Consider the following 1,153,433-nt stretch of genomic DNA (forward strand, 5'->3'; position numbering starts at 1 on the left):
TGCTGAAACTCTTCCTTGCAAATAATACTGTACTAGTATCATTAACCGACTAGATTTTTTGAACAAAAAGTTTAAAACGGTACTGTACTCTACTATTCCAGTGTACTTGCCTTGATGCATGGGATATAGTGCAGATCCATAAAAAAAGGGGTTTGTTGATTGATTTTTGCAATCAGCAAAATTCTTTTCAAGATGATTGATTTTATTTTTGCAATGGTGTGTTTAGCAGAATTAGGTCTCCTTTGGTTCATAGGGTAAGAATATCATAGGAATAAGAAAATCATAGGAAGTGAGATAAATGTCATCTCACTTCCTATAAAAAAAGAGATGTCACTTGATTCATAAAAAATGATTTTTTTCATTGAGTCTAGCTGTTTTTTTCTCTTTAAAATGTGAAGGATTGATTCTTATTCTATATAGAAACAGAAATCCATTCCTACAAATTAAAGGGCTCCATAGGAATTTTTCCTACAAAAATTCTGTCCTCTAGAAATCTTACAAAATTCCTCCAAACCAAAGAAGGCCTAGACTGGGAATTTGTATGGATTTGTGCTAATTAGGGAGTACTCAAATTACCCTACGCGCTAGGTTAGGGTAGCAATAGCACATGGTACTATACTAGGCGCTAACACCTGTCATCCACCGATAAGCACAACCGTCCTTATCTCCTCCTCCTACTACTAGCCCTCGGCCCCATGACAGCAGTAACATTATTTTACTGCCGTCCCTGCTAACCAAACAGCACTTGTTTACCGGGAAACGCTTGGGGAGCCGCGAAAAATACGTACCGCGGCACGCACGCAGCACGCGTCCCCAGCTGCTGTTTACGGCTTAATTAAGGGCTTCGAGCCGCGTGAGTGATGGATGGAGCATTAAACCCGATCCAAATCAAATCGAATCAAACGCGGACGAGGAGCGAGCTGATTAGCCCATGGCTTAATTTACTCTGATTAGGAGCGGCCGTGTTCTGCTGGTGATTAGCCGTAATTGTCTTTTTTTAGGTTGGGGCAGCTTGATATTTTTACACTAGCGTGGTGATTTTACTGTTTCTTTTGCTTCTGTTTTTTTTAGATTGTAGACATTGGCATACACGGAGATTAAGCAGTTCCTGCTACTAAGTTTAATCCAGACTAATCACAAGATTATTGACATGGCAGACTGCATACGACAGAGTAGAAAGACCATAGGCGTATGGACCAATGGCACATGTCTAGAAAGAGGTCCGAATATATAAGGGCACCAGAAACTCCGTTACAACAACATGTTCAACCATAACGGTGGAAACAAGATGGTCCTCTGTTGTAGAGAAACTAGTTGAAGCAAGTGGACGGAAGTGGATGTAGTGGAACTTGAGCGAGTAGTCACACCAAGACACTCCTCAAAAACCCTATTTCTAGACGACCAACATGTGATCAGATGATCAGAAGAGCAGCGATACCTCTAGCCCACGAAGACCTCCTCCAATACACTGGTGCTAAGGCTGGTTGTAATGAGGAGTATCATATACTCTCTTCGTCCTTAAAAAATTGTACTTCCAACTTTGTTAGAAAGTCATTTTTTATGTTTGACCATATTTATACAATAATAGACCAACATTCATGCCATCAAATTAATAACAAGAGAAAGGAGGCGCCAAAGCAGGTTTATCGCCGTGTCGACAGCGCACCTCCCCTACTACTGACAGCATTGGGTGAGGGGGTGCAGAACCCTGAGCCGGGGTGTCCCAAGGAACAGGGGGATGGTGAAGATCTTGGGATCGAGTGGGAGTTCAATCGGCTACCGGAAAAGAAGAAACCAACGCCTGAGAATTCGGCAGAGGCTGCTATGCAGCCCTGCCCGTCCCAATGAATTGTTTGAGTTGGAACTGTCGAGGGCTTGGGAACCCTGAGACAGTTCGGGAGCTTCGCAAAGTGGTGAAGCAGGAAGGTCCCTCCCTTCTGTTTGTTATGGAAACAAAGATTCAAGGAAAATGTGTTGAAAGTCTTAAGAACTTACTTGGTTTTTCTGGCTGTTTTGCTGTTGATAGTAGTGGCCTTAGTGGAGGCATTGGGCTATACTGGAATGATAGCGTGCATGTTGAACTCAAGAATTATAGTAAGGCTCATATTGATGTGTTTGTCAAGGGGAATGATCAGACTGAACCTTGGCGTTTCACAGGTTTTTACGGAGAACCCCGAACTAAAAATAGACACCACAACTAGGAGTTTTTGCGTACATTGCATGGCGGTCGGCATCAAGGGTGGCTATGCATGGGCGATTTCAACGAGACCATGTATGCAACCGAGCATTTTAGCGAGCACGCAAGGCCGGAGTGGCAAATGCGCTCGTTTCGTGAAGCAGTTGATTTTTGCTCCTTCCAAGATCTTGGATGGAGAGGTGTTCCCTTTACATGGGATAATAAGCAGCAGGGAAGTACAAATGTAAAAGCTAGACTTGATCATGTTCTGGTTAATGCTAATTTTCTATCCTTGTACGCGTATTCATGTGTCAAGCATATCAGCTCAACAGCATCTGACCGCTGCTATATGCTATCTGAGTTGAGGAAGGTACAAGTGAGAGGGTGCCGACGCGGTCCGCGACCGTTTTGTTATGAAAATGTTTGGCAGACTCATAGTAATTACAATTCTCTTGTCAAAGAAATATGGCAATCCGAGTCTGGCCGTGGAGGTTTGGAGGGTGTGGTGCATGCACTTACAGCTGTCCAAAGTGGACTCGGATCATGGGGTGATCGCGAGTTTGGAAATATGGCCAAAAAGGTGAAGAAACTCCAGAAACAGTTGGAGCGGCTGAGAGCAGCCTCCATTGGGAGGGGGGCGAACACTGAAGAACTCAGGGTGGCGGCTCAACTGCAAGAAATTTTAAGACAAGAAGAGGTGTGGATGAAACAAAGGTCAAGAGTTAACTGGCTGCGCAAAGGAGACCGGAACACAAAATACTATCAATCTCAGGCAGCGCAGCGTAGTCGAAGCAATAGAATTGTCTCCTTGGAGAGAGCTGATGGCTCGGTCTGTGATGATCCTGATGAGGTGGAGGCCGAGGTTATGGATTTCTATCAGAACCTCTATCATTCCCAGGGATACAACGACATGTCATATATGTTGCAGTTTGTTCCGCCTCGTGTTAATGACGCTATGAACGGTTTACTTGAGAAGGAATTCACGACGGAGGAGGTACGCAATGCTCTTTTCCAAATGGCGTCGTCGAAAGCGCCAGGTGTGGACGGTTTTACCGCTGGTTTCTTCCAGCGACATTGGGATGTTTTAGGCGGTGATGTTATGGTGGCCGTGCTCGATTTTCTGAATAGGGGGGGGGGGAGCTGCCGTTGGGCCTCAATGACACAACCATCACTCTAATTCCCAAGGTACGGAATCCCTAGAAGATATCTCAATACCGACCAATTTCTCTTTGCCCGGTCCTATACAAAATTGCAGCGAAGGCGATCACCAATAGGTTACGCGGGCTGATGGATGAGATAATTGGGGAGGAACAAAGTGCTTTTGTGCCGGGGCGATTGATCACTGACAACGTCCTGGTAGCTTATGAAAGTGTACATGCAATGAAGAAAAAGAAGCGATGTAAACAAGCCTCTTGTGCTGTCAAACTCGACATGTTGAAAAGCTTATGATCGTGTGGAATGGCATTATTTGGAGGCAATGTTAGTCAGACTTGGGTTCTGCGATAAGTTAGTGCGTCACATTATGAAATGTGTCACCTCCGTCAGATTCACATTTAAGGTAAACGACTCACTTTTGTCGTTTTTCACACCCTCCAGAGGGTTGCGACAAGGGGATCCAGCATCTCATTTTCTCTTTCTTATATGTGCAGAGGGCCTCATATCCTTAATGAATTATTATGGTGGTGCATATATTAACCGAGGCATTAGGGTGAGTGTTCACTCGCCTTGGGTTAATCATTTGCTCTTTGCGGATGACAACTTGATCTTTATGAATGCAAAGGTGGAAAGTGCAAATAGATTGAATGACATCCTCAGGATCTATGCTACCTGCTCTGGACAGACAGTAAACTGGGAGAAGAGTGCAGTTTATCTCAGTCCTAATGCGTTACCACCGCTAAGGACAGAGATTAAACAGACACTAGGAATTTTTGTCGAAGCTTTTACCGAACGCTACTTGGGTTTACCAACAGCGGTCGGCAGGATCACAAGTGGAAGTTTTTCTCATATTGGTGAGAGAAGCCGGAGTAAAATGCAAGGTTGGTCAGAGAAGAACTTGGCGTGTGCTGGGAGGGAAGTATTGCTCAAATCAGTGGTCCAAGCCATACCTACTTTCAGCATGACTTGCTTTCAACTGACCAAGGGGGTCTGCTCACAATTAACCTCCTCTATGGCCAAATATTAGGTGGAGCAGCAACATTGACAGGAGATCTCTTCATTGTCTATCATGGAAGAATCTCTTTGTACCGAAAACAGAAGGTGGCATGGGATTTCATGAATTTGAACTTTTTAATATAGCCCTACTCGGCAAGCACGGGTGGCGGCTGATGACACACCCTGACTCCTTGTGTTCTAGAGTTTTGAAGGGAAGTATTTTCCTAACTGTAGTTTCATGGAGGCTACAGCGCTTCGCTCGGCGTCTGCTACGTGGAAAGCGATTATCTCAGGACAAGTTGCGTTGGAGCAAGGTTTGATCAAGAGAGTTGGGGATGGAGAGTCCATCTCCATCTGGATGGATCACTGGATACCAAACACGACTACTCTCAAGCCCATGGGACGTATTGGGAACGATCCTATACATCGTGTCTCTGAATTATTTGATCATGAGAATGGTACGTGGGATGTGGATTTAGTTCGAAGGAATTTTCTTGCACCAGATGCGGATGCTATTTTGAATATACCATTGAGATCGGCTGGTGGTGAGGATTATCTTGCATGGGACTTGGAGAGGTCCTGTGTCTACTCTGTCAAAACGGCTTATCATGCTTTAGTGACTCGGAAAGAGCGCTCAGCTCTAGAGGAAGGAACGATAGCGGAGACTTCAATTCAGATAGACCCATGTGGATCGCCTTGTGGAAACTAAAGGTTATTCCCAGAGTCCGTGTGTTTTGGTGGCGGGTCTTATGCGGAATTCTGCCGGACTACGCTACTCTTCAGCATCGTCATATTCGGACGACAGCAGTGTGTGATTTATGCAAGGCTTCAGTGGAAGATTTGCGACATGCATTGATAAACTGTTCACATGCCAAACAGTTTTGGACAGCAGCCCGAGATTTCTTGGGTTTGAAATTACCAAGGCTACACCCTGCCACTTGGGCAAGGGATGTGTTGATGGACGATATCATCGAAGACCAAGATAGATGCAAAATCATTACTATTATGCATGAAATATGGTCTGATCGAAATCGATGGACTCATGACAAGGTGTCATATGATCCAGTGCAGGCGGTAAAATCAGTTCGCAATGATCTTATTATGCTTGATGTTCCGAAGCCTACGCGTGGTGTGTCAGGAGCCAAGTGGCGCACGCCGGATGTGGGGTGGATCAAGATTAACACGGATGGTGCTATCAACAATGAAGCTCGGTGTGCGGGAGGGGGTGGGATAGCTCAATCTCACCTATCGTTCATGGGAGCATGGAGTAAACCTTTCTCGGGGGTGACATACCTCCTCATTGTGGAGGCCTTAGCTCCACAGGAGGGAGTCATCTTCGCTCAGCTGCGTGGTTTCTCACATGTGCTGATGGAAGTGGATTGTTTAGAGGTTGTCAACCTCTGGTCGCCGCGTGACAGTTCGAGGTCAATTATTGCACCTATTCTAGATGATATTGGGGAGAAGTCTTCAAGTTTTATCCCTTTTTCTGTTAAATATGTCCAAAGGGATGCTAATACTATGGCAGACCTATGTGCTAAACGGGCCTGTTCCTTATTGGTTTCAGACTGTTGGCTGGAGGGTTGTCCATCCTTTCTCCTTAGTAGCCTAAGGGTAGATTGTAATCACATGTTAGCTATGCACTAAAGCTCCCCATGTTCGTGGCAAAAGAAAATAAATTTAGTAGCATTAGATTTATGATAAAATATATTTTCGTTATATACCTATTTGGTTTCACAATCATTGACATATTTTTGCACAAATTAGGTCAAACTTTGAGATAGTTTGACCCTCCAACAAAGTTGGAAGTACACTTTTTCAAGGACGGATGGAGTACTAGTATCATGCATATGATACCAGTATATGATACTACCTCTGTAATGCATAGTATTATAAGTTGTAGTAGTATCTTAGGTTGCCTTATTAATTACCATGCATGACACAAAGTAGTACAACATTTAATATGATACGGTATCATGATAAGATACCACACCCTCTCTTTCCTCATTTAATTGTGTGCCACATCATCCAAAATGTCTAGTTGGCATGCATGATACCGCTTATGATACTCTCATCACGACCAGCCTAGATGAGGTGCTAAGCACATTAAAGAACTAAGCAACTAAAGTCCACAATGCAAAGGTGCTTAACTTGTTGTAGCTAAGCATCCTTCATTTAATGATTTAGCAACTAAAGTTATCCATGCATTGGTGGACTTCTTTCATCTAAGTGTTTTCCCTAGGTTCCCGCGCTTGGATTGTTTCTTCCTGGGGTCACCACACCCATCTCTCTCCTCTTAATTACCTTGTCATGTCATCTTTTTTACCTACATGACAACCTTAGCACCTGTACAAGGTAGAGCATTGGGAGCACCCCTAAGAATCAGACCATAGATTGACGTTTCGGTGTGACAGAATATTCTTTGAATGGGATGTAAGTCTTCATCCACAACGGGCACTTGTTGTGCTCATAGGGATAAGGTGTGCATGTATGCATTCATATGAGTAAGTGTATGTACATGTGTGAGAGCATTTATTCATGTACCGTGTTTGTAAGAAAACGTATCTCTTATCGCCTGGTGTAGGAACTCGGCTAGAGTGTGTGATGGTGTCTCAGACTAGGGGTCACTCACCATGCCTGTCTCCTGGCCAGATGGGCCGGGCCGAGGACCCGCCTATTGCGGTCCACCAAGGGGGCATCTCTAGAAGGCCCAGGGCGTGTAGAAGGAATGTTCCCAAAGGCTTGACGACTGCTCCAAGACTTAGAGGTTGTATACAGTACGATTGTCTTATACATAGCCCACTTATTTGTAACCCTAGACCCCTAGTATCTATATAAACCAAGGGATATGTCATGTAGAAGGGACAGAACAATCTCATGGTAGATCAACATTGAAGGATCATAAGTAGGCTAGAGGCGGGGGCGATTAGACTACTTGATCAAATAAAAACTTAACATTTTCCCAACTTTAGTTCTTGTCAAGTTTTAGCAATTATCACAAGTCAAGCAACACCGTACACATGAAAGTCTAAAGAGTATGCAGTGAAAAGAAAATACTTTGCATATGAATGTAAAAGAAGGGGATGAGAGATATCAAACGTAATGTGGACCCTCCCCATTGCAGTCCACCGAGGGGCCATCTCTAGAAGGCCCAGTGTGCGTATAAGGAATGTTCCCGAAGACTTGCCGCCTGCTCCAAGACTTAGAGGTCCTTTACAATATGATTGTCTTATACGTAGCCAACTTATTAGTAACCCTAGAGCCCCTAGTATCTATACAAACCAAGGGGTAGGGCTCATAGAAGGGACAGAAAAATCTCGTGATAGATCAACACCTACTTTGTACTCCATCCCAAATCAATACAAACACAAGCATGACTTGGGGTGTTAAGTCTTTGAGAGAGCCCGGACCTAGGTAAAACCTCGCGTCCATGTTACAATCACACCTAGGCTACTAGCTCGCCCCCCTACCCGAGATTCGCCAGAATCGACTCCGTCATTGATGGCCAATGCAGGTCCCACTATGTAGTCGTCGTGATTCAATGGAGATCAAGATCAGCGATCAGGCCAGGCCGGCATGTCCTTTGTGCCAGGACGGGCCTTTGTCTTTGGCAGTGTGGCCTTCCTGCCGATTTGGCTGGCCACTTATGTAGGATGTTAGATCCAGTGACTTAGGGCATACCGTGGACTCCAGCGTTGAACCAGTCTTCTTGAGCTGGGTGTCAAACCAAATCAAGGAGTAACGAGGCGCACCCCTTCTAACATCAATAGAAACTATGCTTAGGACAAGGGTGAGAATCTCTCGTTGCACCCGACGACACAACTCGGGGGGGGGGGGGGGGGCAGGCAATCGACCTAGCTCCACGCCAAGACCTCGAACTGATGTCAGATTGGAATGTGGGAGAATTGTCCGTCGGGCTGATGTCAAATCGGCCCTGAAGATGGGCACATGGAGACTGAAGTGTTGGAAATATTCCCTAGTCCTAGAGGCAATGATATTGCACTATCATATTTCCATGTTCATAATTAAGAGTTTATATTCTATGCTATAATTGCTATGATCATGTAATATGCGATTCAGTGGAAAAATCATATGCACATGTGGAATGATAAATGGTAAGATAAAATTCCTAGTCTCGCCCCTAAGACTAGCTCAAGTGTTGTTGGTGATCATGTTTTCCGGATCTTAGCATATCGTTAAGTGTAACGGTAGTCCTAAAACAAAATTGAGAGTATGACGTTAGATAATATTGTCAGAAGTCAATTGTTATAACACAGAGTGTTAACATGTGATGACTCTGAATTCTGAATATTTTTCCAGTGTTTTTATGCCTACTCAGTAGGATTTGTGAAATTTTACCACGTTCACGCAATTCTTTTTGTTGTTTTCCTTAGATAACACTTTTTGACCAAATAATATTATATGGAAGAAATCCCGTAAAATGGTAGTGGAATCACGTATTTAAAGTGATAATCACCTACCATAAAAGAATGAAGCAAAGTGGGCAAATAAGCAATCGTCGCCACGCCTCCAGAGCAAAAGGCAATGTCACATATGACCGCATCTCGTATGAGCGGTCGTATGGAACGCCATCGCCGCCACTGGGTCAATATATTCACCCTGTGAAGACGGATTGTGGAGGAGATGCCTAGATACACCAGAAACTCGTCCAGGAGTAGGAACCCTAGCCGCTGGAGTGATCCGGAGGAAGGAAACAACAAGAAGGAGGCCGCCACCTCCACCATCCTCACCGGGAAGGCTTCAACATCATCATCATCATCATCATTCACATATCCCTCACTGTTGGGGATATAACTATTGGGTATGACCCACCCAGGAGGGGCCGGGTCATGCCACAGGCGGGTTATAATGACAAGGCCCATGAAGATGTTGAAGATGACGGTTCACAAGGCAGGCTTGTTGAAGGCCCAAAGTCCAAAGGCAGCTTGAGGCCCACAGGTGTGAACCGCCGTATATGTATGATTTGTGTTGTAAGGCATGCGTAGTTAGTCACCGAGCCGGACACGTTATGTATGAGCCGGCCGGGGCTCCGTGAGTCGCCAGGCGTCAACCTGTGTATATAAAGGGACGACTCGGCGGCGGTTTAGGGCAAGAAACAAGAGATCAAGAACTAGGTCAAGCGTATTCGCTCCCTGGTAATCGAAACCCTAGCAATACCACCTCAAACTAGATTAGGCCTTTAGCTTCACCGCAAGGGGCCGAACCAGCATAAACTCTGTGTCCTTTGTCCCGTTTAACCCCTTTAAGCTAACCTAGTTGCGATGGCTCCACGACTAAATCCTTCCGCTAGGACATCTGGTGTCGGTGTCAAAACCGGCGGATCTCGGGTAGGGGGTCCCGAACTGTGCGTCTAAGGCGGATGGTAACAGGAGGCATGGGACATAATGTTTACCCAGGTTCGGGCCCTCTCGATGGAGGTAATACCCTACTTCCTGCTTGATTGATCTTGATGATATGAGTATTACAAGAGTTGATCTACCACGAGATCATAGAGGCTAAACCCTAGAAGCTAGCCTATGATTATGATTTTTGTTGTCCTACAGACTAAACCCTCCGGTTTATATAGACACCGGAGGGGGCTAGGGTTACACAGAGTCGGTTACAAGGGAGGAGATCTACATATCCAAATTGCCAAGCTTGCCTTCCACGCAAAGGAGAGTCCCACCCGGACACAGGACGAAGTCTTCAATCTTGTATCTTCATAGCCCAACAGTCCGGCCAAAGGATATAGTCCGGCTGTCCGGGGACCCCCTAATCCAGGACTCCCTTAGTAGCCCCTGAACCAGGCTTCAATGACGACGAGTCCGGCACGCAGATTGTCTTTGGCATTGCAAGGTGGGTTCTTCCTCCGAATACTCCATAGAAGATTTCGAACACAAGGATCGTGTCCGGCTCTGCAAAACAAATTCCACATACCACCATAGAGAGTACAATATCCCAGAAATCTAATCTGCTGACAAATTTCATAGCGTGACATCACGCCATGGCCCAGTCATTATTCGAACCGTTTTTCTCAACCATCTACTGCACATATTGCGAGGCGGTTTTCTTGGCACGTCTTTTCAAAGCAGAGATCATGTCCCCTTATCATGAGATTCTCATCAATACGGGTGTGGGTAACCCAACCGCGCCATCAATCACGGTGCTTGGGGAATAAGCAGGTTTACCAGGCAGGTGGGGAGGTGCATAGTTTCTTCCGCCCTTATAAAGGGACAAGGACTCCTCCTTTTCACCCACGCCTTCTTCTTCCCTGCCCATCCATTCTCGCGCACTCGAGCTCCAGTGCCCAAGTTCACATTTTCTCCGCAAAACCACTCCAAACATGTCCGGAGCGGGAGGCAAGTGGATGGTCTCCTCTGTTACGAAGGAGAACATTACGAAGCTCCGGGAAGCCGGATACCTAGCCGCAGATATCGCGCACTGGCTCCCAAACGCGGGGTAGATCGTCCCTACCCCCGAACCCCATGAAAGGGTTGTATTCCTTACCCCTTTCGTCCGCGGGCTGGGATTTTCCCTCCACCCATTTGTCTGCGGGCTCATGTTCTACTACGGGCTGGACTTCCACGATCTGGCCCCCAATTTCATCCTCAACATCTCCGTGTTTATCGTCGTGCGTGAGGCCTTCCTCCGCATCAAGCCCCACTTCGGCCTGTGGCTGAAGACCATCAACGTTAAACCGAAGGTGGTGGTCGGCCAGCAAGCGGAGTGCGGAGGCGCCATGGTGGGCAAAATGCCCAACGTCACCTGGCTCGAAGGCTCCTATGTGGAGATCGTGAAGGGGTGGCAATGGGGGTGGTTCTACATCACTGAACCGCGTGACACCAACTGGGTGGCGGCCCCCGAATTTCGATCTGGCATCCCCATGCGTCTCACCTCCTGGAAAGAGAAGGGCCTATCCTGGGGTTCATCGGTGGAGCTGACGGGACTCCAGAACTGTGTTAAAAACACGATAAGCAAGAAAATCAAGCTTGTCAACGCGGTCCAGGTCATGCTCTTCCGCCGGATCCTCCCGTGTCAAAGACGGGCATTCAATATGTGGGAGTTCGACCCGGCTAAGCACCATATGCTGCGAGAGCTCTTCGACACGACGCACCAGGACATCTGGAAGGTGCTGTTTAAGTCCGCCGAGGTACCTCCTCCCCTTACTGAGGGTCACGGACTCAGCGCAAAGCGCCCTGCCAATCCGGTGAGCTCCTTATATCTCGTAAGATGTTTCTTTCCCCAGTATAATCATGTGGGGGATCTAAGCCTCCACGCCATTTAACAGGACTGGCTCGCGATAGCGGAGCGGATCGATTGTCCGGCCCCATTGCCCGAAGATCCAGCAAGGGCTCTCTTAACGGAGATGCTAGTTCCGGCACCCTATGAGGCTGTAACACCCACGATGCGGCTATATCTCCCACGTGTCGGACCACGACTTAGAGGCATAACCGCATAGTAGGCATGTCGCAAGAGGGGTAATCTTTACACATCCCATGTACCGAATAAGATAGAGATAAAGAGTTGTCTTACAATCGCCACTTCACACAATACATAATTATAGCAATACATCATCCAGAATACAATCAAGGTCCGACTACGGAACCAAAATAAAGACAATCCCAAATGCATAAGATCCCCGATCGCCCCAACTGGGCTCCACTACTGATCATCTAGAAAGGAAACATAGTAATGTCCTGAATCCTCGTCGAACTCCCACTTGAGTTCGGTCGCATCCCCTGGAATGGCATCATCGGCACCTGCATCTGGTTTTGGAAATAATCTGTGAGTCACGGGGACTCAGCAATCTCACACCCTCGTGATCAAGACTATTTAAGCTTATGGGTAGGAAAAGGTAGTGAGGTGGAGATGCAGCAAGCACTAGCATATATGGTGACTACCTTACGCAAATGAGAGCGAGAAGAGAAGCAAAGCACGATCGAGAAGCTACAAAGATCAAGAAGTGATCCTAGAACTACTTACGTTCAAACATAACATGAGACCGTGTTCTCTTCCCGGACTCCGCCGAAAAGAGACCATCACGGCTACACACGCGGTTGATTCATTTTAATTAAGTCAAGTGTCAGGTTTTCTACCCATAACCGCGGGCACGGTTTTCGAAAGTTTATACTCTGCAGGGGTGTCCCAACTTAGCCCATCACAAGCTCTCACGGTCAACGAAGGATATTCCTTCTCCCAGGATGACCCGATCAGACTCGGAATCCCGGTTACAAGACATCTCGACAATGGTAAAACAAGACCAACCGAATGTGCCGACAAATCCCGATAGGAGCTGCACATATCTCGTTCTCAGGGCACACCGGATGAGCAATCCGTACAACTAAAACCAACCCTCAAGTTTCCCCGAGGTGGCGCTGCAAGGGGCTCTAGTTCGGACCAACACTTAGAGAAGCACTGGCCCGGGGGGGGGGGTTAAAATAAAGATGACCCTCGGGCTCGCGAAAACCCAAGGGAAGGTGATAAGTTGTTAGTGCAAATGTGAAACCAAGGTTGGGCCTTGCTGGAGGAGTTTTATTCAAGGCGAACTGTCAAGGGGTTCCTATTATAACCCAACCGCGTAAGGAACGCAAAATCAAGGAACATAACACCGGTATGACAGAAACTAGGGTGGCAAGAGTGGAACAAAACACCAGGCATAAGGCCGAGCCTTCCACCCTTTACCAAGTGTATAGATGCATTAATTAAAATAAGAGATATTGTGATATCCCAACATATCCATGTTCCAACATGGAACAAACTCCAACTTCACCTGCAACTAACAACGCTATAAGAGGGGCTGAGCAAAGCGGTAACATAGCCAATCAATGGTTTGCTAGGAAAAAAGGTGAGTTAGAGGTTTGACATGGCAATATGGGAGGCATGATAAAGCATGTGGTGGGTATCGCGGCATAGCAATAGAGCGAGCAACTAGCAAGCAAAGATAGAAGTGATTTCGAGGGTACGGTCATCTTTCCTGCCAAGTTCTCCGGGTTGACGTAAGCTTGATCCTTGTAAGCGTACTCAACGGGTTCTTCGATCACGTACTCATCTCCCGGCTCTACCCAAAGCAAGAACACAAGCAAAGGAAACCACAATCAACCACGGTGCAATGCGCAAGCAACATGATGCAAAACATGGCATGATATGCGGGATGTAATATGCAATGCATATGCGTGCTCCGGAAGGAAAAGATTGAACCAGGCCTCAACTTGGCAAACCAAGTGCTCCGCTGGAAAGATGAGTTGATTTCGGTCGAAATCGATATAAAGATCACCGAAATCGGATGCACGGTTTGCAAAAGGCAAGCAAAACAACAATGGCACGATTCTGCGATTAACAGCACGATGCCATCTAGAATGCAACAAGAAACTAAGCTACTGCACTCTAACATAACAACAAAGAACATGGCAGTGATCTACTCAAGATGCTTGACAAAAGATGAACACTGAGCTACGACAAAATCACACAAGAGCAAGTTCAAACAAGCATGTCAAAAATGCAAAAGATATCAGCTTCACAGACTTGGTGAAAATAACATGTCAGGAATTAACATCAGGAAGCAAAGTTTAGAGCAACATAACAACATGCTACAGGATCAGGTCATAGCAATACAAGGCATGGCATGAATCTAATCAAAGCATATAACAAAATTCCCTTACTGACCATAAGCCAAAAAGGATCATAAGATATGATGGCACCCATGTAAACATAGCAAGTTTCGTTAACAAATTCAGACTTAGCAGAAAACTGGACATGTCAAAAACAGAGTTACGAAGGCCTCTTTGCGAGCTCGATGCACTCAACACAAGGCATTGCATGACAAACTAAGCATACTAACAGCAAGAAGACATGTTCAAGAAGCTAACCATGGCAAGAACAATCTCATAGCATGCATGGATCAACTACAACAACCTTGGCAAAATTGATTAACACGTAAACAATCTGCCAGAAACATTTTATAGCAAAAGTAGAGTAAGATTGAGTCATGCTATGGTACTCCATAAATGTAAACAGGGACATGGATGGATAGAGCACAACCATATGTCAAAAACATCCTTACTAAACATACTCAAAAGAAGCATGGATCTCTCTGTAGCAACATGAATACATGGCATTAAAATAACAGCAGGGAAATGACTTGGTGAAATTCTAAGTCCCTGAAATCAGCAACATCACGAGAGCTACTTTGCATGCTTGTGCTAGTCACCACATTGATCACAAAAATACATGTCATATACCCCTGTAAAGATGGCATGGCATAGCCCAAAAGACATGTAGAGCTCAAGTCCACATGCAGCACACAATAATCATGACAAAAATGACAAATGCTCATAATCTGATAAGAAACAGCACCTAACATTCTATAGCACTCTTGCATCAACAATTTAACAATTTGGACATCAAGATGGACTCAAACAAACATTGCACAATGGAACAAAATGAAGAGCACAACCAGATGAACATTTTGATATCTCATGCACGCAAAACGGAGCAACGGTGATGAAGTTATGGCATGATGAACAGGGGCTTAAAATATGAGGATTTGAGGACTTAGAGAAATTCGACCTCGGAGAAAGTGGACGAGACGGTGCGGGACGAGAGGATCTGGGGGAGCGGGGAGGCTGTTTGGATCGGGGGACGGGTGGATCTCATCCACCTGCCCAGATCCAGTGCGGAGCGGATTCCGATGAGGTTTGGAACTCCGGCGAGGTGGGTGGCCGGCGACAAGGAGGAAGTGGCGGGGCCGAGCGGGGCGCAGTGCGGTGGCGACCGGCGGAGGCAGCGGCCGGTGGCGCGCAGGGCTGGGAGGCGAGCGGCAGCGGGCGGCGGCGGCCCGGCGCTGGTCGCCGTCTGTTTGCAGCGGCAGGGAGGTGGAAGAAGGCTAGGGTTTCATCCGAAATTTCGGGGAGATGCACATATTTATAGGTAGAGGGAGCTAGGAGAGTCCAAATGAGGTGCGGTTTTCGGCCATGCGATCATGATCGAACGACCGAGAGGATGGAGGGAGTTTGGATGGGTTTTGGGCCACTTTGGAGGGGTGTTGGGCTGCAACACACACGAGGCCTTTACGGTTCCCCGGTTAACCGTTGGAGTATCAAACGGACTCCAAATGACACGAAACTTGACAGGCGGTCTACCGGTAGTGAACCAAGGCCGCTTGGCAAATCTCGGTCCATTCCGAGAAAGTTTAACACCCGCACACGAAAAAAGGCAAAAGGGGGCGCCGGAGGACGTAGGAGCGCCGGATTGCAAAACGGACAACGGGAAAAATGCTCGGATGCATGAGATGAACACGTATGCAAATGCGATGCACATGATGACATGATATGAAATGCATGACACACAAACAAATGACAAGGCAACAACAGCGAATAACTGCAAGACACCTGGCGCAACGGTCTCGGGGCGTTACAACACTCCACCACTACGAGAGGATCTCGTCCCGAGATCTAGGATGGCACCGGAGAAAAATGGAAGAGGAAGAGAAAAGGTAAAACTAAGTTGCTTCTTTGACAAATGAGTGAAACCAAAGAACCTTGAGAGGTTGAACAACTTGAAAGAAAGAATACAACGGAGATGAACGAAGTTGACAATCTTCATCAGAAAAGAGGAACGAGGAAGAACAAATTCAGACAACACTCCGGTTGAAAAGAGATACGAGACTTGATAAGGCGAAAAGATCTTGCGCAGAGGACACAACACTCCGGTTAAATGGATAAGCAAGGAAAGGAACATGATCTTGACAAAACAAGAAGATGGGTTGAAGAGAGCAACAACACAATGCCTCCGGAACAAATGTAAGAATGGAATCAAAAGAACGAAGGAGAAAACAACATCTTCTACCTCAAATGAGCTTGAACAACATCTTTAGGAGAAGGGTCGAACGGAGTTGTTGGAAAACCAACAACGCAAAGAACAAGGTTGTAGTTGGCTTATGGAGCACATCTCAAAACTATGAGGTGAAATTCCGTCACTAACGGAAACAATAGATTGGATTGATATCAACAAGGAGACGAGAAACTTATTTCACTGGGAGGATAAATGAAGAACTTGGGTCATTTATAAGAACCATAAATAGCAACAATCCTTAGGGAAAGCTTTAGGGGAAATATAACCCCAGATAACTCCAATGAAGGAATTGATGGGGTTGAAAAGATGTCTTGAGCGAAGAGAAAATGATGGATTTAGATATGTCACTCTTGAGAACTTGTGAAACATGAAACACGAAGGGAAATTATCAACAATGACATAACACCACCTCAACGATGAGATATGAAAGAATTGCACTTTGGAATGCAAGATGAAGAATGCTTGAACTCCTCTGAAAAAGAATCTTGAAGAACGCTTCAAGAATGAATTAAATCCTTGATGAGCCATCATGTAGAGCCTCCATGAAGAACTCCGGTAATAAAAGAATGATCAAACAAAAGGTAAGTTGAAAGGAACTCCGGTAGAAGTATGAAGCACTTGAACCGAGAATTTACTCATCGTGAGCAAACTCCGGAAGAATGAATCAATCACTTGGATGAAGCAAGAATAAGAATTATGTTATGTGTATCCTTCACCAATTTAAATTGATGACAAGCAACGGATTTGGCATACTACTTATTCTCATAGAAAGGATTAAGAGAGATATAGCGCAAACTCGAGAAGGTCTTCAACGAACCACCGATAGGATTGAAACAACGAATAAGTTTATATGATGAAAAGGAAAAGAAATCTTGAATGAACCACTGTAAGAATTGAAAATGAACGTAGCAAAGGCACAATTCACCGGGGAGAATTGAAAAAAAGAATGAAGATACTTGAGGGGATTTAGATACAAGTGAAACGAAGAGATCATGAACTGACTAGAGAATGCTTGAGCGATGCACCGGTAAGATTTGGAGAACGGGAGCTGAAAGCTAGAATAATAATCCGAAATGATGGCCTTCAGAGAATCAAGCTGAAAAGACTCCTGACTTGCTCCAGATAGGTAAAAAGAATTCTCACAATCGAAAAAAATTATGAGAGGATGGCAGCAAGCTTGAACTTCGCATCTTTGGAAGACCGGGTAAGGATTTGGAGGAAAACTTTCCTTCGGTCTTCAGAATGACGACGAGAAACACCACCATGAATCTTTGAGACACTCCGGAATAAAGAAGAATATAAAGGTTGAATCGACAATGAAAGAATTTGGAAGATCTTGGAGAAATACATATGACTGATGACAATTCATCCTTACGTCAAACTTTGAAATGAATTTGAGAATAGCTCCAAGAAAATAGAAGAGTCAGGTAAGATCCTGGGAAAAGACCTGTGGGTTAGGGCCCACTCAAAGAAAAGCACCATTGAAATGATTTACAAGAGAGATAGCACTGGTTGAATTAAATGGCTTGAATGAAATAACAATCTTGAAAAGGCTTGAACAAATACAGAGTGGAAGCACGAATCTTCGAGATATCTTCAGCACTGCAGAACAAATGAAAAGCGAGGAGTGGATGATTATGAGGTGCACCGGTATGAGAAGGTATTTGAAACGAGGAAAAAGGGATATGATCAATACCAAAAGCTTGATTTGAATCCACCGGAGAAGAAAAATAACGAAGAATGATAACTTGAAGCTCCGTTAGTATCTTCTTGAGAATCACCGGATAAGAACATTGAAGGGAAGGAATGAAGAGTCTTCACATGAATAAAATTGATACTTGATTAAGAAATCCGAGTCCTCGAAGAAAAAGGGTGGGAGGGTGGGAAAAACAAAGGCAACTTGGGACGGATGAAGCAAACACTGTTGAGAATACTTAGAGTTGATCTTGTGAATGTTGAAAAAGATCGGATCCACTTGAAGAGGAGCACACCGGTTCAGATGAAATTGAGATGGCAAACTCGAAGATCAAGAAGGATTCGTATTCACATAGGAGTATGAGAACACCACTTGGAAAAGGTATGGAATCAACACTTGACATTGAAGCAACTTGAATACCACAACTTAAAGCAAAACAAAGGTTTGTCTTGCAAAATAAGCCGGAACAAACATATGATAGATCCCATATCGTATCATGTGTCTGTTGGAAGGATATCCTACGATATACTTGAATTCCCACTTATAAACTCCCGAAACTTTCTGGTTATGCAATCAGGTGTTGGGGATACAGGGGAAGCATAATATCTCACCCAAAACTAGCAAATCCTACATCCAGCTGTATCCATCCTTCAACACATAACCAAGAAACCTTCGGAAATCGTTTACCTCAACCTTCGAAAATCATCCGTTATACGAGTTATGTCAATACTCCCGAACTCCCGCCCCAGTACTGGGTGGCGTCGAGGTTATCTCACCAACAACTGCATAAAAGCGATTTTCGATGTCGGCGAAACTCAGGTATTCCAGAACTGCAACGATAAAATTGTGACGACAACACCTCGGAGCTCAACTCCCCGGGACACTGCCACAACCCCTAAATGTCAGGAGGCACCAAGAACAATGTTCTCGTCACAAAACCATCGGAACGATTCCAAGATACCCGCGTGATCCAATTTTTTCGTGAAATTTGAGAAGAGAAGAGTCAAAACTCTACGTCAAGAAGCCTCACCAGAGTGACGAAGGGACTGAGGAGTAAAAATAATCCTACTCTTCGATATATATAATCCTAAAAGACTCAAAACATTTTTCTAGACTTAACAACGCCAGCGATTCGATCAAGCAGGGGGCTCCTAAGTCGGGGAAGGCTCTGATTACCAACTTGTAACACCCATGATGCGGCTATATCTCCGACGTGTCGGCGCACGACTTAGAGGCATAACCGCATAGTAGGCATGCCGCAAGAGGGGTAATCTTTACACATCCCATATACTGAATAAGATAGAGATAAAGAGTTGTCTTACAATCGCTACTTCACACAATACATAATTATAGCATTACATCATCCAGAATACAATCAAGGTCCGACTACGGAACCAAAATAAAGACAACCCCAAATGCATAAGTTCCCCTTCACCCCTACTGGGCTCCACTACTGATCGTATGGAAAGGAAACATAGTAACGTCCTGAATCCTCGTCGAACTCCCACTTGAGTTCGGTCGCATCCCCTGGAATGGCATCATCGGCACCTGCATCTGGTTTTGGAAGTAATTTGTGAGTCACGGGGACTCAACAATCTCACACCCTCGCGATCAAGACTATTTAAGCTTATGGGTAGGAAAATGTAGTGAGGTGGAGCTGCAGCAAGCACTAGCATATATGGTGGCCACCTTATGCAAATGAGAGCGAGAAGAGAAGCAAAGCATGGTCAAGAAGCTACAAAGATCAAGAAGTGATCCTAGAACTACTAACATTCAAACATAACACGAGACCGTGTTCTCTTCCCGGACTCCGCCGAAAAGAGACCATCACGGCTACACACGCGATTGATTCATTTTAATTAAGTTAAGTGTCAGGTTTTCTACAACCGGATATTAACAAATTTCCATCTGCCCATAACCACGGGCACGGCTTTCGAAAGTTCAAATCCCTGCAGGGGTGTCCCAACTTAGCCCATCACAACCTCTCACGGTCAATGAAGGATATTCCTTCTCCCAGGACGACCCGATCAGACTCGGAATCCCGGTTACAAGACATCTCGACAATGGTAAAACAAGACCAGCAAGACCGCCCGAATGTGGCGACAAATCCCGATAGGAGCTGCACATATCTCGTTCTCAGGGCACACCGGATGAGCAATCCGTACAACTAAAACCAACCCTCAAGTTTCCCCGAGGTGGTGCTGCAAGGGGCTCTAATTCGGACCAACACTTAGAGAAGCACTGGCCCGTGGGGTTAAAATAAAGATGACCCTCGGGCTCGCGAAAACCCAAGGGAAGGTGATAGGTTGTTAGTGCAAATGTAAAACCAAGGTTGGGCCTTGCTGGAGGAGTTTTATTCAAGGCGAACTATCAAGGGGTTCCCATTATAACCCAACCGTGTAAGGAACGCAAAATCAAGGAACATAACACTGGTATGACGGAAACTAGGGCGACAAGAGTGGAACAAAACACCAGGCATAAGGCCAAGCCTTCCACCCTTTACCAAGTGTATAGATGCATTAATTAAAATAAGAGATATTGTGATATCCCAACATATGCATGTTCCAACATAGAACAAACTCCAACTGCACCTGCAACTAACAACGCTATAAGAGGGGCTGAGCAAAGCGGTAACATAGCCAATCAATGGTTTGCTAGGAAAAAGGTGGGTTAGAGGTTTGACATGGCAATATGGGAGGCATGATAAAGCATGTGGTGGGTATCGCGGCATAGCAATATAGCGAGCAACTAGCAAGCAAAGATAGAAGTGATTCCGAGGGTATGGTCATCTTGCCTGCCAAGTTCTCTGGGTTGACGTAAGCTTGATCCTCGTAAGCGTACTCAACGGGTTCCTCGATCACGTACTCGTCTCCTGGCTCTACCCAAAGCAAGAACACAAGCAAAGGAAACCACAGTCAACCACGGTGCAATGCGCAAGCAACATGATGCAAAACATGGCATGATATGCGAGATGTAATATGCAATGCATATGCGTGCTCCGGAAGGAAAAGATTGAACCAGTCCTCAACTTGGCAAACCAAGTGCGCCGCGGGAAAGATGAGTTGATTTCGGTCGAAATCGATATAAAGATCACCGGAATCGGATGCACGGTTTGCAAAAGGCAAGCAAAACAAGAATGGCACTATTTTGCGATTAACAACACGATGCCATCTAGAATGCAACAAGAAACTAAGCTACTGCACTCTAACATAACAACAAAGCATGTGTCAGTGACCTACTCATGATTCTTGAAAAAATATGAACACTGAGCTACGGCTAAATCACACAAGAGCAGGTTCGAACAAGCATGGCAAAAGTGCAAAAGATATCAGCTTCACAGACTTAGTGAAAATAACATGTCAGGAATTAACATCAGGAAGCAAAGTTTAGAGTAAGATAACAACATGCTATAGGATCAGATCATAGCAATACAAGGCATGTCATGAATCTACTCAAAGCATATAACAAAAGTCCCTTACTGACCATAAGACAAAAAGGATCATAAGATATGATGGCAGCCATGTAAACATAGCAAGTTCCGTTAACAGATTCAGACTTAGCAGAAAACTGGACATGGCAAAAGCAGAGTTATGAAGGCCTCTTTGCGAGCTCGATGCACTCAACACAAGGCATTGCATGACAAACTAAGCATACTAACAGCAAGAAGACATGTTCAAGAAGCTAATCATGGCAAGAACAATCTCATAGCATGCATGGATCTACTACAAGAACCTTGGCAAAATTGATTAACATGTAAACAATCTGCCAGAAACATTTTATAGCAAAAGTAGAGTAAGATTGAGTCATGCTAGGGCACTCCATAAATGCAAACAGGGACATGGATGGATATAGCACAACAATATATCAAAAACATCCTTACTTAAGATACTCAAAAGAAGCATGGATCTCTCTGTAGCAACATGAATACATGGCATTAAAATAACAACAAGAAAATGACTTAGTGAAATTCTAAGTCCTTGAAATCAGCAACATCACGAGAGCTACTTTGCATGCTTGTGCTAGTCACCACATTGATCACAAAAATACATGGCATACACCCCTGTAAAGATGCATGGCATAGCCCAAAACACATGTAGAGCTCAACTCCATATGCAGCACACAATAATCATGGCAAAAATGACAAATGCTCATAATCTGATAAAAAACAACACCTAACATTCTATAGCATTCTTGCATCAACAATTTGGACATCAAGATGGAATCAAACAAACATGGCACAATGGAACAAAATGAAGAGCACAACCAGATGAACATTTTGATATCTCATGCACGCAAAAAGGAGCAACGGTGATGAAGTTATGGCATGATGAACAAGGGCTTAAAATATGAGGATTTGAGGACTTAGAGAAATTCGACCTCAGAGAAAGTGGACGAGACGGTGCGGGACGAGAGGATCCGGGGGCGCAGGGAGGCCGTTTGGATCGGGGGACGGGTGGATATCATCCACCCGCCCAGATCCGGTGCGGAGCGAATTCCGACGAGGTTCGAAACTCCGGCGAGGTGGGTGGCCGGCGGCGAGGAGGAAGCGGCGGGGCCGAGCGGGGCGCGGTGCGGCGGGGCCTGAGGATTCCCTTGTACGTCAAGGCTTCTTGCTTCCTTGGCATTTCCTTCCCGTGATGGGTCCGATAATCAGACGATTAGAGAGGGCCTTCAAATAATAGGGGCCTAAAAGGAAGAAAATGTTAAAGGTATACGGGTCCTGAAGTGGTTGAGCCGCATTGTGGGCCGTGCCATGGCCATGCCTCCGCCTATGCCCATGGTATCTTGAGTTCGTAATTATGTATGCGCGACGCAAATTTCGCCGCTTGACTGGGACTAGAATGGAGGCCGAATTGCTAGGCGAGCTCTAAACGTGCGTGGCGATCCTCTTGCAGGGTACTCCGGACTCACTTGAAGGTGTCCGGGGTCTTTTTCGCCGAATTGGCGGTTTGCCTCATAAGGATGCTTTGCGCTTGTGCTGCGAGGGCCGCAGTGTGCTCCTCCGTGTGGAGCGAGCGTTCTATGTTTCCATTAACTGTTATAACCCCGCGAGGTCCTGGCATTTTGAGCTTGAGGTATGCATAATGCGGTACCACATTGAATCCATCAAATGCTGTTTGTCCGAGCAGTGCGTGATAGCCACTGCGGAAGGGGACGATATCAAAGATTAACTCCTCACTTCGAAAGTTGTCTGGAGATCCGAAGACCACTTCCAGTGTGATTGAGCCCGTGCAACAGGCCTCTACACCTGGGATGACACCTTTAAAGGTGGTTTTGGTGGGTTTGATCCTTGAGGGATCTATACCCATTTTGCGCACTGTATCCTGATAGAGCAAGTTCAGGATGCTGCCACCATCCATAAGGACTCGTGTGAGGTGAAATCCGTCAATGATGGGGTCAAGGACCAATGCGGCAGAACCGCCATGACGGATACTGGTGGGGTGGTCCCTGCGATCGAAGGTGATCGGACAAGAAGACCATGGGTTGAACTTTGGGGCGACTGGCTCCATTGCATAGACGTCCCTTAGTGCACGCTTCCATTCCCGCTTGGGAATATGGGTTGCGTATATCATGTTTACCGTTTTCACTTGGGGAGGAAATTTCTTCTGTCCTCCTGTGTTCGGCGGCCGGGGCTCCTCCTCGTCGTCGCTATGCAGCCCCTTTTCCTTGTTTTCGGCATTCAACTTGCCGGCCTGTTTGAACACCCAACATTCTCTGTTGGTGTGGTTGGCTGGTTTATCGGGGGTGCCGTGAATTTGACACGAACGATCGAGTATGCGGTCCAACCTGGACGGGCCCGGATTGCTTCTTTTGAACGCCTTTTTCCGCTGACTGGATTTAGAGCCACTGAATCTGGCATTAACTGCCGTGTCTTCGGCGTTGTCGCCGTTGTTGCGGCGCTTGTGTCTGTTGCGACGTGGCCTGCCATTGCTATCTTTGGCATCTGAATTGCCAGGGTTTCTTGATGTGTTGTTGCTGTGAGCCAGCCAGCTATCCTCGCCCGCACAAAAGCGGGTCATGAGTGTCGTGATGGCTGTCATGGATTTCGACTTTTCTTGGCCGAGGTGTCGGGCGAACCACTCATCGCGGATGTTATGCTTAAATGCCGCTAAGGCCTCGGCATCCGGACAGTCGACAATTTAGTTCTTTTTAGTTTGGAAACGAGTCCAGAATTTCCTGGCTGATTCCCCTAGCTGTTGGGTTATGTGACTCAAGTCATCGGCATCCGGTGGTCGCACATAAGTGCCCAAGAAGTTGTCAAGGAATGCGTCCTCCAAATTCTCCCAACTGCTAATGGAGTTTGCTGGCAGGCTATTGAGCCAATGCCGAGTAGGTCCTTTGAGTTTTAATGGGAGGTACTTGATGGCATGTAGATCATCACAGCGGGCCATGTGGATGTGGAGGAGGAAATCTTTGATCCATACCACGGGGTCTGTTGTACCATCATATGATTCAATGTTCACAGGTTTAAAAACTTCTGGGAATTCATGATCCATTACTTCATCAGTGAAGCATAGGGGGTGTGTGGCGCCTCTGAGCCGGGCTATATCACGACGCAGTTCATACGAGTCTTGTCTGCTCTATTCAGCCCGGCCGGATTTGCTTTTAGTATATCCGGCATGACGGTCGTCGTCACGCGTTGGGGCGCGCCCCCGTGATCTGTAGATCGATCTTGCATGTCCTGCCTTGTTTTCCAATACGTCTCGCAGGTCCTGCGTGTTACCCCGGGCCTTGGTATTTTTGTTTAACTGGCGACGGAGTGCGGGCTGGACTTCGACTTGACATGCTGCTTTGTATTGGCCACGAGGTGGCCGGTCAGCCGCATCATACGCTGGAAGTGTAGGCTTTAATGCTTCTTCCTCGAGTTGGGGTAGCAACCTGCGCTTTGGGTAACTTTTGGTTGGATGCTCGAGTTCGTATTCCTCGGCCTCCAGGACTTCAGTCCATCTATCCGCTAGCAGATCTTGGTCAGCTTGAAGCTGTTGTTGCTTTTTCTTCAGGCTTTTTGCTGTGGCTATAAGCCGACGCTTGAAGCACTCCTATTCGGCGGGATCCTCAGGCATGATAAATTCTTCGTTGCCGAGGCTCACCTCGCCTTCGGAGAGAGGCATGTAATTGTCATCCTCTGATTCTCCGTCTGCTGCCTGTTCCTTAGGGCTAGCTTGCCCATCCTACCGCTCGAGGCCTGGATGGAGGGGATTGTCTTCGTCTTTGGCGCTATCCGCAGCGTTATTGTCTCTTGTGCCGGTATCGCCGTTTTTGCTATGGCAGGGCTTAGAGCGGCGCCGTTGACGCTAGTGCTTAGATTGCTTCTCGAGGGGATTATCCTCTGTTGCCTTATTGCCATCGCTTTCTTTGGGGGTGTCCACCATGTATATATATCATATGATGAGGTGGCAGTCTAGCGCCCTGTGGGCGGTGGTTCCTGTTCTTCTCCTACATCGTCGTCCGTACCATCGATGTTTTCGGAGCCGAAATCAAGCATGTCGGTTAAGTCGTCGACAGTGGCTATTAAGTGGGTGGTGGGTGGGGAACGAATTTCTTCGTCATTCGCTTCCCACTCAAGCCGGACATAGTTTGGCCAAGGGCCTTCCGACAAGGAGAGAGACCTTAATGAATTCAGCATGTCGATCAGGGGCGAGTGCTGAAAGATATCTGCGGAGGAAAACTCCATAATCAGCGCCCAATCAGATCTGATAGGCACGGACGCAGGCGGTTCGGAGCCCGTGGCCGGGGACGAATCCAAGGGTCCAGCAACACAGGTCTCGTAGGAGGTGAAGTCAGTATTTGGCTCTATCGCCGCTGAGTGTGCGGCCTCCGTGGCGGGGTCCATCCACCCGTCCTCGAACGGCGCGATCTGCTCTGGATCGAGGGCCGAAGTTGCCACAGGGATGATCTCCCGAACACTGTCCCGGGGCAGAGCTAAGTCATGCTCGTCGTGACTGTGCGGCGCACCTGACACGGGCTCGAATCCGTCGAAGATCAAGTCTCCACGGATGTCGGCTGTATAGCTTAAGTTTCCAAACCTGACATGATGGCCAGGGGCGTAGCTCTTGATCTGCTCCAGATGGCCAAGTGAGTTGGCCCGTAGTGCGAAGCCACCGAATACGAAGATCTGTCCGGGGGAAAAAACCTCACCCTGGATCGCATCATTGCCGATGATCGAAGGAGCCATCAAGCCTTATGGTGACGGCACAGTGGAACTCTCAATGAAAGCACCAATGTTGGTGTCAAAACCGGCGGATTTCGGGTAGGGGGTCCCGAACTGTGCGTCTAAGGCGGATGGTAACATGAGGCGGGGGACACAATGTTTACCCAGGTTCGGGCCCTCTCGATGGAGGTAATACCCTACTTCCTTCTTTATTGATCTTGATGATATGAGTATTACAAGAGTTGATCTACCACGAGATCGTAGAGGCTAAACCCTAGAAGCTAGCCTATGATTATGATTGTTGTTGTCCTACGGACTAAACCCTCCGGTTTATATAGACACAGGAGGGGGCTAGGGTTACACAGAGTCGGTTACAAGGGAGGAGATCTACATATCCGAATTGCCAAGCTTGCCTTCCATGGAAAGGAGAGTCCCACCCGGACACGGGACGAAGTCTTCAATCTTGTATCTTCATAGCCCAATAGTCCGGCCAAAGGATACAGTCCGGCTGTCCGGGGACCCCCTAATCCAGGACTCCCTCATCTGCCGTGACAATTCGACGAGAGTTAGCGCCCACCGTGGGGCCAGTGCACGGTGGTTTCGAGTTCTTGAAGGGCAGCTTCGAAGGGATCAAGGGATACGCTGTAGGCCGGATGACCAAGAGTCGTCGCGGCAAGCTCTACATCGACGATGTAGGCTGGGGCCCCGAGGCCGGCTCAACCGAGTACGGGTACCGGGTCCCCTTCGGTGGAATCCACATCTTCATCGGCAAGATCAGCGAACCGGGCCCTGAGCCGGACATCCGCACCGACATCATCGAGACGGCTCTGCGTGCATGACCCGTCCGGGTTCAACCCGCCGCGAGGAGCGCCTTCGTTGGGTTTATCCATGGAGCAGAATTTGAGGAAGGATCTGTGTCTGGTGGCGAGACGGCTATCTACTCTGATGGTGAGCCGTCAACCGGCGAGACCAACTCAATGTATCAACTGCAAGACAGCCGGCTTGTACTACAAAAAAAAGGCACATCCGTGACATTTTGGGCTGAACGAATTTTTCTGTCATACTTATGACACTTCTATGACGATAATTGTGACAAAACCCGGTATCATCATAGATGTGGTGGGCTCCTACTTCTATGACAAAAAATCATGACAGAAAATGGGCTTTTCATCCTGGGCGGGCCGGAGACGCAACTACATGACATTCTTTGGGCCGTCCATGACGGAAAAAACCATGGTAGAAGCGAGGGCGAGGAAAATTTCGGGGAGTTCCCGGTTACGGTGGGTGGTCTGGGGCCGAGCGATGCGCATTTCTCTCGTACACGTACGCGCGTGTATGCGAGGCGTTGGGCTCTAACTGAACCCGAGCGAGGCATTGGGCTCTAACTGAACCCAAGTGATTGCACTAGCTACGTTACTAAACCCGAGTGATTCCTTCGCTACTGCTGCTAACTGAAGCCGATCGATGATGCCTTTGGATGAATAGTGAGCGTTGCTGGGGGGGGGGGGTTGGATGAACAGTTCCCGGTGGGGGTGGATGAACAGGACCCCGTGGTGTTGCCTCTGGATGAACAGGACCCCGGTCGATCGAGTCGGTTGGGGCTGGATGAACAGGACCCCGTGGAGGGCTGGATGAATAGGACGACCCCGCGAAGGGCTGGGTAAACAGTAGACGGTGGAGGGCTGGATGAACAGTAGCCCGTGGAGGGGTGGTTGAATAGGAGCCCGTGGAGAGTGTCGTGGTTCTAAGTCTGACAGTAGAATAGGGGGTAGGTATGTAGAGGCAAGATCTTAGCTATGGAGAAGTTGTACGCGTGAGTTTTACGAGTTTAGGCCCTTCTCGGAGGAAGTAATATCCCTACGTCTCGGAGCCCTGAGGCGGTCGACTGGATTATATGCGTGTGTGTTACAGGGGGTGCGAACCCTTGTGCCAGTGGAGGGGGGTGGCTTATATAGAGTGCGCCAGGACCCCATCCGGCCCACGTTACAAGGGGTTTAAGGTACATTAAGAGAGGAACGTTACTGGTAACACTAGCCATTAAATGCTATAAATGGCAATTAAGTTTATAAGTAAATGTTCGACCGTTGTTGGTGCAGAGTGGCTTTAGCTCTTCTGTTCGTCGAGTGGCTTCTACGACGGTCGAGTGCCATTGATTCTTCCGAGTGGAACGTCTTTGGTCGAGTGGATAATGGTACCCTTTGAATGATTCTGGCTTTACGATGATGTCCTAGAGGAAGGTGTCTAAGTCAGGCTTATGACCCTGCCCTAGGTACATAACCTCATCATTAGCCCCCGAATGGTTCAGGGTCCGAGTGGAGAAGGAGTTGACAACCTATCCGATTCAGCTTTTGCGCTTCGGGAATGTCTTATCCAGAGGTCGAATGAACATTCAAGATGACTTCAACTGCTTGTTCAGTCGCCTTGATCCATTCTTGGTTTTGTCGAGTGAACTTTTATTGTTGAGCTTCGAGTGTTGTTATAGGAAAAAAAATCTTCCGTTTGACAGGTTGCTCTGCTGTGTGCGGATTTCACGAGATTCGAATTTTGGGAAGCGCACCGGACGGGGGAGGCCATAGTAATCGGGGCGGATTAGGCAGGCTGCCTCGATCTCCGCGCCACCTTTTTCGCCACGTATCGCGCGCACGACTATTGCGGGATTTGATCGGATCCCCTGGGCCCATGAGTCAGCCACTCGGAAATGCCCTCATATAAGGCGTTGGACGGGGATTTTCGCACAGTGCGTTCTCATTGTTCCCCTTTCTCCTCTGTTTTCTTCACTGCATCCGCCTCTGCTCTCGGCGTCGTCGCCCTGCTCGAACTCGATCTGCTGCCATGGGGAAGGAGAAGACAGTGGCATTGGAGCGTGCGAAGAAGGCGATGACGAAGGCGAAAGGGAAGAGGACCAGCCGGGGCGGATCTTCGTCGAGGTCCGGCCTGCCGCCTGGCTGGATTCAGAGCGACTGGATCCGCTCGACAATCAGCCAGGATGACATCGATGACCTGGTTGAGGGGGAACTGATCCCCCACAAATCAGCGCAGCTCCCGGGGAACGAGACTGAGCCGCAGCCGCAGGAGGGTGAGTGCATTCTCCTTGCCACTCATGTCGACCGCGGGTTTTCTTTGCCTCCCCATCCTTTCTTTCGCGGTTTCTTGAACTTCTTTGGGGCTCAACTCCACCACTTTTCTCCAAACACCATCATGTACCTTGCCGCTTTCGTGTCCATGTGCGAGAACTTCTTGGGTTGTCGACCACACTGGGGTCTCTTCAAGCACATGTTCACGTGTCGCTCTCAGACGATCAAGAAGGCCAACCCGAATGACGAGAGGACACACGTGATACAGATGTGTGGGGGTCTTGGAATTCAGATGAGGAACAAAAGCACTTTCCCAACTATGATCCTTCCCGACTCGGTCCGGGGTTGGCAGTCGACCTGGTTCTACTGCAAAGACCAGCCGACTCCGGGCCAGTCGACTGGACTTCCCCCCTTTTCCATGGCTCGAGTGGAGAAGCTCTCCGCCTTGAGAGTGATCCTAGAGGAGAAGGTGCAGGTGAAGGTGTTGGTCGAGCGGGTTGTCCAACTCGTCCGCGACGGAGTGACCGGTATGGACCTGCTGGAGGTCTTCCTCAGTCGATGCATCCAACCACTCCAAGCTCGTGACCATCCGATGCGGATGTACTCGGGACTCGAGGATTCCACTCGGATCCACCCGGAGGATGTCAGTGAGGACACGGTGGAGCAGTGGCTGAGAGGTATTACTGGCAACAAGGATAACCCCCGGGGGTCCAGGAGGGTGGTTCCATTCGACCATTTGCGCTAGCCAGAACAGGTACGATTCTGCATTGTCGAGTGTCTTCTTGATTTACTATGTAGCATCTTGTTGATGGTCGACTGTCTTTATTTTGTTCGTTGTCTTTCAGGCTCTTGTTGATATGTACTCAACGCCCAATGGAGTGCAGGAGCAAAATGTCGAGGGAGAGGCGAGCGGGGGCGAGAGTGGCGAGTGGCACTCGGATGCAGAGGAGGACGAGGAGAGCGACGACCCGAGTGATGAAGAAGAAGTAGACTCGCCTCCTCGCAGAGAAAGGAAGTCCAAGCACGCTCACGACCCGGCAAGCACCCCTGACCTGGTGGCCGCACCAACTGGGCAGTCTTCAAAGCGCCCTCGGACGTCTTCTCCTATGCCGACCGAGAAGGTATCGAAACAGCCCAAGACTGCGCCGCCTCCAGTGCCGAAACCACCGAAGGCCACATCTTCCAAACCTCTGAAGGCTTTACCCAAAATCAAAGTGATCATTCCCATAGTCTCTGGGTAACAATATGGCCTGATCCTTTGGTCGACTTGGGTAATAGAACGTAACCGACTGAATGCTGATATTTGCAGTGCTGCCACTTCTGGAACTTCTACCCACCAGTACCGAGACGAGGAGATGGAAGACGCAGTTACCTCCAACCCAGGTACAATTCTCGTGATCTTGTTCTTGATTATTTGGTCGATTAAATGCTGGCGATTCACTTGGGGTCGACTGATTTCTTTGCAGCCCTACTCAATGTTATCGAGCTTCCGAATGATGATGAAGACCTGATGCCTGATAACCCACAAGTATAGGGGATCGCAACAGCTTTCGAGGGTAGAGTATTCAACCCAAATTTATTGATTCGACACAAGGGGAGCCAAAGAATATTCTCAAGTATTAGCAGCTGAGTTGTCAATTCAACCACACCTGGAAACTTAGTATCTGCAGCAAAGTGTTTAGTAGCAAAGTAATATGATAGTGATGGTAACGGTAACAAAAGAGTAATGAAAGCAAAGTAATGTTTTTGGTATTTTGTAGTGATTGTAACAATAGCAACGGAAAAGTAAATAAGCGAGAACCAGTATATGGAAAACTCGTAGGCACCGGATCAGTGATGGATAATTATGCCGGATGCGGTTCATCATGTAACAGTCATAACATAGGGTGACACAGAACTAGCTCCAGTTCGTCAATGTAATGTAGGCATGTATTCCGTATATAGTCATACATGCTTATGGAAAAGAACTTGCATGACATCTTTTGTCCTACCCTCCCGTGGCAACGGGGTCCTATTGGAAACTAAGGGATATTAAGGCCTCCTTTTAATATAGAACCGGAACAAAGCATCAACACATAGTGAATACATGAACTCCTCAAACTATGGTCATCACCGGGAGTGGTCCTGATTATTGTCACTTCGGGGTTGCCGGATCATAACACATAATAGGTGACTATAGACTTGCAAGATAGGATCAAGAACTCACATATATTCATGAAAACATAATAGGTTCAGATCTGAAATCATGGCACTCGGGCCCTAGTGACAAGCATTAAGCATAGCAAAGTCATAGCAACATCAATCTCAGAACATAATGGATACTAGGGATCAAACGCTAACAAAACTAACTCGATTACATGATAAATCTCATCCAACCCATCACCGTCCAGCAAGCCTATGATGCAATTACTCACGCACGGCGGTGAGCATCATGAAATTGGTGATGGAGGATGGTTGATGATGACGACGGCGACGAATCCCCCTCTTCGGAGCCGCGAACGGACTCCAGATCAGCCCTCCCGAGAGTTTTAGGGCTTGGCGGCGGCTCCGTATCGTAAAACACGATGATTTCTTCTCTCTGGTTTTTTTCTCTCCGAAAGAAAATATATAGAGTTGGAGTTGGCGTCGGAGGGTCAACAGGGGGCCCACGAGGTAGGGGGGCGCGCCCTAGGGGGGGGGGCGGCCCCCCCGACCCTCGTGGAAAGGGTGTGGCCCCCTGGTCTTCATATTTGGCGAGGATTTTTTATTATTTTTTCTAAGACCTCCCGTGGAGTTTCAGGTCATTCCGAGAATATTTGTTTTCTACACATAAAACAACACCATGGTAATTCTGCTGAAAACATCGTCAGTCCGGGTTAGTTCCATTCAAATCATACAAGTTAGAGTCCAAAACAAGGGCAAAAGTGTTTGGAAAAGTAGATACGACGGAGATGTATCAACTTCCCCAAGCTTAAACCCTTGCTTGTCCTCAAGCAATTCAGTTGACAAACTGAAAGAAAGAAAAACTTTTACAAACTCTATTTGCTCTTGTTGTTGTAACTATGTCAAGCCAGCATTCAAGTTTTCAGCATAGATCATAACTAACCACATTTGCAATAATTCTCAGGTCTCACAATTACTCGTATCAATAGCATAATCAACTAGCAAGTCATAATAATAAATCTCGGATGACAACACTTTCTCAAAACAATCATAATATGATATAACGAGATGGTATCTCGCTAGCCCTTTCTGAGACCACAAAACATAAATGCAAAGCACCTTTAAAGATCAAGGACTGACTAGACAGTGTAATTCATGGTAAAAGAGATCCAATCATAGTCACACCCAACATAGATTAATAGTGATGAATGCAAATGATGGCTGTGCTCTCCAACTAGTGATTTTTAATAAGAGGGTGATGACTCAGCATAAAAGTAAATAGATAGGCCCTTCGCAGAGGGAAGCAGGGATTTGTAGAGGTGCCAGAGCTCGGTTTTGAAATAGAGATCAATTGTATTTTGAGCGGTATACTTTCATTGTCAACGTAGCAACTAAGAGATGGCGATATCTTCCATGCTAAACACATTATAGGCGGTTCCCAAACAGAATGGTAAGGTTTATACTCCCCCTCCACCAACAAGCATCAATCCATGGCTTGCTCGAAACAACGACTGCCTCCAACATACATCAGGTCCCAGGGGGAGTTTTGTTTGTAATTAATTTTGATTTAGTTTGCATAAAGCATGGGATTGGGCATCCCGGTGACCAGCCATTTTCTCGTGAGTGAGGAGTGGAGTCCACTCCTCTTGAGAATAACCCGCCTAACACAGAAGATAAGGACAACCTTTGTTGATACATGAGCTATTCGAGCATACAAAACAGAATGTTTATTTGAAGGTTTAGATTTTGGCACATACAAATTTACTTGGAATGGCAGGTAGATACCGCATATAGGAAGGTATAGTGGACTCATCTGGAATAACTTTGGGGTTTAAGGGTTTTGGATGCACAAGCAGTATTCCCGCTTAGTACAAGTGAAGGCTAGCAAAAGACTGGGAAGCGACCAACTAGAGAGCGACAACAGCCATGTACATGCATTAAAATTAATAAACATTGGATGCAACCATGAGTAGGATATAATCCACCATGAACATAAATATCGTGAAGGCTATGTTGATTTTGTTTCAACTACATGCGTGAACATGTGCCAAGTCAAGTCACTTAAATCATCCAAAGGAGGATACCACCCCATCATACCACATCATAATCATCTCAATAGCATGTTGGCATACAAGGTAAATCATTATAACTCATAGCTAATCAAGTATGGCACAAGCAACTATGATCTCTAATTGTCATTGCAAACATGTTTATTCATAATAAGCTGAATCAAGAACGCGAGACTCATCATATTTGCAAAAACAAAAGAGGTCGAGTTCATACCAGCTTTTCTCGTCTCAGTCAGTCCATCATATATCATCATAATTGCCTTTCACTTGCACGACTGAACGGTGTGAATAATAATAAGAGTGCACGTGCATTGGACTAAGCTGGAATCTGCGAGCATTCAATAAACAGGAGAAGACAAGGCAATATGGGCTCTTGGTTAAATCAACAATAATGCATATTAGAGCCACTTCAACAATTTAATTATGGTCTTCTCCTACTGACCCCCAAAGAAAAGAAAAGAAATAAAACTATTTACATGGGAAAGCTCCCAACAAGTAAAAGAAGAACGAGAAATATTTTTGGGTTTCCTTTTTAATTATTACTACTACAGCAGAAAAATAAACTACTACTATTTTTTTTGGTTTTTCTAAGGTTTACTAAACACACAAGAAGAAAGCAGGAAAAAGGAAATAAACTAGCATGGATATTACAATGAAAAAGTATGAGCACCGACATCTAGGAATGAGTGTGTATGAGCATAAATGTAATGTCGGTGAGAAATACGTACTCCCCCAAGCTTAGGCTTTTGGCCTAAGTTGGTCTATGGCCATGGCTGGCCTGGCGGATATCCATAATAATAGTTGTTGGGGTCGTACTGTGATGATGAAGAAGAAGGCTCCGATTGCCACTAGCTGGCAATCATCTCCGGATCCCACTGATAGTTAGACTGTCGTGAAGGATCAAATTGTGGTTCCGGCTCTGGCTCCTCAGCTGGTGCAGGGTTCCGGTAGGCGTGAATAGCTGCCAACGGAACAAGGTACGTGCCTGCAGTCAAATCAAACAAAGAAGGAATATGCAAGGTAATAGTCTCAGAATGATGTTTATTAAAGAACAATTGATATGTAAGCTCCCCTGCCCTATTTTTAACAATAAAATCATGTGCCACCATACTTTTATGATCTAGATAAACACGGGGCAGCACCTTTTCTTCCTTCTCAGCATGCCTAATAGGTGTGTTAAAATGTGCGGCTAGGCGTGTGGCATAGATGCCTCCAAAGATGGGGCCCTTAGTACGGTTCATAGTTAACCGTCTAGCAATAATACCGCCCAAACTAAAAGTGTTATCACTATATAAACCTTGGAGCAGAATAATTAAATCAGGGATGCTAAGGTTTCCAGAATTTCCGCGTCCAATTAAACAGCGACTAGCAAATAATGAAAAGTAACGCAAAACAGGAAAATGTATGCTAGTGATTCGTGCATCGGAAACCTTCCTGGTTTCTCCTACAGTGATATTATCAATAAACCCAGCCACATCATCATGATGTGGTTCTTATGTCTTGCCCTCAAAAGGGACTAAACAAATCCGATAGAAATCATAAAGTGACATCTCCTTAGGCTCATCATATAAATGAAATTCCACCGTAGGTGGTGAGTTTCTAGGATGAAAATAAAAGTTTTGCACAAAGGTATTTGTGAGTAAGAGATACTGATCACATTGGTCGTGGAGGAAAGCGGTGAGGCCTGCATTGTGAGCCAATTCATGAAAATCTTCATAGATACCGGCTGCTCTCAAGAAATCTTCAGAAGGCCATTCACACGCCCGAATCTCCGCGGTGCGTGGCAAATTATACTTAGGCTTAGGTGCCTTTTCCTTCGAGCTTTGGATTGATGAGCCCCTCAATAATCTCCTCATCATTTTTCTGAAACAATCTGAGATCTTTAGTAACTTCAAAATAAAAGTGAACCAAACTCAATAAAACTGATAGTAACTACTCCTACAAGTGCCTAGAGCCTATATCAAGCATTAGAACTACTTGGAACCATATAAATTTGACATGCAAGCTCAAGAACATGGTCACCTATGCAGCACAAATTTGCAAAGAATAAAGCACTAGAACAAAAACTAATTGGACCAATGGAGGAGTCACATACCAAGGAACAATCTCCCCAAGCAGTTTTGCGAGAGGTGCTTTGAGCAAGGAGATCGAAAATCACAACAAAAGTGGCCGAAACTCGTGCTTGAGTTGGTTTTTCAGGTTTGTGTGAGATAGAGGAAGAAGATGGGTGCTGGGATAAGTGGAGGAGGGCCACCATGGGCCCACGAGGCAGGGGGGGCGCCCACCACCCTCGTGACCAGGTGGCAGCTCCTCCCGCGGTAATTTTTGCACAGTAAATTCTCAAATATTCCCGAAAAAATCATATTAAATTGGCATGGCATTCCGAGGACTTTTATTTTCGGGATATTTTTATATTGCACGGATAAGTCAGGAAACAAACAAAAAAAACTATTTTTACTTTATTTAATATAAATAACAGAAAATATAGAGAGGGTACAGAAGTTTGTGTTTCTAGTTTCATCCATCTCATGCTCATAGAAAAGAATCCACTAACAAGGTTGATCAAGTCTTGTTAACAAACTCATTCCGATAATCATGAAACCGGAGAAATTTCGAATAACACTAAGTTACCTCAACGGGGATATGCACATCCCCAATAATAAGTATATCATATTTCTTCTTGATAGTAGGAAGAGGAAATTCAAAACCTCCAAATATAATTGATGGAAATTTTCTAATAGAGTTGATACTATGAACTTGAGGTTGTTTCCTCGGAAAGTGTACCGTATGCTCATTACCATTAACATGAAAAGTGACATTGCCTTTGTTGCAATCAATAACAGCCCCTGCAGTATTAAGAAAAGGTCTTCCAAGAATAATAGACATACTATCATCCTCGGGAATATCAAGTATAACAAAGTCCGTTAAAATAGTAACGTTTGCAACCACAACAGGCACATCCTCACAGATGCCGACAGGTATAGTAGTTGATTTATTGGCCATTTGCAAAGATATTTCAGTAGGTGTCAGCTTATTCAAGTCAAGTCTACGATATAAAGAGAGAGGCATAACACTAACACCGGCTCCAAGATCACATAAAGCAGTTTTAATATAATTTCTTTTAATGGAGCAAGGTATAGTAGGTACTCCGGGATCTCCAAGTTTCTTTGGTATTCCACCCTTAAAAGTATAATTAGCAAGCATGGTGGAAATCTCAGCTTCCAGTATCTTTCTTTTATTAGTAATGATATCTTTCATATATTTAGCATAAGGATTTGTTTTGAGCACATCAGTTAATCTCATACACAAAAAGATAGGCCTAATCATTTCAGCAAAGCGCTCAAAATCCTAATCATCCTTTTTCTTGGATGGTTTCGAAGGAAAAGGCATGGGTTTCTGAACCCAAGATTCCCTTTCTTTACCATGTTTCCTAGCAACAAAGTCTCTTTTATCATAACGTTGATTCTTTGATTGTGGGTTATCAAGATCAACAGCAGGTTCAATTTCTACATCATTATCATTACTAGGTTGAGCATCATCATGAACATCATCATTAATATTTTTACTAGGTTCATGTTTATTACCAGATTGTGTTTCAGCATCAGACATAGAAATATCATTTGGATTATCAGGTGGTTCAGCAATAGGTTCACTAGAAGTTTGCACAGTTCTATCATTTTTCTTCTTCTTCTTTTTAGAAGAACTAGGAACATCAATATTATTTCTTTGAGAATCTTGCTCGATTCTCTTAGGGTGGCCTTCAGGATACAAAGGTTCCTGAGTCATTCTACCAGTTCTAGTAGCCAATCTAACAACATAATCATTTTTCTTACTATTCATTTCATCAAGCACTTCTTTTTGAGCTTTAAGTACTTGTTCTACTTGGGTGGTGACCATAGAAGCATGTTTGCTAACAAGTTTAAGTTCACCTTTAATATCAGCCTTATAATCACCCAAGCGTCTAATCATATAAGCATTTTCTTTTAACTGTCTACCAAAATAAGCATTGAAGTCGTCTTGCTTAAACATAAAGTTATCAAACTCATCCAAGCACTGACTAGCAATTTTAGTAGGAGGGACTTCAGCTTTATCATATCTACAGAGAGAATTTACCTTTACTACCTGTGGCGGGATATCGGGATCAGGAGGTTCTTCAGTAAATAAATAATTAAGATCATATGTTTCTTCAACAGGCAGTGAATTAAGACCATGTATTTCTTCAATAGGAGGTAAATTCTTAACGTCTTCAGCTTTAATACCTTTTTCTTTCATAGATTTCTTTGCCTCTTGCATATCTTCGGGACTGAGAAATAGAACACCTCTCTTCTTCAGAGTTGGTTTAGGAATAGGCTCAGTAATTGGAGTAGGAGTTGGCTCAGGAGGTGCCCAATTATTTTCATTTGTCAACATATTATTCAATAGAATTTCAGCTTCATCCGGTGTTCTTTCCCTGAATAGAGAACCAGCACAACTATCCAGGTAATCTCTGGAAACATCGGTTAGTCCATTATAAAAGATATCAAGTATTTCAGGTTTCTTAAGAGGATGATCAGGCAAAGCATTAAGTAACTTGAGAAGCCTCCCCCAAGCTTGTGGGAGACTCTTTTCTTTAATTTGCACAAAGTTGTATATTTCCCTCAAAGCAGCTTGTTTCTTATGAGCAGGGAAATATTTAGCAGAGAAGTAATAAATCATATCTTGGGGACTACGCACACAACTAGGATCAAGAGAATTAAACCATATCTTAGCATCACCCTTTAATGAGAACGAAAATATTTTGAGTAAATAGAGGTAACGTGATCTCTCATTATTAGTGAACAGGGCAACTATATCATTTAACTTAGTAAGATGTGCCACAACAGTTTCAGATTCATAGCCATAAAACGGATCAGATTCAACCAAAGTAATTATATCAGGATCAACAGAGAATTCATAATCCTTATCAGGAACACATATAGGTGAAGTAGCAAAAGCAGGGTCAGGTCTCATTCTATCTCTAAGTGATTCTTTGTTCCATTTAATTAATAACCTCTTAAGCTCATATCCATCTTTGCAAGCAGAAATAGCAGTAGAAGATTCCCTATCAAAAAGATAACCTTCAGGAATAATAGGCATATTTTCATCATCACTATCATCATTGTATTCAGATTAAATAATTTCTCTTTCTCTAGCCCTAGCAATTTGTTCATCAAGAAATTCACTAAGGGGCACAGTAGTATCAGGCATAACAGAAGTTTCATCATAAGTATCATGCATAGCAGAAGTGGCATCATCAATAACATGTGACATATCAGAACGAATAGCAGAAGCAGGTGTAGGTGTCGTAAACTTACTCATAACAGAAGGTGAATCAAGTGCAGAGCTAGATGGCAGTTCCTTACCTCCCCTCGTAGTTGAGGGATAGATCTTGGTTTTTGGATCTCTCAAGTTCTTCATAGTGTCCAGCAGATATAAATCCCAAGTGACTCAAAGAATAGAGCTATGCTCCCCGGCAATAGCGCCAGAAATTTGTCTTGATAACCTACAAGTATAGGGGATCGCAACAACTTTCGAGGGTAGAGTATTCAACCCAAATTTATTGATTCGACACAAGGGGAGCCAAAGAATATTCTCAAGTATTAGCAGCTGAGTTGTCAATTCAACCACACCTGGAAACTTAGTATCTGCAGCAAAGTGTTTAGTAGCAAAGTAATATGATAATGGTGGTAGCGGTAACAAAAGTAAAGACAGCAAAAGTAATGTTTTTGGTGTTTTATAGTGATGATAACAATAGCAACGGAAAAGTAAATAAGCGAAGAACAATATATGGAAAGCTCGTAGGCAATGGATCGGTGATAGAGAATTATGCCGGATGTGGTTCATCAAGTAACAGTCATAACATAGGGTGGCACAGAACTAGCTCCAGTTCGTCAATGTAATGTAGGCATGTATTCCGTATATAGTCATACGTGCTTATGGAAAAGAACTTGCATGACATCTTTTGTCCTACCCTCCCGTGGCAGCGGGGTCCTATTGGAAACTAAGGGATATTAAGGCCTCCTTTTAATAGAGAACCAGAACAAAGCATTAGCACATAGTGAATACATGAACTCCTCAAACTATGGTCATCACCGGGAGTGGTCCCGATTATTGTCACTTCGGGGTTGCCGGATCATAACACATAGTAGGTGACTATAGACTTGCAAGATAGGATCAAGAACTCACATATATTCATGAAAACATAATAGGTTTAGATCTGAAATCATGGCACTCGGGCCCTAGTGACAAGCATTAAGCATAGCAAAGTCATAGCAACATCAATCTCAGAACATAATGGATACTAGGGATCAAACCCTAACAAAACTAACTCGATTACATGATAAATCTCATCCAACCCATCACCGTCCAGCAAGCCTACGATGCAATTACTCACGCACGGCGGTGAGCATCATGAAATTGGTGATGGAGGATGGTTGATGATGACGACGGCGACAAATCCCCCTCTCCGGAGCCCCGAACGGACTCCAGATCAGCCCTCCTGAGAGGTTTTAGGGCTTGGCGGCGGCTTCGTATCGTAAAACGCAATGATTTCTTCTCTCTGGTTTTTTCTCTCCGAAAGCAAATATATAGAGTTGGAGTTGGCATCGGAGGGTCAACAGGGGGCCCACGAGGTAGGGGGCGCGCCCTAGGGGGTGGGGGGAGGGGCGCCCCCACCCTCGTGGAAAGGGTGTGGGCCCCCTGGTATTCATATTTGGTGAGGATTTATTATTATTTTTTCTAAGACCTCCCGTGGAGTTTTAGGTCATTTCGAGAATATTTGTTTTCTGCACATAAAACAACACCATGGTAATTGTACTAAAAACAGCGTCAGTCCGGGTTAGTTCCATTCAAATCATACAAGTTAGAGTCCAAAACAAGGGCAAAAGTGTTTGGAAAAGTAGATACGATGGAGATGTATCAATGCCGAGGCCCAGGAGGAGCAAGAAAGCAGCAGCTGGCAAGGTATCCCTGTCGGAACTGGCGACAAAACCAACAGTCCAGCAGCCTGAAGATGCAAGTAGAGCCTCTGTAACTTTTGCCGTCCCAGTGTCGAGTGAATGCCCCACGCCGTCGACTGTACCAGTGTTTTCTTCAGTCATCCAACCTCATGCCTCAGAGCCCCAAGCTGCTGCATTTGGACCGTCTGTCCCCTTCTTCACCACCTATCATGTTCCGGAAAGCCAATCGGACGCCGCTGTAGAGGCTATCCGTCAGGCTGGCGTAATGATGGAGCGGATGAAGGTGGTGCAAGACAATAGCCAGGTTGCTTACGATGCCAGCGCGGCTCTCCGAGCCAATGTCCAGGTAAGTTGACTTCCAACTGAACTTGTTCTATTAGGATATGCTACCTGAATATTTTCCTTCGTATAATCTCTTGTTGTCTACTTCGAATCTGTACACCCACTGGGTGTTTTGCTGTCTTTAGTATTTGCACTCTTCCACTCGGTCTGGTTGAATGGGATCTGAATCAGTGGGGGCATGCTAAGTGCATCCACTGGGTGTAGTCCCCGAGACCACAGTCGACTGCGGGCAGTCGGTTGGGGTCTGAGCACTTCTTTCTCTTTCCTTTCTTCCACTCGACCTGAGCGAGCATGCCGAGTGGGATCTGAACTAGTGGGGGCACACCAAGTGCACCCACTTGGTGTAGTCCCCGAGACCGCGGTTGGCTGCTGGCAGTAGGCCGGGGTCTGAGTACTTTTTTTACTCGACCCTAGCGGACCGGCCGAGTGGAAACTGAACCAGTGGGGGCACGCCAAGTGCACCCACTGGGTGTACTCCCCGAGACCGCAGTCGACTACTGACAGTCGGTTGGGGTCTGAGTAAACTTTGAAATTTTATTCACTCAGAAGTAAATAATCTTTGATCTTGTCGATTGATATGTCTTTTACTCTTTGTAGAAATCTTGTACTCTCATTTCCAAGTTCGCCGAAATTGAGGAGAAGCAGAGGCAGCTCAACCTTGACCTGGAATTGGCCCAACAAAACTTGAAGAGGGCTCAAGATGAAGTTGCCGGTATGGAAGGTAACTGCCTGTCGACTGCTCATGTCGATCGTCTTTGTAAATTATCCCTTTGATCTTTTGTTTGATCTAAAAATGCTTATTTTGCAGAGAAAATGAGGTTGGCTCTTGAGAAGAAGGACTTGGACCTTGCAGCTGCGCAGAAGGAGGCTCAAGAGAAGACTACTCTTGCTGACAAAAAGTTGGCTTCAGTCGGAGCGCTGGAAGAGGAAGTAAGCAAGTTGAAGTCCTCTCTCACTGAATCCAACCGGGAGGCGACTCGTCTGGAGAAGGATAAGGTGGCTCTGAACGAGAAGCTGTAATCCATGGCTCATAAGAGAAATGACATGGAAGCTTATCTAAGAACTCTCGCCAAGAAGCTCTTTCTTATGCTGGAAGGTACTCCTTTTAATCCGACTGCTTTACTGCTTGCAAGTTAGTCCTGTCCAGTCGACTCACTAACTCCTTGGCTACAGAATTCTGCCAAAACTTTGAAAAGGAGACTGGACGGATCGAGACGGGTTTGGACCCTATTTTTTCTCTAGTCGGCGATGAGGCTGCCATGAATGTGCTTCGACTGGAATCCCGCATCGCCAGTGTTACAAGTTACCTCGCTCGTTTGAAGGTGCCAGTTTCACGTATCGACTCATCACTCTGTCCAAGGGCGACGCTTCAAAATGATCTCGAGTCTCTGATGACTCGACTCAACGAGGTCCCCGATCGAGTGCAGGAATGGAAGAAGTCCTCTGCCCGATGCGGTGCTGACGTGGCTCTATCGCTGGTAAGAGTCCATTGCAAGGAGGCCCGCGAAGATAAGCTGGCGGCGATCAAGGTCGCCAACACCAAAAGGCATGACATCCAGTCCTTCATGGAGACTTTCATTGCTGCTGCCACTCGGATCGCTGGTGGAATTGACTTGGATGAATTCGTCGAGCCTGCGAGCCCTCCTCCTGCCGAATGAACAAACTTGAGATTTAAACTCGCCTTAAATTTGCCTCGGAATGCCGAGTTGTTTCTGTAACCGTTAAACTCTTTCGGTCCTGCTGCCCGAGTACTTTTATCTTTGTTTTGAGACTTTTGAGATTTTATCCGATCTTGGTTTATCTCCTGCATATGCTTGTGTTTGCCTTCGAGTGGAATTTGCTTTTTACTCTAAATAGTCTTTCAACCTGCATCTTGTTGTCCTTGCGGACAGGGATGGAGCACACATTGTATTTGTGGCACAGCTCTGAAGGAGAAGGTTGCAGTCGACCTGCACCTCGTCGTCTTTGCAGATGGGGATGGAGCGCACGTTGTATATGTGGTGCAGCTCCGAAGGAGAAGGTTGCAGTCGACATGCACCTCGTCGTCCTTGCAGATAAGGATGGAGCGCATATTGTATTTGTGGCGCAGCTCCGAAGGAGAAGGTAGCAGTCGACCTGCCCCTCGTCGTCGTTGTGGATAGGGATAGAGTGCACGTTGCATTTGTGGCGCAGCTCCGAAGGAGAAGGTTGCAGTCGACCTGCACCTCGTCGTCCTTGCGGATAGGGATGGAGTGCACGTTGTATTTGTGGCACAACTCCGAAGGATAAGGTTGTAGTCGACCTGCACCTCGTCGTCCTTGCGGATAAGGATGGACTTTAACCTTAGGCGAGTACTGGACTGCAGCTAAGCCCTCGAGTGGGAGGGTTGCTCACCACTCGGTAGGATTTTTTAAACTTACGCGAGTACTGGACTGCGGCTAAGCCCCCGAGTGGGAGGGTTGCTCACCACTCGGTAGGATTTTTTAAAACTTAGGCGAGTACTGGACTGTAGCTAAGCTCCCGAGTGGTAGGGTTGCTCACCGCTCGGTAGGATTTTTAAACTTAGGCGAGTACTGGACTGCAGCTAAGCCTCCGAGTGGGAGGGTTGCTCACCACTCGGTAGGATTTTTTAAACTTAGGCGAGTACTGGACTGCAGCTAAGCCCCCGAGTGGGAGGGTTGCTCACCACTCGGTAGGATTTTTTAAACTTAGGCGAGTACTGGACCGCAGCTAAGCCCCCGAATGGAAGGGTTGCTCACCACTCGGTAGGATTTTTTAAACTTAGGCGAGTACTGGACTGCAGCTAAGCCCCCGAGTGGGAGGGTTGCTCACCACTCGGTAGGATTTTTTAAACTTAGACGAGTACCGGACTACAGCTAAGCCCCCGAGTGGGAGGGTTGCTCACCACTCGGTAGGACTTTAACCTTAGGCGAGTACTGGACTGCAGCTAAGCCCCCGAGTGGGAGGGTTGCTCACCACTCGGTAGGAACTTTTAAACTTAGGCGAGTACTGGACTGCAACTAAGCCCCCGAGTGGGAGGGTTGCTCACCACTCGGTAGGAGTTTTTAAACTTAGGCGAGTACTGGACTGCAGCTAAGCCCCCGAGTGGGAGGGTTGCTCACCACTCGGTAGGATTTTTTAAACTTAGGCGAGTACTGGACTATGGCTAAGCCCCCGAGTGGGAGGGTTGCTCACCACTCGGTAGGATTTTTTAAACTTACGCGAGTACTGGACTGTAGCTAAGCTCCCGAGTGGGAGGGTTGCTCACCACTCGGTAGGATTTCTTAAACTTAGGCGAGTACTGGACTGCAGCTAAGCCCCCGAGTGGGAGGGTTGCTCACCACTCGGTAGGATTTTTTAAACTTAGGTGAGTACTGGACTGCAGCTAAGCCCCCGAGTGGGAGGGTTGCTCACCACTAGGTAGGATTTTTTAAACTTAGGCGAGTACTGGACCGTAGCTAAGCCCCCGAGTGAGAGACTTTCTCATCACTCAGTAGGATTTTTGAAACTTAGGCGAGTACTGGACCGCAGCAAAGCCCCCGAGTCGGAGGGTTGCTCACCACTAGGTAGGATTTTTTAAACTTAGGCGAGTACTGGACTGCAGCTAAGCCCCTGAGTGGGAGGGTTGCTCACCACTCGGTAGGATTTTCTAAACTTAGGCAAGTACTAGACTGCAGCTAAGCCCCCGAGTGGCAGGGTTGCTCACCACTCGGTAGGATTTTTTAAACTTAGGCGAGTACTGGACTGCAGCTAAGCCCTCGAGTGGGAGGGTTGCTCACCACTCGATAGGAGTGTTTTTAAACTTAGGCGAGTACTGGACCGTAGCTAAGCCCCCGAGTGAGAGACTTGCTCATCGGTCGATAGGATTTTTGAAACTTAGGCGAGTACTGGACCGCAGCTAAGCCCCCGAGTGGGAGGGTTGCTCACCACTCGGTAGGATTTTTTAAACTTAGGCGAGTACTAGACTACAGCTAAGCCCCCGAGTGGGAGGGTTGCTCACCACTCGGTAGGATTTTTTAAACTTAGGTGAGTACTGGACTGTAGCTAAGCCCCCGAGTGGGAGGGTTGCTCACCACTCGGTAGGAACTTTTAAACTTAGGCGAGTACTGGACTGCAGCTAAGCCCCCTAGTGGGAGGGTTGCTCACCACTCGGTAGGATTTTTTAAACTTAGGCGAGTACTGGACAGCAGCTAAGCCCCCGAGTGGGAGGGTTGCTCACCACTCGGTAGGATTTTTTAAACTTAGGCAAGTACTGGACAGCAGCTAAGCCTCCGAGTGGGAGGGTCGCTCACCACTCGGTAGGATTTTTGAAACTTAGGCGAGTACTAGACTGCTGCTAAGCCCCTGAGTGAGAGACTTGCTCATCACTCGGTAGGATTTTTGAAACTTAGGCGAGTACTGGACTGCAGCTAAGCCCCCGAGTGAGAGACTTGCTCATCACTCGATAGGATTTTTGAAACTTAGGCAAGTACTGGACTACAGCTAAGCCACCCACTGGGGGATTTCAGAAATATGTTAACAATCGACAATCTTTTTAGAAGACTGTAAAACTCTTGTCTTTGATAAACAAAATACAAAGGTATTTTTTATTACATCTCAGCAGACTGAGTGTTTAAGTATAAAAGGGGAGGAGCAGCTCCGCATTCGAGGCGCGCGGCTCGTCTTTCTTGTGCTCGACGTCGTAAAGGTGGCACACTCCATTGTGGAGCACTCTGGTGACCATGAAGGGGCCTTCCCAAGAGGGAGCAAGCTTGGTGGTTTCTGCTGATCCACTCGGAGAACTAAGTCTCCGTCTTGAAATGCTCGACCTCTCACATTTCTGGCATGGAATCGACGCAGATCTTGATGATAAATGGTTTATCGGATCAAGGCCATCTCTCTTTCTTCTTCAAGGAGGTCAACTGCATCTTGTCGCGCTTGTTCTGCTTCTTCCTCTGTGAAAAGCTCGACTCGGGGTGCATTGTGGAGCAAGTCACTCGGAAGTACATCTTCGGCTCCATAAACCAAGAAAAACGGGGTTCTGCTAGTCGACCGATTGGGAGTTGTCCTCAATCCCCATAATACTGATGGAAGTTCATTGACCCAGGCTCCTGCTACATGTTTGAGGTCACACATCAGTCGAGGTTTTAGTCCTTTGAGAATCAATCCATTTGCCCTTTCAGCCTGTCCATTCGACTGGGGGTGAGCGACCGAGGCATAGTCGACTTGAGTACCTTGGGAAGCACAAAAAGTCCTGAACTCATCAGAATCAAAGTTTGAACCGTTGTTAGTGATGATGCTGTGGGGAACACCATATCTGAATGTTATCCCTCTGATGAAGCTGGCGACAGTACTGGCATCAAGGTTCTTGATAGGCTTGGCTTCAATCCATTTGGTGAACTTGTCGACTGCTAGAAGCACATGAGTGAATCCACTCATGCCAGTCCTGAAAGGTCCAACCATATCCAATCCCCAAACAGCAAAAGGCCAGACGAGCGGAATGGTTTTCAGGGCTGACGCAGGCTTGTGAGACATGTTGGAGTAGAACTGACAACCTTCACATTTGTCGACTATTTCTTGTGCCATCTCATTTGCTCGAGGCCAGTAAAATCCTGCTCGGTATGCTTTGGCCACAATGGTCCGAGAGGACGCATGGTGACCACAGGTCCCCGAGTGGATATCATTGAGGATCACTCGACCTTCTTCACGTGTTATGCATTTCTGGCAGACTCCAGTCACACTTTCTCTGAACAACTACCCTCTTATCACGGTGAAGCCCTTAGATCGACGGACGATCTGTTGAGCCTCTTCTTCATCTTCTGGGAGTTCTCTTCTAAGAATGTATGCGATATATGGTACCGTCCAATCGGGGGTGATGACCAAAACTTCCATGATCAAGTCGACCATGACTGGAATCTCGATTTCAGTCGGATCGGTGGCACTCTTCGGCTGTGGGGGCTCTTCAGTGAAGGGATCTTCTTGAACCGAGGGCGCATGAATATGCTCCAGGAACACATTACTGGGAATGGCTTCTCTCTTGGAGCCCATCTTTGCCAGATCATCGGTTGCTTGATTTTTCAGTCGGGGGATGTGATGGAGCTCTAACCCCTCGAACCTCTTTTCTAACTTTCTTACTGCATTGCAATAACCAGTCATGGTTGGGCTTCTGACCGCCCACTCCTTCATCACTTGATTGACTACCAAATCTGAGTCACCATAGACCATGAGGCGACGGACGCCGAGTGAGATGGCCATACGCAACCCATACAAGAGTGCTTCATATTCTGCTTCGTTATTGGAGGAATCAAAGTGAATCTGGAGGACATATCTGAGCTTGTCTCCTCGGGGGGATACCAGTACCACCCCAGCACCGGAACCATTCAGCATCTTGGAACCATCAAAGAACATGGTCCAGTGCTCCGAGTGAACTTGAGTCGGCAATTGCTGTTCGATCCACTCGGCGAGGAAATCTGCTATTGCTTGGGACTTGATAGCTTTCTTTGCCTCGAACTTGATATCTAAGGGAAGGAGTTCAATCGCCCACTTTGCCACTCGACCAGTTGCATCTCTGTTGTTCAGAATCTCTGATAATGGAGCATCGCTGACAACTGTAATGGAGTGGTCAGAGAAATAGTGTGCAACCTTCTTTGTGGTCATATAAATCCCATAAACAAGCTTCTGATAATGTGGATATCTTTGCTTTGATGGAGTCAAAACTTCAGAGACATAATATACTGGGCGCTGAACTTTGTAAGCTTTTCCTTCTTCTTCCCGCTCGACCGTAAGTACTGTACTAACGACTTGTCCAGTGGCTGCAATGTAAAGCAGTAAAGGCTCTTTTCTGATTGGGGCAGCAAGCACCGGCTGGGTGGAAAGCAGGGCTTTAAGCTCTGCAAATGCTGCATCAGCTTCAGGAGTCCACTCGAACTTATCTGACTTCATCAGTCGGTAAAGAGGCAGTGCCTTTTCACCGAGGCGAGAAATGAATCGACTTAGAGCGGCCAAGCAACCAGTAAGCTTCTGGACATCATGCACACGCACAGGGCGTTTCATCCGGAGTATGGCACCAACTTTCTCTGGGTTAGCGTCGATCCCTCGTTCGAAAACGAGAAAACCGAGTAATTTTTCACCTGGAACTCCGAACGTGCACTTTGATGGATTAAGCTTGATATCATACCTTCTGAGGTTGGCAAAAGTTTCAGCAAGGTCAGCCAGTAGGTCAGAACCTTTACGTGACTTGACCACAATGTCATCCATGTATGCTTCCACATTCGACTGATCTGGGTGAGTAAACACTTCTGAATCATCCGCATGAATGTGGCTCCAGCATTCTTCAAGCCGAATGGCATAGTGTCATAACAGAAGCACCCAAATGGGGTGATGAAAGCTGTTTTTATCTCATCGGGTCCATACAGACGGATCTGATGATACCCGAAATAAGCATCCAAAAAGGACAAACGCTCACACCCCACAGTCGAGTCGACTATTTGGTCGATGTGAGGGAGAGGAAAGTGATCTTTCGGGCAGGCCCGATTGATATGCTTGAAGTCAATGCACATGCGAAGTGAGTCGTCCTTCTTTGAGACCATGCCAACATTAGCTAACCACTCGGAGTGGTAAATCTCTCGGATAAACTCAGCTGCTAGAAGCCGAGCCACTTCTTCACCGATTGCCTTTCTCTTCTGTACGGCGGACCGTCGAAGATGCTCTTTGACTGGTTTCACTTTTGGGTCAACTCGCAAACGATGCTCAGCCAGTCCCCTAGGAACACCTGGCATGTCAGAAGGTTTCCATGCAAAGATGTCCCAGTTCTCACGGAGTAACTGGATGAGCGCTTCATCCTATTTGGAGTCGAGTCGGAGCAGCATTGGGATCGGTCGGGTGGATATGAACCGGCGTCGTTTCCCCTGGCGACTGAAATGCGAACTCTGTGGTAGGCTTCTTGGCTCGCAGCAAATCACTCGGATCTGCATTTTTCTGGTACTCTTGCAGTTCTACTACTGCCATCTGTGTATCGACAATTTTTGAGCCCTTCTGGAAGCACTCTTCTGCCTTCTGCCGGTTGCCAGTGACAGTGATTACTCCTTTGGGCCCAGGCATCTTCAATTTGAGATACACGTAACATGGTCGAGCCATAAAACACGCATAAGCGGGTCTCCCCAGGTTGGCATGGCAAGCACTCTTGAAATCCACTACCTCAAACATCAACTTTTCCTTGCGGTAATTCTTGGAATCACCGAAAACCACATCAAGTGTGATGTGGTCGAGTGACTGAGCTTTCTTGCCAGGTATAACACCGTTGAAACTCATGTTGCTTTCACTTAGCTTGGACATCGGAATGCCCATTGCCTTCAAGGTTTCAGCATAAAGAATATTCAAGCCACTGCCACCATCCATCAGCACTTTAGTCAGTCGGGTGCCTTCGACTACTGGGTCGACCACCAGTGCTTGCCTCCCAGGGCTGGCTATATGCGCTGGGTGGTCTGACTGGTCGAATGCGATGGCAGTCTGGGACCACTTCAGATAACTGGGTGTTGCCGGAGCAACCATGTTCACCTCCTTGTTAATAACCTTCAATCGACTTTTGCTTTCAACATCAGCAAAAATCATAAGCGTGGAATTGACATTGGGAAAGCCATCATCATCTTCTTCCCTATCCTCACCTCTATCCGACTTCTTTTCCTTTTCCTTGGGTTTTTTCTCTCGAAACTGCTGAATCAGGAAACGACACTGTCGAGTGGTGTGTTTAGGGTAAATGATGTTCCCCTCTTCATCTTTCTTGGTATGAATAGGGCATGGTAAATCCAACACATCATTCCCATCTTTATCCTTAACTTTCTTGGGATTCCAGGGCCCTTTGGGTTTTCCCTAGAACTTTCCTTGGGCAACAGCTAAAGCTTCACCAGGAGCAGCTGGTTCAGCTTTTCGTTTATGTTTCCGACTGGAATTCCCTCCTCCGGTTTCTTGGGCGACTGTTTTGTGTTTGCCACTCCGGAGTCGGTCTTCCTCTTCACCATTGGCATATTTGGTGGCGATCTCCATCATCTGAGTCAGAGTCATATCCCCTGTCCGACCGAATTTTACGTTCAATTCCCGATACCTAACGCCTTCCTTGAAGGCACAAATTGCTTGATGATCTGACACATTCTCCACTGTATGGTGCAACGTGATCCATCTCTGGATATAATCCCTCAAAGTTTCATTCGGTTTCTGGACACAATACTGCAATTCTATCAACCCTGCTGGCCTTTTGCAAGTGCCTTCAAAGGTCCTAACAAACACTCAAGCAAGTTCTTCCCAACTGTATATGCTGCCAGGAGCCAACTGATTCAACCACACTCTGGCAGAGCCTTCTAACATCAAGGGGAGGTGCTTCATGGCAACATCATCATTGCCACCACCAATCTGCACAGCCACTCGGTAATCCTCAAGACAAGTTTCTGGCTTGGATTCGCCGGTGAACTTGCTGACTCCAGTTGCCAACCTGAAGTTTGGAGGAATCACTGCTGCTCTGATGGCTCTGCTGAAACACTCGGGTCCTGAAACGTGTACCCTGCTTCCAGTCGGATGATCTCTATCGTGGCCTTCTCTGTGAGCTCTGTTTCTATCAACCAGACCTTGAACGAGGATTGACCTTGCATCAAAGCCTGGTTCTCTCGGGTCGACTGGAATTCTCCATTCGCCACTGTGGGGGCGCCTGTCATCCTACCGCCGAGGCACGTACGACCCACTCCTCGGAGGAGACGTGGGCAATCCACGACGATCGTCGTGGTCGAGTCAATGATCATACTGCTCACGGTTCCTGTACTGATCTTGCTGGTATCCACGTCCCTCACGCCGCGGAGGCGGTCTCGGGCTATGGGCAGACTGGACAGTATCCGCCACCACAGACCTGCTATGAATCCTATTCCGTGACTGAGATACCGCCGTATTCTGCTCTCCTGCTACCCGGAGTAAAGCCCGGATCTGCATCAAACCTCGGCTAGCTTCTGATTGGGAAGGTTGAATTGACTCTGCTATTCGAGCTGCAGCTGTGAGATTCTGGATCGGAGTTCGATATACCTGAGTCGGAGGCGGAAAAAATTGTCGTCGACTGGACTCGGGGATCCGCTGCCGAGCACGCTCGTTGAGTGCACGCTGGAGGTTCTCCAGTCGAGTGCGCTCAGCCAAGTTGGCCAGGCGCGCCTCCTCCAAGGCCTGGGCCTCGGGGGTTTCTCCAACGATAGGAGTGTGGAGCGCATCCATATTACGGCGATGAAGATCTTCCCTCCGCCGCGAAGAGAGGGGTTCGGGACGGTACTCCTCGTCAACACGCGACGGATCACCACCGCCATTGCCACCGCCTTCCCGAGTGAAGCCAGCAGGACTGCGTGGTCCATTGACCATCAAGACTTCTGCCGCGGGGTCGCTGCTATCGCATTCGGACGCAGTCTCGACGGAACCAGTCGACAGATTGAATAGGCCGTAGAGAGTTTCATCGGGCTCGATTGCCGCGATTTGCGGGGTGGCCGATTGGTGGGCCACCGTGTTCCTCACCCACCGTTGAAGCCGCGACCGACTGGATCGCTGGCGCCGGCGAACAACGGAGAGGGAGGTTGCGACAGGAATCGACTGATACGGAGTCGACGGTTGCCGAAGAGGGACGCCGCGAACGCACGCGCTAAAGTGCATCGCCCCATGGACGGGGAGCGCCTCGACGTCGAGTGGAGCTTCGTGAAGCCAAGCGGAGTCGTCGGCGATGAAGACGAGCGCGCCGAGACGGATCTCGCGGCCTTCAGCCAATCCTCTGCCGGAAACCATGATGATGGGAATCGGAAGAATCGCAACCTCTCCAATAAACTGCTAAGACACCTACCCCAAGGTGGGCGCCAACTGTCGTGGTTCTAAGTCTGACAGTAGAATAGGGGGTAGGTATGTAGAGGCAAGATCTTAGCTATGGTGAAGTTGTACGCGCGAGTTTTATGAGTTCAGGCCCTTCTCGGAGGAAGTAATAGCCCTACGTCTCAGAGCCCTGAGGCGGTCGACTGGATTATATGCGTGTGTGCTACAGGGGGTGCGAACCCTTGTGCCAGTGGAGGGGGGTGGCTTATATAGAGTGCGCCAGGACCCCATCTAGCCCATGTTACAAGGGGTTTAAGGTACATTAAGAGAGGAACGTTACTGGTAATGCTAGCCATTAAATGCTATAAATGACAATTAAGTCTATAAGTAAATGTTCGACCGTTGTTGGTGCAGAGTGGCTTTAGCTCTTTTGTTCGTCGAGTGGCTTCTGCAACAGTCGAGTGCCATTGATTCTTCCGAGTGGAACGTCTCTGGTCGAGTGGATAATGGTACCCTTTGAATGATTCTGGCTTTAGGGTGATGTCCTAGGGGAAGGTGTCTAAGTCAGGCTTATGACCCTACCCTAGGTACATAACCTCATCAGAGAGGGCTGGCTGAAAAGTAGCCGGTGGAGTAGCACGCGTGGAGGCTGGATGAACAGGAGCCCATGGATGAACAGTCACAGGTGGATCCTGAAGGAGGTCGACGGTGGATGAACAGTAGCCCGTGGAGGCTGGGGGGGGGGTCGACGGTGGAGATGAACAATATCCCGTGGAGTCCCGTTTTGCGGTACGCCACACTCCTCCCGATGAACAGGACCCCCGTTTCGACCGTAGCGCTCCAACACAAGTCCGTTTCCTCTGTTTTGCGGTACGCCACACCCTCCCGATCAACAGGACATTTTGACCGTAGGAGGTCAAACACAAGTCCGTTTCCTCCGTTTTGCGATACGCCAGAACCCTCCCAATGAACAGGATCCCGTTTCGACCGTGGCCGATCAAATACAAGGCCGTTTCCTCCGTTTTGTGGTACTCCAGGCCTCGTTTCCATCAGCTGTTCCGTCCAAGCCGGTTGGCTCCCACGTGTTCTGTTGCCTCCCGATGAACATGATGCATTCCGTTGCCTCTCCATGAACACGACGACGACGCAGTTTCTCTGTTCCGACCCAACCATGTACACGAGCCCTGGCCGTACGTATGCGCGAGTAGGCGTTCGAAACCCCGCTCGTATGTACATACGTGGCCGTATTTTCTTTCTTGCACACTGGCCGCTGTACGTACGTGTACATGCTACATGCGCGCCTCTACGACGACACGTGCGCGCTCTACATCGACCAGTATGTACGTACATGTTCGCGACCAGAATGACAACACTACGTACGCTTCGACCAGGTGGGTCCCGACTATCAGGCACTTCCTTGCGTGCAAAGATATAGCTGGTGGGTCCCAACAGTCAAGGGGGCAAATCACTTTTTTTGCCCGGACGTACTTCCTTGCATGCGAAGATGTAGCTGGTGGGTCCCAGTAGTCAGGGGGAAACGTTTTTTTCACGAAATATGGTGGCCCGTTCGGTGGGTCCCCGCTGTCAGGTGGATGAATAATTATTTTGCGCGTAATAAGGAGGCACTTCCTTGCGGCTGCCGTGGACCCAGCTGTCAGCCTCTCCACGTACATTACTCTTCCAATGGAAGTCGGTCGTTGACCACATTGACCACGACACACCGAGAGCACCAAGGCGGTGGACGACGACGAGGCCTAGGAAGGGGATGACGCGGAGCCAGGGAAGACACGGCAGTGGATGCCCACATGGAGAGGAGTACGAGGGTTCACTGGTTCGGCTGCGGTGTGAGGCTGCCGTCGCCGCAGAATAACAGGGGGTGTGGGTGATTAGAGGGATGGCCTGGCCAGCGGTTGGAGTAGTAGGGGGCGGTGAGGCCTCCACGGCATCGCAGCCGGCCACGGGAGGCAGGAGCACGAGGCACGACCGGCGCTGGTTTGGGCGGCTGGAGCAAGAAGACTAGAGGTTGAAGAAGCACTACGGCCGTTGGATGGACATCGTACGGTCACTGGAGCTAGAATCGTGCATATTGACTAAGTTCACAAAGCCCTTTGTCCCCATCAACTTAGTAGGCCCACAAGTCAGCCTCCCACTATACGGGGTCCCAGCTAGCAGGGGGAGTATTCATTTTTTTGTGCGTAATAAGAAGGCACTTCCTTGCGTGCAAAGATATAGCTGGTGGGTCCGAGCTGTCAGCGGCGGTAACGCTTTTTTCGTGAAATACAGAGGCCCTTTCGGTGGGTCCCAGATGTCAGGTGGAGGAATCATTATTTTGCGTGTAATATGGAGGCATTTCCTTGCGTGCGGCCGTGGACCCAGCTGCCAGCCTCTCCATGTACAATCCACTTCAGATGCATGTCGGTCGTTTGCCACGTTGACCAGGCCGCGCCGAGAGCACCAGGGCGGTGGACGACGGCGAGGCCTAGGAAGGGAACGACACGGAGCCAGGGAAGACTCGACAGTTGTTTCCCATGCGGAGGGGAGTGCGACTGTACGAGGGTTTACTGGTTTGTCTGTTGTCGCCGGAGAATAATAGCAGGTGTGGGTGAGTAGAGGGATGGCTAGGCCAACGATGGGAGTACGGTGGGGCGGTGAGGCCTGCGCGGAAGCACAGCCGGCCGCGGGGAGGAGGGAGCAGGCAGTCCCACCGGCGCTTGTTTGAGCGGCTGGAGCAGGAAGAGCAGAGATTGAAGAAGCACGACGGCCGTTGGATGGACATCCAACATTCACTGCTTGTGCGTCAACCTTTTTTTAGGAAAGCCGCAAATCTGTGGAAAACAACATACATCCCATCCGCCATTATTTCTAATAATTTACAGCCCATTTGCTAATTCTTAAGGTTCTTTTGAGCCCATATTCTTTTTGTTAGCATTACAGTCCATATTGTGGCCACGGTTAAAAAATTATACAAAATTTTGCATATTTCGGTGCAGTCCGAACTGTTTTTAATCCCAAAATTTCGAGTCACATTCAAACTGATTTTAAAAATAAATGTATATCAATATAAAATCCAACAAATTGTCCATGCATAAAAATCAATGCAATTTAAAATCTTGAAATGAAAAAAAGAAATTTGAAACTATTTGCCGGTTTGATGTGTTTTAAAAATGTACAACCCATTTCTCATGACTGATAGGCCATTTTCTCAGCTAGCCGAATGAAGCGCTCCTCGTCTTGAAAGATTTGCAGCCCAACAGGCCTGACAAAGCGACTTGGCAAATCACAAAAAAACTGGGCTGTGACAGTGGACCCAGCTGTCAGCCTCTCCACGTATAGTACTCTTCCGCTGGAAGTCGGTCGTTGACCACATTGACCACGCCGCGCCGAGAGCACCAAGGTGGTGGACGACTGCGAGGCCTAGGAAGGGGACGGCGCGGAGCTGGGGAAGATGTGGCAGTGGATGCCCACGCGGAGAGGAGTACGAGGGTTCACTGGTTCGGCTGCGGTGTGAGGCTGCCGTCTCCGCAGAATAATATGGGGTGTGGGTGAGTAGAGGGATGGCCTGGCCAGCGGTGGGAGTAGTAGGGGGCGGTGAGGCCTCCGCGGCATCGCAGCCGGCCACGAAAGGCAAGAGCAAGAGGCAAGACCGGCGCTGGTTTGGAAGGCTGGAGCAAGAAGACCAGAGGTTGAAGAAGCACTACGGCTGTTGGATGGACATCGTACGGTCACTAGAGCTAGAATCGTTCATATTGACTAAGTTGACAAAGTCCTCCATCCCCGTCAACTTAGTTGGCCCACAAGTCAGCCTCCCACTATTGTGGGTCCCAGCTAGCAGGGGGGGTATTCATTTTTTGTGCGTAATAAGGATGCACTTCCTTGCGTGCGAAGATATAGCTGGTGGGTCCGACCTGTCAGCGGTGGGAACATTTTTTTCACGAAATACAGAGGCCCTTCCGGTGGGTCCTAGCTGTCAGGTGGAGGAATCATTATTTTGCGCGTAATAAGGAGGCATTTCCTTGCGTGCAGCCATGGACCCAGCTGTCAGCCTCTCCGCGCACAGTCTACTTCTGATGGTGTCGTTCGTCGACCACTTTGACCACTCTGCGCCAAGCGCATCCAAGGTGGTGGACGATGGCGAGGCCTAGGAAGGGGACGACGCGGAGCCGGGGAAGATGCGGCAGTGGATGCCCACGCGGAGAGGAGTACGAGGGTTCACTGGTTCAGCTGCGGTGTGAGGCTGCCGTCGCCGCAGGGCCTGGCTAGCGGTGGGAGTAATAAGGGGCGGTGAGGCCTCAACGGCAGCACATCCGGTCACTGGAGGCAAGAGCAGGCGGTCTCGCCGGGGCTGGTTTGGGCGGCTGGTGGAAGAAGAGCAGCGATTGAAGAAGCAGCATGACCGTTTGATTCAAATCCAACGGTTACTGCTGCTAGAATCATTTGTTGACTAAGTTGACAAGCCCTGCGTACGCATCAACTTAGTAGGCCCATAGGTCAGCCTCCCAACCGGTGCGCCCCAGATGTCAGTGGGAGGAATCATTTTTTCACGTAATAAGGAGGCAGTTGATTGCGTGCGGCCAGGCCAGCGGAGGGAGTAGGGTGGGCCAGGGAAGCCTCCGCGACATCACAGCGGGCCATAAGAGGAGGGAGCAGGCAGTCCCGCCGGCGCTAGTTTAGGCGGCTGGAGCAGGAAGATCAGATATTGAAGAAGCACGTCAGCCGTTGGATGGACATCCAACAGTCACTGGTGCTAGAATCACGTGTTGACTGACAAAGCCTTGCGTAAACAAGCCAGCCTCGAAATCTGTGGCGTGTACAACCCATTTGCTATTATTTTTATATTTTTTTACTCATTTTCTAATTCATATGGAATTTATTGCAGCCCGTTTTCCATTTTTAGAATTGCTGCCCATTTTCTGGTCAGTACCAAGGTTAAAAAAATTAACTAAATATGTGGGAAATTTTGAAAATTTGCAAATTTTTGCTGGGAAACAAAATATTCTTAATCCAAAAATTAGTAGCCACACTAAAACAAATTTAAAAATAAATTAGTACTATGTCATGTTAAATCCAATGAAATACTCCCTCCATCCCAAATTCTTGTCTTAGATTTGTCTAAATGCGGATGTATCAAGTCACGTTTTGGTATTAGATACATCCGTATCTGGACTAATCTAAGAAAAGAATTTTGGGACGGAGGGATTATAAGATATCAGTGAAGAACAAAAACAAAAAAAGAAACTAATATCCCATTTGCTATTTTTTTTGGAATTTTCAACCTCTTTTGATATTACTTTTAACAGACACTGACCATACTCTTTGGCCAGGCCGGAATGCATCCCTCCTCGTCTTGAAAGATTTGCAGCCCAGTAAGTCGGAAAAAACAAATAGGCCTAGCTTGGGTATTCTTCAAAAAGAAATACTGGGCTACCTATTTTTCCAAAGAAAAAACTGTTGGGCTGGTCATGTTGTTAGATGGGCCACAGAGACCGCACAACCCAGTTATAGCCTGCTCCTCCGAATTACTACTCAAAAAAAGTTGTGCAATTCTGTAGTTAATTGACTATACGTTGAAAATGATTTGGGTCCCAGATATCAGCAGGATGGATTAGAGTAAAAAACGAGGGGTTCATCTGAGTAGTAAAAGAGGCGCTTGCCTATTTTTGGGAGTGGACCTGGTGGGTCCGTACTGTCATACTCACAACTACAGTCCTCTCCCAATTCACTATGTTGACAGGGACTGTTTCAAAAAAAAACTATGTTGACAGGGCCGGACGGCGGCGCCGCGGCGAGCGCACCAAGGTGGAGGATAAAGTGATGTCGCCAATGTGCTGGTCTGGGTTGGACATTCTTATTGAAAAATAAAAATGGACCGGAACTATTTACGACATTGACTACGATTGCATGGGTCCGCTGGTTGCAGGAAGAAAATGCTGGGAGAAAGAAGACTGGTCGCTATCTTTGCCTAAGAATAATATCGGCTGAATGTAACGACACTATCATAGGAAATAATATCCTCCTGTTAAATCGTGAATTTAAAGAACTGGTGCATGAGCATTTAGCTTTATTTATTTACTTATTTATGTTTAAGGGACCATGAGCATGTACCTGGGCCGGATTCATGCGAGAGCCTCCCTTCCAGTTAATTATGGGATTCTCTATTGGGCCTTCATCAGTGGGCTGCATGTTATCAACAAGTGGAAAATGTGTTCCGTATGAAAAATAGTATGCGCTACGTACGGTACAGGGCACTAGAGGATCGAACCGTGCAACGACTTCCAAAACATTGTGTTTGTCGTTCTAACAACATATTTATTCAACCAACAGACGAAATATACTACTGATTGTACATTGAAAACAACAGTAGCAGCAACCAGGGCTGGGGGTGCAACAGAAGCAGTAAGCAGGCCAGAAGAGTGAAGACGCACCTCTCTCTTCCAAACCAAACATCATCCATCATTACAAAAGGGCTACCAAAAAAGAACAAGTGTATGCATCAAACTAAATAAAGATTCTACTACACCAAGTGTATGCATCTAACTAACTGGCTCAGTTAGACGTTACTATTTATTAAGCCGTGGAGATTGGCTGACGGCTTGAACCAGATGGGTGCCTGATAGGGGAAACTCCAGCCAGCAGGTCGAAGTCTAATACTTGCGACCCTCTCTCCTATTTTGGGCTGCAGAGCGTGGCGGCACATATCAGGGTATGGTGCATGCAGAGACCCATGGTATGCTATGTACACATAGTTTAGCCCGATGAACGAAACCGCGCTGCCATCATGATCCTTGCCGTCGGTTATCGCCTGGTTAATCGGATAATTCAGTCCTACAAACAGAGAGCGTGTACCAAGGCTACTTACCAACCTCCAGTCAAAATTCCTGAAGGCCCAGAGAAGCTGAGATCCTGCTCAAAGACCTTGCAGTGACTGTGATTGTATTCCGCGAAACAACACGTCCGATACGTGCGAACGATCATCAATCGCTCGCCATCGTCTGATTGAGCCAGGAACCACCTGCAACTGCCATGCCGCTTTTCTTTGAAAGGTTCTAGGATTAGGAAGGGTAGGGACACCAGACGGCCTACAACATCATATCAAGTTGGAGTGAAATAACCCTCAAAAAATGTTGGAGTCAAATAAAAAGGGCTCTTGATGTAGTCAATCTTAAGAACAACATGTTATGAGCATGAATATTTTTTCAATAAATGTTGACAGCAATATAAGCAAGTCATCATGATATAATAAGAAAGTAGCATACTGCTGTAACAGCCGTTTGTAGCGATGACTGGAGTAGGCCAGCAATACGTCCAGCCATAGAAGGAGTCGACAACGTAAATGAAGCCCTTGTGTTCAATGGCATCAGAGAACCATGGAGGATGTATGATCCTACGATGGACGTGCAGATTTATCCACTTACCGTAGTGACCTGTCAGATAGGCGAGACCGCGGTTGAAGAACGCAATTAGCGTGAAGTCTTTATAATTCACAGATCTTGTGGGCACTTGGCAGATTACAACCTTGAGCAAATCAAACTTGGTATCATGTTGGCTACTATAAGATTCTGAGTATTCTGGGCCGCGGTGCCAAAGCAGTGCAGTGTTAATCGAAGGAAGGGGGATCAATCGCCGGGTGTAGACCTCCACAAGCATCCAGCTGCCGCCGCCGTCGACGAGCACCATCCAAGACGTGTTCATGCCGACCCAGTACATACCATTAATGTAGTTGAGGGTGAAGGGGATCGGATCATAGTCAAGGGGGTTGATGCTCGCCACCCTACGATCGTTAATCTGTGTGACACGCTATTTCTGAAGATCAGGCGGCATCAGCAAGCAAGGAGCTGGCTTAAAAAGCTCCGGCGTGAGGGCTTTGAGTAAACGGTACATCCCTGACAAGCACGCGGCGAGCGACATGGTACTGAGATTGTCCACATGCGAAACAATTAGCTTGATTACCTCTGTGGGGAGCGAATTCCAGCCACTCTTTCGACGGACGCTGCTTGGTTCTGCCATTGTTAGTGCTTGGGTTTCGGACGAGGGGGGGGAGGCGCCTTAGCGGGGATGGAAGAGCGGACAAAGATGGAGAAGTGAATATGTGCCGCGGGAAGTGGACAGGTGATGATCACTACAGCATGCCACTTGACTTACGAGACACATACCAGCAGCGTAGGGTCATATTGAAGTCAGACAACTTGCTTGAGTGATCACAGTACTGGTACTCCCTACAGTACCTACTACTATGCCCTAACTTGCTTGAGTAGAGTATTAGTGGAGCAGGACTCTGCTCTACTACTAGCACCGAAAGAGTAGTATATTCTAATCTAAAATAGTTACAAACTTCAATGCCCGAGCATGGAACGACTATGAACCGCCATCGGTGCTAACTCCAATCCCCAGCAAACGTTTGCTGGGAGACATGGCAGTTGCAAACGCCCGTGACGCAGTTACAGTATGTGTGTAAGGGTGGCGGTTTTGTCAAATACTATGGCTTAAAAATAGGCCACCATCGGATAGAAATCTGACGGTTACGTGGGATTCTCCAGGATTGAGCTCGTGTCGAACAATCACCAGATATCATTACTAAAAAAAGGTTAAAACACCCGGGGCTGTAACTTGCACCGGCTGACCACTAACAATGATACTAACATAGTTGTAAAATGGTCAAAGACCGTGTCTACGTGGTGTTTGGAATTATATGCCAAAAAATTAGCAAGATGCTCGTGCATTGCGCGACACACCATCATCACCAACTCGGTTTTTTCTCTACTCCTACTCCTATAAAAGACTCAGTTGGTGATGATGGAGGCGAGGAGGCGTGTTCAGCCGGGCGTGCAGCGGACGACGCAGTACTATTTGATTTGTTATAAAAAACAAAGAAGAGTAGTAGAGATAGAGATAAGAGTAGAGATAGAGAGTTAGGCCTTCCACTATGTAGGCCAAAAGTGGTGCTAAATTTGCTTTTTGGGTATTTTGTACCGATGCCCTACATTGCCCAAGCGATGCCAAACAAAAATTTCTGGGCACCGAAGCACCATCTACTGCTTCGTGTGCTACTCCTGCGCTCCATTCGGCGGCCGCAACATCCCCTACAGCCACTCCCTCCCGCGCTCCATTCGGCGGGCGCTGTTGAAATTTGGGTAGCGCACTCTCGCGACTGCTGGCAGCCACGACTTCACCGACTACGACTTCTTCCCCGACCTCGGCAACCTCTTCCTCAATGACATGGGCGACAACCTCAGCGCCAACGGTGCTGCCCCCGTTGCACCGTATGTGTTTCTGTCCTTCCTATTCGAAATCGTGGTAGAATTCATGTTTCTCTCTGTATCCTACTAGATTCTATTTGTTCATCTACTATGCTAGTCCACATGATTAGTTTAATCTCTGTTATAGCCGTCATGATTTATTTTGTGCTTATTCGGATTAAATCTCGTAGTAACTTGCTCATATATTCAACTGGCGCAATGTCCCCTGCAGCCACTCCCATTTCATGGACGGCTTGGTCGATGCCTCCAAGGAGCCCTTCGTCTACTGCTATGAGTGCCCGATGCCGTTTTGGGCTCGCCGGCGGACATCGCGCATCACCTCACGGATGCGTGCCACGGTCACTACTGGCCCTTGGCGGAGAACACCAAGTACGAGACGTGCTACCCGTTCACCATGCCGGAGTCGCTGGAGGATCACCGCCGCCTGCTAGTCTCGGAGGAGGATGGCAGCATCTTCCTCTCTTGATCGTGGGCACCGGCGAGGCCCGCGCAGGCCGCTGCCCCGTCTCTATAGTGTGTGTCAGGGGCGACACCACTGACGCTAACACTGACACGAGGCCAATGTACGGGTGCGTGCTCACTGTTACTACTCCTCCAAGGTACATGGGCGATGACACCGGCTCCATCATGCTGACTAGGACTGTGCAGAGATGGGACCTTCTCGCCGATGTGGACATGGAAGACGCATGGTATGATTTACCCCCCAACACGGTGAACGGGGACTCCAAGGAGGTTCACGTGGACATACGCATTATCAAGTTAAATGTTGATCATTAGTCTTCGCTCAGTGTAATCCGCTGTCTAAGCATGTGGAGACTTCCATGCATGATCTTGCTCTATTGGAGTATCGCGCATGAATAAAAGTGTATCCATTTATAGTTTAGTCTAGAATCTTCCTTGTATGAATTTTTACTACAGTACTGGTGAAAGACTTACTATGAACTATTTCTTACATCTCCTTTTCCCCTTCCAAGTCATCCCGATTTAATCCCTCCATCTAGGTGTATAAAGGCATGGTTAATACTTAATAGTATAGCCAACTGTTGACTATAAGAAAGTGACATGTCATCTTTAGCCAACATGTATAACAATTGATACTCAAAAACTAATTCTTAAAGATCATTTCTTGCAAAGCACAATAAGTGTTATTTCTTCACAAGTTTTGGATGCAAGTTGAACAGTTGAACGCTTTTGTTTGCAACAGATACCTTTTTATCTATTTCACCCGGATGTTTGTGAGCTCTAGAGATGACCCCCACATCCTTTGTCAAAATAAACAACTCCCCGATCAATGCATTTCACTCCTCCGTGCAACGCACGGGCACCTTACTACTATAGATTAGTACGACCAAAAATTGAACTAACATTATATATAGTACGATAAATGGTGATCCATGTAACCTAAAATTATATCATTGAAAACTATGTTCAAATATGAATCCAATGATATAGTTTTTGTTGACATGCACTAACATTTTGTTAGTTAAATCTTTAGTCAAATTCAATGGGGGACTAATAAACCACGACCGATGTAGTACAAGTGTAGAGGGCGGCGCTGCACATGAGTCTCACTCTCACCCCGCTCGTGGCGCGGCAGTAAAGCCGTCATATTACAAAACCCAACCACTGCCAGTAATAAGTGGACTGGTAAAATAAACGGACAAGCAACCATCACATCCCTCCGTCTTTTTTTTGCATTTCATCTCTCTGCATTTACTTTCTCCGGTTCATCTCGCACATTCGATCCCTAGCTACTACTCCTAGTATCCCTAGCTACTAATCCTAGGGCCAGTTCTTTTGGCAGCTTAAAAAATAAGCAGTCTCTTCCCCAGCTTTTCCCATAAGACTAGTCACAGTGGAGAGTAACATTAAGGCGCCTCACTCATTTATTTGGGCTTCTAAACTACTACTAGTACCTCCGTCCTGGTTTATTCGTCACCATTGTAATTTGTGGTAAATTTTGACCAAAGATTTAACTGATAAAATGTTAGTGCATGTGACATGCACAAAAATTTCATTAGTTAAATTTATGATCAAAATTTGACACAGATTACAATGGGGACCAATAAACCAGGATGGAGCTAGTAGTAATGGGATTACTACTAATTTAGAAGCCTAAACAAACTGGCCCCTCATACTCCTACTAGTAGTACTAGTACTCAAGTTGGAATTCCAATTGCACGGCACAACTTGTTAGGCAAAAAATTTGATACAGGGTGTAGGAAGCGGTTTGGGAATTTGCATGCCTTTCCGACCAGTGAGATACTCCGTGCAAAGTATGATAAAGAAATAACCACAAAGAAGGAAGCTAAAAGTAAACAATCAGACGAGCATTTTTGCATTGAATCGTTTCACAAGCTTGACTAGTGCTGTTTTTCTACTTTTACAAAAACCGCATCGTAATGTTAAAACGTGCATTTGCACGTACATAAGTAATAGTAGTACTCCCTCCATCTAGGTGTATAAAGTATTCCGTCCTTCTTGGTCACGGTGCACAACCAAAGATGACTTATTCACCTGGACGGAGGGAGTAGCACAGTCTGCAAGCATATATAGAGAGAGATGTGTAGTGCGATAGTATATAGTAAAGTTTGTGCTATATGCACCTACTTACAAAATGCGTACGGATATACAAGGTTTCCAAACTTTCCCTCTTACATACTTAATTAAGGACGCTAATAATTCCCGAACTTTCGGGATTTATCATTTGCGTCCCAAAACTAATGAGATCACCTTACGAAACTAAATTATACTCCTACTAAAAGCCACGACGCTCGCATGAGCGCTTGCGACACGCCACGAGTGCCCTGGTGCGCGGCCGTTTCCCAGCGCGCCGACACAACACCTCTTCCATATCCTCGCAACTTGCGAGGTGCTGATTGGCGGCTTGCCGGCGGGCGAGCGCGATCTCACCGGTGTGGTGATCCGGCGCCAACAGGTACTCCTCATCACTGGAAGCGTGCGCCCGGTCCACGTACCGCCAAGCGTAGATGAGGCGCTTGGGCCCGACTGCACTCAGGGCTTTGGCACGGGCGTCCTCCTCCACCCTCACGGCCCTTGCACGAGCCTCCTGCCAAAGATCCAATTGCCTGACTCTCTCGGACGCGACATAGACCTGCCAGGCAGCTTGCCCCGCGGTGCGCTTCTCTTCCTTGGCCTTCTTCTCCGCCTCTATTTTGGCTTTCTCTACTGGCGGCAAAGCCTCCCACATGGCGACGTCCGTTTCTTTCCAAAGCTCCTCAAGACTGGGGGGCTCAGCGGGCGGCGCGGTGTTCTCCTCATAGCGGGGAGCCGACGCGAACTCCGACGTGTGTGCTGGCGAGATTGGGAACGCCGATGCGTCCACCTCGACGCGTCACGACGAGGAGTGGAACGCCGACGCATCCTCCTCGACTAGTGGCGGCGAGGAACGGAACGGCGACGCATGACCGTCCAGGCGGTGCAGCGAGGGGCGCCTAGGGCTTGGGAGGGGCGATGCCATGGTGGTCGACGTGAGAGGGAGGGGGGGGGGAGATAGCGATGAATGTGAGCGTTCTTCCGAATGCCGTGGGAGGCGCAGTATTTATAGCGAGCAATGGCACACCTACGTAAGATATGGACTGAGTTGCACTGACTTAACTGCAGGTCCAGTTGCGTCACTGACATGTGGGTCAGTCCCTTGTTGGGCCCATATGTCAGTGACCCAATGCACCTGCAGTTAAGTAACTGAAGTAGTGTCCCCGAAGATATGTTGTGTGATTAACATAACAGCTACGTGGGCATATTTGTTGGAGTAAATTACGGGGGAGGGAAGGGGTGGAAATATTGCTGGTCACAACGGTTTGGACGAGCGCGGGGGGAGGAGAGTCATGCATGCAGATTTTTTCCACACGGGGTGGAGTGGTGGGATCGCCGGAGGGAGAAGGAGAGTCTGGCAGGCATATTGTTTCCACACATGGAGAGGAAAAGATTTGGAGACGAACGGGCTTCCTGCAGGTATGGGGAACGGTGCATAATAAGTCTCATCTTGCATGCTGGGCTAGGTATAGTCTCAAGTCATTAAAAACATACATGCCCCACACATGTTCATATTTCATGGTGCACTAAATTATTGCATGCGATGATTAAGGCTGGCCATAATGGTGGTATCTTAGCTGGTACTCCCTCCTTTCCGGTTTATAGGGCTTATCTCAAAATTTTAGTTTTTCCATTTTATAAGGCTCAATTTGATTGTTCCTCATCACAAGTTCAGATTCCAGGGTGCATTAAATAATTACATGCAAATATTAAGAGAAAATTGACCAATGCATGTACTTTATGCATGCATGCATTGCAATTAATACATTGGTAAACATAAACTTTTGAGAAAAAGAAGAGCATTAATTGGGTGCTTTTACAAATTACAAGAAATATTCCACCACTCACCATCTATCTTGGTTGGTGAGATTTTTGAATTGAGCCCTATAAACTGAAAAGGAGGGAGTATCATGCACACGGGAATAGAAAACATGCTGATGTGGCAAAGAATTAAATACGAGAGGGGGGGTTAGAGTAACTAGTGTTCATGCATGCATTGGTAAACACATTTTTTGTGAAGAATGACAACATTAGTTGAGTACTTTTGCAGACTACAAAAACTATTCCACCGCCTCTATCCTGCTAAGAGTAGGTGAAATTTTTGAATCAAGCCCTTTAAACTAGAAGGGAGGTAGTAGTACTCTAATAGCTGGATGGAGGAACTAGTCTGTATTGTGCATTTAAGTTTTGTCTGAAGTCAATGTACCTCTACTTTGACCAAACTTATAGAAAAATGTATCAACATTCACAATGTCAAATCAATATTTTTGTACTCATTATAAAATGTAGTTCTTATACTCATTATAATCAATATTGTAGATATTGATATTTTTAGTATAAATTTGGTCAAACACTTTGCAAACGGTTGACGGAAGTAAAAAGGACCAGAGGGAGTATCATGCATGCGAAGTAGGCAAAAATTGCTCATTTATAGACAGTCGAAGTCTCAAAGGGCGCGATCGCGCGAGGGAGGCGAAGGTCGTGGGAGGTGCGATGGTTGACAAAATTAAGTGAAGTTACCCACGCGCCGGCATGGCGTGCGAACAGGCAGAAGCTATACCGTCAGGCCTACGATATGGGTCTAGTAGACATGACATCTAGTGGGTCCCGCATAGTTCTCGAGAACTCTTTGGGGGCTTGCAGCCGTTTATCCACCGGGAAAGCTAGCAACCCCACGCCATTCGCACGCCCTACACGTCCCCGTCTTCTATTAGTACAGTACCTTACAACAGTTCGCTCCCAGTCATCCCGTCCTTTCACATTACACCAGTTCAACTTCTCCTAACCCTCCTCCAAAATCCATGGCCTCCCAAATTTCCACGGTCGCTGTTGAGTACCATGTTAGAGCCATCACCGGCGATGAGTTCATCGTCATCTACACACGTGGATCCCCGACGGTGAAAGCATGCCTTGCTCGCTTCCTACACATGTTCAACAGTTCAACAGATGAGTGGGTCACTGCGCTAGATGTTGAGTACACCACAGTCCTGCAAAGAGAGAAGATTCTAAAGGAGGCAGAGAAGAAGAAGCCCGCCATGATCCAGGTTTGCGTACATAATGTGTGCTTGGTCTACCACATATGCCATGCTGACATTGAGTGCCAGGATTTTAAGGACTTCCTCAAGGACGAAAGAGTGAAATTCGTTATTGTAGACTTTAGGAACGACAGGGATGTCCTAGGTCGGATAGGCCTCGTTGTAGGCCAGCCCTTCGATCTCCAGAAGGCAAGCATGGTGTCCTCCTATGAGCCTTCAATGCCGACCCTCGCAGCAACCATGATTGATCCTTTATATGCTAAACGGAAGAAACCTCACAATGAGTTTCATCATGCATGGGAGTCGAAGACATTAGATGAAGATCACATCCTGTACGCAGCAATGGATGCCTACCTTTGTTTAAATATCTACAAGGGTTGGATGAAGAAGTAGAGCCCAATGTCTGGTTGAAGCAAAGAAGCGTCGGCGAAGAGGAAGAGGAAGAGGGACGAGGACGAAGTCGAGGACATGGACTCGGACTCCGAGTAGGCGGTAGTGCCGTCGCTCATGTTGGTTCTACTGCAGTGTCAAGTGGACTAGTTGCTTAGTTTATTTTCAAGGGTGTGTTGTCCTGAGGCCCTATGTAACATCCCAAATTTTCAATTTGGAATGTTATACATTAGATCATCATTGCATATCATAATTTATTTGCTTTCGGTTTTGATCCTAGAAATTCTACACAACTCAAGGACCCACGGAGAAAGTTGGGGATTTCGTTATTTTCAAATTTGAGTTTTCTCAAATTTTGGAGAATAGGATCATTTGATTTTAATTATTTTATCGTCAATTATTTCTATTACAAAAATAAGAGAGAGGGAATAAAATGACTTTCCCATAATAAAGAAATATTGAGGATTTAATAATAAAATCAAATAAGATTTTATTTCGGAGTTTTTCGTTATTTTATTTGAATTTAGGAAAAATGTGCGTTTTTCAAAATTGCATTTAGGCCCAAATAAATGTTCACCTGGTGCGGCTTGATTTTAGAAGCCCGGGAAAATTTATTTCGGGATTTTTGGAGTCCGTTTAGTATTTCTTTTATTTGTTTTTCTACGCGGAATAATTTAAAAAAACGAAACCGACCTACGGGCCGTGTTAGGCCCGGACTCCTCCGGGGCCGGCCTTTAAAAGCCGGGGCACCCGACCCCGCAGCCCACCGATCCGCCCCGCCACCCGAACCCTAGCGCCGCCCACCGCCAACCGCCGCCGAAGCCGCCGGAGCCCGCCGCCGCCGCCGGAGTTCTCGCCGGAGTTGCCGGTAGATTTTTTTCCCGAAAAAAACCCTTCGGTTTTTCCGGCGGTTTTGTCTTTTTTCTTTAGTTTCGGTTTTTTCAAATAGATCGGTTTTTCCGATTTATTTAATTAGCGAGCGTTTGTCCGTTCGTTCGTTCTAGCAAACGTGCGTCGTTTTTCTTTTTTTTGGATTAAATCCGCGATTTTTCTGATCGCGATTCCTGATCCGATTTTCGTTTTAGTATAACTTTTCGCTCGTTTATCGGAATCAGGCGATTCAAGTGCCTGGAGTTTCGTCTCGAAACCCTCTATCCGTTTAACCAACTTAAACAAGTTTTTGCCACTGTAAAAATTGCCCTAGATCCAGAATAGTAAACGAAGCCTGTTTCTTTTGCCGTTCGACTTTCGTTGCTTCGTTTGATTTGATTCTTTTTGCAAACCGGAGTTCTTAAGTTGAACCTTCTGGTTAGATCTCTTATTTGAGTTTTACCCGTGCATTAGATGAATACTCATTGTATGCTTGTTTGTTTGTCTGCGATAGAACACCCGGAGTGCGCCGCCTGTTACTTCGAATCTCTAGGTTTCGCGGATCATCAGCAAGGCAAGTAACACTTTGATCATACCTCATACTACCCAGTTTTATTGCATTAGATCAATCCTTAAACATTGCATGATTAGGATCTAATTAAATTGTGGGATGGGAAGTAGTTGAGGTAGTACATATTACCTGTTTATTATCAAACCTTTGGGAGTTACTTCTTCGTTTGCCTATTGTGCCATGCTATGCTAGTAGACATGGATTGGGTGAGTGATATCCATGACAGATGTGAATTAATGGTTTATCTAAGGTGGCAACTTAAACACACATCTGGGTGGATTGAGGTACCTGGGTATTCCAGGATTGCCTATTTTTTTATGGACCGCCACCCAGGCCCAAAGGGATCATGAGATTTTTCATACTAGAAACTTCCGTGTGCAGCCACAAGCTATTATGGGCTCTAGCATAGTTGATTAAGTCATGCGAACTCTTACAGGGTAGACTAGCAGATGTAGGGGAAAGTAGGTGTAACGGTCTATCCATCGTAAGGTGCTAGCGCTTCTGAAAGACTGTGTCTCGGTCATCCGTCTTCTCAAACACCATGTAGTGCGAGAAACCAAACGGAGGCGATCGAGTCTTGTGGGGAAAAGTGCGCAAACCTCTGCAGAGTGTATAAACTAATCATGGTTAGCCGTGTCCCCGGTTATGGACATCTTGAGTATCTAGTACTTGGATTATCCTGTGAATCTCAACATGTTACTCTAAATTAATTTTGTTGGGTTTTGTTTAATGATGATGCTTAATTGGGATTGAGAATGCTGTCAACCATTCTCAATGTTTAACAACTACCATGATAGTTAAATAAAATTTATTCCTTTGTAGTAGGGAAAAATTGGCTTTACGCAAAACTGTAATCATAGAGCTTTCCACTAGCCAAATATGCATATAGTATAGCTGTTTCATTTCATTACTCTCTATGTGTTACCTTGCCAGCATATTCCATGTGCTGACCCGTTTCGGGCTGCAACGTTAATGTTGCAGACTTTTCAGACGACGATTAAGGAGTTTTTAGGTCGTGGTTCTATACTCAGTGATGCCGTTGGAGTTGATGGACTCAATTATCTTCTAAGCCTTCCGCTGTTATCGTTATTAGATGGCCTTAAGCCATATTTATTGTAATAAGTTCTCTATTGCGACACTCGATGTAATAATTGTGTGATTGCTACTCTGTTATAAATCCTTCAAGTATTGTGTGGTGTCAATATTACTGATCCAGGGATGACACCTGAGCACAGAGATCAGACCGTTTGAGGTCTGGTCGCTACAGAGATGGTATCAGAGCACACGCTGACTGTAGGACACGCCCACTAAGCTAAAGACCTAGATCACTATTCACTCTCTTCTCTTCTGACCTCTCATCTTTTATACTCTTTAGGATGGCGGATGCAAGGAATAAGTTCACGCAACCGGATGAAGGTACACCCTTTGGACGCCACTTGAAGGAAGTCACTAGATACCTGAACATAGGAGTACGAAGCTTCACTGGAACCTACAACGCCACTTTACCTGAAGAGGAGCGCTGGATGATTCAAGTTCAGGTTCCAGGAAGGACGTTCATGCCAGTCACTGAGCCCATAGAGTTTTCTTTTGATGCACCAACTTGGAGTCTAGGAAAGAGCATGGCAGCTCACATCGCCATTGGTCGCATTGGAGAAGTCTACCGCAATGATCTCAAGGATACTATCTACCAGATTTGTGGGCGCCGAGATGAGCACTGGGAGATGATCAGCACCAGAAAGGATAGATCAATTGCAGCTTTTATCCAGGAATTAAACCAGCATATTCGACGACAGGAGAACCAGATGTGCGCCGACATGATAGACCTGAAGAAGGCTAAGACAAGAATCAAGGAACTAGAGGAAGAACTCAAGGCAACACGTGAAGATTATGAAGAAGAAATTGAAGTATTGGTGGAGAAGAATGACGATCTGATCAAGAAGATAAGAATATTTATGGGAGGCCCTACACCAGTAGATGAAGACGAAGAACCCAAGGAGATTCGCCCGGAAGACTACATCATCATCGACGACACCGACTCGGACCCAGATGATAGCGATGATGACTATGTTGATGAAGCCGGAGCAGATATCATGGAGTCTGCAACCGAAGAATATTTCTAGTAGACCACCTATCAGTAGTAGTAGTAGTCCACCATGTAAATATAGTAGTCCGAGCACTTTTGCGATAGTTAGATCGATTGTATGCCCTTGTTTGATTGAATGAAGTGAATTGTTTTGCTTTTGCCTCATGTGCATATGGGTAGTGTTTTCTCTTTAGACCCCCTCTATTCTTAAATCTCATCTTTTCTAAACCCTCAGATGCCTCCGAGACGTGACCCTGGATTTACCTTTCCACCGGAGCTCACCCAGTTGATCCAGCAGCAGAACACATTGATGCAGTTGCTAGTCCAGAATCAGAATCAGGGGAACAACAACAACCCACACCACCACCACCTGTTGATCACTTAGCCCGTTTTCTTAGGCTGAATCCGCCGGTGTTTTCCAGTAGCACCGAGCCGATAGTAGCAGATGATTGGCTCCGCAAGACAACTAGAGAGTTGACCACAGTAGGATGCACAGATGCGGAGAAGGTGAAGTTTGCCGCACATCAGCTTGAAGGACCCGCAGCATCATGGTGGGAGAATTTCACAGCCACTTTCCCTGTCGACACTGTCACATGGGACCAGTTTCAGCAGGCTTTTTGAACTGCCCATGTTTCAGCAGGAGCTATGGCCATGAAGAAGCGTGAGTTTCGCAACTTGCGCCAAGGAGGACGGACAGTTGGCCAGTATGTGGAGGATTTTAGTAAATTAGCATGTTATGCCCCAGATGACGTTGCTACGGATGCAGCAAAGCAGGAGAAGTTTCTGGAAGGACTGAATGATGAGTTGAGCATGCAGTTGATGATAGCAACCTTCAACAACTACCAGGAGTTGGTAGACCGTGCTCTTATGATTAAAGGTAAGCAACAGTAAATTGAGAACCGCAAGAGGAAGTATGGACAAGGGAAGTACAATTTAGGAGCTCAGCAGAAGCCACGTTTTACCCCCAGATCGGGAGGACATTTTCAGCATACCCATGGAGGAGGTAGCTCGCACAATCACAACGACACCAAGAATGGTAATGGCAATGGAGGAAGCAACGGCCAGAACCGTACCAACCCATCAACCCCAGCCAAGAAAGACCTGAGCCAAGTCACTTGCTTTAAGTGCCAGATGACCGGACATTATGCCAATGAATGTCCTGAAGGCCAGAATGGCAATGGAAGCTCTGGGAAGAAGCCGAACCCTTTCAACAGGGGACAGGTGAACCACGTTAACGTGGAGGAGGTTGAAGAGCAGCCGGATGCAGTAATCGGTAAGTTTTTGGTTAAGTCATTTACTGCACTCGTTCTTTTTGATACTGGTGCATCGCATTCATACATATCAAGGGGATTTGTGGATAAGTATAACCTGCCCACTAAGGTTCTTAGAACACCTATGCTAGTAAGCTCACCAGGAGCGGAGTATATGGCCAGTCAAGGATGTTTTCAAGTGCCATTGAGTATAGGTAGGCATGTGTTTCCCTCGGATTTAATCATTTTGGAATCACAAGGATTGGATGTAATTCTGGGTATGGATTGGCTGTTGATGTATGGGGGAAACATCGATTGCGCCAGTAAGATAATTTTGCTTACCACCCCAGAAGGGAGAAGGATCAAGTATGTATACCGGCATGTGCCAAAAGGGACTCAAGTAAATTTTTTAACAGGAGTTGTGCAGGAGGAAGTACCAGTGGTAAGGGATTTCCCTGAAGTATTTCCAGAAGAGTTGCCAGGCATGCCACCGGATAGAGATATTGAGTTTTTGATTGAGTTATTGCCAGGCACAGGGCCAATATCGAAGAGACCATACAGGATGCCTGCAAAGGATTTGGTGGAGATTAAGAAGCAGATTAAGGAGTTACTGGATAAAGGTTACATTCGCCCAAGTTCGTCGCCTTGGGGATCACCAGTACTTCTAGTGGAGAAAAAGGATGGATCGTTAAGGATGGTTGTTGACTATCGTGGGTTGAATGAAGTAACGATCAAGAACAAGTACCCACTACCAATGATCAATGACCTATTTGATAGATTGCAAGGAGCTAAGGTATTTTCCAAGACCGATCTGCGATCAGGATACCACCAGTTGAAGATTCGAGAACAGGATATACCTAAGACAGCTTTTACCACCAGGTATGGGCTGTATGAGTATACCGTTATGTCATTTGGTTTGACTAACGCACCTGCCTATTTTATGAACATGATGAACAAAGTGTTTATGGAGTTCTTGGATAAGTTCGTCGTGGTGCTCATCGATGATATCCTGGTTTACTCGAAGAATGAAGAGGAGCATAATGAACATTTGCGATTGGTTCTTGAGAAGCTCAGAGAACATCAGTTGTATGCCAAGTTCAGCAAATGTGAGTTTTGGTTGAAGGAAGTAGGATTCCTCGGACACGTTATATCCGGAGAAGGTATATCAGTAGATCCCACTAAAGTTGATACCATGACCAAGTGGGAAGCACCAACCACAGTTGGCGAGATCCGGAGTTTCCTTGGACTCGCAGGATACTACCGGAGATTTATTGAGAATTTCTCAAAAATTGCGAAGCCTATGACTGAACTGTTAAAGAAGGATACCAAGTTCATATGGACCGAGGAGTGTGAGGCTAGTTTCTAGGAGTTGAAGAAACGCTTGGTGAACTAGTTCACCAGTGTTGATTTTGCCAGACCAGACCAAGGATTATGAGGTGTATTGCGATGCTTCACGTCGAGGACTTGGAGCAGTGCTTATGCATGAAGGGAGAGTTGTTTCATATGCCTCAAGACAGCTTAAACCGCACGAATTGAATTATGCTACGCATGATTTGGAGTTAGCAGCCGTAGTGCATGCATTGAAAACATGGAGACATTTCCTCATTGGAAATCATTGTGAGGTGGACACGGATCACAAGAGTTTGAAATACATTTTCACGCAGAAGGAGTTAAACCTCAGGCAAAGGAGATGGTTGGAGCTCATCAAGGATTATGATATGAGATTGCACTACCATCCCGGAAAGGCTAATGTAGTAGCAGACGCATTAAGCCGCAAGAGCCACGTCAACACCCTAATGATGGGAGAATTACCAAGGGAGTTAGCCGAAAATCTTCGTGAGCTATGTTTGGAAATAGTTCCAAGAGGCTATGTAGCAGCATTGGAGATTCAGTCAACTTTGATGGATAGAATCAGAGAAGCCCAGAAGACTAACAAGGAGATTGCCTCTATAAAGGAGAAAATGAGCGAAGGGAAGGCTAAAGGATTTCGTGAGGATGAGCACGACACCCTATGGTTTGAAGACCGTGTTTATGTGCCCAATGACCCGGAGATTAGGAGGTTGATTCTGCAAGAGGCACACGATTCACCGTATTCGATTCACCCAGGAAATACCAAGATGTATTTGGATTTTAAGGATATTTTTTGGTGGACCGGAATGAAGAAAGAACTTGCGGAGTATGTAGCAGTTTGTGATGTATGTCAGAGAGTAAAGGCAGAGCATCAGAAGCCAGCAGGATTGCTACAACCATTGCTGATACCCGAATGGAAGTGGGATAAGTTAGGCAAGAATTTTATCACGGGATTACCCAGGACTCGTTCAGGCTATGACTCGATTTGGGTTGTAGTCGATCGGTTGACAAAAGTAGCTCACTTCATCCCGGTAAAGACCACTTACACCAGTGCTAAGTTGGTAGAGATATACATGACCAGGATTGTATGCTTACATGGAGTTCCGAGGAGTATAGTATCAGATAGAGGAACCCAGTTTACCTCAAAGTTCTGGAATCAGTTGCACGAAACTTTGGGTACTAGGCTAGAGTTCAGCACAGCTTTTCATCCACAGATAGATGGACAGACCGAGAGAGTCAATCAGATTTTGGAGGACATGTTGAGAGCTTGTGCGCTAGATTATGGATCTAGTTGGGACGAGAATTTGCCGTATGCCGAGTTCTCTTACAACAACAGCTATCAATCCAGTTTAAAGATGGCCCCTTTCGAAGCCTTGTACGGAAGAAGGTGCAGGACACCGTTGTCGTGGGATGAAGTTGGAGACCGCCAGTTGTTTGGACCTGATTTGATTAAGGAGTCTGAAAAGAAGGTGAAATTAATTTGCGATAGGCTCAAGGTAGCTCAATCCAGGCAAAAGAGTTATGCAGATTCTAAACGCAAACAGACAGTTTACGAAGTCGGAGACAGAGTTTATCTTCGAGTATCCCCACTTCGGGGAACAAAGCGCTTTGGTGTTAAGGGAAAGTTAGCGCCACGATTTGTAGGACCATACCGAGTATTGGAACGTATGGGAGAAGTGGCCTACAAGTTGGAATTGCCCAAAGGATTGTCAGGAGTTCATGATGTGCTCCACGTTTCCCAGTTGAAGAAGTGCCACGGGGAGATGGCTGACATACCCTTGAGAGACACAGTACCATTGGAAGCAATTCAGTTGGACAGTGATTTGACCTATGAGGAGAAACCAGTTAAGATTCTAGAGTATGCCAGTCAAGTCGCCTGCAGCAAGGTTATCAAGTTTTGCAAGGTTCAGTGGAGCCACCACACGGAGAATGAAGCCACCTGAGAGCGAGAGGAAGATTTGCTCAAGGACCACCCTCACCTACTTTCTAGCCAACCCGAATCTCGAGGGCGAGATTCATCTTAAGGGGGGTAGGTTTGTAACATCCCAAATTTTCAATTTGGAATGTTATACATTAGATCATCATTGCATATCATAATTTATTTTCTTTTGGTTTTGATCCTAGAAATTCTACGCAACTCAAGGACCCACGGCGAGAGTTGGGGATTTCGTTATTTTCATATTTGAGTTTTCTCAAATTTTGGAGAATAGGATCATTTGATTTTAATTATTTTATCGTCAATTATTTCTATTACAAAAATATGAGAGAGGGAATAAAATGACCTTCCCAAAATAAAGAAATATTGAGGATTTAATAATAAAATCAAATAAGATTTTATTTCGGAGTTTTTTGTTATTTTATTTGAATTTAGGAAAAATGTGCGTTTTTCAAAATTGCATTTAGGCCCAAATAAATGTTCACCTGGTGCGGCTTGATTTTAGAAGCCCGGGAAAATTTATTTCGGGATTTTTGGAGTCCGTTTAGTATTTCTTTTATTTGTTTTTCTGCACGGAATAATTAAAAAAAACGAAACCGACCTACGGGCCGTGTTAGGCCCGGACTCCTCCGGGGCCGGCCTTGAAAAGCCGGGGCACCCGACCCCGCAGCCCACCGAGCCGCCCCGCCACCCGAACCCTAGCGCCGCCCCGCCGCGCCGCCGCCGACAGCCGCCGCCGCCGCTGCCCCGCCGCCGACCGCCGCCGCCGGAGTTCTCGCCGGAGTTGCCGGTAGATTTTTTTCCCCAAAAAAAACCGTTCGGTTTTTCCGGCGGTTTTGTCGTTTTTTATTTAGTTTCGTTTTTTAAATAGATCAGTTTTTCCGATTTATTTAATTAGCGAGCATTCGTCCGTTCGTTCGTTCTGGCAAACGTTCGTCGTTTTTCTTTTTCTCGGATTAAATCCGCAATTTTTCTGATCGCGATTCCTGATCCGATTTTCGTTTTAGTATAACTTTTCGCTCATTTATCGGAATCAGGCGATTCAAGCGCCTGGAGTTTCATCTCGAAACCCTCTACCCGTTTAACCAACTTCAACAAGTTTTTGCCACTGTAAAAATTGCCCTAGATCCAGAATAGTAACGAAGCCTGTTTCTTTTGCCGTTTGACTTTCGTTGCTTCGTTTGATTTGATTCTTTTTGCAAACCGGAGTTCTTAAGTTGAACCTTCTGGATAAATCTCTTATTTGAGTTTTACCCATGCATTAGATGAATACTTATTGTATGCTTGTTTGTTTGTCTGTGATAGAATACCCGGAGTGCGCCGCCTGTTACTTCGAATCTCTAGGTTTCGCGGATCATCAACAAGGCAAGTAACACTTTGATCATACCTCCTACTACCCAGTTTTATTGCATTAGATCAATCCTCAACATTGCATGATTAGAATCTAATTAAATTATGGTTAGCCATGTCCCCGGTTATGGACATCTTGAGTATCTAGTACCTGGATTATCATGTGAATCTCATCATATTACTCTAAAATTAAATTGTCGGGTTTTGTTTAATGATGATACTTAATTGGGATTGAGAATGCTGTCAACCATTCTCAATGTTTAACAACTACCATGATAGTTAAATAAAATTTATTCCTTTGTAGTAGGGAAAAATTGGCTTTACGCAAAAACTGTAACCATAGAGCTTTCCACCAGCCAAATATGCATGTAGTTTAGCTATATTCTTCCATTACTCTCTATGTGTTACATTGCCAGCATATTCCATGTGCTGACCCGTTTCGGGCTGCAACGTTAATGTTGCAGACTTTTCGGACGACGATTAAGGTGCCATTAGGTCGTGGTTCTATACTCAGTGATGCCGTTGGAGTTGATGGACTCACTTATCTTCCAAGCCTTCCGCTGTTATCGTTATTAGATGGCCTTAAGCCATATTTATTGTAATAAGTTCTCTATTGAGACACTCGATGTAATAAGTGTTTTATTGCTACTCTGTTATAAATCCTTCAAGTACTGTGTGGTGTCAGCATTACTGATCCAGGGATGACACCTGAGGACAGAGATCAGACCGTTTGAGGTCTGGTCGCTACACCCTAGCAGAACTATGTTTATGTTCTTTCTCGTTATTTGAACTCTTTAGTACATATAGTCGTACTAGTACTATGTCTTACTATTGTTCTTCTTGAAGTTGGTACTACTGCTTGTATCTTTGTGTTCCTATTGTACTTAATACATTCGTACTAGTAGTATAATTTGGGTCAGTCAATTTGTGAAAGAAGTTCGACGGAGCGAAGGAAGAAGACGGCAGAGAAGCTACCCCAGTATCTATATTAGGGTGGCAGGGTGCCCATGATCTATCTTATGAGTGTTGGGGTGTGGAATGCAGTTCACCAAAAAAATGGATCGTGCCCGGGGTTAAACGGATGGCGGGGGTGGGGGGAGCATGGTGGTGGCAGGCGGTTCAGGGGAGGGCGCGGTGGCGGCGGCAGGCGGTTAGGCGTGTGGCGGGCTGAGAAGATGAACCGTGCATCAATTTCGGAGGTTGAAGAAGCCCTTCTAGCCATCCATGTTGCATCAAACGGCTCACAAGAGTCGACTGGCCCAAATTGCTCCTTCAAATTGCAGGATCAACATGGCATTCAAGGTCTCAAAGGTAGATTCCGCGTCTGCACCCGGTTTGCGAGCTCGACGCATGCGCGACCGGCTTCCGCCGCAACAACCACCATGCGCGCCTCCTCCGCGCGGGCGGAGACGACAATGACACACTAGTTCCTCCTCGCCGGCGTGCTGGAGCACGCGCTCGTCCTCCTCTTCGTACGCTGCGTGGATAGATGCGGCTCCACCAGCTGCTCGCGTGCTTGGCAGCGCAGCGGCATCGCGAGGAGGGACTGAAGACGACGTGAGCGGGCGAGCCTTCGGCTTCTTGGCATAGGAATGGCGGCGACACGACGGTGATGGATGAGAAATTGTTGGCCGGAGCAGGCGGGCGCCGGCATGCGCAACGGCGGCGGCATATTGATGAGTGCGCGTATGGGAGCTTAGTTTAGTTTTATATAGGGTTGGTCAAACTTAAAAGAAAACCATACTAGTACACATAAACGTTAGACTTAGGCAGCGCTTTATTAGTTACCACAACCATGATACAGAATCCTGTGCAAGCGCGTGAACCGCAGCTGCGCGATCGATCGAACGGTGCGTCACCGTGTTGCGCTCGAAGGACATCCACCGAACCTTTTTGTGTGTGTGAACAATCCCCGAATATTACTCAATTTTTTTCCTGGAAAAGTTCTTAATGCTACTATATTTCCATATATTTGAATTTAGCTCCAGTTCGTGCTTATCTGGATTTGGACATTTTAGGTGTGCCCTAGTTTTTTAATACTGATTTTGTGTGTGTGACTGAGAGAGAACGTGTGTATGTGTCCATATGTGTGTTGTGGCAGAAAGGCAATGTGGAGACGGTGTGCGTGTGATAGAGACTTAGAGAGGTGTGAATGTGAAAATGATCATGCATGAGTGAGACATAGACAAATGTCGATACATTGTGTATACATGAGAGAACGGTCTTCTATTTTACTTGTGTGTGTGTGTGTGAGAGAGAGGAGCATCCGTAACACAACAACCATCTCTCTCGATTCGTCCGTCCCTCGCACGATCGCATGTAACACATGCATCAACGCGCACATTTTGACACTCACCCGGCCCCTGCCCACCTCAAGGCCCACACATCACTCTCTATCTCGCACGCACAATCTCTTCGTGAATACCCTGTTTAGCATGTAGCTTTCCGTCACATACACACACATTTCTCTCCTTAGGTTTGTTTTCTCTTAATATCTAACACACACACACAACAAACAACACACACACCCCTCCCCCGAGCACACAATTCATCCCCATCCAAGGTTATATGGCGACCACTCTCGCTTGTGCTTCTCTGCACCCCAGCATGCACAACACCTCCATCTTCAAAGATGGCATCGAGGAGATCGAAGACGGTGACCACACTACGCTAGAGAATGCAGGGCCATTTGGAAGTAGGATGATGTGACGGCGGCTGATTGACTCCCCACCCTCTCTCTCTCTCGCACAAAATTACCAATCCCTCTCCCCCAGCACAAATTTATCAATCCCTCAACCCACGAGATCCTTCCCCTCTCATCCATGTTTTTCCAGTTCTCTCATCAAACCTGTTGTCTCTTCTCCTTCCACATGTACAGAATCTGGATACACACGCATCTCATGTATATTACATGTCTCCATCTTTCTCATAGACCTAACTTATTCCTCTCTTTCTCTCTCTCTCTCTCTCTCTCTCTCTCTGTTTCGTTAGGTTTGTGTCCTACTCTCTCGTCCACATACATACAATCTTTCCCGCCCTATCTGCTCCATCTTCGCAAGCTCTCTCTGCATGTTTCATTCACACATTGGGATATGTTCAAAATATGGCTTTTATAATGGCTGATGTTGAGTTATTGTTGGTTTTGTTGCATCCTACAAAGTAATAACTATGGAATGCATTTTGATTGTCATTTGACCGGGATTATGTGAGTTTGAGCATGTTGTGAAGTACTATAGACCTCGTATACATCTTGGAATTCGACAATGATTGTAACTATTGAATTGTATAGACCATTACATTCGAAGTCAGTAGCCTAATATATTTATTTCACAATTTCAACAAATGATTAGTTCACTACATACTAAGAAAACAAATGTGTACACCCTCCGTTTTTATTTAAGTCTGCGTATTAGCATTGGTCAAAGTCAAGTTTTGTAAACTCTTAGAAAGTTTATAACAAAAATATTAGCATATACAATAACAAATAAATACCATTAAATTCATTATTGAATGTACTTTCACATCATACATATCTGTTATGGTAAATGTTTATATTTTTCTATAAACTTGGTAAAACTTTAGGAAGTTTGACTTTGGTCAAACCTAATATGCAGAGTTTACTAGTACTACTCACTAGTTTCTTAGACAAATCACCCAACATGCCACATGGGGAGTTCAGTGTCACAAAATTTTGAGGTCGGCGGGAAAATCTCCCGCGACCATGATTCGAGCAGTGGGAAGTTACCATCATAGCCTTCGGAACAAGCCTTCGAATGATGGAATAGCAGTGAGCAGTAGGGGGCTGTTTTCGTAACTCCAGGTTCACCCTACCCAGCCAACCCCACCCCGGCACCCAGAGTAGTACACCTGAATACTCCCCATTTTCTATCCCCACCACAAAATAGACTTCTCCACGCCACCGCAGCCTTCGTGCTCCTCCCCTTCTACATCGGCGGACTCGTCCACCGCAACGCATCTGCCTCATCGATGACCTCGTACGCCACACTGGAGCCGGTCCACCGTCGTCGTCGTACACGGAGCCTCTTCCCCGGTACCTTCTTCCACGGTCTCGGATCTGCTTCCCGGAAGCCGACGCCAAGCGCAGAAGCACCACCATCATGGACAATGAACTGACTCTCGTTGCCGACCATGACTCATAGAGGCTGCTGCAACCATCGTTCTCCTCCTCGATTGGTAATGTGTCTATTGAATCACTTAGCAGCACATGTGCAGTTCCAAATTTGTTCATACCTACCCTTCAAATTTCTTGGGTGCTATTGTTCGCATAAAAGTAACTGGTTATAGCCTCCATTGTCCAACAGAATATCAGCTTGTAATTGTGCGTCGCTCCTGTATCGCGCTGTGCTTGGGTAGGTTTTTCATCTGCAACCACTAGTGTGGCAAATGATGGAAAGTTTTTTAGAACTAGCAAGATGCCCATGCGTTGCACGCATCAAGATGCATTTGTATGAGTAGTCTATCTTGTGGGAGAAAAGGATGAACGAGGGAAGGCCTTATTTGAAAATCTAGAGAGGAGCGTGGGTATCTTTTTGCAAAATTGCCATTGTTTCCTTCCTATCTGTCAGATATAAATCGGACAACCTATATTGCAGGATGGTAGGCACACCATCATCACCAACTCTCTTTTTTATAAGAAAAAAGTAGAGAAAAAATGTAGAGAGTAGAGAAGTAGAGATAAATATTAAATATAAAATAAATATAATAGTAGAGAAGAGAGTAGAGATAGCAGAGACGTCAGGAAAGGATTGCGCGCGCGGGGGAAAAAGCGGCCGGGCGTGCGCTAGTTTTGGCGCGCGGCGTCCGGCGCACTTTATAAAATCGAACGCCCTCCCACCGCTCTGTGCCTTGCCACCGCTCTCTCCCCGCTCTGTGCCTCGCCACCGCTCTCTCCCCGCTCTTTCTCACCTCCCCGCCGCCGCGGCACCATGCCACCGCATCACCGGGAAACTTGGGGATACCGCGGCGTCCGCGCACGCCCCTCCGGCGGTTTCTCCGCCGAGATCCAGTTCCGCTGGATGCGCCTCGGCCTTGGAAATTTTGACACCACCAACGAGGCCGCCCACGCATACGACGCGGCGGCGTAGCGCCTTCGGTGGCCTCATAGAACATTGAACTTCCCCAACGTGCCGACGCTGGAGAGGGCACAGGAGCTCGCACCTCTGCTGCGGCTTATCACCGACGAGGATCGTCGCGACAACCAGAGGCGGGAGCACCGTCTCGGCATCGCTGTGATGGACAAGGAAGCCATGGCGCTGTGGCGCCAATGCTTCCCGTAGGACATCATCAACAAGTGCAAGTTCTACGCGCAAAGGAGGGCGGAGAGGGATAAGAGGAGGGCGGAGCGAGATGCCTATCGCGAGGACAAGCGTAGGCGAAAAGCGGACGCTCAATTCAACATGAGGCTAGGAGCAGCATCGCCCTGGGAATCCGACGATGATCGGTATCTTCACGCCTACGGTCAGACGTCGGAGGAGGACATTACCAAGGTGGAGTCGGGCGACGAGGAGTCGTTGAATAATATATTTTTTATCTATCTATGTTGAGAACTATCCTCTACTCTCTATCTCTACTTCTCGATCTCAGCACTATAAATGCTTTTTTAAAGCGCTGCGCGTTGCGATTCTATTGGAGATGCTCTAACATGGCAGACGAGTGCTTGAATGTTGCCCACAAGATGCACGAGTATTACTAGTAGTATATTTTTCTTGCCATGTTGAGATTTTAAAACCACAAGTGTGAACATGCAGAGGAGCAATGAAGACCAAACACGGGATATTGGGGACATCTTCAAGGAGCGTGGCAAGTTAAAGAGGAGCTGCACCGAACCTGTAAAACGAGCTTTGGTAAGTAACACCCTTTCAATTACTTTCATTTAGCCTCGTGTTCTTCGATGTGTATATGTTGTAGTTTTTGTTTCTCTTAAGCCTCGTTTTCTTCGATGTGTAATAAGAAGAGTCTTAATCATCCTAATGCTTTCGTTTTTAGCTTGATGTAGGAAGTGGGTGTTCTCACCTTGTAGTCTGTTTTTACATTTTTTCCTTTTGAATTCACTTCTCCCAGTTCTGTTTATCTGGCTTCTACTAAATGGATCTGGGTTGCTCTGAGTATTGATCTAAAAAAGAAGTAACTTCATGTCAGGATGCAGTTCCTGCAAGGAGGGAAGTATGGTCAAGCTCGAGATCATGTTTCCAAAATGAGGCTGGATTACACACAAGGTGCTAGTTCCCTAATGATGCTGGATTAGACACTAGGTGCAAATTCCCAGATGATGCTGGATTACACACAAGCCAGGTGGAGTTGTCAGCTGTTCGTGTCCTCGTGGCTCTAGTAAAGGCTGAAAGAAAGCGTGCAGCAGCCCTTGAGAATGTAGCTGAGTTCCTGAAGAAGTGAAAAGAGAAATCAGATGCTCTCTTCACCCATGCCAAAGAAGAGATGGAAGAAGCCAGAAATAAGCTAGTAGAGGCAGAGCAGGCTAGGCGTCTCCTTCTATCTAAAACTGTTGTCAATACAAAATTTCCTTCATAGTAGCTAGGTTCAAATGTTTATCCAGTCAGCATGCCTGTTGTGATGTCCGTGCATCTACCGATGTGGCACAAAATATTTTTTTGGGGTCATGTAATAACAGCAATTACTTTCCAAACAATAACAGATGAAGCATTGGACATGGTATAGTTCACGCGCAAGCCCGACATTCCAAGTTCAACTTCCACATCAAACTCATGTTCACATATATCTGCACATTCATACATAATGTCCACAACCATGATTCACTTCAAAGCCAAAAAAATTGAGGAGAGTTATGAATAAAGAAAAACCTCTAGTTCCTGCTACTAGTGCGAGCACAACAAGTCAAGACCACATGTAATTAATTATATTTTGGTCATTTTTTGTGTTCTAAAATGCCGGCCGGCTCGTGGAAGGACGTGTTGCCGGCACACGCGCGGATTCAATGAAGGCCGGCGGGGCAGTCTGAAGCCGATTGCATGCGACAAGGAGGCGTGTTCAGTCGGGCCTGCAACGAGTGGGGCCCTCTTGGCCGGCGCGCCGGTTCAATGTCTGCGCTATGAGAGGTCGCGTCTGTGTCAGAGCAATCTCGTTTGGGTATAACAAAATCTCGTTTTCCATTCACATTTTACAAGTAAAATTCGTGGACAAACTTTGACCCAAAATACGATGGGGACTAGTAAACCATAACGGAGGTAGTAGTTTTTTGAATCAAAGAAGGGTTTCCCCCTTCCAATTTTCATTAGTGAAAACTAACATCTAAATATAAACCATAGTATTTTCCCTAGAACTACCAGGTTCAACATCTCGCAACATAAACCCATACAACAATACGCCAAGGAGGTACGTAGTACTATGAATTCCATTTTCGCTCCATACCAATCGTTCTAAAAACAACTTAGTACTTATAACGTGCCATTGAAAATCAGAACTCTTAACCCTGCTAAAAATGATATTTTAAACGTGGCTACTCGGTCTGTGGCAACTGGCGAGCCACCGCCTCCAAGTTGTTCACATGTGGTCCCGACCATCAACTCCTACGGATCAAATTATCACGCGAGCTGACTATTCCTACAAAGGTGCGCTCCACCACGTACCCAGTACCCGCGAATGCAGCAATCGTGCACCTAGGGTTTTAGGGTTTATTTGTTAACGTTGCCTTTACGTAACACTCATGTGTGTGAGACAGCGAGAGACCGACTACGTGTGTGCGCCTCTTCTCTTCGTATATGTACTCCATCATTTATCTGGTGTCCAAAAAATTATAATAACTACTAGCAATGTGCTAATGCGTTGCCACACGATCAGAGTAGATTAATACATATTCATCGATTTGATAGAAAAAATTCTAGTTTTGAAATACGTATATCACTAAAAATATGTTATGTTTCACTCAAAATATATTCCTTTGGCGGTTTTGATGAGATAAGGGAGGAATGTTGTTGGTTTCAAGATTCGAGAAGTGGTATATGTCTAATTCCTACTCTTACTAGCAAGATGCCTGTGTGTTGCACGGAACATCAAGATCTTGTGGGAGAAAAGGATGAACAAGGGAAGGCCTTATTTGCAAATGTGGAGAGGAGTGCGGGTAAATTGCCATAGTTTCCTTCCTACCCGTCAGATATAAATCGGACGGCCTATATTGCAGGATGGCAGGCCCACCATCATCACCAACTCTGTTTTTTATCCCTACTCTTATAAAAAGCATAGTCGGTGATGATTGTGTGCCTGCCATCCTGCAATATAGGCCGTCCGATCTATATCTGACGGATAGGAAGGAAACTATCGCAATTTTGCAAAAAGATACCCACACCCCTCTCCACACTTGCAAATAAGGCCTTCCCTTCTTCATCCTTTTCTCCCACAAGATAAACTACTCATACAAATGCATCTTGATGTTCCGTGCAATGCATGGGCATCTTGCTAGTTGTTGCAAAAAGCCCATGTGTGTGTGAGAGAGAGAGGGAGAGAGAGGAGGAGGACGGAGTGCATGTGTGACAAAGACACAAAGAGTGTGTGTGAGAGAGGTATCAACTTAAAATGAGGCGATAGTGTGTGTGTGCATGATCAAGAGGGCGTGTCTCAAGAAGGGAAGAAGAATCTACGTAGATACAAGGAGTGGGAGAGATACATGTATGCGATAGTGGAAGCACGAGTGTGCGGGTGTATAAACCTATCTAAAGGCTAGTCGATAAATGTTTGTGAGAGAAATTTGAGTCGGGGTGTGAAAGCGAGAGTTTTGTGTGTGTGAGAGAGAGATGGTAGTTAGGAAGGGGAGTGGAAGCAGGAGTTGTGTGTGTGTGTGAGAGAGGGGGGGGAGTTTGTCTGATCGGTAAACAAATGAATAATGTCAGTCTGGGATGGAGATGCAAAGGAGACCGCATCAAATGTTGTGTCTACAGGAGAGAGAGAGAGTAATTTTAGTCGTATGATTCATATCTAGAGACATATAGGGTGTGTGAGAGAATCCCATAGAGAGAAAGAAAAAGTGAAAGGCGAGTGGAGACTGTGTGTGTGGCGGTGAAAAAGAAAGCTTAGGTACCTAGTGATACGAGAGAACGGTAGAGACATGAGAGATAATGAAAACCGTGTAATGTATAATGATAGGGAGAGTGTGACACTTATCAAGGGAGACGTCGAGAGACCATGTTTGCGAGGATAGGAGAAACATGAAGTGAGCATGCGGGTGAGCTGGAGAAAAGAGAGTGATAGCTACATGAAGGAGCATGCATGCGAGAGAGATGGGCGTGAAAGGAGTGAACATAAAAGGGATTCAAATACTTGAATTCGAGATGATGATACATGTAATCCATACTTGAACAAAATTGATCTATCAAACATGCATACTCATATGAATTCACGCGCATCTATGTTATTTAATATGTAGATATTACTGATCCATACATTTTAGTAGAACATAATTTGGTTTAGTTTTTTGAATTCAACCTTATGATTTTGAGATCATTGTATTTGTAAATCATATTATAAATATAAAGGAGCAGAATTCTTTGTTGTGCTTTTGAAATATATATAAAAAATGATGTATATAGAATTTTATTCCAATCGAAAATGGATCCCGCCTGAAAAAAATAGAATACAAACGGGATTCGAATTGAGTTGGCACGGTAAAGGTGCACTCTGCAAAATTTGAACGATGCGGGGAAAGTCGCAGTAACCGCCCGAAACCAAAATCTGCGAGATGGAAATTACTACTGCCTATCCCTGCCACACAAAGCCTATCTGCTCGATTTCTATAGGTTTCGATAGGGGTAGGTTTGTAATTTCACTCAAACGTGACATATCCGCCTCTCACCCGGATTCATACACGGTGGGTGCCAAAACAAAATGTGTCCTCGTCCGAAATCGACTCCCTCCCCGATTCATACATGGTGGGCGCCAAAAACAAATTCTCCTCGGCAAATATTCGGTGTATGCGAGATTACCGTCCTATCTCCAACTGACTAATATTGCTGTGATGTAGGAAATTTGAAACAGGGGCTAAGTTTGTAAATTTTCTCGCATTTGAGACAAGCGCGCCCTGAAGACATGGTTCCCCCCTTCCTCTCCACCTCTATTTCCCCATTCGTACTCCGTGGGCGCCAAAACACCCTCTCCATCCCATCCTCCTCCGTCCGCCACCCCATCCACCGCCGCCCTCCTCCACCATGCCGGAGCTGATACCCCAACTCCCCCGTCCATTACAAGAGATCGACCTCTCTCATCCACGGCTTCGGACCGGGATCCTTGCATCCCGTCCTCTCGCTTCATCCCCGCCGTCGTCCACCTTGCCGGCGCTGCTCCTACGACCGTCTCGTCCACCGCGCCCCGCCGCCACCGTCTACCCTCCTAGATCTGCTCCCACGCCGCTGACAGCCATCGCTACCACAACACCGTCAAATTCTCAGCAGATGCATACACGGCGCCACACCAGAGGCGGTACTCTTTCGTATCTGCTCAACTTATTTATCGCAGCAAGAAAATAGATCGCCACTGCTTTACTCTGATTTCTTGTCCATCACTTACTTGCTAGTTGAAAGCAAACATTGGCTGCGAAGTTGCCTTTGTCCGGTTTGCACCTTAAGATCCGCCATGGCACGCTCAACACTATACTCCCAATGCTTATGGTTTTCTCCTTTTATATTCCACACTAGTTAAATCATAGTAGACTAAATTTCAAAATTGGGTCAGTCGATTTTTCAGAGCTCGCCGGAGTTCGCCGGTGCGAATGAAGGGGCTCGGGTGGGGAAGGTGGTTCTGGGGGGCGGTGGTGGGGCCTCGCCAAACGAAGAAAACTCGACGCGGGTGGGGTGGGGGTGGGGGTGGCGGAGGAACACAGGCGGTGGGGCCCGGTGGTCCGGTCGGCAGCCCGTGTAGTGTTCTGTTTGGGAAGAATCAGAGACGAGGAAGAAGAAGGGTTAGGAGACATAGGATCTTCATCCAACTGCCTGAAATGGTCGACTGACCCAAATGACAAAAGTCACGCGACTTGCATGCAGACATGCCTTTATATTCAGTACCATCATCGTACCTGCTTAGCACTGCTCCTGAATCCATCAAGCTAAACAACGTGCCACTCATAATTCCAAACTTGTTGCTCAAGTACGAATCTGATATGATGCTGATATTACTAAAACAGATAACATTTAATTGGTCAGCTAATGTTCCTACTTTACTTTTGAAAAAGCACGTGCACCACATATATAGAGACAACATGGAGTTGCTTTCTTAATGCGCTCTGGTTCATCATGTGTGGGCACTGCGCAACGAACATTTTATTATCCAAAATCTGCTTGCTCTTCTTTAGCATGTTCCTCTTCCGTTATTCTTTAATAAGTACTCTCTTCGTTCCTAAATACAAGTCTTTTTATAGATTCCACCATGGACTACATATGGAGCAAAATTAGTGAATCTACACTCTAAAATGTATCTGGATACATCTGTATGTGATCCATAGTGGAAATCTCTACCAAGACTTATATTTTGGAACAGAGGGAGTATGATAATAGTATAGTATGTTCCTTGTAGTGAAGATGAGCAGGGATATTTGCAGTGTAGAGGTCTATATGGTCGGTTGTGATGGACACTTTGAACTCGTCGGGCCTCTTTGATTCGTAGGATTTTGTAAACATGGGAATAAGATTTGTAGTGGCCTGCCCACTTGAATCCTATAAGAATAGCAAGGAAATGCGAGGAGCCGTGTCGCCTTTGAGAGTTACACTGATATTAATAGTACCGCACCTTCAGTTGAAGAGAGCTGGTATCCGAAGCCTTTCTAGCCGTACCGGCAATAATAGCACATATATTCCAGCAAGTTCCACTTTGCTGATTTTACTCTGATGCTTACGGTTTTCCCGTTATATCTACACTATGATCTATGTAGCTGCTTTCTGTCACACTAGCAGCAGTCCACTTTTCAAGCTAAACACCACAATGACTTACAAAATTGGCACCAAGGCATTGAGTGCCATTCTGGATGCAATGAAACTCATACGCTCCCCACCTGTTGATTCTTGTTCAGAATATGATCCTAATGACTATTCTAACCTCGAGGAGTCAAAGGTAGATGGCCTGTCCTATTCACCCATCAAGGTGTCTGTTCTAATTTGGCAAGGTTGTATTGATTGCGCGTATCTTGCATATGTTGTCTTGCATTTGTTCTACTTTGTTGCACCACCATCTGCTTAGTTTACTCACCATATATGTCAAGATGCCATGCCCATCCATTATCAATACATATTCCATCTGTCATCATACCATGTTTTTCCACTCAAATGCAGTTCTTGTGCATCAGACATCAAAAAGGAAGAGGGTGATTGCCGAACCTGAAGGAGCACCAGCAATGTCCTTGAAAAACATGGTGGTGCCGGAGAAATCAGACAGCACCCCACTTATATTGGCTGTACAACCAGTGACACAAAACGTATGACTCACTCTAGCAGACTGTACCCATACTTCACTGGCCACACCACTAGCCCCACCACACAGGACCTGCACTCCAGCAAAAGGTATATCGATTTCAGTTGCCATAGCACCAGCCGTACCACAGAAAAATCCCACTCCAGCAAAAAGTACAGCAAGTCCACCGGCCAAAGACCTATCCCAACTGCAGAGACAACCAATTCTGACAGAATGGAACCCCATTCCAGTTATTCCCAGTTTAAAAGTGTTGGAGAACGTAGTAATTTCAAAATTTTCCTACGCACACGCAAGATCATGGTGATGCATAGCAACAAGAGGGGAGAGTGTTGTCTACGTACCCTCGTAGACCGGAAGCGGAAGCGTTAGCACAACGCGGTTGATGTAGTCGTACGTCTTCACGGCCCGACCGATCAAGCACCGAAACTATGACACCTCCGAGTTCTAGCACACGTTCAGCTCAATGACGATCCCCGGACTCCGATCCAGCAGAATGTCGGGGAAGATTTCCGTCAGCACGACGGCGTGGTGACGATCTTGATGTTCTACTGTCACAGGGCTTCACCTAAGCACCACTACAATATTATCGAGGATTATGGTGGAGGAGGGCATCGCACACGGATAATAGATCTCAAGGATCAATTGTCTGTCTAGAGGTGCCCCCTGCCCCCGTATATAAAGGAGCAAGGGGGAGGGGCGGCCGGCCAGGAGGAGGCACGCCAGGGAGGAGTCCTACTCCTACCGGGAGTAGGACTCCCTCCTTTCCTTGTCCAACTAGGAGAGGGGGAAGGAAGGGAGAGAGGAGAGAAAGTAAGGGGGGGGGGCGCCGCCCCTCCCTCCTTGTCCAATTCGGAATAGAGGGGGAGGGTGCGCGCATCCTACCCTGGCCGCCCCTCCTCTGCTCCACTTTGGGCCCATGAGGCCCATTAACCCGGGGGGGGGGTCCGGTAACCCCTGGTACTCCATTTTATGTCCGACAACTCCCGGAACCATTCCTGTGTCCGAATATAGTCGTCCAATATATCAATCTTTATGTCACGACTATTTCGAGACTCCTCGTTATGTTCGTGATCACATCCGGGACTCTGAACAACCTTCGGTACATCAAAATATATAAACTCATAATGAAACTATCATCGTAACGTTAAGCGTGCAGACCCTATGGGTTCGAGAACAATGTAGACATGACCGAGACACATCTCCGGTTAATAACCAATAGCAGAACCTGGATGCTCATATTGGCTCCTACATATTCTACGAAGATCTTTTATCGGTCAGACCGCATAACAACATACGTTGTTCCCTTTGTCATCGGTATGTTACTTGCCCGAGATTCGATCGTCGGTATCTCAATACCTAGTTCAATCTCGTTACCGGCAAGTCTCTTTACTCGTTCCGTAATACATCATCCTGCAACTAAGTCATTAGTTGCAATGCTTGCAAGGCTTAAGTGATGTGCATTACCGAGAGGGCCCAGAGATACCTCTCCGACAATCGGAGTGACAAATCCTAATCTCGAAATACGCCAACCCAACAAGTACCTTCGGAGACACCTGTAGAGCACCTTTATAATCACCCAGTTACGTTGCGACGTTTGGTGGCGCACAAAGTGTTCCTCCGGTAAACGGGAATTGCAAAGTCTCATAGTCATAGGAACATGTATAAGTCATGAAGAAAGCAATAGCAACAAACTAAACGATCAAGTGCTAACAGAATGGGTCAAGTCAATCACATCATTCTCCTAATGATGTGATCCCGTTAATCAAATGACAACTCATGTCTATGGTTAGGAAACATAACCATCTTTGATCAACGAGCTAGTCAAGGAGAGGCATACTAGTGACACTCTGTTTGTCTATGTATTCACACATGTATTAGGTTTCCGGTTAATACAATTCTAGCATGAATAATAAACATTTATCATGATATAAGGAAACAAATAATAACTTTATTATTGCCTCTAGGGCATATTTCCTTCAGTCTCCCACTTGCACTAGAGTCAATAATCTAGTTCACATTGCCATGTGATTTAACATCAATAGTTCACATCACCATGTGATTAACACCCATAGTTCACATCGACATGTGACCAACACCCAAAGGGTTTACTAGAGTCAATAATCTAGTTCACATCGCTGTGTGATTAACACCCAAAGAGTACTGAGGTGTGATCATGTTTTGCTTGTGAGAGAAGTTTAGTCAGCGGGTCTGCCACATTCAGATCCGTAAGTATTTTGCAAATTTCTATGTCAACAATGCTCTGCATGGAGCTACTCTAGCTAATTGCTCCCACTTTCAATATGTATCCAGATTGAGACTTAAAGTCATCTGGATCAGTGTCAAAACTTGCATCGACGTAACCCTTTACGACGAACCTTTTGTCACCTCCATAATCGAGAAACATATCCTTATTCCACTAAGGATAATTTTGACCAATGTCCAGTGATGTACTCCTAGATCACTATTGTACTCCCTTGAAAAACTCAGGGCAGGGTATACAATAGGTCTGGTACACATCATGGCATACTTTATAGAACCTATGGCTGAGGCATAGGGAATGACTTTCATTCTCTCTCTATCTTCTGCCGTGGTCGGGTTTTGAGTCTTACTCAACTTCACACCTTTGTAACACAGGCAAGAACTCCTTTAACTCTTCCATTTTGAACTACTTCAAAATCTTGTCAAGGTATGTACTCATTGAAAAACTTATCAAGCGTCTTGATCTATCTCTATAGATCTTGATGCTCAATATGTAAGCAGCTTCACCGAGGTCTTTCTTTGAAAAACTCCTTTCAAACATTCCTTTATGCTTTGCAGAATAATTCTACATTATCTCCGATCAACAATATGTCTTTCACATATACTTATCAGAAATGCTGTAGTGCTCCCACTCACTTTCTTGTAAATATAGGCGTCACCGCAAGTCTGTATAAAACTATATGCTTTGATCAACTTATCAAAGCGTATATTCCAACTCCGAGATGCTTGCACCAGTCCATAGATGGATCGCTGGAGCTTGCATATTTTGTTAGTACCTTTAGGATTGACAAAACCTTCTGGTTGCATCATATACAACTCTTCTTTAATAAATCCATTAAGGAATGCAGTTTTGTTTATCCATTTGCCAGATTTCATAAAATGCGGCAATTGCTAACATGATTCGGACAGACTTAAGCATAGATACGAGTGAGAAACTCTCATCGTAGTCAACACCTTGAACTTGTCAAAAACCTTTTTGCGACAATTCTAGCTTTATAGATAGTAACACTACTATCAGCGTCCGTCTTCCTCTTGAAGATCCATTTAATCTCAATGGCTTGCCGATCATTGGGCAAGTCAATCAAAGTCCATACTTTGTTCTCATACATGGATCTCATCTCAGATTTCATGGCCTTAAGTCATTTCACGGAATCTGGGCTCATCATCGCTTCCTCATAGTTCGTAGGCTCGTCATGGTCAAGTAACATGACCTCCAGAACAGGATTACCGTACCACTCTGGTTTACCTACAAGGTTCGGTAGTAACTTGACCTGAAGTTACATGATCATCATCATTAGCTTCCTCACTAATCGGTGTAGTAGTCACAGGAACAGATTTCTGTGATGAACTACTTTCCAATAAGGGAGCAGGTATAGTTACCTCATCAAGTTCTACTTTCCTCCCACTCACTTCTTTCGAGAGAAACTCCTTTTCTAGAAAGGATCCATTCAAAGCAACGAATATATTGCCTTCGGATCTATGATAGAAGGTGTACCCAACATTTTCTTTTGGGTATCCGATGAAGACGCACTTCTCCGATTTGGGTTAGAGCTTATCAGGTTGAAACTTTTTCACATAAGCATTGCAACCTCAAACTTTAAGAAACGACAGCTTAGGTTTCTTGCCAAACCATAGTTCATACGGTGTCGTCTTAACGGATTTAGATGGTGCCCTATTTAACGTGAATGCAGCTGTCTCTAATGCATAACCCCAAAACGATAGTGGTAGATCGATAAGAGACATCATAGATCACACCATATATAATAAAGTACGGTTATGATGTTCGGACACACCATTATGCTGTGGTGTTCCAGGTGGCGTGAGTAGTGAAACTATTTCACATTGTTTTTAACTGAAGGCCAAACTCGTAACTCAAATATTTTACTTCTGCGATCATATCGTAGAAACTTTCATTTTTGTTACGATGATTCTCCACTTCACTCTGAAATTCTTTGAACTTTTCAAATGTTTCAGACTTGTGTTTCATCAAGTAGATATACTCATATCTGCTCAAATCATCTATGAAGATCAGAAAATAATGATACATGCCACGAGCCTCAATATTCATCGGACCACATACATCAGTATGTATGATTTCCAACAAATCTGTTGCTCGCTCCATTGTTCTGGAGAACGGAGTCTTAGTCATCTTGCCCATGAGGCATGGTTCGCAAGCATCAACTGATTCATAATCAAGTGATTTCCAAAAGCCCATCAGCATGGATTTTCTTCATGCGCTTTACACCAATATGACCTAAACGACAGTGCCACAAATAAATTGCACCATCATTATTAACTTTGCATCTTTTGGTTTCAATATTATGAATATGTGTGTCACTACGATCGAGATCCAACGAACCATTTTCATTGGGTGTGTAACCATATAAGGTTTTATTCATGTAAACAGAACAACAATTTATTTTCTTACTTAAATGAATAACCGTATTGCAATAAACATGATCAAATCATATTCATGCTCAACGCAAACACCAAATAACACTTATTTAGGTTCAACACTAATCCCAAAAGTATAGGGAGTGTGCGATGATGATCATATCAATCTTGGAACCACTTCCAACACACATCGTCACTTCACCCTTAACTAGTCTATGTTCATTCTGCAACTCCCTCTTCGAGTTACTACTCTTAGCAACTGAACCAGTATCAAATACCGAGGGGTTGCTACGAACACTAGTAAAATACACATCAATAATCTGTATATCAAATATACCTTTGTTCACTTTGCCATCCTTCTTATCCGCCAAATACTTGGGGTAGTTCCGCTTCCAGTGACCAGTCCCTTTGCAGTAGAAGCACTTAGTCTCAGGCTTAGGACCCGACTTGGGCTTCTTTACTTGAGCAGCAACTTGCTTGCCGTTCTTCTTGAAGTTCCCCTTCTTCCCTTTGCCCTTTTCTTGAAACTAGTGGTCTTGTCTACCATCAACACTTGATATTTTTCTTGATTTCTACCTTCGTCGATTTCAGCATTACAAAGAGCTTGAGAATCGTTTCTGTTATCCCTTGCATACATAGTTCATCACGAAGTTCTACTAACTTGGTGATGGTGACTAGAGAATTTTGTCAATCACTATTTTATCTGGAAGATTAACTCCCACTTGATTCAAGCGATTGTAGTACCCAAACAATCTGAGCACATGCTCACTGCTTGAGTTATTCTCCTCCATCTTTTAGCTATAGAACTTGTTGGAGACTTCATATCTCTCAACTCGGGTATTTGCTTGAAATATTAACTTCAACTCCTGGAACATCTCATATGGTCCATGACGTTCAAAACGTCTTTGAAGTCCCGATTCTAAGCCGTTTAAGCATGGTGCACTAAACTATCAAGTAGTCATCATATTGAGATAGCCAAATGTTCATAACATCTGCATCTGCTCCTGCAATAGGTTTGTCACCTAGCGGTGCATCGAAGACATAATTCTTCTGTGCAGCAATGAGGATAAACCTCAGATCACGGATCCAATCCGCATCATTGCTACTAACGTCTTTCAACTTAGTTTTCTCTAGGAACATATCAAAAATAAAAAGAGGAGCTAAATGCGAGCTATTGATCTACAACATAGATATGCTAATACTACCAGGACTAAGTTCATGATAAATTAAAGTTCAATTAATCATATTACTTAAGAACTCCCACTTAGATAGACATCCCTCTAATCCTCTAAGTGATCACGTGATCCAAATCAACTAAACCATGTTCGATCATCATGTGAGATGGAGTAGTTTCAATGGTGAACATCACTATGTTGATCATATCTACTATATGATTCACGCTCGACCTTTCGGTCTTCGTGTTCCGAGGCCATATCTGTTATATGCTAGGCTCGTCAAGTTTAACCTGAGTATTCCGCGTGTGCAACTGTTTTGCACCCGTTGTATTTGAATGTAGAGCCTATCACACCCGATCATCATGTGGTGTCTCAGCACGAAGAACTTTCACAATGGTGCATACTCAGGGAGAACACTTATACTTTGATAATTTAGTGAGGGATCATCTTATAATGCTACCGTCAATCTAAGAAAGATAAGATGCATAAAAGATAAACATCACATGCAATCAATATAAGTGATATTATATGGCCATCATCATCTTGTACTTGTGATCTCCATCTCCGAAGTACCGTCATGATCACCATCGTCACCGGCACGACACCTTGATCTCCATCGTAGCATCATTGTCGTATCGCCAATCTTATGCTTCCACGACTATCGCTACCGCTTAGTGATAAAGTAAAGCATTACAGTGCGATTGCATTGCATACAATAAAGTGACAACCATATGGCTCCTGCCAGTTGCCGATAACTCGGTTACAAAACATGATCATCTCATACAATAAAATTTAGCATCATGTCTTGACCATATCACATCACAACATGCCCTGCAAAAACAAGTTAGACGTCCTCTACTTTGTTGTTGCAAGTTTTATGTGGCTGCTACGGGCTTAGCAAGAACCGTTCTTACCTACGCATCAAAACCACAACGATAGTTTGTCAAGTTGGTGCTGTTTTAACCTTCGCAAGGACCGGGCGTAGCCACACTTGGTTCAACTAAAGTTGGAGAAACTGACACCCGCCAGCCACCTGTGTGCAAAGCACGTCGGTAGAACCAGTCTCGCGTAAGCGTACGCGTAATGTCGGTCCGGGCCGCTTCATCCGACAATACCGCCGGACCAAAGTATGACATGCTGGTAAGCAGTATGACTTATATCACCCACAACTCACTTGTGTTCTATTCGTGCATAACATCAACGCATAAAACCTAGGCTCGGATGCCACTGTTGGGGAACGTAGTAATTTCAAAATTTTCCTACGCACACGCAAGATCATGGTGATGCATAGCAAAGAGAGGGGAGAGTGTTGTCTACGTACCCTCGTAGACCGGAAGCGGAAGCGTTAGCACAACGCGATTGATGTAGTCGTACGTCTTCACGGCCCGACCGATCAAGCCCCGAAACTACGGCACCTCCGAGTTCTAGCACACGTTCAGCTCGATGACGATCCCCGGACTCCGATCCAGTAGAATGTCGGGGAAGATTTCCGTCAGCACGACGACGTGGTGATGATCTTGATGTTCTACCATCGCAGGGCTTCGCCTAAGCACCGCTACAATATTATCGAGGATTATGGTGGAGGAGGGCACCGCACACGGCTAATAGATCTCAAGGATCAATTGTCTGTCTAGAGGTGCCCCCTGCCCCCGTATATAAAGGAGCAAGGGGGAGGGGCGGCCGGCCAGGAGGAGGCACGCCAGGGAGGAGTCCTACTCCTACCGGGAGTAGGACTCCCTCCTTTCCTTGTCCAACTAGGAGAGGGGGAAGGAAGGGAGAGACGAGAGAAAGGAAAGGGGGGGCGCCGCCCCTCCCTCCTTGTCCAATTCGGACTAGAGGGGGAGGGGGCGCGCAGCCTGCCCTGGCCGCCCCTCCTCTGCTCCACTTTGGGCCCATGAGTCCCATTAACCCCCCCCGGGGGGGGGGGGTCCGGTAACCCTCGGTACTCCGTTTTATATCCGATAACTCCTGGAACCATTCCTGTGTCCGAATATAGTCGTCCAATATATCAATCTTTATGTCTCGACTATTTTGAGACTCCTCATTATGTCCGTGATCACATCCGGGACTCCGAACAACCTTCGGTACATCAAAATATATAAACTCATAATGAAACTATCATCGTAACGTTAAGCGTGCGGACCCTACGGGTTCGAGAACAATGTAGACATGACCGAGACACGTCTCCGGTCAATAACCAATAGCGGAACCTGGATGCTCATATTGGCTCCTACATATTCTACGAAGATCTTTTATCGGTCAGACCGCATAACAACATATGTTGTTCCCTTTGTCATCGGTATGTTACTTGCCCGAGATTCGATCGTCGGTATCTCAATACCTAGTTCAATCTCGTTACCGGCAAGTCTCTTTACTCGTTCCGTAATACATCATCCTGCAACTAACTCATTAGTTGCAATGCTTGCAAGGCTTAAGTGATGTGCATTACCGAGAGGGCCCAGAGATACCTCTCCGACAATCGGAGTGACAAATCCTAATCTCGAAATACGCCAACCCAACAAGTACCTTCGGAGACACCTGTAGAGCACCTTTATAATCACCCAGTTATGTTGTGATGTTTGGTGGCACACAAAGTGTTCCTCCGGTAAACGGGAGTTGCATAATCTCATAGTCATAGGAACATGTATAAGTCATGAAGAAAGCAATAGCAACAAACTAAACGATCAAGTGCTATGCTAACGGAATGGGTCAAGTCAATCACATCATTCTCCTAATGATGTGATCCCGTTAATCAAATGACAACTCATTTCTATGGTTAGGAAACATAACCATCTTTGATCAACGAGCTAGTCAAGTAGAGGCATACTAGTGACACTCTGTTTGTCTATGTATTCACACATGTATTATGTTTCCGGTTAATACAATTCTAGCATGAATGATAAACATTTATCATGATATAAGGAAATAAATAATAACTTTATTATTGCCTCTAGGGCATATTTCCTTCAAAAAGACAATGCTTTCAATGTTGTTAGGGACTACGTGCATATATTCCCATCATGGGAAGATTATAGTGAAGACAAACACCATTTTCACATCTTCTTGTCCAACTTATGTGTAAGTGCTATTATTCATGGTTATTATTTTCCTATTTTCTGCTTACTGAACACATCAATGATTTACATTACATTGTTGTAAGTGGTCGAGGGTCAATCTGGATAGTCATGATGAGAAAAGCTTGCTTGTGCTTTTCAAGGAAGCATTGCAGCAGTATCAGTGTTACCTGAGGAAATCACACTTTGATGGCAAGTCTATAAACGAATTTCCGATGAAGTCTCCTATGCTAAATTTAGAAGACATTGAATGGAAAAACCTTGTTATGCACTGGCCTTGTTCCCAGGATGAGGTACTGTCTATGAAATCACATGGCAATTTGAACTTCTACTTTTCCGCATGTGCCTTACGGATCTTTTTTGCAGGAAATCTGCTCGAAGAAGAATTCCGGTTTGAAAAGAACGACATGATATCGCAAATATGCTGCCCGCTGCTTTGCTCTTGTTATTATCTGTTGTCCTGTATCACTGTACTTGCATACATACCTGGTTCATTATGTGACAGCAGTATGCATGATAGCTTGCTTATCAATTGTTCGCTCCAAATTATCAGATCTGTATAAATGGTTACATTAGTGTAGAATATATCCAATGCCAATGATTTTTTTAGCTCTGCATTGTTCTTTTAAGTACTTGCTGTCCTTTATCAGTGTGCTTATATTGATAGGTAGTTGTTCATGTACCATCACCCTGCAGCTTATTTTCCTTTGCCCTCCATTTTCTACACATCAGATCTATATTTACTCTTACCATAAGGTTGGATAATACCGATGGTACTGAAGAAGTTTAGCTGTGCATTGCTCTTGGCTGTACCTTTTGCCTGTATCGCTGTACTTACATTTATAGCTACTTGGTTATGTAGCATCACTCTTCATCTTATCTTAAATATTCTCCATTTTTTTCTTATATTATCACATCTATATTTACTCTTAACAAAATGTAGAATAAAGGCAATGCTTATGAAGAAGATTCGGTGGTAAACTTCTTGAATTGCCCCCCATCAGCATGGACAAGGGCTTTATAGGGCCTATCTTCACCAATAATGTAAGTTTGTCCTTGTCAAGCCTTCAAACTTTGTTGTGTATATTTGGTTCGGCATGACTGCAATAGCTGTTTATTTTTGGTGTTTGCATCAAATTGCATGTTTAAAGTTTATTATGTGGTTCATAAACAAAAGTTTGTCCTTCTCAATTTAAGTTTTCAGTTGTACAACCAAGTTCCTTCTTCATACCATGTAAATTAAACTATACAAAGCAAGTGATCTTCTTTTGCACTGCATGTATGCTTCTGTTCTTGATCCGTAATCCAGTGGTGTGGTAAACCTACCCACTACAACACAATGTCATATTCTGCAATGTCTCAACTACGAACAATGTCATATCATTCTACTATTATTTAAACTGTCTCTTTATTTGCCAATCTGAAATGGGGTAAATTGACAACACACTAACCATTGATACTTATGAGTTTTTGATCTGTAATCGAGTGGTGTCATGAAGCTGCCAACTCCTTCACAATGTCATTTCCTGCCATGTCTTGACCTGAACAATACCATATTGTGTTAATGCAATTTCAAACTATGTCACTTTATTCGTCAGTAAGAAATGTGATGAATTGTCAGCACTGATACTTTTATGTGCAAAACCTGTCATCTGTCTGCTTGTTTATCTTTCAGAGTGAGGAGGATATAAGTGTTAAACAAGTGCAGTCTCATCAGCTTGCTGAGCTGCTTGCGCTGCAGCTCCCCAACATGGCTAACCTTTCTTGAACTCTATTGAAGTGCTGTCGGTTTTGTATATTATTTTGTCGGCATGTTTAGTTGCACTGGTGCCGATCTTCGATGCCCAGCGTATGTAATCTGCTGTATGCTTGTGCTTTATTATCATAGTGGCGAACTTTGATGCCCAGTGGATGTAATATGCCTTTATTTCTTTATTGTATAGTCTAGGTTTTTTCTTATTCACGATGCTGCAGTTATTTTACTGTATATATATCCTGTTGTGGGAGTCATGGATTAGGGGTCTCCGGACAGCCGGACTATCTCCATTGGCCGGACTGTTAGACTATGAAGATACAAGATTGAAGACTTCGTCTCGTGTCCGGATGGGACTCTACTTGGCATGGAAGGCAAGCTAGGCAATACGGATATTGATATCTCCTCCTTTGTAACCGACCTTGTGTAACCCTAACCCTCTCCAGTGTCTATATAAACGGAGGGTTTTAGTCTGTAGGACACAACAACTACAACATACAATCATACCATAGGCTAGCTTCTAGGGTTTAGCCTCTCCGATCTCGTGGTAGATCTACTCTTGTACTACCCATATCATCAATATTAATCAAGCAGGACATAGGGTTTTACCTCCATCAAGAGGGCCCGAACCTGGGTAAAACATTGTGTCCCCTGCCTCCTGTTACCATCCGCCTTAGACGCACAATTCGGGACCCCCTACCTGAGATCCGCCGGTTTTGACACCGACATTGGTGCTTTCATTGAGAGTTCCTCTGTGTCGTCGCCGTTAGGCTTGATGGCTCCTACTATCATCGATAGCGATGCAGTCCAGGGTGAGACTTTTCTCCCCAGACAGATCTTCGTGTTCGGCGGCTTTGCACTGCGGGCCAATTTGCTTGGCCATCTAGAGCAGATTGAAAGTTACGCCCCTGGCCACCAGGTCAGGTTTGGAAGCTTAAACTACACGGCCGATATCCGTGGATACTTGATATTCGACGGATTCGAGCCTCTGCCTTGTGCGTCACGCGGTCACGATGAGTACGATTTAGCTCTACCATCGGATAGTGTTCAGGAGATCGCACAGGCAGCCGCTCAGACCCTCAATTCGGAGCCAGTTGCGCCATCCATGGATGGGTGGATGGACCCCACCACGGAGGCCTTACCCTCAGTGGCGATCGAGCCAAACATCGACCTTACCTTGCATGAGAGCCGTGTTGTTGAACTGCCGGATCCTTCTCCGGCCACGGACTCCGAGCCGCCTGCGCCCGTTTCTATCGAATCCGATTGGGCGCCGATCATGGAGTTTACCTCCGGGGATATTTTTCAGCACTCGACCTTTGGCGACATACTAAACTCATTAAGGTCTCTCTCCTTGTCAGGAGGATCCTGGCCGAACTATGTCCGGCAGAACTGGGATACAGACGACGAAGAAATTCGCGGCCCACCCACCACCCACTTAGTAGCCACTGTCGATGAATTAACCGACATGCTCGACTTCGACTCCACAAGACATCGACGGTATGGACGACGATGCGGGAGACGAAGAGGAACCACTGCCCACAGGGCACTAGACAGCCACCTCATCATACGATATATACATGGTGGATATACCCAAAGAAGGCAATGGCGACGAGATAGCGGAGGATGACCCCTCCAAGAAGCAACCCAAGTGCCGACATCCGCGGCGCCGCTCTAAGTCCCGCCAAAGCAAAAGTGGTGATACCGGCATAGGAGATAATAACACTCCGGATAGTGCCGAAGACAACAACAATCCCCTCCAGCAAGATTTAGATCAGGAGGATGGAGGAGCCAGCCCTCCTGAGAGAGCGGCATATGGAGAGATGGAGGATGATAATTACATGCCCCCCTCCGAAGACGAGGCAATCCTCGGCGACGACGAATTCGCCGTGCCAGAGGATCCCGTCGAACAAGACGCTTCAAACACCAGCTTATAGCCACGACAAATAGCCTTAAGAAAAAGCAGCAGCAGCTTCAAGCTGATCAAGATCTGCTAGCTGACAGATGGACTGAAGTCCTTGCGGCCGAGGAGTATAAACTTGAGCGCCCCTCCAAGAGTTACCCAAAATGTAGGTTGCTACCCCGACTGAAGGAAGAAGAGTATGACGCGGCTGATCGGCCACCTCATGGCCGCGATAGAGAGGCATTCCAGCCAAAAACTTAGCCCGCACCCCTACGCCATTCAAATAAAAAGGCATGGGGAGATACGCCAGACCTACGAGACATATTGGAGGACAAAGCAAAGCATGCAAGATCGATCTACGGATCACAGGGGCGCGCCACTATGCGAGACGATAAACGTCACGTCGGATACAGTAAAAGTAAATCCGGCCGGGCCGAACACAGCGGGCAAAACCCATTCGAGTTGCGTTGTGATATAGCCCAATACAGAGGTGCCGCACACCCCTTATGCTTCACAGATGAAGTAATGGATCATCAAATCCCAGAAGGTTTCAAACCTGTAAATATTGAATCATACAACGACACAACAGATCCCGCGGTATGGATCGAGGATTTCCTCCTCCACATCCACATGGCCCGCGGTGATGACTTACACGCCATCAAATACCTCCCACTAAAGCTCAAGGGACCAGCGCGACATTGGCTTAACAGCTTGCCAGCAGAGTCCATCACCTGTTGGGAAGATCTGGAAGCTGCATTCCTCGACAACTTTCAGGGCACTTATGTGCGGCCACCAGATGCCGATGACTTGAGCCACAGAATTCAGCAGCCAGAAGAATCGGCCAGGCAATTCTGGACTCAGTTCCTAACAAAGAAAAATCAAATTATTGACTGTCCGGATGCAGAGGCCCTAGCGGCTTTCAAACACAACATCCGCGACAAATGGCTAGCTCGGCACCTTGGTCAGGAAAAGCCGAAATCTATGGCAGCCCTCATGACACTCATGATCCGCTTTTGTGCGGGAGAAGACAACTGGCTGGCTCGCAGTAATAACATATCAAAGAACCATGGTACTTCGGATACCAAGGACGACAATAGCAGGTCACGTCGCAACAAACATAAGAGCTGCATTAATAGCGATAATACCGAGGATACGGCAGTCAATGCCGGATTCAAAGGCTCTAAACCTGGTCAGCGGAAAAAGCCATTCAAACAAAGTACGCCGGGTCCATCCAGCTTGGACCGTATACTCGATCGCCCATGTCAAATACACGGCACCCCAGAAAAGCCAGCCAATCACACCAACAGGGATTGTTGGGTGTTCAAGCAGGCCGACAAGTTAATTGTCGAAAACAAGGACAAGGGGCCACATAGCGATGACAAGGAGGAGCCCCGGCAGCCACACACCGGAGGACAGAAAAGGTTTCCCCCACAAGTGCGGACGGTGAACATGATATACACAAACCACATCCCCAAGAGGGAGCGGAAGCGTGCGCTCAGGGACGTATATGCGTTGGAGCCAGTCGCCCCAAAGTTCAACCCATGGTCCTCCTATCCGATCACTTTCGATCGCAGGGACCATCCCACTAGTATCCGTCATGGCGGATTCGCCGCACTGGTTCGGGACCCAATCATTGATGGATTTCACCTCACTCAAGTCCTTATGGATGGCGGCAGCAGCCTGAACCTGCTTTATCAGGACACAGTGTGCAAAATGGGTATAGACCCCTCAAGGATCAAACCCACAAAAACGACATTTAAAGGCGTCATTCCAGACGTAGAGGCCCATTGCACAGGCTCAATTACACTGGAAGTGGTCTTCGGATCCCCGGATAACTTCCGAAGCAAAGAGTTAATCTTCGATATAGTCCCGTTCCGCAGTGGTTATCATGCACTGCTCGGGCGAACCGCATTTGCGAGATTCAATGCGGTACCGCATTATGCATACCTCAAGCTCAAGATGCCAGGACCTCGCGGGGTTATTACAGTCAATGGAAACATAGAACGCTCTCTCCGTACGGAGGAGCACACCGCGACCCTCACAGCAGAAGCGCAAATCAGCCTCTCAAGGAAATCCACCAGTTCGGCGTTTCAAGACCCGGACACCTTCAAGCGCGCTCGGAGCAATCGGCAACTAGACCGCCTGGCACGATCTGAGCTCATGTAGCAAAGCGGCCCCCACCCCAGTCCCAGCCGAACGGCGAAACTCATGCCACGCGTACATAATTACGCATTAAAAATACCATGGGCACAGGTGGGGAGGGGGGCACACTGCGGCACGCCCCAAGACGCGAATTAAACCGCACTAGGGGCTTCCCATTTGGTTATTTTTCTCTTTTTTTTCAGGACCTTAATCTCTGGAAACCCTGTCCGGCAGCACTATTACTGAACACATGATGCAGCAACCAAGGAGGCAGAAAGCTACGTCACACCATGGAATTCCTAGGTGGATTACAATAACGAGCGAAATATTTGATTTAATACTATTCCTCAGCTTGCCCTTGGAAGGGACATAGTCCTACTCTTTGCTTACCGCACCATCGGTATCATTTTGCTTTAATGCACCGCTTTGAATAAATAATGCATAACATTACGACTATTATTGCATTCTTGTTATATATGTGTGTTCATTAATGACGCCTTGCAACCGTACACTTTGGTACGGCCAATACACCAGGGGCTTACGTACCCCACAATATGGTGTGAAAAGTCCGAACACTTTCACAAGTGCGGCACCCCGAACTTATAGCATTATATGCATCAACTCCGAATCATGTCTTTGGTCAACTGTTGGGTTTGCCCGGCTCCTATGTTTTGGTACCTTACGTTCCGCTCTATCGGCTAAGGTAGCGCTAGGAGAACTACTACGATTGTGCCCCGGTTCTGCTAGGCTGAGCACCTCAGTGGAGAAAGCTAAAACTGACTATCATGATAAGGCGAGAGACTGGTCGCTGTTCGGCGAGGTTTTCGAGTCCCTAAAGACTTATGCCGCTTAGAGCGAGGGGCCAGCCCTGTCCGGCTTAAAGGCATGTATCACGCCCCAAATTCGGCCTTCCAAATACCAGGGGCTTCGCTGAAATTTAAAATTATAGAATTCTATGGCTAAGTGAGAGTGATATAGCATTATTAGTCCGGCTGCCTGGTTCGTTGTGCTGAGCACCTCCCTCGAAGGACCCAAAGATGGGACAAGAGTGCTCAGGTTTATCCCGAACACCCCAGCACTAGTGGCATGGGGGAAGAAGCCGAGGACTAGCCATCTCTCAGATTGATAAACAACGAAACAGAAGGTAATATTTTAAATTCACACAAGCGTTGCATAGCGCATATGAAACAAGTTTTCATCATACAGGATCACACGAGCAAGTTTGCTCAAATATTACATCCTTTGAACATTCGTCCGCTACAAGACGGGCACCCTTCAGGACACCCTCACAATAAATTTCGGGGGTGCGATGCTCCTTGCCCTGCGGCGGCCCTTCCTTGATCAGCTTCACAGCGTCTAGCTTGGCCCACTGCACCTTCACACGGGTGAAAGCCCGGCGTGCACCTTCGATGCAGACGGACCGCTTGACGACCTCCAGCCGTGGGCAGGCATCCACAAGCCGCCTCACCAGGCCGAAGTAGCTGTTCGGAAGGGCATCGCCAGGCCACAGCCGGACTATAAGGCCCTTCATGGCCTGTTCGGCCGCCTTGTGCAGCTCGACCATCTCCTTTAGCTGGTCGCTCAGAGGCATCGAGTGTTCGGTCTTAGTATACTGAGACCAGAACAGCTTCTCCATTGAGCTTCCCTCCTCGGCCTGGTAAAGCTGTGCGGCATCCGACACGCTGCGGGGCAAATCTGCGAATGCTCCTGGAGAGCTCCGAATTCGGGTAAGTAATCGGTAATTTACTTTCGCATGCTTGCTCAGCATATAGAATGCCTTACCCACCGCTATCTTCTTCATTGCGTCGATCTCCTGGAGGGCCTTTTAGGCTTCGGCCTTGGCACTTTTTGCACTCTCAAGGGCCGCGGCAAGCTCAGACTCTCGCGCCTTCGAGCCAAGCTCCAACGCCTCGTGCTTCGTCACGAGAGCCTGGAGCCCTTGCTGCACCTCTCCCACACGAGCCTCTCGCTTTTTTCGCTCGGTGCGCTCCTTGGCCGCTTTATCTTCGGCCTTGGTTAGCGCTTGCTTCAGGGTCGCCACCTCGGTCGTGGCCCCTGGCAAATATACGATGATCCTGTCATTTTGCAATCGTGTCTTTTTTTATATATACATATCTACAGACAGGGTATTACTTACCCTTGTTCTCCTTGAGCTGCCTCTTGGCAAGGCCGAGCTCGTCCTGGGACCCTTTAAGGTCCTGCTTCAGTACGGCGACCTCCGCAGTCAGTGCGGCGGATGCCAGCAGCGAAGCCTGCATACGCACATTGACATACTCATATTAGACTCCTGTGATATTGTTTGATCCTCTCTTCGGCTTTTCTTTGTGAACACCGAATAGAGCATCAGGGGCTAGTGTCTATGCGGTAATATTTTCCTATACTTCAAACACTTACCTCAAAGCCTGTTAGAAGGCTGGCACAGGCTTCAGTCAATCTGCTTTTGGTGGACCGAACCTTCTGGATCACCGCACTCATGATAGTGCGGTGCTCCTTGTCGATGGAAGCGCTGCGAAGCGCTTCCAGCAGATTTTCCGGCACCTCTGGATGGATAGAGGTCACCGGTACATGCGCCTCGCCCCTTTTAGAAGGAGGCCGCCTGCCCGAGCCCAGAACCACTGGAGGTTCCGGCACGGTGTTCGGCTGAGGGCCGAACTCGGAGCTCTCAGGGGCCTTGTCCCCTCGGCTCCTGGAGTCCGGGAGGCTGCCTTGAGGCGCCTCCGGGACTGTCTCCCCCCGACCCGGTGCCTCGTGAGACAGCACCTCGGCATCGTCAGCAGGATGAGGGGAGGTGGCGGTCGGGACTGGGTCGCTATCCATGTCCGACGAGCCCAGGGAGCCGTCTGATGATACATCGATACTGGCTCGTGGTGGCCTGCATAATCATGTTCGGCATTAGGGAAAGCAGTGTGACAAAGGAATGCTATGAGTTACTCTGGTATCTGAATACTTACGTTCTCCCCAGGGGCTTGGCTCTGGGAAACCACTCGTCTTCGCATTGGTCGGCGGCGGTGGAACTGTCCGGAAGGAGAGTCCTTCCCTTCTTGGACCCTTCGCCCCCCCTGTTGTGGCAGCATTCCTTTTCTTATCTCCCCCAACTGGAGGGGGAGCATCTTCTTCTTCTTCCTCGTCTTCGGGGGAGGAGTGCGCCGCAGAGTCATAGGATGGTGAGTCCGACGACGCCTGGCATCGGGAACTCTTTCGGGTTCCCTTGGCCTTCTTGGTCTTCTCTCGCACCTTGTAAGGAGCCGGAGTCAGCATCTCCGTCAGGAGGGCGCCCGCAGTGTCTTCGGGCAAAGGGGCCGGACAGTTAATCTTCCCCGACGTCTCCACCCAGTCCTGTCAAAGGCATGGAGATTAGACCCCGCACATGATTAAGCTAGGGGAAATAAATGTCCTACGGGACGTATTGAACTCACCGAACGCGCTAGGCGCTTTGCGCTTAGTCCGCGGTCCTCGGCAAGAGAAGGAGGGACCTCGGCGCCCTTGAACAGCACCTTCCAGACGTCCTTGTGCGTCATATCGAAGAGCTCGCTCAGAGTCTGGTGCTGGGCGGTGTCGGTGTCAAAACCGGCGGATCTCGGGTAGGGGGTCCCGAACTGTGCGTCTAGGCGGATGGTAACAGGAGACAAGGGACACAATGTTTTACCCAGGTTCGGGCCCTCTTGATGGAGGTAAAACCCTATGTCCTGCTTGATTAATATTGATGATATGGGTAGTACAAGAGTAGATCTACCACGAGATCAGAGAGGCTAAACCCTAGAAGCTAGCCTATGGTATGATTGTATGTTGTGGTTGTTGTGTCCTACGGACTAAAACCCTCCGGTTTATATAGACACCGGAGAGGGTTAGGGTTACACAAGGTTGGTTACAAAGGAGGAGATATCCATATCCGTATTGCCTAGCTTGCCTTCCACGCCAAGTAGAGTCCCATCCGGACACGAGACGAAGTCTCCAATCTTGTATCTTCATAGTCCAACAGTCCGGCCAAAGGATACAGTCCGGCTGTCCGGAGACCCCCTAATCCAGGACTCCCTCAGGAGCCCCTGAACCAGGCTTCAATGATGATGAGTCCGGCGTGCAGTATTGTCTTCGGCATTGCAAGGCGGGTTCCTCCTCCGAATACACCATGGAAGAATTTGAATACAAGGATAGTGTCCGACCCTGCAAAATAAGTTCCACATACCACCGTAGAGAGAATAATATTTTCGCAAATCCAATTTGCTGACTTGTTTTGACAGCATGACGTTATGTCATGGCCCGGTGATTATTCGAACCATTTCCTTTAACTAGCCCCGCACATAACGCGAGGCAGTTTTTTGACACGTCTTGTCAAAGCAGAGATCGTGTCCCCTTATTACGGGATTCTCATCAATACGGGCGTGGGTAACCCAACCACGCCATCGATTACGACGCTTGTGGGATAAGCGAGTTTTACCAGGCAAGTGGGGGGCGCATAGTTTCGTCCGCCCATATAAAGGGATAAGGATTCACCTTTGCATCCACGCCTTCTTCCTCCTTTGCTCATCCATTTTCGCACACTCGAGCTCTAGCGCCCAAGTCTGCACTTCCCACCTCAACCTTCTCCAACCATGTCCGGAGCGGGAGGCAGATGGATGGTCTCTTCTGTCACGGATGGAGACATCAAGAAGCTGAGGAGAGCCGGATACCTTCCCGACGACATCGCGCACCGGCTCCTAGATGAGGGGCAGCTCATCCCCACCCCCAGGCCCCATGAGAGGGTAGTGTTCCTCACCCATTTCCTCTGCGGACTGGGGTTCCCTCTCCACCCATTCGTCCGGGGGCTCATGTTCTATTATGGCCTGGATTTCCACGATCTGGCCCCGAACTTCATCCTCAACACCTCGGCGTTTATCGTTGTGTGCGAGGCCTTCCTCCGCATCAAGACCCACTTTGGTTTACGGATGAAGACCTTCAATGTCAAGCCGAAGGTTGTGGGTGGTCACCAGGCGGAGTGCGGAGGCGCCATGGTGGGCAAGATGCCCAACGTTACATGGCTTGAGGGCTCCTTTGTGGAAACCATAAAGGGGTGGCAATCGGGGTGGTTCTACATCACCGAGCCGCATGACCCTGCATGGGCAGCGGCCCCTGAGTTCTGATCTGGCATCCCCATGCGGCTCACCTCCTAGAAAGAGAAGGGCCTGTCCTGGGGTAGTCCGGGAGAGCTGACCGGACTCCAAACATGTATTCAAAACATGGTGAGCAAGAAGCTCAAACTTGTCAACGTAGTCCAGGTCATTTTTGATCAGTTTATCCATGTGCCTTCGTCTGGAGCCTCGGGTGGGTTGTTAGTCATATGGAATACTGCTTTGTTTGCTGGGAAGCTAATTGAGTCCAATAGTTTTGGTATTATGGTGGAGTTCATGTCTGTTCATAACTCCCAAACCTGGACTCTAGTTTCAGTCTATGGACCCTGTCAAAATCCAGCTAGAGATAATTTTATTAATTGGTTGCATGATATAACTATCCCTGATTCCAGTCAAAAAAATATAACTATCCCTGATGATGCTAACTGGCTGTTACTGGGTGATTTCAATTTCATGCGATCAATGGATAATAGGAATAAACCAGGTGGTGATATTAATGACATGTTCATCTTTAATGAGGTTATTGGGCATCTGGGCTTAATTGAATTACCTATCAAGGGCAGAAGGTACACTTGGACAAATATGCAAACTGCTCCTTTGCTTGAACAGATTGATTGGTTTTTTACAACCCCTTCATGGACATGTTCTTTTCCTAACACTATGGTCCTTCCTCTGGCTAGAACCACTTCAGATCATGTGCCTTGTGTAGTGCAAATCAAAACCACTATTCCCAAGGCCAAAGTGTTTAGATTTGAAAATTACTGGACTAATTTGCCTGGTTTTCTTGATTGTGTCAGTGAATCTTGGAATAGACCAGTTCATAAGAGATCTTCTGCTGCTATAATATCTGCAAAGTTCAAAGCTCTCAGGCAGGCACTCAAACACTGGCACATTAGCCTTTCTACCGTCAAGGCTCTAATTTCCAACTGCAATAAAGTAATTCTTTGTCTGGATGGTCTTGAGGAGTTAAGGCCTTTGTCTGGGCCTAAGGAAAATTTCAGGAAAATTGTAAAGTTACACTTGGAGGAAACTCTAAGGTTGCAATTTATCTACTGGAAGCAGAGATGTACCATTAGAAACATTAAAGTGGGAGAGGAAAACACCAAATTTTTCCATGCCATGGCCACAGAGAGATACAGGAATAACTCTATTTCTAGTATAACTTCTGATTATGGGCAAGTGACCTCTGATCATGCATCAATTGCTGGATTATTTCTATAGGAGTTCAAGCAGAGGATGGGATGAAAAAATAATACACAAATGGGTTTTGATATGCCAAATATTATTAAGAAGGTTCAGGGACTAGATGACTTGACCAAGCCCTTTTCTGAGCAGGAAATTGATTGTGTTATTAAGGAAATGCCTCCTGACAGAGCACCTGGGCCAGATGGTTTCACTGGCCTTTTTCTTAAGAAGTGTTGGCACATAATTAAAGATGACTTTCATCAAATGGTCAAAGAGTTGTTTGAGGGGCACCTTGATTTGGAGTGTATCAACAGTTCTCTCATAACCTTGATCCCAAAAAAGCTTTCACCTGAGGGTTTGAATGATTACAGGCCAATATCTTTGACAAATACCTATTTGAAATTCCTCACTAAACTTTTGGCAAACAGGTTGCAGAAGGTCATCCTTTCCTGTATTCATAAAAACCAATATGGGTTTATTAAATCCAGGTCTATTCAGGATTGTCTAGCTTGGTGCTTTGAGTATATTCACCAGTGTAATGCTTCAAAGAGACCAATAGTGCTGCTGAAATTGGATTTTACTAAAGCCTTTGACACTATTGAGCATGATGCCATTCTTAGAATCTTAAGATACAAGGGTTTCAATGAAAAATGTATCTCCTGGATGCAAACTATTTTGTCTTCTGGCTCTTCTTCTGTGCTTCTTAATGGTGTTCCTGGTAACCATTTTAAATGTAAGAGAGGAGTCAGGCAAGGTGATCCAATGTCACCTCTTCTTTTTGTCCTTGCCGCTGACCTGCTTCAGTCTGTTGTCAATGACATGTGCAGTAAAGGAATTCTGACTTTGCCAATCCCTTCCAACAGTCAGGATTACCCCATTGTTCAGTATGCTGATGATACACTAATTGTGTTGCCTGCTATTGATCACCAACTGCTTGCTCTTAAAGACATGCTTGATGTCTTTGCTGCGACAACAGGATTATCTGTAAATTTTACAAAATCCCTTATGGTGCCTATGAACTTGTCATCTGATGAAGCTAACAGGTTGGCCTCAATTCTTGGCTGTACCATAGGAACCATGCCTTTTACTTACTTGGGTCTACCCATGGGGACTACAAGGCCCTCAATCCAAGACCTCATGCCCCTTGAGCATAGGATTGAAAGAAGATTGTCTGCCACTTCATGTTTTCTGAATCAAGGTAGCAGGTTGCAGTTGCTCCACTCTGTCCTAACATCAATGCCTATATACTTCCTGTGCACACTGGTCATCCCAACTGGAATTTTGAAGCAAATTGAAAGGATTCAGAGACAATGTCCATGGAGAGGAAACTCTGATACTCCGAGACAATCTCTGGCCACCTGGGACTTGGTATGCTTACCAAAAAACAAAGGGGGTCTTGGTGTGCTTAATCTCAGGGTGCAGAATGAGGCCTTGCTTATGAAGTTCTTGCACAAATTTTATAATCATCATGACATCCCCTGGGTTGGCCTTATTTGGAATGCCTACTATGCCAACTCCGTCCCTCATACTACCACGCTCTGTGGATCTTTTTGGTGGCGTGATGTGTTTAAATTGGTTGACAAATATTGTCAGATGGCTACTCCAGCGTTGGGTGATGGTAGGTCCATTCTCTTTTGGTCTGACAGATGGATGGCTGAGCTTAAGGGTTCCTATCTCAGGGAAAAATTTCCCAGGCTCTTCTCCTTTGTTATTGATGAGCAACTTTCAGTGTCTGATGTGCTTTCCCAGGAGTTTTTGTCAAATTTGCATTTGCCCATCTCTACACAGGCCTTTGCTGAGCTGGAATGTTTTCAACAGCTGACTCATGATTATTCTTGCTCTGCAACTCATGATGTATGGATTTGGCCTTTTCATAAGGGTTGTTTCAGACCCAAATCCTTCTATGTGTATGAGCATCAACATATTGTTGTTGATCCAATCTTCCAATGGATTTGGAAATCTTCATGTACATTGAAAATCAAAATGTTTGGTTGGTTACTGCTGAGAGATCGTTTAAACACCAGAGACATGCTACTCAGAAGGCATTGGGATGTGGAAGATCATACTTGTGTCCTATGTCCATATCTGATTCATGAAGATCGTGCACATCTGTTCTTCTCTTGTAATTTTAGCATTAGAGTCTGGAATTACCTGCAGATTATCTGGGACCCACAGCCTGGGATGACAACTTACAACATGGCAGTAAAGGCTAGGAAGGATTTTGGGCATTCTTTCTTCACTGAAGTGGTCTTTACAGCAGCTTGGAACATTTGGATCTTGAGGAATGGCAAGGTTTTCAGGAATGAGACACCTTCTTTCAGAGCATGGAGGCATAACTTCATCCATGACATAACCCTTCTTTCTCATAGGATAAAATGTAAATACAAGGATAGCCTTCTAACTTGGATCTCTAGCCTTCCTTAGGTAGTGTTTTTCTTTGCCCTGCTTGGGTTGTAACTTTGTAAGTATTTCTGTCTTCCTCTTTTCTCTTCTTGTATGGACTTGTAATAGGACTTTGTTCTTTGCTGTTCTCAATAAAGAGCTGTGAGGCTGTTGCCTTGCAGTACATATTCAAAAAAAACATAGTCCAGGTCATGCTCCACCGCCGGATCCTCCCGTGCCAACAATGGGACTTCAACTTGTGGGAGTTCGAACCCGCGCAGCACGGAACTCTGAACAGGCTCTTCGACACAACTCACGAAGATGCCTGGAGTGTGCTGTTCAAAAGCGATGAGGTCCCTCCTCCCATTACTGAGGATCGCGGATTCAGTGCGAAGCGCCAAGCTAGTGCGATAAGCTGCTTTACCTTTCACAAGATACTTATCTTTTATAGGTTGACTCCATGCGGTACCTAAACTCCCGTACCTTTGACGGGACTGGCAGGAGACAGCCGGACAGATCGACTGTCCGGCTCCTTTGCCCGAAGGCCCAGCGGACGCTCTTCTGGCGAAGATGCTGACTACGGCTCCTTATACGGTGCCGGAGAAGACCAAGAAGGCCAAGGGAACCCGAAAGAGTTCCCGACGCCAGGCGTCGTCGGACTCTCCGTCCGATGACTTTGCAGCGCACTCGTCCCTTGAAGACGAGGAAGAAGAAGAAGATGCTCCCCCTCCAGCTGGGGGAGATAAGAAAAGGAAGGCCGCCCCAACTGGGGAGGGCGAAGGGTCCAAGAAGGGAAGGACTCTCCTTCCGGACAGTTCCACCGCCGCCGACAAAGGCGAAGATGAGTGGTTGCCCAGGGCCAAGCCCCTGGGGAGATCGTAAGTATTCGGATACTAGAGTAACTCATAGCATTCCTTTGTCGCACTTCTTTCCCTAACGCCGAACATAATTATGCAGGCCGCCATGAGCCAGTATCGATGTATCATCGGACGGCTCCCTGGGCTCGTGGGACATGGATAGCGATCCAGTCCCGACCGCCACCTCCCCTCATCCTGCTGACGATGGTGAGGTGCTATCTCAGGAGGCACCAAGTCGAGGGGAGACAGTCCCGGAGGCACCTCAAGGCGACCGTCCGGACTCCGGGAGCCGAGGGGACGGGGCCCCTGAGAGCTCCGAGTTCGGCCCTCAGCCGGACACCGCGCCAGAACCTCCAGTGGTTCCGGGCTCGGGCATGCGGCTTCCTTCTAAGAGGGGTAAGACGCCTGTGCCGGTGACCTCTGTCCATCCAGAGGCGCCGGACAATCTGCTGGACGCGCTTCACAGCGCTTCCATCGACGAGGAGCACCGTACTATTATGAGTGCGGTGGTCCAGAAGGTTCAGTCCGCCAAGAGCGGATTGACTGAAGCTTGTGCCAGCCTTCTAACAGGCTTTGAGGTAAGTGTTTTAAAATATAGGAAAAATATTACCGCATAGATAGTAGCCCCTGATGCTTTGTTCGGTGTTCACAAAGAAAAGCCGAACAGAGAATCAAATAATATCGCAGGAGTCTAATATAAGTATGTCAATATGCGTATGCAGGCCTCGCTGCTGGCGTCCGCCGCACTGACTGCAGAGGTCGCCGTACTGAAGCAGGACCTCGAGGGGTGCAAGAAAGAGCTCGGCCTTGCCAAGAGGCAGCTCGAGGAGAACAAGGGTAAGTAATACCCTGTCTATATATATGTATAAAAGAATGCGATTGCAAAATGACAGGATTATCATGAATTTGCCAGGGGCTGCGACCGAAGTGGTAACCCTAATGCAAGCGCTGTCCGAGGCTGAAGATAAAGCGGCCAAGGAGCGCACCGAGCGAGAGAAGCACGAGGCTCGGGTGGGCGAGGTGCAGCAAGAGCTCCAGGCTCTCGTGGCGAAGCACGAGGCGTTGGAGCTTGACTCAAAGACGCGGGAGTCTGAGCTTGCCGCGGCCCTCGAGAGCGCAAAAAGTGCCAAGGCCGAAGCCCAAAAGGCCCTCCAGGAGATCGACACAATGAAGAAGATAGAGGCGGGTAAGGCTTTCTATATGCAAAGCAAGCATGTAAAAGTAAATTACCGATTACTTACCCGAATCCGGAGCTCTCCAGGAGCATTCACAGATTTGCCCCGCAGCGTGTCCGATGCCGCACAATTTTACCAGGCCGAGGATGGAAACTCAACGGAGAAGCTGTTCTGGTCTCAGTATACTGAGGCCGAACACCCGGTGCCAATGAGCGACCAGCTGAAGCAGATGGTCGAGCTACAAAAGCGGCCGATCAGGCCATGAAGGGCTTTATAGTCCGGTTGTGGCCTGGCGACGCCCTTCCGAACAGCTTCTTCGGCCTGGTGAGGCGGCTTGTGGATGCCTGCCTGCGGCTGGAGGTCGTCAAGCGATCTGTCTGCATTGAAGGTGCACGCCGGGCTTTCGCTGTGTGAAATTGCAGTGGGTCAAGCTAGACGCCGTGAAGCTGATCAAGGAGGGGCCGCCGGAGGGCAAGGAGCACCGCCACCCCGAGATGTACTACGAGGGTGTTCTGCCGGGTGCCCGTCTCATAGCGGACGAGTGTTCAAAAGATGTAATATTTGAGTGAGACTTGCTCGTTTTATCCTGTATTTATGAAAACTTGTTTCATATGCGCTATGCAACGCTTGTTTGAATTTAAAATATTGCCTTCTGTTTGGAAGTTTATCCAACCTGAGAGATGGCTAGTCCTCGGCTTCTGCCCCCATGCCACGAGTGCTGGGGTGTTCGGGATAAACCTGAGCACTCTTGTTCCAATGTTTGGGTCCTTCGAGGGAGGTGCTCAGCACAGCAAACAAGGCAACCAGACTAATAATGGTTTATCACTCTCACTTAGCCATAGAATTCTATAATTTTAAATTTCGGTGAAGCCCCTGGTATTCGGAAGGCCGAATTCGGGGCGCGATACACGCCTTTAAGCCGGACAGGGCCGGCCCCTCGCTCTAAGCGGCATAAGTCTTTAGGGACTCGAAAACCTCGCCGAACAGCGACCAGTCTCTCGCCTTATCATGACAGTTAGTTTTAGCTTTCTCTACTGAGGTGCTGAACCCAGCAGAACCGGGACACAATCGCAGTAGTTCTCCTAGCGCTACCTTAGCCGATAGAGCGGAACGTAAGGTACCAAAACATAGGAGCCGGGCAAACCCAACATTTGACCAAAGACATGATTCAGAGCTGATGCATACAATGCTATAAGTTCGGGGTGCTGAACTTGTGAAAGTGTTCGGACTATTCACACCGCATTGTGGGGTACGTTAGCCCCTGGTTTATTGTCCGTACCAAAGTGTACGGTTGCAACGCGTCATTAATGAACACACACGCACACACACATATATAATAAGAATGCAATAATAGTCGTAATGTCATGCATTGTTTATTCAAAAAATTGCGTTAAAGTAGAGTGATACAGATAGTGCGATAAGCAAAGAGTAGGACTATGTCCCTTCCAAGGGCAAGCTGAGGAATGATATTAAATCGAATATTTCGCTCATTATTGTAATCCACCTGGGAATTCCGTGGTATGCCATAGCTGTCTGCCTCCTTGGTTGTTGCATCATGTGTTCGGCAGTAGTGCTGCCGGACAGTGTTTCCAAAGATTAAGATCCTGAAAAAAGAGAAAAATAACCGAACGGGAAGCCCCTAGTGCGGTTTAAGCCACGTCTTGGGGCGTGCCGCAGTTGTGCCCCTTCCCCACCTGTGCCCATGGTATTTTTAATGCGTAATTATGTACGCGTGGCACGAGTTTCGTCGTTGGGCTGGGATTGGGGTGGGAGCCGTATTGCTACGCGAGCTCAGATCGCGCCAGGCGGTCTATTTGCTGATTGCTCCGAGCGCTCTTGAAGGTGTCCGGGCTTTGAAGTGCCGAACTGGTTGATTGCCTTGAGAGGCTGCTTTGCGCTTCTGCTGCAAGGGCCGCGGTGTGCTCCTCTGTTCGGAGAGAGCGATCTGTGTTTCCATTGACTGTAATAACTCCGCGAGGTCCTGGCATCTTGAGCTTGAGGTATGCATAATGCGGTACCGCATTGAATCTAGCAAATGCGGTTCGCCTGAGCAGCGCGTGATAACCACTGCAGAACAGGACTATATCAAAGATTAACTCTTCGCTTCGGAAGTTATCCGGGGATCTGAAGACCACTTCCAGTGTAATTGAGCATGTGCAATGGGCCTCTACACCTGGAATGACGCCTTTAAAGGTCGTTTTTGTGGTTTTGATCCTTGAGGGGTCTATACCCATTTTGCGCACTGTGTCTTGATAAAGCAGGTTCAGTCTGCTGCCGCCATCCATGAGGACTCGAGTGAGGTGAAATCCGTCAATGATTGGGTCTAGGACCAGTGCGGCGAATCCGCCATGACGGATACTAGTGGGGTGGTCCCTGCGATCGAAGGTGATCGGACAGGAGGACCAGGGGTTGAACTTTGGGGCGGCTGGCTCCAATGCATATACGTCCCTGAGCGCACGCTTCCGCTCCCTCTGGGGATGTGGGTTGCGTATATCATTTTCACCGTCCGCACTTGTGGGGGAAACCTCTTCTGTCCTCCAGTGTGTGGCTGCCGGGATTCCCCCTCGTCATCGCTATGCGGCCCCTTGTCATTGTTTTCGGCAATTAACTTGCCGGCCTACTTGAACACCCAACAATCCCTGTTGGTGTGATTGGCTGGCTTGTCTGGGGTGCCGTGTATTTTACACGAGCGATCGAGTATACGGTCCAAGCTGGACGGACCCGGTGTACTTTGTTTGAATGGCTTTTTCTGCTGACCGGGTTTAGAGCCTTTGAATCTGGCATTGACTGCCGTATCCTCGGTATTTTCGCTGTTAATGCAGTGCTTATGTTTGTTGTGACGTGACCTTCTATTGCCGTCCTTGGTATCCGAGGTACCATGGTTCTTTGATATGTTATTACTGCGAGCCAGCCAGCTGTCTTCTCCCGCACAAAAGCGGGTCATGAGCGTCGTGAGAGCTGCCATAGATTTCGGCTTTTCCTGACCAAGGTGCCGGGCTAGCCACTCGTCTCGGATGTTGTGTTTGAAAGCCACTAAGGCCTCTGCATCCGGACAGTCGACGATTTGATTTTTCTTTATAAGGAACTGACTCCAGAATTGTCTGGCCGACTCTTCTGGCTGCTGAATTATGTGGCTCAAGTCATCGGCGTCTGGTGGTCGCACATAAGTTGTCGAGGAATGCGGCTTCCAGATCTTCCCAACAGCTAATGGAGTCTGCTGGCAAGCTGTTAAGCCAATGCCGTGTTGGTCCTTTGAGCTTTAGTGGGAGGTATTTGATGGCGTGTAAGTCATCACCGCGGGCCATGTGGGTGTGAAGGAGGAAATCCTCGATCCATACCACACGATCTGTAGTGCCGTCGTATGATTCAATATTTATAGGTTTGAAACCTTCTGGGATTTGATGATCCATTACTTCGTCTGTGAAGCATAAAGGGTGTGCAGCGCCTCTGTATTGGGCTATATCGTGACGCAGCTCGAATGGGTCTTGCCCGCTGTGTTCGGCCCGGCCGGATTTACTTTTACCGTATCCGGCATGACGTTTATCGTCTTGCATGGTGGCGCGCCCTCGTGATCCGTAGATCGATCTTGCATGCTTTGCTTTGTCCTCCAATATGTCTCGCAGGTCTGGCGTATCTCCCCACGCATTTTATTTGAATGGCGTCGGAGTGCGGGCTGAGTTTTTGGCTGGAATGCCTGTCTATCGCTGCCACGAGGTGGCCGATCAGCCGCGTCATACGCTTCTTCCTCCAGTCAGGGTAGCAACCTACATTTTGTGTATCTCTTGGAGGGGCGCTCGAGTTTATATTCCTCGTCCGCGAGGACTTCAGTCCATCTATCAGCTAGCAGATGTTGATCAGCTTGAAGCTGCTGCTGCTTTTTCTTCAGGCTATTTACCATGGCCATAAGCCGGCGTTTGAAGCGCTCTTGTTTGACGGGATCCTCTGGCACAGCGAATTCGTCGTCGCCGAGGCTTGCCTCGTCTTCGAAGGGGGGCATGTAATTGTCATCCTCCTCCTCTCCGTCTGCCGCTCTCTCAGGAGGGCTGGCTCCTCCATCCTCCTGCTCTAAATCTTGTTGGAGGGGATTGTTGTTGTGTTCGGCACTATCCGGAGTGTTATTATCTCCTGTGCCGGTATCACCACTTTTGCTTTGGCGGGACTTAGAGCGGCGCCGCTGACGTCGGCGCTTGGGTTGCTTCTTGGAGGGGTCATCCTCTGCTATCTCGTCACCATTGCCGTCTTTGGGTGTATCCACCATGTATATATCGTATGATGAGGTGGCTGTCTAGTGCCCGTAGGCAGTGGTTCCTCTTCATCTCCCGCATCGTCGTCCATACCGTCGATGTCTTTGGAGTCGAAGTCGAGCATGTCAGTTAAGTCATCGACACTGGCTACTAAGTGGGTGGTGGGTGGGTCACGAATTTTTCGTCGTCCGCATCCCAGTCCTGCCGGACATAGTTCGGCCAGGATCCTCCTGACAAGGAGAGAGACCTTAATGAGTTCAGTATGTCGCCAAAGGGCAAGTGCTGAAAAATATCCGCGGAGGTAAACTCCATGATCGGCGCCCAATCGGATTCGATAGGAACGGGCACAGGCGGTTCGGAGTCTGTGGCCGGGGAAGGATCCGACAGTTTAACAACACGGCTCTCGTGCAAGGTAAGGTCGATGTTTGGCTCGATCGCCGCTGAGGGTAAGGCCTCCGTGGCGGGGTGCATCCACCCGTCCGTGGAAGGCGCACCTGGCTCCGAATTGAGGGTCGGAGCGGCTGCCTGTGCGATCTCTTGAATGCTATCCGATGGTAGCGCTAAACCGCACTCATCTTGACCGCGTGACGCACAAGGCGGAGGCTCGAATCCGTCGAAGATCAAGTCTCTGCGGATATCGGACATGTAGTTTAAGCTTCCAAACCTGACCTGGTGGCCATGGGCGTAACTTTCAATCTGCTCCAGATGGCCAAGCGAATTGGCCCGCAGTGCAAAGCCGCCAAATACGAAGATCTGTCCGGGGAGAAAAGTCTCACCCTGGACTACATCGCCATTGATGATAGTAGGAGCCATCAAGCCTAACGGCGACGACACAGAGGAACTCTCAATGAAAGCACCAATGTCTGTGTCAAAACCGGCGGATCTCGGGTAGGGGGTCCCGAACTGTGCGTCTAGGCGGATGGTAACAAGAGACAAGGGACACAATGTTTTACCTAGGTTTGGGCCCTCTTGATGGAGGTAAAACCCTACGTCCTGCTTGATTAATATTGATGATATGGGTAGTACAAGAGTAGATCTACCACGAGATCAGAGAGGCTAAACCCTAGAAGCTAGCCTATGGTATGATTGTATGTTGTGGTTGTTGTGTCCTACGGACTAAAACCCTTCGGTTTATATAGACACCGGAGAGGGTTAGGGTTACACAAGGTCGGTTACAAAGGAGGAGATATCCATATCTGTATTGCCTAGCTTGCTTTCCACGCCAAGTAGAGTCCCATCCGGACACGAGATGAAGTCTTCAATCTTGTATCTTCATAGTCCAACAGTCTGGCCAAAGGATACAGTCCGGCTGTCCGGAGACCCCCTAATCCAGGACCCCGTCAGCCGGGTCGAACTCCCACAAGTTAAAATCCCGTTGTTGACATGGGAGGATCCGGCGGATGAGCATAACCTGGACTATGTTGACAAGCTTGAGCTTCTTGCTTGCCATACTCCGGATACATTTCTGGAGTCCATCCAGCTCCACCGATGAACCCCACGACAAGCCCTTCTCTTTCCAGGAAGTGAGCCTTGTAGGGAATCCGGATCGAAACTCGGGGGCCGCCGCCCATTTGGCGTCGCGCGGCTCGGTGATGTAGAACCACGCCGACTGCCATCCCTTTATTGTCTCCATAAAGGAGCCTTCAAGCCATATAATGTTGGGCATTTTGCCCACCATGGCTCCGCCGCATTCTGCTTGTTGGCCTCCTACCACCTTCGGCTTGATATTGAAGGTCTTTAACCACAGGCCGAAGTGGGGCCGGATGCGAAGGAAAGCCTCATACACGACGATGAACGCCGATATGTTGAGGACAAAGTTCGGGGCCAGATCATGAAAGTCCAGCCCGTAGTAGAACATGAGACCACAGACGAATGGATGGAGGGGAAACCCCAGTCCGCGGAGGAAGTGGTGGAGGAAAACTACCCTCTTGTGAGGTTCCGGGGTAGGGACGATCTGCCCCGCAGCGGGCAGCCGATGCGCGATATTCGCGGCTAAGTATCCGGCTCCGTGCAACTTCTTGATATGTCCCTCCGTAACGGAGGAAGCCATCCATTTGCCTCCCGCTCCGGACATGTTTGGAGAAGGTTGAGGGAAGGGATGTGGACTTGGGTGTTGGAGCTCGAGTGCGCGAAAATGGATGAGCAAAGGAGGAAGAAGGCGTGGATGAAAAGGTAAATCCCTATCCCTTTATATGGGCGGACGAAACTAAGCGTCCCCACTAGCCTGGTAAAACTCGCTTATCCTCCAAGCGCCGTAATCGATGGCGCAGTTGGGTTACCCACACCCGTATTGATGAGAATCCCGTGATAAGGGGACACGATCTCTGCTTTGACAAGACGTGTCCAGAAACTGCCTCGCGTTATGTGCGGGGCTAGTTAAAGGAAGCGGTTCGAATAATCACCGGGCCGTGACGTAATGTCGTGTTACCAAAACGAGTCAGCAAATTGGATTTTTGGAAATATTATTCTCTCTACAGTGGTATGTGGAACTTATTTTGCAGGGTCGGACACTATCCTTCTATTCAAATTCTTCCGTGGTATATTCGGAGGAGGAACCCGCCTTGCAATGCCGAAGACAATACTGCGCGTCGGACTCATCGTCATTGAAAGCCTGGTTCAGGGGCTACTGTGGGAGTCCTGGATTAGGGGGTCTCCGGACAGCCGGACTATCTCCATTGGCCAGACTGTTAGATTATGAAGATACAGGATTGAAGACTTCGTCTCGTGTCTGGATGGGACTCTACTTGGCATGGAAGGCAAGCTAGGCAATACGGATATGGATATCTCCTCCTTTGTAACCGGCCTTGTGTAACCCTAACCCTCTCCGGTGTCTATATAAACCGGAGGGTTTTAGTCCGGAGGACACAACAACTACAACATACAATCATACCATAGGCTAGCTTCTAGGGTTTAGCCTCTCCGATCTCGTGGTAGATCTACTCTTGTACTACCCATATCATCAATATTAATCAAGCAGGACGTAGGGTTTTACCTTCATCAAGAGGGCCCGAACCTGGGTAAAACATTGTGTCCCCTGCCTCCTGTTACCATCCGCCTTAGACACACAGTTCGGGACCCCCTACCTGAGATCCGCCGGTTTTGACACCGACACCTATCTTCGCAGTAAACCGGCCAAACCGTAAAATTACGGTACATAATCGGGCCGTCATGCAATCACGATGTATGATCCGCATCATGGGCCCCGTCATCTTGGTCTGTTAAAAGGCCTAAATGTAAACTGGCCCACTAGTAGATTCAGGCCTTTAATAGGCCAAGTAAACCGCCGGCCCTCTTTTCGCAAGAAAACTCAATGGGCTTTTAGGAGGCTGAGAAGTAGGTTGGGCCTGAAACGTGCTGAACAGCTCATGGGCCGGCAGCAGCCTGAAATGGACCCCAACCCATGATTGTGCCAATCAAATCACGAGCTTTTAATAGGCCAAAACTGTCTCAGTCCTTGTTTGGCCCAATCAGATTATTGGCTGCGAGCAGGCCGGATGCAAACCGGGCCGTAGTTAGGCCCAACTATATGACGGGCTTTTAACAGGCCGAAATTTATATAGGGCCAAAATGTTAAACATGCCCTTAACAGGCCGAAACTAATATTAGGTCGAATTACTAAATGGGCCTTTAGCAAGTGTGCCCAAAAGCATAGCGTCCAGTTGACGGGCCGAATCTGATATGGGCCATAATTTAGCCCAAAGCCTCTTAAAGGGCCGGACCTGTTCTGGGCCGTAATTTGGCCCAGAACGTGGTAGAATTTTAACGGGCCGGATCTCATATGGGCCATTGTTAGGCTCGGAACGTGGCAGTCCATTAATGGACCGAATCAAATATGGGCTGACATTTGGCCCAAAACATGGCAGCTAGTTAATGGGCCGGCCTACTAGGGTCCTCAAAATCTTGTGGGCGTACATCTGGGTCGGCCCTTAATGTCGGTGAAATCTCGTGGGCCTTTAGCTGGGCCGGCCCATTATGGTCCACAAAAATCTTGTGGGCCTTCACCTGAGCCGGCCCATTATGGCCCGCAAAAATCTTGTGGGCCTTTACCTGGGCCGTCCCATTATGGCCCGCAAAAATCTTGTGGGCCGTTAGCTGGGCTGGCCCATTATGGTCTGCAAAATCTCGTGGGACTTTAGCTGGGCCGGCCCATTATGGTCCAAAAAATCTTGCGGACCTTTAGTTGGGCCGGCCCATTTAAACTTTATGGGCCACTTTTTGGCCGGTCCACGTGTCAACATATCATAGACGCATCTCGCCCGTTGGATGAGTGACACCTGTGCAAACACGGAGCCGACACGTGTTTCCTCCTGCCAATGATGATTTTACACGTGGAAAATCCCCATTGGTCCGGGCTGTTAACGGGTTATCGGATCCAAAACCGGACCCGATAGCTTAACGGTGTTCTGTTACGGTGGATGCCACGTGTCGGTCACCCTTGACGAAAGCACTTCTGTGACGCACGATTTATCGTCATAGAAGTGGACACTTTCGTGATGATAATTTTGGTAATGTCATGGAACACTTCTACGACAGCACATGTATGACTATCTTGATTCTGTCATAAAATCGTCATGGATGTACATGCATGACAAAAAACGCGACCTACTGTGACAAACACGTATCATCACGGAAGTGTATTTTTTGTAGTGTTGGGGGCTGTGGTGACAGTATTCTGGACCCCCATGAGCCGCCGAACAAGGTCGCGATCTTCACGGCTGGCACACAGCCGGCTCTTGGTTCAACAACCGCTGCAGCTATGACTTCCATTGCGGCAGCGTTGGCTGGTGTTGGCGGGTCTGCACGCCCGCCGGCTCAAGCTCTCACTGAGTTATTAGAAGCTTTGGCAACTTTGATGGGTGTGGAGGTAACCCCAGATAACCAGGAACATCACAAGGTGGATGTGGCTAAGCTGCGAGATGAGATAGCTCAAGCCAAGGAAGAGCAGGCGGCTAAGAACGCTAGGATGACTGCAGAGCAGGCTCCTTTGGACGCCCAGGCGCAACGGATTCAAGCGGACTCCTTTCGGCTCACATTGGATCAGAACACCTCAAATGAGGTCATGAGAAGGAGGCATCAGAGTCATCTTCCCTCGGTTTATGAGCCGAGGAACCTCTTCAACATGATTGGAGCGGGAACCAGTAACTCGCTGGTGGTAAACCGGACGGTCGAAGCACCTAGGGCGGGATGCCGGTTCAGCCGTGCACGATGGGCTCTCCGCATGTAAACAATACCCCGCCTCAGCATATTTTGACGCCACCGGGTCATTATTCTAACCCTTTGGATAATTTGATTGCTGCGGCATCACGATTGACGGCTTTGCCAGTTGAAGGCGAGTCTCCGGCCGCAATAGAGACACGACGGGCAGGGAACTTCTTCAGACAGCCGTGGCTTAGCAGGCGGCTTATTCTTATAGTCACGAGCGGATTCATTCAACCCCTCGTCCGAGCCAGAGTTACAGCAGGCGCATTGTCTCCCCAGCAGTTTCAAGCAGCAAATGGCCCCGAGACCAGCCTCGCGGGCATAACCCAGCGTGCGGCGGTGAAGCTCAGGACTTGGTGGACCAAGGAAGAGCACGTCGAGAGGCTGAGCTGGCAGCCCAGCTGGCGGCTCACAACGCGGCTCATCAGGACTCTCCGGTTTATCCGACAGTTTCAGTGGAGGCAGGCGTAACCTCTAAAACCTTAGGCATGCCGTGTTTAGTGTCGGCTCTGCGCGATGAGCGTTTGCCCAAGGACTTCAAGGGCCCTCATAAGGTGCCTAATTATACAGCAGACCAACCTCCTGAAGCTTGGATTGAAAGTTATGAGATGGCCATGGACATGCTGGATGTTAGCAATGCTGCATGTGCTAAGTACTTCACCCTGATGTTGGATGGGCCGGCTCACACTTGGTTGAAGGGGTTGCCCGCCAACTCCATTAGGTCATGGGAGGAGCTGAAGGCCCGTTTCATCCAAAACTTCAAAGACACTTGCAAGCAGCCTATGTCAATCCTGGATTTGGACTCTTGTGTCCAAGGTGAGAGTGAGTCAACAACCCACTGGGTGCGTCGGATATCAACTATTATACACTCATCAGATAGTATCAATGTCGGTTCAGCGGTCCTACTGTTGGAGAAGAATTGCCATTTCCTCCCTCTCAAACAGAAACTCGGACGGCTTAAGCGCCATTGCAGTGACATGGGAGAGCCCATGGCGACCCTTGTCAAGTATGCCGACTCTGATAGTACCAAGGACCCCGAGTCTGATGATGAAAGGCCGGGCAAGGGAAAAAAGAGTAGCGGCATGAAAGGGCAGCAGCATAACCCAACCGGTCAGGGAGGCAACGGTAAGCGCAGAGCTGATGGGAATTTAGACTTCGTGGCCAACACTGGTGCGCGAAATAACAAGCAGCGCCGCAAGGGGAGGCCAGCTCAGTTTGGGGGGGGGCAAAACTCAACCTCGAGGCAATAATGGATCAGCCATGTCCGAAGCACAGAACACCCGAGAAGCCATCCACCCACTTGTGGAAGGATTGTTTATCGTGAAAGAGTTCAGGGATTCCCATCTTTTCCAGAACAGTCATGGCCCGAATGGTGGTTCAGGATCCGGCTCTCACGGTCCGGGTTACGGAGGTGGCGACTCAAATTCCGGTTTTCAAGGCCAAGGCAATCAGGGTGGTCATAATCAGCAGAATGGTCAGGGGAATCAACAGCAACAGTCTGGTTATCAGAGTAATCCGAAGCAGTTGAATAGTGGACAGTACCATGTCTTCACCACGAGTTTATGCAAGCGGGATCAGAAGCTCCATAAAAGGGCAGTGAACGCCGTTGAGCCAGCGGTTCCCCGTTACTTGCGGTGGTCTGAACACCCTATTCTCTGGAGCCGTGAGGACCACCCGCCCCGGGTTGATAATCCGGGTCACTTGGCACTGGTAGTGGCGCCTCAGGTTTGAGGGTACAAGTTCACTAAGGTACTTATGGATGGAGGCAGTAGCATAAATATCCTTTACTATGATACTTTCCGTCGCATGGGATTGACCGACAAAAATCTTAAACCATCGAACACTGTTTTTCACGGTGTGGTGCCTGGTAGGTCGGCATATCCAGTGGGAAAAATATCTTTGGAGGTTTCCTTTGGGGATTTGTATGATTCTAGATCCGAGACGTTGACCTTTGAAGTGGTTAAAATCAAGAGCCCTTATCATGCTCTGTTTGGGTGGCCGGCTTATGCCAAGTTCACGGCGAGGCCTTGTTACATTTATTTGCAACTTAAGATGCTGGGTCACAAGGGCACTATCATAGTGTATGGAAGTCGCAAGATAGCCTTGGAGTGTGAGGAAGGTGATGCTGCTTATGCTGAGTTTGTTTGTGCAACAGAGGAATTGAAATTTTACAAGGATAATGTTGACCCAACGGATATGACGTCCTTGAAAAAGCCAACCACAGAGCTTGACCCCTTGTTGAAGTTTAAATCAGCGGATGACACAAAACTAGTTGACTTCGTTCCTAGCGATTCATCCAAGCAATTCAGTATCAGTGCTAATCTAGATCCAAAATAGGAAAGCGCGCTCATCAAGTTCATCTATGAGAACCGGGACATCTTTTCATGGAAGCCTTCAGACATGCTAGGTGTACCGAGGGAACTCGCTGAGCACACTCTCTATATTTATCCAAAGTTTAAACCGGTCAAGGAGTTTCTTCGTCGTTTCAATGAAGAAAGGCGCAAGGCTATTGGTGAAGAAGTGGCCCGGCTCTTGGCGGCCGGTTTTATCGTTGAAGTTTTTCATCCTGAATGGTTGGCTAACTCGATGCTGGTGCTTAAGAAAAACGACACCTGGCGCATGTGTGTGGATTATACGGACTTAAACAAGGCTTGTCCGGCTGATCCCTTTGCTCTACCCCGTATTGATCAGATTATTGATATTACGACGGGTTGTGAGCGTTTGAGCTTTTTGGATGCATATTCTGGTTATCATCAGATCAAGATGGCAGTTAAGTACCAAGAGAAGAAAACTTTTATCACTCCCTTTGGAGCCTTCTGTTACGTGTCTATGCCTTTTGGGATCAAGAGTGCCCAGGCAACTTACCAACGGTGTGTGCAAAATTGCCTTCATGATCAAATTGGGCGCAATGTTCATGCTTATGTGGATGATATTATGGTAAAGTCCAGAAAGAAGGAGACCCTGATAGATGATTCGAAGGAGACATTTGACAATCTCCGGGTCTACAAGATGATGCTTAACCTGGCCAAATGTGTTTTTTGGTGTGCCAGCGGGCAAGCTCTTGGGTTTTCTGGTTTCAGAACGGGGTATTGAAGCTAACCCGGAGAAAATAAAGGCTATCACCTCTCTGGCGAAACCGGCGTGTATCAACGATGTTCAACGTCTGGCGGGTCGTATTGCGGCTTTAAGCCGGTTCATAAGCCGGTTGAGTGAGAAGGCTATCCCTTTGTACCAGATGATGAAGAAGATAGATCACTTTGTCCGGAGTGATGCCGTTGATCAGGCATTTGAGGCTTTGAAGAAACAATTGGCTAAGCCACCTGTTGTTGCTGCTCCCATTAGTAAAGAGCCTTTGCTGTTATATGTGGCTGCTAATAGCTGAGCTGTTAGTGTAGCCATTGTGGTGGAAAGGAAGGAATCAGGCAAGGAGCATCCGGTCAGCGGCCGGTTTACTATATTAGTGAGGTGCTTATTGAGTCCAAGGAGAGGTATCTGCATTGGCAGAAGCTTGTGTATGGAGAGTTCATGGCTAGTCGAAAGCTCAAGCAGTATTTTCTGGGTCATCCCATCACCGTGGTGAGTTCTACTCCTTTAGGAGATATTATTCAAAACAGAGAAGCTATAGGTCGGGTAGCCAAGTGGGCCATTGAGCTTGGACCTCATGGTTTGAAGTATATGCCTCGAACAACCATCAAGTCTCAAGCACTTGTTGATTTCATAAACGATTGGACAGAGCTGCAGATGCCTGAGGAAAAATCGGATAACACATATTGTACTATTCACTTTGATGGATCCAGGCAGTTGGAGGGCTCAGGGGCTGGAGTTGTTTTGACTTCCCCACGAGGTGATAAATTTTCTTACGTTCTCTGCTTGATGTTCCCTTGTACTAACAATGCAGCTGAGTATGAGGCCTTGCTCCATGGTCTTCGGATGGCTAAGGAGATGAAATTAAGCCGGGTTAGATGTTTCGGCGACTCAGATTTGGTAGCTCAGCAAGTTTCTGGCACTTGAGATTCCAAGGATCCACTCATGGCGGCTTATCACCGAGAGGTTGATGTCATCGCTGGTCACTTCAAAGGTTATCAAGTTGAGCATGTTGATCGCAGGAAAAATGAGGCGGCTAATGCTTTAAGCCGGTTAGGGTCACATCGTAAGCCGGTGCCACCTAACACTTTCTTGGATATTCTACATAACCCTTTAGTCAAATTGCCTACAGAGGAAGATCTAGCTATTCCTGACCCAGAAGCACAATTGGTGGCGGCTCTTCATGTTATTCCTGGTCGGACAATTCCATATTTGGCTTATATGACCCGGGGCGAGTTACTTGAGGATTAAACTTTGGCCAGGCAGATAACCCGGCGGTCTAAGTCAATGACCATTGTCAATGGAGAGTTGCATCATCGCAATGTCACAGGGGCGTTTCAACGTTGCGTTTCTCCCGAGGAAGGATGTGAGATTTTACGAGAGATTCATGAAGGAGATTGTGGTCATCATGCCGGCTCTAAGTCTCTCATAGCCAAAGCTTTCCGTCACGGATTTTATTGGCTGACGGCTCATACTGATGCAGAAGATTTGGTCAGTAAATGTGATGGTTGTCAAAAATTTTCATGACGAGCTCATGTACCGGCTCAAGAATTGAGGATGATTCCAATTGTTTGGTCATTTGCAGTCTGGGGGCTTGATATGGTTGGGCCTTTCAAAAGGTCCAAAGATAAAAAGACCCACCTTTTGGTGGCGGTTGACAAATTTACAAAGTGGGTTGAAGGAGAGCCGGTTAGTAAGTGTGACACGGCGACGGCGGTTCAATTCATCAAAAAGGTGATTTTCTGATTTGGCTTTCCCCACAGCATTATAACTGATAATGACACTAATCTGTCCAAGGGTGCTATGAAAGAGTTTTGTCAAAGAGAGCATATTCGACTTGATGTATCATTAGTGGCTCACCCCCAATCTAATGGTCAAGCTGAGAGAGCCAATCAAGAGATTTTGAAAGGCATCAAGCCCTGGCTTATGGTTCCTTTGCAGAGGACGCCGGGTTGTTGAGTGGAAGAGTTTCCCTCAGTGTTATGGAGTATCAATACTACCCCCAACAGATCTACGGGTTACATGTTGGAAATATGCCCTAGAGGCAATAATAAAATGGTTATTATTATATTTCTTTGTTCATGATAATTGTCCATTGTTCATGCTATAATTGTGTTATCCGGAAATCGTAATACATGTGTGAATACATAGACCACAACACGTCCCTAGTGAGCCTCTAATTGACTAGCTCATTGATTAAAAGATAGTCATGGTTTCCTGACTATGGACATTGGATGTCATTGATAACGGGATCAAATCATTAGGAGAATGATGTGATCGACAAGACCCAATACTAAGCATAGCTCAAAGATCGTGTAGTTCGTTTGCTATAGCTTTTCCGAATGTCAAGTATCATTTCCTTAGACCATGAGATTGTGCAACTCCCGGATACCGTAGGAGTGCTTTGGTTGTGCCAAACGTCACAACGTAACTGGGTGACTATAAAGGTACACTACAGGTATCTCCGAAAGTGTCTGTTGGGTTGGCACGAATCGAGACTGGGATTTGTCACTCCGTATGACGGAGAGGTATCTCCGGGCCCACTCGGTAATGCATCATCATAATGAGCTCAATGTGATCAAATGGTTGATCACGGGATCATGCATTACGGTACGTGTAAAGTGACTTGCCGGTAACGAGATTGAACGAGGTATTGGGATACCGACGATCGAGTCTCGGGCAAGTAACGTACCGATTGACAAAGGGAATTGTATATGGGATTGATCGAAACCTCGACATCGTGGTTCATCCGATGAGATCATCAAGGAGCATGTGGGAGCCAACATGGGTATCCAGATCCCACTATTGGTTATTGACGGAGAGTCGTCTCGGTCATGTCTGCGTGTCTCCCGAACCCGTAGGGTCTACACACTTAAGGTTCGGTGACGCTAGGGTTGTTGAGATATTAGTATATGGTAACCCGAAAGTTTTTCGGAGTCTCGGATGAGATCCCGAACGTCACGAGGAGTTCTGGAATGGTCCGTAGGTGAAGATTTATATATAGGAAGTCAAGTTTCGGCCATCGGGAAGGTTTTCGGGGTAATCGGTATTGTACCGGGACCACCGGAAGGGTCCCGGGGGTCCACCGGGTGGGGCCACCTATCCCGGAGGGCCCCATGGGATGAAGTGGGAGGGGAACCAGCCCCAGATGGGCTGGTGCGCCCCCCATGGGCCTCCCCTGCGCCTATGGTTGGAAACCCTAGGGGTGGGGGCGCCCCACTTGGCTTGGGGGGCACTCCACCCCCTTGGCCGCCGCCCCGCCCCCTTGGAGATGGCATCTCCTAAGGCCGGCACCCCCCTAGGGGTCCTATAAATAGGGGGGGGGGAGAGGCCAGCCGCACCCTAACCCCTGGCGCCTCCCTCTCCCTCCCGTGACACCTCTCCCTCTCCCTGAGTTTGGCGAAGCCCTGCCGAGATCACCGTTGCTTCCACCACCACGCCGTCGTGCTGCTGGATCTCCATCAACCTCTCCTTCCCCCTTGCTGGATCAAGTTGGAGGAGACGTCTTCCCAACCGTACGTGTGTTGAACGCGGAGGTGCCGTCCGTTCGGCGCTAGGTCATCGGTGATTTGGATCACGACGAGTACGACTCCATCAAACCCGTTCTCTTGAACGCTTCCGCTCGCGATCTACAAGGGTATGTAGATGCACTCTCCTTTCCCTCGTTGCTAGATGACTCCATAGATTGATCTTGGTGATGCGTAGAAAATTTTAAAATTCTGCTACGTTCCCCAACAGTGGCATCATGAGCTAGGTCTATGCGTAGTTTCTATGCACGAGTAGAACACAAAGCAGTTGTGGGCGTGGATATTGTCAATTTTCTTGCCGTTACTAGTCTTATCTTGATTCGGCGGCGGCATCGTGGGATGAAGCGGCCCGGACCGACCTTACACGTACGCTTACGTGAGACTGGTTCCACAGATTGACATGCACTAGTTGCATAAGGTGGCTGGCGGGTGTCTGTCTCTCCCACTTTAGTCGGATCGGATTCGATGAAAAGGGTCCTTATGAGGGTAAATAGAAATTGGCATATCATGTTGTGGTTTTGGCGTAGGTAAGAGACGTTCTTGCTAGAAACCTATACCAGCCACGTAAAAACTTGCAAGAACAATTAGAGGACGTCTAACTTGTTTTTGCAGCATGTGCCATGTGATGTGATATGCCTAAAGGATGTGACGAATGATATATGTGTTGTATAAGATTGATCATGTTCTTGTAATAGGAATCACGACTTGCATGTTGATGAGTATGACAACCGGCAGGAGCCATAGGAGTTGTCTTAATTTATTTATGACCTGCGTGTCAACATAAACGTCATGTAATTACTTTACTTTATTTCTAAAGCGTTAGCCATAGTAGTAGAAGTAATAAAGGACAAGACAACTTCAAGAAGACACGATGATGGAGATCATGGTGTCATGCCGGTGACAACGATGATCATGAAGCCCCGAAGATGGAGATCAAAAGGAGCAAATGATATTGGCCATATCATGTCACTATTTGATTGCATGTGGTGTTTATCATGTTTTGCATCTTATTTGCTTAGAACGACGGTTGCTTAAATAAGATGATCCCTCGTAATAATTTCAAGAAAGTGTTCCCCCTAACTGTGCACCGTTGCGAAGGTTCGTTGTTTCGAAGCACCACGTGATGATCGGGTGTGATAGATTCTAACGTTCGAATACAACGGGTGTAAGCCAGATTTACACACGCAATACACTTAGGTTAACTTGACGAGCCTAGCATGTACAGACATGGCCTCGGAACACGGAAGACCGAAAGGTCGAGCATGAGTCGTATAGAAGATACGATCAACATGAAGATGTTCATCGATGTTGACTAGTCCGTCTCACGTGATGATCGGACACTGCCTAGTTGACTCGGATCATGTTTCACTTAGATGACTAGAGGGATGTCTATCTGAGTGGGAGTTCATTGAATAATTTGATTAGATGAACTTAATTATCATGAACTTAGTCTAAAATCTTTACACTATGTCTTGTAGATCAAATGGCCCACGCTAATGTTGCCCTCAACTTCAACGCATTCCTAGAGAAAACCAAGCTGAAAGACGATGGCAGCAACTATACGGACTGGGTCCAGAACCTGAGGATCATCCTCATAGCTGCCAAGAAAGATTATGTCCTAGATGCACCGCTAGGTGACGCACCCATCCCAGAAAACCAAGACGTTATGAATGCTTGGCAGTCACGTGCTGATGATTACTCCCTCGTTCAGTGCGGCATGATTTACAGCTTAGAACCGGGGCTCCAAAAGCGTTTTGAGCGACACGGAGCATATGAGATGTTCGAAGAGCTGAAAATGGTTTTCCAAGCTCATGCCCGGGTCGAGAGATATGAAGTCTCCGACAAGTTCTTTAGTTGTAAGATGGAGGAAAATAGTTTTGTCAGTGAGCACATACTCAAAATGTATGGGTTGCATAACCGCTTGACTCAGCTGGGAGTTAATCTCCCGGATGACGCGGTCATTGACAGAATCCTTCAGTCGCTTCCACCGAGCTACAAGAGCTTTGTGATGAACTTCAATATGCAGGGGATGGAAAAGACCATTCCTGAGGTATATTCAATGCTGAAATCAGCAGAGGTGGAAATCAAAAAGGAACATCAAGTGTTGATGGTGAATAAAACCACTAAGTTCAAGAAAGGCAAGGGTAAAAAGAACTTCAAGAAGGACGACAAGGGAGTTGCCGCGCTCGGTAAGCAAGCTGCCGGGAAGAAGCCAAAGAATGGACCCAAGCCCGAGACTGAGTGTTTTTATTGCAAGGGAAGTAGTCACTGGAAGCGGAACTGCCTGAAATACTTAGCGGACAAGAAGGCCCGCAACACTAGAGGTATATGTGATATACATGTAATTGATGTGTACCTTACCAGTACTCGTAGTAGCTCCTAGGTATTTGATACCGGTGCGGTTGCTCACATTTGTAACTCAAAGCAGGAGCTGCGGAATAAGCGGAGACTAGCGAAGGACGAGGTGACGATGCGCGTCGGGAATGGTTCCAAGGTCGATGTGATCGCCGTCGGCACGCCGCCTCTACATTTACCTACGGGATTAGTTTTAAACCTCAATAATTTTTATTTAGTGCTAGCTTTGAGCATGAACATTGTATCAGGATCTTGTTTGAATCGAGATGGCTACTCATTTAAATCCGAGAATAATGGTTGTTCTATTTATATGAGAGATATGTTTTATGGTCATGCTCCGCTGGTGAATGGTTTATTCTTAATGAATCTCAAGCGTAATGTTACACATATTCATAGTGTGAACACCAAAAGATGTAAGGTTGATAATGATAGTCCCACATACTTGTGGCACTGCCGGCTTGGTCACATAGGTGTCAAACGCATGAAGAAGCTCCATGCAGATGGACTTTTGGAGTCTCTTGATTACAAATCATTTGACACGTGCGAACCATGCCTCATGGGTAAAATGACCAAGACTCCATTCTCAGGAACAATGGAGCGAGCAACCAACTTATTGGAAATCGTACATACTGATGTGTGCGGTCCAATGAGTGTTGAGGCTCGCGGTGGCTATCGCTATGTTCTCACTCTCACTAATGACTTGAGTAGATATGGGTATGTCTACTTAATGAAACACACATCTGAGACCTTTGAAAAGTTCAAGGAATTTCAGAGTGAGGTTGAAAATCAACGTGACAGAAAAATCAAGTTCTTGCGATCAGATCGTGGGGGAGAATACTTGAGTCACGAATTTGGCACACACTTAAGGAAATGAGGAATAGTTTCACAACTCACGCCGCCTGGAACACCTCAGCGTAATGGTGTGTCCGAACATCGTAATCGCACTCTATTGGATATGGTGCGATCTATGATGTCTCTTACCGATTTACCGCTGTCATTTTGGGGCTATGATTTAGAGACTGCCGCATTCACTTTAAATAGGGCTCCGTCGAAATCCGTTGAGATGACACCGCATGAATTATGGTTTGGGAAGAAACCTAAGATGTCGTTTCTAAAAGTTTGGGGATGCGATGCTTATGTCAAGAAACTTCAACCTGAAAAGCTCGAACCCAAATCGGAAAAATGTGTCTTCATAGGATACCATAAAGAAACCATTGGGTATACCTTCTACCTCAGATCCGAAGGCAAGATCTTTGTTGCCAAGAATGGATCCTTTCTAGAGAAAGAGTTTCTCTCGAAAGAAATAAGTGGGAGGAAAGTAGAACTTGATGAAGTATCACCTCTTGAACCGGGGAGTGGCGCAGCTCAGGAAATTGTTCCTGAGGTGCCTGCACCGACTAGAGAGGAAGTTAATGATGATGATCATGAAACTTCAGATCAAGTTGGTACTGAACTTCGTAGGTCCACAAGGACACGTTCCGCACCAGAGTGGGACAGCAACCCTGTCCTGGAAATCATGTTGTTAGACAACGGTGAACCTTCGAACTATGAGGAAGCGATGGCGGGCCCAGATTCCAAAAAATGGCTGGAAGCCATGAAATCCGAGATATGATCCATGTATGAAAACAAAGGATGGACTTTGACTACTTGCCCGATGATCGACGAGCCATAGAAAATAAATGGATCTTTAAGAAGAAGACAGACGCGGATGGTAATGTAACCATCTATAAAGCTTGGCTTGTCGCTAAGGGTTATCAACAAGTTCAGGGGGTTGACTACGACAAGACTTTCTCACCTGTAGCGAAGCTGAAGTCCGTCTGAATCATTTTAGCAATTGCCACATTCTATGATTATGAGATATGGCAAATGGATGTCAAAACGACATTTCTTAATGGTTTCCTTAAGGAAGAATTGTATATGATGCAGCCGGAAGGTTTTGTCGATCCTAAGAATGCTGACAAGGTGTGCAAGCTCCAACGCTCGATCTATGGGCTGGTGGAAGCATCTCGGAGTTGGAACATTCGTTTTGATGAGATGATCAAAGCGTTTGGGTTTACGCAGACTTATGGAGAAGCCTGCATTTACAAGAAAGTGAGTGGGAGCTCTGTAGCATTTCTCATATTGTATGTGGATGACATACTGTTGATGGGAAATGATATAGAATTCTTGGAAAGCATAAAGGCCTACTTGAACAAGTGTTTTTCAATGAAGGATCTTGGAGAAGCTGCTTACATATTAGGCATCAAGATCTATAGAGATAGATCGAGACGCCTCATTGGTCTTTCACAGAGTATGTACCTTGACAAGATATTGAAGAAGTTCAAAATGGATCATTCAAAGAAGGGGTTCTTGCCTGTATTGCAAGTTAGGAGATTGAGCACGGCTCAATGCCCGACCACGGCAGAAGATAGAGAAAAGATGAGTGTCATCCCCTATGCCTCGGCCATAGAGTCTATCATGTATGCTATGCTGTGTACTAGACCTGATGTAAACCTTGCCGTAAGTTTGGTAGGAAGGTAACAATGTAATCCCTGCATGGAACACTGGACAGCGGTCAAGAATATCCTAAAGTACCTGAAGAGGACTAAGGATATGTTTCTTGTTTATGGAGGTGACGAAGAGCTCGTCATAAAGGGTTACGTTGATGCTAGCTTTGAAACAGATCTGGATGACTCTAAGTCACAAACCGGATACATGTATATTTTGAATGGTGGGGCAGTAAGCTAGTGCAGTTGCAAGCAAAGCGTTGTGGCGGGATCTACATGTGAAGCGGAGTACATGGCAGCCTCGGAGGAAGCACAAGAGGCAATCTGGGCGATGGTGTTCATTACCGACCTAGGAGTCATACCCAATGCGTCGGGCCCGATGACTCTCTTCTGTGACAACACTGGAGCTATTGCCCTTTCCAAGGATCCCAGGTTTCACAGGAAGACCAGGCATATCAAGCGTCGCTTCAACTCCATTCGTGAAAGTGTTCAAAATGGAGACATAGATATTTGTAAAGTACATACGGACCTGAATGTGGTAGATCCATTGACTAAACCTCTCCCTAGAGCAAAACATGATCAACACCAGAACTGCATGGGTGTTTGATTCATCACAATGTAACTAGACTATTGACTCTAGTGCAAGTGGGAGACTGTTGGAAATATGCCCTAGAGGCAATAATAAAATGGTTATTATTATATTTCTTTGTTCATGATAATTGTCTATTGTTCATGCTATAATTGTGTTATCCGGAAATCGTAATACATGTGTGAATACATAGACCACAACACGTCCCTAGTGAGCCTCTAGTTGACTAGCTCGTTGATCAAAAGATAGTCATGGTTTCCTGACTATGGACATTGGATGTCATTGATAACGGGATCACATCATTAGGAGAATGATGTGATGGACAAGACCCAATCCTAAGCATAGCTCAAAGATCGTGTAGTTCGTTTGCTATAGCTTTTCCGAATGTCAAGTATCATTTCCTTAGGCCATGAGATTGTGAAACTCCCGGATACCGTAGGAGTGCTTTGGGTGTGCCAAACGTCACAACGTAACTGGGTGACTATAAAGGTACACTACAGGTATCTCCGAAAGTGTCTGTTGGGTTGGCACGAATCGAGACTGGGATTTGTCACTCCGTATGACGGAGAGGTATCTCTGGGCCCACTCGGTAATGCATCATCATAATGAGCTCAATGTGATCAAGTGGTTGATCACGGGATCATGCATTACGATACGAGTAAAGTGACTTTCCGGTAACGAGATTGAACGAGGTATTGGGATACCGACGATCGAGCCTCGGGCAAGTAATGTACCGATTAATAAAGGGAATTGTATACGGGATTGATCGAATCCTCGACATCGTGGTTCATTCGATGAGATCATCGAGGAGCATGTGGGAGCCAACATGGGTATCCAGATCCCGCTGTTGGTTATTGACCGGAGAGTCGTCTCGGTCATGTCTGCGTGTCTCCCGAACCCGTAGGGTCTACACACTTAAGGTTCGGTGACGCTAGGGTTGTTGAGATATTAGTATATGGTAACCCGAAAGTTGTTCGGAGTCCCAGATGAGATCCCGGACGTCACGAGGAGTTCCGGAATGGTCCGTAGGTGAAGATTTATATATAGGAAGTCAAGTTTCGGCCATCGGGAAGGTTTTCGGGGTAATCGGTATTGTACCGGGACCACCGGAAGGGTCCACGGGGTCCACCGGGTGGGGCCACCTATCCTAGAGGGCCCCATGGGCTGAAGTGGAAGGGGAACCAGCCCCAGATGGGCTGGTGCACCCCGCATGGTCCTCCCCTACGCCTAGGGTTGGAAACCCTAGGGGTGGGGGTGCCCCACTTGTCTTGGGGGGCACTCCACCCCCTTGGCCACCGCCCCCTTGGAGATGGCATCTCCTAGGGCTGGCGCCCCCTAGGGGTCCTATAAATAGTGGGGGGGGAGGGAGGGCAGTCGCACCCTAACCCCTGGCACCTCCCTCTCCCTCCCGTGACGCCTCTCCCTCTCCCTGAGCTTGGTGAAGCCCTGCCGAGATCACCGTTGCTTCCACCACCATGCCGTCGTGCTGCTGGATCTCCATCAACCTCTCCTTCCCCCTTGCTGGATCAAGTTGGAGGAGATGTCTTCCCAACCGTACGTGTGTTGAACGCGGAGGTGCCGTCCGTTCGGCGCTAGGTCATCGGTGATTTGGATCACGACGAGTACGACTCCATCAGCCCCGTTCTCTTGAACGCTTCCGCTCGCGATCTACAAGGGTATGTAGATGCACTCTCCTCTCCCTCATTGCTAGATGACTCCATAGATTGATCTTGGTGATGCGTAGAAAATTTTAAAATTCTGCTACATTCCCCAACATTACACGCCTTTCTTCATGGTTTTCGGAGCAGAGGCGGTTCTCCCTAGTGACATCCGTCACGACTCGCCCCGTGTGGCGGCTTACGTTGAAGCTGATAATGAAAAAACACGTCAGGATGCACTTGACCTGTTGGATGAAGAGTATGACCTTGCAGCGGCTTGTTCGGCGATTTACCAGCAAGATCTGCGCCATTATCACAGCCGTCGGGTTAAAACCAAAACCTTTCAAGAAGGTGACTTAGTGCTCAGACTTATTCAGGATCAAACTGATATGCACAAATTAGCCCCGCCATGGGAAGGGCCTTTTGTGGTCAACAAAAATCTAAACAATGGGTCATACTACCTTATCGATGTTCGAGACCACAAGGACTCACGCATGTCGGAGGAGGAGATCCGCCGGCCGTGGAATATTGCTCATCTTCGGCCTTATTATACTTGAGCCATCGGCTCTTGTGATGTACATATTTTGACAATGTATATATTATGATGAATATAATAAAGCCGGTATCCCTGATACATCAGGGCCTCTATTGTTTCGTTTCTCTAAAGCCGAGTCTTTATTGTTAACCTCATATAATCACTTAAGAGGCTTGACGCCTGAGTTATAGGGACCAAAGAGGGCTTGATGGATAGCACAGCTCAAACATAGGTACCCTCTGAGCACAGCTCAGAAACATATCACCTGGGGGCTTTCTTTTCAATGAACACAACTATATTCACCCTTTGATTGGCCTGGACGCTAGGTGTATTCACCAAAAATCCGGGTAATCCTGATTGTATGCAAGATGCCTCTCCACCAGGTAATCCTGAATGAACCGCCATGTTCTTAACAATCAATCTTTAAATAAGACCCTGAACTCGTTAAGGTTAAAACGTTGATTAGGTCATGAGAGAGCTGGCTTACGGAAAGCAAGGATAAACCCAGGCTATTAAGCCGCCTCCCTTGAAACTTGGTTAAACCTGCCTGTTTGCACGATGCTACTCCGACCCCGTGTACTCTCGATAAGTCAATCTTTTAAAATAAGACCCTGAACTTATCCAGGTTAAAACATTGATTGGGTCAAGTGAGAGCCGGCTCATGGAAAGCAAGGATACTCCAGTGGCTATCACGCTATTTCCATTGAAGTAAGATTTTAGTTTGAGATTTGGGCTTGGAAGCCTATGAAAGCCTCGTTTTTTCTGGATTTTTATTCATAGTGGATTTATACCGCCCCTTTTCTATTTATCATTTTCACAATTCGGGCCAAGCAGCCCTGACTATGTCCCATATTTGGGATGTTACCCCCTTACTGTGTTTGGTGTTGAGCTACCAAATTGCGGGTTATAACCCTTATTGCACAGGTCTCATAAAGCCGGTAGGGTGAGTAGATATCACAGTCACCAGTGGTTTTTTATAGGATATTGTGACCCGCCCTGCAGTAAACCGCCAGGGTACTTGTGATCTGTTTGTGTGTAGGTAAAATAATAAACCTGGTACACACAATTGATGAAATCATAAGCATAAGTGGCAGATCAGCAGTATCATGTAAAACAAAACATGCATGACGGCATGGCAGATCAAGAGTTTAACTAGCCTATTACAAGGCATCTGATGGCCCAATGAGGATAAGTGTTTTGATGTTAACACAACAAAGTATTATGCTTCATCAATCGGTCCACGGCTGTTGGTGGGTTGAAGCCCTCGGGTCATCTTGCGCCTCTTCTTCATCTTCAGCTCCTTGATTATCCGTCACCTGGAAGTCAGGCGTAGCCCAGTTGATACCGGTTAACGCTCTAAACACAGCTTCATCATCAAAAAGGTTTGCTGGATCAATGTCAGGGGCGAAGGTGTGCTTACAAATAGGTGGGATGAGATCCTTTGGCTCATGAACCGGCACATTCACTTTCTTGTATTTGGCATCATAGCCGCCTGGTATGAGGATAGGTTGGTTTCGTCAGCCAGTTTACTTGCCAAAGGACGCATTGCTCTTGCTATTGCTGCAAAGTCATCAACACTAAAGGCAGATCCGTCTTCTTTAACGCTAGGGTAACCATTGGCCAAGTCCTCAGGATCAAGATCTGCTTTCCATGCCTTTGCCCGGCTTAGGGCAGTCAAGGCACCGGCTCTAGAAGCTCCCCGTTTTAAGTCGTCAATCCTTCGGGGCAGCACGGATAACTGCTCCAGTGTGTCTTTGATGAGTGTTGAAGGGGTTTTCTTGTGCAGCGTAGCCGCAATGGTTCGTTGGGCGCCGGTATATAACTGTTCTACAAGAGTGCAGACAACTTTAGGCCGGATGCGCATATTTGAGTCCAACTTAGCGCTCTGAGAACCTATATCAGTAAGGGTATGGGTAAGCCGGCAGTCGTTTATGATATGATTATTAAGGCGCAAGGGAGACATGTTCTTACCAAAGATGGCTACTGACATGGTATTGATCTGTTGTTTTAAGCCGGATAACTCCTCGGTCACCAGTTTAAGTGCAGCTTCAGCATCTTCTGCCCTCTTCAATAGAGCTGCCTTTTCAGTTTCCTAGCCATCTTTGTCAGTATTGCAGTTTTCCTTGAGCTGCTCAATGCTCTCTAAAGCAATCTTCAATTCTGATTTGGCCTTAGATGTTTTAGATTGTTGAGTCTTTATATTGGCCTTCAGATCATTAAGCTATGAGTCCTCAGAAAGTTCAGCCTGTGGTATAAGCAAGGACAGATACTATGAGTGTGATTATTATTGAAGTCCCAAGCACAATACAAGTATTTTCCTTGGCACTTGGGGGGCTAATGTATATTGCTCTTAATGGAAATTTTCTGAATTCCTAAGCACAAAACATGTATTATACTTGGCACTTGGGGGCTAATGCATATTGCTCTTTCTTCATAGCAAGATTATTTGCTGTCCCGGACAACTGATATAATCCGGTTTATGAAGGCTATGAATTGGGTTATTGACTTCATATAAGATGATTAGTCTCGACTTAACATACTTGTTAAGCTGACCCTTGGGGGCTACAGATGCAAAGTTGCTCTTTGTTACTTAAAGTCTCGACTTAACATCCTTGTAAAGCCGACCCTTGGGGGCTACGAATGCAAAGTTCCTTATTACTATTTAAAGTCCCGGCTTAGCATGGGATTTAAGTCGGCCCTTGGGGCTACTAGTGATGATGTGTGATTCTTTATGGCAACTAGAAAGTCTACAACATATTCAAAATTCTATCATATCCTATAGACTTGGCGGCTGATAGACAAATAGGTATGAAAGAGATTAAATTACCTCATAGCGTTCCTTCATCAAATTGACCAAGCCGGCTTCAAAGTCATGGATAGTGTACAGGCGATTCAAGTAACCAGAGTGGATGTCTTGGGCGCTGAAATGGGCGTAGCTCTCCAAATCCACCTTACACTTGCCTTTATCTTCAATAGAAATTTCTTCCTTGGCGTTGTGCTTAGATAAAGTAGTAGGTTGACCCAGGGCTGTGAATCCAAACCCAGTGACAACAACATCCTCAGTCTTCTCTTCAGCAGGTTTAATTGGGCTTGGCAGCTTATGATCTATGGAGGTTTCATGATCTTGTGGTGGTGGATCATCAAGGGTGGCCTCAGCAATTGGGTTAGAAGGTTTTGGCTATTGTTTTTTCAGTTCAGACAGATTGGAGTTGTTGACCGGCTTAGTCAGCTTCGCCTTCTTGCTGGGTTTGGCCTGGCCTCTGAAAATAATAAGCATAAAGAGGTCAGTATAATGATCAGACATAAAGTTTGAATGATTGAATATATTCTCACCAAGGTACATTCTAGAAAGTTGGGATTTGAGTTCCCGTTGACTCGCCAGAGGAAGAATGAGAAGTCCCCTGATAGTTTGAATCAGACGGGTTAAGAGGATGTCGGAAATGACCCGCCTTGGGATAAAGTATATCATAAATATGTAAGACCTCTAGGCGGCGTTTGCGAATTGTAACATCCCAAATTTTCAATTTGGAAAGTTATACATTAGATCATCCTTGCATATCATATTTTACTGCATTTTGGTTGACCCTAGAAAGTTCTACGCAACTCAAGGACCCTCGGAGAGACTTGGGGATTTCGTTATTTTCATATTTGAGTGTTCTCAAATTTTGAAAATAGGATCATTTGATTTTATTTATTTTATCTTCAATTATTTCTATTACAAAAATATGAGAGAGGGAATAAAATGACTTTCCCAAAATAAAGAAATATTGAGGATTTAATAAAAAATTCAAATAAGATTTTATTTTGGTTTTATTTGCTATTTTATTTGAATTTAGGAAAAATGTGCATATTTTAAAATTGCATTTAGGCCCCAAGTAAATGTTCATCCTGTGCGGCTTGATTTTAGAAGCCGGGGAAAATTTATTTCGGGATTTTTGGAGTCCGTTTAGTATTCCTTTTGTTTTTTTCCTGAGCGTAATTATTTTAAAAAAAAGTCCGAACCGACTCTGGGCCGTAACCGGCCGGACTCCGCCTGGCCGGGCCTTTATATAGCCGCCGCCCGAGGCCCGCAGCCCAGCTGCGCCCCCGCCCCCAAACGCTAACCCTAGAGCCACTGCCGCCGGACCGCCGCCGCCCCACCGCCGGACCGCCGCCGCGCCGCCTCGCCGGACCGCCGGATCCGCCGCCGCCGGAGGTAGATCTCGTCGCTGGTTTTTTTGAAAACCGATCGGTTTTTCGTCGGTCCGTTCGGTTTTTTAGTTTTGTTTTTTAAAATAGATCGGGTTTTCTGGTTTATTTATTTAGCGAGCGTTTGCCCGTTCGTTTTAACGAACGTTTGTCGTTTTTCTTTTTCTCGGATTAAATCCATGATTTTTCTGATCGCGATCTCTGATCCGATGTTTGTTTTAGTATAACTTTTCGCTCGTTTATCGGAATCAGGTGATTCAACGCCTGGGGTTTCATTTCGAAACCATCTTTCCATTTAACCAACTCAAACAAGATTTTGCCACTGTAAAAATTGCCCTAGATCCAGAATAGTAAACGAAGCCTGTTTCATTTGCCGTTTGTCTTTTGTTGCTTCGTTTGATTTGATTCTTTTTGCCAACCGGAGTTCTTAAGTTGAACCTTCTGGTTATATCGCTTATTTGAGTTTTAGCTGTGCATTAGTTGAGTACTTATTGTATGCTTGTTTTTGCGATAGAGTACCCGGAGTGCGCCGCTTGCTACTTCAAATCGCTAGGTTTTGCGGATCATCAGCAAGGCAAGTAACACTTTGATCATACCTCCTACTACCCAGTTTTATTGCATTAGATCAATACTCACACACTGCATGGTTAGGATCTAATTAAATTGTGTGTTTGGGAAGTAGTTGAGGTAGTACCTATTACTTGTTATTATCAAACCTTTGGGAGTTACTTCTATGTTAGCTTATTATGCCATGCTATGCTAGTAGACGTGGATTGGGTGAGTGTTTCCATGACATATGTGAGATTGTTAAATTAATTGTTTATCTAAGGTGGCAACTTAAATACACATCTGGGTGGATTGAGGCACCTGGGTATTCTAGCGATTGTCTGTTTTTCTTTTGGACCGCCACCCAGGCTCAAAGGGATCATGAGATTATTCATGCTAGAAACTTCCATGTGCAGCCAGAAGCTATTATTGGCTCTAGCATAGTTGACTAAGTCGTGCGAACTCTTACAGTGGTAGACTATCAGATGTTGGGGATGTAGGTTGGTACGGTCTACCCGTTCGTAAGGTGCTAGCGCTTCTAAAAGACTATGTCTCGGTCATCCGTTTCTCAAACACCATGTAGTGCGAGAAATCCGATGGAGGAGATCGAGTCTTGTGGGGAAAAGTGCGCAAACCTCTGCAGAGTGTATAAACTAATCATGGTTAGCCATGTCCCCGGTTATGGACATCTTGAGTATCTAGTACCTGGATTATCATGTGAATCTCATCATATTACTCTAAAATTAAATTGTCGGGTTTTGTTTAATGATGATACTTAATTGGGATTGAGAATGCTGTCAACCATTCTCAATGTTTAACAACTACCATGATAGTTAAATAAAATTTATTCCTTTGTAGTAGGGAAAAATTGGCTTTACGCAAAAACTGTAACCATAGAGCTTTCCACCAGCCAAATATGCATGTAGTTTAGCTATATTCTTCCATTACTCTCTATGTGTTACATTGCCAGCATATTCCATGTGCTGACCCGTTTCGGACTACAACGTTAATGTTGCAGACTTTTAGGACGATGATTAAGGTGCCATTAGGTCGTGGTTCTATACTCAGTGATGCCGTTGGAGTTGATGGACTCGCTTATCTTCCAAGCCTTCCGCTGTTATCGTTATTAGATGGCCTTAAGCCATATTTATTGTAATAAGTTCTCTTTTGAGACACTCGATGTAATAAGTGTGTGATTGCTACTCTGTTATAAATCCTTCAAGTACTGTGTGGTGTCAGCATTACTGATCCAGGGATGACACCTAAGCAAAGAGATTGGACCGTCTGAGGTCTGGTCGCTACACGAACCGGTGTGTTCGGTAAGCTGGAAGAAGTAATCATGCCACCACTATGCCGGGTGGTGTGGCGAGCTTCGTGTTGTTGTTTCTTCAAAAGAAAGTTGGGATCCAAATGAGCTAAAGGGTGAGAAAAACTTACTTTTCGGCTTGGTTGTCGGGTTTTCTGTGTTGGCAGGGGCTCTGAGCTGGAGGAAAGAGTAATTAACTCTGCTCATCTACACGGCTGGCTTCCGCGTCATCCTGATAACAGTCATTGTCAATAAGATGTACAAAAAACGAGCCAAGGGAATCAAGTTCTACCTCCGTCTCATCATGGTCATCTTTGTCATCCAAATCAAGTAACTCGGCAGTCTTGGACTTCTTCTTAGCGGGCTTTTTGATGGCTTTAGTTTTTGTCCGAGGCTTTTTTGGTTTCTTTGGTAATTTCTTTGCCCAGAAAGCTGAGTCGGTCTATAAACAATAAATAAGTACAAGCAAGCAACAAAGATGGGAGTATCAGTAAAACATGAGCTAGGTTCAAAGCTTACAGCTGGCGCCTCAGTCAATGTGCGGAAAGGGCTCAATCCAAATTGGCTACAGTCTTCCAAGCTCCCGTTCAACACAGTCTTGGTCATGTTGGTGATGTCTTCCTCAGTTATTTTAGTGTTGCAGTGGCATTGAGGATCTGTTAACTTGCCTGTGTATTCACAGATTAAACCGGGTCGGATGCTCAGTGTCAAGACTCTCCAGGCGACCCAGCATCGGACTAGATCAATTCCGGTTAGGCCGTTGGCCATGAAGGCCCAGACCATGGCGAAAATTGAAACATACTTCTTCCGTTCTGCAGTGCTGATACGGTCCAGAAGGTGATGTCTACTGCTGAGCCGGCTATCTCGGTAAGCCAGCAAGGGGTTCTCTACTTCTGGTGAGGTGTATTGGTAGTATAACCAACTCTGGTTCCAGTCTTTGGGATGACTGGGCAGATTAGCAGCTGGGAAGGTGGCCTCTTTTCGGCGTTGGGTAGATATGCCGCCTAGTTCAAGGCTAGGGCCATCTGTAAATTCATTCTGCCGGTTTAAGTAGTAGAACTCTCTGAACAGTTCTACAGTAGGCTCCTATTGAAGGTACACCTCACAAAACACTTGAAAATTGCAGATGTTTGAGACGGAGTTTGGTGCGATATGTTGTGGGTGGAGCTTGAAGAAGTGTAGCACATCATGGAAGAACTTTGAACCGGGAGGACTAAAGCTTCGGTCCATGTGATCCTTAAAGACTACCACTTCACCGTCTTTGGGCTCAGGGCGAGTATCATCACCCGGAAACCTCCAATGGATGGCGTCTTTCCTGGCTAAAACGCCAGTCTAAACATATGTATTCAGATCTTCCTCCGTAACCCGGGAAACAACCCAATTGCAAGAAGTGACAGTTTTGACCATCTTGAAGAACAAGGACCTAAATAAAGGAAACATTTGCGGGTTAAGACTATGCTATTAAACATAGTATCATGGCTTCACAGATAAAATGTTGTTTACGGTTCGTAGACTAAAACGGGGGATGAACATTGAATATTTGGCGGCTTAAAAGGGGACTAATGGTACCTACCGGATTAAGGATTTTTGCTGTTAAACCGGACAGAGTCTAGCAGTCAAGATATATGTCGCAGAATTGGAAATCTTGAGCAAGCATGGTTAAGCCAGAGATACCTTACTGGGACAAGCAGGTTATCAAACATATGATGGTGGGTTATGATTTGTGAGTTAAGCCGCCCACACAACTATTTATCTAGAGATCTGAGTGAAAAAAATGTTAAGTGTTGGAAAACATATTTCACAGATTGATGCTCTAGTTTTGGATCTACAACACTTCAGATAATGGAAAATATCTAGACCTAAATGACAGTACCTGAGTAGTTCATGTGTCCAGATTGGGTTTCTTAGGCAAAAGGAGATGCTCTATAGCAAAAATGAGTGCTACGACTACCACCGCGTAGGAGGGGTACCGAGTTTGAATCAAAAAGTACAAGATATGATGAAGCACGAAGATGAACTCTGACGAACTCGTAGAAACCCTAACGGGATCTATGAGAAAAGGAAGGAGAACTTACCAGCTTTGTTGAACAGCGGAGGTCCGCGGATGAACTCTGGTCAATTCAGGTTGATGCAACGGCAGTTGTCAAGGCAGTGGTGAAGGTCGACGGTGGTGGCGGAGCTCGGGCGCTGAGGCGAGGCAAGGTAGAAGACAGAGATGAGGAGGCAAGGGGGGAAATGAAAAGGGACCCCTGGCCCTATTTATAAGGCTGGAAAGATAAATGGCATGTGCGGGAATCGAGGAGGCTAAGAAATGTATATGTGACGGCACACACGCCTCGATTTTCGGAGGTTCATTGAAAGAGAAGATATATTAAGATTTGGGCCCTGTGTAATATTAATGACAGGTGATGTCACGATGGGTTACCACAATCCTAGAGGATGACGTCATGGCGGGTTACAAGATCTCGCAAGAGTAGATGAAGAAGAATTTTTTCTAAGTGTTGAAGATTGATATGAACAAGTTCGTATCAGCCTGGGGCCTAATGTAGGGGATATAACTATTGGGTATGCCCCGCCCAGGAGGGGCCTGGTCATGCCACGGGCGGCTTATAATGAAAAGGCCCATGAAGATGTTGAAGATGGCGGTTCGTAAGGCAGGCTTGTCGAAGGCCCAAGGTCCAAAGGCAGCTTGAGGCCCACAAGCGTAAACCGCCGTATATGTATAATTTGTGTTGTAAGGCATGCGTAGTTTGTCACCGAGCCGGACACATTATGTATGAGCCGGCCGGGACTCCGTGAGTCGCCGGGCATCAACCTATGTATATAAAGGGACGACTCGGCGGCGGTTTAGGGCAAGAAACAAGAGATCGAAAACTAGGTCAAGCGTATTCGCTCCCTGGTAATCAAAACCCTAGCAATACCACCTCAAACTGGATTAGGCCTTTACCTTCACCGCAAGGGGCCGGACTAGTATAAACTCTGTGTCCTTTGTCCCATTTAACCCCTTTAAGCTAACCTAGTTGCGATGGCTCCACGACTAAGTCCATCTGCTAGGACATCTGCCGTGACAATTCCACGACACTCACTGTAATCTCGGGAATCATAAAGGGGATAACTTGTGTGTTACATGTGGGATTCATTCATGTCCATTATCCCATGTGTTATGATGATTTTGCCTTCCTGAGTGAGTAATTCCCTTAGTTCTCAGGGACATTGATGAACCCTAGTGTGTAATAGATCGTTAATACTAGGATTTAATTTCCTCTTTGCATGTTCATGTTAATAGTCTTCTTGACGTTGGGTGAAGTCGACCATCCAGTGTATGCCAATTTTGGATGGAAGCTTATTACTTTTGGCGAACCATGTGGTTATGGAGGTGGGTGACGTGAAAGGCTCCATATCCCTTCGTATCGGATCGCTGCAGCAGGGGGTGAAATAGAGACCACCTATAGGCTGCATCCATGGGGACCTTTTTCCCCTTAATCACCGCTTGGTAACTGGAGTGGGGAAGAATGATGGTGGCATATGTGCTATGGGGTTGCCAAGTGTATGCACTGTACCGGCTCTACCCACAAAAAGAAACATATAAAGTGTCTTACGAATCTGAAGTAGCATTGTGTTTAGGCACCACTATAGATGCACACTAGAGGGGATTCTGGACTCACTGGGAATCTCAAGTCCCTTATTTAAAATTCTTGCTATTTACTTTTATTGAAATACTCACCTATACATTCGCTACATTATTTCTACTTTTGTACTTCTGCTTTAGACCACTCATAAATTTCAGGCATACTATTTTCACCATCCAAGAGACGAAAGATTGATTCATGTGCTCCCTGTGGGATCGATGCTCTTACTTCGAAAAAGCTACAACTAAACCCTGTGCACTTGAAGGACATCAACATATGATTTAGTTCCTTAGACCATGAGAGTATCGTAGTCACTTCTTACTGTACAATGAATTCCGGGGTTGCTCATACGCCATCTGTAACACGGTGATCATAATGACAACTTATAGGTTCATCGGAAAGTTTGACAAGGGACTAGATAGCTCGAGAGTGGAATTTTCTCTTGTGGCGATGGAGAGATATTCTTAGGGCTCTCTCGGTGTGACGGCATCCATCATTGTCTGGCTAGACATAGGTGACTATGTCACGGGGATGCCGGAACATGTCAACAAGAAAGAAGAAAAAAACAAGTAATGAGGAGACTGGTATAGTGAGCATGTGTATGCTCAAGGGGATACCGATATATCTCACCTTGGGTTTAGTAAAGTATCGCGAAGCAAAGGGAATAGCACATGATAACCAAAGGTTCACTCGAATGTCATTCTTGTACTCATAGGGATCGATATGGACGTCCACGGTTCCGCTATCAGTCATTGAATGAAAGGGATTTTATTCATGTCTATGTTTTACCGAACCTACAGGGTCAAAAGCTTAAGGCAATCACAATCTACTAAGTGTTAGTAGGACGGGAATAATGAGAATATATTTGTGAAATAGTTTCACTAATATTAAGAATAGTTTTGAGAGGAACCGGAAGCATCCCGAGGTCACTGGAAGGGTTTCGGAGTTTATCGGGCAATACCGGGTATTTCTGAAAAATAATATATAGGTGGAAAATGTTTTCGGCGATGTTAAATTAATAATAAAAGGCTCTAGTAATATCTAGGAGGCTTTTATATTCAATTTAATATCAACGAGCCTTAAAAGGCCAAGAGGTGCAAGGAGAATTGGACCACAAGGGCCCAATAGGGGGAGACGCCCCCCTTGGCCTCTCGAAATAGGCTTTCTCTCCGCTTTATAAATAGAGCATAGATCCACACAACTAGCATCCAAATCGACACCAGAACAACGGCTGGGGAAACAACACAATCATGCCCAAAAACATAAGCAAAATTCAATCCGGCATAATTTTTTTGTATAATCATCCACAAATTCAAACCATGAGTAGGGAAATTACGTATCATTAATTTCATTCTCTCTCAAGCTTTTGCAACATGTTCATGATCAAGTTGCTTAAAATTCATAATATCATTTCTAAGAGAGATGATCTTAGTGGGAGGAAAATTCTTAGAGATAAAAGCATCTTTGCACTTGTTCCATGAATCAATACTATTTTTAGGCAAAGATGAAAACCAAGCTTTAGCACGATATCTAAGCGAAAAAGGAAATAGCTTTAATTTAACAGTATCATTATCGACATCTTTCTTATTTTGCATGTCACACAAATCAACGAAGCTATTAAGATGGGTAGCGGCATCTTCACTAGGAAGGCCAGAAAACGGATCTTTCATGACAAGATTCAGCAAAGCAGCATTAATTTCACAAGATTCAGCATCGGTAAGAGGAGCAATCAGAGTGCTAAGGAAATCATTATTGTTGGTATTGGTGAAGTCACACAATTTGGTATTATCTTGAGCCATCACGACAAACAAGCAATCCAACACACGAGCAAACAAAAGGCAAACGGGCAAAAAGAGGCAAATAGAGAAAGAGAGGGAGGATAGAGAGAGAGAGGGCGAATAAAACGGGAAGGGTGAAGTGGGGGAGAGGAAAATGAGAGGCAAATGGCAAATAATGTAATATGGGAGATAGGGATTGTGATGGGTACTTGGTATGTTAACTTTTGCGCAGACTCCCCGGCAACGGTGCGAGAAATTGTTCTTGCTACCTCTTGAGCACTGCGTTGGATTTCCCCGAAGAGGAGAGGATGATGCAGCAAAGTAGCGTAAGTATTTCCCTCAGTTTTTGAGAACCAAGGTATCAATCCAGTAGGAGGCTACGCGTGAGTCCCCCGTACCTACACAAAAACAATAGCTGAATGCAACCAACGCGCTTAGGGGTTGTCAATCCCTTCACGGTCACTTACGATAGTGAGTTCTGAAAGAGATGATAAATAATATTTTTGGTATAGAGATGCAAAGTAAAAAGTAAAAGGGCAAAGTAAAAAGCAAAGCAATAATAAAGTGATGGAGATTGATATAATGAGAAAGAGACTCGGGGGCCATAGGTTTCACTAGTGGCTTCTCTCAAGAGCATAAGTATTCTACGATGGGTGAACAAATTACTGTTGAGCAATTGACATAATTGAGCATCGTTAGGAGAATATCTAGGTATGATCATGTATATAGGCATCACGTCCGAGACAAGTAGACCGACTCCTGCCTGCATCTACTACTATTACTCGACTCATCGACCGCTATCCAGCATGCATCTACAGTATTAAGTTAAAACAGAGTAACGCCTTAAGCAAGATGACATGATGTAGAGGGATAGTTTCATGCAATATGATAAAAACCCCATATTGTTATCCTTGATGGCAACAATACAATACGTGCCTTGCAGCCCCTTCTGTCACTGGGAAAGGACACCGCAGGATCGAACCCAAAGCTAAGCACTTCTCCCATGGCAAGAAAAACCAATCTAGTAGGCCAAACCAAACTGATAATTCGAAGAGACTTGCAAAGGTAACCAATCATACATAAAAGAATTCAGAGAAGATTCAAATATTATTCATAGATAGAATGGATCATAAACCCACAATTCATCGGTCTCAACAAACACACTGCAAAAAGAAGATTACATCGAATAGATCTCCACTTCATCGGAGGGGCTTGAATGATGATGTAGAAGCCCTCCGTGATCGATGCCCCCTCCGGCCGAGCTCCGGAACAGGCCCCAAGATGGCATCTCGTGGATACAGAAAGTTGCGGCTGTGGAATTAGGTTTTTGGCTCCGTATCTGATCGTTTGGGGGCACGTAGGTATATATAGGAGGAAGGAGTACGTCGGTGGAGCTTCGAGGGGCCCACGAGGTAGGGGGCGCGCCCTAGGGGGGGGCGCCCTCCACCCTCATGACCGCCTTGCGGCTTTCTTGACAGAGGGTCCAAGTCTCCTGGGTCTTATATGATGAGAAAATCGCGTTCCCGAAGGTTTCATTCCGTTTGGACTCCGTTTGATATTCTGTTTCACCGAAACACTAAAATAGGCAAAAAAACACAATTCTGGGCTGGGCCTCCGGTTAATAGGTTAGTCCCAAAAATAATATAAAAGTGGAAAATAAAGCCCAATATAGTCCAAAACAGTAGGTAATATAGCATGGAGCAATCAAAAATTATAGATACGTTGGAGACGTATCAAGCATCCCCAAGCTTAATTCCTGCTCGTCCTCGAGTAGGTAAATGATAAAAACAAAATTTTTGATGCGAAGTGCTATTTGGCATAATTTCAATGTAAATCTTCTTAATTGTGGTATGAATATTCAGATTCAAAAGATTCAAGACAAAAGTTCATGTTGACATAAAAATAATAATACTTCAAGCATACTAACAAAGCAATTATGTCTTCTCAAAATAACATGGCCAAAGAAAGCTATCCCTACAAAATCATATAGTTTGGCTATGCTCTATCTTCACCACACAAAGTATTTAAATCATGCACAACCCCGATGACAAGGCAAGCAATTGTTTCATACTTTTGACATTTTCAAAACTTTTTCGATCTTCACACAATACATGAGCGTGAGCCATGGATATAGCACTATATGTGGAATAGAATGGTGGTTGTGGAGAAGACAAAAAGAGGAGAAGATAGTCTCACATCAACTAGGCGTATCAAGGAGCTATGAAGATGCCCATCAATAGATATCAATGTGAATGAGTATGGATTGCCATGCAACGGATGCACTAGAGCTATAAGTATATGAAAGCTCAACAAAAGAAACTAAGTGGGTGTGCATCCAACTCGCTTGCTCACGAAGACCTAGGGCATTTTGAGGAAGCCCATCATTGGAATATACAAGCCAAGTTCTATAATGAAAAATTCCCACTAGTATATGAAAGTGACAGAATTAGAGACTCTCTATCATGAAGATCATGGTGCTACTTTGAAGCACAAGTGTGGTAAAAGGATAGTAACATTGTCTCTTCTCTCTTTTTCTCTCATTTTTTTGTTTGGGCCTTCTCTTTTTTATGGCCTCTTTTTTTTCGTCCGGAGTCTCATCCCGACTTGTGGGGAATCATAGTCTCCATCATCCTTTCCTCACTTGGGACAATGCTCTAAAAATGATGATCATCACACTTTTTATTTTTCTTACAACTCAATACTTAGAACAAAATATGACTCTATATGAATGCCTCGGGCGGTGTACCGGGATATGCAATGAATCAAGAGTGACATGTATGAAAGAATTATGAACGGTGGCTTTGCCACAAATACGATGTCAACTACATGATCATGCTAGCAATATGACAACGATGGAGCGTGTCATAATGAATGGAACGGTGGAAAGTTGCATGGCAATATATCTCGGAATGGCTATGGAAATGCCATGATAGGTAGGTATGGTGGCTGTTTTGAGGAAGGTATTTGGTGGGTGTATGATATCGTCAAAAAGTGCGCGCTATTAGAGAGGCTAGCAATGGTGGAAGGAAGGAAAGTGCGTATAATCCACAGACTCAATATTAGTCATAAAGAACTCATATACTTATTGCAAAAATCTAGAAGTTATCAAAGCAAAGTATTATGTGCATGCTCCTAGGGGATAGATTGCTAGGAAAATACCATCGCTCGTCCCCGACCGCCACTCATAAGGAAGACAATCAATAAATAAATCATGCTCCGACTTCATCACATAACGGTTCACCATACGTGCATGCTACGGGAATCACAAACTTTAACACAAGAATTTCTCAAATTCACAACTACTCAACTAGCATGACTCTAATATCACCATCCTCATATCTTAAAACAATTATCTAGCATCAATTAGTTTCTTAGTATTCAACGCACTCAAAAGAAAGTTTTACAAATCTTGAATACCAAGCATATTATTATTAAGCAAATTACCATGCTATTAAGACTCTCAAAATAATCTAAGTGAAGCATGAGAGATCAATAGTTTCTATAAAACAAATCCACCTCCGTGCTCTAAAAGATATAAGTGAAGCACTAGAGCAAAACTATAAAACTCAAAAGATATAAGTGAAGCACTAGAGTAAAACTATAGAGCTCAAAAGATATAAGTGAAGCACATAGAGTATTCTATCAAATTCTAAATTATGTATGGCTCTCTCAAAAGGTGTGTATAGCAAGGATGATTGTGGTAGACTAACAAGCAAAGACTCAAATCATAAAAGAGGCTCCAAGCAAAACACATATCATGTGGTGAATAAAAATATAGCTCCAAGTAAAGTTACCGATAGAAGTAGACGAAAGAGGGGATGCCATGGGCATCCCCAAGCTTAGGCTCTTTCCACTCCTTGTTCCACAATCCATCAAATCTGTACCCAAAACATGAAAACTTCACAACACAAAACTGAAAGTAGAAAATCTCATGAGCTCCGTTAGCGAAAGAAAACAAAATACCACTTCAAGGTACTGTAATGAACTAATTCTTTATTTATATTGGTGTTAAACCTACTTTATTCCAACTTCTCTATGGTTTATAAACTATTTTACTAGCCATAGATTCATCAAAATAAGCAAACAACACACAAAAAACAGAATCTGTCGAAAACAGAACAGTCTATAGTAATCTGTAGCTAGCGCAAGATCTGGAACCCCAAAAATTCTAAAATAAATTGCTTGACGTGAGTAATGTATCTATTAGTCATCTACAAAGAGAATTAACTAAATATCACTCTGCAAATATAAATGACAGCAGTTCTCGTGAGCACTAAAGTTTCTGTTCTTTACAGCAAGTTCAACAAGACTTTCCCCAAGTCTTCCCAACGGTTCTACTTGGCACAAACACTAATTAAACACAAAAAACACAACCAAAACAGAGGCTAAATAATTTATTTATTACTAAAAAGGATCAAAAAGCAAGGAATAAAAATAAAATTTGGTTGCCTCCCAACAAGCGCTATCATTTAATGCCCCTAGCTAGGCATAACAAGCAAGAATAGATCTAGGTATTGCCATCTTTGGTAGGAAATCCATAAGTGGATCTCATGATAGATTCATATGGTAATTTTATTTTCTTTCAAGGGAAGTGTTCCATGCCCCTTTTTAATGGAAATTGAAACCTAATATTCCCTTCCTTCATATCAATAATTGCACCAACCGTTCTAAGGAAAGGTCTACCGAGAATAATAGGGCAAGAAGGATTGCAATCTATATCAAGAACGATAAAATCTACGGGGCACATAATTCCTATTTTCAAAAATAAGAACATAATTAATTCTTCCCATAGGTTTCTTAATAGTGGAATCCGCAAGATGCAAGTTTAGAGAGCAATCATCAAAATCATGGAAATCTAGCAAATCACACAAAGTTTTGGGAATAGTAGAGACACTAGCACCCAAATCACACAAAGCATAAAACTCATAATATTTAATTTTAATTTTAATAGTAGGTTCCCACTCATCATAAAGTTTTCTAGGGATAGAAACTTTCAACTCAAGTTTTTCTTCATAAGATTGCATCAAGGCATCAACGATATGTTCGGTAAAGGCTTTATTTTGACTATAAGCATGAGGAGAATTTAGCACGGATTGCAACAAGGAAATACATTCAATTAAAGAGAAATTTTCATAATTAAATTCCTTGAAATCCAATATAGTGGGTTTAGCATCATCTAGGGTTTTATTTCTTTTAATCCCACTTTTATCAATTTCATCATCAAGATCTAAATACTCCGAATTTTTAGAATGCCTTCTAGTTAAAGGTGGATCATATTCAGTCCCATCATTATCAAGATTAATATTGCAAAACAAAGATTTAATAGGGGACACATCAATAACTTTTAGATCTTCATCTTTATTTTCATAGGAATTGGAAGAACACGCTTTAATAAAGGCATCTTTCATAGCACGCGTCCTAGCGGATCTTTCCTTGCACTCATCAATGGAAATTATCATGGATTTGAGAGAATCATTGATATCATGCTTAGGAGGAATAGATCTAAACTTTAAAGAATCAACATCAAGAGAAATTCTATCAACGTTCCTAGCCAAATCATCAATCTTAAGCAATTTTTCTTCAATCATAGCATTAAAATTCTTTTGCGAAGAAATAAATTCTTTAATATTAGATTCAAAATCAGAGGGCATCTTATTATAATTTCTGTAAGAATTGTTGTAGGAATTATCATAATTATTAGAGGGATTACTAGGATAAGGCCTAGAGTTGAAATTTCCTCTATACGCATCGTTACCAAAATTATTCCTACCAACAAAATTCACATCCATAGATTCATTATTATTCTCAATCAAAGTAGACAAAGGCATGTCATTAGGATCATATGAAACACTCTTAGTAGCAAATAATTTCATAAGTTCATCCATCTTTCCACTCAAAACATTAATTTCTTCTATCGCATGCACTTTTTTATTAGTGGATCTTTCAGTGTGGCATTGAGAATAATTAACCATAATATTATCTAGGAGTTTAGTAGCATCTCGTAAAGTGATTTCCATAAAAGTGCCTCCCGCGGCCGAATCTAAAAGATTTCTAGAAGCAAAATTCAATCCGGCATAAAATTTTTGTATAATCATCCACAAATTCAAACCATGAGTAGGGCAATTACGTATCATTAATTTCATTCTCTCTCAAGCTTTTGCAACATGTTCATGATCAAGTTGCTTAAAATTCATAATATCATTTCTAAGAGAGATGATCTTAGTGGGAGGAAAATTCTTAGAGATAAAAGCATCTTTGCACTTGTTCCATGAATCAATACTATTTTTAGGCAAAGATGAAAACCAAGCTTTAGCACGATCTCTACGCGAAAAAGGAAATAGCTATAATTTAACAATATCATTATCAACATATTTCTTATTTTTCATGTCACACAAATCAACGAAGCTATTAAGATGGGTAGCGGCATCTTCACTAGGAAGGCCGGAAAACGGATCTTTCATGACAAGATTCAGCAAAGCAGCATTAATTTCACAAGATTCAGCATCGGTAAGAGGAGCAATCGGAGTGCTAAGGAAATCATTATTGTTGGTATTGGTGAAGTCACACAATTTGGTATTATCTTGACCCATCACGACAAACAAGCAATCCAACACATGAGCAAACGAAAGGCAAATGGCAAAAAGAGGCAAATAGAGAAAGAGAGAGAGGATAGAGAGAGAGAGGGCGAATAAAACGTCAAGGGTGAAGTGGGGGAGGGGAAAACGAGAGGCAAATGTCAAATAATGTAATACGGGAGATAGGGATTTTGATGGGTACTTGGCATGTTAAATTTTGCGCAGACTCCCCGGCAACGGGGCCAGAAATTCTTCTTGCTACCTCTTGAGCACTGCGTTGGATTTCCCCGAAGAGGAGAGGATGATGCAGCAAAGTAGCGTAAGTATTTCCCTCAGTTTCTGAGAACCAAGGTATCAATCCAGTAGGAGGCTACGCGCGAGTCCCTCGTACCTACAAAAACACAATAGCTCAACGCAACCAACGCGCTTAGGGGTTGTCAATCCATTCACGGTCACTTACGAAAGTGAGATCTGAAAGAGATGATAAATAATATTTTTGGTATTTTTGGTATAGAGATGCAAAGTAGAAAGTAAAAGGGCAAAGTAAAAAAGCAAAGCAATAATAAAGTGATGGAGATTGATATGATGAGGAAGAGACCCGGGGGCCATATGTTTCACTAGTGGCTTCTCTCAAGAGCATGAGCATTCTACGGTGGGTGAACAAATTACTGTTGAGAAATTGACAGAATTGAGCATAGTTATGAGAATATCTAGGTATTGTCATGTATATAGGCATCACGTCCGAGACAAGTAGACCGACTCCTGCCTGCATCTACTACTATTACTCCACTCATCGACCGCTATCCAGCATGCATCTAGAGTATTAAGTTAAAAACAGAGTAACGCCTTAAGCAAGATGACATGATGTGGAGGGATAGTTTCATGCAATATGATAAAAACCCCATCTTGTTATCCTCGATGTCAACAATACAATACGTGCCTTGCTGCCCCTTCTGTCACTGGGAAAGGACACTGCAAGATCGAACCCAAAGCTAAGCACTTCTCCCATGGCAAGAAAAACCAATCTAGTAGGCCAAACCAAACTGATAATTCGAAGAGACTTGCAAAGATAACCAATCATACATAAAAGAATTCAGAGAAGATTCAAATATTATTCATAGATAGACTGGATCATAAACCCACAACTCATCGGTCTCAACAAACATACCGCAAAAACAAGATTACATCGAATAGTTCTCCAGGAGAGAGGGGGAGAACATTGTATTGAGAACCAAAAAGAGAGAAGAAGCCATCTAGCTACTAACTATGGACCCGTAGGTCTGAAGTAAACTACTCACACTTCATCGGAGGGGCTTGAATGATGATGTAGAAGCCCTCCGTGATCGATGCCCCCTATGGCGGAGCTCCGGAACAGGCCCCAAGATGGGATCTCGTGGATACAGAAAGTTGCAGTGGTGGAATTAGGTTTTTGGCTCCGTATCTGATCATTTGGGGGTACGTAGGTATATATAGGAGGAAGGAGTACGTCGGTGGAGCTTCGAGGGGCCCACGAGGAAGGGGGCGCGCCCTGGGGGGTGCCCTCCACCCTCGTGACTGCCTCGTGGCTTTCTTGACGGACGGTCCAAGTCTCCTGGGTCTTATCTGATGAGAAAATCGCGTTCCTGAAGGTTTCATTCCGTTTGGACTCCGTTTGATATTCTGTTTCTCTGAAACACTAAAATAGGCAAAAAAAATAGCAGTTCTGGGCTGGGCCTCCGGTTAATAGGTTAGTCCGAAAAATAATATAAAAGCGGAAAATAAAGCCCAATATAGTCCAAAACAGTAGGTAATATAGCATGGAGCAATCAACAATTATAGATACGTTGGAGACGTATCAGCTGCCGACAAGCGGCCCTACGAAGACGATAAACGGCAAGCTGTAACCAGGAGCGCATCCTGCATGAGGTCAAGATGATCGCGGGCGCGCTGCCTAGTAAGTGGGTGCCAGTGCTGTAGAAAAGCAAGGAATTTGAAGGAGTCAGACGCTCACCTCGGAAACATCCGCTCAATCACCATTTTATTACGCTTTGTCCAAAGAGTCTATGACATGGCCGCAAAAATAAGCCATAATAAGCGGCTTTGTCACCCAAGTTGGGTAGCCCTGGTTTGGAGGAAGCCCGCGAGGTCTAGGTCCTCCCAGTTGGGCCCTAGCGCCTCACGGACGAACGCCCATAAGACCCGAGCCGAGTGTGACGCCCTTGATTCAATCGTACACTAATCATACATGAAAATGTGTACGATCAAGACCAAGGACTCACGGGAAGATATCACAACACAACTCTAGACACAAATTAAAATAATACAAGCTTTATATTACAAGCCAGGGGCCTCGAGGGCTCAAATACACAAGAGTCAGCAGAAGCAACAATATCTGAGTATAGATATAAGTTAGACAAGATTGCCTTAAGAAGGCTAGCACAAAAGCAACAACGATCGAAAAGGCAAGGCTTCCTGCCTGGGAGTCTCCTAACTACTCCAAGTCGTCAGCGGTCTTCACGTAGTAGTAGGCATCCTCCGGGTAGTAGTAGTCATCAGTGGCGTCGTCTGGCTCCTGGGATCCATCATCTGGTCGCAACAATCGGGTATGGGGGAAAAGAAGTAGCAAAGCAACCGTGAGTACTCATCTATAGTACTCGCAAGACTTACATCAGATCTAAACTAAGTATGCATCTGTATCAAAGGAATGGGTTGTATCTGTGGACTAAATTGCAGAATGCCAGAAGGGAAGGGGAAAGCCTAGCCTATCGAAGACTAGCATCTTCTGGAAACCACCATCTTGCAGCAACAGGAGGGAGTAGAGTAGCATAAAGTAAAGTAGCGGTAATGTTATCAACCTCGGCCAGAGATCCTTTCTTGACTCCCTGCGAGAAAGCAATCCCAGAGCCATACTATCCATTTCTCATCACAATCCATTTCTCATCACCATCCATTTCTCATCACAAGTATCCAGTTCTAGTTGTACCGATCGGGATACAACTCCAAGTGTCCGTTACCGTAGGACAGGCTATCGATAGATGTTTTGTCCCCTGCAGGGGTGCACCAACTTACCCACCACGCTCGATTAACTCCGTCCGGACACACTTTCCTGGGTCATGCCCGGCCTCGGCCAAACAATACGCCGTAACCCAACCTAGGCTTCATAGAGAGGCCAGCACACCGGACTAAACCTATGCCTCCAGGGGTCATGGGCCGTCGTGCTGGGAACTCCTGCACATTGCATGGGCGGCCGATGAGCAGACCAAGCTACCTCCTTCAAAAAGGCAGGTGCTTACGTAGTCCAACCCGGCGCGCGCCGCTCAGTCGCTGACGTCTATTAAGCTTCGACTGATGTATACGACGCAGAACGCCCATACTATGCCCACGTGATGGTTAGTGCTATCAGGCCAGAGGCCCCTCGGATCAAATATCCAAATCATAGTGGATTAGGAGCACGCGGTAACGAGCAGAGACTCATGATTGATATGACCCCGTCGCCCCGTCTTGAGTACTTGCGGCAAGGGCTAAGAATGCCCGGCCACACCTTGTAAGTATCTCACGGGCAACTTCCAGGTCAACCCGACTCCACATCACTCGCTATTAAGCTCGCACGGGTACCCCTCAGGGTTGACCCGTCTTTAGTAACATGGCTCAGTGTAAAGTCATAGTAACCATAGTAACTGTGTGTCTAACACCAAGGGGAAAACCCGAGGAATCACCCCCGGTGAATTCCACTCGATGTTGTCATCAAGGTGAACATAAGAGGATCCACCCTCGAGGTTCACATTTGATGGGTTGCACGACAGAGCCGTAACGGAAGTGGTTAAGGAGGAAATCACCCTTGATGACCTCGACCGTATAGCTACACTACAGAGATCTCATCAAGAGTGATGTAAGAGGTTCCACCCTCGGCACTCGATGGTAACTCTGAGAGTCGTACAACTAGGGGGGTGATGTGCGGTGTCGGGGCCTGGACGTCGATCACGTTGATCGAGTCATCGAACATAAAGTGAGGCAACTGGGACAAGGTGGGGGTCACTGATGAATCACTAACCAACCTATACTAAGCAGTTTAGGATAAGTAGGCAAGGTATGAAAGCAGGTAACAAAAACATGTTATGCATCAGAGTAGGATCATACATAAAGCAGTAGTAGTTCTAATGCAAGCACGAGAGGGAAAGAAATGGGCGATATTGGAATGCTCAAGGGGGATTTTCTTGCCTGGTTGCTCAGACAAGGAGGGGTCGTCGGTGACGTAGTCGATCACAGCAGCATCATCGGTCTCGGGGTCTACCAAAGAGAAGAGGGGGAAGAAACAGTAAATACAGAGCAATCAATGCATCACAAGGCATAACATGACGATGGGCAGAGCTAGGGTTGCCCTAACATAGTACTACACGTTACAGACGGAGGGGATAAACATCCGAGGATGAATTCCCGGCGTTAGGCGGATTCCGGACCGAGGAAAAGAGGGGGAAAGTTCCATGTTCAGCATGCCAGGGGCATGTGACAAATGAACTGATCGCGTATTCTGATTCGTTGGATTTTTCTGAGCAACTTTCATGTAGAAAACATTTTCATCCGAGCTATGGTTTAAAAGTTACGGATTTTCGAAGTTTAAACCAATTTCTGAATTATTTTAAAAGCAGAAAAGGTTTATTGCGTTAGTAGTGATGTCAGCACTGCGTCAACTCTGCTGACCTGTCAAACTGACAGGTGGGACCCACCTGTCAGCCTCTCTGTCTAACAGAGGCTTAACTAAACTAACAGGGTTAGTTAGGGGGCGTGGGCCCCAGCAGTCAGTGACTAGTTAGTACTAATTAACTAACTAATTTAACTAAAGTTTTAATTAATCATTTGTTCTTTAAACGTTTTACTCATGGGACCCACATGTCAGCGAGCCAGAGCTGCCATGTGGGGAGTTGACTTGGTCAACTGGGCCCGCAGGGCTCAGCGGTCAGCGGCCCAACGCGTGGGGCCCACGGCCACGCTAGCGCCATGTCGGACGCGTCGCCGGAGCTGGTCCGGCGACCCAAAGCACGGCGGCGCGTGGCGGATCAGCCCGGAAAGGCGCTAGAGGGCACCATTTGCCGCGCGGTTGGCTGCGTTCGGACGAGTCCTCGCCCGCGAGTCGAACGATGGTGTTGGCTTCGCCGGAGTTGGCCGGGAACGGCGCCGGCGACGAGGGGTGGCGGAGGCGAGGTTCGGGCGGCGACGGAACCGGCGTTGCGGTGCGCGTGTCGGCGAACTAAGGAGCCGGGCGAGGTCTACGCGGCGCATGGAGCTTTTTGGACATGTTGGCGGGACCAAAAGGTCATCGGGTCCGCGCCGGCAACGAGCCAGGCGGCAACAGGTTCGGCCATGCAAACGACGGTGGCTACGGGGCGAGAGAGAGCTAACGGAGAGGGGGAGGAGGTGCGAAGCTCACCGGGCGCCTATAGGTGTGCAAACGTGGGCTCGAGGGAGGCTCGGCGGAGTGAATCAACGGCGGTGAGCTCGGGTGTCCCGAGGAGGAAGACGGGGTGGATCCGGCACTGCGGAGCCTTCCGGCTCCAACGGTGGGCACCGTTCGATGTGGAGGACGACGGCGGACGCCTACGGCATGTTGGCGACGCGGGGTGAAGACGGTGGCCGCGGGATCGACGCGGCGACGGCAGCAAGCGTGCCCGGGTCAGAGAGAGGGGAGAGCTCGAGGGGAATCTAGAGGGGAGTGGGAGAGGCGGAGGTGACTGGGGCTAGCTGAGGAGGAGGCCGAGGCGTCGAGGGGTGGGGGGGCGCGGAGGCCTTATCCTGTCGCGGAGGCGTCGACGGCGAGGTGGTTCGGCGGCGACGGGCGCACTCTGCCTCGCCCGGTCGGGGGAACAGGAGGGAGGCGTGCTTCGGGGAGCTGGGCCAGCCAGGCTGGATGAGGTGGGCCGGCCTGCTGGGATGGGCCAAAGCCCAAGGGGAGGCCAGGGGCTCTCCCACCCCTTCTTCTTTCCTTTTCCTTTTTTTCTTTTAGCCAATAAAGACTTTGCAAAAATTATGCCATTTGCCCAAATTATTTCAAAGAAGTATATTGCAGTGCCACAAAAATATTGTGAGACTTTAGAAAAAGAAATTCCAATTTTATAAATTAAAAAGGCATTCAATTTATTGCTTAGGTCACTGTTTTAAGTAGTTTAGGCCACTTAAACCCTTTGCAAAAATGTTGGTTCACCACCAATATTAGTTGTGGAATATTTGGCACATGATGAACATTTTTGTTTTCATGTTTGAGCATTTTGAATTTCACACAGAATTTGAATTTGAATTCAACTGGAATTTTGAAAGATCATGAGACACTAATGATCAGGCACATGTTTAGCAAAAAGATTAACTTAACCCCAGGGGTTACTGTAGCATCATTACACCGGCGTGTTACAACTGTCCTCCTCTAAAAGAAATTCTCGTTCCGAGAATTGAGAGGTAGAAGGGAACAGGTCGGGGTATTCAGCACGGAGGTTATGCTCGCGTTCCCAAGTGGCTTCATCCTTAGAATGATTTAACCATTGTACCTTGAGGAACTTGGTAACCTTCTGGCGTGTTCGACGTTCAGCTTCTTCAAGAGTGCAGATCGGATGCTCCTTGTATGTGAGATCATCGTGAACTTCAATCAATTCCGGATCCACTTCACGTTCCGGATCCTTGAAGCATCGACGAAGTTGCGACACGTGGAAGACATCATGGACGTGAGAGAACTGAGGTGGCAACTCCAATTGATAAGCCACCAGTCCACGACGGGCCAGAATGCGGAAAGGACCAATGTAGCACGGAGCTAGCTTGCCCTTGACTCCGAACCGATGAGGGCCTCTCAAAGGAGTGACACGCAGATAAGCTTGTTCACTAGGTTGATAAGTTGAACCCTAGTGTTTCCGGTCATAGTTGCTCTTCTGGTGGGACTGGGCCGCCTTGAGATTATCCCGGACAATGCGAACCTGCTCTTCAGCTTGCTGAATAATGTCTGGACCAATGAGCGTCCGTTCCCCAGTTTCTGACTAATTCAGAGGGGTTCGACACTTACGTCCATAAAGCACTTCAAAGGGTGCCATATTCAAGCTGGCTTGATAGCTGTTGTTATAAGAGAACTCCGCATAAGGGAGAGATTCTTCCCACTTCTTGCCGAAAGAAATAACACAAGCTCGAAGCATGTCTTCAAGAATTTGATTGACTCGCTCGACTTGGCCTTGGGATTGTGGAAGATAAGCAGTGCTCCAGGTAATATGAGTTCCCATTGCCTCTTGGAAATTATCCCAGAACTTCGAAGTGAATATACTGCCATGGTCTAAACTGATCTCCTTCGGGATGTCGTGGAGTGACACAATTCGGGAGATATACAAGTTTGCTAATTGACTAGCAGTGATAGTCTCCTTAACTGGAAGAAAGTGAGCAACCTTCGAGAATTGGTAGATGACGACAAAGATAGCATTGTTACCTTTCTGAGACTTGGGAAGGCCAGTGACGAAGTCCATTTGGATCTTATCCCACTTCCATTCAAGAATCGAAAGCGGTTGTAGAAGTCCAGCCGGTTTCTGATGTTCTGCTTTGACACGACGACAAACGTCACATTCTTCAATATATCGAGCAATGCCTTGCTTCATATTAGACCACCAGTACTTCTGACGTATGTCTAGATACATCTTGGTACTTCCTGGATGAATAGAGAGAGGGGTATCATGCGCTTCTTTCATCAACTTCTCTGTCATAAGCTCGAACTGGGGTACGACAATGCAATCTTTGAAGTATAAGGTTCCATCTTCACCAAGTGAGAAATCTCTGGATTTCTCTAAGGCAAGATCCTTTTTCATCAAATCTAGGTGAGCATCTTTGGCTTGAGCAGACTTAATTGCTTTCAGCAGAGTTGGTTCCAGGACAAGGTTATTCAGAGAACCTTATGGAACTAGTTGAAGGTTCAGCTTGCATAACTCTTCATAAAGGCGGGGTTGAGCTTTGAAGACCATGTGATTATTGCAATAAGACTTACGGCTCAGGGCATCGGCCATTACATTAGCCTTGCCAGGTGTATATGATATACCGCAGTTGTAGTCAGCAATAGCTTCCATCCATCGCTGCTGACGGAGGTTCAGATCTGGCTGAGTAAACAAATACTTCAGACTCTGATGATCGGTGAAGATCTCACAACGATTACCAAGAAGGTACTATCGCCATAGCTTCAGTGCATAGATAACCGCAGCAAGCTCGAGGTCATGAACTGGGTAGTTCTCTTCATGAGGACGCACTTGACGAGAGGCATAAACAATCACACTGCGCTCTTGCATTAGGACACAGCCTAATCCTTGACATGAAGTGTCGCAATAGATGACAAAGTCCTTGCGAGAATCAGGGGGAGCAAGCACTGGGGCAGATGTCAGCTTGTCTTTGAGTGCCTGGAAACTTTCCTGGCACTTTTCAGTCCAATCAAACTTAACGCCCTTATGTAGCAGATTGGTCAGTGGCTTGGCGATCTTGGAGAAGTTCTCAACAAAGCGGCGACAATAGTTGGCTAGTCCGAGAAAGCTTCTGACTTGCTTGACAGTCTTCGGAGGGGTCCAATCAAGAATAGCCTGAACTCGCTCTGGGTTGACAGCAATACCATCCTTGGAGATGACATGACCAAGGTAGGTGACTTCGGGTAACCAAAATTCCCACTTGGAATACTTGACATAAAGTTGATGTTCTCGAAGCTTCTCTAGAACAAGTCGGAGATGTTCAGCATGTTCTTCTTTGTTCTTTGAATATACCAGGATATCATCCAGATAGACTATGACGAACTTGTCGAGGTAATCCATGAATATATAGTTCATCAGATGAGAGAATGTGGCTGGAGCATTGGTTAAGCCAAAAGACATGACGGTGTACTCGTAAGAACCATAACGAGTGACGAATGCGGTCTTGGGAATATCCTCTTCACGAACACGGATCTGGTGGTAACCCAACCTCAAGTCGAGTTTAGAGAATATCGATGAATAAGCCAGTTGATCATATAGATCATTGATCCGAGGAAGGGGATATTTGTTCTGAATTGTAGCTTGGTTGATAGGACGATAGTCTTGGACCAAACGGTTCGTTCCATCCTTCTTCTTCACAAAGAGAGAAGGTGCTCCCCAAGATGAGGAACTTGGACGAATGAAACCACTGCGAAGAGATTTGTTGATTTCCTCCTTAAGTTCAAGGAGTTCGTGAGGCGGCATCTTGTAGGGTCGTTTGGCAATAGGAACGGTGCCTGGTTTCAAGTCGATGACGAACTCGACAGCCCGGGCAGGAGGTATTCCTAGAAGTTCTTCTGGAAAGACATCTAGGAAGTCGTGAACAACTAGAATCCTTTCAATTCCCTCAAGAGGTGCTGCATTCAATGCATTCAAAGCATAAAGTCATGCTCCAGCATTTTGAACAATCTGAGTGTGGTAGCTTACTATCTCATCTGAAGGGTGCAGAAGGTGGACGGTTTTAGTGGCGCAAACGATAGAAGCCGTATGTGCTTTCAACCAATCCATTCCCAGAATGAGGTCAATATTGGTAGACTTCAGAATAATGGGGGATGCAAAAAATTCCAACCCTTCGATTTCAACTGAAAGGTTGTGGCTAGCCATGGAGGCTTGGCATTGGCCCGCAGGGGTTTTTACCACTAGTGGAGTGTGCATCTCTTCGTATTTAATGCCATGCATGAATGCAAACTCTTCTGATATGAAGGAATGTGATGCTCCTGAATAAAAAAAACAGATGCTGGTACTGAATTAACAAGAAGAGTACCCATCACCGTGGCAGGCTGGCCTTGAGCTTCATTCAGATCAATATGATTAGCCTGACCACGACCATAAGGTCTGGCATTGTTGTTATGGGGCTGATTGTTACGAACAGTTGAAGGCAGAGCTAGCTGATTCTGATTTTGAGGGCATTTCCTGGAACGGTGACCTAGAAGGCCACACTTGAAGCACAGACCATCGTTGAGATTGGGAGCAGAAGCTTTGGGGTGGTACAGCCCGAAGGTGCTGCCTCTGCGGTGGAGGAGGCAGACGAGGTGTGGCATAGGTCTGTCTTGGTGCAGGTGCAGCTGGACGATACATGTTGTGGGGAATCCATATCCGCCGCTTCTGCGCTGACAAGCCCGAAGATGAGCCAGCGTTACGGCTGCGCCTCAGGGATCCCTGGTGTTCCTGAAGACTAGTCTCAACCTGAATAGCCTTGTTCACCAATGTGGCGAAGTCGACAAAGTCATGAGCGAGCAGTGCTAGCTTAATATCAGGGTGAAGTCCATCACGGAACTTTTCTTGCCTACGAGCATCAGTTGTAATGTCTTCTTCAGCATAGCGAGACAAGTCCAAAAATTCCCGCTGATAAGCATATACAGTATTGTTGCCTTGGGTGAGGTTGCGGAAATCTCGCTTCTTCCTGTCCATGATTCCCTGAGGAATGAAGCGGGCACGGAAGGCAGCTTGGAAATCCAGCCAAGTGATGACCGTTCCAGTAGGCAGGGTACGCCTGTGGCTGTCCCACCATTGAGCAGCGGGACCCTTCAGAAAGAAAGATGCAAAGGTGACATAGCTAGCAGGGGCCACACTTGCAGACTCCATTTCATATGTGATGTCGCGGAGCCAGTCATCAGCATCAAGGGGTTGAGTTGAGCTTCGGTAAATAGTTGGGTTGAGATGCATGAAGTCCTGCAGAGTTACTGGGGTTGGCTGCTGATTCATGTTCGGACGAGGAAACTGAGCCATTATTCCTTCCATGAACTGGCGGTTCAGCTCAAATTGTTGCATCATTCCAGCAATGAATTCGGGTGGTGGTGGATCATTGGCACCACGGCCACGACCAGCGGATCTAACCATCCTGCTAACATGTAACAGGGAGTAGTTTAGCATTGAGCATTTGCAAAGACAAGGATCATTCATGATGACACATGCATAAGGAAAGAGGTATGATGGATACTACTTAGTAGTCAACACGATAGTTTGTGTACCATTCAGAATACTATTCTAAGGAATATCTATGGCTTATCCAGCTCTGGGGTGAATGTGGTCATGGGATCCTAATGTTAGAGTTAGTAAAACCATTTAAACCCGAATAGAAGAGAGATCAGAGTCCCAAATTATAGACGAGGAATAAAAGATCCTAATACAACCCATATGGCGATGTGGGCCCGTAAGACACACAGCCAATGTTAGTAAAAGTTTTTCAGTGACTAGACTCAACTTCGGCCAAGGAGTTGGAAAGGGGGCTACCTACAGGCAGTCGGCTCTGATACCAACTTGTGACGCCCTCGATTCAATCGTACACTAATCATACACACAAATGTGTAGGATCAAGATCAAGGACTCACGGGAAGATATCACAACACAACTCTAGACACAAATTAAAATAATACAAGCTTTATATTACAAGCCAGGGGCCTCGAGGGCTCGAATACATAAGCTCGAATACACAAGAGTCAGCGGAAGCAACAATATCTGAGTACAGACATAAGTTAGACAAGATTTCCTTAAGAAGGCTAGCACAAAAGCAACAACAATCGAAAAGGCAAGGCCTTCTGCCTGGGAGCCTCCTAACTACTCCAAGTCGTCAGCGGTCTTCACGTAGTAGTAGACATCCTCCGGGTAGTAGTAGTCATCAGTGGCGTCGTCTGGCTCCTGGGATCCGTCATCTGGTCACAACAATCGGGTATGGGGGAAGAGAAGTAGCAAAGCAACCGTGAGTACTCATCCAAAGTACTCGCAAGACTTACATCAGATCTAAACTAAGTATGCTTTCATATCAAAGGAATGGGTTGTATCTGTGGACTAAACTACAGAATGCCAGAAGGGAAGGGGAAAGCCTAGCCTATCGAAGACTAGCATCGTCTGGAAACCACCATCTTGCAGCAACAGGAGGGAGTAGAGTAGCATAAAGTAAAGTAGCGGTAATGTTATCAACCTCGGCCAGAGATCCTTTCTCGACTCCCTACAAGAAAGCAATCCTAGAGCTATACTATCCATTTCTCATCACAATCCATTTCTCATCACCATCCATTTCTCATCACAAGTATCCAGTTCTAGTTGTATCGATCGGGATACAACTCCAAGTGTCCGTTACCGTAGTACAAGCTATCGATAGATGTTTTCTTCCCTGCAGGGGTGCACCAACTTACCACCACGCTCGATTAACTCCGGCCGGACACACTTTCCTGGGTCATGCCCGGCCTCGGCCAAACAATACGCCGCAACCCAACCTAGGCTTAATAGAGAGGCCAACACGCCGAACTAAACCTATGCCCCCATGGGTCATGGGGCATCGCCCCGGGAACTCCTGCACGTTGCGTGGGCGGCCGGTGAGCAGACCTAGCTACCTCCTTCAAAAAGGCATGTGCTTACGCAGTCCAACCCGGCACGCGCCGCTCACTCGCTGACGCCTATTAAGCTTCGGCTGATGTATACGACGCAGAACGCCCATACTATGCCCATGTGATGGTTAGTGCTATCAGGCCAGAGGCCCCTCAGATCAAATATCCAAATCGTAGTGGATTAGGAGCACGCGGTAACAAGCAAAGACTCACGATCGATGTGACCCCGTCGCCCCATCTCGAGTACTTGCGGCAAGGGCTAAGAATGCCCGACCACGCCTCGTAAGTATCTCGCAGGCACCTTCCAGGTCAACCCGACTCCACATCACTTGCTATTAAGCTCGCGCGGGTACCCCTCAGGGTCGTCCTGTCTTTAGTAACATGGCTCAGTGTAAAGTCATAGTAACCATAGTAACTTTGTGTCTAACACCAAGGGGAAAACCCGAGGAATCACCCCCGGTGAATTCCACTCGATGTTGTCATCAAGGTGAACGTAAGAGGATCCACCCTCGAGGTTCACATTTGATGGGTTGCACGACAGAGCCGTAACGGAAGTGGTTAAGGAGGAAATCACCCTCGATGACCTCGACCGTATAGCTACACTACAGAGATCTCATCAGGAGTGATGTAAGAGGTTCCACCGTCGGCACTCGATGGTAACTCTGCAAAGTCGTACAACTAGGGGGGGGGTGATGTGCGGTGTCGGGGCTTGGACATCGATCACGTTGATCGAGTCATCGAACATAAAGCGAGGCAACTGGGACAAGGTGGGGGGGTCACTGATGAATCACTAACCAACCTATACGAAGAAGTTTAGGATAAGAAGGTAAGGTATGAAAGCAGGTAACAAAAACAGGCTATGCATCAGAGTAGGATCATACATAAAGCAGTAGCAATTCTAATGCAAGCATGAGAGGGAAAGAAATGGGCAATACCGAAATGCTCACGGGGGGTTTGCTTGCCTGGTTGCTCAGACAAGAAGGAGGGGTCATCGGTGACGTAGTCGATCACAGCGGCATCATCGGTCTCGAGGTCTACCAGAGAGAAGAGGGGGAAGAAACAGTAAATACAGAGCAATCAATGCATCACAAGGCATAACATGACGATGGGCGGAGCTAGGGTTGCCCTAACGTAGTACTACATGTTGCAGACGGAGGGGATAAACATTTGAGGATGAATTCCCGGCGTTAGGAGGATTCCAGACCGAGGAAAAGAGGGGGGAAAGTTCCATGTTCAGCATGCCAGGGGCATGTGACAGATGAACTGACCACGTATTCGGATTCGTTGGATTTTTTTGAGCAACTTTCATGTAGAAAACATTTTCATCCGAGCTATGGTTTAAAATTTACGGATTTTCGAAGTTTAAACCAATTTCTAAATTATTTTAAACTCAGAAAAGGTTTATTGCGTCAGGAGTGATGTCAGCACTGCTTCAGCTCTGCTGACCAGTCTAACTGACAGGTGGGACCCACCTGTCAGCCTCTCTGTCTAACGGAGGCTTAACTAAACTAACAGGGTTAGTTAGGGGGCGTGGGCCCCAGCAGTCAGTGACTAGTTAGTACTAATTAACTAACTAATTTAACTAACGTTTTAATTAATCGTTTGTTTTTTAAATGTTTTACTCGCGGGACCCACATGTCAGTTAGCCAGGGCTGCCACGTGGGCAGTTGACTTGGTCAACTGGGCCCGCGGGGCCAAGCGGTCAGCGGCCCAATGCATGGGGCCCACGGCCACGCTGGTGCCACTTCGGACGCATCGCCGGAGCTGCTGCGGGGACCCAAAGCACGGCGGCGCACGGCGGAGCAGCCCGAAAAGGCGCTAGAGGGCACCATTTGCCGCGCGGTTGGCTCCGTTCGGACGAGTCCTCACCCGCGAGTCGAACGGTGGTGTTGGCTTCGCCGGAGTTGGCCGGGAACGGCGCCGGCGACGAGGGGTGGCGGAGGCGAGGTTTGGGCGGCGACGGAACCGGCGTTGCGGTGCGCATGTTGGCGAACTAAGGAGCTGGGCGAGGTCTACGCGGCGCATGGAGCTTGTTGGACATGTTGGCGGGACCAAAAGGTCACCGGGTCCGCGCCGACGACGAGCTAGGCGGCAATGGGTTCAGCCACGCAAACGACGGTGGCTACGGGGCGAGAGAGAGCTAACGGAGAGGGGGAGGAGGTGCGAAGCTCACCGGGCGGCTGTAGGTGTGCAAGCGTGGGCTCGGGGGAGGCTCGGCGGAGCGAATCGACGGCGGTGAGCTCCGGCGTCCCGAGGAGGAAGACGGGGTGGATCCGGCCCTGCGGAGCCTTCTGGCTCCAACGGTGGGCACCGTTCGACGTGGAGGACGACGGCGGACGCCTACGGAATGTTGGCGACGCGGGGCGAAGACGATGGCCGCGGGATCGACGCGGCGACGGCGGCAGGCACGCCCGGGTCAGAGAGAGGGGAGAGCTCGAGGGGAATCTGGAGGGGAGTGGGAGAGGCGGAGGTGAGTAGGGCTAGCTGAGGAGGAGGCCGAGGTGTCGAGGGGGGCGTGGAGGCCTTATCCTCTCGCGGAGGCGTCGACGGAGAGGTGGTTCGGTGGTGACGGGCGCGCTCTGCCTCGCCCGGTCGGGGGAACATGAGGGAGGCGCGCTTCGGGGAGCTGGGCCGGCCAGGCTGGGTGAGGTGGGCCGGCCTGCTGGGATGGGCCGAAGCCCAAGGGGAGGCCAGGGGCTCTCCCACCCCTTTCTTCTTTCCTTTTCCTTTTTTTCTTTTAGCCAATAAAGACTTTGCAAAAATTATGCCATTGGCCAAAATAATTTCAAAGAAGTATATTGCACTGCCACAAAAATATTGTGAGAGTTTAGAAAAATAAATGCCAATTTTATAAATTAAAAAGGCATTTAATTTATTGCTTAGGTCACTGTTTTAAGTAGTTTAGGCCACTTAAACCCTTTGCGAAAATGTTGGTTCACCACCAATATTAGTTGTGGAATATTTGGCACATGATGAACATTTTTGTTTTCATGTCTGAGCATTTTGAATTTCACACAGAATTTGAATTTGAATTCAACTGGAATTTTGAAAGAACATGAGACAATAATGATCAGGCACATGTTTAGCAAAAAGATTAACTTAACCCCAGGGGTTACTGTAGCATCATTACACCGGGGTGTTACACCGAGGTACATGAGAATATGATGTGAGTCCCATTCTCAGGCATTGTGCATAATGGGCACATGCCATTCCCCCGGCCTTGCGGCTTACGCACCTCGGTCCCCGGAGGGAGACGATCTCTAAGGAGATTCCAAACAAAGATCTTGATATTCAAGGGAAAAGGGGCCTTCCACAAGGGAGAAAGCCAAGGAATGGTAGGGGGCGACATAATGCTTGGTATGTCGAGTTGACAGAGAACTCGCCCGATGGTGAGAGCTGCTAGGACACGGTGTCCGGATAATTTGACAATACCGGCGGTAGGGCTGCCCATAACCTAGACCACTCAATATTCTCCTCCATCCCAAACGTCCGGCTAAACCATATATCCCTGTGTCCAAAGCGTGCAGTTGTGGAGACGATGAGTAACGGGTCTGTGCAGATAGAAAACAGGACAGGCAATCCTACCCTGAGGGGCTCGATACCCATCCATGGGTCCATCCAGAATTGGGTCCCATCCCCATTACCTATTGAGAAGGAGATTTCTAGACGAATGCCCTCCTTGATCCCTTGGATGGATCTCTAAAACTGGAATCCTCTTGAGCGGGAACATGCCAACAAGGGTTCACCCCTTAGGTATTTTGCTTGGATGATCTGAAGCCACAAGCCCCCATCGCCTCGCATGATCCTCCAAACCCAACTCAGCATGAGCGCGACGTTCATACGATGGGAGGCCATAATACCTAGGCCTCCCCAGTCCTTGGGCATGCAAATGTCCACCCACTTGACCATGTGATACTTCTGGTGGCCATTGGTTGCCTGCAAGAAGACCCTAGCGAGCTCCTTGTCGAATGAACCGTGTACGCCCTCCGGTAAGATATACATCCCCATCATATACATGGGGAGGCTTGATGTCTACTACACAAACTTGTTCTTGTAGACTCGTGTTGGGCTTCAAAGCGTATAGTTTTGTAGGATAGTAGAAAATTTCCCTCAAGTGGATGACCTAAGGTTTACTAATCCATGGGAGGCGTAGTATGAAGATAGTCTCTCTCAAACAACCCTACAACCAAATAACAAAAAGTCTCTTGTGTCGCCAACACACCAAATACAACGGTAAATTGTATAGGTGCACTAGTTCGACGAAGAGATGGTGATACAAGCGTGGTAATGATAGTAGATATTGATTTTTGTAATAGGAACAATAAAAAACAACAAGGTAGCAAGTAACAAAAGTGAGCACAAACGGTATTGCAATGCTTGAAAATAAGGCCTAGGTTTCATACTTTCGCTAGTGCAATCTCTCAACAGTGCTAACATAGTTAGATCCTATGGCGATCCCTCAACATGCGATAAAGAATCACTCCAAAGTTCTTATCTAGCGGAGAACATAAGAATAAATTTTTTGTAGGGTACGAAACCACCTCAAAGTTATCCTTTTCAATCGACCTATCGAGCTATTCCTATATGTGTCACAAACAGCCCAAGAGTTCATACTAAAATAACACCATATGATACACATCAACCAACTCTAATGTCACCTAGATATTCCAATGTCACCACAAGTATCCACGAGTTGATTATACGATATGCATCAAACAACTTCAGATTCATAATATTCAATCCAATGCAAAGAACCTCAAAGAGTACCCATGATTTGATGAACGAGATCACATCATTGGGAGAATGATGTGATGGACAAGACCCATCCGTTAGCTTAGCGTTATGATCATTAAGTTTTATTGCTATTTCTTTCTTCATGTCAAATACATATTCCTTCGACTATGAGATTATGCAACTCCTGAATATCGGAGGAATACCTTGTGTGCTATCAAATGCCACAACGTAACCGGTTGATTATAAAGATGCTCTAAAGGTATCTCCGAAGGTGTTTGTTGGGTTGGCATAGATCGAGATTAGGATTTGTCACTCCAAGTATTAGAGAGGTATCTCCGGGCCCTCTCAGTAATGCACATCAGGATAAGCCTTGCAAGCAATATGTGACTAATGAGTTAGTTGTAGGATGATGCATTACGAAGCGAGTAAAGAGACTTTCCGGTAACGAGATTGAATTAGGTATGAAGATACCAACGATCGAATCTCGGGCAAGTAACATACCGATGACAAAGGGAATAACATATGTTGTCATTACGGTATGACCGATAAAGATCTTCGTAGAATATGTAGGAACCAATATGAGCATCCAGGTTCCACTGTTGGTTATTGACCGGAGATGTGTCTCGGTCATGTCTACATAGTTCTCAAACACGTAGGGCCCGCATGCTTAACGTTCGATGATGATTTTATATTATATGAGTTATGTGATTTGGTGACTGAATGTTGTTTGGAGTCCCGGATGAGACCACAGACATGACAAGGAGTCTCGAGATGGTCGATATGTAAAAATTCTTATATAGGACGATAGTATTTGGACACCAGAAGTGTTCTGGGGCTACCGGGTACGTATCGGGTCACCGGAAGGGGTTCCGGGCAACCCACGGCAAGCTATATGGGCCTAATGGGCCAAGAGAGGGATAGACCAGCCCCAAAAGGGGTTGGTGCGCCCCCTATAGGCCGAGTAGGAGGAGAAGGAAAGGAAGGGAAGGGGGAGGAAAGGGGAGGATTCAGCCTCCCCCTTTCCTTCCCCTCTCCCTCTGTTTCCTTCCCCCTCCGATGGATATGGAAAGGGGGAGGTCGACTAGGAGGAGGCGCCCAAGTGGGATTACTCCTACTTGGGGCGCCCCTTGCAGCCCCTCTCCCTCTCCACACACACACACACACACACACACACACACACACACACATATATATATATATATATGTGCGGGGGAGGGGGCACCGCTAGAACACACAACATTAATTCGTAGCCGTGTGCGGCGCCCCCCTCCACAGTTTTCGCCTCCAGTCATATTGCCGTAGTGCTTAGCCGAAGACCTGCGGGGATCACTTCACCATCATCGTCACCACGCTGTCGTGCTGACGAAACTCTCCCTCGACACTTTGGTGGATCAAAGTTCGAGGGACGTCATCGAGCTGAACATGTGCAGAACTCGGAGGTGCCGTACGTTCGGTGCTTGATCATTCGGAACGAGAAGTTCACCTACATCAACTGCGTTGTCAAACTCTTTTGCTTTCGGTCTATGAGGGTACTTGGACACACTCTCCCCCTCTCGTTGCTATGCATCTCCTAGATAGATTTTGCATGAGCGTAGGAATTTTTTTGAAATTGCATGCTACGTTTCCCAACAGTGGCATCCGAGCCAAGTCTATGCGTAGATGATATGCACGAGTAGAACACAAAGAGTTGTGGGCGGTGTGATACGTCCATTTTGCATCATGCCTTTATATCAATATGTATTGCATTATGGGCTGTTATTACACATTATGACACAATAATTATGCATATTCTCTCTTATTTTACAAAGTTTACATAAAGAAGGGGAATGCCGGCAGCTGGAATTCTGGGCTGGAAAAGGAGCAAATATCAGAGACCTATTCTACACAACTCCAAAATTCCTAAAACTTCACGGGAGCACGTTTCCGAATATATAAAAAATATTGAGCGAAAGAAGTACTAGAGGGGGGCCACCCACCGTCCACGAGGGTGGGGGCACGCCCAGGGGGCGTGCCCCCCTGCCTCGTGGTCCCCCTGGCAGCCCTCTGATGCCCATCTTTGGCTATATAGAGTCTTTCATCGAGGACAAAAATCATAAGCAAGCTCACGGGATGAAACTCCTCCATCACAAGGAGGAACCTTGGCGGAACTAATCTAGGGCTCCGGTGGAGTTGTTCAACTGGGGAAACTTCCCTCCGGGAGGGGGAAATCATCATCATTGTCATCACCATCGATCCTCTCATCACGAGGGGCTCAATCTCCATCAACATCTTCACTAGCACCTTCTCATCTCATACCCTAGTTCATCTCTTATATCCAATCTTTGTCTCAAAACCTCAGATTGGTACCTGTGGGTTGCTAGTAGTGTTGATTACTCCTTGTAGTTCATTTTAGTTGGTTTATTCGATGGAAGATCATATGTTCAGTTCCTTTATGCATATTAATACCCCTCTGATTATGAACATGAATATGATTTGTGAGTAGTTACGTTTGTTCCTGAGGACATGGGAGAAGTGTTGCTATAAGTAGTCATGTGAATTTGGTATTTGTTCGATATTTTGATGAGATGTATGTTGTCTTTCCTCTAGTGGTGTCATGTGAACATTGACTACATGACACTTCACCATTGTTTGGGCCTAGAGGGAGGCATTGGTAAGTAATAAGTAGATGATGGGTTGCTAGAGTGACAGAAGCTTAAACCCTAGTTTATGCGTTGCTTCGTAAGGGGCTGATTTGGATCCATATGTTTCATGCTATGGTTAGGTTTACCGTAATACTTCTGTTGTAATTGAGGATGCTTGCAATAGGGGTTAATCATAAGTGGGATGCTTGTCCAAAGAAGGATAGTACGCAAGCACCGGTCCACCCACATATCAAATTATCAAAGTACCAAACGTGAATCATATGAGCGTGATGAAAACTAGCTTGACGATAATTCCCATGTGTCCTCGGGAGTGCTTTCCTTTATATAAGAGTTTGTCTAGGCTTTTCCTTTGCTACAAAAAGGATTGGGCCATATTGCCGCACCTTATTTACTTTTATTACTTTTACCCTTTCCAAATTACCTTATCACAAAACTATCTGTTACCGATAATTTGAGTGCTTGCAGAGAATACCTTGCTCGAAAGCGCTTATCATTTCCTTCTGCTCCTCATTGGGTTCGACACTCTTACTTATCGAAAGGCTATGATAGATCCCCTACACTTGTGGGTCATCACGGTGATCGTCATACTGCTTACCACCAATGTCTTATTTTGATTTGGCGGTTTTGTTGGATGAAGCGTCCCGGACCAACCTTACATGACCATGTTCATGAGACCGGTTCCACCGACAAACATGCAACTAGTTTTGCATAAAGATGGCTGGCGGGTGTCTGTTTCTCCAACTTTAGTTGAATCGAATTTGACTGCGGCCACTCCTTGTTGAAGGTTAAAACAACAAACTTGATAAATCACCGTTGTGGTTTTGATGCGTAGGTAAGAACGGTTCTTACTAGAAGCCCGTAGTAGCCACGTAAAACTTGCAACAACAAAGTAGAAGACGTCTAACTTGCTTTTCAGGGCATGTTGTGATGTGATATGGTCAAGACATCATGTGATATATGTTATTGTATGAGATGATCATGTTTTGTGGAAGTTATCGGCAACTGGAAGGAGCCTTATGGTTGTCGCTTTATTGTATGAAATGCAAATGCCATGTAATTGCTTTACTTTATCACTATGCATTAGCGATAGTTTTAGAAGCAATAGTTGGCGAGACAACCACAATGCTATGATGGAGATCAAGGTGTCAAGCCGGTGACGATGGAGAGCAAGACAGTGCTTTGGAGATGGAGTTCAAAGGCACAAGATGATGATGGCCATATCATGTCACATATTTTGATTGCATGAGATGTTTATCTTTTATGCATTTTATTTTGCTTAGTACGGTGGTAGCATTATAAGATGACCCCTTATTAAAATTTCAAGGTATAAGTGTTCTCCTTGAGTATGCGCCGTTGTGACAGTTCGTCGTGCTGAGATACCACGTGATGATTGGGTGTGATAAGCTCTACGTTCACATTTAACGGGTGCAAGACAGTTTTGCACATGCGGAATACTCGGGTTAAACTTGATGAGCCTAGCATGTACAGACATGGCCTCGGAACACTGGAGACCGAAAGGTTGAAATGTGAATCATATAGTAGATATGATCAACATAGAGATGTTCACCATTCAAGACTACTCCATCTCACGTGATGATCAGACATGGTTTAGTTGATATGGATCACGTGATCATTTAGATGGCTCGAGGGATGTCTATCTAATGAGAGTTCTTAAGTAATATAATTAATTGAACTTAATTTATCATGAACTTAGTCCTGATAGTATTTGCATATCTATGTTGTAGATCAATAGCTCGCGATTTAGCTCCCTTATTTTTGATATGTTCCTAGAGAAAACTAAGTTGAAAGATGATAGTAGCAATGATGCAAACTGGGTCCGTGATTTGAGGATTATCCTCATTTCTGCACAGAAGAATTATGTCCTTGATGCATTGCTAGGTGATAGACCTATTGCAGGAGCAGATGCAGACATTATAAGCGTTTGACAAGCTCGGTATGATGAGTACTTGATAGTTTAGTGCACCATGCTTTATGGCTTAGAACTGGGACTTCAAAAATATTTTGAACGCCATGGTGCATATGAGATGTTCCAAGAGCTGAAAATGATATTTAAGACTCATACCCGTGTTAAGAGGTATGAGACCTCTGACAAGTACTTTGCCTACAAGATGGAGGATAATAGCACAGCTAGTGAGCATGTGCTCAGAATGTCTGGGTACTGCAATCGCTTGAATCAATTGGGAGTTAATCTTCCAGATAAGATAGTGATTGACAAATTTCTCTAGTCACTATCACCAAGTTATAGAACTTTGTGATGAACTATAATATGCAAGGGATGACGAAAACAATTCACAAGCTCTTCGCGATGTTGAAATCGGCGAAGGTAGAAATAAGGAAAGAACATCAAGTGTTGATTAACAAGACCACTAGTTTCACGAAAAAGGGCAAATGGAAAGAAAGGGAACTTCAAGAATAATGGCAAGAAAGTTGTCACTCTCAGGAAGAAGCCTAAAGCTGAACCCAAGCTTGAAAGTGAGTGCTTATACTACAAAGGAAATGGTCACTAGAAGCGGAATTACCCCAAGTACTTGGCGGATAAGAAGGATGTCAAAGTGAACAAAAGGTATATTTGATATACATGTTATTGATGTGTACTTTGCTAGTGTTCATAGTAGCCCCTGGGTATTTGATACCGGTTCAGTTGCTAAGATTAGTAACTCGAAATAGGAGTTACAAAATGAACAGAGACTAGTTGAGGGCGAAGTGACGATGTGTGTTGGAAGACATTCCAAGGTTGATAAGCTCACCATCGCATACTCCCTCTACCTTCGGGATTAGTGTTGAACCTAAATAAATGTTATTTGGTGTTTGCGTTAAGCATAAATACAATTAGATCATGTTTATTGCAATACGGCTATTCATTTAGGTCAGAGAATAATTGTTGTTCTGTTTAAATGAATAAAACATTCTCCGGTCATGCACTCGATGGTTTATTGAATCTCGATCGTAGTGATACACATATTCATAATAATAATGCCAAAAGATGCAAAGTTGATGATGATAGTGCAACATATTTGTGGCACTGCCGTTTAGGTCATATTGGTGTAAAGCGCATGAAGAAACTCCATGTAGATGGACCTTTGGAATCACTTGATTATGAATCATTTGATGCTTGCGAACCATGCCTCATGGGCAAGATGACTAAGAATCCGTTCTCCGGAACAATGGAGTGAGCCACTGACTTGTTGGAAATAATAAATACCGATGTATGCGGTCCGATGAGTGTTGAGGCTCGCCGCGGGTATCGTTATTTTCTGACCTTCACAGATGATTTGAGCAGATATGGGTATATCTACTTGATGAAACACAAGTCTGAAACATTTGAAAAGTTCAAAGAATTTCAGAGTGAAGTGGAGAATCATCGTAACAAGAAAATAAAGTTTCTATGATCTGATCGCGGAGGCGAATATTTGAATTACGAGTTTGGCCTACATTTAAAACAATGTGGAATAGTTTCACAACTCACGCCTCCTGGAACACCACAGCGTAATGGTGTGTCCGAACGTCGTAACCGTACTTTATTAGATATGGTGCGATCTATGATGTCTCTTACCGATTTACCACTATCATTTTGGGGTTATGCATTAGAGACTACTGCATTCACTTTAAATAGGGCACCATCTAAATCCATTGAGACGACACCGTATGAACTATGATTTGGCAAAAGACCTAAGCTATCATTTCTTAAAGTCCGGGGTTGCGATGCTTATGTGAAAAAGCTTTAGCCTGATAAATCTAGAACCCAAATCGTAGAAGTGCGTCTTCATAGGATACCCAAAAGAAACTGTTGGGTACACCTTCTATCACCGATCCGAAGGAAAGATTTTTGTTGCTAAGAATGGATCCTTTCTAGAGAAGGAGTTTCTCTCGAAAGAAGTGAGTGGGAGGAAAGTAGAACTTGATGAGGTAACTATACCTTCTCTCAAATTGGAAACTAGCTTGATACGTCCATTTTGCATCATGCTTTTATGTCGATATTTATTGCATTATGGGCTATTATTACACATTATGTCACAATACTTATGCCTTTTCTCTCTTATTTTACAAGGTTTACATGAAGAGGGAGAATGCCGGCAGCTGGAATTCTGGGCTGGAAAAGGAGCAAATATTAGAGACCTATTATGCACAACTCCAAAAGTCCTGAAACTCCACGGAAGTCAATTTTGGAATATATTAAAAATATTGGGCGCGCCCTACCCCCTGGGCGTGCCCCCTGCCTCATGGGCCACGTGGCAACCCCCTGATGCCCATCTTCTGGTATAAGGTGTCTTTTGCCCTGGAAAAAAAGGTGTCTTTCAGGATGAAGCGCCGCCGAATCGAGGCGGAACCTTGGCGGAATCAATCTAGGGCTCTGGCAGAGCGTATCTGCCGGGGAAACATCCCTCCGGGAGGGGGAAATCGTGACCATCGTCAGCACCATCAATCCTATCATCAGGAGGGGGTTAATCTCCATCAACATCTTCACCAGCACCATCTCCTCTCAACCCCTAGTTCATCTCTTATATCCGATCTTTGTCTCAAAACCTCAGATTGGTACCTGTGGGTTGCTAGTAGTGTTGATTACTCCTTGTAGTTGACGCTAGTTGGTTTATTCGATGGAAGATTATATGTTCAGATCCTTTATGCATATTAATACCCCTCTGACTATGAACATGAATATGACTTGTGAGTAGTTACGTTTGTTCTGAGGACATGGGAGAAGTGTTGCTATAAGTAGTCATGTGAATTTGGTATTTGTTCGATATTTTGATGAGATGTATGTTGTCGTTCCTCTAGTGGTGAAACTCCGCCATCACAAGGAGGAACCTTGGCGGAACCAATCTAGGGCTCCGGTGGAGTTGTTCAGCCGGGGAAACTTCCCTCCGGGAGGGGGAAATCATCATCATCGTCATCACCATCGATCCTCTCATCACGAGGGGATCAATCTCCATCAACATCTTCACCAGCACCTTCTCATCTCATACCCTAGTTCATCTCTTATATCCAATCTTTGTCTCAAAACCTCAGATTGGTACCTATGGGTTGCTAGTAGTGTTGATTACTCCTTGTAGTTCATGTTAGTTGGTTTATTCGATGGAAGATCATATGTTCAGTTCCTTTATGCATATTAATACCCCTCTAATTATGAACATGAATATGATTTGTGAGTAGTTACGTTTGTTCCTGAGGACATGGGAGAAGTGTTGTTATAAACAGTCATGTGAATTTGGTATTTGTTCGATATTTTGATGAGATGTATGTTGTCTTTCCTCTAGTGGTGTCATGTGAACGTCGACTACATGACACTTCACCATTGTTTGGGCCTAGGGGCAGGCATTGGGAAGTAATAAGTAGATGATGGGTTGCTAGAGTGACAGAAGCTTAAACCCTAGTTTGTGCGTTGCTTCGTAAGGGGCTGACTTGGATCCATATGTTTCATGCTATGGTTTGGTTTACCTTAATTCTTCTTTCATAGTTGCGGATGCTTGCAAAGGAGGTTAATCATAAGTGAGATTCTTGTCCAAGGAAGGGCAGTACCCAAGCACCGGTCCACCCACATATCAAATTATCAAAGTAACAAACGTGAATCAAATGAGCATGATGAAAACTAGCTTGACGATAAGTCCCATGTGTCCTCGGGAGCGCTTTCCTTTATATAAGAGTTTTTCCAGGCTTGTACTTTGCTACAAAAAGGATTGGGCCACCTTGCTGCACCTTGTTTACTTTTATTACTTGTTACCCGTTACGAATTATCTTATCACAAAACTATCTGTTACCGATAATTTCAGTGCTTGCAGAGAATACCTTACTGAAAACTGCTTTTCATTTCCTTCTTCTCCTCGTTGGGTTCGATACTCTTACTTATTGAAAGGACTACGATAGATCCCCTGTACTTGTGGGTCATCAAGACTCTTTTCTGGCGCTGTTACTGGGGAGTGAAGCGCCTTTGGTAAGGAAAACTTTATATAGTGTGCTGAAATTTACTGTCACTTGTTACTATGGAAAATAATCCTTTGAGGGGCTTGTTCGGGGTATCTTCACCCCGACCAGTTGAGAAAAGAGTTGCTCGTCAACCTACCGATCCTACTGAAAATGTTTACTTTGAAATTCCTTCAGGTATGATAGAGAAACTGCTAGGTAATCCTTTTACAGGAGATGGAACATTACGTCCTGATATGCACCTAATCTATGTGGATGAAGTTTGTGGATTATTTATGCTTGTAGGTATGCCCAAGGATGTTATCAAGAAGAAGTCTTACATTTATCTTTGAAGGGAAAGGCATTGACATGGTTTAGGCTATGTGACGATATTGGATCATGGAACTACAACCGATTGAAATTGGAATTTCATCATAAGTTTTATCCTATGCATCTGGTTCATCGTGATCGTAATTATATATATATATATATATATATATATAATATTTGGCCTCGCGAAGGAGAAAGTATCACTCAAGCTTGGGGGAGGCTTAAGTCAGTGTTATATTCATGCCCCAATCATGAGCTCTCAAGAGAAATTATTATTCAAAAAATTTATGCTCGACTTTCTCTCAGTAATCGCTCCATGCTCGATACTTCTTGTACTGGTTCTTTTACAATGAAGACTATTGAATTCAAATGAGATTTATTGGAAAGAATTAAAAGCAACTCTGAAGATTGGGAACTCGACGAAGGTAAGGAGTCAGGTATGACACCTAAGTTTGATTTTGTTAAATCTTTCATGGATACCGACGCTTTTTGTGAATTTAGCACTAAATGTGGCCTTGACTCTGAGATAGTAGCTTCTTTCTATGAATGATTTGCTACTCATGTTGATCTCCCTAAGGATAAGTGGTTTAAATATCATCCTACCATTGAAGTAAAAGTAGTTTAACCTATTAAAGTTGAAGAAAAGACTATCACTTATAATGTTGATCCTATTGTTCCTAACACTTATATTGAGAAACCACCTTTTCCTGTTAGAATAAAGGATCATGCTAAAGCTTTAACTGTGGTTCCTAAGAGCAATACTAGAACACTTACGCCCTCTGAGCAAATTAAAGTTGAACCTAGTATTGCTATGGTTAAAGATCTGTTTGTCGCTAATATTGATGGACATGTTATTTACTTTTGTGATGAAGCTGCTAGAATTGCTAGACCCGATACTAAAGATAAATATAGACCTATTGTAGGCATGCCTGTTGTTTATGTTAAAATAGGAGATCATTACTATCATGGCTTATGTGATATGGGTGCTAGTGTCAGTGCAATACCTTATACTTTATATAAAGAAATTATGCATGATATTGCACCTGCTGAGATAGAAGATATTGATGTTACTATTAAGCTTGCCAATACAGATACTATTTCACCAGTTGGGATTGTTAGAGATGTTGAAGTCTTGTGTGGGAAAATTAAATTCATAAACAGGGACCTATTTTGAAACACAACTTACCTATTGAAATTCTAGGGGATCCTCCTCCACCCAAGGGTGATCTCGTGTTTGAGCTTAAACCATTACCTAATACTCTTAAATATGCTTATCTTGATGAAAAGAAGATATATCCCGTTATTATTAGTGCTAACCTTTCAGAGCAGGAAGAAGAGAAATTATTGAAAACTCTGAATAAGCATCGTGATGCTATTGGATATACTCTTGGTGATCTTAAGGGCATTAGTCCCACTCTATGCCAGCACAAAATAAAATTGGAGAACGATGCTAAACCGGTTGTTGATCACCAACGATGGTTAAATCCTAAGATGAAAGAAGTGGCAAGAAATGAAATACTAAAGCTTCTAGAGGCAGGTATAATTGTGTCCATTGTGTCCCTAAGAAGGGAGGTATTACTGTTGTTCCTAATGATAAAGATAAATTGATCCCACAAAGAATTGTTAAAGGTTATAGAATGGTAATTGATTTCCGCAAATTAAATAAAGCTACTAGAAAGGATCAATACCCTTTACCTTTTATAGATCAAATGCTAGAAATATTATCCAAACATACACATTTTTGCTTTCTAGATGGTTATTCTGGTTTCTCTCAAATACCTGTGTCGAAAGAGGATCAGGAAAATACCACCTTTACTTGCCCTTTCTGTACCTTTGCTTATAAACATATGCCTTTTGGTTTATGTAATGCACATGCTACCTTTCAAAGATGTATGACTGCTATATTCTCTGAATTTTGTGAAAAGATTGTTGAGGTATTCATGGATGATTTCTCCGTGTATGGAACTTCTTTTGATGATTGCTTAAGCAACCTTGATCGAGTTTTGTAGAGATGTGAAGAAACTAATCTTGTCTTGAATTGGGAGAAGTGCCACTTTATGGTTAATGAAGGTATTGTCTTGGGGCATAAAGTTGCTGAAAGAGGTATTGAAGTTGATAAATCTAATGTTGATGCTATTGAAAATATGTCGTGTCATAAGGACATTAAAGGTATAAGAAGTTTCCTTGGTCCTGCCGGTTTTTATAGGAGGTTCACTAAAGACTTCTCAAAAATTTCTAGGCCTTTGACTAATCTCTTACAAAAAGATGTTACTTTTGTCTTTGATGATGATTGTGTAGAAGCATTTGAAATACTTAAAAAGCCTTGATTTCTGCACCTATTGTTCAGGCACCCAATTGGAATTTACACTTTGAAATTATGTGTGATGCTAGTGATTATGCTGTAGGTGCTGTTCTAGGACAAAGAGTTGATAAGAAATTAAATTTTATTCAATATGCTAGTAAAACTCTAGGCAGTGCCCAGAGAAATTATGCTACTGCTGAAAAAGAATTTTTAGCAGTTGTATTTTCTTGTGATAAGTTCAGACCTTATATTGTTGATTCTAAAGTAACTGTTCACACTGATCATGCTTCTATTAGTTATCTTATGGAAAATAAAGATGCTAAACCTAGACTTATTAGATGGGTTCTCTTGCTACAAGAATTTGATTTGCATATTATTGATAGAAAAAGAGCTGAGAACCCCGTTGCAGACAACTTGTCTAGTTTAGAAAATTTTCTTGATGACCCACTACCTATAGATGATAGATTTCCTGATGAACAATTAGCCGTCATAAATGCTTCTCGTACTGCTCCATGGTATGCTGATTATGCTAATTATATTGTTGCTAAATTTATACCACCTAGTTTCACATACCAACAAAAGAAAAAGTTTTTCTATGATTTAAGACATTACTTTTGGGATGACCCACACCTTTTTATAAAGAAGGAGTAGATGGTGTTATTAGACGTTTCGTAACTGAGCATGAACAGGAACAGATCCTACGAAAGTGTCACTCTGAGGCTTATGGAGGACACCACGCTGGAGATAGAACTGCACATAAGGTATTGCAATCCGGTTTTTATTGGCCTACTCTTTTCAAGGATGCCCATAAGTTTGTCTTGTCTTGTGATGAATGTCAAAGAATTTGTAATATTAGTAGACGTCAAGAAATGCCTATGAACTATTCAACTGTTATTGAACCATTTGATGTTTGGGGCTTTGATTATATGGGACCGTTTCCTTCCTCTAATGGGTATACACATATTTTAGTTGATGTTGATTATGTTACTAAGTGGGTAGAAGCTATTCCAACTAGTAGTGCTGATCATAACACCTCTATTAAGATGCTTAAAGAAGTTATTTTTCGAGGTTTGGAGTCCCTGGATACTTAATGACTGATGGTGGTTCACATTTTATTCATGGTGCCTTCCATAAAATGCTTGCTAAGTATGATGTTAATTATAGAATTGCATCTCCATACCACCCACAGTCTAGTGGTCAAGCAGAACTGAGTAATAGAGAGATTAAATTAATTTTGCAAAAGACTGTTAATAGATCTAGAAAGAATTGGTCCAAGAAACTTGATGATGCATTATGGGCCTATAGAACTGCATATAAAAATCCTATGGGTATGTCTCCGTATAAAATGGTTTATGGAAAAGCATGTCACCTACCTCTCGAACTAGAACATAAGGCATATTGGGCCATTAAAGAGATCAATTATGATTTCAAACTTGCCGGTGAGAAGAGACTGTTTGACCTTAGCTCACTTAATGAGTGGAGAACCCAGGCCTATGAGAATGCCAAACTATTTAAAGAAAAAGTAAAAATATGGCATGACAAATGGATACAAAAGCGCGAGTTCAATGTAGGTAATTATGTTCTACTATACAACTCTCGTTTAAGATTTTTTGCGGGAAAACTCCTCTCTAAATGGGATGGTCCTTACGTTATCGAGGAGGTCTATCGTTCTGGTGCCATAAAAATCAACAACTTTGAAGGCACAAATCCGAGGGTGGTGAACGGTCAAAGAATCAAACATTATATCTCAGGTAATCCCATAAATGTTGAAACAAATGTTATTGAAATCGTAACCCCGGAGGAGTAGATAAGGGACACTTTCCAGAACGTTTTAGACTCCGAAAAGGAAGAGGTATGTGGTACAGTAAGTAAACCGACTCCAAAACAGTTTTGATAGCAATTTTTCTCCATTTTGGAATATTTAAGAAAATAGGAAAATAATAAGCAGACCGGAAAGGACACGAGGCATCCACGAGGGTGGAGGGCACGTCCTACCCCCTGGGCGCGCCCCCTACCTAGTGGGCACCTCGTGTGCCCTCCGGACTCCGTTTTCTTGCACGATACTTCTTTTGCTCGGTAAAAATTCATTATATAATCTCCTGAAGGTTTTGACCACCGCACCATGCAAATATCTCCTGTTTTTGTTTCAATCTGTTTTCTGCCAGTGTTTCAAGGCCAGGCATCATGTCGTCCCCCTCCTCCAATGACGCGGGCAATGATGCTTGGCTAATGAAGATAGAGATGAAGAGAGAAGAACTTGGGGAGATAAACAAGGGTGATAGGATCAAGAAGGTCACGGAGGATCAAGCTCCGACAGTAGAAATAGAAGACATACTTCAACCTCACTATAATCTTCTTACCCCTACTGAAATTGAAGCTTTCAAGATGATTGAAATAGTTCGGGTGTAGAACAAGTATCTAACTCGTGAAAATATTCTGTTGCAAGAGCATATCACCGCACTCAAGGGAATTATTCGTAAGTTGGAGAACCTCCTATGCTCGATGTTGGGCGACAAGCCTACATCATCAACAACTCCATCATCACCACCACTAAAGAAGAACTGAGTATCGAGTATGGGCACTCCCCTTGGCAACTGCCAAGCTTGGGGGAGTGCCCCGGTATCGTATCACCATCACACTTCTATATTTACCGTTTTTATTAGTTCAATCCTTTTGGTTATATCTTGATCTAGTAGAATAAAGTTTACTATGATCTAGCTTTGAGTTTTATGTTGATCCTTATCTATGTAATCGAGTCTGTGAACTATATATAGTAAAAATTAGTTTTGAGTCAAGGCTTGGTTATCTTACTATGATCTTGAGGAAATAAAAAAAAGAGAAAGAATAAAAAGAAATAAAGAGATCATATTGATCTTATGAAGAGTAATGACTTCACATATAAAGAGTATGATGAATAAAAGTTGTTGAAAGTTGACAAACATAGTTTTGGTCATCATTGCAATTAATAGGATGTAATAAAGAGAGAGAGATTTACACATATAAATATACTATCCTGGACATCTTTTATAATTGTGAGCACTCATTAAAATATGACATGCTAAAAAGTTGATGTTGGACAAGGAAGACAACGTAATGGGTTATGTTTTCTTATATCCAAAATAAATTATATTGTCATGGATCATCCAACATGTTGAGCTTGACTTTCCCCCTTATGCTAGCCAAATCCTTTGCACCAAGTAGAGATACTACTGGTGCTTCCGAATATCCTTAAACCCAGTTTTTCCATGAGAGTCCACCATATCTACCTATGGATTGAGTAAAATCCTTCAAGTAAGTTGTCATTGTTGCAAGCAATAAAAATTTCTCTCTAAATATGTATGATCTATTAGTGTGGAGAAAATAAGGTTTATACGAGCTTGTGATATGGAAGAAATAAAAGCGACAGACTGCATAATGAAGGTCCCTATCACAAGTGGCAATGTAATGTGACGTTCTTTTGCATTAAGATTTCGTGCATCCAACCATAAAAACACATGAGGACCTCTGATTCCCTCTGTGAAGGCCTATCTTTTATTTTTTATCTTATACTTTATACAAGAGTCATGGTGATCTTCACCTTTCCTTTTTACATTTTATCCTTCGGCAAGCATTGTGTGTTGAAAGATCCTGATATATATAGCTAATTGGATGTGGGTTTTCATAAACTATTATTGTTGACATTTCCCTTGAGGTAAAAGGTTGGGAGGCAAAACTATAAGCCCCTATCTTTCTCTGTGTCCGATTAAAACTTCATACCCATAAGTATTGCGTGAGTGTTAGCAATTGTGAAAGACTAAATGATAGTTGAGTATGTGGACTTGCTGAAAAGCTCTTATATTGACTCTTTCTGATTTTATGATAAATTGCAATTGCTTCAATGACTGAGATTATAGTTAGCTAGCTTTCAATGAAGTTTCTGATTCATACTTGACATTGTGAATAGATTATTACTTTAGCATAAGAAATCATATGACAATATATTATATATATATTGCTATTCTAAGAATGATCATGATGCCCTCATGACCGTATTTTATTTTATCGACACCTCTATCTCTAAACACGTGGACATATTTTTTGATATCGGCTTCCGCTTGAGGACAAGCAAGGTCTAAGCTTGGGGGAGTTGATACATCCATTTTGCATCATGATTTTATGTCAATATTTATTGCATTATGGGCTGTTATTACACATTATGTCACAATACTTATGCCTTTTCTCTCTTATTTTACAAGGTTTACATGAAGAGGGAGAATGCCAGCAGCTGGAATTCTGGGCTAGAAAAGGAGAAATATTAGAGACCCATTTTGCACAACTCCAAAAGTCCTGAAACTCCACAGAAGTCAGTTTTGGAATATATTAGAAATATTGGGCGAAGAAAACACCATAGGGGAGCCAGCCACCATCCACGATGGGCCACCTGGCAGGCCCCCGATGCCCATCTTCTGGTATAAGGTGTCTTTTGCCCTAGAAAAAATAGGAAGAAATCTTTCTGGATGAAGCGCCACTGTCTCGAGGCGGAACCTTGGCGGAACCAATCTAGGGCTCCGGCGGAGCTGTTCTGCCAGGGAAACATCCCTCCGGGAGGGGGAAATCGTCACCATCGTCATGACCATCGATCCTCTCATCGGGAGGGGGTCAATCTCTATCAACATCTTCACCAGCACCATCTCCTCTCAACCCCTAGTTCATCTCTTGTATCCGATCTTTGTATCAAAACCTCAGATTGGTACCTGTGGGCTGCTAGTAGTGTTGATTACTCCTTGTAGTTGATGCTAGTTGGTTTATTCGGTGGAAGATTATATGTTCAGATCCTTTATGCATATTAATACCCCTCTAATTATGAACATGAATATGATTTGTGAGTAGTTACGTTTGTTCTTGAGGACATGGGAGAAGTCTTGCTATAAGTAGTCATGTGAATTTGGTATTCGTTCGATATTTTGATGAGATGTATGTTGTCTTTCCTCTAGTGGTGTTATGTGAATGTCGACTACATGACACTTCACCATTGTTTGGGCCTAGGGGAAGGCATTGGGAAGTAATAAGTAGATGATGGGTTGCTAGAGTGACAGAAGCTTAAACCCTAGTTTATGTGTTGCTTTGTAAGGGGCTGATTTGGATCCGTATGTTTCATGCTATGGTTAGGTTTACCTTAATTCTTCTTTCGTAGTTGTGGATGCTTGCGAAGGGGGTTAATCATAAGTGGTATGCGTGTCCAAGGAAGGGCAATACCCAAGCACCGGTCCACCCACATACCAAATTATCAAAGTAACGAACACGAATCATATGAGCATGATGAAAACTAGCTTGACGATAATTCCCATGTGTCCTCAGGAGCGCTTTCCTTTATATAAGAGTTTCTCCAGGATTGTCCTTTGCTACAAAAAGGATTGGGCCACCTTGCTGCACCTTGTTTACTTTTATTACTTGCTACCCGTTATGAATTACCTTATCACAAAACTATCAATTACCGATAATTTCAGTGCTTGCAGAGAATACCTTACTAAAAACCGCTTGTCATTTCCTTTTGCTCCTTGTTGGGTTCGACACTCTTACTTATCGGAAGGACTACGATAGATCCCCTATACTTGTGGGTCATCATAGCTCATCACAGAAATCAGTTCCAGTGATGTCCTCCACCAACTAGAGAGGAAGCTAATGACAATGATCATGAAACTTCAGATCATGTTACTACCAAATCTCTTAGGTCAACTAGAGCTTGTTCCGCACCAAAGTGGTACGGTAATCCTGTTCTGGAAGTCATGTTACTAGACCATGACAAACCTACGAACTATTAGGAAGCGATGATGAGCCCAGACTCTGATAAATGGCTTGAGGCCATGAAATCTAAGATAGGATCCATGTATGAGAACGAAGTGTGGACTTGCCCGATGATCAACAATCCATTGAGAATAAATGGATCTTCAAGAGGAAGACGGATGCTGATGGTAGGGTTACTATCTACAAAGCTCGACTTGTTGCAAAAAGTTTTTTAACAAGTTCAAGGGGTTGACTACGATGAGACTTTCTCACCTGTAGCGATGCTTAAGTCTGTCCGAATCATGTTAGCAATTGCCGCATTTTATGAAATCTGGCAAATGGATGTCAAAACTGCATTCCTTAATGGATGTCTCAAAGAAGAGTTGTATATGACGCAACCAGAAGGTTTTGTCGATCCTAAAGGTGCTAACAAAGTGTGCAAACTCCAACGATCCATCTATGGACTGGTGCAAGCATCTCGGAGTTGGAATGTACGCTTTGATGTGGTGATCAAAGCATATGGTTTTATACAGACTTATGGTGAAGCCTGTATTTACAAGAAAGTGAGTGGGAGCTCGGTAGCATTTATGATATTATATGTGTATGACATATTGTTGATCGGGATGATGTATAATTTCTGAATAGCATAAAAGGATACTTGAATAAGATTTTTTCATGAAAGACCTCGGCGAAGCTGCTTATATGTTGAGCATGAAGATCTACATAGATAGATCAAGATGCTTGATAGGATTTTCACGAAGCACATACCTTGCTAAGATTTTGAATTCAAAATGGATCAGTCAAAGAAAGGGTTCTTACATGTGTTACAAGGTGTGAAGTTGAGTAAGACTCAAAACCCGACCACGACAGAATATATAGAGAATGAAAGTCATTCCCTATGCCTCAGTCGTAGGTTTTGTAAAGTATGACATGTTGTGTACCAGACCTATTGTGTACCTTGCCATGAGTTTAGCAAGGGGGTACGATAGTGATCCAGGAGTGGATCACTGGACAACAGTCAAAATTATCCTTAGTTACCTAAGAGGACTAAGGAAATGTTTTTCGGTTATGGAGGTGATAAAGAGTTCGTCGTAAAGGGTTATGTCGATGCAATCTTTAATACTAATCCAGATGACTCAGAGTCTTAATCTGGATACATATTCAAAGTGGGAGTAATTAGCTAGAGTAGCTCCATGCAGAGCATTGTAGACATAGAAATTTGCAAAATACATACAGATCTGAATGTGGCAGACCCGCTGACTAAGCTTCTCTCACAAGCAAAACATGATCACACCTTAAGTACTCTTTGGGTGTTAATCACATGGCGATGTGAACTAGATCATTGACTCTAGTAAACCCTTTGGGTGTTGGTCACATGGCGATGTGAACTATTGGTGTTAATCGCATGACGATGTGAATTGATGTTAAATCACATGGTGATGTGAACTAGATTATTGACTCTAGTGCAAGTGCGAGACTGAAGGAAATATGCTCTAGAGGCAACAATAAAGTTGTTATTTATATTTCCTTATATCATGATAAATGTTTGTTATTCATGCTAGAATTGTATTAACCGGAAACTTGATACATGTGTGGATACATACACAAAACACTATGTCCCTAGTAAGCCTCTACTAGACTAGCTCGTTAATCAAAGATGGTTAAGTTTCCTAGCCATAGACATGTGTTGTCATTTGATGAACGAGATCACATAATTAGGAGAACGATGTGATGGGCAAGACCCATCTATTAGCTTAGCATTACAATCGTTAAGTTTTATTGCTATTGATTTCTTCATGTCAAATACATATTCCTTCGACTATGAGATTATGCAACTCCCGAATACCGGAGGAATACCTTGTGTGCTATCAAACGTCACAACATAACTGGGTGATTATAAAGATGCTCTACAGGTATCTTCGAAGGTGTTTGTTGGGTTGGCATAGATCGAGATTAGGATTTGTCACTCTGAGTATCGGAGAGGTATCTCTGGGCCCTCACGGTAATGCACAACATGATAAGCCTTGCAAGCAATGTGACTAATGAGTTAGTTGCGGGATGATGCATTACGGAGCGAGTAAAGAGACTTGCCGGTAACGAGATTGAGCTAGGTATGAAGATACCGGCGATCGAATCTCAGGAAAGTAACATACCGATAACAAAGGGAATAACGTATGTTGTCATTACGGTATGACCAGTAAAGATCTTCGTAGAATATGTAGGAACCAATATGAGCATCTAGATTCCGCTGTTGGTTATTGACCGGAGAGGTGTCCTGGTCATGTCTACATAGTTCTTGAACCCGTAGGGTCTGCACGCTTAATGTTCGATGACGATTTTATATTATATGAGTTATGTGATTTGGTGACAGAATTTTGCTCGGAATCCCGGATGAGATCACGGACATGCCGAGGAGTCTCGAAATGGTCGAGAGGTAAAAATTCATATATAGGACAGTAGTAGTTGGACACCGGAAGTGTTCCGGGGGTACCGGGTACATATCGGGTCACTGGAAGGGGTTCCGGGCAACTACCGGCAAGCTATATGGGCCTAATGAGCCAAGAGAGGGACAAACCAGCCCCAAAAGGGGCTGGTGCGCCTCTATAGGCCGAATAGGAGGATAAGGAAAGGAAGGGAAGGGAGAAGTAAAGGGGAGGATTCGGCCTCCCCCTTTCGTTCCCCTCCCCCTCTCTTTCCTTCCCCCTCCGATGGATATGGAAGGGAGTAGGCCGACTTGGAGGAGGCGCCCAAGTAGGATTAATCCTACTTGGGGCTCCCCTTGCGGCCCCTCTCCCTCTCCCACCTATATATATATATATATGTGGGCGGGGGGGGGGGGGCACCGCTAGAACACACAACATTGATTCCTAGCCGTGTGCGGCGCCCCCCTCCATAGTTTACGCCTCCGGTCATATTGTCGTAGTGCTTAGGTGAAGCCCTGCACGGATCACTTCACCATCACCGTCACCACATCGTCGTGCTAACAGAACTCTCCCTGACACTTTGCTGGATCAAGAGTTCGAGGGACGTCATTGAGCTGAACATGTGCAGAACTCGGAGGTGTCGTGCGTTCGGTTCTTGATGGGTCAGAATGAGAAGAAGCTCGGCTACATCAACTGCGTTGTCAAACGCTTCCGCTTTCGGTCTACGAGGGTACGTGGACACACTCTCCCCCTCTCGTTGCTATGCATCTCCTAGATAGATCTTGCATGAGCGTAGGAATTTTTTTGAAATTGCATGCTACGTTTCCCAAGAACAGGAACAACGTGTCATTTGGCCATTTGGATAGATAGGCGCCTATGGTATGTTGACACATGGCACAGCCTAACAATGGCCCATTTAGCTTACAAAGGCCGACTCGTTTGACTTGGTCGAAAGCTAGCGGGCCGGACCATTTGACTTGGTCAAAAGCTAATGGGCCGGCCCATGAGAAGCCTATTAACGGTATGTTCACATATAGCCCATTTTACGGCCTGGTAACTCATGACCCGTTATTGGCTTTCCGAATTCGGCCCAGCCGCGTCGTGTGGACCGTCCAGTATAATACCAGCCCATTTCACTTTTGTCCCATGGACGACCCATGATGGCTTTCGGCCCATATGAGGCCTTTCGTCCCTTTGGGCCCTTTAGTGGCCCATGGTTACTCTGGCCCATAATAAACAATACATTTCTTTATACCCATTAACAACCCATGATTCACATGGGCCGTTTCCAGCCAGTGTTAGCTTTAGGCCTACTAAGGGCCCATAAATTCTTGGGCTCCTTTCCGGCCCTCGATTACTTCCAGTCCATCAGTGGCCTGTTCGCCTAGTGGGCCAAATTCAGCCCGTGGTTAGAATCGGCCTGTTTGTGGCCTGTTAACCCATTGCATCGTTTCCAACTCACCATGTATTCGGGCCCATTAATGACCCGTTAATCCCGTGATAAAATCTAAGCCTTTGCTATCTTCCAGCCTATTAACGGCCCATGACCGTGCTATCCCGATACCAATTACGCCCATTTACGACCCATGTCGTGGTCTGGTTTTGGCACACGAATTGTTGGACCCATGTGTGGCCAATGGATCCTACGGCCCGTTGGAAGCCCATTTATCCAACGGCCCGTAGGACGCCCGTGGATCCTACGGCCCATAGGAGGCCCATTGATCCTATGGCCTGTATCTGGCCCATGATTGTTGCGGCCACTATCAAACCAAGGAAAAAAGAAGACTAAGGAAATAAAAAAGCTAGAAACTAACGCTAGGCTATTAAGGTGATTGCACATATTACATCCACCGGGCATCAAAATTCGCCACCAATGCAAATATAGGGAACACCCTACACTACACAAAAATGGCTTGCTATTTTGTTCAGCCGGTCGCTGCCCGTTAAGAACAAATTTTACATCGCAACAAAACAAATTACAACCATATAACAGAATGAAGGTTGGCATAAAAGTTAAGAGTCCGGCAGATAAATGCACCATTAGAAGTTCAGAAGCTCAGTTCATTTGACCTGACTGTTATGTTTTCATGTTGTACTGTCCGATGGAGTACCATAACCTTCATATTTATTTCTCCTAGGCTCCTGAACAACATAGCAAATGTCTGATAGTCTTGTTTCAAAACCATGCATATCTTGATGACATCGAACAATGGTGTCCTTGTTTCAGAAAGCGTCTCTGTTAGGGATTGGACTTGTGTCTGCGGCGCAGATATAACATTGTTTTGAGCTTGCATATCTTGATCATGAGGCAGTTTGGACGATTTCCTTAACAACCAACCCAGTATTATGCAGGAAGGTGCTTTGGGCAATGTTAGTGGACAGGTACTGACCCACTGCAGCAAGAGGTGACATTGCGGTTATGGTTGCCTCCTCAACTTCAGAAGGGGGCGGTTCCACCATTTGTTCCTGTAACATCCCAAAATTCTAAATTTTGGAATGTTATAATAAATTGATAGATTTGATTGATTGTTTGATTGATTGTCTAAAAGTGAGTGAATTCGAAACTTTTTGAAAGTTAAATGAGAGGGAATAAAAGGACTTTCCCAAACTTTCATATTTGCTTTCTGATCTCCATGAATTCAAATTCTTTTCAAATACAAAACCCTTGAGCGAAGATGATATGACTTCTTCCATTTAAATTAAATGAAAGGGTATTTGAAAATAATTGAATTTCATTTGGAAATATTTCAATTCATAAACTTCATGCAGCTCAATGATTTTCATGAGAGAAGATAAAATGACTTCTTCAAATTATATGAAATATGATTTGGGAGTTTCAAAGAATTAAATTCAAAGTTCTTTTTAATTTATTTTCAATTTGGAGTTATTTGAGTTTTATTCAAATTATTTTTCTCCAAAAATAAAATATATGGAAATTAGGGTAACATGATTCCCTACAACGGAAAATTGGAAAGAAATAAATTTGAAATCATTTTGGTATTTTTAAAATGATTTTTGTTGGATTTTATTAGACCAGTAGCACTCTTTGTTTTATCTGATTTTGTGTGGATTTTATTTGGCATATTAAAAATGTTCATGTCATAGAAAATCTTTTTCTGAAAATTTTGATATATTATATGCCTATATAATATTTTAGTTTATGTTTGTTTTTGTTATTTTTGTTGTTTGTTAAAATGTTAAAAAAACGTTTCCCTTTCCGACCGGGCCGGCCCCGCCACCGGGCCAGGCCGCGGCCCAGCCTCGCGCCGTCCCCGAGCTAGCGATGGACTCCGTCCGCCGTACGCCGCCGCGCCGCCATGGGAGCCGTCCCCGACCCAGGCTCTCCTTGTCGTCGTGCCCCCTTCCCCACGCCACCTCCCCCCTGGCCCCTTAAATAGTCGGGCCCCGAGCCCCTGGCCTCCGACGCCACCTCGCCGCCACTCGCCTCTACGTGCAGAAGCCGCCACCGCTGCGCGCTTGCCGCCGCAGATTCCGCCGCGTCACTGCCGCACTCCACACGCACCTCCACCTCGCCGCTTTCGCCCCTCGCCGCCTCGCTGCCGCGCCAGATCCACCAACGCCGGAGCTCGCCGAACTCGCCGGAATTCGCAGCCTCGCCGGAGAGTCTCCGGTTTTCCACCGGGACCGCCGAACCGCCAAGGACCGGTATAAAAAAACCGAACCCTAGATCGGTTATTTTTTTGTCTTCTCGGTTTTTCTTTAAAACACGGTTTTTCTTTTAGTCTAGTCATTTAACGAACGTTTGTCGTTTAGATCTCTGTAATGAACGGTTTTCGTCGGTTTAGGTTCTGTAGCGAGCGTCCGCTCGATAGATTTTTCTTTTTCTTTTTAATTTTCGGCCAGGGACCTAGTTGTGAATACTTTATTTACATAATAGTCCCTGTACTTCAAACAACCACATCTTTTCGCTCGTTTGTCCAAATCCGACGAAACCAACACTCATGTCTTCATTATGATCTACTCTATCCAGATAAACAACTTAAACATGTTTTTGAAAAGTTTAAAATTTGAATTAGATCAGATTTGTATTCAAACTTCGTTTGATCATAACTTGAGTTTTGTAGCTCCGTTTGAGTTGATTCTTTTTGCAAATCAAAGCTCTTGACCTAAACTTTCTGATAAGGCCAAATTCACATAATTTTGGTACTATTAGAAATTGTTTTATGTTGTAAGAGTTATTTGCTTGGTTTTGACGTTTTCCGAATTGTTTCTTTGTTCTCTCCGATCTTTTGAGTGTTTGCTTATGTGTGGTTACTATTGCTTGCTTACGATAGATTGACCGGAGTGTGATGAGTAGAGCTATCAAGATTTTTGAGTGCGAATCATATTCATCAACATTGCAGGCAAGTTCACACTTTGATCATATCTCTTTTCATACCCAGTTTTTATGCATTAGTCTCAACCCTCAAACATTGCGTGAGTAGGATTGATAACATGTGGGTATTGGGAAGTAGTTGATGAGGTAGGAACCTATTGTCCTGCATTCAAACCTTGGGAGTTACTATTACGTTATGCTAATAGTGCCATGCTATGCTCGTAGACGTGGATTGGGTTTTGAGAGTATTCATGACGGATGTGAGATTGTTAATTAATGGTTTACTTAAGGTGGCAACTTAAACACACATCTGGGTGGATTAAGGTACCTGGGTATTCCAGGATTGCCTGTTTAGGCACCTGGGTAGACCAGGATAGCCTGTTTTTTATGGATCGCCACCCAGGCTCAAAGGGATTATGAGATTATTCATGCTAGAAACTTCCGTGTGCAGCCACAAGCTATTATGGGCTCTAGCATAGTTGATTAAGTCGTGCGAACTCTTACAGGGTAGACTAGCAGATGTAGGGGAAAGCAGGTGTAACGGTCTATCCATCGTAAGGTGCTAGCGCTTTTGAAAGACTATGTCTCGGTCATCCGTCTTCTCAAACACCACGTAGTGCGAGAAACCAAATGGAGGCGATCGAGTTTTGTGGGGAAAAGTGCGCAAACCTCTGTAGAGTGTATAAACTAATCATGGTTAGCCGTGTCCCCAGTTATGGACATCTTGAGTATCTAGTACCTGGATTATCATGTGAATCTCATCATGTTACTTTAAATTAATTTTGTTAGGTTTTAATGATGTTACTTAATTGGGATTGAGAATGCTGTCAACCATTCTCAATATTCAACAACCACCATGATAGTTAAATAAAATGTATTCCTTTGCAGTAGGGAAAATTGGCTTTTCGCAAAAACCTTATAACCCTAGAGCCTTCCCACCAGCCAAATATGCATGTAGTGATAGCCTTTATTCATCATTATCCTCCGGTGTGAATTTGCCAGTACATTCAATGTACTGACCCTTTGTGGCTGCAACGTCTCATGTTGCAGGATTTCTTACGACGAGTAAGTGATACGTTAGGGTTACAATTTCTACACTCAACTTTGCCGTTGGTGTTGATGGGAATCCACAACCTTGTTACTTCTGCTATTTGGATTGAGGTAATAGTATTTATGTTACTTATACATGTGATTTACCTTTGTTATAAATCCTCGAGTACTGTGTGTGTCAGCATACCGATCGAGGGATGACACTTAAGCACAGAGACTTGATCCATTCGGGTCGGGTCGCTACAGTTCCATAGCTTGCTGAAAAGTTGAGTTTGTACATTAGTAGTACTAGAACAGAAGTTATTAAGGAGGCAACAAAACCAAACAAAATAGCTTTGGTCTATATACTGTAACACCCCAAAATTCTAAATTTTGGAATGTTATATTAAATACATAGTTTTGATTGTTTGTTTGATTGTGGTGTGATTGCTTGTGTGAAATTGAGTGAAATGTGAAACTTTTTGAAATTTGAATGAGAGGGAATAAAATGACTTTCCCAAACTTTCATCCTTGCAATTGATCTCAATGAATTCAAATTCATTTCATCACAAAACCCCAGAGTGAATATGATATGACTTCTTCCATTTAAATAAATGAAAAGGGTTTTGAAAATATTTGAATTCCATTTGGAAATATTTAAAATTCAGAAGCTTTATGGAAATTTTTCAAAATCAAAAAATAAAATATATGGAAATTAGGGTAAAATGATTCCCTACAACATAAAAATGGAGAAAAATAAATTTAAAATCATTTTGGTATTCTAAAAATGATTTTTATTAGGTTTTATTGCTTCAGCAGCATTGTTTGAGTTTTGTGAATTTTGCTAGAAGAAGTTTATGAAAAATACCTTCTATTATTTTAATAAACACTATTTTTTCTGTTAATTAGTTTAGTATTTTAATTGCTATTAATTTTTACTTAGGGCAAAACTATATTAGTTGTTTGTAGTAAACTCTTAGACTTTCCCTAGTAGTTTTCTTTGTAGTTTTATTCAAGGGTTCTTTGGAATTTGTTTGAGTTTTATTATTGAGTTTCTTTGTTGTTTTGATTGCTATTTTGAGTGCAAGAATTGTTTGCTAGGATGTTTGCTTATATGGATGCTATGTCTGTTTAATATAGATTTTCAACAGAGTGACGAATAGTTCTACCAAGTCTTTAATTCCGAGAGCATTATTATCTTCATCAACTTACCAGGAAAGTTCACTTTGACCATGCTTTCATACCTATATTTTTATTGCATTTAGTGGCATCTTTGCAACAATCCCTCCAGTAGTGATATTGAATCCTTGTAGTTGAGTAGTATGCATGAGGTAGGAAACCCATCTCCCTATTACCAAGCCCGGGACGTGATTTATTTTAATGATATGCTATAGTATACGGGGTTGGTATGAGTGCTCAGGAGTGGTGTGAAGAATGGAGGACTCTACGTCAATGACGGCAACTCCATGATGTCATCTGCAAGGACTACATCTTCAAGGCATCAAGACTTCAAGACCTCAAGATTTCGAGACTCGAGATAAGAATTCAATACACAGTACTGGGTGAAGGACGAATTTGATGGGCACCCTGGAGCAACAAGTGGATGGCCGGGATGCATGGAGAAGCGCCATGACATCTTGCGGGAAGCTTCACCCAGACTCAAAGAGACGAAAGAAGACTTCATGCCCGGCAGCCTACCTGTGCAACTGCAAGTCATTATGGGCTCTGGCTTGGTTGACCTTAGTGGTGAATCTGGCTGGGACGATGGTAGCAGATGTAGAACTATGATAGGATTGGATGAGCACCGAACAGTGGTCAGGGGAACTCTTCAGAAGACCATGTTTCAGTCGTCTTGTTCTCAAACATCCAGAAGTGCGAGAACGTAAAGAGAGGGATCGAATCTTGCGGGTAAAGTGCACAAAACTCCATAGAGGGTTTAAACCTAATCGATTAGCTGTGTCCCCGATTACAGACAATTTGAGCCTCTGGACTTGGATCTATCTCAGAACTCTCAACACCGGATCGAAAACTTAATTGTGGGCAACGTATGATGATTTGGGCTATGAGACATCGGTTGGCGGAACCATGTCACTGTAGATAACTCTGTAGTGAAGACTCCTGATATTCCTTTGATGTAGGGAAAATAAAACCAGCTTTTATGCAAACAAAACTTAGATACAGAGCCACAAAGCCATATTGCATATAGAATAGTTTATCATCTGTTTTCTCTTATTGCGATCTTGCCGGTACATTCAATGTACTGACCTACACGGCTGCAACGTATCATGTTGCAGGATTTTCTTCGACGAGTAAGAGTTATGATAAAGAGTTATGGTCTACACTCAACTTGCCGATGGCGTTGATGGTACTCCACACCCGTTTAATTGTTTCCGCTGAGTATTATGAGGTATATATATATATATCAGTTTTACGTTATTTATACATGTGATTGCACTTTGATATATACATTGATGTACTGTGTGTGCCAATATACTGATCCAGGGATGGCAAAGATACACAGAGGCTTGACCATCCGAGGCCGGGTCGCTACAAAGATGGTATCAGAGCCAGGTTGACTGTAGAACGTGACCCTAGAAACTGGAAAGCCCTAGGATAGGATATCTCTAAAACTTTATTTTCAAAAAGACTCTTACTTCTCGTCTTTTATGATTTTATCAAGTAGTCCCTCTTACCTCCAATAGCTGGAGTATACCCTTTCCCTTTTGACCACACGGAGGATCAACTGAATTCACTCTGAGAAGTACAAGATATCGGACAACTGATGGCCATTTCAGAGTAAAGAGGATTTCACCATGCGTTGGAAGAATTGTAGCTACAACAATAGAAGACTCCGAAGACTTTAAGAATTGGAAAACTCCGAAGATTTATTTGACCCTTATAAGACCAAAACCCCTGTTATATACTTACGTTAGATGCGACGATTTGTGAGCTGTCATTTGTTTGATATTTTTCTGACAGCCACAAAATAAAACTTGTTCCTTCAAAACTATTGTTTGTATTGCGTGTATCTCCCTCTATCATCCGCATCTCATCCCAAAACACTTGGACCCAATAGATGATGAATGAAGATGGAGTTGTATTTCTGAGATCAATGACACAGCCAGAGGTAGCACAATGGATACGGAACATGGAATATCACATGAAGGAGCACCGTACTGAAGGAGAGTATATGGTCCCATACACCTTACGGCGCATCACACAAGGTGTTGCAACATGGCGAGAGATACATCAAGCTATACAAGGATGGAATGAAGCAAATGCTTGGGAAGAATTCAAGACGATTCTACTGAGGTCTCATTTTATCCAGAAGCCCGGTGACAGTAAAATGAAGCAAACTTGTGCATGCAAGATATGTGGAGAAATAGGACACACCCATGAGGAAAACAAGGATGGATGCCCTCATTGTGAGGAGAATCACCCAGCCGAAGAGTGCCCGACTGGGCAAGTTACTTGTTTCCTGTGTAAAGGAACTACACACTAGCCTGGTCAGTGTCACATTTACCCCAAGGTACAAGAAATTACCAAGCAGCAGAAAGAAGTCGTGAAAGAAACCCTCAGGGAAAATTCAGAAGAATTTGCGATGAAGGAAGTTATTGAAGACCCTGATGGTGAAGGCCTAAACAGGTTTTTCGCCCAAGCCTGCTATTCATGTGGAGAAGAAGGACATTTTTCAGAGTATTGCACGAAGGAAAGCCAAGTGTATCTCAGAGACTTCCTGACAGCAGAAGTGAAGTTTGACCCTCAGGAAATAGATGCTCTGGTCATTACGGAGAAATCTAGGAAGAGAAATCAAAGGCATCCCCAGAATAACTCAATTTCTGCATAGAAGGACTTGAGTCATATCGCTTGTTACAGGTGCAAGGATTTAGGTCATTACGCTAGTAAATGTCCAGAAAAGAATCCTAGAATCCAAGGAGCCTACATAATCACAAAGAAGCCCTGAGAAATTTGTTTTCGCTGTAAGGAAGCAGGACATTTTGCTAGGGAATGTTCAGATCAGAAGAAAGCTAGGGCTGAGTAGTTGAGATTTTGATATGGAAAGAATAATAGACATTGGCTGCAAACCGTGCAGTTCAATGCACAAGTCAGAGTAACCAGTAGTTAAAAGGGATGAGGATTAAGGACTTACAACAACTGCTTTGATTGGTGTAGTCATGTCCTTCGTCTTACTGGTGTGACCGTCCTTGAAGATTTCCATAGCTTTTGGTTCAGTTACTTTTTGGTCCTTGCGGGCTTTCCTCTACATTTGGAACAAGTCAATATAGATATGATAATATGGCATAGTGAAAAGAGTGAAACAGCAGTTAGTTACAAGAGCCTCGCAGTGTGCAATATAGCTATGAGATCCTACCTAATGTTGGAATTTCACTTTCATATGGTTGGCCTTGTTCTTTGAACAATTCACCTAGAAGAAGATAGATTTGTGAGCCACATGTGTAAATAGGAGTTCAACATGTGATCTGATCACATATATATAACGTACTTGATACTTTGGGTCAGAACAGTGTTTAACAAGGCCTCTCCAGTCTTCATCTATTATATTTTGCATTGGAGATGTTTGGGCAAGTTCACTGTTAGCCTTGCCTTCAAAGTGAGTTTTCCGCAAGTTGTACCGATACTGTCATAGAGCAGACTTGAAAACATGGGTGCATGCTTGTCTGGTTGCATCATCTTGGCTATCCGACTTGAACCTCATCTGTTGAAAATTATGGGAGTCTCATTACCAGCCCTAGAAAGTATGGGACAGAGCAAGGCGATATTACTAATTTCCACACATAACCATACTTACAGATAAATGGTTGAGGAAGGTGTTGAATTGGGTTTCGTCGTTGTCATTCCTGTATTGAATCCATATTGGGAGGATACGTGCATGATACCTAACGGCAACCGCTGCCTCTGATACAAACTTGGCTGAATCTGTAGCATCACGTGGCCTTTTAAAACCTGCCTCAAAACGGATCTCCATTTTTCCTTCTCTAGATTTAGTTAACCTATCGAGCATTATCCCTGATGTCTATTTCCTCTTGTGCCTAGGTGCTAGTCCAAGAACGAACATAGGAAGTGTTAGTGTATATCAAACTGTGAGACTACATATAAAGAAGCATGCAACTGTAACATGACTCGAGCAACTACCTTCTTGTTGTTGAAGCTCACAAGGTTCATATGATCTTGCTAAGTCCTCTTTTGGCAAGAGTGCTTTGGAAGTAGTGTCAGGTGGCAAGGGAGCTTGGGAACTTGCCGCTAGCTGAGTTGACAAATGAGTAACTTGTGCATATGTTGGTACCATAGAAGAAGGTGCTGCAACAGCTAGGGTTGTCGCCGCTTGTTTGGTGCTAGCTTTTCGTTTGTGTTTGGATTTTTTTATAGCTTGTGTAGCAAGGGATACCGTGTTTGTACAATTATCTGTTGGACTTGGACCTTCTATTGCACTATCAGTACCAACAAAATCTTCATAATTCTCTCGCTTCCTTATCTTTGCATCCTGAGTACTAACCCCTACCATTCTGTGTTCCTTCCTCTTTCTCTTTGCCATGTCAAATCAAGCCGACAAGAAAAAGTAATAGAAATTTAGTTCAACAGAACAAATTGATGCGTGATACAGACAAACTAAACTTTGATGTTAGACAATCGCATGATAGGAGGATGTAATATGTACGAAAAATAGAAAGGCATGAGATAATCAGACCTATGATGTGTAAACTAAGCAGAAGACATTTCAATAAATTAGAAGCAATGCAATGGAAGGTAGACACCATATGAAAGATGCCACAAATATCACTCTGCCAAGTTAACAGTGTTTCGCCATAACTGGCATTTAAACAAATGTGAAGCAGTACAAGAAATAAATCATATGCAAGATGCAAACAACATCACTCTACTAAGTTAAAGGTCTCTCGTCATTAGTGCCATTGCATATTCACAACATTGCGTATTCACATCTATATGATGTGTAAACTAAGTAGAAGGCATTTCAACAAATTAGAAGCAGTGAAAGCTAGACATCATATGAAAGATACAATGAATATTACTCTACCAAGTTAAAGTTGTCTCGTCATAAGTGCCATTTCAAAAAATTAGAAGTAGTGCAAGCTCGAAAAGAATGCGAGATGTAACCTATATCACACTCCCAAGTTGAACGTGGCTTATGATAAGTGATTGTTGCAGGTTACACAAAAGTAGTACTTTGATGTAAGAACATGGTGTGATAGACATATATTGTATGTTCTAGAAACAGGACTACATGTCTTATTCACAAGTATAATGTGTAAATTAAGCTGATGGAATTCAACAAAGTTAGAAGCAATACAAGCTAGACATCATACGTAACATGCAACCACATATACCAGTGCCAAACTAGAGGGAGCACCTGTGATGGTGGACTAGAGGAGACGTGCTCATCATTAACACAGCTTCGTTGAGTGTCTATGCATGTGTTGTCTTGCAAATCTTGTTTGGAGGATGTCAGAGTAGAATCTGTAGAGGCCCCCTGTTTCAGTTGGTCGGAAGGAGCACCATTATCCACTGTCTTGCTAATTTCCTTATGCTTTATTGATTTTGCATTGTCAAGTAAAACCGACAAGAAAAAGCAATAAAATTCACTCTTTAGAACTCATTCATGCATGATACTGACAATCACTACTTTGATGTAAGGCAAACACCTGATATGAGGATGGAATATGTACGAAAAATAGGATAAAATGGCATATTCACAACTATTTGTGTAAACTAAGTAGAAGTAATTTAATCAAATTAAAAGCAATACAAGCTAGACACCACATGAAAGATGCAAGACAATATCACACTGCCAAACTAGAGAAAACATCTGGGATGTCGGTTCCGCCGGAAGACCACCATCAGTCCCTGCCTTATCTCTTCTATTTCGCGTTCTCGTTTTCTGGCCTTTCACCATTTCTTAAATTTCCGGAGATCCGTAACTCCGATTGGGCTGAAATTTTAACATGATTTTTATTCGGATATAAGCTTCCTTGCGGCTGAATGTCACCTCTAACCGACCTGTGGGGTGGCCACAAGCCTTCTAGGCACGCCCTGGGTAGGGGGCGCTCCCCTAGGGCTTGTGGGCCCCTCGGGCTTCATCTCGCGTTGATTCCACTTCCAAATAATTACATATATTCCAAAAAATCTCCGTAAATTATTATCACATTTGGACTTCGTTTGATATGGATTTTCTGCAAAACAAAAAACATGAAAAAACAGGAACTGACACTGGGCACTGAATCAATATGTTAGTTCCAAAAATAATATAAAAGTTTCCAAGAGTATATGAAAGTTGTAGAATATTGGAATGAAATAATAAAAAAATATAGATATGAGAGAGACATATCTGCATCCCCAAGCTTAATTCCAGCTCGTGTTCGAGTAGGTAAATGATAAAAAGATAATTTTTGATGTGGAATGCTACCTAACATAATCTTGATCATGTAATCTAATCATGGAATGAATATTAAGACACTAGTGATTCAAAGCAATAGTCTATAGTTTGACATAAAGACATTAATACTCAGGCGTCCCAACAAACAACCATGTGTTTCAAAATATCAATGCTATAGAATGTTATCCCTACAAAATCATATAGTCTTGTCATTCTCCATCTTCTTAACACAAAGTATTTATCATGCACAACCCCGATGACAAGCCGAGAAATTGGTTCATACTTTTTAACGCCCCTCAGGTCTTTCAACCCCCACGCAATACATGAGCACAAGCCATGGATATAGCACTATGGGTGGAATAGAATATGATGGTGGTAGGGATCAATAGGAGAAGGAAGAAAGTCTTGCATTAACTAGGTGGATCAACGGGCTATGGAGATGCCCATCAATCAATATCAACGTGAGGAGTAGGGATTGCCATGCAACGAATGCACTAAGAGCTATAAGTGTATGAAAGCTCAAACTGAAAACTAATTGGGTGTGCATCCAACTTGCTTGCTCATGAAGACCTTGGGCATTTGAGGAAGCCCATCATCGGAATATACAAGCCAAGTTCTATAATGAAAAATTCCCACTAGTATATGAAAGTGACAACATAGGAGACTCTATATATGAAAAACATGGTGCTACTCTGAAGCACAAGTGCGGTAAAGGATAGTAGCATTGCCCCTTCTCTCTTTTTCTCTCATTTTTTTGTTTTGGGATCTTTGGCCTCTTTTTGGGGGGGCTCTTTGGCCTCTTTTCATTATATTTTTAAGTCCAGAGTCCCATCCCAACTTGTGAGGGAATCATAGTCTCCATCATCCTTTCCTCACATGGGACAGTGCTCCAATAATGATGATCATCACACTTTTATTTACTTACAACTTAAAATTACAACTCGATGGTAGAACAAAATATGACTCTATATGAATGCCTCTGGCAGTGTACCATGATGTGCAATGATCTAGCATAGCAAATATATAAAAAATGGACAAGCCATGAAAATATCATGCTAGCTATCTTACGATCATGCAAAGCAATATGACAATGAATGCTCAAGTCATGTATATGATGATGATGGAAGTTGCATGGCAATATATCTCGGAATGGCTATGGAATTGCTGTAATAGGTAGGTATGGTGGTTATTTTGAGGAAGATATAATGAGGCTAATGTGTGATAGAGTGTATCATATCATGTGGTTTGGATGCACCGACGAAGTTTGCACCGACTCTCGAGGTGAGAAAGGGCAATGCACGGTAACAAAGAGGCTAGCAAATTGCGGAAAGGTAAGAGTGTGTATAATCCATGCACTCACATTAGTCATAAAGAACTCACATACTTATTGTGAAAGTTTATTAGCCCTCGAAGCAAAGTACTACTATGCATGCCCCTAGGGGAATAGATTGGTAGGAAAAGACTACCGCTCGTCGCTGTCCGCCACTCATAAGGAAGACAATCAATAATAAATCATGCTCCAATATCATCGCATAACGAGAGACCATACATGCATGCTTCGGGAATCACAAATGTTAACACCAATATTCTTACTAAACCACAATAATTCACTAGTACCTCCCACATATTACCATCTCCATATCGCAAAACTATTGCAAGGAATCAAACATATCATATTTAGTGATCTACAAGTTTTATGTAGGATTCTATGACTAACCATGTGAATAATCAATTCCTGTTAACTCTCTAAATAGATATAAGTGAAGCATGAGAGTTTAATTCTTTCTACAAAAGATATTCCCACGCTCTAACAAATACGGAGTATAAGTGAAGCAAAAGAGAATTCTACAAATGGCAGTTTTCTATATGTAGAGAAACAGGCAATCCAAAGTTCAAATGATATAAGTGAAGCACATGAAGCATTCTATAAAGCCATACTCAAAAGATGTAAGTGAAGTGCAAAGATTATTGTATAAATCAACAAAGGACTATTGATACGTCTCCAATGTATCTATAATTTTTGATTGTTCCATGCTATTATATATTCTGTTTTGGATGTTTAATGGGCTTATTTATACACTTTTATATTATTTTTTGGACTAACCTATTAACCAGAGGCCCATCCCAAATTGCTATTTTTTTTGCCTATTTCAGTGTTTCGCAGAAAAATAATATCAAATAGAGTCCACCGACCTACTTCTTCCTCCTATATATACCTACGCACCCCACCATCGAGGAGCACCACGAAAACCTATTTCCACCGACGCAACCTTCTGTACCCATGAGATCCCATCGTGGGGCCTTTTCCGGCGCTCCACCGGAGGGGGCATTGATCACAGAGGACTTCTACATCAACACCATAGCCTCTCCGATGATGTGTGAGTAGTTTACCTCAGACCTTCGGGTCCATAGTTATTAGCTAGATGGCTTCTTCTCTTTCTTTGGATCTCAATACAAAGTTCTCCTCGATTCTCTTGGAGATCTATTCGATGTAATCTTCTTTTGCGATGTGTTTGTCGAGATCTGATGAATTGTGGTTTTATGTTCAAGATTATCTATGAACAATATTTGAATCTTCTCTGAATTCTTTTATGTATGATTGGTTATCTTTGCAAGTCTCTTCAAATTATCAGTTTGGTTTGGCCTACTAGATTGATCTTTCTTGCAATGGGAGAAGTGCTTGGCTTTGGGTTCAATCTTGCGGTGCTCGATCCCAGTGACAGTAGGGGAAACGACACATATTGTACTATTGCCATCGAGGATAAAAAGATGGGGTTTATATCATATTGCATGAGTTTATCCCTCTACATCATGTCATCTTGCTTAAAGCGTTGCTCCGTTCTTATGAACTTAATACTCTAGATGCATGCTGGATAGCGGTCGATGTGTGGAGTAATAGTAGTAGATGCAGGCATGAGTTGGTCTACTTGTCATGGACGTGATGCCTATATACATGATCATACCTAGATATTCTCATAACTATGCTCAATTCTATCAATTGCTCGACAGTAATTTGTTTACCCACCGTAATACTTATGCTATCTTGAGAGAAGCCACTAGTGAAACCTATGGCCCCCGGGTCTATTTTCCATCATATTAATCTCCCGTCAACAAGCTATTTCTTGTTCCGTTTATTTTTATTTCTTTACTTTTAGTCTTTATCATAGAAATACCAAAAATATTATCTTATCTTCTCTATCAGATCTAACTTTCGCAAGTGGTCGTGAAGGGATTGACAACCCCTTTATCGCATTGGTTGCAAGGTTCTTATTTGTTTGTGTAGGTGCAAGGGACTTGAGCGTGGCCTCCTACTGGATTGATACCTTGGTTCTCAAAAACTGAGGGAAATACTTACGCTACTTTACTGCATCACCCTTTCCTCTTCAAGGGAAAACCAACGCAGTGCTCAAGAGGTAGAAAGAAGGATTTCTGGCGCCTTTGCCGGGGAGTCTACGCACAAGTCATGACACACCATGTACCCATCACAAACTCTTATCCCTCACATTACATTATTGCCATTTGCCTCTCGTTTTCCTCTCCCCCACTTCACCCTTGCCATTTTATTCGCTCTCTTTTCCGTTTGCCTCTTTTTCGCTTGCTTCTTGTTTGCTCGTGTGTTGTATTGCTTGCTTGTCACGATGGCTCAAGACAATACTAAATTGTGTGACTTTACCAGTACCAACAACACTGGTTTTCTTAGTACCCCGATTGCTCCTCTTATCGAAGCTAAACCTTGTGAAATTAATGCTGCTTTGTTGAATCTTGTCATGAAAGATCAATTCGCCGGCCTTCCTAGTGAAGATGCCGCTACCCATCTAAATAGCTTTGTTGATTTGTGTGATATGCAAAAGAAGAAATATGTGAATAATGATATTATTAAATTGAATCTATTTCTGTTTTCTCTTAGAGATCGCGCTAAATCTTGGTTTTCATCTTTGCCTAAAAATAGTACTGATTCTTGTAATAAGTGAAAAGATGCTTTTATCTCTAAGTATTTTCCTCCCGCTAAGATCATCTCTCTTAGAAATGATATTATGAATTTTAAGCAACTTCATCATGAACATGTTGCACAAGCTTGGGAGAGGATGAAATTAATGATACGTAATTGCCCTACTCATGGTTTCAATTTGTGGATGATTATACAAAAATTTATGCCGAATTGAATTTTTCTTCTAGAAATCTTTTAGATTCGTCCGCGGGAGGCACTTTTATGGAAATAACTTTAGGAGAAGCTACTAAACTCCAAGATAATATTATGGTTAATTATTCTCAATGGCACACTGAAAGATCTACTAGTAAAAAGGTTCATGCGATTGAAGAAATTAATGTTTTGAGTGGAAAGATGGATGAACTTATGAAATTGTTTGCTAATAAGAATGTTTCTTCTAATCCTAATGATATGCCTTTGTCTACTTTGATTGATAATAATAATTAATCTATGCATGTGAATTTTGTTGGTAGGAATAATTTTGGTAACAATGCATATAGAGGAAACTTTAATCCTAGGCCGTTCCCTAATAATTCCTCTAATAAATATGGTAATTCCTAAAACAACTCTTATGGAAATTTTAATAAGATGCCCTCGGATTTTGACACTAGTGTTCAAGAATTTATGATTTCTCAAAATAATTTCAATGCTTTGCTTGAAGAAAAATTGCCTAAGATTGATGAATTGGCTAGGAATGTGGATAGAATTTCTCTTGATGTTGATTATTTGAAACTTAGATCTATTCCTCCTAAGCATGATATCAATGAGTCTCTCAAAGCCATGAGAATTTCCATTGATGAGTGCAAGGAAAGAACCGCTAGGATGCGTGCCAAGAAAGATTGCATTGTGAAGGCGTGTTCTTCTAGTTTTTATGAGAATAAAGATGAAGATCTAAAAGTTATTGATATGTCCCCTATTAAATCTTTGTTTTGCAATACGAATCTTGATAATGATGGGACTGGAGATGATTCAACTTTAGTTAGAAGGCGTCCCAAAAATTCGGATTTTTAGATCTTGATGCTCAAATTGTTAAAAGTGGGATTGAATAGTTTAAAACTTTAGATAGAAATGAACCCACTATCTTGGATTTCAAGGAATTTAATTATGATAATTGCTCTTTGATAGATTGTATTTCCTTGTTGCAATCCGTGCTAAATTCTCCTCATGCTTATAGTCAAAATAAAGCTTTTACTAAACATATCGTTTATGCTTTGATGCAATCTTATGAAGAAAAACTTGAGTTGGAAGTTTCTATCCCTAGAAAACTTTATGATGAATGGGAATACAATTAAAATTAAAATTAAAGATCATGAATGCTATGCTTGTGTGATTTGGGTGCCAGTGTTTCCACGATCCCAAAAACTTTGTGTGATTTGCTAGGTTTCCATGAATTTTATGATTGTTCTTTAAATTTGCACCTTGCGGATTCCACCATTAAGAAACCCATGGAAAGAATTAATGATGTTCTTATTGTTGCAAATAGGAATTATTTGCCCGTAGATTTCATTGTTCTTGATATAGATTCCAATCCTTCATGTCCTATTATTCTTGGTAGACCTTTCCTTAGAACGATTGGTGCAATCATTGATATGATGGAAGGGAATATTAGATTCAAATTTCCGTTAAGGAAAGGCATGGAACACTTCCCTAGAAATAAAATTAAATTACCATATTAATCTATTATGAGAGCCACCTATGGATTGCCTACCAAAGATGGAAATACCTAGAGTCATCCTTGCTTTTATGCCTAGCTAGGGGCGTTAAACGATAGCGCTTGTTGGGAGGCAACCCAATTTTATTTTTGTCTCTTGCTTTTTGATTCTGTTTAGTAATAAATAATTCATCTAGCCTCTGTTTAGATGTGGTTTTTTGTATTAATTAGTGTTTGTGCCAACTAGAACCTTTGGGAAGACTTGGGGAAAGTCTTTGCGATCTTGCTGTAAAAAACAGAAACTTTAGCGCTCGCGAGAATTGTTGCCATTTTTTATTGGAGAGTTATATTTAGTTAATTATTTTTGAATATGATTAATAGATAAATTCCTCACGTCCAGAAATTTATTTTAGAATTTTTGGGGTTCCAGAAGTATTCGAAACCTACAGAGTACTACAGACTGTTCTGTTTTTGACAGATTCTGTTTTTCGTGTGTTGTTTGCTTATTTTGATGAATCTATGGCTAGTAATAGAGTTTATGAACCATAGAAAAGTTGGAATACAGTAGGTTTAACACAAATATAAATAAATAATGAGTAATTACAGTACCTTGAAGTGGTGGTTTGTTTTCTTTTACTAACGGAGCTCACGAGATTTTCTTTTAAGTTTTGTGTTGTGAAGTTTTCAAGTTTTGGGTAAAGATTTGATGGACTATGGAACAAGGATTGGCAAGAGCCTAAGATTGGGGGTGCAAAAGGCACCCCAAGGTAAAATTCAAGGACAACCAAAAGCTTAAGCTTGGTGATGCCCCGGAAGGCATCCCCTCTTTCGTCTTTGTCTATCGGTAACTTTACTTGGGACTATATTTTTATTCACCACATGATATGTGTTTTGCTTGGAGTGTCTTGTATGATCTGAGTCTTTGATTTTTTGTTTATCACAATCATCCTCGCTGTACACACTTTTTGAGAGAGACACACATCATTCGGAATTTGTTAGAATACTCTATGCGCTTCACTTATATTTTTTGAGCTATATAGTTTTTGCTCTAGTGCTTCACTTATATCTTTTAGAGCATGGTGGTGGTTTTATTTTATAGAAATTATTGATCTCTCATGCTTCACTTATATTATTTAGAGAGTCTTAAACAGCATGGTAATTTGCTTTAATTGTGAAATTAATCCGAAGGTGATAGGCATCTAAGATGAGCATAATAAAAACTTCCATATTGAGTTCATTGAATATCATGAGAAGTTTGATACTTGATAAGTGTTTTGAGATATGAAGGTGGTAATATTAGAGTGTGCTAGTTGACTAATTGTGAAATTGAGAAATACTTGTGTTAAGGTTGGCAAGTCCTATAGCATGCACATATGGTAAAAGTTGTGTGACAATTTTGACACATAAGGTGTTCTTTTATTGCTTTCCTTATGAGTGGCGGTCGGGGATGAGCGATGGTCCTTTCGTACCAATCTATCCCTCTAAGGGATATTAAGGCCTACTTTTAATAGAGTACCGGACCAAAGCATTAACACTTAGTGAATACATGAACTCCTCAAACTACGGTCATCACCGGGAGTGGTCCCGATTATTGTCACTTCGGGGTTACCGGATCATAACACATAGTAGGTGACTATTGACTTGCAAGATAGGATCAAGAACTCACATATATTCATGAAAACATAATGGGTTCAGATCTGAAATCATCACACTTGGGCCCTAGTGACAAGCATTAAGCATAGCAAAATCATAGCAACATTAATCTTAGCACATAATGGATACTAGGGATCAAACCCTAACAAAACTAACTCGATTACATGATAAATCTCATGCAACCCATCACCGTCCAGCAACCCTACGATGGAATTACTCGCGCACGGCGGTGAGCATCATGAAATTGGTGATGGAGGAAGGTTGATGAGGACAATGGCGACGGATTCCCCTCTCCAGAGCCCCAAACGGACTCCAGATCAGCCCTCCCGAGGAAGATTATGGCTTGGCAGCGGCTCCGTATCGTAAAACGCGATGAATCCTTCTCTCTGATTTTTTTCTCACCGAATGTGAATACATGGAGTTGGATTTGACATCAGTGGATCCTCAGGTGGCCCATGAAGTAGGGGGCGCACCCCAGTGGGGGCGCCCTGCACCCTCGTGGATAGGGTGTGGGCCCCCTTACGTTGATTCTTTCGCCAGTATTTTTTATAAATTCCAAAACATGTCTCCGTGAATTTTTAGGTCATTCCGAGAAATTTTATTTCTGCACAAAAATAACACCATGGGAATTCTGCTAAAAACAACGTCAGTCTGAGTTAGTTCCATTCAAATCATGCAAGTTTGAGTCCAAAACAAGGGCAAAAGTGTTTGGAAAAGTAGATATGTTGGAGACGTATCAGGCGCGCGCACAGAGAGAAAGGCGGGCGGCCATGGAAGTCATAGGGCTCGCTTCCCAGTGAGCCTACACAACGTACAACTCGCACGCTTCCTGATGAGCCTGCACATTCGAGGACACCTTGCATGCCTCTCGGTCAGCCTGCGCACCAGACTGCGCTCGCATGCCTCCCGTTCATTCAAGGTCAAGCAGCTGTCCGCACGGCACCTCCTGCAGTCCTTAAAACCAAGACACGTGGCGTCACATGAATGGTTAACCGAATGCACACGCTTTGAATTATACAAACATCTGAGATATTAAAGTGGCAGCTATTTTTTCAAAATGCCTTTGTTGGCTGTCATTATTCGAGTGTGCCTTCTCTCAAAATGGACACGAAAAATGCCACAGCATGTCGGGTGCCATTCCATGATAGAATGCCAAGTTTCATGAATTTCAGACGAGTTTTGGATTTACTAGAATTTAAAAATAAAGTATCTCAACATTTTGCCGGCAATCAACGGTGCCCTAGTGTTTGAAATTCATTCTCATTTCTTTCATGGGACCTAAGCATGCACCCAAGGACACATATTCGATTTTTTTTCAACCAATTTATATGCACTGGAGCATGTGCATGTAGTTCAAATTTGAATTATGCACATAAATGCATTGAAAACTCAGTTAATGCATAAAAATATCCAAACGAACCCCGAAAAATCACAAAAATTGACACAACACTCTCGTTGTTCTATGATGACATGAGAATTTTTTTCAAAGCAATAAGAGGCAATGGATATCGTTTCGTCCCCAAAGGTGGGAGGTTCCCTACCGAAACCATCATGCTTGTTGTGGGAAGCTCTGGTTTGTGAGAAGCATATACCCAAACCTGCCCCAAATGGGACAAATTTTTTACCACGACATGTTGATGCCGCTCCATGATAGCATGCCAAGTTTCATGAATTTCAGACGAGTTTTGGATTTACTAGAATTTAAGAACCATGTATCTCAATGTTGTGCCGGCAATCAATGGTGCCCTGGTGTTTGAAATTCATTCCCATTTCTTGCATGGGCCCTAAGCATGCACCCAAGGACACATATATGATTTTTCAACCAATTTATATGCACTAGAGCATGTGCGTGTAGTTCAAATTTGAATTATGCACATAAAAGCATTGAAAACTCAATTAATACACAAAAATGTCCAAACGAACCCCGAAAAATCACAAAAAATGACACAACACTCCTGTTGTTCTATGTTGACACGAGAAATTTTTTGGAAGCAATAAGAGGCAATGGATATCATTTCGTCCCCATAGGTGGGACGTTCCCTACCGAAACCATCATGAATGTTGTGAGAAGCTCTAGTTTGTGAGAAGCATTTACCCAAACCTGCCCCAAATGGGACAAATTTTTTACCATGGCATGTTGATGCCGCTCCATGATAGCATGCCAAGTTTCATGAATTTCAGATGTGTTTTGGATTTACTAGAATTTAAAAACCAGATATCTCAATGTTTTGTCGGCAATCAACGGTGCCCTGGTGTTTGAAATTCATTACCATTTCTTCCATGGGAGCTAAGTATGCACCCAAGGACACAGATTTGATTTTTCAACCAATTTATATGCACTGGAGCATGTGCATGCAGTTCAAATTTGAATTATGCACATAAATGCATTGAAAACTCAGTTAATGCATAAAAATGTTCAAACGAACCCCGAAAAATCACAAAAATTGACACAACACTCCTGTTGTTCTATGTTGACACGAGAAATTTTTTGAAAGCAATAAGAGGCAATGATATCGTTTCGTCCCCAAAGGTGGGACGCTCCCTACCGAAACCATCATGCTTGTTGTGAGAAGCATATACCCAAACCTGCCCCAAATGGGACAAAATTTTTACCACAACATGTTGATGCCGCTCCATGATAGCATGCCATGTTTCATGAATTTCAGGCGAGTTTTGGATTTAATAGAATTTAAATACCATGTATCTCAATATTTGTGGCTGAGTGACAGTGGCAGGGTGTTTGACATTCATTCCCATTTCTTGCATGGGACCTAAGCAGGCAACCAAGGACATAAATTTGAAATCTCAACTAATTTATATGCATTACAACATGTGCCTGTAGTTCAAATTTGAATTATGCACATGAATGCATAGAAAACTCAGTTAATATATAAAAATTTCCAAGCGAACCCCAAAAAATCACAAAAATTGACACAACACTCCTGTTTTTCTATGTTGACACTAGGAAAAAATTTGAAATCGAGAAGAGGCAATGGATATCGTTTCATCCAGAAAGGTGAAACGTTCCCTACCGAAACCATCACACTTGTTGTGAGAAACTCTAGTTTATGAGAAGCTTATACCCAAACCTGCCCCAAATGGGACAAAATTTTACCACGGCATGTTGATGCTGCTCCATGATAGCATGCCAAGTTTCATGAATTTCAAACGAATTTTGGATTTACTAGAATTACAAAAGCAAGTACGTTGACGTTTGCCGGAGAGCCACGGTGTCATGGTGTTCGAATTTCAACCCCATTTCTTGCATTGGACATAAGCATAAACCCATGGACACATATATGATTTTACAACCCATGTTGGTGCACCGGAGCATGTGCATGTAGTTTAATTTTGAATTGTGCACATGAAATGGCTAGAAAACTAATTTAATGTATAAAATGTTCAAACAAACCCTGAATAATTCCAATTCTTTTAAGACACACATATAGTTGCATGTTCACTCCAGATCAAAGGTCTAGCAATTCAAACACCGTCCATTGACGTTGTGACCCCATTATGTAATTCAAATCAAGATGAAAAATCAAGTAGATCGCACACAATTTATTATCACCAACCGTGTGAGATGCAACACAAAATATCCTAGAGCACCGTTGGTGTATAGTACACCCATGGCTTACGCGAGAAGGTGTGTCGGCTACAGTCCACAGCTAGCGTCTCAAGCACACTAGCTCGCTCCCCAAATATCATTTCACTGTTCAATCGTCGCCAGTGAAAGATGGGCATGTGGACCAGCGTCGTGAGGGCAACTTTGGTGGCCCACTCCGGTGAGAGCGCGACCGCAGCCGCCTTGCGCGTGCTAACAAGGTGCATGAGCACGGTTGCAATCTGCGACCGGGCGGCCAAGGCAGCCCAAACGGCCGCTGTTGCTTCTTAGGTGGCAGCAGCAACATCTGCTTCGCGGATAGCAACTGGCGAGAGCGGCACAACAGCTGTCCATTCCGCAGCGGCGGCCTTAGCCCTGATGGAGGCTGCCCACGACCATGTCGAGGCCGCCCATGCCCAGCTCCTGGCGGTCACCGCACAAATTGAACGAAGCTTCTCCGACGACGGTCGGCAACCCATGACCGAAGAGCTGGCAATCGCCGAGAGCGTTCGAGAAGCCGTCCGTTCCTCCGCCACATACCTTGCGACGACGGAGCTCGTCCAAGCCCAGATCGCGTCCGCCCACGCCCAGCTCGTGGCGGCCTTTTCCAACAAGATGGCGGACACGGATGGCAAGATGCTTGCCGAGTATGGTGCGATGGATGCCATGGAGCCCCTTCCCTAGGAGATCGACGAGCACCAACCATAGTCGTACTCTTTGTTTTGTTTAATTAATAGCGCCGGTCTTTAATTTGTTAGAGTTATGTTTAGGTCAGCTAGCTCTGTTTAATTGCTGAACTTGCTCGATTAGGAAGTGTGGGTGTGTTGTAGTCTCCTTTGTGTACCCAAATTATGCAATGACGTGGATGACCATTGTAACCATGGAAATTCAAATCAAAATTTTTGACGTTCAAACTCATCACACATGAGTTATGTTATCTGAATCGTTTGTGATGTTCACATATCATACACAATTCTGAATAAGGGACCGTGTCTGATGACACTTTGCACGCCAGTTTTTTTCGCTGAAGCGATTCCAAATTTTCAGTTTTCGCGGAAATATCTACCTCCCCGCCCCCTCCCCCTTACCAAAAGCCACATTTCCCATGTTTCCGCCTTCCTTCCAAGTGTTGGAGGAACATAGTAATTTCAAAAATTTCCTACGCACACGCAGGATCATGGTGATGCATAGCAATGAGAGGGGAGAGTGTCCCACGTACCCTCGTAGACCGTTAAGCGGAAGCGTTATGACAACGTGGTTGATGTAGTCGTACGTCTTCACGATCGACCAATCCTTAGTACCGAACATACGGCACCTCCGCGTTCAGCACACGTTCAACTCGGTGACATCCCGCGAACTCACGATCCAATAGAGCTCGGGGAAGAGTTTCGTCAGCACGACGGCGTGGTAACGATGTTGATGAAGCTACCGTGTGATAACCCACAAGTATAGGGGAACGCAACAGTTTTCAAGGATAGAGTATTCAACCCAAATTTATTGATTCGACACAAGGGGAGCCAAAGAATATTCTCAAGTATTAGCAGCTGAGTTGTCAATTCAACCACACCTGGAAACTTAATATCTGCAGCAAAGTATTTAGTAGCAAAGTAATATGATACTAGTGGTAACGATAGCAAAAGGTAACAGTAGCAAAAGTAATGTTTTTGGTGTTTTATAGTGATGATAACAATAGCAACAGAAAAGTAAATAAGCGAAGAACAATATATGGAAAGCTCGTAGGCAATGGATCGGTGATAGAGAATTATGCCGGATGTGGTTCATCATGTAACAGTCATAACCTAGGGTGACACAGAACTAGGTCCAATTCATCAATGTAATGTAGGCATGTATTCCGAATATAGTCATACGTGCTTATGGAAAAGAACTTGAATGACATCTTTTATCCTACCCTCCCATGGCAGCGGGGTCCTAGCGGAAACTAAGGGATATTAAGGCCTCCTTTTAGTAGAGTACCGGACCAAAGAATTAACACATAGTGAATACATGAACTCCTCAAACTACGGTCATCACCGGAAGTGGTCCCGATTATTGTCACTTCGGGGTTGCCGGATCATAACACATAGTAGGTGACTATAGACTTGCAAGATAGGATCAAGAACTCACATATATTCACAAAAACATAATAGGTTTAGATCTGAAATCATGGCACTCGGGCCCTAGTGACAAGCATTAAGCATAGCAAAGTCATAGCAACATCAATCTCAGAACATAGTGGATACTAGGGATCAAACCCTAACAAAACTAACTCGATTACATGATAAATCTCGTCCAACCCATCACTGCCCAGCAAGCCTACGATGGAATTACTCACGCACGGCGGTGAGCATAATGAAATTGGTGATGGAGGATGGTTGATGATGAAGATGGCGACGGATTCCCCTCTCCGGAGCCACGAACGGACTCCAGATCAGCCCTCCCGAGAAGCTTAGGGCTTGGTGGCGGCTCGGAATCGTAAAATGTGATGAATCTTTCTCCTTGATTTTTTCTCTCTGAACATGAATATATAGAGTTGGAGTTGAGGTCATGTAACGCCCCGAGACCGTTGCGCCAGGTGGCTTCCAGTTATTCGCTGTTGTTGCCTTGTCATTTGTTTGTGTGTCTTGCATTTCATATCATGTCATCATGTGCATCGCATTTGCATACGTGTCCGACTCATGCATCCGTGCATTTTCCCCGTTGTTCGTTTTGCATCCCGGCACTCCTACATCCTCCGGCGTCCCCTTTTGCCTCTTTTCATGTGCGGGTGTTAAACTTTCTCGGATTGGACCGGGACTTGCCAAGCGGCCTTGGTTCACTACTGGTAGACCTCCTGTCAAGTTTCGTGCCATTTGGACTTTGTTTGATACTCCAACGGTTAACCGAGGAACCGTAAAGGCCTCGTGTGTGTTGCAACCCAACACCTCTCCACAGTGGCCCAAAGCCAATTCAAACCCCCTCCATGCTCTCGTTCGTTCGATCACGATCGCATGGCCGAAAACCGCACCTCATTTGGACACTCCTAGCTCCCTCTACCTATATAAACACCTCCCCCTCCGAATTTTCGGGTCCAAACCCTAGTCCCTTCTCCACCGCACCGCCGGACATGTCCATGCGCGCCGGCATGTCCACCGGACACATTGCGCGGACCAACCACGTGCCGCCACGTCAGTCCGCCGCCGCCTGAATCCACTCCGCCGCCGCCATGTGGGCGCCCGCCGCCCCGCGCCTCCCACCGGCCCGCGAGGCCCATGCCTGGCCCGCGGGGCCCGTTCCCTCGCCCCCGCCCGAGGTGCCCTGCACCGCCGCCTGAGCGTCCGCGCGCCCCGCCGCCGTCCTTCGTCGGCGCACCGCCCGTCACCCTCGGCCGTCGTGCCGGAGCGCCTCCCCGCCGGCACGCCTCCCCGCCGACCTCGTCGGCGCACCCTGCTCCGCCCTCCGCCCTGTCCGCCGCCGCCGTTCACCTACCACCGCGCCGCCCCGGCCAGATCCGGCCGCGGGAAGGCCTGATCCGGTGCCCCCTCGCCGGCCCCCTCCTCTCCGGCCATCTTCTTCCCAGGCTCCGGTGAGATCCGCCGCCACCTCGCCCGTTGACTTTTCCCCGAGGTACTAATTTCCACTAAGTCCCCAGTTTCTAACATTTTCTAGCTATGTTCATCGCACCATATCTCATCATCCGTAGCTCCGTTTTGCGCGTGTGATATATCAAAATGTTCATCATGATGTGCTCTTCATTTTGTTCCATTGCACCATGCCTGTTGGAGTCCATCTTGATGCCCTAAACGTTGTTGCAAGAGTGCTATAAAATGTTAGGTGTTGTTTCTTTTCAGATTATGAGCTTTTGTCATTTTTGCCATGATTATTGTGTGCTGCATATGGGCATGAGCTCTATATGTGTTTTGTTATATGCCATGCCATCTTTACAGGGGTGTATGCCATGTATTTTTGTGATCAATGTGGTGACTAGCACAAGCATGCAAAGTAGCCCTCGGGATATTACTGTTTTCAGGATCTCAAGATTTTCACTAAGTCTTTGTCTGCTGTTATTTTATGCCATGTATTGATGTTGTTACAGAGTGATCCATGCCTTGTTTGAGTATGTTCAGTAAGGATGATTTTGAGATATTGTTATGCTCTACCCATCCATGTCCTTGTTTGCATTTATGGAGTGCCCTAGCATGACTCAATCTCACTCTGCTTTTGCTATAAAATGATCCTGGCAGATTGTTTACATGTTATTCAATTTTGCCGAGGTTGTTGTAGTTGATCCATGCATGCTATGAGATTTTTCTTGCCATGTTTAGCTTATTGATCATGTCTTCATGCTGGGTGTATGATTAGTTTATCATGCAATGCCTTGTGGTGAGTGCATCGAGCTCGCAAACATGCCTACGTAACTCTGTTTTTGCCATGTCTTGTTTTCTGCCAAGTCTGAATCTGTTAACGAAACTTGCTATGTTTACATGCTTGCCATCATATTTTCTGATCCCTTTTGGCTTATGATCAGTAAGGGACTTTTGTTATATGCTTTGAGTATTTTCATGCCATGCCTTGCTTTTCCATGTTCTGATCCTGTAGCATGTTGTTATCTTGCTCTAAACATTGCTTCCTGATGTTAATTCCTGGCACGTTGTTATTTTCACTAAGTCTGTAATCCTGATATCTTTTGCACTTTTGCCATGCTTGTTTGAGCCTGCTATTGTGTGAATTAGCCGTAGCTCAGTGTTCATCTTTTGTCAAGCATCTTGAGTAGATCACTCCCATGTGCTTTGTTGCTATGTTGGAGTGCAGTAGCTTAGTTTCTTGTTGCATTCTAGATGGCATCGTGCTGTTAATCGCAAATTGTGCCATTCTTGTTTTGCTTGCCATTTGCAAACCGTGCATCCGATTCCGGTGATCTTTACCGATTTTGATCAAAATCAACTCATCTTTCCAGCGGCATGCTTGGTTTGCCAAGTTGAGACCTGGTTCAATATTTTCCTTCCGGAGCACGCATATTCATTGCATATCACATCCCGCATATCATGCCATGTTTTGCATCATGTTGCTTGCGCATTGCATCGTGGTTGATTGTTGGTTCCTTTGTTTGTGTTCTTGCCTTGGGTAGAGCCGGGAGTCAAGTTCGTGTTCGAGGAACCCGTTGAGTACGCTTACGAGGATCAAGCTTTCGTCAACTCGGAGAGCTTTGCAGGCAAGATGACCATACCCTCGAAATCACTTCTATCTTTGCTTGCTAGTTTCTCGCTCTATTGCTATGCCTATGCCACGATACCTACCACATGTTTTATCATGCCTCCCATATTGCCATGTCAAACCTCTAACCCACCTTGTCCTAGCAAACCGTTGTTTGGCTATGTTGCCGCTTTGCTCAGCCCCTCTTATAGCGTTGCTAGTTGCAGGTGAAGATTGGAGTTTGTTCCTTGTTGGAACATGGATATTTGTTGGGATATCACAATATCTCTTATTTAATTAATGCATCTATATACTTGGTAAAGGGTGGAAGGCTCGGCCTTATGCCTGGTGTTTTGTTCCACTCTTGCTGCCCTAGTTTCTGTCATACCGGTGTTATGTTCCTTGATTTTGCGTTCCTTACGCGGTTGGGTTATAATGGGAACCCCTTGACAGTTTGCTTTGAATAAAACTCCTCCAGCAAGGCCCAACCTTGGTTTTACCATTTGCCACCTAGACTTTTTCCCTTGGGTTCTGTAGACTCAAGGGTCATCTTTATTTTAACCCCCGGGCCAGTGCTTGTCTAAGTGTTGGTCCGAACCTGTCAGCAGCCGGTGGCCACCAGGGGCAACTCTGGGCTGGCCTACCGGAATCTTGGACAATCCGGTGTTGCCCTGAGAACGAGATATGTGCAGCTCCTATCAGGATGTCAGCGCATCGGGCAGCTTTGCTGGTCTTGTTTTACCATTGTCGAAATGTCTTGTAACCGGGATTCCGAGTCTGATCAGGTCTTACTGGGAGGAGGAATATCCTTTGTTGACCGTGAGAGCTTGTGATGGGCTAAGTTGGGACATCCTTGCAGGGTTTTGAACTTTCGAAAGTCGTGCCCGTGGTTATGGGCAGATGGGAATTTGTTAATGTCCGGTTGTAGAGAACTTGACACTTAACTTAATTAAAATATATCAACCGCGTGTGTCACCGTGATGGTCTCTTCTCGGCGGAGTTCGGGAGGTGAACACGGCGTTGGAGTTATGCTTGAACGTAAGTAGTTTCAGGATCACTTCTTGATCACTTCTAGTTTGTGACCGTGCTTTGCTTCTCTTCTCACTCTCATTTGCGTAAGTTAGCCACCATATATGCTAGTGCTTGCTGTAGCTCCACCTCACTACCTTTTCCCTACCCATAAGCTTAAATAGTCTTGATCGCGAGGGTGTGAGATTGCTGAGTCCCCGTGACTCACAGTTTACTTCCAAAACCAGTTGCAGGTGCCGATGATGTCTGTGCAGGTGACGCAACCGAGCTTAAGGAGGAGCTCGATGAAGATCGTGTCATTGTGTTGTTTTGTTTCCAGTTGATCAGTAGTGGAGCCCAGTGGGGCGATCGGGGATCTAGCATTAGGGCTAGTCTTCTTTTATTTTGGTTCCGTAGTCAAACCTTGTTTGTATTCTGGATGTTGTAATGTTATATTCATGTATTGTGTGAAGTGGCGATTGTAAGCCAACTCTTTATCCCTTTCTTATTCAGTACATGGGATGTGTAAAGATTACCCCTCTTGCGACATGCCTACAATGCGTTTATGCCTCTTAGTCGTGCTCCGACACGTGGGAGATATATCCGCATCGTGGGTGTTACAAGTTGGTAATCAGAGCCTTCCCCGACTTAGGAGCCCCCTACTTGATCGAATCGGTGGCGTTCTTGAGTCTATAAAATTGTTTTGAGTCCTATAGGATTATATATATCGGAGAGTAGGATTCTTTTTACTCCTCAGTCCCTTCGTCGCTCTGGTGAGGCCTTCTGACGTAGAGTTTTGACTCTTCTCTTCTCAAACTTCACGAATTTTTTTTAGGATCACACGAGTATCTTGGAATCGTTCCAATGGTTTTGTGACGAGAACATTGTTCTTGGTGCCTTCTGACATTTAGGGGTTGTGGCAGTGTCCCGAGGAGTTGAGCTCAGAGGTGTTGTCGTCACAATTTTATCGTTACAGTTCTGGAATACCTGAGTTCGCCGACATCAAAAATCTCTTTTATGCAGTTGTTGGTGAGATAACCTCGACGCCACCCAGTACTGGGGCGGGAGTTCGGGAGTATTGCCATAACTTGTATAACGGATGCTTTTCGAAGTTTGAGGTAAATGATTTCCGAAGGTTTCTTGGTTATGTGTTGAAGGATGGATACAGCTGGATGTAGGATTTGCTAGCTTTTGGTGAGATATTATGCTTCCCCTGTATCCCCAACACCTGATTGCATAACCAGAAAGTTTTGGGAGTTTATAAGTGGGAATTCAAGTATATCGTAGGATATCTTTCTGAAAGATGTATGCTATGAAATTGGGGTTCGACGTCTAGTGGTCGGCCTATCCACGGTTGGTTTTGCAGTGGTCTCGTTGTGTCTTAAAGAGTCCTTGGCTATGCTGACTCGGGGACGCTTCGTATGTCATGTGCACTGCCTTGTATATGATGGTGCTGTATGATCGAGCCCGTGTGGGCCCCACCACGAAAACTTCGGACGAAATCTCTATCATATGTTTGTTTCCGGCTTATTCTGCAAGCCAATCCTTTGTTTTGTTTTCATTGTGGTATTTGAGTTGCTTCGAAGTCAAATGTAGATTCCATCCCTTGTCTAAGCGGTGTTCTCATATTTCTATGTGAATACCAATCTTTCTCGATCATCGAGTTTTTCATGTCAATCCTTGTCAACCGGTGTGCTTCTCTTCAAGTGGATCCGATCATTCCTACATTCGCGAGATCAATTCTCAATCCTTTCCAACGGTGTTTGTTTCGTCTGTCCCAAGTTGTCTTTGTTTTCCCGCCCTCCCACCCCTTTTTTCAAGGGCTCAGATTTCTGAATCAAGTATCCATTTTATTCATGTGAATTTTCTCCATTCCTTTCCTTCAATGTTCTTACCCGGTGATTCTCATGAAGATACTAACGGAGCCTCAAGTTCATCATTCTTCATTCTTTTTCTTCTCCAGTGGATTCAATTCAAGATTTTGGTGTTGATCATATCCTTTAACTCGTTTCAAATGTTTTCCATGCCGGTGCACCTTATTATCATTCCACTTCTCGCTATTCAATTGTTCCGGAGTGCTGAAGATATCTCGAGGTTGTTATCTCATTCAAGCCATTTAATTCAACAGGTGCAATCTCTCTTTTCAAGCAATCTTTTCAACGGTGTTTCTTTTGAGTGCGCCCTAACCCACAGGTGTTTTTCCAGGATCTTACCTGACTCTTCTAATTCTTTCGAGAGTTATTTTCAAATTCATTCAAAGATTGACGTAAGTATGAATTATCATCAGTCAAATGCCTTTCTCCGAGATCTTCCTAACTTTTTTTCATTGTTGGCTCATCCTCTTCGCTTTTCATTCTCCCGGAGTATCTCAACAATTCATGGTGGTGTTTTCTCGTTGTCACTCTCGGCATTTGAAGACTGAAGAAGAGTTTTCCTCCATATCTTATCCGTTCTCTCAAGGATCCATGGATCTAGCTTGATGGCATCCTATCATAATTGTTTTTGATTTTGAGAATTCTTTTCACCCATCCGGAGCATTTCTTGAGTTGTTTCCATTTCTTTCCTCCGAAGGTCATCTTTTCAAATATCATTCATTCTAGCTTTCAGCTCTCTTTCTCTAAATCTTACCGGTGCATCATTCAAGTATTATCTAATCAGTTCACGATCTCTTCGTTCACTTGTATCTAAATTTCCCCAAGTATCTTTGTTCATTTTCAAATTCTTACCAGTGATTCATCCCTTTACTTCGTTCGTTTTTTTCAATTCTTACGGTGTTTCGTTCAAGAGTTCTCTTCCTTGGTTATCAAATCATTTATTCGTTGTTTCAATCCCACCGGTGGTTCCATCAATACCTTCTCAAGTTTACGCTATATCTCTCATCAATCCTTTCCAACGGGAATAACTAGTATGCCAAATCCGTTGCTTGTCATCAATTTAAATTGGTGAAGGATACACATAACATAATTCTTATTCTTGTTTCATCCAAGTGATCAATTCCTTCCTTCGGAGTTTGTTCATGATGAATAAATTCTTGATTTTCTTTTGTTCACCTTTTCTTTCTCGGAGTTCCAAGCTCTAATTATCATGGAGATCCATCTAAATCATTACAAGGTTTCACCTTGTGTTTTCAACTTCTCTTTCTTTTCGTTATCCTTTTGTTTACCAGAGTTCTTCATGGAGGCGCTACATGATGGTTCATAAAGGATTTAATTCCTTCTCAAAGTGTTCAACAAGATTCTTTTCAGAGGAGCTCAAGCATTCTTCATCTTGCAATCCGGAGTGCAATTCTTTCTACCATATCATTGGAGGTGGTATTATGTCATTCTTGATAATTTGAGTTCATGTTTCATGATTCACATGTTGTTAAGAATGAGGTATTTTAAATCCATCATCCTCTTCGTTGGAGTTATCTTGTGTCATGTTTCACCTAAAGCCTTCCCCAAGGATTGTTGCTATTTATGGTGCTCATAAATGACCCAAGTTCTTCATCTATCCTCCCGGTGAAAAAAGTTTCTCGTCTTCTTGTTCATATCAATCCAATCTATTGTTTCCATTAGTGGCAGAATTCCACCTCATAATTTCGAGATGTTTTCTATAAGCCCACAACAAGCTTACTCTTTTTGTTGTTGGTTTTCCAACAACTCCGTTCGACCCTTCTCCTAAGGATGCCTTTTCAAGCTCTTTTGTGGCAGAAGCTGGCATTTTCTTCTCCATTGTTTTTTTTCAATTATCTCTCTTCTATTTCTTTCTTCCGGAAGCATTGTGATGTTGCTCTCTTCAACCCATCTTCTTGTTTTGTCAGGATCGTGTTCTTTTCGTGCTTATCCATTTAACTGGAGTGTTGTGCCCTCTACTCAAGTTCTTTTCATCTTATCAAGTTTCATATCACTTTTCAAATGGAGTGTTGTCCGAATTTGTTCTTCCTTGTTCCTTGTTCCTAATGGAGTGTTTTTCAACTTCATCACCACCGTGGTATTATTCCTTTCAAGTTGTTCAACTTTTCAAGGTTCTTTGGTTTCACTCATTTGTGAAAGAAGCAACTTAGTTTTACCTCTTCTCTTTCTCTTCCTTTTTCCCTCCAGTGCCATTCTAGATCTCGGGACGAGATCCTCTCGTAGTGGTGGAGTGTTGTAGCGCCCCGAGACCGTTGCGCCAGGTGTCTTCCAGTTATTCGCTATTGTTGCCTTGTCATTTGTTTGCGTGTCTTGCATTTCATATCATGTCATCATGTGCATCGCATTTGCATACGTGTCCGTCTCATGCATCCGTGCATTTTCCCCGTTGTCCGTTTTGTATTCCGGCACTCCTACGTCCTCCGGCGTCCCCTTTTGCCTCTTTTCGTGTGCGGGTGTTAAATGTTCTCGGATTGGACCAAGACTTGCCAAGCGGCCTTGGTTCACTACCGGTAGACTGCCTGTCAAGTTTCGTGCCATTTGGACTTCGTTTGATACCCCAATGGTTAACCGAGGAATCGTAAAGGCCTCGTGTGTGTTGCAGCCCAACACCTCTCCAAAGTGGCCCCAAACCCATTCAAACCCCCTCCATGCACCTCATTTGGACACTCCTAGCTCCCTCTACCTATATAAATACCTCCCCCTCCGAATTTTCGGGTCCAAACCCTAGTCCCTTCTCCACCGCGCCACCGAACATGTCCATCCGCGCCGGACACGTCGCGCGGACCAACCATGTGCCGCCACGTCAGTCCGCCGCCGCCGGGATCCACTCTACCGCCGCCACGTGGGCGCCCGCCGCCCCGCGCTTCCCATCAGCCCGCGAGGCCCATGCCTGGCCCGCGGGGCCTGTTCCCTCGCCGTCGCCCGAGCGTCCGCGCGCCCCGCCGCCGCCCGAGCATCCGCGCGCCCCGCGGCCGTCCTTCGTCGCTATGCCGCCCTCGGCCGCCGCGCCGGAGCGCCTCCCCGCTGGTGCGCCACCCCGCCGACCTCGCCGGTGCACCCCGCCCCTCGCGCCGCGCGCCCTGCTCCGCCCTCCGCGCTGTCCGCCGCCGCCGTTCACCTACCACCGCGCCGCCTCGGCAAGATCCGGCCGCGGGAAGGCCGGATCCAGTGCCTCCCTCGCCGGCCCCCTCCTCTCCGTCCATCTTCTTCCCTGGCTCCGGCGAGATCCGCCGCCACCTCGCCCGTTGACTTTTCCCCGAGGTGCTAATTTCCACTAAGTCCCCAGTTTCTAACATTTTCTAGCTATGTTCATCGCACCATATCTCATCATCCGTAGCTCCGTTTTGCGTGTGTGATATATCAAAATGTTCATCATGATGTGCTCTTCCTTTTGTTCCATTGCACCATGCTTGTTGGAGTCGATATTGATGCCCTAAATGCTGTTGCAAGAGTGCTATAAAATGTTAGGTGTTGTTTCTTTTCAGATTATGAGCTTTTGTCATTTTTTCCATGATTATTGTGTGTTGCATATGGGCATGAGCTCTACATGTGTTTTGTTATATGCCATGCCATATTTACAGGGGTGTATGCCATGTATTTTTGTGATCAATGTGGTGACTAGCACAAGCATGCAAAGTAGCTCTCGTGATATTACTGTTTTCAGGATCTCAGGATTTTCACTAAGTCTTTGTCTGCTGTTATTTTATGTCATGTATTCATGTTGTTACAGAGTGATCCATGCCTTGTTTGAGTATGTTCAATAAGGATGATTTTGAGATATTATGATGCTCTACCCATCCATGTCCTTGTTTGCATTTATGGAGTGCCCTAGCATGACTCAAGCTTGCTCTACTTTTGCTATAAAATGTTCCCGGCAGATTGTTTACATGTTATTCAATTTTGCCGAGGTTGTTGTAGTTGATCCATGCATGCTATGAGATTGTTCTTGCCATTTTAGCTTATTGATCATGTCTTCTTGCTGGGTGTATGCTTAGTTTGTCATGAAATGCCTTGGGGTGAGTGCATCGAGCTCGCAAACATGCCTACGTAACTCTGTTTTTGCCATGTCCTGTTTTCTGCCAAGTCTGAATCTGTTAACGAAACTTGCTATGTTTACATGCTTGCCATCATATTTTCTGATCCCTTTTGGCTTATGGTCAGTACATGACTTTTGTTATATGCTTTGAGTAGTCTCATGCCATGCCTTGCTTTGCCCTGTTCTGATGCTGTAGCATGTTGTTATCTTGCTCTAAACATTGCTTCCTGATGTTAATTCCTGGCATGTTGTTATTTTCACCAAGTCTGTGATCCTGATATCTTTTGCACTTTTGCCATGCTTGTTTGAGCCTGCTATTGTGTGAATTAGCCATAGCTTAGTGTTCATATTTTGTCAAGCATCTTGAGTAGATCACTTCCATGTGCTTTGTTGCTATGTTGGAGTGTAGTAGCTTAGTTTCTTGTTGCATTCTAGATGGCATCGTGTTGTTAATCGCAGAATTGTGCCATTATTGTTTTGTTTGCCATTTGCAAACCGTGCATCCGATTCCGGTGATCTTTATATCGATTTCGACCGAAATCAACTCATCTTTCCAGCAGCACGCTTGGTTTGCCAAGTTGAGGCCTGGTTCAATCTTTTCCTTCCGGAGCACGCATATGCATTGCATATCACATCCCGCATATCATGCCATGTTTTGCATCATGTTGCTTGCGCATTGCATCGTGGTTGATTGTTGGTTCATTTGTTTGTATTCTTGCCTTGGGTAGAGTCGGGAGTCGAGTTCGTGTTCGAGGAACCCGTTGAGTATGCTTACGAGGATCAAGCTTTCGTCAACTCGGAGAACTTTGCAGGCAAGATGACCATACCCTTGAAATCACTTCTATCTTTGCTTGCTAGTTGCTCGCTCTATTTCTATGCCTATGTCGGGATACCTACCACATGTTTTATCATGCCTCCCATATTGCCATGTCAAACCTCTAACCCACCTTGTCCTAACAAACCGTTGTTTGGCTATCTTACCACTTTGCTCAGCCCCTCTTATAGCGTTGCTAGTTGCAGGTGAAGATTGGAGTTTGTTCCTTGTTGGAACATGGATATTTGTTGGGATATCACAATATCTCTTATTTAATTAATGCATCTATATACTTGGTAAAGGGTGGAAGGCTCAGCCTTATGCCTGGTGTTTTGTTACACTCTTGCCGCCCTAGTTTTCGTCATATCAGTGGTATGTTCCTTGATTTTGCGTTCCTTACGTGGTTGGGTTATAATGGGAACCCCTTGACAGTTCGCTTTGAATAAAGCTCCTCCAGCAAGGCCCAACCTTGGTTTTACCATTTGCCACCTAGCCTTTTTCCCTTGGGTTCTGCAGACTCAAGGGTCATCTTTATTTTAACCCCCCCGGGCCAGTGCTTGTCTAAGTGTTGGTCCGAACCTGTCAGCAGCTGGTGGCCACCAGGGGCAACTCTGGGCTAGCCTACCGGAATCTTGGACAATCCGATGTTGCCCTGAGAACAAGATATGTGCAGCTCCTATCAGGATGTCAGCGCATCGGGCGGCTTTGCTGGTCTTGTTTTACCATTGTCGAAATGTCTTGTAACCGGGATTCCGCGTCTGATCAGGTCTTCCTGGGACAAGGAATAACCTTCGTTGACCGTGGGAGCTTGTGATGGGCTAAGTTGGTACATCCCTGCAGGGTTTTGAACTTTTAAAAGCCGTGCCCGCGGTTATGGGAAGATTGGAATTTGTTAATGTTCAGTTGTAGAGAACTTGACACTGAACATAATTAAAATGCATCAAACGCGTGTGTAGCCGTGATGGTCTCTTCTTGGCGGAGTCCGGGAAGTGAACATGACGTTGGAGTTATGCTTGAACGTAAGTAGTTTCAGGATCACTTCTTGATCACTTCTAGTTTGCGACCGTGCTTTGCTTCTCTTCTCGCTCTCATTTGCGTAAGTTATCCACCATATATGCTAGTGCTTGTTGCAGCTCCACCTCACTACCTTTTCCCTACCCATAAGCTTAAATAGTCTTGATCGCGTTGGTGTGAGATTGCTGACTCCCCGTGACTCACAGTTTACTTCCAAAACCAGTTGAAGGTGCCGATGATGTCCGTGCAGGTGACGCAACCGAGCTCAAGGACGAGCTCGATGAAGATCGTGTCATTGTGTAGTTTCGTTTCCAGTTGATCAGTAGTGGAGCCCAGTCGGGGCGATCGGGGATCTCGCATTAGGGGTGGTCTTCTTTTATTTTGGTTCCGTAGTCGGACCTTGTTTGTATTCTGGATGTTGTAATGTTATATTCATGTATTATCTGAAGTGGCGATTATAAGCCAACTCTTTATCCCTTTCTTATTCAGTACATGGTATGTGTAAATATTACCCCTCTTATGACATGCCTACAATGCGGTTATGCCTCTAAGTCGTGCTCCGACACATGGGAGATATAGCCGCATCATGGGTGTTACAGGTCGGAGGAGCTCCAGGGGGCCCACGAGGTAGGGGACGCGCCCAGGGGGCAAGCGCGCCCCCACCCTCGTGGCTAGGGTGTGGGCCCCCTGGCCTTGATCTTTTGCCAGTATTTTTTATTATTTCCAAAAATACGCTCCGTGGAGTTTCAGGTCATTCCAAGAACTTTTGTTTCTGCACATAAATAACACCATGGCAATTCTGCTGAAAACAGCATCAGTCCGGGTTAGTTCCATTCAAATCATGCAAGTTAGAGCCAAAACAAGGGCAAACGTGTTTGGAAAAGTAGATATGACGGAGAAATATCAACTCCCCCAAGCTTAAACCTTTGCTTGTCCTCAAGCAATTCAGTTGACAAACTGAAAGTGATAAAGAAAAACTTTTACAAACTCTGTTTGCTCTTGTTGTTGTAAATATGTAAAGCCAACATTCAAGTTTTCAGCAAAGATTATGAACTAACCACATTCACAATAATGCTTAGGTCTCATGTTTACTCATATCAATGGCATAATCAACTAGCAAGCAATAATAAATCTCGGATGACAACACTTTCTCAAAACAATCATAATATGGTATAACAAGATGGTATCTCGCTAGCCCTTTCTGAGACCGCAAAACATAAATGCAGAGCACCTTTAAAGATCAAGGACTGACTAGACATTGTAATTCATGGTAAAAGAAATCCAGTCAAGTCATACTCAATGTAAACTAACAATAATGAATGTAAATGACAGTGGTGCTCTCCAACTGGTGCTTTTTAATAAGAGGATGATGACTCAACATAAAAGTAAATATATGGGCCCTTTGTAGAGGGAAGAAGGGATTTGTAGTGGTGCCAGAGCCTGGTTTTGAAATAGAGATGAATAATAATTTGAGCGGTATACTTTCATTGTCAACATAACAACCAAGGGATGGCGATATCTTCCATGTTACACACATATAGGCGGTTCCCAAACAAAATGGTAAAGTTTATACTCCCCCTACACCAACAAGCATCAATCCATGGCTTGCTCGAAACAATGAGTGCCTCCAACTAACAAGAGTCCCAGGGGGTGTTTTCTTTGCAATTATTTTGATTTGATTTGCATAAAGCATGGGACTGGGCATCCCAGTGACCAGCCACTTTCTCGTGAGTGAGGAGCGGAGTCCACTCCTCTTGAGAATAACCCGCCTAACATGGAAGATACGGACAAACCTAGTTGATACATGAGCTATTCAAGCATACAAAACATAATGTTTATTTGAAGGTTTATAGTTTGGCACATACAAATTTACTTGGAACGGCAAGTAGATACCGTATATAGGTAGGTATGGTGGACTCATATGGAATAACTATGGGGTTTATGGGATTTGATGCACCTGCAGTATTCCCGCTTAGTACAAGTGAAGGATAGCAAAAGACTGGGAAGCGACCAACTAGAGAGCGACAATAGTCATGAACATGCATTAAAATTAATCAACACTGAATGCAAGCATGAGTAGGATATAATGCACCATGAACATAAATATCGTAGAGGCTATGTTGATTTTGTTTCAACTACATGCGTGAGCATGTGCCAAGTCAAGCCACTCGAATCGTTCAAAAGAGGATACCACCCTATCATACCACATCACAACCATATTAATAGCATGTTGGCACGCAAGGTAAACCATTATAAGCTCCTAGCTAATTAAGCATGGAATAAGAAACTATGATCTCTAATTGTCATTGTAAACATGTTTATTCATAATAGGTTGAATTAGGAACGATGAACTAATCATATTTACAAAAACAAGAGAGGTCGAGTTCATACCAGCTTCTCCCATCTCAATCAGCTCATCATATATCGTCATAATTGCCTTTCACTTGCACGACCAAACGATGTGGATAATAATAATAGTGCATGTGCATTGGACTAAGCTGGAATCTGCAAGCATTCAATAAACAGGAGAAGACAAGGCAATATGGGCTCTTTTGTCGGATCAACAATAATGCATATAAGAGCCACTTTAACAATTTAATCATGGTCTTCTCCTATCGACCCCCAAAGAAAAGAAATAAAACTATATACACGGGAAAGCTCCCAACAAGCAAAAGAAGAGCAAGAAATCTTTTTGGTTTTTCTTTTTAATTACTATTACAAGCATGGAAATTAAACTAGTTAAAAGCTACGACTAATTTTTTTGGTTTTTCTTAAGGTTTATTAAACACACAAGAAGAAAGCATAAAAAGGAAATAAATTAGCATGGATATTACAATGAAAAAGTATGAGCACCGACATCTAGCAATGAGTGTGTGAACATGAATGTAATGTCGGTGGAAATACGTACTCCCCCAAGCTTTGGCTTTTGGCCTAAGTTTGTCTAATGCCACGGATGGCCTGGCGGATATCCAAAGTTGTAGTTGGGGTCGTACTGAGATGCAACAGTCATTGCATCGTGGGCTGCAGCTTGGAGGCGAGCTATCTCAGCTCTCCTCTTATACTCTTCCGCCTCCTCTCTGGTTATAAAATATCTCACTTTTTCCTGAAATTCAAAGAAAGTAGAAGCAGGGAGAGCGATGTGATAGGTGCGTCGTCTGTCAAAGATTAGTCGGTACTGGAGGAACTAATCGCTCCTCTCAACAAACTGATGACGAACCATAGCCTCATAATCCAAATAAGCAGGAGGCAACTCAATACCATCCTCACGTATGGTTATACCAAGAAAATTAGCTATGAGGGTTGCATAAATTCCACCGAATAAATCTCCATTAAATCTATTAAGATGCAACCTACGTGCAACAATGGCTCCCAAATTATAAGATTTATCTCCTAACAAAATACTACTAAGAATACTGAGGTCAGGGACACACATGTGACATGCTTCATCTTTACCATTAATACATCTACCTATGAAGAGAGCAAAATAATGTATAGCAGGAAAGTGAATGCTCCCTATGGTAGCTTGTGCTATATCTCTAGATTCCCCCACAGTTATACTACCAAGAAAATCTCTAAATTCAGATTTGCGAGGTTCACTAGCACTACCCCATTGTGGAAGTTTGCAAGTAGTGATAAAGTCCTCTAAGTCCATAGTGTAAGAATTTTCATAAAGATCAAACAGGACAGTTTGAGAATTACGTGAAGATGAAAATTCAAACCTCCTCACAAAGGAACTAGTGAGATAGTGGTACTGACGACATTTTTCTGCCTCGAAGCTCACAAGATCATCATTACGCAAATATGAGTTAACTTCTTCCTTAATTCCCGCTTGATCCATGAAGTCCTCTGAAGGCCATTCACAAGGCCGCACTAGAGCGTCCCTTGGTGGCTCATCATCAGCATCATGCATTGCAAGCCTGGGTCCTTGTTTCCTTGAAGAAGCACCTTGGTACATTTTCCTAAACATATTTCTTCCTCTGAAAAATTTCTGAAATTTTTAGTAACTTCAAATAAAAGTGAACCAAACTCAACAAAATTGATAGCAACTACTCCTACAAGTGCCTAGAGCCTATATCATGCATCAAAACTACTTGGAACCACATAAATTTGACATGCAAGCTCAAGAACAGGGTCACCTAAGCAGCAAAAAAATGCAATGAATAAAGCACTAGAACAAAAACTAGTTGGACCATTGGAGGAGTCACATACCAAGGAACAATCCCCCAAAGCAGTTTTGTGAGAGGTGCTTTGAGCAAGGAGATCGAAAATCGCAGCAAAATGAGCTAGAACTCGTGCTTGAGCTGGATAATGGTGTTTGTGGGAGGAATAAGGAGTGTGTGGGTGTAGGAATAAGTGGAGGAGGGCCACCGTGGGCCCATGAGGCAGGGGGCGCGCCCAGGGGGGTAGGGCGCGCCCTCCACCCTCGTGGCCAGGTGGATGCCCCCCTGCTATGTTCTCAGTGCCAAATATTATCTAATATTCCAGAAAAATGATATTTAAATTTTAGGGCATTTGGAGAAGTTTTATTTTCAGGGCATTTTTATATTGCATGGATAATTCAGATAACAGACAGAAAATACTATTTTTATTTTATTTAATATAAATAACAGAAAGTAAAAGGAGGGTACAGAGAGTTTTGTTTTCTAAATTCATCCATCTCATGATCATCAAAAGGAATCCATTAACAAGGTTGATCAAGTCTTGTTAACAAACTCATTCCAAATAACATGGAACCAGAGAATTTTCGAATAACACTAGGTTACCTCAACGGGGATATGCACATCCCCAACAATAAGAATATCATATTTCTTCTTGACAGTAGGAAGAGGAAATTCAAAACCTCCAAAAATAATCGATGGGATTTTTTCAATAGAATTGATACTGTGGACTTGAGGTTGTTTCCACGAAAAGTGTACCGTATGCTCATTACCATTAACATGAAAAGTGACATTGCATTTGGTGCAATCAATAACAGCCCCTGCAGTATTCAAAAAGGGTCTTCCAAGAATAATAGACATACTATCATCCTCGGGAATATCAAGAATAACAAAGTCCGTTAAAATAGTAACGTTTGCAACCACAACAGGCACATCCTCACAAATACCGACAGGTATAGCAGTTGATTTATCAGCCATTTGCAAAGATATTTCAGTAGGTGTCAACTTATTCAAATCAAGTCTATGATATAAAGAGAGAGGCATAACACTAACATCGGCTCCAAGATCACATAAAGAAATTTTAACATAGTTTCTTTTAATGGAGCATGGTATAGTTGGTACTCCGGGATCTCCTAACTTCTTAGGTATTCCACCCTTAAAAGTGTAATTAGCAAGCATGGTGGAAATTTCAGCTTCCGGTATCTTTCTTTTATTAGTAACAATTTCTTTCATGTACTTAGCATAAGGATTCATTTTGAGCATATCAGTTAATCGCATACGCAAAAAGATAGGTCTAATTATTTCAGCAAAGCGCTCAAAATCCTCATCATCCTTTTTCTTGGATGGTTTCGGAGGAAAAGGCATGGGTTTTTGAACCCATGGTTCTCTTTCTTTACCATGTTTCCTAGCAACAAAGTGTTTCTTATCATAACGTTGATTCTTTGATTGTGGGTTATCAAGATCAACAGCAGGTTCAATTTCTATATCATTATCATTGCTAGGTTGAGCATCATCATGAACATTATCATTAACATTATCACTAGTTTCAGGTTCATTACGAGATTGTGTTTCAGCATCAGAAATAGAAATATCATTTGGATTCTCCGGTGTTTCAGCAATAGGTTCACTAGAAGCATGCAAAGTCCTATCATTTTTCTTTTTCTTCCTTTTAGAAGGACTAGGTGCATCTATATTATTTCTCTGAGAATCTTGCTCAATTCTCTTAGGGTGGCCTTCAGGATACAAAGGTTCCTGAGTCATTTTACCAGTTCTAGTAGCCACTCTAACAGCATAGTCCTTATTCTTACTATTCAATTCATTGAGCAAATCATTTTGAGCTTTAAGTACTTGTTCTACTTGAGTGGTAACCATAGAAGCATGTTTACTAATAAGTTTAAGTTCACCTTTGACATTGGCCATATAATCACCCAAGTGTTCAAGCATATCAGCACTATGTTTTAATTATCTACCAAAGTAAGCATTCAAGTCTTCTTGCCTAACCATAAATTTATCAAACTCATCTAAGCATGGGCTAGCAAACTTAGTAAATGGGATTTCAGCTTTATCATATCTATAGAGAGAATTTACCTTTACTAGCTGTGTTGGGTTATCAAGACCATGTGTTTCTTCAATAGGTGATGGATTAAAACCATATATTTCTTCAATAGGCGGTAAATTAAGACCATGTATTTCTTCAATAGGAGGTAAATTCTTAACATCTTCAGCTTTAATACCCTTTTATTTCATGGATTTCTTTGCCTCTTGCATATCTTCAAGACTGAGAAATAGAACACCTCTTTTCTTCGGAGTTGGTTTAGGAATAGGCTTAGGAGTTGGCTCAGGAAGTGTCCAATTATTTTCATTTGTCAACATATTATTCAATAGAATTTCAGCTTCATCCGGTGTTCTTTCCCTGAAAACAGAACCAGCACAACTATCCAAGTAATCTCTGGAAGCATCGGTTAGTCCATTATAAAAGATATCAAGTATTTCATTTTTCTTAAGAGGGTGATCAGGCAAAGCATTAAGTAATTGGAGAAGCCTCCCCCAAGATTGTGGGAGACTCTCTTCTTCAATTTGAACAAAATTATATATATCCCTTAAGGCAGCTTCTTTCTTATGAGCAGGGAAATATTTAGCAGAGATGTAATAAATCATATCCCGGGGACTAGGCACACAACCAGGATCAAGAGAATTAAACCATATCTTAGCATCACCCTTTAATGAGAACGGAAATATTTTAAGAATATAAAAGTAGCGAGTTCTCTCATCATTAGTGAACAGGGTAGCTATATTATTTAATTTAGTAAGATGTGCCACGGCAGTTTCAGATTCATAGCCATAAAAAGGATCAGATTCAACCAAAGTAATTATATCAGGATCAATAGAGAATTCATAATCCTTATCAGTAACAAAGATAGCTGAAGTAGCATAAGCAGGATCATATTTCATTCTAGCACTCAGAGTTTTTTGTTTAAGCTTAGCTAATAATTTCTTAAGATCACTTCTATCATTGCAAGCAAGAAAGTCTCTTTTAGTTTCTTCATCCATAACATAGCCCTCAGGCACAATAGGTAATTCATATTTATTAGGAGAGCCTTCATAATCACTTTTGATCAGTATTATCAGTTTCAATAATTTCATTCTCTCTAGCCCTAGCAAGTTGTTCATCAAGAAATTCACCAAGTGGCACAGTAGTATCAGGCATAGAAGTAGTTTCATCATAAGTATCATTCATAGCAGAAGTGTCATCATCAATAATATGCGACATATCAGAATCAATAGCAGAAGCAGGTTTAGGTGTCGCAAGCTTACTCAAAACATAAAGTGAATCAAGTGTAGAGCTAGATGGGAGTTCCTTACCTCCCCTTGTAGTTGAGGGATAAATCTTGGTTTTTGGATCTCTCAAGTTCTTCATAATGATAAGCAGATATAAATCCCAAGTGACTCAAAGAATAGAGCTATGCTCCCCGGCAACGGCGCCAGAAAATAGTCTTCATAACCCACAAGTATAGGGGATCGCAATAGTTTTCAAGGATAGAGTATTCAACCCAAATTTATTGATTCGACACAAGGGGAGCCAAAGAATATTCTCAAGTATTAAAGCAGTTGAGTTGTCAATTCAACCACACCTGGAAACTTAATATCTGCAGCAAAGTATTTAGTAGCAAAGTAATATGATAGTAGTGCTAACGATAACAAAAGGTAACGGTAGAAAAAGTAATGTTTTTGGTGTTTTATAGTGATGATAACAATAGCAACGGAAAAGTAAATAAGCGAAGAACAATATATGGAAAGCTCGTAGGCAATGGATCGGTGATAGAGAATTATGCTGGATGTGGTTCATCAAGTAACAGTCATAACCTAGGGTGACACAGAAATAGCTCCAATTCATCAATGTAATGTAGGCATGTATTCCGAATATAGTCAGAGGTGCTTATGGAAAAGAACTTGCATGGCATCTTTTGTCCTACCCTCCCGTGGCAGCGGGGTCCTAGCGGAAACTAAGGGATATTAAGGCATCCTTTTAATAGAGTACCAGACCAAAGCATTAACACATAGTGAATACATGAACTCCTCAAACTACGGTCATCACCGGAAGTGGTCCCGATTATTGTCACTTCGGGGTTGCCGAATCATAACACATAGTAGGTGACTATAGACTTGCAAGATAGGATCAAGAACTCACATATATTCATGAAAACATAATAGGTTCAGATCTAAAATCATGGCACTCGGGCCCTAGTGACAAGCATTAAGCATAGCTAAGTCATAGCAACATCAATCTCAGAACATAGTGGATACTAGGGATCAAACCCTAACAAAACTAACTTGATTACATGATAAATCTCATCCAACCCATCACTGTCCAGCAAGCCTACGATGGAATTACTCACGCACGGCGGTGAGCATCATGAAATTGGTGATGGAGGATGGTTGATGATGACGATAGCGACGGATTCCCCTCTCCGGAGCCTCAAACGGACTCTAGGTCAGCCCTCCCGAGAGAGTTTAGGACTTGGCGGCGGCTCTGTATCGTAAAACGCGATGAATCTTTCTCCTTGATTTTTTTTCTCCGAACACGAATATATAGAGTTGGAGTTGAGGTCGGAGGAGCTCCAGGGGGCCCTCAAGGTAGGGGGCGTGTCCCCACCCTCGTGGCTAGGGTGTGCCCCCCTGGCCTTGATCTTTTGCCAGTATTTTTTATTATTTCCAAAAAACGCTCCGTGGAGTTTCAGGTCATTGCGAGAACTTTTCTTTCTGCACATAAATAACACCATGGCAATTCTGCTGAAAACATCGCCAGTCCGGGTTAGTTCCATTCAAATCATGCCAGTTAGAGTCCAAAACAAGGGCAAAAGTGTTTGGAAAAGTAGATACGACGGAGACGTATCACCGTGCCAGGGCTTCGCCTAAGCACCGCTAGAGTATGACCGAGGTGGATTATGGTGGAGGGGGGCACCGCACATAGCTGGGAGAGATCTTTGTGATCAACTTGTGTGTCTTGAGGTGCCCCCCTGCCCCTGTATATAAAGAAGCAAGGGGGAGGCCGGCCGGCCCTTGTTGGTGGGCCAGGAGGACGAATCCTCCTCCTAGTAGGAGTAGGATTACCCTCTTTCCTACTCCTACTAGGAGGGGGAAAGGAAGGGAAAGAAAGAGAAGGAAAGGGGGGCGCTGCCCCCGTCTCCTAGTCCAATTTGGACCAGAGGGGAGGGGGTGCACTGCCTGCCCTAGACCGGCTCCTATATCTTTCCCTTATGGCCCAACAAGGCCCATTAGCCCCCGGGGGGTTCCGGTAACCCCTCCGGTACTCCGATAAAATCCCGATTTTACCCGGAACTCTTCTGATGTCCAAATGTAGGCTTCCAATATATCAATCTTCATGTCTCGACCATTTAGAGACTCCTCGTCATGTCCGTGATCATATCCGGGACTCTGAACTACCTTCGGTACATCAAAACATACAAACTCATAAAACCGATCGTCACAGAACTTCTAGCGTGCGGACCCTACGGGTTCGAGAACTATGTAGACATGACCGAGACATGTCTCTGGTCAATAACCAGTAGCGGAACCTGGATGATCATATTGGTTCCTACATATTCTACGAAGATCTTTATTGGTCAAACCGCATAACACTATACGTTGTTCTCTTTGTCATCGGTATGTTACTTGCCCGAGATTCGATCGTTGGTATCCCAATGCCTAGTTCAATCTCGTTACCGGCAAGTCTCTTTACTCGTTTCATAATGCACTATCCCGCAACTAACTTATTAGTTGCATTGCTTGCAAGGCTTGTAGTGATGTGCATTACCGAGAGGGCCCAGAGATACCTCTCCGACAATCGGAGTGACAAATCCTAATCTTGATCTATGCCAACTCAACAAGTACAATCGGAGACACCTGTAGATCACCTTTATAATCACCCAGTTACATTGTCACGTTTGGTAGCACACAAAGTGTTCCTCCGGTATTCGGGAGTTGCATAATCTCATAGTCATAAGAACATATATAAGTAATGAAGAAAGCAATAGCAGTAAACAAAATGATCAAGTGCTAAGCTAACGAAATGGGTCAAGTCAATCACATAATTCTCCTAATGATGTGATCCCATTGATCAAATAACAACTCATGTCTGTGGTTAGGAAACTTAACCATCTTTGATCAATGAGCTAGTCAAGTAGAGGCATACTAGTGACACTATGTTTGTCTATGTATTCACACATGTATTATGTTTCCGATTAATACAATTATAGCATGAATAATAAATATTTATCATGAAATAAGGAAATAAATAATAACTTTATTATTGCCTCTTGGGCATATTTCCTTCAGTCTCCCACTTGATATTATTGCCTCTAGGGCATATTTCCTTCAGTCTCCCACTTGCACTAGAGTCAATAATCTAGATTACACAGTAATGATTTTAACACCCATGGAGCCTTGGTGCTGATCATGTTTTGCTCGTGGAAGAGGCTTAGTCAACGGGTCTGCAACATTCAGATCCGTATGTATCTTGCAAATCTCTATGTCTCCCACCTGGACTTGATCCCGGATGGAGTTGAAGCGTCTCTTGATGTGCTTGGTTCTTTTGTAAAATCTGGATTCCTTTGCCAAGGCAATTGCACCAGTATTTTCACAAACGATTTTCATTGGACCTGATGCAATAGGTATGACACCTAGATCAGATATGAACTCCTTCATCCAGACTCCTTCATTTTTCTGCTTCCGAAGCAGCAATGTACTCCCCTTCACATGTAGATCCCGCCACGACGCCCTGTTTAGAATAGCTCCAACTGACAGCTCCACCGTTCAATATAAACACGTATCCGGTTTGTGATTTAGAATCGTCCGGATCAGTGTCAAAGCTTGCATCAACGTAACCATTAACGATGAGCTCTTTGTCACCTCCATAAATGAGAAACATATCCTTGGTCCTTTTCAGGTACTTTAGGATGTTCTTGACCGATGTCCAGTGATCCACTCCTGGATTACTTTAGTACCTCCCTGCTAGACTAATAGCAAGGCACACATCAGGTCTGGTACACAGCATTGCATACATGATAGAGCCTATGGTTGAAGCATAGGGAATACTTTTCATTTTCTCTCTATCTTCTGCAGTGGTCGGGCATTGAGTCTTACTCAACTTCACACCTTGTAACACAGGTAAGAACCCTTTCTTAGCTTGATCCATTTTGAACTTCTTCAAAACTTTATCAAGGTATGTGCTTTGTGAAAGTCCAATTAAACGTCTTGATCTATCTCTATAGATCTTGATGCCTAATATATAAGCAGCTTCATCGAGGTCTTTCATTGAAAAACTCTTATTCAAGTATCCTTTTATGCTATCCAGAAATTCTATATCATTTCCAATCAACAATATGTCATCCACATATAATATTATAAATGCTACATAGCTCCCCACTCACTTTCTTGTAAATACAGGCTTCTCCAAAAGTCTGTATAAAACCATATGCTTTGATCACACTATCAAAACGTTTATTCCAACTCCGAAAGGCTTGGACCAGTCCATAAATGGATCCCTGGAGCTTGCACACTTTGTTAGTTCCCTTTGGATCGATAAAACCTTCAGGTTGCATCATATACAACTCTTCTTCCAGAAATCCATTTAGGAATGCAGTCTTTAAATCCATTTGCCAAATTACATAATCATAAAATGCGGCAATTGCTAACATGATTTCGACAGACTTAAACATCGCTACAGGTGAGAAGGTCTCATCGTAGTAAACTCCTTGAACTTGTCGAAAACCTTTTGCAACAAGTCGAGCTTTATAGACAGTAACATTACCGTCAGCGTTAGTCTTCTTCTTGAAGATCCATTTATTCTCAATGGCTTGCCGATCATTGGGCAAGTCAACCAAAGTCCACACTTTGTTCTCATACATGGATCGCCTCTCAGATTTCATGGCCTCAAGCCATTTTGCAGAATCTGGGCTCATCATCGCTTCCTCATAGTTCATAGGTTCGTCATGGTCAAGTAACATGACCTCCAGAACAGGATTACCGTACCACTCTAGTGTGGATCTTGCTCTGGTTGACCTACGAGGTTCGGTAGTAGCTTGAGCTGAAGTTTCATGATCATCATCATTAGCTTCCTCACTAATTGGTGTTGGTGTCTCAGGAACCGGTTTCTATGACGAAATACTCTCCAATAAGGGAGCAGGTATAGTTACCTCATCAAGTTCTACTTTCCTCCCACTCACTTCTTTCGAGAGAAACTCCTTCTCTAGAAAGGATCCACTCTTAGCAATGAATGTCTTGCCTTCGGATCTGTGATAGAAGGTGTAACCAACAGTTTTCTTTTGGGTATCCTATGAAGACACATTTCTCCGATTTGGGCTCGAGCTTATCAGGTTGAAGTTTTTTCACATAAGCATCGCAGCCCCAAACTTTAAGAAACGACAACTTTGGTTTCTTGCCAAACCATAGTTCATAAGGCGTCGTCTCAACGGATTTTGATGGTCTCCTATTTAACGTGAATGCAGCCGTCTCTAAAGCATAACCCCAAAACGATAGCGATAAATCAGTAAGAGACATCATAGATCGCACCATATCTAGTAAAGTACGATTACGACGTTCGGACACACCATTACGATGTGGTGTTCCAGGTGGCGTGAGTTGCGAAACTATTTCGCATTGTTTCAAATGTAGACCAAACTCGTAACTCAAATATTCTCCTTCATGATCAGATCGTAGAAACTTTATTTTCTTGTTACAATGATTTTCCACTTCACTCTGAAATTCTTTGAACTTTTCAAATGTTTCAGACTTATGTTTCATTAAGTAGATATACCCATATCTGCTCAAATCATCTGTGAAGGTGAGAAAATAACGATACCCGCCGTGAGCCTCAATATTCATTGGACCACATACATCAGTATGTATGATTTCCAACAAATTTGTTGCTCGCTCCATAGTTCTGGAGAACGGCGTTTTAGTCATCTTGCCCATAAAGCATGGTTCGCAAGTACCAAGTGATTCATAATCAAGTGATTCCAAAAGTCCATCAGTATGGAGTTTCTTCATGCGCTTTATACCAATATGACCCAAACGACAGTGCCACAAATAAGTTGCACTATCATTATCAACTCTACATCTTTTGGCTTCAACATTATGAATATGTGTATCACTACTATCGAGATTCAACAATAATAGACCACTCCCTCAAGGGTGCATGACCATAAAAGATATTACTCATATAAATAGAACAACCATTATTCTCAGATTTAAATGAATAACCGTCTCGCATCAAACAAGATCTAGATGTAATGTTCATGCTTAACGTTGGCACCAAATAACAATTATTTAGGTCTAAAACTAATCCCGAAGGTAGATGTAGAGGTAGCGTGCCGGCGGCAATCACATCGACTTTGGCACCATTTCCCACGCGCATCGTCACCTCGTCCTTAGCCAATCTTCTCTTAATCCGTAGTCCCTGTTTCGAGTTGCAAATATTAGCAACAGAACTAGTATCAAATACCCAGGTGCTACCGCGAGCTTTGGTAAGGTACATATCAATAACATGTATATCACATATACCTTTGTTCACCTTGCCATCCTTCTTATCCGCCAAATACTTGGGGCAGTTCCGCTTCTAGTGACCAGTCTGTTTGTAGTAGAAGCACCCAGTCTCAGGCTTAGGTCCAGATTTGGGTTTCTTCTCTTGAGCAGCAACTTGTTTGCCGTTCTTCTTGAAGTTCCCCTTCTTCTTCCCTTTAATCTATTTCTTGAAACTGGTGGATTTGTTAACCATCAACACTTGATGCTCCTTTTTGATTTCTACCTCCGCAGCCTTTAGCATCACGAAGAGCTCGGGAATTGTCTTATTCATCCCTTGCATATTATAGTTCATCATGAAGCTTTTGTAGCTTGGTGGCAGTGATTGAAGAACTCTGTCAATGACACTATCAACAGGAAGATTAAATCCTAGTTGAGTCAAGTGGTTATGATACCCAGACATTTTGAGTATATGCTCAGTGACAGAACTATTCTCCTCCATCTTGCAGCTATAGAACTTATTGGAGACTTCATATATCTCAATCCGGGCATTTTCTTGAAATATTAACTTCAACTCCTGGAACATCTCATATGCTCCATGACGTTCAGAATGTCGTTGAAGTCCCGGCTCTAAGCCGTAAAGCATGGCAGACTGAACTATCGAGTAGTCATCAGCTTTACTCTGCCAGACGTTCTTAACGTTATCAGCAGCATCTGCAGCAGGCCTGGCACCCAGCGGTGCTTCCAGGATGTAATTCTTCTGTGCAGCAATGAGGATAACCCTCAAGTTACACACCCAGTCTGTGTAATTGCTACCATCATCTTTCAACTTTGTTTTCTCAAGGAAGGCATTAAAATTCAACGGAACAACATCACGGGCCATCTATCTATAACAACATAGATAAGCAAAATACTATTAGGTACTAAGTTCATGATAAATTTAAGTTCAATTAATCATATTACTTAACAACTCCCACTTAGATAGACATCCCTCTAATCATCTAAGTGATCACGTGATCCATATCAACTAAACCATAATCGATCATCACGTGAAATGGAGTAGTTTTTAATGGTGAAGATCATTATGTTGATCATATCTACTATATGATTCACGCTCGACCTTTCGGTCTCCGTGTTCCGAGGCCATATCTGCATATGCTAGGCTCGTCAAGTTTAACCCGAGTATTCTACGTGTGCACAACTGGCTTGCACCCAATGTAGATGGACGTAGAGCTTATCACACCCGATCATCACGTGGTGTCTCGGCACGACGAACTTTGGCAAGTGTGCATACTTAGGGAGAACACTTTTATCTTGAAATTTAGTAAGAGATCATCTTATAATTCTACCGTCAATCAAAGTAAAATAAGATGCATAAAGGATAAACATCACATGCAATCAATATAAGTGATATGATATGGCTATCATCATCTTGTGCTTGTGATCTCCATCTCCGAAGCACCGTCATGATCACCATCGTCACCGGCATGACACCTTGATCTCCATCGTAGCATCGTTGTCGTATCGCCAACTATTGCTTCTACGACTATCGCTACCGCTTAGTGATAAAGTAAAGCAATTACAGGGCGATTGCATTGCATACAATAAAGCGACAACCATATGGCTCCTGCCAGTTGCTGATAACTCCGTTACAAAACATGATCATCTCATGCAATAAATATAGCATCATGTCTTGACCATATCACATCACAACATGCCCTGCAAAAACAAGTTAGACGTCCTATACTTTGTTGTTGCAAGTTTTACGTGGCTGCTACGGGCTAAGCAAGAACCGTTTTTACCTATGCATCAAAACCACAATGATAGTTCATCAAGTTAGTGCTATTTTAACCTTCTCAAGGACCGGGCGTAGCCACACTCGGTTCAACTAAAGTTGGAGAAACTGACACCCGCCAGCCACCTATGTGCAAAGCACGTCGGTAGAACTAGTCTCGCATAAGCATACGCGTAATGTCGGTCCGGGCCACTTCATCCAACAATACCGCCGAACCAAAGTATGACATGCTGGTAAGCAGTATGACTTGTATCATCCACAACTCACTTGTGTTCTACTCGTGCATATAACATCTACACATAAAACCTAGCTCTGATACCACTATTGGGGAACGTAGTAATTTCAAAAATTTCCTACGCACACGCAGGACCATGGTGATGCATAGCAACGACAGGGGAGAGTGTCATCCACGAACCCTCGTAGAACATTAAGCAGAAGCGCTATGACAAAGCGGTTGATGTAGTCGTACGTCTTCATGATCGACCGATCCTCAGTACCGAACGTACGGCACCTCCACGTTCAGCACACGTTCAGCTCAGTGACATCCCGCGAACTCATGATCCAGTAGAGCTCGGGGAAGTGTTCCGTCAGGATGACGGCGTGCTGACGATGTTGATGAAGCTACCGTGGCAGGGCTTCTCCTAAGCACCGCTACAATATGACCAAGGTGGATTATGGTGGAGGGGGCACCGCACATGACTGGGAGAGATCTTTGTGATCAACTTGTGTGTCTAGAGGTGCCCCCCTTCTCCTGTATATAAAGGAGCAAGGGAGAGGCCAGCCGGCCCTTGTTGGTGCGCCAGGAAGAGGAATCCTCCTCCTAGTAGGAGTAGGATTCCCCTCTTTCCTACTCCTACCAGGAGGGGGAAAGGAAGGGAGAGAAAGAGAAGGAAAGGGGGGCGCCGCCCCCCTCTCCTAGTCCAATTCAGACCAGAGGGGAGGGGGTGCGCTGCCTGCCCTGGGCCGGCTCCTCTCTCTTTCCCTTATGGCCCAACAAGGCCCATTAGCCCCCGGGGGGTTCCGGTAACCCCTCCGGTACTCCGCTAAAATCCCGATTTTACCCGGAACTCTTCCGATGTCCAAATGTAGGCTTCCAATATATCAATCTTCATGTCTCGACCATTTCGAGACTCCTCGTCATGTCCGTGATCATATCCGGGACTCCTAACTACCTTCGCTACATCAAAACATACAAACTCATAAAATCGATCGTCACAGAACTTTAAGCGTGCGGACCCTACGGGTTCGAGGACTATGTAGACATGACCGAGACATGTCTCCGGTCAATAACCAATAGCGGAACCTGGATGATCATATTGGTTCCTACATATTCTACGAAGATCTTTATCGGTCAAACCGCATAACACTATACGTTGTTCTCTTTGTCATCGGTATGTTACTTGCCTGAGATTCGATCGTTGGTATCCCAATACCTAGTTCAATCTCGTTACCGGCAAGTCTCTTTACTCGTTTCGTAATGCACTATCCCACAACTAACTCATTAGTTGTATTGCTTGCAAGGCTTATAGTGATGTGCATTACCGAGAGGGCCCAGAGATACGTCTCCGACAATCGGAGTGACAAATCCTAATCTTGATTTATGCCAACTCAACAAGTACCATCAAAGACACCTGTAGAGAACCTTTATAATCACCCAGTTATGTTGTGACGTTTGGTAGCACACAAAGTGTTCGTCCGGTATTCGGGAGTTGCATAATCTCATAGTCATAAGAACATGTATAAGTCATGAAGAAAGCAATAGCAGTAAACAAAATGATCAAGTGCTAAGCTAACGGAATGGGTCAAGTCAATCACATCATTCTCCTAATGATATGATCCCATTGATCAAATAACAACTCATGTCTATGGTTAGGAAACATAACCATCTTTGATCAATGAGCTAGTCAAGTAGAGGCATACTAGTGACACTATGTTTGTCTATGTATTCACACATGCATTTTGTTTCCGGTTAATACAATTCTAGCATGAATAATAAACATTTATCATGAAATAAGGAAATAAATAATAACTGTATTATTTCCTCCAGGGAATATTTCCATCACCAAGTTGAAACCTTCACTCCTTGCTTGCACTGCCGCCTCCTCGTCGGCAACCCTCCTTCATGCTGCTCGGCCTCGTCTATCCAGGCAGGTGATCCACAACTGACCCCCATCCTCCTCCTCCTTCCACATCCCACATGCCCCAACCACTGGCGTGAGTGCGACACCTTCCACCCAAATCACCGACCCCTCCACCAAATAAGCACCACCCTAAGCCATGGTGCACGCAGTATAGCCAAGATTTGAAGGAGCATTTGGCAGCGGAGAAGCAAATCGCGGCCGCACACGCGGATGAGGTCGCGATGGCTGCCATTCATGCTGACCCCCAGATCTTGGAGGAGCACCTTGCCTTTTGCTAGCTATGCCGGTTAAGCATGCTCGGTTTACCTGTTGCGTGTGCTGCTCCTGCCTTTCCTTCACAAATTCTAGTGAATTGTGCTATCTAATTTTACCATGCAATTTGTTGCTCTAGTGTATATGTTCTATATGTTGTGCAGCGCGGTGCTCACTTATTAACTATTTTGTTAATTATTTGTCGTCTTCAGTTAACTATTTGTTTCAATTCTGCAAATGTGATGTTCAATTCTTCAGGCTGCAATTTTGTATTGTCTTCCATGTGAGAAATAAATGGAATTTATCTTTACAAAATACATGAGAAACGAATACAATTGCTATATTTCCAAGTTGTCAAGCATGCTTGTTTTTGGTTATACATTGTGCAATGTGGTGCTCAGTTAACGTTTGGTTCATTTGTGTTGTGGTGTTTAGTTAACTATTTGGTTCAATTCTGCAATGCGATGTTCAGTAGTTGTGGGTGCATTCTGTTATTGTGTACCGTGTGAGGAATAAATTGAATTTGGTTGTAGTAAATACATGAGAAACAAATACAATTGCTACAATTGGCTGTAGTTAACTGTTTGGTTAATTGTCTGATCTTCTATTAGGAGTACGTTATATTGTGCAATGTGGTGCTCAGTTAATGTTTTGTTCATTTGTTGTGGTGTTTAGTTAACTGCTTGGTTCAATTCTGCAATGCGATGTCCAATTGTCGTGGGTAGAATTTTGTATTGTTGTGCATGTGAGGAATAAATTGAATTTGGCTGCACTTAATACATGAGAAACATATACAAGTGCTATATTTCCTAGTTCTTAATCATGCTTGGTTTGGACAAATGAGTTTTCCATGTGGCTTGAATTAATCCAATGAATTTGCAATGTGCTTATTTTTCTTCAATATATTTTACTGATAGCATGCGAACCCTTACTTAACCTGATGACTAACTATCGTATATGTGTTGCAGGGAAACAATGGGAAGCACTGAGGTTTACAATTGAGGTTAGCACGTGCATGGTCCGTTGTCTAATAGCACATTATTGTGCAATTGCAGGAACCATTCTAATATTTAGGTTTTTAACAATTTGGTCTTGCACATGTAGGTCCTGCTGTCAGAGGTTTTGACCCACTGTACGACCCTTTTTGCATATGGGGAATGAGTTGTCCGTGAATATCAATCAAATCAAGAAACTCAGAAAGATTGTTAGGATAAAAAAATTAGCAAGAAAAAACAACAAGATCTTTATCTGCACAATGAAGAAGACATCAGTTCACTACAAGATGGTACTAACTATTATACCTTACCTTTTTTATTCCTTTGCCCCATTTCCAATATAGAGAAGATATTTATGCACATCCTTGTTTTCAGGCCTTCCCAAAGCAATTCACTGATGATTACCTCTCAAACCACCTCTATGGTCAGGAGGCGAGGAAGGTTTTCATACAACATCCACGGTTCAATATTGAAGTGTTCTTGAAAAGGATGAAGGATGGACGGTCAATCATCCATAGGCACTGGCCTAATGTTGCAAAGACCTTCAACATGAATGAAGGCTCAATATTCGCCTTCCGCTTCAGCAGTTTTCTAGATGAGATGCATCTATCTATATACCATCTATGATGCTAATTTCGAAAGGTTCTACATGTTGCATGTGAAACTTGGTGCCGCTTGATACGTCTCCAACGTATCTATAATTTTTGATTGCTCCATGCTATATTATCTACTGTTTTGGGCAATATTGGGCTTTATTATCCACTTTTATATTACTTTTTGGACTAACCTATTAACCGGAGGCCCAGCCCAAATTTGTTGTTTTATGCCTATTTCAGTGTTTCGAAGAAAAGGAATATCAAACGGAGTCGAAACGGAACGAAATCAACTGGAGAAGTTATTTTTGGAAGGAAACCTACCGGATAGACTTGGACCCTACGTCAGAAGATGAAGGAGGTGCTCACGAGGGTAGGGGCACGCCCCCTGCCTTGTGGCCCCCCCTTCGGTCCACCGACGTACTCCTTTCACCCATATATACCTACGTATCGTAAAACTTCCAGATCGCACAATAGATCGGGAGTTCCACCGCCAGAAGCCTCCGTAGCCACCGAAAACCAATCTAGACCCGTTCCGGCACCCTGCTGGAGAGGGCAATCCTTCTCCGGTGGCCATCTTCATCATCCCAGTGCTCTCCATGACGAGGAGGGAGTAGTTCTCCCTCGGGGCTGAGGGTATGTACCAGTAGCTATGTGTTTGATCTCTCTCTCTCTCTCGTGTTCTTGATTTGGCACGATCTTGATGTATCGCGAGCTTTGCTATTATAGTTGGATCTTATGTTTCTCCTCCCCCTCTTCTCTCTTGTAATGAATTGAGTTTCCCCTTTCAATTAATCTTATCGGATTCAGTCTTTAAAGATTTGAGAACACTTGATGTAAGTCTTGCCGTGGATATCTGTGGTGACAATGGGATATCACGTGATTCACTTGATGTATGTTTTGGTGATCAACTTGCGGGTTCCGCCCATGAACCTATGCATAGGGGTTGGCACACGTTTTCGTCGTGATTCTCTGATAGAACTTTGGGGCACTCTTTGAGGTCCTTTGTGTTGGTTGAATAGATGAATCTGAGATTGTGTGATGCATATCGTATAATCATGCCCACGGATACTTGAGGTGACATTGGAGTATCTAGGCGACATTAGGGTTTTGGTTGATTTGTATCTTAAGGTGTTATTCTAGTACGAACTCTAGGGCTGTTTGTGACACTTATAGGAATAGCCAACGAATTGATTGGAAAGAATAACTTTGAGGTGGTTTCGTACCCTACCATAATCTCTTCGTTTGTTCTCTGCTATTAGTGACTTTGGAGTGACTCTTTGTTGCATGTTGAGGGATAGTTATGTGATCCAATTATGTTAGTATTGTTGAGGGAACTTACACTAGCGAAAGTATGAACCCTAGGCCTTGTTTACCATCATTGCAATACCGTTTGCGCTCACTTTTATCACTTGCTACCTTGCTGTTTTATTATTTCAGATTACAAAAACTATTATCTACTATCCATATACCACTTGTATCACCATCTCTTCGCCGAACTAGTGCACCTGTACAATTTACCATTGTATTGAGTGTGTTGGGGACACAAGAGACTCTTTGTTATTTGGTTGCAGGGTTGCTTGAGAGAGACCATCTTCATCCTATGCCTCCTACGGATTGATAAACCTTAGGTCATCCACTTGAGGGAAATTTGCTACTGTCCTACAAACATGTGCACTTGTAGGCCCAACAACGTCTACAAGAAGAAGGTTGTGTAGTAGACATCAAGCTCTTTTCTGGCGCCGTTGCCGGGGAGGTGAGTGCTTGAAGGTATATCTTTAGATATTGCAATAGAGTCTTTTAGTTTCTTGTTTTATCACTAGTTTAGTTTATAAAAGAAAAGTATAAAAAAATGGAATTGAGTTTGTCTCATACGCTTCACCTTTTTAATATCTTTCGTGAGTATGATGGAAAGGATAATTGTGCTCAAGTGCTAGAAGAAGAAATCTATAAAATGTTTGGCACTAAATATTTGAATGATGAGCATGATTGCAATTTTGTTAGTATGAATTCCTTGAATATCCATGATGCTAATGATATGCAAAGCCACAAGCTTGGGGAAGCTATGTTTGATGAAGATGATATTTTTTGCCCCCCAAGCTTTGATGAGCAAATTTACTATGATGAAAGCATGCCTCCTATCTATGATGATTATTGTGATGACACGTATGCTTTAAAGAATAATGATAACCATAAAACTTATCATCTTGATCTTAATTTTCAATCACATGATAGTTATTTTGTTGAGTTTGCTCCCACTATTCCGATTAAGAATAAATTTGCTTATGTGGAGAGTAGTAAATTTTCGATGCTTGTAGATCATGAAAAGAATGCTTTAGGTGCTGGTTATATTGTTGAATTCATTCATGATGCTACTGAAAATCATTATGAGGGAGGAATATATGCTTGTAGGAATTGCAATAATATCAAGTTTCCTCTCTATGTGCTTAAAGTTTTGAAGTTATGCTTGTTTTGCCTTCCTATGCTAGTTGATTATTGCTCCCATAAGTTGTTTGCTCACAAAATACCTATGCATAGGAAGTGGGTTAGACTTAAATGTGCTAGTAATATTCTTCATGATGGTCTCTTTATGTTACAATTCTTATCCTTCATGTGAGCATCATTGAAATCATCATGCCTAGCTAGGGGCGTTAAACGATAGCGCTTGTTGGGAGGCAACCCAATTTTATTTTTGTTCCTTACTTTTTGTTACTGTTTAGTAATAAATAATTCATCTAGCCTCTGTTTAGATGTGGTTTTATGCTTTTAATTAGTGTTTTTGCCAAGTAGAACCTTTGGGAAGACTTTGGGAAAGTCTTGTTGATCATGCTGTCAAAAACAGAAACTTTAGCGCTCACGAAAATTGCTTCCATTTTTATTTGGAGAGTGCTATTTAGTTAATTCTATTTGCAGATGATTAATATATAAATTACTCAGGTCCATCAATTTATTTGAGAATTTTATGAGTTCCAGAAGTATACGTTTGATCCAGATTACTACAGACTGTTCTGTTTTTGACAGATTCCGTTTTTCGTGTGTTGTTTGCTTATTATAATGAATCTATGGCTAGTAAAAGAGTTTATAAACCGTAGAGAAGTTGGAATACAGTAGGTTTAACACCAATATAAATAAATAATGAGTTCATTACAGTACCTTGAAGTGGTGATTTATTTTCTTATACTAACGGAGCTTACGAGTTTTCTGTTAAGTTTTGTGTTGTGAAGTTTTCAAGTTTTGGGTAAGATGGACTATGGAATAAGGAGTGGAAAGAGCCTAAGATTGGGGATGCCCAAGGCACCCCAAGGTAATATTCAAGGACAACCAAGAGCCTAAGCTTGGGGATGCCCCGGAAGGCATCCCCTCTTTCGTCTTCGTTCATCGGTAACTTTACTTGGAGCTATATTTTTATTCGCCACATGATATGTGTTTTGCTTGGAGCGTCAATTTATTTTGTTAGGATTTGATTGCTGTTATTTAGAACAATTTTTTTCATCTTTTATTTCAATAAAAGTGGCATTGATAGCCTTCACTATGCCTATGTTACAAGTATACATGTTGCTGTTTGAAAACAGAAAGTTTACCACTGTTGCAATAATTCCCTAGAAAAGTCAGAATGTGATAAAATGTTGAAATATTTTACATATTAAGCTCTGATAAATTTCCTACAGTGGGAATTTTCTTTAATAATTTTTGGAGCTAGGTAAGTATGGATGTTGCAGCATTCTTTACAGACTATCCAGTTTAGGCAGATTGCTGTTATGTTTGCATTGTTTGCATATGTTTGCTTCTTTAATGATTCTATTTGAGGATAGGACTACTAAATATGCAGAGGCATTTAGTATGAAATGTTGAATAATAATTTTAGTGATTTTCTACAGTAGAGTATGAGAAGGTTTTTGCAATGGTTTATGCTAACTTATCTCACGAGTCCTTGTTGAGTTTTGTGTGGATGAAGCTTTTAAGATTTAGGGAGACCGTGATATGAGAGGAATTAATGAGACAAAAGGCTCAATCTTGGGGATGCCCAAGGCACCCCAAGATAATATTTCAAGAAGTCTCAAGCATCTAAGCTTGGGGATGCCCCGGTTGGCATCCCACCTTTCTTCTTCAACAACTATCTGTTAGTATCGGTTGATCCTAAGTTTTTGCTTCTTCACATGATGTTTGCTATTCTTAGATGTAATTTTATTTTGCTTTTCTTGCTGTTTGAATAGAGTACCAAGATCTGAAATTATTAAATTTTAGAGAGTCTTCACATAGTTGCATAATTATTCAACTACTCATTGATCTTCACTTATATCCTTCGGAGTAGTTTGTCATTTGCTCTAGTGCTTCACTTATATCCTTTAGAGCATGGTGGTAGTTCTACTTTGAAGAAATAGATGAACTCTTATGTTTCACTTATATTATTTTGAGAGTCTTAATAGCATGGTAATTTACTAAAATCCTAATATGCTAGGTATTCAAGAATAATAAAATTCTCTTATGAGTGTGTTGAATACTAAGAGAAGTTTGATACTTGATGATTGTTTTGAGATATGAGGATGGTAATATTAGAGTCATGCTAGTTGAGTAGTTGTGAATTTGAGAAATACTTGAGTTGAAGTTTGTGATTCCCGTAGCATGCACGTATGGTGAACCGTTGTGTGATGAAGTCGGAGCATGATTTATTTATTGATTGTCTTCCTTATGAGTGGCGGTCGGGGACGAGCGATGGTCTTTTCCTACCAATCTACCCCCCTAGGAGCATGCACGTAGTACTTTGTTTCGATAACTAATAGATTTTTGCAATAAGTATGTGAGTTCTTTATGACTAATGTTGAGTCCATGGATTATACGCACTCTCACCCTTCCACCATTGCTAGCCTCTCTAGTACCGCGCAACTTTCGCCGGTACCATAAACCCACCATATACCTTCCTCAAAACAGCCACCATACCTACCTATCATGGCCTTTCCATAGCCATTCTGAGATATATTGCCATGCAACTTTCCACAGTTCCGTTATAATGACATGCTTCATCATTGTCATATTGCTTTGCATGATCATGTAGTTGACATAGTATTTGTGGCAAAGCCACCGTTCATAATTCTTTCATACTTGTCACTCTTGATTCATTGCATATCCCGGTACACCGCCGGAGGCATTCATATAGAGTCATATCTTGTTCTAAGTATCGAGTTGTAATTCTTGAGTTGTAAGTAAATAAAAGTGTGATGATCATCATTATTAGAGCATTGCCCCAGTGAGGAAAGGATGATGGAGACTATGATTCCCCCACAAGTCGGGATGAGACTCCGGACAAAAATAAATAAATAAATAAATAAAAGAGGCCAAAGAAGCCCAAATAAAAAATTAGAAAAGAGGCCATAAAAAAAGAGAAGGCCCAAATAAAAAAATAAAAAAAATGAGAGAAAAAGAGAGAAGGGACAATGCTACTATCCTTTTACCACACTTGTGCTTCAAAGTAGCACCATGATCCTCATGATAGAGATTCTCTCATTCTGTCACTTTCGTATACTAGTGGGAATTTTACATTATAGAACTTGGATTGTATATTCCAATGATGGGCTTCCTCAAAATGCCCTAGGTCTTCGTCAGCAAGCGAGTTGGATGCACACCCACTTAGTTTCTTTTTGAGCTTTCATATACTTATAGCTCTAGTGCATCCGTTGCATGGCAATCCCTACTCACTCACATTGATATCTATTGATGGGCATCTCCATAGCCCGTTGATACGCCTAGTTGATGTGAGACCATCTTCTCCTTTTTTGTCTTCTCCACAGCCACCACTATATTCCACCTATAGTGCTATATCCATGGCTCACGCTCATGTATTGCGTGAAAATTGAAAAAGTTTGAGAACATTAAAAGTATGAAACAATTGCTTGGCTTGTCATCGGGGTTGTACATGATATAAATATTTTTGTGTGGTGATGATGGAGCATAGCCAGACTATATGATTTTGTAGGGATAACTTTCTTTAGCCATGTTATTTTGAGAAGACATGATTGCTTAGTTAGTATGCTTGAATTATTATTGTTTTCATGTCAATATGAACTTTTGTCTTGAATCTTTCGGATCTGAATATTCAGGCCACAATTAAGAAGAATTACATTGAAATTATGCCAACTAGCAGTTCACATCAAAAATTATCTTTTTTATCATTTACCTACTCGAGGACGAGCATCAATTAAGCTTGGGGATGCTTGATACGTCTCCAACATATCTATAATTTTTGATTGCTCCATGCTATATTATCTATTGTTTTGGGAAATATTCAGCTTTATTATCCACTTTTATATTACTTTTGGGACTAACCTATTAACTGGAGGCCCAGCCCAGATTTGCCGTTTTATGCCTATTTCAGTGTATCGAAGAAAAGGAATATCAAACGGTGTCGAAACGGAACGAAATCAACTGGAGAAGTTATTTTTGGAAGGAAACCTACCGGATAGACTTGGACCCTATGTTAGAAGATGAAGGAGGTGCTCACGAGGGTAGGGGCGCGCCCACCCCCCTAGGGCACGCCGCCCTGCCTCGTGCCCCCCCTTCGGTCCACCGACGTACTCCTTTCACCCATATGTACCTACGTATCGTAAAACTTCCAGAACGCACAATAGATCGGGAGTTCCGCCGCCAGAAGCCTTCGTAGCCATCGAAAACCAATCTAGACCCGTTCCGGCACCCTGCCGGAGGGGACCATCCTTCTCCGGTGGCCATCTTCATCATCCCGGTGCTCTCCATGACGTGGAGGGAGTAGTTCTCCCTCGGGGCTGAGGGTATGTACCAGTAGCTATGTGTTTGATCTCTCTCTCTCTCTCTCTCATGTTCTTGATTTGGCACGATCTTGATGTATCGCGAGCTTTGCTATTATAGTTGGATCTTATGTTTCTCCTCGCCCTCTTCTCTCTTGTAATGAATTGAGTTTCCCCTTTGAACTAATCTTATCGGATTGAGTCTTTAAAGATTTGAGAACACTTGATGTATGTCTTGCCGTGGATATCTGTGGTGACAATGGGATATCACATGATTCACTTGATGTATGTTTTGGTGATCAACTTGCGGGTTCCGCCCATGAACCTATGCATAGGGGTTGGCACACGTTTTCGTCGTGATTCTCCAATAGAACTTTGGGGCACTCTTTGAGGTCCTTTTGTGTTGGTTGAATAGATGAATCTGAGATTGTGTGATGCATATCGTATAATCATGCCCGCAGATACTTGAGGTGACATTGGAGTATCTAGGTGACATTAGGGTTTTGGTTGATTTGTATCTTAAGGTGTTATTCTAGTACGAACTCTAGGGCTGTTTGTGACACTTATAGGAATAGCCCAACGGATTGATTGGAAAGAATAACTTTGAGGTGGTTTCGTACCCTACCATAATCTCTTCGTTTGTTATCCGCTATTAGTGACTTTGGAGTGACTCTTTGTTTCATGTTGAGGGATAGTTATGTGATCCAATTATGTTAGTATTGTTGAGGGAACTTACACTAGCGAAAGTATGAACCCTAGGCCTTGTTTACCATCATTGCAATACCGTTTACGCTCACTTTTATCACTTGCTACCTTGCTATTTTTATTATTTCAGATTACAAAAACTATTATCTACTATCCATATACCACTTGTATCACCATCTCTTCACCGAACTAGTGCACCTATACAATTTACCATTGTATTGGGTGTGTTGGGGACACAAGAGACTCTTTGTTATTTGGTTGCAGGGTTGCTTGAGAGAGACCATCTTCATCCTACGCCTCCTACGGATTGATAAACCTTAGGTCATCCACTTGAGGGAAATTTGCTATTGTCCTACAAACCTGTGCACTTGCAGGCCCAACAACGTCTACAAGAAGAAGGTTGTGTAGTAGACATCACCGGTGCAGTGTAATGGGGTAGCTGAGTGCTTAAGCTATATCATATTGTACTCTGATGTATTTCAATTATGAAATTCTGCTTCCTTAATATGGAAATGAAATATATTATGTGCTTAATATGAATGTCAATTAGATTAATAAATGGATTATTAATTATAGGGAAATTAGCCCGCTAATGGTGAATTAGCCTGCTAATTGGGTTTTTCTATTGCAAACGGTTATTGAAAAAATACCATGGACGATGACCTCACGCAACACACACAATTTCTAGGAATAAACCGTGTTGGATCAATGAACAATCAAACACGACTTTCTCTTCAAAATTGTTTGCGTTAGGCAACCTTGCGCAAACGTTTACCACATAAAAACTGTGTGTGATGGACAACCTTTGCCAGACAGTTTCTTCTACGGACCGTGTGTGATACATTCAATAATGCAAACGATTCAACGGGAAAAATTTTGTGTGATGTACCTGTGAACGAAAACATTTTCCTTGGAGCGACTGTGTGGGATGTACATACGAACGGAAATATTTAGCGGGGACTGACTGTGTGGGATGTACTTGCGACTGGAAACAATTTCGCTTGTATAATTGTATTTTTAGCTCTACTGTATGTATTTCCGTATTTGAGAACTCGCCGGTCGCACACGACCTCATTTTGCCGAGCGTGTGTGCCAGGAGGGCATATCCCCGACGGTTTCTGGGTCATGTGGGAAGGACCCCCTTATTGCCCGCACTCACTAGGCAACGGTTCCAAATGCCGTCACGGAAAGGGGTTAAAAACCGTTTGTATAGCGCCGACGCGTACCAGTGACTCTATTACAAGTGGAATCCTAGTCTTGCTTCCTTTGTAGGGGAATATTCCTTATGCCATTCCTCTTAAGCCGACCTACCATATCATGAGCCGGCGTGCTGGGCCTTTGGGCCTTGTCATCCATTTGACCCGCCATTGGGGTCAGTAGTGAGTCGCCAGGCCAGTGAGTCGCTAGTCTTCAGGCAGGTTATCGATGAAGCGCCAAGTCTCGGTCGGGTCATATATCCGGCCGGGTCATACCGTGGGGTATATCCCCGACAACACTTGTATGGGATGTTTGTTACATATACTAAGTGGGTTCATCATGGTGAAGCTGTGAACATCAATGTTACTGACTATGTGGAAGACGATTTGACACACCTAGGTATCAGATCCGATTTGCAGGTGAATGTTGATCGTGCATCACAGGATATGGCACCAGCTGTGTACGTCTTGGACAAGGTAAAAAGAAAAGAATTCTGCAAGGTCCTGTCATGGGTGATATTCCCACATGGATTTGCTTCCAACCCTAAAAGGAGAGTCAGTGCAAATGGAAACAAGGTACAAGGGTTGAAAACTCATGACTGCCACATCCTACTTCAAAGGGTTTTACCTGTTATCCTTAGAGGATTGGGCCGCCCTGACTTATACGGAGAAGTTGCAGAGTTGGGACAATTCTTCAGGGAACTCTGCAGTAGAATTATCGGGATAGATGCTTTGGAGCGTCTTAGAGACAAGATACCAACTATCCTATGTGACCTTGAGAAGATATATCCTCCAGCCTTCTTTGATGCGATGGTGCATTTGGCTGTGCATCTACCTAATGAGGCACTACTTTGAGGTCCTGTATAGTATTGCTGGATGTACCCTATTGGACGGAGGCTAGCCACTTTCAAGGGCTATGTTAGGAACAGAGCTAGACCTGAAGGTTCCATTGTAGAGACCTACATTGCTATAGAAGCGTTGACATTTTGCTCAAAATACATTGAACTAGCTTATTGACTTAGCAAAAAGGTGGGTGAAGACAATCCCGAGCTCAATGTTTTCGGTTGTTCTGCTCGAGTTACAGTGAAGAGTCGACAAGATGACAAAACTAAAGATTTGTACAAAATGGTTTGGTATGTGTTGAATAATTGTCCCAAGATTCTACTTTATATTGAGTAAGTGCTAAGTACTGCAACTTATACATTGTAATCTACTAAAATTGCAGGACACTCTTATATATTTAGATGATTAGCGCAATCAGTATGTTGTGTAGCATCTACAAAAAGGAGTTATTGGCGCAAAATCCAAGAAACATTGACAAACTGGTTATGGCAGGATTTGTGAAATGGTTCAAGAGTCGTGTAAGCTTTTGAATTGCACTATCATTTTTTAATATATTGAGTACATAAGATGATCAACTTTTCTATTTTCTAACCATAGGTTAAGAAGATGCGGGAGGATGGACGGGCAGTTAATGATGCCCTTTACGCACTAGCAACGGGTCCTGATACTCGGGTAAGACATTATGAATCTTGCGTTGTTGGAGATGTGCACTACAACACCCTTGCACGCGACAAATGCAGGAAGACACAAAACAATACCGACATGAGCATGGATACGTACGGCGATGAGACAATTGTAATGTATGCTAACATAACAGACATTGTTCAGTTGCAGTATATCTCCAGTTTCGAGATTCATCAATGTGTGGTTCTATTCTGCTGTCGTTGATACAACCTGTTTTCTAGGATCACAAAACCCAAAGCTGATGATTATTTCATATGCATCAATGTCAAGGCGGCATACCACACCGACGAGCCTTTTATTTTGGAAAATCAAGCAACACAGATATTTTTCTTGGAAGACACATATGCATGTAGCGATGACTGTAGAGTATTGCAAAGGTTTGAGCAGAGGAATTCGTTTAATGAAGTTGCACAACAAGATGATGCTTACACTGCTCCTAATGTAGATTTTTGTAGTATGTTTGAGAACAATCATGTCAATAATGCTGACGAAAAGATTCGCTATCAGGATGTGGACGTACGAGAGCAGATCAATAAGACATCAACGTTCGAGGACATTGAGGATGGAGAAGAAGATGACACCGGGGGGAATTACGATTCAGACTAATACACATGGCGAAGATGTTGACGCTGCTGCTGCGGATGATGATTAGAGTGCTTTTGCCATATTTTCCTGTGAGAAGATGACTTTTTATCAACTATGTCAAATTGTGTTTTCTATGACAACTGAAACCTAATGAAGTTGTTGTTTAGTATTTTGATGTGAGAACATCACTTATTATGTATGTTGATTTGTGTTTGGTGATTGTATGATGACTAAAACATGATGACATTGTTGTTTAGTTGTACTCATATGTGGCTGTGAAACTTGTATTTGATGACATAGTTTGCTGTTGGTCTACAATTTTCTCTATGTCTTTGAATGGGAATAAAGATGACCCGACATGGCTTCTGCTATTTATTTATTTATTTGTGAGCAAAAGTGGATACCCCCGATTTACGTTAAAAAAATCATTAGATGTTCACAACACTACGCCTAGCCTGCTAAACATGCTTCATTCATTACTAGTTTCACCAAAGTGCTCATGTCATAGCCACTGAATACATCACGAGTGCTGCATACACTGCAAATAAAGAGACAATCATCGTAGAGCACAATGATCTTGCCCATTATCTTCACAAGCTCTTTCATCTCGTCATTGCTGTCAAGGTCGTTCAACAGCTGTTGCTTGGTCATGATCAAATGAACTGCATCTTTAACCTTCTGCTTTGCATCTTCCTCTTTTTTCCTCCCTTCAGTTACTTGTCCAACACCCCAAGCTGCTGGTATTGGGATTCCTCGGCAAACCAAATAATCAGTGTAGTTCCATTCGCCCACATCGGCAACTTCCCAAAAATACAAATGACATGAATCTTCCCTTTTCTGCACGACTCAAATTGGAAGATCATCAACCAAACTATTTTGAAAAAAAGCAACCGAAAGCAGGCGAACAACACTTAAACATATTATGACCCCATGATTCGGGCATTTGTAGAAGACTCAGCCATGGTTGAGTATTTGTAGTTGAGACGCGATGGATGACTCTGTGTGATTTGCAGCAGTGGCACCACACCAATGGCAGCAGGTTGCGATGAGCAACCGGCTACGGTGAGTGTGCCGGCGAGGGTGTGATGAGACCCACAGGCGATGGTAACGGTGGCGACTTGGCGCATATCTGGTTGTTGCCTGCTGAAGAGCAGTTGGATGAGCCACCAGCGGACATGGTTGCTGCGGCCGAAGCTTCTGATGCTAGTCAGAGTAACTAGAGAAGAGGAGAAGCGAACGTTGGATATGTCAGTCTCATTTCTTGCATAGTATCATAGCACTATATATAGTCATAGTCTAGGTTTGGATTCCATCTAGCTACAGGAGCATGTCTCTCTTTTTTCTAAACTCAGCAACGTCTCTGTACGGGTACACTAGCTTGTTTTGTACGCCTTCTCAAGTCTTTGATTTTCGAGAATGTTATGTGGCGAAGTTCCATGGGAGGAGGACGGCAAACGAACGCATTTTCCTCGCAGTTTTACTTGCGATGCAAGATCAAATGGTGGCAGTTTTGGGAATGTTATCTGGAACGAGCCCAGTTTTTCTGACCTGCCTCCTGAGGAGAGGGACAAGAAAGGGATTACGGGCACCTTATCTCTTTTTAGTTTGTAAGCCTTCGGGCCTTTGTTGAATTTAAAACTTGTAATCCCATCATCCATGTTTTTCATTCCCTATGGACTGTACCTGAGTGGAATGTTTTTTTAATGAAAAAGGGATGCTTGCCGGGTCATTTGTTTGCGGGTGGAACCCACGACAAGGAGTAAATCCTTGATATCTTCAAGATAAACATTTCCTTGCCCGGCAACAGGCCTTGCCGTCTCCCCACTTCGCTCGACCTTTCTCACGCCTTTGGAGGAGGCAGGGATGAGGCGGGTTCAGGCTCCTTGTTTCATCCTTTCGCTGCGCAACTACGACCAAACTTGGCCCCAGGAACGAGCCCTAGGGCCTAGAGTTAGGGGAGCACGGCAGCTTAGGGGAAAAGGAGGTTTCACATACCTTAGTCCATAATGGAATGCATGATAAGGGATGAAGAACTTATCTGAAGCTGCAGTCCCCGGCAACCCTGGTTCGCCGTGGGTGAATCTTTGCTCTTGCAGCCCCCGGCAATACTGGCTTGCCGGGGGCTAGATGCTGGTCTGTTCCTCTTTTTTTTCTCCCCAAGTGGTTCGGCACGGATATCTGTGTGTCCTGTGAACCAAAGAATACAAAAGAAAGACAAAGAGACGCACACTCGACCTCTAAGCTAGGGGTTAGTCGCCGCTAAGCACTATCAACCCTAACCAAGGACGAGACTCGACCTATGCCAGCGCTTCATTTACTTATGCTCAGGGTCTGCGCCTGGCTTTGTACAAAGGGTTACATGCGTCATCGGCAAGGCTCGTACAAAAGGTGGCTTGCCGGGGGGCCCGACAAGCCGCGCCTCACGGGTAAAACTTGCGAAGATGCTCAATGTTCCAGGAGTTACTCACCAGAACGGCATCTTCGGTCTCCAGGCGGACTGCGCCGGGCCTGGTGACTCGTATTACCTGATAAGGGCCTTCCCACTTTGGCGTCAACTTGTTGGAATTCTTGGCCGATTGAACGCGCCGAAGAACAAGGTTGCCTTCCTCAAAGCTTCAGGCATGAACCTTGCGACTATGGTAGCGGCGCAAGGCTTGCTGGTAGCATGCTGCACTCACAGCCGCCCGAAGATGATCTTCCTCAAGGAGCGTTGCGTCATCTTGCCGCAATTGCTCTTGCTCAAGCTCATCATAAGCAAGTACTTGAGGTGACCCGTATATGAGTTCCATGGGGAGAACTGCTTCTGCCCTGTATACCAGGGCAAAGTGTGTCTGGCCGGTGGTTCGATTTGGTGTCGTTCTGATTGACCAAAGAACCGCCGACAATTCATCAATCCAGCGCCTTCCACTCTTGTGCAGCCTGTCAAAGGTTTTTGTCCTCAGGCCTCGCAGTACTTCAGCATTTGCCCTCTCAGCTTGACCATTGCTTCGTGGGTGAGCAACGGAAGCGAAACAAACCTTGCTGTCAAGGTCTTGAATATATTGCATGAAGGTGTGGCTTGTGAACTGTGTGCCATTGTCGGTGATAACCCTATTGGGTACACCAAAATGGCACACCAGTCCTTTGAAGAACTTGACGGCTGACTGTGCTGTGACCTTCCTCACTGCTTCCACTTCTGGCCACTTTGTGAACTTGTCGATTGCAACGTACAAGGACTCAAAGCCCCCGACAGCGCGGGGGAAAGGGCCCGGTATGTCGAGCCCCCAGACCGAGAAAGGCCAGGAGAGAGGAATGGTTTGAAGGGCTTGAGCTGGCTGATGAAGCTTCTTTGAATGGAACTGACACTCTTCACACCTGGTGACTAGTGTCGTCGCATCCTGGAGGGCGGTGGGCCAGAAGAAGCCTTGCCGAAACGCTTTGCCGGCAAGGGCCCTTGACCCGATGTGGGATCCACATATGCCTCCAAGTATCTCTTCCAACAGCCCCAGTCCTTCCTCTCGAGGGATACACTTCAATTTCACGCCGTTCGGCCTCTTTCTGTACAAGACGTCATCGACGAACTGGTACATAGTAGAGCGACGGGCTACTTTTTCCGCTTCTTCCTGCTCCTCAGGAAGTTTCCCTGTTTGGAGGAATCGGACGGTATGCTGTGCCCACGCTGGAGCCTGGGGCTCGACGGCGAGGACTAAAGGCATTTCCTCCGCTATCGGAGCGGCTGTCTCCATGGCAAGAGCTTGATGCTCTGTCGGAGCTAGCCGTCCCATGGCGGGCTCAGTGTCTCCGGCAACATCCTTGTCGGCGGCTTCGGGGAGCTCGGCGGGAAAGTACTTGCCAGGCCCAGATTTTCTCCTCTTGTTCTGCTCTGTTGATGGATCAACGAATGGCTGAGTTAGCCAAAGCACAAAGGTCCCTGGTTCCACAGGTAGCTTGAGGGCAGTGCATTTTGACAGGTAATCGGCGATATCATTCTCCGCTCGGGGAACGTATTCTGCCTGTATACTGTCAAAACGCTGTTCCAGCTTTCTCACTTCATCGACGCAGGCCTTCATTAATGGGCTCTGGTAATCCTTGTTGACTTGCTTGACGACAAGTTGCGAGTCGCCTCTGACGACGAGTTTCTTGATTCCGAGGTCCGTCGCGATCCTAAGACCGGCAAGCAGCCCTTCGTACTCGGCCGTATTGTTTGTTGACACTTCCCTGGGGAAGTGCATATGGATCACATACTTGAGGTGCTCTCCGGTGGGCGCGACAAGCAGTACGCCAGCCCCGGCTCCCTGTAAGGAGAAAGCTCTATCAAAGTACATGATCCAGTCGCAACTTGCCTCCTTGCCAGGGAGAGCAGTCTCTTGGGTTTCTTCCTCAGGCATCGCGGTCCATTCTACAACGAACTCCGCCAGGACTCGGCTTTGAATGGTCGAGGTACTCTCAAACTTGAGGCCAAAGCTGGACAGTTCCAGTGCCCACTCTACGATCCTTCCCGTTGCGTCTGGATTGTGCAATATCCATTGCAGAGGGAGGCGAGTGACGACAGTGATTTCGTGCGCCTGGTAGTAGTGACACAGCTTCCTCGAGGCTATAAGAAGGCCGAAGAGCAGTTTCTGCACACCGGAGTACCTCGATCTAGCCCCCTGCAGGAGGGAACTAACAAAGTAGAGCGGGTGCTGCATCATTTTCTTCTTCGGTGGCAGTTCCATTGGCTGCGTCGTCTCGACAGCGGTGGCATCGGGCTCCGTCGCTGCTATTACCTCATCATCAATTTCTCTCTGTGCCACTAGTGTGGCGCTGACCACCTGGTTCATTGCCTCCAGGTACAGCAGCAACGGTTCATGTGGCCTAGGCGCAACTAGTATTGGCGCAGAGGAGAGGTACCTCTTCAAATCTTGCAATGCTGCTTCGGCTTCTAGCGTCCACTCCATCAGGCCCGCCTTTTTCAAAATCTTGAAAAAGGGAAGGGCGCGCTCGCGGACATGGAAATGAACCTGCTCATGGCGGCAACGCAACCAGCAAGCTGACGCACATCCTTGACTCGCTTGGGTGCTTCAATCTACTCTATAGCTTTGATCTTGTCCGGATTGGCCTCTATCCCACGCTGTGACACAAAGAACCCGAGAAGCTTGCGAGACGGGACGCCGAAGATGCACTTCTCAGGGTTCAGCTTGAGATTGATCTTGCGTAGGTTTGCAAATGTTTCTTGTAAATCTGATATGAGGGTTGCCCTGTTCTTGGTTTTGACCACTATATCATCCATATAAGCTTCCATATTTCTATGGAGCTGGGGTTCAAAACCAATCTGGATCACCCTTGCAAACGTTGAACCAGCACTCTTCAACCCGAAAGGCATCCGTATAAAGCAATACGTACCACATGGGGTGATGAATGCCGTTTTCTCTTCATCTTCCCTTGTCATGAAGATCTGGTGGTAGCCGGAGTAGGCATCAAGGAATGACAACAGATCACACCCAGCTGTGGAGTCAACAATCTGGTCGATGCGCGGCAATGGGAAGTGGTCTTTGGGACAAGCCTTATTAATATCTGTGTGATCAATACACAGCCTCCACTTCCCATTTGCCTTGCGCACTACCACCGGATTGGCCAACCACGTTGGATGGAGCACTCCTCTTACCAAACCCGCTGCTTCCAGTTTCCGGATCTCCTCTCTGATGAACACTTGTCGTTCCAAAGCTTGCTTTCTGACCTTCTGCTTGACGGGCCGCGCATGAGGACAGACAGCAAGGTGGTGCTCAATCACCTCCCTGGGAACGTCGGGGATGCCGGATGCTTGCCATGCAAACACATCGACATTCACCCGTAGGAAGGTGACGAGCGCGTCTTCCTATTTGTCGTCAAGGGTGGAGCTTATGGTAAAAGCTCCTCCCGTGCCATCCTCCTTGACAGAAACCTTATTGGTTCCCGGCGGTGTGGCCCTGGACTTCTTGTTTCTGTCGGCGGAGCTCTCTGGCACGTCCTCGACGGGAGCGCTACACTCCGAAGAGGTGCGCTTGCCGGAGTGGGTGCCTGAGGTCTCACTGGTCTTCTTCTTTTGCCTTCCCAGGGCTCTAGCGGCAGGAGCAAGCGCCTTAGCAGTGGCGGCTGCTGCAACTGCTTGTTGGTAGAGTTGGTCAGCGCAAATTAGCGCATCCTTCTTGTCTGATGGGACGGTGATGAATAGAATATGATGGTGGTAGGGATCAATAGGAGAAGGAAGAAAGTCTTGCATTAACTAGGTGGATCAACGGGCTATGGAGATGCCCATCAATCAATATCAACGTGAGGAGTAGGGATTGCCATGCAACGAATGCACTAAGAGCTATAAGTGTATGAAAGCTCAAACTGAAAACTAATTGGGTGTGCATCCAACTTGCTTGCTCATGAAGACCTTGGGCATTTGAGGAAGCCCATCATCGGAATATACAAGCCAAGTTCTATAATGAAAAATTCCCACTAGTATATGAAAGTGACAACATAGGAGACTCTATATATGAAAAACATGGTGCTGCTCTGAAGCACAAGTGCGGTAAAGGACAGTAGCATTGCCCCTTCTCTCTTTTTCTCTCATTTTTTTGTTTTGGGATCTTTGGCCTCTTTTTTTATGGGGGGGGGGGGGCTCTTTGGCCTCTTTTCATTATATTTTAAGTCCAGAGTCCCATCCCAACTTGTGAGGGAATCATAGTCTCCATCATCCTTTCCTCACATGGGACAGTGCTCCAATAATGATGATGATCACACTTTTATTTACTTACAACTTAAAATCACAACTCGATGGTAGAACAAAATATGACTCTATATGAATGCCTCTGGTAGTGTACCATGATGTGCAATGATCTAGCATAGCAAAGATATAAAAAATGGACAAGCCATGAAAATATCATGCTAGCTATCTTACGATCATGCAAAGCAATATGACAATGAATGCTCAAGTCATGTATATGATGATGATGGAAGTTGCATGGCAATATATCTCGGAATGGCTATGGAATTGCCGTAATAGGTAGGTATGGTGGTTATTTTGAGGAAGATATAATGAGGCTAATGTGTGATAGAGTGTATCATATCATGTGGTTTGGATGCACCGACGAAGTTTGCACCGACTCTCGAGGTGAGAAAGGGCAATGCACGGTAACAAAGAGGCTAGAAAATTGCGGAAAGGTAAGAGTGTGTATAATCCATGCACTCACATTAGTCATAAAGAACTCACATACTTATTGTGAAAGTTTATTAGCCCTCGAAGCAAAGTACTACTATGCATGCCCCTAGGGGAATAGATTGGTAGGAAAAGACTACCGCTCGTCGCCGTCCGCCACTCATAAGGAAGACAATCAATAATAAATCATGCTCCAATATCATCGCATAACGAGAGACCATACATGCATGCTTCGGGAATCACAAATGTTAACACCAATATTCTTACTAAACCACAATAATTCACTAGTACCTCCCACATATTACCATCTCCATATCGCAAAACTATTGCAAGGAATCAAACATATCATATTTAGTGATCTACAAGTTTTATGTAGGATTCTATGACTAACCACGTGAATAATCAATTCCTGTTAACTCTCTAAATAGATATAAGTGAAGCATGAGAGTTTAATTCTTTCTACAAAAGATATTCCCACGCTCTAACAAATACGGAGTATAAGTGAAGCAAAAGAGAATTCTACAAATGGCAGTTTTCTATATGTAGAGAAACAGGCAATCCAAAGTTCAAATGATATAAGTGAAGCACATGAAGCATTCTATAAAGCCATACTCAAAAGATGTAAGTGAAGTGCAAAGATTATTGTATAAATCAACAAAGGACTATTGATACGTCTCCAACGTATCTATAATTTTTGATTGTTCCATGCTATTATATATTCTGTTTTGGATGTTTAATGGGCTTATTTATACACTTTTATATTATTTTTTGGACTAACCTATTAACCAGAGGCCCATCCCAAATTGCTATTTTTTTGCCTATTTCAGTGTTTCGCAGAAAAATAATATCAAACGGAGTCCAAACGGAATGAAACCTTTGGGAGTGTTATTTTTGGAACAAATGTGATCAGAGAACTTGGAGTGGACGTCAAGCAATCAATGAGGAGGCCACGAGGCAGGGGGCATGCCTACCCCTTGGGCGCGCCCTGCACCCTCATGGGCCCCTCATGGCTCCACCGACCTACTTCTTCCTCCTATATATACCTACGTACCCCACCATCGAGGAGCACCACGAAAACCTATTTCCACCAACGCAACCTTCTGTACCCATGAGATCCCATCGTGGGGCCTTTTCGGTGCTCCACCGGAGGGGGCATTGATCACGGAGGACTTCTACATCAACACCATAGCCTCTCCGATGATGTGTGAGTAGTTTACCTCAGACCTTCGGGTCCATAGTTATTAGCTAGATGGCTTCTTCTCTTTCTTTGGATCTCAATACAAAGTTCTCCTCGATTCTCTTGGAGATCTATTCGATGTAATCTTCTTTTCCGATGTGTTTGTCGAGATCTGATGAATTGTGGTTTTATGTTCAAGATTATCTATGAACAATATTTGAATCTTCTCTAAATTCTTTTATGTATGATTGGTTATCTTTGCAAGTCTCTTCAAATTATCAGTTTGGTTTGGCCTACTAGATTGATCTTTCTTGCAATGGGAGAAGTGCTTGGCTTTGGGTTCAATCTTGCGGTGCTCGATCCCAGTGACAGTAGGGGAAACGACACATATTGTACTATTGCCATCGAGGATAAAAAGATGGGGTTTATATCATATTGCATGAGTTTATCCCTCTACATCATGTCATCTTGCTTAAAGCGTTGCTCCGTTCTTATGAACTTAATACTCTAGATGCATGCTGGATAGCGGTCGATGTGTGGAGTAATAGTAGTAGATGCAGGCATGAGTTGGTCTACTTGTCATGGACGTGATGCCTATATACATGATCATACCTAGATATTCTCATAACTATGCTCAATTCTATCAATTGCTCGACAGTAATTTGTTTACCCACCGTAATACTTATGCTATCTTGAGAGAAGCCACTAGTGAAACCTATGGCCCCCGGGTCTATTTTCCATCATATTAATCTCCCGTCAACAAGCTATTTCTTGTTCCGTTTATTTTTATTTCTTTACTTTTAGTCTTTATCATAGAAATACCAAAAATATTATCTTATCTTTTCTATCAGATCTAACTTTCGCAAGTGGTCGTGAAGGGATTGACAACCCCTTTATCGCATTGGTTGCAAGGTTCTTATTTGTTTGTGTAGGTGCAAGGGACTTGAGCGTGGCCTCCTACTGGATTGATATCTTGGTTCTCAAAAACTGAGGGAAATACTTACGCTACTTTACTGCATCACCCTTTCCTCTTCAAGGGAAAACCAACGCAGTGCTCAAGAGGTAGAAAGAAGGATTTCTGGCGCCTTTGCCGGGGAGTCTACGCACAAGTCAAGACACACCATGTACCTATCACAAACTCTTATCCCTCACATTACATTATTTGCCATTTGCCTCTCGTTTTCCTCTCCCCCACTTCACCCTTGCCATTTTATTCGCTCTCTTTTCCGTTTGCCTCTTTTTCACTTGCTTCTTGTTTGCTCGTGTGTTGGATTGCTTGCTTGTCACGATGGATGAAGACAATACTAAATTGTGTGAATTTACCAATACCAACAACAATGGTTTTCTTAGTACCCCGATTGCTCCTCTTACCGAAGCTAAACCTTGTGAAATTAATGCTGCTTTGTTGAATCTTGTCATGAAAGATCAATTCGCCGGCCTTCCTAGTGAAGATGCCGCTACCCATCTAAATAGCTTTGTTGATTTGTGTGATATGCAAAAGAAGAAATATGTGAATAATGATATTATTAAATTGAAGCTATTTCCGTTTTCTCTTAGAGATCGCGCTAAAACTTGGTTTTCATCTTTGCCTAAAAATACTACTGATTCTTGTAATAAGTGAAAAGATGCTTTTATCTCTAAGTATTTTCCTCCCGCTAAGATCATCTCTCTTAGAAATGATATTATGAATTTTAAGCAACTTCATCATGAACATGTTGCACAAGCTTGGGAGAGGATGAAATTAATGATATGTAATTGCCCTACTCATGGTTTCAATTTGTGGATGATTATACAAAAAATTTATGCCGAATTGAATTTTGCTTCTAGAAATCTTTTAGATTCGTCCGCGGGAGGCACTTTTATGGAAATAACTTTAGGAGAAGCTACTAAACTCCTAGATAATATTATGGTTAATTATTCTCAATGGCACACTGAAAGATCTACTAGTAAAAAGGTTCATGCGATTGAAGAAATTAATGTTTTGAGTGGAAAGATGGATGAACTTATGAAATTGTTTGCTAATAAGAATGTTTCTTCTAATCCTAATGATATGCCTTTGTCTACTTTGATTGATAATAATAATTAATCTATGCATGTGAATTTTGTTGGTAGGAATAATTTTGGTAACAATGCATATAGAGGAAACTTTAATCCTAGGCCGTTTCCTAATAATTCCTCTAATAAATATGGTAATTCCTAAAACAACTCTTATGGAAATTTTAATAAGATGCCCTCGGATTTTGACACTAGTGTTCAAGAATTTATGATTTCTCAAAATAATTTCAATGCTTTGCTTGAAGAAAAATTGCCTAAGACTGATGAATTGACTAGGAATGTGGATAGAATTTCTCTTGATGTTGATTCTTTGAAACTTAGATCTATTCCTCCTAAGCATGATATCAATGAGTCTCTCAAAGCCATGAGAATTTCCATTGATGAGTGCAAGGAAAGAACCGCTAGGATGCGTGCCAAGAAAGATTGCATTGTGAAGGCGTGTTCTTCTAGTTTTTATGAGAATAAAGATGAAGATCTAAAGTTATTGATATATCCCCTATTAAATCTTTGTTTTGCAATACGAATCTTGATAATGATGGGACTGGAGATGATTCAACTTTAGTTAGAAGGCGTCCCAAAAATTTGGATTTTTAGATCTTGATGCTCAAATTGTTAAAAGTGGGATTGAATAGTTTAAAACTTTAGATAGAAATGAACCCACTATCTTGGATTTCAAGGAATTTAATTATGATAATTGCTCTTTGATAGATTGTATTTCCTTGTTGCAATCCGTGCTAAATTCTCCTCATGCTTAGTCAAAATAAAGCTTTTACTAAACATATCGTTTATGCTTTGATGCAATCTTATGAAGAAAAACTTGAGTTGGAAGTTTCTATCCCTAGAAAACTTTATGATGAATGGGAATACAATTAAAATTAAAATTAAAGATCATGAATGCTATGCTTGTGTGATTTGGGTGCCAGTGTTTCCACGATCCCAAAAACATTGTGTGATTTGCTAGGTTTCCGTGAATTTTATGATTGTTCTTTAAATTTGCACCTTGCGGATTCCACCATTAAGAAACCCATGGAAAGAATTAATGATGTTCTTATTGTTGCAAATAGGAATTATGTGCCCGTAGATTTCATTGTTCTTGATATAGATTCCAATCCTTCATGTCCTATTATTCTTGGTAGACCTTTCCTTAGAACGATTGGTGCAATCATTGATATGATGGAAGGGAATATTAGATTCAAATTTCCGTTAAGGAAAGGCATGGAACACTTCCCTAGAAATAAAATTAAATTACCATATGAATCTATTATGAGAGCCACCTATGGATTGCCTACCAAAGATGGAAATACCTAGAGTCATCCTTGCTTTTATGCCTAGCTAGGGGCGTTAAACGATAGCGCTTGTTGGGAGGCAACCCAATTTTATTTTTGTCTCTTGCTTTTTGATTCTGTTTAGTAATAAATAATTCATCTAGCCTCTGTTTAGATGTGGTTTTGTGTATTAATTAGTGTTTGTGCCAAGTAGAACCTTTGGGAAGACTTGGGGAAAGTCTTTGCGATCTTGCTGTAAAAAACAGAAACTTTAGCGCTCGCGAGAATTGCTGCCATTTTTTATTGGAGAGTTATATTTAGTTAATTATTTTTGAAGATGATTAATAGATAAATTCCTCACGTCCAGAAATTTATTTTAGAATTTTGGGGGTTCTAGAAGTATTCGAAACCTACAGAGTACTACAGACTGTTCTGTTTTTGACAGATTCTGTTTTTCGTGTGTTGTTTGCTTATTTTGATGAATCTATGGCTAGTAATAGAGTTTATGAACCATAGAAAAGTTGGAATACAGTAGGTTTAACAAAAATATAAATAAATAATGAGTCATTACAGTACCTTGAAGTGGTGGTTTGTTTTCTTTTACTAACGGAGCTCACGAGATTTTCTTTTAAGTTTTGTGTTGTGAAGTTTTCAAGTTTTGGGTAAAGATTTGATGGATTATGGAACAAGGATTGGCAAGAGCCTAAGATTGGGGGTGAAAAAGTCACCCCAAGGTAAAATTCAAGGACAACCAAAAGCTTAAGCTTGGTGATGCCCCGGAAGGCATCCCCTCTTTCGTTTTTGTCTATCGGTAACTTTACTTGGGACTATATTTTTATTCACCACATGATATGTGTTTTTCTTGGAGCGTCTTGTATGATCTGAGTCTTTGATTTTTTGTTTATCACAATCATCCTTGCTGTACACACTTTTTGAGAGAGACACACATCATTCGGAATTTGTTAGAATACTCTATGCGCTTCACTTATATTTTTTGAGCTATATAGTTTTTGCTCTAGTGCTTCACTTATATCTTTTAGAGGACGGTGGTGGTTTTATTTTATAGAAATTATTGGTCTCTCATGCTTCACTTATATTATTTAGAGAGTCTTAAACAGCATGGTAATTTGCTTTAATTGTGAAATTAATCCGAAGGTGATAGGCATCTAAGATGAGCATAATAAAAACTTCCATATTGAGTTCATTGAATATCATGAGAAGTTTGATACTTGATAAGTGTTTTGAGATATGAAGGTGGTAATATTAGAGTGTGCTAGTTGACTAATTGTGCAATTGAGAAATACTTGTGTTAAGGTTGGCAAGTCCTATAGCATGCACATATGGTAAAAGTTGTGTGACAATTTTGACACATAAGGTGTTCTTTTATTGCTTTCCTTATGAGTGGCGGTCGGGGATGAGCGATGGTCCTTTCCTACCAATCTATCCCTCTAAGGGATATTAAGGCCTACTTTTAATAGAGTACCGGACCAAAGCATTAACACTTAGTGAATACATGAACTCCTCAAACTACGGTCATCACTGGGAGTGGTCCCGATTATTGTCACTTCGGGGTTACCGGATCATAACACATAGTAGGTGACTATTGACTTGCAAGATAGGATCAAGAACTCACATATATTCACGAAAACATAATGGGTTCAGATCTGAAATCATGACACTTGGGCCCTAGTGACAAGCATTAAGCATAGCAAAGTCATAGCAACATCAATCTTAGCACATAATGGATACTAGGGATCAAACCCTAACAGAACTAACTCGATTACATGATAAATCTCATGCAACCCATCACCGTCCAACAACCCTACGATGGAATTACTCGCGCACGGCGGTGAGCATCATGAAATTGGTGATGGAGGAAGGTTGATGAGGACGATGGCGACGGATTCCCCTCTCCAGAGCCCCGAACGGACTCCAGATCAGCCCTCCCGAGGAAGATTATGGCTTGGCAGTGGCTCCGTATCGTAAAACACGATGAATCCTTCTCTCTGATTTTTTTCTCCCCGAACGTGAATAAATGGAGTTGGATTTGACGTCAGTGGATCCTCAGGTGGCCCATGAGGTAGGGGGCGCACCCCAGGGGGGCGCCCTGCACCCTCGTGGATAGGGTGTGGGCCACCTTACGTTGATTCTTTCGCCAGTATTTTTTATAAATTCCAAAACGTGTCTCCGTGAATTTTTAGGTCATTCCGAGAAATTTTATTTCTGCACAAAAATAACACCATGGGAATTCTGCTAAAAACAACGTCAGTCTGAGTTAGTTCCATTCAAATCATGCAAGTTTGAGTCCAAAACAAGGGCAAAAGTGTTTGGAAAAGTAGATACGTTGGAGACGTATCAGGCGCGCGCACAGAGAGAAAGGCGGGAGGCCATGGAAGTCATAGGGCTCACTTCCCAGTGAGCCTACACAGCGTACAACTTGCACGCTTCCTGATGAGCCTGCACATTCGAGGACAGCTTGCATGCCTCTCGGTCAGCCTGCGCACCAGACTGCGCTCGCATGCCTCCCGTTCATTCAAGGTCAAGCAGCTGTCCGCACGGCACCTCCTGCAGTCCTTAAAACCAAGACACATGGCGTCACATGAATGGTTAACCGAATGCATACGCTTTGAATTATACAAACGTCTGAGATATTAAAGTAGCAGCTATTTTTTCAAAATGCCTTTGTTGGCTATCATTATTCTAGTGCGCCTTCTCTCAAAATGGACACGAAAAATGCCACAGCATGTCGGGTGCCATTCCATGATAGAATGCCAAGTTTCATGAATTTCAGACGAGTTTTGGATTTACTAGAATTTAAAAATAAAGTATCTCAACATTTTGCCGGCAATCAACGGTGCCCTAGTGTTTGAAATTCATTCTCATTTCTTTCATGGGACCTAAGCATGCACCCAAGGACACATATTTGATTTTTTTTCAACCAATTTATATGCACTGGAGCATGTGCATGTAGTTCAAATTTGAATTATGCACATAAATGCATTGAAAACTCAGTTAATGCATAAAAATATCCAAACGAACCCCGAAAAATCACAAAAATTGACACAACACTCTCGTTGTTCTATGATGACATGAGAAATTTTTTGAAAGCAATAAGAGGCAATGGATATCGTTTTGTCCCCAAAGGTGGGAGGTTCCCTACCGAAACCATCATGCTTGTTGTGGGAAGCTCTGGTTTGTGAGAAGCATATACCCAAACCTGCCCCAAATGGGACAAAATTTTTACCACGACATGTTGATGCCGCTCCATGATAGCATGCCAAGTTTCATGAATTTCAGACGAGTTTTGGATTTACTAGAATTTAAGAACCATGTATCTCAATGTTGTGCCGGCAATCAATGGTGCCCTGGTGTTTGAAATTCATTCCCATTTCTTGCATGGGACCTAAGCATGCACCCAAGGACACATATATGATTTTTCAACCAATTTATATGCACTAGAGCATGTGCGTGTAGTTCAAATTTGAATTATGCACATAAAAGCATTAAAAACTCAATTAATACACAAAAATGTCCAAACGAACCCCCAAAAATCACAAAAATTGACACAACACTCCTGTTGTTCTATGTTGACACGAGAAATTTTTTGGAAGCAATAAGAGGCAATGGATATCATTTCGTCCCCATAGGTGGGACGTTCCCTACCGAAACCATCATGAATGTTGTGAGAAGCTCTAGTTTGTGAGAAGCATTTACCCAAACCTGCCCCAAATGGGACAATTTTTTTTACCATGGCATGTTGATGCCGCTCCATGATAGCATGCCAAGTTTCATGAATTTCAGATGTGTTTTGGATTTACTAGAATTTAAAAACCAGATATCTCAATGTTTTGTCGGCAATCAACGGTGCCCTGGTGTTTGAAATTCACTACCATTTATTCCATGGGAGCTAAGTATGCACCCAAGGACACAGATTTGATTTTTCAACCAATTTATATGCACTGGAGCATGTGCATGTAGTTCAAATTTGAATTATGCACATAAACGCATTGAAAACTCAGTTAATGCATAAAAATGTTCAAACGAACCCCGAAAAATCACAAAAATTGACACAACACTCCTGTTGTTCTATGTTGACACGAGAAATTTTTTGAAAGCAATAAGAGGCAATGATATCGTTTCGTCCCCAAAGGTGGGACGCTCCCTACCGAAACCATCATGCTTGTTGTGAAAAGCATATACCCAAACCTGCCCCAAATGGGACAAAAATTTTACCACAACATGTTGATGCCGCTCCATGATAGCATGCCATGTTTCATGAATTTCAGGCGAGTTTTGGATTTACTAGAATTTAAATACCATGTATCTCAATATTTGCGGCTGAGTGACAGTGGCAGGGTGTTTGACATTCATTCCCATTTCTTGCATGGGACCTAAGCAGGCAACCAAGGACATAAATTTGAAATCTCAACTAATTTATATGCATTACAACATGTGCCTGTAGTTCAAATTTGAATTATGCACATGAATGCATAGAAAACTCAGTTAATATATAAAAATTTCCAAGCGAACCCCAAAAAATCACAAAAATTGACACAACACTCCTGTTTTTCTATGTTGACACTAGGAAAAAATTTGAAATCGAGAAGAGGCAATGGATATCGTTTCGTCCAGAAAGGTGAAACGTTCCCTACTGAAACCATCACACTTGTTGTGAGAAACTCTAGTTTATGAGAAGCTTATACACAAACCTGCCCCAAATGGGACAAAATTTTACCACGGCATGTTGATGCTGCTCCATGATAGCATGCCAAGTTTCATGAATTTCGAACGAATTTTGGATTTACTAGAATTACAAAAGCAAGTACGTTGACATTTTCCGGAGAGCCACGGTGCCGTGGTGTTCGAATTTCAACCCCATTTCTTGCATTGGACATAAGCATAAACCCATGGACACATATATGATTTTACAACCCATGTTGGTGCACCGGAGCATGTGCATGTAGTTTAATTTTGAATTGTGCACATGAAATGGCTAGAAAACTAATTTAATGTATAAAATGTTCAAACAAACCCTGAATAATTCCAATTCTTTTAAGACACACATATAGTTGCATGTTCACTCCAGATCAAAGGTCTAGCAATTCAAACACCGTCCATTGATGTTGTGACCCCATTATGTAATTCAAATCAAGATGAAAAATCAAGTAGATCACACACAATTTATTATCACCAACCGTGTGAGATGCAACACAAAATATCCTAGAGCACCATCGGTGTATAGTACGCCCATGGCTTACGCGAGAAGGTGTGTCGGCTACAGTCCACAGCTAGCGTCTCAAGCACACTAGCTCGCTCCCCAAATATCATTTCACTGTTCAATCGTCGCCAGTGAAAGATGGGCACGTGGACCAGCGTCGTGAGGGCAACTTTGGTGGCCCACTCCGGTGAGAGCGCGACCGCAGCCGCCTTGCGCGTGCTAACAAGGTGCATGAGCACGGCTGCAATCTGCGACCGGGCAGCCAAGGCAGCCCAAACGGCCGCTGTTGCTTCTTAGGTGGCGGCAGCAACATCTGCTTCGCGGATAGCAACTGGCGAGAGCGGCACAACAACTGTCCATTCCGCAGCGGCGGCCTTAGCCCTGATGGAGGCTGCCCACAACCATGTCGAGGCCGCCCACGCCCAGCTCTTGACGGTCACCGCACAAATTGAACGAAGCTTCTCCGACGACGGTCGGCAACCCATGACCGAAGAGCTAGCAATCGCCGAGAGCGTTCGAGAAGCCGTCCGTTCCTCCGCCGCATACCTTGCAACGACGGAGCTCGTCCAAGCCCAGATCGCGTCCGCCCACGCCCAGCTCGTGGCGGCCTTTTCCAATGAGATGGCGGACACGGATGGCGAGATGCTTGCCGAGTATGGTGCGATGGACGCCATGGAGCCCCTTCCCCAGGAGATCGAGGAGCACCAACCATAGTCGTACTCTTTGTTTTGTTTAATTAATAGCGCCGGTCTTTAATTTGTTAGAGTAATGTTTAGGTCAGCTAGCTCTGTTTAATTGCTGAACTTGCTCGATTAAGAAGTGTGGGTGTGTTGTAGTCTCCTTTGTGTACCCAAATTATGCAATGACGTGGATGACCATTGTAACCATGGAAATTCAAATCAAATTTTTTGACGTTCAAACTCATCACACATGAGTTATGTTATCTGAATCGTTTGTGATGTTCACATATCATACACAATTCTGAATAAGGGATCGTGCCTGATGACACTTTGCACGCCAGTTTTTTTCGCTGAAGCGATTCCAAATTTTTGGTTTTCGCGGAAATATCTACCTCCCCGCCCCCTCCCCCTTACCAAAAGCCACATTTCCCATGTTTCCGCCTTCCTTTCCAAGTGTTGGGGGAACATAGTAATTTCAAAAATTTCCTACGCACACGCAGGATCATGGTGATGCATAGCAACGAGAGGGGAGAGTGTCGTCCACGTACCCTCGTAGACCGTTAAGCGGAAGCGTTATGACAACGTGGTTCATGTAGTCGTACGTCTTCACGATCGACCAATCCTCAGTACCGAACATACGGCACCTCCGCGTTCAGCACACGTTCAACTCGGTGACGTCCCACGAACTCACGATCCAATAGAGCTCGGGGAAGACTTTCGTCAGCACGACGGCGTGGTAACGATGTTGATGAAGCTACCGTGTGATAACCCACAAGTATAGGGGAACGCAACAGTTTTCAAGGATAGAGTATTCAACCCAAATTTATTGATTCGACACAAGGGGAGCCAAAGAATATTCTCAAGTATTAGCAGCTGAGTTGTCAATTCAACCACACCTGGAAACTTAATATCTGCAGCAAAGTATTTAGTAGCAAAGTAATATGATACTAGTGGTAACGATAGCAAAAGGTAACAGTAGCAAAAGTAATGTTTTTGGTGTTTTATAGTGATGATAACAATAGCAACGGAAAAGTAAATAAGCGAAGAACAATATATGGAAAGCTCGTAGGCAATGGATCGGTGATAGAGAATTATGCCGGATGTGGTTCATCATGTAACAGTCATAACCTAGGGTGACACAGAACTAGCTCCAATTCATCAATGTAATGTAGGCATGTATTCCGAATATAGTCATACGTGCTTATGGAAAAGAACTTGAATGACATCTTTTATCCTACCCTCCCATGGCAGCGGGGTCCTAGCGGAAACTAAGGGATATTAAGGCCTCCTTTTAGTAGAGTACCGGACCAAAGCATTAACACATAGTGAATACATGAACTCCTCAAACTACGGTCATCACCGGAAGTGGTCCCGATTATTGTCACTTCGGGGTTGCCGGATCATAACACATAGTAGGTGACTATAGACTTGCAAGATAGGATCAAGAACTCACATATATTCACGAAAACATAATAGGTTTAGATCTGAAATCATGGCACCCGGGCCCTAGTGACAAGCATAGCAAAGTCATAGAAACATCAATCTCAGAACATAGTGGATACTAGGGATCAAACCCTGACAAAACTAACTTGATTACATGATAAATCTCGTCCAACCCATCACTGCCCAGCAAGCCTACGATGGAATTACTCACGCACGGCGGTGAGCATAATGAAATTGGTGATGGAGGATGGTTGATGATGAAGATGGCGACGGATTCCCCTCTCCGGAGCCACGAACGGACTCCAGATCAGCCCTCCCGAGAAGCTTAGGGCTTGGTGGCGGCTCGGAATCGTAAAATGTGATGAATCTTTCTCCTTGATTTTTTCTCACCGAACATGAATATATAGAGTTGGAGTTGAGGTCGTGTAACGCCCCGAGACCGTTGCGCCAGGTGGCTTCCAGTTATTCGCTGTTGTTGCCTTGTCATTTTTTGTGTGTCTTGCATTTCATATCATGTCATCATGTGCATCGCATTTGCATACGTGTCCGTCTCATGCATCCATGCATTTTCCCCGTTGTTCGTTTTGCATCCCGGCACTCCTACATCCTCCGGCGTCCCCTTTTGCCTCTTTTCGTGTGCGGGTGTTAAACTTTCTCGGATTGGACCGGGACTTGCCAAGCGGCCTTGGTTCACTACTGGTAGACCTCCTGTCAAGTTTCGTGCCATTTGGACTTTGTTTGATACTCCAACGGTTAACCGAGGAACCGTAAAGGCCTCGTGTGTGTTGCAACCCAACACCTCTCCACAGTGGCCCAAAACCAATTCAAACCCCCTCCATGCTCTCCTTCGTTCGATCACGATCGCGTGGCCGAAAACCGCACCTCATTTGGACACTCCTAGCTCCCTCTACCTATATAAACACCTCCCCCTCCGAATTTTCGGGTCCAAACCCTAGTCCCTTCTCCACCGCGCCGCCAGACATGTCCATGCGCGCTGGACATGTCCGCCGGACACATCGCGCGGACCAACCACGTGCCGCCACGTCAGTCCGCCGCCGCCTGGATCCACTCCGCCGCCGCCACGTGGGCGACCGCCGCCCCGCGCCTCCCACCGGCCCGCGAGGCCCATGCCTGGCCCGCGGGGCTCGTTCCCTCGCCGCCGCCCGAGGTGCCCTGCACCGCCGCCCGAGCGTCCGCGCGCCCCGCCGCCGTCCTTCGTCGCCGCACCGCCCGCCACCCTCGGCCGTCGCGCCGGAGTGCCTCCCTGCCGACGCGCCTCCCCGCCGACCTCGTCGGCGCACCCTGCTCCGCCCTCCGCCCTGTCTGCCACCGCTGTTCACCTACCACCGCGCCGCCCCGGCCAGATCTGGCCGCGGGAAGGCCTGATCCGGTGCCCCCTCGCCGGCCCCCTCCTCTCCGGCCATCTTCTTCCCAGGCTCCGGTGAGATCCGCCGCCACCTCGCCCGTTGACTTTTCCCCGAGGTACTAATTTCCACTAAGTCCCCAGTTTCTAACATTTTCTAGCTATGTTCATCGCACCATTTCTCATCATCCATAGCTCCGTTTCGCGCGTGTGATATATCAAAATGTTCATCATGATGTGCTCTTCATTTTGTTCCATTGCACCATGCCTGTTGGAGTCCATCTTGATGCCCTAAATGTTGTTGCAAGAGTGCTATAAAATGTTAGGTGTTGTTTCTTTTCAGATTATGAGCTTTTGTCATTTTTGCCATGATTATTGTGTGCTGCATATGGGCATGAGCTCTATATGTGTTTTGTTATATGCCATGCCATCTTTACAGGGGTGTATGCCATGTATTTTTGTGATCAATGTGGTGACTAGCACAAGCATGCAAAGTAGCTCTCGGGATATTACTGTTTTCAGGATCTCAAGATTTTCACTAAGTCTTTGTCTGCTATTATTTTATGCCATGTATTTATGTTGTTACAGAGTGATCCATGCCTTGTTTGAGTATGTTCAGTAAGGATGATTTTGAGATATTGTTATGTCTACCCATCCATGTCCTTGTTTGCATTTATGGAGTGCCCTAGCATGACTCAATCTCACTCTGCTTTTGCTATAAAATGATCCTGGCAGATTGTTTACATGTTATTCAATTTTGCCGAGGTTGTTGTAGTTGATCCATGCATGCTATGAGATTGTTTTTGCCATTTTAGCTTATTGATCATGTCTTCTTGCTGGGTGTATGCTTAGTTTGTCATGAAATGCCTTGTGGTGAGTGCATCGAGCTCGCAAACATGCCTACGTAACTCTGTTTTTGCCATGTCTTGTTTTCTGCCAAGTCTGAATCTGTTAACGAAACTTGCTATGTTTACATGCTTGCCATCATATTTTCTGATCCCTTTTGGCTTATGATCAGTAAGGGACTTTTGTTATATGCTTTGATTATTTTCATGCCACGCCTTGCTTTTCCATGTTCTGATCCTGTAGCATGTTGTTATCTTGCTCTAAACATTGCTTCCTGATGTTAATTCCTGGCACGTTGTTATTTTCACTAAGTCTGTAATCCTGATATCTTTTGCACTTTTGCCATGCTTGTTTGAGCCTGCTATTGTGTGAATTAGCCGTAGCTCAGTGTTCAACTTTTGTCAAGCATCTTGAGTAGATCACTGCCATGTGCTTTGTTGCTATGTTGGAGTGCAGTAGCTTAGTTTCTTGTTACATTCTAGATGGCATCGTGCTGTTAATCGTAGAATTGTGCCATTCTTGTTTTGCTTGCCATTTGCAAACCGTGCATCCGATTCCGGTGATCTTTACCGATTTTGATCGAAATCAACTCATCTTTCCAGCGGCATGCTTGGTTTGCCAAGTTGAGGCCTGGTTCAATATTTTCCTTCTGGAGCACGCATATTCATTGCATATCACATCCCGCATATCATGCCATGTTTTGCATCATGTTGCTTGCGCATTGCATCGTGGTTGATTGTTGGTTCCTTTGTTTGTGTTCTTGCCTTGGGTAGAGCCGGGAGTCAAGTTCGTGTTCGAGGAACCCGTTGAGTACGCTTACGAGGATCATGCTTTCGTCAACTCGGAGAGCTTTGCAGGCAAGATGACCATACCCTCGAAATCACTTCTATCTTTGCTTGCTAGTTTCTCGCTCTATTGCTATGCCTATGCCGCGATACCTACCACATGTTTTATCATGCCTCCCATATTTCCATGTCAAACCTCTAACCCACCTTGTCCTAGCAAACCGTTGTTTGGCTATGTTGCCGCTTTGCTCAGCCCCTCTTATAGCGTTGCTAGTTGCAGGTGAAGATTGGAGTTTGTTCCTTGTTGGAACATGGATATTTGTTGGGATATCACAATATCTCTTATTTAATTAATGCATCTATATACTTGGTAAAGGGTGGAAGGATCGGCCTTATGCCTGGTGTTTCGTTCCACTCTTGCTGCCCTAGTTTCCGTCATACCGGTGTTATGTTCCTTGATTTTGCGTTCCTTACGCGGTTGGGTTATAATGGGAACCCCTTGACAGTTTGCTTTGAATAAAACTCCTCCAGCAAGGCCCAACCTTGGTTTTACCATTTGCCACCTAGACTTTTTCCCTTGGGTTCTGTAGACTCAAGGGTCATCTTTATTTTAACCCTCGGGCCAGTGCTTGTCTAAGTGTTGGTCCGAACCTGTCAGCAGCCGGTGGCCACCAGGGGCAACTCTGGGCTGGCCTACCGGAATCTTGGACAATCCGGTGTTGCCCTGAGAACGAGATATGTGCAGCTCCTATCAGGATGTCGGCGCATCGGGCGGCTTTGCTGGTCTTGTTTTACCATTGTCGAAATGTCTTGTAACCGGGATTCCGAGTCTGATCGGGTCTTACTGGGAGGAGGAATATCCTTCGTTGACCGTGAGAGCTTGTGATGGGCTAAGTTGGGACATCCTTGCAGGGTTTTGAACTTTCGAAAGTCGTGCCAGCGGTTATGGGCAGATGGGAATTGTTAATGTCCGGTTGTAGAGAACTTGACACTTAACTTAATTAAAATATATCAACCGCGTGTGTCACCGTGATGGTCTCTACTCGGCGGAGTCCGGGAAGTGAACACGGCGTTGGAGTTATGCTTGAACGTAAGTAGTTTCAGGATCACTTCTTGATCACTTCTAGTTTGTGACCGTTCTTTGCTTCTCTTCTCACTTTCATTTGCGTAAGTTAGCCACCATATATGCTAGTGCTTGCTGCAGCTCCACCTCACTACCTTTTCCCTACCCATAAGCTTAAATAGTCTTGATCGCGAGGGTGTGAGATTGCTGAGTCCCCGTGACTCACAGTTTACTTCCAAAACCAGTTGCAGGTGCCGATGATGTCTGTGCAGGTGACGCAACCGAGCTTAAGGAGGAGCTCGATGAAGATCGTGTCGTTGTGTTGTTTTGTTTCCAGTTGATCAGTAGTGGAGCCCAGTGGGGCGATCGGGGATCTAGCATTAGGGCTGGTCTTCTTTTATTTTTGTTCCGTAGTCAGACCTTGTTTGTATTCTGGATGTTGTAATGTTATATTCATGTATTGTGTGAAGTGGCGATTGTAAGCCAACTCTTTATCCCTTTCTTATTCAGTACATGGGATGTGTAAAGATTACCCCTCTTGCGACATGCCTACAATGCGGTTATGCCTCTTAGTCGTGCTCCGACACGTGGGAGATATATCCGCGTCGTGGGTGTTACAAGTTGGTAATCAGAGCCTTCCCCGACTTAGGAGCCCCCTGCTTGATCGAATCGGTGGCGTTGTTGAGTCTATAAAATTGTTTTGAGTCCTATAGGATTATATATATCGGAGAGTAGGATTCTTTTTACTCCTCAGTCCCTTCGTCGCTCTGGTGAGGCCTTCTGACGTAGAGTTTTGACTCTTCTCTTCTCAAACTTCACGAATTTTTTTAGGATCACACGGGTATCTTGGAATCGTTCCAATGGTTTTGTGACGAGAACATTGTTCTTGGTGCCTTCTGACATTTAGGGGTTGTGGCAGTGTCCCGAGGAGTTGAGCTCAGAGGTGTTGTCGTCACAATTTTATCGTTACAGTTCTGGAATACCTGAGTTCGCCGACATCAAAAATCTCTTTTATGCAGTTGTTGGTGAGATAACCTCGATGCCACCCAGTACTGGGGCGGGAGTTCGGGGGTATTGCCATAACTTGTATAATGGACGCTTTTCGAAGGTTGAGGTAAATGATTTACGAAGGTTTCTTGGTTATGTGTTGAAGGATGGATACAGCTGGATGTAGGATTTGCTAGCTTTTGGTGAGATATTATGCTTCCCCTGTATCCCCAACACCTGATTGCATAACCAGAAAGTTTTGGGAGTTTATAAGTGGGAATTCAAGTATATCATAGGATATCTTTCTGAAAGATGTATGCTATGAAATTGGGGTTCGACGTCTAGTGTCGGCCTATCCACGGTTGGTTTTGCAGTGGTCTCGTTGTGTCTTAAAGAGTCCTTGGCTATGCTGACTCGGGGACGCTTCGTATGTCATGTGCACTGCCTTGTATATGATGGTGCTTTATGATCGAGCCCGTGTGGGCCCCACCACGAAAACTTCGGACGAAATCTCTATCATATGTTTGTTTCCGGCTTATTCTGCAAGCCAATCCTTTGTTTTGTTTTCATTGTGGTATTCGAGTTGCTTCGAAGTCAAATGTGGATTCCATCCCTTGTCTAAGCGGTGTTCTCATATTTCTATGTGAATACCAATCTTTCTCGATCATCGAGTTTTTCATCTCAATCCTTGTCAACCGGTGTGCTTCTCTTCAAGTGGATCCGATCATTCCTACATTCGCGAGATCAATTCTCAATTCTTTCCAACGGTGTTTGTTTCGTCCGTCCCAAGTTGTCTTTGTTTTCCCGCCCTCCCACCCCTTTTCTTCAAGGGCTCAGATTTCTGAATCAAGTATCCATTTTATTCATGTGAATTTTCTCCATTCCTTTCCTTCAATGTTCTTACCCGGCGATTCTCATGAAGATACTAACGGAGCCTCAAGTTCATCATTCTTCATTCTTTTTCTTCTCCGGTGGATTCAATTCAAGCTTTTGGTGTTGATCATATCCTTTAACTCGTTTCAAATGTTTTCCATGCCGGTGCACCTTATTATCATTCCACTTCTCACTATTCAATTGTTCCGGAGTGCTGAAGATATCTCGAGGTTGTTATCTCATTCAAGCCATTTAATTCAACAGGTGCAATCTCTCTTTTCAAGCAATCTTTTCAACGGTGTTTCTTTTGAGTGCGCCCTAACCCACAGGTGTTTTTCCAGGATCTTACCTGACTCTTCTAATTCTTTCCAGAGTTATTTTCAAATTCATTCAAAGATTGACGTAAGTATGAATTATCATCAGTCAAATGCCTTTCTCCGAGATCTTCCTAACTTTTTTCATTGTTGGCTCATCCTCTTCGCTTTTCATTCTCCCGGAGTATCTCAACAATTCATGGTGGTGTTTTCTCATCGTCACTCTCGGCATTTGAAGACCGAAGAAGATTTTTCCTCCATATCTTATCCGTTCTCTCAAGGATCCATGGTTCTAGCTTGATGGCATCCTATCATAATTGTTTTTGATTTTGAGAATTCTTTTCACCCATCCGGAGCATTCCATGAGTTGTTTCCATTTCTTTCCTCCAAAGGTCATCGTTTCAAATATCATTCATTCTAGCTTTCAGATCTCTTTCTCTAAATCTTACCGGTGCATCATTCAAGTATGATCTAATCAGTTCACGATCTCTTCGTTCACTTGTATCTAAATTTCCCCAAGTATCTTTGTTCGTTTTCAAATTCTTACCAGTGATTCATCCCTTTACTTCGTTCGTTTTTTTCAATTCTTACGGTGTTTCATTCAAGAGTTCTCTTCCTTGGTTATCAAATCATTTATTCATTGTTTCAATCCCACCGGTGGTTCCATCAATACCTTCTCAAGTTTACGCTATATCTCTCATCAATCCTTTCCAACGGGAATAACTAGTATGCCAAATCCGTTGCCTGTCATCAATTTAAATTGGTGAAGGATACACATAACATAATTCTTATTCTTGTTTCATTCAAGTGATCAATTCCTTCCTTCGGAGTTTGTTCATGATGAATAAATTCTTGATTTTCTTTTGTTCACCTTTTCTTTCTCGGAGTTCCAAGCTCTAATTATCATGGAGATCCATCTAAATCATTACAAGGTTTCACCTTGTGTTTTCAACTTCTCTTTCTTTTTGTTATCCTTTTGTTTACCAGAGTTCTTCGTGGAGGCGCTACATGATGGTTCATAAAGGATTTAATTCCTTCTCAAAGTGTTCATCAAGATTCTTTTTAGAGGAGCTCAAGCATTCTTCATCTTGCAATCCGGAGTGCAATCCTTTCTACCGTATCATTGGAGGTGGTATTATGTCATTCTTGATAATTTCAGTTCATGTTTCATGATTCACATGTTGTTAAGAATGAGGTATTTTAAATCCACCAACCTCTTCGTTGGAGTTATCTTGTGTCATGTTTCACCTAAAGCCTTCCCCAAGGATTGTTGCTATTTATGGTGCTCATAAATGACCCAAGTTCTTCATTTATCCTCCCGGTGAAAAAAGTTTCTCGTCTTCTTGTTCATATCAATCCAATCTATTGTTTCCATTAGTGGCAGAATTCCACCTCATAATTTCGAGATGTTTTCTATAAGCCCACAACAAGCTTACTCTTTTTGTTGTTGGTTTTCCAACAACTCCGTTCGACCCTTCTCCTAAGGATGCCTTTTCAAGCTCTTTTGTGGCAGAAGCTGGCATTTTCTTCTCCATTCTTTTTTTTTCAATTATCTATCTTCGATTTCTTTCTTCCGGAAGCATTGTGATGTTGCTCTCTTCAATCCATCTTCTTGTTTTGTCAGGATCGTGTTCTTTTCGTGCTTATCCATTTAACCGGAGTGTTGTGCCCTCTACTCAAGTTCTTTTCATCTTATCAAGTTTCATATCACTTTTCAAATGGAGTGTTGTCCGAATTTGTTCTTCCTTGTTCCTCGTTCCTAATGGAGTGTTTTTCAACTTCATCACCACTGAGGTATTATTCCTTTCAAGTTGTTCAACTTTTCAAGGTTCTTTGGTTTCACTCATTTGTGAAAGAAGCAACTTAGTTTTACCTCTTCTCTTTCTCTTCCGTTTTCCCTCTAGTGCCATTCTAGATCTCGGGACGAGATCCTCTCGTAGTGGTGGAGTGTTGTAGCGCCCCGAGACCGTTGCGCCAGGTGTCTTCCAGTTATTCGCTATTGTTGCCTTGTCATTTGTTTGCGTGTCTTGCATTTCATATCATGTCATCATGTGCATCACATTTGCATACGTGTCCGTCTCATGCATCCGTGCATTTTCTCCGTTGTCCGTTTTGCATTCCGGCACTCCTATGTCCTCCGGTGTCCCCTTTTGCCTCTTTTCGTGTGTGGGTGTTAAACGTTCTCGGATTGGACTAAGACTTGCCAAGCGGCCTTGGTTCACTACCGGTAGACCGCCTGTCAAGTTTCGTGCCATTTGGACTTCGTTTGATACCCCAATGGTTAACCGAGGAATCGTAAAGGCCTCGTGTGTGTTGCAGCCCAACACCTCTCCAAAGTGGCCCAAAACCCATTCAAACCCCCTCCATGCTCTCGGTCGTTCGATCACGATCGCGTGGCCAAAGACCGCACCTCATTTGGACACTCCTAGCTCCCTCTACCTATATAAACACCTCCCCCTCCGAATTTTCGGGTCCAAACCCTAGTCCCTTCTCCACCGCGCCGCCGGACATGTCCATCCGCGCCGGACACGTCGTGCGGACCAACCACGTGCCGCCACGTCAGTCCGCCGCCGCCTGGATCCACTCTGCCGCCGCCACGTGGGCGCCTGCCGCCCCGCGCCTCCCACCGGCCCGCGAGGCCCATGCCTAGCCCACGGGGCCTGTTCCCTCGCCGTCGCCCGAGCGTCCACGCGCCCCGCCGCGGCCCGAGCATCCGCGCGCCCCGCGGCCGTCCTTCGTCGCCGTGCCACCCTCGGCCGCCGCGCCGGAGCACCTCCCCACCGGCGCGCCACCCCGCCGACCTCGCCGGTGCACCCCGCCCCTCATGCCGCGCGCCCTGCTCCACCCTTCGCGCTGTCCGCCGCCGCCGTTCACCTACCACCGCGCCGCCTCGGCAAGATCCGGCCGCGGGAAGGCCGGATCCAGTGCCTCCCTCGCCGGCCCCCTCCTCTCCGTCCATCTTCTTCCCTGGCTCCGGCGAGATCCGCCGCCACCTCGCCCGTTGACTTTTCCCCGAGGTGCTAATTTCCACTAAGTCCCCAGTTTCTAACATTTTCTAGCTATGTTCATCGCACCATATCTCATCATCCGTAGCTCCATTTTGCGTGTGATATATCAAAATGTTCATCATGATGTGCTCTTCCTTTTGTTCCATTGCACCATGCTTGTTGGAGTCGATATTGATGCCCTAAATGCTGTTGCAAGAGTGCTATAAAATGTTAGGTGTTGTTTCCTTTCAGATTATGAGCTTTTGTCATTTTTGCCATGATTATTGTGTGTTGCATATGGGCATGAGCTCTACATGTGTTTTGTTATATGCCATGCCATATTTACAGGGGTGTATGCCATGTATTTTTGTGATCAATGTGGTGACTAGCACAAGCATGCAAAGTAGCTCTCGTGATATTACTGTTTTCAGGATCTCAGGATTTTCACTAAGTCTTTGTCTGCTGTTATTTTATGTCATGTATTCATGTTGTTACAGAGTGATCCATGCCTTGTTTGAGTATGTTCAGTAAGGATGATTTTGAGATATTGTGATGCTCTACCCATCCATGTCCTTGTTTGCATTTATGGAGTGCCCTAGCATGACTCAAGCTTGCTCTACTTTTGCTATAAAATGTTCCTGGCAGATTGTTTACATGTTGTTCAATTTTGCCGAGGTTGTTGTAGTTGATCCATGCATGCTATGAGATTGTTTTTGCCATTTTAGCTTATTGATCATGTCTTCTTGCTGGGTGTATGCTTAGTTTGTCATGAAATGCCTTGTGGTGAGTGCATCGAGCTCGCAAACATGCCTACGTAACTCTGTTTTTGCCATGTCCTGTTTTCTGCCAAGTCTGAATCTGTTAACGAAACTTGCTATGTTTACATGCTTGCCATCATATTTTCTGATCCCTTTTGGCTTATGGTCAGTACAGGACTTTTGTTATATGCTTTGAGTAGTTTCATGCCATGCCTTGCTTTGCCCTGTTCTGATCCTGTAGCATGTTGTTATCTTGCTCTAAACATTGCTTCCTGATGTTAATTCCTGGCATGTTGTTATTTTCACCAAGTCTGTGATCCTGATATCTTTTGCACTTTTGCCATGCTTGTTTGAGCCTGCTATTGTGTGAATTAGCCGTAGCTTAGTGTTCATATTTTGTCAAGCATCTTGAGTAGATCACTTCCATGTGCTTTGTTGCTTTGTTGGAGTGCAGTAGCTTAGTTTCTTGTTGCATTCTAGATGGCATCGTGCTGTTAATCGCAGAATTGTGCCATTCTTGTTTTTCTTGCCATTTGCAAAACGTGCATCCGATTCCGGTGATCTTTATATCGATTTCGACCGAAATCAACTCATCTTTCCAGCAGCACGCTTGGTTTGCCAAGTTGAGGCCTGGTTCAATCTTTTCCTTCCGGAGCAGCATATGCATTGCATATCACATCCCGCATATCATGCCATGTTTTGCATCATGTTGCTTGCGCATTGCATCGTGGTTGATTGTTGGTTCATTTGTTTGTATTCTTGCCTTGGGTAGAGTCGGGAGTCGAGTTCGTGTTCGAGGAACCCGTTGAGTATGCTTACGAGGATCAAGCTTTCGTCAACTCGGAGAACTTTGCAGGCAAGATGACCATACCCTCGAAATCACTTCTATCTTTGCTTGCTAGTTGCTCGCTCTATTGCTATGCCTATGTCGCGATACCTACCACATGTTTTATCATGCCTCCCATATTGCCATGTCAAACCTCTAACCCACCTTGTCCTAGCTAACCGTTGTTTGGCTATGTTACCACTTTGCTCAGCCCCTCTTATAGCGTTGCTAGTTGCAGGTGAAGATTGGAGTTTGTTCCTTGTTGGAACATGGATATTTGTTGGGATATCACAATATCTCTTATTTAATTAATGCATCTATATACTTGGTAAAGGGTGGAAGGCTCAGCCTTATGCCTGGTGTTTTGTTCCACTCTTGCCGCCGTAGTTTCCGTCATATCAGTGGTATGTTCCTTGATTTTGCATTCCTTACGCGGTTGGGTTATAATGGGAACCCCTTGACAGTTTGCTTTGAATAAAACTCCTCCAGCAAGGCCCAACCTTGGTTTTACCATTTGCCACCTAGCCTTTTTCCCTTGGGTTCTGCAGACTCAAGGGTCATCTTTATTTTAACCCCCCTGGGCCAGTGCTTGTCTAAGTGTTGGTCCGAACCTGTCAGCAGCTGGTGGCCACCAGGGGCAACTCTGGGCTGGCCTACCGGAATCTTGGACAATCCGATGTTGCCCTGAGAACGAGATATGTGCAGCTCCTATCAGGATGTCGGCGCATCGGGCGGCTTTGCTGGTCTTGTTTTACCATTGTCGAAATGTCTTGTAACCGGGATTCCGCGTCTGATCGGGTCTTCCTGGGACAAGGAATAACCTTCGTTGACCGTGGGAGCTTGTGATGGGCTAAGTTGGGACATCCCTGCAGGGTTTTGAACTTTCGAAAGTCGTGCCCGCGGTTATGGCAGATGGGAATTTGTTAATGTTCGGTTGTAGAGAACTTGACACTTAACATAATTAAAATGCATCAAACGCGTGTGTAGCCGTGATGGTCTGTTCTTGGCGGAGTCCGGGAAGTGAACACGGCGTTGGAGTTATGCTTGAACGTAAGTAGTTTCAGGATCACTTCTTGATCACTTCTAGTTTGCGACCGTGCTTTGCTTCTCTTCTCGCTCTCGTTTGTGTAAGTTAGCCACCATATATGCTAGTGCTTGCTGCAGCTCCACCTCACTACCTTTTCCCTACCCATAAGCTTAAATAGTCTTGATCGCGAGGGTGTGAGATTGCTGAGTCCCCGTGACTCACAGTTTACTTCCAAAACCAGTTGAAGGTGCCGATGATGTCCGTGCAGGTGACGCAACCGAGCTCAAGGAGGAGCTCGATGAAGATCGTTTCGTTGTGTAGTTTCCTTTCCAGTTGATCAGTAGTGGAGCCCAGTCGGGGCGATCGGGGATCTAGCATTAGGGGTGGTCTTCTTTTATTTTGGTTCCGTAGTCGGACCTTGTTTGTATTCTGGATGTTGTAATGTTATATTCATGTATTATCTGAAGTGGCGATTATAAGCCAACTCTTTATCCCTTTCTTATTCAGTACATGGGATGTGTAAATATTGCCCCTCTTATGACATGCCTACAATGCGGTTATGCCTCTAAGTCGTGCTCCGACACATGGGAGATATAGCCGCATCGTGGGTGTTACAGGTCGAGGAGCTCCAGGGGGCCCACGAGGTAGGGGGCGCGCTGAGGGGGCAGGCGCGCCCCCACCCTCGTGGCTAGGGTGTGGGCCCCCTGGCCTTGATCTTTTGCCAGTATTTTTTATTATTTCCAAAAATACGCTCCGTGGAGTTTCAGCTCATTCCAAGAACTTTTGTTTCTGCACATAAATAACACCATGGCAATTCTGCTGAAAACAGCATCAGTCCGGGTTAGTTCCATTCAAATCATGCAAGTTAGAGCCAAAACAAGGGCAAATGTGTTTGGAAAAGTAGATACGACGGAGACATATCAACTCCCCCAAGCTTAAACCTTTGCTTGTCCTCAAGCAATTCAGTTGACAAACTGAAAGTGATAAAGAAAAACTTCTACAAACTCTGTTTGCTCTTGTTGTTGTAAATATGTAAAGCCAACATTCAAGTTTTCAGCAAAGATTATGAACTAACCACATTCACAATAATGCTTAGCTCTCATGTTTACTCATATCAATGGCATAATCAACTAGCAAGCAATAATAATAAATCTCGGATGACAACACTTTCTCAAAACAATCATAATATGGTATAACAAGATGGTATCTCGCTAGCCCTTTCTGAGACCGCAAAACATAAATGCATAGCACCTTTAAAGATCAAGGACTGACTAGACATTGTAATTCACGGTAAAAGAAAACCAGTCAAGTCCTACTCAATGTAAACTAACAATAATGAATGTAAATGACAGTGGTGCTCTCCAACTGGTGCTTTTTAATAAGAGGATGATGACTCAACATAAAAGTAAATATATAGGCCCTTTGCAGAGGGAAGAAGGGATTTGTAGAGGTGCTAGAGCCTGGTTTTGAAATAGAGATGAATAATAATTTGAGCGGTATACTTTCATTGTCAACATAACAACCTAGGGATGGCGATATCTTCCATGTTACACACATATAGGCGGTTCCCAAACAAAATGGTAAAGTTTATACTCCCCCTACACCAACAAGCATCAATCCATGGCTTGCTCGAAACAACGAGTGCCTCCAACTAATAAGAGTCCCAGGGGGAGTTTTCTTTGCAATTATTTTGATTTGATTTGCATAAAGCATGGGACTGGGCATCCCGGTGACCAGCCACTTTCTCGTGAGTGAGGAGCGGAGTCCACTCCTCTTGAGAATAACCCGCCTAACATGGAAGATACGGACAACCCTAGTTGATACATGAGCTATTCAAGCATACAAAACATAATGTTTATTTGAAGGTTTATAGTTTGGCACATACAAATTTACTTGGAACGGCAGGTAGATACCGTATATAGGTAGGTATGGTGGACTCATATGGAATAACTATGGGGTTTATGGGATTTGATGCACAAGCAGTATTCCCGCTTAGTACAAGTGAAGGATAGCAAAAGACTGGGAAGCGACCAACTAGAGAGCGACAATAGTCATGAACATGCATTAAAATTAATCAACACTGAATGCAAGCATGAGTAGGATATAATGCACCATGAACATAAATATTGTAGAGGCTATGTTGATTTTGTTTCAACTACATGCGTGAGCATGTGCCAAGTCAAGCCACTCGAATCGTTCAAAAGAGGATACCACCCTATCATACCACATCACAACCATATTAATAGCATGTTGGCATGCAAGGTAAACCATTATAAGCTCCTAGCTAATTAAGCATGGCATAAGAAACTATGATCTCTAATTGTCATTGTAAACATGTTTATTCATAATAGGTTGAATCAGGAACGATGAACTAATCATATTTACAAAAACAAGAGAGGTCGAGTTCATACCAGCTTCTCCCATCTCAATCAGCTCATCATATATCGTCATAATTTCATTTCACTTGCACGACCAAACGATGTGGATAATAATAATAGTGCACGTGCATTGGACTAAGCTGGAATCTGCAAGCATTCAATAAACAGGAGAAGACAAGGCAATATGGGCTCTTTTGTCGGATCAACAATAATGCATATAAGAGCCACTTTAACAATTTAATCATGGTCTTCTCCTATCGACCCCCAAAGAAAAGAAATAAAACTATATACACGAGAAAGCTCCCAACAAGCAAAAGAAGAGCAAGAAATCTTTTTGGGTTTTCTTTTTAATTACTATTACAAGCATGGAAAGTAAACTAATTAAAAGCTACGACTAATTTTTTTGGTTTTTCTTAAGGTTTATTAAACACACAAGAAGAAAGCATAAAAAGGAAATAAATTAGCATGGATATTACAATGAAAAAGTATGAGCACCGACATCTAGCAATGAGTGTGTGAACATGAATGTAATGTCAGTGGAAATACGTACTCCCCCAAGCTTTGGCTTTTGGCCTAAGTTTGTCTAATGCCACGGATGGCCTGACGGATATCCAAAGTTGTAGTTGGGGTCGTACTGAGATGCAACAGTCATTGCATCGTGGGCTGCAGCTTGGAGGCGAGCTATCTCAGCTCTCCTCTTATACTCTTCGGCCTCCTCTCTGGTTATAAAATATCTCATTTTTTCCTGAAATTCAAAGAAAGTAGAAGCAGGGAGAGCGATGTGATAGGTGCGTCGTCTGTCAAAGATTAGTCGGTACTGGAGGAACTGATCGCTCCTCTCAACAAACTGATGACGAACCATAGCCTCATAATCCAAATAAGCAGGAGGCAACTCAATACCATCCTCACGTATGGTTATACCAAGAAAATTAGCTATGAGGGTTGCATAAATTCCACCGAATAAATCTCCATTAAATCTATTAAGATGCAACCTACGTGCAACAATGGCTCCCAAATTATAAGATTTATCTCCTAACACAATACTCCTAAGAATACTGAGGTCAGGGACACACATGTGACATGCTTCATCTTTACCATTAATACATCTACCTATGAAGAGAGCAAAATAATGTATAGCAGGAAAGTGAATGCTCCCTATGGTAGCTTGTGCTATATCTCTAGATTTCCCCACAGTTATACTACCAAGAAAATCTCTAAATTCAGATTTGTGAGGTTCACTAGCACTACCCCATTGTGGAAGTTTGCAAGTAGTGATAAAGTCCTCTAAGTCCATAGTGTAAGAATTTTCATAAAGATCAAACCGGACAGTTTGAGAATTACGTGAAGATGAAAATTCAAACCTCCTCACAAAGGAACTAGTGAGATAGTGGTACTGACGACATTTTTCTGCCTCGAAGCTCACAAGATCATCATTACGCAAATATGAGTTAACTTCTTCCTTAATTCCCGCTTGATCCATGAAGTCCTCTGAAGGCCATTCACAAGGCCGCACTGGAGCGTCCCTTGGTGGCTCATCATCAGCATCATGAATTGCAAGCCTGGGTCCTTGTTTCCTTGAAGAAGCACCTTGGTACATTTTCCTAAACATATTTCTTCCTCTGAAAAATTTCTGAAATTTTTAGTAACTTCAAATAAAAGTGAACCAAACTCAACAAAATTGATAGCAACTACTCCTACAAGTGCCTAGAGCCTATATCATGCATCAAAACTACTTGGAACCACATAAATTTGACATGCAAGCTCAAGAACAGGGTCACCTAAGCAGCAAAAAAATGCAATGAATAAAGCACTAGAACAAAAACTAGTTGGACCATTGGAGGAGTCACATACCAAGGAACAATCCCCCAAAGCAGTTTTGTGAGAGGTGCTTTGAGCAAGGAGATCGAAAATCGCAGCAAAATGAGCTAGAACTCGTGCTTGAGCTGGATAATGGTGTTTGTGGGAGGAAGAAGGAGTGTGTGGGTGTAGGAATAAGTGGAGGAGGGCTACCGTGGGCCCATGAGGCAGGGGGCGCGCCCAGGGGGTAGGGCGCGCCCTCCACCCTCGTGGCCAGGTGGATGCCCCCTGCTATGTTCTCAGTGCCAAATATTATCAAATATTCCAGAAAAATCATATTTAAATTTCAGGGCATTTGGAGAAGTTTAATTTTCGGGGTATTTTTATATTGCATGGATAATTCAGATAACAGACAGAAAATACTATTTTTATTTTATTTAATATAAATAACAGAAAGTAAAAGGAGGGTACAGAGAGTTGTGTTTTCTAAATTCATCCATCTCATGATCATCAAAAGGAATCCATCAACAAGGTTGATCAAGTCTTGTTAACAAACTCATTCCAAATAACATGGAACCAGAGAATTTTCGAATAACACTAGGTTACCTCAACGGGGATATGCACATCCCCAACAATAAGAATATCATATTTCTTCTTGACAGTAGGAAGAGGAAATTCAAAACCTCCAAAAATAATCGATGGGATTTTTTCAATAGAATTGATACTGTGGACTTGAGGTTGTTTCCACGAAAAGTGTACCGTATGCTCATTACCATGAATATGAAAAGTGACATTGCATTTGGTGCAATCAATAACATCCCCTGCAGTATTCAAAAAGGGTCTTCCAAGAATAATAGACATACTATCATCCTCGGGAATATCAAGAATAACAAAGTCCGTTAAAATAGTAACGTTTGCAACCACAACAGGCACATCCTCACAAATACCGACAGGTATAGCAGTTGATTTATCAGCCATTTGCAAAGATATTTCAGTAGGTGTCAACTTATTCAAATCAAGTCTATGATATAAAGAGAGAGGCATAACACTAACATCGGCTCCAAGATCACATAAAGAAATTTTAACATACTTTCTTTTAATGGAGCATGGTATACATGGTACTCCGGGATCTCCTAACTTCTTAGGTATTCCACCCTTAAAAGTGTAATTAGCAAGCATGGTGGAAATTTCAGCTTCCATTATCTTTCTTTTATTAGTAACAATTTCTTTCATGTACTTAGCATAAGGATTCATTTTGAGCATATCAGTTAATCGCATACGCAAAAAGATAGGTCTAATTATTTCAGCAAAGTGCTCAAAATCCTCATCATCCTTTTTCTTGGATGGTTTCGGAGGAAAAGGCATGGGTTTTTGAACCCATGGTTCTCTTTCTTTACCATGTTTCCTAGCAACAAAGTGTTTCTTATCATAACGTTGATTCTTTGATTGTGGGTTATCAAGATCAACAGCAGGTTCAATTTCTATATCATTATCATTGCTAGGTTGAGCATCATCATGAACATTATCATTAACATTATCACTAGTTTCAGGTTCATTACGAGATTGTGTTTCAGCATCAGAAATAGAAATATCATTTGGATTCTCCGGTGTTTCAGCAATAGGTTCACTAGAAGCATGCAAAGTCCTATCATTTTTCTTTTTCTTCCTTTTAGAAGGACTAGGTGCATCTATATTATTTCTCTGAGAATCTTGCTCAATTCTCTTAGGGTGGCCTTCAGGATACAAAGGTTCCTGAGTCATTTTACCAGTTCTAGTAGCCACTCTAACAGCATAGTCCTTATTCTTACTATTCAATTCATTGAGCAAATCATTTTGAGCTTTAAGTACTTGTTCTACTTGAGTGGTAACCATAGAAGCATGTTTACTAATAAGTTTAAGTTCACCTTTGACATTGGCCATATAATCACCCAAGTGTTCAAGCATATCAGCACTATGTTTTAATTATCTACCAAAGTAAGCATTCAAGTCTTCTTGCCTAACCATAAATTTATCAAACTCATCTAAGCATGGGCTAGCAAACTTAGTAAATGGGATTTCAGCTTTATCATATCTATAGAGAGAATTTACCTTTACTAGCTGTGTTGGGTTATCAAGACCATGTGTTTCTTCAATAGGTGATGGATTAAAACCATATATTTCTTCAATAGGCGGTAAATTAAGACCATGTATTTCTTCAATAGGAGGTAAATTCTTAAGATCTTCAGCTTTAATACCCTTTTCTTTCATGGATTTCTTTGCCTCTTGCATATCTTCAAGACTGAGAAATAGAACACCTCTTTTCTTCGGAGTTGGTTTAGGAATAGGCTTAGGAGTTGGCTCAGGAAGTGTCCAATTATTTTCATTTGCCAACATATTATTCAATAGAATTTCAGCTTCATCCGGTGTTCTTTCCCTGAAAACAGAACCAGCACAACTATCCAAGTAATCTCTGGAAGCATCGGTTAGTCCATTATAAAAGATATCAAGTATTTCATTTTTCTTAAGAGGGTGATCAGGCAAAGCATTAAGTAATTGGAGAAGCCTCCCCCAAGATTGTGGGAGACTCTCTTCTTCAATTTGCACAAAATTATATATATCCCTTAAGGCAGCTTGTTTCTTATGAGCAGGGAAATATTTAGCAGAGATGTAATAAATCATATCCCGCGGACTAGGCACACAACCAGGATCAAGAGAATTAAACCATATCTTAGCATCACCCTTTAATGAGAACGGAAATATTTTAAGAATATAAAAGTAGCGAGGTCTCTCATCATTAGTGAACATGTTAGCTATATTATTTAATTTAGTAAGATGTGCCATGACAGTTTCAGATTCATAGCCATAAAAAGGATCACATTCAACCAAAGTAATTATATCAGGATCAATAGAGAATTCATAATCCTTATCAGTAACAAAGATAGCTGAAGTAGAATAAGCAGGATCATATTTCATTCTAGCACTCAGAGTTTTTTGTTTAAGCTTAGCTAATAATTTCTTAAGATCACTTCTATCATTGCAAGCAAGAAAGTCTCTTTTAGTTTCTTCATCCATAACATAGCCTCAGGCACAATAGGTAATTCATATTTATTAGGAGAGCCTTCATAATCACTTTTGATCAGTATTATCAGTTTCAATAATTTCATTCTCTCTAGCCCTAGAAAGTTGTTCATCAAGAAATTCACCAAGTGGCACAGTAGTATTAGGCATAGAAGTAGTTTCATCATAAGTATCATGCATAGCAGAAGTGGCATCATCAATAATATGCAACATATCGGAATCAATAGCAGAAGCAGGTTTAGGTGTCGCAAGCTTACTCAAAACATAAAGTGAATCAAGTGCAGAGCTAGATGGGAGTTCCTTACCTCCCCTTGTAGTTGAGGGATAAATCTTGGTTTTTGGATCTCTCAAGTTCTTCATAATGATAAGCAGATATAAATCCCAAGTGACTCAAAGAATAGAGCTATGCTCCCCGGCAACGGCGCCAGAAAATAGTCTTCATAACCCACAAGTATAGGGGATCGCAATAGTTTTCGAGGATAGAGTATTCAACCCAAATTTATTGATTCGACACAAGGGGAGCCAAAGAATATTCTCAAGTATTAAAGCAGTTGAGTTGTCAATTCAACCACACCTGGAAACTTAATATCTGCAGCAAAGTATTCAGTAGCAAAGTAATATGATAGTAGTGCTAACGATAACAAAAGGTAACGGTAGAAAAAGTAATGTTTTTGGTGTTTTATAGTGATGATAACAATAGCAACAGAAAAGTAAATAAGCGAAGAACAATATATGGAAAGCTCGTAGGCAATGGATCGGTGATAGAGAATTATGCCGGATGTGGTTCATCAAGTAACAGTCATAACCTAGGGTGACACAGAAATAGCTCCAATTCATCAATGTAATGTAGGCATGTATTCCGAATATAGTCATACGTGCTTATGGAAAAGAACTTGCATGGCATCTTTTGTCCTACCCTCCTGTGGCAGCGGGGTCCTAGCGGAAACTAAGGGATATTAAGGCATCCTTTTAATAGAGTACCATACCAAAGCATTAACACATAGTGAATACATGAACTCCTCAAACTACGGTCATCACCGGAAGTGGTCCCGATTATTGTCACTTCGGGGTTGCCGAATCATAACACATAGTAGGTGACTATAGACTTGCAAGATAGGATCAAGAACTCACATATATTCATGAAAACATAATAGGTTCAGATCTGAAATCATGGCACTCGGGCCCTAGTGACAAGCATTAAGCATAGCTAAGTCATAGCAACATCAATCTCACAACATAGTGGATACTAGGGATCAAACCCAAACAAAACTAACTCGATTACATGATAAATCTCATCCAACCCATCACTGTCCAGCAAGCCTATGATGGAATTACTCACGCACGGCGGTGAGCATCATGAAATTGGTGATGGAGGATGGTTGATGATGACGATAGCGACGGATTCCCCTCTCTGGAGCGTCGAACGGACTCCAGATCAGCCCTCCCGAGAGAGTTTAGGACTTGGCGGCGGCTTTGTATCATAAAACGCGATGAATCTTTCTCCTTGATTTTTTTTCTCCGAACACGAATATATAGAGTTGGAGTTGAGGTCGGAGGAGCTCCAGGGGGCCCTCAAGGTAGGGGGCGCGTCCCCACACTCGTGGCTAGGGTGTGCCCCCCTGGCCTTGATCTTTTGCCAGTATTTTTTATTATTTCCAAAAAACGCTCCGTGGAGTTTCAGGTCATTCCGAGAACTTTTGTTTCTGCACATAAATAACACCATGGCAATTCTGCTGAAAACATCGTCAGTCCGGGTTAGTTCCATTCAAATCATGCCAGTTAGAGTCCAAAACCAGGGCAAAAGTGTTCGGAAAAGTAGATACGACGGAGACGTATCACCGTGGCAGGGCTTCGCCTAAGCACCGCTAGAGTATGACCGAGGTGGATTATGGTGGAGGGGGGCACCGCACATAGCTGGGAGAGATCTTTGTGATCAACTTGTGTGTCTTGAGGTGCCCCCCTGCCCCTGTATATAAAGGAGCAAGGGGGAGGCCGGCCGGCCCTTGTTGGTGGGCCAGGAGGACAAATCCTCCTCCTAGTAGGAGTAGGATTACCCTCTTTCCTACTCCTACTAGGAGGGGGAAAGGAAGGGAAAGAAAGAGAAGGAAAGGGGGGCGCTGCCCCCGTCTCCTAGTCCAATTTGGACCAGAGAGGAGGGGGCGCACTACAAGCCCTAGACCGGCTCCTCTATCTTTCCCTTATGGCCCAACAAGGCCCATTAGCCCCCCGGGGGGGTTCCGGTAACCCCTCCGGTACTCCGATAAAATCCCGATTTTACCCGGAACTCTTCTAATGTCCAAATGTAGGCTTCCAATATATCAATCTTCATGTCTCGACCATTTCAAGACTCCTCGTCATGTCCGTGATCATATCCGGGACTCCGAACTACCTTCCGTACATCAAAACATACAAACTCATAAAACCGATCGTCACAGAACTTTAAGCGTGCGGACCCTACGGGTTCGAGAACTATGTAGACATGACCGAGACATGTCTCTGGTCAATAACCCGTAGCGGAACCTGGATGATCATATTGGTTCCTACATATTCTACGAAGATCTTTATTGGTCAAACCGCATAACACTCTACGTTGTTCTCTTTGTCATCGGTATGTTACTTGCCCGAGATTCGATCATTGGTATCCCAATGCCTAGTTCAATCTCGTTACCGGAAAGTCTCTTTACTCGTTTCATAATGCACTATCCCGCAACTAACTTATTAGTTGCATTGCTTGCAAGGCTTATAGTGATGTGCATTACCGAGAGGGCCCAGAGATACCTCTCCGACAATCGGAGTGACAAATCCTAATCTTGATCTATGCCAACTCAACAAGTACCATCGGAGACACCTGTAGATCACCTTTATAATCACCCAGTTACATTGTCACGTTTGGTAGCACACAAAGTGTTCCTCCGGTATTTGGGAGTTGCATAATCTCATAGTCATAAGAACATATATAAGTAATGAAGAAAGCAATAGCAGTAAACAAAACGATCAAGTGCTAAGCTAACGAAATGGGTCAAGTCAATCACATAATTCTCCTAATGATGTGATCCCATTTATCAAATAACAACTCATGTCTGTGGTTAGGAAACTTAACCATCTTTGATCAATGAGCTAGTCAAGTAGAGGCATACTAGTGACACTATGTTTGTCTATGTATTCACACATGTATTATGTTTCCGATTAATACAATTATAGCATGAATAATAAATACTTATCATGAAATAAGGAAATAAATAATAACTTTATTATTGCCTCTAGGGCATATTTCCTTCAGTCTCCTACTTGATATTATTGCCTCTAGGGCATATTTCCTTCAGTCTCCCACTTGCACTAGAGTCAATAATCTAGATTACACAGTAATGATTTTAACACCCATGGAGCCTTGGTGCTGATCATGTTTTGCTCGTGGAAGAGGCTTAGTCAACGGGTCTGCAACATTCAGATCCGTATGTATCTTGCAAATCTCTATGTCTCCCACCTGGACTTGATCCCGGATGGAGTTGAAGCGTCTCTTGATGTGCTTGGTTCTTTTGTAAAATCTGGATTCCTTTGCCAAGGCAATTGCACCAGTATTTTCACAAACGATTTTCATTGGACCTGATGCAATAGGTATGACACCTAGATCAGATATGAACTCCTTCATCCAGACTCCTTCATTTTGCTGCTTCCGAAGCAGCAATGTACTCCCCTTCACATGTAGATCCCGCCACGACGCCCTGTTTAGAATAGCTCCAACTGACAGCTCCACCGTTCAATATAAACACGTATCCGGTTTGTGATTTAGAATCGTCCGGATCAGTGTCAAAGCTTGCATCAACGTAACCATTAACGATGAGCTCTTTGTCACCTCCATAAATGAGAAACATATCCTTGGTCCTTTTCAGGTACTTTAGGATGTTCTTGACCGATGTCCAGTGATCCACTCCTGGATTACTTTAGTACCTCCCTGCTAGACTAATAGCAAGGCACACATCAGGTCTGGTACACAGCATTGCATACATGATAGAGCCTATGGTTGAAGCATAGGGAATACTTTTCATTTTCTCTCTATCTTCTGCAGTGGTCGGGCATTGAGTCTTACTCAACTTCACACCTTGTAACACAGGTAAGAACCCTTTCTTAGCTTGATCCATTTTGAACTTCTTCAAAACTTTATCAAGGTATGTGCTTTGTGAAAGTCCAATTAAACGTCTTGATCTATCTCTATAGATCTTGATGCCTAATATATAAGCAGCTTCATCGAGGTCTTTCATTGAAAAACTCTTATTCAAGTATCCTTTTATGCTATCCAGAAATTCTATATCATTTCCAATCAACAATATGTCATCCACATATAATATTATAAATGCTACATAGCTCCCCACTCACTTTCTTGTAAATACAGGCTTCTCCAAAAGTTTGTATAAAACCATATGCTTTGATCACACTATCAAAACGTTTATTCCAACTCCGAAAGGCTTGGACCAGTCCATAAATGGATCCCTGGAGCTTGCACACTTTGTTAGTTCCCTTTGGATCGATAAAACCTTCAGGTTGCATCATATACAACTCTTCTTCCAGAAATCCATTTAGGAATGCAGTCTTTAAATCCATTTGCCAAATTACATAATCATAAAATGCGGCAATTGCTAACATGATTTCGACAGACTTAAACATCGCTACAGGTGAGAAGGTCTCATCGTAGTAAACTCCTTGAACTTGTCGAAAACCTTTTGCAACAAGTCGAGCTTTATAGACAGTAACATTACCGTCAGCGTTAGTCTTCTTCTTGAAGATCCATTTATTCTCAATGGCTTGCCGATCATTGGGCAAGTCAACCAAAGTCCACACTTTGTTCTCATACATGGATCCCCTCTCAGATTTCATGGCCTCAAGCCATTTTGCAGAATCTGGGCTCATCATCGCTTCCTCATAGTTCATAGGTTCATCATGGTCAAGTAACATGACCTCCAGAACAAGATTACCTTACCACTCTAGTGTGGATCTTGCTCTGGTTGACCTACGAGGTTCGGTAGTAGCTTGAGCTGAAGTTTCATGATCATCATCATTAGCTTCCTCACTAATTGGTGTTGGTGTCTCAGGAACCGGTTTCTATGACGAAATACTCTCCAATAAGGGAGCAGGTACAGTTACCTCATCAAGTTCTACTTTCCTCCCACTCACTTCTTTCGAGAGAAACTCCTTCTCTAGAAAGGATCCACTCTTAGCAATGAATGTCTTGCCTTCGGATCTATGATAGAAGGTGTAACCAACAGTTTCCTTTGGGTATCCTATGAAGACACATTTCTCCGATTTGGGCTCGAGCTTATCAGGTTGAAGTTTTTTCACATAAGCATCGCAGCCCCAAACTTTAAGAAACGACAACTTTGGCTTCTTGCCAAACCATAGTTCATAAGGCGTCGTCTCAACGGATTTTGATGGTCTCCTATTTAACATGAATGCAGCCGTCTCTAAAGCATAACCCCAAAACGATAGCGGTAAATCAGTAAGAGACATCATAGATCGCACCATATCTAGTAAAGTACGATTACGACGTTCGGACACACCATTACGATGTGGTGTTCCGGGTGGCGTGAGTTGCGAAACTATTTCGCATTGTTTCAAATGTAGACCAAACTCGTAACTCAAATATTCTCCTCCATGATCAGATCATAGAAACTTTATTTTCTTGTTACGATGATTTTCCACTTCACTCTAAAATTCTTTGAACTTTTCAAATGTTTCAGACTTATGTTTCATTAAGTAGATATACCCATATCTGCTCAAATCATCTGTGAAGGTGAGAAAATAACGATACCCGCCGCGAGCCTCAATATTCATTGGACCACATACATCAGTATGTATGATTTCCAACAAATTTGTTGCTCGCTCCATAGTTCTGGTGAACGGCGTTTTAGTCATCTTGCCCATAAAGCATGGTTCGCAAGTACCAAGTGATTCATAATCAAGTGATTCCAAAAGTCCATCAGTATGGAGTTTCTTCATGCGATTTATACCAATATGACCCAAACGACAGTGCCACAAATAAGTTGCACTATCATTATCAACTCTACATCTTTTGGCTTCAACATTATGAATATGTGTATCACTACTATCGAGATTCAACAATAATAGACCACTCCCTCAAGGGTGCATGACCATAAAAGATATTACTCATATAAATAGAACAACCATTATTCTCAGATTTAAATGAATAACCGTCTCGCATCAAACAAGATCCAGATATAATGTTCATGCTTAACGTTGGCACCAAATAACAATTATTTAGGTCTAAAACTAATCCCGAAGGTAGATGTAGAGGTAGCGTGCCGGCGGCAATCACATCGACTTTGGCACCATTTCCCACGTGCATCGTCACCTCGTCCTTAGCCAGTCTTCTCTTAATCCGTAGTCCCTGTTTCGAGTTGCAAATATTAGCAACAAAACCAGTATCAAATACCCAGGTGCTACCGCGAGCTTTGGTAAGGTACATATCAATAACATGTATATCACATATACCTTTGTTCACCTTGCCATCCTTCTTATCCGCCAAATACTTGGGGCAGTTCCGCTTCTAGTGACCAGTCTGTTTGTAGTAGAAGCACCCAGTCTCAGGCTTAGGTCCATATTTGGGTTTCTTCTCTTGAGCAGCAACTTGTTTGCCGTTCTTCTTGAAGTTCCCCTTCTTATTCCCTTTACTCTATTTCTTGAAACTGGTGGATTTGTTAACCATCAAAACTTGATGCTCCTTTTTGATTTCTACCTCCGCAGCCTTTAGCATCACGAAGAGCTCGGGAATTGTCTTATTCATCCCTTGCATATTATAGTTTGTCATGAAGCTTTTGTAGCTTGGTGGCAGTGATTGAAGAACTCTGTCAATGACACTATCAACAGGAAGATTAAATCCTAGTTGAGTCAAGTGGTTATGATACCCAGACATTTTGAGTATATGCTCAGTGACAGAACTATTCTCCTCCATCTTGCAGCTATAGAACTTATTGGAGACTTCATATATCTCAATCCGGGCATTTTCTTGAAATATTAACTTCAACTCCTGGAACATCTCATATGCTCCATGACGTTCAGAATGTCGTTGAAGTCCCGGCTCTAAGCCGTAAAGCATGGCAGACTGAACTATCAAGTAGTCATCAGCTTTACTCTGCCAGACGTTCTTAACGTTATCAGCAGCATCTGCAGCAGGCCTGGCACCCAGCGGTGCTTCCAGGATGTAATTCTTCTGTGCAGCAATGAGGATAACCCTCAAGTTACAGACCCAGTCTGTGTAATTGCTACCATCATCTTTCAACTTTGCTTTCTCAAGGAAGGCATTAAAATTCAACGGAACAACATCACGGGCCATCTATCTATAACAACATAGATAAGCAAAATACTATTAGGTACTAAGTTCATGATAAATTTAAGTTCAATTAATCATATTACTTAACAACTCCCACTTAGATAGACATCCCTCTAATCATCTAAGTGATCACGTGATCCATATCAACTAAACCATAATCGATCATCACGTGAAATGGAGTAGTTTTTAATGGTGAAGATCATTATGTTGATCATATCTACTATATGATTCATGCTCGACCTTTCGGTCTCCGTGTTCCGAGGCCATATCTGCATATGCTAGGCTCGTCAAGTTTAACCCAAGTATTCTGCTTGTGCACAACTGGCTTGCACCCATTGTAGATGGACGTAGAGCTTATCACACCCGATCATCACGTGCTGTCTCGGCACGACAAACTTTGGCAACTCTGCATACTTAGGGAGAACACTTTTATCTTGAAATTTAGTAAGAGATCATCTTATAATGCTACCGTCAATCAAAGTAAAATAAGATTCATAAAGGATAAACCTCACATGCAATCAATATAAGTGATATGATATGGCTATCATCATCTTGTGCTTGCGATCTCCATCTCCGAAGCACCGTCATGATCACCATCGTCACCGGCACGACACCTTGATCTCCATCGTAGCATCATTGTCGTATCGCCAACTATTGCTTCTACGACTATCGCTACCGCTTAGTGATAAAGTAAAGCAATTACAGGGCGATTGCATTGCATACAATAAAGCGACAACCATATGGCTCCTGCCAGTTGCCGATAACTCCGTTACAAAACATGATCATCTCATGCAATAAATATAGCATCATGTCTTGACCATATCACATCACAACATGCCCTGCAAAAACAAGTTAAACGTCATGTACTTTGTTGTTGCAAGTTTTACGTGGCTGCTACGGGCTAAGCAAGGACCGTTTTTACCTATGCATCAAAACCACAATGATAGTTCATCAAGTTAGTGTTATTTTAACCTTCTCAAGGACCGGGCGTAGCCACACTCGGTTCAACTAAAGTTGGAGAAACTGACACCCGCCAGCCACCTATGTGCAAAGCACGTCGGTAGAACTAGTCTCGCATAAGCATACGCGTAATGTCGGTCCGGGCCACTTCATCCAACAATACCGCCGAACCAAAGTATGACATGCTGGTAAGCAGTATGACTTGTATCATACACAACTCACTTGTCTTCTACTCGTGCATATAACATCTACACATACAACCTAGCTCTGATACCACTATTGGGGAACGTAGTAATTTCAAAAATTTCCTACGCACACGCAGGACCATGGTGATGCATAGCAACGACAGGGGAGAGTGTCATCCACGTACCCTCGTAGAACATTAAGCAGAAGCGCTATGACAACGCGGTTGATGTAGTCGTACGTCTTCATGATCGACCGATCCTCAGTACCGAACGTACGGCACCTATGCGTTCAGCACACGTTCAGCTCGGTGACATCCCGCAAACTCATGATCCAGTAGAGCTCGGGGAAGTGTTCCGTCAGGATGACGGCGTGCTGGCGATGTTGATGAAGCTACCGTGGCAGGGCTTCTCCTAAGCACCGCTACAATATGACCGAGGTGGATTATGGTGGAGGGGGGCACCGCACACGACTGGGAGAGATCTTTGTGATCAACTTGTGTGTCTAGAGGTGCCCCCTTCCCCTGTATATAAAGGAGCAAGGGAGAGGCTAGCCGGCCCTTGTTGGTGCGCCAGGAAGAGGAATCCGCCTCCTAGTAGGAGTAGGATTCCCCTCTTTCCTACTCCTACCAGGAGGGGGAAAGGAAGGGAGAGAAAGAGTAGGAAAGGGGGGCGCCGCCCCCCTCTCCTAGTCCAATTCAAACCAGAGGGGAGGGGGTGCACTGCCTGCCCTAGGCCGGCCCCTCTCTCTTTCCCTTATGGCCCAACAAGGCCCATTAGCCCCCGGGGGGTTCCGGTAACCCCTCCGGTACTCCGGTAAAATCCTGATTTTACCCGGAACTCTTCCGATGTCCAAATGTAGGCTTCCAATATATCAATCTTCATGTCTCGACCATTTCGAGACTCCTCGTCATGTCCGTGATCATATTCGGGAATCCTAACTACCTTCACTACATCAAAACATACAAACTCATAAAATCGATCGTCACAAAACTTTAAGCGTGCGGACCCTACGGGTTCGAGAACTATGTAGACATGACCGAGACATGTCTCCGGTCAATAACCAATAGCGGAACCTGGATGATCATATTGGTTCCTACATATTCTACGAAGATCTTTATCGGTCAAACCGCATAACACTATACGTTGTTCTCTTTGTCATCAGTATGTTACGTGCCTGAGATTCGATCGTTGGTATCCCAATACCTAATTCAATCTCGTTACCGACAAGTCTCTTTACTCGTTTCGTAATGCACTATCGCACAACTAACTCATTAGTTGTATTTCTTGCAAGGCTTATAGTGATGTGCATTACCGAGAGGGCTCAGAGATACGTCTCCGACAATCGGAGTGACAAATCCTAATCTTGATTTATGCAAACTCAACAAGTACCATCAAAGACACCTGTAGAGAACCTTTATAATCACCCAGTTATGTTGTGAAGTTTGGTAGCACACAAAGTGTTCGTCCGGTATTCGGGAGTTGCATAATCTCATAGTCATAAGAACATGTATAAGTCATGAAGAAAGCAATAGCAGTAAACAAAATGATCAAGTGCTAAGCTAACGGAATGGGTCAAGTCAATCACATCATTCTCCTAATGATATGATCCCATTGATCAAATAACAACTCATGTCTATGGTTAGGAAACTTAACCATCTTTGATCAATGAGCTAGTCAAGTAGAGGCATACTAGTGACACTATGTTTGTCTATGTATTCACACATGCATTTTGTTTCCGGTTAATACAATTCTAGCATGAATAATAAACATTTATCATGAAATAAGGAAATAAATAATAACTTTATTATTGCCTCCAGGGAATATTTCCATCACCAAGTTGAAACCTTCACTCCTTGCTTGCACTACCGCCTCCTCGTCGGCAACCCTCCTTCATGCTGCTCGGCCTCGTCTATCCAGGCAGGTGATCCACACCTGACCCCCATCCTCCTCCTCCTTCCACATCCCACATGCCCCAACCACTAGCGCGAGTGCGACACCTTCCACCCAAATCACCGACCGCTCCACCAAATAAGCACCACCCTAAGCCATGGTGCACGCAGTATAGCCAAGATTTGAAGGAGCATTTGGCAGCGGAGAAGCAAATCGCGGCTGCACACGCGGATGAGGTCGCGATGGCTGCCATTCATGCCGACCCCCAGATCTTAGAGGAGCACCTTGCCTTTTGCTAGCTATGCCGGTTAAGCATGCTCGGTTTACCTGTTGCGTGTGCTGCTCCTGCCTTTCCTTCACAAATTCTAGTGAATTGTGCTATCTAATTTTACCATGCAATTTGTTGCTCTAGTGTATATGTTCTATATGTTGTGCAGCGCGGTGCTCACTTATTAACTATTTTGTTAATTATTTGTCGTCTTCAGTTAACTGTTTGTTTCAATTCTGCAAATGTGATGTTCAATTCTTCTGGCTGCAATTTTGTATTGTCTTCCATGTGAGAAATAAATCGAATTTATCTTCACAAAATACATGAGAAACGAATACAATTGCTATATTTCCAAGTTGTCAAGCATGCTTGTTTTTGGTTATACATTGTGCAATGTGGTGCTCAGTTAACGTTTGGTTCATTTGTGTTGTGGTGTTTAGTTAACTGTTTGGTTCAATTCTGCAATGCGATGTTCAATAGTTGTGGGTGCATTCTATTATTGTGTACCGTGTGAGGAATAAATTGAATTTGGTTGTAGTAAATACATGAGAAACAAATACAATTGCTACAATTGGCTGTAGTTAACTGTTTGGTTAACTGTCTGATCTTCTATTAGGAGTACGTTATATTGTGCAATGTGGTGCTCAGTTAATGTTTTGTTCATTTGTTGTGGTGTTTAGTTAACTGCTTGGTTCAATTCTACAATGCGATGTCCAATTGTCATGGGTAGAATTTTGTATTGTTGTGCATGTGAGGAATAAATTGAATTTGGCTGCACTTAATACATGAGAAACATATACAAGTGCTATATTTCCTAGTTCTTAATCATGCTTGGTTTGGAAAAATGAGTTTTCCATGTGGCTTGAATTAATCCAATGAATTTGCAATGTGCTTATTTTTCATCAATATATTTTACTGATAGCATGCGAACCCTTACTTAACCTGATGACTAACTATCGTATATGTGTTGCAGGGAAACAATGGGAAGCACTGAGGTTTACAATTGAGGTTAGCACGTGCATGGTCCGTTGTCTAATAGCACATTATTGTGCAATTGCAGGAACCATTCTAATATTTAGGTTTTTAACAATTTGGTCTTGCACATGTAGGTCCTGCTGTCAGAGGTTTTGACCCACTGTACGACCCTTTTTGCATATGGGGAAATGAGTTGTCCGTGAATATCAATCAAATCAAGAAACTCAGAAAGATTGTTAGGATAAAAAAATTATCAAGAAAAAACAACAAGATCTTTGTCTGCACAATGAAGAAGACATCAGTTCACTACAAGATGGTACTAACTATTATACCTTACCTTTTTTATTCCTTTGCCCCATTTCCAATATAGAGAAGATATTTATGCACATCCTTGTTTTCAGGCCTTCCCAAAGCAGTTCACTGATGATTACCTCTCAAACCACCTCTATGGTCAGGAGGCGAGGAAGGTTTTCATACAACATCCATGGTTCAATATTGAAGTGTTCCTGAAAAGGATGAAGGATGGACGGTCAATCATCAATAGGCACTAGCCTAATGTTGCAAAGACCTTCAACATGAATGAAGGCTCAATATTTGCCTTCCGCTTCAGCAGTTTTCCAGATGAGATGCATCTATCTATATACCATCTATGATGCTAATTTCGAAAGGTTCTACATGTTGCATGTGAAACTTGGTGCCGCTTGATACGTCTCCAACGTATCTATAATTTTTGATTGCTCCATGCTATATTATCTACTGTTTTGGGCAATATTGGGCTTTATTATCCACTTTTATATTACTTTTGGGACTAACCTATTAACCGGAGGCCCAGCCCAAATTTGTTGTTTTATGCCTATTTCAGTGTTTCGAAGAAAAGGAATATCAAACGGAGTCGAAACGGAACGAAATCAACTGGAGAAGTTATTTTTGGAAGGAAACCTACCGGATAGACTTGGACCCTACGTCAGAAGATGAAGGAGGTGCTCACGAGGGTAGGGCGCGCCCCCTGCCTTGTGGCCCCCCCTTCGGTCCACCGACGTACTCCTTTCATCCATATATACCTACGTATCACAAAACATCCAGATCGCACAATAGATCGGGAGTTCCGCCGCCAGAAGCCTCCGTAGCCACCGAAAACCAATCTAGACCCGTTCCGGCACCCTGCCGGAGAGGGCAATCCTTCTCCGGTGGCCATCTTCATCATCCCAGTGCTCTCCATGACGAGGAGGGAGTAGTTCTCCCTCGGGGCTGAGGGTATGTACCAGTAGCTATGTGTTTGATCTCTCTCTCTCTCTCGTGTTCTTGATTTGGCACGATCTTGATGTATCGCGAGCTTTGCTATTATAGTTGGATCTTATGTTTCTCCTCCCCCTCCTCTCTTGTAATGAATTGAGTTTCCCCTTTGAAGTAATCTTATTGGATTCAGTCTTTAAAGATTTGAGAACACTTGATGTATGTCTTGCCGTGGATATCTGTGGTGACAATGGGATATCACGTGATTCACTTGATGTATGTTTTGGTGATCAACTTGCGGGTTCCGCCCATGAACCTATGCATAGGGGTTGGCACACGTTTTCGTCGTGATTCTCCGATAGAACTTTGGGGCACTCTTTGAGGTCCTTTGTGTTGGTTGAATAGATGAATCTGAGATTGTGTGATGCATATCGTATAATCATGCCCACGGATACTTGAGGTGACATTGGAGTATGTAGGTGATATTAGGGTTTTGGTTGATTTGTATCTTAAGGTGTTATTCTAGTACGAACTCTAGGGCTGTTTGTGACACTTATAGGAATAGCCCAACGAATTGATTGGAAAGAATAACTTTGAGGTGGTTTCGTACCCTACCATAATCTCTTCGTTTGTTCTCTGCTATTAGTGACTTTGGAGTGACTCTTTGTTGCATGTTGAGGGATAGTCATGTGATCCAATTATGTTAGTATTGTTGAGGGAACTTACACTAGCGAAAGTATGAACCCTAGGCCTTGTTTACCATCATTGCAATACCGTTTACGCTCACTTTTATCACTTGCTACCTTGCTGTTTTATTATTTCAGATTACAAAAACTATTATCTACTATCCATATACCACTTGTATCACCATCTCTTCGCCGAACTAGTGCACCTATACAATTTACCATTGTATTGGGTGTGTTGGGGACACAAGAGACTCTTTGTTATTTGGTTGCAGGGTTGCTTGAGAGAGACCATCTTCATCCTACGCCTCCTACGGATTGATAAACCTTAGGTCATCCACTTGATGGAAATTTGCTACTGTCCTACAAACATGTGCACTTGTAGGCCCAACAACGTCTACAAGAAGAAGGTTGTGTAGTAGACATCAAGCTCTTTTCTGGCGCCGTTGCCGGGGAGGTGAGTGCTTGAAGGTATATCTTTAGATCTTGCAATAGATTCTTTTAGTTTCTTGTTTTATCACTAGTTTAGTTTATAAAAGAAAACTATAAAAAAATGGAATTGAGTTTGTCTCATATGCTTCACCTTTTTAATATCTTTCGTGAGTATGATGGAAAGGATAATTGTGCTCAAGTGCTAGAAAAAGAAATCTATAAAATGTTTGGCACTAAATATTTGAATGATGAGCATGATTGCAATGTTGTTAGTATGAATTCCTTGAATATCCATGATGCTAATGATATGCAAAGCCACAAGCTTGGGGAAGCTATGTTTGATGAAGATGATATTTTTTGCCCCCCAAGCTTTGATGACCAAATTTACTATGATGAAAGCATGCCTCCTATCTATGATGATTATTGTGATGACACGTATGCTTTAAAGAATAATGATAACCATGAAACTTGTCATCTTGATCTTAATTTTCAATCACATGATAGTTATTTTGTTGAGTTTGCTCCCACTATTCCGATTAAGAATAAATTTGCTTATGTGGAGAGTAGTAAATTTTCTATGCTTGTAGATCATGAAAAGAATGCTTTAGGTGCTGGTTATATTGTTGAATTCATTCATGATGCTACTGAAAATCATTATGAGGGAGGAATATATGCTTGTAGGAATTGCAATAATATCAAGTTTCCTCTCTATGTGCTTAAAGTTTTGAAGTTATGCTTGTTTTGCCTTCCTATGCTAGTTGATTATTGCTCCCATAAGTTGTTTGCTCACAAAATACCTATGCATAGGAAGTGGGTTAGACTTAAATGTGCTAGCCATATTCTTCATGATGCTGTCTTTATGTTACAATTCTTATCCTTCATGTGAGCATCATTGAAATCATCATGCCTAGCTAGGGGCGTTAAACGATAGCACTTGTTGGGAGGCAACCCAATTTTATTTTTGTTCCTTACTTTTTGTTAATGTTTAGTAATAAATAATTCATATATCCTCTGTTTATATGTGGTTTTATGCTTTTAATTAGTGTTTGTGCCAAGTAGAACCTTTGGGAAGACTTTGGGAAAGTCTTGTTGATCATGCTGTCAAAAACAGAAACTTTAGCGCTCACGAGAATTGCTTCCATTTTTATTTGGAGAGTGCTATTTAGTTAATTATTTTTGCAGATGATTAATAGATAAATTACTCAGGTCCATCAATTTATTTGAGAATTTTATGAGTTACAGAAGTATACGTTTGATCCAGATTACTACAGACTGTTCTGTTTTTGACAGATTCCGTTTTTCGTGTGTTGTTTGCTTATTATAATGAATCTATGGCTAGTAAAAGAGTTTATAAACCATAGAGAAGTTGGAATACAGTAGGTTTAATACCAATATAAATAAATAATGATTTCATTACAGTACCTTGAAGTGGTGATTTATTTTCTTATACTAACGGAGCTTACGAGTTTTCTGTTAAGTTTTGTGTTGTGAAGTTTTCATGTTTTGGGTAAGATGGACTATGGAATAAGGAGTGGAAAGAGCCTAAGCTTGGGGATGCCCAAGGCACCCCAAGTTAATATTCAAGGACAACCAAGAGCCTAAGCTTGGGGATGCCCCGGAAGGCATCCCCTCTTTCGTCTTCGTTCATCGGTAACTTCACTTGGAGCTATATTTTTATTCGCCACATGATATGTGTTTTGCTTGGAGCGTCAATTTATTTTGTTAGGATTTGATTGCTGTTATTTAGAACAATGTTTTTCATCTTTTATTTCAATAAAAGTGGCATTGATAGCCTTCACTATGCCTATGTTACAAGTATACATGTTGCTGTTTGAAAACAGAAAGTTTACCACTGTTGCAATAATTCCCTAGAAAAGTCAGAATGTGATAAAATGTTGAAATCTTTTGCATATTAAGCTCTGATAAATTTCCTACAGTGGGAATTTTCTTTAATAATTTTTGGAGCTAGGTAAGTATGGATGTTGCAGCATTCTTTACAGACTATCCAGTTTAGGCAGATTGCTGTTATGTTTGCATATGTTTGCTTCTTTAATGATTCTATTTGAGGATAGGACTACTAAATATGCAGAGGCATTTAGTATTAAATGTTGAATAATAATTTTAGTGATTTTCTACAGTAGAGTATGATAAGGTTTTTGCAATGGTTTATGCTAACTTATCTCACGAGTACTTGTTGAGTTTTGTGTGGATGAAGCTTTTAAGATTTAGGGAGACCGTGATATGAGAGGAATTAATGAGACAAAAGGCTCAATCTTGGGGATGCCCAAGGCACCCCAAGATAATATTTCAAGAAGTCTCAAGCATCTAAGCTTGGGGATGCCCCGGTTGGCATCCCACCTTTTTTTCTTCAACAACTATCTGTTAGTATCGGTTGATCCTAAGTTTTTGCTTCTTCACATGATGTTTGCTATTCTTAGATGTAATTTTATTTTGCTTTTCTTGCTGTTTGAATAGAGTACCAAGATCTGAAATTATTAAATGTTAGAGAGTCTTCACATAGTTGCATAATTATTCAACTACTCATTGATCTTCACTTATATCCTTCAGAGTAGTTTGTCATTTGCTCTAGTGCTTCACTTATATCCTTTAGAGCATGGTGGTAGTTCTACTTTGAAGAAATAGATGAACTCTCATGCTTCACTTATATTATTTTGAGAGTCTTAATAGCATGGTAATTTACTAAAATCCTAATATGCTAGGTATTCAAGAATAATAAAATTCTCTTATGAGTGTGTTGAATACTAAGAGAAGTTTGATACTTGATGATTGTTTTGAGATATGAGGATGGTAATATTAGAGTCATGCTAGTTGAGTAGTTGTGAATTTGAAAAATACTTGAGTTGAAGTTTGTGATTCCCGTAGCATGCACGTATGGTGAACCGTTGTGTGATGAAGTCGGAGCATGATTTATTTATTGATTGTCTTCCTTATGAGTGGCGGTCGGGGACGAGCGATGGTCTTTTCCTACCAATCTACCCCCCCTAGGAGCATGCACGTAGTACTTTGTTTCAATAACTAATAGATTTTTGCAATAATTATGTGAGTTCTTTATGACTAATGTTGAGTCCATGGATTATACCCACTCTCACCCTTCCACCATTGCTAGCCTCTCTAGTACCGCGCAACTTTCGCCGGTACCATAAACCCACCATATACCTTCCTCAAAACAGCCACCATACCTACCTATCATGGCCTTTCCATAGCCATTCTGAGATATATTGCCATGCAACTTTCAATAGTTCCGTTATTATGACATGCTTCATCATTGTCATATTGCTTTGCATGATCATGTAGTTGACATAGTATTTGTGGCAAAGCCACCATTCATAATTCTTTCATACTTGTCACTCTTGATTCATTGCATATCCCGGTACACCGCCGGAGGCATTCATATAGAGTCATATCTTGTTCTAAGTATCGAGTTGTAATTCTTGAGTTGTAAGTAAATAAAAGTGTGATGATCATCATTATTAGAGCATTGCCCCAGTGAGGAATGGATGATGGAGACTATGATTCCCCCACAAGTCGGGATGAGACTCCGGACAAAAATAAATAAATAAATAAATAAAAGAGGCCAAAGAAGCCCAAATAAATTTTTTAGAAAAGAGGCCATAAAAAAAGAGAAGGCCCAAATAAAAAAAATAAAAAAATGAGAGAAAAAGAGAGAAGGGACAATGCTACTATCCTTTTACCACACTTGTGCTTCAAAGTAGCACCATGATCCTCATGATAGAGATTCTCTCATTCTGTCACTTTCATATACTAGTGGGAATTTTATATTATAGAACTTGGATTGTATATTCCAATGATGGGCTTCCTCAAAATGCCCTAGGTCTTCGTTAGCAAGCGAGTTGGATGCACACCCACTTAGTTTCTTTTTGAGCTTTCATATACTTATAGCTCTAGTGCATCCGTTGCATGGCAATCCCTACTCACTCACATTGATATCTATTGATGGGCATCTCCATAGCCCGTTGATACGCCTAGTTGATGTGAGACTATCTTCTCCTTTTTTGTCTTCTCCACAGCCACCACTATATTCCGCCTATAGTGCTATATCCATGGCTCACGCTCATGTATTGCGTGAAAATTGAAAAAGTTTGAGAACATTAAAAGTATGAAACAATTGCTTGGCTTGTCATCGGGGTTGTACATGATATAAATATTTTTGTGTGGTGATGATGGAGCATAGCCAGACTATATGATTTTGTAGGGATAACTTTCTTTGGCCATGTTATTTTGAGAAGACATGATTGCTTAGTTAGTATGCTTGAATTATTATTGTTTTCATGTCAATATGAACTTTTGTCTTGAATCTTTCGGATCTGAATATTCAGGCCACAATTAAGAAGAATTACATTGAAATTATGCCAACTAGCAGTTCACATCAAAAATTATCTTTTTTATCATTTACCTACTCGAGGACGAGCATCAATTAAGCTTGGGGATGCTTGATACGTCTCCAACATATCTATAATTTTTGATTGCTCCATGCTTTATTATCTATTGTTTTGGGCAATATTCGGCTTTATTATCCACTTTTATATTACTTTTAGGACTAACCTATTAACTGGAGGCCCAGCCCAGATTTGCTGTTTTATGCCTATTTCAGTGTTTCGAAGAAAAGGAATATCAAACGGAGTCGAAACGGAACAAAATCAACTGGAGAAGTTATTTTTGGAAGGAAACCTACCGGATAGACTTGGACCCTATGTTAGAAGATGAAGGAGGTGCTCACGAGGGTAGGGGCGCGCCCACCCCCCTAGGGCGCGCTGCCCTGCCTCGTGCCCCCCCTTCGGTCCACCGACGTACTCCTTTCACCCATATGTACCTACGTATCGTAAAACTTCCAGAACGCACAATAGATCGGGAGTTCCGCCGCCAGAAGTCTTCGTAGCCATCGAAAACCAATCTAGACCCATTCCGGCACCCTGCCGGAGGGGGCAATCCTTCTCCGGTGGCCATCTTCATCATCCCGGTGCTCTCCATGACGTGGAGGGAGTAGCTCTCCCTCGGGGCTGAGGGTATGTACCAGTAGCTATGTGTTTGATCTCTCTCTCTCATGTTCTTGATTTGGCACGATCTTGATGTATCGCGAGCTTTGCTATTATAGTTGGATCTTATGTTTCTCCTCGCCCTCTTCTCTCTTGTAATGAATTGAGTTTCCCCTTTGAAGTAATCTTATCGGATTGAGTCTTTAAAGATTTGAGAACACTTGATGTATGTCTTGCCGTGGATATCTGTGGTGACAATGGGATATCACGTGATTCACTTGATGTATGTTTTGGTGATCAACTTGCGGGTTCCGCCCATGAACCTATGCATAGGGGTTGGCACACGTTTTCGTCGTGATTCTCCAGTAGAACTTTGGGGCACTCTTTGAGGTCCTTTTGTGTTGGTTGAATAGATGAATCTGAGATTGTGTGATGCATATCGTATAATCATGCCCACAGATACTTGAGGTGACATTGGAGTATCTAGGTGACATTAGGGTTTTGGTTGATTTGTATCTTAAGGTGTTATTCTAGTACGAACTCTAGGGCTGTTTGTGACACTTATAGGAATAGCCCAATGGATTGATTGGAAAGAATAACTTTGAGGTGGTTTCATACCCTACCATAATCTCTTCGTTTGTTATCCGCTATTTAGTGACTTTGGACTGACTCTTTGTTTCATGTTGAGGGATAGTTATGTGATCCAATTATGTTAGTATTGTTGAGGGAACTTACACTAGCGAAAGTATGAACCCTAGGCCTTGTTTACCATCATTGCAATACCGTTTATGCTCACTTTTATCACTTGCTACCTTGCTGTTTTTATTATTTCAGATTACAAAAACTATTATCTACTATCCATATACCACTTGTATCACCATCTCTTCGCCGAACTAGTGCACCTATACAATTTACCATTGTATTGGGTGTGTTGGGGACACAAGAGACTCTTTGTTATTTGGTTGCAGGGTTGCTTGAGAGAGACCATCTTCATCCTACGCCTCCTACGGATTGATAAACCTTAGGTCATCCACTTGAGGGAAATTTGCTACTGTCCTACAAACCTGTGCACTTGCAGGCCCAACAACGTCTACAAGAAGAAGGTTGTGTAGTAGACATCACCGGTGCAGTGTAATGGGGTAGCTGAGTGCTTAAGCTATATCATGTTGTACTCTGATGTATTTCAATTATGAAATTCTGCTTCCTTAATATGGAAATGAAATATATTATGTGCTTAATATGAATGTCAATTAGATTAATAAATGGATTATTAATTATAGGGAAATTAGCCCGCTAATGGTGAATTAGCCTGCTAATTGGGTTTTTCTATTGCAAACGGTTATTGAAAAAATACCATGGACGATGACCTCACGCAACACACACAATTTCTAGGAATAAACCGTGTTGGATCAATGAACAATCAAACACGACTTTCTCTTCAAAATTGTTTGCGTTAGGCAACCTTGCGCAAATGTTTACCACATAAAAACTGTGTGTGATGGACAACCTTTGCCAGACAGTTTCTTCTACAGACCGTGTGTGATACATTCAATAATGCAAACGATTCAACGGGAAAAATTTTGTGTGATGTACCTGTGAACGAAAACATTTTCCTTGGAGCGACTGTGTGGGATGTACATACGAACGGAAATATTTAGCGGGGACTGACTGTGTGGGATGTACTTGCGACTGGAAACAATTTCGCCTGTATAATTGTATTTTTAGCTCTACTGTATGTATTTCCGTATTTGAGCACTCGCCGGTCGCACACGACCTCATTTTGCCGAGCGTGTGTGCCAGGAGGGCATATCCCCAACGGTTTCTGGGTCATGTGGGAAGGACCCCCTTATCGCCCGCACTCACTAGGCAACGCTTCCAAATGCCGTCACGGGAAGGGGTTAAAAACCGTTTGTATAGCACCGACGCGTACCAGTGACTCTATTACAAGTGGAATCCTAGTCTTGCTTCCTTTGTAGAGGAATATTCCTTATGCCTTTCCTCTTAAGCCGACCTACCATATCATGAGCCGGCGTGCTGGGCCTTTGGGCCTTGTCATCCAGTTGTCCCGCCATTGGGGTCAGTAGTGAGTCGCCAGGCCAGTGAGTCGCTAGTCTTCAGGCGGGTTATCGATGAAGCGCCAAGTCTCGGTCGGGTCATATATCCGGCCGGGTCATACCGTGGGGTATATCCCCGAAAACACTTGTATGGGATGTTGGTTACATATACTAAGTGGGTTCATCATGGTGAAGCTGTGAACATCAATGTTACTAACTATGTGGAAGACGATTTGACACACCTAGGTATCAGATCCGATTTGCAGGTGAATGTTGATCGTGCATCACAGGATATGGCACCAGCTGTGTACGTCTTGGACAAGGTAAAAAGAAAAGAATTCTGCAAGGTCCTCTCATGGGTGAGATTCCCACATGGATTTGCTTCCAACCCTAAAAGGAGAGTCAGTGCAAATGGAAACAAGGTACAAGGGTTGAAAACTCATGACTGCCACATCCTACTTCAAAGGGTTTTACCTGTTATCCTTAGAGGATTGGGCTGCCCTGACTTATACGGAGAAGTTGCAGAGTTGGGACAATTCTTCAGGGAACTCTGTAGTAGAATTATCGGGATAGATGCTTTGGAGCGTCTTAGAGACAAGATACCAACTATCCTATGTGACCTTGAGAAGATATATCCTCCAGCCTTCTTTGATGCGATGGTTCATTTGGCTGTGCATCTACCTGATGAGGTACTACTTTGAGGTCCTGTATAGTATTGCTGGATGTACCCTATTGAACGGCGGCTAGCCACTTTCAAGGGCTATGTTAGGAACAGAGCTAGACCTGAAGGTTCCATTGCAGAGACCTACATTGCTATAGAAGCGTTGACATTTTGCTCAAAATACATTGAACTAGCTTATTGACTTAGCAAAAAGGTGGGTGAAGACAATCCTGAGCTCAATGTTTTCGGTTGTTCTGCTCGAGTTACAGTGAAGAGTCGATAAGATGACAAAACTAAAGATTTGTACAAAATGGTTTGGTATGTGTTGAATAATTGTCCCAAGATTCTACTTTATATTGAGTAAGTGCTAAGTACTCCAACTTATACATTGTAATCTACTAAAATTGCAGGACACTCTTATATATTTAGATGATTAACGCAATCAGTATGTTGTGTAGCATCTACAAAAAGGAGTTATTGGCGCAAAATCCAAGAAACATTGACAAACTGGTTATGGCAGGATTTGTGAAATGGTTCAAGAGTCGTGTAAGCTTTTGAATTGCACTATCATTTTTTTAATATATTGAGTACATAAGATGATCAACTTTTCTATTTTCTAACCATAGGTTAAGAAGATGCGGGAGGATGGACGAGCAGTTAATGATGCCCTTTACGCACTAGCAACGGGTCCTGATACTCGGGTAAGACATTATGAATCTTGCGTTGTTGGAGATGTGCGCTACAACACCCTTGCACGTGACAAATGTAGGAAGACACAAAACAATACCGACATGAGCATGGATACATACAGCGATGAGACAACTGTAATGTATGCTAACATAACAGACATTGTTCAGTTGCAGTATATCTCCAGTTTCGAGATTCATCAATGTGTGGTTCTATTCTGCTGTCGTTGATACAACCTGTTTTCTAGGATCGCAAAACCCAAAGCTGACGATTATTTCATATGCATCAATGTCAAGGAGGCATACCACACCGACGAGCCTTTTATTTTGGAAAATCAAGCAACATAGATATTTTTCTTGGAAGACACATATGCATGTAGCGATGACTGTAGAGTATTGCAAAGGTTTGAGCAGAGGAATTCGTTTAATGAAGTTGCACAACAAGATGATGCTTACACTGCTCCTAATGTAGATTTTTGTAGTATGTTTGAGAACAATCATGTCAATAACGCTGACGAAAAGATTCGCTATCAGGATGTGGACGTACGAGAGCAGATCAATAAGACATCAACGTTCGAGGACATTGAGGATGGAGAAGAAGATGACACCGGGGGGAATTACGATTCAGACTAATACACATGGCGAAGATGTTGACGCTGCTGCTGCGGATGATGATTAGAGTGCTTTTGCCATATTTTCCTGTGAGAAGATGACTTTTTATCAACTATGTCAAATTGTGTTTGCTATGACAACTGAAACCTAATTAAGTTGTTGTTTAGTATTTTGATGTGAGAACATCACTTATTATGTATGTTGATTTGTGTTTGGTGATTGTATGATGACTAAAACATGATGACATTGTTGTTTAGTTGTACTCATATGTGGCTGTGAAACTTGTATTTGATGACATAGTTTGCTGTTGGTCTACAATTTTCTCTATGTCTTTGAATGGGAATAAAGATGACCCGACATGGCTTCTGCTATTTATTTATTTATTTGTGAGCAAAAGTGGATACCCCCGATTTACGTTAAAAAAATCATTAGATGTTCACAACACTACGCCTAGCCTGCTAAACATGCTTCATTCATTTCTAGTTTCACCAAAGTGCTCATGTCATAGCCACTGAATACATCACGAGTGCTGCATACACTGCAAATAAAGAGACAATCATCATAGAGCACAATGATCTTGCCCATTATCTTCACAAGCTCTTTCATCTCCTCATTGCTGTCAAGGCCGTTCAACAGCTGTTGCTTGGTCATGATCAAATGAACTGCATCTTTAACCTTCTGCTTTGCATCTTCCTCTTTTTTCGTCCCTTCAGTTACTTGTCCAACACCCCAAGCTGCTGGTATTGGGATTCCTCGGCAAACCAAATAATCAGTGTAGTTCCATTCGCCCACATCGGCAACTTCCCAAAAACACAAATGACATGAATCTTCCCTTTTCTGCATGAATCAAATTGGAAGATCATCAACCAAACTATTTTGAAGAAAGCAACCGAAAGCAGGCGAACAACACATAAACATATTATGACCCCATGATTCGGGCATTTGTAGAAGACTCAGCCATGGTTGAGGATTGTAGTTGAGACGCGACGAATGACTCTGTGTGATTTGCAGTAGTGGCACCACACCAATGGCAGCAGGTTGCGATGAGCAACCGGCTACGGTGAGTGTGCCGGCGGGGGTGTGATGAGACCCACAGGCGATGGTAACGGTGGTGACTTGGCGCATATCTAGTTGTTGCCTGCTGAAGAGCAGTTGGATGAGCCACCAGCGGACATGGTTGCTGCGGCCGAAGCTTCTGATGCTAGTCAGAGTAACTAGAGAAGAGGAGAAGCGAACGTTGGATATGTCAGTCTCATTTCTTGCATAGTATCATAGCACTATATATAGTCATAGTCTAGGTTTGGATTCCATCTAGCTACAGGAGCATGTCTCTCTTTTTTCTAAACTCAGCAACGTCTCTGTACGGGTACACTAGCTTGTTTTGTACGCCTTCTCAAGTCTTTGATTTTCGAGAATGTTATGTGGCGAAGTTCCATGGGAGGAGGACGGCAAACGAACGCATTTTCCTCACAGTTTTACTTGCGATGCAAGATCAAATGGTGACAGTTTTGGGAATGTTATCTGGAACGAGCCCAGTTTTTCTGACCTGCCTCCTGAGGAGAGGGACAAGAAAGGGATTACGGGAACCTTATCTCTTTTTAGTTTGTAAGCCTTCGGGCCTTTGTTGAATTTAAAACTTGTAATCCCATCATCCATGTTTTTCATTCCCTATGGACTGTACCTGAGTGGAATGTTTTTTTAATGAAAAAGGGATGCTTGCCGGGTCATTTGTTTGCGGGTGGAACCCACGACAAGGAGTAAATCCTCGATATCTTCAAGATAAACATTTCCTTGCCCGGCAACAGGCCTTGCCGTCTCCCCACTTCGCTCGACCTTTCTCACGCCTTTGGCGGAGGCAGGGATGAGGCGGGTTCAGGCTCCTTGTTTCATCCTTTCGCTGCGCGACTACGACCAAACTTGGCCCCAGGAACGAGCCCTAGGGCCTAGAGTTAGGGGAGCACGACAGCTTAGGGGAAAAGGAGGTTTCACATACCTTAGTCCATAATGGAATGCATGATAAGGGATGAAGAACTTATCTGAAGCTGCAGTCCCCGGCAACCCTGGTTCGCCGTGGGTGAATCTTTGCTCTTGCAGCCCCCGGCAATACTGGCTTGCCGGGGGCTAGATGCTGGTCTGTTCCTCTTTTTTTTCTCCCCAAGTGGTTTGGCACGGATATCTGTGTGTCCTGTGAACCAAAGAAGACAAAAGAAAGACAAAGAGACGCACACTCGACCTCTAAGCTAGGGGTTACACACCAGAATGGCATCTTCGGTCTCCAGGCGGACTGCGCCGGGCCTGGTGACTCGTATTACCCGATAATGGCCTTCCCACTTTGGCGTCAACTTGTTGGAATTCTTGGCCGATTGAATGCGCCGAAGAACAAGGTTGCCTTCCTCAAAGCTTCAGGCATGAACCTTGCGGCTATGGTAGCGGCGCAAGGCTTGCTGGTAGCATGCTGCTCTCACAGCCGCCTGAAGAAGATCTTCCTCAAGGAGCGTTGTGTCATCTTGCCGCAATTGCTCTTGCTCAAGCTCATCATAAGCGAGTACTTGAGGTGACCCGTATATGAGTTCCATGGGGAGAACTGCTTCTGCCCCGTATACCAGGGCAAAGTGTGTCTGGCCGGTGGCTCGATTTGGTGTCGTTCTGATTGACCAAAGAACCGCCGACAATTCATCAATCCAGCGCCTTCCACTCTTGTGCAGCCTGTCAAAGGTTTTTGTCCTCAGGCCTCGCAGTACTTCAGCATTTGCCCTCTCAGCTTGACCATTGCTTCGTGGGTGAGCAACGGAAGCGAAACAAACCTTGCTGTCGAGGTCTTGAATATATTGCATGAAGGTGTGGTTTGTGAACTGTGTGCCGTTGTCGGGGATAACCCTATTGGGTACACCAAAACGGCACACCAGTCCTTTGAAGAACTTGACGGCTGACTGTGCTGTGACCTTCCTCACTGCTTCCACTTCTGGCCACTTTGTGAACTTGTCGATTGCAACGTACAAGTACTCAAAGCCCCCGACAGCGCGGGGGAAAGGGCCCAGTATGTCGAGCCCCCAGACCGAGAAAGGCCAGGAGAGAGGAATGGTTTGAAGGGCTTGAGCTGGCTGATGAAGCTTCTTTGAATGGAACTGACACTCTTCACACCTGGTGACTAGTGTCGTCGCATCCTGGAGGGCGGTGGGCCAGAAGAAGCCTTGCCGAAACGCTTTGCCGGCAAGGGCCCTTGACCCGATGTGGGATCCACATATGCCTCCATGTATCTCTTCCAACAGCCCCAGTCCTTCCTCTCGAGGGATACACTTCAATTTCACGCCGTTCGGCCTCTTTCTGTACAAGACGTCATCGACGAATTGGTACATAGTAGAGCGACGGGCTACTTTTTCCGCTTCTTCCTGCTCCTCAGGAAGTTCCCCTGTTTGGAGGAATCGGACGGTATGCTGTGCCCACGCTGGAGCCTGGGGCTCGATGGCGAGGACTAAAGGCATTTCCTCCGCTATCGGAGTGGCTGTCTCCATGGCAAGAGCTTGATGCTCTGTCGGAGCTAGCCGTCCCATGGCGGGCTCAGTGTCTCCGGCAACATCCTTGTCGGCGGCTTCGGGGAGCTCGGCGGGAAAGTACTTGCCAGGCCCAGATTTTCTCCTCTTGTTCTGCTTTGTTGATGGATCAACGAATGGCTGAGTTAGCCAAAGCACAAAGGTACCTGGTTCCACAGGTAGCTTGAGGGCAGTGCGTTTTGACAGGTAATCGGCGATATCATTCTCCGCTTGGGGAACGTATTCTGCCTGTATACTGTCAAAACGCTGTTCCAGCTTTCTCACTTCATCGACGCAGGCCTTCATCAATGGGCTCTGGTAATCCTTGTTGACTTGCTTGACGACAAGTTGCTAGTCGCCTCTGACGACGAGTTTCTTGATTCCAAGGTCCGTCGCGATCCTAAGAGCGGCAAGCAGCCCTTCGTACTCAGCCGTATTGTTTGTTGACACTTCCCTGGGGAAGTGCATATGGAGCACGTACTTGAGGTGCTCTCCGGTGGGCGCGACAAGCAGTACGCCAGCCCCGGCTCCCTGTAAGGAGAAAGCTCTATCAAAGTACATGATCCAGTCGCAACTTGCCTCCTTGCCGGGGAGAGCAGTCTCTTGGGTTTCTTCGTCAGGCATCGCGGTCCATTCTACAACGAACTCTGCCAGGACTCGGCTTTGAATGGTCGAGGTACTCTCAAACTTGAGGCCAAAGCTGGACAGTTCCAGTGCCCACTCTACGATCCTTCCCGTTGCGTCTGGATTGTGCAATATCCGTTGCAGAGGGAGGCGAGTGACGACAGTGATTTCGTGCGCCTGGAAGTAGTGACGCAGCTTCCTCGAGGCTATAAGAAGGCCGAAGAGCAGTTTTTGCACACCGGAGTACCTCGATCTAGCCCCCTGCAGGAGGGAACTAACAAAGTAGAGCTGGTGCTGCATCATTTTCCTCTTCGGTGGCACTTCCATTGGCTGCATCGTCTCGACAGCAGTGGCATCGGGCTCCGTCGCTGCTATTACCTCATCATCAATTTCTCTCTGCACCACTAGTGCGGTGCTGACCACCTGGTTCATTGCCGCCAGGTACAGCAGCAACGGTTCATGTGGCCTAGGCGCAACTAGTATTGGCGCAGAGGAGAGGTACCTCTTCAAATCTTGCAATGCTGCTTCGGCTTCTGGCGTCCACTCCATCGGGCCCGCCTTTTTCAAAATCTTGAAAAAGGGAAGGGCACGCTCGGCGGACTTGGAAATGAACCTGCTCATGGCGGCAACGCAACCAGCAAGATGACGCACATCCTTGACTCACTTGGGCGCTTCAATCTACTCTATAGCTTTGATCTTGTCCGGATTGGCCTCTATCCCACGCTGTGACACAAAGAACCCGAGAAGCTTGCGAGACGGGACGCCGAAGACGCACTTCTCAGGGTTTAGCTTGAGATTGATCTTGCGTTGGTTTGCAAATGTTTCTTGTAAATCTGATATAAGGGTTGCCATTTCTTGGTTTTGACCACTATATCATCCATATAAGCTTCCATGTTTCTATGGAGCTGGGGTTCAAAACCAATCTGGATCGCCCTTGCAAACGTTGAACCAGCACTCTTCAACCCGAAAGGCATCCGTATAAAGCAATACGTACCACATGGGGTGATGAATGCCGTTTTCTCTTCATCTTCCCGTGTCATGAAGATCTGGTGGTAGCCGGAGTAGGCATCGAGGAATGACAACAGATCACACCCAGCTGTGGAGTCAACAATCTGGTCGATGTGCGGCAACGGGAAGTGGTCTTTGGGACAAGCCTTATTAATATCTGTGTAATCAATACACAGCCTCCACTTCCCATTTGCCTTGCGCACTACCACCGGATTGGCCAACCACGTTGGATGGAGCACTCCTATTACCAAACCCGCTGCTTCCAGTTTCCGGATCTCCTCTGTGATGAACTCTTGTCGTTCCAAAGCTTGCTTTCTGACCTTCTGCTTGATGGGCCGCGCATGAGGACAGACAACAAGGTGGTGCTCAATCACCTCCCTGGGAACGTCGGGGATGCCGGATGCTTGCCATGCAAACACATCGACATTCGCCCGCAGGAAGGTGACGAGCGCGTCTTCCTATTTGTCGTCAAAGGTGGAGCTTATGGTAAAAGCTCCTCCCGTGCCATCCTCCTTGACAGAAACCTTATTGGTTCCCGGCGGTGTGGCCCTGGACTTCTTGTTTCTGTCGGCGGAGCTGTCTGGCACGTCCTCGACGGGAGCGCTACACTCCGAAGAGGTGCGCTTGCCGGAGTGGGTGCCTGAGGTCTCACCGGTCTTCTTCTTTTGCCTTCCCGGGGCTCTAGCGGCAGGAGCAAGCGCCTTAGCAGTGGCGGCTGCTGCAACTGCTTGTTGGTAGAGTTGGTCAGCGCAAATTAGCGCATCCTTCTTGTCTGATGGGACGGTGATGATTGTCACAGGCCCCGGCATCTTCAGGGTGTTGTAGGCGTAATGTGACGCCGCCATGAACTTGGCCAGCGCTGGGCGGCCAAGGATCCCGTTGTAAGGCAAGGGGATCTTGGCAACATCGAACACAATCCTTTCTGTCCTGTAGTTTAGGTCACTCCCAAAAGTCACGGGCAACGTGAACTTTCCCTTTGGTTGACTTCTTCCCAGGTTGACCCCCTGAAACGTGCCCGTCTCTTCGAGGTCTTCATCAGGAATCTTCAATTTCTCGATCATGGCAGGCGAGATTATGTTCAGACTGGCCCCGCCATCGACTAGCACCTTTGTCACCTTGAGGTTGCGTATTTTTGGTGAAACCAACAATGGCAAGCACCCGACTGCAGTAGTGCGATCAGGGTGATCCTCAGTGTCAAAAATGATAGGTGTGCTGGACCACTTCAGCGGCCTTTGGGCATCAAACGACAGTTACGCCGCTGTAATCTCACGCACCCACTGTTCAAGCTGGCGGTGAGAGGTATGCAGCGAGGCGCTGCCATCGACGCACATGGCCTCTGTAGCTTTCTGAAATTCTTGGTCACCAGACTCATCTCCCTCTTCGTGATCGTCGTCTTCTGGCTTTTTTTCACTGCCCCGGGCGGGCCTCTCGTGCTGTTTATCTTTGCCGCGACGGCCCGCCTGGCCATCACGCTTCTTGCCGGACACCTCAGCACCGTCCCAGCCTTTCTCCTTGTCCCGCCTCTCATATTCAGCCCTCTGCTTCTCAGCAAGGAGCTCAATCTGTCGGCAGTTCTGGAGATCATGGCCTTTGGTGCGATGGATCTTGCAGTATTGCTTGTCGGAGTTTTCTGGCTTCTCGGCAGCCGCCAAGGCCCGGCAGGCGACACATCCGGCAATTCCCTTGCCGGGGTCATCTGCCTTGGTTTTCTTAGCGGAGCCGGCATCGTCAGATCCCTCGACCGCAAGCACAGCTTTACCTTTGCGCTTCCTGTTGCGGCGCTAGCCTTTCTTCGCCGGGGCGGCAGTATCCTCATCTGATGAGTCGGTTTCCACGCCGGCATCTTCGCCGGGGTACTTCCTTCCCTCTTCAGCTCGGGCACATCTGTCAGCAAGAACATAGAGTTCTGCCATATCTTTCACCTTGTTCATTGCCAGTTCTTCGCGCATCTTGCGGTTACGCACGTTCTGATGGAACGCGCTGATGATGGCGGCAGGGTGAACATCAGGGATATTGTACTGTACCCGTCTGAACCTCTGTATATACTTGCGCAGACTCTCGCCTCCCTTCTGGGGAATGACATGCAGGTCGCTTGCTTGGCCATGGGCTTGGTGACCTCCAGTAAAGGCGCCCACAAACTCATGGCACAAAATCCGACCAGGAGGAAATAGAGTCTATCGGCAAGTGCATCAACCATGACATGGCGTTGGGTTTAAGAGCCAATGGAAAGTAAGTCGCAAGCACCTTATCGTCGCGGGCTCCGGCGGCTTGCATCGCGATGGTGTAGATGCTGAGGAACTCAGACGGGTGAGTCTTGCCGTTGTACTTTTCGCCAACGTCAGGTTTGAAGGTGCGGTGAGTGGGCCACTGGAACTGCCGCAGCTCACGGGTAAAAGCCGGACAGCCTACCTCGTAAGGTAGGCCTCCAGGGCTCTCCGGGGCCGGGTGGTTCACAGCAGGCCCTGCTCGCCTGTCTGACTGGTGGCGCGCTCCACGCTAGCGCTCGATAGTGGTTCGAGCGTCTTCATGGGCTCGTTCCTGAAGAACTTGGCGCTGGTCATAGTGGGTCCGCGGGTCAGACGATGCTATGGAGATGTCGTCGCCCGCGACGTCGCGACAAGCCGGCGTCTGCGGTACCGGATGGGGAAGAGGTGAATGGACCATGGTCGCGGCGCCGCCGGCTTTTCCGCCACTGGTCCGCGGGACTCCATCGGAGCGTCAACCCGGGGGTCCCTCCGGACTTGGTTCGTATTTGTTGGCCACCGCAACAAGGCTTTGGATAGTGTCTCTCCATTCGTCGAGTTTCCCCGTAGTGGGAGGAAAGTCGAGGAGCAACTGCGCACGCGCCAGGGCCTGTGCTGGCGTCGGTGGCAGCGAAACCTGCATGGATCGCGACGCGCATCGACTTCTGACCATGTCAAAAGGAGCTCTATCACAACCCCGCGGTCGCATGCCATTTTCACCAGCGCCTCGGCGAGTGGGCATGTCTTCTACGTCCCGGTAGTGGCACTCGGGGCTCTTCCCGCGACGATGCCCAGGATCTTCAGTGTGATTACGCCGTTCGTCGCGCGCTGCCTGGGAGGAGCGCGCTGTTGGCACCGGCATGGGAGTCTTGGAGGCCCTTGTGTCGCCTTCGGGCGGGGCGGCGATGACCTTGGAAGGCCCCGCTCCACCCGCGAAGGGCTGGGCTACGCCTTTGGATTTGGCGACGTGTGGCCCGTTACCAGGCGCACAAACATCGCCGCCTCCCAAACTCCAGCTGCTGGGATGGTGTTGGTGTTCGCGAGCAGCGTCCCGGGTCCTTTTTGCGACCGGTCCGCTGCTCGCCCGTGTCGGGACGGGCTGTCCGGCTTCCGACTGGCCAACCGCCACCGTCGTCTTCTTCTTGGGCACCATGATGATGAAGAAGCGCCGAACTAACTGCTAAAGCCGATTCTCACAACTGCGCCCCCTACCTGGCGCGCCAATGATGTCGGTGGGAACGACACCTATGGGATCACAAGAATCCCTACTGTGGTTAGCGGAGCGCGGGGTTGTGAGAAGAGCGGATCAAACAGATAGCACGCGGTTCGTTTATCCAGGTTCGGGCCGCGAGGATGCATAAAACCCTACTCCTGCTTTGGTGGATTGTATATCTGTGTTCTTGAGCTAGCTATGGGGCATGAGGAGCTCCAAAAAGCCGAATCCTTCCTCTGGTTGCCTTGGGCCCCCTTTTATAGAAAAAGGGGTTGCCACAGTGGCACACAGGAGGAGGAAAGGGTATAGTGATGCGAGGTTATCCCTCGCATTACATGACAAGGCGCATTTAATGCGTCTTGCTTAGGTGTCCTTGCTTTATCGGGGACAGGGGAGAGATCTGTCTCGTCCGTCGCCGCTCCTTCTTGTGTCGACACGCGCCCTGGCCAGCGACGCCAGCGATGCCATGTAGGTAGGCGGGCAGCTAAGGTGGCGCAGTGGTGGGTCTTTATGAAGATCTGCATGCCGCCACACAGGTGCCCGCCCAGCTGGTTGGGTCGGCAGCTGCATGCATGCGGTGGTGGAGGTTTAGTCGGCGTGGGCCTGATGGTGGCCCCGCGGGTGTCCTCGGCAAGGGCCTTGCCGGGGCCCCAGCAAGGGTCTTGCCAAGGCGCCTCCTGTCATCCCCGGCAAGGCGCTTGCCGGGGGCCTTGTGGTCTTCCTCGGCTGGGATCCCGCCAAGGGTTGTCGTCTCCTTAGTGCGTATCTGATCTTGAATGTCTTCACAAAGATCTGCATGCCGCCACGAGGATCTCTCCTAAATCCTTGCCCTTTGGGGGCAGTGGACTCAAGGGTGATTTTCTCCGTAGGCGCGGGACGAGTCGCCGCGGCAAGGGTCTTGCCGGGGCTGCTAGAACTATCTCCCGGCAAGGATCTTGCTGGGGGAGTCCGCTTCGTCCCCTTTGCTCTTCGTGGTCTTGGCCTTGACGTCGTTCTAGTTCTCTTGAGCTTCGGTCTTACCCTGGCTCACCTCCCTTGCCTTGCTTGGTGTGGTGTTATCCGCGGCTCAGACTGCCTGTGCACAGTTATAGGGGTACAAAAAGTGTACCCCTCTTTTTGTACACCGACATAGTGAGATAATGTGATGCAACACTAGAGGTGCCATGTGGAGCATTTAACTGGTCAACTAGTCATGTCATGAGCAAATACAGAGTTGTACGGTGAGCCCTTGACTGCATAATAACCACTAAACATAAATGGTGACCGTAATGAGTGGATTCTGAAGTCCAATGTACGTATCATGCTTTCGCTTCAAATACAATGATCGTCATTGCATATATCGCGAGAGAAAGATGAAACATGCATGAATTTTCTAGGGGCTTACTTTTAGAGGACCTGGAGATAGTTTTGTGTGCATACGTGAAAGGGGCGTACAGGGGGGTATGCGATGGAGAGAGAGATGCTCTTCGTTTCTCTTTATTATGACTAACTTTGTATATAGTATAAAAATATACAAATTCACAGTGCGGAATAAATATCATTGTGGGCACCATGCAATGCAAATTAGCGTTCGTACTCCTCCATATAACTTTGTAATGTTGTATATATGTAGAAACTCTAAAATAATTGTTTGGCCACACTTTATTCAAAAGGAATGTTGTATGCGAAATAAACATGAAGAGAGGGCTTTTTAGATCAATGGGGTACGTGATGTAACATGTGTGAATGTGTAGTTGATGCATTTGGCGGGGCCTAGAGAGGTATGTGTGTGTATTACGTATTCGAGAGAGGCATGGATAGAGGGGCCGATGGGGGGGAGGGGTGTGGGAGAGATAGCACGAGAAATGAGAGTGGTCTAGAGAGAGAGAGAGACGAATATGACGTCACGACAAGAGATTCCATTCCCTTGAGTGTGTATATGCAAGGGGGGAGGCAATAGAGGTACCAGGAGAAATTTTCTGTGTGTGTGGTGTTTGTGTTGGTATGTGTGGGTGTGAGAAGATAATGAGACGTGGGGGCAGAGGACGTGTCACCGCATGAGATCCGGTGGGTCGAGGTGAGGCACTTCGTTCTGTTCCGTCCTACGCCACATTGGTCGGCCCGTGATGCATTTAGGAGGACCCATGGATGACTAGTCGTACAAGACAAAGATAGCAGAATTGTGAAGGACTCTGTGTCCACTGACAAAGCCAGCTAGGATTTGTAACCCTAGGTTCTCGGACTAAGGTAACCCCTTTATCTCTGATATTACTATTCATCCAACCTAACTTTAAGGGGCATCCTACAGAATTCTCTGCTAGAATCATACTCATCGATTAGGAAGAGAGGTGTGAGACAATGCGTGAGAGATAGGCGTAAAGATAATGTGCGTACATGAGACACGTAGGCAGGTCCATGTATATAGAAAGGGTCGATGAGGATTGTGCGTGTGTATGTTTGCGAGAGGAAGAGTGCTTCTGATAAAGGTTAGTGAAAACAGTTGTAAATGGTTACGAGAGGGAGGGAGGGTTATATCTAGAGCATGTGTGCGAGAAAGACACCTCGGGAGAGAGTGTGTGAGCATGTGTGAGAGACCACCGATGGAGAGTGAAACTACACGTAAAAGACTGCTCTACACATTGATTAAAGATATAAATTGTATCCAAATATTAGGATGGGATCATGATATTTGCAATTCACGTAAGGAGCGGTCATTGATCCATCAGACATCTAGATTCTATCGAATTTGAGCATGTCTATGTTATTATTCGACACAATTGATCCACATAGTTAGTATTTTGAACTCCAGACAATGCATCGCTTTAGCAATCGAATATAAACATGAGTATAGTTCATGTTGTGTGTGTAAAGCACATTATACATACGAAAGTTACACAATGGACATTATAAATAGCTACTACCTATGAACTAGCATACATTTGAATTCAACTTAAGGTGGTTTAAAAAAATCGAATTCAACATGAAGTCCATTCAATTATTTGAATTTGATATCATGGCATTTGTAAACCATACCTAAATTATGGGGGCACCAATCTTTGCTCTGATTTTGTACATAATAGCATATGTAGTCGTGTACAAAATAGATTCAAATTTAGCTCCTCCATTCCAAAATAATCGTAGTTATAGGATTTTCAAGTGTCAAAATTTCAAAAAGAAGCGGATAATTTAATGAGGTTTTCAAACATACAAGGTCAAATATAACGTTGTATATTTAGGTCAATCCTCATAGTTCAAGAGTACTCTAAACGTGAATGCTTGTGTTTCAAAATTTCGAACGAAGCGCCAAAAGAGCCTCTACTCGCTCGAAACCGCGTGAGACCAATGTTTGGTAGTACAAGGAAATTACTTTTCTAATAACTCCGACCCGTGAAACCTACCGGCCCAACGTCCAAAGGTCTAAACGGGGTTAGGTTTGTAGCTTCATCTAGATGCCACGCAACCGCATCCGAAAAACATTCATACACAATGGCCGCCTAAGCACACATGCGCGCGGCCGAAATCGCTCTCGCCCACTATTTGGGACACCTGGGATTACCATCCTACCCCCGACCCGCAGTTGGTCCGAAATTTAAGAGGGGGGCAAAGTTTGTACTTTCCCCAAATTTCAAACAAGAGCGTCCCATTTCTGTTCAAAAAAGCAAAAAACAAGCGCGTCCCAGACCGAAACATTGTTCCCCCACCCGTCCGATTCCCCATTCATACTCCGTGGGCGCCAAAACTACCTCTCCACCAGCCGCGAAACCCCGGCGACCTCCGTCCGCCACCCCATCCCACCCATCAACCGCCGCCCTCCTCCATCACGCCGGAGCCGATACCCCGACGTTGTCGTCCACCGCAACCTCAACCGCAACGCCCTCCATGGCTAGTAGTTGAAGCCGAGGCCGAGCCGTCCGTACCCGAGCCAGTTCAACCACGCCGTCCTGCGCCTCACCGCTGCCGCTCCAACTTCGCCACCCTCCATTGCACCGGAGCTGTTCCTGCTACGCCGTCCTTCGTCGCCTCGGATCTGCTTCCCCTCCGCCGACATATGGCCACGGCAACACAGTCAACAATCTGGCCATGGGTTCGTCCAAGCCTGCACCCTCCAGAACATCGGTTTCCCCGGTAAAAAGAAGAAAATGGGCGCGACTTGTGGAGGTGACCACACCGGCAACCGAAAAAGGTACTCCTCTTCCCTTATTCATGCAAATCTTACGTCTCTGCTTGCACGGTATTCATCCCACAGAAGACAGTAGTTGACCGCTTCTTCTTGATACTAGATGTTGCTAGTAACTCGCGATGCACAAGGTTTCTCCTCATATACTATTTCACCTTAGCTAGAGGTCTGCCGCCCCCCTAAATTTCAATTTCTGGCCACTTGATTCCCAATTAACGGAAGCATTCCCCGGCGTACTAGCGCCTGTTACGCCGGGGAAGCAGCGCCTTGGTGTTTATCTTAGGGGCGTGTGCGGTCTAGAGCTACTGGCGCCTGATCTGGAGGTCGGCCGGGATTAAAGGAATGGCCTGGGGGCGCTGCCAAGCACGGCGGTGGTGTGAGGTCGATGGGAGGGCGGGGCGGCGGAGGCAGGGGTCTGGGCCGGTGGTCGCTGGCGGTTCGAGAAAGATCGTCAACAGTGACTGGCGGGAGGTAGACGAAGGCCATCTGCCCGTTCCTTATAGATCGGACGGTTCATTAAAAAATCGACTGACCTATTTATTTTCAGTCGACTGTTATCTTAGATATGACCACATGTGGTGGTGTGCTGGAGGAGTACCTGCATTTCCTGTGCTCATATATTACAAAATCATACAGAGTAGAATCTAATTTTGTTTGCCATGCAATGTTGTAGAGCTATAATATGTCTCCTGTCATTTATTTTTCATCCACCTACTATATGCTACTTTTAATGCACTAGTTCTGCACACACATCACCCTTACTCTCACTGTTGTGTTTTTATGCAAGGGTATTTCAGACTCTGCTGCCATGAGAGAAGCCAAAAAGAAAAGAGAGAAGTCGCTCCAATTTGGTGTGCGGGTAGGCAAGACACGTTTCAGCGCTATAATGGGTGCAGTGTCAGCAGATGGAGACGGTAAATGTAGCTCTGGAGTTGATGACCTCGCTCGCAATGAACCACCATCCCAGGTGCTTGCTTTAACTTCGCCGTGTCATATGTGGTTGCATGTTGCATATGGTGTCTAGCTTGTATTCGAAAGGCCGAAGTCGGTAATATAAGGAAAGATATTTTTTTACATGAACCACCATCCCGTGAGCACTAGAAGACAAATAGCTAGTCAGGGCACTGGCCGAGCCAGTGACAAGCCCACCAAAGATAGGCATCACCTGGAAGCCAACTAAAAAGCTGCGATGGTGGCGAAGTAGCCCTCCTCCCACCAGGCTCTCAGGTCCTAGATGATCATGCTCACCACTCCAGCCGGATGTCTAGCTTGTATTGCTTCCAATTTGGTTAAATTGCATCTGCTTAGCTTACACACTATACCTTTGAATATGACATGCCTTTCTGTTTTTGGTACATACTAGTACATCTATGTATTAACCATGTTCTTACATCAAAGTAATGTTCTTGTGTATCCCTCATCAATCATTTATGACGAGGCAGGCAGGCAAGGAGACTACTCCTCATTTAAAGAATGCAGCGTCAGCCTCCTGACATGATTCTCAAGAAACAGAAATGCTAGATGAAGATAGTGAACATAGCTCTGTAGTTGATTACGGCATTTCCCCTACACTAGCATCGCAGGTGCTTGCTCTAACTTGGCAGCGTGATATGTGGTTGCATGTTGCATATGGTGTCTAGATTGTAATTCTTCCAATTTGGTTAAACTGCATGTGCTAGTCTGCTTAGCTTATACATTATACCTGTTAATGTGACATGCCTTCCTGTATTTAGTACATAGTACATATGTCTATTAAGCATGTCCTTACATAAAACTATTGTTTTTTTTGTATCCCGCATCAATCAACATGACGAGACACCTTTAGTATATGCAGTGCGATTTTAGTTGCATCTTTCATATGATTTATAGCATGCGCTGCTTCTAATTTGTTGAAATTCCATTTATGATGGGACGCTTTTAACTTGGCAGAGGCATATTGGTTGCATCTTTCATGTGGTGTCTAGCTTGCATTGCTTCTTATTTGCTGGAATGGTTTATGCTTAGTTTACACAAACAGTTGTGAACATGCCATGCCGTCCTATTTTTCGTACATATTCCATCCTGGTATCATGTGTTTGCCTTACATCAAAGTAGTGATTGTCAGTATCATGCATGAATGAGTTCTGAAGAGAAAATTTTATTGCTTTTTCTTGTCGGTTTTACTTGACAATTCAAAATCAATAGAGCGGAAGGAAGTTAGCAAGGCAGCGGATAAAGGTGCTCCTTCCGAACGGAGTGCCTCTACAGTTTCTACTCCTCCACACCCCAAGATGATTTCCAAGACAACACATGCATAGACACTCAACAAAGCTGTGTTTATGATGAGCACGTCTCCCCTAGTGCAGCATCACCGGTGCTCCCTCTAACTTGGCACTGTTATATGTGGTTGCATGTTATGTGTGATGTCTAGCTTGTATTGCTTCTAATTTTGTTGAATCCCATCTGCTTACTTTACACATTATACTTGAATAAGACACGTGCTCCTGTTTCTAGAACATACAATATCGGTCTATCACACCATGTTCTTACATCAAATTACTACTGTTGTGTAACCCGCAACAATCACTTATCATAAGACACGTTTGACTTCGGAGTGTGATATAGGTTACATCTCACATTCTTTTCTAGCTTGTATTACTAATTTGTTGAAATGGCACTTATGACGAGACAGTTTTAACTTGGTAGAGTGATATTCGTTGCATCTTTCATATGGTGTCTAGTTTTCATTGCTTCTAATTTGTTGAAATGCCTTCTCCTTAGTTTACACATCAGAAGCTATGAATATGCAATGCTGTGAATATGCAATGGCACTAATGACGAGAGACCTCTAACATGGTAGTGTGATGTTGTTTGCATCTTGCATATGATTTATTTCTTGTACTGCTTCACATTTGTTTAAACGCCATTTATGATGAGACACTGTTAACTTGGCAGAGCGATATTTGTAGCATCTTTCATATGGTGTATACCTTCCATTGCATTGCTTCTAATTTGGTGAAATGTCTTCTTAGTTTACACATCATAGTTCTGGTTATCTCTTCTGTCCTGTTTTTCATACATATTATATCCTCCTATCATGTGGTTGTCTAACATCAAAGTTCAGTTCGTCTGCATCACGCATCAATTAGTTCTGAAGAACTAAATTGTTATTCGTTTTTCTTGTTGGCTTGACTTAACATGGCACAGAGAAAGAGGAAGAAACACAGAATGGCAGGGAATGAGAAGCGGATGAACCCTGCAGATTCTGCTGGTACTGATGGTGCAATAGAAGTTCAAAGTCCGGTAGAAAATTCGACAAACACGGCATCCCATGCTACACGAGTTGCAAAAAAAGACAAACAGAAACAAATAGCTGCCACCAAACAAGCAGAGACAACCCTAGTTCTTGCAACACCTACCACAGTACTACCAGCTGCACGACGTACTCGTGCATCAACTGAGCTAGCAGCAAATTCCCAAGCTCCCTTGCCACCTGACACTACTTCCCAAGCACTCCTGACACAAGACGATTTGGCAATATCAGATGAACCTTGTGAGCTTCAGCAGCAAGAAGGTAGTTGCTGGAGTCAAGTTACAGTTGCATGCTTCTTTATATGTAGTCTCACAGTTTGATGTACACTAACACTTCCTATGTTTGTTGTTGGACTAACACCTAGGCGCAAGAGGAAACAAACATCAGGGATAATGCTCGATAGGTTAACTAAATTTAGAGGAGGAAGAATGGAGATCCATTTTGAGGCAGGTTTAAAAAGGTCACGTGATGCTACAGAGTCAGCCAAGTTAGTATCAGAGGCAACGGTTGCTGTTAGGTGTCATGTACGTATCCTCCCAACATGGATTCAGTACAGGAATGACAAAGACGAAACCCAGTTCAACATCTTCCTCGACCATTTATCGGTAAGTATGGTTATGTATGGAAACTAGTAATATCGTCTTGCTCTGTCCAATACTTTCTAGGTTGCTGATAATGAGACTCCCATAATTTTCAATAGATGAGGTTCAAGTTGGATAGCCAAGATGATGCAACCAGACAAGCTTGCACCCATGTTTTCAAGTCTGCTCTGCGATAGTATCGGTATAACTTGAGGAAAACTCACTTTGAAGGCAAGGCTAACAGTGAACTTTCCCAAACATCTCCAGTGGAAAATATATCTGATGAAGACTGGAGAGGCCTTGTTAAACACTGGTCCGATCCGAAGTATCAGGTACATTATATATATATGTTATCAGACCACATGTTGAAGTCCTATTTACGCATGTGCCACACAAATCTATCTTCTTGTAGGTGAACTGTTCAAAGAACAAGGCCAACCGTACGAAAGTGAAATTCCAACAGACGACAGGATCTCGTAGCTATATTGCACACTGCGAGGCTCTTGTAATTAGCTGCTGTTTCACTCTTTTCGCTATACCATATTATCAGATCTATATTGACTTGTTCCAAATGCAGAGGAAAGCCCGCAAGGACCAAAAAGCACCTGAACCAAATGATGTGGAAATATTCAAGGATTGTCACACCAGCAAGAAGAATGGCATGACTACACCAGTCAAAGCCGTTGTTGTAAGTCCTTAATCCTCATGCCTTTTAACTACTACTTACTCTGATTTGTGCCTTGAACTGCATGGTTTGCAACCAATGTCTATTACTCTTTTCAATTTTATACACAATTATCTTAGCGTATCATTGCACCTTACAATGTTTAAAAGAGAGGAGTGATGTTCCTTTGATCTTGACGCGTAATCTATTTCCGTGCTGGACTTGCCCACACAACGTTACAATTGCCTGTTTGTCTGTTCTCAGTTGTTTTGTGATATGAATGACGTCATACTATGCTTACCGTATTATAAACTTCGTCTCTTTATCCTTAGCCCTCAATACAATGTGAAGAAATAGACAATACATTAGCGATGGTACATGGTCATATGTTTGGAACCTGGTTTTATTATGTACTTTGCAATTAAATACAACTAATATTTTACATGGGTTCGCCAGAATAAGTTCTGTATATAGACCAAAGCTATTTTGTTTGGTTTTGCTGCCTCCTTAATATCTTCTGTTCTGGTACTACTAATGTAAAACCTCAACTTTTCAGCGAGCTATGGAAAAAATGGTGGAACCGCCACCTTTTGAAGGTGGCGAGGCAACTATAACCGCAATGTCAGCTCTTGCTGAAGTGGGCCAGTACCAGTCCACTAACAGTGCCAAAAGCACGTTCCTGCGTAATACTGGGTTGGTTCTTAAGGCAATATCATCCAAACTGCCTCATGATCAAGATATGCAAGCTCAAAGCAATGTTGTATCTGCGCTCCGGACACAAGTCCATTCCCTAACAGAGACCCTTTTTGAAACAAGGAGAAACATTGCCCAATGTCGTCAAGATATGCATGGTTTTGAAACCAGACTATCAGACATTTGCTATGTTGTTCAGGAGCCTAGGGGAAATGAAGGCGAGGGTTATGGTGCTCCATCGGACAATACAGTATGAAAACGTAACAGTCAGGTCAAATGAACTGAGCTTCTGAACTTCTGGTGGTGCATTTATCTGCTAGACTGTTAAGAAGGCCGCAAGCGGGGAAATTAGCACGTCCCCGATGGAGGATAACCAGGGAGAAGAATCTGACATTCCCTCTCCCCGAGAAAGCAAGAGGACCACCTCTGAAGATCCGGGAACAAAGGCTTCCAAATGGGGGAAGAAATCCTCGCCAGAGGGTCCTGCTTCGGAGGGTATTCTTGCCGCACAATGTCCGCAAGGGGATCAGCCATCTATCGAGCTGTAAGTAATCAAAAAGTACTTTAATAGTGAAAGTGTCCTACCTTACTTCTGAAGACAATAACCGAAGCTTATATCTTGTAGTTCGGATCGTAGCCCTTCTCAACAGAGTTCGTCTTCGGGGGATCTTCTTCCGGAGATGATGGAGAGCGAAACACCTCCCCCTGCCACCCCGCCTCATGAGGCGGGCGACCCTGAAGTGTCTTCGCGGATGGTCTCTCCTGATCCGCCAAGCCCAGACAGTAATCCTTTGGCTTCCCGGAGCCCTCAGTATTCGGCTCCTAAAGAGAGCAATAGAAAGAGTCCGGAACCGTATAGCGTGCGGTCGGACGCACTAAAGGATCTTCTGGAGCAAGCGGCAATCTCAGAAGCGCATCATACACTAATGGGTATGGTATTTGAAAGGATTTCGTCCGCTGAAAGAGGATTGCATGAAGCTTTTATGAGTCTGCTGAAAGGCTTTGAGGTACGTGAAATAGTGTATGTTTTTTATAGTACCGCACACGTTAGGTGTGCCCTATGTAGATAGTATCCCCTGAGACTCTGGTTGTCGTCGAAAACGGCGGCAAACAAAGGATCATAGTCCTAGGTAATAAGCAGACCGCCTTTATGTGCACGTGGCTGAAGGTCCGGTGGCTAGCCGGACTGATGAGTTTGCCGAGCTAAAGCGGCAACTTGATGCGGCAGATGCCGACATCATGCTTGTTAACAAGCGGCTTGACGAGGCACAGGGTAAGTGATTTCTCCGGTGATCAACACATAGTGAGAGGAGCATGATGCCAGTATATTTAATATGTTGTGCCTACAGATGGAGTTGCCACCATGGAGACCCTCCGGGCGGAACTTGCCCGGACCAAGGAACAAGCCATGAATAGTAATGCGGCCGCTCTAAAGGCGGCCGAAGAGCTGAGGGCCGAACAGGCCGCACATTGCCAAAGCATGGAAAGAATGGCCGAGATGGCCGTTGAGCTGAAAGATGCCGTCGATCGTTACCAGCTTCTTGAAAAAGAAAGCCGAGGGAAGGCGACAGACCTGGAGAAGGCCATGGTAGCAGCCAAGGAAATCCGCTCCAAAATTCGAGCGACGAAGGAGGAGCTGCGTCAAGCTGGAGATATTGCGGCTGGGAAGCCCTTTTTGTTGCGGACTAAGTTCGGAGATCCGAAGTATGCCCCTCTTGATCAACTATGGAGTTCTGCAGACACATACGTGGATTTGGCAGCCAGTGTTGCTAATGCGGCCGAGTACTTCAAGGATCAAAAAGATCGTGAAGTGGAGAAGCTGTTCTGGTCACAGTTCCATGCTCCAGTGCGTCCGCTGCTGTTGAATGAGCGAATGGCCGAGTCGGCTGAGCTCCATAGGTTGTGCGGACTTGCCATGAGGTCTGTTGTGGATCATCTGTGGCCGGGAGGGCCAAGGCCGAATAGTTACTTTAGTTTAGTGCAACAATTCCTTGGCGTTGTGCCGCACATCGACATATGAAGAGGTCGGCATGCATAGGGGGTGCGCGGATGGCACTTTCCCGTGTCAAGACATACTGGACAGATATGGAGGCCACCGCTATTGCAACACAGGGTTCGGCCGTGGGCCGAGTAGCTGTCGAGCACTACTTTGAAGAGGTTCTTGAAGGCGCTCGTTCAATAGAGGCGCAGTGCTCGAAGAATATTATGTTCTAGTGACATGTACTCCCATTGTAAAAACAATGATTTATCGAGTTATCAAGGCTATGTTTAAACTTTTGCCTGAAAGTATTATGATGCCTCCTGTGCGGCTGTTTATGTATATATGTATATAACCTGAAAGTTTGCAGTCGTCGGCTTCCGCCCCCAGGCTTATAATGCGGGGGTGTTCGCAAAAAAAGCGTATTCACACTTGATCCAACGTCTTGGTCCATTAAGGAGGTGGTAGCGCAGCGAACAAGGCAATCGGACTATACTGCTTTAACACTTTCACTTAGCCATAGGAGTTTGACGGTGGGGATACTATATAGCCCCTGGTACTTCTGTGCTCGTCCGAATACGGGGCGCGTACGTACATGACCAGGAAACGGCCCTTCGTTAATGCGGAGGAATCCAGAAGATTCTGTTGAGTCATCGAGTGGCTGACCAGTCTCGCGCTTTATCATGACAGTCAGTTTTCGGCTTTCTCTACTGAGGTGCTCATCCGGATGAACCAGGGCACAATCGCAGTAGTTCTCCCAGTGCTACCTTAGCCGATATAGCGAAACGTAAGGTACCAAAACATGGGAGCTGGGCAAACCCAACATTTGACCAAAGACATGATTCAGAGCTGATGCATATAAGGCCAAACTCGCGACGCCGAACACTGCCTAAGGTATTCGGTCTTTATAACATATGCCGGGCTGAACAATGCCCTTAATAATAAACCCCGAGTGTCCAGGTACGTGCAATATCCTGACGTGGCCACATGCCAAGAACGTCAGTATCCTTCTCGGTTGTATTGAGTATCCGGAGGATGTGAACAACAAGAGACAGTAAAAAAGGTTTACGCAGGGTCTTAATCTGAAAAGAAACCTTTGAGCGGGTCCCTGCTGCATGTCTGTGCCTGCGTCTCCTTTGTGCCGTGTCCTGGACGGGTGTAGCACGATTATCATCTGTAAGAGAGAAGAACTTAGGTGAAAGTTGACGTGCCAAAAAATTGGTTATTATCAATAAACTATTAAAATTCAAGATAAGTCAGGTTGAGTCAAGCTAGCCCTGATTAAACGCGGGAAGCCCCTGGTACCGTTTATGAGGGTTTAACCATCAAACCAATCTCACGTGTTTGTAGTGATGTGCCGGACTTGTCTAATCGTGTCCATGGTCTTGACGACCTATCGTTTATTCTGGTTGTTGAGGTCGTCTAGTGCTCGGCTGTTAAAGCCGCCGCACATTCTTCTGCGTGTAGAGAACGCTCAATATTTCCACTAACGGTGATGGTGCCACGTGGACCGGGCATCTTAAGCTTGAGAGAAGCGTAATGTGGTACTGCATTAAAACGAGCGAAAGCCGCTCTTCCGAGTAGTGCTTGATAGCCACTTCGGAATGGAGCGATGTAGAAAGGTAGCTTTTCACTTCAGAAGTTGTCGGAAGAACCGAATACAACCTCTAGAAATAGAGAGCCCGTATAGCGGGCCTCTTGGCCTGGTATTACTCCCTTGAAGGTAGTATTACTGTGGCTTATTTGTGTCGGGTCTATCCCCATTTTTGCGGACTGTGTCCTGATATATCAGATTTAGATCGCTGCCGCCGTTCATGAGGACTCGTGTGAGATGGTATCCGTTTATTATTGGGTCTAACACCAAGGCAGCCAATCCTTCGTGTCAGATGCTTGTCTCGTGATCCCCGCGATCAAAAGTGATCGGGCAGGCCAACCAGGGGTTGAACCTAGGGGTGACAGGCTCTATGGCGCGTGTGTCTCGGAGTGCATATTTGCTTCTCCTCTTCGTCACATGGATCATGTTTACTGTTTTGACCTCTGGTGGGAATTTTTTCTGTCCTCCGGTCCTTTGCTGGCGAGGTTCGTCCTCGTCTTTGCTTGGAGTCTCCCCCCCTTGTGTTCGGTGTTTAGCTTACCGGCCTGCTTGAAGACCCAGCATTCTCTATGGGTGTGATTTGTAGGTTTATCGGGGGTGCCATGAATCTGACCTAGTTTGTCAAGAATCTTGTTTAGGCCAGACGGTCAGTCTCTGCTGCCTTTGAAAGGCTTTCTCTGCTGACCTGGTCGAGAGCCCCTGAATCCGGCGTTGACCGCCGTATTGTCTGGGCTATCTTCTTTATTTCAATGCTTGTTTTTATTGCGTCGTGGTTTTCCATTGCCATCCCTGACTTTAGATATGCTTGGGTCGCTGGTGCTACTCAGGGCTAACCAGCTATCTTCGCTCGCGCAAAAGCGGGTCATGAGGCTTGTTAGGGCTGCCATTGTTCTTGGTTTTTCTTCGCTGAGGTGTCTGGCGAGCCATTCGTCTCGGACGCTGTGTTTGAAAGATGCTAAGGCTTCAGCGTCCGGACAGTCGATGATTTGGTTCTTCCTAGTGAGAAACCTGTTCCAAAGCTTTCGGGCAGACTCTCCGGGCTGTTGAATTATATGGCTTAAATCATCTGCATCCGGAGGTCGGACATAGGTCCCTTGAAAGTTAACCCGAAAAGCATCCTCGAGCTCCTCCCAACTTCCAATTGAGTTTTCGGGGAGGCTTTTCAGCCAGTGCCGAGCTGGTCCTTTAAACTTGAGGGGCAAGTATTTGATGGCATGCAGATCGTCTCCGCGAGCCATATGGATATGGAGGATAAAGTCCTCTATCTAGACCCCAGGGTCTGTGGTCCCGTCGTACACCTCTATGTTCACTGGTTTGAATCCTTCTGGGAATTGGTGGTCCAGCACCTCATCGATGAAACATAGGGGGTGTGCGGCACCCCTGTATTGGGATGTGCCATGGCGTTCGGACGGTTGTAGTATTCGGTTTTGATTTTGTGCCGGAGCGTGCTTCCTAGATCCATAGATGGATCTGGTCGTACTGGATTTTTGGCGCAAGTCCTCACATAGATCGTGTGTTGACTTATCTGCGACTTTGTTAGCCGCTCAATCACGATCACAAGGTGGTGGATTCGGCCGGTTGGCCGTTTCATTTTTTGGCTGTGTGGGCTCTAAGGCCTCATCATCGAATTCAGGCAGTAGCTTGCGCTTTGGATAGATCTTTGTGTGGTACCTTCCACCGTACTTTGCTTTGTTGTCGAGCACTTTGTTCCACCTGCTGTTGAGCGTATTTTGTGCGGCCTTAAGCCTTTGCTTCTGCTTCTTCAGACTCGTCGTTGTGGCAATAAACCTTCTGTGGAGGTTCTCTTGCTCCAAGTGCGTTTCCGGGATGATGTGTGCATCTTTGTCCGGGCTATTTTCCTCCCGAGAGGGGGTTCGATGAGGTTTATCCTCGGCGTCGCCGTGTTCGGACGTCGGATCCGTACTATGTTCTCCACTTGTAGCTTCATCGTGCTCTGCCGCCGGGGCAATGCGGTCGTCGTTTCCTCTAGAGTCGACTGGAGTGTTATTTTCTCTTGTGCTGTTATCACTGTTTTTGCTATGGCGGGACTTAGAGCGGCGCTGCTGATGTCGGTGCTTGGGTTGCTTCTTGGAGGGGCCATCCTCCGCTGTCTCTTCGCCATTGCCTTCTTTGGGTGTATCCACCATGTATATGTCATGTGATGAAATGGCTGTCCGGCGCCCTATGGGCGCTAGTTCCTGTTTGTCTCCTGCATCTTCGTCCATGTCTTTGATGTCTTCGGAGTCAAAGTTGAGCATGTCGGTTAAGTCGTCGACAGTGGCTACTAAGTGGGTGGTGGGTGGGCAACGAATTTCTTCATCGTCCGCATCCCATTCTATCCGGACATAGTTCGGCCAAGTTTCTCCTGACAAGGAGAGAGACTTTAATGAACTTAGCACATCGCCGAAAGGCGAGTGCTGAAAGATATCTGCGGAGGTGAACTCCATGATCGGCGCCCAGTCGGATTCGATAGGCACGGATGCAGGCGGCTCGGAGTCCGTGGCCAGAGACGAATCCAGTGGTTCGGCGACACGGCTCTCGTAAGGGGTGAAATCAGTATCCGACTCCATCGCCACTGAGAGTGCGGCATCCCTGGCGGGGTCTATCTCTCCGTCCATGGATGGCGCAATTTTCTCCGGGTTGAAGGTCGGAGTAGTTGCAGATGCGATCTCCCGAACACTGTCTGACGGCAGAGTTACATCGTGCTCATCGTGACTGTGTGGCGCACCTGACACGGGCTCGAATCTGTCGAAGATCAAGTCTCCGTGGATGTCGGCAGTGTAGTTTAAGTTTCCGAACCTGACCTGATGGCCAGGGGCATAGCTCTCGATCTGCTCCAGATGGCCAAGCGAATTGGCCCGCAGTGCGAAGCCACCGAATATGAAGATCTGTCCGGGGAGGAAAACCTCACCCTGGACCGCATCGTTACCGATGATCGAAGGAGCCATCAAGCCTTACGGTGACGGCACAGTGGAACTCTCAATGAAAGCACCAATGTCGGTGTCAAAACTGGCGGATCTCGGGTAGGGGGTCCCGAACTGTGCATCTAAGGTGGATGGTAATAGGAGGCAGGGGACACGATGTTTACCCAGGTTCGGGCCCTCTTGATGGAGGTAATACCCTACGTCCTGCTTGATTGTTCTTGATGATATGAGTATTACAAGAGTTGATCTACCACGAGATCGTAGAGGCTAAACCCTAGAAGCTAGCCTATGGTATGATTGTATGTTGTCCTAGGGACTAAACCCTCCGGTTTATATAGACACCGGAGGGGGCTAGGGTTTCACAGAGTCGGTTACAAGGGAAGAGATCTACATATCCATATTGCCTAGCTTGCCTTCCACGCCAAGGAGAGTCCCATCTGGACACGGGACAAAGTCTTCAATCTTATATCTTCATAGTCCAATAGTCCGACCAAAGGATATAATCCGGCTGTCCGGAGACCGCCTAATCCAGGACTCCCTCAACAAGCCTTTAGCCGAATCGTAAGTGAACAAGGGTGTCCTAATCATATCACGTTCCTTTCCGCTTATAAGGGTAACATCTGAAATATATGTTTGTAGTCCGGCACGCAGTCTTCCTCAACAGTCCTCCTCCCCAGGGGATCTTCTTCCGGAGATGATGGAAAGCGAGACGCCTCCACAGACCCTCTCGCCCAATAGGGCGGACGACTTTGAGGTGTCATCCCGGAGGATTTTTCCTTATCAAAAAGTGGTGCGAGAGACAATGAAGACCACACCCGAACGTGATACTTCAGTAGTCCAGGGTCCGGGGCATGCAGCCCCTTCGGGGACCAAAAATAAAGGCCCCGAACTATCCGGTTTATAGCCGAAGACGACTCTAGTGTCGAGTAAACACATCCCTTCGAAGGGAGTCCGTACTCCCACCGCCGCTTCCAGGAATCAGGAGGTGCCAGATACATTGATGGACGTGTTGTGACATGCGTCCATGTCAGACGAATATTGTACCTTGATGGGCACGGTAGTTGAGACGACTCTGTCTGCGAGAAGCGGATTGAATGAAGCCCTCACGGGCCTGCTAAGAGGCTTTGAGGTATGAAATGTAATATCTTCAATTGCACTCTACATGCAAAAATGCACCTATGTATAGATAGTAGCCCCTGAGACTCTGGTTGGCGTCCAAAAGGAGGCGATCGAAGGACAAAAAAAGATATGTCTAGGAAATAATCTAACTAATTGGAACACAGGCTATTTCATCCATGGCGACTGCCCGTGCTACAAAGGTTGCAGATCTGAAGCGGAAACTTAATGTGGCGGATGACGACATCACACTTATTAACAGGTGGCTCGACGAGGAGCAAGGTATGTTTTGAGGCAGTCAGTATATGTATGTATAAGAATATGAGCATAAAGTTGAGAATTATATACTGGGCTATGCAAGACTGCAGACGGTGCTGCCGCAGTTGAGACCCTGAGGGCTGAGCTCGTCCGGGCCAAGGAGCAAGCCAGGGTGAGTAATGTGGTTGCCAAGAAGGCAGCTGCTGAGTTAAAAGCCGAACATGCTGCTCGATGCCACTGTGAGGAGAGAATATCTACCATGGCGCGCGAGCTAAAGGATGCTACTGTCTGATATGAATTCCTCGAAAAGGATAACAAAGTTAAAACTACCAATCTTGACAAGGCCTTACAAGAGGCGAGAGAAGCACGGACCGAGTCTAGAGCGGCTCGGGAGGAGATCCGTCAAGCTTTGGAGATAGTGGCCGGTAAGCGCTTCTTATTACAGACTAGATTTGGTGATCCGAAGTATGCCCTGCTTAATCAAATGTGGAGTTCTCCAGACGCATTCTTGGACTTGCTGAAGAGTGTCTCCGATGCGGCGCAATTTTACCAAGCATGAGAAGGACATGCGACGGAGAAGCTTTTCTGGTCACAATTCAGCATGCCAAAGCGTCCTCTATTGCTGAACAAACAGTTGGCCCAGTGGACCGAGCTCCACAAATTATTTGAATCTGCCACGAAGGACATCGTAGTCCGGCTGTGGCCGACTGAGCCTGTTCTGAATAGTTATTTCGGTTTGGTACAACGACTTGTTGATGCGGTGTCGCGTATCGATGCTGTTAAGTGGTCAACATGCATTAAAGGTGCACGGATGGCCCTTGCATGCGTCAAGACGTACTGGGCGAAGATGAAGGCCGCCGATATTGCAGCAAAGAGTCCACCCGGGGGCAAGGACCATCACACGCCGGAGCATTATTTTGAGGATGTCCTTGAGGGCGCCCGCTTGATAGAGGGCCAGTGCTCGAAGGATATGATATTCGAGTGATTGTACCGAAATTGAAAAAACAATATTATGATATTTTATAGGCTATGCTTTTTTCCTGAAGGTTTTGGTTCCTCCTGTGCGGCCATTTTTTGTATAATCTGAAAGTTTTCTAGTCGTCGGCTTCAGCCCCCTCGCATATAATACGGGGGTGTTCGTAAAAGCACTTGATCACTGTTGACCCAACGTCTTGGTCCATGAAGGAGGTGCCAATGCAGCGAACTAGGCAATTGGACCATAGGGCTTTAACACTTTCACTTAGACATAGGAGTTTGACGGTGGGTCTACGATATAGCCCCTGGTATGTACGCAGTTATCCGAATACGGTGCGTTACATAGGTGACCAGAAGAATGGTTCTTCGTGTAATACAGAAGGAATCGTGAAAGATTCTGATAATTCATCGAGTGGTTGACCAGCTCTCGCCGCATCATGACAGTCAGTTTTCGGCTTTCTATACTGAGGTGCTTGACTAGATGAACCGGAAACACAATTGCAATAGTTCTCCCTTTACTACCTCAAACAATAGGGCGGAACGTAACGTAGTAAGCACAGGAGCCGGGCAAACCAACTATTGACCAAAGACATGATTCAGAGCTGATGCATATAAGGCCAAACTTGGGATGCCGAAGTGTGTTACAAAGCTGTTCAGATTTGTTGGCAACTCATATGTTGCCATATCGGGCCCCTGGCAATTTGTGCCGAGGTGCGTGCGTGAAACAACAGAAGAAGCAAAATTTAGTTTTTAGAAGAAACAAGTACTGAATACGGACTATGTTCACTGGAATCTGATTGATATGTCAAATGCAATCTTTCAGATTATAACGCCACTACCCGGACTATTTAACATGCCAGGGGTCGAAGGCTGAGGAAAAAGGCACTTTATAGGTTTGAAATGAAGAGTGCGGTCTACAAAAAATTATTTGGACCTCCTGTCGCACGTCTGCGTTGCCTTGCCTCGACGAAAGAACTCCTTGGCAGGACTAGCCTTTGGTTATCTGTACGAAGCCGAACTCAGAAAGAGTCTGTAAGATGACCAGGCTTTGAGTCACCTATGGTAAAAGATAGATGATAGTTAGAAAAAAGGGTAAAGGGCCATGGGAGTGCGGACCACATTGTAGATCTGTCCATATTGTGCCTCCGCCGATGACCAGGGTATTCTAAGTGCATAATTATGTATGCGCGGTACAAACTTCCAAGCTATATGAGGCGAACAATAGAGGCCGAACTGCTAATCCAGCTCTGAGATTGATCGGTCATGTTTAATAGAGACCGGCGGCTTGATGGATGATGAGATGCGCGGCTTGATGGGGCTGCTTTGTACTTCGACTGCAGTAGCCATAGTATGCTCCTCTGTACGGAGGGAGCGTTCCGTGTTTCCGTTTATCGTGATGACGCCGCATGGACTGGGCATCTTAAGCTTTAGATAAGCATAGTGTGGGACCGCGTTAACACGAGCAAAAGCGGTACGCCCGATAGGTGCATGGTAGCTACTACGGAACATGACAATATCAAAGGTCAAGCCTTCGCTTCAAAAGTTGTTCGGCGAGCCGAAAATGACTTCCAATGTAATTGAACCTGTGCAGTGAGTGTCGGTGGCAAAACCGGTGGATCTCGGGTAGGGGGTCCTGAACTATGCGTCTAGGATCGATGGTAACATGAGACGGGGGACACGATGTTTACCCAGGTTCGGGCCCTCTCTATGGAGGTAATACCCTTCGTCCTGCTTGATTGATCTTGATGAATATGAGTGTTACAAGAGTTGATCTACCACGAGATCGTGATGGCTAAACCCTAGAATTCTAACTTGTATGACTATGGTAATGTGTGTATCCTTTCCAGACTAACCCCTCCGGTTTATATAGACAACAGGGGGAATCTAGGGTTTACACAGAGTCGGTTACATGAGAAGGAATCTTCATAGTCGGTCGCCAAGCTTGCCTTCCATGCCAAGGAGAGTCCAATCCGTACACAGGTACAGTATTCGGTCTTCATGTCTTCACAGCCCATTAGTCCGGCCAATGGATAACAGGCCGGATGCTCGAGGACCCCTTAGTCCAGGACTCCCTCAGTAGCCCCTGAACCTGGCTTCAATGACGATGAGTCCGGCGCCCAGATTGTATTCGGCATTGCAAGGTAGGTTCCCTTCTATCCAAACTTCAAGATAGTCTTCGGATGCGATGATAGTATCCGGACCTGTCACCCACACACCATACATAACCGCATACAGAATATATATATTTTTACACGAGTCTAATCTGCTGATGACCTCATGTCTGTCCGGTCATAATTTCGAACCGTTTTTTTGTCTGCCGCTCCACGTTTCGAGACACGGTTGCCATTGGCACATCTTGTCGAAGCAGAGATCATGTCCCCTTATTACGGTATTCTCATCAATACGGGCGTGGGCGACCCAACCGTGCCATTTGCACAACCCTTGGGAATGGGCGAGTTTAAGGCGAGCGGGGAGACGCTTGTTATTCATGACCTTTATAAGGGGATAAGGATTCCCTTCCTTCACCCACACCACAACTCCTCCTCAGTCCTTCCATCCCTGAGCTCCAGCGCCCAAGCTTTTAGCTTTTCCCTCGACCGAGAAAGCACTCCAAGGATGTCCGGATCCGGAGCTGGGGGTAAGTGGATGGCCTCCTCCGTCAAGAAGAAGGATATCAAGGCGCTCCGGGAGGCCGTATATCTGGCCAAGGAGATCGCTCACCGACTCCCGGCCAAGGGACAGATCGTCCCTACTCCAGAGCCCCACGAGAGGGTTGTGTTTCTCACACATTTCGTCCGTGGACTGGCCTTCCCTCTTCACCCCTTCGTCCGTGGACTGATGTTTTACTATGGGCTAGACTTCCATGACCTAGCTCCCAACTTCATCCTCAACATCACGGCATTCATTGTCGTGTGCGAGGCCTTTCTCCGCATCCCGCCTCATTTCGGCCTATGGCTGAAGACCTTCAATGTGAAGCCGAAGGTGGTGAGCGGCCAACAAGCAGAGTGCGGAGGCGCGATGGTGGTCAAGACGCCCAACGTTACCTGGCCCGAAGGCTCTTTCACAGAGACGGTGAAAGGGTGGCAATAGGGGTGGTTCTATATCACCGAGCTGCGTGATGCCAACTAGGTGGCGGCCCCCGAATTCCGACCCGGAATCCCGATGCGGCTCACCTCCTGGCAAGGAAGGGGCCTAACCTGTGGTCCCTCGGACGAGCTGACTGGGCTCCAGACGTGCGTTCAGAACATGATGGATAGGAAGATCAAGCTTGTCAACATGGTCCAGGTCATGCTCATTCGTCGGGTCCTTCCGTGCCAACGTCGGACTTGCTATCTGTGGGAGTACAATCCGGCCAAGAACCAGATGCTACTAGAGCCCTTCAGCACGACGCATGAAGAAATCTAGAGAGTGCTCTTCAAGGCCGGCGAGACGCCACCGCCCGCGACCGAAGATCGCAGGCTTAGCTTAAAACGCCAGGCTAACGCGGTAAGTTCTTTTAATGTTTTCAAGGCATACCCTTTACTAGCATATTTTGAGAGAAAGCCTAAGCTTTCCTACCCATGTTTTCAGGCCTGGTTCAAGATAGCGGAGGGGATTAACTGTCCGGCTCTGTTGACCGAAGACCAAGAATTCCCATTACCGACGAAAATGCTCTTTCCAGCACCTTATGAGGTGCCAAAGAAGACGGCCAAGAAAGCGGCCAAAGGGGCCAAGAAGGGCATTCGTCAAAAGGGCGCTCCAGATGTAATGTACGAAGATGAGACTTCCTCTTCGTCTGCTGACGATGACGATGAAGAGGAAGAAGAAAGCAACTCCTCACTTGAAGTGGGGAGGAAGAAGAGAGCGGCCCCCACAAACCCGGAGGCAAAAGCGCCTAAGAGGGTTAGGGGCTCCCTCGCGGATAACTCTGTGTGGGATGTTGATAGCAGTCCGGAGCGACCTCGCAGGACCAAGCCTCAGGCCGCCTCGTAAGCACCAGAATCCAAAAACGTCTGGCCTTCCTGGTTTGTAATATTGATATACCTTAAACCTTGTTATTGCAGTCCAACACGCGACGGCTCCCTGCGATCCTCGACAGAGGGGTCTCTAGACTCAAAGGAGATGGCTAGCATGTCTCCGCTACCTGCTCATTCCGTCTCTCCCAAGGGTGACGACGAGATGGTGTCACAAAAGACCTTCCCCGACTAGGGGGAGCTTCCGGAGATCGTCGGGGTGGCGCCCCAGGACGATTCCTTAGTCACCGGACACATGGGGGAAAAAGCCCCTATGGGAACTAGAGACGGGGGCCGAGTTCCCTTCGGACCTGACCCGGATACTATTCTGGAGATCTACGTGGCTCCGGAGTCCAGTGAACGGCATTCCCTAAAAGGAGGGAATGTGTCTGTTCCGCCGGTGACCTCTATCCAACCAGAGGCACCGGATAATCTGCTGGAGGCGCTACGAGGCGCCTCTATTGTGGATGAACACCGCGCCCTTATGGGCACGGTAATAGAGAAGGTTCAGTTCGTCAAAAGCAGACTGGCCGAAGCCTGCACTAGCCTTCTATCGGGCTTTGAGGTAAGTAATGCGTTTGTAGGAAAAATATCACAGTATAGACAATAGCCCATGATGCTGTGTTTGGTGTTCGGAAAGAAAATACCGAACAGAGGATCAAGAAGAAATATCGTAGGAGTCTAACATAAGTTGTCTATGTGAATAAGCAGGCATCGCTGTAGGCTGCCACTGCTCATGCTGCGGAGGTCTCCGAACTGAAGCGGAAACTAGAGCGGGCCAAGGAGGAGCTCGGCCTCGTGAAGAAGCAGCTGGAGGATAGCCAAAGTCTGCAGTAACCTGCGGGTATTTTTAATAAAAAAATGAATAGTCCGTCCGAACTGAGGTGTCATAAACTTTATTAGGGGCCACGACCGAGGTGGCAACCCTCAAGAAGGTGTTAGCCGAGGCTGAGGACCAAGCGGCCAAGGAACACGCCGTGTGCGAGAAGCACGAGACCCGGATTGGCGAGGCGCAGCAACAGCTCCATGGCGCGGTCAAGAGATGTGAGTCCTTGGAGCGCGATTATAAGGCGCAAGAATACGAACTGGCAAAGGCCCGCCAGAGCACACAGGATGCATGAGCCGATGCCCAGAATGCCCTCCAGGAAATTCAGGCGGCCAAGGAGATTGCGGCGGGTAATTCTTTCACCATGCAAAACAAGTATGTAGAAGAAATGTTCCTTGTACTTATCCGAATTTGGGTTTTCCAGAGGCGTTTACAGATCTTCCGCACAATATATCAGATGCTGCCGAGCATTATAGAGCCGAAGAAGGGATGTCTACGGAGAAGCTATTCTGGTCCAAATATCTTGGACCCGAACATCCGTTGCCCTTCAGCGACCAGCTAAAGCAGTTGGTCGAGCTGCACAAGTCGGCAGAGCTAGCCATGAAGGACCTGATAGTCCGGCTATGGCCTACCGAGCCTATGCCTAGCAGCTACTTCAAACTTGTTAAGCGGCTTGTAAGTGTCTGTCTGCGGCTCGAAGCTGTGAAGCGGTCGGTCTATATTGAAGGTGCGCGTATGGCCTTTGCCCGCGTCAAGACGCATTGGGCAAAGCTGGATGCCAAGGAGCTGATGACCGAGGGGCCGCCGAAGGGTAAGTAGCATCGTCGACCCGAGCACTATTTTGATGGCGTCCTGGAGGGGTCCCGCCTTATGGAGGAGCAATGTTCGAAGGATGTCATATTTCCCTGAGAACATTTATATTATCATGTCCTATAATATGGAACAATGATTTTATGTATTATAATGCTTGTGATTTTACAGTTTACCTCCTGTGCGGCCGTTTATGAAATCTGAGGGTTGACCAGTCATCGGCTTCTGCTCCGACGTAGATAGTACGGGGGTGTTCGGGATAAATCTAAACACTCTTTACTCCACATTCTGGTCCTTAAAGGAGGTGTTTAGCGCAACGAACAAGGCAATCAGACTATGCGGCCTTTACCGCCCTCACTTAGCCATAGGAGTTTGACAATTAAGAAAGTTGGCGAAGCCCCTGGTATTCGGAAGGCCGAACTAGGGGTGTTATACACGCCTAATCGGAGGAACCGATTCTTCCCAAGAAGCGGAAAAAATCTCTAACGATTTGGAACCTCTCGAACAGCTGACCAGCTTTCGCCGCATCATGACAGTCAGTTTCCGGCTTTCTCTACTGAGGTGCTCGTCCGGAAGAACTGGGACACAATCGCAGTAGTTCTCCCTTTACTACCCTAGCCGATATAGCGTAACGTAAGGTAGTAAGCATAGGAGCCAGGCAACCCAACTATTGACCAAAGACATGATTCAGAGCCGATGCATATAATGCTATAAGTTCGGGATGCCGAACTACACTGAAAAAGTGTTCGAACTTTTATTGCCGTAATTCGGGGTGTAATGAAGCCCCAGGCACAGTAATACGTACCATGGTGTACGTGTGCAATAACTAAAATATACAGAGGTGAGGAAACATGAAAATTAAGTAACAAGCTGACGCCACCAGTTATTCACCATTGTGATGTAATTAGTATGTCGAGGCGTACTTTGTGCAAGTAATGCGATAAGCAAGTAAAGCTATTTGACATGCCGCAACCAAGGGCGAGCTACGTGTGCTTATGTAAAACAAGTATGGCAATCGATTAATGGAGACCACCTAAGGATTCCCTTGTATTCTAGAGCTCCTTGCCTCCTTGGTGTGTTCTGCAAACAGGTCGTCCGCATAGACCTCAAAAAGAGAAAAAAAACGTAAAATAAAAAGAAAAATAAAGGCGTGCGAATCCCAGGGTCGGTCAAGCCGCACTGTGAATGGTGAGAGAGTTATGCCTCCATCAGTACCCGTGGGTTTTGAGTGCATAGTGTTGACATGTGAACATGTCACGTGTACCCTCGACGTCGGGGGTGATGCACCGCAGCTCATGTCGAAGGAGACCCGACCGACAGCGCGATACGCAAGACAATCGGCGGGCGCTTTTGTAGACCCGAAACCCCACACGCCCGGGAGGGACCACGTCAGGGAGCGCGGCGGCCATGGGCTGCCCTAGGTCGATTCGCTCGCCCCTAGAGCCTCGGGATTCGCAGCTCTCAAACTTGAGGAACAGCAAAGAACGAGAGAGAAAACGGTGGAGAGATAAAACAAAGACTGAAAAAGTAGTATATTGATTTGTTCAATTGTGTGTTGTTTAATCGGCCATCACCCCCAATATATATAAGAGGCGGCTGGACTTCCCGTACAAGTAAAGGATTCATCTAGGCTTTCCTTACAAGAAATTACATCAATTCACGTCCTAGAGTCCTAGTTCTATTTCAACTCGGATTCAGTCTGAATCTGGCCCAACTTCTGTCTTACTCCTTGCGCGGGCCGTCGAGCTTGCATATGATCTCCAATCAAGACGGCCCAAACATCAAACTTGTGCGCCTCGATGAGACGAACAATTCTCACGTTGATCACTTTTTCAAATAAGGCCATCTTGAATACTTTTCGAGGTCATCTTTACCTTCCAGTCGCACTCGGTCTTGCAGCAGACTAAATTATCCGAGTCTTATAGTGAATTTGCAGGCTACATACTATCTCTGATGATGATGATGACTCCAAAACCAAAGTTTATCGTTTTGATGATACGCACAACTTCCGTACTGAACACTTCTTCACCCAAGGTCATCTTGATAAACTTTTGGGCACATGTTCAATTTCACTCGGATTCGAGCTCATCCACTCGGATATTAGTCTTTCACTCGGATCGTTCGACTGGACTTTTTCACTCGGATGTTAGAATCTTTCACCCGGAAGACAATCTTTCACTCGGATGACTATATTTTCACTCGAAAAGCAATATCTTACTGGATCGGCAAGTTCCCATTCCGATGGTAATCTTTTCACTCGGAATATTTTCACCTGGAGAACAATTTCACTCGGATGATATTAAGTTCACTCGGATTTCCAGACTGAAAACATAGCCTGATCTTGATTTGTCTATCCAGAACTCATACGACCTCCGATTGAGACAAGTTATATATGAAAATCGATCGGCTCGATGAGACGAAACTTTCTCGTGTTGAAGGTTTTTCAATTCAAGGCCCTCTTGAGGGCCGAATTGCTCGCGCGACCCATCAGACACAGTGTGTGGTACCTCGCGCCATATTTCCATTTAAGTTCAGTCTGCAGTATATTGCCTCTAACTTTTGCATACAAACTCGGATTGAGATGATTTATATATCAAAATCGATTGCCTCAACGAGACGAGGACAATTTATTTAGAGTGCTCCTTCATCCGAGGTCACATTGAAGGCGTGATCGGCTGAAAACCACTCGGAACATTGAATTCTGCCCTCGGAGTACAATTTCGGCCCCTAAGATGGAGTCGGACGATAATAACCTAAACATCAAAGTTGTTCCACTCGGCGATGTGAAACTTTTCATGTTGAAAACCCTTTCACTCGAAGCCATCTCATTTTCTTTTTATGCCGTGCCAAAATTTGATGTCAACACATGCCCCCTGTTTTTCAGCAAAGCTTGCACGCCGAAAAATAATATGCACGGTGTTTGTTCTAAGGACGATGTCAACACTCCATCAGCCATTTATTTTCTTCGGGCGATAATTATGTATCGGCCATGTTTGTGCTAAGGGCGATAATCTTATATCGGCCATTGCCTACTTAGGTTTCTTGCCACACACTCGGGTGGTATTTCTTCAAGTATTTTCCACTGAGAGCTCTAGGTAACACCGTCCCTTGTATGTATTCCCCCAAATATGAGTTTCCGGGAACTATTCTTGTAATCCTAGAAGGACCTTCCCAACTCGGAGACCACTTCCAGAATTTCCTATCTCTTGGTAGAATCACTTTCCAGACGAGATCACCAACTTGAAAATTCTTCAACTTGACTTTCTTATTGTAAGATCTTGCCACCCTCAACTTGTCTCTCTCTATGGCCTTCAAAGCAGTCAAACTTTTATCGACAACCTCAGCAATATTGTCCATCGTCAAGTTATAGAAGTCTACTATCGATAAATCATTTTGTTTGGCTATTCTCAAAGCATTCAAATTTATTTCCACTGGTAAAACAGCCTCTTGACCATATACTAGCTCATATGGAGTCACCTTCATAGCACCATGCCTTGAAATTCTATGTGCCCACAAAGCTTCAGACAACAACTTAGGGCATCTCCTCGGATTATCCTCAATCTTCTTCTTGATGAGATTTATTAAAATTGTATTGCTAGACTCGGCTTGTCCAATAACTTGGGCATAATATGGGCAGGACTTGAGCAACTTTATATTATAAGAATCAGCAAAATCTCTGACTTGGTGTGACATAAAAGATGAACCTTGATCTGTAGTTAACGTTTGAGGAATACAGAATCTATGAATAATGTGCTCGGTTATGAATTGAATTACCTCCGTATGTGTCATGTTCTTGAGAGGTACTGCTTCAGACCATTTAGTGAAATAATCAATTGCCACCAATATGAACCGATGCCCTTTTGAGGAAGACGGATGGATTTCTCCAATGAAGTCTAAACGCTAACCTCTGAAAGGCCACGATTTGATAATAGGATGTAACATAGCAGCAGGAGCCAATTGAATATCACCAAACTTTTGACAAGCTTCACACCCTTTATAATATCTGAAGCAGTCATTAATCATAGTCGGCCAATAAAACCCAGCATGTCGCAATAACCATTTCATCTTAGGAGCCGACTGATGAGTGTCACAAATACCTTCATGTACTTCTCCCATAGCAACTCTTGCCTAGTCCTCGTCCAAACACTTTAGAAGAACATCATCGACTGTTCGGCTATAAAGACCATCATCTCTCATTGTATACTTGAAAGCCATACGCCGAACACCCCTGTCCACCCTTTCACTCGGATTGCGCAAGTAAGCAACAATGGGCTTCCTCCAGTCGGAATTGTCATCTGCACTAGATTTTTTGTTAATGACCGAATCAGTGGGTTCTAGTTCGGCCTCTTCTATACTGGTAAGAAAAGACATCGGACTTTGAGAAATATGAAACAGGCCATGATGAACATGATGTCCAGATGCTTGCTGTGCCAACTCATTTGCTTTCCAATTGTCATGTCTAGATACATGTGCAATGCTAAAATAATCCAAAGTAGAAATTATATCTAGAAATTTATCAAGATAAACATTAAGTGATCCGTCCAAACACTGAAAACTTTGGATATTTGCTGCACCAGTAGTAACGAATCACCATAAGCCTCAATATGTGTAACACCTATAGCAAGTAACATCTCTAGGCCGAATAACAATGCTTCATATTCGGCTTGATTGTTTGTGCAAAAACAGCACCATGAGGAGATATATAAGCAATACCAACACCTTGGCCATTGCTACAAACTGAACCATCAAAGTATAATCTCCATGGTACTAATGAAACAAGGTTCATATCAACATCATGCTTGTCATTAATCCGATGTTGAACAATGAAATTAGCAACAATTTGGCCTTTCATGGATTTTAGAGATTCATAAGCCAAATCATTTTCAATCAAAGCATAAGCTCACTTGCCAATTCTACCACTAAGAATTGGCCTATGCAACATGTATTTAATGACATCGGTTTGACAAGCTACTACACAAGCACTCGGCACTAAATAATGTCTCAGTTTTGTGCAAGCATAATATAAGCATAGACATAGTTTCTCAATAAATGTATACCTTGTCTTGACGTCCAATAAGTGTCTGCTCTAATATGTAATAGCATGCTCTTTTCCCTCGGTTTCTTGAGTCAAAACAGCACCAATAACCCCTTCCTCTGTTGCAATGTAAAGCCTGAAGGGTTCTCTATGCTTGGGTGGTTTCATCACCGGAGGAGTGCACAAATAATTCTTGATCATATCAAATGCTTCTTGCTATTTTGCCCCCAAGTGAAATCGGCATCATTCTTCAACCGAAGGATAGGAGTAAATGCATCAAATTTCCCTGACAGATTAGCTATGAACTTTCTCAAATAATTGACCTTGCCAAGAAACTTTTGCATATCTCTCTTGCATGTTGGAGCCTCCCCTTTCTGTATGGCCTCTATCTTTTTGGGATCAATCTCTATGCCATCTTTATGAATAATGAAACCCAAAAACTTGCTAGCTGATATGTCGAATGCACACTTTAAAGGATTCATCTTAAGTCCATACTTTTTCATTCTTTCAAAAGCTAAACATAAATCGGCCAAGTGAGATTCAAAATCATCCGATTTGACAACAATATCATCAATATAAACTTCAAGTATGACACTGAGTAAATCATGAAGAATTAAATTCATAGCCCTTTGATATGTTGCTCCAGTATTTTTTAATCCGAATGTCATCACTGTCCACTCGAATAAACCCAGGAAACCAGGACATCGGAAAGCCTTTTTGTACATGTCCTCTTCGGCCATAAAAATTTGATTGCCAACATTACCATCTAGAAAGCTAATAACTTTATGTCCAGAAGCATCATTAATAAGCATATCGGCTATTGGCATGGGATACTCATCTTTGGGTGTAGCCCTATTCAAATCTCTGAAGTCAATGCACACCCTCAACTTTCTAGATCCTTTCTTCTCCACTAGGACAATGTTAGAAATCAACTCGGCATACCTGCAAGGTCGAATGAAATTAGCTTTAAGCAAACGACCGATCTCTTCCTTGATCCGGTCATATGTTTTTGGATTAAACTTTCTGGCGATTGTTTGTAAGGTCTAAAACCGGCCTGTATAGGTAACCGATGCTCCACTAGCTCTCGGCTTAAACTTGGCATCTCATGATATTCCCATGCAAAGTAACAAACATATTCTTTCAATAGCTCGATTAACTTAGCTTTACAATCGGCTCTCAAATTTTTGTTTACAAACGTCGGCCGAGTGACTGAACCATCTCCAATATCTATCTCTTCTAATGGGTCGGCTGATGTAAAACCTTGCCCAAGTTTATCCATGTCATCTAACTCCTCTATAGACTCATACATTTCGTCCTTGCTGGGCCGATATTTTACAAGACGTTTCTGCAACCACTCGGAACTAGAATCCATTTAAACATATCATACCTTGGAGCCGATTGCATTCAGTCGGCTTTAAAGAGATGGGCACGAAACCATTCTTAGTCGCGCTAAGAAAATCAAACTCTGTCAAGTCACGCCCCGTCAAGAAAGTAGCATTCGGGTGTTGCCAATCCACCGATGCATCGGCCAAAGCAACACAGGCCGAGTTATCCGCATGAATGACTTCCACTTCATCATCAACCCACTGAATCAAAAACTAGTGCATAGTGGATGGCACGCACTGGTTTGCATGAACCCAATCACGTCCTAGTATGACATTGTAGTTTCCTTGCACCTCAGCAACAAAGAATGCAGTAGCCAAATTTTGCTTCCGATTGTAAGCTCCACATACATCACACCTTTGGCTTCAGTTTTCTCTTTGCCTTCAAATCCATTGAGCACAATATTGGTCTTGATCAATTCTTCATCAGGCAAACCCAATTTCTTGAAGACCGAATAGGGCATAAGATTCACAGCACCACCATCAACAAGCATCCGAGTGAGCAGTGACCCATTGATATGACCTCTGAGATATAATGGTTTCAGATGTTGTTGGGGATATTACTACCAGTATGACCCGCCCAGGAGGAGCCGGGTCAGCCCTAATGGCGGGTTACATAAGAAGCCCAATAAACATTCAAGATGATAGTTTACTAAATGTATAGAAGGCCCAAAGGCCTGGGGCCGGCTTAAGGTCTGATACTATAAACCGCCGTATGGAAGGAAAGACTTGTAAAGAAAGGCATGTAGAGGAAGTAACTGAGCCGGACACGATTATGAGTCGGCCGGGACTCTGTAGGCCACCAGGCGTCAACCCGTGTATATAAGGGGACGACCCGGTGGCGGTTTAGGGGAAGAAATAACCAAGTCGATAACCAAGATGGCGAGTTAAGCCTCTTGGAGATTGAAACTTCAGCAATACCAATCCCAACTAGACGCAGGCTTTTACCTTCATCGTAAGGGGCCGAACTAGTATAAAAACTCTCTCATGTGTCCTTTGTCCCGATCAACCCCTTTAAGCTTCCTAGTGCAATGGCCCTACGACTAAGTCCTTGCTCTAGGACATCTGCCGTGCCAACTCCACGACAGTTGGCGCCCACCATGGGGCCAGCGCATGGTGGAGTTGAGTTCTTGATGGGCAACTTCGAAGGGCTCAAGGGATACGCTGTGGGCCGAATGACCAAGAGTCGTCGCGGCAAACTCTACATCGACGACGAAGGCTGGGGCCCCAAGGCCGGCTCAATCGAGTACGGGTACCGGGTCCCCTTTGGCGGAATTCACGTCTTCATCGGCCGGATCGGTGAGTCAGGCCCTCAGCCGGACGTCCACATCAACCTCATCGAAATGGCTCAGCGCGCCGGGTCCGCCCGTGTTCAATCTGTCGTGAAACATGCCTTTGTAGGCTGCATCCATGGTGGTGAATAATCCGAAGGATCGATGGAAGGCGGAGAGACGGCCATCTGCTCTGAGACTGCATCATCAACAGGTGAGATGGACTCGTTGTACCAACTGCAAGACGGCATGCACGGGGGCTGTTCCGATGGCAGCAGTATTCTGGACCCCCTTGAGCCGCCGAATTGGGCCGGAGTCTTCATGGCGGGGACGCAGCCCGGGCAGAACTCCACCGCAGCGGCAGCAGCAGCTACTGGGTCGGCAGCAGCTGGGTCAGGAGACCCCGCGCACCCCCCGGCTCAGGTTCTAATGGACCTCATGGATAAGCTGACGACTCTGTTAACCGTTGTGGTAGAACCGGCGGATAAAGCCCAGCACGACGCAGAAGTGGCACACATGCGGGAGGAGATGGTGCAAGCTAAAGAAAATCTAGCCGCCGAGGAAACCCGGATGGCAGCAGAACGAGCAGCTCTGGATGCTCGTGCTCAGCAGCTTCAAGCATAAACTTTTCTTCTCTCGGTGGATCTTAATGCATCAAACGAGGTCATGAGGAGGAGGCATCAAAAAACTCAGTCGCGTCTGCCTCTAACGCTGGATCCGAGGAACCTGTTCCATACACCCGGAGTTGGGGGGAGCAACCCACCAGAGGCAAACCGAGTCACGACACCCGATGTGCCAGTTCAGCCACGCACCATGGAGCCGCCTTGCATGAATACAGCTCCTCCTCGTTATGTATCAACACCTCCGGGTCACTTCTCTAACCCTATGGAAAATCTCATCGTAGCGTCGGCTCATTTGGCAGCTCTCCCCACGGAAGGCGACTCGCCAGCGGCAATTGAAACCCGGATGGTAAGAGAACTACTTTAGATAGCTTTGGCCCAGCAGGATGCATACTCCTACAGTCGAGACAAGATTCATTCAACTCCTCGCCCAAGCCGGAGCCCGAGTTACAGTAGGCACATGGAGTCTGCAGAGATGTCAAGTAATGCTCAACGCCACAACCGGCCATATAGGCATGAGCCGGTGCAGGCTGGAGCCCTTAACTTGGCGGATCAGGAGAGGATTCGTCAAGAGGCGGAACGGGTGGCTCAGATAGCAGCAGAGCAGGCGGCTCACCAAACCTTCCCGACTTATCCAGCAACCTCGGTTAAGGCAGGAGTGGCCACAAGAACCGGAGGCGTACCTTGCTTGGTCCCAGCCATACGCAATGAGCGGTCGCCCAAGGATTTCAAGGGGTCTCGTAAGGTGCCTAATTACACGACTGACCTATAGCCGGGGGCTTGGATTGAGAGTTATGAGATGGCTATGGAGCTGTTGGAGGTTAGCGATGCTGCAATGGCCAAGTATTTTACCATGATGTTGGACGGAACGGCTCGGACCTAGTTGAAGGGATTGCCACCCAATTCTATCGGCTCATGGGCAGAGTTGAAAGCATGGTTCATCCAGAACTTTAAGGACACGTGTAAGCAGCCAATGTCGATTGTGGACCTGACCAATTGCAAGCAAGAGGATGGAGAATCTACAACCCATTGGGTGCGCCGGGTCAAGGAGATAATACATTCATCGGATAAGATGGATGCCGGCTCAGCAGTTTTGATGTTGGAGAAAAATTGCCGCTTTGAACCTCTGAAGCAGAAGTTGGGGCGGCTTAAACGTGACTGTAATGACATGGGGACGTTGATGGCAGTTCTTGTCAAGTATGCCGATTCTGATACCACCAAGGACCCGGTGTCTGATGAAGAAAAGGCAACAAAGGGAAAGAAGAACGGCAATGGAAAGGGTCACCAACATAACCCGGTGAATCAGGGAGGTAATAAATGTAAGGTTGATGATTTTGTTGCTAATACTAATGCACAGGGTGGTAATCAGCGGCGCAAGGGCAGGCAACCCCCTCGATCGGGCGGGTCAGGCCCCACCCTTGAGCAGCTGTTGAATGAACCTTGTCCAAAACACGGCACCCAAGAGAAACCAGCCACCCACTTGTGGAAGGATTGCATGATCATGAAGGCATTTAAAATTTCAAACGCATTTGACGGGGGTCACGACCCAGGTGGTGGCTCAGGTGGAGGCGGCTTTCAGGGCCCGGGCGCCGGTTCAAGCGGAGGAGGTTTTCACGGTCAGGGTTATCCTGGTCACCAGGGAGGATATAATCAGCAACACGGCCAAGGGAATCAATAGCAGCAACAATCCAACTATCATAGCAACCCGAAGCAGTTGAGTAGTGGACAGTATCATGTCTTTACTACCAGTTTATGTAAGAGGGACCAGAAACTCCACAAGAAGGTCGTCAATGCCATTGAACCGGCAATTCCACGTTATCTATGTTGGTTAGAGCAGCCTATTGTGTGGAGCAGAGAGGATCACCCGCCCCGGGTTGATAATCTGGGTCACTTGGCTTTGGTGGTGGCACCTCAAGTTGGTGGGTACAAGTTTACTAAGGTGCTCATGGATGGAGGCAGTAGCATCAACATCCTCTACTATGAGACATACTGTCGGATGGGCTTGACGGATAAAAATCTTAAACAATCCAACACTGTTTTTCATGGTGTAGTACCTGGTAAATCGGCATACCCAGTTGGTAAGGTTGAGCTGGATGTAGCCTTTGGGGATGAGTATGACTCCAGAGCAGAAAAATTAACCTTTGAAGTGGTTCAGATCAAAAGCCCATATGATGCTCTGTTTCGGCGGCCAGCTTATGCCAAGTTCATGGCTCGACCGTGTTACGTATATTTGCAGCTCAAGATGCCGGGTCACAAGGGCACCATTACAGTACATGGGAGCCGGAAGATAGCCTTGGAATGTGAACAAGGTGATGCTGCCTATGCTGAATCTGTTTGTGCAACAGAGGAGTTGAAATTCTACAAGGATCATGTTCACCCGGTGGACATGACGTCATTAAAGAAACCAACAACAAAGCATGAGTCGGAGTTGAAATGCAAATCAGCTGATGACACTAAGATGGTTGACTTTGTGCCTGGCGATTCATCCAAACAGTTCATCATCAGCGCAAACTTGGATCCGAAATAGGAAAGCGTGCTCATCGAGTTCATCCGTGAGAACCGGGACATCTTTGCATGGAAACCTTCGGACATGCCGGGTGTCCCGAGGGAACTCGCTGAGCACACTCTTAATATCGATCCAAAGTTCAAACCTGTCAAACAGTTTCTCCGACGGTTCAATGAAGAAAGGCGCAAGGCCATCGGAGAAGAGGTGGCCCGGCTCTTGGCAGCCAGGTTCATTGTGGAGGTCTTTCACCCCGAATGGTTAGCTAACCCGGTGCTGGTACTCAAGAAGAATGGCACCTGGCGTATGTGTGTGGATTACACAGATTTGAACAAGGCTTGTCCGGCTGATCCTTTTGCTCTCCCCCATATTGATCAAATCATTGATGCTACGGCGGGTTGCGCACGGTTGAGTTTCATAGATGCTTATTCCGGTTATCATCAGATTAAGATGGCAGTCAAGGATCAAGAAAAAATAGCTTTTATAACTCCTTTTGGAGCTTTCTGCTATGTGTCTATGTCTTTTGGGCTTAAGAGTGCCCAGGCGACTTACCAGCGGTGTGTGGAGAATTGTCTTCACGGTCAAATTGGGCGCAATGTTCATGCTTATGTGGATGATATAGTGGTGAAATCCAGGGAAGAAGAAACCTTGGTCACAGACCTGAAAGAGACTTTTGATAATCTTCGGGTTTACAAAATGATGCTTAACCCAACCAAGTGTGTTTTTGGAGTGCCAGCCGGCAAGCTCGTGGGTTTTCTGCTGTCTAACCGAGGTATTGAAGCTAACCCGGAGAAAATCAAGGCAATTGCATCTCTAGCCAAACCAACCTGCGTCAATGATGTTCAGCGACTGGCGGTCGCGTGGCTGCTTTGAGCCGGTTCATAAGCCGGTTAGGGGAAAAGGCTATGCCTCTGTATCAGTTGATGAAGATAACGGATGTTTTTGTTTGGAGTGATGCTGCGAACGCTGCTTTTGAGGATCTGAAGGCACAACTGGCTGAGCCGCCGGTCCTGGATGCTCCAATTGAGAAAGGGTCGCTATTGTTATACGTGGCTGCCAACTCATGGGCTGTTAGTGTGGCTATGGTGGTAGAGCGAAAGGAGGCTCGCAAAGAGCATCCGGTTCAGCGGCCGGTTTATTATGTGAGTGAAGTGCTAATTGAGTCTAAGCAACGATATCCACATTGGCAGAAGCTTGTTTATGGGGTATTCATGGCAAGCCGGAAGCTTAAGCATTACTTTCAGGGACATCCAATCACTCTGGTTAGCTCTGCTCCTTTAGGAGACATTATTCAAAATAGAGAAGCCACGGGGCGAGTCGCCAAGTGGGTAATTGAGCTTGGATCTCATGGGTTGAAGTATGTTCCACGTACTGCAATTAAGTCTCAAGCCCTGGTTGACTTCATCAATGACTGGACAGAGATGCAGATGCCGGAAGAGAAGCCGGACAACACATATTGGACTATTCATTTTGATGGATCCAGGCAATTGGAAGGCTCGGGGGCTGGAGTCGTATTAACTTCGCCACGCGGTGATAAATTTTGTTATGTGTTACAGTTCATGTTTCCATGCACTAACAAGGCAACAGAGTATGAAGCCTTGCTCCATGGTCTACGAGTGGCAAAGGAGATGAGCTTGAGCCGGGTCAGATGTCTTGGTGACTCAGATTTAGTGGCTCAACAGGTATCTGGCAAGTGGCATTCCAAAGACCCTCTCATGGAGGCTTCTCGCCGAGAGGTCGATGCTGTTGCAAGATATTTTAAAGGTTATCAGGTGGAACACATTGACCGTCGAAAGAACGAAGCGGCTGATGCTTTAAGCCGGCTAGGGTCTCAGCGTAAGCCGGTGCCACCCAACACCTTTTTGGATGTTTTGCATAACCCCTCTGTCAAGTTACCCATAGAAGAAGATTTAGCTGTTCCTGACCCAGAGGCGCAGTTGGTAGCGGCTCTTCATGTCATCCCGGATTGGACGATGCCGTTCTTGGCTTACATGACCCGGGGAGAGTTGCCAGCGGATGAAACCCTGGCTCGGCAGATAACCCGATGATCTAAGTCCATGACGATTTCGGATGGAGAGTTGTTTCATCACAGTGTTTCCGGAGTGTTTCAACGATGTGTTTCCCCCGAAGAAGGTCAAGAAATCCTTCATGGGATCCATGAAGGCGATTGCGGTCATCACGCCAGGTCAAAATCTTTAGTGGCCAAAGTGTTTCGTCGCGGTTTTTACTGGTTGACGGCTCACGCTGATGCAGAAGATCTGGTCAGCGCATGTGCCGGCTCAATAGCTACGGATGATTCCAATCACTTGGCAGTTTGCGGTCTGGGGGCTTGACATGGTGGGACCTTTCAAAAGGTCTAAGGATAAAAAGACACATCTCTTGGTGGCAGTTGATAGGTTCACCAAATGGGTTGAGGGGGAGCCCGTGAGTAAGTGTGATGCAGCCACGGTGGTTCAGTTCATGAAAAAAGTAATCTTCCATTTCGGTTTTCCACACAGTATTATCACAGATAATGACACTAATCTGTCCCAAGGGGCTATGGAGGAGTTTTGTCAGCGAGAGCACATCCGGCTTGATGTTTCTTCTGTAGCTCATCCTTTATCCAATGGTCAAGCTGAGATAGCCAATCAGGAAATTCTGGAAGGGCTAAAACCCCGGCTTATGGTTCCTTTACAGCGAACGCCGGGTTGTTGGGTAGAGGAATTACCCTCAGTGTTATGGAGCATCAATACTACGCCCAACAGGTCTACAGTTTACGCACCCTTCTTCATGGTTTACGGAGCAGAAGTAGTGTTGCCTAGTGACATCCATCATGACTCTCCCCGTGTGGCGGCTTATGTTGAAGCTAACAATGAAAAAGCCAGACAGGATGCGCTTGACTTGCTGGATGAAGAAAGGGACTTAGCAGCGGCACAGTCAGCAATTTATCAACAGGACCTGCGTCGTTATCACAGCCGCCGGGTTAAGTACAGGACTTTTCAGGAAGGCGACTTGGTGCTCCGGCTCATCCAGGATCTTTCAGATGCACACAAGTTATCCCCACCTTGGGAGGGACCCTTTGTGGTCAGTAAAAATTTAAACAATGGTTCATACTACCTCATTGACGTTAGAGAGCATGCAGACTCACGTAAGTCGGAAGAGGAGACCCGCCGGCCATGGAACATTGCTGAACTTCGGCCATATTACACCTGAGCCATCGGCTCTCAACATGTACATACGTTCACGTTGTATATACTATGATAAGCAGTAAAGTAAGACCATTGGTCTCTTTTCTTTTCACAGACCATACATCTTTATTATTTCTTACTTACAAATGACTATTAATGAGTTGATCATATTTGAATCAAGTTTAACCTTTTTGGCCTGGCTTATGATCGTATCCGAATCTAGCTGCAAATCTCAAGGTCACTTGGGGTATTCCTGTTCAAACATAGGTCGTATTCGAACCAAAGAGAACATAGCTGTCGTAACCCTCTTGATCGGCTCAAGGCCAAACTCACATGGGGGCTTCTTGATCGTATCCGAATCATAGCTTAACCCGTTTTGAGTCCGACTTGGATCGTATTCGAATCAGGGTCGTTAAAAACCTCTCAAGGCCATTTGGGGGCTTCCTGTTCAAACATAGGTCATATTCGAACCAAAGAGAACATAGCTGTCGGTACCCTCTTGATCGGCGCAACGCCAAAGCCACTGGGGGCTATATGGTCGAATTCGAACCTTAGCTTAACCCCTTTGGTCTGGTTTACTAATCGTATTCGAATCAGAAACCCCCGGCCTTTTGAATACAGAGTTAAAATTATGTTTATTATCTGTTGCTTGCCTTTTAGCTTTTGTTGTTTCAATATTACAAATAAGATAGCCTAGTTTTCTCCACCGGCTCAATTATTGAACAACACAACCGCCCGGGTTATTCAAGCCGGTGGCTCAAGGATCCAAAGGTACGAGCTACTAAGATATGATGATCATTGAGTATTCAAGAAGTATTAACTTTTGATACATAATGAATTATAAAGTTCACGACCCGGATTATTAAAACCGGCGATCTAAGGATCAACAAGGACAAGGTAAATATATTGGCTGTAAATTAGGGTATTTAAGCCCGTTTATTTCTAAACCACCTTGCCAGTCTTTTTCTTGTATTCACAGAAACAGAATTCAAATATCACAGAGACAAACATTAAACGATGCATACATTGACATCTGGAAGCAGATTCACAAATCAGTATTTTATGCACGACGGCATAAGCAAACATGCGGTGTTTTAGCAACTAAGTTATTACAAGGCTTTATAAGCCTATGAAGATGATCATCGTCCCTCCCTTGCCGGTTCACCACCTTCTATTTGTTGGAAGTTGGATTTTGACCAATCAAAGCCGTTCATGGCGACAAATTCGGCTTCGTCGTCAATCAGGCCCACGGGGTCAATTTCCGGGGCAAAGGTATCTTCTCTTACTGGTGGGATCAGATCTTTACTTTGTATGAAGGAGTGGCCATCTTCTTATTTTCACTATCAACACCCGGCTGGTACTTGTCAACATTGGTGTCATCTCCAACACTAGTCGCCTGAGGCCGGACTTCGCGTACACACGCTATGAAATCATCCTGATCAAACAGAGACCCGTCCTCCTTCACAGTAGGGTAACCTCTTGCTATGTCCACCGGGTCTAGGTCTGGCACCCAAGCGTTGGAGCGGCTTAGGGCAGTCAAAGCTCCGGCTCGCGCGCAGGAGCGTTCTACTTATTGGAATCTAGCAGGAAGGATGGACAGCTTCTTCAGGACATCGCTAAGCCGGTTGGGTCCTTGATTTGCAGGAGAGATAGCAGCCAGAGCCCATTGTGCACCAATATATAATTGTTCAACCAAGGTGTATACTGCCTTTAGTTTAATCAACGGGTCTTGGCTCAGATTTTTACTTCATGGACCTGGATATATTTTTAACAGAGTAAGTTGGTGGATTATACTCCGGTTTGGCAAAAATTATGCGAAAGGTCAAATCAGGCAGCTTACCAAAGATAGCAGCGACCATCTGAGACACCCGGCCCTTTAAACCGTTCAACTCTGTTTAAATTTCTTTCAGAGCTATTTCGGCCGTCTCAACTCGTCGGGTCAGAAGTGTTTTCTCATTTTCCCAAACCTTCTCCTTGGCAGCAAAGCTAGTCTTCAAATTTTCCGTTGCAGAAAGGCTCATTTGCAGTTTGGAAGTGAAAGATTTGATTTCGGACTCCTGACTTGATAGCCGGATCTTTGCGTCCGACAATTGCGAGTTCAATTCGGACAAGGCATTCTGTGAAACATTCAGATAAGTCAAGACTTGGTTTCAAATTCAAATATTCAAATTCGAGATTCATGTCTCAAAGTACTTTACAAGTAAACCACTTGACACTTGGGGGCTAATGTATGCCAAATCAAATTTTTATGACTCTACAAACATATTTAAAGTCCCAAGTCCCTTACAAAGTAACATCACTTGGCACTTGGGGGCTAATGTACGCAGTTGAGCAAGTTTATCAAGGTTACACCGGAGTGTTAAGTACTTTGAAGACGGTCTTAAATTCTAAAGTACTGATTCATTAATGATCAAAATAAACCGGTCCTTGGGGGCTATAGGTGAAGTTTTTTGTTTCTATCAATATCAAGCAAAGATTCAGAGGTAAAAGTCTCGGACTATACTTTAAGTCTACAGGTTATTCTGTTTCTCTCATAATCTGAAGACTTGGGGGCTGAAGGAATATTAGTAAACCGGAAACAACATACCTCATACTTCAACTGAAGCTGCTTGACCATCTCGATCTCAGACTCACGACTGGAGTGTACATGACTGAGATAGCCGGATAAGATATCACTGGCATTGAGACAGTCATAATTGGCAACATCAAAGTGAACCTTCTGCCTCTCCAATGCTTCTTGCTTTGCTGTGCACCGAGCCAACACCGTTGGGTTCCCCGGCTCAACAAAGTGGCTCCCAGTAATTTGAACATCTTGAACACATGGAGACGGCGGGTCGGTTGAGCTTGACGGTCCAGCTGTAGAAGGATTCATAGTGGCTTTGTCAAGGGACGGCTTCGGAGGATTTGCGTCATTGACAATAGGCAGGTCTTCTAGGCGTCAGTTAATGGAGAAGGCGGCCTAGTCGGGTCAGATGCTAGTACTGGCAGGTCTTCCGCCGGTTTTGTTGCCTTCGCCTTCTTGGATTTAGCCTGGCCGCTAAGGAAAAAAATATTGCAGGGGAGTCAGTATCAAGATACAATTGATCAACCCGCAAGAAAAGAGGATTTCTGATTACCCAGGAGCAGTCTTGAAAGCCAGAAATTGTGTTTGTGATGAGTCGCCTGAGGAACGAGACACCTCCTGAAAAGGTAAAAGAAAGGAGTTAAAATAAATACAAGGAGCAGGATTCATTAAAACAAGTTAAGGACAGTAATAAGTAAACCTCGTTCGGGCGTTTACGAGGGGTCTGTTGAAGGGACACAGCCGGTTCATCTTCAATCTCAACTTCACGGTGGCTTTCATGTTGCTGCTTTTTCAAATGAAAGTTGGGATCCAAGTGAGCTAAGGGGTTAGAAAACCTTACTTTACGGATCACTCGTCAAACTTTGTGTCTTGGTAAGGGCTCTGAGTCGGAGGAAATGATAGTTACCTCTGCTTCCCAGGCCTAACTGGCCCCAGTGTCATCCTGGTAAGGATCAGTGTCAATAAGATTGTTAAAAAGTTGGACAAGGGAATCAAGGGCTACCTCCGAGTCAGACGTGTCATCAAGTTTCATTAAATCTTCAACAGTGGCTTTCTTCTTCTTCTTTGTTCTCCGGGTCGATTTCTTGGCGTTCATGGTAGCAAGTTTTGCCTTCTTGGCAGCTTCGTGATCGTATTTCACTTTCCAAAAGTCCGAGTTGGCCTACAAAGACAAGAGGAAGGATCAGTGATAAACAATACGGCTAGACAAAATACAAAGGAAAAATGATCAGAATGTCCTTACTTCTGGTACCAGGTTAAATTTACAGAAGGGATTTAACCCAACAACACTACAATCTTCATACTTCGCATTTACCAGAACATTGGACATTGCGACAACGTCCTCCTCGGTTAGTTGAACCGGGGTATGACGGAGACAGTCGTTCGGGTATCCACCATATTCATACATTAACTTTGAACGACGGCTTAATGGAATAATCCGCCATGAGATCCAATAGCGGGTTAGATCGACTCCGGTTAAACCGTTCCCCAACAAACCGTTGATTCTTCTCATTGATGGAAGCAGCTTCTTGCATTCAGCAACGGTAAGTTTATCTGGCAGGGAGAACTTGGTGTCAAGACGATCGAGGCGGTAACCCGGCAGCGGCTTCTCATTGGCGGGTGAGATGTCCTGACAGTAAAACCAAGTTTGGTTCCAGTCCTTTGGGTGACTTGGTAAAACTATGAGAGGGAAAACCGCACCCTGCCGGCGCTGAATTGAGATGCCTCCAAGTTCTAAGCTAAGGCCATTGGTGCACTCGTTCTGCCGGTTCAGATAGAAGTACTCTCTAAATAGTTCCACAGTCGGCTCTTGCTGAAGATATACCTCGCAGAGCACTTGGAAGTTGCAGATATTGGATATGGAATTGGGCCCAATATCCTGACGATGGGGTTTGAAAAAGTGAAGAACTTCTTTGAAAAAAATTTGAGTCGGGCGGTGAGAAGCCCCGGTTCATGTGATCAGTAAAGACGATCACTTCGCCGTCTTTTGGATTGGGTCGTTCTTCTTCCGGGTCAGGAGCACGATAGGACATGATGTTTCTTGAGGGCAGAAATCCAATGAGGAAGAACTCTTTCAGATGCTCCTCAGTTATGGTTGAGGGGACCAATTGCAGATGGTGGGTGTCTTTGACGGCATGATGTGCAAGGGACTGGAAAACAAAAAAAACAATGCTAGTTCAATTTACGGCAAAAGGTTGAAGTTATAAAACAAGTAATGGCGGCTTAAACTAAGGGCTAATGACATATAAGGAAAAGATAGCCGGAGTGGTAAGCCGCCATGACTACAGACTTTCTCAGAAAGCAGATTCAGCTAAGTGTTGGCATAAATAAGTTTCACCAAGCTATCATCATTATTTTGGATCAAATGGCTGTCCCAAAAAGAAAATATTCTAGACCTAAAACTCCAGTACAGATGAGTTTATCAGCTAACAAAACATCTATACAGGAGAAAGAGATCTACCGCTATCAAAAATGAATGCCAAACAGCTATTGCAGCAGTTCTACACTATCAGACGATCAGGAAAGAGCATCGGAGGAGAAGTCTACCAAGAGTCTGTGACGAACATCGACGAACTCAAGAAGCCATAATGCAGATCTAAGGCAAAGAAGGAAAGGGACTTATAGATGCAGGGCTATTGTGGAGGTTTGTCGCGTTTCTCTGGTCAAATCAGGTCGATGCAGCGGCCTGAGGTGAAGAAGACGAGGAGATCTGCGGCGGCAGCGGCAGAGCTCGATCGGCAGCAAACGGTGAGAGGAGGAAGACGACCGAAGGAGGAGAATGAAAAAGACCTAAGTTGTACCTATTTATAAGGGAGTGCACGAACTGGCGGGCGCGAGAATCAAGGAGACCCGAATAATGATTATCCAACTAAACGGACGCCTCGATTCTCGGAAGGCATTAAAAAATGAAAGTTCCATTGGAAGATGACATCATGTAAGTTTTTTTTATTTCAGAAGATGATGTCACGGAGGGTTACGGAAGCTTTCAGACAGCGGATGGATTCCACCTAAGTATTGAAGATTGACAAAGAACAAAGTTCAAAGTCAACCTGGGGCCTATTGTTGGGGATATTACTACCAGTATGACCTGCCCAGGAGGGGCCGGGTCAGCCCTAATGGCGGGTTACATAAGAAGCTCGATAAACATTCAAGATGATAGTTTACTAAATGTATAGAAGGCCCAAAGGCCTGGGGCCGGCTTAAGGCCTGATACTGTAAACCGCCGTATGGAAGGAAAGACTTGTAAAGAAAGGCATGTAGAGGAAGTTACCGAGCCGGGCGCGATTATGAGTCAGCCGGGACTCTGTAGGCCACCAGGTGTCAACCCGTGTATATAAGGGACAACCCGGTGGCGGTTTAGAGGAAGAAACAACCAAGTTGATAACCAAGCCGGTGAGTTAAGCCTCTTGGAGATCGAAACTTTAGCAATACCAATCCCAACTAGACATAGGCTTTTACCTTCATCGTAAGGGGCCGAACTAGTATAAAAACTCTCTCGTGTGTCCTTTGTCCCGATCAACCCTGTTGGTGTCAAAACCGGCGGATCTCAAGTAGGGGGTCCCGAACTGTGCGTCTAGGCCGGATGGTAACAGGAGGCAAGGGACACGATGTTTTACCCAGGTTCGGGCCCTCTCGATGGAGGTAAAACCCTACGTCCTGCTTGATTAATATTGATGATATGGGTGTTACAAGAGTAGATCTACCACGAGATCAGAGAGGCTAAACCCTAGAAGCTAGCCTATGGTATGATTGTATGTTGTGGTTGTTGTCCTACGGACTAAAACCCTTCGGTTTATATAGACACCGGAGAGGGTTTAGGGTTACACAAGGTCGGTTACAAAGGAGGAGATATCCATATACGTATTTCCTAGCTTGCCTTCTATGCCAAGTAGAGTCCTATCCGGACACGAGACAAAGTCTTCAATCTTGTATCTTCACGGTCTAACAGTCCGGCCAATGGAGATAGTCTGGCTGTCTGGAGACCCCCTAATCCAGGACTCCCTCGGTAGCTCCTGAACCAGGCTTCAATGACGATGAGTCCGGCGCGCAGTATTGTCTTCGGCATTGCAAGGCGGGTTCCTTCTCCGAATACATCACAGAATAATTTGAATACGAGGATAGTGTCTGACCCTGCAAAATAAATTCCACATCCCACCGCAGAGAGAATAATTTTTTCACAGATCTAATTTGCTGGCTTGTTTTGGCAGCATGACGTTATGTCATGGCCCGATGATTATTCGAACTATTTCTTCTAACCAGCTCCACACATAATGCGAGGCGGTTTCTTGACACGTCTTGCCAAAGCGGAGATCTTGTTCCCCTAATTACGGGATTCTCATTAATGCGGTTGTGGGTAACCGAACCGTGTCTAGGACTCCTAGATTATAGGCAAGTCCCAAACGGCTATGGAGAGGACGCTTGATATTCACCCACTTTATAAGGGGACAAGGCTTTCGCTTTTTCCCTCTCGTGCACAATCAAACCCTTCCCCCGCCTCGAGTTCTAACACCCAAAGCCCAGGTTAGGTGCTCCGGATCTTCAACAATGTCCGGATCCAGCCTTTAGGGCCGATGGACGCCCTCCTCCGTTACGGAAGAGGACATTAAGAAGTTGAGGGAGGCCAGATACCTGACCGCCGAGGTTTCGCATCGGCTACCTGCTCGAGGGCAGATCGACCCTACTCCCGAACCCAACGAGAACGTTGTGTTCGTCTCCCATTTCCTCCAAGGTCTAGGCCTTCCTCTGGATCCTTTTGTCAGGGGTTTGATGTTCTATTACGGGCTAGATTTCCACGATCTAGCTCCGGACTCCTTTCTCCACATCACGACATTTATTGTCGTGTGTGAGACCTTCCTCCGCGTTACCCCTCACTTCGGCCTGTGGCTCAAGACCTTTGAAGTAAAGCCGAAGATGATCGAGGGGCAACATGCAGCGTGCTGAGGAGCATCAATAGGCAAGATGGCAGGAGCTCCATGGCTGAAAGGTTCCTTTCCGGAGGTGTCCGAATTATGGCATCGGGAGTGGTTTTACGTCACGGCTCCCAGAAGTGCGAAGTGGGCGGTTGCCCTCGCTTTCCGCTTAGGCCCCCCACCACAACTGATGTCATGGATTAGCAGGGGTCTGAGCTAGGGTCCATCCAAGGATGTGCCTATACTGCAAAGCCGCATCCGAGATCTCTTCGAGGGAGATTTTAGTTTGGTTGCGGTAATACAAGTTATGCAGGTTCGTCAAGTCCATCCTTGCAAACGCCGGCCCCTTCACTTGTGGAAGTTCAACCCAGAGGGACCACATGCCGTTCAGAGTTTCCTCGGCCTGACGCACGAGGCGATGTACAAGTCAGTCTTCGGACCTCAAGTGGAATGTCCGGATATTACCGAGGACGTGGGCCTGAGCAGTAACACCGCCGCCGAACAAGTAAGAAATCCTCTAGCTGAACACACTGTCTTTTATTCGAAGTTATTTCTGAGAGTTTGCTTTTTGACCAGGACTGGTTAACAAAGGCGAAGATGATTCGGTGTTTGGCCCCCCTCCCTGAGGGTTTGGAAAATCCGGTATTGGAGAAGATGCTCGAGGTCGCACCTTGCCCGGAGCCCTTGAAGGAAGATACCGGGGGGGATAATACGGGCAGACACGGGCCCCCATCGCTGCTCGTTCCAACCGAGGGAACGAGCGTCTGCACGAAGGAGGACGACCGGGGGAGGAAAAGGACTGCTTCCGAGGATCCGGAAGCCGAAGCCTCCAAATGAGAGAAGAAGTCTCCCACAGAGGGTCCTGCCTCGGGGGGTGCTTTTGCCGCACAAAGTCCGTGGGGGGATCAGCCCTCCAATGAGTCGTAAGTGATCCAAAAATATTTTAATAGTAAGGGTATGCTATCTTTTTTCTCTGAGAAAATAACCACCGCATATATCTTGCATTTCGGGCCTTAGCCCCTCTCAAATGAGCTCATCTTCGGGGGATCTTCTTCCAGAGATGATGGAGAGTGAAACGCCTCCCCCGGACTCCTCCGCTCCAGAAGCGGGCGACCCCGAAGTGTCGTCGCGGAGGGCCTCTCCGGATCCGGTGAGGCTAGAAGGTAATCCCGTAGACCCCCGAAGTCCCCAGTGTCCGGCTCCCGAAGAGAGCATACAAAAGAGTCCGGCACCATCTGGTGTGCGGTCGGACGTTCTGAGGGAGTTGGTGGGGCGAGCGGCCATCTCAGAAGAGCACCGTATGCTGATGGGTACGGTGATGGAGAGAATCTCGTCCGGTGAAAGCAGATTACATGAAGCCTTTATGAGTCTACTGACAGGCTTTGAGGTATGTGAGATAATATGTGATAGTACTGCACATGTTAGGTGTGCCCTGTGTAGATAGTGGCCCCTGAGACTCTGGTTGTCGTCGAGAACGGCGGCCAACAGAGGATCATATTCCCAGGCAATAACCAGACTGCCCCTATGTGCAGGTGGTGGAAGCTCCGGTGGCTAGCCGGACTAGTGAGTTTGCCAAATTAAAACGGCAACTGGATGCGGCAGATGCCGACATTGAGCTTGTTAACAAGAGGCTTGACGAGGCACAGGGTAAGTGTTATTATCCGGTGAACGCCACATAGTAAGAGCAGCATAATGCCAGTATCTTTAATATGTTGTGACTGCAGATGGAGCTGCCATCGTGGAAGCCTTGCGGGCGGTACTTGCCCGAGCCAAGGTACAAGCGAGGATTAGTAATGCGGCTGCTTTAAAGGCGGCCGAAGAGTTGAAAGCCGAGAAGGCCGCACATTGCGAGAGCCAAGAAAAGATGCCCAAGATGGCCGTAGAACTAAAAGACACTGCCGACCATTGCCGGGTCCTTGAAAAAGAAAACCGAGCGAAGGCAACGGACCTTGAGAAGGCCGCGGCAGCGGACAAAGACACCCGTTCTGCTATGACAGTGAAGAAGGAGGAGCTGCGGGAAGCCGGGGATATTGCGTCTGGGAAACCCTTCATGTTACGGAGGAAGTTCGGAGATCCACGGTATGCCCCTCTGGATCGGCTGTGGAGTTCGGCAGATGCGTATAAGGATTTGGCAGCGAGCGCTGCCGATGCGGCCAAGTACTTCCAAGGCCAGACAGATCGTGAAGTGGACAAGCTGTTCTGGACACAATTCCACGTTCCAGAGCGTCCGCTTTCATTGACTGACCAGCTAGCCGAATGTGCCAAACTGAATAGGTTGTCCGGACTCGCCATGAGGTCTGCTGTGGATCAGCTATGGCCGGAAAGGCCAAAGCCGAACAGCTATTTTAGCTTAGTGCAGCAATTCCTTGATGCGGTGCCGCGCATTAATGCGATGAAGAGGTCGGCATGCATAGAAGGCTCGCGGATGCCCCTTGCCCGTGTTAAAGCATACTGGGTGCTCGTTTCGAGGAGGTTCTCGAGGGTGCTCGTTTGATAGAGGTCCAGTGCTCAAAAAATATTATGTTTGAGTGATATGTATTCTCATTGTAAGCATAATGCTTTTTATGAAGTTTTTATAAGGTTATGTTTATACTTTTGCCTGAAAGTAGTATGATGCCTCCTGTGCGACCGTTTATGTATACATGTGTATAACCTGAAAGATTGCAGCCGTCGGCTTCAACCCCCACGCATATAATGCAGAGGTGCTTGCAAAAACACGTGTTCACACTTAACCCAACATCTTGGTCCTATTAAGGAGGTGATAGCATAGCGAGCAAGGCAACCAGACTATAATGCTTTAACTCTTTCACTTAGCCATAGGAGTTTGACAGTGGGGCTACTAGATAGCCCCTGGTGGCTCCGCACTGTCCTGATCGCGGGGTGCGTACATGCCTGGCCGGAAAACGGCCCTTCGTTAAGGTGGAGGAATTCTAACATTCCGATAGGTCACCGAGTGGTTGACCAGTCTCACGCTATATCATGACAGTCAGTTTTCGGCTTTCTCTACTGTGGTGCTCGTCCGGATGAACCAGGGCACAATCGCAGTAGTTCTCCTGGTGCTACATGTAAGGCGGAACGTAAGGCACCAAAACACAGGAGCCGGGCAAACCCAACATTTGACGAAAGACAATGATTCAGAGCTGAGGTATTCGGTCTTCATGGTATAAACCGAGCCTAAATAGTGCCCTTCGTAAGAAGCCCCTTGTGTCCAGGTACGTGCATTATTCTGACGTTGCCACATGCCAAGACGTCAGCATCCTCCTCAACTGTGCTGAGAATTCGGTGGATATGTATCAACAAGAGACAGTAAAAAAGGTTTACGCAGGGTCTTAATCTAAAAAGAATCCTTGGAGCGGGTCCCTGCTGCACGTCTGCGCCTGTGTCTCCGTTGTGCCGTATCCTGGACGGGTATAGCACGATGATCATCTGTAAAAGAGAGGAACTTAGGTGAAAAAGTTGTCATGCCAAAGGATAGTTTTTAAGGGAACCAAGTATAATTCAAGATGAGTAAAAATTGCCACTTGTCTGTGCGCGGTGAGCCCCTTGTACAGGGGTGTGACCATTGATCCGGTATGAATTACATATAGCTATGCCGGACTCGTCTAACCGTGTCCAAGGTCTTGACGACCTGTTAAATGCTTTAGTTAGTGAGGCCGTTTTTAGTGTGCAGCTGCCAAGGCAGCCGCACTCTCTTCGGCGCGCAAAGATCGCTTAATACTTCCGTGTACTGTAATGATGCCACGTGGGCCGGGCATCTTGAGTGTGAGGGAAGCATAGTGCGGTATTGCATTAAAGCGAGCGAAAGCTTCGCGTCCGAGTAGTGCTTGATAGCCACTTTGGAATGGAGCGATGTGGAAGGTTAAATGTTCGCTGCAGAAGTTATCGGGGAAGCCGAATATAACTTTTAGTAGCAGGGAGCCCGTGCAATGAGCCCCTGGGCCTGGCGTTACTCCTTTAAAGGTAGTATTGCTATGGCAAATTTTTGTTGGGTCTATCCCCATCTCGCAGATTGTATCCTGATATATCAGGTTTAGACTGTTGGCACCGTCCATAAGGACTCGTGTGAAGTGATATCCGTCAATTGTAGGGTCTAATACCAGGGCAGCCCATCCTGCACGCCGGATACTTGCTGAGTAATCATGATGGTCGAAAGTGATCGGTTGAGACGACCAGTGGCAGGACACCGCGGTGATAGGCCCTTGGGCATATTTTTCTGGGAGTGCCGTTTTGTTTCTTCCCTTGATCACGTGTAACACATTTACTCTTTTGACTTTCGGTGGAAATTTCTATTGTTCCCTAGTGTCTTGCTTGAGAGGCTCATCCTCGTCTTCGCTTGGTCTATCCTTCCCCTTGTGTACGGCGTTGAGCATATCGGACTGCTTGAAGACCCAACATTCTCTGTGGGTATGATTAGCAGGTTTACCCGGGGTGCTATGGATCTGACATATATGGTCCAGAATTTTGTTTAGGCTGGACAGTTCGTCTCTCGCGCCTTTAGAGGGCGGCTTTTGCTGACCTGGCCGAGAGCTTTTGAATCCGGCGTTTACTGTCGTGCTCTTCGTGCTGTCTTCTTTATTCCGGCGTTTGTTACTGCTGTTGCGCCGTGATTTCCCGTTTCCATCTCTAACTTCAGATGTACTGGGGTTGCTGGTGTTGTATCTAGCTAGCCAGTTGTCTTCACCTGCGCAAAGCGGGTCATGAGGCTTGTTAATGCTGTTATCGTTCTCGGCTTTTTTGGCCGAGGTGTCTGGCGAGCCATTCGTCACGGACGCTATGCTTAAAAGCTGCCAAGGCTTCGGCGTCCGAACAGTCGAAAATTTGGTTCTGTTTAGTAAGAAACTTGTTCCAAAGTTTTTGGGCTGACTCTCCGGGTTGTTGAGTTATATGACTCAAATCATCCGCGTCCGGAGGTCGGACATAAGTTCCTTGAAAATTGGCCCGAAAGGCGTCTTTGAGCTCTTCCTAGCTTCCAATGGAGTTTTCGGGGAGGCCTTTAAGCCAATGACGAGCTGGCCCTTTGAGCTTGAGGGGTAAGTACTTGATGGCGTGGAGATCATCTCCTCGAGCCATATGGATATGGAGGATATAATCCTGAATCCAGACCCCAGGGTCTGTTGTTCCGTCGTATGCCTCTATGTTTACGGGTTTGAATCCCTCTGGAAATTCATGGTCCAGCACCTCATCGGTGAAACATAGGGGGTGTGCGGCACCCCTGTATCTGGGTGTACCGCGTTGTTCAGATGTTTGTTGTGTTACATTGTATGCTGGGGTGCGCTTGCGTGGTCCATAGATGGATCTGGTTGCGCCGTCCTTTTGATGCGAGCCCTCGCATGGATTGCGTATTGGCTTGTGAGTGGCGTTGTTTGCCGCTCGATGTTGGCCGTGAGGTCGTCTATCCGGCCAGGTGGCTGCTTTGATATTTGGTTGTGGGGGGTCTGAGGCCTCCTCATCGAATTCAGGTAGCAATTTCCGCTTTGGGTAGCTCTTGGTGGGGCGATTATCGCCATACCTTGCTGCTGTGTTGAGTACTTTACTCCATCTGATTTGGAGTGTGTCTTGCGCAGCCTTGAGCCTTTGCTTCTGCTTTTTCAGACTCCTCGCGGTGGCAACAAGCCTTTGACGGGCATTCTGCTGCTCTGGGTGCCTATCCGGCGTTATGTCGTCCGGACTATTATCTTTGACATAATTGGTTTGTTCGGTTTGATTCCCCGGATTGCCGTGGTTCGGCAGTGGTTCACCCTGCTCCAAAGCTGGGTCTATGTGATCGTTATTTCTGCCGAGGCGGGATTTGGGGCAGCACTTGCGCCGCCGCTTTGACTTCTTCTCGAGGGAACAAGCCTTCGATGCGTCCTTCAGTTCCTCGTCGTCGTCTTCTTTTGGTGTGTCCACCATGTATACGTTATATGATGAAGTGGACGTCCAGCGCCCTGTGGGCGGTGGTTCCTCATCGCCTCCCGCATCGTCGTCCATACCGTCGATGTCTGCAGAGTCGAAGTCGAGCATGTCGGTTGAGTTATCGACAGTGGCTATTTAGTGGGTGGTGGGTGGGCATCGAATTTCTTTGTCGTCCGCATCCCAATCCTGTTGGCCATAATCCGGCCAGGGCTCTCCTGACAAAGAGAGAGACCTTAGTTAATTCAGAATGTTGCCAAAGGGCGAGTGCTGAAAGATATCTGCGGCGGTGAATTCCATGATCGGCGCCCAATCGGATTCGATTGGCGGGGGTGTGGGCGGTTCGGAGTCAGAAAAAGAGTCCAGCACCTTGGAGTCACGGGCTGCTGGCTCCGAGCTAAGGATCAGAGCTGGTGCGGACGCGGCCTCTGGGGTACTGTTCGGCGGCAGAGCTAGGTCATACCCACCATGACAGTGCGGCACGCCCGGCTGTGGCTCGAATCCGTCGAAGATCAAGTCTCCGCGGATGTCGGCCGTGTAGTTCAAACTTCCAAATCTGACCTGATGGCCAGGGGCGTAGCTTTCGATCTGGTCCAGATGGCCAAGCGAATTAGCCCGTAGTGCAAAGCAGCCGAATACGAAGATCTGTCTGGGGAGAAAAGTCTCACCCTGGACCGCATCGCTATCGATGATAGTAGGAGCCATCAAGCCTAACGGCGACGACACAGAGGAACTCTCAATGAAAGCACCAATGCCGGTGTCAAAACCGGCGAATCTCGGGTAGGGGATCCCGAACTGTGTGTCTAGGCCAGATGGTAATAGGAGGCAGGGGACACGATGTTTTACCCAGGTTCGGGCCCTCTCGATGGAGGTAAAACCCTACGTCCTGCTTGATTAATATTGATGATATGGGTGTTACAAGAGTAGATCTACCACGAGATCAGAGAGGCTAAACCCTAGAAGCTAGCCTATGGTATGATTGTATGTTGTGGTTGTGGTCATAGAGACTAAAACCCTTCGGTTTATATAGACACCGGAGAGGGTTTAGGGTTACACAAGGTCGGTTACAAAGGAGGAGATATCCATATACGTACTGCCTAGCTTGCCTTCTACGCCAAGTAGAGTCCCATCCGGACACGAGACGAAGTCTTCAATCTTGTATCTTCACAGTCTAACAGTCCGGCCAATGGAGATAGTCCGGCTATCCGGAGACCCCCTAATCCAGGACTCCCTCAAACCCCTTTAAGCTTCCTAGTGCGATGGCCCTACGACTAAGACCTTGCTCTAGGACATCTGTCGTGTCAACTCCACGACAGATGTGTTACTAGTTCTTTTGGCTTCTCAAATATTGCATTTTTAGGGCCAAAATCCAGCTCAGCCACGTCCCCTTCCTCATCTACAGCATGAAACTCAGCAGGTAAGTAATACACCATATTGATATCCATACCTTCATGAACTGGCGTCGACTCATAATCTAACATATCATCCTCTTTCTCAAGTGCATCTGCCGATTCTGAAATTTTTCCGAGTGAAGGAGAAGTAAGAAGTGTCGCAGACGATGTGATGTCTGTTGCATCCTCCTCCTTTGGTGATGTAGGTATTGCTGTAATAGATGTAGAAGCTGTTGTAGATTGTATTTGTTTAGGCCTCCACACTTGTTTTGCTGGAACTATGGGTCGAGTGTCATTGAACAAGTTATCCCTTTGCTTCTCGGCCTCCTGTTCTGCCATCTCTTGACTCCTTAACCTCTGTAGTTTCCTCTTTTGTGTCTTTGTTAGCCCTGGAGGACACCACTTTGGCTGAATGTATTTAGGGTCTCTCGTCTTTACTTGGTTGGTGCTTGTTTCATGGTCATTAGCCGAGTGCTTTGGCGTGATAGCAAGTATCGGCTCAGTCGGATTGTTATGCACAATCGGCTGTTGTATGGAAAATGTTTCGGTGCCCAAGATAAGTGAGTCAACATCCATTTTCTCCTTGCGTTTTCTTGACTCAACTGCAGCAACACTTGGTGACTTAACACGCCATTCCTGATGCATGAAATTTCCACTCGGGCGCACCTTTTTACTCTGATGGAATTCACTCGCATGGAATCCACTCGGATGGAATTCAGTTGGATGGAATCTACTTGGCCACATTTTTTAACTTGGATAGCTTCCACCTAGGTGCATTCTTACACTCAGACAGTTTCCATCCAGTCGCATGTTTTGACCAGCCGACCGATAGTTACCGATGTTCAGTCGGCCATTATATCTGTATTCAAGTCGGTCCCAAACAGTTTCCCTTTGCTCTTCTGGAAATAGCTCCTTTGGTCCACTCAGATTCATATACTGACTGAACATAACATCTGATGGTGACCTTGGTTGCGTCAAGTATGATGGCCGGTTAGAGCTGGAACCAGCCGACCGGTTGGCGTACTTGGACAGCAACATGTCAAAAGTTGGTTTGATTCGTTTGCACTGCACTTTAGCTTTGTTCGTCTTCCACTTGTCAACTTCAGGACCCTTGGGCTTAACAAATTTAACTCGAGTGTTCTGCTACACCTGTGCTTGCCCCCCGAGTGTAGGATTCTTGATGGTGATTTTGATCACTTCCTTGCCATCGGGTTGCTTATCAAGCACAACATGTCTCCCCAAGACCTTGTCACCCTCCTTGTCTTTCCTTGATCACCTCCGTCCGAATGAGCAGCTTCTTCCCTTCTAGATCCATGGTGTTCATTGGAAAGGGCTATTTATCAACTTGCATCTCAGAAAAGTTCAATCATCCGTCATTAATGGCCGATTGTATCTGTCATCGAAAAACATTGCAATCGTTAGTAGCATGAGAAAAAGAATTATGATACTTGGAATAAGCACGCCATTTCAGCTCTCAAACGGCGGTAAAGTATGAGATATTCTAGTAATCTTAGCCTGCAGCAAAGCATCAAATATTTTATCACATTTAGCAATGTCAAAAGTAAACTTCATCTCTTCATCACGATTCTTATGAATCGGTTTCAGATCATTGCAAAGAAAGGGTTTGGCCTTAGATGGCCAAACAAATTCAGTAGCAAAAACATCACCCTTATCGTTCGAGTGATCACTATAATATTCCACCATATTCATCTTTGGACGATCGACGTTGTATCTATGTACTTCTTTGAGATCTTTGCTTCGGCTTTCTTGAGCCAAAGCCCTTTGTAATACTTGGTTGATATTTAAGAACTCATAACCTTCTAGCTTTTCTCTAATGGGAGTTCTCAAATCACTCAGCACTAGGTCTGCCAAGTCTCTCTCGGTTATCACCAAACTAAAACACCGTTTTTTTGTTTCTCTGAATCTCTTGACGTAATCGGAGACCGATTCATCATGCTTGTGTTTAACCGATGTTAGATGTGACAACTTGAGTTCATTGTTGCCGCTATAAAAGTGATCATGAAATTTTTGCTCTAGCTGCGACCAAACTCGAATGGAACCATGTGGTAAAGAAGAAAACCATCAAAATGCGGTACCGGTTAATGATAAAGGAAATAAACGCACTTTCAACTCATTTAGTGAGCCTACTTCACCTAATTGTGCCAAGTATTGACTAACATGCTCCCATGTGGTTTTTGTGCCCTCTCCCTTGAACTTAACAAAATCTGGAATCTTATATCCCAGAGGGCACTGGATGGCATCAAAGTACTCGGGGTATGGCTTTTGGTAAATCCGATTCCGAGGTAACTCAACTCCAAAATTTTCTCGAAGCATCTTAGCCATCTCCGCTCTAAGATTAGCTAGACCGTCATCCATAGTGGACGATGAAGCTTGTGGTGGTGACATAGGAGGAGTAGGGTTACTAGCTGTAGGTAGGAATTGTGGCATGTATGTCAACCCATAATTTGGTAGTGGTCGAGTGGTTGTAGCTGTAGGTAGGGTTTGGTTTGGTGTTGCCGCCAAACCTGGCATGCTCATAATAGGATTAATGGGTGCATCTACAATCTGATTTGTTTGGGTAGGATAATAAGCCATCGAAACGGGAGGCGCCGATGAAATAGGTAAATCCAGATTATGGTTTTGCCCACTAGCAGCTACACCATCATTACCACTAGACGATTGAGATATATTCTTCTGAGCATTAGTATTTTCTATGAAAGTTTGATAGACTAGATTGTTACCATCAGCAATACGACTCTCAATCTCAGCCCACTTCTCGGGAGAAAAGGTAGTACTCACAGAGGGTTTAACCTGCTCGGCTTGAAGAGTAGGGAACTAGAATTCTTCAATCGGAGTGATGTTGCCTTGGCGATCCTTCTTGAATTTTGTAAGGAACTCCCACAAATCCTTCTCTTCACGCGCCTTCTTGTACTCCTCATAGACTTGGCGATGATCGGCCGATATCTCATCAAGACTAGGCTTAATGATGTTATCGGCGTCTACCTCAAATGGCTTGGGAAGATCAGACATGGTGGATCATAATGATTGTTCTTTAGTCCCCAGCGGAGTCACCAAAAAGTGTGTTGACACACGAACATGTCACGTGTACCCTCGACACCGGGGGTGATGCACCGCAGCTCACGTCGAAGGAGACCCGACCGACAGCGCGATACGCAAGACAGTCGGCGAGCGCTTTTGTAGACCCGAAACCCCGCATGCCCGGGAGGGACGCCGTCAGGGATCGCGGCGGCTATGGGCTGCCCTAGGTCGATTCGCTCGCCCCTAGAGCCTCGGGATTCGCAGCTCTCAAACTTGAGGAACAGCGAACAATGAGAGAGAAAATGGTGGAGAGATAAAATGTAGACTGAAAAAGTAGTATATTGATTTGTTCGATTGTGTGTTGTTTAATCGGCCATCACCCCCAATATATATAAGAGGCGGCTGGACTTCCCGTACAAGTAAAGGATTCATCTAGGCTTTCCTTACAAGAAATTACATCAATTCACGTCCTAGAGTCCTAGTTCTATTCCAACTCGGATTTAGTCTGAATCTGGCCCAACTTCTGTCTTCCTCCTTGCGCGGGCCGTCGAGCTTGCATATGATCTCCGATCAAGACGTCCCAAACATAAAACTTGTGCGCCTCGACGAGACGAACAATTCTCACGTTGATCACTTTTTCAAATAAGGCCATCTTGAATACTTTTTGAGGTCATCTTTACCTTCCAGTCGGACTCGGTCTTGCAGCAGACTAAATTATCTGAGTCTTATAGTGAATTCGCAGGCTACATACTATCTCTGATGATGATGACTCCAAACCCAAAGTTTATCGTCTTGATGATACGCACAACTTCGATACTAAACACTTCTCCACCCGAGGACATCTTGATAAACTTTTCGACACATGTTCAATTTCACTCGGATTCGAGCTCATCCACTCGGATATTAGTCTTTCACTCGGATCGTTCGACTGGAATTTTTCACTCAGATGTTAGAATCTTTCACCCGAAAGACAATCTTTCACTCAGATGACTATATTTTCGCTCGAAGGCAATATCTTAATCGATCAGCAAGTTTCCATTCCGACTGTAATCTTTTGACTCGGAATATTTTCACCTGGAGGACAATTTCACTCGGATGAGTATATTTTCACTCGGATGATATTAAGTTCACTCAGATTTCCAGACTGAAAACAAAGCCTGATCTTTATTTATCTCTCCAGCTCTCACTCGACCTCCGATTGAGACGAGTTATATATGAAAGTCGATCGGCTCGACGAGATGAAACTTTATCATGTTGAAGGTTTTCCGATTCAAAGCCCTCTTGAGGGTCGAATTTCTCGTGCGACCCATCAGACACGGTGTCTGGTACCTCGCGCCATATTTCCGTTTAAGTTCAGTCTGCAATATATTGCCTCTAACTTTTGCATACGAACTCGGATTGAGATGATTTATATCAAAATCGATTGCCTCGACGAGACGAAGACAATATATTTAGAGTGCTCCTTCATCCGAGGTCGTATTGAAGGCGTGATCGGCCGAAAACCACTTGGAACATTGAATTCTGCCACTCGAAGTACAATTTCATCCCCTAAGACGGAGTCAGACGATAATAACCTAAACATCAAAGTTGTTCCACTCGGTGATGTGAAACTTTTCATGCTGAAAACCCTTACACTTGAAGCCATCTCATTTTCTTTTTATGCCGTACCAAAATCTAATGTCAACACGTAGTTATGTACGCGCGGTATGGATGCCATTTCCTCATCGGGGCTGGGACAGAGGCCAAATTTACTAAATCAGCTCTTGACAAGCCAAGCTGCCCTGTTGCAGTGTCGTCCGGACCTTCTTATCGATGTCCAGGGGCTCGGCGGCCGGATTATGATGCCGCTTGAGAAGGCCGCTCTGTACTTCTGCTGCTAGGGCTGCGGTATGCTCCTCTGTACGGAGGGAACGTTCCGTGTTTTCATTTACTGTAATGATGCCGCGTGGACCGGGCGTCTTGAGCTTGAGATACACATAATGTGGTACCGCGTTGAATCTAGCAAACGCGGTTCGTCCGAGCAGTGCGTGGTAGCCGCTGCGGAAGGGGACGATATCGAAGATTAGCTGTTCGCTTCGGAAGTTATCCGGGGAAACGAAGACCACCTCCAGTGTGATTGAGCCCGTACAACGGGCCACTATGCCTGGTATAACTCCTTTAAAGGTAGTTATCGTGGGCTTGATTCGTGAGGGATTAATGCCCATTTTTCATACTGTATCCTGATAGAGCAGGTTGAGGCTGCTACCACCGTCCATTAGGACTCGTGTCATGTGAAATCCGCCGATGATTGGGTCGAGTACCAATGCGGCCGAACCGCCATGACGGATGCTAGTTGGGTGATCACGACGATCAAAGGTGATCGGGAATGATGACCATGGGTTGAATTTTGGGGCGACTGGCTCTACCGCATAAACCTCCCAAAGTGCGCGCTTGCGCTCCCTTTTGGGGATGTGTGTAGCATATATCATGTTCACCATTTTGACTTGAAGTGGGAATTTCTTCTGCCCCCCAGTGTTCGGCTGCCAGGGCTACTCATCATCGTCCTCGTTCTGTGATTCCCCTTCCTTGTTTCCGCTATTTACCTTGCTGGCTTTCTTAAAGACCCGACAATCTCCGTTAGTATGGTTGGCCGGTTTGTCTGGGGTGCCATGTATCTGGCACGGACAATCGAGTATGCGGTCCAAGCTGGATGGTCCTCCTCTGTTCCTTTTATAGGGCTTCTTTCGCTGGCCGGACTTGGAGCCACTGAATCCGACGTGAACTGTGGTGTCATCGGTGTTATCTCCATTGCTTCGGTGTTTGTGTCTGTTATGCCGGAACTTGCCGGTGCTGTTTTTGGCCTCGGAGGGGCCTGCGTCGTTGGCTGTATTTGTACTGTGAGCCAGCCAACTATCCTCTCCCGCGCAAAAGAGGGTCATAAGTGCCGTGAGGGCTGCCATGGACCTCGGCTTTTCTTGGCCGAGGTGGCGGGCGAGCCATTCGTCATGGATGCTATGCTTAAAGGCCGCTAGGGATTTGGCATCCGGACAGTCAACAATCTGGTTCTTTTTGGTTAGGAACCTAGTCCAGAATTTTCTGGCTGATTCTCCAGGTTGTTGAACTATGTGGCTTAAGTCATCGGCATCGGGTGGCCGGACATATGTACCTTGGAGGTTGTCAAGGAAGGCTTCTTCCAAGTCCTCCCAGCTGCTAATGGAATTTTCGGGCAGGCTATTTAGCCAGTGTCGAGCTGGTCCTTTGAGATTTAATGGGAGGTATTTGATAGCATGGAGGTCATCTCCTCGGGCCATGTGGATGTGGAGAATAAAATCTTCGATCCACACTGTGGGATCGGTTGTTCCGTCATATGATTCAATGTTGATGGGTTTAAACCCCTCGGGGAATTCGTTATCTAGCACCTCAACTGTGAAGCAGAGAGGGTGTGCGGCGCCTCTATAGCGGGCCGCGTCATGGTGCCCCTCCGATGAAGTCCGTCTGCGGTTATCGGCCCGGGTGTGATTAAGTTTGTCGCGTCCGAGTAGGTGGCTATCATCCCAAGTGGGCAAGCGTCCTTGCGATCCGTAGACTGATCTGGAGTGTTCTTCTCTACTCTCCCTATTTTTGTGAGGCGGTGGGGCCGCTTGTTGTTTTCCTTGAGTTGTCGTTTTATCCCGACCACGGGGTGGTCGGTCTGCTATACTATCTTGACCGCATGGTGGTCGTTCCTCATTATGCGAGGGAAGTATGGGATTTGGTGCCTCCTCATCGAACCAAGTTAGCAGTCTGCGCTTTGGGTAACTCTTGGATGGGCGCTTGAGGCCATTTTATTCGGCTGCCAGGACATCGGTCCATCTGTAAATGAGTAGATCTTGATCGACTTGGAGTTGCTGCTGCTTTTTCTTTAGGCTTCTTGCAGTAGCTATTAGCCGGCTCTTGAAGCGCTCCTGATCTAGGGGTGCCTCAGGCATGATGAAATCCTCGCTGCCGAGGCTCTCCTCATCCTCGGAGGGTGGACGATAACTATCATCATCTGGGTTGCTCGACGTGTCCTGTTTATCAAGGTTAGGTTGCTCATTGTCTCGTTCCTCCTGTTCGGATGCTGCCCCAATAGGGTCTTCGTTGTTTTCGGCATCGTCCGGAGTGCTATTTTCTCCGGTGCGAGTGTTGCCATCTTTTGAGTGGCATGGCTTAGAGTGGCGTTTAGGGTGTCGGCTCTTGGACTGTGTCTCAGAAGGTTTGTTCACATCTGGTCTTCTTTGTCATCGCCGCTAGATTCTTTAGGTGTATCAACCATGTACACATTGTATGAAGAGGTGGCCGTCCAACATATCGTGAATTGCGGGTCTTGGCCTTGCTCCTTATCAGCATCGTCGTCTATACCGTTGATGTCTTCGGAGTCATAATCCAGTACGTTGGTTAAGTCTTCGACGGTAGCTATGAAGTTGGTGACAGGTGGGAAGCTAAGTTCTCCGTCGTCAGCCCCTAGTTTGAGCCGGACATAGTTCAGCTGCGAGTCTCCCGTGAGTGACAGGTTCTTTAAAGAGTTTAGCACATCGCCCAAAGGTGAGTGCTGAAAAACGTCTGCGGTGCGGAATACAAAGATCGATAACCGATCTAGCTCGGTGTCCGCAAGCGTGCATGGTTCGGAATTTATAGCCGAAGATGAGTCCGGAGTTCCGTTGGCGCAAATATTGCAGGGTGTTGAGTCTGCGTGCGGCTCCAACGCCACAGACTCTGTGGCCTCGGATGGCACGATCTGCTCCGGTTCTAAGGCCGTTGCAGCAACAGGGACCGTCTCCTGGATGTTATCCGATGACAGATTTAAGTCATGTTCATCGGGGAGAGGGGGAGCGATCGCTGCGGTCTCAAATCCGTTGAAGATCAAGTCTCCACGGATATCCATGACGTAGTTCAAGCTTCCAAACCTGACCTGGTGGCCAGGGGCGTAGCTATCGATCTGCTCCAGATGGCCAAGCGAGTTGGCCCACAATACGAAGCCGCCGAACATGAAAATCTGCCTGGGGTGGCAGATTTATCCTTGGACAGCGTTACTATAGACGATTGAAGGGGCCATCGAACCTTTCGTTGACAGCATAGTGGAACTCTCAATGAAAGCACCAATGTTGGTGTCAAAACCGGTGGATCTCGGGTAGGGGGTCCTGAACTGTGCGTCTAGGATCGATGTTAACAGGAGATGGGGGACACGATGTTTACCCAGGTTCGGGCCCTCTCTATGGAGGTAATACCCTAGGTCCTGCTTGATTGATCTTGATGAATATGAGTGTTACAAGAGTTGATCTACCACGAGATCGTGATGGCTAAACCGTAGAAGTCAAACTTGTATGACTATGGTAATGTGTGTATCCTTTCCGGACTAACCCCTCCGGTTTATATAGACACCCAGGGGAATCTAGGGTTTACATAGAGTCTTTTACATGAGAAGGAATCTTCATAGTCAGTCGCCAAGCTTGCCTTCCATGCCAAGGAGAGTCCAATCCGGACACATGTATAGTCTTCGGTCTTCATGTCTTCACAGCCCATCAGTCCAGCCCATGGATAACAGGCCGGACGCCCGAGGACCCCTTAGTACAGGACTCCCTCAGTGAGCTTCTATGCCGGGTACTGCTCCCTTGAAGGAAGTTGTTGTGGGATTGATTCTTGAAGGATCAATGCGCATTTTGCGGACAGTGTCCTGGTAGAGTAGATTATGGCTACTGCCGCCATCCATAATGACTTTCATGAGATGGAACCCGTCGATAATTGGGTCGAGGACCAGAGCTGCCAAACCTTCGTGAAGGATACTGGCTGGGTGGTCTTTGCGATCAAAAGTGATTGGGCAGGCCGCCCATTGGCTAGATTTTGAGGCGACCGGCTCTATGGCGTAGGCATCCCATAGTGCGCATTTGCGCTTCACCGTAGGGATGTGCGTCACGTGTACCATGTTTATTGCTTTTACTTCAGGGGGAAATTGCTTCTGACCCCCGGTGTTCGGTTGGCGAGTCTCTTCGTCGCCGCTGTCACTGGGTGGCCCCTTCCCCTTGTGTTTGGCATTAAGCTTGCTGGCTTGTTTGAAGACCCAACAGCTTCTGTTGGTATGATTGGCTGGCTTATCGGGGGTGCCATGAATTTGGCAGGGTCGATCCAGTATCTTGTCTAGATTGGATGGTCGTCTCTGTTTGCCTTGAATGGCTTTTTCCGTTGACCAGGTTTGGAGCTGCTAAATTCGGCGTTGACCGCCATGTCTTGTGTTCCTTCATTATTATTTCGACGCTTGTGTTTATTGCGTCATGGCTTGTCGTTGCCATCCCGAACTTCGGAAGTGCCCGGATCACTGGTAATGTTGCTTCTACGAGCGAACCAGTTGTCCTCTCCCATGCAAAAGCGGGTCATCAGAGAGGTAAGGGCTGCCATGGATTTTGGTTTTTCTTGTCTGAGGTGGCGGGCGAGCCATTTGTATCGAACGCTATGTTTAAAGGCCGCAAGGGCTTTGGCGTCCGAACAATCAACAAGTTGGTTCTTTTTAATTAATAACCTAGTCCAGAGCTTCCTGGATGACTCCCCGGGCTGCTGGATAATGTGACTTAGGTCATCGGCATCCAGAGGCCGGACATATGTACCTTGGAAGTTATCGCGGAAGGCGTCTTCCAAGTCTTCCTAGCTGCCAATGGAATTTTCGGGCAGGCTGTTCAAACAATGCCGATCTGGCCCCTTGAGTTTTAGTGGGAGGTATTTGATGGCATGAAAATCATCACCGCGGGCCATATGAATGTGGAGAAGAAAATGTTTGATCCATACCGCGGGGTCTGTTGTACCATCATATGATTTAGTGTTCAAGGGTTTAAACCCTTCTGGGAATTCATGTTCCATTACTTCGTCAGTGAAGGAGAGGGGATGTGCGGCGCCTCTATATCGGGCCAGATCGCAACGTAGTTCGGATGGAGTCCGTCTGTGGTTTTTGGCCTGGACGTGATTGTGCTTGTCATGTTTGGCTTGATAGCCGTCGTCGCGCATCGGGGCACGCCCCCGCGATCCGTAGATCGATCTGGCCGGACCTGCTTTATTCTTCAGGTCCTGCCGCAGGTCATATGTATATTCCCGAGCTATTTTATCTCTGCCTTTACGGCGAAGTGGGACGGGCTGGTGTTCGGCTTGAGTTGCCGATTCGTCCAGGCCATGTGGTGGTCGGTCAGCCATATTACGTGCTGCTGGTACGGGCTCGCGTGTCTTGTTGTCGAACTGAGGTAGCAGTTTGCGCTTTGGTTAACTTTTGGTTGGGCTCACGAGGCCGTATTCCTCGGCTTCTAGGACATTAGTCCATCTATCATTGAGTAGATCTTGATCAGCTTGAAGCTGCTGTTGTTTCTTTTTCAGGCCCCTTGCAGTGGCTATTAGTTGTTGCTTAAAGTGCTCCTTCTTGAGAGGTTCCTCAGGCACGATAAAGTCTTCATCGCTGAGGCTCACCTCATCCTCGGAGGGTGGTAGGTAATTACTGTCCTCCGAGTCTTCGTTTGCATCCTGCTCATCAGGGCTAACTTGCCCATCCTCCCGATCGTCTTGTTCAGAGTTTTGCTCGACAGGGTTTTCTTGGTCTTCGACATCATCTGGAGTATTGTTGTCTCTCGTGCCGGTATTACTGTCTTTGTTGCGGCGTGATTTAGAGCGGTGCCGTCGGTGCTTTGGTTGTATCTCAGGAGGTTTATCCTCGACTGAGCCTTCTTTGTCATTGCCGTTAGGTTCTTTGGGTGTAACCACCATGTATACGTCATACGGGGTGGTGGCCATCCAGTGTCCGGTAAACCGCGGGTTTTGGGCCACCTCTTCTCCGGCATTGTCGTCCATACCGTCGATGTTTTCGGAGTCGTAATCGAGCATGTCTGTTAAGTTCTCGACAGTGGCTATAAAGTGGGTGGTGGGTGGGACGTAAAATTCCCTGCTCTCAGCTCCTAGTCCGGGCTAAGCACAGTTCGGACGTTCCTCCTCTGTAATGACAAGGGATCGCATTAGGTCCAGGGCCTCGCTTAAAGGCGAGGTTTGGCCCGAGAGAAGAGAGCCCGTGGAGTGCGGCGAGACGGAGACAGCTTGGCCGAACTCACACAATGCTGACTCCAAGGATTCGGAGCTCGTGTCCTGAGAAGGGTTTGGCTCCATCATGGCTGCCAGCGACACAACTTCCCCCGGCTCTCCCACAATGGGCTCAGTGGCCGCAGATAGTTCGGCGAGCTCAGGGAGCCCATCTTCAGACCTGGCGATACACTCCGGATATAAGGCCAGAGCGGAGATTGAGGGCGCAAATCCTAGGAAGATCAAGTCTCCTAGGATATCGGCAACATAATCCAAGTTTCCAAAACTAATCTGGTGACCTGGGCGTAGCTGTCGATCTGCTCTAGATGGCCAAGCGAGTTGGCCCACAGTGCGAAGCCGCCAAATAGGAAGATCTGGCCGGGGAGAAAAGCCTCCCCTAGGGAAGCATCGTTGCAGATGATGGATGGAGCCATCTAACCTTCTGATGGTGACATAGTGGAACTCTCAATGAAAGCACCAATGTCGGTGTCAAAACCGATGGATCTCTGGTAGGAGGTCCCGAAATGTGCGTCTAAAGTTGATGGTAACATGAGACAAGGGCCACGAAGTTTTACCCAGGTTCAGGCCTTCTTGATGGAGGTAATACCCTAAGTCCTGCTTGATTAATATTGATGAGTATGAGGATTACAAGAGTTGATCTACCACGAGATCGTAATGGCTAAAACCCTAGAAGTCTAGCCTGTCAGGTTATGATTGCCTCTACGGACTAAACCCTCCAGTTTATATAGACACCGGAGGGGTACTAGGGTTGTACAAAGTCGGTTACAGAGAAAGGAATCTTCATATCCGAACGCCAGGCTTGCCATCCACGCCAAGGAGAGTCCCATCTGGACACGGGAGAGAGTCTTCTGTCTTGTATCTTCATAGCCCATTAGTCCGGCCTATGTCCAACAGGTCGGACGCCCGAGGACCCCTTAATCCAGGACTCCCTCAGGGACTACGCCCACAGCAAGGAAGTGCCTCCTTATTACGCGTAAAATAATGATTCCTCCACCTGACAGCGGGGACCCACTAGAAGGGCCACCGTATTTTGCGAAAAAAACATTTCCCCCTGACAGATAGGCCCCACCAGCTACATCTTCGCACACAAGGATGTGCGTCCATATTACGCGCAAAAAATGATTCTTCCCCCTGAGAGCTGAGACCCACCAACTATATCTTCCCATGCAAGGAAGTGCCTCCTTATCCTCCCTGACAGCTGGGACACACCTGGTCAAACCGTACGTAGGTTGTCTGTCTAGTCATGAACGTGTACGTACATACTGGTCGATCGGTCTCTCTGCAGCGATTACCGTGGCCGACTAAGGAGCGACACGTGTCGTAGTAGAGGCGCGGTCATAACATGTCACGCAGTACCATCTATATTGTGTACACGTATGCACAACCCCACTACAAGAAAGTAAATATGGCTATGTATGTATATACGGGCGGGGTCTCTAAGGCATACAACGATATCGACCTGTTCATCGGCAGCCAACCGGATGGGTCAGAATGAACGAAACAGCGTCGTGTTCATCGGGAGGCAACCGACTGGATCGGAACACGTCCTATTCATTGGGAGCCAACCGGGTTGGGCGGAATAGCTGAAACGAGGTCTGGCATACCATAGAATGAAGGAAATGGCCTTCTTTTCGACCACGTACGGTCGAAACAGGGTCCTATTCATCAAGAAGGGTCTAGTGTACCACAAAATGGGGAAAATGGACTGTTGTTAGAGTGTCCACAGTCAAAATAGGGTCCTGTTGATAGGGAGAGGTGTGGCGTACCACAAAACGGAGGAAACGGACTTCTGTTTGAGCGCCTACAGTCAAAATGGGGTCCTGTTCATCCACCATCTACTGCCTCAATCTAGCCTCCACGGGCTACTGTTCATCCACCGTCGACTTCCTCCAGCCTCCACCTGCTACTGTTCATCCACCCGCGTCTTCATCCTGCCTCCACCAGCTACTGTTCATCCACGGGTTAGTGCTCATCCAGCCTCCACCGGCTACTGTTCAACCAGCCCTCCAGAGGGTCTTGTTCATCCACCCCCAATCGACTTGCGTGTGGTGGCCTCCTCAGGGTCATGTTCATCCAGCGGCAATGACCTACTACCACGGGGTCTTGTTCATCCAACCCCCACCGGGAACTGTTCATACAACCCCAACCAACAGGCTAGACTCACCACGTCTCGACTCGTTCAGCCAACCCCCAACGATCACCTTTCATCAAGAGGCAGGTTCAATCAGCTTCAGTAAGCAGCAAAAGTGATCGATCGCTTGGGTTCAGTTAGCAGTAGTAGCGAAGGAATCGCTTAGGTTCAGTTAATAGCCAAGGATCAATCACTCAAGTTTAGTAATGTAGCTAGTGTAATCGCTCGTGTTCAGTAAGCGAATGCCTCGCTCGGGTTCAGTTAGAGCCCAACGCCTCGCACACACGCGTGTATGTACATGAGAGAAATGTGCAAATCTACGTGCATCGCTCGGCCCCGACCACCCACCGTAACCGGAACTCCCTGAAATTTTCCTCGCCCTTGCTTCTACCACGATTTTTTTTGTCATGGACGGTGCAAAGAATGTCATGTAGGTGCGTCCCTGGCCCGCCAAGGACAAAAAAACCATTTTCTGTCATGATTTTTTGTCATAGAAGTAGAAGCCCACCACATCTATGATGATACATGTTTTTGTCATAATTATCCTCATTGAAGTGTCATAACCATGACAGAGAAAAAACCGTTCATACCAAAATGTCACAGATGTGTCTTTTTTTGTAGTGTTATCAACGTTGATCTTCAGTCCCGACATAGTCTCGAAGAAAAAGAGGAGGAACTTAATATTCACGATGTCAAGGTCCGACCTGTTGGAGATATATCCCCACGGTATGACCGGCCCAGGATGGGCTGGGTTATACTATTGGCAACTCAATAATTAAAAGTCTTGGATGGGCCTGAGAAGACATGAAGACTAGAGGTGGCTTAAGAGGTGGGCCTGTTAAAATCCCAAGACCCAGAGGTGTGAGCCGCCCGATGGTAACTTGCTTAGTAAGGCAAGGAGAGTTGGAAACCTAGTTGGTCACATTGTGTGATCCGGCTTGGACTTTTGTAAGACCAGGGCCTCGACCTGTGTATATAAAGGCGAGACCCTGCGGTGGGATAGCCCAAGTTACAATCAATCGATAGGTAGGTCAAGCGATTCCTCTCCCTTGTAGTCGATATCCAATCAATACTACACAAAGCAGGATGTAGGCTTTTACCTCGTTGCAAGGGGTCGAACCTGCGTAAACCTTGTGCCCTTTGTCCCATTCAACCCCTTCAAGTTAATCAAGGTTGCGATGGCTCCACACCTAAGTCCTTTCACAAGGGCATCTGCCATGACAAAACCACGAAAGTTGGCGCCCATCATGGAGCCTCAACACGGTGGTTTCGAGTTCTTGAAGGGCTCTTTCTCAGGGATCGAGGGATATGCCGTTGGCAATATGAGCAGGAGCCACCGCGGCAAGCTTTAAATCGATGACGCTGGCTGGGGCCCTGAGGCGGACTCAATCGAGTATGGGTACTGGGTCCCCTTTGGCGGAATCCACGTCTTCATCGGTAAGATCGAAAAATTAGAACCTGAGCCGGACATCTGCACCGACATTGTCGAGCCGGCTCGGCGTGCGCGACCCGCCAGGATTCAACTCAGTCAGAAGCATGTTTTCATTGGTTTCACACAGGGCATGGAGCTTGCGGAAAGTTCCAAATCTGGAGGAGAGACGGCATTCTATTCAGGTGATGAGTTCTCAACCGGAGAGTCAGAATCGATCTATCAGCTTCAAGACGGCGGGCTTTGGGGATACTCCGTTGGCAATAGTATTTCGGACACCTATGAGCCGCCCTCCAGGACTGTGATTTTCATGGCTGGCACCGGGTCGGCTCTTGATTCATCAACAGCGGGGGCCATGACATCCGGTTCAATGGCAGCTGCGACAGCTGGGGCTAGCGGCTCAGACCAGCTGTTGGCTCAGGTTTTATATAGCCTTCTAGACACGTTAAAGGCTTTTGTTAGCAACATAGGTAACTTTGGCGAATCAGGCGCAAAACAATGCAGAAGTTGCAAAGGTGCGAGATGAAGTGGCAAAGGCTCAAGAAGTTCTTAATGCAGAGAATACTAGGATGGCGGCAGAGCGAGCCCTCATGGATGCCGAGTCACAGCATATAAGGGTAGAAGCTTTCCGCCTGAGTCTAGATCAGAATGCGTCCAAAGTTGTTCTTCGAAGGAGACATCAGAGCCGCCTGCCTTCACATTATGAGGGACCGAACCTTTTCAACACGCTAGGGGCATGGACAAGTAACCCGCCCAATGCAACCCGAGCTGCTGCGGCGCTAGGGACCGGGGCGGTGGCTCAACCCCATTATCCAGACCCACCTCGTAGGGATCAGACCCTGCATCAACGGGTTCCAACACCCTCTGGCCATTATTTTAACCCGCTGGATAATATGATAGCAGCAGCAATATGGCTGGCGGCTATCCCAATCGAGGGCGAATCTCCAATTGCAGTAGAGACCTGGAATGCTATGGAACTTCTTTAGACAGTTGTGGCATAGCAAGCGGCTTAGTTGTACAGTCGTGAGCATGTTTACTCAACTCCCCACCCAATTTGAAGCTACAGCCGGCGTGTTGAGTCACCGGCGGTTTCCAACAGTGAACGGTGTCGTAACCAGCCTCGTAATGATGACCCGCCCCATGGACATAACCCACACCGTGATGATAATCCACTGAACAATGCTCAGGCCCTTGTGGATCAGGCTAGAGCCTGTCGTGAGGCGGAACTGGCAGCTCAATTGGGGGCTCAACAGCAGTTTCCAGTGAACCCTTCGGCCTCAGTTGAAGCAGGGATGATCTCTTGGATAGTGGGAGTGCCATGTTTGGTTCCGGCTTTACATAATTAACGTCTCCCCATGGATTTTGAGGGCCCTCATAAGGTGCCTAACTATACAGCTGATCTCCCTCCCGAGGCCTGGACTGAGAATTGTGAGTTGGCTATGGAGATGTTCGACGTCAATGATGCAATCAGTGCTAAGTATTTTACTATGATGTTGGATGGGCCAGCCCGCACATGGTTAAAAAGCTTGCCCACCAATTCCATCAGTTCATGGTTAGAGTTGAAGGCACGGTTTATTCAAAACTTTAAGGGTACATGCAAGCAACTTCTGACGATTATCGACCTTGATAATTGTGTGAAACGTGAGGATGAGTCGACCCACCATTGGGTATGCCGGATCTCAGCCATTATCCACTCGTCTGATAGCATCATGGCGGGTTCCGCGGTCCTGGTCTAAGAGAAGAATTGTCATTTTACCCCTCTCAAGCAGAAGCTTGGGCAGCTTAAACGTCATTGTAATAACATGGGGGAGCTCATGCATGGTGGCTCTTATCAAATATACAGAATTTGATACTACCAAAGACCCAAGATCTGACTATGAGAAGTCCAATAATGGTAAGAAGAGTAACGATGGCAAGGGTCAGTAGGGGAATATGACGATGCACAAGCAACAACCAGGGCAACAGTGCTAAGCATAGACACCCCGATGGTGGGTCGGATCTTGTGGCTAACTCCAGCACCGGTATAAGGGCCAGCGTCGCAATGGTAATGGTAAGCCGTCTTTTGGTGGGAAAACTTTAACTTGAGGCAATGTTCAATGAGCCCTGCCCGAAGCATAGTTTTCCTGACAAGCCGGCTAGTCACACTTGGAAGGATTGTTTCATCATGGGAGAGTACAGGAATTCCAACTTTAATTAGAATCATGGTAATAATCATGGGCCGTCTGTCGGGTCAGGATCCGGTGAACAGGGGCCCGGTTTGGGTGGCGGCGGTTTTAATTCTGGTTATCAAGGCCAGAGCAGTCAGGGTGGTTATCACCAACAGTCTCGTCAGGGCAACCAGCAAGAGGGTAATCAGTTAGGATATCAGAGTAATCCAAAGCAGCTCAATGGTGGCCAATACCATGTTTTTACCACCAGCCTTTGTAAACGAGATCAGAAGGTTCATAAGCGTGCGGTCAATACTATTGAGCCGACCATACCTCAGTATCTACGGTGGTCAGAATATCTCACATGGAGCAGGGAGGATCATCCGCCCTAGGATAAAAATCCGAATCATCTGGCTTTGGTGGTCGCACCTCAGGTTGGGGGTTATAAATTTACTAAGGTGCTTATGGATGGAGGAAGCAGCATCAACATCCTGTATTATGACACCTTTCACCGGATGAACTTAACTGACAAAGATCTTAAGCCGTCTTCTACAGCTTTCCATGGTGTGGTGTCAGGTAAGTCGGTGTATCCTGTAGGAAAGATTGCCTTGGAAGTCGCCTTTGTTAATGACTATGACTACAGAGCAGAGACATTATGGTTTGAAGTAGTTAAAATCAAAAGCCTATATCATGCCTTGTTTGGGAAGCCAGCTTATGCCAAGTTTATGGCTCGGCCTTGTTATGTTTATCTGCAGCTTAAGATGCTGGGGCGGAAAGGTACAATTATGGTCCATGGTGATCAAAAAGTTGCTTTGGAGTGTGAAGAAGGAGATGCTGCTTATGCTGAGTCGGCCTGCGCCTCATAGGAACTCATGTTTTATAAGGATCATGTTGACTCGGCGGATATGACTCCTTTGAAGAAGCCCACCACTGAGCTTGACCCTTTGTTGAAATTTCAAGCTGATGATACCAAACAGGTTGACTTTGTACCTGGTGACTCATCTCAATAGTCTACAATCGGGGCTAACATGGATCGTAAATAGGAAAGCACGCTCATCGAGTTCATCCGCGAGAATCATGCAATATTTGCATGGAAACCTTCTGACATGTTGGGTGTACCGAGAGAATTTGCTAAGCACACTCTCAATGTGGATCCTAAATTTAAGCTGGTTAAACAATTCCTTCATCGTTTAAACGAAGAACAATGTAAAGCTAAGGTGGCCCGGCTCTTAGCGGCTGGGTTTATCATTGAAGTCTTTCACCCTGAGTGGTTGGCTAACCCGGTGCTTGTACTCAAGAAGAATGACACCTGGATGCCACAACGGGTTGTGAGAGCTTATGTTTCCTGGATGCTTATTCTGGTTATCATCAGATCAAGATGGCAGTTAAAGACCAAGAGAAGACGACTTTCATCACACCTTTTGGAGCTTTCTGCTATGTGTCTATGCCTTTTGGGATCAAGAGTGCCCAGGTGACTTATTAGCGTTGTGTTCAGAATTGCTTGCACAATTAGATTGGACGCAATGTCCATGCTTATGTGGATGATATTGTGGTCAAGTCTCGGCAGAAGGAGAACCTTCTTGATGATTTGAAGAAGACTTTTGACAATCTCCGGGTCTACAAAATGATGCTTATCCCGGCCAAGTGTGTATTTGGTGTGCCTACAGCTAAACTATTAGGCTTTCTGGTTTCAGCAAGGGGCATTGAAGCTAACCCGGAGAAGATCAAGGCCATCACTTCACTTGCCAAGCCGGCGTGTGTCAATGATGTCTAGCATCTGGTAGGTCGTATTGCGGCATTGAGCCGGTTCATAAGCTATTTGGGAGTGAAGGCAATACCCTTATATCAGATGATGAAGAAGACACATCACTTTGTTTGGAGTGATGCTGCCAATGAGGCATTTGATGCACTCAAGAAACAGCTAGCTGAGCCGCCCATCCTTGCTGCTCCTGTTAAAAAAGAGCCATTGCTCCTGTATGTGGCGGCTAATAGCAGGGCTGTCAGCGTAGCGATAGTTGTGGAGCATAAAGAGGCGGGTAAGGAATACCCCGTGCAGCGGTCGGCTTATTACGTTAGTGAGGTGTTGATTGAGTCCAAGCAGCGATACCCACATTGGGAGAAACTGGTATATGGGGTGTTCATGGCGAGTCGTACGCTGAAGCACTATTTTCTTGGTCATCCTATGCTCCCTTAGGAGACATTATTCAAAATAGGGAGACCACAGGCCGGGTTGCTAAGTGGGCGATCGAACTTGGACCTCATGGGTTGAAATATATGCCAAGAACAGCCATCAAATCTCAGGCTTTGGTGGATTTCATCAATGACAGGACAAAATTGCAGACACCTGAGGAGAAACCTGATAACACATATTGGACAATCCATTTTGATGGGTCCAGACAGTTGGAAGGCTCAAGGGCTGGGGTTATTTTAAATTCCCCACGAGGTGAAAATTTTGTTAGGTTTTAAGGTTAATGTTTCCTTGCACTAACAATGCAGCTGAGTATGAAGCTTTGCTCCATAGCCTTCGTATGGCCAAGGAAATGGACTTAAGCTGGGTCAGGTGTTTGGGAAACTCAAATCTTGTGGCTCAACAGGTATTATGCACTTGGGACTCTAAAGACCCGCTAATGGCGGCTTACCGCCGAGCGGTTGATAATATTGCTGGTCACTATAAGGGTTATCAAGTGGATCATCTTGATCGACGGAAAAACAAGGGGACCGATGCCTTAAGCCGGCTTGGGTCTCAACGTAAACCGGTGCCTCCCAATGTGTTTCTTGATGTCTTACAGAACCCTTCGATCAAGTTACCATCTGAGGAGGATCTTGTTATTCCTGACCCGGAGGCATAGTTGGTGGTAGCTCTTCATGCTATTCCAGATTGGACGTTGCCTTATCTCGCTTATATGAACCGGGGCGAGTTACCTGGGGATAAAACTTTGGCAAGACAAATAACCCACCAGTCTAAGTCTATGACTATTGTCAATGGCGAGTTACACCGATGCAGTGTGATAGGTGTGTTTCAACGTTGTGTTTCTCCTGAGGAGGGCCGTGAGATCTTACGAGAAATTCATGAAGGTGATTATGGTCATCATGCTGACTCTAAATTCTTAGTGGCTAAGGCATTTCATCATGGGTTTTATTGGTTGACGGCTCATGCTGATGCAGAAGATATCGTCAGCAAGTGTGATGGATGTCTAAAAATTTCTCGACGAGCTCAAGTGTCGGCTCAAGAATTGCGGATGATTCCAATAACTTGGCCGTTTGCAGTCTGGGGGCTTGATATGGTTGGGCCCTTCAAGAGGTCTAAGGATAAGAAGACCCACCTTTTGGTGTCAGTTGATAAATTTACCAAGTGGGTAGAAGCAGAGCCAGTTAGCAAGTCTGATGCAGCGACTGCAGTTCAGTTTGTTTAAAAGTTGATTTTCCGCTTTGGTTACTGTTGGGGATATTACTACTGGGCGTAAACCGGCCTATCTGGGCCGGATTAACTTCGTCAGTAGTTAAGTATGTTAAAGGCCGAGAAGGCAGATGAGGGCTCAAGGCCCATGGTCGGTTCAAGGCCTGTAGCCGTAAACCGGCATTGGTAGTTAACTTGTATTGTAAGTTAGGAATAAGTAGAGACCAAACCGGACACATCTATGAACCGGTATTGGGACTCTGTGAACCGACGGGCGTCACCCATGTATATAAGGGGACGACTCGGTGGCGGTTCAAGGACAGACAACAACTCGGGACATAGGCGAAGCTTGTTTGCTCCCTAGTCATCGAAACCCCATCAATTCCATCACAACTAGACATAGGCTTTTACCTTCATCGAAGGGGCCGAACTAGTATAAACTCTCTTGCGTCCCTGTGTCCGCTTTAACCCCTTCAAGCTAACCCGTCGCGATGGCTCCACGACTAAGTCCTTTCTCTAGGACATCTACCGTGACAAAACCACGACAGTTGGCGCCCACCGTGGGGCTATCGCATGATGGTTTCAAGTTCTTGGAGGGCCACTTTGAAGGACTCGAGGGCTACGCTGTAGGCCGGATGACTAAGAGTCGTCGCGGCAAGCTCTACATCGACGACGCAGGCTGGGGCCCCGAGGCCGGCTCAGTTGAGTATGGGTACCGGGTCCCCTTTGGTGGCATTCACGTTTTCATTGGCAAGATCGGTGAACCGGGCCCTAAGCCGGACATCTGCACCGACCTCGTCGAGACGGCTCAGCGTGCGTGATCCGCCCGGGTTAAACTGGCCATGAAGCGTGCCTTCGTGGGAGTCATCCATGGAGGAAGTTATGAGGATGGATCGGAATCTCGCGGCGAGACTGTCGTTTGTTCCGATGACGAGTCATCGACTGGAGAAACCGAATCACTTTATCAGCTACAAGATGGCCGGATTGGGGGCTGTTCCGATGGCGACAGTGTTCCGGACCCCTCTGATCTGCCCAACCGAGTTGGAATATTCATGGCCGGCACACAAGCAGCGCTTCATTCTTCGACCGCTGCGGCAACAACCTTCGGTTCAGCAGCGGCGACGGCTGCCGGGGCAGGAGGCCCTGTGCGCCCGCCGGCTCAAGTTCTATGAGAGCTATTTAATGCATTGGCTGTGCTTATGGCGGAAGCTAATCCGGCGGATTAGGACGTCCACAACGCGGAGATTGCAAAGATAAAGGAACAAATCACCTAGGCCAAGGCGGATCTGGCAGCTGAGGACACCAGGATGGCCACAGAGCGGGCCGCTCTAGACGCACAAGCCTACAGGCTCATGTTGGACCAGAGCGCATCGCAGGAAGTCATGAGGAGGAAGTACCGATCCCATTTGCCTCCTGTTTTCGAGGCCAGAGACCTTTTCAACACCCCAGGAGCAGGAACTAGTAATCCGCTGGAGGGAAACTGGGCGGAAGCTCCTAGGACCGGTGCACCGGTTCAGCCTCGTCGGATGGACCCGCCTCGTCAAAACACCGTTATACCTCTGGCTGTTTTAACACCTCCGGGTCACTACTCCAACCCAATGGACAATCTCGTCGCCGCTGCTGCACGGCTGGAGGCCATTCCAATTGAAGGTGACTCACCGCAGGCAGTAGAAACTCGACGGGTCAAGGGGCTTCTGAGGACAGCTTTGGTCCAACAGGAAGCATACTCATACAGCCGCGACCGGATCCACTCAACCCCCCGTCCAAGCCAGAGCTATAGCAGACATATGGATGAACCGGCAGTGTCGAGTAATGAACGACGTGGAGCACCCCGTGGCAACAACCCGGCGGATGGTGCTGATAACGCTCAGGAAGTGGTGGACCGGGCCCGAGCGCGCAGGGAGGCCGAGTTAGCCGCACAGCATCAGGCTCGGCAGCTCACGCCGGTTCGTCCAACTATCTCGATCGAACCTGGTGTTACTTCTAGTTCTTTGGGGGTGCCTTGCCTTGTCCCCGCTTTACGCAATGTGCGCCTGCCCAAGGATTTCAAAGTCCCGCGCAAAGTACCAAATTACATGGCGGATCAACCTCCAGAGACATGGGTGGAGAGCTATGAGATGGCCATGGAGATGCTTGATGTGGATGATGCGGCGTGTGCAAAATACTTCACCATGATGCTTGAAGGAACGGCCCGTACTTGGTTAAAAAGCTTGCCGGCTAATTCTATCAGTTCATGGGCCCAATTACGAGCCCAGTTTATCAGCAATTTCAAGGATACATGCAAACAGCCTATGTCGATAGTGGACTTAGCTGCCTGCGTCCAGGAGGAAGGAGAATCGACGACTCATTGGGTGCATCGGGTTTCACAAGTGTTGCATTCATCAGACCGCATCAACGCTGACACCGCTATATTAACCCTAGAAGGCAACTGCCGGTTTGGGCCCCTAAAGCTGAAGTTGGGACGGATGAAGCGTCATTGCACTAACATGGGAACCCTCATGGCTGCTTTGGTAAAGTATGCTGATTCTGATAGTACCAGGGATCCCGAATCTGATGATGACAAGGCAGGGAAGGGAAAGAGGAACAACAACTCCAAAGGTCAGCAGCATCACTGGGCAGGCAATGGTGGTGGAGGCAAGCGTAAAGCGGATGGTAACATGGACTTTGTGGCTCATACCAACACGCAAGACAATGGCCAGCGACGCAAGGGTAAACCGAAAAATCGCAATGGGGCGCCCAACCCTAACCCGGACCGCCTAAACTATCTACTGAGCCAGCCCTGTCCAAGACATGGGATGAAGAAGGCACCAGCAAACCACCTTTGGAAGGATTGCTTCATTATGCAGGAGTTCAAGAATTCTAATGCTTTCCGGTATGATCACGGCTCCGGCGGTGGCTCAGGGTCCGGGCCGGGTTACGGGGGAGGAAATTCTGGTTCAGGATTTAATGGTAATCCGGGCGGACATAATAATCAAAATAGTCAGAACAACCAGGGTGGTTACAACCAACAGCAGCAACAGTCAGGTTACCAGAGCAACCCAAAGCAGTTGAGCAGTGGGCAGTACCATGTCTTCACCACTAGCTTGGACAAGCGAAACCGGAAGGTTCAGAAGCGGGCGGTCAATTCTGTTGAACCGGCCATACCCCGTTATCTACGCTGGTCTGAACAGCCAATCATATGGAGCAGAGAGGATCACCCTCCCCGGGTTGATAATCCGGGTCAGTTGGCTCTGGTGGTGGCGCCTCAGGTGGGAGGTTACAAGTTCACCAAGGTGCTCATGGATGGAGGGAGCGGCATTAATATCTTATACTATGAGACCTTCCGTCGTATGGGACTAACAGATAAAAATCTCAAACCATCCAATACGGTGTTCCACGGTGTAGTACCTGGCAAATCAGCATATCCTGTTGGTAAGATAGCTCTGGAAGTGGCCTTTGGGGATGATCATGATTCCAGGTCGGAGACATTGACGTTTGAAGTGGTGAAAATCCAAAGTCCATATCACGCCCTGTTTGGGTGACCGGCCTACGCCAAGTTTATGGCATGGCCCTGTTATGTGTATTTGCAGCTCAAGATGCCGGGTCACAAGGGGACAATAACGGTTCACGGAAGCCGCAAAATCGCTTTGGAGTGCGAGGAAGGAGATGCGGCCTATGCAGAGTCAGTTTGTGCCAACGAGGAGCTGAAGTATTATAAGGACAATGTTGATCCGGCAGACATGACTCCATTAAAGAAGCCAACTACGGAGCATGATCTGGCCCTGAAGTTCAAATCGGCAGCAGAAACTAAGCTTGTTGACTTCGTACCTGGCGATTCGTCCAAGCAGTTCAGCGTCAGTGCCAACTTGGATCCGAAATAGGAAAGCGCGCTCATCGAGTTCATCCGTGAGAATCGGGACATTTTTGCATGGAAGCCCTCTGACATGCCAGGTGTATCGAGGCAACTCGCTGAGCACACCCTTAATGTGGATCCTAAATACAAACCGGTGAAACAGTTCCTCCACCGGTTTAACAAAGAAAGACGCAAGGCGATTGGAGAAGAGGTAGCCAGGCTCTTAGCAGCTGGCTTTATTGTTGAAGTTTTTCACCCTGAGTGGCTTGCCAATCCGGTGCTGGTCCTTAAGAAAAACGGCACCTGGCGCATGTGTGTGGATTACACAGATCTTAATAAGGCTTGTCCAGCAAATCCTTTTGACCTCCCCCGTATTGATGAAATTATTGATGCTACGGCGGGTTGTGAGCGTTTAAGTTTTTTTGATGCATATTCTGGCTATCATCAGATCAAAATGGCAGTTAAGGACCAGGAGAATACGGCGTTCATAACTCCCTTTGGAGCCTTCTGCTATGTGTCTATGCCCTTTGTGCTCAAGAGTGCCCAGGCAACTTATCAACGGTGTGTGCAAAATTGTCTTCACAAGCAGATTGGCCGTAATGTACATGCTTACGTGGATGATATCGTGGTGAAATCTAGGGAGAAGGAGACTCTGATTGATGATTTGAAGGAAACCATTAATAACCTGAGGACATACAAGATGATGCTTAATCCGGACAAGTGTGTCTTTGGTGTACCGGCGGGCAAGTTATTGGGTTTTCTGGTGTCCAATAGGGGAATTGAGGCTAATCCGGAGAAGATCACAGGCATCACCTCCCTGGCTAAACCGAAGTGTATCAATGATGTTCGACGCCTGGCAGGCCGGATTGCCGCGTTAAGCCGGTTTATCAGTCGTCTTGGTGAGAAGGAAATCCCTTTGTATCAGATGTTGAAGAAGACGGATCAGTTTGTCTGGAGTTCCGCTGCTGATGAAGCATTTGAGGACTTAAAGCGGCAGTTGGCCAATCCGCCTGTGCTCGCCGCTCCCATTGACAAGGAGCCGTTACTGCTATATGTTGCTGCTAATGCTCGGGCAGTTAGCGTGGCTATTGTGGTGGAGCGAAAGTAGGCAGGTAAGGAGCATCCGGTTCAACGTCCGATCTATTATATCAGCGAGGTACTCATTGAGTCCAAGCAAAGGTATCCGCATTGGCAGAAGCTGGTGTATGGAGTTTTTATGGCAAGCCGAAAGCTTAAACAATACTTCCAAGGGCACCCAATTACGGTCGTCACTTCTGCTCCTTTGGGGGATATCATCCAGAACCGGGAAGCAACTGGCTGGATTGCCAAGTGGGCTATAGAGCTTGGGCCGCACGGTTTGAAATATGTGCCTCGGACGGCGGTTAAGTCTCAAGCACTTGTTGATTTCATCAATGATTGGACGGAAATGCAAGCACCTGAAGAAAATCCGGATCACACATATTGGACCATCCATTTTGACGGATCCAGGCAATTGGAAGGCTCAGGGGCTGGAGTCGTATTAACTTCCCCACGAAGTGATAAGTTTTGTTACATTCTCCGCTTAATGTTCCTTTGTACTAACAATGCAGCTGAGTATGAAGCCTTGCTCCATGGTCTCCGGATGGCTAAGGAGATGAATCTAAGTCGAGTTAAGTGCTTCGGTGACTCGGACCTCGTGGCTCAACAAGTGTCTGGCACTTGGGAGTCCAAGGACCCACTCATGGCAGCATATCATCGTGAGGTGGATATTGTTGCAGGTCATTTTAAAGGCTATCAGGTGGACCACGTGGACCGGTGGAAAAATGAAGCGGCGGACGCCTTAAGCCGGCTGGGCTCTCGGCGCATACCCATCCCGCCCAATGTTTTTCTGGATGTGCTGCACAACCCGTCGGTCAAGATCCCTGGTGAAGCGGATTTGGCTATTCCTGATCCGGAGGCTCAATTGGTGGCAGCTCTTCATGTTATTCCGGATTGGATGCTTCCTTACCTGGCATACAAGAACCGGGGCGAGTTACCAGAGGATGAGACTCTGGCCCGACAGATAATCCGGTGATCCAAGTCCATGACTATTATCAACGGCGAGTTGCATCATTGCAGTGTGTCAGGGGCGTTTCAACGCTGTGTGTCTCCTGAAGAAGGCCGTGAAATTTTGCGTGAGATCCACGAAGGAGATTGTGGTCATCACGCCGGTTCGAAATCTCTGGTGGCTAAAGCGTTTCGCCATGGCTTCTATTGGTTAACTGCTCATGCTGATGCGGAGCATGTGGTCAGACGATGTGATGGCTGCCAAAAGTTTTCAAGACGTGCTCATGTACCGGCTCAAGAATTGAGAATTATTCCAATTAGTTGGCCGTTTGCGACTTGGGGACTGGATATGATTGGGCCTTTCAAAAGGTCCAAAGATAAGAAGACCCACCTCCTGGTGGCAGTTGACAAGTTTACAAAGTGGGTGGAGGCAGAACCTGTTAGCAAGTGTGATGCGGCCACGACGGTTCAGTTCATCAAAAAAGTGATTTTCCGGTTTGGCTTTCCACACAATATCATCACAGATAATGGTACCAATTTGTCCAAAGGTGCCATGAAGGAGTTCTGCAAACGGGAGCACATCCGGATCGACATTTCATCAGTGGCACATCCACAGTCCAATGGTCAAGCAGAAAGGGCCAATCAAGATATCTTGAGAGGCATCAAGCCCCGGCTTATGGTTCCTTTGTAGAGAACACCTGGTTGTTGGGTAGAAGAGTTACCATCTGTGTTATGGAGCATCAATACTACACCCAACAGATCAACAGGATACACACCGTTCTTCATGGTTTACGGAGCGGAGGCGGTTCTCCCCAGTGATATCCGTCATGATTCACCCCGTGTGGCGGCTTATGTTGAAGCGGACAATGACACAGCACGGCAAGACGCTTTGGACCTGTTGGATGAAGAACGTGACATAGCAGCTGCCCGCTCGGTGATTTACCAATAGGATCTTCATCGTTATCACAGTCGCCGAGTCAGAACCAGAACCTTTCAGGAAGGAGATTTGGTGCTTCGGCTCATCCAAGATCAGACTAATATGCATAAGCTATCCCCACCTTGGGAGGGGCCTTTCGTGGTCAGCAAGAATCTGCACAACGGGTCATACTATCTGATCGATATTCGAGAGCATAAGGACTCACGTACATCAGAGGAGGAGACCAACAGGCCGTGGAACATAGCTCATCTTCGGCCTTACTATACCTGAGCCATTGGCTCTACTTATGTACATATTACGACGATGTATATATTATGATTAAATATAATAAACTGGAACCTCAGCTAAAGCGGGGTATCTGTTCTTTTACATCATGTGTGGTTACACGGAGTTGTTCTAAAGCGGCCTCTGGTTTTCCCCTTGAGTTAGCTTTTAAAAGCATCATGTTATATCACTTGGGGGTTTGGTCGTGTCTGAACCGATACAATACCTCTTGATAGGCGAGAGCCACCAGATCACTTGGGGACTTGGTCACGTCTGAACCAGTCATGCCTCTTGATCGGCCTAAGGCCACGGAATCACTTGGGGGCTTGGTCGAACCCGAACCATTGCCATGCCACTTGATCGGCATAAATGCCACGGTTTCATTTGGGGACCTGGCTGACTAGAACCATAGTTACACCTATCGGGAGCTTGGTCGTGTTCGGCCATGGTAACGCCATCTGATCAGCTCAAATAAGCCTTTTTTTGCAAACGGTTTTGTCATTGCCTTTGCTTCACGCTTTTCTTTGAAAGATATTTCTTTCTTTTTTATTGCGTTTTTTAAACCGACAAAGTTTTCAACCGGTTCACACTGTCAATTGACGGAACATGGTCCATTTTTAATCCGGTGACTATTTGCTAGGTTTGATTTTTTTGTTAACATCCTATTATGGAGTAACACGGTGTTTATTATAACCCGGCACGGTTTACATGGTAAACCGGCATCATATATATATATAGGAGCTATTATCTCCTCCAACAGTGTGGGTTTATAAAACTCCACTTCAAGATTGGCCAAGCCAACTTCACGCTCAACGATGGCATGTATTATGTATCTCAAAAATTTGGTCATATACTTAAAAATTTCGGATGTTTTGATTTCATGTATGCAGACATCATATTCCGCCCGACGGTACAACCGTGGTGGCACTTTAAGATTTTTTATTGCAGAAAGTACTTTGGAAAGTTCATCACCCAAAGGAAGAGCGAGTTGCAGTAATTATGCATGAAGGCATATCAACATCAAAAGTATCAGCTAGCCTATTACAAGGCAGCACGGTGCCCATAATAAGATCATTGTTTTTCGCAAGGGAGAAGCAGTTTTAAACCGGCTTCCTGTTCAAGCTTGGCCACCAGCCTGGCCTGATGGTTGTGGATCATCCCGCGCCGCTTCAGCTTCAGTTTCTCTACCCAGCGGCTGGAAATCAACAGTTGTCCAGTCAATTGCCATTAATGCTTGAAAGACAGCTTCATCATGGATCAGCAATGACGAGTCAATATCAGGGACATAAGTATGCTTATGGATTGGAGGGATAAGATTTTCCGATTCATGAATTGGTGCAGCTATTCGCTTGTTCTGATTGTCATATTGGGATTGATAATGAGACAAGTCTCCTTCTTCAGCCAATTGACAAGCTAGCGGACGCACCTCCCGGTTTATGGCTCGCAGATCCGCTTCACCAAAATTTGACCCGTCTTCCTTCAAGCTGGGATAGCCCTGAGCCGCTTCAATAGGATCAAAATCCGGCACCCAAGCTTTTACCCAAATTAAGGCATTGATCGCACCGGTTCGAGCAGCAGATTTCTTCAGTTCTTCAACCCGGGCAGGAAGCACCGACAGTTTCTTCAGAGTGTCTTGAATCAAAGTGGGCGCCGGTTTGTTGTGGGATGCAGTACAGATGATACGCTGTGCACTAGTGTACAGTTGTTCGATCAACGTATAGGCGGCTTTCAATTTCTTCCGCACATCTGACCCCAAGTGACCAATGCGTGTCCCTGAAATATTATAAAGGGTTAACAAACCGGCAGCTCTGTAAGACGACAGAATCAATTCAGAAGTCAAACTGGCTTACCAAAGATAGCAGTGGTCATGGCATGCACGTGCCGCTTTATGCTGGTCAGTTCATCCGCCACCGGTTTTAGTGCAGCCTCGGCATCCTCTGCTCATTTGATTAAAGCGGACTTTTCAGTGGCCCAATCCGCCCGCTTCTTCTTGAAGCTCTCCTTAAGCTGTTCCATGGCGCCTAAAGTGCTGGCTAATTCCTCTTTTGCTTTGGAGGTTTCAGCTTGTTAGGATTTCAGGTTTTCTTGGAGATCGGTGACTTGGCTTCTTTCGTGTTCAGCTCAGCCTGCATGCAGACAGTTATATGCTTCAGCAAAATGGTACAAGGATTGAAGTACCAACCACATAACAAGTTATGCACTTGGCACTTGGGGGCTAATGCATATTCGATCTTCATCTTTCAGTTGCTTACAAAGTCCCAAGATCAATACAAGTATTCAACTTGGCACTTGGGAGCTAATGGCTATTTGCTCGTATATATTCTGATGCGGCAATCTCAATTACTTAAAGTCCCGGTTTAACTACGCTAAGTTGAACCGGCCCTTGGGGGCTACATCAGCGAATTTCAAAGCATTAAGATTTATATTAGTAAGTCCCGGTTTGAAAGAAGATTACAAACCGGCCCTCGGGGGCTAGGAGCGTCAACAAGAATTGAAATATACAAGCAGGAAAGAGCATATGGAAGTTACCTCATATTTATCTTTCATCATATTAACCAGACCAGCTTCATAGTCACGACTGGTATACAGCCGGTTCAGGTAGCCGGAATGGATATCTTGGGTGTTCAGAGCAGCGTAAGTTGCCAGATCAGCATTCCACTTGCCTTTGCCAAAGGCAGCAAATTCTTCCTTGGCAGAATGTTTGGACAAAGCGACAGGATTGCTTGGCTCTGTATGGCCAATGCCAGTAATGACGACCTCATCATCCTTGGTATCGCCGGTTTGCACTGGGGTTGTTGGCTTGTCAGTGGGCTTTGTTGGACCGGTGGATTTCTCAATCCGGATGGAGCTTGTGGGCTGATTGACAGGACTTGAGGTATCAATAGGTCTCTCTTCAGCAATAAGATCGTCGTCTTGCTGCGGTGGATCATTGGGTATATCCTTAGGAATAGCCGCTTCAAGATCTGGTGTTTTGCCCGGTTCAAGGAAGACATTTTCTTCGGCCGCTTTGTCCAAGCGAGCCTTCTTTCTTGGCCTAGGTTTGGCCCTGAAAGGAATAATAAAATCAAATACAACATATGTTCCAAGGCGATGTGCTGCAAATATTATGATAAGTATAGCTTACCCAAGCACCGTTTTGAGCGGTGGCAGCTGAGTAGCCGATGACTTGCCAGAGGATGAGTGGGAAGTAACCTGATAATCGGAGTCAGATGGATTAAGAGGTTGACGAAAGCAGCCCGCTTTAGCACAAGCACTTACAAGCAAATTAGAGACCTCTGAACGGCGTTTTCAAACCGGACTGTTCGGTAAACCGGCGGAGGTAACTACCTGGCCGCTGTGCCGGGTTGTGCGACGAGCTTCGTGCTGTTGGGTCTTCATAAGAAATTTGGGATCCAAATAAGCAAGAGGATGAGAAAATTTAACTTTCTGGTTTGCCTGACGGATTTTTAGTGAAGGCAAAGATTCTGAATCGGAAGAGAGAATAATTACCTCTGCAGCATCAGCATGGCTGGCTTCGGCATCATCCTGACAAATATCATCATCAATAAGACGCATGAAAAATAAGCCAAGTGAGTCAAGCCCTACCTCAAGGTCCGGATTATCCACATCATCATCAGGGGTCGGATTAGAGGATGTAGTGGTTCTTTTCCTGTGAGCAGTCTTCTTCACAGCTTTAGTCTTTTGCCGGGTTGTCCTTTCCAGTTTGTCTGGTTTTTCTGGTTTCTCCTGTGGCAGTTTCTTGCTCCAAAACGGATCATTGCCCTGGTTTCACAGACACTGATATTAAACCATGACAAAATGTATCAACAGCAGATTCAGCAAAAAGAAAAATCAAACTCTTACAGCTGGCGGTTTGTTGGTGGCACAGAAGGGAAGCAGGCCGGTTTTAGCACAGATGTGTTCCGGTTCATTCAGCATCTTATTCACAGCTTCTGTGATTTATTCATCGGTGAGCTGGATGTTGGAATGTCGCAGTGGGTCATCAACATTGCCAGTATACTTGCACATTAAACCGGAGCGCTGACTAAGGGGCAGTATGCTCCATGATATCCAACAGCGGGCGAGATCAACCCCTGTTAAACTGTTGGCCATAAAGGCTCTGAGCTTCGACAGTTGAGGAGCATATTTGCTTCTCTCCTGGGCAGTCAACCTTCGCGGAAAGGGGTGTGTATTGCTGAGCCGCTCCGGACGAAAGCCAGGCAAGGGATTTTCACCAGCAGGGGAGGTATCTTTGCAATAGAACCATGTTTGATTCCACTCTTTGGGGTGGCTGTGCAGTTTGGCGTGAGGGTATGTGACCTCTTTCCTTTTCTGAATCACCATGCCACCCAACTCCGTATTGGAGCCGTCAGTAAACTCAGTATGGCAGTTTAGATGGAAACAGTCTTTGAACAATTCCACTGTGGGCTCCTCTTGAAAGAATGCCTCACAGAGCACTTGGAAGTGACACATGTTTGTAACAGAGTTGGGGCTAGTATCTTGTGGATGGAGTTGAAAATCAGCTAACACGTCCCGGTAAAATTTAGAACCGGGCGGCTTAAAGCCCCGGGCTAAGTGATCTACGAAAACGACGACCTCTCCTTCTTGAGGTGTGGGAGGGCATTCTTTGCCAGGAGCCCTCCAATGGATGGTATCTTTGCTGCCTAAGGCGCCGATCAGGACTAAATCGTCCAGTTGAGCCTCCGTGACGCGAGAAGGAACCTAGTTGCACTCATATACTTGCTTGGCCATGATGAAATCTACAAGGTAGATGATCCCGGTTCAAAAATGCATTGATTAAGGTACATTGGTATGTGCAATGTTAAACCGGAGACAGATCTATCTAAACCGGAGTTTTATGAAGCAACAACATCTGGCGGCTCAACAAGGGGACTAATGGTATATACCGGTTTGGAAATTTTTTCTACAAGGTTAAACCGCCTGATCTAAGCATTGAAACAGCTGAGATTGCAGATGGATAAGTATGCAGAAACAGATTTCACAAGATTTCTCTATAGCGTCGGATCTGAAGCAAGTTCAGAAAATAAGAAAAATATTCAAAAGCTCAAAGCAGAACAGTATTGAATCAATGGGCAGAAATATATGTGAGATCTATGGTCTTGGGCAGGAAACTAAAGGCGGATACTAAAAGCTACCGCTACATAGAGCAGGGGTTCACAGATGCATCCAGGAGCTAGTATATGAACAGGAACTGGTGATGAACACTGCAAGAACACGAAACCCTAGAACAGATCTGTGTTGAGAAGAGCAGAAGGCTTACCAGAGTTGAGGAAGATGCGGAAGGTTGCCGCGGTGCTCTGGTGCGTTCAAGTTGATGCAGCGGCCAAGGTTGGTGCAGAAGTTGACGGTGGCGGCGGCGCTCTGAGGCTGGCGACGCGAGGAAGACAAAGAAGAAAGGCACGAAGGGGAGAAAAGAAATGACCCTTCGGTCCTATTTATAAGGCAAAAGGACATGTGTCAGGCGCGACAATCAAGGGGCCACGAAACGGAGCTGTCGCCTCGATTTCCGCAGATCTATTAAACAAGGAAGCATAATGGATAGCTTCGTTATGACAGGTGACGTCACTCCGGTTTACAACGACCAGAGAAGATGACATCACGGCGATTCAACAAACTACAAGAAGATATTGAAGATGAAGGTTTTTGCTAAAGGATTGACATGAACATGTTCAAATCAATCTGGGGCCTAATGTTGGGGATATTACTACTGGGCGTAAACCGGCCTATCTGGGCCGGATTAACTTCGTCAGTAGTTAAGTATGTTCAAGCCCGAGAAGGCAGATGAGGGATCAAGGCCCATGGTCGGTTCAAGGCCTGTAGCCGTAAACCGGCGTTGGTAGTTAACTTGTATTGTAAGTTAGGAATAAGTAGAGACCAAACCGGACACATCTATGAACCGGTATTGGGACTCTGTGAACCAACGGGCGTCACCCATGTATATAAGGGGACGACCCGACGGCGGTTCAAGGCAGACAACAACTCGAGACATAGGCGAAGCTTGTTTGCTCCCTAGAAATCGAAACCCCATCAATTCCATCACAACTAGACGTAGGCTTTTACCTTCATCGAAGGGGCCGAACTAGTATAAACTCTCTTGCGTCCCTGTGTCCGCTTTAACCCCTTCAAGCTAACCCGTCGCGATGGCTCCACGACTAAGTCCTTTCTCTAGGACATCTGCCGTGACAAAACCACGACAGTTACCCTCATATCATCATCACTAATAATGGCAAAATTTTGTCTAAAGGTGCTATGAAGGAGTTCTGTCAAAGAGAGCATATTCGTCTTGATGTTTCTTCTATGGGTCATCCACAATCTAATGGTCAAGTGGAAAGGGCTAACCAGGAGATTTTGCGAGGCATCAAGCCCCGGCATATGGTTCCCTTGGAACGAACGCCAGGTTATTGGGTTGAGGAGTTACCTTTAGTGCTTTGGAGTATCAATACTACCCCCAACAGGTCAACATGCTATATGCCTTTCTTTATGGTCTATGGTGCAGAGGCGGTTCTGCCAAGTGATATATGTCATGACTCGCCCCGAGTGGCGGCTTATGTTGAAACTGATAATGAGACGGCATGACAGAACGCACTTGATGCTTTGTATGAACAATGTGATCTTGCGGCGGCTTGTTCAACAATATATCAGCAATGGCCTACGTCGTTATCATAGCCGCAGAGTCAAGACTCGGGCATTTCAAGAAGGCGACTTGGTGCTCTGGCTGATTCAGGATCATACAAATACGCATAAGCTGTCCCCCCTTGGGAAGGACCTTTGTGGTCAGTAAGAATCTTAATAATGGCTTGTATTATCTCATTGATATACGTGAGCACAAGAAGTCACACACCTCTGAGCAGGAGACCAACAGGCCGTGGAATATTGCTCATCTTCGGCCTTATTATATTTGAGCCACTGGCTCTCCCTGTTGTACATACTTCTGTCGATGTATATATCTTTTTATGATCAATATAATAAAGTCGGCATCCCTGACAATTCAGGGCCTCTATCATTTCATTTCTGTGTATTTGAGTCTTTATTAATTGGTCATAAGGTCACTTGGGGGCTTCCAACCCACCGGGTTTAGCTTTCATACCCTCTTGACCGGCCTGAGTCGCCATATCACGAGTTACACCTGCCTGTTTGCAACCCGCTACTCCGCCAGGTGACCCGTCGAACTCTTAACAGTCAATCTTTTTTAAGACCCTGAACTCATTAAGGTTAAAATGGCGGCTTCTGTCACGTGAGATCCGGCTTACAGTGAGCTAGGATAAACTCAATGGCTGTGCAGCCTTCAAAGCACAAGGCCTGTGAGCCAACATGTTTGGTCGTGTTTTGGAAAACCGGCCCAACAATTCTTTGAGTTTTTTTGAATTGCTCTTTTGGTTTCTTGGGATATTTTTATCTGATATTTTTGGTTTGTGCAAATTTTGACTACCGGACTCGCGAGGCTCCGGATGGTATGGCTCATGTTTGAGTATTTTGGGGTATAACCCGCCCTGGCTTTGGACTTTAAGTCGCTAGTATATTTTGGTTTACACAGCCGTGGTCAAGAGGCTCCAAATCTTTGGCTTGTCACCCACACTGGCTGTTAATTTTAAGCCAGCAGCATAAATTTAACTCTACTGGTATGTTTTCAAGTCTTTTATGATACCACGAGTCTTCGGGTTTGGTAACCCGCCTTGGCTTTTGACTTTAAGTCACCAGTGTGCTTTGGCTTGAATAGACTTGGTTACAGTCTTTCCCGTAGTCATATAAGGCTACATATTTTTAGGTTCTCACCCGCCCTAGCTTTTGACTTTGAGTCGCTAGTACATATGTTGTTTAAATTTTTGCAGGATATGCAAAACTTCAAATGAAAAGAAGAGTCCTGGTATGGCTCAAATATATGATCACATTAGGCCTATCATAATGATTAAACTGGCGGATCAAAGGTCAAGATAAACATGCACAAAGGCATGACATGGCGGACCATTGTTTTAGACTAACCTATTACAAGGCTTTCATGATCCAAAAAGTTTGGAACAAAGTGTTTCTGGAGCTACACTCCTACAACCTAGCCTAAAAGCCACCTGGATCGTCATTGCTATGAATCAGTTTCCTTCTTGGCGAGTTGACGGCTCCGGGTCATCCTGTGGCGGCTCTTCTTCTTCGACCATCTAAAGGTCAGGCGATGTCCAATCGATGGTGGTTAAGGCCTCGAATATGGTTTCATCATTTATAATTGGAGCAAGGTCAATGTCAAGAGTAAAAGCATGCTTACGCTTTGGTGGAGTTAGATCTATGGCATCGTGAGTCGGCAATTTTACCCAAGTGTTGTCATTGTCATAAGCCGGCTGGTACTTTGTTAAGAGCATCTCCAGTCGCGCCCCCAACAAGGTCCCCAGGCGATTTTTTGGCCGCTGGCACCGAAAAATCGGCCCAGTTGTGCCCGCAAAGGCCCTTTTTTGTCGGCTCGGGCTGAAATTAGCACCGGCGGACCCATGCCGAACTCGGTGCGCTAGGGGGCGCTTGGGGGCGCCGGCCGAATTGTTTTTGGCATGAAAAACGGTGGGCCCTCCTTGGCAGAGACCCGACTGTTCTCATCGCTTCATCGTCCTCATTGCCTCGGTTTCCCATGCGGGAATCAATGCCAAAGCTACCGCGCGCTGCCGTGCCGGTCAGCGTCCATTGATGCCTCACGGGCGGTGCAGTGAAGCCAGGGCGACGCACATCCCTTGCCTGCAACGCGTACACACGGCGGCCACATTGGCGCCGCCAATATAAGCCGCCCCCTCCCGCACCGGTGAGCCACACACAGACCTCGCTCTCCACCGCCGACACCCCCGTTCCTCCCTCTCTTCTCCCCTCACCAAATGGCCGAGCGCTTCCCAGGCGATGGCGCGGCGGCGAACGGCTTCGGCCGCCGCCACCTTTGCAAGGACGAAGCTCGGCTTCTCTTTGAGGCCGAGTACCCGGTCCCGCCGGACATGTGGCTGCCTGGGGCGTGGAGGATAAATGCCGACCGGGTCCCGATGCCACCGCCGCCCATCGGGGTAGCCAGGCATTCGGAGATCGCCCGTATCCATTCCTCTCTGCCTCAGGCGTCGAGAGAAGGGCCGAGGTACGCCCCCGACAGCATGCTGTGGGAGCCATACTTTCGCTGTCGCCACATCGAGCAGCTCGAGGCCACCAACGGCATCGTGACCTACAGGAGGCACAACACCGACGGGCGCCGCCGATGGTGGGGCGTGCCCGGTCGCACACTCGAGGCCGTCCTCGAGTACATCGAGGGCGGCAACACGCCGAGGCTGGAGTACCCCGCTCCCCCCACCTTCTCCCTCTGGCGTGGGAGCTCGTGGACACCGAGACGCATGGACCCGGTGTCCTCCTCCTCATCTGGCCGCTCATTTGGCTCTCCCTCCCTCCTTCCCGTCAAGCTGGAGCCCCTGGAAGCGCCGGTCAGCCGGCGCACCCGCAGCTGCGGCATCCACATCGCGGAGTCCTCCCCCACCTCTGCCCGGCTTGTCAGACCGAAGGTGGAGTCCAGCCTCCCTGCGGAGTAAGAGGCCATAGCCCGGTCCGGCTTCTCCGACGAGGCCGCCCTAAAGTGGGGGCGGGACGACTACCTCTGCGACAAGATGGTCCAGCAGCGCAAAGCCCTGCAGCATATGTAGCCGCCCGCCAGCGTGGGCGCGAGGACGAGAATGGCATGGTGATCCTCGACAGTGACGACGACGAGGAAGCCCCCGTACCGTCCAACCCGCCGCACGTCGGCGACCCTAGGCAAGGGAGCAACAGGGACGGCGGCCACGGAGGAGGCGACGACGATGACGACGGCGGGGACTACATGCAGTTCTACAGGCTCCTCGACATGTAGAGCTTCAGGGCAGCGGGCGGCGAGGAACGGCGAGGGCGACGGCGGGTCTTGTAGTTTCTTTTTTTCTTTTTTGTAAAATATTTGATGAACTCGCCGAAGTTTGGTTAAATTTGCACCTTGTTTGTGTGAATGTGGGGCCGGATTTTGTTTTTAAGAAAAACCAAAATGCGACGTGGGGGCGGTGACTAGGGAGCATCACACCCCAACACGCGGTTTAGCGCTGGTTCACCCCCAGGCGGCGATTTAACGTGCCCCCTGGGGGGCCAACGGCTGGAGATGCTCTAAGTCTGCCTCCATTGCCAGTTTACAAGCCAAGGGGTGTACATCTCTCATGCATTTGGCAAAATCGGCCTGGTCAAACGGAGGCCCGTCTTTTCGTACTGGGCAGCCGTCTGCCATTTCAATTGGGTCTAGCTCTGATTGCCATGCCTTGGCCCGGCTAAGTGCTGAAATAACTCCTGCGAGGGTGGTTAATAGCTTCAGCTCCTTGATTTGCCCTGGCACTATGGATAACTAATCTGGCACGGTCTTGATAAGAGTGGGAGGTTGTTTTCTATTGGAGATGGCTACAAGCACCCGTTGAGTGCTAGTATATCATTGTTCCACCAAGGCATAAATAGCTTTCAGCTTCACCAGCATATCTTGGCCAAGACTCGAGCTTCTAGGAGCTGTTCAAACAAATGGCACACGAGTCGCCAGGCGGGTTGGAAAACAAATAGTTATAAGTTGCCAAACAAGTTGTTGTACTTAAAATTACATCCTGCTTACAAATATGGCAGGTGTCATTCAGGAGATACGTTGTTTCAAGCCGGTCGACTCTTCAGTTGTGGTTTTAAGTGAAGTTTCCACGGCCTCTGATCTTTGCAGCAATATGGTTTTCTCATTCTGCCAGGCGGCGCTCTCTATGGAAAAACTAGACTTGAGTTTTTCAACCTCTTCCAAAGAGCAATTGAGCTTGGATTTAGCTTTGAGAGTTTCAGCTTCTTGTGTTTAATATTTTTCCTTAATTCGACTAGCTGCGAGTCTTCAAGATTCACAGTCTCCTGCAGTAAGGATTGGTAGTCATTAATACAATTTGGTATTAAAATAGCGGGACAAATCTTCAAGTCCCAAGCACATTGCAAGCAATATAATTGGCACTTGGGGGCTAGTGTAGGTCACTTCAAATTCCTATGAAGAACCGACCTATCTTGTCAGATTAAGCCGGCCCTTGGGGGCTACATGTTTGATTCTATTAAGGTCATTGAAGACCCGACCTTGATACGTCTCCAACATATCTATAATTTTTTATAGTTCCATGCTATTATATTATCTGTTTTGGATGTTTAATGGGTTTTAATATGCACTTTTATATTATTTTTGGGACTAACCTATTAACCGAAGGCCCAGTGCTAGTTTATTTTTTTTTTTGCCTATTTTAGTGTTTCGCAGAAAAGGAATATCAAACGGAATCCAAGTGGAACGAAACCTTCGCAAGGATCTTTCTTGGAACAAACGCAAACCAGGAGACTTGGAGTTGAAGTCTGGAACTCCGTGAAGCTTCCACGAGGCAGGAGGGCATGCCCAGGGGGGTAGGTGCGTCCCCACCCTCATGGGCCCAACAGAGCTCCACCGGCCTACTTCTTTCGCCTATATATACTCTTATACCCTAAAAACATCAAGGGGAGCCACGAAAACACTTTTCCACCGCCGCAACCTTCCGTACCCGTGAGATCCCATATGGGGTCTTTTCCTGCGATCTGCCGGAGGGGGATTCGGTCACGGAGGGCTTCTACATCAACACCATAGCCTCTCCGATGATGTGTGAGTAGTTTACCACAGACCTTCGGGTCCATAGTTATTAGCTAGATGGCTTCGTCTCTCTCTTTGTTTCTCAATACAAAGTTCTCCTCAATGTTCTTAGAGATCTATTCGATTGAATACTTTTTGCGGTGTGTTTGCGAGATCCGATGAATTGTGGATTTATGATCAAGTTTATGTATGAACAATATTTGGTTCTTCTCTGAATTCTTATATGCATGATTTGATATCTTTGCAAGTCTCTTTGAATTATTAGTTCAGTTTGGCCTACTAGATTGATCTTTCTTGCAATGGGAGAAGTGCTTAGCTTTGGGTTAAATCTTGCGGTGTCCTTTCCCAGTGACAGCAGGGGCAGCAAGGCACATATTGTATTGTTGCCATCGAGGATAAAAGTATGGGGTTTATATCATATTGCTTGAGTTTATCCCTCTACATCATGTCATCTTGCCTAAAGCGTTACTCTGTGCTCATGAACTTAATACTCTAGATGCATACTGGATAGCAATCGATGTGTGGAGTAATAGTAGTAGATGCAGAATTGTTTCGGTCTACTTAACACGGACGTGATGCCTATATTTCGTAATCGTTGCCTAGATATTCTTATAACTATGCGCTCTTCTATCAATTGCTCGGCAGTAATTTGTTCACCCAGCATAATACTTTCTATCATGAGAGAAGCCACTAGTGAAACCTATGGCCCCGGGGTCTTTTTATTATTATATTTTATCTCTTTTATTTACAACGCATCTCGTTTACTATTTTGCAATCTTTATTTTCCAATCTATACAACAAAAATACCAAAAATATTTACCTTACTATAGTTATCAGATCTCACTTTCGCAAGTGACCGTGAAGGGATTGACAACCCCTTTATCGCGTTGGTTGCGAGGTTCTTGATTATTTGTGCAGCTACTAGGTGATTTGTGTGTTATCTCCTACTAGATTGATACCTTGGTTCTCAAAAACTGAGTGAAATACTTACGCTACTTTGCTGCATCACCATTTCCTCTTCAAGGGAAAACCAACACGTCCTCAGGAGGTAGCAGACCTATCTTGTCATGTTAAGCCAGCCCTTGGGGGCTACATGTTTGATTCTGTTAAGGTCATTGATGACCCGGCCCATCCTTGTTAGGATAAGCCGACCCTTGAAGGCTATGTATGGTTTTGTTCAAAGTTAATGATTTGAAGACCTGGCTCATCCTTGTTAGGATAGGCCGACCTTGGGTGCTACATGTTTATATGCATATGAACCAGTGGAAAAAGATTTGATTTATGCCTCATATTTCTGCCTCATCAGATTAACCAGGCCAACCTCCATATCGCGGTTTGTGTGCAGACGGTTTAGGCAGCCTGCATGTAACTCGCATGCGCTAAAGTCTTCATAGTGCTGCAGATCCAGTTTTAGCTTGCCCATGTCTGCGGCTGGTGGTTCTTCTTTGGTGCTATGTTTAGCCAATACAGTATGGTTCCTTGGCTGTGTATAGCCTGTGCCAGTAATTAGGACATCTTCATGTGTCTTCTTAGAAAGAATATCTTTAGTTAACTTGGCAGGGCTTTGTGGATTGAGGCTCGGCGGGTCATGACTAGCAGTCAGGTTGATTTCACTATGCATTGGTTCAAGGCCCGTGGCATCCGTCTGTGGTGGCGGGTCGTTGACAGGGTCTTTGGGATTTTTAATTAAAGCCTCAGGGTTCTCTGAGATCTGATTCTCTAGTTCGCTAGCTTTGGGATCCTTTGAAGACCCGCCCACTTTCTGTTTTTTGCCTGCTTTGGCTATGCCTCTATAACAAAGACACAAGAGCTCACGAGTATATGTCATTGCAAGTTGTTTATGAACAAGTAGAAGTACTTACCCATGGGCAACCTTGAAGACATGCATTTGAGTTCCGGTAGAGTCACCGGATGATGGAGGTGTTCCCTGATAATTTGATTCGGAAGGATTAAGAGGTTGACGAAAGAAACCATCTTTCGGAAGAGAAAGGGTTCGGCTATGAGGCACCTCATTTCAACGCTTACGAGGTATAGGAGTGTTGGGTAAGCCGGAGTTGAGGTCTTGTGTACCGTCACTCCGGGTCATACGTCTTGAATTATGCTGCTGCATCTTCAAAAGAAAATTGGGGTCCAAATGAGAAAGAGGATGAGAAAATCTTACTTTCCGGATGACCCGCCGAGTTTTCTTTCTTGGCAAAGAGTTTGAGTCAGAGGAGATAGGTATTACCTCTGCTACGTCAGCATTGCCTGTCTCCGCATCATCCTCAGAAGTCGAGTCCTACCTCTGAGTCATCCAGCTTGCGAAGATCTTCGGTTGTTTGTTTTTTACGGCGGCTCGTAGCACGGGTTTTGGTCTTAGGCTTCTTGACTAGGGCGGCAGCTTGCGGTTTCTTGGTCCAGAAGGCCGAGTTAGCATGGATAAAGTACAAAAAGATATTAAACAAGGCATAAGGAAGAATTAACTTGTATTGAACCTAATAAAGGTAAATAATTACTGGTGGAACCGGGTTTTGTTTAAAGAAGGGCGGCAGACCAACTTTATTGCAATTCTCCTGAGAGTCGCCAAGCAGAGTCCTTAAGGTTTTAAAGGCTTCTTCAGCAGTGAATTTGTGTTCAGTATACCGCTGAGGTTCATTGGGCTCGCCAGAATAGTCACACATTAGGCCAGCACGGCGGCTAAAGTGGAGTATCTTCCAAGAAATCCAGCACCGGGTCAAGTCAACTCCAATTAACCCATTAGCTAATGAAGCTTTAGCCTTGGAGAGGTATGGAAAGGCCTCTACATGCTCTTCTGGGATAATTTGCTTGGCGGGTCAAAATCCGTTGGAAGACGCTCAGAACTAAACCCGGGTAGAGGATTTTCAGTGGCTGGAGAAGTATTCTTACAGTAAAACCAGGTGGTCACCCATCCATTGGGGTGACTTGGTAAGACAGTGGAGGGAAAATTTTTATGTCTTCGTCTCTGAATAGAGATTCCGCCTAGCTCTTGACTTGGGCCATTTTGGCATTTAGTGTGGCGGTTTATATAAGAGAACTCTTTGAACAGGGGAACAATGGGTGTTGTTTGCAGATAAACTTCGTAGAAGATTTGAAAGTGGTAGATGTTGGATACCGAGTTTGCAATAATGGAGGAGGTCCCGAAAGAATTTAGACCCGGGTGTGGGTAAACCCTCTGAGTATGGATCGGTGAAGACAACAATTTCATCCACGGCAGGAGTAGGAATTACTTCCCGATTACTAACTCGACATCCAATTTCCTGCTGACTCACCAATAGATCTTGGCTTACAGAATCATCAAGTATTTCCTTGGTAACCAGAGAACGTTCCCAGTTGACAACAGTCATGTTCGGCGGTTTAAAAGATGCGGCCTGGAGATATAATGTGGTGAGTTAATCTACGATGACAAGCTGATGAATGGTTGCGAATAGTAGTTCAATTGTTATATGCACAAGCTGATTAATGGTGAGTTTATGATTTATTATGGTTATGAAGAAATCACAAGCCGTCTATATGATGAAGGATGGGTCAGCTGCGTCTAAGAGATATATTAACTATGGAGTATAATTATCAAATTATGAACAACATGTTGTCAGGTCAAGTTGTAGAAACATGTTTAGGAACTCTTGGCGGGTTACAAATTCATGATTAAGCCGGCTAGAGGCCGATGGGTTAAAAGGTATTTATTTGAGCCACCTGAATAACATTGGCAGGGCAGTTATTTATAGATCTGGGATTGATAAAATTTTGCTAAGTGTGAGCCATCCGATGGTAACTTGCTTAATAAGGCAAGGCGACTTAGAAACCGAGTTGGTCATGTTGTGTGATCTGGCTTGGACACTTGTAAGACCAGGGCATCGACCTATGTATATAAAGGCAAGACCCTGCGGTAGGTTAACTCACTACAAAAAAAGACACATCTGTGACATTTTGGGCCGACCGGATTTTTTCTATCATGCTTATGACACTTCTATGACGATAATTGTGACAAAACCCGGTATCATCATAGATGTGGTGGGCTCCTACTTCTATGACAAAAAATCAAGAAAGAAAATGGGCTTTTCGTCCTGGGCGGGCCGGAGACGCACCTGCATGACATTCTTTGGGTCGTCCATGACGGAAAAAATCATGGTAGAAGTGAGGGTGAGGAAAATTTCGGGGAGTTCCCGGTTACGGTGGGTGGTCGGGGCCGAGCGATGCACAGAGGTTTGCGGGTTTCTGTCGTACATGTACACGCGCGTGTGTGAGGCGTTGCGCTCTAACTGAACCCGAGAAAGGCATTAGGCTCTAATTGAACCCGAGCGATTGCACTAGCTACGTTACTGAACCCCGATCGATCCCATGTCGTTAACTAAACCCGAGTGATTCCTTTGCTACAGCTGCTAACTGAAGTCGATCGAAGCTGCCTCTTGATGAACAGTTCCCGATGGGGGTTGGATGAATAGGATCATGTGGTAGTAGAGGTTGTTGCTGCTGGATGAACAGGACCCCGATCGAGGAGGTGGGGGTGGATGAACAGTAGCCAGTGGAGGGACCCCGTACGTGGAGGGTTGGTTGAATAGGATCCCGTGGAGGACTGGTTGAACAGGACCACGTGGAGGGCTGGTTGAACAGGACCCCGTGGAGGCGGGATGAACAAGACCCCGTGGAGGGCTGGATGAACAGTAGCCGGTGGAGGCTGGGTGAACAGGACCCGAATAGTAGCTGGTGGAGGCTGGACGAACTCGACGGTGGATGAAAAGTAGCAGGTGGAGGCTGGAGGAAGTCGACCGTGGATGAATAGTAGCCCATGGAGTCCTGTTTTGTGGCACACCACACCCCTCCCGATGAACAGAACTCCATTTCAACCATAGGCGCTCCAACACATGTCTGTTTCCTCCGTTTTGCGTTACGCCACACCCCTCCCAATCAACAAGACCCTGTTTCGACCATACGTGGTCGAACACAAGTCTGTTTCCTCCGTTTTGCGGTACGCCAGACCCTTCTGATGAACAGGACCCCATTTCGACCATACGCCGTCGAACAGAAGGCCCGTCGCTCTGTTCTGCAGTATGCCAGACCTCGTTTCGGCTGTTCCGTCCAAGCCGGCTAGCTCCCGATGAACACGACGTATTTTGTTGCCTCCCGACGAACACAACGCATTTCGTTGCCTCGCCATGAACACGACGCAGTTTCTCCCTTCCGACCCAGCCGGTTGGCTTCCAATGAACAGGATGTCGTTGCTGCCGTCCGTGGCCTCTCCTTGTACACGAGCCCTGGCCATACGTATGCGTGAGTACGCGTTCGACACCCCGCCCGTATGTACGTACGTGGCCGTATTTTTTGGCATCTCGTTGTACATAGTGTACACGATTTGGATTGGACTGCCTGAACTGCTGCTGCTCCTTACTCGGCCACGATTCATCGTGGCAGACAGACCGATCAACCAGTTTGTACACAAACAACGTTATGTATGCTTCGACCGGGTGGGTCCCAACTGTCAGGGAGGATAAGGACGCACTTCCTTGCGTGCGAAGATATAGCTGGTGGGTCCCAGCTGTCAAGGGGAAGAATCATTTTTTGCCCGTAGTAAGGATGCACTTCCTTGCATGCGAAGATGTAGCTGGTGGTTCCTAGATGTCAGCGGGAGAAAACATTATTTTTAGGGTAAAAAGGATGCAGTTGCATGCATGCATCCATGGGCGTGGTGCGTCCCCACTGTCAGCCTCTCCACGTACAGTGATCTTCTGATGACTCTCATTTGTTGACCACGTTGACCACACCGTGCAGAGCGCACCAAGCCGGTGGACGACGGCGAGGCCCCAGACTGGAATGCCCCTGAGATGGGGAAGATGCGGCAGTGGAGGCGCAGACAGAGAGGAGTGGGAAACTTGACTGGTTTGGGTGCGGGGTGGGCCCACACTCGGTAGAGAATAATAGGAGGTGTGGAGGAGTGGACGGATAGCCTGGCCATCGGTGGGGTATCGCTTCGCTGTGAGGCTGGAGCAGGCAGTCTCGGCGGCGCTGGGGGAAGAAGACGAGAGACTGAAGAAGAATGCCGGTCGTTGGATGTAAATCCGACGCCTTGCTTATGCTTCAACCTTTGTATTTTTATTTTTTGCGGAAGTGCTTCGGCTTCGACCTACTGGGCCACATATCAGCTAGTCCATTTTTTAGTCCATTTGGTAGGCTGGGTGAAACAATGATGTAGCGCCTATGTAGCACATTTATATATTATGGTAGAATTTAAAGCCCATTTGCATTTTTCTTGAAATCCACAGACTTGCTAGGCTGGGTGAAAATATCATGTTGGGTTGGACGGAGAAATGTTATAAAAACATAAACACATGATTGCACGTCTATTACTGCATTGGTTAGTAAAATCTTTGCAAGCTTATGTATGCAATTACCAGGAGTTAACTTGCAAAGTTATATATAAACAATTATTGTTATTATTTTGTAAGAACTTTTGATTTACAAAATAAAATATCATTTTAATTTGATGAGTTAATAGGACGTGGGGTATTATTATTATTTAGGCTAGACGTGGGACAGTTGAGTTGGTTCTAGGGAAAAGTACTCGGAGAAAACTTAGATTACATTGAAAAAGAAAGTGGGAGAAAATTCAGATATAGGATTAATGAAACGAAAAATAAAGGAAGTGGGAAGGTCTATAAAATGGTTGGACGAACGACGGGATTAACAGAACCTTATGTTTTTTCTGTTATATATATGTAATAAAATAATATATAAATATAAATAAATATATATATATATACTATTATAGAAGGGAAAACGTAGGTCTAGTTTTGCATTCTTATAGAAAAAATAGAACTGAGTTGTGCGTCGTCTTGAAAAAACAAACATAACTTGGGTTGCTGATGTTATAGACAAGCTATGCTAGGAGGCCCAGAGGCTGCTTGATACCTGCTGGAGCCAAAAAATTGAAACTTGTCGTGGGATGCACATGTTAAACAACAAAACCTAGGCCATGGACCTAGTGGGCCCGGGACTGTCAGCCTCTCGACGAATAGTCGTCTCCCGATTCCTCTTGTTTTGCTGACCATGGTGGGAACGACAGATGATACGTCTCCAACGTATCTATAATTTTTGATTGTTCCATGCTATTATATTTTCTGTTTTGGATGTTTCATATGCATTAATATGTTGTTTTATATTATTTTTGGGACTAACCTATTAACCTAGAGCCCAACGGGGTAGGGCGCGCCCCCCACCCTTGTGGGCCCCACGTGCACCTCCTCACCCAATTCTTTTGCCTACATAAACTCTTATATACCCAAACCACTAGAAGCATCCATGAAAACACTTTTCCGCAGTAATTTGTTCACCCACCGTATTATTTGCTATCTTGAGAGAAGCCTCTAGTGAAACTTATGGCCCTCGGGTCTATTTTCCATCGTAGAAGTTGTATTTTCCATCATATAAGTTTCTGATCTATAGTTTTAGTTTCTGGTTACTCTTTTTGCAATCTTTTACTTTTCGGTCTGTAACCAAAAATATTTACTTTACCATTTATCTATCTCTATCAGATCTTTATTGCGTTGGCTTGACAACCCCTTTATTGCGTTGGGTGCAAGTTGTTTGTTTGTTTGTGCAGGTATTCGGTGACTTGTGCGTTGTCTCCTACTAGATTGATATCTTCGTTCTCAAACTGAGGGAAATACTTATCTCTACTTTGCTTCATCACCCTTTCCTCTTCAAGGGAAAAACCAATGCAAGCTCAAGAAGTAGCAGCAACCAAGTACCCATCATAAACTCTCATCTCTTGCATTACATTATTCGCCATTCGCCTCTCGTTTTCCTCTCCCCCACTTCTAAAACTATTTTCAAAAATATTTGGCTTTCCTTCGCTCCTCTTTCGTTCGTCTTCTTCGCTTGCTTCTTGTGTGCTCGTGTGTTGGATTGCTTGCTTCATCATGATGGCTCAAGAGAATACCAAATTGTGTGAGTTTTCCAACACTAATAATAATGATTTTATTAGTACTCTCCGATTGCTCCCGCTACTAATAAGGAATCTTGTGAAATTAATGCCCCTTTGCTGAATCTTGTTATGAAAGATCAATTTTCCGGCCTTCCTAGTGAAGATGTCGCATCCCATCTAAACAATTTCGTTGATTTGTGTGATATGCAGAAGAAAAAAGATGTGGATAATGATATTGTTAGATTGAAGCTATTTCCGTTCTCGCTTCGAGATTGTGCTAAAATTTGGTTTTCGTCTTTGCCTAAAAATACTATTGATTCATGGAATAAGTGTAAAGATGCTTTTATTTCCAAGTATTTTCCTCCCGCTAAGACCATCTCCCTTAGGAACGATATTATGAATTTTAAGCAACTTGATCATGAGCATGTTGCACAATCTTGGGAGAGGATGAAATGGATGATATGAAATTGCCCTACTCATGGTTTGAATTTGTGGATGATGTCGGTGTCAAAACCGGCGGATCTCGGGTAGGGGGTCCCGAACTGTGCGTCTAGGATCGATGGTAACAGGAGACAGGGGACACAATGTTTTACCCAGGTTTGGGCCCTCTGTATGGAGGTAATACCCTATGTCCTGCTTGATTGATCTTGATGAATATGAGTATTACAAGAGTTGATCTACCACGAGATCGTAATGACTAAACCCTAAGAGTCTAGTCTGGCTATGATTATGAGGATTCAGCCTATCTACGGACCTATCCCTCTGGTTTACATAGACACAGGAGGGATCTAGGGTTACACAAGGTCGGTTACAGAGAAAGGAATCTTCATAGTTGGTCGCCAAGCTTACCTTCCACGCCAAGGAGAGTCCTATCCGAACACTGGTGGAGTCTTCGGTCTTCGCATCTGTCGGTGTCAAAACCGGCGGATCTCGAGTAGGGGGTCCCGAACTGTGCGTCTAGGCCGGATGGTAATAGGAGACTGGGGACACTTTGTTTTACCCAGGTTCGGGCCCTCTCGATGGAGGTAAAGCCCTACTCCTGCTTGATTAATATTGAAGATATGGGTAGTAAAAGAGTAGATCTACCACGAGATCAAGGAGGCTAAACCCTAGAAGCTAGCCTATGGTATGATTGTGTATGGAGTTGATTCTGTCCTACGGACTACAACCCTCCGGTTTATATAGACACCGGATAGGGTTAGGGTTACACAGAGTCGGTTACAATGGTAGGAGATCTTGAATATCCGCATCGCCAAGCTTGCCTTCCACGCCAAGGAAAGTCCCATCCGGACACGGGACGAAGTCTTCAATCTTATATCTTCATAGTCCAGGAGTCCGGCTGAAGGTATAGTCCGGCTACCCGAACACCCCCTAATCCAGGACTCCCTCAGTAGCCCCTGAACCAGGCTTCAATGACAACGAGTCCGGCGCGCAAATTGTCTTCGGCATTGCAAGGCGGGTTCCTCCTCCAAGTCCTTCATAGAAGATTGTAAACACCAAAAGTAGTGTCCGGCTCTGCAAAATAAGCTTCCACATATTGCCATAGAGAGAATAATATTTACACAAATCAAATCTGCTGACGTATTCCGCAGTGTGTCATCACACTACAGCCAAGTCCTTTACTCGAATCGTTTTTACTTTTCCACCTCAGCATGTTTTGCGAGGTGGTTTCCTTGGCACGTCTTGTCAAAGCAGAGATCGTGTACCCTTTTTACGGGATTCTCATTAATACGGATGTGGGTAACCCAACCGGGCCACTTATCACGGCGCTTGGGAGGCAAGCGAGTTTTACTAGGCAGGTGGGGACACACAACCGCATCCGCCCATATAAGGGGACAAGGATCCACCTTTTTACCTACGCCTTCATCCTCCTTTGCCTATCCATTTTCCGCGCACTCGAGCTCCAGAGCCCAAGTCCGCACTTCCCAGCTCTAACGCCAGAATGTATCCAAGCTCCAACGCCGGACTATGTATCCGAGCTCCAACGCCGGACTGTATCCGAGGTGTCGTAAATCACCTTGGTTCAAAGAAGTTTTGAAGGAGTTTAGCCGAGCTTAATGCCGGAAATGCCCTCTATGGAGCCAGCCACTAGCGCTCGAGCTTTATGCCGGGCTGCTTCCGAGGTGGTGCACCACCTCGAATGTGGGCCAATTTTTGTGAATATTTTTTGTTGGTGCAATTTATTCTCTGCCGAGATATATAGCCAATAGCCCTCAAGGTGTGTATCGGTCTAAAACCCAAGATGCACATGAAGGATGACGTAAGACCGCTGATCCTAGTAGCCGCTGAGACTCAGGTTGATTTGCAAAATCGACCTGAGGATCAAGTCCAAGCTTGGCAGAATACTTCGGGACACTAAAAGCGGCATGCTCAGTCTTCGAGACTCAGGTTGGGTGCGGCCGACCAACCTGAGGATCAAAATCTCCTCGGAAACTATATTGCACATAAAATTTTGTGCATTGGACAAGCAATGCAGTAGCCCCCGAGACACTGGTCGGGTGGCAACACCAGATCAGGGGATCGATGTGCCCCTTTAATATTTGTAAATAATAAGCCCGAAGCCCAGTAGCCCCCGAGCCTTAATGCGGGCACGGGTGGCCGAATTAAGGATCAATATCCATAGTAAAATCACAAATTATGTGTAATGACTCTATGTATCCAAGTACTTTACGTCATTAATGCTCAGATCTGCATTGTACAAAACTTTGTTGACCGACCATCGGCTTCCACCTCCTCAGCCAGTAGCCGAGGAGTGTTTGTTCTATTTTATAAAGACTTTATGAGGGCAAAGATTTACAACAAACAAGGCAATCTAGCCATACGGTTTTATAAACAAATGTACACAGAGAGTTATATTACTGTTTAACAGAAGAAATGTCTTCCAAAGAAAATAGTCCCGCTATCGGTTCCTTTCTTTGGGTTGTCATGCTAAGCATTATCATTAAACCTCAGCTCTAATGTAAAAGCAAAATATCGAGGATTTAGTTTGGGAGGCCAGTTAATAGCCCCCGGTAGTGTTCGGCGACAGTCGAGGTCAAGCCGAAAACACTTCGGCCAATGTTATGAACGGCCCATAGTCATCGGATCGCTGACCAGTTTACGCTTATTGTGATAGTCAGTTTTCGGCTTTCTGCACTGAGGTGCTTAACCATGTGAGCTGGAAGCACAATCGAAGTGGTTCTCCCTTTGCACGCTTGGCCGAACAAAACGAAACGTAGGAAGCAAGTGCAGGAGCCGGGCAACCCAACTATTGACCGAAGACACAATTCGAAACCGATGCATATATAGCAATATCTGAGGATGTTTTTGCCGAATCCCTAAAAGGTGTCCCGCGCTGCACTGCGAGACTAATGCTAGAAAAGCACAAATAGTTTAAAAGTGCCAAAAAAGCTTGGAAAACCAAGAAATGTCAGTAAAAACATGACGTCCGAACAATATCAAGTGTTCGGTGCCAATCCGAAAATTGGTCTTAGAAAAAAGAGTGCTTCTGTCGTGCTTTAACATTACACATCCGATCTCAAGACTTCAAGCGGGTCAGCCTACGGCTGGCTATTGACCACACACTCACGTCGAAAAGGGCGTGATAGAAAAAGACTTTGCAAGGACCAAGAATAAAACACATTTACTATAAAATAGCTCATATAAATTTAAGAGCCCCCAAGTGACTTGGGTGAAAGAATGATTTCATCTACCGAAGTACTTATATCATACATATGTTCAACCAAACTTTAAACGCGTCTTAACCAACCGTCAGCTTCTCCCTCTTCAGTAAAGGACCGAAAAGTGTTATGTACTCCATCGGTCGAGAATATCGACGGTGTTTCGAATAACCACGCAATCAGGCCATAAGGCTGTAACAGACAAAGCGCGCTCAGGGAACTTATGCTATATTACCGTGAAGTGTAAGAAGCATCTTCGAAGAAAATAGTACCCCCACCGATACCTTTCTTCGGTGCTCATTGTTATTATGAGACTTGTGCAATAGATTTTTTGTACTCATGAGTTCCGTTGTGTGCCGACCATCATTGAATAACTGTAAGAGCGCTAGCTTTCGGCTTCACCCAGTCTGAGGTCCGGCTCGGGCGACCCGATCGTGACAATCGCAGAGGTGCTCCCTTTACTCCCTAGCCGAACAATCGGGAACGTAGGGGTAAACACAGGAGCGAGGCAACCTAGCTTGCAAATCGCTTAAGTCAATGTGGTGCATATTGCGGCATAGTACACGAACAAGGAACGAAGCCGTACAAGTATAATCATATGCAAGTGGAAAAGCTTCATAAATGAAGCCCCCAAGTGAATTGGGTCCTTGGATTTGTGTGTCACAAACAAAGTTTGGACAAGGAAATTTTTTACAAGCAACTTTTTTCCAAAAAAGAATAATGCTTGGTCGAACCGAACACAAGTTAGAAATTAAAACTTTGAGCATGAAAGCGACTTAGCTGGTTAATGTGTTCGGTTATTGGTGACGCGGTCCGAGCTTGATGCGGGGAAAGGTTCCATCCCCCAAGCTGGTCCTGAGGTGGCGGAGCAAAGAGCTCGGCACTCCGAAGTGGTGACATAGCACAGTCAATGCAGGCCGGCAGAGTGACGCCGAAGTCCCCGGCATGGGGTAATGAAGTGTTGACGAAGCCCCCCGTCCAGCCGAGGTGACGCCAAAGGATATAGTCCGGCTGGATCATTTTCCTGTGCCACATAACATAGCGCAAACCGGAGATAATAATATAATAATAATAAAAAAATGTTGCATAATAAATAATTTATGCAAAGTGAGTAATAAAAGATATATGGCCTGGCACCGAAGTCAATGTCGATGCAGGGCGTCGGTGTGATGCGGTAAAGGCGTGGCAAAGCCTGAATTCGCAGGTCAGTCCGAGCTCCGAGTGCGGCATTCGCCGGACTATGTACGGAGATTGACCGGACCACCATGCGACCGTCGTTAATGCGGCCACCATTTGATAGACCTGTGTACATATGATGGACAAACCAGAGTAATAATTCCTTGGGAAAAATTAAACCCAAACAAGCAAAAAATACTAGGGTTAATAGCACCTGGTTTATTTGTTGTAGCAATCCGAAGGAAGGTGATTCCCAAAACTGGGACTCGATCCGTACACCAGTTACCGGAGTAGGTTGATGAAGAGATGATGAAGCCCCCGGTCTAGCGGAGATGTCGAAGCCTCGATGTCAGCCGATGAGTCGAAGTAGGTCGGCATGATGGACACCAGCTTGAAGAAGCAATAGTGCGGCCCTGTCGATGCAGGTCGTGACGTGATCGATGCCGGCTTGATGAAGCGACCGTGCGGCGATGCCGGTATGCCCGCTCCGTGTAATCCGTGGGGTGGCGATGTTGGTGCTGATTTATCCTTCACAATGCCGGGCTCTTGTTCGGCCTGCCGAGATGATGATCCGAAGAAGTTGAGCTCGGCTCAACAAAGTGACGACGTGTCTAGCGCAGGTCGGCAGCCGTGGAGTAATATTGCCGGACTGGTTTGACACCAGCATGATGTTGAAGATCATGTTCAAAAGATCTTACAGTTAGTGGGATGTGTTCGGGAACAAAACACAATACCCCATAAAAACTTCCTTCAAAAGGGATGTCCGAAATCCTGTTCATAAAAAAGATGAACTCGGGTCGGATTCGTTTTCGCGCAGAAAACAGATCCGAAAAGTGATGCACTAATCGGAAGGTTCCCGGAGTTTGGACGGTCGGATCGAGCTGAAATTTTGAGAGGTGCTAGATATAGGAATTCCGCAGCCGATCAACGGTTGGATCTTTCAAAGGACGTCCGAGCTAGAAGCTGGACGCCACGCCCTAAACTCGTCCAGATTCCCGTCCAGATTTGACAGGGCTCCGGTATATCGTGGATTGCCAGAGATTCCTCCATCGAAACTCGACGAAATTTTCCAGGATGGTTGTAGACTCAATTCCGCACTATTCCACCAAAGCGATCGTCAAAGCGATACTCGAGGAGGTGGTGGTGGCAGATACGAGTTCGCTGTCTAGAAAAACAGCACGGTCGCTTGAGGGCAAAGTTGACGTTGAGCCCCCGAGCTCCATAGATGATTCCTCCATGATCTTGATAGAGATTAGAGTTGATGTTTGATGAAGGCCCTCGTTCGGACATGGTGATCCGAACACGGGGCACAATTCTTGGTCGAACCAAGGTGACCAGTCGAGCTGGTGACGAAGATGCCGAAGTCGCAGTTGATCTGCAGGCGAGCCATCGATCCTTCTGTCAATCACACAACGAAACTCTCAATGAAAGCACCAATGTCGGTGTCAAAACCGGCGGATCTCGGGTAGGGGTCCCGAACTGTGCGTCTAGGACGGATGGTAACAGGAGACTGGGGACACTTTGTTTTACCCAGGTTTGGGCCCTCTCGATGGAGGTAAAACCCTACTCCTGCTTGTTTAATATTGAAGATATGGGTACTACAAGAGTAGATCTACCACAAGATTAAGAAGGCTAAACCCTAAAAGTTATCCTATGGTATGATTGTGTATGGAGTTGATTCTGTCCTACGGACTACAACCCTCCGGTTTATATAGACACCGGATAGGGTTAGGGTTACACAGAGTCGGTTACAATGGTAGGAGATTTTGAATATCCGCATCGCCAAGCTTGCCTTCCACGCCAAGGAAAGTCCCATCCGGACACGGGACAAAGTCTTCAATCTTGTATCTTCATAGTCCAGGAGTCCGGCTGAAGGTATAGTCCGGCTACCCGAACACCCCCTAATCCAGGACTCCCTCAGCATCCTTGTGGCCCATCAGTCCGGGCCATATCCAATTGATCGGACACCCGAGGACCCCCTAGTCCAGGACTCCCTCAGTAGCCCCTGAACCAGGCTTCAATGATGATGTGTCTGGCGCGCAGATTGTCTTCAGCATTGCAAGGCGGGTTCTACTTTCTGAATACTCCAGGATAGTCTTCGGATGAAACGAAGGTGTCCAAATCTGCAACACAAGTTCCACACACAACCACAAGGAATATAGTATTTCAGAAGTCCCATCTGCTGACAACTTTTTGCAAGATGACATCACATCTGTTCGGTCACTATATCGAACCATTTTTTGTCCGTCGTTCCGCGCTTCGAGATGTGGTTTCCATTGGCACGTCTTGTCAAAGCAGAGATCATGTCCCCTTATTACGGGATTTTCATCAATGCGGGCGTGGGTAACCCAACCGTGCCATTTACATAGCCCTTGGGAATAGGCGAGTTTTAGGGCGAGTGGGGAGGCGTTTGATATTCACTGCCTTTATAAGGGGATAAGGATTCCCCCTTCTTCTCCCATGCCTTCTCTCTTCCTCTGCCCTTTCCACTCTTGAGCTCCAGCGCCAAAGTTCTCTTCTTCTTCCCACTCAAGCTAGCACTCAACCATGTCCGGATCTTGAGGTCAAGGCAAGTGGATGGTCTCCTCCATCAAGGAGAAGGACATTACTGAGCTTCGGGCGGCCGGGTACTTGGCGGAGGAAATCGCCCACCGTCTTCCAGCCCAGGGGCAAATTGTCCCCACGACGAAACCCAATGAGAGGGTGGTATTCATCCCTATTTCCTTCACGGGCTAGGGTTTCCACTCCACCATTTCATCTGCAGGCTGATGTATTTTTACATGATAGACTTCCATGATCTATCCCCGAACTCATTCCTCAACATCTCGGCGTTCATCATCGTGTGTGAGGCCTTCCTCCGCATCCAACCCCACTTCGGGCTGTGGCTCAAGGTCTTCAACGTGAAGCCGAAGGTGGTGGATGGCCAGCAAGCGGAGTGCGGGGGCGCTATGGTGAGCAAGCTAAGTAATCTCTCCTGGCCGAAAGGCATTTTCGTGGAGACAGTCAAGGAATGGCAGAAACAATGGTTCTACATCATAGAACCCCACGGCACAAACTAGGCCGCAACTGCCAAATTTAACTCCGGCGCTCCCATGTGACTCACCTCCTAGGTCGACAAGAGCCCGAACTGGTGTTCGCCAGATGAGCTGATAGCGTTGCAGATGCGCGTTCAAAGCACGGTGGACAAGGACGTCAAGCTCCTTGACGTAATCCAAGTGATGCTGGTTCGTCGGATCCTCCCCTGCCAAAGCCGAAAACGCCCCCTTTGGGAGTTCAATCCGTAGAGGCACCAAACCCTGGAGAGGCTCTTCAAAATAACTCACGAAGATGCCTGGAAGTTGCTCTTCAAGGGCAACGAGATATCACCAGCCACGGATTCGAACCGTGGGCACGACATTAACCACCCCACCAACGAGGTAAGTTTTCAACGCATCCTCTACTTGTTTGTTTCAAGGAGGATATCTAAACTTTTATCATTATTGCTTTTTCAGGATTGGATGAAGAGGACAGAGCAGATCGAGTGTCCGGCTCCGCTGCCTAAAGAGCTAGTCATCCCATGTTTAGCGAAGATGCTGGTGTCGGCGCCCTATACGGTGCCGGCGAAGAAGGCCACGGGGAAGGCCAAGGGGGTCTGGAGTGGCCCCCGCCGCAAGGGCGCTTCGGACGTGACGTCCGAAGATAAGACCCGCTCCTCTGCTCCCGAAGACGACGAGGAGGAGGAGGAAAGTGATTCTCTCTCTGATGGGGGGAGGAAGAAGAGGGCGGCCTCCACAATTCTGGAGGCGGAGGCGCCCAAGAAGGGGAAAGGCACTCTCGAGGGCAGCTTCGCGTGGGACGTCGAAAGCAGTCCGGAGTGGCACCCCCGAAACAAGCCCCTAGCCGCATCGTGAGTGCTAAGAACCTGTACACGTCCATTTATCCGGCTTTTCCTCCTTATGATATGTTATATGATTTAATCATGTTATTGTAGTCCGGCCCACGACAGCTCTCAACGATCCTCATCAAGAGGCTCATTGGACTCAAAGGAGATGGCCAGCGAGACACCGTCGGCCGCTTACTCTCCCAAGGCCAAGGGAGACGACGAGGTTCTCTCCCAAAGGACCTTCCCAGGCTAGGGGAGGTTCAGCAGCCCGTCGTGGCAGCGCCGGAAGGTGACACCTCGGCCGTTGGACACATGGGGAACCGACCCCCATGGAGAATGACGATGGGGGCCGTTCTCAATTCGGCCCCCATATGAGCTCGAATCCGGATACCCATATGGCCCCGGAGTCCGACAAGCAGCTTCCTTCAAGAGAAGGAGGCGTGCCCATCCCGCCGGCGACCTCTGTCCAACCAGAGGCGCCGGACAATCTATTGGAAGCGCTATGCAATGTGGAAGAACACCGTACCCTTATGGGTACGGTGATTGAGAAGGTTCAGTCCATTAAAAGTGGACTGACCGAAGCCTACAGCAGCCTACTGACAGGTTTTGACGTAAGCGGCGCTTAACCGAGAAAATCCCCGCATAGACAGTTGCCCCTGAGACACTGTCCAGTGTTCGGAAGGAAAAGCCAGACAGAGGATCAATTAAATTTCGCAGGAAACTAACCAAACTTTGTCCGATGTGAATAAGAAGGCGTCGCTGCTGGCCATGACTTCTCAGACTGCCGAAGTCTCCGGACTGAAGAAGAGACTGGAGCGGGCTGAAGAAGAGCTCGGCCAGGCGAGGAAGCAGCTGGAAGACCAGCAAGGTATGCAATCGCTCGCTATGTATTCAGAAAGAGTGAATATAATGTATACTAACCGTAGTGTCATTATATGTATAGGGGCGACGACCGAGGTCGAGGCCCTGAAAAAGGCCTTGATCGAAGCCGAGGGGAAAGCCGTCAAGGAGCAGGCCGCTCGCAAGAGGCTAAAAGCCCGGCTGAACGAGGTCCAGCAAGAGCTCCAGGACGTAGTGAAGAAGTACGAGACCCTGGAGGGCGATGTTTCGGCTCGAGAGACCGAACTCTCAAAGTCTTGTCAAAGCGTGGAAGCGACCCGGGTTGAAGCCCAGGGTGCCCTCCAGGAGATCCCGGAGGCTAGGAAGATCGCAACGGGTAAGGAATTTAGTATGCAAAGCAAGCATGTGAAGAAGAAATATCTTCTACTAACCCAGATTCGGGGCTCTCTAGGGGCATTTGCAGGTCTACCGCGTAGTGTGTCCGACGCCGCGGAGTTCTTCCGAGCCGAAGAAGGAAGCTCAGCGGAGAAGTTGTTCTGGTCGCAGTATCTTGCGCCAAAGCATCCCGCGCCCTTCACTGATCAGCTGAAACAGCTGGTGGAACTGCATAGGGTGGCCGAACTAGCCATTAAGGATTTGATAATCCAGCTGTGGCCAGCCGAAGCTATGCCCGACAACTACTTCGGACTTGTGAAGCGGCGGGTGAACGCCTGTCCTCAGCTGGACATCGTCAAGCGATCGGCCTGTATTGAAGGTGCGCGCAAGGCCTTCGCCCACTGCAAGATGTGGTGGGCGAAGATGGACGTCGTTGAGCTGACCAAGGGGCCGCCAGAGGGCAAGAAGCACCGCACACCCGAGCGCTATTTTGCAGACGTCCTAGAGGGGTCTCGCATTGTAGCAACGCAATGTGGGCAAGACATTATTTTCGAATGAATACATTCGTGTTGTCTTTGCCTTGTATGATGAAACAAAGTCAGTTTGTAATATAATGCTTGTTATGTTTTAATTTTTTCCTCCTGTGTGGCTGTATTGTATGAAATCTGAGGGTTGGCCAGTCGTCGGCTTCTACCCCCACGTAGGTAGTATGGAGGTGTTCGGGAAGGAATCTAAACAATCTTGATCCAATTATATGGTCCTTGAAGGAGTTGTTTAGCGCGATGAACCAGGAAATCAGACTATGCGGCTTTAACGCCCTCACTTAGCCATAGGAGTTTGACAATAAAACATGGGCGCAGCCCCTAGTATCCGAACAAGAGTGCCATGAGCGTCTGATCGGGAAGTACCAATCCTTCGCGTAATGCGAAAGAAATCTCCAACGATTTGCAACCTCCGAACAGCTGACCGGCTCTCGCCACGTCATGACAGTCAGTTTCGGCTTTCTCTACTGAGGTGCTCCTTTGGATAAACCAAGGAACAATCACAGTAGTTCTCCCTTTATTACCTTAGCCGATATAGAGGAACGTAAGGTAGCAAGCACAGGAGCCGGGCAACCCAACTATTGACCAAAGACATGATTCAGAGCCAATGCATATAGTGCTAAATTCGGGATGCCGAACTATACTGTAAAAGTGTTTAGACTTTTGCTGCCATGTTGCGGGGCGCTATGAAGCCCCTGGCAAATTGAAATGCACCCGAGTGTACGGGTGTTATCTGATAGAGTTACCAGAAAGGAAAAGACAAAAAGAAACAAAGGAAGAAATAGTGGTAAGCTAGAGCCGTGAAAATTTAGGCCGCAAACTGTTTCTATTATAATTTCATTTGTGCGTTGAAGCACATTTATACAAGTAGTGCAATAAGCGGAAAGGCTATTTACTATGCCTTCACCAAGAGAGAGCTGTGTGTGGGTCCTAAAGATAGGTAAAGGGATCGTTAAAGAGACCACCTAAGAGTTTCCCCGTACGTCCATGCTTCTTGTTGTCTTGGTGTTTTTATCCTTCGAAAAGAATCGATGGCCCGACCGCCAGAAAAGGCCTATAAAAATGAAAAACAAAAGAAAAAGGGGAATAGTGAAAGTATGAGTGTCCGGGGCGGTCGAGCCGTATTTCGGATCACAAGTTGTTTATGCCTCCATCCAGGTCCATGGTATTTTTAGTGCGTAATTATGTATGCGCGGTACAATAGCCGCCACTTGGTCACGACGGGGACGGAGGCTAAATTGCTAGTCGAGCTCCTGGCGAGCCGAGCCGTCCTTCCGCAGAATGGTTCGGACTCTCTTGACAGTGTGCGAGGGATCGGCCGCCGAATTGAGGTTCTACTTGACAAGGCCGCCCTGTACCTCTGCCGCTAAGGCAGCGGTGTGCTCCTCGGTGCGGAGGGAGCGTTCCATATTTCCATTGACTGTTATGATGCCGCGCGGTCTAGGAATCTTACGCTTGAGATAAGCATAGTGTGGCACCGCATTGAATCGAGCAAATGCGGTCCGTCCGAGCAGTGCATGGTAGCCGCTGCGAAAGGGGACGATATCGAAGATTAACTCCTCACTTCGGAAGTTGTCCGGTATGACTCCTTTAAAGGTAGTCTTTGTGGGCTTGATCCGCGATGGGTTAATGCCCATTTTGTGCATGGTATCCTGATAGAGCAAGTCGAGGCTACTACCACCGTCCATCAGGACTGGCGTCAGGTGAAACCCGTCAATTATTGGGTCCAGGACCAATGCGGCTAAACCACCATGACGGATACTGGTCGGATGATCCCGGCGATCAAAAGTGATCGGGCATGACGCCCATGGATTAAATTTTAGGGCGACTGGCTCTATCGCGTAGGCGTCCCTGAGCGTGCGCTTGCGCTCCCTCTTGGGGATATGGGTAGCGCATATCATGTTTACCGTTTTGACCTGAGGAGGGAACTTCTTCTATGCCCCTGTGTTCGGCGGCCGGGGCTCCTCATCGTTGTCTTCGCTTTGTGATCCCTTGTCCTTGTTTTCGGCATTTAACATGCCAGTCTGTTTAAAAACCCAACAATATCTATTGGTACGATTGGGTGGTTTGTCTGGGGTGCCATGAATCTGGCACGGATGATCGAGTATGCGGTCCAGGCTAGATGCGCCTAAATAGTTCTTTTTGAAAGGCTTCTTCCGCTGACCAGGCTTAGAGCCACTGAATTCGGCATTGACCGCCATATCCTCGGTGTTGTCATTGTTATTTCCACATTTGTACCTGTTGCGTCGAGACTTGTCGTTGCTATGTTTAGCTTCGGGGGTGCCGGCGTCGCTTGCATTGTTTTTGCTACGGGCCAGGCAACTATCCTCACCCGCGCAAAAGTGGGTCATGAGTACCGTGAGGGCCACCATGGACTTTGGCTTCTCTTGGCCGAGGTGGCGGGCAAGCCATTCGTCGTGGATGCTGTGTTTAAAGGCCGCTAGGGCTTCGGCATCCGGATAGTCGACTATCTGGTTCTTTTTAGTTAGGAACCTAGTCCAGAATTTCCTGGCGGACTCGCCGGGCTATTGAACTATATGGCTTCAATCATCGGCGTTCGGAGGTCGAACGTATGTACCTTGGAAGTTATCTAGGAAGGCTTCTTCCAAGTCCTCCCAGCTGCCGATGGAGTTTTCAGGCAGGCAGTTCAACAAGTGTCGTGCTGGTCCTTTGAGTTTCAGGGGGAGGTACTTAATGGCATGAAGGTCATCGTTGTGGGCCATATGAATGTGGAGAATGAAGTCTTCAATCCATACCGCGAGGTCTGTGGTGCCATCATATGATTCTATATTCATGGGTTGAACCCTTCTGGGAATTCATGTACCATGACTTCATCAGTGAAGCAATGAGGGTGTGCGGCGCCTCTATATCGGGCCGTATCGCGACGTAGCTCTGATGGGGTCCGTCTGCGGCTTTCAGCCCACGCATGACTAGGTTTGTCACGTCCTAACAGGTGGCCGTCGTCGCGTGTCGGGGCACGTCCTCGCGGTCCATAGATCGATCTGGTATGTCCTGCTTTGTTCAGGTCATGTCGAAGGTCATATGTATGACCGTGAGCTAATTTACCTCTACCTTTGCGATGAGGCGGGGCGGGCTGGTGTTCAGGTTGGGTTGCCGCTTTGTCCCGACCACATGGTGGTCGGTCAGCCGCATTGCACGATAGTGGTATGTGTTCCGGTGCCTCATCGTCAAACTGAGGTAGTAATTTGCGCTCCGGGTAGCTTTTGGGCGGGCGCTTGAGGCCGTATTCTTCGGCTGCTAGGACGTCGGTCCATTTATCGTTGAGCAGATCTTGGTCAGCTTGAAGTTGCTGTTGCTTCTTTTTTCAGGATCCTTGCAGTGGCTATTAGTTGGCGCTTGAAATGCTCCTGCTCAAGAGGTTCCTCCGGCATGACGAAATCCTTGGTGCCGAGGCTCGCCTCATCCTCGGAGAGCGGAAGATAATTACTGTCCTCCAAGTCCTCGTGTGTGGCCTGTTACCAGGGCTAACCTGCCCATCTTCCTGTTCATCCTGTTCGGTAGCTGCGTCAATGGGGTCTTCCTTGTCTTCGACACCTTCCAGAGTGTTATCTTCTCCTGTGCCGATGTTGCTATCTTTACTGTGGCGTGACTTAGAGCAGCGCCGCTGACACTGGCGTTTCCATTGTATCTCAGGAGGTTTACCCTCAATTGGACCTTCTTTGTCATCGCTGCTGTTCTCCTTTGGTGCATCTAGCATGTATACATCATACGATGAAGTGGTCGTCCAGCATCCGTTGAACGGCGGGTCCTGGGCCTCTTCTTCTCTGGCATCGTCGTCCATACCGTCGATGGCATCGGAGCCATAATCGAGCATGTCAGTTAAGTCTTCAACAGTGGCTATAAAGTGGGTGGCGGGTGGGGAGCGAAATTCCCTGTCATCAGCTTCTAGTTCGAACCAGATATAGTTCGGCTGTGAGTCCCCCGCCAAGGACAGGTTCTTTAATGAGTTTAGCATGTCGCCCAAAGGCGAGTGCTGGAAGATGTCTTCGGCGCTGAATTCGAAGATCGATAAACGATCTAGTTCGGCGTCCGCGAACTCACATGGTTCGGAGCTTGTTGCAGGAGATGAGTCCGGAGTTCCGGTGACACAGATATTGTGTGAGGTTAAGTCCATGTGCGGCTCCAACGTGGGGGAATTTGTGGCCTCCGTGGTGGGGCCGAGCCTCCGGTCCTTGGATGGCGCATTATGCTCCGGATCTAAGGCCAAAGTGCTTACAGGAGCTATCTCCTCGATGCGGTCTGATGAAAGATTTAGGTCATGTCCATCGGGGTGACCAGGAGTGGTTGTCGCGGTCTCGAATCTAGCGAGTATTAAGTCTCCACGGATGTCCACAACATAGTTCAAGCTCCCAAATCTGACCTTGTGGCCAAGGGCGTAGCTATCGATCTGCTCCAGATGGCCAAGCGAGTTGGCCCACAGTGTGAAGCCGCCGAATACGAAGATCTGTCCAGGGAGGAAGGTCTCACCACGGACAGCATCGTTGTTGATGATTGAAGGGGTCATCAAACCTTTTTAGGATGGCACAGTGGAACTCTCAATGAAAGCACCAATGTCGGTGTCAAAACCGGCGGATCTCGGGTAGGGGGTCCCGAACTGTGCGTCTAGGATCGATGGTAACAGGAGACAGGGGACACAATGTTTTACCCAGGTTCGGGCCCTCTCTATGGAGGTAATACCCTACGTCCTGCTTGATTGATCTTGATGAATATGAGTATTACAAGAGTTGATCCACCACGAGATCGTAATGACTAAACCCTAAGAGTCTAGTATGGCTATGATTATGAGGATTCGGCGTATCTACGGGCCGAGCCCTCCGGTTTATATAGACACGGGATGGATCTAGGGTTACACAAGGTTGGTTACAGAGAAAGGAATCTTCATAGTTGGTCGCCAAGCTTGCCTTCCATTCCAAGTAGAGTCCTATCCGGACATGGGTGGAGTCTTCGGTCTTTGTATCCTTATGGCCCATCAGTCCAGCCCATATCCAATAGATCAGACACCCGAGGACCCCCTAGTCCAGGACTCCCTCAGATGATTCTACAATTTTTTTGCTGGATTGAATTTTGCTTCTAGAAATCTTTTAGATTCAGCCGTGGGAGGCACTTTTATGGAAATTACTTTAGGAGAAGCTACTAAACTCCTAGATAATATTATGGTTAATTATTCTCAATGGCACACTGAAAGATCTTCCACTTGTAAAAAGGTGCATGCGATTGAAGAGATTAATGTTTTGAGTGGAAAGATGGATGAGCTTATGAAATTATTTTCTAGCAAGCGTGCTTCTATTGATCCTAATGATATGCCTTTGTCTAGTTTGATTGAAAATAATAATGAATCTATGGATGTGAATTTTGTTGGTAGGAACAATTTTGGTAATAACGCATTTAGAGGTAACTTTAATCCTAGGCCGTTTCCTAGTAATTCCTCTAATAATTATGGTAATTCCTACAACAATTATTATGGAAATTATAATAAGATGCCCTCTGATTTTGAGAATAGTGTTAAATAGTTTATGAGTTCGCAAAAGAACTTCAATGCTTTGATTGAAGAAAAATTGCTTAAGATTGATGATATGGCTAGGAACATGGATAGAATTTCTATTGATGTTAATTCTTTGAAACTTAGATCTATTCCAACCAAGCACGATATCAATGAGTCTATCAAAGCTATGAGAATTTCCATTGATGAGTGCAAAGAAAGAACCGCTAAGATGCGTGCTAAAAAAGATTGGTTTGTAAAAACATGTTCTTCTAGTTTCCATAAAAATAATGATGAAGATCTTAAAGTGATTGATGTGACTCTTACTGAATCTTTGTTTTCCAATATAAATCTTGATAAAGATGGGACTACAAATGAGTCAACTTTAGTTAAAAGGCGTCCTAATGATTCGAAGTTTTTAGATCTTGATGCAAAAATTGATAAAAGTGGGACTGGAGAGGTCAAAACTTTAAGTAGCAATGAACCCACTCTTTTGGATTTCAAGGAATTTAATTATGATAATTGTTCTTTAATAGATTGTATTTCCTTGTTGCAATCCATGTTGAATTCTCCTCATGCTTTTAATCAAAACAAAGCTCTTACTAAACATATCGTTGATGCTATGATGCAATCTTTTAAAGAAAATCTTGAATTGGAAGTTTCTATCCCTAGAAAAATTTATGATGAGTGGGAACCTACTATTAAAATTAATATTAAAGATTATGAGTGTCATGCTTTGTGTGATTTGGTTCCTAGCGTTTCCACTATTCCAAAACCTTTATGTGATGTGTTAGGTTTTCGTGAGTTTGATGATTGTTCTTTAAATTTGCGTCTTGAAGATTCCACTATTAATAAACCTATTGGAAGGATTAATGATGTTCTTATTGTTGCAAACAATAATTATGTGCCCATAGATTTCATTGTTCTTGATATAGATTGCAATCCTACATGTCCTATTATTCTTGGTAGACCTTTCCTTAGAATGATCGGTGCAATTATTGATATGAAAGATGGAAACATTAGATTTCAATTTCCGTTAAAGAAGGGCATGGAACACTTTCCAAGAAAGAAAATTAAATTTCTGTATGAATCTATTATGAGACCCACTTATGGATTGCATACCAAAGATGACAATACCTAGATATATTCGTATTTTTATGCATAGTTGGGGGCGTTAAACAATAGCGCTTGTTGGGTGGCAACCCAATTTTATTTTTGTTCTTGCTTTTAGGTCCTGTTTTGCATTAAATAATTTATCTAGCCTCTGTTTGGATGTTATTTTTGTGTTTCAATTAGTGTTTGTGCCAAGTAACACCTTTGGGATAGCTTACAGTGATAGTTGATTTGATCTTGCTGAAAAACAGAAACTTTTGTGCCCAGGAAATTAATTTTCATTTTTATCAGAATCGCAATAAAATACTGCTTCTTTTTATACAAGATTAATTAACAAATTTATCAGGGTTTCCTATTTTTTAGAATTTTTGGAGTTAAAGAAGTATTCGAGAGTTACAGATTGCTACACACTGTTCTGTTTTTGACAGGTTCCATTTTCTATGTGTTGTTTGCTTATTTTGATGAATCTATGGGTAGTATCGGGGGTATGAACCATGGAGAAGTTGGAATACAGTAGATATTACACTTATATAAAATAATAATGAGTTCACAACAGTACCAAAAGTGGTGATTTATTTTCTTATACTAAAGGATCTATGAGATTTTCTGTTGAGTTTTGTGTTGTGAAGTTTTCAAGTTTTGGGTAAGGATTTGATGGACTATGGAATAAGGAGTGGCAAGAGCCTAAGCTTGGGGATACCCAAGGCACCCCAAGGTAACATTCAAGGAAAAACAAGAGCCTAAGCTTGGGGATGCCCCGGAAGGCATCCCCTCTTTCGTCTTTGCCTACTGGTAACTTTACTTGAGGCTATATTTTTATTCACCACATGATATGTGTTTTGCTTGGAGCATCTTGTATGATTTGAGTCTTTACTTTTTAGTTTTCCACAATCATCCTTGCTGTATGCACCTTTTGGGAGAGACATGCATGAATCATGATTTATTAGAATACTCTATGTGCTTCACTTATATCTTTTGAGCTAGGAAATTTTGCTCTACTGCTTCACTTATATCTTTTTAGAGCACGTGAGTGGTTTTATTTTATAGAAATTGTTGAAATCTCATGCTTCACTCATATTATTTTGAGTCTTTAAATAGCATGGTAATTTGCTTTGGTTATAAATTTAGTCCTAATATGATAGGCATCCAAGAGGGATATAATAAAAACGTTCATCTAAAGTGCATTGAATACTATGAGAAGTTTGATTCCTTATGATTATTTTGAGATATGAAGATGGGTGATATTAGAGTCATGCTAGTGAGTAGTTGTGAATTTGAGAAATACTTGTGTTGAGGTTTTTGAGTCCCATAGCATGCACGCATGGTGAACCGTTATGTAACGAAGTTCCAACATCAGATATTTTTTTATTGTCTTCCTTATGAGTGGCGGTCGGGGACGAGCGATGGTCTTTTCCTACCAATCTATCCCCGAGAAGCATGCACGTAGTACTTTGTTTCGATGACTAATAAATTTTTGCATTAAGTATGTGAGTTCTTTATGACTAATGTTGAGTCCATGGATTATACGGACTCTCACCCTTCCACCATTGCTAGCCTCTCTTGTGCCACGTAACAGATATGTCTCCAATGTAGCTACTTTTTCTCACGCTTATCCTCTTGTTTTGGACTCTAATTTGCATGATTTGAATGAAACTAACCCCGGACTGACGCTGTTTTCAGCAGAACTACCATGGTGTTGTTTTTGTGCAGAAATAAAAGTTCTCGGAATGGAACGGAACTTTTTGAGGATTTTTTATACCAATAATAAGAATTTCTAGAGCCAAGACCCACCGGAGAGGGCCCCCTGGGTGGGCAAAACCCACCATGGCGTGCCCCCCTCTCCTGGCGCGCCCAGGTGGGCTGTATCCACCTAGTGGCCCCACTGATGACCCCATGATACTATAAAATCACATTATTCCAGAAAAAATGAGGGAGAAAGAATTATCATGATCTAGGAGACGGAGCAGCCGCCAAGCCATGTTCTTCCTCAGGAGGGCGGATCTGGAGTCCATTTGGGGCTCCGGAGAGGGGGATCTTCGTTCTTCGTCATCACCAACCCTTCTCCATCGCCAATTCCATGATGCTCCCCATGGGAGTGAGTAATTCCTTCGTAGGCTCGCTGGTCAGGAAGGAGTTGGATGAGATTCATCATGTAATCGAGTTAGTTTTGTTAGGGCTTGATCCCTAGTATCCACTATGTTCTTAGATTGATGTTTCTATGACTTTGTCATGCTTAATGCTTGTCACTTTGGGCCCGGGTGACATGATTTCAGATCTGAACCATTTATGAATTCATTATTATATCCATGTTTTAGATCCGATCTTGCAAGTTATAGTTACCTACTACGGTTATGATCTGGCAACCCAGGAGTGACAACAACCAGGCCCACTCCCGGTGATGACTGTAGTTTGAGGAGTTCATGTATTCAACATGTGTTAATGCTTTGTTCCTGTTCTCTATTAAAAGGAGTCCTTAATATCCCTTAGTTTCCAATATGGACCCCGCTGCCACGGAGGGTAGGACGAGAGATGTCATGCAAGTTACTTTAATACAGCACATATGACTATTTACAGAATACATGCCTACATTATATCGATGAACTGGAGCAAGTACCATATCGCCCTAGGTTATAACTGTCACATGAGGAATATCATCCAACAAGTCACCAATCCAATGCCTATGAATTTATCCTTATTGTTTCTGCTAAGTTACTACTGCTATCATCACTATTACACTTGCTACAAATCACTGCTATCACTGTTACTATTACTGATCCTGCTACTACTATGAAATCTATCAAACTACTTTGTACTGATCACTTTGCTGCAGATAATTAATCTCCAAGTGTGGTTCAATTGACACCTCAGCTGCTAATACCTTCAAATATTCTTTGGCTCCCCTTGTGTCGAATCTATAAATTTTGGTTGAATACTGTACCCTCGAAAACTGTTGCGACCCCTTATACTTGTGGGTTATCAAGACCTTTTTCTGGCGCCGTTGCCGGGGAGCGTAGCTATATTTGTTGAGTCACTTGGTATTATTATCGTATTATCACTATGAAGAATCTGAAGGATCTAAAGACTAAGATATTTCCCTCAAGGACGAGGGGAGGTAAGGAACTGCCATCCAGTTCTGCTTTAGATTCACCTTCTGTTATGAGTAAACTTGCAACACCACCACATGCTATTAATTCTGATATGTCGCAAGTTATTGATGATGCTACTTCTACTATGAATGATGCTTGCGATGATGCTTGTACCTTTCCTAATAATGATGATGTGCTTTCTTGATAAACAAATTGCTTGAGTTATACAACATGATGTTGTTGAATCTGATGATGAGCTTAAAACTGAAACTCCTAAAACACCTGCTAGAACTAGCCTTCCTAGATATGAATTGCCTAAGGTACCGGAAGGTTTTGTTATGAGTGAAGAAGCAACTAGATATATTCTTGCTTGTAATGATAGAGATGATCTAGAGGAATTACTACACAAGTATAAAGAAAAATCTCTGAATGCTAGAATGAAATGTGATCCTAAGTTTGCTACTTCACCTATCTGTATTGATGATAAGGATTATGAATTCTGTGTCGACCCAGAGCTAATTACTCTGGTTGAATCTGATCCTTTCCATGGTTATGAAACTAAAACTATTGTGGCACATCTTACTACGTTGAATGACATAGCCACCCTTATTAAACATGATAAGAAAACTCATTATTACTTTATTCTCAAATTATTTCCTTTCTTATTAAAGGGTGATGCTAAAGCTTGGTACAATACTCTTTCTCCTGGTTGTGTGCATAGTCCCCAGGATATGGTTTATTACTTCTCTGAAAAATATTTTTCCGCTCATATGAAACAAGCTGCCTTACAGGAAATATTTAACTTTGTGCAAACTAAAGAAGAGAGTCTCCCACAAGCTTGGGGGAGGCTTTGCCAGTTACTTAATGCCTTGGCTGATCATCCTCTTAAGAAAAATAAAATACTTGATATCTTCTATAATGGACTAACCGGTGCTTCTAGGGACTTGCTAGATAGTTGTGCTGGTTGTGTTTTCACGGAACGAACTATTGCTCAAGATAAAGAATTATTGAATAACATATTGAAAAATTATGATGATTGGACTATTCCTGAACCACCGCCTAAACCCACTCCGAAGAAGAGGGGTATATTGTATCTCAGTCCTGAAGATATGCAAGAGGCAAAGAAATCTATGAAGGAAAAAGGTATTAAAGCTAAGGATGTTAAAAATGTACCTGCTATTGAAGAAATACATGGGCTTAATACACCACCAATGCCTAAGGTGGTATAGGTAAATTCTCTTATATGAAGTTCAATGATCATGATAATCCTCACAATATGCATCCTAGCCAATGCCTTTATGAGTTTGAAAACTACATTAGGAAACAAGATCACTTCAATGCAAATGTTATGAAACAATTCAAATATAATTCTGATATGATTTCTCACTTGAGTGACTTGTTATTTAGAATATCAAATGATGTTAGAGGTGTTGGAAAACATGCTTCTATGGTTCAAACCCAACTTGAACAAGTTGCTAAATCTCAAAGAGAACTGCTTGATAAAATGAATCATAATATGCATGACTTTGTTGTTAGAGTTGCAACTAGAGGAGGTAAAATGACTCAGGAACCACTTTATCCTGAGGGACACTCAAAATAATTAAACAAGATTCACAAAGAAACAACACTAGTGCACCTAGTCCTTCTAGGAAGAAAAAGAAAAGGAAAAATGATAGGACTTTGCACACTTCTAGTGAACCTGAAATAGAAAAACCTCCTGATAATGATATTGAAGCTTCTATCTCTGATGCTAAAACTCAATCGGGTAATGAACACTCACCTAATGATAATGAAAAAGATAATGATGAGTTTCATAAAGACTCTCAACCAGCCATTGATAAAGAACCAGATAATGATGTTGAGATAGAACCACCTGTTGATCATGATAACCCACAACCTAAGAATAAAAGATATGATAAAAGAGACTCTATTGCTAGAAAATACGGTAAAGAAAGAGAATCATGGGTTCAAAAACCTATGCCTTTTCCACCAAGTTAATAAAAAGAATGATGATGAAGAATTTGAACACTTCGTTGAAATGCCGAGGCCAGTCTTTTTGCGTACTCGCTTGACTGATATCCTTAAAATTCCTCCTTATGCAAAGTATATGAAAGAAATCATCACTAATAAGAGAAAAATCCTGGAAGCCGAAATCTCCACTATGCTCGCTAATTATACTTCTAAAGATGAAGTACCTAAAAAACTCGACGATCCGGGAATACCAACTATACCTTGCTCCATCAAAAATAATTATATGAAAACTGCTTTGTGTGATTTAGGAGCTGGTGTTAGTGTTATGCCTTTCTCTTTATATACAAGACCTGACTTGAATAAACTCACACCTACTGAAATTTCTTTGCCAATGGCTGACAAATCAACTGCCATACCTATCGGTATCTGTGAGGATGTGCCCGTTGTTGTTGCTAATGTTACTATTTTGACTGACTTTTTTATACTTGAGATGCCCGAGGACGACAACATGCCGATTATCCTTGGTAGACCCTTCTTGAATACTGCAGGGGCTGTTATTGATTGCAATGAAAGCACGTTCACTTTTCATATCAATGGTAATGAGCATACGGTGCACTTTCCGAAGAAACAATTCCAAGTGAATGGTATTAATGTTATTGAAAAATCTCCGACAATCACTATTGGAAGTTTTCAAATACCTCTACCTACTGTCAAAAAGAAATATGAAATGCTTATTGTTGGGGAAATGCATATCCCCATTGAGGTAACTTAGTGATTTACGAAAGTTCTTCGGTTTCATGCTAATCGAAAGTGGTTGTTAATAAGACTTGATCAACCTTATTAATGATTCATTTTTGAACGGTATGAAGTTCATGAATTTAGTAAGCACTACTTTCTGTCCCTACTTTTTATTCTCTATTTTTATTAGTTAACTAAAATAAAATGCCATGTTTTGTCTGTTTTCTGAATTTCCCGTGCAATAAAAAATTACCCAAAAATAAAAGTTCTCAGAATGTCCTGAAAATTTTATATGATTTTCCCCCGAATATTTAAGAATTTTGGTGCAAAAATAAACAAAGGGGGGTGCACTTGTTGGGCACAACCCACCTGGGCACGCCAACACCCCCTGGCGCGCCCTGGGGGTTGTGGTCCCCACGTGGCCCCCTCACTTATATCTTTAGCCCACATTGTCCCTGCCTCCAGAAAAAAAATCACTCTTGCTATCTCTTTCCCATGTTCTTGCTCATTTTGCTGCCATTTTCGATCTCTTTGCTCAAAGCTCCATTTTCGAAATTGTTTTGGGAGATTGTTGCTTGGTATGTGACTCCACCATTTGTCCAATTAGTTTTTGTTTTAGTGGTTTATACTTTGAATAATTAGCTACTCTTGGTGCTATTGTAGATGTGCTTGCATGTTGAATTCTTAGTGTTCGAAGTAGTTTGAATGCTTGCTATGGCCTCTATGTATCCCTATGAGTAGTTGCTATTGGTTTTGTGAAGTTTTGTTGGAAAAAATTTGTGTACTGAAAATTCAGATTTTTTTTCATAGGAAAAATTGTACGCGGACATGATGAACCTGTTTGGAAGGAGTTCCTCGAGGAGACGATCCTTAGGGGCATCCTCTAGTCACAGCTCTGCTCGCCGGTCTTACATTGAACCATGTGAAAGTTCCATGCGAGATGCAGCCACCAAAACTTGCTTATGGCCTTGCGATGAGTATATGATGCAGGTGGGCATCAAGGAGGAATTTGAGCAATATGTTCACAATGCCGATCTCGGTCCCTACCTCTCATATAAGTTTGAACAGCGCCATCTTCTCACTGAATCATTTGTTAAACGATTTAAATATTTTCCATGTGAGTCTAGGGTGTCGTTTATGCTTTATGATGAACCATTTACTGTTCCACTAGAAAATTTTGATTACCATTGCAAACTTCCATTTTGGAGTTCGCTTGATGAGCCAGCAAAGGCTGAGTATGAGACCTTCTTGACTAGCCTTTGTTACGGTCAAAATAGAGGAGTGAGACAAGGAACAATAAAAAGTGTTCACTTTCCCGCAATCCAGTATTTTGCATTATTTAATGGGAAATGCATAGTAGGAAAGCAAGACTGTAGCCTACTTTGTTCGCCAGACTTGAGGCTCATTCACACCGCTCTCACTGGTGAAAGGAATTATAACCTTGGAGCGATTGTTGCACGTAGACTTCAGCATAACGCCAGAACTGGCTGGTTCTATGGTGGCATTCATGCCACACGTTTAGCACGAGGACTGGGTGTTTCACCTTTGCCCTTTGACCCTATCCTACCCAATCGATATTTAGATTTTGATGCCTTAAAGGAGCATAAGATTCTCAAGGGGAGGGCTGATAACTTCACTTGTAATTTGTTGTTTAACCAATCACTTATTGTGGACACATATTTGCCTGTGCCTGATCTCTTCGATTATCACAGCAAGGAAAGATATTTTGTTCTTGAGAGCGAGGCCCGAGCTCACAACGCAACAGTGTTGGCGGCACGGCGTGCTGAGGCCTCTGCACCGAGAGCCTCTGTGAGCTACCACGCCGACTACTACCCTCCAGGCTACTGATTCACTACCAAGTTAGGCCAAAATCCTAAGCTTTGGGGAGTACGTGTCTCTCACCGACATTACATTCATGTCCACTTATTCGCTTTGTCGGTGTTCACACTTTTTCATTGTATCATCCATGCTTAGATTTATTTTTCTTGTGTGTTTGAAAAACTTTAGAAAAACCAAAAAAATTAGTTGTAGTAATTTACTTTCTATGCATGCTTAGTAGTAGTACTAAAAAGAAAATCGAAAAAGACTTCCTTGTTCTTCTTTTGCTTGTTGGGAGCTTTCCCATGTAAATAGTTTTTCTCGTTTTTGTTTTTTATTTGCTTGCATAAGAAAACCAAAAACTCCAAAAATATTTCAATGTGTTTCTCTGAATTTCTTTTCTTTTTATACGAGTTGTACCGAGGAGAAGACCACAATGAAAATGTTGAGTGGCTCTCATATGAATAACTGTTGAACTAATAAGAGCCCATTTTACCTTGTCTTCTCCTGTTGAATAAAATGTTTGCAGATTCCAGCTTAGTCCATGGCACTCTTGCACTATTATTATTTTCGTATCATCCGGTCGTGCAAGTGAAAAAGCAATAATGATGATATTTGAGGAGCTGGCCGTGGAAAGGAGAAACTTGTATGAACTCGACTTGTTCTGTCTGTGTAAATATGTTTAACCTAGTATCCAGGCTTCAGCCCATTATGATTAAACATGTTTTTGCAATGACAATTAGAGATTATAGTTTCTCATGCCATGCATAAGTAGCTGGGAGTGGATAATGATTTATCTTGGATATCAACATAGCGTTAAAATGATTGTGATGTAGTATGATGATATGGTATCCTCCTCTGAATGTTCGAGTGGCTTGACTTGGTATATGTTCATGCATGTAGTTGAATTAAAACCAACATAGCCTCTATAATATTTATGATCATGGTCATCATATCCTACTCATGCTAGTGTCCAATGTTACTTATGCATAATGCCTGGTTATGATCGTTGTTCCTCTCTAGCTAGCCGCTTCCCAATCTTAAATTGCCAGCCTTCGCCTGTACTAAGTGGGAATTCTGCTTGTACATCAAAAACCTTGAACCTAAAGTTATTCCAGATGAGTCCGCCATACTTACCTATATATGGTATTACCCTGCCATACTAAGTAAATTTGCGTGTGCAACCTCTAAAGACTTCTAAAAAAATTCCGTTTTGTGTGCCTGGATCGTTCATGGAACGACAGGAGGTGGTCGATATCTTCCGTGCTAAGCATGTTATCCTCAGGTCGAGTGTTTATTCACTCATGATCGCACGAGGAAATTGGCGGTAATAGGGATTCCCAGTCCCGAACTCAAAAATGCAAATAATTACACAAAACTCCCCCGAGACTGTTGTTGGTATGGATGGCACCCGTTGTTCCGGACAAGCTGTGGAGTGCGATTGATGGTGGAGTGTAGCGACCCGACCTCAAACGGTCAAGTCTTTGTGCTTCAGTGTCATCCCTGGATCGGTAATGCTGACACACACAGTACTCGAAGGATTTATAACAGAGTAGCAATCACACACTTATTACATCGAATGTCTCCAAAGAGAACTTATTACAATAATATGGCTTAAGGCCATCTAGTGCGATAACAGCGGAAGGCTTGGAAGATAAAGTGAGTCCATCAACTCCAACGGCATTGCTGAGCTGCACGGCAACGACCTAACGAACCTTACTCCTCGTCTGAAAAGTCTGCAACATAATACATTGCAGCCCGAGAACGGGTCAGCACATGGAATATGCTGGCAATATAACACAGTAGAGCATGAACAGAATAATGCTAATACTACTTGCATATTTGGCTGGTGGAAAGCTCTAGGGTTATAGTTTTTGCAAAAAGCCAATTTTTCCCTACAACAAAGGAATAGATTTTAATTTAACTATCATGGTGGTTGAAACATTGAGAAGGTAACCCGAACTCAATCCCAATTAAAGTGATTAACAACCCAACAAACTTAACTAAAACTGATGAGATACATGTGATAACCCAAGTACTAGGTACTCAAGATTGTCCATAACCAGGGACACGGCTAACCATGATTAGATTGTACACTCTGCAGAGGTTTGCGCACTTTTCCCCACAAGACTCGATCGCCTCCATTGGATTTCTCGCACTACAAGGTGTTTGAGAAACGGATGACCGAGACACAGTCTTTCAGAAACATTAACTCTCTACTCCGGCTAGACCATACCAAACCTACAAAACCCACTACCTGCTGATCTACCTCTTCAAGAGCTTCACATAACTTACTTAACTATGCTAGAGCCCATAATAGCTTGTGGCTGCACACGGAAGTTTCTAGCATGAATCATCTCAGTTCCCATTGAGCCTAGGTGGCGGTCCATAGGAAGATCACACGGGTTCCCTGGGATTTCCAAAAAAACAGACAACACTGGGTTCCCTAGGTGCCTCAATCCACCCAGATGTGTATTTAAGTTGCCACCTTAAGTTGAACCATTAATTAACACTCTGACATCTGTCACGGATTTCACTCAAACCGAACCACGTCTACGAGCATAGCATAGCATAGCAATATAAGCAACGCGTAGAAGTAACTCCCAAGGGTTTGATAGTAACAGGGTAATAGGTTCTACCTCAATAACTACTTCCCAACCCACAAGTTAATGACATCCTAATCATGCAATGTTTGACGATTGGAACTAATGCATAAAAACTGGGTATGAAAAGAGCATGATCAGTGCGTTACTTGCCTTGCTGACGATCCGCAAAACCTAGGGATTCGTAGTAGCACGCTTCGCACTCCGGGTGTTCTATCGCAAACAAACAATAACATACATAAGCAACAAGCAAAGATGCACAAGCAAACTCAAATACGAGGGGTTGACCAGAAAGTTCAACTTAAGAACTCCGGTTTGCAAAAAGAATCAAATCAAACGGAGCAACGAAGCTCAAACGGCGAAAGAAACAAGATCCGTTTACTAATCTGAACTAAGGTCAAATTTTACAGTACCGAAATCTTGTTCAAGTTGATTAAACAGGAAGGGGGTCTCGAGACGAAGATCTAGGCGCTTGAATCGCCTGATTCCGACTAACGAGCGAAAAGATAAACAGAAACTAAGATCGGATCAGAAATCGCGATCGAGAAAAATCACATATAAATCCGATAAAAGAAAACTGATGAACAGACTAACGAACGAACGTTTGTTAGCTGTAACTAACGGGCGAAAACCGTTCGTTAGAAGGAACATACGGACGAACATCCGCTAACTCAAAGAACCGAGAAAAACCGGCGAACCGAAAAAAACGGATCTAGGGCTTCTAAAAAAACCAAACGGTTTTTTAAAAACGGCGGCTCGGAACCGGCGCGGTACCTCCGGTGAGGGCTCCGGCGGGGCGGGCTTGGGCGGCGGCGGCGACTCGCGGGCGGCGGGGCTCGGCGGCGGCGGCGGCGCTCAGCTGCGGCGGCGGCGAGGCAGGCGGCGGCGGCTGTGGCTTGGGGCGGCGGTTGCTGCGGTGGTGGTGGTGGTTTGGGGCGGCAGGGTGGCGGCTTATAAAGGGGCGGGGGCGGCGACTTGGGGGAGGGGGCAAGACGCAGTGGAGGCGGAGTATGGCTCGGACTCCGGTCCGAGCGGCAGCAGGGCGGCGCACGCGCGGGGGGCGGTGGCGGCTTGGGCCGGCCTGGCTCGGCTGAGCCTTAGGCCCAGTCGGGCGCGGGAAACATTTTTTTAAAATAATTACACCGACAGAAATAAAACCCTAGAAAATAAAATAAAAACCTAAAAATGCTAAAACAAATTTTCACCGTCTAAATAAAATATTTAGAACGAGATGAACATTTTCTTGGCCCTAAAATGCAATTTTGAAAACGTGCAATTTTTCGAATGCAAATAAAATCCAAATAAAATCTAATCAAATAAATGATTTTAATATTTTTCCTCCAATATTTCAATTATTTTGGAGAAGTCATATTATCTCCTCTCATATATTTTAAAATGAAATATTTTTAGGAAGGAAAAATAATTAAAATCCAAATCCTCATTTCATTATTTGATAAAAATCAAATATGAAAACCGGGGAAATCCCCAACTCTCTCCGAGGGTCCTTGAGTTCCTTAGGATTTTGAGGATTGCAAAACGAAAATGCAATAAAATATGATATGCATGGATGACCTATGTATAACATTCCAAATTGAAAATTTGGGATGTTACAAACCTACCCCCCTTAAGATGAATCTCGCCCTCGAGATTCGGGTTGGCTAGAAAATAGGTGCGGGTGGTCTTTGAGTAGATCCTCCTCTGGTTCCCAGGTGGCTTCATCCTCGGTATGGTGGCTCCACTGAACTTTGCAAAACTTGATAACCTTGCTGCGGGTGACTCGGCTGGCAAACTCAAGAATCTTAACTAGCTTCTCCTCATAAGTCAAATCACTGTCCAACTGAATCGCCTCCAAGGGTACTGTATCTCTTAAAGGTATATCAGCCATCTCAGCATGACACTTCTTCAATTGTGAAACGTGAAACACATCGTGAACTCCTGACAATCCCTCAGGTAACTCCAACTTGTAGGCAACTTCTACCATCCGTTCCAAAACACGATACGGTCCTACAAATCTCGGGGCTAACTTTCCCTTAACTCCAAAACGTTTCACTCCTCGCAAGGGTGATACTCGTAGGTATGCTCTGTCTCCAATTTCATAGGTTACCTCCTTGCGTTTTGAATCTGCGTAACTCTTCTGCGTGGACTGAGCAATTTTCAATCTATTGCGAATCAATTTAACCTTCTCTTCAGACTCTTTGATTAAGCCTGGTCCAAACAACTGTCGGTCTCCTACCTCATCCCACATCAACAGTGTTCTGCATATGCGTCCATACAAAGCTTCAAACGGTGCCATCTTCAAACTGGCTTGATAGCTATTGTTGTATGAGAAATCTGTGTAAGGCAAATTGTCGTCCCAACTAGATCCATAATCTAGCGCACATGCTCTCAACATGTCCTCCAGTATCTGGTTGACTCTCTCGGCTGTCCGTTCGTCTGCGGGTGAAATGCTGTACTGAACTCCAATCTCGTACCCAAAGTCTGGTGCAACTGATGCCAAAACTTTGAAGTAAACTGTGTTCCTCTATCTGATACGATGGTCCTTGGAACTCCATGCTGACATACGATCCTAGACATATATATCTTGGCCAACTTCGCACTCGTATAAGTGGTTTTCACTGGGATGAAGTGAGCCACTTTGGTCAAGCGATCAACTACTACCCATATTGAATCATATCCTGCTTTGGTCCTGGGCAATCCGGTGATAAAGTCCATGCCAAGTTTATCCCACTTCCATTCGTGTATCGGCATAGGCTGTAACAGTCCTGCTGGCTTCTGATGCTCTGACTTCACTCTCTGACATACATCACATACCGCTACGTACTTGGCAATATCCTTCTTCATACCAGTCCACCAGAAGCGTTCCTTCAAATCCAAATACATCTTGGTGTTTCCGGGGTGTATCGAGTATGGTGAGTCATGAGCCTCCTGAAGTATTAACTTCCAGATCTCTAGGTTATTGGGCACATAAACTCGCTCCTCAAACCATAAGGTATCGTGCTCATCCTCACGAAAACCTTTGGACTTTCCTTTGCCCATCTTTTTCTTTATCTCGGCAATCTCTTTGTCATCCTTCTGAGCTTCTTGAATCTTGCCCAATAATGTAGACTGAACCTCCATTGTTGCAACGAAACCTCTTGGAACAATTTCCAACCGAAGTTCCATGATATTCTCTGCTAACTCCTTCGGCAATCCCTTACTTTCAAGGATATTAGCATAACTCTTTCGGCTCAAAGTGTCTGCTACGACATTGGCCTTTCCGGGATGATAGTGTAGCTTCATATCATAATCCTTTATAAGCTCCAACCATCTCCTCTATCTAAGGTTCAGCTACTTCTGTGTGAAAATGTACTTCAAACTCTTATGATCCGTGTACACATCACAACAATAAGGTAATGTCTCCAAGTCTTCAATGCATGCACTACGGCTGCTAGCTCCAAATCATGCGTGGCATAGTTGAACTCATGAGGTTTTAGTTGTCATGAGGCATATGAAACAACTCTTCCGTCCTGCATAAGCACACATCCAAGTCCTAGGCGAGAGGCATCGCAATATACTTGGAAATCCTTATGTATATCTGGCAGTGTCAGCATTGGCGCTGTAGTCAAACGTTTCTTCAAATCCTGGAAACTTGCCTCACAATATTCTGTCCATTTAAACTTAGTATACTTCTTCAATAGTTCAGTCATTGGCTTCACAATCTTGGAAAAATTCTCAACGAACCTCCGGTAGTATCCTGCGAGTCCAAGGAAACTACGGATCTCGCTAACTGAAGTGGGTGCCAACCATTCAGTGACTGACTGAACCTTGCTGGGGTCCACTTCTATTCCTTCCCCTGATATAACATGTCCAAGGAATCTGACTTCCTTCAACCAAAATTCACATTTGCTAAATTTAGCATACAACTGGTGTTCCCTGAGTTTCTCGAGAACTAATCGCAAATGCTCTTTATGTTCCTCTTCATTCTTCGAATATACCATAATATCATCTATAAACACCACAACAAACTTGTCCAAATATTCCATGAACACCTTGTTCATCATGCTCATGAAATAGGCAGGGGCGTTAGTCAGTCCAAACGACATAACCGTATAATCGTATAATCCATACCGCGTGGTGAACGCTGTCTTTGGTATATCCTTCTCTCGAATCTTCAACTGATGGTATCCTGATCGCAGATCGATCTTCAAGAACACTTTAGCTCCTTGCAGCTAGTCAAACAGATCGTTGATCATCGGCAGTGGGTACTTGTTCTTAATCTTCACTTCATTCAAAGCTCGATAATCAACAACCATCCTTAGGGATTTATCCTTCTTCTCAACCAAAAGCACTGGGGCTCCCCAAGGTGATGAACTTCTTCGAATGTACCCTTTCTCCAATAACTCCTTAATCTGTTTCTTAATTTCCTCCAGATCATTCGCGGGCATCTGATAGGGTCTCTTAGATATTGGCCCGTTACCTGGCAATAGCTCTATCAGAAACTCAATGTCTCTATCCGGTGGCATGCCTGGTAACTCCTCTGGAAAAACATCCGGGTAATCCTTCACTACAGGCACTTCCTCCTGAACAACTCCCGTAGGGGCATTCACTTGGCTCCTCCTAGGCACATGCCTAGATACATACTTAATCCTTTTTCCCTCCAGGGTGGTGAGATAAATCGACTTACTAGCACAGTCAATGCTTCCTCCATACTTTGACATCCAGTCCATACCCAATATCACATCCAAACCTTGTGACTCCAAGATAATTAGGTCGGATGGAAAAACATGTGTACCAATGGTTAGGGGTATCTGGTTGCACCATTGGCTAGCCATGTATTCTGCTCCAGGTGAACTCACTAAGAGAGGGGTCCTAAGGGTTTGGGTTGGTAGTTTAAACTTATCCACGAATTCCCTTGATATGTATGAATGCGATGCACCAGTATCGAAAAGAACAAGAGCGGTAAATGACTTAACCAAAAACTTACCTATTACCGCGTCTGGCTGCTCTTCAACCACCTCCATGTTAACGTGGTTCACTTGTCCTTTGTTGAATGGATTAGGCTTCTTCCCCGCGCTCCCATTTCCATTCCTTCCTTCAGGGCAATCATTGGCATAGTGCCCTGTCTTCTCGCACTTAAAGCAAGTAACTTGACTTAGATCTCTTTTGGAGGGTGTGGCTGGGTTGGAGCGGTTCTAATTGTTGTTAGCTCCGTTCCCATTCCCATTCTTAGCACTATTGTGGTTATGCGATCCCCCTCCAGCGTGGTTGTGACCTCCATGGTTATGAACTAGTCCTCCCAAGTTCGGGGTTAGGCGAGGCTTCTGCTGAGCTCCTGAGTTATACTTCCCTTGTCCGTACTTCCTCTTACGGCTCTCAATCTGCTGCTGCTTCCCTTCAATCATAAGAGCCTTGTCTACCAACTCCTGGTAGTTGTTGAAGGTTGCTACCATCAACTGCATGCTCATCTCGTCATTCAGCCCTTCCATAACCTTCTCCTGCTTCGCGGCATCTGTGGCCACATCATCAGGGGCATAGCGTGATAACTTGCAAAACTCATCCGCGTACTGAGCCACAGTATGGTTCCCCTGGCGTAAGTTGCGGAACTCCCGCTTCTTCATCTGCATAGCTCCGATTGAGACATGGGCTGTGCGGAAAGCTTGCTAAAACTGGTCCCATGTCACCGTGGCTATGGGGTAGGTGACAGTGTAATTCTCCCACCATGATGCTGCTGGTCCATCCAACTGATGTGCGGCAAAACGCACCTTCTCAGCATCAGTGCACCCCGCAGTGGTTAACTCCCTTCCAATCCTGCGGAGCTAATCATCTGCAACTAGGCTCGGTGCTACTGGAAAACACCAGCGGTTGTAACCTTAGAAAGCGGGCTAGGTTGTCCACTGGTGGCGGGTTGTTGTTGTTGTTGTTGTTGCCCTGGTTCTGAACTAGCAATTGCATCAAAGTATTCTGCTGCTGGATCAACTAGGTGAGCTCCGGTGGGAAAACAAAACCGGGGTCACATCTCGGAGGCATCTGATGGGTTTAGATAGAAGAGATCAGAATAGAAAAGGGGTCTAGTGAGAAAGCACTACCCATATGCACATGAGACAAACACAGTCATTTCACTCAATCAATCAAGCAAGGGCATACAAGCAGTCTGGAACTATCGCAAAAGTTCTCAACTACTACTAAATACATGGGGGAAATACTACTAATATATGATGGTCCTCTAGAAATTTTGATCGGTGGAAGATTCCATGATATCTGCTCCAGCTTCGTCTTCGAAGTCATCATCACTTGGATCAGAATCGGTGTCGTCGATGATGATGTAGTTGTCTGGGCAAGTGGAATCGTCATCTTCTACTCCCGGTGCTGGACCTCCCATGAATACTCTGATCTTCTTAACCAGGTCATCATTCTCCTCCAGTAGTGTCTTGATTTCTTCCTCATATCCATCACATGTAAACTTGAGTTCTGCCTCCATCTCGATGATCCTAGTCTTCGCCTTCTTCAAGTCCATCATGTCCGCGCACATCTGGTTCTCCTGGCGTCGAATGTGCTGGTTTAACTCCTGGATGAAAGCTGCAATGAATCTATCCTTCTTGGTGCTGATTACTTCCCATTGCTCGTCTCGGCGCCCACATATTTGGTAAATAGTGTTCTTAAGTTCCCTATTGTAGACTTCTCCAATGTGTCCCATGGTAATGTGAGCTGCCATGCTCTTGCCTAGACTCCAGGTGGATGCTTCGAAAGAAAATTCTATGGGTTTAGAAGTTGGTGAGAACGTCCTTCCTGGAACTTGTACTTGAATCATCCAGCACTCCTCTTCTGGCAAGGTAGCGTTGTATGTCCCGGTGAAGCTTGGTATTCCAATGTTCAAGTACCTAGTGACTTCCTTCAAGTGGCGTCCAAAAGGTGTGTCTTCATCCGGTTGGGCAAACTTGTTCTTCATCTCCGTCATCCTAAAGAGTGGAAATTGAAGAGGAGTCAGAAATGAGAAGAGAAGTGTGACCTATGGTTTAGCTTAGTGGTCGTGTCCTACACTTAGCATGTGCTCTGATACCATCTTGTAGTGACCCGACCTCAAACGGTCAAGTCTCTGTGCTTCAGTGTCATCCCTGGATTGGTAACACTGACACACACAGTACTCGAAGGATTTATAATAGAGTAGCAATCACACACTTATTACATCGAATGTCTCCAAAGAGAACTTATTACAATAATATGGCTTAAGGCCATCTAGTGCGATAACAGCGGAAGGCTTGGAAGATAAAGTGAGTCCATCAACTCCAATGGCATTGCTGAGCTGCACGGCAACGACCTAACGAACCTTACTCCTCGTCTGAAAAGTCTGCAACATAATACGTTGCAGCCCAAGAACGGGTCAGCACCTGGAATATGCTGGCAATATAACACAGTAGAGCATGAACAGAATAATGCTAATACTACTTGCATATTTGGCTGGTGGAAAGCTCTAGGGTTATAGTTTTTGCGAAAAGCCAATTTTTCCCTACAACAAAGGAATATATTTTAATTTAACTATCATGGTGGTTGAAACATTGAGAAGGTAACGCCAACTCAATCCCAATTAAAGTGATTAACAGCCCAACAAATTTAATTAAAAGTGATGAGATACATGTGATAACCCAAGTACTAGATACTCAAGATTGTCCATAACCGGAGACACGGCTAACCATGATTAGATTGTACACTCTGCAGAGGTTTGTGTACTTTTCCCCACAAGACTCGATTGCCTCCGTTGGATTTCTAGCACTACAAGGTGTTTGACAAACGGATGACCGAGACACAGTCTTTCAGAAACATTAACTCTCTACTTCGGGTAGACCATACCAAACCTACAAAACCCACTACGTGCTGATCTACCTCTTCAAGAGCTTCACGTAACTTACTTAACTACGCTAGAGCCCATAATAGCATGTGGCTGCACACAGAAATTTCTAGCATGAAACATCTCAGTTCCCTTTGAGCCTGGGTGGCGGTCCATAAGAAGATCACATGGGTTCCTCGGGATTTCCAAAAAAACAAACAACACTGGGTTCCCCAGGTGCCTCAATCCACCCAGATGTGTATTTAAGTTGCCACCTTAAGTTGAACCATTAATTAACACTCACACATCTGTCATGGATTTCACTCAAACCCGAACCACATCTACGAGCATAGCATAGCATAGCAATATAAGCAACGCGTAGAAGTAACTCCCAAGGGTTTGATAGTAACCGGGTAATAGGTTCTACCTCAATAACTACTTCCCAACCCACAAGTTAATGACATCCTAATCATGCAATGTTTGAGGATTGGAACTAATGCATAAAAACTGGGTATGAAAAGAGTATGATCAATGTGCTACTGGCCTTGCTGACGATCCGCAAAACCTAGGGATTCGTAGTAGCACGCTTCGCACTCCAGGTGTTCTATCGCAAACAAACAATAACATGCATAAGCAACAAGCAAAGATGCACAAGCAAAACTCAAATACGAGGGGTTGACCAGAAAGTTCAACTTAAGAACTCCGGTTTGCAAAAAGAATCAAATCAAACGGAGCAACGAAACTCAACCGGCGAAAGAAACAAGATCCATTACTAATCTAAACTAAGGTCAAATTTTACAGTACCAAAATCTTTTTCAAGTTGATTAAACAGGAAGGTGGTCTCGAGACGAAGATCTAGGCGCTTGAATCGCCTGATTCCGACTAACGAGCGAAAAGATAAATAGAAACTAAGATCGGATCAGAAATCGCGATCGAGAAAAATCGCAGATAAATCTGATAAAAGAAAACTGACGAACGGACTAACGAACGAACATTCGTTAGATGTAACTAACGGGCGAAAACCGTTCGTTAGAACGAACGTACGGACGAACGTCCGCTATGTAGAAGAACCGAGAAAAACCGACGAACCGAAAAAAAAACAGATCTAGGGTTTCTAAAAAATTGAACGTTTTTTTTTTAAAATCCGCGGCTAGGAACCGGCGTGGTACCTCCGGCAAGGGCTCCGGCGGGGCGGGCTTGGGCGGCAGCGGCGACTCGCGGGCGGAGGGGCTCGTCAGCGGCGGCAAGCAGCGGCGGCGGTGCTCGGCTGTGGCGGCGGCGAGGCAGGCGGCGGCGGCAGCGGCTGTGGCTTGGGGCGGCGGTGGCTGCGGTGGTGGTGGTGGTTTGGGGCGGCAGGGTGGCGGCTTACAAAGGGGCGGGGGTGGCGACTTGGGGGAGGGGGCAAGACGCGATGGAGGCGGAGTCCGGCTCGAACTCCGGTTCGAGCGGCGGCGGGGCGGCGCACGCGCGCGAGGGCGGTGGCGGCTCGGGCCGGCCTGGCACGGCTGGGCCTTAGGCCAAGTCGGGCGCGGGAAACATTTTTTTAAATAATTACGCCGACAGAAATAAAACCCTAGAAAATAAAATAAAAACCTAAAAATGCCAAAACAAATTTTCACTGTCTAAATAAAATATTTAGAACGAGATGAACACTTTCTTGGCCCTAAAATGCAATTTTGAAAATGTGCAATTTTTCTAATGCAAATAAAATCCAAATAAAATCTAATCTAATAAATGATTTTAATATTTTCCTCCAATATTTCAATTATTTTGGAGAAGTCATATTATCTCCTCTCATATATTTTAATATGAAATATTTTTAGGTAGGAAAAATAATTAAAATCCAAATCCTCGTTTCATTATTTGATAAAAATCAAATATGAAAACCAGGGAAATCCCCAACTCTCTTCGAGGGTCCTTGAGTTTCTTATTTTATTGCATATCTGCTACTTTGCCATCAGCTACTTTGCATATCCACTGCTGGAATCAGCTACTTTGCCATCTGCCAGCTCTTTGCCGTCTGCTAGCAGATGGCAAAGAAGCTCTTTGCCATCAGCTACCCGAAAGCAGACGGCAAAGAACTGGCTAATGGCAAAGAAAGCCTTTGCCATCAGCCAGTTCTTTGCCGTCCGCTAGCTGACGGCAAAGATTCTTTGCCGTCGGCTAGCAGACGGCAAAGAGGGAGGGGCCCCACTGACGAGCTGCTTAAAAAAAACTTAACGGGCCCCCTCTTTGCCGTCTGCTAGGACGGCAAAGGGGGGCGGACGGCAAAGATTTAACATATCTAACGGCGCGCCCCCCACCCCGCGCCCTCTCTCTCTGTTTCTCTCCCCTGCTCCCATACGCGCGCCGCTGCCACCACCACACGCCGCCGCCGCGCCCCGGCACCCCCGCGCCCCACCGCCCCGGGCCCGGCCCCCCGCCTCATCGCCACTGCCGCCGCCCCGCCCCCCCTCCTCCACCGGCCCACCGTCTCAGCGCCGCCGCGCCCCGGCCCCCCGCCCCCCCCCCCCGCGCCGCACCGCACTGGGCCCGGCGCCGCCGCCCCAGGCCGCCCCGCCCCCCTCCTCCACCGGCCCAGGTGAGCTCTACCTCTCCTCTGTTTTTCCTTTTTTTCTGTTTTTTTAGTTTTAGGTTTATGTTTAGTTTAGATTTAGTTTCAGTTTTAGTTTTAGGTTTAGTTTTAGGTTTAGGTTTAGTCTTAGTTTAGTTTTAGGTTTAGATTTAGTTTTTTCCTTTTTTATGTTTTTTTAGTTTTAGGTTTATGTTTAGATTAGATTTAGGTTTAGTTTTTGGTTTAGTTCAGTTTTAGGAAAGAAAAAGAAGAAGAAGAAAAAAACAGGAGAGGAGGAGAAGAAGAAGAGGAAAAAGGAAAGGAGGAAGAAGAAGAGGAGGAGGAGAAGAAAAAAGAAGAAGAGGAAGAAGAAGAAGAAAAAAACAGGAGAGGAGGAGAAGAAGAAGAGGAGGAGGAGAAGAAAAAAGAAGAAGAGGAAGAAGAAGAAGAAAAAAACAGGAGAGGAGGAGAAGAAGAAGAGGAAAAAGGAAAGGAGGAAGAAGAAGAAGAAGAAGAAGAAGAAGAAGAAGAAGAAGAAGGAAAAAAAGGAAGAAAAGGAAGAAAAGGAAGAAGAGGAAGAAGAAGAAAAGGAAAAAAGACCCCGACCCGGCACCCCGACACGACACCCCGACCCCGAGACCCCGACCCCGACACCCCGACCCCGACACCCCGACCCCCCGAGCCTAACCCGACACCCTGACCCCGACACCAGACCCCGACCCCGAAACAACACCCCGACACCGACACGGCACTACCCCGACATCGACACGACACCCCGACCCCCCGACCCCGAAACAGCACCCCGACCCCGACACGGCACCCCGACACCGACAGGACACCCCGACCACCGACACCTCCCGAAAAGGTGTTCTTTGGCCTTCCAGAGGCCGACGGGGTCATATATTTGTGAATTATTAGTTAGGTCATATATTTTTTGATTTTGTTATGAAAAACATCATATATAATTGTGTTGATCGTGTAGTTCTAAATGTGCAGTTGTTTCATCGCTGCGAGGTTTGGTGTTCGACGACCTCGCCGTGCATTTGACGAGCTCTACCCCTTCGTTCGTGGGTGAGCACAAATGACAAGTCCTCCTCCCCCATTAATTATTTGATCTATTCCGATGAAACTTGATAGCTAGCTATATATGTGTCTTGAATCATCAGTATGCGTAACCAATATGTGTCTCCCGTTCGAAAGCGTCATAGTTATAAATATGCATGCATTTGCATATTTATAACCTTGATTCTTTCGAATTGTCCAACGCTATCCATGGACAGCCCGAGTATGTGTAGATTGGGTTCGTTTTCCCATATGCTTTGCTCCGGATCCGACACATATATTTCGTCAGTGCCTCCCCTGTTGTTCTCCGGGTACACATCCTCTCTGTTTATTGCAGAGACGTGTATCAGGAGAACAGCGGGGAGGTGCTGCTGAAATTTTGCGTCGGATCCGGAGCATAGCATGGGAAAATGAACCCAATCTACACATACACGGGTGGGATTAGGACCTATCATTACCTATTAGAGTGTAGGTTGCATGGACGTAATAAAATTGACAAAGTAGATCAACTAATGAATATATACATGGTGAATTACATATATAATTGTTGTGTGTCCAGTAGATCTGAAAGTCAAGATGAGTGACCGTGCTTGGATGTATACCGGTCACACTGGTCAGAACAAATGGAGCGCTGAATGGTTCACAAAAACTAAGGGGTTTGTGCAAGCCGCATTTGCAAATGGCCAAAAGAAAACCTGGTGCCCCTATTTCCGGTGCGGCAATTGGGAAAAGAAGACAGAGGCTGAATGACATGCAGGCCAGGGCCATGTACGAGCTCCTTGTGGTAAGTTTCTTCTGCAGATTAGCCAAAACATTCATGTAGTGTTTGTCTCATTACTAACTAGTATGACTGAGTCGTCAAAACCAAATGTGCAGTCTGTGTGCGAGAAGACAGGTCAGACCGCTCCGCCGATGCCAGTGATTGCTCCTGGGACCACGGTGAGTTTTATTTGAATGGACATTACTTGCTAGTCTTAACATTTGAGTGTCATCATGCTAACAAGACATTGGAAATGATCTTTGGTGCAACGTAACTCCAGACAAGCATCGCACGATCCTTCTCCATCTACCGACACGAGCCACCCCACTCCTACACCTCCTGGATCTTGGTAAGTTTATCTAGTGTTTTGCTTAACACATGCATAAAGACCTAGACTTAGCATTATTTCCTCCAATGCTTACCATAATGACCTAGACTTAGCTTCTTCTCCTCCAAAATGACTTAATAAGCTTACTGACCTCCAAAACCATCCATTTTACCTAAGTTAGCTCTAAAATGATCTGTACTTAGCTTAGTTAGCTCATAGACGATCCATTTTACCTAAGTTAGCTCTAAAATGACCCATTTTACCTAGGTTAGCTTATAAATGATCCAGTTCATCCAAGTTAGCTCAAAAATGGCCCATTTTACCTAGATTAGCTCCTAAATGATCCATTTTACCTACGTTAGCTTTAAAATGACCCATTTCACCTAGGTTAACTCCAAAATGACCCATCTTACCTAGGTTATCTCATAAACGATCCATTTCAACTAATTTAGCTCATAAACGATCCATTTCACCAAGTTAGCTAAAAAACGATCCATTTCACCTAAATTAGCTCTTAAATGATCCATTTCACCTAAGTTAGCTCAAAAAGATCCATTTCAACTAAATTAGCTCATGAATGATCCATTTCACCTAAGTTAGCTCAAAAACGATCCATTTCAACTAAGTTAGCTCATAAATAATCCATTTCACCTAAGTTAGCTAAAAAACAATCCATTTCACCTTAGTTACCTCAAAAACGATCCATTTGACCTTAGTTAGCTCATAAACGACCCATTTCAACTAAGTTAGCTCATAAATGATCCATTTCACCTTAGCTAGCTCATAAACGACCCATTTCAACTTAGTTAGCTCATATATGATCCATTTCACGTAAGTTAGCTCATAAATGACATACTCTTCTTGTTCTAGTCTTCTTCTTGTTCTACTCTTCTTGTTCTACTCTTCTTGTTCTAGTCTTCTTCTTGTTCTACTCTTCTTGTTCTAACTTTCTTATTTTTCATTTTGCAGATTTCATTCACTTGACGAAAGCTTGCATAGATGGAGTGCTCCTTATCCCTTTCTCTGTTTCTTTTGTATCGTTGAACTATGCATGTATCGTTGGATGAAACTATTGTAATATATATGGTTGGATGCCTCTATGTTGAACTTGTTATGTATGATGGAACTATGCATGTAATATATATGGTTGGATGATGAAGTTATGTGTTGGATATCTTATATGTTTGCTCTGTAATGGCCTTTTGAAATATATCTATATATGTCATATATATTTGTGATGAAAATTGTTGGATTTAATAAAAAACAGATAAAAGAGCCAACATGGCAGGCTCTTTGCCGTCCGCCACCGACGGCAACGGGCTCTTTGCCGTCCGCCGCGGACGGCAAAGAAGACACGTGGCATCCAGCTGTGCTTCCTGGGAGCTGACCCATTTGGTCAGTTTGGCTACAGTGGCAGACGGCAAAGACTTTGCCATCAGTGGCGGACGGCAAAGAACCTGCCATGTAGTGACGTTTAGATGACATCATACGGCGGACAGCAAAGACACTAGAAATTTTGCCGTCAGCGGCGGACGGCAAAGGCCTGCCGTTAGCCACTTAACGGACTGACAGCGCAATTATTGCCGTCCTCTCTCTTTGCCGTCCGCCGCAGACGGCAAAGGTCCTTTGCAGACAACAAAGTAGCTGTTTACCGTAGCCTACTTTGCCGGAGCCTTTTGCTGTCCGTGGCTGACGGCAAAGGCCTTTGCCATCCGCCGTTCAGGCCTTTGCCGTCCGTCGTGGCAGACGGCAAATTAGGATTTTGAGGGTTGCAAAACGAAAATGCAATAAAATATGATATGCATGGGTGACCTATGTATAACATTCCAAATTGAAAATTTGGGATGTTACATGGAGGGGGAGTAAACCTTTACTTTTATCACTTGGGAACCGCCACTAGCGTGCTTAGCATGGAAGATGTTGATAACTGATGGTCATGAAGTGAATGAGAAGGGTTTATGTCTCAAAATTCCATTTATCTCTATTTTAAAAATTGAGCTCTGGCACCTCTGCAAATCACTGCTTCCCTCTGCGAAGGGACTATCTATTTACTTTTATGTTGTGTCATCACCTTCTATAAACAAGCGCCAGAAACTGAGTAGAGCACATCGGTCATGATTTATGCATTGTGTATAGCTAATGTTGGGTGCATCGTGACTGGATCTTTTCTACCATGAATTACAATGTTTAGTCGCTGCTTGAACTTCGGAGGTGCTCTGCATTTATGTTTTGCGGTCTCAGAAAGGGCTAGCGAGATACCATTATTTTCATATTATATCATGGTTGTTTTAACAACATGTTGCTTGTTCAAATATCTTATTATTGCTCACTAGCTGATAATGTCATTGATATGAATCATCATAATCTCAAAGAGTTATTGTTTACATGGTTACTAATAATGTTGGCTGAAAACCTGGGTGTTGTTTAAGCTTATTTATGCAAACGAGAGCAAAAGAGTTCATAAAAGTTTTTCTTTCTCACTTTTAGTTTAGGGCCATTTGCATTTCTGTCCCTAACTCGAACCACCTAATCAGATATACCCCTAATTCCAAAGCCTTCTCAAAAATGCCCCTCCGCCGTGATGTGCCCTTATAGAAATGCCCCTCCGAGCCGTTTCCGTCCAGTCAAGGCTGTTTGACCGCTAACGTGTCGTTTCTTTGACATTTTTGCCCCTCCTGCCGTACATCTGGGCCCAACTAACCGGTTCACTCTCTCTCCCCTCTTTCTTCTTCCTCGCGACGACAGGGGCATTTTTGAGCACGTACTAGATCGAGCGTTTCCGCGGTCGGAGAGAGAGGGGCAGGTCAAGCACGGCGTGGTGAGCGATGTCTACGGCGGGCACGGCGGGGAAGTCTTCTACGAGCTCGTCGGTGGCCGCCAATGTAAGTTTCAGTGTCGATTTGGGGGAGATATGGGCATATTGCGAAATTAGGGTTCATCAATTTGGGTTTTTTTTGCTGCTGTTAGGTTGATGGTGTCGGCATAGTTCAGTTTCAATCGGAGTTTGACATCCCCGATCTGACATTCTATGGCCTTGAGGTTCGCTCAATGCAGCGGTGCCCTGGCCACGGGCTTATTCCTGCTCGTCGTGTCGCCTGGGGAGGAGCAAGCTCCGGCAGAAGGTTTCTCGGCTGCCCTCTTGATGTAAGTGTTTGGCTTTTAAGCTTGATTCAATTCTTCTCTTTCCCCTCTTTCTAATTCGATCATTGATTTTGCAACTTCCTGATGAATGTGAGTGGGTTGTATGGATTGACCCGCCACCGACCGAACGTGTTGCTCGTGCATTTGAGGAGCTTCATGCGGGTTTGGAGAAGAGCTGGCTAAAATCTCATGATTTAGAGAGGAGGGTGATGTATCTAACCGAGAAGAACAAGAAACTGAAGCTGAAGATGAAAAAGAGGAACGAGCTTATGCAAGTATGGGGATTTATCATACTTCTTGGTATTAGCATTGTGGCCACATTTGTTTCTGGGTGGTCTAATAATCCATACTAAATGGATTTCTCTTTGTAGTGTATGTTGTGATGGAGCTTGGTGTGGGTATGTATTATCACAGGACAATGCTGTGATTTGGGAATGTTGTGATGTTGCTATTTGGAAATGACTCAAGAATCTTGCTTTGATCGATGACTGAAATAGCATAGATTGAAATATTTGAACAAATGATCTGTTGTGACAAAATAGGAGCTCACAAAAATATTTGAAAGTAGCATCTCACAAGATAGCAGCTCACATAATATTCCAAACTAGCAGGTCACAAAAGGAGCATTGCACATTCAAGATAGTAGCTCACAAGTTCACCATTACATAAGTTCATAATTTCAGCATCACACACTTAAGGTAGCAGCTAACAAGTTCACAAATAGTTGTTGAACAACAAAAACAGCAGTGCCCTAAATGATTCCAGTCACAGGTCTTTCATCTTCTTGCTCCTGGTGTTGCAAGCAGGGTTAGTTAAGAGCCTTGAACTCCTCCTTGTGGTGACAGTTTTGCTCACTTCTTTGCTTAGCTGGTTGCTTCCAGTTACAGATCCTACTGTAGGATCTGGTGCAAACTTGAGCCTCTTCTTGGCTGGTGACATCCCTCTATCAGCTGCCCTTTTGTAGTTCTTCCTTGGGCTACAATTGGAATGAGAACATTAAATGCAGCAAAAAAGGAAATGAGAACATCAAATGAAGCAAAAATTGAAATGAGAACATCTATAGCAGTTGCACCTTACAGCAGATGACACTGTTCTTGCATCTATAGCAATTGGAGCATCAGGTTCAACCTCTATAACATTTTCAGCATCAGGTTCAACCTCTGTAGCATTTTCAGCATCTGTTTCAACCTCAGTAGCATTTTCAGCATCTGTTTCAGCATCTAAATGATCATCTGTTGCATTTTCAGCCCCCAGTGCTCTTCTTCCCCAAAAGCTGGGTCAATGGATTCCTTGCAGTGAGTGACACGATGGCCAAGCCTTCCACACCTGCCACATTTCTTTCTCCTTCCTCCAAGTCCTTTTCCCTCAGATTTTTCCCTAATTCTTGTCTTCCTAGGTCTACCAGGGGCCCTGTTTTGCAATGGAGCAGATTTTGCCCTAACTGGGAAGATCCAATTGCAAGCATCCACAGCACATGCACTAACTAGTTGCCCTCTAAATCTGCCATTTAATGCAGTGGCATCTACTGCAAGATAAGGCCTACATCCATTCAAAAAACCTTGCCAACATGCTTTGAAAGAAACAAATACTCTTCTAAAGCACTCTTTCTGTCTACTCTTCCCATTTAGTTTGTACTGCACAGTGTGTTTATCAATGGTAACTACACTACCAGGAGGTGCTTTCTCCACTTCTGCCTTGAAGGTATACAGTAACTGGAAAGAGTCAACCCACTTACCATAGATATTGTCAAGTGCCATTTGCTTCCCATAGAATACTCTCATATATGGAACTACCAGGCCATACTTCTTCTTCAAATTTTTCTACAATTCTGTTGGTCCCACTTCTGAATCCTCTAAAACCCAGGTCTTCACAGCATCAACAACCCATCTACTCTTAGCTAACTTCAATCTTTTTCTCCTGTTCACACTGGGACATGTATGAGCAGTTTTGTTCACCTTAACCTGCATTCATGAAAGTTCAGACACATGTTAGAACCTATGTACTGCAACAAGAAAACAAAATACAGTATCAATGCTGCTAACTATAAGCACAATGCAATGTTAGTTGCTACATATTAGATACCTGAAACAGTGTGCTATGTCTCATTAAGGAGGCATGCATCCTCCATTGACACCTCTTATAAGCACAATGCACTGTCAACCTAGCACTGTCACTCTTGTCTATCACAAATTCACTTTCAGTCTTTATTGAGAAGGTTGCAAGAGCATTTCTACAGTCCAAAGAAGGATCATCTCTATTGTATTGCACATCTGGTCTTTCCTCATCAGATGTTTCAGAGTATCCCATGTCCCTGTCCTCCTCCTTCTCATCTTCACCCGCCTCAGCAAACATGCCTTCAGGGGGTGGAACATAATCTTCCCCCTCATCATCTTTCTCCTTGCCCTTCTTCCTTGTTACAAACTGTGGAAACAACTTTTCATCCTCATCATCACTTGGCCAATCATCTGGTAGTCCATCTTCAGTATAGGGGTCAACTGAATCTCTACTCTGAGAGGGACCTGCATTCTTAGGAACTTCTACAGTAGGTGTTCCTGGTGCCTGCATGGAACTGCTACTGCCTCTACTATGAGCATTTTTTTCCCGCCCCTTGATTGGCTGGTCCTACCTTTATCTCTAGACCTAGACTGAGATCTTGTTCCTCTGCTCTCTGGCTCTCCTCTCTTCCTTTGTATGACACTGATTTCTAGTTTAGTAGGGAAATAATCATGTATTGCAAACATGATACCAAGCTCATCATCACACTGGACAGGGACCCAAGCTGTTTTGTCAATGTCCCAGTACCTGAATTCCACTACATCATATAGACCCCATGGATATTGAGCACATATGGCAGATCTAAACTGATTAAACGTCCATTGATTGTCAACAACAAAAGGAAAAGAGAATCCAGTATTGGTTGCTTTTGTGCCAGCTCTAGCTAGAAGTGTGGTTTTCATTCTACATTCCATCCCAACTGCTCTATCAGGGTCGATCCTACGATGACCATGGAAAACAGAGACAGTCCCAACGCCATGAGCACTATGAACTAGGTCAACAAATCCCAAATCGAACTACAAATGGCATGAGACTCCGCCAGATTAGAAGAGAAACTTACCCCGCTAAATCATGCTTCTGTGGCTGCGGTGTGCTCCCTCGTTCGCCGCCGCCGCCGCTGCCGCCGCAACTGCTATCCCCATCCATCTGCCGCCGCGCCGTAGTAGAGTGTCGCGCAGAGTCAAATCTGAAGCTATCGAGCCTTGCGAGTTGGATCGAGCGAGCTAGGGTTAGGGTTACGGCGGGAGGCGATTTGGGGGAGAAAGAGAGAGCGTGCGGCTCGGGAGAGAGAATGAGAGGGAGAGAGAGTGAACTGGTGACCTGGGCCCAGGTATAAGGACGGAGGGGCAAAAATGTCAAAGAAACGGCCGCTTACCAGTCAAACAGCCTTGACTGGACGGAAACGACACGGAAGGGCAATTCTATAAGGGAACATGATGGCGGAGGGGTATTTTTGAGCAGGCTTGCGAATTAGGGGCAAATGTGAGTAGTGGGTTCGAGTTAGGGATACAGATGTAAAAGACCCTTTAGTTTATCAACTGAATTGCTTGAGGACAAGGAAAGGTTTAAGCTGGGGGGAGTTGATACGTCTCCAATGTATCTACCTTTTCTCATGTTTTTCCTCTTGTTTTGTACTCTAATTTGCATGATTTGAATGAAACTAACTCCAGATTGGCGTTGTTTTCAGCAGAACTACCATGGTGTTGTTTTGTGTAGAAATAAAAGTTCTCAGAATGGAACGAAACTTTTTTAGTATTTTTTATACTAATAATATGAATTTCTGGAGCCAAGACCCACCGAAGAGGGGCCCTGGGTGGGCACAACCCACTAGTGCACGCCCCCCTCTGCTGGCGTGCCCAGGTGGGTCGTACCCACCTGGTGGCACCACTGATGCCCCCCTGATACTATAAAATTACATCATTCCAAAAAAACAAGGGATAAAGAATTATCGTGATCCATGAGATGGGGCCGCCGCCAAGCCCTGTTCTTCATCGGGAGGGCGGATCTGGAGTCTGTTTGGGGCTCCGGAGAGGGGGGTCTTCGTTCTTCGTCATCACCAACCCTTCTCCATCGCCAATTCCATGATGCTTCCCACGGGGAGTGAGTAATTCCTTTGTAGGCTCACTGGTCGGTGAGGAGTTGGATGAGATTCATCATGTAATCGAGTTAGTTTTGTTAGGGCATGATCCCTAGTATCCACTATGTTCTTAGATTGATGTTGCTATGACTTTGCCATGCTTAATGCTTGTCACTTTGGGCCCGAGTGCCATGATTTCATATCTGAACCGTTTATGAATTCATCATTATATCCATGTTTTAGATCTGATCTTGCAAGTTATAGTCACCTACTACTGTTATGAACCGGCAACCCCGGAGTGACAACAATCGGGCCCACTCTCGGTGATGATCGTAGTTTGAGGAGTTCATGTATTCACTATGTGTTAATGCCATGTTCCGGTTCTCTATTAAAAGGAGGCCTTAATATCCCTTAGTTTCCAATATGGACCCCGCTGCCACGGGAGGGTAGGACAAATAATGTCATGCAAGTTCTTTTAATAAAGCACGTATGACTATTTACGGAATACATGCCTACATTATATCGATGAACTGGAGCCAGTGCCGTATCGCCCTAGGTTATAACTATCTCATGATGAATATCATGCAACAAGTCCCCGATCCAATGACTACGAATTTATCCTTATTGTTTCTGCTAAGTTACTACTGCTATCATCACTGTTACACTTGCTACAAATCACTGCTATCGCTGTTATTGTTACTACTGCTGCTACTACTATCAGAACTATCAAACTACTTTGCTACTGATCACTTTGCTATAGATAATTAATCTCTAGGTGTTGTTGAATTGACAACTTAGCTGCTAATACCTACAAATATTCTTTGGCTCCACTTGTGTCGAATCTATAAATTTGGGTTGAATACTCTACCCTCGAAAACTATTGCGATCCCCTATACTTGTGGGTTATCAGCAACTTTCGCCGATACCATAAACCCACCATATACCTTCCTCAAAACAACCACCATACCTACCTATTATGGCATTTCCATAGCCATTCCAAGATATATTGCCATGCAACTTTCCTCCGTTCCGTTTATTATGACACACGTCATCATTCTCATATTACTTTGCATGATCATGTAGTTGACATCGTATTTGTGGCAAAGCCACCTTCATATTTTATACATGTCGCTCTTGATTCATTGCACATCCCAGTACATCGCCGGAGGCATTCATATAAAGTCATATTTTGTTCTAGTATCGAGTTGTAAGTAAATAAAAGTGTGATGATCTTCATTATTAGAGCATTGTCCCACGTGAAAAATAATAAATAAAAAAATAAAGGCCAAATAAAAAAAGAAGGGACATAAAAAGGAGAAAAGAAAAAAATGAGAGAAAAAGAGAGAAGGGGCAATGTTATTATCATTTTTCCACACTTGTGCTTCAAAGTAGCACCACGATCTTCATGATATAGAGTCTCCTATTTTTTCACTTTTATATACTAGTGGTAATTTTTCATTATAGAACTTGGCTTGTATATTCCAATGATGGGCTTCCTCAAATTGCCCCAAGTCTTCATGAGCAAGCAAGTTGGATGCACACCCACTTAGTTTTCTTTTTGATATTTCATAAACTTATAGATCTAGTGCATCCGTTGCATGGTAATCCCTACTCACTCACAATGATAAATATTGATGGGCATCTCCATAGCCCGTTGATACGCCTAGTTGATATGAGACTATCTCCCTCTTTTTGTCTTCTCCACAACCACCTTCTATTCCACCTATAGTGCTATGTCCATGGCTCACGCTCATGTATTGTGTGAAAGTTGAAAAGATTTGAGAACATCAAAAGTATGAAACAATTGCTTGGCTTGTCATCGGGGTTGTGCATGATTTGAATAGTTTGTGTGATGAAGATAGAGCATAGCCAGACTATATGATTTTGTAGGGATAAGCTTTCTTTGGCCATGTTATTTTGTGAAGACATAATTGCCTTGTTAGAATGCTTGAAGTATTATTGTTTTTATGTCAATATTAAAATTTTGTTTTGAATAATACAGATATGAAAATTCATGCCAGAATAAAGAAGTATTACATGGACAAATATGTTAGGTAGCATTCCACATCAAAATTCTGTATTTTCATTTACCTACTCGAGGACGAGCAGGAATTAAGCTTGGGGATGCTTGATACGTCTCCAACGTATCTATAATTTTTTATTGTTCCATGCTATTATATTATCTTTCTTGGGTGTTTTATATGCATTAATATGCTATTTTATATTATTTTTGGGACTAACATATTGACCTAGAGCCCACTTCCTATTTTTCCTTGTTTTTGAGTTTTGCAGAAACGGAATACCAAATGGAATAAAACCTTCGCGATGATTTTTCTTGGACCAGGAGACTTCGAGATGAAGTCAGAACAGCCATGAGGTGGCCACAAGGATGGAGGGCGCGCCTAGAGGGGTAGGGCGTGCCCCCACCCTTGTTGGCCCCTCATGCACCTCCTGACCTAATTCTTTCGCCTATATATATACTCTTATATCCCCAAACCACCAGAAACATCCACGAAAACACTTTTCCGCCGCCGCAACCTTCTGTACCCGTGAGATCCCATCTAGGGGCCTTTTCCAACAACCTGCCGGAGGGGGGTTCGATCACGGAGGGCTTCTAGATCAACTCTATTGCCCTTCCGATGAAGCATGAGTAGTTCACCTCAGACCTATGGGTCCATAGCTAGTAGCTAGATGGCTTCTTCTCTCTCTTTGATTCTCAATACAATGTTCTCCTCGATGTTGTTGGAGATCTATTCGATGTAATACTCTTTTGAGATGTGTTTGCCGAGATCTGATGAATCGTGGATTTATGATCAGCTTATCTATGAATATTATTTGGATCTCGTCTGAATACTTTTATGCATGATTTGATATCTTTGTAATTCTCTTCGAACTATTGGTTTGGTTTGGCTAACTAGATTATTTTTTCTTGTAATGGGAGAAGTGCTTAGCTTTGGGTTCAATCGTGTGGTGTCCTTTCCCAGTGACAATATGGGCAGCAAGGCACATATTGTATTTTTGCCATCGAGGATAAAAATATGGGGTTTTCATCATATTGCTTGAGTTAATTCCTCTACATCATGTATCTTGCTTAATGGGTTACTCCATTCTTTATGAAATTAATACTCTAGATGCATGCTAGATAGCGGTCGATGTGTGGAGTAATAGTAGTAGATGCAGAATCTTTTCGGTCTACTTGACATGGACGTGATGCCTATATTCATGATCATTGCCTTAGATATCGTCATAACTTTGTGCTTTTCTATCAATTGCTTGGCAGTAATTTGTTCACCAACCGTATTTATTTGCTATCTTGAGAGAAGCCTCTAGTGAAACCTATGGCCCCTGGGTCTATTTTCCATCATACAAGTTCTATTTTCCATCATATAAGTTTCTGTAAGTGCATCTAGTGCCACCCCTAGTTGGTTTTGGAGTATTGACGACAAACCTGGTTGAGGGACTAATGTGTTTGTGAGAATTGCAGGATAACACAGGTAGTAGTCCCTCATTGATTTAGTTTATACCTACCAGAGATGACCCCTAAAAATGTGTGAAGACATTGAAGACAATAGTGGTCTGTGAAGAGTTTCACATTGAAGACTATGACATGAGAAGACATTGTATGAAGACTATGGATTGCGAAGACGTAGTTGTTTCCTAGTTTCCTTTTCTTCTTTGTTTAGTCATAGGAACCATCATACTGTTAAGTGGGGTCCAAGTGAACAAAGTCAGAGTGACTGAAGTGATGCTCAACCAAATCCTATGTCTTCGAGCGAAGACAATGAGAGCAAATCTTATCCAGAGCTGGATAAGTCAGCTTTACTTGTAGCCCAAGTCAAGCTGTCGTGTGTGTTTGAAATCTGACCGTTATACACGTGTTAGTTCCTTAGTGACCCAGGGTCATTTCGGACAAATCAGGTCAGGTTGCCTCGTGGCTATAAATAGGCCACCCCCTACACCATAAATTGGTGGCTGCTCAGAGTTAGTGCACGGCTTTTGTCATTTGAGAGCAACCCACCTCCGAAGCCTTTGAGAGAGAAATCCTTGCGAGGACAAAGCCCTAAACACCCAGAGCCAAAGAGTGTTAGGCATCACTGAAATCTTTCTGTCTGCGTGATCTGAAGACTTATTACACTTGAGGACTGTGAATCCTCCAGCCGGTTAGGCGTCACATTCTAAGCATCCAAGAGTCATTGTGGATCACCGGTGAACGAAGTCTGTGAAGGTTTGGAAGTATACCTTGAAGACTTACTAGAGTGATTGGGCTCCTTAGCTCAAGGGGAATAAGGTGAAGACACGGTCTTCTAAGTTCAATCTCAGCCTCCCTAACCAGACGTACAGTTGTCACAACAACTGAAACTGGTCCAACAAATACCTATCCTCACCAAGCAACTAGTTCTATCCTTACCTCTCTCTTTACTTACAGTTTGTCTTCGTGAAGTCATTGTCTGCTTGCATGATATGGTTGACTTCACTGAGTGAAGACTGTTGTTGTCTGGCTTCATACTATCTTCCATCTTGATCCATACTACCTAGGTGCTGATAGTCTTCGTACTTTCACTTCATTGCTTACTTGACTATGGCTTGTCTTGTGTAGTCTACCTTCCGCTGCACGTTAATAGGTTGACTTCTACTGTTTGTCTTTAAAACCCCCATGTATTGAAGACTTTCATAAAATCGCCTATTCACCCCCCTCTAGTCGATAACTAGCACTTTCAATTGGTATCAGAGCAAGGTGCTCCCTTGTTCTGTGTGATTCGGTTTAACCACCTGGAGTTTTAGCTATGTCGACTGCAGGGATAATGAAAGTCTCCATTGCGTGCCCTGTCTTTGATGGCACTGATTACCCCTACTGGAAGAATAAGATGCGCATGCATCTTAAAGCCATTGATGTCGACCTCTGGTATGTCGTCAAGAACGGCATTCCTAAGGCTGGTGAAGGCATCACCCCAGCTGATGTCAAGAAGTTCATTCAACTAGATTCTACTGCCAAGAACATCATCTGTGGTCATCTGACCAAAGGACAGTATGGCCGTGTGAGTGCTCTGGAAACTGCGAAGCTAGTCTAGGACTGGCTCTCTAAGCTCAATGAAGGCACATCAACCCATAGAGACTCAAGGATCAGTGTTCTTCGCAATCTCTTCAACTGCTTCAAGAGAAACGACAATGAGAATGTTCAGCTAACATTTGATCGCCTCACTGACATCACAAATGAGCTTCATGCACTCGGCGCCAATGAGATCACCAAGCATGAAATCGTCAAGACACTCTTGAGATCACTCGACAGCTCATTTGACACCCTGGCCCTGATGATTCAAGAACGCCCTGACTTCAAGACTCTCGATATGTCTGACATACTTGAAAGGCTCAACACACATGAGTTCTAGCTATCCGAGAAATGAGATATCTATGGTCCCAACTATGGCCGAACTTGCACTTTGAAGGCAAAGGCCGTTTCCTCATCTAAAGAAGAATCTGACTGCAGTTCTGAGGATCCCGAAGACATTGGAAAGGAACTTGCCATGCTTGTGAAGAAGTTCCAAAGGTTCACTAGGAAGAAAGGCTCCAGACAGTCTTCAAGATCTAGCTCAAGAAATGATGGAACTTCCTACCGTGACCACAAGAAGAGAACATGCCACAAGTGCAAGAAACCTGGTCACTACATCTCTGAATGTCCTCAATGGGACAATGAGAACAAGAAGAAGAAGAAGAAGAGCATGGAATATGAGTCTGGTGAAAAGAAGAAGAAGAAATTGTCAAAGTATTTTTCCAAGTCTTCGTCGAAGTCTTCATCACACAAGAAGAGCTCATCTAACAAGGGTCGTGCGTTTGTAGGAAAGGAAATGGATTCAGAGGAGGAGTCTGCATCTGAGGAGGTGGAGATGGAGTCTGAGGAGGAATCTGATTCAGGCATGGAAAGCCTGGCTTTAGCTTCAGCACACGTCACCAAGTCCATCTTCGATACTGAAGACGATGGCCTCTTCACCAACGCTGATGCTAATGAGGATGACTCTGCTCCCACCTACTGCTTCATGGCACGTGGTGCCAAGGTAAACTCACGCGATGCTCACTATCAAACATCTAGTGAAGATGACTAATGTAAATCTAAATTAGCTACAAAACACTCGCTAAAATTGCTACACAGCAACAGACTGCTATGGAACATATTCAAAAACTGTTAGACAAAAGCGATGACCTATTGGACGCGGAAATGACTCGAACTCGGTCCTTAATTAAAGACATTAAAAATCTTCATGTTAAGTATGAGGAACTTGAAAGTCGTCATGAAACGCTCTCAACAACTCATGAAAAGCTTTCCTATGACTATCTTGAAAGGAAGCAAGAACTTGAGAAATTTAGAGCGGCTCATGAAGATCTTCAAAAGGAGAACGAGTCATTTCGCGCTCAACAGATCAGTCCCGCTCAGGAAGGATTTGAACCACCATGTCTAAAATGCCTTGAGCATGATAATGCTTCTTTTGTTGCTGGATGTTCTACTGCTACTACTGTTGCAATATCTTCAACTACTGATCTGGTAACTAACCCCTCTACTGAGGATACCACTACTATTGCTGACGAGAATGCCAGGTTGAAGACATTGCTTGAGACGGGAATGTACAAGAGTCTCAAAGGGCATCAGACACTATGTGATGTCCTCAAGAAACAGATTCTGTACCGAAACCCTAGGAACGAGGGTGTTGGGTTGTGACATTCCAAACTTTCAATTCAGAATGTTATACATTAGATCATCATTGCATATCATATTTTATTGCATTTTGGCTTGATCCTAGAAATTCTACGCAACTCAAGGACCCATGGAGAGAGTTTGGGATTTCGTTATTTCCATATTTGAGTTTTCTCAAATTTTGAAAGGAGGATCATTTGGTTTTGATTATTTTCCCTTCCTAATATTTCAAAAATAAAAATATATGAGAGCAGATAAAATGACTTCTCCAAAATAGATGAAATATTAGAGGAAAATATTAAAAACCAAATAAATATTTTATTTGGATTTTATTGCAATTTTATTTGAATTAGAAAAATTGCACGTTTTCAAAATTGCATTTTAGGGCCAAGAAAATGTTCGTCTTGTTCTAAATATTTTATTTAGACGGTGAAAATTTGTTTTGGCATTTTTAGATTTTTATTTTTTTTCTAGGATTTATTTTTGGTGGAACGTTATTTAAAAAATGTTCGCGCGCCCGACTGGGCCGAAGGCCCAGCCGAGCCGGGCCAAGCCCGCGCCGCCGCCGTTTCCCGCACCGGCTCGGGACCGGAGTCCCGAGCGAAGCCGCCGCCGCCTGAGTCAGGGAGGAGCACGCCTCCCGAGACGGCCCCACCCCCAAGCCAGTCACCCCCTCCTCTTAAATACCACCGCCACCGACCCCCACCACCCGAGCCGCCACGCCAAACCTTGCCGCCAGCGCCGCCGTTCGCCGCCGCCGCCGCCACCTAGCGTCGCCGCCGCCTGCCGTTGCCCCCCCCCCCCCCCCGCTGCCCGAGCAGCCCGCCGCCCCACCGGAGCCGCCGGATCTCGCCGGAGCCCCGCCGAGGTAGACGCCCCGCCGCCGCCGGTTTTTGAGAGAAAATCGATTCGTTTTTTTTCTTCAGAAAACCGTAGTTTTCGTTTTTTAGAATAGATGGGTTTTGGCGGACGTTCGTCTATACGTTCGTTTTAACGAACGGTGTTCACTCGTTAGCCGCAGACAGCGAACGTTCGTTCATAGCCTGTTTGTCAGTTTTTCTTTTTCTCGGATTTTTCCGCGATTATTTTCAATCACGATTTCTAATCCGATTTCCGTTTTAGTATAACTTTTCGCTCATTTATCGGAATCGGGCAATTCAAGCGCCTAGAGTTTCGTCTCGAAACCCTCTTTCTGTTTAACCAACTTAAACAAGATTTTGCTACTCTAAAATTTGACTTTAGTCCAGATTAGTAAATGAAGCTTGTTTTTTCGTCATTTGAGTTTTGTTGCTTCGTTTGACTTGATTCTTTTTGCAAACCGGAGTTCTTAAGTAGAAATTTCTGGTTAGATCTCTTATTTGAGTTTTACCCATGCCCTTGCATGATTGCTTATTGTATGCTTGTTTGTTTGTGATAGAGTACCGGAGTGCGAAGCATGCTACTACGAGTCTCTAGGTTTCGCGGATCATCAACAAGGCAAGTAACACTTTGATCATACCTCTTTACTACCCAGTTTTATTGCATTAGATCAATCCTCAAACAATTGCATGGTTAGGATCTGAATTAAATTGTGGGTATTGGGAAGTAGTTGATGAGGTAGGAACCTATTGTCATGTTTATTGTCAAACCTTTGGAGTTACTTCTACGTTGCTTATATTGCTATGCTATGCTCGTAGACGTGGATTGGGTGAGTGAACCCATGACAGATTTGAGATTGTTATTTAATGGTTCAACTTAAGGTGGCAACTTTAATACACATCTGGGTGGATTGAGGCACCTGGGGAATTCCAATGATTGCCTGTATTTTTTTGGAAATCCCGGGGTACCGTGTGATTCTCCTATGGACTTTCACCCAGACTCAAAGGGATCATAAGATTATTCATGCTAGAAACTTCCGTGTGCAGCCACATGCCATTATGGGCTTTGGCATAGTTGAGTAAGTTGTGGGAAACCTTTCCATGATGGGCTAGTAGATGTAGGGGATTGTAGGTGTACCGGCCTATCTATCGGTTAAGGGGACCTCTTCAGAAAGACTGTGTCTCAGTCATCTGTTTCTCAAACATTATGTAGTGCGAGAAATCCAACAGAGGAGATCGAGTCTTGTGGGGAAAAGTGCACAAACCTCTGCAGAGTGTACAAACTAATCATGATTAGCCATGTCCCCGGTTATGGACATCTTGAGTATCTGGTTCTTGGATTATCATGTGGATCTCATCACACTTAATTATAAAATTTGATTCGGTTATTAATTACTTTTAATTGGGATTGAGATGGGCTTTACCATTCTCAATGTTCAACAACCACCATGATAGTTAAATAAAACTTATTCCTTTGAAGTAGGGAAAATCGGCTTTTCGCAAAACATATTAACCATACAGCCTCCACCAGCCATATATGCATGTAGTGATAGCATTATTCTGTTCATTACTCTTTTGTATTACCTTGCCAGCATATTCCATGTGCTGACCCATTTTCGGGCTGCAACGTATCATATTGCAGACTTTTCAGACGATGAGAAAGGAGCCTTAGGTCGTGATCTTTCACTAAGTGATGTCGTTGGAGTTGATGGACTCACTTTATCTTCCAAGCCTTCTGCTGTTATCGTAATTAGATGGCCTTAAGACATATTTATTGTAATAAGTTCTCTTTTGATACATTCGATGTAATAAGTGTGTGATTGCTACTCTGTTATAAATCCTTCAAGTACTGTGTGTGTCAGCATTACCGATCGAGGGATGACACTTATGCACAGAGATCAGACTATTTGAGGTCTGGTCGCTACATGGGTTCGAAAGGAAAATGAACGTTGATTGTTCTTACTGGAAGCCTGAGAGGTACCCCAAAACCACATGGGTTGCTGCAAAGGGACCTTCAGTGGATCCATCTACCTTATCTAGCTTCACTTGTGCTAACCCGATTATCATTGATGAATCCTTTGATGCAAACTATAAACTGTTTAAGAATCAGAATGGTGAAGTGTTTGCCAGGTATATTGGTACTAACTGCACGAATGGACCACCTTTGAAGAAGATGTGGGTGCCCAAGAGTTGTCTTCAAAATCTTCAGGTGAATGTCATCATGACACCACCTGGGACGAAGACAAACCCTAGACCAAAGGCTTCACATGGTCCAAAGGCTTCATACAGACAGAGGGCTCACCAGAGTCACCCTAACACAAATGTTTTGCAGGGAAGCCATACTCAAGACTATGAATATGAGTGTGTTTCATCAAACCGCCATGTTCATAAGACCAAGAACTATTCTGCTTATTCTTATGAGTATTATTCACCTCCTGCAAGACTATTTTCTAGGGCTCCAAAGCCAAAGTTCCCAGATGCTGCACTTAGACTCATTGCTTCGAAGCCACCCCTGAAGATGTGGGTGGTTAAGAAAACTTAACTCTCTTTTGCAGGGAAAGGTCTCCAGCCAGAAATCAAAGGCGTCAAATGCTATTGCTGGGGACCTAAAACATCTTGTGGGGCGCAAGATAAAATGCCCAAATGGTCTTATTATGTATTTCGTTTCTGAATCGCTTTCTAGTAATCCTATCAGTCCTAACTTGGATCTGAGCTTTCATAATCCACTTGCTCGACAAATGTTTATGCTTCACAATACTCTTCGTGAGGTCTATCCCCTAACTGCACTATAGGGTATGACACCAGCTGCTTCAGAATGGATTGTTGATAGTGGATGCACTAACCACATGACTAGCGATCAAAGTCTTCTCATGGACTCAACCTTACGTCCATCTGACAAGACTCATGTCACATTTGCTGACACTGGTAAAAGCAAGGTATTGGGTCTAGGTAGAGTTGCAATCTCAAAGGATCAGCACATTGATAAAGTGATGCTTGTTGAATCCCTTGGTTTCAACTTAATGTCTATCATACTTTGTGACTTGAACATGATTGTGATATTTGGAAAATATCATTGCCTTGTTCTAATGGAATCTGACAAGTCTCTAGTCTTTGAAGGGTAGCGAAAAGGTGATCCGTACATGGCAGATTTCTCAGCAGGACCACAGTTGGCAGTACGTCTTCTAGCAAAAGCTTCAGAGTGATGGCTCTGGAATTGGAGGCTAGGGCATGCTGGCATGAGAAACTTGTACACTCTCACGAAGAAGAAGCATGTCGTAGGCATTGAGGGCGTCAAGTTCAAAAAGGATCATTTGTGTGGTGCCTGCGAAGCCTGGAAGATGACTAGGGCCAAGCATCCCTCGAAGACAATCATGACGACATCACGTCCCTTCGAGCTGCTTCACATGGACCTATTCGGCCCTACTCATTACTCCACCCTTACTACCACTGCTTGTCTCTATGGCTTCGTTATTGTTGATGATTACTCTAGATATACCTGGGTGCATATAATTCTCTACAAGACTGAAGTGCATGATGTCTTTAGAAGATCCGCAAATCGTGCCATGACGAATTATGGCATCAAGATCAAGCACATAAGAAGTGACAACGGCATAGAGTTCAAGAACACTGGCCTCGACACTTATCTTGATACATTGGGCATCACTCATGAATTCTCGGCTCCATACACACCTCGGCAGAATGGCATCGTGGAGCGCAAGAATAGAACGCTCATTGAGATGACTCGGACGATGCTTGATGAGTACAAGACTCCAAGGAAGTTCTAGCCTTAAGCCATTGATACTGCGTGCCATGTCATAACCGGGTTTATCTTCACAAGCTTCTAAAGAAGCATCATATGAACTACTGACTGGTAAGAAGCCAAATGTAATCTACTTCAGAGTATTTGGTGCCAGGTGCTGGATCAAGGATCCACATCAAACGTCAAAATTTGCACCGAAAGCACATGAAGGTTTTATGCTTGGCTACGGAAAGGATTCGCACTCCTACAGAGTCTTCAACCTCTTTCACTATAAAGTGGTTGAAACTGTGGATGTGCGGTTCGATGAAACTAACGGCTCACAAAGAGAGCACCTGCCAAATGTGCTAGATGAAGTATCACCAACTAAATCCATCAAGCTTATGGGTACTGGAGAAATCATACCTTCAGAGGCACAGGCTAAAGAGGAACTTATCATTTCTGCACCAAATCAACCTGAAGACTCTGCTCAGCCTGAAGCAAATGCTGAAGATGAAGACAATGATCAGCAAGAGCAAAATCTTCGTCCAGTTCATCCTCGTGTTGCAAATGAAGTATAGATTGAGAAGATAATTGGCAGCATCAATGCACCTAGTCCCCTTACTCGGTCAAGAGCAACTCAGCTAGCGAATTTTTGTGGTCACTTTGCATTTGTGTCCATATCTGAACCCAAGAAAGTTGCTGAAGCCTTCATGGAACCTGAATGGACTCAAGCTATGCAAGAGGAGCTTCAATAGTTCGAGCTGAAAAATGTATGGGAACTGGTCAAGCATCCTGATCCTCGCAAGCACAATATCATTGGCACAAAATGGATCTATCGCAACAAACAAGATGAGCATGGTCAAGTTGTAAGAAACAAGGCTCGTCTCGTTACTCAAGGATATACTCAAGTTGAAGGAATTGAATTCGATGAAACATTCACTTGGGTGGCTAGGCTTGAAGCCATTCACATTCTACTAGCCTATGCCAACCATCACAACATCCTCCTATATCAAATGGATGTGAAGAGTGCTTTTCTAAATGGCGGGATTGAAGAAGAAGTGTATGTTGCACAACCAGCTGGCTTTAAAGATCCAAAACATCCTGATATGGTTTACAAGCTCAACAAGGCACTGTATGGCGTCAAACAAGCCCCTTGTGCTTGGTATGACACCCTCAAAGACTTCCTGAAGAGCAAAGGCTTCAGACCTGGTTCCCTGGATCCCACTCTCTTCACGAAGACATACAATGGTGAAATGTTTGTGTGCCAGATCTATGTGGATGACATTATCTTCGGCTGCCCTAACAAAAGATACAGTGATGAGTTTGGACACATGATGCAAGAGCAATATCAGATGTCCATGATGGGTGAGCTGAAGTTCTTCCTTGGTCTTCAAATCCGTTAGCAAAGGAATGGCATCTTCATATCTCAAGAGAAATACCTCAAAGACTGTTTGAAGAAGTTTGGAATGCAAGACTGCAAGGGATACATGACGCCAATGCCAACCAAAATTCATCTGGGCCCCGACGACAATGGTAAAGAGTTCGATCAAAAGGTATACCGCTCCATGATAGGTTCTTTACTCTATTTGTGCTCATCTAGGCCAGATATCATGCTTAGCATTTGCATGTGTGCCCGATTCCAAGCGGCACCAAAGGAGTCGCATCACTTAGCTGTGAAGCGAATTCTTTGATATTTGGCTTACACCCCAACACTAGGATTATGGTATCCAAAGGGCTCAGAGTTTGATCTAGTTGGATTCTCGAATGCTGATTATGCTGGTGACAAGATTGATCACAAGTCTACATCAGGAACATGTCATTTTCTTGGACGATCTCTTGTCTGTTGGTCTTCAAAGAAGCAGAACCGTGTCTCTCTCCACTACTGAATCTAAATACATTGATGCTGGATCTTGCTGCACTCAGCTTCTGTGGATGGAGCAAACTCTCAAGGACTATGGCATCCATCTGAAGCATGTGCCACTCTACTGCGACAACGAAATCGCCATCAAGATTGCTAACAACCCAGTTCAGCGTTCGAAGACAAAGCACATTCAGATCCGTCATCACTTTCTCAGAAATCATGTCATGGAGGAATATATTGATATCATTCACGTCAACACTAAAGGGCAATTGACAGATATCTTCACAAAGCCCTTGGATGAGAAAAGGTTTTGCAAGTTGCGGTGTGAGCTAAATATCTTAGAATCCTTGGATGTCCTGTAATTCGACACACATCCTAACGCTTATGCATGTGATGACTTAGGTGTGCAACAAACGAAGTAATGTATATCTTCAAATAATGAAGATATACACTCTAAGTGTGAATACATTAATCCACAAATTGACTTCGGAGCGCCACGATAATTGTGCGCCGTGTCTGGGTCTAATACTTCCTATATGGTGGGTAACGCCACCACCAAACTCTTATTTGAAGTGTTTTTATTGTTGTCACATTTGCATAGTCTTCGCATTTGGTTTGTCTTCAACATTGATTCAACATCATGTTTATCTTCACAATGTTGACTTGGTATTATATTGGTATATACATTGGTGTTCTGCCTCTACAGCATTCACTTATAGCTATGTCTTCATGTTTGAATCTTTTGATCTAAGTGAATGTGATTGGACCCTAACCCCCTCTATGCTTCTACCTCAGATTCTATCTATCCAAATCATATGCATTTTATTGAAACTGACGATTGTCTTCTCTGTGTCCTTGTCAGCAGAAGACACAGAGACAAAAATTGAATCTGTTTTAATGCTATATCTCTTTTGCCTGAAAACCGGAGAAGCGGGAACGAGCACCCGACAATCCAGGCGTGCGTGGGAACATGAAACAACTTCCAAGGTGTTGCATGCATGCCACGTGTCCCTCAGATGTGAACCGCCAGGGGAACCTGCGTAATATCGTTGTGCCGTCCTTGTCTCTATAAATATACACCTCACCGCGGTCATTATCCCTTCTTCCACCTCTCCCTCTCGCACAAAGCCTGGCGCCACCGCTAGCTCTTGACGACACCAGCGACGAAGCGCTTAGTTGCCGCGACCTCACCGGCACCATCCTCACGCCGGCCACGGACCTCGTCTCCTCCGCCACCATCGTAGGTGTCTTCCGTCGCCAAGTTAGGGCACGGAAGATTGAACTGCTCGGCCTCCAACTCCACTCCGTCTAGTAGTTCTTCGTGTGGTAATTAAAGCTTACCTTTTACTGCCTTTTGATCCGATAGATCCATTCTTCTTCACCAAAAGTGGTTTCTAAAACTACAAAATTGGGTCTATCCTGTTCTGGATCTCATCTCATGCTTAGAATATTCACTTATGCTTCACTATTAGTTAGACTCCTCACTTGTACCTATTCTTGGATTCGTTCAAATCTGGAACCAACTCTCAACAAATAAGTGAATGTCTTCGCGTCATGAGGTCAATGTCTTCAAACTGATTTATCTTCAAAATCTTCTGAGAATGCATATGACCTCTTCCCCTTCCCTCACATCTCTAATGCTATCACATGTACATTGATACGTCCATTTTGCATCATGCTTTTATATCGATATTTAATTGCATTATGGGCTGTTATTACACATTATGTCACAATACTTATGCCTATTCTCTCTTATTTTACAAGGTTTACATAAAGAGGGAGAATGCCGACAGCTGGGATTCTGGGATGGAAAAGGAGCAAATATTATATACCTATTCTGCACAGCTCCAAAAGTCCTGAAACTTCACGGAAGACGTTTTCAGAATATATAAAAAATACTAAGCGCAAGAAGTTCACCAGGGGGGCCACATCCTGCCCACGAGGGTGGGGGCATGCCCCCTACCTCGTGGGCCCCCTGGTGGCCCTCCGATGGCCATCTTCTGCTATATGGAGTCTTTCGGTGAGGAAAAAATCATAAGCCATCTCCTCGGACAAAACTCCACCGCCACGAGGCGGAACCTTGGCAGAACCAATCTAGGGCTCCGGCAGAGTTGTTCTTTCAGGGAAACTTCCCTCCGGGAGGGGGAAATCATCGTCATCACCAATGCTCCTCTCATCGGGAGAGGGCAATCTCCATCAACATCTTCACCAGCACCATCTCCTCTCCAAACCCTAGTTCATCTCTTGTATCCAATTCTTGTTTCCAAGTCCAGGATTGGTACCAGTAGGTTGCTAGTAGTGTTAATTACTCCTTGTAGTTGATGTTAGTTGGTTTATTTGGTGGAAGATCATATGTTCAGATCCTATATGCATATTAATACCCCTCTATTTATGAACATGATTATGCTTTGTGAGTAGTTACGTTTGTTCCTGAGGACATGGGAGAAGTCTGCTATTAGTAGTCATGTGAATTTGGTATTCGTTCGATATTTTGATGAGATGGATGTTGTCTCTCCTCTAGTGGTGTTATGTGAACGTCGACTACATAACACTTCACCATTATTTGGTCCTAGAGGAAGGCATTGGGAAGTAATAAGTAGATGATGGGTTGCTAGAGTGACAGAAGCTTAAACCCTAGTTTATGCGTTGCTTCGTAATGGGCTGATTTGGATCCATATGTTTCATACTATGGTTAGGTTTACCTTAATACTTTTGTTGTAGTTGTGGATGCTTGCAATAGAGGTTAATCATAAGTGGGATGCTTATCCAAGTAAGGACAGTACCCAAGCACCGGTCCACACACATACCAAATTATCAAAGTACTGAACGTGAATCATATGAACGTGATGAAAACTAGCTTGACGATATTCCCATGTGTCCTCGGGAGCGCTTTTCTCTATATAAGAGTTTGTCCAGGCTTGTCCTTTGCTACAAAAAGGATTGGGCCACCTAGCTGCACATTATTTACTTTTGTTACTTGTTGCTCGTTACAAATTATCCTATCACAAAACTATCTATTACCACTTATTTCAGTACTTGTAGAGAATACCTTGCTGCAAACCGCTTATCATTTCCTTCTACTCCTCGTTGGGTTCGACACTCTTACTTATCTAAAGGACTACGATAGATCCCCTATACTTGTGGGTCATCATACATGTCCGTGGGAGAATCCCTTAGTTCTCATAGTCTGCATTCATTTGCAGAGTTCTTACAGCGTCACATCAATTCTCCCGAAGCCAGTTCCTGTCTGACCAGCAACGGAAGCCTTTGCAAGTTCTGAAGCCATTTAGTCTGAACTTCATGGTGACAGAAAAGTCAGCAAGAAAGGGCGGCAGACAGCGCCATGGGGACACAGCCAAGGACCTGCCACCAGATCTCTTTGAACTATACAAGTCAGATCCTGAAGAGACCCATGGGGAATGCAAGAACCGCATCCAATGGATTTGAAGATATTGGGCAGAGGAATGGTTCAAGTACAAATTTGTCACTGCCGAATATGTTGAAAAGAATGCCATCAAGGGCCCCTAGGGAGATATTGTATACAATGGTCTTCAGCCCAAGTCCAAGTCTGAAGCCACAACTCTTTTATGACGAAGACTATTGAATTCAAATGAGATTTATTGGAAAGAATTAAACGCAACTCTGAAGATTGGGACCTCGACGAAGGTAAGGAGTGTGGTATGACACCTAAGTTTGATTGTGTTAAATCTTTTATGGATATCGATGTTTTCCGTAAATTTAGCACTAAATATGGACTTGACTCTGAGATAGTAGCTTCTTTCTGTGAGTCTTTTGCTACTTATGTTGTTCTCCCTAGGGAGAAGTGGTTTAAATATCATCCTCCCATAGAAGTAAAAGTAGTTGGACCTATTAAAGTTGAAGAAAAGACTATCACTTATAATGATCCTATTGTACCTACTTCTTATGTTGAGAAACCACCTTTCCCTGTTAGGATAAAGGATCATGCTAAAGCTTCAACTGTGGTTCGTAAAAGCAATATTAAAACTTATACACCTCCTGAGCAAATTAAAGTTGAACCTGATATTGCTATTGTTAAAGATCTCTTGTCTGATAATATTGATGGGCATGTTATTTATTTCTGTGATGAAACTGCTAGAATTGCTAAACCTTGTGCTAAAGATAAACCTAGACCTGTGGTAGGCATGCCTGTTATTTCTGTTAAAATAGGAGATCATTGTTATCATGGCTTATGTGATATGGGTGCCAGTGCTAGTGCAATACCTATTGATCTATATAGAGAAATTATGCATGATATTGCACCTGTTGAGTTAGAACATATTGATGTCACAATTAAACTTGCCAATAGAGATACTATTTCACCAATGGGAATTGTTAGAGATGTTGAAGTCTTGTGTGGGAAAAAAATATCCTGCTGATTTTTCTTGTTCATTGTTCCCCACAAGATAGCTTTTGTCCCATTATATTTGGTAGACCCTTCTTAAACACTATTAATGCTAAGATAGATTGCAAAAAGGATGTTGTTACTATCGGTTTAGATGATATGTCTCATGAATTTAATTTCTCTAAATTCAGTAGACAACACCATGAAGAAGAATTACCTAGTAAGTATGAAATTATTGGTCTTGCTTCTATTGCCATACCTCCTAGTGATCCTTTATAACAATATTTGCTAGACCATGAAAATGATATGTTTATGAATGAAAGAAGGGAAATAGATGAAGTATTCTTTAAACGGGAACCTATTTTGAAACACAATTTGCCTGTTGAAATCCTAGGGGATCCTCCTCCACCCAAGGGTGATCCCGTGTTTGAGCTTATACCGTTGCCTGATACTCTTAAATATGTTTATCTTGATGAGAAAAAGATATATCCTGTTATTATTAGTGCTAACCTTTCAGAGCATGAGTAAGAGAGATTATTGAAAACTCTGAAGAAGCATCGTGCTGCTATTGGGTATACTCTTGATGATCTTAAGGGTATTAGTCCCACTCTATGTCAACATAAAATAAATTTGGAAGAAGATGCTAAACCAGTTCGTGATCATCAACGATGGCTAAATCCTAAAAGGAAATACTAAAGCTCCTTGAGGCAGGTATAATCTATCCCGTTGCTGATAGTCAGTGGGTAAGTCATGTCCATTGTGTCCCTAAGAAGGGAGGTGTTACTGTCATCCCTAATGATAAAGATGAATTGATTCCTTAAAGAATTATTACAGGTTATAGGATGGTAATTGATTTTCACAAATTAAATAAGGCCACTAAGACCCCTTACCTTTTATCGATCAAATGCTAGAAAGATTATCCAAACATACACATTTTTGCTTTCTAGATGGTTATTCTGGTTTCTCTCAAATACCTATGTCAGCCAAGGATCAATCAAAGACTACTTTTACTTGCCCTTTTGGTACTTTTGCTTATAGACGTATGCCTTTTGGTTTATGTAATGCACCTGCTACCTTTCAAAGATGCATGATGGCTATATTCTATGACTTTTGTGAAAAGATTTGTGAGGTTTTTATGGACGATTTCTCCGTCTATGGATCTTCTTTTGATGATTGCTTGAGCAACCTTGATCGAGTTTTGCAGAGATGTGAAGAAACTAATCTTGTCTTGAATTGGGAAAATTGCCACTTTATGGTTAATGAAGGTATTGTCTTGGGGCATAAAGTTTCTGAAAGAAGTATTGAAGTTGGTAAAGCCAAGGTGGATGCTATCGAAAAGATACCATGCCCCAAGGACATCAAAGGTATAAGAAGTTTCCTTGGTCACGCCGGATTTTATAGGAGCTTTATTAAGGACTTCTCAAAAATGTTTCAGCCTCTGGCTAATTTATTACAAAAAGATATACCATTTGTCTTTGATGATGATTGTGTAGAAGCATTTGAAATACTTAAGAAAGCATTGATCTCTGCACCTATTGTTCAGCCACCTGATTGGAATTTACCCTTTGAAATTATGTGTGATGCTAGTGATTATGTTGTAGGTGTTGTTCTAGGGCAAAGAGTTGATAAGAAATTAAATGTTATTCAATATGCTAGTAAAACCCTAGACAATGCTCAAAGAAATTATGCTATTACTGAAAAAGAATTCTTAGCAATTGTATTTGCTTGTGATAAGTTCAGACCTTATATTGTTGATTCTAAAGTAACTATTCACACTAATCATGCTGCTATTAAATATCTTATGGAAAAGAAAGATGCTTGTAGCGACCCGACCCGAATGGATCAAGTCTCTGTGCTTAAGTATCATCCCTGGATCGGTATGCTGACACACACAGTACTCAAGGATTTATAACAGAGGTAAATCACATGTATAAGTAACGTAAAATACTATTACCTCAATCCAAAATAGCGGAAGTAACAAGGTTGTGGATTCCCATCAACACCAACGGCAAAGTTGAGTGTAGAAATCGTAACCCTAACGTATCACTTACTCGACGTAAGATAATCCTGCAACATGAGACGTTGCAGCCACAAAGGGTTAGTACATTGAATGTACTGGGAAATTCACACCAGAGGATAATGATGAATAAAGGCTATCACTACATGCATATTTGGCTGGTGGAAAAGCTCTGTGGTTATAAGGTTTTTGCGAAAAACCAATTTTTCCCTACTGCAAAGGAATAAATTTTATTTAACTATCATGGTGGTTGTTAAACATTGAGAATGGTTGACAGCATTCTCAATCCCAATTAAGTAACATCTTTAAACCCAACAAACTTAATTTAAAGCAACATGATGAGATTCACATGATAATCCAAGTACTAGATACTCAAGATGTCCATAACCGGGGACACGGCTAATCATGATTAGTTTATACACTCTGCGGAGGTTTGCGCACTTTTCCCCACAAGACTCGATCGCCTCCGTTTGGTTTCTCGCACTACATGGTGTTTGAGAAGACGGATGACCGAGACATAGTCTTTCAGAAGCGCTAGCACCTTACGATGGATAGACTGTTACACCTACTTTCCCCTACATCTGCTAGTCTACCCTGTAAGAGTTCGCACGACTTAATCAACTATGCTAGAGCCCATAATAGCTTGTGGCTGCACACGGAAGTTTCTAGTATGAAAAATCTCATGATCCCTTTGAGCCTGGGTGGCGGTCCATAAAAAAACAGGCAATCCTGGTCTACCCAAGTGCCTAGACAGGCAATCCTGGAATAACCAGGTGCCTCAATCCACCCAGATGTGTGTTTAAGTTGCCACCTTAAGTAAACCATTAATTAACAATCTCACATCTGTCATGAATACTCTCAAAACCCAATCCACGTCTACGAGCATAGCATGGCACTATAAGCATAACATAATAGTAACTCCCAAGGTTTGAATGCAGGGCAATAGGTTCCTACCTCATCAACTACTTCCCAATACCCACATGTTATCAATCCTACTCATGCAATGTTTGAGGTTGAAACTAATGCATAAAAACTGGGTATGAAAGGAATATGATCAAAGTGTGAACTTGCCTGCAATGTTGATGAAGATGATTCACACTCATAACTCTTGATAGTTCTACTCGTCACACTCCGGTCAATCTATCGTAAGCAAGCAATAGTAACCACACATAAGCAATCACTCGAAGATCGAAGAGAACAAATAAAACAATTCGGAAAATGTCAAAAATAAGAAAATAACTCTTTCTACATAAAAAAATTTCTAATAGTACCAAAATTATATGAATTTGGCCTTATTAGAAAGTTGAGGTCAAGAGCTTCGATTTGCAAAAAGAATCAACTCAAACGGAGCTACGAAACTCAAGTTATGATCAAACGAAGTTTGAATTCAAATCTGATCTAATTCAAATTTTAAAATTTCAGAAACATGTTTGAGTTGGATTACTGGATAGAGGAGATCATAACAAAGAAGTGAGCATTGGTTTCGTCTAATTCCTACTAACGAGCAAAAAGTTATAGTCGTTTGAAAACCAGGGGCTGATCTGCAAAAAAATATTCATAGATGGGTCCCTGGCCGAAATTAAATAGAAAAAGAAAAATCTATCGAGCGAACGCTCGCTACAGAACCTAAACTGACGAAAACCATTCGCTAAGGAGATCTAAACAGTGAACATTCGCAAAATAACTGGATATAAAAAAACGGGTTTTATGGAAAACCAGAGAAACAAGAAAACCGATCTAGGGTTTGGTTATACCGGTTCACGGAAAAGATCGGCGGGTCGGTGGAGCGGTTCGGGCGAACCGGGGCGGCGGAGGTCCGGCGAGTCGCGTCTCCGGCGGCGGCGGGCGAAGTGGCTCCGGCGACGGCGGGGCGCGGCGGCGGCGACGGAGTAGCTGGGGTGGACGGCGCGGTGGTGAAGTGGTGGTGGCTGCGGTGGACGGGGAGGTGCGGGCGACGGCGAGGAAGCTCGGCGGCGGTGTCGGAAGGCGAGGCGGCGGTGCGGCGCGGTTCCAGCGAGATGCGGGGAAGGAGGGAGAGGCGGGGCCCGGTATTTAAGGGAGGAGGGGCAAGGCGGCACGGAAGGGGCAACGGAGAGGCGGCGGAGGGAGTCCCGCACGGACACGGGCGGCGGCGGCGGGTTCCGTGCTGGTGGTGGACTCCGTCGGAGTCGGGGACGGGCGCGGGAGCGCTGGGCCATGGCGTGGCTCGGGTGCTGGGCCGGCCCAGTCCGCGAGGGGAATTTTTTTTGTTTTTTAAAAACATTTTCCAGACAATTGAAATAATAAAACAAATTAAATGAAAAAATATATAGGCATATAATATATCAAAATTTTCAGAAAAAGATTTCCTACAACGTGAACATTTTTGTAGCACCAAATAAAATACACACAATTTCTAATAACTCAAACAGTGCTCCTTCTCTAATAAAATCCAATAAAAACCATTTTAAAAACTACCAAAATTAATTCAAATTTATTTCTCTCCAATTTTCTAATGTAGGGAATCATGTTATTTTTGGAGAAAAATAATTTGAATAAAACTCAAATAACTCCAAATTGAAAATAAATTCAAAATAACTTTGAATTTAATTCTTTGAAACTCCCAACTCATATTTCATAAGTTTTGAAGAAGTCATTTTATCTTCGCTCGTGAAAATCATTGAGTTGCATAAAGTTTCAGAATTGGAAATATTTTCCAATGAAATTCAAATATTTTCAACACCCCTTGTCATTTAAATAAATGGAAGAAGTCATGTCATCTTCTCTCCAGGGTTTTGTGATGAAAAGAATTTGAATTCACGGAGATCATAAAAGCAAGATGAAAGTTTGGGAAAGTCCTTTTATTCCCTCTCATTTAACTTTCAAAAAAGGTTCGAATTTCACTCAATTTCACTCAATCAATCAAACAGTCAATCAAATCTATCTATTTATTATAACATTCTAAAATTTAGAATTTTGGGATGTTACAATGCTAAACCTAGACTCATTAGATGGGTTCTCTTGCTACAAGAATTTGATTTACATATTGTTGATAGAAAGGAAGCTGAGAACCCCATTGCAGACAACTTGTCTAGGTTAGAAAATGTGCTTGATGACCCACTACCTATTGATGATAGATTTCCTGTGAGCAATTAAATGTCATAAATCCTTCTCATACTGCTCCATGGTATGCTGATTATGCTAATTACATTGTTGCCAAATTCATACCACCTAGTTTCACATACCAGCAAAATAAAACGTTCTTCTATGATTTGAGGCACTAATTTTGGGATGACCCACATCTTTATAAAGAAGGAGTAGATGGTATTATTAGACGTTGTGTACCTGAGCATGAACAGGAACAGATCCTATGCAAGTGTCACTTCGAGGCTTATGGATGACACCATGCTGGAGATAGAACTGCACACAAGGTATTACAATCCGGTTTTTATTGGCCTACTCTCTTCAAGGATGCCCGTAAGTTTGTCTTATCTTGTGATGAATGTCAAAGAATTGGTAATATTAGTAGACGTCAAGAAATTCCTATGAACTATTCACTCATTATTGAACCATTTGATGTTTGGGGCTTTGACTATATGGGACCTTTTCCTGCCTCTAATGGATATACACATATTGTAGTTGTAGTTGATTATGTTACTAAGTGGGTAGAAGCTATTCCAACTAGTAGTGCTGATCATAACACTTCTATTAAAATGTTTAAAGAAGTTATTTTTCAAAGATTTGGAGTTACTAGATATTTAATGACTGATGGTGGTTCACATTTTATTCATGGTGCTTTCCGTAAAATGCTTGCTAAGTATGATGTTAATCATAGAATTGCATCCCCTTATCACCCTCAGTCTAGTGGTCGAGTAGAATTGAGTAATAGAGAGCTCAAATTAATTTTGCAAAAGACTGTCAATAGGTCTAGAAAGAATTGGTCCAAGAAACTTGATGATGCATTATGGGCCTATAGAACTGCATATAAAAACCCTATGGGTATGTCTCCGTATAAAATGGTTTATGGAAAAGCATGTCACTTACCTCTCGAACTAGAACACAAGGCATATTGGGCTATTAAAGAGCTCAATTATGATTTTAAACTTGCCGGTGAGAAGAGGTTATTTGATGTTATCTCACTCGACGAAAGGAGAGCCCAAGCCTACAAAAACGCCAAGTTGTTTAAAGAAAAAGTTAAAAGATGGCATGATAAAAGGATACAAAAGTGTGAGTTTAATGTAGGTGATTATGTATTGCTATACAACTCTCGTTTAAGATTTTTTGCAGGAAAACTTCTCTCTAAATGGTAAGGTCCTTACGTTATCGAGGAGGTCTATCGTTCCGGTGCCATAAAAATCAACAACTTCGAAGGCACAAATCCGAAGGTGGTGAACGGTCAAAGAATCAAACATTATATCTCAGGTAATACCATAAATGTTGAAACCAATGTTATTGAAACTGTAACCCCGGAGGAATACATAAGGGGCACTTTCCGGAATGTTTCAAACTCCGAAAAGGAATAGGTATGTGGTACGGTAAGTAAACTGACTCCAAAACCGTTTTTAAGGCAATATTTCTCCGTTTTGGAATATTTAGAAAAATAGAAAAATAAGAAACAGTCCAGGAAGGACACGAGGCCTCCACGAGGGTGGAGGGCGCGCCCTACCCTACTGGGCGCGCCCCTACCTCGTGGGCACCTCGTGCGCTCTCCGGACTCCGTTTCCTTACAGAACATGTATTTTGGTCGGTAAAAATTCATTATATAATCCCCCGGAGGTTTTGACCACCGTATCACGCAAAAATCTCTTGTTCTTGTTTTGAGCTGTTTTCTGCCAGGGTTGTCAAAGCTAAGCATCATGTCGTCTCCCTCCTCCTCCAACAATGAGGGCAACGACGCTTGGCTAATGAAGATAGAGCCGAAGAGAGAAGAACCCATGGAGTTCAACAAGGATGAAGGAATCAAGAAGGCCACGGAGGACGAAGTTCCAGCAACAGAAGACATCCTTCAACTTGATCACAATCTTCTTACCCCAACTGAGATCGAAGCTTTCAAGATGATTGAGCTAGCTCGTATACAAAACAAGTATCTCACACATGAAAATATTTTGTTGGAGGAGCATATTATCGCACTCAAGGGCATTATCCGCAAGTTGGAAGACCTCCTACGCTCAATGTGCGACTACCCATCATCACCACCTTATTCTTCACCAACAAAGGAGACATAATCACATGGGTATGGGCATTCCCCTTGGCAACTGCCAAGCTTGGGGAGTGCACCGGTATCGTATCACCATCACTTTTATCTTTACCGTTTTTCTTAGTTCGATCCTTTTGGTAATATCTTGATCTAGTAGAATAAAGTTTATGGCATGATCAAGTTTTGAGTTTTTCTTTATGATCCCTTTATGTAATCGAGTCCGTGAGCTATATATAATAAAGATTAGTGTTGAGTCAAGGGCTTGATTATTTTGCCATGATCCTAAGTGAATAAAAGAAAATATAAATAAATAAAAAAGGAAACAAAGAGATCATATGGATCTTATGGAGAGTAATGAGCTCACATAGAAAATGTATGATGAATAAAAGGTGTTGAGAGTTGACAAACATAGTTTTGGTCATCGTTGCAATTTATAGGAAGTAATAAAGAAAGAGAGGTCTTCACATATAAATATACTATCTTGGACATCTTTTATGATTGTGAGCACTCATTAAAATATGACATGCTAAAGAGTTGATGTTGTACAAGGAAGACAACGTAATGGGTTATGTTTTCTTACATCTGAGATAAATTATATTGTCATGGATCATTCAACATGGTTGAGCTTGCCTTTCCCCCTCATGCTAGCCAAATTCATCGCACCAAGTAGAGATACTAGTTGTGCTTCCAAATACCCTTAAACCAGTTTTGCCACGAGAGTCCACCATACCTACCTATGGATTGAGTAAGATCCTCCAAGTAAGTTGTCATCGGTGCAAGAAATAAAAATTTCTCTCTAAATATGTATGACTTATTAGTGTGGGAGAAAATAAGCTTTATACGATCGTGTGATATGGAAGAAATAAAAGCGATAGACTGCATAATAAAGGTCCATATCACAAGTGGCAATATAAAGCGATGTTCTTTCGCATTAAGATTTTGTGCATCCAACCATAAAAGCGCATGACAACCTTTGCTTCCCTCTGCGAAGGGCCTATCTTTTACTTTTATCTCCTACCTTGCATAAAAGTCATGGTGATCTTCACCCTTCCTTTTTACATTTTATCCTTTGGCAAGCACAATATGTTGGAAAGATCTTGGTATATATGGCTAATTGGATGTGAGTTTTCATGAACTATTATTGTTGACATTACCCTTGAGGTAAAACGTTGGGAGGCAAAACTATAAGCCCCTATCTTTCTCTGTGTCCGATTAAAACTCCATACCCATAAGTATTGCATGAGTGTCAGCAAAGACTATATGATAGTTGAGTATGTGGACTTGCTGAAAAGCTCTTATATATTGACTCTTTCCTATGTTATGCTAAATTGCAATTGCTCCAATGACTGAGATTATAGTCTGTTAGTTTTCAATGAAGTTTACGATTCTTACTTGAAATTGTGATTGAATTATTACTCCAGCATAAGAAATCATATGACAAGAATTATGTAAGTTGCTGTTCTAAGAATGATCATGATGCCCTCATGTCCGTATTTTACTTTTATCAACACCTCTATCTCTAAACATGTGGCATATTTTTCAATTTTGGCTTTCGCTTGAGGACAAGCGAGGTCTAAGCTTGGGGGAGTTGATACGTCCATTTTGCATCATGCTTTTATATCAATATTTATTGCATTATGGGCTGTTATTACACATTATGTCACAATACTTATGCCTATTCTCTCTTATTTTACAAGGTTTACATAAAGTGGGAGAATGCCGGTAGATGGGACTCTGGGTTGGAAAAGGAGCAAATATTAGAGACCTATTCTGCACAGCTCCAAAAGTCCTGAAACTTCATGGAAGACGTTTTCAGAATATATAAAAAATACTGAGCGCAAGAAGTTCACCAGGGGGGCCACACCCTGCCCACGAGGGTGGGGGCGCGCCCTACCCCCTGGGTATACCCCCTACCTCGTGGGCCCCCTGGTGTCCCTCCGATGGCCATCTTCTGCTATATGGAGTATTTCGATGAGGAAAAAATCATAAGCCATCTCCTCGGACGAAACTCCGCCGCCACGAGGCGGAACCTTGGCGGAACCAATCTAGGGCTCCGGCAGAGCTATTCTGCTGGGGAAACTTCCCTCCGGGAGGGGGAAATCATCGCCATCATCATCACCAACGCTCCTCTCATCGGGAGAGGGCAATCTCCATCAACATCTTCACCAGCACCATCTCCTCTCGAAACCCTAGTTCATCTCTTGTATATAATTCTTGTTTGCAAGTCCGGGATTGGTACTAGTAGGTTGCTAGTAGTGTTAATTACTCCTTGTAGTTGATGCTAGTTGGTTTATTGGGTGGAGGATCATATGTTTAGATCCTATATGCATATTAATACCCCTCTAATTATGAACATGATTATGCTTTGTGAGTAGTTATGTTTGCTCCTGAGGACATGGGAGAAGTCTTGCTATTAGTAGTCATGTGAATTTGGTATTCATTTGATATTTTGATGAGATGTATGTTGTCTCTCCTCTAGTGGTGTTATGTGAACGTCGACTACATAACACTTCACCATTATTTGGGCCTAGAGGAAGGCATTGGGAAGTAATAAGTAGATGATGGTTGCTAGAGTGACAGAAGCTTAAACCCTAGTTTATGCGTTGCTTCATAAGGGGCCGATTTGGATCCATATGTTTCATGCTATGGTTAGGTTTACCTTAATAGTTTTGTTGTAGTTGCGGATGCTTGCAATAGAGGTTAATCATAAGTGGGATGCTTGTCCAAGGACAGTACCCAAGCACCGGTCCACCCACATACCAAATTATCAAAGTACTGAATGTGAATCATATGAACGTGATGAAAACTAGCTTCACTATATTCCCATGTGTCCTCGGGAGCGCTTTTCTCTATATAAGAGTTTGTCCAGGCTTGTCCTTTGCTACAAAAAGTATTGGGCCACCTTGCTGCACTTTATTTACTTTTGTCACTTGTTGCTCGTTACAAATTATCCTATCACAAAACTATCTGTTACCAGTTATTTCAGTACTTGCAGAGAATACCTTGCTGGAAACCGCTTATCATTTCCTTCTGCTCCTCGTTGGGTTCGACACTCTAACTTATCAAAAGGACTACAATAGATCCCCTATACTTGTGGGTCATCATACATGTCCGTGGGAGAATCCCTTGGTTCTCATAGTCTGCATTCATTTGCAGAGTTCTTACAACGTCATATCAATTCTCCCGAAGCCAGTTCCTGTCTGACCAGCAGACGAAAGCCTTTGCAAGTTATGAAGCCATTCAGTCTGAACTTCATGGCGACAGAAAAGTCAGCAAGAAAGGGTGGCAGACAGCGCCGTGGGGACACAGCCAAGGACCAGATCTCTTTGAACTATACAAGTCAGATCCTGAAGAGACCCATGGGGAATGCAAGAATCGAATCCAATGGTTTTCAAAGATATTGGGCAGAGGAATGGTTCAAGTACAAATTTGCCACTCCCGAATATGCTGAAAAGAATGCCATCAAGGGCCCCTGGGGAGATATTGTATACAAAGGTCTTCAGCCCAAGTCCAAGTCCGAAGCCACAGCTCAAGGTTTCTATCCTTGCATGGTCCGAGGACCACAACCTGAAAATGCCAACCCATCCAGTTTGCTATGGTGTCGTGAAGACAATCTCTTCAAGCGCAACTTCTAGTTTGCCAAAGAGTCTGCCAAGAAGAACAAGAAGGACCTTGGACTCGACTTTAACCCCGGTCCATCTGCTCCTCGGGCTGATGGCACTCGTGATGCTGAACCCGATATCATCGGGCCTTTCTACAACCTCGACGGTCTCCTCACTCACATTGTTGTTCAGGGGGCAGCCGTGGAGCACTCTAATAATGACACTGACACTGATGAAGCGCCAGCTCCACCTAAGCAACAAAAGCAGAAGAAACCAAAGGCTTTAAAACTCTCTGCTGCACCTAAAGCTTCGCATGTGAAGCCACTGGCCACTGCACCACCTGAAGCAAGTGTGCAATCTGAAGATCTTTCTCACATCTCCAAGAAGACCGAGAAGTCTTCAAAGCAGATGAAGCTCATCCAGCGCTCTGGGCAAGAACTGACCCAAGCTGATATCTTGCGGAATGAAGAAGCAACCATTGATCTGTCCCGCGACGACGATCTTGGTGATGATGCTCTTGAGATGCTCATAAAGACCAAGGAGGTGGCGGAGATCTTCAATGATCCGCCCCTGTTTGATGTGAATATCTTGAACAACTTCATTGATGAATGGTTTGAAAACCCCAGCATCAACATCGATGACCTTGAGCTTCCAATTGGCATCAGTGTTTCTTTCCACAGTGCCATTTCTACTGAGCTGGCTCTGGCTCAGAAGATAGTTGAACTGAAGAACAAGATTGATCATGAGAAAGCTCAGTTCAAGAGGAACATGGCCAATTTCAGCATGGCGGATGTTCAAAGCTTCAAGCAGTTGCTGCATGAGCTCAAGGAGTAGTTTCACCAGAAACACGAGGAAGCTAAAGGTTCCAGAGAGAGAATGAAATACTTTGCTGAGAAGAGTGTGCAAGCGCACAATGAGGCTGAGAAGCGCAAGTCATTGGGGTGCCCTGGCATCGACCCCGGAATGGCTGCCAAGAAGAAGAAGAAGTCTGCTGTAGGGCGCACTAAAGAAGTAAGGCAGGAAGCACCTAGCATTGTCTTCCCTGCCAGCATGGCAGGCTCGAAGCCTGAGGTCCCCAAAGCTGTTCAAAACTGAAGAAGACAAGGGCAGCTGAGGCCGAAGCTAGAAAGCGCAAGAACAAAAATGCCACTGATGATACCCCACAGCCCAAGAAGTGGAAGACAAAGTCCTCGAAAAAGGATCGGGCTACTCCCACAGAGCCCCTCCTTGTCGAACCCATCTCAGTTGTTCGTCCTACATCCAACAACCAAGAACGTCAGCTAGTACTTCATGAGCCTGCTTCCACAGAGGCTCTTGAAGATGAAGACATTCCAGCTGCTGATCCCATCACAGCTGAAGACATTGGTCATCATGACAATGTAGATGATGATGAAGTCCTTCCTCAGATCGAGCGCCAACCAGTATCATCGCCTATTCTCACGAATAGCGAACTTCTCAGCATTGGTCGTCCATTGACGCCAATTGCTCAGGATGTATCATGGGCTGATCACACCCAAGACACACCAAGCCAAGACACACCCAGTACTCCCCCTCCTCAAGTTACCACTCCGGTACTTGACGATGAAAATTACATGGTGAAGACCACCCCATCTCCAAAGGCGTCGCCTGCATTGCGCAGGCTTAGCAAAGGCCCTAGGCCACAGGTCGCCATGCCGAGTGTTCCAGAAGGAGAAGTGCAAAACAACTCAATGGCACGACAAGTGTTTCCTGATGCCACTCCAACTATGAACGTCTCTGAGTTTGAAGCCAAATCTGCTGAAGACATTCCGGCTGCATCAGCCGATGACCAAGAAGAACCCCATCACGAAGAAGAGCGTATTGCCACACCCCCTATCAACCCAGAAGTTGTTCTCGAGGAGAACGAGTTTGTGCCCGACCCTCCAGCTACTCAAGTGGAGGTTGAAATGTCATGGATGAAGCTAATGTGGCACCTGAAGTGAATACGGTGCCTAAAGCCAATGTTGCACCTGAAGAAAATCTGCAGCTTGAAGTCAATGCCTTTGCTCCTGTACCACCTCCAAGACCTCACACCATTGAGCAATCATACGAACATGGTCAGCTTGTCACCGTTTGTTGGCCCATTCTGGTTCCTCCGCCTGCTCCCGGACCACAGTTTGCCTATCATCTGGAGCACAGGCCTCAGTTCTAGAAGCCAAAGCCCAGGCTGTGAAGGTTTCCAGGTACTGCGACTTCGCCAGGATCATTCAATGTGAATGGCTTCAAAGCACACACCACCTTCTTTGATAGTGCCAAGAACCCATATTCGCAGCCAAGGAGTTCATCAGATCGGTTCTGGAGCTATCAACAACGCAGTTATTATTCTTGTGTCTTATACAATCAAGGGCGCATTTTTCCTCATATGCGTCTAGGCTGCGAAGCCATCTCTAGCCTGCCCTACTTGGAAGAAGAACTAGACTACTTCAAAGATGCTGGTCTTCTGTAGTTTGTGACCGACAAAGAAAATTGGAATGAGGAGCTTCTGCTACAATTCTATGCCACTCTTCACATTCGCGGCTACAATTCTATGACACTCTTCACTCCAAAGCCGAAGATAAAATTGAGCTTACTGCCCTGCCCACTCCAGGTGAATACTATGAACCTGGCTGTCAGCTACACAGGTATGCTTTGGAGAGAATATTCCAGAAGCCTGAGCCGAACATGAGCCAAATGTTGAGTATGATGAAGCCACTGCCACAAGATGTTGAATATCCAAAGGAATTCTTTGTTGACGACCTGGAGTATCTGCCTCAAACCATCTATCATATCGCAAGGCAAACTCTCTGGCCTGTCAAAGGACATTCTGCTACAGCGAAGCTTGAAGGAGCCATGAAGACATTGGTTTCCTATCTCTCAAATGGCATCAGCTTCAATGCTCAGGATTTCTTCATCAGGCAACTTGCTGCATCTGGCTCTAATTTGTTTGGTCTGGAATTTTATGCTCCATGGGTAATGCACCTCATTAAGCTTCACTCTACTATCAACTATCAGCCCTCTGCGCGCAACCACCTTATCTTCTTTCCCAAGGTTGATATGTCTGTAGAAGCCATCTACCCTGAACCTGCCAAGGAGTCTATATATCTTCACAATGCAGATCACCAAAGCTTCACTCAACCCATTGAAGGAGTTCTTGCTGCCACTCGTGTTTATCCCTTGGCTGGTAACACTCATGCACCTCGTCATGCAAACACTAAAGCCACTGAAAGCACCATGGCTCAAAGGCCTCGGAAGCACTCTCGCGCTCTCAATGACCGAGAGCTTCTCGTGGAATTGCATCAGAAACAGGACAAGCATCATGACTGGCTCAAGCGTCAGAGGCAGAGCCTCTTGGTGGATGTTAATCGAATTCGCAATCTAACCACCAAGAATGCCTTTGTCACACATGAAACCTGTCGGCGGTCATGGAAGAGTCTGACATTGCTAAGCTTTGAAAATGATCTTCAACATGATGGCTTCACAGAGTGATTCAAATTTGATTCTACTCCTCCCAGGAACAATCGCTTGCATCAGACTCCCTCACTCGAAGACTCTGAGTACTCCTCCTCAGCGGCAACTGTCGATGCCAGAGTCATCGATGACAAAGATGATGCTACTTCACCAACTACAACTTCGCCTCGAATCGACACTGCACCAAGTTCTTCTGCACCACCGGACTATGACGTCGACCTTGAAACTTCACCTGCTCATGGGAACGAGTAGAGCTCTATGTCTTCAAACCTTTTTGTTCCTTACTGACAAAATGGGGAGAAGCATTTGAGTTGATAGTCTTCAAGCGGGTCATTATTGGGTGGTTGCTATACTTATTGCCAAGTGTTTACAACTCTCGCTTTTGATACTTTGGTTCTTTGAGTTGTAACAGTTAAACTTGATGGTCGTCTGCTAGCTTTTTCTGTTAACTATGTTGTGCAATGATAAATTCCTCACAAAGTCATTCCGCAGACGTCCATTTTTCATTGTGCATGTCATTATCTTCATTATATTCGTTCCTGCATGATGAGTTATCTTCATAAGTTAAAAGGGGATCTCCACAAGTAAAACCTTCCGTGCGCATTTGCATTCAAACGCAAGCTATTTATATGCACATCTTCAGGGGGAGCCTTCTGCTACTTATGAAGACAATACATTATCCTTACAATTTCACATACTTTTGTCCCCGTTGAAAACTTCAACCAGTTTGTCATCAATCGCCAAAGAGGGGGAGATTGTAAGTGCATCTAGTGCCACCCCTAGCTGGTTTTGGAGTATTGACGACAAACCTGGTTGAGGGACTAATGTGTTTGTGAGAATTGCAGGATAACACGGGTAGTAGTCCCTCATTGATTTGGTTTACCTACCAGAGATGACCCCTAAAAATGTGTGAAGACATTGAAGACAATAGTGGTCTGTGAAGAGTTTCACATTGAAGACTATGACATCAGAAGACATCGTATGAAGACTATGGATTGCGAAGACAGTTGTTTCGTAGTTTCCTTTTCTTCTTTGTTGAGTCATAGGAACCACCGTACTGTTAAGTGGTGTCCAAGTGAACAAAGTCAGAGTGACTGAAGTGATGCTCAACCAAATCCTATGTCTTCGAGCGAAGGCAACGAGAGCAAATCTTATCTAGAGCTGGATAAGTCATCTTTACTTGTAGCCCAAGTCAAGCTGCCACGTGTGTTTGAAATCTGACCGTTAGACACGTGTCAGTTCCTTAGTGACCAAGGGTCATTTCGGACAAATCAGGTCGGGTTGCCTCGTGGCTATAAATAGCCCACCCCCTACACCATAAATTGGTGGCTGCTCAGAGTTAGTGAACGGCTTTTGTCGTTTGAGAGCAACCCACCTCCAAAGCTTTTGAGAGAGAAATCCTTGCAAGGACAAAGCTCTAAACACCCAGAGCCAAATAGTGTTAGGCATCACTGAAGTTTTCAGTCTGCATGATCTGAAGACTTATTACACTTGAGGATAGTGAATCCTCCAGCTGGTTAGGCATCGCGTTCTGAGCATCCAAGAGTCATTGTGGATCGCCGGTGAACGAAGTCTGTGAAGTTTTGGAATTCTACTTTGAAGACTTACCAGAGTGATTGGGCGAGGACTGTGTGTCCTTAGCTCAAGGGGAATAAGGTGAAGATGCGGTCTTCTGAGTTGAATCTCAACCTCCCTAACCAGACGTACAGTTGTCACGGCAACTGGAACTGGTCAAACAAATATCTGTCCTCACCAAGCAACTGGTTCTATCCTTACCTCTCTCTTTACTTACATTTTGTCTTCGTGAAGTCATTGTCTGCTTGCATAATATGATTGACTTCACTGGGTGAAGACTATTGTTGTCTGGCTTCATACTATCTTCCATCTTGATCCATACTACCTAGCTGTTGATTGTCTTCGTACTTTCACTTCATTGCTTACTTGACTATGGCTTGTCTAGGGTCGTCTACCTTCCGCTGCACGTTAATAGGTTCATTTCTATTGTTTGTCTTCAAAACCCCCATGTACTAAAGACTTTCATAAAAATCGCCTATTCATCCCCCTCTAGTCGATAACTAGCACTTTCAGTTTTCGATCTATTATTTTAGTTTCTGATTTACTCTTTTTGCAATCTTTTACTTTCCGATCTATAAACCAAAAATATTTACTTTACCGTTTATCTATCTCTATCAGATCTCACTTTTGCAAGTAACCATGAAGGGATTGACAACCCCTTTATCGCGTTGGGTGCAAGTTGTTTGTTTGTTTGTGCAGGTATTCGGTGACTTGTTCGTTGTCTCCTGTTGGATTGGTACCTTGGTTCTCAAACTGAGGGAAATACTTATCTCTACTTTGCTGCATCACCCCTTCCTCTTCAAGGGAAAAACCAATGCAAGCTCAAGAAGTAGCAACAGACGGCGGTGTCGCGGCGAGAGCACCAAGGCAGAGGACGACGTCGAGACCTCGGACCAAACTAACCAGAGCGGGGGAAGACTCAGGCGGATGGGAGTATGAGGGTTGACTTGTTCAGGTGCAGGGTGGGCCGGTGGAGCTGCCGCCATCGGACAATGTGGGGGAGTAGAGGGATGGTCTGGCACACTCCATAGGCTATGATGGGTCACCGAGGCGTGCGCGGCAGCACTGCTAGTCGCTGTATAGGAAGAGGACGGAAGATTGAACAAAATAAAGAAATATAAATGGATAGGTGGTTGGTCCCAGATGTCTATGTACGAGACCTACTAGGTCCACCTGAGAAGGGTAATATGTTGGGAGGAAGGAGATTCAAAGCACGGAAGCCCAGTGAACTAGTTACATACATAAGCAAATAACCACTAAAAAGCAAACAGGTTAATGGGTTCTTAGACGAAATATATTAGGACACATAGGTTAATGCATGAAACACTCATATGAGAAAGGTGCATAAGCAGATAAAGTACATCATCTAGAACTTCCTGGCATGCTTGATCATGTCGTTGTGGCTGTCCGTGTACTCGTGGGTTACGGGAAGCAGACACGCCCTCATGTCCAAGATCCACATGTACATGTCGTAGCATGCGTATGCGTCCTTGGCTGCGTAGGTTATGTAGGCTAGATTCAGAGGTACCTTCCATGTGTTCAGGTCCTTGGTATCATTGTCTTCTTTCATGTTGGCATAGTAGGGGTCGATGATGGTCTTGGTGAGGTCAACCACAGAGTCCTTCTCCTGCCCGTTGCCGATGATCTTGTATTGCTTCTGGATGTCGACAAGCTTGTTGCACTAGATGGCCGAATCATCGCGTTCTTTGTTCTCTCCAATGTAATGAAGGTGTAGTCGGCGCTGCCGATGAAACGGGCGAATGCTCCAGAACCTCTGATGGCCCTACAGAAGTGGTAGACGAGAACCTCATCCTGCACGCATATCTGGGCGACGGCGATCCGCTAGTCCCTGTCAGGAGACAAATGGATAGGCACAAGGTCTAGTCTTGCGACCTTGTTCTTTCTTGTCCTGTAGGTACTACTTGAACTCAGTGAGACAGAGCTTCACCGAGTCTGGATCATTGGTGTACATCGCATTCAACTTGGTGCAGCCATGGGACTGAACGGCAAACCCAAAGGTGAACTGCTTGCTGAAGTCCATATCCAGCAAGCTCACCCCTCGGATCGCCATTGGAGTCTCTTCAAGTGAATGAGTGGGTAGGCGGCGGCAGCAGTTCATTTTTCATCTCTTGGGGAACTAGATTCAATAGTAAACTGAGTGTGTACAGGCGACAACAGTTACTACCCCTCCCTCGCCCGCTGCACGCCCGGCAGAACATGCACCCTCGGCGCATTCAAATGCCTCCTAAGAAACCTATTCCGGCCACACGTTGGTTCACGAGCGGGTCTATATTGGTACTGTAATAACAAGTGTTAGTGGTCACTTTACTTAAATTTAATTAAAATTTATTCTTAACACAAGCAATGCATTGGCTCGTTCTATCAGTGCCACGAGATCAACATGCACAACAATTAGAATTATTATTCTCAGGACGCACACGATCAGCACATTTGTCGCACTTTCACAAAGATAATACTATCAAGTTTGAACTGTTTGTTATGGTTGTTGTCCTCTGCATCATCATGTCGTGTTTCCCAGCTTGCAAGATTCAGAACCAACAAATAAGATTCAAATAATAAGTAGAACAAAAATGCCTACACATCTCATTGATTCCCAACTTGCAAGATTCAGAACCAACAAATAACATTCAAATAATAAGTACAACAAAGATGCCCACACATCTCATTGATTCCCAGCTTGCAAGATTCAGAACCAACCCATTAGAGCCTTTTGATAAAGTGAATATCGGGATTAAATCCATCTTGGCTAGCCGTGTCATACAACCCAAGAACTTGGTGAATGCTCTTGACCATCACAATATCTGTAGTTGAGTATTCCTATTTGCCCAGATAAGAAACAACATGATTACTATAATAGTGGCACTAGTTGAAGTCAACCTGCAGCTCCACTCGATGATTCAATTCATGCGGCTTTTTATGCAGTTCACCTTAAATGAAGCAAAGATTGCATCATTAAGCTAGCAAGAAGTACTTGCTCTCGTGAGGTGTTAGGTTCTTCTTTAGTAGTTGCACTAAAATTAAGCAACATTAAGGTTGGTTGTCCTACTCATGTAAGGTGCAACTATAATTTGCTTATCCTTTTGTGCAGTTCCACTAAAATAAAGTGCCATTGTGGTGACAGTGATGGATCATCTTCCAAAGGCTAATAAAATGTTGCACGAGATTACCAGCAGAATTTGATGGAGATTTTGGAAACTCCAATCACCATTTTGTGCAGTTCCACCAAAATTGAGAGATGTTTCCCACGTGACATTTTAGTTGAACTGCACAAGACACTCATTCCAAAAAAAAGTGTTTTGTGTAGGTCACCAAAAGGTCACTATAGCAACAAGGTGAAATGGATATCCCTATCTGCACAAAAAGATAGAAAGAAAATAGTTGATGGTCAATAACAAGATACAAAACATACATGAAATGAAAAGAAGCATCTTGATTATGTTCATGGCAATCACGCAAGGACAATAGAGGTTTTAAAACGTCAGCAATGCTTCATGTTACCGAAAGCTTTACAGTCAACAATGACATTCGTCAAATATGGGATTACTTTAATGGTGGCATTGCTTGTTTACCAGATACAGTAGATCAACAACGGCTAAAGAATGGGACCGTGGGGACACTAGGACACTCAGCAGCGTAAAGAAGCAACTTACTTATCATACTGGAGAAAACAGCAGGAGTACCATTTGTAACCCAGTTTAACTGCTTCATATCACTGGAGGCATTAGATTAACAATAACACCGGTTAGACATGTCCTTAAGGTAACAGTGTGATCGCTTCATTTTACATGTGCCCTTACATTAACAACAACAAAAAGTTGATATAAGGACATGCGACAATGGACACATCAGCACAATGTACCTACAAGGAGGTATAAGGTGGTGATGTCGAGTCTGTTCATACTCTATGAGGGCAGCAAATCTAATCCTGGAGACCTTTTGCTATGTGAGGGCAGCAAATCTAATCCTGGACATACTCTGTTGAATTTTCCACCAGCCACCTCTTTCTATCATTTTTTCAACCAATAATAGATCTATTCCTTATCCAGTTTGTACTGCCTTTTCCCTTTATTTCCCTTTTCAACCAAGAGACCGGTTGGGTATCCAGTCTCTACTACTTTCCCCCTGTTATTTACTCTTTGAATCAAGTCCTAGATTCATGCTACGACTTCCCCCCTTTCTTTGTTGTTTGAACAAAGTCCTAGATTTGACTGCATGAAGTAGCTTTACCTACAATAATACTAAAAATTTAGGTGGCTTTGGCAGAGCTGATGGAAGTAGAAAAAGGTGCACATGCAGACACATGGGGAGCTGGGGCAGTAGGGTAAGGCTGCTTTTGAAGAACTTATACCCGAGGGTCAATGGGGTGTTTGCGGCGGCACGTCGGATCTGTGCACAATACGACAGGGAGGAAGAAGGGTCGGAGGACCTCCCGAGCCGGCAAAGTGTCGGAGAGAACGACACGGGCAGAGGATCGGGACCCGTCGACAGCGGTGGGTTTCCTCCCTTGCCGCCGATGACCGCATGAACAATGCACCTAGTCCTCTACACACACCGGCCGAAGGGATCCGTCCGGATCTATGACCAGCGGTGAGCATAGAGAAAATGTCGCTACCGCTGTCTTGTTTAGATCTGTAGAGGATGAGAGAATGAAGAGAGCAACCCTAGTAAAGCAAGCGCTCAGGCCCCTGCCTATATATATAGTGGAGTGATTATCTTTTTCTCTCCACAACAAGCGTTTCAATTTGTGTACGTGGCATTAAAGAAAAGAAACTCTCTATTTAATGTGACTAACTGTACGACTCCTACTTACTAGTAGTAGTATTGTTCACTTGTGCTCCCCGGACCTCCATTCATTGAACAACCCCACGGGTGAATATACATATAGTACTAGTATTTATATAGAAAGAACAAGCTCGGACTATTTTGGCTTTGAGGTATCGATGGTACAGTTTGACCACATTGCATTAATGGACTCAGTACTTTGAAGTAACCTATATGTATAAACACATGCACGGTTTACATTTAAAAGTTGAGGAAGGGGATTTTCCCGGGCTGTACGCGCGACAGTTTTCGCGTAGGCGGTTTGACAGAGAGGCGAGGAGGGTGAGGGAGTAGCGGATTCAACTTACTGCTGGAAAGGTACTGTTGTGCGATTTAACGGTGCGTTACTGCTGGAAACACGGGGTCTTGTGATATGACTACTCACTATAGTCATGAATTACTAGCGCTACGACCGGGGTGATACCCCCCTTCCGTTCCCAACTCTAATATGGTGCATGACATGTCGACCTGGATGCTGGCACTCCCACATGTCGGCGAAGTACGTAAGAAGGAGCAAAGAATCATGTGGTATATATAGTGTATATACTAGTACTACTACTCCCGTCGGAGGAGTGCGAACCACGACAACCCAGTGAACCAGCCGGCGATAGACCATAGAAAACAATGTGCTGATATGGCCATAAAAAATAATGTCCTACAATCCAGTTGGTAGCATGTACAGTACTACTCCTCTTCCTCCTCTGCTCATTTCATCGCCATCATACTGTCCCCATTCCTGTGTTTTCAATATCCTGCGAATCAAAGAGGCCCTTAGAATGGTTTAGGTCCGATCATTTTTTATTAATGTGTAGGTCACAAATTTAATGAAGGTGCTCCGGTTTCTAGGAAAATAATTTGGTTTGCATGTAGTAATTCATTTATTTATTTATTCTTCTGCGGGGGGTTTGCATGTAATTCGTGACGTCTGAAATGTAAAGTACGCCAGCATGGTTGCATATGCTCCGAATCATGCATGCACTACGACCCAGATGCTCAATGTCCCACATGTCGGCGAAAGGGAGCACGTGGAAATAGCCTAGGAGTACATATAGGAGGATAAATGCATGAAAAAATATGTACTATGAAGCGTAGCTGTGGTTCAAAAACGAGACCTAAAGTGATGATAGGTATAGGTCGCACACACCCAGCTAGTGGTACTAGACGTACAACTACTTTTTCCTTAAAAAAGAGGTATGAGTACTTAGTACTCCTATTCTACCAACACGAGTCCCATCTGACAACAGCGTCCGTGCTACACCTAGATCTTCTCCCTCATTTCTCTCTTCTAATTCTAACTCAGCCGACACGTGGTGGGCGGGGTGGGGATTTGTCGATGGTTGGTTTTCTCAACCACGGCCCCACCTCAAAGTTAAAATGTTACGTCTGGAATAAAAATGCCATACACTAATAGAACATGAAGGCCACAAGGCGATGCAGTGGTAGTTACAGGAGGAAAGAAGAAAGATGCATCCATCGACGATGTCCACCTCCTCGACTCAGGGTACTGGCCCATCGAATGGCGGCTAAGTAGCAACGGCTTTCGTGGCCAGGTCGACGTGCTTCTGAACAATGGTGTCCAAAGATTTCAGCCACTAGAAGAAGACCAATGTCTTTTTGTCCTCGCTGGCCTTGTAGTGGCCTATGTAGAAAATTTCCTCATAGACGTGGATGTGCAGGTTGACGGTTTCTTGCATGGCGAGGCGCTGCGTGGCGAGCGCGGCCTCGAGGTGCACATTCTTTGTCGCGACCTCCGACAGCTGCAGGGCCACCAGTGCTTCAAAGAGTTCATCACCTTGGAGGCCGATGAGGGTGGCAGGCAACGAGGAGCCTGGGCCCGCGGGCTAGAGCAGTACGACAAGGTCATCCGCGCGCTTCTTGACGTTGGTGAACTTGCAGATGGAGTCGACCATCATCTGGCACATGCAAGAGGCGAAGCTGGCGTCGACGAGGGCTATGACGCTGACGGTAGCCAGCACCATATGGAAACATTGTGTGATCCGGGGCCGCGGGCCGGCGTCTGGGACGATCCGGCACAACCGACTGCTACTCACGTCCATCGACGCCATGGGTGCTTGTGGCTTCTGGTCACTTGGTCTTGGTCTTGGATTGGAGTGGGTGGTGTTGCGTAGAGACTAGGAGTGGTGGGGCGCCTTTATATGAGAGTCCAAACTATGTTGCATTCACATCATGCTAGCTCCATTCTGCTTCTCCAATTACTTACTCCTACCTCTGCATGCTAATTGAAAGCGGAGGCATCATTGACCGTTCAACATTTTGGGAACCTCTACCCTCTGCCTCGTTGGCATTCAAGTTGTATCAACGTAAATGCATGTCAGAAAGTGACTAGTCAGTAGTAGTATACTCAATATTGTGCACCACGACCAAGGTGGAGAGGAAAATGAGAGAACTACATATTTATTTACGGTGTAGATTCACTCATTTTGTTCCGTATGTACTCATTTAGGGTGTAGTCACTTGTTGAAATCTCTAGAAAGGCAAATACTCCCTCCGTTTTTATTTACTCTGCATATTAGAGTTGATTGAAGTCAAATTTTCATAAAGGTTGACCAAGTTTATAAAAAATAATATAAACATATATCATAACAAATATATATGATGTGAATGTACATTCAATAATAAATCTAATTGTATTAATTTGTTATTTCTTATGTTAATATTTTTTTATAAACTTGGTCAAAGTTTATAAAGCTTGACTTTTACCAAAGCTAATACGAGGACTAAATAAAAATAGAGGGAGTATTTAGGAACGGAGGGAGTAGTCCCTCCTTTCCAGTTTATAGGGCTATATTATTAAGAGCAAGTACAATAGTGGGCTTATAGCCTGCTTACATGGAAATTTTGTCTCATGCAAGAGCCTGGTTATATGCATGCTCCAAGGCTTTGCACCACGCCCCACCCCTACACAAAGACTGCCACGCGAGCGTTCGCAACTGCCACGTTAGGGTTGTTCTTGGCTCTTTGCCTCTTCGAGAAGACGAACAATGATGTTACTACTTCTACAGTATCGAATCAACTGCTGCATGTCCGTCCACCACGTGCGGGGGGATAGCTTGTTGTAGTAAGCAAAAGCATGTCCTCATCTGCGAGCTACCGCGCGCATGGGCGAGGGAGAGGGCATGTAGTGGTAAAATCAAGCTTCTCCTCGTTGTATGAGTTGACGCGACACAACATAGCACTGGCCCCACATGCTGGGCCCTAAACTAGGCTAAAAGACCCGCAGTGTACAATATATTCGCTGCAACCTCTAACATTTACCCCACCACAAATTAAAATATATATTCCTGACTTGACTAGATGAGCGTACAAACTACAATCACCAGGATGACAGGTAGGGCCAGAAGTTTATTTTAATCAAAAAATGCTTTGAGACGGCCTCATAGCATGGAGCCGACTCCAATGATTTTAAGCCTAGAGGCACGATACACGCTATCCTAGACTATGTCACTATACTACCTCCCCTACACATGAAACTGCCACACGAGTGTCCGGGTTGCGCTTGGCTCTTCGCCTCTTCGGGAAGTCGAACAATGATGGTACGACTACAGTGGAGTACTACTAGTATGCTTCTGGCCATCTAACACCGAATGAACTGCTACATGTCCACCGCGTGCGGGAGGGAGAGCGTGTAGCGAAAGCTTCTCCTAGTCCTGTGAGCCACCATGCTCATGGGCGAGGGAGAGGGCGTTGTAATCAAACTTCTCCTTGTTGTACAAGTTGATGAGACACATCAAAGCAGTGCACTTGATATATTTCAATAATTTGCGTTTACCGATGCATTAATTACAACGCATGCATGCCGTGACTTTCCTTTTGATACTTGCATGTGTTAATTTAATGCATCTTGAAGTAGTATGAATATGTGATGGTAAAACTTTGTAATGTCCTGGCCCTAAAGCGAGAGATGGTTGTGCACGAGGATGGCAAGATCATGCCGACGGAACAGGACCCGACGGTGGAGCTCTCTATGGTCTCTATGGACCTCACCTTGCTCCACTGCCCCCTTGTGCCTCTGCCCCTTGAAGCCTCCAGTGTATGAGGTTCAAATACACCTCGTCCATTCGGCTGATTGAGCAAGGTGCAGGTTTCTTGATTGATGTGCTGCTCGATTGATTTGTGCAGTGCAAGGGAGGGCGAGGGAGTCCTGGACTAAGGGGTCCTCGGGCGTCTGACCTATTAGACATGGGCCAGACTGATGGGCTGTGAAGATACAAAGACCGAAGAAGACTCTACCCGTGTCCTGGTGGGACTCTCCTTGGCGTGGAAGGAAAGCTTGGCGACCAAATATGAAGATTCCTTTCTCTGTAACCGACCTTATGTAACCCTAGATCCCTCCGGTGTCTATATAAACCTGAGGGCTAGGTCTGTAGACAGATATCCTCATAATCTTAGTCAGACAGGCTAGACTTTTAGGGTTTAGCCATTACGATCTCATGATAGATCAACTCTTGTAATACTCATATTCATCAAGATCAATCAAGAAGGAAGTAGGGTATTACCTCCATAGAGAGGGCCTGAACCTGGGAAACATTGTGTCCCATGTCTCCTGTTATCATCGACCTTAGACGCATAGTTCGGGACCCCCTACCCGAGATCCGCTAGTTTCGACATCGACATTGGTGCTTCCATTGAGAGTTTTGCTGTGATGTGAAAAGATAGGATCTATGGCTCGCCTTGTTCTCAAGGACAACGTCACCTCCGGAGGAGCACTGGCCCCAGGCCAAACCCTCCGGCTGGGCGGCTTCATCATGACCGCCCGTTCGGCCGTTAAGCTGACGATGACTTCTTGGGTCATCGAAAATCCCCTCCATGTTGACTCCAAATACTCTAAGAAGATGGATCCGGCAGAGCTGTCGTCTTTAAACGAGCTCCTAGATCGCATCACTGCCCTGGGGGTCACCACAGACTATCGGATTGGGCTTAAACCCGACCAGAGAGAAATTAAAACTCAGCCGATCACCCATCAAATAGCGGTAGTAGAGGAGCAAGACAACAATTGTTCCTCTATATTGAGGACGAACTACGTTCGAATCTCCGAGATTGAAGAGCCAGACACCTACCTGCAGAAAGACATGCCTTGTCCTCCGAACATAGAATCGGACAACAAGCCCAAAAAATCAGTTGACATCCCAGAGCCCGAACTACTAAGTTCGGAAGTTCTTAAAACTCCGGATAAATTGGGTCAGGGTTCGGATTTCAAACAACCCACCCACCCAGATACAAGCGCTGTCATGGGCATACGACAGCAAACTCAGGAAACAGTCCACCACTTATGGGCCAGATTCCTCCTTGTCAAAGATAAAATTGAAGATTGGCGCGACGAAGATGCAATCTCAGCGTTCCACAACAATTGCATGGACAAAGGAATCCTCAACGCCATCAACCGTCATCACATATCACACTTCGCGGACTTGGCAACCATAGTATACAAGTACTGCACAATGGAAAGCGCCTGGAAAACTCAGGCAGCTCACTGGGAACCGCCGGTTTCCACCCAACCCCTCGTTCAGGTGAAAAGGACGCACCCTCCTGGCATGCCCGGCCCAATCGTAAAGAAATATAAGCCCGTTACGGGACACGGAACCGTTCTGGAGGGATGGCTCGATGGACCATACAAGTTACACGCAACACCGGATACTATATCAACCCACAACCATAGAGCATGTTGGATACTCCGGCAGGTGGCCAAGAGCGGCGAGGATATCCTCACCAAAAACAACCCAGAGCAATATCCCCCAGAAGAAGACGACCTCAGAGTATTGACGATCTTCGAGACTTTCGCTTCAAACTGTAAGCACAAAAGGGCACTCCGCGACCTCGCCGAAGTCTACCAAATCGTAGCAACAAACCCTTGGAACGACACGGCCATAACTTTCAATGCCGATGATGAACTAAAATTCAGGACAGTCCAGCCACTAGCCGCCTTGGTCCTCAGTCCGATCATGGACGGTTTTTGGCTCACCAAGGTCCTCATGGATGGTGGCAGCGGACTAAACCTCATTTACAAGGATACACTTAGAAAAATGGAAATAGACAGGAGCCGCATCGAGCCAATTAGCACAACCTTCTGAGGAATTATTCCCAGTCGGGAGGCGCGATGCACGGGAAAAATCACGCTCGACGTGGTATTTGACACACCGGAGAACTACCGGACCAAAGAATTAACCTTCCAAGTGGCTCCTTTCAATAGTGGATATCACGCCCTATTGGGGCGAGAGGCTTTACATGCTTCCAAGCTATACCTCACTATGGGTATATGAAGCTCAAGATGCCCAGGCACAATGGTATAATCACTCTCACCAGTGATCCGGACATAGCACTCCGCGCCAAAAATAAAACCGCATCCCTGGCCCTTGAGGCATTATCTGAAGCCCTCGCAGCCGAAGAATTAACCGCATTACGCTCCATGGTGGATAGGGACGATGTAATCCTGGAGAAATGACCCAAATCCACGTCCTTCAAACCAGCAGAAGAAATAGTCAAATTCCATGTCCATCCAACGGACCCCAAGAAGACAACATCTATCGGGGCACAACTAGACCCAATGGTTGACACCGCGCTACGAGAGTTTCTGAGCGAGAACTGGGATATATTCGCCTGACACCCCTCGGATATGCCAGGAATCCCACGCATGTTGGGCCAAATACAGCCTCAATATATTGAAGGGATATAAACCGGTCAAGCAAACACTACGGTGCTTTTCAGAACCCAAACGTCAAGCTATGGGGGAGGATCTAGCCAAGGTAATCGAGGCCGGATTCATTAGAGAAATAAAACACCCAGACTTGCTAGCAAACTTGGTGATGGTGCCAAAGAAGGACAAATCCTGGCGCCTGGGCGTCGATTTCAAAGACCTCAATAAGGCCTGCCTTAAGGATCCCTTCCCCCTCCCCTGCATCAACCAGATCATTGATGCCACCACAGGACACGACTGACTGTGCTTCCTCAACGCATATTTCGAATACCATCAAATCAAAATGAAGGAGTCCGATCAAGCCGCAATGGCATTCATTACCCCATATGGGCCATTCTGCTTCAACACCATGCCCTTTGGGCTCAAAAACTCCGGGGCCAACTACCAACACATGATTCAAACATGCCTGGAGAAACAGATCAGCAAGATAGTTGAAGCATACGTGGACGACGTCTTCATTAAAACCAGACACGTCGATACACTAATAAACGATTTACGTCTCACATTCGACAACCTCCGTACATATGACATCAAGATCAATCCGGAAAAGTGTGTTTTCGGCGTCCCCACTGGAAAGCTGCTGGGCTTCATCGTTTCCAATAGAGGAATTGAAGCAAATCCAGCCAAAATCTGAGCTTTGTCACAATTGGCTACGGCAACGGACCTTAAACAGGTCCAAAAACTCGCAGGATGCATGGCAGCTCTAAGCCGCTTTATCTCCAGATTGGGAGAAAAGGCATTGCCACTATATCGCCTCCTCTGACACACCGATCACTTCGAGTGGATGGATGCGGCAATAGCTGGACTAGAAGAAATAAAAACCCTTCTTGCGAGCAACCCAATCCTGGCCGCGCCAAATGTCGGTGAACCCATGTTATTATACATATCAGCAACACACCAGGTGGTGAGCGCCGTGCTCGTCGTTGAGTGAGAGCAGGATGGACACAAATTCCCGCTTCAGAAGCCGGTATAATACGTATCCACTGTCCTCACACCATGAAAATCCCGGTACCCTCATTACCAAAAGATAGCATACACGATCTTAATGGCATCCCGGAAGATATGACACTACTTCCAAGAATGTTCTATCACAGTGGCTTCCGAAGTACCAGTTAATGACATAATAAACAACCGCGATGCTACGGGCCGGATAGCCAAATGGGCCATTGAGCTCCTTCCATTCGACATAACATACAAACTGCGTCAAGCCATCAAATCCAAGTACAGGCAGACTTCGTCGCCGAATGGACAGAGGCCGAACTCCCTAAAGAGTACGACACATATTCCAACTAGGTTATGTATTTTGATGGTTCCAAAATGCTGGCAGGATTAGTAGCGGGCATCGTTTTAACGTCCCTCACTGGAGACGTAGTCCAGTACATGCTCCAAATATTATACACAGACTCCAATAACGCAACCGAATACGAGGCCTTATTACATGGTCTCCGGATGGCTGTCTCCATGGGCATACAACGCCTGGAAGTGCGCGGGGACTCAAACCTCGCAATATCTCAAATAAATGGAGATTTTGATGCCAAAGATCCGAAGATGGTGGCTTATTGCAACGCTGTCCTGAAAATGTTGGCTCGGTTCGAGGGGCTCGAGTTTCATCACGTGGCTCGAGAAAGTAATCAAGCGACGGACGTCCTTGCTCGAGTCGGCGCTAAGCGCGACCTCGTCCCACCTAACATTTTTTGGAAAGGCTTTTTAAGCCATCCGTGGTATGGCAAGGGGAGAGCGGCAACACCAATCCGGATCCAAACACAACCCCAGATTCCAAACACAACGATATCATCGAGGGCTCAGCCACTGAAATAACACCGTCGGCCCATCTCATCATGGCAGTCATTGCCCCATGGACCGAACCCTTCTTGGCCTACCATAATAGGAGAGAACTCACGGAGGATCAGAATGAGGCTCGCCCATTGTCTGGCATTCGAAGGCCTACAAGGTTCACGACGGAGAGGTCTACAAGAAAAGCACTACCGGAGTTCTTCAAAGATGTATCTCCGAGGAAGAGGGGCGGTAGCTCTTGGCTGAAATTCATGCCGGTCTCGGTGGTCATCACGCCGCAGCTCGGGCCCTTGTTAGCAAGGCCTTCCGTACAAGTTTTTACTGGCCGACAGCCCGAGCAGATGCACAGGACCTTGTCCAATGTTGCGTTGGATGCCAACTCTTCGCCAACCAAAGCCATATGCCCCCCACCGGTCTACAAACGATCCCCATCACTTGGCCTTTCGCGGTCTGGGGGCTCGATATGGTCGGACCCCTTAAAGGAGGAAGCCATAAGAGAAAGTATATGCTGGTCATGGTGGATAAATTCACTAAGTGGATAGAGGCCAAACCAGTTAAAACGGCCGAGGCGGGGCCAGTGATAGAATTCATATCCGGTGTGGTGCATTGTTATGGTGTTCCACACAGCATCATCACCGATAACGGCTCCAATTTCACAGGCGATGAGGTGAAAACTTGGTGTTCTAATCTGGGCATTAAGCTCGATTATGCTTCTGTCTATCACCCGCAAACACACGGTCAAGTCGAACGGACCAATGGTCTTATTATGAGCGGCATCAAACCCAGACTAGTGCGTTCTTCGAGAGAATTAGACAAGCACTGGGTTGAGGAGCTTGACTCCGTACTCTGGGGGCTGCGGACTACGCCCAACTGTACTACTAGATCTACACCTTTCTTCATGGTGTACAGCGCGGAGGCTGTGTTGCCCTGCGATATTATTCATGACTCACCTCGAGTGCTCATGTACGAAGAGAGAGAGAGAGAGAGAGACCGAGCTTGATCGGCAGGACAACCTAGATGCCCTGGAGGAGGAGCGCGATGTTGCAAAAGCCCATTCCGCATTTTATCAACAACAGGCCCGCAGATACCAAAGCAGAAAAGTACGGGCCAAGACTTATAATGTTGGCGAACTCGTTCTACGCTTGTCGGAGAAGAAAAAGGACAAACTCAAACCCAAGTGGGAGGGTCCCTTCATCATTGAAGAAGTTCTCACTGGAGGAACGTACCGCCTGCGTGCTGCATAAGACAATCGCCTAGAGCCGAACCCCTGGAACGCAGCCAGACTTCGAAGATTCTATGCCTAGCGCCGAACTATTTGTTTGTCTCCTTCTCCCTGTTGTTTCCTTTATGTTTTCCTCTCTTTTCGCTCTTCCTTTTTTTTCTAAGCCTTAAAGCTTTCGCATGGCTAAACCATGCACCTGTGACGTACACATCCTCGAACATGTACGTCCATTATACCTGAGGGCTTCCCGGACAGAAGCTTATTCTTATTTTCCGAGCATCAAGCTCATCACATATGCGTTTTCCCCATATGTACCTTTTCTTCGCCATTATATGCATCGATATGACTTAAGTTTTGGCCAAGCTGGGTTGCCTGGCTCCTGTGCTTATGCCCTACGTTCCCGTTAGTTCGGCTAGGGCATAAAGGGAGCACCTCTGCGATTGTTGCTACCGGGTCATCCGGATGTGTACCTTAGACTGGATGAAGCCGAAAGCTAGCGTTCTTAAGGGAATATTCGGTCGGTGGATTAAAGATGTTTTCCAATCACAGTTTGGACATACATTTTAACGCTTGCACACCCAGGGAAAGGAACCCTTAACGGAACGATTCTCTCTGAAAGATATTTCTTACAATCATAATGTAATATAACATAACTAGCCGGATACAACTTGTCTGTTCAAGCAACTATGCCCCCTACGCCTGGTTTCCACGCATACCCCAGTCTATTTTACTGCTCAGGTATTCAGAAACACTCCGTACCTTCGGGTCCAGAGGTCGAAGCGAAAAGGTCTGCCATGACAATCGTTTTACAATTCAGCTAGAGTTACATATGTCAAGGAAAGTACATAGTCACTAGGACTCAAAAATTTCCTCCTCTATACCGTCCAGCAGGCTGTCTAACTTACAATCCTGCTGGGAATACTTGGCGGCTACTTCTACTTGGTCATATACCAAATAACAGGAACTTCTTTTCCATCTGACCCTAGAGGTCCGACCTAAGCCATATGATTCGGATCAAGCTTGGTATACCGTGTTTTCACCATGGCCCATGCCTCTCGTGCACCTTCCCGGCAGGCTGTTATCTTCCACAATCTAAATCGCCGCTGCGCTCCCTTGAGTAGTTGTATAAGCTCCTCCATCTTTCCCGGAGGGGAGCCGGATGGCCATAAGGCCTTGGAAACACTTCGCATCGCCTGCCGAGCCTGCTCGTGCACTTGCGACAGCTCTTATAGAAGAACGCTCGAGAATCCGGACATCTCCTCTTCGGGATGACCGGTCAGCTTACCTGCAGACATAACTCTGCCAGTCCCCTCTATCTGCGAATTATTTGAAGGTAAGTTCGACCACATACTGAATATGCCGCCTCACAGCCTTTTATTCTCCTTTACGGAGTCAGCTAGTTGGGCCCGTACATCTTTCAGTTCCTCGCCTAGTTGGGTATTGGAATCCTGGAGCTTGTTTTTCTCCATCATGACTTTTGTTAGCACATGCTCGCCCGCGGATAGCAATTTTTTGCCTTCTCGTTCTCCGCCTTGAGCGTCTTTCAGTTGCTCTTGCAGTTGATCTAATGATCCTATTAAGAGGTGAGCAACCGTGTTAGCATTATTGGTATACCATTATGTTTTCTCGATGGAGGGGAACATTACCAGGAGACACCTTCTTGGATTTCTCCACTTCGGCATTGGCAGTAGTTAGCTGGGTCTGATACTTTTCTAGTTCCTAAGGTAACAGGTTGTTCTTCTCTGTAAGCACATGTTTATACAATGATCCTTAAATCAGTTGTATCAACTGCTTTAAGTCTCGAGGGCTACTGGTGTATGATTATTAAATCTACACTTACCCGCATATCTTTCAGATGTTGGTCTGTGGCTCTGGCAAGCCCATCCCGAGCAGCTCGGATGTACGCATCGGCCGAGCTGAAGCCATCAAATGTCTCCTTTGAAAAGCCGGGGTCATGAAGAGTGGCCCTCCGACGAAGATGATTCATGGCGCTCTCCACTTCAGAGTTCGTGATGGACATATCGTCTGAATCCTCTGTGGAAGGACAGTTCGGCGCCACTCTCGTGTCAGCCCCCATCCTTAGGGCAGGGTCCGGAACATGACTAGTGGAGGCACGTCCGGCCGGATCCCCGGACACAGTCCGACGGATATTTTTTCTGATAGAACGCGGCGAATGGCATCATGATTTGATGTGGCGATCAGAAGATGTATTCTTGAAAAGAAAACCTTACCTCTTTGACGAGGGTTCTACCGTGTTATCATTTGCCTTCCTCTTTGAAGATATGCTCGACGCGGGCGCCGTTCTCCTCAGAGACGCTTCTGGTGCACATTGTGGCATCGAGCGCCTCCCCTTTGGAACACAGAATAGTGTGGTGGGTGAGGCATAGTAATGAAACTCTTTCAAAGAAGGTGTCTTTTAAATTACTCACATGTGAAGCAGGGAGAAGACCGAGGTAATCGGTGATGATGGGTACTGTTGTACCATCGTAACTCGTCTGATAGAATACTCCATCCTCGAGCTCCACAGATATGTCCGGATCTTCTACGAATCCGGGGTCAAGGTCCCGGTTGTGACCCTCTGGCTGGGGAGCGGAGCTATGGATCCCCTCGTTAGCCTTTCGCCATTCCTGTAGCTGGTGGATAGGTTACTCTCCATCAAAAATGATTCAGGGAGAGGAGCAAAATGGTGGGATTGGAGCTTACCCAGCTAGGAGGATTATACATGGAAAATCCATCTCGACATTGGAGACGAGTGAACTCCTCCTTCTCCCCTTTGTATAGTTCGGCTAATATTTTGACCAAAGCGGCGGGGGTTTTCGGATCCTTCCGACCGTAGTGTGAGGCGTCATCTTCCCCATTATAGTGCCACATGGGAAGCCCTTTGTATTGGAGTGGCTGGACCCGCCGCACTATGGAGATCGCCATTACCTCGATTATTGACAATTCGGACTGGACGAGCATCTTAATCTTGCCCATCAACTGACTGACTTCTGCGCTATCTTCCTCCTCGAGGCTCCGAGGAAGCCACCTATGGCATTTCTTCAACGGAGCGCTTGAAAATTCGGGGAGGCCCACTCGGACTGGGCCAGGAAGAGCGACGTCGTCAATATAGAACCATTCGGAAGCCACTCTTTGGAAGCCTTCTTCGGCATGCCGGACAGGTATCCGGTCTCGGTGTTACGCCACACTTCGGCTCCTCCCACTTCGAATATTGACCCTCCTTGATTACGAGGGACGAAGCAGAACAGTTTTCTCCATAAATCGAAATGGGCCTCGCAGCCTAGGAATAGCTCGCATAGAGAAACATAACTCGCGATGTGCAGGATGGAGGCGGGAGTAAAATTGTGTAGTTGGAGGCCATAATACCCCAGAAGTCCTCGGAGGAAGGGACGGATTGGAAATCCGAAGCCTCTTAGCAAGAAGGGAACGAAGCATACTCGTTCCCCCCTGGACGGATTGGGGAAGTTCTCCGCCTGAACCCCGCCATTGAAGGACGTCAGCCCTGCTCATACGGGGACTAGATCCGCAGGAGGAAGAAAGCCCCGTTTTTGCAGCTTCGACAACTGACTGTGAGATACGGAGCATCTCTCCCAATCACCCTTTTCAGAGCCATGGGGATGAGAGGAAGAGCTGGGAGCATTAGCCATGTTGGGGTGGTTCTGCTTAGCAAGCTCTGAGGATTTTTCTGCGGGGTGTGGAATGGATCTGAGATCTATTCTCTTTAAATAGGCACCTCTCTTGTATGGTCAGAGTGGTATGTGCAAAAATACCCCGACCTCTTGTATTCACTCGACATGTGGAAGCTGAAGTCAAGAAGGCGCAGAAGCCGAGGTGTACGACATTAAATGGAAAGCCGAATACATCGCTTTGAAGTCATCGGAGGAGAAACCCGCCTTGCGATGCCGAAGACTATCCGCGCGCTGGACACCTCGTCATTAATGTCTGGTTCGGGGGCTCCTGAGGGAGTCCTGTACTAAGGGGTCCTCGGGCGTCCGGCCTATTAGACACGGGCTGGATTGATGGGCTGTGAAGATACAAAGACCAAAGACTCTACCCGTGTCCGGATGGGACTCTCCTTGGCATGGAAGGCAAGCTTGGCGACCAAATATGAAGATTCCTTCCTCTGTAACCGACCTTATGTAACCCTATATTCCTTCGGTGTCTATATAAACAGAAGGGCTAGGTCCGTAGACAGATATCCTCATAATCATAGTCAGACGGGCTAGACTTTTAGGGTTTAGCCATTACGATCTCGTGGTAGATCAACTCTTGTAATACTCACATTCATCAAGATCAATCAAGCAGGAAGTAGGGTATTACCTCCATAGAGAGGGCCTGAACCTGGGTAAATATTGTGTCCCCTGCCGCCTGTTACCATCGACCTTAGACGCATAGTTCGGGACCCCCTACCCGAGATCTGCCGGTTTCGACACCAACAGAGGGCACCTGGCCTGCGCGGGCTACCGCGGCGAGCGCCCCGGGAACCAGTGGCCGTGCCAGAAGTGCTAGCGCGGCAGCGGCTTCGACGTGCGGAACACGCTGATGGACGTTGTCCTTTCCTCGGTAAGGATGGAGTGCCCACACTAAGGCTGTGGGCTCTACGTCACTTACGACAAGCTCGCCGATCACCAGAGCATGTGTCCGCTCGCGCCCTGCAAATGCCTGTGCCCATCTGCGGCTACGAAGGCCTGCTGCCGGTGCTTTCCCACCACATCAGCACCATGCATCCCATGCTCGTGCACAGAATCCAATACAGCAACGTGCTCCAGCTGCAAGTGCCAGTGTCCGAGCCACGACTCTTGCTGTTCCCAGAGGAGGACGGACACACGTTTTTCATAGTCAGCCATGTGCTCGACATCGGTGCGCCTATCACCGTGTCAGTCGTCTGCATCAGAGCGGGGGCGTCCCAACTGCCACACTACGCGGCCAAGCTGTGGGCGAACAGCCTGCCGGGGGAGCCCAAAGGCAGGACTGATGACCCACAAGTATAGGGGATCTATCATAGTCCTTTCGATAAGTAAGAGTGTCGAACCCAACGAGGAGCAGAAGGAAATGATAAGCAATTTTCAGTAAGGTATTCTCTGCAAGCACTGAAATTATCGGTAACAGATAGTTTTGTGATAAGGTAATTGGTAACGGATAAGAAGTAATAAAAGTAAATAAGGTGCAGCAAGATGGCCCGATCCTTTTTGTAGCAAAGGAAAAGCCTGGACAAACTCTTATATAAAGGAAAACGCTCCCGAGGACACATGGGAATTATCGTCAAGCTAGCTTTCATCACGCTCATATGATTCACGTTCGGTACTTTGATAATTTGATATGTGGGTGGACCGGTGCTTGGGTACCGCCCTTCCTTGGACAAGCATCCCACTTATGATTAACCCCTCTTGCAAGCATCCCCAACTACAAAAGAAGTATTAAGGTAAACCTAACCATAGCATGAAACATATGGATCCAAATCACCATGACTCTTGTATAAAGTATAAGACAAGAATAAAAGATAGGCCCTTCGCAGAGGGAAGCAAAGGTTGTCATTTGTTTTTATGGTTGGATGCACGAAATCTTAATGCAAAAGAACGTCACTTTATATTGCCAGTTGTGATATGGACCTTTATTATGCAGTTCGTCGCTTTTACTTCTTCCACATCACAAGATCGTAAAAAGCTTATTTTCTCCACACTAATAAATCATACATATTTAGAGAGCAATTTTTATTGCTTGCAACAATGAGAACTTACTTGAAGGATCTTACTCAATCCATAGGTAGATATGGTGGACTCTCATTGCAAAACTGGGTTTAAGCATATTTGGAAGCACAAGTAGTATCTCTACTTGGTGCAAAGAATTTGGCTAGCATGAGAGGGAAAAGGCAAGCTCAACATGTTGGATGATCCATGACAATATAATTTATTTTGGATGTACGAAAACATAACCCATTACGTTGTCTTCCTTGTCCAACGTCAACTTTTTAGCATGTCATATTTTAATGAGTGCTCACAATCATAAAAGATGTCCAAGATAGTATATTTATATGTGAAAACCTCTCTTTCTTTATTACTTCCTATTAATTGCATCGATGACCAAAACTATGTTTGTCAACTCTCAACAACTTTTATTCATCATACTCTTTATATGTGAAGTCATTACTCTCCATAAGATACATATGATCTCTTTATTTCTTTTCATTCTTACTTTCATTCCCTCAAGATCATTGCAAGATAGCAAAGCCCTTGACTCAAAACTAATCTTTATTATATATAGCTCACGGACTCGATTACATAGAAGGATCATAAAGCAAAGCCCAAAACTAAATCATACTAAAACTTTATTCTACTAGATAAAGATATTACCAAAAGGACCGAACTAGAAAAATGGTAAAGATAAAAAGGTGTGATGGTGATACGATACCGGGGCACTCCCCCAAGCTGGGCAGTTGCCAAGGGGAGTGCCCATACCCGATACTCAATTCTCCTTTGGTGGTAGTGATGATGGAGTTGTTGATGATGTAGGCTTGTCGTCCATCTTCCAAGGCATAGGCTCACCATCATAGAAATATGATCGAGTCTCCGGGATCCTCGAATCTGTAGCCAAACTCAACCTCCTGAATATATATTCATACTCACAGTTTTGGTTTTGCAGGTCATAGATCTGGGCTTGGAGGTGCTCAATTTTCTCGTGAAGCTTGAAGATGGTCTCCCCAATGTCCTTGGCATCCAGCTTGTGCTTGTTGGTGAACTCCACGATCATAGTGTGGTTGCCGTCGAGTCCACGTTCCACCATCCCCTGGCACTTGAAAAATGTTGCTCCATTGCTTCGAGTCTTGTCTCCACGCTTCCGGCTCTCCTTGGTCCCTCAACATCGTGGATGTGCAGCACCCCCTCATGCAACTCAATGGTTTGAGGGTGGTTTAGCACCTCCGCGAGGTAGGAGTTGATGACCCTCTCAAAAAACTTGTCCTTGGGGGTGCTTGAAGATGTCATGGTGATCTAGATCTGTCAGAAAAACAACTCGAAACAAAGACAGGAGATATTTGTGTGGTACGGTGGTCAAAACCTTCAGGAGATTATATAATGAATTTTTACCAACCAAAAGAAGTATTGTGCAAGAAAACGGAGTCCGGAGGGCACACGAGGTACCCACGAGGTAGGGTGTGCACCCAGGGGGAAGGGCGTGCCCTCCACCCTCGTGGATGCCTCATGTCCTTTCCGGACTGCTTCTTATTTTCCTATTTTCTTAAGTATTCCAAAATGGAGAAAAATTGCTATTAGAACTGTTTTGGAGTCTGTTTACTTACCGTACTACATACCTCTTCCTTTTCGGAGGCTAAAACGTTCTGGAAGGTGTCCCTTATATACTTCTCCGGGGTTACATTTTCAATAACATTAGTTTCAACATTTATAGGGTTACCTGAGATATAATGTTTGATTCTTTGAACGTTCACCAACCTCGGATTTGTGCCTTCGAAGTTGTTGATTTTTATGGCATCGGAACGATAAACTTCCTTGATGACGTAAGGAGCTTCCCATTTAGAGAGTAGTTTTCCTGCAAAAAATCTTAAATGAGAGTTGTATAACAATACATAATCACCTACATTGAACTCACGTTTTTGTATCCTTTTGTCATGCTCTCTTTTAATTTTTTCTTTAAATATTTTGTCATTCTCATAGGCCTGGGTTCTCCATTCATCAAGTGAGCTAATTTCAAATAGTCTCTTCTCACCGGCAAGTTTGAAATCATAATTGATCTCTTTAATGGCCCAGTGTGCCTTATGTTCTAGTTCAAGAGGTAAGTGACATGCTTTTCCATAAACCATTTTATACGGAGACATACCCATAGGATTTTTATATGTAGTTCTATATGCCCATAATGCATCATCAAGTTTCTTGGACCAATTCTTTCTAGATATATTAACAGTCTTTTGCAAAATTAATTTAAGCTCTCTATTACTCAGTTCTACTTGATCACTAGACTGTGGGTGATATGGAGATGCAATTCTATGATTAACATCATACTTAGCAGGCATTTTATGAAAAGCACCATGAATAAAATGTGAACCACCATCAGTCATTAAATATCTAGGGACTCCAAACCTCAGAAAAATAACTTCTTTAAGCATCTTAATAGATGTGTTATGATCAGCACTACTAGTTGGAATAGCTTCTACCCACTTAGTAACGTAATCAAAAGCAACTAAAATATGTGTATACCCATTAGAGGAAGGAAACAGTCCCATATAATCAAAGCCCCAAACATCAAATGGTTCAATAACAAGTGAATAATTCATAGGCATTTCTTGGCGTCTACTAATATTACCAATTCTTTGGCATTCATCACAAGACAAGACAAACTTACGGGCATCCTTGAAGAGAGTAGGCCAATAAAAACCGGATTGCAATACCTTATGTGCAGTTCTATCTCCAGCATGGTGTCCTCCATAAGCCTCGGAGTGGCACTTGCATAGGATCTGTTCCAGTTCATGCTCAGGTACACAAAGTCTAATAACACCATCTACTCATTCTTTATAAAGGTGTGGGTCATCCCAGAAGTAATGTCTTAAATCATAGAAAAACTTTTTCTTTTGTTGGTATGTGAAACTAGGTGGTATAAATTTAGCAACAATGTAATTAGCATAATCAGCATACCATGGAGTAGTACGAGAAGCATTTATGATAGATAGTTGTTCATCAGGAAAGCTATCATCAATAGGTAGTGGGTCATCAAGAGCATTCTCTAACCTAGACAAGTTGTCTGCAACGGGGTTCTCAGCTCCCTTTATATCAATAATATGCAAATCAAATTCTTGTAGCAAGAGAACCCATCTAATAAGTCTAGGTTTAGCATCTTCCTTTTCCATAAGGTATTTAATAGCAGCATGATCAGTGTGAACAGTTACTTTAGAATCAACAATATAAGGTCTGAACTTATCACAAGCAAATACAACTGCTAAAAATTCTTTTCAGTAGTAGCATAATTTCTCTGGGCACTCTCTAGAGTTTTACTAGCATATTGAATAACATTTAAGTTCTTATCAACTCTTTGTCCTAGAACAACACCTACATCATAATCACTAGCATCACACATAATTTCAAAGGGTAAATTCCAATCAGGTGGCTGAACCATAGGTGCGGAAATCAAGGCTTTCTTAAGTATTTCAAATGCTTCTACACAATCATCATCAAAGACAAAAGGAACATCTTTTTGTAAGAGATTAGTCAGAGGCCTATAAATTTTTGAGAAGTCTTTAATGAACCTCCTATAAAAACCGGCACGACCAAGGAATCTTCTTATACCTTTAATGTCCTCAGGACACGGCATCTTTTCAATAGCATCAACTTTAGCTTTATCAACTTCAATACCTCTTTTAGAAATTTTATGCCCCAAGACAATACCTTCATTAACCATAAAGTGGCACTTCTCCCAATTCAATACAAGATTAGTTTCTTCACATCTCTGCAAAACTCAATCAAGGTTGCTTAAGCAATCATCAAAAGAAGTTCCAGATACAGAAAAAGCATCCATGAAAACCTCAACAATCTTTTCACAAAAGTCAGAGAATATAGCAGTCATGCATCTTTGAAAGGTAGCAGGTGCATTACATAAACCAAAAGATATACGTTATAAGCAAAGGTACCGAAAGGGCAAGTAAAAGTGGTTGTTTCCTGATCCTCTTTCGACACGGGTATTTGAGAGAAACTAGAATAACCATCTAGAAAGCAAAAATGTGTATGTTTGGATAATCTTTCTAGCATTTGATCAATGAAAGGTAGAGGGTATTGATCCTTTTTAGTAGCTTTATTAAATTTGCGGAAATCAATTACCATTCTATAACTTGTAACAATTCTTTGTGGGATCAATTCATCTTTATCATTAGGAACAACAGTAATACCTCCCTTCTTAGGGACACAATGGATAGGACTTACCCACTCACTATCAGCAACGGGATAAATTATACCTGCCTCCAGAAGGTTTAATATTTCTTTTTTGACCACTTCTTTCATCTTAGGATTTAACCGTCGTTGGTGATCAACAACCGGTTTAGCATCTTTCTCCAAATTTATTTTGTGCTGGCATAGAGTGCAACTAATTCCCTTAAGATCATCAAGAGTATATCCAATAGCAGCACGGTGCTTCTTCAGAGTTTTCAATAATTTCTCTTCTTCCTGCTCTGAAAGGTTAGCACTAATAATAACACGATATATCTTATTTTCATCAAGATAAGCATATTTAAGAGTATCAGGTAATGGTTTAAGCTCAAACATGGGATCACCCTTGGGTGGAGGAGGATCCCCTAGAATTTTGACAGGCAAGTTGTGTTTAAAAATAGGTCCCTATTTGAAGAATACTTCATCTATTTCCCTTCTTTCATTCATAAACATATCATTTTCATAGTCTAGCAAATATTGTTCTAAAGGATCATTAGGAGGCACGGCAATGGAAGCAAGACCTATAATTTCATCTTTACTAGGCAATTCTTTATCATGGGGTTGCCTACGAAATTTAGCAGAATTGAAATCATGAGACATATCCCCTAAACCAATAGTAACTACATCATTTTTGCAATCTATCTTAGCATTAACAGTATTCAAGAAGGGTCTACCAAATATAATGGGACAAAAGTCATCTTGTGGGGAACCAAGAACAAGAAAATCAGCAGGATATTTAACTTTCCCACACAAGACTTCAACATCTCTAACAATCCCAACCGGTGAAATAGTATCTCTATTGGCAAGCTTAATTGTAACATCAATACCTTCTAACTCAGCGGGTGCAATATCATGCATAATTTCTTCATATAAAGAATGTGGTATTGCACTCGCACTAGCACCCATGTCACATAAGCCATGATATTAATGATCTCCTATTTTAACAGAAATAACAGGCATGCCTACAACAGGTCTAGCAATTCTAGCAGCTTCATCACAAAAGTAAATAACATGCCCATCAATATTATCGGACAAGAGATCTTTAACCATAGTAATACTAGGTTCAACTTTAATTTGCTCAGAGGGTTTGAGTGTTCTAATGTTACTTTTGTTGACCATAGTTGAAGATTTAGCATGATCCTTTACTCTAGTAGGGAAAGGTGGTTTTGCAATATAAGCGGTAGGAACAATAGGATCAACATTATAAGTGATAGTGTTTTCTTCAACTTTAATAGGTCCAACTACTTTTACTTGAATGGGAGGATGATATTTAATCCACTTCTCCTTAGGGAGATCAACATGAGTAGCAAAGGATTCACAAAAAGAAGCTACTATCTCAGAGTCAAGTCCATATTTAGTGCTAAATTCACGGAAGCATCGGTATCCATAAAATATTTAACACAATCAAACTTAGGTGTTATACCTGACTCCTTACCTTCGTTGAGTTCCCAATCTTCAGAGCTGCGTTTAATTCTTTCCAATAAATCCTATTTGAATTCAATAGTCTTCATCATAAAAGATCTAGTACAAGAAGTATCGAGCATGGAGCGATTATTGAGAGAAAGCCGAGCATAAATTTTTTGAATAATAATTTCTCTTGAGAGCTCATGATTGGGGCATTAATATAACATTGAATTAAGCCTCCCCCAAGCTTGAGCGATGCTTTCTCCTTCATGAGGCCATAAATTATATATGTAATTACGATCATGATGAACCAGATGCATAGGCTAAAACTTCTGATGAAATTCCAATTTCAATCGGTTGTAGTTCCATGATCCCATATCATCACATAGCCTAAACCATGTCAATGCCTTTCCCTTCAAATATAAAGGGAACACCTTCTTGATAACATCCTCGGGCATACCTGCAAGCTTAAATAATCGAGAAACTTAATCTACATAGATTAGGTGCAAATTGGGATGCAATGTTCCATCATCTGTAAAAGGATTAGCTAGCAGTTTCTCTATCATACCCGAAGGAATTTCAAAGTAAACATTTTCAGTAGGTTCAGTAGGTTGAGGAGCAACTCTCTACTCTACTGGTCGGGGTGAAGATACCCCGAACAAGCCCCTCAAAGGATTACTTTCCATGGTAACAAGTGACATTAAATTTCAGCACACTATGTAAATTTTTCCTTACCAAATTCCACCTACCAAAGGCGCTTCACTCCCCGGCAACAGTGCCATAAAAGAGTCTTGATGACCCACAAGTATAGGGGATCTATCGTAGTCCTTTCGATAAGTATGAGTGTCGAACCCAACGAGGAGCAGAAGGAAATGATAAGTACTTTTCAGTAAGGTATTCTCTGCAAGCACTGAAATTATCGGTAACAGATAGTTTTGTGATAAGGTAATTGGTAATGGGTAACAAGTAATAAAAGTAAATAGGGTGCGGCAAGATGACCCAATCCTTTTTGTAGCAAAGGACAAGCCTGGACAAACAATTATTTAAAGGAAAATGCTCCCGAGGACACATGGGAATTATCGTCAAGATAGTTTTCATCACGCTCATATGATTCACGTTCGGTACTTTGATAATTTGATATGTGGGTGGACCAGTGCTTGGGTACTGCCCTTCCTTGGACAAGCATCCCACTTATGATTAACCCCTCTTGCTAGCATCCCCAACTACAAAAGAAGTATTAAGGTAAACCTAACTGAGGGAGTCCTGGATTAGGGGGTCTCCGGACAGCCGGACTATATCCTTTGGCCAGACTATTGGACTATGAAGATACAAGATTGAAGACTTCGTCTCGTGTCCGGATGGGACTCTACTTGGCGTGGAAGGCAAGCGAGGAAATGCGGATATGTATATCTCCTCCTTTGTAACCTACCTTGTGTAACCCTAGCCCCCTCTGGTGTCTATATAAACCAGAGGGTTTTAGTACGCAGGACAACAGACAATCATACCATAGGCTAGCTTCTAGGGTTTAGCCTCTCCTATCTCGTGGTAGATCAACTCTTGTAATACTCATATCATCAAGAATAAATCAAGCAGGACGTAGGGTTTTACCTCCATCAAGAGGGCCCGAACCTGGCTAAAACATCGTGTCCCCTGCCTCCTGTTACCATCCGCCTTAGACGCACAGTTCGGGACCCCCTACCCGAGATCCGCTGGTTTTGACACCGACATTGGTGCTTTCATTGAGAGTTCCTCTGTGACATCGCCATAAGGAAGGATGCCTCATCTCGTTGTTAAAAACAACATTACCGCCGGGGGAGCTCTGGCTGTCGGCCTAACTCTCCGGCTAGGCAGTTTCGTCATGACTGCCTGTTCGGCCGCTGCACCGATGATGACTTCTCGGGTCATCAAAAACAGCCTCCACGTCGGCTCGGAATTCGCCGAGAAGATGGATCCAATGGAGCTCTCTTCCCTAAACGAACTCTTGGATCGCATCGCCGCCTTGGGAGTCGCTATGGACTATGATCGGATTGGGCTTAAACCCGATCAAAGGGAGGTTAACTCTCCATCGGTCACCCATCATGTTGCGGTGGTGGAGGAACAATGCGGCAACTCTTCCTCTATTTTGAGGACTAACTATGTCTGGATTCCTGAGCTCTCCGAGCCGGATACCCGCTTACGGGAGGACATCACCCAAGCCCTGAACCTAGAATTAGGCAGTGGGCTAGACTTACCGGGCAGTACTCCGGAACCCAAACTTCCAAGATTGGAAACCCCTTGGCCCCTGTGTCTCAGATCGGGTAGGGGTTCAGACTCAAATCCACCCACCCACCCAGACATAAACGATCTTTCCCACATCAGGCAAGAGGCCAATGAAATAGTACATCATTATTGGGCCAGATTCCTCCTTGTGATGAACAAGGTTAAGGACTGTCGCGAGGAAGATGCAATCTCACTTTTCTGCAATAATTGCACGGACAAGGGAATCCTTAATGCCTTAAGTCGCCATGACATATCACACTTCGCTGACTTGGCGTCCATAGTATGAAAGTACTATGCGATGGAAAGCGCCTGGAAAACCGAAACATAATTTTGGGATAATCCGGCTCTGAATATTCACCCAGTCCGAAGTAAAAGGGTGCACTATCATAAGACACCAGAGCTAGTTGCAAAGAAACAAAAACCCTCTACAGGGCATGGAACCGTACTGGAGGGATAGCTTAACGGACCCTGCAAAATTCATAGTACAGCGGATACAATACCAACGCACAGCCTTAGAGCATGTTGGATACTCTGGCAGGTGGCCAAAAGTGGTGAGGATCTTCTTATCCCAAATGCCACAGAGCACCATCCCATGGATAACAATACGGTGTTAATAGTCTTTGAGACCTTCGCGTCAAATAATAGATGCAAGCGAACACTCCGCAGCATGGCCGAAATCTGCCACGTAGCAGCAATAAATCCATGGAGTGACACGGCTATTACCTTCAATGTCAGTGACGAACCTAAATTCCGAACAGCCCAAGCACCAGCCGCACTAGTCCTCAGTGCAATTGTGGACGGCTTTTGACTCACCAAATTACTCATGGACGGAGGTAGCGGATTAAACCTCATCTATGAGGAAACTCTTCAAAAAATGGAAATAGACTGGAACCGCATTGAGCAAAGTAGCACAACCTTCAGGGGAATCATACCCAGTCGGGAGGCACGATGCGCTGGGAAAATCACACTAGATGTGGTATTCGGTACGCCAGAGAACTTAGGTCCAAAGAAATTACATTTCAAGTGGCCCCGTTCAGCAGTCGATACCACGCCCTTTTAGGACGTGAGGCGTTCACGATCTTCCAAGCCGTACCCCATTATGGGTACATGAAGCTCAAAATGCCTGGGCCCAACGGAATCATCACCCTCGCCAGTGATCCGGACACGGCACTCCGCGCCGAAAACAGAACAGCCGCACTGGCCCTCGAGGCATTATCCGAAGCCCTCTCGGCCGAGGAATTAACCACGCTACGCTCCATAGTGGACAGGGACGACGTGATACTCGATAAGAGATCCAAGTCCACCTCTTTTAAACCAGCGGATGAAATAGTCAAATTCCAAGTCCACCTAGCGGACCCTACAAAAATAGCCTCCATCGGGGCACAGTTAAACCCCGCCGTGGACGCCGCACTACGAGAGTAACTGCGCGAGAATTGGGACATATTCGCCCGGCATCCCTCAGACATGCCAGGAATCCCATGCAGGCTGGCCGAGCATAGCCTCAATATCCTAAAGGGATTCAAGTCGGTCAAGCAAGCTCTTCGGCGTTTCTCCGAACCTAAGAGACAGGCCATGGGAGAGGAACTAGCCAAGTTATTGGAGGCCGGATTCATCAGAGAAATAAAACACCCGGGCTGGCTAGCAAACCTAGTGAGGGTACCAAAGAAGGATAAACCCTAGCGCCTTTGTGTTGATTTCAAGGACCTCAATAAAGCTTGCCCAAAGGATCCCTTCCCCCTCCCCCGCATCGATCAAATTATTGATGCTACCGCAGGACACGAGTCATTGTGTTTCCTCGACGCATACTCCGGTTACCACCAAATCAAGATGGCGGAGTCCGACCAAGCCACAACGGCATTCATCACACCATACGGTCCATTCTGTTTCAACACAATGCCTTTTAGGATCAAAAACGCCGGCGCAACATATCAGCGCATGATTCAGACATGTCTGGAGAAACAAATCGGCAAAATAGTAGAGGCATATGTAGACGATGTGGTCGTCAAAACCAAACACGTCGACTCTTTGATAGACGACTTGAGGCTCACATTCAACAACCTCCGAACATACGACATCAAGCTCAATGCGGAAAAATGCGTTTTTGGCGTACCAGCCGGAAAGCTCCTGGGTTTCATTGTCTCCAGTAGAGGTATTGAAGCTAATCCGGCCAAAATCCAAGCTTTGTCACAGTTGGCTACCCCAACAGACCTCAAAAAAATCGAGAAGTTAACTGGATGCATGGCGGCTCTAAGCCGCTTTATCTCCCACTTAGGAGAAAAGGAATTACCCCTTTATCGCCTCCTTCGGCGCACCGAACACTTCGAGTGGAAGGACGCTGCCACAGCCGGATTGGAAGAAATAAAAGCCATACTGGCAACCAACCCAATCCTGGCCGTGGGAAACGTCGGCGAACCAATGCTATTATACATTGCGGCAACCCATCAAGTTGTAAGCGCAGTGCTCGTCGTCGAACAAGAAGCTGACGGACATAAATTCCCTCTTCAGAAGCCGGTATACTATGTATCCACTGTCCTCACTCCATGCAAATCACGGTACCCACATTATCAAAACATAGCTTATGCGGTATTCATGGCATCCCGGAAGCTGCGACACTAATTTCAAGAGTGTTCGATTATAGTAGCCTCGGAAGTGCCACTTAACGATATTATAAACAACCGCGACGCTACGGGCCGGATTGCCAAATGGGCCATTGAGCTCATCCCGTTCGACATAACATACAAACCTCGACGAGCCATTAAGTCGCAAGTATTGGCCGACTTTGTCGCCGAAGGGACGAAGGCCGAGCTCCCTAAAGAGTACGGCGCATACTCCAATTGGATCATGCACTTCGACGGTTCTAAAATGCTGGCTGGTCTAGGGGCTGGCGTCGTCCTGACGTCCCCAACCGGAGATACCGTTCAGTACGTACTGCAAATATTGTATACAGACTCCAACAACGCAGCTGAATACGAAGCTCTGTTGCATGGTCTTCGGATGGTAGTCTCCATGGGCATTCAACGCCTGGAGGTGCGTGGGGATTCAAACCTCGCAATATCCCAAATAAATTGAGACTTTGACGCCAAGGATCCAAAAATGGCGTCCTACCGAAACGCCGTCCTAAAAATGTCCGCTTGGTTCAAGGGGCTCAAATTTCACCATGTGGCTCGGGAAAATAATCAGGTGGTGGATATCCTCGCCCGCATCAGCGCAAAACGCGATGCAGTCCCCACCAACATATTTTTGGAGAGGCTGTTCAAGCCATCCGTAGTATGGGAAGGGGACACCGGTAACAATAGTCCGGACTCGGCCAAAATACCCGATACCGAACACTCTGACACAATCGGAGGCTCTGCCACCGAAATAACACCTTCAGCCCACGTAATAATGGCCATCATAGCCCCGTCGACAGAACCATTCCTGGCCTACCTAACTAGGCAGGAACTTCCGGAGGACCAAAATGAGGCACGCTGCATAGTGCGGTGATCTAAGGCCTACAGGGTCCATGAGGGAGAATTGTATAAAAAAAGCACTACCGGAGTCCTTCAAAGGTGCATCTCTGAAGAGGAAGGGCAGAACCTTTTGGCAGAAATTCACGCCCGACTCAGCGGTCACCACGCCGCAGCCCGGGCACTTGTAAGCAAGGCCTTCCTTATAGGATTCTATTGGCCAACGGCCCGGGCAGATGCACATGACTTGGTCCAACATTGCGCCGGTTGCCAGCTCTTTGCCAATCAAAGCCACATGCCACACACCGCCCTCCAAACAATCCCCATTATGTGGCCCTTCGCGGTCTGGGGGCTTGACATGGTTAGACCCCTTAAAGGGGGAACCCACAAGAAAAAAATACTTACTAGTCATGGTGGATAAATTCACCAAATGGATAGAGGCCAAACCTGTTAAAACAGCCGAATCCGGACCGGTGATAGACTTCATATCCGGGGTCGTACACCGTTATGGCGTCCCCCACAGCATCATCACTGACAATAGCACGAACTTCACTGCCGATGAGATAAAACTCTGGTGCAGCAAAATGGGCATCAAGCTCGATTATGCTTCAGTCTATCACCCACAAACCAACGACCAAGTTGAGCGAGCAACCCGGTCTTATAATGAGCGGCATTAAACTCAGATTAGTGCGTTCCTTAACAGAGTCTAACACGCACTGGGTAGAGGAGCTTGACTCCATACTCTGGGGGCTGCGGACCACGCCAAATTGTATTACCGGATATACACCCTTCTTTATGGTGTACGGCGCAGAGGTAGTCTTGCCCTGTGACATAATTCATGACTCACCTTGAGTGCGCATGTACGAAGAAAGAGAAGCCGAGCTCGATCGGCAGGACAGTCTAGACACCCTGGAGGAGGAGCGCGATGTAGCAAAAGCCTGTTCCGCATTTTATCAGCAACAGGCTCGCAGATACCAAAGCAGAGAAGTACGGGCCAAAACTTATAACATTGGCGAACTTGTTCTACGCCTGCCGGATAAGAAAAAGAACAAGCTCGAGCCCAAATGGGAAGGTCCCTTCATTATTGACCAAGTTCTGACCGGTGGAGCGTAGGTATGCATCGACTAATCGACTCGAGCCGAAACCATGGAACACGGCCAGGCTTCGAAGATTCTACGCCTAGCGCCGGACTCTATGTTCGTCTCCTTCCTCTGTCCATTTTTTGCATATACATTATCTGCCTTGTTTTTCTTTCTCTCTTTCTTTTATTCCTTCTTTAGGCTTTCCAAGGCCAACTTGTGCCTCGCTTGCACATTATAGATGCGCTAGCCGCGCTCATCATACCTGGGGGCTTCTTTCACAGAAGCTTATTTATTTATCCGAGCCTCGTGCCCCGCACATGTGTTATGCTTCCGCATGTACCTTTTTTTGCCATTATATGCATCGATATGACTTAAGTTTTGGCCAAGCTGGGTTGCTTGGCTCTTGTATTTATGCCCTACGTTCCCGTTAATTCGGCTAGGGCATAAGGGGAGCACCTCTGCGATTGTTACTGCTGGGTCAGCTGGATGTGTACCTCAGACTGGGTGAAGTCGAAACTAGCGTTCTTAAGGGAATATTCGGTCGGTGAACAAAAGATGGCTTTTATTTATTTTCCATATTTGCCCCTAGATGTTTTTCCTGCGTTTCCTATCGCAGTCCGGACATGCACTTTAGGGCATGCTTACCCAGGGAAAGGAACCCTTAACGGAACTATTCTCCCTAGAATATGTTTCTTACTACCCATGTAATATAACATAACTAGTTGGGCGCTTGTCTGTTCAAGCACTAATGACCCCTATGCCTGGTCGCCACGCATACCCCGGTTCTTATATAACTGAGCGGGTATTTGGATACACTTTAGACTATTGGGTCCCGAGGTTGAAGCAAAAAAGGTCCGCCAAGACAAATGATCTACAATCCGGCTAGAAGGCATTATACATGTCACTTTAATTACATAGTCATGCAGACTGACTAAATTCCTCTTCTATACCATCCAACAGGCGGTCTAGCCTACAACCCTGTTGGGAATACTTTGCGGCTAATTCTACTTGCCCATAAACTAAGCTAACGGGGATCTCTTTTTGGTCGGGCCCCACAGGTCCGACCTCGGCCATGTGATTTGGGTCAGCCTTGGTATACCGCGTCTTCACCATGGCCCAGGCTTCTCTGGCACCTTGACGGCAGGCCGATAACTTCCATAATCAGAAATGCCGCCGTGCTCCCTTGAGCTTCTCCGTAAGCTCTGCAACACCTTCTGGCAGGGAGACGGATGGCCACAAGGCCTGGGCAACACCTTGCATCACCTGTCGAACTTGTTCGTGCAGATGTGAGAGCTCGGATAGAAGATCACTCACAGACCCGGGCATTTCCTCCGTGGGACGACCCGTCAGCATACCTATAGACATAACGTTGTTAGTCGGCTTCTTCGCCGAACTCCTTCAAAAGGATTCGTTCAAGCACTTACTGAAAATGCCGCGCCAAAGCCGCTTATTCTCCTTCTCGGAGTCTGCAAGCTGGGCTCGAACGTCTTTTAGTTCCATGCTCAGCTTGATATTGGCGTCTTGGAGATTGTTTTTCTCCCGCCTAACCTCAGTCAGCATGCATTTGCCATCCTCTAGCTGTTGCACGACATGCTGGTCCTCCGGATTTTCTTCAGATTCATCTGCAACATCTATTGTTAGATCTGCTTCCACGCCGCACACTATATGGTAACCATCATTCTTTAAAATAAATGTTACCAGTGGGAGACTTTTTTGGTTCCTTCAATGCGGCAACAGCGGCCCGCAGTTGGGTCTTGCATTCCTCCAGCTCCTGTGACAGCCTAGTATTCTTCTCTGTAAGAACCTGCACAGTAAAGATGATCCTTAAATTAGTTCTGCTAACTGTTTTAAGTCTCAGGGGCTACTGATACATATAGATCGTCAGATTTACTTACTCGTACATCCTTTACATACTGATCCGTGGCTCTGGCCAGACCATCTTGAGCAGCACGGAGGTAGGCCTCTCTAGAATTGAAGGCATCAAATGCCTCTGGTGAGAAACAAGCGTCACGGAGTACGGCCCGACGGCGCCTATGAATCATGGTGCTTTCCACTTCTGAGTTTGTAGCGGATAATCTATCCGCATCCTCTGTAGGGGGCTTATCCTGCGCCCGCCCCATATCGGCTTCCGCCTCTATGTATGGTCCTGGCGCCCGACTGGTGCAAGCGTGATTAGCAACATCGCCGGACATATTCCGGCGAGTGTTTTTCTGTTAAAGAAACACGGGCGTCATTACATTTCGAGAAAGACGACAACCACGGAGCAGGGTTTTTGTTATACATTTGCGCCGGCGTCTCCGTCCTGGCCGCCTTCCTTTTTGGTCTACCCGGCCTCAGTGCCTCTTGTTGGCGAGCTGCTGTGGGTTCGGCAGGGCGTCCCGAATGCCTTCCCTGTAAAACCGCCATATGTATATGGTAGGTGAAGTGTCTAAAAGGGGACCCTAGTTTTTGGAGTTGCGATTTTTGGTTTTTCTTACGTGCGATGCAGGAGGCAGTCCGGGATAGTCGGCCGTAATGGCCACCATGGCATCATCACAGCTTAACTGATAGAACTGCCGGTCTATCAGCTCCACAAATATAACCGGATCTTCTTCAAGTCCGGAGTCGAGGACCCGGTCAGGGTCCTCTGGTTGTGGGGAAGGGCTGCTGACCTCCTTTATGGCTTTTCACAGTTCCTGTCGCAAAGTGGCAAGGTGAATACTCACGACAAAGAATGCGAGAAAAATGGGAGTAAGGAGATAGAACTTACCCAGCTTGGAGGATTGTACATGGAGAATCCATCCCGTGGCTTGATGCGGATGAACTCCTCTTCCTCTCCCTTGAACAATTCGGACAAATTTTTTGCTAAAGCGACAGCATTGTCCAGACCCTTACGCCAGCAGCGGGTGGCATCATCCGCCCGTTAAAACACCACAAGGGGTGCCCACGATATTGAAGTGGTTACACTCCCCGCCTTATGCAAATCGACATAACTTCGATTACTGTCAATCTTGATTGAGCCAGTGCTTTAATCCGGTTCATCAAGTAGAGGCCTTCTCCATTGTCTTCCACTTGGGGGCTCCGTGGGCGCCAACTTCGGCGTTTCTTCAGAGGGGCATTGTTGAAATCAGGAAGACCCCGCCGAACAGGGTCCGGAAGGGGAACGTCCTCCATATAAAACCATTCCGAAGGTTAGTCTTCGACCGACTTCTTCGGGGTACCGGACAGGTATCCCGTACCGGCGATGCGCCATATTTCGGCTCCACCAAATTGATAAAGAGACCCCCCCCTGTGTGCGAGGCACGAGGCAAAATAGCCTTTTCCACAGCTCGAAGTGAGCCTCGCAACCCAGGAACAACTCGCAGAGAGCAACATAGCCGGTGATATGTAGAATGGAGGCAGGGGTGAAATTGTGTAATTGGAGGCCATAGAACTCCAAGAGCTCGCGGAGGAACGGATGAATTGGAAATCCGAGTCCCTTAATAAATAAGGAACAAGGCAGACCCGCTCCCCCATAGAGGGACAGGGAAAGCTCTCCGCTTGCTCCCCGCGATTGTAGGTGGCGAGCCCGGCTCGAACGGGCACCATATACGCCGGAGGGAGAAATCCCTTAGTCTGCAGTTCGACTAATCGACTGTGTGGGACTGAACACCTCTCCCAATCACCGGGCTTAGGGCTATGGGGGCGGGAGGAGGAGCTGCGGAGGTCAGCCATGCTGGAATGGATCTTTCCGAAACGTGCTCTGATGGATTCTCGCTGGGAGAGGATGGTATGGATCGGATCTAAGAATCCCCATCCCTTTAATGGACAATTTATTTATCTGGCTAGGGGAGAGAATGTAAAAACGCCCTGGCGCCTCGTATTCATTCGACGCGTTGGAGATAGCCCTTATTGCGAACAGAAGCCAAGAGGTTTAACATTTATGAGGCCGGACACTGCTTACAAACACTCGAAAATTGGAGAAGAACCCGCTTTGCAATGCCGAAGACAACACTACGCGCCGGACTCATCGTCATTGAAGCCTGGTTCAGGGGCTACTGAGGGAGTCCTGGATTAGGGGGTCTCCGGACAGCCGGACTATATCCTTTGGTCGGACTATTGGACTATGAAGATACAAGATTGGACTCTACTTGGCCTGGAAGGCAAGCTAGGCAATACGGATATGTATATCTCCTCCTTTGTAACCGACCTTGTGTAACCCTAGCCCCCTCTCGTGTCTATATAAACCAGAGGGTTTTAGTCCGCAGGACAACAGACAATCATACCATAGGCTAGCTTCTAGGGTTTAGCCTATCCGATCTCGTGGTAGATCAACTCTTGTAATACTCATATCATCAAGAATAAATCAAGTAGGATGTAGGGTTTTACCTCCATCAAGAGGGCCCGAACCTGGCTAAAACATCGTGTCCCCTGCCTCCTGTTACCATCTACCTTAGACGCACAGTTTGGGACCCCCTACCCGAGATCCGCCGGTTTTGACACCGACACTAACCATAGCATGAAACATATGGATCCAAATCAGCCCCTTACGAAGCGACGCATAAAGTAGGGTTTAAGCTTCTGTCACTCTAGCAACCCATCATCTACTTATTACTTCCCAATGCCTCCCCCTAGGCCCAAACAATGGTGGAGTGTCATGTAGTCGACATTCACATGACACCACTAGAGGAGAGACAACATACATCTCATCAAATAATCGAACGAATACCAAATGCACATGACTACTTATAGCAAGACTTCTCCCATGTCCTCAGGAACAATCATAACTACTCACAAATCATATTCATGTTCATAATCAGAGGGGTATTAATATGCATAAAGGATCTGAACATATGATCTTCCACCAAGTAAACCAACTAGCATCAACTACAAGGAGTAATCAACACTACTAGCAACCCACAGGTACCAATCCGAGGTTTGGAGACAAAGATTGGATACAAGAGATGAACTAGGGTTTGAGATGAGATGGTGCTAGTGAAGATGTTGATGGATATTGACCTCCTCCCGATGAGAGGAACTGGAGGGATGTTTCCCCGGCAGAACAGCTCCGCCGGAGCCTTAGATTGGTTCCGCCAAGGTTCCGCCTCGTGGCGGCGTTGTTTTGTCCCGAGAGCTGGCTTATGTTTTTTTCCAGGGAGGAAGACTTCATATAGCCAAAGATTGGCACCGGAGGCCTACCAGGGGGACCACGAGGCAGGGGACGTGCCCCCTACCCTCGTGGATGGTGGGTGGGCCCCCTCTGGTGCTTCCTTCACCCAATATTTTTTATATATTCTGAAAATGACTTCTGTGAAGTTTCAGGACTTTTGGAGTTGCGCAGAATAGGTCTCTAATATTTTCTGCTTTTCCAGCCCAGAATTCCAGCTGCCGGCATTCTCCCTCTTCATGTAAACCTTGTAAAATAAGAGAGAATAGGCATAACTATTGTGACATAATGTGTAATAACAGCCCATAATGCAAGAAATATCGATATAAAAGCATGATGCAAAATGGACGTATCAAGTACCGACGCTGTCAAGGTGGAAATCGAGGTGACAAGCAGCAAGGATCCTGGCGACGTCGCCTTGTAGGAGCTGACCTTCTTCATAGTTCCGCCCGAGCTGCTGGCCAGGGCTGGGTTGTCGAGGACAGTGTCCCTCCACATTCAGATTGACAAGCTCAGATCCTAAATGATTCTATAGTGCCTTCTGTTTATCTTAGTAATATGCTAATATAGGGGTTAGCTCAGTCTACTTTAGCTTAAGAGATGGTGGGTTTTGGTGGCGATGCAGCAATTACTTCAACATCAGATCAGTAGTTAATGTAATTTCCAATAGTTAGACAGATATTTTGTGTTTGTTAGATATAAAGATTCTTTGGGTAAGAAGTATAAGCAGCTTATATGCTTGTTTGTTCAGTAAGTGTTGCATACTTGTGCGAGTTGATGTGACACATCAAAGAAGTACTACTAGTAGTAGTACTCACCTGACTGCGCACCAGACAGACGAAGCTTGTGTCGTGTTGGTGTCGTGTGCGGCCCACACATTAACCAAAACCTCGCGCCTCCAACTTAGCTTCCACATTTTAAACTTCTCAATCTCAAGGCCAAGGAGCAACGGGAACCTATGATAGAACCAATCGGATGGTTGAGAACACTACAATTCAAAGCTACAGATGCGTGTGTGAGAGAAGACGAGTGCGCGCGTGCACCTCTTCTCTTCGTGTATAACATACTAAACTCAGAGTACAAGTGCATGTGGGTCGCATCGACCTAGGGAGCTAGAGATGGTGCATGCGAGAAGTCCCGAGAGACTAGGTGTGTGCGTGGGAAAGAGGGAGAGAGATGATATGTGTCGATGTAATGCGTGTGAAAAAATGACTAGTCTATAGCTCCCCACGAGGCTATTCCTGTTGAACGCCCCAATAACCGTAAGATATGTATCCGACGGTGCTAGTTATTTCACGTACACAACAGTAGAAAAAGAAGTACCATGGCACATTACAAAACTGCTACACCACGGCCGAGAACTCATGCCCATGTTACACCGTCCGGGAATAGTGCCACACTTCGAAACTAGAACCGTCAATAAATTTTGAGCTTGCGTCTCATCACATTCCAAATTACTACCACACTATATTTAAGGGCAAACCTGTTCACACCAATCACAACCTAAACGGTTTCCCACTTAGGGTCGTATTAGTACTCGATTATAAATACTACTATGCCAAGATGACTACACATTCCTCATCAACTCCTCATCCACAAAAACAAACAAATCATTCAGCATCATTCCCTTGCATTTGCCATGGCCAGCGTGAGTTCTGGGTCGAGAGATTACCACTAGGGAGAGGCGAGCATGGAAGCGGAAACACGAAACATGTCCCGCCTCGCCGCGAAAGTAGCCGACATGTCCCGCCACACAGCAGTAGAAGCACAGAGGTCCCGCTGCGCCGCCGAAGCAGCACGGAGGTCCCGTCGTGCCGTTGATCCAGCAGACTGGTCCGGCCGCGCCACAGAAGTAGCAGAGATGTCCCACCGCGCCGCGGCGGTCTGGGAAAATGTCTCGTGGGCAGGCGAGGACTCTTACAGGCGCATGCATGCGATCGTCCAAAGAAAGATGGATCAGATCTCTGGCTGGGCGAGGTTCCAGGATGACATGAAAGCCTCGTTTGAACAGGCTACCAGCGTCATTCGACAACTAGGTTAGGGCAATGCGAAGCTCCGGGCCAGAAGGGCGAAGTAGACGGAGGAGACCGCTGCCTTGTTGAAGAGGACGAGCGTCATCATCAAGAAACTTATGGACGAGAATGCCATGCTCCGCGTCGAGCGCGAAAGGCTGGTGGAGGAATCCGTGGATGCTGCCAAGCAGTGTATTAAGGATGTGAAACTGATGAAAGAGATCATCGCCGCTCGCCGCGAGAACTAGTGTCCACAACCTGTGATACCTCTCCAACATATCTTTAGTTTTTTATTGTTCCATGCTGTTATATTATCATTCTTGGATGTTTTATAATTATTTTATAGTCATTTTATATGATTTTTGGTACTAACCTATTGACATAGTGCCAAGTGCCAGTTGTTGTTTTTTTGCATGTTTTTTACATCGCAAGAAATCAATACCAAACACAATCCAAACGCAATGAAACTTTTTGTGAATTTTTTTGGACAAAAAGATATCCAATGGGCCGGAGAAGCGCTTGGGGGGTGCTCCGAGGGGAGCACAACACACCAGGGCGCGCCTAGAGGCCCGGGCGTGCCCTGGTGGGTTGTGCCCACCTCGGGTGCCCCCCGGACTGCCTCTTTACTCTATAAATACCGCAATCCAGAAACCCTAGGGGAGTCGACGAAAATCAATTCCAGCCGCCGCAAGTTCCAGAAACACCAGATCCAATCTAGACACCATTACAGACGGGTTCATCATGTCCATTGGTGCCTCTCCGGTGATGCGTGAGTAGTTCTTTGTAGACCTATGGGTCCGTAGTTAGTAACTAGATGGCTTCCTCTCTCTCGTTTGATTCTCAATACAATGGTCTCTTGGAGATCCATATGATGTAATTCTTTTGCGGTGTGTTTGTTGGGATCCGATGAACTTTAAGTTTATGATCAAATCTATCTCTTTTTATCCATGAAAGTTATTTGAGTCTTTTTTGATCTCTTATTTGCATGATTGATTATAGCACCATATTTCTTCTTCGGTATTTGGGTTTTGTTTGGCCAACTTGATCTTTTATCTTGCAATGGGAAGAGGTGCTTCGTGATGGGTTCGATCTTACGGTGCTTGATCCAAGTGACAGAAGGGGAACCGACACGTATGTATCATTGCTATTAAGGATAACAAGATGGGGTCTATTTCTACATAAATAGATCTTGTCTACATCATGTCATCGTTCTTATTGCATTACTCCGTTTATCCATGAACTTAATACACTAGGTGCATGCTGGATAGTGGTCGATGCGTGGAGTAATAGTAGTAGATGCAGGCAGGTGTCGGTCTACCAATCTTGGACATGATGCCTATATAATGATCATTGCCTGGATATCGTCATGATTATTTGAAGTTCTATCAATTGCCCAACAGTAATTCGTTTACCCACCGTTTGATATTTTTCGCGAGAGAAGCCACTAGTGAAAACTACGGCCCCCGTGTCTCTTCTTTAATATATTTGCCTTTGCGATCTATTTTCCTTCGCTTTTCTTTTCAGATCCACTAAACCAAAAATACAAAAATAACTTCCTACAATTTATTTTACTCGATATCTATTTATCCCATATATATCATATTTTCATCACGCCTGTTTGCCAATATTTGGCGCCGTTACTCGAAAGGGATTGACAACCCCTTTTACACGTCGGGTTGCGAGTATTTGTTATTTGTGTGCAGGTGTTGTTTACGTAGTGTTGCTTGGTTTTCCTATTGGTTCGATAACATTGGTCTCATCACTGAGGGAAATACCTACCGTCGATGTGCTGCATCATCCGTTCCTCTTTGGGGAAATACCGATGTAGTTCTAGTAGACATCAACCTGCAGCGCATCAAGAAAGTAGAGTGTGAGCCAGATCGTTGTATGCATCTTTCTTCTTCGTTTGGCCTTTTGTATTTTGGGCGTAGCCGCATGTGGCTTTTTTAATTATCTTCCTAAATAGGTAAGATAATTATTATGCACTGTCGTTGTCCTTATATATTCATCACTCTTGCTATAAGTCGCAGTAGATGCTATATAGGTTCGTCGGATCTTACATCAAGATCCGTGCAAAATTTTATTTTCAGATTTTCTTTTTTTCTCTCTTAAATCGCAGTAGAGTGAGACATAGCCACGCCATTAAATAGGGGCTCGGGCATCATTAATGGAGATCTTGGGAGAGAGGTGGATGGCAGATGGAGGTCAAAGGGCTCTCCTCCTGATGAGCACATGCAGGGGTCTGATCGCACGCCTCCCGTACTCAAATAGCTACCCTGCACTGCGCCTCCTAGCTATAACAAAAAGGGGATGTGTGGCGGCATGTAAATGGTAACTAGAACGCCCACGGTTTCAATAATACTTGTGTTTCCGATTGTAATGTGACAAACCTTGTTCCAAAATGACATTGTTGATTGTTAATGTGTGCGCCTTCGCAAACCGGACACCAAAATTACCACAACATGTTGGTCCCATGTCATGACACCAAGCCAAGTTTCATGATTTTCATGCATGTTTTGGATTTATAAGAATTAAAAAACCAAGTTTCTCAATGTTTCCGGCCAAGCCACGACGCCCAGATGTTTGAATTTCATTCCATTTCTTGCATGGGACCTAGAAATTTACCCGAGGACACACATGTGATTTTTCCACCAACTTTGGTGCACTGGAGCATGTGCTTGTAGTTCAAATTTGAATTATGCACATTAAATGACCAGAAACTCAACTAATGTATAAAAAGGCCAAACAAACCCGGAATAATTCCAAAATTTAACATGACACTCATATAGTTCTATGTAGCCTCCGTAAAGAAAATCAAGGGGGGGGGAGTGTATATCATTTTGCACACAAAGGTGACACATTCCCTCTCAGAAACACGAGCCTTCTTGAGAGAAGCTTCGGTTTGCAAGAAGCTTATACCAAAACTTGTTCCAATTCGGCCAAAAAATTTACCACAGCATGTTAGTACCATGACATGACACCATGCCAAGTTTTTGATTTTCAGACATGTTTTGGATTTACAATAATTTTAAAACCAAGTTTCTCAATGTTTTCAGCCAAGCCACGATGCCCAGATGTTTGAATTTCATTCCCATTTCTTGCATGGGACCTAGAAATTCACCCGAGGACGCACATGCTATTTTTCAACCAACTTTGGTGCACTGGAGCATGTGCTTGTAGTTCAAAATTCAATTATGCACATTCGATGACCAGAAACTCAATTAATGTATAAAAAGGGCCAAACAAACCCGGACTAATCCCAAAATTTAACACGACACTTATATAGTTCTATGTTGCCTCTGTAAAGAAAATCAAGGGGTAGCCTATATCGTTTCGCACACAAAGGTGACACGTTCCCTCTCAGAACCACGAGCCTTCTTGAGAGAAGCTCCGGTTTGCAAGAAGCTTATACCAAAACTTGTTCCAATTCGGCCAAGTTTGTTACCACAACATGTTAGTGCCATGAGATGACACCATGCCAAGTTTCATGATTTCCACGCGAGTTTTGGATTTACAGGAATTTAAAAACCAAGTTTCTTAATGTTCTCGGCCAAGTCACGATGCCCATATGTTTGAATTTCATTCCCATTTCTTCCATGGGACCTAGAAATTCACCCAAGGACACACATGTGATTTTCCAACCAATTATGGTGCACTGGAGCATGTGCTTGCAGTTCAAATTTGAATTATGCACATTAATTGTCCAGAAACTGAATTAATGTATAAAAAGGCCAAACGAACCCGGAATAATTCCAAAATTTAACAAAATGTAAACTTAATTAATATCTTATCTATGTGGGGCATTTAATAAATTTCTGTTATATATGTTTTCTACCCTATTCAAATTTAGTAGATATGACAGTTTGATGCTCTCACATAATCTATTAGTGACACCATACGGGATGTTGATTCCTATCAACTACCATATCCTAAAGGTTAAAACAGGTACATAATCATCTTCTCTGTTTTGCACATTGCACTACCAACCCATTTTTGATGATGCACATTAAACTGTTGATTCGAGTTTTATGTAAACCAGTGGCTTACAGTTGATTTTCATATTGTTTGAAATTGTGTCAATAAAGTTTTTTTAGAGAATATTGTTTGCTGATGTTGTCGGATGTGTGTATGAAGGATGCTTTTTTTCCTCCCGTTGCAATGCACGGGCATGTTTTGCTATTGTATAAAAAAGGCCAAACGAACCCGGAATAATTCCAAAATTTAACAGGGCACTCATATAGTTCTATGTTGCCTCTATAAAGAAAATCAAGGGGGAGGCAGAGTATATCATTTTACACACAAAGGCGACACGTTCCCTCTCGGAACCACGAGGCTTGTTGAAAGAATCTCTGGTTTGCCAGAAGATTAAACCAAAACTTGTCCCCATTCGGTCAAAATTATACATATAAAAACAGGGTTTAGATTATCCCAAACGTCTCGCTACCTAGACCAATGTACTATGATTTTAATTCAACATAAAAAGGATACACATATTTGAATTGGAGATCGTATGGTGCACGTAGTTCATAGTGAAATATGATTACTGCTATATGCATGTTTTCTGTTATCAAGATAATATTTAAATGATGGTATAACTTGACAACAATCGTATTGAAATAAGGAAATTTGATTCAAATTTAGTCCATATGGTAGACGACAATATATATGTTCATAGGGTGGAGTAAAATGTTCATATACGATGGAAGATCAAAATGTAGGACTACATCCATTATAAACCGCAAGGTCACCTAACGACATATTTCAATTCAACATAACGTGGATTCAAAAATTGAAATTCGAGATCCTGGCATTTGTATTCATATAAAAAGTTACATGACTCTTTCTTGTGGTGGGAATTGATTTGTTTTTTGTTGTTGTTGAGGGAAGTGCAAATTGATTTGGTACTGTACAGGGTAATCTTGTTCTCCCAATTTTTTTTACATTTTTCTTGTAGTATTTTCAATGGCATTTATAGCAATATAGTAAAAGGGGACATGACTCTCTTGTGTCTTGTATGAATTGTTTTTTGTAGACGTTAAGTTTGTTCTGCCGAACATGGAATCCGCGCCTTGTTATCCCGAAATTCTCAAGCTCGAATATCTTTTGTCTCTTCTGTTGTGAAATTCCCGCCTCTTCAACCCGTGTCGCGCCTTGTTATCCCGAAATTTCAACGCGAGCGAAAACTCCCTCCTCGCCTGAAATTGGTCCCGCAGCCCAGACACACGAAATCCCCCTTCTACCCCTCAACCGGAAATGCCGCCTCGACGCCGCGTGGTTAAAACTGGTAGGGGTACGTTCGTAACTTACCCTACATTTCGGAGAAGCGTGTCCCTGAGCCATGGCTCCCCTACCTTCCCCTTCGCCCCACCCCCCATTCGTACATCGTGGCCGCCAAAACCCGCGAAACCCCACCCTCCTTCGTCGGCCTCCCGACCGCCGCCCAGTCAGAGACTCTTCCCCGCCAACGTCGTCCACCGCAACAGCTCGTCATCCCTCATCCACCGCACCGGATGACGATCCATCATCGATCTCGTCGTCCCACCGGATCAGCTGCCACGTCCTCCACCTCCAAGGAGCTGCCTCGACGTTCGCCTCATCTATCACGCCACCTCCATCCCCATTGTGCCATCTTGACCTGCCCCACCAGAATCACAGCACCCTCTCCAATTCCTCCGATGAAGCCGAGGCTACTCGGAGCCACCAAGGAGGTCCTGCACGCACCGCTGCATTTTATCTTTTATCCGATCTCACGGGGCTGTCGGTGCTCGATATCCAGCAGCCATGGCGGGTCTCCATCGATGGCGCCGTCACCGGCCACTTCATCCACTGTATTTCTCCCCCATGTAGTTGCTTCCTAGGTGGCGACTTCCACACCGGCACTAGCTGCTGCTGCTCCGGCTCTCGCTCGCGCTGCTACTGCTGCTCCAGCTCTCGCTCGCGTTGCGGCTCTGTTCGTGCTGTCGTTCGCGCTGCTGCACTGCTCTTGCTTTCGTTCATGCTGCTACTCTGCTCTGCTATTTCTGTCGGTCATGTTGCTGCTTCGCTCTTGCTCTCGTTTGTGCTGCTGCTCTGCTCTTTCTCTCGCTCGCGCTGCTGCTGCACGACCTCCGGCAGCTCCAAGAGTTGATGCTTTAGCACTTGCTCGCGGTGTTGCTGCACGAGTTGCTCTCTACTAGTGCGTTCCCTGCTCGAGCGGCTGCTGATTTAGATCACTGCTTCTCTCCTACTAATGCGCGAACGCCCTAAACTTCTATTGCAATGCTCTGCTACTAGTTCAATCAGTTTCAATAGTAAAATTCAGTTTTGATTGACTGTAAACTTTAGTTTCTTTAGTTAAGTTTAGTGTGAACAATATTTTACAGCATCTGTCGGAGCGGCCATGGCAGGGGTGATGCATTTTACATCTAGCACTTTTTGTATTAACGTTGTTTGTCTTGTCCTGCTTAAGGCTCGCTGTCGTACACCTCACCGGAGCAGTACCCTCTGCGCTGTATCCAGGGGCCACAGATCTTCTTCCCCACCTCCGAGAGTCACACCAGCATCACCATCCTCAATGTCCAACTTGATGCGGAGCATCCCAAGGTCACCCTCATGGACCTACCTACGTCTCCTACGACACCACTTCGACCAATGACAAGAGCCCGAGCAAAGGCTATTGAAGATAAGGTGAACTTGCTCCTCTCTGAATTTCCACTTCCTACATATGAGACAAGGCTGCTACCTCATGACCCTATGTCTGATCAGGTACTTGGAGGAAAGCCATGGATCAGCTACACCCAACAGACAAGACGGCGAGAGCACCAAGGATGAGGGAGAAGAGAAAGAGCTGCCGAAGAAGCTCCAGCCACCGGGCGACCGGTCGAGACCGGACGTTCGGCGCCTAAAGACCCAGCCGACCCAAGTCCCTGCCAACGCGGGCTACAGCCAGTGCACGTCCACCCAGGACCGGATGACCGACACCTCCCAGTGCCCGGACGACCGTGCGCCTCCGGACGACCGGCACCACCTCATCCGAGCCGAACCAGCGGATTTTCGAAGACCACCGGACGACCGACACCCCAGACATCCGACCTCGACCAGACATCCGACCGAAGCATGTCCGAACCAAAACAGCGGACTTCCTTCAAGTTCCGGACGTCCGGACCCTCACCAGCCACCGGACGACCGGTAACCGCCGGACGTCCGGCATCTGTGTGATGATTTCGTGTTGGGCCGAAGCCCATGTAACACTTCGACCACTAAGACTATAAATAGACCTCCTCCCACTTTCTAGGGTTAGAACTGTGTTAGCTCATATGTGAGATAGAGCTTCGCTCATCCATCCGGATCTACTCCTTCGCGAGGGACTGTCACCTCTTCAGAGAAGATCCACCTGGATTCAACACCCCTAACGGGAAGACATCAAGACCTCCTCACAGAGAAGAACCAGTTACCCTATGTATCGTCCTTTGTTGGTTTCGGATCGTGTATCTCTTTTATGTTCGAGGATCTAGCATATGTGTGATCGTCCTTGTTGGTTTGAGTGATTCTCTTGTGTTCCCCTCCGTGTTTTTTCTGCGTGTTCTTCGTGTTCATCGCGGGATCCGGTCCTTTCATGAAAGATCGACCGCTTAGGGTTCCACCCTACAACATCTTGGTTTCCTGAGCTGTGTTGATCACGATTTCAGAGCCTCCCCTTGTTGTTTTCTAGCCTACTTTTGTTGTGTTCTTCCCCAATTTCGAAAATCCCCACCAAAACTAGCCTCAATTTTTTTTGTGATTTGTTGGTGTGATGAAGTTTTATTGGATTTGATCCATGGATTTGCTTTGCCATGAGTGGATCTAGCTTTCCCCCATCATTCCCACCTTTTCCATCCACAAAATCGCCCAGATTTGACTAATTTTGCCTCCACCACCATGAACCCTAGTTGTTCATCCTGTGCCCGAAACCGCCCAGGCACTGGACATCCGCAAGTCCCGGACGTCCGACGAACGGACCACCGCTCCACCACCGGACGTCGAACGTTTCCCGAAGAAACTGAAAACGTTCAGTTCGAACACCACCACCACTCCACTTCCACTTCCGCATACACACCCCAATACCACAATAGTTTCCGCAACCACCATTTGCTTACTCGTTTCACACTCAGACACAATTATTCCACATTCGGTTTTGAGAACTTGAGTTACAGCTCCCGTTTCGTAACGTGTTTCGGCTACTTAGGGACGGCTCGACATCAACATCACCGCCTCTCATCTTCACCACGGATTCGTCATCGGCAACAACCACTCCACCATTTTGACACCATACCGTAAGCTGTAGGATCGAATGTATGTCTAGAGGGGGGGGTGATTAGACTACTTGACCAAATAAAAACTTAACCTTTTCCCAATTTTAGTTCTTGGCAGATTTTAGCTATTGTAGGACAAGTCAAGAAATCATCACACAATTCAAGCAAGAATGCAAAGAGTATATTGGCAGCGGAAAGTAAAGCATGCAACTTGCAAGAATGTAAAGGGAAGGGTTTGGAGAATTCAAACGCAATTGGAGACACGGATGTTTTTCCCGTGGTTCAGATAGGTGGTGCTATCCTACATCCACGTTGATGGAGACTTCAACCCACGAAGGGTAACGGTTGCGCGAGTCCACGGAGGGCTCCACCCACGAAGGGTAATGGTTGCGCGAGTCCAAGGAGGGCTCCACCCACGAAGGGTCCACGAAGAAGCAACCACCCACGAAGGGTCCACGAAGAAGCAACCTTGTCTATCCCACCATGGCCATCGCCCACGAAGGACTTGCCTCACTAGCGGTAGATCTTCATGAAGTAGGCGATCTCCTTGCCCTTACAAACTCCTTGGTTCAACTCCACAATCCTGTCGGAGGCTCCCAACTGACACCTAGCCAATCTAGGAGACACCACTCTCCAAGAAGTAACAAATGGTGTGTTGATGACGAACTCCTTGCTCTTGTGCTTCAAATGATAGTCTCCCCAACACTCAACTCTCTCTCATAGGATTTGGATTTTGTGGAAAGAAGATTTGAGTGGAAAGCAACTTGGGGAAGGCTAGAGATCAAGATTCATATGGTAGGAATGGAATATCTTGATCTCAACACATGAGTAGGTGGTTCTCTCTCAGAACATATGAGTTGGAATTGTGTATGTGTTCTGATGGCTCTCTCCACGAATGAAGAGGAGGTGGAGGGGTATATATAGCCTCCACACAAAATCCAACCATTACACACAGTTTTCCAATCTCGGTGGGACCGAATCAACAAACTCGGTCGGACCGAAAAGGTAAACCTAGTGACCGTTAGAGATTTTCGGTGGGACTGACATGCAACTCGGTAGGACCGATATGGTTAGGGTTTGGGCATAACGTAATCTCGGTGAGACCGATTACACAAACTCGGTGAGACCGAGTTTGGTAATAAGCTAACCAGAGAGTTGGTCAGGTAAACTTGGTGGGACCAATTTGCTCTTTCGGTGAGACCGAAAAGTTACAAAAGGGAAAGAGAGAGTTTACACTGCAATCTCGGTGGGACCGATTCGCTCTTTCGGTGAGACCGAAAAGTTACGAAAGGGAAATAGAGAGTTTGCAATCCCATCTCGGTGAGACCGAGATCCCTATCGGTAGAAACGAATTGCTAGGGTTTGGCAGTGGCATATGACAAGTGAAACTCGGTGGCGCCGGATAGAAAGAATCGGTAGGACCGAGTTTGGCTTAGGGTTTACGTCATATGTGGATATGGGAAAGTAGTTGAGGGTTTTGGAGCATATCACTAAGCACATGAAGCAAGAGGCTCATTAAGCAACACCTCATCCCTCCTTGATAGTATTGGCTTTTCCTAAAGACTCAATGTGATCTTGGATCACTAAAATATAAAATGAAGAGTCTTGAGCTTTTGAGCTTGAGCCAATCCTTTGTCCTTAGCATTTTGAGGGTTCCACTTTCACATCCATGCCATGCCAATCATTGAGCTTTCCTGAAATAGTCATCTTGGAATAGCATTAGCTCAATGAGCTATATGTTGTTATGAATTACCAAAACCACCTAGGGATAGTTGCACTTTCAATCTCCCCCTTTTTGGTAATTGATGACAACATATAGATCAAAGCTTCGACAAATGATAATAAGCATGAAATATATCGTCGCTTTGAGAAGTATATGACAAGTAAGAGCTCCCCCTAAATTTGTGCATATTTAAAATTTGCTTTGGACTGCAAATGCAGAAAGAGTTAGAGTCATGGGTTACTCTTCCATGTCACATACATCTTGGTGGAGCGCTTAAAATGATAAGAATAAAATACATGCACTCATCACCAAGAATAGTGAATGATCACATAAGATAGATAAGATGATAATATTAAGCAAACATTAAGTGTAGCTTATGATCAAACACATGATCATCAATGTCTCACGAGCAATGACATAGTATCTCACACAAGAGCAAACAAAGTTCGAAAAAAAACACCAAATAAAACAAGAGAGAATAAAAGCAACACTCTCTCTCGAAGCCTATGATCTATACATTTTCTCCCCCTTTGGCAACAAGTTACGAAAAAGATCCTAGAAAATGCATAGTGCTAAGTCGACACTCAGGCTTCATCTTCAGGTGGTGGTGGAGTCCGGAGCACTCCAAGGACGAAGCCTTCTGTAGACGTGGTCGGAGTCGAGGCTGAAGTGGACGCCGGAGCTGGTGGAACTGAGGCTGTAGCTGGTGCAGACGTGGTGGCTCTGGGGTCAGCAACTGGCACTGCAGATGACCTCGGACCTCGTGGCACTCTGGGAAAGGCATCAGTTGTAGTATTGCCTCTCCTCTCCTGCATGTCATCCTGGAGCTGCTCCACTGCAGTCTGAATCTCTGTCACTTTGACATCCAAGTCATAGAACTTTTATTCCATGATCCTCTCTAAGCTTGCCTGGTTCTGAGTTAGGGTGGCTAGTCCTTGCTCAATCCACAGGGTGGATGCAATCAAGTAACCAAGCTGCTCTTGTTTGGTTTTCAGGAAATATTCAGATGCCTCCTCTTGAGTAGGCATCTTGGCAGCTTTCTCCTTCCTTGCCTTCTCCTTCTTGGCTTGTGCTTGGGCAGATGATGGTTCGTTCTCATTCATCACAACTTGATTGTCCTCAAAATCTGGATGGATGGGCAGGTGTTCCTTGTCCAGTAAGTATATGCCTGTGCCCACCTTGGAGTTAATGAGCTCCTGGATCTGAGGGGCATAACCACAGCTCCTCTTCTGATCTGCTGCAGTCCTCTTGATAGTCTCTACTATGAGGCTCCTGACCTTGAATTTCTAAGGCACATAAAAAATATGAAGCAAATTTATTGCATGGCCTCTGATCATCTTGTGATCACCTGACTTGGGCAATAAGGTGTGCCTTAGGATCCAGTTGATAGTTGGCAGCCCTGACAGAACATAATGGACTGAGCCAAACTTGAAAGTATCAAGTGCTTCATTTGGAATTTCCTTGTACATGTTGGACATAGAGTTGTGGTCCATCTTCTTCTTGGCATATACATCCAGGTCATCTTCATTTTCCTCTGGGGCATTGATCAACTTAGCCCATTCTTCAACAGTAGATTGGTACCTCGTACCCTCAGACATCCATGTGATCCTTCCATCTGGGTAGAAGTGTGCTGTGGAGTAGAATTGCATAATGAGTTCCTCGTTCCACTTTGTGAGCTTCTGCCCAACAAAGTCTGCAACTCCACAAGCACCAAAACTGTCAATCACACCAAGATAGTGTTCCTCATTGTCCTTGATGTACTCCCAATCAACCCATCTCATGTCACAAACTATGGGCTTCTTATCAAGCAGCACTGTCTCATAGAAATCTTGCTGTTCCTTGGTGTGAAACCTGTAATCCACAGCAGTTCTTCTCCTTGAAGCATACGGGTCTGCTTCTCTCCACTTCTTGAGCCCTAAATCTCTTCTGAGCTTCATGTCCTCAGCCATAGGATGAGCATCATTGTGGTCTGGGATCTTGGGCTTGAGCTTTCTCAGAACATGCTCTTCATCATCTTCTTCAACAACAGTCTCAGGCACTAGGGCCTTGTTCTTTTCAGTTGCAGGTATGCTCCTCGTATTTCTCTTTGGAGCTGTCTTGACCTTTGATGCAGCCTTGGGTGCTTCCTTGGGCTTAGTTGCAGTAGCCCCTGATTTGATAGCATCACCCATTAGCTTGGGTGCCTTAGGTGCTGGTGCAGCAACCTCTTCTTCTTCCTCTTCTTCCATGATGGAAGCCTTTCCAAGCACTCTGGCTACGGTCTTCTTGACCCTTTCCTTCCTTTTCTTTCCTTCAGCAGCAACTGGCTCTATGGTTGCAGGCTTTTCAGGAATCTGAGTTGAGGCTCTGGCCTTTGGCATAGGCTGCCTACCTGCTGGCCTTTTTATTTTCAATCCTGTCTTTGTGCCTTGAGCTGAGCCATGTTCCTTCTCGAGCACTACTCTCTTTGAAGTTGCTTCCTCTTCTGCCACATAGTCCTCATCCTCTGATTCTGAGGTTCTCTTCTTCCTTTGTCTTGTGGCAGCTTTTGGCAGATTGCTAGGGGTGCTCCTGCTGCCTTCATCTGAAGAACTTGAGGGACTAGTGCCCTCACTCATCTGCACTGGCTGTTCTGACATGTTTTGGCTATCACTTTGGTCTGACATGATGAACAAGCCAACTGCTGACCCTGTGAATAGTTTATAGATGAGGTAGAGTGGATAAGCATCACAAAATGCAGAGATTTTTGCAAAAGAATAATTCAAAAACTTAGTTTTAGTTTCCCACTGAAAGCATCTCGGATCTACCGATTTCTAAACTCGGTGATACCGAAGCAGTTTTGGCACCTAAACTAGTGAACTCGGTCAGACCGAGTCACAGTTCGGTGGCACCGAGACTGCTAGGGTTTCACAGCGTTCCAAAATCGGTCACACCGATAAGTAATTCTCGGTCAGACCGAGTCTCACTTGTGCAATGGCATAAGCCAAATCGGTGGGACCGAGTTTTTCAACTCGGTGGGTCCGAGATGGTTTCGGCGGAAACCTAACCCTAAAATTTTCGAATTAAACCTAATCTACGAGTTCATTGACTGGATAGAAGTTTAACAAACGTGGCAAGAATCATGATGATCACAATGTGCTAAGAATCGGATTGGGGAATAGCACAAAGATCGAGTCCATACCCTAGTTCGGCGGAGACTCGCTACGGCGGCAACGGCGGGGTTGAATTTCCGTTGACGGCGATGGAGACCAGCGACTGGAGGCGGCTGGCAGCAAGGAGACGATCCAGAGACCAAGTTGGCAGAGCAGGCCTTCGCACGGGCGAAGGGGTTCGGAGAAATTTCCAAATTTTTGCCCGTGACTATATATAGCCCCACCCTGTCGGTGTGACCGAGTGGAACAACTCGATGGCACCGAGATACAAAATTTTATACCGTTGTTGCAACTCGGTGTGATCGAATGGTTCAAATCGGTTGCACCGAGATCGAAAACCTAGATCAACTTAATGATCTTGGTAGGACCGAAAGTAGGGTATCGGTCAGACCGAGAATCATAAAGAGGTTTTGGAAGTTTAAGTCTATGACGAATCGGGGACTCCGAGCGCTCCTCACACAGAGTGGTTCGAATCTGACTTGATCAAATTTTGTGATGTAGCATGAATAGAGTTTGAGATGAGAAAATCATAGATAGCTAGAGGAGGTTCTTAGGCATTCTTGTCCATCCACTTGGCAAAAGGAAATAAAACCAAACAATCAAAACAACAAGTGGATGTCCTCGAATGAGTAAAATATGCAACCAGCATGCTCACACAATAAGATGGCAAATGAAATATGTGACAAGGCATGCACAACCAATTCTAGCATCTATCAAGCAATTTGCGATGACAAGGTCATCTATATATGAGTATATTGACTTAGGAGTCAAGTGAGAACACTTGATCATAGGTCATACTCATCGTTTAAGCTCAAGTGGGGTTACCACTTTTACATAAAGCATTGTTGTGTTCACATCTTTAGAGTTGCTTTAGCTCAAGTCTTGGAGTAAAGCTCCCCCGAGATGTGATATCCCCCCTTAGAGGGATGAACTAACCTCGGGTTTTGTCGATGATGACTTCATGTAGATGTTGAAGATGTGGATGCTCAATGTTGATGTAGATCACTTGGAGCTATCCATTTGAGTGAATTGCACTTTCAATACCTACATGGGTTAGTCCCACAAGGAACAAACAAGGATATCCATAGACATAGAGTGATGCACACACAAGATGATGTCCATGAAAACTTTTAGGTTACCTTGTCCCTTGTCTTACCAACAAGAGGGTTTGTGACTCCTTGAACTAGTGCAAGATGTGGAAGTTGATTGCACTTGTTCTTGCCAAAATGATAAGAGTGAAGTATGTTGGCGGAGTCACCCTCAAGAACTCTCTAGTTATTCTTCTTTTGGATCCACACCATCTTGATGGGAATCCTTGGAGTTGTAGTTGTACTTGATGAAGTGGAACTTGAAGTAGTCTTGGGAATCCACTTGACTAAGGTCTTAGGAGCTTCTTCAAATGCATCAATTTCCTCTTTAAGCTTGTCCTTGCCTTTTTGCTTGTAGTCTTGTGGTGGAAGATCATCTTGAGCTTGTGTCCCCTTGAAAGAAGTATCATACTTCTCTTGTTGAGGAACAAACTTTTTCTTGGGGTATTGATCTTCTTCCCACTAAACTCCATTGGCATTGAACTTTCGTTCAAAACCAACACCTTGATTCTTCCGGTGCATTCCTTGCTTGTGCACAATTTCCTCGAATTGCTTACTTCCGGCAAGGCTTTTGTACACTCCTTTCTCTATAATTCCCTTCAATAAGCTATTTTCTTGCTCAAGTGTAACTTGGCTATGAGAATCATTAGTGGAATCAAGAGAACAACTAGAAGCAACAATATTGGATTTAGCATGATCATTGTTACTGCTAGAGGAAGAATCTTTCTTGTTCTTGTTACTAGACTTGACTTGAGGCATGTAAGTGGATAAGAGTAAACGCTTGGCAATGTAAGAAGAACTTTTCTTGCGGAGATCATCATTGATTGCTTTTAAGAACTCATGCTCTTGCTCAAGATTGAGCTTTTCAAAGCGTAATTTCTCATGAGCTCTTAAAAGTTCTCGATGATCTTCGAAGATAGTTTCATGAGCTAACTTAAGAGTGTTTAGTTCTTTAGTTAGAGCCTCAATCTTCTCCTTATCATTGTCATTCGTTTTATCTTGATTAGCATGATTAATTGACGTTTCGTCATAGTATTCATCACTAGAGTTGTCAACAAGCAAATCATCACCTAACAAGTCATCTTCATCACTATTGAAATCAACATACTCGGGGTGTGTTACCTTAGGACCTTTGGCCATGAAGCATCTTCCAATTCCTTCATTTGGTGAGTCAAATATGTCGTAGGAGTTGGTTGACACAAGTGCTAGACCGGCAACACCTTCATCTTGAGTATCTTCAGAGTCGGAGTGATAACTTCTCTCGGAGTGGCTGTCGGAGTCGGAGCCGGATACCCATTGACCAACATGAGCTTGATGTCTTCGTTTTGTGTAGCTCCTTGATGATTTTTCCTTCCTTTCCGAATCCTTGCTTCTCCATGAGTATCTTCGTTCATAACGATCATCTCTACTCCTTCTCTCTCTTGGTGGTGATTCTTTGCTTCTTCTTTTTGGAGAATCTTCTCTTCTCTTGTAGGGAGCCATACACTCATTGGAATAGTGTCCAGGTCTTCCACAACTGTAGCAGTTTCGCTCTCGACTAGAAGATCTTTTGTCATTGTAGGACCTTGACTTGAAGCTTCTATCTTTGCTTCTACTCTTGTAGAACTTGTTGAAGTTCTTCACCATTAAGCTCAATTCTTCATTGAAGTTTTGTTTCTCACTTGATGATGTAGGGGCTTCACATCAGGCTTTGTAGGCACCACTTGATTTGTTGTGAAGTTCCTCTTTATCCTTAAGTGACATCTCATGAGCAACAATTCTTCCAATCACCTCCGTTGGCTTGAGATCTTTGTAATTGGGCATCATTTGGATCAATGTGCACACGGTCTCATATTTTCCATCCAAGGCTCTTAGAATCTTCTTGATGATGAATCTATCGGTCATCTCTTCACTTCCTAAGCCGGCAATCTCATTTGTGATGAGAGCAAGCCTAGAGTACATTTCAGCGACACCTTCACCATCCTTCATTTTGAACTTGTCAAGTTGACTTTGAAGCACATCCAACTTGGATTCCTTGACGGAGTCGGTACCTTCGTGCATATCAATCAAAGTTCCCAAATTTCCTTTGCATTCTCAAGACGGCTGATTTTGTTGAATTCTTCGAGGCACAATCCGTTGAAAAGAATATCACAAGCTTGAGCATTGTATTGCAACATCTTCAACTCATCCGCGGTAGCTTCACGGTTTGGTTCTTTCCCATCAAAGAAGTCACCTTGCAAACCAACACACACAATAGCCCAAACGGCGGGGTTATGTGCAAGAATATGCATTTTCATTTTATGTTTCCAACTAGCAAAATTAGTACCATCAAAGTGAGGACCTCTACGGTGATAATTTCCCTCGCTAGACGCCATACTCTCCTAGGTTGTGAAACCAAGGCTATGACCACCAAAAGCAATGGAGATCAAAGCAAATGGAGACCAAAGCTCTGATACCACTTATAGGATCGAAAGTATGTCTAGAGGGGGGTGATTAGACTACTTGACCAGATAAAAACTTAACCTTTTCCCAATTTTAGTTCTTGGCAGATTTTAGCTATTGTAGGACAAGTCAAGCAATCATCACACAATTCAAGCAAGCATGCAAACAGTATATTGGCAGCGGAAAGTAAAGCATGCAACTTGCAATAATGTAAAGGGAAGGGTTTGGAGAATTCAAACGCAATTGGAGACACGGATGTTTTTCCCGTGGTTCGGATAGGTGGTGCTATCCTACATCCACGTTGATGGAGACTTCAACCCACGAAGGGTAACGACTGCGCGAGTCCACGGAGGGCTCCACCCACGAAGGGTAATGGTTGTGCGAGTCCACGGAGGGCTCCACCCACGAAGGGTCCACGAAGAAGCAACCACCCACGAAGGGTCCACGAAGAAGCAACCTTGTCTATCCCACCATGGCCATCGCCCACGAAGGACTTGCCTCACTAGCGGTAGATCTTCATGAAGTAGGCGATCTCCTCGCCCTTACAAGCTCCTTGGTTCAACTCCACAATCTTGTCGGTGGCTCCCAACTGACACCTAGCCAATCTAGGAGACACCACTCTCCAAGAAGTAACAAATGGTGTGTTGATGATGAACTCCTTGCTCTTGTGCTTCAAATGATAGTCTCCCCAACACTCAACTCTCTCTCATAGGATTTGGATTTTGTGGAAAGAAGATTTGAGTGGAAAGCAACTTGGGGAAGGCTAGAGATCAAGATTCATATGGTAGGAATGGAATATCTTGATCTCAACACATGAGTAGGTGGTTCTCTCTCAGAACATATGAGTTGGAATTGTGTATGTGTTCTGATGGCTCTCTCCACGAATGAAGAGGAGGTGGAGGGGTATATATAGCCTCCACACAAAATCCAACCGTTACACACAGTTTTCCAATCTCGGTGGGACCGAATCAACAAACTCGGTCGGACCAAAAAGGTAAACCTAGTGACCGTTAGAGATTTTCGGTGGGACTGACATGCAACTCGGTAGGACCGATATGGTTAGGGTTTGGGCATAACGTAATCTCGGTGAGACCGATTACACAAACTCGGTGAGACCGAGTTTGGTAATAAGCTAACCAGAGAGTTGGTCAGGTAAACTCGGTGGGACCGATTTGCTCTTTCGGTGAGACCAAAAAGTTACAAAAACGAAAGAGAGAGTTTACACTGTAATCTCGGTGGGACCGATTCGCTCTTTCGGTGAGACCGAAAAGTTACGAAAGGGAAACAGAGAGTTTGCAATCCCATCTCGGTGAGACCGAGATCCCTATCGGTAGAACCGAATTGCTAGGGTTTGGCAGTGGCTTATGACAAGTGAAACTCGGTGGCGCCGGATAGAAAGAATCGGTAGGACCGAGTTTGGCTTAGGGTTTAGGTCATATGTGGATATGGGAAAGTAGTTGAGGGTTTTGGAGCATATCACTAAGCACATGAAGCAAGAGGCTCATTAAGCAACACCTCGTCCCTCCTTGATAGTATTGGCTTTTCCTAAAGACTCAATGTGATCTTGGATCACTAAAATATAAAATGAAGAGTCTTGATCTTTTGAGCTTGAGCCAATCCTTTGTCCTTAGCATTTTGAGGGTTCCACTTTCACATCCATGCCATGCCAATCATTGAGCTTTCCTGAAATAGTCATCTTGGAATAGCATTAGCTCAATGAGCTATATGTTGTTATGAATTACCAAAACCACCTAGGGATAGTTGCACTTTCATAAGCAAGAACGGTAACCATCATTATACACTCTTGGTATCACGATACACCATCATTACAGCATCATTATACACCATATCGTAAGCAAGAACGGTAACCATCATTATACACTCTTGGTATCATGATACACCATCATTATACAATCTTGCCATTACATTGATAACCATCATAGCCCAATTTTTCGTATCTTACCCATTGAGACTAGCCTTTGAGTATTGTTGGCAACGTCACTTGTGCACATTAGTGGTCATACTTCCCATAGCATACTTATCATATCATTTTGGTGCATATCTTGGTATCATCTTTTGTGTCACAAAGTTTTCATCACATACACAATTGCTATCTTGGTTCGTGAAGCATTGCATGAGAAAAGAGCTCAAAAGAGGAAGAGCCATACAAGCTTTTAAGAAAAAAGGAAAGGTAAGCAAAGAGCTTTTAAGAAAGAACCATAGCATCATACTACATTAAGATTGACATACTAGATCATCATGGATCATATCATTGGAACACCATACATAGAGCATACTTGGGATAGAAGTCGTTGCATTTTTGCTTAGTAGGTTGTGCACAAGTCTTCGTATCTGCCTATTCTGCAATCGTGCTAGCGTCTCTCTAGTGTTGTGCAACAAGAGCATTTTCATGGTTTCCACATTTTGGCTCATTCCTTGGTTGCACGACCCCATTTATCTCTCCGTGTGTGAGTTCCTGTGTACCATATCTTGCTATTGGTCTACTTGTTGCATTTGCAAATTTGTGAATCTTTTCCAACATTATTGAAGCTCACTAACAATTGCATCAAATTTTGTGCGACCATCCTAACCGAGCTCCACCATAAGCTTTTACGTGTGTAGGTGTGAGAAACCGACAAGAATTGGTACCAATTGTGGTATTTCCTTGTTCCACATTTGAGTCATCATTGATCCGTCTTCAACATTGGTCAAGGTACATTTGGTATAAGTTCTTCTCTTTCTCCCACTCACATATTTGTTTGGAATGATGGATAGGCCAAGTACTTCTACCAACCCAGTCTTGATTGAGCAAGACGACAAAATGTCCTCCTACGTCAAAAGAGCCACCTCTTTGGTCCACAACGTGCTTTGCATCAAGAGCAACAAGCAATGAATGAACGCATCAACAATCTCGCCACCGACTTGCGACTCTCCGAGCAACGTACACGAGACTACTTCGACAACAAGCTTGACGACCACAAACAAGAGAATGACGTAAGAATGGACGAGATTCGCGCTCTGTGATGGAGCCGCTCAAGTCAACACTCCGACTACACCATCTCCGGCTCAAGTACACCGACATCGAGTACTCTTCGACGTGCCGCGCGCCAGGATCGTCAAGCAAACCGCAACCCTCTACACGACAACGACTCTCAAGAGCAACGACACCGTCAAAACCAAGCTACTTTTGCACAAGCACGAGAACAGCAATGCCAACACCATCAAAAAGAGGAAGACCGAGCGAGACAACATCAAGATGAACAAGATGCAGAGGCACAACGTCAAGAACAACAACTACGTGAAGCTCAAACACTTGAGGCGCAACGTGCCCTCCGAGATTCAAGTCGAGCCGTAGCCACGCGCAACCGTCAAGCCCGTGAGCAACAAGAAGCGCTTCGCGAAGAGGTTCAAGAGAGGATTTTTCAATCAAGAGTGCATCGTCAAGTTCCTCAAGCTCCTCCACAAGCTTGACAAGCACCCCAAGTTCAACAAGGGCAATAAGACAATTGAAATCCTCCACAACAAGAACAAGTTGAGGGAGATGATCCTCTTCGTCAAGGACGTCATCATCCCCGACCCCAATGAGGGAGTCCTGGACTAAGGGGTCCTCGGGCGTCTAGCCTGTTATCTATGGGCCGGACTGATGGGCTGTGAAGACATGAAGGCCGAAGACTGCACCATGTCTGGATTGGACTCTACTTGGTGTGGAAGGCAAGCTTGGCGACCGGAGATTCCTTCTTATGTAACCGACTCCATGTAAACCCTAGATTCCCTCGGTGTCTATATAAACCGAAGGGGATAGTCCTGAGAGGACACCACATATACTCATTACCATATTCATAGGCTAGACTTCTAGGGTTTAGCCATTACGATCTTGTGGTAGATCAAATCTTGTAATACTCATATTCATCAAGATCAATCAAGTAGGGTATTACCTCCATAGAGAGGTCCCGAACCAGGGTAAACATTGTGTTCCCCGTCTCCTGTTACCATCGATCCTAGACGCACAGTTCGGGACCCCCTACCCGAGATTCGCCGGTTTTGACACCGACATTGGTGCTTTCATTGAGAGTTCCACTTTGCCGTCGATGAAAGGCTCGATGGCTCGTCTGGTCATTCAAGACAATATTATCGCAGGGGTAGTTTTGGCCTCAGGCCAAACCCTCCAGCTGGGCGACTTTACTATGATCGCCCGTTCGGCCATGGAGCCAACGATGAGTTCTCGGGCCATCGAAAATCCCCTTCGCATCAACTCCGATCACTCCAAGCAGATGGATCCGGTTGAGTTTTCGTCCTTAAACGAGATCCTAGATCTCATCGCCGCTTTGGGAATCGCCACAGATTACGATCAGTTCGGGCCTAAAACCGATCAGGGAGAAACCGAAAGTCCATCGGTCACCCACCAGATCGCGGTAGTCCTAGAGCGGGATGGCGAGTCTTCTTCTATATGGAAGACGGACTATGTTCGGGTCACCGTTCATGAAGAGTCGCATACTCACCCGCGAAAGGATGCAACCATCCCTCCGAACATAGCATCAGACGATGGTTCCAAATAATTAGAAGATATTCCAGAACTCAGACTATCCAGTCCGGAAGGTCGTCGGACTACGGACAACCGGTTAGGTCGGGGTTTGGATTTTAATTCCACCCACCCGCCTGGACATAGAGGCTCTCATGAGCATAAAAGAACAATCTCAGGAGAAGGTCCACCACTTTTGGGCCAGATTCCTCCTTGTCAAGGACAAGGTAAAAGATTGCCATGATGAGGACGCAATATCAGCATTCTCCAAAAACTGTGCGGATGAAGGAATCCTCAACGCCATCAATCGACGCCGCATACTAAAATTTGCTGAACTAGCAACCATCGTACAAAAATACTGCGCGATGGAAAGCTCCTGGGAAACTCGGGCAGCTCGCTGGGAACCGCCAGCCCCAACCCAACTTCTCCTACAGGCAAAAAGGGTGTACCCTCGGGGCACGCCTAGTCCAACAGTCAAAAAACACAAAGCCGCTATACGGCACGGCACCGTTCTGGAAGGGTGGCTCGATGGCCCATGCAAAATACATACAACAACAAATGTCGTGGCAACCCACAGCCTTAGAGCATGTTGGATACTACGACAGGTAGCCAAGAGTGGCGAGGACATCCTTATCAAGGACGCCCCGGAACAACACCCCCAAGAAGATGATGAAACAAGAGTATGGACAGTCTTCGAGACATTCGCTTCAAATAACAAGCGCAAAAGGGCACTTCGCGAGCTCAGTGAAGTCTGCGAAATTGCTGTAATAAACCCATGGAACGACACGGCAATAATATTCAACGCTGGTGACAAACCAAAGTACAGAACAATACAAGCACCAGCTGCATTAGTCCTCAGCCCCATCGTGGATGGGTTTCGTCTGACCAAGGTCCTCATGGACGGCGGCGGCGGACTAAATCTCATTTATGAGGACACACTCCATAAAATGGAAATAGACAGGAGCTGCATCAAACAAAGTAACACAACCCTCTGGGGAATTATTCCTAGTCGAGAGGCGCGGTGCGCGGGCAAAATCACACTTGACGTGGTATTCGGATCGCCGGAGAACTATCGGTCCGAAGAAATAACCTTCCAAGTGGCCCCTTTCAGCAGCGGATATCACGCCCTATTGGGGCGGGATGCTTTTACACGCTTCCAAGCTATACCTCACTACGGATATATGAAGCTCAAAATGCCTGGACCAAACGGTATAATCACTCTCGTCAGTGATCCGGACATAGCACTCCGCGCTGAAAACAAAACCGCATCCCTGGCCCTGGAGGCACTATCCGAAGCCCTCGCGGCCAAAGAATTAACCGCACTATGCTCCACAGCGGACAGGGACGATGTGATCCTCGACAAACGCTCCAAATGCACCTCGTTCAAACCGACAGAAGAAATAATCAAATTCTAGGTCCACCCAACGGACCCCAAGAAGACAGCATCCATCGGAGCTAAACTGAACCCAACAGTTGACGCCGCACTACGATAATTCCTGCGTGAAAATTAGGACATATTTTCCTGGCACCCTTCGGATATGCCAGGGATCACGCGCAAGCTGGCCGAACATAGCCTCAATATATTAAAGGGGTTTAAACCGGTTAAGCAAGCACTGCGGCGCTTTTCCGAACCCAAGCGACAAGCCATGGGGGAGGAGCTGGCCAAACTCATCGAGGCCGGATTCATTAGAGAAATCAAACATCCGTACTGGCTGGCAAACCTGGTGATGGTACCAAAGAAGGACAAGTCCTGGCGCCTGTGCGTCGATTTCAAAGACCTCAACAAAGCCTGCCCTAAGGATCACTTCCCCCTCCCCCGCATTGATCAAATCATTGAAGCCACCGCAGGACACGACTCACTGTGTTTCCTCGATGCATACTCCGGATACCATCAAATCAAAATGAAGGAATCCAATCAAGCTGCCACAACATTTATTACCCCATACGGGCCATTCTGCTTCAATACCATGCCCTTCGGGCTCAAGAACGCCGGTGCCACATATCAACGCATGATTCAAACATGCCTGGAGAAACAGATTGGCAAAATAGTAGAAGCTTACGTTGATGACGTCGTCATCAAAACCAGGCACGTGGAAACACTAATAGGCGACTTACGTCTTACATTCGACAACCTCAGGGCGTATGACATTAAGCTCAACCCGGAAAAGTGTGTCTTCGGTGTCCCCGCTGGAAAATTGCTGGGCTTTATCGTTTCCAATAGAGAAATCAAAGCAAACCCAGCCAAAATCCGAGATTTGTCACAATTGGCTAAGCCAACAGACCTTAAGCAAGTTCAAAAACTTGCAAGTTGCGTGGCAGCTCTAAGACACTTTATCTCCAGATTAGGAGAAAAGCACTGCCTCTCTATCACCTTCTACGGCAAACCGACCACTTTGAGTGGACGGACACGGCAACAGCCGGATTGGAAGAAATAAAAACCCTTCTTGCGAGCAATCCAATCCTGGCTGCACCAAACTCCGGCGAACCGATGTTATTATACATATCGGCAACACATCAAGTGGCGAGCCTCGTACTCGTTGTTCAACCAGAACAGGATGGGCATAAATTCCCGCTTCAGAAGCCAGTATACTACGTATCTATCGGATTTCGGGTTCCGGCAGACCCTTGAGGTTCGAACGCTGGGGTGCGCACGGAGATTTCGCCTCCTACCTACCTGCACCCCTCCGCCATGCTAGGATCTAAAACTAAGGAAAGAACAACACAAGAGACACAGGGTTTATACTGGTTCGGGCCACCGTTGTGGTGTAATACCCTACTCCAGTGTGTGGTGTGGTGGATTGCCTCTTGGGCTGATGATGATGAACAATACAAGGAAGAACAGCCTCGCGAGGGTCTGTTCTTGGCTGGGGGGATGAACTGCTGAGAAGAGTTCAGTCACCTTTTCCTCTCTATCTCTTCCTCTCTCTCTCTCTCACTTCCGACCTCCTACCCTTTGCTATGTGGGTGGCTGGCCCTATTTATAGAGGCCCTGGTCCTCTTCCCAAATATCGAGCGCGAAGGGAGCCAACAATGGCGGGCTAATTTGAAGGGGGACAGCAAGTATCAGCTATCCTGACAAAAGTAGTCTTCGCCTGTGCAAAGCTCTGGTGATGACGCCGTCCTGGGCTCCACAGTGACCTCCATCTCATAGTCCTCCTTGTCTTGGTCTCGTTGCACCAAAATGGCAACCTTTGCCTGATGCCTCGGTACTCCGCGGCTACGCTTGCCCCCTTTGCACCAAAGAGGAAAGGAGGACGCTGCGCGGGCTGGCACCCGCCTGGCGCCCTGAGTCGTCATGGCTTGCATCACGGGCACCTCGTGAGGTACCCCGCCTTCATCTCTCCGCCTCCTCGTGAGCCAGCCTGACGAGGCCGTGCCTGAGGAAGCTTCGCATCGTCCGCCCCGCGAGGCTTGGCCCCTTGCGAGGGTCTTGGGTTTGTGTTGGTGAAGATGGGCCGTGCTGGGCCCCCTTTGAGCCACGTCGCAGGCCGCAGGCAGGCAAGTCTGGGGACCCCCGTTCCTAGAACGCCGACAGTAGCCCCCGGGCCCAAGGCGCGCCCGGACTTGGCCGTGCATTGAGGCGAAAAGGCAAGAGCGAAGCGCCGCGGGCCCTAACAGCCTGTGGCCTTGGGCGCCGCGTGGCGGTTGATTGGACGTGGGCATCTCCACTTCCCCATGGCGCCTCGGCAACTGCACGGATTAGACAAGTCCCTGCATGCAAAGCGGGTCATGATTACCTGCGATCGTGGGGGCCGTCGGTTGGCCCTCGCCAGCTATAAGTACTGATCGACGCGCGCCCTTCCAGTTTATCTCCCCTCGCTTCTCCTTCTTCTTCATGGCCCCGTCGACGAGGTTCTCGGCCGCGGAGAAGGGGAAGGCTTGCCAGGTTGGGCGTGCCTCTCCTCCGCCCAAGCGCGGCCGAGGGCGCCCCCGCAAACATCCTGTGGCCACCACGGCAGCTCCCCGCGGCCACGGAGATGCTTTCCAGCATGGTGGCGGGCGGATTGCTGCGACCGGGGGTTGCGCTCCGGCTGCACGTCCCCCCATGCCGTGCTTCCGCGCTGCTGAGGTGCTGCCGGAGTTCCTCGTCTGGTCGGCGGAGCCGACTAGCACCCGGCTTCCACTTCCTTGCTTCCTCCTTGGCGAGCTCCCGGCCGGCGCCCCGGGCGGCCTCTGGCTTCAGGCCGACGGCTACTGCAGCCGGGCCTCATGGTTCTCACTGGAGGTCTCCGCAGCCGGGAGCCTGGCCCTGGCCCGCGGTTGGCAGTCGTTTGCCCGGGCGTGTGGCCTGGGCCGTCGGCGCACCCTACACTTCAAGTTCGACGGTGATGCCACCCTCTACGTGAGGGTGTTTGGGAAAGATGGTCGCTGCGCAGGGTGCTGCCCCGAGGGTGACGACCGCGGCTGGGAACCCGGCTCCGGCGATGATGGAGAGGGCAGCGCTCGCGCAGCTGGCGGTGCTCAGGGTTCCTCAAGCTTCTCCGGTTCTTCTTCAGGCGGCGACTCTTCTAGCGGTGGCCGTGGTCAGCCTCCACCCCGTCGTATCTACTTGGGAGGTGGTAGCGTGTCCGCCCACCGTTGCGCCCTGGTGAAGCGCGAGAGGGAGTCCGCCTGAGCTCCGGAGGCAGCTCGGGCTTCCCTGCGGGCCGGTGCGAGGCGAGCTGCACCAGATTTGTTCTTTCTTTTCCTTTTTCCTGCGTAAAAAGGACAGTAGTGTGGAGCCCCGCGGGGGCGTGTATGGGTTATTGCTGTTAATCATCGTTTTGCTTTCTTTATCGTACCTTCCGGCTACGTGCCCACGCGTGGATGGTTCCCGGCCCCAGCCGTGGGGGCGACCGACCCAGGCCCTGTGTCTGTCGCGGTGCCCGAGGGGCACGGACTGGAGGGGTGCTCCTGCAAGGGGCCCAGGTCGCGAACCCTTTGAATGACTAGGATAGGGACACTCACGAGGGCGCTCGGCTGCCCCCCTCGTGAGGCTTTGCACAAGAGAAATCGAGGCAGGAGAATGAAAGGTCGAAGAACCGCAAGCCAAAGACGGCAACAACTTCAATAAAACTTCGAATGAGAAGGAACAAGCCAACTGCGGAAAGCAAATGAAAAGCCGCGTTCGACACCTAATCTAGTGTTCGACGTCTTCTCACCAGTGCGGAGCTAAGTGCTGCCACTGGGCGTGGGAGGGAGCCCCAGGGCCTGAGGCCGGCACTCCTGAGACTCCGGGGCGTGTACAGCCCCAACTCATTATTACGTGAGAGTGTCACGGGGGCGAGCTTCACAGGTGTTGGCCTTCTTCATAGGCTCCGGGCCTTTTCCAAAACGCGATAGCTTCACAGGCATTCGCCTTCTTCACAGGCTCCAGGCCTTTTCCAAAATGCGATAGCTTCACAGGCATTCGCCTTCTTCACAGGCTCCGGGCCTTTTCCAAAACGCGATAGCTTCACATGCATTCGCCTTCTTCACAGGCTCCGGGCCTTTTCCAAAACGTGATAGCTTCACAGGCATTCGCCTTCTTCACAGGCTCCGGGCCTTTTCCAAAACGCGATAGCTTCATAGGCATTCGCCTTCTTCACAGGCTCTGGGCCTTTTTAGGGGTAGAACCTCCGGAGGTGCTGGATGTTCCATGCATTCTGGACTGGCACCCCCTCCTGAGTCTCCAAGCGCGCGGAGCCGGGCCTGGAAACATGAACAACTTTGAACGGGCCCTCCCACATGGGAGAGAGCTTGTGCAGCCCCTCCCTGGAGAGGACCCGCCTGAGCACGAGGTCTCCTACCTCGAGAGTTCTGGGGCGGATGTTGCGGCAGTGATATCACCGCAGTGCTTGTTGGTACCTCGCCACTCGTAGCGCGGCTTCTCGGCGACGTTCCTCCCCCAGCACGAGGTCCATCCCCCGCATGGCGTCCGGTTGCGCCTCATCGAACGCCAGGACCCGCACGGAGCGACGTTTGACCTCCTGAGGGAGGACCGCTTCGGCTCCGTAGACCAGGAAGAACGGGGTCTCCCCAGTCGGCTTGGTCGCGGTTGTGCGGATGGACCACAACATGGACTAAAGCTCGTCGTACCAACCTCTGCCGCAGGCCTCCAGCTTCTTCTTGAACGTCCTGGTTTTGAGGCCCCTCAGGACCTCCGCGTTGGCTCGCTCGGCCTGGCCGTTGCTTCGGGGGTGCGCCACTGAAGCGTAGCATATCTGCGTTCCACGGTTAGCACAGTATGTTTTGAAGAGGTTACTGGTGAACTGCGAACCGTTGTCCGTGATGATGCGATTCGGCACCCCGAACCGGCTCACGATGCCCTTGATGAACTTGACCGCGGAACCCGCGGGAATGGTGCGAACAGTCTCTACTTCAGCCCACTTAGTGAACTTGTCCACGGCAACATAAAGGTAGCGGTAGCCCCCTGGCGCCCGAGGAAACGGGCCCAAGATGTCGAGCCCCAAGACTGCGAATGGCCACGAAAGGGGGATAGTCTGCAAGCCCCCTGCTGGCTGATGGATCTGCTTAGCGTGGAACTAGCAGGCCTCACAAGCTTTCACTAGTTCGACGGAGTCATTGAGCGCGGTGGGCCAATAAAACCCACTGCGGAACACCTTGCCGACGAGGGTCCGTGATGATGAATGATGTCCGCAGTCTCCGCCGTGTATATCTTCCAGTAGTTCCTTCCCTTGCTCCCTGGAGATGCAGCGCAGGGATACATCGTTTGGTCGCTTCCGGTAGAGCTCTCCATCTTTGATGCAGTATGCCGTGGCCTGGCGTGCCACTCGCTCTGCTTCCTCCTCCTTCTCCGGCAGGGTCCCTTGCGTTAAGTAGCTCCGGAGCTCCGCGATCCAACATCCCTCCTGAGGTTCCATTGTCAGGAGCAGGCGTGCTCCCGAGGCCTGGCCACAGGCCAGAGCTCCTGAGCCAGGTGGCTGGGGGAGTTCCTCCCGGGGTTGAGCCGTGTTTGATAATGACGGCAGGGCTGAAGGCTTGAAGAGCCGCTCCTCGAAAACGCTAGGCTCCTGAGGTAACCGCCTGGATGCGCGTTTGGCGATGTCATCGGCTTCCTGATTGGTGCCACGAGGCACATGCTGCAACTCCAACCCCCAGAACTGCTTCTCCATCCCGCGGACCTCCGCAAGGTAGGCTTCCATGTGCTCATCCTTCGGCTCGTACACCTTGTTGGAGAAATTGACAAGGAGCTGTGAATCGCCCTTGATGGTGAGGCGTTTCACCCCCAGGGCAGCTACGGCCTTCAAGCCCGCTATTAAACCTTCATACTCCGCTATGTTGTTGGAGACCTTTTCACCTTGCTGGAAGCAGAGCTACACGACGTAATAGAGCTTGTCCTGAGTGGGCGATATAAGCACCGCCCCAGCCCCAGCGCCGTGCCTAGAGAACGCCCCATCGAAGTACATGACCCAGCCTTCTGGCGCCTCGCTTCCCGGGGACAGGGACCGATCCTCGTCGGCCTTGAGGCCTGGCGCCTCTGTCCATTCTGCCACAATATCCGCCAACGCTGCTCCCTTGATGACCCTGGTCATGCTGAATTCGAGCTGAAACGCTTGCAGCTCTATGTTCCACTCAGCGACCCTCCCAGCTGAATTGGGGCTCCTGAGCACTCTCTCTAGGGGGTATGACGAGACGACCTTGATGGGGTGACCCTGAAAATAGTGCCGCAGCTTGCGTGAGGCCACCAGTAGCGCGAGGAGGAGTTTCTGAGGCATGGGGTACCGTGCCCTTGCATCCCGCAACACCGTGCTGACGAAGTACATTGGGTGCTCAACGAGGTGGAGTGCGTCAGTGCTGGTGGCCCCCTTCAGAGACCTTGGTGCCTCTTGAGGCAATGAGGCCTCCTAAGACTGGCCATCTGGGAGTGGGGCCTCTTCCGCCTCCGGTGCGCCCCTCTGCGGCGGCTGATCCTCCTCAGCCGCTCTGGCGGTTTTCGTGGGCCTTCCCCGTTCCTGTTCCGCCTTGTCCCGGGCCGCTGCCACGGTCTTGATTCGACGCTCCTCTCTAACTGCCACCAAGGCTGCGCTGGCGGAGTAGGGAGTGGCGGCGAGGTAAAGCACCAGGGGCTCTTGAGGGCGCGGAGCCACCATGACCGGTGGACTGGTCAGGTATCTCTTGAGACCCTGGAACGCCTTGTCGGCCTCTTCAGTCCACTCGAAGGGCCCCTTTTTCTTCATTAGCTGGAAGAAGGGTAGCGCTCGCTCCCCCAACTTGGAGATGAAGCGCCCTAGCGCAGTCACGCGCCCCGTGAGCTTCTGCATTTTTCTGAGGGTCTTTGGCGGGCTCATGTCTTCCACTGCCTTGACCTTCTCCGGGTTAGCCTCGATGCCTCGGTGGGACAGGAGGAAACCCAAGAGCTTGCCCGAGGGGACTCCGAACACACACTTCTCTGGGTTGAGCCGTAGGTTCACTGCGTTGAGGCTTGCGAAGGTTTCCTCCAAGTCTTGTATCAAGGTCCTGGCCTCCCGAGATTTTACCACAATGTCATCGACGAAAGCTTCAACATTCTTCCCGAGCTGCGGGCCCAAGGCGATGTGCATCAGCCGCTGAAAGGTCGCCCCTGCGTTACGCAGCCCGAATGGCATGCATGTGTAGCAGTACACCCCACACGGGGTTAGGACGGCTGTCTTCTCGACGTCTTCTACCGCCATCTTGATCTGATGATACCCAGAGAAGGCATCCAGGAAGCATAACAGGTCGCACTCTGCAGTGGGATCGATGATCTGGTCGATGCGGGGGAGCGGGAACGGATCTTGCGGGCATGCTTTGTTGAGGTTGGTGAAGTCTACACACATGCGTTCCTTCCCTCCCTTCTTTGGCACAACAACAGGGTTGGCCAACCAATCTGGGTATCGTACCTCGCGAATGACCCCAGCGGCCTCTAATTTGCGGGTCTCTTGGACGATGAAGGCCTACTTTTTTGTGGACTGCCGCCTGGCCTTCTGCTTCACAGGGGGCACGTTGGGGCACACGTTGAGGTGATGCTCGATTACACTCCTGGGGATCCCTGCCAACTGGTCTGGCTCCCAAGAGAATACCTTCTTGTTTGCATGCAGGAACCCCCACCAGGGCCTCCTCCTGCTCGGGTTTGAGGTGGGCGCCTATGGTGAAAGTGGCGTTGGTGGACCTGTCCTCATCGACGGGTATCTGCTTGGTTTCTGCCTTGTCTTGGGTGAACAACTGTTTCTTCTTGGCGGACGCAGCCACCTTGGGCTCAGGGGCCTCCAAGTCGGCGGGCTGTGCCGACGCCGCCGTCTTGAAGACGAGCTTGAGCAACCGCAGAGCGTCCCCGGTGTCCTCGTGCATGGTGAGGACACCGCTGCTCCCGGGCATCTTCATGAGGTTGTACGCCGGGTGCGTCGCGGCCATGAACTGGGCCAGCGCTGGGTAGCCGAGGATGGCGTTGTAGGGGAGGCCGATGGGGGCGATGTCGAAGTCGACCAGCTCCGTGCGGAAGTTGTCGTAGGTGCCGAAGGTTACTGGGAGCCAGATCTGTCCCAAGGAGCTGGATGATCCGCCCCCAATGCCTGAGAAGGACCGGCTGGGTCACAGCCGTTCCTGGGGTATGCAGAGGAGATTGAAGGCCTCGACCGAGAGCATGCTGAGGCCCGCGCCGCCATCAATGAGGGTTCTGGTGATGGCTACCTGGCAGATGGTGGGGGTGCACAGCATGGGGAGCGCACCTGAGAAGGCCGAGTTGGAGGAGTGGTCCTCCGAACTGAAGGTCAGGCCGGTCTCGGGCGTAGCCCGATCCAGGGGAGCCCCCTGCCGCGTGGAAGCGGCGCTGACCCGGCGGATGAACGGCTTGATGTGGTGACTTGTAGGTGGTGCCTGCGAGCCGCCCAAGAGGGCCACGACGACCGGGGGTGTTGGTGTAGCGCGATAGGCGGGGGAGAGGTTGCGGAGCTCCATGGGCGCGCGGAGCGCGCCGGATGAAGAACCAGCTAGGGTGAGCGAGGGAGTTGCAGTGCGGCCACCTTGCCACACGGACAGATGCTGGGACGATGCTTGCTGCCCATCCCCCGCCGGGCCGGTGGCGGCGTTGACGGCAGGTGACGGGGAACGGCGAGGAAGCCCGCCGACAGGGGCCGTCTGGGCGACGCGGGAAGCGAGCGCGGCCCGGCGCTCGGTGCAGGCCCGACGAGCGTCAGACATGGGCGTGATGGTCGGAGGAGAACGGGGTGGTGGAAGACGAATCCCATCGGCCTCCCCTACCTGGTGCGCCAAATGTCGGATTTCGGGTTCCGGCAGACCCTTGAGGTTCGAACACTGGGGTGCGCGCAGAGATTTCGCCTCCTACCTACCTGCACCCCTCCGCCATGCTAGGATCTATAACTAAGGAAAGAACAACACAAGAGACACAGGGTTTATACTGGTTCGGGCCACCGTTGTGGTGTAATACCCTACTCCAGTGTGTGGTGTGGTGGATTGCCTCTTGGGCTGATGATGATGAACAATACAAGGAAGAACAGCCTCGTGAGGGTCTGTTCTTGGCTGGGGGGATGAACTACTGAGAAGAGTTCAGTCACCTTTTCCTCTCTATCTCTTCCTCTCTCTCTCTCTCTCACTTCCGACCTCCTACCCTTTGCTATGTGGGTGGCTGGCCCTATTTATAGAGGCCCTGGTCCTCTTCCCAAATATCGAGCGCGAAGGGAGCCAACAATGGCGGGCTAATTTGAAGGGGGACAGCAAGTATCAGCTATCCTGACAAAAGTAGTCTTCGCCTGCGCAAAGCTCTGGTGATGACGCCGTCCTGGGCTCCACGGTGACCTCCATCTCATAGTCCTCCTGGTCTTGGTCTCGTTGCACCAAAATGGCAACCTTTGCCTGATGCCTCGGTACTCCGCGGCTGCGCTTGCCCCCTTTTCACCAAAGAGGAAAGAAGGACGCTGCGCGGGCTGGCACCCGCCTGGCGCCCTGAGTCGTCATGGCTTACGTCACGGGCACCTCGTGAGGTACCCCGCCTTGATCTCTCCGCCTCCTCGTGAGCCAGCCTGACGAGGCAGTGCCTGAGGAAGCTCCGCGTCGTCCGCCCCGCGAGGCTTGGCCCCTCATGAGGGTCTTGGGTTTGTGTTGGTGAAGACGGGCTGTGCTGGGCCCCCTTTGAGCCACGTCGCAGGCCGCAGGCAGGAAAGTCTGGGGACCCCCGTTCCCAGAACGCCGACAGTATCTACTGTCCTTACACCATGCAAATCCCGGTACCCTCATTATCAAAAAATAGCATACACGGTCTTCATGGCATCCCGGAAACTCCGTCACTACTTCCAGGAGTGTTCGATCATGGTGGCCTCCGACGTGCCACTCAATGACATTATAAACAACCGCGATGCTACGGGCCGGATTGCCAAATGGGCAATTGAAATCCTACCATTTGACATTACATACAAACCAAGTCGAGCTATCAAATCCCAAGTATTGGCCAACTTCATCGCCGAATGGACAGAGGCCAAACTCCCTAAAGAGTACGGCACATACTCCAATTGGGTCATGCACTAAGACGGCTACAAAATGCTGGCAAGGTTAGGAGCGCGTGTCATTTTAACATCCCCTACCAGAGACATCATCCAGTACACTCTCCAAATACTATACACAGATTCCAATAATGCAGCCGAATACGAGGCCTTATTGCATGGTCTCCGGATGGCTGTCTCCATGGGCATACAACGCCTAGAAGTGAGCGGGGACTCAAACCTTGCAATATCTCAAATAAATGGAGATTTCGATGCTAAAGATCCAAAGATGGCAGCGTATCGTAATGCAGTTATAAAAATGTTGGCCCGGTTCGAGGGGCTCGAGTTTCATCATGTGGCTTGAGAAAGTAATCAAGCGGCGGATGTTCTTGCTCGTATTGGTGCAAGCACGACCCCGTCCCACCTAATATCTTCCTGGAAAGGCTCTTTAAGCCATCTGTGGTGTGGCAGGGGGAAAACGACAACGCTAGTCCTGACCCAAACATAACCCCAGATCCCGGAAACATCGACATAACACCGTCGGCGCATCTCATCATGGCAGTCATTGCCCCATGGATCGAACCCTTCCTGGCCTAACCTAATAGGAAGGAGCTTCCTGAGGACCAGAATGAGGCCCGCTGCATTGTCCGACGCTCGAAGGCCTACAAGGTTCATGATGGAGAGCTCTATAAGAAAAGCGCCACCGGAGTCCTTCAACGATGTATATCCGAGGAAGAGGAGCGGCAGCTCTTGGCTGAAATTCAAGCCGGACTCGGCGGTCACCACGCTGCAGCTTGGGCCCTTGTTAGCAAGGCTTTCCGTACAGGGTTTTATTGGCCGACGGCCCGAGCGGATGCACATGACCTTGTCCAATGTTGCGTCGGATGCCAACTCTTTGCCAATCAAAGCCATATGCCCCCCACTGCCCTACAAACAATCCCCATCACTTGGCCTTTCGCGGTCTGGGGACTCGACATGGTTGGACCCCTTAAACGGGGAAGCCATAAGAAAAAATATCTGTTGGTTATGGTGGACAAACTCACTAAGTGGATAGAGGCTAAACCGGTCAAAACGGCTAAGTCCGGCCCGGTGATAGACTTCATATCCGATGTTGTGCACCGTTATGGTGTCCCACACAGCATCATCACTCACAACGGCTCCAATTTCGCAGCCGACGAGGTAAAAACCTGGTGTACTAATCTGGGTATTAAACTAGATTACGCCACCGTCTACCACCCACAAACCAACGGTCAAGTCGAACGCGCCAACGATCTTATTATGAGCGGCATCAAGCCCAGACTAGTGCGGTCTTTAAAAGAATCAGACAAGCACTGGGTTGAGGAGCTCGACTCCGTACTCTGGGGGCTGCGGATCACGCCCAACCGTACTACCGGGTACACACCTTTGTTCATGGTGTATGGTGAAGAGGCCGTATTGCCCTGCGATATTATTCACAACTCACCTAGAGTGCGTATGTATGAACAAAGAGAAGCCGAGCTCGATCGGCAGGACAGCCTAGATGCCCTGGAGGAGGAACGTGATGTCGCAAAAGCCCGTTTAGCAGTTTACCAACAGCAGGCTCGAAGATATCAAGGCAGAGAAGTACGGGCCAAGACTTACAACGTTGGCGAACTCGTTCTGTGGCTCCCGGAGAAGAAAAAGGACAATCTCAAGCCCAAATGGGAGGGCCCCTTCATAATTTACGAAGTTCTCACCGGAGGAGCATACCGTCTTTGCGATGCATCAGACAATCGGCTTGAGCCAAACCCCTGGAACACGGCCAGACTCCGGAGATTCTACACCTAGCGCTAAACCCCTGTTCGTCTCCTCCTCCCCTATAGTTTCCATTGTTTTTTCTCTCTTCTCCAATTACTTTCTTCTTTCTCGCTTTAAAGCTTTAGTGCGGCTAGACCGCACACCATTGGCACATACATCTTCAAACATGTATGCCACTTGTACCTGGGGGCTTCTCGGACAGAAGTTCTTGTCATTCCTTGAGCATCAAGCTCCTCACATATGAGTTTTTCCATATGTACCTTTTCTTTGCCATTATATGCATCGATATGACTTAAGTTTTGGCCAAGCTGGGTTGCTTAGATCATGTGCTTATGCCCTACATTCCCGTTAGTTCGGCTAGGTCATAAAGGGAGCACCTCTGTGATTGTTACCGCCGGGTCATCCGGATGTGTACCGTAGACTGGGTGAAGCCGAAAGCTAGCATTCTTAAGGGAATATTCGGTCGGTGTCATGGATTTGTCACGGAAGATGTCCTTAGTGTGAGGACTTAGTCGCGAGGCCAACGCATCTATGTGGTAGCTTGAGAGGGGTTGAGCGGAATCGAGAGACGCAACGCAAGACAAGGGTTTAGATAGCTTCGGGCCCCGGGAAACATCATCCAGTAACAACCCTACGTGTTGTTTGAGGCTATGTCTCATTATGATCATGAGGAAGTCGCCGTAAACCAACTCTCCCAGTTAACCCTAACCCTTTAGGATTGTTTCTTCCTACTTGTCCCTCTTTGGGGAGCCCTGCCCCTCCTAATATATCTTGAAGGGGCGAGTTACATGTAGAGTCCAACTCGGACTTTAAGACTTAACTATTATGACTTCTCTTCATGGGCTTATTAACATCTTGGGCTTCATAACGTCTCGGGCTTCATAACTCTTGATAACCCAGTTATCACTGTCTTTCGGGTTATAACTAGTGCCGGTTTAAGATGGTCTACCGGTTTATGATTGTCTGCTGAGTTATCATTTGACTTAACTCATGTCTTAACTATTAGCCGGTTTAACAACCTGCCGGTTTACCGTCTGGGTTAACTGCCTATTTTACCTGTCTGTCTTAACTGCCAGCCGGTTTAACAACCTGCCGATTTATCGTCTGACTTAACACTAACCGGTTTACCACCTGCCTTAACACCTGCCGGTTTACCACCTGCTTTAACACCTGTCGACTTACTAAGTCCCAATCGGGTTATAACTCCGGCCGGATCATACCGCAGGGTATATCCCCGACAATCGGCGAATTAAAGATGTTTTTAAGCTCACTCCATCATGTACCCCCAGAAGTTATACAAACTGTGGTGCTCACATCACAACTCGGACATGCGCATTAAATGCATGCACACCCAGGGAAAGGAACCCTTAACGGAACTATTCTCTCTGAAAGATGTTTCTTACGATATCAATGTAATATAACATAGCTAGTCGGATACAACTTGTCTGTTCAAGCAATTATGACCCCTACACCTAGTTTTCCAGGCATACGCCGGCCTATTCGGCTGCGACGGTATTCGGAAACACTCCGCACCTTCGGGATCGGAGGCTGAAGCAAAAAGGTCTGCCATGACAAATGATATACAATTCAGCTAGATGAGGAAAGTACACAGTCACCTGGACTCAAAAACCTCCTCCTCTACACCTTCCAACAGGCAGTCTAACTTACAATCCTGTTGGGAATATTTGGCGGCCACCTCTACTTGGTCATATACTAAACTAACGGGACTTTCTTCCCCATTCGACCCTACCGGTCCGACTCGAGCCATGTGATTAGGATCCAGCTTGGTATATCGCGTCTTCACCATGGCCCAGGCCTCTCGTGCACCCTCTCGGCATGTCAAAATCTTCCACAGCCGGATACGCCGCCGCACTCCCTTGGACAGCTCTACCAGCTGCTCCATGCTTCTTGGAGGGGGGTCGGATGGCCATAAAGCCTTGGCTACACTCCGCATCGCCTGCCGAGCTTGCTCATGCAACTACGACATCCCTTGCAGAAGATCACTCAATGATCCGGACACCTCCTCTTCGGGGCGGTTCGTCAAAACACCTGCAATTACAGCTATATCAGCTACCGTTACCTCCAAAACTGTTATAAAAGAAAAGTGGATACATAATGAATATGCCACCTCGCAGCCTCTTGTTCTCCTTCATAGAGTCCGCTGCTCTTTTTCTCCTGAATGACTTTTGTCAATACACGCTCGCCCGCTGCTAGTAGCTTTTTGGCTCCGCGTTCTTCACTTCGAGCAGCGCCCAGCTGCTCTTGTGCTTGGTCTAACGGCCGAACACAAAGATTAGCACCCAGATTCACACTATCGGTGTACCATTATGAATTTTCTATAGAAGGAAACATTACTGGGAGATGCCTTGTATTTCTCCAGTTCGACATTGGCAGCAAGCAGCCGGCGCTAACACTTTTCCAGCTCCTGAGCTAGCTGGGTGTTCTTCTCCGTAAGCACCTGGTCATACATTTATCCTTAAATCAGTTGTTTCAACTCCTTTAAGTCTCGGAGGCTACTGGCATATGGTTATCATAGTCAGACAAAATAAATTTACCTGCACATCTTTCAAATGTTGCTTTGTGGCCCTGTTAATCCCATCTCGAGCAGCTAGGATGTACGCATCGGCCGAGTTGAAGGCGTTAAACGACTCTTCTGAAAAGCCAGGGTCTTGTAAAATGGCCCGGCGACGCCGATGATTCATCGCACTCTCCACTTCCGAGTTGGTGACGGATACAGCATCCAAGTCCTCGGCCAGAGGAAAGTCCGTCTTTGCCTCCGCATTAACCCCCGTCTTCATGGCAGGATTTGAATGCTGGCTGCGGGAAGTACGGCCGCTCGAACCTCCAGAAACGGTCCAACGCATCTTTCTCCTGACACACGAATAACAGGAAGGTCACGGTTGGACGTGACTGCTCAGGTGCAGGTTGGCGAATTCATACCTCTTCGATGAGGGCACGGCCGTCTCTTCGTTTGCTTTCCTCTTGGAAGGCTCGCCCAGGGTGGGGGATGCTCTCTTCGGAGGTACCCTTGGAGTAGTACGTCGCACCGAACCCTTCCCCTTTTGAGCACAAGACAGTGCAATGGGTAAGAAGGAGGGAGAGATCTCCTTTGAATTAGGTGTGTTCGGATCACTTATGTGTGAAGCTGGAAGAAGACCGGGGTAGTCAGCGATGATGGCCACTTCCGTGCCATCGTAGCTTGCCTGGTAAAACACCCTCTCCGCAAGCACCACAAATATATCTGGTTCCTCTTCGAACCCGGGATCTAGCTCCCGGTTGTGGTCCTCTGGCTGTGGGCCGGGACTCTAAAATCCCTCGGTGACCTTTCGCCAGTGTTGTCATAAGCAAACAAGCTAGAAGTTTATCAAAGGCAATTTGGAGATGGAAGAAGTAAAAACGGAGGGGTCGGACCTTACCCAGCTGGGAGGGTTATACGTAGAATAACCGTATCTAGATTTGATGCGGAGAAATTACTTTTCCTCCCCTTTGAACAGTTCGGCTAATATCTTAGCCAAAGCGGCAGGGGTATCAGGACCTTTCCGGCCGCAGCGAGAGGTGTCGTCCTCCCCATTGTAGTGCAACATGGGAAGCCCTCTATATTGGAGCGGATGAACCCCTCGCGCTATGGAAATCGCCATAACCTCGATTACTGTGAGTCTGGACTGAGTGAGCTCTCTTATCCTGCTCATCAGCAGACGAACCTTCGCGCCGTCTTCCTCTTCAAGACTCCGGGGACACCAACTGTGGTGTTTCTTCAACGGGACGTGAGCAAATTCAGGGAGACCCTTCCGCATAGGGTCAGGAAGCGCAATGCTATGTCTTGAGCTTGCGTTGGTTTTCCCCGCAGAGGAAGGGATGATGCAGCAGAGTAGCGTAAGTGTTTCCCTCAGTTTTTGAGAACCAATGTATCAATCCAGTAGGAGGCCACGCTCAAGTCCCTCGTACCTGCACAAAACAATAGCTGCTCGCAACCAACGCGATTAGGGGTTGTCAATCCCTTCACGTTCACTTACGAGAGTGAGATCTGATATATATGATATTTTTGGTATTTTTGGTATAAAGATGCAAAATAAAAATTAAAGGCAAAGTAAAAAAGCAAAGCAAGATTAAAGTAATGGAGATTGATATGATGAGAATAGACCCGGGGGCCATAGGTTTCACTAGTGGCTTCTCTCAAGGGCATAAGTATTCTACGGTGGGTGAACAAATTACTGTTGAGCAATTGACAAAATTGAGCATAGTTATGAGAATATCTAGGCATGCTCATGTATATAGGCATCACATCCATGACAAGTAGACCGAAACGATTCTGCATCTACTACTATTACTCCACTTATCGACCGCTATCCATCATGCATCTAGAGTATTAAGTTAAAAATAGAGTAACGCCTTAAGCAAGATGACATGATGTAGAGAGATAAATTCATGCAATATGAAATAAACCCCATCTTGTTATCCTCGATGGCAACGATACAATACGTGCCTTGCTGCCCCTTCTGTCACTGGGAAAGTACACCGCAAGATCGAACCCAAAGCTAAGCACTTCTCCCGTGGCAAGAACTACCAATCTAGTTGGCCAAACCAAACAGATAATTCGAAGAGACTTGCAAAGATAACCAATCATACATAAAAGAATTCAGAGAATATTCAAATATTATTCATAGATAGACTTGATCATAGACCCACAATTCATCGGTCTCAACAAACACACCGCAAAAAGAAGATTACATCGAATAGATCTCCACAAGAGAGGGGGAGAACTTTGTATTGAGATTCAAAGAGAGAGAAGAAGCCATCTAGCTACTAACTATGGACCCGAAGGTCTGAGGTAAACTACTCACACTTCATCGGAGGGGCTAGGATGATGTAGAAGCCCTCTGTGATGACGGCCCTCTTCCGGCGGAGCTCTAGAATAGGCCCCAAGATGGGATCTCGTGGATACAGAAAGTTGTGGCGGTGGAATTAGGTTTTTGGCTCTCCTTCTGATCGTTTGGGGGTACGTAGGTATACATAGGAGGAAGGAGTACGTTAGTGGAGCACCGAGGGGCCCACGAGGTAGGGGGCGCGCCCCCCACCCTCGTGACCTCCTCTTTGATTCCTTGGAGTAGGGTCCAAGTCTCCTGGATCACATTCGGTGAGAAAATCACGTTCCCAAAGGTTTTATTCCGTTTGGACCCTATTTTATATTCTGTTTCTCTGAAACACCGGAATAGGCAAAAAACAGCAATTCTGGGTCGGGCCTCCGGTTAATAGGTTAGTCCCAAAAATAATATAAAAGTGGAAAATAAAGCCCAATATAGTCCAAAACAGTAGATAATATAGCATGGAGCAATCAAAAATTATAGATACGTTGGAGACGTATCAGGCATCCCCAAGCTTAATTCCTGCTCGTCCTCGAGTAGGTAAATGATAAAAAGAGAATTTTTGATGCGGAGTGCTACTTGGCATAATTTCAATGCAAATGTTCTTAATTGTGATATGAATATTCAGATTAGAAAGATTCCAGACAAAATTTTATATTGACATAAAAATAATAATACTTCAAGCATACTAACAAAGCAATTATGTCTTCTCAAAATAACATGGCCAAATAAAGTTATCCCTATAAAATCATATAGTCTGGCTATGCTCCATATTCACCACATAAAGTATTTAAATCATGCACAACCCCGATGACAAGCCAAGCAATTTTTTCATACTCTAACTTTTTCAAAACTTTTTCAATCTTCACGCAATACATGAGTGTGAGCCATGGATATAGCACTATAGGTGGAATAGAATGGTGGTTGTGGAGAAGACAAAAAGGAGGGGAAGATAGTCTCACATCAACTAGGCGTATCAACGGGCTATGGAGATGCCCATCAATAGATATCAATGTGAGTGAGTAGGGATTGCCATGCAACGGATGCACTAGAGCTATAAATGTATGAAAGCTCAAAAAGAAACTAAGTGGGTGTGCATCCAACTTGCTTGCTCATGAAGACCTAGGGCAATTTGAGGAAGCCCATCATTGGAATATACAAGCGAAGTTCTATAATGTAAAATTCCCACTAGTATATGAAAGTGATAACATGAGAGACTCTCTAATATGAAGATCATGGTGCTACTTTGAAGCACAAGTGTGGTAAAAGGATAGTAGCATTGCCCCTTTTTATTTATTTTCTTTTTTTGGGCCTTCTTTTTTTCTTTGGCCTTTCTTCTTTTTTTTTCTTTTTTTATTGGGACAATGCTCTATTAAATGATGATCATCACACTTTTATTTATTTACAACTCAATGATTACAACTCGATTCTAAAACAAAGTATGACTCTATATGGATGCCTCCGGCATTGTACCGGGATATGCAATGAATCAAGAGTGACAAGTATGAAAAAATTATGAACGGTGGCTTTGCCACAAATACTATGTCAACTACATGCTCATGCTAAGCAATATGACAATGATGAATGTGTCATGATGAACTAGATGGTGGAAAGTTGCATGGCAATATATCTCGGAATGGCTATGGAAATGCCATAATAGGTAGGTATGGTGGTTGTTTTGAGGAAGGTATATGGTAGGTCTATGATACCGGCGAAAGGTGCGCGGTATTAGAGAGGCTAGCAAAGGTGGAAGGGTGAGAGTGCGTATGATCCATGGACTCAACATTAGTCATAAAGAACTCATATACTTATTGCAAAAATCTAGAAGTTATCGAAGCAAAGTATTACGCGCATGCTCCTAGGGGGATAGATTGGTAGGAAAATACCATCGCTCGTCCCCGACCGCCACTCATAAGGAAGACAATCAATAAATAAATCATGCTCCGACTTAATCACATAACGGTTCACCATACGTGCATGCTACGGGAATCACAAACTTTAACACAAGTATTCTTTAAATTCACAACTACTCAACTAGCATGACTTTAATATTATCACCTCCATATCTCAAAACAATTATCATGCTTCAATATTTTATTAGTATTCAACACACTCAAAAGAAAGTTACACAAATCTTGAATACCAAGCATATTATTATTAAGCAAATTACCATGCTATTAAGACTCTCAAAATAATTTAAGTGAAGCATGAGAGATCAATAGTTTCTTTAAAACAAATCCACCACCATGCTCTAAAAGATATAAGGGAAGCACATAGAGCAAAATTACTTAGCTCAAAAGATATAAGTGAAGCACATAGAGTATTCTATCAAGTTTTAATTCATGTATGGCTCTCTCAAAAGGTGTGTACAGAAAGGATGATTGTGTCATACTAAGACACAAAGAAAAAAATAATACAAGACGCTCCAAGCAAAACACATATCATGTTGGTGAATAAAAATATAGCTCCAAGAAAATTACCGATGGAAGTGGACGAAAGAGGGGGTGCCTTCCGGGGCATCCCCAAGCTTTGACTTCTTGGTGTCCTTGTATTATCTTGGGGGTGCCATGGGCATCCACAAGCTTAGGCTCTTGCCACTCCTTGTTCCATAATCCATCAAAAGAATTCACCCAAAACTTGAAAACTTCACAACACAAAACTCAAAATAGAAAACTCGTGAGCTCTGTTAGCGAAAGAAAACAAAAGACCACTTCAAGGTACTGTAATAAACTCATTATTTATTTATATTGGTGTTAAACCTACTGTACTCCAACTTATCTATGGATTATAAACTATTTTACTAACCATAGATTCATCAAAATAAGCAAACAACACACGAAAAACAGAATCTGTCAAAAACAGAACAGTCTGTAGTAATCTGTAGCTAGCGCAAGATCTGGAACCCCAAAAATTCTAAAATAAATTGCTGGAAGTGAGGAATTTATCTATTAATAATCTTTAAAAATAATTAACTAAATATCACTCTTAAAATAAAAATGACAGCAGTTCTCGTGAGCGCTAAAGTTTCTGTTTTTTACAGCAAGTTCAACAAGACTTTCCCCAAGTGTTCCCAATGGTTCTACTTGGCACAAACACTAATTAGAAACAAAAACACAACCAAAACAGAGGCTAAATAATTTATTTATTACTAAGCAGGAGCAAAAATCAAGGAATAAAAATAAAATTGGGTTTCCTCCCAACAAGCGCTATCGTTTGACGCCCCTAGCGAGGCATAAAAGCGAGGATAGATCTAGGTATTGCTATCTTTGGTAGGCAATTCTTCGATGAGACATCTATTTCCCTTAGGAATTTATTTCTTTCTAGTGATTATCAAACTTTTAGGCACAAGATCAAAAAATTCATTTGTAGCAATCGGTTCCTTAATGATAGCAAAAAGATTGGGATGAATACTTATAGATTTAAGATCCGCAGTTTCCTTACTAGATGATTCACCCTTATTTTTAGGAACATACATAAGCTTGGCATTTTTAGTAGGAGGACTTGGAGTATTCTTTACAGAAGAAAAAGTGGTTCCCAAGTTTGTAATGATACCCTCAAGTTTATCAATTCTAGTAGAATCTAAGTTTATCTTCTCATTAACTATGGGTCCCTTTTCCTTAATATTTTTCAGAGTCATTCCTACCTTAGATCCATATTGAGTAATTTGATTGTGGATCTTTTTATCTAGATTTTCAATTAATTCAATAGTAGCAACTTTATTTTCAATAATTTCAATTCTTTGCATAACATGCTCCAAAGTTAACATGGTTCCATTAACCAAAAGAGGTGGTGAGCCAAATAAATTTAGCATAGCATTATAAGAATCAAAAGTATGGCTACCCAAGAAGTTCCCTCCGGTAATGGTATCGAGGGTATATCTATACCAAGGATTAACACCTACATAAAAATTGCGGAGAAGAACTAAGGTAGATTGCTTCCTGGTAGATCTACTTTGAGCATTGCAAATTCTATACCAAGCATCTTTTAGATTTTCTCCCTCCCTTTGTTTAAAATTTAGAACTTCACTCTCGGGAGACAACGGAGAAGATATGAGACTAGCCATGACGACAAGCAAACAAGAGCAGACGGGCAAAAGAGGCAAATAGAGAGGGAGGAAAGAGAGAGAGAGAGAGAGAGAGAGAGAGAGAGAGAGAGGGCGAATAAAACAGCAAGGGTGAAGTGGGGGAGAGGAAAACGAGAGGCAAATGGCAAATAATATAATGCGAGAGATAGGGATTGTGATGGGTACTTGGTATGTTGACTTTTTGCATAGGCTCCCCGGCAACGGCACCAAAAATCCTTCTTGCTACGTCTTGAGCTTGCGTTGGTTTTCCCTGAAGAGGAAGGGATGATGCAGCAGAGTAGTGTAAGTGTTTCCCTCAGTTTTTGAGAACCAAGGTATCAATCCAGTAGGAGGCCACGCTCAAGTCCCTCGTACCTGCACATAATGATAGCTACTCGCAACGAACGCGATTAGGGGTTGTCAATCCCTTCAAGGTCACTTACGAGAGTGAGATCTGATAGATATAATATTTTTGGTATTTTTGGTATAAAGATGCAAAGTAAAAATTAAAGGCAAAGTAAAAAAGCAAAGCAAGATTAATGTAATGGAGATTGATATGATGAGAATAGACCCGGGGGCCATAGGTTTCACTAGTGGCTTCTCTCAAGAGCATAAGTATTCTACGGTGGGTGAACAAATTACTGTTGAGCAATTGACAGAATTGAGCATAGTTATGAGAATATCTAGGCATGATCATGTATATAGGCATCACGTCCGTGACAAGTAGACCGAAACGATTCTGCATCTACTACTATTACTCCACTCATCGACCGCTATCCAGCATGCATCTAGAGTATTAAGTTAAAAACAGAGTAATGCCTTAAGCAAGATGACATGATTTAGAGAGATAAATTCATGCAATATGAAATAAATCCCATCTTGTTATCCTCGATGGAAACGATACAATACGTGCCTTGCTGCCCCTTCTGTCACTGGGAAAGGACACCGCAAGATCGAACCCAAAGCTAAGCACTTCTCCCATGGCAAGAACTACCAATCTAGTTGGCCAAACCAAACGGATAATTCGAAGAGACTTGCAAAGCTAACCAATCATACATAAAAGAATTCAGAGAAGATTCAAATATTATTCATAGATAGACTTGATCATAAACCCACAATTCATCGGTCTCAACAAACACACCGCAAAAAGAAGATTACATCGAATAGATCTCCAGAAGAGAGGGGGAGAACTTTGTATTGAGATTCAAAGAGAGAGAAGAATCCATCTAGCTACTAACTATGGACCCCGAAGGTCTGACGTAAACTACTCACACTTCATCGGAGGGGCTAGGATGATGTAGAAGCCCTCCGTGATGACGGCCCTCTTCCGGCGGAGCTCCGGAATAGGCCCCAAGATGGGATCTCGTGGATATAGAAAGTTGCGGCGGTGGAATTAGGTTTTTGGCTCTCCTTCTGATCGTTTGAGGGTACGTAGGTATATATAGGAGGAAGGAGTACGTCGGTGGAGCACCGAGGGGCCCGCGAGGCAGGGGGCACGCCCTAGGGGGGGGCGCCCCCCACCCTCGTGACCTCCTCTTTGACTCCTTGGAGTAGGGTCCAAGTCTCCTGGATCACGTTCGGTGAGAGAATCATGTTCCCGAAGGTTTTATTCCGTTTGGACTTCGTTTGATATTCTGTTTCTCCGAAACACTGAAATAGGCAAAAATAGCAATTCTGGGCTGGGCCTCCGGTTAATAGGTTAGTCCCAAAAATAATACAAAAGTGGAAAATAAAACCCAATATAGTCCAAAACAGTAGATAATATAGGATGGAGCAATCAAAAATTATAGATACGTTGGAGACGTATCACGCAACGTCCTCTATATAAACCCGTTAAGAGGGCCATTCATCAGGTGCCTTCCTTGGTGTGCCGGATGGATATCCGGTATCGGCGACGCGCCATACTTCGGCGCCGCCCACTTCGAATATTGACCCTTCGTGATTGCATGGGACGAGATAGAACAGCTTCCTCCACAACTCGAAGAGAGCCTCGACGCCTAGAAAAAGTTCGCATAAAGCGACGTAACCCGCAATGTGCAGAATAGAGGTCGGAGTGAAGTTGTGCAGCTGGAGGCCGTAATATTCTAGAAACCCTTGGAGGAACGGATGGATTGGAAATCCAATGCCTCTTAGCAGGTAGGGGACGAAACATACTCGCTCTCCCCCGGAAGGATTGGGGAATTCCTCTGCCTGAGTCCCCTCATTGAAGGAAGCTAGCCCCGTTCAAACATGGACTAGATCTGCATGGGGAAGGAATCCCTGCGTTTGCTACTTCGTCAATCGGCTATGAGACACGGAACACCTCTCCCACTCGCCTTTCTCTGGGCTAGGACTAGCGGAGGAGCTGGGAACACTAGCCATGCTGGAATAGTTTCTCCTGAGCAGTCTCTGGGGATTTCCTGTGCATAGCGCTGAATGGATCTAGGATCCAATCTCTTTAAGTAGGTACTCTTCCTCGCATGGATGGGGTGTTATTCGCAAAAATACCGTGACTTTTCACATTCACTCGACACGTGGAGGACAAAGATTATTCAACGCGCAGAAGCCAAGGAGGCGACATTGGGTCAATGGCCGAATACATTACTTGGAGATCATCGAAGGGGGAACCGGCCTTGCAATGCCGAAGACAATATGTGTGCCGAGCACCTCGCTATTGAAGACTGGTTCAGGGGCTACTGAGGGAGTCCTGGACTAAGGGGTCCTCGGGTGTCCGGCCTGTTATCTATGGGCCTGACTGATGGGCTGTGAAGACATGAAGGCAGAAGACTGCACCGTGTCCGGATTGGACTCTACTTGGCATGGAAGGCAAGCTTGGCGATTGGATATTCCTTCTTATGTAACCGAATCCATGTAAACCCTATATTCCCTCGGTGTCTATATAACCGAAGGGGATAGTCCAGAGAGGACACCACATATACTCATTACCATATTCATAGGCTAGACTTCTAGGGTTTAGCCATTACGATCTCATGGTAGATCAACTCTTGTAATACTCATATTCATCAAGATCAATCAAGCAGGAAGTAGGGTATTACCTCCATAGTGAGGGCCCGAACCTAGGTAAACATCGTGTTCCCCATCTCCTGTTACCATCGATCCTAGATGCACAGTTCAGGACCCCCTACCCGAGATCCGCCGATTTTGACACCGACACCCAACACAATGAAGAACAACGCTACGGCAAGCTTAAATTTACTATGCCCAAGTTCAATGGAAGCAATGATCACGAAGAGTACCTTTCGTGGGCATTGAAGGTTGACAAAATCTTCCGCTTGCACAACTATGAGGAAGAGAAGAAGATCGCGATGGCATCCCTTGAGTTCCAAGATTACGTCCTCATTTGGTGGGAACAAGTCATTGAGCGCCGTGCGGCAAGAGGTGAACCACTGATAACCCACAAGTATAGGGGATCAATTGTAGCCTCTTTCGATAAGTAAGAGTGTCGAACCCAACGAGGAGCTAAAGGTAGAACAAATATTCCCTCAAGTTCTATCGACAACCGATACAACTCTACGCATGCTTAACCTTCGCTATACCTAGAACAAGTATGAAACTAGAAGTACTTTGTAGGTGTTGTTGGATAGGTTTGCAAGGTAATAAAGATCACATAAATAAAAAAGTAGGGGCTGTTTAGATAAAGACACAACTAAATTAGTTTTAGTAGAGAGATTTTGGTCACGAGAAAGTTATTTGTCCCTAGGCAATTGATAACTAGACCGGTAATCACTATTGCAATTTTATTTGAGGGAGAGGCATAAGCTAACATACTTTCTATTCTTGGATAATATGCACTTATGATCGGAACTCTAGCAAGAATCCGCAACTACTAAAGATCATTAAGGTAAAAACCCAAACATAGCATTAAAGTATCAAGTCCTCTTTATTCCCATACGCAAACAACCTACTTACTCGGGTCTATGCTTCTGTCACACATGCCACCCACCATAAGCAAATCATGAACATATTGCAACCCCTACAGCGGGGATCACTCACGCTTGCGCGACACAGAGAGCACCATAGGATACCACCAATAATAAAACATGCAACTCAAACCAATCACGATCATCAATTAACCCATAGGACAAAACGGATCTACTCAAACATCATAGGATAGCCATACATCATTGGGAAATAATATATAGCATTGAGCACCATGTTTAAGTAGAGATAACAGCCGGTAAAAGAGGGGTTACACCGCTGCATAGAGGGGAGAAGAGTTGGTGATGATGGCGGTGAAGTTGTTGGTGTAGATTGCGGTGATGATGATGGCCCCGGTGGCGTTCCGGCGCCACCGGGAGAGAGGGGGAGAGAGCCCCCCTTCTTCTTATTCTTCCTTGACCTTCTCCCTAGATGGGAGAATGGTTTCCCCTCTGGTCCATGGCCTCCATGGCATGGGAGGGGAGAGATCCCCTCCGAGATTGGATATGTCTCTCTGTCCCTCTCTATTTTTGCATTCCCTAATTATGCCCTTTCACCGTTAAATTCCTGGAGATCCGTAACTCCGACTGGGCTGAATTTTGGACACGATTTTTTTTCCAGGTATTAGCTTTCTTGCGGCGAAATAAGGGCACTAACCGCCTTACGGGGTGGCCACGAGGGCCCAGGGAGCACCTGACCCCCTGGGGCGCGCCCCCTGCCTCGTGGCCCCCTCGGGCATCGTCTCGCGTTGATTCTTCTTCCCAAAATCACTTATATTCCAAAAAAATCTTCGGCAGTTTTTATCCCGCTTGGACTCCGTTTGATATGAATTTTCTGCGAAACAAAAAACATGCAACAAACAGGAACTGGCACTGGGCACTGGATTAATATGTTAGCCCCAAAAATATTATAAAAAGTTGCCAAAACTATATGAAAGTTGTGGAATATTGGCATGGAACAATCAAACATTATAGATACGACGGAGACGTATCAGTATCCCCAAGCTTAATTCCTGCTCGTCCTCGAGTAGGTAAATGATAAAAATATAATTTTTGATGTGGAATGCTACCTAGCATAATCTTGATCATGTAATCTAATCATGGCATGAATATTAAGACATGAGTGATTCAAAGCAATAATCTAGCATTTGACATTAAGACAATAATACTTCAAGCATACTAATAAGGCAATCATGTCTTTTCAAAATAACATGGCCAAAGAAAGTTATCCCTACAAAATCATATGGTCTGGCTATGCTCCATTTTCACCACAAAAAATATTCAAACCATGCACAACCCCGATGACAAGCCAAGAAATTGTTTCATACTTTTGATGTTCTCAAACCTTTTCAACTTTCACGCAATACATGAGTGTGAGCCATGGATATAGCACTATGGGTGCAATAGAATATGATGATGAAGGCTATGTGGAGAAGAAAAAAGGAAGAAAGTCTCACATCGACGCGGCTAATCAATGGGCTATGGAGATGCCCATTAATTGATGTCAGTGTGAGGAGTAGGGATTGCCATGCAACGGATGCACTAAGAGCTATAAGTGTATGAAAGCTCAAACTGGAAACTAAGTGGGTGTGCATCCAACTTGCTTGCTCATGAAGACCTGGGGCATTTGAGGAAGCCCATCGTTGGAATGTACAAGCCAAGTTCTATAATGAAAATTCCCACTAGTATATGAAAGTGATAACTCAAGAGACTCTCTATATGAAGAACATGGTGCTTCTCTGAAGCACAAGTGTGGTAAAAGGATAGTAACATTGTCCCTTCTCCATTTTTCTTTTTTTTTGTAGGCTTCTTTGGCCTCTATCTTTTTTGGGGGCTTCTTTGGCCACTTTATTTTGATCATGGGACAATGTTCTAATAATGATGATCATCACACTTTTATTTACTTACAACTCAATATTACAACTCGATAATAGAACAAAATATGACTCTATATGAATGCCTCCGGCGGTGTATCGGGATGTGCAATGATCTAGCGTAGCAATGACATCAAAAAACGGACAAGCCATGAAAACATCATGCTAGCTATCTTACGGTCATGCAAAGCAATATGACAATAAATGCTCAAGTCATGTATATGATGATGATGGAAGTTGCATGGCAATATATCTCGGAATGGGTATGGAAATGCCATAATGGGTAGGTATGGTGGCTGTTTTGAGGAAGATATAAGGAGGCTTATGTGTGATAGAGCGTATCGTATCACGGGGTTTGGATGCACCGGCGAAGTTTGCACAAACTCTCGATGTGAGAAAGGGAAATGCATGGTACCAAAGAGGCTAGCAATGATGGAAGTGTGAGAGTGCGTATAATCCATGGACTCAACATTAGTCATAAAGAACTCACATACTTATTGCAAAAACCTATTAGTCATCGAAACAAAGTACTACACACATGCTCCTAGGGGGGTAGATTGGTAGGAAAAGACCATCGCTCGTCCCCGACTGCCACTCATAAGGAAGACAATCAATAAATACCTCATTCTCCAACTTCGTCACATAACGGTTCACCATACGTGCATGCTACGGGAGTCACAAACTTCAACACAAGTATTTCTACAATCCACAACTACCCACTAGCATGACTCTAATATCACCATATTTGTATCACAAAACTATTGCAAGGAATAAAACATATCATATTCAGTGATCTACAAGTTTTATGTAGGATTTTATGACTAACCATTTGAATGACCAGTTCCTGTCATCTCTCTAAATAGATATAAGTGAAGCAAGAGAGTTTAATTCTTTCTAAAAAAGATATGCCCACGTCTAACAAATATAAGTGAAGCAAAAGAGCATTCTACAAATGGTGGTTTTCTATGTGAAGAGAAACAGGCAATCGAAACTTCAAAAGATATAAGTGAAGCACATGAAGCATTCTATAAAGCCATACTCAAGAGATATAAGTGAAGTGCAATGAGCATTATATAAACCAACCAAGGACTATATCATACCATCATGGTGCATCAAAGAAAAGTGTAAACTAAATGCAAAAGACGCTCCAAGATTTACGCATATCATGTGACGAATAAAAATATAGCTCCAAGTAAAATTACCGATGATTGTTTGAAGAAAGAGGGGATGCCTTCTGGGGCATCCCCAAGCTTGGTTGCTTGGGACTCCTTGAATATTTCCCTGGGGTGCCTCGGGCATCCCCAAGCTTAGGCTGTTTCCGCTCCTTATTCCTTCATCCATCGTCATCTCTCCCAAAACTTGAAAACTTCAATCACACAAAACTTAACGGAAAGTTCGGTAAGATCCGTTAGTATAATAAAGAAAATCACTACTCTAAGTACTGTTGCATTTTAGCTACTATAATATAATTTCCATGGCTTAATCCACTGATAGAAATCGATAGTTTAATCAGAACAAGCAAACTATGCGTCAAAAACGGAATCTATCTTAAACAGGATAGTTTGTAGTAATCTGAACATTAACCATACTTATGTTACTCCAAAAATCCTGAAATAATTAGGAAAAATAAACAATTTGTATAGAAAGACAGTGCAAAAAGTTTCAAAACCTTTTGACGTTCCAGTAAAAAATGTAAAATCGCGCACTACAGCTAAAGTTTCTATTCTGCACCGCACAAACCAACAAGCAATGTAAACATCCTAAAGGCAAATCTTTGCACGTTATTTTTATAATACAATGAAATTGTACAAGGGGATAATTATTTTTGTTGAAAAGTTTCTTTAATCAAGATTCACAAAGTTTTCGTGAGCATGAACAAAGTTCAAGGAGCTCCCCCACTTCAAGAATGCTTGTCTCTCTCACTTTCACTTTCCTTTTTGAAAAGTTTTGGATTCCCCTCTTTATTTTTTTTGTTTTTAAACTATATAAAAGCACTCGACAGAAATAAATGACTCCATAAAACTTCCGGGTTGTCTCCCTGGCAGCGCTTTCTTTAAAGCCATTGAGCTAGGCATATAGTGCTCAAGTAATGGATCCACCCGGATCCCAAGGTATATCAAAGCCAATTTTAATTAACAATGATTTGTGATTTAGTAGTGAGTGTCGGTGTTAAAACCGGCGGATCTCGAGTAGGGGGTCCTGAACTGTGCGTCTAAGAGGGATGGTAACAGGAGGCAGGGGACACAATGTTTACCCAGGTTTGGGCCCTCTTGATGGAGGTAATACCCTACGTCCTGCTTGATTGTTCTTGTTGATATGAGTATTACAAGAGTTGATCTACCACGAGATCGTAGAGGCTAAACCCTAGAAGATAGCCTATGGTATGATTGTCTGTTGTCCTATGGACTAAAACCCTCCAGCTTATATAGACACCGGAGGGGGCTAGGGTTACACAAGGTCGGTTACAAGGGAGGAGATATACATATCCGTATTGCCTAGCTTGCCTTCCACGCCAAGTAGAGTCCCTTCCGGACACGGAACGAAGTCTTCAATCTTGTATCTTCATAGTCCAACAGTCTGGCCAAAGGATATAGTCCGGCTATCCAGAGACCCCCTAATCCACGACTCCCTCAGTAGCCCCTGAACCAGGCTTCAATGACGATGAGTCCGGCGCGCAGTATTGTCTTTGGCATTGCAAGGCGGGTTCCTCCTCCGAATACTCCATGGAAGAGTTTAAACACAAGAATAGTGTCTGGCCCTGAAAAATAAGTTCCACATACCACTCTTGAGAGAATATTATTTCCACAAATCTAATCTGCTGACACGTTTTGACAGCATGACATCATGCCACGGCCCGGTCATTATTCAAACCGTTTTTCTCAACCAGCACCGCACATATCGCGAGGCGGTTTTCTATATATGTCTTGTCAACGCAGAGATCATGTTCCCCTTATCATGGGATTCTCATCAATACGTACGTGGGTAACCCAACCACGCCATCAATTACGGCGCCTGGGGAATTAGCGGTTTTACCAGGCAAGTGGGGAGACACATCGCCTCTTCCGCCCTTATAAAGGGACAAGGATTTAATCTATTCACCCATGCCTTCTTCCTTGCTTACCCATTCTCGCACACTCGAGCTCTAGCGCCCAAGCTCGCGTTCTTCCTCTCAAACCACTCCAAGCATGTCCGGAGCAGGAGGCAAGTGGATGGTCTCCTCTGTCACGGAGGAGAACATCAAAAGTTACGGGAAGCCGGATATCTGGACGCGAACATTGCGCACCAGCTGCCAGATGCAGGGCAGATCATCCCTACGCCCGAACCCCATGAGAGGGTAGTTTTTCTTACCCACTTCGTCCGCAGACTGGGATTTCCTCTCCACCCGTTCGTCCGCGGACTCATGTTCTACTACGGGCTGGATTTTCACGATCTGGCCCCCAATTTCATCCTCAACATCTCGGCGTTTATCATCGTGTGCGAGGCCTTTCTCCGCATCAAGCCCCATTTCGGCCTATGGCTGAAGACTTTTAATGTCAAACCGAAGGTGGTGGTCGGCCAGCAGGCAGAGTGCGGAGGCGCCATGGTGGGCAAGATGCCTAATGTCACCTGGCTCGAAGGCTCCTATGTGGAGACCATAAAGGGGTGGCAATCGGGGTGGTTCTACATCATCGAGCCGCGTGATTCCAACTGGGCGGCGGCCCCCAAATTTCGATTCGGAGTCCCCACGCGGCTCACCTCCTGGAAAGAGAAGGGCCTTTCCTGGGGTTCTTTGGTAGAGCTGACCGGACTCCAGACTTGCATCCAGAACATGACAAACAAGAAAATCAAGCTTGTCAACGAGGTCCAGGTTATGCTCTTCCGCCGGATCCTTCCGTGTCAACGACGGGCATTTTTTTTGTGGGAGTTCGACTCGGCCAAGCACCAGACGCTGCGAGAGCTCTATGACACGATGCATGAGGACGTCTGGAGGGTGCTGTTCAAGAGCGTCGAGGTTCGTCCCTCACTCACCGAGGATCGCGGACTCAGCGTAAAGCGCTGCACCTATTCGGTAGGCTTTTAATATCTCTCAGGGTATTTATTTGTCCCGGTTTATTTTATGTGCAGGATCTAAGCTTCCATGTCATTAACAGGACTGGATAGAGACAACGGAGCAGCATGATTGCCCAGCCCCCCTGCCCGAGGATCCTACAGATGCTCTTCTAACGAAGATGCTGACTCCGGCACCTTATGAGGTGCTGGCAAAGAAGGCCAAGAAGAAGACCATGGGGACCCGAAAGGGTCTCCGGCGCAAGGTTGTATCGGACTCAACGTCCGATGACTCCGACGCGCACTCCTCCCATGGAAACGAGGAGGAGGAGGAGAAAAGTTCTCCCCCCCAGCCCGGGGAGACAAGAAAAGGAAGGCCGACCCATCCAGGGAAGCCGAAGGGTCCAAGAAGGGAAGGACCCTCCCTCCGGACTGCGCCACGACGGCTGCCGACAGCGGCGACAAGTGACTACCCAGGGACAAGCCCCTGGCGAAGTCGTAAGTGTCCGGACACCATAGTACTTCATGGTATGTTATATTGCACTGAGTCTCCTCATGCCAAACATGATTATGCAGTCCGTCCCAAGCTCATCTCGACGTACCCTTGTCGAGCGGCTCTTTGGACTCGTTGGATATGAATAGCAGTTCTCCTCCGACCGCTTCCACCCCTCTCCCTACGGACAACGCCGAGGTGTTGTCTCAAAAGGCACCGAGCCAAGGGGAGGTGGTCCTGGGGGTGCCTCGCGGCGACTTCCCAGACCATGGGTACCAAGGGAGCGAGGCTCCAACGGGCTACGAGTTTAGGCCCCAGCCGGACACTACGCCGGAAACTCCAATGGTTCCGGACTCCGGCAGGCGGTCCCCCATTAAGGGGGCCAACCATCCGCGCCAGTTTCCTCTGTCCATCCAGAGGCACCGGCCAACTTGCTGGAAGTGCTTCGCAGCGCTTCCATCGACGAAGAGCACCACACTATCATGAGCGCGGTGGTCGAAAAGGTTCAGTCCGCCAAAAGTAACTGACTGAAGCTTGCACCAGCCTCCTAACAGGCTTTGAGGTAAGCAATCAAAATATAAGAAAATGGTACCGCATAGATAGTAGCCCCTGATGCTCTGTTCAGCGTTCAAGAAGAAAAGCCGAATAGAGGATCAAATGATGACTCAGGAGTCTAATCAGAATGTATCTATATGTATGTGCAGGCTTCGCTGCTGGCCACTGCCGCATGTACTGCGGAGGTCTCTGCACTGAAGCAGGACCTAGAGCGGTCCGAGACCGAGCTCGGCCTTACCAAGAGGTAGCTCGAGGAGAACAAAGGTAAGCAATACCTTTGTCTATATATTAAAAAGGAGTTCCGGTGTAAGGTAATAGGATCATCATGGATTTGTCAGGGGCCATGACCGAAGTGGCGACCCTGAGGAAAGCGTTGGCCAAGGCCAAAGACAAAGCTGCCAAGGAGCGCATTGAATGGGAGAAGCAAGAAGCCTGAGTAGGCGAGGTGCAGCAAGAGCTTGAGGCTCTTGCCAAAAAGCACGAGTCCTTGGAGCTTGACTCTAAGACACGAGAGTCCGAGCTCGCACAGGCGCTTGAAAGCGTCCGGAGCGCCAAGGCCGAAGCCCACAAGGCCCTTCAGGAGATTGACGCGGTGAAGAAGATAGCAGCGGGTAAGGCATTCATTATGCAAAGCAAGCATGTGAAGGAGACTTTCCTTTTTCTTACCCGAGTTCGGAGCTCTCCAGGAGCGTTTGCAGATCTTCCCCGCAGTGTACTAGATTCCGCGGAGTTTTACCGAGCTGAGGAGGGGAGCTCGATGGAGAAGTTGTTCTGGTCTCCATATACTGGGCCCGAACACCCCGTGCCCTTGAGCGACCAGCTGAAGCAGTTGGTCGAGCTTCACAAGGTGGCCGAACAGGCCATGAGGGGCCTGGCGAGCCCCTGTCCGGCAGCTACTTCGGTCTGGTGAGGCAGCTTGTGGAAGCCTGCGCATGGCTTGAAGTCATAAAGCGGTCCATCTGCATCGAAGGTGCACGCAGGGCTTTTGCCCGGGCGAAGGTGCACTGGGCGAAGCTGGACGCCGTGAAGTTGGTGAAGGAGGGGCCGCCGGAGGGCAAGGAGCATCGCTGCCCTGAGAACTATTATGAGAGTGTCCTAAAGGGCTCCCGCCTAGTGGCGGATGAGTGTGCCAAGGATGTAATTTTTGAATGAACATGCTCATGTGATCCTGTAATGTGAAACGAGTTCATTTGTGCCATGGACGCTTTCTTAATTTAAAATATTACGTTCTGTACGGCCGTTTATAAAATCTAAGAGTTGGCCAGCCGTCGGCTTTTGCCCCCGTGTAACTAGTACAGGGGTGTTCGGGATAAAAATGAGCACTCTTTACCCCAATTTTGGGTCCTTCGAGGGAGGTGTTCAGCGCAACGAACCATGTAATCGGACTATAATGCTTTATCACTCTCACTTAGCCATAGAAGTCTACAATTTTAAATTTTGGTGAAGCCCCTGGTATTCGGAAGGCCGAATTTGGGGCGCTATACACGCCTAAGCCGGACAAGGCCCACTCCTCGCCCGAAGCGGAAAAAGTCTTTAAGGACTTGAGACCTCTCAAACAGCGACCTGTCTCTGGCCTTATCATGACAGTTAGTTTTTAGCTTTCTCTATGGAGGTGCCCGTCCGGAAGAACCGGGACACAATCGCAGTAGTTCTCCAACCGCTACCTTAGCCGATATAATGGAACGTAAGGTACCAAAGCATGGGAGCCGGGAAAACCCAACATTTGACCAAAGACATGATTCGGAGCTGATGCATATAATGCTATAAGTTCGGGGTGCTGCACTGTCGAAAGTGTTCGGACTTCTTGCTCCATATTATGGGGTAAACGAGAGCCCCTGGCATACTTACCGTACTTGAACGTATGGGTGTGGATTGCGTAAATGGACATATAAGAGAGAAAAGAAGAAAAACTTAAATAATGCAATGATAAACTATCGATATGCATTGTTATTTAAATAATACGTCGAAGCATACTGGTACAAGTAGTGCAATAAGCAGAAAGCAGGAAAACTTGAAATGTCCTATCCCAGGGAGAGCTGCGCATAGATTAGTAAAAAATGGGTATATCAATTATTATTAGAGACCACCTGGGGGTTCCCGTGTTCATCTTAGCTTCTTGCCTCCTTGGTTGTCGTTTCCGGAATGTCTCCGGCAATCATGCTGCCAGAAAGGGTTTCTAGAGAATTAGGCCCTGAAAGAGAAAAGGAATGATAAAGGTATACAGCCCCTAGGGAGGTTTAAGCCAGATTGCGGGGCATGTCCTGATCGTGCCTCCGCCTATGTCCATGGTATTTTCAGTGTGTAGTTATGTACGCGCGGCACGGATTTCGTTGCTTGACTGGGACTGGGACGGGGGACGAATTGCTAAGAGAGCTCTGATCGTGCCAGGTGATCCTGTTGCAGCTTGTTCTGGACTCGCTTGAAGGTGTCCGGGGGCTGTGACGCCGAGTGAGTGGTCCTCCTTAAAAGGTTGCTTTATGCTTCTGCTGCAAGGGCCGCAGTGTGCTCTTCCGTCCGGAGAGAGCGTTCTGTGTTTCCATTTACTGTTATGACCCCCCTGGGTCCTGGCATCTTGAGCTTGAGGTATGCGTAATGCTGCACTGCATTAAATTTTGCAAATGCTGTCCATCCGAGCAGTGCATGATAGCCACTGCGAAACGGGATGATATCAAAGATTAACGCTTCGCTTCGGAAGTTGTCCGGTGATCCGAAGACCACTTCCAGTGTGATTGAGCCTGTCAATGGGCCTCTACACCTGGGATAACGCCTTTAAAGGTGGTTTTGCTGGGTTTGATCCTCGAGGGATCGATGCCCATTTTTCGCATTGTATCCTGATAGAGCAGGTTCAGGCTGCTGCCGCCATCCATAAGGAATCGAGTGAGGTGAAATCTGTCAATGATGGGGTCTAGGACCAGTGCGGCGGATCCGCCATGACGGATGCTGGTGGGGTGGTCCCTGCAATCGAAGGTGATCGGGCAAGCAGACCATGGGTTGAACTTTGGGGCGACGGGCTCCATCGCATAGACGTCCCTTATTGCACGCTTCCTCTCCCTCTTGGGAATGTGGGTTGCGTATATCATGTTCACCGTCTTCACTTGTGGGGGAAACCCCTTCTGTCCTCCTGTGTTCGACGGCCGGGGCTCTTCCTCATCATCACTATGCAGCCCCTTGTCCTTGTTTTCGGCATTTAACTTTCCAGCCTGCTTGAACACCCAGCATTCTCTGTTGGTGTGATTGGCTGGCTTGTCGTGGGTGCCGTGGATTTGACACGAGCGATCCAATATGCGATCCAAACTAGACGGAGCCGGAGTATTTCTTTTAAATGGCTTTTTCTGCTCACCGGATCTAGAGCCTTTGAATCCGGCATTGACTGCCGTATCTTCGGTGTTATCGCCGTTATTGCGGCGCGTTAGTCTGTTACGATGTTGCCTACCGTTAACATCTTTGGTATCTGAGGTGTCTGGATTCCTCGATGTGTTGTTGCTGCAAGCCAGCCAGCTATCCTCGCCCGCGCAAAAGCGGGCCATGAGTGTTGTGAGGGATGCCATAGATTTCGGCTTCTCTTGGCCGAGGTGGCGGTTGAGCCACTCGTCATGGATGTTATGCTTGAATGCCGCTAGGGCCTGTACGTCCGGACAGTCTACAATTTGGTTTTTCTTAGTCAGGAAACGAGTCTAGGATTGTCTGGCCGATTCTCCTGGCTGCTGGGTTATATGTCTCAAGTCATTAACATCCGGTGGCCGCACATAAGTGCCCTGGAAGTTGTCAAGAAATGCATCTTCCAGATCCTCCCAACTACCGACGGAATCTGCTGGCAAGCTGTTCAGCCAATGCCGAGTTGATCCTTTGAGTTTTAGTGGGAGGTACTTGATGGCGTGTAGATCATCACCGCGAGCCATGTGGATGTCAAGGAGGAAATCCTCAATCCATACAGCGGGATCTGTTGTGCCATCGTATGATTCAATATTTATGGGTTTGAAACCCTCCGGGAATTCGTGATTCATAACTTCATCAGTGAAGCATAGGGGGTGTGCGGCGCCTCTGTGCCGGGCTATATCCCGACGCAGTTCATACGAATCTTGTCTGCTGTATTCGGCCCGGCCGGATTTACTCTTGGTGTATCTGACGCGATGATCATCATCCCGTGTTGGCGCGCGTGTCTGTGACCCTTATATTAACCTTGCGATTTTTTCCTTATTGTCCAATACGTCTCACAGGTCCCTTGTGTTGTCCCGGGCCTTAGTATTTTTGATTGAGTGGCGGCGGGGTGCCGGCTGAACTTCAGGCTGAAACGCCTCTTTGGCTCGGCCACACGGTGCTTGGTCAGCCGCATCGTACACTGGTGATTGAGATTTCAATGCTTCCTTCTCGAGGTGAGGTAGCAACCTGCATTTTGGTTAACTCTTGGAGGGGCGCTCGAGTTCATGCTCCTCGGCCGCAAGGACTTCGGTCCACCTGTCTCCTAGCAAGTCTTGGTCAGCTTGAAGCTGTTGCTACTTTTTCTTCAGGCTATTTGCCGTGGTTATAAGCCGGCGCTTGAAGCGCTCTTGCTCGATGGGGTCCTCAGGCACGATAAACTCTTCATCGCCGAGGCTCGCCTCGTCTTCGGAGAGAGGCATGTAATTGTCCTCCTCTGGTTCTCCATCTGTTGCCCGCTCTGGGGGGCTAGCTTGTTCGTCCTCCGGCTCTACATCGCGCTGGAGGGGATTGTTGTTGTCTTCGACACTATCCAGAGTGTTCTTATCTCCTGTGCTAGTATCACTGCTCTTGTTGTGGCGGGACTTAGAGCGGCGCCGTTGACGTCGGCGTTTGGGTTGCTTCTTGGAGGGGTCATCCTCTGCTATCTCGTCGCCATTGCCTTCTTTGGGGGTGTCCACCATGTATATATCATATGCTGAGGTGGCGGTCCAGCTCCCTGTGGGTGGTGGTTCTGTTCGTCTCCGGCGTCGTCGTCCATACCGTCGAAGTCCTCGGAGTCGAAGTTGAGCATGTCGATTAAGTCGTCGACAGTGGCTACTAAGTGGGTGGTGGGTGGGCGGCGAATTTCTTCGTCGCCTGCATTCCATTCTAGCCGGACATAGTTCAGCCAAGGTTCTTCTGATAGGGAGAGAGACCTTAATGAATTTAGCACATCGCCGAAGGGCGAGTGCTGAAAGGTATCTGCGGAGGTGAACTCCATGATCGGCGCCCAGTCGGATTCAACGGGTACGGATGTAAGCGGCTCGGAGTCCGTGGCCGAACATGAATCCAATGGTTCGGCGACACGGCTCTCGTAAGGGGTGAAGTCAGTATCCGGCTCTATCTCCACTAAGAGTGCGGCATCCTTGGCGGTGTCCATCCCTCCGCTCTCGGATGGCGCGACTTGCTCCAGATTAATGGTCGAAGTAGTTACAGACGCGATCTCCCGAACAATGTCCGACGGGAGAGTTGCGTCATGCTCGTCGCGACTGTGCGACACGTCCGACATGGGCTCGAATCCGTAGAAGATCAAGTCTCCGCGGATGTCGTCCGTGTAATTGAAGTTTCCAAATCTGACCTGATGGCCAGGGGCGTAGCTCTCGATCTGCTCCACAAGGCCAAGCGAATTGGCCCGCAGTGCGAAGCCGCCGAATACAAAGATCTGTCCGGGGAGGAAAACCTCACCCTGGACTGCATCGTTACCGATGATCAAAGGAGCCATCGAGCCTTATGGTGATGACATAGTGGAACTCTCAATGAAAGCACCCATGTCGGTGTCAAAACCGGTGGATCTCGGGTAGGGGGTCCCGAACTGCGCGTCTAAGGCGGATGGTAACAAGAGGCAGGGGACAAGATGTTTACCCAGGTTCGGGCCCTCTTGATGGAGGTAATACCCTACGTCCTGCTTGATTGTTCTTGATGATATGAGTATTACAAGAGTTGATCTACCACGAGATCATAGAGGCTAAACCCTAGAAGCTAGCCTATGGTATGATTGTCTGTTGTCCTATGGACTAAAACCCTCCGGTTTATATAGACACCGGAGGGGGCTAGGTTACACAAGGTTGGTTACAAGGGAGGAGATATACATATCCGTATTGCCTATCTTGCCTTCCACGCCAAGTAGAGTCCCATCCGGACACGGGACGAAGTCTTGAATCTTCTATCTTCATAGTCCAACAGTCCGGCCAAAGGATATAGTCCGGCTGTCCGGAGACCCCCTAATCCAGGACTCCCTCAGTTAGCACAAAGTAACATATATTAAGAAACAACAAAGTCTAACTCTCTTCATATGCATCAGCATGTCATAAGAGAACAATTCATGCACACATAGTAAAGACCAATGCATAGAATAAACAGTTTCTTGCAATTTTATCATATTGGAAACATGGAGAGGCGGAGATGTAGTTCCTCTCTCATAATAATTAAAAGTAGGATAATAAAGCACATGCATATTATATCTATCAAAATTATCGTGTGCAACGGTAAAATGCAACCCATCAATATAATCCTTAATAAGGGCAAACTTCTCCAATATAGTGTAGTTGGGAGAATTCAAATAGATAATAGGACTACCGTGCATGGGTGCAATAGCAACAATTTCATGTTTAACATAAGGAACTATAGCAAGTTCATCTCCATAAGCATAATTCATATTGGCATCTTGGCCACAAGCATAGCAAGCATCATCAAAAAGGGGTATTTCAAAAGAATCAACGGGATCATAACAATCGTCATACCAATCATCCTTCGGTAAGCACGAAGGGAAATTAAACAATGTATGATTTGAAGAGTTACTCTCATTAGAAGGTGGGCATGGGTAGCTAATCCGCTCTTCCTCCTTTTGTTCTTCGCTCTCCTCATCATCATTTTCATCCAAGGAGCTCACAGTTTCATCAATTTCTTCTTCCATAGACTCCTACAAAATATTAGTCTCTTCTCGGACAGCGGAGACTTTCTCAATAAAATCATCAATATAGGAATTGAATTCATAATTTTCATAGCAATATTTAAGTATAGCAAAAAATTTAGGTCTGTAAACAACATCATCAAGATTTTCACACTCTTTAAACAAAGATTCAATTTCATAAGCACCCATAAAAGCAACGAATTCTTCTATCCGTTCCACATCATAGTAATCATATATACCATTAGCATAAGAAGCTAAGGTTTCATTATCATTAAATTCGCATGAAAAGGGAAAGTGTGGAGCCTTCATCCTAGAGCAACAAGTATAATCATATCTCAAGCATAGTTGCCGAGCATACCAATGCAACATATAAATTTGATCCCATAATAGTTTCCCTTTTTGAGTCAAGCGATAATCCCTAATGTATTCACCTTGATCCAACGTGTCTCCCATAATATAATTGAATGGGTTTTTCTCAGGATTATCAAAGTAGTACATAATCTCTTTCACATAATGAGCATCGAGGGTTTTAGGAGGTTCCCCATCTCCATCAGTAGCAAGTAAACCTAATTTTTTTGGTATTTTGTATTCCATATCCAGAACTAAAGATAGAGAACAACTTAGAAAAGAAAATAAAAATTACTTAGTGATAAAGCAAACAAGCACACACGAGAATATTCACCCCACGCTATAACTCCCTGGCAATGGCGCCAGAAAAAGGTCTTGATAACCCACAAGTATAGGGGATCAATTGTAGCCTCTTTCGATAAGTAAGAGTGTCGAAACCAACGAGGAGCTAAAGGTAGAACAAATATTCCGTCAAGTTCTATCGACCACCTATACAACTCTACGCACGCTTAACGTTTGCTTTACCTAGAACAAGTATGAAACTAGAAGTACTTTGTAGGTGTTGTTGGATAGGTTTGCAAGATAATAAAGAGCGTAAATAAAAAGTAGGGGTTGTTTAGATAAAGGCACAACTAAATTAGTTTTAGTAGAGAGCTTTTGTCACGAGAAAGTTATTTGTCCCCGGGCAATCGATACCTAGACCGGTAATCACTATTGCAATTTTATTTGAGGGAGAGGCATAAGCTAACATACTTTCTCTTCTTGGATGATATGCACTTATGATTGGAACTCTAGCAAGCATCCGCAACTACTAAAGATCATTAAGGTAAACCCCAACTATAGCATTAAAGTATCAAGTCCTCTTTATTCCCATACGCAAACAACCTACTTACTCGGGTCTGTGCTTCTGTCACTCACGCCACCCACCATAAGCAAATCACGAACATATTGCAAACCATTCAGCGGGGATCCCTCACGCTTGCGCGACATGGAGAGCACTATAAGATAGCACCAATAATAAAACATGCAACTCAAACCAATCATGATCATCAATTAACCCATAGGACAAAACGGATCTACTCAAACATTATAGGATAGCCATACATAATTGGGAAATAATATATAGCGTTGAGCACCATGTTTAAGTAGAGATTACAGTGGGTAAAAGAGAGGTTACACGGCTGCTTAGAGGGGAGAAGAGTTGGTGATGATGGCAGTGAAGTTGTTGGTGTAGATTGCGGTGATGATGATGGCCCCGGTGGTGTTCCGGTGCCACCGGGAGAGAGGGGGAGAGAGCCCCCCTTCTTCTTCTTCCTTGACCTTATCCCTAGATGGAAGAAGGGTTTCCCCTCTGGTCCATGGCCTCCATGGCATGGGAGGGGCGAGAGCCCCTCCGAGATTGGATATGTCTCTCTGTCCCTCTCTATTTTTGTGTTCCCTGATTCTGTCCTTTCACTGTTTCTTAATTACCGGAGATCCGTAACTCCGATTGGGCTGAATTTTGGACACGATTTTATCCGGATATTAGGTTTCTTGTGGCGAAAGAAGGGCACCAACCGCATTACGAGGTGGCCATGAGGGCCCAGGGCACGCCTGACCCCCTAGGGCGCGCCCCCCTACCTCATGGCCCCCTCGGGTATCGTCTCGCATTGATTCTTCTACCCCAAAATCACATATATTCCAAAAAAATCTCCGTTAGTTTTTTCCCATTTGGACTCCGTTTGATATGGATTTTCTGCAAAACAAAAAGCATGCAACAAACAGGAACTGGCACTGGGCACACAATCAATATGTTAGTCCCAAAAATAGTATAAAAAGTTGCCAAAAGTATATGAACGTTGTAGAATATTGGCATGGAACAATCAAAGATTATAGATACGACGGAGACGTATCGACCACCTGTCACTACGTGGGCGCAAATGAAGGATGTCATGAGAGCATGCTTCGTACCAATATATTACAACCACGACCTCTTCAAGAAACTCCAACTCCTCAAGCAAGGAACCAAGAGCGTTGAAGAATACTACAAGGAAATGGAGATTGCAGTGATACGAGCTAATGTCACGGAAGATGATGAGCAATATGGCACATTTCTTGAATGGACTCAATCATCCTATCAAGAAGATCGCCGACTTCCAACCATAATGGAACCTCATCGAGTTACTGCATCAAGCTACCAAAGCGGAACGTCAAGTGCAAGATGACTTCAAATATGCCAAGTTCTCATAAAAGTCCTATGGTTTGTCCAACACCCAAGCTTCAACAAATCCAACACGTTCTACCTCAATCAAGCCATCTATAAGCAACACCGATAAGTCGAGTTACAACAACACTTCGACAACCTCGAGCCATCCTCCTACAACAAGCAACTTCAAGCCAAGAGCTTCATCATCATCTACCCCAACCGATGAGACCATCAAGACAAGTTCCTTCAAATGCTTCACATGCGGAGGCCCAGGCCACAAGTCCTTCAAATGTACAAACAAGCGCACCATGAACTTCAATGACGATGGTACATATGACTCCATGAGGGAATGAGAAATGGAAGCCCTTGAGCAAGTGGACATGCACGGACAAGTGAATGAGGATGAAGATTATCAAGTCTTTTGTGACCAAGATTCGAGCCCCGCTCTCATTGTCTCCAAGGTCTTGACTCTTCAACATCAACAAGAAGAGGACCAAAGATGCCATATCTTTCATATCAAGGACGGAATCAATGGAATGTCCGTCAAGGTCATCATCGATGGAGGGAGTTGTCATAACTTAGCAAGTGAAGAACTATGCTCCAAGATCCAATTGGCCAAGATGAAGCACCCACATCCCTACAAAGTTCAATGGCTTAGCGACTCCGACACTATCCAAGTCGAGCATAGGGTACAAGTCTCCTTCAAAATAGGAGCATATGAAGACACTTTGGAGTGTTATGTCATTCCAATGTCCGTTTGCCACCTCCTCCTTGGACGACCATGGCAATTTGATCGAGGTGTCATCCTTCGACGTATGTCTCCAAGCCAAGTGATCCCCGACAAGCAAACCACCCATCGTGGAGAGAATAGTGAGAGAGTGAACCACCAAAAAGAAAGTGAGTGCCACAAGCCAAAATTGAGTGCCTCCACGATGAACAACGAGAAGAACTTAGTTCTATTTGCCATCAAACATGAGATGAGAGAAGTGTGTGCGAACCCATCAAGTGTCATGCACTATGCCCTTTTGTGAAAGGATGAGTCACCAAAAGCTAACACCTCTCACGATCTACCTTTAGTGTTATCTTCTCTTTTGCAGGAATTTCAAGATGTTTTCCCTGACGAGCTACCTCTGCGTCTACCTCCACTATGAAGCATCAAGCACCGAATCGACCTCATCACTAGAGCACCTCTTCCTAACAAGGATCCATACCGTGTCAACCCCGAGGAAACTAATGAGATCCAACGGCAAGTACAAGAACTCATCAACAATGGCCACGCTTGAGAAAGTTTGAGCCCGTGCACGGTCCCGGTAATCCTTGTTCCCAAGAAAGATGGTACATTTTGCATGTGTTCCGATTGCCATCCTATCAATGCTATTACGGTGCGTTATCATTACCCCATACCACGCCTAGATGATATGCTTGATGAGCTTAGCGAAGCCACCATTTTCTCTAAGATTGATCTTGAGAGTGGCTACTATCAAATACGCATCCAAGAAGGTGATGAATGGAAAACCGTATTTAAGACCAAGTTTGGCTTATATGAATGGCTTGTTATGCCAATGGGTTTATCCAAAGAACCTGGTACTTTCATGCGACTCATGCATTTTGTTTTTCGACCCTATATTGGTGTATTTGTTGTAGTCTACTTTGACGATATTCTTGTCTTTAGCAAATATCTAAAAGACCATGTCACCCACCTTCGGACCATGCTACAAACTCTTAGAAAAGAGCAACTTTATGCTAATATGGACAAATGCCTTTTTGGTGTTGATAAGCTTGTTTTCTTGGGTTTCGTTGTGTCTTCTAAGGGTGTTCATGTAGATGAATCTAAGATCAATGCTATCAAAACTTGGCCTCAATCAACCAACTTGCAACAAGTGCGTAGTTTCCTTGGTTTAGCTAGTTTCTATTGTCGATTTGTCAAGAATTTTAGCACCATTGCTTCACCTTTGCATGCTTTGAGTAAGAAGAATGCGCGTTTTGTTTGGGGGCCATCCCAAGATACCGCATTCAATGAGCTTAAGAATTTGCTTACTCATGCCCCCATGCTTGCATTACCCAACTTTGACAAACCTTTCGAAATTCATTGCGATGCGTGGTAATGGCATAGGGGGTGTGTTAACTCAAGAGAAGCGCCCCATAGCTTACTTTAGTGAGAAAATTTCCAGATCGCAACTCAATTACCCCATCTATGACAAAGAGCTATATGCTTTAGTGCGAGTTTGCATGAATGGGAACATTATCTTCTCCCTGATGAATCTGTCATCCATACCGACCATGAAACACTTAAGTATCTTAAGGGTCAAACTAAGTTGAACAAGCATCATGCTAAATGGAGTGAATTCATTGAGTCATTTCCTTATGTCATCAAGTACATTAAAGGTAAGAAAAATGTTGTGGCAAAAGCTCTTTCCCGCATATGCATGCTTGTCACCAAACTTGAATTGAATGTCATAGGCTTTGAGCACATAAAAGACTTGTATGCGCACGATCCTACTCTTTCTATTCCTTATGCAAAATGTTTGACGCATACATCTTGGGAATGGTATTACATCAAAGATGATTATCTTATGAGAGCTAACAAACTTTGCATCCCCGAGTCTTCTCTTAGTTTGTTACTTTTGCAAGAATGTCATGGAGGACTAATGGGACACTTCAGACGCGACAAGACATTTTCTACGCTCTCCAAGAACTACTATTGGCCCAAGATATCACGCGATGTCTCACGCTTCACCACCTGATGTTCGACATGTCGCAAAGCTAAGTTCAAAGCTCAATCTCATGGTCTATATACACCCCTTCCAATTCCATATCACCCATGGGAAGATATTAGCATGGATTTTGTTCTTGGTTTGCCTAGAACTAGAAATGGCAAAGATTACGTGTTTGTTTTTGTGGACAGATTCTCTAAAATGGATCATTTCATTCCTTGCAACAAGATAGATGATGCTTCACATGTTGCAAATCTCTTTTGTAGGGAAATCTTACGCCTACATGGAGTGCCAAATATGATTGTCTCTGACCGCGACGTCAAGTTCTTGAGTTACTTTTGGAAGACCCTATGCGCCAAGCTCAGAATCAAGCTACTATTCTCCATAGCATACCATCCACAAATCGATGGCCAAACGAAAGTGACGAAGCGAACACTCTCCACCCTACTACGTGTGTTGATCAAGAGGAACATCAAGGAGTGGGAGGAGTGCCTACCGATCGCCGAGTACGCCTACAACCGCGCAAGACACTCAACTACCGGCAAGTCCCCCTTCGAGGTCGTCTACGGATTCAATCCGTTGTCCCCATTGGACATTCTTCCTCTACCACTACAAGAGCGCATCATTATGGACGCGAGTGCATGAGTGAACTATCTCAAGAAGATGCATGAAGATACAAGGCACACCATCGAGCGCCAAGTACAACGACTCGCGACCAAGCTCAACGTCAACAAGCAACCCATGATATTCAACATTGGAGATCTTGTATGGCTATACCTTTGCAAGGACCGCTTCCCCAACAAACACAAGTACAAACATCTACCATGAGCCGATGGACCCTTCAAGGTGTTAGAGCGCTACAACAACAATGCTTACAAGATCGACCTCCCGCGCGACAAGTACAACGTGAGTGATGTTTTCAATGTCAAGGATCTCTCGCCCTACCATGGTGATGAAGATTTCGATCTGAGATCGGACCTTTCCCAAAGGGGGGAGATGATGCGGAGCATTCCAAGGTCACCCCCATGTACCTACCTACGTCTCCTACGACACCACTTGGACCAATGACAGGAGCCCGAGCAAAGGCTATCGAAGATAAGGTGAACTCGCTACTCTCTGAATTTCCACTTCCTACATATGAGACATGGCTACTACCTCATGCGGGGACCCTATGTGTGATCAGGTACTTGGAGGAAAGCCACGGATCAGCTACACACAACGGACAAGACGGTGAGAGCACCAAGGATGAGGGACAAGAGAAAGAGCTGCCGAAGAAGCTCCAGCCATCGGACGACCGGTCGGGACCAGATGTCCATCGCTTGAAGACCCAGCCGACCCAAATCCCTACCAATGCGAGCTACAACCAGCGGATGACTGCCCAGGACCGGACAACCGACACCTCCCAGTGCCCGGACGCTCGTGTGCCTCCGGACGACCGGCACCACCTCATCCGAGCTAAACCAACGGATTTCCGAAGACCATCGGACGACCGACGCCCTGGACATCCGACCCCGACTAGATGTCCGACCGAAGCATGTCCGAACCAAAACAGCGGACTTCCGACAAGTTCCGGACGTCCGGAGGTCCGAACCCTCGTGAGCCACCGAACGACCGGTAACCGCTGGACGTCCGACGTCTGTGTGATGATTTCATGTTGGGTGGAAGCAAATGTACCCCTTCGACCACTAAGACTATAAATAGACCTTCTCCTCCCTCTTTCTAGGGTTAGCGTTGTGTTAGCTCATATATGAGATAGAGCTTCGCACATCCATCCGGATCTACTCCTTCGCGAGGGACCGTCACCTCTTCGGAGAATATCCACCTGGATTCAAGACCCCTAACGGGAAGACATCAAGACCTCCTCACGGAGAAGAACCGGTTACCTTACGTATCATCCTCAAGGATTCGGATCGTGTATCTCTTTTGTGTTTGAGGATCTAGCATATGCGTGATCGTCCTTGTTGGTTTGAGTGATTCTCTTGTGTTCCCCTCTGTGTTTAATCCGCGTGTTCTTCGTGTTCTTCCCGGGATCTGCTCCTTTCGTGAAAGATCGACCGTTTAGGGTTCCAACCTACAACACAACCCAATGATGCTGAGGTCGACAAGGCTATGCCAAAGAGGTTGTACACTCGTTGCATCACTTTGTTAGTCTGCATTCATTTTGATGCCTCAGGGATCCTTTGGTTCAAAGCAGTTGAAAATCGACAAATAAATGAATCATGGTCACAAAGTTAACAGGGAGAAAACTAAATGCTATTTTGAAGCACAATTTTAATCGATTTAGCAAGATAGCCATTCTATGATACTAATGTGGACCAAATCTAAGCTCACAAAATATTTCGAGGGCAGGCTTCAGCCTGTTGAAGACTGGCTACTAGAATCGCAACTGGTTCAAAGAAAAAGTGAAGAAAACATAGGAATTGGAAACTTTACTATGGTACTACTATTCATGCATTTGGTTAGAAGGAATGGAGCAAAGCAAAACTAGAGGATTTTTTTCCTTTGGTGTCTCTTTGAAAGAAAAAATGTAGGAATTTTAATATCCACTTGGACGTCCTTTTCAAATTAATATGCATGAAGAACAGGACTAATTGCATTACTGGCATAATAATATTCTTATTTTTTCAGTTTCACATGGTTTGACTTTAATTTGACCATGTTTCTCCATTCCCGTGTTCTTCCAATTCATGTGAACCAAACACCCAGGTTGGCAGAAATCCTATGTTTGCAAATGCTCTGTTTTACACGTGCATACCTATCCTATTCCTGTGTTTTTCCTGTTCCCGTGTTTATAGAATCCTCCAATTCTAAGGAGCCCTTACAGGTTTACTTCATTTTTAGATAGGTGTCAAACAAAACTCTGTGTGTTATGTCCTGCTCCTGCCGTGCCATCATGCACCCCACCTGAGGTGCACCATTGACGGAAGTGTTCACCGCAGCAGAGATTCCCCCTGCAGACTTTCTTTCGCCGCCTCAGATCATCTTCCCCATTGCATTACCATCATCGACTGAGCAGTGATACGTCCATTTTGCATCATCCTTTTATATTGATATTTATTGCAATATGGGCTGTTATTACACATTATATCACGATACTTATGCCTATTCTCTCTTATTTTACAAGGTTTACATAAAGAGTGAGAATGCCGGCAGCTGGGATTCTGGGCTGGAAAAGGAGCAAATATTAGAGACCTATTCTGCACAGCTCCAAAATGTCCTGAAACTTCACAGAAGTCAATTTCAGAATATATAATAAATACTGAGCGCAAGAAGTTCACCAGGGGGGCCAGATCCTGCCCACGAGGGTGGGGGCGCGCCCCCTACCTCGTGGGCCCCCTGGTGGCCCTCCGACGGCCATCTTATGCTATATGGAGTCTTTCAACGAGGAAAAAATGATAAGCCATCCTTCCGAACGAGACTCCGCCGCCACAAGGCGGAACCAATCTAGGGCTCTAGCAGAGCTGTTCTGCCGGGGAAACTTCCCTCCGAGAGGGGAAATCATCGCCATCGTCATCACCAACGCTCCTCTCATCGAGAGAGGTCAATATCCATCAACATCTTCACCAGCACCATCTCCTCGCAAAACCCTAGTTCATCTCTTGTATCCAATTCTTGTCTCCAAGTCCGGGATTGGTACCTGTAGGTTGCTAGTAGTGTTGATTACTCCTTGTAGTTGATGCTAGTTGGTTTATTTGGTGGAAGATCTTATGTTCAGATCCTATATGCATATTAATACCCCTCTGATTATGAACATGAATATGTTTGTGAGTAGTTACATTTGTTCCTGAGGACATGGGAGAAGTCTTGCTATTAGTAGTCATGTGAATTTGGTATTCGTTCGATATTTTGATGAGATGTATGTTTTCTTTCCTCTAGTGGTGTTATGTGAACGTCGACTACATGACACTTCACCATTATTTGGGCCTAGAGGAAGGCATTGGGAAGTAATAAGTAGATGATGGGTTGCTAGAGTGACAGAATCTTAAACCCTACTTTATGTGTTGCTTCGTAAGGGGCTGATTTGGATCCATATGTTTCATGCTATGGTTAGGTTTACCTTAATACTTTTGTTGTAGTTGCGGGTGCTTGCAATAGAGGTTAATCATAAGTGGGATTCTTGTCCAAGTAAGGACAACACCCAAGCACCGGTACACCCACATACGAAATTATCAAAGTACCGAACGCGAATCATATGAACGTGATGAAAACTAGCTTGATGATATTCCCATGTGTCCTCGGGAGCGCTTTACATCATATATGAGTTTGTACAGGCTTGTGCTTTGCTATAAAAAGGATTGGGCCACCTTGCTGCACTTTATTTACTTTTGTTACTTGTTACTCGTTACAAATTATCCTATCACAAAACTATTTGTTACCTATTATTTCAGTGCTTGCAGAGAATACCTTGCTGAAAACCGCTTATAAATTTCTTCTGCTCCTCGTTGGGTTGAACACTCTTACTTATCGAAAGAACTATGATAGATCCCCTATACTTGTGGGTCATCAAGACTCTTTTCTGGTGCCGTTGCCGGGGAGTGAAGCGCCTTTGGTAGGTGGAAATTGGTAAGGAAAAATTTATATAGTGTGCTGAAATTTACTGTCACTTGTTACTATGGAAAGTAATCCTCTGAGAGGCTTGTTCGAGGTATCTTCACCCCGATCGGTAGAGCAAAGAGTTTCTCCTCAACCTACTGAACCTACTGAAAATGAAAATGTCTGCTTTGAAATTCCTTCGGGTATGATAGAAAAACTGCCAACTAATCCTTTTACAGGAGACGGAACAACGCATCGTGATGAGCACTTAATATATGTGGATGAAGTTTGTGCATTATTTAAGCTTGCAGGTGTACTCGGAGATGTTATTAAGAAGAAGGTCTTCCCTTTATCTATGAACGAAGATGCATTGACATGGTATAGGCTATGTAATGATACTGGGTCATGGAACTACAAACGATTGAAATTGGAATTTCATCAGAAGTTTTATCCTATGCATCTTGTTCATCGTGATCGCAATTATATATATAATTTTTGGACTCACGAAGGAGAAAGAATCGCCCAATCTTGGGGGAGGCTTAAATCAATGTTATATTCATGCCCCAATCATGAGCTCTCAAGAGAAATGATTATTCAAAATTTATATGCTCGGCTTTCTGATAACAATCGCACCATGCTCGATACTTCTTGTGCTGGCTATTTTATGACAAAGACTATTGAATTCAAATGGGATTTATTGGAAAGAATTAAACGCAACTCTGAAGATTGGGATCTCGATCAAGGTAAGGAGTCAGGTATGACACCTAAGTTTGATTGTGTTAAGTCTTTTGTGGATACCGATGTTTTCCATAAATTTAGCACTAAATATGGACTTGACTCTGAGATAGTAGCTTCTTTCTGTGAATCTTTTGCTACTCATGTTGATCTCCCTAGGGAGAAGTGGTTTAAATATCATCCTCCCATAGAAGTAAAAGTAGCTGCACCTATTAAAGTTGAAGAAAAGACTATCACTTATAATGATCCTATTGTTCCTACTTCTTCTGTTGAGAAACCACCTTTCCCTGTTAGGATAAAGGATCATGCTAAAGCTTCAACTGTGGTTCGTAAAAGCAATATTAGAACTTATACACCTGCTGAGCAAATTAAAGTTGAACCTAATATTGCTATTGTTAAAGATCTCTTGTCTGATAATATTCATGGGCATGTTATTCATTTCCATGATGAGACTGCTAGAATTGCTAAACCTTGTGCTAAAGATAAACCTAGATCTTTGGTAGGCATGCTTGCTATTTCTGTTAAAATAGGAGATCATTGTTATCATGGCTTATGTGATATGGGTGCCAGTGCTAGTGCTATACCTCATGACTTATACAAGGGAATTATGCATGATATTGCACCTGCTGAGATAGAAGATATTGATGTCACAATTAAACTTGCCAATAGAGATACTATTTCACCAATTGGAATTGTTAGAGAAGTTGAAGTCTTGTGTGGGAAAACTAAATATCCTGTTGATTTTCTTGTTCTTCGTTCCCCACAAGATAGCTTTTGTCCCATTATATTTGGTAGACCCTTCTTGAACACTGTTAATGCTAAGATAGATTGCAAAAAGGATGTTGTTACTATTGGTTTAGGTGATATGTCTCATGAATTTAATTTCTCTAAATTTCGTAGACAACACCGTGAAGAGGAATTGCCTAGTAAAGATGAAATTATTGGTCTTGCTTCTATTGCCGTACCTCCTAGTGATCCTTCAGAACAATATTTGCTAGACCATGAAAATGATATGTTTATGAATGAAAGAAGGGAAATAGATGAACTATTCTTTAAACAGGAACCCATCCTGACACACAATTTGCCTGTTGAAATCCTAGGGGATCCTCCTCCACCCAAGGGTGATCCCGTGTTTGAGCTTAAACTGTTACCTGATACTCTTAAATATGCTTATCTTGATGAGAAAAAGATATATCTTGTTATTATTTGTAACTCCCCGGACACACCCGCCGGTGGTCGTTACTCCTGGAGGGATCTAGACTGGCCCCACAGATCAATACTAGTCTTTCCTGCGCACTTTGTCCTCACTCATGCGCACCCGGGAGCAACTTCCCGGTCGGTCACTAAGGGAGTCCTGGATTAGGGGGTGTTCGGATAGCCGGACTATACCTTCAGCCGGACTCCTGGACTATGAAGATACAAGATTGAAGACTTCGTCCCGTGTCCAGGAGGGACATTCCTTGGCGTGGAAGGCAAGCTTGGCGATACGGATATGCAGATCTCCTACCATTGTAACCGACTCTATGTAACCCTAACCCTATCCGGTGTCTATATAAAATGGAGGGTTTTGGTCCGTAGGACAACATACACATCAACAATCATACCATAGGCTAGCTTCTAGGGTTTAGCCTCTTCGATCTCGTGGTAGATCTACTCTTGTACTACCTATATCATCAATATTAATCAAGCAGGACGTAGGGTTTTACCTCCATCGAGAGGGCCCGAACCTGGGTAAAACTTCGTGTCCCTCGCCTCCTGTTACCATCCAGCCTAGACGCACAGTTCGGGACCCCCTACCCGAGATCCGCCGGTTTTCACACCGACATTGGTGCTTTCATTGAGAGTTCCTCTGTGTCGTCGTCGTCAGGCTCGATGGCTCCTACGATCATCAATAGCGATGTAGTCCAGGGTGAGACCTTCCTCCCCGGACAGATCTTCGTCTTCAGCGGCTTCGCACTGCGGGCCGATTCACTTGGCCATCTGGAGTAGATCGAAAGCTACACCCCTAGCCGTCAGGTCAGATTTGGAAGTTTAAACTACACGGCTGACATCCGCGGAGACTTGATCTTTGACGGATTCGAGCCACTACCGAGCATGCCGCACTGTCACGACGAGCATGATCTAACTCTGCCGCCGAATAGTGCCCTGGAGGCCACACCCGCATCGGCTCCGACCCTTAGTTCGGAGCCAACTGCGCCGATCGAGGATGGGCGGTTGGACGCCACCTCGGGGGCTGCGACCCCAACGACCATTGAGCCGAACACCAGCCCCGTACTCAGCGAGACTCATGACTCCAAGGAGCCGGACTCCGAACCCTCTGCGCCCCTGTCGATCGAATCCGATTGGGCGGCGATCATGGAGTTCACTGCCACAGAAATCTTTCAGCAGTCGCCTTTCGGCGATATCCTGAAGTCACTGAAGTCTCTCTCTTTATCAGGAGAGCCCTAGTCAGACTACGGTCAGCAAGGTTGGGGTACGGACGATGAAGAAATTCAAAGCCCACCCACCACCCACTTTGTAGCCACTGTCGACGATTTAACCGACATGCTCGACTTCGCCTCCGAAGACATTGACGGTATGGACGCCGATGAAGGAGACAATGAAGAACCAGCGCCTACTGGGCCCCGGAACGCCACCTCGCCATATGACGTATACATGGTGGACGCACCAAAAGATGATGACAAGGAGCGTAAGGACACATCGAAGGCTTGTTCCCTCGAAAAGCAGTCAAAGCGGCGCCGCAAGCGCCGCCCCAAATCCCGCCTCGACAGAAATAGCGATCACACAGACCCAGCGCTGGAGCAGGGCGAACCGCTGCCGGACAACGGCAATCCGGATAATCAAACAGAACAAACAAATTCTATCAAGGATAATGGTCCAGACGACATAACGCCGGACAGGCACCCGGAGCAGCAGAATGCCCGTAAAAGGCTTGTTGCCACCGCGAGGAGCCTGAAAAAGCAGAAGCAAAGGCTCAAGGCTGCACAAGACACACTCCAAATCAGATGGACTAAAATACTCAACACAGCAGCGATGTACAGCGACAATCGCCCCTCCAAGAGCTACCCAAAGCGGAAGCTGCTACCTGAATTTGATGAGGAGGCCTTAGACCCCCCACAACCAAATATCAAAGCAGCCACCTGGTCGGATAGACGACCCCTCCATCAACACAGAGCGGCATACAACGCCACTCACAATACAACATGCGACCCATGCGAGGGTTCGCACCCAAAGGACGGCGCAACAATATCCATCTATGGACCACGCAAGCGCACCCCTACATACAATGCAACACAACAAACATCTAAACAACGCGGTACACCCAGTTACACGGGTGCCGCACACCCCCTATGTTTCACCGATGAGGTGCTGGACCATGAATTTCCAGAGGGATTCAAACCCGTAAACATAGAGACATACGACGGAACAACAGACCCAGGGGTCTGGATTGAGGACTACATCCTTCATATCCATATAGCTCGAGGAGATGATCTCCACGCCATCAAGTACTTACCCCTCAAGCTCAAAGGGCCAGCTCGTCACTGGCTTAAAGGCCTCCCCGAAAGCTCCATTGGAAGTTGGGAAGAGCTCGAAGACGCCTTTCGGGCAAATTTTCAAGGGACTTATGTCCGACCTCCGGATGCGGACAATTTGAGTCATATAACTCAACAGCCCGGAGAGTCAGCCCGAAAGCTTTGCAACATGTTTCTTACTATAAAGAACCAGATTGTCGACTGTCCGGACGCCGAAGCCTTGGCAGCTTTCAAGCATAGCGTCCGTGACGAATGGCTCGCCAGACACCTCGGCCAAAATAAGCCGAGAATGATGGCCGCATTAACTAACCTCATGACCCGCTTTTGCGCGGGTGAGGACAGCTGGCTAGCCAGATGCAGCACCAGCGACCCCAGTACATCTGACGTTAGAGATGGAAACGGGAAATCACGGTGCAACAGCACGAATAAAGAAGACATCACGAAGGGCACGACAGTAAATGTCGGATTCAAAAGCTCTCAGCCAGGTCTAAATCCGCCCACTAAAGGCACCAGGGATGAACTGTCCAGCCTCAACAAAATTCTGGACCAAGTATGTCAGATCCATAGTACCCCTAGTAAACCTGCTAATCATACCCACAGAGAATGTTGGGTCTTCAAGCAGTCCGGCAAGCTCAACATCGTACACAAGGGGGAGGATACACCAAGTGAAGACGAGGACGAGCCTCCCAAGCAAGACACGGGGGAACAAAAGAAATTTCCACCAGAAGTCAAAACAGTAAACGTCTTACACGTGATCAAGGGAAAAAACAATGCGGCACTCCCAGGAAAATATACCCAAGTGCCTATCACCGCGAAGTCCTGCCAATGGTCGTCTCAACCGATCACTTTCGACCATCGCGATTACTCAGCAAGTATCCGACACGCAGGATGGGCTGCCTTGGTATTAGACCCAGTAATTGGCGGATATCACTTCACACGAGTCTTGATGGACGGCGGTGGCAGCCTAAACCTAATATATCAGGATACAATCCGCGGGATGGGGTTAGACCCAACACAAATTCTCCATAGCAATACTACCTTTAAAGGAGTAACGGCGGGCCCAGGGGCTCGTTGTACGGGCTCCCTCCTACTACAAGTTATATTCGGCTCCCCCGATAACTTCCGTCGCGAGCATTTAACCTTCCACATCGCTCCGTTTCAAAGTGGCTATCAAGCACTGCTCGGGCGCGAAGCTTTCACTCGCTTTAATGCAATACCACACTTAGCCTCCCTCACACTCGAGATGCCCGGTCCACGCGACATCATTTTAGTGCACGGAAATATCAAGCGGTCGCTGCGCGCCGAAGAGAGTGAGGCTGCCTTGGCAGCCGCACACTAAAGGCGCCCGGACTAGCGAAAGCATCCCATAGGTCGTCAAGACCTCAGACACAACTAATCGAGTCCGGCGCCGCTACTTATACCGAATAAATGGTCACACCCCTATTTGTCAATACAAGGGGCTCAACGCGCGCAGACAAGTGACAATTTCTTCTCATCTTAAATTATACATGGTTTCTTTAAAAAATTATCTTTTTGCACGACAACCTTTTTCACCTAAATTCCTCTCTTTTACAGACGATCATCGTGCTACACCCTTCCAGGACACGGCACAACGGAGACACAGGCGCAGACGTGCAGAAGGGACCCGCTCCAAGGATTCTTTTTAGATTAAGACCCTGCGTAAACCTTTTTTACTGTCTCTTGTTGATACACATCCACTATTGAGAAGGATGCTGACGTCTTGGCATGTGGCCATGCTAGAACAATGCACGTACTTGGACACAAGGGGCTTCTTATAAAGGCCATTACTTAGGCCCGGTTTATACCACAAAGACCGAATACCTTAGGGAGTGTTCGGCATCGCGAGTTTGGCCCTATATGCATCAGCTCCGAATCATTGTCTTTGGTCAAATGTTGGGTTTGCCCAGCTCCTGTGTTTTGGTGCCTTACGCTCCGCTTTACCGGCTAAGGTAGCACCAGGAGAACTACTGCGATTGTGCCCTGGTTCATCCGGACGAGCACCTCAGTAGAGAAAGCTGAAAACTGACTGTCATGATATAGCATGAGACTGGTCAACCACTCGATGACCTGTTGGAATGTTAGAATTCCTCCGCTTTAACGAAGGGCCGTTTTCCGGCCAGGCATGTACGCACCCCGGGATCGGGAGAGTGCGGAGCCACCAGGGGCTATCTAGTAGCCCCACTATCAAACTCCTATGGCTATGTGAAAGTGCTAAAGCATTATAGTCCGGTTGCCTCGCTCGCTCCGCTATCACCTCCTTAATAGGACCAAGACGTTGGGTTAAGTGTGAACGTGTGTTTTTGCAAGCACCTCCGCATTATATGCGTGAGGGTTGAAGCCGACGACTGCAATCTTTCAGGTTATACTCATGTATACATAAACGGCCGCCCAGGAGGCACCATATTACTTTCAGGCAAAAGTATAAAAATAGCCTTATAAAAATCTATAAAAGCATTTCGCTTACAATGAGATTACATATCACTCAAACATAATATTTTTTGAGCACTGGGTCTCTATCAAACGAGCACCCTCAAGAACTTCTTCAAAGTAGTGCTCCGCAGCCCTTCGACCTATGGCCGAATCCCGCGCTGCAACAGTGGTAGCATCCATATCCGCCCAGTTTGCTTTAACACGGGCAAAGGCCATCCGTGCGCCCTCTATGCACGCCGACCTCTTCATCGCATTAATGCGCGGCACCACGTCAAGGAACTGCTGCACCAAGCTGAAATAGCTATTCGGTTCTGACATTTCCGGCCGTAGCTGATCCACCACAGACCTCATGGAGAGTCCGGACAACCTATTTAGTTCGGACCATTCGGCTAATTGGTCAGACAATGAAAGCGGACGCTCGGGAGAATGGAATTGTCTCCAAAATAGGTGGTCTACTTCACGGTCCGTCTGACCCTGGAAGTACTTGGCCGCATCGGCAGCGCTCGCTGCCAAATCCATATACACGTCCTCCGAACTCCACAGCCGATCTAGAGGGGCATACCGTGGATCTCCGAACTTCCTCCGCAACATAAAGGATTTCCCAGCTACAATATCCCCGGCTTCCCGCAGCTCCTCCTTCTTTGCCCTCATAGCAGAGCGAGGTCTTTTCCCGTCGCAGCAGCCTTCTCAAGGTCCGATACCTTCGCCTGGTTTTCCTTTTCAAGAACCCGGCAACGGTCGGTGGCGGCTTTTAATTCTATGGCCATCTTGGCCATCTTATCTCGGCTCTCGCCATGCGCAGCCTTCTCGGCTTGCAACTCTTCGGCCGCCTTCAAAGCAGCCGCATTACCCAACCTCGCTTGTTCCTTGGCTCGGGCAAGTTCTGCCCGCAAGGCTTCAACAGTGGAAGCTCCATCTGCAGTCACAACATATTAAAGATACTGGCATCATGCTGCTCTTCCTATGTGGCGTTTACCAGATAATGACACTTACCTTGTGCCTCGTCAAGCCTTTTGCTAACAAGCTCGATGTCGGCGTCTGCCGCATCCAACTGCCGTTCTAAATGGGCAAACTCGCGAGTCCGGCTAGCCACCGGAGCTTCCATCACTTGCACATAAAGGCAGTATGGTTATTACCTGGGAATATGATCCTCTGTTCGTCGTCGTTTTTGACGACGACCAGAGTCTCAGGGGCTACTATCTACATAGGCCACACCTAGTATGTGCAGGACTATCATATATTATTTTACGTACCTCAAAGCCTGTCAGTAGACTCATAAAATCTTTATGCAATCCGCTTTCGGCGGACGAGATTCTCTCCATCACCGTATTCATCAGCATACGGTGTTCATCTGAGATGGCCGCTCGCCCCACCAACTCCCTCAGAACATCCGATCACACACTAGACGGTGCCGGACTCTTTTGTCTGCTCTCTTCTGGAGCCGGACACTGGGAGCTTCGGGGGTCGACGGGATTATCTTCTGGCCTCGCCGGACTCGGAGAGGCCCTCCGCGATGGCACTTCAGGGTCGCCCGCTTCCGGAGCGGAGGAGTCCGGAGGAGGCGTTTCGCTCTCCATCATCTCTGGAAGAAGATCCCCCGAAGACGAGCTCATTTGAGAGGGGCTAATGCCCGAACTGCAAAGATATATGCGGTGGTTATTTTCTCAAAAGAAAAAGATGGCATATCTGTACTGTTAAAGTATTCTGGGTCACTTACGACTCGTGGGATAATTGATCGCCCCACGGACTTTGTGCGGCAACAGCACCCCCCAAGGTAGGACCCGCTGTGGGAGAATTCTTCTCCCATTCGGAAGCTTCGGCTTCCGAATCCCCGGGCGTGGTCCTTTTCCTCTTCCGGTCGTCTTCCTTCACGGAGACGCTCGCTCCCTCGGCTAGAATGGGCAGGGTAGGAGGCCCGCGTCCTCCCTTGTTATCCTCCATAGTATCTTCCTTCAAGGGCTCCGGGCAAGGTGCGATCTGGAGCATCTTTTCCAGTACCGGATTTTCCAAACCCTCAGGGAGGGGGGCCGAACACCGAATTAACTTCGCCTTTGTTAACCAGTCCTGATCAAAAAGCAAACTCTCAGAAATAACTTTGTAACAAATGAGAGACAGTACGTTCGGCCGGAAGATTTCTTACCTGTTCGGTGGTGTGGGTACTGCTCAGGCCCACGTCCTCATTGATTTCCGGACATTCTACCTGAGGTCTAAAGAATGACTTGTACATCTCCTCGTGCGTCAGGCCGAGGAAATTTTGAATGGCACACGGTCCCTCGGGATTGAACTCCCACAAGCGAAGGCGCCGGCGTTTGCAAGGCTGGACTTGACGAACCAGCATAACTTGTGTTATCGCAATCAAACTGAAATCTCCATTGAAGAGATCTTGAATGCGGCTTTGCAGTATAGACACGTCCTTGGCTGGACCCCAACTCAGTCCTCTGCTAATCCATGACATCAGTTGTGGTGGAGGGCCCGGGCAGAAAACAGGGGCGGCCGCCCACTTGGTACTTCTAGGAGCCGTGATGTAGAACCACTCCTGTTGCCACAATTCAGACACCTCTGGAATGGAACCTTTGGGCCATGGAGCTCCCGTCGTCTTGCGTATTGAGGCACCTCCACACGCCGCATGTTGCCCCTCGATCATCTTCGGCTTTACTTCAAAGGTCTTGAGCCATAGGCCAAAGTGAGGGGTAACCCAGAGGAAGGCCTCACACACGACAATAAATGTCGCGATATGAAGAAAGGAGTCCGGAGCTAGATCATGGAAATCTAGCCCGTAATAAAACATCAAGCCCCTGACGAAAGGATCCAGAGCAAGGCCTAGACCTCGGAGGAAGTGTGGGACGAACACGACGATCTCGTTGGGTTCGTGGGAGGGGACGGCCTGCCCTCGGGCAGGCAGCCGATGCGGAATCTCGGCGGTCAGATATCTGGCCCCCCTCAACTTTTTGATGTCTTCTTCCGTGACGGAGGAAGGCACCCATCAGCCTTGAAGGCTAGATCCAGACATGACTGAATGTTCGGAGCACCTGACCTGAACTTTGGGCGCTTGAGCTTGAGGTGGGGGCAGGATTCGATTGAGCGCGGGAGGGAAAAATAAAAGCCTTGACCCTTTATAAAGAGGGAGAATATCAAGCGTCCTCTCCGTGTCTGTTTGGGCTTGCCTATAATCTAGCAGTCCTAGAAGCGGTTGGGTTACCCACGCCCGAATTGATGAGAATCCCGGAATAAGGGGACACGATCTCTGCTTTAACAAGACGTGCCAAGGAAACCGCCTCGCATGACGCGTCGAAGTGGGGTAATAAAACGACTCGGATAAAGGCTTGGCCGTGGTGTGTCGCACTACGGGATACGTCAACAGATTAAATTTGTATAAATATTATTCTCTCTATGGCAATATGTGGAAACTTATTTTGCAGAGCCGGACACTATCTTTGTGTTCAAAATCTTCTATGAAGTACTTGGAGGAGGAACCCGCCTTGCAATGCCGAAGACAATCTGCGCGCCGGACTCGTCATCATTGAAGCCTGGTTCAGGGGCTACTAAGGGAGTCCTGGATTAGGGGGTGTTTGGATAGCCAGACTATACCTTCAGCCGGACTCCTGGACTATGAAGATACAAGATTGAAGACTTCGTCCCGTGTCCGGGAGGGACTTTCCTTGGCGTGGAAGGCAAGCTTGGCGATACAGATATGCAGATCTCCTACCATTGTAACTGACTCTATGTAACCCTAACCCTATCCGGTGTCTATATAAACCGGAGGGTTTTAGTCCGTAGGACAACATACACATCAACAATCATACCATAGGCTAGCTTCTAGGGTTTAGCCTCTTCGATCACATGGTAGATCTACTCTCGGACTACCTATATCATCACTATTAATCAAGCAGGACGTAGGGTTTTACCTCCATCGAGAGGGCCCGAACCTAGGTAAAACTTCGTGTCCCTCGCCTCCTATTACCATCCAGCCTAGACGCATAGTTCGGGACCCCCTACCTGAGATCCGCCGGTTTTGACACCGACAGTCACCCATCCTGAAACTACTCCAAGCTGAGCACGCTTAACTTTGGAGTTCTTTCCGAATGGGCTCCCGGAAAAGAAGGAATTCCTTATTGATATGAGTAGTCTATCATCCCTAATAAGCCAGGCTATCACATACACCCCCACTCAAAGGAACTGACATCCTCGTCGGGCCACAGGAACGTTCCCTCTTGGCACATACGTCTGTGCATCCAGTCCGGTACATGTGCCATGTCGGGTGCCACAACAGGTCACAAACGTCATGAACAACATGACCGTGCACCTATCCGCAAACATCCGTGTAACCGCGAGATTCGGCTATGATACCAACTTGTAACTCCCCGAACACACCCGCCGCTGGTCGTTACTCCTGGAGGGATCTAGACTGGCCTCACAGATCAATACTAGTCTTTCCTACGCACTTTATCCTCACTCGTGCGCACCCGGGAGCAACTTCCCGGTCGGTCACCCATCCTGAAACTACTCCAAGCTGAGCACGCTTAACTTTGGAGTTCTTTCCGAATGGGCTCCCAGAAAAGAAGAAATTCCTTATTGATATGAGTAGTCTATCATCCCTAATAAGCCAGGCTATCACATTATTAGTGCTAACCTTTCAGAGCATGAAGAATGGAGATTATTGAAAACTCTGAAGAAGCATCGTGCTACTATTGGATATACTCTTGATGATCTTAAGGGAATTAGTCCCACTCTGTGCCAACACAAAATAAATTTGGAGGAAGATGCCAAACCAGTTCGTGATCATCAATGACGGCTGAATCCTAAGATGAAGGAAGTGGTAAAAGGAAATACTAAAGGTTCTTGAGGCAGGTATAATTTATCCCGTTGCGGATAGTCAGTGGGTAAGTCCTGTCCATTATGTCCCTAAGAAGGGACGTATTACTGTCGTTCCTATTGATAATGATGAGTTGACCCCGCAAAGAATTATTACAGGTTATAGGATGGAAATTGATTTCCGCAAATTAAATAAAGCTACTAAAAAAGATCATTACCCCTTACCTTTTATCGATCAAATGCTAGAAAGATTATCCAAACATAAACATTTTTGCTTTCTAGATGGTTATTCTGGTTTCTCTCAAATACCTGTGTCAGCCAATGATCAATCAAAGACTACTTTTACTTGCCCTTTTGGTACTTTTGCTTATAGACGTATGCCTTTTGGTTTATGTAATGCACCTACCACCTTTCAAAGATGCATGATGGCTATATTCTCTGACTTTTGTGAAAAGATTTGTGAGGTTTTCATGGACGATTTCTCCGTCTATGGATCCTCTTTTGATGATTGCTTAAGCAACCTTGACTGAGTTTTGTAGAGATGTGAAGAAACTAATCTTGTCTTGAATTGGGAAAAGTGCCACTTTATGGTTAATGAAGGTATTGTCTTGGGGCATAAAGTTTCTGAAAGAGTCATTGAGCTTGATAAAGCCAAGGTTGATGCTATTGAAAAGATGCCATGTCCCAAGGACATCAAAGGTACAAGAAGTTTCCTCGGTCACGCCGGTTTTTATAGGAGGTTCATTAAGGACTTCTTAAAAATTTCTCGGCCTCTGACTAATTTATTACAAAAAGATATACCATTTTCTTTTGATGATGATTGCGTAGAAGCATTTGAAATACTTCAGAAAGCACTGATCTCTGCACCGATTGTTCAGCCACCTGATTGGAATTTATCTTCTGAAACTATGTGTGATGCTAGTGATTATGCTATAGGTGTTGTTATAGGGCAAAGAGTTGATAAGGAATTAAATGTTATTCAATATGCTAGTAAAACTCTAGATAATGCCCAGAGAAATTATGCTACTACTGAAAAAGAATTCTTAGCAGTTGTATTTTCTTGTGATAAGTTCAGACCTTATATTGTTGATTCTAAAGTAACTATTCACACTGATCATGCTGCTATTAAATATCTTATGGAAAAGAAAGATGCTAAACCTAGACTTATTAGATGGGTTCTCTTGCTACAAGAATTTGATTTGCATATCATTGATAGAAAGGGAGCTGAGAACCCCGTTGCAGACAACTTGTCTAGGTTAGAAAATGTTCTTGATGACCCACTACCTATTGATGATAGCTTTCCTGATGAACAATTAAATGTCATAAATTCTTCTCATACTGCTCCATGGTATGCTGATTATGCTAATTACATTGTTGCTAAATTTATACCACCTAGTTTCACATACCAGCAAAAGAAAAAGTTCTTCTATGATTTGAGACATTACTTTTGGGATGACCCACATCTTTATAAAGAAGGAGTAGATGGTGTTATTAGACGTTGTGTACCTGAGCATGATCAGGAACAGATCCTATGCAAGTGTCACTCCGAGGCTTATGGAGGACACCATGCTGGAGATAGAACTGCACACAAGGTATTGCAATCCGGTTTTTATTGGCCTACTCTCTTCAAGGATGCCCGTAAGTTTGTCTTGTCTTGTGATGAATGTCAAAGAATTGGCAATATTAGTAGATGTCAAGAAATGCCTATGAATTATTCACTTGTCATTGAACCATTTGATGTTTGGGGCTTTGATTATATGGGACCTTTTCCTGCCTCTAATGGATATACACATATTTTAGTTGCTATTGATTACGTTATTAAGTGGTTAGAAGCTATTCCAACTAGTAGTGCTGATCATAACACCTCTATTAAGATGCTTAAAGAAGTTATTTTTCCAAGGTTTGGAGTCCCTAGATATTTAATGACTGATGGTGGTTCACATTTTATTCATGGTGCTTTCCGTAAAATGCTTGCTAAATGTGATGTTAATCATAGAATTGCATCTCCTTATCGCCCACAGTCTAGTGGTCAAGTAGAATTGAGTAATAGAGAGCTCAAATTAATTTTGCAAAAGACTGTTAATAGATCTAGAAATAATTGGTCCAAGAAACTTGATGATGCATTATGGGCCTATAGAACTGCATATAAAAATCCTATGGGTATGTCTCCGTATAAAATGGTTTATGGAAAAGCATGTCACTTACCTCTAGAACTAGAACATAAGGCATATTGGGCTATTAAAGAGCTCCATTATGATTTCAAACTTGCCGGTGAGAAGAGGTTATTTGATATTAGCTCACCTGATGAATGGAGAACCCAAGCCTTTGAGAATGCCAAATTATTTAAAGAAAAAGTTAAAAGATGGCATGACAAAAGGATACAAAAGCGTGAGTTTAATGTAGGTGACTACGTGTTGCTATACAACTCTCGTTTAAGATTTTTTGCAGGAAAACTTCTCTCTAAATGCGAAGGTCCTTATGTTATCAAGGAGGTCTATCGTTCTGGTGCCATAAAAATCAACAACTTCGAAGGCACAAATCCGAAGGTGGTGAACGGTCAAAGAATTAAACATTATATCTCAGGTAATCCTATAAATGTTGAAACCAATGTTATTGAAAACTTAACCCCGGAGGAATACATAAGGGACACTTTCCAGAACGTTTCAGACTCCGAAAAGGAATAGGTATGTGGTACGGTAAGTAAACCGACTCCAAAACAGTTCTAATGGCAATTTTCTTCCGTTTTGGAATATTTAGAAAAATAGAAAAATAAGAAGCAGCCCGGGAAGGACACGAGGCCTCCACGAGGGTGGAGGGTGCGCCCTACCCTACTGGGCGTGCTCCCCTACCTCGTGGGCACCTTGTGTGCTCTCCGGACTCCATTTTTGTACACGACACGTATTTTGGTCGGTAAAAATTCATTATATAATCTCCCGGAGGTTTTGACTCCCGTATCATGCAATTATCCTCTGTTTGTGTTTCGAGCTGTTGTTGCTCCAGATTAGAGCAAGATGTCTTCGCAAGAGTCAATCGGGGAGAGACGAGTGTCTCATCCGGCACCTAGATCAATGACAAACAATAATGTTGACCACTTTGGGCCAGCAACGGAGGAAGAGATGGAGGCTGATTTGAAGAGAATAGATGCCATGGTGGAGGATCAAGAAGTCACTTCTCGCTTCCGAGCTGGATTCACAATGGGGGAACTGCAGAGCTCGGCTATCCCAAACTCGGTATCCCTCCCAATGTTAGATTTATTTCTTATGAGAATATGAAAAGGAGTGTCACTGGTTCTCCCGCAGCTATGCAGCACGCTTGGGTGCAGGGAGCTTTGGCTGTTAGAGGAAAGCTTCGAAAGGAAATAATGGACCTCAAGCAGCAAGTCAATAAGCCTGAGGAGGAAAATCGTATCCTGAGGGGCATCATTGCCAAGAATATCACATCACCATCCCCGAAAACATAGACATAATCACATGGGTATGGGCACTCCCCTTGGCAACTGCCAAAGTTGGGGGAGTGCCCTGGTATCGTATCACCATCACTTTTATCTTTACCGTTTTTCTTAGTTTGATCCTTTTGGTAATATCTTGATCTAGTAGAATAAAAGCTTTTAGTATGATCTAGTTGTGAGTTTTGCTTTATGATCCTTCTATGTAATCGAGTCCGAGAGTTATATATAATAAAGATTAGTGTTGAGTCAAGGGCTTGAATATTTTGCCATGATCTTGTGTGAATAAAAGAAAACAGAAAGAATAAAAAGAAACAAAGGGATCATATGGATCTTATGGAGAGTAATGAGCTCACATAGAAAGAGTATGATGAATAAAAGTTGTTGAGAGTTGACAAACATAGTTTTGGTCATCGTTGCAATTAATAGGAAGTAATAAAGAAAGAGAGGTCTTCACATATAAATATACTATCTTGGACATCTTTTATGATTGTGAGCACTCATTAAAATATGACATGCTAAAGAGTTGACGTTGGAAAAGGAAGACAATGTAATGGGTTATGTTTTCTTACATCTGAGATAAATTATATTGTCATCGATCATCCAACATGATTGAGCTTGCCTTTCCACCTCATGCTAGCCAAATTCTTTGCACCAAGTAGATATACTAGTTGTGCTTCCAAACACCCTTAAACCAGTTTTGCCATGAGAGTCCACCATATCTACCTATGGATTGAGTAAGATCCTTCAAGTAAGTTGTCATCGGTGCAAGCAATAAAAATTGCTCTCTAAATATGTATGATTGATTGGTGTGGAGGAAATAAGCTTTATACGATCGTCTGATATGGAAGAAATAAAAGCGACAGGCTGCATAATAAAGGTCCATATCACAAGTGGCAATATAAAGTGACATTCTTTCGCATTAAAATTTTGTGCATCCAACCATAAAAGCGCATGACAACCTCTGCTTCCCTCTGCGAAGGGCCTATCTTTTACTTTTATCTCCTACTTTGCATAAGAGTCATGGTGATCTTCACCCTTCCTTTTTACATTTTATCTTTTGGCAAGCACAACATGTTGGAAAGATCCTGGTATATATGGCTAATTGGATGTGAGTTTTCATGAACTATTATTGTTGACATTACCCTTGAGGTAAAACGTTGAGAGGCAAAACTATAAGCCCCTATCTTTCTTTGTGTCCGATTGAAACTCCATACCCATAAGTATTGCGTGAGTGTTAGCAATTGTGAAAGACTATATGATAGTTGAGTATGTGGACTTGCTGAAAAGCTCTTATATTGACTCTTTCCTATGTTATGATAAATTGCAATTGCTCCAATGACTGAGATTATAGTTTGTTAGTTTTCAATGAAGTTTATGATTCATACTTGAAATTGTGATTGAATTGTTACTTTAGCATAAGAGATCATATGACAAAAATTATATAAGTTGTTGTTCTAAGAATGATCATGATGCCCTCATGTCCGTATTTTATCTTTATCGACACCTCTATCTCTAAACATGTGGACATATTTTTTGATTTCGGCTTTCGCTTGAGGATAAGCGAGGTCTAAGCTTGGGGGAGTTAATACGTCCATTTTGCATCATGCTTTTATATCGATATTTATTGCATTATGGGCTGTTATTACACATTATATCACAATACTTATGCCTATTCTCTCTTATTTTACAAGGTTTACATAAAGAGGGAGAATGCCGGTAGCTGGGATTCTGAGCTGGAAAAGGAGCAAATATTAGAGACCTATTCTGCACAGCTCCACAAGTCTTGAAACTTCACGAAAGTCAAATTCAGAATATATAAAAAATACTGAGCGCAAGAAGTTCACCAGGGGGGCCACACCCTGCCCACGAGGCTGGGGGCGCGCCCTACCCCCTGGACGTGCCCACCTACCTCGTGGGCCCCCTGGTGGCCCTCCGATGGCCATCTTCTGCTATATGGAGTCTTTCGGTGAGGAAAAATGATAAGCCATCTTTCCAGACGAGACTCCGCAGCCACGAGGCGGAACCTTGGCGGAACCAATCTAGGGCTCTAGCGGAGTTGTTCTGCCGGGGAAACTTCCCTCCGGGAGGGGGAAATCATCGCCATCGTCATCACCAACGCTCCTCTCATAGGGAGACGGCAATCTCCATCAACATCTTCACCAGTACCATGTCCTCTCAAAACCCTAGTTCATCTCTTGTACCCAATTCTTGTCTCCAAGTTCGGGATTGGTACCTGTAGGTTGCTAGTAGTGTTGATTACTCCTTGTAGTTGATGCTAGTTGGTTTATTTGCTGGAAGATCTTATGTTCAGATCCTATATGCATATTAATACCCCTCTGATTATGAACATGAATATGCTTTTTGAGTAGTTACGTTTGTTCCTGAGGACATGGGAGTAGTCTTGCTATTAGTAGTCATGTGAATTTGGTATTCGTTTGATATTTTGATGAGATGTATGTTGTCTCTCCTCTAGTGGTGTTATGTGAACGTCGACTACATGACACTTCACCATTATTTGGGCCTAGAGGAAGGCATTGGGAAGTAATAAGTAGATGATGGTGTCAAGACCCCGATTCCAAGTCACATCGATCTAGCCGGTAACACCTCATATCACATTGCGGCCTCACGCACGGTATCCCCACGGGTGTCGCCTTACCATGGCCCGGGACCGTTTGCGCCTTTTGGCTCACGTATATGATAGTGTCGCTAGCATCCATATGACGGAGAACCCGGGCCGACATGGCTAGTCGTGAACCCAAAGCGGCACAGACCTATGGAGACAGGCATACATGAATCACATTGAGCATGTCGGTCATCAGCGAGTGAATCCGGGCTGTAGCACTGGGCTAACAGGACTCCGGGGAAACCGGGCTGTAGCAGGCTAGGCAGGACTCCGAATGTCACCGCATGACATTTCCCCGAAGGGACAGACATAGGAACGAAGTGAAACACATGCCGGCCAATCAAGTGTCCTGAGCAGTAGTGCTGGGCTAGCAGGACTCCGGTGAACCGGGCTGTAGCGGACTACTATGGCTCGAGGAACACTAGACTACATTTCCCCATAAGAAAGGCTGCCAAGGATAAACAACTAGATTGTCGGATCCCACACATACCAAGCATTTCAATCATACACACAATATGCTCGATATGTGCAAATACAACATGGCATCACAACAAAACTCTACAACTCAAGTACTTTATTTAAAGGCTCCAGAGAGCCATACATAACAAGTTCATACAGGTAGGGGTCACATGACCTGACACTCAAGTCATACAAACATACAAGTACATGCGGAAGCAAATAGTCTGAGTACAAACACTAGAAAGAAAGAAGGCTTCTCGAAGCCTGTCTATCTACATAGGGCCCTCAATGGCTAGGATCACCACCTGGGTGGCAAGTCACTCATCGACGTCGAGATCTACATAAAACCCATCGGAGGGGGCGGTGTTGTCGTCTGAAAACAGTAATTAAGCAAACATGAGTAGAAAGGTATTCAGCAAGTCTTACATCAGAACCTACTATACATGCTCATTCTCAAGAAGGTGCTGGAGTTATTGCAGCAAGCCAGCTTTGACTCTTGGCTAAGCTATCCTACGGAACACCACTAGTAAAATAGTTTTCGCACACAAGTCCACTAATCACCAACACAATACTCCACCGGGGATCCTCCCTCGTCATCCTACGAGAGGGCCATCCTCGGTACTCACACTTATCTTGAGTCTTTTAGTAGTAACCATTAACTTGTCTATGAACTGTATAGGCAACCAAGTAGTCCTTTACCACGGGCGCGGCTATTCGAATAGATGATGTTAACCCTACAGGGGTGTACTTCTTCATACACGCTCTCACCACTTACCGTCGTTTACACGACATGTACTCGGCAACCTTCAAGCGGAAGCCCAACGAGGGTGTCGGCCACGGCCTACCTAAACACTCAAGTCCCTAGTCCAGGTTTATCGCCTATCTAGGTTCCATCCGCAGGGAGTCTGGCCGAGGTTTCCACATACGGCCCCAAACGATGTGAACAGGGTTCCCGAGACACCAAATGGGTGACTCGGTACACCGTGCGACGGTGTATCTACCGCAACATAGCCCACCCCTAGGGTCAGCGCTACGCACGGCCGCCAACACATAACCTACAAACACCAGAAACTAACTGCAACTCCTGGACATAGTACTAGGGTGATTAAGAAGCCGAGATGGTCCATTGGTTTCGGGCCCAATGTATGGTAGTAACTGAATCTTAAATCACACATACAGATCTCAGTTCTTAGGGACGGCCTCAATGAAACAACCCACCATGTACTCCTACATGGCCTCTCATCGATACCTTTACCAAAACATGTTCAACACATCCCTCACATTACCAACATAATCATTTCACTCTAGCCCATCACCCAGATGAACCAGACCTGACACAACTCTAAGCATAGCAGACATAGCAAGGTAGGAAACACAAACATGGCTCAATCAACTCCTACACATGCTAGTGGGTTTCATCTAGTTACTGTGGCAATGACAGGTCATGCAGAGGATAAGGGTTCAACTACCGTAGCACACAGCAGTTTGAAACGATGTTGTCTTAGTGCAGTAAATGAGAGCAGAGGCGAGAACATGGGATTGTGTCGATATGATCAATGGGGCTGCTTGCCTGATGGAGTGGTAGTAGGGTACTGCCCTTCAGTTGGATACTCGGAGATATCCTCAGAGGCAGAACCTACCACGAAGGACACACAGAACATAATCAACACATGACAATATGCAACAATATGATGCATGCTATGACATGGCAAAATGATGTGTCCTGCCTAATGCAATGTGAAACAAGTTGAAATGGGTCCATTTGAACCAAAGATTCAAATGGAAGTTAAAGTTCTTATGCATAATAAGTGTGTTAGCTTGTTTCACCTAAACAGCAAGGTTAAAGTGGTTTGTCATGCATGAAACCATTACAGATGGATAGATTGAATTTTTTTGATCATTTTTCATATATAATTTGTTTGATTTGGAGCTATGGTTGATTTTCTATGATTTTTAGAAGTTTTGGCTATTTTCTGGAATTTCCTATATAAAAATAAATCCAGAAAATGATAATTGTGTCAGCACTGCGACACTGTGACGTCAGCGAGTCAAAGGCGATAGGGCCAGTCAAACCTGACTGGTGGGCCCTATCTGTCAGTGTCTCAGCTAACTAACAGGATTAAGTTAATACTAACTAACTGTCAGTGGGGCCTGGGCTCACATGTCAGTGATCTAAACTAATTATAAGTAGTTAGCACTAATCATAAACTAATTAACAGGCCAGCCCCATCTATCATAGGCTCAGGGGGGAGTCAACCTGGGCCCACACGGGTCAGGCGTGGTCAACTCAGTGGTCAGCGGGTCAAAGCCTGCCGGCGTTTAGCCGCCGGTGAGGCCAGACGCGGCGGTGTGCTGCGGGATTTGCCCATAGGGCATCATTTGCTGCGCGGAGAGCAGCTACGGGCAGCTGGTGCTCGCCTGCATCCAGCCGTGGTGATGGCTTGGCCGGGGAGTGGCCGGGGCATCGCCGGCGACGAGCTTGGCGGAGGCCAAAGCTTGGATCAGCTCGTGCACGTGGCTGCAATGGCCTAGGCGGCGTGGCGCTTGCACCTACAACATCTACGCGATGCAGCGAGTGTGACGGGCACAACCCCGTGACCAAAAGGTCACCAGAGCATCGCCGGCGACGTGGTCAGGCGGCGGTGCATTCGGACGGAAAAGGCATGACGGCTACAGAGCTCTAGCGACGAAGCGGAGAGAAGGGGGAGGAGCAATAGCTCACTGGGAAGCTGCAGAGAAGGTCAGCGTGCTCGCGGAAGGCTCGGTGCGGTCGGAACAACGACGGGGATCTCGGCGGCCCGAGGTTGAAGACGACGGCGGCGGGGACGATGAAGGGGCTCCGGCATCGTGCGGCTTGGCTAGTCGAAGTAGTCGACGATGGCGAACCGTCCGGACACGGTGAGAGGGCGCTGGGACGGCGTTGGACATGGCTGCGGCGAGCGGCAGCGACGGTGACGTCTCGGGCGATGTCGGGGTGGGCGAGAGAGAGGAACCAGAGGGAAGAGCGAATGTCTGCGAGGTCGGGGAGAGAGAGGGGGGTCGTCCCATGTCGACAGCTCGACGAGGGGAGCGGCGAGGCGGCGGGCAGCTGCGTGGCACGCATGCTGTGCTCGCCGTCGAGCAGCTGCTTGCCTGCCTGGCCAAGCCAAGCAGCTCGCTGGAGCGGTAGCTGGGCTGGGTCGGCAGGTGGGCCTGCTGGTTGGGCGCCAGGTAGGCCTTCTCTTTCTCTCTTTTCCTGTTTTGTTTTCTTTTTCTATTTTTCTGTAACTTTAGGGCTTTATTAAAAATACTTAGGCACTTACTAAAATCCTGAAAATAATTGTGGGCTCTGTTGGGATTATTCCTAACAGCCCTCACTTAACTCCAGAATTATTTGGGCATTTAAAATATTTTATAGCATTTAAATGCCCAAATTCAAATACTTATGATTTAATTCAAAGAATCCAGAATGTCCTAGAAAAGAGTGCACCATTTTTTCCAGGGGTTTTAACCCAATCCATAAATGATGAACATTTTGTGAACGACATTTTGGGTTCATTGAAAATAATTTTAGTAAATCCTAGTTGTTTCCAGGGGGGTTGCTGGGGGTTCTGTCATCCCCATTTCAAGTTTCTGTGGAAGTAGACATGATGCAACACTCTAATGCATGAACCAGCTAGGGTGTGACAACTCACCCCCACTCAAAAGAATCTCGTCCCGAGATTTAGGATCCTCTGGGAAGAAGGTGGGGTACTCGAGTCGAAGACAATCCTCCCTTTCCCAAGTGGCTTCTTTCTCGGAATGGTGTGACCATTGAACCTTGAGAAACTTGATATTATGGCGTCGAGTGGTACGCTCGGCTTAATCAAGGATTCGAACGGGATATTCCTGATAGGAGAGGTTATCTTGTAGATCAAGCGTTTAGTGGTCCACTCCACGGATAGGATCCGCGAAGCAACGCCTGAGTTGAGAAACGTGGAAGACATCGTGAACTTTGGAAAGATGCGAAGGTAGTTCCAATTGGTAGGCAACTTCTCCTCGTTTGGCAAGAATGCGAAAGGGTCCAATAAAACGAGGAGCCAATTTCCCTTTGATACTGAAATGATGGGTTCCCTTTAACGGAGTAACCCGAAGGTAAGCCTTCTCACCGACTTCATAAGTCATGAGCTTATGTTTACGATCATATTGGCTATTTTGACGAGATTGGGCTGTTTTCAATTTCTCACGAATAACGCGAACCTACTCTTCTACTTCCTAAATCATATCCGGGCCAAAGAGTTGTCTTTCCCCGGTTTCTGACCAGTTAAGAGGCGTTCGACATTTTCGTCCATAGAGAACTTCGAAAGGAGCTTTGCCCAAGCTAGCTTGATAACTATTGTTATAAGAAAACTCCGCGAATGGAAGGCATTTCTCCCAACCCATTCCGAATGAGATGACAGAAGCTTGGAGCATATCTTCCAAAATTTGATTGACTCGCTCTACTTGACCACTTGATTGAGGATGGAAGGCGGTGCTAAAAGAGAGACGAGTTCCCATAGCATTTTGGAAACTTTCCCAAAATCGAGAGGTGAAGAGACTCCCACGGTCTGAGTTAATTTCCAATGGGACACCATGAAGAGATACTATTCGGGAGATGTATAAATCAGCTAGCTGGCTAGCGGTGATACTCTCACGAACAGGTAGAAAGTGGGCTACTTTGGAAAGATGGTCGATCACAACGAAGATGGTATTATTCCCTCTCTTGGTCCTGGGAAACCCAGTAATGAAATCCATACTGATTTTATCCCATTTCCACTCAGGAATAGCCAAAGGTTGAAGGGTGCCAGCAGGCTATTGATGCTCTGCTTTAACACGACGACAGACGTCGCAACTAGCAATGTATTGAGCAATTTCTCTCTTCATCCTAGTCCACCAAAACCTCTGGTGTAGGTCTTGATACATCTTAGTACTACCGGGATGAATGGTGAGAGGGGATTCATGAGCTTCCTTAAGGATCAGCCGCCTCAGGTTTCGTGCCTTGGGAACCACTAAGCGGTTTCCAAAGTATACGACACCTTGATCATCAACGGAGAAACAATTCGTGACTCCTTTCTTAATGTTTCTCTTAATACAGGAGATTCCCGGATCTACCTTCTGTGCCTTGATGATCTGATCCATAAAGGTAGGTTTCGCCACCAGGGTGGATAGGAATCCTCGAGGAACAATGTGAAGATTAAGCTTACGAAATTCCTCATGGAGAAGTGGTTGACTTTGGTGTAACATCAGGTTGTTACAATAGGATTTACGACTTAGTGCATCAGCCATGACATTGGCTTTGCCCGGGGTGTAAGCTATTCCTAAGTCGTAATCCGAGATCAACTCGACCCAACGTCGTTGTCTGAGATTCAAATCCGGATGGGTGAAGATATATGTCAAACTTTGGTGATCAGTGAAGATCTCGCAACAATTACCGAGAAGGTAATGTCGCCAAGTTTTGAGTGCATGGACTATAGCTGCAAGCTCTAGATCATGTGTGGGATAATTTTCCTAATGTGGGTGTAATTGCCGTGAAGCATAGGCAATTACCTGACGATCTTGCATGAGTATGCAACCTAGTCCTTGTCGCGAGGCGTCGCAATAGATAATAAAGTCCTTGGAGAAATCTGGTGGTACCAGTACGGGAGCAGATGTCAGGCGTCTTTTCAGTTCCTGAAAGCTAAACTCGCACTGTGGGGTCCACTCAAACTTTTTATCTTTCTTGAGGAGTTCAGTTATAGGTTTAGCAACCTTGGAGAAATTCTCGACGAAGCGGCGGCAATAGCTTGCTAAGCCAAGGAAGCTCCGAACTTGCTTGACCGTCTCAGGTGGAGTCCAATCAAGGACGGCTTGAACTCGCTCGGATTGACAACAATACCCTTACCAGAGATTACATGGCCTAGATAGGTCACTTCTGGCAACCAAAATTCACACTTGGAGAATTTGGCATAAAGGCGATGCTCTCGAAGTTTCGTCAATACCAGCCTTAGATGTGCGGCATGTTCCTCTTCATTCTTGGAGTAGATGAGTATGTCATCGAGGTATACTACAACGAATTTATCCAAATACTCCATGAAGACCGAGTTCATTAACCGAGAGAAGGTGGCTGGGGCATTGGTTAGACCGAAGGACATAACGGTGTACTCGTATTGGCCATAACGAGTAACAAAGGCCATTTTGGGAATGTCCTCGTTTCTGATTTTGATTTGATGGTAGCCCAACCTCAAATCCATCTTGGAGAAGACTGAGGATCTAGCGAGCTGGTCATACAGATCGTTGATCCTGGGAAGCGGATAATTATTCTTGATAGTGACCAAGTTGACAGGTCGGTAATCTACAACCATCCGATCCGTTCCATCCTTCTTCTTGACAAAGAGGACGGGGCAAGCCCAAGGAGAGGAACTAGGACAGATGAAACCCTTTTTCAAGGACTCATCGAGTTGGTTCTTAAGATAGGCTAGTTCTAAGGGTGCCATCTTATAGGGTCTTCCAGAAATTGGAACGGTTCCTGGAACAAGGTCTATCACAAACTCGACATCCCTGTCAGGTGGAACACCTGGCAGTTCTTCTGGAAAGACATCCAGAAAGTCTCGGACTACCGTAATATCTTCAAGGTCTGGAAGGGGGTTGGCATTTAGGGAGTAAAGCTGGCGCTTGGCCACTCGAGTTAAGACATTGACTGTCTGGCCCGATGGGTGAGTAAGTTGAACGGTTCTAGTAGCACAATCAATCTTAGCATAATGAGCTGACATCCAGTCCATACCCAAGATGATGTTTATGTCCGAGGACTTGAGAGCTATTAAGGATGCAAGGAAGACAAGTCTATCGACAAGAATTTTGTTCCCATGGCTTACTCTAGAAGTTTGCCATTTGGAACCCGGAGTTTGAATTACCATGGAAGTGGGCATGTCACAGAATGTCATGTTATGCGATCGAGCATAGCTCTCAGATATGAATGAATGAGATGCTCCAGTATCGAAAAGAACAGATGCCGGATGGCAATTAACAAGGAGTGTACCAAGGACGACGTTAGGATCCTCATGAGCCTCCTCGGCTGAGACATAGTTGACATGGTCACGTGCAGTGGTGACCAGCTTGGCGTAGACATAGTTGACATGACCACAACCAACAGACTTTCCAGACTGATTGGGGTTGTTGTTCTGGGGACACTATCGACTATAGTGTCCCGGCTCTCCACACTTGAAACATGTCACAAAATTGGGGCGTGGAGCAGCATTAGCAGCGGGGGGCCACCATAGGGCTTGGACGGTGCAAACTGCTGGTTGGGACGAGGCGCCTCAAAGGATGGCCTCGGAATGAACCTGGGTGGCAGTGCCGTGCTTGGAATCCACACCCGACGCTTCTGAGATCCAGAGCCGGATGAAGAGCCAAAAATCACGAGAGTGCTTGCGTGAAGCGTCATAGTCAGACTGGCCTGTCTCAGCACTGATGGCTTTATTGAACAACTTCTGAAAAGAGGTGCACTCGTGCAGACGAAGATCGCGGCGAAGCTCGGGATAAGTCCCTTGCGGAACCTTGCCTGCTTCTTAGCGTCGGTGGATACCTCTTCAGGAGCATATCGTGCCAGATTCCCAAATTCATGACTATATGCATCCACAGTCAGTCTTCCTTGGGTGAAATTGCAGAACTCTTCCCTCTTGCGATCTATGAGACCTTCCGGGATGTGATGCTGACGAAAAGCCTCACCGAATTCAGCCCAAGTAGTGATTTGGTCGACCGGGCGCATAGCTTCAAAATTTTCCCACCAAAGGCTAGCAGGGCCTTCGAGGTGATAGGCAGCATAAGTAACCTTATCAGCTTCGGCTACGTTGGCAGAACGTAGCTTGTGGGTGATGTTGCGAAGCCAGTCATCCGCGTCGAGGGGCTCGACGGAATGGTTAAACTTTGGTGGGTACAACTTGATGAAGTCATTGATTGACACCAAGTCATTTCGCTGATGGCGTGCAGTGTTCTGCTCAATCCGCTCCAGCAAGCGGTTAGTCTCACGCTTGTTTCTTTCCGCCTCCAGCATCACTTCAGCCCGAGAAGGCGGGTGAGGCAGATTTTCACCCCTAACTGCACTGGCTTCCCCCTGCTCTGGGGCAGCAGGGTTGCTGCGGGTGTTGACCATCCTAAGAGAAAACAATACAACAGTTAGGTAAGGATGGCACAACTTAGCAAGGAAGTGCATAATGTAATGGATAAGACGGAATGCAGAGATGTTCATCCATATGACATGGTAATATAGAACTGCCATATATATACCAATGGTCATACACACCATACATAGTTTAGTACAAGCCCAGGCTACAGTACAACTATGATGAAAGACGTTACATCTCATCGGAGGCATTCCAAGCTCCTATAAATTATTTTTCTACACCTCCGGAATTGATTACACACTAAGTCATATTCCACAAGTCATGCGGGACAGTGGAAATACAACTATTACAATAATAGTGATACTACTACTAACTCAGACAGCTCCGTAGTAGTGTCATAGAAGTCACCTCCATAGCCTGGAAGTTCAGCATGATCATCCGGGAACAGACGGTCCCGAGGAGCTTGTGGACCATAGGGGCTAGGATGAGGTCTTGGACCAACAAACGGTGGCCTGTGGGGACCACGGGGTGGGGTGATGCCTCCCACATCACGCCAATCCACCATGTCTGGCAGAGCAGATCTCACAGGATACAGATCCCTTGTATCCATACATCCAGCTTGCACAGCAGGTGCAAACTGAGTCAAAGTGGCCCAATGATCAGCACGGGTGTTGAAAAGCTCCAGTCTCAAGGCCCGATTCTCTCAGTCCTTATCCTCGAGCATCTCGGCAGTGGTGCGTGTTAGTGATTCCTCACGTGTGGAGTCAGCATAGATAGCCTGGAGATACCCTTGCGCTCCCGGGAGTGAAGCTGGCATATAACGGAAGTCGGTGTTCCGAAGCAGGCCAGTCCGGACTCGCATGATGGTCATCATGGAATAGGCAGCATCCTGCACAACCATCTCAACAGTAACCCCGAGTCCATAGGAACAGTGGAGAGGCTCGGTAGATCCAGGATAAGAAGGAAATATCCTGACGGTGCAAAAATATTGGCTTTGATTAAAGTCTCGGAATTGCTCTTCGATAGTGTATTCGGGATACCAACGGTAACCCGTCTCGATCATTACCCGGACTAACATAGCAGTATGATCGGGCACATCGAGGCACCGGGTCAGGCGAACCACTTGGTTTTGAGCACGAGTGGCCATCTGAAAGCACAACCACAATGCAAAGACATTAGAATTTCTAGGGAAAATTGGACAGCATAACGGCTGTAAATGCTCAGAAAAAGATTTGAGACATCCACAACAGTTTGCAATACCACTTTACAACATCATATCAGGGTTCTGATTCAACTGGCAACATACTAAAAGTAGTAGAAACTGTACTGAGGCTTGTTGAAAGATCGTGGATGTCGCCTAGAGGGGGGGGGGTGAATAGGCATTTTAAAATAATTATGGTTTAGGCTTGAACAAATGCAGAATAAACCTAGCGGTTAATTTGCCAAGCACAAAGCCTAAAACAACTAGGCTCTCCTATGTGCACCAACAACTTATGCTAAGAAAGATAAGCAACTATGTGATAGCAAGATATATGACAAGAAACAATATGGCTATCACAAAGTAGAGTGCATAAGTAAAGGGCTCGGGTAAGAGATAACCGAGGTACGAGGAGACGACGATGTATCCCGAAATTCACACCCTTGCGGATGCTAATCTCCGTTTGGAGCAGTGTGGAGGCACAATGCTCCCCAAGAAGCCACTAGGGCCACCGTAATCTCCTCACGCTCTCACACAATGCAAGATGTTGTGATTCCACTAAGGGACCCTTGAGGGCGGTCACCGAACCCGTACAAATGGCAACCCTTGGGGGCGGTCACCGAACCCGTACACTTTGGCAACCCTTGGGGGTGGTCACCGGTACCCATCAAATTGCTCGGGGCGATCTCCACAACCTAATTGGAGACCCCGATGCTTACCCGGAGCTTTGCACCACAATGATTGAGCTCCGAACACCAACAACCGTCTAGGGAGCCTAAGCACCCAAGAGGAACAAGCTCAAGGGTACCAAGCACCCAAGAGTAATAAGCTTCTCAACTCGTAACTTCCACGTATCACGTGGAGAACTCAAACCTATGCACCAAATGCAATGGCAAGGGCACACGGAGTGCCCAAGTCCTTCTCTCTCAAATCCCACCGAAGCAACTATGCTAGGGACGAAAATGAGAGGAAGAACAAGAAAGAGAACACCAAGAACTCCAAGATCTAGATCCAAGGGGTTCCCCTCACATAGAGGAGAAAGTGATTGGTGGAAATGTGGATCTAGATCTCTTCTCTCTTTTCCCTCAAAAACTAGCAAGAATCCATGGAGGGATTGAGAGTTTAGCAAGCTCGAAGAAGGTCAACAATGGGGGAAGAACACGAGCTCAAAGGGGAAGAAGACCCCCTTTTATAGGAGGGGGAAAATCCAACCGTTATCCCCCACTCAGCCCCGCAGAGAGCGGTACTACCGCGGAGGCAGGGCGGTACTACCGCTCATAAGCGGTACTACCGCTCCGCTTCAGCAGTACTGCCGCGCCAGAAGAAAAGGGGCTGGGGCTGGGACCCAAAGCGATACTACCGTGGAGGCAGGGCGGTACTACCGCCACTACTACCGCAGCAAGTGCCGCAAAACCCGACACGAGAAAATGCGCCCTCGAGTCGAGGCGGTAGGAGCAAGGAGCCGCAGCGGTACTACTGCTGAGACCATCAAGCGGTACTACCGCTCCAAGGAGCGGTACTACCGCTGTGGCCCGCGGTACTACCGCTGCGGAGCGGTACTGCCGCTTGTGACTCCTCAGCGGTACTACCGTTGGGTACCACGGTACTACCGCTGGGACCCTGACAAAAGCCACACTCAAGAAAATCAGAACTGCCATAACTTCTGCATATGAGCTCCGAATTGAGCAAACTCAAGCTTGTTGAAAACAAGACGACGAGTAGCATCAAAATAGCGACTGGTTATAGTAAGAAGAGGCAGGGGAGGAATGCCAACAAATAGAGGAGTGAAACCTCCAACCGAGAAGAACCGGCAAAACCTCCAACATCGAAAACATCATAGAAGAAGCATGCGAACTCCGTTTTCGATGAACTCAAGCTTGTCATCAAGATGACCATAAGCTCTAAGACTCACAAAGAGAACCAAACAAGAACCAAGAAAGATGATGCAAGGATGCAATGGTTTGAGCTCTCTACGAACGATACGATCAAGCTCCTCATCGAGAGCCCCCCTTGATAGTACGGCAATCGATCCTATAACCCGGTCTCCCAACTACCATCATGAGACCGGTAAAATAGAAAACCTATCAAGGGAAAACCTTTGCCTTGCACATGGTCCACTTGAGCTAGATGATGACGATCTTGACTTCCTCAAGTTGGACCACCTTTCTTGATTGTGTTGGCACGATGAAGACTAGATGATTGCTCCCCCATAGACCACTATGGGCGAGCCACTCTTCGGTACATCTTCACAAGTACATTGTCACCACAATGGCCGGCAAGCTTCAAGCACTTGATCTCTTCGCGATGATCCACTTGAACTTGCACACGGCAATCTTGATGACGATCACCACTTGATGTCATCCTCTCCATGGGTTGAGAGATATCTTCCTCTTGTCACAAGCCCATGAACATGTACCTAACCCCACGTAGAACTCTCACATAGACCATGGGTTAGTACACAAAGCACAATGGACAATGCTTACCAAACCATGGGATCACTTGATCCCTCTCGGTACATCTTCTATGCTTTGTGAGTTGATCAACTTGATTCACTCTTGACTTAGTCTTGATCAACCTTGAATCTTTCCAACTCTCTTCGTTTGGATGATGTCTTGAAGGTAAACATGAATGATCACACAATCTTCTTCTTCAAGACATGCTTGCAATAAGCTCAACTCTCAAATGACCAATCTTTGGATAATTCCTTGAATAGCACCTTGGTCGACACAAACTCTTCTTGAAACCAACACATGTACTCCAAGAAAAGCCTATGGACAAAACCTTCAAATATAACTCAAGGCAACCATTAGTCCATAGAGATTGTCATCAATTTCCAAAACCAAACATGGGGGCACCGCATGTTCTTTCACTTGTAACAACAATCCTATAAGCTACTACAGATTAGTAACATGTGAACCTGACATAAGAAGAGAGCCTAGTCCTTAACCCACGTAGAAAGAGAAGAGAATGACACGGATCAGAGGGCATAAGGTAAAGGAGTAAAAGAGCCTTATGCTCCCTCCCACAATCAATTCCCCTACATATAACTAAAGCATTTCTAGACTCGACATCGACCAGTTTGGCTCAACAAACCTACAGGCAGTCCGGCTCTGATGCCAACGCTGTCAAGACCCCGATTCCAAGTCACATCAATCTAGCCGGTAACACCTCATATCACATTGCGGCCTCACACACGGTATCCGCACGGGTGTCGCCTTACCATGGCCCGGGACCGTTTGCGCCTTTTGGCTCACGTATATGATAGTGTCGCTAGCATCCATATGACGGAGAACCCGGGCCGACATGGCTAGTCGTGAACCCAAAGTGGCACAGACCTATGGAGACATGCATACATGAATCACATCGAGCATGTCGGTCATCAGCGAGTGAATCCGGGCTGTAGCACTGGGCTAACAGGACTCCGGGGAACCCAGGCTGTAGCAGGCTAGGCAGGACTCCGGATGTCACCGCGTGACATTTCCCCGAAGGGACAGACATAGGAACGAAGTGAAACACATGCCGGCCAGTCAAGTGTCCTGAGCAGTAGTGCTGGTCTAGCAGGACTCCGGTGAACCGGGCTATAGCGGACTACTATGGCTCGAGGAACACTAGACTACATTTCCCCATAAGAAAGGCTGCCAAGGATAAACAACTAGATTGTCGGATCCCACACATACCAAGCATTTCAATCATACACACAATATGCTCGATATGTGCAAATACAACATGGCATCACAACAAAACTCTACAACTCAAGTACTTTATTTAAAGGCTCCAGAGAGCCATACATAACAAGTTCATACAGGTAGGGGTCACATGACCCGACACTCAAGTCATACAAACATGCAAGCACATGCGGAAGCAAATAGTCTGAGTACAGACACTAGAAAGAAAGAAGGCTTCTCGAAGCCTGTCTATCTACATAGGGCCCTCCATGGCCAGGATCACCACCTGGGTGGCAAGTCACTCATCGACGTCAGGATCTACATAAAACCCATCGGAGGGGGCGGTGTTGTCGTCTCAAAACAGTAATTAAGAAAACATGAGTACAAAGGTACTCAGCAAGTCTTACATCAGAACCTACTATACATGCTCATTCTCAAGAAGGTGGTGGAGTTATTGCAGCAAGCCAGCTTTGACTCTTGGCTAAGCTATCCTATGGGACACCACTAGTAAAATAGTTTTCGCACACGAGTCCACTAATCACCAACACAATACTCCACCGGGGATCCTCCCTCGTCATCCTACGAGAGGGCCATCCTCGGTACTCACACTTATCTTGAGTCTTTTAGTAGTAACCATTAACTTGTCTATGAACTCTATAAGCAACCAAGTAGTCCTTTACCGCGGACGCGGCTATTCGAATAGATGATGTTAACCCTGCAGCGTGTACTTCTTCATACACGCTCTCACCACTTACCATCGTTTACACGACATGTACTCGGCAACCTTCAAGCGGAAGCCCAACGAGGGTGTCGGCCACGGCCTACCTAAACACTGAAGTCCCTAGTCCAGGTTTATTGCCTATCCAGGTTCCATCCGCTGGGAGTCCGGCCGAGGTTTCCACATAAGGCCCCGAACGATGTGAACAGGGTTTCCAAGACACCAAACGGGTGACTCGGTACACCGTGCTACGGTGTATCTACCGCAACATAGCCCACCCCTAGGGTCAGTGCTACGCACGGTGAAAGTGCGTTATATCGACTAGTGGGGGGTGAATAGGCGATTTTTATGAAAGTCTTCAAAACGTGGAAGTTATGAAGACAAACGATAGAAATAAACCTATTACCCTGCAGCGGAAGGTAGACTACACTAGGCAAGCCATAGTCAAGTATTCAATAGAGTGAAAACACAATGATTAATAGCAGCAATGTAGTAAGGATCAGGTAGGAAGATATTATGAAGCCAAACAGAACACGCAGTCACTCAGTGAAGATAAAAGATAGTGCAATCATACAATGACTTCACAAGGAGTAACAGTACGTAAAGAGAAGGGAAGGATGAAACCAGTGACTCGTTGAAGACAATGATGTGTTGGACCAGTTCCAGTTGCTGTGACAACTGTATGTCTGGTTAGGGCAGCTAGGTATTTAAACCTGAGGACACACAGTCCCGGACACCCAGTCCTAAACACGCAGCTCAGGACACCCAGTCCTCACCGTATTCCCCTTGAGCTAAGGTCACACAGACCTCGCCCAATCACTCTGGTAAGTCTTCAAGGTAGACTCCCAAACCTTCACAAACTTTGTTCACCGGCAATCCACAATGTCTCTTGGATGCTCAGAACGCGACGCCTAACCGGCTGGAGGATTCACAGTCCTCAAGTGTAATAAGTCTTCAGATCACACAGACAATTAGACTTAAGTGATGCCTAATTCTCTTTGGCTCTGGGTGGTTAGGGCTTTATCCTCGCAAGGAATTCTCTCTCAAAATCTTCGAGGTTGGTTGCTCTCAAACGACAAAAGCCGTATACTAACTCTGAGCAGCCAACCATTTTTGGTTGTAGGGGTGGGCTATTTATAGCCACTAGGCAACCCGACCTGATTTGTCCGAAATGACCCTGGGTCACTAAGGAACTGACACGTGTTCCAACGGTCAGATTTCAAACTCACACGGCAACTTTACTTGGGCTACAAGCAAAGCTGACTTGTCCGACTCTGGACAAGATTCGCTCTCATAGTCTTCACTCGAAGACATAGGTTTTGGTTAAGCATCACTTCAGTCATTCTGAATGGTTCTCTTGGACCCCACTTAACAGTACGGTGGTTCCTATGACTCAACAAAGAAGAAGAAAAAGAACTACGAAAGATCTAAGTCTTCGAGCTCCATAGGCTTCATGCGATGTCTTCTCTTCTCATAGTCTTCAATGTGAATATCTTCATATACCACCTTTGACATCAATGTCTTCATACATTTTTAGGGGTCATCTCTGGTAGGAAAACCGAATCAATGAGGGACTTCTACCTGTGTTATCCTGCAATTCTCACAAACACATTAGTCCCTCAACTAGGTTTCTCGTCAATACTCCAAAACCAACTAGGGGTGGCACTAGATGCACTTACAATCTCCCCCTTTTTGGTGATTGATGACAAACTAGTTGAAGTTTTCAACGGGGAATATAATATGTGAAATTGTAAAGGATAAGGAATTTTCTTCATAAGTTGCAAGGGCTCCCCCTGAAGATGTGCATATAAGTAGTTTGCTTTTGGAATGCAAATGCACATGGCAGGTTGTGCTTGTGGAGATCCTCTTCAACTTATGATGACAATCCACTATGCATGTGAAGGTATGTGAAGATAATGACATGCATAATGGAAAATGGACGTCTGCAAAATGATCCAAGTGCGAAATTTATCGTCGCACATGCGGAATTTATCATCGCATCACAAAATGGCAAATAGGTAGCAGACGACCATCGAGTTTAAGTGTTACAACTCAAAAAACCAAATGTATCAAAACGGGAGTTGTAAACATGAAGCAAAATATGAAGCACCCGCCCATATGGACCCACTTGAAGACTATTAAACTCATATGCTTCTCCCCCTTTTGTCAGTAAGGACCAAAAAGGTTTGAAGACATAGAGCCTCTACTCGTTCCCATGAAGAGTAGGTGAAGCAGCAGGGTCGTTGGTGGTGTTCGGCAGTGCAGAAGAACTTGGAGCAGTGTCGAAGCGTGCTGAAGGAGGCGGCGGTGAAGTAGCATCGTCGTCATCCTCGATCACTCTGGCATTTACAGTTGTAGCAGAGGAAGAGAACCCAGACTCTTCAAGAGATGGAGTTCGTCGCAGCACTGCCCTTCAAGGAGGTGTGGAGTCAAACTTGAAGCGCTCAGAGAAGCCATCCGCTTGAAGATCATCTTCAGAACACATCAGCGTCAGCCCTTTCCATGTGCGTCGAGAGGTTTCATGAGCAACAAAGGCATTCTTGGTGGCAAGATTGCGAATGTGATTAACATCCACCAAGAGGCTTTGCATTTGACGCTTCAGCCAGTCATGATGCCTATCCTGTTTCTGATGAAGAGCCACAAGAAGCTCTCGGTCATTGAGAACACGAGTGCACTTCTTGGGTCGTGGGGCAGTTGTACTGTTAGTGGCTTCAGTGAGAGCAGGATGCGGTGCACGTGTAGTGCCAGCCAAAGGATACACACGAGTGACTGCTTCAACTCCTTCAATGTTCTGATGAAAACTTTGATGCTCTGCATTCTGAAGACTTAGAGGTTCCTTGGCAAGCTCAGGATAGATGGCTTCAATAGACATATCCACATCAGGCAGAAAAATCCGATGATTGCGAGCAGATGGCTGATATGAGCTAGCGGAGTGAAGTTTGATCAGCCGCATTACCCATGGGGCATAGAACTTCAAGCCAAACAGATCAGAGCCTGATGCAGCAAGTTGGCGAATGAAGAAGTCCTGTGCATTGAAGCATTTTCCATGAAGAATATAGAAGACCAAAGTCTTCATTGCACCTTCCAGCTTGGCATGTGGAGAGTGCCCTTTGATGGGCCAAAAAGTTCGCCTTATGATGTGATAAATAGTCCTTGGCAGATACTCTAGGTCTTCAACAAAGAACTCTTTGGGATATGCAGCATCTTGGGGTAATGGCTTCATCATACTAAGCATCTGACTCATGTTAGGTTCAGGCTTCTGAAAGATGCTCTCCACAGCTTCACTGTGAAGTTGACAGCCAGATTCGTAGAGATCGCCGGGAGTGGGTAGACCAGTGAGCTCAATGATGTCAAAGGCTTGGGCTTCGTGATGAACGTTTCCTGTCATCCACTCTAGGACCCAAGTCTTCGGATCTCTGTTATACCCGCGGATGTGAAGTGTGGCATAGAATTGGAGCAGCAACTCTTCATTCCAATGCTCTTGGTCAGTGACGAACGGCAGCAATCCAACCTCTTTGAAGCAATCCAGAGCTTCTTCCAGACAGGGCAGACCAGCTATTGCTTCAATGTCAAGAAGCTTGTGTGGGAAGATGCGACCTTGATTGTATAGAATGCAGGAGTAATAGCTTCGCTGCGGATAGCTCCAGAACCGATCAGATGATATTCTTTCCCTTGAGTAGGGGTTCCTGGAGCTATTGAAGAATGTGTTGTCTGCTCTGAACCCATTGGTATTGAAGGAACCAGGTGCTGATGCAGGACCTGGGAACCTGGGCAATCTTGGGATTGGCTTCTGTACCTGAGGCATGTGCTCAACATGATAGTCGAACTGAGGACTGGCAGCAGGCGCAGGAACAGAAGCAGTGTGATCAGTGGCTTCGCTGACTTCTGGTGCTTTTGTTGGTGAGGGCTCCACATTAGCTTCAGCCATGACAATGTCAGTGGCTTCATTAGTGTTGGTGGTGGCAGCCTCAATATTTTCAACCTCCACTTGACGAGCTGGAGGGTCGGTCACAACCACGTTCTCCTCGAGAACCGCTTCTTGGTGGGACAGGGGAGTAGCAGCTTGTGGGACTTCTTCTTCATCGGCTGATGCAGCCGGAATGTCTTCAGCAGCTTCATCTTCAGACGCAGAGACTGGAGGCCATGGTCCTTTGCAAAGCCTGCGCAACGCAGGCGACGTCTATGTAGTTGGAGTTGGCTGGGCCTCAAAGTCTTCTTCCTCTTGTGGGCGATCAGTCCGTGAAGCATGCTGAGAAATTGGCGTCAGAGGACGACCAATGCTGATGAGTTCGCTGTGCTCGGGCTGAGGAAGGACTGCACCATCTTCTACATGGTCATGGTGACCAATGTCGTGAGCAGCGATGGGATCAGCTGCTGGAAAGTCTTCAGCTTCATGAGCCTCTGTGAAAGTAGGCTCATGGATTGTCAGTTGGCGTTCAGCATCAGGACGAACCATGGAAATGGGTTCAACAACCAAAGGCTCTGTGGGAGCAGCCCGTTCTTTCTTGGTCTTCCTCTTCTTCTTGGAGGGGGCAGTAGGAGAGGCTTCAGGATGTTTCCTCTTCCTGGCTTCAGCCGCAGCAGTCCTCGTCTTCTTCAGTTTTGAAGTGGTTGACCGGCTTTTTGGCTTTGAGCCAGTCATTCTAGTTGGGAAGACAATGGGATCTGCTTCCTGCCTTGGTGCGAGAGGTTCGGTCACAATGGGCTTCTTCTTCTGCTTAACAGCCATCCTGGGATCAATGCCCGGACGCCCAAGGGCCTTGCGCTTCTCAGCTTCGTTGTAGCCTTGCACACACTTGTCAGCCAGGTTCTTCATACGCTCCAGAAACCCTGAGCTTCTGCGCGTTTCTTGAGAAAGGCTTCTTTGAGCTCGTGCAGCATAATCTTGAAGTTTTTCACCTCTTGCACGCTAAGCTTGGCCATATGCTTCTTGAACTGAGCCTTTTCATACTCAATCTTTTGCTTCAGTTCGACGATGCGCTGAGCGAGGGCTAGCTCTAAAGCAATGGCGCCATGGAAGGCGACACTGAGGCCAATGGGTAGTTGCAGATCTTCGAAGCTGATGTTTGGCGTGTCAAACCACTCATCAATGAAGTTGTGGATGATTGTTACATCAAAGAATGGCAGATCATTGAAGATTTCTGCTTCTTCTTTGCTCTTGATGAGTTGCTCAAGAGCGTCATCTGCAAGATCTTCATCACTTGACAGATCAATGGCATCATTGCGCAGAATGGCAGCAGCTGTTAGCTCTTGGCCGGTGTGTGGCAGAGGCATCTTGACCTTCTGGGGCTTGGAGATGCGTGACAAATCTTCAGACTGCACACTGTCTTCAGGAGGTGCAGTTGCCAGTGGCTTCGCCCGTGACACTTTTGGTGCAGAGGCCGGCTTTGAAGCTTTTGGCTGCTTCAGCTTCTTTCGCTTTGGTGCTGCAGGCGCTTCATCTGATTCAGCGTCATCTGCAGGCTCATTCACGGCTGTCCCTTGAACCATGATGTGAGTGATGAGGCCTTCAAGATTGTAGAAGGGCCCAAGAAGATTGGGTTCAGCTTCGCGAGTTCCATCGGCACGGGGAGCAGAGGGACCAGGGTTGAAATCTAAACCCAAAGTCTTCTTGTTCTGCTTCGCTGAGTTCTGGGCAGACTGGAAGTTGCACTTAAACAAATTGTCGTCACGACACCATAGCAGGGACGATGGGTCAGCATCCGCAGGCTGTGGTCCACGGACCATGCAGGGATAGAAGCCTTGTTCAATGGCTTCATCTCTGGTCCTGGGTTGAAGATTTTTGTAGAGGATGTCTCCCCATGGTCGCTTGATGGCATTCTTTTCAGCATATTCCTTGGTCACAAATCTGTACTTGAACCACTGTTCTGCCCAATAGCGTCGAATCCATTGGATTCGCGTCTTGCGCTGATTGTAATCCTCTTCAGGATCTGTCTTGTACAGCTCTGAGAGGTCATCGGGCAGATCTCTTGATGTTTCTCCTCGACGCTTTCTGCCACCCTTCCTTGCTGATTTTTCTGAAGCCATGAACCTTAATCTGAAAGGCTTCAATACGTTCAGAGGCTTCAAAGGTTTTCGCTTGCTGGACAAATAGGAACTGGCTTTGGGAGAATTTATGTGATGCTGTAAGAATTCTGCAAATGAATGCAGACTATGAGAACCAAGGGATTCTCCCACGGACATGTACCTGTGATAGCATTAAGGTGCGAGGGAAGGGGGAGAGGTCATATGCATTCTCAGAAGATTTTGAAGATAAATCAGTTTAGAAGACATTGACCTCATCGTGCGAAGACATTCACTCATAGATAAGGAGTTGGTTCCAGATTTGTACGAATCCACGGATCAGTACAAGTGAGGAATCTAACTACTTTGTGAAGCATAAGTGAATATACGAGGCATGTTATGAGATGCGGTATGAAAAAGATCCAACTTGTGTGAATAGAAACTGCTTGTGGTAGAAAGTGATAAAGCTTTAGGATCAAAGAGGCCGTAAAAAGGAGGTTTTATTTACCACACGAAGAACTGCTAGATGGAGTGGAAGAGGAGGCCGAGCAGTTTGATCGTCCATGCCCTAACTTCGCGACGGAGGACACCTACGGCGACGACGGAGAAGACGATGTCCACGGTCCGCGTGAAGACGGCGTCGGAGAGGTTGCGGCAGCGAAGCGCTTCATTGCCGGCATCGTCGAGGGCTAGCGATGGCGCTAGGGTTCGTGCGAGAGTGGAAGAAGAGATAATGACTGCTGTTAGGTGTGTATTTATAGGTACAGGGGTGGCACTGCATTATTACACAGGTGCCCCTGGCGATTCGCATCTGAGGAACACGTGGCCATCATGCAGCATATTGGGGTTTGTTCCACGTCCCACGCACGCCTAGATTGTCGGGTCGTCGTTCCCACTTCTCCGGGTTTTAGGTGGAGGAATGAGCATTGAAAACAGCCTTAATGGTTGTCTCTGTATCTTCTGCTGACAAGGACGCAGAGAAGACATTCGACAGTTTCAATAGAATGCATATGATTTGGAGAGATAGAGTTTGAGATAGAAAGCATAGAGAGGTTAGGGTCCGATCACATTCACTTAGTTCAAAAGATTCAACAAGAAGACATAGCTATAAGTGAATGCTGTAGAGGACAGAACACTAGTATATATATATATATCTATATAATCAACATAGTGAAGATAATCATGAAGATATGTTGAGATTGAAGCCAATACCAAATGTGAAGACATAGCAAATGTAACGCCATGAGTGAAACACTTCAAACAGAACATTTGGTGGTGGCGTTACCCACCGTATAGGAAGTATTAGACCCAGACACGGTGCACAATTATTGTGGCGCTCCGAAGTCAAATTCCACATTAATGTATTCACACTTAGAATGTATGTCTTCATTGATTGAAGATATACTTTACTTCATGTGTTGCACATCTAAGTCATCAATATGCATAAGTGTTAGGATGTGTGCCTGATCACAGGACATTTGAGGATTCCAGGATATTTAGCTCACACCGTAACTTGCAAAATCTCTTCTCATCCAAGGGCTTGGTGAAGATATCTGCCAATTGCTCTTCAGTGTTGACGTGAATGATATTAATATCTTCCTTCACAACATGATCTCTGAGAAAGTGATGACGAATTTCAATGTGCTTTGTCTTCGAGTGCTGAACTGGGTTGTTGGCAATCTTGATGGCGCTTTCATTGTCGCAGTAGAGTGGCACTTGCTTCAGATGAATGCCATAGTCCTTGAGTGTTTGTTTCATCCACAGAAGCTGAGCACAGCAAGATCCAGCAGCAATGTATTCAGATTCAGCAATGGAGAGAGATACACAGTTCTGCTTCTTTGAAGACCAACATACAAGTGATCATCCCAGAAAGTGACATGTGCCTGATGTAGACTTGCGATCCACTTTGTCACCAGCATAATCAGCATCCGAGAATCCAACCAGATCAAACTCTGAGCCCTTTGGATACCATAATCCTAGAGTTGGGGTGTGAGCCAAATATCGAAGAATTCGCTTCACAGCTAAGTGATGCGACTCCTTTGGTGTCGCTTGGAATCGAGCACACATGCAAACACTAAGCATAATATCTGGCCTAGATGCACATAGATAAAGCAAAGAACCAATCATGGAGCAGTATACCTTTTGATCGAACTCTTTACCATTGTCGTCGGGACCCAGATGATGCTTGGCTGGCATTGGCGTCGTGAAGCCTTTGCAGTCTTGCATACCGAACTTCTTTAGACAATCTTTGAGATACTTCTCTTGAGATATGAAGATGCCGTTGCGTTGCTGTCATATTTGGAGACCGAGGAAGAACTTCAGCTCTCCCATCATGGACATCTGATATTGCTCTTGCATCATATATCCAAACTCTTCACTGTACTTCTGATTGGTGCAGCCGAAGATAATGTCATCCACATATATTTGGCACACAAACAGTTCACCATCATATGTCTTCGTGAAGAGACTGGGGTCTAGGGAACCAGGTATGAATCCTTTGCTCTTCAAGAAGTATTTGAGTGTGTCATACCAGGACCGAGGGGCTTGTTTGAGGCCATACAGTGCCTTGTCGAGCTTGTATACCATGTCAGGATTTTTTGGATCTTCAAAGCCAGGCGGTTGTGCAACATACACTTCTTCTTCAATCTTGCCATTGAGAAAGGCGCTCTTCACATCCATTTGATATAGAAGTATGTTGTGATGATTGGCATAGGCCAGCAGTATGCGTATGGCTTCAAGTCTAGCCACAGGAGCAAATGTTTCATCGAAGTCAATGCCTTCCACTTGAGTATATCCTTGAGCAAGGAGACGAGCTTTGTTTCTGACAACTTGACCATGCTCATCTTGCTTGTTGCGGTATATCCATTTGGTGCCTATTATGTTGTGCTTCTGAGGATTAGGACACTTAACCAGTTCCCATACATTATTTAGCTCAAACTGTTGAAGCTCTTCTTGCATAGCTTGAATCCATTCAGGTTCCATGAAGGCTTCTTCAACTTTCTTGGGTTCTGTTATTGAGACGAATGCAAAGTGCCCACAGAAATTTGCCAGCTGAGTTGCCCTTGATCGAGTGAGCGGACCGGGTGCATTGATGCTGTCAATTATTCTCTCAATCTGCACTTCATTGGCAACACGAGGATGTACAGGGCAAAGGTTTTGCTCTTGCTGATCATTGTCATTGTTAGTGGGATTGTCTTCAGGTTGATCAGGTGCGGAGATGATAAGTTCCTCTTTAGGTTGAGCTTCAGAGGGTATGATTTCTCCGGTTCCCATAAGCTTGATTGATTCACTGGATGGAACTTCATCTAGCATATTTGGGAGGTGCTCTCTTTGTGAGCCGTTAGTCTCATCAAACCGCACATCCACTGTTTCAACCACTTTATAATGAAAGAGATTGAAGACTCTGTAGGAGTGCGAATCCTTTCCATATCCAAGCATAAAACCCTCATGTGCTTTTGGTGCAAATTTTGAAGTGTGATGTGGATCCTTGATCCAGCACCTGGCACCAAATACTCTGAAGTAACTGACATTTGGCTTCTTGCCAGTAAGGAGCTCATAAGATGTCTTGTTCAGAAGCTTGTGAAGATAAGCACGATTGATTGTATGGCATGCAGTATCAATGGCTTCAGGACAGAATTTTCTTGGAGTCTTGTATTCATCAAGCATCGTTCGGGCCATCTCAATGAGTGTTCTGTTCTTGCGTTCGATGACGCCATTCTGCTGTGGGGTGTATGGGCCTGAGAATTCATGTGTGATGCCCAAGGTATCAAGATATGTATCAAGGCCAGTGTTCTTGAATTCAGTGCCATTGTCACTTCTGATGTGCTTTATCTTGGCGCCATAATTGTTCATTGCTCGATTGGCGAAGCGTCTGAAGACATCCTGCACTTCAGTCTTGTAGAGGATTATGTGCACCCAAGTATATCTAGAATAATCATCAACAATAACAAAGCCATAGACGCAAGCAGTAGTAGTAAGAGTTGAGTAATGAGTGGGACCGAAACGATCCATGTGGAGCAGTTCGAAGGGTCAAGTGGTTGTCATGATTGTCTTCGAGGGATGTTTGGCCCTCGTCATCTTCCCTGCTTCACAGGCACCGCATAAGTGATCTTTCTTGAACTTGACGCCCTCGATGCCTATGACATGCTTCTTCTTTGCAAGGGTGTGGAGGTTCCTCATGCCAGCATGCCCTAGCCTCCGATGCCAGAGCCAGCATTCTAAAGCCTTTGCTAGAAGACATACGGCAAGCTGTGGTCCTACCGAAAAATATACCACGTACAAATCATCTTTCCAATACCCTTCAAACACTAGATGATGAAGCTATGTAACTGGGGTAGGAGCACGGATCCATCCCAAAGAGTCCTACCCAAGGACGTCCCTAGAAGAAATCACCTATCAATCGACTTGAAGGTACTCCACTCGACAGGATCAAGACACTCGACCAAGAAGCTACCACTCGACCATGAAGCTAATCACTCAACTGCCAGGAGACCTACAGTCACTCCGTAGGAAAACGGTCAGCTGTTAATTAGTCTTCATGGTCATTATAGCACTTTATTAGAGGCGTTACCAGTAACGCCCCATCTTAAATGTACTTTAAACCCTGCATTACTGAGGGCAGGAGGGGGCCGGCGAACTCTATATAAGCCACCCCCCTCCTCAGTAGGAAGGGTTCGCACCCCTGTAATCCATACACGCATAATCCAGTCGACCGCCTCCGGGCTCCGAGACGTAGGGCTATTACTTCCTCCGAGAAGGGCCTGAACTCGTAAATCTTGCGTGTAACAACTTCCCAATAGCTAGGATCTAGCCTCTCCATACTCACCCCCCTACATCACTGTCAGAGTTAGAACCACGACAGTTGGCGCCCACCGTGGGGCAGGAATCTTAGTGCTTAATTGGAGAAGTTGCGATCTTTTCCGATCCCTTTGATCATGGTTTCTTGCGGAGTTTTGGTGGAAGGCCGCGAGATCCGTCTCGGCGCGCTCACCTTCATCGCCGATAGCTCCGCCTGGCTTCAGGAGGCACCGCTCGACATCGACGCGCTCCCTATCCGCGGCGCGACGCACTTCCGCGCATGCATTCGCGGCGTCCTCCTGCGGCAGCCGTCGACCCAGTATCGGTCGACCCCTGCGTCGTCTCCCCACCCCGTCTCCCGCCAGCGCAAGCTCTCCGGTCGGTCGAGACTTCAGTGGTGGGTGAGGCACGCCGTGGCTCGCCAGTCGGCAGCCCCACAAGTTGCGGCAATCGAGCCCTTCGAGTCCCTCTATGGCCTGTTCGACCTGTCGACTGGCTCCGTGGAGACCGCATCCGAGTGCGACAGCAGCGACCCAGCGGCTAAGGTACTGGCGGTCGATGGGACACACAGTCCCCCCGGTTTCCCTCGCACTGGCGGAGCTATGGGCGGAGGCGACCCGTCGCGTTCCCATGATGAGTATCTGCCTGAACCTCTCACGTCGTTACAGCAGGAGGAGCTTCGCCGCCGGAACATGGACGCACTCCTCACTCCTATTGTCGGAGAAACCCCCAAGGCCCGGGCCTTGGAGGACGTGCGCCTTGCTAACCTGGCCGAGCGCACTCGACTGGAGAATCTCCAGCGAATACTCGACGAGCAAGCGCGTCGTCGGGCTCCCGAGTCCAGTCGACGTCCGCTGGCTCCCGAGTCCAGTCGGCGCCGGCCCTTCTCACCGCCTCAGGTATATCGAACCCCAGTTCAGAATCTGGCCGCCGCAGCCCGTATAGCAGAATCAATTCAGCCATCCCAGTCAGAGGCAGGCAGAGGCTTGTTGCAGATCAGAGCATTGCTCCGGGCGGCAGGAAACCAGAATTCCGCCGTTTCCCAGTCACGAGATAGATCCACAGTCGATCCGTTGTAGCAGACACAGTTCAGTCGGCCCACAGCCCGAGATCGCCCCCGAGGCGTGAGGGACGTGATGACCGGCATGATCAGTACCGGAGAAATGAACAGTATGATCATCGATTTGGACGAGATGATCGACGTCGAGTGCCAACCCCTCCCCCGAGGAGCGGGTCATATGCGCCTCGACGGCAAAATGACAGACGCCCTCACAGTGTTGGGCAGAGGATTCCAGTCGACCCCAGAGACCCAGGCTTTGATGCGAGGTCTATCCTCGTTCAAGGTTTGGTCGACAGGAACAGGGCTCATCGAGAGTGCCACGACAGAGATGCGCCTGCCAACAGCAGCAGAGCACGTGTTTCAGGGCCGGAGTGCTTCAGTCGAGCCATCAAGGCCGCAGTGATTCCTCCCAATTTCAGGCTAGCAACTGGAGTCAGCAAGTTCACCGGCGAGTCCAAGCCTGACACTTGGCTCGAAGATTACCGAGTGGCTGTACAGATTGGCGGTGGCAATGATGAAGTGGCCATGAAGCATTTGCCTCTTATGTTGGAGGGCTCAGCCAGAGCGTGGTTGAATCAGCTGGCACCTAGCAGCATTTACACCTGGGAGGACCTCTCCCGAGTGTTTGTCACGACCTTTGAAGGAACATGCAAACGACCTGCAGGCCTCACAGAGTTACAGTCTTGCGTGCAGAAGCCGAATGAAACACTGAGGGATTACATCCAGAGGTGGATCACGCTGCACCACACAGTTGAGAACGTGCCAGACCATCAAGCAGTTTGCGCTTTCAAAGAGGGCATTAAATACAGAGAGTTGAATCTGAAGTTCGGTCGAACTGGAGAGATGTCTCTGAATCGGATGATGGAGATCGCCACCAAGTACGCTAATGGTGAAGACGAAGATCGACTCCGAAGCGGCAAGCTCAAAGCACTCGCCCAGGAAACTGGAGGAAACTCCACTCGGAAACAGAAGCGGAAGGCCGAGCCAGCCGCTCCCGGGGAGGCCCTGGCCGTTGCCCAGGGAAACTTCAAGGGGAAACCCAAAGGCACTTGGAAGCCCAAGAAAGTCAAAGATCAAGACGGGAACGATGTTTTGGATTTACCGTGTCACATCCACACCAAGAAAGACGAAGAGGGTAATTTTATTTACCCAAAGCATACCACTCGACAGTGCCGGCTCCTGATCCAGCAGTTCCAGGGCAAGCAGCCCAAAGATAAGGAGAAAGAGCCAGATAGGATTGAAGACAAAGAAGACAGTGACGATGGATATCCCTAGATCAATTCCACCCTGATAATTTTTGCTGATGTTGAGAGCAAGAGTCGACTGAAAGTCATTAACCGTGAGGTGAACATGGTTGCCCCGGCAACACCTAATTACCTGAAGTGGTCGCAGACTGCCATCACATTCGACCAGTCAGATCACCCAACGCATATTGCCACCCCTGGGAGGCAAGCTTTGGTGGTCGACCCAGTTGTCGAAGGCACTCGACAGACCAAAGTATTGATGGACGGCGGCAGTGGCCTGAACATACTGTACTCTGAGACTTTGAAAGGGATGGGCATTCCGATGTCCAGACTTAGTACCAGCAACATGAGCTTTCATGGAGTCATTCCTGGGAAGAAAGCCGAGTCGCTCGGCTAGATTGCTCTCGATGTAGTTTTCGGTGATTCGAAGAATTACCGCAAGGAAAGGTTGACATTCAAAGTTGTGGACTTCCAGAGTGCCTATCATGCCATTTTGGGTAGGCCAGCTTACGCACGCTTCATGGCCCGACCATGTTACGTGTATCTCAAACTGAAGATGCCTGGCCCCAAATGCGTGATCACTGTTACAGGCAATCGGAAGAAGGCGGAAGAATGCTTTCAGAAAGGCTCGAAGATCACTGACGCTCAGATGGCAGTAGTCGAGCTGAAAGAGTACCAAAAGACTGCCGATCCGAGTGATTTGCTGCGAGCCAAGAAGCCCGCCTCAGAATCAGCTTTTCAGTCGGCTGGCGAAACAAAGACAGTCCACGTTCACCCGATGGACCCCAACGCTGCTCCGACTCACATCTCGACGATGCTCGACTCCAAATAGGAAGAAGCGCTCATCCAGCTCCTCCGTGAGAACTGGGACATCTTCGCATGGAAACCCTCTAACATGCCTGGAGTTCCCAGAGGACTGGCTGAGCACCGTCTACGAGTCGACCCAAAATTCAAGCCTGTGAAGGAACATCTTCGACGGTCCGCCGTCCAGAAGAAGCAAGCCATTGGCAAGGAAGTGGCTCGGCTCTTAGCAGCAGAGTTCATCCGAGAGATCTACCACTCCGAGTGGCTCGCCAATGTCGTCATGGTCCCCAAAAAGGACAAGTCACTCCGCATGTGCATTGACTTCAAGCATATCAATCGGGCCTGCCCGAAAGATCATTTTCCCCTCCCTCGCATCGACCAAATAGTCGACTCGACTGCGGGATGCGGGAGACTGTCTTTCCTAGACGCCTATTCTGGGTACCATCAGATCCGTCTCTATGGGCCCGACGAGATCAAAACAGCTTTCATCACTCCATTCGGGTGCTTCTGTTACGTCACCATGCCGTTCGGCCTCAAGAATGCCGGAGCCACGTTCATGAGAATGATTCAGAAGTGTTTACTCACTCAAATCAGTTGGAATGTGGAGGCATACATGGACGATATCGTGGTCAAGTCCCGAAAAGGTTCCGACCTGCGGGCTGACCTTGCTGAAACCTTTGCCAATCTCAGGAGGTACGATATCAAGCTCAATCCATCAAAGTGCACATTCGGAGTTCCAGGTGGGAAATTACTCGGTTTTCTCGTTTCCGAACGAGGGATCGACGCCAATCCTGAGAAAATTGGCACCATACTTCGGATGAAATGTCCTGTGCGCGTGCACGATGTCCAAAAGCTTACAGGCTGCTTGGCCGCTTTAAGTCGATTCATTTCTCGTCTCGGCGAAAAGGCGCTACCTCTTTACCGACTGATGAAGAAGTCTGATAAATTCGAGTGGACTCCAGAAGCTGATGCAGCGTTTGCAGATCTCAAAGCTCTGCTCTCCACCCAGCCGGTGCTTGCTGCCCCAATCAGCAAAGAACCTTTGCTGCTTTACATTGCAGCCACAGGACAAGTTGTCAGCACAGTACTCACGGTCGAGCGGGAAGAGGAAGGAAAGGCCTTCAGAGTTCAGCGCCCAGTCTATTACCTATCTGAAGTATTGACCCCTTCAAAACAAAGATACCCCCATTACCAGAAGCTTGTATATGGGATTTACATGACCACAAAGAAGGTTGCACATTACTTCTCTGACCACACCATTACAGTCGTCAGCGACGCCCCACTGTCAGAGATTCTGCACAATAGAGATGCAACTAGTCGAGTGGCCAAGTGGGCGATTGAACTCCTTCCCTTAGATATCAAGTTCGAGGCAAAGAAGGCTATCAAGTCCCAGGCAATCGCAGATTTCATCGCCGAGTGGATTGAACAGCAACTTCCGACTCAAGTTCACTCAGAGCACTGGACCATGTTCTTCGATGGATCTAAGATGCTGAATGGTTCCGGTGCTGGGGTAGTTCTAGTCTCCCCCCGAGGAGATAAGCTCAGATATGTTCTCCAGATTCACTTTGATTCTTCCAATAATGAAGCAGAGTATGAAGCACTTTTGTATGGGTTGCGCATGGCCGTTTCACTCGGCGTCCGTCGCCTCATGGTCTATGGCGATTCGGATTTAGTGGTTAATCAAGTGATGAAGGAGTGGGACGTCAGAAGTCGGGCTATGACCGGTTACTGCAACGCAGTAAGAAAGCTAGAAAAGAAATTTGAGGGGTTGGAGCTTCATCACGTTCCCCGACTGAAAAATCAGGCAGCTGATGATCTGGCAAAGATAGGCTCCAAAAGAGAAGCCATTCCCAGCAATGTGTTCCTGGAACACATCCATTCGCCCTCAGTCCAAGAAGATCCCTTCACAGAAGAAACCCCGCAGCCGAAAAGCGCCACAGATCCGACTGGAGTCGAAGTTCCTGCAGTGGTCGACCTTATCATGGAAGTCTTGACGATCACCCCCGACTGGACGGTACCGTACATCGCATATATCCTAAGAAAAGAACTCTCGGAGGACGAAGAAGAGGCTCGACAGATCGTCCGTCGATCCAAGGCCTTCATAGTCATAAAAGGACAGTTGTACAGAGAAAGCGCGACTGGAATCGGTCAGAAGTGCATAACACTGGAAGAAGGTCAGATGATCCTTGATGAGATCCACTCGGGGACCTGCGGTCACCATGCGTCCTCCCGGACCATTGTGGCCAAAGCATACCGAGCGGGATTTTACTGGCCGAGAGCAAATGAGATGGCAAAGGAGATAGTTGACAAGTGTGAGGGGTGTCAGTTCTACTCCAACATGTCCCACAAGCCCGCATCAGCCCTGAAGACCATTCCTCTCGTCTGGCCCTTCGCTGTCTGGGGACTGGACATGGTCAGTCCTCTGAGAACAGGCAGGAGCGGTTTTACCCATGTGCTTGTGGCAGTCGACAAGTTTACCAAGTGGATTGAAGCTAAACCCATCAAGAACCTCGATGCTGGCACTGCTATTAGTTTCGTCAGAGGACTAACATTCAGATATGGAGTCCCCCACAGCATCATCACTGACAATGGGTCAAACTTCGATTCAGACCAGTTCAGAGCCTTTTGCGCCTCTCAAGGCACTCGAGTCGACTATGCTTCAGTCGCCCATCTCCAGTCGAATGGACAAGCTGAAAGAGCAAATGGTCTGATCCTCAAAGGACTAAAACCTAGACTAATGCGTGATCTCAAGCACGCGACAGGTGCCTGGGTCGACGAGCTTCCATCAGTTCTGTGGGGATTAAGGACCACCCCTAACCGGTCGACTGGAAGAACCCCATTCTTTCTTGTTTATGGAGCCGAACCGTTCTGCCAAGTGATCTCCTTCACAACGCTCCCCGAGTCGAGCTTTACACCGAGGATGAAGCAGAACAGGCTCGGCAAGATGCAGTAGACCTCCTGGAAGATGAAAGAGATATGGCCATGATCAGATCGACCTTTTATCAGCAAGACTTGCGTCGATTCCATGCCCGGCATGTGAAGAGTCGAGCCTTCCAAGAAGGAGATTTGGTCCTCTGAGTGGATCAACAGAAACCACACAAGCTTGCTCCTACTTGGGAAGGCCCCTTCATCATCACCAGAGTCCTCAACAATGGAGCATATCACCTCTACAATGTTGATCGCCAGATCGACGAGCCGCGAGCTTGGAACGCAGAGCTGCTCCGCCACTTTTACACTTAAGTTCCTTCCTATAAAGATGTAATAAAAGAAACTTCCGCAGTTCATTTTATCAAAGACAAGAGTGTTCCAATGATTGCCGTCACTTTTGTTTACATACGAAAACCCCCAGTGGGTGACTTAGCCGCGAATCCGTTTCGCCTAAGTTCAAAAAAAAAATCCTACCGAGTAGAGAGCAAACCTCCCACTCGGGGGCTTAGCTGCAGTCCAGCACTCGCCTAAGTTCTCCTACGAAGAGACTTAGCTGCAGTCAGCACTCGCCTAAGTTTGAAAAATCCTACCGAGTGGAGAGCAAACCTCCCACTCGGAGGCTTAGCTGCAGTCCAGCACTCACCTAAGTTCTCCTACGAAGAGAATTAGCTGCAGTCAGCACTCGCCTAAGTTTGAAAAATCCTACCGAGTGGAGAGCAAACCTCCCACTCGGGGGCTTAGCTGCAGTCCAGCACTCGCCTAAGTTCTCCTACGAAGAGACACTAGCTGCAGTCAGCACTCGCCTAAGTTTGAAAAATCCTACCAAGTGGAGAGCAAACCTCCCACTCGGGGGCTTAGCTGCAGTCCAGCACTCGCCTAAGTTCTCCTACGAAGAGACTTAGCTGCAGTCAGCACTCGCCTAAGTTTGAAAAATCCTACCGAGTGGAGAGCAAACGTCCCACTCGGGGGCTTAGCTGCAGTCCAGCACTCGCCTAAGTTCTCCTACGAAGAGACTTAGCTGCAGTCAGCACTCGCCTAAGTTTGAAAAATCCTACCGAGTGGAGAGCAAACCTCCCACTCGGGGGCTTAGCTGCAGTCCAGCACACGCCTAAGTTCTCCTACGAAGAGACTTAGCTGCAGTCAGCACTCGCCTAAGTTTGAAAAATCCTACCAAGTGGAGAGCAAACCTCCCACTCGGGGGCCTAGCTGCAATCCAGCACTCGCCTAAGTTCTCCTACGAAGAGACTTAGCTGCAGTCAGCACTCGCCTAAGTTTGAAAAATCCTACCGAGTGGAGAGCAAACCTCCCACTCGGGGGCTTAGCTGCAGTCCAGCACTCGTCTAAGTCCTCCTACGAAGAGACTTAGCTGCAGTCAGCACTCGCCTAAGTTTGAAAAATCCTACCGAGTGGAGAGCAAACCTCCCACTCGGGGGCTTAGCTGCAGTCCAGCACTCGCCTAAGTTCTCCTACGAAGAGACTTAGCTGCCACCCAGCGCTCGCCTAAGTATGAAACACTTCTCATGTCCCAAGGACGACGAGGGGCAGGTCGACTGCCACCTTTTCCTTCGGAGCTGCACCACAGACACAAAGTTATTTCGAGTGAAGATCAAATCCCACTCGACGGGTCATCCACAAAGAGATTCAACGACAAATCAAGTTCAAAAAAGCCTAAAAGATCCCAGAGACCTCAGATCAAGATACTCGAGCCCCCGGCTCGGCAGAGTTTAACTGTTACACTTCCACTCGGCATTCCGAGGCAAATTTAAGGCAGAGTTTAACAGATTGCAAAATACACTCGGCATTCCAAGGCAAGTTTTTTCATTCCTCAGGAGGAGGAGGGCTGGCAGGGGCGACAAACTCATCCAAGTCGATCCCATCTGTGATGCGGGTAGCAGCAGCAATAAATGTCTCCATGAAGTCCTGGAAGTTGTGCTTCCTCGTGTTGGCGACTTGGATGGCGGCCAGCTGCTCCTCCCGCACCTCCTTGCAATGGACGCGGACCAGAGACAGAGCCACGTCAGCACCACACCGAGCTGAAGACTTCTTCCACTCTTGCACTCGGTCAGGGATTCCGTTGAGTCGAGTCATCAGAGACTCGAGATCATTCTGGAGCGTGGACTCTGGCCAAAGCGTCGGGTCGATCCGCGTCATGGCGACATTCAGTCGAGCCAAGTAATCCATGACGCCGTCAACGCGGGATTCCAGTCAGAGCAGGTTCATGGCAGCTTCGTCTTGCACCGGAGAGTTGATTGGATCCAAACCTGTTTCGATCCGCCCGGTCTCCTCTTCGAAGTTCTGGCAAAGTTCTGCATTCACGACCCAAGGATAAGTCAAATTTCATAAAACTAAGTCGACACAAAAAAGAACCAGTCGGAACTGATTGTGCACCTTCGAGCTTGATGAACAGCTTCTTGGCAAAGCTCCTCAAGTAGCTCTCCAGGTCGTCCCTCTTGCGAGCGATGCCTTCCATCTTCTCGCTCAGGGTGAGGTTCTCCTTCTTCCAACGCGAACACTCCCTGTTGGCTTCCTTCAGAGCGGTCTTCAACTTGGTGTTCTCCCCTTCTAATAGGTCGACCGAAGCCAGCTTCTGCGCGGCCAGAGCGGTCTTGTCATCAGCCTCCTTACGGGCAGCCGCCAAGTCCTGATCCTTCTTCGCCAGAGCTTCTTTCAGTTTTTTTGCAAAAATGATGATTGAGTCGGAGAAAGCGAAGAGATACTCGAGCCTGAAAACCAACCAGTCGACAAAGGCGTCTTACCTGCGGCGCCGTCTCTGACCTTCTGCAGCTCTGTCCTGGCCAGCTCCAGATCAAGGTTCATTTGAATTTGCTGCTTCTCCAAGTCAGCCAAGCGGGTTCCAAAATCACAAGATTTCTGAAGTCAAAGAGGAGGAGTTACAATTTCAGTAAAAAAGAAAAAAGCAGCAAAGGCAGTAAATACTAAGACTATGGTCGACTGCCAGCAGTCCACCATAGTCTCGGGGACTACACCCAGTGGGTGCACTTAGCGTGCCCCCACCGGTTCCTATCCCACTCGACCGACCCCTGAAGTCGAGTCCAAGACAAGTTGCTTCCGAGCAGCTAAGAGACAATAATGAAGTTTCTAAGACTACAGCCGAAACAAAACATTCGACAGTAGCCTCGGGGGCTACACCCAGTGGGTGCACTCAGCGTGCCCCCACAGTAAAAAAAAGAAAGAGAGAAAAGACGTCGACTGCCCGCAGTCGACTGGAAGAGACAGAGCGAAGAAACTCAACTACGACTCAACTTAAAGACTACAGTCGACTGCCAGCAGTCGACCGTAGTCTCGGGGACTACACCCAGTGGGTGCACTTAGCGTGCCCCCACTCGTCCGAAAACTGGCAAACACACCCAGTGGGTGTACAAACTTAAAGATCTTCGGAAAAGAGATTCTTCAAAGGACATACCAAAACAGACCAAGTGTTGAAGTCGACTGACCTGGACATTGCTCTGAAGAGCCGAGCTTGCGTCATAAGCCGCCTGGCAAGCCTCCCGAGCCACTTTTACCTGTTCCATCATGACTCCAGCCTGGCGTACAGCCTCCTTCGCAGCAACCGCTTGGTCCTCAGGGACGGGGTACCCAGCAAAAAGCGAAGACGGATCTGCAGTCGACGCTGAAGGCCGCACACTCGTTAGAGGAACAGCGAAAGTCACGGAAGCACGAGTGGGTTCGCCATCATCCCGAACTGCGGCCTCAGGCGCCAGAGTGGATTGCGGAGTCTTGCCAGCCAACGCCTTCTTCTTCCTCTTCACCCTCAGTGGTGCGTTGTCGTCGTCATCCGGGAGGTCGATAACATGAGGAGGAGTTGCAAGGAAAACATTCAATCGACCAACGCTTCAGTCGACTCGTAAGCAGGACGTCAGTGATCGTACCAGGGTTGGAGGTGACAGCGTCCTCCATCTCTTGGTCGTCGTTCCTGGCGGAGACCTCAGAAGTTGCACCACTGCAAATCTCGAAAGTTAGTCAGTTGACCCAGTGAATCGACCAAGGATCCGTCCACAGTCGACAAAGGAAAGCAAGTGTTATTGTTACCCCGAAATGGTGGGAACAGCTATCTTCATCCTGGGCAAGGCCTTGGGCGGCTTGGATGGCATCATTCGTGGGTGCTTGGGAGCCTTCCCGGTCGGCGGAGGAGAAGAAGTCCGAGGGCGTTTCGATGACTGCCCAACAGGAGCAGCCGCCTTGCCACGTTCCTGCGCTGGATCGTGGGCGAGCTTGGACCGTCCCTCCGGGCGGGAGGGTTCAGCCTCCTCCTCCTCTTCGCTGGAGAAGATGTCGTCGTCCTCCTCTCCCTCACCGTCGGACTCCCACTCGACCTGGTCGTCCCCGCTCTCGCCTCCGCTCCCCTCACCTTCCTCGGTCGGCCCTTGTGCCCCGTTGGACGTCGAGTACATCTCAGTGGTAGCCTGGAGGACAACGGACAGGACGAAAGTCAGTCGACTTACCCAAAGAAGACTAATACAGAAGGCCAGATATCCGACACAAAGACATACCTGATCCACTTCATATGAGTTGTCGAGTGGAATTACCCTTCTGGCTCCTCGGGGGTTGTATTTGTTCCCCGTGATGCTTGACAGCCACCCCTCCAGCATCTCGTCGGTGACCTCCTCCGGGTAGATCCGAGTGGTGTCGTCAAGGCCAGAATACAGCCACATCGGGTGGTCTCGCGTCTGGAGCGGTTGGATGCGCCTCTGGAGAAAGACCTCTAACAGGTCCATCCCAGTCACCCCCTCACGGACAAGTTCAACCACTCGACCCACCAATACCTTGACGTGGGCACTTTCCTCCGGCGTGACTTTCAGAGAGATAGGCTTCTCGGCTCGGTCGAGCGAAAAAGGAGGAAGACCGGTCGACTGTCCGGGGGTCGCCTGGTCCTGGCAGTAGAACCAGGTCGACTGCCAGCCGCGGACCGACTCCGGAAAGGTGATAGAGGGGAAACAGCTCTTCCCCCTCATCTGGATCGCCAGACCCCCGCACAACTGGATGACTTGCGTCTTCTCATCACTCGACTTGGCCTTCTTCACCGACTGAGAGCGGCAAGTAAAGATATGCTTGAAAAGCCCCCAATGCGGACGGCAACCCAGGAAGGCCTCGCACATGGAAATGAACGTGGCAAGGTAGACTATGGAATTGGGGGTAAAGTGATGGAGCTGCGCTCCGAAGAAATTCAAGAAGCTCCGGAAGAACGGATGGGGAGGCAGAGAAAACCCTCGGTCGATGTGGGTAGCGAGGAGCACGCACTCACCGTCGCGGGGTTGCGGATCGATCTCCCACCCCGGGAGACGCACAGCCTCGTGGGGAATGGCTCCTCCCTCGACCATGTCATCGAGATCTTCCTGCCGGAGCACCGATGGCATCCAGTCGCCCTGAATCCAACCCTTGGGCAGGGTGGTCCGGGAAGAAGATCCGCCTTGTGAAGACTTCTTTCCTTTCCCCGCCGCCGCTGCCTTCTTTGCGGGCTCCAAAGCAGTGGTCTTGCCCTTCACCATCGTCGCCGGCGAGGTCTCGCACGGGCTAACGGCGCTAGGGTACGGCCGAGGGTCGCGGGAGGGCTGGCGGAGAGAGAGAGGAAGAAAGAAGGAAGAAGAGGAGAAGCGCGCGGCTTGGAAACCCCGAGCCGGCAACTTATAAGGGGCTGCTCCCGAGTGGCTGACTGGTAGGCCTAGGCAGTCCAGTCAAATCCCGCAGCAGACGCGCGCGCAGTACGTGGCGAAAAAGGCGACGCGAGGATCGAGGAGTTTCCGCTTTATCACTTCCGATTACTGCGGCTGCTCCCGTCCTGCGCGCTTCCCAAAATCCAAATCCCGTGAGATCCGCGGGCCGCAGAACCGCTCACCAAAAACAGAGTATCCCGCTCGCACCAACACTCGGCATGTCGCAAGCAAGGATATTCACTCGACGAAGGGCCTGGAATGGATCAAGGCGACTGAAAGAGGTTGGTGACGTCATCCGCGACAACTGACCTTAAACGAGGCACTCATACGGCCCCAAAGAACCAGTCGGAAAGGGTCCCCAACTCTTCCCCCACTCTAACCTCGATCCATTCGGGGGCTAATGATGAAGCTATGTACCTGGGGTAGGAGCACGGATCCGTCCCAAAGAGTCCTACCCAAGGACGTCCCTAGAAGAAATCACCTATCAATCGACTTGAAGGTACTCCACTCGACAGGATCAAGACACTCGACCAAGAAGCTACCACTCGACCATGAAGCTAATCACTTGACTGCCAGGAGACCTACAGTCACTCCGTAGGCAAACAGTTAGCTGTTAAGTAGTCTTCATGGTCATTATAGCACTTTATTAGAGGCGTTACCAGTAACGCCCCATCTTAAATGTACTTTAAACCCTGCATTACTGAGGGCAGGAGGGGGCCGGCGAACTCTATACAAGCCACCCCCCTCCTCAGTAGGAAGGGTTCGCACCCCTGTAATCCATACACGCATAATCCAGTCGACCGCCTCCGGGCTCCGAGACGTAGGGCTATTACTACCTCCGAGAAGGGCCTGAACTTGTAAATCTCGCGTGTAACAACTTCCCAATAGCTAGGATCTAGCCTCTCCATACTCACCCCCCCTACATCACTGTCAGAGTTAGAACCACGACACTAGAGACTGGTCAGATTCCATTAGTACAAGGCAGCGATATTTTCCAAATATTACGATCATGTTCAAATTGCGAAGCATTGAGACAGACATTAAGTTGAAGCCAAGGGATTCAACAAGCATGACTTTATCCATGTGTTGATCCTTTGAGATTGCAACTCTACCTAGACCCAATACCTTACTTTTACCAGTGTCAGCAAATGTGATGTAACTCTTGTTGGATGGACGTAAGGTTGAGTCCATAAGAAGGCTTCGTTTGCCAGTCATGTGGTTGGTACACCAACTATCAATAATCCATTCTGAAGATGCTGGTGTCATACCCTACAGTGCAGTTAGGGGGATAGGCTTCACGAAGAGAATTGTGAAGCAAAAACATTTGACGAACCAGTGGGTTATGAAAGCTTAGATCCACATTAGGACTGATAGGGAGAGTAGCAAGCGATTCAGGAACGAAGTACATAGTAAGACCATTCGGGCATTTGATCTTGCGCCCTACAAGATGTTTAAGGTCCCCAGCAATAGTGTCAGACGATTTTGGTTTTCTGCTGGAGACCTTTCCCTGCAAAAGAGAGTTAAGCTTTCTTAGCCACCCACATCTTCAAGGGTGGCTTAGAAGCAATAAGTCTAAGTGCAGCGTCTGAGAACTTTGGCTTTGGAGCCCTAGCAAAAAGTCTTGCAGGCGGACAATAGTACTCATAAGAATATGCAGAATAGTTCTTGGTCTTATGAACATGGTGGTTTGATGAACCGCGCTCATATTCATAGGCCTGAGTATGGTTTCCCTGCAAAACATTTGCATTAGTGTGACTCAGGTGAGTCCTCTGTCTGTATGAAGCCTTTGGACCGTATGAAGCCTGTGGTCTGAGGTTTGTCTTCTTCACGTGTGGTGTCAGGATGACATTCACAGGAAGATTCTCCAGACACTTTTTCGGAACCTAGATCTTCTTCATAGGCGGTCCATTCCTACAGTTAGTACCAATGTACCTGGCAAACACTTCACCATTCTGATTCTTAAACAGTTTATAGTTTGCATCATAGGATTCATCAATGACAATGGGGTTTACACAAGTGAAGCCAGATAGATTGGATAGATCTGCTGAAGATTCCTTTGCAGCAACCCATGTGGTTTTGGGGTACTGCTCAGGTTTCCAGTAAGAGCCATCAGCATTCATTTTCCTTATGAACCCAACACCCTCTTTCCTCAGGTTTCGGTTCAAGATCTGCTTTCTGAGGACATCACATAGTGTCTGATGCCCTTTAAGACTTTTGTACATCCCTGTTTCAAGCAATGTCTTCAACCTAGCATTCTCATCAGCAATAGCAGTGGAATCCTCAGCAGAGGGGTTAGTTCCCACATCAACAGTTGAAGATATTGCAACAGTAGCAGCAGTAGAACATTCAGTAACAGTAGTAGCATTATCACGCTCAATGCACTTAAGACATGGTGGTTCAAATCCTTCCTGAGCGGAACTGATCTGTTTGGAGCGAAGTGACTCATTTTCCTTTTGAAGATCTTCATGAGCCGCTCTCAATTTCTCAAGATCTTGCTTCCTTTGAAGATAATCATAGGAAAGCTTTTCATGAGTTGTTGAGAGCGTTTCATGATGACTTTCAAGTTCTTCAATTAAGGACTCAGAACGAGTCATTTCAGCGCCTAACAGATCATCGCTTTTGTCTAACAGTTTTTGAATATGTTCCATGGCTTTTTGTTGTTCAGTTGCAATTTTAGCAAGTGTTTTGTAGCTGGGTTCTGAACCATAATCAGAGTCATCGTCACTAGATGTTTGATAGTGAGTAGTGCGTGTGTTTACCTTGGCACCGCGTGCCATGAAGCAGTAGGTAGGAGCGGAGTGGTCCTTGTCATTTGCATCGGTGCCGGTGATGAAGTCATTGTCTTCAGTGTTGAAGATGGACTTGGCAACGTATGCTGTAGCCAGACTTGCGACGCTAGAATCGGACTCCTCCTTAGACTCCACCTCCGCCTCCTCAGAAGCAGACTCCTCCTCTGAATCCATTTCCTTGCCAACAAACGCACGTGCCTTGCTAGATGAGCTCTTCTTGTGTGATGAAGACTTTGAATAAGACTTTGAGTATTTCTTCTTCTTCTTGTCGTCAGAGTCATATTCCTTGCTCTTCTTCTTCTTTTCGTTCTCATTGTCCCACTGTGGACACTCAGAGATGAAGTGGCCAGGTTTCTTGCACTTGTGACATGTTTTCTTCTTGTAGTCATGAGCAGAAGCTTCATCATTCCTTGAGCTTGATCGGGAAGACTTTCTGAAGCCTTTCTTCTTGGTGAATGTTTAGAACTTCTTCACAAGCATAGCAAGTTCCCTTCCAATGTCTTCAGGATCATCAGAACTGCTATTAGATTCTTCTTCAGATGAGGAGACAGCTTTTGCCTTCAAGGCACGAGTTCGCCCATAGATTGGACCGTAGATATCTCTTTTCTTAGAAAGCTGAAACTCATGTGTGTTGAGCCTCTCAAGTATGTCAGACGGATCGAGTGTCTTGAAATCAGGACGTTCTTGAACCATCAGGGCTAGGGTATCAAATGAACTGTCAAGTGATCTCAGTAGTGTCTTGACGACTTCATGCTTGGTGATCTTAGTAGCGCCAAGGGCTTGAAGCTCATTCGTGATGTCAGTGAGTCGATCAAATGTGAGCTGGACATTCTCATTGTCATTTCTCTTGAAGCGGTTGAAGAGGTTGCGAAGGACACTGATTCTCTGATCTCTCTGGGTTGAGACGCCTTCGTTGACTTTGGAGAGCCAGTCCCACACTAGCTTAGATGTTTCCAAAGCACTCACGCGGCCATACTGTCCCTTGGTCAGATGATATTCTTGGCAGTAGAGTCCAGTTGAATGAACTTCTTGACGTCAGCAGCAGTGACACCTTCTCCAGCCTTGGGAATGCCGTTCTTGACGACATACCATAGGTCGACGTCAATGGCTTCAAGATGCATGCGCATCTTATTCTTCCAGTAGGGATATTACGTTCCATCGAAGATGGGGCACGCAGCGGAGACTTTGATTATCCCTGCAGTTGACATAGCTAAAACTCCAGGTGGTTAAACTGAATCACACAGAACAAGGGAGTACCTCGCTCTGATACCAATTGAAAGTGCATTATATCGACTAGAGGGGGGGTGAATAGGCAATTTTTATGAAAGTCTTCAAAACGTGGAAGTTATGAAGACAAACGATAGAAATAAACCTATTACCCTGCAGCGGAAGGTAGACTACACTAGGCAAGCCATAGTCAAGTATTCAATAGAGTGAAAGCACAATGACTAATAGCAGCAATGTAGTAAGGATCAGGTAGGAAGATATTATGAAGCCAAACAGAACACGCATTCACTCAGTGAAGATAAAAGATAGTGCAATCATACAATGACTTCACAAGGAGTAACAGTACGTAAAGAGAAGGGAAGGATGAAACCAGTGACTCATTGAAGACAATGATGTCTTGGACCAGTTCCAGTTGCTGCGACAACTGTACGTCTGGTTAGGGCGGCTAGGTATTTAAACCTGAGGATAAACAGTCCCGGACACCCAGTCCTGAACACGCAGCTTAGGACACCCAGTCCTCACCGTATTCCCCTTGAGCTAAGGTCACACAGACCTCGCCCAATCACTCTGGTAAGTCTTCAAGGTAGACTCCCAAACCTTCACAGACTACGTTCACCAGCAATCCACAATGTCTCTTGGATGCTCAGAACGCGACGCCTAACCGGCTGGAGGATTCACAGTCCTCAAGTGTAATAAGTCTTCAGATCACACAGACAAGAAGACTTAAGTGATGCCTAATTCTCTTTGGCTCTGGGTGGTTAGGGCTTTCTCCTCGCAAGGAATTCTCTCTCAAAAGCTTCGAGGTGGGTTGCTCTCAAACGACAAAAGCCGTATACTAACTCTGAGCAGCCAACCATTTTTGGTTGTAGGGGGTGGGCTATTTATAGCCACTAGGCAACCCGACCTGATTTGTCCGAAATGACCCTGTGTCACTAAGGAACTGACAAGTGTTCCAACGGTCAGATTTCAAACTCACACGGCAACTTTACTTGGGCTACAAGCAAAGCTGACTTGTCCGACTCTGGACAAGATTCGCTCTCATAGTCTTCACTCGAATACATAGGTTTTGGTTAAGCATCACTTCAGTCATTCTGAATGGTTCTCTTGGACCCCACTTAACAGTACGGTGGTTCCTATGACTCAACAAAGAAGAAGAAAAAGAACTACGAAAGATCTAAGTCTTCGAGCTCCATAGGCTTCATGCGATGTCTTCTCTTCTCATAGTCTTCAATGTGAATATCTTCATATACCACCTATGACATCAATGTCTTCATACATTTTTAGGGGTCATCTCTGGTAGGAAAACCGAATCAATGAGGGACTTCTACCTGTCTTATCCTACAATTCTCACAAACACATTAGTCCCTCAACTAGGTTTGTCGTCAATACTCCAAAACCAACTAGGGGTGGCACTAGATGCACTTCCACACGGCCGCCAACACATAACCTACAAACACCAGAAACTAATTGCAACTCCTGGACATAGTACTAGGGTGATTAAGAAGCCGAGAGGGTCCATTGGTTTCGGGCCCAATGTATGGTAGTAACTGAATCTTAAATCACACATACAGATCTCAGTTCTTAGGGACGGCCTCAATGAAACAACCCACCATGTACTCCTACATGGCCTCTCATCGATACCTTTACCAAAACATGTTCAACACATCCCTCACATTACCAACATAATCATTTCACTCTAGCCCATCACCCAGATGAACCAGACCTGACACAACTCTAAGCATAGCAGGCATAGCAAGGTAGGAAACACAAACATGGCTCAATCAACTCCTACACATGCTAGTGGGTTTCATCTAGTTACTGTGGCAATGACAGGTCATGCAGAGGATAAGGGTTCAACTACCGTAGCACACAGCAGTTTGAAACGATGTTGTCTTAATGCAGTAAATGAGAGCAGAGGCGAGAACATGGGATTGTATCGATATGATCAATGGGGCTGCTTGCCTCATGGAGTGGTAGTAGGGTACCGCCCTTCAGTTGGATACTCGGAGATATTCTCAGAGGCAGAACCTACCACGAAGGACACACATAACATAATCAACACATGACAATATGCAACAATATGATGCATGCTATGACATGGAAAAATGATGTGTCATGCCTAATGCAATGTGAAACAAGTTGAAATGGGTCCATTTGAACCAAAGATTCAAATGGAAGTTAAAGTTCTTATGCATTATAAGTGTGTTAGCTTGTTTCACCTAAACAGCAAGGTTAAAGTGGTTTCTCATGCATGAAACCATTACATATGGATAGATTGAATTTTTCTAATCATTTTTCATATATAATTTGTTTGATTTGGAGCTATGGTTGATTTTCTATGATTTTTAGAAGTTTTGGCTATTTTCTGGAATTTCCTATATAAAAATAAATCCAGAAAATGAATGATTGCATCAGCACTACGTCACTGTGACGTCAGCGAGTCAAAGGGGCTAGGGCCAGTCAAACCTGACTGGTGGGCCCTGTCTGTCAGTGTCTCAGCTAACTAACAGGATTAAGTTAATACTAACTAACTGTGAGTGGGGCCTGGGCCCACATGTTAGTGACCTAAACTAATTATAATTAGTTAGCACTAATCCTAAACTAATTAATAGGCCGGCCCCATCTGTCATAGGCTCAGGGGGGAGTCAACCTGGGCCCACACGGGTCAGGCGTGGTCAACTCACCGGTCAGCGGGTCAAAGCCTACCGGCATTTAGCCACCGGCGAGGCCAGACGCGGCGGCGCGCTGCGGGATTTGCCCACAGGGCATCATTTGCTACGCAGAGAGCAGCTACGGGCAGCTGGTGCTTGCCCGCATCCAGCCGTGGTGATGGCTTGGCCGGGGAGTGGCTGGGGCATCGCAGGCGACGAGCTTGGCGGAGGCCGAAGCTCGGGTCAGCTCGTGCACGTGGCTGCAATGTCCTAGGCGGCGTGGCGCTTGCACCTACAACATCTACGCGATGCAGCGAGTGTGACAGGCACAACCCCATGACCAAAAGGTCACCGGAGCATCGCCGACGACGTGGTCAGGCGGCAGTGCGTTTGGACGGAAAAGGCACGGCGGCTACAGAGCTCTAGCGACGAAGCGGAGAGAAGGGGGAGGAGCAGTAGCTCACTGGGAAGCCGCAGAGAAGGTCGGCGTGCTCGGGGAAGGCTCGGTGCGGTCGGAACGGCGACGGGGATCTCGGCGGCCCGAGGTTGAAGACGACGGCGGCGGGGACGATGCAGGGGCTCCGGCATCGTGCGGCTTGGTTAGTCGACGTAGTCGACGACGGCAAATCGTCCGGACATGGTGAGAGGGCGCGGGGACGGCATTGGACGTGGCTGCGGCGAGCGGCGGCGACGGTGACGTCTTGGGCAATTTCGGGGAGGGCGAGAGGGAGGAACCAGAGGGAAGAGCGAATGTCTGCGAGGTCGGGGAGAGAGAGGGGGGTCGTCCCACGTCGACAGCTCGACGAGGGGAGCGGCAAGGCGGCGACAGCTGCGTGGCACGCATGCTGTGCTCGCCGTCGAGCAGCTGCTTACCTGCCTGGCCAAGCCAAGCAGCTCGCTGGAGCGGTAGCTGGGCTGAGCCGGCAGGTGGGCTTGCTAGTTGGGCGCTAGGTAGGCCTTCTCTTTCTCTCTTTTCCTGTTTTGTTTTCTTTTTCTATTTTTCTGTAACTTTAGGGCTTTATTAAAAATACTTAGGCACTTACTAAAATCCTGAAAATAATTGTGGGCTTTGTTGGGATTATTCCTAACAGCCCTCACTTAACTCCAGAATTATTTGGGCATTTAAAATATTTTATAGCATTTAAATGCCCAAATTCAAATACTTATGATTTAATTCAAAGAATCCAAAATGTCCTAGAAAAGAGTGCACCATTTTTGCCAGGGGTTTTAACCCAATCCGGAAATGATGAACATTTTGTGAAGGGCATTTTGGGTTCATTGAAAATAATTTTAGTAAACCCTAGTTGTTTCCAGGGGGGTTGCTGGGGGTTCTATCATCCCCATTTCAAGTTTCTGTGGAAGTAGACATGATGCAACACTCTAATGCATGAACCAGCTAGGGTGTGACAGATGGGTTGCTAGAGTGACAGAAGCTTAAACCCTAGTTTATGCGTTGCTTCGTAAGGGGCTGATTTGGATCCATATGTTTCATGCTATGGTTAGGTTTACCTTAATACTTTTGTTGTAGTTCTAGATGCTTGCAATAGAGGTTAATCATAAGTGGGATGCTTGTCCAAGTAAGGACAGCACCCAAGCACTGGTCCACCCACATACCAAATTATCAAAGTACCGAACGTGAATCATATGAACGTGATGAAAACTAGCTTGATGATATTCCCATGTGTCCTCGGGAGCGCTTTACATCATATAAGAGTTTGTCCAGGCTTGTCCTTTGCTACAAAAAGGATTGGGCCACCTTGCTGCACTTTATTTACTCTTGTTACTTGTTACTCGTTACAAATTATCCTATCACAAAACTATCTGTTACCTATTATTTCAGTGCTTGCTGAGAATACCTTGCTGAGAACCGCTTATCGTTTCCTTCTGCTCCTCGTTGGGTTCGACACTCTTACTTATCGAAAGGACTACGATAGATCCCCTATACTTGTGGGTCATCAAGCAGATGAACCTGAGGACTACACAGTTCCGGAAGAGAGGTCACACTCTTTCAAGTCTGCTTACGTTATACATTGGTTATTATTACCTACTACTTTATCGTCATGTTCACCTTTTAGAATCCTAGTCAGGTCCAAACTAATGTTCAAACTTGAGTTTTAAAATGCCTATGGTGCACATATCGAGGCAGCAACAAATAGTATTTGTCTACTATATGGTTCATCTGGGGTCTTCTATGTGGTTCATGTTGGGTGAGCAACAAATAGTAGATGATCCATCGTCTATCTTTTTAAACTGGCACTATAATCTACGTGCTATCATTAGTTTTGGATCTATCCACTCGTTTTCTACCATCAGTCTTGATTTCTGCATGCACCCCTTATGCCTTACATAATCTAACTATGTTTTTTTTATTATGCATGTCAGTTATTGTACACAATCGTACTGAACATTTAGAGAAAAAGAGAAGATTGTTGCGTGGGAATATAATTTCATGCATACGTCGCTCCATGGTGGGTGAAGTGGGCACCTCTCGCCATTCCAGATTGTATTCCAGAGGAAGATAACTGTTCAGAGGGGGATTCAGAGGGAGCCGGCCACTCCTATTTACACCCTGAGGTGTTTGCTCTAACCTCGCATGCTGATGTTGGTCATATCATGCACATGGCACCTCGCATTGCTTACATTATACATCTTATATGTCATCAACTTAGTTTAGATTTGCTTTGTGTGAATTCAACATGTTGATTTCTATATCATACTCCCACCGTTCCTAAATATTTGTCTTTTTAGATATTTCAACAAGTGAGTGAATCTACACTCTAAAATACGTCTATATACATCCGTATGTGGTAGTCCATTTGAAATCACTAAAAAGACAAATATTTAGGAACAGAGGGAGTATATGGGAATTATGCAATGCCATATTCTTTAGCCAGGCATCATATACGTGAATCATGCAATGCCATCCTGTTTAGCCAGTCATCATATATGTGAATTGTATCGTGCCATATTTTTTTCATAATGTATTCCATTTGGCAATGATGTTCATACATTCTAGTACTCTTCCTGTGCATCAGCCATTTGAGTCGGTTGAGGGAGTCCTGGATTAAGGGGTCCTCGGGCGTCCGGCCTTTGTGACATGGGTCGTACTGTTGGGCCATGAAGATACAAGATAGAAGACTTCCTCCCGTGTCCGGATGGGACTCTCCTTTGCGTGGAAGGCAATCTAGGCATCCGGATCTATTATTTCATTTCTTTGTAACCGACTATGTATAACCTTAGGCCCCTCTGGTGTATAAACCAAAGGGTTTAGTCCGTAGAGAACAATCACAATCATACAGGCTAGACTTCTAGGGTTTAGCCACAATGGTCTCGTGGCGGATCAACCCTTGTAATCCTCATAGTCATCAAGATCAATCAAGAAGGATGTAGGGTATTACCTCCATCAAGAGGGCCCAAACCTGGGTAAAACATCGTGTCCCCCGTCTCCTGTTACCATCGACCTTAGACGCACAGTTCGGGACCCCCTACCCGAGATCCACCGGTTTTGACACCGACATTGGTGCTTTCATTGAGAGTTCCGCTGTGTCGTCATTACAAGGTTCGATGGCTTCACCAATCATCTACAACGATGCTGCCCTGAGGGGGTTTTTCTCCCCGGCCAGATCTTTGTGTTCGGCGGCTTCGCACTGCGGGCCAACTCGCTTGGCCATCTAGAGCAGATCGACAGCTACGCCCCAGGTCACCAGATTAGTTTTGGAAACCTGGATTATGTCGCTGATATCCGAGGAGACTTGATCTTCCAAGGATTCATGACCCCAACCTCCGCTCTAGCCTTAGATCCGGAGCGCGCCGCCATGTCCGAAGACGGGTTCCTGACCCCGCTGGACTATCTCTGGCCACTAAGCCCATTACGGGTGTCGGTGTCAAAACCGGCGGATCTAGGGTAGGGGGTCCCGAACTGTGCGTCTAGGCGGATGGTAACAGGAGACAAGGGACACGATGTTTTTACCCAGGTTCGCGCCCTCTCGATGGAGGTAAAACCCTACTACTGCTTGATTAATATTGATGATATGGGTAGTACAAGAGTAGATCTACCACGAGATCAAGGAGGCTAAACCCTAGAAGCTAGCCTATGGTATGATTGTTTTTTCGTCCTACGGACTAAAACCCTTCAGTTTATATAGACACCAGAGAGGGCTAGGGTTACACAGAGTCGGTTACAATGGTAGGAGATCTACATATAAGCTTGCCTTCCACGCCAAGGAAAGTCCCTTCTGGACACGGGACGGATTCTTCAATCTTGTATCTTCATAGTCCAGGAGTCCGGCCGAAGGTATAGTCCGGCTATCCGGACACCCCCTAATCCAGGACTCCCTCAGTAGCCCCTGAACCAGGCTTCAATGACGATGAGTCCGGCGCGCAGATTGTTTTCGGCATTGCAAGGCGGGTTCCTCCTCCAAGTACTTCATAGAAGATTTTGAACACAAAGGTAGTGTCTGGTTCTGCAAAATAAGTTTCCAATATTGCCATAGAGAGAATAATATTTACACAAATCTAATCTACTGACGTATTCCGTAGCGTGACATCACACCACGGCCAAGTCTTTATTCGAATCGTTTTACTGTCCCACCTCGGCGCGTTTAGCGAGGTGGTTTCCTTGGCACGTCTTGTCAAAGCAGAGATCGTGTCCCCTTATTCCGGGATTCTCATCAATACGGCATGGGTAACCCAACTACGCCATTGATTACGGCGCTGGGGAGATAAGCGAGTTTTACCAGGCTGGTGGGGACGCATAGTCGCGTCCACCCATATAAGGGGATAAGGATCCACCTTTTCATCCACGCCTTCTTCCTCCTTTGCCTATCCATTTCCGCGCACTCGAGCTCCAACACCCAAGTCCGCACACCCCAACTCAACCTTCTCCAGCCATGTCCGGAGCGGGAGGCAAGTGGATGGTCTCCTCCGTCACGGAGGGACACATCAAATAACTGAGGAAGGCCGGATACTTGTCTAACGACATTGCGCACCGGCTTCCCGAAGAGGGGCAGCTCATCCCCACCCCTAGGCCCCATGAGAGGGTGGTGTTCCTCCCCCATTTTCTCCGCGGACTGGGCTTCCCTCTCCACCCATTTGTCCGGGGGCTCATGTTCTACTATGGCCTGGATTTCCACGATCTGGCCCCGAACTTCGTCCTCAACATCTCGGCGTTTATCGTCGTGTGCGAGGCTTTCCTCTCATCCGCCCCCATTTCGGCCTATGGCTCAAGACTTTCAATGTTAAGCCGAAGGTGGTGCGCGGCACCCAGGCGGAGTGCGGAGGCGCCATGGTAGGCAAGATGCCCAACATCCAATGGCTCGAGGGCTCCTTCGTGGAGACCCTAAAGGGGTGGCAATCGGGTGGTTTTACATCACCGAGCCGCGTGACCTTGAATGGGTCGCAGCCCCCGAGTTCCGATCCGGACCCCCTATGCGGCTCACCTCCTAGAAAGAGACGGGCCTGTCGTGGGGTAAAAAAGGACAGCTGACCGGACTCCAAACATGCGTCCAAACCCTGGTGGACAAGAAGCTCAAACTTGTCAATGTAGTCCAGGTTATGCTCATCCGCCGGATCCTCCCATGTCAACAACGGGCTTTCAACCTGTGGTAGTTCGACCCGGCACAACACCGAACTCTGAGCAGGCTCTTCGACACGACGTACGAAGATGCCTGGAAGGTGCTTTTTCAAGGGCGCCGAGTGATGAAGCTATGTACCTAGGGTAGGGGCATGGACCTGTCCTAAGTACCCTACCCAAGGACATCCCTAGAACAAGTCACCTTTCAATCGACTTGGAGCTATCCCACTCGACGGATTCAAGACACTCAACCACGAAGCAATCACTCGACCAAGATCCAACCACTCGACTGCCAGGAGAACTAAAGTCACCCTGCACGCAAACGGTCGGTCATTAAGTAGCTTTTATGGTCATCATAGCACTTTATTAGGGGCGTTACCAGTAACCCATAGTCTTAATGTACTTTAAACCCTGCATTACTGAGGGCTGGAGGGGCCTGGCGAACTCTATATAAGCCACCCCCTCCTCAGTATCAAGGGTTCGCACCCCTGTTATTCATACACACATAATTCAGTCGACCGCCTCCGGGCACCGAGACGTAGGGCTGTTACTTCCTCCGAGAAGGGCCTGAACTCGTAATCCTCGTGTGCTTACAACTCCTCCATAGCTAAGATCTAGCCTCTCCATACATACCCCCCTACATCACTGTCAAAGTTAGAACCACGACAGTTGGCGCCCACCTTGGGGCTAGGAGTCTTAGCGCCTAGTTGGAGAAGTTGCGATTTTTCCGATCTCTTTGATCATGGTTTCGGGCGGAGCTTTGGTGGAGGGCCGCGAGATCCGTCTCGGCGCGCTCACGTTCATCGCCAACGACTCCGCTTGGCTTCAGGAGGCTCCACTCAACGTCGACGTGCTCCCCGTCCGCGGGGCGACGCACTTTCACGCATGCGTCCGTGGTGTCCTCCTGCGGCAGCCGTCGACCCAGTATCGGTCGGCTCCTGTCGCATCTCCCCGCCCAGTTTCTCACCGGTGCAAGCGCTCCGGTCGGTCGAGGCTTCAGAGGTGGGTGAGGCATGCGGTGGCCCGCCAGTCGGCCACCCCACATGTCGCGGCAATCGAGCCCCACGAATCCCTCTACGGCCTGTTCGACCTGTCGACTGGCTCCATAGAGACCGCATCCGAATGCGACAGCAGTGACCCAGCTGCAGAGGTTCTGGTGATCGATGGGCCACACAGTCCTCCCGGTTTCCCCCACGCTGACGGAGGCGCGGATGGGGGCAACCCGTCGCGTCCTCACGAGGAGTATCTCCCCGAGCCTCTCATGTTGTTGAAGCGGGAGGAGCTTCGTCGCCGGAACATGGATGCACTCCACACTCCTATCGTTGGAGAAACCCCCGAGGCCCGAGCCTTGGAGGACGCGCGCTTGGCTAACTTGGCCGAGCGCACTCAACTGGAGAATCTCCAGCGAATACTCGACGAGCGAGCGCGTCAACGGGCTCCAGAATCCAGTCGACGTCAACTCTTTCCGCCCCCGAGGGTATATCGTACTCTGATTCAGAATTTGGCGGCTGCGGCCCGTATAGCAGAGTCGATTCAGCCCTCCCAGTCAGAGGCTGGCAGAGGCTTGTTGCAAATCAGAGCGTTGCTCCGGGCAGCGGGAGACCAGAATTCCGCTGTTTCTCAGTCGCGGAACAGGATCCACAGTCGATTCGTTGCAGCGGATACAGTCCAGTCGGCTCACAGCCCAAGATCGCCTCCGAGGCGTGAGGGACGTGGAGACCGGCGTGATCAGTACAAAAGGAATGAGTAGTATGATCACCGATTCGATCGTGATGATGAGGTAGCCATGAAGCACCTGCCTCTCATGTTAGAAGGCTCGGCCAGAGCGTGGCTGAATCAGTTAGCACCCAGCAGCATTTACACTTGGGAGGATCTCTCCCGAGTGTTTGTCACCACATTTGAAAGAACATGCAAGCGACCTGCAGGCCTTACGGAATTGCGGTCTTGCATGCAGAAACCGAATGAAACTTTGAGGGATTACATCCAGAGGTGGATCACATTGCATCACACAGTTGAAAATGTACCAGATCATCAAGCAGTTTGTGCCTTTAAAGAAGGCGTTAAGTACAGAGAGTTGAATCAGAAGTTCGGTCGAACCGGAGAGATGTCTCTGAATCGGATGATGGAGATTGCCACCAAATACACTAATGGTGAAGATGAGGATCGACTCCGGAGTGGCAAGCATAAAGCAGTCGCCCAGGAAACTAGAGGAAATTCCAGTCGGAAACAGAAGCGGAAAGCCGAGCCAGCCGCTCCTGGGGAGGCCTTGGCCGTAACCCAGGGAAAATTTAAGGGAAAACCCAAAGGACCTTGGAACCCCAAGAAAGTTAAAGACCAAGATGGAAATGATGTTTTGGACCTACCGTGTCACATCCACACCAAGAAAGATGAAGAGGGTAAACTCATTTACCCAAAGCATACCACTCGACAGTGTCGGCTTCTGATCCAGCAGTTTTAGGGCAAGCAGTCCAAAGATAAGGAAAAGAAGTCGGACAAAGTTAAGGACAAGGAAGATAGTGACGATGGGTACCCCCAGGTCAATTCCACCCTGATGATTTTTGCTGATGTTGAGAGAAAAAGTCGACTGAAGGTTATTAACCGTGAGGTAAATATGGTTGCTCCGGCAACACCCAATTATCTGAAGTGGTCCCAGACTGCCATCACATTCGACCAGTCTGATCACCCTATGCACATTGCCACCCCTGGGAGGCAAGCTCTGGTGGTCGACCCAGTTGTCGAAGGCACTCGACTGACCAAAGTCCTGATGGATGGAGGCAGCGGTTTGAACATACTATATGCAGAAACATTGAAAGGGATGGGCATTCCGATGTCCAGGCTTAGTACCAGTAACATAGTTTCCATGGAGTCATTCCTGGGAAGAAAGTCGAGTCACTCGGCCAAATTGCTCTTGATGTGGTTTTCGGTGATTCCAAGAATTACCGCAAGGAAAAGTTGACATTCGAAGTTGTGGATTTCCAAAGTGCTTATCACGCTATTTTGGGCAGGCCAGCTTATGCATGCTTCATGGCTCGACCATGTTATGTGTATCTCAAATTGAAGATGCCTAGTCCCAAAGGTGTGATCACTGTTACAGGCAATCGGAAGAAAGCAGAAGAATGTTTTCAGAAAGGCTCAAAGATTGCTGACGCTCAGATGGCAGTGGTCGAGCTGCAAGAGTATCAGAAGACTGCAGATCCGAGTGAGTTGGTACGAGCTAAGAAGCCTGCTTCAGAATCAGCTTTTCAGTCGTCCGGTGAAACGAAGGCAGTTCACATTCACCCGACCGATCCAAATGCTGCTCCAACTCACATCTCAACGACAGTCGACTCCAAATAGGAAGAAGCGCTCATCCAGTTCCTCCATGAGAACTGGGACATCTTCGCACGGAAGCCTGCTGACATGCCTGGAGTTCCCAGGGGGCTGGCTGAGCACCGTCTACGAGTCGACCCAAAATTTAAACCTGTGAAAGAACATCTTCGACGGTCCGCCGTCCAGAAGAGGAAGGCCATTGGCGAGGAGGTGGCTCGGCTCTTAGCAGTGGAGTTCATCCGAGAAATTTACCACTCCGAGTGGCTCGCCAATGTTGTCATGGTCCCCAAGAAGGACAAGTCACTTCGCATGTGCATTGATTTCAAGCATATCAATTGGGCCTGCTTGAAAGATCATTTTTCTCTCCCCCGCATCGACCAGATAGTCGACTCGACCGCGGGATGTGAGCATTTGTCTTTTCTAGATGCCTATTCCGGGTACCGTCAGATCCGTCTGTACGGGCCCGACGAGATCAAAACAGCTTTCATCACTCCATTCGGGTGCTTCTGTTATGTCACCATGCCGTTCAGCCTCAAGAATGCTGGAGCCACGTTCATGAGGATGATTCAGAAGTGTTTGCTCACTCAAATCAGTCGGAATGTGGAGGCATACATGGATGATATTGTGGTCAAGTCACGGAAGGGTTCCGACCTGCTGACTGACCTTGCTGAAACCTTTGCCAACCTCAGGAGGTATGATATCAAGCTCAATCCGTCAAAGTGCACATTTGGAGTTCCAGGTGGGAAGTTACTCGGTTTTCTCGTTTCCGAATGGGGAATCAACGCCAATCCTGAAAAAATTGGTACTATACTCCGGATGAAACGTCCTGTGCGTGTGCATGACGTCTAGAAGCTTACAGGATGCTTGGCCGCTTTAAGTCGATTCATCTCTCGCCTCGGTGAAAAGGCATTGCCTCTTTACCGACTGATGAAGAAGTCCGACAAGTTCGAGTGGACTCCAGAAGCTGATGCAGCGTTTACAGAGCTCAAAGCTCTGCTCTCCACCCAGCCGGTGCTTGCTGCCCCAATCAGCAAGGAGCCTTTGCTGCTTTACATTGCAGCCACAGGACAAGTTGTCGGTACAGTACTTACGGTCGAGCGGGAAGAAGAAGGAAAGGCCTTCAAAGTTCAGCGCCCAGTATATTATGTTTCTGAAGTTTTGACTCCTTCAAAGCAAAGATATCCATATTACCAGAAGCTTGTATATGGGATTTATATGACCACGAAGAAGATTGCACATTACTTCTCTGATCATTCCATTACAGTCGTCAGCGACGCTCCACTATTAGAGATTTTGCACAACAGAGATGCAACTGGTCGAGTGGCCAAATGGGCGATTGAACTTCTTCCCCTAGATATCAAGTTTGAGGCAAAGAAAGCTATCAAGTCCCAAGCAATTGCAGATTTCGTCGCTGAGTGGATCGAACAGAACTTCCGACTCAAGTTCACTCGGAGCACTAGACCATGTTCTTCGATGGATCTAAGATGCTGAATGGTTCCGGTGCTGGGGTAGTATTGGTTTCCCCCCGAGGAGATAAGCTCAGATATGTTCTCCAGATTCACTTCGATTCCTCCAATAACGAAGCAGAATATGAAGCACTTTTGTATGGGTTGCGCATGGCCATTTCACTCGGTGTCCGTCGCCTCATGGTCTATGGCGACTCAGATTTGGTGGTTAATCAGGTGATGAAGGAGTGGGACGTCAGAAGTCCAGCTATGACTGGTTATTGCAATGCAGTGAGAAAGTTAGAGAAGAAATTCGAGGGGTTAGACCTTCATCACGTCCCCCGACTGAAAAATCAAGCGGCTAATGATTTGGCAAAGATAGGCTCCAAGAGAGAAGCCATCCCCAGCAATGTGTTTTTGGAACACATCCACTCGCCATCAGTCCAAGAAGATCCTTTTACAGATGAAGCCCCGCAGCCAAAGAGTGCCACGGATCCGACTGAAGTTGAAATTCCGGCAGTGGTCGACCTAATCATGGAAGTTTTGGCAATCACCCCCGACTGGACGATACCATACATCGCGTATATCCTGAGAAAGGAACTCCCGGAGGACGAAGAAGAGGCCTGACAGATCGTCCGTCGATCCAAGGCCTTTACAGTCATAAAGGGACAGTTGTATAGAGAAAGCGCGACTGGAGTCGGTCAGAAGTGTATAACACTAGAAGAAGGTCAGATAATCCTTGATGATATCCACTCAGGGGCCTATGGTCATCATGCGTCCTCTCGGACCATTGTGGCTAAAGCATACCGAGCGGGATTTTACTGGCCAAGAGCGAATGAAATCACAAAAGAGATAGTCGACAAGTGTGAAGGGTGCCAGTTCTACTCCAACATGTCGCACAAGCCTGCATCAGCCCTGAAGACAATTCCACTCGTCTGGCCCTTCGCTGTTTGCGGAATGGACATGGTTGGCCCATTGAGAACAGGCAGGAGCGGTTTCACACAGGTGCTTGTGGCAGTCGACAAGTTTACCAAATGGATTGAAGCTAAGCCTATCAAGAATCATGATGCTTGCACTGCTATCAGTTTCGTCAGGGAGTTAACATTCAGATATGGAGTCCCGCATAGCATCATCACTAAAAATGGGTCAAACTTTGATTCAGACAAGTTCAGAGCTTTTTGCGCCTCTCAAGGCACACGAGTCGACTACGCATCGGTCGCCCACCCCCAGTTGAATGGACAAGTAGAAAGGGAAAATGGTCTGATTCTCAAAGAACTAAAGCCTCGGCTGATGCGTGATCTCAAGCACGCAGGAGGCGCTTGGGTCGACGAGCTTCCGTCAGTTCTGTGGGGATTGAGGACCACCCCGAATCGGTCGACTAGAAGAACTCCGTTCTTTCTGGTTTACGGAGCGGAAGCAGTCCTGCCGAGTGATCTACTTCACAATGCACCCCGAGTCGAGCTTTATACCGAAGATGAAGCAGAACAAGCCCAGCAAGATGCAGTCGACCTCCTGGAAGAAGAAAGAGAAATGGCTATGATCCGATCGACCATTTATCAGCAAGACTTGCGTCGATTCCATGCCAGAAATGTGAAGAGTCAAGCCTTCCAAGAAGGAGATTTGGTCCTCCGAGTGGATCAATAGAAACCAGACAAGCTCGCTCCTACTTGGGAAGGTCCCTTCGTCGTCACCAGAGTCGTCCACAATGGAGCGTATCACCTTTACAATGTCGATCGCCAGATCGATGAGCCACGAGCTTGGAATGCAGAACTGCTCCGCCCCTTTTACACTTGAATTCTCACTCGGATGAGATGTAATAAGAAAAACTTCTGTAGTCTATTTATCAAAGACAAGAGTGTTACAAATTTTCCTATAATTGTTGTCGCTTTTGTTTGCGTGTGAAATCCCCCAGTGGGTGGCTTAGCTATGAATCCATTTCGCCTAAGTTTGTAAAAAAATCCTACCGAGTGGAGAGCAAACCTCCCACTCGGAGGCTTAGCTGCAGCCCAGCGCTCGCCTAAGTGTTTAAAAATCCTACCGAGTGGCGAGCCAGACTCCCACTCGGAGGCTTAGCTGCAGCCCAGTGCTCGCCTAAGTGTTTAAAAATCCTACCGAGTGGTGAGCCAGACTCCCACTCGGAGGCTTAGCTGCAGCCCAGTGCTCGCCTAAGTGTTTAAAAATCCTACCGAGTGGCGAGCCAGACTCCCACTCGGGGGCTTAGCTGCAGCCCGGTGCTCGCCTAAGTGTTTAAAAATCCTACCGAGTAGTGAGCCAGACTCCCACTCGGAGGCTTAGCTGCAGCCCAGTGCTCGCCTAAGTGTTTAAAAATCCTATCGAGTGGTGAGCCAGACTCCCACTCGAAGGCTTAGCTGCAGCCCAGTGCTCGCCTAAGTGTTTAAAAATCCTACCGAGTGGAGAGCAAACCTTCCACTCAGAGGCTTAGCTGCAGCCCAGTGCTCGCCTAAGTGTTTAAAAATCCTACCAAGTGGAGAGCAAACCTCCCACTCGGAGGCTTAGCTGCAATATAGTACTCGCCTAAGTTTGAAAAAATCCTATCGAGTGGAGAGCAGACCTCCCACTCGGGGGCTTAGCTGCAGTCCAGTACTCGCCTAAGTTTGAAAAAATCCTACCAAGTGGAGAGCAGACCTCCCACTCGGGGGCTTAGCTGCAGTCCAGTACTTTCCTAAGTTTGAAAAAATCCTACCGAGTGGAGAGCAGACCTCCCACTCGGGGGCTTAGCTGCAGTCCAGTACTCGCCTAAGTTTGAAAAAATCCTATCGAGTGGAGAGCAGACCTCCCACTCGGGGGCTTAGCTACAGTCCAGTACTCGCCTAAGTTTTTAAAACCCTACCGAGTGGAGAGCAGACCTTCCACTCGGGGGCTTAGCTACAGCCCAGTGCTCGCCTAAGTACGAAACACATCCCAATCCGCAAGGACGACGAGGTGAAAATCGACTGCTACCTTCTCCTTCGGAGCTGCACCACAAATACAAAGTTATTTCGAGTGAAGAACAAGTTCCACTCGACAGATAATTCATGAAGATATTCAACGATAAATCAAGTTCAGATAAGATCCAAAGGTCCTAGACCGTAGATCAAAGTACTCGAGCCTCCAGCTCGACAGAGTTTAACAGTTACAAAATCCACTCGGCATTCCGAGGCAAATTTAAAGTGAAGCATAAAAGTTTTTATTCCTCAGGCGGAGGATTGGAAGGGGCGACGAACTCGTCCAAGTCGATCCCGTCTGCAATGCGAGTGGCAGCAGCAATGAAAGTCTCCATGAAGTCTTGAAAGTTGTGCTTCCTGGTATTGGCAACTTGGATGGCGGCCAACTTTTCTTCTCGCGCCTCCTTGCAGTGGACGCGGACCAGAGACAGAGCGACGTCAGCGCCACATCTAGCAGAAGATTTCTTCCATTCCGCCACTGGACCTGGGACTTCATTCAGTCGAGGCATCAGGGACTCGAGGTCATTCTGAAGCGTCGTCCTAGGCCAGAGCGATGTGTCGATCCGCGACATCGCAACCTTCAATCGAGCAAGATAGTCAACAACGCTGGCAACACAAGATTCCAATCGGAGCACGTTCATAACAGCCTCGTCCTTCACTGGAGAATTGATGGGGTCCAAGTCTGTCTCCACTCGACTGGTCTCCTCTTCGAAGTTCTGGCAGAATTCTGTAAACACAATTCAAGGATAAGTCAGTGGTGCTACGCAGGTTTGGTAACTGCAAGTCAGTCGGGCCGGAGTAATTACCCTCGAGCATGACGAACAGCTTCTTGGCGAGTCCACTGAGATAAGCCTCCAGATCGTTCCTCTTCCCCGCCAGTTCACTTGCCTTGTCATTCAGAGCTATATTGCCATTCTTCAGACGGCTGGCCTCTTGATTAGCTGCGTCGAGAGCAGTTTTCAGCCTGGAGTTTTCCTTTTCAAGAGTACCGACTGAAGCCAGTTTTTCTTCAGCAAGCTTCGTTTTGTTCAGGGCCTCCTTCTGCAATTCGGCAAGGTCTTGATCCTTCTTCTTCAGAGCCTCCTCCATTTTGTCTGCGAAACAGCAAGTGAGATCAACATCGAGGACGGCCAGAAAGAAAGGACAGTCGACAAAAGCTCACCAGCCATACCTTTTGCTTCGTCCCTCGCCTTCTACAAGTTCTCCTGAGCAAGCTTCAAGTCAAGGTTCAGCTGGATCTGTTTGTTCTCCAACTCAGTGTAGCGAGCCACAAGTTCGCAAGATTTATGCAAAAAATCAGTCGATAGACATCCAAGATAAGTTGCTTCCAAGTAACCAAGAGACAATGATGGCGTTTCTAAGACTACAGCCGAATCAAAAACATTCGACAGTAGTCTCGGGGACTACACCCAGTGGGTGCACTCAGCGTGCCCCCACTGGTTCGACCAAAAAAAATCAACTGCCCGCAGTCGACCGTGTACAGTTCCATTCGACATGGCCTGACCAGACCGAGTGAAGAAGTTCAACTAAAGCAACACAATATAAAGACTACAGTCGACTGCCAGCAGTCCACCGTAGTCTCGGGGACTACACCTAGTGGGTGCACTTAGCGTGCCCCCACTCGTCAAAAAGATCAATAGACACACCCAGTGGGTGTACAGATATAAAGATCTTCGGAAAAGAGATTCTTCAGATAGTATATCCTAACAGAATAAGCGGTGAATCGACTGACCTGGACGTTGCTCTGAAGAGCTGAACTCGCGTCATAAGCTGCTTGGCTGGCTTCCCGAACCACCTTCACTTGCTCCATCATGATCCCCGCCTGGCATATAGCCTCTTTAGCGGCACCCACTTGGTCCTCAGGGACGTGGTGTGTGGCAAAAAGCCAAGGAGGATTTGTAGTCGACGTCGAAGGCCGGACACTCGTCAGAGGTTCAGCGAAAGTCACAGAAGCCCGAGTGGTATCACCACCCTCCTGGACTGCGGCCTCAGGCACCGGAGTGGTTTGTGGGGTCTTGCCAGCCGGAGCCCTCCTATTCCTTCGCACCCTCAGCGGCACTTCGTCGTCATCATCAGGGAGGTCAATGACATGAGGAGGAGCTACAAGAAAAATCCAATCGACCGGAATTATAAGAAATCGTCAGTCGACTAAAAGTAGAGCATCAGTAATCGTACTGGGGTTGGAGGTAACAGCGGCTTCCATCTCTTGATCATCGTCCTTGGCGGAGATCTCCGAGGTGGCAGCACTGCAAATTTCAAAAGTCAGTCAGCTTATTCAATGATTCGACCAAGAGTCCGTCACGTTCAACAAAGGAAAACAAATTCTACCATTACCCAGAAATGGTGGGGACAGTCATCTTCATCTTGGGCAGAGCCTTGGGCGGCTTGGATGGCGTCGCGCGTGGGTGCTTGGGAGATTTTTCTGTCGGCGCTGGAGATGAGGTCCGAGGGCACTTCGACGACTGTCCAACAGGGACAGTCGCCTTACCACGTTCCCGTGCAGGATCGTATGTAAGCTTGGATCGCCGTTCCGAGCAGGGAGGTTCGACTTCTTCCTCCTCCTCTTCACTGGAGTCGTCGTCGTCATCCCCCTCTCCTTCGCTGTCAGATTCCCACTCTTCTCTCTCGTCTCCATTTTCGCCTCCGCTCGCCTCTCCTTCCTCGGCCTGCTCCTGTGTTCCATTGGGTGTTGAGTACATCTCAGTAATGGCCTAGAGGACAGCAAACAAGACAAAAGTCAATCGACTGATCCAAAGAGAACAAATAAAGAAAGAAAGATCACAGTCGGAAACGCAAGGTCAGACCTTGTCCACTTCGTATGTTTGGTCGAGTGGAGGAATCCTCCTGGCTACTCGGGGGTTGTCCTTGTTCCCTGTGATACTCGACAGCCACCCTTCCAACATCTCGTTAGTGACCTCCTCTGGGTGAATCCGAGTGGTGTCTTCGAGACCCGAATACAGCCACATCGGGTGGTCACGAGCCTGAAGCGGTTGGATGCGCCTCCGGAGGAAGACTTCCAACAAGTCCATGCCAGTCACACCCTCGCGGACAAGCTGAACCACTCAACCGACCAGCACCTTGACTTGCGCCTTTTCCTCTGGCGTCACTTTCAGAGAGGCAGGTTTTTGTGCTCGATTCAGAGAAAAAGGGGGAAGCCCAGTCGGCTGTCCCGGGGTCACCTGGTATTTACAGTAAAACCAAGTCGACTGCCACCCATGGACTGACTCGGGAAAAGTGATAGACGGAAAGGAAGTTTTTCCCCTCATCTGGATCACCAGGCCCCCGCACAGCTGGATCACCTGCGTCCGTTCATCACTCGACTTGGCCTTCTTGACTGACTGAGAGCGGCAAGTGAAGATGTGCTTGAAGAGTCCCCAACGGGGGCGGCATCCCAAGAAGTTTTCACACAAGGAAACGAAAGCAGCAAGATACACAATAGAATTGGGAGTAAAGTGATGGAGCTGCGCTCCGAAGAAGTTCAAGAAGCTCCGGAAAAAAGGATGAGGAGGTAGAGAGAATCGACGATCGATATGGGTGGTGAGGAGGACGCACTCACCATCAAGGGGCTGGGGTTTGACTTCTTTCCCCGGGAGACGCGCAGATTTGTGGGGAATGAATCCCCCCTCGACTAGATCATCGAGATCATCCTACCGAATCGCCGACGGCATCCAGTCGCACTGGATCCAATCCTTGGGCAGAGCAGTCCTCGAGGAAGATCCGCCCCGAGCGGACTTCTTCCCCTTCCCCTGCACCGCCGCCTTCTTCGCGCGCTCCAGAGCCGACGTCTTCTCCTTCACCATCGTCGCCAGCGAAGCTCGAACAGACCTACGGCACCGAGGTGAGAGCGGAGGTGGCGGAGGATCTTGTGAAGGAAGGGGGAAAAGTGAAGGCGCACTGTTCAGGGGTCCCGAGCCGGCAGCTTATCAGAGGTCGCTTCCGAGTGGCTGACTGGTAGGCCCAGGCAATCTCGTCAAATCCCGCAACAGGCGCGCGCGTGGTACATGGCGAAAAAGGTGGTGCGGGGATCGAGGAGCTTCCATCCTATCCCATTCGATTACTGTGGCCGCCCCCGTCCCACGCGCTTCCCAAAATACAAATCCCGCGAAATCCGCGGGCCGCAGAACAACTCGTCAAACAGAAGATCCCTTTCACACCGTCACTCGGAACTTCACAAGTAAAGAAATTCACTCGACAAGAGGCCAAGAATGGATCAAGGCGACTGAAAGAAGTTGACGACGTCATCCGTGACAATTGATCCCAAATCAAGACGTTCATATAACATGAAGAACCAGTCGGAAAGATCCCCAACTACTTCCCCACTCGAACCTCGATCCATTCGGGGGCTAATGATGAAGCTATGTACCTAGGGTAGGGGCATGGACCTGTCCTAAGTACCCTACCCAAGAACATCCCTAGAAGAAGTCACCTTTCAATCGACTTGGAGGTATCCCACTCGACGAATTCAAGACACTCGACCACGAAGCAATCACTCGACCAAGATCCAACCACTCGACTGCCAGGAGATCTAAAGTCACCCTGCACGCAAACGGTCGGTCATTAAGTAGCTTTTATGGTCATCATAGCACTTTATTAGGGGCGTTACCAGTAACCCCCAGTCTTAATGTACTTTAAACCCTGCATTACTGAGGGCTGGAGGGGCCTGGCGAACTCTATATAAGCCACCCCCTCCTCAGTATCAAGGGTTCGCACCCCTGTTATTCATACACACATAATTCAGTCGACCGCCTCCGGGCACCGAGACGTAGGGCTGTTACTTCCTCCGACAAGGGCCTGAACTCGTAATCCTCGTGTGCTTACAACTCCTCCATAGCTAAGATCTAGCCTCTCCATACATACCCCCCTACATCACTGTCAGATTTAGAACCACGACACCGAGGCCCCCGCATCCGCTACCGAGGATCGCGGATTCAGCACGCAGCGTCACGCTAGGGCGGTAAGCTATTTTTACCTCTTACAGGGTATTAGTTTTTCATAGTTTGACTCCATGCGGGATCTAAGCTCTCTTACCTTTGACAGGATTGGCAGGAGACGTCCGGACATATCAACTGCCCGGCTCCTTTGCCCGAAGGCCCAGTGGACGCTCGCTTGGTGAAGCTGCTGGTTCCGGCACCCTATGTCGTGCTGGAGAAGAAGGCCAAGAAGAAGGACACGGGGACTCGAAAGAGTGCCCGGCGCTTGGAGGTGTCGGATTTATCATCCGACGACTCCAAGACGCACTCCTCCCATGAAGACGAGGAGGAGGAAGAAGAGACCTCTCCCCCTCCGGCGGGGGGAGGGAACAAAAGGAAGGCTGCCCCAACTGGGGAGGCCGAAGGGTCCAAGTAGGGGAAGACCCTTCCTCCGGACTACTCCACCAACGCCGACGACGGCGAAGAGGAATGGACACACAGGGCCAAGCCCCTGGCGAGATCGTAAGTATTCGGAGACCAGAGCAATTCATAGTGTTCCTTTCTTGCACAGCTCCTCCTCACGCCGAATATGACTATGCAGTCTGCCCAAGGCCGGGCTCGACGAGTCGTCGAGCGGCTCCCTGGATTCGTCGGACGTCAATTCACTTCCGCCCTCTACCTCCCCCACCCTAGGTGCTGTCCCAACGACGCCGAGGTGCTGTCCCAACAGGTTCCAAGCCAGGAGGAGGTGGTCCCGGAGGCGCCGCAAGGCGACCTCCCGGACTCCAGGCGCAAAGGGGATAAAACCCCCAAGGGCTCCAAGTCCGGCCTTGAGCCGGACACCGCGTCGGAACCTTCAACGGTTCCGGACTCCGGTAGGCAGCCTCCTTCCAAGAGGAGAAAGCCTACCGAGCCAGTAACCTCCGTCCAACCGGAGGCACCGGACAATTTGCTGGAGGTTCTTAACGGCGCCTCCATCGACGAGGAGCACCGCACTATTATGAGTGCGGTGATCCAGAAGGTTCAGTCCGCCAAGAGCGAACTGACTAAAGCCTGTGCCAGCCTTCTAATAGGCTGTGAGGTAAGTAAACAATATGTAAAAATATTACCGCATAGACAGTAGCCCCTGATGCTCTGTTCGGCGTTCGGAAAGAAAAGCCGACTAGAGGATCCAATAACATTCGCGGGAGTCTAACATAATCAAGTCAATATGCGTATGCAGGCTTCACTGCTGGCCTCCGCCGCACTAACTGCAGAGGTGGATACGCTGAAGCAAAACCTCGCGCGGTCCGAGAACGAGCTCGGCTATGCCAAGAGGCAACTTTAGGAGAAGGAAGGTAAGTAATACCTTGCGCAAGTATATAGAGAAAATGTGGTTGCAAAAAATGACAGGATCAACGTGCTATTATAGGGGCCACGACCGAGGTGGCAACCCTTAAGAAAGCGCTGTCCGAGGCCGAAAACAGAGCGGCCGCGGAGCGCACAGAGAGAGGGAAGCAGGAGGCGTGGGTGGAAGAGATGCAGAAAGAGCTCCAGGCTCTCGTGAAAAAAAACGAGAGTTTGGAGCTTGACTCAAAGACGCAAGAGTCCGAGCTTGCGGCAGCCCTCGAAAGCGCGAAGTCTGCCAAGGCCGAAGCCGAGAAAGCCCTCCAAGAAATTGAAGCGATGAAGAAGATAGCGGCGGGTAAGGCATTCATTATGCAAAGCAAGCACGTGAACGTGAATTACTTGTTACTTACCCGAGTCCGGAGCTCTCCAGGAGCATTCGCAAATTTGCCTCGCAGTGCGTCTGATGCCGCCGCCTACTACCGAGCCGAGGAGGGGAGCTCGACGGAGAAGGTGTTCTGGTCTCAGTATGCTGAGGCCGGACACCTGGTGCCTTTGAGCGACCAGCTGAAGCAAATGGTCAAGCTCCACAAGGTGGCCGAACAGGCCATAAAGGTCCTCATAGTTCGGCTTTGGCCTGGAGAGTCTCTGCCTGGGAGCTACTTCGGGCTGCTGAGGCGGCTGGTGGATGCCTGTCCACGGCTTGAAGTAATCAAGAGCTCCGTCTGCATCGAAGGTGCCCGTAGGGTGCTTGACCGTGCTAAAGTGCACTGGGGCAAGATGGATGCGGAGAAGCTGGTGAAGGACAGGCCGCCGCCGGGCAAGGAGCATCGCGTCGCGGAAGCGTATTATGAGGGCGTCTTGAAGGGTGCCCGCCTTATAGCGGATGAATGCTCCAAAGATGCAATTTTTGAGCAAACTCGCATTTGTGATCCTGTACGCTGAAAACTTGTTCATATGCGCTAAGCAACACTTTTGAATTTAAAATATTACCTTATGTGCGGTCGTTTATCAAATTTGAGAGATGGCGAGTCGTCAGCTTCTGCCCCCATGCCACGAGTGCTGGGGTGTTCGGGATAAACATGAGCGCTCTTTTTCCCATTCTTGGGTCCTTCGAGGGAGGCGCTCAACACAACGAACAAGGCAATCGAACTATAATGCTTGAACACTCTCACTTAGTCATAGAATTCTATAATTTTAAATTTCGGCAAAGCCCCTAGTGTTCAGAAGACCGAGTTCGGGGCGCTATCCACGCCTAGGCCGGACAAAGCCGACTCCTCGCTCTAAGCGGCATAAGTCTTTAGGGACTCGAAAACCTCTCGAACAGCGACCAGCTCACGCCTCATCATGACGGTCAATTTTAGCTTTCTCTACTGAGGTGCTTAGCCCAGCTCAACTGGGGCACAATCGCAGTAGTTCTCCTAGTGCTACCTTACCCGATATAACGGAACGTAAGGTACCAAAACATAGGAGCCAGGCAAACCCAACTATTGACCCAAGACATGATTTGGAGCCGATGCATATAATGCTATAAGTTCGGGGTGCCGCATTTGTGTAAGTGTTCGGACTTCTCACACCGTATTGTGGGGTACTTAAGCCCCTGGCATATTGGCCGTACCAAAGTGTATGGGTGCAACATGTCATTAATGAACATATATTCGTAAAAAAGAGTAATGCAATAATAGACGGAAGCTATGCATTGTTTATTTAAAAAAGCTGCGATCAAAGCAGAACGATACAAATAGTGCAATAAGCAAAAGATGGGACTATTTAACATGTCCTTTCCAGGGGCGAGCTGCAGAATGTTATGTGAAACAGGTATACTGCTCATTATAGAGACCACCTTAGAGTTCATAGTGCAGCGTAGCTTTCTGCTTCCCTGGTTGTATCGTTTGTGTGGCAATTGTACTGCCGTACAAGCCTTTCGAAGAATGGAGTCCTGAAAATAAGAGAAAATTACGAAATCGGCAGCCCCTAGTGCGGTTTAAGCCGCGTTTCGGGCATGCCATGGTGGTGTCCCTCCGCCTGTGCCCATGGTATTTCCAGAGTGTAGTTATGTACGCGCAACACTGATTTCGCAAGTTCGCGAGGGCTGGGGTTGGGGCCGCATTGCTACGCTTGCTCGTTACGTGCCAGGCGGTCTTGTTGTAGGTTAATCCAGGCGCGCATGATGGTGTCCAGACGTTTAATGGCCGAACTGGAGAATTGCCTTGAGAGGCTACTTTGTACTTCCGCTGCGATAGTCGCCGATGCTCCTCCGTTCGGAGAGAGCATTCGGTGTTTCCATTGACCGTGATGACTCCTCGATGGCCTGGCATCTTGAGCTTGAGGTATGCGTAGTGCGGTACCGCATTGAACTTGGCAAATGCGGTTCGCCCGAGAAGTGCGTGATAGCCACTGCGGAACGGGACTATGTCGAAGATTAACTCCTCGCTTCCGAAATTATCCGGAGATCCGAAGACCACTTCAAGTGTAACTGAGCCTGTACAGTTGGCCTCTACACCTGGTATAACGCCTTTAAAGGACATTTTAGTGGGTTTAATCCTCGAGGGATCGATGCCCATTTTCCGCACTGTATCCTGGTAAAGCAGGTTCAGGCTGCTGCCGCCATCCATAAGGACTCTAGTGAGGTGAAATCCGTCCATAATTGGGTCTAGAACCAATGCGGTGAATCCGCAATGACAGATGCTAGTGGGGCGGTCCCTTCGATCAGAAGTGATCGGGCAGTAAGACCATGGGTTGAACTTTGGGGCAACTGGCTCCATCGCGTATACGTCCCTTAGCGCACGCTTCTACTCCCTCTTGGGGACGTGGGTTGCGTATATCATGTTCACCGTCCGCACTTGTGGGGGAAAACCTTTTTGTCCACTGTTGTTCAGCGGCCGGGGCTCCTCCTCGTCATCGCTATGCAGCCCCTTGTCTTTGCTTTCAGCATTTAACTTGCATGCCTGCTTGAACACCCAACAATCCCTGTTGGTGTGATTGGCTGGTTTTTCGGGGCTGCCATGGATCTGGCATGAGCGGTCGAGTATTCGGTCAAGACTGGACGGGCCCGGAGTGTTTCTTTTGAATGGCTTTTTCCGCTGACCGGGTTTAGAGCCTCTGAATCTGGCATTAACTGCCGTATCCTCAGCATTGTCGCTGTTAATGCGGCGCTTTTGCTTGTTGCAACGCGACCTGCCACTACTGTCCTTGGTATCCGAATAACCAGGGCTCTTGGTCATGTTATTTCTGTGAGCTAGCTAGCTATCTTCTCCCGCGCAAAAGCGGGTCATAAGTGTCGTGAGGGCCGCCATAGATTTCGGCTTTTCCTGTCCTAGGTGCCGTGCAAGCCACTCGTCGCGGATGTTATGCTTGAAGGCTTCTAGGGCCTCTGCGTCCGGACAGTCGATGATTTGATTTTTCTTGGTTAGGAACCATGTCCAGAATTGTCTGGCCGATTCCTCTGGCTGCTGAATTATGTGGCTAAGGTCATCGGCATCTGGTGGTCGCACATAAGTGCCCTGGAAATTGTCGAGGAATGCGGTTTCCAGGTCCTACCAACAACCAATTGATTCTGCTGGCAAGCTATTAAGCCAATGCCGAGCTGGTCCTTTAAGCTTGAGTGGGAGGTATTTGATGGCGTGTAGGTCATCACCACGGGCCATGTGGATATGAAGGAGATAGTCCTCGATCCATACCACAGGATCTGTTGTGCCATCGTATGATTCGATGTTCTCGGGTTTGAAACCCTCGGGGATTTGATGATCCATTACTTCATCTGTGAAGCATAGTGGGTGTGCGGCGCCTCTGTATTGGGCTATATCACGACGCAGCTCAAATGAGCTTTATCTACTGTGTTCGGCCCGGCCGGATTTACTATATCCGGAGTGACGATTACCGTCTCCTGCCATGGGCCGCCCACGCGATTCGTAGGTCGATCTTGTTTCCCTTGCCTTGTCCTCCAATATATCTCGCAGGTCTGGCGCATTTTCCCATGCCTTGGTATTTTTTGAGCGGCGTCGGGGTGCGGCTTGAGTGGAGGGCCAAGAGGCCTCTCTGTCGCGGCCACGGGGTGGCCGGTCGGCCGCATCATGCGCTGGTGATGTAGGTTTAGGTGCTTCCTCCTCTAATCGGGGTAGCAACCTGCGATTTGGGTAGCTCTTGGAGGGGCGTTCGAGTTCATACTCTTCGGCCGCAAGGACTTTAGTCCATCTGTCGGCTAGCAAATCTTGATCAGCTCTAAGTTGTTGCTGTTTTTTCTTGAGGCTACTCGCCGTGGCCATAAGCCTGCGTTTGAAACGCTCTTGTACGACGGGATCCTCCGGCACGACAAATTCGTCGTCGTCGAGGCTTGCCTCATCTTCGGAGGGAGGCATATAATTATCGTCCTCGACCTCTCTGTCTACCGCTCTCTCATGAGGGCTGGCTTCTCCATCCTCCTGTGCTGAATCTTGCTGGAGGTGGTTGTCTTCAGCACTGTCCGGGGTGTTATTATCTCCCGTGCTGGAATCACCATTTTTGCTTTGGCGGGATTTAGAGCGGCCCCGCTGACACCGGCGCTTAGGCTGCTTCTTGGAGGGGTCATCCTCCGCTGTTCCATCGCCATGGCCTTCTTTTGGGGTGTCCACCATGTATATATCATATGACGAGGTGGCTTTCCAGTGCCCTATAGGCGCTGGTTCTTGATCGTCTCCTGCATCCGCATCCATACCGTCGATGTCTTCGGAGTCGAAGTCGAGCATGTCGGTTAAATCATCGACAGTGGCTACGAAGTGGGTGGTGGGTGGGCTTTGAATTTCTTCATCATCCGCATCCCAACCTTGTTGACCATAGTCCGGCCAGGGCTCTCCTGATAAAGAGAGAGACTTTAGTGAATTCAGAATATCGCCGAAGGGTGAGTGCTGAAAGATGTCCGCAACGGTGAACTTCATGATCGGCGCCCAATTGGGTTCGATCAGTAGGGGCGCGAAGGGCTCGGAGTCTGGAGAGGAGTCTGGCTCCTTGGAGTCATGGGCTTCGCAGAGAATAGGGCTAGTGTTCGGCTCGATCGCCATAGAGATTGCAGCCCCCGAGGCGGTGTCCAACCACCCATCCTCGATTGGCACAGTTGGCTCTGAATTAAGGGTCGGAGCTGATGCGGGTGCGGCCTCCAGGGCACTGTTCGGCGGCAGAGCTAGATCATGCCCATCATGACAGTGCGGCACGCTCGGCTGCGGCTCGAATCCGTCGAGGATCAAGTCTCCGCAGAGGTCGGCCGTGTAGCTCAAACTTCCAAATATGGCCTGATGGCCAGGGGCGTAGCTTTTGATCTGCTCCAGATGGCCAAGCGAATTGGCCCGCGGTGCAAAGCCGCCGAATATGAAGATCTGTCCGGGGAGAAAGGTCTCACCCTGGATCGCATCGCTGAGCTGTTGATGATCGGAGAAGCCATCGGGCCTAAAAGTGACGACACAGAGGAGCTCTCAATGAAAGCACCAATGTCGGTGTCAAAATCGGCGGATCTCGGGTAGGGGGTCCCGAACTATGCGTCTAGGCGGATGGTAACAGGAGACAAGGGACACGATGTTTTTACCCAGGTCCGGGCCCTCTCGATGGAGGTAAAACCCTACTCCTGCTTGATTAATATTGATGATATGGGTAGTAAAGAGTAGATCTACCACGAGATCAAGGAGGCTAAACCCTAGAAGCTAGCCTATGGTATGATTGTTTTTTCGTCCTATGGACTAAAACCCTCCGGTTTATATAGACACCGGAGAGGACTAGGGTTACACAGAGTCGGTTACAATGGTAGGAGATCTACATATCCGTATCGCCAAGCTTGCCTTCCACGCCAAGGAAAGTCCCTTCCAGACACGGGACGAAGTCTTCAATCTTGTATCTTCATAGTCCAGGAGTCCGGCCGAAGGTATAGTCCGGCTATCCGGACACCCCCTAATCCAGGACACCCTCAACGGGAGAGTCGGAGGAAGCAGTGTCACTGGCAACCATCACAAAGCCGGACTCTTCCCTGGACACTGGCTCCAAACTCTTGGAGTCAGCACCGTGTGAGCTCGGCCGAGGAATCTCCACTACAAAAAATACACTTCCGTGATGATACGTGTTTGTCACAGTAGGTCGCGTTTTTTGTCATGCATGTACATCCATGACAAATTTATGACAGAATCAAGATAGTCATACCTGTGCTGTCGTAGAAGTGTTCCATGACATTACCAAAATTATCATCACAGAAGTGCCCACTTCCATGACGATAAATCGCGTGTCACAGAAGTGCTTTCGTCAAGGGTGACCGACACGTGGCATCCACCGTAACGGAACACCGTTAAGCTATCAGGTCAGGTTTTGGATCCGATAACCCGTTAATAGCCCCGACCAATGGGGATTTTCCACGTGTAAAATCATCATTGGCTGGAGGAAACACGTGTCGGCTCATCGTCGGGACAGATGTCATCCACTCATTGGACAGAAGGCGCCTATGATACGTTGACACGTGGCATGGCCCAACAGAGGCCCATTCTTGTGAAAAGGCCGACCCGTTTGACTTGGTCAAAAGGTGACGGGCCGGCCCATGGAAAGCCTGTTAACGGCATGTTCGCATATAGCCCATTTACAGCCCGCTAACCCAAGGCCCGTTACGCCCTCACCGAATTAGGCCCAGTAGCGTCATCTGGGCCATCCAATATGATTCCAGCCCGTTTTCACTTCTGGCCCATGTATGGACCATGACGTCTTTTGTCCCATATGAGGCCCTATGTAACTCTTGGCCTATTAACGGCTCGTGGTGAAACTAGCCCGTAATGAACAGTGTATCACTTTACACCCATTAAAGGCCCGTGGTGAAACTGGCCTGTAATGAACAGTGTATCACTTTATACCCATTAACGGCCCGTTATTCCATTGGGTCATCTCCAGCCCATGTTATCTTTCGGCCTTCTCAGAGCCCATTTATTCTTGGGCTCATTTCCAGCATTCGTTTACTTACGGCCCGTTACTGTCATTTTCTGCTTGTGGGCCAAATTCAGCCTGTGGTTACAGTCGGCCCGTTTGTGGTCCGTTAATACGTTGGGCCGTTTTCATAGCGTCATCAAATATGGCCTATTAACGATGGCCCATTATGGTCGGCCCATGAACGGACGATTCCATCTCTAACCCGTTTACGGCCAGAATGCGGTCTGTTTGGCCCGTATAAGGCCCATTGATAATACGGCTCGTAGAAGCCCCATTGATGATACGACCCGTAGAAGGCCCATTGTTTCTATGGCCCGTAGAAGGCCCACTATTTCTACGGCCCGTAGAAGGACGCTGTTTATACGGCCCGTAGAAGGCCCACTGTTTGTACGGCCCGTAGAAGGCCCATTGTTTATATGGCCCGTAGGAGGCCAAGTGTCACTACAGTAAATATTAGCCCATGGTTATTGTGGCCTAGTTTTTAAAAATAGGTTATTGTAGCCACTATCAAACCGCAGAAAAAGAACTGCACTGACTACAAGAAAACAAATAAACAAGACAACAAGGAAATAAATAAGCAAGCAACTTACACTAGGCTATCATGGCTATTACACATATTACATCCACTCGGCATCAAAGTTCACCACCAGTGCAAATATAGGGAACGCAGCAGGATATAAACGCCGAAGCAAAACAAGTCCAGAACTGAAACCACTTCAGAAGAGCTCAAGAAACAATATCCTGGGTACCCATAATGCTGGCAATATGCTTAGCAAGCTTATTAACTTTCTCTTGTTTGGCGCTTAAGTCCTCAAGCGGTTGCTGTTGCACCAGAAAGTACGCATCTGAATTCTGCAGGGACTTCCTCAGTCCTTCGGCTTCCTGTCGCATAACATTTGATCGATGTCTTTCAACTTGAAGTTGAGAGTCAAGAAGCCGAACTGATTCAGGCAATGAGTTCGAAGAGCTGGTGCCAGCAGTGGTATCCAGTAACTCGAACACTACATCAAGACAGGACTTTGGGGTTGTCTCAGTGTCTTCAATATAGTTTTTATCAGCTTTCTTGGAGACCAACGGGGATGTCTCACTATCTTGAACCTTATCTGCATTACTTCCTTTACCATTGCATAACAGGGTACTCTTCTCCAATATTTTATCTGCGTTCTAAAAGAGAAACAAACAAACACATCTCAGGTTTACAATGTAGTATATGAAACTCATTTTGGTAAACCAGTTCAGTGGTAAGGTGGACAGGATAACAGCATGAAACAAACATATATCTATGTAGTATGGTCACTGTATGGTCTATATCATTCTAGTTTATGTTGCCAAATCAAGATAGATACAATTCGAATCATATCTATTTAAGACAAAGCAGCATAGATAGAATATAAGTGTGGGAAACTACACAGCAATAACAACACTTGTAATGTGCATGGCATGAGAACATAACTATTTATTCAATTGAAACTAAAATCAACATAGAGCAAGTTACAACAGCAAACAGCCAAACACGTTGAAGAAACAGGTTTAAAACATACCTGTTGCGCCATTGGAGTTTCAATTGCATCCTTCAAATTTGAAATTAGTTGGTATCAGTAAATACAGTGATGCAAGAGCAAAGTAGTATGAACCATAGCTACGGAACCTGACCTGAGAACAATTCTTCTTCTGCTTTAAGCGTTGACTTCGGGTTCGGAGTGGTGGTCCTCGTGATTTGGGCACTGCAGTTGCCTTACTAACTGCTCGTGTTTGGGTGCTCTGTGGTGGAGACGGTGTTGTGTCAACGGGAACTGGGTGTCTATCTGCTGGGGTTGGGGTTAGAAGGGGTGTAGCTGGTTCTCTATCCAACTGGGTAGGGGTACAATCTGCATGAGTGTGGGTTATGTGTGGTGGGGCTTGTTCTTGGGCAAGTACAACCGTGGTTCTATCTGCATCAATAGGTAGCACGATCTTTTCTGAAGACCGTGTTTTTACTCCCACAGATACTGCCATCACTCCCTCCAGTTGAAATGGCTGATAAACAAGAAAAGTAATTGAATGTACAGACATTGTAAGATAGACAGGTGCAATGGATAGTAGGGAAGAAAACAGGGCATGAAATAATTCACATTTATGTTGTCTAAGCAAACGGAATAGCAGGACATAATTTCACATATATGATGGCTAATTAAACAGGATAGCATGACACAATTTCACATGTATGATGGCTAACTAAACAGGATAGAATGACATACTTCAAAATATGATGACTATGTAAACAGGATGACATGATATAACTATACGATGTGTCTATTAAAGTGGTTGGCATGCCATAAATCACAAACATGCCGTCGATGGAAACATGATGGCATGATATAATTCACGGATAGAATGACATAATTTAAATATGATGACTATGTAAACAAGATGAGATGATATAACTATATTATGTCTTTAGAAAATGGGTTGGCATGCCATAATTCAGATACATGCTGCCTATGTAAACATCATGGCATGACATAATTCAAATATATGATTTATATACTAAGGAAGTGAGCAGAGGGCAATCGCATATATGATGTGTCAACTAAGGAGATGGCATTCAATATTGTGTATATGATGTAAAAACTAAGCATTGCAATACAACATATGCATTATATGAGTAATATAACCCTGCCAAGTTTGAGCATACACCTCAGGGGGGTAATAGGACTGGTCATCTGCCTCTGAATCCTCCTCTGAAGAGCTATCTGTAACCAGCAAGATATCTGCTTCAGCAGGTAGCATTGTCTGCTCTGAAGACCTTGTTTTCACTCCAAATTTCTCCATCACCAATTCAAATGGCTGATGCAAAGGAAGAGCAGTTGAATATACAAATATTGTCGACAAAAGCAATGAGAAATACAAAAAAAGGACGGCATGATATAATTCACATATATGACGCTTGCCTAAACCGCATGGCATTGCATAATTCACATACATAATGCCTTGCAACAAGATAACATTGCATAATTCACATATATAATGTCTTGCAACAAGATGGCATTGCATAATTCACATATATGGTAATTAGACACTAAACAGGTGGCGTTCACACAAAGCATGTCTAAACTAAGCAAATTACATAGCAATGCAAGATACCATATGCACGATATGAGCAACATAACCCTGCCAAGTTAGGGCATGCACCTCGGGGGGGGGGGGAATATGACTGGTCATCTGTCTCTGAATCCTCCTCTGAGGAGCTATCGGTAACCAGCAAGACATGCGCTTCGTCAGATAGCATTTTCTGCTCTGAAGACCTTGTTTCCACTCCAGATTTTTCCATGACCGTGCCAAATGGCTGATGCACAGGAAGAGTAATTGAATGTACTAAAATTGTTGACAAATTTAAAACGTAATAAAAATGATGGCATGATATAATTCACATATAAGATGACTGGCTAACCAGGGTGGCATTGCAAAATTTACATATATGATGCCTGGCTAGACAAGATGGCATTGCATGATTCACATATACGATAAAGAAACTAAACAGATGGCATTGACACAAAGCATGTCTAAACTAAGCAGATGACATCTTTAATGTATACAGTAAGCAATGCAAGGCACCATATGCATGATATTACCAACATCAGCATGCCAAGTTAGAGCGAAGACCTCATGGGGTAAATAGGAGTGGTCTTCTCCTTCTGAATCCCCCTCATAACAGTTATCTTCCTCTTGATTACAATCCGGAGGGGGGGCTGCCTTTGCGCCCACCATGGAACGATGTTTGCATGAAATTTTATTGCCACGCAAGGCTCGTCTCTTTTGCTCTACATGATCAGTTCCATTGTGTACAATAACTGGCATGCATAGGAATAAAACATAGTGAGATTATGTAAGGAGCGCCTGCACAAATCCAGAGTGATGGTAGCAAACTGTGGATAGACCCAAAACCAATGATAGCAGGCAGATAATAGCTTTAGTTAAAAAATAGAAATAATGGCTCCTTTAATGTTTGTTTGCCCCCAACATGAAACTCATAGTAGACACCGGAGATTAACCAGATAGTAGACAAATAGTACTGATTGCTGCCCCAATATGTACCCCACAACCATTTAAAAACTCAAGTTTCAGCATTATTTTGGACCTGACATAGAGTCTAATAGGTGAACACCACGATAATGTAGCATGTCATCATATTAAGCGACGCATAACGTAAGCAGACACGGAAGAGTGCGACCTCTCTTGCGGACCCCTCTAGTCCTCAAGGTCATCTGCTCAGTTGATGATGGTAATGCAGTTGCCGTGGCTGCCGACGGCGGGGAAGAAGATCTGAGGCAGCGAAAGACAGTCTGGAGAGCGGATCCCTGCTGTGGTGAACCCTTCCGTCATTGGAGCAGCTGAGCTGGGGTGGAACACAGCGCCGCAGGAGCAGGACAAACCACACAAGGTTTTCTTTGACACATATCTGTAACAGAAGTAATTGAGTAAGGGTTTGTTTGAATTTGAGGATTCTAACAATGTAGGGATAGGAAATAGACAGGAATAGGATAGGAATGCACGTGCAAAACAGAGAATTTAAAAACACAGAATTTCTGCCAATATGGGTGTTTGATTCACAACAATTGGAAGATCACAGGATGCAAAAAAGCATGGTGAGATTAAGTCAAACCACAAGAAAATGTACGATTATAATGCTATTATGCTACTATCTCTTAGTCTTGTGCTTGATGAATAGGAATATGAAAAGGAGGAGAAGTGGAAATTAGAATTCCTATGGTTTTTCTTTCAAGGAGACACTAAAGGAACAAATCCTACAGTTTTCCTTTGCTCCATTCCTTTGCATCAAATTCATGAAAAGTAGTACCATAGGAAACTTTCCGATTCCGATGTTTTTCATTCACTTTTCCTTTCAAGCACTGGCGATTCTAGTAGGCAGGCTTGAGCAAGGAAAATCCTACACTAAAAAATGTTTTGTGCTACTTCTATTACTTTGGACCCATGCCACTGCCATACTAGCTCAACTCCCAGGCCCATCGACAAATGCACAGCTCAAATGCGCAGAGATAAATAATGATGGCGTTCAAGAGAGTCCATCACAGATAGCTAAGTTGCCTGGTACCTCACTGCTTGTCATATAGTAGGATAAAATAATCGTATTTCCTGTTACTACGAGTGCTCAGTGGACAATATATATAACATGTAGAGTAAAAAAGAGATGCAACAAGTGTACAACCTCTTTGGCGAAGCCATGTCGATCTCGGCATGATTGGGTTGGCCGGTGAGGATGCTCCGGCTGACTTGGCTGTCGGAGGAGGGGAAGAAGATCTTCGGCGTCTGGAGATGGAGCCTGAGGTACTGCTCCACTGTGATGGAGGGTTTCATCGTTGGAGCAGCTCCAGTGAGTTGTACGACGCCAAGGCTGAAGCAGGACAAGAGAGACAACGAACAATGTTAACCTGAGTGGAATTCTAATAGCATCTCCAATACATGACGTAAAATACATAACCACAAAGTGCTAGATGTAAAATACATCAGCCACTGATCTCTGAACTTAACTGTCGAATCTGAATTTAACTGTCGAAACTGAACTTAACTGTCGAAACTGAACTTAACTGTCGAAACTGAATTTTGCTGTCAAAACTGAACGCACTAGCAATGTGAGGCTACACGTCGGTTGATGTCTACTACACACCCTTCTTCTTGTAGACGTTGTTGGGCCTCCAAGTGCAGAGGTTTGTAGGACAGTAGCAAATTTCCCTCAAGTGGATGACCTAAGGTTTATCAATCCGTAGGAGGCGTAGGATGAAGATGGTCTCTATCAAGCAACCCTGCAACCAAATAACAAAGAGTCTCTTGTGTCCCCAACACACCCAATACAACGGTAAATTGTATAGGTGCACTAGTTCAGCGAAGAGATGGTGATACAAGTGGTATATGGATAGTAGATAAAGGTATTTGTAATCTGAAATTATAAAAAGAGCAAGGTAACAAGTGATAAAAGTGAGCGTAAACGGTATTGCAATGCTAGGAAACAAGGCCTAGGGTTCATACTTTCACTAGTGCAAGTCCTCTCAACAATAATAACATAATTGGATCATATAACTATCCCTCAACATGCAACAAAGAGTCACTCCAAAGTCACTAATAGCGGAGAACGAACGAAGAGATTATGGTAGGGTACGAAACCACCTCAAAGTTATTCTTTCCAATCAATCCGTTGGGCTATTCCTATAAGTGTCACAAACAGACCTAGAGTTCGTACTAGAATAACACCTTAAGATATAAATCAACCAAAACCCTAATGTCACCTAGATACTCCAATGTCACCTCAAGTATCCGTGGGCATGATTATACGATATGCATCACACAATCTCATATTCATCTATTCAACCAACACAAAGGACCTCAAAGAGTGCCCGAAAGTTCCTACCGGAGAATCACGATGAAAACGTGTGCCAACCCCTATGCATAGGTTCATGGGCGGAACCCACAAGTTGATCACCAAAACATACATCAAGTGAATCACGTGATATCCCATTGTCACCACAGATATCCACGGCAAGACATACATCAAGTGTTCTCAAATCTTTAAAGAATCAATCCGATAAGATTACTTCAAAGGGGAAACTCAATTCATTACAAGAAAGTAGAGGGGGAGGAGAAACATAAGATCCAACTATAATAGCAAAGCTCGCGATACATCAAGATCGTGCCAAATCAAGAACACAAGAGAGAGGGAGAGATCAAACACATAGCTACTGGTACATACCCTCAACCCCTAGGGAGAACTACTCCCTCCTCGTCATGGAGAGCACCGGGATGATGAAGATGGCCACCGGAGAGGGCTTGCCCCCTCCGGCAGGGTGCCGGAATGGGTCTAGATTGGTACTCGCTGGCTACGGCGGCTTCTGGCGGGGGAACTCCCGATCTATTCTCTGTTCTCTAAGTTTTAGGGTACGTAGGTATATATGGGTGAAAGAAGCACGTCGGTGGACCGAAGGGGGGACAATGAGGCAGGGGGTGGGCGCGCCCCCTACCCTCGTGAGCTCCTCCTTCATCTTCTGACGTAGGGTCCAAGTCTATCCGGTAGGTTTCCTTCCAAAAATAACTTCTCCAGTTGATTTCGTTCCGTTTCGACTCCGTTTGATATTCCTTTTCTTCGAAACACTTAAATAGGCATAAAACAGCAAATCTGGCCTGGGCCTCCGGTTAATAGGTTAGTCCCAAAAATAATATAAAAGTGGAAAATAAAGCCCAATATTGCCCCAAACAGTAGATAATATAGCATGGAGCAATCAAAAATTATAGATACGTTGGAGACGTATCATCGGTCGACTGACTTTTTCATCTCTGGTCAGTCGATTTTGCAGCCGTTGGATACGAAATCAAGGGCCTGCGGTTCATCTTCAACCTCCACCCCCCTGAGCCAGCCAAACAGCAGCCCCCCGCCGCCCGCGGCCGGCGGTGCGCCGCCCTGCCCGCCCCGAAAACACTCCCCACCGCCGATCCACCGCCGCCTCGACCATCCCTCTAGCCCCCCCCCCCCCCCCCCCGCCCCCGTGCCGAGCTTTTTCTCCAGCGATCCCCACGCCACTGCCGGCGACCACCGCCCTCATCCTGAACCCTAAGATAGATAGTGGGGTACCTCTCCGGCGAGCCCCCCTCCCCGCTACGGCTGGTTCTTCCTTCACCCCGGCGGCATCAGAGTGAAGTGTAGCTAAATCGGAGAAGCATCGCAAGCAAGAGCAAGAGCGAGAGCAGCAGCGCGAGCAAGAGCAATAGCAAGAGCAGACCAGGCAGGGAACCGAGAGCAAGAGCAGAGCAGCAGCGCGAGCGAGAGCTAAAGCAGCAGCAGGTCCTAGTGATGTGGACGTCGCCGTCGAGGGAGCGACGCCGTGGATGGAGCCACGCCGTGTCGGCTCGGGACCGAGCACCAGCAGCACCATGAGATCGAATCAAAAAGAAAATGCGGCGATTAGTGTACAACCTCTTTGGTAGCGCCGATTAGGCCGCAGCTTCATCCGAGGAAACGGTGATGATGATGCTCTTCTGGTGGTGCAGGTGAAGACGGAGGTGTGGGAATGGAAGTGGCGCGAAAGACGAGGGGAACGTCGGGGCAGCTCCTTGGAGGTGGAGGACGGGGTGGCTGAACTGGTGGGACGATGAGATCGACGACGGATCCTCATCCAGTACGGTGGATGAGGGACGTCGAGGTGTTGATGTGGATGACGTCGTCGGGGAAGAGGCTCCGGCTGGATGGCAGACGGAGCAAGGTGTGGGGTTTCGTCGCGGGTTTTCGCGGCCTCGGTGTACGAATGGGTGGGCGGATGGGATGGCGGTGGGGAACCATGGCTTAGAGACGCGCTTGTCCGAAGTATGGTGTAAGTTACGAAAGTACCCCCACCGATTTGAGGCGGTTCTTTCGGTTCAGGGGTACCACGGGCATTTTGCATGTTGGGATTTCACAGGAGGTGGGATTTTTCGCGCGCGTTGTAATTTTGGAATAGCAAGGCGCGGGTTGAGATGGAGGGACTTGTCAGAGCACAACGAGACAAAGATATATCTTAAATATTTCGGGCTAACAAGGCGTGGGTTGAAGAGGCGGGAGTTTTGCAGCACGATAGACAGAGACGCTAGCTTGAATTTTCGGCATAACAAGGCGCAGCTTGAAATTTCGGAAGAACAAGCTTAACGTGTACCCAAAAAAGACAATTTGCATCTCAACACGCACAACACACACACCCAAACACCATTTAGACTAGAGTAAGGTACACGTGCATTGCACGCATGAGATTTGGCAACCAAATTATGAATAAATACCACATTATAGCATGCAAGCTTTGAGTCATATATGCATGATGTAGATGTTCGTTTAATTCTTATAGTTCATTTCATTCAAAATCATCTAGTTTTTATAAGAAAGATAATCTATTTTAAGATTCATGGAATTGTGCGTCGTAAGACATAAAGTAAAAACAAATAATGGCAAATCATGTAGAAAAACATTTGGGAAATTCTGATACGGAAGATTCTAGAACAAATAAGAAGTGCTTGTGTTTTGATGTTTGTGCATTATGCTTAAGTTCAACCATGGAGTCTTCTAGATTATACATGTGGCGAAATCTGGTGGAATCTAGATGATATACAACGGCCAGTAGTGCTCAAATTTTCCATCTTTGGACCATCGGATTCGCCTCATCCAACAACCATCTTTCAAAGTTAAAGTTACCCACACACAATATAAAAAAAATATAAAATATAATATATATATATAGGGGTATAGATATAGATATGTGATGCAAAAGCCGCCCATCATCTCCAATTAGAATAGTGTGTCCATGCATGGATGCGACGTGGCGAAATGATGTCTGCAATCGGTATCTCAAATTCAAATCAGTCTGACCTTGTTCAATGTGTATACATTACAACATGCTCGTTTCCAAATCACACCGCATAGATCTCCATTATATTCATGCATGCATGGGTTTCAAATATCAGGATCTCTTATTCAAATATTTGAATTCAACTTTACATTGATTGTGACCTCACCTATTCAACTATTCTTTTACACCCACACAGTAGTCTTCTCTTTATAATTGTACCGCTAACTTTCTCTCCTGCATGCATGCACACACACTACCAGTCGGCATTATCCATCGCACGCATGCAATCTTTTTCTTCAGGTCGGTCTCCCATGAAGGCACACACCAACACACATCCCCCTCTCCATCATATCGGGCATTCTTTATCTCTAACGCATGCATGCGCAACGATTGACGTTCCTCTATGTATGTGTGTATATAGCTAGGTCTTTCATAGTTTTCCACACAGACCGATCAATCGATATATCCAGTGAGGTCTCACCCTCTTTCCCACGTCCACATCGATCAATCTATGCCTCTCTATATAGGATTAACATATATAGCTAATACACCCACATTAATTATGTACCCAACGTCCCCCTCTCATCATCCATGCCTTCCGCTTCATCTCTCAGACGCGTGCACAATGGCGAAGACAGGGGGCAATAAGGGCCCTCCCCCCTAACATCACTATATATCAAGGCTAATATGAATGTGATCATTAGACAATTGCTGCTAAAAATGGTTCAAGTTCATGAATTGACCCTCCTCATAAAGGGTTAGCAATGCTTGCCCCCTAGCTCATTTATTTTTCATGGCTCCGCCACTGCGCGCATCAGCGCACGTGTTCGCCCCCTCTCTCTAAATATCGATCTCGCACTTGTGCATTCCTTCATAGTCTCCCTCCACTCGTCCCCTCGCACCATCTTCTAGCCCCCACCGGATTTTGCCACATGTACAATCTAGCAGACTCCATGGTTGAACTTAAGCATAATGCACAAACCTCAAAACAACAGTGGTTCTCTTTTGTTCTAGAATCTTCCGTATCATAACTGCCCAAACTTTTTTCTAGTTGAATTGCCATTATTTGTTTTTACTTTATGCTTTACAACGCACAATTCCATGAATCATAAAATAGATTAAGGGCTTCTTTGATTCAAAGGATTCTCAAAGGAATTTTGGAGGATTCTAATCATTAGGAATTTTTCCTATCTTGGTTGTTTGATTCGTAGGACTGTAAAGCATAGGAATTTTTCCATATGATTCATTTGCACTAGATTTCATAGGAAACATCCCATCCACTCAAACCTCTTTGAAAGAATTCTGCGTTTTTTCTATGCATAATCAAACACTCATACAATCCTATAGGATTCAAGACGACATTCCACTATAATCCCATGTTTTTCCTATTCCCGCGTTCTTAGCTTTTTTTATAAAAACTACTTTATTTTGAATGAGATGAACTATAAGAATTAAACGAAGGGCTACACCAGGCATATATGACTCAGAGCTTACATGCTATAGTGTGGTATTTATTCATAATTTGGTTGCAAAATCTGATGCGTGCAATGCACATGTACCTTACTAGTACTTTGAGTATGTGCAAAACACGTAAATTAGAATACCAATGGCACGCTACACAGTGTCTCTCTTATAGTTCATGAAGCCACGTGGCACATGTGTAGGTGTTGTCGCGACCTCCTTGCGTGGATTGATCACAGTGACGTGCTGCTGGTTCCAGAAGAATGTACTCCTCCTCCCTGAGCCATACTGGTGGTACATGCACGAAGCGAAGATGTGCACGCACGCCATGCACACACTCATTCCTCGCACGCACACGCGGGTACACGGGCGGACGCAATTTTGTACAAAGATCCACCCCATGTGATAATTTGACGCGTGTAAAGTCGTTCACTTCATTGATGGTCAATTAATACAGTGCATGCAAATTGAGTGGACGTGAGGGCAGAAGAAAGACATTATTACTCCACTACGTGCATGCGAGTAGTTAAATCGTGGGTTGGTAGTAGTACTTCCATTGGTCTCCTTCGTATTTTCTGCCAATTTTTGACAGTAACATAATATTTACGCATTTGAGCAGTGTGGTACTTGAAATTCATGTTCCGCTAAACTCATCAGGAGCCGTTTCGGACCTCGAAACCAAAACCATCAATTAATCTTTACCTTGTTCCCATCACATTCGAAAGCCTGCTCACACCTACTAGTAGTACGTACCAAACCTGAACGTGTTCCCACTGTGCAGGTATTAGTACTAGTGCTAGTACTTAGGTTATAAAAAGGGGAATTACCTAACCAAAAATCACTCTACCTTTCCTCCTCATAAGTGCTACTTCTTCGTCCGTCTTTGCCATGGCCGGTGAGCAGAGCTCTAGGTTGAGAACTACTCGTAATAAGGGAGCGGCAACCAAGGCTGCGGGAAAAAAAGAGGGCTCGCTGCCACGCAGAGACTGCTACCTCTTGAGCTTGCGTTGGTTTTCCCCGAAGAGGAAGGGATGATGCAGCAGAGTAGCGTAAGTATTTCCCTCCGTTTTTGAGAACCAAGGTATCAATCCAGTAGGAGCCCACGCTCAAGTCCCTCGTACCTGCACAAAGCGATAGCTACTCGCAACCGACACGATTAGGGGTTGTCAAGCCCTTCACGGTCACTTACGAGAGTGAGATCTGATAGATATAATATTTTTGGTATAAAGATGCAAAGTAAAAAGTAAAGGCAAAGTAAAAGGCAAAGCAATATTAAAGTAATCGAGATTGATATGATGCGAATAGACCCGGGGGCCATAGGTTTCACTAGTGGATTCTCTAAAGAGCATGAGTATTCTGCGGTGGGTGAACAAATTACTGTTGAGCAATTGACAGAATTGAGCATAGTTATGAGAATATCTAGGCATGATCATGTATATAGGCATCACGTCCGTGACAAGTAGATCGAAACGATTTTGCATCTACTACTATTACTCCACTCATCGACCGCTATCCAGCATGCATCTAGAGTATTAAGTTAAAAACAGAGTAACGCCTTAAGCAAGATGACATGATGTAGAGAGATAAATTCATGCAATATGAAATAAACCCCATCTTGTTATCCTCGATGGCAACGATACAATACGTGCCTTGCTGCCCCTTTCTGTCACTGGGTAAGGACACCGCAAGATCGAACCCAAAGCTAAGCACTTCTCCCATGGCAAGAACTACCAATCTAGTTGGCCAAACCAAACGGATAATTCGAAGAGACTTGCAAAGATAACCAATCATGCATAAAAGAATTCAGAGAAGATTCAAATATTATTCATAGATAGACTTGATCATAAACCCACAATTCATCGGTCTCAACAAACACACCGCAAAAAGAAGATTACATCGAATAGATCTCCACGAGAGAGGGGGAGAACTTTGTATTGAGATTCAAAGAGAGAGAAGAAGCCATCTAGCTACTAACTATGGACCCGAAGGTCTGAGGTAAACTACTCACACTTCATCGGAGAGGCTATGATGATGTAGAAGCCCTCCATGATGACGGCCCTCTTCCGGCGGAGCTCCGGAACAGGCCCCAAGATGGGATCTCGTGGATACAGAAAGTTGCGGTGGTGGCATTAGGTTTTTTGCTCCTGTTTTGATAGTTTGGGGGTACGTGGGTATATATAGGAGGAAGAAGTACGCCGGAGGAGCAACGAGGGGCCCACGAGCCAGGGGGCGCGCCCTAGGGGGGCGCCCCCCACTGTCGTGACCGCCTCTTTTGTTCCTTGGAGCAGGGTCCAAGTCTCCTAGATCACGTTCGGTGAGAAAATCACGTTCCCAAAGATTTTATTCCGTTTGGACTCCGTTTGATATTCCGTTTATCTGAAACACTATAATAGGTAAAAAACAGCAATTCTGGGCTGGGCCTCGGTTAATAGGTTAGTCCCAAAATAATATAAAAGTGAAAAATAAAGCCCAATATAGTCCAAAATAGTAGATAATATAGCATGGAGCAATCAAAAATTATAGATACGTTGGAGACGTATCAGGCATCCCCCAAGCTTAATTCCTGCTCGTCCTCGAGTAGGTAAATGATAAAAAGAAAGATTTTTTGATGCGGAGTGCTACTTGGCATAATTTCAATGTAAATCTTCTTAATTGTGGTATGAATATTCAGATTAGAAAGATTCAAGACAAAAGTTTATATTCACATAAAAAATAATAATACTTCAAGCATACTAATAAAGCAATTATGTCTTCTCAAAATAACATGGCCAAAGAAAGTTATCCCTACAAAATCATATAGTCTGGCTATGCTCCATCTTCACCACACAAAGTATTTAAATCATGCGCAACCCCGATGACAAGCCAAGCAATTGCTTCATACTCTAACTTTTTCAATCTTCACGCAATACATGAGCGTGAGCCATGGATATAGCACTATAGGTGGAATAGAATGGTGGTTGTGGAGAATACAAAAAGGAGAAGATGGTCTCACATCAACTAGGAATATCAACGGGCTATGGAGATGCACATCAATAGATATCAATGTGAGTGAGTAGGGATTGCCATGCAACGGATGCACTAGAGCTATAATTATATGAAAGCTCAAAAAGAAACTAAGTGGGTGTGCATCCAACTTGCTTGCTCATGAAGACCTAGGGCAATTTTGAGGAAGCCCGGCATTGGAATGTACAAGCCAAGTTCTATAATGTAAAATTCCCACTAGTATATGAAAGTGATAACATGAGAGACTCTCTACTATGAAGATCATGGTGCTACTTTGAAGCACAAGTGTGGTAAAAGGATAGTAACATTGTCCCTTCTCTCTTTTTCTCTCATCATTTTTTTGTTTGGGCCTTTTCTCTATCTTTTTTATGGCCTCTTTTTATTTTTTGGGCTTCTTTGGCCTCCTTTTTTTATTTATTTTTCGTCCAGAGTCTTATCCCGACTTATGGGGGAATCATAGTCTCCATCATTCTTTCCTCACTGGGACAATGCTCTAATAATGATGATCATCACACTTTTATTTTACTTATAACTCAACAATTACAACTCGATACTTAGAACAAAATATGACTCTATGTGAATGCATCCGGCGGTGTACCGGGATATGCAATATGACAATGGTGGAGTGTGTCGTGAACGGAACGATGGAAAGTTGCATGGCAATATATCTCGGAATGGCTATGGAAATGCCATAATAGGTAGGTATGGTGGCTGTTTTGAGGAAGGTATATGGTAGGTGTATGATAGCGGCGAAAGGTGCGCGGTATTAGAGAGGCTAGCAAAGGTGGGAGGGTGAGAGTGCGTATAATCCATGGACTCAACATTAGTCATAAAGAACTCATATACTTATTGCAAAAATCTAGAAGTTATCAAAGCAAAGTATGACGCGCATGCTCATAGGGGGATAGATTGGTAGGAAAAGACCATCGCTCGTCCCCGACCGCCACTCATAAGGAAGACAATCAATAAATAAATCATGCTCCGACTTCATCACATAACGGTTCACCATACGTGCATGCTACGAGAATCACAAACTTTAACACAAGTATTCTTTAAATTCACAACTACTCAACTAGCATGACTTTAATATTATCACCTCCATATCTCAAAACAATTATCATGCTTCAATCTTTTCTTAGTATTCAACACACTCAAAAGAAAGTTTCACAAATCTTGAATACCAAACATATTATTATTAAGCAAATTACCATGCTATTAAGAGACTCTCAAAATAATTTAAGTTAAGCATGAGAGATCAATAGTTTCTTTAAAACGAATCCACCACCGTGCTCTAAAAGATCTAAGTGAAGCACATAGAGCAAAATTATAACGCTCAAAATATATAAGTGAAGCACATAGAGCAAAACTACTTAGCTCAAAAGATATAAGTGAAGCACATAGAGTATTCTATCAAATTTTAATTCATGTATGGCTCTCTCAAAAGGTGTGTACAGCAAGGATGATTGTGGCATACTAAGACACAAAGACAGAAATAATACAAGACGCTCCAAGAAAAACACATATCATGTTGGTGAATAAAAATATAGTTCCAAGTAAATTACCGATGGAAGTGGACGAAAGAGGGGATGCCTTCCGGGGCATCCCCAAGCTTTGACTTCTTGGTGTCCTTGGATTATCTCGGGGGTGCCATGGGCATCCCCAAGCTTAGGCTGTTTCCACTCCTTGTTCCATGATCCATCAAAAGAATTCACCCAAAACTTGAAAACTTCACAACACAAAACTCAAAATAGAAAACTCGTGAGATCCGTTAGCGAAAGAAAACAAAATACCACTTCAAGGTACTGTAATGAACTAATTATTTATTTATATTGGTGTTAAACCTAGTGAATTCCAACTTCTCTATGGATTATAAACTATTTTACTAGCCATAGATTCATCAAAATAAGCAAACAACACATGAAAAACAGAATCTGTCAAAAACAGAACAGTCTGTAGTAATCTGAAGCTAGCGCAAGGTATGGAACCCCAAAAATTCTAAACTAAATTTCTGGACGTGAGGAATTTATCTATTAATCATCTGAAAAAATAATTAACTAAATATCACTCTTCAAATAAAAATGACAGCAGTTCTCGTGAGCGCTAAAGTTTCTGTTTTTTACAGCAAGTTCAACAAGACTTTCCCCAAGTCTTCCCAACGGTTCTACTTGGCACAAACACTAATTAAACACAAAAAACACAACCAAAACAGAGGCTAAATAATTTATTTATTACTAAACAGGAGCAAAAGGCAAGGAATAAAAATAAAATTGGGTTGCCTCCCAACAAGCGCTATCGTTTAACGCCCCTAGCTAGGCATAAAAGCGAGGATAGATCTAGGTATTGCCATATTTGGTAGGAAATTCTTCAATTAGGCATCTACCATCTTTAGGAATTCATTTGTTTTTATTAATTATCAAAGTTTTAGGCACAAGATCGAAAAATTCATTTGTAATAAATGGTTCCTTAATGATAGCAAAAAGATTGGGATGAACACTTATAGATTTAAGATCTGTAGTTTCCTTACTAGATGATTCACCCTTATTTTTAGGAATGTACATAAGCTTGGCAATTTTAGTAGGAGTACTTGGAGTATACTTTACGGAAGAAAAAGCGGTTCCCAAATTTGTAATGATACCCTCAAGTTTATCAATTCTCGTAGAATCTAAGTTCATTCTCTCATTAACTATGGGTTCTTTTTCCTTAATATTTTTCAAAGTCATTCCTACCTTAGATCCATATTGAGTAATTTGATTGTGGATCTTTTTATCTAGATTTTCAATTGATTCAACAGTAGCAACTTTATTTTTGATAATTTCAAGTCTTTGCATAACATGCTCCAAAGTTAACGTGGTTCCATTAACCAAAAGAGGTGGTGAGCCAAATAAATTTAGCATAGCATTATAAGAATCAAAAGTATGGCTACCCAAGAAATTCCCTCCGGTAATGGTATCGAGGATATATCTATACCAAGGGTTAACACCTACATAAAAATTGTGGAGAAGAACTAAGGTAGATTGCTTCCTGATAGATCTATTTTGAGCATTGCAAATTCTATACCAAGCATCTTCTAGATTTTCTCCCTCCCTTTGTTTAAAATTTAGAACTTCACTCTCGGGAGACAACAGAGAAGATATGAGACTAGTCATGACGACAAGCAAACAAGAGCGAACGGGCAAAAGAGGCAAATAGAGAGGGAGGAAAGGGAGAGAGAGGGCAAATAAAACAACAAGGGTGAATTGGGGGGAGAGGAAAACGAGAGGCAAATGGCAAATAATGTAATGCGAGAGATAGGGATTGTGATGGGTACTTGGTATGTTGACTTTTTGCATAGACTCCCCGGCAATGGCGCCAGAAATCCTTCTTGCTACGTCTTGAGCTTGCTTGGTTTTCCCCAAAGAGGAAGGGATGATGTAGCAGACTAGCGTAAGTATTTTCCTTAGTTTTTGAGAACCAAGGTATCAATCCAGTAGGAGCCCACGCTCAAGTCCCTCGTACCTGCACAAAGCGATAGCTACTCGCAACCAACGCGATTAGGGGTTGTCAAGCCCTTCACGGTCACTTACAAGAGTGAGATCTGATAGATATAATATTTTTGGTATTTTTGGTATGAAGATGCAAAGTAAAAAGTAAAGGCAAGTAAAAAAGCAAAGCAAGATTAAAGTAATGGAGATTGATATGATGAGAATAGACCTGGGGGCCATAGGTTTCACTAGTGGCTTCTCCCAAGAGCATAAGTATTCTATGGTGGGTGAACAAATTACTGTTGAGCAATTGACAGAATTGAGCATAGTTATGAGAATATCTAGGCATGATCATGTATATAGGCATCTTGTCCGTGACAAGTAGATCGAAACGATTCTGCATCTACTACTATTACTCCACTCATCGACCGCTATCCAGCATGCATCTAGAGTATTAAGTTAAAAACAGAGTAAAGCCTTAAGCAAGATGAGATGATGTAGAGAGATAAATTCATGCAATATGAAATAAACCCCATCTTGTTATCCTCGATGGCAACGGTACAATATGTGCCTTGCTGCCCCTTCTGTCACTGGGTAAGGACACCGCAAGATCGAACCCAAAGCTAAGCACTTCTCCCATGGCAAGAACTACCAATCTAGTTGGCCAAACCAAACGGATAATTCGAAGTGACTTGCAAAGATAACCAATCATGCGTAAAAGAATTCAGAGAAGATTCAAATATTATTCATAGATAGACTTGATCATAAACCCACAATTCATCGGTCTCAACAAACACACCGCAAAAAGAAGATTACATCTAATAGATCTCCACAAGAGAGGGGGAGAACTTTGTATTGAGATTCAAAGAGAGAGAAGAAGCCATCTAGCTACTAACTATGGGCCCGTAGGTCTGAGATAAACTACTTACACTTCATTGGAGAGGCTATGATGATGTAGAAGCCCTCCGTGATGATGGCCCTCTTCCGGCGGAGCTCCGGAACAGGCCCCAAGAAGGGTTCTCATGGATATAGAAAGTTGCGGCGGTGGAATTAGGTTTTTTGCTCTTGTTCTGATAGTTTGGGGGTACGTGGGTATATATAGGAGGAAGAAGTACGTCGGAGGAGCAACGAGGGGCCCACGAGGCAGAGGGCGTGCGCCCCACCCTCGTGACCGCCTCTTTTGTTCCTTGGAGCAGGGTCCAAGTCTCCTGGATCACGTTCGGTGAGAAAATCACGTTCCGGAAGATTTTATTCCGTTTGGACTCCGTTTGATATTCCGTTTATCTCGAACACTGAAATAGGCAAAAAACAACAATTCTGGGATGGGCCTCTAGTTAATAGGTTAGTCCCAAAAATAATATAAAAGTGGAAAATAAAGCCCAATATAGTCCAAAACAGTAGATAATATAGCATGGTGCAATCAAAAATTATAGATACGTTGGATACATATCAGAGACCTCGAAAGATCTCTCACGGGCAGGCGATGGCTCCCAGGAGCGCCCTAGCCGCGGAGGCGAACATGCCGAGCCGGCGGAGCTGGAGTCGTTATCCCTCGACGGCATGCCCGATCAGCTCAATAAGAAGGAGGAGTTCATCCAAGGCTTGATGGAGTTGCTGAAGGAGAGCCTTAACGACATGCCTGCTGAGCTCAATCAGCAGGGGGAGTTGACTGCCGGCTTGGTGATGCTGCTGAAGAAGAGCATTTACTCGGAGAAGAAGGCGACCGGTGAAATCCTGCGACTTCGGGAGGACAATGTGAAGCTCTGCCACGAGATCGACCTGTTGAAGGAGAAGAACGCCGGCTGGAAGAAGCTGCATGAGAATAGTAGTTCCTCGATGAAGATGCTGCAGGCCCTCGCCACGGAACAGAAGGAAGAGTTGGCGAAGCTCCGCATGGAGCACCCGGCTGCTGTCAAGGTACGTAATATGGATGTGGAACAGATGATGAAGGCTCGCGTCGAGAAATGCTGCTTCATGGACACAGTGATGAAGATAGCTGAGGAGACGCGCAAGGAGATGGAGGTCGTGGAGGCGATGAAGAAGCAGTTACGACTCCACGGCGAATTAGATCATTTGGGGTGATAATCTTCCTTCTTCTTTTGCTCCTATGTTTCATCTTTTGCTTCGGGTGTTTCGCCGCACGTGGCACGTTCTCTGCGAGGCAAGAATAGAACAATGTTTTTTTGAGGGAATGAATAGAACAATGTTAACAATGAGATGACTAGCAAATTAGATCGTTTTTTATCACCATATGGCACTGGGCTGCCGTGTTTCGTGCTCCTCCGTCGCAGTACTACTCCAGTGGAAAACTTGAGTATACCACACGGTTCTTTGCTCCTCCTCGATCAGGTCGTCGGCGCATTTATACGAGTAGTCAAATCACAAGGCTCCGCCTTCCAGCAATAATGAGCCGTCAAATCACAAAGGCCCTCACCTCTCGTGAAACCGACCAAGCTAGACTGCCCCTCCCTCTAGCCTTTTAAAAAATGTATACTTTTGTACAACAGTAGTATCGATGGATTGTGCCATGGAGCAAAACTTGAAATTAAAAAAAAGGTGGTACATATAGAGAGCGCTCGTCGCGAAATTATGCATATAGTACTATTAAAAAGGCTAGTCACAATAATGGTGTCTAGCACAACCAACCCCTAAAATAAAACTAAGAGGGTGCTTGCATACGTTTTAGTCCCATGACTAAAAGTAGTGGGACTAAAACATGCTAACCTCACCCATGCTTGGATCCAAATACTAAAAAGGCTAAAATCAAGTTAATGGGAATTTATTATCCTCCAAACCCTCCAATCCAGAACTCGCCTGTGTTAAAGGAGAGGAGTTAAATGAGTAGAGAGAGGACTAATCCACATTTTAGTAGGGGTACCCCTGACTAAAAAACTTTAGTCTCAAGACTAGTTTTAGCCCCTCTTTAGTCAGGGGTGCTTGGAACTTTATCCTCTTAAAGAGACTATTTTTAGTCAAACTAAAATAAGTCCCTTGGATCCAAGCACCCTCTAAGCATCCTGGAATTCTTTGACAAAACTAAGCACCCTGAAATTCTTTGACAACTAAACTGCTGGCTATATGATGTTGGCCATATATATTGTACGTATATAATGTGAAGAAACGAGTGGTAGTATTATACCAACTAAAAGATGAAATGTAAGAAATACTAGTATATACGTACTGAAGAGTTAAAGTAACAAGAAGAAACATAACATAGTTGTGCTGTGGGCTCAGCACAACACACCCCTCAAATTAAATTAAGCACACCTGAAGTTAAACTTTGCAACTATTCCGGTAGACACTGCATTAGAACCACCATGAGCAACGACACTGCCACCTTACTCGGAGACCTCGTCCACGTCCTCGACTTCGTCCTTGTCCCTCTTCCTCTTGGCCGATACTTGTTTGCTTGAACCGCACACTTGGCTATTGCTCTTCATCCAACCCTTGTAGATATTGAAGCAAAGGTAGCCATCCATTGCAGCGTAGTGGATGTGGTCTATATCTACTACATTCTGCTGCCATGCATGACGATGAAATGTGTAATGAGGTTTCTCCAGTTTACCGTACGAAGGATGAACCATGGCTCCTGCCAGGGTCAGCATTGAAGGCTAACAAGAGGACACCAGCCGATTCTTCTAGAGGTCGAAGGTGTTGCCTACAACGAGGCCTATCCGACGCAGGACTTCTTTGTCATTACCAAAGTCTACAGTAACGAATTTCACTGTTTTGTCCTTGAGGAAGTTCTTAAAATCCCGGCAGTTAATGTCGGCATGGCATATGTGGTAGACCAAGCAAACGTTATGTACGCAAACCTGGATCACGGTGGGCTTCTTCCTCTCTTCGTCCTTTAGATCCTTCTCTCATCCCAGGACTGTGGTGTACTCAACATCTAGCCCGGCGACCCACTCATCATCTGAGTTTTCGAACATGCGGCTGAAGCGAGAAAGGTATCCTTTCACCGTCGCGGAAGAACTGGTGTAGATGATGTCGAACTCATCGCCGGTGATAGTTCTAACCTTGTACTCACCGCCGATCATGGAAATTTGGGACACCATGGATTTGGGAGGAGGGTTAGGATTAGTGGAACTGTCGTAATGTGAATGGACGGGACGACTAGGAGTGAACCGTCGTAGTATTGAAGGACGTGCGGGGACGAGTAGGAGCGAACTGCCAGCGTGTGAACGGCAGGGTAGTGGCTTTCCATTCTCCCATGATACGGGCTTCCGAGAGCCCTTGGATCTGAGATCGAACGGTTGCATGGCGTGATTCTAGACCTATGGGTGAATATCCTATCCTGGAGGGTTATTCTGCAAATTTTCAGCAACTTAGCATGCGACCGTTTGATCTCAGATCCAAGGGCTACCAGCAGCCCGTATCATGGTCGCGGCTACCACGACCGTTGCGTCGCTCGCGCGGTCGCGCCCTTGGAGATTTAACACGGTGCGTTAGGCTATCTGATGTTGGCATGTCATACATAGTCATCACTTAGTCACTCATACTACAACAAGGTTGGCTATAAGTGTATTTTTTACTCCTCTTTATCTCTTTCTTCGTACTCAAGGAAGAAACGGTGCTAAGCATGTGTATTTATTGCATTTGCCAAGGAGTGACATCTTCCAATGAAATGGTGTTGCTAAGTTTGCTTCATTTAATTAGCTATAGACTCAAAATTGTCTTTTCACCTAGGTACACGCGCTTAGCACCGTTTCTTCCTTGGGTCACCAAACTAGTCTCTCTCTTCTTGATTAACTTGCCACATCAGACTTTATGCCTATGTGGCAAGCTTAAGCACCTGTAGGAGCAAGTAAAAGTAAGTACAATAGTGCACTTTACATGGCATTTTTGCATATGTGGAGGAAAGAGAGGCAAGGAAAAAGTGGAGAATTGGGCTCTCATGCAAGAGCCAGCCTCTACTACATGGTGGAGCATTAGGAGAGGCACCTGTATGGAGGTGGTCAGGAATCTGGGAGACTCACGCCGGTCGTAGCGCCGCAGTTAAAATGATAATGGCAAGTCAAATCACGGGACCCCACCTGTCCAGCAGTAACTCGCTGTCAAATCACATAGCCATCACACAGCCCTACGTTTGCAGCAGCCTACTCCCTCGTCTTCTCGCGCCTCTGTCGAACCGACTAGGCGGAACTGCCCCGCCGCCTACCACGCTGGAAAAGCCCCGCCCTCGACTTTTAAATAGTATACAGTATACTAATTTTGTATCCATGGATTGCGCCCGCGCCATGGAGCAGAGCGTCTAGAAAACGGAGGAGAGACGGTGGTCTTGCAATAGAGAAGAGGGAGAGGCGAGACGGTGGTTTTGGAATGGAGATGATGGAGAGGAGAGGAGGTGGTTTTGCAATGGCGAAGAGGGAGAGGAGCGTGTGGCAGCGATTTAGGATTGGACGAGAGGGCCGGCGCGCTCTGACTGGATCAAAATCAAAATCAATTTACCCTTCAATTAAGAAAGCGACCCCACATTAACTAGTCTCCCTTTTATTCTGGATCATAATTTACCATGATTTTCGCACATAAAATATATGTTATACGTTGTATACAAGGCCACTATCAAAATTACAATTTGCAGCTATACAAGGCCACTAACATTAATCAAGGCAAAATTGATGGCGTTTGCCTCGTACTAGCACCCGAGTACATTAATATCCCTTGTGTGCATGCGGGAGTGAGAAGGTTAGCTTGCATTCCCAACATTAATCAACCAATGAGGAGTAAGAGGGTTGGCTTGTTATGCTTGGGAGAGAAAAACCACATTAATTAACACGACGATCAAGGTGACAAGCTAGCTTGCAACATTCACTTAAACATAGCATTGATTTTTACCTTGGTACCTGTAATATGAGTTTGTGGCCTTGTATAAAAAAATGGAGGGGGTATAATTTGAAAGTACATTCAGATACGAACCAAACGATACAATTTTTGGTGACATGCATTCACATTTTCCTTGTCAAATACAGTACGTGGTCCAACTTTGACCCAAAATACGCGAAACAACAAAAAATACTTCCAAGACCAGCGCCGCTCTTCCGCTCTTCTCCACTTAAACCACCGCCGCTCCTCTCCTGTTCCAATCTAAATGCAGCGCCGCTCCTCTCCTCTTCCATTTCAAAACCACTGCCCCTCCTCTCCTGTTCCAGTCCAAAACCAGCGTTGCTCCTCTCCCGTTCTAATCCAAAACCAGCGCTGCTCCTCTCCTCTTCCATTCAAAAACCACCGCCGGCGAGTGAAGGTGCTGTGGAGAAGTAGATCGATGGAGGAGTACAACCGATACGTGAGGATCGCAGACGGCGACCCTGTGAAGCTAGCTAGGATGTTGGAGATACAGTCTTGGTTTGACAACAAGGACCAACTAGCGGCGACGGCGACATCCATGGCCAAATATCTGCAAAAGAGCGAAAAGGCGGCGATACTCCCGGAGGGAGTCGTGCCGGAGTACATAGAGTTGCTCCTCTGGGCCATGGAGCAAATAGATTCACCGAATCCGATCGTGAGGGAGCGGTGGTGGGAGTATCGATCCCAGATGGAGCATCCACCAGAGATTGAAGGATCTAGCATCTATAGGGTGCCGTTTGTGAGGGTGTCCTACCAGAGCGAGCCGGTGGAGTCTTCGTCGACCGAACCCAACTGTAAGAGGAGAAAAGGAGTTGGCCCGATGACGCTTCCCCGCCATCGTCTCCCTCGCCGTTCACATCGTCTCACGGGGCAGCTGTCTGCCGTCGAGGAATAGGAGGGGCTGCCCCCCAGCCCAATAGTCGGGCAGGTTGTGAATTGTCAGGAGGAGCTTAGGGTTGTCAGTATTTGCAGGTTGTGAATTGTGTTTTGTGTTGTGTATTTTGAGAGTTCTTTCAGATATGAATGTCTTTTCAATTTCAGATTTGCAGTATTGAGCATATAAAGTATTTTATGAATTCTAGAGATCTATTTTTAGCACTTAAAAATGTAGTTTCATAGTAGTATAAAAGTGCAGACAATGTGATTCTCAGAGAAGAAACTACAAGTTTCAGTTTCAGATAAGAAACTACAAGTTCAGTTTCAGATAAGAAACTGCAACTTTCAGAGGCAGAGCATTTATATTAACACGGCCTTTTCAAACAGGGTTTATCATCATGTTGGATGTTTTATTCATGGTCGAAAATGGAACTACCAGCCAGTTAACATCATGCTGATCAACATTCATGCATAGCACATTTTCATATGATGCACAGTCAAAATGCCCACACAATGTCGAGTGTGCGAAACACAGAGAAAACGAGGGACGAAGTTTTGGCAAGTGTTGGACGTGGTTTTGGGCTGCCCCGTCTAGGCTTTCATTTTTAACATGCGCAGCCCACGACCTCGGATGGGAGGTCCATAGGCCTGTTTGTATTTTCTTAGGGCCGTCATGTATCGACCGGCCTATGGACCTCCCATCCGAGGTTTTATTTTTGGCAGCCCAATTTATGTATTTTTTGAAGAAAACGCAGAGATCTGTTCTATTTTTCTATATAAGAATAGGAACGCCAGGTCCAACTTATGTTTCCCTTCTAACTATATTATATATATTTAAATTATTTTATATGTTGACTGTTTAGTTCACATACTACCTCCTTTTTTGTTTATAGGGATTATCTCAAAATTTTAGTTTTTCCATTTTATAAGGCTCAATTTGGTTGTTTTCCATCACATGTTCAGATTCCAAGGTGCATTAAATCATTGCATGCAAGTATTAAGATTGACCAATGCATGTACTTTATGCATGCATGCATTGCAATTTATGCATTGATAAACACATTTTTTTGAGGAAAACAAGTGCATTAATTAGGTGCTTTTGCAAACTACAAAAAGTATTCCACCATTCATCATCTACCTTGGCTGGTGAGATTTTTGAATTGAGCCCTATAAACCAAAAAGGAGGGAGTAATTGGCAAATAGATCTCGCCGCCACCCCCCACCTCCTGACTCTGGGCGCACCTGCCCCCCTAAGCAAGTCCGCTCACGCGCCCCATGGAGTCGCCGGCCATATCCACAGCGGAATGGCTGGAAGACAGGCAGATGTACAAGATGCATCTCCCACATGTCTACAAAGCCTTCCCGCGGATGCTCCAGTCGCTCGACTCCGTCGCGCCGGCGGTGCTGCGGGAGACTCGAGGGAGGAGATGGAGGGAGCGGGCGATGCGGATCCGCGACGACGCTCTCTCCTGGACCCAATGCACGCGCGAATGGAGGGAAGAAGAGGAGGAAGCTGCGAGGGAGGAAGCCGAGGAGGGACCGAATCCGTTCTCTCAGTCGAGCAGGTATGCTCGGATGTGCAAGGATCATGTGGGTTGGGAGCTGCTAAATCTAGCCCTGCGGATCTACTTCGAAGGAGATTTCTCGGAGAAGCACAGGACGCCCCACCCAAGTGAGCCACCGATTGTGTTCGTTCGATGGGCGAAAGGAGAAGTGAATTCAGGAGATCCACGCCGTGCTGCGAGATGGGAATGCTTGACTGGACTCCTGCCCACCAGCACGCCACCAGAGCCGGAGCAGGTGGATCCCCTACCTTACCTCTCCCCCAAACCTGCAGAAGATTGAAATTAGGCTTGCAATCTGCTTCAATTGAGCTGTCTGGTGGTTATTTCTGCTTCCTGAGAGACAACATTTGGCTGGAGGATGAGAAGGAACCAGAAACTCTGATGAATTTCCCCTATCACAATGGGGGGAGCGCCGGTTGGGCAGTGGTACGGCCCACCTCCGCCCCAAATGGGGGCACAATCTGGGCAGGCTCCTGTAATTGCCCAAGATCAATCTGCTGGTGGTTCTAACTCTCAGATCAGTGGGAATCTCAAGGCAAGAATCAGCAAAAGAAGAGATAGGACATCCAGAAAACTGCTCCTGCCCCTGCTTCGGGCCTTATTGCTTACTCTGAGGTGATCTGCTACAACTGTGGGGAACCAGGGCATCATGTGGATAAATGTGTCAAGCCCAAGAGTTGTTTTATCTGCAAAATGATTACCCATAAAGTTGAGAATTTCCCTGTCAGAAGGAAAACCCACAGTTCTGCTAGATATGTTGGAAGTGCTGCTCCAAGATTATGTCCACCATTGACAGAATTTTCTGTGACACAGAATTAGATAGTTTCTTTCCCCATTCTAGTTGTAGAGCTCTGCCCAGATGTGGTAGTGACCACACTCCTTTGCTCTGGGACTCTGGTCTTAACCAAACTTCAAAGAGCAATAGTTTTAAATTTGAAAAGTGGTGGTTTCTTAGAGAAGATTTTACTAAGCTAGTCAGGAAAATCTGGAATGAGCCTACTGGGAGCAGCTACCCCCTAGAAAATTGGCAGATCAAAATCAGGAGATTTAGAAGAACTACCAAAGGGTGGAACTCCAATGAGGAAGCTAATCTTAGAAGATACAAAAGGCTTCTCCTCCTCGAGTTTGATTCTCTAGATATTAAGGCAGAAACCACTGACCTATCTGAGGCTGAGACTAATAGATTAAACTTTGTCCATGGAGAGCTCAAGAAAATTTGGCTTCAAGAAGAAATCAAAGCCAAACAAAGGTCTAGAGATAGGAACATTAAGGAGGGTGATAGAAATATTGCTTACTTCCATGCAGTAGCTAACCAGAGGAGGAGGAAAACCCTCATTCACTCCCTTGATGGCCCTAATGGCCCTATTACTGAGGTAGATGAGATGCTGGAAGTGGCTAGTGACTTCTACACAGACCTGTTTAAGAAAGAAAACCCTTCTGGGTTCTCTCTACAAAACAATGTTTTCTCTGCTTCTGAAAAAGTCTCTCCTGCTGAAAATGAGCTGCTAGAAGCCCCTTTTTTTAGAGACAGAGGTGAAGGAAGCCATTTTTAGCTCTTATCCTGATGGGGCTCCTGGTCCTGATGGGATTCCCTTCTTGTTTTACCAGCATTTTTGGGACTTGGTGAAAAATGATCTCTTAGATCTTTTCCAAGCCTTTCATAGAGGAGAGTTAGATCTAGCAACTTACTCATGGGGGTTCTGTTGGGGTCAAGTTAAATAACTGTGAAAGTGATTTTTTCCTTGCTGGTAAAGGCCTTAGGCAAGGTGACCCCATCTCCCCGCTTTTGTGTAATTTAGTAGTGGACGTTCTTACTAAAATGCTGAGCAAAGCTACTGATCGTAGTCTGATTGCAGGGCTCTGTCCTGAGGCCTGCCCTAGTGGCATCATCTGCCTTCAATATGCAGATGATACCATCCTTTTCTTAGACAATGACTCCACACATGCTAGCAATATGAAAATTGTTCTAACCTGGTTTGAACAAGTCTCGGGCATGAGAATCAACTAATCTAAAAGTGAACTCATCCCTATCAACATGGATGATCAGGAGTTAGCTGACTTCCTCTCTATTCTAGTCTGTAATAAAGGTAACTTCCCCATTAAGTACCTAGGTATCCCTCTCCCCTATGATAAACTAAGGAGAGAGGATATCCAACCCTTCTGGATAAAATCATTAAAAGGATTGCTGGGTGGAGAGGCAAACTTATCTCTTACAGAGGTAGATTGATCCTCATACAAGCTTGTTTGGCTAGCATTCCAGTGTATCTCCTCTCCTTCTTCAAGTTTCCTAAATGGGCAGTGAACCTCATCAATTCTCAGATGTCTCATTGCTTGTGGAATGATTTTGAGGGAAATAGGAAGCTACACCTTGCTAATTGGGCCCTAATCTCTATGAAAAAAGATTTTGGAGGCCTAGGCATACCTAACCTCCAAGAAATTAACATCTGTCTTCTAGGGTCTTGAATTAAAAGATTCTATGAGGAAGACCTGAAACCCTGGAAGCTTCTTATTGCCCATAAATACCTAGGAAATAAACCTAATATTTTTGTCCCTTCCTCCAACCCTAAGACCTCTAGATTCTGGAAAGTATTAAAATCTATTATGCATGCTGTGAAATTTGGCTACAGATCGAACATATGGGATGGGAGCAGAACCAGGCTCTGGGAAGATACTTGGTTTGGCACATCCCCCCTAGCAGTCCAATTTTGGCCTATTTACTCTGTCCGCAATGAGCTTAACAAAAGTGTCAATGAAGTTTGGGACGGTCAATGGCTAAAACTCTCTTTTAGAAGGAACTTTAGTGATAGTCTCATGGAACAATGGTTCCAGTTGGAGAAAATTGCCAAAAGCATTACCTTTACTGCTGAGCCGGATGCCCTGATTTGGCAGCTGGACAATAAGGGGAAGTATTCCTCCAGCTCCCTCTATCATGTTATCAACTTTAGAGGGGTTCAACCTGTGTTTATCCCTGCTGTCTGGAAATTAAGAGTTCCCCCTAAAATTCATGTATTTCTGTGGCTTCTCTCCAAAAACAAATTGATGACTAGGGATAACCTTAGGAAGAGACACATCATCAAACCCCTTGCTTGTGTTTACTGCTTGGAACAAGAGTCTTGTTCTCGCCTATTTTTTGAATGTATAGTTGCTAAACATCTCTGGGCCCACATTGAGGAATATTTCTCTAGTCAGATTGGCTCATCCTTCGAATCTGTCACCAGATTCTGGATTGCTACCAAAAAGTGCTCAGTTTTAAACGTTGTTAGCTCAGCTGTCCTTTGGTGCCTCTGGAAATATAGAAATGCTATGATTTTCAGTAACACCTCCTGGATTTCCATTCCGTGGGTCTTGAGGTTGATCAGGAACATGGTGAGGAACTAGGCGATTTTCTCCTCCGGATCGGACAAGGACAAGTTGACGAGCTTCGTGGAAACCCTAACAAGATCCCTCCAGAAACCATTGGCGATCACTTGTGGCTAAACAAGGCTCGACCTGCTCTGGGGCTGGACCCGTGGCCTCGTCTCAAGATCTATGGTGAAGATGATGGGCACCTGGCGCCGAAAAAGAGGGACATCCACCATGCTACGCCTTCCAGCCTGGTGTCTCCGCTTGCTTACTGGTCGCCGCAGGCTGACACAGCCCCTCGGTTGAAGACCATGAAGGCTTCGCTGGACCCTCCTTGTGTCATTTGAGTGCTCTATACGCTCCGCCTTTGGCACCGCTCGGGTGATTTGTGTTATTGAAAGAACTTGTTCATCCACCCCCTAGTTTGTAGCTTTTCTACCTTTGCTTTCGAACTGCTCTTTGAGCTGTTGTATTAGAATATGTTGTGATTTCATTCTCAGCAATGGAATCGGGGAGATGCTCCCTGTTTTTCTAAAAAAAATTATTTTATATGTTATTATATATTATTTTTATTGTCATCATATATTTAACAGATACTTACATATGTAAGAAAACAATATCCCACATCTTCTTAACTTATAAAAATAATTTCTTAACAAATAAAATCCTGGATTGTTTTGGCACGAAAATCCTAGTGATTGTGTACAAAAGCTTGGTAAGATTTAAGGACGAATGTAATAATATCACTTATTATTTAAATATATTTATAACAAAATGCTCAGCCCCTTTTTATTTTTTGATAACATTGCTGGCCCAACCCAACATTATAATTAGAATCAGCCCAGCAAAATCGTGTATTTCGAGAAAGTGCAAATGGCCTATAATTTTTTAGGAAATAAAATAAACGGGCCGCATGGATGCTACATTATTTGTTCACCCAGCCCAGCTAATGGCTGTAATTCAAAAAAAAGGATCAAATTGACTATAAATTCTACCGCGCAGAAAAAAGACTGTAAATTCTGAAAAAATGGGTTGAATACGTGCCACATTTTTGGAGGCTGAAATGTGGGCCAATAGGTCGAAGCCAATGCAAGTCGTTGTCAATTTAGTCAACAAATGATTCTGAGACGTTAGCCGTTGGATTTACATCCAACGACCGGCATCCATCTTCAATCTCTCGTCTTCTTCCTCCAGTGCCGCCGGGACCACCTCCCGCCTCCTGCTGCTAGCAGCTCTGCTTAGCATGCTTTGCTACGAAGCGCTACTCCACCGTTGGCCAGGCCATCCATCCATCCCTCCACACCTCCTGTTCTTCTCCACCGACTGCCGAACCACACCACACTAGAACCAGTTAACCCTCGTACACCTGTCTGTCTGCGACTCTACTCCGCGTCTTCCCATCTCTGGCTCGTTGCTGTCCGGGGCCTCGCCGTCGTCCACCACCTTGGATGGGCTCGGCGCGGCGTGGTCAACGTGGTCAATGAACGACACTATCGGAAGTAGACTGTGCGTGGAGAGGCTGACAGTTGAGTCCATGGCCGCACACAAGGAAATGCCTCCTTATTACGCGCAAAATAATGATTCCTCCACCTGACATCAGGGACCCACCGGAAGGGCCTCTGTATTTCGTGAAATAATGTGCCCCCCGCTGACATGTCGGACCCACCAGCTATCTTCGCATGCAAGGAAGTGCCTCCTTATTACGCACAAAAAAATTAATATTCCCCCTGCCAGCTGGAACCCAGCATAGTGGGAGGCTGACTTGTGGGCCTACCAAGTTGATGGGGACGGAGGGCTTTGTCAACTTCATCAATATGAACGATTCTAGCTCCTGTTACCGTACGATGTTCATCCAACGGCCGTAGTGCTTCTTCAACCTCTGGTCTTCTTTCTCCAGCCGCCCAAACCAGCGCCGGTCGTGCCGCGTGCTCCTGCCTCCCGTGGCCGGCTGTGATGCCGCGGAGGCCTCACCGCCCCCTACTACTCACCCACACCCCCTGTTATTCTGCGGCGACAACAGCCTCACACCGCAGCCGAACCAGTGAACCCTCGTACTCCTCTTCGCGTGGGCATCCACTGCTGCGTCTTCCCCGGCTCCGAGTCATCCCCTTCCTAGTCCTCGCTGTCGTCCACTGCCCTGGTGCTCTCGGCGCGGCGTGGTCAACATGGTCAACGACCGACTTCCATCGGAAGAGTACTGTACATGGAGAGGCTGACAGCTGGGTCCATGGCAGCCGCAAGGAAGTGCCTCATTACACGGAAAATAATTATTCCTCCACCTGACAGCGGGGACCCACCGGACGGGCCACCCGTATTTTGCGAAAAAAATCGTTTCCCCCTGACTGCTGGGACCCACCGAATGAGCCACCATATTTCGTGAAAAAAATGTTCCCCCCGCTGTCAGCTCGGACCCACCGGAAATGCCTCCTTATTACGCACAAAAAAATGAATACTCCCCCGGCTAGCTGGGACCCACCTTACTGGGAGGCTGACTTGTGGGCCTACTAAGTTGACGGGGACGAAGGGCTTTGTCAACTTAGTCAATATGAACGATTCTAGCTCCAGTGACCGTATGATGTCCATCCAACGGCCGTAGTGCTTCTTCAACCTCTGGTCTTCTTGCTCCAGCCGCCCAAAGCAGCGGCGGTCGTGCCGCATACTCCTGCCTCCCGTGGTCGGCTGTGCTGCTGCAAAGGCCTCACCGCCCCTACTATTCCCACCGCTGGCCAGGCCCTGTGGCGACGACAGCCTCACACCGCAGCCGAACCAGTGAACCCTCGTAGTCCTCTCCGTGCGGGCTTCCACTGCCGCATCGTCCCCTTCCTAGGCCTCGCCGTCGTCCACCGCCGTGGTGCTCTCCACGCGACGTGGTCAACGTGGTCAAGGAACGACTTCCATCGGAAGAGTACTGTACGTGGAGAGGCTGACATCTGGGTCCACGGCCATAGCCCAGTTTTTTTGTGATTTGCCAAGTAAGTCGCTTTGCAGGCCTGTTGGGCTGCAAATCTTTCAAGACGAGGAGAGCTTTCATTCGGCTGGCCGAGAAAATGGCTTATCAGTAATGAGAAATGGGTTTTACATTTTTAAAACACATCAAACCGGCAATTAGTTTCAAATATCTTTTTTTTCATTTCAAGATTTTAAAGAGAATTTGTTGGATTTTATATTGATATACATTTATTTTTAAAATCAGTTTGAATGTGAGTCAAAATTTCGGGATTAAAAATAGTTCGGACCGCACCGAAATATGCAAAATTTCATATAATTTTTTAATCGTTGCCACAATATGGGTTGTAATGCTAACAAAAAGAATATGGGCTCCAAAAAACCTTAAGAATTAGCAAATGGGCTGTAAATTATTAGAAATAATGGCAGATGGGATGTATGCTGTTTTCCACAGATTTGAGGCTTTCCTAAAAAAGGTTGACGCACAAGCACTGACTGTTGGATATCCATCCAACGGCTGTCATGCTTCTTCAATCTCTGCTCTCTTCCTTCTCCAGCCGCTCATACAAGCGCCGGCGGGACTTCCTGCTCCCTCCTCCTCGCGGCCGGCTGTGCTGCCGCGCAGGCCTCACCGCCTGACCGTACTCCCATTGGTGGCCTAGCCATCCCTCTACTCACCCACACCTGTTGTAATTCTCTGGCGACGGCAGACGAACCAGTAAACCCTCGTATAGTTGTACTCCCCTCCGTGTGGGAAACAACTGCCGAGTCTTCCCTGCCTCCGTGTCGTCCCCTTCCTAGGCCTCACCGTCATCCACCGCCCTGGTGCTCTCGGTGAGGCGTGGTCAACATGGTCAAGGAACGACTTCCATCGGACGTGGACAGTACGTGGAGAGGCTGACAGCTGGGTCCACGGCCACAGCAAGGAAGTGCCTCCTTATTATGCGAAAAATAATGATTCCGCCACCTGACAGCTGGGACCCACCGGACGGGCCACTGTATTTCATGAAAAAAACGTTTCCCCTGACTACTAGGACCCACCAGCTACACCTTCGCATGCAAGGAAGTGCGTCCGGGCAAAAAACGATTCGCCCCCTGACTGCTGGGACTGACCAGCTACATCTTCGCAGGCAAGTGCCTGACAGTCGGGACCCACCTGGTCGAAGCGTACGTAGCGTGTTCATTCTGGTCGCGAATGTGTACGTACATACTGGTCGATGTAGAGGCGCGCACGTGTCATAGTAGAGGCGCGCACGTAGCATTTACACGTACGTACAGCGGCCAGGGTGCAAGAAAGAAAATACGGCCACGTATGTGTACATACGGGCGGGGTCTCGAACGCCTACTCGCACATACGTACGGCCAGGGCTCGTGTACATGGCTGGGTCGGAACGGAGAAACAGCGTCGTCGTCGTTGTCGGTGTCAAAACCGGCGGATCTCGGGTAGGGGGTCCCGAACTGTGCGTCTAAGGCGCATGGTAACAGGAGGCAGGGGACATGATGTTTTACCCAGGTTCGGGGCCCGCTTGATGGAGGTCAAACCCTACGTCCTGCTTGATTAATATTGATGATATGGGTAGTACAAGAGTAGATCTACCACGAGATAAGAGAGGCTAAACCCTAGAAGCTAGCCTATGGTATGATTGTATGTTGTAGTTGTTGTGTCCTACGGACTAAAACCCTCCGGTTTATATAGACACTGGAGAGGGTTAGGGTTACACAAGGTCGGTTACAAAGGAGGAGATACACATTTCCGTATTGCCTAGCTTGCCTTCCATGCCAAGTAGAGTCCCATCCGGACACGAGACGAAGTCTTCAATCTTGTATCTTCATAGTCTAACAGTCTGGCCAATGGAGATAGTCCGGCTGTCCGGACACCCCCTAATCCAGGACTCCCACAGTAGCCCCTGAACCAGGCTTCAATGACGATGAGTCCGGCGCGCAGTATTTTCTTCGGCATTGCAAGGCAGGTTCCTCCTCCGAATATACCACGGAAGAATTTGAATATAAGGATAGTGTGCGACCCTGCAAAATAAGTTCCACATACCACCGTAGAGAGAATAATATTTCCACAAATCCAATTTGCTGACTTGTTTTGGCAACACGACATTATGTCACGGCCCGGTGATTATTCGAACCGTTTCCTTTAACAAGCCCCGCACATAACGTGAGGCAGTTTTTTGACACATCTTGTCGAAGCGAGATCGTGTCCCCTTATCACGGGATTCTCATCAATACGGGTGTGGGTAACCCAACCGCGCCATCGATTACAGCGCTTGGGGGATAAGCGAGTTTTACCAGGCTAGTGGGGACGCTTAGTTTCGTCCGCCCATATAAAGGGATAAGGATTCACCTTTTCATCCACGCCTTCTTCCTCCTTTGCTCATCCGTTTTTGCACACTCGAGCTCTAGCGCCCAAGTCCGCACTTCCCACCTCAACCTTCCCCAACCATGTCCAGAGCGGGAGGCAGGTGGATGGTCTCCTCCGTCATGGAGGGAGACATCAAGAAGCTGAGGAGAGCCGGATACCTGCCCGACGACATCGCGCACCGGCTCCCAGATGAGGGGCAGCTCATCCCCACTCCCGGGCCCCATGAGAGGGTAGTGTTCCTTACCCATTTCCTCCGCGGACTGGGATTCCCTCTCCACCCATTCGTTTGGGGGCTCATGTTCTACTACGGCCTGGATTTCCACGATCTTGCCCCGAACTTCATCCTCACCATCTCGGCGTTTATCGTCGTGTGCGAGGCCTTCCTTCGCATCAAGCCCCACTTCGGCTTATGGCTGAAGACCTTCAATGTCAAGCCGAAGGTTGTGGGCGGCCGCCAGGCGGAGTGTGGAGGCACCATGGTGGGCAAGATGCCGAACGTTACATGGCTCAAGGGCTCCTTTGTGGAAACCATAAAGGGGTGGCAATCGGGGTGGTTCTACATCACGGAGCCGCGTGACCCTGCATGGGCAGCGGCCCCCAAGTTCCGATCTGGCATCCCCACGCGGCTCACCTCTTGGAAAGAGAAGGGCCTGTCCTGGGGTAGTTCGAGAGAGCTGACTGGACTCCAAACATGTATTCAAAACATGGTGAACAAGAAGCTCAAACTCGTTAACATAGTCCAGGTCATGCGCCACCGCCGGATCCTCCCGTGCCAACAACGGGACTTCAACTTGTGGGAGTTCGACCCGGCGCAGCACAGAACTCTGAAGAGCCTCTTCGACACAACTCACGAAGATGCCTGTAGGGTGCTGTTCAAAAGCGCCGAAGTCCCCCCTCCCATTACTGAGGATCGCGGATTCAGCGTGAAGCGCCAAGCCAGTGCGGTAAGCTGCTTTACCTTTCACAGGATACTTATTTTTTATAGATTGACTCCATGCGGGATCTAAACTCCCGTACCTTAGACAGGACTGGCAGGAGACGGCCGGATAGATCAACTGTCCGTCTCCTTTGCCCGAAGGCCCAACAAACGCTCTTCTGGCGAAGATGCTGACTCTGGCTCCTTATACGGTGCCGGAGAAGACCAAGAAGGCCAAGTGAACCCGAAAGAGTTCCCGACGCCAGGCGTCGTCGGACTCACCGTCCGAGGACTCTACGGCGCAATCCTCCCCCGAAGATGAGGAGGCAGAAGAGGATGCTCCCCCTCCAGACGGGGGAGACAAGAAAAGGAAGGCCGCCCCAACTGGGGGGGCCGGAGGGTCCAAGAAGGGGAGAACTCTCCTTCCGGACTACTCTACCACCGCCACCGACGGTGAAGACGAGTGGCTACCCAGGGCCAAGCCCCTGGGGAAGTCATAAGTATTCGGATACCAGAGTAAGTCATAGTATTCCTTTGCTGCACTACTTCACCTAACGCCGAAATATGATTATGCAGGCCGCCCCGAGCCCGTATCAATGTATCATCGGACGGCTCCCTGGGCTCGTCGGACATGGATAGCGATCCAGTCCCGACCGCCACCTCCCCCTATCCTGCGGACGACACCGAGGTGCTGTCTCACAAGGCACCGTGTCGAGGGGAGATAGTCCCGGAGGCGCCTCAAGGCGGCCTCCCGGACTCTGGGAGCCGCGGGGACAAGGCCCCTGAGAGCTCCGAGTTCGGCCCTCAGCCCAACACCGCACCGGAACCTCCAATGGTTCCGGGCTCGGGCAGGTAGCCTCCTTTTAAGAGGGGCAAGACGGCTGTGCCTGTGACCTCTGTCCATCCAGAGGCGCCGGACAATCTGCAGCGCTTCCATCGAGGAGGAGCACCGTACTATTATGAGTGCGGTGGTCCAGAAGGATCAGTCCGCCAAGAGCGGATTGACTGAAGCCTGTGTCAGCCTTCTAACAGGCTTTGAGGTAAGTGTTTTAAAATATAGGAAAAATATTACCGCATAGACAGTAGCCCCTGATGCTTTGTTCGGTGTTCACAAAGAAAAGCCGAACAGAGGATCAAATAATATCGCAGGAGTCTAATATAAGTATGTCAATATGCGTATGCAGGCCTCGCTGCTGGCGTCCGCTGCATTGACTGCAGAGGTCGCCGTACTGAAGCAGGACCTCGAGGGGTCCAAGAAAGAGCTCGGCCTTGCCAAGAGGCAGCTCAAGGAGAACAAGGGTAAGTAATACCCTGTATGTATATATGTATATATAAAAGAAGATGCGATTGGAAAATGACAGGATCATCGAATATTTGCCAGGGGCCACGACCGAGGTGGCGACCCTGAAGCAAGCGCTAACCAAGGCCGAAGATAAAGTGGCCAAGGAGCGCACCGAGCGGGAAAAACAAGAGCCTTGTGTGGGCGAGGTGGAGCAAGAGCTCCAGGCTCTCATGACGAAGCACGCGGCGTTGGAGCTTGACTTGAAGACGCGAGAGTCTGAGCTAGCCGCGGCCCTCGAGAGCGCAAAGAGTGCCAAGGCCGAGGCCCAAAAGGCCCTCCAGGAGATTGACGTGATGAAGAAAATAGCGGCGGGTGGGGCATTCTATATGCAAAGCAAGCATGTGAAAGTAAATTACCAATTACTTACCCGAATTCGGAGCTCTCCAGGAGCATTCGCAGATTTGCCCCGCAGCGTGTCGGATGCCGCACAATTTTACCAGGCCGAGGAGGGAAGCTCAACGGAGAAGCTGTTCTGGTCTCAGTATACTGAGACCAAAAACCCGATGCCTCTGAGTGACTAGCTAAAGCAGCTGGTCGAGCTGCACAAGGCGGCCAAACAGGCCATGAAGGGCCTTATAGTCCGGCTGTGGCCTGGCGACGCCCTTCCGAACTGCTACTTCGGCTTGGTGAGGCGGCTTGTGGATGCCTGCCCATGGCTGGAGGTCGTCAAGCGGTCCGTCTGCATCGAAGGTGCACGCCGGGCTTTCGCCCGTGTGAAGGTGCAGTGGGCCAAGCTAGACGCTGTGAAGCTGATCAAGGAAGGGCCGCCGCAGGGCAAGGAGCATCGCACCCCCGAGATTTATTATGAGGGTGTCCTAAAGGGTGCCCGTCTTGTAGCGGACGAATGTTCAAAGGATGTAATATTTGAGTAAACTTGCTCATGTGGTCCTGTATGATGAAAACTTGTTTCATATGCGCTATGCAACGCTTGTGTGAATTTAAAATATTACCTTATGTTTCGTTGTTTATCCAATCTGAGAGATGGCTAGTCCTCGGCTTCTTCCCCCATGCCACTAGTGCTGGGGTGTTCGGGATAAACCTGAGCACTCTTGTTCCCATGTTTGGGTCCTTCGAGGGAGGTGCTCAGCACAACGAACAAGGCAACCGGACTAATAATGCTTTATCACTCTCACTTAGCCATAGAAATCTATAATTTTAAATTTTGGCGAAGCCCCTGGTATTCAGAAGGCCGAATTCGGGAGCGATACACGCCTTTAAGCCGGACAGGACCGGCCCCTCGCCCTAAGCGACATAAGTCTTTAGGGACTCGAAAACCTCGCCGAACAGCGACCAGTCTCTCACCTTATCATGACAGTCAGTTTTAGCTTTCTCTACTGAGGTGATAAGCCCGGCAGAACCGGGGCACAATCCAGTAGTTCTCCTAGCGCTACCTTAGCCGATAGAGCGGAACGTAAGGCACCAAAACATAGGAGCCGGGCAAACCCAACATTTGACCAAAGACATGATTCAGAGCTGATGCATATAATGCTATAAGTTCAGGGTGCCGCACTTGTGAAAGTGTTCGGACTTTTCACACCTTATTGTGGGGTACGTAAGCCCCTGGTGTATTGGCCGTACCAAACTGTACGGTTGCAAGGCATCGTTAATGAACACATATATAACAAGAATGCAATAATAGTCGTGATGTTATGCATTGTTTATTCAAAAAGGTGCGTTAAAGCAGAATGATACAGATACTGCGATAAGCAAAGAGTGGGTCTATGTCCCTTCCAAGGGCAAGCTGAGGAATAGTATTAAATCAAATAGTTTGCTCATTATTGTAATCCACTTGGGAATTCCGTGGTGTGACGTAGCTTTCTGCCTCCTTGGTTGCTGCATCATGTGTTCGGCAATAGTGCTGCCGGACAGGGTTTCCAGAGATTAAGGTCCTAAAAAAGAGAAAAATAACCAAACGGGAAGCCCCTAGTGCGGTTTAAGCTGCATCTTGGGGCGTGCCGCAGTTGTGCCCCCCACCTGTGCCCATGGTATTTTTAATGCGTAATTATGTACGCGTGGCACGAGTTTCGCCATTTGGCTGGGACTGGGGTGGGGCCGCATTGCTACGCAAGCTCAGATCGCGCCAGGCGGTCTATTTGCCGATTGCTCCAAGCGCGCTTGAAGGTGTCTGGGTCTTGAAACGCCGAACTGGTGGATTGCCTTGAGAGGCTGCTTTACGCTTCTACTACAAGGGCCGTAGTGTGCTCCTCTGTTCGGAGAGAGCGCTCTGTGTTTCCATTGACTGTAATAACCCCGCGAGGTCCTCGCATCTTGAGCTTGAGGTATGCATAATGCGGTACCGCACTGAATCTCGTAAATGCGGTTCGCCCGAGCAGTGCATGATAACCACTGCGGAACGGGACTATATCGAAGATTAACTCTTCGCTTCGGAAGTTATCCGGGGATCAGAAGACCACTTCCAGTGTAATTGAGCCTATGCAATGGGCCTCTACACTTGGAATGACGCCTTTGAAGGTCGTTTTTGTGGGTTTGATCCTTGAGGGGTCTATACCCATTTTGTGCACTGTGTCCTAATAAAGCAGGTTCAGGCTGCTGCCACCATCCATAAGGACTCGAGTGAGGTGAAATCTATCAATGATTGGGTCCAGAACCAGTGCGGCGAATCCGCCATGACGGATACTAGTGGGATGGTCCCTGTGATCGAAAGTGATCGGATAGGAGGACCATGGGTTGAACTTTGGGGCGACTGGCTCCAACGCATATACGTCCCTGAGCGCATGCTTCCGCTCCCTCTTGGGGATGTGGGTTGCATATATCATGTTCACCGTCCGCACTTGTGGGGGAAACCTCTTCTGTCCTCCGGTGTGTGGCTGCTGGGGCTCCTCCTCGTCATTGCTATGTGGCCCCTTGTCCTTGTTTTCGGCAATTAACTTGCCGGCCTGCTTGAACACCCAACAATCCCTGTTGGTGTGATTGGCTGGCTTTTCTGGGGTGCCGTGTATTTGACACGAGCGATCGAGTATACGGTCCAAGCTGGACGGACCCGACGTACTTTGTTTGAATGGCTTTTTCCGCTGACCGGGTTTAGAGCCTTTGAATCCAGCATTGACTGCCGTATCCTCGTTATTATCGCTATTAATGTGGCGCTTATGTTTATTGCGACATGACCTGCTATTTCCGTCCTTGGTATCCAAAGTACCATGGTTCTTTGATATGTTATTACTGCGAGCCAGCCAGCTGTCTTCTCCCGCACAAAAGCGGGTCATGAGTGTCGTGAGGGCTGCCATAGATTTCGGCTTTTCCTGACCAAGGTGCCAGGCTAGCCATTCGTCACGGATGTTGTGTTTGAAAGCCGCTAGGGCCTCTGCATCCGGACAGTCGACGATTTGATTTTTCTTTGTTAGGAACCGAGTCCAGAATTGCCTGGCCGATTCTTCTGGCTGCTGAATTATGTGGCTCAAGTCATCGGCATCTGGTGGCGCACATAAGTGCCCTGAAAGTTGTCGAGGAATGCGGCTTCCAGATCTTCCCAACAGCTGATGGACTCTGCTGGCAAGCTGTTAAGCCAATGCCGCGCTGGTCCCTTGAGCTTTAGTGGGAGGTACTTGATGGCGTGTAAGTCATCACCGTGGGCCATGTGGATGTGGAGGAGGAAATCCTCGATCCATACCGTGGGATCTGTTGTGCCGTCGTATGCTTCAATATTTACAGGTTTGAAACCTTCTGGGATTTGATGATCCATTACTTCGTCTGTGAAGCATAAGGGGTGTGCGGCGCCTCTGTATTGGGCTATATCGCGACGCAGCTCGAATGGGTCTTGCCCGCTGTGTTCGGCCTGGCCGTATTTACTTTTACTGTATCCGGCATGACGTTTATCGTCTCGCATAGTGGCGCGCCCCCGTGATCCGTAGATCGATCTTTCATGCTTTGCTTTGTCCTCCAATATGTCTCGCAGGTCTGGCGTATCTCCCCAAGCCTTTTTATTTGAATGGCGTCAAGGTGCAGGCTGAGTTTTTGGCTAGAATGCCTTTCTATCGCGGCCACGAGGTGGCCGATCAGCCACGTCATACGCTTCTTCCTCCAGTCGGGGTAGCAACCTGAATTTTGGGTAACTCTTGGAGGGGCGCTCGAGTTTATATTCCTCGGCCACGAGGACTTCAGTCCATCTGTCAGCTAGCAGATCTTGATCAGCTTGAAGCTGCTGCTGCTTTTTCTTAAGGCTATTTGCCGTGGCTATAAGCCGGCGTTTGAAGCGCTCTTGTTCGACGGGATCTGATGGCACGGCGAATTCGTCATCGTCGAGGCTTGCCTCGTCTTCGGAGGGGGGCATGTAATTATCCTCCTCCTCTCCATCTGCTGCTCACTCAGGAGGGCTGGCTCCTCCATCCTCCTGCTCTAAATCTTGCTGGAAGGGATTGTTGTTGTCTTCGGCACTATCCGGAGTGTTATTATCTCTTGTGCCGGTATCACCACTTTTGCTTTGGCGGGACTTAGAGCAGCACCGCTAACGTCTCCCCTTGGGTTGCTTCTTGGAGGGGTCATCCTCCGCTATCTCGTCGCCATTGCCTTCTTTGGGTGTATCCACCATGTATATATCGTATGATGAGGTGGCTGTCCAGTGCCCTGTGGGCAGTGGATCCTGTTCGTCTCCCGCATCGTCGCCCATACCGTCGATGTCTTCGGAGTCGAAGTCGAGCATGTCGGTTAAGTCATCGACAGTGGCTACTAAGTGGGTGGTGGGTGGAACGCGGATTTCTTCGTCGTCCGCATCCCAGTCCTGCTGGACATAGTTCGGCCAGGATCCTCCTGACAAGGAGAGAGACCTTAATGAGCTCAGTATGTCGCCAAAGGGCGAGTGCTGAAAAATATCCGTGGAGGTAAACTCCATGATCGGCGCCCAATCGGATTCGATGGGAACGGGCGCGGGCGGTTTGGAGTCCGTGGCCGGAGAAGGATCTGGCAGTTTAACAACACGACTCTTGTGGAAGGTAAGGTCGATGTTTGGCTCGATCGCCACCGAGGGTAAGGCCTCCGTGGCGGGGTCCATCCACCCGTCCATGGACGACGCAACTGGCTCCGAATTGAGGGTCGGAGCGGCTGCCTGTGCGATCCCCTGGAAACTGTCCGATGGTATAGCTAAATCGTACTCATCGTGACCGCGTGACGCACAAGGCAGAGGCTCGAATCTGTCGAAGATCAAGTCTCCACGGATATCGGCCATGTAGTTTAAGCTTCCAAACCTGACCTGGTGGCCAGGGGCGTAACTTTCAATCTTCTCCAGATGGCCAAACGAATTGGCCCGCAGTGCAAAGCCACCGAAGACGAAGATCTGTCCGGGGAGAAAAGTCTCACCCTGGACTGCATCACTATAGATGATAGTAGGAGCCATCAAGCCTAACGGCGACGACACAGAGGAAATCTCAATGAAAGCACCAATGTCGGTGTCAAAATCGGCGGATCTCGGGTAGGGGGTCCCAAACTGTGCGTCTAAGGCGGATGGTAACAGGAGGCAGGGGACACGATGTTTTACCCAGGTTCAGGCCCTCTTGATGGAGGTAAAACCCTACGTCCTGCTTGATTAATATTGATGATATGGGTAGTACAAGTGTAGATCTACCACGAGATCAGAGAGGCTAAACCATAGAAGCTAGCCTATGCTATGATTGTATGTTGTAGTTATTGTGTCCTACGGACTAAAACCCTCCGGTTTATATAGACACCGGAGGGGGTTAGGGTTACACAAGGTCGGTTACAAAGGAGGAAATACACATATCCGTATTTCCTAGCTTGCCTTCCACGCCAAGTAGAGTCTCATCCGGACATGAGACGAAGTCTTCAATCTTGTATCTTCATAGTCTAACAGTCCGGCCAATGGAGATAGTCCGGCTGTCCGGAGACCCCCTAATCCAGGACTCCCACAGTCGTGTTCATGGGGAGGCAACGGAATGCGTCGTGTTCATGGGGAAGCAACGAAATTCGTCGTGTTCATGGGGAGGCAACGGAATGCGTCGTGTTCATCGGGAGGGCTTGGACGGAGCAGGCGATGGAAACGAGGCCTGGCGTACCGCAGAACAGAGGAAATGGTCTTGTGTTCGACCGGCCATGTTCAAAACGGGATCCTGTTCATCAGGAGGGGTCTGGTGTACCGCAAAACAGAGGAAACGGACCTCCTACGGTGGAAACGGGGGTCCTGTTGATCGGGAGGGGTGTGGCGTACCACAAAACGGAGGAAACGGACTTGTGTTGGAGCGCTAGGTCGAAACGAGGGTCCTGTTCATCGGGAGGGGTGTGGCATACCGCAAAACGGGACTCCACGGGATACTGTTCATCTCCACCGTCGACCTCCTCCAGCCTCCACGGGCTCCTGTTCATCCAGCCTCCACCGCTCGCTACTCCACCGGCTACTGTTCAACCACCCCTCCACCGTCTACTGTTCATCCAGCCCTCCACACCACGGGGTCCTGTTCAACCACCCCTCCACAGGCACCCCTCCACCGTCTACTGTTCATCCAGCCCTCCACACCACGGGGTCCTGTTCAACCATCCCTCCATCATCTACTGTTCATCCAGCCCTCCACACCACAGGGTCCTGTTCATCCACCCCTCCACAGGCACCCCTCCACCGTCTACTGTTTATCCAGCCCTCCACCACACCACGGGGTCCTGTTCATCCAGAGGCAACGCCACCGCTCACTGTTCATCCAACCCCCCCCCCCCCCCCCGCAACGCTCACTGTTCATCCCATCGATCGGCTTCAGTTAGCAGCAGTAGCGAAGGAATCGCTCGATCGGGTTCAGTTAACAACCATCAATCAATCGCTCGGGTTCATTAACGTGTAGCCTGTAGTGCAATCGCTCGGGTTCAATTAGAGCCCAATGCCTCGCACACACGCGCATACGTGTATGAGAGAAACATGCATAGCTCGGCCCCGACCTCCCACCGTAACCGGGAACTCCCCGAAATTTTCCTCCCCCTCGCTTCTACCACTATTTTTTCCATCATGGACAGCCCAAAGAATGTCATGCAGCTGCGTCTCCGGCCCGCCCAGGACGAAAAGCCCATTTTCTGTCATGATTTTTTGTCATAGAAGTAGGAGCCCACCACATCTATGATGATACCGGGTTTTGTCACAATTATCATCATAGAAGTGTCATATGTATGACAGAAAAAAAATTCGTTCGGCCCAAAATGTCACGGATGTGTCTTTTTTTTGTAGTGCTCCTTCCTGCCGTACTCCACGGATTCTCTTCTCCCTGGCCAAACCTCGCCTTTAAGCGAGGCTCTGGACTTGATGCGATCCCTCGTCATTACGGAGGAGCAACGTCCGAACTATGCCCAGCCCGGACTAGGGGCTGAGAATGGGGAATTTTAAGTCCCACCCACCACCCACTTCATCACCACTGTCGAGGACTTAACTGACATGCTCGATTACGGCTCCGAAGACATCGACAGTATGGACGACGATGCCGGAGAAGAGCAGGCCCAAAACCCGCCGTTTACCGGACGCTGGACGGCCACCTCTTCGTATGACGTATACATGGTGGATACACCCAAAGAGGGTGACGGCGATAACGAGAAAAATCCAGTAGAGGATAAACCTCCTAAGATAAAACCAAAACGCTGACGACGCCGCTCTAAATCATGCCACGGCAAAGGTAGCAATACCGGCACGAGAGACAACAATACTCCGGACGATGCCGAAGACCAAGAAAACCATGTCGAGCAAAACTCCAAACAAGACGATCGGGAGGATGGGTAAGTTAGCCCTGATGAACAGGCCGCAAACGAAGACTCGGAGGACAGTAATTACCTTCCACTCTCCGAGGATGAGGTGAGCCTCGGCGACGAAGACTTTATCATGCCTGAGGAACCTCTCGAGCAGGAGCGCTTTAAGAAACGACTAATAGCCACTGCAAGGAGCTTGAAAAAGAAATAGCAGCAGCTTCAAGTTGATCAAGATCTACTCAATGACAGATGGACTAATGTCCTCGCAGCCGAGGTATACGGCCTCGTGCGCCCAACCAAAAGTTACCTGAAGCGTAAACTACTACCTCAATTCGGTGATGAGGCACTTGAGCCCGTACCAGCAGCACGTAATGCGGCTGACCAACCACCACGTGGCCGGGACAAAACGGCAACTCAAGCCGAACACCTGCCCATACTATCTCGCCGTAAAGGTAGAGACACAACAGCTCAAGGATACACATATGACATGCGGCAAGACCTGAAGAATAGAGCAGGTCTGGCCAGATCAATCTACGGATCGCGGGGGTGTGCCCCGACGCGCAACGACGGCTATCAAGCCAAACATGACAAGCATAATCATGCCCAGGCCGAAAACCGCAGATGGACTCCATCTGAATTATGTCGTGACCTGGCCCGATATAGAGGCGCCACACACCCCCTCTGCTTCACTGATGAAGTAATGGAGCATGAATTCCCAGAAGGGTTTAAACCCATAAATATCGAATCATATGATGGAACAACAGATCCCGTAGTATGGATTGAGGACTTTCTTCTCCATATTCATATGGCCTGCGGTGATGATCTTCGTGCCATCAAATACCTCCTGCTAAAACTCAAGGGACCAGCTCGGCACTGGTTGAACAGCCTGCCCAAAAACTCTATTGGCAGCTGGGAGGACTTGGAAGATGCCTTCCGCGACAACTTCCAAGGCACATACGTCCGACCCCCGGATGCCGACGACTTAAGTCACATAGTCCAACAGCCCGGAGAGTCTGTCAGGAAATTCTGGGCCATGTTCCTAACTAAAAAGAACCAGATCGTCGACTTCCCAGATGCCGAAGCCCTAGCGGCCCTTAAGCACAGCATCCACGATCAATGGCTCGCCCAACACCTCGGCCAAGAAAAGTCGAAGTCCATGGCGGCCTTCACAACACTTATGACCCGCTTTTGTGCAGGCGAAGATAGTTGGCTAGCCCGTAGCAATAATAATGCAAGCGAACATGGCACCTCCGAAGCCAATAATAGCAACGGCAAGCCCCGACGCAATAGGCATAAGCGTCGAAACAATGGTGACAATACTGATGACACGGCGGTCAACGCCGGATTCAGTGGCTCCAAGTCCGGTCAGCGGAAGAAGCCATATAAATGGAACAATCCAAGCTCTTCCAGCTTGGACCGCATACTTGATCGTCCATGTCAGATCCACGGCACCCCTGATAAACCAGCCAATCATACCCACCGGAGTTGTTGGGTCTTTGAACAGGCCGGCAAGTTAACTGTCGAAGACAAGGAGAAGGGCTCGCAAAGTGAGAATGACGACGAGGAACCCCATCCGCTGAACACAGGGGGACAGAAGAAGTCCCCCCCCCCCGGGTTAAAACGGTGAGCATGATATACGCTACCCATATACCCAAAATGGAACACAAACGAGCGCTCAGGGACATCTACGCGATAGAGCCAGTCGCCCCAAAATTCAACCCATGGTCGTCCTGTCCGATCACCTTCGATCGCAGGGATCATCCGACCAGTATCCGTCATGGCGGTTCAGCCGCATTGGTCCTCGACCCAATCATTGATGGATTCCACCTTACGCGCGTCCTCATGGACGATGGCAGCAGCCTCAACCTACTATATCAGGACACAGTCCACAAGATGGGCATCGACCCATCAAGGATCAAGCCCACAAAAACTACCTTTAAAGGAGTAATACCAGGCGTATAGGCCCATTGCACAGGCTCAATTACATTGGAAGTCGTCTTCGGATCTCCGGATAACTTCCAAAGCGAGGACTTGATCGTCGATATCGTCCCCTTCCGCAGTGGCTATCACGCACTGCTCGGACGAACTGCATTTGCTCAATTCAATGTGGTGCCACACTATGCTAGTCTCAAGCTCAAGATGCCCGGACCACGCGGTGTCATAACAGTCAATGGAAACATGGAACGCTCCGTCTGTACCGAGGAGCACACCGCGGCCCTTGCAGCAGAAGTATAGGGCAGCCTTATCAAGCAGAACTTTAATTCATCGACCAAGCTCTCGGACACCGTCAAACGAGTCCGAATTACTCCGCAGTAGGACAGTCCAGCTTGTCAGGAGCTCGACTAGCAATTCGGCCTCCGTCTCAGTCCCGACCAACTGGCAGCATACGTACCGCGCGCACATAACTACGCACTCAAAATACCATGGGCAAAGATAGAGGCGCAACCCGATTGTGATCCATAATACGGCTCGATCGTCCCTGGACACAGACATTTTCTCTTTTATTTTTATCCTTTTCAGGTTTTTTTCTCCACAGGTCATTCTCGACGGCCTGACAATCGATCCTTTCGAAGGATGGATATACCAAGGTGGCAAGTAGCATCGATGTATGAGGGAATTTCTAGGTGGTCTTTTTGACGATCACTCTACCTATCTTCAGGACCCACACGAAGCTCCCCCCTTAGTCTCGGCATGTTAAATAGCCCAGTTGCCTATCGCACTATTTGTACAAATACGCTTTGATGTATTAATCAAATTGTAATGGAAACAGTTTGCGGCCCATCTTATGTGGCACTGGCTTACTACTTTATTTTATCTCGTTATTCTTATTGATTGCATCCGTACACTTCGGTACGTGTTGATTTGCTAGGAGCCTCATTGCGCTCCATACTACGGCAACAAGTCCTAACAATTTACCAGTATAGTTCAGCCCCCGGATTTAGCATTATATGCATCGGCTCCGAATCATGTCTTTGGTCAATAGTTGGGTTGCCCGGCTCCTGTGCTTACTACCTTACATTCCGCTATATCGGCTAGGGTAGTAAAGGGAGAACTACTGTGATTGTTTCCTGGTTTATCCGAATAAGCACCTTAGTAGAGAAAGCCGAAAACTGACTGTCATGATGCGGCGTCAGCTGGTCAGCTATTCGGAGGATAAAATCTCTTGCGATTTTTTACGCATTATGTGACGGATCGACCTTCACCTAATCAGGTGTCTACAACACCCTAGTCCGGATTAACGAACACTAGGGGCTGCACCTAAATTTCTATTATGAAACACCTATGGCTAAGTGAGGGTGATAAAGCCACATAGTCCGATTGCCTGGTTCGCTGCGCTAAACACCTCCTTTAAGGACCAAAATCTTGGATCAAGATTGTTTACGTTTCAACCCGAACACCCCCGTACTACCTACGTGGGGGCTGAAGCCGATGACTGGCCAACTCTCGGATTTAATAAAACGGTCGCACAGGAGGTAAAATTTTAAAATAAACAGCAAGCATTATATCACATATCAGCCTTGTTTTCATTATACAGGACGGGATAACATGAAGGTGTTCATTCAAAGATAATGCCTTTTGAACACTGGCCCTCTACAATGCGGGATCCCTTCAGGACATCCTCAAAATATTGCTCAGGCTTGCGGTGCTCCTTGCCCATAGGTGCTCCCTCGGTTGTGAGCTTCATGACGTCCATCTTCTCCCACTGCACCTTGATGCGGGTGAAGGCCATCCGCGCACCTTCGATGCAGACCGACCGCTTGATGGCATCAAGCCGAGGGAAGGCATTGACCAGCCGCTTCATGAGTCCGAAGTAGCTGCTGGGCAGGGCGTCAGAATAGGTGCACCTCCTTCTCATGAAGGAGGCTCCTTGCCTGATTCCGGAGCCATATGGACCTCCGAAATGGTGCTCGGCTGGGGGCCAAGGACATGGCCCCCATCACTAGTCTCCAGGGGATTTGCTCCCCCATGTGTCCAGCGATCGAGGTTTCACCTTCTGGCGCCACCCTGATGGCCTCTTGTTCCTCTCCCTGGCCTGGGAAGGTCCATCGGGACAACACCTCAGCGTCATCCGTGGCCCCGGGAGAGGAGGCTTCTGGAAGTGACCCGCTATCCATCACCTTTGGATCCAGCGAGTTCCCCGAAGATGAGGATCGCTGGGGGCGAGCGTGAGCTGGACTACAGCGCATGATTTGACACATTAAAACCACAAAATAAAAAAGTTGGATATATGTGTTCATAGGTGCTGTTGAGTACTTACGATTCGGCCAGGGGCCTCTCCCTAGGGCGCCACATGGAACTGTTGTCTGTATCCAACGCGGAGTTGTCCGCGAGGGGGACCCTCTGAAGGAAATATGCCATAGAGGCAATAATAAAGTTATTATTTATTTCCTTATTTCATGATAAATGTTTATTATTCATGCTAGAATTGTATTAACCGTGAACTTAGTACATGTGTGAATACATAGACAAAACTAAGTGTCCCTAGTATGCCTCTACTTGACTAGTTCGTTTATCAAAGATGGTTATGTTTCCTAACCATAGACATGTGTTGGCATTTGATGAACGGGATCACATCATTAGGAGAATGATGTGATGCACAAGACCCATTCGTTAGCTTAGCATTATGATCGTTACAGTTTCATTGCTACTGCTTTCTTCATAACTTATACATGTTCCTCGGACTATGAGATTATGCAACTCCTGAAATCCGGAGGAACACCTTGTGTGCTATCAAACAACACAACGTAACAAGGTGATTATAAAGATGCTCTACATGTGTCTCTGATGGTGTTTGTTGAGTTGGCATAGATCGAGATTAGGATTTGTCACTCCGTGTATCGGAGAGGTATCTCTGGGCCCTCTCGGTAATGCACATCACTATAAGCCTTGCAAGCAATGTGACTAATGAGTTAGTTGCGGGATGATGCATTACGAAATGAGTAAAGAGACTTGTCGGTAACGATATTGAACTAGATATGATGATACAGATGATCGAATCTCGAGCAAGTAACATACCGATGACAAAGGGAACAACGTATGTTGTTATGCGGTTTGACCGATAAAGATCTTCGTAGAATATGGAGGAGACAAAATGAGCATCCAGGTTCCGATATTGGTTATTGTAGCAACCGGACCTCAAACAGTCTGATCTCCGTGCTCCGGTGCCATCCCTGGATCAGTAATGCTGACACCACACAGTACTCGAAGGATTTATAGCAGAGTAGCAATCACACACTTATTACATCGAGTGTCTCAAAAGAGAACTTATTACAATAAATATGGCTTAAGGCCATCTAATAATGATAACAGCGGAAGACTTGGAAGATAAGTGAGTCCATCAACTCCAACGGCATCACTGAGTATAGAACCGCAACCTAAAAACTCCTTAATCATCGTCTGAAAAGTCTGCAACATTAACGTTGTAGACCGAAAATGGGTCAGCACATGGAATATGCTGGCAAGGTAACACATAGAAAGTAATGGAATGCAACAGCTATACTATATGCATATTTGGCTGGTGGAAAGCTCTATGGTTACAGTTTTTGGGTAAAGCCAATTTTTCCCTACTTCAAAGGAATAAATTAATTACTATCATGGTGGTTGTTAAACATTGAGAATGGCTGACAGCATTCTCAATCCCAATTAAGTAACATCATTAAAACCCAACAAAATTAATTTAGAGTAACATGTTGAGATTCACACGATAATCCAGGTACTACATACTCAAGATGTCCATAACCGGGGACACGGCTAACCATGATTAGTTTGTTACACTCTGCAGAGGTTTGCGCACTTTTCCCCACAAGACTCGATCGCCTCCGTTTGGTTTCTCGCACTACAGGGTGTTTGAGAAACGGATGACCGAGACATAGTCTTTCAGAAGCGCTAGCACCTTACGATCGGGTAGACCGTACCACCTACATCCCCTACATCTGCTAGTCTACCACTGTAAGAGTTCGCACAACTTAGTCAACTATGCCAGAGCCCATAATGGCTTGTGGCTGCACACGGAAGCTTCTAGTATGAATAATCTCATGATCCCTTTGAGCCTGGGTGGCGGTCCAAAAGAAAAACACAGGCAAGTCCTGGAAACCCTAGGTGCCTCAATCCACCCAGATGTGTGTTAGGTTGCCACCTTAGATAAACCATTAATTAACAATCTCACATCTGTCATGGATATCACTCACCCAATCCACGTCTACTAGCATAGCATGGCATAATAAGCAAACGTAGAAGTAACTCCCAATGGTTTGATAATAAACAGGTAATAGGTACTACCTCATCTACTTCCCATCCCACAATTTAATTAGATCCTAATCATGCAATGTGTGAGGATTGATCTAATGCAATAAAACTGGGTTGTAGAAAAGGTATGATCAAAGTGTTACTTGCCTTGCTGATGATTCGCGAAACCTAGAGATTCGAAGTAATAGGCGGCGCACTCTGGGTATTCTATCGCAAACAAACAAAAGCATACAATAAGTACTCATATAATGCACGGGTAAAACTCAAATAGAAGATCTAACCAGAAAGTTCAACTTAAGAACCCTGGTTTGCAAAAGAATCAAATCGAACGAAGCAAAAGAAATCAAACGGCGAAAGAAAACAACTTCATTCTAGTAATCTGGATCTAGGGAAAATTTTACAGTAGCAAAAACATGTTTAAGTTGATTATTCGGAAAGAGGGTTTCGAGACGAAACTCCAGGCGCTTGAATCTCCTGATTCCGACAAACGAGCGAAAAGTTATACCAAAACGAAAATCGGATCAGAAATCGCGATCAGAAAATAACCGCGGAAAAATCCGATGAAAAAGAAAAACGACGAACAAATTTTTTTTTTAAAACAGCACAGAAAACGAGGCGGCGGCGAACCTCGGGCGGCGGCGACGGCGGCGGGCGGCGGGCGGCGGCGGCGGCTGCTGCTAGGGTTAGGGCGGCGGTGGGCTGGCTCGGCTCGGTCCTCGGGCGCGCCTTATAAAGGCCCCGACCAGGCGGAGTCCTGGCCGAGTACGGCCCAAAGTCGGTTCCGCGTTTTTTTTAATAATTCCGCTCGGAAGAAAAATAAAAAGAAATACTAAACGGACTCCAAAAATCCCGAAATAAATTTTTCCGGGTTTCTAAAATCAAGCCCGATAAAGTGAACATTTATCTGGGCCCAAACTACAACTTTGAAAAACACGCATTTATCCTAAATTCAAATAAAAATACCGAAAAACTCCGAAATAAATCTTATTTGATTTTTTTTATTAAATCCTCAATATTTCTATATTTTGGGAAAGTCATTTTATTCCCTCTCTCATATTTTTGTAATAGAAATAATTGATGATAAAATAAATAAAATCAAATGATCCTGTTTACATAATTTGAGAAAACTCAAATATGTAAATAACGAAATCCCCAACTCTCTCCATGGGTCCTTGAGTTGCTTAGGATTTTCTAGGATCAAAACCAAAAGTAAAATAAAATATGATATGCATGATGACCTAATGTATAACATTCCAAATTGAAAATTTGGGATGTTACAAACCTACTCGCCCTCGAGATTCGGGTTGGGTAGAAAATAGGTGAGGGTGGTCTTTGAGCAAATCTTCCTCTCGCTCCCAGGTGGCTTCATCCTCCGTGTGGTGGCTCCACTGAACTTTGCAAAACTTGATAACCTTGCTACGAGTAACTCGGCTGGCAAACTCAAGAATCTTGACTGGTTTCTCCTCATAGGTCAAATTGTTATCCAACTGAATTGCTTCCAATGGCACTGTGTCTCTCAAAGGTATGTCAGCCATCTCCGCGTGACACTTCTTCAACTGAGAAACGTTAAACACATCATGAACTCCTGTTAATCCTTCTGGCAATTCCAACTTGTAAGCCACTTCTCACATACGCTCCAAAACTCGATATGGTCCTACAAATCGTGGCGCTAACTTCCCCTTAACTCCAAAGCGCTTAATCCCTCGAAGTGGGGATACTCGAAGATAAGCTCTATCTCCGACTTCGTAAACTGTCTCCTTGCGTTTAGAATCTGCGTAGCTCTTCTGCCTGGACTGGGCTACCTTGAGCCTATCGCGAATCAACTTCACCTTCTGTTCAGACTCCTTAATCAAATCTGGTCCAAACAACTGGTGGTCTCCAACTTCGTCCCATGACAACGGTGTCATGCACCTCCTTCCATACAAAGCCTCGAAAGGGGCCATCTTCAAACTGGTCTGATAGCTATTATTGTAAGAGAACTCTGCATATGGCAAATTATTGTCCCAACTAGATCCATAATCTAGCGCACAAGCTCTCAGCATATCCTCCAAAATCTGATTGACTCTCTCGGTCTGTCCATCTGTCTGTGGATGAAAAGATGTACTAAATTCTAGCCTAGTACCTAAAGTCTCATGCAACTGCTTCCAGAACTTTGAGGTAAACTGGGTTCCTCTATCTGATACGATGCTCCTTGGAACTCCATGCAAACATACGATCCTGGTCATGTATATCTTTGCCAACTTAGCACTGGTGTAAGTGGTCTTTACTGGGATGAAATGAGCTACCTTCGTCAATCGATCAACTACGACCCAAATCGAGTCATAGCCTGAACGAGTCCTTGGTAATCCCGTGATAAAATCCATGCCTAGCTTATCCCATTTCCATTCGGGTATCGGCAATGGTTGCAACAATCCTGCTGGCTTCTGATGCTCTGCCTTTACTCTCTGACATACGTCACAAACTGCTACATACTCTGCAATATCCTTTTTCATTCCGGTCCACCGGAAAATATCCTTCAAATCCAAATACATCTTGGTATTTCCTGGGTGAATCGAATACGGTGAATCATGTGCCTCTTGCAGAATCAACTTTCTGATCTCCGAGTCATTGGGCACGTAAACACGGTCTTCAAACCATAGGGTGTCGTGCTCATCCTCACGAAATCCTTTAGCTTTTCCCTTGCTCAGTTTCTCCTTTATAGCGGCAATCTCTTTGTCTGTTTTCTGAGCTTCTCTGATTCTGTCCATCAAAGTTGACAGAATTTCCAATGCTGCCACATAGCCTCTCGGAACTATTTCTAAACATAGCTCATGAAGATTTTCTGCTAACTCCTTGGGTATTTCTCCCATCATTAACGTATTGACATGGCTCTTGCGGCTTAATGCATCAGCTACTACATTAGCTTTTCCGGGATGGTAATGTCATTTCATATCATAATCCTTGATGAGCTCCAACCATCTCCTTTGTCTGAGATTCAACTCCTTCTGTGTGAAAATGTACTTCAGACTCTTATGATCTGTGTACACCTCACAATGATTTCCAATGAGGAAATGTCTCCATATCTTCAATGCATGCACTACGGCTGCTAACTCCAAATCATGCGTAGCGTAATTCAACTCGTGGGGCTTCAGTTGTCTTGAGGCATACGAAACAACTCTCCCTTCCTACATTAGCACTGCTCCAAGTCCTCGACGTGAAGCGTCGCAATACACCTCATAATCCTTGGTTTGATCTGGCAAAATCAACACTGGTGAGGTAACCAAGTGTTTCTTCAACTCCTGGAAACTAGCCTCACACTCCTCAGTCCATTTGAACTTAGTATCCTTCCTCAACAACTCCGTCATAGGCTTCGCAATCCTTGAGAAATTCTCAATAATCCTCCGGTAGTATCCTGCGAGTCCAAGAAAACTCCGGATCTCTCCAACGGTAGTTGGGGCTTCCCACTTGTTCACGGTTTCAACTTTAGCGGGATCTACTGCTATACCTTCTCCACATATAACATGCCCGAGGAATCCTACTTCCTTCAACCAAAATTCACATTTGCTGAACTTGGCATATAATTGATGTTCTCTGAGCTTTCCAAGTACCAAACGCAAATGCTCCTTATGCTCCTCTTCATTCTTCGAATATACCAGGATATCATCAATGAACACTACGACGAACTTATCCAAAAACTCCATAAACACTTTGTTCATCATGTTCATAAAATAGGCAGGCGCGTTAGTCAGTCCAAATGACATAACGGTATACTCATACAGCCCATACCTGGTGGTAAAAGCTGTCTTCGGAATGTCCTGCTCTCGAATCTTCAACTGATGGTATCCTGATCGCAAATCGATCTTGGAAAACACTTTAGCTCCTTGCAATCGATCAAACAGATCATTGATCATTTGTAGCAGGTACTTGTTCTTGATTGTTACTTCATTCAATCCTTGATAGTCAACAACCATCCTTAACGATCCATCCTTCTTCTCTACTAGAAGTACTGGTGATCCCCAAGGCGAAGAACTTGGGCGAATGTAACCTTTATCCAGTAACTCCTTAATCTGCTTCTTAATTTCCACCAAATCTTTTGCTGGCATCCTATATGGTCTCTTCGATATTGGCCCAGTGCCTGGCAAAAGCTCAATCAAAAACTCAATGTCTCTATCCGGTGGCATGCCTGGCAACTCTTCGGGAAATACATCAGGAAAATCCTTTACCACTGGTACTTCCTCCTGCACAACTCCTGATAAGGAATTTACTTGTGTCCTCTTTGGTACATGCCGGGATACATACTTGATCCTTCTCCCTTCTGGTGTGGTAAGCAAAATTGACTTACTAGCACACTCAATATTCCCTTCATACTTTGATAACCAATCCATGCCTAATATCACATCCAATCCTTGAGATTCCAATACTATTAGGTCTGAGGGAAAACATAGTTACCAATCCTTAATGGTAACCGATCACACCATAGACTTGCCACATACTCTGCTCCTGGCGAGGTTACTAACATGGGTGACCTAAGGGCTTGGGTTGGTAGGTTATACTTATCCACAAATCCCCTTGATATGTATGAATGCGATGCACTAGTATCAAAAAGAACGAGTGCAGTAAATGACTTAACCAAAAACTTACCTATTACTGCATCGGGCTGAGCTTCAACCTCCTCCACATTAACGTGGTTCACCTGTCCCCTGTTGAAAGGGTTCGGCTTCTTTCCAGAGCTTCCATTGTCGTTTTGGCCTTCAGGACATTCATTTGCATAGTGTCCTGGCTTCGAACACTTATAGCAAGTGACGTGGCTCAAGTCCTTCTTGGCTGGGGTTGATGGGGTGCTGCGGTTATGGCCATTGCTTCCTCCATTCCCATTACCATTCTTGGTGCCATTGTGATTGTGCGAGCTACCTACTCCATGGGTATGCTAAAAATGTCCTCCCAGTCTAGGGGTAAAACGTGGCTTCTGCTGAGCTCCTGAATTATACTTTCCTTGTCCATACTTCCTCTTGCGGTTCTCAATTTGCTGCTGCTTCCCTTCAATCATAAGAGCACGATCTACCAACTCCTGGTAGTTGTTGAAGGTGGCTACCATCAACTGCATACTCAACTCATCATTCAATCCTTCCAGGAATTTCTCCTGCCTAGCTGCATCTGTAGCAACGTCATCCGGGGCATATCGTGCTAGCTTACTAAACTCCTCCACATACTGGCCAACTGTCCGTCCTCCTTGGCGCAAGTTACGAAACTCACGCTTCTTCATGGCCATTGCTCCTGCTGAAACATGGGCAGTACGAAAAGCCTGCTGAAACTGTTCCCATGTGACAGTGTCGACTGGGAAGGTGGTTGTGAAATTCTGCCACCAAGATGCGGCGGGTCCTTCTAACTGATGTGCGGCAAACTTAACCTTCTCCACATCTGTGCATCCTGCTGTGGCCAACTCCCTAGCTATCTTGCGGAGCCAATCATCTGCTACTATCGGCTCGGTGCTACTGGAAAACACCGGCGGATTCAGCCTAAGAAAACGGGCTAAGTGGTCAACAGGTGGTGGTGGTGGGTTGTTGTTGTTGTTCCCCTGATTCTGATTCTGAACTAGCAACTGCATCAAGGTGTTCTCCTGCTGGATCAACTGAGTGAGGTCCGGCGGAAAGGTAAATCCGGGGTCACGTCTTGGAGGCATCTGAGGGGTTTAGAAAAGATGAGATATAAGAATAGAGGGGGTCTAAAGGGAAAACACTACCCATATGCACATGAGGCAAAAACAAACAATTCACTTCAATCAATCAAACAAGGACATACAATCGATCTAACTATCGTAAAAGTGCTCGGACTACTATATTTACATGGTGGACTACTACTACTGATGAGGTGGTCTACTAGAAATATTCTACGGTTGTAGACTCCATGATATCTACTCCTGCTTCATCCACATAGTCATCATCGCTACTATCTTGTTCCGAGTCGGTGCCGTCAATGATGATGTAGTCTTCCGGGCTAATAGTGTCGGGCCTCCCATAAATATTCCTAGCTTCATAGTTAGGTCGGCATTCTTATCCACCAATACTTCAATTTCTTCTTCATAATCTTCACGTGTAGCCTTGAGTTCTTCCTCTAGTTCCTTGATTCTAGTCTTAGCCTTCTTCAGATCTATCATGTCGGCGCACATCTGATTCTCCTGTCGTCGAATGTGCTGGTTTAACTCCTGGATATAAGCTGCAATTGATCTATCTTTCCTGGTGCTAATCATCTCCCAGTGTTCATCTCGGCACCCACAAATCTGGTAGATAGTATCCTTGAGATCCTTGCGGTAGACTTCTCCAATGCGTCCCATGGTGATGTGAGCTGCCATGCTCTTTCCTAGACTCCAAGTTGGTGCATCAAAAGAAAACTCTATGGGCTCAGTGACTGGCATGAACGTCCTTCCTGGAACTTGAACTTGAATCATCCAGCGCTCTTCTTCAGGTAAAGTGGCGTTGTAGATTCCCGTGAAGCTTGGTACTCCTATGTTCAGGTATCTAGTGACTTCCTTCAAGTGGCGTCCAAAGGGTGTATCTTCGTCCGGTTGGGTGAAATTGTTCCTTGCATCCGCCATCCTAAAGAGTAGAAAAGATGAGAAGTCAGAAGAGAGGAGAGTGAGTAGTGATCTAGGTCTTTAGCTTAGTGGTCGTGTCCTACAGTCAGCGTGTGCTCTGATACCATCTCTGTAGCGACCAGACCTCAAACAGTCTGATCTCTGTGCTCCGGTGTCATCCCTGGATCAGTAATGCTGACACCACACAGTACTCGGAGGATTTATAGCAGATTAGCAATCACACACTTATTACATCGAGTGTCTCAAAAGAGAACTTATTACAATAAATATGGCTTAAGGCCATCTAATAATGATAACAGCGGAAGGCTTGGAAGATAAGTGAGTCCATCAACTCCAACGGCATCACTGAGTATAGAACCGCGACCTAAAAACTCCTTAATCGTCGTCTGAAAAGTCTGCAACATTAACGTTGCAGCCCGAAAACGGGTCAGCACATGGAATATGCTGGCAAGGTAACACATAGAAAGTAATGGAATGCAACAGCTATACTATATGCATATTTGGCTGGTGGAAAGCTCTATGGTTACAGTTTTTGCGTAAAGCCAATTTTTCCCTACTTCAAAGGAATAAATTAATTACTATCATGGTGGTTGTTAAACATTGAGAATGGTTGACAGCATTCTCAATCCCAATTAAGTAACATCATTAAAACCCAACAAAATTAATTTAGAGTAACATGTTGAGATGCACACGATAATCCAGGTACTAGATACTCAAGATGTCCATAACCGGGGACACGGCTAACCATGATTAGTTTGTTACACTCTGCAGAGGTTTGCGCACTTTTCCCCACAAGACTCGATCGCCTCCGTTTGGTTTCTCGCACTACAGGGTGTTTGAGAAACGGATGACCGAGACATAGTCTTTCAGAAGCGCTAGCACCTTACGATCGGGTAGACCGTACCACCTACATCCCCTACATCTGCTAGTCTACCACTGTAAGAGTTCGCACAACTTAGTCAACTATGCCAGAGCCCATAATGGCTTGTGGCTGCACACGGTAGTTTCTAGTATGAATAATCTCATGATCCCTTTGAGCCTGGGTGGCGGTCCAAAAGAAAAACATAGGCAAGTCCTGGAAACCCCAGGTGCTTCAATCCACCCAGATGTGTGTTAGGTTGCCACCTTAGATAAACCATTAATTAACAATCTCACATCTGTCATGGATATCACTCACCCAATCCACGTCTACTAGCATAGCATGGCATAATAAGCAAACGTAGAAGTAACTCCCAAAGGTTTGATAATAAACAGGTAATAGGTACTACCTCATCTACTTCCCATCCCACAATTTAATTAGATCCTAATCATGCAATGTGTCAGGATTGATCTAATGCAATAAAACTGGGTTGTAGAAATGGTATGATCAAAGTGTTACTTGCCTTGCTGATGATCCGCGAAACCTAGAGATTCGATGTAACAGGCGGCGCACTCCGGGTATTCTATCGCAGACAAACAACAAGCATACAATAAGTACTCATCTAATGCACAGGTAAAACTCAAATAGAAGATCTAACCAGAAAGTTCAACTTAAGAACCCTGGTTTGCAAAAGAATCAAATCGAACGAAGCAAAAGAAATCAAACGGCGAAAGAAAACAACTTCGTTCTAGTAATCTGGATCTAGGGTAAATTTTACAGTAGCAAAAACATGTTTAAGTTGATTATTCGGAAAGAGGGTTTCGAGACGAAACTCCAGGCGCTTGAATCGCCTGATTCCGACAAATGAGCGAAAAGTTATACCAAAACGAAAATCGTATCAGAAATCGCGATCAGAAAATAACCGCGGAAAAATCCGATGAAAAAGAAAAACGACGAACAAATTTTTTTTTAAACAGCACGGAAAACGAGGCGGCGGCGAACCTCGGGCGGCGCGCAACTCCGGCGGCGGCGGCGGCGGGCGGCGGCTGCTAGGGTTAGGGCGGTGGTGGGCTGGCTCGGCTCGGGCCTCGGGCGCGCCTTATAAAGGCCCCGGCCAGGACTGGCCGAGTACGGCCCAAAGTCGGTTCCGCGTTTTTTTTAAATAATTCCGCTCGGAAGAAAAATAAAAATAAATACTAAACAGACTCCAAAAATCATGAAATAAATTTTTCCGGGTTTCTAAAATCAAGCCCGATAAAGTGAACATTTATCTGGGCCCAAACTACAACTTTGAAAAACACGTATTTATCCTAAATTCAAATAAAAATACCAAAAAACTCCGAAATAAATCTTATTTGATTTTTTTATTAAATCCTCAGTATTTCTATATTTTGGGAAAGTCATTTTATTCCCTCTCTCATATTTTTGTAATAGAAATAATTGATGATAAAATAAATAAAATCAAATGATCGTGTTTACATAATTTGAGAAAACTCAAATATGTAAATAACAAAATCCCCAACTCTCTCCGTGGGTCCTTGAGTTGCTTAGGATTTTCTAGGATCAAAACCAAAAGCAAAATAAAATATGATATGCATGATGACCTAATGTTTAACATTCCAAATTGAAAATTTGGGATGTTACAGTTATTGACTGGAGATGAGTCTCGTCTATGTGTACATAGTTCTCGAACCCGTAGGGTCCGCACGCTTAACGTTCTGTGACGATTTGTATTATGAGTTATGTGATTTCATGACCGAAGTTTGTTCGGAGTCCCGGATGAGATCGGGGACATGACAAGGAGTCTCGAAATGGTCGAGGTGTAAAGATCGATATATTGGAAGGCTATATTCGGACATCGGAAAGGTTCCGAGTGATTCGGGTATTTTTCGGAGTACCAGGGTGTTACGGGAATTCATATTGGGGCTTAATGGGCCATATGGGAAAGGAGAGAAAGGCCTCAAGGGTGGCCGCACTCATCCCCAGGGACTGGTCCGTACTGGACAAGGGAAAGGGGCCGTCCCCTTCCTTCCTTCTCCTTCTCCCTTCCTTTTTCCTATTCCATCTGGGAGGTAGAATCCTAGTAGGACTAGGGAGTCCTAGTAGGACTCCACACTTTGGGCGCGCCCTATGAGGGCCGGCCTCCTCCTCCCTCCATCCTTTATATACGTGGCCAGGTGGCACCCATAGACACACAAGTTGATCATTGATCCCTTAGCCGTGTGCGGTGCCCCCTCCACCATAATCCACCTCGCTCATATCGTAGCAGTTCTTAGGCGAAGCCCTGTTCTGGTAGCATCATCATCATCACCGTCATCACGCTGTCGTGCTGACAAAGCTCTCCCTCGACACTCAGCTGGATCAAGAGTTCCTGGGACGTCACCGAGCTGAACGTGTGCAGATTGTGGAGGTGCCGTACTTTCGGTACTAGGATTGGCCGGATCGTGAAGATGTACGACTACATCAACCGCGTTGTCATAACACTTCCGCTTACGGTTTACGAGGGTACGTGGACAACACTCTGCCCCCTCGTTGCTATGCATCACCATGACAGATCTTGCGTCTGCGTAGGAATTTTTTTGAAATTACTACGTTAACCAATAGTGGTATCAGAGCCAGGTTTATGCGTAGATGTTATATGCACGAGTAGAACACAAAGGAGTTGTGGGTGGGTGTATATACATATTGCTTGCTGTCACTAGTTGTTTCTTGATTCGGTGGTATTGTTGGATGAAGCGGCCCAGACCGACATTTCGCGTACGCTTAGGCGAGACTAGTTCTACCGACGTGCTTCGCACACAGGTTGCTGGTGGGTGTCAGTTTCTCCAACTTTAGTTGAATCGGTTTCAATGAACAGGGTTCTTTCTGAAGATCAAAAAGCAATCACTATACTACGTTGTGGTTTTTGATGCATAGGTAAGACGGTTCTTGCTCAGCCCATAGCAGCCACGTAAAACTTGCAACATTAAAGGAGAGGACGTCTAACTTGTTTTTGCAGGGCATGGTGTGATGTGATATGGTCAAGACATGATGAGATATAAATTGTTGTATGAGATGATCATGTTTTGTTAAAGTTATCAGCAACTGGCAGGAGCCTTATGGTTGTCTCTTTATTGCATAAGATGCAAGCGCCATATAATTGCTTTACTTGATCGCTATGCGATAGCAATAGTTGCAAAAGCAATAATTGGCGAGACGGCCATGTGATGACACGTTGATAAAGATCAAGATGATGGATATCATAGTGTCATGCCAGTGACGATGGAGATCATGACGGTACTTTGGAGATGGAGATCAAAGGCACAAGATGATGATGGTCATATCATGTCACATATTTTGATTGCATGTGATGTTTATCTTTTATGCATCTTTTTTTGCTCAGTGCGATGGTAGCTTTATAAGATGATCCCATACTAAAATTTCAAGGTATAAGTGTTCTCCCTAAGTATGCACCGTTGCGATAGTTTTTCGTGTTGAGACACCACGTGATGATCGGGTGTGATAAGCTCTACGTTCACATACAATGGGTGCAAGCTCGTTTTGCACATGCAAAATACTCGGGTTAAACTTGACGAGCCTAGCATATGCAGATATGGCCTCGGAACACTGAGACCGAAACGTCGAGCGTGAATCATATAGTAGATATGATCAACATAGTGATGTTCACCATTGAAAACTACTCCATCTCACGTGATGACCGGACATGGTTTAGTTGATTTCGATCACGTGATCACTTAGATTATTAGAGGGATGTCTATCTAAGTGGGAGTTCTTTAGTAATATGATTAATCGAACTTTAATTTATCATGAACTTAGTCCTGGTAGTATTAGCACATCTATGTTGTAGATCAATAGCTCGCGTTTAGCTCCCCTGTTTTATTTTTGATATGTTCCTAGAGAAAACTAAGTTCAAAGATGATATTAGCAATGATGCGGATTGGATCCGTGATCTGAGGATTATCCTCATTGCTGCACAGAAGAATTATGTCCTTGATGCACCGCTAGGTGACAGACCGATTGCAGGAGCAGATGCAGACGTTATGAACGTTTGGCAAACTCGATATGATGACTACTTGATAGTTTAGTGCACCATGCTTTATGGCTTAGAATCGGGACTTCAAAGACATTTTGAATGCCACACAGCATATGAGATGTTCCAAGAGTTGAAATTAGTATTTCAGGATCATGCCCATGTCGAAAGGTATGAGACCTTTGACAAGTACTTTGCCTACAAGATGGAGGAGAATAGCTCAGCTAGTGAGCATGTGCTCAGAATGTCTGAGTACTACAATCACTTGAATCAAGTGGGATTTAATCTTCCAGATAAGATAGTGATTGACAGAGTTCTCTAGTCACTATCACCAAGTTGCTAGAACTTCGTGATGAACTATAATATGCATGGGATAACGGAAACGATTCCCAAGCTCTTCGTGATGCTGAACTCGACGAAGGTAGAAATCAAGAAAAGCATCAAGTGTTGATGGTTGAAAAGACCACTAGTCTCAAGAAAAGGGCAAAGAGAAGAAGGGGAACTTCAAAAAGAATGGCAAGCAAGTTGCTGCTCAAGTGAAGAAGCCCAAGTCTGTACCTAAGCCTGAGACTAAGTGCTTCTACTGCAAAGGGGCTGGTCACTGGAAGCAGAACTGCCCCAAGTATTTGGCGGATAAAAAGGATGGCAAAGTGAACAATATTTGATATACATCTTACTGATGTGTACTTTACTAGTGTTTATAGCAACCCCTCACTATTTGATACTAGTTAAGTTGCTAAGATTAGTAATTCGAAACGGGAGTTGCAGAATGAACAGAGACTAGTGAAGGGTGAAGTGACGATGGGTGTTGGAAGTGGTTCTAAGATTGATATGATCATCATCGCACACTCCCTAACTTTCGGGATTAGTGTTGAACCTAAATAAATGTTTATTTGGTGTTTGCGTTGAGCATGAATATGATTTGATCATGTTTGTTGCAATACAGTTATTCATTTAAAGTCAGAGAATAATTATTGTTCTGTTTACATGAATAAAACCTTCGATGGTCATACACCCAATGAAAATAGTTTGTTGGATCTTGGTCATAGTGATACACATATTCATAATATTGAAGCCAAAAGATGCAAAGTTAATAATGATAGTGCAACTTATTTGTGGCACTGCCGTTTAGGTCATATTGGTGTAAAGCTCATGAAGAAACTCCGTGCTGATGGGCTTTTGGAATCACTTGATTATGAATCATTTGATGCTTGTGAACCATGCCTCATGGGCAAGATGACTAAGACTCCATTCTCCCGAGCAATGGAGCGAGCAACTGACTTATTGGAAATAATATATACTGATGTATGCAATACGATAAGTGTTGAGGCTCGCGGTGGGTATCATTATTTTCTGACCTTCACAGATGATTTGAGCAGATATCGGTATATCTACTTAATGAAACATAAGTCTGAAACATTTGAAAAGTTCAAAGAATTTCAGAGTGAAGTGGAAAATCATCATAACAACAAAATAAAGTTTCTACAATCTAAACGCGGAGGCGAATATTTGAGTTACGAGTTTGGTCTTCATTTGAAACAATGTGGAATAGTTTTGCAACTCACGCCACGTGGAACACCACAGCATAATGGTGTGTCCGAACGTTGTAATCGTACTTTATTGGATATGGTGCGATCTATGATGTCTCATACCGATTTACCATTATTGTTTTGGGGTTATGCATTAGAGACAGCTCCATTCACGTTAAATAGGGCACCATCTAAATCCGTTGAGATGACACCGTATGAACTATGGTTTGGCAAGAAACCAAAGATGTTGTTTCAGTTTGGGGTTGTGATGCTTATCTAAAAAAGTTCCAAACTGATAAGCTCGAACCCAAATCGGAGTAGTGCGTCTTCATAGGATACCCAAAAGAAACTGTTGGGTACACCTTCTATCACAGATCCGAAGGCAAGATATTTTGTTTCTATGAATGGATCCTTTCTAGAGAAGGAGTTTCTCTCAAAAGAATTGAGTGGGAGGAAAGTAGAACTTGATGAGGTAATTGTACCTTCTCCCAATTTGGAAAGTAGTTCATCACAAAAATCAGTTCCAGTGATTCCTACACCAGTTAGTGAGTAAGCTAATGATGATGATCATGAAACTTCAAATCAAGTTACTACCGAACCTTGTAGGTCAACCAGAGTACGGTCCACACCAGAGTGGTACGCTAATCCTGTTCTAGAAGTCATGTTACTAGACCATGGCGAACCTATGAACTATGAGGAAGCGATGATGAGCCCAGATTCCACAAAATGGCTTGAAGCCATGAAATATGAGATGGGATCCATGTATGAGAACAAAGTATGGACTTTGATTGACTTGCCCGATGATCGGTGAGTCACTGAGAATAAATGGATCTTCAAGAGGAAGACGGACACTGATAGTAGTGTTACTATCTACAAAGCTCGAATTGTCGCAAAAAATATTTTCGACAAGTTTAAGGTGTTGACTACGATGAGATTTTCTCACTCCTATCGATCATTAAAAGTATGTCCGAATCATGTTATGAAATCTGGCAAATGGATGTCAAAACTGCATTCCTTAATGGATTTCTTAAAAAGAGTTGTATATGATGCAACCAGAAGGTTTTGTTGATCCTAAAGGTGCTAAAAAAGTGAGCAAGCTCCAGTGATCCATCAATGGACTGGTGCAAGCATCTCGGAGTTGGAATATATGCTTTGATAGTGATCAAAGCATATGGTTTTACACAGACTTGCGGTGAAGCATGTATTTACAAGAAAGTGAGTGGGAGCACTACAACATTTCTGATAAGTATATGTGAATGACTTATTATTGATCGAAAATAATGTAGAATTTTCTGGAAAGCGTAAAGGAGTGTTTGAAAGGAGTTTTTTCAAAGAAAGACCTCGGTGAAACTGCTTACATATTGAGCATCAAGATCTATAGAGATAGATCAAGACGCTTGATAAGTTTTTCAATGAGTACATACATTGACAAGTTTTTGAAGTAGTTCAAAATGGAACAGTCAAAGAAAGAGTTCTTGCCTGTGTTGCAAGGTGTGAAGTTGAGTAAGACTCAAAACCCGACCACGGCAGAAGATAGAGAGAGAATAAAAGTCATTCCCTATGCCTCAGCCATAGGTTCTATAAAATATGCCATGTTGTGTACCAGACCTATCGTATACCCTGCCCTGAGTTTGGCAAGGGAGTACAATTTTGATCTAGGAGTAGATCACTGGACAACGGTCAAAATTATCCTTAGAGGACTAAGGATATATTTCTCGGCTATGTAGGTGATAAAGAGTTCGTCATAAAGAGTTGCGTCGATGCAAGCTTTGACACCAATCTGGATGACTCTGAGTCTCAATCTGGATACATATTGAAAGTAGGAGCAATTAGCTAGAGTAGATCCATGCATAGTATTGTAGACATAGAATATTTTCCAAATACATGCGGCTCTGAATGTGGCAGACCCATTGACTAAACTTCTCTCACAAGCAAAACATGATCACACCTTAGTACTCTTTGGGTGTTAATCACATAGCAATGTGAACTAGATTATTGACTCTAGTAAACCTTGTGGATGTTGGTCACATGACGATGTGAACTATGGGTGTTAATCACATGGTGATGTGAACTATTGGTGTTAAATCACATGACGTTGTGAACTAGATTATTGACTCTAGTGCAAGCTGGAGACTGATGGAAATATGCCCAAGAGGCAATAATAAAGTTATTATTTATTTCCTTATTTCATGATAAATGTTTATTATTCATGCTAGAATTGTATTAACCGTGAACTTAGTGCATGTGTGAATACATAGACAAAACAAAGTGTCCCTAGTATGCCTCTACTTGACTAGTTCGTTTATCGAAGATGGTTATGTTTCCTAACCATAGACATGTGTTGTCATTTGATGAACGGGGTCACATCATTAGGAGAATGATGTGATGGACAAGACCCATTCGTTAGCTTAGAATTATGATCGTTATAGTTTCATTGCTACTGCTTTCTTCATGACTTATACATGTTCCTCAGACTATGAGATTATGCAACTCCCGAATACTGGAGGAACACCTTGTGTGCTATCAAACGTCACAATGTAACTGGGTGATTATAAAGATGCTCTACAGGTGCCTCTAATGGTGTTTGTTGAGTTGGCATAGATTAAGATTAGGATTTGTCACTCCGTGTATCGGAGAGGTATCTCTGGGCCCTCTCGGTAATGCACATCACTATAATCCTTGCAAGCAATGTGACTAATGAGTTAGTTGCGGGAAGATGCATTATGGAACGAGTAAAGAGACTTGCCGGTAACGAGATTGAACTAGATATGATGATACAGACGATCGAATCTCGAGCAAGTAACATACCGATGACAAAGCGAACAACGTATGTTGTTATGTGGTTTGACCGATAAAGATCTTCGTAGAATATGTAGGAGCCAATATGAGCATACAGGTTCTGCTATTGGTTATTGACCGGAGATGAGTCTCGGTCATGTCTACATAGTTCTCGAACCCGTAGGGTCCACACGCTTAACGTTCTGTCACGATTTGTAGTATGAGTTATGTGATTTGATGACCGAAGTTTGTTCGGTGTCCCGAATGATATCGGGGACATGACGAGGAGTCTCGAAATGGTCGAGACGTAAAGATCGATATATTGGAAGGCTATATTCGGAATCGGAAAGGTTTCGAATGATTCGGGTATTTTTCGGAGTACGGGAGAGTTACGGGAATTCGTATTGGGCCTTAGTGGGCCATACGGGAAAGGAGAGAAAGGCCTCAAGAGTGGCTGCGCCACTTCCCCATGGACTGGTCCGATTTGGACTAGGGAAAGGGGGCGCCCCCTTTCTTCCTTCTCCTTTTCCCTTCCCTTTTTCCTATTCCATGTGGGAGGTGGAATCCTACTAGGACTAGGGAGTCCTAGTAGGACTCCACACTTTGGGCGCGCCCAATGAGGGTCGGCCTCCTCCTCCCTCTATCCTTTATATACGTGGCCAGGTGGCACCCCATAGACACACAAGTTGATCATTGATCCCTTAGCCGTGTGCGGTGCCCCCTTCCACCATAATCCACCTCAGTCATATCATAGTGGTGCTTAGGGGAAGCCCTGTTCATGTAGAATCATCATCACCATTATCACACCGTCCTGCTGATGAAACTCTCCCTCGACACTCAGCTGGATCAAGAGTTAGTGGGATGTCACCGAGCTGAACGTGTGCAGATCATGGAGGTGCCGTACTTTCGGTACTAGGATCGGTCGGATCGTGAAGACGTACGTGTTGGGGAACGTAGTAATTTCAAAAATTTCCTACGCACACACAGGATCATGGTGATGCATAGCAACGAGAGGGGGGTGTTGTCTATGTACCCTCGTAGACCGTTCGCGGAAGCGTTGTATCAACGCGGTTGATGTAGTCGTACGTCTTCACAATCCGACCGATCCAAGTACCGAAAGCACGACACCTCCGAGTTAAGCACACGTTTGGCTCGGTGACGTCCTCTCCTTCTCGATCCAGCAAGAGGGGCGAAGTAGTAGATGAGTTCCGGCAGCACGACGGCGTGGTGACGGTGTTGGTGAAGAACAATCTCCGCAGGGCTTCGCCTAAGCACTACGAAAACTATGACGGAGGATAAACTAGAGGGGACGGGGTTGCCGGCACACGGCTTGGTGTTTCTTGATGTGTCTTTGGTGCTAGCCCTACCCCTCTATTTATATGTTGAGCCCTGGGGTCGAAACTTGTAGCAAAAGCCTCCTCAAAGTCGGTTTTGCCTGAAAGGCATGAGCACCACTCGGACTCCAGGACCAAACGCCACAATCCTTGGCGTCTGGCCCAGACGCTATGGGCCTCGGCGTCTGGCCCAGGGCCAGACGCCAGGGTCTCCGGTGTTTGGCACCCTGGCCTTTGCAAAACTCCTTTTGCACCGACTTATAGCCCCATGGGCCTGACCCCTTGGCCAAACCATATCATCCAATATATGAATCTTTACCTCCGGACCATTCCGGAGCTCCTCGTCATGTCCGTGATCTCATCTGGGACTCCGAACAATATTCGGTCACCAACATACATAACTCATATAATACTATATCGTCAACGAACGTTAAGCGTGCGGACCCTACGGGTTCGAGAACTATGTAGACATGACCGAGACACCTCTCTGGTCAATAACCAATAGCAGGACCTGGACGCCCATATTGGCACCTACATATTCTACGAAGATCTTTATCGATTAGACCGCATAACAACATACGTTGTTCCCTTTGTCATCGGTATTTTACTTGCCCGAGATTCGATCATCGGTATCTCAATACCTAGTTCAATCTCGTTACTGGCAAGTCTCTTTACTCGTTCCGTAATACATCATCCCGCAACTAACTCATAGATATGCAAGGCTTATAGTGATGTGTATTACCGAGTGGGCCCAGAGATACCTCTCCGACAATCGGAGTGACAAATCCTAATCTCAAAATACGCCAACCCAACAAGTACCTTTGGAGACACCTGTAGAGCACCTTTATAATCACCCAGTTACGTTGTGCCGTTTGGTTGCACACAAAGTGTTCCTCTGGTAAACGGGAGTTGCATAATCTCATAGTCATAGGAACATGTATAAGTCATGAAGAAAGCAACAGCAACAAACTAAACGATAAAGTGCTAAGCTAACAGAATGGGTCAAGTCAATCACATCATTCTCCTAATGATGTGATCCCATTAATCAAATGACAACTCATGTCTATGGTTAGGAAACTTAACCATCTTTGATCAACGAGCTAGTCAAGTAGAGGCATACTAGTGACACTCTGTTTGTCTATCTATTCACACATGTATTATGTTTCCTGTTAATAAAATTCTAGCATGAATAATAAATATTTATCATGATATAAGGAAATAAATAATAACTTTATTATTTCCTCTAGGGCATATTTCCTTCAGTCTCCCACTTGCACTAGAGTCAATAATCTAGTTCACATCGCCATGTGATTTAACATCAATAGTTCACATAACCATGTGATTAACACCCATAGTTCACATCGTCATGTGACCAACACCCAAAGGGTTTACTGGAGTAAATAATCTAGTTCACATCGATATGTGATTAACAACCAAAGAGTACTAAGGTGTGATCATGTTTTGCTTGTGAGAGAAGTTTAGTCAACGGGTATGCCACATTCAGATCCGTAAGTATTTTGCAAATTCTTATGTCAACAATGCTCTGCACGGAGCTACTCTAGCTTATTGCTCCCACTTTCAATATGTATCCAGATTGAGACTTTGAGTCATCTGGATCAGTGTCAAAACTTGCATCGACGTAACCCTTTACGACGAACCTTTTGTCACCTCTATAATCGAGAAACATATCCATATTCCACTAAGGATAATTTTGACCAATGTCCAGTGATCTACTCCTAGATCACTATCGTACCCCCTTGCCAAACTCAGCGCAGGGTATACAATAGGTATGGTACACATATGGCATATTTTATAGAACCTATGGCCAAGGCATAGGGAATGACTTTCATTCTCTTTCTATCTTCTGCCATGGTCGGGCTTTGAGTCTTACTCAGTTTCACACCTTGTAACACAGGCAAGAACTCTTTATTTGATTGTCCTATTTTGAACTACTTCAAAATCTTGTCAAGGTATGTACTCATTGAAAAAACTTATCAAGCGTCTTGATCTATCTCTATAGATCTTGATGCTCAATATGTCAGTAGCTTCACCGAGGTCTTTCTTGGAAAAACTCCTTTCAAACACTCCTTTATGCTCTGCAGAATAATTCTACATTATCTCCGATCAACAATATGTCATTCACATATACTTATCAGAAATGCTACAGAGCTCCCACTCACTTTCTTGTAAATACAGGTTTCTCCAAAAGTCTGTATAAAACCAAATGCTTTGATCACGCTATCAAAGCGTTTATTCCAACTCCGAGAGGCTTGCACCAGTCCATAAATGGATCGCTGGAGCTTGCACACTTTGTTAGCTCCCTTTGGATCGACAAAATCTTCTGGTTGCATCATATACAACTCTTCTTCCAGAAATCCATTTAGGAATGCAGTTTTGACATCCATTTGCCAAATTTCATAATCATAAAATGCGGCAATTGCTAACACGATTCGGACAGACTTAAGCATCGCTACGGGTGAGAAGGTCTCATCATAGTCAATCCCTTGAACTTGTCAAAAACCTTTTGCAACAAGTCGAGCTTTATAGGCAGTAACATTACCGTCAGCGTCAGTCTTCTTCTTGAAGATCCATTTATTCTCAATTGCTTGCCGATCAACGGGCAAGTCAACCAAAGTCCATACTTTGTTCTCGTACATGGATCTCATCTCAGATTTCATGGCCTCAAGCCATTTTGTGGAATTTGGGCTCATCATCGCTTCCTAGGTTCGTCATGGTCAAGTAACATGACCTCCAGAACAGGATTACCGTACCACTCTGGTGTGGATCTCACTCTGGTTTACCTACGAGGTTCGGTAGTAACTTGATCTGAAGTTACATGATCATCATCATTAGCTTCCTCACTAATTGGTGTAGTAGTCACAGGAACAGATTTCTATGATGAACCACTTTCCAATAAGGGAGCAGGTACAGTTACCTCATCAGGTTCTACTTTCCTCCCACTCACTTCTTTCGAGAGAAACTCCTTCTCTAGAAAGGATCCATTCTCAGCAATGAATATCTTGCCTTCGGATCTGTGATAGAAGGTGTACCCAACATTTTTCTTTTGGGTATCCTATGAAGACGCACTTCTCTGATTTCGGTTTGAGCTTATCAGGTTGAAACTTTTTCACATAATCATTGCAACTTCAAACTTTAAGAAATGACAGCTTCGGTTTCTTGCCAAACCATAGTTCATACGGTGTCGTCTCAACAGATTTAGATGGTGCCCTATTTAACGTGAATGCAGCTGTCTCTAATGCATAACCCCAAACTAATAGTGGTAAATCGGTAAGAGACATCATAGATTGCACTATATCAAATAAAGTACGGTTATGACGTTCGGACACACCATTACACTGTGGTGTTCCAGGTGGCATGAGTAGTGAAACTATTTCACATTGTTTTAACTTAAGGCCAAACTCGTAACTCAAATATTTTACTTCTGCGATCATATCGTAGAAACTTTTATTTTTGTTATGATGATTCTCCACTTCACTCTGAAATTCTTTGAACTTTTCAAATGTTTCAGACTTGTGTTTCATCAAGTAGATATACTCATATCTGCTCAAATCATCTGTGAACATCAGAAAATAATGATACCTGCTGTGAGCCTCAATATTCATCGGACCACATACATCAGTATGTATGATTTCCAAGAAATCTGTTGCTCGCTCCATTGTTCCCGAGAACGGAGTCTTAGTCATCTTGCCCATGAGGCATGGTTTGCAAGCATCAACTGATTCATAATCAAGTGATTCCAAAAGCCCATCAGCATGGATTTTCTTCATGCGCTTTACACCAATATGACCTAAACGGAAGTGCCATAAATAAGTTGCACTATCATTATTAACTTTGCATCTTTTGGCTTCAATATTATGAAAATGTGTATGACCACGATCGAGATCCAACAAATCATTTTCGTTGGGTGTATGACCATAGAAGGTTTTATTCATGTAAACAGAACAACAATTATTCTCTAACTTACATGAATAATCGTATTGCAATAAACATGATCCAATCATATTCATTCTCATAGCAAACACTAAATAACATTTATTTTAGGTTTAACACTAATCCCGAAAGTATAGGGAGTGTGCGATGATGATCATATCAATCTTGGAACCATTTCCAATACACATCGTCACTTCACCCTTAAGTAGTCTCTGTTCATTTTGCAACTCCCATTTCGAGTTACTATTCTTAGCAACTGAACCAGTATCAAATACCGAGGGGCTGCTATGAACACTAGTAAAATACACATCAATAATCTGTATATCAAATATACCTTTGTTCACTTTGCCATCCTTCTTATCCGCCAAATAGTTGGGTCAGTTACGCTTCCAGTGACCAGTCCCTTTACAGTAGAAGCACTTAGTCTCAGGCTTAGGACCAGACATGGGCTTTTTCACTTGAGCAGCAACTTGCTTGCCGTTCTTCTTGAAGTTCCCTTTCTTTCCCTTTGCCCTTTTCTTGAAACTAGTGGTCTTGTTAATCATCAACACTTGATGCTCTTTCTTGATTTCTACCTTCATCGATTTCATCATCATGAAAAGCTCGGGAATCGTTTTCATCATCCCTTGCATACTATAGTTCATCACGAAGTTCTACTAACTTGGTGATGGCGACTAGAGAATTCTGTCAATCACTATTTTATCTGGGAGATTAACTCCCACTTGATTCAAGCGATTGTAGTACCCAAACAATCTGAACACATGCTCACTGCTTGAGCTATTCTCCTTCATCTTTTAGCTATAGAACTTGTTGGAGACTCATATCTCTCAACTCGGGTATTTTCTTGAAATATTAACTTCAACTCCTAGAACATCCATATGATCCATGACGTTCAAAACGTCTTTGAAGTCCCGATTCTAAGATGTTAAGCATGGTGCACTAAACTATCAAGTAGTCATCATATTGAGATAGCCAAACGTTCATGACGTCTGCATCTGCTCCTGCAATAGGTCTGTCATCTAGTGGTGCATTAAGGACATAATTCTTCTGTGCAGCAATGAGGATAAACCTCATATCACGGTAGCCACCTGTGTGCAAAGCACGTCGGTAGAACCAGTCTCACGTAAGCGTACGCGTAATGTCGGTCCAGGCCGCTTCATCCAACAATGCCGCCGAATCAAAGTATGACATGCTGGTAAGCAGTATAACTTATATCGCCCACAACTCACTTGTGTTCTACTCGTGCATATGACATCTACGCATAAAACCTGGCTCGGATGCCACTGTTGGGGAACGTAGTAATTTTAAAATTTTCCTACGCACACACAGGATCATGGTGATGCATAGCAACGAGAGGGGGGAGTGTTGTCTACGTACCCTCATAGACCATTCGCGGAAGCGTTGTATCAACGCGGTTTATGTAGTCGTACGTCTTCACGATCCGACCGATCCAAGTACTGAAAGCACGGCACCTCCGAGTTCTGCACATGTTCGGCTCGGTGACGTCCTCGCCTTCTCGATCCAGCAAGAGGGGCAAAGTAGTAGATGAGATCCGATAGCACAACGGCGTGGTGACGGTGGTTGTGAAGAACAATCTCCGTAGGGCTTCGCCTAAGCACTACGAAAACTATGACAGAGGATAAAGTAGAGGGGACGGGGTTGCCGGCACACGGCTTGGTGTTTCTTGATGTGTCTTTGGTGCTAGCCCTGCCCCTCTATTTATATGTTGTAACGCCCTCGATGCGGCTATATCTCCCACGTGTCGAAGCACGACTTAGAGGCATAACCGCATTGAAAGCAATGTCGCAAGTGAGGTAATCTTCGCAAACAACCCATGTAATACAATAGGGGAAAGGATACATAGTTGGCTTACAATCGCCACTTCACACAAATACATGAGTACAACATTACAACGTCCAAATATAATCAAGGTCCGACTACGGAACCAAAATAAAAGAAGACTACCCCAAATGCTACACAGATTCCCGATCGTCCCGAGTGGGCTCCACTACTGATCAACTAGAACGAAACAACACAAAGGACAAGATCTTCATTGAGCTCCTCCTGAGCTTGGTTGCGTCATCTGGAGCGGAATCATCAGGCCCTGCATCTGGTTTAATAGTAATCTGTGAGCCACAGGGACTCAGCAATCTCACACCCTCGCGATCAAGACTATTTAAGCTTAAGGGTAAGGTAAAGGTATGAGGTGGAGCTGCAGCAAGCGACTAGCATATATGGTGGCTAACATACGCAAATGAGAGCGAGAAGAGAAGGCAAAGAACAGTCGATAAAAGTAAGATCAAGAAGTGATCCTAGAACAACCTACGTCAAACATAACTCCAACACCGTGTCCACTTCCCAGACACCGCCGGAAAGAGACCATCACGGTTAGACACGCGGTTGATACATTTTAATTAAGGTCAACTTCAGGTTTTCTACAACCGGACATTAACAAATTCCCATCTGCCCATAACCGCAGGCACGGCTTTCGAAAGTTCAAATCCATGCAGGGGTGTCCCAACTTAGCCCATCACAAGCTCTCACGGTCAACGAAGGATATTCCTTCTAGAGGGAAGACCCGATCATACTCGGAATCCTGGTTACAAGGCATTTCGACAAGGTAAAACTAAACCAGCAACACCGCCCGAATGTGCCGACAAATCCCGATAGGAGCTGCACATATCTCTTTCTCAGGGCACACTTAGATTGTCCTAGGTACGGGTAGGCCAGCCCAGAGTTGCCCCTGGTGGCCACCGGCAGCTGACAGGTTGGACCAACACTCAGAGGAGCACTGGCCCGGGGGGGTAAAATAAAGATGACCCTCAGGAGCACGACTCCCAAGGGAAAAGAAAAGGCTAGGTGGCTAATGGTAAAACCAATGTTGGGCATTGCTGGAGGAGTTTTACTCAAGGCGAACTGTCAAGGGGTTCCCATAATAGCCCAACCGCGTAAGGAACGCAAAATCCGGGAACATAACACCGATATGATGGAAACTAGGGCGGCAAGAGTGGAACAAAACACCAGGCATAAGGCCGAGCCTTCCACCCTTTACCAAGTATATAGATGCATTAATTAAATAAGATATATTGTGATATCCCAACAAGTAAACATGTTCCAAACAAGGAACAACATCTCCATGTTCCAACAAGGAACAAACTTCAATCTTCACCTGCAACTAACAACGCTATAAGAGGGGCTGAGCAAAGCGGTAACATAGCCAAACAACGGTTTGCTAGGACAAGGTGGGTTAGAGGCTTGGTTCAACAATATGGGAGGCATGATAAGCAAGTGGTAGGTATCGTAGCATAGGCATAGAAAAAGAGCGAGCAACTAGCAAGCAAAGATAGAAGTGATTTCGAGGGTATGGTCATCTTGCCTGAAATCCCGCAAGGAAGAAGAACGAGTCCATGAAGAAGACAAACGGATGTTGTCGAACGAATCCTCACAACACGACGTTACCGGATTACCGAAACGAAGTACACCGGAAAGAAAGCAAACGACATAGTAAACAACCACTACAACAACATGGCACGATGCGCAAACAAGTATGATGCATGTCCGGTTTAAATATGCATGACAAGGCAAAGTGCAACAACCAAAACTACAAATTAAGTGGAGCTCAATATGCAACGGGTTGCATATTGACGGAACACCACATCCATTATTTAGTTTGATCTCGTTTATGTACCAAACAATATTAAATGTTGTTAAACATGGCAAGAGGGTGAAGCAAAAGAAAACTACCTATCTAGGCAAGTTTAAATGAGGCCGGAAACAACGAACAACACTTCCGGTAAATCCCCATGTGCATATATTAGGTTTGGTCCTGTTCTTCCCTAAACCATATTTTATAGTTATTAAACATGCAAGATGATGCCACCATGTTAAACTACGCAAAATTCTACCCCATTTACATATAAAGTTTGTTAAAAACGGAGCTACGGTTATTTAGCTATGAATTAAACCATTTTAGCATGGCATATGGACAAAGTTACACAAACAGCATTTTAAACATTTTAAACATGCATGAAAGTTGGATATTGTGAAACTAGATGAAATTCTAATCAGGTTACATATATAAATTGTTTAGACCCGATGCACGGTTGTGAAGTTATTAAATGAATGAGCAGGAAGGGGTTTTCTGCAAAACAACCATCTCAGGAATATTAGCTAAATTCATCTCGAGGGAAAAAATGCTACATGGGCCGAATCCTGTTGGCCCAACAGGAAGAGGGGATTTGGAGGGCGGCTCACATCGGCCTTGAGGCCGAATCCGGCTGCCGCTGTGGAACTGGGCCGGGGCGAACTGGCCTTGGCGGTGGAGGCCCATGGCAAAGACGAGACAGGGGAGCGCTGGCGCGGTCGTCATCCTCCCCACGATGCAAGACGAGCCGGCGGTGTGGTTCTCCGACGAGGGCAGCATGGGATGAAGCGGAGGCCGGGGATCGGAGCAGGAGGCGGATCCGGGGCGGGGGACGCCAGATCCGGCGAATCCGGACGATGCCGGAAGCTGGGCGGCAGCGAGGAACTCCGAGCGGCAGCGCTGTGTATGACCAGAGAGAGAGAGAAAGCTATAAGGGAAGGAGGAATAGAAACGGAGGAAGGGAGGAGCTGGTGGCCGGGAACGTGACTTGGGCGACGTCGCGGAGTAAGGGTCGCCGGCGATGCGGTGGACTCCGGTGGCTGGCGGGCCTTGCGGGAGCATCGAGCGGCGGCCTCCCTCCCGATCCAGATCGGATCGAGGAGGTGCGGCGGGAGCGAGTAGGCGCTGACTCGGGATCGGGCGCAGATGGGCTTCCAGGGCCCCGATCTGGGTCCTGGTGGGCCCGCGTGCTTCGCGGCGGCACGGAGAGACCAGGGGCGACGTGGAGGCGCGGGAGCGGTCCTGAGCAGCGGCGCAGGTGGCGGCCGGCCCTGTTGGGCGGCGCCAAGTGGCGAGGAGGGGCTGGAGCGGCGCGGAAATTGATGGGGGAGGGGGCTAGAGGTAGGTGCAAGGCTAGGGATGCCCAAAAATGGCAAGGGGGGCTTCTTAAATAGGCAGGGGTCTAGGGTTAGGGGTTTTCATCCGTTTTCGGACCCTCGGATCGCGATCGGACGACTCCAGGCACGAGGAGGAGTAGGCTGGGCCTAGGTGGCTGTGTAGAAGGGCTAGAGAGGAAAGAGAGGGAAAACCCGGCAACAGTTTTCGGAGAACGAAAACGTCCGACGTATGACCGACTATAATGTCGCTATAGTTAACCGTTGGGGCATCAAACGAACTCCGAATGCGATGAAACTTGACAGGCGGTCTAGCTACACTAAAATAAGACCACACGTCAACTCTCATACCATTCCGAGAACATTTTCTGGCCACTTATACAATACTATTTCGGACATGCCGCGGGCGCGTGCAAGTGTGTCTGGACTCGGAACGGACAACAGAGAGAACTCGGGAAACCCGGACGGATGCAAGTTTTGAAAACATGATGATGCAATGCATATGATGCAATGACAAGATGCAACACGCAAGCGAATGACATGGCAACGACGGCGAATAACTGGAAGACACCTGGCACATCGGTCTCGGGGCGTCACAATACTCCACCACTATGAGAGGATCTCGTCCCGAGATCTAGAATGGCACCGGAGGGACAACGGAAGAGAAAGACAAGAGGTAAAACTAAGTTGCTTCTTTGACAAATGAGTGAAACCAAGGAACCTTGCGAGATTGAACAAATTTGAGAAAGAACACAACGAAGGTGCATAAGGTCGAAAACACTCCTTTAGAAAAGAGGAACAAAGAACATTGCGAAAAACCTTGAGGTTGAAGGGCAAGATAAATATTGAAACCACTCTGGTTAAAACAAGATCGAAAAGGATTAAGAATGATATAATTTGGGCAGCATTCCGACTAAAAAGAAAAGGAATTGAATAAGAACTTGGTAAGATGAGAAGATACTTGATGAAATCACAACATACTGCCTCCGGAACTATTGAAAGAATGGCACAAGAGGTAAGAAAGATTTCAGACAGCACTCTAGTTTGAGAAGGTAGGCAAAACTAGATAAGATGAGAGAACTTGAATGAAGGACACGACACTCCGGTTGAATGGATAAGGAAAAGAAAGAACATGATCTTGACAAACCAATATGAGGAGTGAAAAGAGCAACATCACTAGACCTCCGGGAGAAAGAATAGAATAAAGATAATTGAGACAAAAGAATGTAGAAGAAAATGCCAACTTCGGCTACAAAAGAGCTTGAAAAGGTATCCTTAGGAGAAGGGTCGAGCGGAGTTGTTGCAAAACCGACAACGAAGAGAATAAGCTTGATATGGTCTTATGGAATACATCTCAAATTATGAGGTGTCAACCTGCCACTCACGGGAAGAAGAATTGGATTGATATCAACAAGGAGACGAGAAACTATATCGCACCGGAAAGGATAAATGAAGAATTTGGATCATTTATAAGCACCATAGATAGCAACAATCCTTAGGGAAGGCTTTAGGTGAAATATGACACAAGATAACTCCAACGAAGAGGTTGATGGATTTAAAATACCTCATTCTTAACAACATGTGAATCATGAAACATGAACTCAAATTATCAAGAATGACATAAAACCACCTGAAATGATACGGTAGAAAGAATTGCACTTTGGAATGCAAGATGAAGAATGCTTGAGCTCCTCTGAAAAGAATCTTAAAGAACACTGCGAGAAGGAAATTAAATCCTTGATGAACCATCATGTATAGCCTCCATGAAGAAACTCCGGTAAGAAAAGAATAGAAAGAAAGAGAAATTGAAAACACAAGGTGAATCCTTGCAATGATTTAGATGGATCTCCGTGATAATTAGAGCTTGGAACTCCGGGAAAGAAGGATGAGCACTTGAACCCAAGAATTTAATCATCGTGAACAAACTCCGGAAGAAAAGATTAACATAAGGATGAAACAAGAGTAAGAATTATGTTATGCGTATCCTTCACCAATTTAAATTGATGACAAGCAACGGATTTGGCATACCACTTATTCTCGTAGAAAGATTAAGATAGATATGGCGCAAACTTGAGAAAGTCTTCAACGATCCAACGGTAGAATTTGAAAAGCATGGATGCATAGATATGATACACGAAGGAAGAAAACTCTTGAACGAACCATCGTAAGAATTAAAAATGAACAAAGAAAAGATAAGGAAGTACCCGGAAAAATTAGCAAATGAATGAAGATGCTTGAGAGAATTTAGACCCATGAGAACGAAGAGATCACGAGCCGATTAGAGATCTCTTGAACGATGCACCGGTAGGATTGGAGAATGATAACTGAAAGCTGAGAATTAATAAATCTTCTGAAATGATGGGCTTCGGAGAAACAAACTAGAAAGACTCCTGAATTACTCCGGATGGGTGAAAAGAATTCTCACAATCGAAAGCAATTATGAGAGGAAGGCAACAAGCTAGAATCACGAATCTTCACGAGAACGGATATGATTGAAGAGAAAATTATTCCTTGGTCTTTAAATGTTGAGAATGATGACGAGAAACACCACCATGAATTATTTAGACACTCCGAAAAGACGAATGGAAAGGTTGAGCCAATGATGAAAAGAATTTTGAAAGATCTTGGAGAAAGACATTTGACTGATGGTAAATCATTCTTACATCAAACTTCGAAAAGAATTTGAGAATACCTCCGAGAAAATAGAAGAGTCAGGTAAGATCCTAGAAAAGACCTATGGGTTAGGGCCCACTCAAGAGAAACACCATTGAAATGATTAAAAAGAGAGGTTGCACCGGTTGAATTAAATGACTTGAATGAGATACCAATCTCGAAAGAGCTTGAACGAATGCACAGTGGAAAAACGAATCTTCGAGATATCTTGAGCACTCCGAAACAATTAAATAGCGAGAAGTGAATGAATATGAGGTGCACCGGCATGAGAAGGTATTTGAAATGAGGAGAAAGATATGATCAATAATGCTTGAATTTAAACCACCGGAGAAGAAAAATGAGTGAAGGGTGATGAACTTGAAGTTCCGTTGGCATCTTCCTGAGAAACAACGGATAAGAACATTGACGTAAAAAGGAATGGAGAAACTTCATATGAATAAGATGGCCACTTGATCAAGAAATCTGAATCCTTGAAGAAAAATGGGTGGGTGGGCGGGAAAACAAAAACAATTTGGGATGGATGGAATGAACACCGTTGAGAAGAACTGATAATTGATCTTGCGGACGTTGAAAAAGAACGGATTCGCTTGAGGAGAAAACACACCGGTTTAAAAAGATTGACATGACAATCTCGATGATCAAGAAGGATTAGTATTCACATCGGAGTATGAGAACACCATTTGGGGAAGGTATGGAATCAACACTTGACTTCGAAGCAACTCGAATATCACAACTCAAAACAAAACAAAGGATTGGCTTGTAGAATAAGCCGGAACAAACATATGACTGAGATTTTGTCCGAAGTTTTCGTGGTGGGTCCTACACGGGCTCGATCGTACAAAACCATCATGTGCAAGGCAGTGCACATGACATACGAAGCGTCCCCGAGTCGGCATAGCCAAGGACTCTTTAAGACACAACGAGACCACTGTAAAACCAACCGTGAATAGGCGGACCACTAGGGTCGAACCCCAATTTCATATCATACATCTGTCGGAAAGATATCCTAAGATCTACTTGAATTCCCACTTATGAAACTCCCGAACCTTTCCGGTTATGCAATCAGGTGTTGGGAATACAGGGGAAGCATAATATCTCACCCAAATCTAGCAAATCCTACATCCAGCTTTATCCATCCTTCAACACATAACCAAGAAAACTTCGGAAACCATCTACCTCAACCTTCGAAAAGCATCCGTTATACAAGTTATGGCGATACTCCCAAACTCCCGCCCTAGTACTGGGTGGCGTCGAGGTTATCTCACCAACGAACTGCATAAAAGAGATTTTCGATGTCGACGTACTAAACTCAAGAATTCCAGAACTGCAACGATAAAATTATGATGACAACACCTCGGAGCTCAACTCCCCGGGACACTGCCACAAAACCCCTGACAGGAGGCACCAAGACAATGTTCTCGTCACAAAACCATCGGAACGATTCCAAGATACCCGCGTGATCCTTAAAAAAAATTTAGTGAAATTTTAGAAGAGAAGAGTCAAAACTCTACGTCAGGATGCCTTACCAGAGCGATGAGGAGACTGGGAAGTAAAAAGAACTCCTAAACTCTCCGATATATAATTCCTAAATGACTCAAAACATTTTTCTAGACACAACTTGGCTGCTAAAAATGATCAATCAGTGGGGGCTCCTAAGGTCGGGGAAGGCTCTGATTACCAACTTGTAACGCCCTCGATGCGGCTATATCTCCCACGTGTCGAAGCACGACTTAGAGGCATAACCGCATTGAAAGCAATGTCGCAAGTGAGGTAATCTTCGCAAACAACCCATGTAATATAATAGGGGAAAGGATACATAGTTGGCTTACAATCGCCACTTCACACAAATACATGAGTGCAATATTACAACATCCAAATACAATCAAGGTCTGACTACGGAACCAAAATAAAAGAAGACTACCCCAAATGCTACACAGATTCCCGATCGTCCCGACTGGGCTCCAGTACTGATCAACTAGAACGAAACAACACAAAGGACAAGATCTTCATCGAGCTCTTCCTGAGCTTGGTTGCGTCATCTGGAGCAGAATCATCAGGCCCTGCATCTGGTTTAATAGTAATCTGTGAGCCACAGGGACTCCGCAATCTCACACCCTCGCGATCAAGACTATTTAAGCTTAAGGGTAAGGTAAAGGTATGAGGTGGAGCTGCAGCAAGCGACTAGCATATATGATGGCTAACATACACAAATGAGAGCGAGAAGAGAAGGCAAACCACGGTCGATAAAAGTAAGATCAAGAAGTGATCCTGGAACAACCTACGTCAAGCATAACTCCAACACCATGTCCACTTCCCGGACACCGCCGGAAAGAGACCATCACGGTTACACACGCGGTTGATACATTTTAATTAAGGTCAATTTCAGGTTTTCTACAATCGGACATTAACAAATTCCCATCTGCCCATAACCGCGGGCACAGCTTTTGAAAGTTCAAATCCCTGCAGGGGTGTCCCAACTTAGCCCATCACAAGCTCTCACGGTCAACGAAGGATATTCCTTCTAGCAGGAAGACCTGATCAGACTCGGAATCCCGGTTACAAGGCATTTCGACAAGGTAAAACTAAACCAGCAACACCGCCCGAATGTGCCGACAAATCCCGATAGGAGCTGCACATATCTCTTTCTCAGGGCACACTTAGATTGTCCTAGGTACGGGTAGGCCAGCCCAGAGTTGCCCCCTGGTGGCCACCGGCAGCTGACAGGTTGGACCAACACTCAGAGGAGCACTGGCCCGGGGGGGTAAAATAAAGATGACCCTCAGGAGCGCGACTCCCAAGGGAAAAGAAAAGGCTAGGTGGCAAATGGTAAAACCAATGTTGGGCATTGCTGGAGGAGTTTTACTCAAGGCGAACTGTCAAGGGGTTCCCATAATAGCCCAACCGCGTAAGGAACGCAAAATCCGGGAACATAACACTGATATGACGGAAACTAGGGCGGCAAGAGTGGAACAAAACACCAGGCATAAGGCCGAGCCTTCCACCCTTTACCAAGTATATAGATGCATTAATTAAATAAGATATATTGTGATATCCCAACAAGTAAACATGTTCCAAACAAGGAACAACATCTCCATGTTCCAACAAGGAACAAACTTCAATCTTCACCTGCAACTAACAACGCTATAAGAGGGGCTGAGCAAAGCGGTAACATAGCCAAACAACGGTTTGCTAGGACAAGGTGGGTTAGAGGCTTGGTTCAACAATATGGGAGGCATGATAAGAAAGTGGTAGGTATCATAGCATAGGCATAGAAAAAGAGCGAGCAACTAGCAAGCAAAGATAGAAGTGATTTCGAGGGTATGGTCATCTTGCCTGAAATCCCGCAAGGAAGAAGAACGAGTCCATGAAGAAGACAAACGGACGTTGTCGAACGAATCCTCACAACACGACATTACCGGATTACCGAGACGAAGTACACCGGAAAGAAAGCAAACAACATAGTAAACAACCACTACAACAACATGCCATGATGCGCAAACAAGTATGATGCATGTCCGGTTTAAATATGCATGACAAGGCAAAGTGCAACAACCAAAACTACAAATTAAGTGGAGCTCAATATGCAACGGGTTGCATATTGACGGAACACCACATCCATTATTTAGTTCGATCTCGTTTATGTCCCCAACAATATTAAATGTTGTTAAACATGGCAAGAGGGTGAAGCAAAAGAAAACTACCTATCTAGGCAAGTTTAAATGAGGCCGGAAACAACGAACAACACTTCCGGTAAATCCCCATGTGCATATATTAGGTTTGGTCCTGTTCCGCCCTAAACCATATTTTATAGTTATTAAACATGCAAGATGATGCCACCATGTTAAACTAGGCAAAATTCTACCCCATTTACATATAAAGTTTGTTAAAAACAGAGCTACGGTTATTTAGCTATGAATTAAACCATTTTAGCATGGCATATGGACAAAGTTACACAAACAGAATTTTAAACATTTTAAACATGCATGAAAGTTGGATATTGTGAAACTAGATGAAATTCTAATCAGGTTACATATATAAATTGTTTAGATCCGATGCACAGTTGTGAAGTTATTAAATGAATGATCAGGAAGGGGTTTTCTGCAAAACAACCGTCTCAGGAATATTAGCTAAATTCGTCTTGAGGGAAAAAATGCTACATGGGCCGAATCCTGTTGGCCCAACAGGAAGAGGGGATTTGGAGGGCGGCTCACATCGGCCTTGAGGCTGAATCTGGCTGGCGCTGTGGAACTGGGCCGGGGCGAACTGGCCTTGGCGGTGGAGGCCCATGGCGAAGACGAGACAGGGGAGCGCTGGCGCGGTCGTCGTCCTCCCCACGATGCAAGACGAGTCGGCGGTGTGGTTCTCCGACGAGGGCAGCATGGGATGAAGCGGAGGCCGGGGATCGGAGCGGGAGGCGGATCCGGGGCGGGGGACGCCAGATCCTGCGAATCCGGACGACGCCGGAAGCTGGGCGGCAGCGAGGAACTCCGAGCGGCGGCGCTGTGTATGACCAGAGAGAGAGAGCAAGCTATAAGGGAAGGAGGAATAGAAACGGAGGAAGGGAGGAGCTTGCGGCCGGGAACGCGACCTGGGCGACGTCGCGGAGTAAGGGTCGCCGGCGATGCGGTGGACTCCGGTGGCCGGCGGGCCTTGCGGGAGCATCGAGCGGCGGCCTCCCTCCCGATCCAGATCAGATCGAGGAGGTGCGGCGGGAGCGAGTAGGCGCTGACTCGGGATCGGGCGCAGATAGGCTTCCAGGGCCCCGATCTGGGTCCTGGTGGGCCCGCGGGCTTCGCGGCGGTGCGGAGAGACCAGGGGCGACGTGGAGGCACGGGAGCGGTCCTGAGCGGCGGTGCAGGTGGCGGCCGGTCCTGTTGGGCGGCGCCAAGTGGCGAGGAGGGGCTGGAGCGGCGCCAAAATTGATGGGGGAGGGGGCTAGAGGTAGGTGGAAGGCTAGGGATGCCCAAAAATGGCAAGGGGGCTTCTTAAATAGGCAGGGGTCTAGGGTTAGGGGTTTTCATCCATTTTCGGACCCTCGGATCGCGATCGGATGGCTCTAGGCACGAGGAGGAGTAGGCTGGGCCTAGGTGGCTGTGTAGAAGGGCTAGAGAGGAAAGAGAGGGAAAACCCGGCAACAGTTTTCGGAGAATGAAAACGTCCAACGTATGACCGACTATAATGTCGCTATAGTTAACCGTTGGGGCATCAAACGAACTCCGAATGCGATGAAACTTGACAGGCGGTCTAGCTACACTAAAATAAGACCACACGTCAACTCTCATCCCATTCCGAGAACATTTTCCGGCCACTTATACAATACTATTTCGAACATGCCGCGGGTGCGTGCAAGTGTGTCTGGACTCGGAACGGACAACAGAGAGAACTGGGGAAACCCGGACGGATGCAAGTTTTGAAAACATGATGATGCAATGCATATGATGCAATGACAAGATGCAACACGCAAGCGAATGACATGGCAACGACGGCGAATAACTGGAAGACACCTGGCACATCGGTCTCGGGGCGTCACATATGTTGAGCCCTGGGGTCGAAACTTGGAGCAAAAGCCTCCTCAAAGTCGGTTTTGCCCAAAAGGAAAGAGTCCCACTCGGACTCCAGGACCAAACGCCACAATCCTTGGCGTCTGGCCCAGACACCATGGGCCTCGGTGTCTGGCCCAGGGCCAGACGCCAGGGTCTCTGACGTTTGGCCCCCTGGCCTCCGCAAAACTCCTTTTCCACCGACTTATAGCCCCATGGGCCTGACCCCTTGGCCAAACCATATCATCGAATATATGAATCTTTACCTCCGGACCATTCCGGAGCTCCTCGTCATGTGCGTGATCTCATCCGGGACTCCGAACAACATTCGGTCACCAACATACATAACTCATATAATACTATATCATCAACGAACGTTAAGTGTGCGGACCCTACGGGTTCGGGAACTATGTAGACATGACCGAGACACCTCTCTGGTCAATAACCAATAGTGGGACCTGGATGCCCATATTGGCTCCTACATATTCTACGAAGATCTTTATCGGTCAGACCGCATAACAACATACGTTGTTCCCTTTGTCATCGGCATGTTACTTGCCCGAGATTCGATCGTCGGTATCTCAATACCTAGTTCAATCTCGTTACCGGAAAGTATCATTACTCGTTCCGTAATACATCATCCCGCAACTAACTCATTAGTTGCAATGCTTGCAAGGCTTATAGTGATGTGCATTACCGAGTGGGCCCAGAGATACCTCTCCGACAATCGGAGTGACAAATCCTAATATCGAAATATGCCAACCCAACAAGTACCTTTGGAGACACCTGTAGAGCACCTTTATAATCACCCAGTTACGTTGTGACGTTTGGTTGCACACAAAGTGTTCCTCCGATAAACGGGAGTTGCATAATCTCATAGTCATAGGAACATGTATAAGTCATGAAGAAAGCAATAGCAACAATCTAAACGATCAAGTGCTAAGCTAACGGAATGGGTCAAGTCAATCACATCATTCTCCTAATGATGTGATCCTGTTAATCAAATGACAACTCATGTCTATGGTTAGGAAACTTAACCATCTTTGATCAACGAGCTAGTCAAGTAGAGGCATACTAGTGACACTCTATTTGTCTATGTATTCACACATGTATTATGTTTCCAGTTAATACAATTCTAGCATGAATAATAAACATTTATCATGATATAAGGAAATAAATAATAACTTTATTATTGCCTCTAGGGCATATTTCCTTCAGTACGACTACATCAACCGCGTTGTCATAACGCTTCCTCTTACGGTCTATGAGGGTACGTGGACAACACTCTTCCCGTCTCGTTGCTATGCATCTCCATGATAGATCTTGCATGTGCGTAGGAATTTTTTTTTGAAATTACTACGTTACCCAACACCCTCCCCTTCTTGGGCGCCTCTGCCTCCAGATCCGTGGAGGCTGACCTTTTCTTTCTTCCCCCCTCGGGGGGAAAGTTGCTTTCCTCCTATTCTTTCTCCTCCTCCTCGTCGTCTTCGGTAGTGGGGGAGGAATGGGTTTCGGCGTCTTCGGACGTCACGTCCGAAGTGCCTTTGCAGCGGAGACCACTTCGGGTCTCCTTGGCCTTCCTCTTGCCCCTCTTCTCCGGCGCATGGTAAGGCATGGAACCAGCACCTTCGTTAGAAGTGGGATTGCTGGGTCTTCTAGTAGCGGGGCCAGACACTGGATCCGCTCCACCTTCTTTCTCCAGACCTGGAAAGATAGATAGGTAAGCTTAGCCGTCTTCCTTGAATATATAGGTGAAGGATACATCTCGAAATACAGAAAATTTACTGGACTAGCGGGATAGGCCAGGTTGTAACCACGGTCCTCGGTCGTCTTTGGCCATGTTTCATTAGCCTTAAAAAGCACCCTCCAGATGTCTTCGTGAGTAGTGCCAAAGAACTATTGAAGGGTCTGGTGCTTGGCCGGATCGAACTAACATAAATTGCAAGTCCGCCTCTGGCAAGGAAGTATCCGGCGAAAAAGCATCGCCTGGATCACATTGACAAGCTTGATATTCTTGTCCACCATGCTCTTGATGCGCATTTACAGTGCAACCAGCTCGTCCGATGATGCCCAGTCCAGGCACTTCTCTTGCCAGGAGGTAAGCCGCATTGGGGCCCCAAATTTGAATTCGGGAGCCGCGGCCCAGGTGGTGTCGTGGGGCTCTGTGACGTAGAACCACTGCTTCTGCCACCGCTTGACGGTCTCCACAAAGGTACCTTTGGGCCATGGGACATTGGACATCTTGCCCACCATGGCACCTCCGCACTCTACGTGTTGACCGCCCACCACCTTCGGCTTCACATTGAAGGTCTTCAGCCACAGGCCGAAGTGAGGTGGGATGCGGAGGAAGGCCTCACACACAACAATGAATGCCGAGATGTTGAGGAAAGAATTTTGGGCCAAATCATGGAAATCTAGCCCGTAGTAAAACATGAGTCCACAAACAAATGGGTGGAGAGGAAATCCCAGCCTGCGGACGAAGTGGGGGATGAATACCACCCTCATGAGGCTGTGGGGTGGGGACAATCTACCCCTTGGCCGGAAGCCGGTGGGTGATTTCTGGGGCCAAGTACCCCACCTCCCGGAGCTTCGTAATGTCCTTCTCCATGACGGAGGAGGCCATCCACTTGCCCTGCGCTCAGGATCCGGACATGGCTGGAGTGCTTTTTTGAGGTGGAAAAGATGGGAGCTTGGGTGCTGGAGCTCGAGAATGGATGGGCAGAGAGAAGGAAGGCGTGGGTGAAAGAGGTGAATCCTTATCTCTTTATAAAGGAAGCGAATATCAAGCGCCTCCCCACTCGCCTTAAAACTCGCCTATTCCCCAAGGGCCGTGCAGGCGGCGCGGTTGGATTACCCACGCCCGTATTGATGAGAATCCCGCAATAAGGGGACACGATCTCTGTTTCGACAAGATGTGCCAATGAAAACCGCGTCTCGAAACATGGAGCGGGAGGCTAAAAAACGGTTCGAAATAATGCCCGGGCGGAGACGTGGCATCTCACTACAAAAATGTCAGTAGATGGGACTTGTTAAATATTATACTCTTTATGGAGCCTGTTTTGCAGAACCGGACACGTTCTCTGTGTTCGAGGACTACTTTGAAATATTCGGAGGAGGAACCTGCCTTGCAATGTCGAAGACAATCTGCGCGTCGGACACCTCGTCATTGAAGCCTGGTTCAGGGGCTACTGAGGGAGTCCTGGATTAAGGGGTCCTCGGGCGTCCGGCCTGTGTGACATGGGCCGGACTGTTGGGCCATGAAGATACAAGATAGAAGACTTCCTCCCGTGTCCAGATGGGACTCTCCTTTGCATGGAAGGCAAGCTAGGCGTCCGGATGTATTATTTCCTTTCTCTGTAACCGACCTTGTATAACCCTAGGCCCCTCCGGTGTCTATATAAACCGTAGAGTTTAGTCCGTAGAGAACAATCACAATCATACAGGCTAGACTTCTAGGGTTAGCCACAACGCTCTCATGGTATATCAACTCTTGTAATCCTCATACTCATCAAGATCAATCAAGCAGGACGTAGGGTATTACCTCCATCAAGAGGGCCCGAACCTGGGTAAAACATAATGTCCCCTGTCTCCGGTTACCATCGACCTTAGATGCACAGTTCGGGACCCCTACCCGAGATCCACCGGTTTTGACACCGACATCGGTCATGGGAAAATCTAGAGTGAAAACAAGGTCTTTTGAGTAGTCACGGCTACCTGTCGATGCAGATTTCTTGCTGGTTACAGATAGCTCCTCAGAGGAGGATTCAGAGATAGATGACCAGTCGTCCCCCCCCCCCCCGAGCTGCATGCTCTAACTTGGCAGGGTTATATTGCTCATATCATGCATATGGTGTCTTGCATTGCCATGCCATCTGCTTAGATTAGACATGCTTTGTGTGAATGCCTCATGTTTGCTTTCTATATCAGATATGTGAATTATGCAATGCCATGTTTTTCAGCCAGTTGTCATATATGTGAAGTATGCACCGCCATGTAGCCAGGCATCATATATGTGAATTATCTCATGCCATCCTTTCTTTTCATCACATATTCCATTTGTCGACAATCTGTGTATATTGAACTACTCTTCATGTGTATCAGCCATCTGAGCCGGTTATGGATAAATCAGGAGTGAAAACAAGGTCTTTAGAGCAGGCAATGGTACTTGTTGAAGCATATATCTATATGGTTACAGGTAGCTCCTCAGAGGAGGATTCAAAGACAGATGACCAGTCATATATCCCACCTGAGGTGTATGCTCAAATTTGCAATGTTTATATTTCTCATATCATGCATATGTTGTCTTGCATTGCTTAGTTTAGACAACATATGCGCAATATTCAATTCCATCCGCTTAGTTTAGAGATCATACATGCGAGTGCCAACTACTTAGTATATTAATCAATTATGTCAATTATATCATGCCATCCTGTATACTTAGACAACATGTATGTGAATTATTTCATCCCAGCCTATATTAGAAAGACATCATATAGTTTTGTCATGTCATCCTGTTTAGATACTCATCATATGTTGAATTATGCCATTATATCATGTTAAGTTATCCATCATATATCTGAAATTGTGTCATGCTATCCTGTTTAGTTAGCCATCATATATGTGAAATTGTGTCATGCTGTCATGTTTGGTTAGACAACATATATGTGAATTACCACATCAGTCTATCATACAATGTCTGTATGTTCGATTTCTTTTCTTGTTAATCGGCCATTTGAATTGGAGGGGGTGATGGCAGTATCTAAGGGAGCAAAAACCCATTCTTCACAAAATACGGTGCTACCCGTCGATGCAGATAGAACCATGGTTGTACTGGCCCACGAACTAGCCCCACCACACATAATTGAGACTCTTCCAGATTGCACACTTACACCGTTGGACAGAGAACCAGCTACAACCCATCTAACCCCAACCCCAGCGGATAGTAACCCACTTCTAGTTGACATAGCACCATGCCCACCACAGAGTACCCCCACACGAGCAGTTTGTAAACCAACTGCAATGCCCAAAGCACGAAGACCACCACAGTGAACCCAAACTCCGTGTTTAAAGCAGAAGAGCAACTGTTCTCAAGTCAGATTATGTAGCTATGGTCCATACTCCTTTCTTGTTGCATCACTGTATTTACTAATACCAACTACTTTCGAACTTGAAGGATCCAATTGAAACTCCAATGGCGCAACAGGTATGTTTTAAACCTATTTCTTTAACTGGATTGTTGTTCTAACTTCTTGCTCTTTGTTGATTTCAGTTTTAGTTGTATAAACAGGTATGTTCTCATGTGATGCGCATTACAAGTGTTGCCAGTGTTGTGTAGTTTCTCACACTTATATTCTAGCTATGCTGTTGTGTCTTAAAAATATATGATTTGAACTGTGTCTCTATCTTGATTTGGCAACATAAACTAGAATGATATGGACAATACAGTGACCATAGTACATAGATAAATGTTTGTTTCATTTTGTTATCCTGTCCACCTTACTAGCGAACCGGTTTACCAAAATGAGTTTCATATACTACATGCTAAACATGTGATGTGTCTGCTTGTTTCTCTTGTAGAATGCGAACAGAATATTGGAGAAGAGCACCCGACTATGCAATGGTAGATAAAGTAATGCAAATAATGTTCAAGATAGTGAGACAACCATTTTGGTCTCCAAGAAAGGTGATAAAAACGATCTTGTAGACAGTGAGACAACCCCACAGTCTTGCGTTGATGTAGTGTTCGAGTTACTGGCCAGTACCGCTGGCACAAGCTCTTTGAACTTGCTGCCTAAATCACTTCAGCTTCTTCAGTCTCAGCTACAAGTTGAAAGGCATCAGTCAGCTATGCTACGGCAAGAAGCCAAAGAACTGAGGAAGTCCTTGCAGAATTCAAATGCATACTTTCTGGTGCAACAGCAAGCGCTGGAGGATTTAAGCGTCAAACAAGAGAAAGTTAATAAGCTTGCTAAGATTCTTGCCAGCATTATGGGTACCCAGGATATTGTTTCTTGAGCTCTTCTGAAGTGGTTTCAGTTCTGGACTTGTTTTGCTGCGGCGTTTATTTGCACTGGTTGCGAACTTTGACATCCAGTGTATGTGATATGCTGCTTTGTTCCCTATATTTGCACTGGTGGCAAACTTTGATGCCAAGTGGATGTAATATGTGTAATAGCCGTGATAGCCTAGCGTAAGTTTCTTGCTTATTTATTTCATGTTGTCTTGTTTATTTGTTTGCTTATAGTTAGTGCAGTTCTTTTTCCGCGGTTTGCTAGTGGCCGCAATAACCTATTTTTCAAAACTAGGCCACAATAACCATGGGCTACATATTAACTACAGTGGCCATGGGCCTCCTACGGGCCATAGAAGCAATGGGCCTTCTACGGGCCATAGAAACAACGGGCCTTCTATGGGGCGTAGCATCAATGGGCCTTCTACGGGTCGTATGATCGATTTGCCAAACATGGGCCAATAACGGACCACATTATGGGCCATAAACGGGCTAGAGTTGGAATCGTCCATTCATGGGCCGACCATAATGGGCCATCGTTAACCGGATGTATTTGATGACGCTATGAAAACAGACCAATGGATTAATGGGCCACAAATGGGCCGACTGTAACCACGGGCTGAATTTGGCCCACAAGCAGAAAAGGCCAGTAACGCGCCATGAGTAACCGAATGCTAGAAATGAGCCCAAGAATAAATGGGCCCTGAGAAGGCCGAAAGATAACACGGGCTGGAAACGGCCCAATGGAATAATGGGTCGTTAGTGGGTATAAAGTGATACACTATTCATTACAGGCCAGTTTCACCACGTGTCGTTAATGGGCCAAGAGTTACAAAGGGCCTCATGGGCCGAAAGACGTCATGGGTCATACATGGGCCGGAAGTTACAACGGGCTGGAATCATATTACATGGCCCAGATGATGCTATTGGGCCTAATTCGGATAGGCCATAACAGGTCCTGAGTTAGCAGGTTGTAAATGGGCTATATGCGAACAGGCCGTTAATAGGCTTTCCATAGGCCGGCCCTCTACCTTTTGACCAAGTCAAATGGGTCGGCCTTTTCATAGGAATGGGCCTCTGTTGGGACGTGCCACGTGTCGACGTATCATAGGCGCCTTCGGTCCAATGAGTGGATGACATCTGCCCCAACGGTGAGCCGACACGTGGTTCCTCTGGCCATTGAGAATTTTACACATGGAAAATCCCCATTGGTCTGGGTTGTTAATGGGTTATTGGATCCAAACGGGAACCCTATAGCTTAATGGTGACCCGTACAGTGGATGCCACATGTCGGTTACCCTTGACGAAAGCAATTCTATGACGCGTGATTTATCGTCATGGAAGTGAACACTTTCGTGATGATAATTTTGGTAATGTCATGGAACACTTCTATGACATCACAGGTATGACTATCTTGATTATGTCATAAAATTGTCATGGATGTACAAGCATGATAGAAAACGTGACCTAATGTGACAAACACGTATCATCACGGAAGTGTATTTTTTGTAGTGACTCAAGATACAATCAATCGATAGCTTGGTCAAGCGATTCCGCTCCCTTGTAATAGGTATCCAATCAATACAACACAAAGCAGGACGTAGGCTTTTACCTCGTTGGGAGGGGCCGAACCTGGGTAAACCTTGTGCCCTTTGTCCCGTTCAACCCCTTCAAGCTAACGTAAGTTGCGATGGCTCCCCACCTAAGTCCTTTGACAAGGGCATCTGCCGTGACAAAACCACAACACGACCCTTCCACCATGATCATGGTGTTGTCCTCATATTGGAGGTGGGTGACCCCTCCCCGCGGGATCAAGGGGCCAACAACCCCCGCTAGGTGGCAAGACATCCAAGCTTTATCAAACCTATATATATACCAGAAGAAAGATCGAAATCATGGCCTCTCCATAGTTCGCAAGCGTATAGTCTTCACGATCCAGCAGCGCTTTGCCTCCCAGAGGTAATCATCGGTTGAGAATTAGAGGGAGGAGATTAGAACCACACCGGGCTACTAATTATGAGGATTAGAGGAACTAGATCTAGCTCTAATTGGAATGAGTAGAACTAGACTAGAGAACTCCTCTAGTTCTCTAGTCTAGTTCTACTCATTCCAATTATAGCTAGATCTAGTTCCTCTAATCCTCATAATTATAGTTCTCTAGTCTAGTTCTACTCATTCCAATTAGATCTAGATCTAGTTCCTCTAATCCTAATAATTAGAAGCCCAATGTGGCTCTAGTCTCCTTCCTCTAATTCTCTAGCGACGATTAGCTCTGGACGGTGAAGCACTGCCGGATCATGAAGAATGTACGCTTGCAAACTATGGAGAGGTCGTGATTTCGATCTTCTGTTCATGGGCGGTTCACGGGATCGTTCATCTATGGTTCAAGGGACTCCAAGCATGATCTACATCGACTCGTCTTCTTTCACTACAACTCAGAGTCGGTAACGATCTAATCTAAACTATTTATCGCGTCTTCATAGTGTTCCTGGGTGACGGCAGGGCAATTTTTTTCTTTTCTACTACGTTTCCCTGTAGTGGCATCACGAGCAGTTCTATGAGTAGATGCAAGTTTCGATCTAGATCACATGTGGATGTGTGGGGTTGATGTTCTTGCTATGCTTCCCTCGAGTGTTGCTTCAAGTCAGTTCATTGAAGGCATGATGAAGTTTTCTATGAAGTTCTGGCTATCGATGATCTGCTAACAGTTCTTTAGGCTTCATCATAGTTAAGAATAGTGAACTACCACAAACATAAGAGGGAAATGAAGATGTTCGATCTTCTAGGGGGCATGCATATTTGCAAAGCTTAGTGTTGGGCTAGAGACTTTTTTAAGTCTATTCCCTCACACACCCCGAAAGTTAATCTAGCAGCAAGAATTATCACCTTAATGGTGGACGTAGGTAGCTATAGTTATCTGAAACCCTAGAAGCCACGTAATTAAAATTTCCCAAACCAATTAGAGGACGTCTAACTTGGTTTTACACGATGCATGCATGTGATGTGTTATAGCCTTCTTCATCATATAATTTTATGTATGAGATGGTCATATGATGTAATGTTAAGTGGCATGCGCGTCACAATACGACATGATGGATGGAGCCAAGGGATTGTCACTTTTATGACTTGCGTGTCAGAACTCGTTATTGTATTTTATTGATGGGAGTGATGAACGTGCTATGGAGGACCAGGAGCAAGGTGGCTTCACCAGGCACATGAGAACATGGTGGTGGCCATGACATCATCACGGAGTATCTTCATGGATAACACGGAGGATCATGAAGACGTTCCCGACGCCAAGGGCTATACCATATCATGCTATTATGAATTGCCTGAGATGTTTATCTCTTTGTTGTTTGCACCCTTTGATTATCCAGTGATCAATTATTAGGGTGATCTCCCACATAAAATATCAAGTTAAAAGTGCTCTTCCTAGTGTTGCAACCATCTATGACACGCAACTTTCCGGAGTACGTCATGTCCACATGAGTACAAATGGACCATGAGGTGTAAGACAGGTGAAAGGTTAGACTGTGCAAGCACAAACACTCGGTTGTCTTGAAGTTAGGGCAGAACCGTTCTATGCTCGGAGCATGAAGCACTGAAAGATGAACAAGAGTCATGTGGAGGTATGATTGGCAAAAGTTTGCCTACCGGTCAAAATTCACGTCATCAGTGATGTCCACATCAATTTTTGTGAATAAGATTAGGCTCTTGAATCACTCACTTTCAATCATGAGAGATATTGATTTGAGTGGGAGTGCACTTTATATTAAAATTTATTTAAACACTAGTGCAAATTAATTATGAACAAATTTTTGATTGAATCTTGTGTTTATCATTGTAGATCAATGGGTCGCAATATGTTCAACTTAGCCCCTATGTTAGAGAAAGAAAAGTTGGCTGCAAATGGTGGAAACTATGTGGATTGGATCTAGAACAGTATGGGACTTATGTGTTTGCTAGTGCACACGGAGTAACAGGTCCCTATGAACACAAGGAGTTTGATTCAAACGCCGAAGATAATACCCTGCGTAGCAGTGAAGGTTACCACCGAAGATTATGGTAGTAAGGGTGACCCCTCAAAAATTGCTGACGTGAAGCAATTGGTTCGGTGCTCGTTCGAAGGAAGTGACTGCGACCGAGGAGATTGAAGATGAAGTGAAGACGTAGCATTTATTTCATTGTTTCTCTTCTCTTTATTGAGTCATAGGACCACCGTACTATTAAGAGGAATGTAGTGTTCGAAGCTTTGATTCTCTGATGCTAAACCCAAATCCTATGAAAGTTGCGAGAGAAATCTCTTTGTGCTCCAAGCAAGTACTTGCCAGCAAGAGACTATGATCTTCTTCGCTTCGAGAGATTTGTCTCAGACCGAACAGTTAGTATTACTTGTTCCTCAAGTAATGTTACCGTTGCTCTTTGAAATCCGACCGTTGAGAATGTGTCGGTTGGCCATTGGCTGGACCACGTGTCCAAAATGGCAATTTCCCACCAGGGAAGGTTGTGGCTATAAATAGCCACCCCGTGCCAGCGTTGTTCGGTGGATGCTCCGTTTGATTCTGAGAAGATTGTTGAGCAACCCCCTCTCCGACCGATTTGAGTTTAAAATCCACCGAGAGAAAAACCCTAGAGCCGAAAAATTAGATAGTGGTTCAGCATCAACTCCCGGGAAGACCCGATCAGTCTCGGAATCCCGGTTACAAGACATTTCGACAATGGTAAAACAAGACCAGCAAGACCGCCCGATGTGCCAACATCTCGATAGGAGCTGCACATATCTCGTTCTCAGGGCAACACAGGATGAACACTGAGTACAGCTAAAAGCAGCCCTCAAGTTTCCCCAAGGTGGCACTGCAAGTGGATCTGGTTCGGACCAACACTTAGAGAAGCACTAGCCCGAGGGGGTTAAATAAAGATGACCCTCGGGAGCGCGACTCCCAAGGGAAAAGTACAGGTGGTGGTGAGGCAAATGGTAACACCAATGTTGGGCCTTGCTGGAGGAGTTTATTCAAAGCAAATTGTCAAGGGGTTCCCATAACACCCAACCTCGTAAGGAACACAAAATAAAGGAAGATAACACCGGTATGACGGAAAGTAGGGCGGCAAGAGTGGAACAAAACACCAGTCATAAGGCCGAGCCTTCCACCCTTTACCAAGTATATAGGTGCATTAAAGTAAATAAGAGAGAATAATGATATCCCAACAATATCCATGTTCCAACATGGAACAAGCTTCATCTTCACCTGCAAGTAGCAACGCTATAAGAGGGGCTGAGCAAAAGCGGTAACATAGCCAAACAACAGTTTGCTAGGAAATATGGGTTAGAGGCTTGAAATGGCAATATGGGAGGCATGATATAACAAGTGGTAGGTAGCGCGACACAGCAATAGAGCGGACAACTATCAAGCAAAGATAGAAGTGATTCCGAGGGTATGGTCATCTTGCCTGCAATGTTCTCAGAGTTGTCGAAAGCTTGATCCTCGAAAGTGTACTCAACAGGTTCCTCATCACATACTCGCCTCCCGGCTCTACCCAAAGCAAGAACACAAGCAAAGGAACAACAATCAATCACGGTGCAATGCGCAAGCAACATGATGCAATACATGGCATGATATGCAACGCATATGCGTGCTCCGGAAGGGAAAGAATGATCAAGGCATCAACTTGGCAAACCAAGTATGCCACTGGAAAGATGAGGTGATTTCGGTTGAATTCGATATAAAGATCACCGGAAACATATGCACGGTTTGCAAATGGCAAGCAAAACAAGAATGACACAATTCTGCGATTAACAGCACGATGGCACTTAGAATGCAACACGAAACTAAGCTACTGCACTCCAACATAGCAACAAAACATATGGAAGTGATGTACAAGAGATACTTGACAAAACATGAACACTGAGCTACGGCTAAATCACATTAGAACAGGTTCAAACAAGCATGGCAAAAGTGCAAAAGATATCAGCATCACAGACTTAGTGAAAATACTATCATGTCAAAAACAACATTAGGAAGCAATGTTTAGAGCAAGCAAACAACATGCTACAAGAACATATCGTAGCAAACAAAGGCATGGCATGAATCTACTAAATGCATAGATAAAAATTCTCTTACTGAACATGAGCCAAAAAGGCACAGAAGATATGATGGCACCCATGTAAACATAGCAAGTTTTATTAACAGTTTCAGACTTAGCAAAAAAACAGAGCATGTCATAAACAGAATTATGATAGCAAATTTGCGAGTTCATGCCACTCACCACAAAGCATTGCATGACAATATAAGAATACCAATAGCAAGATGACATGTTCATGAAGCTAACCATGGCAAGATCAAGTTCATAGGATGCATGGATCACTAGCAACAACCATGGCAAAATTGATTAACATGTTAACATTCTGCCAGGAACACTTTATAGCAAAAGTAGAGTAAGAACAGGACATGCTAGAGCACTCCATAAATGCAAACAGGGGCATGGATGGATAGAGCATAACCACATGTTCAAAACACCCTTACTGAAGTATCCCAAAGCATGGATCTCATTGTAGCATCAAGTTTACATGGCATCAAAATAGCAGCAGGAAAAGACTTAGCAAAATCCTAAGTCCCTAAAAACAGCAACATCACGAAGCCTAGTTTGCATGCTTGTGCTAGTCACCACATAGATCACAAAAATACAAGACAAGCACCTCTATAAAGATGACATGATGTAGTTCAAGACACATGTAGACCTCAAGCTCATACGATGCACACATCAAATGCAATAAAAATGACAAAACCTCATGATCTGCTAATTACCAGCAGCTAAAATTTTATAGCACTCCTGCATCAATGAAAAAGGCATCATAATGGGCATGAACATGCATGGAAATGCTTCTAATGTGGAGAGCTCAAAGAGACGAACAATTTGACATATCATATGCATGATTTGGAGCCACGGTCACCGAGATATGACATGTAGAAGGAGGCATAAAAATACTATAATTCCTAGGACTTAATGAAAATCTCATCCTCCGGAAAAGTCAACGGGACAGAGGGATACGAGACGGAGTGGGGTGGCATTTGGTTCGGAGGATGAGGGGGTCCAGGGATGGCACCGTCTAGGTGGACGACACGGTAACGGGACAAAGTGGGACGCCATTTGGATCGGGGTTGAAGCGGGTCTGGGACGGGACCGTCCCGATGACGAAGCAGGAGGTCGGCGGTGGATCCGGCGATGGGGATCGGTGGACGCCGGCGAGATGGCTGCAGACGGCCGGATCCGGCGGCAGGCGGCCGGATCGGGGCATGGATGATGCTCCGACGTGGGAGGCTGATGGGGCTCGGCGCGGGGTCGCTGCGCGGGAAGTTGGGGCTCCCGGTCACTCGGGTTGGTCACCGGCGACGGCACGCAGGCGGCGGGGCCAAGCCACGGTGGCGGATGTGCGAGGAGGCGGGGTCGAGGCCCTAGGTGGAGCGGCGGCGGGGTCGAGGTCTTGGACGGGCGGCGGAGCGCGCAGGTGCTCGCGGGCTTCGGCGACGCGATGATGGGCTCCGCGGGCCCGATTCAGGTCTGGCGAGTCGCGGCGGCGGGGAAGGCGTGGTGGCGACAGGTGGCGACGTGTGCTTGGGTGCGGGCGGCGGCGGAGCTGAGGTGGCAGCCTGCCATTGGTCCGTGCGACGTGGAGGGGACCGGCGGACATGTCCAGGCAGTGGGAGGATTTGTCCGGCAGCACGAGGGGAGGATTTTAGGGTTTCATCCACAAATTTGGAGGGGGGATGCATTTATATACGTAGAGGGAGGTAGGAATGTCCTAATGAGGTGCGGTTTTCACCCACACGATCGTGATCCAACGACGGAGAACATGGAGGTGGTTTAGATGGGTTATTGGGCTGTTTGGAGGGGTGTTGGGCTGCAACACACAAGAGGCTTTCACGGTTTCCCGGTTAACCATTAGGGCATCAAACGGCCTCCAAATGGAACGAAATTTGACAGGCGGTCTACTGGTGATACACCAAGGCCACTTGACAAATCTCGGCCCATTCCAAGAACGTTTAACACCGCTCACTAAAAGAGACAAGAGGGGTGCGCCGGTGCATGTGGGAGTGTCGGATTGCGAAACGGACAACGGGGAAAAAGCTCGGATGCATGAGACGAACACGAATGCAAATGCAATGCACATGATGACATGATATGAAATTCATGACATGAACAAAATGCAAAACGAAAAACAAAAACCCAAACATGAAGGAATATCATATCGTATCTTCGGAAAAGGCAAGAGTCAGATTTACAAATATGGAAAGTTGCATTCGGGGCGTTACAACACTCCACCACTACGAGAGGATCTCGTCCCGAGATCTAGGATGGCACCGGAGGGAAAACAGAAGAGGAAGAGAGGAGGTAAAACTAAGTAGCTTCTTCGATAAACGAGTGAAACCATGAACCTTGAGAGGTTAAACCATTTCGAGAAAAATAAATACAACGGAGATGAATGAAGTTGAAAACACTCCGTTAGAAAAGAGGAACAAGGAGGAACAAATTCGAACAACACTCAGGTTGAAAAGAGATCTAAGACTTGATAAGATGAAAAGAACTTGAGCAGAGGGCACAACACTCTGGTTAAATGGATAAGCATGAAAATAACACGATCCTCATACTTCGAGATGATGAGTGAAGAGAGCAACATCACAATGCCTCCGGAAGAGAGAATAGAAGATAGATCATCGGAATGAAAGAATGGAGAAGAAAATGCCAACTTCTGCCACAAAAGAGCTTGGAGAGCACCCTTCCAAGAAGGTTATAACGGAGTTGTTGGAAAACCAACAACGAAACGAATAAACTTGTAGTGGGCTTATGGAAAAACTTCTCAAAATTGAGGCGAAATTCTGCCACTACGGAAACCAGAAGATTGGATTGATATCAACAAGAAGACGAGAAGCTTATTTCACCGGGAGGATAAATGAAGAACTTGGGTCATTTATATGCACCATAATTAGCAACAATCCTTAGGGAAAGCTTTAGGTGAAATATAACCCAAGATAATTCCAATGAAGAGATTGATGGGTTGTAGAGGATCTCATGACCGAATTGAAAATGATGGGTTTAAAATATGTCATTCCGGACAATTTGTGAATCATGAAACACCAAGCAATTGTCAAAAATGACGTAACACCGCCTCAAAAGATAAGGTAGAACGAATTGCACTTCGGAATGCAAGATGAAGAATACTTGAGCTCCTCTGAAAAGAATCTTGATGAGCACTTTGAGAAGGAATTAAATCCTTGTTGAACCATCATGTAGAGCCTCCACAAAGAACTCCGGTAATGAAAGAATGATCAAAAGAAGTGAAGGATGAAAAGAATAAGATTGAATCCTTGCAATGATTCAGATGGAGCTTTGTGACGATATAATTTAGAAGACTTGGAACTCCGCAAAGAAAGATGAACAAATGAGATCAAAAAAATTGATGAACCTCCGGAATAAGGAATTGATCACTTGGATTAAACAAAAGTAAGAATTAATTATGTGTACCCTTCACCAATTTAGATTGATGACAAGCAATAGATTTGGCGTACTACTTATTCCCGTAGAAAGGTTTAAGAGAGATATAGCGTAAACTCAATGAACCACCGGTAGGATTTGGAAACAACGAATGAATTGATATCATAACGAAGGAAAAGAAATCTTGAATGAACCACCGTAAGAATTGAAACGAACAAATAAAAGATAGCGAAACACCGGGAGGAATTAGAAAAATGAACGAAGATACTTGAGAGAATTTAGATGCAAGTGAACGAAGAGATCCCGAGCTAGTTAGAGGATACTTGAATGATGCACTGGTATGATTTGGAGAATGTGAGCTGAAAGCTAGAAATGAATAATTCTGAGATGATGGCTCTGGGGAATCAAACTGAAAAGACTCATGAATTGCTCCAGATGGGTGAAAAGAATTCTCATAATTGAAGACAATTATGAGAGGATGGCATAATGCTAGAACCATGAATCTTCAAGAGACCGGAGCAAGATTTAGAGGAAACACTTTGTTGGTCTTCAAAACCGAGAATGACAACGAGAAACAACACCATGAATTGTTGAGACACTCCGGGAGAATCAAAAGCGAAGAGGTTGAGCCAACAATGAAAGAATTTGAAAGATGTTGGAGAAAGACATATGACTAATGATAATTCATTCTTACGTCAAACTTTGAAAAGAATTTGAGGATAGCTCCAGGAAAAATTAGAAGAGTTAGGTAAGATCCTAGAAAAGACCTGTGGGTTAGGGCCCACTCAGAAGATACACCATTGAATGATTTAAAAGATAGATTGCACCAGTTGAATTAAATGGCTCAAAAGAGATAACATCCTTGAAAGAGCTCGAACGAATGGGGAGTGGAAACACGAATCTTCGAGATATCTTCGGCACTCCAGAACAATTGAATAGCGAGAAGTGGATTATTAAGAGGTGCACCGGCATGAGAAAACATTTGAAACGAGGACAGGATATGATCAACAAAGCTTGGCTTAAATCCACCGGATAAGAAAGAGAACAAATAATGATGAATTCGAGGCTCCGTTAGTATCTTCCCGAGAATCACCGGATGCGGACATTGACGGAAAGAATGGAGAGACTTCCCACCAATAAAAGGATACTTGATTAAGACATCAGATTCCTTGAAGGAAAAGGGTGGGAGGGTGGGAAAACAAAGGCAACTTGGGCAGATGGAACGAACACCATTGGGAAAACTGAGAGGTGGTCTTGCGAATGTTGACATGATCGGATCCACTTGAAGAGAAAGACATCGGTTGGGAAAGAATTGGCATGACCACCTTGATGATCCAGAAGGATTAATACTCACATAGAAATATGAGAGCATCACTTACGAAAGGTATGGAATCAACACTTGACATCGAAGCAACTCGAATACCACAAATAAAAGAAAACAAAGGATTGGCTCGCAGAATAAGCCGGAACAAACATATGATAGATCCCATATCGTATCATGTGTTTGTTGAAAAGATATTCTAGGAGCTACTTGAATTCCCACTTATAAGCTCCCGAAACTTTCTGGTTATGCAATCAGGTATTGGGGATACAGGGGAAGCATAATATCTCACCCAAACTAACAATTCCTACATCCAGATGTATCCATCCTTCAACACATAACCAAGAAACCTTTGGAAATCATGTACCTCAACCTTCAAAAAGCATCCATAATACGAGTTATGGCAATACTCCCGAACTCCCGCCCCAGTACTGGGTGCCATCGAGGTTATCTCGCCAACAACTACATAAAAGACATTTTCGATGTCGGCGAACTCAGGTATTCCAGAACTGCAACGATAAAATTGTGACGACAACACCTCGGAGCTCAACTCCCCGGGACACTGCCACAACCCCTAAATGTCAGGAGGCACCAAGAACAATGTTCTCGTCACAAGACTATCGGAACGACTCCAAGATACCCGCGTGATCCTAAAAAAATTCATTAAATTTGAGGAGAGGAGAGTCAAAACTTCTATGTCAGGAAGCCTCACGAGGGCGACGAAGGGACTGAGGAGTAAAAAGAATCCTACTCTCTGATATATATAATCCTAAGACTCAAAACATTTTGTTCTAGACTCAACAACATCAGCGGTTCGATCAAGCAGGGGGCTCCTAAGTCGAGGATGGCTTTGATTACCAACTTGTAACACCCACAATGCGGCTATATCGCCCATGTGTTGGGGCACGACTTAGAGGCATAGCCGCATGGTAAGTTTGTCGCAAGAGGGGTAATCTTCACACAATCCCATGTACTGAATAAGAAAGGGATAAAGAATTGACTTATAATCGCCACTTCACACAAATACAATTTAAACATACATCATCCAAGATACAATCAAAGGTCCGACTACGGAACAAAAATAAAGGAAGATAACACCGGTACGGAAACTAGGGCGGCAAGAGTGGAACAAAACACCAGGCATAAGGCCGAGCCTTCCACCCTTTACCAAGTATATAGGTGCATTAATGTAAATAAGATAGAATAATGATATCCCAACAATATCCATGTTCCAACATGGAACAAGCTTCATCTTCACCTGCAACTAGCAACGCTATAAGAGGGGCTGAGCAAAAGCGGTAACATAGCCAAACAACGGTTTGCTAGGAAAGATGGGTTAGAGGCTTGACATGGAAATACGGGAGGCATGATATAACAAGTGGTAGGTAGCGCAACATAGCAATAGAGCGGATAACTAGCAAGCAAAGATAGAAGTGATTCCAAGGGTATGGTCATCTTGCCTGCAATGTTCTCAGAGTTGTCGAAAGCTTGATCCTCGAAAGTGTACTCAATAGGTTCCTCATCACGTACTCACCTCCCGGCTCTACCCAAAGCAAGAACACAAGCAAAGGAACAACAATCAATCACGGTGCAATGTGCAAGCAACATAATGCAATACATGGCATGATATGCAATGCATATGCGTGCTCCGGAAGGGAAAGAATGATCAAGGCATCAACTTGGCAAACCAAGTATGCCACTGGAAAGATGAGGTGATTTCGAGTGAATTCGATATAAATATCACCGGAAACGTATGCACGGTTTGCAAATGGCAAGCAAAACAAGAATGACACAATTCTGCGATTAACAGCACGATGGCACTTAGAATGCAACAAGAAACTAAGCTACGGCACTCCAACATAGCAACAAAACATATGGAAGTGATGTACAAGAGATGCTTGACAAAACATGAACACTGCGCTACGGCTAAATCACATTAGAACAGGTTCAAACAAGCATGACAAAAGTGCAAAAGATATTAGCATCACAGACTTAGTGAAAATACTATCATGTCAAAAACAACATCAGGAAGCAATGTTTAGAGCAAGGAAACAACATGCTACAGGAACATATCGTAGCAAACAAAGACATGGCATGAATGTACTAACTGCATAGATCAAAATTCTCTTACTGAACATGAGCCAAAAAGCCATAGAAGATATGATGGCATCCATGTAAACATAGCAAGTTTTATTAACAGTTTCAGACTTAGCAGAAAAACAGAGCATGTCATAAACAGAATTATGATAGCAACTTTGCAATCTCATGCCACTTATCACAAAGCACTGCATTACAATATAAGCATACGAATAGCAAGATGACATGTTCATGAAGCTAACCATGGCAATAGAAAGTTTATAGGATGCATGGATCACTAGCAACAACCATGGCAAAATTGATTAACATGTTAACATTCTGCCAGGAACATTTTATAGAAAACGTAGAGTAAGAACAAGACATGCTAGAGAACTCCATAAATGCAAACAGGGGCATGGATGGATATAGCATAAGCACATGTTCAAAACTCCCTTACCAAAGTATCCCAAAATAAGCATGGATCTCACTGTAGCATCAAGTTTACATGGCATCAAAATAGCAGCAGGAAAAGAGTTAGCAAAATCCTAAGTCCCTGAAAACAGCAACATCACGAAGCCTAGTTTGCATGCTTGTGCTAGTCACCACATAGATCACAAAAATACAAGACAAGCACCTCTGTAAAGATGACATGGTGTAGTTCAAGACACATGTAGATCTCAAGCTCATACGATGCACACATCAAATGCAATAAAAAGACAAAACCTCATGATTTGATAATTACCAGCAGCTAACATTTTATAGCACTCTTGCATCAATGAAAAAGGCATCATAATGGGCATGAACATGCATGGAAATGCTTCTAACGTGGAGAGCTCAAAGAGGCAAACAATTTTACATATCATATGCATGATTTGGAGGAGGCATAAAAATACCGGAATTCCTGGGACTTAGTGAAACTCTCACCCTCCGGAAAAGTCAATGGGACGGAGGGATCCAGGACGGAGCGGGGTGGCGTTTGGTTCGGAGGATGGGGGTCCAGGGATGGCACCGTCCAGGTGGACGACACGGTAGCGGGACGAAGTGGGACGCTGTTTGGATCAGCGCTGAAGCGGGTCTGGGACGGGACCGTCCCGACGACGAAGCAGGAGGTCGGCGGTGGATCCGGCGACGGGGATCGGCGGGCGCCGGCGAGGTGGCTGCAGACGGCCGGATCCGGCGGCAGGCGGACGGATCAGGGCATGGACGACGCTCCGGCGTGGGAGGCTGATGGGGCTCGGCGCGGGGTCGCTGCGCGGGAGGTTGGGGCTCTCGGTCGCCGGGGTTGGTCGTCGGCGACGGCGCGCAGGCGGCGGGGCCAAGCGACGGCGGCGGATGCGCGAGGAGGCGGGGTCGAGGCCCTGGGTGGAGCGGTGGCGAGGTCGAGGCCTTGGACGGGCGGCGAAGCGCGCGGGTGCTCGTGGGCTTCGGCAGCGCGATGATGGGCTCCGCGGGCCCGATTCGGGTCCGGTGGGCCGCGGCGGCGGGGAAGGCATGGTGGCGACAGGTGGCGGCGTGTGGTTGGGTGCGGGCGGCGGCGGAGCTGAGGTGGTAGCCTGCCATTGGTCAACGCGACGTGGAGGGGAGCGGCGGACATGTCCGGGCGGTGGGAGGATTTGTCCGGCGGCACGAGGGGAGGATTTTAGGGTTTCATCCGCGAAATTGGAGGGGAGATGCATTTATATATGTAGAGGGAGGTAGGAATGTCCTAATGAGGTGCGGTTTTCGCCCACACGATCATGATCCAATGACGGAGGACATGGAGGTGGTTTAGACGGGTTATTGGGCTGTTTTGGAGGGGTGTTGGGCTGCAATACACAAGAGGCTTTCACGGTTGCCCGGTTAACCGTTAGGGCATCAAACGACCTCCAAATGGAACGAAATTTGACAGACGGTCTACCGGTGAGACACCAAGGCCACTTGACAAATCTCGGCCCATTCCGAGAACGTTTAACACCCGCTCATGAAAAGAGACAAGAGGGGTGCGCCGGTGCATGTGGAAGTGTCGGATTGCGAAACGGACAACGGGGAAAAAGCTTGGATGCATGAGACAAACACGAATGCAAATGCAATGCACATGATGACATGATATGAAATGCATGACATGAACAAAATGCAAAACGAAAAACAAAAACCCAACCACGAAGGAATATCATATCGTATCTCCGGAAAAGGCAAGAGTCGGAGTTACAGATATGGAAAGTTGCATCTGGGCGTTACACTTACCTGCTTATCCTATATGCTTAGTATAGGTTGGTTAGTGATCCACCAGTGACCCCCTGTCGGTGTCAAAACCGGCAGATCTCGGGTAGGGGGTCCCGAAGTGTGCGCCTAGGCAGATGGTAACAGGAGACGGGGGACACAATGTTTTTACACAGGTTCGGGCCCTCTCGATGGAGGTAAAACCCTACTCCTGTTGATTGATCTTGATGATATGAGTATTACAAGAGTTGATCTACCACGAGATCGAAGAGGCTAAACCCTAGAAGCTAGCCTATGGTATGATTGTTGTTGTTGGTCCTATGGGCTAAACCCTCCGGTTTATATAGACATCGGAGGGAGCTAGGGTTACACAGAGTCAGTTACAAGGAAGGAGATCTACATATCCATACTGCCAAGCTTGCCTTCCACGCCAAGGAGAGTCCCATCCGGACACGGGACGAAGTCTTCAATCTTGTATCTTCATAGTCCAACAGTCCGGCCAAAGGATATAGTCCGGCTGTCCGGATACCCCCTAATCCAGGACTCCCTCAGTAGCCCCTGAACCAGGATTCAATGACGATGAGTCTGGCGCGCAGATTGTCTTCGGCATTGCAAGGCGGGTTCCTCCTCCGAATACTTCATAGAAGATTTTGAACACGAGGATCGTGTCCGGCTCTGCAAAACGAGTTCCACATACCACCGTAGAGAGAATAATATTTCCACAAATCTAATCTCCTGACATACCCCGTAGTGTGACATCACACCACAGCCAGGTCTTTATTCGAATCATTTTTCATAACCCATCTCAGCGTGTTTCGCGAGGCGGTTTCCTTGGCACGTCTTGTCGAAGCGGAGATCGTGTCCCCTTTATCACGGGATTCTCATCAATACGGACGTGGGTAACCCAACCATGCCTATGGGTAGGACTCCTAGATCCTAGGCAAGTCCCGAATGGCCACGAGGAGGACACTTGATATTCACCCTCTTTATAAAGGGGACAAGGCTTTTTCCTCTCGATCTTAATCGAATCCGCCTCCCGCCTCGAGTTCCAACACCCAAAGCTCAGGTTTAGGCACTTTGGACCTTCAACTATGTCCGGATCCAACCTTCAAGGCCGGTGGATGCCTTCCTCCGTCACGGAGGAGGACATCAAGAAGTTGAGAGAGGCTAGATATCTGACCACCGAAATTTCGCATCAGCTGCCTGCCCGAGGGCAAGTCGTCCCTACTCCCGAACCCAACGAGAGCGTCGTGTTCGTCTCCCACTTCCTCCAAGGACTAGGCCTCGCTCTGGATCCCTTTGTTTGGGGTCTTATGTTCTACTATGAGCTAGATTTTCACGATCTGGCCCCGGATTCCCTTCTTCACATTTCATCATTTATTGTCGTATGTGAGGCCTTCCTCCGCATTACCCCTCACTTTGTCCTGTGGCTCAAGACCTTCGATGTGAAGCCGAAGATGATCGAGGGGCAGCACGCAGCGTGTGGAGGCGCTTCAAAAAGCCAAATCGCTGACGCTCCATGGCATGAGGGTAGCTTCCCAAAGGTGTCCGCATTGTGGCAGCGGGAGTGGTTCTACATCACAGCTCCCCGAAGTGCCAAGTGGGTAGCTGCCCCCACCTTTCGCTCAGGCCCCCAACCACAACTGATGTCATGGATCAACAGGGGGCTGAGCTAGGGTCCAGCCAAGGACGTGCCAATACTGCAAAGTCGTATCCGAGATCTCTTTGAGAGAGATTTCAATCTGGTTATGGTAGTGCAAGTTATGCTAGTTCGTCGAGTCCAGCCTTGCAAACGCCGTCCCCTCCACATGTGGGAGTTCAACCCGGAGGGACCGCGAGCTATCCAACACTTCCTCGGCATGATGCCCGAGGAGATGTACAAATTGTTCTTCGGACCACAAATAATGTGTTCGGACATCTGAGGATGCAGGTCTGAGCTGCAATCGCCCGGATACCCAAGTAAGTAGCCCCGCATCCGAACACACTGTCCGTTTATTTATCGCAACGTCGCCCTGAAAAAGCCGCTCTTTGACCAGGATTGGATAGCGAAGGCAAAGTTGATCAGGTGTCCGACCCCCCTCCCTGAGACCTCACCAAATCCCGTGCTAACCAGGATGCTGGAGATCGCGCCTTATCAAGCGCCCTTAGGAGAAGATAAAGGGGGGAACAAGGAGGGTAGAGCCTCCGCAAAGGAGATTAGCCGGGGAGGAGGGACTGAAACTTCCTCTCCCCAGGGAAGGAAGAGGACCGCCTCCGAGGACCCGCAGACAATGGTCTCCAAACGGGAGAAGAAATCTTCGCCGGAGGGTCCTGCCCCGGGGGCTACCCCGGCCGCACTATGCCCTCAAGGGGATCAGCCCTCCGTCGAGCTATAAGTAAAAGGGTACTTAATAATGAAAATACCTCGCTTTACTTCTGAGGAAAATAACCGAAGCATTTATCTTGCAGTTCGGATCTTAGCCCTTCTCAGCAGAGCTTGTCTTCAGGGGATCTTCTTCCAGAGATGATGGAGAGCGAAACACCTCCCCATGCCATACCTCCTCATGAGGCGGGCGACCCCGAGGTGTCGTCGCGGAGGGTTTCTCCTGATCCGGCAAGGCCAGAAGGAAATCCTATGGCCACCTGAAGTCCTCAGTATCCGGCTCTTGAAGAGAGCAATTGAAAGAGTCCGTCACCGTATGGTGTGCGGCCGGACGTACTGAGGGATCTGCTAGAGCGAGCGGCTATCTCAGAAGAGCACTGCACGTTGATGGGTACGGTGATTCAAAGGATTTCGTCCGCCGAAAGCGGGTTGCATGAAGCCTTTATGAGTCTACTGACTGGTTTTGAGGTATGCGAAATGATGTACATTTTTAACAGTACCGCACATTTTTAGATGTGCCCTGTGTAGATAGTAGCCCCTGAGACTCTGGGTGCTGTCGAAGACAATGACGCACAGAGGATCATAGTCCCAGGAATAATCGTGCCGCCTTAATATGCAGGTGGCGGAGGGTCCGGTGGCCAGCCGGACTGATGAGTTTGCCGAGCTAAAGCGGTAGCTTGACATGGCAGACGCTGACATCGTACTTGTCAACAAGCGGCTTGACGAGGCACAGGGTATGTTATTCCCCCAGTGACACATGGGAAGAGGAGCATGATGCCAGTATCTATAACATGTGTGTGAATGCAGATGAAGCTGCGGCCGTGGAGAACCTTCGGGCGGAACTTGCCTGAGCCAAAGAACAAGCCAGGAAAAGCGATGCGGCTGCCCTAAAGGAAATCAAGGAGCTGAAAGCCGAACAGGCTGCTCACTGCCAAAGCAAGGAGGAAATAGCCAGGATGGCTATGGAATTGAAGAATGCCGCTGACCGTTACGAGCTTCTTGAAAAGGAAGATCGAGCAAAGAGGACAGACCTGGAGAAGGCCACGATGGCGACCAAAGACACCCGCTCTGCAATGAGAGCGATGAAGGAGGAGCTGCGTCAAGCCGGGGATATCGTGGTTGGGTAGCCCTTTATGCTGCGGATGAAGTTCGAAGATCCTAGGTACGCCCCTTTGGACTGGCTGTGGAGTTCTGCGGACGCATATCTGGACTTAGCGGCGAGTGCTGCCGATGCGGCCGAATACTTCCGAGATCAAAAAGATCGCGAAGTGGAAAAGCTGTACTGGTCACAATTTAACGTTCCAGAGCGTCCGCTTCCATTGACTGATCGGTTGGCCGAATGGGCCGAGCTGAATAGGTTGTCCGGACTTGCCATGAGGTCTGTTGTGGATCATCTATGGCCGGAAAGGCCAAAGCCGAACAGTTATTTTAGTTTGGTGCAGCAGTTCCTTGGTGTAGTGTCGCACATCATCGCGATGAAGAGGTCGGCGTGCGTAGAGGGTGCGTGGATGGCCCTTGCCCGTGTGAAGACATACTGGGCGGAGATGGAGGCCACCGCCATTGCAGCCCAAGATTCGGACAAGAGACGAGCACTACTTTCGAGAAGTTCTTGAGGGTGCTCGTTCAATAGAAGCGCAGTGCTCGAAGAATATTATGTTCTAATGACATGTATTCCCATTCAAAAACAATGTTTTACTGAATTGTAAAGGCTATATTATACTTGTGCCTGCAAGAATTATAATACCTCCTGTGCGGCCGTTTATGTATATATGTATATAACCTGAAAGATGGCAGTCGTCAGCTTCAGCCCCCACGCATATAATGCGGGGGTGCTTGCAGAAGACGCATGTTCACACTTGATCCAACGTCTTGGTCCATTAAGGAGGTGATAGCGTAGCGAACTAGGCAATCGGACTATAATGCTTTAACACTTTCACTTAGCCAGAGGAGTTTGACAGTGGGGCTACTATATAGCCCCTGATGGCTCCGCGCTCATCCGAACTCGGGGCGCGTACATGCCTGGCCGGGAAACGGCCCTTCGTTAAGGCGGAGGAATCCTGAAGATTTCGCTAGGTCATCGAGTGGTTGACCAGTCTCATGTTATATCATGACAGTCAGTTTTTGGCTTTCTCTACTGAGGTGCTCGTCCGGATGAACCAGGGCACAATCGCAGTAGTTCTCCTGGTGCCGCCTTAGCCGATAGAGCGGAACGCAGCAAAACACAGGAGCCAGGCAAACCCAACATTTGACCAAAGACATGATTCGAAGCTGATGCATATAAGGCCAAACTCGCGACGCCGAACACTCCCAAGGTATTCGGTCTTTATGATGTAAACCGGGCTAAACAGTGCCCTTTGTAATAAGCCCCTGGTGTCCAGGTACGTGCAATATTCTGACGTGGCCACATGCCAATACATCAGCATCCTTCTCAATTGTACTGAGAATCTGGGGGATGTGTATCAACAAGAGACAGTAAAAAAAGGTTTACGCAGGGTCTTAATCTAAAAAGAATCCTTGGAATGGGTCCCTGCTACACTCTGCGCCTGTGTCTCCGTTGTGCCGTATCCTGGACGGGTGTAGCACGATGGTCATCTGTAAAAGAGAGGAACTTAGCTGAAAAGTTGTCGTGCAACAGGTAAGTTATACTAAATAAACCATGTACAGTTCAAGATGAGTAAAGTTGAGCCTAATTGTCCCTTGTTTACACGCGTTGAGCCCCTTGTATTGTTATAGGTGTATAGCCATCAAACTTGTATCAATTATATATAGCTACACCGGACTCGTCTAACCGTGTCTGTGGTCTTAATGACCTGTCAGATGCTCTAGTTGGTGAGGCCTTTTAGTGTGCGGCTGCCAAGGCAGCTGCACGGTCTGCCGTGCGCAAGGAGTGCTCAATATTTCCATGTACTGTAATGATGCCACGTGGACCGGGCATCTTAAGCATGAGGAAAGCCTAATGCGGCATTGCGTTAAAGCGAGCAAAAGCTTCGCGTCCGAGTAGTGCTTGATAGCCACTTTGGAACGGAGCGATGTGGAAGGTTAACTTTTCGCTGCGGAAGTTATCGGGAAAGCCGAATATAACCTCTAGTAGTAGGGAGCCCATGCAGTGGGCTTCTGGGCCTGGCGTTACTCCTTTAAAGGTAGTATTGCTATGGCTGATTTTTGTTGGGAATATCCCCATTTTTGCGGACTGTGTCCTGATATATCAGGTTTAAAATACTGCCGCCGTCCATCAGGACTCATGTGAAGTGGTATCCGTCAATTATCGGGTCTAACACAAGGCAGCCCATCCTGCTTGCCGGATACTTGCCGAGTAATCCCGATGGTCAAAGGTGATCGGTTCGGATGACCAGTGGCAGAACTCCACGGTGATAGGCCCTGGGGCATGTGTCTCTAGGAGTGCCGCTTTGTTTCTCCCCTTCATCACGTGTAACACGTTTACTGTTTTGACTTCTGGTGGGAATTTCTTCTGTTCCCCAGTGCTTTGCTTGCGAGGCTCGTCCTCGTCTTCGCTTGGTGTATCCTGCCCCTTGTGTTTGGCGTTGAGTTTGCCGGACTGCTTGAAGACCCAACATTCTCTATGGGTATGATTTGCAGGTTTATAGGGGGTGTTGTGGATCTGACATAGTTTGTCCAGAATCTTGTTCAGGCTAGACAGTTCGTCTCTGTTGCCTTTGGAGGGCAGCTTTTGCTGACCTGGCCGAGAGCTTCTGAATCCGGCGTTTACCGCCGTGCTCTTCGGTTGTCTTCTTTATTCCGGCGCTTGTTTTTTCTGCGTCGTGGCTTCTCGTTTCCGTCCCTGACTTCGGATGTACTTGGGTCGCTGGTGCTGCATCGGGCTAACCAGCTGTCCTCGCCCGCGCAAAAGCGAGTCATGAGGCTTGTTAATGCTGCCATTGTTCTCGGCTTTTCTTGGCTGAGGTGTCTGGCAAGCCATTCATCTCGAACGCTGTGCTTGAAAGCTGCTAAGGCTTCGGCATCCAGACAGTCGACTATTTGGTTCTTATTAGTGAGAAACCTGTTCCAAAGCTTTCGGGCTGACTCTCCGGGCTGTTGAGTTATATGACTTAAATCGTCTGCATCCGGTGGTCGGACATAGGTCCCTTGAAATTTTCCCGAAAAGCGTCTTCAAGCTCTTCCCAGCTTTCAATGGAGTTTTCGGGGAGGCTTTTAAGCCAGTGCCAAGCTGGCCCTTTGAGCTTGAGGGGTAAGTACTTGATGGCTTGGAGATCGTCTCCTCGAGCCATGTGGATATGGAGGATGTAGTCCTCAATCCAGACCCTAGGGTCTGTCATTCCGTCGTACGCCTCTATGTTTACGAGTTTGAATCCCTCTGGAAATTCATGGTCCAGCACCTCATCGGTGAAACATAGGGGGTGTGCGGCATCCCTATATTTGGGTGTGGTGTTCGGATTTTTGTTGTGTTGCATTGCGTGCTGGAGCGCGCTTTTTTGGCCCGTAGATGGATCTGGTTGCGCCGTCCTTTTGATGTGAGCCCTCACGTGGATCGCGTACTGGCTTGTGTGCGGCGTCGTTTGCCACTCTATGTTGGCCACGAGGTCGTCTATCTGACCGGATGGCTGTTTTGTTTTTTGATTGCAGGGGATCTAAGGCCTCCTCATCGAATTCAGGTAGCAGCTTTCGCTTCAGGTAGCTCTTTGTGTGGCGACTACCGCCGTACTTTGCTGCAGTGTTGAGTACTTCACTCCATCTAATTCTGAGTGTGTCTTGTGCAGGCCTGAGCCTTTGCTTCTGCTTTTTTAGACTCCTCGGAGTGGCAACAAGCCTTTGATGGGTATTCTGTTGCTCCGGGTGCCTGTCTGGTGTGATGTCATCCAGACTATTATCTTCGCCGGAGTCGGGTTGTTCGGTTTGATTCTCCGTGTTGCCGTGGTCGGACGGTGCTTCAATGTCGTGTTCGTCGTCCGCTGGCTCACCCTGCTCTATCGTTGGGTCTATATGATCGCTATTTCTGCCGAGGTGGGATTTGGAGAGGCGCTTACGCCGCCGCTTTGACTGCTTCTCGAGGGATCGATCCTTTGTTGCGTCCTTCCGTTCCTCGTCGTCGTTTTCTTTGGGTGTGTCCACCATGTATACATCATATGATGAAGTGGGCGTCCAGTGCCCTGTGGGCAGTGGCTCCTGTTCGTCTCCTGCATCGTCGTCCATACCGTCGATGTCTTCGGAGTCGAAGTCGAGCATGTCGGCCAACTCGTCGACAGTGACTACTAAGTGGGTGGTGGGTGGGCGGCGAATTTCTTCGTCATCCGCATCCCAATCCTGTCGGACATAGTTCGGCCAGGACTCTGCTGACCAGGAGAGAGACTTTAATGAATTCAGTATGTCGCCGAAGGGTGAGTGCTGAAAGATATCCGCGGAGGTGAACTCCATGATCGGCGCCCAGTCGGATTCGATAGGCACAGGCGCAGGCGGTTCGCAGTCCGTGGCCGGGGAAGAGTACGGCAGTTCGGCGTCACGACTCCCGTGAAGGGTAAGGTCGGTATTTGGCTCGATCGCCGCTGAAGATGCGGCCTCCGTGACGGGGTCTATCCACTTGTCCTTGGATGGCGCAATGGGCTCCGAATTGAGGGTCGGAACGGTCGCCGATGCGATCTCCCGAACACTGTCCGATGGTAGAGCTAAATCATGCTCATCGTGACCGTGCGGAGCACTCGGCAAGGGCTTGAATCTTTCGAAGATCAAGTCTCTGTGGATGTCGGCCATGTGGTTTATGCTTCCAAACCTGACCTGGTGGCCAGGGGCATAACTCTCGATCTGCTCTAGATGGCCAAGCGAGTTGGCCCGCAGTGCGGAGCCGCCGAATACAAAGATCTGTCCAGGGAGGAAAGTCTCACCCTGGACTACATCGCTATCGATGATTGAAGGGGCCATCCAGCCTAACGATGATGACACAGAGGAACTCTCAATGAAAGCACCAATGTCGGTGTCAAAACCGGCAGATCTCGGGTAGGGGGTCCTGAACTGTGCGTCTATGCGGATGTTAACATGAGACGGGGGACACGATGTTTTTACCCAGGTTCGGGCCCTCTCGATGGAGGTAAAACCCTACTCCTGCTTGATTGATCTTGATGATATGAGTATTACAAGAGTTGATCTACCACGAGATCGAAGAGGCTAAACCCTAGAAGCTAGCCTATGGTATGATTGTTGTTGTTGGTCATACGGACTAAACCCTCTGGTTTATATAGACACCGGAGGGGGCTAGGGTTACACAGAGTCGGTCACAAGGAAGGAGATCTACATATCCGTACTGCCAAGCTTGCCTTCCACGCTAAGGAGAGTCCCATCCGGACACGGGACGAAGTCTTCAATCTTGTATCTTCATAGTCTAACAGTCCGGCCAAAGGATATAGTCCGACTGTCCGGATACCCCCTAATCCAGGACTCCCTCACCCCCCCCCCACCCTGTCCCTGTTGCCCCTGCTTTATGTTTGATGACTCGATCAACGTGATCGACGTCCTGAGCCTGACACATCACCTCACACCCCCTTAGTTATACATGTATGACTCTGAAGAGCTATTATCAACTGTTGCGGGTGACACCTCGTTTAGCACTTCTGATGAGATCTTTGTAGTGTAGCTAGTTGGTCGTGGTCTACAGAGGGTGATTCCTCCTTCACCACTACCGATAAAGACTCTGTTGTGCAACACCTCAAGCGTGAACCATTCGAGGGTGATTCCTCCAAGTTCACCTTCTGTTACATCAAGTGGAATCCATCGAGGGTGATTCCTCGGATTCCCCCTTGGTGTTATGGACACATGGTTATTATGACTTTACCCAAGAACCATGATGAAATCGGCTCGGCCCCGAGGGGTACCCGCGAGAGAAATGTGATGTCGGGTTGACCATGAGGGTAACCGCCAATGATGTGGAGTCGGGTAGACCTGGAGGGTACCTGCGAGATAATTATGTGGCACGACCGGACATTGTTAGCCCTTGCCGTAAGTCCGTGAGACGGGGCGACGGGACCACGGATCATGCATCATTGATCATCACCGCGCGTTCCCAAGACACTAACGGTTTGGGTATGTGATCCGAGTAGGCCTCTCGCCTTTTTGCACTGACCACCACGCGGGAATAAGTATGGGCACTCTACATCATACGATTCTCGAAAGCTCCTCGGACATCAGCAATTGAGTTGCACGCACCTGGGTGGCCCGCGTAAGCAACTACTTTGTATAAAGAGGTAGCCAGGACTGATCCCAGCTGTCCACGCAACATGCAGGAGTGGAAAGGGCGATGGGCCCAAGATCCCTGTGCTTAGGATGTAGACCGACCTGCTGGCCTCTCTGTTGAGCCTAGGTAGGACTATGGCGTGTCGATCAACCCAGGCCGGGCATGACCCAGGAAAGTATGTTCGGCCAGAGTTAATTGAGCGTGTTGGGTAAGTTTGTGCACCCCTGGAGGGAAGTTAATCTATTCAAATAGTCGTGTCCATGGTAACGGACGCTCGGAGTTGTATCCCGATCTATACAACTAGAACTGGATCCTGGAGGCATGAAATGGATATGATGGCTCCGAGGTTGCTTTCTCGCGGGGAGTCGAGAAAGGATCTCTGGGCGATACCTCAACATACTTGCTACTTATATTATGTTAATCTGCACTCTTCTAATGTTGCAAGATGCTTCAAGATGCTAGTCTTCGATAGGCTAGGCTTTCCCTTCTCTTCTGGCATTTCTGCAGTTCAGTCCAAAGATATAGCCCCATTCCTTGATACTGATACATACTTAGATTAGATCTGATGTAAGTCTTGCACGTACTTAGGATGAGTACTCACGGTTTCTTTGCTACCCCCTTTTTCTCTATACCCGATTGTTGCGATTAGATGACGAATCCCAGGAGCCAGATGCCACCACCGACGACTACTACGACCTCAAGGGTGCCTACTACTACGCGAAGGCCGTCGACGACCGGGAGTAGTTAGGAGGCTCCCAGGCATGAGGCTTTGCCTTTTCGATCGTTGCTAATGTTTGTGCTAGCCTTCTTAAGGCAGACTTGTTTACCTTATGTCTACACTCAGATATTGTTGCTTCAGCTGACTCGTTTGTATTCGAGCTTGTGTATTCGTGCCCTCAAGGCCCCTAGCTTGTAATATGAAGCTTGTATGACTTTGATTTGTGTCTAGAGTTGTGTTGTGATATCTTCCTGTGAGTCTCTAATCTTGATCGTGCACATTTGCGTGTATGATTAGTGCACAGTTAAGTCGGGGCGTCATAAAGACGCGGAACAGTGGGCATAGCCACATACCACAGGAATACGTGACATGACAAGCACTCGGTGATCTGAGATGTGGGGGTGGCCAAGAGTGGGACGGATGGGGGAAAGCAGTAAATACATGTGAGGTGATGGACCATGCAAGCGTTTCTAACCACAAAGCCACCTATGATACTTAGGAACTGAAGGCGGCTACCAATTCGAAACTGCCTCTGTGGATCATTGCAGGTGGTACCAAAATTCTAACCGCCTCCACGACAAAAATAACCACCTCCACTATATTATTAGAGATGGCTTTGCCATGTGGGTAGGTAACCACCTCTGTTGGGGATATAACTACCAGGTATGACCCGCCCAGGAGGGGCCGGGTCAATAGCAATTGGGGATTAACTAAAGGAAGCCCGAAGAATATACAGAGTGACGGTTTATAATAAGGTTGTAGTAGGCCGAAGCCCAGAGGTGGCTTAAGGCCCATGAGTATAAACCGCCATGTATGATAAGACTTGTAAAGTAAGGCATGTAAAAGACGTCACCGAGCCGGACACGTTGTATGAGCCGGCCAGGACTCTATAGGCCGCAGGGCGTCAACCCGTGTATATAAGGGGACGACCCAGCGGCAGCTTAGGGCAAGAAACAATAGATCGAGAGCCAAGCTAGCGTATTTCGCTCCTTGGTCATCAAAACCTAGCAATACCACAACAACTGGACTAGGCTTTACCTTCACCGCAAGGGGCCGAACCAGTATAAACCTCTCGTGTCCTTTGTCCCGATTAACCCCTTTAAGCTTCCTAGTTGTGATGGCTCCACGACTAAGTCCTTTCACTAGGAAATCTGCCGTGACAATTCCACGACAATTGGCGCCCACCGTGGGGTAGCGCACGGTGGATTTGAGTTCTTAAAGGGCAGCTGCTACCTCTTGAGCACTTGCGTTGGTTTTCCCTTGAAGAGGAAAGGGTGGTGCAGCAAAGTAGCGTAAGTATTTCCCTCAGTTTTTGAGAACCATGGTATCAATCCAGTAGGAGGCTACGCGCGAGTCCCTCACTCCTACACAAAACAAATAAATCCTCGCAACCAATGCGATAAGGGGTTGTCAATCCCTACACGGTCACTTACGAGAGTGACATCTGATAGATATGATAAGATAAGATTTTTGGTATTTTTATGATAAAGATGTAAAGTAAAATAAAAGCAATGAAAACAACTAAGTATTGGAAGATTAATATGATAAAGATAGACCCCGGGGCCATAGGTTTCACTAGTGTCTTCTCTCAAGAGCATAAGTATTTTACGGTGGGTGAACAAATTATTGTTGAGCAATTGACAGAATTGAGCATAGTTATGAGAATATCTAGGTATGATCATGTATATAGGCATCACGTCCCAAGACAAGTAGACCGACTCTTGCCTGCATCTACTACTATTACTCCACACATCGACCACTATCCAGCATGCATCTAGAGTATTAAGTTCAAGAGAACAGAGTAACGCTTTAAGCAAGATGACATGATTTAGAGGGATAAACTCATGCGATATGATGAAAACCCCATCTTGTTATCCTCGATGGCAACAATACAATACGTGCCTTGCTGCCCCTACTGTCACTGGGAAAGGACACCGCAAGATTGAACCCAAAGCTAAGCACTTCTCCCATTGCAGGAAAGATCAATCTAGTAGGCCAAACCAAACTGATAATTCAAAGAGACTTGCAAAGATAACCAATCATACATAAAATAATTCAGAGAAGATTCAAATATTGTTCATAGATAAACTTGATCATAAACCCACAATTCATCGGTCTGAACAAACACACCGCAAAAGAAGATTACATTGAATAGATCTCCACAAGACAGGGGGAGAACTTTGTATTGAGAGCCAAAAAGAGAGAAGAAGCCATCTAGCTAATAACTATGGACCCGAAGGTCTGAGGTAAACTACTCACACTTCATCGGAGAGGCTATGGTGTTGATGTAGAAGCCTTCGTGATCGATGCCCCCTCCGGCGGAGCTTCGGAATAGGCCCCAAGATGGGATCTCGTGGATACAGAAAGTTACGGTGGTGGAATTAGGGTTTTGGCTCCGTCTCTGATCGTTTGGGGGTACGTAGGTATATATAGGAGGAAGAAGTATGTCGGTGGAGCAACAGGGGGCCCACGAGGGTGGAGGGCGCGCCTGGGGGGGTAGGCGCGCCCCCCTACCTTGTGGACTCCCTGTTGGTTGCTTGACGTAGGGTCCAAGTCTCCTGGATCTTGTTCGTTCCAAAAATCACGGTCCCGAAGGTTTCATTCTGTTTGGACTCCGTTTGATATTCCTTTTCTTCGAAACCCTAAAATAGGCAAAAAAAAAAAGCAACTCTGGGCTGGGCCTCCGGTAAGTAGGTTAGTCCCAAAAATAATATAAAAGTGTATAATAAAGCCAAATAATGTCCAAAACAGTAGATAATATAGCATGGAGCAATCAAAAATTATAGATACGTTGGAGACGTATCAGCAGCTTAGAAGGGCTCAAGGGATACGCTGTAGGCCGGATGACCAAGAGTCGTCGCAGCAAGCTCTACATCGATGACGCGGGCTGGGGCCCCAAGGCCGGCTCAATCGAGTATGGGTACCGGGTCCCCTTCGGCGGAATGCACGTCTTCATCGGCCGGATCGGTGAGCTGGGCCCTGAGCCGGACATCTGCACCGACCTCATCGAAACGGCTCAGCGTGCGAGACCCGCCCGGACTCAGCCGGCCATAAGGCATGCCTTCGTAGGTTGCATCCATGGAGGGGAGCTTTCTTAAGGATCTGTGGATAGCGGCGAGACGGCTGTCCACTCTGACGGTGAGTCGTCCATAGGTGAGACGGATTCATTGTATCAACTACAGGATGGCGGGCTTGGGGGCTTTTCCGATGGCAGCAGTATTCCGGACCCCTCTGAGCCACCGAATCGAGCCAGGGTCTACATGGCTAGCACTCAACCCAGTCAGAATTCTACGGCCACTATGGCAGTAACCATCGGATCAGCGGCAGCAGGGACCAGAGACCCCGTGCGCCCACCGGCTGAGGTGCTGCTGGATCTCATGGACAGGATGACGACCTTGTTGACCGCCGTGGTTGAGCCGGCAGATAAGGGTCAGCATGATGCAGAGGTGGCACGGTTACGTGGGGAGGTAACACAAGCTAAGGAGAATTTAGCAGCAGAGGACATAAGGATGGCTGCAGAGCGGGCGGCACTAGATGCTCGTGCTCAGCAGCTTCAAGCAGAAACTTTTCGGCTCTTGGTGGATCTAAACGCATCAAATGAGGTCATGAGGAGAAGGCACCAAAAGGCTCAATCACGTCTACCTCTGACTTATGATCCTAGGAACCTTTTCCACACGCCTGGAGCTGGTCCCAGTAACCCACCGGAGGCAAACCAGATCATAACACCCGGGACTTGGGCGCCGGTTCAGCCGCGGGCCATGGAACCCCCTTGTGTGAATACTGCTCCGCCTCATTACACACCAATACCATGGGATCACTTTTCTAACCCTTTGGAGAATCTTATCGCTGCGTCGGCTCGTTTGGGGGCTCTCCCGATGGAAGGCGACTCTCCGACAGCGATCGAAACACGAAGGGTCAGAGAACTTCTTCAGACGGCTCTGGCACAATAGGATGCATATTCTTATAGTCGAGACAGAATCCATCAACCCCTCACCCAAGCCGGAGCCCGAGCTATAGCACGCATATGGACTCAGCGGCCATGTCAAGCAACGCCCAACGCCGTAACCAACCACGTGGGCATGACCCGGCCCAGGGTGGAGCTCTTAACTTGGTGGACCAGGAGAGGATCCGTCAAGAGGCTGAGCGTCCGGTTCAATAGGCAGCTGAGCTGGCGGCTCAGCAATCTTTTCTGGTTTATCCAGCAACCTCTGTTGAAGCAGGTGTGGCCACAAGGACAGGAGGTGTCCCTTGTCTTGTGTCGGCTCTGCGTAATGAGTGTTTGCCAAAGGACTTTAAGGGGCCTCGTAAGGTACCTAATTACACAGCCGACTTGCATCCCGGAGCATGGATTGAAAGTTACGAGATGGCCATGGAGTTATTGGAGGTCAGTGATGCAGCAATGGCCAAATACTTCACTATGATGTTGGATGGAACAGCTCGCACTTGGTTGAATGGGTTTCCACCCAACTCCATCGGCTCATGGGTGGAGTTAAAGGCCCGGTTCATCCAGAACTTCAGATACCTGTAAATAGCCCATGTCGATCATGGACTTGACTAACTGTAAGCAAGAGGAAGGCGAATCCATGACCCATTGGGTGCGCCGGGTCAAGGAAATAATACATTCATCTGATAAGATGGATGCCGGCTCCGCGGTCTTAATGTTGGAGAAAATTTGCCGTTTTGAACCTCTGAAACAGAAGTTGGGGCGGCTCAAGCGTGACTGTAATGACATAGGCCAGCTGATGGCAGCTCTAGTCAAGTACGCCGATTCTGACAACACCAAGGACCCCGCGTCTGACGAAGAGAAGACAGGGAAGGGAAAGAAGAACGGCAATGGCAAAGGTCACCAGCAAAACCTGGCGAATCAGGGAGGTAATAAACGTAAGGCTGACGATAGTCTGGAGTTTGTGGCTAACGCCAATGCACAGGGCAACAATCAACGATGCAAGGGGAGGCCGCCTCCTCGGTTTGGCGGGTCAGGTCCCACCCTTGAGCAACTACTAAATGAACCTTGTCCAAGACACGGCACCCGGGACAAGCCAGCTACCCATCTGTGGAAAGACTGTATGATCATGCAAGCTTTCAAGAATTCCAACATGTTTGATGGTAACCACGGACCTGGCGGCGGCTCAGGCGGTGGCGGCTTTCATGGCCCGGGCGCCGGTTCAGGAGGTGGTGGTTTTCACGGCCAGGGCCCTCAAGGTAGTTAGGGCGGCTATAATCAGCAATCCGGCTAAGGTAATCAGCAGCAACAATAGTTCGAGTATCAGAGCAACCCAAAGCAGTTGAACAGTGGGCAGTATCACGTATTCACCACCAGTTTGTGCAAAAGGGACCAAAAAATTCATAAGAGGGTTGTAAATGCTGTTGAACCGGCAGTTCCATGTTATTTAAGATGGTCTGAGCAGCCAATTGTATGGAGTAGGGAACACCACCCTCCCCGGGTTGATAATCCGGGTCATCTGGCATGGTGCCACCTTAGGTTGGCGGATAATAATTCACTAAAGTGATCATGGACGGAGGCAGTAGCATCAACATCCTTAACTATGAGACGTTCTGTCGCATGGGGTCGACTGACAAAAGTCTTAAAACGTCCAATACTGTTTTTCATGGAGTTGTGCCTGGTAAGTCAGCATACCAAGTTGGTAGGATTGAGCTGGAAGTAGCCTTTGGGGATGAGTATGATTCTAGGGCTGAGAAATTAACTTTTGAAGTGGTTAAAATCAAAAGCCCATATCACGCTCTGTTTGGACGGCCGGCTTATGCTAAGTTCATGGCACAGCCGTGTTATGTTTATCTGCAACTCAAAATGCCGGGTTATAAAGGCACCATCACAGTGCATGGAAGCCGGAAGATAGCCCTGGAATGTGAAGAAGGCGATGCTGCTTACGCCGAGTCTGTTTGTGCAACAGAGGAATTGAAGTTTTATAAGGATAATGTTGACCCGGCAGACATGACATCTTTGAAGAAGCCAACTACGGAGCATGAGCCGGCGCTGAAATTTAAGTCAGCTGATGATACCAAGATGATTGATTTTGTGCCTGGCGACTCATCTAAACAGTTCATTATTAGTGCTAACTTGGATCCAAAATAGGAAGGCGCGCTCATCGAGTTCATCCGTGAGAACTGGGGCATCTTTGCATGGAAGCCTTCTGACATGCCGGGTGTACCGAGAGAACTCGCTGAGCACACTCTTAATATTGATCCAAAGTTTAAGCCGGCCAGGCAGTTTCTTCGGCGGTTTAATGAGGAAAGGTGCAAGGCTATTGGAGAAGAGGTGGCCCGGCTTTTGGCAGCCGGGTTTATTGTTGAAGTTTTTCACCCAGAGTGGTTGGCTAACCCAGTGCTTGTGCTCAAAAAGAATGGCACTTGGCGTATATGTGTGGATTACACGGATTTAAACAAAGCTTGCCCGGCTGATCCTTTTGCTCTCCCTCATATTGATCAAATCATTGATGCTACGGCGGGTTGTGAGCATCTGGGCTTTTTGGATTCTTATTATGGTTATCATCAGATCAAAATGGCGGTTAAGGACCAGGAGAAGACGGCTTTCATTACTCCGTTTGGAGCCTTGTGCTATGTGTCTATGCCTTTTGGGCTTAAGAGTGCCCAGGCGACTTATCAGCGGTGTGTACAGAATTGCCTTCATAATCAGATTGGGCGTAATGTTCATGCTTACGTGGATGGTATAGTGGTAAAATCCAGAGAGAAGGAAGCTAATCTGAAGGAAACCTTTGACAACCTCTGGGTCTACAAGATGATGCTTAACCCAGCAGATGTCCTAGCAAAAGGACTTAGTTGTAGGGCCATCACAACTAGGAAGCTTAAAGGGGGTTAATCGGGACAAAGGACACGACAGGTTTATACTAGTTCGGCCCCTTACGATGAAGGTAAAAGCCTACGTCTAGTTGTGTTGGAATTGCTGGGGTTTCAATGACCAAGGAGCTAATCCGCTAGCTTGGCTATCGATCTCTTGTTTCTTGTCCTAAGCCGCCGCCGGGTCGTCCCCGTATATACATGGGTTGACGCCTGGCAGCCTACAGAGTCCCGGACGGCTCATAAAACATGTCCCGCTCGGTGACTTCTTTTATATGCCTTTCTTTACAAGTCTTTCTTTACATACGGCGGTTTACAATATTGGGCCCTAAGCCGCCTCTGGGCTTAGGCCTTCTACAAGTCTTAATAAACTATCACCTTGAATATTACTGGGCTTCTTTTGTAACCCACCATTGGGGTTGACCCGGCCCCTCCTGGGCGGGTCTTACCTAGTAACTATATTCCCAACATTAGGCCCCAGGTTGACTTGAACTTTGTTCTTTGTCAATCTTCAATACTTAAATGAAATCCATCTTCCTCTCTCTGTAAAAACTCTGTAACCCGCCATGATGTCATCTTCTAAAAACACGAAAGCCTGCTATGATGTCATCTTCAACGGATCTTATCCTTAAATGTCTTCCGAGAATCGAGGCGTCCGTTTAGTTGGATAATCATTATTTGGGTCTTCCTCGATTTTCGCGCTTGCCTGTTCTCTTATCCCCTTATAAATAGGCACGACCTGGTCTTTTCTCATTCTTCCCTCTCTTCGTCTTCTTCATCTCTCAACCCTACTGCTGCCCGAGCTCCGCCGCCGTCGCAGAGCACCTCGTCTTCGTTGACCTAGGACGCTGCATCAACCTGAATCGGTCCAGAGAACGGCGGCGACCCTCCGCAGAAGATCCGTGGTTGTAAGTGTTTTACCTTCCTGCTCCTCAGATCCGCATTAGGGTTTCTAGGTTTCTGCCTGTTCTTCATAGTTCATCACAGTTTCTTCATAGTTCTTCCACTGCAGCTTCTTCTTGATCCAAAAAGAACATATACTCGTGCGGTAGTTGTTTTGTACCCATTCTTGATACCAGTAGATCCCTTTTTCTGGTACAAAGACCTCATTATCTGTGCTAGATTTTTAGGTCTAGAATATTTTCCATTTTGAACGGTCATTTGATCCAGAATAATATCAAGAAATTAGGAAACTTGTTTGCCTCAACACTTGGCCAATTCTGTTTCTGGCATTTCTCAAATATCTGTAGTCATGGCGGCTTATTACGCTGGCTCACTTTTCCCTTATATGACATTAGCCCTTACTTAAGCCGCCATTACTCATTTGCACCATCATAATTTAACTTCACCATTGAATTGAACTAGCACGTTACTTTCTTTTTAGTTTGTCCTTTGATCATCATGCCGTCAAAAGCACCGACTGTCTGCAACTGGGTCCCTTCCACAGTCATTGAAGATACCTTGAAGGAATTCTTCACCATAGGATTTTTGCTAGGGAAAAATGTTATGTCTTATCATGCACCTGACCCGGATGAGGAACGGCCTAATCCCAAAGACGATGAAGTTATTGTCTTCTCTGACCACATGAATCGGGGTTTTACACCACCCGGCTCAAAGTTCTTCAGAGACATTCTTCATTTTTTCAAACTTCACCCTCAAGATATTGGACCCAATTCCATATCCAACATCTGCAATTTTCAAGTTCTCTGTGAGGTGTATCTTCAAGAAGAGCCGACTATGGAACTCTTCAGAGAGTACTTTTATCTGAACCGCCAGAATGAGTGTACCAATGGTCCTAGCTTGGAACTTGGTGGAATCTCAATTCAGCGCCGACGGGGCACCGTCTTTCCCCTAATAGTTTTACCGAGTCATCCCACAGATTGGAATCAGACCTGGTTCTATTGCCAAGATATGTCTCCAGCCAATGAAAAACCACTGTCGGGTTACTGTGCGGAGCGTCTGGACTCCAAGTTTGTGCTCCCTGATAAGCTTACTGTTGCTGAACACAAGAAGCTTATCCCATCTATTAAAAGGATCAATGCCTTACTGGGGAATGGCTTAACCGGCATTGACTTGATCCGCTGCTAGATCTCGTGGCGGGACATTCCTCTAAGCCGCCGATCCAAATTGTTGTATGAATATGGTGGAGGCCCAGATGACTCTCTGCGTTACAACTCTGTACAATTAACTGAAGATATTGTTTCAATGTCAACCATCCTTGTGAACGGCAAGTATGAGGACTGCAGTAAGGTTGGGTTAAACCCCTTCTATAAACTTAACCCGGCACCAGAGGTGAGAAACCCCCGACCTCCTCTTTTTGTGTTTTTCCTCAGTAGTTTTAAATACTTACATGACCTTTTATCCTGTTTATTTGTTTATAGGCCAAATCCGACTTCTCAAAAGCCAAGTATGACCATGAAGCTGCCAATAAGGCTAGAGCCGCCGCCATAGCCGCTAGGAAGACGACCCAAAGGTCAAGAAGAAAAGGAGCACTGCTTCGGACCTGTTAAAGCTTGACGATGATTCTGAGTCGGAGGTAGCCCTTGACTCCCTTGGCCAGTTTTTTTAATAACCTTATTGACACTGACTATTGCCAGGATGACACGGGGGCCAGTCAGGCCGTAGAAGAAGAGGTAACTATTTCCTCCAACTCAGCCCATTGCCAAGACAGAAACTTCAACTGGTAACCCAGAAAGTAAGGTTTTCGCACCCTTTGGCTTATTTGGACCCTCATTTTCTTTTGAAAAAACAGCAACATGAGAGCTGCCGTCAGGCCCGAAATAATGATGACGATGAACCGCCTTCCGTTTTACAACAAACTCCTCGAAAGCGCCAGAATGAGGTTTCTTTCATCTTCATCTGTTGCTTTTATTAATTAATCTATTCCCTTGCCTCACTGACTTTATTTTACCTTTTGCAGGAGGTTTCTCGCTCTTCTGGCGACTCATCTCAGACTCAGTTTCCGGCTTTCAAAACTGCTCCTGGGTAAGGAAAAATCAGTTTTCCTCTATATCTTTAAAACTGCATCATTGTACTAACTGTCTCATAAAATCTTTCTTAGTGGGCAAGCCAAGTCCAAAAAGGCCAAGGTGATTAAACTGGCGGAAGACCCATCAGTTCTTGCACCTGAACCAGCCATGCCAACTTCTCCCCCTCGAACTGAAGCACCAGAAGACCTTGTTGTTGATACACAATTGAATCCTCCTGAGCCGTCGATGACCCAAAAGTATAGGGGATCTATCGTAGTCCTTTCGATAAGTAAGAGTGTCGAACCCAACGAGGAGCAAAAGGAAATGATAAGCGGTTTTCAGCAAGGTATTCTCTGCAAGTACTGAAATAAGTGGTAACGGATAGTTTTGTGATAAGGTAAATTGTAACGAGCAACAAGTAACAAAAATAAATAAAGTGTAGCAAGGTGGCCCAATCCTTTTTGTAGCAAAGGACAAGCCGGAACAAACTCTTATAATAGGAAAAGTGCTCCCGAGGACACATGGGAATATCGTCAAGCTAGTTTTCATCGCGTTCATATGATTCGCGTTCGATACTTTGATAATTTGATATGTGGGTGGACTGGTGCTTGGGTGTTGTTCTTACTTGAACAAGCATCCCACTTATGATTAACCTCTATTGCAAGCATCCGCAACTACAACAAAAGTATTAAGGTAAACCTAACCATAGCATGAAACATGTGGATCCAAATCAGCCCCTTACGGAGCAATGCATAAACTAGGGTTTAAGCTTCTGTCACTCTAGCAACCCATCATCTACTTATTACTTCCCAATGCCTTCCTCTATGCCCAAATAATGGTGAAGTGTTATGTAGTCGACGTTCTCATAACACCACTAGAGGCTAGACAACATACATCTTATCAAAATATCAAACGAATACCAAATTCACATGACTACTAATAGCAAGACTTCTCCCTTGTCCTCAGGAACAAACGTAATTACTCACAAAGCATATTCATGTTCATAATCAGAGGGGTAATAATATGCATATAGGATCTGAACATATGATCTTCCACCAGATAAACCAACTAGCATCAACTACAAGGAGTAATCAACACTACTAGCAACCTACTAGCACCAATCCCGGACTTTGGGACAAGAATTGGATACAAAAGATGAACTAGGGTTTGGAGATGAGATGGTGTTGGTGAAGATATTGATGGATATTGCCCTCTCCCGATGAGAGGAGCGTTGGTGATGACGATGGTGATGGTTTCCCCCTCCCGGAGGGAAGTATCCCCGGCAGAACAGCTCTGCCGGAGCTCTAGATTGGTTCCGCCAAGGTTCCGCCTCGTGGCGGCGGAGTCTCGTCCCGAAAAGTTCCCTCTGATTTTTTTTCTCATCAAAAGACTTCATATAGGAGAAGATGGACGTCGGAGATCCACCAGGGGGCCCACGAGGTAGGGGCACGCCCTAGGAGGGGGGCGCGCCCCCCACCCTCGTGAGAAGGGTGTGGACCCCTGGCCTTCATCTTTGGCGAGGATTTTTCTTTATTTATTTTAAGATGTTCCGTGGAGTTTCAGGACTTTTGGAGTTGCGCAGAATAGGTCTCTAATATTTGCTCCTTTTCCATCCCAGAATTCCAGCTGTCGGCATTCTCCCTCCTTATGTAAACCTTGTAAAATAAGAGAGAATAGCCATAAGTATTGTGACATAAAGTGAAATAACAGCCCATAATGTAATAATATCGATATAAAAGCATGATGCAAAATGGACGTATCAAATCCCCCAAGCTTAGACCTTGCTTGTCCTCAAGCGAAAAGCCGATAACAATAAATATGTCCTCATGCTTAGAGGTAGAGGCGTCGATAAAAGTAAAATACGGACATGAAGGCATCATGATTAATCCCATAACAGCAACATATGTAGATTTTGTCATGTGATTACTTATGTTCAAGTGATGATCTATTCACAATGCAAGAGTATAAATCATAAACCTTATTAGGCTCCGACAAACTATAATCTCAGTCATTGAAGCAATTGCAATTTATCATAACATCGGAAAGAGTCTATGTCAGAGCTAAAAAGCAAGTCCACATACTCAACTATCATTTAGTCCTTCATAATTGCTAACACTCACGCAATGCTTGTGGTTATGAAGTTTTAATCGGACACAGAGAAAGATAGGGGCTTATAGTTTTGCCCCACAACCTTTTACCTCAGGGGTAATGTCAACAATAATAATTCATGCTCCCCGACATCCAATTAGATATATATATCATGTTCTTTCCAACATGCTGAGCTTGCCAAAGGATAAAATGAAAAGGGAAAGGTGAAGATCATCGTGACTCTTGCATAAGGTAGAAGATAATAATAAAGGATAGGCCCTTCGCAGAGGGAAGCAGAGGTTGCCATGCGCTTTTATGGTTGGATGCATAAAATCTCAATGCGAAAGAACGTCACTTTATATTGCCCCTTGTGATATGAACCTTTATTATGCAGTCCGTCGCTTTTATTACTTCCACATCACAAGATCGTATAAAGCTTATTTCTCCCACACCAATCAATCATACATATTTAGAGCAATTTTTATTGCTTTGCACCGATGACAACTTACTTGAAGGATCTTACTCAATCCATAGGTAGATATAATGGACTCTCATGGCAAAACTGGTTTAAGGGTATTTGGAAGCACAAGTAGTATTTCTACTTGGTGCTGAGAATTTGGCTAGCATGAGGGGGAAAGGCAAGCTCAACAGGTTAGAGGATCCATGACAACATACTTTATCTCAGATATAAGAAATACATAACTCATTACGTTGTCTTCCTTGTCCAACATCAACCCTTTAGCATGTCATATTTTAAGGAGTGCTCCCAATCATAAAAGATGTCAATGATAATATATCTATATGTGAAAACGTCTCTTTCCTTATTACTTCCTATTAATTGCAACAATGACCAAAGCTATGTCTGCCAACTCCCAACAACTTTTAATCATCATACTCTTACTATGTGAAGTCATTACTCTCAATAAGATCAATATCAACTTTTTGTTTCTTTTTATTCGTTTTCTCTTTTCTTTTATTCACCCAAGATCATGGCAAAATAATCAAGCCCTTGACTCAACACTAATCTTTATTATATATAGCTCATGGACTCGATTAAAAAGAGAGATCATAAAGCAAAACTCAAAAGTAGATTATGCCATAAACTTTATTCCACTAGATTAAGATACTACTTAATAGGATCGAACTAAGAAAAAACGGTAGAGATAGGAGTTGTGATTGTGATACGATACCGGGGCACCTCCCCCAAGCTTGGCAGTTGCCAAGGGGAGTGCCCATACCCATGTGATTATGTCTCCTTTGTCGGTGAAGAAGGTGGAGGTGACGGATAATCGCACATCGAGCGTAAGAGGTCCTCCAGCTTGCAAATAATGCCCTTGAGTGCGACAATATGCTCCTTCAAAAAAATATTTTCTTGTGTGAGATACTTGTTTTGTATACGAGCTAACTCAATCATTGTTGGGGAACGTTGCAGAAAACAAAAAATTTCCTACGGTTTCACCAAGATCCATCTATGAGTTCATCTAGGAACGAGTGATCGGATGCATCTACATACCTTTGTAGATCGCGAGAGGAAGCGTTCAAAGAACGGGGATGAGGTAGTCGAACACGACGTGATCCAAATCACCGGAGATCCTAGCACCGAACGGACGGCACCTCCGCGTTCAACACACGTACGGTTAGCGTAACGTCTCCTTCTTCTTGATCCAGCAAGGGGGAAGGAGAGGTTGAGGAAGATGGCTCCAGCAGCAGCACGACGGCGTGGTGGTGATGGAGCTGCAGTACTCCGTCAGGGCTTCGCCAAGCGCTATGGAGGAGGAGGAGGTGTTGGAGAGGGAGAAGGAGGCAACCAAAGGCATGGATCAAAAAAGCCCTCCTTCCCCCACTATATATAGGAGGGCCTAGGGGGGGGGGGGCGCCGGCCCTAGGAGATCCAATCTCCTAGGGGGGCGGCGGCCAAGGGAGGTTTCCCTCCCCCCCCCAAGGCACCTAGGGGTGCCTTCCACTTGTGGGACTCTTCCCCTTTGGAAACCCTAGGCGCATGGGCCCCTTGGGGCTGGTGCCCTTGGCCCATGTAGGCCAAGGCGCACCCCCACAGCCCATGTGGCCCCCCGGGACAGGTGGCCCCACCCGGTGGACCCCCGGGACCCTTCCGGTGGTCCCGGTACAATACCGATGACCCCGAAACTTGTCCCGATGGCCGAAACAGGACTTCCCATATATAAATCTTTATCTCTGGACCATTCCGGAACTCCTCGTGACGTCCGGGATCTCATCCGGGACTCCGAACAACATTCGGGTTACTGCATATACATATCCCTACAACCCTAGCATCACCGAACCTTAAGTGTGTAGACCCTACGGGTTCGGGAGATATGTAGACATGACCGAGACGACTCTCCGATCAATAACCAACAGCGGGATCTGGATACCCATGTTGGCTCCCACATACTCCACGATGATCTCATCGGATGAACCACGATGTCGAGGATTCAAGCAACCCCGTATACAATTCCCTTTGTCAATCGGTATGTTACTTGCCCGAGATTCGATCGTCGGTATCCCAATACCTCGTTCAATCTCGTTACCGGCAAGTCACTTTACTCGTACCGTAATGCATGATCCCGTGACCAGACACTTGGTCACTTTGAGCTCATTATGATGATGCATTACCGAGTGGGCCCAGTGATACCTCTCCGTCATACGGAGTGACAAATCCCAGTCTTGATCCGTGTCAACCCAACAGACACTTTCGGAGATACCCGTAGTATACCTTTATAGTCACCCAGTTACGTTGTGACGTTTGGTACACCCAAAGCACTCCTACGGTATCCGGGAGTTACACGATCTCATGGTCTAAGGAAAAGATACTTGACATTGGAAAACTCTAGCAAACGAACTATACGACCTTATGCTATGTTTAGGATTGGGTCTTGTCCATCACATCATTCTCCTAATGATGTGATCCCGTTATCAATGACATCCAATGTCCATAGTCAGGAAACCATGACTATCTGTTGATCAACGAGCTAGTCAACTAGAGGCTTACTAGGGACATGTTGGTGTCTATTATTCACACATGTATTACGATTTTCGGATAATACAATTATAGCATGAATAAAGATAATTATCATGAACAAGGAAATATAATAATAATGCTTTTATTATTGCCTCTAGGGCATATTTCCAACAGTCTCCCACTTGCACTAGAGTCAATAATCTAGTTACATTGTGATGAATCGAACACCCATGGAATTCTGGTGTTGATCATGTTTTGCTCTAGGGAGAGGTTTAGTCAATGGATCTGCTACATTCAGGTCCGTATGTACTTTACAAATATCTATGTCTCCATCTTGAACATTTTCACGAATGGAGTTGAAGCGACGCTTGATGTGCCTTGTCTTCTTGTGAAACCTGGGCTCCTTGGCAAGTGCAATAGCTCCAGTGTTGTCACAGAAGAGTTTGATTGGCCCCGACGCATTGGGTATGACTCCTAGGTTGGTGATGAACTCCTTCACCCAAATTGCTTCATGTGCTGCCTCCGAGGCTGCCATGTACTCCGCTTCACATGTAGATCCCGCCACGACGCTCTGCTTGCAACTGCACCAGCTTACTGCCCCACCATTCAAAATATGCACGTATCCGGTTTGAGACTTAGAGTCATCCAGATCTGTGTCGAAGCTAGCGTCGACGTAACCCTTTACGACGAGCTCTTCGTCACCTCCATAAACGAGAAACATTTCCTTAGTCCTTTTCAGGTACTTCAGGATATTCTTGACCGCTGTCCAGTGTTCCTTGCCGAGATTACTTTGGTACCTTCCTACCAAACTTACGGTAAGGTTTACATCAGGTCTAGTACACAGCATGGCATACATAATAAAACCTATGGCTGAGGCATAGGGGATGACACTCATCTCTTCTATATCTTCTGCCGTGGTCGGACATTGAGCCGAGCTCAATTTCACACCTTGTAACACAGGCAAGAACCCCTTCTTAGAATGATCCATATTGAATTTCTTCAATATCTTATCAAGGTATGTGCTTTGTGAAAGACCTATGAGGCGTCTCGATCTATCTCTATAGATCTTGATGCCTAATATATAAGCAGCTTCTCCAAGGTCCTTCATTGAAAAACTTTTATTCAAGTAGGCCTTAATGCTGTCCAAGAGTTCTATATCATTTCCCATCAAAAGTATGTCATCTACATATAATATGAGAAATGCTACAGAGCTCCCACTCACTTTCTTGTAAACGCAGGCTTCTCCATAAGTCTGTGTAAACCCAAACGCTTTGATCATCTCATCAAAGCGAATGTTCCAACTCCGAGATGCTTGCACCAGCCCATAAATCGAGCGTTGGAGCTTGCACACCTTGTCAGCATACTTAGGATCGACAAAACTTTCCGGCTGCATCATATACAATTCTTCCTTAAGGAAACCATTAAGGAATGCCGTTTTGACGTCCATTTGCCATATTTCATAATCATAGAATGCGGCAATTGCTAACATGATTCGGACGGACTTTAGCTTCGCTACCGGTGAGAAAGTCACATCGTAGTCAACCCCTTGAACTTGTCGATAACCCTTAGCGACAAGCCGAGCTTTATAGATGGTCACATTACCATCCGCGTCCGTCTTCTTCTTAAAGATCCACTTATTTTCTATGGCTCGCCGTTCAACGGGCAAGTCAGTCAAAGTCCATACTTCGTTTTCATACATGGATCCTATCTCGGATTTCATGGCTTCTAGCCATTTGTCGGAATCCGGGCCCGCCATCGCTTCTTCATAGTTCGAAGGTTCACCGTTGTCTAACAACATGATTTCCAAGACAGGGTTGCCGTACCACTCTGGTGCGGAACGTGTCCTTGTGGACCTTCGAATTTCAGTAGGAGCTTGATCAGAAGTATCTTGATCATCATCATCAACTTCCTCTCTAGTCGGTGCATGCACCTCAGGAACATTTTCTTGAGTTGCGCCTTTTCCCGGTTCAAGAGGTAATACTTCATCAAGTTCTACTTTCCTCCCACTTCTTTCGAGAGAAACTCTTTCTCTAGAAAGGATCCATTCTTGGCAACAAAGATCTTGCCTTCGGATCTGAGGTAGAAGGTATACCCAATAGTTTCTTTAGGGTATCCTATGAAGACGCATTTTTCCGACTTGGGTTCGAGCTTTTCAGGTTGAAGTTTCTTGACATAAGCATCGCATCCCCAAACTTTTAGAAACGACAGCTTAGGTTTCTTCCCAAACCATAATTCATACGGTGTCGTCTCAACGGATTTCGACGGAGCCCTATTTAAAGTGAATGCGGCAGTCTCTAAAGCATAGCCCCAAAAAGATAGCGGTAAATCGGTAAGAGACATCATAGATCGCACCATATCTAATAGAGTGCGATTACGACGTTCGGACACACCATTACCCTGAGGTGTTCCAGGCGGCGTGAGTTGTGAAACTATTCCACATTTTCTTAAGTGTGTGCCAAATTCCTGACTCAAGTATTCTCCTCCACGATCTGATCGTAGAAACTTGATTTTCCTGACACGTTGATTCTCAACCTCACTCTGAAATTCCTTGAACTTTTCAAAGGTTTCAGACGTGTGTTTCATTAAGTAGATATACCCATATCTACTCAAGTCATCAGTGAGGGTGAGAACATAACGATATCCACCGCGAGCCTCAACACTCATTGGACCGCACACATCAGTATGTATGATTTCCAATAAGTTGGTTGCTCGCTCCATTGTTCCTGAGAACGGAGTCTTGGTCATTTTACCCATGAGGCATGGTTCGCACGTGTCAAATGATTCATAATCAAGAGACTCTAAAAGTCCATCTGCATGGAGCTTCTTCATGCGTTTGACACCTATGACCAAGGCGGCAGTGCCACAAGTATGTGGGACTATCGTTATCAACCTTACATCTTTTGGTTTTCACACTATGAACATGTGTAGCATTACGTTCGAGGAAGAATAAACCATTCACCATCGGAGCATGACCATAAAACATATCTCTCATATAAATAGAACAACCATTATTCTCGGATTTAAATGAGTAGCCATCTCGAATTAAACGAGATCCCGATACAATGTTCATGCTCAAAGCTGGCACTAAATAACAATGATTGAGGTTTAAAACTAATCCCGTAGGTAAATGTAGAGGTAGCGTGCCGACGGCGATCACATTGACCTTGGAACCATTCCCGACGCGCATCATCACCTCGTCCTTTGCCAGTCTCCGCTTATTCCGCAGCTCCTGCTTTGAGTTACAAATGTGAGCAACTGCACCGGTATCAAATACCCAGGAGCTACTACGAGTACTGGTATGGTACACATCAATTACATGTATATCACATATACCTTTTGTTTTCCGGCCTTCTTGTCCGCTAAGTATTTGGGGCAGTTCCGCTTCCAGTGACCACTTTCCTTGCAATAAAAGCACTCAGTCTCGGGCTTGGGTCCATTCTTTGGCTTCTTCCCGGCAGCTTGCTTGCCGGGCGCGGCAACTCCCTTGCCGTCCTTCTTGAAGTTCTTTTTACCCTTGCCCTTCTTGAACTTAGTGGTTTTATTCACCATCAACACTTGATGTTCCTTCTTGACTTCTACCTCTGCTGATTTCAGCATAGCAAATACTTCAGGAATGGTCTTTTCCATCCCCTGCATATTGAAGTTCATCACAAAGCTCTTGTAGCTTGGTGGAAGCGACTGGAGGATTCTGTCAATGATTGCGTCATCCGGGAGATTAACTCCTAGCTGAGTCAAGCGGTTATGTAACCCAGACATAGTGAGTATGTGCTCACTAACAGAACTATTTTCCTCCATCTTACAGCTGAAGAATTTGTCAGAGACTTCATATCTCTCGACCCGGGCATGAGCTTGAAAAACCATTTTCAGCTCTTCGAACATCTCATATGCTCCATGTCTCTCAAAATGCTTTTGGAGCCCCGGCTCTATGCTGTAAAGCATGCCGCACTGAACGAGGGAGTAGTCATCAGCAGGTGTCTGCCAAGCGTTCATAACGTCTTGGTTCTGTGGGACGGGTGGATCACCTAGCGGTGCTTGTAGGACATAATCTTTCTTGGCAGCTATGAGGATGATCCTCAGGTTCCGGACCCAGTCCGTATAGTTGCTGCCATCGTCTTTCAGCTTGGTTTTCTCTAGGAACGCGTTGAAGTTGAGGACAACGTTGGCCATTTGATCTATAAGACATATTGTAAAGATTTTAGACTAAGTTCATGATAATTAAGTTCATCTAATCAAATTATTCAATGAACTCCCACTTAGATAGACATCCCTCTTCTAGTCATCTAAGTATAACATGATCCGAGTCAACTAGGCCGTGTCCGATCATCACGTGAGACGGACTAGTCAACGTCGGTGAACATCTTCATGTTGATCGTATCTTCTATACGACTCATGCTCGACCTTTCGGTCTTCTGTGTTCTGAGGCCATGTCTATACACATGCTAGGCTCGTCAAGTCAACCTAAGTGTTTGCATGTGTAAATCTGTCTTACACCCGTTGTATGTGAACGTTAGAATCTATCACACCCGATCATCACGTGGTGCTTCGAAACAACGAACTGTCGCAACGGTGCACAGTTAGGGGGAACAGTTTCTTGAAATTATTATGAGGGATCATCTTATTTACTACCGTCGTTCTAAGTAAACAAGATGCTAAACATGATAAACATCACATGCAATCAAATAATAATAGTGACATGATATGGCCAATATCACATAGCTCCTTTGATCTCCATCTTGGGGCTCCATGATCATCTTGTCACCGGCATGACACCATGATCTCCATCATTGTGTCTCCATGAAGTTGCTCGCCAACTATTACTTCTACTACTATGTCTAACGCGTTTAGCAATAAAGTAAAGTAATTTACATGGCGTTTCTCAATGACACGCAGGTCATACAAAAATAAAGACAACTCCTATGGCTCCTGCCGGTTGTCATACTCATCGACATGCAAGTCGTGATTCCTATTACAATAGCATGAACATCTCATACATCACATATATGTCATTCATCATTCATCACAACTTTGGCCATATCATATCACAAAGCACTTGCTGCAAAAACAAGTTAGACATCCTCTAATTGTTGTTGCAAGTTTTACGTGGCTGCAATAGGGTTCTAGCAAGAACGTTTTCTTACCTACGTGAAAGCCACAACGTGATTTGTCAACTTCTATTTACCCTTCATAAGGACCCTTTTCATCGAATCCGCTCCAACTAAAGTAGGAGAGACAGACACCCGCCAGCCACCTTATGCAACTAGTGCATGTTAGTCGATGGAACCGGTCTCACGTAAGCGTACGTGTAAGGTTGGTCCGGGCCGCTTCATCCCACAATACCGTTGAAGCAAGATAAGACTAGTAACGGCAAGAAACTTGACAACATCTACTCCCACAACAAATTGTGTTCTACTCGCGCAAGAAGAACTACGCATAGACCTAGCTCATGATGCCACTGTTGGGGAACGTTGCAGAAAACAAAAATTTTCCTACGGTTTCACCAAGATCCATCTATGAGTTCATCTAGCAACGAGTGATCGTATGCATCTACATACCTTTGTAGATCGCGAGCGGAAGCGTTCAAAGAACGGGGATGAGGTAGTCGAACACGACGTGATCCAAATCACCGGAGATCCTAGCACCGAACGGACGGCACCTCCGCGTTCAACACACGTACGGTTAGCGTAACGGCTCCTTCTTCTTGATCCAGCAAGGGGGAAGGAGAGGTTGAGGAAGATGGCTCCAGCAGCAGCACGACGGCGTGGTGGTGATGGAGCTGCAGTACTCCGTCAGGGCTTCGCCAAGCGCTATGGAGGAGGAGGAGGTGTTGGAGAGGGAGAAGGAGGCAACCAAAGGCATGGATCAAAAAAGCCCTCCTTCCCCCACTATATATAGGAGGGCCTAGGGGGGGGGCGCCGGCCCTAGGAGATCCAATCTCCTAGGGGGGCGGCGGCCAAGGGAGGTTTCCCTCCCCCCCAAGGCACCTAGGGGTGCCTTCCACTTGTGGGACTCTTCCCCTTTGGAAACCCTAGGCGCATGGGCCCCTTGGGGCTGGTGCCCTTGGCCCATGTAGGCCAAGGCGCACCCCCACAGCCCATGTGACCCCCCGGGACAGGTGGCCCCACCCGGTGGACCCCCGGGACCCTTCCGGTGGTCCCGGTACAATACCGATGACCCCGAAACTTGTCCCGATGGCCGAAACAGGACTTCTCATATATAAATATTTATCTCTGGACCATTCCACAACTCCTCGTACCGTCCGGGATCCCATCCGGGACTCCGAACAACATTCGGGTTACTGCATATACATATCCCTACAACCCTAGCATCACCGAACCTTAAGTGTGTAGACCCTACGGGTTCGGGAGATATGTAGACATGACCGAGACGACTCTCCGGTCAATAACCAACAGCGGGATCTGGATACCCATGTTGGCTCCCACATACTCCACGATGATCTCATCGGATGAACCACGATGTCGAGGATTCAAGCAACCCCGTATACAATTCCCTTTGTCAATCGGTATGTTACTTGCCCGAGATTCGATCGTCGGTATCCCAATACCTCGTTCAATCTCGTTACCGGCAAGTCACTTTACTCGTACCGTAATGCATGATACCGTGACCAGACACTTGGTCACTTTGAGCTCATTATGATGATGCATTACCGAGTGGGCCCAGTGATACCTCTCCGTCATACGGAGTGACAAATCCCAGTCTTGATCCGTGTCAACCCAACAGACACTTTCGGAGATACCCGTAGTATACCTTTATAGTCACCCAGTTACGTTGTGACGTTTGGTACACCCAAAGCACTCCTACGGTATCCGGGAGTTACACGATCTCATGGTCTAAGGAAAAGATACTTGACATTGGAAAACTCTAGCAAACGAACTATACGACCTTATGCTATGTTTAGGATTGGGTCTTGTCCATCACATCATTCTCCTAATGATGTGATCCCGTTATCAATGACATCCAATGTCCATAGTCAGGAAACCATGACTATCTGTTGATCAACGAGCTAGTCAACTAGAGGCTTACTAGGGACATGTTGGTGTCTATTATTCACACATGTATTACGATTTTCGGATAATACAATTATAGCATGAATAAAGATAATTATCATGAACAAGGAAATATAATAATAATGCTTTTATTATTGCCTCTAGGGCATATTTCCAACAGTCTCCCACTTGCACTAGAGTCAATAATCTAGTTACATTGTGATGAATCGAACACCCATGGAATTCTGGTGTTGATCATGTTTTGCTCTAGGGAGAGGTTTAGTCAATGGATCTGCTACATTCAGGTCCGTATGTACTTTACAAATATCTATGTCTCCATCTTGAACATTTTCACGAATGGAGTTGAAGCGACGCTTGATGTGCCTTGTCTTCTTGTGAAACCTGGGCTCCTTGGCAAGTGCAATAGCTCCAGTGTTGTCACAGAAGAGTTTGATTGGCCCCGACGCATTGGGTATGACTCCTAGGTTGGTGATGAACTCCTTCACCCAAATTGCTTCATGTGCTGCCTCCGAGGCTGCCATGTACTCCGCTTCACATGTAGATCCCGCCACGACGCTCTGCTTGCAACTGCACCAGCTTACTGCCCCACCATTCAAAATATGCACGTATCCGGTTTGAGACTTAGAGTCATCCAGATCTGTGTCGAAGCTAGCGTCGACGTAACCCTTTACGACGAGCTCTTCGTCACCTCCATAAACGAGAAACATTTCCTTAGTCCTTTTCAGGTACTTCAGGATATTCTTGACCGCTGTCCAGTGTTCCTTGCCGGGATTACTTTGGTACCTTCCTACCAAACTTACGGTAAGGTTTACATCAGGTCTAGTACACAGCATGGCATACATAATAAAACCTATGGCTGAGGCATAGGGGATGACACTCATCTCTTCTATATCTTCTGCCGTGGTCGGACATTGAGCCGAGCTCAATTTCACACCTTGTAACACAGGCAAGAACCCCTTCTTAGAATGATCCATATTGAATTTCTTCAATATCTTATCAAGGTATGTGCTTTGTGAAAGACCTATGAGGCGTCTCGATCTATCTCTATAGATCTTGATGCCTAATATATAAGCAGCTTCTCCAAGGTCCTTCATTGAAAAACTTTTATTCAAGTAGGCCTTAATGCTGTCCAAGAGTTCTATATCATTTCCCATCAAAAGTATGTCATCTACATATAATATGAGAAATGCTACAGAGCTCCCACTCACTTTCTTGTAAACGCAGGCTTCTCCATAAGTCTGTGTAAACCCAAACGCTTTGATCATCTCATCAAAGCGAATGTTCCAACTCCGAGATGCTTGCACCAGCCCATAAATCGAGCGTTGGAGCTTGCACACCTTGTCAGCATACTTAGGATCGACAAAACTTTCCGGCTGCATCATATACAATTCTTCCTTAAGGAAACCATTAAGGAATGCCGTTTTGACGTCCATTTGCCATATTTCATAATCATAGAATGCGGCAATTGCTAACATGATTCGGACGGACTTTAGCTTCGCTACCGGTGAGAAAGTCACATCGTAGTCAACCCCTTGAACTTGTCGATAACCCTTAGCGACAAGCCGAGCTTTATAGATGGTCACATTACCATCCGCGTCCGTCTTCTTCTTAAAGATCCACTTATTTTCTATGGCTCGCCGTTCAACGGGCAAGTCAGTCAAAGTCCATACTTCGTTTTCATACATGGATCCTATCTCGGATTTCATGGCTTCTAGCCATTTGTCGGAATCCGGGCCCGCCATCGCTTCTTCATAGTTCGAAGGTTCACCGTTGTCTAACAACATGATTTCCAAGACAGGGTTGCCGTACCACTCTGGTGCGGAACGTGTCCTTGTGGACCTTCGAATTTCAGTAGGAGCTTGATCAGAAGTATCTTGATCATCATCATCAACTTCCTCTCTAGTCGGTGCATGCACCTCAGGAACATTTTCTTGAGTTGCACCTTTTCCCGGTTCAAGAGGTAATACTTCATCAAGTTCTACTTTCCTCCCACTTCTTTCGAGAGAAACTCTTTCTCTAGAAAGGATCCATTCTTGGCAACAAAGATCTTGCCTTCGGATCTGAGGTAGAAGGTATACCCAATAGTTTCTTTAGGGTATCCTATGAAGACGCATTTTTCCGACTTGGGTTCGAGCTTTTCAGGTTGAAGTTTCTTGACATAAGCACCGCATCCCCAAACTTTTAGAAACGACAGCTTAGGTTTCTTCCCAAACCATAATTCATACGGTGTCGTCTCAACGGATTTCGACGGAGCCCTATTTAAAGTGAATGCGGCAGTCTCTAAAGCATAGCCCCAAAAAGATAGCGGTAAATCGGTAAGAGACATCATAGATCGCACCATATCTAATAGAGTGCGATTACGACGTTCGGACACACCATTACCCTGAGGTGTTCCAGGCGGCGTGAGTTGTGAAACTATTCCACATTTTCTTAAGTGTGTGCCAAATTCCTGACTCAAGTATTCTCCTCCACGATCTGATCGTAGAAACTTGATTTTCCTGACACGTTGATTCTCAACCTCACTCTGAAATTCCTTGAACTTTTCAAAGGTTTCAGACGTGTGTTTCATTAAGTAGATATACCCATATCTACTCAAGTCATCAGTGAGGGTGAGAACATAACGATATCCACCGCGAGCCTCAACACTCATTGGACCGCACACATCAGTATGTATGATTTCCAATAAGTTGGTTGCTCGCTCCATTGTTCCTGAGAACGGAGTCTTGGTCATTTTACCCATGAGGCATGGTTCGCACGTGTCAAATGATTCATAATCAAGAGACTCTAAAAGTCCATCTGCATGGAGCTTCTTCATGCGTTTGACACCTATGACCAAGGCGGCAGTGCCACAAGTATGTGGGACTATCGTTATCAACCTTACATCTTTTGGTTTTCACACTATGAACATGTGTAGCATTACGTTCGAGGAAGAATAAACCATTCACCATCGGAGCATGACCATAAAACATATCTCTCATATAAATAGAACAACCATTATTCTCGGATTTAAATGAGTAGCCATCTCGAATTAAACGAGATCCCGATACAATGTTCATGCTCAAAGCTGGCACTAAATAACAATGATTGAGGTTTAAAACTAATCCCGTAGGTAAATGTAGAGGTAGCGTGCCGACGGCGATCACATTGACCTTGGAACCATTCCCGACGCGCATCATCACCTCGTCCTTTGCCAGTCTCCGCTTATTCCGCAGCTCCTGCTTTGAGTTACAAATGTGAGCAACTGCACTGGTATCAAATACCCAGGAGCTACTACGAGTACTGGTATGGTACACATCAATTACATGTATATCACATATACCTTTTGTTTTCCGGCCTTCTTGTCCGCTAAGTATTTGGGGCAGTTCCGCTTCCAGTGACCACTTTCCTTGCAATAAAAGCACTCAGTCTCGGGCTTGGGTCCATTCTTTGGCTTCTTCCCGGCAGCTTGCTTGCCGGGCGCGGCAACTCCCTTGCCGTCCTTCTTGAAGTTCTTTTTACCCTTGCCCTTCTTGAACTTAGTGGTTTTATTCACCATCAACACTTGATGTTCCTTCTTGACTTCTACCTCTGCTGATTTCAGCATAGCAAATACTTCAGGAATGGTCTTTTCCATCCCCTGCATATTGAAGTTCATCACAAAGCTCTTGTAGCTTGGTGGAAGCGACTGGAGGATTCTGTCAATGATCGCGTCATCCGGGAGATTAACTCCTAGCTGAGTCAAGCGGTTATGTAACCCAGACATAGTGAGTATGTGCTCACTAACAGAACTATTTTCCTCCATCTTACAGCTGAAGAATTTGTCAGAGACTTCATATCTCTCGACCCGGGCATGAGCTTGAAAAACCATTTTCAGCTCTTCGAACATCTCATATGCTCCATGTCTCTCAAAATGCTTTTGGAGCCCCGGCTCTATGCTGTAAAGCATGCCGCACTGAACGAGGGAGTAGTCATCAGCAGGTGTCTGCCAAGCGTTCATAACGTCTTGGTTCTGTGGGACGGGTGGATCACCTAGCGGTGCTTGTAGGACATAATCTTTCTTGGCAGCTATGAGGATGATCCTCAGGTTCCGGACCCAGTCCGTATAGTTGCTGCCATCGTCTTTCAGCTTGGTTTTCTCTAGGAACGCGTTGAAGTTGAGGACAACGTTGGCCATTTGATCTATAAGACATATTGTAAAGATTTTAGACTAAGTTCATGATAATTAAGTTCATCTAATCAAATTATTCAATGAACTCCCACTTAGATAGACATCCCTCTTCTAGTCATCTAAGTATAACATGATCCGAGTCAACTAGGCCGTGTCCGATCATCACGTGAGACGGACTAGTCAACGTCGGTGAACATCTTCATGTTGATCGTATCTTCTATACGACTCATGCTCGACCTTTCGGTCTTCTGTGTTCTGAGGCCATGTCTATACACATGCTAGGCTCGTCAAGTCAACCTAAGTGTTTGCATGTGTAAATCTGTCTTACACCCATTGTATGTGAACGTTAGAATCTATCACACCCGATCATCACGTGGTGCTTCGAAACAACGAACTGTCGCAACGGTGCACAGTTAGGGGGAACAGTTTCTTGAAATTATTATGAGGGATCATCTTATTTACTACCGTCGTTCTAAGTAAACAAGATGCTAAACATGATAAACATCACATGCAATCAAATAATAATAGTGACATGATATGGCCAATATCACATAGCTCCTTTGATCTCCATCTTGGGGCTCCATGATCATCTTGTCACCGGCATGACACCATGATCTCCATCATTGTGTCTCCATGAAGTTGCTCGCCAACTATTACTTCTACTACTATGTCTAACGCGTTTAGCAATAAAGTAAAGTAATTTACATGGCGTTTCTCAATGACACGCAGGTCATACAAAAATAAAGACAACTCCTATGGCTCCTGCCGGTTGTCATACTCATCGACATGCAAGTCGTGATTCCTATTACAATAGCATGAACATCTCATACATCACATATATGTCATTCATCATTCATCACAACTTTGGCCATATCATATCACAAAGCACTTGCTGCAAAAACAAGTTAGACATCCTCTAATTGTTGTTGCAAGTTTTACGTGGCTGCAATAGGGTTCTAGCAAGAACGTTTTCTTACCTACGTGAAAGCCACAACGTGATTTGTCAACTTCTATTTACCCTTCATAAGGACCCTTTTCATCGAATCCGCTCCAACTAAAGTAGGAGAGACAGACACCCGCCAGCCACCTTATGCAACTAGTGCATGTTAGTCGATGGAACCGGTCTCACGTAAGCGTACGTGTAAGGTTGGTCCGGGCCGCTTCATCCCACAATACCGTTGAAGCAAGATAAGACTAGTAACGGCAAGAAACTTGACAACATCTACTCCCACAACAAATTGTGTTCTACTCGCGCAAGAAGAACTACGCATAGACCTAGCTCATGATGCCACTGTTGGGGAACGTTGCAGAAAACAAAAATTTTCCTACGGTTTCACCAAGATCCATCTATGAGTTCATCTAGCAACGAGTGATCGTATGCATCTACATACCTTTGTAGATCGCGAGCGGAAGCGTTCAAAGAACGGGGATGAGGTAGTCGAACACGACGTGATCCAAATCACCGGAGATCCTAGCACCGAACGGACGGCACCTCCGCGTTCAACACACGTACGGTTAGCGTAACGGCTCCTTCTTCTTGATCCAGCAAGGGGGAAGGAGAGGTTGAGGAAGATGGCTCCAGCAGCAGCACGACGGCGTGGTGGTGATGGAGCTGCAGTACTCCGTCAGGGCTTCGCCAAGCGCTATGGAGGAGGAGGAGGTGTTGGAGAGGGAGAAGGAGGCAACCAAAGGCATGGATCAAAAAAGCCCTCCTTCCCCCACTATATATAGGAGGGCCTAGGGGGGGGCGCCGGCCCTAGGAGATCCAATCTCCTAGGGGGGCGGCGGCCAAGGGAGGTTTCCCTCCCCCCCAAGGCACCTAGGGGTGCCTTCCACTTGTGGGACTCTTCCCCTTTGGAAACCCTAGGCGCATGGGCCCCTTGGGGCTGGTGCCCTTGGCCCATGTAGGCCAAGGCGCACCCCCACAGCCCATGTGACCCCCCGGGACAGGTGGCCCCACCCGGTGGACCCCCGGGACCCTTCCGGTGGTCCCGGTACAATACCGATGACCCCGAAACTTGTCCCGATGGCCGAAACAGGACTTCTCATATATAAATATTTATCTCTGGACCATTCCACAACTCCTCGTACCGTCCGGGATCCCATCCGGGACTCCGAACAACATTCGGGTTACTGCATATACATATCCCTACAACCCTAGCATCACCGAACCTTAAGTGTGTAGACCCTACGGGTTCGGGAGATATGTAGACATGACCGAGACGACTCTCCGGTCAATAACCAACAGCGGGATCTGGATACCCATGTTGGCTCCCACATACTCCACGATGATCTCATCGGATGAACCACGATGTCGAGGATTCAAGCAACCCCGTATACAATTCCCTTTGTCAATCGGTATGTTACTTGCCCGAGATTCGATCGTCGGTATCCCAATACCTCGTTCAATCTCGTTACCGGCAAGTCACTTTACTCGTACCGTAATGCATGATACCGTGACCAGACACTTGGTCACTTTGAGCTCATTATGATGATGCATTACCGAGTGGGCCCAGTGATACCTCTCCGTCATACGGAGTGACAAATCCCAGTCTTGATCCGTGTCAACCCAATAGACACTTTCGGAGATACCCGTAGTATACCTTTATAGTCACCCAGTTACGTTGTGACGTTTGGTACACCCAAAGCACTCCTACGGTATCCGGGAGTTACACGATCTCATGGTCTAAGGAAAAGATACTTGACATTGGAAAACTCTAGCAAACGAACTATACGACCTTATGCTATGTTTAGGATTGGGTCTTGTCCATCACATCATTCTCCTAATGATGTGATCCCGTTATCAATGACATCCAATGTCCATAGTCAGGAAACCATGACTATCTGTTGATCAACGAGCTAGTCAACTAGAGGCTTACTAGGGACATGTTGGTGTCTATTATTCACACATGTATTACGATTTTCGGATAATACAATTATAGCATGAATAAAGATAATTATCATGAACAAGGAAATATAATAATAATGCTTTTATTATTGCCTCTAGGGCATATTTCCAACAGTCTCCCACTTGCACTAGAGTCAATAATCTAGTTACATTGTGATGAATCGAACACCCATGGAATTCTGGTGTTGATCATGTTTTGCTCTAGGGAGAGGTTTAGTCAATGGATCTGCTACATTCAGGTCCGTATGTACTTTACAAATATCTATGTCTCCATCTTGAACATTTTCACGAATGGAGTTGAAGCGACGCTTGATGTGCCTTGTCTTCTTGTGAAACCTGGGCTCCTTGGCAAGTGCAATAGCTCCAGTGTTGTCACAGAAGAGTTTGATTGGCCCCGACGCATTGGGTATGACTCCTAGGTTGGTGATGAACTCCTTCACCCAAATTGCTTCATGTGCTGCCTCCGAGGCTGCCATGTACTCCGCTTCACATGTAGATCCCGCCACGACGCTCTGCTTGCAACTGCACCAGCTTACTGCCCCACCATTCAAAATATGCACGTATCCGGTTTGAGACTTAGAGTCATCCAGATCTGTGTCGAAGCTAGCGTCGACGTAACCCTTTACGACGAGCTCTTCGTCACCTCCATAAACGAGAAACATTTCCTTAGTCCTTTTCAGGTACTTCAGGATATTCTTGACCGCTGTCCAGTGTTCCTTGCCGGGATTACTTTGGTACCTTCCTACCAAACTTACGGTAAGGTTTACATCAGGTCTAGTACACAGCATGGCATACATAATAAAACCTATGGCTGAGGCATAGGGGATGACACTCATCTCTTCTATATCTTCTGCCGTGGTCGGACATTGAGCCGAGCTCAATTTCACACCTTGTAACACAGGCAAGAACCCCTTCTTAGAATGATCCATATTGAATTTCTTCAATATCTTATCAAGGTATGTGCTTTGTGAAAGACCTATGAGGCGTCTCGATCTATCTCTATAGATCTTGATGCCTAATATATAAGCAGCTTCTCCAAGGTCCTTCATTGAAAAACTTTTATTCAAGTAGGCCTTAATGCTGTCCAAGAGTTCTATATCATTTCCCATCAAAAGTATGTCATCTACATATAATATGAGAAATGCTACAGAGCTCCCACTCACTTTCTTGTAAACGCAGGCTTCTCCATAAGTCTGTGTAAACCCAAACGCTTTGATCATCTCATCAAAGCGAATGTTCCAACTCCGAGATGCTTGCACCAGCCCATAAATCGAGCGTTGGAGCTTGCACACCTTGTCAGCATACTTAGGATCGACAAAACTTTCCGGCTGCATCATATACAATTCTTCCTTAAGGAAACCATTAAGGAATGCCGTTTTGACGTCCATTTGCCATATTTCATAATCATAGAATGCGGCAATTGCTAACATGATTCGGACGGACTTTAGCTTCGCTACCGGTGAGAAAGTCACATCGTAGTCAACCCCTTGAACTTGTCGATAACCCTTAGCGACAAGCCGAGCTTTATAGATGGTCACATTACCATCCGCGTCCGTCTTCTTCTTAAAGATCCACTTATTTTCTATGGCTCGCCGTTCAACGGGCAAGTCAGTCAAAGTCCATACTTCGTTTTCATACATGGATCCTATCTCGGATTTCATGGCTTCTAGCCATTTGTCGGAATCCGGGCCCGCCATCGCTTCTTCATAGTTCGAAGGTTCACCGTTGTCTAACAACATGATTTCCAAGACAGGGTTGCCGTACCACTCTGGTGCGGAACGTGTCCTTGTGGACCTTCGAATTTCAGTAGGAGCTTGATCAGAAGTATCTTGATCATCATCATCAACTTCCTCTCTAGTCGGTGCATGCACCTCAGGAACATTTTCTTGAGTTGCGCCTTTTCCCGGTTCAAGAGGTAATACTTCATCAAGTTCTACTTTCCTCCCACTTCTTTCGAGAGAAACTCTTTCTCTAGAAAGGATCCATTCTTGGCAACAAAGATCTTGCCTTCGGATCTGAGGTAGAAGGTATACCCAATAGTTTCTTTAGGGTATCCTATGAAGACGCATTTTTCCGACTTGGGTTCGAGCTTTTCAGGTTGAAGTTTCTTGACATAAGCATCGCATCCCCAAACTTTTAGAAACGACAGCTTAGGTTTCTTCCCAAACCATAATTCATACGGTGTCGTCTCAACGGATTTCGACGGAGCCCTATTTAAAGTGAATGCGGCAGTCTCTAAAGCATAGCCCCAAAAAGATAGCGGTAAATCGGTAAGAGACATCATAGATCGCACCATATCTAATAGAGTGCGATTACGACGTTCGGACACACCATTACCCTGAGGTGTTCCAGGCGGCGTGAGTTGTGAAACTATTCCACATTTTCTTAAGTGTGTGCCAAATTCCTGACTCAAGTATTCTCCTCCACGATCTGATCGTAGAAACTTGATTTTCCTGACACGTTGATTCTCAACCTCACTCTGAAATTCCTTGAACTTTTCAAAGGTTTCAGACGTGTGTTTCATTAAGTAGATATACCCATATCTACTCAAGTCATCAGTGAGGGTGAGAACATAACGATATCCACCGCGAGCCTCAACACTCATTGGACCGCACACATCAGTATGTATGATTTCCAATAAGTTGGTTGCTCGCTCCATTGTTCCTGAGAACGGAGTCTTGGTCATTTTACCCATGAGGCATGGTTCGCACGTGTCAAATGATTCATAATCAAGAGACTCTAAAAGTCCATCTGCATGGAGCTTCTTCATGCGTTTGACACCTATGACCAAGGCGGCAGTGCCACAAGTATGTGGGACTATCGTTATCAACCTTACATCTTTTGGTTTTCACACTATGAACATGTGTAGCATTACGTTCGAGGAAGAATAAACCATTCACCATCGGAGCATGACCATAAAACATATCTCTCATATAAATAGAACAACCATTATTCTCGGATTTAAATGAGTAGCCATCTCGAATTAAACGAGATCCCGATACAATGTTCATGCTCAAAGCTGGCACTAAATAACAATGATTGAGGTTTAAAACTAATCCCGTAGGTAAATGTAGAGGTAGCGTGCCGACGGCGATCACATTGACCTTGGAACCATTCCCGACGCGCATCATCACCTCGTCCTTTGCCAGTCTCCGCTTATTCCGCAGCTCCTGCTTTGAGTTACAAATGTGAGCAACTGCACTGGTATCAAATACCCAGGAGCTACTACGAGTACTGGTATGGTACACATCAATTACATGTATATCACATATACCTTTTGTTTTCCGGCCTTCTTGTCCGCTAAGTATTTGGGGCAGTTCCGCTTCCAGTGACCACTTTCCTTGCAATAAAAGCACTCAGTCTCGGGCTTGGGTCCATTCTTTGGCTTCTTCCCGGCAGCTTGCTTGCCGGGCGCGGCAACTCCCTTGCCGTCCTTCTTGAAGTTCTTTTTACCCTTGCCCTTCTTGAACTTAGTGGTTTTATTCACCATCAACACTTGATGTTCCTTCTTGACTTCTACCTCTGCTGATTTCAGCATAGCAAATACTTCAGGAATGGTCTTTTCCATCCCCTGCATATTGAAGTTCATCACAAAGCTCTTGTAGCTTGGTGGAAGCGACTGGAGGATTCTGTCAATGATCGCGTCATCCGGGAGATTAACTCCTAGCTGAGTCAAGCGGTTATGTAACCCAGACATAGTGAGTATGTGCTCACTAACAGAACTATTTTCCTCCATCTTACAGCTGAAGAATTTGTCAGAGACTTCATATCTCTCGACCCGGGCATGAGCTTGAAAAACCATTTTCAGCTCTTCGAACATCTCATATGCTCCATGTCTCTCAAAATGCTTTTGGAGCCCCGGCTCTATGCTGTAAAGCATGCCGCACTGAACGAGGGAGTAGTCATCAGCAGGTGTCTGCCAAGCGTTCATAACGTCTTGGTTCTGTGGGACGGGTGGATCACCTAGCGGTGCTTGTAGGACATAATCTTTCTTGGCAGCTATGAGGATGATCCTCAGGTTCCGGACCCAGTCCGTATAGTTGCTGCCATCGTCTTTCAGCTTGGTTTTCTCTAGGAACGCGTTGAAGTTGAGGACAACGTTGGCCATTTGATCTATAAGACATATTGTAAAGATTTTAGACTAAGTTCATGATAATTAAGTTCATCTAATCAAATTATTCAATGAACTCCCACTTAGATAGACATCCCTCTTCTAGTCATCTAAGTATAACATGATCCGAGTCAACTAGGCCGTGTCCGATCATCACGTGAGACGGACTAGTCAACGTCGGTGAACATCTTCATGTTGATCGTATCTTCTATACGACTCATGCTCGACCTTTCGGTCTTCTGTGTTCTGAGGCCATGTCTATACACATGCTAGGCTCGTCAAGTCAACCTAAGTGTTTGCATGTGTAAATCTGTCTTACACCCGTTGTATGTGAACGTTAGAATCTATCACACCCGATCATCACGTGGTGCTTCGAAACAACGAACTGTCGCAACGGTGCACAGTTAGGGGGAACAGTTTCTTGAAATTATTATGAGGGATCATCTTATTTACTACCGTCGTTCTAAGTAAACAAGATGCTAAACATGATAAACATCACATGCAATCAAATAATAATAGTGACATGATATGGCCAATATCACATAGCTCCTTTGATCTCCATCTTGGGGCTCCATGATCATCTTGTCACCGGCATGACACCATGATCTCCATCATTGTGTCTCCATGAAGTTGCTCGCCAACTATTACTTCTACTACTATGTCTAACGCGTTTAGCAATAAAGTAAAGTAATTTACATGGCGTTTCTCAATGACACGCAGGTCATACAAAAATAAAGACAACTCCTATGGCTCCTGCCGGTTGTCATACTCATCGACATGCAAGTCGTGATTCCTATTACAATAGCATGAACATCTCATACATCACATATATGTCATTCATCATTCATCACAACTTTGGCCATATCATATCACAAAGCACTTGCTGCAAAAACAAGTTAGACATCCTCTAATTGTTGTTGCAAGTTTTACGTGGCTGCAATAGGGTTCTAGCAAGAACGTTTTCTTACCTACGTGAAAGCCACAACGTGATTTGTCAACTTCTATTTACCCTTCATAAGGACCCTTTTCATCGAATCCGCTCCAACTAAAGTAGGAGAGACAGACACCCGCCAGCCACCTTATGCAACTAGTGCATGTTAGTCGATGGAACCGGTCTCACGTAAGCGTACGTGTAAGGTTGGTCCGGGCCGCTTCATCCCACAATACCGTTGAAGCAAGATAAGACTAGTAACGGCAAGAAACTTGACAACATCTACTCCCACAACAAATTGTGTTCTACTCGCGCAAGAAGAACTACGCATAGACCTAGCTCATGATGCCACTGTTGGGGAACGTTGCAGAAAACAAAAATTTTCCTACGGTTTCACCAAGATCCATCTATGAGTTCATCTAGCAACGAGTGATCGTATGCATCTACATACCTTTGTAGATCGCGAGCGGAAGCGTTCAAAGAACGGGGATGAGGTAGTCGAACACGACGTGATCCAAATCACCGGAGATCCTAGCACCGAACGGACGGCACCTCCGCGTTCAACACACGTACGGTTAGCGTAACGGCTCCTTCTTCTTGATCCAGCAAGGGGGAAGGAGAGGTTGAGGAAGATGGCTCCAGCAGCAGCACGACGGCGTGGTGGTGATGGAGCTGCAGTACTCCGTCAGGGCTTCGCCAAGCGCTATGGAGGAGGAGGAGGTGTTGGAGAGGGAGAAGGAGGCAACCAAAGGCATGGATCAAAAAAGCCCTCCTTCCCCCACTATATATAGGAGGGCCTAGGGGGGGGCGCCGGCCCTAGGAGATCCAATCTCCTAGGGGGGCGGCGGCCAAGGGAGGTTTCCCTCCCCCCCAAGGCACCTAGGGGTGCCTTCCACTTGTGGGACTCTTCCCCTTTGGAAACCCTAGGCGCATGGGCCCCTTGGGGCTGGTGCCCTTGGCCCATGTAGGCCAAGGCGCACCCCCACAGCCCATGTGACCCCCCGGGACAGGTGGCCCCACCCGGTGGACCCCCGGGACCCTTCCGGTGGTCCCGGTACAATACCGATGACCCCGAAACTTGTCCCGATGGCCGAAACAGGACTTCTCATATATAAATATTTATCTCTGGACCATTCCACAACTCCTCGTACCGTCCGGGATCCCATCCGGGACTCCGAACAACATTCGGGTTACTGCATATACATATCCCTACAACCCTAGCATCACCGAACCTTAAGTGTGTAGACCCTACGGGTTCGGGAGATATGTAGACATGACCGAGACGACTCTCCGGTCAATAACCAACAGCGGGATCTGGATACCCATGTTGGCTCCCACATACTCCACGATGATCTCATCGGATGAACCACGATGTCGAGGATTCAAGCAACCCCGTATACAATTCCCTTTGTCAATCGGTATGTTACTTGCCCGAGATTCGATCGTCGGTATCCCAATACCTCGTTCAATCTCGTTACCGGCAAGTCACTTTACTCGTACCGTAATGCATGATACCGTGACCAGACACTTGGTCACTTTGAGCTCATTATGATGATGCATTACCGAGTGGGCCCAGTGATACCTCTCCGTCATACGGAGTGACAAATCCCAGTCTTGATCCGTGTCAACCCAACAGACACTTTCGGAGATACCCGTAGTATACCTTTATAGTCACCCAGTTACGTTGTGACGTTTGGTACACCCAAAGCACTCCTACGGTATCCGGGAGTTACACGATCTCATGGTCTAAGGAAAAGATACTTGACATTGGAAAACTCTAGCAAACGAACTATACGACCTTATGCTATGTTTAGGATTGGGTCTTGTCCATCACATCATTCTCCTAATGATGTGATCCCGTTATCAATGACATCCAATGTCCATAGTCAGGAAACCATGACTATCTGTTGATCAACGAGCTAGTCAACTAGAGGCTTACTAGGGACATGTTGGTGTCTATTATTCACACATGTATTACGATTTTCGGATAATACAATTATAGCATGAATAAAGATAATTATCATGAACAAGGAAATATAATAATAATGCTTTTATTATTGCCTCTAGGGCATATTTCCAACAGTCTCCCACTTGCACTAGAGTCAATAATCTAGTTACATTGTGATGAATCGAACACCCATGGAATTCTGGTGTTGATCATGTTTTGCTCTAGGGAGAGGTTTAGTCAATGGATCTGCTACATTCAGGTCCGTATGTACTTTACAAATATCTATGTCTCCATCTTGAACATTTTCACGAATGGAGTTGAAGCGACGCTTGATGTGCCTTGTCTTCTTGTGAAACCTGGGCTCCTTGGCAAGTGCAATAGCTCCAGTGTTGTCACAGAAGAGTTTGATTGGCCCCGACGCATTGGGTATGACTCCTAGGTTGGTGATGAACTCCTTCACCCAAATTGCTTCATGTGCTGCCTCCGAGGCTGCCATGTACTCCGCTTCACATGTAGATCCCGCCACGACGCTCTGCTTGCAACTGCACCAGCTTACTGCCCCACCATTCAAAATATGCACGTATCCGGTTTGAGACTTAGAGTCATCCAGATCTGTGTCGAAGCTAGCGTCGACGTAACCCTTTACGACGAGCTCTTCGTCACCTCCATAAACGAGAAACATTTCCTTAGTCCTTTTCAGGTACTTCAGGATATTCTTGACCGCTGTCCAGTGTTCCTTGCCGGGATTACTTTGGTACCTTCCTACCAAACTTACGGTAAGGTTTACATCAGGTCTAGTACACAGCATGGCATACATAATAAAACCTATGGCTGAGGCATAGGGGATGACACTCATCTCTTCTATATCTTCTGCCGTGGTCGGACATTGAGCCGAGCTCAATTTCACACCTTGTAACACAGGCAAGAACCCCTTCTTAGAATGATCCATATTGAATTTCTTCAATATCTTATCAAGGTATGTGCTTTGTGAAAGACCTATGAGGCGTCTCGATCTATCTCTATAGATCTTGATGCCTAATATATAAGCAGCTTCTCCAAGGTCCTTCATTGAAAAACTTTTATTCAAGTAGGCCTTAATGCTGTCCAAGAGTTCTATATCATTTCCCATCAAAAGTATGTCATCTACATATAATATGAGAAATGCTACAGAGCTCCCACTCACTTTCTTGTAAACGCAGGCTTCTCCATAAGTCTGTGTAAACCCAAACGCTTTGATCATCTCATCAAAGCGAATGTTCCAACTCCGAGATGCTTGCACCAGCCCATAAATCGAGCGTTGGAGCTTGCACACCTTGTCAGCATACTTAGGATCGACAAAACTTTCCGGCTGCATCATATACAATTCTTCCTTAAGGAAACCATTAAGGAATGCCGTTTTGACGTCCATTTGCCATATTTCATAATCATAGAATGCGGCAATTGCTAACATGATTCGGACGGACTTTAGCTTCGCTACCGGTGAGAAAGTCACATCGTAGTCAACCCCTTGAACTTGTCGATAACCCTTAGCGACAAGCCGAGCTTTATAGATGGTCACATTACCATCCGCGTCCGTCTTCTTCTTAAAGATCCACTTATTTTCTATGGCTCGCCGTTCAACGGGCAAGTCAGTCAAAGTCCATACTTCGTTTTCATACATGGATCCTATCTCGGATTTCATGGCTTCTAGCCATTTGTCGGAATCCGGGCCCGCCATCGCTTCTTCATAGTTCGAAGGTTCACCGTTGTCTAACAACATGATTTCCAAGACAGGGTTGCCGTACCACTCTGGTGCGGAACGTGTCCTTGTGGACCTTCGAATTTCAGTAGGAGCTTGATCAGAAGTATCTTGATCATCATCATCAACTTCCTCTCTAGTCGGTGCATGCACCTCAGGAACATTTTCTTGAGTTGCGCCTTTTCCCGGTTCAAGAGGTAATACTTCATCAAGTTCTACTTTCCTCCCACTTCTTTCGAGAGAAACTCTTTCTCTAGAAAGGATCCATTCTTGGCAACAAAGATCTTGCCTTCGGATCTGAGGTAGAAGGTATACCCAATAGTTTCTTTAGGGTATCCTATGAAGACGCATTTTTCCGACTTGGGTTCGAGCTTTTCAGGTTGAAGTTTCTTGACATAAGCATCGCATCCCCAAACTTTTAGAAACGACAGCTTAGGTTTCTTCCCAAACCATAATTCATACGGTGTCGTCTCAACGGATTTCGACGGAGCCCTATTTAAAGTGAATGCGGCAGTCTCTAAAGCATAGCCCCAAAAAGATAGCGGTAAATCGGTAAGAGACATCATAGATCGCACCATATCTAATAGAGTGCGATTACGACGTTCGGACACACCATTACCCTGAGGTGTTCCAGGCGGCGTGAGTTGTGAAACTATTCCACATTTTCTTAAGTGTGTGCCAAATTCCTGACTCAAGTATTCTCCTCCACGATCTGATCGTAGAAACTTGATTTTCCTGACACGTTGATTCTCAACCTCACTCTGAAATTCCTTGAACTTTTCAAAGGTTTCAGACGTGTGTTTCATTAAGTAGATATACCCATATCTACTCAAGTCATCAGTGAGGGTGAGAACATAACGATATCCACCGCGAGCCTCAACACTCATTGGACCGCACACATCAGTATGTATGATTTCCAATAAGTTGGTTGCTCGCTCCATTGTTCCTGAGAACGGAGTCTTGGTCATTTTACCCATGAGGCATGGTTCGCACGTGTCAAATGATTCATAATCAAGAGACTCTAAAAGTCCATCTGCATGGAGCTTCTTCATGCGTTTGACACCTATGACCAAGGCGGCAGTGCCACAAGTATGTGGGACTATCGTTATCAACCTTACATCTTTTGGTTTTCACACTATGAACATGTGTAGCATTACGTTCGAGGAAGAATAAACCATTCACCATCGGAGCATGACCATAAAACATATCTCTCATATAAATAGAACAACCATTATTCTCGGATTTAAATGAGTAGCCATCTCGAATTAAACGAGATCCCGATACAATGTTCATGCTCAAAGCTGGCACTAAATAACAATGATTGAGGTTTAAAACTAATCCCGTAGGTAAATGTAGAGGTAGCGTGCCGACGGCGATCACATTGACCTTGGAACCATTCCCGACGCGCATCATCACCTCGTCCTTTGCCAGTCTCCGCTTATTCCGCAGCTCCTGCTTTGAGTTACAAATGTGAGCAACTGCACTGGTATCAAATACCCAGGAGCTACTACGAGTACTGGTATGGTACACATCAATTACATGTATATCACATATACCTTTTGTTTTCCGGCCTTCTTGTCCGCTAAGTATTTGGGGCAGTTCCGCTTCCAGTGACCACTTTCCTTGCAATAAAAGCACTCAGTCTCGGGCTTGGGTCCATTCTTTGGCTTCTTCCCGGCAGCTTGCTTGCCGGGCGCGGCAACTCCCTTGCCGTCCTTCTTGAAGTTCTTTTTACCCTTGCCCTTCTTGAACTTAGTGGTTTTATTCACCATCAACACTTGATGTTCCTTCTTGACTTCTACCTCTGCTGATTTCAGCATAGCAAATACTTCAGGAATGGTCTTTTCCATCCCCTGCATATTGAAGTTCATCACAAAGCTCTTGTAGCTTGGTGGAAGCGACTGGAGGATTCTGTCAATGATCGCGTCATCCGGGAGATTAACTCCTAGCTGAGTCAAGCGGTTATGTAACCCAGACATAGTGAGTATGTGCTCACTAACAGAACTATTTTCCTCCATCTTACAGCTGAAGAATTTGTCAGAGACTTCATATCTCTCGACCCGGGCATGAGCTTGAAAAACCATTTTCAGCTCTTCGAACATCTCATATGCTCCATGTCTCTCAAAATGCTTTTGGAGCCCCGGCTCTATGCTGTAAAGCATGCCGCACTGAACGAGGGAGTAGTCATCAGCAGGTGTCTGCCAAGCGTTCATAACGTCTTGGTTCTGTGGGACGGGTGGATCACCTAGCGGTGCTTGTAGGACATAATCTTTCTTGGCAGCTATGAGGATGATCCTCAGGTTCCGGACCCAGTCCGTATAGTTGCTGCCATCGTCTTTCAGCTTGGTTTTCTCTAGGAACGCGTTGAAGTTGAGGACAACGTTGGCCATTTGATCTATAAGACATATTGTAAAGATTTTAGACTAAGTTCATGATAATTAAGTTCATCTAATCAAATTATTCAATGAACTCCCACTTAGATAGACATCCCTCTTCTAGTCATCTAAGTATAACATGATCCGAGTCAACTAGGCCGTGTCCGATCATCACGTGAGACGGACTAGTCAACGTCGGTGAACATCTTCATGTTGATCGTATCTTCTATACGACTCATGCTCGACCTTTCGGTCTTCTGTGTTCTGAGGCCATGTCTATACACATGCTAGGCTCGTCAAGTCAACCTAAGTGTTTGCATGTGTAAATCTGTCTTACACCCATTGTATGTGAACGTTAGAATCTATCACACCCGATCATCACGTGGTGCTTCGAAACAACGAACTGTCGCAACGGTGCACAGTTAGGGGGAACAGTTTCTTGAAATTATTATGAGGGATCATCTTATTTACTACCGTCGTTCTAAGTAAACAAGATGCTAAACATGATAAACATCACATGCAATCAAATAATAATAGTGACATGATATGGCCAATATCACATAGCTCCTTTGATCTCCATCTTGGGGCTCCATGATCATCTTGTCACCGGCATGACACCATGATCTCCATCATTGTGTCTCCATGAAGTTGCTCGCCAACTATTACTTCTACTACTATGTCTAACGCGTTTAGCAATAAAGTAAAGTAATTTACATGGCGTTTCTCAATGACACGCAGGTCATACAAAAATAAAGACAACTCCTATGGCTCCTGCCGGTTGTCATACTCATCGACATGCAAGTCGTGATTCCTATTACAATAGCATGAACATCTCATACATCACATATATGTCATTCATCATTCATCACAACTTTGGCCATATCATATCACAAAGCACTTGCTGCAAAAACAAGTTAGACATCCTCTAATTGTTGTTGCAAGTTTTACGTGGCTGCAATAGGGTTCTAGCAAGAACGTTTTCTTACCTACGTGAAAGCCACAACGTGATTTGTCAACTTCTATTTACCCTTCATAAGGACCCTTTTCATCGAATCCGCTCCAACTAAAGTAGGAGAGACAGACACCCGCCAGCCACCTTATGCAACTAGTGCATGTTAGTCGATGGAACCGGTCTCACGTAAGCGTACGTGTAAGGTTGGTCCGGGCCGCTTCATCCCACAATACCGTTGAAGCAAGATAAGACTAGTAACGGCAAGAAACTTGACAACATCTACTCCCACAACAAATTGTGTTCTACTCGCCCAAGAAGAACTACGCATAGACCTAGCTCATGATGCCACTGTTGGGGAACGTTGCAGAAAACAAAAATTTTCCTACGGTTTCACCAAGATCCATCTATGAGTTCATCTAGCAACGAGTGATCGTATGCATCTACATACCTTTGTAGATCGCGAGCGGAAGCGTTCAAAGAACGGGGATGAGGTAGTCGAACACGACGTGATCCAAATCACCGGAGATCCTAGCACCGAACGGACGGCACCTCCGCGTTCAACACACGTACGGTTAGCGTAACGGCTCCTTCTTCTTGATCCAGCAAGGGGGAAGGAGAGGTTGAGGAAGATGGCTCCAGCAGCAGCACGACGGCGTGGTGGTGATGGAGCTGCAGTACTCCGTCAGGGCTTCGCCAAGCGCTATGGAGGAGGAGGAGGTGTTGGAGAGGGAGAAGGAGGCAACCAAAGGCATGGATCAAAAAAGCCCTCCTTCCCCCACTATATATAGGAGGGCCTAGGGGGGGGCGCCGGCCCTAGGAGATCCAATCTCCTAGGGGGGCGGCGGCCAAGGGAGGTTTCCCTCCCCCCCAAGGCACCTAGGGGTGCCTTCCACTTGTGGGACTCTTCCCCTTTGGAAACCCTAGGCGCATGGGCCCCTTGGGGCTGGTGCCCTTGGCCCATGTAGGCCAAGGCGCACCCCCACAGCCCATGTGGCCCCCCGGGACAGGTGGCCCCACCCGGTGGACCACCGGGACCCTTTCGGTGGTCCCGGTACAATACCGATGACCCCGAAACTTGTCCCGATGGCCGAAACAGGACTTCTCATATATAAATATTTATCTCTGGACCATTCCACAACTCCTCGTACCGTCCGGGATCTCATCCGGGACTCCGAACAACATTCGGGTTACTGCATATACATATCCCTACAACCCTAGCATCACCGAACCTTAAGTGTGTAGACCCTACGGGTTCGGGAGATATGTAGACATGACCGAGACGACTCTCCGGTCAATAACCAACAGCGGGATCTGGATACCCATGTTGGCTCCCACATACTCCACGATGATCTCATCGGATGAACCACGATGTCGAGGATTCAAGCAACCCCGTATACAATTCCCTTTGTCAATCGGTATGTTACTTGCCCGAGATTCGATCGTCGGTATCCCAATACCTCGTTCAATCTCGTTACCGGCAAGTCACTTTACTCGTACCGTAATGCATGATCCCGTGACCAGACACTTGGTCACTTTGAGCTCATTATGATGATGCATTACCGAGTGGGCCCAGTGATACCTCTCCGTCATACGGAGTGACAAATCCCAGTCTTGATCCGTGTCAACCCAACAGACACTTTCGGAGATACCCGTAGTATACCTTTATAGTCACCCAGTTACGTTGTGACGTTTGGTACACCCAAAGCACTCCTACGGTATCCGGGAGTTACACGATCTCATGGTCTAAGGAAAAGATACTTGACATTGGAAAACTCTAGCAAACGAACTATACGACCTTATGCTATGTTTAGGATTGGGTCTTGTCCATCACATCATTCTCCTAATGATGTGATCCCGTTATCAATGACATCCAATGTCCATAGTCAGGAAACCATGACTATCTGTTGATCAACGAGCTAGTCAACTAGAGGCTTACTAGGGACATGTTGGTGTCTATTATTCACACATGTATTACGATTTCCGGATAATACAATTATAGCATGAATAAAGACAATTATCATGAACAACGAAATATAATAATAATGCTTTTATTATTGCCTCTAGGGCATATTTCCAACAATCATCTTGAAAGCTTTGATCTCAGTTGGGGTAAGAAGGTTATGATCAAGTTGAAGGATGTCTTTTGCTGCCGGAGCTTGATCCTCCGTGGCCTTCTTGATCCTTTCATCCTTGTTGACCCTCATGGGTTCTTCCCTCTTCAGATCTATCTTCATTAGCCAAGCATCGTTGTCACCATTGTTGGAGGAGGGAGACGACATGATGCCTAGCCTGGAAAACCCTATTCCTTTTCAGAGTCTGAAACGTTCCAGAAAGTGTCCCTTATGTATTCCTCCGGGGTTACGGTTTCAATAATATTGGTTTCAACATTTATGGGATTACCTGAGATATAATGTTTGATTCTTTGACCGTTTACCACCTTCGGATTTGTGCCTTCGAAGTTGTTGATCTTTATGGCACCGGAATGATAGACCTCTTCGATAACAGAGGGGCCTTCCCATTTAGAGAGAAGTTTGCCTGCAAAAAATCTTAAACGAGAGTTGTATAGCAATACATAATCACCTACATTAAACTCACGCTTTTGTATCCTTTTGTCATGCCATCTTTTAACTTTTTCTTTAAACAACTTGGCATTTTCATAGGCTTGGGTTCTCCATTCATCAAGTGAACTAATATCAAATAACCTCTTCTCAGCAGCAAGTTTAAAATCATAGTTGAGCTCTTTAATAGCCCAATACGCCTTATGTTCTAGTTTGAGAGGTAAGTGACATGCTTTTCCATAAACCATTTTATACGGAGACATACCCATAGGATTTTATATGCAGTTCTATAAGCCCATAATGCATCATCAAGTTTCTTGGACCAATTATTTCTAGACCTATTAACAGTCTTTTGCAAAATTAATTTGAGTTCTCTATTGCTCAACTCTACTTGACCACTAGACTGAGGGTGATAAGGAGATGCAATTCTATGATTAACATCATATTTAGCAAGAATTTTATGGAAAGCACCATGAATAAAGTGTGAACCACCATTAGTCATTAGATATCTAGGGACTCCAAACCTCGGGAAAATAACTTCCTTAAGCATTTTAATAGAAGTGTTATGATCAGCACTACTAGTTGGAATAGCTTCTACCCACTTAGTAACGTAATCAACAGCAACTAAAATATGAGTATATCCATTAGAGGTAGGAAAAGGTCCCATATAATCAAAGCCCCAAACATCAAATGGTTCAATAACAAGTGAATAATTCATAGGAATTTCTTGACGTCTACTAATATTACCAATTCTTTGACATTCATCACAAGACAATACAAACTTACGGGCATCCTTGAAGAGAGTAGGCCAATAAAAACCAGATTGCAATACCTTATGTGCAGTTCTATCTCCAGCGTGGTGTCCTCCATAAGACTCGAAGTGACACTTGCGTGGGATCTGTTCCTGTTCATGCTCAGGTACACAACGTCTAATAACACCATCTACTCCTTTATAAAGATGTGGATCATCCCAAAAGTAATGTCTTAAATCATAGAAAAACGTTTTCTTTTGCTGGTATGTGAAGCTAGGTGGTATAAACTTAGCAACAATATAATTAGCATAATCAGCATACCATGGAGTACTACGAGAAGTACTTATAACATTTAATTGTTCATCAGGAAAGCTATCATTAATGGGTAGTGGGTCAGCAAGAACATTCTCTAACCTAGACAAGTTGTCTGCAGCGGGGTTCTCGGCTCCCTTTCTATCAACGATATGCAAATCAAATTCTTGTAGCAAGAGAACCCATCTAATAAGTCTAGGTTTAGCATCTTTCTTTTCCATAAGGTATTTAATAGCAGCATGATCAGTGTGAACAGTTACTTTAGAATCAACAATATAAGGTCTGAACTTATCACAAGCAAATACAACTGCTAAAAGCTTCTTTTCAGTAGTAGCATAATTTCTTTGAGCATTGTCTAGAGTCTTACTAGCATAATGAATAACATTTAATTTCTTATCAACTCTTTGCCCTAGAACAGCACCTACATCCTAATCACTAGCATCACACATAATTTCAAAGGGTAAATTCCAATCAGGTGGCTGAACAACAGGTGCAGATACTAATGCTTTCTTAAGTGTTTCAAATGCTTCTACACAATCATCATCAAAGACAAATGGTATATCTTTTTGTAATAAATTAGTCAGAGGCCGAGAAATTTTTGATAAGTCCTTAATGAACCTCCTATAAAATCCAGCGTGACCAAGGAAACTTCTTATACCTTTAATGTCCTTGGGACATGGCATCTTTTCAATAGCATCAACCTTGGCTTTATCAACTTCAATACCTCTTTCAGAAACTTTGTGCCCCAAGACAACACCTTCATTAACCATAAAGTGGCACTTTTCCCAATTCAAGACAAGATTAGTTTCTTCACATCTCTGCAAAACTCGATCAAGATTGCTCAAGCAATCATCAAAAGAGGAACCATAGACGAAAAAATCGTCCATGAAAACCTCACAAATCTTTTCACAAAAGTCAGAGAATATAGCCATCATGCATCTTTGAAAGGTAGCAGGTGCATTACATAAACCAAAAGGCATACGTCTATAAGAAAAAGTACCAAAAGGGCATGTAAAAGTAGTCTTTGATTGATCTCTAGCCGACACAGGTATTTGAGAGAAACCAGAATAACCATCTAGAAAGCAATAGTGTGTATGTTTGCATAATCTTTCTAGCATTTGATCAATAAAAGGTAAGGGGTAATGATCTTTCTTAGTAGCTTTATTTAATTTGCGGAAATCAATTATCATCCTATAACCTGTGATAATTCTTTGTGGAATCAATTCATCTTTATCATTAGGAACAACAGTAATACCTCCCTTCTTAGGGACACAATGGACAGGACTTGCCCACTGACTATCAGCAACGGGATAAATTATACCTGCCTCCAGAAGCTTGAGTATTTCTTTTATTACCACTTCTTTCATTTTAGGATCCAAACGTCGTTGAGGATCACGAACTGGTTTGGCATCTGCTTCCAAATTTATTTTATGTTGACATAGAGTGGGACAAATGCCCTTAAGATCATCAAGAGTATATCCAATAGCAGCACGATGCTTCCTCAGAGTTTTCAATAATCTTTCTTCTTCATGCTCTGACAGGTTAGCACTAATAATAACAGGATATATCTTCTTTTCATCAAGATAAGCATATTTAAGATTATCAGGCAACGGTTTAAGTTCAAACATAGGATCACCCTTGGGTGGAGGAGGATCCCCTAAAATTTCAACAGGCAAATTGTGTTGCAGAATAGGTTCCTGTTTAAAGAATACTTCATCTATTTCCCTTCTTTCATTCATGAACATATCATTTTCATGGTCTAGCAAATAGTGTTCTAAAGGATCACTAGGAGGTACGGCAATAGAAGCAAGACCAATAATTTCATCCTTACTAGGTAATTCTTCCTCACGATGTTGTTTATTAAATTTAGAGAAATTAAACTCATGAACCATATCATCCAAGCCAATAGTAACAGCATTCTTTTCGCAATCTATCCTAGCATTAACAGTGTTCAAGAAGGGTCTACCAAATATAATGGGACAAAAGCTATCTTGCGGAGAAGTAAGAACAAGAAAATCAGCAGGATATTTAGTTTTCCCACACAAGACTTCAACATCTCTAACAATTCCAATTTGTGAAATAGTATCTCTATTGGCAAGTTTAATTGTGACATCAATACCTTCTAACTCAGCAGGTGCAATTTCATTCTTAATTTCTTCGTATAAAGTATGTGGTATAACACTAGCACTCGCACCCATATCACATAAGCCATGATAAAAATGATCTCCTATTTTAACAGAAATAACAAGCACGCCTACCACAGGTCTATGTTTATCTTTAGCACAAGGTTTAGCAACTCTAGCAGTTTCACCTTCGAACTGAATAACATGCCCATCAATATTATCAGACAAGAGATCTTTAACAATAGCAATATTAGGTTCTACTTTAACTTGCTCAGGGGGTGTACAAGTTCTAATATTGCTTTTACGAACAACAGTTGAAGCTTTAGCATGATCCTTTACTCTAACACGGAAAGGTGGTTTCTCAACATAAGAAGTAGGAACAATAGGATCATTATAAGTGACAGTCTTTTCTTCAACTTTAATAGGTGCAGCTACTTTCACTTCTATGGGAGGATGATATTTAAACCACTTCTCCTTAGGGAGATCAACATAAGTACCAAAAGATTCACAGAAAGAAGCTACTATCTCAGAGTCAAGTCCATATTTAGTGCTAAACTTACGAAAAATATTGGTATCCATAAAAGATTTAACACAATCAAACTTAGGTGTCATACCTGACTCCTTACCTTCGTCGAGGTCCCAATCTTCAGAGTTGCGTTTAATTCTATCCAATAAATTCCATCTGAATTCAATAGTCTTCATCATAAAAGAGCCAGCACAAGAAGGATGGAGCATGGTTTGATTATTATGAGAAAGTCAAGCATAAAAACTTTGCATAATTATTTCTCTCGAGAGCTCATGATTGGGGCATGAATATAACATTGATTTAAGCCTCCCCCAAGCTTGAGCCATGCTTTCTCCTTCGTGAGGCCAGAAATTATATATATAATTACGATCACGATGAACAAGATGCATAGGGTAATACTTTTGATGAAATTCCAATTTCAATCTTTTATAGTTCCATGATCTCATATCATCACATAGCCTATACCATATCAATGTGTCTCCCTTAAAAGATAAAGGGAAGACCTTCTTCTTAGCAACATCATCGGGTATACCTGCAAGCTTAAATAATCCACAAACTTCATCCACATATATTAAGTGCTCATCAGGATGCTTTCTTCCATCTCCTGTAAAAGGGTTAGCTAGCAGTTTTTCCATCATACCCGAAGGAAATTCAAAAGGAGTTTCATTTTCAATAGGTTCAGTAGGTTGAGGAGCAACTCTTTGCTCTACTGGACGGGGTGAAGATACCCCGAACAAGCCCCTCGGAGAATTACTTTCCATAGTATCAAGTGACAGTAAATTTCAGCACACTATATAAATTTTTCCATACCAAATTCCACCTACCAAAGGCGCTACACTCCCCGGCAACGGCGCCAGAAAAGAGTCTTGATGACCCACAAGTATAGGGGATCTATCGTAGTCCTTTCAATAAGTAAGAGTGTCGAACCCAACGAGGAGCAGAAGGAAATGATAAGCAGTTTTCAGCAAGGTATTCTCTGCAAGTACTGAAATAAGTGGTAACAGATAGTTTTGTGATAAGGTAAATTGTAACGAGCAACAAGTAAAAAAAAAAAATAAAGTGCAGCAAGGTGGCCCAATCCTTTTTGTAGCAAAGGACAAGCCGGAACAAACACTTATAATAGGAAAAGCGCTCTCGAGGACACATGGGAATATCGTCAAGCTAGTTTTCATCATGTTCATATGATTCGCATTCGATACTTTGATAAGTTGATATGTGGGTGGACCGGTGCTTGGGTGCTGTTATTACTTGAACAAGCATCCCACTTATGATTAACCTCTATTGCAAGCATCCGTAACTACAACAAAAGTATTAAGGTAAACCTAACCATAGCATGAAACATGTGGATCCAAATTAGCCCCTTACGAAGCAACGCATAAACTAGGGTTTAAGCTTTTGTCACTCTAGCAACCCATCATCTACTTATTACTTCCCAATGCCTTCCTCTAGGCCCAAATAATGGTGAAGTGTTATGTAGTCGGCGTTCACATAACACCACTAGAGGCTAGACAACATACATCTTATCAAAATATCAAACGAATACCAAATTCACATGACTACTAATAGCAAGACTTCTCCCTTGTCCTCAGGAACAAACGTAATTACTCACAAAGCATATTCATGTTCATAATCAGAGGGGTAATAATATGCATATAGGATCTGAACATATGATCTTCCACCAGATAAACCAACTAGCATCAACTACAAGGAGTAATCAACACTACTAGCAACCTACTAGCACCAATCCCGGACTTTGAGACAAGAATTGGATACAAGAGATGAACTAGGGTTTGGAGATGAGATGGTGATGGTGAAGATGTTGATGGAGATTGCCCTCTCCCGATGAGAGGAGCGTTGGTGATGACGATGGTGATGGTTTCCCCCTCCCGGAGGGAAGTATCCCAGAGCTCTAGATTGGTTCCGCCAAGGTTCCGCCTCGTGGCGGCGGAGTCTCGTCCCGAAAAGTTCCCTCTGATTTTTTTTTTCTCATCAAAAGACTTCATATAGGAGAAGATGGACGTCGGAGAGCCACCAGGGGGCCCACGAGGTAGGGGGCGCGCCCCCCACCCTCATGAGCAGGGTGTGGGCCCCCTGGCCTTCATCTTCGGCGAGGATTTTTCTTTATTTATTTTAAGATGTTCTGTGGAGTTTCGGGACTTTTGGAGTTGCGCAGAATAGGTCTCTAATATTTGCTCCTTTTCCAGCCCAGAATTCCAGCTGCCGGCATTCTCCCTCCTTATGTAAACCTTGTAAAATAAGAGAGAATAGCCATAAGTATTGTGACATAAAGTGAAATAACAGCCCATAATGTAATAAATATCGATATAAAAGCATGATGCAAAATGGACGTATCAGTCGTCAGCTGATGATACCATTGTTAATCCTTATACCGCCAAACCATCCAGTTCAGCTAACCCGCCAACATCTTCTGATCATGACGTTCTGATCACTGGCAGCAGATTTGTTGCGTCGGGTAATCCAACTATGCTAGCCAGGCATTCTGCCAAACAGGAGGCCTTAGAAAGGCAGAAAGTATAGTTTGATATCTCTCGCTATACTCATCTGAATGCTAGTGACATATTGTCTGGCTATCTCAGTCATGTGCATTCCAGCCGTGAGTCAGAAATTGAGATGGTCAAGCAATTGCAGCTAAAATATGAGGTATGTTTTCGGCTTATTTATACTCTATCAGCCCCAAGTCTTCAGATGATGATCCTGAATGATCTGTAGACTTTATGATATAGGTTGAAACTTTGCCTCTGAAAGTCTAGTAGAGTAGCATAAACTTGACATGTAGTCCCCAAGGGCCGGCTCAATTTATCATAAATGAACCAGTACTTAACTTTATAACTGTCTTTTACTAGTCCCAATAAGAACTGCAATCTGACTCAATCTTGAAAAACTTTTTGAATATCATGCATTAGCCCCCAAGTGACAGGTGTTGTTACTTTGTAAAAGACTTGGGACTTTAAACATATAAGAGTCATAAAAAATTTCTTTGGCGGACATTAGCCCCCAAGTGTCAAGTGGTATTGCGGTGCAAAGTACTTGAGACTTAAACCCTTATAACTTTTAGTTTAAGCCTTGACATATCTGTGTATGTTTTGCAGAATGCCCTATCTGAATTGGGCTCCCAATTAACTGAAGCAAAGACCCGGCTGGCGGATCAAGAGGCAGAAATCAAAACTGCTGACTCTAAACTCCAATTGAGTCTTTCTGAGACAGAAAAATTAAAGACCAGCTTGACTGCAAAGGAGAAATCCTGGGCCAAAGAAAAGACTCTGCTGGTTCAATGTGCCGAAACAGCTGAGGCGGCTCTTGGAGAGGTTACCTCAGAGCTCACCAGCTTAAAGAACCATGTCTCTCAAATGGTCTCCGCCATCTTCGGTAAGTCATTTGTATTAATCACTTATACCTTATTGTGACCAGGAATATAAACCACCTGCTGAACCTTTGTTGAAAATAACTCGTAGGTCCACGAAGCCAAAATCTGAGCCAAGATAGTGTAACCAAACTGAAGGCGGTTTATACCTAGTGGAGCAGTTGTATACTGGTGCTCAACAAGCACTTGCTGCTATCTCCCCAGCCAACCAAGGACCCAACCGGCTGAGTGACATTTTGAAGAAATTATCGATCTTACCCGCCAGGTTTCAAGAGGTCAAACGATCCTATGTCAGAGCCGGAGCCCTGACTGCCCTGAGCCGCTCCAAAGCCTGGGTGCCAGATCTAGACCCGGCGGATGTAGCTAAGGGGTACCCTACCGTGAAGGAAGACGGGACTCTATTTGAGCAAGATGACTTCATTGCCTGCGTAAGGGGAGTTCGACCTCAAGCTACCGTCCTTGGAGATGAGACCAACATCGATAAATATCAGCCGGGTTTTGATATGGAGAATAAGAAGATGGCGACTCCCTCTTATAAAGTGACGGATCTTATCCCGCCGGTTCGCCCACATACATTTGCCCCAGAGATTGACCCGGCCGGCTTAATTGATGATGAGGCTGAATTCATTGCTCTGAACGGCTTTGATTGGTCCAATCCCGGCTTTCAACCAGTGGAGGGAGGTGAACCGGCCAGGGGGGAGTCATAACCATCTGAACAATCGTGCTTTTAGCTTAGGACCTGTCTTAAGAGAGAGAAACAGTAACCTTTGGGGCTCTTAATGCCTTGTAATAGGTTAGTTTAAAAAACTGCACATTTTGCATATGCCATCGTGCATAAGATGTCGTGTGTGACTCTTTGCTCCTGATGTCAATATATGCGTCACATCTATGGTTACATCTGTAATATTTCAACTATGTTCCCGTAGAAAAGGAAAAAACTAGCTTGGCAGTTTAGCACCGGACGGGTCAGAACACCCGGTACAGGACCAATGATTTTATCATAGTAGAAAAAACAGAACCAGACGTGAAATAAACAAGGTTGAAACAACCTTTGATTAATGAAAAAACACAGAAAAATCTGTTCATGAATAACACAGTCATACATGTGTTCTTTGCATCTGGTCTACCAGTCTATATGACCCGGGTGATGAGGTTGATGACCCAGTTTTTTTTTGAGAAGTCAATGCTTCTATATGCCTGATGACTATCATGCCTTGGTGGTTTATTGTCAAATAGTCAAGCTGGTGAAAAAACTGTGCTGATCGTTTAGATTTGAGACAACAAAGACCAGTAAAACAAAATAGCAGATTTCAAACAACATAAATTAACTTCTTAACTGAAATTTGGGGGTTTCTGATTCAAATACGATCAGTAAACCGGACCAAACGGGTTAAGCTAAGATTCGAATACGATCATATAGCCCCCAGTGGCTTTGGCGTTGCGCCGATCAAGAGGGTACCGACAGCTATGTTCTCTTTGGTTCGAATATGACCTATGTTTGAACAGGAAGCCCCCAAATGACCTTGAGAGGTTTTTAACGACCCTGATTCGAATACGATCCAAGTCGGACCCAAAAGGGGTTAAGCTATGATTCAGATACGATCAAGAAGTCTCCTAGTGAGTTTGGCTTTGAGCCGATCAAGAGGGTTACGATAGCTATGTTCTCTTTGGTTCGAATACGACCTATGTTTGAACAGGAAGCCCCAAGTGATCATGAGATTTACAGCTAGATTCGAATACGATCATAAGCCAGACCAGAAAGGTTAAGCTAGATTTAGATGTGATCAGCTCCTTAATAGTCATAAAAATAGTAAAGACATATGATCTTTGAAGAGGAAAAAGGCAGAGGTCCTGCTTTATTACTTATCATAATATATACAATGTCAAAGTATGTACATGATGAGAGTCGGTAGCTCAGGTGTAGTATGGCCGAAGCTGAGCAATGTTCCACGGCCGGCGGGTCTCCTCCTCCAACTTACGTGAGTCTTTGTGCTCTCGAACGTCAATGAGGTAATATGACCCGTTGTTTAAATTCTTACTAACCACGAAAGGTCCTTCCCAAGGCGGGAATAGTTCGTGTGCATCCAACAGATCATGAATGAGCCAGAGCACCTGGTCACCTTCTTGAAATGTCCTGGACTTAACCCGGCGGCTGTGATAACGGCGCAGGTCCTATTGATAAATTGCTCATCGAGCCGCCGCCAAGTCTCTCTCCTCATCTAACAAGTCAAGTGCATCATGTCGGGCTTGTTCATTATTAGCTTCAACATAAGCCACCACGCGAGGCGAGTCATGACGGATGTCACTGGGCAGCACCGCTTCCGCTCCATAAACCATGAAGAAAGGTGTATAACCTGTAGACCTGTTAGGAGTGGTGCTGATACTCCACAACACCGAGGGTAATTCCTCTACCCAACAACCCAGCGTCCGTTGTAAGGGAACCATAAGCCGGGGCTTGAGACCTTTTAAGATTTCCTGAGTTGCTCTCTCAGCCTGACCATTAGATTGAGGGTGGGCTACGGAAGAAACATCAAGCCGGATATGCTCACATTGACAAAACTCCTCCATAGCACCTTGGGACAAATTAGTGCCATTGTCAGTGATAATGCTGTGTGGAAAACCAAAGCAAAAAATCACATTTTTCATGAATTGAACCGTCGTGGCTGCATCACACTTACTCACTGGCTCTGCCTCAACCCATTTTGTGAATTTGTCAACTGCCACTAGAAGATGTGTCTTTTTATCCTTAGACCTTTTGAAAGGTCCAACCATGTCAAGCCCCCAAACTGCAAACGGCCAAGTGATTGGAATCATCCGCAACTCTTGAGCTGGCACATGCGCTCGTCATGCAAATTTTTGACATCCATCACACCTACTGACCAGATCCTCTGCATCAGCGTGAGCCGTTAACTAGTAAAAACCATGACGAAAAGCTTTGGCCGCAAGAGACTTTGACCCGGCATGTGTTGACACACGAACACGTCATGTGTACCCTCGACGCCGGGGGTGATGCACCGCAGCTCACGTCGAAGGAGACCCGACCGACAGCGCGATGCGCAAGACAGTCGGCGGGCGCTTTTGCAGACCCGAAACCCCGCGCACCCGGGAGGGACCCCGTCAGGGATTGCGGCGGCTATGGGCTGCCCTAGGTCGATTCGCTCGCCCCTAGAGCCTCGTGGATCCGCAGCCCTCCAGCATGAAGAACTAGCGAAGAACGAGAAGAAAGATACAAGGGAGAGATAAAAGTAGATGAACACAAAAGTGTAATTGATAGATTGGTTCGATTGGTGTTGTTTCAATCGGCCGTCACCCCCAACATATATAAGAGGCGGCTGGACTTCCCATACAAGCAAAGGATTTATCTAGGCTTTCCTTACAAGAAAATTACATCAATTCACGTCCAAAACCCTAGTCAAATTCGGACTGGTTTATCCAAACTTTCCAAAACTGTTCGGTTTAAACTGGCTGCACCTTGCGGGTCTTTTTTGCGGTGGTAAACGATCTCGGATAAAAACAAGCCCAAAAGCAATCTTGACCATTTTGACGAGACGAACAACTTTCATGCTGAAGGTTTTTTGATCAGAGATCATCTTGAGGGTCATATCGGTCTCGCAACACAGGCTATTTCCTCGCGCTACCCGTCAGACATGTGTCTGGTGGGGCGCGCCACATCTCGCCTCGTGACAGGGCTGCACTCCGATTGCTCTAACTTTTGCATACGAACTCGGATTTGAACGATTTTTATATCAAAATCGTTTGTTTCAACAAGACAAAGACAACCCGTGTAGATCATTTTTCCATCCGAGATCATCTGAATAACCTTTTGAGCCCATCTTCAACTTCTCGTTCGATTGACTATCACAGCCTCCAACCCGGCAAGTTTTCCATCCGAGTAAGCTTTCCACACCGGCAATGTTTCTACCCGGCAAGCTTTCACACCAGCAAGGTTTCACTCCGGCAAGGTTTGTACTCCGGCAAGGGTTCCTCCCTGACAAGGTTTCTCCCCCGGCAAGATTTCACACCGGCAAGCTTCCACACCGGCAAGGTTTCACTCCGGCAAGGTTTTTACTCCGGCAAGGGTTCCTTCCTGACAAGGTTTCTCCCCCGGCAAGATTTCACACCAGCAAGCTTCACACCGGCGATCTTTCTGTGCCGGCAAGCTTTCCACACCGGCAAGCCTTCACACCGGCAAGATTTTACCCCGGCAAGGTTTTCGCCCCGGCATGCTGCTTTATGATCGTGCCACTTTTGAGCGTCAACACATGCCCCCTGTTTTTTGGTAAAGCTAGCGTGCCAAAAAATACTTGTACCAAGTTTTTTTAAGGACGATGTCAACACTCCATCGACCATTTATATGTTCTTAGGACGATAAGTATATATCGGCCATGTCTTGTGTGAACTTTCTGATGCAAACTTGGGTGAAACCTTCTCAGCTTCATTAACAATCCGGTGATAAAGTTCCATAGATATGTATCTCAATGTCATCCTCCGAACCATATTGTTCACCCTTTTGCTAGGATTTTGTAGACAATCAACAATAAACTTTCTCCAATCCTTACTTTCGCCTGTATAAAAATTTCATTAGTGGCCGAAGTTGTGGACTTCGGTTCGGCCTTACCTATGTTGACGAGACTAAGCATCGGCTATTGAGAGAAATGCAATACAATATGATGGACATGGTAGCCGGATGCTTGCTATGCCAACTCTCTCCAATTGTCATGTCTAAATATATGAACAATTTTAGTGCAACCCACGGTAAATTCTTCATCTAGACATAACCCAAGATAAACTATAAGTGATTCGTCAAAACACATTGATAACCCTTGGATATTTGTTGCACTACTCATAACGAATCACTAAAAGCCTCAATATGTATAGCACCTATAGCAAGTAAAAGAGTCAATCCGAATAACAATGCATATTCGGCCTTGATTAATCGTGCATAAAAATATTCTAAGCGGCACGAGGCTTCAAAAAAAATAGTACCATAAAGAAATATATAAACAACACCAACACTTTGGCCATTGCTATGAATTGAACCATCAAAACATAATCTCCATAGTACTAGAGAGACAAGGCTAATATTAATATTATGCATGACACTAATCCGATGTTCAGTAACAAAATCAACTATGATTTGGCCTCTTATAGATCTCAAAGATGCATAAGCCAAATCATATCCAAACAAAGTATAAGCCCACCAACCAATTCTGTAGCTATGGATTGGTCTATGTAGCATATATTCAATGACATCGGTCATGATGTCTCAACTCCATTCAATCATAATATAGGCATACATATAAATTTTCATGAGCACGTACCTTGTCTCGCTCTCCAATCAAACTAAGGACTATATTAGAATACTACACCGGCCATGCATTGACATACTCTTAGGACGATAGATAAATATCATCGGCCATTACCATGTAAACTTCATTCAAAGCACATATAGCCGAAATAAACAAATGAAATGACAAATCAAGTATTTCGGCCCTTTGGATCAGCAACAAGCTTGTAGCTAATCAAATTTATAGTGACTTGGTAATACCCTTTCATGATGCAAGAAATTATATTGCATCCATGGATTAAAATAAGCCCATTGAGGGTTACCAATCATACCTGATGACGAATTCCATGGCATAGGCGTTAACGGCATAGTTGAAGAATATGGATAATGTGTAGACCAAACATGTTGAAACCTTCGGCTTGGTCCTTCATAGTTTTTACTCTTTTCCTTCTTCACTTTTGCGGCACTTCTTGTAATGGAGGCTTGCACATAATTCTTATTTTGAGCACTTCCTTTGGGAACCCATGCCATGTTCCTTTCTTCAAGTTCTTGTGCACTAAGTTTGTGTAATTCCCTCTTTTGCCAATACGATAAGCCGAGTGGGCATCTCGGCTGTGATTCCTTTTTGGCCTTGTGCACTCTCAACTTCTTTTCTTCAGATTTGGCACTTTGACTCCCAATAATTGGTTGCTTCGTCTCATTGCCTTTTGTAGCCAATGTCAACACTTTAATTGGCTCTTTATTATTTGAGATCAAATCTGAAGTAGCACACTTACGACCATCTCTTTTCACGCGGTAGACTTGCTTGACCACCTCTTTTTTCATCCGTGGTGTCTGGACCGATTCCTTATAATTGAAACGGTCTTTAACATGTGACTGTTCAAATGTTGATCTTCTCGGAGCTGCATAATATTGGTGAGATGGTCTAAAATAAGATGGAGAATGTGCCCTTGTATCATACATGTCCCATGATGAACACGGATCTACATGAGCATAGGGAGACATCCACGACATTGGCATTGGCGTCCCAAAATAAGGATATGAATATGTTGCATTGAAACTCTCACTTTGCCAATACCGATCCTCATATTTGCGCCTTGGGGGTGATCTTGGTTTCTTTGCATGATTGGGCCGATAAGCATTCTTCTCTTCACTCTTCTTTTGATATTTCTCCAATAGTTCAGCGAAGGTGATTTTTGATCTTTTACACTTGCGCTTATTTCGGCCTTTGTTTTCTTTTGGTTTGCTTTCATCGATCATTGGATTTGCTTGCTGCCCCCCAGTCCTTGGCGTCTCCATTGTAGCTTCGATGGAATTCTCACCCTCAAGATTATGTTCATTATGCTCTTCAACAACTTCTTTACTTGAAAGCTTGATCCCATCACCTGCAGTTTTTACCTTCTCTTTAAATGGATCAGCTTGAAGCAGCCCATGCAAAAACTTTTTGCCATCGGGACCAATCAGAATAGACTGGTCATCTCTTGGTGTTTCAACAAACTTCAATCGTCCTTTTTCAATGGACGATTTAACTATTTGACGAAACATGTTGCAATCCTCAAAATTATGCTTGGACGAATCATGCAACTTACAATACATTCGTCCTTGGATTGATGGCTTAACATGGTGATCAAGAATTGTAACGTAATTATTTTTCAGCAACAAATCAAATATTTGATCACACATGCTTGAATTGAAGGTATACTTCTTGTTTTCTAGCCGATCTTGCTCTGAGAACGGCTTTGGAATTAAGCAAACGAATGGTTCAAACTTTGCATCACACCATTCGGCTATGCATTGTGTTTTGCACTCTATCTCAGATGTCTTTGGGTAAGATATTATACTAGCATCGGTTTTCTCAACAGAATTTAATCTTGGCTTTAAATTTCTAAAACGAAAATAGTTAGAACACACATGTCTCAATTGAGACCAAGTGCAAGCCAAGTATGAAATAAGAAAAGCTACCCAAATAGATATGAACTTTAGATAAAGCAACGGGGAAAGCTTTAGCTGTAATAATAAGTCACTATCGGTCTTTATAAATGGCATAATGGGTTGACTAATATGCTCAATAACAACTTTATTTCTAGCAAGTAAATTACCCTTCTTCATTGGTCTTTCAAAATTACTTATGAGGATTTTTCTAATATATGCATCAATAATAAAGTCCTGACCAAATCTGAAAATAGATAAATTACTTGCTAAACATACCTCTTCAAATATGTTGGGAGAGCACGATGGTGTTGTGACTTGAACAATATCTTGCTCCGCCTTTGGATGGCTCCCCAACGCTCTTCGTCATCTTTTTCTTGATTCCGTGCATCATTATATTGAAGATTTTTGTCGGCCGAACTTTGTTCGGCTACTTGTTCTTGTCCTTGAAGTTTATCAATTTCTCTGGCACGAAACTCATAGGGCAGGAAGTAGGTTCCATTAACTTTAGAAAAATCAAGTATGGTCGCTTTGCTATGCTTGCCATGCCCTTTCTCAATAATGCTTGCCTCTTTGCATTTGATGGATTCAGAATATATACTTCTTGATTCGGCTCTTTTAACCGGAGTATTTTCATGTTCTGAATCATCTTTCTTTACATTGCTTCTACCAATTGGCAATGTTTCTTTCACTTGAGCCAATTCTGTTTCTTTTTGTTTCTGGCGGCGAGCGGCAAAATTGGCTTTAATCTTTTTCTCAATTTCAGCCCACTTCGGATACAATTGTCCCCCAATGCGTTTAGATTCTTTCGGCAATGGCACATGGGTGTTGCCGAAACTTTGCAATTGTGTAGGGGCTGTATAATATGATGTAGTATTAGGTGAAGGCATATGCATTGTTGTAAAACCATATTTTTGCTCGCCAATTTTATCAATTGGCAAAGATTCATCTTCTTGCAAAACTCTAGCTTTTATTGCAGCATAATCAGGAAACAACTCCTTTTCATATTGTTCAAGGCAAAGAGCACTAATCCTCTTGTTTTGTGCCAAGCTCTTTTTTAATGCAGCCACAACCGCTTCTGGAAGGGATTGCTCCGCAACGCTTTCAGATTCTTTCGGCAATGTTTCGTGAGTGTTGCCAAAATTCTTGAATTGCGTAGAGTATGCATTATATGCTACAATATTTGATGACGGCACATGTGTTCCTGTAAAATTTTCACTTATTCGGCTGTGACCACGAAGATGCGGGGCCGAATTATGAACATCTACAGTTGCATACGGTGCTGAAAAATTACTAACATGAGGTGTAGCATATGATGGTTGAGAGTAACTGGCCGAATAGCTAGTAGTAGAATGGCCAATTCTCCCATCCATTGGCAAGGTTGGATTCACATATTGCAAATCAGTTGCCGATGAATAAAAAGGTGAAACACTTTCTTGTATGCTATTGGAAATTTTAACATGAGGTATTTCAAATTGATTAACCAAACCCATCATGTTGTTCATCGGCATATGGATTTGTGGGGTTGCAGATGCATGAGAGTTTGGATACATATGTTGTACGTTGCTAAAATCATAAAAATTTGAAGCATGAAAATTGTTTTACATCGGCCCTTGCGCATAATTAGATGCATGATTGATAAAACTAGGGCTAGCCGATACATTATGCTCATTAGGTGATCGAGCAACAACATATGAATTATTTGCATCTACAAAGGGGAATCCGGTATTCATATTACCTTTGTAGATTTGAGCAACTTGATGACGATCTCTTCGCAGCAAGAACGGGCCAGAGACCGTTCGAAGCTTCGTCCCCAGCGGAGTCGCCAAAAAGTGTGTTGACACACGAACACGTCACGTGTACCCTCGACACCGGGGGTGATGCACCGCAGCTCACATCGAAGGAGACCCGACCGACAGCGCGATACGCAAGACAGTCGGCGGGCGCTTTTGCAGACCCGAAACCCCGCGCACCCGGGAGGGACCCCATCAGGGATTGCGGCGGCTATGGGCTGCCCTAGGTCGATTCTCTCGCCCCTAGAGCCTCGTGGATCCGCAGCCCTCCAGCATGAAGAACTAGCGAGGAACGAGAAGAAAGATACAAGGGAGAGATAAAAGTAGATGAACACAAAAGTGTAATTGATAGATTGGTTCGATTGGTGTTGTTTCAATCGGTCGTCACCCCCAGCATATATAAGAGGCGGCTGGACTTCCCGTACAAGCAAAGAATTTATCTAGGCTTTCCTTACAAGAAAATTACATCAATTCACGTCCAAAACCCTAGTCAAATTCGGACTGGTTTATCCAAACTTTCCAAAACTGTTCGTTTAAACTGGCTGCACCTTGCGGGTCTTTTTTGCGGTGGTAAACGATCTCGGATAAAAACAAGCCCAAAAGCAATCTTGACCGTTTCGACGAGACGAACAACTTTCATGTTGAAGGTTTTTTGATCAAAGATCATCTTGAGGGTCATATCGGTCTCGCAACACAGGCTATTTCCTCGCGCTACCCGTCAGACATGTGTCTAGTGGGGCGCGCCATATCTCTCCTCGTGACAGGGCTGCACTCCAATTGCTCTAACTTTTGCATACGAACTCGGATTTGAACGATTTTTATATCAAAATCAATTGTTTCGACGAGGCGAAGACAACCCGTGTAGATCATTTTTCCATCCGAGATCATTTGAATAACCTTTTGAGCCCATCTTGAACTACTCGTTCGATTGACTATCACAGCCTCCAACCCGGCAAGTTTTCCATCCGAGTAAGCTTTCCACACCGGCAATGTTTGTACCCGACAAGCTTTCACACCGGCAAGGTTTCACTCCGGCAAGGTTTGTACTCCGGCAAGGGTTCCTCCCTGACAAGGTTTCTCCCCCAGCAAGATTTCACACCGGCAAGCTTCCACACCGGCAAGATTTCACACCGGCAAGCTTCCACACCGGCAAGGTTTCACTCCGGCAAGGTTTGTACTCCGGCAAGGGTTCCTTCCTGACAAGGTTTCTCCCCCGGCAAGATTTCACACCGGTAAGCTTCACACCGGCGATCTTTCTGTTCCAGCAAGCTTTCCACACCGGCAAGATTTTACCCCAGCAAGGTTTTCGCCCCGGCATGCTGCTTTATGATCGTGCCACTTTTGAGCGTCAACAGCATGATGACCACAATCCCCTTCATGGATCTCACGAAGTATTTCTTGACCTTCTTCAGGAGAAACACAACGCTGAAACGCTCATGTGATGCTGCGATGATACAACTCTCCGTCAGAAATCGTCATTGACTTGGACCGCCGGGTTATCTGTCGGGCCAGGGTCACGTCCTCTGGCAACTCGCCTCGGGACATGTAAGCCAGGAACGATACTATCCAATCTGGAATAACATGAGTAGCCGCCACTAACTGTGCCTCCGGGTCAGGAATGACCAAATCTTCCTTTGTAGGCAACTTAACAGACGGGTTCTGTAAAACATCCAAAAAGGTGTTAGGGGGTACCGGCTTACGCTGAGATCCCAAACGGCTTAAGGCATCGGCCGCTTCATTCTTTCTGCGGTCAATGTGTTCCACTTGATAACCCTTAAAATGCCGTGCAACAGCGTCGACCTCGCGGCGATAAGCCGCCATGAGAGGATCCTTGGAATCCCACTTGCCTGACACCTGTTGAGCCACCAAATCTAAATCGCCAAGGCACCAGACCCGGCTCAGACTCATCTCTTTAGCCATTTGAAGACCATGGAGCAAGGCTTCATATTCTGCTGTGTTGTTAGTACAAGGAAACATCAATCGCAACACATAACAAAACTTGTCCCCTCGAGGAGAAGTTAAAACAACTCCAGCCCCCGAGCCTTCCAACTGTCTGGACCCATCAAAATGAATCATCCAATATGTGTTGTCTGGTTCCTCTCTGGCATCTACAACTCTGTCCAGTCGTTAATTGTTCGGGATATTACTACCAGTATGACCCGCCCAGGAGGGGCCGGGTCAGCCCAATGGCAGGTTACAGAAGAAGCCCGATAAACATTCAAGATGATAGTTTACTAAATGTATAGAAGGCCCAAAGGCCTGGGGCCGGCTTAAGGCCTGATACTGTAAACCGCCGTATGTAAGGAAATACTTGTAAAGAAAGGCATGTAAAGGAAGTCACCGAGCCGGACACGATTATGAGCCGGCCGGGACTCTGTAGGCCACCAGGCATCAACCCGTGTATATAAGGGGACAACCCGGTGGCGGTTTAGGGCAAGAAACAACCAAGTCGATAACCAAGCCGGCGAGTTGAGCCTCTTGGAGATCGAAACCTCAGCAATACCAATCCCAACTAGACGTAGGCTTTTACCTTCATCGTAAGGGGCCGAACTAGTATAAAAACTCTCTCGTGTGTCCTTTGTCCCGATCAACCCCTTTAAGCTTCCTAGTGCAATGGCCCTACGACTAAGTCCTTGCTCTAGGACATCTGTCGTGTAAACTCCACGACAGTTGGCGCCCACCGTGGGGCCTGCACAGGGTGGATTTGAGTTCTTGAAGGGCAACTTCGAAGGGCTCAAGGGATACGCTGTGGGCCGGATGACCAAGAGTCGTCGCGGCAAACTCTACATCGACGACGAAGGCTGGGGCCCCGAGGCCGGCTCGATCGAGTACGGGTACCGGGTCCCCTTCGGCGGAATTCACGTCTTCATCAGCCGGATCGGCGAGTCCGGCCCGGAGCCGGACGTCCACACCAACCTCATCGAAACGGCTCAGTGCGCCGGGCCTGCCCGTGTTAAATCTGTCGTGAAGCATGCCTTCGTGGGCTGCATCCACGGCGGTGAATACTCCGAAGGATCAATGGAAGGCGGGGAAACGGCCATCTGCTCTAATACTACATCATCAACAGGTGAGACGGACTCATTGTACCAACTGCAAGACGGCATGCTCGGGGGCTGTTCCAATGGCAGCAGTATTCTGGACCCCCTTGAGCCGCCGAATTGGGCCGGAGTCTCCATGGCGGGGACGCAGCCCGAGCAGAACTCCACCGCAGCGGCAGCAACAGCTACCGGGTCGGCAGCAGCCGGGTCAGGAGACCCCGCGCACCCCCCGGCTCAGGTTTTAATGGACCTCATGGATAAGCTGACGACTCTGTTAACCGCTGCGGTAGAACCGGCGGATAAAGCCCAGCATGACGCGGAAGTAGCACGCGTGCGGGAGGAGATGGTGCAAGCTAAAGAAAATCTAGCCGCGGAGGAGACCCGGATGGCAGCAGAATGAGCAGCTTTGGATGCTCGGGCTCAGCAGCTTCAAGCGGAAACTTCCGGCTCTCGGTGGATCTTAATGCATCAAACGAGGTCATGAGGAGGAGGCATCAGAAAACTCAGTCGCGTCTACCTCTAACGGTGGATCCGAGGAACCTGTTCCATGCACCCGGAGCTTGGGGGAGCAACCCACCAAAGGCAAACCGGGTCACGACGCCCGGTGCACCAGTTCAGCCACGCACCATGGAGCCGCCTTGCATGAATACGGCTCCTCCTCATTATGTATCAACACCACCAGGTCACTTCTCTAATCCTATGGAAAATCTCATCGCAGTGTTGGCTTGTTTGGCAGCTCTCCCAATGGAAGGCAACTCGCCAGCAGCAATTGAAACCCGGAGGGTAAGAGAACTACTTCAGATAGCTTTGGCCCAGCAGGATGCATACTCCTACAGTCGAGACAGGATTCATTCAACTCCTCGCCTAAGACGGAGCCCGAGTTAAAGTAGGCACATGGAGTCCGTAGAGATGTCAAGTAATGATCCACGCCACAACCAGCCATATAGGCATGAGCCGGTGTGGGCTGGAGCCCTTAACTTGGCGGATCAGGAGAGGATTCGTCAAGAGGCGGAACGGGCGGCTCAGATAGCAGCTGAGCAGGCGGCTCACCAAACCTTTCCGGCTTATCCAGCAACCTCGGTTGAGGCAGGAGTGGCCACAAGAACCGGAGGTGTGCCTTGCCTGGTCCCAGCCATACGCAATGAGTGGTTGTCCAAGGATTTCAAGGGGCCTTGTAAAGTGCCTAATTACACGGCTGACTTACAGCCGGGGGCTTGGATTGAGAGTTATGAGATGGCTATGGAGCTGTTGGAGGTTAGCGATGTTGTAATGGCCAAGTATTTTACCATGATGTTGGATGGAACAGCTCGGACCTGGTTGAAGGGATTGCCACCCAATTCTATCGGCTCATGGGCAGAGTTGAAAGCACGGTTCATCCAGAACTTTAAGGACAGGTGTAAGCATCCAATGTCGATTGTGGACCTGACCAATTGCAAGCAAGAGGATGGAGAATCTATAACCCATTGGGTGCGCCGGGTCAAGGAGATAATACATTCATCTGATAAGATGGATGTCGGCTCAGCAGTTTTGATGTTGGAGAAAAACTGATGTTTTGAACCGCTGAAGCAAAAGTTGGGGCGGCATAAACGTGACTGTAATGACATGGGGACGTTGATGGCAGCTCTTGTCAAGTATGCCGATTCTGATACCACCAAGGACCCGGTGTCTGATGAAGAAAAAACAACTAAGGGAAAGAAGAACGGCAATGGCAAGGGTCACCAGCATAACCCGGCGAATCAAGGAGGTAATAAACGTAAGGCTGATGAATTTGTTGCTAATACTAATGCGCAGGGTGGTAATCAGCGGCACAAGGGCAGGCAACCCCCTCGATCGGGCGGGTCAGGCCCCACCCTTGAGCAGTTGTTGAATGAACCTTGTCCAAAACACGGCACCCGGGAGAAACCAGCCACCCACTTGTGAAAGGATTGCACGATCATGAAGGCATTTAAAAATTCAAATACATTTGATGGGGGTCACGGCCCAGGCGGCGGCTCAGGTGGAGGCGGCTTTCAGGGCCCAGGCGCTGGTTCAAGCGGAGGAGGTTTTCACGGTCAGGGTTATCCTGGTCACCAAGGAGGATATAATCAGCAACACGACCAAAGGAATCAGCAGCAGCAATCCGGCTATCAAAGCAACCCGAAGCAGTTGAGTAGCGGACAGTATCATGTCTTTACTACCACTTTATGCAAGAGGGACCAGAAACTCCACAAGAGGGCCGTCAATGTCGTTGAGCCGGCAATTCCACGTTATTTGCGTTGGTCAGAGCAGCCTATTGTGTGGAGCAGAGAGGATCACCCACCTCGGGTTGATAATATGGGTCACTTGGCTTTGGTGGTAGCACCTTAGGTTGGTGGGTACAAGTTTACTAAGGTGCTCATGGATGGAGGCAGCAGCATCAACATCCTCTACTATGAGACGTTCCGCCGGATGGGATTGACGGATAAAAATCTTAAACAATCCAACACTGTTTTTCATGGTGGGTGCCTGGTAAGTCGGCATACCCAGTTGGTAAGATCGATCTGGAAGTAGCCTTTGGGGATGAATATGACTCCAGGGCAGAAAAATTAACCTTTGAAGTGGTTAAGATCAAAAGCCCATATCATGCTCTGTTTGGGCGGCCGGCTTATGCCAAGTTCATGGCTTGACCGTGTTACGTATATTTGCAGCTCAAGATGCCGGGTCACAAGGGCACCATTACAGTCCATGGGAGCCGGAAGATAGCTTTGGAATGTGAAGAAGGTGATGTTGCCTATGCTGAATCTGTTTGTGCAACAGAGGAGTTGAAATTCCACAAGGATCATGTTGACCCGGCGGACATGACATCATTAAAGAAACCAACAACAGAACATGAGCCGGAGTTAAAATTCAAATCAGCTGATGACACTAAGATGGTTGACTTTGTGCCTGGCGATTCATCCAAACAGGTCATCATCAGTGCAAACTTGGATCCAAAATAGGAAAGCGTGCTCATCGAGTTCATCCGTGAGAACCAGGACATCATTGCATGGAAACCTTCAGACATGCCGGGTGTCCCGAGGGAACTCGCTGAGCACAGTCTTAATATCGATCCAAAGTTTAAACCTGTCAGACAATTTCTCTGGCGGTTCAATGAAGAAAGGCGCAAGTCCATCGGAGGCAAAAGGCGCAAGTTCATTGTGGAGGTCTTTCATCCAGAATGGTTAGCTAACCTAGTGCTTGTACTCAAAAAGAATGGCACCTGGCGTATGTGTGTGGATTATACAGATTTGAATAAGGCTTGTCCGGCTGATCCTTTTGCTCTTCCCCGTATTGATCAGATCATTGATGCTACGGCGGGTTGCGCACGATTGAGTTTCTTAGATGCTTATTCCGGTTATCATCAGATTAAGATGGAAGTTAAGGATCAAGAGAAGACAGCTTTCATAACTCCTTTTGGGGCTTTCTACTGTGTGTCTATGCCTTTTGGGCATAAGAGTGCCCAGGCAACTTACCAGCAGTGTGTGCAGAATTGTCTTCACAATCAAATTGGGCGCAATGTTCATGCCTATGTGGATGATATAGTGGTGAAATCCAGGGAAGAGGAAACCTTGGTCACAGACCTGAAAGAAACTTTTGATAATCTTCGAGTTTACAAGATGATGCTTAACCCGGCCAAGTGTGTTTTTGGAGTGCCAGCCGGCAAGCTCTTGGGTTTTCTAGTGTCTAATCGAGGTATTGAAGCTAACCCGGAGAAAATCAAGGCAATTAGATCTCTCGCCAAACCAACGTGCGTCAATGATGTTCAATGACTAGCGGGTCGTGTGGCTGCTTTGAGCCGGTTCATAATCCGGTTAGGGGAAAAGGCTATGCCTCTGTATCAGTTGATGAAAAAACGGATGTTTTTGTTTGGAGCGATGCTGCGAACGCTGCTTTTGAGGATCTGAAGGCACAACTGGCTGAGCCGCCGGTCCTAGCTGCCCGAATTGAGAAAGAGCCGCTATTGTTATACGTGGCTGCCAAATCACGGGCTATTAGTGTGGCTATGGTGGTAGAGCGCAAGGAGGCTGGCAAAGAGCATCCGGTTCAGCAGTCGGTTTATTATGTCAGCGAAGTGCTAATTGAATCTAAGCAACGATATCCACATTGGCAGAAGCTTGTTTATGGGGTGTTCATGGCAAGCCGGAAGCTTAAGCATTACTTTCAGGGACATCCAATCACTGTGGTTAGCTCTGCTCCTTTGGGAAACATTATTCAAAATAGAGAAGCCACAGGGCGAGTTGCCAAGTGGGAAATTGAGCTTGGGTCTCATGGGCTGAAGTATGTTCCACGTACTGCAATTAAGTCTCAAGCCCTGGTTGACTTCATCAATGACTGGACAGAGATGCAGACGCCAGAAGAGAAGCCGGACAACACATATTGGACTATTCATTTTGATGGATCCAGGCAATTGGAAGGCTCGGGGGCTGGAGTCGTATTAACTTCCCCACGAGGTTATAAATTTTGTTATGTGTTACGGTTGATGTTTCCATGCACTAACAACGTAGCAGAGTATGAAGCATTGCTCCATGGTCTTCGAGTGGCAAAGTAGATGAGCTTGAGCCGGGTCAGATGTCTTGGTGACTCAGATCTAGTGGCTCAACAAGTATTTGGCAAATGGGATTCCAAAGACCCTCTCATGGCGGCTTATCGCCGAGAGGTCGATGCTGTTGCAGGATATTTTAAAGGTTATCAGGTGGAACACATTGACTGTCGAAAGAACGAAGCAGCTGATGCTTTAAGCTGGCTGGGGTCTCAGCGTAAGCCGGTACCATCCAACACCTTTTTAGATGTTTTGCATAATCCCTCTGTCAAGTTGCCCACAGAAGAAGATTTAGCTGTTCCTGACCCGGAGGCGCAGTTGGTGGCGGCTCTTCATGTCATCCCACATTGGACGGTGCTGTTCTTGGCTTACATGACCCGGGGAGAGTTGCCAGTGGATGAGACCCTAGCTCGGCAGATAACCCGGCGGTCTAAGTCCATGACGATTTCAGATGGAGAGTTATTTCATCATAGTGTTTCCGGAGCGTTTCAACAATGTGTTTCCTCTGAAGAAGGTCAAGAAATCCTTCGTGAGATCCATGAAGGCGATTGTGGTCATCACGTCGGGTCAAAATCTTTAGTGGCCAAGGCGTTTCGTCACGGTTTTTACTGGTTGACGGCTCACGCTGATGCCGAAGATCTGGTCAGTAGATGTGATTGATGTCAAAAATTTGCACGACGAGCGCATGTGCCGGCTCAAGAGCACCGGATGATTCCAATCACTTGGCCGTTTGCAGTCTGGGGACTTGACATGGTGGGACCTTTTAAAAGGTCTAAGGATAAAAAGACGCATCTCTTGGTGGCTGTTGATAAGTTCACCAAATGGGTTGAGGCAGAGCCTGTGAGTAAGTGTGATGCAGCCACGGCGGTTCAGTTCATGAAAAAAGTAATTTTCCGTTTCGGTTTTCCACACAGTATTATCACAGACAATGGCACTAATCTGTCCCAAGGGGCTATGAAAGAATTTTGTCAGCGAGAGCACATCCGGCTTGATGTTTCTTCTGTAGCTCATCCTCAATCCAATGGTCAAGCTGAGAGAGCCAATCAGGAAATTCTGAAAGGGCTAAAACCCCGGCTTATGGTTCCTTTACAGTGAACGTCGGGTTGTTGGGTAGAGGAGTTGCCTTCAGTGTTATGGAGCATCAATACTACACCCAACAGGTCTACGGGTTACACACCCTTCTTCATGGTTTATGGAGCGGAAGCAGTGTTTCCTAGTGACATCCGTCATGACTCGCCCCGTGTGGCGACTTACATTGAAGCTAACAATGAAAAAGCCAGACAGGATGCACTTGACTTGTTGGATGAAGAAAGAGACTTAGCAGCAGCACGGTCAGCAATTTATCAACAGGACCTGCGTCGTTATCACAGCCGCCGAGTTAAGTCCAGGACCTTTCAGGAAGGCGACTTGGTGCTCCGGCTCATCCAAGATCTTTCAGATGCACACAAGTTATCCCCGCCTTGGGAAGGACCATTTGTAGTCAGTAAAAATTTAAATAATGGGTCCTACTACCTCATTGACGTTCGAGAGCATGCCGACTCACGTAAGTCGGAAGAGGAGACCCGCCGGCCATGGAACATTGCTCAACTTCGGCCATATTACACCTGAGCCACCGGCTCTCAACATGTACATACGTTCACGTTGTATATACTATGATAAGCAATAAAGTAAGACCATCGGTCTCCTTTCTTTTCACAGACTATACATCTTTATTATTTCTTACTTACAAATGACTATTCAGGAGCTGATCATATTTGAATCAAGTTTAACCTTTTTAGTCCGGCTTATGATCGTATCCGAATCTAGCTGCAAATCTCAAGGTCACTTGGGGGCTTCCTGTTGAAACATAGGTCGTATTCGAACCAAAGAGAACATAGCTGTCGTAACCCTCTTGATCGGCTCAAGGCCAAACTCACTTGGGGGCTTCTTGATCGTATCCGAATCATAGCTTAACCCCTTTTGAGTCCGACTTGGATCGTATTCGAATCAGGGTCGTTAAAAACCTCTCAAGGTCATTTGGGGGCTTCCTGTTCAAACATAGGTCGTATTCGAACCAAAGAGAACATAGCTCTCGGTACCCTCTTGATCGGCGCAACGCCAAAGCCACTGGGGGGCTATATGGTCGTATTCGAACCTTAGCTTAACCCCTTTGGTCCGGTTTACTAATCGTATTCGAATCAGAAACCCCCAGCTTTTTGAATACAGAGTTAAAATTATGTTTATTATCTATTGCTTGCCTTTTAGCTTTTGTTGTTTCAATATTTCAAATAAGACAGCCTGGTTTTCTTCACCGGCTCAATTATAGCCGGTGGATCAAGGATCCAAAGGTACAAGCTATTAAGAAATGATGATCATTGAGTATTCGAGAAGTATTAACTTTTCATACATATTGAATTATCAAGCTCAACACCCGGATTATTAAACTCGATGATCTAAGGACCAACAAGGGCAAGGTATGATTCTTACTTATACGCACTTACCCGCTGCGTTAACTCAAAAATTCGTATTAAACCTTATCCTTTCTTTATATTTGTCTCTGTTTTTCTATTGAGGTAAATATATTGGCTGTAAATTAGGGTGTTTAAGCCCGTTTGGTTCTAAACCGCCTTGCCAGTCTTTTTCTTGTATTCATAGGAACAGAGTTCAAATATCACACAGACAAATATTAAATGACGCACACATTGGAATTTGGACGCAGATTCACATAGAAATATTCTATGCACGATGGCATAAGCAAACATGTGGTGTTTTTAGCAACTAAAGTTATTACAAGGCTTTATAATCCTATGAAGATGATCATTGTCCCTCCCTCACCGGTTCACCACCTTCTGGTTGCTGGAAGTTGGATTTTGACCAATCAAAGCCGTTCATGGCGACAAATTCGGCTTCATCGTCAATCAGGCCGACCGGGTCAATTTCCGGAGCAAAGGTATCTTCTCTCACAGGTGGGATCAGATCTGCTACTTTGTATGAAGGAGTGGCCATCTTCTTATTTTCACTATCAAAACCCGGCTGGTACTTGTCCACATTGGTATCCTCTCCAAGACTAGTTGCTTGAGGCCGGACTTCGCATACACACGCTATGAAATCATCCTGGTCAAACGGAGACCCATCCTCCTTTACTGTAGGGTAACCACTTGCTACGTCCGCCGGGTCTAGGTCTGGCACCCAAGCCTTGGAACGGCTTAGGGAAGTCAAAGCTCCGGCTCGCGCGCAGGAGCGTTTTACTTCTTGGAATCTCGCCGGAAGGATGGACAGCTTCTTCAGGACATCGCTAAGCCGGTTGGGTCCTTAATTTGCAGGAGAGATAGCGGCCAGAGCCTGTTGTGCACCAATGTACAATTGTTCAACCAAGGTGTATACTGCCTTCAGTTTAATCAACGGGTCTTGGCTCAGATTTTTACTTCGCGGACCTACATATATTTTCAAACAGAGTAAGTTGGCGGATCATATTCCGGTTTGGCAAAAATTATACGAAAGGTCAACTCAGGCAGCTTACCAAAGATAGCAGCAACCATCTGACACACCCGGCCCTTCAAATTGTTCAGCTCTGTTGAAATTTCTTTCAGAGCTGTTTAGGCCGTCTCAGCTCGTCGGGTCAGGAGTGTTTTCTCATTTTCCCAAGCCTTCTCCTTGGTAGCAAAGCTAGTATTCAAATTTTCCATTGCAGAAAGGCTCATTTGCAGTTTGGAAGTGGAAGATTTGATTTCGGACTCTTGACTTGCTAGCCGGGTCTTTGCGTCAGATAATTGAGAATTCAATTCATACAATGCATTCTGTGAAATGTTTAGATAAGTCAAGACTTGGTTTCAAATTCCAGTATTTAAATTCAAGATTCAAGTCCCAAGTACTTTACAAATAAACCACTTGACACTTGGGGGCTAATGTATGTCAAATCAAATTTTTACGACTCTACCAACATATTTGAAGTCCCAAGTCCTCTACAAAGTAACAACACTTGGCACTTGGGGGCTAATGTATGTAGTTCAGCAAGTTTATCAAGGTTAAACCGGAGTGTTAAATACTTCGCAGATAGTTTTAAATTCTGAAGTACCGACTCATTAATGATCAAAATAAACCGGTCCTTGGGGACTATGGGTGAAGTTCTGTTCTATCGATATCAGGCAAAGATTCAGAGGTAAAAGTCTCGGCCTATATTTTATGTCTACAGGTTATTCTGTTTCTCTCATAATCTGAAGACTTGGGCCTGAAGGAATATTGGTAAACCGGAAACAACGTACCTCATACTTTAACTGAAGCTGCTTGACCATCTCGATCTCAAAATCACGACTGGAGTGTACATGACTGAGATAGCTGGATAAGATATCACTGGCATTAAGACGGTCATAGTTGGCAACATCAAAACGAACCTTCTGCCTCTCCAATGCTTCTTGCTTAGCTGTGCACCGAGCCAATACCGTTGGGTTCCCCGGCTCAACAAAGCGGCTCCCAGTAATTTGAACATCTTGAACACGGGGAGACGGCGGTTCAGTTGAGCTTGATGGTCCAGCCGTAGAAGGATCCATAGTGGCTTTGTCAAGGGACGGCTCCGGAGGATTTGCTTCATTGACAATAGGCGGGTCTTCTGGGGCGACAGTTAATGGAGAAGGCGGCCTAGCTGGCTCAGATGCTAGTACTGGTGGGTCTTCCGCCGGTTTTGTTACCTTTGCCTTCTTAGATTTAGCCTGGCCGCTAAGGAAAAAATATATATTACAGGACAGTCAGCATTAAGATACAATTGATCAACCCGGAAGAAAAGAGGATTTCTGATTACCCAGGAGCAGTCTTGAAAGCCGGAAATTATGTTTGTCATGAGTCGCCTGAGGAACGAGACACCTCCTGAAAGGGTAAAATAAAGAAGTTAAAAGGAATACAATGAGCAGGATTCATTAAAACAAGTTAAGGACAGTAATAAGTAAACCTCGTTCGGGCATTTCCGAGGGGTCTATTGAAGGACGGCGGCCGGTTCATCTTCAGTCTCAACTTCAAGGCGGCTTTCATGTTGCTGCTTTTTCAAATGAAAGTTGGGATCCAAGTGAGCTAAGGGTTTAGAAAACCTTACTTTACGGATCACTCATTGAACTTTGTGTCTTGGTAAGGGCTCTGAGTCGGAGGAAATGATAGTTACCTCTGCTTCCCCGGCCTGACTGGCCCCGGTGTCATCCTGGTAAGGATCAGTGTCAATAAGATTGTTAAAAAACTGGCCAAGGCAATCAAGGACTACCTCCGAGTCAGACGTGTCATCAAGTTTCATTAAATCTTCAACAGTGGTTTTCTTCTTCTTCGTTTTCCGGGTTGTCTTCTTGGTGTTCATGGCGGCGGCTTTCGCCTTCTTGGCAGCTTCGTGGTCATATTTCACCTTCCAAAAGTCAGAATTGGTCTGCAAAGACAAGAAGAAAGATCAGCACTAAAGTAGTATAGCTGGGCAAAATACAAAGGAAAAGAGATCAGAATATGCTTACTTCTGGTACCGGGTTAAGCTTGCAGAAGGGATTTAACCCAACAATGCTGCAGTCTTCATATTTCCCATTCACCAAAAGGGTTGACATTGAAACAATGTCTTCTTCGGCGAGTTCAACTGGGCTGTGACGGAGAGAGTCGTCCGGGTTTCCGCCATATTCATACATCAGTTTGGATCGACGGCTTAATGGAATAACCCGCCATGAGATCCAGCAGCGGGTCAGATCTACTCCGGTTAAACCATTGCCCAACAAAGCATTGATTCTTCTGATGGATGGAAGCAGCCTCTTGCGTTCAGAAATGGTGAGCTTATTTGGAAGGGTGAACTTGGAGTCAAGACGACCGGGGCGGTAACCCGGCAGCGGCTTCTTGTTTGCTGGAGAGGTATCCTAACAATAAAACCAAGTTTGGTTCCAGTCCTTTGGGTGACTTGGTATGACGATGAGAGGGAAGACAGCACCCTGACGGCGCTGAATTGAGATGCCTCCAAGTTCTAAGCTAGGACCATTGGTACATTCATTCTGCCGGTTTAGATAAAAGTACTCCCTGAACAGCTCTACGATCGGCTCTTGCTGAAGATGCACCTCACAAAGTACTTGGAAATTGCAAATATTAGATATGGAATTGGGTCCAAGATCCTGAGGATGAAGTTTGAAAAAATGAAGGACCTCTCTGAAGAATTTTGAACCGGGCGGTGAGAAGCCACGGTTCCTATGGTCAATGAAGACAATCACTTCTCCATCTTTTGGATTGGTGCGTTCTTCCTCCGGGTCAGGAGCATGATAAGACATGACATTTTTTGAAGGCAGAAACCCAACGATGAAGAACTCTTTTAACCGTTCCGCAGTTATGGACGAGGGGACCCAGTTACAGACGGTGGGTGTCTTTGACGGCATGATGTGCAAAGAACTGAAAAAATAAATAACAACATGCCGGTTCAGTTTACGGTCAGTTATAAAACAAGTAATGGCGGTTTAACTAAGGGCTAATGACATATAGGGAAAAGAAAGCCGGAGCGGTAAGCCGCCATGACTATAGATTTTCTCAGAAAGCAGATTCAGCTAAGTGTTGGCATAAACACGTTTTACCAAGCTGTTATTATTATTTTGGATCAAATGGTTGTTCTGAAAAGAAAAATATTCTAGACCTAAATATCTAGTACAGATGGGTTCATCAGTTGTAACGAAGCATCTATACAGAAAAAGGGATCTACGGCTATCCAAAATGGATGCCAAACAACTACCGCGTAAGTTATATTTCCTTTTTGGATCCATAGAGGCTGCGGAGGAAGAACTACCAGGACAATTCATGAAGAACGATGAAGAACATTGACGAACTCACAAAGCCCTAATGCAGATCTAAAAAGGTTGAAAAGGCGAGACTTACGGGTACGGATCCGCTGTGGAGGTTCGTCGCGTTTTTCTCTAGACAAGTCAGGTCGATGTAGCGACCTGAGGTGGAGAAGAGGAGATCTGCGGCGGCAGAACTCGAGCAGCAGCGAAGCAGTGAGAGGAAGAAGACGACCGAAGGAGGAGAACGAAAAAAGACCTAAGTGGTACCTATTTATAAGGGGGTGCGCGAACAGGCGGGCGCGAAAATCAAGGAGACCCGAGTAATGATTATACCAACTAAACGGACGCCTCGATTCTCGGAAGGCATTAAAAATGAAAGATCCGTTGGAAGATGACGGCATGAAGGTTTTTTGTGTTTTCAGAAGATGACGTCACGGCGGGTTACAGAAGTTTTCAGACAGAGGATGGATTCCACCTAAGTATTGAAGATTGACAAAGAACAAAGTTCAAAGTCAACCTGGGGCCTAATGTTGGGGATATTACTACCAGTATGACCCTCCCAGGAGGGGCCGGGTCAGCCCAATGGCGGGTTACAGAAGAAGCCCGATAAACATTCAAGATGATAGTTTACTAAATGTATAGAAGGCCCAAAGGCCTGGGGCCGGCTTAAGGCCTGATACTGTAAACCGCCGTATGTAAGGAAATACTTGTAAAGAAAGGCATGTAAAGGAAGTCACTGAGCCGGACACGATTATGAGCCGGCCGGGACTCTGTAGGCCACCAAGCATCAACCCGTGTATATAAGGGGACAACCCGGTGGCGGTTTAGGGCAAGAAACAACCAAGTCGATAACCAAGCCGGCGAGTTGAGCCTCTTGGAGATCGAAACCTCAGCAATACCAATCCCAACTAGACGTAGGCTTTTACCTTCATCGTAAGGGGCCAAACTAGTATAAAAACTCTCTCGTGTGTCCTTTGTCCCGATCAACCCCTTTAAGCTTCCTAGTGCGATGGCCCTACGACTAAGTCCTAGCTCTAGGACATCTGTCGTGTCAACTCCACGACATTAATGAAGTCAACTAGCGCTTGAGATTTGATCGCGGTACATGGCATATACTTCAAACCATGAGACCCAAGTTCAATAGCCCACTTGGCGACTCATCTTGTGGCTTCTCTATTTTGAATGATGTCTCCTAGAGGAGCAAAGCTGACCACAGTGATTGGGTGACCCTGAAAGTAATGTTTGAGCTCTTTCTCAACCGGAGCAGCAAGAACCGGCGGCTCAGCGAGATGTTTCTTCAGATCCTCAAAAGTAGAGTTAGCAGCATCACTCCAGACAAAGTCATCCACCTTTTTCATCATTTGATACAAAGGCATCGCCTTCTCTCCTAACCGGCTTATGAACCGGCTTAAGGCAGCGACGCGACCCACCAGCCGCTGAACTTCATTGATGCACACCGGTTTGGCCAGAGATGTGATTGCCTTAATTTTCTCCGGGTTAGCCTCAATACCTCTGTTAGACACCAAAAAACCCAAGAGTTTGCCAATTGGGACTCCAAAAACACACTTGGTCGGGTTAAGCATCATCTTGTAGACCCGGAGGTTATCAAAGGTTTCCTTCAGATCTGTTACCAAGGTTTCCTTCTCTCTGGACTTCACCACTATATCATCCACATAAGCATGAACATTACGCCCAATCTGATTGTGAAGGCAATTCTGCACACACCGTTGATAAGTCGCCTGGGCACTCTTACGCCCAAAAGCCATAGACACATAACAGAAGGCTCCGAACAGAGTGATGAAAGCTGTCTTCTCCTGTTCCTTGACTGCCATCTTGATCTGATGATAACCTGAATAGGCATCCAGAAAACTCAAACGCTCACAACCCGCCGTAGCATCAATGATCTGATCAATACGAGGGAGAGCAAAAGGGTCAGCCGGACAAGCTTTGTTCAAATCGGTGTAATCCACACACATACGCCAGGTGTTGTTTTTCTTGAGTACAAGCACCGGGTTAGCCAACCACTCTGGGTGAAAAACTTCCACAATGAACCCAGCCGCCAGGAGCCGGGCCACCTCTTCTCCGATGGCCTTGCGCCTTTCCTCGTTAAACCGCCGAAGGAACTGCCTGACCGGCTTAAACTTCAGATCAATGTTAAGAGTGTGCTCAGCGAGTTCTCTCGGGACACCCGGCATGTCAGAAGGTTTCCATGCAAAGATGTCCCGGTTCTCACAAATGAACTCGATGGGCGCACTTTCCTAATTTGGATCCAAGTTGGCACTGATGATGAACTGTTTGGATGAGTCGCCAGGCACAAAATCAACCATCTTGGTGTCATTAGCTGACTTGAATTTCAACACCGGTTCATGCTCCGTAGTTGGCTTCTTCAAAGACGCCATGTCTATCCGGTCAACATTATCTTTATAAAACTTTAACTCCTCTGTCGCACAAACAAACTCAGCATAAGCGGCATCTCCTTCTTCACATTCCATGGCTATTTTCCGGCTTCCATGTACTGTGATGGTGCCTTTATAACCCGGCATCTTGAGCTGTAGATACACATAACACAGCCGAGCCATGAACTTGGCATAAGCCGGCCGTCCAAACAGAGCATGATATGGGCTTTTGATCTTAACCACCTCAAAAGTTAACTTCTCAGCCCTGGAATCATATTCATCCCCAAAGGCTACTTCCAGTTCAATCTTACCAACTGGGTATGCCAACTTACCAGGCACAACACCATTAAAAACAGTGTTGGATTGTTTAAGACTCTTATCAGTCAACCACATCCGACGAAACGTCGCATAATAGAGGATGTTGATGCTACTGCCTCCATCCATGAGCACCTTAGTGAATTTATATCCACCAACCTGAGGTGCCACCACCAAGGACAAGTGACCCAGATTATCAATCCGGGGAGGGTGATCTTCCCTGCTCCACACAATAGGATGTTCTGACCACCTCAAATAACATGGAATCGCCGGCTCAACGGCATTGACAGCCCTCTTATGAAGCTTCTAGTCCCTCTTGCATAAACTAGTGGTAAATACGTGGTACTGTCCACTATTTAACTGTTTTGGGTTGCTCTGATACCCAAATTGTTGTTGTTGTTGCTGCTGATTATTTTGGCCGGGTTGCTGATTATAACCACCCTGGTTACCCGGATGTCCCTGACCGTGAAAACCGCCTCTGCCTGAACCGGCGCCCGAGCCATGAAAGCCGCCTCCGCCTAAACCGCCGCCAGGTCCGTGGCTACCATCAAACATGTTGGAATTTTTAAATGCCTTCATGATCGCACAGTCCTTCCACAAATGGGTAGCTGGGTTCTCCCGGGTGTCGTGTCTTGGACAAGGTTCATTCAGTAGTTGCTCGAGGGTGGGACCTGACCCACCTGACTGAGGAGGTGGCCTACCCTTGCGCCGTTGGTTGTTGCCCTGCGTATTGGTGTTAGCCACAAACTCGTCAGCCTTACGTTTATTACCTCCTTAATTCGTCGGGTTATGCTGGTGACCCTTGCTGTTGCCGTTCTTCTTTCCCTTCCCTATCTTCTCTTCATCCGATGCGGGATCCTTGGTACTGTCAGAATCGGCATATTTGACCAGAGCCACCATCAACTGGCCCATGTCATGACAATCACGCTTGAGCCGCCCCAGCTTCTGCTTCAGAGGTTCAAAATGGCAATTTTTCTCCAACATTAAGACCATAGAGCCGGCATCCATCTTATCAGATGAATGTATTATCTCCTTGACTCGACGCACCCAATGGGTCATGGACTCACCTCCCTCTTGCTTGCAATTAGTCAGGTCCACGATTGACATAGGTTGTTTACATGTGTCCTTGAAGTTCTGAATGAACCGGGCTTTTAACTCCGCCCATGAGCCGATGGAATTGGGTGGCAACCCTTTCAACCAAGTGCGAGCCATTCCATCCAACATCATAGTGAAATATTTAGCCATTGTTGCATCGCTGACCTCCAACAGCTCCATCGCCATCTCATAACTTTCAATCTATGCCCCAGGCTGCAAGTCGTCCATGTAAGTAGGCACCTTGCGAGCCCCCTTAAAGTCTTTTGGCAAGTGCTCATTACGTATAGCCGGCACCAGGCAAGGGACACCTCTTGTTCTTGTGGCTACTCCTGCCTCAACAGAGGTTGCGGATAAACCGGAAAAGCCTGATGAGCCGCCTGCTCAGCTGCCAGTTGAACCGCCCGCTCCGTCTCTTGACGGATTCTCTCCTGATCCACCAAGTTAAGGGCTCCACCCTGCGCCGGCTCATGCCTGCGCGGTTGGTTACTGTAACACCCCGGATATGACTTTCCCAATATGTACTCAAACTCTTGTCGTTTCCAGCGTTAAGTTATTTTATTTTCTCGGGTTCGGGTCTTTGTCTCCGTGTGTTGTTGTCGTTGTCATGCATCTCATATCATGTCGTCATGTGCATTGCATTTGCATACGTGTTCATCTCATGCATTCGAGCATTTTCCCCGTTGTCCGTTTTGCATTCCGGCGCTCCGTTCTCCTCCGGTGGTCATTTCTAGCTTTCTTTCGTGTGTGGGGATTAAAAATTTTTGTATTGGACCGAGACTTGCCAAGCGGCCTTGGTTTACTACCGGTAGACCGCCTGTCAAGTTTCGTACCATTTGGACTTCGTTTGATGCTCCAACGGTTAACCGAGGGACCGAAAAGGCCTCGTGTGTGTTGCAGCCCAACACCCCTCCAATTTGGCCCAAAACCCACCTAAACCCTCTCCATCATCTAGAGCGTTCGATCACGATCGCGTGGCCAAAAACCGCACCTCATTTGGACTCTCCTAGCTCCTCCTATGCCTATTTAAAGACCCCTCCGAAATTCTCTTTCTTCCTCTCCTAAAACCCTAGTCGTCTTCCACCTCTCGCCGCCGGACACGTCCGATTCGGGCCAGACGTGTCCGACTTGCCCCGCCGCCACCACGTGTCGCCGCCCCGTTGGCACGTCCGCCGTCCCCGCCGCCAGGCCCACCTGGGGCCCGAGGCCGGCCCCCGCGGCCCGTCTCCGCGCCGCCACTCCCCGCGGGAGGCTCCGCGCCCCGCGCCGCCCCGAGGCACGCGCGCCACCGCACGACACTCGCCGGCCGCTTCCTCTTCCCGGGTCGTCCGCGCCGCCCTTTAGCCGACCGGAGCGAGGCTCCACGGCGGCGGGCCCCTCCGACGTCGCCGACCCCGCGCCGCCGTGCACCGCCGCCTCCACCAGGCCTCTCCTTCCTCTTCTCCGGCAAACTCCGGCCACCGCGACGCTACTCCGGCAGATCCCGACGAACCTCGGCTTCCGCACCCGGCAAACCCTAGATCTGTCCCGGAGAGGTCTAATTTTTCTTCTAAGTCCTAAATTCGCAGATCCATATGCTCCTGTTCATCGCATCGTAACTCCTCATCTGTAGCTCCGTTTGGGCATATAGCATATCAAAATGTTCATCTCAGAGAGTACATCATTTCATTCCATTGCATCATTTTCATTTGAGTTCATCTTGATGCCCGAAATGCTGTTAGAAGATGGCTACTTGAGTTAATTGTCAGATCTGCTACTCCATTTAGATATTTGTCATTTTTGCCATGATTAATGTGTGCATGATATGCCCATGAGCTCTACACATGTTTTGTTAAGGGTTTTGACATCTTTCCAAAGGTGCAACCCATGTATTTTTGTGATGTGTGTGGTGACTAGAACAACCTTGCAAAGTGAGGCACTTGGTAATGCTGATTTCAGGGACTTAGCATTTCCACTAAGTCCTTGACCTGTTTATCTCATATGGCCATATGTTCATGTTGTTTCCTAGTGATCCGTGCCTCTTTTGAGTATGATCAGTAAGGATGTTTTGATAATCTTGTAGTGCTCTATCAATCCATGTCTTTGTTTGCAATTATGGAGCACCCTAGCTTGAGTCTATCGAGCTCTACTTTTGCTACTTCGTAAATCTGAGTAGATTGTCTACTTGTTAGCGATTTTGCCGATAATGTTGTAGTTGATCCATGCATGCTATGTTATTGTTCTTGCCATGTATAGCTTGCATTTTGTGTATTCTTTATGGGTGTATGCTTAGATTGTCATGACTTGCTCCGTAGTGAGTGCATCAAGCTCGTAAACATGCCTACTTGATATCTGTTTTCAGCATGCTCCAGTTTTCACCAAGTCTGAGAACTGATTATGTTTTTGCCATGTTCACATTCTTGCAATTGTATTTTCTGATCCCTTTTGGCTCAAGGTCACTAAGGGACTTTTGTTAAGCTATTTGAGTAGCTCCATGCCATGCTTTACTTTGCCATGTTCAGGTCCTATAGCATGTAGTTTTGTTGCTCCGAAGAGTGCTATCTGATCTGAAATTCCAGACAAGTGTTAATTTCACTAAGTCTGAGATCTGTTTACCATATGCATTTTTGCCATGCTTGTTTGAACCTGTTAATAGATGAATTGGCCGTAGCTCAGTGCTAGACTTCTGTTAAGCATCATGAATGCATGCCTGTCATGTATTTTTATGCCATGTTTGGGTGCTGTAGCATGTTCATCTCGTTGCATTTAGACGGCTACTTGCTGTAAATCACAGACCGGTGTCATATTTGAAACGCTTGCCATTTCCAAACCGTAACTCCGATTCCGGCGTTCTTTATATCGTTTTCAAGCGATTTCATCTCATATTTCCAGTGGCACACTTGGATTCCCAAGTTGAGGCTAGGTTCATGCATTCCATGTCAAATCTTGCATATGCATCCCGCATCGCATCCCGCATAGCATACCATCCTTGCATCATATTGTTTGAGCTTTGCACGTGGTTGATTGTGTTCCATTTGCTTGTTTGTCTTGTTTGGGTAGAGCCTGGAGACGAGTTCGCTAACGAGGAGCCCGTTGAGTTTTCTTTCGAGGATCCAGTCAACTCTGACCACTTTGCAGGCAAGATGATCATACCCTCGAAATCACTACTATCTTTGCTTTGCTAGATGCTCGCTCTTTTGCTATGCCAATGCTACGATGCCTACCACTTGCTTTCAAGCCTCCTAAATTTCCTTGTCAAACCTCTAACCCACCATGTCCTAGCAAACCATTGATTGGCTATGTTACCGCTTTGCTCAGCCCCTCTTATAGCGTTGCTAGTTGCAGGTGAAGATTGGAGACCGTTCCTTGTTGGAAAATTTATTTACTAGTTGGGATATCATTATATTGCCATGTTATTGAACGAAATATGCCCTAGAGGCAATAATAAAGTTATTATTTATTTCTTTATTTCATGATAAATGTTTATTATTCATGCTATAATTGTATTAACCGGAAACATAATACATGTGTGAATACATAGACAAACAGAGTGTCACTAGTATGCCTCTACTTGACTAGCTCGTTAATCAAAGATGGTTATGTTTCCTAATCATAGACAAAGAGTTGTTATTTGATTAACGGAATCACATCATTAAGAGAATGATCTGATTGACATGACCCATTCCATTAGCTTAGCACCCGATCGTTTAGTATGTTGCTATTGCTTTCTTCATGACTTATACATGTTCCTATAACTATGAGATTATGCAACTCCCGTTTACCGGAGGAACACTTTGGATACTACCAAACGTCACAATGTAACTGGGTGATTATAAAGGAGTACTACAGGTGTCTCCAAAGGTACATGTTGGGTTGGCGTATTTCGAGATTAAGTTTTGTCACTCCGATTGTCGGAGAGGTATCTCTGGGCCCTCTCGGTAATGCACATCACTTAAAGCATTGCAAGCATTGCAACTAATGAGTTAGTTGCGGGATGATGTATTACAGAACGAGTAAAGAGACTTGCCGGCAACGAGATTGAACTAGGTATTGGAATACCGACGATCGAATCTCGGGCAAGTAACATACCGATGACAAAGGGAACGGCGTATGTTGTTATGCGGTCTGACCGATAAAGATCTTCGTAGAATATGTAGGAGCCAATATGGGCATCCAGGTCCCGCTATTGGTTATTGACCGGAGACGTGTCTCGGTCATGTCTACATTGTTCTCGAACCCGTAGGGTCCGCACGCTTAAGGTTACGATGACAGTTATATTATGAGTTTATGCATTTTAATGTACCGAAGGTTGTTCGGAGTCCCGGATGTGATCACGGACATGACGAGGAGTCTCGAAATGGTCGAGACATAAATATTGATATATTGGAAGCCTATGTTTGGATGTCGGAAGTGTTCCGGGTGAAATCGGGATTTTACCGGAGTACCGGGAGGTTACCGGAACCCCCCGGGAGCTAAATGGGCCATGATGGGCCTTAGTGGAAAAGAGAAGAGGCAGCCCTACATGGGCCGCGCACCCCTCCCCTCCCTTGGTCCGAATTGGACAAGGAGAGGGGGCCGGCCCCTCTCTCTCTTTTCCCCCCTCCACAAGTCCTATTCCAACTAGGATTGGGGGGAATCCTACTCCCAGAGGGAGTAGGACTCTCCTGGCGCGCCCTATGTGGCCGGCCAGCCTCCCCCCCCCCTTTGGTCCTTTATATACTGAGGCAGAGGCACCCTAGAACACACAAGTTGATCCACGTGATCTATTCCTTAGCCGTGTGCGGCGCCCCCAGCCACCATAGTCCTCGATTATATTGTAGCGGTGCTTAGGCGAAGCCCTGCAGCAGTAGCACGTCAAGATCGTCACCACGCCGTCGTGCTGACGGAACTCTTCCCCGACACTTTGCTGGATCGGAGTCCGGGGATCGTCATCGAGCTGAACGTGTGCTAGAACTCGGAGGTGCCGTAGTTTCGGTGCTTGATCGGTCGGATCGTGAAGACGTACGACTACATCAACCAAACGCTTCCGTTGTCGATCTACTAGGTATGTAGATCATACTCCCCCTCTCGTTGCTATGCATCACCATGATCTTGCGTGTGCGTAGGAAAATTTTGAAATTACTACGTTTCCCAACAGTGGTATCAGAGCCTAGGTTTTATATGTTGATGTTATATGCACGAGTAGAACACAAGTGAGTTGTGGGCGATATAAGTCATGCTGCCTACCAGCATGTCATACTTTGGTTCGGCGGTATTGTTAGATAAAGCGGCCCAGACCGACATTACGCGTACGCTTATGCGAGACCGGTTCTCCCGACGTGCTTTGCACAGAGGTGGCTTGTGGGTGACAGTTTCTCCAACTTTAGTTGAACCAAGTATGGCTACGCCCGGTCCTTGCGAAGGTTAAAACGGAGTCAAATTGACAAACTATCGTTGTGGTTTTGATGCATAGGTGAGATTGGTTCTTACTTAAGCCCGTAGCAGCCACGTAAAACTTGCAACAACAAAGTAGAGGACGTCTAACTTGTTTTTGCAGGGCATGTTGTGGTGTGATATGGTCAAGACATGATGCTAAATTTTATTGTATGAGATGATCATGTTTTGTAACCGAGTTATCGGCAACTGGCAGGAGCCATATGGTTGTCGCTTTATTGTATGCAATGCAATCGCACTGTAATGCTTTACTTTATCACTAAGTGGTAGCGATAGTCGTGGAAGCATAATATTGGCGAGACGACAACGATGCTACGATGGAGATCAAGGTGTCGCGCCGGTGACGATGGTGATCACGACGGTGTTTCGAAGATGGAGATCACAAGCACAAGATGATGATGGCCATATCATATCACTTATATTGATTGCATGTGATGTTTATCTTTTGTGCATCTTATCTTTCTTTGATTGACGGTAGCATTATAAGATGATCTCTCACTAATTATCAAGAAGTGTTCTCCCTGAGTATGCACCGTTGCGAAAGTTCTTCGTGCTGAGACACCACGTGATGATCAGGTGTGATAGGTTCTACGTTCAAATACAACGGGTGCAAAACAGTTGCACACGCGGAATACTCAGGTTATACTTGACGAGCCAAGCATATACAGATATGGCCTCGGAACACGGAGACCGAAAGGTCGAGCGTGAATCATATAGTAGATATGATCAACATAGTGATGTTCACCAATGAAACTACTCCATCTCACGTGATGATCGGACATGGTTTAGTTGATTTGGATCACGTGATCACTTAGAGGATTAGAGGGATGTCTATCTAAGTGGGAGTTCTTAAGTAATATGATTAAATTGAACTTAAATTTATCATGAACTTAGTCCTGGTAGTATTTTGCAAATTATGTTGTAGATCAATAGCTCGCGTTGTTGCTTCCCTGTGTTTATTTTGATATGTTCCTAGAGAAAATTGTGTTGAAAGATGTTAGTGGCAATGATGCGGATTGGATCCGTAATCTGAGGTTTATCCTCATTGCTGCACAGAAGAATTATGTCCTTGATGCACCGCTAGGTGACAGACCTATTGCAGGAGCAGATGCAGACGTTATGAACGTTTGGCTAGCTCAATATGATGACTACTTGATAGTTTAGTGCACCATGCTTAATGGCTTAGAATCGGGACTTCAAAGACGTTTTGAACGTCATGGAGCATATGAGATGTTCCAGGAGTTGAAGTTAATATTTCAAGCAAATACCTGAGTTGAGAGATATGAAGTCTCCAACAAGTTCTATAGCTAAAAGATGGAGGAGAATCGCTCAACTAGTGAGCATGTGCCCAGATTGTCTGAGTACTACAATCGCTTGAATCAAGTGGGAGTTAATCTTCCAGATTAGATAGTGATTGACAGAATTCTCTAGTCACCATCACCAAGTTAGTAGAACTTCGTGATGAACTATAATATGCAAGGGATGACAAAAATAATTCCCAAGCTCTTCGTGATGCTGAAATCGACGAAGGTAGAAATCAAGAAAAACATCAAGTGTTGATGGTTAACAAGACCACTAGTTTCAAGAAAAGGGCAAAGGGAAGAAGGGGAACTTCAAGAAGAACGGCAAGCAAGTTGCTGCTCAAGTGAAGAAGCCCAAGTCTGGTCCTAAGCCTGAGACAAAGTGCTTCTACTGCAAAGGGACTGGTTACTAGAAGCGGAACTACCCCAAGTGATTGGCGGATAAGAAGGATGGCAAAGTGAACATAAGTATATTTGATATACATCTTATTGATGTGTACTTTACTAGTGTTTATAGCAACCCCTCAGTATTTGATACTAGTTCAGTTGCTAAGATTAGTAACTCGAAACGGGAGTTGCAGAATAAACAGAGACTAGTTAAGGGTGAAGTGACGATGTGTGTTGGAAGTGGTTCCAAGATTGATATGATCATCATCGCACACTCCCTATAATTTTGGGATTAGTGTTGAACCTAAATAAGTGTTATTTGGTGTTTGCGTTCAGCATGAATATGATTTGATCATGTTTATTGTAATACAGTTATTCATTTAAGTAAGAGAATAAATTGTTGTTCTGTTTACATGAATAAAACCTTATATGGTTACACACCCAATGAAAATAGTTCGTTGGAACTCGATCATAGTGATACACATAATCATAATATTGAAACCAAAAGATGCAAAGTTAATAATGATAGTGCAACTTATTTGTGGCACTGCCGTTTAGGTCATATTGGTGTAAAGCGCATGAAGAAACTCCATGCTGATGGGCTTTTGGAATCACTTGATTATGAATCAGTTGATGCTTGCGAACCATGCCTCATGGGCAAGATGACTAAGACTCCGTTCTTTGGAACAATGGAGCGAGCAACAGATTTGTTGGAAATCATACATACTGATGTATGTGGTCCAATGAATATTGAGGCTCGCGACAGGTATCATTATTTTCTGATCTTCACATATGATTTGAGCAGATATGAGTATATCTACTTGATGAAACATAAGTCTGAAACATTTGAAAAGTTCAAAGAATTTCAGAGTGAAGTGAAAAATCATCGTAACAAGAAAATAAAGTTTCTATGATCTGATCGTAGAGAAGAGTATTTGAGTTACGAGTTTGGCTTTCAGTTAAAAACAATGTGAAATAGTTTCACTACTCACGCCACCTGGAACACCACAATGTAATGGTGTGTCCGAACGTCATAACCGTACTTTATTAGATATGGTGCGATCTATGATGTCTCTTACCGATCTACCACTATCATTTTGGGGTTATGCATTAGAGACAGCTGCATTCACGTTAAATAGGGCACCATCTAAATCCGTTGAGACGACACCGTATGAACTATGGTTTGGCAAGAAACCTAAGCTGTTGTTTCTTAAAGTTTGAGGCTGCAATGCTTATGTGAAAAAGTTTCAACCTGATAAGCTCAAACCCAAATCGGAGAAATGTGTCTTCATAGGATATCCAAAGGAAACTATTGGATACACCTTCTATCACAGATCCGAAGGCAAGACTTTTGTTGCTAAATTCGGAAACTTGCTAGAGAAGGAGTTTCTCTCGAAAGAAGTGAGTGGGAGGAAAGTAGAAAACTTGATAAGGTAATTGTACCTTCTCCCTTATTGGAAAGTAGTTCATCACAGAAATCTGTTCTTGTGACTACTACACCAATTAGTGAGGAAGATAATGATGATGATCATGTAACTTCAGATCAAGTTACTACCGAATCTCGTAGGTAAACCAGAGTAAGATCCGCACCAGAGTGGTACGGTAATCCTGTTCTGGAAGTCATGTTACTAGACCATGACGAACTTGCGAACTATGAGGAAGCGATGATGAGCCCAGATTCCGCGAAATGGTTTGAGGCCATGAAATCTGAGATATGATCCATGTATGAGAACAAAGTATGGACTTTGATGATCAGCAAGCCATAAAAATAAATGGATCTTCAAGAGGAAGATGGACGCTGATAGTAGTGTTATTATCTACAAAGCTAGAATTGTCGCAAAAGGTTTTTCGACAAGTTCAAGGTGTTGACTACGATGAGAGATTCTCACTCGTATCTATGCTTAAGTCTGTCCGAATCATGTTAGCAATTGCCGCATTTTATGAAATCTGGCAAATGGATAAACAAAACTGAATTCCTTAATGGATTTATTGAAGAAGAGTTGTATACGATACAACTAGAAGATTTTGTCAATCCGAAAGATACTAACAAAATGTGCAAGCTCCAGCGATCCATCTGTGAACTGGTGCAAGCATCTCGGAGTTGGAATATACGCTTTTATGAGTTGATCAAAGCATATAGTTTTATACAGACTTGCGGTGAAGCCTGTATTTGCAAGAAAGTGAGTGGGAGCACTACGGCATTTCTGATAAGTATATGTGAATGACATATTGTTGATCGGAAATAATGTAGAATTATTCTGTAAAGCATAAAGGAGTGTTTGAAAGGAGTTTTTCAAAGAAAGACTTCGGTGAAGCTGCTTACTTATTGAGCTTCAAGATCTATAGAGATAGATCAAGATGCTTGATAAGTTTTTCCAATGAGTACATACCTTGACAAGATTTTGAAGTAATTCAAAATAGAGCAGTCAAAGAAAGAGTTCTTGCCTGTATTACAAGGTGTGAAGTTGAGTAAGACTCAAAGCCCGACCACGGGAGAAGATAGAAAGAGAATGAAAGTCATTCCCTATGCCTTGGCCATAGGTTCTATAAAGTATGTCATGCTGTGTACCAGATCTATTGTATACCCTGCACTGATTTGGCAAGGGAGTACAATAGTGATCTAGGAGTAGATCACTGGACAGCGGTCAGAATTATCCTTAGTGAAATAAGGATATGTTTCTCGATTATGGAGGTGACAAAAAGGTTCGCCGTAAAGGGTTACGTCGATGCAAGTTTTGACACTGATCTGGATGACTCTAAGTCTCGGTCTAGATACATATTGAAAGTGGGAGCAATTAGCTAGAGTAGCTCCAAGCAGAGCATTGTTGACATAGAAATTTGCAAAATACATGCGGATCTGAATGTGGCAGACCCGTTGACTAAGATTCTCTCACAAGAAAAACATGATCACACCTTAGTACTCTTTGGGTGTTAATCACATAGCAATGTGAAATAGATTACTGAATCTAGTAAACCCTTTGGGTATTGGTCACATGGAGATGTGAACTATGGGTGTTAATCACATGATGATGTGAACTATCGAAGTTAATCACATGGTGATGTGATCTAGATTATTGACTCTAGTGCAAGTGGGAGACTGAAGGAAATATGCCCTAGAGGCAATAATAAAGTTATTATTTATTTCCTTATTTCATGATAAATGTTTATTATTCATGCTATAATTGTATTAACCGGAAACATAATACATGTGTGAATACATAGACAAACAGAGTGTCACTAGTATGCCTCTACTTGACTAGCTCGTTAATCAAAGATGGTTATGTTTCCTAACCATAGACAAAGAGTTGTTATTTGATTAATGGCATCACATCATTAAGAGAATGATCTAATTGACATGACCCATTCCATTAGCTTAGCACCCGATCGTTTAGTATGTTGCTATTGCTTTCTTCATGACTTATACATGTTCCTATAACTATGAGATTATGCAACTCCCGTTTACCGGAGGAACACTTTGGGTACTACCAAACATCACAACGTAACTGGGTGATTATAAAGGAGTACTACAGGTGTCTCCAAAGGTACATGTTGGGTTGGCGTATTTTGAGATTAGGTTTTGTCACTCCGATTGTCGGAGAGGTATCTCTGGGCCCTCTCGGTAATGCACATCACTTAAAGCCTTGCAAGCATTGCAACTAATGAGTTAGTTGCGGGATGATGTATTACAGAACGAGTAAAGAGACTTGCCGGCAACGAGATTGAACTAGGTATTGGAATACCGACGATCGAATCTCGGGCAAGTAACATACCGATGACAAAGGGAACGGCGTATGTTGTTATGCGGTCTGACCGATAAAGATCTTCATAGAATATGTAGGAGCCAATATGGGCATCCAGGTCCCGCTATTGGTTATTGACCGGAGACGTGTCTCGGTCATGTCTACATTGTTCTCGAACCCGTAGGGTCCGCACACTTAAGGTTACGATGACAGTTATATTATGAGTTTATGCATTTTAATGTACCGAAGGTTGTTCGGAGTCCCGGATGTGATCACGGACATGACGAGGAGTCTCGAAATGGTCGAGACATAAAGTTTGATATATTGGAAGCCTATGTTTGGATGTCGGAAGTGTTCCGGGTGAAATCGGGATTTTTACCGGAGTACCGGGAGGTTACCGGAACCCCCCGGGAGCTAAATGGGCCATGATGGGCCTTAGTGGAAAAGAGAAGAGGCAGCCCTACATGGGCCGCGCGCCCCTCCCCTCCCTTGGTCCGAATTGGACAAGGAGAGGGGGCCGGCCCCTCTCTCTCTTTTCCCCCCTCCACAAGTCCTATTCCAACTAGGATTGGGGGGAATCCTACTCCCAGAGGGAGTAGGACTCTCCTGGCGCGCCCTATGTGGCCGGCCAGCCTCCCCCCCTTTGGTCCTTTATATACTGAGGCAGAGGCACCCTAGAACACACAAGTTGATCCACGTGATCTATTCCTTAGCCGTGTGCGGCGCCCCCAGCCACCATAGTCCTTGATTATATTGTAGCGGTGCTTAGACGAAGCCCTGCAGCAGTAGCACGTCAAGATCGTCACCACGCCGTCATGCTGACAGAACTCTTCCCCGACACTTTGCTGGATCGGAGTCCGGGGATCGTCATCGAGCTGAACGTGTGCTAGAACTCGGAGGTGTCGTAGTTTCGGTGCTTGATCGGTCAGATCGTGAAGACGTACGACTACATCAACCAAACGCTTCCGTTGTCAATCTACAAGGTATGTAGATCATACTCCCCCTCTCGTTGCTATGCATCACCATGATCTTGCATGTGCGTAGGAAAATTTTGAAATTACTACGTTCCCCAACAGTTATCTTAATGCATCTATATACTTGGTTAAGGGTGGAAGGCTCGGCCTCTCACCTAGTGTTTTGTTCCACTCTTGCCGCCTTAGTTTCCGTCATATCGGTGTTATGTTCCCAGATTTTGCGTTCCTTATGCGGTTGGGTTATAATGGGAACCCCTTGATAGTTCGCCTTGATTAAAGCTTTTCCAGCAATGCCCAACCTTGGTTTTACCATTTGCCACCTAGCCTCTTTTTCCCTTGGGTTTTCGGAGCCCGAGGGTCATCTTATTTAACCCCCCCCCCCCCCCGGGCCAGTGCTCCTCTGAGTGTTGGTCCAACTCGTCAGCCGCCGGTGGCTACCAGGGGCAACTCTGGGCTGGCCTACCGAAAGTTTAGACAATCTGAGTGTGCCCTGAGAAAGAGATATGTGCAGCTCCTATCGGGATTTGTCGACACATTCGGGCGGTGTTGCTGGATTTGTTTTAACCTGTCGAAGTGTCTTGAAGAACCGAGGTACCGAGTCTGATCGGAACGTCTCGGGAGGAGGTCTATTCCTTCGTTGACCGTGAGAGCTTGTCATGGGCTAAGTTGGGACTCCCCTGCAGGGATTTGTACTTTCGAAAGCCGTGCCCGCGGTTATGGGCAGAAGGGAATTTGTTAATGTCCGGTTGTAGATAACTTGAACCTTAACTTAATTAAAATGAATCAACTGAGTGTGTTACCGTGATGGCCTCTTCTCGGCGGAGTCCGGGAAGTGGACACGGTGTTGGGGTAATGTTTGCGCAGGTTGTCCTCTAGTTTCTCGCTCGCGCTTTGCCTCCTCTTCTCGCTCTCTTTTGCGAACAGGATAGCCACCATATTTGCTAGTCGCTTGCCGCAGCTCCACATATTTACCTTGCCATACCTATTAATCTTAAATAGTCTTGATCGCGAGGGTGCGAGATTGCTGAGTCCCTGTGGCTCACAGATTACTATTACACCAGGTGCAGGGCCTGATGATTCCTCTCCAGGTGACGCGCTTGAGCTCAAGTGGGAGTTCAACGAGGACTCTCAATGATACTATGTTTCCTTTCCTGATGATCAGTAGTGGTGCCCAGTTGGGGGTGATCGGGACCGTGTCGCATGTTGGGTTATCTTTTATTTTGGCGCCGTAGTTGGGCCATGAGTGTTTGGATGATGTAATGTTATTTATGTACTTGATTGACGTGGCGGGTGTAAGCCAACTATGTTATCTCCCCTTTTATTATCTATATTACATGGGATGTTGTGAAGATTGCCTAACTTGCGACATATGCCTTCAATGCGATTATGTCTCTAAGTCGTGCCTCGACACGTGGGAGCTATAGTCACATCGAGGGTGTTACAGTTACGGCGTTGAGCGTTGCTCGACATAGCGGCTGAGTCCATATGTCTGCTATAGCTTGGGCTCTGGCTTGGGCGAGGGGTTGAATGGATTCTGTCTCGACTGCAAGAGTACACATCCTGCTGCGCCAGAGCCGTCTGAAGAAGTTCCCTCACCCTTTGTGTTTCAATTGCTGTCGGAGAGTCGCCTTCCATCGGGAGAGACGCCAAACGAGTCGACGCAGCAATGAGATTCTCCAAAGGGTTAGAAAAGTAACCCGGTGGTATTGGTGTGTAATGAGGCGGAGCGGTATTCATACGAGGTATCTCCATGGCCCGCGGTTGAACTGGCGCCCCAGCCCCGGGTGTCGTGATCCGGTTTGCCTCCGACGGGTTATTTGGACCAGCCCCAGGTGTATGGAAAAGGTTCCTGGGATCGTACGTCAGAGGCAGACGTGACTGAGTTTTCTGGTGCCTTCTCGTCATGACCTCGTTTGACGCGTTCAGATCCACCGAGAGCCGGAAAGTCTCCGCTTGAAGTTGCTGAGCACGAGCATCCAAAGCCGCCCGCTCCATGGCCATCCTGACCTCTTCTGCTGCTAAATTTTCCTTGGCATGTGCCATCTCTTCGCGTAGCCGGGCCACCTCCGTGTCATGTTGAGCCTTGTCCGACGGCTCCACTACAGCAGTCAACAGAGCCGTCAACTTATCCATGAGGTCCATTAGTACCTGAGCCGGGGGCACGCGGGGTCTCCTGACCCGGCTGCTGCCGACCCGGTGGTTATTGCTGTCGTAGCCGTAGAGTTCTGCCTGGGTTGAGTGCCAGCCATGAAAACTCCGGTTCGATTCGGCGGCTCAGAGAGGTCCAGAATACTGCTGCCATCGGAACAGCCCCCAAGCACGCCATCTTGTAGTTGATACAAAGAATCTGTCTCGCCTGAGGACGACTCGCCATCGGAACAGATGGCCGTCTCACCGCCATCCACTGATCCTTCAGAAAACTCACCTCCATGGATGCAACCCACGAAGGCATGCCTTACGGCAGGTTGGGCCAGGGCGGATCTCGCGCGCTGAGTCGTCTTGATGAGGTTGGTGCAGACGTCCGGCTCAGGGCCCGACTCGCCGATCCGGCCGATGAAGACATGGATTCCGCCAAAGGGGACTCGGTACCCGTACTCAATTGAGCCGGCCTGGGGGCCCCAGCCTTCGTCGTAGATGTAGAGCTTGCCGCGACGACTCTTGGTCATCCGGCCCACAACATATCCCTTGAGCCCTTCAAAGTTGCCCTTCAAGAACTCAAATCCACCGTGCGCTGGCCCCACGATGGGCGCCAACTGTCATGGAATTGTCACGGCAGATGTCCTAGCAAAAGTACTTAGTCGTAGAGCCATCGCAACTAGGAAGCTTATAGGGGTTAAATCAGGACAAAGGACACAAGAGGTTTATACTAGTTCGGCCCCTTACGATGAAGGTAAAAGCCTACGTCTAGTTGTGTTGGAGTTGCTGGGGTTTCGATGACCAAGGAGCTAATCCGCTAGCTTGGCTATCGATCTCTTGTTTCTTGTCCTAAGCCGCCACCGGGTCGTCCCCTTATATAGATGGGTTGGCGCCTGATGGCCTACAGAGTCCCGGCCGGCTCATAAAACGTGTCCGACTCGGTGACTTCTTTTATATGCCTTTCTTTACAAGTCTTTCTTTACATACGGCGGTTTACAATATTGGGCCTTAAGCCGCCTCTGGGCTTAGGCCTTCTACAAGTCTTAATAAACTATCACCTTGAATATTACTGGGCTTCTTTTGTAACCCGCCATTGGGGTTGACCCGGCCCCTCCTAGGCAGGTCTTACGTGGTAGCTATACTCCCAATAGTTCTTGCTTACGTGGATGATATAGTGGTAAAATCCAGAGAGAAGGAAACCTTGGTAGCTGATCTGAAGGAAACCTTTGACAACCTTCGGGTCTACAAGATGATGCTTAACCCAGCCAAGTGCGTTTTTGGAGTCCCTGCTGGCAAGCTTTTGGGCTTTTTGGTATCTAACAGAGGCATTGAGGCTAACCCGGAAAAAATTAAGGTGATCACATCTCTAGCTAAACCGGCGTGCATCAATGACGTTCAACGGCTGGCGGGTCGAGTTGCAGCTTTGAGCCGGTTCATAAGCCGGTTGGGTGAGAAGGCTATGTCATTGTATCAAATGATGAAAAAGACGGATGACTTTGTCTGGAGTGACGCTGCCAACTCCGCCTTTGAATATTTGAAAAGACAGCTTGCTGAGCCGCCGGTTCTTGTTGCCCCCGTTGAGAAGGAGCCGCTGATGTTATATGTGGCTGCTAACTCGCGAGCCGTCAGTGTGGCCATTGTTGTGGAGCACAAGGAGGCTGGCAAGGAACATCCGGTTCAACGACCGGTTTACTACGTCAGTGAGGTGCTCATTGAATCCAAGCAAAGGTATCCACATTGGCAGAAGCTTGTTTATGGGGTGTTAATGGCAAGCCGGAAACTCAAGCATTACTTCTAGGGTCATCCTATCACTGTGGTTAGCTCTGCTCCTTTAGGAGATATTATTCAAAATAGAGAAGCCACAGGACTAGTCGCCAAGTGGGCCATTAAGCTTGGGTCTCATAATTTAAAGTATGTGCCACGTACGGCCATCAAGTCTCAAGCACTGGTGGACTTCATTAACGATTAGACGGAGTTGCAGATACCTGAATAGAAGCCAGACAACACATATTGGACGATTCATTTCGATGGGTCCAGACAGTTGGAAGGCTCGAGGGCTGGAGTTGTTTTAACTTCTCCTCGAGGTGACAAGTTTTGTTATGTGCTGTGATTAATGTTTCCTTGTACTAACAACGCAGCCGAATATGAGGCCTTACTCCACGGTCTTCGAATGTCTAAAGAGATGAGTTTAAGCCGGGTACGGTGCCTCAGCGACTCAGATTTGGTGGATCGGCAGGTATCAGGCAAGTGGGACTCTAAGGACCCTCTCATGGCGGCTTATCGCCGTGAGGTTGACACTGTTGCTGGGCACTTCAAGGGTTATCAAGTGGAGCACATTGACCGCAGAAATAATGAGGCGGCTGATGCTTTGAGCCGGTTGGGATCTCAGTGTAAGCCGGTGCCACCTAACACTTTTCTGGATGTTCTGCATAACCCTTCTGTCAAATTTCCTACAGAGAAAGATTTGGCCGTTCCAGACCCGGAGGCACAGTTGGTGGCGGCTCTTCATGTCATTCCAGATTGGACAGTACCGTATTTGGCTTATATGACCCGGGGTGAGTTGCCGGAGGATGAGACCTTGGCTCGACAGATAACCCGGCGGTCTAAGTCAATGACAAATTTCCAATGGTGAGTTGTATCATCGCAGTGTCACTGGAGCGTTCCAACGATGTGTCTCTCCTGAAGAAGGTCAACAAATTCTTCGTGAGATCCATGAAGGGGATTGTGGCCATCACGCCAGTTCAAAGTCTCTTGTGGCCAAAGCTTTTCGTCATGGCTTTTACTGGCTAACGGCTCACGCTGATGCAGAGGATCTGGTCAGTAGATGTGATGGGTGCCAAAAATTCGCACGACGAGCGCACGTGTCGGCTCAAGAATTGTGGATGATTCCAATCACTTGGCCATTTGCAGTCTGGGGGCTTGACATGGTTGGACCTTTCAAAAGATCCATGGATAAAAAGACACATCTTTTGGTGGCAGTTGACAAATTCACAAAATGGGTTGAGGAAGAGCCGGTTAGTAAGTGTTATGCAGCCACGGCGGTTCAGTTCATGAAAAAGGTGATCTTTCGTTTTGGCTTTCCACACAGCATTATAACTGACAATGGTACTAATCTGTCTAAAGGCGCTATGGAGGAGTTTTGTCAACGTGAGCATATCCGGCTTGATGTTCCATCAGTAGCTCACCCCCAATCCAATGGTCAAGCTGAGAGAGAAAATCAGGAAATCTTAAAAGGTCTCAAGCCCCGGCTTATGGTTCCTTTACAACGGACGCCGGGTTGTTGGGTAGAGGAGTTACCCTCAGTGCTATGGAGCATCAATACCACTCCTAACAGGTCTACGGGTTATACGCCTTTCTTCATGGTTTATGGAGCAGAAGCAGTCTTGCCTAGTGATATTCGTCATGACTCGCCCCGTGTGGCGGCTTACGTTGAAGATAATAATGAACAAGCCCGACAAGATGCACTTGACTTGTTGGATGAGGAGCGAGATTTGGCAGCAGCCCAATCAGCAATTTATCAACAGGACTTGCGTCGTTATCACAGCCGTCGGGTTAGGTCCAGAACCTTTCAAGAAGGTGACCTGGTGCTCCAACTCATCCAGGATCAGTCTGATGCACACAAGCTATCCCCACCTTGGGAAGGACCCTTTGTGGTCAGCAAGAACTTGAACAATGGGTCATATTACCTCATCGACGTTCGAGAGCACAAAGACTCACGTAAGTCGGAGGAAGAGACCCGCCAGCCGTGGAATATTGCTCATCTTAGGTCGTACTATACTTGAGCCACTGGCTCTCATAATGTACATATTGTGACATTGTATATATTATGATAAGTAATAAAGCAAGACCTCTGTCCTTTTCATTTCCAATGATCATATATCTTTATTATTCTAATTATTCAAACGACCATTAGGGGGCTGATCGTATTCGAATCTAGCTTAACCCTTTTGGTCCGGCTCATGATCGTATTCGAATCTAGTAGTAAACCTCATGGTCACTAGGGGCTTCCTGTTCAAACATAGGTCGTATTCGAACCGAAGAGAACATAGCTGTCGTAACCCTCTTGATCGGCGCAAAGACAAACTCACTAGGGGGCTTCTTGATTGTATCCGAATCATAGCTTAACCCCTTTTGGGTCTGACTTGGATTGTATTCGAATCAGGGTCGTTAAAAACCTCTCAAGGTCATTTGGGGGCTTCCTGTTCAAACATAGGTCGTATTCGAACCAAAGAGAACATAGCTGTCGGTACCCTCTTGATCGGCACAACGCCAAAGCCACTGGGGGCTACATGATCGTATTCGAATCCTAGCTTAACCCCTTTGGTCCGGTTTACTGATCGTATTCGAATCAGAAGCCTCCAAATTACTCTTAAATGCTTGATTTACATCGTTTGAAACATACTATTTTGTTTTACTGGTTTTTTATTGTCTCAAATATAACTGCACCAGCTCGGTTATTTGCCAATGAGTTGCCAAGGTATAACAATCATCAGGCATATGAAGGTACTGACTTCTACAAAGATTAGGGTCGTCAACCTTATTGTCCGGGTCATATAAGCCGGCCGTTCAGAATCAAAGAACATAGGTATGACGTTGTCGTTCATAAATAGGCTTATCTATGTCTTTTTCGTTAATCAAAGGTTTTTTCAGCCTTGTCTATCTTACATCTGGTCCTGTTTTTTCTACTATGATGATTTCATAGTTATGTATCGGGTGTTTTAACCCGTCCAGCGATAAACCGCCAGGACAGTTTTTTCATTTTTTGCATACAGGAACAGATTTAAACACTGCAGATGTGATCACGGATATAATGCATACATTGACATTATGGATAAAAGGTCATATGCAACATCCTATGCTCAATGGCATAGGCAAAACATGCAGTTTTCAAACTAACCTGTTACAAGGCATTGAGAGCCCAAAAGGTTAGAATGTTTTCTCTCTTAAGCAGATCTTAAGCTAAAGGCTGGATTATTCAGACGGTTATGACTCCTGCCTCGTCGGTTCACCTCCCTCCACTGGTTGGAAGCTAGGATTGGACCAGTCAAAGCCGTTCAGAGCAACGAACTTAGCTTCATCGTCAATTAGGCCGGTTGGGTCAATTTTTGGGGCAAAAGTGTGTTGGTGAACCGGCGGAATAAGATCTGTCACTTTATAAGAGGGAGTCGCCATCTTCTTATTCTCAACATCAAAACCCGACTGATATTTATCAATGTTGGTTTCTTCGCCAAGGATGGTAGCATGAGGACGGACATCCCTCACACAAGCAACGAAATCGTCTTAATCAAATGGAGTCCCATCTTCTTTCAAAGGAGGGTACCCCTTGGCTACATCCGCCGGGTCAAGTTCCGGCACCCAGGCTTTCGAACGGCTCAGTGCGGTTAAGGCTCCGGCTCGTGTGCAAGACCGCTTGACCTCTTGGAATCTGGCGGGTAGAATTGACAGTTTCTTCAAGACGTCACTTAAGAGGTTTGGTCCTTGGTTGGCTGGGGATATAATGGCAAGCGCCCGTTGAGCTCCAGTGTACAGCTGCTCCACCAGGGTGTAAACCGCCTTGAGCTTTATTAAACTGTTTTGGCTCAGATTGTTGCTCCGGGGACCTGCAGGTGTTTTAAAAGGTTAAGAAGGCGGCTTATACTTCTGGAAAAAATAGAGTGTAAGTAACTAAAGACAAATAACTCACCAAAGATTGCGGAGACCATCTGGGACACATGGTTTTTTAAGCAGGTGAGCTCCGTGGTAACCTCCTTTAGAGCCGCCTCCGCCATCTCAGCATGCTGGGTTAGCAAGGTTTTCTCGTCGTCCCAGGATTTCTTCTCCGCATCAAAATTGGTCTTCAGTTTTTCAGCTTTAGAAAGGCTCAACTGGAGTTTGGAGTCAGCATTCTTTATCTCCGCCTCTTGATCCGTCAGTCGGGTCTTTGCATCAGCCAATTGAGACCCTAATTCAGTCAAGGCGGTCTGTAAACATGCACATGTATGTTAAAATGTAAAGGTTATCATGATTAAAGTCCCAAGTACGTTGCAACGCAACACCACTCGGCACTTGGGGGGCTAATGTCTGCCAAAGCAATTTTTTCATGTGAAATGGCTCTTCTATGATTAAAGTCCCAAGTGTTTTACACGTAACAATGCTTGGTACTTGGGGGCTAATGCATGATATTAAGAAAGTGTTTTCATGTTGAGCCGGATCGCATTATTTGTTTCGACTGATTCAAGACAGTTATGAAGTTAAGTACCGGCTCATTTGTGATAAATTGAGCCGGCCCTTGGGGACTACAGGTGAAATTTAGGCTGGATTTAAGGAAAATCTAAGACAGAGCATCAACCTATATCACAAGTCTACAGATCATTCAGGTTCATCATAATCCGGAGACTTGGGGGCTGGCAGAGCATATATAAGATAGTGAAAGCCGGCGAACGTACCTCATATTTCAGCTGCAGTTGCTTGACCATCTCAATTTCCGAGTCACAGCTGGAATGCACATGACTGAGGTAGTGCTACCTCTTGAGCACTTGCGTTGGTTTTCCCTTGAAGAGGAAAGGGTGATGCAGCAAAGTAGTGTAAGTATTTCCCTCAATTTTTGAGAACCAAGGTATCAATCCAGTAGGAGGCCACGCACGAGTCCCTCGCACCTACACAAACAAATAAATCCTCGCAACCAACGCGGTAAGGGGTTGTCAATCCCTACACGGTCACTTACGAGAGTGAGATCTGATAGATATGATAAGATAATATTTTTGGTATTTTTATGATAAAGAGAAATAAAAGATGCAAAGTAAAATAAAAGGCAAAGGAAATAGGAAGATTAATATGATGGAAGATAGACCCGGGGGCCATAGGTTTCACTAGGGGCTTCTCTCGAGAGCATATGTATTCACTGTGGGTAAACAAATTACTGTTGAGCAATTGACAGAATTGAGCATAGTTATGAGAATATCTAGGTATGATCGTGTATATAGGCATCACGTCCGATACAAGTAGACCGACTCCTGCCTGCATCTACTACTATTACTCCACACATCGACCGCTATCCAGCATGCATCTAGAGTATTAAGTTCATAAGAACAGAGTAACGCTTTAAGCAAGATGACATGATTTAGAGGGATAAACTCATGCAATATGATGAAACCCCATCTTGTTATCCTCGATGGCAACAATACAATACGTGCCTTGCTGCCCCTACTGTCACTGGGAAAGGACACCGCAAGATTGAACCCAAAGCTAAGCACTTCTCCCATTGCAAGAAAGATCAATCTAGTAGGCCAAACCAAACTGATAATTCAAAGAGACTTGCAAAGATAACCAATCATACATAAAAGAATTCAGAGAAGATTCAAATATTGTTCATAGATAAACTTGATCATAAACCCACAATTCATCGGTCTCAACAAACACACCGCAAAAGAAGATTACATCGAATAGATCTCCACAAGAGAGGGGGAGAACTTTGTATTGAGATCCAAAATGAGAGAAGAAGCCATCTAGCTAATAACTTTGGACCCGTAGGTCTGAAGTAAACTACTCACACTTCATCAGAGGGGCTATGGTGTTGATGTAGAAGCCCTCCGTGATCGATGCCCCCTCCGACGGAGCAACGGAACAGGCCCCAAGATGGGATCTCGTGGATACAGAAAGTTACGGCGGTGGAATTAGGGTTTTGGCTCCATATCTGGTAGTTTGGGGGTACGTAGGTATATATAGGAGGAAGGAGTACGTCGGTGGAGCAACAGGGGGCCCACGAGGGTGGAGGGCGCGCCTGGGGGGGTAGGCGCGCCCCCCTACCTCGTGGTCTCCTAGTTGATGTCTTGGCGTAGGGTCCAAGTCCTCTGGATCATGTTCATTCAGAAAATCACGTTCCCGAAGGTTTCATTCCGTTTGGACTCCGTTTGATATTTGTTTTCTGCGAAACCCTAAAATAAGAAAAAAAAATAGCAATTTTGGGCTGGGCCTCCGGTTAATAGGTTAGTCCCAAAAATAATATAAAAGTGTATAATAAAGCCCAATAATGTCCAAAACAGAATATAATATAGCATGGAACAATCAAAGATTATAGATACGTTGGAGACGTATCAGGTAGCCAGACAGCACGTCGCTAACGTTCAGGTGAGCATAATGAGAAACATCAAACCTCACCTTCTGCCTCTCTAAAGCCTCTTGCTTAGCAGAGTGTCGGGCCAGTACGGTTGGGTCGCCCGGCTCAACGAATCGACTACCAGTAATTAAGAGATCATTGTCAGAAGTCGTCGGCGAGTTAGCTGAGCTAGATGGTTCAGTGATAGCCGGATTAAGAATGGTCTCATCAGCTGACGACTCGGGAGGGTCCGATTGAACATGGACAGCCGGATCTTTTGGCGCTTCAGATTGATCAAGAGGACTTGGTATTGCCGGTTCAGGTGCAGGATCTTTTGGGTCTTCTGCCGGCTTAGTCACCTTGGATTTCTTGGACTTTTCTTGACCGCTAAGAAAGATTTTATGAGACAGTTAGTATAATGATGCAGTTTTAAAGATGCGGAAGAAAGATGATTTTCCTTACCCAGGGGCAGTCTTGAAAGCGGGAAATTGAGTTTGCGACGAGTCGCCAGAAGAGCGAGAAACCTCCTGCAAAGATAAAATAAAGTTAAGAAAGTAAGGAAATAGATTCATGGATAAAAGCAAAAGACAAAGGTGAAAGAAACCTCATTCTGGCGTTTTCGAGGAGTTTTTTGTAAGTCGGAGGGCGGTTCAGTGTCGTCATTAGTCCGGGCCTGACGGCGGCTCTCATGTTGCTGTTTTTTCAAAAGAAAATGAGGGTCCAAATAAGCCAAAGGATGCGAAAACCTTACTTTCCGGGTTACCAGTCGAAGTTTCTGTCTTGGCAAAGGGGCTGAGTCGGAGGAAATAGTTACCTCTTCTTCTACGGCCTGGCTGGCCCCCGTGTCGTCCTGGCAATAGTCAGTGCCAATAAGGTTGTTAAAAAACTGGCCAAGGGAGTCAAGAGCTACCTCCGACTCAAAAGCATCATCCAGCTGGAACATGTCAGATGCAGTCTTCTTCTTCTTGGGCTTCCGGGTCATTCTCCTGGTGGCTATGGCAGCGGCTCTAGCCTTCTTGGCAGCTTCATGATCATACTTGGCATTCCAGAAATCAGATTTGGCCTGTAAGCAAATAACAGGTTAAAAATCCATGTAAGTGTTTAACTACTGAAGAAAACAAAAAAGGAGGTCAAGGGGGTTTCACCTCTGGTGCCGGGTTAAGTTTGCAGAAGGGGTTTACAGTCCTCGTATTTGTCGTTCATGAGGATGGTTGACATTGCAACAATGTCTTCTTCAGTTAGTTGTACAGAGCTATGACGCGGAGAATCATCTGGGCCTCCGCCATATTTATACATCAACTTTGATCGGCGGCTTAGAGGGATGACCCGCCATGCGATCCAGCAACGGATCAGGTCAACTCCAGTTAAGCCATTTCCCAATAAAGATTGAATCCTTTTGATAGACGGGATAAGCTTCTTGTGTTCAGCAGCAGTAAGCTTGTTAGGGAGCACAAACTTAGAATCAAGACGATCCGCGTGATAACCAGGCAGTGGTTTTTCATCAGCTGGTGAAATATCTTGCAGTAGAACCAAGTTTGGTTCCAATCTTTGGGATGGCTTGGTAAGACCACTAAAGGAAAGACAGCACCCTGTCCGCGTTGAATCGAGATTCCGCCAAGTTCCAAGCTAGGGCCATTGGTGCACTCATTCTGGTGGTTCAAATAAAAGTACTCTCTGAAGAGCTCCACGGTCGGTTCTTCTTGAAGATATACCTCACAGAGAACTTGAAAATTGTAGATATTGGATATGGAGTTGGGTCCAAGATCTTGTGGATGAAGTTTGAAAAAATGCAGAACTTCTCTGAAGAACTTTGAGCCGGGTGGTGAAAAACCCCGATTCATGTGGTCAGTAAAAATGATAACTTCATCATCTTTGGGCTAAGGCCGTTCTTCGTCCGGGTCAGGGGCACGATAAGACATAATGTTTTTCTCTGGCAAAAATCCAATAGTGACAAATTCTTTCAAGGTATCCTCAGTAATTGTGGAAGGGACCCAGTTGCATATTGTTGGCGCTTTTGACGGCACGATGAAAATAGGGCAAGCTGGAAAGAAAGTAATTTATCGGTTCAAATTATTGGTGGAGTTACAAGTTAATGATTATAGTACAGATGAGTAATGGCGGCTTAAGTAAGGGCTAATGATATATAAAGGAAAACTGAGACGGAGTCATAAGCCGCCATGACTAAAGATATTCAAAGGTTGCCTGAGTCAGAATTGGCTAAGTGCTGAGATAAACAAGTTTCACAAGTTGTTGCTATTATTTTAGATCAAGATGGTTCAAAAAGGGAAATAAATCTAGACCTAAAAACCAGCACAGAGGAGATCGTCAGTTCTAAAGAGGCCTTTGGACAGGAGAAAGGGATCTGCTAGCATCTGAAATGGATGCAAAACAACTACCGCATAGGTTTTATACTTCTTTTAGATCAAAGGAGGGTGCGGTGGAGAAACTGCAAGGAATCCGCAATGAACAGCGAAGAACATGGAAAGAACTCGCAAACCCTAATGCAGATCTAAGGTGTGAGAAAGCAAGAACTTACGGATGCAGGTCTGTTGCGGAGGGTCGTCGTCGTTTCTCTGGACAGCTCAGGGGGATGCAGCGGCCGAGCTTGAGGACGACGATGAGCGTTGCGGCGGCGGCGGAGCTCGAGCGATAGAAGGGTTGCGAGAGAGGAAGAAGACGATGGAAAAGGGGGAGAATGAAGAAAAGCCAGTCGTGCCTATTTATAAGGAGAAGACTGATAAGTGGGCGCGAAAAACAAGGAGACCAAAACATGGTTATCCAGCTACCCAGGCGCCTCGATTTTAGGGAAGGCATTAAAGATAAAGATCCATTAAAAGATGACGTGGTGGCGGGTTTCCGAAAAATCCGAAGATGACGTCATGGCGGGTTACAAGGCTTTCGCAAAACAGTAATAGATGGATTTTTTCTAAATATTGAAGATTGACGAGAACAAAGTTCAAATCAACCTGGGGCCTAATGTTGGGGATATAACTACCAGGTATGACCCGCCTAGGAGGGGCCGGGTCAATAGCAATGGCAGATTAACTAAAGGAAGCCCGAATAATATACAAAGTGACGGCTTATGATAAGGTTGTAGTAGGCCGAAGCCCGGAGGCGGCTTAAGGCCCATGAGTATAAACCGCCATGTATGATAAGACTTGTAAAGTAAGGCATGTAAAAGACGTCACCGAGCCGGACACGTTGTATGAGCCGGCCGGGACTCTGTAGGCCGCAGGGCGTCAACCCGTGTATATAAGGGGACGACCCGGCGGCGGCTTAGGGAAAGAAACAACAGATCAAGAGCCAAGCTAGCGTATTTCGCTCCTTGGTCATCGAAACCTAGCAATACCACAACAACTGGACTAGGCTTTACCTTCACCGCAAGGGGCCGAACCAGTATAAACCTTCTGTGTCCTTTGTCCCGATTAACCCCTTTAAGCTTCCTAGTTGCGATGGCTCCACGACTAAGTCCTTTCACTAGCACATCTGTCGTGACAATTCCATGACAACCTCTGTATACCGCTGCTAATGCTTGTTTTTCTACTAATGGTGTGTGTAGCCTCTCTCTTCTCTGCGCCTCCTCTACGTAGAGGGAACGCATGGTAGAGTGAAGAGATGGTACTAACATGTGGTGGAAGAACTCTCTAGAAGTACAAAGTGTGTCCACAACGAGCTCGTGTATTGACATGTACACCTAAGAGCAAGGTTGCGTCGCCATGCAAAAAAAAGTTGTTCCAACAAGTTAGTCTGAACTCGTTGCATTGCGTCGTGTGTCGTGAAGTGAGTGAGAGCGTGCATTATTGCGTTATGTGGCGTGGAGTGAGTGAGTAGAACAACCCAATTTTCATATTGAAAATTATTTTACTCCACGAGCAAACCTACATATTTTTCGTGCAAGCCAAATGGGCCTTTAAGATTTTAGAACTTCGGTTAGGCCAAGATACAAGATTTAGTGCACCGAGGCCCATAAAATCTAACATACATGTCATCTTGTTTATAAACTAGTACTGTAACAAAAATCTCTACAGCCCATGGAACAATTATTGTACTTGCGAATTTTGGCAGATGCAAATTGTTGAGCTGTTTGTTGTATAAAGATGCAAATACTCGAGTTGTGAATTCATATTTGTACAAAAAAATAACTGGGCAAAAAGGATACAATATGAATTTTCATAAGTTTTTGTGCACTAATTCACCATGTGTTCTGTACAACCCACATATGGTCTATCTTCTAGCCAAAATTGACACGGAAGATATGTCGATGCCCCTATCATTCTTCTATGTAGACGTGTGTGGTACTTTTTCACAACTTTCTAGAACTTGTAGGATGTGGCCTCCGTCAAGATCCAAGCAAACCAACAAAGTGTACTACATGTGAACCAGATGTCCTAATCAGCACTTACCCGAAACACCCCACTTCTTGTTTGGTCTAATGATTCCACCAGCGGTGGTGTAGCATGAACTTCGTCTGTAATTGGTATCTGTTGTATTCACCGTCATATGGTTCAAACTCCTCATGTCAAACCCTAGCACCGACGGCTCAAATGATCTACTAGAACAAAATGCATGAAGAAGAAGCATCCACGAAAGAGCTGCCATCATCATAGGGTTTCTTTCTTTCTAACACACCAAAAAAACCTCCATTATGCTCCTAAAAAAGCTTGAATCATTCGGACGCATTCCCTAACCCAAATCCCTAAACCGGTTGTTAGATAGATCCCCACATAGACAGATGATGATGAAGTTGGATGACATCCTGCTGCTGCTGCCGCAGTGGCAGTGCAATCTACTCTTTTCATGGGGAGGTCCCTTCCCTTCCCCCAATTTCCTTGGCCGGCAAAAAGGGCTACAGGGAGCCAGCCCCAGCAGCCAGCAGGCCTGCCCGCGCCTGTGCCTGTGTGCTTGCTTGGGTACGCTGCACCTCCGTATCATCTCATCTCACCTCTCCTGCGCAATGCATGCATCATAACTCCTCACGTCTCATGATGCTTATCGCTTACTCCTTTTTCAATCTTCTCTTTTCCTTGTCACATGAATCTCACCCGAAACTACTTATTCTCCATTGGATCGGAGAAAAACATCTAGCGCTCGTGTACCTTTCAGCAGAAGCATTTGAATTCACACGGAATTCCTTTTTTCCAGCCCGCACTTTCACAAAATAATGACAGGGAGAAGAAAGAAAAGAAAAGAAAGCAGAGAGAGGAGAGGGTGTGCATGCATGATGCGAGGATAGGGGAGGTGGGCCCGGCTGTCCAGATCCGATTGACCAAATCATTTGGCAGCCCAAATGACCGGAGCGCCCCCGGTGACGTCACCCCTGCCCGCTCGTCTGCTTTTCTCCGCTTTGGCCCCCTGACGCGGTGGGCCGGCTCCCTTTTTCAGGCCTGCCTTCCCGAAAACATCATCGACGCGTCCGGCTTTTCCTCTTTTCTTATCCTCTTTCTTTTTCCTGCTCTCCCTCGTAGTACTAGATGGCGATGAATGATGCGTGGCCCTCGGGGGGAGGAGGGGAGACGTACAGCAGTAGGCTGATGATGCACGCGCGCGCACATGCGGCTTGGTCTTTGCTGCTGCCGTGTCGCCCGTTGCATCGTCTTCCAGCCGGCCACCTTGCCAATGTGATTGATAAAACAAAGAGAATGTTCACCTCTCCATCTACTCCTAGTATATCTGTTTCGTCGGCGCCCGTTGCATCGTCTTCCAGCCGGCCACCTTGCCAATGTGATTGATAAAACAAAGAGAATGTTCACCTCTCCATCTACTCCTAGTATATCTGTTTCGTCGGCGCCCGTTGCATCGTCTTCCAGCCGGCCACCTTGCCAATGTGATTGATAAAACAAAGAGAATGTTCACCTCTCCATCTACTCCTAGTATATCTGTTTGGTCGGCAGGAAAAATGAAGGTCGATCCTAAGAGCAACTCCAACGGGCCGATCCAAACGGACATGTGTTTTGTCTGTTTTTTATCCGTTTGGATCGGTCATGCGGACATGCGCGTCCGCATTTTTAAAATGGGTCGACTTGACCGCCCGACAAGAGACTGACCTAAATGTGCCGGCGTTGAAAAGAAAACAGCTCGCACAAAATGAACACAAATGGCCTGTCAACCACCGGCCAAAGTCCACTTAAATCTAATTAAACATTAATTAAAACATTAAAAAAAAGTCTGTGTCGCCCCGCACGCTGCCCTAGACATCATCGGTCTTGCCCTTGCCTTTGATGTTGACGCCGCCGTCGCCATCGCCGCCGGTGAGGTCGATGAAGACGGGAACAGGGCCAGCCCACCCGAATGCCGCCTAGTATGCTGCCAGGGCAGCCTCCTTCGGCGTCTGTTGGGACTGCGGCATTGCGGCTAGCCGCGCGCGCTCCTCCTCCTCCTCGAGCCGGAGCGCCTCCACGTCGCGATGGAGCATCGCCTCATAGCGCATCTGCCGCTCACAGTCGACCTGCTCCTGGCGGAACCAGTGCGCCTTCCAGCGCTCAAGGTGGGCCGCCTCCTGCGTCGATGACGTGGACAGGAGGCGCGCTCGCCCACTCGCGGTACTGGCCCGTCCACGAGTATGCCTCCTCCGGCCAAGTGGGTGGAGGCGGGGAGCGCTTCCGTGTCAGCGACGGCTCCGGCTTCGGCTTGGGCTCTGATACGTCTTCAACGTATCTATAATTTATTGTTCCATATTGTTATATTATCAATCTTGAATGTTTTATAATTATTTTTTGGTACTAACCTATTGGCATAGTGCCAGGTGCCAGTTGCTTTTTTTCCATGTTTTTTACATCTCAGAAAATCAATATCAAACGGAGTCCAAACACAAAGAAACTTTACAGAGATTTTTTTTGGACCAGAAAGAACATAATAGGCTCTAGCTGCACCTAAGGGGTGCTCCGAACAGAGCACAACCCACTAGGGCGCACCAGGAGGCCCAGGCGCGCCTTGGTGAGTTGTGCCCACCTCAGGTGCCCCCGGACCGCCTCTTTGCTTTATAAATACCCCGGTATTCCAAAAACCCTAGGGGAGTCGACGAAATATTGATCCAGCCGCCGCAGAGTCCAGAACCACCAGATTCAATCTAGACAACACCTCAGATGGGGTTCACCACCTCCATTGATGCCTCTCCGATAATGTGTGAGTAGTTCTTTGTAGACCTTCGGGTCCGTAGTTAGTAGCTAGATGGCTTCCCCCCCCCCCCCTCTCTCTCTCTCTCTTTTTCTTGATTCTCAATACAATGGTCTTTTGGAGATCCGTATGATGTAACTCTTTTTGTGGTGTGTTTGTTGGGATCGATGAACTTTGAGTTTATGATCAGATCTATCTTTTTATCCATAAAAGTTATTTGAGTTTCTTTGATCTCTTATATGATTGCTTATAGCCTCGTATTTCTTCTCCGATATTTGGATTTTGTTTGGCCTACTTGATCTATTTATCTTGCGATGGGAAGAGGTGTTTTGTAGTGGGTTCGATCTTACGGTGCTTGATCCCAGTGACAGAAGAGGAACCGACACGTATGTATTGTTGCTACTAAGGATAAAACGATGGGGTCTATATCTACATAGATAGATCTTGTCTACATCATGTCATCGTTCTTATTGCATTATTCTGTTTCTTCATGAACTTAATACACTAGATGCATTCTGGATAGCAGTCGATGTGTGGAGTAATAGTAGTAGATGCAAGCAGGAGTCGGTCTACTAATCTTGGACGTGATGCCTATGTAATGATCATTGCCTGGATATCGTCATGAGTATTTGAAGTTCTATCAATTGCCCAACAGTAATTTGTTCACCCATTGTTTGCTATTTTTCTCGAGAGAAACCACCAGTGAAACCTACGGCCCTCGGGTCTCTTTTTCATATATTTGCCTTTACGATCTACTATTCCTTTGCATTTATTTCCAGATCTATTAAACCAAAAATACAAAAATACCTTGCTGCAATTTATTTTTATTTATTTTATTTGGCGTTCGATCTATCAATCTATTACAAATTTTCCTCACATCTGTTTGCCTATCTTGAGGCGCCGTACCCCAGAAGGGATTGACAACCCCTTTAACACGTCGGGTTGCGAGAAGTTGTTATTTGTGTGCAGGTGTTGTTTACGTTGTGTTACTTGGTTCTCCTACTGGTTCGATAACCTTGGTTTCACATCTGAGGGAAATACCTACCGCCGTTGTGCTGCATCATCCCTTTCTCTTTGGGGAAATACCGACGTAGCTTCAAGCGACATCAGGCTCGATGGGCGGCGGTGGCGGCAGTGGCAGCACGAAGAGCGGGGTGTGGACGGAGTCCCCTGCCGCCGACAGGGCAAGGGCTTGCTCCAGCCCATCCCAGTGTGCGTCCTCCTTGAGGGGGCTAGCCTCCAGCGCGTGCTGCATGGCCTCCTCAAGGGCGGCTTGGTACTCCGCCTTCGCCTCCATTTCCTCCGGCTACCCGCGAGGGCGGCGGTGAGAACGACGACGGGACGGCGTCGACGCCTACACGCCGTTGCTCCTCGTGTTCGAGGGTAAACCATGCCTCCCAGTTGGGAGAGTCGGCGGCGTACTTAGGCATCCGCCGCTGCTCCGACATGAGCTGCGTGCGGCGCCTGCGCACCTCGTCGTCGTGCGCCCGCTGGCTACGCGGAACTGCCGGCACTGGGATCCGATGCGGATCTAGGTGTCAGTGGTGCGGCAGCGTGACGTCGGGGCAGGGCAGCGGCTGCCTGTACTCCCAGTGCCACCGCGCTTGGTGCACCGAGATGTGCAGGCGCCGGTGGCCTGGGCAAAAATGCGCCGGCGCCGGAGAAGGAGGGGGGAGGAATACGGGAGGACGAGGCGTCGGGGGTGCCCTTGCCCTTGCCGCTGTCGTCGAAGAGACCCATCGCTTGCTAGGGTTTGCTGTCACCGACGAGGAAGCAAAGGGAGTGGTGGGGGGGGCAGATGTGGACGGAAGTGGATGAGGCCGGCCCCCGCCGCACGCGTGCTTAAAAAAGTATGCTTCCACTGGCTGACTAGCAGGCCCGCTGTCGGTGGTCGTCATAAATAATATGACGGGCGGTGTTTGCGTGGCCTGTAGGTGGGGATGCGGCGGACGCCAAGGAGACGCGCGATGCGTCCGTGCCGACGCATTTCAAGTGCGATTTTGGGCCGGAGATGGGCCGGTGCGGATGCAAGGCGGACGAGATTTAGGTTTGGGTCGGTGCGTTGGGCCTCCATTTTTGTCCGCGCCGATCCAAACGGACGCAGACGGACGAAATGGGTCGCCCCATTGGAGTTGCTCTAAGAGCATCTCCAACAGGTGCACGGTTGCGCGGCACGCTAAATAATTTTTTCAGCACCGAAATAGCGCTTTTTAGCAGGTAGGAGGGCGTTTGGTCTAGCAGGCGCTGCAAAAAATATGGCGCGCCGCTATAGCTCCAACAGGTGCTGCAAAAATTCAGCGTGCGCGAGTAGAGCAACACGTACGAAAAATATGAAACAACACATAGATTAAATTTCATAGCATAGTTCAAGCCCAACACCACAAGTTAGTCCATACGATACAAATAAATCTAGATAAAAACTACTCCCTTTATCCCAAAATAAGTGACTCAACTTTGTACTAAGTTTGTAAAATAAGTGACCCAACTTTGTATTAACTTTGTACTAAAACTAGTACAAAGTTGAGTCACTTATTTTGGGACGGAGGGAGTAGTAGATAAACGCGTCGACGATAACTAGATAACTACTCCTCGTCCTTCTCGGTGGTGTAGTCCGACGACAGAAACGTGTCGACCCACCGAGGATCATTCTCGTCCTAGATCGATGCAGGTCCTAGTTTGCACCGGGCTTCCGCCAGTGCCTTCCGCTCCACCCGTTCCGCGGCTCGCTCCGCCCTACTCTGCGCCCAGAACTCATTCTCGTCGGCAACCTCCTGCGGGAAGCGCTCGCGCCACACCGTCATGGCGTGCTCATTCGCCTCGGCGATGAGGAGGACGCGCTCTCGCCTTTGCTGGATGCGGCGATCCTCCGCGGTGATTAGTCACGGGGGAGGCGCGAGGTCCTGCGCCTGCTCGCGCGTCCACACGCCGGAGAAGTTCATCTGCGCCCGTGGCCTCCGCAGGCGCCACGCCGCCGCGTCGTACGCGCGGGCGGCCTCGTGGGCGGTCTCGAACGTCCCGAGCACAAGACGTGTATCACCAAAGCGGATCTCCGCATAATACATGCCGGAGGGGCGGCGACGAAAGCCGGAGCTGCTCTGGGGCGCAGGGGCATGGCGGCGGGGGAAGGGAGAAGGCGCGGCGGTGGTGGTGTGCTGGAGGCGAGGAAGAAGGGCGCGGCGGCGGCGAGGTGCTGGAGGCGAGCAAGAAGGGCACGGCGGCGGCGGGGCACCGGCAGAGGCGAGGAAGAAGGGCGCAGCTGAAAGAGAGGCGACAGAGACGGCGGTTGGCAGGCGCCCGTGCACGGATTTTATGGAGCGCGCTGGACGCCGTGCACCAAAACTGCCGCGACCGTTGCCGCTTTTTCGCACGCGCCGAACTTTCGCACACCTGCTGGAGCGCGCCAACAAGGCTCGTGCGTGCAAAAACAACGTTTTTTCCCGCGCGCGCCTGCTGGAGCGCGCCAACAGGGCTCGCGTGTGCAAAAACAATGTTTTTTTCCAAGCACATCAAATCTAGCGCGTCTGCTGAAGATGCTCCAAAATGAGTTGACCGGTGTGAAATTACCGGGTTTGAGTAAAAAGAAGAACCGAGTTGTTTGCAACGGGATTCACGATTCAAATCATTCTGCGGGAAGTTTGTTTGTTTGTATGGTCGCACCAGAAAACTTACCAAGAAAAATGTTATCCAATGGCTTTTCGCGGCTACAAGGAACAGGCAACTGTGCTACTGCACACAATCGTAACATGCATATGCGTGCACGCAAGCACACTTACCACATGTTTAAAACTGACGATGAATCCATGAATCTCTTGAGATCTGACGAGTGGTTGGATGGTACCAAGGATAATTGTGCCCTTGACTCGCTAGAGGCCGAACCTTAGATTTTGACATCTTGTGTCCGGTCAAGTCCAAATAACTTATAGTAGGAGCATGTCTTTGTCGATCGCGAGACTTACGTAACGAGTTCAACAATCATAAAGCCACATTAATTCATTCTTCCGTAGGCGATGCATGAGGAGTGATGTGCATATCGTGTGTATGGTTTGTTAAAAACAAAATCCATGAATCTCACTGTCCTGCTGAGCATAAATCATCTGCGTGTAAATCCAGACTTTCGATAATGTTCATAATGTTGGAGAAGACGTTCCTGTCGATTACGAGACATCTATGATGACTTTGTCAATCTCAAGACGTTGTGCCGGCACAGTATCTCGTAGATGCTCTTAAGGGTACAATGTGTGAGTCTGCGTTCATATGGGTCAGTGCATGTGTGTTTATATGAGCATGTGCAACTGTGTCCACCTCACAAAGAGGTGGTTCTCTTGTTCCCATCCAACGTTCGGCCAATGATTGACATCAAAATGTACAGGACAGTAACGCTGCATTTGGCAATGATCTTGACAATGGCCAAATCCTTGGAGCTATTCAAAAACTCAGGTTAGGCGAGACACAAGTCAAAAATACCTTATTGTGCATGATGTCACATGTAAGATGATAAGGTTTAGATTTTTTTAAAAAGTTTAGGTCCAGGAGGATCCACATCACTAGCTTAGCTTTTTTATCTGAGCGTAACTTCTCATATTCCTTGGCACCCATGCTATCCAATCTTTCTCACCTCTAGCGTCTAGGAATGTGGATGCTCTTACATCGACAGGTTGGGACATTTTTCAGGCAACAGGACAACGACGGCATCGTACACACATACACTGATAGACACCTCCAGTCACGTTCTTTCTTTCTGACGGTAGGAATCATCGTGGCCATCCAGCGCAAAGAAGAAGTTCCCGTTTGCTCCTTACGTGTCGACCCGACGATCAGGTTGCACGAAACAGTCGGGAAATGGATGAACATGGTTTGATAAAACCCTACGGATTTGATGTGAGAACCGACGACACGATCCACTGTTCAGATGAATCAGTACAAGCATACTAGCATGCTCAGTAGGCAGCAATATCTGGACCTGTACCTCCTCACATTCACGTTCATGATACGGATGCTGAAGAAATTATAGTCAAAAAAATATTCAGTGTCTTGACGTTCAGACTGAGCATGGGCTGCCAAAATAGTGACCTGTAACCTCATTCATTTGTACTATTACAAGTAGTTACCCTAATGAGAAACCATAAAAAGAAAAACACTTAAAACTAACACTCCGCGGTAACTTGTGAAATCAACTGATTAGTAGGCAATCTCCAAGTATACAAAAATCCCAACTGATCTCCAAACAAGTATGACAGTGAACAATTATCGTGTCAGATTTAGCAACCTGTACCTGCCTGCTGCCGTAAAAAAAACTGCCGCAGAATTGAACTTCGCTATATGTGATTATTTTTGGCATCTCATGATCTCATCACTTTTGGTGTTACTTTCTGCGTTTCGACTTCGAGAGTATTGCTGATAGTCTCTCCTTTGCAGTGGTGAAACCTGCAGGCTGCCTCCGAGAACCCCTCTTCCTTTTCCTTCTTCCTGTTTTCCCCGCAAGACGCTGGCGGCGTATCTCAGGATCTGCCCAACCCCTGCCCCACTCCGAGGAAGAAGAGAAGGACTTTGGGTTACTAATCGCCAGTAACGTAGCGGCATCAGGGTATGCGTATAAGCCTTCCTCGTCTGGTTGTGAACTCAGAAAATTTAATCCGGCTCTTGTCAGCTCTGGATGCTGGATTAGAACACGAGGCTGCAAGAGGGTCCATTAATCAGCTGTGATAAAGAAAACTTGTCTAACAAATAAACTAATGAATTACTGTGCCACAACAGCTCAGGATGACATAATAAACTAAAAAATAAGTAATGCCGTGCTAAACCATAATAAATTCGACATATACTACTGCACTATCATTTAATATACTCCTTGCATCACATAGGTCTGCCGTATTTTCAAGATTAGCATTAATGCAGCATAATTCTATCCTGAATTACGTACTGAAGGGCTGAAGGAAAAATAATAATAGAACAAAATGTGCAGACAAGTGTACCCGGAATATTTTCTTAGCCTTTTAGTTCACCTTTAATAGCGTTTCTCATACCAGGTAGCATCACTGATATGTTGTAGCCTGTCACCTGGCATCCATCGTTACACTACACGGTATGATGGTATGATATACTCCCTCCGTCCCAAAATGAGTGTCACTGATTTAGGAGTAACTTTGTACTATGTAGATTTAGGAGTAACTTTGTACTAACTTTGTAGATTTAGGAGTAACTTTGTGCTAACTTTGTACTAAATCAGTGACACTTATTTTGGGATAGAGGGAGTATGACAGTTAATCTAGAAGTTAAGTTATGTACTCGCTAACGTACTGGTGTGAATCTGTTGTCAGTAAGAGTTCTGCTATCGCTATATCAGTACAGAGACTTGATCTCAGATACCAGCAAAATGTTTCCTTGTTATGGCCGTGAAATGAATAATTGAAATTTTAATGGAATCACTGCATCTGTAAGCAAAAAGATCTGAAGTACACAAAAGGGAAACCGAATTAGAGGCTTCAAGCTGTTGCCTTTAGGACGAAAATGGTAAACCAAGACAGTGGCACCTGATCCAATTATGGTGAACAAGGACTTACAAAATAAATATTAGTAATTTCTGAGCATCCACATACTATGCCACGAAAGGTTAAAATACAATTTTCTTGTTACCAGAAGAAGAAACAGAACTACGGTACTGCCTGTATGGCATATCAGATAACCACCCCAACTTAAAATATGTCTGACTTTGGATGCTTCAAGTACAGTTGGGGTGGTAGCACTATAGCATCCTTGAAATATGTCTGACTTACACTTGAACAATCAAGGAACTGATTTAACATGGCCAAGTAAATCACTTGCCGATAGCAACCATGTGTTCAACATCATGTAAAAAAGAACTATTCGATGTTCCTACTTCAATCTTAGTTGGCCCATCATGTGAATGCGACGAATCTAAAAACTGAGGCACACTGCAGTAACATCAATTGGTTTTTTATGGAACAAGTAGGGGAGACAACCTCATCATGTAACCATTGCAACATTCACACTAGTGATAAGTTACTACTGCATCAAACTACTGAAGTAAATTGCTTACAATTTCAGCTGCTTCCTGTATGTATCCCATGTCCTCTAAAATACGAGCAAGGCCTTGCCACCATATCTTGTCTGTCATGGCAAACCTAGGAATCTAAAACTAAATATTAGTCATGAGAACAGCTTTGAGAGCTGAAATTTTTAAACTTGTAGGAATGAAAGTGAAAAGATAATTGAAGTACTTGTGTTGCGGACTCGTGGTGAGGCTTAAGACTAGAAGTCTCAGTGCTCCCAGTTTAAAAATAAAATAAAATAATGGATGAAGAAATGCATTAGAACACAAACCTTCTCTCTTATATAACTGACTATCGTTCTGAAATCAGGTACCGCCCCAAAATTTCGCCTTCCAGATATATAACAGTCTGTACTGTTGTAGTCCATACCTTCAATTGCTTGTCCCTGGATGCATGTTAAAGATTACTCAAAGTACCAACAATATCAAATGTTCAAAGGTACTCCCTCCGTAAACTAATATAAGAGCGTTTAGATCACTACAGAGGGAGTACTAGCAAAATATAAATCAAAATTACATTGCAGAGACCAAAATTATCTCAATTCCTTGTCCAATACATTTTCCTATACAGGGACATCCAATGGGAAGGGTACTGTAGATATAAACTATGTAAAGAAAAACAAGGAGAAATGTGGACATTCTTGCATCTTACAATTGTAACATGTCACGACCCTAGGTTATGGAGTGGATGATCGTGGGTGTCAGGAGGGCAAGGACGAGAGAGTTTAGGCTTGGGCGCCATGATCCCTTGGGTGATAGATCTGTTCTGGAGGTAACCCTCCTCCTTTTCTCTGTTTATTCTTTCACAGCTGATTACACCCTGCCTAGCTTTATAGCACAGTTTGGCAGCAGTTTAGGAAAGACATGAACCAACTCAAACTAGGAAAGATCTAAACAGATTCTGAATCAACCCAACTAGACTTGGAAACCAAGAAAGACCTATCGGCTGGGTCCAGGATTCCATGGCGTCACACATATGTCTATATATCCACTGTTTAGCCAGGCTAGCTATAGACTAATGTAAATAAATCCTTACATGAAAGTTCCCTGCCCAACAGAAATGAAAGATGACACCACCGCTAATTTGCAAACCAGTTCTAATAACAAAAATAACTCTGGTATCCCGTTAACATGTACTCCCTCTGTAAACTAATATAAGATCATTCAGATCAAGCACTTCTGCTCTATTCAAAGACCCAGACTGCAAAAGTAGACCCTGATAATACCACAATGGAATGGGATTATACGATCTGTGGTAAATCATGCATAATTTGTTCACATTTGTGCTTTTATTTATTGCAAAATTTATCACTAGAGCAATCAACTTAATACAGTTCGGCAACTACTGAATTAGTATGTCATATTCCTTAAGACAGGAGGGCGGTGAGACCACACCTTTCTGTTGAAACAGAATCTCTTGTTTTAACTATCAAGGGTAGATGATCACAAACTTCTAAAGAAGGTAAAACAGAAAACAGAAACCTTTATATGCTACTGAAATATTAGAGTGGATACAATTGTAATAGACATTGCATTTATCAGCAGTTCAGCACTAGAGTAGGATATGGACATATGGTCAACCAAAATTAAAATAAGGTACTCACAGCTTGAGCTTGGAGCACATTCATGAACACAACTGCTTCTTCCTTGAAATCATGCATTTCAGGAGGGCCATTAATACAGACGTCACACCTGAGGTGAAAACCAAGTCAAATAGACACTCACATAAATACTGGATGAAATAAAGTTAAATTGAGGAATTTAGTTCGTGCCACAGACGAAAATGCAAGTTTTAAAGAGATCCTTGTTGAATCACTGACATCTAGGCCTGAGCCCCACATGTCCCTGTCAAGGAAAGTGGTAGTTCGTTGGACTTTATTTTCATTAGAAGAATGCCTGATACAAGTAATCTAGACTGCAGACAGCTTTAACTTCTGTTTAAAGTCAAACTGTCTTAAGTTTGAACAAGTTTACATAAAAATAACAACATCTACTATACCAAATAAATACAATGTTAATACATATATTCTTAGATTGATTTGGTATTGTAAATGTTGATATTATTTTTCTATAAAGATGGTCAAATTTCATAAAGTTGACTTCATACAAAAGTTAAATGACTTGTCTTTTGGGAACGAGGGAATAGTATGTTTTATTTCTAAATTATACCATATAGTACTACTAAATACCCACAAAACTGGAAGAAGCATGTGCTTATTTCATTTAAATAAGGGGAAGATGCATGGAGAAAGTAGAAAAGTACATTTGGCACCCGTCAGGACCAAATTCCTCACCAAAGTACTTTACTAGTATTCTGGCTCTACATGTTGAAGTGTTCAAAGCATAGCTGCAATATAGAAAATTTACACGGCGATTAAGTCACGGAATTAATGAATATACGTTTTAGGATATCGCCAGGGTTTGAATTTATGGTTCTGAGACATACTGAAAGCAATCCCGTAGCATTCTATATGCTGCCCTTGTCTGTTCGTCGCTTCTTTTGTTAGGAAGCAATGTCGGTGTTCTCATAAAATTACAATATAAAGCTGCCAATAAACAATGTAAAAGAAACAAGTGAAATTGTGCAGAGAGGAATAAAGCAAGCTTCATAACAAAGGATAAAAATACTGCTTGATACCAAAAGCTTTGGAGTCCAATATATACTTTGTATTAGACAAATACACAACAATAAACTTTTTGCGTGAAGGCCCACTAAAATCTACTGACAGTAATAAAGGTCTGCTATTCATCCAATAGAAAAAGATGTTCTAGAATATTACCCTTATACTTATTTTATAAACCTGAAATACAAAATTGTCTCTACAGATGTGTTGTCACTCATGTTCACTAAGACCTAGGGTATTATTCAAGCATAGAACTGTAACACGAACAGATAGTACCAAGGCGTTGACTTGTAGCAATGTTACGTGGCAAGTATTGTGAAAGCTTTTCCAAACTATCTGTTTCACCGAATATTTTGGTTAAGTTTCCTGGGATAATAAATAGTCACTTGGAAATATTATTTAATCTCTAAATGTAAGTTCAGTTTTCTGATGCGTCATATCCATCATCTATATAAGATGAGTTTCGAATGTGTCATGACTAAGCACGAAATAAACTTAACCCTCCTAAAGTATCTCTTATCTATGCCCATGTGGTGTGGCCACTGGTTAGCAATACAATTCCATCATGCTGACAGAATCAAAGCTCACATCTACCAGGCGTTCATGTCACGGCAGGGAGATAATAGATATTAAACACTTCTTTCTGCATATCATCTCAAAATCAAGTTAGTTTCAATAATTTGAATCACAATCTGTAACATCCTGACCCTTTTTTGTCTGTTTTCTTACAAAGCAAAGGATGTTACAGTGTTACAAAGTAATGCTATATTTTACCTGGAGTTGTTTTAATTAATGTAAATGGCTTTGGAATTGATTTAGCCTAAAAGAGAAAGAATTTAATTTCCATTTCTGGATTAATTTAGAAAAACTTCAAATAAAATATCTTATTGCTTTATAATAATTTAACATCCTTTGCTTTGAAAAAAAAAGATCCAAGCCCATAAATAGTCAGGATTGACAGTCGGACCAACTGAACCACTAGTCGAACAACCAAACTGGTGAATCAATTCATGTCCAGTTCACTCACCATCCTGGGGTCTTAAACTGGTTGCAAGTAAGCATATACAATACATATAAATACTCTCTAGTTAGCTATATGATTCATCATTTCTTCATTATGTCCAGAAACAAGCCAAACGACATTACAGCAAGTCTTTAGTATAAGAACTCACTGCAATCTGACAACTTCCCATCTCTACCAGCACGACCAGCTTCTTGATAATACGCTTCCAAACTCTGGATTAACAAGGGCCAAGAGAACTTCAGACACAAAGAATAAACACAACCAAAAGTTAACCCAACTTGGGTGTATTTGAACCAGAGAAAGAGAGTAATTAAATCAACCTTTCTGCATGATATTAGATTGTTAGGTCAGTAATCCAACCTGGGACTAATTTTTCAGTGTTGTGGTTCACTAACCAATCAGCAGTTGTAAATTTCAAGCTTGGCATGCCGACATATATGTATAAGCTCTAAATGTCTTGTTCTGCCTAACATCCACACTATCAGAGCATTGTCGCAAAAAAAAGCACTATCAGAGCAGGTCTTTGGATGCATGACATATGAGCCTTCTAGGTATTTATATAAACAACTAAATTAGTATGTGGAAACATTTTTCTATGCATGTCAGAAGTCCAGAACAACAAAGTCATGCATTTTTCACAGAGACATACACGCATGTCGACAGCAAAATACTGTTCAGAAGGGAATACACCACTGGAGGCCAAACTAACCTGCGGTAAACCGTAGTGAATAATTCTCCTGACATTTGATTTGTCAATTCCCATGCCAAATGCTATAGTAGCCACAACAACCTGTATAAGGAGGATTAGGTCATTATAAATAGGGCACAAAGGACTGAAGGGTTCAGCAAAGTTTTTTTGAGGAAGGGTTCAGCAAAGTTTTTTTGAGGAAGGGTTCAGCAAAGTTTTTTTGAGGAAGGGTTCAGCAAAGTTTGAGAGATTGAAGGAAATCATTTGGTGTCCAGGGAACCAGCATTCCCTTTGGCATAAGTGCATGATAGGTTTCAGAGTTTAAATAGGAAATTTGATGATGTATTGCACACTAAGTTATGAAAACTTGGAAATTTGGGAGACCAGATTCATCCCTGATATGGATAGTGCAAGAAATAATAATTAAGTATACTAAAGAAAAAAATGAGACCAACAGTTATTAAAAAGTAACAACTGAGGCACACACCATGAGGAGCCCAAGGCTTGAACGGGGGTGGAGGGCTGGGTGCGAGCCGGCCGCACCCCACTAGCCAACTGCTCAACGCCCAGTTCCAAGTATACTAAAGCATGAGACATGTAATGTCAAGATTTAGGAGATTTATCACTTTAGTTGAAACCATTTTCTCAGGGTCTTGGCATAACACTAAAGAATGTTGATAACATGGGATATATCTGTTAGGAAAGCAACTTATCTTTATTGAAAGCCCAAGGGGAATATATATTACATATGACTTGAGGTGTAAGGAAACTAAACATAGACTAATAAGGACTACTAATACTTCCTAACACGCCCCCCCCCCCCCCCCCCCCCCTCAAATGCAAAGCGTATGCAATAGCATTGCATTTGAAGAAGTGTAATACTAGAAAAAAAATGATAATCCAAATCCGCGTTTTGAGAGTGTCGTCGTAGCATGAAGAGTCTTCAAAACCCGTCGAGTCGCCAAAGGGGATAACGAAGAGATGGCACATCAGAGGAAGACACCACATCAATAGAAGATACAATAGAAGTATCAAGAGAAGATGGGTTGTCAAGAGAAGATGGCACATCAAGAGAACGAAGCATTGCTTAAAGAATCATGGCCCATGAAAACCAACGGCGAAAGAAGCTCGGTGGCAAGAGAATGGGCTTAGATCAACAATGCAAAGAGAGGCCACAAAAATCCTATACGCTATGTTTGGATGTATGCATTGGGAGCCTTGGCATTGCATTGGGTTGAATATCAATATAACACTATATTGGTATTGAGATTGAATGCCAATATTCTTGTTTGGATGCTTAGATATTCGGAACACAGACTTGATATTGAGGTCGAATGCCAACGTTGTTTGGGTTGTCAATGTGAGGCATTGAGTTGTATGAGACTTTGCTGGGAAATCAAGCAAAGAGGAGGCTGGACGCTAGACAGGGGAGAGGGTCGGAGCTCTACCAAGAGAGGAGCCGGTCAACAACACACCCGCGCTGGGCGGCAAAGCTCGTGGTGGAGGTATGCCGGTCGCCGAAGATCATGGTGGAGACAGGGTAGGAGGGCGCGCTGGTCGCTGGAGAGCTCTGGCGGGGCGGGAACATGGCGCCGGCTGCTGGAGAGCTCCGGCGGGGTGGGAAGGTGGCGTCGGCCGCTGAATCTTGGGGTGGAGACGAGGCGGGAGGGTGGCGCCGGCCACCGGATCTTGGGGTGCAGGCACGCCGGCCGCCGGGGCTCGGTGTGGAGGCGGGCGGGATGGGCACCGCCGCTGTTTGTCAAGACGGGAGGTAGGACGCTGGCTTGGTTTCGTTCGCAAACAGATAAGCACGCTATCCCACAATGCCTAGCGATGTCGAGCACACAAGCTCCGAATTGGGCCAACAGTTTTTTGCGTTAGGGAAGGACCGCTCAATATCGAGCCCGAATGCCACGACTGAATGCCAAGACCAACCAAACAGTGGCATTCGGGATATTAGGCCCAGACAAATGCCAATACCCAATACTAGGCCTGAATGTGAACATCCAAATGGAGCGATAGAGAGAACAATGACAAGAAAAAGGCTGACGGACAAAGCTATTGTGGACTCGCATGGCATGAGAAACACGAAATATCAACGGAAAACAAGGACGGTAAAAGCTAGGAAGCATACATGACACAAAGATGCAAAATCCATCGTGTATGCAGAAGACATTGGACTGTTTTTTTTATTTTTGAAATCAAGATGGGAACGGATCAAGCAACACCAAAGTGGCATCCCTCACGGAACATGGAGCCAGCAGCCGCACATACGGACCACCAGCAGTTAATAGCTTGCATGGATGGCGGCTGTATCCCACGAGCGGACGTAAGGCAGCGGCCTGGAGGCATGCTTCGACGTGGCGACACACCGCGGAGATCGATCTGAGAGGCGGCTGGATGCTGGACAAGTTGTCGTGGTTCGATCTGGAGGCTGGCAGCAGGGACCGGCTCGCAGGAGACTGGGCCGACGGGCAGATCGGGCGGTGGCGCAACAAGGCATGGTGGGAAGAGCAGCAGCTAGCCGGCCAGAGGAGGAGGTCGGCAGCACACGAGATCGACTCAGAACAGATCGATCGAGAAAAAAAATTATCTAGTGGATCATAAGGACGAGTTGCGGCGTCCGAGACCTAAACCTAGGCTCTAATACCATGTTAGGAAAGCAACTTTTCTTTATTGAAGGCCCAAGGGGCATATATATATTACATGTGACTTGAGGTGTAAGGAAACTAAACATAGACTAATACGGACTCCTGGACCAATACTAATACTTCCTAACAATATCTAATATGTAGTATTGTTGGGATTTATAAAGTGGCCATTTGTGCTGAACAAGAATTATAGATAAAGAAGTGCCATCAAGTATTAATGCACTAGAAAAATTGCATCTTATCAATTATAAGTCCCGATATCTGAATGGAACCAAGTCAGACTTATGGAAGTATGAACCGTTATCACTCTGAGATGTACAAAATGGGAAACACTAAGCTCCGATGATGCTATCTCAAAATAAATATGCACACCAGTAGTTGATGGTAATTGCATCTATAAATGGAAAAGAGCAACCTTCCATAGCATATTCCAGTCAAGTATGAAATGAAAAAATGAACATATTTATGGTTACCTCTAAGGCATTGCTATGGAACTGCTCGTGCACCTGCCTCAAATGTGATCTAGGCATCTGGAAAGAAGTGTCAGATAGCTTCAGAAAAGGCACAGGACTGCATATATTAAGAGGATAGATAATATGTCTGCAGTATGCAAACATTTAAGCTGTTCTCTTGTACAAAAGTAGCATGTTCCAGTAGGTGGTGCCAACCTTTGCATTATACGCTGCAGCTTTGAGGCCTGATTTGCACAGATAGTTAGCTAGTTCCACAGTTCCTTTTCTCGTGGGTACATAAACAATTGTAGGACCTTGATCCAAACTTTCTGATGAACTAGTTTCATGGGATTGAAAAGGAAAGGCAAAGCTCTCAGGTCGCGAGCTTTCAAGGAACTCTCCACATGAAACTATAAGAGAAAATCAACTGTCAGTCAGAAGCATACATTAGACTACACAAAGATGACTAAAGATCTTCAAAAATACTATTTCCATATATCCTCTGAAGCGTCAATAATCATGCTGAGGTTAGAAACTGGGTTTCGAAGAAGATATTACGTTCTTAAAAACTTCTTATGCAACTGCTTCAGAAAATGTGAACTAGGTTCAAAAGTAAGATCAGCAGTTTTTTTCTTTAAGTAAACGAAGCAATACAACATCCTCTAAAAAACAAGTAGTCCTATAACTGTTAACAGATGATTCGTTAATTACCATCAAAATCATCTACTCCTGGATACTGATCCAGCTCATGTTCAGCATTTTCTTTTACGAAAGACTTGGCAAGTTTAGTTTTATCAGCAATTGCATCTTCGTCATCTGATGCACTATCGTCCAGTGACTCGTATGAGCTGCTTTCAGACTCAGGCTCAACTTCATGAAGAATTTTCTGGCTTTTCCCCTTGAAATTCCTTGAAGCGTTGTAAGTCCCTATTAGTTCTTGAAAGTCCTTTCCATATGATGAGGCAGAGGTTTTACTGTGCTTTACCTGCAACCAGAAACAGGGGGGGAGATTGCATGAGACAATCGGTAGGAAGCTTCAAAAGACTGCAATTCACCTATGTAGCTCCAACTATACCGCTCCAAAGGAAAGAATAGTTCAATTACAGGAAATGAAGGTATTTGGATCCTAGTAATTAAGACATAAGCGAATGCACATTCAGATGTCCATCTATGGCTATGAACACCAAACCATTTGTTATTAGATATACCAACACAATTTTACATCCCAACCATTAAATTCTCTTGCATGTATTTTAGTGGTTAGTAAGATCAAGGGGATTCCAACTCTACAGTTTGACACAGCATACCACAATGTAATCCTCTGGACAGAACATGAAAAAATAAAAAGATTTACTCACATTAAATCGAAGGTTTTGTCGGAAAAAGGACGTCAAGACAACCACTGTAAGTTCTGACATTTTCAAGGACTTGAGAATGTCTTCTCGTACAGGGAGAGTTGCAGTAGCAGTCAATGCCATCAAAGGAATATCATGTTCCAAGAACTTCAATTTGCTGGAACAGAAATTTTGTCGAAGCACAGACAGTTTCCTGTAGGGGGGAAGATAATGTTTACTTAAATACTAGAGCTGTAAAGCACTGCAAGAACATAGAAGAGTCTAGTTGGTTCTTAAGTACCAAACCAAATATTATCTCACTGAAGTGCAGGTCACAAACTAACAAGTAATGATGAAAAACAGTGCTAGATACTGATTTGCACCTTTAATATAGGATATCGAATACAAGAGCAGACCTATAATCAGGTCGGAAATCGTGACCCCATTTAGAAACACAATGAACCTCGTCAATGGCAAAAAGTGCGATCCCTGGTTTTTCTGCAAGTTTCTTCAATGGTTCCATCAGTCTGCATGTACAGAACTTCCCGAGTAAGCATGATGACCAATGAATCAATTTTAGCAATCAAAAGCAGAATGATTACCTTAAAACTGTCTCGGGGCAAACATAAATAATCTTATACATGCCAGCCATGGCTTTGCCCTCAACACGATTATCTGGTTGCCCTGATCCAAGGAAGCATGCTGATATCCCATGTTTTGCAAGTTTTAGGCACTGGTCGTGCATCAAACTAATCAAGGGTGAGATCACCACCACAACCTTCGTAGTCAAAAGAGCTGGAATCTGAAAGCAAAGTGACTTCCCTGCCAACATGGTCATTTTCACATCATTTATTTTATTACAGGTGCCTCAAACCTTGCATAACAATATAGAGATTGTATAATAATAAACTACCTGATCCAGTTGCTGCTAGAACAAGACAATCCTTGTGAGCAAACCAAGCATCCAAGGCTTCCTTTTGGAAACTCTTCACACAGGAGAATCCAAAATGCTTTTGCAAAACAGCACAAATTTTGTCGGTCCGGTCAAACTCGCCTCTAGGATCGTCAACCAAAGTCTGATGTTTTGGCTTTGGTTGAAAACAGAGAGCAGCAGTCGATGCAGGGTTCATGTTGGCCGCTAAACAAGAATATGAGGTACTTGGCTCCTCGCCACAAGACTCGGTTTTACTGCCAGTGGTTGACGCGATATGATCAGTAATGCTAGACTGCTTAAATTTCCCCCTGGGATTAGCCAGTCTAGCACTCCTGTCAGAAGAGCGTCTTTGCGACCCCCCACCTGGCTTTCTTTGTACACTACCAGAACCATTCAGCACAAACTCCACCACGTCAGCACGGCACGGACCGACAACACCAATGGCTTCACTGATCTTGTCGAACTCGAACCCCATCTCGAGCAACTCGGCAATGACATGATCAGCAGATACATCAGTGCCGGCAGAATTGGCATCCATGATCAGAACCAGTGAGCTGTGCTTCCAAACCAAGCTCGGTGCTCACTTGCTGAAGAACAGCAGATCCTTGAGGTCGAGGTTCGGTGCTAAGCTGCACGATGGTGAATAGTTCGCCTGGGTTGACCTGTCAATAAAACAGAACGCGGCGGCGATTAATTTCCATGCAATTGCTTGGCGCTGCCCCTAATTCCGGTTTAGATGGGCGAGGAGAGCAGTCGCCGTACGCGGGGTTCTCGGTTCGAACTAGAACCGAATTGGGTGGAGCGGCTAGGGTCGGATCGAACAGGGCGGGACCGGCGAGAAGAAACGGCGAGGATTTACCTGTGGAATCGGGCTCCTCGGTGCAGGATCCCCAATTCGTTCCGCGCCTTCCGCCTCACGCCGCCGCCGCCCTCTGCTCGCAGCTCCGGAGAGGGAGGGGAATGGGACGGCGAGGGTTTTGGTTTCGAATCACGGGAGAGAATGCGGCAGAAGCCTAGAGTTTCGTTCGAGGGCCGTGGCTGGCATGTGGGACTGGGACCAACGGGACGGCGCGCGAGCGAGGGAGACACGCGGTTCCGATTAGAAGAACTTTTCAGGCTCACCCGCAAGACTTGGGTATTGTCTGGGCCGGGCTGGGTTTAGGCCAGGCTTGCAAAACATGACCTCAAATGACATGCGAGGCCCAGAAAAGTGTGAAGATCACTTGCTATAGCGTACCCCTTATAAGGCCAACTCCACCGCGCGACCTCAAACGGACGTCCGTTTTGTCCGGATTCTGTCCGTTTGTGTATGGCGATGGAGTCGTGTCCGGACGTGTCCTGGGATGCGGTGGCCGTGCGCCCAGCGCGCGGCCCCATCCCTTTGTCCCATCTTGTCCGTCAGGGCCAAAATGCCTATATTTTCATCAAAACTAGTTTTACAACCCAAATATTTGTCTGAAAATTATAATAATTTTACAACCAAATCGAAATTGTCTTGACTGAACATAAAATGGACCAATACATCTATTGGTTGCCAATGTGATCACACACGTGCTCAATCAAGTCATTTTGAAGATTCAAATGAGTGTGTCAATCACGCATCTCACGGTGGAATTGGGCAAAATGTTCAAATGTGGCCGGATCTTGGTGCAGGGGCTCAATATTTTCACCTTGATAATCAAATTCTTGGTCGAAGATACTCTCATCACGCTCGTCCTTGACGATCATGTTGTGCATGATCACACAAGCAGTCATCACCTCCCAAAGCTTCCTTTAATCCCATGACAGTGCAGGGTTTCGAACGATACCCCACCGGGATTGAAGTACACCAAAAGCACGTTCCATATCATTTCTAACACTCTCTTGCATTTGGGCAAATCTCTTTCTCTTCTCACCTTGGGGTTTCGAGATTGTTTTCACAAAAGTTGACCACTGAGGATATATACCATCTGCTAGATAGTATCCCTTGTTGTACTGGTGGCCATCGATCTCAAAGTTGACAGGTGGGAAGTGGCCTTCTGCAAGCCTCGCGAAGACTGGAGAACGCTGCAGCACGTTGATATCATTGTGAGAACCTGCCATGCCGAAGAAAGAATGTCATATCCAAAGATCCTGCAATGCCACCGCTTCTAATATGATAGTGCACCCGTTGACATGCCCCTTGTACTGGCCCTGCCAAGCAAATGGACAGTTCTTTCACTCCCAGTGCATACAATCTATGCAGCCAAGCATGCCTGGAAAGCCTCTAGCTGCATTGGTCGCCAACAATCTCTCTGTATCAGCGGCAGTTGGCTGCCTCAAGTACTCTGGGCCAAACACCTCGATCACGCCTGGCAAAACTTATACATTGACATCAGACATGTTGTCTCACTCATACGCACATACTCATCCACCAGATCGCCTGAAATTACATATGCAAGCATGCGGATGGCCGCGGTGCATTTCTGGTAAGAGGAGAATCCAAGCTTGCCCAGGGCATCCGTCTTGCACTCGAAGTATGGGTCATGAGCAACCACTCCCTCTCGGATATGATTGAACACATGCCTTGCCATTCAAAAACGGCGACGGAATTTATCCGGCTTGAAGAGCGGGGTGTTGGCAAAGTAATCAGCATAGAGCAGGGCGTGGCCTCTCTCCCTATTGCAGTTCAGGTTGGGAGCACGGCTAGGGACTGACCCCTTGTACCGAGGAAGCTACCGTTGAATGTGGTCGTGAACGACCAGTGCAGCCACCATAAGATCTTCATCATCCGACGACGAATCATCCGATGAACAAAGGAAGTGATGAAAGAAAAATTCATCTCCATTGTCCATACCTTTGTGGGCAAAATGTCGAATACCTTGCAGTTGTGGTGGCGAAGAGGCCGCGATGATCACCTCGACGCAGTAGGGGTGGTTGCGGGCCGGCTACTGGCCGCTCTGGAGCTCTCGTCGGAAGCTGTCGAGGCCGACGTGGTACGTCGCCGGCGGTCGTCTCCCCTCTGCGACCGACAAAGACGGCGACGGCCAAACCTCCAATCGACGGCCAAAACTACGGCCAAAGCGCGGGCATGGTAGTGGCCATGTCGAGACGTGGTTTGGTAGGGACGGTCGGGGGCTGCGCGGTGAGGAAGCGGCCAGAGAATAGCGGCGGCGCCGGCGGAGGGTGAAAGCGTTGGGAGCAGAGGGACTGCTAGTGTCCCCGACAGGCGGGCCACGGGGGGGCAAGGGCATGCGTCCAGGCCGTCCGCACGCGTCGAGATGGGTCAAAAACGGACGGAATCCGGACATTTGTCTGTTTGAGGCCGCGCGCTGGGCCGCGCTATTCGTCCGTTTTACCCCAAACGGACGCGCGCAGACAGGATGGAGTCGTGCGGTGGAGTTGGCCTAAATGTCACTCGATTCTCTATCTCAAAAAAATGTCACTCGATTCTAAAAAGAATGCCACTCTTATCTTCTTTTGTAGTGACTGGATAATTTACCTGTGCATTGCAATGGGAGTATAAACATTCATTCCAGTAGTTCATCCCATAATTGAATGTTTTTTACTCCCTTCGTATCAAAATATAAGACCAGTTTTTCTATAAAAAATCAAAATATAAGACGTTTTTGTAGTTTGTGTAGCCTAAAAAACTTCTTATATTTTGACACGGAGATAATATTACATTTCTGCCCTAAAATCTTAGTAAGTTTTTTGTATGCAATTGCCATGATTTATCCGTTATCTTATTGTTAAAAACGTTTTTTGATAAGAATTTATTGACTTACCAAAGAAAATACTCCCTTTGTAAAAGAAAATGACGTTGTAGAGACTTGTTTACAGAGGTTGTATTATTTAGGAGAATTGTCCGAGAGGGGAGGGGAAATGAAATCTTACTGTTAAGCACTTATTTGGTAAGAATTTATTAATTTATCAAAGAACAATATTAGATGGGAGAAAAATCAAAGATGAGAGGGAAACAAGACAAACATGATAAGGGAAGGCGAGACCATATATAAAGAGATGTTGGACGAAGGAAAGAGTGAATATGTCTTTTCAAGTATTATAGAGATGGAGATTAAGTGGTAGACACAATTGGCTCGCTGGATGTGTGACACTTGTCGCAATTTGAGAGTTTTGTGTTTTTTCATTGATTCATTTCTTTTAAAACATTTTATCTCTTGAACCATGTGTCCATATCACGGACAGTTTTCACTGTTATGTTTCTCGCGTCGAGATTTTTGAAAATAAATCACATGTTAGGAGGTTTAAACTAACTTTTTTCTCCAAAACACCCCACAAAAACAAAACAAAAAAATAAGAAAGGAAAAAAATGAAAACCAGAAAGAAAATGAAACCCCAAAAAATAATCAGAAGTGCGACTGTGTTTTTTCTTTTGGGGAGCACTACCATGCTTTCTCGCAAAAGCACAAGCACAGTTGTGCTTTTCCGCGAAGCAAACTTGTGCTTCACGGTGAAGCACAACCCAAGTGAACCGACTGTTGGGGAACGTAGTAATAATTCAAAATTTTCCTACGTGTCACCAAGATCAATCTAGGAGATGCTAGCAATGAGAGAGGGGGTGCATCTTCATACCCTTGAAGATTGCTAAGCGGAAGCGTTACAAGAACACGGTTGATGGAGTCGTACTCGCGGTGATTCAAATCGCGGAAGATCCGATCTAGCACCGAACGGACGGCGCCTCCACTTTCAACACATGTACAGCCCGGGGATGTCTCCTCCTTCTTGATCCAGCAAGGGGAGAGGAGAAGTTGAGGGAGAACTCCGGCAACACGACGACGTGGTGGCGGTGGAGCTCGTGGTTCTCCGGCAGAGCTTCGCTAAGCACTACGGAGGAGGAGAAGGTGTTGGAGGAGGGAGGGGCTGCGCCAAGGGAAGGGGTGCGGCTGCCCTCCCCCCCGCTATTTATAGGGGGGAGGGAAGAGGGGGCCAGACCCCTAGATGCATCTAGAGGGGGGGCGGTGGCCAGGAGGGGGAGACTTGCCCCCCAAGCAAGGTGGGAGGCGCCCCCTCCCCTAGGGTTTCCAACCCTAGGCGCCTTGGGCCCTTGGGGGCGCACCAGCCCACTAGGGGGCTAGTTCCATCCCATATTCAGCCCATTAAGTCCTTCGAGGCAGGTGGCCCCACCAGGTGGACCCCCGGGCATCTTTCGGTGGTCCCGGTACAATACCGATAACCTCCGAAACCATTCCGGCGACTGAAACTGGACTTCCCATATATAAATCTTCACCTCCGGACCATTCCAGAACTCCTCGTGATGTCTGGGATCTCATCCGAGACTCCGAACAACCTTCGATAACCACATACAATTTCCCATGACAACTCTAGCGTCACCGAACCTTAAGTGTGTAGACCCTACGGGTTCGGGAACCATGCAGACATGACCGAGACATCTCTCCGGCCAATAACCAACAGCGGGATCTGGATACCCATGTTGGCTCCCACATGTTCCACAATGATCTCATCGGATGAACCACGATGTCAGGGATTCAATCAATCCCGTATACAATTCCCTTTGTCCATCGGTATGTTACTTGTCCGAGATTCGATCGTCGGTATCCCCATACCTCGTTCAATCTCGTTACCAGCAAGTCTCTTTACTCATTCCATAATGCATTGATGACCCACAAGTATAGGGGATCTATCGTAGTCCTTTTGATAAGTAAGAGTGTCGAACCCAACGAGGAGCAGAAGGAAATGACAAGCAGTTTTCAGTAAGGTATTCTCTGCAAACACTGAAATTATCGGTAACAGATAGTTTTGTGATAAGGTAATTTGTAACGGGTAACAAGTAACAAAAGTAAACAAGGTGCAACAAGATGGCCCAATCCTTTTTGTAGCAAAGGACAAGCCTGGACAGACTCTTATATAAAGGGAAGAGCTCCCGAGGACACATGGGAATTATCGTCAAGCTAGTTTTCATCACGCTCATATGATTTGCGTTTGTTACTTTGATAATTTGATATGTGGGTGGACCGGTGCTTGGGTACTGCCCTTCCTTGGACAAGCATCCCACTTATGATTAACCCCTCTTGCAAGCATCCGCAACTACAAAAGAAGTATTAAGGTAAACCTAACCATAGCATGAAACATGTGGATCCAAATCAGCCCCTTATGAAGCAACGCATAAACTAGGGTTTAAGCTTCTGTCACTCTGGCAACCCATCATCTACTTATTACTTCCCAATGCCTTCCCCTAGGCCCAAATAATGGTGAAGTGTCATGTAGTCGACGTTCACATAACACCACTAGAGGAAAGACAACATACATCTCATCAAAATATCGAACGAATACCAAATTCACATGACTACTTATAGCAAGACTTCTCCAATGTCCTCAGGAACAAACATAACTACTCACAAATCATATTCATGTTCATAATCAGAGGGGTATTAATATGCATAAAGGATCTGAACATATAATCTTCCATCGAATAAACCAACTAGCATCAACTACAAGGAGTAATCAACACTACTGGCAACCCATAGGTACCAATCTGAGGTTTTGAGACAAAGATCGGATACAAGAGATGAGCTAGGGTTTGAGAGAAGATGGTGCTAGTGAAGATGTTGATAGAGATTGACCCCCTCCCGATGAGAGGATCGATGGTGATGATTTCCCCCTTCCGGAGGGATGTTTCCCCGACAGTACAGCTCCGCCGAAGCCCTAGATTGGTTCCGCCAAGGTTCCGCCTCGAGACGGCGGCGCTTCGTCCCGAAAGCTTCCTTCTTATTTTTTCCAGGGCGAAAGACTTCATATAGCAAAAGATGGGCACGGAGGCCTGCCAGGGGGCCCACGAGGCAGGGGGTGCGCCCAGGGGGTAGGGCGCGCCCCCCACCCTCGTGGATGGTGGGTGGCCCCCCTCTGGTGCTTTCTTCGCCCAATATTTTTTATATATTCCAAAAGTGACTTCCGTGGAGTTTCAGGACTTTTGGAGTTGTGCAGAATAGGTCTCTAATATTTGCTCCTTTTCCAGCCCAGAATTCCAGCTGCCGACATTCTCCCTCTTCGTGCAAACCTTATAAAATAAGAGAGAAAAGGCATGAGTATTGTGACATAATGTTAATAACAGTCCATAATGCAATAAATATCCATATAAAAGCATGATGCAAAATGGACGTATCAACTCCCCCAAGCTTAGACCTCGCTTGTCCTCAAGCGGAAGCTGATATCAAAAATATGTCTACATGTTTAGAGATAGAGGTGTCGATAAAATAAAATACGTACATGAGGACATCATGATCATTCTTAGAACAGCAATATATATATATATATATATATATATTGTCATATGATTTCTTATACTAAAGTAACACTCTATTCGCAATGTGAAGTATGAATCAGAAACTTCATTGAAAACTAACAAACTATAATATCAGTCATTGAAGCAATTACAATTTATCATAACATCGGAAAGAGTCAACATAAGAGCTTTTTCGCAAGTCCACATACTCAACTATCATTTAGTCTTTCACAATTGCTAACACTCACGCAATACTTATGGGTATGAAGCTTTAATCGGACACAGAGAAAGATAGGGGCTTATAGTTTTGCCTCCCAACCTTTTACCTCAAGGATAATGTCAACAATAATAGTTTATGAAGACCCACATCCAATTACCTATATATATCAGGATCTTTCCAACACACAGTGCTTGCCAAAGGATAAAATGTAAAAAGGAAAGGTGAAGATCACCATGACTCTTGTATAAGGTATAAGACAAAAATAAAATATAGGCCCTTCGCAGAGGGAAGCAGAGGCTGTCATGTGTTTTTATGGTTGGATGCACGAAATCTTAATGTAAAAGAATGTCACTTTATATTGCCACTTGTGATATGGACCTTTATTATGCAGTCCGTCACTTTTATTTCTTCCACATCACAAGATCGTATAAAGCTTATTTTCTCCACACTAATAGATCATACATATTTAGAGAGCAATTTTTATTGCTTGCAACAATGACAACTTACTTGAAGGATCTTACTCAATCCATAGCTAGATATGGTGGACTCTCATGGTAAAACTGGGTTTAAGGATATTTGGAAGCACAAGTAGTATCTCTACTTGGTGCAAAGAATTTGGCTAGCATGAGGGGAAAAGGCAAGCTCAACATGTTGGATGATCCATGACAATATAATTTATTTCGGATGTAAGAAAACATAACACATTATGTTGTCTTCCTTGTCCAATGATAACCCACTAGTATAGGGGATCGCAACCGTTTTTGAGGGTAGAGTATTCAACCCAAATTTATTGATTCGACACAAGGGGAGCCAAAGAATATTCTCAAGTATTAACAGTTGAGTTGTCAATTCAACCGCACCTGAAAGACTTAATATCTGCAGCAAAGTATTTAGTAGCAAAGTAATATGGAAGTAGCGGTAACAGTGGCAAAAGTAACAGTAGCAGTTTTGTAGTGATTGTGACAGTGGCAACGGAAAAGTAACTAAGCAAAGATCAATATGTGAAAAGCTCGTGGGCATTGTGTTGGGGATATTACTATTAAGTATAAACCGGCCATGAGGGGCCGGGTTATGTCCAGAAGGAGTTAGTCATGTTTGAAGCCCATGAAGACAAGAGGTATGATGCTTTTACAGAGGTGATCTAACATGAAGGACCAAGGCCAAAGGCGGATTAGAGCCCGTAGGTGTAAACCGCCATATGCTATGTAACTTATTCTGTAAGGCAAGGAAAGGTAGAAACCGAGCCAGGCACGTTTATGAGCCGGCCTCGGGATTCTGTAAACCGTTGGGCATCAACCTGCCTATATAAAGGGACGACTCAGTGACGGTTTAGGGACAGACAATAGACGATAACTCGAGAGCCAGGCAAAGCGGATTCGCTCCCTAGTCATCGAAACCCAAGCAATTCCATCACAACTGGAATTCCATCACAACTGGACGTAGGCTTTTACCTTCATCATAAGGGGCCGAACCAGTATAATTCCTCGCGTCCCTTGTCCGCTTTAACCCCTTCAAGCTAACCCGTTGCGATGGCTCCACGACTAAGTCCTTTCACGAGGACATCTGCCATGACAAAACCACGACAGTTGGCGCCCACCGTGGGGCCATCGCATGATGGTTTTGAGTTCTTGAAGGGCAGCTTTGAAGGACTCAAGGGATACGTTGTGGTCCGGATGACCAAGAGTCGTTGCGGCAAGCTCTACATCGACGATGCAGGCTGGGGCCCCGAGGCCGGCTCGATCGAGTACGGGTACCGGGTCCCCTTTGGTAGAATACACGTCTTCATTGGCAAGATCGTTGAATCGGGCCCTGAGCCGGACATCTGCACCAACATCATCGAGACGGTTCAGCGTGCAAGACCTGCCCGCGTTCAGCCTGCCGTGAAGCGTGCCTTCGTGGGAGTCATCCACAGAGGGGAGTCTGAGGATAGATCGGCATCTGGTGGCGAAACCATCGTCTACTCTGACGACGAGTCTTCAACCGGAGAGACCGAGTCGCTATATCAGCTGCATGATGGCCGGATTAGTGGTGGTTCCGATGGCGACAGTATTCCGGACCTCCCTGATCCGCCGAGCCGAGTTGCGATATTCATGGCCAGTACACAATCGGTGGAGCATTCTTCTACCGCCGCTGCGGTGATTTCCAGTTCAGCAGCGGCAACACCAGCCGGGGCAGGGGGCTCTGCTCCACCGCCGGCTCAGGCTTTGTCTGATTTATTCGACACTTTGGCAACGTTGCTAGCAGCTGAGGTTGACGCGGCAAATCAGGATCAGCATAATGCGGAAATTCTAAGGTGAAGGATTAGATAGCTCAAGCTAAGATAGATCTGGCAACGGAGAACACCAGGATGGCCGCTGAGCAGGCCGGATTAGAGGCATAGGCCTATCGGCTTATGCTGGATCAGAGTGCGTCAGATGATGTCATGCGGAGAAGGTACCGGTCTCACCCGCCGCCGATTTACGAGGGAAGGAACCTCTTTAACACGCCAGGAGCAGGCACCAGCAACCAGCTAGTGGTAAACCGGTTAGAGGCACTTGGAATAGGGGCGCCGGTTCAGCCGCGCGCGATGGATCCGCCTCGTCAGAACAATGTCCCATCACAGCACGTCTCAACGCCTCCGGGTCATTACTCTAACCCGTTGGATAACATCGTTGCCGCCGCTTCGTGATTGGTAGCTCTCCCGATCGATGGCGAGTCTCCAGTAGCAGTTGAAACATGACGGGCTAGGGAGCTCCTTCAGACAACTTTGACTCAGGAGCAGGCTTATTCACACAGTCACGAGAGGATTCATTCCACCCCCCGTCCAAGTCGGAGCTACAACATGCATATTGATGAACCAGCCGTATCAAGCAGTGCGCGAAACCATAACCTGCCGCGAGGTCATAACCCGGCGGGCGGCGGTGCTAATGCCCAAGATGTGGTGGATCACGGGAGAGCACGTCAAGAAGCCGAGTTAGTAGCACAGTACGCAGCCCGTTAGCTTACTCCGGTTCGTCCAACTACTTCAGTGGAACCAGGCGTGGTTTTCATTTCTTTGGGGGTGTCGTGTCTTACCCCGATCATACGCAATGTGCGGCTGCCCAAGGACTTCAAGGGTCCTCGTAAGGTGCCCAATTACACTGCCGATTTACCCCCTGAGTCATGGGTTGAGAGCTATGAGATGGCGATGGAGATGCTGGACGTGGATGATGCGGCATGTGCTAAGTACTTCACCATGATGCTGGAAGGGACATCTCGTACTTGGTTAAAAGTTTACCAGCTAACTCCATTGGATCATGGGCCGAGTTAAAAAGCCGGTTTATCCAGAATTTCAAAGCTACGCGCAAACAACCCATGTCAATTGTGGACTTAGCCGTTTGTGTTCAATAGGAGGGGGAGTCTACAACCCATTGGGTGAAGCGAGTCTCAGCCATTCTGCATTCATCAGACCGCATCAGTGCTGACACGGCCGTCTTAACATTGGAAGGCAATTGTCGGTTTATGCCCTTGAAGCTGAAGTTGGGAAGGCTCAAGTGTCACTGCAATGACATGGCCATGCTTATGGCAGCTTTGGTTAAGTATGCCGATTCAGACAGTACCAAGGACCCTGAGTCTGAGGATGAAAAGACGGGGAAGGGAAACAAGAACGGCAGTGCCAAGGGGCAGCAGCATAACTCGGCGGGTCATGGGAACAACGGTAAGCGCAAGGCGGATAACAGCTTGGATTTTGTGGCTAACACCAACACCCAGGATAATGGTCAGTGTCGTAAGGGTAAACCACCCCAACGGGGTAGAGGTTCAGGTCCCAATCTTGAATGCCTGTTAAATGAACCTTGCCCAAAGCACGGGTCGTGAGAGAGGCCAGCTACGCACCTTTGGAAGGATTGTTTTATCATGCGGGAGTTTAAAAATTCAAGTTCTTTCCAATACGACCAGGGACCGCCCGGCGGTTCAGGAGGCGGTTTTCATGGGCCGGGTTATGGCGGAGGCAGCTCCGGTTCAGGATTTCAAGGCAATCAAACTGGACATGGCAATCAAGGCAATCAGGGTAACCAGGGCGGTTATAATCATCAGGGAGGTCAGCAGCAACAACAATCGGGTTATCAGAGTAATCCGAAGCAGTTGAACAGTGGGCAGTTTCATGTCTTCACCACTAGCCTATGTAAGCGCGATCAGAAGCTGCATAAGAGGGCAGTAAATTCCGTTGAACCGGCGGTGCCCCGTTATCTGCGCTGGTCTGAACAGCCCATTTTATGGAGTCGAGAGGATCATCCACCACGGGTTGATAATCCGGGTCATCTGGCCTTAGTGGTGGCACCTCAGGTTGGGGGTAGAAGTTCACCAAGGTACTGATGGATGGAGGGAGCAGTATCAATATCCTTTATTATGAAACCTTCCGTCGCATGGGGTTGACAGATAAGAATCTTAAACCGTCGAACATCGTCTTTCTTGGTGTGGTGCCTGGTAAATCGGCGTACCCAGTTGGTAAGATAGCTCTAGAGGTTGATTTTGGAGATGATCATGATTCAAGATCAGAAACATTGACTTTTGAAGTGGTAAAAATCAAGAGCCCATGTCATGCCCTGTTTGGATGGCCGACTTATGCTAAGTTCATGGCAAGGCCCTGTTATGTTTATCTGCAGCTTAAGATGCCGGGTCATAAGGGGACCATCACAATGCATGGGAGCCGGAAGATTGCTTTGGAATGTGAAGAAGGTGATGCGGCCTATGCTGAGTCGGTTTGTGCAATAGAGGAGTTGGAGTTTTACAAAGACAATGTTGATCCGGCAGATATGACCTCTCTGAAAAAACCAACTACAGAGCATGATCCGGCTTTGAAGTTTAAATCGTCCGAGGAGACTAAGCTGGTTGACTTTAATCCCGGTGATTCATCCAAGCAGTTCAGCATCAGCGCTAACCTGAATCCGAAATAGGAAAGCACGCTCATCGAGTTCATCCATGAGAACCGGGACATCTTTGCATGGAAACCTTCTGACATGCCAGGTGTACCATGGGAACTCGCTGAGCACACTCTTAATATAGATCCTAAGTTTAAACCGGTCAGGCAGTTTCTCCGCCGCTTCAATGAAGAAAGGCGCAAGGCTATTGGAGAGGAGGTAGCCCGGCTCTTGGCAGCAGGGTTTATTGTGGAGGTCTTTCACCCTGAGTGGCTAGCTAATCTTGTGCTGGTACTTAAGAAGAACGACACTTGGTGTATGTGTGTGGACTACATAGATCTGAACAAAGCCTGTCCAGCTGATCCCTTTGCTCTCCCTCGTATTGATCAGATCATTGATGCTACGGCGGGTTGTGACCGTTTGTGTTTTCTGGACGCTTATTCTGGTTATCATCAGATCAAAATGGCAGTTATGGACCAGGAGAAGACAGCTTTCATAACTCCCTTTGGAGCCTTCTGCTATGTATCTATGCCTTTTGGGCTCAAGAGTGCCCAGGCGACTTATCAGTGATGTGTCCAGAATTGTCTTCATAAACAGATTGGGCGCAATGTTCATGCTTATGTGGATGATATTGTGGTGAAGTCCAGAAAGGAGGAAACATTGATAGATGACTTGAAGGAGACTTTTGATAACCTCCGAGTTTATAAGATGATGCTTAATCCAGCCAAATGTGTCTTTGGTGTACCGGCAGACAAGCTCTTGGGTTTTCTGGTGTCTAACAGGGGCATTGAAGCTAATCCGGAAAAGATCACAGCCATTACGTCTCTGGCTAAACCAGCGTGTTTTAACGATGTGCAATGGCTGGCGGGTCGTATTGCAACATTGAATCGGTTTATCAGCCGTTTGGGAGAAAAGGCAATCCCTCTGCATCAGATGATGAAGAAGACAGACCATTTCGTCTGGAGTGATGCTGCCGATGAAGCCTTTGAGAGTCTAAAGCGGCAGCTAGCTGAGCCGCCTGTCCTTGCTGCTCCTGTGGATAAAGAGCCCTTGTTGTTGCTGCTAATGTCCGAGCTGTTAGTGTGGCTATTATTATGGAGTGCAAGGAGGCCGGAAAGGAGTATCTAGTTCAATGGCCGGTTTATTATATCAGTGAGGTGCTTATTGAGTCTAAGCAGAGGTACCCACATTGGCAGAAGCTAGTGTATGGAGTTTTTATGGCAAGCCGGAAGCTCAAGCACTATTTTCAGGGTCATTCTATCACTGTGGTTAGTTCTGCCCCCTTAGGGGATATAATCCAAAACAGAGAAGCAACTATCCGGATTGCCAAATGGGCTATTGAACTTGGACCTCATGGGTTAAAATATACGCCTCGCACAACAATTAAATCCCAGGCACTTGTGGACTTCATCAATGATTGGACAGAGTTGCAGGCACCAGAGGAAAAGCTAGATAACACTTATTGGACTATTCATTTTGATGGGTCCAAACAATTGGAGGGCTCGGGGCTGGAGTCATATTAACTTCCCCACGAGGTGATAAGTTTTGTTATGTTCTCCGTTTAATGTTCCCTTGCACTAACAATGCAGCTGAATATGAGGCCTTGCTCCATGGTCTTCGGATGGCTAAGGAGATGAATTTAAGCCGGGTTAAGTGCTTTGGTGACTCAGACCTGGTAGCTCAACAGGTGTCTGTCCCTTGGGATTCCAAGGATCCACTCATGGCGGCGTATAGACGAGAGGTGGACATAGTGGCTGGTCATTTCAAAGGTTATCAGGTTGACCATATAGACCGGCGAAAGAATGAAGCGGCAGACGCTTTAAGTCGCTTAGGCTCTCAACGTAAACCGGTGCCACCCAATGTTTTTCTGGATGTGTTGCATAATCCGTCGGTCAAGATACCTACAGAGGAGAATTTGGTTGTTCCTAACCCGGAGGCTCAGTTGGTGGCAGCTCTTCACGTTATCCCGGATTGGACAGTCCCGTACCTGGCGTACATGAACCGGGGCGAGTTACCAGAGGATGAAGACTTGGCCAGGCAGATAATCTGGCGATCCAAGTCAATAACCATTATCAATGGGGAGTTACATCATTGCAGTGTAACAGGGGCGTTTCAGCGTCGTGTGTCTCCTCAAGAAGGCTGTGAGATTTTGTGTGAGATCCACGAAGGAGATTGTGGTCACCACGCCAGTTTAAAATACTGGGTGGCTAAGGCCTTTCGTCACGGCTTCTATTGGTTAACGGCTCATACTAATGCGGAGGATTTGGTAAAGAAGTGTGACGGTTGTCAGAAGTTTGCACGCTGCGCTCATGTTCCAGCTCAAGAATTAAGGATGATTCCAATCACTTAGCCATTTGCAACTTGGGGGCTGGATATGGTTGGGCCCTTTAAGAGATCCAAGGACAAAAATACCCACGTACTGGTGGCGGTTGATAAGTTCACCAATTGGGTAGAGGCAGAGCCGGTCAGTAAGTGTGATGCAGCCACGGCGGTTCAATTCATCAAAAAGGTGATCTTCCGCTTTGGTTTTCCACACAACATCATAACTGATAATGGTACTAATCTATCCAAGGATGCTATGGAAGAATTTTGTAAGCGTGAGCACATCCGGCTCGCTGTGCCGTCAGTGGCTCACCCCCAATCTAATGGTCAAGCAGAGAGAGCCAATCAAGAGATTTTGAGAGGCATCAAACCCCGGCTTATGGTTCCTTTAAAGCGGACGCCGGGTTGTTGGGTGGAAGAGTTACCTTCCGTGTTATGGAGTATCAACACCACACCGAACAGATCTACGGGTTACACACCTTTCTTCATGGTTTACGGCGTAGAGGCAGTTCTCCCTAGTGACATCCGTCATGACTCGCCCCGTGTGGCGGCTTATGTTGAAGCTGATAATGAGAAAGCACGTCAGGATTCACTGGACCTGTTAGATGAGGAGCGTGATCTCGCAGCGGCATGTTCGGCGATTTATCAACAAGATCTGTGTCGTTATCATAGCCGCCAGGTTAAAACCAGAACTTTTCAAGAAGGTGATTTGGTGCTTCGGTTCATCCAGGATCAGACTGATATGCACAAGTTGTCCCCACCTTGGGAAGGACCTTTTGTGGTCAGCAAGAATCTGCACAACGGATCATACTACCTCATCGATGTTCGAGAGCACAAAGAGTCACGTAAATCGGAGGAGGAGACCCAACGGCCGTGGAATATAGCTCATCTTCGGCCTTACTATACTTGAGCCACAGGCTCTTCTTATGTACATAATTATGACAATGTATATATTATGATCAATATAATAAACTGGAGCCTCAGCTAAAGCAGGGTCTCTGTTGTTTTTATTACATCATGTGTGCTTACATGGGGGCTTCTGTTTATAAAGCGGAGCTCTATTGATCCGGCTTATAAAGCCGCACATATCAAAGGAAATCACTAGGGGGCTTGGTCGTATTCGAACCATAGCTACACCTCTTGATCGACTTAAGGCCAAAAGGAAATCACTAGGGGGCTTGGTCGTATTCGAACCATAGCTACACCTCTTGATCAGCTTAAAGCCAAAAGGAAATCATGTGGGGCCAAAGAGAGTGTTGCAACAGCACAACTCAAACATAGGCACCCACCGAGCACAGCTCAAATGTTGCTTGGGGGCTCTTTGCTTCTCAAAGAACAAAGAGCTTGCACCCTTGCAATAGGCTATCAAGCCAGGCTTGGAAGCTAGGTGTATTCACCTAAAACCCCGAGTTATCCCGCCTTTTTTAAGTAAGCCACTCCGTCTAGGTAAACCTGGTATGACCCGCCGAACGTTTGACAAGTCAATCTCGTAGACCCTGAACTTGTCAAAGTTAAAACGACGATTGGTTAATGATTGAGGTCCATCTTAAAAGGCTTCGAAAAATGGTTTAACTCAGTGGCTGGCAGCCCATGAAAAGCCTCGATTTAGGGCCTGGCAGCCCATGAAAAGCCTTGCATATTCTTTTTATGTTTTTTGCCAAGTTTTTTCTCCTTTGGTGAGATTTATAATGTTTTATGATAAACCGGCGTTTATTGACCCGGGTTGGCTTTCAACAACAAGTTGTAAGCACATGATCAGTTATAATTCGGTGTTTATTGACCCGGTCTGGTTTTGACTACAAGTCACCAGCATCATATATGTATACACCGGTGTTTATTATAACCCGGTACGGTTTTATCATAAACCGGCAAACAGGGAAGGAGTTATCAATACTCAAGATTGGGGTTATTACCCTAAAATATACAAAAGTTGGTCAACCAACAGAGTGATTCAATATCACAGGTATCATCTCTTTCATCTTTGATTATTTTTAAAGTACAACCTTAGTTATAAACCGGCTATAAATTTGGGTATCATGCCCCGTCCAGCGGTAAACCGCCAGGACACTTTCAAACTTCTTGTGTGCAGGAATAGTTTGCATAGCACTGCTACAGATTATGAACGTAATATATTCTGAAGCAGGATGGATTAATAGCATCAGGTAACATAAAATATGCACGATGGCATAGTAGACCAAGTATTTTGAACTAGCCTATTACAAGGCGCTTTAAGGCCCAAAAAGAATAATTGTTTTCAGCAAGGGTGGCAGTATGCAGAAGGATAAAACGGCCTCCGGATCATGACTCGTCACTAGGCTGACTTTAAGGCTGTGGGTCGTCTTGCGCTGGTGCATCTTCCTCCTCCTCCTCTCTACCCAGTGGCTGGAAATCAATGGTTGCCCAATCGATTCCAGATAAAGCTTGGAACACAGCTTCATCACTTATAAGGTTGGAGGGGTCAACATCAGGGGCATAGGTGTGCTTACGAATTGGCGGAGTAAGGTCTTCTACATCATGTGTTGGCGCGGGATAACTTTTCTGATTAGAATCATAAACCGGCTGATAGTGAGAGAGATACGTTTCGTCAGCCAATTTGCTCGCTATGGGGCGCATTTCCCTTGTCAACCTTCAAAGATCGTCGTTGTTAAATTCCGAGCCGTCCTCCTTTACGCCAGGGTAGCCGCTGCCTATATCTGACGGTTCAAGATCTGGTATCCATGCCTTCGCTCGGATTAGCGCAGTTAGCGCACCTGACCTGGCAGCTGATCTTTTTAGTTCGTCCAACCGGGTGGGCAGCATTGACAGCTTCTCAATGGTTTCCTTTATCAAGGTTGGAGGAGGTTTGTTATGCGCAGTGGTGCAAATGGCCCGTTGGGCTCCGGAATATAATTGCTCTATCAGTGTATAGGCAGCCTTTAGCTTCATCTGCATGTCAGAGCCCAGATGGGTAATGCGAGTTCTTGTGTCATTTCAAGCATCAGTAAACCGGCAACTAATGAGATAATGTATATTGAAAAGCTTCAGATGAGGATACTTACCAAACACAGCAGAAGTCATGGCATTTATTTGCCGCTTTAAGACGGTCAGTTCTTCGACCACCGGTTTAAGGGCTGCTTCTGCGTCTTCGGCTCTCTTTTGTAATCTGGTTTTCTCTGTGCCTCAATCCACTCGTTCCTTATTAAAAGCTTCTTTTAGCTTTTCCATGGCTGTTAAGGCAATGGTCAATTCCTCTTTGGCTTTGGAGGTTTCTGCTTGCTGAGACTTGATGTTTTCTTGAAGATCAGCGGTTTGGGCTTCCTTTTTGCTCAGCTCAGCCTATAAGAGAAGGACATATTATGAGGTAGCAATGATTATTTGAAGTACCAAGCACATAACAAGTTATACACTTGGCACTTGGGGGCTAATGCCTATTTGATTGATTATCAGAATTTTTTTACATGTCCCAAGCACAATACAAGTATTATTCTTGACACTTGGGGGCTAATGTATGTTTGCTCAAAGTAACATTGGTTAAATTCCCGGTTTAGCTTGGAAAGATAAACCGGCCCTTGGAGGCTACACAGGCAAAAGTTACAGGATTACAATGTGAAAAGCACCGGTTCATCTTAAAAAGATCAACCGACCCTTGGAGGATAAGCATGCAGAGTTGACATATTGCAAAGTCCCGGTTTAGATTGGCATCATAAATCGGCCCTTGGGGGCTACTGGAGTTGGTACTTGAAATTGGACATAAGAGAGAAAAGGTTATGTAGTTACCTCATAACGCTCCTTCATCGGATTCACTAAACCGACTTCATAGTCACGGTTTGTGTATAGGCGGTTTAAGAAACTAGAATGAAGTTCTTGGGCGTTGAGGTGGGCGTAGCTTGACAAGTTTGTGCTCCATCTGCCTTTGCCCATAGCAGAAATTTCCTCCTTAGCACTATGCTTTGATAACGCAACATGATTGCCAGGGGTAGTGTGGCCAACGCTAGTAATGATAATACCATCTTCCTTATCACCAGCAGCTTTTACTGGAATTGACGGTTTATCAGCGGCCTTAGCTGTACTTGACGGTTTATCATCAGTGCGAACCGGGCTTGTTGGTTTATCAGCATGGCCAGTTGCATCAACTTCTACTTGTTCAGCAACAAAGTCGTGATCTTGAGGTGGCGGATCATCACACATGGCGTCAGCATTCGTTCCTTCTGGTTCTGGAATTCTCTTCGGTTCAACAACCACATGGTCATCAGACGGTTTATTCACCCGGGCTTTCTTGCTGGGTCTAGCCTTGGCCCTGAAAAGAAAAGATACAAAGGTCAGTATAACATGCAAATATGAAGCGTCAAAAGATTAAGATTAAGTATTTACCCAGGAACAGTCTTAAGAGGAGGGAGCTGTGTGGCCGTTGACTCGCCAGATGATGAATGAGGCGTTCCCTGATAATTGGAATCGGATGGATTAAGGGGTTGTCAGAAATAACCTGCCTTGGGATAAGAAGGATCAGAAGTGGGTGAGACCTTAGGTTGACGCTTCCGAACCGGAGTGTTTGGTAAACTGGCTGAAGTGACTACTTGGCCGCTGTGCCGGGTTGTGCGGCGAGCTTCGTGTTTGGGTCCAAGTGAGCTAGGGGGTGAGAAAATCTTACTTTCTGGATTGCTTGATGGATTTTTTGTGTTGGGAGAGGGTCTGAACCGGAGGAAAGGATAATTACCTCTGCGTCACCGGCTTGGCTGCCTTCAGCGTCATCCTGATAATAATCATTGTCAATGAGCTGTATGAAAAATGAACCAAGAGAGTCAAGTTCTACCTCTACGTTCGGATCATCAATGTCGTCATCAAGGTTTAACCCGATGGGTTCAGCTGCCTTTTTCTTGGCAGGTCTCTTGACAACCCTCATCTTAGGTCGAGGGGTCTTGGCCGGTTTATCCTGCGGCTTCTTCTTCCAGAATAGGTCGTCACCCTGTTAAAAAGATGGACAGAGGATATAAAAGATTACACAGTTAAGAATATCAAGTACAAAGCAGGAGTGAGGCAATTCTTATAGCTGGCAGTTTATTCAATGTATAAAAGGGACTTAACCCGGTCCTGCTGCAAACAACTTCCGGTTCATTCAGCATCTTCTTAACAGATTCGATAACTTTAGCCTCGGTTATCTGAATATTAATATGATGTTGAGGATCTTTTGACTCCCCTGTGTACTCACACATTAAACCGGGGCGACGGCTTAACGATAAAATACTCCAAGATATCCAGCAATGAACAAAGTCCACTCCTGTCAAACTGTTAGCCATGAAAGCTCTGAGCTTGGCGAGTTGTGGTGCATATGTGGACCGTTCCTTGGCAGTCAGTCGTTGCGGAAGTGGGTGCGTGTTGGTAAGTCGGTGAGCACGATAACCCGGCAAAGGGTTCTCATCTTCAGTGGAAGTATCCTTACAGTAGAACCAAGTCTAGTTCCAATCCTTAGGATGACTGTGAAGTTTGGCGTGAGGGAAGCTGACATCCTTCCTTTTCTGAATGGAGACGCCGCCAAGTTCAGTGTTGGGCCCATCTACGAATTCAGTACGACGGTTTAAATAGAAAAAATCCCGGAACAATTCAACAGTTGGCTCTTCTTGCAGATAGGCTTCACAAAACACTTGAAAGTCGCAAATATTGGACACAGAGTTGGGTCCAATATCTTGAGGGTGGATCTGGAAGCTGGCAAGCACATTACGGAAAAACTTGGATCTCGGCAGTTTAAAACCACGGTTCATGTGATCAACAAATACCACTACCTCGCTGTCTTTTGGAGTAGGAGGATTTTCTGGACCGGGAATATGCCAGTGGATTTCGCTTTATTTTGGTAAAACGCCAGTTCTGACGCATCCATCTAGCTGCTCTTCAGTAACCCGGGAAGGGACCCAGTTACAAGCATAAAACTGTTTGGCCATTTCGAATGAGGAGCTGGAAAAGATTGATGCCGGTTTAAGATTCATGGTTAGCAAGCATAAAGCGTAGCAGGTTAAGGAAAAAGCATTCAAGCATACAAAATTGTTAAACCGGAGGTTAATGCTATGATAATGGGTAAAGCAGTTGGCAATTTACAAGGGGACTAATGGCATATGATAGATATTTTCTAACGGATAAACCGCCTACGCAGACAAGGAAAGTACGGATCTGAGGCAAAAATCGACTAAGTGAGGAAAAACAAGTTTCACAGGTTCACATTGGAATTTTAGATCTACCACATATCAGGAAAAGGAAAATATTTAGACCTAAAAATTGGTGCCTGAGCAGTTTGTGAAGTTCCAGATCAGATTTTTACGCACAAAGAACATGGTTTGATGACAAAATAAGGGTTATCATTACTACTGCATGGAAGTACATCAAGTTTGGAGTTCATTGCATAGGATCTAATGAAGAACAAGGGAAGAACACCATGAAGTTTTCTATGAACTCGCGTGAACCCTAGCGAATCTACAGAGGAAAGGAAGAACAACTTACTAAAGCTGTGAAACAGCGGAGAGGCGTTGCGGGTTTCTGGTATGGTCAGGGTGATGCAGCAGCTGGAGTTGAGGCAGAAGCGAAGGTCGATGATGGCGGTGGCGCTCGGGTGCTGAGGCGACGCGAGATAGAAGAGAGACGAAGAGGCAACGGGAGGAAAGGAAAGGGACCCTCGGTTCTATTTATAAGACAAAGAGATAAGCGACAGGCGCGGAAATCAAGGAGCCCAAAAAATGGATGTGCAGCAAAGTTGTTGCCTCAATTGTTGGAGGATCATTAATGAAGCGTATCTTTGGTTTTAATGAACAGGTGACGTCATGGCGGTTTATTACGAACCTGGAAGATGACGTCACGGCGATTTACAAGATCTACGAGAGGGTGCAGAAGGAGGAATTTTCCTAAGTGTTGAAGATTGACATGAACAAGTTCAAATCAATCTGGGGCCTAATGTTGGGGATATTACTATTAAGTATAAACCGGCCATGAGGGGCCGGGTTATGTCCAGAAGGAGTTAGTCATGTTTGAAGCCCATGAAGACAAGAGGTATGACGCTTTATAGAGGAGATCTAACATGAAGGCCCAGGGCCAAAGGCGGATTAGAGCCCGTAGGCGTAAACCGCCATATGATATGTAACTTATTCTGTAAGGCAAGCAAAGGTAGAAACCGAGCCAGACATGTTTATGAGCCGGCCTCGGGATTCTGTAAACCGTTGGGCATCAACCTGTGTATATAAAGGGACGACCCGACGACAGTTTAGGGACAGACAACAGACGATAACTCGAGAGCCAGGCAAAGCGGATTCGCTCCCTGGTCATCGAAACCCAAGCAATTCCATCACAACTGGACATAGGCTTTTACCTTCATCATAAGGGGGTCGAACCAGTATAATTCCTCGTGTCCCTTGTCCGCTTTAACCCCTTCAAGCTAACCCGTTGCGATGGCTCCACGACTAAGTCCTTTCACGAGGACATCTGCCGTGACAAAACCACGACACATTGGATCAGTGATGGATAATTATGTCGGATGCGATTCCTCATGCAACAATTATAACATAGGGTGACACAGAACTAGCTCTAGTTCATCAATGTAATGTAGGGATGTATTCCGAATATAGTCATATGTGCTTATGGAAAAGAACTTGCATGACATCTTTTGTCCTACCCTCCCGTGGCAACGGGGTCCTATTGGAAACTAAGGGATATTAAGGCCTCCTTTTAATAGAGTACCGGGACAAAGCATTAACACTTAGTGAATGAACTCCTCAAACTATAGTCATCACCGGGAGTGGTCCCGATTATATATTGTCACTTCAGGGTTACCGGATCATAACACGTAGTGGGTGACTATTGACTTGCAAAATAGGATCAAGAACTCACATATATTCATGGAAACATAATGGGTTAAGATCTGAAAATCATGGCACTCAGGCCCTAGTGACAAGCATTAAGCATAGCAAAGTCATAGCAACATCAATCTTAGAACATAATGGATACTAGGGATCAAACCCTAACTAAACTAACTCGATTACATGATAAATCCCATCCAACCCATCACCGTCCAGCAAGCCTACGATGGAATTACTCACGCACGATGGTGAGCATCATGAAATTGGTGATGGAGGAAGGTTGATGATGATGATGGCGATGGATTCCCCTCTCCGGAGCCCCGAATGGACTCCAGACCAGCCCTCCCGAGAGAGATTAGGGCTTGGCGGTGGCTCCGTATCGTAAAATGCGATGAATCCTTCTCCCTGATTTTTTTCTCCCCGAACGTGAATATATAGAGTTGGAGTTGAGGTCGGTGGAGCCTCGGGGGCCCACGAGAAAGGGGCCGCGCCCCCACCCTCGTGGACAGGGTGTGGCCCCCCTGGTGTTGATTCTTTCGCTAGTATTTTTTATAAATTCCAAAAATATTCTCCATGAAGTTTCAGGCCATTCCGAGAACTTCTATTTCTGCAGAAAAATAACACCATGGCAATTCTGCTGAAAACAACGTCGGCCCGGGTTAGTTCCATTCAAATCATGCAAGTTAGAGTCCAAAACAAGGTCAAGAGTGTTTGGAAAAGTAGATACGATGGAGACGTATCAACTCCCCCAAGCTTAAACCTTTGCTTGTCCTCAAGAAATTCAGTTGAAAAACTGAAAGTGATAAAGAAAAACTTTTACAAACTCTGTTTGATCTTGTTGTCGTAAATATGTAAAGCCAGCATTCAAGTTTTCAACAAAGATTATGAACTAACCATATTCACAATAACATTTGGGTCTCATATTTACTCATATCAATGGCATAATCAACTAGCGAGCAATAATTGTAAATCTCGGATGAAAACACTTTCTCAAAACAATCATAATATGATATAACAAGATGGTATCTCGCTAGCCCTTTCTGAGACTGCAAAACATAAATGCAGAGCACCTCTGAAGTTCAAGGACTGACTAAACATTGTAATTCATGGTAAAAGAGATCCAGTCACAGTCATACTCAATGTAAACTAATAGTAATGCATGCAAATGACAGCGGTGCTTTCCAACTGGTTCCTATTAATAAGAGGGTGATGAATCAACATAAAAGTAAATAGATAGGCCCTTCACAGAGGGAAGCAGGGATTTGTAGAGGTGCCAGAGCTCGATTTTGAAATGGAGATAAATAATATTTTGAGCAGTATACTTTCATTGTCAACATAACAACCGAGAGATCTCGATATCTTCCATGCTACACACATTATAGGTGGTTCCCAAACAAAATGGTAAAGTTTATACTCCCCTACCACCAACAAACATCAATCCATGGCTTGTCCGAAACAATGGGTGCCTCCAACTAACAACAATCCTGGGGGAGTTTTGTTTGCAATTATTTTAATTTAAGCATGAGACTGGGCATCCCGGTTACCAGCCATTTTCTCGTGAATGAGGAGCGGAGTCCACTCCTCTTGAGAATAACCCACCTAGCATGGAAGATATAGACAACCCTAGTTGATACATGAGCTATTCGAGCATACAAAACAGAATTTCATTTGAAAGTTTAGAGTTTGGCACATACAAATTTACTTGGAACGGCAGGTAGATACCGCATATAGGAAGGTATGGTGGACTCATATGGAATAACTTTTAGGGTTTATGGAGGTGGATGCACAAGCAGTATTCCCACTTAGTACAAGTGAAGGCTAGAAAGAGACTGGGAAGCGACTAGCTAGAGAGCGACAACAGTCATGAACATGCATTAAAATTAATCAACACTGAGTGCAAACATGAGTAGGATATAATTCACCATGAACATAAATATCGTGGAGGCTATGTTGATTTTGTTTCAACTACATGCGTGAACATGTGCCAAGTCAAGCCACTCGAATTGTTCAAAGGAGGATACCACCCTATCATACGACATCACAACCATTTTAATAGCATGTTGGCACGCAAGGTAAACCATTATAAACTCCTAGCTAATTAAGCATGACATGAGCAACTATAATCTCTAATTATCATTGCAAACATGTTTCATTCATAATAGGTTGAATCAGGAACGATGAACTAATTATATTTACAAAAACAAGATAGGTCGAGTTCATACCAGCTTCTCTCATCTCAATTAGTTCATCATATATCGTCATTATTGCCTTTCACTTGCACAACCGAACAGTGTGGATAATAATAATAGTGCACGTGCATTGGACTAAGCTGGAATCTGCAAGCTTTTAATACACAGGAGAAGACAAGGTAATATGGGCTCTTGGTTAGATCAACAATAATGCATATGAGAGCCACTCAACATTTACATCATGGTCTTCTCCTCTCGAACAAAAGAAAGGAAATAAAACTATTTACACGGGAAAGCTCCCAACAAGCAAAAGAAGAACGAGAAATCTTTTTGGGTTTTCTTTTAATTACTACTATTACTACATGCATGGAAAGCAAACTACTTAAAAGCTACAACTATTTTTTTTGTTTTTCTTAAGGTTTTTCAAACACACAAGAAGAATGCTGGAAAAGAAAATAAACTAGCATGGATATTACAATGAAAAAAGTATGAGAACCGATAACTGACATGAGCGTGTGAACCTGAATGTAATGTCGGTGAGAAATACGTACTCCCCCAAGCTTAGGCTTTTGGCCTAAGTCGGCCTAGGGCCACGGCTCAAAGCTGCCCTCTCCGGCGTACGGAGGAGTGTCCTCTGGGTGCCACTGGTTGGCGATCTCCTCCGGATCCCACTGATAAATAGATTGTCGATAAGGGTCAAGGGGTGGCTCTGGATCAGGCTCTGGAGCTGGTGTCCGGCTCCAGTATGCATGAACGGCCTCCGGCAAAATGAGGTACGTGCCTGAAAATATGTTAAACAAAGAGGGCACACGCAAGGTAATAATCTCGTAGTAGTTTTTATCAAATATCAATCTATACTTAAGCATATTCTTCTTATCCTTAACAATAAAATCATGTGCTACCATACTCTTATAATCTAGAAAAATAGGGGGCAACAACTTTTCCTCTTTCTCATAATGCCTAATAGGTATCCTAAAGTGTGCAGCAAGGCGTGAAGCAAAGATGCCTCTGAAGATGGGTGTTAGGGAACACAGTAATTTCAAAAAAATTCCTACGCACACACAAGATCATGGTGATGCATAGCAACGAGAGGGGAGAGTATCGTCTACGTACCCTCGTAGACCGTAAGCGGAAGCATTATGACAACGCGGTTGATGTAGTCATACGTCTTCACGATCGACCGATATAGTACCGAAGATACGGCACCTCCGCGATCTGCACACGTTCGGCTCGGTGACGTCTCGCGAACTCACGATCCAGTAGAGCTTCGAGGGAGAGCTTTGTCAGCACGACGACATGATGACGGTGATGATGTTGCTACCGGAACAGGGCTTCGCCTAAGCACCGCTACAATATTACCGAGGTGGATTATGGTGGAGGGGGCACCGCACACGGCTAAAGATCAATGATCAACTTGTGTGTCTATGGGGTTCCCCTCCCCCATATATAAAGGAGTGGAGGAGGGGAGGGGCCGACCCTCTCTATGGTGCGCCCTAGGGGAGTCCAACTCCCACCGGGAGTAGGATTCCCCCCTTCCATGTAGTAGGAGTAGGAGAGAAGGAAGGGGAGGAGAGGAGAAAGGAAAGGGGGGGCGCCCCCCTCCCAATTCGGATTGGGCTAGGGGGGCGCGCCTCCCACATTTTCCTTCCCTCTCCTCTTTTCCAGTAAGGCCCAATAAGGCCCATATACTCCCGGGGGGTTTCGGTAACCTCACGGTACTCCGGAAAATGCCCGAACTCATCCGGAACCATTCCGATGTCCAAACATAGGCTTCCAATATATCGATCTTTATGTCTTGACCATTTAGAGACTCCTCGTCGTGTCCGTGATCAAATCCGGGACTCCGAACTACCTTCGGTACATCAAAACACATAAACTCGTAATACCGATCGTCATCAAACGTTAAGCGTGCGGACCCTACGGGTTCAAGAACTATGTAGACATGACCGAGACATGTCTCCGGTCAATTACCAATAGCGGAACCTAGATGCTCATATTGTCTCCTACATATTCTATGAAGATCTTTATTGGTCAAACCGCATAACGGTATACGTTGTTCCCTTTGTCATCAGTGTGTCACTTTGACCGAGATTCGATTGTCGGTATCTCAATACCTAGTTCAATCTCATTACCGGCAAGTCTCTTTACTCATTACGTAATGATACATCCCATTACTAACTCATTAGCTACATTGCTTGCAAGGCTTATTGTGATGTACATTACCGAGAGGGCCCAGAGATACCTCTCCGACAATCAGAGTGACAAATCCTAATCTTGATCCATGCCAACTCAACAAACACCATCGGAGACACCTGTAGAGCACCTTTATAATCACCCAGTTATGTTGTGATGTTTGGTAGCACACAAAGTGTTCCTCCGGTATTCGGGAGTTGCATGATCTCATAGTCATAGGAACATGTATAGTTATGGAGAAAGCAATATCAACAAACTAAATGATCATCGTGCTAAGCTAACGGATGGGTCAAGTCAATCACATCATTCTCTAATGATGTGATCCCGTTAATCAAATGACAACTCATGTCTATGGTTAGGAAACATAACCATCATTGATTCAACGAGCTAGTCAAGTAGAGGCAAACTAGTGACATTCTGTTTGTCTATGTATTCACACATGTACTAAGTTTCCGATTAATACAATTCTAGCATGAATAATAAACATTTATCATGATATAAGGAAATATAAATAACAACTTTATTATTGCCTCTAGGGCATATTTCCTTCAGTCTCCCACTTGCACTAGAGTCAATAATCTAGATTACATTGTAATGATTCTAACACCCGTGGAGTCTTGGTGCTGATCATGTTTTGCTCGTGAGAGAGGCTTAGTCAACGAGTCTGCAACATTCAGATCCGTATGTATCTTGCAAATCTCTATGTCTCCCTCCTTGACTTGATCGCGGATGGAATTGAAGCGTCTCTTGATGTGCTTGGTTCTCTTGTGAAATCTGGATTCCTTTGCCAAGGCAATTGCACCAGTATTGTCACAAAAGATTTTCATTGGACCCGATGCACTAGGTATGACACCTAGATTGGATATGAACTCCTTCATCCAGACTCCTTCATTTGCTGCTTCCGAAGCAGCTATGTATTCCGCTTGATACGTAGATCCCTCCACGACGCTCTGCTTGGAACTGCACCAACTGACAGCTCCACCATCTAATAAAAACACGCATTCGGTTTGTGACTTAGAGTCATCTGTATTAGTGTCAAAGATTGCATCGACGTAACCATTTACGACGAGCTCTTTGTCACCTCCATATACGAGAAACATATCCTTAGTCCTTTTCAAGTATTTCAGGATGTTCTTGACCACTGTCCAGTGATCCACTCCTGGATTACTTTGGTACCTCCCTGCTAAACTTATAGCAAGGTACACATCAGGTCTGGTACACAACATTGCATACATGATAGAGCCTATGGCTGAAGCATAGGGAACACCTTTCATTTTTCTCTCTATCTTCTGGAGTGGTCGGGCATTGAGTCTGACTCAACTTTACACCTTGTAATACACGCAAGAACCCTTTCTTTGCCTGATCCATTTTGAAGTTCTTAAAAACTTTATCAAGGTATGTGCTTTGTGAAAGTCCAATCAAGCGTCTTGATCTATCTCTATAGATCTTGATGGCCAATATATAAGCAGCTTCACCGAGGTCTTTCATTGAAAAATTCTTATTCAAGTTTCCTTTTATGCTATTCAGAAATCCAGTATCATTTCCGATCAACAATATGTCATCAACATATAATATCAGAAATGCTACGGAGCTCCCACTCACTTTCTTGTAAATACAGGCTTCTCCAAAAGTCTGTACAAAACCATATACTTTGATCACACTATCAAAGTGTATATTCCAACTCCGAGAGGCTTGCACCAGTCCATAAATGGATCACTGGAGCTTGCACACTTTGTTAGCACCTTTTGGATCGACAAAACCTTCTGGTTGCATCATATACAACTCTTATTTAAGGTATCCATTAAGGAATGCACTTTTGACATCCATTTGCCAAATTTCATAATCATAAAATGCGGCAATTGCTAACATGATTCGGACGGACTTAAGCATCGCTACAGGTGAGAAGGTCTCATCGTAGTCAACTCCTTGAACTTGTCGAAAACCTTTCGCAACAAGTCGAGCTTTGTGGACAGTAACATTACCGTGAGCGTCAGTCTTCTTCTTGAAGATCCATTTATTCTCTATGGCCTGCTGATCATCGGGCAAGTCAACCAAAGTCCACACTTTGTTCTCATACATGGATCCCATCTCAGATTTCATGGCTTCAAGCCATTTTGTGGAATCTGGGTTCATCATCGCTTCCTCATAGTTCGTAGGTTCGTCATGGTCTAGTAACATGACTTCCAGAACAGGATTACCGTACCACTCTGGTGTGGATCTTACTCTGGTTGACCTACGAGGTTTGGTAGTAACTTGATCAGAAGTTTCATGATCATCATCATTAGCTTCCTCACTTACTGGTGTAGGAATCACTGGAACTAATTTCAGTGATGAACTACTTTCCAATAAGGGAGAAGGTACAATTACCTCACCAAGTTCTACTTTCCTCCCACTCACTTCTTTCAAGAGATACTCCTTCTCTAGAAAGGATCCATTCTTAGCAACGAATATCTTGCCTTCGGATCTGTGATAGAAGGTGTACCCACTAGTCTCCTTTGGGTATCCTATGAAGACACATTTCTCCGATTTGGGTTCGAGCTTATCAGGTTGAAGCTTTTTCACATAAGCATCGCAACCCCAAACTTTAAGAAACAACAACTTGGGTTTCTTGCCAAACCATAGTTCATAAGGTGTCATCTCGACGGATTTAGATGGTGTCCTATTTAATGTGAATGGAATTGTCTCTAAAGCGTAACCCCAAAATGATAGCGGTAAATCAGTGAGAGACATCATAGATCGCACCATATCTAGTAAAGTACGGTTACGACGTTCGGACACACCATTATGTTGTGGTGTTCCAGGTGGCGTGAGTTGCAAAACTATTCCGCATTGTTTCAAATGAAGTCCAAACTCATAACTCAAATATTCACCTCCACGATCAGATCGTAGAAACTTGATTTTCTTGTTACGATGATTTTCCACTTCACTCTGAAATTCTTTGAACTTTTCAAATGTTTCAGACTTATGTTTCATCAAGTAGATATACCCATATCTGCTCAAATCATCCGTGAAGGTGAGAAAATAACGATATCTGCCACGAGATTCAATGTTCATTGGACCACATACATCGGTATGTATGATTTCCAATAACTCTGTTGCTCGCTCCATTGTTCCGGAGAACTGAGTTTTAGTCATCTTGCCCATGAGGCATGGTTCGCAAGTACCAAGTGATTCATGCTACCTCTTGAGCATGCGTTGGTTTCCCCTTGAAGAGGAAAGGGTGATACAGCAAAGCAGCGTAAGTATTTCCCTCAGTTTTTGAGAACCAAGGTATCAATCCAGTAGGAGACCACGCGCGAGCCACCTCGTACCTACACAAACAAATAAGAACCTCGCAACCAACGCGATAAAGGGGTTGTCAATCCCTTCACGGCCACTTGCAAGAGTGAGATCTGATAGAGATGATAATAATAAGATAAATATTTTTGGTATTTTTATGATATAGATTGAAAGTAAAGATTACAAAATAAAATAGATTGGAAACTTATATGATGGAGAATAGACCCGGGAGCCATAGGTTTCACTAGTGGCTTCTCTCAAGATAGCATAAGTATTACAGTGGGTGAACAAATTACTATCGAGCAATTGATAGAAAAGCGAATAATTATGAGAATATCTAGGTATGATCATGTACATAGGCATCATGTCCGTGACAAGTAGACTGACTCCTGCCTGCATCTACTACTATTACTCCACACATCGACCGCTATCCAGCATGCATCTAGAGTATTAATTTCATAAGAACAGAGTAATGCCTAAAGCAAGATGACATGATGTAGAGGGATAAACTCACGTAATATGATATAAACCCCATCTTTTTATCCTCGATGGCAACAATACAATACGTGTCGTTTCCCTTTCTGTCAACGGGATCGAGCACCGCAAGATTGAACCCAAAGCTAATCACCTCTCCCATTGCAAGAAAGATCAATCTAGTAGGCCAAACCAAACTGATAATTCAAAGAGACTTGCAAAGATAACCAATCATACATAAAAGAATTCAGAGAAGATTCAAATATTGTTCATAGATAATCTTGATCATAAACCCAAAATTCATCGGATCTCGACAAACACACCACAAAAAGAAGATTACATCGAATAGATCTCCAAGAGAATCGAGGAGAACTTTGTATTGAGATCCAAAGAGAGAGAAGAAGTCATCTAGCTAATAACTATGGACCCGAAGGTCTGAGGTAAAATACTCACACATCATCGGAGGGGCCATGGAGTTGATGTAGAGGCCCTCTGTGATCATTGCCCCCTTCGGCGGAGCTCCGGAAAAGGCCCCATGATGGGATCTCTTGGGTACAGAAGGTTGCGGCGGTGGAAATAGGGTTTCGTGGTGCTCCTGGATGTTTGCGGGGTATATGAATATATATATAGGAGGAAGAAGTAGGTCAGTGGAGCAACGGGGGGCCCACGAGGGTGGAGGGCGCGCCTAGAGGGGTAGGCGCGCCCCCTGCCTCGTGGCCTCCTCGATTGTTTCTTGATGTCCACTCCAAGTCCCTTGGATCACGTTTGTTCCAAAAATAACACCCCCTAAGGTTTCATTCTGTTTGGAATCCGTTTGATATTCCTTTTCTGCGAAACACTGAAATAGCCAAAAAACAGCAATTTGGGCTGGGCCTCCGGTTAATAGGTTAGTCCCCAAAATAATATAAAAGTGTAAAATAAAGCCCATTAACATCCAAAACAGATAATATAATAGCATGGAACAATCAAAAATTATAGATACGTTGGAGACGTATCAATTCATAATCAAGTGATTCCAGAAGTCCATCAGAATGGAGTTTCTTCATGCGCTTTACACCAATATGACCTAAACGGCAGTGCCACAAATAAGTTACACTATCATTATCAACTCTGCATCTTTTGGCTTCAATACTATGAACATGTGTACCACTACTATCAAGATTTAGTAAAAATAGACCACTCATGATGGGTGCATGACCATAAAAGATATTACTCATATAAATAGAACAACCATTATTCTCTAATTTAAATGAATAACCGTCTCGCATCAAACAAGATCCAGATATAATGTTCATGCTCAACGCTGGCACCAAATAACAATTATTTAGGTCGAAAACTAATCCCGAAGGTAGATGTAGAGGTAGCGTGCCGACGGTGATCACATCGACTTTGGAACCATTTCCCATGTGCATCATCACCTCGTCCTTAGCCAATCTTCGCTTAATCCATAGCCCCTGTTTCGAGTTGCAAATGTTAGCAACTGAACCAGTATCAAATACCCAGGCACTACTGCGAGCATTAGTAAGGTACACATCAATAACATGTATATCAAATATACCTTTCACTTTGCCATCCTTCTTCTCCGCCAAATACTTGGGGCAGTTCTGCTTCCAGTGACCAGTTCCTTTGCAGTAGAAGCACTCAGTCTCAGGCTTAGGTCCAGACTTGGGCTTCTTCACTTAAGCAGCAACTGGCTTGTTGTTCTTCTTGAAGTTCCCCTTCTTCCCTTTACCCTTTTTCTTGAAACTGGTGGTCTTCTTGACCATCAACACTTGATGCTCCTTCTTGATTTCTACCTCCGCATCCTTTAGCATTGCGAAGAGCTCAGGAATCGTTTTATCCATCCCTTTCATATTATAGTTCATCATGAAGCTCTTGTAGCTTGGTGGCAGTGATTGAAGAACTCTGTCAATGACACTATCATCAGGAAGGTTAACTCCCAGTTGAGTCAAGTGGTTGTGGTACCCAGACATTCTGAGTATATGTTCACTGAAAGAACTATTCTCCTCCATCTTGCAGCTGTAGAACTTATTGGAGACTTCATATCTCTCAATCCGGGCATTTGCTTGAAATATTAACTTCAACTCCTGGAACATCTCATATGCTCCATGACTTTCAAAACGTCGTTGAAGTCCCGGTTCTAAGCCGTAAAGCATGGCACACTGAACTATCGAGTAGTCATCAGCTTTGCTTTGCCATGTGTTCATAACATCTGGCGTTGCTCCTGCAGCGGGTTTGTCACCTAGTGGTGCTTCCAGGACGTAATTATTTTTTGCAGCAATGAGGATAATCCTCAAGTTATGGACCCAGTCCGTGTAGTTGCTACCATCATCTTTCAACTTAGCTTTCTCTAGGAATGCATTAGAATTCAATGGAACAACAACATGGGCCGTCTATCTACAACAACATAGACATGCAAAATACTATCAGGTACTAAGTTCATGATAAATTAAAGTTCAATTAATCAAATTACTTAAGAACTCTCACTTAGATAGACATCTCTCTAATAATCTAAGTGATCACGTGATCCATATCAACTAAACCATGTCTCACGTGAGATGGAGTAGTTTTCAATGATGAACATCACTATGTTGATCATATCTACTATATGATTCACGCTCGACCTTTCGGTCTCAGTGTTCCGAGGCCATATTTGCATATGCTAGGCTCGTCAAGTTTAACCCGAGTATTCCGCGTGTGCAAAACTGGCTTGCACCCATTGTATGTGAACGTAGAGCTTATCACACCCGATCATCACGTGGTGTCTCAGCACGACGAACTATAGCAACGGTGCATACTCGGGGAGAACACTTATACCTTGAAATTTAGTGAGAGATCATCTTATAATGCTAACGCCGAACTAAGCAAAATAAGATGCATAAAGGATAAACATCACATGCAATCAATATAAGTGATATGATATGGCCATCATCATCTTGTGCCTTTGATATCCATCTCCAAAGCACCGTCATGATCACCATCGTCACCGGCTTGACACCTTGATCTCCATCGAAGCATCATTGTCGTCTCGCCAACTATTGCTTCTATGACTATCGCTACCGCTTAGTGATAAAGTAAAGCAATTACATGGCGATTGCATTTCATACAATAAAGCGACAACCATATGGCTCCTGCCAGTTGCTGATAACTATGTTACAAAAACATGATCATCTCATACAATAAAATTGAGCATCATGTCTTGACCATATCACATCACAACATGCCCTGCAAAAACAAGTTAGAAATCCTCTACTTTGTTGTTGCAAGTTTTACGTGGCTGTTATGGGCTGAGTAAGAACCGTTCTTACCTACGCATTAAAAAACCACAATGCAGTATAGTGATTGCTTTTTGATCTTCAGAAAGAACCCTGTTCATTGAATCAAATTCAACTAAAGCTGGAGAAACAGACACCCACTAGCCACCTGTGTGTGAAGCACGTCGGTAGAACTAGTCTCACGTAAGCGTACGCGTAATGTCGGTCTGAACCGCTTCATCCAACAATGCCGCTGAACCAAGAATCAACTAGTGACGGCAAGCAATATGTATATACCCACGCCCACAACTCCTTTGTGTTCTACTCGTGCATATAACATCTACGCATAAACCTGGCTCGAATGCCACTGTTAGGGAACACAGTAATTTCAAAAAAATTCCTACACACACACAAGATCATGGTGATGCATAGCAACGAGAGGGGAGAGTATCGTCTACGTACCCTCGTAGACCGTAAGCGGAAGCGTTATGACAACGGGGTTGATGTAGTCGTACATCTTCACGATCGACCGATCTAGTACCGAAGATACGACACCTCCTTGATCTGCACATGTTCGGCTCGGTGACGTCCTACGAACTCACGATCCAGTAGAGCTTCGAGGGAGAGCTTCGTCAGCACGACGGTGTGATGACGGTGATGATGTTGCTACCGGAACAGGGCTTCGCCTAAGCACTGCTACGATATTACCGAGGTGGATTATGGTGGAGGGGGGCACCGCACACGACTAAAGATCAATGATCAACTTGTCTGTCCATGGGGTGCCCCCTCCCCCGTATATAAAGGAGGGGAGGAGGGGAGGGGTCGACCTCTCTATGGCGCGCCCTAGGGGAGTCCTACTCCCATCGGGAGTAGGATTCCCCCCTTCCATGTAGTAGGAGTAGGAGAGAAGGAAGGGGAGGAGAGGAGAAAGGAAAGGGGGAGGGCAGCCCCCTCCCAATTCGGATTGGGATAGGGGGGCGCGCCTCCCACCTTTTACTTCCCTCTCCTCTTTTCCACTAAGGCCCAATAAGGCCCATATACTCCCCGGGGGGTTCTGGTAACCTCCCGGTACTCCGGAAAAATGCCCGAACTCATCCGGAACCATTCCGATGTCCAAACATAGGCTTCCAATATATCAATCTTTATGTCTCGACCATTTCGAGACTCCTCGTCATGTCCATGATCAAATCTGGGACTCCGAACTACCTTCGGTACATCAAAACACATAAACTCGTAATATCGATCGTCACCGAACGTTAAGCGTGCGGACCCTACTGGTTCGAGAACTATATAGACATGACCGAGACATGTCTCCAGTCAATAACCGATAGTGGAACCTAGATGCTCATATTGGCTCCTATATATTCTGCGAAGATCTTTATCGGTCAAACCGCATAACGGTATATGTTGTTCCCTTTGTCATCGGTATGTTACTTGCCCGAGATTCGATCGTCGGTATCTCAATACCTAGTTCAATCTCGTTACTGGCAAGTCTCTTTACTCGTTCCGTAATGCTACATCCCATAACTAACTCATTAGCTACATTGCTTGCAAGGCTTATTGTGATGTACATTACCGAGAGGGCCCAAATATACCTCTCCGACAATCGGAGTGACAAATCCTAATCTTGATCCATGCCAACTCAACAAACACCATCGGAGACACCTGCAGAGCACCTTTATAATCACCCAGTTACGTTGTGATGTTTGGTAGCACACAAAGTGTTCCTCCGGTATTCGAGAGTTGCATGATCTCATAATCATAGGAACATGTATAGTTATGGAGAAAGCAACAACAACAAACTAAACGATCATCGTGCTAAGCTAACGACTGGGTCAAGTCAATTACATCATTCTCTAATGATTTGATCCCGTTAATAAAATGACAATTCATGTCTATGGTTAGGAAACATAACCATCATTGATTCAACGAGCTAGTCAAGTAGAGGCAAACTAGTGACACTCTGTTTGTCTATGTATTCACACATGTACTAAGTTTCCAGTTAATACAATTCTAGCATGAATAATAAACATTTATCATGATATAAGGAAATATAAATAACAACTTTATTATTGCCTCTAGGGCATATTTCCTTCAATGGGACCCTTTGTTCGGTTCAGATTTAATCGTTTAGCAACAATAGCGCCTAAACTGAAAGTGGTATCACGAAACAAAGCATGGCGCAAAATAACAATATCAGGGGCACTAAGATTTCCACTATTCCCGCGAACAATTAAGCATCTACTAGCAAATATTGCAAAGTAACATAGAACAGGGAAATGTATGCTAGTAATTCTTGCATCGGAAACTTTCCTCGTTTCCCCTACAGCAATTGTATCAATAAACCCCTCCACATCATTACGATGTGGTTCTTCTATGCTGCCCTCAAAGGGTATCTTACAGACCCGACAAAAATCATATAGTGACATCTCCTTAACCTCATCATATAAATGAAATTCCACTGAAGGTGGTGATTTCTTAGCATGAAAGTATAAATTTTGCATGAAAATATTAGTGAGGAGGAGATACTGTTCACGCTGGTCGTGGAGGAAGTCGATGAGGCCTGCACTCTCCTCCAAATAATAAAAGTCCTCATAAATCCTGACTACTTTCAAGAACTCATCACAAGGCCATTCGCACGGTCGAACCTCCGTAGTGCGAGGGAGATTATATTTGGGCTTCTTATTCTCTTCACTTTGCTTATCCTTCGAGCTTCGGCTCGAAGAGCCCCTCAACAATCTCTTCATCATTTCCTCTGAAAAAATTTCTGAAATTTTTAGTGACTCAAAATAAAAGTGAACCAAACTCAACAAGATTGATAGCAACTACTCCCACAAGTACCTAGAGGCCATATCATGCATTAAAACTACTTTTGACCACATAAATTTGACATGCAAGCTCAAGAACAGGGTCACCTACGCAGCAAAAATTTGCAATGAATAAATCACTAGACCAAAAACTAATTGGACCATTGGAGAAGTCACATACCGAAGAACAATGCCCCAAAGTAGTTTTGTGAATGGAGTTTTGAGCTAGGAGATCGAAAATGGTAGCAAGATGAACTAGAACTCAGGTTTGAGCTGTCGGAGGATTTTTTCTGGAGGAAGACGAAGTGTGTGGGTACAATAATAAGTGGAGGGGGCCCAGATGGGGTCCACGAGGCAGGGGGCGCGCCCTAGGGGGGGGCGCCCTGGACCCTCGCGACCAGGTGGTGGGTCCCCCGGGTGTGTTCTCAGTGCCAAATATTCTTAAATATTCTACAAAAAATCATCTAAATTTTTTAGGACATTTGGAGAACTTTTATTTTCGGGGTATTTTTATAGCAAGGATAGTTCACAAAATAGACAGAAAATACTATTTTTGCTTTGTTTAATCTAAATAACAGAAAGTAAAAAGAGGGTACAGAGCGTTGTGCTTTCTATCTTCATCCATCTCATGCTCATCAAAAGGAATCCACTAACAAGGTTGATCAAGTCTTGTTAACAATCTCTTTCCGAATGGCATGAAGCCAGAGATTTTTTGAATAACACTAAGTTACCTCAACGGAGATATTGATAACCCACAAGTATAGGGGATCACAATAGTTTTCGAGGGTGGAGTATTCAACCCAAATTTATTGATTCGACACAAGGGGAGCCAAAGAATATTCTCAAGTATTAGCAGCTGAGTTGTCAATTCAACCACACCTGGAAACTTAATATCTGCAGCAAGGTACATAGTAGAAAAGTAGTATGATAGTAGCGGTAACGGTAGCAAAAGTAGTAGTTTTGGTTTTATAGTGATTGTAACAGTAGCAACGAAAAAGTAAATAAGCAAAGATCAATATATGAAAAGCTCGTAGGCAATGGATTGGTGATGGATAATTATGTCAGATGCGATTCCTCATGCAATAGTTATAACATAGGGTGACACAGAACTAGCTCCAGTTCATCAATGTAATGTAGGCATGTATTCTGAATATAGTCATACGTGCTTATGGAGAAGAACTTGCATGACATCTTTTGTCCTACCCTCCCGTGGCAGTGGGGTCCTATTGGAAACTAAGGGATATTAAGGCCTCCTTTTAATAGAGTACCGGACCAAAGAATTAACACTTAGTGAATACATGAACTCCTCAAACTACGTTCATCATCGGTAAGTATCCCGATTATTGTCACTTCGGGGTTAACGGATCATAACACATAATAGGTGACTATAGAATTGCAAGATAGGATCAAGAACTCACATATATTCATGAAAACATAATAGGTTCAGATCTGAAATCATGGCACTCGGCCCCTAGTGACATGCATTAAGCATAGCAAAGTCATAGCAACATCAATCTCTGAACATAATGGATACTAGGGATCAAACCCTAACAAAACTAACTCGATTACATGATAAATCACATCCAACCCATCACCGTCCAGCAATCCTATGAAGGAATCACTCATGCACGGTGGTGAGCATCATGAAACTGGTGATGGAGGAAGGTTGATGATGATGGTGGCGACGAATTCCCCTCTCCGGAGCCCCGAACAGACTCCAGATCAGCCCTCCCGAGAGAGATTAGGGCTTGGCGGCGGCTCCGTATCGTAAAACGCAATGAATCCTTCTCTCTGATTTTTTTCTCCCCGAACGTGAATATATGGAGTTGGAGTTGAGGTCGGTGGAGCGTCAGGGGACCCACGAGGCAGGGGCGCGCCCCCACCCTCGTGGACAGGGTGTGGGCACCCTGACCTTGATTCTTTCGCCATTATTTTTTATATATTCCAGAAATATTCTCCGTGAAGTTTCAGGTCATTCCAAGAACTTTTATTTCTGCACAAAAATAACACCATGGCAATTCTGCTGAAAACAACGTCAGTCCGGGTTAGTTCCATTCAAATCATGCAAGTTAGAGTCCAAAACAAGGGAAAAAGTGTTTGGAAAAGTAGATACGTTGGAGACTTATCAACTCCCCCAAGATTAAACCCTTGCTTGTCCTCAAGCAATTCATTTGATAAACTGAAAGTGATAAAGAAAAACTTTTACAAACTCTGTTTGCTCTTGTTGATGTAAATATGTAAAGCCAGCATTCAAGTTTTCAGCAAAGATTATGAACTAACCATATTCACAATAACATTTAGGTCTCATGTTTACTCATATCAATGACATAATCAACTAGCGAGCAATAATAATAAATCTTGGCTGACAACACTTTCTCAAAACAATCATAATATGGTATAACAAGATGGTATCTCGCTAGCCCTTTCTCAGACCGCAAAACATAAATGCAGAGCACGCCTAAAGATCAAGGGCTGACTGGAAATTGTAATTCATGGTAAAAGAGATCCAGTCAAATCATACTCAATGTAAACTAACAATAATACATGCAAATGACAGCGGTGCTCTCCAACTGGTGCTTTTTAATAAGAGAATGATGACTCAACATAAAAGTAAATAGATAGGCCCTTCACAGAGGGAAGCAAGGATTTGTAGAGGTGCCAGAGCTCGATTTTGAAATAGAGATGAACAATATTTTGAGTGGTATACTTTCATTGTCAACATAACAACCGAGAGATCTCGATATCTTCGATGCTACACACATTATAGGTGGTTCCCACGCAGAATGGTAAAGTTTATACTCCCCCACCACCAACAAGTATCAATCCATGGCTTGCCCGAAACAACGGGTGCCTCCAACTAACAACAATCCTGAGGGAGTTTTGTTTGTAATTATTTTGATTTGATTCGAGCATGGGACTGGGCATCTCGGTGACTAGCCATTTTCTTCTGAGTGAGGAGCGGAGTCCACTCCTCTTGAGAATAACCCACCTAGCATGGAAGATACAGACAACCCTAGTTGATACATGAGCTATTCGAGCATACAAAACCGAATTTCATTTGAAGGTTTAGAGTTTGGCACATACAAATTTACTTGGAACGGCAGTTATATACCGCATATAGGAAGGTATGGTGGACTCATATGGAATAACTTTGGGGTTTATGGAATTGGATGCACAAGAAGTATCCCCGCTTAGTACAAGTGAAGGCTAGAAAGAGACTGGGAAGCGACCAGCTAGAGAGCGACAACAGTCATGAACATGCATTAAAATTAATCAACACTGAATGCAAGCATGAGTAGGATATAATTCACCATGAACATAAATATCGTGGAGGCTATGTTGATTTTGTTTCAACTACATGCGTGTACATGTGCCAAGTCAAGCCACTCAAATCGTTAGGATACCACCCTATCATACCACATCACAACCATTTTAATAGCATGTTGGCACGCAAGGTAAATCATTATAAACTCCTAGCAAATTAAGCATGTCATGGGCAACTATAATCTCTAATCGCATTGCAAACATGTTTCATTCATACTAGGTTAAATCAGGAACGATGAACTAATCATATTTACAAAAACAAGAGAGGTCGAGTTCATACTAGCTTTTCTCATCTCAATCAGTTCATCATATATCGTCATTATTGCCTTTCACTTGCACGACCGAATGGTGTGGATAATAATAATAGTGCACGTGCATTGGACTAAGCTGGAATCTGCAAGCATTCAATACATGGGAGAAGACAAGGTAATATGGTTGTTTGTTAGATCAACAATAATGCATATGAGAGCCACTCAACATTTTCATTATGGTCTTCTCCTCTCGACCCCCAAAGAAAAGAAAAGAAACGAAATTATTTACACGGGAAAGCTCCCAACAAGCAAAAGAAGAATGAGAAATCTTTTTGGGTTTTCTTTTAAATTATTACTACTACAGGCATGGAAAGTAAACTAGCTAAAAGCTACAACTAATTTTTTTGGTTTTCTTAAGGTTTTTCAAACACACAAGAAGAAAGCTTTAAAAAAGAAATTAAACTAGCATGGATGATACAATGAAAAAGTATGAGCACCGACAACTGGCATGACCGCATGAGTGTGTGAACATGAATGTAATGTCAGTGAGAAATACGTACTCCCCCAAGCTTAGGCTTTTGTCCTAAGTTGGTCTATGCCCAAGGATGGCCTGGTGGATATCCTAAGTTGAAGCTGGGGTCGTACTGAGATGCAGCAGCTACTGCCTGAATAGCTGCAGCCTGGAGGCGAGCTGCCCCCGTCCTCCTCTTGTTCTCGTTCGCCTCCTCCCTGGTTATAACATATCTCCCTTTTGTCTAAAAGTCAAAGAAAGCAGGAGTAGGGAGAGCAACATGGACAGTGCGTCGTCTGTCAAAGATTAGTCGGTACTGGAGGAACTGATCGTTCCTCTCAACAAACTGATGATGAACCATAGCATTATAATCTAGATAAGCAGGAGGCAACTCAATATCATCCCCGCATATGGGTATGTCAAGAAAGTTAGCTACAAGAGTTGCATAAATTCCACCAAAAAAAATCTCCAGTTAAACTATTAAGATGCAACCTACGTGCAACAATAGCCCCCAAGTTGTATTGTTTATCTCCTACTACAACACTCTTGAGAACACTAAGATCGGGAACACACATGTGACATGCCTCATCCTTACCGTTAATGCATCTACCCACGAAGAGAGCAAAATAATGTATGGCAGGAAAATGAATGCTCCCTATGGTAGCTTGTGTTATTTCTCTAGATTCCCCCACAGTGATACTAGCAAGAAATTCTTTAAATTCAGATTTGCGAGGTTCACTAGCACTGCCCCACCGCGGGAGTTTACAAGCAGTATTAAAATCTTCTAAGTCCATGGTATAAGATCTATCATAAAGATCAAATAGGACATTGTGAGAATTGCGCGAGGATGTAATTTTAAACCTTCTCACAAATGAATTAGTTAAATAGAGGTATTGTCGGCACTTATCTGACACGAAGCTCTCAAGATCAGCGTTACGCACATATGCTTCAAATTCTTCCTTGATGCCTGCCTGGACCATGAAATCCTCTAACGACCATTCATAAGGCCGCACTTGAGCCTCCCTTGGTAGTTCATTGTCCGGCTCACGTATTGCGGGCCTTGGGCCTTGCTTCCTTGAGGAACCACCTTGGTACATTTTCCTAAACATATTTCTTCCTCTCAAAAATTTCTGAAAATTTTAGTGACTCAAAATAAAACTGAACCAAACTCAACAAAATTGATAGCAACTACTCCTACAAGTGTCTAGAGGCCATATCATGCATTAAAACTACTTTTGACCATATAAATTTGACATGCAAGCTCAAGAACAGGGTCACCTAAGCAGCAAAAAATTGCAATAAATAAAGCACTAGAACAAAAACTAATTGGACCATTGAAGGAGTCACATACCAAAGAACAATCCCCCAAAGCAGTTTTGTGAATGGAGCTTTGTGCAAGGAGATCGAAAATGGCAGCAAGATGAGCTAGAACACGGGTTTGAGCTGGTGGATGATTTTTTTCTGGAGGAAGACGAAGTGTGTGGGTGCAAGAATAAGTGGAGGGGACCCACGTGGGGTCCATGAGGCAGGGGGGCGCGCCCAGGGGGTAGGGCGCGCCCTCCACCCTCGTGGGCACATGATGGGTCCCCCTGATGTGTTCTGAGTGCCAATAATTCTTAAATATTCTGGAAAAAAAATCATATTTCATTTTCAGGGCATTTGGAGAACTTTTATTTTCTGGGTATTTTTTATTGCAAGGATAATTCAGAAAACAGACAGAAAATACTATTTTTGCATTATTTAAACTAAATAATAGAAAGTAAAAAGAGGGTACAGAAAGTTGTGCTTTCTAACTTCATCCATCTCATGCCCATCAAAAGGAATCCACTAACAAGGTTGATCAAGTCTTGTTAACAAACTCATTCCGAATCGCATGAAAGTGGAGAAATTTTAAATAACACTAGGTTACCTCAACGGGGATATGCACATCCCCAACAATAAGAATATCATATTTCTTCTTGACAGTTGGAAGAGGAAATTAAAAACCTCCAATAGTAATCGTTGAAAATTTTCCAATAGAATTGATAATGTGGACTTGAGGTTGTTTCCTCGAAAAGTGTATCGTATGCTCATTACCATTAACATGAAAAGTGACATTGCCTTTGTTGCAATCAATAACAGCCCCTGCAGTATTCAAAAAGGGTCTTCCAAGAATAATAGACATACTATCGTCCTCGGGAATATCAAGAATAACAAAGTCCGTTAAAATAGTAACATTTGCAACCACAACAGGCACATCCTCACAAATACCACATGTATAGTAGTTGATTTATCAGCCATTTGCAAAGATATTTCAGTAGGTGTCAACTTATTCAAATCAAGTCTACAATATAAAGAGAGAGGCATAACACTAACACCGGCTCCAAGATCACATAAGGTAGTTTTAACATAGTTTCTTTTAATGGAGCATGGTATAGTTGGTACTCCTAGATCTCCTAGTTTCTTTGGTACTCCACCTTTAAAAGTATAATTAGCAAGCATGGTGTAAATTTCAGCTTCCGGTATCTTTCTTTTACTAGTAACAATATCTTTCATATACTTAGCATAAGGATTCATTTTAAGCATATCAGTCAAACGCATACGCAAAAAGATAATTTCAGCTTCCGATATCTTTATTTTACTAGTAACAATATCTTTCATATACTTAGCATAAGGATTCATTTTAAGCATATCAGTCAAACGCATACGCAAAAAGATAGGTCTAATCATTTCAGCAAAGCGCTCAAAATCCTCAGCGTCCTTTTTCTTGGATGGTTTAGGAGGAAAAGGCATGGGTTTCTAAACCCATGGTTCTCTTTCTTTACCGTTCTTCCTAGCAACAAAGTCTCTCTTATCACAACGTTGATTCTTTGATTGTGGGTTATCAAGATCAACAGCAGGTTCAATCTCTACATCATTGTCATTGCTAGGTTGAGCATCAACATGAACATCATCATTAACATTATCACTAGGTTCATGTTCATTACCAGATTGTGTTTCAGCATTAGAAATAGAAATATCATTGAGATTCTCAGGTGTGTCAACAACAAGTTCACTAGAAGCATGCAAAGTTCCATCATTTTTCTTTTTCTTCTTCTTAGAAGAACTAGGTGCATCAATATTAGTTCTCTGAGAATCTTGCTCAATTCTCTTAGGGTGGACCTCAGGATACAAAGGTCCCTGAGTCATTTTACCCCCTCCATTCATAACTCTAACAACATTATCATTTTTCTTATTATTTAATTCATTAAACAAATCATTCTGAGCCTTAAGTACTTGTTCTACTTGAGTGGTAACCATAGAAGCATGTTTACTAATAAGTTTAAGTTCACCTTTAACTCTAGACATATAATCACTCAAGTGTTCAATCATATAAGCATTGCATTTCAATTGTCTACCAACATAAGCATTGAAGTCTTCCTGCTTAACCATAAAGTCATCAAACTCATCCAAGCATTGGATAGAAAACTTAGTAGATGGGATTTCACATTTATCAAATCTATAGAGAGAATTTACCTTCACTACCTGTGTCGGGTTATCAAGACCATGTATTTCTTCAATAGGTGGTAAATTCTTAACATCTTCAGCTTTAATACCTTTTTCTTTCATAGATTTCTTTGCCTCTTGCATATCTTCAGGACCGAGAAATAGAATACCCCTTTTCTTTGGAGTAGGCTTAGGAGTTAGTTCAGGAAGTGTCCAATCATTTTCATTACTCAACATATTATTCAATAGCAATTCAACTTGATCAACAGTTCTTTCCTGAAAACACAACTAGCACAACTATCCAGGTGGTCTCTAGAAGCATCAGTTAGTCCATTATAAAAGATATCAAGTATTTCATTTTTGTTGAGAGGATGATCAGGCAAAGCATTAAGTAATTGGAGAAGCCTCCCCCAAGCTTGTGGGAGATTCTCTTCTTCAATTTGCACAAAATTATATATTTCCCTTAAGGAAGCTTGTTTCTTATGATCGGGGAAATATTTAGCAGAGAAGTAAAAATCATATCCTGGGGACTACGCACACAACCAGGATCAAGAGAATTAAACCATGTTTTAGCGTCACCCTTTAATGAGATCGGAAATAACTTAAGGATAAAGTAGTAACGAATTTTATCCTCATTAGTGAACAGGGTGGCTATATCATTTAATTTAGTAAGATGTACCACAACAGTTTCAGATTCATAGCCATAAAAAGGACCAGATTCAACCAAAGTAATCAACTTAGGGTCGACAGAGAAATCATAATCCTTATCCGAGATACAGATAGGTGAAGTAGCAAAAGCAGGGTCATATTTCATTCTAGCATTCAAAGATTTTTCTTTCAGCTTAGCTAACAGTTTCTTAAGATCATATCTATCATTGCAAGCTAAAAAGTCTCTAGCAGTTTCTTCATCCATAACATAACCCTCAGGCACAATAGGCAATTCATATCTAGGGGGAGAATCTTCATCAACACTTTCACCAATATTATCAGTTTCAATAATTTCATTCTCTCTAACCCTAGCAAGTTGATCATCAAGAAATTCACCTAATGGCACAATATTATCAAGCATAGAAGTAGTTTCATCATAAGTATCATGCAAAGCAGAAGTGGCATCATCAATAACATGCGACATATCAGAATGAATAGCAAGAGTAGGTGTCACAAGTTTACTCAAAACAGAAGGCGAATCAAGTGCAGAGCTAGATGGCAGTTCCTTACCTCCCCTCGTAGTTGAGGGGAAAATCTTGGTTCTTTCATCTTTCAAGTTCCTCATAGTGATCAACATATATAAATCCCAAGTGACTCAAAGAATAGAGCTATGCTCCCCGGCAGCGGCGCCAGAAAATAGTCTTGATAACCCACAAGTATAGGGGATCACAAGAGTTTTCGAGGGTAGAGTATTCAACCCAAATTTATTGATTCGACACAAGGGGAGCCAAAGAATATTCTCAAGTATTAATAGTTGAGTTGTCAATTCAACTGCACCTGAAAGACTTAATATCTGCAGCAAAGTATTTAGTAGCAAAGTAATATGGAAGTAGCGGTAACAGTGGCAAAAGTAATAGTAGCAGTTTTGTAGTGATTGTAACAGTGGCAACGGAAAAGTAACTAAGCAAAGATCAATATGTGAAAAGCTCGTAGACATTGGATCAGTGATGGATAATCATGTTGGATGTGATTCCTCATGCAACAGTTATAACATAGGGTGACACAGAACTAGCTCCAGTTCATCAATGTAATGTAGGCATGTATTCTGAATATAGTCATACGTGCTTATGGAAAAGAACTTGCATGACATCTTTTGTCCTACCCTCCCGTGGTAGCGGGGTCCTATTGGAAACTGAGGGATATTAAGGCCTCCTTTTAATAGAGTACCACAACAAAGCATTAACACTTAGTGAATACATGAACTCCTCAAACTATAGTCATCACCGGGAGTGGTCCTAATTATTATCACTTCAGGGTTACCGGATCATAACACATAGTAGGTGACTATTGACTTGCAAAATAGGATCAAAAACTCACATATATTCATGGAAACATAATAGGTTCAGATCTGAAATCATGGCACTCAGGCCCTAGTGACAAGCATTAAGCATAGCAAAGTCATAGCAACATCAATCTCAGAACATAATGGATACTAGGGATCAAACCCTAACTAAACTAACTCGATTACGTGATGAATCCCATCCAACCCATCACCGTCCAGCAAGCCTACGATGGAATTACTCATGCACGGTGGTGAGCATCATTAAATTGGTGATGGAGGAAGGTTGATGATGACGATGGCGACGGATTCCCCTCTCCGAAGCCCCGAACGGACTCTAGATCAGCCCTCCCGAGAGAGATTAGGGCTTGGCTGCGGCTCCATATCGTAAAACGCGATGAATCCTTCTCCTTGATTTTTTTCTCCTCGAACGTGAATATATAGAGTTGGAGTTGAGGTCAGTGGAGCCTCAGGGGGCCCATGAGACAGGGGGCGCGCCCGAGGGGGGTGGGCGCGCCCCCACCCTCGTGGACAGGGTGTGGCCCCCCTGGTGTTGATTCTTTTGCCAGTATTTTTTATAAATTCCAAAAATATTCTCCTTTAAGTTTCAGGTCATTCCGAGAACTTATATTTCTACACAAAATAACACCATGGAAATTCTGCTGAAAACAGCGTCAATCCGGGTTAGTTCCATTCAAATCATGCAAGTTAGAGTCCAAAACAAGGTCAAAAGTGTTTGGAAAAGTAGATACGATGGAGACGTATCATCCAACATCAACCTTTTAGCATGTCATATTTTAATGAGTGCTCACAATCATAAAAGATGTCCAAGATAGTATATTTATATGTGAAAACCTCTCTTTCTTTATTACTTCCTATTAATTGCAACGATGACTAAAACTATGTTTGTCAACTCTCAACAACGATTATTCATCATACTCTTTATATGTGAAGTCAGTACTCTCCATAAGATAAATATGATCTCTTTATTTCTTTTTATTCTTTATTTTATTCCCTCAAGATCATATCAAGATAATCAAGTCCTTGACTCAAAACTAATCTTTATTATATATAGCTCACGGACTCGATTACATAGAAGGATCATAAAGCATAACTCAAATCTAGATCATACTAAACTTTATTCTACTATATCAAGATATAACCAAAAGGATCAAACTAAGAAAAACGGTAAAGATAGAAGTGTGATGGTGATACGATACCGGGCACTCCCCCAAGCTTGGCAGTTGCCAAGGGGAGTGCCCATACCCGATACTCAGTTCGCCTTTGGTGGTAGTGATGATGGAGTTATTGATGATGTAGGTTTGTCGTCCATCTTCCAAGGCATAGGCTCTCCATCATAGAAGGATGATCAAGTCTCGAGGATCCTCAAATCTGCAGCCAAACTCATCCTCTTGAATCTATGTTCATACTCACAGTGTTGATTTTGCAGGTCATAGATCTGGGCTTGGAGGTGCTCGATTTTCTCGTGAAGCTTGAAGATGGTCTCCCTAATGTTCTTGGCATCCAGTGTGATTGTTGGTGAACTCTATGATCTCATGTGGTTGGCGTCGAGTCCGCGTTCCACCATCCCCTGGCACTTGAAAACTTGTTGCTCCATTGCTTCGAGTCTTGTCTCCACGCTTCTGGTCCTCCTTGGTCCCTCAACATCGCGGATGTGCAGCACCCCCTCACGCAACTCAATGGTTTGAGGGTGTTGCAGCACCTCCGCGAGGTAGGGGTTGATGACCCTCTCGAAAAGCTTCTCCTTGGGGGCACTTGAAGACGTCATGGTGATCTAGATCTGTCAGAAAAACAGCTCGAAACAAAAATAGGAGATATTTGTGTGGTACGTGATACGTATCCAACGTATCTATAATTTTTGATTGTTCCATGCTATTATATTATCTGTTTTGGATGTTAATGGGCTTATTTATACACTTTTATATTATTTTTGGGACTAACCTACTAACCCAAGGCCCTGTGCAAATTGCTGTTTTTTTGCCTATTTCAGTGTTTCGCAGAAAAGGAATATCAAACGGAATCCAAACGAAATGAAACCTTCGGGAGAGTTATTTTTGGAACAAACGTGATCCAGGGGACTTGGAGTAGGCGGCAAGAAATCAACGAGGAGGCCACGAGGCAGGGAGGCGCGTCTGCCCCCTGGGCATGCCCCCACCCTCGTGGGCCCCTCGTAGCTCCACCGACCTACTTCTTCCTCCTATATATACCCATATACCCCGAAAACATCCAGGAGCACCATGAAACCCTATTTCCACCGCTGCAACCTTCTATACCCAAGAGATCCCATCTTGGGGCCTTTTCCGAAGCTCCGCCGGAGGTGGAATCGATCACGGAGGGCTTCTACATCAACACCATAGCCTCTCCGATAATGTGTGAGTAGTTTACCTCAGACCTTCGGGTCCATAGTTATTAGCTAGATGGCTTCTTCTCTCTCTTTGGATCTCAATACAAAGTTTTCCTTGATCTTCTTGGAGATCTATTCGATGTAACTCTTTTTGTGGTGTGTTTGTCGAGATCCGATGAATTGTGGGTTTATGATCAAGGTTATCTATGAACAATATTTGGTTCTTCTCTGAATTATTATATGTATGATTTAATTATCTTTGCAAGTCTCTTTGAATTATCAGTTTGGTTTGGCCTACTAGATTGATCTTTCTTGCAATGGGAGAAATGCTTAGCTTTGGGTTCAATCTTATGGTGTCCTTTCCCAGTGACAACATGGGCAACAAGGCACGTATTGTATTGTTGCCACCGAGGATAAAAAGATGGGGCATATATCATATTGCTTGAGTTTATCCCTCTACATCATGTCATCTTGCATAATGCGTTACTCTGTTCTTATGAACTTAATACTCCAGATGCATGTTGGATAACTGTCAATGTGTGGAGTAATAGTAGTAGATGCAGAATCGTTTCGGTCTGCTTGTTGCGGATGTGATGCCTATATGCATGATCATGCCTAGATATTCTCATAATTATGCACTTTTCTATCAATTGCTTGACAGCAATTTGTTCACCCACCGTAATACTTATGCTATCTTGAGAGAAGCCACTAGTGAAACCTATGGCCCCCGGGTCTATCTTTTATCATATAAGTTTCCAGTCTATTTTATTTCGCAATCTTTACTTTCAATCTATATCATAAAAATACCAAAAATATTTATCTTGTTATTATTATCTCTATCAGATCTCACTCTCGTAAGTGACCGTGAAGGGATTGACAACCCCTTTATCGTGTTGGTTGCGAGGTTCTTATTTGTTTGTGTAGGTACGAGGGACTTGCGTGTAGTCTCCTACTGGATTGATACCTTGGTTCTCAAAAAACTAAGGGAAATACTTACGCTACTTTACTGCATCACCCTTTCCTCTTCAAGGGAAAACCAACACAGTGCTCAAGAGGTAGCAAGAAGGATTTCTGGCGCCGTTGCTGGGGAGATCTACATCAAGTCAAGACATACCAAGTACCCATCACAAACTCTTATCCCTCGCATTACATTATTTGCCATTTGCCTCTCATTTTCCTCTCCCCACTTATAAAACGATTTTCAAAAAGATTTGTCTTTTCTTCGCCTTCTTCCTGTATGTATATTTGTTTGTGTTTCCATGTGCCTTCTATTTGCTTGCATCTTTGCTTGCTAAAAATCTATTGATATGGATCCACCTACTTGGATCATCTTCGATCCTTATGCGCTCGTGCTGAAACCCCAACTAGCCTAGTTGATGGGAAATCTTTAGATGAGCATGCTCATTTTGTTTGTCACCGTTTGTCTGAAAAAGGGAAACTCTTATGGGATCAAATAAACAGATTGCTGTGTTATGCTTGGATTCTTTGTGAAATTTGTGATTTTACTTGTTGCTCTGAGAACCCTAAAAAACACCTTCCCTACCTATGTGAGTTTAATGAAAATGAAATCTTATCTTCTTATGCAAAGGGTGTCCATAGTTACTACTATATCGAACAAATTGAAGAATTTGTTGCTTTTAAGGGTGCTTATGAAGTTGCTTCTTTGATTGAAAAGTATGATATTACTCTCTACGAATCTCAAAATCTTGACATACTTAAATATTGCTATGAAAACTATGCTCACAATGCCTATGTTAAGGAATTTATTGAAAGAATGACCACTGCTTTGGAAGAAAATAATGATATGCATGAATCTATAGATAATTATGATTCCAATGATTTGATTGAAATATCCCTTGATGAACATGATGCTTGCTATTCTTGTGGCCATGATTGATACGTCTCCAATGTATCTATAATTTTTGATTGTTCCATGCTATATTATATTCTGTTTTGGACATTATTGGGCTTTATTATACACTTTTATATTATTTTTGGGACTAACCTATTAACTGGAGGCCCAGCCTAGAATTGTTGTTTTTGCCTATTTTAGGGTTTTGCAGAAAAAGAATTTCAAATGGAGTCCAAACGGAATGAAACCTACGGGAACGTGATTTTCGAAACGAACATGATCCAGAGGACTTGGACCCTACGTCAAGCAATCAACAAGGAAGGCATGAGGTAGGGGGTGCGCCTACCCCCCCAGGCGCGCCCTCCACCCTCGTGGGCCCCCTGTTGCTCCACCGATGTACTCCTTCCTCCTATATATACCTACGTACCCCCAAACTACCAGATACAGAGCCAAAACCCTAATTCCACCGCCGTAACTTTCTGTATCCATGAGATCCCATCTCGGGGCCTTTTTCGGAGCTCCGCCGGAGGGGGCATCGATCACGGAGGGCTTCTACATCAACACCATAGCCTCTCCGATGAAGTGTGAGTAGTTTACCTCAGACCTTCGGGTCCACAGTTATTAACTAGATGGCTTCTTCTCTCTTTTTGGATCTCAATACAAAGTTCTCCCCCTCTCTTGTGGAGATCTATTCGATGTAATCTTCTTTTGCGGTGTGTTTGTTGAGACTGATGAATTGTGGGTTTATGATCAAGTTTATCTATGAACAATATTTGAATCTTCTATGAATTGTTTTATGTATGATTGGTTATCTTTGCAAGTCTCTTCGAATTATCAGTTTGGTTTGGCCTACTAGACTGATCTTTCTTGCAATGGGAGAAGTGCTTAGCATTGGGTTCAATCTTGCGGTGTCCTTTCCCAGTGACAGTAGGGGCAGCAAGGCACGTATACAAGATTGGGTTTACATCATATTGCATGAGTTTATCCCTCTACATCATGTCATCTTGCTTAAAGTGTTACTCTATTCTTATGAACTTAATACTCTAGATGCATGCTGGATAGCGGTCGATGTGTGGAGTAATAGTAGTAGATGCAATCAGGAGTTCGTCTACTTGTCTCGGACATGATGCCTATATACATGATCATACCTAGATATTCACATAACTATGCTCAATTCTGTCAATTGCTCAACAGTAATTTGTTTACCCACCATGAATACTTATGCTCTTGAGAGAAGCCACTAGTGAAACCTATGTCCCCCGGGTCTATTTTCCATCATATTAATCTTCCAACACTTAGTTATTTTTATTGCCTTTTATTTTACTTTGCATCTTTATCATAAAAATACCAAAAATATCATCTTACCATATCTATCAGATATCACTCTCGCAAGTGACTGTGTAGGGATTGACAACCCCTTATCGCGTTGGTTGCGAGGATTTATTTGTTTGTGTAGGTGCGAGGGACTCGTGCGTGGCCTCCTACTGGATTGATACCTTGGTTCTCAAAAACTGAGGGAAATACTTACGCTACTTTGCTGCATCACCCTTTCCTCTTCAAGGGAAAACCAACGCAGTGCTCAAGAGGTAGCAAGAAGGATTTCTGGCACCGTTGCCGGGGAGGTTCACGCAATACAAGTCAAGATTTGACTCCCGACAACGAGTCACTTGTGGTGCCGTTGCAAGTCAAGACATACCAAGTACCCATCACAAATCCTTATCTCCCGCATTACATTGTTTGCCATTTGCCTCTCATTTTCCTCTCCCCCACTTCACCCTTGCCGTTTTATTCGCCCTCTCTCTCTCCGTCCTCCTCTCTTTCTCTATTTGCCTATTTCTTGTTTGCTTGTGTGTTGGATTTCTTGCTTGTCGTGATGGCTCAAGATAATACTAAATTGTGTGACTTCACCAATACCAACAACAATGATTTCCTTAGCACTTCGATTGCTCCTGTTACCGATACTGAATCTTGTGAAATCAATGATGCCTTGTTGAATCTTGTCATGAAAGATCAATTCGCCGGCCTTCCTAGTGAAGATGCCGCTACCCATCTGAATAGCTTCGTTGATTTATGTGATATGCAAAAGAAGAAAGATGTGGATAATGATATTGTTAAATTGAATCTATTTCCTTTTTCGCTTAGAGATCATGCTAAAGCTTGGTTTTTGTCTTTGCCTAAAAATAGTATTGATTCATGGAAATAGTGCAAAGATGCTTTTATCTCTAACTATTTTCCTTCTGCTAAGATCATCTCTCTTAGAAATGATTATTATGAATTTTAAGCAACTTGATCATGAACATGTTGCACAAGCTTGGGAGAGGATGAAATTAATGATACGTAATTGCCCTACACATGGTTTGAATTTGTGGATGATTATACAAAATTTTTATGCCGAATTGAATTTTGCTTCTAGAAATCTTTTATATTCGGCCGCATGAGGCACTTTTATGGAAATCACTTGAGGAGAAGCTACTAAACTCCTAGATAATATTATGGTTAATTATTCTCAATGGCACACTGAAAGATCTACTAATAAGAAAGTGCATGCGATAGAAGAAATTAATGTTTTGAGTGGAAAGATGGATGAACTTATGAAATTTATTTGCTAATAAAAGTGTTTCTTCTGATCCTAATAATATTCCTTTGTCTACTTTTATTGAGAATAATAATGAATCTATGGATGTGAATTTTGTTGGTAGGAATAATTTTGGTGACAACGCGTATAGAGGAAACTTTAATCCTAGGCCGTATCCTAGTAATTCCTCTAATAATTATGGTAATTCCTACAACAATTCTTATGGAAATTATAATAAGATGCCCTCTGATTTTGAAACTAATATTAAAGAATTTATTACTTCGCAAAAGAATTCCAATGCTTTGATTGAAGAAAAATTGCTTAAGATTGATGAGTTAGCTAGGAACGTTGATAGAATTTCTCTTGATGTTGATTCTTTGAAACTTAGATCTATTCCACCTAAGCATGATATTAATGAGTATCTCAAAGCCATGAGAATTTCCATTGATGAGTGCAAAGAAAGAACCGCTAGGATGCGTGCTAAGAAAGATTGCTTTATAAAAGCGTGTTCTTCTAGTTTCCATGATAATAAAGATGAAGATATAAAAGTTATTGATGTGTCCCCTATTAAATCTTTGTTTTGAAATATGAATCTTGATAATTATGGGACCGAATATGATCCACCTTTACCTAGACAACGTTCCAAAAATTCGGAGTCTTTAGATCTTGATGCTAAAATTGTTAAAAGTGGGATCGAAGAAGTCAAAACTTTAAATATTAATGAACCCACTATTTTGGATTTCAAGGAATTTAATTATGATAATTGCTCTTTGATAGATTGTATTTCCTTGTTGCAATCCGTGCTAAATTCTCCTCATGCTTATAGTCAAAATAAAGCTTACTAAACATATCGTTGATGCTTTTATGCAATCTTATGAAGAAAAACTTGAGTTGGAAGTTTCTATCCCTAGAAAACTTTATGATGAGTGGGAACCTACTATTAAAATTAAAATTAAAGATCATGAATGCTATGCTTTGTGTGATTTGGGTGCTAGTGTTTCCACGATTCCAAAGACTTTGTGTGATTTGCTAGGTTTCTGTGATTTTGATGATTGCTCTTTAAACTTGCACCTTGTGGATTCCACTATTAAGAAACCTATGGGAATAATTAATGATGTTCTTATTGTTGCAAATAGGAATTATGTGCCCGTATATTTTATTGTTCTTGACATAGATTGCAATCCTTCATGTCCTATTATTCTTGGTAGACCTTTTCTTTAGAGTGATTGGTGCAATTATTGATATGAAGGAAGGGAATATTAGATTCCAATTTCCGTTAAGGAAAGGCATGGAAAACTTCCCTAGAAAGAAAATTAAATTACCTTATGAATCTATTATGAGAGCCACTTATGGATTGCCTACCAAAGATGGCAATACCTAGCTCTATCCTTGCTTTTATGCCTAGCTAGGGGCGTTAAACGATGGCGCTTGTTGGGAGGCAACCCAATTTTATTTTTATTCCTTTATTTTTGCTCCTTTTTAGTAATAAATAATTTATCTAGCCTCTGTTTTTATTGTGTTTTTTGTGTTTATAGTGTTTGTGCCAAGTAGAACTGTTGGGAAGACTTGGGGAAAGTCTTTTTAATCTTGCTGTAAAAAACAGAAACTTTAGTGCTCACGAGAATTGCTGCCATTTTTATTTGGAAAGTGATATTTAGTTAATTATTTTTTCATATGATTAATAGATAAATTCCTCACGTCCAGAAATTTATTTTAGAATTTTTGGGGTTCCAAATCTTGCGTTAGCTACAGATTACTACAGACTGTTCTGTTTTTGACAGATTCTGTTTTTCGTGTGTTGTTTGCTTATTTTGATGAATCTATGGCTAGTAAAATTGTTTATAAACCATAGAGAAGTTAGAATACAGTAGGTTTAACACCAATATAAATAAAGAATGAGTTCATTACATTACCTTGAAGTGGTGTTTTGTTTTCTTTCGCTAACGGAGCTCACGAGATTTTCTACTTTAAGTTTTGTGTTGTGAAGTTTTCAAGTTTTGGGTAAAAGATTTGATGGATTATGGAACAAGGAGTGGAAAGAGTCTAAGCTTGGGGATTCCCATGGCACCCCAAGATAATCTAAGGACACCTAAAAGCCAAAGCTTGGGGATGCCCCAGAAGGCATCCCCTCTTTCGTCTACTTCCATCGGTAACTTTACTTGGAGCTATATTTTTATTTACCACATGATATGTGTTTTGCTTGGAGAGTCTTGTATTATTTGAGTCTTTATTTGTTAGTTTTCCACAATCATCCTTGCTGTACACACCTTTTGAGAGAGACACACATGATTCGGAAATTGTTAGAATACTCTATGTGCTTTACTTATATCTTTTGAGTTATATAGTTTCTGCTCTAGTGCTTCACTTATATCTTTTAGAGCACGTCGGTGGATTTGTTTTATAGAAACTATTTTTATATCATGCTTCACTTAGATTATTTTGAGAGTCCTACAAAACAGCATGGTAACTTGCTTTAATTATGTTAGGCATTCAAGATTAATAAAAATATTTTCTTATGAGTGTGTTGAATACTATGAGAAGTTTGATACTTGATAATTGTTTTGAGATATGGAGATGGTAATATTAGAGTCATGCTAGTCTAGTAGTTGTGAATTTGAGAAATACTTGTGTTAAAGTTTGTTATTCCCGTAGCATGCGCGTATGTTGAACCGTTATGTGATGAAGTCGGAGCATGATTTATTTATTGATTGTCTTCCTTATGAGTGGCGGTCGGGGACGAGCGATGGTCTTTTCCTACCAATCTATCTCCCTAGGATCATGCGCGTAATACTTTGCTTTGATAACTTGTAGATTTTTGCAATAAGTATATGAGTTCTTTATGACTAAGGTTGAGTCCATGGATCATACGTACTTTTCTTCCTTCCACCATTGCTAGCCTCTCTAATACCGCACACCTTTTGTCGGTATCATACACCCACCATATACCTTCCTCAAAACAGCCACCATACATACCTATCATGGCATTTCTATAGCCATTCCGAGATATATTGCCATGTAACTTTCCACCCTTCCGTTTACTATGACACGTTCATCATTGTCATATTGCTTTGCATGATCATGTAGTTGACATAGTATTTGTGGCAAAGCCACCATTCATAATCCTTTCATACATGTCACTCTTGGTTCATTGCATATCCCGGTACACCACCGGAGGCATTCATATAGAGTCATACTTTGTTCTAGTATCGAGTTGTAATCATTGAGTTGTAAATAAATAGAAGTGTGATGATCATCATTTTCTAGAGCATTGTCCAAAGTGAGGAAAAACAATAAAAAAGGAGAAAGGCCATAAAAAAGTGAGAAGGCCCAAAAAATGAGAGAAAAAGAGAGAAGGGACAATGTTACTATCCTTTTTACCACACTTGTGCTTCAAAGTAGCACCATAATCTTCATGATAGAGTCTTTTGTTTTGTCACTTTCATATACTAGTGGGAACTTTTCATTATAGAACTTGGCTTGTATATTCCAATGATGGGCTTCCTCAAAATGCCCTAGTTCTTCGTGAGCAAGCGAGTTGGATGCACACCCACTTAGTTCCTTTTGTTGAGCTTTCATATACTTATAGCTCTAGTGCATCCGTTGCATGGCAATCCCTACTCACTCACATTGATATCTATTGATGGGCATCTCCATAGCCCGTTGATACACCTAGTTGATGTGAGACTATCTTCCCTTTTTTTTTCTCCTCCACAACCACCATTCTATTCCACCTAAAGTGCTATGTCCATGGCTCACGCTCATGTATTGCGTGAAGATTGAAAAAGTTTGAGAACACCAAAAGTATGAAACAATTGCTTGGCTTGTCATCGGGGTTGTGCATGATTTAAATACTTTGTGTGGTGAAGATAGAGCATAGCCAGACTATATGATTTTGTAGGGATAACTTTCTTTGGCCATGTTATTTTGAGAGACATAATTGCTTAGTTAGTATGCTTGAAGTATTATTATTTTTATGTCAATATTGAACTTTTATCTTGAATCTTTCGGATCTGAATATTCATAGCACAATTAAGAAGAATTACATTGAAATTATGCCAAGTAGCATTCCACATCAAAAGTTCTGTTTTTATCATTTACCTACTCGAGGACGAGCAGGAATTAAGCTTGGGGATGCTTGATACGTTTCCAACGTATCTATAATTTTTGATTGTTCCATGCTATATTATATTCTGTTTTGGACATTATTGGGCTTTATTGTACAGTTTTATATTATTTTTGGGACTAACCTATTAACCGAAGGCCCAGCCCAGAATTGTTGTTTTTGCCTATTTTAGGGTTTTGTAGAAAAAGAATATCAAACAGAGTCTAAATGGAATGAAACCTTCGGGAACGTGATTTTCGGAACGAACATGATCCAGAGGACTTGGACCCTATGTCAATCAATCAACGAGGAAGGCACGAGGTAGGGGGCGCACCCTCCAACCTCGTGGGCCCCCTGTTGCTCCACCGACGTACTCCTTCCTCCTATATATACCTACGTACACCCAAACTACCAGATACAGAACCAAAACCTTAATTCCACCTCCGTAACTTTCTGTATCCACGAGATCCCATCTTGGGGCCTTTTCCGGAGCTCCGTCGGAGGGGGCATCGATCACGGAGGGCTTCTACACCAACACCATAGCCTCTTCGATGAAGTGTGAGTAGTTTACTTCAGACCTTCGGGTCCATAGTTATTAGCTAGATGGCTTCTTCTCTATTTTTGGATCTCAATACAAAGTTCTCCCCTCTCTTGTGGAGATCTATTCGATGTTATCTTCTTTTGCGGTGTGTTTGTTGTGACCGATGAATTGTGGGTTTATGATCAAGTTTGTCTATGAACAATATTTGAATCTTCTCTGAATTCTTTTATGTATGACTGGTTATCTTTGCAAGTCTCTTCAAATTATCAGTTTGGTTTGGCCTACTAGATTGATCTTTCTTGCAATGGGAGAAGTGCTTAGCTTTGGTTTCAATCTTGCGATGTCCTTTCCCAGTGACAGTAGGGGCAGCAAGGCACGTATTATATTGTTGCCATCGAGGATAACAAGATGGGGTTTACATCATATTGCATGAGTTTATCCCTCTACATGATGCCATCTTTCTTAAAGCGTTACTCTATTCTTATGAACTTAATACTCTAGATGCATGCTGGATAGCGGTCGACGTGTGGAGTAATAGTAGTAGATGCTGGCAGGAGTCGGTCTACTTGTCTCGGACGTGATGCCTATGAAGGAAATATGCCCTAGAGGCAATAATAAAGTTATTATTTATTTCCTTATATCATGATAAATGTTTATTATTCATGCTAGAATTGTATTAACCGGAAACATAATACATGTGTGAATACATAGACAAACAGAGTGTCACTAGTATGCCTCTACTTGACTAGCTCATTGATCAAAGATGGTTATGTTTCCTAACCATAGACATGAGTTGTCATTTGATTAACGGGATCACATCATTAGGAGAATGATGTGATTGACTTGACCCATTCCGTTAGCTTAGCACTTGATCATTTAGTTTGTTGCTATTGCTTTCTTCATGACTTATACATGTTCCTATGACTATGAGATTATGCAAATCCCATTTACCAGAGGAACACTTTGTGTGCTACCAAACGTCACAATGTAACTGGGTGATTATAAAGGTGCTCTACAGGTGTCTCCGAAGGTACTTGTTGGGTTGGTGTATTTCGAGATTAGGATTTGTCACTCCGATTGTCGGAGAGGTATCTCTGGGCCCACTCGGTAATGCACATCACTATAAGCCTTGCAAGCATTGCAACTAATGAGTTAGTTACAGGATGATGTGTTACGGAACGTGTAAAGAGACTTGCCGGTAATGAGATTGAACTAGGTATTGAGATACCGACGATCGAATCTCGGGCAAGTAACATACCGATGACAAAGGGAACAACATATGTTGTTATGCGGTCTGACCGATAAAGATCTTCATAGAATATGTGGGAGCCAATATGAGCATCCAGGTTCCGCTATTGGTTATTGACCGGAGACATGTCTCGGTCATGTGTACATAGTTCTCGAACCCGTAGGGTCCGCACGCTTAAAGTTTCGGTGACGATTATATTATGAGTTTATGTGATTTGATGTACCGAAGGTAGTTCGGAGTCCCGGATGAGATTGGGGACATGACGAGGAGTCTCAAAATGGTCGAGACGTAAAGATCGATATATTGGACGAGTATATTCGGACATCGGAAAGGTTTCGAGTGATTCGGGTATTTTCGGGGGTACCGGGGAGTTACGGGAATACGAGGAAAAAGTAATGGGCCTCATGGGCCAAGTGGTGGAAGAGAGGAGGCAGGGCGCGCGGTCCCCTAGCCCAAGCCGAATTGGACTAGGGGGCCGGCCCCCCTTTCCTCCTTTTCCTCCTTCTCCTTCTCGTCTTTCCTTTTCTCCTCATAGTAGGAGTAGGAAAGGGAAGTCCTACTCCTAGTAGGAGGAGGACTCCTCCTCTTGGCGCGCCCATAGAGGGCCGGCCGGCCTCCCCCCTTGCTCCTTTATATACAAGGGCAGGGGGCACCTCTAGACACACAAGTTGATCAGTTGATCTCTCCCAGCCGTGTGCGGTGCCCCCCTCCACCATATTCAACCTCGGTCATATCGTAGCGGTGCTTAGGCGAAGCCCTACGTCGGTAGCAACATCATCACCGTCACCACGCCGTCGTGCTGACGGAACTGTCCCGTGAAGCTCTACTGGATCGGAGTTCGCGGGACGTCATCGAGCTGAACGTGTGCTGAACTCGGAGGTGCCGTGCGTTTGGTACTTGGATCGGTCAGATCGTGAAGACGTACGACTACATCAACCGCGTTGTGCTAACGCTTCCGCTTTCGATCTATTAGGGTACGTGGACAACACTCTCCCCTCTCGTTGCTGTGCATCACCATGATCTTGCGTGTGCGTAGGAAAATTTTGAAATTACTACGTTCCCCAACAGCATATATACATGAACATATCTAGATATTCTCATAACTACGCTCAAGTCTGTCAATTGCTCAACAGTAATTTGTTTACCCACCATGAATACTTATGCTCTTGAGAGAAGCCACTAGTGAAACCTGTGGCCCCCAGAACCAAAGAGAGATAAGAAGCCATCTAGCTAATAACTATGGACCCGAAGGTCTAAGGTAAACTACTTACCTATCATCGGAGGGGCCATGGAGTTGATGTAGAGGCCCTCCGTGATCAATGCCCCCTTCGGCGGAGCTCCGGAAAAGGCCCCAAGATGGGATCTCTTGGGTACAGAAGGTTGCGGCGGTGGAAATAGGGTTTCGTGGTGCTCCTGGATGTTTGCGGGGTATATGAATATATATAGGAGGAAGAAGTAGGTCGGTGGAGCAACAAGGGGCCCACGAGGGTGGAGGGCGCGCCCAGGGGGGTAGGCACGTCCCCCTGCCTCGTGGCCTCCTCGATTGTTTCTTGACGTCCACTCCAATTCCCCTAGATCACGTTTGTTCCAAAAATAATGCTCCCGAAGGTTTCATTCCTTTTGGACTCCGTTTGATATTCCTTTTCTGCGAAACACTAAAATAGGCAAAAAACAACAATTTGGGCTGGGCCTCCGGTTAATAGGTTAGTCCCAAAAATAAAATAAAAGTGTAAAAATAAAGCCCATTAACATCCAAAATAGATTATATAATAGCATGGAACAATAAAAAATTATAGATACGTTGGAGACGTATCAAGCATCCCCAAGCTTAATTCATGTTCGTCCTCGAGTAGGTAAATGATAAAAACAGAATTTTTGATGTGGAATGCTTCCTAACATATTTCTCAATGTAATTTTTCTTTATTGTGGCATGAATGTTCAGATCCGAAAGATTCAAGATAAAAGTTTAATATTGACATAGAAATAATAATACTTCAAGCATACTAACTAAGCAATCATGTCTTCTCAAAATAACATGGCAAAAGAAAGTTCATCCTTACAAAATCATATAGTTTGGTCATGCTCCATTTTCGTCACACAAGAATGCTCTGATCTTGCACAACCCCGATGACAAGCCAAGCAATTGTTTCATACTTTTGACGTTCTCAAACTTTTTCAACTTTCACGCAATACATGAGCGTGAGCCATGGACATAACACTATAGGTGGAATAGAATGGTGGTTGTGGAGAAGACAAAAAGGAGAAGATAGTCTCACATCAACTAGGCATATCAACTGGCTATGGCGATGCCCATCAATAGATATCAATGTGAGTGGGTAGGGATTGCCATGCAACAGATGCACTAGAGCTATAAGTGTATGAAAGCTCAACAAAAGAAACTAATTGGTTGTGCATCCAACTTGCTTGCTCACGAAGACCTAGGGCAATTTGAGGAAGCCCATCATTGGAATATACAAGCCAAGTTCTATAATGTAAAATTCCCACTAGTTTATGAAAGTGACAACATAAGAGACTCTCTATCATGAAGATCATGGTGCTACTTTGAAGCACGAGTGTGGAAAAAGGATAGTAACATTGTCCCTTCTCTCTTTTTCTCTCATTTTTTTATTGGGCCTTCTTTGTTTTTTTCTTTTGGCCTCTTTTCTCTTTTTTTTCGTCCAGAGTCTCATCCCGACTTGTGGGGGAATCATAGTCTCCATCATCCTTTCCTCACTGGGACAATGCTCTAATAATGATGATCATCACACTTCTTTTTACTTACAACTCAAGAATTAGAACTCAATACTTAGAACAAGATATGACTGTATGTGGATGCCTCCGGCGGTGTACCGAGATATGCAATGAATCAAGAGTGACATGTATGAAAAATTATGAAAGGTGGCTTTGTCACAAATACGATGTCAACTACGTGATCATGCATGGCAATATGACAATGATGAAGCGTGTCATAACAAACATAACGGTGGAAAGTTGCATGGCAATATATCTCGGAATGGCTATGGAAATGCCATAATAGGTAGGTATGGTGGCTGTTTTGAGGAAGGTATATGGTGGGTGAGGGAGTCTTGGATTAGGGGGTCTCCGGACAGCCGGACTATATCCTTTGGCCGGACTGTTGGACTATGAAGACAGAAGATTGAAGACTTCGTCCCGTGTCCGGATGGGACTCTACTTGGCGTGGAAGGCAAGCTAGGCAATACGTATATGTATATCTCCTCCTTTGTAACCGACCTTGTGTAACCCTAGCCCCTCCGGTGTCTATATAAACTAGAGGGTTTTAGTCCATAGGACAACATACAATCATACCATAGGCTAGCTTCTAGGGTTTAGCCTCTCTGATCTCGTGGTAGATCAACTCTTGTACTACTCATATTATCAAGAATAATCAAGCAGGACGTAGGGTTTTACCTCCATCAAGAGGGCCCAAACCTGGGTAAAACATCGTGTCCCCTGCCTCCTGTTACCATCCGCCTTAGACGCACAGTTCGGGACCCCCTACCCGAGATCCGCCGGTTTTTACACCGACATTGGTGCTTTCATTGAGAGTTCCTCTGTGTCGTCGTCATTAGGCTAGATGGCTCCTTCGATCATCGATAGCGATGCAGTCCAGGGTGAGACTTTTCTACCCGGACAGATCCTTGTATTCAGTGGCTTCGTACTGCGGGCCGACTCGCTTGGCCATCTGGAGCAGATCGAGAGCTACGCCCCTGGCCACCAGGCCAGGTTTGGAAGATTAAACTACATGATCGACATTCGCGGAGACTCGATCTTCGACGGATTCGAGCCCTTGCCAGGAGCGCCCCACGGTCACGATGAGCATGATTTAGCTCTACCATCGGACAGTGTTCAGGCAACCGCTCCGACCCTCAATTCGGAGCCAATTGCGCCATCCATGGACGGGTGGATAGACCCCACCACGGAGGCCGCACTCTCATCGGCGATCGAGCCAAGTATCGACCTTACCCTTCACGGGAGCCGTGACGCCGAACTACCGAATTCTTCCCCGGCCACGGACTCCGAACCGCCTGCGCCCGTGCCTATCGAATTCGACTGGGCGCCGATCATGGAGTTCACCTCCGCGGATATTTTTCAGCACCTGCCCTTTGGCGACATACTAAACTCATTAAGGTCTCTCTCCCTGTCGGGAGAGTCCGGGCCGAACTATGTTCAGCAGGATTGGGATGCGGATGACGAAGAAATTCGCCGCCCACCCACCACCCACTTAGTAGCCACTGTCGACGATTTGACCAACATGCTCGACCTTGACTCCGAAGACATCGACGGTATGGACGATGATGCAGGAGACGAACAGGAACCACTGCCCACAGGGCACTGGACGCCCACTTCATCATATGATGTATACATGGTGGACACACCCAAAGAAAACGACGACGAGGAACAGAAGGACGCAGCGAAGGGTTGTTCCCTCAAGAAGCAGTCAAAGCGGCGGCGTAAGCGCCTCTCCAAATCCCGCCTCAGCAGAAACAACGGTCATATAGACCCAGCGAAAGAACAGGGTGAACCATCGCCCGACCAGGGCAACACGGAGAATCAAACCGAACAACCCGACCCCATCGAAGATAACAGTCCGGACGATATCACACCGGACAGACACCCGAAGCAACAGAATGCCCATCAAAGGCTGGTTGCCACTGCAAGGAGTCTGAAAAAGTAGAAGCAAAGGCTCAGGGCTCCACAAGACACACTCAGAATCAGATGGAGTGAAGTACTCAACACTGCAGCGAAGTACGGCGGTAATCGCCACACCAAGAGCTACCCGAAGCGAAAGCTGCTACCTGAATTCGATGAGGAGGCCTTAGATCCCCCGCAATCAAAAAACAAAACGGCCATCCAGTCGGATAGACGACCTCGTGGCCAACATAGAATGGCAAACGACGCCGCACATAAGCCGGTACGCGATCCACGTGAGGACTCGCATCAAAAGTACGGCGCAACCAGATCCATCTACGAGCCACGCAAGCGTGCTCCAGCATGCAATGCAACACAACAAACAGCCCAATACCACGGTACATCCAAATACAGGGGTGTCGCACACCCCCTATGTTTCACCGATGAGGTGCTGGACCATGAATTTCCAGAGGGATTCAAACCCGTAAACATAGAGGCGTACACTACAAAAAAAATACACTTCCGTGATGATACGTGTTTGTCACAGTAGGTCGCTTTTTTTGTCATGCATGTACATCCATGACAAATTTATGACAGAATCAAGATAGTCATACCTGTGCTGTCGTAGAAGTGTTCCATGACATTACCAAAATTATCATCACGGAAGTGTCCACTTCCATGACAATAAATCGCGCGTCACAGAAGTGCTTTCGTCAAGGGTGACCGACATGTGGCATCCACCATAACGGAACACCGTTAAGCTATCGGGTCGGGTTTTGGATCCGATAACCCGTTAACAGCCCCGATGTAACGCCCCGAGACCGATGTGCCAGGTGTCTTCCAGTTATTTGTTGTTGTTGCCTTGTCATTTGCTTGCGTGACGCTTCTTTCCATGTCATCATGAGCATTCCATCATCATGTTTTCAAAACTTGCATCCGTCCGGGTTCCCCAGTTCCGTCCGTTGTCCGTTCTAAGCCCAACCACACTCGCACGCGCCCGCGACATGTCCGAAATAGTATTTTTATAAGTGGCTGGAAAATGTCCTCGGAATGGGATGAAAGTTGGCGTGTGGTCTTATTATAGTGTAGGTAGGCCACCTGCCAAGTTTCATCACATTCGGAGTTCGTTTGATAGCCCAACCGTTAAACTATAGCGGCATTATAGCCGGTCTAACGTCCGACATTTTCGGTCTCCGGAAACAGTCGCCGGGTCTCTCTCTTCTCTCTTCTCAGTCCATTGCCTTCTGCACTACATCTCACCGCCAGGCCCAGCCTAACCTCTCCCGTCAGCACGCGGCCCTCCTCGCGCGCGCGTCCGAGAAGCTGCCCCGGACCCGACCCGGACAGTCATCACCGTTGGGTCCGGATCATCCCCAAACATCTACAAAACATCACCGTTTCCTTGTTTGGACTCCCTAACCCATTCATCTCTGACCATCCAATTTTGATCGGATGATCCAAAATACTCCTCTCCTATCTCCCTGGGCTTTACTTGCTATTTTTTTTCTCCTTGGAGAATTTGTTAAAGAAAGTTGGTAGAGAACGGAGGGGGAAATCCATTTAAGCCCAGCTGCAGCCTCAGGCCGGCCGGCCCAAGGCCTCCCGCGCCAGCCCACTTACAGCTAACCCTAGCCTCAACCACCCGATCCTCATCTCCCTCTCGTCCTCATCCACCGCCGCCTCTCCCTTCGTCCCTTTCCCCCGATCCACTTCTCTCCCCCGCGCTCGACCCCCAGCCTCTCCTCGTCCTCTCCCTCACCCCGTAGCACCTCGCCTCGCTGCAACTTCCAGGCCGGCCCCATCGCGCCCCTCTCCTGCCTCCTGTTGCCCGCGCCTCCTTCCTCAGCGCCAAGCCGCCACCGCGACCGTCCTCTGCTACCCCGCCTCAGCGCCACCGTCCTCCATGGCTGCTGCCGGCTGAGCTCGAAGCTCTGCTGCTACACCTCGTCGCCGGAGTGCCGCTCCTCTGCCTCCCCTGCAGCTGCTCTCCGGCAGCTCGTCCGGCCTCCTCTGCTGACCGCGCAGGCCACCGGAGTCATCGACAGCCGAAGCCCGGCCATGTCGCAGCCCCTGCTGCCGGCGACCTCGCCTGGACCCGGCAAGTTCACCGGAGTCCCTCTGCTACTCCCCTGTGTCAAGCCTGCTGCTGCGTCGTCGTCTGCATCCACCATGGCCTCGCCTCTGCTCGAAGCAGATGAACAACAGCGTCCGCCGCACGCTTCCTTTGCGTCGTCACGCCCGCGCCAAGTCCTACTTGTGGGTTTCGTCAAGTCGAGCTTCGTTGAACGAGGGTTTTTGTCTTGCTCATTTTTGGGACGTGACAAGTTCCTCTTCGAAAGAATGTCTGCATGATGATCTGACAAGTACCGTGGCACCCAAGACCTTTCTTGCGTCAAGTCCATCTCCGAGGATTTCACCAAGTACCACGACGGCCGTTATTCGTCAAGTACCCCTTCGGATCACCAAATTTCGGCTACCATCGTTGTGAACTATTTTCGGAACGTGTATCACTAACGCCAAGTACTAGTTCTACGAGGACTGCCAAGTTCGACGACGCTCTCCGCCCGAACGACTACCGCCGACGTGTACCTCTCCGAAAAACGAACATGTACCACTACCGTCACCGAGATCGCGAGAACCTCTACCGTCGACCCTAGAACATGAGAGAACGACTACTTCCATTACGAAGGTCCCGAGAACGTCTACTTCCCCTTCTCCGCTTCGAACTTGATCCGTTCCGATAATGCACGCTCCGAAAGGTATAACCGCCGAGACGACCGCCCGTGAACTAATGCATGTGTGATGTATGAGATGCCTGTGCTTGCTCCGTGCTCGAATTGTCGATGCACGTTGCCCCTCTTTTGCCTTATTATCGTCGAATCATGGGACACCCGGTATCCGGGAGTGCCCCACCATCCTTGCATGTCATGTTCCACACACTTCCCCTTTGCATCGGTATCTCAATCGAGTTACCGGAACCGGAACGCTTTCGTGGCACCGTTTTCGTTATTGTTGCCGTGGCACCCCTTTCCTTTCTACCACGGTGACAAATGCTTCATAATGCTCTCGTCAACTTTTAATAAAAAATACATAATCTTGTTCATGTCATCCGCATCATGATAACAACAATTAAAATGTTTAAAATTGTTGTTGCATTAAAATTTGCTAAATGCATGTGGGGATTTACCAGATTTGTTGTTTGCTATATCCGGCCCCATTTAAATTGTTTAGATAGATAATTCCTTTATGTTTCACCTCTTGACATGCTTAACAACATTTAATATTGTTGGGTACATAAACGAGATCGAACTAAATAACTTGAATGTGGTGTTTCGTCAATATGCAACTCGTTGCATATTGAACTGCACTTAATTTGTAGGATTGCTTGTGCACTTTGCCATGCCATGCCTCTTTAAACCGGACATGCATCATACTTGGTTGTGCATCATACCATGATTTTGTGATGGTTGTTTACTATGTTGTTTGCTTCTTTCCGGTGTTGCTTCTTCGGGTTGGTTCCGGTAACGTCGTGTTGTGAGGATTCGTTCGACTACGTCCGTTTGTCTTCTTCATGGACTCGTTCTTCTTCCTTGCGGGATTTCAGGAAAGATGACCATACCCTCGAAATCACTTCTATCTTTTCTTGCTAGTTGCTCGCTCTATTGCTATGCCTATGCTGCGATACCTACCACTTGCTTATCATGCCTCCCACATTGTTAAACCAAGCCTCTAACCCACCTTGTCCTAGCAAACCATTGTTTGGCTATGTTATCGCTTTGCTCAGCCCCTCTTATAGCGTTGTTAGTTGCAGGTGAAGATTGAAGTTTGTTCCTTGTTGGAACATGGAGATGTTGTTCCTTGTTGGAACATGTTTACTTGTTGGGATATCACTATATATCTTATTTAATTAATGCATCTATATACTTGGTAAAGGGTGGAAGGCTCGGCCTTATGCCTGGTGTTTTGTTCCACTCTTGCCGCCCTAGTTTCCGTCATATCGGTGTTATGTTCCCGAATTTTGCGTTCCTTACGCGGTTGGGTAATAATGAGAACCCCTTGACAGTTCGCCTTGAATAAAACTCTTCCAGCAATGCCCAACATTGGTTTTACCATTCGCCACCTAGCCTTTTCTTTCCCTTGGGTTCTGCAGACTCAAGGGTCATCATTATTTTACCCCCCTGGGCCAGTGCTCCTCTGAGTGTTGGTCCAACCTGTCAGCTGCCGGTGGCCACCAGGGGCAACTCTGGGCTGGCCTACCCATACCTTGGACAATCTGAGTGTGCCCTGAGAAAGAGATATGTGCAGCTCCTATTGGGATTTGTCGGCACATTCGGGCGGTGTTGCTGGTTTAGTTTTACCTTGTCGAAATGTCTTGTAATTGGGATTCCGAGTCTGATCGGGTCTTCCCGCTAGAAGGAATATCCTTCTTTGACCGTGAGAGCTTGTCATGGGCTAATTTGGGACACCCCTGCAGGGATTTGAACTTTCGAAAGCCGTGCCCGCGGTTATGGGCAGATGGGAATTTGGTAATGTCCAGTTGTAGAAAACCTGAAGTTGACCTTAATTAAAACACATCAACCGCGTGTGTAACCGTGATGGTCTCTTTCCGGCGGTGTCCGGGAAGTGAACACGATATTGGAGTTATGCTTGACGTAGGTTGCTCTGGGATCACTTCTTGATCATAGATTCTCGATCGTGCTTTGCCTCCTCTTCTCGCTCTCATTTGCGTATGTTAGCCACCATATATGCTAGTCGCTTGCTGCAGCTCCACCTCATACCTTTACCTTACCCATAAGCTTAAATAGTCTTGATCGTGAGGGTGCGAGATTGTTGAGTCCCCGTGACTCACAGATACTTCCAAAACCAGCTTGCAGGTGCCGATGAGTCCGTGAAGATGACGCAACCAAGCTCAGGACGAGCTCGATGAAGATCTTGTCCTTTATGTTGTTTCGTTCTAGTTGATCAGTAGTGGAACCCAGTTGGGGTCGATCGGGGACCTTGTCGCATTTGGGGTTCTTCTTTTATTTTGGTTCCGTAGTCGGACCTTGATTGTATTTGTGTGATGTAATGCTTTATTCATGTATTGTGTGAAGTGGCGATTGTAAGCCAACTATGTATCTTTTCCCTTATGTATTACATGGGTTGTGTGAAGATTACCTCACTTGCGACATTGCTTTCAATGCGGTTATGCCTCTAAGTCGTGCTTCGACACGTGGGAGATATAGCCGCATCGAGGGCGTTACAAGTTGGTATCAGAGCCTTCCCCGACCTTAGGAGCCCCCACTGCTTGATCGAATTAGCTGACGAGTTGAGTCTAGAAAAATGTTTTGAGTCATTTAGGATTTATATATATCGGAGAGTTAGGAATTCTTTCTACTCCCCAGTCCCTTCATCGCTCCGGTAAGGCATCCTGATGTAGAGTTTTGACTCTTCTCTTCTCAAATTTCACTAAAAAAAATTTAGGATCATGCGGGTATCTTGGAATCATTCCGATCGATTTGGGACGAGAACATTGTTCTTGGTGCCTCCTAACATTTAGGGGTTGTGGCAGTGTCCCGGGGAGTTGAGCTCCAAGGTGTTGCCGTCACAATTTTATCGTTGCAGTTCTGGAATACCTGAGTTTAGTTTTGCCGACATCGAAAATCTCTTTTATGCAGTTGTTGGTGAGATAACCTCGATGCCACCCAGTACTGGGGCGGGAGTTCGGGAGTATTGTCATAACTTGTATAACGGATGCTTTTCGAAGGTTGAGGTAGACGATTTCCGAAGGTTTCTTGGTTAGGTGTTGAAGGATGGATACAGCTGGATGTAGGATTTGCTAGTTTTGGGTGAGATATTATGCTTCCCCTGTATCCCCAACACCTGATTGCATAACCGGAAAATTTCGGGAGTTTATAAGTGGGAATTCAAGTAGATCTTAGGATATCTTTCCGGTAGATGTATGATATGAAATTGGGGTTCAACGTCTAGTGGTCCGCCTATCCACGGTCGGTTTTATAGTGGTCTTGTTGTGTCTTAAAGAGTCCTTGGCTATGCCGACTCGGGGACGCTTCGTATGTCATGTGCACTGCCTTGTACATGATGGTGCTATACGATCGAGCCCGTGTAGGCCCCACCATGAAAACTTCGGATGAAATCTTTATCATATGTTTGTTCCGGCTTATTTTGCAAGCCAATTCTTTATTTTGTTTTGAGTTGTGGTATTCAAGTTTCTTCAATGTCAAATGTTGATTCCATCCCTTGTCTAAGTGGTGTTCTCATACTCCGATGTGGATACTAATCCTTCTCGATCATCGAGTTTGTCATGTCAATCCTTGTCAGCCGGTGCGATTCTCTTCAAGATGATCCTATCATTTGTCTCATCCGTAAGAGAAACTCTAACTCTTCTCAACGGTGTTCGTTTCATCCGTCTCCAAGTTGCCTTTGTTTTTCCCGCCCACCCACCCTTGTCTTCTTCAAGAACTCAGGTTTCTCAATCAAGTATCCATCTTATGGATGTGAAGACTTTTCATTCTTGTCTTTCAATGTTCTTATCCGGTGATTCTCATGGAGATTCTAACGGAGCTTCAAGTGTTGTATTCTTCGATCTTTTCTTCTCCGGTGGATTCAATTCAAGCTTTATGGATCATATCCTTTTCCTCGTTTCTAATGCCTTTTCATACCGGTGCACCTCATAATCATTCACTTCTCGCCATCCATTTGTACTGGAGTGCTAAAGATATCTCAGAAGATTTGTGTCTCCATTATCAATCCGTCCAAGATATCTCGAGGTGTTATCTCATTCAAGCCATTTAATTCAACTGGCGCAATCTATCTTCTAAATCATTCAACGGTGTTTCTTTTGAGTGGGCCCTAACCCACAGGTCTTTTCCAGGTTCTTACCTGACTCTTCTTATTTTCCCGGAGTTACTCCCAAATTCTTTTCGAAGTTTGACATAAGAATGAACTGTCATCAGTCAAATGTCTTTCTCCAAGATCTGTCAAATTCTTTTCATCGTTGGTTCAACCTTTCTAATTTTTCATTCCGGAGTGCCTCAACAATTCATGGTGGTGTTTCAGTCGTCATTCTCAGATTTCGAAGACCGAAGAAGAGTTTCTTTTAAATCTTGCCCCATTCTCTGCCATCCTCTCATAATTGTTTTGATTGTGAGAATTCTTTTCACCTATCCGGAGCAATTCAAGAGTCTTCTCAGTGTGTTATCCGGAGTCCACCAATTCAGGTTTATTCATTCTCAGCTGTCAGTTATCATCCTCCTAATTTTACCGGTGCATCAATCAAATATCCTCTAATCAGTGCATGATCTCTTCGTTCTCTCATATATAAATTCTCTCAAGCATCTTCATTCATTTGCTAATTCTTCCTGGTGTTTTCTTTATCTTCTCTTCGTTCATTTTAATTCTTACGGTGGTTCCTTCAAGAGTTCTCTTCCTTGGTTATCATATCAATTTATTCGTTCTTCCAAATCCTACCGGTGGTTCGTGGAAGACATTCTCAAGTTTATGTTATCTTAATCCTTTCTTCGAGAATAAGTAGTGTGCCAAATCCATTGTTTGTCATCAATTTAATTGGTGAAGGATAAGCATAATGTAATTCTTATTCTTGTTTCATCGAGTGAACTAAATTCCTTTTTTTCCGGAGTGGTTCATCATATCACATCTCAGTTCGAGATGTTTTTGTTTTCTTTTCCCAGAGTTCCAAATCCTCTAAATTATTTCATCGCGGAGATTCATCTAAATCATTACAAGGATTCAACTTGTGTTTTCAACTTCTCTTTCCTTTCGTTTGACCATTGTTTTGTTTACCGGAGTTCTTCATCAAGGTGCTACATGATGGTTCATCAAGGATTTATTTCCTTCTCGAAGCGTTCATTGAGATTCTTTTCTAAGGAGCTTAAGATTCTTCATCTTGCAATCCGGAATGCAAATTCTTTCTACCATATTATCGAAGGTGGTATTATGTCATTCTTGATAATTTGAGTTCATGTTTCATGATTCACATATTATTAAGAATGAGGTATTTTAAATCCATCAATCTCGTCATGGGAGTTACCTTGGGTTATATTTCACCTAAAGCTTTCCCTAAGGATTGTTGCTATCTATGGTGCTCATAAATGACCCAAGTTCTTCTTTCATCCTTCCGGTGAAATAAGTTCCTTGTCTCCTTGCTCATACCAGTCCAATTCTTTTTCCCGTGAGTGGCAGATTGTCACCTCATAATTTGAGATGTATTCCATAAGACCATATCAAGCTTATTCTTTTCGTTGTTGGTTTTTTTTTCCAACAACTATGTTCGACCCTTCTCCTAAGGATGCCTTCTCAAGCTCTTTTGTGGCAGAAGTTGGCATTTTCTTCTCCATTCTTTTCTTTCAATTATCTATCTTCTATTTCTTTCTCCCGGAGGCCTTGTGATGTTGCTCTTTTCAATCATCATCTCGAATTGTGAAGATCATGATCTTTTCTTGCTTATCCTTTTAACCGGAGTGTGTTCCCGCTGCTCATGTTCTTTTCATCTTATGAAGTTTTGTATCACTTTTCAAATGGAGTGCTGTCTGAATTGGTTCTTCCTTGTTCCTCGTTCCTAACGGAGTGTTTTTCCAACTTCCATCACCTCCGTGGTATTATTCCTTCCAAGTTGTTCAACTTTTTAAGGTTCTTTGGTTTCACTCGTTTGTCAAAGAAGCAACTTAGTTTTACCTCTTCTCTTTCTCTTCCGTTTTTCCCTCCGGTGCCATTCTAGATCTCGGGACGAGATCCTCTCGTAGTGGCAGAGTGTTGTAACGCCCCGAGACCGATGTGCCAGGTGTCTTACAGTTATTCATTGTTGTTGCCTTGTCATTTGCTTGCGTGTCGCTTCTTGCCATGTCATCATGAGCATTGCATCATCATGTTTTCAAAACTTGCATCCGTTCGGGTTCCCCAGTTCCGTCCGTTGTCCGTTCTAAGCCCAACCACACTCGCACGCGCCCGCAACATGTCCGAAATAGTATTTTTATAAGTGGCCGGAAAATGTCCTCGGAATGGGATGAAAGTTGGCGTGTGGTCTTATTATAGTGTAGGTAGGCCGCCTGCCAAGTTTCATCACATTCGGAGTTCGTTCGATAGCCCAACCGTTAAACTATAGCGGCATTATAGGCGGTCTAACGTCGGACGTTTTCGGTCTCCGGAAACAGTCGCCGGGTCTCTCTCTTCTCTCTTCTCAGTCCATTGCCTTCTGCACTACATCTCACCGCCAGGCCCAGCCTAACCTCTCCCGTCAGCACGCGGCCCTCCTCGCGCGCGCGTCCGAGAAGCTGCCCCGGACCCGACCCAGACAGTCATCACCGTTGGGTCCGGATCATCCCCAAACATCTACAAAACATCACCATTTCCTTGTTTGGACTCCCTAACCCATTCATCTCTGACCATCCAATTTTGATCGCATGATCCAAAATACTTCTCTCCTGTCTCCCTAGGCTTTACTTGCTATTTTTTTTCTCCTTGGAGAATTTGTTAAAGAAAGTTGGTAGAGAACGGAGGGGGAAATCCATTTAAGCCCAGCTGCAGCCTCAGGCCAGCCGGCCCAAGGCCTCCCGCGCCATCCCACTTACAGCTAACCCTAGCCTCAACCACCCGATCCTCATCTCCCTCTCGTCCTCATCCACCGCCTCCTCTCCCTTCGTCCCTTTCCCCCGATCCACTTCTCTCCCCCGCGCTCGACCCTCAGCCTCTTCTCGTCCTCTCCCTCACCCCGTAGCACCTCGCCTCGCTGCAACTTCCAGGCCGGCCCCATCGCGCCCCTCTCCTGCCTCCTGTTGCCCGCGCCTCCTTCCTCAGCGCCAAGCCGCCACCGCGACCGTCCTCTGCTACCTCGACTCAGCGCAACCGTCCTCCATGGCTGCTGCCGGCTGAGCTCGAAGCTCTGCTGCTACACCTCGTCGCCGGAGTGCCGCTCCTCTGCCTCCCCTGCAGCTGCTCTCTGGCAGCTCGTCCGGCCTCCTCTGCCGACCGCGCAGGCCACCGGAGTCGTCGACAGCCGAAGCCCGGTCATGCCGCAGCCCCTGCTGCCGGCGACCTCGCCTGGACCTGGCAAGTTCACCGGAGTCCCTCTGCTACTCCCCTGTGTCAAGCCTGCTGCTGTGTCGTCGTCTGCATCCACCATGGCCTCGCCTCTGCTCGAAGCAGATGAACAGCAGCGTCTGCCGCAGGCTTCCTTTGCATCCTCACGCCCGCGCCAAGTCCTACTTGTGGGTTTCGTCAAGTCGAGCTTCGTTGAACGAGGGTTTTTGTCTTGCTCATTTTTGGGACGCGACAAGTTCCTCTTCGAAAGAATGTCTGCATGATGATTTGACAAGTATCGTGGCACCGAAGACCTTTCTTGCGTCAAATCCATCTCCGAGGATTTCACCAAGTACCACGACGGCCGTTATTCGTCAAGTACCCCTTTGGATCACCAAATTTCAGCTACCATCGTTGTGAACTGTTTTCGGAACATGTATCACTAACGCCAAGTACTAGTTCTACGAGGACCGCCAAGTTCGACGACGCTCTCCGCCCGAACGACTACCGCCGACGTGTACCTCTCCGAAAAACGAACATGTACCACTACCGTCGCCGAGATCGCGAGGACCTCTACCATCGACCCTAGAGCATGAGAGAACGACTACTTCCATTACGAAGGTCCCAAGAACGTGTACTTCCCCCTCTCCGCTTCGAACTTGATCCGTTCCGATAATGCACGCTCCGAAAGGTATAACCGCCGAGACGACCGCCCGTGAACTAATGCATGTGTGATGTATGAGATGCCTGTGCTTGCTCCGTGCTCGAATTGTCGATGCATGTTGCCCCTCTTTTTCCTTATTATCGTCGAATCATGGGACACCCGGTATCCGGGAGTGCCCCACCATCCTTGCATGTCATGTTCCACACACTTCCCCTTTGCATCGGTATCTCAATCGAGTTACCGGAACCGAAACGCTGCCGTGGCACCGTTTTCGTTATCGTTGCCGTGGCACCCCTTTCCTTTCTACCACGGTGACAAATGCTTCATAATGCTCTCGTCAACTTTTAATAAAAATTGCATAATCTTGTTCATGTCATCTGCATCATGATAACAACAATTAAAATGTTTAAAATTGTTGTTGCATTAAAATTTTCTAAATGCATGTGGGGATTTACCGGATTTGTTGTTTGCTATATCCGGCCCCATTTAAATTGTTTAGATAGATAATTCCTTTATGTTTCACCTCTTGACATGATTAACAACATTTAATATTGTTGGGTACATAAATGAGATCGAACTAAATAACTTGAATGTGGTGTTTCGTCAATATGCAACTCGTTGCATATTGAGCTGCACTTAATTTGTAGGATTGCTTGTGCACTTTGCCATGCCATGCCTCTTTAAACCGGACATGCATCGTACTTGGTTGTGCATCATGCCATGATTTTGTGATGGTTGTTTACTATGTTGTTTGCTTCTTTCCGGTGTTGCTTCTTCGGGTTGGTTCCGGTAACGTCGTGTTGTGAGGATTCATTCGACTACGTCCGTTTGTCTTCTTCATGGACTCGTTCTTCTTCCTTGCGGGATTTCAGGCAAGATGACCATACCCTCGAAATCACTTCTATCTTTGTTTGCTAGTTGCTCGCTCTATTGCTATGCCTATGCTGTGATACCTACCACTTGCTTATCATGCCTCCCACATTGTTAAACCAAGTCTCTAACCCACCTTGTCCTAGCAAACCGTTGTTTGGCTATGTTATCGCTTTGCTTAGCCCCTCTTATAGCGTTGTTAGTTGCAGGTGAAGATTGAAGTTTGTTCCTTGTTGGAACATGGAGATGTTGTTCCTTGTTGGAACATGTTTACTTGTTGGGATATCACAATATATCTTATTTAATTAATGCATCTATATACTTGGTAAAGGGTGGAAGGCTCGGCCTTGTGCCTGGTGTTTTGTTCCACTCTTGCCGCCCTAGTTTCCGTCATATAGGTGTTATGTTCTCGGATTTTGCGTTCCTTACGCGGTTGGGTAATAATGGGAACCCCTTGACAGTTCGCCTTGAATAAAACTCTTCCAGCAATGCCCAACATTGGTTTTACCATTCGCCATCTAGCCTTTTCTTTCCCTTGGGTTCTGCAGACTCAAGGGTCATCATTATTTTACCCCCCCGGGCCAGTGCTCCTCTGAGTGTTGGTCCAACCTGTCAGCTGCCGGTGGCCACCAGGGGCAACTCTGGGCTGGCCTACCCGTACCTTGGACAATCTGAGTGTGCCCTGAGAAAGAGATATGTGCAGCTCCTATCGGGATTTGTCGGCACATTCGGGCGGTGTTGCTGGTTTAGTTTTACCTTGTCGAAATGTCTTGTAACCGGGATTCCGAGTCTGATCGGGTCTTCCCGCTAGAAGGAATATCCTTCATTGACCATGAGAGCTTGTCATGGGCTAAGTTGGGACACCCCTGCAGGGATTTGAAATTTTGAAAGCCGTGCCCGTGGTTATGGGCAGATGGGAATTTGTTAATGTCCGGTTGTAGAAAACCTAAAGTTGACCTTAATTAAAACACATCAACCGCGTGTGTAACTGTGATGGTCTCTTTCGGGCGGTGTCCGGGAAGTGAACACGGTATTGGAGTTATGCTTGACGTAGGTTGCTCTAGGATCACTTCTTGATCATAGATTCTCGACCGTGCTTTGCCTCCTCTTCTCGCTCTCATTTGCGTATGTTAGCCACCATATATGCTAGTCGCTTGCTGCAGCTCCACCTCATACCTTTACCTTACCCATAAGCTTAAATAGTCTTGATCGCGAGGGTGCGAGATTGCTGAGTCCCCGTGACTCACAGATACTTCCAAAACCAGCTTGCAGGTGCCGACGAGTCCGTGCAGATGATGCAACCAAGCTCGGGAGGAGCTCGATGAAGATCTTGTCCTTTGTGTTGTTTCGTTCTAGTTGATCAGTAGTGGAACCCAGTTGGGGTCGATCGGGGACCTTGTCGCATTTGGGGTTCTTCTTTTATTTTGGTTCCATAGTCGGACCTTGATTGCATTTGTGTGATGTAATGCTTTATTCATGTATTTTGTGAAGTGGCGATTGTAAGCCAGCTATGTATCTTTTCCCTTATGTATTACATGGGTTGTGTGAAGATTACCTCACTTGCGACATTGCTTTCAATGCGGTTATGCCTCTAAGTCGTGCTTCGACACTTGGGAGATATAGCCGCATCGAGGGCGTTATACCCGGCCAATGGGGATTTTCCATGTGTAAAATCATCATTGGCTAGAGGAAACACGTGTCGGCTCATCGTTGGGACAGATGTCATCCACTCACTGGACAGAAGGCGCCTATGATACGTCGACACGTGGCACGGCCCAACACTGGCCCATTCCTGTGAAACGGCCGACCCATGGAAAGCCTGTTAACGGCCTATTCGCATATAGCCCATTTACCGCCCGCTAACCCAAGGCCCATTATGCCCTATCCGAATTAGGCCCAGTAGCGTCATCTGGGCCGTCCAATAGATTCCAGCCTGTTTTCACTTCTGGCCCATGTATAGCCCATGACGTCTTTCATCCCATATGAGGCCCATTGTAACTCTTGGCCCATTAGTGGGCCGTGCTGAAACTGGCCCATAATGAAGAGTGTATCATTTTACACCCATTAACGGCCCGTGGTGAAACTGGCCCGTAATGAACAGTGTATCACTTTATTCCCATTAACGGCCCGTTATTCCGTTGGGCCGTCTCCAGCCCATGTTATCTTTCGGCCTTCTCAGAGCCCATTTATTCTTGGGCTCATTTCCAGCATTCGTTTACTTACGACCTGTTATTGTCATTTTCTGCTTGTGGGCCAAATTTAGCCCGTGGTTACAGTCAGCCCGTTTGTGGTCTGTTAATACGTTGGGCCATTTTCATAGCGTCATCAAATACGGCCTATTAACGATGGTCCGTTATGGTCGGCCCATGAACGGACGATTCCAACTCTAGCCCGTTTACGGCTAGAATGCGGTCTGTTTGGCCCATGTTTGGCCAATCGATCATACGGCCTGTATAAGGCCCATTGATGATACGACCCGTAGAAGGCCCATTGATGATACGGCCCGTAGAAGGCCCATTGTTTCTACGGCCTGTAGAAGGCCCATTGTTTCTATGGCCCGTAGAAGGCCCACTGTTTCTACGGCCCATAGAAGGCCCACTGTTTCTACAGTAAATATTAGCCCATGGTTATTGTGGCCTAGTTTTTTAAAATAGGTTATTGTAGCCACTAGCAAACCACAGAAAAAGAACTGCACCGACTACAAGCAAATAAATAAACAAGACAACAAGGAAATAAATAAGCAAGCAACTTACACTAGGCTATCACGGCTATCACACATATTACATCCACTAGGCATCAAAGTTCGCCACCAGTGCAAATATAGGGAACACAACAGCATATAAACGACGCAGCAAAACAAGTCCAGAACTGAAACCACTTCAGAAGAGCTCAAGAAACAATATCCTGGGTACCCATAATGCTGGCAAGATGCTTAGCAAGCTTATTAAGTTTCTCTTGTTTTGCGCTTAAGTCCTCCAGCGCTTGCTGTTGCACCAGAAAGTATGCATCTGAATTTTGCAGGGTCTTCCTCAGTCCTTCGGCTTCCTGTCGCATAACATCTGATCGATGTATTTCAACTTGAAGTTGAGACTCAAGAAGCCGAACTGATTCAGGCAATTAGTTCGAAGAGCTAGTGCCAGCAGTGGTAGCCAGTAACTCGAACACTACATCAAGACAGGACTTTGGGGCTGTCTTAGTGTCTTCAATATAGTTTTTATCAGCTTTCTTGGAGACCAACAGGGATGTCTCACTATCTTGAACCTTATCTGCATTACTTCCTTTACCATTGCATAACAGGGTACTCTTCTCCAATATTTTATCCGCGTTCTAAAAGAGAAACAAACAAACACATCTCAGGTTTACAATGTAGTATATGAAACTCATTTTGGTAAACCAGTTCAGTAGTAAGGTGGACGGGATAACAGCATGAAACAAACATATATCTATGTAGTATGGTCACTGCATGGTCTATATCATTCTAGTTTATGTTGCCAAATCAAGATAGATACAGTTCGAATCATATCTATTTAAGACAAAGCAGCATAGACAGAATATAAGTGTGGGAAACTACACAACAATAACAACACTTGTAATGTGCATGGCATGAGAACATAACTGTTTATTCAATTGAAACTGAAATCAACATAGAGCAAGTTACAACAACAAACAGCCAAACACGTTGAAGAAACAGGTTTAAAACATACCTGTTGCGCCATTGGAGTTTCAATTGCATCCTTCAAATTTGAAATTAGTTGGTATCAGTAAATACAGTGATGCAAGAGCAAAGTAGTATGAACCATAGCTACGGAACCTGACCTGAGAACAATTCTTCTTCTGCTTTAAGCGTTGACTTCGGGTTCGGAGTGGTGGTCCTCGTGATTTGGGCACTGCAGTTGCCTTACTAACTGCTCGTGTTTGGGTGCTCTGTGGTGGAGACGGTGTTGTGTCAACGGGAACTGGGTGTCTATCTGCTGGGGTTGGGGTTAGAAGGGGTGTAGCTGGTTCTCTATCCAACTGGGTAGGGGTACAATCTGCATGAGTGTGGGTTATGTGTGGTGGGGCTTGTTCTTGGGCAAGTACAACCGTGGTTCTATCTGCATCAATAGGTAGCACGATCTTTTCTGAAGACCGTGTTTTTACTCCCACAGATACTGCCATCACTCCCTCCAGTTGAAATGGCTGATAAACAAGAAAAGTAATTGAATGTACAGACATTGTAAGATAGACAGGTGCAATGGATAGTAGGGAAGAAAACAGGGCATGAAATAATTCACATTTATGTTGTCTAAGCAAACGGAATAGCAGGACATAATTTCACATATATGATGGCTAATTAAACAGGATAGCATGACACAATTTCACATGTATGATGGCTAACTAAACAGGATAGAATGACATACTTCAAAATATGATGACTATGTAAACAGGATGACATGATATAACTATACGATGTGTCTATTAAAGTGGTTGGCATGCCATAAATCACAAACATGCCGTCGATGGAAACATGATGGCATGATATAATTCACGGATAGAATGACATAATTTAAATATGATGACTATGTAAACAAGATGAGATGATATAACTATATTATGTCTTTAGAAAATGGGTTGGCATGCCATAATTCAGATACATGCTGCCTATGTAAACATCATGGCATGACATAATTCAAATATATGATTTATATACTAAGGAAGTGAGCAGAGGGCAATCGCATATATGATGTGTCAACTAAGGAGATGGCATTCAATATTGTGTATATGATGTAAAAACTAAGCATTGCAATACAACATATGCATTATATGAGTAATATAACCCTGCCAAGTTTGAGCATACACCTCAGGGGGGTAATAGGACTGGTCATCTGCCTCTGAATCCTCCTCTGAAGAGCTATCTGTAACCAGCAAGATATCTGCTTCAGCAGGTAGCATTGTCTGCTCTGAAGACCTTGTTTTCACTCCAGATTTCTCCATCACCAATTCAAATGGCTGATGCACAGGAAGAGCAGTTGAATATACAAACATTGTCGACAAAAGCAATGAGAAATACAAAAAAGGACGACATGATATAATTCACATATTTGACGGCATTGCATAATTCACATACATAATGCCTTGCAACAAGATAACATTGCATAATTCACATATATAATGTCTTGCAACAAGATGACATTGCATAATTCACATATATGGTAATTAGACACTAAACAGGTGGCATTCACACAAAGCATGTCTAAACTAAGCAAATGACATAGCAATGCAAGATACCATATGCACGGTATGAGCAACATAACCCTGCCAAGTTAGGGCATGCACCTCGGGGGGGGGGGATATGACTGGTCATCTGTCTCTGAATCCTCCTTTGAGGAGCTATCGGTAACCAGCAAGGCATGCCCTTTGTCAGATAGCATTGTCTGCTCTGAAGACCTTGTTTCCACTCCAGATTTTTCCATGACCGTGCCAAATGGCTGATGCACAGGAAGAGTAATTGAATGTACTAAAATTGTTGACAAATTTAACACGTAATAAAAAATGATGGCATGATATAATTCACATATAAGATGACTGGCTAACCAGGGTGGCATTGCAAAATTCACATATATGATGTCTGGCTAGACAAGATGGCATTGCATGATTCACATATACGATAAAGAAACTAAACAGATGGCATTGACACAAAGCATGTCTAAACTAAGCAGATGACATCTTTAATATATACAGTAAGCAATGCAAGGCACCATATGCATGATGTTACCAACATCAGCATGCCAAGTTAGAGCGAAGACCTCATGGGGTAAATAGGAGTGGTCTTCTCCTTCTGAATCCCCCTCATAACAGTTATCTTCCTCTTGATTATGATCCGAAATGGGTGGAGGGGGGGCTGCCTTTGCGCCCACCATGGAACGACGTCTACATGAAATTTTGTTGCCACGCAAGGCTCGTCTCTTTTGCTCTACATGATCAGTTCCATTGTGTACAATAACTGGCATGCATAGGAATAAAACATAGTGAGATTATGTAAGGAGTGCATGCACAAATCCAGAGTGATGGTAGCAAACTATGGATAGACCCAAAACCAATGATAGCAGGCAGATAATAGCTTTAGTTAAAAAATACAGATAATGGCTCCTTTAAAGTTTGTTTGCACCCAACATGAAACTCATAGTAGACACCGGAGATTAACCAGATAGTAGACAGATAGTACTGATTGCTGCCCCAATATGTACCCCACAACCATTTAAAAACTCAAGTTTCAGCATTAGTTTGGACCTGACTCGGAGTCTAATAGGTGAACACGACGATAATGTAGCATGTCATCATATTAAGCGACGCATAACGTAAGCAGACACGGAAGAGTGCGACCTCTCTTGCGGACCCGTGTAGTCCTCAAGGTCATCTGCTCAGTTGATGATGGTAATGCAGTTGCTGTGGCTGCCGGCGGCGGGGAAGAAGATCTGAGGCGGCGAAAGAAAGTCTGGAGAGCGGATCCCTGCTGTGGTGAACCCTTCCGTCGTTGGAGCAGCTGAGCTAGGGTGGAACACAACGCCGCAGGAGCAGGACAAATCACACGAGGTTTTCTTTGATACATATCTGTAACAGAAGTAATTGAGTAAGGGCTTGTTTGAATTTGAGGATTCTAACAATGCAGGGATAGGAAATAGACTGGAATAGGATAGGAATGCACATGCAAAACAGAGAATTTAAAAACACAGGATTTCTGCCAATCTGGGTGTTTGATTCACAACAATTGGAAGATCACAGGATGCAAAAAAGCATGGTGAGATTAAGTCAAACCACAAGAAAATGTACGGTTATAATGCTATTATGCTACTATCTCTTAGTCTTGTGCTTGATGAATAGGAATATGAAAACGAGGAGAAGTAGAAATTAGAATGTCACACCCCTAGTTCTGGTATGACCTAGGCTAGCCCTTCATGTTTGCATCATGTTTAAATTCCATTTAAATTCGAAATGGGGATTGTTGAAACCCTAGCACCAAATGATTTCAACTAGGTTCAATAAAAATATTTTCAATGATCCCAAATGCCCTTTAGAAAAGTTCATGATCTTTGTTAAAGGTGAAAACCTCTGCCAAAAATCATGCACACATTTCTAGGCCATTCTGGATTTTTGAATTAAATCTTATTGTATTTGACTTTGGGCATTTAAAATACTATAAATAATTTAAATGTTCAAATAATGTTGGAACTATTTTTGGGCCACTGAAATAATTCAGAAAGTGTCCATGAATATTTTCAGGATTTTAGGAAATGCCTTGGTATTTTTCCTAAGCTCAAAACAGAGGCAAATAATTAGAAAACAAAAACAAAATTAGAAGACAGAAGAGAGGGAAACCTACCTGGGCCAAAATTACCTGGCGCCCCACCATGGCCCAGCAGAGGCCCAGCCCACCACAGCCGCCGCCGTCTTCAACCTCCTGCCAGTAGGCAGGAGGGCGTGTGCCCAACGCGCGCGTGCACGCGCCGGTCACCTCCTGCCTGCCTGCCTCGCCCCCTCGACGGCCTGGACGCCTCTGGCGTCGCCACTCTACCCCCCGTCTCTCTCTCGCTCTCTCTCGTCCCCATCCCCTCCCCTGGCTCTCTCCCTCACACGCACCGAACGCAGCCGTCGCCGCTCGTCGTTGCCACGGCCATCGCCTCTCTCTCGACCCCTCGCCGTGCCTGCAAGCTCCGTCTCGACCTCCCCGACCTCCTCGACGAGCCACGAGGCCCCGGACGCGCTGCAACGCCAACTACGCCGTCGTCCTCGTCCTCTGCATCCGGTCACCGCCGACGTCGATTCGCCGTCACCAAGCCATCCCCGAGCCCGCCGAGCACCTCGTCTGACTCCCTGTGAGCCATGCCATCTTTCCCCTCTCCTCTTGCGACCAAATTCGGCCCCTATCTGCAACCCCGCTGCAGCCTTGAGCTCACCGCCGCCGCGTTCGTTGCTGCTGCAGCTAGCAACCTCGCCTGACCCAACCGAGCACATAGTCCTGCTCAGCGTGCTCCCAGGAGGCCATAGCACCGATTACCTCGCTCTCCTGACCACTGTAGCGTCGACTCCGTCGATGGCCGAACTTCGGCCACCGCCGCGAGCTCCATTCCGGCGAGCTCTGACCGTCCCCGCTGCCACCACATGCCGCGCTAGATGCAGGTGAGCTCCAGCTCCCCGTAGCTGCCCTTGGCTGCTCGTTTGGGCCCCGGGGAAGCAATCCCGAGCCCCTCCGCCGCACAGAATAGTCGCCGCCGGCCAAACTCCGGTGGGCTGATGTGGCAAGATTATTTTAGGACTAATCCCCCCCATTAGTGACACTGACACTGGGCCCCAGCGCCACTAATCTATTTTAGATTAGAAAAAAAAACCTCCGTTTAACACTGTGACACTGACGTGTGGACCGCACACGTCAGGTTTGACCTGGTCAGCCGCCGTTGACCTGCTGACGCAGGAATGACGCAGTGCTGACACAGTAATGGTTTTCTGGATTTAAAATAAATCAGGAAAATTCCAGAAAACAGTTTAAACTTCAAAAATTCATAGAAATTCAACCGTAGCTCAGATTGAAATAATTTATATATGAAAAATGATCAGGAAAATTCAATCTATCCATCTGTACCATTTTCATGCATGACATACGAACCTATACATGCTGTATATATGAAAACACATGAATGGCAATTATAAGAGCTTATTTTGGAGTTGCATTTGAACCTTTGGTTCAAATGGACCTCAACCAAATGAATGCTAGTTGCATTAGCTCAAACAACATCACATCTTCATGCCATGTTCATGCATCATATTGTTGCATATGGTTGTGTATTGATTTCCGACACCGTTCCTTCTCGATAGGTCCTGCCCCGGAGACCGATCCAGAGTACCTGTCAGTGGAGCAGTGCCCCCCTGTTGATCTACCAGGCAAGCAACCCCCCTTGTTCATTCCGATACAATCCTACTCTCTCGCTCCTGCTCTCATTTATTGCATTAGGACAACAACGATTCAACTGCTACTTTATGCTGTGATAGTTGAACCCATTCCTCTGCATGACCTGTCATTGCCACAATAATTAGTTAAAACCCACTAGCATGTGTAGGAGTTGATTGAGCCATGTTGTGTTCCTACCATGCATTGCCTGCTATTTCTTAGAGTATGTCAAATATGATTCATTGGGAATGAATTGGAGTACAGTGCTATGTTCTGATGTTGAGAGTTAAGTGTGTGAACACGATTTGGTAAAGGTAGCGATGAGAGGCCATGTAGGAGTACATGGTGGGTTGTCTCACTGGAACCGTCCCTAAGAACTGAGTTCTGTGTATGTTGTCCAAGGACTAGCTACTACCACACATTGGGTTTCGGTAACTCGACCCCTCTCAACTTATTAGCCAACTTGATCTCTGTCCAGGAGTTGCAAATAGTTTCTGGTGTTTATAGGTAGTGCTATTTTTCTACCGAGTGGCACCTGGCAGGGTGGACTTGGGACAGACTAGGCACACGTGGCCTGGTGTACGGAGTGGCACCCGGATGGTGGGCTCGGGAACCCTGTACACATCGTTTGGGGCCGTGAGCGAAACCCCGGCCGGATCTCCTTGCGGATGGAACCCGAATAGGCGATAAACCTAGACTAGAGTCTTGTTTGGTTAGTCAGGTCGTGGCCGACACCCTCGCCAGGCTTCCGCTTGAAGGTTGCCGAGATACATGACGTGTATATGGTGATAAGTGGTGAGAGCGTGTGTGAAGAAGTACACCCCTGCAGGGTTATCATGATCTATTCGAATAGCCATGTCCTCGGTTATGGACTTCTTGGATGCTTACGTGGTACATAGACAACTTTAAGTGGATACTCTAAAATGCTCAAGACAAGTGTGATTGCTATGGATGGCCTTCTCGTAAGGAGACGAGGATGAATCCATAGTAGTGTATTGATGTGGTGATTAGTGGACTCGTGTGCGCTCCCTCCTCTCAAAGAAGTTTCTCGTTGTCGTAGAACATGATTGCCATTGAGTCAAAGCTGGCTTGCTGCAACTAAACCCCACATTACCTTCTTGATACAAATGCATGTATGATAGGATCTGATGTAAGTCTTGCTGAGTACCTTTGTACTCACGTTTGCTTTATTTATGTTTTGTAGGTGAGACATCTGTCTCACTAGTAGTACCGCTTGGACTTCGACGAGTAGCTGGTTACCTCAGCTACGATCTTGTACCTTGGGAGGGTCTTGTAGATAGTCAGGCTTCTGAGACTTTTTCCTTTTGTAGTTGTCTGTACTCAGACATGTAATGCTTCCGTTGCTTGTATGCTCTAAATGATGGGTCATGTGACCCCTGTTTGTATTTAATGCTATGTGGCTCTTCTGAGCCTTTATCTATATGAGTTTGCGTTATGTTGTGATGCCATGTTGTACATCACATACTTGCATGTTATGCGTACGTGTGACGTGTATTGCTATGTGTGGGATCCGACAATCTAGTTGTTTATCCTTGGCAGTCTCTCTTATGGGGAAATGTAGTCTAGTGCTTCCTTGAGCCATAGTAGTCCGCTACAGCCCGGTTCACCGGAGTCCTGCTAGCCCAGCACTACTGCTCAGGACACTTGACTGGCCGGCATGTGTTTCACTTCCTTCATGTGTCTGTCCCTTCGGGGAAATGTCACGCGGTGACATCCGGAGTCCTGCCTAGCCTGCTACGGCCCGGGTTCCCCGAAGTCCTGTTAGCCCAGTGCTAGCCCGGATTCACATGCTGCTGACCGACATGCTCGATGTGAATCATGTATGCCTGTCCCCATAGGTTAGTGCCGCTTTGGGTTCACGGCTAGCCATGTCGGCCCGGGTTCTCTATCATATGGATGCTAGCGACACAATCATATACGTGAGCCAAAAGGTGCAAATGGTCTCGGGCTAGGGTAAGGCGACACCCGTGGGAATACCGTGCGTGAGGCCGCAAAGTGATATGAGGTGTTACTGGCTAGATCGATGTGACTTGGAATCGGGGTCCCGACAACTTTGGTATGAGAGCCTGACTGCCTGTAGGATTACCAAGCCAACTTGGTCGAAGTTGAGTCTAGAAATTCTTTAGCTATATAGGGGAATTGATTGTGGAAGGGAATGTAAGGCTCTTTTTACTCCTTATGCCTCATGCCTTATGATCTGAGTCATCCTATCTTTCCTACGGGGTTAAGGAACTAGGCTTTCTCTTCCGTCTATTAGGATCACGTGTTACTACTCCGTAGTCTCTAAGGTTTGGTTGATCTGAGTCATATCCCAGTTTGAGTACCTCCGGTGTAGCCTGTTTAGTAATATCTCATAACCTTGAGTGATGATGTTGAGTATGGTGCTACCCCGTCTTTTGCAGAATGTCTCATTCTGAGCATTTTACTGCCTTGATGCTACCGGATTTGTCCAAGGAGTTCAAAAGATAGTATTTTCCTCGTACTATATTCTACATTCTTATGATGATGCTGAATCCATCCTTGTTTCCTTGGTTGGTTCTTCAGGATGTCATCAGTTAACCGGAGTTCTGTTGCTCATAGCCGGAACCACTGAGATGGTAGGGATGAGGATCCTCCCGACCAGCCTTCGTTGGCAGAGTTCATGTTAGAGATGGAGAAGAACAAGCGAGAGTCTAACCGCTTGTTAGCACGTATTGAGGAGAACACCTCCCATCAGCACAAAGAGTTAGCGTCCATCTATGATTTCATTGGTCTGAAACCACCTACCTTCCATCATTCCATTGAACCACTCGATGCAGATGACTGGCTCCGTAGTATCACACACAAGCTGCGTTCTGCGAACATAGCTGAAGGTGACAAGGTCACCTATGCTGCATATCACCTGGAAGGTCCTGCTAGTATTTGGTGGCAGAACTATGAGGCTATGCTTCCAGCTGGCCAGATAACCACCTGGAGAGATTTCACTGAGGATTTTCGCGAGCATCACATTCCTCAGGCTCTCATTGACCGCAAGAGAGAAGAGTTCTGTAGTTTCACCCAGAGTAAGATGGCTGTTGATGCTTACAGTAGAGAGTTTGAGAACCTTGCTCGCTATGCTACAGAAGAAGTGTCCACGGACGCCAAGAAGCAGGCTAGGTTCCGGAAGGGTCTCAACCCCAAGTTGCATCGTGATCTCCACTTGCATCATTGCAATACATTCCAGGATCTTGTGAACAAGGCCATTAATGCAGAGACAGCTCAACTCACTTACGAGGAGTCTCGTAAGCACACCCGTGGTTTGGGTTCTTCTTCCGGTTATACTTCGCAGAAGCGCCGGATTTGGGTTCCGAACTCCGCTCTTCCACCCGGTTATACACCAAGGCCATCTTGTGTGGCACCTCACCCAGTTCAGTCACATGATCCACCCATGCCTATTGGTAGACCGCTTGTCAAAGCGGGTCCATGTCCTACTTCAGGGACTTGTTTCACATGCGGAGAGCCAGGACACTATGCACGTGACTGCTCTCAAACCAATTATGCTCCACCCCAGCCTAAGAAGTCTGTTTGCCGTGATAAGCCATCACGCAAGATGATTAGTGTCAAGTTAGCTCCCGCTGAACGTGGATGTGTGCATCACGTCTCAGCTAAAGATGCTCATGATGATCCGGATGTCGTTCTTGGTGCACTCCTTGTCAACTGTCATCCAGCTTCAGTTCTGTTCGATAATGGAGCATCTCACTCCTTCATTTCTGAAGGCTATGCTCGTTTGCACGACATGTCATTTTGTGATATGCCAACTCCACTTGAAATCCAAACTCCAGGGTCTAGATGGCAAACTACCAAAATAAGCCATGGTAATGAAATCCTTGTTGACAGACTTGTATTCCTTGCATCACTTATAGCCCTCAAGTCTACGGATATTAACATCATCTTGGGTATGGACTGGATGAAGGCTCATTATGCCAAGATTGATTGTTACACTAGGTCTGTTCAGCTTACACACCCATCTGGCAAGATAGTCACTGTCTCCACTAGAGTTGCAAAGCGCCAACTATATTCTCTTAATGCCAACCCTCTTCCTGACCTTGAAGATATCCTGGTAGTCCGTGACTTTCCGGATGTCTTTCCAGAGGAACCGCCAGGTATTCCACCTGACAGAGATGTAGAGTTTATCATAGATCTTATCCCAGGAACCGCTCCAATCTCTAGGAGACCTTACAAGATGGCACCCTTAGAACTAGCTGAGCTTAAGAAACAACTCGATGAATCCTTGCAAAAGGGTTTCATCCGTCCTAGTTCTTCTCCCTGGGCTTGCCTCGTCCTCTTCGTCAAGAAGAAGGATGGTATGGATCGGATGGTTGTAGATTATCGTCCCGTTAATTTGGTCACGATAAAGAACAAGTATCCGCTCCCCAGGATCAACGATCTGTATGATCAGCTCGCTGGATCCTCAGTCTTTTCCAAGATGGATTTGAGGTTAGGCTACCACCAAATCAAGATCAGAAATGGGGACATTCTTAAGACGGCTTTTGTCACTCGGTATGGTCAGTACGAGTACACCGTCATGTCCTTTGGTCTAACCAATGCTCCAGCTACATTCTCTCGCTTGATGAACTCGATCTTCATGGAGTACTTAGATAAGTTCGCCGTGGTTTACCTCGATGATATTCTTATTTACTCAAAGAACGAGGAAGAGCATGCCGAACATCTTAGACTTGTGTTAGAGAAACTCAGAGAGCACCGCCTTTATGCCAAGTTCTCCAAGTGAGAATTTTGGTTGCCAGAAGTGACCTACCTAGGCCACGTGATTTCTGGTAAGGGCATTGCCGTCAATCCCGAGAGAGTTTAGGCCGTTCTTGATTGGACTCCGCCTGAAACAGTTAAGCAGGTTAGGAGTTTCCTTGGTCTAGACAGTTATTGTCGCCGCTTCGTTGAGAACTTCTCCAAAGTGGCCAAACCCCTCACGGAACTTCTCAAGAAAGATAAAAAGTTTGAGTGGTCCCCACAGTGTGAGCACAGTTTTCAGGAACTAAAAAGACGCCTGACTTCTGCTTCCATACTTGTGCCACCGGATTTCACTAAAGACTTTGTTATCTACTGCGACGCCTCACGACAGGGACTAGGTTGCATCCTTATGCAGGATCGTCATGTGATTGCCTATGCATCTCGACAGTTGCATCCACATGAGGAGAATTATCCTACACATGATTTAGAGCTTGCAGCCGTAGTCTATGCACTTAAGACATGGCGACATTACCTTCTCGGTAAACATTGCGAGATTTACACCGATCACCAGAGTCTCAAGTATATCTTCACCCAACCAGATTTGAACCTTAGGCAAAGACGTTGGCTGGAGTTGATCTCAGATTACGACTTAGGGATTACCTACACCCCAGGCAAGGGCAATGTCATGGCTGATGCGCTAAGTCGTAAGTCCTATTGCAACAATCTCATGTTGCAGCAGGGCCAACCACTTCTCCATGAGGAATTATGTAAACTTAACCTTCACATTGCTCCTCACGGGTTCCTTTCTACCTTGGTGGCGAAACCTAATCTTGTGGATCATATCATAGAAGCCCAGAAGCATGATACGTGGATTACCCAGATCAAGAGAAACATTGCCAAGGGCATTGCTGGTAGTTTCTCTATAGATGATCGAGGTGTTGTCTTCTTCAGGAATTGTCTGGTGGTTCCCAAGAAGCAACATCTTCGGCAATTAATCCTTAAGGAGGCTCATGAATCTCCTCTCACGATTCATCCCGGTAGTACTAAAATGTATCAGGACCTACGCCAGAGGTTCTGGTGGACCAGGATGAAGAGAGAAATTGCTCAGTTTATTGCTAACTGCGACGTTTGTCGTCGCGTTAAGGCAGAGCATCAAAGGCCTGCTGGCACCCTTCAGCCTTTAGCTATTCCTGAGTGGAAATGGGATAAAGTTGGTATGGACTTCATCACCGGCTTTCCCAGGGCCAAGAAAGGGAATAATGCTATCTTCGTAGTCATTGATCATCTTTCCAAAGTGGCTCACTTCCTACCTGTTCGAGAGAGTATCACTGCTAGTCAGTTCGCTGACTTATATATTTCTTGAATAGTTTCACTTCATGGTGTTCCACTAGAGATCAATTCAGACCGTGGTAGTCTTTTCACTTCTCATTTATGGGAGAGTTTCCAAACTGCCATGGGCACCCATCTCTCCTTCAGTACCGCTTTCCACCCTCAATCAAGTGGTCAGGTGGAAAGGGTCAACCAAATTCTCGAAGACATGCTTAGAGCTTGTGTTATCTCATTCGGTATGGATTGGGAGAAGTGTCTTCCCTTCGCCGAGTTTGCATATAACAATAGCTACCAATCCAGCCTCAAGAAAGCTCCTTTTGAGGTTCTGTATGGACGAAGATGTTGAACACCTTTGAATTGGTCAGAAACCGGTGAAAGACAATTCTTTGGACCGGATATGATCCAGGAGGCAGAAGAGCAAGTTCGCGTCATTCGTGAGAATTTGAAAACAGCCCAATCTCGTCAAAAGAGCCAGTATGACCGTAGTCATAAGGAAGTGGCTTATGAAGTTGGCGACAAAGCTTACCTTCGGGTTACCCCTTTGAAGGGTACCCATCATTTCGGTATTAAGGGCAAATTGGCTCCTCGTTACATTGGTCCTTTTCGCATTCTTGCTAAACAAGGAGAGGTTGCCTACCAGTTGGAACTACCCCCACATCTTTCTCGAGTTCATGATGTCTTCCACGTCTCTCAACTCCGGCGTTGCTTCTCGGATCCCATCCGTGGAGTGGACCACGAAACGCTTGATCTCCAAGATAACCTCACTTATCGAGAGTACCGCGTCCGCATTCTAGATCAAGCAGAGCGAGTCACTCGACGTCATAACATCAAGTTTCTCAAGGTTCAGTGGTCTCATCATTCCGAGAGAGAAGCTACTTGGGAGCGAGAAGATCGTCTTCGACTTGAGTACCCCACTTTCTTCCCGCCAACCCCTGAATCTCAGGACGAGATTCTTCCGAGTGGGGGCGAGTTGTCACACCCCTAGTTCTGGTATGACCTAGGCTAGCCCTTCATGTTTGCATCATGTTTAAATTCCATTTAAATTCGAAATGGGGATTGTTGAAACCCTAGCACCAAATGATTTCAACTAGGTTCAATAAAAATATTTTCAATGATCCCAAATGCCCTTTAGAAAAGTTCATGATCTTTGTTAAAGGTGAAAACCTCTGCCAAAAATCATGCACATATTTCTAGGCCATTCTAGATTTTTGAATTAAATCTTATTGTATTTGACTTTGGGCATTTAAAATACTATAAATAATTTAAATGTTCAAATAATGTTGGAACTATTTTTGGGCCACTGAAATAATTCAGAAAGTGTCCATGAATATTTTCAGGATTTTAGGAAATGCCTTGGTATTTTTCCTAAGCTCAAAACAGAGGCAAATAATTAGAAAACAAAAACAAAATTAGAAGACAGAAGAGAGGGAAACCTACCTGGGCCAAACTTACCTGGCGCCCCACCACGGCCCAGCAGAGGCCCAGCCCACCACAGCCGCCACCGTCTTCAACCTCCTGCCAGTAGGCAGGAGGGCGTGTGCCCAACGTGCGCGTGCACGCGCCGGTCACCTCCTGCCTGCCTGCCTCGCCCCCTCGACGGCCTGGACGCCTCTGGCGTCGCCACTCTACCCCCCGTCTCTCTCTCGCTCTCTCTCGTCCCCATCCCCTCCCCTGGCTCTCTCCCTCACACGCACCGAACGCAGCCGCCGCCGCTCGTCGTTGCCACGGACATCGCCTCTCTCTCGACCCCTCGCCGTGCCTGCAAGCTCCGTCTCGACCTCCCCGACCTCCTCGACGATCCACGAGGCCCCGGACGCGCTGCAACGCCAACTACGCCGTCGTCCTCGTCCTCTGCATCCGGTCACCGCCGACGTCGATTCGCCGTCACCAAGCCGTCCCTGAGCCCGCCGAGCACCTCGTCTGACTCCCTGTGAGCCATGCCATCTTTCCCCTCTCCTCTTGCGACCAAATTCGGCCCCTATCTGCAACCCCGCTGCAGCCATGAGCTCACCGCCGCCGCGTTCGTTGCTGCTGCAGCTAGCAACCTCGCCTGACCCAACCGAGCACATAGTCCTGCTCAGCGTGCTCCCAGGAGGCCATAGCACCGATTACCTCGCTCTCCTGACCACTGTAGCGTCGACTCCGTCGATGGCCGAACTTCGGCCACCGCCGCGAGCTCCATTCCGGCGAGCTCTGACCGTCCCTGCTGCCACCACATGCCGCGCTAGATGCGGGTGAGCTCCAGCTCCCCGTAGCTGCCCTTGGCTGCTCGTTTGGGCCCCGGGGAAGCAATCCCGAGCCCCTCCGCCGCACAGAATAGTCGCCGCCGGCCAAACTCCGGTGGGCTGATGTGGCAAGATTATTTTAGGACTAATCCCCCCCATTAGTGACACTGACACTGGGCCCCAGCGCCACTAATCTATTTTAGATTAGAAAAAAAACCCTCCGTTTAACACTGTGACACTGACATGTGGACCCCACACGTCAGGTTTGACCTGGTCAGCCGCCGTTGACCTGCTGACGCAGGAATGACGCAGTGCTGACACAGTAATGGTTTTCTGGATTTAAAATAAATCAGGAAAATTCCAGAAAACAGTTTAAACTTCAAAAATTCATAGAAATTCAACCGTAGCTCAGATTGAAATAATTTATATATGAAAATGGTCAGGAAAATTCAATCTATCCATCTGTACCATTTTCATGCATGACATACGAACCTATACATGCTGTATATATGAAAACACATGAATGGCAATTATAAGAGCTTATTTTGGAGTTGAAATGGACCTCAACCAAATGAATGCTAGTTGCATTAGCTCAAACAACATCACATCTTCATGCCATGTTCATGCATCATATTGTTGCATATGGTTGTGTATTGATTTCCGACACCGTTCCTTCTCGATAGGTCCTGCCCCGGAGACCGATCCAGAGTACCTGTCAGTGGAGCAGTGCCCCCCTGTTGATCTACCAGGCAAGCAACCCCCCTTGTTCATTCCGATACAATCCTACTCTCTCGCTCCTGCTCTCATTTATTGCATTAGGACAACAACGATTCAACTGCTACTTTATGCTGCGATAGTTGAACCCATTCCTCTGCATGACCTGTCATTGCCACAATAATTAGTTAAAACCCACTAGCATGTGTAGGAGTTGATTGAGCCATGTTGTGTTCCTACCATGCATTGCCTGCTATTTCTTAGAGTATGTCAAATATGATTCATTGGGAATGAATTGGAGTACAGTGCTATGTTCTGATGTTGAGAGTTAAGTGTGTGAACACGATTTGGTAAAGGTAGCGATGAGAGGCCATGTAGGAGTACATGGTGGGTTGTCTCACTGGAACCGTCCCTAAGAACTGAGTTCTGTGTATGTTGTCCAAGGACTAGCTACTACCACACATTGGGTTCCGGTAACTCGACCCCTCTCGACTTATTAGCCAACTTGATCTCTGTCCAGGAGTTGCAAATAGTTTCTGGTGTTTATAGGTAGTGCTATTTTTCTACCGAGTGGCACCCGGCAGGGTGGACTTGGGACAGACTAGGCACACGTGGCCCGGTGTACCGAGTGGCACCCGGATGGTGGGCTCGGGAACCCTGTACACATCGTTTGGGGCCGTGAGCGAAACCCCGACCGGATCTTGTTGCGGATGGAACCCGAATAGGCGATAAACCTGGACTAGAGTCTTGTTTGGTTAGTCAGGTCGTGGCCGACACCCTCGCCAGGCTTCCGCTTGAAGGTTGCCGAGATACATGACGTGTATATGGTGATAAGTGGTGAGAGCGTGTGTGAAGAAGTACACCCCTGCAGGGTTATCATGATCTATTCGAATAGCCGTGTCCTCGGTTATGGACTTCTTGGATGCTTACGTGGTACATAGACAACTTTAAGTGGATACTCTAAAATGCTCAAGACAAGTGTGAGTGCTATGGATGGCCTTCTCGTAAGGAGACGAGGATGAATCCATAGTAGTGTATTGATGTGGTGATTAGTGGACTCGTGTGCGCTCCCTCCTCTCAAAGAAGTTTCTCGTTGTCGTAGAACAGGATAGCCATTGAGTCAAAGCTGGCTTGCTACAACTAAACCCCACATTACCTCCTTGATACAAATGCATGTATGATAGGATCTGATGTAAGTCTTGCTGAGTACCTTTGTACTCACGTTTGCTTTATTTATGTTTTGTAGGTGAGACATCTGTCTCACTAGTAGTACCGCTTGGACTTCGACGAGTAGCTGGTTACCTCAGCTACGATCTTGTACCTTGGGAGGGTCTTGTAGATAGTCAGGCTTCTGAGACTTTTTCCTTTTGTAGTTGTCTGTACTCAGACATGTAATGCTTCCGTTGCTTGTATGCTCTAAATGATGGGTCATGTGACCCCTGTTTGTATTTAATGCTATGTGGCTCTTCTGAGCCTTTATCTATATGAGTTTGCGTTATGTTGTGATGCCATGTTGTACATCACATACTTGCATGTTATGCGTACGTGTGACGTGTATTGCTATGTGTGGGATCCGACAATCTAGTTGTTTATCCTTGGCAGTCTCTCTTATGGGGAAATGTAGTCTAGTGCTTCCTTGAGCCATAGTAGTCCGCTACAGCCCGGTTCACCGGAGTCCTGCTAGCCCAGCACTACTGCTCAGGACACTTGACTGGCCGGCATGTGTTTCACTTCGTTCCTGTGTCTGTCCCTTTGGGGAAATGTCACGCGGTGCCATCCGGAGTCCTGCCTAGCTTGCTACGGCCCAGGTTCCCCGGAGTCCTGTTAGCCCAGTGCTACAGCCCGGATTCACACGCTGCTGACCGACATGCTCGATGTGAATCATGTATGCCTGTCCCCATAGGTTAGTGCCGCTTTGGGTTCACGGCTAGCCATGTCGGCCCGGGTTCTCTGTCATATGGATGCTAGTGACACAATCATATATGTGAGCCAAAAGGCGCAAACGGTCCTGGGCCAGGGTAAGGCGACACCCGTGGGAATACCGTGCGTGAGGCCGCAAAGTGATATGAGGTGTTACCGGCTAGATCGATGTGACTTGGAATCGGGGTCCCGACATAGAATTCCTATGGTTTTTCTTTCAAGGAGACACTAAAGGAACAAATCCTACAGTTTTCCTTTGCTCCATTCCTTTGCACCAAATTCATGAAAAGTAGTACCATAGGAAACTTTCCAATTCCGATGTTTTTCATTCACTTTTCCTTTCAAGCACTGGCGATTCTAGTAGGCAGGCTTGAGCAAGGAAAATCCTACACTAAAAAAATGTTTCTGTGCTACTTCTATTACTTTGGACCTAGGCCACTGCCATACTAGCTCAACTCCCAGGCCCATCGACAAATGAACAGCTCAAACGCGCAGAGATAAATAATGATGGCGTTCAAGAGAGTCCATCACGGATAGCTAAGTTGCCTGGTACCTCACTGCTTGTCATATAGTAGGATAAAATAATCATATTTCCCGTTACTATGAGTGCTCAGTGGACAATATATATAACATGCAGAGTAAAAAAGAGATGCAACAAGTGTACAACCTCTTTGGCGAAGCCATGCCGATCTCAGCGTGATTGGGTTGGCCGGTGAGGATGCTCCGGCTGACTTGGCTGTCGGAGGAGGGGAAGAAGATCTTAGGCATCTGGAGATGGAGCCCGAGGTACTGCTCTGCTATGATGGAGGGTTCCGTCGTTGGAGCAGCTCCGGTGAGTTGTACGACGCCGAGGCTGAAGCAGGATAAGAGAGACAACGAACAACGTTAACCTGAGTGGAATTCTAATAGCATATCCAATACATGACGTAAAATACATAAACACAAAGTGTTAGATGTAAAATACATCAGCCGCTCATCTCTAAACTTAACTGTCGAAACTGAATTTAACTGTTGAAACTGAACTTAACTGTCGAAACTGAACTTAACTGTCGAAACTGAATTTTGCTGTCAAAACTGAACGCACTAGCAAGGTGAGGCTACATGTCGGTCGACTGACTTTTTCATCTCTGGTCAGTCAATTTTGCAGCCGTTGGATACGAAATCAAGGGCCTGCGGTTCATCTTCAACCTCCACCCCCCTGAGCCGGCCAAACAGCAGCCCCCCGCCGCCCGCGGCCGGCGGTGCGCCGCCCCGCCCGCCCCGTAAACACTCCCCACCGCCGGTCCGCCGCCGCCCAGGCCATCCCTCTAGGCCCCCCCTTGCCGAGCTTTTTCTCCGGCGATCCCCACGCCACCGCCCCGCCAACACCCCGCCACCGCCGGCGACCACCGCCCCCATCCTGAACCCTAAGAAAGATAGTGGGGTACCTCTCCGGCGAGCCCCCCTTCCCGCTGCGGCTGGTTCTTCCTTCACCCCGGTGGCATCGGAGTGAAGTGTAGCTAAATCGGAGAAGCATCGCAAGCAAGAGCAAGAGCGAGAGCAGCAGCGCGAGCAAGAGCAATAGCAAGAGCAGACCAGGCAGGGGACCGAGAGCAAGAGCAGAGTAGCAGCACGAGCGAGAGCTAAAGCAGTAGCAGGTCCTACTGATGTGGACATCGCCACCGAGGGAGCGATGCCATGGAGGAAGTGGCCGGCGACGCCGCCGTGGATGGAGCCATGCCGTGTCGGCTCGGGACCGAGCGTCGGCAGCATCGTGAGATCGAATCAAGAAGAAAATGCGGCGATTAGTGTACAACCTTTTTGGTGGCACCGATTAGGCCGTAGCTTCATCCGAGGAAACAATGATGATGATGCTCTTCCAGTGGTGCAGGTGAAGACGGCGGTGTGGGAATGGAGGTGGCGCGAAAGACGAGGGGAACATCGGGGCAGCTCCTTGGAGGTGGAGGACGGTGTGGCTGAACCGGCGAGACGATGAGATTGACGATGGATCCTCATCTGGTACGGTGGATGAGGGACGTCGAGGTGTTGCTATGGACGACGTCGTCAGGGAAGAGGCTCCGGCTAGGTGGCGGACGGAGCAGGGTGTGGGGTTTCGTCGCGGGTTTTCGCGGCCTCGGTGTATGAATGGGTGGGCGGATGGGATGGCAGTGGGGAACCATGGCTTAGAGACGCGCTTGTCCAAAATGTGGGGTAAGTTACGAAAGTACCCCCACCAATTTGAGGCGGTTCTTTCGGTTCAGGGGTACCACGGGCATTTCGCGTGTCGGGATTTCACAGGAGGTGGGAGTCTTCGCGCGCGTTGTAATTTCGGAATAGCAAGGCGCGGGTTGAGATGGAGGGAGTTGTCGGAGCACAACGAGACAAAGATATATCTTAAATATTTCGGGCTAACAAGGCGCGGGTTGAAGAGGCGGGAGTTTCCCAGCACGATAGAAAGAGACGCTAGCTTGAATTTTCGGCATAACAAGGCGCGGCTTGAAATTTCGGAAGAACAACCTTAACATGTACCCAAAAAATACAATTTGCACCTCAACACGCACAACACACACACAAACACCATTTAGACTAGAGTAAGGTACACGTGCATTGCACGCATGAGATTTGGCAACCAAATTATGAATAAATACCACATTATAGCAAGCAAGATTTGAGTCATATATGCATGATGTAGATGTTCGTTTAATTCTTATAGTTCATTTCATTCAAAATCATCTAGTTTTTATAAGAAAGCTAATCTATTTTAAGATTCATGGAATTGTGCGTAGTAAGATATAAAGTAAAAACAAATAATGGCAAATCATGTAGAAAAACATTTGGGCAATTCTGATACGGAAGATTCTAGAACAAATAACAAGTGCTTGTGTTTTGATGTTTGTGCATTATGCTTAAGTTCAACCATGGAGTCTTCTAGATTATACATGTGGCGAAATCTGTTGGAATTTAGATGATATCCAACGGCTAGTAGTGCTCAAATTTGCCATCTTTGGACCATCGGATTCGCCTCATCCAACGACCATCTTTCAAAGTTAAAGTTACCCGCACACAATATAAAAAATATATAAAATATAATATATATAGGGGTATAGATATAGATATGTGATGCAAAAGCCGCCCATCATTTCCAATTGGAATAGTGTGTCAATGCACGGATGCGACGTGGCCAAATGATGTCTGCCATTGGTATCTCAAATTCAAATCAGTCTGACCTTGTTCAATGTGTATACATTACAACATGCTCGTTTCCAAACCACACCGCGCAGATCTCCGTTATATTCATGCATGCATGGGTTTCAAACATCTGGATCTCTTATTCAAATATTTGAATTCAACTTTACATTTATTGTGACCTCACCTATTCAGCTATTCTTTTACACCCACACAGTAGTCTTCTCTTTATAATTGTACCACTAACCTTCTCTCGTGCATCCATGCACACACACTACCAGTCGGCATTATCCATCGCACGCATGCAATCTTTTTCTTCAGGTCGGTCTCCCATGAAGGCACACACCAACACACATCCCCCTCTCCATCATATCGGGCATTCTTTATCTCTCATGCGTGCATGCGCAACGATCGATGTTCCTCTATGTATGTGTGTATATAGCTAGGTCTTTCATAGTTTTTCACACAAACTGATCAATCGATATATCCAGTGAGGTCTCACCCTCTTTCCCACATCCACATCGATCAATCTATACCTCTCTATATAGGATTAACATATATAGCTAATACATCCACATTAATTATGTATCCAACGTCCCCCTCTCATCATCCATGCCTTCCGCTTCATCTCTCAGACGCGTGCACAATGGCGAAGACAGGGGGCAGTAAGGGCCCTGCCCCCTCCCCCCTAACATCACTATATATCAAGGCTAATATGAATGTGATCATTAGACAATTGCTGCTAAAAATGGTTTAAGTTCATGAATTGACCCTCCTCATAAAGGATTAGCAATGCTTGGCCCCCTATCTCATTTATTTTTCATGGCTCCGCCACTGCGCGCATCAGCGCACGTGTTCGCCCTCTCTCTCTAAATATCGATCTCGCACTTGTGCATTCCTTCATAGTATCCCTCCACTCGGCCCCTCGCACCATCTTCTAGCCCCCCACCGGATTTTGCCACATGTACAATCTAGCAGACTCCATGGTTGAACTTAAGCATAATGCACAAACCTCAAAACAACAGTGGTTCTCTTTTGTTCTAGAATCTTCCGTATCATAACTGCCCAAACTTTTTTCTAGTTGAATTGCCATTATTTGTTTTTACTTTATGCTTTACAACGCACAATTTCATGAATCATAAAATAGATTAAGGGCTTCTTTGATTCAAAGGATTCTCAAAGGAATTTTGGAGGATTCTAATCATTAGGAATTTTTCCTATCTTGGTTGTTTGATTCGTAGGATTGTAAACCATAGGAATTTTTCCATATGATTCATTTGCACTAGATTTCATAGGAAACATCCCATCCACTCAAACCTCTTTGAAAGAATTCTGCGTTTTTTCTATGCACAATCAAACACTCGTACAATCCTGTAGGATTCAAGACGACATTCCACTGTAATCCCATGTTTTTCTTATTCCCGCGTTCTTAGCTTTTTTATAAAAACTAATTGATTTTGAATGAGATGAACTATAAGAATTAAATGAAGGGCTACATCAGGCATATATGACTTAGAGCTTACATGCTATAGTGTGGTATTTATTCATAATTTGGTTACAAAATCTGATGCGTGCAATGCACGTGTACCTTACTAGACTTCGAGTATGTGCAAAACACGTAAATTAGAATACCAATGGCACGCTACACAGTGTCTCTCTTACAGTTCATGAAGCCACGTGGCACATGTGTAGACGTTGTCGCGACCTCCTTGCGTGGATTGATCATAGTGACGTGCTGCTGGTTCCAGAAGAATGTACTCGTCCTCCCTGAGCCATACTGGTGGTACATGCACGAAGCGAAGATGTGCACGCACGCCATGCACGCACTCATTCCTCGCACGCACATGCGGGTACACGGGCGGACGCAATTTTGTACCAAGATCGACCCCATGTGATAATTTGACGCGTGTAAAGTCGTTCACTTCATTGATGGTCAATTTATACAGCACATGCAAATTGAGTGGACGTGAGGGCGGAAGAAAGACATTATTACTCCACTGCGCGCATGCGAGTAGTTAAATCGTGGGTTGCTAGTAGTACTTCCATTGGTCTCCTTCGTATTTTGTGCCAATTTTTGACAGTAACATAATATTTATGCATTTGAGCAGTGTAGTAGTACTTGAAATTTATGTTCCGCTAAACTCATCGGGAGCCATTTCAGGCCTCGAAACCAAAGCCATCAATTAATCTTTACCTTGTTCCCATCACATTCGAAAGCCTGCTCACACCTACTAGTAGTGCGTACCAAACCTGAACGTGTTCCCACTATGCAGGTATTAGTACTAGTGCTAGTACTTAGGTTATAAAAAGGGGAACTACCTAACCGAAAATCACTCTACCTTTCCTCCTCATAGGTGCTTCTTCTTCGTCCGTCGTTGCCATGGCCGGTGAGCAGAGCTCTATGTCGAGAACTACTCGTAACAAGGGAGTGGCAACTAAGGCTGCGGAAAAAAAGAGAGAGCTCGCCGCCACGCAGAGACCTCGAAAGATCTCTCACGGGCAGGCAATGGCTCCCAGGAGCGCCCTAGCCGCGGAGGCGAACATGCCGAGACGGCGGAGCTGGAGTCGTTATCCCTCGATGGCATGCCCGATCAGCTCAATAAGCAGAAGGAGTTCATCCAAGGCTTTATGGAGTTGCTGAAGGAGAGCCTCGATGACATGCCCGTTGAGCTCAATCAGCAGGGGGAGTTGACCGCCGACTTGGTGATGCTGCTGAAGAATTGCCTCGGAGAAGAAGGCGACCGGCGAAATCCTGCAACTTCGGGAGGACAATGCGAAGCTCTGCCACGAGATCGACCTGTTGAAGGAGAAGAACGCCGGCTGGAAGAAGCTGCATGAGAATAGTAGTTCCTCGATGAAGATGCTGCAGGCCCTCGCCATGGAATAGAAGGAAGAGTTGGCGAAGCTCCGCATCAAGCACCCGGCTGTTATCAAGGTACGTAATATGGCCGTGGAACAGATGATGAAGGCTCGCATCGAGAAATGCCGCATCATGGACACAATGATGAAGATGGCGGAGGAGACGCGCAAGGAGATGGAGGTCGTGGAGGCGATGAAGAAGTAGTTACGACTCCGCGGCGAATTAGATCATTTGGGGTGATAATCTTCCTTCTTCTTTTGCTCATGTGTTTCATCTTTTTCTTCGGGTGTTTCGCCGCACATGTCACGTTCTCTGCGAGGCATGAATAAAACAATGTTTTTTTGAGGGAATGAATAGAACAATGCTAACAATGAGATGACTAGCAACTTAGATCATTTTTTATTTCCATATGGCACTGGGCTGCCGTGTTTCGTGCTCCTCCGTCGCAGTACTACTCCAGTGGAAAACTTGAGTATACCGCACAGTGCTTTGCTCCTCCTCGATCAGGTCGTCCGCGCATTTATACGAGCAGTCAAATCACAAGGCCCCGCCTTCCAACAGTAATGAGCAGTCAAATCACAAAGGCCCTCGCCTCTCGTGAAACCGACCAAGCTAGACTGCCCCGCCCTCTAGCCTTTTAAAAAATGTATACTTTTGTACAGCAGTAGTATCGATGGATTGCGCCATGGAGCAAAACTTGAAATTAAAAAAAGGTGGTACATATAGAGAGCGCTCATCGCCAAATTATGCATATAGTACTATTAAAAAGGCTAGTCACAATAATGGTGTCCAACACAACCCACCCCTCAAATAAAACTAAGAGGGTGCTTGGATACGTTTTAGTCCATGACTAAAAGTAGTGGGACTAAAATATGCTAGCCTCACCCATGCTTGGATCCAAATACTAAAAAGGCTAAATCAAGTTAATGAGCATTTATTACCCTCCAAACGCTCCAATCTAGAACTCGCCTGTGTTAAAGGAGAGGAGTTAAATGAATAGAGAGAAGACTAATCCACATTTTAGTAGGGGTACCCCTGACTAAAATTTTTTAGTCTCAAGACTAGTTTTAGCCCCTCTTTAGTCAGGGGTGCTTGGAACTTTAGCCTCTTAAAGAGACTATTTTTAGTCAGACTAAAATAAGTCCCTTGGATCCAAGCACTCTCTAAGCATCTTGGAATTCTTTGACAAAAGTAAGCACCCTGAAATTCTTTGACAACTAAACTGCTGGCTATATGATGTTGGCCATATATATTGTACGTATATAATGTGAAGAAATGAGTGGTAGTACTATACCAACTAAAAGATGAAATGTAAGAAATACTAGTATGTACGTACTAAAGAGTTAAAGTAACGAGAAGAAACATAACATAGTTCTGTTGGGGGCTCAGCACAACACACCCCTCAAATTAAATTAAGCACACCTGAAATTAAACTTTGCAACTATTCCGGTAGACACTGCATTAGAACCACCATGAGCAACGACACTGCCACCTTACTCGGAGTCCTCGTCCATGTCCTCGACTTCGTCCTTGTCCCTCTTCCTCTTGGTCGATACTTCTTTGCTTGAACCGCACACTTGGCTGTTGCTCTTCATCCAACCCTTGTAGATAGTGAAGCAAAGGTAGCCATCCATTGCAGCGTAGTGCATGTGGTCTTTATCTAGTACATTCCGCTGCCATGCATGACGATGAAACGTGTATGGAGGTTTCTCCAGTTTACCGTACGAAGGATGAACCATGGCTCCTGCCAGGGTCAACATTGAAGGTTGATGAGCGGACACCAGCCGATTCTTCTGGAGGTCGAAGGTGTTGCCTACAACGAGGCCTATCCGATGCAGGACTTCTTTGTCGTTACCAAAGTCTACCGTAATGAATTTGACTAGGTTGCTCTCGAGGAAGTCCTTAAAATCCCGGCACTCAACATCGGCATGGCATATGTGGTAGATCAAGCATAAGTCATGCACGCAAACCTGGATCACGGCGGGCTTCTTCCTCTCTTCGTCCTTTAGATCCTTCTCTCGTCCTAGGATTGTGGTGTACTCAACATCTAGCCCAGCGACCCACTCATCATCTGAGTCTTCGAACATGCGTCTGAAGCGAGAAAGGCATCCTTTCACCGTCGTGGAAGAACGGGTGTAGATGACGTCGAACTCATCGCCGGTGATGGTTCTAACCTTGTACTCACCGCCGATCGTGGAGATTTGGGACGCCATGGATTTGGGAGGAGGGTTAGGATTAGTGGAACTGCCGTAATGTGAATGGACGGGACGACTAGGAGCAAACCGCCATAGTATTGAAGGACGTGCGGGGACGAGTAGGAGCGAACTGCCAGCGTGCGAACGACAGGGTAGTGGCTTTCCATTATCCCATGATACGGACTTCCGAGAGCCCTTGGATCTGAGATCGAACGGTTGCATGGCGTGATTCTAGACCTATGGGTGAATATCCTATCCTGGAGGGTTATTCTGCAAATTTTCAGCAACTTAGCATGCGACCGTTTGATCTCAGATCCAAGGGCTGCCAGCAGCCCGTATCATGGTCGCGCCTACCACGACCGTCGCGTCGCTCGCGCGGTCGCGCCCTTGGAGATTTAACACGGTGCGTTAGGCTATCTGATGTTGGCATGTCATACATAGTCATCACTTAGTCACTCATACTACAACAAGGTTGGCTATAAGTGTATTTTTTTACTCCTCTCTATCTCTTTCTTCGTACTCAAGGAAGAAACGGTGCTAAGCGCGTGTATTTCTTGCATTTGCCAAGGAGTGACCTCTTCCAATGAAATGGTGTTGCTAAGTTTGCTTCATTTAATTAGCTATAGACTCAAAATTGTCTTTTCACCTTGGTACACGCGCTTAGCACCGTTTCTTCCTTGGGTCACCAAACTAGTCTCTCTCTTCTTGATTAACTTGCCACATCAGACTTTATGCTTATGTGGCAAGCTTAAGCACCTATAGGAGCAAGTAAAAGTAAGTACAATAGTGCGCTTTACATGGCATTTTTTCATATGTGGAGGAAAGAGAGGCAAGGAAAAAGTGGAGAAGTGGGCTCTCATGCAAGAGCCAGCCTCTACTACATGGTGGAGCATTGGGAGAGCCACCTGTATGGAGGTGGTCAGGAATCTGGGAGACTCACGCCGGTCGTAGCGCCGCAGTTAAAATGATAATGGCAAGTCAAATCACGGGGCCCCACCTGTCTAGCAGTAACTCGCTGTCAAATCACACAACCCTACGTTTGCAGCAACCTACTCCCTCATCTTCTCGCGTCTCTGTCGAACCGACTAGGCGGAACTGCCCCGCCGCCTACCGCGTAGGAAAAGCCCCGCCCTCGACTTTTAAATAGTATACAATATACTAATTTTGTATCCATGGATTGCGCCCGCGCCATGGAGCAAAGCGTCTAGAAAACGGAGGAGATACGGTGGTCTTGCAATAGAGAAGAGGGAGAGGCGATACGGTGGTTTTGGAATGGAGATGATGGAGAGGAGAGGAGGTGGTTTTGCAATGGTGAAGAGGGAGAGGAGTGTGCGGCGGCGATTTAGGATTGGACGAGAGGGCCGGCGCGCTCTGACTGGATCAAAATCAAAATCAATTTGGTCACATGCATTCACATTTTGCTTGTCAAATACAGTACGTGGCCAAACTTTGACCCAAAATACGCGAAACAACAAAAAAATACTTCCAAGACCAGCGCCGCTCTTCCGCTCTTCTCCTCTTAAACCACCGCCGCTCCTCTCCTGTTCCAATCTAAATGCAACACCGCTCCTCTCCTCTTTGCTACCTCTTGAGCTTGCGTTGGATTTCCCCGAAGAGGAAAGGATGATGCAGCAGAGTAGCATAAGTATTTCCCTCAGTTTTTGAGAACCAAGGTATCAATCCAGTAGGAGGCCACGCTCAAGTCCCTCGTACCTGCACAAAACAATAGCTACTCGCAACCAACGCGATTAGGGGTTGTCAATCCCTTCAGGTCACTTACGAGAGTGAGATCTGATAGATATAATATTTTTGGTATTTTTGGTATAGAGATGCAAAGTGAAAAGTAAAAGGCAAAGTAAAAAAGCAAAGCAATATTAAAGTGATGGAGATTGATATGATGAGAATAGACCCGGGGCTATAGGTTTCACTAGTGGCTTCTCTCAAGAGCATAAGTATTCTACGCTGGGTGAACAAATTACTGTTGAGCAATTGACAGAACTGAGCATAGTTATGAGAATATCTAGGCATGATCATGTATATAGGCATCACGTCCGTGACAAGTAGACCGAAACGATTCTGCATCTACTACTATTACTCCACTCATCGACCGCCATCCAGCATGCATCTAGAGTATTAAGTTAAAAACAGAGTAACGCTTTAAGCAAGATGACATGATGTAGAGAGATAAATTCATGCAATATGAAATAAACCCCATCTTGTTATCCTCGATGGCAACGATGCAATACGTGCCTTGCTGTCCCTTCTATCACTGGGAAAGGACACCGCAAGATCGAACCCAAAGCTAAGCACTTCTCCCATGGCAAGAACTACCAATCTAGTTGGCCAAACCAAACAGATAATTCAAAGAGACTCGCAAAGATAACCAATCATACATAAAAGAATTCAGAGAAGATTCAAATATTATTCATAGATAGACTTGATCATAAACCCACAATTCATCGGTCTCAACAAACACACCGCAAAAAGAAGAAGATTACATCGAATATATCTCCACGAGAGAGGGGGAGAACTTTGTATTGAGATCCAAAAAGAGAGAAGAAGCCATCTAGCTAATAACTATGGACCCGAAGGTCTGAGGTAAACTACTCACACTTCATCGGAGAGGCTATGATGATGTAGAAGCCCTCCGTGATGATGGCCCTCTCCGGCGGAGCTCCGGAACAGGCCCCAAGATGGAATCTCGTGGATACAGAAAGTTGCGGCGGTGGAATTAGGTTTTTGGCTCCGTCTCTGTTCGTTTGGGGGTACGTAGGTATATATAGGAGGAAGAAGTATGTCGGTGGAGCTTCGGTGGGCCCACGAGGGTGGGGGGCGCGCCTGGGGGTATAGGACGCGCCCCCCTACCTCGTGCCCACCTCGAAGCTTCCTTGGCGTAGGGTCCAAGTCTCCTGGGTCATATTCGGGAAGAAAATCACGTTCCAGAAAGGTTTATTCCGTTTGGACTCCGTTTGATATTCCGTTTCTTGTAGCGCCCCGACCTCAAACGGTCAAGTCTCCGTGCTTTAGTGTCATCCCTGGATCGGTAATGCTGACACACACAGTACTCGAGGATTTATAACAGAGTAGCAATCACACACTTATTAAATCGAATGTCTCCAAAGAGAACTTATTGCAATAAATATGGCTTAAGGCCATCTAATACGATAACAGCGGAAGGCTTGGAAGATAAGTGAGTCCATCAACTCCAACGTCATAGCTGAGCTGCACGGCAACGACCTAACGAACCTTACTCCTCGTCTGAAAAGTCTGCAAGATAATACGTTGCAGCCCGAAAACGGGTCAGCACATGGAATATGCTGGCAAAGTAACACAGTAGAGCAAGAATAGAATAATGCTATCACTACATGCATATTTGGCTGGTGGAAAGCTCTATGGTTATAGTTTTTGCGAAAAGCCAATTTTTCCCTACAATAAAGGAATAGATTTTATTTTAACTATCATGGTAGTTAAAACATCATTGAGAAGGTTCCTCCAACTCAATCCCAATTAAAAGTAATTATTAACCCAACAATATTAATTTAAGAGTGATGAGATACTTAAGATACTCCAAGTACTAGATACTCAAGATGTCCATAACCGGGGACACGGCTAACCATGATTAGTTTGTATACTCTGTAGAGGTTTGCACACTTTTCCCCACAAGACTCGATCGCCTCCGTTGAATTTCTCGCACTACATGATGTTTGAGAAACGGATGATCGAGACACAATCTTTCAGAAATATTAACTCTCCACTCCGGGCAGACCATACCAAACCTACAACCCACTACCTGCTGATCCACCTCTTCAAGAGCTTCACGTAACTTACTCAACTATGCTAGAGCCCATAATAGCTTGTGGCTACACACAGAAGTTTCTAGCATGAATCATCTCAGTTCCCTTTGAGCCTGGGTGGCGGTCCATAGGAAAATCACACGGGTACTCCGGGATTTCTAAAAATACAAGCAACACTGGGTACTCCAGGTGCCTCAATCCACCCAGATGTGTATTTAAGTTGCCACCTTAAGTTGAACTATTAATTAACAATCTCACATCTGTCATGGATTTCACTCACCCAAACCACGTCTACAAGCATAGCATAGCAATATAAGCAACGCGTATAAGTAACTCCCAAGGGTTTGAATGTAACAGGGCAATAGTTTCTACCTCATCAACTACTTCCCAACCCACATGTTAATGACATCCTAACCATGCAATGTTTGAGGATTGGATCTAATGCGTAAAAACTGGGTGATAAAGGGGTATGATCAAAGTGTTACTTGCCTTGCTGACGATCCACGAAACCTATAGACTCCAAATAACATGCTTCGCACTCCGGGAATTCTATCGCAAACAAAAAATAGCATACATAAGCAATCAAGCAAAGAAACATGGGTAAAACTCAAAAAAGAGGGTTTAACCAGAAAGTTCAACTTAAGAACTCCGGTTTGCAAAAAGAATCAAATCGAACGGAGCAACGAAACTCAAACGGCACAGAAAACAAGATCCGTTTACTAATCTAGACCTAGGTCAAATTTTACAGTAGCAAAAGCTTGTTTAAGTTGGTTAAACGGAAAGAGGGTCTCGAGACGAAGATCTAGGCGCTTGAATCGCCTGATTCCGATAAACGAGCGAAAAGACCAACTAGAACGAAAATCGGATCAGAAATCGCGATCAGAAATAACCGCGGAAAATCCGATAAAAGAAAATTGATGAACAGGCTAACGAACGAGCGTTCGTTGTGTGTAACTAACGAGCGAAAACCGTTCATTAAAACGAACGTCCGCTAAAAAGAAAACCCGGGAAAAACCGGCGAACCGAAAAAAACGAACTAGGGTTTTCTTAAAAAAACGGCTCGGTTTTCTTTTAAAAAACTGGCGGCTACCTCATCGGTCCGGCGAGACGCGACGACGACGGCGGGGCGAGGCGCGGCAGCGGCGAGGCGGCGCGGCAGCGGGCGGCGGCGGCTGCGGCTGCGGGCGGGGCGAGGCAGCGGTGGTGGCGGTGGGGGTGTATATAAAGGGGAGTGGGTGCCTTGGGGAGGGGGCAAGAGGCGGCGGGGAGGAGTCCTAGCCGGACTCCTAGAGTTGGCGGCGGCGGTCTCCTGGGAGGAGATGGCATCGCGGGGAGAGGCGGGTCGGCGGCTGGGCTTCGGCCCAGTTAGCCCCTGCGCATTTTTTTAAATAATTTTGCCGAAACTAAAAAATCCTAAAAAATAAAATAAAATTCTAAAAATGACAAAACAAATTTTCACCGTCTAAATAAAATATTTAAAAAAATATGAACATTTTCTTGGCCCTAAAATGCAATTTTGAAAACGTGCAATTTTTTAATGCAAACAAAATTGCAATAAAATCCAAATAAAACAAATATTTGATTTTAATATTTTTCCTCCAATATTTGAATTATCTTGGAGAAGTCATATTATCTCCTCTCATATATTTTAATACAAAATATTTTCGGAGAGAAAAATAATTAAAACCAAAATCCTCGTTTCAAAATTTGATAAAATCAAATTTGAAAACCGGGGAAATCCCCAACTCTCTCCGAGGGTCCTCGAGTTGCTTAGGATTTCGAGGATCGCGAGACGAAATGCAATAAAATATGATAGGCAAGAATGATCTATGTATAACATTCCAAATTGAAAATTTTGGATGTTACACACCATCAGTCATTAAGTATCTAGGGACTCCAAACCTCAGAAAAATAACTTCTTTAAGCATCTTAATAGAGGTGTTATGATCAGCACTACTAGTTGGAATAGCTTCTACCCACTTAGTAATGTAATCAACAGCAACTAAAATATGTGTATACCCATTAGAGTAAGGAAACGGTCCCATATAATCAAAGCCCCAAACATCAAATGGTTCAATAACAAGTGAATAGTTCATAGGCATTTCTTGACGTCTACTACTATTATCAATTCTTTGACATACATCACAAGACAAGACAAACTTACGGGCATCTTTGAAGAAAGTAGGCCAATAAAAACCGGATGGCAATACCTTATGTGCAGTTCTATCTCCAACGTGGTGTCCTCCATAAGCCTCGGAGTGACACTTGCATAGGATCCGTTCCTGTTCATGCTCAGGTACACAACGTCTAATAACACCATCTACTCCTTTATAAAGGTGTGGGTCATCCCATAAGTAATGTCTTAAATCATAGGAAACCTTTTTGTTTTACTGGTATGTGAAACTAGGTGGTATAAATTTAGCAACAATGTAATTAGCATACCATGGAGCAGTATGAGAAGCATTTACGACAGCTAATTGTTCATCAGGAAAGCTATCATCAATAGGTAGTGGGTCATCAAGAACATTCTCTAACCTAGATAAGTTGTCTGCAACGGGGTTCTTAGCTCCCTTTCTATCTATAATATGCAAATCAAATTATTGCAGTAGGAGAACCCATATAATAAGTCTAGGTTTAGCATCTTTATTTTCCATAAGATATTTAATAGCAGCATGATCGGTGTGAACAGTTACTTTAGAATCAACAATATAGGGTCTGAACTTATCACAAGCAAATACAACCGCTAAAAATTCCTTTTCAGTAGTGGCATAATTTCTCTGGGCACTGTCTAGAGTTTTACTAGCATATTGGATAACATTTAATTTCTTATCAACTCTTTGTCCTAGCACAACACCTACAGCATAATCACTAGCATCACACATAATTTCAAAGGGTAAATTCCAATCAGGTGGCTGAACAATAGATGCAAAAATCAAGGCTTTCTTAAGTATTTCAAATGCTTCTACACAATCATCATCAAAGACAAAAGGAACATCTTTTTGTAAGAGATTAGTCAGAGGCCTAGAAATTTTTGAGAAGTCTTTAATGAACCTCCTATAAAAACCGGCATGACCAAGGAAACTTTCTTATACCTTTAATGTCCTTAGGACACGACATCTTTTCAATAGCATCAACTTTAGCTTTATCAACTTCAATACCTCTTTCAGAAATTTTATGCCCCAAGACAATACCTTCATTAACCATAAAGTGGCACTTCTACCAATTCAAGACAAGATTAGTTTCTTCACATCTCTGCAAAACTCGATCAAGGTTGCTTAAGCAATCATCAAAAGAAGTTCCATATACGGAGAAATCATCCATGAAAACCTCAACAATCTTTTCACAAAAGTCAGAGAATATAGCAGTCATACATCTTTGAAAGGTAGCAGGTGCATTACATAAACTAAAAGGCATACATCTATAAGCAAAGGTACTGAAAGGGCAAGTAAAGGTGGTCTTTTCTTGATCCTCTTTTGACACGGGTATTTGAGAGAAACCAGAATAACCGTCTAGAAAGCAAAAATTTGTATGTTTAGATAATCTTTCTAGCATTTGATCAAAAAAGGTAAAGGGTAATGATCCTTTTTAGTAGCTTTATTTAATTTGCGGAAGTCAATTACCATTCTATAACATGTAACAATTCTTTGTGGGATCAATTCATCTTTATCATTAGGAACAACAGTAATGCCTCCCTTCTTAGGGATACAATGGACATGACTTACCCACTAACTATTAGCAACGTGATAAATTATACCTGCCTCCAGATGCTTTAGTATTTCATTTCTTACCACTTCTTTCATCTTAGGATTTAACCGTCGTTGATGATCAACAACCGGTTTAACGTCTTTCTCCAAATTTTTTTGTGCTGGCATAGAGTGGGACTAATGCCCTTGAGATCATCAAGAGTATATCCAATAGCAGCACAGTGCTTCTTCAGAGTTTTCAATAATTTCTCTTCTTCCTGCTCTGAAAGGTTAGCACTAATAATAACAGGATATATCTTCTTTTCATCAAGATAAGCATATTTAAGTGTATCAGGTAATGGTTTAAGCTCAAACACGGGATCACCCTTGGGTGGAGGAGGATCCCCTAGAATTTCAACAAGCAAGTTGTGTTTCAAAATAGGTCCCTGTTTAAAGAGTACTTCATCTATTTCCCTTCTTTCATTCATAAACATATCATTTTCATGGTCTAACAAATATTGTTCTAAAGGATCATTAGGAGGCACGGCAATAGATGCAAAACCAATAATTTTATCTTTACTGGACAATTCTTTATCATGGGGTTGTCTACGAAATTTAGCAAAATTAAAATCATGAGATATATCCCCTAAACCAACAGAAACAATATCATTTTTGCAGTCTATCTTAACATTAACAGTATTCAAAAAGGGTCTACCAAATATAATGGGACAAAAGTTATCTTGTGGGGAAGCAAGAACAAGAAAATCAGTAGGATATTTAATTTTCCCACACAAGACTTCAACATCTCTAACAATACCAACCGGTGATATAGTATCTCTATTGGCAAGCTTAATAGTAACATCAATATCTTCTATCTCAGCAGGTGCAATGTCATGCATAATTTCTTTATATAAGGTATAAGGTATTGCACTGACACTAGCACCAATATCACATAAGCCATGATAACAGTGATCTCCTATTTTAACAAAAACAACGGGCATGCCAACAACAGGTCTATGTTTATCTTTAGTATCGGGTTTAGCTATTCTAGCAGCTTCGTCACAGAAGTAAATAACATGCCCATCAATATTATCGACCAAGAGATCTTTAACCATAGCAATACTAGGTTCAACTTTAATTTGCACAGAGGGTTTGGGTGTTCTAATATTACTTTTGTTAACCACAATTGAAGCTTTAGCATGATCCTTTATTCTAACAGGGAAAGGTAGTTTCTCAATATAAGCGGTAGGAACAATAGGATCAACATTATAAGTGATAGTCTTTTCTTCAACTTTAATAGGTTCAAATACCTTTACTTCAATGGGAGGATGATATTTAAGCCACTTCTCCTTAGAGAGATCAACATGAGTAGAAAATGATTCACAGAAAGAAGCTACTATCTCGCAGTCAAGTCCATATTTAGTGCTAAATTCACGGAAAACATCGGTATCCATAAAAGATTAACACAATCACACTTAGGTGTTATACCTGACTCCTTACCTTCGTCGAGTTCCCAATCTTCAGAGTTGCATTTAATTCTTTCCAATAAATCCCATCTAAATTCAATAGTCTTCATCATAAAAGAACCAGTACAAGAAGTATCGAGCATGGAGCGATTATTGAGAGAAAGCTGAGCATAAATTTTTTGAATAATAATTTCTCTTGAGAGCTCATGATTGGGGCATGAATATAACATTGAATTAAGCCTCCCCCAAGCTTGAGCGGTGCTTTCTCCTTCGCGAGGCAAAAAATTATATATATATAATTACGATCACAATGAACCATATGCATAGGATAAAACTTCTGATGAAATTCCAATTTCAATCGGTTATAATTCCATGATCCAATATCATCGCATAGCCCAAACCATGTTAATGCCTTTCCCTTCAAAGATAAAGGGAAGACCTTCTTCTTGATAACATCCTCGGGCATACCTGCAAGCTTAAATAATCCACAAACTTCATCCACATGGATTAGGTGCAAATCAGGATGTAATGTTCCATCTCCTGTAAAAAGATTAGCTAGCAGTTTCTCTATCATACCCGAAGGAATTTCAAAGTAAACATTTTCAGTAGGTTCAGTAAGTTGAGGAGCAACTCTTTTCTCTACTGGTTGGGGTGAAGATACCCCGAACAAGCCCCTCAAAGGATTACTTTCCATAGTAACCAGTGACAATAAATTTCAGCACACTATATAAATTTTTCCTTACCAAAGGCGCTTCACTCCCTGGCAACGGCGCCAGAAAAGAGTCTTGATGACCCACAAGTATAGGAGATCTATCATAGTCCTTTCGATAAGTAAGAGTGTCAAACCCAACGAGGAGCAGAAGGAAATGACAAGCAATTTTTAGTAAGGTATTCTCTGCAAGCACTGAAACTATCGGTAACAGATAGTTTTGTGGTAAGGTAATTCGTAACGGGTAACAAGTAACAAAATTAAACAAGGTGCAGCAAGGTGGCCCAATCCTTTTTGTAGCAAAGGACAATCCTGGACAAACTCTTATATAAAGGAAAGTGCTCCCGAGGACATATGAGAATTATTGTCAAGCTAGTTTTCATCACGCTCATATGATTCACGTTCGTTACTTTGATAATTTGATATGTGGGTGGACTGGTGCTTGGGTACTTCCCTTCCTTGGACAAGCAACCCACTTATGATTAACCCCTCTTGCAAGCATCCGCAACTACAAAAGAAGTATTAAGGTAAACCTAACCATAGCATAAAACATGTGGATCCAAATCAGCCCCTTACGAAGCAACACATAAACTAGGGTTTGAGCTTCTGTCACTCCAGCAACCCATCATCTACTTATTACTCCCCAATGCTTCCCCTAGGCCCAAATAATGGTGAAGTGTCATGTAGTTGACATTCACATAACACCACTAGAGGAAAGACAACATACATCTCATCAAAATATCGAACGAATACCAAATTCACATGACTACTTATAGCAAGACTTCTCCCATGTCCTCAGGAACAAACGTAACTACTCACAAATCATATTCATGTTCATAATCAGAGGGGTATTAATATGCATAAAGGATCTGAACATATAATCTTCCACCGAATAAACCAACTAGCATCAACTACAAGGAGTAATCAACACTACTAGCAACCCACATGTACCAATCTGAGGTTTTGAGACAAAGATCGGATACAAGAGATGAACTAGGGTTTGAGAGAAGATGGTGCTGGTGAAGATGTTGACGGAGATTGACCCCCTCCCGATGAGAGGATCGATGGTGATGACGATGGTGATGATTTCCCCCTCCCGGAGGGATGTTTCCCCGACAGAACAGCTCCGCGGAGCCCTAGATTGGTTCTGCCAAGGTTCCGCCTCGAGATGGCGGCGCTTCGTCCTGAAAGCTTCCTTCTTATTTTTCTAGGGTGAAAGACTTCATATAGAAAAAGATGGGCACCGGAGGCCTGCCAGGGGGCCCACGAGGCAGGGGGCGTGCCCAGGGGGTAGGGCACATGTAGCGCCCCGAGACCGATGTGCCAGGTGTCCTCCAGTTATTCGCTGTTGTTGCCTTATCATTGCTTGCGTGTCATGCATTGCATATCATGTCATCATGTGCATTTCATTTGCATACATGTTCGTCTCATGCATCCGAGCATTTTCCCCGTTGTCCGTTTTGCAATCCGGCGCTCATATGTCATCCGGCGTCCCTTTCTACCTCTTTTCGTGTGCGGGTGTTAAACGTTTTCGGATTGGACCAAGACTTGCCATGCGGCCTTGGTTTACTACCGGTAGACCGCTTGTCAAGTTTCATGCCATTTGGACTTCGTTTGATACTCCAACGGTTAACCGAGGGACCGAAAAGGCCTCGTGTGTGTTGCAGCCCAACACCCTTTCAAAGTGGCCCAAAACCCACCTAAGACCTCTCCATCATCTCGGTCGTTCGATCACGATCGCGTGGCCGAAAACCGCATCTCATTTGGACACTCCTAGCTCCCTCTACCTATAAATATGTGCATCTCCCCGAAATTTCGGATGAAACCCTAAAACTCCTCCTTCAGCGCCGCCGGACATGTCCGTCTCGCCGGCGGATGCGTCCACCGCCGCCGGCCACATCACCCCGGCCAATCCGGTGTTGCCACGTCGCCACGCCGCCGCTCTCCACCAACCAGGCCGCGCCACGTCGCCTCCCTGCCGGATCTCCTCTCTCCTCTGCCGCCGCGGGCCCGCCCGGCCCAGATCCGGCCCACAGGGCCTGAATCGCTCGCCGCCCGCACCGGGGAATTCCTCCGCCCGAGGCGCGCCTCCCGCCGCCCGACTACACCGCTCACCGCCGCCGCTTCTCCGCCGCCGGCCACCGCATCCCCTCGTCGCCCTTCGCCCCGCCGCCGCATGCCTCCACTCGCCGGCCGCCGCCTCCGCCGCTCACCGCGCCACGTCGCGCCGCGCTCCGCCACCGAGCCGCCCGCCGCCTCCTTGCCACTGTGCCGCTCGCCGGCGTCGCCTCGCTCCGGCGAGCCGCCGGACGCCGTCCGCCTCGGATCCGGACGGGTGGGATGAGATCCACCCGTTCCGGGAACCAAACGCGTAGCCGCCCGTCCCAGATCGTCTCGTTCCGCTTCTCCCCGTCCACTTCTCGGAGGGTATAATTTTCCACTAAGTCCCCAGATTCCAGTTTTATTTTGCATTTTCATTAGGTCATAACTCCCTCACCGTGGCTCCGTTTTGAGCGTGTAGCATATCAAAATGTTCTTCTCAAAGAGTACATCATTTTATCTCATTGGATCATTTTCATTTGAGCTCATCTTGATGCCCGAAATGCTGTTGGAAGAAGGCTATGTGAGTATTTTGTCAGATCTGTTTCAGCAAATGGCATTTTGTCATTTTTGCCATGATTATTGTGTGCATGCTATGACCCTGAGCTCTACATGTGTTTTGTTATATGCCATGCCATCTTTACAGTGGTGCTTACCGTGTACTTTTGAGATATTTGTGGTTACTAGCACAAGCTTGCAAAGTAGCGTAATCAGTAATGCTGATTTCAGGGACTTAGAATTTCACTAAGTCCTTGTCCTGATTTTGTCCTTATGCCATATGTTCATGTTGTTTCCTAGTGATCCGTGCCTCTTTTGAGGATGATCAGTAGGATGTTTTGTTAATATTGTGATGTTCTATCCATCCATGTCTTTGTTTGCATTTATGGAGCACCCTAGCTTGAGTCAATCGAGCTCTACTTTTGCTATATCGTGAATCCTGGCAGATTGTTGACATGATTAGCGATTTTGCCGAGGATGTTGCTATTGATCCGTGCATGCTATGTTGTTGTTTTTGCCATGTCTAGCTCCTATGCCATGTCTTCTTGATGGTTGTATGCTTAGTTTGTCATGCCATGCTTTGTAGTGAGTGCATCGAGCTCGTAAACATGCCTACTTGTTAACTGTTTTGCATGCTCCAGTTTTTCACTGAGTCTGAGATCTGTTTATGTTTTTGCCATGTTCACATGCTTGCAATTGTATTCTCTGATCCCTTTTGGCTCAAGGTCACTAAGGGACTTTTGTTAAGTGCTTTGAGTAGCTTCATGCCATGCCTTGCTTTGCCATGATATGTTCCTGTAGCATGTAGTTTTCATGCTCTAAAGTTTGCTTCCTGATGATAAATTCCAGACTTGCGTTAATTTCACTAAGTCTGAAAACCTGTTATCATTTGCACTTTTGCCATGCTTGTTTGAACCTGTTAATGGATGAATTAGCCGTAGCTCAGTGTTCATCTTTTGTCAAGCATCATGAGTGGATCCCTGCCATGTATTTTGTTGTCATGTTTGAGTGCTGTAGCATATTTATCTTGTTGCATTTAGTTGGTCACTTGCTGATTATCGCAGACCGGTGCCATATTTGTTTTGCTTGCCATTTCCAAACCGTGCATCCGATTCCGGTGATCTTTATATCGATTTCAACCGAAATCACCTCATCTTTACAGTGACACTCTTGGATTTCCAAGTTGAGGCCAGGTTCAATCATTCCTTTGCAAATCATACATATGCATCGCATACCGTATCCCGCATATCATACCATGTTCACGTGTTGGTTATTTACTATGTTGTGTGCTTCTTTGCGGTGTTGCTTCTTCGGGTTGTTTCCGGTAACGTCGTGATTGTGAGGACCCGTTCGACTACGTTCGTTTGTCTTCTTCATGGACTCGTTCTTCTTCCTTGCGGGATCTCAGGTAAGATGACCATACCCTCGAAATCACTTCTATCTTTGCTTGCTAGATGCTCGCTCTTTTGCTATGCCTATGCTGCGATACCTACCACTTGTTTATCCTGCCTCCCATATTGTTAAGCCAAGACTCTAACCCACCTTGTCCTAGCAAATCATTGTATGGCTATGTTACCGCTTTGCTCAGCCTCTCTTATAGCGTTGTTAGTTGCAGGTGAAGATCGAAGTTTGTTCCTTGTTGGAACATGGAGATGTTGTTCCTTGTTGGAACATGTCTATTTGGTTGGGATATCACAATATCTCTTATTTAATTAATGCATCTATATACATGGTAAAGGGTGGAAGGCTCGGCCTTATGCCTGGTGTTTTGTTCCACTCTTGCCGCCCTAGTTTCCGTCATATCGGTGTTATGTTCCCGGATTTTGCGTTCCTTACGTGGTTGGGTTATAATGGGAACCCCTTGACAGTTCGCCTTGAATAAAACTCCTCCAGCAAGGCCCAACATTGGTTTTACCATTTGCCACCTACCCTTTTCTTTCCCTTGGGTAGGCCTGCCCAAGGGTCATCTTTATTAAAAAAACCCGGGCCAGTGCTCCTCTGAGTGTTGGTCCAACCTGTCAGCTGCCGGTGGCCACCAGGGGCAACTCTGGGCTGGCCTACTGGAACCTTGGACAATCCGGTGTGCCCTGAGAAAGAGATATGTGCAGCTCCTATCGGGATTTGTCGGCACATTCGGGTGGCTTTGCTGGACTTGTTTTACCATTGTCGAGGATGTCTTGTAACCGGGATTCTGAGTCTGGTCGGGTCTTCCCGCTAGAAGGAATATCCTTCATTGACTGTGAGAGCTTGTGATGGGCTAAGTTGGGACACCCCTGCAGGGTTATGAACTTTCGAAAGCCGTGCCCGCGGTTATGGGCAGATGGGAATTTGTTAATGTCCGGTTGTAGAAAACCTGAAGTTGACCTTAATTAAAATGCACCAACCGCATGTGTTACCATGATGGTCTCTTCTCAGCGGGACCCGGGAAGTGAACACGGTGTTGGAGTTATGCTTGACGTAGGTTGTTTTAGGATCACTTCTTGATCATAGCTCATCGACCGTGCTTTTGCCTTCTCTTCTCGCTCTCTTTTGCGAATATGTTAGCCACCATATATGCTAGTCGCTTGCTGCAGCTCCACCTCATACCTTTACCTTACCCATAAGCTTAAATAGTCTTGATCGCGAGGGTGTGAGATTGTTGAGTCCCCGTGACTCACAGATACTTCCAAAACCAGCTTGCAGGTGCCGATGAGACCATGCAGATGACGCAACCAAGCTCAAGGAGGAGCTCGATGAAGATCTTGTCCTTTGTCTTGTTTCGTTTCTAGTTGATCAGTAGTGGAGCCCAGTTGGGGTCGATCGGGGGACCTTGTCGCATTTGGGGTTGCTCTTTATTTTGGTTCCGTAGTCGGACCTTGTTTGTATTTGGATGATGTAATGCTTTATTCATGTAATTGTGTGAAGTGGCGATTGTAAGCCAACTATGTATCTTTTTCCCTTATATAGTACATGGGTTGTGTGAAGATTACCTCACTTGCGACATTACTTTCAATGCGGTTATGCCTCTAAGTCGTGCTTCGACACGTGTGAGATATAGCCGCATCGAGGGCGTTACAGCACACCCCCACCCTTGTGGATGGTGGGTGGCCCCCCCCTTTGGTGCTTTCTTTGCCCAATATTTTTTATATATTCCAAAAGTGACTTCTGTGGAGTTTCAGGACTTTTGGAGTTGTGCAGAATAGGTCTCTAATGTTTGCTCCTTTTCCAGCCCAGAATTCCAGCTGCCGACATTCTCCCTCTTCGTGCAAACCTTATAAAATAAGAGAGAAAAGGCATAATTATTGTGACATAATGTGTAATAACAGTCCATAATGCAATAAATAACGATATAAAAGCATGATGCAAAATGAACGTATCACGCATGATCCCGTGGCTAACTCCTTAGTCACATTGAGCTCGTTATGATGATGCATTACCGAGTGGGCCCAGAGATACCTCTCCGTCATACAGAGTGACAAATCCCAGTCTCGATTCGTGCCAACCCAACAGACACTTTCGGAGATACCTGTAGTGCACCTTTATAGTCACCCAGTTACGTTGTGACATTTGATACACCCAAAGCATTCCTACGGTATCCGGGAGTTGCACAATCTCATGGTCTAAGGAAATGATACTTGACATTAGAAAAGCTCTAGCAAACGAACTACACGATCTTGTGTTATGCTTAGGATTGGGTCTTGTCCATCACATCATTCTCCTAATGATGTGATCTCGTTATCAATGACATCCAATGTCCATGGTCAGGAAACCACAACCATCTATTGATCAACGAGCTAGTTAACTAGAGGCTCACTAGGGATATGTTGTGGTCTACGTATTCACACATGTATTATGGTTTCCGGTTAATACAATTATAGCATGAACAATAAAAAATTATCATGGACAAGGAAATATAATAATATCTATTTTATTATTGTCTCTAGGACATATTTCCAATAATCTCCCACTTGCAATAGAGTCAATAATCTAGTTACATTGTGATGAATCGAACACCCATAGAGTCCTGGTGTTGATCATATTTTGCTCGTGGAAGAGGTTTACTCAACGGACCTGCGGCATTCAGATCCGTATGCACTTTACAAATATCTATGTCTCCATCTTGAATATATATTCACGAATGGAGTTGAGGCGACGCTTGATGTGCCTGGTCTTCTTGTGAAACCTGGGCTCCTTTGCAAGGGCAATAGCTCCAATGTTGTCACATAAGAGAGTCATCGGGCCCGACACATTGGGAATTACTCCTAGGTCGGTGATGAACTCCTTCATCCAGACTGCTTCATGTGCTGCCTCCGAGGTAGCTATGTACTCCACTTCACATGTAGATCCTGCCACGATGCTTTGCTTGCAACTGCACCAGCTGACTGCCCCACTATTCAAAATGTACACGTATCCGGTTTGTGACTTGGAGTAATCCAGATATGTGTCGAAACTAGCATCGACGTAACCCTTTATGACAAGCTCTTGGCCACCTCCATAAACGAGAGACATATCCTTAGTCCTTTTTAGGTACTTCAGGATATTCTTGACCGTTGTCCAGTGTTCCATACCGGGATTACTTTGGTACCTCCCTACCAAACTTATGGCAAGGTTCACATCAGGTCTGGTACACAGCATGTCATACATAATAGAGCCTATGGGTGAGGCATAGGGGATGACACGCATCTTTTCTCTATCTTCTGCCGAGGTCGGGCATTGATCCATGCTCAATCTCACACCTTGCAATAGAGGCAAGAACCCCTTATTGGACTGATCCATATTGAACTTCTTCAATATCTTGTCAAGGTATGTGTTTTGTGAAAGACCAATGAGGCGTCTCGATCTATCTCTATAGATCTTGATGCCTAATATGTAAGCAACTTCTCCAAGGTCCTTCATTGAAAAACACTTATTCAAGTAGGCCTTTATGCTTTCCAAAAGTTCAATATCATTTCCCATCAATAGTATGTCATCAACATATAATATAAGAAATGCTACAAAGCTCCCACTCACTTTCTTATAAATACAGGCTTCTCCATTAGTCTATATAAACCCAAACGCTTTGATCATTTCATCAAAGCGAATGTTCCAACTCCGAGATGTTTGCACCAGCCCATAGATGGAGCGCTGGAGCTTGCATACATTGTTAGCATTCTTAGGATCGACAAAACCTTCCGGCTGCATCATATGCAATTCTTCCTTAAGGAAACCGTTAAGGAATGTCGTTTTGACATCCATTTGCCATATCTCATAATCATAGAATGCGACAATTGCTAACATGATTCGGACGGACTTCAGCTTTGCTACGGGTGAGAAGGTCTCATCGTAGTCAACTCCTTGAACTTGTTGATAACCCTTAGCGACAAGCCGAGACACATGTAGAGCATCTTTATAATCACCCAGTTACATTGTGATATTTGATAGCACACAAGGTGTTCCTCCGGTATTCGGGAGTTGCATAATCTCATAGTCAGAGGAACATGTATAAATCATGAAGAAAGCAATAGCAATAAAACTAAACGACCATTATGCTAAGCTAACGGATGAGTCTTGTCCATCACATCATTCTCTAATGATGTGATCCTGTTCATCAAATGACAATACATGCCTATGATCAGGAAACTTAACCATCTTTGATTAATGAGCTAGTCAAGTAGAGGCATACTAGGGACACTCTGTTTGTCTATGTATTCACACATATATTAAGTTTCCGATTAATACAATTCTAGCATGAATAATAAACATTTATCATGATATAAGGAAATATAAATAACAACTTTATTATTGCCTCTAGGGCATATTTCTTCAAACCTGCGGCGGCGAAAATATTATTCTAAAAATATGGCGAAGGGTTTATGTATTTTATAGGAATTTATGATGGTGGAACGAAGGGCGATGTAGGGGCCCACACGGCCTAGGGGCGCACCCTAGGGCAGGGACGGGCCACCTGTCCAAGCGGCCCCCCTTAGCTCCTCTCGATCTCTCCCAAAGCTTCATGGGTCCTTCGTTGCCTGAAAAATCATATTAAATAGGCAAGGTATTTTAACCTCTGTAGATATTGTCCTGTAAAATAAAAAACATGCAGAAAACAAGACACCGGGCACTAGATTAATAGGTAAGTCCAAAAAATATATATTAGGAAACGTATTCAAAAGTGATAATATAATAGTATAAAACAATCCAAAATTACAGATACGTTTTGAGACGTATCATCCTGCAGCCTAACAACGGGCCTCGACTTTGAGGATCTGGTATTATTATATATACAATACTATCTTGTAAATTTATAGTGACTTTATTAATGTCTTATTGTAGATAAATACCACCTTGTCGACTCTAGATATCCAACACATAGTTGGATATCTAGCACCATACAAAGGGCAACGGTATCATGTATCAGATTTCCAACAACATTAATTGATGGAGAGACACGAAACATTCTTTGTGAAACTTCACCGAAAGATCGTTTGTTGTTCTCAAGATGAAATGACAAGTTCTCTAAGGCATACCAAAATACAAACCGGAGACCAGAAGATGATCATCACTGCATGCATGTGTCTCCGCGACTGCATTCTTGATAGAAAGTTACATCATGAGCATTTTGACATGTTTGACTATAATGCGTATGTGCAACCTCCGTTGCGGTTTACATGTGTCAACGCTCTACAAAAAGATGATGGTACCATGGCCGCTACACTTGAGATTATTGATGCCAGTCTTGTACCTTGAGATTAGTCCTTTTTTTTATTTCCCTTCTACTATGAAGAAAACTTTGGAACCTTTTTAAAATTTTAATGTTAAGCACTTATTTGCAAAATTGCTTTTGTGTTCATATTTGACGTGAGGCTGGTCAAAAACAACCAAGTGTTAGCAATTTAGTACACAGTTTCGACCTAGGAGCTTTACGGACGATGTTTCGGTGTGGCACAAAGATTCCGCCAAAGTGAAATTCTAGTTTTGCTTATTGCGGAGTCTTTAATGGATATTGCCTAATAAAAAATATATACGGGGAGAGGGTTTGGAGCACTCGGGTGCTCCACCCCCCTATATGAGTATTAATTCAAGAAACAAACCAAGGACATTCAAAAATCTGAATTTTTGGGATATTAAACCTGGATGCTCAATCTACTCCCGTGTGAAGTTTCGTGAAAAAATACCTGAAAATGTATTCTCAGTAAAAAAGACAAAAAAAATTCTATGTATAGAAAAAACTGTTTGGGTGGATCATAGGTCAGGCTATATTTTCTTTGCCACGGATACATGTCCTGGTATTTTTTTTCTCATGAAACTTCACATGGGAGTATATTTGGGAACCCAAATTTGATATCCCTAAATTCCAAGTTTTTTTTTTGAATTTTCCTAGAATTTTTTGAAATTATTTTTTGTATAGGGGGTGGAGCACCCAGGAGCTCTTGTGTATTTTCCAATATACGTATACATGATTATTAAAAAAACCGTGCAACAATCTCAGAAAAAAAATGTACGGTTTATTGTAGCTGATTTTGTGTGCAGTTTCCCATAATCAGAATCTGGAGAATCATGGGCCTAAAGAAGTGGCCCTCAGCCCCTCACTCTTCTTCCTCCTACCCTCTGCTCTGTCTTCCACTCCTGTCTTCTTTTGTCCTCTGCACGAACATTCGCGTTGAAGCTTTTTCAAAAGAAAACATTGCTGGAAAAAGAAAGGAAGTAGTACAAAAAACACCAGCCATCCACCACCGTCCGTTACTGGTCCACCTACATTTCCATGTGTGCGCACACGGAGAAGCACATCGAACAAAAAAACCAAACGAAAATAAAGGATCGAGGCTGCTCTCAGACAAAATGGTTGAAGGACGAAGGAGCCTTTTTGGTGCGCAGATCTCCACGCCATAGCGCTGTATTCCAATTTTAGTTCTTTCCCCGTGAGGAGGGGAGGCCAGGCGGGGAGGAGGGGGATAGGGCAGTCGCCGCTGCGTGGTGGACTGACTGGTGTGGTGGGTGGTGGGTTTTGCGGGCGGGGTTTAGTAGGTTCCCGGAAATGGAGATGGCTCTCCGGCCACGGGGCCCTCTGTGCCCTCGGAGCACGCAGCCGCTCGTCGTCGTCCGGCCGGCCGGCCGCGGCGGCGGCCTCGCGCAGGTACGGATGGTTATGGTTCTTGATTCGGTCGGTTCACGGAATGTTGTTTGATTTGGGAATTATTAAGTGGTATGCTTGGTTATTTCACTCGTATGTTGATCATCCTGGTTAATTCTGTCCCGGGTCAGGTTTATAGGGATTTTGATTTCTTTCATCTCGGGAATATTTTTATATCTGGGAGTCAAAGGGCATTGGTTTTGATTTGCATGTGGACCATATTGGTTATTTATTAAGGTGGCGGGCTGTGATTCATATTGGCTTAAAACGACGTGATTTTAATTGCTGGAAGAGGTAAAGAACATGAATTCTGTTATATTTGTTAAAAAAAATCCCCTCGCCGCCGCCGGAGCGCGCAGCCAGGCAAAGCCCGGCCGGCGTAGGCGGCGGCGGGGCCCTAGTCTCCCGTCCCTTGAGGTGGTCTGACGCGGGGCTGCCCCCTCGAGCTGATGTGTGGCGCTTGGCGGGGCGCGACGGCGCGGCACCGGCAATAGCCAAGGCGACGGTGGCACAAGCGCGACGGCGCGGCACCAGCAACAGCCAAGGCGACAGCGGTGGCTGAGGGCGGTGGCGTGGAGGGCTGCTGGGCCTTGCGGGGCATGGTGCTTGGGGGCTGGCGTGCTTGGATGCGGTGGCGGGGTGTGCTCAGAGTGGCGGCGAGGGTTTCCCAAATCTGATCTGGATGGTGGTGGATCCTTCGGCCGCTGCTTCGCGGGCGGCACGGGCTGCGGCGACTAGGGCCTGCCGGCGGCGTGCGGGGGCTGTTGCGCTCGTCGTCGTCAGCATGGTGGTGGTGCGTGCCGGCCGGATTTCGCCTTTTTTCTGGCTGGCGTCGCGGGTTTGGGGCCCCGGCCCGGTGTGGCTGCGGTCCCAGCTATGGGTGGCGGCGGCGAGGTGGCTTCGCCGTGCCGGCTCCACGGCAGCTCGGCGGGTCGACTGGGGCGGCGGCTGGCTTTCCGGCGTTGGCTCGTCTGTTGGCGGCCAGTTTCGACCTTCGGCCCTCTCCTCGTTGTCTGGTTGCTACCTCCGTCGAAGGTTCGGCCCTTCCCCGACTATGGTCCATCGCTCGTCTCGCGCTCGGCAGCAGGACCGAGCTCGTCTCGCACCCGGCAGCAGGACCGACCTCGTCTCGCGCCCGGCAGAAGGATCGTGCTCGTCTCGCACCCAGTAGCAGGATCGTGCTCGTCTCGCGCCCGGCAGCAGGATGGGTCGATGGAGGCCAATTTTGGCCGACCTTTGGGTTTTGGCGTTAGGGGCAGCCCAGGGGTGCGAAAGGCGGTTCCTTTCCGCTCGTATCTTTGGTTGAGGTAGCGGTGGGTCTCGAGTGAGGTGGATTCCAGGTCTTGGATGCCAGGGCGGCGGCCCTGGGGGTGGCTCCGCGGTGCTCTTGGGCAGAGCCCGTGGTTAGGTGCTGCCCGGTGGCCATGGCCGTGTGGGCGGCGTGGTCAACGGGATGTGGTGTCCAGTGGTGGTGAGTGTTGGCTGGGGTGAAAACCTGATCTGTCTTCGGACGGATTGGCGGCGGTGAAGCTCGCTCCCTTCTTGAAGGCGTCATCGTGGCTCTCATTGCCCGTCGTGTTGCTCCAGGGGAAACTCTGATCCTCGGGTCGGTCGGTGACGGCGGTCTGGTGTAGTAACCTTCCTAAAGGCGCCTCCTTGGAGCACACGGTTCGTCATATGCGGCTTCTTCTCTTCGTGTTGGCGTATCCACTGTTGAGGACTCCGGTTGCTCTTGTAGTACTAGGGGTAGTGTTGCCGCGCTCATCGCCTATGTATCCAGCCTTGGGTGTGTGCGTGTGTTGTGGTGGCGTGCGTTTGTATCTGAGCTGTGGTCGGTCATTGCTTTATATATAAAGCGGGGCGAAAACCTTTTTCGGCAATGTTAATGCTGGTTAATTTGGAATGAAGATTTCCACGGCAAGAGTTTCAAACAAGAAACAGAAATTCATTGCAAAAAAACGGTGGGGTGAATTCGGGGAGTATTTACATTGTCTGCACCTTCTATGTTTGTGATGAAGTTATTTCCATATATTTTTTGCGATAAAGTTATTTCCATATGTACTGCAAGCATTGCCATCTTTCTATATGCTGGTCTTTGTCTGCCAGATAGCGAGTGTATCAGTAGTTTGAATTGCGCTAATGTTTTTTGTCGAAACGAAACTATGAAGATAATAAATTGGATTACATCCTTCCAGTTGAACAGAGAAATTTATCCTTGCTTAGAAGTGAGGTCAGAAAATGAGATACAGTGGGGGCCTTCCCTACTGTATTATGCTTAAAAAAAGAAGTGAGTTCAGAAAGCAATTTCAGTAGAATTTATATGAGAGGCGTAAATAATTTTGTAGGATTAAATGACCTTGATAATTCTGTTCCGATTGTTCGCAAATACCTTTTGATTTTCTCAAGCATTATCTATAAGAAGGTTTCCTTTTTATGCTCAAACATGTTGAGCTGCACAACTTATTTCCCCTTTTGTGTTTTCCAGCCTTTTTTGATGAATGGCAGATTTACTCGAAGCAGGACCCTTCGATGCATGGTAGCAAGTTCAGGTTTGAGGAATAATCTGTCAAATGGCCTATCATTCTATCTGTTTGGAAGCAATGTCTTATTCAAACCTCAGTATTTTGATACCACGGTTTTCTATAGCGATGACAATGAATACTGTAGTTTATGAAACCAACAGTCTTTCTAAGTATAGCGGAAACAGTGGTATGTTTGGCAATCAAAAGTATACAGCGTTGCAATTGGCCACTAGTAGACAAGGCCTTTGTTGCCTTTCTCAGTTCTTTAAAAAGAGGTCCCAACCACTTTTTTTAATACTACAAAAATACTACAGTTTTGTGGATACTGTAGTTTATAATACTACAATTTTTATTACAGCCAAACACCTCAAAGTATTTAAAACCATAGTTTAAAAAAAACTGTAGTATTCTTGAAATACTTTGAGAATACTTTGCAACGAAACACAGCCCAGATGTTCTGTTTAACTTCATGTCTTTCCAAATTGCATCATTCAGATCCTCCTAATAGGAAATCAAGAAAGATGGTATCACCTCAGGTTAAAGTCATTTCTTCTAGAGGATATACGACAAGACTCATTGTTGAACCAAGCACCGAGAATATAGAACACAATAATCGGGATGAAGAAACTCTTGATACATACAATGCGCTATTAAGTACCGAGACAGCAGAATGGACAGATACTAGAGAAGCCGAGACTGCTAAAGCGGACTCGTCACAAAATGCTTTAAGCAGTTCTATAATCGGGGGAGTGGATGTGGCTGATGAAGATATACTTGCGGCTGATCTGACAGTGAATTCATTGAGCAGTATAACGAAGAAGGAAGTGGATGCAGCGGACAAAGCTAGAGTTAAAGAAGACGTATTTGAGCTGGATTTGCCAGCAACTACATTGAGAAGTGTGATAGTAGATGTGATGGATCATAATAGGACTGTACAAGAGACATTGAGAAGTGTGATAGTAGATGTGATGGATCATAATGGGACTGTACAAGAGACATTGAGAAGTGTGATAGTAGATGTGATGGATGATGCGGCGGACAAAGCTAGAGTTGAAGAAGACGTATTTGAGCTGGATTTGTCAGGAAATATTTCAAGCAGTGCGACGACCGTGGAACTAGATGCGGTTGACGAAGTCGGGCCTGTTCAAGACAGATTTGAGGCGACCTCGTCAGGAAATGTTTCAAACAGTGCAACGGTACGGGAAGTGGATACAAGTGATGAAGCTGGGAATGATCAAGGCATATTTAGAGCAGATTTGTCAGGAAATGTTTTTTCAAGCAGTACAACAGTGGAAGTGGGTGCAGTGGATGAAGCTGGGTCTATAAAGGACAGGTTTGAGACGGATTCGTCAGGAAATGTTTCAACAAGTGCGCCGATGTGGGATGCAATTGATGAAACCGTGGCTGATCAAGACACATTTGAGGTGGATTTGTTGGGAAATGCTTCAAGCTGCGCGACATACAGAGAAGTGGATGATGTGGTGGATGAAACTAGATCAGAAGAGGAAACATTTGTGATGGATTTGTTTGCAAGTGAATCAGGCCATGAGAAACATATGGCAGTGGATTATGTGGGTGAAGCTACCGATGAAGAAGAGACTTACCAACAGCAATATCCAGTACCGTCTTCATTCTCTATGTGGGACAAGGCTATTGCTAAAACAGGTGTAAGTTTGAATCCTGAGCTGCGACTTGTCAGGGTTGAAGAACAAGGCAAAGTAAATTTTAGTGATAAAAAAGACCTGTCAATTGATGATTTACCAAGACAAAACCAATCAATCATTGGTTCCTATAAACAAGATAAATCCATTGCTGATGTTGCGGGACCAACCCAATCAATTTTTGGTTCTAGTAAACAACACCAATCAATTGTTGCTTTCCCCAAACAAAACCAGTCAACTGTTAGTGTCCCTGAGCAAAAGCAGTCCATAGTTGGATTCCATAGTCAAGATCTTTCGGCCGTTAGTCTCCCTAAACAAAACGTACCAATTGTTGGTACGTCGAGAGAGGGTCAAACAAAGCAAGTTCCTGTTGTTGATAGACAGGATGCATTGTATGTGAATGGACTGGAAGCTAAAGAGGGAGATCACACATCCGAGAAAACTGATGAGGATGCGCTTCATGTAAAGTTTAATGTTGACAATGTGTTGCGGAAGCATCAGGCAGATAGAACCCAAGCAGTGGAAAGGACAACTTGGAAGAAAGTTGATGAGGAACATCTTTACATGACTGAACATCAGAAAAGTGCTGCCGAAGGACAGATGGTAGTTAACGAGGATGAGCTTTCTATAACTGAAATTGGAATGGGGAGAGGTGATAAAATTCAGCATGTGCTTTCTGAGGAAGAGCTTTCATGGTCTGAAGATGAAGTGCAGTTAATTGAGGATGACGGACAATATGAAGTTGACGAGACCTCTGTGTCCGTTAACATTGAACAAGATATCCAGGGGTCACCACAGGATGTTGTGGATCCACAAGCACTACGGGTGATGCTTCAAGAACTCGCAGAGAAAAATTATTCGATGAGGAACAAGCTGTTTGTTTTTCCAGAGGTAGTGAAAGCTGATTCAGTTATTGATCTTTATTTAAATCGTGACCTAACAGCTTTGGCGAACGAACCCGATGTCGTCATCAAAGGAGCATTCAATGGTTGGAAATGGAGGCTTTTCACTGAAAGATTGCACAAGAGTGACCTTGGAGGGGTTTGGTGGTCTTGCAAACTGTACATACCCAAGGAGGCCTACAGATTAGACTTTGTGTTCTTCAACGGTCGCACGGTCTATGAGAACAATGGCAACAATGATTTCTGTATAGGAATAGAAGGCACTATGAATGAAGATCTGTTTGAAGATTTCTTGGTTAAAGAAAAGCAAAGGGAGCTTGAGAAACTTGCCATGGAAGAAGCTGAAAGGAGGACACAGACTGAAGAACAGCGGCGAAGCAAGGAAGCAAGGGCTGCAGATGAAGCTGTCAGGGCACAAGCGAAGGCCGAGATAGAGATCAAGAAGAAGAAATTGCAGAGTATGTTGAGTTTGGCCAGAACATGTGTTGATAATTTGTGGTACATAGAGGCTAGCACAGATACAAGCAGAGATACTATCAGGTTATATTATAACAGAAACTCGAGGCCACTTGCGCATAGTACTGAGATTTGGATGCATGGTGGTTACAACAATTGGTCAGATGGACTCTCTATTGTTGAAAGCTTTGTCAAGTGCAATGACAGAGACGGCGATTGGTGGTATGCAGATGGTACGACACCTCAACCTTTGTACATAAGGCAACATTGTTTTGATTCTTTTTTGTTGAGGAAACATTTGTTTTGATTCTAGCATAATGCTCCTACAAATATGGCATGAATTTCCTTGTTTTATTAATGTCATGAGAAAGTATTTTATTAACTCGAAGGCCATGGAAGCTCAACATTTACCATAGAGGGACGCTTAAAGATCATTTGTATTCCATGGAGCATATATGTAATGTAATACCTGCCTTTTCTGTATATGTACAGTTATTCCACCTGAAAAAGCACTTGTGTTGGACTGGGTTTTTGCTGATGGGCCAGCTGGGAATGCAAGGAACTATGACAACAATGCTCGACAAGATTTCCATGCTATTCTTCCAAACAACAACGTAACCGAGGAAGGCTTCTGGGTGCAAGAGGAGCAAAACATCTATACAAGGCTTCTGCAAGAAAGGAGAGAAAAGGAAGAAACCATGAAAAGAAAGGTCAGTTGCAACAAAATCTTTGCATATAGATCTCTATAATTTTGGCAGTTAACCCCTGAGTGATGACAAATATATTCCCTTTCGTCTATTTTCCAAATTCAAAATGCATGGTTCCACGCAAGCTTATTCAAAATCACTTGATAATATACCAATCACAACATAACTTTCTTTACCATTAAGAACATTCCTACTTAAAATTTGCAAGGCAACTCCCTTTCAAGGCTGGTTGGCTTGATGAGTAACTGGCAATTAACAAAGACAAGATTTTTTTTTCCTTTGTGGTGGATATATCTGATGTTTGGAACAAAACATATGATCAGGATTATTTGGGTTGACTCATGTTCCTTTTTACCTACACAGGCTGAGAGAAGTGCAAATATCAAAGCTGAGATGAAGGCAAAAACTATGCGAAGGTTTCTGCTTTCCCAGAAACACATTGTTTACACTGAACCGCTTGAAATACGCGCCGGAACCACAGTGGATGTGCTATACAATCCCTCTAACACAGTGCTAAATGGAAAGCCAGAGGTTTGGTTTAGATGCTCCTTTAACCTTTGGATGCATCCAAGTGGAGCATTGCCACCCCAGAAGATGGTGAAATCAGGGGATGGGCCGCTCTTAAAAGCAACAGGTTTGAGCTTGCGTTATTACATCACTGTTATTAGTATATATGTAACCATTTTTATGCAATCAATACAGTCAAATGCAACTAATGATGCACAGATAGTATCCAATATTTGTTGTTCTATTATTGGTAATAATTAGCTAGTTTAATGCCATAAACCCAGAACAGATATGCAACTACTCCCTCCAATCCATATTACTTGTCACAACTTTGGTACAACTTTAGTACAAAGTTATACTAAAGCTGTGACAAGTAATATGGACCGGAGGGAGTACTATATAAGCTTGTAGCTGTTTTGAGACCGAGTGTCTGCTCGGGTGGCTAGCGGGAGCGGGCTGAAGTGCTTGCAGGCACCACTTCTCTAAAAAAGGTGCTTGCAGGCTCCCCCTCCATAGGGTGAGTGGTCACCTTTCTTCTTAAAAATTATGGCACCAAGGGCTATTCTCGGCTGGTCGAGCTTGTAGCTGTTTTTTTCGGAGCGTGAATGGGAGGTCTTTCTGTATAAGGCCTATAGGCCTACTTTGATATATATTGTGAAGTCACTTAAGCCTTGTTAAAACGTAGAAATTTAGTTCCGCAACTTGGCCAAATCCCTGTTAAATTGGTTTACTGTGTACTAGATGCATCGATGGTGCAGAGTCCGGGGGGTAATAAAGCTTCCATTTTCTATAATGAAGTTACTTATCCTACTTGCCTTGTAATTACTGAGTACAATACAGAGCACCGAAAAGCTGTATCCTTCCTACTTCCTTATGTTTATCTGTGTTCCTTGTCCAGTTAATGTTCCACCGGATGCCTATATGATGGACTTTGTTTTCTCCGAGTGGGAAGAAGATGGGATCTATGACAACAGGAATGGGATGGACTATCATATTCCTGTTTCTGATTCAATTGAAACAGAGAATTACATGCGTATTATCCACATTGCTGTCGAGATGGCCCCCGTTGCAAAGGTAATATAATTCTAAGGCTAGTTTCTTTGATTCGAGGCGAGATCTCATCACCTTTTGCCTTTTTTCTTTCTATGCCATAATACTATGCTCTGTCATGATCAATGATCTCATAGGTTGGAGGTCTCGGGGATGTTGTTACAAGTCTTTCACGTGCCGTTCAAGATCTAGGACATACTGTCGAGGTTATTCTCCCGAAGTACGACTGTTTGAATCAAAGCAGTGTAAGTTGAAGTACTGTACTACATAATCTATTCACCTAGTTTGTAAAATTTCAACTCAAAATGCCACAAAGCTTCAACTGAAGCTAAAAAATTCTGAGCTGCTATGGAGCGCAGTATGGTGGCACAGATCCCAATAAAACCAATATATGACCCCAATAAGGGGATGCCAAGATCAGTAGGCACTAAGGAATTTCCTTTGTTTTATATCCATTATAAATTATTAATCAAGTTACATCTATTTCAATGCAGGTCAAGGATTTACATTTATATCAAAGTTTTTCTTGGGGTGGTACAGAAATAAAAGTATGGGTTGGACGAGTCGAAGACCTGACCGTTTACTTCCTGGAACCTCAAAATGGGTATGAATCAGCTAATGTATGGTTTATTTTTTTGCGGGAAATGTATACTTGAGTGATATAAAACATATTACTCCTTTTCACAAAATTGTTAGGCTAGAGCCTTGTACTGGTTAATAAGGTGTACCTTTTTCTCATTCATATAACTACTTATCGTAGACTATAGAAGCCAATTAGTAACACAATACCTTGGCCTTGGCATTCCAGGCTGCGAGCTAGTTATAACAATGATATGTGAGATTAGTGGCTCTATAACCACTTTTGAGCTAAAGGAATTTGCTGCTAGATGAGCCAATAAATCCAACTAATTTTGAAATTCCATGATCACCCTTGGACACGTAGCCTGCACAACCAAGAACACAGCTAAGATCATTGCTTGGGCACAAAAGGTTGTGCATTAAGGCTAGGCCCTGGTCAGTGGCTGCCAAGGACTCCATGGGGCTCCTTACAGTTTCTATTCTGATATATCTTGCGCCCATATGACGCTACCAAACGCTTGTAACCTGTAACAAACTATTGCCATCTGTCATTCAATGATAAGGTAGACAATCCTTTCTTTCCCTTTAAAAATGTTCAATCTTATTTATGCTTGAGCATGCGTTTGATTGTCAAATTTCAGTTTCTCTAGATTGCAGACACACTTGCACGCGCTGTGTACACCTTCCATTATCTGGCATGGGATTTGCATTTCAATTAAGAGAAATATGAAAGAAAGAAATGTTGTCACCTGAATGTTAGAGCTTAAAAGGCACAAGCAATCAGCACCATTTATCAAAATTAAATGATTTACTTGTCTAGTTGTCTCTTTTTGGTTCTCTTCCTGTAAGTGGATGCCAATATCTCAAGAACTCTCCTGAGGATTTTTCTTCACAAACTATTCATTTTGACATTTCCTTTTCTAGGATGTTTGGCGTTGGATGTGTATATGGAAGGAATGATGACCGCAGATTTGGGTTCTTCTGTCATTCAGCTCTAGAGTTTATCCTCCAGAATGAATTTTCTCCAGTAAGTAGTATTATTTAGAATACTAGCTGCTATATTGACTTTTTCTTTGTGACACTACACTTTCTTGTTTACCATTCCAGTGCACCATGTTCAAAATCTTGTATTCAGTGTGTTACTTTCAGTTTCTTTACTACTCCCTCCGTTCCTAAATATAAGACCTTTTAGAGATTCCACTATGGACTACATACGGATGTATATAGACATACTTTAGAGTGTAGACTCACTCATTTTGCTCTGTATGTAGTCTATAGTGAAATCTCTAAAAGGTCTTATATTTAGGAACGGATGGTGTAGCTTATTTGCTGCATTGGTGTTTCCTTTCCTGCTCTACTATCTGAATGCTACTTGTGTATTCGCAACAGTTGCTTGTTTCTCCCCTTCCATTTCTCAGTTAAAAGAACTTGTATCTGTATTCACGTGACAGCATATAATACATTGCCATGATTGGTCAAGTGCTCCGGTCGCCTGGCTATATAAGGAACACTATTCCCAATCCAGAATGGCAAGCACTCGGGTTGTATTTACCATCCACAATCTTGAATTTGGAGCACATTATATTGGTAAAGCAATGACATACTGTGATAAAGCCACAACTGTGAGTGCCTTACTATCTTGTAATTTTTAATCTTTCTGTTTGGCGCACAAAAAATCTTCAACATTTTACAGAGTCATGTTCTTGTGTTTTGTACGTATTCAACTATTTCCACCCAAACTTTTCAGGTTTCTCCTACATATTCAAGGGACGTGGCAGGCCATGGCGCCATTGCTCCTCATCGTGAGAAATTCTATGGCATTCTCAATGGAATTGATCCAGATATCTGGGATCCGTACACTGACAATTTTATCCCGGTACCAAAATTTTTCCCAGAGTGCAAGTAGATATATACCAAGGCCACAGATAGTTTTATGCTTAACTCTGTGTTTCATACTACTTCAGGTCCCTTATACTTGTGAGAATGTTGTCGAAGGCAAGAGCGCTGCAAAAAGGGCCTTGCAGCAGAAGTTTGGATTACAGCAAACTGATGTCCCTATTGTCGGAATCATCACCCGTCTGACAGCACAGAAGGGAATCCACCTCATCAAGCACGCAATTCACCGAACCCTCGAGAGCAACGGACAAGTACATCATCCCTTGTGAACGGATAAACATCTAACATTTTCTTTATAAAAAAATTGCTTACTATTTGTTTTTGTTTACTTCAAAACAAAAGACTGAAAATGAAGTGTTTGGTTCCTAGGTGGTTTTGCTTGGTTCAGCTCCAGATCATCGAATACAAGGCGATTTTTGCAGATTGGCCGATGCTCTTCACGGTGTTTACCATGGTAGGGTGAAGCTTGTTCTAACCTACGATGAGCCTCTTTCTCACCTGGTGAGCTCCAACATCCTACACACCATCTAGCCAGCCCTCCATTATGGGAGCTGGAGACTACTTTATAATTTAGGTTGATGATCGATCATGCTGCAGATATACGCTGGCTCCGACTTCATTATTGTCCCTTCAATCTTTGAACCCTGTGGCTTAACACAACTTGTTGCCATGCGTTATGGATCGATCCCTATAGTTCGGAAAACCGGAGGTGTGTGACTGTTTCTCTCCATTATGCTGCACTGCTTTGCATATGTCGATCTGTTGGACATGAAATGGAAACTATCCTTTGCATCGCAGGACTTTACGACACTGTCTTCGACGTAGACAATGATAAGGACCGGGCTCGGTCTCTTGGTCTTGAACCAAATGGGTTCAGTTTCGACGGAGCCGACAGCAACGGCGTGGATTATGCCCTCAACAGGCAAGTACCTTTCCTCAATTAGCCCTGAATTCAGCAGTAGTGCTAGGTTATTTACCGTGCATGTTCCATACCTCATTTCAGAGCAATCGGCGCTTGGTTCGATGCCCGTGATTGGTTCCACTCCCTGTGTAAGAGGGTCATGGAGCAAGACTGGTCGTGGAACCGGCCCGCACTGGACTACATTGAATTGTACCATGCCGCTCGAAAATTCTGACACCCAACTGAACCAATGGCAAGAACAAGCGCATTGTGGGATCGACTACAGTCATACAGGGCTGTGCAGATCGTCTTGCTTCAGTTAGTGCTCTCTTCAGTTAGTTCCAAGCGCACTACAGTCGTACATAGCTGAGGATCCTCTTGCCTCCTCCACCAGGGGAAACAAAGCAGAAATGCATAAGTGCATTGGGAAGACTTTTATGTATATTGTTAAATTTTTCCTTTTCTTTTCCTTCCCTGCACCTGGAAATGGTTAAGCACATCGCCGAGATAAGAACCGCAGTAACATTCTGTGAGTAGCTTTGTATATTCTCTCATCTTGTGAAAACTAATGTGCATGTTAGGCTCTCTGATCATGTGGAAGCTTTGTTATATGTTACTTATGGTTATATGGTATACATCAATGATATTTACATTTGTGGATGAGCTACTGCACTTGGTTTCTGCTATCTGTTTTGCGAAATGGCAGGGCCATGATTATGCAGATTCACTGGTTCTGAAACAGACACGCTCCTCTAAGCTGTGACTGTGAGCTCTGAAAACAGCATTGTTAACATCTATTAGTATAAATTAAGGTACATCAACGGTGAAGATTCACGAGCTAAATTCCGTTTGGTTATAGACATTCACTACAAGTATAAGCGTGCTTTTCTGCGCCGCCTAGGCTGCAATAATTTGTGTGTGTGTGTCTTTCACTATGATCTGTGGGCAAAAGGCCGGCCGAGATTTAGGATGCTTGATAGGAGAAACTCCGCAAGCACCACGCGTCTGATCCGAGACTTGAACTCGGGTGGGCATGGACTTTCCACGAACGATACCTGTGCTTTGTGTTCAAACGCCCAGGAAACGGCGGACCACATTGCCGTGGGATGCTCGTTCTCGCGCGAGATCTGGACGGCCATACTTCGGCGCTGCAACCTACTCCCTTCGTTCTGAATTACTTGTCACAGGTATAGATATATCTAAATGTATTTTAATTCTAGATACATCCATTTTTACGACGAGTAATTTAGAATGGAGGGAGTAGTTCACGGGACGCTGCAAGTGGACGCCCTGCAGGAATGGTGGCCTGACGCTCGCCGCGGACTCTCAAAACTGGCATGCAAAGGTTTCGACAGCGTCGTGCTCCTCATCGTGTGGAGCCTATGGATCGAGCGCAATGCCCGGACTTTTGACAACTCGCTGAGCACGGCCGCGCACGTGTGCGCTGGCATTGTGGCTGAAGCCAACCTATGGAGTAGAGCTGGCGCTATGGTGTTGCAATCCTTCTTGAGATAAAGGATTAAGTAGGATAGAAGGCACCTAGTTGTTACCACTAGTGCACTGTCGTTGTCCCAACTCCGTTTTGGGGCCGGTAACACCTTGTAAATCCTTCTCGATCTAATATATCGACACGCAAGTCTTTTGCATGTTCGCAAAAACTCGGATGGGCTAGCAGCAACCTCAGCTATCCAGCCAACGGGTCGATACCCCGTCCTCGATTTAGGATGTGATCAAGCAATTGCCCACTGGGAAGGTGCCGGGCCCTGATGGTTTCACGGCCTAGTTCTTGCGCTCCTGCTGGGATATCATCAAGGGAGATCTTTGTGACGCCTTCGACAAGCTCTTCTCTTCGAATGGGCACGGATTCCAAAAGCTAAATGAGGCCTTACTCACCCTTCTCTCAAAGCGGGCGCATCCTCACTGTTCGACTATTGACCAATCAGCTTGATCCACCTGATTGCGAAGCTTTTCACCAATGTCCTCTCCCTCCGTCACACCGCGGCTTGGTGAGATAATATCGGTGAACCTGCAGAGCGCTTTCATCGCTAGGCGGAGCATCCACAACATTTCCTGTTGGTTCAACAGAATAGCTCCAAGTAGAACAGTTATTTGGATTAGCTCCAAATAGAACGTGGTAGCTACATCTAGGAGATGACATAGAGATTTGTAAAGCACACACGGATCTGAAAGGTTCAGACCCGTTGACTAAAACCTCTCTCACAAGCAACATGATCAAACCTAAAACTCATTGAGTGTTAATCACATAGTGATGTGAACTAGACTACTGACTCTAGTAAACTCTTGGGTGTTAGTCACATGGCGATGTGACCTGTGAGTGTTAATCACATGGCGATGTGAACTAGATTATTGACTCTAGTGCAAGTGGGAGACTGTTGGAAATATGCCCTAGAGGCAATAATAAATTAGTTATTATTATATTTCCTTGTTCATGATAATTGTCTTTATTCATGCTATAACTGTATTATCCGAAAATCGTAATACACGTGTGAATACATAGACCATAATATGTCCCTAGTAAGCCTCTAGTTGACTAGCTCGTTGATCAATAGATGGTTACGGTTTCCTAACCATGGACATTGGATGTCATTGATAACGGGATCACATCATTAGGAGAATGATGTGATGGACAAGACCTAATCCTAAGCCTAGCACAAAGATCGTATAGTTCATATGCTAAAGCTTTTCTAATGTCAAGTATCATTTCCTTAGACCATGAGATTGTGCAACTCCCGGATACCGTAGGAGTGCTTTGGGTGTATCAAACGTCACAACGTAACTGGGTGGCTATAAAGGTGCATTACAGGTATCTCCGAAAGTGTCTGTTGGGTTGGCACGAATCGAGACTGGGATTTGTCACTCCGTGTAAGCGGAGAGGTATCTCTGGGCCCACTCGGTAGGACATCATCATATGCGCAATGTGACCAAAGAGTTGATCACGGGATGATGTGTTACGGAACGAGTAAAGAGACTTGCCGGTAACGAGATTGAACAAGGTATAAGGATACCGACGATCGAATCTCGGGCAAGTAACATACCGCTAGACAAAGGGAATTGTATACGGGATTGATTAAGTCCTTGACATCGTGGTTCATCCGATGAGATCATCGTGGAACATGTGGGAGCCATCATGGGTATCCAGATCCCGCTGTTGGTTATTGACCGGAGAACGTCTCGGTCATGTCTGCATGTCTCCCGAACCCGTAGGGTCTACACACTTAAGGTTCGGTGACGCTAGGGTTATGAAGATATATGTGTATGCAGTAACCCGAATATTGTTCGGAGTCCCGGATGAGATCCCGGACGTCACGAGTTCCGGAATGGTCCGGAGGTAAAGAATTATATATAGGAAGTGCTGTTTCGGCCATCGGGACAAGTTTCGGGGTTATCGGTATTGTACCGGGACCACCGGAAGGGTCCCGGGGGCCCACCGGGTGGGGCCACCTGTCCCGGGGGGCCACATGGGCTGTAGGGGGTGTGCCTTGGCCTATATGGGCCAAGGGCACCAGCCCCAAGAGGCCCATGCGCCTAGGGTTTCCATATGGGAGGAGTCCCACTAGTGGAAGGCACCTCTAGGTGCCTTGGGGGGGAGGGAAACCTCCCTTGGGCAGCCGCACCTAGGAGATTGGATCTCCTAGGCTGGCGCACCACCCCCCCTTGGCCCTCCTATATATAGTGGGGGAGAGGAGGAACTTGATACACCAGGCCTGGCGCCTCCCTCTCCCTCCCGTGACACATCTTCCTCCTCCCACAGCGCTTAGCGAAGCCCTGTTGGAATCCCGCTACTTCCACCACGCCGTCGTGCTGCTGGATCTCCATCAACCTCTCCCTCCTCCTTGCTGGATCAAGGCATGGGAGACGTCTCCGTTCCGTACGTGTGTTGAACGCGGAGGTGCCGTCCGTTCGGCGCTAGGATCATCGGTGATTTGAATCACGACGAGTACGAATCCATCAACCCCGTTCTCTTGAACGCTTCCGCGCGCGATCTACAAGGGTATGTAGATCCACTCCTCCCTCGTTGCTAGATGACTCCATAGATAGATCTTGGTGACACGTAGGAAAATTTTGAATTTCTGCTACGTTCCCCAACAGTGGTATCAGAGCTAGGTCTATGCGTAGATTCTATGCACGAGTAGAACACAAAGTAGTTGTGGGCGTTGATTTTGTTCAATATGCTTGCCGTTACTAGTCTTATCTTGATTCGGCGGCATCGTGGGATGAAGCGGCACGGACCAACCTTACACGTACTCTTACGTGAGACCGGTTCCACCGACAAACATGCACTAGTTGCATAAGGTGGCTGGCGGGTGTCTGTCTCTCCTACTTTAGTCGGATCGGATTCGATGAAAAGGGTCCTTATGAAGGGTAAATAGCAATTGGCATATCACGTTGTGGTCTTTGCGTAGGTAAGAACCGTTCTTGCTAGAAACCCATAGCAGCCACGTAAAACATGCAAACAACAATTAGAGGACGTCTAACTTGTTTTTGCAGGGTATGCTATGTGATGTGATATGGCCAAAAGGATGTGATGAATGATATATGTGATGTATGAGATTGATCATGTTCTTGTCAAGGGAATCACGACTTGCATGTCGATGATGAGACAACTTCAAGAAGACACGATGATGGAGATCATGGTGTCATGCCGGTGACAAGATGATCATGGAGCCCCAAGATGGAGATCAAAGGAGCTATATGATATTGGCCATATCATGTCACTATTATTTGATTGCATATGATGTTTATCATGTTTATACATCTTATTTGCTTAGAACGACGGTAGTAAATAAGATGATCCCTCATAATAATTTCAAGAAAGTGTTCCCCCTAACTGTGCACCGTTGCTACAGTTCGTCGTTTCGAAGCACCACGTGATGATCGGGTGTGATAGATCCTTACGTTCACATACAACGGGTGTAAGACAGATTTACACACGCAATACACTTAGGTTGACTTGACGAGCCTAGCATGTGCATAGACATGGCCTCGGAACACAGAAGACCGAAAGGTTGAGCATGAGTCGTATAGAAGATACGATCAACATGAAGATGTTCACCGACGTTGACTAGTCCGTGTCACGTGATGATCGGACACGGCCTAGTTGACTCGGATCATGTAATCGCTTAGATGACTAGAGGGATGTCTATCTGAGTGGGAGTTCATAAGATGAACTTAATTATCCTGAACATAGTCAAAAGATCTTTGCAAATTATGTCGTAGCTCGTGCTATAGTTCTACTGTTTAGATATGTTCCTAGAGAAAAATTAGTTGAAAGTTGATAGTAGCAATTATGCGGACTAGGTCCGTAGACTGAGGATTGTCCTCATTGCTTCTTGGAAGGCTTATGTCCTTAATGCACCGCTCGGTGTGTTGAACCTCGAACGTCGTCTGTGGATGTTGCGAACATCTGACATACACGTTTTGATAACTACGTGATAGTTCAGTTAAATGGTTTAGAATTGAGGCACCAAAGATGTTTTGAAATGTCGCGAAACATATGAGATGTTTTGAGGGCTGAAATTGGAATTTCAGGCTCGTGCCCACGTCAAGAGGTATAGGACCTCCGACGATTTTCTTAGCCTGCAAACTAAGGAGAAAAGCTCAATTGTTGTGCTTGTGCTCAGATTGTCTGAGTACAACAATCGCTTGAATCAAGTGGGAGTTGATCTTCCAGATGAGATAGTGATGTTTCTCTGAAGTCATTACCACCAAGCTGCTAGAGCTTCGTGATGAACTATAATATATCAGGGACATATATGATGATCCTTGAGATACTCGCGATGTTTGACACCGTGAAAGTAGAAATCAAGAAGGAGCATCAATTGTTGATGGTTGGTGAAACCACTAGTTTCAAGAAGGGCAAGGGAACAAAGGGATACTTCATGAAACAGCAATTCAGCTGCCGCTCTAGTGAAGAACCCGAGGTTGAACCCAAACCCGAGACTAAGTGCTTCTGTAATAAGGGGAACAGCCACTGGAGCAGAATTACCCTAGATACTTGGTAGATGAGAAGGCTGGCAAGGTCGATAGAAGTATATTGGATATACATTGTGTTAAGGTGTACTTTACTAGTACTCCTAGTAGCACCAGGGTATTAGATACCGGTTCAGTTGCTAAGTGTTAGTAACTCGAAATAAAAGCTACGGAATAAACGGAGACTAGCTAAAGGTGAGCTGACGATATGTGTTGGAAGTGTTCTCAATGTTGATATGATCAAGCATCGCACGCTCCCTCTACCATCGAGATTGGTGTTTGCATTGAGCATAGACATGATTGGATTATGTCTATCGCAATACGGTTATTCATTTAAGGAGAATAATGGTTACTCTGTTTATTTGAATAATACCTTCAATGGTCTTACACCTAAAATGAATGGTTTATTGAATCTCGATCGTAGTGATACACATGTTCATGCCAAAAGATAGTAATGATAGTACCACCTACTTGTGGCACTGCCACGTAAGTCATATCGGTATAAAACGCATGAAGAAGCTCCATGTTGATGGATCTTTGGGCTCACTCGTTTTTGAAAAGTTTGGGACATGCGAACCATGTCTATTGGTATATATGCATGAAGAAACTCCATGCAAATGGACCTTTTTGTACTCGCTTGATTTTGAATCACTTGAGACATGCAAATCATACCACATGGGCAAGATGACTGAAAGCCTCGTTTTCAGTAAATGGAACAAGAAAGCAACTTGTTGGAAGTAATACATTTTTGATGTGTGCAGTCCAATGAGTGCTGAGGCATGTAGTGGATATCGTTATGTTCTTACTTCACAGATGATTTGAGTAGATGTTGAGTATATTTACTTGATGAATCACGAGTCTGAATTATTGAAAGGTTCAAGTAATTTCAGGGTGAAGTTGAAAGATCGTCGTGACAAGAGGATAAAATATCTATGATATGATCATAGAGATGAATATCTGAATTACGAGTTTGGCATAGAATTAAGACATTGTGGAAATTGTTTCACAACTAATACAGTCTGGAACACCATAGTGTGATGGTGTGTCCGAACATCATAACTGCACCCTATTGGATATGATGCATACCATGATGTCTCTTATCAAATTACCACAATAGTTTATGGGTTAGGCATTAGAGACAACCACATTCACTTTAAATAGGGCACCACGTAATTCCGATGAGATGACACCGTATGAACTATGGTTTAGAGAAACCTAAGCTGTCATTTCTTGAAAAGTTTGGGGCTGCGACGCTTATGTGAAAAAGTTTCAGGCTGATAAGCTCGAACCCAAAGCGGATAAATGCATCTTCATAGGACACCCAAAACAGTTGGGTATACCTCCTGTCTCAGATTCGAAAGCAATAAGGGATTGTTTCTAGAATCAGGTCCTTTCTCGAGGAAAAGTTTCTCTCGAAAGAATTGAGTGGGAGGATGGTGGAGACTTGATGAGGTTATTGAACCGTTGCTTCAACTAGTGTATAGCAGGGCACAAAGAGTTGTTCCTGTGGCACCTACACCAATTGAAGTGGAAGCTTATGATAGTGATCATGAAACTTCAGATCAAGTCACTACCAAACCTCGTGGGAGGACAAGGATGCATACTACTTCAAAGTGGTACGTAACCCTGTCTTGGAAGTCATGTTGCTAGACAACAATAAACCTATGAGCTATGGAGAAGCGATGGTGGGCCCGGATTCCGATAAATGGCTCGAGGCCATATAATCCGAGAGAGGATCCATACATGAAAACAAAGTGTAGACTTTGGAAGAACTACTTGATGGTCGTAAGGCTGTTGAGTGTAGATGGATTTTAAAAGGAAGACGGACAATGATGGTAAGTATCACCATTAAGAAAGCTCGACTTGTCGTTAAGATGTTTTCCACAAGTTCAAGGAGTTGACTACGATGAGACTTTCTCACTCGTAGCTATGCTAAGAGTCTGTTGGAATTATATTAGCGATTACTGTGTTATTTATGAAATCTTGCAGATAGGATGTCAAAATATTGTTTCCTCGACGATTTTCTTGAGGAAAGGTTGTATGTGATACAACCGGAAGGTTTTGTCAATCCTGAAAGATGCTAATAAGTATGCAAAGCTCCAGCAATCCTTCTAAGGACTGGAGTAAGCATCTCGGAGTTGGAATGTATGCTTTGATGAGATGATCAAAGATTTTGGTGTATACAAAGTTTATGAGAAACTTGTATTTCCAAAGAAGTGAGTGGGAGCACTATAGAATTTCTGATGAGTATATGTTGTTGACACATTGTTGATCAGAAATGATTTAGAATTTCTGGAAAGCATATAGGGTTATTTGAAAAGTGTTTTTAATGGAAAGCCTGGATTAAGCTACTTGAGCATTGAGCATCAAGATCTATAAGGATAGATCAAAACGCTTAATGGTACTTTCAAATGAGCACATGCCTTGACGTGATCTTGAAGGTGTTCAAGATGGATCAGTCAAAGAAGGAATTCTTGCCTGAGTTGTAAGGTATGAAGTTAAGACTTAAAGCTCGACCACGGCAGAATAGAGAGAAAGGACGAAGGTCGTCCCCTATGCTTAAGACATAGGCTCTACAGTATGCTATGCTGTGTACCGCACCTGAAGTGTGCCTTGCCATGAGTCAGTCAAGGGGTACAAGAGTGATCCAGGAATGAATCACAGGACAGCGGTCAAAGTTATCCTTAGTAACTAGTGGATTAAGGAATTTTCTCGATTATGGAGGTGGTAAAAAGAGTTCGTCGTAAAGGGTTACGTCGATGCAAGCTTAACACCTATCCGGATAGCTCTGAGTAGAGATACCGGATACGTATAATGGAGCAACAATTTAGAATAGCTCCAAGTAGAACAGTTATTTGGATTAGCTCCAAATAGAACGTGGTAGCTACATCTAGGAGATGACATAGAGATTTGTAAAGCACACACGGATCTGAAAGGTTCAGACCCGTTGACTAAAACCTCTCTCACAAGCAACATGATCAAACCTAAAACTCATTGAGTGTTAATCACATAGTGATGTGAACTAGACTACTGACTCTAGTAAACTCTTGGGTGTTAGTCACATGGCGATGTGACCTGTGAGTGTTAATCACATGGCGATGTGAACTAGATTATTGACTCTAGTGCAAGTGGGAGACTGTTGGAAATATGCCCTAGAGGCAATAATAAATTAGTTATTATTATATTTCCTTGTTCATGATAATTGTCTTTATTCATGCTATAACTGTATTATCCGGAAATCGTAATACACGTGTGAATACATAGACCATAATATGTCCCTAGTAAGCCTCTAGTTGACTAGCTCGTTGATCAATAGATGGTTACGGTTTCCTAACCATGGACATTGGATGTCATTGATAACGGGATCACATCATTAGGAGAATGATGTGATGGACAAGACCTAATCCTAAGCCTAGCACAAAGATCGTATAGTTCATATGCTAAAGCTTTTCTAATGTCAAGTATCATTTCCTTAGACCATGAGATTGTGCAACTCCCGGATACCGTAGGAGTGCTTTGGGTGTATCAAACGTCACAACGTAACTGGGTGGCTATAAAGGTGCATTACAGGTATCTCCGAAAGTGTCTGTTGGGTTGGCACGAATCGAGACTGGGATTTGTCACTCCGTGTAAGCGGAGAGGTATCTCTGGGCCCACTCGGTAGGACATCATCATATGCGCAATGTGACCAAAGAGTTGATCACGGGATGATGTGTTACGGAACGAGTAAAGAGACTTGCCGGTAACGAGATTGAACAAGGTATAAGGATACCGACGATCGAATCTCGGGCAAGTAACATACCGCTAGACAAAGGGAATTGTATACGGGATTGATTAAGTCCTTGACATCGTGGTTCATCCGATGAGATCATCGTGGAACATGTGGGAGCCATCATGGGTATCCAGATCCCGCTGTTGGTTATTGACCGGAGAACGTCTCGGTCATGTCTGCATGTCTCCCGAACCCGTAGGGTCTACACACTTAAGGTTCGGTGACGCTAGGGTTATGAAGATATATGTGTATGCAGTAACCCGAATATTGTTCGGAGTCCCGGATGAGATCCCGGACGTCACGAGTTCCGGAATGGTCCGGAGGTAAAGAATTATATATAGGAAGTGCTGTTTCGGCCATCGGGACAAGTTTCGGGGTTATCGGTATTGTACCGGGACCACCGGAAGGGTCCCGGGGGCCCACCGGGTGGGGCCACCTGTCCCGGGGGGCCACATGGGCTGTAGGGGGTGTGCCTTGGCCTATATGGGCCAAGGGCACCAGCCCCAAGAGGCCCATGCGCCTAGGGTTTCCATATGGGAGGAGTCCCACTAGTGGAAGGCACCTCTAGGTGCCTTGGGGGGGAGGGAAACCTCCCTTGGGCAGCCGCACCTAGGAGATTGGATCTCCTAGGCTGGCGCACCACCCCCCCTTGGCCCTCCTATATATAGTGGGGGAGAGGAGGAACTTGATACACCAGGCCTGGCGCCTCCCTCTCCCTCCCGTGACACATCTTCCTCCTCCCACAGCGCTTAGCGAAGCCCTGTTGGAATCCCGCTACTTCCACCACGCCGTCGTGCTGCTAGATCTCCATCAACCTCTCCCTCCTCCTTGCTGGATCAAGGCATGGGAGACGTCTCCGTTCCGTACGTGTGTTGAACGCGGAGGTGCCGTCCGTTCGGCGCTAGGATCATCGGTGATTTGAATCACGACGAGTACGAATCCATCAACCCCGTTCTCTTGAACGCTTCCGCGCGCGATCTACAAGGGTATGTAGATCCACTCCTCCCTCGTTGCTAGATGACTCCATAGATAGATCTTGGTGACACGTAGGAAAATTTTGAATTTCTGCTACGTTCCCCAACAGTGGTATCAGAGCTAGGTCTATGCGTAGATTCTATGCACGAGTAGAACACAAAGTAGTTGTGGGCGTTGATTTTGTTCAATATGCTTGCCGTTACTAGTCTTATCTTGATTCGGCGGCATCGTGGGATGAAGCGGCACGGACCAACCTTACACGTACTCTTACGTGAGACCGGTTCCACCGACAAACATGCACTAGTTGCATAAGGTGGCTGGCGGGTGTCTGTCTCTCCTACTTTAGTCGGATCGGATTCGATGAAAAGGGTCCTTATGAAGGGTAAATAGCAATTGGCATATCACGTTGTGGTCTTTGCGTAGGTAAGAACCGTTCTTGCTAGAAACCCATAGCAGCCACGTAAAACATGCAAACAACAATTAGAGGACGTCTAACTTGTTTTTGCAGGGTATGCTATGTGATGTGATATGGCCAAAAGGATGTGATGAATGATATATGTGATGTATGAGATTGATCATGTTCTTGTCAAGGGAATCACGACTTGCATGTCGATGACGAGACAACTTCAAGAAGACACGATGATGGAGATCATGGTGTCATGCCGGTGACAAGATGATCATGGAGCCCCAAGATGGAGATCAAAGGAGCTATATGATATTGGCCATATCATGTCACTATTATTTGATTGCATATGATGTTTATCATGTTTATACATCTTATTTGCTTAGAACGACGGTAGTAAATAAGATGATCCCTCATAATAATTTCAAGAAAGTGTTCCCCCTAACTGTGCACCGTTGCTACAGTTCGTCGTTTCGAAGCACCACGTGATGATCGGGTGTGATAGATCCTTACGTTCACATACAACGGGTGTAAGACAGATTTACACACACAATACACTTAGGTTGACTTGACGAGCCTAGCATGTGCATAGACATGGCCTCGGAACACAGAAGACCGAAAGGTTGAGCATGAGTCGTATAGAAGATACGATCAACATGAAGATGTTCACCGACGTTGACTAGTCCGTGTCACGTGATGATCGGACACGGCCTAGTTGACTCGGATCATGTAATCGCTTAGATGACTAGAGGGATGTCTATCTGAGTGGGAGTTCATAAGATGAACTTAATTATCCTGAACATAGTCAAAAGATCTTTGCAAATTATGTCGTAGCTCGCGCTATAGTTCTACTGTTTAGATATGTTCCTAGAGAAAAATTAGTTGAAAGTTGATAGTAGCAATTATGCGGACTAGGTCCGTAGACTGAGGATTGTCCTCATTGCTTCTTGGAAGGCTTATGTCCTTAATGCACCGCTCGGTGTGTTGAACCTCGAACGTCGTCTGTGGATGTTGCGAACATCTGACATACACGTTTTGATAACTACGTGATAGTTCAGTTAAATGGTTTAGAATTGAGGCACCAAAGATGTTTTGAAATGTCGCGAAACATATGAGATGTTTTGAGGGCTGAAATTGGAATTTCAGGCTCGTGCCCACGTCAAGAGGTATAGGACCTCCGACGATTTTCTTAGCCTGCAAACTAAGGAGAAAAGCTCAATTGTTGTGCTTGTGCTCAGATTGTCTGAGTACAACAATCGCTTGAATCAAGTGGGAGTTGATCTTCCAGATGAGATAGTGATGTTTCTCTGAAGTCATTACCACCAAGCTGCTAGAGCTTCGTGATGAACTATAATATATCAGGGACATATATGATGATCCTTGAGATACTCGCGATGTTTGACACCGTGAAAGTAGAAATCAAGAAGGAGCATCAATTGTTGATGGTTGGTGAAACCACTAGTTTCAAGAAGGGCAAGGGAACAAAGGGATACTTCATGAAACAGCAATTCAGCTGCCGCTCTAGTGAAGAACCCGAGGTTGAACCCAAACCCGAGACTAAGTGCTTCTGTAATAAGGGGAACAGCCACTGGAGCAGAATTACCCTAGATACTTGGTAGATGAGAAGGCTGGCAAGGTCGATAGAAGTATATTGGATATACATTGTGTTAAGGTGTACTTTACTAGTACTCCTAGTAGCACCAGGGTATTAGATACCGGTTCAGTTGCTAAGTGTTAGTAACTCGAAATAAAAGCTACGGAATAAACGGAGACTAGCTAAAGGTGAGCTGACGATATGTGTTGGAAGTGTTCTCAATGTTGATATGATCAAGCATCGCACGCTCCCTCTACCATCGAGATTGGTGTTTGCATTGAGCATAGACATGATTGGATTATGTCTATCGCAATACGGTTATTCATTTAAGGAGAATAATGGTTACTCTGTTTATTTGAATAATACCTTCAATGGTCTTACACCTAAAATGAATGGTTTATTGAATCTCGATCGTAGTGATACACATGTTCATGCCAAAAGATAGTAATGATAGTACCACCTACTTGTGGCACTGCCACGTAAGTCATATCGGTATAAAACGCATGAAGAAGCTCCATGTTGATGGATCTTTGGGCTCACTCGTTTTTGAAAAGTTTGGGACATGCGAACCATGTCTATTGGTATATATGCATGAAGAAACTCCATGCAAATGGACCTTTTTGTACTCGCTTGATTTTGAATCACTTGAGACATGCAAATCATACCACATGGGCAAGATGACTGAAAGCCTCGTTTTCAGTAAATGGAACAAGAAAGCAACTTGTTGGAAGTAATACATTTTTGATGTGTGCAGTCCAATGAGTGCTGAGGCATGTAGTGGATATCGTTATGTTCTTACTTCACAGATGATTTGAGTAGATGTTGAGTATATTTACTTGATGAATCACGAGTCTGAATTATTGAAAGGTTCAAGTAATTTCAGGGTGAAGTTGAAAGATCGTCGTGACAAGAGGATAAAATATCTATGATATGATCATAGAGATGAATATCTGAATTACGAGTTTGGCATAGAATTAAGACATTGTGGAAATTGTTTCACAACTAATACAGTCTGGAACACCATAGTGTGATGGTGTGTCCGAACATCATAACTGCACCCTATTGGATATGATGCATACCATGATGTCTCTTATCAAATTACCACAATAGTTTATGGGTTAGGCATTAGAGACAACCACATTCACTTTAAATAGGGCACCACGTAATTCCGATGAGATGACACCGTATGAACTATGGTTTAGAGAAACCTAAGCTGTCATTTCTTGAAAAGTTTGGGGCTGCGACGCTTATGTGAAAAAGTTTCAGGCTGATAAGCTCGAACCCAAAGCGGATAAATGCATCTTCATAGGACACCCAAAACAGTTGGGTATACCTCCTGTCTCAGATTCGAAAGCAATAAGGGATTGTTTCTAGAATCAGGTCCTTTCTCGAGGAAAAGTTTCTCTCGAAAGAATTGAGTGGGAGGATGGTGGAGACTTGATGAGGTTATTGAACCGTTGCTTCAACTAGTGTATAGCAGGGCACAAAGAGTTGTTCCTGTGGCACCTACACCAATTGAAGTGGAAGCTTATGATAGTGATCATGAAACTTCAGATCAAGTCACTACCAAACCTCGTGGGAGGACAAGGATGCATACTACTTCAAAGTGGTACGTAACCCTGTCTTGGAAGTCATGTTGCTAGACAACAATAAACCTATGAGCTATGGAGAAGCGATGGTGGGCCCGGATTCCGATAAATGGCTCGAGGCCATATAATCCGAGAGAGGATCCATACATGAAAACAAAGTGTAGACTTTGGAAGAACTACTTGATGGTCGTAAGGCTGTTGAGTGTAGATGGATTTTAAAAGGAAGACGGACAATGATGGTAAGTATCACCATTAAGAAAGCTCGACTTGTCGTTAAGATGTTTTCCACAAGTTCAAGGAGTTGACTACGATGAGACTTTCTCACTCGTAGCTATGCTAAGAGTCTGTTGGAATTATATTAGCGATTACTGTGTTATTTATGAAATCTTGCAGATAGGATGTCAAAATATTGTTTCCTCGACGATTTTCTTGAGGAAAGGTTGTATGTGATACAACCGGAAGGTTTTGTCAATCCTGAAAGATGCTAATAAGTATGCAAAGCTCCAGCAATCCTTCTAAGGACTGGAGTAAGCATCTCGGAGTTGGAATGTATGCTTTGATGAGATGATCAAAGATTTTGGTGTATACAAAGTTTATGAGAAACTTGTATTTCCAAAGAAGTGAGTGGGAGCACTATAGAATTTCTGATGAGTATATGTTGTTGACACATTGTTGATCAGAAATGATTTAGAATTTCTGGAAAGCATATAGGGTTATTTGAAAAGTGTTTTTAATGGAAAGCCTGGATTAAGCTACTTGAGCATTGAGCATCAAGATCTATAAGGATAGATCAAAACGCTTAATGGTACTTTCAAATGAGCACATGCCTTGACGTGATCTTGAAGGTGTTCAAGATGGATCAGTCAAAGAAGGAATTCTTGCCTGAGTTGTAAGGTATGAAGTTAAGACTTAAAGCTCGACCACGGCAGAATAGAGAGAAAGGACGAAGGTCGTCCCCTATGCTTAAGACATAGGCTCTACAGTATGCTATGCTGTGTACCGCACCTGAAGTGTGCCTTGCCATGAGTCAGTCAAGGGGTACAAGAGTGATCCAGGAATGAATCACAGGACAGCGGTCAAAGTTATCCTTAGTAACTAGTGGATTAAGGAATTTTCTCGATTATGGAGGTGGTAAAAAGAGTTCGTCGTAAAGGGTTACGTCGATGCAAGCTTAACACCTATCCGGATAGCTCTGAGTAGAGATACCGGATACGTATAATGGAGCAACAATTTAGAATAGCTCCAAGTAGAACAGTTATTTGGATTAGCTCCAAATAGAACGTGGTAGCTACATCTAGGAGATGACATAGAGATTTGTAAAGCACACACGGATCTGAAAGGTTCAGACCCGTTGACTAAAACCTCTCTCACAAGCAACATGATCAAACCTAAAACTCATTGAGTGTTAATCACATAGTGATGTGAACTAGACTACTGACTCTAGTAAACTCTTGGGTGTTAGTCACATGGCGATGTGACCTGTGAGTGTTAATCACATGGCGATGTGAACTAGATTATTGACTCTAGTGCAAGTGGGAGACTGTTGGAAATATGCCCTAGAGGCAATAATAAATTAGTTATTATTATATTTCCTTGTTCATGATAATTGTCTTTATTCATGCTATAACTGTATTATCCGGAAATCGTAATACACGTGTGAATACATAGACCATAATATGTCCCTAGTAAGCCTCTAGTTGACTAGCTCGTTGATCAATAGATGGTTACGGTTTCCTAACCATGGACATTGGATGTCATTGATAACGGGATCACATCATTAGGAGAATGATGTGATGGACAAGACCTAATCCTAAGCCTAGCACAAAGATCGTATAGTTCATATGCTAAAGCTTTTCTAATGTCAAGTATCATTTCCTTAGACCATGAGATTGTGCAACTCCCGGATACCGTAGGAGTGCTTTGGGTGTATCAAACGTCACAACGTAACTGGGTGGCTATAAAGGTGCATTACAGGTATCTCCGAAAGTGTCTGTTGGGTTGGCACGAATCGAGACTGGGATTTGTCACTCCGTGTAAGCGGAGAGGTATCTCTGGGCCCACTCGGTAGGACATCATCATATGCGCAATGTGACCAAAGAGTTGATCACGGGATGATGTGTTACGGAACGAGTAAAGAGACTTGCCGGTAACGAGATTGAACAAGGTATAAGGATACCGACGATCGAATCTCGGGCAAGTAACATACCGCTAGACAAAGGGAATTGTATACGGGATTGATTAAGTCCTTGACATCGTGGTTCATCCGATGAGATCATCGTGGAACATGTGGGAGCCATCATGGGTATCCAGATCCCGCTGTTGGTTATTGACCGGAGAACGTCTCGGTCATGTCTGCATGTCTCCCGAACCCGTAGGGTCTACACACTTAAGGTTCGGTGACGCTAGGGTTATGAAGATATATGTGTATGCAGTAACCCGAATATTGTTCGGAGTCCCGGATGAGATCCCGGACGTCACGAGTTCCGGAATGGTCCGGAGGTAAAGAATTATATATAGGAAGTGCTGTTTCGGCCATCGGGACAAGTTTCGGGGTTATCGGTATTGTACCGGGACCACCGGAAGGGTCCCGGGGGCCCACCGGGTGGGGCCACCTGTCCCGGGGGGCCACATGGGCTGTAGGGGGTGTGCCTTGGCCTATATGGGCCAAGGGCACCAGCCCCAAGAGGCCCATGCGCCTAGGGTTTCCATATGGGAGGAGTCCCACTAGTGGAAGGCACCTCTAGGTGCCTTGGGGGGGAGGGAAACCTCCCTTGGGCAGCCGCACCTAGGAGATTGGATCTCCTAGGCTGGCGCACCACCCCCCCTTGGCCCTCCTATATATAGTGGGGGAGAGGAGGAACTTGATACACCAGGCCTGGCGCCTCCCTCTCCCTCCCGTGACACATCTTCCTCCTCCCACAGCGCTTAGCGAAGCCCTGTTGGAATCCCGCTACTTCCACCACGCCGTCGTGCTGCTGGATCTCCATCAACCTCTCCCTCCTCCTTGCTGGATCAAGGCATGGGAGACGTCTCCGTTCCGTACGTGTGTTGAACGCGGAGGTGCCGTCCGTTCGGCGCTAGGATCATCGGTGATTTGAATCACGACGAGTACGAATCCATCAACCCCGTTCTCTTGAACGCTTCCGCGCGCGATCTACAAGGGTATGTAGATCCACTCCTCCCTCGTTGCTAGATGACTCCATAGATAGATCTTGGTGACACGTAGGAAAATTTTGAATTTCTACTACGTTCCCCAACAATGGGATCATGGCCCTTCCTGATCGGAGTGTTGCGACACTTGGGCTTTGTAAACCGCTAGTGCAACTGAATTTCATTCTCGTATCCACGGCTTCAACACGGGTCCTCATCAACTGGTCCTCTGATCCACCATGTGTGCGGTTTGCGCCAAGGTGATCCCTTGTCACCTATGCTCTTCACCATCACCATTGATGGGTTGAACTTCCTTCTTTGATTCACGATGACCAATGGCGTTCTCTGTCGGCTCACTAACCGGCATGCCGCCTCGAGCATCTCTCTGTTTGCTGATGATGTCGTCATCTTCTGCCACCCATATCCCCACGAGCTAGCGGTGGTGCGGCAAATCCTCCAGACTTTTGGTAGCATCAAGGCTTTGCACAAATTTCGTGAAGTGCTCAGCCACTCCCATTCAGTGCACCCCGTATGCATGTGTTGGCATTGGCGATGCCCTGGCATGCCCGGTGAAGCCATTCCCATTCACCTACCTAGGCTTACCACTTTCCATCTACAAGACCCCCTCTTCGTCTTTGCTTCCACTGGTGGAGAGAATGCTAAAGAAACTGGCTACTTGGAAGGCTTCCCTTCTCTCCTACAGTGAGCGCCTCGCCCTAGTGCGGCACGTCCTATCGGCCATGCCGATGTACCTCCTCCTCACTATGGCCATCAACCCGCACATCCTCAAGAAGGTGATTCGCGTCATGAGAGATTTTCTTTGGCATGATAGAAAGGACACCAAGGCTGATCATGCCTTGTTTCCTGTCCACGAGTCTGCCACCCACTTAAGCTAGGAGGGGCTTGGAGTGCGTGATCTACAGCGGATTGGTATTGCGTTGCACATTCGATGGACGTGGCTTCCGATTACCGATGACAGCTTCCCCTGGTGCCTCCTCCACCTGCCCCATTATCCCGCAGTGGCGCAATATTTACATGCATGCACCACCTGGACCATTGACGATGGCAGTACGTGCAAATTCTGGTCTGGCCACTGGCTTGACCGTCGGTCCATCACCGAGATTGCTCCCACCCTGGTCTCCATTGTCCCCAAACGGAAGCGCCAGCAATGCCTTGCCTGCAATGGCCTGCACGACCACCCTGGATCCGCGACATCGGTGTTGGTGGTGCACTTGGGGCCCTAGCCAGGATGGAGTACATCAACGGGTGGCAGCGCCTACAATAGATCGCGCTCAATGACCTCCCGGACACGCTCTCCTAGTGCTGGATTGCCAGCGGGAATTATTCTTTCCATTCATGCTATCAGGCCCTCTTCCACGGATCAACAATGGCGCCACATTGGAGATTGACATGGAAGAGTTGGGCTCTCCTCAACGCTTCCTTTGGACGGTCTCACTCGATCGTTGTTGGACCGCTGACCTTGCATGACATGGGCTCGAGCACGACCCTCTCTACACCCTCTGGGCGCAAGAACTGGAGACCCACACCACTTGCTCATGGGTTGTGTCTTCTCCAGGATAACTTGGCATGAGATCCTCTCATGGTGCAGAACCACTGCCTCACCGCCCCACAAAGTCATTTCTACCGGTTCTGGTAGGTACCGGTGGTCTTACTACCAATAAGGTGTTGCCATATGTAAAGTTATGGGACCATATATGCATGTGTATATGAACATATTTAGGCACTGTTTGGTTCATAAGTCCTAGGACTTTTTTTTAGTCCCAACTTATAAGTCTCAAGATCCTAAAAAATCCATATCTGTTTGGTTCCTGGGACTTATAAGTCTCTATAAGATCATAGTATAACTATAAGTCCCTATAAGTCCCTCCTTGAGAGTTTTATTTTATAAGTCCTAAATGCCCATTTTAAGTCCCTATAAGTCCCTTCTGTTTGGTTTAGATGGGACTTATAGGGACTTATTTAAGTCCCTGGAAACAAACACCCTCTTAATGCAAAGGCATCTCTTATATTTTTGATTTTAGTCAGATCAATGTCACGATAGTGTAGTATATTTTTGACAAGTGCGGTACGCATGCATGCAGCATGCATGCATGAAGCATCTCTCGTCTCTCCCTCTTTCCAACATATTCATGCATTTTATCTTTGTTTTAAATTGGAAATGCCCAATATCTTCAACACTAATTTTCTATTATTGATTTTTTATATATTCAAATCCCTAAACACACGGTCTTCAGAACAAGACCAATCTTGAATATATTTAATCTAGTTTATTTTTTGCTATTTCAATCATACCAAAATTTTAATCTCACTCACTTAAAATTTATTTATTCAAAAAAATTGAAATCAGCTATTGAAATCACTTTTCTGTAGAAAAATATCATCCATAGGAAACATATTTCAGTGTGAAATATGTGAAACTTGTTATTTCAGAAATTGCGACACTAGTTCTTAAAAAATATGAAGATGATTATTTCAATTTATTTTTTAAAATGCATGAAATATTGTTTTGAAACTAGTAAAATTGTTTTTTGAAATAAGTGAAATCATTTTTCTAGAATAAGTGAAACCAATATTTTGAGATGAGTGAAATCTTTTTTCATACACATGTCACATTTTTTGGTGCGAAATACATGAATCATGTTATTTCAAAATATTGAAACTAGTTATTTCAAACATGTGAAACTGATCCTTTCAAAAAAAATTGAGCGAAATATATTTTATGAAGCGAGTGAAATTGTTTTTTGAAATAATTGGAACATTTTTTCAAAATAATTGAAATTATTTACTTCGAACGACTCAAATTAAGGTTTTTTGGCTAACGTAGGAAATCAGTCTCTTAATGATTGAAATAAGTTTTTTGAAATGAGTGAAATTATATTCTGAAATGAGTGAAGTGAGTTTTATGCAACAATTTAGGTCCATTTTTTAATATGTGAAACTGGTTATTTCGAATATGTGAAGTGGATTGTTTCATGTGTGAAACTGATTATCCACACATGTGTGAAACTGATTTTTATAAATAAGTAAAATCAAAATTCTAAAAATAAGTGAACTAATTTCTGAAATGAGTGAAATCTTTTTTTATACACATGACACATATTTCAGCGTGAAATACGTGAAACTTGTTATGTGTATAAAACTGAGTGAAATCAATTTCGAAATAAGGTTTCTCAACTCAGTGAAATATGTTTCTGAAACTGAGTGAAGTTACTTTTGTGAAATATGTGACATCATTTTTTTGGAATGAGTGAAATTAGTTATTTTAAGTGAGTGAAATTAGTTTTTTAAAATGAATAAAATAAGTTTCAGTTTTTTTACAAAAATTATCCATGAAATTTTAACTCGTTTAAATATATTCAAGATTGATCTTGTTTTAAAGATCTTGTCATCAGGAATTAAAATATATAAATGGATTTAAAGATAAAACTTTTGTTTAAAAGATATCAATCAATTAATATCTCACAATAAAATTAAATGATAGCTTTTCTATGGGATGGAGAGATGTGGGAGTACACATGCATGATTGGACATAAAGCGAGTAGGGCATGTTCAGGTATGGCTAGTTGGTGTCGACCTTATCAGCACGTATTATGATGTATATCTGTAAGAAATTGAATCGCATGTTTATACCTGAGCTGGAGTGCTGGACGCATCAATCTGAATGATACAGCGGACGGTGGATTTCCAGCCGATACCTACCGGTACTGCTAAATTTACTTATTCGCTCACCACCCGAGGTAAAATTTCGTGTTTTGACCCTTTTCTGAAACCTATTCGAGATTTGATCCTAGGTTGAAAAAAATTCGAGATCTGACCCTTTTGCTACCGCCAGAGTCCATGGCGGTAGGGTCTAACAGCCTACCGTCAGAGACTTTGACGATAGGAAACATCGCTACCGCCAAACGGGCTGGCACGAGTATGCACTGTGTTCAATACTTAGGAGGTTTTTTGTGGTAGGCATGCAACCCTACCGCCAGGGTCGTTGGCGGTAGGCTGTTATACCCTACCGCCATGGTCCCTGGCAGTAGCAAAAGGGTCAGATCTCGAAAAAAATTCAAACTAGGGTTAGATCTCGAATAGGTTTCGAAAAATGGTCAAAACATGAAATTTAGCCACCACCCGATGACTCCATCCTCTGCTTCAACTGGTGAAACAAGGCTATGGAGACATCCCTACCGGCCTGCACAAAAGGCTCCGTTCCCTCATCAACCTCACTGCCTGGCTTATTTGGAAGCACCGGAATGCTTGTATCTTCGATACCGCGTGCCCCTCTGCCGTCGAGCTCGTTCGAGACATCCAACAAGAAGACAAACTTTGGGCACGCGCTGGTGCCACAGCCTAGATAACATCATCCCTGTAAATTAGACCATCTGTATCGGGGCTGAGCAACCTCCTCCTTCTACTCACTGCCACTCTCGACTACACCATCTAGCATACATAGTGGAGGAAGTCCTACTTTATTATGATCTCTATCTATTAATGGAGTGATACACACCATTGCATATTCGCGAAAACAACTTTGTTTGTTGTTTCAAGTCGATGAATGTCCGGTGTTGTTTCAAAAGCTCATTGGGGAGGGGCATGTGTATTATCTTCAGTACCTAAAGATTATTCCCGTGGTCAAATCGTACTCATAACATGGACCTCATCGGCCTGCACAAAAAGCATAAAACACGTTTATGGAATCAAAACATGTTTTCCACAAAATCAAACATCCTCCACCGGCTTGAAAGTTGAAACAACAAACAAATAAATAGACACATTAGAAAAAAAGGAGAGAAGTAACTTGCCCAAACAATACACAGCATGTATTTTATCATGAAAGACACATGAATAAATCTAAAAAAAAGGAAGACACATGAATAAATCTAAGCTATAGCAGGCATTAATATTAAAGAATGGAGCACAATCAAGAAAAAGTGCAAACTAACCGACCTTCTCGTCTACCAAAACAAGGTGCACCTGTAAGTGGTCGTCATCCATATTACCATAGCGGTGTAGCAAACCCCCATGTAAGTTTGCATATAAGTTTTGTCCGAAATTAAAGTATTTCAACTTTGACAAAATTTATAGAAAAAAGTATCAATATTCACAATGCCAAATCACTATTGTTGGATTCATTATAAAATATAGTTTCGTAATATATATATATATATATATATTTGATATTATAGAGGTTGATATTTATTAATATAATTTGGTCAAACTTTGTAAAGTTTGACTTGACACAAATCTAATACACGGAATAAAAAGGACCGGAAGGAGAGTAGGGCGTTTCGGTGCCCAGGCTCATCTGCACCTGGTTAGAAACAAATTCGTAAAAAATTCAAAACAAAATCAAAAAAATCCAATTTTTTTGTGTGGTAGACAATTTGATGAGTGAGGTGTTGGGTTTCGTAGTAATTTCAAAAAATTTCCTACGCACACGCAAGATCATGTGATGCATAGCAACGAGAGGGGGGAGTGCTGTCTACGTACCCACGCAGACCGACTGCGGAAGCGTTGACACAACGTAGAGGAAGTAGTCGTACGTCTTCACGATCCAACCGATCAAGCACCGAAACTACGGCACCTCCGAGTTCGAGCACACGTTCAGCTCGATGACGATCCCCGGACTCCGATCCAGCAAAGTGTCGGGGAAGAGTTCCGTCAGCACGACAGCGTGATGACGATCTTGATGTACTACAGCAGCAGGGCTTCGCCTAAACTCCGCTACAGTATTATCGAGGACTATGGTGGCTGGGGGCACCGCACATGGCTAACGAATAGATCACGTGGATCAACTTGTGTGTTTCTGGGGTGCCTCTGCCTCAGTATATAAAGGATTAGAGGGGGGGAGGCTGGCCGGCCACAGGAGGCGTGCCAGGAGAGTCCTACTCCCTCTGGGAGTAGGATTCCCCCCCAAATCCTAGTTGGATTAGGACTCCTTGAGGGGGGAAAGAGAGAGAGGGGGCCGGCCACCTCTCCTAGTCCTAATAGGACTAGGGGAAGGGGGGAGGCGCACAGCCACCTTGGGCTGCCCCTTTCTCCTTTCCACTAAAGCCCACTAAGGCCCATATAGCTCCCGGGGGGTTCCGGTAACCTCCCGGTACTCCGGTAAAATCCTGATTTCACCCGGAACACTTCCGATATCCAAACATAGGCTTTCAATATATCAATCTTTACGTCTCGACCATTTCGAGACTCCTCGTCATGTCCGTGATCACATCCGGGACTCCGAACAACCTTCGGTACATCAAAATGCATAAACTCATAATATAACTGTCATCGTAACCTTAAGCGTGCGGACCCTACGGGTTCGAGAACAATGTAGACATGACCGAGACACGTCTCCGGTCAATAACCAATAGCGGGACCTGGATGCCCATATTGGCTCCTACATACTCTACGAAGATCTTTATCGGTCAGACCGCATAACAACATACGTTGTTCCCTTTGTCATCGGTATGTTACTTGCCCGAGATTCGATTGTCGGTATCCAATACCTAGTTCAATCTCGTTACCGGCAAGTCTCTTTACTCGTTCTGTAATACAACATCCCGCAACTAACTCATTAGTTGCAATGCTTGCAAGGCTTATGTGATGTGCATTATCGAGAGGGCCCAGAGATACCTCTCCGACAATTTGGAGTGACAAAACCTAATCTCGAAATACGCCAACCCAACATGTACCTTTGGAGACACCTGTAGTACTCCTTTATAATCACCCAGTTACGTTGTGACGTTTGGTAGTACCCAAAGTGTTCCTCCGGTAAATGGGAGTTGCATAATCTCATAGTTACAGGAACATGTATAAGTCATGAAGAAAGCAATAGCAACATACTAAACAATCGGGTGCTAAGCTAATGGAATGGGTCATGTAAATCAGATCATTCTCTTAATGATGTGATCCCGTTAATCAAATAACAACTCATTGTTCATGGTTAGGAAACATAACCATCTTTGATAACGAGCTAGTCAAGTAGAGGCATACTAGTGACACTTTGTTTGTCTATGCATTCACACATGTATTATGTTTCGGGTTAATACAATTCTAGCATGAATAATAAACCTTTTATCATGATTATAAGGAAATAAATAATAACTTTATTATTGCCTCTAGGGCATATTTCCTTCAGTCTCCCACTTGCACTAGAGTCAATAATCTAGATTACACCGTAATGATTCTAACACCCATGGAGCCTTGGTGCTGATCATGTTTTGCTCGTGGTAGAGGCTTAGTCAACGGGTCTGCAACATTCACATCCGTACGTATCTTGCAAATCTCTATGTCTCCCACCTGGACTAGATCCCGGATGGAATTGAAGCGTCTCTTGATGTGCTTGGTTCTCTTGTGAAATCTGGATTCCTTTGCCAAGGCAATTGCACCAGTATTATCACAAAAGATTTTCATTGGACCCGATGCACTAGGTATGACACCTAGATCGGATATGAACTCCTTCATCCAGACTCCTTCGTTCGCTGCTTCCGAAGCAGCTATGTACTCCGCTTCACATGTAGATCCTACTACGACGCTTTGTTTAGAACTGCACCAACTGACAGCCCCACCGTTTAATGTAAACACGTATCCGGTTTGCGATTTAGAATCGTCCGGATCAGTGTCAAAGCTTGCATCAACGTAACCATTTACGACGAGCTCTTTGTCACCTCCATATACGAGAAACATATCCTTAGTCCTTTTCAGGTATTTCAGGATGTTCTTGACCGCTGTCCAGTGATCCACTCCTGGATTACTTTGGTACCTCCCTGCTAGACTTATAGCAAGGCACACATCAGGTCTGGTACACAGCATTGCATACATGATAGATCCTATCGCTGATGCATAGGGAACATCTTTCATATTCTCTCTATCTTCTGTAGTGGTCGGGCATTGAGTCTTACTCAATTTCACACCTTGTAACACAGGCAAGAATCCTTTCTTTGCTTGATCCATTTTGAACTTCTTCAAAATTTTGTCAAGGTATGTTGTTTGTGAAAGTGCAATTAAGCGTTTTGATCTATCTCTATAGATCTTTATGCCTAATATGTAAGCAGCTTCACAGAGGTCTTTCATTGAAAAACTCTTATTCAAGTATCCCTTTATGCTATCCAGAAATTCTATATCATTTCCAATTAGTAATATGTCATCCACATATAATATTAGAAATGCTACAGAGCTCCCACTCACTTTCTTGTAAATACAGGCTTCTCCAAAAGTTTGTATAAAACCAAATGCTTTGATCACACTATCAAAGCGTTTATTCCAACTCCGAGAGGCTTGCACCAGTCCATAAATGGATCGCTGGAGCTTGCACACTTTGTTAGCTCCTTTTGGATCGACAAATCCTTCTGGTTGCATCATATACAACTCTTCTTCCAGAAATCCATTTAGGAATGCAGTTTTGACATCCATTTGCCAAATTTCATAATCATAAAATGCGGCAATTGCTAACATGATTCGGACAGACTTAAGCATCGCTACGGGGTCTCATCGTAGTCAACCCCTTGAACTTGTCGAAAACCTTTTGCGACAAGTCGAGCTTTGTAGACAGTAACATTACCGTCAGCGTCAGTCTTCTTATTGAAGATCCATTTATTCTCAATTGCTTGCCGATCATCGGGCAAGTCAACCAAAGTCCATACTTTGTTCTCATACATGGATCCCATCTCAGATTTCATGGCTTCAAGCCATTTTGCAGAATCTGGGCTCACCATCGCTTCTTCATAGTTCGTAGGTTCATCATGATCTAGTAGCATGACTTCCAGAACAGGAATACCGTACCACTCTGGTGCGGATCTCACTCTGGTTGATCTACGAGGTTCATTAGTATCTTGATCTGAAGTTTCATGATCATTATCATTAGCTTCCTCCCTAACTGGTGTAGGTGTCACTGAAACAGTTTTCTGTGATGTACTACTTTCCAATAAGGGAGCAGGTACAGTTACCTCGTCAAGTTCTACTTTCCTCCCACTCACTTCTTTCGAGAGAAACTCCTTCTCTAGAAAGTTTCCGAATTTAGCAACAAAAGTCTTGCCTTCGGATCTGTGATAGAAGGTGTATCCAATAGTTTCCTTTGGATATCCTATGAAGACACATTTCTCCGATTTGGGTTCGAGCTTATCAGGTTGAAGCTTTTTCACATAAGCATCGCAGCCCCAAACTTTCAGAAACGATAACTTTGGTTTCTTGCCAAACCACAGTTCATAAGGCGTCGTCTCAACGGATTTTGATGGTGCCCTATTTAACGTGAATGCGGCCGTCTCTAGAGCGTATCCCCAAAACGATAGCGGTAAATCAGTAAGAGACATCATAGATCGCACCATATCTAGTAAAGTACGATTACGACGTTCGAACACACCATTACGCTGTGGTGTTCCGGGTGGCGTGAGTTGCGAAACTATTCCACAATTTTTCAAATGTACACCAAACTCGTAACTCAAATATTCTCCTCCACGATCAGATCGTAGAAACTTTATTTTCTTGTTACGATGATTTTCAACTTCACTATGAAATTCCTTGAACTTTTCAAATGTTTCAGACTTATGTTTAATTAAGTAGATATACCCATATCTACTTAATCATCTGTGAAGGTGAGAAAATAACGATATCCGCCACGAGCCTCAATATTCATCGGACCACATACATCTGTATGTATGATTTCCAACAAATCTGTTGCTCTCTCCATAGTACCGGAGAACGGTGTTTTGGTCATCTTGCCCATGAGGCACGGTTCGCAAGTACCAAGTGATTCATAATCAAGTGGTTCCAAAAGTCCATCCGAATGGAGTTTCTTCATGCGCTTTACACCGATATGACCTAAACGGCAGTGCCACAAATAAGTTGCACTCTCATTATTAACTCTGCATCTTTTGGCTTCAACATTATGAATATGTGTGTTACTACTATCGAGATTCAACAAGAATAGACCACTCTTTAAGGGTGCATGACCATAAAAGATATTACTCATATAAATAGAACAACCATTATTCTCTGATTTAAATGAATAACCGTCTCGCATCAAACAAGATCCAGATATAATGTTCATGCTTAACGCTGGCACCAAATAACAATTATTTAGGTCTAATACTAATCCCGAAGGTAGATGTAGAGGTAGCGTGCCGACTGCGATCACATCGACTTTGGAACCGTTTCCCACGCGCATCGTCACCTCGTCCTTAACCAATCTTCGCTTAATCCGTAGTCCCTGTTTCGAGTTGCAAATATTAGCAACAGAACCAGTATCAAATACCCAGGTGCTACTGCGAGCATTAGTAAGGTACACATCAATAACATGTATATCACATATACCTTTGTTCACCTTGCCATCCTTCTTATCCGCCAAATACTTGGGGCAGTTCCGCTTCCAGTGACCAGTCTGCTTGCAATAGAAGCACTCAGTTTCAGGCTTAGGTCCAGGTTTGGGTTTCTTCTCTTGAGTAGCAACTTGCTTGCCGTTCTTTTTGAAGTTCCCCTTCTTCTTCCCTTTGCCCTTTTTCTTGAAACTAGTGGTCTTGTTGACCATCAACACTTGATGCTCCTTCTTGATTTCTACCTCCGCAGCTTTCAGCATTGCGAAGAGCTCGGGAATAGTCTTGTTCATCCCTTGCATATTATAGTTCATCACAAAGCACTTGTAGCTTGGTGGCAGTGATTGAAGAATTCTGTCAATGACGCAATCATCTGGAAGATCAACTCCCAATTGAATCAAGTGATTATTATACCCAGACATTTTGAGTATATGCTCACTGACAGAACTGTTCTCCTCCATCTTGCAGCTATAGAACTTATTGGAGACTTCATATCTCTCAATCCGGGCATTTGCTTGAAATATTAACTTCAACTCCTGGAACATCTCATATGCTCCATGACGTTCAAAACGTCGTTGAAGTCCCGATTCTAAGCCGTAAAGCATGGCACACTGAACTATCGAGTAGTCATCAGCTTTGCTCTGCCAGACGTTCATAACATCCGGCGTTGCTCCTGCAGCAGGCCTGGCACCCAGCGGTGCTTCCAGGACATAATTCTTCTGTGCAGCAATGAGGATAATCCTCAAGTTACGGACCCAGTCCGTGTAATTGCTACCATCATCTTTCAACTTTGCTTTCTCAAGGAACGCATTAAAATTCAACGGAACAACAGCACGAGCCATCTATCTACAATCAAACATAAACAAGCAAGATACTAATCAGGTACTAAGTTTCATGATAAATTTAAGTTCAGTTAATCAAATTAATTAAAGAACTCCCACTTAGATAGACATCCCTCTAATCCTCTAAGTGATTATGTGATCCAAATCAACTAAACCATAACCGATCATCACGTGAGATGGAGTAGTTTTCAATGATGAACATCGTTATGTTGATCATATCTACTATATGATTCACGCTCGACCTTTCGGTCTCCGTGTTCCGAGGCCATATCTGTATATGCTTGGCTCGTCAAGTATAACCTGAGTATTCCGCGTGTGCAACTGTTTTGCACCCGTTGTATTTGAACGTAGAACTTATCACACCCGATCATCACGTGGTGTCTCAGCACGAAGAACTTTCGCAACGGTGCATACTCAGGGAGAACACTTCTTGATAATTTAGTGAGAGATCATCTTATAATGCTACCGTCAATCAAAGCAAGATAAGATGCATAAAAGGATAAACATCACATGCAATCAATATAAGTGATATGATATGGCCATCATCATCTTGTGCTTGTGATCTCCATCTCCGAAGCACCGTCGTGATCACCATCGTCACCGGCGTGACACTTTGATCTCCATCGTAGCATCGTTGTCGTCTCGCCAAGCTTATGCTTCTACGACTATCACTACCGTTTAGTAATAAAGTAAAGCATTACATCGCGATTGCATTGCATACAATAAAGCGACAACCATATGGCTCCTGCCAGTTGCCGATAACTCGGTTACAAAACATGATCATCTCATACAATAAAATTCAGCATCATGTCTTGACCATATCACATCACAACATGCCCTGCAAAAACAAGTTAGACGTCCTCTACTTTGTTGTTGCAAGTTTTACGTGGCTGCTACGGGCTTAAGCAAGAACCAATCTCACCTACGCATCAAAACCACAACGATAGTTTGTCAAATAGACTCCGTTTTAACCTTCGCAAGGACTGGGCGTAGCCATACTTGGTTCAACTAAAATTGGAGAGACAGTCGCCCGCAAGCCACCTATGTGCAAAGCACGTCGGGGGAACCGGTCTCGCGTAAGCGTACGCGTAATGTTGGTCCGGGTCGTCTCGTCCAACAATGCCGCCGAACCAAAGTATGACATGCTGGTAGGCAGTATGACTTATATCGCCCACAACTCACTTGTGTTTTTCTCGTGCATATAACATCAACATAAATAACCTAGGCTCGGATGCCACTGTTGGGTTTCGTAGTAATTTCAAAAAATTTCCTATGCACACGCAAGATCATGTGATGCATAGCAACGAGAGGGGAGAGTGCTGTCTACGTACCCATGCAGACCGACTGCGGAAGCGTTGACACAACATAGAGGAAGTAGTCGTACGTCTTCACGATCCAACCGATCATTTTTCTAGAATAAGTGAAACCAATATTTTGAGATGAGTGAAATCTTTTTTCATACACATGTCACATTTTTTGGTGTGAAATACATGAATCATGTTATTTCAAAATATAGAAACTAGTTATTTCAAACATGTGAAACTGATTCTTTCAAAAAAAATTGAGCGAAATATATTTTATGAAGCGAGTGAAATTGATTTTTGAAATAATTGGAACATTTTTTCAAATAATTGAAATTATTTACTTCGAACGACTCAAATTAAGTTTTTTTGGCTAACGTAGGAAATCAGTCTCTTAATGATTGAAATAAGTTTTTTGAAATGAGTGAAATTATATTCTGAAATGAGTGAAGTGAGTTTTATGCAACAATTTAGGTCCATTTTTTAATATGTGAAACTGGTTATTTCGAATATGTGAAGTGGATTGTTTCATGTGTGAAACTGATTATCCACACATGTGTGAAACTGATTTTTATAAATAAGTAAAATCAAAATTCTAAAAGTAAGTGAACTAATTTCTGAAATGAGTGAAATCTTTTTTTATACACATGACACATATTTCAGCGTGAAATACGTGAAACTTGTTATGTGTATAAAACTGAGTGAAATCAATTTCGAAATAAGGTTTCTCAACTCAGTGAAATATGTTTCTGAAACTGAGTGAAGTTACTTTTGTGAAATATGTGACATCATTTTTTTTGGAATGAGTGAAATTAGTTATTTTAAGTGAGTGAAATTAGTTTTTTAAAATGAATAAAATAAGTTTCAGTTTTTTTTACAAAAATTATCCATGAAATTTTAACTCGTTTAAATATATTCAAGATTGATCTTGTTTTAAAGATCTTGTCATCAGGAATTAAAATATATAAATGGATTTAAAGATAAAACTTTTGTTTAAAAGATATCAATCAATTAATATCTCACAATAAAATTAAATGATAGCTTTTCTATGGGATGGAGAGATGTGGGAGCACACATGCATGATTGGACATAAAGCGAGTAGGGCATGTTCAGGTATGGCCAGCTGGTGTCGGCCTTATCAGCACGTATTATGATGTATATCTGTAAGAAATTGAATCGCATGTTTATACCTGAGCTGGAGTGCTGGACGCATCAATCTGAATGATACAGCGGACGGTGGATTTCCAACCGATACCTACCGGTACTGCTAAATTTACTTATTCGCTCACCACCCGAGGTAAAATTTCGTGTTTTGACCCTTTTCTGAAACCTATTCAAGATCTGATCCTAGGTTGAAAAAAATTCAAGATCTGACCCTTTTGCTACCGCCAGAGTCCATGGCGGTAGGGTCTAACAGCCTACCGTCAGAGACTTTGACGATAGGAAACATCGCTACCGCCAAACGGACTGGCACGAGTATGCACTGTGTTCAATACTTAGGAGGTTTTTCGTGGTAGGCATGCAACCCTACCGCCAGGGTCATTGGCGGTAGGCTGTTATACCCTACCGCCATGGTCCCTGGCGGTAGCAAAAGGGTCAGATCTCGAAAAAAATTCAAACTAGGGTTAGATCTCGAATAGGTTTCGAAAAATGGTCAAAACATGAAATTTAGCCACCACCCGATGACTCCATCCTCTGCTTCAACTGGTGAAACAAGGCTATGGAGACATCCCTACCGGCCTGCACAAAGGGCTCCGTTCCCTCATCAACCTCACTGCCTGGCTTATTTGGAAGCACCGGAATGCTTGTATCTTCGATACCGCGTGCCCCTCTGCCGTCGAGCTCGTTCGAGACATCCAACAAGAAGACAAACTTTGGGCACGCGCTGGTGCCACAGCCTAGATAACATCATCCCTGTAAATTAGACCATCTGTATCGGGGCTGAGCAACCTCCTCCTTCTACTCACTGCCACTCTTGACTACACCATCTAGCATACATAGTGGAGGAAGTCCTACTTTATTATGATCTCTATCTATTAATGGAGTGATACACACCATTGCATATTCGCGAAAACAACTTTGTTTGTTGTTTCAAGCCGATGAATGTCCGGTGTTGTTTCAGAAGCTCATTGGGGAGGGGCATGTGTATTATCTTCAGTACCTAAAGATTATTCCCGTGGTCAAATCATACTCATAACATGGACCTCATCGGCCTGCACAAAAAGCATAAAACACGTTTATGGAATCAAAACATGTTTTCCACAAAATCAAACATCCTCCACCGGCTTGAAAGTTGAAACAACAAACAAGTAAATAGACACATTAGAAAAAAAGGAGAGAAGTAACTTGCCCAAACAATACACAGCATGTATTTTATCATGAAAGACACATGAATAAATCTAAAAAAAGGAAGACACATGAATAAATCTAAGCTATAGCAGGCATTAATATTAAAGAATGGAGCACAATCAAGAAAAAGTGCAAACTAACCAACCTTCTCGTCTACCAAAACAAGGTGCACCTGTAAGTGGTCGTCATCCATATTACCATAGCGGTGTAGCAAACCCCCATGTAAGTTTGCATATAAGTTTTGTTCGAAATTAAAGTATTTCAACTTTGACAAAATTTATAGAAAAAAGTATCAATATTCACAATGCCAAATCACTATTGTTGGATTCATTATGAAATATAGTTTCATAATATATATATATATATATATATATATTTGATATTATAGAGGTTGATATTTATTAATATAAATTTGGTCAAACTTTGTAAAGTTTGACTTGACACAAATCTAATACACGGAATAAAAAGGACCGGAAGGAGAGTAGGGCGTTTCGGTGCCCAGGCTCATCTGCACCTGGTTAGAAACAAATTCGTAAAAAATTCAAAACAAAATCAAAAAAATCCAATTTTTTTTGTGTGGTAGACAATTTGATGAGTGAGGTGTTGGGTTTCGTAGTAATTTCAAAAAATTTCCTACGCACACGCAAGATCATGTGATGCATAGCAACGAGAGGGGAGAGTGTTGTCTACGTACCCACGCAGACCGACTGCGGAAGCGTTGACACAACGTAGAGGAAGTAGTCATACGTCTTCACGATCCAACCGATCAAGCACCAAAACTACGGCACCTCCGAGTTCGAGCACACGTTCAGCTCGATGACGATCCCCGGACTCCGATCCAGCAAAGTGTCGGGGAAGAGTTTCGTCAGCACGACGGCGTGGTGACGATCTTGATGTACTACAGCAGCAGGGCTTCGCCTAAACTCCGCTACAGTATTATCGAGGACTATGGTGGCTGGGGGCACCGCACACGGCTAAGGAATAGATCACGTGGATCAACTTGTGTGTTTCTGGGGTGCCTCTGCCTCAGTATATAAAGGATTAGAGGGGGGAGGCTGGCCGGCCACAGGAGGCGCGCCAGGAGAGTCCTACTCCCTCTGGGAGTAGGATTCCCCCCAATCCTAGTTGGATTAGGACTCCTTGAGGGGGGAAAGAGAGAGAGGGGGCCGGCCACTTCTCCTCGTCCTAATAGGACTAGGGGAAGGGGGGAGGCGCACAGCCACCTTGGGCTGCCCCTTTCTCCTTTCCACTAAAGCCCACTAAGGCCCATATAGCTCCCGGGGGGTTCCGGTAACCTCCCGGTACTCCGGTAAAATCCCGATTTCACCCGAAACACTTTCGATATCCAAACATAGGCTTTCAATATATCAATCTTTACGTCTCGACCATTTCGAGACTCCTCGTCATGTCCGTGATCACATCCGGGACTCCGAACAACCTTCGGTACATCAAAATGCATAAACTCATAATATAACTGTCATCGTAACCTTAAGCGTGCGGACCCTACGGGTTCGAGAACAATGTAGACATGACCGAGACACGTCTCCGGTTAATAACCAATAGCGGGACCTGGATGCCCATATTGGCTCCTACATATTCTACGAAGATCTTTATCGGTCAGACCGCATAACAACATACGTTGTTCCCTTTGTCATCGGTATGTTACTTGCCCGAGATTCGATCGTCGGTATCCAATACCTAGTTCAATCTCGTTACCGGCAAGTCTCTTTACTCGTTCTGTAATACATCATCCCACAACTAACTCATTAGTTGCAATGCTTGCAAGGCTTATGTGATGTGCATTACCGAGAGGGCCCAGAGATACCTCTCCGACAATTTGGAGTGACAAAACCTAATCTCGAAATACGCCAACCCAACATGTACCTTTGGAGACACCTGTAATACTCCTTTATAATCATCCAGTTACGTTGTGATGTTTGGTAGTACCCAAAGTGTTCCTCCGGTAAACGGGAGTTGCATAATCTCATAGTTACAGGAACATGTATAAGTCATGAAGAAAACAATAGCAACATACTAAACGATCGGGTGCTAAGCTAATGGAATGGGTCATGTCAATCAGATCATTCTCTTAATGATGTGATCCCATTAATCAAATAACAACTCATTGTTCATGGTTAGGAAACATAACCATCTTTGATTAACGAGCTAGTCAAGTAGAGGCATACTAGTGACACTTTGTTTGTCTATGTATTCACACATGTATTATGTTTCCGGTTAATACAATTCTAGCATGAATAATAAACCTTTTATCATGATTATAAGGAAATAAATAATAACTTTATTATTGCCTCTAGGGCATATTTCCTTCATGAGGCCCGCTCCAAATTTCAAGTCATTTGAACATCTGAGAAGCTCTCAACAAAATAGACAAATTGGACCAAAACAGTAAACTTTTTTCCAGACCCCCAATTTGTATTTTTTGCTGAGAGCTGCTAATATGTTCAAATGACTTGAAATTTGGAGCGGGCCTCACGCATCAAAATTTCTACCGCACAAAAAAGTGGATTTTTTTTGAATTTTTCTATTATTTGTTTTGATTTTTTTCATCATCACGGGTGCAGATGAGCTCGGGTGCAGAGATGGATTTTCGCCGGAGGGAGTACTGTATAAAATATGAAACTCCCTAGTTTTTCTTTGATAAATAATCACTGTTCACATCTATTTCTATGCTTATCGAGAAAGATGGATTATTTTCACATCGAACCGCCAAATGAGTTGTTGCACTTGTTTGTCGTACTGAAACACAGACGAGTGATGGAACAATATGTTGGTGACGAATTTATTCTGGAACAAGTTGAGAAACACCATGGATGGTCTTTTTTTTTACAATAATGGTTTAGTCGCATCAATTAGACCAGAGTAGACTTTGAATCAACAAGAACTTACTTGAAATTTTCACAACACAATACAAGAAATATTTTAGTGTTACATTATAGCGTTACAAGGCCTTAGACAAAGTAAGTGTATCGTACCTTATTAGTAAAAAAATCCAAACCATTTCCGCTCCACTTGCTTACTTTAAAAAAAATAAAAATTTCTAAACAACCTTCTGCAAAAAACACACAAAAAAAACTGGAGAATCCCAAGACAAATATTTTCCTTGGTCTACATGCATATACATGGGCATCTAGCCACCAGATGTGGGGAACAATTACCTCACCCATTCATTCCACTACACAACCGAAAAACAAAAGGAGGGAAAAAGGGGGGGAAAGGAAAACAAAACCAATGCAACTGTCACCTCTCCCACTCCTTGATGGATGCTATTTAGCCATGCCCTTCCCCAGGACCAAACTCTGCCACTTTGTTCGGTTCTGCCCCCCTTTTGCTCGCCTTGCCTCTTGGTTCCACCCTTCTTCACTCCCCTCCTCACTTGCACCAACACTGATAAGCACCCTCACTTCCCTGTGACCTCTCTCCGTTCTCCTCACTCCCCAGCCATGGCGGCTGCCGAAGAAGGCACACAGCCACTCATGTATCAGGTAAGCAGTTAAGGATTTTTCAAGATATTATCATCTTCGTTTGTCTGCTATGTTTGTTTTGGGTTTCTTATCACTGCAAGATTCTTATGAGGTTTCCATGGCTTGGGCTTTGCTGTTTTTCTTCAGACTGTGGCTCTGAAGGTCAGCATCCACTGTGAGGGCTGCAAGAAGAAGGTCAAGAAGGTGCTCCACGCCATAGAAGGTAGGCATAGATCAAGAAGAAAAATATAGTAATGCTTAGATGAAGAAAAAGAAGAGAAAACAAGGCAGAAAAACAGTTAAAAATGTTCAGCAAATCCTTTGAAAGCTCCCTAGAAAGGCAGTGATAGTGTTATTAGATTTATTTCCTTCTTTCTGCAAAAAGGCTTTGATTTCAACTTCAGCTCAGTAAACTAAAGAGCATGTAACTGTTTAAAAAATTGCAAGTGATGTTTTATGTGTGTACCCCCTGTATTATTTACTCCCTCCGTTCCTAAATACTTGTCTTTCTAGGCATTTCAACAAGTGACTACATACGGAGCAAAATGAGTGAATCTACACTCTAAAATATGTCTACATACATCCGTATGTAGTAGTCATTTGAAATGTCTAGAAAGACAAGTATTTAGGAACGGAGGGAGTACTATGAAGGGGAAAAGCAGAGGGTCCCCTGTTTCCCTCACTGAACCCCTTCTAAACGCATTGAATTGGTGTTTAGTAGGTTTGTTCTGCACATGAAAGTGCTTATGGGATGTAAATTGTAAGGGATTTAGAAGAGTGTGTTCTTGCTAATTTCGTTGCGCTGTTTGCATCAACTGAGCAGGTGTGTACAAGACGGACATAGACACCCAGCAGCACAAGGTAGTGATCGTTGGCAATGTCTCCGTCGACGCGCTCGTCAAGAAGCTCATCAAGACCGGCAAGCACGCCGAGCCGTGGCCGGAGCCCCTTCCTCCCCCCTCTGACGCTAACCCGCCTGCCAGCGGAGGCGGCGGTGACGGCGGCGGTGGTGGCGGCGGTGGCGGCAAGAAGAAGAAGAAAAAGAAGAACAAAAACAAGACCGCCGAGCCGGCGGTGCCGGGTGCCCCGACGGCGGAAGGCGCCGGAGGCTCTGTTCCCCCAGAGAATCACGACCACGCGGGCACGTGCGATGAGGCGTCCGGCGACGAGCAGCCTCACCAGGTTGAAGGCGGCGACCCACCGAAGAACCCGGGTGCCGGAGACCCGCACGACGGACGGGCCGGCATGGTCGCCCCTTTCGCCATGACGCCGCAGGGCATGCAGCCCATGGGACCCAGCGCCAATGCCTCCGGTGGCGGCGGTGGCGGCAAGAAGAAAAAGAAGGGCAAGGGAGGCAATAACGGCAATGTCAATGCCAACGGCGGAGGCGGCGCCGGTGCAGCAGCGCAGATCAGCCCACAAGACGCGCCCGCGAATCCCGCCACAGGAAATGCCAGTCAGAATCCCCCCGCCGTCGTCGACGCCGGGCCCTACCCGCCCGCCACCGCAATGAGCTACCCGGGCTACTACGGCAGCGGCGCCGGTGCAGGGCACATGCCGCCACCGTACGCCATGAGCTACAGCACCTCGCACCCGCACCGGAGCAGCGCGTACTACCATCCCATGGCCGGTGCGGCCTACACGGGCGGCGCCGGGTACTACTACTCAACGGCACCGGTGTCGGCGGCGCCGGGGTCGTATTACATGTTCAGCGAGGAGAATGCCAACGCATGCAGCGTCATGTGAGATTGTTCGTTAGTATTTAATTGAGGTTAGATGATTAATGAACTGGTCCCTTGTAATTTAAGCAACTTTAGCTGGTGTTAGTATGGTCATCTTGCTGTTGTAAGCTGCAACATTCTTGGAGCTTGCTTGTATTGCAACCTATTCATGGCATGGCAATTGGCTGTGTCAACCAAATTGCCGGTCAATGTTGCGAGTTGATGGAAATTTTGGCATTGAACATTGGCTTTGGCAATTTGAGATCGGATTTTTAATGGCATCTGAAGTTAGGGGAGAAAAATGCCACTTCCATTTGTGCTTTGTGATTCGTGCGACTAGTGCATAGTATTGCAATACATTTTATGCCGAGGTGTTCTCATCAGGGGTTCCTTTGCAATCTAGAAGTGTCGGCATGATTGTTGCAATTTGGAAATGTTTGTCGGGTTGACCATGCGGTTATGAGGTTTTTTGCTTTATGAGTAGTCCACATGTGGAATATTTGTATCCGTTTTTACCGTTTTTCGTAAATAACAGGGCAATTCTCTTCAACTAAATTAATTGATGGGGTAAATCTTTTGCATATGTTTCAGAAAAATACCATGTGTAAGTACTTTTTGTCAAAAGGAGAAATGCTGAGTGGCATGCATATGTATACTCAAAGATTCTCTCCCGAAACCAAACCCCATGCATTTTATTTTCTTGTGATAATGTAAATGATTGATACCTTATGAAGCAAAACTGTTTTCCTAATATATATTCGAATTACTTGCGCCAAGAGCTTTTAAGAAATACTAGTCTTGGATAGACTTTTACTAGTTTAAAATCCAATCAGTTTCATTTTTAGTTGTTTTATTCACTTATTTCAACCAATTTTCACAAGTTTCACTTAAGCAGAATTGTCATTTGTAACATTTATTTTCAACGATTTGATTATTTATTTCACTCCCGTTGTTTCATACTCCCTTCTTTCCTAAATATAAGTCTTTTTAGAGATTTCATCAATATGGATTACACACGGATGCATATAGACATATTTTAGAGTGTAAATTCACTCATTTTGCTTCGTTTGTAATCCCTTATTGAAATCTCTAAAAAGACTTATATTTATATACATTTGTGTGTAGTCCATATTGAAATCTCTAAAAAAAACTTGTATTTAGGAACGGAGGAAGTACATTTTACATACTTATTTCTATACCGATGGCATTTGGTCAAAGTTAGTTATGTAATAAATTTGTATTTTCAATCAAAATCTTTTTTCACTCAAAATTGATTAAATTCATAATTTATGACATGTGTTATTTGCTTGAAATGGTACTGAAATTGTGGAATATGTGAAAAGGGGGGATTTGTGAAGATCTGCATGAAATGATACTGAAACCGTGGAAGACCTCTAAATTTGCATCAATCACACTTTTGAGATTACGGCGATGAGTGGGCAAGATAGCTAAGAACATCTTGAGCTTCTTTTATCTCTAACTCCCAATCTACCTCCCTAGATTTAACTCTCAATAATTTCTAGCTTATGGAGAGCTTGCATGTCAAACTAGTCCATCCCCTAAACTTAACTCCCAACTTTATTTTAAAGTCATTTGAAATCAATTAAACATAAAATCCATGATTAAACAACATGACATAAAATCCATGATCAAACATAAAGCATAATTAAACATAGACATGGCATAACTCTCACTACTTCTTCTTCAACTCAAACTCAGCAATGTACCTCCAAGACTCCTTCATAGGGCGCATGCTGGTCTTATTTGGTGCCAGGTGCCTCCCTTTTGTACCCTTTGGGGGTCTGCCACATATTATTAAGGTTGTCGCTGTTGTGGAAGTCGAAGGAGGAGATCACCATGATGGCCTTGCCATTCTTCGCGGCCTCAGTAGCCTCCTCCTCATCTATATCAACCTTTAGCTTGGAGATGCGGGGGTGATGGTGGAGTCATGGGCAGTCAGCGGCAGTGAGGAAATAGTGGGGAGAGATTGCGGTGGAAATGCATCTCTTATATACCACAATTTTTTTTGTGATTAATGACAAACCAATGGAGATGACTAACATGTTATCAAAGTTTCCCTTTGACACCATCTTTGTTAGCTCTTACACTCCAAGCATAACAGTTTCACCAACACTTCTGACTCCTTTGATTTGCTTTTGCACTAGTGTCTCGGTATAGATCTGGTACTTCCGACCAAATCTAACCAGAACATATGAGCTAGGACTTAGGCATTTCTTCAAATATTTCGTTGATAACAACTATATCAAACCCGATAGCTCACAGACTTGGTTTTTCTCCAGTAATACTGACCTAGTTCAAACTTCGCTGGACAAAGAGCCACCTTTCTGGTCTCATGACCATGTGTTCTATTTTCCTGGTACTTATTGATAACCCACAAGTATAGGGGATCGCAACAGTTTTCGATAAGTAAGAGTGTCGAACCCAACGAGGAGCTAAAGGTAGAACAAATATTCCCTCAAGTTCTATCGACCACCGATACAACTCTACGCACGCTTGACGTTCGCTTTACCTAGAACAAGTATGAAACTAGAAGTACTTTGTAGGTGTTATTGGATAGGTTTGCAAGATAATAAAGAGTACGTAAATAGAAAGTAGGGGATGTTTAGATAAAGAAACAATAAAGTAAATATAGCGAGTGTGGAAAAGTGGTGGTAGGAGTTGCGAAATTGCCCCTAAGCAATTGACTACTTTACTAGATCGATAGCAAGTATTATGTGGGAGAGGCCACTGCTAGCATGTCATCCCTGACTTGGAATTCTATGCACTTATGATTGAAACTATTAGCAAGCATCCGCAACTACTAATGTTCATTAAGGTAAAACCCAACCATAGCATTAAGATATATTGGTCCCCCTTCAATCCCGTATGCATCAATTTCTATGCTAGGTTGAAGCTTCTGTCACTCTTGCCCTCCAATACATAGTCCTATCAACATACAACTAGCCCTAGGGTGTGATCCACGCGCGCAATCATATGATGGGCACCAAAGGACAGCAACATAACCACAAGCAAATTAAATCAATCATAGCAATTCATCAACCACCATAGAACAACGAAAATCTAATCAGACATCATAGGATGGCAACACATCATTGGATAATAATATGAAGCATAAAGCACCATGTTCAAGTAGAGGGTACAGCGGGTTGCGGGAGAGTGGACCGCTGTAGATAAAGAGGAGAAGGTGATGGAGATGTTGGTGAAGATGGCGGAGGTGTTGGTGTAGATCGCGATGATGATGATGGCCCCCGGCGGCGTTCCGGCGCCACCGGAAGCGAGGGAGAGAGAGCCCCCTCCTTCTTCTTCTTCCTTGACCTTCTCCCTAGATGGGAGATGGGTTTCCCCTCTGGTCCATGGTCTCCATGGCGTGGGAGGGGCGAGAGCCCCTCCGAGATTGGATCTGTCTCTCTGTCTCTCTCTGTTTCTGCGTTCTTAGATTTTTTTTCCTTTCACCATTTCTTATATTCCCGGAGATCCGTAACTCCAATTGGGCTAAAATTTTAAAACGATCTCTATCCGGATATTAGCTTTCTTGCGGCGAAAGAAGGGCATCAACCACCTTACAGGTGGCCCACGAGGGTCAGGGGCGCGCCCCCTGCCTCGTGGCCACCTCGGGCACTGTCTCGCATGGATTTTTCTTCCCAAAAATCATATATATTGCAAAAAAATCTCCGTCAATTTTTATCCCGTTTGGACCCCGTTTGATATGGATATTCTGCGAAACAAAAAACATGCAACAAACAGGAACTGGCATTGGGCACTGAATCAATATGTTAGTCCCAAAAATAGTATAAAAAGTTGCGAAAAGTATATGATAGTTGTATAATATTGGCATGGAACAATAAAAAATTATAGATATGACGGAGACGTATCAGCATCCCCAAGCTCAATTCCTGCTCGTCCTCGAGTAGGTAAATGATAAAAAGATAATTTTTGATGTGGAATGCTACCTAGCATAATCTTGATCATATATCTAATCATGGCATGAATATTAAGATACGAGTGATTCAAAGCAATAGTCTATCATTTGACATAAAAACAATAATACTTCAAGCCTACTAATAAAGCAATTATGTCTTTTCAAAATAACATGGCCAAAGAAAGTTATCCCTACAAAATCATATAGTCTGGCTATACTCCATCTTCACCACACAAAATACTCACATCATGCACAACCCCGATGACAAGTCAAGCAATTGTTTCATACTTTTGACGTTCTCAAACATTTTCAACTTTCACGCAATACATGAGCGTGAGCCATGGACATAGCACTATAGATGGAATAGAATGGTGGTTGTGGAAAAGACAAAAAGGAGAAGATAGTCTCACATCAACTAGGCGTATCAACGGGCTATGGAGATGCCCATCAATAGATATCAATGTGAGTGAGTAGGGATTGCCATGCAACGGATGCACTAGAGCTATAAGTATATGAAAGCTCTAACTGAAACTAAGTGGGTGTGCATCCAACTTGCTTGCTCATGAAACCTAGGGCATTTGAGGAAGCCCATCGTTGGAATATACAAGCCAAGTTCTATAATGAAAATTCAAACTAGTATATGAAAGTGATAACTCAAGAGACTCTCTATATGAAGAACATGGTGCTACTTTGCAGCACAAGTGTGGTAAAAGGATAGCAACATTGCCCCTTCTCTCTTTTTCTCTCATTTTTTTTTCTTTTTTTAGGCTTCTTTGGCCTCTCTCTCTCTTTTATTTTTTTGGGCTTCTTTGGCCACTTTTATTTTGATAACCTAACATGGGACAATGTTCTAATAATAATGATCATCACACTTTTATTTACTTACAACTCAATATTACAAGTCGATATCTAGAACAAAGATATGACTCTATATGAATGCCTCCGGCGGTGTACCGGGATGTGCAATGATCTAGCGTAGCAATGACATCAAAAAATGGACAAGCCATGAAAACATCATGCTAGCTATCTTACGATCATGCAAAGCAATATGACAATGAATGCTCAAGTCATGTATATGATGATGATGATGATGAAAGTTGCATGGCAATATATCTCGGAATGGCTATAAAAATGCCATGATAGGTAGGTATGGTGGTTGTTTTGAGGAAGATATAAGGTGGGTTTATGGTACCAGCGAAAGTTGCGCGGTACTAGAGAGGCTAGCAATGGTGGAAGGGTGAGAGTGCGTATAATCCATGGACTCAACATTAGTCATAAAGAACTCACATACCTATTGGAAAAATCTATTAGTCATCAAAACAAAGTACTACGCGCATGCTCCTAGGGGGGTAGATTGGTAGGAAAAGACCATCGCTCGTCCCCGGCCGCCACTCATAAGGAAGACAATCAATAAATACCTCATGCTCCAACTTCGTTATATAACGGTTCACCATACGTGCATGCTACGGGAATCACAAACCTCAACACAAGTATTTCTACAATTCACAACCACCCACTAGCATGACTCTAATATCACCATCTTTATATCGCAAAACTATTGCAAGGAATCAAACATATCATATTTAGTGATCTACAAGTTTTATGTAGGCTTTTATGACTAACCATGTGAATGACCAGTTCCTGTCATCTCTCTAAATAGATATAAGTGAAGCAAGAGAGTTTAATTCTTTCTACAAAAGATATGCCCATGCTCTAACAAACCTAAGTGAAGCAAAAGAGCATTCTACAAATGGCGGTTGTCTAAGTAAAGAGAAACAGGCAATCCAAACTTCAATAGATATAAGTGAAGCACATGAAGCATTCTATAAAGCCATACTGAAAATATATAAGTGAAGTGCGTAGAGCATTCTATAAATAAACCAAGGACTATCTCATACCAGCATGGTGCATAAAAAAATGAAAACTAAATGCAAAAGACGCTCCAAGATTGCACATATGTATGAACGAAACGAATCCGAAAACATACCGATACTTGTTGAAAAAAGGCATCCCCAAGCTTAGACGCTTGAGTCTCATTGAATATTTACTTGGGGTGCCTCGTGCATCCCCAATCTTGAGCTCTTGCTTCTCTTCCTTCTTCTCATATCGAGACCTTCTCGATCATCGAACACTTCATCCACATAAAACTTCAACAGAAAACTCGGTAAGATCCGTTAATATAATAAAGCAAATCACTACTCTAAGTACTGTTGCAAACCAATTCATATTTTGTTTTTGCATTTTGTCTACTGTAATATAACTTTTTCATGGCTTAATCCACTGATATAATTTGATAGTTTCATCAAAACAAGCAAACTACGCATCAAAAACAGAATCTGTCAAAAACAGAACAGTCTGTAGAAATCTGAACATTCACCATACTTATGATACTTGAAAAATTCTACCAAAATTAGGAAAAATAAAAACTTTGTATAGGAAGACAGTGCAAAAAGAATCAGAACCATTTTACGTTCCAGCTAAAAATGTAAAATCGCGCACTACAGCCAAAGTTTCTGTCCTGCACCGTACAAACCATCAAGCAAATGTAAACATCCTAAAGGCAAACCTTGGCACATTATTTTTATAATACAAAGAAATTGTACAAGGGGATAATTATTTTTGTTGAAAGTTTCTGTAATCAAGATTCACAAAGTTTCTGTGAGCATGAACAAAGTTCAAGGCTAGCTCCCACTTCAACAATGCTTGTCTTTCTCACTTTCGCTTTCCTTTTTGAAAAAGTTTTGGGTTCCCCTCTTTATTTTTGTTGTTTTTAAACTATATAAAAGCACTCAACAGAAATAAATGACTCTCTAAAACTTCCGGGTTGTCTCCCTGGCAGCGCTTTTTTTAAAGCCATTAAGCTAGTCATATAGTGCTCAAGTAATGGATCCACCCGGATCCCAAGGTATATCAAAGCCAATTTTAATTAACAATGATTTGTAATTTAGTGGTGAGCACAAGGTAACATATATCATGTAATGACGAAGTCTAACTCTCTTCCTATGCATCGGCATGTCATAAAAGAACAATTCATGCACACAAAGTAAAGGCCAATGCATAGTATAAACAGTTTCTTGCAATTTTATCATATTGGAAACATAGAGAGGTGGAGATATAGTTCCTTTCTTATAATAATTGCAAGTAGGAGCAGCAAGTACATGCATATTATATTCATCAAAATCATCGTGTGCAACGGTAAAAGGCAACCCATCAATATATTCCTTAATAAGAGCAAACTTCTCCGATATAGTGTAGTTTGGAGAATTCAAAAAGATAATAGGACTATCATATGTGGGTGCAATAGCAACAATTTCATGTTTAACATAAGGAACTATAGCAAGTGCATCTTCATAAGCATAATTCATATTGGTGTCTTGGCCACAAGCATAGCAAGCATCATCAAAAAGGGATATTTCAAAATAATCAACGGAATCATAACAATCATCATAGCAACCATCCTTCGGTAAGCACGAAGGGAAATTAAACAATGTATGAGTTGAAGAGTTACTCTCATTAGAAGGTGGGCACGGGTAGCTAATCCGCTCTTCCTCCTCTTGTTCTTCGCTCTCCTCCTCATCTTTTTTATCCAATAAGCTCACAGTTTCATCAATTTCTTCTTTCATAAACTCCTGCAAAATATTAGTCTCTTCTTGAACAACGGAGACTTTCTCAATAAGTGCATTAATATAGGAATTGTATTCATAATTCTCATAGCAATATTTTAATATAGCAAAATTTTCAGGCCTATAAACATCATCATCAAAAACTTCATACTTTTCAAACAAAGATTCAAGTTCATAAGCACCCTTAAAAGCAACAAATTCTTCTATTTGTTCCACATCATAGTAATCATATATACCTCTAGCATAAAAAGCCAAGGTTTCATTATCATTAAATTCACATGAAAAGGGAAGGTGTGGAGCCTTCATCCTAGAGCAACAAGTATAATCATACCTCAAGCATAGTTGCCTAGCATACCAGTACAACATATAAATTTGATCCCATAATAGTTTTCTTTTTTGTGTCAAGCGATAATCCCTAAAGTATTTACGTTGATCCAACGTTACTCCCATTACCAGATTGAATGGGGTTTTCTCAGAATTATCAAAGTAGTACATAATATTTTTCACATGTTGAGCATCGAGGGTTTTAGGAGGTTCCCCATCTCCATGAGTAGCAGGTACACCTAATTTTTTTTGGTATTTCGTGTTCCATATCCATAACTAAAGATATAGAACAACTAAGAACAACAAATAAAAATTACTTAGTGATAAATCAAACAAGCACACATGAGAATATTCACCCATGCTATTGCTCCCCGGCAACGGCGCCAGAAAAAGGTCTTGATAACCCACAAGTATAGGGGATCGCAACAGTTTTCGATAAGTAAGAGTGTCGAACCCAACGAGGAGCTAAAGGTAGAACAAATATTTCCTCAAGTTCTATCGACCACCAATATAACTCTACGCACGCTTGACGTTCGCTTTACCTAGAACAAGTATGAAACTAAAAGTACTTTGTAGGTGTTATTGGATAGGTTTGCAAGATAATAAAGAGTACGTAAATAAAAAGTAGGGGCTGTTTAGATAAAGAAACAATAAAGTAAATATAGCGAGTGTGGAAAAATGGTGGTAGGAATTGCGAAATTTCCCCTAAGCAATTGACTACTTTACTAGACCGGTAGCAAGTATTATGTGGGAGAGGCCACTGCTAGCATGTCATCCCTGACTTGAAATTCTATGCACTTATGATTGGAACTATTAGCAAGCATCTGCAACTACTAATTTTCATTAAGGTAAAACCCAATCATAGCATTAAGATATATTGGTCCCCCTTCAATCCCGTATGCATCAATTTTTATGCTAGGTTGAAGCTTCTGTCACTCTTGCCCTCCAATACATAGTCCTATCAACATACAACTAACCCTAGGATGTGATCCACGTGCGCAATCATATGATGAGCATCAAAGGACAACAACATAACCACAAGCAAATTAAATCAATCATAGCAATTCATCAACCACCGATAGGACAACAAAAATCTACTCAGACATCATAGGATGGCAACACATCATTGGATAATAATATGAAGCATAAAGCACCATGTTCAAGTAGAGGGTACAGCGGGTTTCGGGAGAGTGGACCGCTGTAGATAGAGAGGGGAAGGTGATGGAGATGTTGGTGAAGATGGCGGAGGTGTTGGTGTAGATCGTGGTGATGATGATGGCCCCCGGTGGCGTTCCGGCGCCACCGGAAGCGAGGGGGAGAGAGCCCCACTCCTTCTTCTTCTTCCTTGACCTTATCCCTAGATGGGAGAAGGGTTTCCCCTCTGGTCCATGGTCTCCATGGCGTGGGAGGGGCGAGAGCCCTTACGAGATTGGATCTGTCACTCTGTCTTTCTCTGTTTCTGCGTTCTCAGATTCTTCCCTTTCACCTTTCTTATATTCCCGGAGATCCGTAACTTCGATTGGGATGAAATTTTAACATGATCTCTATCCGGATATTAGCTTTCTTGTGGCGAAAGAAGGGCATCAACCGCCTTACGGGTGGCCCACAAGGGTCAGGGGCGCGCCCAGGGGGGGCAGGCTCGCCCAGGGGGGCAGGCGCGCCCCCTGCCTCGTCGCCGCCTTGGGCACCGTCTCGCGTGGATTTTTCTTCCCAAAAATCATATATATTCCAAAAAAATGTCCGTCAATTTTTATCCCGTTTGGACTCCGTTTGATATGGATATTCTGCGAAACAAAAAACATGCAACAAACAGAAACTGGCACTGGGCACTGGATCAATATATTAGTCCCAAAAATAGTATAAAAAGTTGCCAAAAGTATATGATAGTTGTAGAATATAGGCATCGAACAATCAAAAATTATAGATACGACGTATCACTTATAATTACTATGACTTTAAGAGGTTCAATGGACAACCTAGTACCACACTTGGTACTATGTGTTGGGTTTCGTAGTAATTTCAAAAAATTTCCTACGCACACACAAGATCATGTGATGCATAGAAACGAGGGGGAGAGTGTTGTCTACGTACCCAACGTAGACCGACTGCGGAAGCGATGACACGACGTAGAGGAAGTAGTCGTACGTCTTCAGGATCCAACCGATCAAGCACCGAAACTACGGCACCTCCGAGTTCGAGCACACGTTCAGCTTGATGACGATCCCCGGACTCCGATCTAGCAAAGTGTCGGGGAAGAGTTCCGTCAGCACGACGGCGTGGTGACGATCTTGATGTACTACAGCAGCAGGGCTTCGCCTAAACTCCGCTACAGTATTATCGAGGTATATGGTGGCAGGGGGCACCGCACACGGCTAAGGAATAGATCACGTGGATCAACTTGTGTCTTTGGGGTGTCCCTACCTCAGTATATAAAGGAGCCAAGGGGGGAGGGGGCGCCGGCCAAGAGAGAGAGGCGCAGGAGGAGTCCTACTCCTTCCGGGAGTAGGACTCCCCTCCAATCCTATCCCAACTAGGATTCCCCAAGTGGGAAAGAGGGGGAAGGGTGGCCGGCCACCTCTCCTAGTCCTAATAGGACTAGGGGAAGGGGGGAGGCGCGCAGCCCTTGTGGGCAGCCCTTTCACCTTTCTACTAAGGCCCATGAAGGCCCATATGGCTCCCGGGGGGTTCCGGTAACCTCCCGGTAACCCGGTAAAATCCCGATTTCACTCGGAACACTTCCGATATCCAAATATAGGCTTCCAATATATCAATCTTTACGTCTCGACCATTTCGAGACTCATCGTCATGTCCGTGATCACATCCGGGACTCCGAACAACCTTCGATACATCAAAATGCATAAACTCATAATGAAACTGTCATCGTAACCTTAAGCGTGCGGACCCTACGGGTTCGAGAACAATGTAGACATGACCGAGACATGTCTCCGGTCAATAACCAATAGCGGGACCTGGATGCCCATATTGGCTCCTACATATTCTACGAAGATCTTTATCGGTCAGACCGCATAACAACATACGTTGTTCCTTTTGTCATCGGTATGTTACTTGCCCGAGATTCGATCGTCGGTATCCAATACCTAGTTCAATCTCGTTACCGGCAAGTCTCTTTACTCGTTCCGTAATACATCATCTCACAACTAACATATTAGTTGTAATGATTGCAAGGCTTATGTGATGTGTATTACCGAGAGGGCCCAGAGATACCTCTCCGACAATCAGAGTGACAAATCCTAATCTCGAAATACGCCAACCCAACATCTACCTTTGGAGTCACCTGTAATGCTCCTTTATAATCACCCAGTTATGTTGTGACGTTTGGTAGCACCCAAAGTGTTCCTCCGGCAAACGGGAGTTGCATAATCTCATAGTCATAGGAACATGTATAAGTCATGAAGAAAAGCAATAGCAACATACTAAACGATCGGGTGCTAAGCTAATGGAATGGGTCATGTCAATCAGATCATTCAACTAATGATGTGACCTCGTTAATCAAATAACAACTTATTGTTCATGGTTAGGAAACATAACCATCTTTGATTAACGAGCTAGTCAAGTAGAGGCATACTAGTGACACTGTGTTTGTCTATGTATTCACACATGTATTATGTTTCCGGTTAATACATTTCTAGCATGAATAATAAACATTTATCATGATTATAAGGAAATAAATAATAACTTTATTATTGCCTCTAGGGCATATTTCCTTCACTATGCACTTCTGGGAACGTGCATCTCCGTTCGAGTCGTTCAAATTTTGAATGTGTCTAGTACTTCTGGGCAAGATACTTTTCCTGAGTAACTAACATATTTTCACTCACTCAATAAATAAAACCACACACCCATTCGTTTTGGCAAATGAACTCAACCCATTCTAAGACATATCCAACCAACTTATGTGAGTTCCTTGAGAGATCCCTGAAGAGCAAATAGTTCACGAATATAGATGTTCATCCATCTTTGCTTCAAGCCTATCCCACCTATATGGTTCAAAGTCACTTAATAGCCATTAGCCGACATTGTGAAGGAATCAAGAGTTTGTACAAGGGACGGAAATCACCTTCTTTGTGGAAGATCTACCCCGAGTGAGGCTTGGCCTTGCTGGTTCATAAGCCATGGTGGATAGGTGGCATGCGATGTGTGGGCTCTCCGTGGGCGATGTTGCCGAGACCTTTGTGATCTTAGACAATTTTTGGTTCAAATTTCCACAAACGAGGAGTAGGATAGCACCAACTATTTGAACCTTGGGATCTATCATCGAGCCTTTGTATCCTTTAAATCAAACTCTCTACTTTTTGCATGCTTTAATTTCCATGTTTTACTTTGCTAGCTTGCACTTGCTGGAATTTTTTAAGGATTAACTAGTCTTGTTCTAAAACTTGCCAGCTATAACCTTTGCGGTAGTAATTTTTGATCGAATTGTTCACCCTCCCCCCATCTAGTCCACCGCATATCAATCCAAATACCATTTCAGCGAGTGTTGTCGAGCAATGGGCTAGGCGGGTCGCATATGGCTAGCGCCGGCGGAGCATGTACAACGGCGGTTAGGCAAGATGAAATTTCCTCCCGGCAACTTTTCATCATCTGAGAGGGGGGTTGAAGGGAGTAACATATTCCACTAAGTAGGTATACCGAAAAAGGCTTTCGCCTCGCTTTATAAATAAAGCAAACCGCCAGAGAGCACACTAAATAGGTATAAGAGGGAAGTTTTTTAGAACCTCCCAAACAATCAATGAGAGTTAAAGGGATACATGTGAAAGGCTGGCTGCCTTTTTAACACTAAAACGACAGCTTTTTGGAAGTTACGATTTTTTTAGCAAAGGACTAAAGATTCTCTAACATTAGGACAATAAACATGAGATACATATAGAAGTTCAAATGTTGTAACTTGCAAACTATACACCCGATTTAAGACATTTTTTCACCACCACGCCGATATAGTATAGTTTTTCTTTCGCTGCATGCTACAGCCGCCGTGGAATAGATGGATACGGAATATGCAGTGTGATTTTTACTAAACAGGCAGGAGCACTACCAATTTCATTAAGGTAGGGAAAATACAAGAGATTACATGAGTTATTATTTACAAAGAAGTGAAACTGAACAAAATAACTACATGGCAGTGGTGAACGTCAACCCCCGATGACCTAGATGCTAGACCCTCCTTCACTAGATAAGCGACCCCGAGGACTTGACGAGTCTCATTCTGAAAAATTCGGCGATTCCGCCCCTTCCAAACATGCCACAGAATTGCATGGAATAAATACTCTACAATTTCAATAAAAAGCATATCCCTTTTTCTGGAATAAACGATGATAGATTCCGTACTGGTCATGGAAAAATGTCAACCTGTTGTCCCTGCATTATTGATGACATTCTAAAGAAAATACAGGAAACTTCTTATCTAGAATAAACTTACATTTTTCCCGAAATACTGAATGCAAGAAAGATATGTAGTTTACTCAAATTTATTTGCACTTTGATAAAATTCAAGCCAGCTTGAGCACAAAATTTGCCTGTATTTGTCTTGACATATATTCATATTTTCCGTTTCGAACTAGTTTGGAATCAAACCAAGTTGAGCAAGATCGTGCGTACGCATACCAATGTGCCTCCCCCCTCAAACACCAACATAGTTAAAGGAAACTACTAATAAATTAATAATCTGGGGATTCTACAATTGGTTTAGCAGCGGGAATGCTGGATTAGAAAGGCACTTTTGCAGCCACTAGTGGTCAGTCATAGAGCGGCTCACCAAGTCACCATTTACAAAGAGAAAAATGAAAGTAGTCACCATTAATTCTTTGCCTCGGATACCAGTCAATATATAACCTTTCAAAGACGAATAAAGAGAAGTCAAATATACGCTAAAAGAAAGTAATGATTGGAGATTTAAGGGAAAGGGATAACGGGAGAGGAAAAGAAGAAAGAATCATACTGTATTGTTTAGATCATGAGGTACACTTTTTTTGCAGGAAAGCATCCGACCAATTTATTATCAATCATTGTATTGTTTGGGGCTTGTCTCGCTGTGCCCCAGCATGACTTTATGACTTGTTTGTATTCTGTACTACTGTGTTAGATGCTTGGTTCGTTGCTTTATAATATAAAGCGGGGGAAAACCCTTTTTCTTATTATCAATCATTGTAGTACAACGAACATCAGAAATAATAAAAATTACATTTAGATCCGTAAACCACCTAGCGACGACTACAAATATTAAAACGAGCCAACGGTGTGCCGTGTTGACCACCTACTGCGCTAACGCACCTGCCTCCTCCCGAGTCGCCCCCGTGTGGCAGCCGGGAGGCTCCCAGATCCTGTCGCCCGACCTCCCCTTCTCCTCCCTCGCCGCCGCCCGAGGGCGCGGCAGGGCGAAGCCGTGCCGTCGCCGGCGGCGGCGGGGACTCGGGGCCCTCCCGCTCGTGAGGGGCTGGCGCGGGCCGGCGCCCCGGGCCGGAGCGTGGTGTTCGGTCGGACGTCACGGCGGGGGGTGGCGGCGCTCCGGCGACTCCATACCTCCACGGCAGGTGGCTTCAAGGTCTGGGGTGTCGCAGTCGTCAAGGACGGCGGCGGCACGACCGGATCGCTGGCGGCGCGGCCGGATCAGGGCCCAGGCGTGGGCTTGGTCTCTGGGTCGCGGTCGGTGCAATGGCGGGTGCGGCACGTCGGCAGCTGGGCGGATCTGCGGATTCCATCCTTGTTTGGTCCTTGCCGGCGCGAGCAACTACGGGAAAACCTTAGATCTCCTTGGGATTGAGCGATGGCAGTGCTTTTGCGTCGTAGTCCCTCTTCAAGGCGTCATTTTGGAATTTGCTCCAGTTGAAGGGACCAGCGACGCCGATGGCGCACGCCCGGTGGCGCAAGTGCCGATGAAAATCGCGCCGACTACGGTCATGGCGGACGATGGCGGCGTCTTTGATGTCGTTTCCTTGTCGAGGCATCGTCGTTGCAGTTTGCGTCATCAGGCTCGGGATGCTCCGAGGGAAACCCTAGATCTGGGTCTTCCGGATCGGACGATGATGGCGTTCTCTGTATCCTTTCCTTCCTGGGGGCATCATTTTGGAGCAAGTGATGGATGGAGGTGGCAAGAGGAGGAGCGCTGTTACATCTACCGCAAGGCCGACGGCGGATCACGGCGGCATAGCAGTGCGGAGTTTTGGCGATGGGCGCGCGTGGATGGACACGCGCAGGATGGTGGCGTTGTCTGGTGTTGTGGTTGCGTCGACGACAAACCTGGCAAGGTTGATGCAGCAGTACAACACTGAAGATGGATTGGTGGTGGGTGGCTGCGGCGGCCTCATACCCGGCAAGCGTCCTGGTTGAGGAGTGCGCCAGATTGGTGGGTGCCCATACCCGGCAGGCGTCTTGGTTGAGACCTCAGGTCTTAGATGTTAGGTTTGGCTGCGAGGTTTGTTTGGTATTAGGCCCAGACTATCAGCATCCTTTCATCAGCTGGATAGGAGTAGCGACAGATGTTGCCCAGACGGTGACTTTAGTCTTACTGTTGTATGACTTTGTAAGATCACGTGTGAATAATTAATAAAGTGACTGCATGCATCGTCCAGATGCAGAGGCCGAAGATCCTCCTTCTTTTGAAAAAAAAGATGCGCCGTGTCATCATTCCTCCCTGTTGAAACCATGCAAAACTTGTTGTAATAGACAGTTGGGATGACGAGGTATCCAACTCCACCTTAGTTGTTTAGACAAATCATATTATTTTGCACAAGAGGAATCAGATGTCTAGAGGTTTTAAATTTCTTTATATGTTCTTGATAGTTTTCAGAAAAAATCACTCCCTCCAATCCTTATTAATTGTCAGTTCCGTACAACTTTAGTCAAAAGTTTAGTGAAAAGTTGTAATAAAATAACAACAATTAATATGGATGGGAGGGAGTACAACATTTGAAAATAGTATTGTACGAAATTTTGTTTCTCATTTGAGAGCTGGCGAGATTCTTTTAGAAGAGAGACCAAGAAACCAACAATGAGAAGATCCGCCCACATCACTTACCGATGTTCTTCCCTGCATGGAGTACGCAAACAACACAGGAAAATCTCAGCCTTTTCTGTCAAAGAAATGAAGCACTTTTCTGTGAGACCGTACGATCCTCTTGTCTTTTGTTTCTTCCTTTCTCTTGGAATGGTTGTAACTTTATTTATTCTCTAACCACCCACTGTTATTTTAGGCTTATTAGGTTAATTAATCACTTGGCCACCAAACCGATGCAACTAAGGACAAGCTCATTGCTCGAAACAAGATGCAAACAGATTTAAAGGTTTAGAGCATCTGGCATTCTCCTTTCTATATACCCCTTCAGCTCACCAGATGGGCAATTAGCAATCCTGGCCATCCATCTCGAAGCTTAGCGGTGCTGATCTGACCTTAGCTTTCGACATGACACGCTCAAAATGTAAGACGTTTTTTGACACTTGATAGTGTAAAAAAATATCTTATATATTGAAATAGAGGGAGTATGTACCATTGTACCTCAATGAATTGATGCTTATGTAATTTCTTATTCTTGAAATTCGACATTTTGATCAGACAGCCCCACAACCCGCCTGCATAAGTTGCAACAGTTTGCAAGGAAAAAGCATGACAACGTACACACAACTTGTATCGTCCTTGGATCAATCACTGGCCAACAGGGTAGACAAGGTGGTACCGATATGATGGCACTTGTAATTTCCAAGTGAGCCGCATCTCTTGCTTGCTACTGTTCTTCATGTTCCCTGGTGACCTGGATTGATGGATGGATGGCCACCTGAAAAATTGCAGAAAACATCCATCTGAACACCCTGCAGAATTCTTGTGTACTTCTCCATTTGCTCCCACAGTTTCCGTCGGTGTGCTTGTGCTTGAGAGTTGAGATGCGTGAGACCAGATACATGGATGTACCTTGCTCACGTTCCTGGCCAGTTTGAAATTTTATCGTAAAGGGGAACCTTTATGCCTCTCTCTCTTTCTTTCGCTCTCCAACTCATCTCCATTGGATGATTCTCAGAGCATCAAGAGCCGTTCATGGTACTTGGTATAAGTCTCGTTCTGAGAATCAAAGAGGCAGGTCCAAATCTTGCGTTTAAATCTTCACGTGATCCCTCTAGCAATATCTAGAAAGTGGAAAAGAAAGGGAGAAAAAAAAAGCATGTGGAGAAGATATATTGGAGCCTGATTCTATATGCTAATGTTCATTCCTATCATGCCTAGCTAGGCAGCAGTGGTGCTGGTTTGATCCTCTTTAGCTATCTATAGGCCGGCCTTCATTGGGCGCATTTTCTCGGTAGCATATTCTCTTCCCTTTACCCATCAACTGGATATAAAGGAGTGGGACTGAGCATACTCTCTTGCTCTGTCTCTCTCATGAGCAACTGGATTGGTACATACCAAATATATCCACTGCGACAGTCATACCCTCTTTGTCCATGGAGAGTGATAGCTCCATCTGTGGACTATTTTCTGATGCCAAGAAGATGCACCGGCCAGTAGACGGTTCAAAAACCATTCCACGGGGAAAAAAATAACTTGTCCAAATGTCACTACGAGGGGTCGGTTAGTGGGTGCATCTATCAGGTCATCTGCGGGCGGCACTAGCGGGCCAGCCCATTTTAGCACAGATGCTCGCTGCGCCTGTAGGTTCGCTTCGTTCCGGCTCGTTGTGGTAGCTGGATGGTTCGCTCGCTCTGGTTTCCTTCTCTTTTTTTCCCCTTCCTTTTATCTTTCTTTCTCTTCACTGATTTTCTTTGGTTTTTTCCTTTTTCTTCTTTTTTACTTTGGTTTTCTTTGTTTTTCCATTGGTTTTTCTTTCTTTATTCGCTATACTTTGGTTTACTTTGGTTTTCGTTTACTTTTCTTTTTGTTCCCTTGTCAGTTTTTATCAGTTTCCTTTTCTTCAACACATATATACTTTTTCACAGTACATAATGTACGTTTTTAGCGTGCACATGAAACAATTTTTTGATACACGTTGGACATTTTTCAAATACGTAATGTGCATTTTCCTAAAATACATGTTTTGAACACTTTTTCGGATACAGTGTTACATTTTGCAAATACACATTTTACATCTTTAATGGAAATGAACATTTTTCTAAAACTACGTGAAACAATTTTTTACATTGTATAAACATTTTTAAAAACCTCACAAAAAATAAACATTTTTAAAAAACTAGGCGAACATTTTTCTATACTGTGTGAACATTTTGTAAAAATGTCACTAATATATTTTCTGCAATGCGTGGACATTTTTTAAAATGTGACATACATTTTTTTGAGTGGTACAAAACATATTTTATTTGATTTGTGCAAACATTTTTTACATTGGATAAACCTTTACTAAGATGTCACAAACATTGTGTTTGAAACATGTGAACATTTTTTAATGTATATATTTTTTGAATGCCATCAAAAGTTATAAAAGTTGCGCGAACAATTTTTTAACACTGCAGAAACATTTTTTAAACAATGCACAAACTATTCACATACCAATTTTTATGTGTTAGGATTTTCAAAATATAAATAAAAGTTTATAAGAAAAAGAAAAGAAAATAAAGGAAAAAAATCAAAACAAACGAATGATTGAATGGAAGCGAACGAACAAGCTACGTTTCTTGGACTGGTCCATTTATTGCAGCGCTGTATGTGAGCTGGATTTGCACAGTAAGAGGAACATAGCCATGCCCCTTACACAGGCAGCAGAAGGAAACAAATGAACCAAGCTCCTGGTGGAGAGCTTATCTTTCAGTGCTAATAGCCTTTTAACATGCGTTTTGCCCACTTTCAGATGTGCTTTGTACGTATAAATTGCTCAAGGTGCCTGGACTCCAAAAGATGCAGCAACGCCACATCCAATTCTGAGATTAAAGCGGGTTTTGACGGAATCGCTGGGATTTTTATCCTTAGGGACATCACTACAAAATCCCACCACGGCACTACAAAATCCTACTGTACTAGTATATGAGTATTTTGCATTACCAAATCAAGTAGAAGTATTTTCTATGCGTAAGCTGCTTATTATGAAAGTTACTATGTTTGCGTGGCAACCTGTCCTCGGCTTTTGGCGTTACTTTCTTTTAGAAATTTGCGGTTGTCAAGTTAAGCTGTCAGATAGTGGAGAAAATATCAGCCAATCTATACTCTGGTTGCACGTCACCTAACTGCTAATTGCTTTACTTTGCTATTTGTTTCAGCTTACTAGTAATCATGGGAGAAAATAACATGCTACTCCCTTCGTTTTTATTTACTCCACATATTAGCTTTGATCAAAGTCAAGCTTTGTAAACTTTGACAAAATTTATAGACAAAAATATTAACATGTATAACAATAAATCAATACCATTAGATTCATTATTCAATGTACATTCTCATCGTATAGATTTGTTATGGTAATTTTCTTTTTATAAACTTGGTCAAACTTTATGAAATTTGACTTCAGTCAACTCTAATATACGGAGTAAATAAAAACGGAGAGAGTACTTTCTAAGTACAAACATAATTAATGAATGTTGTATTATAAAAAATGGTCATCCGTAAAATGTTAAACCCATGTCTTACTACAAGATCGGTTAAGTTAAAGTGTTAACATACATACATTGTTTAATTAAATTTCTAAAAAATTGTACAGCCGAATAAAAATTTAATAACTTGGATATATCGTTTTCATTTTAATTTTTTAGGGTTGCATCTTATTTATGATTTTTAGGCGAAAAGACCACATCTACTATAAAAGGTCACTGGAAGTACAAGGCATCTAAAAAAATTACATCGAGACTCTAAGACCATCGAACACCCACTACTGCCGCAAGAATGAGTTGATGTCGCCGCTCTCTGCCGGAGCCAGTTTGACCTTGTCGATGTCAATGGGAAAATCTTTGTGCACGTGCCCATAAGGACCAGTGCGCCGGAGTTGTAGTCATCGCAGTTGAACCCTTGCATATATTTAAGCACCTGACATCAAATCTTGCCACATGACGAGAAACTCCAACCTCGCCGCTAAAAAAATGGCAGAAAACTATGTTGGAGCTTCATCGACTATGATTCTCATTCACCCAGTGCGTTCGGTTTATTCGGTTTACATGGTTTGATTTATACAGTTTTTCAGTTTGTACGGTATTAATACTTCGGTAAATATGGTATGAAATTAAAATACGGTTCGGTTTCGGTATATACCAAATTGTTTCGGTATGGTTTCGGTATATACCATAAAAACCAAAGTTGACGCGAATTTGGAAATGATGTAATAATAATTAGCAAATTTATGACTCAAAACACATACTATTCTACACAAATAGTATATGACTATATATATAAGTATATATGCATGCATTGATTCATCTGTTGATGGTTATGGACGTGCTTAGCATTTTAAAAATAGAAAAATGACTATGTTACAAGAAAAAATTACGTGCTTAGTAGTGCATTTGACTCATGTACAAGAAAAATGACAACTTGTATGGTTGTTCATCTCAAGAAATATAAATTTATTTTTTATTTCGGTTTACTCGGTTAACCGTTCGGTTTTCCGGTATATACCATAAAAACCAAGTTCAAATCGGTATGAAAAGTTCATACCATACCGAAACCAGAAACCATAAAAACCATAAAATTGGTTCGGTTCGGTTTATTTTCGTATGGTTTTTCAGTTCGCTTTTTAAATGCACAGAGTGAATTCTCATGTCTTGCGCAATGTGGTTCTATGCCGACACTTAGTTGACTAAACGATGTGGTTTTTCAGTAAGAGGGTGCGGCCCCATTGCAACACATGGCCTATTTCGTCGTGGCAATTGATGATGGTGTAGTTTTTAAGGACTAAAATGGCTGAATGCAAGGGTACTATTTTCTCCTGGTGCAATGCATGGGCATATTAAATTGTTTATCAAGTACTCCCTCTATAAATTAATATAGTACGTAGGTCTCTACTTTATAAAGGGAGTATTAAAGTTTATTCATCAAGTAATTAATAAAATTTTATAACTGAAAGAAGTGTACACACATTTAAAAATCTTCTTGTAATTTTAAAATGTATTCATGCCTTTGTAATAATTTTTCATTTATTGTAAAAATGTGTTCACAAATTTGAAAATGTTCATATATTTTCATATAGAAAAGGCAAAAAGAAGTGTCCACATTTAAAAAACCTTGAGTTGATGGAAAATATGTGTGCATGAATATTATAGAAATATTCATGTAATTTTAAGAAGTTTTCACACAGTTAAAATCAGTCTTGAATTTTTTAGAAGTGTTTGAACATTTTTAAAAAAAATCTGTATTCGCAAAAATAAAAATATATAAAACGGAACAAAAAAAGAGAGAGAATGGCGTACGAGTTGCCTTGCGCGTGACGAAGAGATTTCAAAGTGAGCTGTCCCTGCGACTGCGAGCGTCACCCGCGTAAGTTTCAAAAAAAAAGCGTCACCCGCGTAAACGCGACGCGTACCCAAAATCTGTCTGAATCCCCCGCCAATTCGGAGACGCGCGCCGCCAGTGCCAGCCCATAAACAGCCTCGATCCTCCTTGTCCTCGATCCTTATCCTCCTCAATCCTCATCCTCGATCCTTCCTCCCATCCACCTCGATCTCCTCTGCTCCCGATTCACACGAATCCCCGCCCCTCTTGCTTTGATCTGCTCTCGGCGCGCGTTCTAAGCTCAGATCATGCCGACGGCCATCCGCAAGCGCCCGGCGGCGGGACAAGAACCGCGCGTCCATGGCGGCAAGAAGCCCCGGTACGCGTTCGGTAGCATCTCCGACTATGAGAAGCTTGAGGTGCTTGGAGAAGGCACCTACGGCGAGGTGTTCAAGGCGCACGACCGCCGCACCGGCAAGAAGGTCGCCGTGAAGTGGGTCCGCGGCAACGGGGCCGGCGGACACGGCCCGCCCGACATCCGCGGGATCACCCGCGAGGCCGGCTGCCTCGGCACGTGCCGGTTTGTTTTCTGCACATAAAACAACATCATGGCAGTTCTGCTGAAAACAACGTCAGTACGGGTTAGTTCCATTCAAATCATACAAGTTAGAGTCCAAAATAAGGGCAAAAGTGTTTGGAAAAGTAGATACGACGGAGACGTATCAGGGGTCACATCATAAACTGGACCAGTTGAACTGCCAGGAGAACTATCAAACAAAGGACTTCTCGCTCGAATCTCCAAGAAAGAGTCCACATCAAATAGACCAGATGATTGTGCAGGTGAATTACTAACTTGTGGCGGATCCTAAAACGGTAAATCGTCATCACTTCCAGGTTCAAATAAGCCAAATGAAGGCCCATCTTCAAGTGTCCCTGGCCTCCTTGTCAAATTCACAAATGGGTAGCTTGGGCTGCGAGGCGACTTTTGTTCAATGTTTACCTTGCTGCAAGAATCTTCTCCCTTGGCATTGCTATGAACATTGACATTGCCATGAACACTGCCATTGATGTGGTCGCTCTTCTTGCCTGGGACAGTGTTTGTGTGATCCACTTCAACTGCTGGATCCCCACTCTTTGCGCCTTCTGGTTGCTTAGACTGTTGCGGAAACAATTCAGTGGCAGTGGCTGTAGCGGTTGTTGTAGTCACATGCACGCCATCTGGTTGCTTAGGCTGCTGCGGAGAAGATTTGGTGGCAGTGGCTGTAGCGGTTGCTGTAGTCCCATGCACGCCATCTGGTTTCTTAGGCTGCTGCGGAAACAATTCAGTGGCATCGCACATGCCTGCTGTGGGAGCTCCTGATACACTGAAAGTGACATCTGCCACTTCATCTTGGGCCTCATCCCTCCTGGATCCAGCTTTGACTGCCTCAGACAACATTAGGCCCATGCGTTTGCAATACATGACCTGCAACGTCCTCCCAAATGAGCTCAACGTGGCATTAAGTTCTGTAGCATGTAGCTCTTTGTGCTTGTTGTATATGTCACGAAGATGTGGGGGCAGCTGCGAATGCATAAAAACAAAAAAAAGAGATGAGAGCGGGAAAAGGAACATTAGTTGTTAGTAAGTAGTTTTGACATGGCAGTCAAGCAAGATACGTGATACAATGAAATGTTGTATGGGTCTCACCTCTAACTCCTCGAATGTAGGCAATGCGTGTAGCCACTCCTCCAAAGAACCACACACATCATCACCACCGCCCATGTTATTCAGAGGTGGCTCGTGCACAGTCTCTTCTCTTCCATCAGTACCCTCCATACCACCCTTAGGTGGTTCTTGAGAGCCCACATCATCTCCCCCTTGTGGATTGGCTTGTGTGTGCGAGCCTCCGGCACATCCATAACGGGTGTTGCGGAAGCAACATCTCCACCTTGGGTATTTGTTTCGGGCAGATCCTCTGTGACACTGCCTTGTATTGATCTTTGGGCAAGCTGATCTACATATAACATAAACTTGGGTGTTGCATACGGTGTACTGGAGCTGAACTGCATTTGAAAAAAGTGAAACAAGGATTCAGAAATTTGCAAAGAAAACAAAAGGTCATGTGTCCAAAAAAATGAAAAAAAGAAGATACTTATAGGGCCAGTTCTTTTCACCTCTGGCTTATGAAGAAGCCACTGTGGAAATAAGCCCCAGACAAGCCGTTGTGGAAATAAGCCCAGTGAAAATAAGCCATCCAGTTCTTTTTAGCCTCTGTGTGTTTAGCTTATTTTCTATATACCCAATAAAAAGTCTGTAATACCCCCTAATTTTTTTTGTTGAAATAATAATTGGGTTATTTTGTATTGTTTAGCCGCACATACGAACATAAAATTTATTTTGAAACATCGCTAAATTATAACAAGTCCACATAAGGAAGATCATTGTCGCACATACGGAAAAAACTCGTCCGTAGTACTTGAGAAGAAAGAAAGATATTCTAAATATTACATGGTTCTCCCAACAAAAGCATACACAATAAAGCTATTCATCAAGGAAAGACACTCGCAGCAATAGCATCTCATACACTTCCCATATTGCCTTCATCATAGGGTGCAAAGTGATGAGAAGCGCTCTCCTCGTGAACATAGGATCCATTCTCAACCATATCAAAATGCTCATCAGGTAGTTTGCTCTCACGGATGTAGTTATGAAGACAAGTACATGTAGTAATTATCATTGTTTGTGTTTCAACTTTGTAACGCCTAATGCCAAGAAGGATTCGCCATTTCATCTTGAGAACACCAAAAGTTCTTTCGATGACGTTTCGTAGTGAGGAATGTAGATGATTAAAGGTCTCATTTCTCCCTTGTGGAGGTACTTGTTGGAAATCAGGTACATGGTACCGTTGTCCTTTGTATGGTGCTAGATAGCCATCTCTGTTTGGATAGCCTGAGTCAACAAGATAGTATTTTCCTATACAGGGAACAAAAATACAATGAAGAGCGGTAATTTAAAGCAAAAGGCTAGTGTAAAAAAATGCATGTACGAGTAATTACCATTCGGAGGGTGTGGGAAACTAGGATATTCAGCTCGTGCATCAGCCCATACACGGGTGTCATAAACAGATCCAGGCCATCCAGCAACAACAAAAATGAACCTCATATCAAAATCACATATTGCCATGACATTCTGAGTGGTGACACCTTTTCTGTTCCGATATTTGGGCAGCTCTTTTTCCGGCACAATACAAGGTATGTGTGTTCCATCTATGGCCCCAATGGCATCCTTGAAGTGAGGCCAAAATCTTGGTTTTTTAAGCGAGTCGTGAACTTGGGTGAAAGTTTCATCTTTGGGTCGTAGGTAATCACCAGCCATACAATATACACACCTTAAAACCTCTTTAAACTTTTTGTTAATTGTAGACCGACTGTGTTCAAATCGATCCGCAATATTTTCGGTGGTCTGGCATGTCCCCAAAGTCCATAAAAATAGTGCCAACGCTTCTTTACTTGACATTTTGCAAGTTGACTTTAAACCGTATTTCTCAACTAGCATGTCATGCAATGGGTAAAACACTGACCTCCGCATCCTAAACATTGAGTAGAATGCTTTTGGATTTATCTCTTTCTCTTGCACCCATTGCAACCCTGTCATCATTGGTGCTCTTCTAGGTGCATAGGGCACCCTCTCTTTGTTTTGAAGATAATGTGCCATTGCAAGAATGCAGAAATCTAATTCTTCATCTTCATCCTCAATAGAGATATCCATCTGTCATATAAAGAACACAATATAGATGCATTATAATTTGGTACACAATAAAACAAAATAATTTGAGCCGTCAAACATGATACATGGCTTTAAAAATGAGTAGAAAAAAGATCCATGATGCATACGAATTGGTGACAAACAATCCACTTTCCCTATATTACAATCTGAGTGCAAACAAGAGGTTCCAAACAAAACATAGGTTCACGACAGTACAAGTCGATAGCAAGTAATTTTGTTCAAACAAAATAACATCACAGAAGTTCTAATCTTTTTTCATAAAGAGATCCCATGTCCTCTTGATCCATTCAAGCCTCACACTAGCAGTCTCATCCTTGAGGGCACTGAACACATCACGATGTTCCTTCTTCGTAAACAGTTGTAGAGCATAGAAATACACATCACTTCCAGGACGACCTCCATTGTTCACCACCATGGTCGTCATCTCTTTTATCTCATCTCTCATATGATCCACATTTGTTTGAGACGTCGCCGAATTGCGGCTAATCTCCCTCCTCTCCCAAAGGTCAACCATACGGTTAAATACCATTTTATCATCACTATCTTTTACCGCCTTTTGGACCATCTTGGGACTCGGTGAATAAGGACATGATCTCTTCTTTCGACCTTTAGATGAAACATTGGTGGGTGTAACTTGGTTAACATCTAACTCACATCCCGAGCCGTCCTCATTACCCTCTTAAATGTTAATTTGAGAAGCATCAACTTGAGACGAGGGAGTTGCGACCCTTGCATATGCATTCGTCACACTATGGTCATCAAATATAAAACTCATTCTTTGCTCATCAACTAATGGAGCATATCGGAACTTGGCGGCAATCTCATTCCTCTGCAGAAAAATCACACAAATAAATTAATTAAGAAATTGGATGGCAAAGTAACAAGTAAAAGTAATATGAATGCTTCAATACCTGTATCTCATTCGCCCACCATTCATCGGTAGCCGCAATGCTCCTAGTAACAGGATCTATTCCAATGCGAGATGCCTTTTGGTTCAACGTCTTCCAACAATTGTACTCTTTTTTAAGTAAATCCCACCTATTCTTGAATTGCTTGCGAACATAATTTCTGTTTGTCTGCTCATTGAACTTCCTTATCATATTTTCATACCCAATTGGGCTCAAATGTCCATCAGAACGGTTATTTGCATTCGCTTCTTCAACACAAATGTCAAGGAAAATTTTATGGGCAACAGGATCCCAATTTGCTTTCCCAGATTTACCTTTATCCATCTATCATAAAATGAATGTTACAATTTTAATCAAATAGCGCATACCCCATACCCCCATACCACATAACACGTAGCAGAAATAAAATCCCACTATGTATTTAATTAAAAAATTAGCTCACTGCCACAACACCAAATTCATACATGACAAAGTATTTTTGGTCATACAAATACACGTGCATAGCAATCAGTGTACAATTAGAAGTGCTACTCGTACTACGAGCAATCGATTAGCAACACCAAGATAATACTCGCACATCGCTGGACGATCTTCGCTTTGATCTTTATAGTGCTAGTACTAACGTACGCGTAGATCACTCGGCCGATTGCCACAGGAGCGTATCTATAGGAGCAATCCTACCCGGTGATAATTGTTCAAACCTACACAGATACATACACATGTATTGCACCGGACCCAGATACACTCATAACATCATGCATCACATGCAGATCAGGAAAGAAGTCCGGAGCAGAAAGATGAGAGGACAGACGGTGCTTACCTTGGTAAGAGCTTGGACGGGGACGATCGGACTGGAGCTTGCCATGAAGATGGGAGTAGCTAGTGTGCAGGACGGAAGTGCAGCAGGACGGGAAGCAGCAGAGGGACGGGCGGAGGCCAGCGATTGCGACGTTGGGAGCGACGTTGGTTAACCTCCCTGCATGGCGTCAGGAAGGACGACGGCGGCGGCGGCTAGCTGGACAAGAGGCGGCGGCAAGGAAACCTAGCAGACGCCCGAAGCGGATGATGCGTCGGTGTAGGATCTAGAAGTAGACGTGTCTAGAGGGGGGGTGATTAGACACATAAGGCTCAAGTTGCAATTTTTAAGCTTTTTCGGTTTAAGTGGAGTTTAGGCACAATTTCAACACACACAATACATATCAAGCAAGCATGCAAAGAGTATATGAGCAGCGGAATGTAAAGCATGCAACTTGCGAGAATGTAAAGAGAAGGGTTTGGAGAATTCAAACGCAATTGGAGACACGGATGTTTTTCCCGTGGTTCGGATAGGTGGTGCTATCCTACATCCACGTTGATGGAGACTTCAACCCACGAAGGGTAACGGTTGCGCGAGTCCACACAGGGCTCCACCCAAGGGTAACGGTTGCGCGAGTCCACACAGGGCTCCACCCACGAAGGGTCCACGAAGAAGCAACCACCCACAAAGGGTCCATGAAGAAGCAACCTTGTCTATCCCACCATGGCCATCGCCCACACAGGACTTGCCTCACTAGCGGTAGATCTTCACGAAGTAGGCGATCTCCTTGCCCTTACAAACTCCTTGGTTCAACTCCACAATCTTGTCGGAGGCTCCCAAGTGACACCTAGCCAATCTAGGAGACACCACTCTCCAAGAAGTAACAAATGGTGTGTAGGTAATGAACTCCTTGCTCTTGTGCTTCAAATGATAGTCTCCCCAACACTCAACTCTCTCTCATAGGATTTGGATTTGGTTGAAAGGAGGATTTGAGTGGAAAGAAACTTGGGAAGGCTAGAGATCAAGATTCATATGGTAGGAATGGAATGTCTTGGTCTCAACACATGAGTAGGTGGTTCTCTCTCAGAACATATGAGTTGGAATAGTGTGTGTGTTCTGATGGCTCTCTCATCGAATGAGAAGAAGGTGGAGGGGTATATATATAGCCTCCACACAAAATCCAACCGTTACACAGTTTTCCAATCTCGGTGGGACCGAATCAATAAACTCGGTCGGACCGAAAATGTAAACCTAGTGACCGTTAGAGATTTCGGTGGGACCGACTGGATCAACTCGGTGGGACCGATGTGCTGGGGTTAGGGTAAATCCAAAACTTGGTTTGACCGATTACTCAAACTCGGTGGGACCGATTTGGGTAATAAGTGAAACTGAGATTTGGCCAAGCAAACTCGGTGGAACCGATTGCATATCTTGGTGGGACCGAGAATATTGCAATGGGTAACAGAGAGTTTGCAAGCCCATCTCGGTGAGACCGAGATCCCATCGGTGAGACCGAAATGATTAGGGTTTGGCAGTGGCTTATGACAATTGGAACTCGGTGGCGCCGGATAGGAAAAATCGGTAGGACCGAGTTTGGCTTAGGGTTTAGGTCATATGTGGAAGTGGGAAAGTAGCTGAGGGTTTTGGAGCATATCACTAAGCACATGAAGCAAGAGGCTCATTAAGCAACACCCCATCCCTCCTTAATAGTATTGGCTTTTCCTAAAGACTCAATGTGATCTTGGATCACTAAAATATAAAATGAAGAGTCTTGAGCTTGAAGCTTGAGCCAATCCTTTGTCCTTAGCATCTTGAAGGAGTTCCCACAACCTTTAGTCCATGCCACTCCATTGTTGAACTTATCTGAAACATCCTAGATCGAAATGTTAGTCCAACAAGAGATATGTTGTCATCAATTATCAAAACCACCTAGGGAGCACTTGTGCTTTCAATCTCCCCCTTTTTGGTAATTGATGGCAACATACATCAAAGCTTTAGATAAAGATATAAAGAACAGCAAGTAAAGCTTTGGAAGGACATGTAACCTACATGTATGCACTCATGTAAATATGAAATAGAGAGGCATGTGAGAGCATAACCATGACAGAGTAGGCAAAGTGTTACATGTATCTTGGCCATATGCATCAGAGCAAAAGATTATCAAGGAAAATACCTTCATGCTCATGAGTCCTTCTTGCAAACAGTATGTACATAAGCAAGAACTCCTCATACTCATGATTTTGATGCATATACTTACCTTGTGGTCGTGAGTTGGCTTAGGATGGAATGAACCTGCACAAACAAGGTTAGATAACACAGGTACGTCCACTAGCCAGAGCAAACAAAAGAAACCACAAGAATACCAAGATTGGGATGACATGTAGAGAGTGAGTACAAGGTACCATATTGAATTCAACATGTCCCCAAGAATAAAGATATGCAATGAATTTGACTGATTTCTTTCCCTTAGGTGTCTTGCTCTCCCTGAATCTTACATGGGATATTGGGAGAACATAGGAAACAGAAAATCAGAGCTGAAGGATATGAATAGAACTAAATTCAAATGAGTTCATATGAACATGTCTTTCCCCCAAAAAGACATGTGGCATCTCTCCTCTTGAACATCAAGCATCTGGGATCCTTGAGTATTCTCTCCCCCTTGGAGATTTCTTTCTCCCCCTTAATATATGGGATCCTTGAGTATTCTCTCCCCCTTAGGTGATAAGCTTTTGATGTGATCTCTCTCTCCCTGATGATAAGCTTATCTCTCTCTCCCTGATGATAAGCTTTGATGTGATCTCTCTCTCCCCCTTTGACATCATTTTCCAAGAAGGTTGTTCCTGGAATCCGTCGAATAGGTTTGGTCCTTGAGATTCAGTACAAAGCAGGGAATAAAACTGTGATGCTTGTAGAGGACAAGATTCATTGAGTGGAGCTGGATCAGAAGAAATATAGAATATGTGGCAAACTATTTTTCCTGTTGCGAAATCGGTGGCACTGAGTGGCATGTTTCGGTAGTACCGAAGGGATTCGGTTGGACCGAAAATGGCTATTCGGTGAAACCGAGTTCATCACAGAGAAAAACACTTGTCACCTCAGCTCACTGTTGGAAATATGCCCTATAGGCAATAATAAATTGGTTATTATTATATTTCCTTGTTCATGATAATCGTTTATTATCCATGCTAGAATTGTACTGATAGGAAACTCAGATACATGTGTGGATACATAGACAAAACCATGTCCCTAGTAAGCCTCTAGTTGACTAGCTCGTTGATCAATAGATGGTTACGGTTTCCTGACCATGGACATTGGATGTCGTTGATAACGGGATCACATCATTAGGAGAATGATGTGATGGACAAGACCCAATCCTAAGCATAGCACTAGATCGTGTAGTTCGTATGCTAAAGCTTTTCTAATGTCAAGTATCATTTCCTTAGACCATGAGATTGTGCAACTCCCGAATACCGTAGGAGTACTTTGGGTGTGCCAAACGTCACAACGTAACTGGGTGACTATAAAGGTGCACTACGGGTATCTCCGAAAGTGTCTGTTGGGTTGGCACGAATCGAGACTGGGATTTGTCACTCCGTGTGACGGAGAGGTATCTCTGGGACCACTCGGTAGGACATCATCCTAATGTGCACAATGTGATCAAGGAGTTGATCACGGGATGATGTGTTACGGAACGAGTAAAAGAGACTTGCTGGTAACGAGATTGAACAAAGTATCGGGATATCGACGATCGAATCTCGGGCAAGTATCGTACCGCTAGACAAAGGGAATTGTATACAGGATTGATTAAGTCCTTGACATCATGGTTCATCCGATGAGATCATCGTGGAACATGTGGGAGCCAACATGGGTATCCAGATCCCGCTGTTGGTTATTGACCGGAGAGTCATCTCGGTCATGTCTGCATGTCTCCCGAACCCGTAGGGTCTACACACTTAAGGTTCAGTGACGCTAGGGTTATAGAGATATTAGTATGCGGTAACCCGAAAGATGTTCGGAGTCCCGTATGAGATCCCGGACGTCACGAGGAGTTCCGGAATGGTCCGGAGGTAAATAATTATATATAGGAAGTGCTATTTCGGCCATCGGGACAAGTTTCGGGGTCACCGGTATTGTACCGGGACCACCGGAAGGGTCCCGGGGGTCCACCGGGTGGGGCCACCTGCCCCGGGGGGCCACATGGGCTGTAGGGGGTGCGCCTTGGCCTATATGAGCCAAGGGCACCAGCCCCAAGAGGCCCATGCGCCAAGAGAAGAGGGGAAAGGAAGAGTCCTAAAGGGGGAAGGCGCCTCCGAGGTGCCTTGGGGAGGATGGACTCCTCCCCCCTTGGCCGCACCCTTCCTTGGAGGAAGGGGCAAGGCTGCACCCTCCCCTTCTCCCTTGGCCCTATATATAGTGGGGGGAAGGGAGGGAAACCATCCCCAAGCCCTGGCACCTCCCTCTCCCTCCCATGACACATCTCCCTCCTCCCGCAGCGCTTGGCGAAGCCCTGTTGGAATCCCGCTACTTCCACCACCACGCCGTCGTGTTGTTGGATCTCCATCAACCTCTCCTCCCCCCTTGCTGGATCAAGAAGGAGGATACGTCGCTGCTCCGTACGTGTGTTGAACGCGGAGGTGCCGTCCGTTTGGCGCTAGGATCATCGGTGATTTGGATCACGACGAGTACGACTCCATCAACCCCGTTCTCTTGAATGCTTCCGCGCGCGATCTACAAGGGTATGTAGATCCACTCCTCCCTCGTTGCTAGATGACTCCATAGATTGATCTTGGTGACACGTAGAAAAATTTTGAATTATTGCTACGTTCCCCAACAGTGGCATCATGAGCTAGGTCTATGCGTAGATTCTATGCACGAGTAGAACACAAAGTAGTTGTAGGCGTTGATTTTGTTCAATATGCTTACCGTTACTAGTCCAATATTGATTTGGCGGCATTGTGGGATGAAGCGGCCCGGACCGACCTTACACGTACTCTTACGTGAGACTGGTTCCACCGACTGACATGCACTAGTTGCATAAGGTGGCTAGCGGGTGTCTATCTCTCCCACTTTAGTCGGATCGGATTCGATGAAAAGGGTCCTTATGAAGGGTAAATAGCAATTGGCATATCACGTTGTGGTTTTTGCGTAGGTAAGAAACGTTCTTGCTAGAAACCCATAGCAGCCACGTAAAACATGCAAACAACAATTAGAGGACGTCTAACTTGTTTTTGCAGGGTATGCTATGTGATGTGATATGGCCAAAGGATGTGATGAATGATATATGTGATGTATGAGATTGATCATGTTCTTGTAATAGGAATCACGACTTGCATGTCGATGAGTATGACAACCGGCAGGAGCCATAGGAGTTGTCTTAATTTATTTATGACCTGCGTGTCAACATAAACGTCATGTAATTACTTTACTTTATTGCTAACTGTTAGCTGTAGTAGTAGAAGTAATAGATGACGTGACAACTTCATGGAGACACGATGATGGAGATCATGATGATGGAGATCATGGTGTCATGCCAGTGACAAGATGATCATGGAGCCCCAAGATGGAGATCAAAGGAGCTATATGATATTGGCCATATCATGTCACTATTATTTGATTGCATGTGATGTTTATCATGTTTATACATCTTGTTTACTTAGAATGACGGTAGTAAATAAGATGATCCCTCATTAAAAATTTCAAGAAAGTGTTCCCCCTAACTGTGCACTGTTGCGATAGTTTGTTGTTTCGAAGCACCACGTGATGATCGGGTGTGATAGATTCTAACGTTCACATACAACGGGTGTAAGACAGATTTACACACGCGAAACACTTAGGTTGACTTGACGAGCCTAGCATGTGTACAGACATGGCCTCGGAACACAAGAGACCGAAAGGTCGAGCATGAGTTGTATGGTAGATACGATCAACATGAAGATGTTCACCGATGTTGACTAGTCCGTCTCACGTGATGATCGGACACGGCCTAGTTGACTCGGATCATGTAATCACTTAGATGACTAGAGGGATGTCTATCTGAGTGGGAGTTCATAAGATGAACTTAATTATCCTGAACATAGTCAAAAGGTCTTCGCAAATTATGTCGTAGCTCGCGCTTCAGTTCTACTGTTTAGATATGTTCCTAGAGAAAGTTTAGTTGAAAGATTATAGTAGCAATTATGCGGACTAGGTCCGTAAACTGAGGATTGTCCTCATTGCTTCATAGAAGGCTTATGTCCTTAATGCACCGCTCAGTGTGCTGAACCTCGAACGTCGTCTGTGGATGTTGCGAACATCTGACATACACGTTTTGATGACTACATGATAGTTCAGTGCGTAATGCTAAATGGTTTAAAATTGAGGCACCAAAGACGTTTTTGAAACATCGCAGAACATATGAGATGTTCCAAGGACTGAAATTGGGATTTCAGGCTCGTGCCCACGTCAAGAGGTATAAGACCTCCGACGATTTTCTTAGCCTGCAAACTAAGGGAGAAAAGCTCAATTGTTGCGCTTGTGCTCAGATTGTCTGAGTACAACAATCGCTTGAATCGAGTGGGAGTTGATCTTCCAGATGAAATAGTGATGGTTCTCCGAAGACATTACCACCAAGCTGCTAGAGCTTCGTGATGAACTATAATATATCAGGGACATATATGATGATCCTTGACATATTCGCGATGTTTGACACCATAAAAGTAGAAATCAAGAAGGAGCATCAATTGTTGATGGTTGGTGAAACCACTAGTTTCAAGAAGGGCAAGGGCAAGAAGGGATACTTCATGAAATGGCAATTCAGCTGCTGCTCTAGTGAAGAAACCCAAGGTTGAACCCAAACCCGAGACTAAGTGCTTCTGTAATAAGGGGAACAGCCACTGGAGCAGAATTACCCTAGATACTTGGTAGATGAGAAGGCTGGCAAGGTCGATAGAAGTATATTGGATATACATTGTATTGATGTGTACTTTACTAGTACTCCTAGTAGCACCAGGGTATTAGATACCGATTCAGTTGCTAAGTGTTACTAACTCGAAATAAAAGCTACGGAATAAACGGAGACTAGCTAAAGGTGAGCTGACGATATGTGTTGGAAGTGTTTCCAATGTTGATATGATCAAGCATCGCACGCTCCCTCTACCATCGAGATTGGTGTTTGTGTTGAGCATAGACATGATTGGATTATGTCTATCGCAATATGGTTATTCATTTAAAGAGAATAATGGTTACTCTGTTTATTTGAATAATACCTTCAAATGGTCTTACACCTGAAATGAATGGTTTATTGAATCTCGATCGTAGTGATACACATGTTCATGCCAAAAGATAGTAATGATAGTACCACCTACTTGTGGCACTGCCACGTAAGTCATATCGGTATAAAACGCATGAAGAAGCTCCATGTTGATGGATCTTTGGGCTCACTCGTTTTTGAAAAGTTTGAGACATGCGAACCATGTCTATTGGTATATATGCATGAAGAAACTCCATGCAAATGGACCGTTTTGACTCACTTGATTTTGAATCACTTGAGACATGCAAATCATACCACATGGGCAAGATGACTGAAAGCCTCGGTTT

General features: G+C 45.4%; 6 protein-coding genes and 1 pseudogene across 7 annotated transcripts; 5 read left to right on the forward strand and 2 right to left on the reverse strand.

Annotated features, from left to right (window-relative positions):
- The first annotated feature begins 2,744 nt into the window (after positions 1 to 2,744).
- Positions 2,745 to 3,625, forward strand: LOC147990232 (uncharacterized). The gene is made up of 2 exons (XM_087537579.1): positions 2,745 to 3,213; positions 3,432 to 3,625. Exons 1-2 carry the CDS (start codon positions 2,745 to 2,747, stop codon positions 3,623 to 3,625), a joined length of 663 nt encoding a protein of 220 aa, XP_087393705.1.
- A 524,914-nt stretch (positions 3,626 to 528,539) lies between these two features.
- LOC147990233 (uncharacterized) lies at positions 528,540 to 528,872 on the forward strand. Its single transcript, XM_087537587.1, has one exon. It carries the CDS (start codon positions 528,540 to 528,542, stop codon positions 528,870 to 528,872), a length of 333 nt encoding a protein of 110 aa, XP_087393713.1.
- A 406,334-nt stretch (positions 528,873 to 935,206) lies between these two features.
- Positions 935,207 to 948,086, reverse strand: RECQSIM (RECQ helicase SIM). 2 transcript variants are annotated; one of them, XM_048713075.2, is made up of 17 exons: positions 947,857 to 948,086; positions 946,977 to 947,659; positions 946,666 to 946,885; positions 946,480 to 946,590; positions 946,088 to 946,277; positions 945,441 to 945,714; positions 944,946 to 945,139; positions 944,751 to 944,807; positions 941,648 to 941,728; positions 941,087 to 941,150; positions 939,737 to 939,836; positions 939,554 to 939,637; positions 939,070 to 939,135; positions 938,895 to 938,982; positions 937,563 to 937,676; positions 937,279 to 937,371; positions 935,207 to 935,895 (listed from the first exon to the last, which is right to left on the reverse strand). In XM_048713075.2, the coding sequence occupies exons 2-17, from the start codon at positions 947,533 to 947,535 to the stop codon at positions 935,584 to 935,586; spliced, it is 2,607 nt and encodes an 868-aa protein (XP_048569032.2). In that variant the 5' UTR covers positions 947,536 to 947,659; positions 947,857 to 948,086; the 3' UTR covers positions 935,207 to 935,583. The 2 variants fall into 2 exon arrangements, with proteins under 2 accessions (XP_048569032.2, XP_048569038.2); XM_048713081.2 differs by lacking the exon at positions 939,070 to 939,135.
- A 121,969-nt stretch (positions 948,087 to 1,070,055) lies between these two features.
- LOC125550164 (starch synthase 3, chloroplastic/amyloplastic) lies at positions 1,070,056 to 1,082,325 on the forward strand. Its single transcript, XM_048713093.2, has 16 exons — positions 1,070,056 to 1,070,484; positions 1,072,967 to 1,073,030; positions 1,073,499 to 1,076,255; positions 1,076,515 to 1,076,732; positions 1,077,093 to 1,077,363; positions 1,078,135 to 1,078,310; positions 1,078,424 to 1,078,531; positions 1,078,781 to 1,078,890; positions 1,079,790 to 1,079,892; positions 1,080,317 to 1,080,487; positions 1,080,613 to 1,080,741; positions 1,080,830 to 1,081,012; positions 1,081,131 to 1,081,262; positions 1,081,359 to 1,081,470; positions 1,081,560 to 1,081,683; positions 1,081,765 to 1,082,325. The coding sequence occupies exons 1-16, from the start codon at positions 1,070,386 to 1,070,388 to the stop codon at positions 1,081,895 to 1,081,897; spliced, it is 4,890 nt and encodes a 1,629-aa protein (XP_048569050.2). The 5' UTR covers positions 1,070,056 to 1,070,385; the 3' UTR covers positions 1,081,898 to 1,082,325.
- A 34,876-nt stretch (positions 1,082,326 to 1,117,201) lies between these two features.
- On the forward strand, positions 1,117,202 to 1,119,395 carry LOC125534102 (uncharacterized). The gene is made up of 3 exons (XM_048697402.2): positions 1,117,202 to 1,117,438; positions 1,117,565 to 1,117,640; positions 1,118,241 to 1,119,395. The coding sequence occupies exons 1-3, from the start codon at positions 1,117,217 to 1,117,219 to the stop codon at positions 1,119,161 to 1,119,163; spliced, it is 1,221 nt and encodes a 406-aa protein (XP_048553359.2). The 5' UTR covers positions 1,117,202 to 1,117,216; the 3' UTR covers positions 1,119,164 to 1,119,395.
- A 21,216-nt stretch (positions 1,119,396 to 1,140,611) lies between these two features.
- LOC125532746 (uncharacterized) lies at positions 1,140,612 to 1,143,367 on the forward strand. Its single transcript, XM_087537594.1, has 3 exons — positions 1,140,612 to 1,140,968; positions 1,143,221 to 1,143,260; positions 1,143,350 to 1,143,367. Exons 1-3 carry the CDS (start codon positions 1,140,697 to 1,140,699, stop codon positions 1,143,365 to 1,143,367), a joined length of 330 nt encoding a protein of 109 aa, XP_087393720.1. The 5' UTR covers positions 1,140,612 to 1,140,696.
- A 1,031-nt stretch (positions 1,143,368 to 1,144,398) lies between these two features.
- LOC147990234 (L10-interacting MYB domain-containing protein-like) lies at positions 1,144,399 to 1,145,386 on the reverse strand (annotated as a pseudogene).
- Between the last annotated feature and the right edge of the window lie 8,047 nt (positions 1,145,387 to 1,153,433).

The sequence above is a fragment of the Triticum urartu genome, chromosome 1A (assembly GCF_056163025.1).
Source record: "Triticum urartu cultivar PI428250 chromosome 1A, HENAU_Tu73, whole genome shotgun sequence".
Classification (NCBI taxonomy): domain Eukaryota; kingdom Viridiplantae; phylum Streptophyta; class Magnoliopsida; order Poales; family Poaceae; genus Triticum; species Triticum urartu.

Coding starts and splice junctions, on each gene's coding strand:
- LOC147990232 (XM_087537579.1), top strand. CDS start 2,745: ATGGCCAAAAAGGTGAAGAAACTCCAGAAACAGTTGGAGCGGCTGAGA. Junction 3,214..3,431: donor GGCGTCGTCGAAAGCGCCAG/GTGTGGACGGTT, acceptor ACAAAATTGCAG/CGAAGGCGATCACCAATAGG.
- LOC147990233 (XM_087537587.1), top strand. CDS start 528,540: ATGCCTGTGCCCATCTGCGGCTACGAAGGCCTGCTGCCGGTGCTTTCC.
- RECQSIM (XM_048713075.2), bottom strand. CDS start 947,535: ATGGATGCCAATTCTGCCGGCACTGATGTATCTGCTGATCATGTCATT. Junction 946,591..946,665: donor TGCCCCGAGACAGTTTTAAG/GTAATCATTCTG, acceptor CTGTACATGCAG/ACTGATGGAACCATTGAAGA. Junction 939,837..941,086: donor TGGGAAGTTGTCAGATTGCA/GTGAGTTCTTAT, acceptor GTTTATTGGCAG/CTTTATATTGTAATTTTATG.
- LOC125550164 (XM_048713093.2), top strand. CDS start 1,070,386: ATGGAGATGGCTCTCCGGCCACGGGGCCCTCTGTGCCCTCGGAGCACG. Junction 1,077,364..1,078,134: donor GCCGCTCTTAAAAGCAACAG/GTTTGAGCTTGC, acceptor TTCCTTGTCCAG/TTAATGTTCCACCGGATGCC. Junction 1,078,891..1,079,789: donor TTCCTGGAACCTCAAAATGG/GTATGAATCAGC, acceptor TTCCTTTTCTAG/GATGTTTGGCGTTGGATGTG.
- LOC125534102 (XM_048697402.2), top strand. CDS start 1,117,217: ATGCTATTTAGCCATGCCCTTCCCCAGGACCAAACTCTGCCACTTTGT. Junction 1,117,439..1,117,564: donor CACAGCCACTCATGTATCAG/GTAAGCAGTTAA, acceptor GTTTTTCTTCAG/ACTGTGGCTCTGAAGGTCAG. Junction 1,117,641..1,118,240: donor GGTGCTCCACGCCATAGAAG/GTAGGCATAGAT, acceptor TCAACTGAGCAG/GTGTGTACAAGACGGACATA.
- LOC125532746 (XM_087537594.1), top strand. CDS start 1,140,697: ATGCCGACGGCCATCCGCAAGCGCCCGGCGGCGGGACAAGAACCGCGC. Junction 1,140,969..1,143,220: donor GGCTGCCTCGGCACGTGCCG/GTTTGTTTTCTG, acceptor AGATGATTAAAG/GTCTCATTTCTCCCTTGTGG.